Source organism: Saimiri boliviensis, chromosome 1, assembly GCF_048565385.1.
Source record: "Saimiri boliviensis isolate mSaiBol1 chromosome 1, mSaiBol1.pri, whole genome shotgun sequence".
NCBI classification, from domain to species: domain Eukaryota; kingdom Metazoa; phylum Chordata; class Mammalia; order Primates; family Cebidae; genus Saimiri; species Saimiri boliviensis.
Window position 1 is genome coordinate 176,637,493 of NC_133449.1, and position 1,153,433 is coordinate 177,790,925.

Here is a 1,153,433-nt window from a genome sequence, read left to right on the forward strand (position 1 = left end):
TTCTTTCTCCCCTAAAGCTACCATTTCACCATTTCATTTAGAAGAAACTAGGAGGAGAATTTTTCTCATGCCAACAGCCACTCATAGAAACACACAGGGCCATATGAATATCTAGCCCTGAAACCTGGAAACAAACTTTGTGCCTAAACAATTTATTATGTGCTGCTTTCTTTAAGGGAACGAAGATGTTAGCAGGTCCCACTTAATTCTGCCCTACTGCTGGGCAAGAACAAGAGCTTTTTCTTGGAGTGGAGGAAGCTGGGATCCAACTTACTCCTTAATATCACAGGATCTGGACTTTGACACAGATATCATAGCCCTGCTCTGCCACTTAAAAGGTGTGTGGCCATGGAGAAGTTAATTAACCTCTGTAGATCTCAGTTTTCTCAACTTCAGATTGTGGATAACAATGATGTCCAGCTCACATTATGCTCATAAAATGAATTCTCTGTCCAGTACTCTTTGAGGAATGGGGTGTTCTTCCCAGGATGGAGACATGAGTGTGGAACTTTCAGCCCTGCCTTTCAGAGGCTGGCGTTGGTGGGCAAGCACTTGTTTTTCCTAGCCTCAGTTTATGCATCCATAAAATAGACTTAATATGTGGTCAGGTTAGTTATAAATGTCAGCAAGTCGACTTTTCTTTATTTTTTGTTGTTGTTGTTGTTGTTTCTTTGAGAGAGTCTCATTCTGTCTTCCAGGCTGGAGTGCAGTGACACGATCTCAGCTCGCTGCAACCTCCACTTCCCAGGTTCTTGCAATTTTCCTGCCTCAGACTCCTGCCACACCCAGCTAATTTTTGTATTTTTGTAGAGATGGGGTTTCACCATGTTGCCCAGACTGGTCTAGAACTCCTGAGCTCAGGCAATGTGACTGCCTCGGCCTCCCAAAGTGTTGGGATTACAGGTGTGAGCCATGGTGCCTGGCCAGCAAGTCAACTTTTCAAATGCTGAGTGACTTTCCTGCTAAAGCATACATACCCTACCCATCTACTTTAAACTTGCAGTGATAGATCTTTACTACTATTATTAATGACAATAGCTAACATTTATCTAAAGCTTCTCATGGTATGAAGCACTGGGCTAAATCCCCTGTACGTAGCCTCCCAGTTAATCTCATAACTCAGTAGATGATGCAGCTAAACCTACTGATGTGAAGCAAGGTGCCCAAGGTCATAGAACTAGAGAGTGGAGGAGGCAGGGTTTGAACCCAGGCAGTATGACTGCAGGGCAGAGACATAAAGAAGGCCCGTGTGGTAGGAATTTTAACTCCTGCCCATGAGCTCACTGTTCTCGAGGGCTGTGTGTGTGTGTTTGGGGGTGGGGTGGGAAGGACAGTGGAAACGAATTTCTGCTGTTTTCTACGAACCTGGAAGGAGACTCATGAAGGTGATTCATTTTCTCTTGGATTTGTAACTTCCCTTGAACTATAGTCCAGTCTGTAGAGAGAAACATTTCCCCAGACCACTTGAGGAAGCTTGCATGCTGAAAAGGACGAGGCAGCACAGCCCACAAACGAAGAGAAGGGTACAGGGCTGGCTCAGTCATTTTGTGAATTGATGACAAAAAGAACTTGGACTTTCCTTCTCAGTCATTTTACACACAGTAGAAGGAAAGTCTGAAAGACATTGCCTGGAGTTCAGACTAGGTAAGGGATTCCACCGATTTCCACTACGATGAAGGAAGCAGGAGGACATGTGAGGCTGTGTGTTTGCTGGCCGGGGCTGGCTTGCTTATAGATTTATTGATAGATAAGGATAATTTATCACCTAAACCAGGATGCCTTTGAGAGGGAAAGGAGTTATTCATAATTACGCTGGAATAAAAGGCGTTAGGCTGGGCTTGTCCTTGGGTACAATCATAATTATTCCTATTTATTGATTAAGGCAGCGCTTCTGGCTTCTGAAGAGCAGGATCATGCTGGTCTGGTTGGAGTCATCTCCACATTTAGAGGTCATGTGAGAGATCACCTAATTTCATGGAGGTCGACGCAAAATAGGTGTCTTGGAAGAGGAAGGCCACAGAGCTCTTTGGAAGGCTGGAGGGCTGCAAAACCTGTGAGCACTTGAGAGTTTCTGTACTTGGGTTCTGTCACCTTAAAGAGGTTTCTAGAGGTTTGGAAATCCCTTCACAAAATGTAAACTTTGTAGCGTTTTGTGTGTTGGGATGGGTGGCGGTGAAGGTGCTGAGAAGCGACATTGCAAAGCAGTGATTGGAGTGCCTACAGAAGGGCATCCCCCGGCCCACCTCCAGCAAGTCCCTGACAGAGGAAGGTCGTGGCCAGGGTTCCTCCTCCCTCCCACAGAGCAGCGTGAGGGCCTGATTCCAAGCTTGCTCTGCGCTTCCTAGGTTGTTGTCCTGGGATGAGAACTCAGGCAAACTGTCATCGTTTCTAAGGGAAATAGGCAGGGACTTGAGGGATGTGGCTTGGGTGCTGTTTGCTGTTGTGGGTGACAAAAGCACTAACTGGTCTACAATATTCTGCGTCTTAGTTGTGCAACTCCATGTTTAAGTGTCACAGAGAGTCTGACGGATGATGGCTGCTGCTGGCTCTCCCAGCTTCCATCTCCCAGACTTGCCCCTTTGTTAAGAGGTATTAAAACTATGCTCTCAGATCCCAGATGGAAAGATCACAGGGCAGCACACTCATTGGCCTGGCTGGGTCATGTACCTGCAGCCAACCAGTCATGAAGGGCAGTGTGGGGGGTATCTGTGATGGGCTCATCTTAGGTCAAAGGCTACTTCTGGTCATTTACAGTAGCTAGAGGTGACAGAAAGAAAACGACAGCTCCACTTCCTACCATGTGATTGCAGAAGGTGGAAAAGTGATTCTTTGCAGGGGGGCGGTGCATGTTCTAGAAGGGGAAGAATGTGGCAGACAAGACTATAGAGGCTCAGTACATAGTTTTGCCAACAGCAGCAGTTGTAGTTATAATATACATCTTTGCCGATTTGATAGAAGAGGTGGCGTCTGATTTAAATGGATGTTGCTTGATTACTAGTGAGGCTAAATGTTTTCCCACAGATGTGTCGGCCATACACATTTCCTCTTTTGCGAATCTCCTATCTGTGGTCTTAACCCATTTTTTTGTAGTTGTTGTTGAGTATTTCAGAGGAGGAGTAGGGTGGGTAAATCTGAGTTTGCTGCTTTCCACGGCCTTTGATGGGTAATTGTGTCAGCTATATTTACTCCTGCTTGGAATAAACCCAGCTGAGCCTTCAGGAGATCAGTGTGGAAATCCAAGAAAAATGCTCTCTCCTTAATCAAATTTCTTGAGTTATGAATGGTTATTAAATATTTTATGTGAAAATTATAATTATCATTAAAGCCAATATCAATAGCCTCAGATAATCAGTGTGTAACACTAATTAGAAGGTACTGAATAACACCCAGTGAGTTGACTACTGTGATTTAGGAATTGCCATAATTGTTGGCAAGCTCAGCTGGGAGGTGGGCATGCTGGTTGAGGCGGGTGCATACATGTCTCTTTCAAAGCCAAGTTGTTGGGCAGGTTACACACAGTGTGGCAGGAATCACTCTGCCAATTCGGAGGGTTCCCCTCAGAGGATCTGACTGCCTGATGGGTGATGTGGCGGGCCACACTGCACCTGCCTGCCGTCTCCAGTGGTATCTGGGTTGATGAAGTCTCACTCTGAATGGTAATAGTGGGAAGTTTCTGGCCTTGCCAACTCATCTGCTTGTTCACATATCCCTCTGACCCTTCCTGTTCCTTCCAAGACAATGCCTGCATGTATGCACACACACATACACACACCCTACCACACACACACACACACACACACACACACACCTGCTTAACAATCAATGACCTTGTCTGGAGTGCTTCTTTTTGAGAGCTGTAATCTACCTCTAGGCACGGGAAGGCAGCTGAATGTGCTGCAGGGAGGGCTACTGGCTGTAAGATGTCTGGACCCATTATTATCCCAGCCGGACCACAAAATGACCTGTGTAGTTTACAGGAGGTGGGAGGTAAGAGGCCTCCTCAGCATGGGACAGCATCTCTCTCCTCCCTGGAAAGTGGGCTGGAGGTGACGACCAGGGACCAATGCAGAGGGCCGAGAGCATGCAATGAAGAGTCAGACGAAGAGGGATGAGGCATCTGCTCATGCTGCCCGTGGAGTCGCTCATCGTGGCACCTGGGTGTGGGAATGACTTTGGAATCAGAATCTCAGCTCCACTTAATGCCGGTTCTGGGGCCTGAGCTCAGTCACGGAACCTCTCTGAGTGTTTTCTCCTGGATAGAAGATAATGATTGCCACCTTGCAGCAGGCTGTTCAGAGCCAGCAGATCCTCTGAAGCCTCTGGCCTGGGCTTGGCACCCTGGACCACATTTCCTACTGGCCGTGTGACTCTGAGCAAATTCTGTAGCCTCCAAGTCTCAGTTTCCTAACGTGGAAAAATGAGGATAATAATAGTACCTACCACATTGGGTTATTCTGGGAATTAAATGGATTGTAAGGAATTTAGATAGTAAATGCGATGCAGGTGCTTGTGAAATAGAAATAAATGAAAAGTTATAGTTAGGTAAATTGCCCTGCTATGCTCCAGGCAGCATTAACAAAGTGCCCAAAAGGTCTTCTGCGCTAAGTGCTGGGGATACAAGATCCGGATAAGCCAGGCAGGTCCCCACCCTTCCGGTCCAGTGTGAGACCCGACAGTACACAGGAGACGAGCTGATTTGCTTGGATCATCTCAGAGGGAGTTTGGGCCATGAAGATAACGGAAGCAGGGTACAGCGGCAGAGTGACAGGGTGGGAGGAAGGGTGATTTTTGGGGAAACGGAGCCAGTGACAATTGAGAGGACATTTTTAGGAAAAGGAGGGAGTGAGTCAGTCATGCAAGGAGACGGGAAGAGCAGGGAGAGAGACGCTGCTGCTGCTCTGCGCATGTCCCACAGGACTGTGTCCCCTGCTCGTTGTGCACAGGTATCCTCTCAGTGCCCACATCTGCAGTTCTTTGACAGTTCTGCATTGGCAGACTGGCCTCAGGCTGCCAAAACTTCTGCCCTTCCCTAGATAGCAGAAGATAGCCAGGAGTTCTCATCCCTGTCGGGGCAACCATTGACCCGGGCAACCATTGACCCACGACTGATGGCTGTGCACCTGAGAGACCTCTTGTCCCTGAGGAGGATGGCTCCAGGAATGACCTATGCTATTTCCAGGGGTCCCCAGAGGTGTTGGGTCACAGCCACCCTCTGTGGGCCTTGGTGGGTCGGTGCTCATGTCCTTGGCCTCCTTCCTCTCCTGAACCATCTTGCTTACCTCCCTACTGGCTTTTCATGGGAACACTTCCCTAACAAGCACTTACACAGGAGCCCCTCCTCTCGGGTTCTGCTTCTGGGAAACCTGGGACAGATCTTGAGTCAGGAATGGGCATGGTCTGTCACAGGAACAGTGAGAAGGCCAGGGAGGCGGGATGGAGCCGAGGCTGGAGAGTTCGGCAGGGCCTGGGTCATCTGGGCCTTCCTAGGCTATGCTAGATTTGAGTTCTTCCAAGAGCAGTGGAGAGTTGCTGGAAGGTTTTAGGCAGAGGAGTAACATCGTATCACTTATTTTACAAAGGAAGATCTCACTGGTCACCATGGAGAGAATGGACCACTAGGGGACAAGAGTAGAAGGAGGCTGTGGGAGTCACCCAGGAGAGAGGATGGGCTTGAACTGGGAGGGGAGCCAAGGAGATAGACTGGGGATTTGTTCTGGAGGACTGGTAGAGGATTGACAACATGAATTCCCTTTTACAGTTTTCCCAAAGTCATAGCAGGTCTAAGAGTTCAAGATGGGGACTATGGGCTGGTGGTGATCCCACAGAGGTCCTACTCCATGGCTCCTCCCCTGTCCCACTAAAGACACAAGAAGTGACCTTCCTCGGAACCCAGGAAGCCCTTGTTGGTACCTTTTTACCAGGTCACTTTTTACCTTGTCCCAGCTACTTGTGCTTTTATTTTATTATTGTGCCTTTGTTCCTGCTGCCAGGCTGTGCCCAGCTTGGGCCTTGTGAGACGAGTCATGTGGGAAGAGCCCTGGGCAGGATGGTAAGGTCTTGGGCAGACTCTGCCCCTTTCGAGGCCTAGTTCCTTGCTTTGGAGTGAAGGGAGTCAGCGCTGGGAGTGCCGAAGCCCTTCTGAGGCCAGTTCTGAGGGCTTTCAAAGGGAGGTTTTGGAGAGAGCTTTGCCTGGGATGTGAAAGGCCAAGGGCTCCCTCTCTCTCAGAGGCGCCTGCCCTGCCACAGCCTCTGTGAGGTGAACCGAGTGAACGGTGTGTCACCCAGCCTCCCGCAGGCTCTCCTGGGGACCCGCTTTTCAGCATAAGGCCCAGAATGAACTCACTTTGGCTGAAATTGGGTTGAGTTGGAGTCCATTTTGCCTCTGCGAAGAAAGAACATTTCCTGAGAAAGCAATGACAGTCACTCTAAGTTATGTTTCTTCCAGAAATTAATTATCTTCAATATCAAAACAGTTGGCTCTGATTTTCAGGCTCCCAACGGACTTTTTTTTTTTTTTTAACAGAAAACACCTCCTTTCTGCATGAGACAAAAAGAACTATGATATGCTTCTGTGGGTGGTAGGCTTTCTTTGAGAAGCCTTTTCCCCCAGGTTGCTCATTTGTTCATGGTCTGCATACTAAACAGGCTGCTGCAGGTGGTGGGCACCAGGCGGGACCTGTGATTTGATCCACAGGGCACATCTGGGTGGCAGATGTGGAACATCCGTGTTCCTGGTGATAGGCCTCCCATCAGAGGCCCCAAGGACCCTGAGGATGCTAGGACACTTCACCTGTAGAGCCTTAGGACCCACTGACCAGCTGAGACCCCTAGTTTTCCCAGAAGTAGCCGGTGGTGTCTGGGGGAATGGGATCTCTCTATAGAAACTTTTAATATTAAAATATCCAAAATTTCAACTAAGAAAGTTTCTTTCTTAGCATCCATTCTAGAAACATAGTCCTATATGTGAGCAAAGAGACATTTATGTGACTGTTCATTGCAATTTGTTTGTAATAATGACAAGATGGAAACAACCTCCATGGCCTGAATATTAAATAAGTGGTGGAATAGCCATATTAGGATCTACTATGAAAGTTTAAAATCCTTAGCTAGATATGTATACGGTATCTGTGGAAAGATCCCCAAGCTTTATTATTAAGTTAAAAAAGTGAGGATGCAGAATAATTTGGGTAATGTACCACTTATGTTAAAATACCTCCCATAGGCCGGGCGTGGTGGCTCATGTCTGTAATCCCAGCACTTTGGGAGGCTGAGGTGGGTAGATCATGAGGTCAAGAGATCGAGACCATCCTGGCCAACATGGTGAAACCCCGTCTCTACTAAAAATACAAAAAAATTAGCTGGTTATGGTAGCATGCGCCTGTAGTCCCAGCTACTCTGGAGGCTGAGGCAGGAGAATTGCTTGAACCTGGGAGGCGGAGGTTGCAGTGCCAAGGTTGTGCCACTGCACTCCAGCCTGGCGCCTGGTGATGGAGTGAGACTCTGTCTAAAAAAAAAAAAAAAAAAAAAAAAAAAAAAGAAAAAGAAAAAGAAAAAGAAAAAAAAACCAAACCTCCAATAAATATTAACTTTATTTCTCTCTGTACATAAGAAACTGGACAAATCAAACTGAAAACAGTGATTGTCTTGGGAGGAGACTGGGATTAGAAGTGGCTTTCTTAATGGGGCTTTTGTTTCATATCTATAGTTTGAATATTAGAAAAATAGTTTTCAAAACTACTTGTGTAATTAAGAAGCTCATAACAAGACATAAAGTAATTGATGCCTGTTATAAGAAAGTTGGTTAAATACAGAGAAATGTCACGCTGCATCCCACTCTTAGTATTTTGGTGCATTTCCTTCCAGTCCATTTTTTCTTTATACATTTTACATAATATAAAACATACTGTATAACATTTTGTATTCTGCTTTTCCTCTAAACATTTTGTCAAAAAAACTTTCTATGCTTTTTCAAACTATGTATATGTACATATATTTAATAGCTGTGTAATTTTCCATTGTGAATGTCTATTTCCCATTTTTCCTTCCCATTTTAAAAGGGATATCTATTTGCCTAGGAAATCTTCTGCCTGTATTGTGAGACAAATAAAATCATTAATATTTTCATGCATGCTGCAGTGCCTGGCAAATGGGGAGGAGTCAGTGTGTGTGTGTGTGTGTGTGTGTGTGTGTGTGTGTGTGTGTGTGAATGAATAAGTGATGGAAGCTAAGGTACTATCTAAGGGGTGGGATATCCATGGCCCTCCTGAGGGTCATTTAGGCACAAAGTGGTGGGCCATACATTCAAGCCAGAGGTGGATAAGCCAGGTCAGTGCCACCTTTTGGACATACAGTCCTCCTCTGTGAAATCATTGACAATAGATGGCCTGGAAGCAATCGGTACTGGTGTCCTAGAGCCCTGGGTTGGAGACCTACCTTGATACTAACTCTGTTTGCCTCTATGGAAAACCTTTTTCACCAGCCTGCAAACCATTTTGTTATCTGAATACAGAAAAGGAGGTTTCTGGAGGATCTCTGTGTGGTCAGGTCCCCAGAGTCCATCTCGTGGGCAGTCAAGGAGAAGCCGTGCCTATCCTTTCTCTAGTCCTCAGTTTTCTGCTCTGAGGAATAAAGGTATTTGCATCAGTTAGGATCTTACCAGGAAAAAAAGATAGAAAACCCAAAAGGGCAATTTAAGAGAAGGTAAAGAAGGGGCTATTTAGAATGATGTGAGCAGGACAAAGGGAACCAGCAAGGGATGATGATGTACCCTGGGACTTGCAACATGGGCAAACCATTACTAGTTTTAGTCCTGAAAGGGAAAGGAGAAGGAGATGCTACTAGAAGTCAAGGAGAGCTGTCATGAGAGAGAGAGGCTGCCAAACAGAATCCATGGCCTTAAGCTATTATTTTAAACTAAGATTTGACATAAAGGCAGCTGGGAGCATAAACACCCCAATCTCTCTTTTCTCTAGCTGCTGGTACCTCTGATTGACAAACGTAACCACAAAGCCAGAGGACAAGAGATGCTGGGTGATACAGTCTCTATAGGCTGCCACCCAGAGCACAGAGCAGGGTAGAGTTAGGTGGAGCATAGACCTGGAGGGCAAATGGGGCTCTCCAGCACATTCAGCCCCTGCTTTACTCCCTTGTCAGGGAAAATATATGGCCCCAATGCAGTGGAACAGAGTCCCATCAGCTACTGGGTCTTAACTGGGCTGATGTCAATTCCTAGGAATCAACTTAAAATGTTAACCTTTACTTGTATCCTTCATATAAGGTAGTGGGGGGAAAAGGGAGAATGAAATAAACAATTAACATTGATTCTGCCCACTGCGAGCGTTTCTCTTCACCATTGTCTTTTAGAGTCATCCTTGAGTGGGACTGCAATATATTGTCTATTCTGACTCATTTCAGCACACTGTGCAAGCCCTCAGTAAATTAGGCCATGCTTTCTTCTCCTATTTATTGATTATAGGGAGTTTGCTATGAGGTGTGGGTCAAGACAAAAGTAGTGAATCAGTAGGAGTAGGTACCATGGGAGTCTAAGTCATCTATTGTGCAATCTACGCTTCTACCTTCTGGACCTGTTCAGGCTTGGTCTTACACATACCATTTCCATTTGAAAATGGAATTTTGCTTTGTACTACCAATTTTATGATTCAGTGAATCACATAACGCTATAATCCGTGGTTTTCATCATCAGTGCCGTTACCTTAGCATAGTGTTTTTCAACTTCAGCACTACTGACTTTTGGGGCTGAATAATTGTTATGGAGCACTCTCCTGTGAATTCTAAGGTGTTTACAGCATCTCTAGCCTCTGCCCACTAGTTTGGTGTCCCATGGTCTGGTGTTTGATGTTTGCCAGGGCTGACTGGGGAGGCACAAGCTGTTTTACCGATGGAGAACAATTATTAGCAGAATTCTTTAAAACCGTGGGATTTGTGCTGTAATTTCCCTATTTGGGCTTGTTAGACACTCTATATAACATCTCTGTGTGCCACAGATATTTCTAGTACAACTGGATATACTGGATTACCAAATAATCGAGAAGTTTATTGTCAGGACCTTTTATAGAAACTTCTCTTGATCCAGACCGCTCACAAACTAGGAGACCTACCCATTATTTGGCAAGAGGTCTGAGCAAGATGCCCATGTTTGTATATGTTTCCTCTGCAATTCAAAGAGGTGCACTCAAGTTGTGCTTTTCTTTGTGGTGATTGGTGGAAGGAAAAGCATAATTTTTTGTCGTTTAGAAGAAACACACCTATACATTCTTGACTATTGCATCCTTAGAAACTTCACTTATGTGTCGGGTCTTTGAATTTTTGCAAGATTTATCATCCATTTTCTGGCATGCATGTCTTGCTAAAAATGTATTGTTCTTAGTCCTGCTCAAAAGGTACAATTAGCATAATAACGTCAATGTAACCGACTATCGTGATTTTCGATGAGAGAGCAAAACAATTAAGGCTATATTGTGACAGAGAATGGGAGGGCAGATAATAGCTTTTGGATAAAATGGCAAAGGTATACTGCCATCCCTGCCATGTGAAAGCAAATGGCTTTCATTATTTTTACTTACTAGGGTTTGTTAGGTCAATAACTCCATACCAGGTGTATATGCAAGAGAAATAGTTTCCTCATATGAGGATAAGAGTATGTTTCAACCAGCAAACAAATTTTAAGAGGATTTAGGGATTCAATGTTCTCTTCTACGTAAATGTCCCTATTTTATATATTAGTATCTTAGATTTTCTTCATAAGTGACAGGACCTTAGCACAGTGTTTCTTAACTTCAGCACTACTAACTTTTGGGACTAAATTTGTTATGTTGGGCTATCCTGTGTATTCTAGGATGTCTACAGGATCTTTAGCATCTACCCACTAGATACCAGTAGTACCCTCTACAGTTGTGGCAACCCAAAATGTCTTCAGACATTGCCAAATGTTCCCTGACAAACAAATCGCTTCTGATTGAGAATCACTGCCTTAGCATAACAGCCCTGGCAAAAATGCATATTCCCTGGTACTACAACCCTGAAATCCTCATACTTAAGCTTTATGCTTGATCTTCAGCCATATCTGTTCTGCAACTACAAATGAGAAACTCCTTCAAAATTGCCAAGAAAGTCTTCCTAATTTCCAACTATTCTTTTTCTCAGGAATTCACTGTTTTCATTTAGTCCTTCTTTGTGTATATTCTCTCTAGAATAGTCAGAAGCAGTTAGCCTATCCCAGGGTTTTTATAACCACCCTTGCTCTTATAGTGACAAAGTGCCAGAGCCACTTCAGCTCTCAACACTTTTTCTTCAACCCACACTCCATCATATGCCATGACCAGTGATAATTTTAATTGTAATGCTGTGGATGATTGCTATCTCATCTACCCTTAGAAAGAAGCTTATTCATGCTCTCTATAAATGGGTGAGTAAACCAATTTCCAACTTATGTTTTTAGGGCCTACTTCCTGGGTCCAGTTCTAATACCAATTATTTTAAAAGTCAGGAGAAAAGTGGCACGCTCAAAGGAGTAGTTAAAGAGAAGTTAATGAAAGTATTATTGATAAAGTTATGAGCAGGATGAAGGGAATGAAAAGATGAAGCACCCAGGAACTAGGAAGAACAGTAAGCTGATATCTTTCCTAAACTGAAAGAGGAAAGGAAAGAAGCTGTTGCCAGGACCCAGAGAAAGCTGTGGACATTCTGAAACTATTCCAAACAATCCAAAAAGAGGGAATCATTCCCAAATCATCTTATGAGACCAACATAATCCTGATACCAAAACCCAGCAGAGACTCAACAAAAGAAGAAAACTTCTGGCCAATATCCATGATGAACATAGATGTAAAAATCTTCAACAAGATACTGGCAAACTGATTGCCACAGCACATCAAAAAGCTTATCCATCACGATCAAGTAGGCTTTATCCCAGGGATGTAAGGCTGGTTCAACATATACAAGTCTATAAACATAATCAACCACATAAACGGAACCAAAGACAAAAACCACATGATTATCTCAATAGATGTAGAGAAGGCCTTCGACAAAATTCAAGAAGGCCTTTATGCTAAAAACTCTCAATAATCAAGGTATTGATGGAATGTATCTCAAAATAATAAAAGCTATTTACGACAAACCCACAGCCAATATCTTACTGAATGGGCAAAAACTGGAAGCATTCCCTTTGAAATCTGGCACTAGACAAGGTGCTCTCTCTCACCAATCCTATTCCACACAGTATTGGAAGTTCTAGCCAGAATACTCAGGCAAGAAAAAGAAATAAAGGATATTCAATTAGGAAAAGAGGAAGTCAGATTGTCTTTATTTGCAGACAACATGATTGTATATCTAGAAGACCCCATTGTCTCAGCCCAAAATCTCCTGAAACGGATAAGCAACTTCAGCAAAGTCTCAGGATACAAAATCAATGTGCAGAAATCACAAGCATTCCTATACACCAATAACAGACTAACAGAGAGCCAAATCATAAGTAAACTCCCATTCACAATGGCTAGAAAGAGAATAAAATACCTAGGAATACAACTAGCAAAGGATGTAAAGTACCTCTTCAAGGAGAACTACAAAGCACTGCTCAAGGAAATAAGAGAGGAAACAAACAAATGGAAGAACATTCCATGCTCATGGTTAGGAAGAATCAATATTGTGAAAATGGCCATACTGCCCAAAGTAATTTATAGATTCAATGCTATCCCCATCAAGCTACCCATAACCCTCTTCACAGAACTGGAAAAAACCACGTTAAATTTCATATGGAATCAAAAGAGAGCCTGCATAGCCAAGACAACCCTAAACAAAAAGAACAAAGCTGGAGGCATCACACTACCTGACTTCAAACTATACTACAAGGCTACAGTAATCAAAACAGCATGGAACTGGTACCAAAAACAGAGATATAGACCAAAGGAACAGAATAGAGGCCTCGGAGGCAATGCCACACATCTATAACCATCTGATCTTTCACAAACCTGACAAAAACAAGCAATGGGGAAGGGATTCCCTGTTTAATAAATGGTGTTGGGATAACTGGCTAGCCATGTGCAGAAAGCAGAAACTGGACACCTTCCTGACACGTTACACTAAAATTAACTCCAGATGGATTAAAGACTTAAACATAAGACTTAACACCATAAAAACCCTAGAAGAAAGTCTAGGCAAAACCACTGAGGACATAGGCCTAGGCAAGGACTTCATGAATAAAAAACCAAAAGCATTGGCAACAAAAGCCAAAATAGACAAATGGGGCCTAATCAAACTCCACAGCTTCTGCACAGCAAAAGAAACAGTCATTAGAGTGAATCGGCAACCAACAGAATGGGAAAAAAATTTTGCAATCTACCCGTCTGACAAAGGGCTAATATCCAGAATCTACAAAGAGCTAAAACAGATTTACAAGAAAACAAACAAACAAGCCCATTCGAAAGTGGGCAAAGGATATGAAGAGATATTTTTCAAAAGAAGACATCTATGAGGCCAACAAATATATGAAAAAATGCTCATCATCACTGGTCTTTAGAGAAATGCAAGTCAAAACCACATTGAGATACCATCTCATGCCAGTTAGAATGGCGATCACTAAAAAAAACCAGGAGACAACGGATGCTGGAGAGGATGTGGAGAAATAGGAACACTTTTACACTGTTGGTGGGAGTGTAAATTAGTTCAACCATTGTGGAAGACAGTGTGGTGATTCCTCAAGGACCTAGAAATAGAAATTCCATTTGACCCAGCAATCCCATTACAGGGTATATACCCAAAGGATTACAAATCGTTCTGTTATAAAGACACATGCACATGTATGTTCATTGTGGCACTGTTTACAATAGCAAAGACCTGGAACTAACCCAAATGCCCATTGATCTTAGACTGAACAAGGAAAATGTAGCACATATACACTATGGAATACTATGCAGCCATAAAAAATGAGTTTGTGTCATTTGTAGGGACATGGATGAATCTGTAAACTATCATTCTCAGCAAACTGACACAAGAACAGAAAATCAAACACCACATCTTCTCACTCATAGGCAAGTGTTGAACAGTGAGAACACATGGCCACAGGGAGAGGAGCATCACACACTGGGGTCTGTTGGGGGGACTAGGGGAGGGGCAGTGGAGATGGGGAGGTTGGGGAGGGATAACGTGGGGAGAAATGCCAGATAGGAGATGGAGGCAGCAAACCACATTGCCATGTATGTATCTATGCAACAGTCCTGCATGATCTGCACATGTACCCCAGAATCTAAAGTATAGTTCCAACACACACACACACACACACACACACACACACACACACACACACGCACACAGAGCTTTAAAAAATCTAACTGAGAAGAAAGAAAGAAAGCTGTAGACAAGGGAGAGAGGTCTTTCAAGTTGTTGCAGTCTTAAGTTGAGGAACGTGCCCCCTGTTAAATTGCTGCCAGGAAGGAGAGAAGGTAGGGGAATAAACACTCTATCTTCTCTCTCTTTCTACTGTCTAATCCCCGGGTGCTTCCTATTGCCTGAACTAGAAGCCAGAGGTAAAGGAAACCCATTTTTGCAATCTATAAAGGTCAGTCTTTCCAGGCACAGAGCAGAGCATTCTTCTTAGAGAAAAGCAGAGAGAAATATAGAGGACAAACCAGGATAGTGGCTGAGCAGGGTCATTGCTCTTTCTGGACTTATTTTGATCATATGAACTTCTTTCGCAGTACTTTAATCTCCAAGTCCCCATAAGAATTTTTAAAAATCATGTAGTCATTTTTGAATGGTATAATGAAGATAAAATTTTAATTAAAAAATTGAGATCAATATTGTTAAAGTTTATGTTATATATTTTTTCCCATAAATAGCATTTAGTAATGTTATATATTGGAACTAATTAAGCTTTTTCCCATTTAACAACTGATAATTTAATGATAATAAAAATAATAGTTAACGTTTATTTTGTGCTTTTTATATATTAGGTGCCATATCAAGTGCTTTGCAGGCATTAGTCAATTTAATTTCTTTTTAATTAGTTACGTAAGGAAAAGTATGTTTTGCTGACAAAGAAATTCATTGGTGCTATGGTTTGTATGTGTTTCTCAAAGTTCATGTATTAGAAATTAATCCCCCATGCAACAGTGTTGAGAGGTAGTACATTTAAGAGGTGATTAGGTCATGAGGGTTCTGCTCGCATGAATGGACTAATACCTTGGAAGTGGGTTTGTTATTGCAGGAGTGGATTTGTTATAAAAGCAAATTTGGTCCTCTTTGGCTGTCTCTTGCACATGCACACTCTTGCTTTTCTACCTTCCTCCATGGAATGACACAGCAAGAAGGCTCTTTCCAGATATGGCCTTGATCTTGAACTTCCCAGACTCCAGAGCTATGGGCCAAATAAATATCTCTTCATCATAAATTACTCAGCTTGTGGTATTCTATTATAGCAGCACAAACTGGACTAAGACAGTTGGAGACTGAATATATATTAAAATGCAGATTGAAATTTAGCTACATGATTCAACATCAAATGGACAGAAGCTACTTTCATGACCTGATATTTTAGATTCTTGCATTTGCACTAAAAAACCAAACGGTTTATTTTTACAATATTTGCATTATGTTTTAAATGAGAAGAGAGATGGCCTCACATTGTAATTTGTGAACACTTTGCCATAAATAACATATGGCATCTATGAACAGCCTTTATTTCCAACAAATGGAAAGCCAAATTGGATATAATTGTCACTCTGTTTTCTTTTTTAAACATTTTAATTTGGCAGTACTAAAGACATCTAGATGCATTATATGTGATTTCTGATCAGATGGATGCAACTTACCTACCTGGCAAAAATCATCCTGGGTTATTTTGCAGAATTATTATCCTTTTTTACAGTCTTCATTAATTTATTGTATGTGTTAACATCAGTGTTTCTTATGCATTCTGACTCTAACCAATGATCCATTGTGAGTAGAAATTAACTAATGTGTAACTAAGAATAAGAACATTTGAAAAGAGTTATGATCAAACCCACTATGGCAGTTAACACTTATTCAGTTAAGTTATAAGTTGATTGCAAAACTGATTTGTTTGCAGGTTCACCTGATTTTCTCAAACTGCTATTCTTGCTCTCTTGATGTACATTAAAGAGATCTTTAATTTCTAAAGCATTAGTTTAGGAAGTCCTCACCAGAGCAACAAGCAAGAGAAAAAAAATAAAAGGCATCCAGATTGGAAAAGAGGAAGTCAAGTTATCCCTGTTCACTGATGATACAATCTTACATCTAGTAAACCCAGAGTCCACAAAAAAAAAAAAATCCTTAGATTTGATAAATGAATTCAGTAAAGTTTCAGGATACAAAATTTATGTACAGAAATCAGTAGCATTTCTATGCATTGATAAAAATCTAACTGTGGACCAAATCAAGAAGGCAATCCCATTACAATAGCTTCAACAACAACAACAACAACAACAACAACAACAACAAAACAAAACCTAAGAATATACTTAACCAAGGAAATGAAAGATCTCTATAAGGAAAGCTTACAAAGCACTTATTAAAGAAACTGCCGAAGACTCAAATAAAGCATCCCATGCTCATGGATTGAAATAATCAATATTGTTAAAATGGCCATACTGCCCAAAGCAATCCACAGATTCAATGCGACACCTATCCAATTATGAATGTCATTTTCCACAGAATTAAAAAAAAATCTAAAATTCATATGGAATCAAAGCCTGAATCATCAAAAAATTCTCACCAAAAAGAAGAAAGTTGAATGCATCATATTCTCTGATTTCAAATTATATTATAAGGCTATGGTAACCAAAACAGCATAGTACTGCTATAAAAACAGACACATGGATCAGTGGAATAGAATAAAGAGCCTAGAAATAAAGCCGCCCTCCTACAATCGACTGATCTTCAACAAAATTGACAAAAATATACACTAGGGAAAGAACATTCTATTCAATAAATGATGCTGGGAAAACTGGGTAGTCATGCAGAAGAAAGAAACTGGATCCATACCTCTCACCATGTACAAAAATTCACTCAAGATGGATTGAAGACCTAAACATAAGACCTGAAACTTTAAAAATCCTAGAAGAAAACCTAAGAAAAACTCTTCTGGACATTGGCCTAGGAAAAGAATTTATGACCAGGTCCTCAAACAAATCAACAAAAACAACAACAAAACCAAAAATAGACAAAGAAGATGTAATTAAACTAAAAAGCTTCTGCACAGCAGAAGAAACAATCAACAGAGTGAACAGACAACCTACAGAATGGAAAATAATATTTGCACACTATGCATCCAACAAAGGGCTAACATCTAGGATCTATAGGGAACACAACTCAACAAGAAAACCCCATTGAAAATTGGGGAAAGGACATGAGCAGACCTTTTTCAAAAGATGTACAAGCAGCCAACAAACATATGGAAACACTACTCGACATCACTAATCATCAGAGAAATGCAAATTAAAACCACAATGGGATGCCATCTTACACCATCAGAATGGCTATTATTAAAAAGTTAAAAAACAGCAGACATTGGCAAGGATGTGGAGAAAAGAGTATGCTTACACACTGTTGATGGGAAGATAAATTAGTACAACCTTTATGGGAAATAGTAGGGAGATTTCCAAAGAACTAACAATAGAACTATCTTTCATTCCAGAAACTGGATATCTACCCAAAGGGAAAGAAATCATTATATTAAAATGATACCTGCACTCATATGTTTATCGTAGCACTATTCACAATAAGAAATATATGTAATCAACTTAAGTGTCCATCAGTGGAGGAGTAAAGAAAATGTTACATATGTGTGTGTGTACACACACACACACCCCACCAAATACTACTCAGCCATCAAAAGGAATGAAATTGTGTCTTTTGCAGCAACATGAATGGAACTGGAGGCCATTACTCTGAGTGAAATAAACAGAAAATAAAATGCCACACATTCTTACTTATAAGCGAGAGCTCAGCGATGGGTATCCATGGACATATAGAGTGGAATAATGGCCACTGAAGGCTACAAAAGGTGGGAAGTTTGGGCGGGGATTGAGGGTTGAAAAATTCCTGTTGGGTACAGTGTTCACTGTTCAGGTGATGGGTACACTGAAAACCCAGACGTCACCGCTGTGCAATATATGTATATAAAAAAAATCTGTGCTTGTACCTCCTAAATACATAAAGAATTTTTTAAAAAACAATTAGGTTTACATAATTTTCTAAAGACTGGAAATGGAAATTCTTTCTTATGGATGTAAACCCTTGCTGCCACCTGTAACCCCATGGAAGGATTGTAGATGTCTGCTTGTGTTGGGCAGAGCAGTGGGCCCCTTTGCTCTAGCTTTGCCACTGATGATGCTGATGGGCCAGAGTAGCTTTACGGGAGGTGAGGCAGGGGTGACCAGACCCTACAGAGTGGCACGTTCAGGAAGTCAAATATCCAGTATGTCAGAGCTGGAAGAGATACTGATGTCATACGGTCCACATATTTTTGAATAGTGTATACCGAGAAAGAAACAGAATCCCAAAGATTTACCAGTATCAGAGCCACGATGAGACCAAGCACTGTCACCTCTCCTTATAAATGATTCTGGAAAACGTCTGCTATTGGACACATTTCCCAGCCACCGGGATCAGTGATCCGCCTTTCCTGTGGCCCACATGATGGCATTCTGGCTCAGCAGGGCTTGGGCGAGCCATAAAGACAAGGATTGATCTCTGGCATCCAGAAATGATTTCAACTTCTGTACCTGGGGGTATCAAGAAGATTTAGGTACATGTGGTTCTCTTCCAGATTTAGAAAGTGTCACCCAAGGAACTTTCTTTGAAGCCAGAAGCTGCTGGTGAAGCCAGCAAGCAGAAGTTGAGATGCACTGATGTCTTTGCAACAGGCTCTGTGTCCTATTTGGAGAAGCAGTGTAGCTTTCCATACAACAATCCTTGTGATCCAGAGGACAGACCTGAAGAACCTTGAATACCTGATGTAAAATGCAAGAAACAATAGTTATCTTTCTTGAGCGTCAAGGAACCCCAGCAGCGGCACTAACTTCCTTGCATTGAAACACTTTTCAAAGCTTTTTAAAATTGGAGCTTTATTCTCTTTGCTCTTCTGGTAACAGAAGCTTCTCTGTTCTCTGAGGGAAGATTCAGGGTAATCTTTCTGCTGGCCAGCAGCTCTGTTAGCAACCCCGCACAGCAGACCAGCCAGGTCGGCAGTGGGCTTGGGGCAGGCACAGGATCAAACTTTACACAGAGTGAAACTCTCTTGGTAGGTGTGCCTGCAGCAAGGGCAGGTCAAGTTTTTTGGTTCCGACAGTTTTCTGCAAAATATAGGGAACATTTCATCCCTGCCTATTCAGGGAGGTGTCTGGTCTCCCTCTTGCTATTCCACCTTGAGCTAATGCTGAATGAGTGTTCAGAGTGGCTACTTCACTGGTTCTTTGGATCTGTGGTTCTTGTCCTTCATAGGTTCACAGAACCCTTCGAGAATCAATGAAAGTGATAGATCTTTTCCTCCACAAAATTCTCACTGCACAAGCACACTGAGTTTTGTCAACACTTCCAGTGGTGGTGGCTGGAAGTTCAAATTATCCAGAAGTGTATACACTTAAGGTTCAGGACACTGGGGTATGACAACACCCATGGTCCTGAATGGCAGGGTTGAACCCATCACAACCCCGGGTACACTCTCTGCTCCATTCTAGATGCAGAGATAGTGCTGGGCCTAGGTGTGGACCCAGAAGGAGGAATACCTTCATGTGGGAAAGAGTTAGCTGCTAAAAATTCTCTCATTTCTTCCTTGGATTCCCAGCTTTTTACTTCTGCTTTGCTGATTCATTTCCCTCCTCTTCCATCAGGATAAATATTTTTCACATTTCTTATATCAGCCTTTGTGTCTGCTTTCAAAATCCTTTCCCTGAGTAATCCTGGGCCATCCCTTGACCTTCTGTCAATGTTTTTCCACCTGAGTTTTCAGTCCTGCATTCTCTCTTAAGCTCCAGACTCATTCTAGTTGCTACAGAAAGATACTGCACAAACCAGCACCCCTGCAGAGCCCCTATCCATCCCATGACCCATCCACCTTACTTTTCTCTCTGCTTTTTCACACAGCTGCCTGCTAGAACCATGGGAGCATTATTGATGGCTTCCAGGCCATCACTGTGTGCATGTGTTTCCTCCTCTCCATCCTTAGTATCATGGGGGCCTGGTTCTGGCCCCCCATTCTCAGCCTTCTGGAATCTTTCCATGAAGCTGAGATCACTTGTCTCATCTGTACTATGGTCAAGTAGCTTTCTAGGTTGTAGTCATGCTACCTCCAGTCTCAAAAACTGTATTAGTTCCTTTCCCTATAGACCAGTAGACTCCCTAGCATAGATGCACTCAAGGCTCTCCACAATCGCAACCCACCTGCAGCAGATCCTATTGATGTCTCTCATGTCCCTTAGGTCTAGCCATGTCAGCACACTCAGGCCCACCCTCACCCTCCAGGTACCAATTAAATGCATGACTGACGGAAGTTGCTATAGAAATATGGCAGCTTTCTTGTCTGTCAGGTGGGATAACTCTGAGGTTTCTGTTCTGCATTGACTCCCAGAGTTCCCCAATCAGGTTAACTCCAGTAGCCTTTAGGAGTTACTGCCTCCTAAATATACCACTGGCGCTCAAGTCTTCATTTCAGGATCTGCTTCTAGAGGAACCCAAATTAAGTCGTTAACTGACCTTTTTCTACTCTGTCTCCTCACCAGAGCCTCTGCCTTTCCTTGACCATCTCCTAGTTCCACCTGTCTTTGCACCTTTGCCCAAGCCTAGTCCTTCTCCAAGGATGCCTTCTAGAGCCCTGCTGTGTTTAGGCTCATCTGAAAGGTGGCCTTGTGTGGGAAGCATCGAAAGACTCCACCCAGCACTCCACCCACCCTGTCTGCTGATTCTCTTCTCTACATTATATCGCTTATTGGATTTGATGTCTATTTTGTCAGTAGGAATGAGGTCTTTTTATGTTTTTATTTCCTGCAGTGCCTAACCTGGAGCTTGGCACTTGGATCGTCAACAAATTCCAGCTGCATTAAACCTCCACCTCCAGCACTGCCGGGTCTCTGTGACCCTCTCTTTCCTCTCACTCTGCCAAGGCACTTATCCTGAGACTCAGTGTCACAAAGCCCTGCAGCCTTCTTGTGGAGACAAGTTGAGTCTCCCATCAGACCTGTCCTCTAGTCTAGAGGCCAAGAAGGGCTCTTAAAATTCTCCAGGCAGCAATAAATTCAGTAGATCATTATTAGGATAGTGTCTACGGGGATAGGAAAATACAAGGTAAGTCTTAAATTCAAGGTGTGAATGCATTCGTTCAGCGATAGGCACACTTTTTCTGTAAACAGTCAGATACTAACTGTCCCAGGCTTTGTGGGACACATGTGGTCTCTGTCACATTTTTTCCTCATTCTCCTCCCTCCTTCCTTCCTTCCTTCTCTTCTTTTTCCTTTTCCCCTTTCCTCTTTGTTCTTCCTCTCCTCCTTTTTATACTCTTCTTTTTCCATTTTACAACCCTTTTCCCAAGGGAAAAACCATTCTCAGTTCTCAGGCAGTACAAAAACAGACCATGGACTGAACTTGGCCCCATAGGCCAAGGTTTGCTGACCCCTGCATTGTGCAGCAGCTCACCTATCCGGCATTGATTGAGCACCTACACTGCCTGGAACCCATTTGGCAAAGTCGCTCCTCCTCGTGGGTCCTCTCCTCAGCACGGGTACACGTCTGGCAGGTGTTTGAAAATATGCCTGAGAGGTCGAAGGGAGCCAGCCATCATCCGGGTGGGGCGGCTTTTCTGCACGGCTCTTGCTCCAGCCCGCCACGGCTGCTTTCTCAGGGTGGCTCTCTTGACTTGATTACAATTTTAATTTCAGCTGGAATTCAGCTGTCTCTTCCTTCCTAAATGGCTGCTGCTGCTTCATGAATTTTCAGTGTAAGGCATAATCTTATCTCTGCTTTTCCTTTGGAAACTCACCCTGTATTAACCTCCTAATAGACGCTAATCCTTTACCCCTTCCCACCACATTTCCCGGCTGCTTGTCTCTTGTTATCACAGCCTCCCTCTTCCACTGTGCTCTGCCTCTGTTCACCCACTTCTCCCTTCCTGCTGACCAAGGGCTTTTCCACGAATCACTGGCAGCCTCTCTCACACTGATAGCCTGACGTCTTCCATTGATGATCCCTTGGGCTCTGCAGGGGCACAGGCCCTGATGTTGGCCTGAGGTCACAGCTGGTTAGTAGTCAATGAAGTATCCCTGGCTGGCTGCACCTAGTGTTTTGATTGTCTGCGCCTTCTTCTGTTCTGCCCTCCGTGGTGGGTGCCTTCGTGATCAACGAGGTCCCCAGCCATCCTGTCTGTCCTCTTCACATCAAAAGATTTAGTTGTGTACTGGTTCATTTGGTTTTTGAAACAAATAATACAAAGTAATATTTTCTATAAAAAAACCCCCACCTCTTCCTGGATGCATTATGCACAGATAGATAATAAATAGAAACCTTATGCTTTAACCTCCGTCTCTCCCCACTGGCATTACTCACTTATAGTTACCCATTCTACAGAAATCCACTCCAACAAAGAGGAGAAATAATTTGCACATTTCAAAGTTTCCCTTGCTTCGCAGAAGGATTCATTGCCAGCTTTTATAAAGTAGCAAGCTCCCTTAGTGCATGTTAAGTGGTTTTATTTGCAAGGTTTTGATTCAGGTATAACTTTTCAGGAGCATAGGGACTGCATAAAGCGCAGCATATTCATGCTCACCTGGAGAAAATTGTTACCCCACGTATGTGAGGAAAAGATAATTTGCAAGTCTGATGTGGATGTTCTACCCCGAAATCCCACAGGGCAGTTAGTTCACATTCCAGAATGCATATTTCTTCTACTCTTTTATCTTAGGAAGCTCACCTGTAAGAATCTGCCTTTGGAATGCAGGAAAGTCAAGATCTGAAGATTCGGGTTGAATATGACTATGATCCATCGAAGGAATTAAACAGATCATGGTGGTATTTGAACAGAACCCTTAGAGAGCTCTGCCCACTGAAGAGGGCCTTGTACCACCTTTCTCTTTGCTCAGAGGTTCCTAACCTGGTGTTCTCAGACCCCCGGGAGTCCACCTGTGGGCTTCAGGGATCCACCAGCCCTCTGAAATGGCACGTGGTTTTATGTGCCTGTGCTGATGCACATTCTTTTGGGGAGAAAGTCTACGGCTTTTCTTTGCATTTGCAAGCAGTTTGGGGGACTAATGCTTTGGCTTGCCTATGGCAAGATTTCAGGAGATGAGGTGCCTCATGAAGGGGGACCTTTGGCTTTTTCTCTGCTGGGTCCCCAGGTTCCAGCTGCTGGAACCATGCCTGGTGCATCATAGGGGCCCATTGTGTATTTGTAGGCTGAATGATTCAATAGGTGAAAGAAGAAAATGGCCACACCAGGACTTGAACCTGGGCTGGTCTGATCCCAGAGCCCTCTGCCTGGCGTCTTCCTGAAGGAAAGAGACTTCTTTGGTTTTCTAGGAAGGCTGGGCTGGGAGCTGGGCACAAAGGAGGAAGAAAAAGGCTGTATTCACCAAAGACCCAAACTGTGAATCAAAGACCCACATCACTGCAAAAGAAATCTCAAAGCAATAAGCAAAGCAAAGACTGCAAGAGGAAAGACAAATTGGATTTTCTGAAGCTCACTCTCTGAGCAGTTACCTCTGAGCCTGGGGAGGGTTTGGGCTCTGGCCAGCCCCAGATGCCGCGGGCAGGGACTGTAGCACAAAGCACTTCTGAAGCGACTCTCTGTAGCAGGAAGCAGCTGTCTTGGGCTGGCTCAGGCTCTGGTGGACTGAGCAGGGGCCCGTTTGCTGCCACATTCTTTTGTTCCAGAAGTATTGCCAGGGGCTGTCTGAACAAGGCAGTGCGTGGAGGTGGAGAAGGGCCAGGGGCCTGGGGTCTGGGGTCTGTGTCTGCCTCTTGCTGTTAGGGTACCTCAAATCACCTGCCTCCTCACTCGGTATTTGGGTCTCTCTCTTTTTGAAGAATGGTTAGCAGTATGTGTTTTTCCTTTTCCCAGGGTTGGTGGGGAGAGGTGAGGAGGAGTTGTGATGAGACCTTATAAAGTATAAAATGAAGAAGGCACTTGGGGAAACAAAGGCCCAGCTGAATGGGCTAAACAGGGGTCCTGCTGTCTGGGCTATGGGACTAGGCAGTCAGCTGGTCCAGCAGATGCTCCCAGTGAGCCAGGACGGCCTGGAAAATGCATGGAGGAGGCTCAGAGGGCTGTGGCACCCTCATGAGAGACTCATCTGTAATGGAGATGAATGCGTCAGGGAATTGTTTGCCAAGGAAGCCAAGGAAGGAGGAGCTAGGGCTCCATCTGTGCCCTAAGCTGATGATCTGGCCCTTTTTACAGAATAAGAGTCAGTTGTTAGAGTCGCTTAATTAATTTAAAGATGTTGAAGGGCTGAGCTGAGCAAGACTGGCTTAGCATACTCTCGATGGCAGAGCAGTAATTGGCTATTCTTGTAGGTAAACATGGCCACTGGCCTCTCCCAGACTTCTAGATATGCCTGCAAGGGCTACGTGGCATGTCCTAGTGAAGAGAGGAATTTATGTCCAAAGCAGCTGGTGATTTCAGGATTCACAATCCTGGAAGGGAGATGAGTGGTTCTCAGCATTCCTAGGACTCCTGAAGTTTGGCTTAAACTGCATGCCATCGCAGACAGTGCTCCTGGACCCAAAGCCATTTCCAAGCAAGGAGACAGAACCGTTAGAAAGAGGATGAGGGCTGGAGGGCTTAGTGCCATCCTGCTCAGCTGTGGGAGGACATGGCCATCATGGGTACCTTGCCAGCATCCATCCCACCCTCCCCAGGTCCAGTAGCTTCATGGTTTTGAGTGGACCTGATTGGTCCAAGTGAGTCAGGGAAGTCCCACTCCCCACTTGCTGGAGGGATAGAGAGAGAGATGGTCCAGTCAGAACAAAGCCTAGGGCTTTAGTTCAGTGGTCTCAGAAATGACACTCTCTTTTCCTTTGGATGTAAAAAGTGAAGCATGGAGTTCTAGTTGCTATTGGCAGCCATTTTGGGACCATGAGGAATGCTGATCTGAAGATGAAATTAACACACAGAGGGCAGCAGAGCAGAGAGGATCACAAGGAAATGGAGCTGGACTTTCTGGATACACAAGTCCACAAACCCCTTTATCATTCAAGTCGGTTTGATTTGGCTTTTTTGATTCTTGCATCAAGTGCTTTTTAACTGACACCCGGGGCCAGGACACGTTAGTTTCTAAGGATCCTCTCAGCGCTACAAGTTGATGATTTGACTTTATAGTCTGTGTTCTGGGGCTACAGTCCAAAGAAGGTGAAAATGAAAGTTTGGGGCTGTGACTCTGTGAGGGCTAGGTCTCCGCTTGTCCGGAGGTTGGAATCTACAAGCTGACCTGTGCCAGGCACTCGTTTAGTCCAGTCACTGTGGGTCCCTTTAAAAGCAGGAAAGACCCTCCTTGCATTGTTGGTGCACTCAGGTCTGGAGGCTGGTTCAGCCTGTGGTGTGTTGGGGGTTAAGGATAGTCTAGACCTAGAAAAAATCCAACCTGAAGATTTAGGTTTGTTCTTCAAATGTTCTGTGGATTGGAAACTACTAGTAAAGAGAGAAAATTCTCTTTCCAATTTGTGTTCTTGCCTCCCAGAGTCAATTATCAGTAAGTCATACAGCTCACTCTGGTACTCAAAATTGCACAGTTCCTTAGCCTGTGTGTCAGGGGAAGCCAAACAAACAGGCTTCCATTTTACCAATCCTCAGATGTTGCCACAAAGGCTCCCTTAACTGTCTCTGACAGTAAGAAAATTAATAGATGCAGCTGACAATGTGTAAAATGATTGTGTGTGTCGAGGCCTCAGAGGATAACATAATGTCTTCACTAGAAATGACTGGTGTGATGTGGACTAGGAGCGCAGGAGATGGATGGCTGGAAAGCTTGCCATGGGTTAAATGCCATCCTTACGGGTGCTTTCAGTTCGTAAATAGCTGTCGAGCACCTCCAGCCCATCCAACACTGGGCTGGGTACCTAGACATCCAGGCCTTCTGGCTGACGTTAAAGAAAGGGTAAACCCTCCCTTGACCTTGAGGGGGCTGCTGTGTCAACCTTGGAAAAGAAGGTATGCAAACCTAACAGCCAGGCCACATTTACGGCTGTGTATGTTCTAAGAAGTCTGGAGAAGAAAATGATTTTTGGGAATCTGGGTTTTCTCAGGAGAAATGGGGCTTGAATTAGACTTCAAAGGAACTGAGCAAATCATTATTTGGACTGGAATTATGTATTATTGAATGAACCTTGAAGCAGCCATTCATTGGCTGGAGCTTGGAGATTTTATTTACCGAGAATGTTAGAATAAAATTTATTATAACAAGAATTGGCCTGCCCTGTATTTGTCCTATATTTAAAACACGTAATTTTTCACAGTAACAGCAGAGAACATGAAATTTAAATGTAGGCTTCTTTATGGAGTCTTCGAAATGACTTTTCTTCCTGGATGGAATTGGACTATTGACTGTGTTAGGTTTGGAGGTGATTGAGCAAATAGTATTTTCTATTTGATCTTATTATATTTTAATCACATTGCAAGAAATGTCAGAATAGAACAAAATGAGAAACTTCACAAGCTCATATTTCATTATGAAGTCCGTTTGTACAGAGCTTGGGAAGGGACTTCACTCACATCAATTTGCTGCGGTGATCAATTATGGCTTAGCTCTAACGGGATGAAGCCTGTGTGCAAGGAGCTTCCACCATGCTGGGCCTGAAGGTCACTTCTCCACATCCCTCTGCCTGGAGCTGGCCATGCTGTTCTCTATTTTATGGTGTGACTTGCATCTGGAGGTCAGCGGATAAAATACCACTCACTTTCTCCTGTGTTTGCTAACACACCAAGCCATCATGGCTGAGCAAATATTGCCTGTGGGCTGAATCGTATTTTGAGATATTCATTTTCTTGTTTTTTTCCTCTCTAGGTTTTCCTCCTCTTCCTTTTTCTCACTCTAGTGGGCAGTAGACTTGGGGTTTTGTTGCTTCAGTGGAACTGTACAGCCAGGCTGAAAGCAGAAGTCACCTGCCTGGCTTGTTGTTGGCTTTTATTTATTTATTTTTTGTTCTTTTTTATTTACTTATTTCTTATTATATTTGGGCCCTGGGGTACATGTGCACGTCCTGCATCCTGCAGGATTGTTGCATAGGTACATACATGCCATGCTGGTTTGCTGTCTCCATCCCACCCCCCGACCTCCACTCCCCCATTGCCCACGTCAGGCATTTCTCTTGGTGTTCTCTCTCTCACCTCTCCCTGCTCCCACCTACTGTCCTCCCCCTCCCCTCCCCTCCACCCCCGCAACCAAGCCCTGTAAGTGTTGTTCCCTTCCCTGTGCCTAGGTGTTCTCATTGTTCATCACCCTCCTATGAGTGAAAACATGTCGTGTTTGGTTTTCTGTTCTTGTGTCAGTTTGCTAAGAATGATGGTTTCTAAGTTCATCCATGTCTCTACAAATGACACGAACTCATCGTTTTTCATGGTTGCGTAATATTCCATGGTGTATATGTACCACATTTTCTTTGTCCAATCTATCATCGATGGGCATTTGGGTTGGTTCCAGGTCTTTGCTATTGTAAACAGTGCAGCAATGAACATACGTGTGCATGTGTCTTTATAATACAATGATTTATAATCCTTTGGATATATACCCAGTAATGGGATTGCTGGGTCAAATGGAATTTCTATTTCTAGATCCTTGAGGAATCGCCACACTGTCTTCCATGATGGTTGAACTAATTTACACTCCCACCAACCGTATAAAAGTGTTCCTTTTTCTCCACATCCTCTCCAGCATCTGTTGTCTCTGGATTTTTTAATGATCACTATTCTAACTGGCGTGAGATGGTATCTCAATGTGGTTTTGATTTGCATTTCTCTAACGACCAGTGATGATGAACATTTTTTCATATGTTTGTTGGCCGAATATTTATCTTCTTTTGAAAAGTGTCTGTTCACATCCTTTGTCCACTTTTGAAAAGGTTTGTTTGTTTTTTTTTCTGGTAAATCTGTTTTAGTTCTTTGTAGATTCTGGATATTAGCCCTTTGTCTGATGGGTAGATTGCCCAAAATTTTTCCCATTCTGTTGGTTGCTGGTTTACTCTAATGATTGTTTCTTTTGCTGTGCAGAAGCTCTGGAGTTTAATTAGGTCCCATTTGTCTATTTTCACTTTTGTTGCCTTTGCTTTTGGTGTTTCAGTCATGAAGTCCTTGCCTGTGCCTATGTCCTGAATGGTTTTTCCTAGATTTTCTTCTGGAGTTTTTATAGTGTTAGTTCTTATGTTTAAATCTTTAATCCATCTGGAGTTAATTTTTGTATAAGGTGTAAGGAAGGGGTCTAGTTTCAGCTTTTTGCACATGGCTAGCCAGTTTTTCCAACACCATTTATTAAACAGGGAATCCTTTCCCCATTGCTTGTTTTTGTCCAGTTTGTCAAAGATCAGATGGTTGTAGATGTGTTGTGTTATTTCTGAGGCCCCTGTTCTGTTCCATTGGTCTATATCTCTGTTTTGGTACCAGTACCATGTTGTTTTGATTACTGTAGACTTGTAGTATAGTTTGAAGTCAGGTAGTTTGATGCTTCCAGCTTTGCTCTTTTTGCTTAGGATTGTCTTGGCTCTGCAGGCTCTCTTTTGGTTCCATAGGAAGTTTAATGTATTTTTTTTCCAGTTCTGTGAAGAAGGTCAATAGTAGCTTGACGAGGATGGCATTGAATCTATATATTACTTGGGGCAGTATGGCCATTTTCACAATATTGATTCTTCCTAACCATGAGCATGGAATGCTTTTCCATTTGTTTCCTCTCTTATTTCCTTGATGAGTGGTTCATAGTTCTCCTTGAAGAGATCTTTTACCTCCTTTGTTAGTTGTATTTCTAGGTATTTTATTCTCTTTGTAGCAACTGTAAACGGGAGTTTGCTCATGATTTGGCTCTCTGTTAGTCTGTTATTGGTGTATAGGAATGCTTGTCATTTCTGCACATTGATTTTGTATCCTGAGACTTTGCCAAAGTTGCTTATCAGCTTAAGGACGTTTTGAGCTGAGATGATAGGATCTAAATATACGATCATGTCATCTGCAGATAGGAACAATTTGACTTCATTTCCTACTTGAATGCCCTTTATTTCTTTTTCTTGCCTAATTGCTCTTGCTAGAACTCCCATTACTATATTGCATAGGAGTGGTGAGAAAAGGCATCCTTGTCTAGTGCCAGTTTTTAAAGGGAATGCTTCTAATTTTTGCCCATTCAGTATGATATTGGCTGTGGGTTTGTCATAAATAGCTTTTATTGTTTTGAGATACATTTCATTGATACCTAGTTTATTGAGAGTTTTTAGCATAAAGGGCTGTTGAATTTTGTCGAAGGGCTTATCTGCATCTGTTGAGATAATCATGTGGTTTTTGTCTTCGGTTCTGTTTATGTGGTGAATTATGTTTATAGATTTGTGTATGTTGAACCAGCCTTGCGTCCCTGGTATGAAGCCTACTTGATCATGGTGGATAAGCTTTTTGATGTACTGTCGGATTCAGTTAGCCAGTATTTTATTGAAAATTCTTGTATCAATGTTCATCATGGATATTGGCCTGTAGTTTTCTTTTTTAGTTGTGTCTCTGCCAGATTTTGGTATCAGGATGATGTGGGTCTCATAGAAAGAGTTAGGCAGGATTCCCTCTTTTTGTATTGTTTGGAATAGTTTCAAAAGGAATGGTACCAGCTCCTCTTTGTATGTCTGGTAGAATTCAGCTGTGAACTCATCTGTACCTGGACTTTTTTGGTCGGTAGGCTCTTAATTGCTGCCTCAACTTCAGACCTTGTTATTGGTCTAGTCAGCATTTCAACTTCTTCTTGGCTTAGTCTTGGGAATATGCAAGTGTCCAGGAATTTATCCATTTCTTCCAGGTTTACCGGTTTATGTGCATAGAGTTGTTTGTAATACTCTCTGATGGTAGTTTGTATTTCCAAGGAATTGATGGTGATCTCCCCTTTGTCATTTTTTATTGCATCTATTTGATGCTTCTCTCCTTTCTTTTTTATTAGTCTAGCTAGTGATCTGTCTATTTTGTTGATCTTTTCAAAAAACCAGCTCCTGGATTTACTGATTTTTTTAAAGTTTTTTTTTTTTTTTTTGTATCTCTCTCTCCTTCACTTCTGCTCTGATCTTAGTTATTTCTTGTCTTCTGCTTGCTTTTGAGTTTTTTTGATCTTGCTCTTCTAGCTCTTTCAATTTTGGTGATAGGGTGTTGATTATAGATCTTTCCTTGTTTCTCATGTGGACATTTATTGCTATAAATTTTGTCCTGTAGGATCTGTTACGTTGTGTCTTCATTCTCGTTGGTTTCAAAGAATGTTTTTATTTCTGCCTTCGTTTCATTGTTTATCCATTCGTCATCCAGGAGCAAGTTGTTCAGTTTCCGTGTGATTGTGTGGTTTTGAGTGCTTAATCCTGAGTTCTAATTTGATTGCACTGTGGTCTAAGAGACTGTTGTGATTTCTGTTCTTTTGCATTTGCTGAGGAGTGATTTACTTCCAATTATGTGGTCAACTTTGTAGTAAGTGCAATGTGGTACTGAGAAGAATGTGTTTTCTGTGGATTTGGGGAGGAGTGTCCTGTAAATGTCTATTAGGTCCGCTTGGTCCAAATCTGCATTCGAGTCCTGGATATCCCTGTTGACTTTCTGTCTTGTTGATCTGTCCAGTATTGTCAGTGGAGTGTTAAAGTCTCCCACTATTATCGTACAGGAGTCTAAGTCTCTTTGTAGGTCTTTAAGAACTTGCTTTATACATCTGGGTGCTCCTGCATTGGGTGCATAAATATTTAGGATAGTTAGCTCTTCTTGTTGTATTGATCCATTTACCATTATATAATACCCTTCTTTATCTCTTTTGATCTTTGTTGGTTTAAAGTCCATTTTATCAGAGACTAGGATTGCTACCTCTGCTTTTTTTTTTTTGCTCTCCATTTGCTTGGTAAATCTTCCATCTCTTTATTTTGAGTCTATGCGAGTCTTTGCATGTGAGATGGGTCTCCTGAATACAGCACACCAATGGGTCTTGACTTTTTATCCAGTTTGCCATTCTGTGTCTTTTGATTGGGGCTTTTAGCCCATTTACATTTAATGTTAATGTTGTTATGTTTGAATTTGATCTTGCCGTTTTGTTGCTGGCTGGTTGTTTTGCCTGTTAATTGATGTGGCTCCTTTATTGCATCATTATAATTTACCATTTGGTACGTTTTTGCAGTGGCTGGTGCTGGTTGTTCCTTTCCCTGTTTAGGACTTCCTTCAGTAGCTCCTGTAAGGCAGGCCTTGTAGCAACAAAATCTCTCAGCAATTGCTTGTCTGTTAAGGATTTTATTTCTCCTTCACATATGAAGCTTAGTTTGGCTGGACATGAAATTCTGGGTTAAAAGTTCTTTTCTTTAAGCATGTTGAATATTGGCCCCCGCTGCCTTCTAGCTTGCAGGGTTTCTGCCAAGAGATCCACTGTGAGTCTGGTGGGCTTTTCTTTGTGGGTGACTTGACCCTTTTCTCTGGCTGCCCTTAGGATTTTTTTCCTTCATTTCAACCCTGGTGAATCTGACAACAATGTCTTGGTTGCTCTTCTTGAGGAATATCTTTGTGGTGTTCTCTGTAAACACCACAGGAATGGATTTGAATGTTGGCCTGTCTTGTTAGGTTGGGAAAGTTCTCTTGGATAATATCCTGAAGTGTGTTTTCTAACTTGGATTCATTCTCCCCATCACATTCAGGTACGCCGACCAAGCATAGATTAGATTTTTTCACATAATCCCATAGTTCTTGGAGGCTTTGTTCATTTCTTTTCACTCTTTGTTCTCTAATCTTGCTTTCTCTTTTTATTTCATTGATTTGATCTTCTATCTCTGATATCCTTTCTTCTGCTTGATCAATTTGGCTGTTGAAACTTGTGTATGCCTCGTGAAGTTCTCGTGCTGTGTTTTTCAGCTCCATCAAGTCGTTTATGTTTTTCTTTAAGCTGGTTATTCTAGTTAGCATTTCATCTAACCTTTTTTCAAGGTTCTTAGTTTCTTTGCACTGGTTAAGAACATGGTCTTTTAACTTAGAGAAGTTTGTTATTACCCACCTTCGGAAGCCTTCTTCTGTCAATTTGTCAGATTCATTCTCTGTCTTTTTTTGTTCCCTTAATGGTGAGGAGTTGTGATCCATGGGAGGGGAAGGGGTGTTCTGTTCTTTGGTTTCATCCTTTATGCGCTGGTTTTTTCCCATCTTCGTGGATTTATCACCCTTTAATCTTTAAAGTTGGTGATTACAGGAGGAGTCTCTGAGTGGACTTTTTTTTTTTTTTCTATTGAGGTTGGAGCTGTATCTATTTTGGCCTGTAGAGGGCGTTGTTGGGCTCTCTCGGGGGTTCAGTCAGGTTGTTGGGTGAATGGTCCTCCCCTGGAGTTTGTTTGCAAGTGAGATTGGCCCTGCCTTCCCAGTGGTGTCTCTACCAGGTTAGTCCAAACTCCTGTCCGGGTCCCTGCAACAACTTGCGGAGCCGAATGGTAGCTGCGGCTCAGATTTGCATTTACTACCCATGGCTCCCCACTGTCTAGCAGGGCTCTCGTGGACCGAGGGTTGCAGGAGGGATGAGGCAAGCACAGGATCTGAAACGGAGCACCAAGGGGGTGAAGTCCCCCAACCCTCCGAGCCAGCTGCACGTTTCATCCTGTCTTGATTTGCCCCCTTGGGCAGCTGTCATCCTGCAGCTCCTTCCCTGGGCCCAATTCCAATGCCCTATCAGTCCCACAAAAAAGAACCCAGCACCTAGTTTGGAACCATGAAATCCTCCAGCCCTCTGTCTCATTTGCTGTGAGCTGCATTCCGGTGCTGGCTTCTCTCCGCCATCTTGGCCTGTTGGCTTTTATTTTTTAAAAGCCCAAGCCCATGGTATAGAGTGAGATTTTAGGAAAATGACGGAGGACACTGGGCAAGCAAGAAGCAGAGAGCAACCCCCATTACCCCTAAGTGGAGATGGCCCTGTCTGAACACTCCAGGTCAGGTGATAAGGCCCAAATGTGGGGCACCTATAGAGGTGGGGCTTCAGCCCTGGGAATAGGCAAGTGTCACAAGTATCCCTTAGGATTTTTACTAAATCTGCATTGAATTTATGCTTATTTTGGGGAGAGGTAACATCTTTACTTTTACTTTAGGAGAAGAGTGTTGGTTTTTCTTGTCCAGGAACATAGATTTAAATATTCTTTGTGCCCTGTAGTAAACTTGGTTGTTTTATTTGTTTAGGTCTTGCACTTCCCCCTTTTCCTTATATTTATTTTTATGGCATTTTGCATTTTTGGTTGATTGTGAATGAGATTGATTTTTATTTTTTTATTTTTATTAATTTTTTAATTCTTTTTTTTTTATTTTACTTTAGGTTCTCGGGTACATGTGCAGGTCATGCAGTGTTGTTGCATAGGTGCATACTATATCGGGCATTTCTCCTGATGTTATCCCTCCCCACCCTTCCTATCCCCCACTGTCCTCCCTACACCCCCACTTCCCCCAGTGTGTGATGCTCCTCTCCCTGAGTCCACGTGTTCTCATTGATCAACACCCACCTATGAGTGAGAACGTGCGGTGTTTGGTTTTCTGTTCTTGTGTCAGTTTGCTGAGAATGATGGTTTCCAGATTCATTCAAGTCCCTATGAAGGACATGAGCTCATTGTTTTTTATGGCTGCATAGTATTCCATGATGTATATGTGCCACATTTTGTTTCTTTTTTTTTTCTTTTTTCTTTTTCTTTTTATTGCATTTTAGGTTTTAGGGTACATGTGAAGAACATGTAAGATTGTGGCATAGGTACACATATGGCCATGTGGTTTGCTGCCTTCCTCCTCATCACCTGTATCTGGCATTTCTCCCCATGTCCAGTCGATCATTGATAGACATTTGGGTTGGTTCCAAGTCTTTGCTATTGTAAACGGTGCTGCAATGAACATTCGTGTGCATATGTCCTTATAATAGAATGATTTATCCCTCCCCAACTCCCTACCCCCTACTGTCCCTTCCCTTTCCCCCCCCACAGAACCCAGTGTGTGATGCTCCCCTCCCTGTGTCCATGTGTTCTCATTGTTCAACACCTGCCTATGAGTGAGAACATGCAGTATTTGATTTTCTGTTCTTGTGTCAGTTTGCTAAGATTGATGATTTCCAGGTTCATCCATGTCCCTACAAAGGACACAAACCCATTGTTTTTTTATGGCTGCATAGTATTCCATGGTGTATATGTGCCACATTTTCCCTGTCCAGTCGATCATCGATAGACATTTGGGTTGGTTCCAAGTCTTTGCTATTGTAAACAGTGCTGCAGTGAACATTCGTGTGCATGTGTCCTTATAATAGAATGATTTATAATCCTTTGGATATATACCCAGTAATGGGATTGCTGGGTCAAACGGAATTTCTATTTCTAGGTCCTTGAGGAATCACCACACTGTCTTCCACAATGGTTGAACTAATTTACACTCCCACCAACAGTGTAAAAGTGTTCCTAATTCTCCACATCCTCTCCGGCATCTGTTGTCTCCAGATTTTTTAATGATCACCATTCTAACTGACGTGATATGGTATCTCAATGTAGTTTTGATTTGCATTTCTCTAATGACCAGTGTTGATGAGCATTTTTTCATGTTTGTTGGCCTCATATATGTCTTCTTTTATAAAGTGTCTGTTCATATCCTTTGCCCACTTTTGAATGGGCTTGTTTGTTTTTTTCTTGTAAATCTGTTTTAGTTCTTTGTAGATTCTGGATATCAGCCCTTTGTTAGATGGGTAGATTGCAAAATTTTTTCCCCATACTGTTGGTTGCAGAGTCATTCTAATGACTGTTTCTTTCGCTGTGCAGAAGCTGTGGAGTTTGATTAAGTTGTATTTGTCTATTTTGGCTTTTGTTGCCAATGCTTTTGGTTTTTTATTCATGAAGTCCTTGCCTATGTCTATGTCCTGAGTGGTTTTGCCTAGACTTTCTTCTAGGGTTTTTATGTTGTTAAGTCTTATGTTTAAGTCTTTAATCCATCTGGAGTTAATTTTAGTGTAACGTGTCAGGAAGGGGTCCAGTTTCTGCTTTCTGCACATGGCTAGCCAGTTTTCCCAATACCATTTATTAAACAGGGAATCCTTTCCCCATTGCTTGTTTTTGTCAGGTTTGTGAAAGATCAGATGGTTGTAGATGTGTGGCATTGCCTCTGAGGCTTCTATTCTGTTCCTTTGGTCTATATCTCTGTTTTGGTACCAGTATCATGCTGTTTTGATTACTGTAGCATTGTAGTATAGTTTGAAGTCAGGTAGTGTAATACCTCCAGCTTTGTTCTTTTTACTTAGAATTGACTTGGCTATGCGAGCTTTCTTTTGATTCTATATGATGTTTAAGGTGGTTTTTTCCAGTTCTGTGAAGGTCATTGGTAGCTTGATGGGGATAGTGTTAAATATGTAAATGACTTTGGGCAGCATGGCCATTTTCACAATATTGATTCTTCCTTACCATGAGCATGGAATGTTTCTCCATCTGTTTATTACCTCTCTTATTTCATTGAGCAGTGGTTTGTAGTTCTCCTTGAAGAGGTCCTTTATGTTCTTTGTTGTATTCCTAGGTATTTTATTCTCTTTGTAGCAATTGCGAATGGCAGTTGGTTCTTGATTTGGCTCTCTGTTAGTCTGTTATTGGTGTATAGAAATGTTATAGTGATTTCTGCACATTGATTTTGTATCCTGAGACTTTGCTGAAGTTGCTTGTCAGTTTCAGGACATTTTGGACTGAGATGATGGGGTCTTCTAAATATATGATCATGTCATCTGCAAATAGAGACAGTATGACTTCCTCCTTTCCTAATTGAATACCCTTTATTTCTTTTTCTTGCCAGATTGCTCTGGCTAGAACTTCCAATACTGTATTGAATAGGAGTGGTGAGAGAGGGCATCCTTGTCTAGTGTCAGATTTCAAAGGGGATGCTTCCAGTTTTTATCCATTCAGTAAGATATTGGTTGGGGGTTTGTAGTAAAAAGCTTTTATTATTTTGAGATACGTTTCATCAATACCTAGTTTGTTTAGGGTTTTTAGCATAAAGCGCTATTGAATTTTGTCAAAGGCTTTCTCTACATCAATTGAGGTAATCATGTGGTTTTTGTCTTTGGTTCTGTTTATGTGTTGAATTACGTTTATAGACTTGCATATGTTGAACCAGCCTTGCATCCCTGGGATGAAGCCTATTTGATCATGATGGATAAGCTTTTTGATGTGCTGTTGCAATTGGTTTGCCAGTATTTTATTGAAGATTTTTGCATATATGTTCATTATTGATATTGGCCTGAAGTTTTCTTTTCTTGTTGAGTCTCTTCCAGGTTTTGGTATCAGGATGATGTTTGTCTCATAAAATAATTTGGGAAGGATTCTCTCTTTCTGGATTGTTTGGAATAGTTTCAGAAGAAATGGTACCATCTCCTCTTTGTATGTCTGGTAGAATTCAGCTGTGAATCCATCTGGACCTGGGCTTTTTTGGGGTGGTAGGCTCTTAATTGCTGCCTCAACTTCAGCCCTTGTTATTGGTCTATTTAGGATTTCGACTTCTTCCTGTCAGGCTTGGGAGGATGCAAGTGTCCAGGAATTTATCCATTTCTTCCAGGTCTACTAGTTTATGTGCCTAGAGTTGTTTGTAATAATCTCTGATGATGGTTTATATTTCTGTGGAATCTGTGGTAATATCTCCTGTATCGTTTTTTATTGCATCTTTTTGATTATTCTCTCTTTTCTTTTTTGTTAATCCGGCTAGTGGTCTGTCTATTTTGTTGATTTTTTCAAAAAACCAGCTCCTCGATTTATTGGTTTTTTGAAGGGCTTTTTGTGTCTCTATCTCCTTCAGTTCTGCTTTGATCTTAGTTATTTCTTGTCTTCTGCTAGGTTTTGAGTTTTTGGTCTTGCTCCTCTAGCTCTTTTAATTTTGACGATAGGGTGTTGATTTTAGATCTTTCCTTGCTTCTCATGTGGGCGTTTATTGCTGTAAATTTCCCTCTAGACACTGCTTTAAATGTGTCCCAGAGTTTCTGGTATGTTATGTCTTCCTTCTTGTTGGTTTTGAAGAACATCTTTATTTCTGCCTTCATTTCATTGTTTATCCAGTCAACATTCAAGAGCTAATTGTTCAGTTTCCATGAAGCTGTGTGGTTCTGAGTTAGTTTCTGAATTCTGAGTTCTAATTTGATTGCACTGTGGTCTGATAGACTGTTTGTTATAATTTCCACTCTTTTGCATTTGCTGAGGAGTGATTTACTTGCAATCATGTGGTCAGTTTTAGAGTAGGTATGATGTGGTGCTGAGAAGAATGTATATTCTGTGGATTTGGGGTGGAGAGTTCTGTAAATGTCTATTAGGTTTGCTTGGTCCAGGTCTGAGTTCAAGTCATGGATATCCTTGTTGATTTTCTATCTCGTTGATCTGTCTAATATTGACAATGGGGTGTTAAAGTCTCCCACTATTATTGTGTGGGAGTCTAAATCACTTTGTAAGGCATTAAGAACTTGTTTTATGTATCTGGGTGCTCCAGTATTGGGTGCATATATATTTAGGATTGTTAGCTCTTCTTGTTGCATTGATCCTTTTACCATTATGTAATGTCCTTCTTTGTCTCTTTTGATCTTTGTTGGTTTAAAGTCTATTTTATCAGAGACAAGAATTGCATCTCCTGCTTTTTTTGCTCTCCATTTTCTTGGCAAATCTTCCTCCATCCCTTTATTTTGAACCTTTGTGTATCCTTGCATGTGAGATAGGTTTCCTGGATACAGCACACCAATGGGTTTTGGCTTTTTATCCAATTTGCCAGTCTGTGTCTTTTGATTGGGGTGTTTAGCACATTTACATTTAGGGTTAATATTGTTATGTGTGAATTTGATCCTGCTATTTTCATGCTAGCTGGCTGTTTTGCCTGTTAGTTGATGCAGTTTCTTCATTGTGTCAATTTTCTTTACCATTTGGTATGTTTTTGGAGTGGCTGGTACTCATTCTTTTCTATGTTTAGTGCTTCTTACAGGAGCTCTTGTAAAGCAGGCCTGGTGGTGATGAAATCTCTGAGTAATTGCTTGTTTGTAAAGGATTTTATTTCTCCTTTGCTTATGAAGCTTAGTTTGGCTGGATATGAAATTCTGGGTTAAAAGTTATTTTCTTTAAGAATATTGAATATTGGCCCCCACTCTCTTTTTGTTTGTAGGGTTTCTGCTGAGAGATCTGCTGTGAGTCTGATGGGCTTTCCTTTGGGGGTAACCCAACCTTTCTGTCTGGCTGCCATTTTCTCCTTCATTTGAACCCTGGTGAATCTGACGATTATGTGCTTTGGGGTTGCTCTTCTTGAGGAATGTCTTTGTGGTGTTCTCTGTATTTCCTGGACTTGAATATTGGCCTGCCTCGCTAAGTTGGGGAAGTTTCCCTGGATAATATCCTCAAGAGTATTTTCCAGCTTGGATTCATTCTCTCCATAACATTCAGGTACACCTATCAAATGTAGATTAGGGCTTTTCAAATAGTTCCATGTTTCTTGAAGACTTTGTTCATTCTTTTTTACTCTTTTTTCTCTAATGTTGCCTTCTCATTTTATTTCATTGAGTTGATCTTTGACCTCTGAAATCCTTTCTTTTGCTTGGTCAGTTCAGCTATTGGAACTTGTGTATGCTTCATGAAGTTCTCTTGTGTTTTTCAGCTCCATCAATTCACTTATATTCTTCTCTGAGCTGTTTATTCTCATTAGCATTTTGTCAAACCTTTTTTCAAGGTTCTTAGTTTCTTTGTATTGGGTTAGAACACGTTCTTTTAGCTCAGAGAAGTTTCTTATTATCCACCTTCTGAAGCCTGTTTCTGTCAGTTCATCACACTCATTCTCCACCCAGCCTTGTTCTCTTGCTGTTGAGTAGCTGTGATCCCTTGGAGGAGGAAAGGCATTCTGGTTTTGGGTGTTTTCATCCTTTTTGCACTGGTTTCTTCTGGTCTTTGCAGATTTATTTTCCCGTGGTCTTTGCAATTGTTGACTTTCAGGTGGGGTCTCTGATGGATGTCTGGTTTGTTGATGTTGAAGTTATTTCTTTCTGTTTCTTAGTTTTCCTTCTAACAGTCCGGCCCCTCTGTTGTAGGACTGCTGAGGTCCACTCCAGGCCCTGCTTGCCTGAGGATCACCTGCAGTGGCTGTAGAACAGTAAGGGTTGCTGCCAGTTTCTTCTTCTGCTATCTTTGTCCCAGGATACTGGCCTGATGTCATTCTGAGCTCTCCTTTATGAGGTGACTCTGGATATACAGGGGTCAGGGAGCTGCTTGAGGAGACAGTCTGTCCTTTATAGGAGCTCAAGTGCTGAGTTGTGAGCTCCGTTGTTCCATTCAGAGCTGCTGGGCAGGTACATTTAAGTCTGCTGCAGCAGAACTCATAAACACCTTCTCCCCCCACCAGGTGCTCTGTCCTGGGGAGGTAGGGCTTTATTTATAAGTTTCTGCCATGCTGCTGCCTTTTTCTGGGCTGCCCTGCCCAGTGAGGAGGCAGTCTAGTCACAGTCTGCCTGCAGAGGCTTTGCTGAGCTGTTGTGGGCTCCATCCAGCTGCCATATGAAGTTCCCTGCAGTCCTGTTTATAGGGGTATAGCTAAAACTGCCTCAGCAATGGCAGCCTGCCTCTGTAATGGAGGACTCTCTCTTTAATGGCAGGCTGCCTCAGCAATGGCGGACTACCTCCATAGTGGTGGACTGCCTTGATAATGGCAGATGCCCATCCCCCACAGAGCTTGACCATCCTGGGTTCAGCTCTGCTTGCTGTGAAACTCTCAAGCCAGAGCGTTTCAGATTACTGTTTTTGGTGGGGGTGGGACCGGCCAAACCTGATCACCTGGCTCCCTGCCTCAGACCCCTTTTTTTTTTCAGTTTAACAGGTGACTCTGTCTCCCAGGTGTCTCAGTCACCATTTGAGACAGCACCCAGATTTGTGTGATTTCTTGTGCATAGACCTGCTGTGCTGGCTGAAACAGCTGCTGGAGACTCGTGGTACTTTTTCGCCGGGGAATCTCCTGGCCTGGCTCCCTGTTTCAGTCCCCCCCTTTTTTTTTCCAGTTGAACAGGCAACTCTGTCTCCCATGTATTCCAGTTACCAGTTGAAAATGTCTGCCTGGATTTATGTGAGATTTTGTGCAGAGACCCACTGAGCCTGCTGAAACAGCCGCACTGGGGGTTTGTGGTGGTTTTTCACCCAGGAATCTCCTGGCCTGGTTCCCTGTTTCAGTCCCCTTTTTTTTGTATCAGTTGAATGGGTGACTCTGTCTCCCAGGCGTTCCAGTCGCCTGTTGAAAAGGCACCAGGATCTGTGTGATTTCCCATGTGGCAACCCACTGTGATTATGAATCAAACAGTAAGCAAATACTCATGGGACATACTTACCATGTACCAGGCACTACAGTCAATCCTTTACATCAACGATCTGATTTCATCCTCATCAACTACTCGCTGAGGGATGTGCAATCTGAAACAGCCGCACAGAGATTCATGGTGCTTTTTTGCCTGGGAATCTCTGGGCCTGCATCACTGTTTCAGTCCCCCTTTTATCAGGTGAATGGGTGACTCTGTCTCCCAGGAGCTCCAATCGCTAGCTAAAATGGTGCCCGGACCCGTGTATGTTGTGTGGAGACCCACCGTGCTGGCCAAAGCAGCCACACTGGTGACCCGTGGGGCTCCTCCACCTGGGAATCTCCTGGTCTGTGGGCAATAAAAACCTATCTGGAAATGTGGCATCCACTCACCCTCCGCGCTGTCACTGGGAGCTGCAATCCTGAGCTGCCCCTAATCAGCCGTCTTGGATCCCCCTCTGAGATTGATTTTTATATTTTCGAATTGACTCTTTATGATGACTACTTTAACAGTAACTAAAAAGTGATGCTTTCAGTGATATATGTATTTTGAACCTTCCTAGGTTAAATTCTCTGAATTGTAGCTGCCATGTCTATAGAATTGGGATAATAATTATACATCCCTCAGCGAGTAGTTGATGAGGATGAAATCAGATCGTTGATGTAAGGGATTGACCATAGTGCCTGGTACATGGTAAGTATGTCCCATAAGTATTTGCTGTTACTGTTTAATTCATAATCAAAGGAAATAAAAGCAAACATTACCTATATTGACTCCCGTGACTCAAAGTAACCAAACTGTGTGTTAAGAGTGTGTGCATACAACATACATAATGAGTTGTTGTACTAGCTCTCACAGGGCTCCAGGCTGCTCTCATTCCAGAGCAGTGAGATTGACTGCCTTTCAAATGTGTCAAGCCCTTGGATTTAAAATCCTTGTAGGCCATACAAATTAGTTAGCTTCATTTTATATTATACATCTGTGGAGTTACCACCTCTTGACTTCAACATTCAAATTTATGTGGAAATCATGCAAATGATACATCCCTATATCAACTAGAGCCTTTGTCTTTATCTGAGGTCTCCACTGCCTTGCACTCCAAACTCTGTGTTCCCAGCTCCTTCCACTCACGCCTCTGAGAGACAGCTTGGGGCACCCCAGCCTGTCCTCCCCACCATGCCCAGTTCTCCTCCTCAGGCCCACTTTCAGGGTGGGGCTGCTGGAATCAGTTAACTCAGCAGACATGCAGCATGATGTCAGATCCATCTTTTCCTGTTTTCTTAGCATTTAGCTAAGGCTTCGGAGGTGGTGAACAAAATTTCAGCTGCCAAGTATCCCACATTCCAAAGCAAAGGGTTAGACCTGTTCTGTGGAGTATTGTAGCTGCCAGGCACCATGTGACTGTTGAGCGCTGAAATACAGCTGGTCCAAACTGAGATTCACTGCACGCATAAAATGCACTCTGGATTTTGAAGATGCTGTATGTAAAAGAATATGAAGTATTCACTGATAAATGTTTTTATTGATTACACACCGAAATGACAACTTCTTAGATATACTGAGCTAAAGAGAATTACTAAAATTAATTTTACCCTTTTATTCTTTGAATGTGATTACTAGAAAATATGAAGTTACATATGAAGCTCACTGGGTTAGATCATTTGTGCAGGATTTGCCAAATGTGAGGGGCCTGGGAATTCTGGATTTTCTGGGGGTGAATTGCCCAGGATTCCTGTAAGTCTGGTGAGCCAGATGGGGCTCCTGTTGAAAGAAGAGTTAGATAGGGGCCACTTGAGAAGGCCATCACATGAGCCCATTGTCTGGGGTGGGGTGAGCTGCCTCCTTTGTACATGGTAGATTCCCAGAAACTGCTTACTGTGGAGGGTCCGACGTGGACAGCAGGAGGAGGCATTATCCATGGACTTCAGGAGAGAGACTCCCACAATCCTCCAGGGATGGTAAAAAACCTCAGACAAACCCACCACATTGCCCATAGAAGAAAGGCTCAGGATTTAGGACCTGCTGTGTCCAAACAGCACCAATGACAAGTCCCAACTCTACTCTCCCTGCCTCTAACCCGCACCCCCTGCCCCCACCTTCATGCTGGAGGGCAAGCTGCCCTCAGTGGCTGTAAGAGGAAGTGAAGAGCAAGGAGGGCTGTGCAGAAGCCCCTGGCAACCCCTCTCCCCTTGGCAGACTGGAAGGGAACATTAAACTAGTGGAATTTAGAGCTTTAAAACTCTGACCAAAAGGCTATGCACTTATTACCCTATCATCTCTTCTCAACTAGCAGCCAGATTGAGCCTCCGACTATGTGGGTCAAATCAGGTTCCTCCTCTGTGTGGAACCCCCAGAAGCTTCTCTGCCACGCAGAGTAAAAGCCACAGTCCTACGATGGCAGGGCTCCTCGTGAACTGGACCTGCAGACCCTCTCTGTTGCATCTTCTACTACTGCCCTCTACCTCACTCCTGCCACCCAGGTTCCCTGGTGTCCTGGCACGTGCCATCCCAAGACATTGCGCCTGCTCTTCCTCGTGCCCAAAATGCCTTGGCCTGAAGTGTCTGTGCATCTGCCTCCCTCTCTTCCTAGAGTCTTGACCCAAACACCACTTTCTCAACCTGACTAAAATTATAAACCCGCTCTTGCCAGCTGCCTCCTCCGTACGTAACATGCTTTGCCCTGTATTGCTTACTGCCTTTGTATTCCACTAGAATGTGAGCTCTGGGAAGGCAAGAAGGTTGTCTTTCTTCTGTTGTGTTTTGCTTCTTGTTTTGTTCATTGGTGTGTTGCTGCAACCTGAGACATAGTAGGTATTCAATAATATTTGTGAAATGGATGAATGATAGTGACAAAACAGCTATGAAATTTGCCAGAGATTTTCTTCCTGGGCAGGGAAGATGGGCTGAACACAGGTTGATGAAGAGAGATGCTGTGAGAAAGAAAAGGATTGTTTTATGTCTATACCCACAAGATGATCCCCATGGGGTCGAAAGTACTACAGAGGGGTGAGCCTCAGCTCCCAGGGCTAAGAACTAGCCCTCCTGTAAAGCAAAGAGCAGGCTATGACCCACACTGGGAAGGGTGCTTTGGGGAGTGATGTTGGGGCTGGATTTTGAAGATGCAAGTAGAAGCCCATCAGGCAGAAAAAGGGGAGTGCACATTTTAGACAAGGCTGCATGCCCAGATTTGAGGTATGCTAAAATGTGGGCGGGGTCTAGGGAGTATGTGTGAGAGGCCATGGGCGGGGGGAGGAGAGGACGTGAGAGTCTGATGGAAGAGGTGCTTGAGTTTTACTGCTTTGGGTTCAGGGCCATTTCTGAGACCAGAGAGCTGGTGAGGGCAGGGAAATGGTGGTATCCTGGCTATAGCAGATGGAGGGGCAGGTTCACTGGTGCTGCTACTGTCCCAGGACCAGCCCTTGGTCATCAGAATGTTTAGAGAGAATAAAAATGATATTTCCAGGCAACTGGGACAGAGTGAGAGTGCCGGCCTGGGCGTAGGTTGATAACAGCTCACAGCTGCATCCCTTTCAGGGAATTTCCCTTGGCCATAAGGAACTGCATTGCCCAGGGGGTCGCTGAAACTTGGAATGAAATGGTTGCCAGAGGAGGGAGTGATGGGCTAAGAAGGCAATCTGAGAGTTTCCCCTGGAGATGGCAGCACAGAGGCCAATTGGTGACTTTGGCAGGAGGAGCCTACGAGGAAGGGTGACGTCTGACTTGCAGAGGGATGGAGGCCACGTGGGAGGCAAGGAGGAGGAGCTGGAGCTGGGTCTTGAAGGAAGGGTGGGAAGGTGGGGTACGGGAAGACCTGCCAGGTAGAAGGGATAATGTACATGAAGGAACTCAGGCTAAAATCATCCAGTTTGACTTCAGAGTGTGGGAGAAGATTGGCGGGATGGCTGGAAAGGTGGGTGGTGTCAAGGCACGTCTGCCTTAAATGGTAAGCTCTGGGGTTACCGTAGAATCCACCTGTCTTCACAGAAGTTTGAGCTCCACTGGGCTCAGGATACTGCCCTCTAGTGGCCGCTAGGCATTTTGTCCCTAGAGCGTGAACATACAGATACTTTGATCATGGTCTCTTGGGCTTGGTGTTTACGAATGCAGACATGGTGGGTTTCCTGAGAGGAGACTTGTTAGTTTAATTCCTTGAACAGTTTTCTATCCTGTCCAGTAAACTTACTTCTAATGCCGATTTTACTAAAATTATTTCAGAGAATTTAATTCTGCTTTGTGTAAATTATACAGGGAGGATTGAATACATCTATCAAACTGTATCCATTATAACTTCTGCCATTTTTGTGTGGCCATTGTTTCTTTCAAATCCAATTTAACTGGACAAATATTTGCAGATCTAAATTTTATTAAGACAACTTGATCTATAGCCATATATATATATACATATATATATATATATCTTTTAGCTCAAACAAACTGTACAGTGTGGAATTTTAATCATTGTCAGTTCTGTTTCATAGAGATTATACCTTCTAATAAACTTCATTATGACTAGGATAAAAAGTTGATAGTTTATATTTATTTTCTTCACTAATTTATTTCAAAATTATGACTAGGGTCCCTGAGATGGTTCTGGTTTGCTCTTTTGTCCAGAGTTGGATGATTGAATTATAAGTTCAGATTCTCCTGTCTGACTCTGATTACTTTGTGTGCTGTGTACAAGTTGCCTTCTCTGTTGGCAGAACATGGGGCTGGGATATCCTCAGGGCAAAAACGGTGCAGCAGAGCATCCTGCCTGGGTTTCCCACTATTAGTCACTATGCTTACACTCACAGTTATTTTTGTATTGCATTCTCCTTTCTTGTCCTATTTTATAAAGGCTGAAACTGCACCTTAGAGAAGTTAAGGGGCATAATTGGGACTTGAACTTAGGCTTATCTGCATTTAAAGTCCATAGTTTAAACACTGGGCTGCACTGTGGTTCACTGTATTTGTGTGTCCAGACAGCCACTCGCTATACTGCCTGATGCTATGCAGGATTGGGAAGGGTTGGTTGTGGGTCGCAGAACATCTCGGCCAGAACTTCCCTGTCACTACACACACACACACAAACACACAGAGAGAACAAATGTGGACACACAAAGGCCCAAGGGAGAGAAGGGATAAGTCCAGGGTCAAATAGATACTGGGTGGTACAGCTGGCTAGACCCATGTATCCAGTCCCCATGCCAGCCCCTAGTGACAGTTACCACCTGGCTTAGTTCAGCTTCCCATACAAATGTCTGCTAATCTTCTCCAGCTCATTGGGTGGCCAGTTTGATGGGGAAACTGGGCAATGTGAGCCACCTGAGATTGGGGACTCCTGGGTCTCACCCTCCTTTATTTCAGAGGAGTCAGGAGAACAAGCATCAGTGATGAGGGCTGTCGAGTCACTGGCTGGAAGTAACATGCCTGCCAGTGGCCACATGCTCATCTGGGGCTCTTGTGGCTCTCAGCAGGGTCTGATTTTCTGGCTAGAAGGAGCCAAAAGAATTCTCCAGATCTCATGCCCCTGTTTGTAAGATGCTGAGCAGGGAGCAGAGGAGAAGGCCACCCCCTCAGTTTGTGGGCCTGGGAACAAGGCTGTGTTGCCTTTATTGTGAATAATGCATACAGGTAACTTTGGTCCTGAAATGACCACAAAAAAGCCTTTTCTTTTCTGTTGCTATATTTACATTTTCTGATTATATAACGGAAGCTGGTTTATTGTCATGCAGTTTTCTTTTAAAGGGGTTATTTCATAACAACCGTTATAATTAGAATCATAATATGAGAATCACAAAGAGATCTTGTTTTTTCTTTTCTTTCTCAAAAACTCACATTCACATGAAGAAAGGAAGTGTGGGGCTCAGGCACAGGAAAACCACTGCAGCTTGACCTCATTAGAAGGGAGAGAGCTGGCCGACTAGTAACAGGCTGTGGTGACTTTTCTCCGTGTGGGGTTCTGGGGCATCTGTGCTGGCGGCACTGACCCTTGACCCCACTGCCCCCATGACCCCTGCATGGTGACAAATGATCGCTGTTATATAGGCAGTGGAAGAGGACTCTCAAAATTCCACATCTCGGTTATTTCCCACAAATGCTAAGAAAGGAAGCCCTTTATTTATTTAATTGTATTTGTTTGTTTATGTTTTTTTGAGGCAGAGCCTCACTCTGTCACCCAGGCTGGAGTGCAGTGGCTTAATCTTGGCTCACGGCAACCTCCACCTCCTGGGTTCAAATGATTCTTCTGTCTTAGTCTCCCAGTGGCTGTGGCTGGGACTACAGGTGCCTACCGTTAAACCCAGCTAATTTTGTATTTTTAGTAGAGATGGAGTTTCACCATGTTGGCCAGGCTGGTCTTGAACTCCTGACCTTATGAGAGGGGGACTGTGGCCAGACAGTTACTGGGAAAACCTATAGGGTCAGCCAGAGTGCCGTCATCTCTGCTGCCCTCTCTCTCAACCCCCAGAGGTTTGAGCCAGGGGCCCGCATTGCTGGGTTAATCATAAGCTGCTGACTTTGTTCTTTGAAGCTGGAGATACTCCTTTATTTTTAAAGATTCTACCCGATGTGAGGCCCACAGCCAAAGATCCAGTGCTGACGTGTTTTCAGCAGGTTGGACAAAGGCAAGCCCAATCCCTTTGCCTGTCTACGTTTTTTGTTGCCTGTTCAGCCCCTTTCTTGTCTTAGCATCTCAGGTGAACAGCACCTCAGGAGTGTCCCCGCGAGGGCAGGGCTTGTACGATACCCACCGGCGTTCTGGCAGCCTTTGCCATCCAGCCTCCATTAGCAACAGAGACAGTGGAGAAGGCATTGCATTGCTGACCTGCCAGTGAGTCTTCCTTTATCTGATCCATTAGCAACTGACCTATCAGACTTTATGAGATAGATTCCAAAACCCACCCATGACCCCAAAAAGCTTTCAGCAGAAACAGTTGGTCTATGTCCCTCTTGCAGAGAGCTTTGGGCAGAGAAAGAAGAAATTGCTGTTGCGTCACCCAGAAGCATTTTGTAAAAAGACTATTTGTTCTGGGTGCAGTCTCTTTTGCCCAACACCTCTCAGACAGTCAATAATTCCAGTTTGTTTATGATTATCCTTGCTCCCTCCCCCTCCATCTGCCACCGGAATTTGTGCCTCTTGCTGCAGACGCCCCACCGAACATGGGAGCATCTGTCTCTCTAATGACTGGCCATGGCAATCTTGGCTGTTCAATATGGCTAGATGAAGAAAACATTTAATTCCTACTGTATGGTGCCCTCCAAAGCCAGATTTGACAACTGTTCCATTGAACACTAGTATTTCACAATTTCCTTAGATAACAGAAAGAAACAGTTCTTACTCCCAGAGGAATATATTTACAAGATGGGAAGTTGATAACTAGGCCACTGGAATGACAAATGGTGCTGAAATACACTGGGTATTGACTTTGATGAACGCGCACTGCCTTCTGTGACAGAATTCTTCCAGTGTCTCATTCTTAGCCTGAAGGGCCTGCAAAACTCTTATGGAGAAGCAAGGGCCTGTGTCCTGTTTCCTGGGGCCTTGTTGGAGGTGAAGGAGTGAGGAGTGAGAGCTCTTACCTGGAGGCACCTGGGACAGGCATGACTAGCAGGTAGGACTTTTGAGGTGGGGAGAATCCTGAGGGCCAGGGGAGAGGGAGCTGGGCCAGAAGCTTCATGCAGAGGTGGGGTGCACATAGGGTGGTGAAGGATGGGAGGGCCTTGATAAGGGGCAAGTTGGAGGGACAGGGAAAGCATAGACATGCAAAGTATTTTCTGCAGTGGAAGTGCACAGTGACCAACTGGGGTATTGGGGGGGAGCTGCTCAGTGGGCAGAGGGAGGGATGTGTTCTCAGGGCTGTAGGCTTCTGACCTTGGTCAGCGTAGGCCAGTGGTCACATGTGGCAGGCAGAGGGCAGGGGTGCCTCGTGCCTCAGCCCTGCAGTTGTGGAGGGAGAGCTCCCAGGACTAATCACAGGGGTGACCATTATTGAAGTCTGCCCTGTGCCGGGCAGTGGGTCCTACCTCTGGGTGTGTTTTAGTAGAAGAATCCCAAAGGCCGATGGCCATGTTAGGAGCCAGGGATAGGGAGGTGGCTGGGCTCGTTGGGGCCCCTGGAGGCGGGCTTCTTACGCCCGCTCTAGGGACTTGATTTCCCTGACACTCCTCTCTCTCATGGGGCCTGACCCGAGCCTGTGATTCAGAGGCACGGCTGCCCTCATCCACAATGATGCTCCTGCTGGTCCCAACCCTCTGATTGTCACTTTCGGGACCTGGGCTGCAATGGGAGGGAGTGAAGCTGGGAGTCCCAACATCTTTGTTTCATAAATGGCAGACGTCCTCAGAGGCCGGGCAGTGAGGAAATGGGCACAGAAAGTGTGCAGTCATGCTACAAAAAGCACCTTCCACCAACACTGCGCTTTAATTCACCACTGCTTTGGGCTTTTTGGAATAATTACTTCGTGGAGCAAGCACTTGCCCTGGATTTCATAGATAATTAGTAGGTCAGGTTACCTACCAGAAAAATGATTTCTTAGGGTCCCTCTGGGTCCTGCACCTTCCAGTACTGTCCTCTCCTGGTGCCACTTTGTGAAAAGGTCGCCTAACTCCAACTTGCTTTTTTGGCTCAAAAATATGATTTTATCCATCCACATCTCCAGCCCACCCCTCCCGTTAGCCTTTAGTCAGCTCACACAGTGGCCGAGTGATTCCTACGGATCTGGATTGGGAGCCCCCTGGGGAGAAGAGGATTCTGTGGCCTGTTCCCCTCTGCAGAACACATTTAACTTAAGAAGGAAGTGGATTAAAACAATTTTGTGATGGGATTTTCACAATGTCATTTCAGCTGTTATAATACCTGGCGTGTGCGTTTCTGCCCTAAACCCTACTCGAGTCATTTCTAAGGCTCAGCATGATTTAGTGATGGCGCGCTGCTTTCGTTTCTGACACCTCCACCTTGCAGCAGGACTGAGAAGACTGGCAGTGATTGTGGGAGGGAAGGGCTTGACTGCCACATGCATGCTGCAAGGCTGGTTCCAGCTCTGTCCCCTCAGCAGTGAAACAGGCCAGTCATCCCTGCCTTATCCCTTCCATAGGAGATGAGGGTGTGGGAGGCTTTGGAAAGGGCAAAATGTGAACCTGTTATTAGGTGTCAGTATCACGTGTCTGGGCCTTGGTTCTTGCTTTCAGCTCGTGGTTGTTATTTCACTTAACAGCTGGACACTTGAACAGGTGTGCACTGCCCAAAGGGGTTCCACTGAGGCGGTAAATGGCTGAAATAGTCTTCACTGCAGTACCAACTGTGTGCCCTTGGGGGTTTCTGATTCATACAAAGTAATAGGCTGGTCGGTGGCACTGGCTAGGAACCCTCAGGCTGGTCTCAGAGTGAAGCATGGTCACTCAAACACCCATGCTTTCCAAATCTCTCCAAGAAAGTGTACCATGTCTTACCTCCATCCACTTTGGCTTCTCATTTGCCCCTTCCCTAAACCGTACCCCGTCCCTGGTTCCCAGTGCCACTTCTCTGATGTCATTCATCACTGCGTTCCGTAAGGGATTCAGAACCCAGTCGGTGGCCTCTAGCTTTGAACACTAACTGGTCAAGATCAGCTCTTCTAACCTATTATCCACCCACAACCAACCCACTCCCAGAGATTCCTCTGCCTCTGACCTGCGTGTTCTCCTGCCCAAGGCACGAATTGTCCCATCCTTGAGAGGTTGGGTCTGTGTTCGTAGTTTCATGCATCTGCTCTTTACCCAAAGCCCCTAGCTTTGCATCTCTAGCCCTGAATATTGCAAGAGAGCTGCTCTTGGAACTCTCTGGCTCATATTCTCAACTCTCTCTCTGTCCCTCTGCCTTCTCCTGCCTTCCAAGTGCTTGACTAGGCAGGGCCTGGGGATGCTGCCTCCACCTTAGGAAGGCCTGACTGGGTCAGGTCACAATGTGGAGTGTGCCTGAAATTCAGGAGAAACACTTTAGGGGTGACACTGCTGACTCCAGCCAAGAGCAAAAGACCTCCCAAGCTAGCCAGGCTCCCCAGCTCCCTGGGCAGCTTGTGGGGAGGGGTTGCAAATCACCAGTTAGCAATTCAGGAACTCTTTTTTGTCTTATTTTTGTGTGTGTGTGAGATGGAGTGTTGCTCTGTCACCCAGGCTAGAGTATAGTGGCACCATCTCAGCTCACTGCAACCTCTGCCTCCTGGGTTCATGGAATTCTCCTGCCTCAGCCTCCAGAGTAGCTGGGAGAGTTATAGACATGCACCACCACACTCAGCTAATTTTTTTATATTTTCAGTAGAGATAGGGTTTTGCCATGTTAGCCAGGCTAGTCTTGAACTCCTGACCTCAAGTGATCCACCTGCCTTGGACTCCCAAAGTGCTGGGATTTCAGGCATGAGCCACCAGGCCCGGCCTCTCTCTTGTCTCCTACGCTTATATTCCTCCCAGTGACTTCACAAGGGCAGGGAGCAGTTGGTTGAGGACAGGATTTGGGTTTTTAAAACTGAGTGTCTCAGCCATTTAATTGCCCTGGGACTCACCACCCTTCACCCACTGGATCAATCTGTCTAAAACCATCCTCCAGAGCCAGTCCAACACCAGCCCCACTCCCAGCTGCCCTCAAGACATAGCTGAGCTCAGAAGCTGGGGAGCAGAGAGAGGAGACAATGAAGGACACCGACGTTTCCCAGCAGCTCCTTAGGTCCTAATAAAACAAAAAAGAAAATTGACCCAGATTCATTCTCTAATCGCTGATCTTCTTAGAGCCTGATTACATAATCTAGCTTGGTTTACATAGTCTCTTAACCTGTTTTTTTTTAAATTGGCAATAAAAGCTTTTGGCAGCCTCACGTTGGATTCGTATGTCTGGCTGGGGTGGGTGGGCTGAGCCAATATATTGTGAGCGTGAATCTGGGAAAACCCGAGGTCTCTGTACAATAAGAGAGTGCTACTAACAGTTCTTGGTTTGGGTTATGGGATTTGCCATCGGGATTGATTAGCATTTCAAAGAAAGGTCGCTGAATTACCAGGTGCCACAGCTCTGAGAGAATCACTGGATGTGGGTTCTCTGGGGTAGTCCTTCAGCTCTCGTGGGCCTGCCAAAACCAGCTAAAGTTAGGAAGGAAAACTTAAAATTTTAAATTAAGAATAATTTGTGTGGGGAATTTAATGCCTTGATCTGCCCTGGTGCCCTAGGGTTCTCAGCCCTGCCTTCACTGTGCCCACTGCTGCAGAGGGCAAGAGGCCCCAGGCCTCAAAGTAGGTCTGTAGGAGAAGGTCCACCTTTGAGCAGTATAACCAACAGGCAGGGGTAGCATGACACAGACCAGCCATGGCCTCTAGGCTGGGTGCTCCATGGCCAGAGAGAAGCTTCTCATCTCCGCTCACAGTGCCCCTGGTGGCCAGGAGGAGTCAGTCACTGGGGGCATTTCCTCCAAGCCCCTCAGGATTCTAGGGCAGTTAGCAAGCACATTTACATATGCTTCCTTTCACCCTCTGGATGATATCCTGGACGAGTATTCTCTCATCTGCTGGGTATTCTCAGAGCTAAGCCAGACAGTTCAGCAGTGGGCAATGACTGGCCACTGTTATTTTCTGTGGTTCGATTTGATGTTTCAGGCAAAAACATTTACACAATTAGGATAGACCTAAATGCCTATCCAGTTTCTCTTTGCTTTCTTGGTAAAAATGGAATAGTTTTTTATATACTGGCAATGTCTTTTTTGCAGTAAAAGTTTTCTGTCTTCTCTGGTTCTTGTTCATTTAGCTTGGAATTGGTGTTTCCTTTGGTCATTGTGAGCAGTTTGTCTGACTTTCTGAGCCAGAAATTTTTTTTTTCTGTCTGGAAAAAAAATTATTTTTTCTATCCAGAGTGAGTCCCTTCACTCTGGAAATCTTTCTGCTCACTCTTTCTGGAAAGTATTTTTTTCTGGATTCAGAAGACAAACTGATTTTTATGATTTAGATATAAAGTACTTTTTTTTTTTTTTTTTTTTGCTTTGTAAGTTTTCAGTTTTCTTTTCTAAGAAATATACAAATAGTTGTCTGCCTATGCCTAAGGACAGAACCACATCGTTTCATGAACTTTTGTTTATAATCTCCACTATGCTAAAAAAGAGAAAGAGAATCACACACATACTTAAGTGTGCTTGCTAACTGATCTGCTCTTCAGAGTAATCTATTGTGTGCTTTTGAATCTGTGATTTGCAGATCTCAAGTCCTTTGGAACACGGTGACAAGACAGCTTCTAGGACAAAGCCTCATTGTGACTATTTCAAGGATAATGGGGCTGTCTCAGCTGAGTAGAGTCCTTAATATAATTTTCTTTGCTTTATTTTTTAAGGCTCTAGAAAACTTGTTTGGCCCAATCTATTAGCATTCATTTCTAGGCTTTGAGAACTAATCCTAGTTAGAAAGGAGAGTTTTAAATTTGAAATATGAGGCCTGTATCACGGTGCCTTGAAATCATTAACTGTCCCTTCAATATTAATTGCAGGTATATCCGTCACGGGAAACTTGTTGGTCGTTAACGTGAGGGGGATGCAAAAGCAAAAGCTCCTGGAACCCCTGCCAGGGTAGTGCTGTCACTCAGAACTTCGTTCGGGAATCGATCTGACCTCAGAAATGGGCTGTACCTATTGACAAAATGACAGTTCGTAGTTTTAACAAAGCTGACGAGTGGCAGTTTTAGCAAATGGGGTGGAAGTTGGTTTGTGGATGAATCTGCCAGACAACTCTGTCCCTGAGCAAAGTTTTTATGAATGAGTCTGCTGAGGCTGAGAGGTCAAAGGGCAGGGCACCCTGGAATCCCTGTTTAACTCCGCGTTTCTGCCAAGGAGCTAGTTTATTTGCAATTCAGCCCACCTGCCACAGGCTTGGCCCGCTTGAGGAAGGCAACATTTGTGTCTATTTGGGTCTCTGGCGAACAGAACATTAATCTATGTATATACTGTGTGTGGATTCTTAAATTGTACACAGCCCTTCCCTCCCACCAGCAGCTTCTGTGGCTGACTTCTTATGTGCTTGCTGAATTATGTGCTATTGATTCCTTGCTAGAGCTGGTGGGTTTTCACCTTTTCACTTTTTGCCCTCATTCAGCTGTTTTGCCTGTTAAATTCTAATCTGGCTCTAAAACATTTTCCAAGAAAGGCAAAGCTTGAGGATCATCCAGTTGGAAAGGAAGCTAGGTCTACAGAAGGCCCCCGGGCATGTTTCTGCCGAAAAGGCTTTGCCTGCTCTGAGGGGCAAGTGCCCTCACTCTGGAAGCCTTTCCGCTCATGGCAGGATGGGCTAGCATTAGGTGTCTTTTTTAAAAATTGGGTTTTTGTTTCTAAAGGAAGCACCCTTGGTTTCGTATAGGATGTCATCTTCCTGGTACAGATGGGGAGAAGGCCAGATCTGGCTCCTCATTACTGAACACAAACAACCTTGACCCCACTGTTGACAGCGTTTCCCTGCCCCCAGCTCTCAGCCTGTCACTTTGATGGGCCAGGTAGTTTTCTGTGGCAATGCAGACCGGGTATGGGAATATCCAATTCACTTTACTTTTCAATACACTCAATCCAGCCAACACTTACTGAGTGTTGGCTCTGTAAAATCACCATGGAAACCCAAGTGGAATCTTTAAAATACTCTAAGGAAATTGTTCTGGGTTCCCACGTCCCATCGACACTTCAGTGAGCAACAAGGGTGCATCTTTGTCCAGTGCGTTCCTGCTTGCAGTCATCCTGGACGGCAGAAAGTGGGAAACAGAAGGAGGAAAATGTGTAAAGCTGGTGATAGGGCTTTTGTCCTGGGTGGTAGAATACTGTGCTTCCAGGGAAGAAGGATGAGGAGCCAGAGCTTTGATTTCCATTGGAGCAGAGAGATGAGTTTAGTCACAGCTGCCTCTGCTTGATAGTGTCATTGCCCACACACTGTGTACTAGGGCAGGACCTACAAAGGGATGTCATGGTGCCTAGTGACAGCATTGTCAGCTGCACCACGCAGCACAGTGGGGGCTGTGGGCTACAGAATAGCGGAGCCTGGATTACATGGGGCACTTACCACACAGCAGGAGCTGGGCTCCTCCCTGACACAGGGACTAGAAACTGCAGTATCACGGTCCTGACTGGGCTCGTAGAGGAACCGGTGGATTTCATGAGGCTTGTTTTTAAGAAAGACAGTAGTTTCAACTGTGCTTAGAAAAGCTCCAACTTAGAAAAGAGGAAGACATGGCTTTGGCATTTAAGGTCATTATGATGGTTATAAATCTGGGGTTGCAGGTGACTCCCCTCCCTCCTCCCAATCAAACTGGCTTTAAAGCATGAAAGAAATGTGCTGGTTCAATGAATAGAAAAGTCCATATGTAAGTTCAGGTGAAGACTGATCCAGGAACTGAATGATGTCTCTAAAGACAGTTTGTTTCCTAGATGAGCCTCTGCTGGCTGCCAGATACTCCTGGGGCCATGGGCTTCTTCCTCTATGTCTAGCAGGAAGTAGAAACATCTGTATCTCAACTTTCCCAGCACTCCCTGAGATTCACTTTGATTGGACTGGCTTGGGTCACCTGACTACTTCCGAACGAGTTGATGGTGGACAGAAGGAGTTCAAAACTCCATCTTTGGGGTATGGGAACCAAATGGAAATCAGGAACTGTCGAGGCAGGTTAGATTCAGGAAGGCAGGCAGTGAGTATTCATCACAAAAGACGCATGACTGAGTTTACCCAGAGCTTCGCCTGCTATTATCTTATTTACAGATAATTATAATGAAAACAGCTTAGGTTCATAAATAGCAGCAGCTACCATTTATTTGAGAATTTACCATTAGATCTTAGAGAAGATAATATGTTCATCACTTCATGTGAATTACATTATTCAGTTTTTACACAAATCCTTGAAATTGTTATCTTCCATCATCATCCATCTTTTTGTACAGGTACGGAAACCCAGGTACAGAGAAGTGAATGGATTTGCCTAAAGTCACAAATGCAGCAAATAGTAGAACCAGCAGCTCAGTCCCTGGTCTGTGACTCCAAATCGACGCATTTACAGGTACTGTACCAGAACCACGATGTTATGCATATTGTAAGGTAAGGATTTTCCAACAACAAAGACTTTGAATCTTTTTATGGTTTTTCTCAGGAAATGCTCTCCACATTCCTGGGTTCCAGGCCTGTACTTGTGGTTAACACACCCTAACACACACACCTGGGTCTTTGCCTTCCCCCAGTCTCAGCAGCCTCACTTACAAAACGAGAGCTTGGACTCCAGTCTCTCAGGTCTCTCCTACCTTCAACAACAGTGCAGGGCTCCCTGAGTCTGAGCTGTACTCGGATTTTTTTTTTTTCTCCTGAGAGGCAGGAGGAATTTTCCCCCCTGTTCATTTCTTCCTAGGAGACATGATTCCTTTGACAGGCTCGTGTTTTTCCCTAAATAAAAGAAACATTCAAATATTTTCTTTGCTAATCTCAGAGAATTGAAAAGCTGCAGACAGTCATGACTGGGAATGACTGCGGCGGGATGGTGGTAAATCTGCCTGAGAGACGTCACCAGGCACCCCAGGGACTTTGATCTCCACTGTGCACTCCTGTCACTCAGGCAGGCTCTCTGCCGGAGCACCCCCAGACTGCTGTGCACCTCGTTCCTCCTAGGACACAACAGAGCCCACACGAGCCTCCAGTTCACAGGATAAGATGAAAGCGTTAACCCTCTCACACCTCCTCATCCTCCAGAGGAGGAAACAGTTTAATTTTCAGTAGCTCGTTCTGCCTTTTTATCTGGTTTTGCCATCGTGGTCTCCTTAGGGTCAGCCCTCTGAGAGCTGAGGGCCTCTCATGGTTGAGACATAACAGGTTCCCACATATGTCAGTATATTGTTCGTATTATAATATCCTTTGTATTACTAACTTGCTATTGCTGCTGAAAGGATGCCCAGTGACAGTTACATCTGAGCTTTCACTTCCTCCAGTTTTGTAGGTGTCTCTGTCACCAGTCTTTAAAATAGCTTTTGTTTCCTTATATATCATCTCCCTTTTAATTTGGGGGACACTGACTTCTTCTCTCTCTATACACCTCTGTTGGGGTTGTGAATGGCTGTGTGTAGCCAGCGTTGGTGATGCCATCAGGGCTTTGGGAAGCTGCGGTTTGGGGGCATGAGATGACACTTCTGATGGTGGCTGGGTGTGCCCGGCCACACATGAGTCTGCTCAGCATACTCCACGGGGTGGCCCTGCTAGTTTCTTGGCATCATGTGGCCAACCGTCAGGATGATTGACTCTGTTTGTATTCACATTAATGAGCTGCTGTGTCACCATGTGGACCTGCAAAAGGTAAGAGGACGCAGGAGTCTGCAGCACTGATGTAGTGACCGCATGCACAGAAGCCATATGAGCAAAACGCCACGTCCACATTTCCCTCCTGTGGGCTCAGCACCAGTCTGTGCAGTGTTGGCCCTTCGTGATGGAGGGCTATTTGTCCTGGGGAGGGGACGCCTCTAGCGGGTAAAGAGTCATGGAGTCTTTCAAAGATGTGAGAAGCTGATCTGAGTTCTGAAGCATGGTGCTGAATGTCTTCTTAAGGATAGAAATGTCTCCTAAACCGTGTCTTCCACTGCCCTTGGTCATGAGGGCTGGCAGGGAGAGGCCGCACTGACTCCTTGAGACATTCTGTGTTAGCTTTTGGGTGGGTGGCCTGTGGACAAAGGAAGTGCCTGAGGCCACAGCACAGAGCAGGGAATGTGGATACCGGAGTCTTACCATGACAAAATGGGCCTCAGGTTTCCCACCCTGGGGCAGGGGGAGTGTTCTGTGGTCTCTTAGGGCTTTTTGGCTCTTGCTGTCTGTTGTGTGATGTAGTGGATGCTCTCGGTCCTGTCTTGACCACTTTTCTTGCCGATGCTCCCATTCCCTGGCTGCTGTGCGTGGGTGCTGCTCATAGGCTGCGGTTCTCTAGGAATCACCCTCTGCCAAGGCAGTTTTGCCACTTCCTCCACCCGTGCCTGGGGAGACGGTCCACAGCCAGTGACTGAATAACAAGAGGGCACAAAAGGCCTGGCCACTTTCCTCAAGGTGGGGTGGCTTGGGGGCAGTTTGTGCTTCAGAGCATGCCACAGAGTCGGCTGCAGCCAGACTCCAGCTGCAACCATGCTCAATAAATCACATAAACCCACATCCCTGCCTTAGGTTCTGCTTCTGGGACTCTGGTTTAAGATACATGGTTGACCAGGATCGTGTCATCAGCATAGGGGTGTCTGGAAACCTATTAGTGGTTGTTGGTGGTGGGAGTGTCTTCCATTCATTCTAGTTATGCCAACCCATTCTCTTTTTTGCCTGGTTACCCTTGCTCTTTTTTCCCCTCCTCTGGTGTTTTATACGATTGCAGTATACCCACCTGCCTATCCAGTCATTCATCTGTTCACCTGCTCACCCACCCATCCATCCAGGGCTGACTTCAAACTCTCCCATAAAATGGAAAGATTAGGGGTCCTTCATGGGGCCACCTAAGCCTTCTAGGCTGGCATCCACCAGTGTGGATGCCATTGCTTCCAGCCAAGTAGAACACCCACCCAGAAGTGAGAAATGGCCCTGTGGATCCAGCACCGACACACCTTTCGTCCATTCTCCATTTCAAGAGCTTGTTTTTCAGAGGCTTGCCACCTGGCCCTGGCCACTGGCAGATGCAGGAGAGGCAGTGTTTTTCACTTATAAATGGTGTAGAAAAAATTGAGGTGAATTATCTGGCTGCTGCGTGAGTGCTTTATTGATTACAGAGCGCCAATCAAATTAGCTGTCAGAAGGGAATGCAGATGGCACCATGTGGAATGGATTTTCTATATCTCCTAATTGCATTATTTCAATCAGCAGGTGAACACCGCGTGGCCTGCGGTGGGGAGTGGGGGCAGGTTGGCATATGCCGTCTGGGCCAGGCTGAGGGTATGGGTTTGAGTGTCACATGTATTTTAATATCAAGATCGAGGCATTAACAAAATGGGTCTGGATTGCTTTATGGATTAGATGTGGGGTTAGGGGCCGGCCTTCAGGCATGTGCTTACAGGAGAGAAGGCCTCCCCCACTCTTAGAGTCTGATGTGTCAATCCCAGATATAAAGAGATTGAAACAACTGTCTTCTACCTGTCTAAGGTGGTATTACTTAGCACTTCAGAGCTTATGTTTCGGGCCAGGCGTAGTGGTGCATACCTGTAATCCCAGCACTTTGGGAGGCCAAGGTGGGTAGATTGCTTGAGTGCAGGACTCTGAGAGCAGCCTGGGCAACATGGCAAAATCCTGTCTCTACAAAAAATATAAAATGTAGCCAGGCACACCTGTGGTCCTCGCTAGTTGCAGGGCTGAGGTGGTGGGATGGCTTGAGCTGGGGAGGTTGAGGCTACAGTGAGCTGCGTTTGTACCATTGTACTCCAGTCTGGGTGATAAAGCAAGACCCTGTCTCAAAACAAACAAACAAACAAACAAAAAACCCAACAACTTATGTTTCCATCATGGTCTCAGTTCTCCTTACTAGCTGGGTGCTCTTTGGTGGGCTACTTAATGTCTCTGAACCTCGGTTTCCTCATTTGTGTAGCAGGGCTAATAACTGTACCTTCTCCACAGAGGGAAGGTATTATTGTAGAGATGAAAGGCAATCATGTATTAAAGGAGACTGTGTATACAATGTGTTTAGCACAGTGCCTGGCACGTGGTTGGTGCTCAGTAAGCGGGAGCTCTTTCTTTGAAGGCCTAGGCCTTTCTTGTGGACTCTTGGAGATTTAGATGGGCTCCTAGGTTATGCTGTGGGATGGCGGATTTAATGATGAAGAAGGACCCCCTTGCATGATTTCTGCTCTTCTCAGAAATTCTTCTGTCAGGGAGGGTGAAGTTCAGGTATGACTCTCCCCCTGATTGGGTGAGATTATCCCAACACAGATTTTCCCAAAGACCCAACTGGGCAGAGCCTTGGTTCTCTGCTGGCAGTGGGTCTGCTTTTGTCACTGTTCCTGGCCTGCTACTCCCTACCCAGTGGCTCCTGGCGGGTTCACTTTGATGGCAGCACAAGGCCTGCTCAATCACAAAACCACTTAATGTTAAAAAAGCAAAAAGAGAAGAAAAATCAAAGTCCTCATGGTTTCTTAGGCTCTGTGTGGCAGGGTTTTGGATCGTCAGCAGCGTGTGATTATTTGTGGTTCTCCCTCTGGGTTAGAGTGTTTCTATGTAATGGAGAGTTGATTTTAACAGGAATTTGGATTTGGTGCTCAGTAAAAAAATCTTTGTAGGCAGCCATGTTGCCAGCCTATTGCCTGGTAGCTGTGGGCTCTGAGGGGCACAGCTGTTTCCATGAGGCAGTGGCACAGGCTCAAGGCAACTGATCAGTAAACACCCCAGCCCAGTAAGGCCCACAGCAGCAGCCTGTGTAGCCCCAACCAAGGACCCCTACAGAGTTCCGGATGGAAAGAGTGAGGGTAGGGATGAGGAGGAAGAGTGGGTTAGGTCTGTGGGGCCTCAGCCATGGCTCTGGTGCCTCACTGAAGTAAAATCTCCATTTATCATCTCTGGGCCCAGGGTGGCATCTCTGACTCCTACACGCAGTGCTTACAACTCTGGGGTCTTTCTGGCTGTCCAGGTTGTGGTCACTTGCTGCTGTCATCGCTCAGCCCCACCTGAAAACTTGAGCCTTTCTTAGGGAAATGCACTACCTCCCCCAGAGTAAAGGAGGTGGCAAGCAAGGGGCAACCATATGACAGCATCAGGACCCAACTTACCACCGAGAGAGGCCACAGGAAGTTCTTTGGGTCAGAGGGAGAGCCACTCTTGTGTCCACCGCCATGGCTGAGCAGAGTGGGGTAGTGTATGCAGAGGAGGGGATCTGGAGCCTGTTGGACTACACAGGCTCATGCATGTGGTCCATCCTTAGGTGCTGCATCACATACATGGCCTTGGCCAGGTGTGTTCAGGTCACAGGAGGAGAGGGAAGAGGCTCAGACCATGTCCTGCTCCACACCCTTCACAAGTGGAGATTCTGGTCTGAGTTATGAAATGCTCATATAAGAACCCAGACACAAACAAGCAAACCTCGGTGAGTTCACAGTTCAGAAAACTGAGCTCTTCAGAGAAAAAAACTCCAAGGTAATTGGATTAGGAAGGCTGTAATCCAGTAAGTCCCTGAGCTCTGGGACTGCATATTATGAAGGACAGAGAGAGTGAGGCTGGGAGATAGAAGTCCAGCGATTCTTTACATGGCTTGTGGAGAGCCATGGGTGAAAACAGGCTAGCTAGGATGCTGATGGAATGTTTCCACTCAATGAACCAGAGACAGGTCCAGCATGTCCCAAGAGCTACCTGGTAACCCTGAACCCGGAGAAACAGGCACTTCTGAGGAGGCCTCAAGGGTGTCCTCAACCCCTCCTTCCTGCACGCAGTGAGATCTGCATGTTCACTGCTGGGTATATACCCAAAAGAAAGGAAATCAGTCAATCGAAGAGATGTCTGCACTCCTGTGTTTGTTGCAGCACCGTTCACAACAGCCAAGATTTGAAAGCAGCCTAAGTGTCCATCAACAGATGAATGAAGAAAATGTGACACATAGACACAATGGAGGACTATTCAGCCATAAAAATGAATGAGATCCTGCATTTGCAACAACATGGATGAAACTGGAGATCAATATGTTAAGTGAAATAAGCCAGGCACAGAAAGACAAATGTTGCATGTTCTCACTTATTTCTGATTTGTGGGATCTAAAAATCGAAACAATTGAATCCATGAACATAGAGAGTAGAAGGAGGGTCACCAGAGGCTGGGAAGGGTAGTAGGGGGGGCGGTGGGGGGAGGTGGGGGATGGTAACACATACAAAAAATGTACCCATTTTTTTCCTAACTATGTACCATAGTTAGAATGAATAAAATGTACTATGTGATAGCATAATAGGGTGACTATGGTCAATAATAACTTTTAAAACAATTTAAAGAACATAATTAGATTATTTGTAACTCAAAGGATAAATACTTGAGCGGCTGGAGACCCCATTCTCCATGATGTGCATGTTTCACATTGCATGCCTACATTAAAACATCTCATGTACCCCATAAGTATATATACCTACTACATACCCACAGACATTTTTGTAAAAAGATTTCCCTGTTCTCTGTGGGCACCTCTCCAGTGTTAGGATGAACACATCTCCCACAGCCAGCATCTCACATCGTTGGACCCATGACTGATGCTGGCAAGGCTGCAGTTCATCTGCAAACCTGTCTCGGCTGCTCCTGGGGAGCCAAGCAGCGGGCTGGACACCAACAGGCTGGAATGCAGTTGAGGGGCTGCTCAGCAGGGTCCCAGGCACCAGTGCCTTTGGCTCTGCGTCCTCAGCTTGTCTCGTGTCTGCTCCCCAACTTCTGTCTTCACTACCCACCCCTGGTTCACAGACCCCTGGTGTCTCTCATGTGTACTGTGAGGCTGCCACCTGCTCCTTTTGGATCCAAGTTGGTGGCAAAAAAGAGTCACAAGTCACAAATGATGGACCACTCAAGCACCGGTGTTTCAAAATAATTTTCTTTTTTCCAGGTTAGTAGAATCAAGGCTGTGGCTTTAAATCTCATGCTCCGTCTGTTGTTGTTGTTGTTGTTGTTTTGAGATGGAGTCTTGCTCTGTTGCCAGGCTGGAGTACAGTGGCATGATCTCAGCTCACCACAACCTCTACCTCCCGAGTTCAAGAGATTCCCTTGCCTCAGCCTCCCAAGTAGCTAGGACTACAGGCGTGCACCAAGGCCGGCTAATTTTTTGTAGTTTAGTAGAGATGAAGTTTCACCGTGTTGGCCAGAATGCTCTCGATCTCCTGACCTTGTGATCCACCCACCTTGGACTCCCAAAGTGCTGGGATTACAGGCGTGAGCCACTGTGCCTGGCCTCTGCTGTTGTTTTAATGGAAGACAAAAGGTTCCATCTCAGGAAGAGTTAAGGGAATTGTGGCCCCTCTTGCCTCCTTCGGAGCCTGTGGTTTAGAAGTACCTACAGGAATGAGTTGTGCATAAAGTAATTAATGCCAGAATTAAAGTAATAACTGGTATCCTGGACTTGAAAACAACCTCTAAGAGGCCTTCTTGCCATCGGTTCTGCCTCTTCTAGCCCCTCCTCTGCACTGTGGACAGGAAGATGTTTCTGGAATACGTGTCCTCCTTGGTTTCCTTTTACCGAAAGCCAAGGCCCACCCTCCTTGGAAGAGTCCCCGGCACAGTATGCAAGGCCCTGGTGCCTGGTCCTCTCCATCCCCCAGGTGCTGTGCAAGTCCTACTCCTTGTCACCTGATAGCATCCAGGCCAGTGATGGTCAAGTGTGGATAACAAACCTTTCTGCCCACTGTTGTCTTTCTCTGCATTTCAACATCAGAGACTGGAGGCTTGTCTTGCTGAGTCAGAAAATGTGGGGTGGAGAAGTGAATCCTAGCTTTCATGACTCTACCATGACGCAGTTTTGTTTTCTCTCTCCTTTTTTTGGGAGAGCTGAAGCACGAGGGCAGGTTTTCAGGAACTTATTTATCTTATGCTTAGGACCATAAAAAGGCAGAGGTCGTAACAATAGAATCCACATTGCTATAGAGATGTGAGGTCCCTCTTTAGCTTGGAGAGGCCCCACATTGCTCCTGAGAAAATAGACCCATGCTAGCAGGTTGGCAAATATGTTTTTCTATTTCTGTAGTTGCAAAGAAATCCTCAGACCCTTGTTAATAGATTATGACTCAGAAGTAGGAAGGCAGCAGCAGTGGTTAAAAATGACAAAGGTTGTTTGGGGATGGACAAGTGTTTTGGTGAAGGAAATGACAAAAAAAAAAAAAAAAGCCATCATCAAGAGTGAGCTGTGACCTGTTTTATCTAAACTCATGTTGGTTGTGGGATGGATTAGGTATGAGCAGTGCTGTGAGGCCTGTCAGGGAGTGGAAGAGCATGAGGGGCACTTTGTGATAAGAAGCCTCCTTGGACAGCCCTACAGGTCCCCCTGTTCTTTTTCTTTGAGTTCCAGCATTGCATAACCCCCTCTTCATTCTCACTGGTTGACCCATGATAGTGAGGATTTACCTACAAGATGCTCCCCCTGAATACAGATGAGTGGAGGGAAAATGTAACAGACATGGAGGGCAGAGAGTGGAGATCTGACACATGGATAACCTGAATCTGACACTTGGATAACTTGCTGAAGAGAGCAGAGCAGAAGAAATAGAAGAAATAAAGATATTATAGAAGAAAACACTGGGCTGAGAAATGAGACATGTATACAAATTGAAAGGGCCCACCATGTTCCAAGCAAGATGAGTAAAATGAGATCCATATCTGGCTGTAGCCTGGTAGCATTTGAAAAACAGATTATGAAAAAATGTCAGACACACACAGATGTAGAAAGTTAGTGCAATGACTCCCGATCATGTGCCTATCACCCGGATTTTAAGTCATCAAAATTTTGTCACATTTGCTTCATCTATTCCCTTTTCTTCTCTTATTCTTTTTTTTTTCTCCTTTCCCCTTGTTTTCTTTCTTTTAATTTTTGCTGGAAGATTTTAAAGCAAATCTCAGATAACCCCTCTACATATTTGGTAAACATCTGTAAAAATGTGAGTATTTTTCTCACATGGCTACAATGTTATTATCATACCTCGTAAAATGAACACTAATCTTTGGTATTGTGTAACACCCATCCACAGTAAAATTTCCTGACTGCAAGGTGCCTTTATGATTGGTTTGTCTTAGTCATGATCCAAACAAAAGTCTCTATGTTGCATTTGCTTGCTATGGTGGTTTTAAGATGCTCACATTTTTGGACACTCTTGCCTGCAGAAGATGGAGACTCCTTCCTCTTCCCCTGAATGTGGGCTGGATTTAGTGACTTTGTTTTAAAAAAGGATAAGGCAGAGGTAACAGTATTTACATTTCAAGGTTAGGCTGTAGGAGACACTTGGCCTTATACTTTGTGCTCTCTTGGAGAGTTCTTTGTTGGGAAACCCAGTTGCCATGTTATGAGGACACTCAGGCAGCCTGCAGAAATGTCCACATGGGGAGGCACTGAGGCCTCATGCCAACAATCAGTATCAACTCTCCAGCCATGAGTGAGCCATGTAGAAGAGCATCCAAGCCTCAGTCAGACCTTTGGATGATTCCACAGCCCCAGCTCCCATCTTGATGGCAACCTCATGAGAGACCAAAGCCGCTATGACTTCGCTAATCTACTTCCAAACTCCTGACTCACAAAAGTGTGAGCTAATGAATGTTTATTAGGTTTTCAGCACTAAAATGTGGAGTAATTTGTCATGCAGTGATAGATAACTAATGGAGTTATTATTTTAAAGTCTGTTTTAATCTAGAGCACACTCTTCCTTTTATTATTATTGTTTCATGCTATAGAAATAGAGTCAGTTGTTTTTCAGAATGTCCCACCATCTGGATTTTTCTGTTACCTTTCATGTAGTGTATTTACCAGCTCTTCTGCCTCTTCTATTTCCTGTAAATGGAAGTTCACTCTAGAACCTCGATTTGGGTTCAGTATTGTTGGCCAGAATACTTCACAAGGGTGTGTTTTGTGCATGTAATTATGAACATCACGAGGTACCCAGTGTCTAGGTATGACACATATAGGAGTGTTAATGTTGATCAGCGGGTTTCAGGTGGTCTGGCAACATTTTTTAATTTCAAGGATGGAGGGGAAGATTCTACCCACATTGCAAGCATGTAGTCAGAAAAACTAGATTACCTACCATGGGATACACTGGGAATCTAAGAATGTTATAACCAAGGAAGCTGGTTTTTACATGTGAGTGAAGACAACAAAATGACTGATTCTTACGTACAGAAGTTCAGAGATACATACTACTATATTTCTCAAGGGAAAAATACCTTGAGGGCATATGCCATTTATTTGTGAATTCAACAAATATCTGAGAAATTCCCATGGGCTGAAGCACTATGCTAGGTGGAGGGGGTCAGAATTTGAACTGTCCAGGAAGGAATGCAATTAAGGAATTGAGCATAGAGAAGCCATGCATGGCCTGAGGGGCCTGGTGGTAACCTGGAACCAGTGACACACCGAAGTCAAAGCCAGCAGTGTCCATCTTCCTGTTCACTGTCTGGGCCTGGCGATTACACTGAGCCACCTCTGGTGGCCCCTCCATCAGGAGTAGCTGACTGCAGTGGGGTATGGAGAGCCCGGGGACCCCTGCACTGTGGGCAGTGCAGGCCTGGGCTGAATTCACTGCTGCTGGAGGACCTGGACATGTGGAAAAGCAAAGAGGAAAGTGTGGTGATGGGAAAGCACGGGATCCGGGGCTGGGGGTGGGGGCAGCAGGAAGTGCATGACTGATTTAAGTGGGTGAGAAGGGGAGCACGGGAGGAGGCTGTGCAGGGGTAGTCAGCAGTTACTGGTGAGAGGGTAGTTTTCACAGGGTGTGGGTGGGGAGACGGGGCCTGCTGACGGATGGGCTTTCTGGAAGTTTCTCACCCTGTTACTGGGGCTAGACTAGGAAAGTGAAGGGGAATTAAAGCAGCTATGGGGCAAAGAGGCACCAGAGGTGTGTAGGGAGCAACTGAGATGGCACCTACTGGAGCGTCTCCAGCCCTCTGACTCTGCCCAGCGTCTCTTCTGGGAGTTCTAGGATCTGCTGATTGTGGAATGACCCCCTGTGCAGGGCCATCTTCCTTGGGGCCCACAGTGGAGGCCCAGCAAGGATCAGTACACAGGCCCAGGTTCGTACCAGCATCACATACCTCCCTCCCTTCTTCTCACTCTAGTAAGCAGGTTCAAGGGGTCCCGGCCGATCACAGACTACCTGACAGGTTTCCCACACCTCGGAGCCTGCATGGGGCCTGCATGATAGAGGTATCTGGCTCTGGATTGACCTTAGGGGGATCCCACTCTTAGGACTGAGCCATCAGCTCCAGGTGCCTGGTAGGAACCATATAGGTTGCTTGTGCCTGAGCAACTGGGGACTATCCTCAGCTGGGGAGAGTGGGCATTTAACAGGTGATGCCTGAGCTGTATCTCTCCTGCCCTCTGGAAAAAAGGGGATGGAGAAGCTTTTGAGTATCTAGAATCTTAGAATGAAGGAGAGGGAGGAGGACCAATTTTAGAGATAATTAGAAAATGCTTATTTCTTTTGGAGTAAGTCTCTGACCAGATTGAAAGGAAAGCTGCCAGCACCCCAGCAGTGTCTGTCTGCTTCCTCTGCGGTGAGCCACTCCTTGTACCTGGGAGGGACGCTCTGTGACTCAGTGGGTATCCCACTGTTGGCTGGCAGCCCCTTGGTCCTGTTTATCTTTTTTCCCTTCTTGTTTATTGTTACCTTCGAGAGAATAGTATAAAAATAACTGTGACCCTCTGACTCCCTTGGCCCCCAGCCCAAGTCAAACTCTAAATCCCTAGTCTGTTTTTTTCCTGCATATGTGTAAACTCCCAGCCTATCAGCTCCCTGAGGAACCTCTCTCCCACTTTTCACATTCTCTATGAAAAGAGAACTGGACCACGTGTCAGAGTGTTTGTGTTCCTAGCTTGCCGTGTGGCTTTAGGGTATCTCTTGACCTCTCTGGTTCCTTTTGATGTTCTCCTCTTCAGCCTACTCTCCTTATGTAGGTTATAGTGTAGATGGGTGGAGACAGTGTTTCGCATCTTTTCCTAAGTGTAGATGACTTGCTTTGTTTCCATCCTTGTCTTCAGGCCAGGGCTCATCCAGTCAAGTCCTGTCCAGACCAAAATGTGAATGGGCTACAACTGGAGTTTCCATGGACACAGATGACTTGATCACAACATCCGCAAGAGAGATTACCAGTGTTGGCCCCAATATCAGGCAAGAAACAAGTGCCCACCCTAAATCGTGCCCATTGTTTTTTTTTTTTTTTACCCCTTTTCTCTGTTGATTCTATAAAGGGAAAATGGGCCAGCTGTCTGCCTGCCCCACATACAGACTGCCTAGGATTTCTCAAGCAGATCAGTATCAGAGTGGCCATCTGGCCCTAAAGTGTTCTAGTCAGGTCCAGAGTCTGCATCCACTCCCCAGGGTCCACCTCCCGTCCCTTTTCTTCTCTTGGACACATCCAATTCTTGGTTGTATTTCTCATTCTTTTTTTGTTGTTGTTGTTTGCTTCGCTTTCTGACTTTCAAGTTCTACTGTGTTCTCTAATTGCTCCAGAAGCCAGACAGATGGGCTGGTTTCTTTAGCCAAGATGAAATTTAAAAATCATCTCAAAGTAAATGGAGGCTCAGATGTGTCAGTTAACTTTGCATGCCTCTCCTCGATGGCTGATTTGCCATCACAGGAACTTTCTATTTTTAATCGGCCATCTGGGCTTGGCCATACTTCCTTCCAGAAAGCATCTAGCAGCTTTGCTGGACTTAATGAAGGACACTGTTGGCCAGGAATGGCCAGCTGGGATGTGAATTCTCTTGACTTGTGTAGAATCAGAAGTGATTTGGGTTGGGTCCAGCATACTGGGCCATCCTTTCCATCATCATGCAGCTGTGGGACCCAAGGCCTCAGAGGGCAATGTGCTAACAGGATCACACAGCTGGGAATAAAAGTGAGGTCTCCTGAGACCCATCTAGTTCACTTTCATTCATGTCATGAAGCCTGGCACAGAAGGGGCTTAATAAGACACGGTTAGAAGAAAAATAGATGGTTCTACTTCAAGAGGAATATGGAGAGTCTTGATGAGGGGGCACAGTTGAGAGTTGAGACATTTTACTTCCTCCACTTTGGAACTCCCTGGCCATGGCCCTGGAAATAAGGAATGGCAGAGTTATATCTTCCCACATGACTTCGATATCTGTCTTCAGTCTGTCCATATACAGGAAATCAAGTCCAAAAAGGACTGCTTCAGCCAGACTAACCTCACATGAATCTCATTCAGGCTCCCACAATCAAAGTCACTTTACTAGTCAATTAACTGACAAGTGGACAAGCAGTCTACCAGATGGCAGGTGGTCATGTTGTGTTTTCTGGGGCCGTGGAACTGCTGGAATTGTCTGAAGGTTGTTTGGTGAGCCCGGAATGAGAGTCAAGAGTGTCAGGTGACCTCAGTGCTCTTCCCACTGAGCCCACCCTTCTGCTTGAGAGATTCTTTTCTCTCAAACTCAGAGCCAGGTCTTTGCAGAACCTGGCATCTTCCCCTTGGGATTGGGGGATGGGGTAGTACAAAGGGCAGGACTCTCTAGATATCTCCTTGCCTTCTGAATCATATACTCTTAAAATTTTCCTTCTTTTTCATCCTTTCTTCTCCCTCGTTTAGTAAGGTGTGTTGGTGGTGGGTAAATTTACCATTTAGTCTGTAGGTGGTAGAATATTGAGGTGGGAGGAATGAATGTTATCCAGAGATCTTGGGCTTGAAGTTAAATGCAGTAACTAGAAATGGTTTGGGACTGTTTCCTTTTGAGAAGAGATGAGATGGTAATACAATGTTAGGTGTGGAGAGGGGGGATTTTTAAAAGTATATGTGGAAAACCTCCACAATTAATACTTACTGGGCACTAACTGGGTGCCAGACACCATGCTAAATTACACATACATTATTTATTTAACCCTCCCAGCAACACTTAGTAGGGATATTATACCTGTTTTACAAATGAGGAAAGAGATGTACAAAGTTTAGGTAGCTCTCCCAAGGTCATGCATTGGTCAAGTCAGGATTCAAACCTTGACAGTCTGCCTCCAAAGCCCTTCAGTTGTATGGCTGCCGGGATGGGGGTAAGAGCGTGTGTGTGTGTGTGTGTGTGTGTGTGTGTGTGTGTGTTCGTGAATCTACATGTGCAGGAATTCATGTGCCAAGCAACCAAGGAATTATATGTGATGGGGTTCTTTTATTTCCTTTCCTTTTTCTGGTAAGAGCACCCCTCCTGCCTTTCAGGGACCTTTCCCTACCTAATTCCAGAAACTGTTCTCCAAGCTTCAGCATGTGGCTGAACTGGGCCTCTCAGACCCTGTCTCCTGGACTTGGAATGTAGAATGCAGTTGTCCTCAGAGCTGTTTCCCAAGGTGGTGGCTTGGTAGCTCTTGTCACCTAAGGCAGTTCTTGGGCCAATTTATTGCTGTGTTTCTGAAGACCTTTTACTATCTGAGCTATACTTTATCCTTCGGATAAATTCCTTTTTTTCTCTTCTTTTCCTTTTCTCTTTTCTTTTTCTCCTACCCTCCCTTCCTTCTCTTCCTTCCTGCCTTCAGATATACATTGCTTACAAATAAAGAACATCATCTGATATTCCGTCTACTTCTTTTATTTGGTTAGACATCTAGTCTGACTACGGACAATTCTGTCTCTAAGCCGCTTCAGACCATGTTGCAATTTCCAAAGAGAAATGTACCACATTGAGGACCATCGTATGTCATGCAAGCTGATTCTAGTTCCCTGTAACAAAGGATTTTTCCTTCAAGAATCTAGGAATCATATCATCCTGCCAGTTGTATCTTTTTAGTCCTATCTCTTGATTCAGAGGCATCTTCCTTAGGAAGCATGAAGTCCAGCTTCCAGTGATAAAGCTGTGTGGACCTTATTTACCCCAGCGCCTGGTTTCCAAATCATATGTTAGTATGGGTCTTTCTGGGAAGGTTTTCTGGAGGCTACTTCCCTGGTTGAAGGCACACAGATCTCCAGGCATACTAACTGCAGAGGCACTGCCTGGGGTACCTGGGGGCTCTGAACCTGTACCTGGGAGAATTTTGTTTCTACAGCTTCTCACTGTAGGTCCTTGAGCAGTGGGGGCCATTTGGCTATGCAACAGTGGTTTGCTGAGTGCTCAGAATCTGCTACGTGATAGTATTGATCCCTTTTTTGTTCACATTTCTGTCTCAAATAGCTACTCCCAGGCTTGGAACAGTACAGATCTGTTGTACCGTTCAAATCTGACTGTAAAGCACAGCTCCCTGTAAACAGGCTGGAATGCCGTCTCTTCTGTAGGCTCTGTCCTTGTGCTGGGTCAGGCTGGGCAGCTACTACTGTCATCTTGGCCCCTTTCACCCCACCCTTCTCTCCTGATATGCGCAAAGGGCCAGCAAAACCTGTTTGTAAGTTACCAGTGCTCCTCTCTTCCCATCGTTTCTCCACTAGACCCTCAGTTCTTAGTAGGGCTTCAAGGCATGGTGCTGGGTTTCCCCAGGCTGGCAGCAGCCCCCGTGCTTTTGGCTCACCTGATGATGCATCCTGGAATCCTCTCCTGCTCCCTGGCTCCTCACTGTCTTCATGACGCTGTGTTCCAAGGGTTACTTCAGTTTTCTGAAACACGATGGCCTTTGGTTCATACTGAACTTCCCTTTTGACTCTAACATGGAATGGTTCCAGGATTTGGATTTGGGCAGGAAGTCTGTGTCCTGCTTTACAGTCTTTCTGGCCTTAGAAGCGAAGGTGTTTGCTGGGTCTTTACTTCTTTGACCCTGAAGAGGCTCTTTGTCCTACCTCAACCTTGTAGGGGTGCCTCTCCCAATCCCTGGGCTCTTGTAGAAATTATTCACCAATTGTCCCTTTACAGTTAGCCTCATGCCACAGCCCTTGGTGACTGCTCCCCAGGTCTGCCCAGTGGGGAGCTGGGTGACATGTTGATAATTTTCTCCTGCTGGTCTTCAGGATGCATTTATTATATAGATACAGCTTTAGCAAGATGACAGCTTCAACAATGGAAGAGGAGGACTTTTTTTTTTTTTTTAAGTTTAAACTAGTGTTCTGGTCTGTCTGCAGTTAAAGAATTTTAACTCCTCAGAAAGTAACTGTCTGCATTTCAGCTTGCACTAGGGTCAAGCTAAATCTCCTTAGAGTCATTAAAATGCCTTTTGTTGTTGCAAAGTTTGCTACCTGGTGGAGCTTTTCCATTTCATTTTCTGTCCTGCTACTTCTGAACGTTGATTGGTCTCTGGGTCCCTGCTTCTTCTCTTTGTCTGGGACATAGTTAGCTCTGGATGTGGGATATGGTTTGTATGATGTGAAGACATGGTTGAGAATAAAGTGATCGTTCCCCATCTGCCACCTAGCTTTCGAATGCATAGTTAATACACCGACATGCCACGGTCTCCAATTTGCAGCTCGGCAATAATTCAAACATTAACACAGGAAGAGCCAGACTTTGAAAAAAATGAAACTGCTTTTATGTGAAACAGTGCTTTATCTTGCATATGAAGTGGTGATATGCCTTTCTTAATTTCGTTCAGCAAAGGAAGGGGGCATAAGAAAGAATTGTTCAAACTGGTTTTATTTTCATTATTTGAAGTCTGATTGGTTTTACAAATTAAATCCCTTCATACTTTTTTGAAGCTGAAGGTGCATTATTCAGCTGGGATCCTTTTCCTTTACAAGGGGCTCTATTTGAAGCCGACTGCCCTGCCCCTCTTGAATCTATCCCTTTGTTATTTTCAGCGCACACAATACTAAAGTATGTTAAACCCTGCAACTGAAAGAAATGCCCCTAGAGCCACAAAAACCCCCTGTGCCTTCTCCTGGCTCATTCATGGGGATAAAGAAAATTGAGAGAATTTTAGTAGCAGCAACATCTTCTGGAGGAGAGTGAGGATGGCTATGCCATGGTGAAATAAAGCTCCCCATAAAGGACAAAGATGGAGAATCTTCCTTTCCTTATGGATGGGGACCCACCAGCTTCAGGACTGCTTTTGCAAGAAGAGTGTTTCAGGGACTGTGAGGATTTGCTGTGCTCAGGGTTGATGGCACCTCTGGATACCAAGTATATAAATGTTCAGCACAGCTGCCTAATCTAGGGTTCTCTGTAAGGTCTCGATATGTAGCATGGCTGAGTTGAGTCATGCAACCACTTTTTAGCCTGGCTTCCCTTGTATGTGTGGGTGAGGTGGGCTCAGGCACAGGAGTCAGGCACAGGAACACTGACTGGCTCATATGGGTATCATTCCATATGGGGGAGATACTATCAGCTATGCCTTGATATTTTCTCAGCGAATAGTAAGCAGGATCACTCAGCATTCTGGAGAAGGTAAATGCAATAAGGAGGGTCTGATGTGGTAACCTTGTTTTTAGCTGGCTCGATCTGGACTCTGGCACTCTTCAGACCACAAGAGAATGCTGATGAGGGTTAACCGTCCTTTCAAGCTTTAAACTCACGAATGACAAAAGTGCTAACAGAATTCCTGATCCAGACCCTGCCCTCTTGTTTTTCCGAAACTGGGTCTCCCTAGTTTCAACAAATGGAAATCCACCCGATGCCAAACATAAGGTAAATTGCTCTTTTCTTGTGACTGACTGCAGTTTTGGAGTCATGAAGACAGCTTTGGTCCCACACACCCCACCCTCTTTCAAATATTATAAAAAGCATTGTTATTAACAACCCCTTATATTGGTGTAGAGCTCCATCCTTTTCAAGCCTCCTCATCCATCATGTTTTATTACCACCCTCCACATTCCTGCGAGTACCCTCACGTGGTCCAGGCCAACTCACCCAGAGGTGAAATTTTATAAAAGATAGGAGTGAGGTAGAGGCAAGACTTTGAAGGTTGGTTATCTCTATGATTAACAATGTAAAAGTGTGGCATGTGTATCTGAAAGACATTCCTCTCCTAAACAAAACAAATCACAGATCTGCGGAGTGGGTGGCTCCTGGAGAACACATCTCTGTGTAGAACTGTTATTTACTGACAGAATAATACTGCATCCTGGTAATAGACCATTTTCCCCATCACTGCACAGAACTAACCAACCTCCAAGCTGCATCTAAGTTTTCATCTCTGGGTCTAGTTTCAGCTTTTTTTTCTGCCACAGTCAACACAGTGAAACTTACCATATTTCTAAATACCTTTTTATAATGGTATTCTAAATTTTATATGAAAATGGAAAGAACTGAGAAGAGCTAAAACAATTTTTTTTAAAAGAACAACGATGGAGGGCTTACACTCCCTGATTGAAAGGCTTACTATAAAGCTACAGTAATCATGATGATGTGGCATTGGCATAAAAATGGAACATAGGTTGGTGAAATGGAATAGGGTCCAGAAATCATCCCTTACATAGGTGGTCAATTGATTTTCAACAAAGCTGCCCAAGTAACTTGATGGAGAGAGAGTAATCTTTTCAACAAATGGTGCTGGAACTCCTGGATGCTCATAAGGAAAATAATGGACCTCAGCTTTTACTTCACGCCATGCACAAAAATCAACTCGAAATGGATGATAAACCTAAATGCAAATGCCAAAAACTCTAAAACCTCCAGAAAAATTAGGAGAAAAATCATCATGACTTTAGGATAGGCAAAGATTCTTAGGACACAGAAACCAAGAACCAGAAATGATAAAACTAATAAATTTGACTTCATGAAATTAAACTATGTTCTTTTAAAGACACTGTTAATAAACAAGCCACAGATTGAGAGAATGTTTTTTCTTTGTGAGATGGCGTCTCACTCTTGTCGCCCAGGCTGGAGTGCAGCGGCGCAATCTCAGCTCACTGCAACTTCTGCCTCCCGGGTTCAAGCTATTCTCCTGCCTCAGCCTCCTGAGTACCTGGGATTACAGGCACCAGCCACCATTCCTGGCTAATTTTTGTACATTTAGTAAAGACGGGATTTTGCCATGTTGGCTAGGCTGGTCTTGAACTCCTGACCTCAGGTTATCCACCTGCCTCGGCCTCCCAAAGTGCTGGGCTTACAGGCATGAGCCACCATGCCTGGCCGAGAGAATATATTTTCAGTACGTATTTCTGACAAAGAGTTTGTATTTAGAATGTAGAATATTCACAACTCAATAATACAGAGACAATCCCATTTTAAAAATGGGCAAAAGGGTGATGTCAACAAAGTGACTGGCTGCAAACTCCTAGTGCTCTTCCCCTCCCCCACCAGGAAAACACAAAACAATGAATGAATACCTATATTTCAACCAAAATAACTAAAGGAGAGCTCTGGAGAACAGCAAAGAAGCAGCAGAAGTCTTGTAGAGTACAGAAATCCAGGATGGTCATACACGGAAGGGAAGGAAACTCTTTGCCTCTGCCACCCAGTCTCCTCAGTTGAGATCATCTTGAAACCAAGAGGGACTCGTTTCTGCAGGGAAAAGATAAGCAAGATGATATCAGCAGCTTCTGTCACCTCCACAGATACCTGTAGTCTTTGCTACCAAAGACTCTTACAGGCTCTAAGCCCAGCTGAGAGAGCTCTCCCAGGGCCACATGCTGAGTTACCCACAGAGAGGGAGCTGACACTATTCCCCCAACTTCCACTGTGACCCATGATGTGACTGCACTGTGCCATATTGGAGTGGGAGCCACTGCTGGGATATGTCCTGCTCTAGGGCAAGTAGCCATTGTACCCCTCCATCCTTGAGGATGGCACAGCCTGTCCACCTTTGCTATGACTGCAACATGCCCACCTGGCAGTATACCATCCCTGAGCTAAGCTGCTGCTATGCCATAAACCCTAGGGCCAAGCTACCATGGAGCTGCTCCATTCCCCCAGCCCAGTTGCTGATGCACTTTTAGGGATGAGCTGAAGTGGTTCCCCAGCCAGTGTGGATCTCAGGCCTCCAGCACATTGGAGTAGTTGGGTTCCCCAGTGCCAGAGCTGGCATGATGGCCCATGCCCCAGGGATGAAAAGTTTTCACTGATCCATGTAGCCACACTCGCTGGGGCTAAGCAGATGCATGACCTTGTTTCCCAGGGAATCAGAGCCTTGGCTGAGCAGTTCCACTCTGCCCTCCAGGCTGAACAGCCACAGTGCCCTGCCTACCTGGAATTGGACTAGCAGCCCCATCGTCTGAGCGAGCTGCTGAGGCTCCCCACCTCTCTGAGGAGTAGAGTCATTGCTGAGCTGCTTCCTTCCTGCTGGTTCATAAGCCACAGTGATAGCTTGCCACTTTTGGGTCCTTGCCACTGCTGCACCCAGCTTCACAGAGCCTGGGATACTACCATGTCTCACTACCCCAGGGCCCAGATGTGTGACATCACCAAAAGGCCAAGCTGCCAATGTGCCATATAAATTCTGGGTCCCAAATTACAGCTATGTTCTGCTCCCCAAGGCTTGAGCTTTTGGAATAACTCTTCTTCTCCAGAGCCATGCTATTGCTGCCCTCCTGTACTGGGGTCAGAACCACAGCCACATCCCAGCCTCCTGGGCCCAAGTATCTAGACTATAACTCAGAGCAAAGATCCTGGCTTAATGGAATAACTGCATCCACTTGTGCCTCAAAGTGAAGCTGTACATCACATCCCAGGTGCTACACTATTTTCACAAGATCCTAAACCCAGACCCTGGCTCTACAGCTGCTTTGTGCATTTGTGCATTAGATCCCAGTGCTGCTGCAGCTGCTAGTGTACACTGTGAGACCCAACACCAAGAGAAATCACCTCAGCTGTGACTCCTAACTGTGGGGAAGACAAGAACAGGAGGCTCACTAAAGCCTGTGACCTAGTACATATGTAGCCACCATCACTGTCACAAACGTATGTAGCCCAGACCACTGAGGCACTTGCAGTCATCACTGATATTGATCACAACTGAAGAAGCTGCATGGAGTCTACATCCCTTCGTCGACATGAAACCAGAGCCATCATAGCCTGCCCAATCAAAACCTCCAGACACATCTGCAGATGAAAGTCTTCCCCTCTTAAATCCACTCCCTAAAGTTTGGGAGAGCTGATTGTACCACCAGATGTGCAGACATCTATTCAGGGACACAGAAACACGACAAAGCAAGGAAACATGACACCATAAAAGGAGAAGAACAATTCTCCATTAATTGACCCCGAAGAAATGAAAATTTATGAGTTGTCTGAAAGAGATTCAACATAATGATCTTAAGGAGATGCCAGTGAGACATAAGGGAATATAAACAGAAAAGTTAATGAAATCGGGAAAACAATTCATGGTCTGAATGAGAAATTCAACCAAGAGGTGTCATTAAAAAGAACCAAACAGAAATCATGACGCTAAATAATTCAATTGATAAAATAAAAAGCATATAATAGAGCAGTGGTCCCCAACCTTTTTGGCACCGGGGACAAGTTTCATGGAAGAGAATTCTTCTACAGACTAGGTGGTGGGGGGATGGCTTTGGGATGACAGTTCCACCTCAGATCATCAGTCACTAGTTAGCTTTTCATAGAACCCTCACATGTGCAGTTCACAATGGGATTCACACTCTTATGAGAATCTAATGCCCCTGCTGATCTGACAGGGGGTGGAACTCAGGAAGCAGTGCTCACTCACCTCCTGCTGTATGGCCTGGTTCCCTATAGGCCATGGACTGGTACCAGTCCATGACCCAGGGGTTGGGGACCTCTGCAACAGAGAGCTTCAACAGCAGATTAGATCAAGCAGAAGAAACAATCTATGAACTTGAAGATAGGTCTTTTGAAATCACTGAGTCAGAGAAGAAAAAAGAATGAAAAACATTGAAGACAGTCTATGGTACTTATGAGATACAATTAAGTAAACAAGTATTTGCATTATGGAAACTACAGAAGGAGAAGAGACAGAGAAAGGGATACAAAACTTATTTAATAAAATAATTGCTGAAAACTCCTCAAGTTTTCAGAGATATGGACATCCAGATTCATGATTCCAAATAGATACAACCCAAAGAGGCCCTCTCCAATGCACATTATAATCGAATTGTCAAAAGTTAAAGACAAAGGGAGAATTTTAAAAGCAGCAAGAGAAAAGCCACATATAAGGGAACCAAGTCACATATAAGGGAACCTACGTTAAACTGTCACTATATTTCTCGGCAGAAACCTTACAGTCCAGGAAAGACTGGGATGACCTGTTCAAAGTGCTAAAAGAAAAAAAAACCTGACAGTCAAGAATGCTATACCCAACAAAGCTGTCCTTCAGAAATGAAGGAGAAGTAAAGTCTTTCCCATATAAGGAAAAGCCAAAGGAATTCATTACCACTACTATTGCCCTGTAAGAAATGCTTAAGGGGTGTTCTTAAAGTGGAAATAAAAGGACAATAATTACCATCATGAATATATACGAAAGTATAAAACTCAGACCCAGAAAACTATAATACTGGTGGTGTATAAATCATAGAAAATTTTTATTATAAAAGTTAAAAGTCAAAAATAAATAAAGCTACAATGAGTTGTTAAAGAATATACAATACAAAAAGATGTAAATTGTGGCATCAGAAACAAATTGTTGTAGGTGGAGGATAAAGAAATGGGCAAAAGATATTTGAGCAACTGTTTTACACACAATAAATATGTGGGTGGCCAATAAGCACACAAAAAGATGTTCAACAGAATTAATCAGTAAGAAAATGTAAATTAAAACCAGAAGGAAGAGAAACTGGCTTCAAATTCTGGCCAGTGGCAGGCAAAGAGTGGGCACTGGTGGCTGCTACATGAAGTTTGCTTATCTGGGAAGGCCCACTTCTTGTTCAATGGATGACGGCATTTAAGCCAATGCCAAAAAAGGATCAGTATAGCATTTTTGGGGGCAGACTCCAATGTGTCAGACCTAAAACAAAAGTATAAAAAACTTCTATTAATGTATCATCCAAATTAACAAAGGACAGCAATACCACCAGGAATAGTGGAGGACTGTATATAGAAGTTCATTGGAATTGATTAGGCTTGGAAAATTCTAGGAAACGAAGAGAAAAAAAGAGAATGGCCTTCAGCAGCGTGAAGACGAGCTAAGAAATATAGAACCGGCCGGGCGCGGTGGCTCACGTTTATAATCCCAGCACTTTGGGAGGCCGAGGTGGGTGGATCACTAGGTCAAGAGATCGAGACCATCCTGGTCAACATGGTGAAACCCCGTCTCTACCAAAAATACAAAAAATTAGCTGGGCATGGTGGCACGTGCCTGTAATCCCAGCTACTCAGGAGGCTGAGGCAGGAGAATTGCCTGAACCCAGGAGGCGGAGGTTGCGGTGAGCCGAGATCGTGCCATTGCACTCCAGCCTGGGTAACAAGAGCGAAACTCCGTCTCAATAAATAAATAAATAAATAAATAAATAAATAAATAAATAAAAAGAAATATAGAACCAGTAGACACTCAAGTATATCTTGAAAAGGTGTCTTGGAAAAGAGATGATGATTCTTTTCCCCCGAGTTGCCAATCTGGTAGAAAACACAGTATTTACAAGGATGAAGCAGAAGCTAGCCCATTTTCTTGGGATACATGTTCACTAGTTATAGAACTTCTTCGTTATTGCTAAAATTCTTCACTACTTGGAATCCTTGTCCTGTGTATTTGGACATGGTGAGGAGAGGCTATTTGAGCCTTGTTCACTCAAGGAATTAGTTTCTATTTTTGTTAGCCCTATCATTTGCAATGAAAATATGATTGTGAAGCAAATCCCACCTCAGATTAATGGAAAACTAATTTAGTTAGTTACATGTATTGATAGTTTGTATTTACAGGTTGCCAGAAAAAGAACTTGAATTACAAGTTGTAGTTAGTGCATTCCAAAGGACTTTTTTATTATTTCATTTTCTCCTTGATACAAAATGAGAATTTTCTTGTTCCTAATATAAGCATCTCCTTTTTCAGTAGGTAACAGTATCATTACATTCCTTTGTAGTTACTAACTTTCTAATCTAACAGATGATGTTTCTTGCTGCTAAAGTTGTAGGCCTAGTTATACACCTATCTCAAATTGTATGGTCATTAAACTTAAAATCTTTGTGGACACATGTGAGGCCAGTTCTCTGATAATGAAGCTTGAATATGAATATGGATATTCATGAGGCTACTGCAAAGTTCATAAAGAATGTGAGGTGGCAACTCTAGAAAGAAAAACAGCTTTAGAGTCAGAAGACTTGGCTCCAGTTGTGTCCTGGGTTTCCAAAGCTCATGAATATTGCCATCTTCAACTTTAAGTGTGATTTAGGAAATAGGAGCTTTATAAAAATAATAGAAAATTGGCATACAACTTTTCATTTCAGGGTATTAAGATACAGTATTAATGCCTATATTTATAAATAAGGAACTATTGCATTGCTGGCATGATGAAATGGACTTTTATAATGTGTTATTATTGGCTGTAACAGACTGTAAACCCCTTAAAGATTTATTTTTCTATGTATTTAATATTCTGTGTACAGTTCAAGTAAGAACTCACTTAAATAACTTTAAGGGATCCTTTATGGAATCACTGAAACTTTTTACTTCAAATGTGTGTAGTAAGCATGTAAGTTAGCAGCTTTTCCTTAGGTTCAATTCTTAGCATTGTCAGATTGGATCTGTAAGTAAGAATAGTTACTACTCTGACTTGTAAATGTAGCCAAAGTATGAGAGATATCCAAAAACAGTAGGTTACTTTCCCTATACCTATAAAACCAAAAATTCAAATGAGACAGTCATCCAGGTTTTCTCCCCAAAATATTTTTATATCCGTCATAAAATTAAATAACTTATTTTGGATTACATTTTATTTATGTATTTTGAACTAATATAGCTTGTAGAATATATGTTGCTCATTCTTTTTTTTTTTTTTTTTTTTTTTTTTGAGACAGAGTTTCGCTCTTGTTACCCAGGCTGGAGTGCAATGGCGCGATCTCGGCTCACCGCAACCTCCGCCTCCTGGGTTCAGGCAATTCTCCTGCCTCTGCCTCCCGAGTAGCTGGGATTACAGGCACACACCACCATGCCCAGCTAATTTTTTTGTATTTTTAGTAGAGACGGGGTTTCACCATGTTGACCAGGATGGTCTCGATCTCTTGACCTCGTGATCCACCCGCCTCGGCCTCCCAAAGTGCTGGGATTACAGGCTTGAGCCACCGTGCCCGGCCGCTCATTCTTTACATTTAGCAATTAAAAAGATCTAAAACTGGACAGAAAATAGTTTCTTGGTAAGTACATGGTTTCAATGGCAGTAATAAATTTACTTGAATAGGAGATAGTAATCAAGTCAAAAGAGTAAATGCTTGCTAATTATCTGAAAATCTGTGGCCATTAGGGCTGTCACATAGAAATCCAAAATCACTCAGAGGCCAAATCTGTAAATTCAAAATGTCATTGAAGACAATGAATGAAAATGATGTTATGACATCATCATATTTCCCTTTTTCTATTTTCTTTTTCCCTTTTCTCCCTGTCAGATAATTAAATGCTTTCTCTTTGTCAATCAAGAATACAATTTTCTACATTAAAATAAGACATTAGAAAATGAACTTGCATGAGTATATGTATTTAAACTCTAAAGTTTAGAATTCAGACATTATACAAGAAATTATATGTGTACGGTATGTGAAGACATATGCATGGATAAAAATAAAGCCACAAAGAGAAACCACTACATATTCTTCAGAATAGCTACAATGAGAAGAAAACTGGCTGGGCACAGTGGCTCATGCCTGTAATCCCAGCACTTTGGGAGGCCGAGGCGGGTGGATCATGAGGTCGGGAGTTCAAGACTAGCCTGGCCAAATCATGAAATCCCATCTCTACTAAAAATACAAACAATTGGCTGGGCATGGTGGCTTGCACACCACTCGGGAGGCTGAGGCAAGAGAATTGCTTGAACCTGGGAGGCAGAGGTTGTGGTGAGCTGAGATTGCACTACTGCACTCCAGCCTGGGTGACAGGTGAGACTCCATCTCAAAAAAAAAAAATTACACACACACACACACACACACACACACACACACACACACACACTAAATATTGGAGAAGATATGGAGCAACTGGAATTCTCATACCTTGTTGGTGAGAATGTACAATGCTATAACCACTTGGTGAAACAGTTGGGTAGTTTCTTATAAAGTTAAAAATACACAACAATTTCACTTCTAGGTATTTGCCCGAGTGAAATGAACACATGTTTACTCTGAAAGGTATACATGAAAGTTTATAGCAACTTTATTCATAACAGTTAAAAACTGGCAACAATCCAAATGTCCATCTGCAGGTAAATGAATAGACAGCATTATGTATCCACATGATGGAATCTACTTGGGATTAAAAAGGAATGAACTACTGATAGATGTAATGACATGGATGACACTTAAAAACGTTATACTGAGTGAGAGAAGCTAGACGTGAAAGAAGAGGTACTGTCGTATTTCATTTATCTGAACCTCTGGGAAAGACAAATCTAATCTATGGCTACAGAAAGCAGATTACTGTTTGCCCCGAGGCTGGTGGGATTGACTGGGATGGGGCACTAAGGAACATTTGACTGTGATGGAAACTTTCTATATTTTGATTGCAGTTGGTGGTTACATGAGAGTGAAAATTTATCAAACTCCATCAACATGCCTAAGATATGTACATTTTATTCCATGTAAATTAGACCCAAGTAAAGTTAACTTCTAAAAAACAAAATAGTGCCAATCAAATTTAAAACAGCATGTTTCTGTGATCCTAATGAAATACCAGGATTGTCCTGGAGAAAGAAAATGTTTTTCCCACAGGCCACTTTTGAAGTTCTAAGATTAGGACCCTACAAGGAGTATAAGGGCTCCTTTTATTGCCGCACAGTATTCTACTGTATGGATATACTGGTTTGCTTATCTGCTCGACTGTTGGATTTTTAACTGTTCAAACTAGCTAAAGGTTGGAATCAGTCAATTCATATTCGGATTGTTTCCTACCTTTAACTAGTTTGAATAGTTGTCTGTGATGATGAACCCCCAGATTTTTGCTCTGTGATGGGTGTCAGAAGAAATGGTTTATAGGCCAGAAGGTGCTGCCTGACGGGTCATTCTGGCTCAGAACAGACTCTGATTTTTAGGAACCAGATAAAGGATTTGCAAAAAGTCCAACTGGCCATTGGCCAAGGGACAGATACTTAGACTGAATGAAAATACTGGGTGGAGGCTATTATTCCAATTCAGTAATTTAAGAAATGTTCTGTCTAAAGTTTCCTTTTTAAAAAGTGGAATTTGTTTCTGTGATTCATAAAAGCTAATGTTTGGGAATGAATGATTTCCATTTAATGATAAGAGACTACTGTTTTGCTAACTCCCGAGTTCCCAGTGCCTAATGTACTTGGCACACAGTGGGCTCTTAAATATTTTTTAAATAACTGTATGAATTTATGAAGTCAGGATGCAAGTAGTGAATATGGTTTTTCCAATGTATTAGTCAAGATAAAATAAGTTATACTACAGTGACAAACACTCTCCAAATCTCCGTGTGATGAAAGAACAAAAGTGAGTATCTTTCACACAGAAGTACTTCCACAGTCCTGCCTGACTGCAGGGAAGCTGAAAATAGTTTATCACGTTCCCAGAAAAGGAGGGATATGAAATGAGATTTGGCAAACACATAGCATTATTTCTGCCATTTTAAGTCTTGAATAGGTTAAGTTTATATGATTATATATATATTTATATATAAATAATGAGGCATAGCTCTGCTGATGGTCTGTGGTTTTGAGGAGATGAGCCTGCCTGAGGAAACACAACTCTTTCTGATGGTCTGCATCAGATGCTGTGCTCCTTGTGCTTTTATACTTCTGCTTGTGCAGTTTCTTCCATCTGGAATGCCTTCCATTTTCTCACAGAATGAGCTAAAAATCGGATCCATTCTTAGACATTCAGTCAAGTGTTAACTTCTTCCAACGATCCATCCATGGTACATGGTCTGAATAACTGCACATACATTTGGACACTTGAATGGCACTTGAACTGGCACTTCTTTATCGATGATCACATGATTTTTAGCAGTGCTGCACATCTAAGAATTCTTTCTGGAACTCTCAAAGAGTTGGCGTGATGCTTTCTTCTGGTCTTTCACTCAGCTGAGGACGAAGCACAATGAGAATACTCAATAAATGTGTGTTTTCAATAAACATCGGTTGGAAGAGCCATAGGCTGGGAAGTCCGCACTCTGGAGCTGAGTGGGGAAAGCAAAGCAGCCCAGGTTTAGCAGGTGTGGGCTGCATGAGAGTCTCCTTCCTGTTCTTCAAAATGTTGGGGATTTCATAAGGCATTCCACAATGTGAAGTAGGGTGGGCATTTACTTACCCATTGCACAGCTCCCAGTTCTCATTAAGCAATATCAAACAGGTGAGTCCCGTAAAACAAGAGGATCCTGTGGGCTGTGGCTGCTTGTCCTTTGAGAAGTTAAAGAGCTCTGGCCCAGGTCCCTTCATTACCAGCCTAAGTGAAGTTAATCTGCCCTCTTTCCCCTAAGTCTGTGCTGAAGCATAATGAACAAAAGGCTTAATCACTATGGTATCAAGACATTTCTTTCTGTCAGTGCAAATGTTCTTGGGTTTGTAATGTGAACGTGATGCACTCATTTGGAGCCATTGTTCTCTCTAAATGAGAAAATGCAAATGAAGCACTCAGGGTACCATGCCATAACTTGCTGCATAAAATTCTTGACATCAACATGAAGCTACTTAGCATAATTTTCCTGTTAATAAACTGCCAATTTAGTCATTTAGATTTCAGCTTCTAAAGACTGCAACAGCATCAAGCTGGATTTTTTTCTCCCTGTATATGCCTGAGTTTGTTATTTTGAATGTTTATGTTAAAACGTAGGAAATTGGAGTTTATGCAATTATTTGGAGATCTTCTATCCTAATTTGTTTGCTTTTATAATTTAGGGAATCTGCACATTTGAAAGACAAAAACAATTTTTCAGAGCATTTTCTTCAGTTCAGGACAAAATTTTCATATTTAAATGACTGAGGAACACTTTGAAGATTTGACTGAGTAATGTCTATGTGGAAGGTGCTGAACCAGGAAGCCATGGCTGCCCTGACCCAGGCTGAGATCCTGAAGCGATGAGGAAATTCAAGGGCATAAGGTTTGCCTGGGGACTCCGCCAGTGCATAAGCCTCATTTCTGGAGCTCATTGTCTTCCTGGCTGAGCTCCAGCCATGTCAGCCTCCTTGTCGGTTCTTAGCCTCTTCATTCAAGGAAAATCGTTGCCCGCTGTGTGCCAGTCATGAAATGACGCTGCGGTAATACGTACCCCAATGGAGGAGACAGGCATGACTTAATGAATCGTATGACCACACGTACACGCAGAGCAGGAGAGGCATATGATGTGCTGGGAGAGTAAAGGATCTGACTCAGTGCCTACCTTCAAGAACCCACAGTCAAGATTTACTCACACATCACGGCTTGGCAGAAGTTTTACAAAGCTTAAATTATCTGCCAAGATTTTTCCATTCTCCAGGTTATTCTGAAGTATAGACACAGCCAAGAGGCGTTGAGTATTTTTGAGCACTTCCTCTGTACCAGACACCATTCCAGGCATCTGATCTGCAGAGCTCTCAGCTTCCTGGTGAGATTGCCGGGCTTCAGGGTTAAGAGCGTTGGCTTTGGCATGAGTTAGAATCTGGGGCTATACCACTGTCCAGGCATGCATCTTAGGTCTTGCATTTGTCAAATGAGTCAGTGAGTCATAGAATTGTTGAGGAGATTAAATGGTCCCAGGGCCTGGTTTGTATAAAGGGATTGATAAGCGAAGGTTATTTTATGTTGCCAGAGAGCGGGGACCATGTTGGACAAGAGTCACATCTGGTATTTTATTTTTTCTCTCTCCGTGTGTGTCTGGGCTGGGCTGAGCTAGTGCCATGTCTTAGTGGAGCAGCCTCTGGCCAGATCGTTATAGTGTGACTGAAACCCAGAGCCCAGACAGCCCCCTGATGCTGTATTCAGTTTCTCGCCTCTTCTGAGGGTCAGTGGACAAGCGTCTGTGAAGAGCAAGTCCCTCCTGGAGAGCGCCTTGTTGCTGTGAGAAAACCCTGGCTGCAGCTCTGTGTCTCCAGGATTCTAGCAGTAAGAGGGGCTCGGCGTCCAGGCACCCTTTGTGGTCTGGTTTGTAGGAGAGCTGATGTATGGATGTGCTTTGCCCATCACTACAGTGTATGATGGATTGAAACGGCTTCACGCTTGCTACTTTCCTACTTTCAACGTTGGAAGAAAACAAGCTATCCCAACTCTTCTAGTCTGGTTGTTTCTCTTCTCCAAAGTTGTCAGATCTCTCTCAGACAGAGAGATCAAGGACTTGACGTTTCCCATCCTCTCCCACCCAGGACCCAGTGGCTTGGTTTATGTAGCCAGATGAAGCTCCCTAGTTGGGGGTTGGACTGGCCCAAACAATGAGTATCCTGGGAAGATGGAAATATCCTCCAAAAGCCATCTGGTAGCTAGATTGAGCTCATGGCTTCTTGATTCAGTGCATCTATCCTGCCTTTTGGGAATTCTGTGAACTTTTATTGTCTCTCTTTCCATCTCAAGTTCTCTGCGTCACCACTGGGTGCTTGCTTTCTACAGTGCTAAGGTAGCATAAGTCAGATCTGGAACTTGTAGCAAGGGGTAGTCTGGCAGGTTTAGGGCAGCTGAAGCCAGGCAAGGGAGGCAGGTCCTGAGCTGTTTCCTTCCCATCAGATCATGCAATTTTCTTTGCTTTTTTGTTGGGTTTGTTTAAAACAAATGTTAGATGATTATGCCCACTCTTATTTATTCTTTATTCATTCTAATAATTCGCAGAGTTGCAATTTTCACATAGATTTTAAAACATAAGCTAAAAATAAACATATCTTTATAATTTTTTGTTTTAATTTTTAAGATAAGGTCTCAATAAAACTTTTCTTCACCCTTCACTATGGGTTTGTACCTGTTTTGTGTGGATTTGCTGTGGCTCTGTTTCTGGTACCTGTTATTCTGAGACAACGGGATCTCTTTGTATACTTCTTTTTAAAAATGCTGACTGAAATGTTGGTTTGGTCCTGATGTCAAGAGTAGGATGGAATTCTGGCCTTCTAGTAGATCTCAGCACCAGGTTCTTACACACTCATCTGTCCCATTGCGGGGGAGAGAAAGAAGTGGGATGGCTGCAAGAACCAGGCACGGTCTGGACCTCCTGCAGCGGCTGAGCTGGGCAGCCATTCACTCTCCCCATTTACCCTCCAGATGCCACACAGCCTGGTGGGTATTGGCCTTCAAAGTGGCCCCTTGGGAATCCTGGCCCTTATGCCAACTAGACTCCAGTGCTGACATCTGCTTAGAAGGTCTCCAGGACAAATCCAAGAGCAACCTGATTCCTCTAGGCTCAGCTTGGGTTTGTAACCCAGTGGGAGGTTCCCTGGAAAATGGCCTTCACAGGCCTTTTGTATTTCTCAAAGTGAAATTTTACCTTGGAGCCAGGTGCTGTTCTCAGGGGTTAGCCGTCTTAACTCATGAATCCCCACTTTACAGATGTTGAGCCTGAGCTTCAGAGCATTTGAATAGCTTGCCAGGTCACATGGCTGGAGAGAGTTGGGGCCAGGCTCTGAACCCAGGTGATCTAGTTCTAAAATCAGCTCTCGGCTCATTCTTCCAGACTGCCTATCTAGGGACACCATTCCCATCAGATGGGGCACCAGGGACATGGGCTGCCGCAGGCACGGCCCACGCCGCTTCTCCTTCCAACCCCACAGGCCTATTCATGAACCACCACAATTGCCATATCAATACCGGGACAATGCCATTGATTTTAGTGGCATTCAGATCACGAGAGCGTGTCTGGAGTTGTGCCCTAAAATTTATGCTCCCTGCATCCATTAGAGCTAATGGGAAACGTCTGCATAAATCGAGTGGTGATGGGGAGTTACAACTCTGAATTGGCCCCAGTGTGCTTTAACTGCCTGCTCCGAATAGGAATGCTCATCCTTCTGAGTATCACACGCCCCTTGTATCACACTTGTTCTTGGACGGCCTGGGGGTGGAGAGAATAGTGGGAAGCCTTGGGCAGGGTATTTTGTAGCTGTGTGACCTTGGGTAAGTTATGTCATCTCTCTGAGCTGTCCTCAGTCTTCCCATCTGTGAAATGAAGCCAACATCTCTGAGCGGTGTTGTAAGAAGAGTTAAAGCCCTGCGCCCAGCACAAGGCAGCACTCCTGTCCTTCCACATTTTTCCTCTAAGCTCAAGGGTTCTTCACCCAGCACCCACGGTTGGGCCTTGGAGGGTCAGTCCAAGTCAGGGTGGGTCAGGGTGGTATTGTATGAATGAAATAAGATAACAGGTTTGTTTCACACAGGGATATTTTAGATGGGGCAGTGATCATGGTTTTTGTGTTTTCCCAAAGAGTCCATGACCTAGAAAATTAGATGAGATCAGGAAGTTCTCAATGACAGTTATTTCTTCTCTGTAATCACAGAGCTCATCTCTGTGTCTGTCACCAGTAGGCTGGCGGAGTACAAAGGAACAGTTCTTTCTTTCTGGAGTTCTGAGCACTGCCTGCTCCCACATATGGGAGAAACGGTGACCTTTTCCCGTGGGAAGATGCCTGGTGCTAGATAGCAAGTCTGTTGGGCTGGTGGGGCCCCTCGCACTCACCATCCCTGGGCCCTTTCAGCAGCCACCTGTGTAGGAACTCCTGACTCTCCTCCCCTTCTCTCTGGATTTCCTATCCATGCCTTTCCTTCTGTACTGCAGCCTCCTGAGTCAGGCTGTTCTCGCTCTGTTTTGATGGGGCCTGGGTTTCCATCCACCTCTGCTTCACACAGTTCATTAGAAACCGCCCAATGTACCCAAAGCCCATGGAATGAAGTGTTCAACCAGAGAAACTGGATGGTCTTCAAGCTGAATCCCATCCCAAATGCCATCTTCCTTCCTCTAGAGATACAGCTCCTGGGAACCCGGGCCTCTTCTCCCAGTAGTGGGACCAAGAGAGGTTGTCCTGCTCTTTGGTACGGTACTTAAACTCTCTGACTGAGAACATGGCCAGGTGCACATCCAACAAGAACCTGGAGAGGCTGTGAGGCTCAGAAGAGAGCAGCTCTGTGAGTGCAGAGTGTGACTAGAGACACAGGTTTCCCCTGTTCAGTTGCTCATTTTTACATGTATTTGTTCATTCGTTCATCCTTTACGTTTTGCTGTTCCTGACGGTATTTGTTTTAAGCCTTAGGGCAAAGGCAAAGTGGTGGTATTGTATGAACATCTATTTGGTTACTCTTTTCTCATATGATGAGGATGTTTGGAGTCATTCTGCTGTCTTCCCACCCACAGATGCTGAAACTGTCCTCAAATGTTGGTTCTTTGCCTGTTTGCTTATGATTTGATCAATTTTATACAACAGCCAGGTTGCATGGCCAGGTGCCTAGGCCTGGGTCATGCTTTTTAACCAGCTCTGGGGGTACCTCTGCATGGCCAGGCTGGGGCCAAGAGCTGTGGAATATCAAGGAGAAAAGAAAGGAGATGTGGCCTCCATTCCCTGGGTAACTGCCAAATCCCAGGAAGGCGGATTTGTGCCCCCATGAAGCAGTGTGAGTCTGATGGGTGCATGCATCTGAGGGTTTGGGGTGAGAAAATGAGAGGACACTCATCCCTTATCATCCAAACCGGGATGCTGGAGTGACAGGGGGCACTACTGATAAATAGAATGCACGGTAAGTATAAACCCAGGCTGTCCCTGGCAAATGGGACGTTTGGTTCAGTTGAGCCAAGAGAAGGCTTCTTGAAGAAAGGTGCTCTTGGGCTGAGCCTGGTGGAAGGCTGGACTTGTATTCAGGTTGCAAATCCCCGGGAAAGGATGGTTTGGTCAGGTACAACCAACCATTGTCACGGTGAGCATATTGGAGAGTCCAGTTTTTTCTTTTTTTCTTTGAGAGTTTCAGTCTTGTTGCCCAGACTGGAGTGAAATGGCACAATCTCCACTCACTGCAACCTCTGCCTCCCAGGTTCAAGCAATTCTCCTGCCTCAGGCTCTCTAGTAGCTGGGATTACAGGTGCCTACCACCACACCAGCTAATATTTTGTGTTTTTAGTAGAGATGGAGTTTCACTATGTTAGCCAGGCTGGTCTCGAACTCCTGACCTCAGGAGATCCAACCGCCTCAGCCTCCCAAAGTGCTGGGATTACAGGTGTGAGCCACCATGCCTGGCTCCCATTTTGTTCTTTATTCAAGGAATAGGCATTATGGGGGGCTGATGGCTGATGGCTAATGGCTCACATCCAGGGCAGAGAGAAACACCATCTTCCTGTACAGTGGGCTGACCCCTGCCTCATGTCACTCCTCCCTGAGCCCATCCACGCCAGCGTCAGTTCCGGCTGAGGTCTTCTGGACATAGATCTTTCTGGATTGCAGAGTATGGAAAGATACATCACGGGCTCCGCAGGGATTGTTTCCTAAACTCGGTGTCTTTTCGGTCCTCCTTCCCAGTGTGCCCCAGGGAGAGCATATTGGGCTTCCGCAAATTTACAGAGATATGTCAGAGCCCCTTCATCTCCAAGCCAATGAAAATAAAATTAATGGCCTAAATAAAAAGGAGATCTATCCTCTCAGATAGCTCCTTTAGAACTGGCTGGAGGCATGAGCATTATGAATGAGCCTCATGCTATGTCTGGAAACTATTAATATTTACTGTGGAGTCTCTGGCCCTTCTGGTGGCTTGAGATGAAGCCATCATTTCTCTGGTCATCTGGGCAGGGAGGGAGGAGAAGAGGGAAAAGATGGCATGATCAAGACAAGTCACCGTTCCAGGAAGGTGGACATAGGAGTTGCAGCCTGCTCTGAAATGTTCCAGAGCGGCCCGAGCCATTGCTCAGCATGCCAAGAGCAGCTGATGGCTGCATAACTGTTTTTCATTAGGGAAAATAAACAACTCTGAAAGGGCTCTTCCTGCTGCCAAGACAGGAAAAATAGACTGAAGAAAATATACTGAAGGAGCCAGTGTTTTCAGAATAAGTGAAGCTAGTCCTTATAGAGCTCATCTCTCAAGAATTATAGAAATCAAATGTGGAGTTTGCACATAAGGGAGAGAATGTGGATTATCTATCTGACAAAACTGCCAGCTGGTGTCTCAAGATTGGAGCTGATTCCAGTGAATAGATGGGCTCGTGATTGGGGAACGTTTGGTCCAATCACTATAAAAATCCCTCATGTCCTCCCCATCTTCTTAGTTCCTCCTAAAGTGATCAAACTGGGTTTGACACAGGTGGTCTGTCATCTGGAGAGACCGCCTTCCTGCCTGCATGTGACAGCTGTGCTTCACTTTCACATTGTCCATGTGTCTACAATTTTGTGTATAAAATAATTTACAAGTCCAATCTCTTTTTAATGCCCTGGGGAAGTTTGTTATGGATCACTATTATAGTCACTTATAATAGGAGATATTTATTGAGTGCCTACTATGTGCCAGAGACTGCCTGGGGTGAAATAGTGGTGAGAGCAGCCATCGAGGCCCTTGGTCTCATGGAATTGGTTTTCTAGTGGAGGAGAGAAACCTCACCAGCTCTCCTATCCCCTGGAAATTAAGGCCAGCTTTGTTTCTCTCCCAACTCCATCTCAGGAAGACTTAGACCAAGGCAATATTCCCCATATCATAGGCAACTCCCTGGCTCTGCTTACATTTGGGCCACATTGACTGGTTGGTTTTCAAATTTTAAAAGGAGAGAATAACCAGAGAGGAAGGTAATGTCAGGAGATAGAGTTATAGCTGCTTTGGCTGTGTTCCTAGGGACCACATGGCCAGGGTTGTGACTGACCCTTCCTCTGTCAGCTTCCATGTGCTACTGGGGCCATACGTAGCCTGTGAGGCAGGTTGTGTCTGCTGCAGTGGAGCAGGGCAAGCCAGGGTCTGGGACGAGGCGTGGTCAGATCCAGTGGGTCTGGTTCATGACTCAGGCCCAGCAGTGGTCTGCCTGGAGTGTAATCCGGTCACATAGTGAAGGGCAGGGACCACCTGGGGAGTGGCCCTAATGTAGCAGCCCCAACCATGACAAAATAGGGCAGAGACCCACCCACAGGGGGGCCTGGAGGAGATGAAAGGGGCATTGTCAGAAAACCTACTTTGGAAACTGTATATCCTGAGCCAAATACACATAAGCCACCTCATTCTAGAAAGGAGGAGGCAACTGGACGTTTTTAATGAAATGAGTTCCCCTTTCTCTCCCTCCCTCCCCCTTCTCTTTCTTTTCCCCCTTCCTGCTCCCTTTCCTTCCTTCCCTCTTTTCTTTCTATCCCACAGCTAGTTACTGACAATATCATGTACTAGGCTCTGTTCCAGGCATTGGAGATACACATTCTCAGCTTTCAAGGAATCCATACGTGAGCTTCCAATCTGACAATAAACATGCCTCTACAGATGGAAGAGATCTGAAATGCAAGGAAGCCTCCCCAGTGCCCAGGCCTCGAGCAACACCTGAAGCCTGGGGTTAAGGGAAGCCCTGTGCAGACGAGGGCCTCAGGTGGGCATGAGAGGGACCCACTTTGCAACCCAGCTGGTTGGCTGCGGCCTCTAGAGAGCTGCTCTGGCAGCTCCCACCCCATGGGAAACCCTGTGGTGCCTTACAAACGTCACCAGCTTCCTATACTTCCTCCTCGGGACAAAGATTTGTCTAGTCCTGAGAGCACAGTATCCCAAAGCCAATTCACTTCATCCCTGAGGCTGGGAAAAAGAAAGGGCTTTCTCAGGACGATTGAAAGGAGAAGGATTCAAATGCAGGGCTCTGGGCTGCAGCCTACAGGGATGCTTTCCAAGCCTTCCTCCTTCGCGTGCCTCATTCATTTTCCCCAATTGTTTGGTGCTATTTGGTTTTATTGTTACATTTAAGTCCCGGAAGATGATTATGTTCCATGAAATGGAGTGATTGATTGACCTTTCAAAATGTCAACAACTGCTGGCTGGCTCCAAAGGACTTTGTGGGCCTCGTCAGCCTCCTAGACCATGTGATAGGCAAGACATCAGGGGAGCATCCAGAAGCCATGGAGCTTGGCAACTGCTGATAGGCAGGTTCCTAGAGGAACAGGGGACACAAAATCATCCCTATCATATAAACAAACCCTGCCACAAGATTGTTAGGGAATGGGAGAGTAGCAGCAGGGAAGAGGTAAGCCAGGGAGCTGCCCAGTGTTCCTTCGCCAGGCACTGGTTTGGTCCTCCGACCACTCCTCTTTGTAGAAGAGGGAAACTCTTCTTTGTAGAAGGAGTTTGTACAAACTCCTCTTTGTGGAAGAGGGAAACTCACCTAAGCCTTAGATTCTCCTGGATGCTTAGCTCCTGATAAAAGGAATGACGTTGTACTTATGAACTCATGATGGTGCAGTGTGAGAGAGTGCCTTTTCTTGCCCAGCTTGGCCACCCCCAAACCTCCCTTTGCCATCTGCACGGGTGTGGTCTATGAGAGCCCAGTAGAGACATGATGAACTGCCAGAGAATCATGGATGCTGTACTGGGCGGGGCCCATCTGCACTGACTTACGGCTCCTCCTCCATGTTATCCTGTCCCTAAGCAGCATTGCATGGTTTCCAAATTTGAGGGCTCTGGCATAGCAGGAGGGAGGGATGGGATAAAACCATTCTGTTTCTGTTGTATTGGTTGGAGGCAGAAGAGCTTCGTGGAAGGGGCTAGCCAGAAGTATATGCTTTGTAAGTGTTTATGAATATGCAAGTCTGTAATTCACACAATAAAGGGTGGATGAAACATCCTTCTAGCAGTCGGAAAGCTCTGTCACATGGCATTTATGAAATTTCCCAGTACAAAAGATGGTCGGGATTCTCCATGAAGACTGAAAGCCATTGGAGAGTCTTAAATACCTTCAGGTTCATCAATTATTAAGTTGTAGTGTATTTTATTTTACTCCTTGAAAAATCATTAATTCTAGTTTAGCAACTCTGGTGACTTTCTTTCAACCAAGATGCTTAATGAACCAGACTATTCTTTTGCTAACCATGCTTGATAAAAGAGGTATTATCCATCAGTTTTCCGGTATTGATCATAATGGTGATATACAAGTAATTAAAGCATAATGATAGGTATCATTTTTTGAAGGCTAACTGTAAACTAGGCCCTTTGTAGCTAAATAATTGATATTAATTTTGTTTAGTTGTTCCAACGACCATATTAAGTAGGTATTATTTCCCCTATTTAACAGATGGGGTTTGGAGAGATTAAATAATACATCCAAGATCATACTTACCAAGGGATAGGGATAGGCCTCGTTCCGTTTCTGTGCTAACCTCCTTCCTATTACGGACACCTACTCTGTTGGCAGACTTTATGAGAGCAATGGCAGGGTACACTCAGCCTGTGCATTTCAGTATAGTTGGGGAGACGGCCAAACGCAGAGGAGAAAAGAAATGTGGACAAGGTGCTGAAGGTTCCTTGCCATTCAAATGATGCAAATAGCTGAGAAGTGCTAGAGCCACACTGTGTATGTGTATGTGTGTGTGTATATTTGTGTGTGTGTGTGTGTCAGAGAGTGTGTGTCTATGTGTGTATGTGTCAGAGAGTGTGTGTCTGTGTGTGTGTGTCAGAGAGTGTGTGTGTATGTCAGAGAGAGAGAGATAGAGAGAGAGAGAGAGAGAGTGTGTGTGTGTGTGTGTGTGTGTGTGTGTGTGTGTGTGTGTGTGTGTTGTGGGAGGCTTTCTGGAAGAGAAGCAACTTGATTTGGATCCTGAATAATGGGAAGGAGATGATGAGTAGAGGGGTGAGGGCTCTGGCTGGGAACTCAGAACTCATCACAGGGATGGAGAGATTTGAAGATGTTGCTTACACAGGTATGGGGGTTCTGCTGTTGTCAAGTCCCATACCCCTAGTCTGCTGGCTTGTCCCTGATGAATCCCCTAGGAAGATCCCTGCAGGATCATAGGGACACATGAGGTGAGCCTGGGTCTTGTGGTGGTTGTCAGGGGTCCAACCGAGGCAGCCCCAGAGTCAAGAGGTGACCAGGAACCTTTACAGAGGCCTGGTGGAGGCCGGGGCAGAGGAGAGCCAGGGTCCTACCATTTCAGAATGAGGTGCGTGGAGCCTGCAGGCAGCCTCTGTGCCATTTTGCTGACTATGGCTAGAATTAATCTGTAAAATATGTATTCCACTAACCCTCACATGCCACCACAGGCATCAGGCACTTAGCCAGTATCTAAATGCCTGTGCCATTCAGCCCCATAGAAGAAATATCTTGTCTCCTGAAGTTATATTTCCCAAGACACAGGCAAATGTTTCCATATCACAGATGCACCTTGATTCTGTTGGTGTTGCAACTTAGGACAGCAGTGGGTATGCCATTAGGATCTGCCGTGTGACCCAGCTGACACCATGCCTGAGCACAGCTGAGGGTACTACTGGCAGAACTGGCCTCTTCCTCGGGCAGTCAACTGAAGTTGTGATGGCAGGCATTCGGTACACCCCAGGGGGTCGAGTGAAGCCCACACTGGTGACAGTACCTGATCATGCCCGGGCTGGGGAGGGTCATAGAGGAAGAGAACCATTGAGCTGTGATGAATTTGGATCAAGACATGCCCCTGGCCGTATCCAGGTGCTACCTGGGTGCTTCTTGCCTTGTAAGAACAAGGGCGACCTGGTATCTTTGAGCCCCTTTGATGGGGATGTAGGATTCAAGACTAGCATTCCATGTCCTTGTTCAATCTGAGCTGAATGTTTGTGGGTCCAGCTTCTGCCTGGGAACCTGAGCCCTTGGGTCACTGACCCCAGCCTTGGCCTGTAGGGAGACACTGGAACCATGAAGCTGGTCTCTCGGATCTCTGCTTATTGGTCTAGACCCTTCCCCAGAGCTGTGCCCACACGTTCTCAGAATTGCCAGTCAATTCCATGACGCTGCTTGTTAAAACAATTTCTTAGAGCAATTAGCCAAAATAATCAAATAGTAAAGCAGAAACAAGCCCTGAAACAAATTCGTTATGAGACTGAATTTCCCAGTTTCCTCCTCCATCACGCAGACAGAGCTGTGTGCAGAACTCCAGAGACGGCCCTCTGCTACCAGTCAAGATCTTGTCTTTGACAATGTTGAGATGATGGCCTCTTCCTATCCCAGCCCCTTTCCCTGTCCCTCCACCTCTCCACCCGTAGGACAGTCCAGCCTCACATCCGTGAGGTAAGTAGGTATCTGCAAGTGTGTTTTGAACACAGCAGTTTTCCTTCAGAGGCTTTTCTCCTATATTGCCTCTCAGTGGAAAAGCAAGGGGCTGGGCAGAATGAAGATCAAGCTTTGCTGCCTGTGCTAGCTGCGTGTCCTGGAGTAACAGGGGCAGTGTCCCTTGCTTGGCCCTGGAGTCCCCTCCTCTCTCTAAGGCTTTCCTCTCTGGAGGCCCACCAGGCTTTGCAGTTCAGAGGCCTACTTTTGTGCCCTCAGCAAGTCCCTGGCCTTCTCTCCCTGCCTGGGACAGGCAGAGCCCCCAACTCTTTTTCTGTTTCTGCAGCAGTCTGAGCCTGGGCATTCTTGCAGGTGCGCACGAGAGCTCCTCTCACAGATGGCTCCATCTTCTCTATGGAAGTTTCCTCAGGTTCAAAGACCTTTTCAATCCTGGCTGTCTCCTTTCTTCAGCCAGGGCAGACTGGTCATTTGCACAACCTATCTGACATTCTACGGAAGTGTCTGGTAAAGAATTGTCAGTTGGGTCTGCTGCAGTGATGGTTAATGGCCCAGATGGGTATGCATTTGGCAGAGATGGTCCTGATGTCTAATCTGGGCTCTTGTCTAAGTGACTGTCCGTAGAGAGACAGAGCCTGGGAGGAGCTGACCCTGGCTTTGTAAGTGCCTTCTCCTCCCAGCCCTTCAAAGTTGATGGCTATGCAGGAGCCCCTTTAAAATGATCTAACTGGAATGGTAACGGATGTAGCATTCTGCCACAGCTAACAGCAAGATTGGAATTTGAGGAGACGCAGAGACAAATTACCTCTGAATTTTCTTGCAGCCATAAAAGCTTTTTACTGCATAGTAATTTTCCATTCCTGCTGCAGGCATATTTGCATATTGCTTAACAATTTATCTCCTGTCATTTGTCAGATATTATCCATGTCCAGTTAATAAGCTAAGACAGGTCATATTAAGACTTTGTGGGCCTCTTGTGTTCCCTATTGTAGGCGGTGTGGCTCCCCTGCCCACAGGGCCTCCCTGTCATGGGGGCAGACAGAGCATGGTGGGGCGGTATTGTGACCGTCATTGGCCTTGTCCATAGCACCTTTCACTCCTGTCCCCCTGTAGAGAGAAGACAGACCCATGGGCATGTGGTGCCCAGTTCACAGCTGTGTGCCTGGCACATGCGGAGGAAGCTTCAGTACCCCACCTCCTCAGTGAGTTCCGGGCTCTGCGTGTGGATAACAACAGCCCTGCCCTGGCATCTGCTCTCAGCTCTGGCTCCCAGGCTCACCAAGATTTTACCTAACTCCTTTCCTTCCCTGGAACTCAGTCCTCAGGTCTCCACTTCTAGAAGAAGGATTCTAGAATAAGGCTAATTAACCACTTCTCTTACATCTTTAAAAACATACTTTCTTCCAAACCAGGGTTTCCCTGGAGCCCTGGTCTATAGAACAGGCAAGTGGCACACGGTGTTGAAGGGTGAGGGAGGATGGGCCCTGCATTCCTGCCTATTCCCACTCACCCCTCTTGCTCCCCAACACAGAGAGGTCCCCAAGTCCCCAGACCCTTGGGGCCCCATGGAGCATGGTGTGAATGGGCTTAGGGGGTATTCTTGGCCCTGCCTCCTGCCCCAATGCTCTGAGGTTTCAGGGTTATTGGCTCATTTGTCCAGCACCTGCTGCTGGCCTGACTCTGCGTTTAGGCGGTGGAGCCATAGCCTTCAGCAGTGCTTAAGCTTAAGATGCTGGGACTCTGCTCATTCTGAGACTGGGATTGGTAGTAGGTTCCGTTGGCTATTGGACAGATTTTGAGAGGAAAGAAAAATGGTTTGTTGCCGAATGTGTGATGGGATTTGCATAATTGAATTGAAATAGAATTAAAGGGTCATATGTTTACACAGCAATGCCTCAAATCAGATTGCAGTGATGTGTGCTCAGTACTAAAATGTGTTCCTTAGGGATATGTGGATATCTGGTTCCCAGAATCTGTACGAAAGCTGGAGAGAAGTCTGGGTTGGGGGATGGTTTCAGGAGCTGCCTGTCAAAGGAGCAGATTGGCATTCATGACAGTGGTGGGGTTTACTGAGGACTTCCTGGGCGCCAGGACATGAGCAATGTGCTCTGCATAGGTTTCCTTACGGAATGCTCACAGCAGCAGTGGAACGCAGGCAGGGATAGCATAGGACCTGTTTTCTTGGCTATTCTCTGCGGAACTGAGTAGGGTAAGCCCAGGTATTTGTATGGGGCACACACTCATCCATTTTTATTGGGAAAAACATGCAAACGTGTTCTACTGTGTGCATTTTGTGAAGGATCCTATGCTTTTTGTGTTCCTGCTACCATTTCTAAGCTTGACCCCTGCTGCTACTTTGATCTGAAAATGAAATATCAAAGGTACCAATCAGAGGATGTGTGCAGGGGAACTAAGAACCAGCGATGAACAGTAACAGATTGTTGTGCAGCACCGAGCTGTGTCCTCTAACCATGGACAACTGCATTCCTCAGCAATGCCATTGAAGGAAACTGAGCTGGCCTCTGTGTGTGTGTGTGTGTGTGTGTGTGTGTGTGTGTGTGTGTTTTTATGTGGGGGGTGTGTGTGTGTGTGTTTATGTGGTGTGTTTGTGTGTGTGTGTGTGTGTGTGTGTGTGTGTGTGTGTGTGTGTTTCTGACCAGGTTCTCACCTGGTTTTTTTCTTTTTTTTTCTTTTTTTGTTTTTGAGACTGAGTCTCGCTCTATTGCCCAGGTTGGAGTTCTATGGCATGATCTCGGCTCACTGCAACCTCTGCCTCCTGGGTTCAAGTGATTCTCCTGCCTCAGCCTCCCGAGTAGCTGGGATTACAGGCATGTGCCACCACATCCAGCTAATTTTTGTATTTTTAGTAGAGATGGGATTTCACCATATTGGCCAGGCTGGTCTCGAACTTCTGACCTCAAGTGATCCTGCTGACTCAGACAACCAGAGTGTCAGGATTACAGGCATAAGTAATACTAACCTCTTAGAGCAGAGCCTGGCTGTCACCTGGTTTTTCTATTTAATATGGAATGTCCCCCCCCAAGGCAGCCAACCTGACCAACCCTGGACAGTTGTCATAATTATGATAGAGACACTGACATTTCTTATCCACACAAAGTACGCCTAAGGATCAGCCTGTGTCTGAATGAGCAGAGACAGGCCCATCTTTCTCAAGTCCATGTGACAGTTCTGCTTTTTGTCATTCTGACATTATCTGTGTGTGAAAGAGTTGGAGTCCTGTGGGATTTCCAGATGAAGGCCGGGAATACCTTCTTTTTAAATATAGGCCTGGGTCCCTTCAAAGACTCGTCTTCACACTCCACTTAAGTCTTAGAAAGCCCAGTGAGGTAGGTCATGTGTTACAAGAAATCTGAGGACCTGAGAGGTCACAGGGTGGCTGGGGTGGCAGAGTAGTAATGGGAAGGAGCTGCCTGGGTTCGCCTCCTTTGACTCTGCCCCTTGGGAGCTGTTTGCAGTGGGCTTGGGTATCATTCCCCGGCTGCACTCCATCCTGAAATACAGTGGCACATCCATGCCCTTGGCAGAGGCAGAGCAGCTGCCCCACCAGGCCTACTCACCTTGGCCGTTGGAGATGAGCAGACCTGTCATGAGCAGAAGCTTTGGTGTCGTGGTTTGATGTGATGGTTTGGTGAGACTTGCTGTGTCGTGCTACTCTATGTGTGGGTGAGGAAGCTGACCCCACATGGCTGTGGATCCCACAGCAGGGGCCTGAATGAAGACCGTGGGCAGATATGAAGCCCACAAAAAGCATGGAGTCCAGTCTGGTCCAGCTGAGCCCAGGCTCGATTAGCCACATTGTAGCCAACTTGCGGACCTGGAAGAATGAATGTTGTGTAAGGCCCTGGAGTTTTGAAGCTGTTGGTTATATAGTAAAAACAGACCAGCACTGCTCCTTGGGGAAGGAAGTACCTAACGCTTCTGAGCCTCTATTTCTTTATGAATAAAATCACAACACTAATACCAACCTCTTAGAGCAGCTGTGAGGGATAGCTGAGGTGAGACAGCTCTTGGAGTGTAGTAGGTACTCATTTCTGAGCAGGTGGCATTTCCTCGGGGTGGTTTTTGATGCAAATGGTCCTTGTGGCAGAGGGGCAGCGGCTGGCTTTCAGGCGGAGGCTGATTCTGGTAAGTTTTCTTTCTTCCTGGCTTCCCAGGTCCTCATGGGCCTGACTGGCTGAAGCAAGTGGGATCTGTCATGAATTCCTCAGGCCCTGCGTGGACGCTGGTGAGCCTAAATGACGTCATGCCAAGTCTCACGGTGAGGGCAACTTCCTTCCTCTTAGCTGTTTTGAATGTCACACTCTGCCCTCAGAGAGGGGGGCTGGTGAGAGGGCTGGGGTCCAGAGGCCTGGGCTACAGTAGTCCCAGACCTCCAGGACACCATTGGCTGCCTCTCCTTCTGGTTGTATTAAGATGCTATCCCTCAAGGCATTGGCTTGTCGCTGTCATCCGGTAAGCCACAGGTCAGAGCAGTTCATACTGTGGCTTCACGAATAAATTTGCCTCTCTGAATAGAAAGCAAAGGCAATGTACCTGAGTACTGTGGGTCTGTCTCCTTTGAGGGAGACTCACCAGGTCTCACAGAAGCACAGCCTAGCCTCCAAGGTCTCATTGTATTTTGTAGCTGTCAGTCCTTCCAGCCCAGAGGGGACTGTGGTCATTGCTATGAGAAGCTGGAGAGCTCTGGATTCTCAAGGAGGCTTTTAGGACAGGCCTGGGATCTTGGCACTTTCTTAACAGGGAAATCATCTCCCATGTATGGAGCCCTGTATCTGTGCAGGTACTGTGCCAGGCACGTTGCACGCATTCTTGCATGTAATAGTCATGCATTCTTGCATGTAATAGTCACTATCGTTACATGTAATAGTCACATTATTGCATGTAATAGTCATGCATTATTGTGTGTAATGGTCATGCATTATCGCATGTAATAGTCACAATGGCTCCATCATTGTTTGAAAGAAGAGCAAGTGGAGGCTGAGGGAGGCAGTGCCCTTGTCAAGGTCACCCAGCTGATAAGCGGCAGAGCTGGGATTTGGACTCAGGTCTGTGATTCACAGTGTGCTCTTCATTGCCACAATGACTGTCCCTGTCTGTCTGTCCCTCCTCCTTGCCCTGGAGTCTGTCTGGCATGCTCAGCCCTCAGTACAGATGCTCCCCTGCCATCTGTGGAAGATTCTGGCAGCCCCTGGCTTCTGGATTCTGTCCTCCCATCTTTGGGGAATGCTGCTTGCTGCTGCCTGAATGATTTCTCGATGGGAGCAGGTTGTGGCTTTGACTTTAACTTTTTCTCTGTGGCTTTGACTTTGATAGTCAGGGCTCAGAGAAAGCTCCCTCTGTTTGGTTTCTTTTACGAAAGCCACACACACACACACAGTGATGCTTGATAAATCCTCATGGAATTGAATTGGGAAAAAAGAAGAATTTGCACTCCAGAAAATGCTAGAACCCAAGTAGAAATAAAGCTGTTCTATTGAGAATAAAGGCTTGGGGATAAGCCCTCACCTAAGGGAGCTATCTTTTTGGGAGTACTTTCCCTGGTGACAGGGACAGACACTCAGGGGGTACAGTGAGGCATGCATCCTTGAGCAGGAAATTATCTGTTGAGAATTGCAGCTGGTCTTGGCACTTTGCCGACTTTGCCAGGCCATGCTGGTGGATGGTCTCACGTGAGATCGGGAAGGTGGCGACTCTCCCTTGGGTAGTGCACAACGGGCCCTCACTTTCCCCTGCCTCTGAGGGCCAGAGCCTGCAGAGGGGACTGCTGAAGCCTGCCGTCTACATGGAGCTTTCTGTCATGCCAGAGGGGGCCCATTTCAGATTGAGTTTATAAATTCAGCCTCTTAAAAATAAAGAGATTCTGACAAGTGGGCCTTCAGTTTTCATTCCTCATTAGCTGTTGATGTGCCTTGGGTTTTCTTGGGAAATTCATGCAAATGGAGAAGGTGGGGTGGAGCCTGTCTTTTCCGTTGATTCCAAGATAGGGAGGTTGAATGTGCGTATTTGTCAGTGGCAGATGTCAGCATGGTCTGGGGCAGAGGGAGGAACCTGCTGATCTCATACTCGGGCTGCCCAGTGTGGCTGGCGGAGAGGCTGCGTCTGAGGAGTGGGCGCTGAATTGGGCAGGGCCATGTTTCACCCACGGTTGTCTGAGTTGACCCTGGCTCCAGGCCCCTGAGTCCTTCCTCGGGGTGGTAGATAAAAGAACAAGATTGTCATGTGGTGCCTCCCAGTCCTTGGCCTGCCAGCAATGTGGCCTCAGTACCAACACAGAGCACATGTGCTGCTTCTGTAATACTCCTAGTAGTCGCTGGCAGAGACAAAGAGGAGCACCACCCAGAAGATGTGCCAGTTTCCAAGCCCTCTTCCTGCCCTGCACTCATTCCTCCTCAGCGCCCTGTGTTTCAGGCACTACAGCTGAGGTAGCTGCATTGTCTGGTTCCAGGACCTCATGCTAGGGTGTTGGGGCTCCTCTCCCACAGGCAAGCCTGGAGTCCATTTAGGCTTCAGGGGTCTCAGAAAGGACAACCTCTCAGCCTTACATTTTGATGATTTCACAGCATAATTTTCAGACCCCTATCTACATGAGAGCATGCAAACACCCCTGCACCCACTCATGCACCTAACACAGAGGCTGTAGGTGTCTTCATGGGGGCTGGCCAGCTGGGGCTTTCCCCTCCTCCTTCCCCACAGCCCTTCTTCCCTAACCCAGATGAACTGGAGCCACCTGGGGAATCTGTCTATCTGTCCAACTGTTCACTTAGCCATCTAGTTATTCACTCAACAGATGCTTTTGTGAGGATCAGCCACATGTCAGAGAAGTGTGCAATGCGGAAGTGATCAGAGGTGACCTTTTAGCAGGGGAGATAGACGTGACTAATTAAAAGGAGGACAGCATGCCAGAGGAGAGCCCAGATCAAGAGCTCTGGGGGTTTCGAGGACAGGGAGATCAGGCAGGGGAATTCTAGAGTCAGGGTTAGCAGAGGCAGAAGCATAGGGCTCAGGCCTGGGATGGGCCCCAAGAGCCTGCAGGGAGGCCAGTAGATGGGGTAGATGCCCAAAGGACAGTCACAGGACCTCACCAGGATATTAAGGCAAAGCTCAGAGCCCTAGACAAAGCCAGGACAGCTGAAGACCAAAGAAACCCCCCACGCCCCTGCGTGCCCTGAAAACCAGGAGTAAGCAAAAAAGGAAGAAAGAGGAGGTCAATATGGAAATTAGGAGTGTAGGCTTCGCAGCCAGGCAGACCTGTGTTCTCCCTGCAGGCTTCCACGGAACAGCCATGGGAAAAGGCTACTCTGCAACTTCGTTGGATGACAGTGGGAATGAGAGCCATCTCACAGGGTTTTTGTGTGTGAAGATTACACTAGGTAATATATACAAAGTACTGGGAGCAGACTATGTCCCAGAATTTAAATGGAGATGGAGCATTGGGAGAGGGGCTTCATCTCAGAACAGAAGGAATGAGGGAGGCAGACTGGCCAGATCGGGAACAGAGCCAGCAGAAGCAGGCATTGGAATCTGGGCTCCATTTCAAGGGAGGAATAGACCTTGCTAAGACTGTTCTCTATGGAGGCCACTCACATCTTGACTTCCGTATTGTCCCATCTTCCCTTCCCACATTCTTACAAACTCCTGGTTTGCATGGAGGGGAGGGGGTTGTATTTGGTCTCTAGCTGTCCTGGCTTTGTCTGGGGTCCCCTGAGGACAGGAGCAGTACCTGGCTCTGAGCTTTGCCACAGGATTCTGATGATGATAAGTTGAAAGAGTTTGGCTGAGGCAGGGGCTGAACTTGAACGTTGGGTTCAGCGGCATCCTGGGCGTCTTCCTTACTGTGCCCACCATCCCTGTAAGTCTTAGGTCAGTGGTGTGAGGTCTCCAGCTATGACCTCTTTGGTCTTAGGGGAGAGGACTGCTTTAGTGGGAACTATATTTGCATACAAATCCCTTGGAAGAAAATGACGATTTAAAGGGAATAAATGTTCTGCTTGCTTTGACATTTGGGAAACCTGCCCTCCCTTCTGACATTTGACATGTGGAGTTCTCTTTGAGCTTAGAGTGTGGGTGACGGTGCTTGCTGTTGTGCTGGGTGCCTGGGACCACAGACCACGAATGTGAGCCAGAACCCAGTATGCACAGTGAGGGTAGCAATTTGCAACCAAGAGGGCAAGTTGAGAATGTGCTGCGAAGCTTCAGTGCTGGTGGGTACTCAGAAGCTAGTAGCTATCATGGCCTTCATGATGATGATCATGAGGAAGAAGTGGGCAGTAGAAAGAGGGTCGCAGTCAACTGCAGCATCACGGCAGGTCTGGCAGGCCTGTTGTTTCACTCCCTGTATCTGCCAGAAAGCCTTTTGGATGGAAGGGAACTGAGAGTCCTAGCCTTCATCCGATGCTACAAGACAGTGGCTCAGAACAAGGCGTTATGGACTGAATGTTGGTATTCAGTCCAAATTCATATGTTGAAACCCTAACCCCCAAACTGTTGGTATTAGGAAGTGGAGCCTTTGGGAGGCAGAGCCCTCATCGTGGGATTAGTGTCCTTATAAAAGAGACAAGGGAGCTTGCTTCCTGCTTTCTGCTCTCTGCCATGTGAGGACACAGAAGAAGATGGCCATCTGCAAATCAGGAAGAGGACCCTTGCTAGACACCAGATTTACTGATACCTGGGTCTTCCCAGCCTCCAGAACCATAAGAAATGAATTTCTGTGGTTCAAGCTACCCAGTCTATGGTACTTTTGTTGTGGCAGCCTGAAGAAACTAAGGCATAAGATGAACAGTCACAGGTGCTAGAAGTAGGAACCAGGAGCACTAGGAGGGCACTGTGTGCTCAGAGCTCATGCTCACGTGTTTATGTGGGAGCATGCAGATTAGCTTCTGTCTCCCAGGCTAGGTTTTGAGCTCCAGGAGAACAGGAACCATGCTGAGTTTCACTGTCCACACCGCCCCAGCACCTAGCAAAGTGCTTGGCACATAGCACATGCTCAGTTAATGTTTTGTTGTTGATTGAGAGGAGGAGACTAAAGAATTTCTGTGGAGTGGAGGTGCAGAGGACATGGCAGGTCACCCAGGCAAACTCAGCCTTAGGCCCTCAAATATACCTGGGCCTTTTGGCACTCAGAGATGGGGCCCACTCTGGGCCCAGGGGGGTAGCGCAGTCCAGATGTGGCACCCTTTGGATGGCAGGTTCTTGGTCTCCTCTCCCAGGTCCTGTCCCCATCCTATGCACAAATTACATCAGTTGATGCTTTTCATGGCTTTGCTGAGGATGGGAGGGAGTATTTCAGTCTAGAATTTGAAGTCTTTGCACCTCCACATAGAATTCAGGTAGGGCTTATAGGAAGGTTCCATTTAGGTGTTACTCGAACTGGATTGAGGAATACCTAGAGAGCTGATAAGGTATGCCTTCTGGGCGTGTCTCTGAGGAGGTTTCTAGAGGAGATGGGCATGTTAGTCTGTGCACTGAAAGGGGAAGAGTTGCCCTCAATGTGGTGAGCAACAACCAGCTGGCTGGGGCCCAGACAGAATAAAAAAAGGCACAGAAATAGCAACCTGCACCCCACCCTGACCTTGGAAGTGGGAAACTGTCTTCCCTCTGCCCTTAGACATCAGACCTCCAGGCTCCCTAACTTTTAGTCTGCAAGACTTACACTAGATGCTGCCCCATGATCTTGGACTTCCCTGTCTCTTGAGCCATGAGTCAAATAAACTTCTATTGTTCATAAATTACTCAGTCTCAGGTATTCTGTTAGAGCAGCACAAAATGTACTAAGACAGCTCATAATGTCTGGCACAGGAAGCATTTATCCATATCCAGGTGGCAGTCAGAGTCCTTGGGAGGACAGAGCTGGAGCAATCAAGTAAATCAGTCTGTCAATAAGACATGGCTGCTGACACTGGTCCCTGCAGGCTCTCAAAATGTCAGATCAGAATCTCTCCTTCCCTCTGGGTGAAAACAGAGATACAATTTTCCTCAGGAGATTCATAGGGTATTGTAATTCGGGAGGATGCAACACATTTTTCATAATTGTGTAATTTGTACATATTTCCTTGTAATAAAATGTGATGATTATAGTTCTGTTCCCGTAAAAGGCTCCCTAATCTTCTAATTATGAGAGGTTGTTTTCTGAGCTCCAGAATGGCCCATCTTTAAAAGCTTTTTTTTTTTTTTTTTTTTTTTTTTAGTTTTTATGAGAGAGTCAGTATGAAGTTTGCATTCTACTAGCTACGTGCTTTTCAGTGGGGCTGGGTCAGCAAAGCAGAGACAATGGCCTGTCCAGCCTCTGTCCACCCAGAAGAGTGGGCCAGGAGTGAGAGAACCTTCTCACAAATGAAAATCTCTTCACATCTGCCAGAAACAAAGTATGTGGCTGTGTTTAGTTCATACTAATTCAACAAGCATTTATTGAGCACCTACTGTGTGCCAGGCATTGTTGTAGTTCTGCCATCATGGAACACCTCCATAAGGGTAAGAGCGACATGGCTCAAATAATCTCATTAAGAAGCGTAACATCATTAGGCATGGTGGCTTGTAATCCCAGCACTTTGGGAGGCCGAGGCTGGCAGATCACGAGGTCCAGCGATGGAAACCATCCTGACTAACACGGTGAAACCCCATCTCTACTAAAAATACAAAAAATTAGCCAGGTGTGGTGACACATGCCTGTAGTCCCAGCTACTCAGGAAGCTGAGGCAGGAGAATAGTTTGAACCTGGGAGGCGGCAGTGAGCTGAGATCGTGCCACTGTACTCCAGCCTGGGTGACAGAGCAAGACTTCGCCTCAAAAAAAAAAAAAAAAAAAAAGAAAAGAAAAGAAAAAAAAAGTATAACGTCGCAGCTGTGACATGAGCACAGGGTGCAAGGTACACAGTACAGCAGAGGCAGATGACAGTGGGCCTGACCTAATGGGGGAGGTCAGGGCAGGCCCCCTGAGGAAGTGATATTTGAGTTGGGTTGTGAAGGTTGAATAGGAAGTCACTGGATAATAAGCAGGGTGGGGCAGTTGGAACCCCAAGTCAAGGAAGTGAGAGGGAGTCTGCCCTTTGCTGGAGAGGTCAGAGCCCCCACAGGCCAGCCTCTTCCACCAACCTTCTACTCAAGGGGTTCTCTGCGTCAGTTTCTGTGCTTTGCAAGCTATGGGTCCAGGAACTGAATCCAGCTCTCGTTGTACAAGCCCCGGCCACCGCCCTTTCTTACTGTATCCTGTCTGGATTTAACAGCAGCCACTATGCCATGCTTCACAGCCAGAGAGATCTTCATGAGGGAGAGATCTGATCACATCACACCCCTTCTCAAACCCCCAGTGGTCCCCCGCAACCAAAGGATGAAACCCATGCTCAGGCTCCAACCTCCTCCAAGATCTGCGTGGCCTCTCTGTCCATTTCAGGCACTGGGCTCATCTTGGGGGTGTGGATGTGTCCTGCTCATGCTGTCCTCAGAGTCTTTGCACATACCATTTATTCTCCCCATAACACTTTCTGCCAACAGGACTCTGCCCTCTTATCCATCTGGCAGGCTCCTACCCTTCCTTCTGTTCTCAGCTTAAAGCACCTCTTGAGGGCGGCCTCCTATCGCTACTGCTGCACCCCTCTTTCCAGCTCCTTGCTCTAATTCTCCATTACATTTTACTATAGATGCTTGCTCAGTATTTGTTTTCCCCCTCTGGACTGTAAATTCTGAGACTAGACACACATCTGTTTTATTTATAGTGTAGTGTGCTATTAATGTGTACGTAATCGGTGGCACACGGTAGATATTCAGTAAACCAGTGAGTGGTGAAGATACAGCTCGAGGTGGCTATGTCCCACCCCTTGCCATCACTGGGATGTTCTCAGCTGCTTAAAAGTGTTTGTCTTCTGGGACAGTTCGTGTGGACCCTTCCCCCTGTGCAGGCTGTGGCTTCCTGTTGACACTAATTACAAAGCATCTTCCTGTGCGCCATTTCTCTGCTTGCTGAGTGAGTCAGTGTGGAGGCCAGGTAACCCTCCCTCCATGCACCCCAGCCTCAAGCGATCAGTCCTGCAGGGGTGGATAAAAGCAGGATTCAGTGTGAGATTTGGACCAAAGGAGAGTTCAGTGGTGACTCAATCTTAAATCCTTCTTGGGACAGAGGCGAGGAATTCAGAAATAAGTAGGGAAATGATGGGTGGGGTCCATGCCTTCAGGCTAATGCTCCCTCAGCTCTGGGCAGCTCAGAACTTACATGTGGGTCAGAGCCACCTCTGCAATCACAATGGACTGGCTGGCAGGACATTGACAGCTGGGTGGCCCATCCATCTGGTGGGAGTCTGGCCTGAGTGTTGCCAGTGATACAGACCGGGAAGAGAAGACATTAAGAGACACATTGTTTCTGGAGGCTGCAACAAAGTATATGGCTGCCAATTATATATTTGTAATCCATTAAAAAAATGCTTTGGCATAGGAAACATAGATTAGGAATGAAACTGCAATATAACCAAATTGTATTTTTATAGAAAAGTACTGCATTTTTCTCTAAATAAAATTCAGTAACAAAATTTTATTTGTTTTCTCCAAAAAAGGCTTTCCACATTGATTTTTTAGAGGCATCACGAAAAACCAATGTGGTTAAGGGGAAGAAAGGTGTAACTCAGTGTCCTCGGATCCAAAGCGCGGCATGGTTATGATTGGGAAGCTCAGAGTGTCTTGCGCTCAGAGCTTCCCTGATTCCCAAAGTCCTCCCTGCTAGTTAGCTCATCTTTTCTGGAGCTCTCTGGGAGACAGCCTAAATCCTGAGATGCCCCTGCTGGGGTGGAGGAAACGTGACAGCAAAGGAGGGCTTGTTCTTTCTGAGTCATCCCATGTTAACCGAGCAGCAGGCAGGTGGGCAGAGGAAAATTATTAGAAGAAGCAAATATGAAGTTTTGCATTTGGAGATGGCTGGACAGAGGAAATGCAAGTCGCCGTCTCTATAGGCAAAGGTTTGCAAAACAAGATTCTAAGTTGTCTATGCATAGCGACAAAACATTCACATCAAAAGTCAGACATTCAGTTCATCCCCACAGTGTTTGCCCTGCATCTTTATATCTAGAAACATCTGGAGCATCCGTGGAGTTTACCATTCGCCCAGATGCTTGATAGTCCCTACATGGAGCCCTTTATGTATGCAGGCAGGAATTGAAAATGATTTATTCTTTCTCTAAGAACTGTAATCAACTGCTAGGTTTTCAATAACTATAATCAGTCATTAGGTATTTATTGATCTCTTATGCCAAGCGTATTTGAGGTGCCCCAGATACATGTCATGGTCCTTCATTTAAGGAAAGTGGCATTTGGCTTGCAACAGCAAGCATGGCATAATTCAACCTTGCTTCTCTTTCTTGTCCTAACTACAGGGTCCTTTCTGGATATGAGATTGGACCCAGGGAAGGCTGAGCAGGCTTCTTGGAGAAGGGGACTAGACCTATGTCTGATGTGATGAATGGAATGCTGGGGGAGGGGTCACTTTAGGTGAGAGAGAGGAGATGGACACGTTCCCAGCAGGTCACAGGTATGGAGATGAGGATGAGTTGATTTGGGGAAGAGAAGTTCCAGTGGGGAGGTTGGGGGAAGTTGGATTTTTTGTTTGTTTGTTTGAGACGGAGTTTTGCTCTTGTCCAGGGTGGAGTACAGTGGTGCAATCTCGGCTTACTGCAACCTCCACTTCCCAGGTTCAAGCAATTCTCCTGCCTCAGCCCCCCAAGAGGCTGGCTGGTGCCCACTACCACAACTGGCTAATCTGTGTATTTTTAGTAGAGATGGGGTTTCGCCATGTTGGTCAGGCTGGTCTCAAACTCCTGACATCAGGCGATTCACCTGCCTTGGCCTCCCAAAGTGCTGGGATTACAGGTATGAGCCACCACACCTGGCTAGTTGGGGGAAGTTTTGTTGGGGCACTTAGAATGCTGAGACCACTAGCCTGATTATGATTGTGGGTTGAATTTGGGGGAATGAGAAACAATAAGCTTGACGAAGTAGGGCAGGGTCAGAAGGACAGAAACCTGGACCCCCAAGGGAAAGAGTTTTCTATTTGGGGTACTGTGGTTCCTCAAGTGGCTCGAAGATTGTGCAGGAGATCCTCCCATCCCTGTGCCCAGCACAGCATACGCAACTATCTGTAGACCAAATAAATAATCTTTCTCACACATACCCACTACTGTACCTGAATACATGGAGGCTGTTATGAGAAAAAATGCAAATATATTTAAAAGTTTTACTGAATTTGAAGTAGCTGTTTGGCACTGTGGATTGTCTCAAGCAACGTTTTTTAAGGTTCTATAATTGCCCTCGAGTTTGGGAGTCAGTTGTGCTATTGACCAGGACCTCCCGCCTCAGAAGTAGGGCACCACGCCCCAGGTGGGGTTAGCATGGGACGTGTCTGGACAAGGGAAGGAAGTGGTCCAAGATGAGCTCTGAGGAAATTGTTCTGGAACTGAGGCAAGGGCAGATTGAAGAAGTGGGAGGGAAGAAACTGGCTGGCCAACAGGCCTGCTGCGGAGAGACTGGATTGAAGGGTTAGAAAAGTAGGGTGTGGAGCAGGGAAAAACACTGAGGACTTTGGGAAGGCAGATAGCGAGGGGCCAGCTGCAGAGCCCTGCTGAGGGAGCCAAGCAGTGACACCGTACTCTTAGCGACGCTCTGCCTGCAGCAGGGCCCTTGCCACCCTGAGTGAGTGGCTGCCACCCACACCCAGGAGCTAAAGGACCAAGTCGTGTGAGGAGGCTACAGGGCTTTGTTTCTCCAGGATCTGAAATGTAGTTCCCCTGGTGTGGGGCTCCAGCAGATGGCATTCCTGGCCTCATGGTGGGGACAAAACAAAAAGGCAGGGACAGTCAGCAGCTAAACCCAAGTTTCCACCTTGCAGGTCATTAGAACTGTGGGCCCTGTCATATTTCCCATCAATGTCACATGTTTACTGAGGAAGTCAGAATCATTGACTTTAGAAAGAAGTGAGTCCTGAGACCTATTAATCCCCTTGGAGGTTAAATTCAGTTATCTTCTGTTTGAGCTCTGTCTACAGAATCTGTTCTGTCCTCAGAATGACTGGGTTGAGAACAGTGGAGGACAAGGACTGTTTTGAGGCTGAGTCATAAAGTATTTTCAAGTCAATGACAAAGCACCAAAACTTTTTATGCCAGAGAGAACTGGTTGTCTTCTAACATCTATTCACTTCTTGTTCTCTAGAAGCTCTAGTTTTGGCATGCGCATGTGTGTGTGCATGTGCGTGTGCATGCGTGTTTGTGTGTGTGTGTGTGTGTGTGTGTGTGTTTTGAGGGACAGCCTTGCTCTGTTGCCCAGGCTGGAGTGCAGTGGTATGATCTCAGTTTGCTGCAAATTGGGCTTCCTGGGTTCAAGCGATTCTCCTGCCTCAGCCTCCCGAGTAGCTGGGACTACAGGCATACGCCACCACGCCCAGCTAATATTTTTGTATTTTTAGTAGAGACAGAATTTCACCAAATTGGCCAGGCTGATCTCGAACTCCTGACCTCGAGTGATCCGCCTGCCTCAGCCTCCCAAAGTGCTGGGATTTCAGGAGTGAGCCACCGCACCTGGCCTAGAACCACCAGTTTTTAGTTGGCTATGTTTCCCAGCCTTCCTGATAGCTAGGTTTAGCCACTTACTGAATTCCTGCCAAGCTGAACACAGTGATATGAGCAGTTTCCTTTAAAGAATTTGCCTTCTATTTCCTTCTTTTTCCTTCCCATTTTGTCTGGAATGCAAACACAGTGGGGGTGAGACATGTGGGACCTGTGGAGGAGGCAGCTTCCCTGGGGATGGGTGCAGTAGCTAGAGTGGAGTCTGGGCTCCTGACACTGTGGGTAATAGCCACGGTGCCAGCCTGCACTGATTGTGCCCAAGTTGTGGTGCAAGAGAGAAACAGACATCTCTCTTTTTTAGACTACTGTTACTCTGGATCTCTATTTACAGCAGCTGCATCTAGATCATTAATTTTAATTCTTAATTTGAAAGTTGAATGTATGCATTAGGAGAATAAGGAAGGTACCTAAACAAACCACCTTCTGGTTTTGGCAACCCAAAACATGTTTGAATTTGGGGGCATTCCTCAGTGGGAAGAATGGAAGCCTTTCCAAAGACCTTCCAGTGTGCAGTGAGTTTTGAAAACTCAGGCCCTGCAAATACCCCCCAGGTATTCCTCAGCTCTCCCTCCTCCTCCTCTCTGTGTTGGAATATCATCAGCACCCTGGTTGAGGAGCTTATCACCTCTTGCGGGATTGAAACATAAACCTCAAGAGGGCTGAGGCTTTGTTTTGCTCACCACTTATCCTCACACCACAGAGTGCTTGGCAGATCAGTAGTGCTGATTGAATGAATTGACATAAAGCTCCAACCTGCGGCTAGGCTCACTGCCCTCCTCCCCCATCCAGTCCCCACAATCGCTTTTCTTAGTATTTCTAACATGTAGATCCTGCCATACTACCCATGCCCTCCTATTTAGCCTCTCAGTGGCTCCCTGCTGACAGCAGGATGGAGTCCACACTCCTTGAGTTTTGACATGTGGGGCCCTCAGTCCCACTCCCTATACACGTGCCCTGGGCCACAGGCTCAGCCCACTGTGCAACCTGCCGCTCCAGGCCATGCCACTATTTCCTACTCGGGCCTGTGCGTGTTTTATTGTGTGCACACTTGCAGTGCCCGTCCCCCTTCCTTCACCTGGGGAATATCTTATCCTTCAAGACGCAGCCTTTGCTTCTTCCCACCCACCACTGTCCAGACGAACTGGCTGTCCATGCCTGGCTGCTTCCAACGCCGTCTTACTTCCATTGCAAAATGTGTTTCCGCAGAGGTCAGTTCTCTGGAGTCTTCCCCTCTGTCTCCCTGGCTGCCTGAGTTGCCTCCACCTTAATTCCTGATGCACAGATCAGAGTGAACATCAATGAAAGTAACACATGAGTCAAACGACCCTAGTTTTATTCTATCCTTGTAACTTTGAATAAGTCATTTCCTTTATCCACTGGCCTTAAGTCCCTTTTCTGTTAAACAAGGATGATAATACTTCCACTGTCGTCCCACTGGGCCTCTAGGGATCAAGAGAACGTGTGTGGATGAGGGTAAGCTTCTGCACAGGCATGGACATACACATCAGTTATCTACACTGGGTTATCTGGGTGGCTTCTGAGCCACATCCAATAAACACAATTCTGACATGGAACAAAACGAGCTATCCAAAGGATGGGTCTGATTGATTTGTGTAAACTCTTCTAAAGCACTGACTGTGTGCCAGACACTATGTAAGCCTTTTATAATATTACCTTATAATATTACCTCATTTAATCCTATTGACCACTCTCTGAGGTGGCTGTTTCTCTCATCTCCGTTTTACAGATGGAAGAACTGAGGAGAGTTTGATGATACTGCTTAAGGCGCAGAGCTAGTGAGTAGTGGAACAGGCTCTGAAAGCAAGCAGTCTGACTCTGGGGTCTGGGCTGTTCGTTTTTACACAGGTTATTTTCCCAAGGCCAACAAGGGCCAGAGGGCTGGCATCTTTGTCATGGAAGACAGGGAGGACACTCATAATTGTAATTTGACATCAGGGGAGAAAACAAAAATCCCAGAACAGAGTCCCATGTGCTGTCCGGTGGGCACCTTACAGATGCACCTTACACCTTACAGGGCTGGGCTGTTCCACAGTAATGAATGCAGATCTCTTAATCAGGTGATCTGACAACAGAGCCACTTGCCAGGGAAACTGTGCCCCTCTAGAAGAGATTGTGTGGTGAATAAGAAAAATAAATGAGTCAGGAATACGTCAGAGCTGATAAGCCTCAGGGACACGGCTGGAACACAGTGACGGCTGGCAATTTTAAGGCAATTGCCAGTGGAGCCACTGGGACTGATTTCATGGGCTTCCATCCCTGGGTTCCTGCCAGCACTGGCCATGAGCCCACACCCTCTGGTTGATGCCTGGCTAATGTTCCGAGCCTTCCATTACTATCATGTCGTGGGTGCCTTAGAGGGCTCAAGAACCCCACTGTGAGGGCTGAGGCAGTTCCATCCTGGGCGGGGCCTGGGGAGGTGCTAGAAAGCAGCAGGAGTGTTGTGGCACCCACAGGGAGTGAGCCTCCCTCACATGGATGCAGCACTTCCCTGTCTCCAAGCACATACACAGCTCTTGTTTCATCTGCTACAGTCTGCACATCTGGGTGTTTTCCTCTCTGTAGACACAGCATGTGCTAGGCTCTTGCTATATGGACAGAGATTTTCTCTTTGGAGCATTTTAGCTTTCCCTTCCCAATGCAGCCAGCCCAGTACCGTGCCTCAATGTCAGCTGTCATGTTTCTCCCGAGGAGCCATATTCAAAGCATACAAACTCTGAACTGAATGGAGAAGGGTTTGTCATCTCAAAGCCAGATTTCTAGCAGAAGAAATGCAATGATCATCCAGAAGGGTGGATGGGCCCCATCCGAGGAGAGATGCTGAGCCCCCAGGGGCAGGCTCCTGACAGTCCTTTGCACCAGAGGAGATGCTGGCCTTGCCCTTTGAAAATTAGAACTGTGTGTTTCTTTTGTCATTGATTGGCTGACCCTGCCGGAGCTGGACAGGCCCTATTCACTTAGTCTAGAGTTTGATGCTACCAACCGTTTGCTAGAGAAGAATTTACAGGCTCTTTGGAACAGGTCCTCTGGGTACAGACTAAAGCAAAGTGTGTCTGCCATTTAAATCTTGTCACAAATACATCTCAATCCCTGGAGCTTCTCTTTGGAAAGAAGCGGGATGCTTAATAAAACAATGAATAATAATTTGGGGACGTTCATTATTTACAGCTGCCCCAGGTCATCCGTAAATTATGCAGCCCTCAATTACGCTTGATTTCTTCCTTACATGGAGCCATCTCTCCAGACTGCCATCACCGTGGGTGATATCCATGCACCAGTTAATTGTACCATGAGGACAATTTCCCATTTCTTGAAATGCTTAGAATCCCCTGGCTGAATGCTTATGTTCCACAAACTCTATATCTCAATGATGCGTCCCTGGATACTTGAAGGCAGAAAGACCAGGGATCAGGTTTGACAGAGAATCTGTATGTAACTCTCTGCCAAGCATCAAAGAAAGGCCTCCATCGGCACTTCAGGGAGAAAACTGTAAAGTCTTGGTTGCAGAAATGGCCTGAAGTGAGGGAGAAGGTCAGTGCAGTACCTGCCTCTCTGTACTTGGGAGGTTCAGGAGAGAGAGAAACAACAAGTGACAGAAGGAAGGCCAAACTGAATCCCTTGCCCAGAGGCATGCAACCAATAAGTGGACAGGTTGGAGCCTTAGGGGTGCTCTCCCCCCTCTGCACCCTCCCTCCCCAGCCATTGACCTGTGAGGGTTGGGGAGGACAGCGGAAGGTGAGGGTGGAGGGCAAAACCTGGCCAGACAAGGTGAGCATCCCCCTGTTACCTTTTGCTTACCCATCACTTTCAGCCCTGAGCTTGACATGTAACTGAAAACAAGACCTTTCCCAACGCAGAGCTTAATGATCCCTTTAATGCCTGAGCAGTAGCATCACTTCTCTCTCTCGCCTGTTCCCTGTCAGCCATGGGGCATTAAGCTGGTGATAAAAATACCTTTTTGGTATGGTCCACAAACTCACCAAGAGGCTCCCGATAGCAGTATAGTCATCCAGCATGAAATCAAGAGGCAATCATTGCGGATGAGGCAAGATGAGCTACACGCAGCGGCAATTAGCAGAGCCCACGTCCAGGGTCCCGTCCTTCACCATCTCCTTGTGCCCGCACCCACCTTCGCTCCAGCAGGGAGGGCTCCTGCGGCGCCATCCAGCGGGTCCAGTTTTGAAGTAGGTGCCTTGCCTTTCTGTGTTTGAGGTGGGGGGAGAAGCTTCATCACATCTTTAATCCTATCGAACACAGCATTCCTGACCCATGTGGCCTCTGGGAATGAATATCCTTGGTTATGTTTTCAAATCCAGAAAATATAAAACTGAAAAGAGAGGGGGAAAAAGGAAATAAATGCCCAGTTATGAATATGCATTAACATGATGCTGCGTTTGGAGCTGGAAACAGGAGCCATTTATTTTAAGCAAATCGGATCTTGATGCATGGCCTGTGAACGTGCTGACTTCTCTATCATGCAAACATGCTGGGCAAGTTTGATTTATATGGTGTGGCTCTGAGGGTTTTTTCTCAATTAAAAACGAACGGAGAAAAATCATTAATTTAACTACTGTATATTAAATTTGCATTAAAACATCCGTTTGTCTATATTTATATGTGAGTTATTGAAAATGTGAGCTCATGAATTCTAATTTTTAAGATCAGATGCCAAACATTGAAGATAAATTTTATTTATTTCTGCAATTAATTCTATGAGGACAAATAGCTCTAATTTAGGGGATGGCAGATGTAACTGTCCACTGGTGCCCTCCCTGCATAACAAACATAATATTCATCTTTTCTCATTAGGGTTTTCCTCTGCCTGTAGCTGGTCTCAAAATATGCAAACTGTGCCAACCTGTACCTTGGGCTTCAGCACCCCTTGGCAGGCACACCTAGAAAATATTTAGGAAAATATGGACCATGTCAAATCTCTTTTCCTGCTTCTCTGTGATGTGCAAAGGCTTCAACCACATCCCAAAGGCTAAATAAATATTTCTTCCAAAAAGATATCTTGACATTAGCCACCTGGGTTTCCCATCAAGATGGCTCAGTGATGTCCAAAGCCAATTTTGCAGGGTAACTGTACACAAGCCTCACTCTGCTACAATGGAGAACTTGGTAGTTTTTCTCTGGGGCCACTGCCCCCACGCAGGCCTCAGCATCTCTCAGCCTGATGCAGCCTCTCAACCTGAACACCAGGACTGCTGGTTAAATGTAGGACGTTGTACCTGCATCATCTTTTTGCAGGGGGCCACCCTTCCTGTAAAAAGAGCCCTCCTTTCCTTTCAGCTAGGTTGCGTATGTGAGCATTTTAGGTTGCTCTGTTGTCATAGCCATTCAGGACTCCCAGCCACGTGGCTGCAGTGACAAATGGTGCACAAATTGGGTTGTTCTCTGAAGCTCTGTGGCCCAGGCAGCCCCTTGCTGTGTGCCATCATCCAGATGCCCAGAAAGGGGCAGCATCCTTTCCTTAAGGACTTCCCTGTGGTAGATGGCCACACATATTGCCAGCATTGGTGTTTAGCAAGTAAGTCCTTTCCATATCCACTGGGTTACACATGGGGGCTTTATGCTATTCTAGGCATTAATTCCAGGCAGTCCTTGCCTCCGAGGAGCAAAACAGGAGAAAATGGCAGTGCAGTGACGTGGGTGCTATGATCAGTGACAGACTAGGGGCATTGGGAGCAAGAGTAGGGAGGTACTTCTGCCCTTACCTGGGAGGCTGAACTCACACTTCTGCCCCTGACAAGTTTTCACTGCTTCAGAGATCCCCTTAGTTCCACTCTGATGGATGTCAGGTCTGAATAGGGTCTGAGCCGCTGCATTTCCTCCTCTCCAGACAGAGACTGTGGGTGGGGCTGTCCTTGTGCAGAGGATGCCGCTTGGGCCAAGAGGGTCGGTGCCACACTGGGGTTCCTCTCACTGTATCACAAAGCACTGAGAGCCTCACTTGCCCAGCCTCCCCTCTGCAGGCAGGCCTGGGGAGTCTCTGCAACGGAATGAAGCCACCGTAGACCCACCAGCAAGAACCCACTTCCTCCATACCAGGAGCTCATTTCCTGAGCGTGGCTTGGTGGTCGCATCCTCTGGGTCTCCTTCAGAGGTGGATTTTAGGGTAGGTGGGGCCAAAGGGTGCTTTCAGCAGTTTCTTCTATGCAAGAGGGATCCAAAGAGTCCAGATGCTGGATCCTTCAGAGACCAGGCCCACCCTGCTTGTGTGATGGGTCATTTCTGCTTTCCCATCACAGGGAGGTTCTAGCAGCTGGACTGTCCCTAGTCTTGCTCCTCTCACAGCGGGGGCCCAACTCCATCTGATTAGCAGCATTTCTAAAATCACGTTTTGTAATAATCAGCCCCAGAAACATGCAATTCAAGTACCTCACATTATCGATGACAATTGTCAAGTTGTTTTTTTTTTTTTTAATTTTTCCTCAGTAACAGGATGATCAGACATTCTCCCCTTTGATTTTTCAGTGAGTAAATCACTCTCACATTTTGGCGTTAGAATATATTAACGCATCTAGGACTGGATCACAGACTCCATGGGGGCCGCAGCCAAGTCTGTCTGGTGGCTCCAGATGGGAAACATCTGATTCGGTTCTGTTGGAGTGAAAAAGGTTCTGTCACAGTTGCCTCGCGTACCCCTGAGGCAGGAGAGCATATGCCCACGCGGTGGAGGTCTGCCCTGCCTCACTCACTGCTCCTAGCCCAGGTTTGACCTCATTGAGGGGCAGCTCAGGGAAAGGAGGGGGTGAACGTCCACTTGCCAAGGCCTGCCTGGGGTCTGCCTTCCCTGGAGAGCTGAGGATCTGGAAACAAAGCAGGAGGCCGAGCTTGGGGCTTTTACCTGCCCACCTGCTTGCCCAGGGGATTGGCACTGCATCACTCACTGCACACTCATTAGAACATGGAAATCCCTTGGAGGGGTAGCCCGTCACGCCATGCAGGGCCTGTGCCATGCAGGGCCTGTGCCACGCACACCTCGGCTGCCCTGGCTGCCCCTGCTCTGTCCTGCTCTCAGACATCCAGGCCTGAGTAGAGAGGCCACTGCACATGGTGGAGAAGGATCCTGGCCCCAGAGCCCCACAGGTTCAGGTTCAATTCTAACTGTGCCCATGACTAGCTGCATCACCTTGAGCAAGGCATTCCCATCTCTGAGCTCGTTTCCTCACCTGTAACAGAAGCGAATGCACCTGAAGTCGTTAGCACAGACTCCCCAATGCTGTAAGTCCTTGCAGATGGCAGCTGTTGTGATGTCAGTCAGTATTCACTCTGCTGTAACCAGATAACTGTATGGCCTTTGTGTCCACCCCTCCCCTCTGCCAAAAGGTAGGGGCAGGGTGCCCATAAGGAGGAGCCTTGTCCCATGGGGCTGACAAGGAGTTTTCATGGGAGAGATGTGTATTGAGGACTGACCGGGAGGCAAGCTCTTCTATAATAAGGAACATGGGCTGTTTCTTATCCTCTATGAGATCATCACTGAGAAGAGGGGACCAGAGGGTGAAACTCAGTAATCCTCTAACAAGTGGACGTCTTGTATTGTGGAACCGTGGACAGGGAGTGCTTACTTTTGGTCATGATGATCCCACAGAGGAAAGGGTTTGAGGGCGGGCTGGAAGGATAGGACCCACCACCTTGGGTAGGATCCTGCGTTTGGAGCTTGCTCAGGTGCTACACATCTGGTGGAAATCCTTGGTTGACAGGTGTGCCCTGTCCCTCAGCCGCATGCTCTGGAGTACGGAGGATGGCGTGCTGTTTGTGCGCCTCCAGAATTCAGCACAGGGCCTCTTAGTAGGTCTCAGTAGTGTTGAATAAATTAATGAACATACAAGCAAACGAATGAAAATATGAATTAGTGAGGGAATGAGAAGGCATGGAAGACCATGCCATGTTGTGGAATGCAATCTGGGCTTTAGCGTGTAGACTGTGGGGAGCCAGCAAAGATTGTTTGAAATGACCGGGTTTTATGATTTACAGAATCAAAATAAAGGAAAACACCTGCCTGTTGCTCTGACGTCCTAGCTCCTCTCACCGTCTTGATTTTTCTGAGTTCTAGTACCTTTTTATCCATGGTCACACATGCATCCTAGCTAGTTGCAGGTGCCACGGGTGGACTTCTTGGGAGGGTGGTGACAGGAAGCTACGTGGTTGGAGGGAAGGGGAAACAGAGCCAGGGGTAGAGCTAAGTGGCTATTGCCATAGCCCAGGAAAGTGGGGCTTGAGATCTGGGTAGGCTTGGAATTGGATGGGGTAGGTGGGCTAAGGAGCAAGCAGGAGGCCATGTACAGAGACCTCCTGTGGAGAAGGGCAGCTCCCACACACTCAGGACCCGAGCAGACAGCCTGCTCTGCAAATAGAGGGCTGGCTGTGGCCTGATTGTAGGCACTGTCCGTTTACTTTTGGGAATTCCCATGTGAGGCCGAGAATGAATCCAACCACTTTCTAGCTTTCTGAGGCCATGCCAGGAAGGTCCTCTCTTGGCTTTCCTGAAGTGATGGGCCCATCTTCTGAGGCTTTTCAGGAGTGTGAGTACCCAGGTTGCTCGGAAATGATCCAAGACCAGCACTGAGTCCTCAGATGCTTGAGGGATCATGATCCTCACTGTGCAGAAAGGACTTAGCTTGGCAGGCTGGAGACTGCTACCCACAGAAAGGCTTCTTTCAAGGCTGTGCTTGGCTGGTGTCTGAGAACTTGACTGTTCCCTGAATGATACGGGTGGCTCACTGTGCTTAAACTGTACCAACAGTGTGGTTTACCTGCTTCCCTCCTGGGAGTCTGGAATTTGGGTACACGCTAGGCAGCAGGTGCTTGTGTGACCAGCCTGCAGTTAAAACCTTGGGCCCTAATGAGCTTTCCCAGGCAGAAATGTTGCCTGCATGTTGCTGGGGGAAGAGTGAGCTGGTGTGTCCTCTCCTGAGAGGGAGAGGGCGTAGGGAAGCCTGCACACAGATTCCTCCAGGTTCTGTCGGTGTCTTCCGTGCTCATGATCCAGTGGTACAGACTTGCTGTGTTGCTGAGCAGATATTTGTACTTCTTTTGCTGTGAAACGAGATCCCTGATCAGCAGCAGTGTGGTATGGAACAGCATGATGATGCAGAAGGAATTCACTGTCCGCATCCTGCCACGCCCACCCTCCCACCTCTCTCTGCCTTCTTTGCTGGCAACTGCTGTTCTCCCAAGCCTCAAAATACTGACTTCTTCAGGCCTTAATCCTGGGCTCTGTTTTCTCCTAGATCTGCACTCCTTCCCTAGGAGATCTCATCTAGTCTCAGAGCTTTAAATCCAGCTAGACGGCAACGATTCTCATATTTGTATCTCCATCCCCGACTTCTCTCCCTGAAGTCCAGACTCATACATCCACCTTCATATTCAGCAACTCCACTTGTATGCCTAAGTGGCATCTCAAAATGAACATGTCCAAAAGTGGACTCTTGATTTCCTCACACACACACACACACACACACACACACACACACACACACTCAAACACAGACCTGCCCCTTTCCCAGGCTTCCCCGTCTCGGTTAATGCTACCAACACTGATCCAATGGCTCCTTGGATCTAAAATCTTGGGATCACCCTTGTTGTGTTTTGTTACACTCCACCTCCAAGCTGTCTGCAAATTCCATATCTTCACCATCAAACTAATTCCAGAATCTGCTTTCACTGTTCTACTGCCACCCTGCAAGTCCGAGCTGCCATTATCTTTTTGTTGAATTATTTATTGCAACAGCCCTCTAACTGGTCTCTCTTTCTGTCTCCCCAGAGTTTGCTCTCAACCATAGCAAAGGCAATGCTCTTAAAATGTTTCTGCCTAGTTCTTATCATCACCCAACATCATATTCATGTATCAGTTTATTATCTGTCTCCTTGCATTAAAATGTAAGCTCCACACACAACGTGGTGACTGTAGTTAATAACAATGTATTAGATTCTTGAAAAATGCTAAGAGAGTAGATTTTTAATATCCTTAGAACAAAAATGATAATTCTGTGCGGTATAAGGCATATGCTGATTAGCCCAATTTAGTCATTCCGCAATGTACAGATACTTCAAGACATGATAAATATATATACAATTTTGTTAATCAAAAAATGATTTTAAAAACGTGAGCTCCATGAGAGTGGAAATCTTATTGGCTTGTTTACTGCATTCTTCTCAGCATCTAGAGTAATTCCTGGTCCATTGTATTTTTGGAAGTTATTTATCAATAAATGAATCAACACAGCATCTTATTTCATCCTTTGCTTGAGGACATTAAGACTCAGAGAGGTTAAGTAACTTGATTAAAGTCCCTGAGTTAACGGCAGATTCCAGATTTAAATTATCTACTGAGTCTAAAGTTACAGCTCTGAACGCTCGGCTAGACTTTTCATGTCGTATCTTCTTTCTAGGCTGCTCAAAGTTTGGAGAGATTATTTTCTTAGGATCAGAAATTAAGTCTATTCACTTGCAGGATACATTTTACTCTCCTTCCGTTAGTATCTCTTGTGGGTGGAATCGACTTTACTTCTTAATGGTCTTTCTGCACGAGGCATTTCTGGTTTCATAGCTGGAGGCAAAGTGCAGTAGAGACCTCAGATGTCCTTAATATGCTGTCCCATGGACAGTGAGAGTATAAGGCATTCCCAGTTCCATCTCCACATCCATGCAGAAGCTAAATTGTGGATAACACTGCCCAGATCCCATGGAATCCAGCTAAATGACCTCCAGGGCCCAGGACTCAGGGCCTCTATTTTTGCCTCCCAGGGAAAGAGTTTTAGCAGAAGTTTTATTCCAGGAGAAAGTAAATGTTTTATGGATTCAGGTTGATGCGTGTGCAAGCGATTCTCTATTTGAGGATTTCAGCTTTTAAACAGAGGCACAATTTGTCAATTTTGGTTTCAGTTTTACAAGCGCTATCTTTTCCAAAGACTAAATTTGTGTGAGCGCAAATGTACTAATGAAACATGACATTTTCGTCTATTAAATGCACCTTCTCTGGGGAAGGGTTCTAAAAGAGTTCATAAAATTTCTCATGGCATTTGGGGAAGCATATCATTATATCTATAGATATTTGAAAGCAGGATTAAAACCCTCATGGTGGAAACGTACTCAGAGTAATTTAAACTATTAACATCAAAAGACTCAACAGAATACAGAATTGGACAAGAGAAGTAAAGAAATACACATTTTTCTTTCCAGTTTCTGATGAAAGGACCGGTTTGCAAATGTAAGAAATTTCCATTATAACAATATTCACAATTTAATTTTCAGACTGACACAAACTTGACTTAGTTTTAGTCTAAGAAGCCCAAAAGAACAATCTACCTTTTAAATATCTGAGCCTGTAGATTTAGTGAAAAGCAAAACCTCGTGATGTTCTTACATCTTCATGTAATTGAAAATTGGCAATATTAGCACTAATGTTTTTTTGCTGTTAAGCTTCAAATTGGTTATTATCAAACTCTTTCTAAGGTTGAGAAGAAGCCTATTCTAAGAAAAAGAAAAATGCAAGGAGAACAGCTACATTTCAAAGGATGTTTGGAGAACTGAAATTTCGAAAGAAGAAACTAATTAATAAAACGTCCTATTAGAAGCAGGAATTTCTTTAAGAGAATGAAGAACACTTGGAATTTAAAGTGTTCTTAACAAAAGATATTGTTATGAAATTTCTTCATCTAGCTGAAAGGGATTGAAAAGTAACCAGAAAAATCCCAGAGGTGGTGTTAGTCCATAGGGTTATATAATAGAAGAAATATGTAAGCCTCATTTACTTTTCCATACTAATTTCAGTGTCAGAAACTTCTTTTTAAAAATTCTTAGGCTAAGGTATTTCTTAGAAAACAAATATAATAAGCAGAAATTAATCCTCCCACCCCATATTGTGTGTTTTGTTGGGGTCTCTAACAATGCCTCTAAAATCCTCTTCTCCAGCAGGAAGTAAACATTCTGTTTAATCCGTTCATACATCTGAGGGTCTCCCAGCCCCATAGGACCTGGTCATGGAGCCTAGGGTGGGGAGGGACTGTATCTGGATGGCAGAGTCACAAAGGGTGGGGCCCTGGAGCATTCCCATTGGTCCCAGGACCTGTCAGATTCTCCTAGGCTGACTCTGCATTCCTGCCAGGCCTGGAGACCAGAGCTTCCCCTGGCTAGGCTCAAGAGTGATGGTGACTCCTTCCTGCCCCTCTGCAGTCCCCTGAGAGGTTCACTAAGATCTGCCCTGGTGAAATTAGTAGGCTCTTTCCACTGAACTCCCAATTTTTGTGTATTGTGAATCCCAGTCGATTTTGGGTGGTCATGATGAGCATATTTTACAAGCCAGCCAGGAAGGGTTCAAGTCCTGGGGCCTGGGTTGGCAGAAGGCCCTTGTGGAGTCCATTCCCCAGGTGCCCAGGCACTGTCCTGCCTGCTACCAGGGCCTGCACCACACTAGGCCTTGGCACCAGCACTAACACTGACGAATTCTCTCACTGCGTTCTTGTAAACACTCCTGTGGGCACGGTGTTGGGGCAGAGTGGTGAGTGGCTTGCCTGGGGGCCACGGGAGCAAGAGGCCCAGCCATGCAGACCCACAGCCTTCTGGCCAGCATGCTTGGCCATCACTGCCTGGGTAGCAAAGAATGGCTGGTTTACCAATCTTTGGCTTCTGCTCACTCCTTCAAATTGAGATTTGGAGACATTGGCAACAAATCTCTTTTTAAAAATGTCAGTTTAAAAACACACTTCCCGCTTTTCCAGTTATTCTGTGTTCCCATTCTGTGCCCAGCTCTTTCTCACATGAGCTCCTTTGAGCTAGCTGTTCCTTCTGCCCTGATGCTTTTCCTGTAGCATGGATAGAAAGAGCCTTCTCATCACTCAGATCTCTACTTAGATGTCATTTCCTCGGAGACACCTTCATGAGCCCCCATGTAGCCCACTGTCCCAGCACCATCACCTCACAGTTTTCTAGATTATTTTCTTAGAGAACAAATCACAACCTGATTTTTAAGCTTGTTTGCTTCTTCATTGTCTGTGTTACCACAGAACGCAATCTCCGTGAGCACTTATTCACTGCAATGAGCCTAGTACCTAAACTCGTGCCAGAAACATAGCATGGACTCGATACAAGTGCATTGAATGGCTTCCTTGGCTAAATTAATGCATACGTGATTATCATGAGAAATCTGCCAGCTTATGTGAAGAAGGGCGTTCAATTTTCTACCCTAGCACCTATGAGCATGTTCCCCTTTCCTTACCCACACAACTCAGGTGATTGCACTGATTGTATTCAATTTGCATTTATGGTGCCCCACTGTGTGCCAGGCATGGTATTCTGACATACACTGTGATCTCCGGGCAGCAGAACTAAAAAAAAGTCTCTCTCAGGCATCGGTTCAGTTTTTATTCACACACACACACACACACGCGCGCGCGCACACACACGCGTGCACACACACGCACATGCGCGCACACACACACACACACACTGCTCCTTGGTCTGCCTGCCTCATTCTCTACGGGATTTCTCAAGGTTTCCTTTCATCTTAATGGGATCTAAATTAATAAAGTTAGCTTTTCCTATTTATTATAGTACCTGAAGATCCTTTTTCTCTTTTGATTACTTTGTGTGAAGGGACTATCCTCATGGTTACTGGTAGCATTAGAAATGATCCTACAATCCCCATTTATCTAAAGGCCAGAATTGCAGTGAACACGGCCATTAAGAAGATAGCCAAAAGCTTTGAAGTAGGTGGGAAAAAATATCTCACAGAGGGGGAAATGGTTGTCATACAGCCGATGCATTTTACTGGGGTGGAAAGGCAGAACAGCCATCAGCACCCAGATCATTGCGAGAGATTTAAGTTGGCAGAATGAAAACAGTGCTTCACAGGCAGCAGTGGGGAGCCCTTTGCTGGTGGAGGAAGGGCCGTCAGTCCTCTCACAGCGTAGCGACCTGAAACCCCTGTGCAGGCCCCTACCTTTGCTATGGTGGGGGCCTCTGTGTTGCTGGATCACAGCGTGCACTGTGATGTTCATTATCGTATTGCCAGAGTCATCACAAAAGTTTAATTATGTTCCTAAGACTACTCATTATGAGGCAAAAACAAGAATGGCAATGTAGAAAAACTATAGTAAGAACAAAAACAGACAAGGTAATTCTGGTACTTAGAGGAACTTGGACAGTTCGAGTCCCGCCCTCCCGGCTTCTTCATTGCTTTTGTTCCTCCATTACAGCCCTTATCAAATGCTGCTTTGAATTACCATTTTTTCTGCTTGTATCTTTCTCCCTCCCTAGATTGTGAGTCCCTGGAGGCAGAGAAGATGTTTTATTTATTTCCTGGCCAGAGCTCTGTGCATATAATAGGCTCTAGATAAGCATTTGTTGATTGCATAGAATTAAAGTTTGGAATCTGGAAATGTCACTTCAATTGGAGAATTCAGAGTAGTGGCAGGTGAGTTGAATTTGAATCCACAATGGTTGGCAGGCATCATGAGATGTCAAATTAGGGATCTGAGCTGGTTAATTAGGCAATCTTGGTTACCTTTTAGTTGAAGAGGTTTGAGTGACAAGTGTGCTGAAGAGCCATCCTGTTCCACCTAGTTTGAGGAAAGAAATATCCAGCAGTGAGCAACAGCCAGGATGGCAGAGCCAGGAGGGGACACCCTCGCTCTGGGAGGGACTCTGGGTGGTCCGGTTTGGGGGCGCCTCTGTTCTGGTGACCGCTGAGGCTCATTGCATCACAGAGAAGGGCTGGAGGTGCCACACCTGTACTCATAGCTAGCACTGTTGTGCATGCTTTGAGTTTGTGAAAGGAAACTATCTTGGGCCCCAAAATCATTAAGAAAAACTCAAGCTGGAAACTTGAGTTTTAGATGCATATCTGATAGATGCATATCTGATTTGCCTCCTTTGGAAAGGCTAATCAGAAACTCACAAAAACCTAGCTGTTTGTGTATCACGTATCTGTGACCTGGAAGTTTCTTCCCTGCTTCCAATCTTCCTGAGTTTGCTTCAAGTTGTCTGGCTGTTCCAGACAACTTGAATGTACTTCTTACATATATCAATTGGTGTCTTATGTCTCCCTACATGTATGAAACCAAGCTGTGCCCTGACCACCTCGGGCACATGTCGTCAGGACTTCCTGCGGCTGTCACGGGCACATCCTCAACCATGGCAAAATAAACTTTCTAAATTAACTGAAATCCGTCTCAGATTTCCTGGGTTCACAGGTTGATTCCTCCAGATCTCTTAGGATGAGAGGCAGAAGCCAGTTCTCTTCACAGCCCTGCAGCATAGCTCTGGAGGGCTGTGGCAGGAAGCACCTCTTTTCTCCACACCTCCACAGATGCTTTGAACCCTGGACAGAAAATGTGTTCCCCTGACCTCTGCTGTCTCAATTGCATTAATATGTTGTCTTTTATCTTTTCTCTCTCTCTCTCTTTTTTTTTTACCTCAGTTAGCACTGTTGATCTTGTCCTCTGGACAGAATTCATTTATTCACCCATTCATTCGTGAATAAGAGCATGGGCTTTGGAATCAGATAGATATGAGGCTTAATTCTAACTCAGCCACTGTATCAGTCAGGACGGTCTAGGCTATGCTGCAGTGATCATCCCAAATCTCACTGGCTTAAACCAAAAATGGCTTATTTCACTATCATGTTTCCTTTTTTTTTTTTCTTCTTCTTCTTCTTCTTCTTCTTCGAGACAGAGTTTTGCTCTTGTTGCCCAGGCTGGAATGCAATGGTGCGATCTTGGCTCACCACAACCTCTGCCTTCCAGGTTCAAGTAATTCTCCTGCCTCAGCCTTCAGAGTAGCTGGGATCACAGGCTTGTGCTGCCACACCCAGCTAATTTTGTATTTTTAGTAGTCACGGGGTTTCTCCATGTTGGTCAGACTGGTCTCAAGCTCCCGACCTCAGGTGATCCGCCTGCCTCAGCCTCCCAAAGTGCTGGGATTACAGGCTACAGGCGTGCACCACTGCACTCAGCCTCACTATCATGTTTCATGCCCATCATGAGGTGGCTGGGGGCTGTGCTCCAATTCACATGGAGAGACCTGGGCTATAGGAGCCATCACAATCTGGGGCATCATCAAATACAGTTGCAAGAGAAAGCAAACATTGCAAATCATACATTTCATAACAGTCTTTTTCTTGGAAGTAGCACACATTGCTTCCACTTCAATTTTATTGTTCAAAGCATGTCCCAAGACTCTCTCCTCAACTTTAACCTCGCCAAGTGCCTGGAAGGAGAACCAGGATACTAGCAAACAGCTCTGTTGACTAAAAGCCATTGCTAATTGTACGACTTGAGATACCCATGGAACTTGCTCTAACCTTTAGTTTTACCATAAAATAAGGATAGTAACAGCACCTATCTCTTTGGTTGTTGTGAGGATTAAAAGAGGTGGTGCAAGTGTATCTGTTATATAGTGCTGTGTACCAAACCATACCAAACTTGCCCAGCTTAAATGAAAAGCATTGACTTAGCTTGTTTGCAGTTTGACAATTTAGGCAGGGCTCATCTGGACAGCTTTTCTGGTCTTGGCTGCGCTGTCTCATTCCTGCATGATCAGCTCTGTCATCCAGGGAACTCCGCTCCTGGAGGCTGCCTGCCATCAGCTTTCACAAGATCTCATTCCTTAGCAGGCTGGCCCTGACTTATTTTCATGGAGCAGGCAGGAAGCAAAGAAGGAGCAAAACAAGAGAGTCTTGATGTCCCTAGGCTTGGAGCTGGCACACCATCACCTCTTCCTCATCCTGTCTGCCAAAGAAATTTCACAAAGTCAGCCCAGATCCAAAGGATATGGAGACGGATTCCAGGTCTTGATGGGTAGAGATTCGAAGCCACATTCAAAAGGGCGTAGATATGGAATTGGAGCCATTTGTACAAGCAGTATACCAGTGTGCCTTTTGATCAAAACTATTCACATCCCTTCTATATGCAAAATGTACTCCCTCCCTCCGAAGATCCTTAAAAGTCTCATTCCAACCCAGCCTAATGCTTAAAATTCAGGATCTTATAAAATCTACATAAAAATCATTTTTTGATCTGGAGATCGAGTGAATGAGAAAGGAAAGTAATCTGTCTCCCACACACTCAGCATGTGCTGGTGAGACAGGGACAGTATAATAGCAATAAACGCCCTGTTTGAAACAGGCTAGTCACTACTCTATAGTAATTCTGAAATCCCACAGGGTGGAAATGTTGCCCAGGCCCCCAGCTCTGGGGTGGAAAGTGTTCCTTGCTGAGACTGCTGTTCCATTCTCTGGAAATGATGCCCAGTCCAGCATTTCCACAGCTCTTGGTTCCACTCCCTGGGTTCTTGGCCTCACCCGCTCTTTCCTTTAGGTCACACTCCATGGCTACTTCTGAAGAAATGGTCGATGTTGACAGCTCAGTAGTTTTCTCAGCCTGTTTTCTGGCCGTAGAAAATTAAGGCTCCAGAGGTCTTTTTGCAATTTGAACAGATTTAGTTTCTTTTAGCCCAGCCTGGCAGCACTTTTACTGTTTCAATTCATATTAAAAACACTGTGGAGTTTCTATGTATTTTATGATAGCCACTTCATGCTCAGAAAGGCACATCCACAATTTATAACAATATATGCGTCTCTCTCTAGGCCAGTTTACTGCTGTGTTGAAATTGGGCTTCTTGGAACCTTGCCCTTGCCCTTAAGCTTCCTAAAGCCCTTTGTTTTGTTTTTTTTTTCATCTGGGAAGTAGTTCTCCTGGGCAGTGCATTTATTATTTTTCTTTCTTTCTTTTTTTTTTTTTCTTTTTTTTTTTTAGAGATAGTGTCACTCTGTCATCAGGCTCAAGTGTAGTGGCACAATCATAGCTCATCGTAGCCTCAAACTCATGAGCTCGAGGATCCTCCTGCCTCAGCCTCTTTAGTGGGTGGGACTACAGGTGCACACCACCACACTCTGATGATTTTTAAAATGTTTTTTGTAGAGACAATCTCTTGCTACGTTGCCTAGGTTGGTCTTGAACCCCTAGCCTCAAGCAGTCTTCCTGCCTTGATCTCCCAAAATGCTAAGATTATAGGCAAGAGCCACTGTTCCTGGCTCAATCATTCTTTTAAAGGCCTCAATGAAAGGTCTTATAGCCACATACAGATTCAATCTATTGTCCCCAGGCTTTATTTTTAACAGCTTTAGTAGGAGAATAGTTGACAAACAATGAGGTGCATGGATTTAAGTTTTTTTGCACCTCATTGCACAATCTAAGTTTCTGGGGTGTGAGTTTTTGTTGTCATTTTTGAGGCAAAGTCTCTCTCTGTTGCCCAGGCTATAGTGCATTGGCATGATATCAGCTCCCTACAGCCTTAACCTCCCAGGCTCAAGCAATCCTCCCACCTTAACCTCCCAGGTAGCTGGGACTACAGGCACAGGCTGCCACTCCTGGCTAATTTTTTTGCTTGTTTTTTGTAAAGACAGGGTCTCAACATGTTGTCAAGGCTGGTCTCAAACACCTGGGCTCAGGTCATCCTCTTGCCTTGGCCTCCCAAAGTACTGGGATTGCAGGTGTGAGCCACTGTGCCTGGCCACAATCTAAGTTTTGTCATGTGTATGTAAGAGGTGCGCAAGCTAAATTGTCATACATATATGAGATAGATGCACAGTCTAAATCTTGACATACATATATTAAAAGTGTTCAATCTAGTTGGTTGGTGCAAAAGCAATTGCCGTTTTTGTCATTGAAAGTAATAGCCAGGCCAGGCTTGGTGATTCACGCCTGTAATCCCAGCACTTTGGGAGAATGAGGCGGGCAGATCACCTGAGGCTGGGAGTTCAATACCAGCCTGACCAACATGGAGAAATCCTGTTTCTACTAAAAATACAAGATTAATGGGCATGGTGGTGCATGCCTGTAATTCCAGCTAATCAGAAGGCTGAAGCAGGAGGGTCACTTGAACCCAGGAGGTTGCAGTGAGCCGAGATTATGCCATTGCACTCCATCCTGGGCAACAAGAGTGAAACTCCATCTCAAAAAAAAAAAAAAAAAAAAAAAAAAAAAGAAAGAAAGAAAGTAAGTAACTAATGGCCAACTTCACAATTACTTTTTCACCAATCCAAGGCATTTTGGTATACATGTATACCTGTATACCTGTGACACAATCACCATAATCAGGATAACGTCCATAAGCATTATTCCCCAACATTCCCCAAATGTTTTTTTTTTTCCAATTGCTCAGAAAAATAAATTTTAATTGGTATGTAAAAGGATAATTTCTCTTCCTTTTCCTGCCAGCTGAAAAAGGCAAGTAACATTTTTGTTTCACATAGATGTTTATTAAAATTGCAGGCACACTGGGTCAATAGTGTTATTAATCTGCATTCCAGCATTAATCATTTAAAAAAGGAAGTTGCAAAAGCTGGTAGATACTATCCTGTTCTTGATATTCTTTTTTAAACTTTTTATTTCAATAGTTTTCGGGTTACAGGTGGTTTTTGGTTACATGGATGAGTTCTTTACTGGTGAATTCTGAGATTTGAGTGGACCTGTCACCTGAGCAGTATACACTGTACCCAATATGTTGTCTTTTATTCTTCACCCCATTCCCAGCCCCACCCTGCTGCTGAGTCACCAAAGTCTGCTCTATCACTCTGTATGTTTTTCATACCCAAAATCTTTCTGGGACCCTGTGTAATCCCTCCTTTCAGGCCATCCTAGTCCTTGCTTTATTCCATGGAAACACTTATCTCTTATCTGCCACCGTCGGGTAGTTTGTATTAAACAAATGGGGTACAATTACATTTCCTAGAATTTTCTGTAAATGGAATCATGTAGTATGTACTGGGTCTTTGTTTAGGTTCTTTTGCTTAGCATATTTATTTTAAGATCATCCACATTGCTAAACTTATCAATACCTTTTTTATTGCTAAGTAGAATTTTCCATCGATACAAAGATACTGAAATGTGTTTATCCATGTACTCATTAATGAAAATCTAGGTTGTTTCTAGTTTTTGACTGATGCAAAAAAAGCTGCAGTAAATATTCAAGTACAAGTCTTTGTGTGGACGTGAGCTTTCATTCCTCTGATTAAACATCTAGGAGTGGATGGTTTGGACATATGATAGGTATGTATTTAACTTTTTAAAAAACTGCCAAACTGTTTTCCAAACTAGTTGCACAATTTTACCTTCCTACCAGCAACCTGGAAGAGCCCTGTGGCTCCACATGCCCACCACACTTGCATGGCAGCCATTTCCATGGTAGTCATTCCATAGCAGTGAGTGGTAACTCACTGGGGCTTTAACTGGCATTTCTCTAATGACTAAAGATGTTGACTGCCTTTCTCATGTGCTCAATTGCCATCCATATATCTTCTTTCATGAAATGTCTGGTTACATTTTGTGCCTATTTTTCAATTGGGTTGTTTGCTTGAGAGTTTGTATTGAGAGTTATTTATGTATTATGGATACAAGTCCTTCATCAGAGATTTGATTTCTGAATTGTTATAAGTAAAATTTGAAGCTGCAAAAGAAATAGCACTTGAAGATAAATCCTCTCAGCAAGGCAGTTTACATCTATAGAAGGGTGAGGCTCATGGATCGAACAATGGTGGCCACACGCTTGGACAAGGGAGGTGAGGGTACTTATGCCTGATGGGGGTCATCACTACTGCTGTATCATTCCCCTATTGGCTAGAGTTAGACCGCACAAGCTAGACTAATCCTGATTGGCTATTTTAAAGAGAGCAGAGGTCCGAGCTGGATTGGCAGGGTAGGTGTTTTGGCAGGAAGAATGGTTATGGGCGAGTCAGAGCAGGTAGCCAGGGGTGACCTAGGTCAAAGCAGGTGACTGGAGCAGGTGACTGGAGCAGGTGACCAGGATGAGTCAGGATGGAGCCGGGGCGTGGGGAACAGATGTGAACTACTGATTAGAACCGGTGGTGGAGAAGGTTGTTGACTGGAATTACAAGGAAGTTAAACTTTAAAATAGAGAATTAAAGAATAAGAGAGCTGAACATACTGACATACTGATTCTTTGAAGAGGAACTTGGGGTTCACTATAACATAAATATTTTCTCCCAGTCTGTGGCTTGCTTCTTGTTCTCTTAATTGTAATTTCGAAATGTCGAAACTTAATTTTGATCAAAGCCAATTTATCAGTTTGTTCTTTTAAGGATCATGTGTTTAGCAGTGTAACTAAGAAATATTTGCCTACCCAAGGTCATGGAGATTTTCTGCAATGTTTTCTTCTAGAAGCTTTAGAACTTTAGACATTACATTTAGGACTGTAATTCATTTGGCTTAATTTTTTTTTTTTGTATGGTACAAGACATGCATCAAGTCTTTTTCTGTGTATTCATTTATTTACTTGCCGTGCATGGATATCCTGTTGTTCAACCCACCTGCTGAAAAGACTATCCTTTCTCTGCTGAGTTGTCTTTGTCAAAAATCAACTCCCTAGCAAGAGCAATTCTGCACTGGTCAAATAAGGACCTCTGAAAATTTGCTCCTTCATAAAAGCAGCGAGAATGTGGGTGAAAATTGTCAACATTAACTTTTTTTCAGAACTCTGGAAATTAACCAAAGGTTTGCAACAATATGAGGCATATTTACCAGAAAAACATTAGCTGAATTTTGATAAAAATCAAACTTTGTGGCATTTTAACTTGCTCTATTCCCATCCCCTCCTTCTGCAACAGGGAAGACTTCAGCTGCAGCTCCAGTGATGGGGGAGGCAACGGAGAAGGGTGCGTTGTTGGAGGGAAGACTTCAGCTGCAGCTCCAGTGATGGGGGAGGCGACGGAGAAGGGTGCGTTGTTGGAGGGAAGGACGTGGGTCCTGCAGCAGTGTCGGACGCATGGGTGTCTTGGGAGTGAAGCGTGTAGCAAACACAGGGAGCTTGTGGGAATGTGGTGAGGAAGGCCTAAGACTCAGGCAGGACTCAGATCTCGTGTATCTAGTGACCCCAGGCCAGGATTTGGGTCTATATCTTGAGGTTCATGGAAACACTTAATGACTCTTACGCTGGAGAGCCTAGAGGCTCAGCCTAGCACTTCAGAAGTCCCTCAGGTTGCAGTGGGGGGAGACTGACCTAGGGCGTAGGCTGGGTGGGTCTGTGTTCCTAGGAATCAAGTTAGCTTCCCTGAGCTGGGCTGTGGAAGGCAGAGGCACTGGCAGCCTCAGGATCATTGACTCCACCAGGGCTCCTCTTCTCTGGACTCACTTGGTCCTCAGTTGGCGTGGGAGGGTGGATATTTGAGGTAGCGTAATAGCAGTGTCTTTTGCTTGTTCCAGATGCTCCCGAGGAACCTGGGTGAAGGAGGCAGGTGGGTCCTCAGCCACACCACAGGCTGGGGCTGCCAGGCCGAGCTGCTGGGGACAGGGCACACTTCAGCCCTTCCTGACCCAGACTTGGCAAGATGCCTCCCTGGCTGAAGGATGTCAGGCTGCAGTCTTGCCATTTTCCTGCGAAATTCCTATGTTTTCATTGATTTAGACAAGAACACAGAGCATGTTGTCCTTGTGAGCACTTTTGGTCAGGCTGTGAAGAAGCGCTCAGGGAGGATGAGTCCCCGGGGTGCAGGGTGGCCAGCCTGGAGCCTCATTTCTCACCTCATGCTCCTCCTTGTCCCCCACCTCAGGATTGGGTGCTGTCATCTGCCCCACCTGCTCACCAGCTGGGTCTCTGTAGCTGACCCATTGGGGAACGTGGATTTTAGAAGAGGAGCCAGAGAAGAACCTGGCATGTCCAGCTATAATGGGTGAGCTCAGGCTGTTGAAGAAGGGCTTTTGGTGAAGAGATTTTTCTGTTTCTTCCTAAATCCCATCATTGAAGCATCCAATTATACTACCTATGTGAGGCTGGAATTATTAAAATATCCTGAATTGTGATGCTAATAGCAAATTTGCTAAATGGGAATGAATTTTTAATATCATAATTTGCTTTTTCCTTTTTATCTGATTCATTTTCTTTCTAGATGTCACTTCATAAGTGCGAATGAAACTTGGAAACATTTCTTGCCCTTTCTGCTTATGACGTATTTCGTCAGATTTCTCCACATCTCAGAATTTTTCAGAACTCATTTAGTGCACCATGCCTGGTGGGCCTGTGCTCATTTGCTTTGGTGACAACTGATCTCATACCTAAAATCACTCCTCCTTGGGCAGCCTTAACCTCTAGCTTGACAATGTCTCAAGACGGTATCCAAGCAAACATCAGAGCTGGAAATGTCATCCAAAAGGGGGCCAAGTGTCTCCAGACCCAGCCAATCTCTGGCTACTAGCAAGGTCATGTTAGCAACAGAACCCGATGTCAGAAGTTCTAGCACAAGGCTGGCCATTCAGGCCTGCAGCGCTTCCTGCATGTTTTTGTAATATACCCTGCGAATATCTCTTGAGCTCATAGGCCATTCACTCTGGCAACTCACAGAATCTGGAGGAAATAGAGAGGCATGATATCTGAGAAGGTATTTCTCTCCTCTGTCATGTATCTGTCTGCAGGAATTCTATCATTAGTAAAATAAGTCGGCATTTTTACTTACATTCTTCCCCTGACCAGACAAGGGTGTAAGAGAGGGGCTGGTTTCCTGGTTCCACGTGACTCTCTTCTGAATCACCCACACCCTCTGACTCCTGAAGCTCTGTTCTCCCTGCAAGATGAATGGTCTTCCTGAGAGTTTCTTAGTTCCTGATATGACATATTTGTGCTGACAGCCCATAAGCATGCCTGCAGTGACTGACCCTGTGCAGTGAGCACAGCTCGTGAGTGTATTCCAGCATGCTGTGTGCAGCACATGAGAACATTTGGATGTTGAAATCATCCCTAAAGTCTGGAATTCAGGTTTTGCACCTGCTGGTCCTGTCACAGATGCTGCCTGGCCAGTCACTGGTTTACTCACCACAAACATGTGAGTGAGAAGTGTTATCAGGGATGAAAGGTTAGCATGAGTCCCTAATGTAGTCAAACACATTGATTCACCACTGAATGCAATTTTATTCATTCATTCAGGGAATGTTTATTGTCTACTCTGTGCCAGGTACCATTCTGCATGGGTATCACAGTGGATAAAACAGATGAACATTCCCGTCCCTATGGAGTCTATAATCTAGAAGAAGAAAATAACAGATAAACAAATAAGTACAATATAAAGTATGTCCGGTGATGATAAGTAATATGAAGAAAGTGAGGATGTTGACACTGTATGTAGTCAGGGTGTTGCTGGAGTGGGGACTTGATGAGGTGGGAGTGCCTTGCAGATTTCTGAAGAGGAGCTTTCTGAGCAGAGGAGCTGCCAGTGCAAAGGCCCTGGCACAGAAGCGGGTCTGGTAAGTTTGAACTGGAGCTGAGTGAGTCAAGGGAGAGTTGCAAGAGATGAGGCCAAACAGGGTCTATGGACCCACTTTGTTTTAACACTGGTTGAGGTGGGAGGCCACAGAGGGTTTACAGCACTGAGATGACATCATCTTCTTTATGTTTTAAAAGGATCACTCTGGCTGCAGTGTTAAAATTAGATGGTAGGAGGACAAGGGCAGAATCAAAGAGACAAACATTGCAGAAATCTAGGTAGGCAATGATGGCGGCTTGTACTAATGTACTAAGGGTAATAATGCTGCAGGTGATAACACCTGATAACATTCTGGAAATATATTGAGGAGTGGCCAGCAGAATTCAGCTAATAGGTTGAAAGTGAATTATGAGAGAGATGGAAGAATCAAGGGTAACTACAAGGCGTTTGCCCTGAGAACCTAGAAGCATGGTGCGGCCGTTCGTTGAAATGGAAAAAGTTAGGGAGGAGCGGATTTGCAGAACATCAGTAATTAGGTTTGGATAGGCTCAGTTTGTAATGCCTATTCGACAACCAAGTGAAAATATTAAATAGGCAGTTGGTTACATGAGCCTACGTGAATTGGTTACATTTCTATCTCAGGGGTGGAGATAGAAATTTGAAGATCATCATCACTTCAATAGTGTTTTAGCCAGGAGACTAGAATAAAATATAATTCAGATATCAGGGAAATACCGATCCTTTAAAAATACAACTGTAGCAGTGTTTTCAGAAAGTAAAGGACCTTTTTCAACATGGGAACAACCTTGTTAATTTCTATTCAGTTTCATTGTCCATTTGAATATTTTGATTCTGAATAAGAGAGTAGAAAATTTTCACTGTTAAGAAAGGGAAGTTGACATAGAATTGCTTTTTTAGAGTGGAGAACAGCCCAGGAAATGGTATCACATGAGCAGGTTCTTGTGCGCATTCATGAAAGAGGAATACGTGGTGTTTTAAAGCCACCAGCGTTCTGGAAATACACAATTTTTTTTTTTTTTTAAAAAAACAGCAAACAGTTGAGAAAAAGCTTTTAACATTTTAAATATCCTTTAACCATGGATATTTATTTCTGTGAACTCATTTACATATAATTAGAATACCTACAGTTTCTAAGGGCAAAATATGTCCTTATTCCAAACTACAGAAATACAATGTTGGAGGCTTTTCAGGGAATAGGGAACAATAAAATGGGAGAAAAGTATCAGAATTCAATTTCTTTTATAATTCACCAATATTTTCAAGGCTTCCAAATGGATTTTTTATGAAAAGTAACTATGGGGTGGAAGTTATATTTTCCATCAATTTTCCAATTAAAACAGGATTTGGAAAAGAAAAAAAGTGCTTTGCTCACTGAAATGATTCTTTACATTAAAGTTATTATAACATGAGTTCTATAGTAGTATAATATAATATCTGAGCAGTTTGGCAGGTTCATGTGCAGATGCGATCCTGCTGGGTTTAAGCAGCTATTCCTTTGGTGATGATCCTTTTTCCCTTTTTTTTAAATTGGCAAGTGATAGAATACGTGGGACACTGCCACGCTCGACTTCCCTAAAGAGGACTTTAATCGGTCATAAGCCAGTGAGGTTGTGGGCGTGAGACAGCGTTGCAGCGGAACCACCAATCCCGAGTGGCCCAGGGCTGTGATGCTCTGGATTCTGCAACGTCCCAGCTTGTGGGCTTCAAACAGAGGTGCTCCCCAGGACCAGCCTTTGAGCCGGGGCTGTGCAGAGACAGGCCTGGACTCTCTTGCTCTGCATTTTTCTGATGGATAGGTGCTTTCAGATTTGGAATGCAGAGGAGGGAGAAGCGACCCTCAGCCCACTCTGTTATGTACCCCGTGTCAGCCAGGTGTTCCCGGGTTCAGCATATTTCACCCTTGCCTTTGCTTCTAGAAGAGGCTTTCTGGCCTGCGGAGCCTACTTCTTCTCCAGACACAGAAGTGAAACCTGCTTTCTCAGTCCAGAATATGCACCTGAACAAACTTTGATGCCAGTAGCCACCAAGGTGACATCTGGGCACTGAGAAAGTTATTCTTAGGGGCAAGCGCTGCAGCAGAGGCATGTCAGGCTTAGAATATCTGGGTGCTCCCTCTCCCTTGCTTCTCTGATACTCTTGCAGTTACAGTCTGGCTGGTAGGCTGTGAGGAAAAGCAATGGGTGCTTCCAGGTCCAGGCATTTAAAGGTGAATATTTATCCTCTTTCTTGTTCCTTCTGTAACAAGATGGAAGAGGACCAGATTGATTCCTGGTCACCATGGAACATGGCCTGACCAAGCCTCATTAAAACCTGATGAAAATCAGAAATAAGCTTTTGTGGGGTCAAGCCACTGAAGTTAAAGAATTTAGGTGTTACTGTGGTGTAGCAGAGTCTATCCTAAATGCTGCAATTCCTTTCAAAGCCCCGCTCTCATACTTTTGGGGGCCTTAGTCATTGGTGTGGTTTGGGCCCAAGAAGACATGTGCTTCAGAGAAGGAGCCTCATACTGCTTCGTTTGGGGCCATCATAACCCGATGCTCATGAACAATTTTGTGAGTGGTGGTAAGCAAATGCGTTTTGGAGTTTACTTCTTAGTCCGGCCGGATAGGTGCATGGAAATGCTGATATGGTTATATTTTTCATAATTTGCATGAAATTAAATTGATTTCATATCCTAATCAAGGAGACATGATCTTCAATAGAAAGAACCACATTCCACATAAAATTGTGTGTACTGGGTCATCTTTCATCTACATTTGAAGTGATTCACGACTCTCCAAGCTAGTAAAACACCTTGCTGAAATAAAATGATCCATCTAAGCAAATAAAACCCCTGACAGAGTTACTGTATGGCATTTTCTAGGGAGCTGTAACTATGATAGCTAGTTCATTGAGAACTAAGTAGAAAACCCAAACACTGACAACGCTGCAAAGGACAGATGAATCACCGTTGGAGAGAGCCTGGGCCAGGAAGCACTCTGGGATCATAAAATACATGGACTTGCAGGGTGAGAGGACACTGAGTGTGCAGCCAGCCTGGCTTCTTGCCTCAGCCATGCCAGAGTTACCATTCACTTGGAGTCAGATGTTAACAGAGTTTCTCTTCTGACTCACCTCGTGCCAGCCTCCCTTGGGGAAGAAGAGCAGTAGAGGCGATGTTCCTCTCAAGAGGCCTATGGATCTGCTGGAAGGGTAAGATTCATTTTGGGATGCTGTAAACCACTGAAGAGTTAATGTGCCTAGGAAATTCTACTGGAATTTTTTTAAAAAAGAGAATTAGCAGGCTCTGCTGGGCCATATCTTCAGATCAGGGTCCCCTAATCACAGTGTCCTCACTGTTGGTGTCATCCTCTTAGAGTAGAATGGGGACCCAGTCAAGGGTCCCTTGAGAGCCTCCTTGACAGGTGATCATTTGATCTAGTTCGAATAGTTCCAGTGTCTGGAAACCTATTACCTGTCAAAGAAGATCTACTGGACAATTCTTTGTGTTGAGTTGAAACCTGCTTTCATGTAGCTTCTGCCCCCACATTAATACAGTAGAAGTCCACTTGGTATCCTGTTCAATAGCCATGTGGGTATTGGCTCATAACACTCAGGGTACATTCCCCCCCACCATATACACAGAGCTCCCCACACTGGCTCTCCAGGCTGAGTCTCCCAGTTTTACTCAGAAGCACCAGAAGATTCCCTAGAGAGGCTTCCAGATTCCTCACCTCCTGGATGGCCTCTGTGGCTTGCTCAAGTTGTCAAAGGCCCTGGTCTGAGGATCCCATGGCTTGCATTTGCCCTGGCTGCCATGTTGCCTCAAGGCACAGCACCAGCCCAGAGCGTATGGGGGAGCACTTCTGGCTTGAAAAGTCTCGTTGCTCAAACTTCTCTGTCCTACAGTGAAGCCACTGGAAAGATCCCCTTTGGACCTCACTCCTGCATCATTCGACTCTAGCAGAAAGTCATGTCATGGCAACAAGACCATGTGTGCAGCCATCGAATGCCACTTTCCACATGCCATCGGGAATGCAGATGAGGCACGTGTTAGCACCTCTGTTCTCAAATAAAAACACTGATCAGTTAGCCAATGGCTGTTCTCTTGGTCCCGTGAAAAGTTATTGGTGAGGAAAGCCTCACTGATATCTTTTTAAAGATGTATTTTAAAATAACTAAAACCTCACAAAAAAGTTGCAAGAACAGGATGTAAAGTTAGTTCTGTTTGTGAAATCTCCCCCAGTGACAGTACCTTACACATTTATAGTACATTATCTGAACCAGGGAATTGCTGTTAGTACAGTACTTTAACTCAGTTAAATACAGGTGAGGGAAAGGAAAGCAGCAAACCACATTGCCATGTGTGTACCTATGCAACAATCTTGCATGTTTTTCACATGTACCCCAAAACCTAAAATGCAATAAAAAAAAATTTAAAAAGACCTTATTTGGATTTCATCAGTTTTGATATGTATTCATGTATGTGCGTATAGTTCTATGATACTTTATTACATGTGTAGATTCAAGTAACCATCAGCACAGTTACAGACTGTTCAGACAAAGAAGTGGTCTCATATTACCCCTCCTAATAATCCCATCTTTTCCCAACTCTGATCCCTAGCAACCACTGATCTGTTCTTTACCACTGTAGTTTTATCACTTTGAGGACGCTAAAACATTGCAATTGTACAATACATAAGCCTTTGAGATTGACTTTTTTTTCACTCAGGGTAATGCTCATAAGAATCGTTTGCATATGTGTACTCTTGATCCTAAATTATTGAATGGTGTTGTATTTTAGACTTGAGCAATGTGGCAAAGCCTCCCCAAGGCACACAGTTAAATGAGTAAACCTTTGGCTTGGGATAGAAGAGTGACTCACACCCCAACAGCCAGTATCTGGAGAGGTGGGAGCCTGAGCCAGGTTGAGCCAGGTGACCCCACAGGAGCACTCACAGCAAGCACAGGTCTGGGGAGCTCCCAGGGGTTCTGGAACTGTGAATGGGACTCGTGAGTCTCTGCCTTTCTCTGTTAACGATTCTGTGCTTTCAAATACTAACATTTTCATAGCCTGAAGATTTCAGTGTTTCCAAAAGACAGTAATAAAAATCAAGGTAATTAAACCTGTCAACCTATAGATGTTTGTTTCGGAAAGCATTTTGGCAGGACAACAGGCTGTCATGTTCCCTCCTCCCCAACAATGAATACCTTCAAAGGGTGTCTGTATGCTAGGATTTTCTGATCTGGAGAAAAGCTGTACAAATCCCAATTCCATTCCAACTTTGGTAAACTCAGAAGTGATTAGCCACAGACTGAAAATATCCACTGTAATTTGGCAAATATTAATAGCACTGTGGAGCATTTCAACTGTAAACGGAAAAGTAAAATATGTAACAATTGAGGATTAGATAGAAAAGAAAGCTGCTCATGTTTTAGGAATCTAAATGATTATTTAGTGAGCTTCTCTATTTATAGCATTGCCATTATGCAGGGAGTTTGGATTTTTTTAAAAGCCTTTTTAGAAATTTGGAAAGTTTAATGAAATATAAATTTTCTAAAACAATCCTCAAGAAACAAAAATGTGCTGGAATGCTTGTGATTTCTGCACATTGATTTTGTATCCTGAGACTTTACTGAAGTTGCTTTTCAGTTTAAGGAGATTTTGGGCCGAGATGATAGGGTCTTCCAAATATGCAATCATGTCATCTGCAAATAGAGACAATTTGACTTCCTCCTTTCCTAATTGAATACCCTTTTTTTTTTTTCTTGCCCAATTGCTCTGGCTAGAACTTCCAATACCATATTGAATAGGGGTGGTGAGAGAAGGCATCCTTGTCTAGTGCCAGATTTCAAAGGGAATGCTTCCAGTTTTTGCCCATTCAGTATGATATTGGCTGTGGGTTTGTTGTAAATGGCTTTTATCATTTTGTGATATGTTCCATCAATACCTAGTTTATTGAGAGTTTTTAGCATAAAGCGCTGTTGAATTTTGTTGAAGGCCTTCTCTGCATCTATTGAGATAATCACGTGGTTTTTGTCTTTGGTTCTGTTTATGTGGTGAATTATGTTTATAGATTTGCGTGTGTTGAACCAGCCTTGCATTCCCAGGATGAAGCCTACTTGATCGTGATGGATAAGCTTTTTGATGTGCTGTTGCAATCGGTTTGCCAGTATTTTATTGAAGATTTTTGCGTCTATGTTCATCATGGATATTGGCCTGAAGTTTTCTTTTTTTTGTTGAATGTCTGCTGGGTTTTAGTATCAGGATGATGTTGGTCTCATAAAATGATTTGGGAGGGATTCTCTCTTTTTGTATTGTTTGGAATAGTTTCAGAAGGAATGGTACCAGCTCCTCTTTGTATGTCTGGTAGAATTCAGCTGTGAACCCATCTGGACCTGGACCTTTTTGGTTGGTAGGCTATTAATTGCTGCCTCAACTTTAGCCCTTGTTATTGATCTGTTCAAAGTTTCAACTTCTTTCTGCTTTAGGCTTGGTAGGGTGCAAGTGTCCAGCAATTTATCCATTTCTTCCAGGTTTATTGGTTTATGTGCATAGAGTTGTTTGTAGTAATCTCTGATGGTAGTTTGTATTTCTGTGGAATCAGTGGTGGTATCCCTTTTATTGTTTTTTATTGCATCTATTTGATTCTTCTCCCTTTTCCTATACACCAATGAGAGACTAACAGATAGCCAAATCACGAGCAAACTCCCATTCACAATGGCTACAAAGAGAATAAAATACCTAGGAATACAACTAAAAAAGGATATAAGGACCTCTTCAGGGAGAACTACAAACCACTGCTCAAGGAAATAAGAGAGGACACAAACAGATGGAAAAACATTCCGTGCTCATGGATAGGAAGAATCAATATCGTGAAAATGGCCATGCTGCCCAAAGTAATTTATAGACTCAATGCTATCCCCATCAAGCTACCAATGACCTTCTTCACAGAACTGGAAAAAAAAAAAACACTTCAAACTTCATATGGAACCAAAAGAGAGCCAAAATATCCAAGACAATCCTAAGCAAAAGAACAAAGCTGAAGGCATCACACTACCAGACTTCAAACTATACTACAAGGCTACAGTAATCAAAACAGCATGGTACTGGTACCAAAAAACAGATATAGACCATTGGAACAGAACAGAGGCCTTGTAGGCGACACCACACATTTACAACCATCTTATCTTTCACAAACCTGACAAAAACAAGCAACGGGGAAAGGATTTCTTGTTTATTAAATGGTGTTGTGAAAACTGGCTAGCCATGTGCAGAAAGCAGAAACTGGACCCCTTCCTGACACCTTACACTAAAATTAACTCCAGATGGATTAAAGATTTAAACATAAGACCTAACATCATAAAAATCCTAGAAGAAAACCTGGGAAAAATCATTCAGGACATAGGCATAGGCAAGGACTTCATGACTAAAACACCAAAAGCAATGACAACAGAAGCCAAAATAGACAAATGGGACCTAATTAAACTCCAGAGCTTCTGTAGAGCAAAAGAAACAATCATTAGAGTGAACTGGGAACCAACAGAATGGGAAACAATTTTTGCAATCTACTCATCTGACAAGGTGCTAATATTCGGAATCTACAAAGAGCTAAAGTAGATTTACAGGAAAACAAATAAACCCATCCAAAAGTGGGCAAAAGATGTGAACAGACACTTTTCAAAAGAAGACATATATGAGGCCAATAAACATATGAAAAAATGCTCATCATCACTGGTTATTATAAAAATGCAAATCAAAACCACATTGAGATACCACCTCATGCCAGTTAGAATGGTGATCATTAAAAAAATCTGAAGACAACAGATGCTGGAGAAGATGTGGACAAATAGGAAGACTTTTACACTGTTGGTGGGAGTGTAAATTAGTTCAGCCATTGTGGAAGACAGTGTGGTGCTTCCTCAAGGACCTGGAAATAGAAATTCCATTTGATCCAGCAATCTCATTACTGGGCATATACCCAAAGGATTATAAATTGTTCTATTATAAAGACACATGCACACGTATGTTCATTGTGGCACTGTTTGCAATAGCAAAGACCTGGAACCAACCCAAATGCCCATCGATGATAGATTGGACAAGGAAAATGTGGCACATATACACTATGGAATACAATGCAGCCATAAAAAATGATGAGTTCATGTCCTTTGTAGGGACATGGATGAATCTGGAAACCATCATTCTCAGCAAGCTGACACAAGAACAGAATATCAAACACCATATCTTCTCACTCATAGGCAGGTGTTGAACAATGAGAACACAGGGACACAGACAGGAGAGCATCACACACTGGGGTCTGTTGAGGGGGATAGGGGAGGGACAGTGGGGGGACTGGGAGGTTGGGGAGGGATACCATGGTGAGAAATGCCAGTTGTAGGTGACAGGGGGTTGGAGTTAACAAACCGCATTGCTATGTATGTACCTATGCAACAGTCCTGCATTATCTACACATGTACCCCAGAACCTAAGGTACAATAAATAAATAAATAAATAAAAAGAAATAAAAATGTACTAAGAAATAACATCAGCTAGTTTATTGTAAAGTTTAAGTAAAGTAAAACTCAAAGTTGATTCTATTTTTAAATATAATCAAACATCTATGTGTGGTTGGATTCTGATAATAAAATTGTTTTTTAATTGTATGCCTACTTTGTGCATAGGCTTCTCTGATAGGAATCCAACAAATATTTGTTGAATACATGATGAGTGACTAATGAAATGAATAAGGACAAGTCAATAAAAATGTGAGCAGATGCCTTAGATTCTTAAATGACGCCAATTAAGGACAACGCAGAAGTTTGTGAATAATCTGTTGTAAACCCCTCACTTAATTACAGAGTTATCTTTATAAACAAGATCTTTGTATATTGTTTAAAGCGATTTCTAAGAAATTAGTATGAGATACTACAGATTGAGTATCATAACATCCATTGGAAACCACGTTTCCTACTTTTCCATGCTTTGAATTAACTACAAACAGCATCTATTCAAAATACATTTCTAACTGGGGAAAATAGTGACATCATCTCCTTCTTTAGCACTACCAGGTTAGGCTGTAATATGCTAATGCTAATACTAACGTTTAATGCTGATACTACATGTATTACTTATACTAATACAATGCTGAGCAATTACCTTTTTGAGCTTTTATTAAGTACCAGCTCTTCATTCTATGGTGGTGGTTAATCCTCACCACCACCAAGTGAAGCTGTTACTATAGCTTTACAAATGAGGAGCCTGCAGTTCAGGGCATTTCAGTGGTTTTCCCAAGGTCACAGTGACAGTAAGTGGTAAAATCAAGTTTTGAGGCTGGGTATGGTGGCTCATGCCTGTAATCTTAGCACTTTTGGAGGCCAAGGTGGGCGGGTTACTGGAGGTCAGGAGTTCGAGACCAGCCTGGCCAATATGGTGAAACCTCATCTCTACAGAAACACACAAATTAGCTGGGCATGATGGCTTGCACCTGTAATCCCAAGTTACTTGGGAGGCTAAGGCAGGAGAATCACTTGGACCTGAGAGGCAGAGGTTGCAGTGAGCCGAGACCGTACCATTGCACTTCAGCCTGGGTGACAGAGTGAGACTCCACCACAAAAAAAAAAAAAAAAAAAAAAAATCAACTTTTGAACACAGTTGGTTGTCTCTAAAGCTAGAGCTCCTGACTCCTCTACTGTCTCCATACTGGTTTGTGTCTGTCTGTTCATTAAAGCCAGTGTGGATGTCAGTCAAGGTAGGCCTCACTGGATTTACTCCTTGGAAATAATGATAACTGCTTTTTTTCCTTCAAATATTTCTTAATAGACTCCTTCCTCAATCTATCAAAATTAGTGATGATGACTATGTATAAAAGAAAATTAAGCCTGAGCAAATATGTAGGTAGGCTTTGTTGAAAAGTGGTAGGCCTCGGGAGCCAGGCGACATCAGTCTGCAGTTACCCACTGAGTAGCACAGGCTGGGGAGGCGGACAGGGTGGGCACCTTGTGAATCCTGGGCCTGTGTACTGGGAGAGCCTCGGTTCTCTGTAGGCTGTAGACACGCGGCTCCATGCTGGGTGCAAGCACCATGGCCTTAGTCCCATCTGGGAATGTTCTGCCCACAGCCCCGTAGGATGCAGAGAGCCTGCAGCCAGCAGGAGGGCAGCTGGTAAGACCAGCCTCTGCTGCTGGCACCACTGCTCAGGGGGTTATGTCCTTCCAGTCTCAGCTTAGCTGTCACTTTGTACAGGAGGATTTCCCTGATTCCCACAGACCAGGCTGAGGTTTCCCATGCTGGATGTTCCTAAGGTGCCCTGTTCTTTCCCTGCTCTGGTGTATTGCCTTTTGAGTCGCTGATCTTGACCATGAGCTCTGGGAGGGAAAGGAGAGGGTCTACTTCTTCACTGCTTTGTCTCCAGGCCTGAAAGAGGGCCAAGAACACAGTGACTGCTTAGTAAATAAACATGAAGTAATTGGCAATATTTTCTCAACCAAGAGAAGAAAATGAAATGATTTAGGAACATGACATGAAAGAAACCAATGAAGCCTAGAGGTTTTTCTTACTGGGTGAATCTGAGCATGTTGGGTAGGCAAAACTCCTGGCTTCATTCTCTAAGTCCCTAACTCGTTCTTTTTATCAACTTACATTTCTCTCTGTCTCTTTTTGTTTTGTTCTTTGCTGACCTCTTGCTCCCTCCTTTATTTCCTTTCCTTAATCCCTTTCTTCTCTCTGTCACTTTGGCTTCTTTTTGTCTATTTCTCTGAAATGACTTTTCTGGAGTAAAAGATATTAATAGATATTGATAGCTTAAAAAAATTGTTGGAGGAAACAGTTCTTGATAGCTTAAGCACAACTCCTAGAAAAATAAAAATAAAATATTTAACTTTTAAGCCAGCAGAAGAAAGTTCCATCTATCTAATGGAATATAAAAAAGAAACAGGGCAAACAAAGATACGAAAAATAGAAAATATAAAAAAGGTAGAAAAAAGTTCATATATTTTACAATTAATATATTGCATTACAATATATTTACAATAGGAATTACAATAATTGTAAATAGTTTAAACTCATTTGTTAGTCAAAGTATAATGACTCTCTAAGTGAATTTTAAAAATAAAAATCAAGCAATCTATTGTTTACAAGATAGATATTAGAAACAAAAGGATACATATTGGAAATAGATGCTTGGTGCTGGAAAGAAAAATTAGCGCTGAGACATTTTTTAGCAATGCAATTTTTACTTCCTGGACTGCAGGAAGAGTACTCCTACTAGCCATCTTGCTACAAGAGTACAATGAACAAAGGAAAAACAGACAAATTTATTCCTTACGCATTTGGGGTTGTCCTGACTGCTGTGTTTGATCTCCATTGGCTGGAGCCAGACTTTACAATTTAAACTAAAACCTGACTGGCTAACAACTTAAAACCATTCTAAACAGGTAAAAGCAATGGAGAGTTGGGACATGCCTGTGAGCACGTCCAGCACAGATATTTTTGTTTAAGTACAAGGGAATCGAATATACTATGTGCCTGTAAGCATGGCATATTTAACAGCTACATGGGATAGGGTTCAACAATGTTATTAGCACACTTACTCTTTAACAAGAAAGAAAACTTTAAAAAGAAAATTTTCTACTTCCCACAATACAGAAAAGCTAGGAAAAGATTTACCAGAAATAGGCCAGAATAGAAATTTTAGTATCAGAAAAACAGTAATTTAAGGCATAAACTATTAGAAAGGGAAAATGAGGATGCTATGTATTGGTAAAACAAGTAATATATCAAGAAATATAATGATAATGTACATGTACACCTCTGATAATGTGTCATCAACATACACACAGCAACAACTGACAGAGCTAGGGTGGGAAATAAATTTTTTAAATAGCTGCAGTTTTAATACATAGTCTCAAAAACTAATAGTTGAAGCATACAAAAATAAGGATATGGAACTTTAGAGTAATATAATTTATCTGTTCCTATCTATCCCAATAAACAAAATACTTTCTTTTCATATGCGTATAGAACAAACACAAACAAATTAAATGCGGTAAGTCCAGAGGAAGCTTTGCTTAAATTTAAAAGCTTTATAAGTTTAAAAGAATCAACATCATACATGCAATGTTCTTGACCATGATGCTATTGAATTAAATTAAAAAACCCTATATGTCTGGAATTTTTTAAATACTCCCAAGTAGTATTGGGCTATAAAATAAATAAAAGTGAAACTGTTAAATACTTAGAGGTGAATGAAAATTCACCATTTGAAAGCAGCACATGTTAAATTATACGAATCATGTTCAAAACAGTACTCAGGGATAAACTTATGGCTTTAAATAAATTTACCAGAAATTAAGAAAGAATGCAAGCAGGAGAGGTAAGTTTTATACTTATAAAATTCAAAGGGGAAACAGAGTAAACTCAAATAAACAAGAAAGGAAGAAGAAGATAGGCAGAAATCAATAAATCTAAAGAAAAAAACAATGGGAAATGAACTGCCTCTGGTGACCCCAATAAAAGAGGAGGAAATGCAAATTTTAAAAATGTGAGGAGAAAGAAGAACTAGATAAAGTTCTGGAAAAATGTAAAATGTGGCAAGTGTCCCTAGATCTTGGTAGAACTACAACTCTTAAATTGAAATAGAATCATTCTCATTTTTTCCAAAAAAGTTCCAGCTCCAAATAGTTTCATAGCTGTGTTCAACAGTACTTTCAAGGAGTAGATGATCCCCATCTTAAAATGTTGCTACAAAAAATCTGAAATGAAGAGAATACTGTTCACATAATTTTGTCAGGTTCACATAAACCCGATCCTGAAAATGAATAAAAACCATACAGTGAAAGAACGTGTTAGGTGAAAATCCTAAATTTGATATGGGATAATCAAATGTAACAGTTTATCTTTCAAAACATACAATCAAATTAGAATTTAAGAAAGTGTAAACATTAAAAAAATCTATAAATGTGATTTAATCTATTAATGGAATGAAAGAAAAATCTCATGATTTGAGGAGATGCAAATGAAATATCTGAGAAAGTTCAACACCTATTCATATTCATTATTTTAAAATATACTTTGAGAAAACCGGCATAAGAGGAAAATTAATTTTAACAAAGTGTATTTACTAAAAACTAATTTTTTAAAATGTTATTTCTTTTTTTTTTTCAAGATGGAGATTTGCTCTTTTGCCCTGGCTGGAGTGCAGTGGTATGATCTCAGCTCACTGCAGCCTCTGCCTCCCAGATTCCAGTGACTCTCCTGCCTCAGCATCCTGGGTAGCTGGCATTACAGGTGCACACCACCACATCTAGCTAATTTTTGTATTTTTAGTAGAAACAGGGTTTCACTATGTTGGCCAGGGTGGTCTCAAACTCCTGACCTCAGGTGATCCACCCAGAAGTTATTTCTTATAGCATTATTTATGAAGGAGAAGTTTAAAAAAGCCCAGGTGTCCTCCTTAGAAGAAAGAATAAGAAAATGTAATCTATACTCTGTTTTAGAAAAAAAAACTGCACAGAAGTTTGTAAAAAAATAAGTTAGATTTACATTTAGCAATGCAAATAGATCTCAAAATAGTGTTGAGTAAAAAATAATGAAATTTATAACATTTTGAATTATATAAACATGTAAAACAACACTACATATTTTCCGAGGATACCCAGAGATCTAGTGACATTAATAAATAGAGAAGGTGCCTATGGACAAAGAGGAATAGATATAGAAACAGGGAACTAGGAGAAATAATAAAATAACAAAACTAGAGAAGAGCCCTTCATGAACCAACAGTCACTGTGTGCATTAAATTGAGCAATGTGATGTCCTCAACTCTGTACACCTGAGGACCAAAAGAAGAAAAGAAGTCTCTGTCCATCTCATCTAACATGGTCACCTGGGTGCTATGGTATCTGCTATCTCTTGGGGCTAGCGCTTCTCCTGGTCATCTTGGGTCAGAGTTATTGATCTTCCTGCATCAACAGCTCTCCACTGTGTTTCTGAGTCAGTCCACCATCCTTCTTCCAAACTATGCACCACTCAATGCCACATGTGCTGCAGACTGCTCTGTGTGTCTGGGGTGGGGGGTGCTTTCCTGGAGTGGCAAGGGAAGATAGAGCGGTTACAGCACAGCACAGCAGACTTCATTACTCTCTTTTGAACCCCAGCTCCTGTATTCAACACTCTACTTACTAATAGGCATCTCAAACTTACCAAATGTCCAAGCCTGACTTCTGAATTTCCCCACCTACTTCTCTGAACTTGAATCTCCCCTCATCTTCTCCACCTGAGTCAATGACTCCTCTTTCGCTTATCCCCCCTGACCATTCCATCATTAATTCTTACCAACAGTAAACTTAAATAGCCAGAATCCAACCACAACTAAGACGCCACCCTAGTGTAAGTCAACATACCGGTCACCTAGGCTATTGCCAGTCTCCTTCCTAGTCTTTCTTCTATGTTTGCACCCTGCAGTCTCTTCTCCACCCAGCAGCCAAAGTGGTCTTTTAAAGACACAAATCGAAGTCACTCTCCTGCATCCCCATCACACCTAGAGTAAAATGCCAATTCCTTATCAAGGCCCACACATCCTTACTTGGCCTGGCCCCAGCGCCATTCTCACCACACGGCTTTCATCACTCCAGTAGCCAGAGCCTTCTCTTTGCTCCTTAAGCACACCAAGCCTGTTCCGCCCTGTGAGACGTGACGTTTGAGGCCGCTTCCACCTGGAATGCTTTAGTAGATACTGTGGATGCCTTGGCTGTATCCCTGAGTCTCAACATTTCTGCGTGTTCAGCCAGAATTCCACTTGCCAGTACCTGCGCCTCCTTGCCCAAGGGCTTTCTCTCCTGAGAACTGCCACTGCCTGTGCAACTGGCAGGCCTTTAAGTCCAGAAAATTACTGTCCTCGACAGCAGCCCTCAAACAATGAAATGGGAATTGTTATATAAACATTCCAGCTGCCTTATCCTTTGGGGTGAGAAGGAGACTTAGAGACATGTTTTACACTGGATTCAAGTTCCCAGTGGGATTAAACTCCATTTACCCACAATGGTAACTTGCTGGACAACATAATCTTTGTTGGCTTCTTTCCCTGCCCTGTCTCACTTTCCCACTGCCCTACCAGGGCTTCCTGAGATCCACCGCTTAAATCAACTACCTGCCCATGAATCATTGTCTCAGGTTTGCTTCTAAGAGGACGCAGACTAAGGTAGCCCCTACCCTGTCAGTTGTCAACTTAAATATCATCTCCCGATCTCCTGAGAGGAGCAACATAGCATAGTGGCCAGGAGGGTGGGCTCTGGGACCGAACTGCCTGGAGTAAAAGCACGATTCCTCTAGTCACTAGGTTTGTGAACTTGGGCTTTTGGGCTCAGTTTTCTCGTCTGCAAAATGAGGAGTAACAATAATAGCCGATCTCACTGCATTACCGTGATTAGAAAATGCATTAATAAACATGGTGCGCTTAGAACACAGCCTGACATGAGGTAAGCACTCCACAAACATCTTGCAATCCCTGAACACTCCAACTACAATAGGTCTTGGCTTTATTACTCTCTCTTCCCTTGTCTTTTTTTTTTCTACTGAAAATCTCATTATCTGATATTATATTCAAGGCTGTTTGTTCATTTCTTTTTCTGTCTCCCTTCATGGGCCTCTGGGTCCATGAACACAAGTATTCAATATGTAGTTCACCAATGCATCCCCAGCTCCTAGCACAAGGCCTGGATCATAGGAGATACTCAAGGGACATTTGCTTAGTAAATGACTTTTGGTGAACAACCATTCTTAAGAGCTTCTTAAAGATTTTCCTCACTGTGTACCTCTCACTGCCTATAAGATGGCAATTTGAAAATTGCTGTGAAGGCATAAGGCAGGGGTGAGCATTGCTGGGCTTAGAACAGAGAAGCAACTTGATTCAGGGTTATGTTTCCAGAAGCCCATTCTGGCAGTATGTGCAGATGGACTGGGATAGCTAGAGGCTGGAGGCAGGAGTCCTGCCAGAGGCTCTGGTTTAATCTAAGGTGAAGAGATAAGAAATGCAGAGATTCTGAACGCAGATCATAATTATGGGGAAGAAGAGAAAGGGCTGATAGGAGAGGGTGAAAAGAAGGAAGAACCTGAGGTCCGTAGCCTAGTTCCAGACTAGATAGAGAGTTAAAAGAAACACAGGAGGAAAGAGGTGTAGGGGAAAGACATTGAAGCGAGCTTGAGCTGTATTGGGTTGGAAAAGTCTCTGGGGCACCTGAGGGAGATAGGTATTGGTGTCCAGTTGGATACTCTGAGCTGCAGCTTAGGAGTCAGGTGGGGACTGAAGACATCAACTCATGGATATGTCGTCGCACGGGGAAGGTTGAAGCAGTGGAAGGAAACTTGATCACCAACTTATGTCCAACAAGAGTCTCAAGCAATACCAGAGGGCCATCCTGAGATTTCAGTGGCCGGGGCAGCCCTGAGGCTTCTGTTACCTCTGGAAAAACCTGAACTCGTGGGTCCCTGTGGACCCCTTTGCATTTGTGTCAGGCACTGTCCATCAAGGCTGTTGATCACTTTGTCCTCTTCCTGCCCTCGCTTGGTATCCCCATGGCTCTGCCCTCAGCCCTCAGCCCTGGGAGTCCCTGAAGCTAGGACAGGTCCTTTCCACATGACCAGTATCATCAGCAGAAGTTCCAAAAGAAAAGATAGCATGAAGGCGTTACTCAAAGACAGTAGCAAGCTGATCCCTGGAAAACCATAGAGAATGCAGACAATGACCGCTTGTGGCCCAGAGCAGTCCGGATACCCATAAGCTCACCCACCTGGCTTTGATGCCAGTGTATGAGGAATGCACTCAGAGTCTGCAGTGCGGGTTAAGAACATGGACTCTGAAGTCTTACCTTCTGGGCTTAGAATCCCTGTATTGTGGCTTGGTGGCTTTGGCCACGTTGTGTAACTTCTCAGAGCCTCAGATTGCAAAAAGGGCAAAACAATTGTGCTTCTTTCAGAGGACTGTGGTAGGGCTTAACTAAAATAATTCATGTCAAGGACCCTATGCATAATGAGTGTCAGCAAATCATGGCTGCGATGATTATGAAGCACTCTGGTTTCACCGTTTGCTCATGAGGAAAGAGTGACTGGGGAAAGGGGGCTGGTCGCAGACAGCCTCACCTGTGAGAGGCAGGGCTGGAGCTGCTAGGAATTGCTTCAAATAAGCCTCTGAATTAATTACTGCCAGACCATTTGCCTAGAAACTGACAAATGTTAGGGCCCTAGAGTTTTCTTCTTGCCCAGCACAAGGCACTTCATTGCAAGAACAGAAACCGATGAGGAAAGTTTCCATGAGCAAATGAATGAAGGAATGAAGGAATGGAGAAAGGAATAAGGAACCTTTGGTTTGGTCCTGTCAGTGCAGGCCACTGCAAACTGTGAGAATTGCCTTTAACAGTGCAGGCTGGTGCAGTCTCTCATGAGCAGGCGTGTGTGCATGTGCATGAGTGTGTGTGCACGTGTGTGTGTTTATTGAGATTAACATGGGAATAAATCACAGACGTCTAATCTTCTCGATCCCTGACAGGCAAGTGAAGCAGAAGTTATCAAAGACATAATTTAACTTGCACTTCCTTTTCGGCTTCCATCAATCTCAGCATGGACAGTGGTGGACTGCAAAGTGCCTCATGCATTAATAAAGAGACATCAACTTATCCAGCCTTTACTGCTGGATTGACTTCATTTTAGGATTTGATCACAATAAACAGCAAAGAACTCATTTCCTGCCAAAGATGCAGAACAGTTAATCCTCAGCAGGAGGAAGAAGATTCTAGGCAGGGGCCTGAGTTGCAGCAGGGAGGAACGCAGTCCTGAGGGAGATACCTAGAGCCAGCGTTCACACAGGTGCCTCTTTGTGACCCAGAGTGCTTAGGATTCTGTGGATACCACCAATTGGCTGCAGTGCCTTGTGGGGTCCACTTCACTGTAGAAAGCTCATCATCTACTGAGCAGATGAGGCCTCAGGGAGAAATGCTATGTGAACTACATACGTCTGTGAGTCAGGAGGGTGACATGTCTGAGCTGAGGAGATTTTAGAATTTCTTCTTTCTTCAACTGAGTTTTCCCTCAAGAGGAGGCAGGGGTACATCATCATTAAAGTCCCTTTCTTTTAGCACTAACAGCCCACAGCCTGACTCAGCATGCCTGTGCTCTGTGGTATGAACGTGTATGTGTGTGTAGGTATGTGCATATGTCTTGTTTTGTCTAAAGCCTAATGCAGCATTTGGCTGACACTCACAAGGAAAGGGAACTTTCTATATAGACTATTTTCTGGGTATATGTATCCACTATTTTCTGGGTATAGGATCTCAGTCTGTAGATAATTTTATAATGAAAATGAAACCCCCAACGGATGGAATGTGGGGAAGACACCCATCGTTACCATGGTGCGTGCAGGTACTTCTCCTGATTGATCATGTCTTTGTTACATTTGTGTTTATTTAACACATCTATGGCTTGCTTACAATACTGTCGGGACATCAGTGTTCATCAGAACAAGTGTGGTCCTTGTTTCTGATTTTTAAAAGTCAATGCTGAAGAATACACATTCTTCTCGAGTTCCTGTGGAACGTTCATGAAGATAGACTTTCTGGGCCATAAAACACACCTGAATGTGCTTATGAGAATGGAAATCATACAATGTCTGCTCTCAGACCGTAATGGAATTAAAGTAAGCAAAAAGTAAAAGTAAACAAAAACATAGCTAGGAAATCCCCAAATAGTGTGAAATTAACATGCAACTAAATAACACATGGGTCAAAGAAGAAATCTCAAAAGAAAATTTAAAATGTTTTGAACTAAACGAAAATGAAAACACAACTTACCAAAATGTGTGAGATGCAGTGAAAGCAGTGCTTAGAGAAAAATGTATAGCACTGAATGCATATATTAGAAATAAGAAAGATCTAAAAGCAGTCAGCTAAATGTCCATCTTGGGAAACTAGAAAGTGAAGAGCAAATTAAATCCAAAGTAATCAGAAGAAAAGAAAAAATAAAAAATTAGAGCAGAAATCAGTGAAATTAAAAACAAAATTAATAGGGAAAATCAATAAAACCAAAAGCTGGTTCTTCAAAAAAATTAACAAAAGTGATAAGCCTCTAGCCAGGCTAAGAAAAAAGGCAGAAGACACAAATTATTAATATCAGAAATGAAAGAGGGGACATTACTGTAGATCCCATGGACATTAGAAGGATAATTAAGGAAATGAACAACTCTAAGCTCACAGATTTGATAACCTAGATGAAATGCACCAATTCTTGGAAAAACGCAATTTGCTAAAGCTCACACAAGAAGAAATAGAATATCTGAAAGGGCCCATATCTATTAAAGAAATTTGAATCAATAACTAATAACATTTCCAAACAGAAAACACTAGGCCCAGATGAATGATGGGTGAATTCTATCAAACATTTAAGAAAAAAATTATATAAATTTTTTACAATCTCTTTCAGAAGATAGGAGAGGAAATACTTTCTAAGTCATTCTATGAGGTCACTATTATCCCAATACCAAAGCCAAAGAAAGACATTACAAGAAAAGGAAAATACAGACCAATATCTCTCATAAACATAGGTGCAAAAATTCTCGACAAAATATAAACAAATCAAATCCAACAATGTTTAAAAGGAGTTACACACTATGACCAAGTGAGGTTTATCCCGGGTATGCAAGACTGGTTCAAAATTTGAAAATCAATTAATGTAATCCATCACATCAACAGGCCGAGGAGAAAAATCACATGATGAAAAGTCACATGATGATATCAATAGATGCAGAAAAAGCATTTGACAAAAATCCAACACCCATTCATAATGATAATAAAAAAGACTTCTCAGTAAGCTAGGGACAGAGGGGAATTTCCTCAACTTGATAAAGAATATCCACACAAAAAAACCCTGTAGCTAACATAATACTTAGCAAGAAACTTGAAACTCTCCTTCTAAAATTATGAACAAGGCAAGGATGTCCCGTCTCACCACTGCTTTTCCACATCATACTGAAACTCCTAGTTAGTGCAATAAGACAAGAAAGGGAAATGAAAGTTATACAGATTGGGAAGAAAGAAATAAACTATCTTTGTTTGCAGATGACATGATTGTCTATGTAGAAAATCCAAATGAACTGACAAAAAAATTCCTGGAACTAATATGCAATTGTATCAAGGCTGCAGGATACTAGGTTAAAACGCGAATGTCAATTGCTTTTCTGTATGCCAGCAACATGTGAATTTGAAATTAAAAACACAATATCTTTTACATTAGCACCCCCAAAATAAAATGCTTTTCGTGTAAAACAAAATATGTGTAATATCTGTATGAGGAAAACTACAAAACTCTGATGAAAGAAATCGAAGTACTAAATGAAGAGGCAGTTCATGTTCCTGGATAGAAAGACTCAACATAGTCAGGACGTTAGTTTTTTCCAACTTGATACATGGATTGTGGATATTGACAAACTGATCTCCAAGTTTATATGGAGGAGCCAAAGACCAGAATAGCCAGCACAATGTTGAAGGACAAGAACAAAGTCAGAAGACTGAACCATCCAACGTCGAGACTTACTATAAAGCTATGGTAATCAAGACGGCGCGTTACTGGTGAAAGAACAGACAAATAGATCAATGGAACAGAATAAAGAGCCAAGAAATAGACCCACGTAAATACAACAAAAGAGCAGAGGCAATGTAATGGAGTAAAGACAACCTCTCCAATAAATGATGCTAGGACAACTAGTTGTCCATGTGCAAAAACATGAATGTAGACATAGACTTTTCACTCTTCACAAAAATTAACTCAAAAATGTATCACTGACATAAAATGCGAATTTATAAAATTTTGAGAAGGTAACATGGGATAAAAATCTAGATGACCTTGGGTTTGGTGATAACTTTTTAGATATAACATCAAAGGCACAAACCATAAAATAAATAATTGATTAGGTAGATGCTATGGTTTGGATATTTTTCCCCCTCAAACTTTGTGTTAAAGTTTGGTTGCCAGTGTTGGAAGCTGGGGCCCAATGGGAAGTGTTTGGGTCATGGGGGTGAATCCTTCATGAATAGATTAATGCTCTCTCTCTTGTGGTAAGTGAGTTCTCACTCTGTAAGTTCCCATGAGAGCTGACTGGTAGAAAGAGCTTGGCATTTCCCCGACTCTCTCTTGCTTCCTCTCTCACCAGGAATGGCAGGAACTTGAGGCCCTCACCAGAAGCCAAGCAGATTTCAGCACCATGCTACTTGTACGGCTGGCAGAACTGTGATCCATGTAAACCTTTTTTTGGTGGTAAATTACTTGGCCTCAGCTATTCCTTTGTAGCAATACAAAGTGGACTAAGAGATTGAACTTCATTAAAACGAAACATTTTTGCTCTAGAAACAACACTGTCAAGAGAATGAAAAGGTAAACCACAGACTGGGAGGAAATATTTGCAAAAGAAACATCTGATAAAGAAACCTTATTCAAAATATAAAGAACTCTTAAAAAGTCAACAATAAGAAAACACACATTATAATTTTAAAATGGGCCAAAGACTTTAACAGACATCTCACCAAAGAAGATGTACAGATAGCAAATAAGCAGATGAAGAGAAGCTCCGTATCATGTGCCACAGGAAAATACAAAGTAAAACAACAATGAGCTATCACTACACACTTAGAATGGTCACAATCCAGTACCCTGACAAATGCTGGTAATGTTGTGGAGCAACAGAAATGCTCACTTATTGTTGTGGGAGTGTAAAATGGTGCAGCCACTTTGGCAGACAGTTTGGCAGTTGCTTACAACATTAAACATATCTTTAAAAAAAAAAAAAACTTTTACCGTAAGATTCAATAATCACACTCCTTGGTATTTACTCAAAGGAGTTGAAACCGATATACACAAGAACCTACACATGGATATTTATAGCAGCTTTATTCATAATTGGCAAAACTTGGAAGCAACTGAGCTCCAAGTTTTACCTCCTTCAGTAGGTAAATGGATCGATTTTGGCACATCAGACAATGGAATATTATTCAGCTCTGTAAAGAAATGAACTATCAAGCCATGAAAAGACATGGAGGAACCTTAATTGCATATTACTCAGTGAAAGAAGCCAATCTGAAAAGGCTATATACTAAATGATCCAACCTCATGACATTCTGGAAAAGGCAAAACTATAAAGACAGGAAAAGATCAGTGGTGGCCAGAGGTTGGGGAAGGGAGGGACTACTTTGTATGATACTATAATAGTGGACACATGCCATTTTACACTTGTCTGAACTCACAGAATGTACAACACCAAGTGTGAACCCTATTGTGAACTATGGACACACATACGTGATGATGAGTCAATGTAGGGTCATTGAATGTAACGAGTGTCTCACCGTGGTCGGGGATGCTGACTGTAGGAGAGGTTATGCATGTGGGAGGTGGGGGTACATAGGGGTATGCAGAAAATCTCTGTGCTGTGTGTTCAATTTTGTCATGAACCTGAAAACTGCTCTAAAAAATAAAGTCCATTTTTTAAATGTCATCACTGGGTCCCTTTCTTTGGCCTGCAGGGAGTCAGTGCTCAACAGACCCTTTGAAGCCAGGGGAACTGTGTCTAATAAGCATCCCATGGCTCTGGAGGCAGCTGCATTAAGCTTCTTCTAGGCTTAGAATTGCGCTGGATGTACCATAGGTGGTTGATGAATGCCCACTTTTATGGGCTATGTGACCCCCTCTTGCTGAGGGTCAGGTACGGGGTTAGCCCAGAGAGAGACATTTACCATGGGCCCAATCCTGGAAAGGTTGGGCCTGACAACTGTAGTCAGAGGATACCCTCCTTGTCCAGTTGCTGTGCTTGGATCAATTATTAAATCACATAGCAATTCAGAGCTTCCACCTTGGGCTACTAAACTGAATCAGAACATTTGCTCTGGCACTATTTAACCTCAGACTTTTCCAGGTCTTGTTTCTGCTTTTTAATTTGTATTTTCTATCACCTCCTTTTTTTCTTTTGCTTTTATGTGTCACTCACTGGTTTGTACTGGTTCTAGAATTATTTTTCTTCCTGTATTAGTTCACTTTCATACTGCTGATAAAGACATACCCGAGACTGGGAAGAAAAAGAGGTTTAATGGACTCACAGTTCCACATGGCTGGGGAGGCCTCAGAATCACGGTGGAAGGCAAGGAGGAGCAAGTCATGTCCTCTATGGATGGCAGCAGGCAAAGAGAGCTTGTGTAGGGAAACTTCTCTTTATAGAACCATCACAGCCCATGAGACTTATTCACTATCATGAGAACAGAACGGGAAAGACCTGCTCCCATGATTCAATTACCTCCCACTGGATCCCTCCCACAACAGGCAGGAATTCAAGATGAGATTTGGATGGGGACACAGCCAAACCATATCACTTCCCTTCATAGTTATTACTGCTAAGATCTAACTTGAGAAGTGAGATCATCAAGAATGTTAGAGTTGGGCACGGCCTTAAAGTAAGAAATTAAGTAAACCCTAGGGTGGGTAAAGAGATGACAGTGAATGGATTTCTGGGTTTCTGATGAGAAACATGCATAAGCCTTTAGCTTATGGCTTGAGGCTATATGTGCATCTTTTCCTTCTTCCTGGTTCTTAGCTGTGTGCTATATCCTGTAAAGGGATGAAGAAATAACCTACGGATTTGGGAGATGATTCTTTGAATGTCTTCCCCAGAAAGAGTCTCATCTAGAACTTCAGTATAAGACTGCAGAGTTTTCTGACAGGCCCTGTGCAGGCTCTGTCATTGCAAGTTGCCTTGTCTCTGCTCCCTGGAAGGCAGATTTGTAGTAGAGGAAGGTTTAGATGATGTGGGTATTTTATTCCTTCTCAGGGCCACTTTCTTATACTCATATTTGAGGGAGAAGGGTGGCTAATTTATGGAACTCAATATGCTGAGGTAATATTGGGCTAAAACAGTAATGATTTTAGTGGAGTGTTTGGCAAGGGGTGGGTTGCTCAGATACTCAGGATATATCTCTCAACCACTCCCTCTGCCATGTCTTCTCTTGGTGCCTCCGGTGGGGTCAAGACCACAGTGAGTGGGTAGAGCCAACTGGGTAGGGTGTGGTGGTTATTAGATTAGATCCCAGTCCATGGAACCCACAATTTACATGGGCCTCTCTTCATGTAGCGTAGGAGACAGAACAAACATTGCCTTTAGAAGACTCAGCTTTGTGCTTCTCTGGTTTTCTCTACTCCTTGTTATGATGTGTTTTGTGTTTTAGGTGGTTCCAATGGTTCCAGTAACCCCTTTGCAGGGGCCAGAATACATTCCACTGGGCCTCTAAAACAACAAAAATGGTACAGTTTTTTCTAACTCAGAAGGCTTTGATAACACATGTAAAGGGAGTGGGGGAAATTTCCCAGTTATGCCCTTCTCCTGGGGCTTCCTCACCCCTCCTCATCTTCTCATCTCAATAAATGGCACCATATATACCCAGTTACTCTAGCCTAAAATGTTGGTGTCATCCTTAACTCCTGTCTTTCTCTCATATCCCATATCTGTCAACTCCTGACAGTTCTATCTCTCCAAACTGTGTCCTCAGTCCAACTCCGCTCCACCTTGAAGGGATCACCTTAGTCCATCTTTACTGCTTACCTGGAAGGCTGTGATAATCTACTAACTGGTCTCCCTGCTTCTTCTCACTCCCCCTCTTACCTGTTCCCTACCAGAAACCAGAGGGATTGACGTAAAACCTTAAATTAGCTCATGCATTCCACTGCTCTCAACCATCAGATGCCTTCTCATCACAGAATAAAATCCCAAGACCCTGCCATGGCCCATAAGCTCTGTGCATCCTGGCCCTGCTTACCTCTCTGACCTCATCCCCTCTATACTAGACTTCTTTGAGTTTTTTGAACATGTTAGTCTGTTCACCCACTCAGAGCCTTTAACTTATTTTCCCTTTTGCCTTGACACTTTTCCCTGAGAGATTTCTGTGGCTGGTTCCCTTTCATCATTTAGATTCAAGCTCAGAGGTCACCTCCTCAAAGATGCTTTTTTGACCCCCAATCTAAATAAAGTCTCTTTTGCATTTTTTTCTATAAGTACCTCATTGCACTTACTAGTTTGTAACTGTGTGTTTTTGTCCCCTTGCTCATTGCCTGTTTGCTCTTCTGGACTGCATACTCTAGGAAGGTGGGACCATGTCTTTCTTGATCATGACTGGATCCCCAGTGCTCGGTGCATTCATCTCCTGGGGCTGTCATAACACAGTGTACTAACTGGGTGGCTTGAAACGGGAGTCACTTATTCTTGCACAGTTCTGTCTGCTGTTTGAAGACACCCAGTAGGTCCCAATTCAAGGTGCTGGGAGGGCCATGCTCCCTCCAAAGACTCCAGAGGAAGAAGCTTCTTGCCTTTTCCAGCTCCTGGTGTCCCAGGTGTTCCTTAGCTGGGGCTGCATCACTCCCGCCTGTCTCCGTGGTCACATTGCTTCCTCCTCTGCTGCCTGTCGAATCTCCCTCGTCCTCACTCTTATGAGGACACTTGTCATTGGATTTAGGGTCCACCTAGATGTTTCAGGACAAACTCTTCCTCTCCAACTCCTTAATCACATCTTTGTCCACTAAAAGGCAGCATCGCCGGGTTCTGGGGGTTAGGACATGAATGTATCCTTTTGGGAGGTTACTAGTCAGCCTACTGTGCTTAGTGAAGTGCCAGGTACCCGGTCAGTTCTCAAAGAACATTTGTTGAATGAATGAAAAAAGCTAGTACCAGAGAAACCAGCCAGCTTTCCTCGGAGACCTTTACCCTTGATTAGAATTGCCTGCCCTTGGGTGTCCTTTCCAAAAGGTGCCTGGCTCCCTGCATCAGCACTTGCCCACACACTCGGGTGCTTACTTCACTCACCATCCTAGAACCATGCACACCTCCTGAGGCTTCTCTTACTTCAGAGCTGTAGGGAAGGTGTACCCGCAGTTTCAGAGACCCTCTGCATCACCCACTGGGGAGGAAAAAGCAGATCCCTGAAGCAAAAGAATGGCAGATGGCAGGACTTTGAAAAGACACAGAATTCATGCAGATGGGTCAAATGGAGAGATTTTAATGAGAGAGCTGCCATACTGTATAGTGAAGAGATGAAGGAAAAAGCCAAAAGGTTGTAAGGTCCCCAGTGGGAATTTATTACCACCATCAGGACCAAAGGGACCAGAGAGGAAATAATGTTCACAGAGCCCACTGAGAACCGAGGCTAGGAAGGGGAGCTGTCTGTCGGGAGCTGCAGCCACCAAGAGGTGGGCCAAAGCAGGGAGGGGCCGAGGACGAAATACCCCATCCATTCTTCCAGCCTCTGATCTCCTGGTGTTTCCGGTTGGCAGAACCCAACCAGAGCCAGAGGAAAAAAGAGCTTGTGGATGCTGACCGTAATCCACAGAGGTCAGCCTCTTAGAGCACAGAGCTAAGTAGGGGCAGGGTCTGGGGGAGAGGCAAATGGAAAATAACCAGCAGAGCAGGTTCCCAGCAACGCCTTTGTTCAAAGCATCGGGATGCCACTTGGTCTGATGTAAGTGAACAATGAGCAGGAAACCTCCAGTTGGTCTTCCCTTCTGTGTCTTCCCCAGCACAGCTTATCCTCCCAGGTCAGCAGGCAGGACCACCACAGTGGTTTCCTTGCATCCTCATACCAACAACTGCACTACTGCTGTCACTCTGGGGGCCCAGCCGCTGTGAGTGAAGATGCTGAACCAACAGCAGAGGGAGAGACTTGCAGAGAGCAGGGGCTAAAGGCCACCGCGACACTAACAAGGACCAGGCAGAGGAATCTCAGCAAGAACTGGAATTTCATTGTGGGTTTCACAGTTCAGTTCCTGCCCCTGCCACAGGGTTAAAAAGAAAAGAAAAGAACTTTAGCTTTTTACTCAGAAGCTGGAACAAAGAAAAGGGTGAGCAGACGGAATGGTCTTTCTCAGCACAGCCGCAAGCTCAAACTCTAGCGACCAGAAGGGCTGCTCCAGCTGAAAGCACAGATGATGCACCTCCTCTGCGTATCCAGTGAACCTTCGTTTATCCTAGCACAGTGCATCCCTGTGGTCCTGGGAAGGACACATTTTACAAAGTAAAATACCTTTCCCTCTTTCCCACCATCGTTTTACTTTGATAATCACTTGAATTTAGGACACTTTAAAATTTTATTTACTAGAAGAATAAAATAAGTATTAGAAATGTTAGAAAGTGTAAGTGGACTCCCTGCAAAGCACTAAAATGAGAACAGTTTCATCCCATCCTGGTGTCTTCTTGGCATGCTGTTTCATCCTTTCCTGAGTTGCTGTGAGGCTGTCACCTTCCTCCTTGTCGGTATAGGGCAATACTGGCTTCGTTCGATTTTCTCTCCCATCCTTGTGAGCTCTGTGGCCTATGCCCCCTTCAGGGCAGGATGTCACTTTATTAGGCAGGACAGTCACTCAGTCTTGCTCACACCACACTACCTCATCGGGGCACTGTCTGTTAAGACAGGATGTAGTTCTTGTGTCTATTATCAGCTTACGAGAGGAGCACCTGTCTAGGGTGAATGACCTGCTTGGTGGATTGAGTCCTGTGTTAGTTGTGAAGAACGCCAGAGGATCACTGTGATAGTGTGGGCCAAACCCCTAATATTAGGGATTAGACATAAAGCCCAGAGGGAGGCGTGGCTGGCACCCAACCACACATCAGCCTGAAGGAGGGTTGGAGGAGGATAAAGGCCTCCTGAGACCAGGTCTGGGGCTTATCCCTACACAGTGACCTCAGGCCTCGGGAAGCTCTGCAGAGCTATCGTGCCTTTTCTTCCCGATGGATATGCCTTTAAGGTTTTCGATGATTATAACAGCATGAAAAACTTGCTTATTGCAAAATTTCAAATAATTCAAGGCTGTGTGACATAGCACAGGAAATTTCTTTACCATCTCAACTCAAAGAGTTAAAAACTTTTCAGAGTTTGCAGGGTATACATCCAGATTTGTTCAATGCCTGTATAAAATACAAACATATACATATATGTATGCTTTAAAGTTGAATTCAAACCTATGCACACTCTTTTGCATCCTACTTATTTTACTTTAGAACATATGGGCAGTCTCTGACTTTCACACATAATACACTTCTGAAAAGATGTTTGGAAGTTAAATATGCAAAAGTGAACAATAGGCATACATTTTCTAAGGTGACTGCAGTCTCAGAGATATAAATTATTATGGCATCTCATTCACATTCTTGCAAATTCTTCTTGTGCTTTACAGTTGAACATCAAGTCCACCAGCTCAAGTTTGACGAGTAGCAAATCAAGACCAAAGACTTACTTCTTGTGATACCCCTGTGATTTCTTTCTTTCAATTTTATTAAGCATATACTAGATCTTGTCTTCCTGTTATACATGTCAACATTTAAATTTCTTATTATTTATTTTTCTAAGCTAAAAAGTGCATAATGCAATAAAATATTTGAGCATAAATGTACCACTCTGTCCTCCTGTGCAGATGAAGATGGCCATGCTACTTAACCTGGGTTGGGGGTGGGCTGTCAGTGCCACCCTGAAAAATTCCCACATGCACCCTTCTGCTAAGTTCTGAACGTCTAAATCTGGCATCTGAATGGTGGCTTAGAGGGTCTCCGTGGGTGGTGTACAGAGTGTGGATTAACCAAGGCTAAGGATCATGTATCATGGATGTCTCTGCAGACAGTGGAAGTTGACTCAGCGCATTAAAAAGAAAGAAACTTACTAAAGAAGATCAGGCAGCTCACAGAAGTGTTGGAGGGACAGAGAAGTAGGTTTGGAGCCCTGCTTTGAGGAACAATGGCCAAACCCACACTGCAGAACTGTACTGATGAGAAAATCACAGTGCTGCCACCAGTAAGCTGTTTAGGTGCAGTGCTTGGCTCTGCTGGGCATTCATTTTTGCTGAAACTGCCCCTGCCACTAATGCTGATAGCACTTCCATCTTTTTTTTTATTTTTATTTTTTCAATTTTTTTTAAAATTGCATTTCAGGTTCTGGGGTACATGTGAAGAACATGCAAGATTGTTGCATAGGTACACACACGGCAATGTGATTTGCTGCCTTCCTCCCCATCACCTATATCTGGCATTTCTCCCCATGCTACCTCTCCCCAACTCCCCACCCGCCACTGTCCCTCCACTATTTCCCCCCAACAAAACCCAGTGTGTGATGCTTCCCTCCCTGTGTCCATGTGTTCTCATTGTTCAACACCCACCTATGAGTGAGAACATGCGGTGTTTGATTTTCTGTTCCTGTGTCAGTTTGCTGAGAATGACTTCCAGGTTCATCCATGTCCCTACAAAGGACACAAACTCATCTATTTTTATGGCTGCATAGTACTCCATGGTGTATATGTGCCACAAGAACTGCCCAAATCACTTCTATCTTAGAAGCTCAGCCTTGCAAGTGCCAAAAGAGGTTGTTTCAAGGAATATTCTTGCCAGAAGAACGTTATCCCTCTCTGATCCCATTGCCTCACTTCCTTTCTCAAGTCTTCACTGGTGAAATCAGGTTACACAGCTGGGACCTAGAGGCAAAGGAAGTTGGGAAGTGTGACGTCTGCCTCCTACTTTGGGAGGAAGGTATTAAGAGACAGTTAATTCCTCAGACATTAGAGGAGCGTTCAAGAGCTGCCGGGAAGAAGAAGAAAAAGAAGGTGAAGGAAAAGAAGGAGAAGGGAAAAAAGAAGGAGGAGGAGGAGGAAAGAAGGAGAAGAAAGAAAGAAAGAGGAAAGAGGAAGAAAGAGAAAAGAAAAAGAAGGAGAAGGAGGAGAAAAAGAATAGCATTCTATAAGCACAAATAGCTAGAGTGGATTCTTTTAAAAACTGCATTGTATTTCTTTGTATGCATATATTGTAATTAGCAAATCCCTTATTGGAATAAATTTAAATAATTTCCTTTATTTTTTGCTAGTAAAAGCCATACTATAGTGAACATTTTTGTGTATGTATGTGTATATACACATACACATATATACGCAAACATGCAAATATAGTCATATACTTTTATTTATAGGATTAATTCTTAGGAGTACAAATGTTGGTCCCAGAGTATTTAAAAATCTAACATATTTATACATATTATAACATTGTCTTCCCAAAACTTTGTAGAAGTACTTCTCAGCAAAGAATGTTTAAAACAGTTTTTAAGTTTTAAACATTTTAAAAGAATGTTTATTAAAACAGTTGTTAAGTTTAAGGAGTTTTAATAATATTCAAGTATGCAAAAAATAGGTAACACACGCACTTTTCTGTATGGTGTCTTTTATTGACCAGAATATCAGAATAAATGGAATGGCTCCTGGCCCTATTGAGCCTGAGAACAGTATGCCAACTGTATTAGTAATTTATGAATCTGTACATTTTTTTTTTAGGCTGTCAGTGTGGGCATTATATGGTTGGGTCTTTGTGATCTATTTGTGACATTCCCATGAGCCCTTAGGAATACTCCAAGTTAATCAGCAGCAGGGCTGCTGTATATGGTTGTAGGGTAATGACTTCATGACTCTAGGAGGTGCTATTTGAAAATGTAGTCTATGAGAATTGTGCCCCATCGAGTTGTGCGGTACACAACCTGCACAACAGTACGTAGTACCCCTGCCAAGGAAAGCAAGAGCAGTCACATGGAAATTCTTCCCATACTCCTTTTGGACTTTTAGTTCTTTTGTGTAAGATAACTGATTATGAAACATTAAGACTAGTTTCCTCTCCAGAGCAGCGAGGCAGCTCTGGTGACAGCTCCTAAGTACATAAGAAATGCATCTTAAGTTCTGTGACATTTTACATTCTCAACTTTGTCCAGCGGCCAATGGTCCCTTCTTCCAAGTGACATATTGGTTGTACGTACATGCAGGGTGAGTATGATTGTGTTCAGTATTTTGAGTTCATCATCTGTTATCCCATTCTTATTGTCATCCCAGGCCCAGACAGTATCAAATTGGAAGCAGTAGTGTAGAAAATTACAAACAAATCAGAAAAGGCTATAGCTGTGAAATGAATCAGGCCAGCACTCCACATTTAGAATTTCTCCTGATGTAAACACCCTGCTCCTTCCTTCACCCTGTTAGCAGGTCTCAGAGCCAGGCGTGTCCCGGGATAATTAGAGCTCAACTCTGACCTTGCTTTAAAGCTAGGTACAAGGTGTCCCAGAGAGCAGGAGGTTCTGCTGTGCTAGACACCATGTCTCATCTTGGGGGCCGTGGGGCAGCTCACCAAAGTGTGACAGTGAGGAAGCAGGGATTTACACATGGTGATTTATGTGGCTGTGAATGACAATGTCTCCCAGGGCACCTGGGGTGGCCCATTCCCCCAGGTTTTATAAGATTCTCATTAATCACATCTCTCCGGGTGGATTTGTGACCAAGGGGCTAATGAGGGGATGCCATGTTGGTAGCTGGCATGAATGTAGGCGCAGCTCCGTCGGGGTGGATAATTTCATGCATCATCAGAGTGAAAAGCCTTAAAGAATGGCCTGTGGGCAAGGCACACCTTGTCACTGTGATAACTGCAGGCGCCTCTGTCATTGCACCATGCTATTGCTACTTTTATGTTTGCTTAACATAACTGTGGTGGGTATGAATGGGGTCTGTATTTTAATGTTAATCAAAACCAGTGCAGAGTCTTTCTTCCCTTTCTAAGAGGTCAATTCTGACTTTTTTTCCTGGCTCATAGAGTCTGGTCCTGGAGGCTGTCCCTGTCTCAGGTGCTGACCTTTCAGAGTTTATGGGAAAGATCACTGTGGGTGGGGTGACCATATTTGTCTTGCATGCAAGCTCAGTCCCCAGCTGGTAGCACATAAGATATGGATAAAAGCTTGCTTGTCCCACTTGTTATGGGACCTTCTGAACATGGGCAGAGGTAATGGGGTAGAGAGAAAAGGCATTCTCCCAGAGAGTGTCCTGGTTGCAGGTTCCTCTCTGCCCATTGCCCTTTCCTGCCCACCATGGGGCTTCTACAGGATGGCCTAAGAGTAGGAGGCCCTCCCCTTCCTCATCCAGGGATTCTGTCCTGCCTGGAACCTCCTGACTTGACTTAGAGCTCTGGGTTTGCTTTGGAAGCAAGGCAAGCTATGAGGACAGGGTGAGGGCCTTTCTCGGGGAAGCAGCAAAGGTTTCTCATCTGCTTGGAAAATCCTGCACCTCTCCAAGCCCACCCCGTGAGTTTCACACATCTTTGTTCACTGTTGGGGAAAAACCTGATGGCTGACCACAGACCCTCCCCTCTCTGGATCTCAGTATCTCACTTGTGAATATTTATAGAGCACCGACTACTGCCACATATGAGTCTACATATTGAAGACGTAGTAAGGAACCCAGTAGATAAAGTCCAGCCCTGTGTTCTCACTGTTTAACTCCCACTTATGAGTGAGAACATGTGGTGTTTGGCTTTGTGTTCCTGTGTTAGTTTGCTGAGAATGATGGACACAGGGAGGGGAACAACACACACTGGGGCCTGTCGGAGGCTGGGAGCCAAGGGGAGGGAGAGCATTAGAACAGATATCTAATGCATGTGGGGTTTAAAACCTCACGGATGAGTTGATGGGTGCAGCAAAGGAACACGGCACATGTGTACCGATGTAATAAATCTGCACATTCTGCACATGTATCACGGGACTTAAGATAAAATAAAAAATAAAAGTTCCAGTAAAGCGCATTTTAAAAGATTTTTAAAAAACCTAAAATACATGTCAATAGAGAAATACTTAATGACAGGAGCTAAGCTATGAGTATGCAGGGGCATAAGAACGTGTTCACAATATACTTTTTTTTTTTTTTTTTTTTTTTTGAGACGGAGTTTCGCTCTTGTTACCCAGGCTGGAGTGCAATGGCACGATCTCGGCTCACTGCAACCTCCACCTCCTGGGCTCAGGCAATTCTCCTGCCTCAGCCTCCTGAGTAGCTGGGATTACAGGCACGCGCCACCACGCCCAGCTAGTTTTTTTTTTTTTTTGTATTTTTAGTAGAGACGGGGTTTCACCATGTTGACCAGGATGGTCTCGATCTCTCGACCTCGTGATCCACCCGCCTCGGCCTCCCAAAGTGCTGGGATTACAGGCTTGAGCCACCGCGCCCGGCCCACAATATACTTTTAAGTGAAAAACAAAAGCAGTTTACAAATTACATGCAGTGTATACATATTTTTTAAAAGTCCAGCCCTCATGGAGCTTATATGTTAGTGGGAAGTTATAGACAAAAACAAAAGAAATAAGCAAAATATAGAGTATGCTGAAAGTAAGGGCTATGGGAGAAAAAGAAAGTCGGGAAAGGGGACAAGTGAGACCAGGGTGGGGGGAGCTGACATTTTAAGGAGGCTGAGCAGGAAAGACTTTATTGAGAAGCAGGGTCTGGAGGAGGAGGGAGTGAGCCCAGTAGGTCCGCGGGGAGGGACGTCCTTAGGCAGAAGCAGGCCTGGAGTATTCAGGGCATGGCAAGGAGCCAGTGGGGCTGCAGCAGAGGGAGAGAAGTGGGACCCTAGTTGGAGAGATGACAGGGGCCTCGTTGCATGGGGCCTGCAAGGACTCAGGCTTTTCCTTGGAGTGAGATGGGAAGTCCTGAAGGAGAGCATCAAGAAGGAGTGCTGCGATCCAACAGATATTTCACAGGATAGCTCTGCTTCTGCTTTGGGAATAGTCCTGGGGAGGAAAGAGGGGAAGAAGGGAGCTCTGGATGCAGCTGACAGTTGATGGTGGCTTGCAAGGGAGTGGTGGCTGTAAAGGCAGTGACAAGCTGTCAGACTGAGGCTATATTGGGAAAGCGGAGCTGAGGTTTGCCGATAGATCGGATTGGAATGTGAGAGAAAGAAGAGCCAAGGATAACTCCAAGGCTTTCCGACTGATTAACTGAAGGGTTGGAGCTACGAAGATGTGATTTGAGAAGGATTGAGTGGAACAGTTTTAGAGAGAGGAAGATCGGAAATTCAGATTTGAGCCCATCAAGTCAGCTAATAGCCCATATGTGATTCAAGTGGACGTGCTCAGGTGGTTGGATGTAGGAATCTAGGGTTCAGGAGAGAGGTCCAGGTTGGAGATTAAGTTTCAGAGTTGTCATATTATACAAGGTGACAAAACCCATGAAGAGGAAGAGCTCTTCAACACGAGTGAGACAGAGCAGAGATTCAAGCACTAGGACCGAGAGCACCCTAGCATTTAGAGGGAAGAGACACACGTAGAAACCAGCATAGCAGACTGAGAAGAAATGGCCAAGGAGGTAGAAAGAAAACCAGGAGTGCAATGTCCCAGAAAGCAAGTGGAGAAAGTGTGTCTAAGACAAGTGAGTGAAGAGCTGTATCTAGTTCTACTGATTACTGGGCTGCAACTTCCAGGAGCCCAGGGACCTCTTTCTATTTTAATCTAGGCATAGTCTCCAGCCCCTAAAATAGGACCTAGGATATAGTAGATGCTCAACCAAAATTTTTGTTGAATGAATAAGGGAGCCAAATAAGATGAGGACCGGGAATTTGCCATTGGATGTATTAATAGCAATGGGGAGATCAGGTCGTGGGTGACGTTACAAGATGAGTTTCAGCAGAGTGGTGACAATGAAAGCCTGTTTGGAGTGGGTTTCGGGGAGAAGAAAGTGCAGGCACAAGACAGAAAAGAGAGATAGGAGCTTCTAGGTGGAAGAATTATGACATCAAGTCCAGTCTGTCCTGTCACATTGTTAATAGGGTCATCTTTCAAGAGCCTGGGTTTCCAGCCTGGGCAGCACAGTGAAACCTCATCTCTACCAAAATACAAAAAATTAGCTGGGCGTGGCAGTGTGTGCCTATAGTCCCAGCTACTCAGGAGACCGAGGCAGGAGAATTGCTAAGCCTGGGTTTTGTGCTGTAATTGCACCACTACTTCAGAATAAACTCCATGCTCTCCTGCATCATCCAGCTGCCGTCTATGCTTTGACCTTGCCTTTTGCTTTTCCTCTACTCACCCTTCCATTCTAGCCAGAGTGCAGATTCCAGCTATGTTCCTTGCCAGCTCTGTAACCATGAATAAATTACTTAAGCCATCTGAGTTTCAGTTTCCTCATCTGTATAATGCAGATAGTTATATTTTCCTCATTGGGTTGTTAAGCACCAATGTTCAGTTAGTGTTCAAAACATAGCAATAATTTTTATTCATGTTTTTGCATGTTTGATTGTGTCAGTTCCACCCCTCTCCCACCATGGCATAGTCCATCTATTAAAATCACCTCCAGGTTCCTGTTAAACTATCCATTCATTTAGACATAACAACAGCAATAATCATAATGGCAAATATTTACATAGTGCTTACTCTCAACTAAATGAGTAACTGACATATATTAACTCATTTAATCCTCAGAGTAACCCCGAAGTGGTAGGTTCTATTATTGTTCCAATTTTGTAGAAAAGGAAATTGAGGCACAGAGAGGTTAGATGCCTTTTCTCAGGTTACACAGCTCATAGGTGGAAGAGCCAGGTCATTTCATTAATTCACTATTCAGTAAACCTTGATTGAGTGTTTACTGTGAACCAGACCCTGCACTGGACACCGAGGGTTTTAGAAATGCAAAAGATCCTGCCTATGTCCTCAAAGAGCCCACAGCCTGGGCTTTCTGACCACTGAGTCCCAAAGCACAACTTTTGAACTCCCACAACCTTTCCTTTCTATCCCTCTCAAAGAGCGGAGCTCTCAGGCTGCTGAGTGTCACTGTGGCAGACGAGCCTGACCTCTCTCCCTGCCAGACTATATAAACTCCTCAGTGTCAGGCTTCTATTCTGCTGGTGGGGGTAATAATGAATACGGCCTATTCTGGGACCTCTGAGTCTTTGATTCTTAGTCTGGTCTTGAATATAACCAGAACCCAGTAAATATAGTCTATGAAATAGCCATTTGTCCTAACAGCCGCTTGAGGTTGTTTATTCATTCATTCAACATATATTTATTGAGGGACTATTATAGGCTAGGTGCCGACCTGGGCCCTGGGATACAATGATGACAGGCCAGAGTCCCTGCTCATGTGATGCCATGCACCATGAAGTGACAGTGTACCGTAGTGATTGCGCTGCCCCCTCCTACTCAGGGTCATTTGTGCCCACAGCAGGACCTCTCCTCTCACCATTGGGCTTAAGTTGAACTCGGTTGGAATTTCCTGGGGGAAGAGAAAGGAGTGATGATATTCTCACTGTTTGTTTTTGCAAACACAGAAAGTAAGAGCCAAGGCAGTTTTAAGGAACTGGTAAGACTCCTGGTCCACACACTCTCCCATACACGTTTATCAGGGATGCCACTGTCATCTTCTTCTGCATGTATTGTGGAAGCAATTGGATTACCTCACATCAAGACCTACTGCTATTAAGCATGTAAGCGCAGTGTTCTCCGGAGGCTACCTCATCTTCTCTAACCAGAGCAGTCTTTTTTTTTTTATTTTTTATTTTATTGCATTTTAGGTTTTGGGGTACATGTGAAAAACATGCAAGATTGTTGCATAGGTACACACATGGCAGTGTGGTTAATCATTCACTCCCTGTGGAGTCTGACCCTCAGAGTACATCATGCATATGACTCATCACTGAAGCCTCCTGAAACCAATGTATCCTCTCTTCCTAACTGCCTTCATATGTAAACTAGCAGGGGACTGCTTTCCACTCCAACTTAGACATAAAGAACAGATGGGATGACATTATGGTGTCTACGTTTTTTTTAAAAAAAGAATAAAATAGGCAAGAGATCAATAAAGTGCCAAGTAGAGGAACTATTTATTCCTTTACCTTCCACCAAGGATGCAATGAATAAGAGATCCTATTGTCTGGAGTCTATTGTTTTAAAAGCAATATATTTAAACTCTGGATGAACAAGGCAATACTCTTCAATCTATATTGTGTCTTAATCCTGGGGGAAGTTCATTTTCGTGCTACTTGCTGTGGAGTATGAGGGTACTCTCTGGAGAAGATTAGACAAAGAATGGTGGGGGAACAGGCATGAGAACCTTATCATGTAGTTATTTTCTCAGGAACGTGTCTGACATATCACAAATCTCAGTTGATGTTACCTGTGTGAGTACCTCACAACTGGAGCTATTCTCGAGAGTTCAGGTTGCTACTTTTACAGGAAACAAAGTGAACTTTCACTTCTAGGCTAATGGAGTAGACATTTCTCTCCCCCACCCCCACCCTGTTTTTCCTGCTAAATACAACTAAAATCCCTGGACATTATGAAGAGACATAAGGTGAGGAGAAAAAGGAAGACTCATTAGGGATTTTAGGACCCAAGAAATGTCACAGAGATGAGTCCCCTGGGTTTTCTTTTTGCCTCGTATGTTCCAGACTGGGAGCTGAAGAGGCAGCAATCTGGAAATGCCAACAGGTACAGAGTTTAAAAACAAAGAGAGAGAAAAAAGCCTGTTCTCTCTAGCCAAAGGACCAGGAAAGAGGCAGCCTAGCAAGACAGAAAACTTTTAGATAACCAGTCGACTCCACCCAAACATTCCAGAAAGATCTGTGACCCCACCCCTACATACACCAACAAAGGCCAACTAGGGATCCTAGACTTCCATACCCTCCAGGCTGTAACAGGGTACCCCAGTACACCCACCACAATGGCGTCAGAGATGGCCAAGTAGGGAGGCTGGTTTTGCACCCCACCAGCAGAAAGAGGGCACCCTTCCTCTTCGCCACTGAGGTGGTGTTTGAGGAGGCTTAGTGGAGAGTCAGGGCTTTCACTACCACTGCTTTTCACTTGGTAACAAGGCAACTCTCCCACGGCCTCTCTCCACCCCATGTCAGTGGAAGCCATGTGGTAAGCCATAATGAGCCACTCCTATCATTCCCTTCCAGGGAGGTTTCAGTGAAGGCCTAATAGGGAGATTGAATTCCCACCCTTGCCAAGCACCAACAAGGAGCCTCTCCCTTCTCAGTTCAATGGACACTAAGTTTTGAGCTTGGGCTTCTTTACCCCCTGGGCAGTAACAGATGAGACACTTGTCCCTTCTTCTGCTAGATTGGTGTTAGAGAAAGCTGGCTAAACCAGAAGGTTTAAATAAGATTCAGAGTTTTAGAATATAATATTCAGGATGAACAGATTTCATTCAAAACTCATTCATCATACGAGCAACCAGGAAGATATCAAACAAGGAAAAATACAATCAACAGATGCCAACACTGAAATGGCAGAGACATTGGAATTATTTGATAAGATTTTAAAGCAGCCATCATAAAAATGCTTCAGTAAGCTACTAGAAACACACTTGAAACCAATGAAAAAAAGAGAAAGTCTCAACAAAGAAATAGAAGATATAAAGAAGAACCAATTAAAAATGTTAATACTGAAAGATACAATAACAAATAAAAAATTTAATGAATGGGCTTAATAGTAGATTGGAGAGAACAGAGGAAATAATTAGTGAGTTTGAAGATAGAACAATAGATTGCCCAATCTGCAAATTGTAGAGAAAATAGACTGAAATTAACAGAGTCTTGGGGACCTCTGGGACCTACGTTATTACAGTCCTGGAAGGAAGGGAGAAAGAGTGCAGGGCTCCAAAAGTACTCAATGAAATAATGGTGGAAAACTTCCCAAATGTAACAAAAGACTCAACCTGTATATTCAAGGTGCTTAGCAAACTCCAAGCAGAATAAATCCACACCAGGATAATTTCTAAAATTTCTGAAAATTAAGGACAAATTAAAAAATCTTGAAAGAAACAGGAGAAAAATGAGACTTTCAACTGTATGGCAAAAATAATGTGAATGACATAGGAGTTCTCATTAAAAACTATGGAGGCTGAATGGACACAGTGGTACACATCTGTAATCCCAGCACTTTGGAAGGCCAAGGTGTGTGCATCATTGAGCCTGAAATTTCAAGACGAGCCTGGGCAACATGGTGAAAACCCATCTAAAAAAAAAAAATCTGAGTGTGGTGGCATGCACCTGTGGTCCCAGCTACTTGGGAGGCTGCACTGGGAAGATTGCTTAAACCGCAGGAGGTTGAGGCTGCAATGAGCCATGATCATGCTACTGCACCCGGCCACCCCAGGCTGGGCAACAGAGCAAGACCATGTCTCAAAAGAAAACAACAAAAAAACAAAAACCACAAAACTATGGAGGCCAGAAGAAAGCGACAACCTATTTCAACTGATGAAAGAATAACAACTGTCAACCCAGAATCCCATATCTAGAGAAAATATTCTTCAGGAATAAAACAATAATTAAGACAATTCTTAGGAAAAGAAAAACTAAGATAATTTGTCTCCAGCAGAACTACTCTGAAAGAATGTCTAAAGGGAATTTTCTAAAAAGAAAGAAAATAAAAATGGAATTTTGGAACATGGAGAAAGAAGATAAAACATGGTAAGCAGAAATATGGGTAAATGCAACAGATTTTCCTCTTCCTCCTGAGTTTTCTAAATTATGTTTGGTATTTGAAGCAAAAATTATAACACCATCTGATGTGGTTCTAAATGTATGTAGAGAAAATATTTAAAATACATATTATTAAACAGGGGAGGGTAAAAGGAGGTAATATTCTTATACTTTATTTGAACTGATAAAATTATAAAGCTACTCAGACTGTAATGTTATGTATATATGATATAATTGTTTTATTATTATTATACTTTAAGTACTGGGATACACGTGCAGAACGTGCAGGTTCGTTGCATAGATATACACGTGCCATGGTCATTGCTGCACCCATCAACTCATCATCTACATTAGGTATTTCTCCTAATGCTATCCTTCCCTTAGCCCCCACTCCCTGATAGGCCCCAGTGTGTGATGTTCCTCTCCCTGTTTCCATGTGTTCTCATTGTTCAACTCTCACTTATGAGTGAGAACAGGCAGTGTTTGGTTTTCTGTTCCTGTGTTAGTTTGCTGAGAATGATGGTTTCCAGCTTCATCCATGTCCCTCCAATGGACATGAACTTGTCCTTTTTTTATAGCTGCATAGTGTTCCATGGTGTATATGTGCCACATTTTCTTTATCCAGTCTATCATTCATGGGCGTTTGGGTTGGTTCCAAGTTTTTGCTGTTGTAAACAGTGCTGCAATAAACATACATGTTCATGGGTCTTTATAGCAGAATGATTTATAATCCTTTGGGTATATACCCAGTAACAGGATTGCTGAGTCAAATAGTATTTCTGGTTCTATAATCTTTGAGGAATCACCACACTGTCTTACACAATGGTTAAACTAATTTACACTCCCACCAACAGTGTAAAAGCGTTCCTATTTCTCCACATCCTCTCCAGCATCTGTTGTTTTTTCACTTTTTAATGATTGCCATTTTAACTGGCATGAGATGGTATCATCTCATTGTGGTTTTCATTTGCATTTCTTTAACGACCAGTGATGAGCTTTTTTTCATATGTTTGCTGACTGCATAAATGTCTTCTTTTGAAAAGTGTCTGTTTATATCCTTTGCCCACAATTTGATGGGGTTGTTTGTTTTTTCCTTGTAGATTTGTTTAAGTTGCTTGTAGATTCTGGATATTAGCCCTTTGTCAGATGGATTGATTGCAAAAGTTTTCTCCCATTCTGTAGGTTGCCTGTTTACTCTAATGATAGTTTCTTTTGCTGTGCAGAAGCTCTTTAGTTTAATTAGATCCCATCTGTCTATTTTGGCTTTTGTTGTGATTGCTTTTGGTGTTTTAGTCATGAACTCTTCGCCTATGCCTATGTCTTGAATGGTATTGCCTAGGTTTTTTTCTAAGGTTTTTATGGATTAGGTTTTATGTTTAAGTCTTTAATCCATCTTGAGTTAATTTTTGTATAAGGTGTAAGGAAGGGGTCCAGTTTCAGTTTTCTGTACATGGCTAGTCAGTTTTCCTAACACCATTTATTAAATAGGGAATCCTTTCCCCATTGCTTGTTTTTGTCAGGTTTCTCAAAGATCAGATGGTTGTAGATGTGTTGTGTTATTTCTGAGGCCTCTGTTCTGTTCCATTGGTTTGTATATCTGTATTGGTACCAGTACCATGCTGTTTTGATTACTGTAGCCTTGTAGTATAGATTGAATTCAGGTCGCATGATGCCTCTAGCTTTGTTCTTTTTGCTTAGGATTGTCTTGGTTATGCAGGCTCTTTTTTGGTTCCACATGAAACTTAAAGTAGTTTTTTCTAATTCTGTGAAGAAAGTCAATGGTAGGTTGATGTGAATAGCATTGAATCTATAAATTACTTTGGGCAGTGTATCCATTTTCATGATATTGATTCTTCTTATCCATAAGCATGGAATGTTTTTCTATTTGTTTGTGTCCTCTATTATTTCTTTGACCAGTGGTTTGTAGTTCTCCTTGAAGAGGTCCCTCACATCCCTTGTAAGTTGTATTCCTAGGTATTTTATTCTCTTTGTAGCAACTGCGAATGGGAATTCACTCATGATTTGGTTCTCTGTTTGTCTACTATTGGTGTATAGAAATGATTGTGATTTTTGCACATTGATTTTGTATCCTGAGACTTTGCTGAAGTTGCTTATCAGATTAAGGAGATTTGGGACAGAGGCAATGGGGTTTTCTAAGTATATAATTATGTCATCTGCAAACAGATACAACTTTATTTCCTCTCTTCCTATTTGAATACGCTTTGTTTCTTTCTCTTGTCTGATTTCCCTGACCAGAACTTCCAATACTATCTTGAATAGGAGTGGTCAGAGAGGTCATCCTTGTCTTATGCCGGTTTTCAAAGGGAATGCTTCCAGCTTTTGCCCATTCAGTATGATATTGGCTGTGGGTTTGTCATAAATAGCTCTTCTTATTTTGAGATATGTTTCATCAGTACCTAGTTTATTGAGAGTTTTTAGCATGTAGAGGTGTCGAATTTTATCAAAGGCCTTTTCTGCATCTATTGAGATAATCATGTGGTTTTTGTCATTGGTTCTGTTTATGTGATGGATTACATTTATTGATTTGGGTATGTTGAACCAGCCTTGCATTTCAGGGATGAAGCTGACTTTATCGTGGTGGATAAGCTTTTTTATGTGCTGCTGGATTTGGTTTGCCAGTATTTTACTGAGGATTTTCACATCGATGCTCATCATGGATACTGGCCTGAAATGTTCTTTTTTTGTTGTGTCTCTGCCAGGTTTTGGTATCAGGATGATGCTGGCCTCATAAAATGAGTTAGGGAGGAGTCCCTCTTTTTCTATTGTTTGGGATAGTTTCAGAAGGAATGGTACCAACTCCTCTTTGTACCTCTGGTAGAATCAGCTGTGAATTCATCTGGTCCTGGGCTTTTTTTTGGTTGCTAGGCTATTAATCACTGCCTCAGTTTTAGAACTAGTTATTGGTCTATTCAGGGATTCAACTTCTTCCTGGTTTAGTCTTGGCAGGGTGTATGTGTCCAGGAATTTATCCATTTCTTCTAGATTTTCTAGGTTATTTGCATAGAGCTGTTTACAGTATATTCTGATGGTAGTTTGTATTTCTGTGGGATAAGTGCTAATATCCTCTTTATCATTTTTTACTGTGTCCATTTAACTCTTATCTCTTCTTTGTTAGTCTGACTAGTGGTCTATCTATTTTGTTAATCTTGTCAAAAAACAAGCTTCTGGATTCATCGATTATTTTAAGGTTTTTTTTTCTGTCTCTATCTCCTTGAGTTCTGCTCTGATCTTAATTATTTCTTGTTTTCTGCTAGCTTTTGAATTTGTTTGCTCTTGCTTCTCTAGTTCTTTTAATTGTGATGTTAGGGTGTCGATTTTAGATCTTTCCCACTTTCTCCTGTGAGTATTTATTGCTATAAATTTCCCTCTAAACACTGCTTTGGCTGTGTGCCAGAGATTCTGGTACATTGTGTCTTTGTTCTCATTGGTATCAAGGAACTTATTTATTTCTGTCTTAATTTCATTATTTACCCAGTAGTCATTCAGTAGCAGGTTGTTCAGTTTCCATGTAGCTGTGTGGTTTTGCCTGAGTTTTATATAACGTAATTCTTAAAGCAGCCATTTAAAAGTGACACAAAGAGATACACTCAAAAACACTACAGATAATTACAAATGGAATAAAAACAAACTTAGATAACACAAAAAATTATATATAAATATATCTTAGAACTTTAACCTGAAAGAAGACAGGAAAAAGAAAACAGAAATGAAAAAGATAAAACACACATGAAACAAAAAATAAAATGGCAGGCTTAAGCATTGTCATATCAATTAAATGTAAATGGTCTAAATAGACTATTAAGATAGATTTTCAGAATGAATTAAAAAAACATGATCCTGCTATATTCTGTCTACAAGAGACTCACTTCAAATATAACAATATAGGCAGGCTGAATGTAAAAGTATGTAACATTAATCAAAATAATTCAGAGTAGCTATATTAGCAGCAGATAATACAGATGATATGGTTTGGCTGTGTCCCCACACAAATCTCATCTTGAATTGTAGCTCTCATAATTCCCATGTTTTGTGGGAGGGACCCAGTGAGAGATAATTAAATCATGAAAATGACTTCCCCCATACTGTTCTCATGGTGGTGAATAAGTCTCACAACATCTGATGGTTTTATAAGGGGAAACTCCTTTTCACTTGGCTCTCATTCTTGCCATGTAAGACATGCCTTGCTCTTCTGCCATGATTGTGAGTCCTCCCCAGCCATGTGGAACTGTAAGTCAACTAAACCCCCTTTCTTTATAAATTACATAGTCTTGGGTATGTCTTTACTAGCAGTGTGAGAACAGCCTAGTACAGTAGACTTCATAGCCAAAAAAAAAAAAAAAAAAGCCATAGACAGAGAAGAACGTCATATAATGATTATGTAGCATAAATAGAGCTGTGAAATATGTGAAGCAGATATTGAAAGAATTGAAAGGAGGAACAGACACATTCAGTTACAGTTGGAGACTTCAGTACCTGCTCTCGCAATAATTGTTAGAACAGCTAGATAGAAAATCAGCAAGGGTAAAGAAGAGGTAAAGAAGAATTCAATAACACCTTAACAGATAGAATCCAATAAGTAGCTGCAGAATACTCCACCCGATACGTTTTTTAAAGTATGCACAGAACATATAACAAAATAGGCCATATCCTGGGCTATAAAACAAACCTCACTAACTTTAAAAGAATTTAAATCACACAAGGTGTATTCTCCATCCACACTGGAGCAAAAGTAGAAATCCATATAGAATCCATATAGGTACAGGAAAATTTCCAAACAATTAGAAACATAACAATATACTTCTAAATAATCTGGGGATCAAAGAGGAAGTCTCAAAGGAGATAAAAATATATATTAAACCAAATGAAAATGAGAACATATCATATCAAAATTTATGGACTATAAAACAGTGCTAATGGGGAAATTTATAGCACTAAATGCATACCTTAGGAAAGAGAGCCAAACGCAGTGGATCACACCTGTAATCCAAGCACTTTGGGAGGCTGAGGCAGGTGGATCACTTGAGCTCAGGAGTTCAAGACTAGCCTGGGTAACATGGAGAAACCCTGTTTCTACCACACACACACACACCCCCCACACACACAACACACAAATTATATCTGTATGTAAATTTTATATTTATATATATATATATATATATACATATATATACGTATATATATACATATATATACGTATATATACATATATATACGTATATATATACGTATATATATACGTATATATACGTATATATACATATATATATACATATATATATACGTATATATATATATATATATATATATGAGGAACTATCTCAAATAACCTAAGCTTACAACTATAGAGCTTAGAAAACGAAGAGTAAAACAGACCCAAAGCAAGCAGAAGTAAAGAAATAATAAAAATAAGAAAAGAAATTGGTGACATTGAAAACAAAAACCCAATGGAGAAAAATCAATAAAACAAAGAGTTATTTTAAAACATCAATAAATAAGATAGTCTGACAAAAATTAAAAAGGGAGAAGGCACAGATTACCAGTAGCAGGAATTAAACAAGGAATATTATTACAGACTCTACAGACGTCAAATGAAGAATAAGGTAAAATTAACCACTCTACACACATAAATTTGACAACTAAAATTAAATGAATTAATTCTTCCAAACACATAAACTTCTATGACTCCTTCAATATTAAGATAACTTGAATAGTCCTATAACTATTAAGAAAATTCAATTAATAACTAAAACTTCCCCAAAAGAAAATCTTCAGCTCAGTTGGTTTCACTGGAGGATTTTACAAAATGTTTGAAGACCTAACACCATTTCTACACAATCTTTTCAGAAAACAGAAGGGGAGGGAATATGTCTCAATTCATTTTATGAAGCTAGTATTACCCTTATACCAAAACCAGATAAAAACACTATAAGAAAAGAAAACTAAAGACCTACATCCCTCATGAATATAGACACAAACATTCTTAACAGAAATATTAGCAGAGAATACAGCACAATATAAAAAATTATATGCCAAAAGAAATGAAGAAAAAACTACTAAACACTAATGAAAGACATGAGAGAAGATCTAAATAAATGAAGAGGTACACTCAACACAGTAAAATGTCAATTCACCCCAAATTGATATACAGGTTTAACAAAATTCCCACAAAATTAAAATAGGATTTTTTTCAAGAGATAGACGAAATGATGATAAAATTTGCATAGAAAGATAAAAGACCAAGAATAGCTAACATAATTCTGAAAAAAAAAGAAAAATTGTAAGGAATCACTGATTTCAAGACATAGCTATAGAAATCAAGACTATGTGGTGGTGTTAGTGAAACAGACACATAGATCAATGGAATAGAATAGAGGACTCAGAGACCCACAAAATGTGCTTGAGTATTTTATTTTTTTGCGTGAAGGTCAAATTCATATAAAATTAACCACTTTAAAATGAACAAATCAGTGACATTTAGCACATTCACAATGTTGTGTAATCATCACCTCTGGCGAGTTTCAAAACATTTTCGTTACCCCAAAACAAAACCCCGGACCTAATAGGGAGTACTCTATTTCTTCTTTCAACCACAAATCTGCTTTTTGTTTCTATGGATTTGCCTATTTTGAATATTTCATATTAACAGAATCATATAATATGTGACATTTTGTGCATGCCTTCTTTCACTTAACTTGTTTTTGAGGTTCAGCTATGTTGTTGCATGTATCGGTACTTTATTCCTTTTGTGGCTAAATAATATTCCATTGTATACATATACCACAATTCATTTATCTTTTCTTTCACTGATGAACATTTGAGTTGTTTTCACCATTTAGCTGTTGTCAATATTGCTGCTGTGAACATTCATGTGCAAATTTTTAAGTGCTTATTTCCAATTCTTTTGGGCGTATACCTAGGAGTGAAATTGCTGGGTCATATGATCATTTTATGTTTAACTTTTTAAGGACCTATCACACTGTCTTTCATGACTGAATAATTTTACATCCCTATCAGCAAGGTATGAGGCTTCCAGTGATTCATATTCTCACCAACACTTGTTATTTTCCTTTAAAAATATCGATTATTATAGCCTTCCTGGTGGCGGTTATGAAGTGGTATATCATTATGGTTTGATTTGTATTTCCTTAATACAGATTTTCAGTCATTTGTGTATCTTCTCTGAAGAAATGTTTCATCAAGTCCTTTGCCTAGGTTTTAATTGAGTTGTTCATCTTTTTTGTTGTTAAGTCATACAAGTTCTTATTCTTCATCAGATATATATGCAAATATTTTATCTTATTGAATGTTCACAGCAGCAATATTGACAACAGCTAAAAGGTGAAAACAACTCAAATGTTCATCAGTGAAAGAACAGATAAATGAATTGTGGTATATGCATACAACGGAATATTATTTAGCCACAAAAAGAATAAAGCACTGATACATGCAATTGTCATAGAAACAGTTCTTTCCCCATTGTACAGTCTTAGAACCCTTGTTGAAAATCTGTTGGCCATAGGTGTGTATCTCTGGACTCTCAATTCCAATCCCTCAGTCTGTATGTCTGTCCTTATACCAGTGCCACACTCTTTTAATGTCCGCAGCTTTGCAGCTTCTTTTTAGCTTCTTGATAAGAAATTCTTTTGTGTACCAAAAATATACAAAAGTTTTTAAATTTTGATAAACTCCAATTTATTTTTATCTGTTACTCATGCTTTTTATGTAATAGCTAAAATTACATGGCCAAATCAAAAGTCATGAAGATTTTCCCCCAAGAGTTTATGTTTTTATTTCTTATATTTAGGTTGTAGATCAATTTTAAGTCGATTTTTAAATTTGGTGTGAGGTAGAGGTCTAAACACATTCTTTGGCACGTGGCTATCTAGTTATCCCAGGGTCAATTATCATAGAAACAGTTCTTTCCCCATTGTACAGTCTTGGAACCCTTGTTGAAAATCTGTTGGCCATAGGTGTGTATCTCTGGACTCTCAATTCCAATCCCTTGGTCTAGATGTCTGTCCTTATACTAGTACCACACTCTTTTAATTTCTGCAGCTTTGTAGTAAGTGTTGAAGTGTGAGCCCTTTGACTTTGTTCTTATTTAAAAATATTATTTTGGCTATTCAGGGACCCTTGCAATTTCTACCCAGTTTATTTTTGGCAAAGATGTGTACAAGACAGAGGATAGCCTTTTCAGCAAATGGTGCTGGACATTTATTGGAAACAAACAAACAAACAGAAAGAACTTCATCCTAAGTCTCAAACCTGGTATAAAAATTCACTCAAAATGGGTAGTAGACCTAATTATAAGATGTCAAATTATTAAACCTTTGTTTAAAAAGAGGAGAAAATTTTGGAGGTCTTGGATTTAGAATTGACACCAAAAGCAAGATCCACAAAAGGGAAAAAGTGATAAATCTGACTGCATCAAAATTAAAAACTTTTGTCCTGCATAAGGCCCTGTTAAGGGATTGGAAAAACAAGCTATAGACTGGAGGAAAACATTTCTAAACCACATCCACAAAGGACTAGCATCTTAAATGTATAAAAAACTCTCAACACTCAACAGTAAAAGAACCAAACAATGCAGTTAGAATGAAGAGACATTTCACTAAAGACGATATACAGATGACAAATAAGCACATGAAAAGATGTTCAACATCATTAGCCATTAGAGAAATATAAGTTAAAACTGCACACTTGTTAGAATGGCTAAAATAGAAAATAGTGAAAACACCAAATTCAGGCAAGGATGCAGAGAAATGGAATCACTCATACGTTACTGGTAGGAGGGTAAAATAGTTTAGCTATTCTGAAAAATAGTTTGGCTGGTTCTTTTTTTTTTTTTTTTTTTTTTTTTGCTTTTTCATGAAATATTTTTATCCAAAATTGGCCACTTCTTTAAAGAAGTAAACATGCAACTATCATACAAGCCAACTATTGTACTCATGGGCATATATCCCAGAAAAATGAAAATTTATGTTCACACAAAAACTTGTACACAAATGTTTATAGAAACTTTATTTGTAATCACCAAAAAATAGAAAAAACCAGGTGGTTAAACAAATGTGGCACTTCCATACCATGGAATACTACTCAGTCATACAAAGGAGCAAACTATTGATACATGAAACAACTTGTATGATTCTCAGGGTAGTTATACTGAGCAAAGAAAGCCAATCTACCAAACATTACATGTTGTATGATTCCCTTTACATAACATTCTTGAAATGACAAAATCACGAAAAGGAGAAAAAAAATGGAGGTTGCCAGAGATTGGCGATAAGTGGGGAGGGAGAGAGGGAATGAAGGTAGGATGGGTATGACAGGGCCACAGAAAAGATTCTTATGATGGAAATGCCCTGTATCTTCATTGTATCCATGTCGATAACCTGGTGTGATATTATACTATGGTTTTTCAAGATGTTACCATTGGAGGAAATGGGGTAAAGGGTACACAAGATCTCTCGGTATTATTTCTTACAAATGTATGTGAATCTAGAATCATTTCAAAATTAAAAAAATTTAAAACCACTAAGAGATATATGAGGTTTTTGCCATTAAGAAATTTTTTTCTTACTTTATTTTTCCATAAGTTATTGGGGTACAGGCGGTATTTAGTTACATGAGTAAGTTCTTTAGTGGTGATTTGTGAGACTTAGAGGCACCCATCACCCAAGCAGTGTACATTGAACCATATTTGTAGTCTTTTATCCCTCCACCCCCTCCCACTCTTTCCCCCAAGTCCCCAAAGTCTATTGTATCATTTTTCTGCCTCTGCATCTTCATTGCTTAGTTCCCAAATATCAGTGAGAACACACAATGTTTGGTTTTCCATTCCTGAGTTACTTTACTTAGCATAATAGTCTCCAATCTCATCCAGGTCACTGCAAACACTGTTAATTCATTTTTTATGGCTGAGTAGTATTTCATCGTGTATATATACCACGGTTTCTTTATCTAGTCATTGATTCAGGGGCATTTGGGTTGGTTCCATGATTTTGCAGTTGTGAATTGTGCTGCTTTAAACATGTATCTGCAAGTATTTTTTCAAATAATGACTTCTTTTCCTCTGGGTAGACACCCAGTAGTGGGATTGCTGGATCAAATGATAGTTCTACTTTTAGTTCTTTAAGGAATCTCCGCACTGTTTTCCATAGTGGCTGAACTAGTTCACATTGCCACCAGCAGAGTAGAAGTGCTCCCCGATCACCGAAGTTTTTTTCATTTGTAATAAAAGACTGAAAGCCTGATGTCGTAACAAGCAAGTACACACAGTGGTAAGGTGGAGGAAGGCAGATAAGGACACTCATGATTCCTTTACTCAGTTTATCTCTTGGCTGAACATCACTGACTGCTGGGATGCTTGAGACTGTTATAATTTTCAATTGGTGTTTTTCTTAGTTATATATGTTTGATTTGTGCCCATAATAGGCTGTGTTTAAAGACTAGAAACATAAGGATCCTGATGATGAAATACAAGCTAATTAAGAGCAAAAAATGGTAAGTCTATAGTTTTGCTTCAAAATTACCTTCACCAATCTGTAAATTGCATTCATCTGATAAAAATCCTTATATATAGACTATCAAGCTGTCTTCCATATTTCAAAAACCGTGTTAAAAAGAGAAAAATAGAGTGATAATTATATTGAGTTTGGTTTATCATGTGTTGAGAATAAAGGCTGTATCCACACCCACAATATGTTATTTGCAGTGCTTGGATATAGTGGCCTGAAATCTTTCCCCTCCTGCCATTTATAAACAAAACATAGAAAATATATAAATAAAACAGTACTGTTTTGAAGCATAAAATTCCAGAATTTTAGACACCAATTCATGAAAGACAGTTTTTTGCCTATACTTGAGGCACTGTCAAGGATTTAAGTCCTAAAACACTTTTTAGTATTTCTGTCCCCAAACTAGATACGACATCACATTTTAGTTTATTTGTCAGAAAATTGTGTTTTATTTCATTTAATTAAATAAAAATTAAATATCATATATTTGTTGTTAAATGATACAAAATGGAAACTTATCTGTAATGACTGTATTTCATGAATATTATTAATGATTGCATTAAAGCCAGTTTTAGAAGATAACATTTAATATGATACCCAGAAAGAATTTGTTTAAACTTCAAATTATTCCTTTGTTATATACTACACCAAAATGGTAAAACAATTTTAAACTGTTTTGAAGAGGGTTATAGCGAAAGACCGGTAAATCACATATGCCCAGGCAGTGTTGATGTCTGTGCATGCATCTGTCAGCTTTAAGGCATCCTGTTCACGTCAGTTGTTATGTGCCCACTGTCTTTTATTTAGTGCAATTTGGAAATGGAGGGTCCTGGTTAATTAAATGTTCTGCATAACTGAGAATTACCATATGTATCAGCACTGGGTTGGAGTCAGGAGACTTCAACTTCTGACCAGCTTGGGGTTCTTGGCAAATAATGGACAGAACACATCTCCACATGGAAGGTGGGGGTGATGCTCACATTAATAGCATTTGTCTCTCATGCAGTGTGCCTGAAGCCAGTCAAAAAATGCATCGGGTTTTTATTTACATTTTGATTTCTTTTTCGTTTGGTGTGCTTTCTACTTTGAGTAACGGAAAAACCCAACTTGATTGATTTAAGTAGGAAGGAGAATAAATGCTGAGGTAGGACAGCTGTAGAGTGGGTTATTTCAGCAGCTCATTAAAAACCTAGGTTCCTTTTCTTTCCCTGTTCCATCATCCTCCATGAGTCAACTTAGCCATTTACAGGGTCATAAGTTGGTGGCCATGGGTGTAGGGGTATCTTATACTCAATGACAGTATCAAGAGGGAAAAGAGGTACTGCCTCTTCCTGTGAACCTCTTCGTCTCCCCAGATGATACTCTCTCATCTCTCCTCAGCCAGAATTGGGCTTCCTGGTCACCACTGGCGAGTTCCTGGAAAAGAGCTTCATGATTGGCTTAGACCATGCTGAAGGTGAGACACCTGAATGGAATTGACATTCTATATGCAGAAAAGAAGAGAGAAATATGCTTTGAGTATCTAATCAACAAGGTCTACCATAATTTCTTAGACTTTGTGTTTGGCTTTGATTTTATATGACAAGGGTTCATAATGAGTACAATTACTTAAATATACCAATAGATTCAGAACAGAAGGTTCTCCAGGCTCCTATCTGTAGTACATAAATTCTGAGATATGTGACAGCTGCCTTCACACACAATTCTGTATCACAGTTCTGATAAAGAATTGTGCAGTGATTAGGAGGACAGGCTCTGAGTCAAATTCTAGCTCTGCCATTTGCCAGCCAAACTGCCTTAGATAAATGGGGTAACTTATTTGAGCTTAATTTATACAATAGGGATCTTACAGAGTTATGAGGATTAGGCAAAACAATACATATAAAGGGTTAGGACTGGTGTCCAAGGCATAGTTAGCGATCAGTAAACTTCAGGTGCTGGTTGGGTGGTACTGATGATCATAATGGGTTAGACATCACTTCGCACCTCTCCACAGCTGGGAATCTGGTCTTCCCTGCTTTCACTCTTGCCACTGATCACTATCCTCTCTATCCAATCTGTTCTTCATACAGCAGCCAGAGACATCTATTAAAAATGTACTATAGATCCTATCATTCTCTTGCTTGCCCCTTCACCTTCTGCTCCCCCGCGGCCTTCCTTACATCTAACATCAGATCTAGAGTCCTTACAGTGGTTCCCTTTATTTAAGGTTTCACTTTCACTTTCCACAGATTTAGTTACCTGTGGCCAACTGCGGTCTGAAACACTGCATAAAAAAGATACTTTGAGAGGAAGATATATATATATAATATTCATATAGCTTTGTTATATTTTATTATGAGTTATTGTTAATCTCTTACTGTACCTAATTTATAAACTCTATCATAGGTATGTATTTATGTATAGGAAAAACTAGTATATACAGGGGTAGTACTATCCGTGATTTCAGGCATCCACTAATTGTCTTGGAACATATACCTGTGGATACTGAAGGATGACTGTATTTGTCAAGACCCTGTGTGATCTGGCTCTTGCCTAGCCCTCTCCTTCTGCAACTCTTCACCTGGATCCCTCTGATTAGATACATCAGCCAGTTCCTTCTTTACACCTGCTAGGCCTTCTGCCTAAACACCTTTCTCATATCTCACCTCCTCATCTAATCACATCTCTGCCTACGCATCTCCATGAAAGAGCTTTGTCCTCTACCCTCTTGAAAAGTCACCACTCTCACTTACAGTTTCTTCTCTCTGTCTGGAGTCTCTAGAAAACAGAACTGGAGGCAAAGTTTATAAGCTAACACTTTATCAAGGAGAAGGGCAATCCCAGGGAAGCAGGTGCAGGGAAGGAGAAAGCTCAAATGCTGAGCAGCCCACAGCCTTGTAACAAGTGCAGCTGTGTGTGTGCTGGGCCTCCAGGGTGTCTTCAGAGAAGACTTGGGGCACTGCATCTCCACAGAGACCATCCAGGGAAGCAAGGCGGAATTTTTCTGCTGGCTTCCTCCTGTGCCCACTCTCCCACTGGTCAAAGTCCAGCTCTGAGTATTAACTGTGCTGTATTGAGCAGCCTCCTCAGAAGGTCTCTGGGGAAGCCAGAGCCCCAGGTCTTGAGTCTGACAGTTGCATAGGCATGGAGGCCAGTTTCTTGCTGTCAGTTGGTGCCACAGGCAGGACTTCTTGATCTGAAGTAGTGGCAGTAACAGCAGAGGGGACCTGGCTCTAAGACTGTAGAGAAGGCATGGAACAGTTCATAGTGTCATTCTTGCCAGGAAGCAAGGCAAGTTAAGTGTCTAAAGCCCTGGTCCAGTTAGGGTCAAAGGTCAGGATGGCTGCTCAGATCTAGGGTGGCCTATCAACCAAGTCCAGTACCAGCTTATACCACTGTATGTTGGATGGTTGTCCTCATAGCCCTTGAGGTGACCCATCATAACACTGCATATTCATTTGAATGGAATGTTTATTTAGAAGAATGGGAGTTTCAGCTGGCCAGGCAGCTCATGCGCATAATTCCAGCTCTTTGGGAGGCCGAGGTGGGGTAGACTGTTTGAGCCCAGGAGTTCAAGATCAGCCTGGGCAACCTAGGGAGACCCAATCTCTACAAAGAATAGAAAAATTAGCTGGGTGTGGTGGTGTATGCCTGTAGTCCCAGCTACTTGGGAGGCTGAGGTGGGAGGATCGCCTGAGCCCAGGAAAGTTGAGACTGTAGTGAGCCACGAATGCTACCACTGCACTCCAGCCTGGATGACGGAGTAAGACCCTGTCTCAAAAAGAAAAGAAGAGAGAGAGGAAAAAAAAGAATGGAATCTCCCTTAAGGTAGTAATTCACCTTTAATATTTTATATATATATATATATTAAATATTAAAATATATATTATATATTTATATTATAATATTTTAAATATAAATATATATATATTTTTATATATATTTATATATATTTTATATATAAATAATAGAGAGACAGAGACAGAGTAATAAATAATGTGAACATATACATACATTCATAATGTGAATATATACATATATTCACATTATTTACTATTCAAAACTGATAATCTGGAAAACAGGATCATGATAAAAATTTATGTTGTCCCTTTTGAATACAGGAAATTGGCCCCTCTCTTCACTCTCCTCTTACTATGTTCCCTCTTTCATCCCTTTTGCCTATGCTCAGTAAGGTACGATACTTTGTGGCTTGCAGGCCTGGCCATCTCATTGCCAATTATTCCTTGTGTACAGTACATTCTTAAGAGTAACGTACTTCAGATTCCTCCTGTTTTTTTTTGTTTGTTTGTTTTGTGTTTTTTTTTTTTTTGAGACGGAGTTTCTCTCTTGTTGCCCAGGCTGGAGTGCAATGGCACAATCTCGGCTTACCACAACCTCCGCCTCCTGGGTTCAGGCAATTCTCCTGCCTCAGCCTCCTGAGTAGCTGGGATTACAGGCATGCACCACCATGCCCAGCTAATTTTTTGTATTTTTAGTAGAGACGGGGTTTCACCATGTTGACCAGGATGATCTCGATCTCTTGACCTCGTGATCCACCCGCCTCGGCCTCCCAAAGTGCTGGGATTACAGAATTGAGCCACCGCGCCCAGCCTGATTCCTCCTGTTTTTAGCACCTTTCTTGGTCCCCTTGTGTCATCAATCCAGCCCCTGGGAGTTTGATGGAAATTTGCCTCGGTAACAATGCCATGCTAAAGGATTTTATGTCCATCTCCTTCCATTTTTATCATTCACAGGTCCCTTTCCATCACTCCATCTTCTCATTTATCCTAACTTCTTAATTAAAACTCCTGCTCTATACCATTTCTTCTTTGTCTTGAAAAATTTCCCCAATACAGTTGTCTCTTGAATGAATACCTTATCTCCATGCTAGCTGCTTTTCTCCCTGAATCGAAGTTAAAAACAATGATGTGTGTGTGATCTTCGGTCTAGATCTTGAACTTACTGTCTACATTCTCTTAATTTCTCGATGATTAATGAATTATCTTTAAAATAAGCATTAATATTAGACTTAGAGAAAAACTTCAACATCATAGCTCTGTTTAGATCAGAATAACTAAATTTCTATAAATACTGGCAAAATAAAGGCATAGACTTTTTTTTTTTTTTTTTTTTTGAGATGGAGTTTCACTCTTGTTACCCAGGCTGGAGTGCAATGGCGCGATCTCGGCTCACTGCAACCTCCGCCTCCTGGGTTCAGGCAATTCTCCTGCCTCAGCCTCCTGAGTAGCTGGGATTACAGGCACACGCCACCATGCCCAGCTAATTTTTTTTTTTTTTTTGTATTTTTAGTAGAGACGGGATTTCACCATGTTGACCAGGATGGTCTCGATCTCTTGACCTTGTGATCCACCCTCCTCGGCCTCCCAAAGTGCTGGGATTACAGGCTTGAGCCACCGCGCCCGGCGGCATAGACTTTTAGAATTGAAAATGGTCTTAGATGTTCATTTAGTATGACTGCCTCCCATCTACCCATCCCCAATTCCCACTTGAGAGAAGAGAAAACAAGATCTGGAAAAGATGTGACTCTCCCAGGCTCACTGAGCCCTTGAGGCTACGGCAGGAGAGAGGTCCCCTCTTCGTGACTCCCATCCTAGGCTCTCCTAAGCACAGGGCTGACTCTTTAGTAAATTGCATGGTTTGGTTTAAAGACTTACAAAATCATTTTTTGAACAGGCAGCAGAATGCTAAATTATGCAAGACCAGGAAGACTGTTTCTTGCCTTTTCCCACCTTCTCACATGACTTCCTAGGCTGGTTTCTAGTGGGTATTTCTAGGCAATGTTTGACCAGCCTAGTGGGGACTCCCAGGGGTAGCTGACTCACAGTTAGTGAAACAGATACTTTTGTTTGGATCAGGAGAAAGTGCCTTGCTTCCTCCTGATCCCCATGGCTACGTGTCATCTCTGGGTATCCTGATGTGCAGTTGTAATCTGAAATGACCTAAAAGAGACACACATTGTTTGGCAGTAGTTTTTCATCATATGGTTGTGTTTTTGGTAAGAATAGAAAAAAAGATTTTAAACTGGTAAAGTAAAAAAACATTTGGGTTGCTTAAACTTTCTGATCTTGTAAAAGCATATTAACTTGTTTGTGTGTGTCTCTGGCTGAACCACTCACCAATCACGAGAGTGGGACTGGGGGCATTAATAGGAATTTATGTTTTCTTTTGGTTCTTGTTTTCCAAACTTATTGAATTATATGAAATTCTAAACTTAACCAATTTTTTTTCCCCAAGAATCCAAGTTGGCGATTGAGAATCAGTATACTTGCAAGTTCTGAAACAGGGTTTCAGGCAAATTTTGAAATTCTCTGTGTGAAATCTAGCCTATTTTCCAATTTGGGGTGCACTATTAAACAAAAATTTGCACTGAGAGGTAAAAGCACAGAGCAATTCAAAGAGGTGTCAAGGTCTACTGGCATCTGATGATGCTTCCCTGGAGCCTTGTTTTATTTTGTCATTCACACTTCACCTTTCTCATTCCAAGGTGACTTTTAATTTCACTCTTATTTTATGCACGGTAGTCACAACAGCTCACTTCAGCTGTTAGCACTCTCTCTATGGAATATTCCATACATCTGGTTTGCAGCAACTACCTTCTTTTACTTTTTTGGGAAGCTTGTAGAAGTTGAGTGCCTGTTCAGTGCATTAAACAGAGCTATTTCTGATCTTGGTCAATCTATAGACCCTGATTTACATATGACCTTGAGTTATTAAAAAAACAAAAAATACAAAAAGTCCTGTTTTGATTATGCAATAAGGCCACTAGGCTGACTCAGGGACTTTGTGATCAGAGCTGAGAACAGAAATCTGCTTTTCCAAACACCTCATGTCTGAGAGGAGAGCTGAATCCAGCCTCTAAGCCATGGTGTACCTTCCCGACCACAGACTTAGAATTAAATTTCAGAGGGAGGCACAGCACATTTCCAAACTTCTTTGCTTTCTTTTATGCTCAGTTTTTCTTTTCTGTTCCCCAAGATGAAAAGTGCCACCCTTTTCCCAGTGCTGCTGTGGAGAATCTGGCCCCTAGCCAGCCTCAGAAGTTCAGTCATGGTGGCCTTGGCAAAGATTCATAGTCAAATCCGAGAGAGCATCACGCTGGCTAAAGCCCAGGGTCACTGAGGATGGAGTAGCTTCTATCCTTCTGAGTACAAATCATGGTATCCACATGGGAAGTCAACCAGATTTTGTCCGACCCTTCATTTTGCAAGTGGGGAAACTGATACCTAGCAGAGATATGATTGGCTTTGCATTACATAGCTGGGCAGTAATAGAGGGAGAGCTGGACCCCAGACCAAAACTATGATGTCAGGACCATGCTGGCCCATTTACTGCTGTGTCTCTAGCAACTATTAATAATAGCACAGTGCCTGCACATAGGAGGGGTTCAATTGCAGGAAAATCCGTGGAAGGAAAAAACAAATGTAACCCCTCTTTCTTCATGTCAGCCTTCCATTATTCTTTCCCTTCTGATATTTAACTAACTTCATCCTCAGAAAATCCCCTCTGTCACCTCCCCCAGGCCAGGAGAAATTAAACAGAGGCATGGGCAGAACACTGTTCACCTAAGCTAGAAAGGCCCCTGGTGCCCACGCATCCAGAACAGGAGGCAGGTCCTCAGAAAGGCTCCTGGCCATTAGTCTGGCCTGGGTAGGGGCTCCCTCCTAAGTTTCCCACCAGACTGAGGCTACAGTATGACCATTTGGGGAGCCCTAGTTGTTACGAAGGTGTTTCCAGGTGTTTCCAGTTTATTCAGGAACCAAGACTGATCTCAAAAAGCTGTGAATGTTAAAGAGGGATTCAGAAAAGCCTGGGAGCCTCAGGCTTGGGGACGGGATCAGGAGGGAGAAATGTCTTGTTCTAAGGGAGAAGGGACACTCTGGGCCCAGCTAGGTCAGGTAGGCAAATGTCACTCGGGATTGCCCGCTCTATGCCCAGAATGTCTTAAGATTCTGTAGTTGTAAGAGGGAAGATTCAGAAAAGACGGAAAAAAAAACTTAGCTGTTTCACAGGTTGTTGGGTCTCAACCGCGGGGGATTTCACCCACTTTGCCCCAGGGACAGCTCTCCTGCTGTGGTGTACCGGCCCGCCTGGGCTCCACAAGCAATGGCCCTGGATACAGAGACCCCCACCCCACCCCGTGGGTCTGGAGAGCACAGCCTTGGGGAACCTGGCCCGGAAAGGAGCCTGGAGGAGACTAGAGGTGAAGAGAGGTTGTTACTTGCCGAGCTCCAAAATAGCCAGAGGCAGGAGCACTACGCCGGCCCTCCTCCCTCCGGGCCCTAGATGGCCCCACCGCTCCCGAGTCCTCGTGCCCCGCGTGCGCGCCCGCCTGCTCCGCGCACCTGCGGTGGCCGCCGCGCGGGTCTGACCGGCTGGGGGGGGGGGGGGGGGCGGGCGGCGCGCACAGGTGGCGGCGATTGGGCAGGCGGGGCCCGGAGGGTGACGTCACGGGCTCCGGTCCCGGCGGCAGAAATAGGGCAGCCGCGGCGGCGGTGGCACAGCAGCGGGCAACGGCGGCTCAGGGAACTGGAGCCTCAACAGCCTCCAGCGAGCCCGGGACCCGCCGACAGCCCGAGAGACCAGCCGAAGGACGCGGGGGCCAGGTCGCCGCAGCCGCCTCGGGGCGCTCCCTCCCTCCCGCCCGAGTCTAACCACCTGGTCTTCCCCTTGGCCCCAGCCGTCTCAGGTACGCGGGCGCAGCTCGGGAGCGGGCGTGGGGAGGGTGCCAAGCCGCTGGCGCTGCCACCGCCACCAGCCGGTCCCGCTGCGCCCAACTGGGGTCCCGGCGCCCGTAGCCCCGCATCTTGCTGCAGGGCCCGGCGCGGGCGCTTGCTTGTCTCACTGCCCGCGCCGGAAGAGTCAAGTTTGCCCGCCTGGCCGCGGGCAAGGGACTACCGGGCCAGGGCTCGGCAGGGCTACCCTGGTCGAGGCCAGGACTCGAGGTAGAGACTGGGGCGCCGAGGCTCGTGGCCGGGGTCTGCGGTGGGGAGAGGAGTGACCCGGTTGGCAAGCGGGGCGCCACGCAGAAGCGCTCGGGCCGAGCCCGCAGCTCGCGCCCGGCCCCGAAATCCTGCAGGCGCCGCTCTTGGGCTCAGCACCCAGAGCGGCCCCTCGGCCAGGACCCAGTGCCCTTGGCTCTGGGCTGAGGCGCGGGGCAGGCATTCTCAGCACCTCCTCCCAGCGGCTTTGCGGGGAAACTTGCGTTTCCTCGCTGCAGCCCAAAGGGCCAGCTGCGCCTCGCCTGGCCCGGGATACCCCGGGGTCCGCTGCTCGGGAGGCTGGGGAGGAGGGAATTCCGGCACGACCCGACTCCAGGCACCCGGCAGCGCTGCTCATGCGGAGCCGGCCGCTGCCCGGAGCGAGCGGCCCGGGGTACCCGCTGGAGGGTGTCTAGGGAGCAATGTGTTGGGGGCGTTTGGCGTTCGGGCTGTGGGGTTGGTCCTAAGAGAGCTGACACTGTGGATGATCTCCGCCCTCCTTGCGCCCGCAAAGCAAAGACGAGTTCTGAGTTTCGGGGGGGAGACCTGGACTAGGCAGGCACAGCACTCCGCTTTGGACGCGTGTCACCTCGAGTTTGGGGACGAGCACGGCGCGAGTCTTTCGGGTTCCCTGCAGCCAACAAAGCAGCGCCAACCTGAGGCCTGACACCTGAGGACTTCGCGCCCGCAACTCTTGCGGGAGCGGAAAGCCGCCGAGGCAGTGAGGTTTCCCGGTTTCCCGAGCGCGGCGAGCCTTCTGGAAGCGCAGCGAGTGCACTGGGAGTGCGCGGGGCGAAGGGGCGGGCAGGCCAGGTCGGCGTCGCGGCGGGAGAGCGGGTGCCGGGGCGCTGTCCAGCAGCAGTCCTCGCTCGAGGCCGCGGCCCCCGACACTGATGAATGGCGCGTCCACAGTCCGCCGCTCCCCTCTAGGTGTCGCTTCCGCCGAGCTTTCCGCAGGTGACAAATAGCGCCGGCAGCTTGGTCTGTTCCCTTCGTAAATTTGTTGCAAGCCTGTGCACCAGGAATTGTTCCAGATGGGGCCCCCGAGATACAAACATCCGTCCAGGTTCTCTGGGCCAAACGTAAACAGAATTTCAATAGGAGGTGGCGAGGTAACTGCCAGCCAAAATGTTCACCAGGCCTGTATCACAATCTGTGAGGGGAGAAGATGGATTCCGGAGTGACTAAGACTCTTCTTCAAAGTCCCAAGTTATTTTCCTACTGCCAAATTTAGGGGAAACCAGGGATGCTTTTTAACAGGGTCGTCTTAATCCTGGGGGCCGGGCGCCAGTTTCTGTGCCTGGCCCCCAGGACAGGCTCTGGGTCCGGGTCTGCTGAGGGGTTCACCTGGGAAGGGAATGGTCAGAGGCGTGAATGATGCGACTTCTGAGACTCCAGAGCCGTAGCAACTCTCGGGCAGTAGCTCAAGCCGGACCCTTGAGCAGATGCCCTACAGCGCACGTGTCTGCTTCCCATCTTAGCGTTGTAAGAAGGAGAAACTGCAGCATCACTAGACCGTTTCTGCCATACTCAGTTAAATGTTAGCTTTTTGCCTCCCATCCTAGGAAAAGAAGGCACTGCCCTCTCCCAAGACTTCAGGCTGAGCCAAAGTTCACACAGAAAATAGTCCACTTTGATGAAATGTATTAAAATTGCTCGTTAGAGTTGCCCTAGTGCTTTTTTATCTCTTACTATTTTATGATCATCCTCAATTTTTGTTGATTCCAGGAAAGCTCTTTTTCTTCCGGAAAGGGGACAGCTTGTTTTTCTGGGTACTGGGAGAACTTTCATCCTTTTGGTTCTGCCCTGGAGATGACTGAAGGAAGAGGAGGTTGGATTTTTCCAGCATGACCAGTCAGTCACCGAGGACTTTTTTCCTTTTACTAAGGGCTGTAAAATTGTTTAAATGTGACCTTCATGTTATGATCCTTTGTTTGGCTTAACACTATATTCAGAGACTGGCATTGAATAGTCATTATTTGGTAAAACTACCTTAATTCCTACCTTGCCTTGTTTGAGTGTTTCTCTGTAAATTCAACCTCTTGAGTTGCTTATATGTGGTCAATTGTGTGCTTCCTGGCTTAATTCAATTAGATATTTCAAGAGCACATCTTTCTCTACATTTTCTGTCTCTTAAAGAACTTCAAATAAAATACAACTGCAGTCAAGAGAATGTGGTACTTAGGAGGTATAACCTGAAGGTTGGAACAATAAAGGTTATTGGAAGTCACATGTGTGTCTGTGTTAAACTTCATGGTAAATAGGAATATCATAGATTTATACATGGCACGTAGAATAATTTAGGCATCTAATTTATCAAATGCTGGGGAAGAATTAACTAATGATATAGAGTAGATAATTAATAGGAAATGCAATTTTACTTCATTATGGTTTGCTGCAAGGTTAGCTTGCTATATTTCCATGCCTAATTTCCCTGGGTTGATAATTTAGGGACTGTCTTAGGAAATCTGTGCCACTTTCTTTTTTTCTAAAACACTCACAAATCAACACTAGGGACCTAAGCCTTTCAGAAGATCCCATACAGCTTCATGATTTGAAGTTGAAGTTGATGTGGCTTTTTTTTTTTCCTTTTAAATTTGAGCAGGCATGCAGAAGAGAATTCCAGGGTTTGGTGGTTGCAGTTGATTTTTCTATGCGGATTGCCAACATGCCATGTAGAAAATGCTACACACCTACAGTGTGCATAGGGCAGATACTTTTTCATTTGGAAAGATTGACAATGCAGATGATTCTGGGCCACAAACCTGACGTTCTCTTCAAGGCAATTTCTGGTCCTGTTGGTTACAAAGAGAAGCCATTTCTGTATGGCTAATCCTTAATGGCTAGTTTAGTAAAGTTAGCGAGTTCTGGGAGAGAGGCTAAGAGAGAGAATAATGGATGAACAATGCCACCGAAACTCTGGGGGCCAGAATTCCCACTCTTCCCAACAGCGCTGGTTCCTATAATAGAAAGAGAAGTTTGTATTCAACTCATTGCCAGTTTAATGGCATTGTTTCTCTTTGTCCTGTGAACTTGGTCAGTAAAGACAGCTTACATGCCTGTGTGTGTTCTCCGGGTGGAGAAGATTTTGGAATTTTCCATATGAAGACCTATTTCTCTTTAACAATTTGTATTCCTATGTCATGCTTTTTCAACTTTCTTCAAAAAGCAAGCCAGCATTTGGAATGTTACTTCATACCAAACTGTAGTACCTCTATAATTCTAAATACAGATAAATAATAGCACAGATATCAGCTTATTTTAGAACACCTGAAAATCGAGTGGTTTTCACAAGGATCTAGTGGCGGTCCCCCAGCATTGAGAAAATCAGAATCTGCCTCTCTAAACAGAGAATGCAAAATTCTACTCTAGATGTAAGTGTGCGATAATATAAGGAACCAAACAGTTGCCCTGGGGGTGGGATGCCTGGGTTCTAGTGTAGGCCTGGCCGCTGATTTCTGCTCGAACTTTGGATGGATTCCTCCACCTTCTGGTCCTCTGGTATCCTATCTGTGCAGCAGCCAGTTTAGCACCTGGTTCTCCTGACTGGGTGAATCTGGAACCTCAGGTAGGAAACCACAGGGGAAGCAATGAAATACCTCCTTTCCAAACAAGATGGCTTAAGTATCAAGTCAGTGTACTTTATGACTTGTTTGGAAGAAAAAGTATCTCAGCTGTTTATATGTGGGCAGTCCCAGATAGCTATATAATTAATACTTATGATTAGCAAGGATTGAATGAAACTTATTAATCTTAACTGAGCTCAAAAGGAGCTCTAGGTTAAAAAGGGGGATTTGTGACCTTATGGATGGCATCTTCCCAATTCTATAATGGGGATATTCTTGCATTCACCTCTGTCTGAAGGCTGGTAGCGCTATTTGATTTGAGAAGTAATTAATGTGTTAACAGATTCAGTTCTCCAAAGTGACTAGCCTTATCATGCTGGTGCTGTCCATGAGCTGAGGGGCACCTGCCAGAGATTCTGTGCATCTTTTCATGGTCGGTCTCTCTCCCTCCCTCCTTCCCTCCCTCCCTTCCTTCCACCATGTTTTCTCTTGGTCCATACATAGAGCAGCAATGAGGACTGAGAAGAGTCTGCCGAGGGGCCCCCATCCCAGTGTGGAAATTAAGGGCGAGCAGCTTGGTTCTTTCCCCCTTGGTCGGAGCCATGAGGAGGAGGGCAGCTCTCGGCAGCTTTCAGAGGAAAAGAGAGTCTTGGGGCCAGGGCCTCCTATTTTATTGCCTCTAGATTTTCCTCATTATACTAAAGACAGTTGTTTATCAAAACAAAACCTTGGTAAATGTTGACAGGCCACAGAAGGTAGGAGTTATGAGAATAGGTGTCATGGGTCTGTGTGCCTGCCTTGGAATTTCAGTTTTGCCACTGGTTTGCCACATGGCCTTAGCAGAGTCCTTAACCTTTCTGTGACCCTATCTCCTCTGTCATCTGATTGTGGGATAATCATTGCCACCATCATAGAGTAGAAAAAGGAGGGTTATGAGTTAATACCTGCAAAGTGTTTAGAACAGTACCTGACATGTCGTAATTGCTATATAAGTCTCTATTTGGTTACTAGACAGATAATCAAAATTGATTTAGACCCAATATTAATTCTTTTTTATGAAGTGAACTGTCATAAAACTTGAGCTGTAAATTTCCAGGCTGTTGGTGCTGTAGACGTAATGAATTGTCAATCACTACAAGTATAAAATGACATCTAAAACACATCCACAGTGCAAATGAAATCAGAGTTAGTGGTAGACAGACCGAGCTAAACTTTACAAACAAGCTCCCCAGGAGTATTTCTACTAAACTATTGGCCTGGTTCATGTGTTTTCCTGTTTCCAAATAAAATCTTACAGGAAATGTAAACACAAACGAGATAAAACTAGAGGCAACTCCAGGCCGAGCTCCATGCTTGGATCTTGGGGCTCCGGAAACACAACTCAGAAACCAGCAGTCTTGGTGCATCTTTTTATGAACTGATTTGGTGCTTGCCAAAATCACAGTTGAAATGAATAGATTTTATTTTAATGCTACCCATTAGCACCAAAACGTAAAACATAATTGGTCTTAGATTACAAAGCAGATTAAAAGTTAAATACCATATTTTGTGGCTTGTATATTTCATAACTCCAGGAGTTGATATCTGCACATTAACTAGAATAAATTAGGATTATCTTGCTGTTTTTAGTTTATGTGAGCTAGGAGGCATGGAAAGGGAGAAAGGTAGACCTCACTCTGTGTGCTTACTCTTGTGAGCAATGTTTGATAGTACATAAATAGGAAAAAATTAATGAGAGTAAGAAGCAATATCTTTCTGGTTCTAGCTTAAATTCCTATAGCTGGCTGTGAAAAATTCCAAAAATCCACTAGCTGCTTTCTGCAGTCTCTGGAAACTAGCTCTGTATCCAGAAGAGGATCACTTACGGAGAATAGGGAGTTACCTTATTTATTTTTAGAAAAACGGGTTGCAGTTAGGGGAAGACATTTTTATTCTCTCTTAGTGCTGAACACGATTTTTTTTTTTCCTGCTCTTCCTTCCTGTAAGATTTCACACATCCTAGCTGGAGCACTGGATTAGGAGTGCAGAGGCGACTGGGGAGGGATGCCATAACTGCTGCGGTCCTCACCGTCCTCTCCTGGGTGGCAGCTGAAGCGACACTATTCCACTCAACTCTGCCTTCCTCAGAGGGTCGGGCGGGTGCTGGTGGCAAGACTGTAACCTTCAGATTATATTTACTGGCTACCCAGACTCTTTCCCTAGTAGCTCAGCTTTGTCAACAAATGTCAAAGATGAGTGACCGAAGAAATAGACATAGGAGTGGGAGCCTATGGACTCTTTTTAAAACAAGCAGATACCTTCTCTTCAAAGATGGTCATACTTATAACCTTGCCTTTTTATAGGCCAGTGTTACGGGCCCACAATTTTGAGTCTGACTTCTCCTCCCTGTGGGCATTTCTGTCTCAAGCTGGAGACATAAAGCAAATGTGGAGAGGCAGCTCTCTTTGGATGTGGATGACAGCCAAACAAAACCTGGAATGTGGCAGGAGTGTCACTGTTAGACAGCCCTGGCCTCAGCACTAGTGACTGCAACAACTTCCACCCCATTGTCTAAAGTAGAGAGGCTCCAAAGCTGTTGACTGTGGGAGTGAGCTGGAGCTGGGATGGACTGCCCGGTCCCTCAAGCACCCAGTTCTTCCTGACTTGGCTGTCTGCTCTAGACCAGCCCTAGGCCAGTTCATGCCAGGTGCTGGCCTCCAGGGAGCTCCAGTACTTTTATCTCACCAGCCTAGATCAGGATGCAGTGTGGACCTTATGTGATTCAGCACTAAATTGTGTGGTACAAGCAGAAATCAGTAACCCCTAAAATTTCCTTGAGTAAGAGTTCTGAGTACTGCCTAATAAGTTGTGTCTGGTTATGTTCCCTAATCAGAATACTGAAATGATGGTTAGACTCCATTCACAGTGGAAGACTTTTTCCAAACGAGTGCAGCTTACTAGACAAGTAAAATTGTCTGTGTCCTCATTTCCTAAGCACAATGCTTAGCACATGATTCGGACTCGGATATTTGTTGTAGCTGATCCTTAGTTTCTTCATCCATGTAATTATGTGATTACCTTGAATTGCCCACTTCTTGCCTTTTAGGACTGTATACAATAATGCTATCAAGTGAGCTTCAGGAAACACCTTAAAGGTTATTGAAATTCCATTATCATTGAATGCTTAGATTCTGCTGCAAAAATGGTTGGTCTTGAAACTAAGTTATTAGACCTTATGATGCCATTTTGAAGCTCACTGTATTGTAAACTGAGACGTCAGCTGCAAACGAGGTGCCAGAGATATAACGTAATTCTTAATCATCATTTCTTTTATTTGAGACAGAGTCTCACTCTGTTGCCCAGGCTGAAGGGCAGTGGCGTAATCTTGGCTCTCTGCAACCTCCTGAGTTCAAGCAACTCTCCTGTCCCAGCCTCCCGAGTAGCTGGGATTATTACTCCGGAGCCAGCCATCATGCCTAGCTGATTTTTGTATTTTTAGTAGAGATGGGTTTTCACCAGGTTGGACAGGCTGGTCTCAAACTCCTGACCTCAAGTGATCCGCCTGCCTTGGCCTCCCAAAGTGCTGGGATTATAGGCGTGAGCCACCGCACCCAGCCATAATCATCATTTCTGCAGCACTAATTGTGTGCCCAGTCTCAGGTGCTTTCTCAGAAAACTGAGGTGTGGATGGATATATGGCAACCTAATAGAGGTGACCCAGTTGCCTCACCTTGGTTTGTTCTTATAGATGTAATTGTAGGTGGCATTTCAAATGGGTTTCCACATAAGAGATAGCATTTATAGAGTTCTTACTCTATGCCTGACACTGACTCCTTCAATCCTCAAAAAAGCCTTTTGCTGTATATATTATTGCCATTTTAGAAATAAGTAAACTAAGGCCCAGAAGTCACGTAACTTCTCCAAGGTAGAACAGAAGTTTGGTGCCAGAATTTAAACCCAGGTTATCTGATTCTGGGGAACACATACTAACTCACCATGACTTACTATGTCCATCTCGCAATGTTTTATTCCCAGCATTTGTCATTTCTTCAGCAGGCTCAACAAAATGAAACCAGGAGGCTTTTGGCTGCATCTCACACTGCTTGGAGCTTCGCTGCCAGCTGCGCTGGGATGGACCGACGCAGGAACCAGCAGAGGCCCTGACGTGGGTGTCGGAGAGTCACAGGCAGAGGTATAGTCACATCCCAACTGACATGACATTTCAAACTAATTGCTTTCGGATGTTACAGTATCTGATTTCCCCTCCACCTTTAGTTTAGATCAATTAGATCATAAGTGAATTGAAATTGCACTCCCTTTTTGGTGGGGGACGGAAGAAGGCAACGTGTGTGGATACGGACAAGAGTTTGATAACACAACATGAGTAATAGCTCTGAAACCTTTCAGATGCTGAAAATGTATTCCGAAACCAAACTTGAGTTGCCTGGTTAGTTTCTACAAAGACCCTCAAGAGAATGGCCTTTCTGTATATTTAATAAAACTCTGAAAATGCAGACTAATTGCTGGAGCACACCCATGTGAATTAATGAAGTATTTTTAATTATAAAATATACTTGAAAAGAAATGGACTACTTTTCAGGTATATAGATAAAAAACACCAGGCTGAGAAAGACCTGGCAAGTGGAGGTCCTAAGGGAGAGTGCTTTAATGAACAGATAAGAATGATTAATGGCATGTTAGGTATATAGAAATGCTTCTAAAGTGCTTGAAAATCTTGTTCTCAAATACCTCCCTGGAGAGTCCGGATGTTCTGCTAATTGCTTGGTGAACCCTGGTCTTAAGTAGTAAAGAGCATTCATAAGCTGCAACCTGGCCCAGCCCAAAGTAGTAGGTCCCATGAGTTTGGGGTTCCTGGACAGTGTGTAATTTTTTCTGCAGAAAATACCTTCTGTGTGCTGAACCTTAAGAAATGACTACATCCTACCGTTAAAACCACCTGGGATTTTCTCTGTGCTGTAATGAATATTAATTCCTATTACGGAGCTTTTCAGGGTGCTTTTCTGCCCATTGTCTTCCTTGATGCCTGCCGCTCTCTTTCTCTCTGTTCCTGTTTCCTGTCCTGTGGAATGAGAAATAAAAATTAACTCAAAAAGTCAACATTCCCAGAGAGTGAATAAGATTACTCTGTGTAGGGTAGGATTAATGCATTATTTGATCAAAAGACATGATTTCTCTTCCATTATTACCTAATTGTAATGCAATCCCAAACCTACAAGCCTTAATCTTTGGGGAGCTTCAGAAGTAATTTAATGTACACTTTTCCTGCTGAAGTTAGTGTGCCTTGCTTTTGTGGTAAGCAGATTATTAAATAGAAACGTTATCTCTGCCATCTAAATCCATGAAGGACGCAACTTAATGCTCTTTTGAAAGAGTCTGGAGGCTGGCTTGCTGGTGAGAACAGCATTTCCCTAATGGGAACAGCTTTATCAGTATACTCATATCCATACGAAGGAAAAATGATCACTTAAATCCTACACATATATTGTTGAATATTTAATAGCATAGCAAATAGGCAAACACATAGGTATGCTTAGTCTTCTTACTATTGGGGCTCATCCGCCCACTGTTTTAAACCACTTATTTCAAATAAAAGTGTGAAGTTAATTAAGGTGAGATTTAGCTGGAGGTAAATTGAAGGTAAGTTGATATCAACCCAGGGCCTCTTTGTCTTAGCTGTTAACACCCCAATTCTTTGTGTGCCAACAAGAAGGAGCAGATGCTGGTTCTTGGGAGGAAATAAGGCTTTTTGGGGGTTGTTATTTTGCTCCCCTGCAATCCCAGCTCTCAGGTAGTTTTTGTCTTCCAAGTCCAGGAATGTTGCTGCTTCAGGAAAGGGAATTGATGACTGTGTTCAGGCATCCCCAAACTTTTTACACAGGGGGCCAGTTCACTGTCCCTCAGACCGTTGGAGGGCCGCCACATACTGTGCTCCTCTCACTGACCACCAATGAAAGAGGTGCCCCTTCCTGAAGTGGGGCGGGGGGCCGGATAAATGGCCTCAGGGGGTCGCATGCGGCCCTCGGGCCGTAGTTTGGGGACGCCTGGCTGTAGATTCTGCGCCACAGGAACTACTGCCCTATTGATCATATATATATTTTTTGCTATAGCTTTTATTTTTGCCGTATTATAACTTCTACTCATTGAGAGTAATTAAATGAGACGACGATAATGGGAATGGGCCTGCAGCATAGGATGGCCTATGTTAAATGTTTAGCTGCAGAGAACAGAACACTGTCAGGGGCGGTGGCTCACGCTTGTAATCTAAGTTCTTTGAGAGGCCAAGGCAGGCAGATCAGTTGAGCTCAGGAGTTCAAGACCAGCCTGGGCAACACAGCAAAACCCCATCTCCACTAAAAATACAAAAATTAGCTGGGCATGGTGGGTGCGCTCCTGTAGTCCCAGCTACTTGGAAGGCTGAGGTGGGAGGATCGCCTGAACCTGGGGAAGTCAAGGCTACAACAAGCCATGATTGCACCCCTGCACTCCAGCCTGGGTGACAGAGCGAGACCATGTCTGGAAAAAAAGAAAAAAAGCTAAAGAAAAAACCCAAAGAAAGAAAAACCCAGAGAGCGGAACACTGACTGTAACAGGTTTGTTTGCAGTCCTTGCTTGTGCTCCGTGCATCCCTCCATGGACCTCCACACCCCTGCTCACTAGGGGCTTCCTGCGGGGCGTGCTGTCTCTTCTTTCCACATCTGAATCTCCTCCTCCTTCAGGGCCCTGCTCTGGTTCTTACCTTTTCTTTAGAACCTTCTTTGACTACTCTTGGTCACCTCTGTTCTCTTTTTCTGAACTCTTACTCCTTCCTATCTCTTTTTTTTTCCTCTTTTATTTTTACGTTAGCATATGGTTAGAGCCTATCTTATTTATCTCCTCTTCCCCAGAGTGCCTAAAAATTTTACCATCAAAATAGAGGTTCAATGTGTTTTTAAGCCAATCGATATTTATGTGACATTTGGTCCTGGTCATAAAGTCACTCTGGTCCTTTCAAAATTCGGACCAGACCGTGAGGTATTTTAGCGCAGGGCATACCTTTCTGCACAGCAGGCTCACTCCCAGCGGGGTACCTTGATGGTTTCCCCAGCAAATCTGTGAGCAGCCTGCAGGCATCCTAATATCCTAATAACCAGGAAAGTCATTGCGCGTTATAGTTTCTGGGTAGTTTCTCATTTGAATTGTAGCTATTAATGTATCTATAATTCACAGCCTAAACCATATTAAACTCCTCTAGCAGTTTCCTCAGACAGTCTTATTTCCTGGAAGAATCAAAACCAACAGAGTTTCCTGAGACTCTAAATAAGTCAAAAATCTTTTTCAGGAACCAGATATTAAAACGTTTCTGTGTGTTTCTTCCTAATAGTAATACTTCATACAAATACTCATTGACTTCAGATTTTTAAAGTACTTAGAAAGTGTTAATAAGATTTGATTTACCTTTAAAGTTATTATACCAATTACTTGAATGACCTAAGGGTAAATAAAAATTAAATGACCAATGTGTGTGTGTGTGCATATTTTTAAAGCAATTACAGCAAGTGTTAAATTGTTGTTTTATGTACAAAGACTGCGGGGGAAATAGCTTCAAGGAGTTTACCGTTTTACAGACACAGATAAAAAGAAATACAGCTGGGTGGAGTGCCTCTCTCACAAGAGTGGAGTGGCAGAACGTGGCCTAGAATGCTAATGGAATTCTGAATTCAGAGGGAACAATTCTGAGAGGTACAATTTACTGAAATAATGAAATGTTGTTATATTCCCCCCTTTGTCCTACACAGATGCTCTTTGACTTATGATGGGGCTACATCCAAATAAACTCACTGTAAGTTGAAAATATCATAGGTCCAAAATGTATTTCATACACCTACCCTACCAAACATTATAGCATAGCCTGGCCTGCCTTCAGCATGCTCAGAACACTGACATTAGCCTAGAGTTGGGGCAAAATTATCTAACACGAAGCCTATTTTATAATAAAGCATTGAATATCGTATGTAATTTATTGAATACTGTACTGAAAGTGACAAACAGAAGGGTTGTATCGGCACTTAAAAGTATGGTTTCTATGAATGTGTATCATTTTCATACTACTGTCATGTTGAAATATCCTAAGTCAAACCACACCTAAGTTAGGGACTGTCTGTACTCTGGCCTAAATAAATATAGTAGTAAAATCAGTATTGGTTGGGTTTTATATTTGGGGAAACCAAGGAACAAGGAAAGGGTGAGAAGTGATATCGTAGCAGCCTCCAGAGAGCTGATCTGCTTTTGAGAGATAGGCATTTGTGGGAGCCCCCACTTTTGGGGCCTGGGTGCTACAGTGGGAGCCCCCCACTTTTGTGGCCTGACTGCTCTGGTGGGAGCCACCCCACTTTTGGGGCCTGAGTGCTGTGTTCCAGCACCAGCATATCACCCATTCGCTGGGCTCTGGGATTGAATGGTGGCTGTTACACGGCCTTATATATCTTTCATGCATTTTACTGAACTCTCTCTAAATGACTCTTACCTATGGTATATACATCATGTACTGTGTACCTGTGAGTGTTCATACTGATTCCTTCTTAAACTGTCACCTCATATGCCTCAGTGCTTATAGACCAGAGATAGGTTTTGAGCTCAGACACCATGGGTTTTCAATATTGGCAAATTCTCTCAAAGTAAAGTCTTTGCAGAAGAAATATGTGATGATTCCCTGCCTTCAGGTGTCAGCCTAAGACCGCATTGATCCTACCCTGACTGACCAAACCCTTCCCCTTGCTCCAAGTGTTGGCCCCAGACCCAGACAGCAGGTGTGGCACTCCTGTGCCTGCGAGGACATCAAATGGCAGAGTCCCTAAATGCTCCGTTGCTTCTGTCTGTCTTGGTTGGGCATTCAGTAGTACTTGGCCTGCTAAGACTGGGCATTAAAATTTTCCAAAACCCTTTCACTGTTCTTATGTATTCATTGTCTTTACACTAGTGCCCCTTACCCCCAGCCACCCTTTCTGATAAAGTTCTCCCCACCACCCACACCCCTGACTGTGCTCTTTGATTGATTACTGGGGAAGAACAGCTGATCTAATAGGGCTTTAGATCTGCCCATTGGTATCTCTACTCACCCTGGCCCTCAGCTGGTTTGTGGGCATCAATAAAAAAGTCCCTCTTCCCTGTGAACCAATGGGGGTCCAGGCTGGATGTTCGCATTTTCTTCAGCCTCGCCTGCAGTACAGGCTTGCCAGTGTCTCTCGTGCCTTTTCTGCCTCATCACCCTTGGGATACTCACCATTGCAAACTCTAGCATTTTACTTGCTTTCAAAGAAAATGAGACCCTGGGCAAGGTCTCTCAGCAAGAGGTGGGAATGGTCTTCTCCCCAGGGCCCTGGAGCCCTGAGATAACTGAATCCCTTTCAAAAGGATTCAGAACTTCCCCTGCAGGTGTGGTGCTGGCTGAAGTGGTGGCCGCTTCTCTGGGTCCCCAACACTTAGCCAGAGTTTTCTGATGATGATTCAGAATCAGAGGATGTAGATATTAGTTTTTCAGGTAAAAGGAGGAGGGTACAAGCTCCCGCCTGTAGACGTTATCAGTACATTCATAATTTTCAAGGCAAACGATGGTGGCAGGACCTACCAAGGTTTCAGGGGCATCGGGATGAGCCTATTCCCATTTATAGAATGGAGTGTGCTGTACCCTGCTCCAGCACCTCTTGAGATGCAATGTGCTTGTGAATGGTCTGGGATATTATTAAAATGCAGATTCTGATTTAGCAAACCTGAGGTGGGTCCTGAGATTCTGAGCTCCAGGTGATGCTAATACTTCAGATCCTGGGGGACACTGGGCAGAAAAGCCCTAGAGGAGCCCCCCTGCCTCCCCTAATGCATACACACAAGAAGAAGAATCCCAGTTGGATTGACCCTGGCCTGTTTTTTGGTTCTTGCTGACATGATGCTGCTGACTGCAGTCAGGAAAAGGAGATAAATGGGCAGGCTGTAGTCATGCTGATAAACAGCTTGATGAGACTAGCTTAGGGGGCAGGTCGGTGAAAGGAAAGATGAACTTAAACTACCTGGGTTCTAGGGTCATTTTCACCTGTTTTCAAGCAGCTGCACAGGTAACCCTCACTCTCAAAACCCATGGTTTCCCCTGGTTTGTCTGCAGGTGGTTTTAAATCTTGAGAGAGGTGATTTTAAATGCTGAGGCTTAGCCCACACCCCCTGCTCCAAGGACCAAAAACGCACACTCACCCCCTTACCACCACCATGGCTCCTGTACTGGTGTCCTGCCCCGTCTCTGTCCCCAGGGCCAGCTAGCCTGCTTTGGGGATGAGCATGGCTGTGTTGGTGCGCTGTTTTGGAGTCTTGTTTTTGTCTGTCCTTGAGCAGGGGAAGTCACCGTCTTTGTTCTCTGTGTCCTCTCCACCGCTTCCAGCCAGCCCTTCCACCCTGTACCAGTGAGTGCACTATGTGCCTCTTTAGCATTTTGAGATCATAGTTGACAGAATTTTAATTGGCCCTGAAAAGTTCTGTGACCCAGGAAAATGAGCATTTATGAGTTCACAGAAAACCATTATTTTTCTTCCTCTTAATTTAGCATTTACTCATCTAACTACTTTATTTATGCCTCTGTTGCTAAATAATCTCTACTCCTCTAGGAAACTTCCCACCCTTGTAATCAGGACATCAGGCCATGCATTGTAAATGGGGATCCAATTTCCATTTTGGGGGGAGTTGGCAGCACAGATATGCCAAGTCCCAATCATCTGCTTGATTTATTCCCTATGCCTCGTGGGTTATTGCTCTTGCTTCCCATTTGGATGGAAGTAAATGTCATACTTGTGTCAGTCAGGCTCTAACAAGGCCCACATGAGCGGGCCCTACTCTTCGGTCTTGCCAAGTCAGAGCCGTTGTCCTTCTGCCTCCACAGCTGTGGTCTCTTCCACTGGCTCCCGGGCTTTGTCTTGTCACCAGCCACCTGGGAGGTGGAACATACTAGATCTAGACATGGAGGATGTGGGAGTATCTGGGCCCGGTGCTCTGAGCAGGTGACACCAAGGACACTGTGGTGGGTGCGGGCACATTGGTGTTGCAGGGAAGAGGTGTGCCCAGGTGACTGAGAAGCCGTCTGTCTATCAGCTTTTCCTCTCTCTTGATGGGTAGCTATTCTTTGGGGGAATTCCCTTGAGTTAGGAAGATGTGGAACAAGAGAAACCCAATCTCTTTCCTTTTAATAAAAATCATCCTTGTTTTACTCCTGCCAGGAATGTGTGCCCTTGGCAGAGGTGAAGAATGAGTGTGAGTGGCCTGCAGGGCTGGGGTCTTCCCTCCATCACAGGGTGAATTGCAGCTTGATCTTGCACGGGGGTTGGAGTGGGGAGAGCTGATGCTGGTGTTGGTCAGGAGACCCTGAGAGAACTGTCTTTCCCTGGTCGGTAGGACCGGGCTAAGGCTGCGCCTGTCAGCGTGCTTGGTGCTGCATCTAGACACTGAGCCCGTGGCTTTTTCTCTTCTGTTCCAAGTGGGCCTCGGCTTTCTGGAGGGCTTAGCTGGAGACAGAAGCTGCTACTGCTGCTTTTATTAAAATACTTTGAAGTTTAAGGTTTTGTGTTATTTGGAATCTAGATTGAAAACTGTGTGTGTGTGTGTGTGTGTGTGTGTGTGTGTGTGTGTGTGTGTGTTTAAGGATTGAGAAGGGAAGTCATATTCTATATCTTGCAAAAGTCCTTTCCAGGGAATCAGTGCGAACACCAGCCAGCCCATGACACAGCTGACAGCACCTCTGCACCTGTGAGGGAGTTGGCCTAGCCTCAGAGGCGACACACGTCCGCAGCACAACCCAGGCTTCAGCCCCAGCCAGGGCCCTGGGCCTCTGAAGCATGGCCTGCTTTTCAGAGGATGCCTCTTCTGCTCGGGCTGAAAGTCCTCAGTGCTTCTGGTGGCCTGCTTGGCTAGTGGTGGGGCAAGCTCCCAGCGTAGGCAGGCTCCTGGGAGAAATGACTGTTCTCCTCACCTGCCACGGAACCCTGTTAACTCACCCTGTGTGTTTTATGTTGCCACTGTCTCCCCCAGGATATTTGTTGTTTTAAAAGCCCCCAGTTGGTTTTTCCTATTGGGGCTGGATCACTTATTTGCCGGCCGCCTGTCTGTGCCGCTACCTAAGGCATCCCCAGTCCTGCCTTTGCCTCAAGGGCACCCTCAACTCACAGGGCCCAGGGGCTAAAATCTGTTTGTTCCCTTGGCAGCGTGGAGCTAAGGGAATCACCCTCTCTAGGCTTTAGGTTCGCCATGAGTGAAATGCGGGTGATAACGGTACTGTTTTCTGGGTTGTCACGAGGACTAAGATGGTGCGTGGGGTGCCCGGCACAGATCGCCTCCAGAGAACACAGCATTTGGAGCTGTGGTTTTGTGTTTGTCATCCCAGAACCTCAGTCAGTGCCTGTCAAGAAGCCCACGTGGCCTTCTTGAGCCACAGCCTGAGGTGTCAACATCAGCTTGTTGGCAACTGCTGCCATAGCCAGCAGTTCTTGTTGCTGCTGGCTATGGCCACATGCCATGTAGCAAGGCAGCCCTTGGGGTAGGAGGATCCTCTTTCCAGTGGAGTGGTAAATATCCTGGGACTGGGACCTGTATCCCCAGTGTCCAGAAAGCCTGGCACATAGCAGAATATTCAGAAATTTGTTGAATAAGTGATCAAGTCAGCCATCTTTTACTATTCATTTTGTCATCATATGGGGTTTAGACAAGGTGTCTTGAGTTTCTGGACTCCTTACTTAAGAAATACCAGGAGATAGTCACTGGACTGCCTTTGGCTTCTTTTAATAGAATCCCATCAGTTTTGAATCTTCTGAATTTTCTTCTTGAACCAGGAGAGGCTTCAGCGAGTCCTATGGGCTATGTGTAGGGATAGGGTGGGACCCTGACTCAGTTGCAATCCCCTTCCTAAAATGGCTTTGAGGGCCTGCTTGGCACTGGCTGTTTCTTCTCCAGAGGTCGGCATCACTGTGGCAGGCAGCCAGACCCTTGCCAAAACCATGAACCTAGAGAGTGAAATGTAAAGTCAAATAAATGCAGGATCCTTTGTTTGTGCTTAGAATTTTCAGGGTCAGTAGAAATATGTCTGTGGCTCCAGGGTAGGTGGCTGCCAGCCATCCCCAAAGAGGGAAGAAAGGAGAACTTCTCTTTTGAAATGTCATTAAGTAGGTATAAGACTCTCGATGGCTTTCCTTAATGCGAGTCTTAGGACAATTGAACTGAAAGCTTGTTTGAGCACTACTGTCATTTAAAGCTTGCTCTTTAAATAAAAAGAACAACTTTTGTTCCATTTATTTCCCTTTCTGGCCTTGCATTTAAAGCGTCCTTGAAAACTTCAATCCCTATAGAAAAGATGTCAAGTTTCTGTTGGTTCTGCTGATGCCACATTTTGAGCATCCATTCCAGGTAAGTAGGCTTTCATGTGAGGACGCTGGGAGGTGTCAAACAGGAGAGGCCTGCCAGGCAGATGCTCTAATCGGAGTTGCTCTAAAATACGCCCCACGGTGCCTTCTCTTCCTCCTCTGCTATCATCTGTTTGGTTGTTACTGCTGTTCTCATGTTAGCATTTGAAGAGTGAAGAGTAGGCTTCTGGCTGGGCGCAGTGGCTCAAGTCTGTAATCCCAACAGTTTGGGAGGCCGAGGTGGGCAAGATCACCTGGGATCAGGAGTCTGAGACCAGCCTGGCCAACATGGTGAAACCCCATCTCGACCAAAAATACAAAAAAATTAGCCAGGCATGGTGGCATGCACCTGTAGTCCCAGCTACTTGGGAGGCTGAGGCAGGAGAATTGCTTGAACCCAGGAGGTGGAGATTGCAGTGAGCCAAGATCACGCCACTGCACTCTAGCCTGGGCAACAGAGTGAGTCTCCATCTCGATAAAAACAAAAAGCAAGAACAGTAGGCTTCTCTGCCTCATGCTTGAGTGTTCATGCCTGGCAGTATGGCTTAGAATTGTGTCCTGAAGCAGAACTTTCCATTTGACCTTCTCGTATCCCTACCTAGAGGGTCTCTGAGCCCTAGGTTGGCTTGGCCAATAGGGACATCTGGTTGACTTAAATCTTAGTAATCAACAGGCATCCACTGAGCACCTAGCTGTGTGCCTGGCCCTGTACTAAGGCTGGCCAAGTGATTGAAGAGAAATGGGATTTGTGATTCCATCCTCGGGGCTTGAGGACCACTGGGGTGGGGGTGGGAGGTAGGAGCAATCAGCTGCTTTGGAATGGATCCCAAGTTAGCAGAAGAAATTAAACACCTACATTAGTTAATGACCTTTTCTAACCTGTATGTAATGACAAAATTAAGTTCTCAACTTTAGCCTAAAGAAAAGCGGGCATATTTATTGAGTAATAGAAGGAAGTACAACTTTATTAGAAAGAAGTACATCTTAATAAAGAAGGCATTCCATCTGCCTCCCTGATTCCCCATGCCTGGTCCTAGGGCTGGACACTTGTTCTCATAGTCCAGACATTCCCTGCCCAGGTGTACGTGGCTGATAGCAGATCTGGTATCACAGGTTTGTCCTGGCCCCTGGCTCAGCTGCTCTAAAGCCCTCAGAGTGTGGGTTGGGGGCTGGAGGAAGCTGGAGGTCTCTAGGTGTCACCTGCATAGGATGGACACAGTGCTGAATACAGCAGCCCTCTGGTGTCCGGAACTTCCAACAGCTCCCTCCTTCATCGTCCTTCAGCACTCCCTCCCAAAACTTGTCCACCAGGGCCTATACCCCTCTGGTGCCTCTCCCCTAAGGTAGTTCCACCTGATTTGGCTGTGTTCTTGTTGGCTCAGTGACTCCTAAGCTCCCCTCAGAGGACTTGGGCTGGCAATGGAGAGGATGTGAATGCTCATTATTACCGGTGGACAAGTTTCAGGCCTGGGAGTGGTGTTGAAAGAGGGTGAAGAAGGGGGCTGTTGAGGTTCTGGACACCCACAGGGCTGCTGCATTCAGCATTGTGTCTGTCCTATGTGGGTGACACTTAGACACTCCCAGCTTCCTCTTTCATTCTTCATCTTGCTTAGGGTACTGCAGCATGTGACACTACCGCCTCGGTGGCCAAAACTGTCCTACTGGAGGTCTTATTCCTTGCCGTAGGTTTGCACCTTGGTCCAGTTATCCATCCTGGCCCAATTAATTGTAGCCAGTTGTCTTAGTCCATTTAGTGTTGCTATAAAGGAATACCTGAGTCTGGTAAATTATAAAGAAAATAAGTTTATTTGACTCATGGCTCTGCAGGCTATACAAGAAGCATAGCCCTGGCACCTGCCTCTGGTGAGGCCTCAGGAAGCTTCCACTCATGGTAGAAGGTGAAAGGGAATGGATGCGTGTAGAGGTCACATGGTGAAGAGAGCAAGCAAGGTGGGAGTGAGAGGTTCCAGGCTCTATTTAACAGCCAGCTCTCTTGGGAACTAGTAGGGTAGGACTCACTCATTGCTGCAAGGGTGCTATCAAGGCATTCCTAAGGGATCCACTCCATGAGTTGGACACCTCCCATTAGGCCTCACCTCCAACAATGAGGGTCAAATTAACATTCAAACCATATCACCAGTTGTCCAGTAAGTCTTAGGAACAAAACACTTTTAGGACCATGCTGACTAGAAAATTATTTGTGATTCATTATCCATTCTAGATGAGACTAGTATATATAATTTAAATCTGAATTTATGCAAAATGACTGTTCTTGTGTTGCAAGTAAAGACGGTCATGCTCTCTACAAGAAATTCTTGTCTGATATTTCACCATGGGATTATGAGAGAGAAGAAAGAATAATCACAAACAGCTTTAAGAACGTGGTGATCGCATGGTGAGGGACGAATGTAACACAGAACGTATTTTGTTAGCAGCAAGGGCCAAACCGTGGGTGACGTGAGAATTTAGCACTGACACAGCTAGATGGAAGGTGGGATTGGAAAGGACCTCTTGGGGGCAGTGGTACTTGGAGAGGCAGACCGAGATCTGGTGGGCAGGGTATTGAAGGAGGAGGAACGCTCTGAGTCTAGATGTAGGGTGGAATAGGGCCATGTCTGGCAGGAGGGGAAAAGGGAAGAGATTGGCTAAGGTGGATATCTGAGTCTGTGGGCCAGGGGACTCATCAGGGACCCTTTGGTGGCCAGGAGCAGAATCACCTGCTCAGAAGCTCATGTACAAAGAAGGGTTGCCATGAGGTCCCAGACGTTCTCCCAAAGCCAATGGCAGAATGCCTTCAGGGCTCAGGCATAGAGGTATTGGCAGTCTGTCTCCCAACTCCCTTCTGAGCCACACTGCCCCCCTTCTCCATTTCTTCCTCCTCTACCTGTTCTCTCTGGAGACTGGTCTTTCCACAGAGCTCTGAGTGTAGCCCTTGGTGCAGCTCTGCGCCTCAAACTGTCTCATTTGAGGTCTGTCTGTGTCCTCAGGTTCTCAAGGACCAGAGCCTTATTGGCCCAGCTTGGGGAAGTATCTTCCCAGGCCCATTTGCCTGTGGCCAGGAGGCAGGTCCCAGCAGGTGGGGGGCCTCCGGGGGCTCTGAGGGGAGGGTGTGGGTGCAGCGCTGGGTGGCTCTTGTGAAGGAGTGAGAGGAGGTTATTGTGGGTGGAAGACAGTTGGTGAGGCTGCAGAGCCAGCCTCAAACCTCTCAGCAAGTGCTCAGAGAAAAGTGAGCCGAGTTTGTATAAATATGGGGCATTTTATGGAGTCACGTTTTCAGATCTTCAGAGCCGAGGTTGGTCCTGGCAGTAAGGCCTGCCTTGTGCTGTTAAATCTTTGCTCCCCTACTTTGCTTGCCCGCCTTCCTCTTCCTGTCTTGTCAGCACCCTCGCCATACCCTACCTCACCCACCTGGCCTGCCTGTGGCTGCGCAGCTCAGGAGCCCAACTTATCCATTCCTAGGCTATCCCTGCAGACAGGCTGTAAAGTAGGCTTGGCCTCCCCAGGTAGACCTGCATTTTGCCAGACACTGCTCTGGCCCTTCCCTCTATCCTGGTGCCAGTGCCCTTGGCTCCCAGGGTACTATGGTTGGAATGTGTTCCACCAAAAACATGTGTTGGGAACTTAATCCCCAATGCAACAGTGTTAAATGATGTGGCCTAATGGGGGTGTTTAGGTCATGAGGGCGCTGTGCTCCACCCTCAGGAATGCCAATTATAGAAGGGCTTGAGGATACCACTTGGATCTCTTGCTCTGTCTTTGAGCTCTCACCATGGAAGTACACAGCAAGGAGGCCTTTGCCAAATGCCAGCCCCTCACTCTTGGGCTTCCCAGACTCCGGAACTGTGAGCCAATAAATTTCTGTTCATTATAAACCACGCAGTCTCAGGTATTTTGTTACAGCAGCACACAATGGACTAACACAGCCCATGTCCATGCCTGGCCCCTCAAACTCACTAAAGGGGAGCAGGCTTTGGTGCTCAGATGTGGCCCTGTGACTCCAGAGATACATATCCTGTGGCCGTAGGGAGGTTCTTGGTGCAGCTGCTTTGAGGTTTAGCTGGAACCATTCTTGGGAACGAAGAGGGGTTACGTAGGAGGGGAGTCATGGCTCGACCAGGTGCCTCTTCTTAGAAGGTCCACCACCCTGCCAAATCCAGCAAGCAGAATCGCAGTTGAGCTGCCTTGGGATAATTTGGCCTGCCATCATGGAAGGCAAGATGCAATAGATGCACTCCCCACCTCTCCATTTTTGATGCTCAGCTTTGCGCCCGGCTAGGTACAAAGTCTTATTGCTAATTTAAACATTTGGTTTTTGTTATGATGTCTCTTTCCATGTAGTCAAGAGTTAGAGAGGGCTAGGGAACCAGGGACATCTCTAGGGTGAGGATGAAAGGTGGCAGTGTCTTCTGCAGCTCTGGGCTGGACGTCTGAATGGCTCCTCTTATCCTTCTCTTTCTTACAAGAATAAAGAGGAGATTCCTGATAGGAATTCTCATGCCTAATATGGATTTCTTTGAGTTCTATAGCTATTGATAATGATAGGATTACTAAACAGCTTTCATTTTGTTAAATGCTAAGTGGATTAGTTCATTGACTTCTCCAAGAGAGTCTACGAGGTACTATTAATTTGTTTATTTTATACATGTAGAAATTGAGGCTTCAACATAAGTGAGCTGTTTGAGATCTCCCATATAGTAAGTGGTAGAGCTAGGGTTTACACCTGGCTTTCTACTGTCTAGCATGTATTCCTACCACAATATCGTGCTCTTATCCCCAAGGGCATATTTTTGAGCCTAGGAAAAGGACATTTGATGACATTGAGATTTGGAAGGCCGAAGCAGACAGCCTCATATCAAAGGAGGCATCCCCTCCTCTTGGGGGGCAGCAGAGTTTGAGGTGGTCTCCTGGAGCTGAGCTGTGGGTGGCCTTTTGACCTTCTGCGGGGTGAGATGAGCTCTGCCGCTATTCATCCTCCTCCCCTACAATTTCTCTTCTTTCACCATCAGGCAGTCGCTAAACCTCTGAGAATTTACATATTAACATTCCTTTGGCTATTTCCTTGCACTTCTTCCAGGATTCCAGTGGGGACTTGGCAGCTACTGCCCTCACATGGGACAGTGAGGGCAGTGTCTGTGGATGTTAGCTACGGATGGAGGACTGTGTGTGATGTGTGGTGTCTTTGTTTCTGCTTTTAAGAATTGGCTTTCGGAAGTTCCTGAGGGTTGACCACAGCAGTCTCCCTTTCAGAAGCAAGGCTCTGGGGCCTTGATCTTAAGGAGGAGATAAGACTCCCAGCATTGGCAACCAAGCGCTTATTGTCCTACAGGGCTTTTGGAGGGTCAGGAAACCCAGTAGGAATGGGGTGGCGTTTTCTGACTCTTCCACTGGCCGCTGGAGAGAGCAAGGGGTCCCCTGCTGAGACAAGGCCAGAAGCAAGCTCGTCTGCACCTGCTAGAGGTGCTGCCACGGAGGGACAGCCTCTTCTCCGGAGGTGGGAGTGTCAGGAACCCCCAAGCACACTGAGCACTAAGCTTGGTTGAGCCGTGGTGTCTCCTTCGGAGTATGCCCTGTTCATCTACGTGGGTGAGCACCCCTGCACTGTGAGATGGCCATGGCTAGTGAGTGGTCAGGGGAAGGCGTCTCTGTGGGCAGGACAGGGATACCCCAGGCACATACAGGGCCCTGGATACATAAGGCAATACACCTGCACAAGACCAAGTGGAGGGAATCCTGGCATTCAAGTGAGTTGAAGCAAATGAGCCAATGGGCAGCCCCAAAAGGCTGAGAGAAAGTCATGGGTGAGAGCCTAGCATAGGAGGAAGAAGAGGTGTGAGAAAGCAGTGTTGACACTGGTTGGCCATGGCCCATGGGTTGACACTGTACCAACACATGCCTTTCCCCCAGCCTGTCTCTCCCAGCTGTTGCCCACTGGCCACAGTAGAAGTAGTGGACCCCTCCCCACTCCAGAGTCTCAGAAACAGTGATGAGCACTTCTTTCAGGCTGGTGCTATGCTAAGTGCTGGGGGCACAGCCAGGATGCTGTCTGTGGGTGGAAATTGGCAAGTGGACAGCAGCCACCAGATCCTGAGTGCTCTTTGCCCTCTTCTTTCGGGTCTCACCACAGTCTCGTAGACACTACCCTATCTCATTTTGCAGATGAGGAAACTGAAGCTCCTGGAGGTCAATATCATGCATATGGTGGCCCAATGTGCCGGGGGCCTGGGGTGCAGGTGAGCCCCTTGGTGGCTCGTGTACTGCAAGCCCAGTCGCCCATTCTCCCTCTCATCAGGAGGCTTTTCAGTCCTGACTGCTGAGCCCTTCCTTCCCGCCTGCACCCAGTGAGTCCTGATGCTGAGCCGGCATCGCTCCTCGTAGAAGGCGAGTGTGGGCCCGCCCAAGCCATCCTTCTGGCCCCACTGACTCTTTCTGTGAGAAATTGGTACCACTGTTTACAGTAGTTGCTGTGCCTGTGACACCCAGCTGATACTCCATTATGAAGGGAGACCCCTCCCTGTAGGTGGGAGTAGCAGGACACCCTCAGTGGAGAGCCCTGGCAACCCGTTGGCACCTGCAGAGGTCTGTGTGAGGCCGCTGGACACCATGGTGCATAGCACTGGCCAGGCTCACTGGGGCAAGAGTCTGTAAGGTGTTAAGATGCGTGGTTAACCCAGTGGTTCCCAAAGTTGTCCATACAGTAGAACCACTGGGGTGGCTTCAAAAATACTGATGCCGTGTCTCACCCCTGGAGATTGTGATTTAATTGGTTTAGGGTATGGCCTGGGCTCTGGATGATTTTAATAGTCCCCATTTATTTAAGAACCGCTGGGTTAGCCTATGAGAGAAGTGCAGGCAAAATGCCCCCGTCTGCCCTCATTGTCTTTTCTCAGCGCCTATTCCTCAGCGGAAAGAGCTGATTGAGCCTGTGGGGGACAAAGCTTCCCTGTGCCTTTGCCCAGGCACAAGGCCCCTCCTCTGAGGTGTGGGTGGCTGAGGCTGGCCTGGCTCCCAACCTGGCATGTGTGGGGCAGGTACTTCTCTGCATGAGGAGTGACATTGCATGCTGTCTGCATAATCCCTAATGCCTTTCTCACGACAATCTTATAGGTAGCACCTTTCAATGTCCTCTTCAGATGAGGAAACTGAAGCTCATGGTGTGTCCTACTTAAGGAAGAAAAGAGGACAGGGAACAAAACTGGATTTTCCTCAGGATTCTCAGATGGACCAGGTCCTAAGTAAACACCAATCTAGCTCTGCTGACCACTGGGGGCCTTTCTTCCTTTTGACTCTGTGGTAAAAGAAAATTGAAAAAGAGTCTTTATTGTGCCTTAAAGGCTTTTTAATTAAATATAACTCATTTAATTTAAACTACTTTAAGTTCCATTTTTAATATAAGTGTTATAATGGTACAACGAAAGTGCCTTCTAAACAAAGTGTGTATGGGGATTTATCTCCCTGTACACACAGCCTGTGGGAGCCCAAACCAATTATTTATTCAGCCAGCAATCAAACATCACCGGATTCTGAGTAAGGCATGCATGGTGGAGGTTCGTGGGTGTGGGTAGGAGTCAGAAGTTCCTCTGGGGACTGTGAAGATAGAAGAAGTGGGCATGGAGAGGGCTCAGCATGGAACCTGGCATGGGTAACTGCTTAGCAAATGAAAGCTGCCATTGCGGTGCTGCTGCCATTCCTAGGGCCTCCACTGCTTCCTCTGCCAGTTCTTACTGCTGGTGCCACTGCTACAAAGTGGGGAGAAGACAGTAAAGAGGGAGGCTTACAAAGTGGGCAGGAGGGATTGAACAGTCCTGAGCAGACAAATGTGCTCAGATTGGGTATTAGAGGAGAGACGTTCACCAATACCAGCCCCCAGGAAAGGCCTGGCCTGACCACCTGATCTAACACAACAAAGCTTTCCCCTCTGGCAGTCTATCCCACTTCCTTGTTTCATTTTACACCATGGCACTTCTTAGCATGAGATGGTCTCTACATTTCCTTTGTTTGTTTGTTGCCTGTCTCTTCCAGTGAGATCCTAAGCTTCATAAGGACTGAGGCTGGCGCTGTCTTGGCACTGCTACATCTCCAGGACAATAAGTATCTATTGAATGAATGAACACATGAACAAAGGGATGATTAAATGAATTGCTCAGGAGGCCCATCAAGAGCTCTGTTGAGAGCCCTGGGTGATGAGGCTGAGGGTCTTGAGGAAGGTCAAGGCTTGAGGGAGTTGCAGGCTAGGGCCTGATGGGAAGACATCCACAAAACTGAGCCCACAGAGGCTATGAGTCATGGGAGTGGAAGGAAGAGGAGGCGGAGGAGATGCTCAAGAGGACAGAGGGACACTGGCTAGCAGGAAGATCCAAGGGGAGGGGGACCTGTTTCTATGTCAGATGACAGCTGCTGGTGGGAAGTCTTGGATTAAGGGGTCTTCAAGTTTCCCTTCGGAGAAGAGGGTATGCCTGACCTTAAGCACTGGCCACTCTGGGTGTTTTTAGCTCATCCCCATCAGACACGACTTGCACCCAGTCCTGGCCCCAGTCGGCCTTTCCCAGCTTGCTCACCTTCTCAGAGGCCCCACCATGACTCTGGCACATTTTGCATCTTTATGTCAGACCATCTATATCTGTGACTCCCTCCCTCTATGTGTAAAACAAAGAATGAAAAATAGACTCAGACATGAGGACTGTACTGGAGGGCACACTTTCTTCCTTTTTGGTCTTTTAATTTTCTAGTCACAGGTTATTCTAGACCTCATCTTGGGCTTGCAGTTGGCAGAAAGAAAAAACGTGGCAGATTGGAATATCATGTTAAACAGGTGGATGTTAAGTTATATCATTTACTGGATGGTTCCTGGAGGGTATAGTGAATAATTTAAGCATGAACTCCTGCCCCCTTTCCTCCCAAGGGCCACCTGTTCTCACTGTCCCCTCTCCTCCCCGAGACACCCACAAGACTATCATGATTTTCTTATGGATCACGGACCCCTGGAATGAAGTCAGTGCAGGAAAGAAGCTTGTTTGGTAGGACAACTGGTGGACACGAAGCTTCTCAGAACGAGAAATGCATCACAGGTGTCCCTGTGTTTCTATAGAAACTTTACCTACAAAAGGAAAAATAGAGAATGTTAGACTTGAGTGACAGTCAGTGTGTTCCGTGAACCAACTGGGAAACTGCACTCACCTTCGTATTCTTACCAGGAGATCTTGGGATAATCCGATTTAATTCTAGCAATAGGATATGTTTAGGGCCTATACTATGCCAGGCCCTGTGCTGCAGTAAGAGATGAAGGAGATGTGGACCCTGCAGGTGATGGAGGCCCCTCTTATTGTTACCGTCGGCACGAACATTGCTTGAGGGGTTAAGCAGCTCGGCACGGAATGCCTGTTTTAGGTTGAGCCCTACTAGTGTCCGTGGAAATAAGAATGACATGTTAATGAAGTCGTTCCTCGGGGTGCCGAGTTACAGCCCCGTGCTGCTAACTGTTATGATGGTCTTGGACATGGTGATTGCTCATTCTGAGAGATGTGAATTACTTTCCAAATCAAAAAGTTAATTAGTTTTTAATTTGTTGGGTTGTCAGAGAGATACAACTGGAAAATTCCCCTCTTGCCTTCTTGGCCCCTTAATCTGGCTTTGTGCAGGCGATTGTGTTTAACAAGGAGCATTGGTAAATCAGTTATTAACATTTATTTCATCAAATGTAACTGTGTGGGTACTCATATTGTCACTTTGGTAGATTTGTTACCAAAGACTGCCTTAAATTCAGGGCTAGCTTTTCTTTTTAAATTGTAAAATGAATAACCTTTAGCATAAATCTTTAGATGATATATAGAACTTAAAATCACTAAATCCTCATATAATATTTCTAACTCATCTTTATTTCTGAAGATGGGCACATATCCCCTTGCTTTCTTTTCTGTCTGGTGTCTGGTAATCACCATTAATTCCATTTCTCTTTAGAATATCACAGCTTTCTCCTTCCCTGACCAACCTCTGATTCCCGTCAGAAAGCCCTGCACAGAACTCTCTGTGGGACCCTGCCCATGTTTCTGAGATATCTCCTCAATTGTTCTGGCTGGGCTGTTGGGTCTGCCCATTTTACAGATGGGCAAGCTGGAGCAGGAAGTATCTGGGTGGCTTCCTCAGGCATGCAGCTGGTGGAGCAGCTACTAAAAGAATCAAGTGACTCAGACCTACTGGGGCTTTGCCCTCATGGGCATAATAAAGTTGGTGTTCCCAGGTCTGCCCACAGGAAGCTATTGCTGGGTTTATCATGGTGATTCTTTTTTTTAATTAGTAAAGTAAATTAGTACCTTAATAGTAAAGACATTTCCTTGGTTGTTTTTGTTTGTTTGTTTGTTTGTTTGTTTGTTTTTTGAGATGGAATCTCTCTCTGTCACCCAGGCTGGAGTGCAATGGCGTGATCTCTGCTCACCACAACCTCTGTCTCCTGGGTTCAAATGATTCTCCTGTCTCAGCCCCCCAAGTAGTGGGGATTACAGGCGCCAGCCACCATGCCCAGCTAATTTTTTGTAGTTTTAGTAGAGATGGGGTTTTACCACATTGGCCAGCCTGGTCTTGAACTCCTGACCTCAGGTGATACACTCACCTTGGCCTCCTAAAGCGCTGGGATTACAGGGGTGAGCCATGATGCCTGGCCTTCCTTTTTTTTTTTTTTTTTTTTTTAAGTCATCTGACATGATATCTTCCTTCTGTCTTGATAAACCTCCCTTTAAACTCTCTGGCTTAGTTATTTTAGACTTTGCAGCCCTATGTAACACTTGTTTCCTTACTTTGATCCATTTATTGTAATTTATTATAAGATAGGCAATAGCGGGGACACAGAGCTTGCTTGCTGTGCCATCTGTGTTTCAGCCCCAAAGTGCTGAAGACTGGCACTGTTTTTTTTTTTTTTTTTTAGACAGGGTCTCACTCTGTCATCCAGGTTGGAGTGCAGTGGTACAATCACAGCTCACTGTAGCCTCTACCTCCCTGGACTCAGGTGATCCTCCCATCTCAGCCTCCCAAGTAGCTGGGGCTGCAGGTATGTACCACCATGTCCAGCTAATTTTTGTATTTTTTGTAGAGATGGGATTTCACCATGTTGCCCAGGCTGGTCTTGAACTCCTGGGCTCAAAGGAGACGTGCACTTTCTTTGTCTGTATGGCCATGCCCTGCCTTCTCCCCTTCAGACTTGGTCTCCTCAGAAGATGAGAAAGACACGCTGGGCCTCTGTTGATTGGGCAACTCCTGGGCAGGGCTGGCTGAAGGGTGCAGGGACCCCTGGACTTGATCAGACTCCCTCAGCTATCTAAACCTCTTAAGGTTTAGTGTTGGTGGCTGTGCCTCCCCCATTTTTGACTGGCCTTTAAGGCAGTAAGTCCATCCACCAGGGCTACACACATCTCTGCCTAAGCCCAGAGATATCTGACACTGTTCTCTGTGGCACAGGAGGAGACCCCTGACCCCTCGATTAGGTGACATTACTCAAGAGCCGGCACCCATTTGGTATTTTTCTGGAGCACTTGCAGCAGGCTGTGTGTAACTGGAGGAAGCAGGAGGTGTTTAGACCCTCCCCCAGAAAATCCTGTTCTTTGTTGGATTATTCAGCTTGGCTTTCAAACTAGCCCCGGGTTTAGGATTAATTCCCTAACCTTCTCTGGCTTTGAAGACTCAGACATGGTATGGTGAGAAATCTAACAACTCAATAGTTTTCCTTCTGCCTTTAACTCAGCCATATAAATGAGATAAAGTGTGCAAAACTCTTACCGTGTGCACAGTAAGTGGGAGCCAGCAGCGGAATACATGCTGCATAAGGCGCCACTTTATTTAGCTGTATTTTGTCAGTCCAAGTGAAGATTTTAATTGCAGAATAGTGTCTTGCTAGCAAAAATGAACCTGCTTAGAGTCAAGTTTTTAAAATTCAAATGAGTAAATGAAAAATTGTAAGAAAGGTTGTTAAAGAAGCATTCTTTTAAGAGCATCTCAGATGTGAAAAACTTAGAATTTAGATGTCAGAATTGCAGTAGCGATGGGTCCCATGGCAAAGCTTCCATCTCAACTGTACTAATTGGTTCATAAATTGAACATGTGGGCTGCTTTTGTAGTATCTTCAGGAAGTTGGGGCCCTAGGAACTCTGAAGCCAGGAGCTTCTTCAGCCCCTCTGCTGCTGGATGGAGATGCTGTTAGTCAGGGGCCCATCTTCAGGATGCTGGCACAGGGACCACCTCAGATCAGGCCCCTTGTACAGCAGACTCCTTTCTGCTTTGTCTACGAAGATCTGGCCACATTGAGCTCCATTCCACTTACTGTTACATTTCATTCCGTTCTCAGTGTGGGTGCTTTGGATTCCCCACTTTCCTAACCCAGATAGCCAGTCTTTTTCTATGAATCCCATAATATTTCGGGTGATAGACTGAGGCTTACTCCCTAACCAAGGACCTTTGAAAGTGTGGATGCAGAGGCGTGACTATGGTCTGGAGCAGGGCTTCACCACCCTTTTCCAGATCTCACCCCCTGTGCCCAAGATGGACATGGGGTGGATCCAGGGATGGAATTTGAGAGTACTCATTTATACTCTTTCAGCAGCCTTCAAACTGTTTTTTGGTAGCTGAGAATCTGTAATCGGCTTTTGGATTACGAAAAATATTGCTCAGCACTCATATTACATTGATTCAAAAATAAAGATTGTGTAGTTTAACTGCATAGTAAAATACAGCTTTATAGAATGATAATTTTTTATTTAAGTTCTTCTACATTATAGTGAGAGATAATAGATTCAGGAAGGGCACAATGAGGAATAAAGCTGTTGTACTGTATTGGTTAAATGACATTTTAAATGATTTGGCTGTCAACTCATAGAAAGGTTATGAACAGTGAATGAAAAATCTAAAATTAATTCCCTGCTTCAAGAAAGTGTGATTTATACTATAATAAAATTAGATTTTTAGTTAAAGAAATTTAGTCATTAAGTAATGCCCATGAGCTGAGTCTCATTTATAACCATCTGGTTTGAAGCTTCTACAGAGAATAATTTCTCCCTCAGACCATGCATCCAGGGCCTTGGTGTCATTATGTCAATGAATTTTATTCCTTACATTTCTGCTACAGCTTTTGAGGGGTTGTTTTTTTAAGCACTGGAAAGATGAATTCTTATTTAGCCTCAGTAATTGAGGAAGCCATTGAACTCATTTACTTCCCCAAAATAATCTGATCATCGCCCTCTCTTAGCTCTTTTCATTAATGGTAATGATGATAATGATGGTAGCACATGTTAGAGAACTGTGTGCCTGACACCATGCTAAGCGTGGGACAAGTTTATTATTTCATTTGATCATCACAACCACTCTATGAGGAATGGTGCTATTTCTGCCTTTACTTTACAGATGAACAAACAGAGGCTTAGGAAACGTTAAATAATTCAACAAAGGTGACAGAGGCACAGCTGGCAGGGACAAGTGAGGATGTAGCTTGAATCCATCTAACTTCAGAGCCCCCGCTCCTAATCCCTGTCATATTTTCCGTGAATGTGTGTTGAGAATTTCCTTGGAGGAAATAGAATATAGTGGTAGGATCTCAGAGGTCTGAATCTAATCCTGACAGGGCCACTTCTCACGTGATACTCAGCAAGTTGCAGTCTTTCCCTCAGTACATCTTTCTTCATCTGTAAATTAGGGAGTGGGGTTTGTTCCCTCTGTTTAACAAACTTCTGATTACTCCTGGGTAGTTTGTCTTATTTTAAAATTTTTTACTGGAGCATATCAAATATATAGTAAAGGCATATATCCTAAGTGTAGCACTTGGTTAATATTTTGGAAGTGAACACATTTATGTGACCACCACCAAGATGATAATATAGAACATTTCCAGCACACACACGTGTGTGTCTGTGTGTGTGTGTGTATATATATATATGGGAGGATATATATATATATATATAAACACACACATACGAATATGTGTGTGTGTGTGTGTGTGTGTGTGTGTGTGTATGTTCACAGTCCTTTTTTTTTTTTTTTTTTTTTTTTTTGAGATGGAATTTCACTCTTTTTGCCCAGGCTGGAGTGAAATGGAGCTATTTTGGCTCACCACAACCTCTACCTCCTGGGTTCAAGCAATTCTCCTGCCTCAGCCTCCTGAGTAGTTGGAATTACAGGCATGTTCCACCATGCTCAGCTAATTTTGTATTATTTTAGTAGAGACGAGGTTTCTCCATGTTGGTCAGGCTGGTCTTGAACTCTCAACCTCAAGTGATCTGCCTGCCTTGGCCTCCCAAAGTGCTGGGATTACAGGCGTGAGCCACTGTGCCCAGCTAGGTTACTATTAATCTATCATCAGAGATTGGTTTCGCTTGTTTCTGAGATTTATAAAAATAAAATCTTATGAACTGTACTCTTTGTTTCTGCCTACTTTCCCTCAGCACTATGATAATAAGATTCATCTATATTCTCACATATTGCAGTTTGTTCTTTTGCATTGTGTTGAAGTTTTCTATTGTATGAATATGCCACAATTTATTCATTCTACCATTGGTGGACATTTGCATTACATATCATGCTGCATTCAGCATTCTTAGACATGCATTTAGGTGCTCACATGAATGTATTTCTGTTGGACATGTACTTAGGAGTTAAATTGTTGGGTCAGGAAAACAGATGTCACAATAGTTATTTTAACATAATTTAATTATAGGGAATTGGTTAAACAGATATTAAAGGATTATGAAGGTGGAAAAGGAAGCACTGCAGTAATTAAGAGCAGAGCCTGCAGGAAAGAATACCTTTATCACTACCATCTCCAGGGGAGGAACCTCGCCAAACTGGGACTCAGACCAATGAGGAAAGTTTTGCTGGTGCTGGTTCCTCTGAGGGTATAAAAATTATAGTTTCTTCATATCCTTGTAAACATTTAGTGTTATCAGTTTTTTTTCAAATGTCATCTATTATGTGGTTTATAGTAGTATCCCACTGTATTTTTAACTTAAAGAGTGCCGATTTAAGTCTTTTACTCATTCTTCAGTTAGGTTATTTGTATTTTTCTTACTGATTTACAAAAGTATTTTATATATTCTCAGTAAGTCATTCGTAAGATATGTGGATTGCAAATATAGTTCCTTAATGGCTTCCCTTTTCACTGTCTTGATCCTACAGTTTAATAAACAGAAGTCCTAATTTTAATAAAGTCTGACATACTCTTTTGCTTTATGGTAATGCTTTTCACATCCTCTTTAAGAAATTTTCACCTGCTTAAAGATCATAAAGATACTTTTGATATCTGATAGAGACTTAAATGCTTTATTTTTCACATGCAGATCTACAATCCATCAGGAAATTACTTTTATGTATGTTCTAAGATACGACCAATATTTTTTTCTATGAGGTTTCCATGATGCGTTTAAACTTTCGTATGGCTCAGTATACAGCCAATTTTTATAAATCTTGAAAGGACACTTGAAATGAAGTGCTGTTTGGTACAGTGTTTGATGTATATCAATTAGATCAAGCTTTTAAATCACAGTGTTCACTTTTTATATCCGTACTGATGCTTTTTTCCCTCTGCTTGTTCTATCAGTTAAAGACAGAAATCTTAAAAATTTTTCCACCATTATTGCGGGTGTCCTCTTTGTTCTTTGAGTTTCGGCTTTATATATGTTTAGGCTATGCTACTAGGTATGTACAAGTTTAGAATTGCTATATATTCCTGTTGTTCCTTTTCTAATTATGAAGCATTCCTTTTTATCACTAATAATAATTCTTGCCTACTTTATACTCATTTTTTCTTGGTTGAAGTTAATATGGTTTATCTTCTAAATCTTTTTACATTCAGCCTTTTTGTAAACGTATAATTATGATATGTCTCTTGTAGGCAGCATATAATTGGATATTGTTTTCTCTGTTATGTCATTCCTCATGTTTTAATGAGATTATTTAGCCCATGTATAGTTAAATAGGTTTAAATATAAACCTGTGTTTTCTCTGTTCTGTATTCCTTTTTTCTTCTGCCTTTCTTGTCTTCTTTTTGGATGAGACAATTTTTGTTATTTTATTTCTTTGATGTCATAGCACTAATTTTGCCATTTTTTGGACAGTACTAGGACATTATAACACTTTAATTTCATTTGACTTTTGACCTTTTAAAAAATCATATTACTATATCTTTTAGTTCAACAAATATTTTTATTTTACAGTGTGTTATTGTTGTGTTAAGAAGCCAAAATGTATTTTTATTTATTTATTTATTTTAATCCTTTTTGGTACTCATTATTTCTTCTTGCACAGCTATACAATCGTCTGAATAATTTGTTTCCTTTCTGTTTTAAAAGTTCCTTTTATAGTATTACTCTTAGTGTTAATTTGTTGGCAATGTATTCTCATAGTTTGTTTTTTTTTGTTTGTTTGTTTGTTTTGTCTAAATGTATCTGTATTTTACCTTCATGTATTTTACCTTATGAATACCTATATTTTCATTAGATTCTAATGTTCTTTTCAAATTTTAAAGATGGCGGGCACTATGTTTATTACCTGGATGAGCTGTACACCAAACCCCCAAGACATGCAGTTTACCTATAACAAGTTGCACATGTACCCCTGAACTTCAAAAGCTAAAAAAAAAAATTTTTAAGGATGGCATTTCATTGTCTTCTGGTTCCATTATTTTCTCCTGAAGAGTCAGCTATCACACTTCCTGTTGCTCCTTTGTGGGCAATGTTCTCTCCATCTCTACCACCCACCCTTTGGCTGTTATAAAGATTTTTTATTTGTCTTTGAATATTTAAGTATTTTACTGAGTACCTAGGGATGGTTGTGTTTGTATTTATCTTGCTTGGGGCTTGTAGAGATTTCCAAATATCTGACTTGATGTCTTTCATTAATTTTGGAAAACTATCAACAATTTCTTCTGTCCTTTCACTCTGAAAATTCAATTACATACATGTTAGGCCTCTTCACCATGTTATGATGTCTTATACTTTTTTCTGTATTTTTCATTCTTTTTCTTTTTTTCCTTTCAGATCGTCTGTTTGGTTATTTTTTACTGATGTGGCTTTCACCTTACTATTCCTTTCTTCAGTTGTGTTAATCTGTTGTTAAATCCATCTATTGAATCTTTCAGTTATTTAATTTTCAATTATAAAATGTTTGTTTGTTTATTTTTATTTCAGTAGGTTTTTATGGAACAGATGGTGTTTGCTTGTGATTTTTAGTGGAGATTTCTGAGATTTTGGTGCATCCATCACCTGAGCAGCATACACTGTTCCCAACATGTAGTCTTTTAATCAATACCTGTTTTATAATGAAATTCAGCATCTTTTCTTCTGTCTTCCTAAACATATTAGCCATAGTTATTCTAAAGTTTGTGCCTAAGAATTCTAAGATCTGGATAACTGGGGGCTCTGTTTCTGTCATCTGTTTTGGATTTTAGCCATGCAATTCCATTTCCTGCTATGCCTGGTAATTTTAGATTGGATGCTGGAGATTATATATGAAAAATTGTAAAGCCTGTGGATCGCTTTTTTTGTTTTCCAGAGAGGGTTTATTTTTCTTTGTGAAACAGATAGACCCCTGGAATATCATCTTTACCTACTCGAGAGTAGGAATACTTTGAGAATATGTGGTCTTAGCAGCATGCCTCCTGCATTTGCCAGGGCCATTCTTTCCTGGAAAGCCTAATTTTTGTCTCTTTAGTACCGTGTACTATCAAAATCTATACTTAGATTTTATTATTTGTTTATAATGAATCCATACTTAGATTTATTATTATTATTTTTTGCTTGTTTGCAGCTTCTTTTTAACTCATTTCTCAGCCTTTTGCCCTTTATCTGTGTAGCTCAGGCGTAATCATATTTTCAGGGGAAGCTGAAAATGTTGCGCTCACTTCTTTCTGGTACCCTTTTCCAGGGTTTCTGACCCTCAATTTCTGGCTTCTTTGGTAGCTTTAAACTCTGATTTTTATTTCCCATCTCAGAGAGACTTCTCTAAGTTCTAGAACATCAAATTCTGTTTGGCTTCTATGCAAAACAGTGAATGTCACAAAGGGGAAATGCAGCAGTGAATATGGGTCTCATCTCAACGGACTTTTCTCTCATAACTTTCCTTTAAGTTCTGGCGGCTTTTGTTGCTGTTGGATGCCTTCAAAAACTTTTTTTAATTCCACTTTTATAGTTGCTGATAGCAGAAGGATTAGTCTAATACAGGCTCTTTCTCCATTGCATAAAGTAGAAGTCTATCTCATAAAATTTTCACAATGTCCCTAGGAATTAACTATCATGACTTTATTTTTAAAGTTGGAATGCTATGTGCATAGGCACTGGAATCAGATTTTGGGATTTAAAACTCAGCTGGCCACTGACCAAAATGTGAGGCCTTGGACAAGTTTAACCTCTCCTCCCCTTTCTATCAGTCTCTGAGAAATGAAGTGGAAGAAACCTTTAAAGATCAGATAACCCCATTTTTATTTAAACTATTTTAGAGTATAATAAAAGGAAAATTTCCAAATTCATTATATAAAGTTGGTTTCATTTTAATTCCTAAATCTGATAAGAAAAATCTCAGATTGGTAGGCCAATCTCATTTATGAATGTCAATATAAAAACTTATAGACCAATAAATGTAAAACATATTTAAAATAATAACAGAATCCAGTTGCATATTTAAAAAAGTGTGTTATGACTAAGAGAAGCTTGTTTCAGAAATACAGGGATATTGGGATATTATGAGATCTACCACGTAAGTCATCCTATTAATAGAACGAAGGAGAAAAACCATATGATCATCTCCTTAAATGCTAGAGAAAAGTACTTGATAAAATCCAACACATTTATTTTATTTTATTTTTTATTCAACAAATATGTATTGAGCATCTGTTCTGCTACAGCACTGATGATGCAAGAGTGAAAAAGATACTGGCGCCCTCCCAACCCACATTCTGCTAGAGGGAAACAGTCAATAAACAAATGAGTAAAGGAACAAGCTGTTTTTCAGCTAGAACATACATTTATTTTTAAAACTCAATAAAATGTATATTGGTTTCATTAATATAATAAACATACCTCAGGCTAACAGCCAACATGTCACTTAATGGGGAAATGCTAATGGTTTTCTTCTGAAAGTAAAAGCCAAGACAAGGGTGTTCAGTATGACCACAATGCCTAGCATGGATTGAGAATTAGTTAAAGCCATGAGACGAGAAAACAAGTGAAAGTATAGGAATTGGAAAGAAGAGATAAGATCATTGCTCTTTGCATGTTACATAAATATTCAAATGGAAACACCAAAAGAATCAATGGAAAAACTATTACAAACAATAAAATTTAACCAAAAAGCTGGTTATAAAATCAATATAAGCATTACTTTTAAATTGCCATCAAATACACAGACAAAACCTAGTTAGAAGAAATAATAAAAGAGAACATTCCATTTATGATAGAAAAAGACATACAAAAAGAAATATTCAAAATATGCACAAGGAAAACTATAAAATACTCTTGAAAGAAGCAAAAGTAAACTTGAACAATTATTTAAAATCCCATGTTATTAGATAAGAACATGCAACATTATATAGATGTTAGCTTTCCCTAAATTAATTTATACATTTTATGTAATCACAACAAAAATTTCATAGTTTTTTTTCTGGAGGTGATTATGAACATTTCCTGTTCCATGAATACTTCTTGTTTCCAGAAACAGAGGTGCCAGCCCTTGGAGCTGGTTGCTGAGAAACAGTTTGAGAGGAGCTGGGTTTGCTTTGTGCAAAATATGCTCTGTGGCTTACGTTTCCTGCATTACACCTGTCATCTCTATGCCTCCTCTTCTGAACCCTGACCTGATGAGTACTCCTTAGGAACCAGCATTTGGTTTGTGTGATGGGCTGTTGGCATGTGATGTGGATCTTCCATGGGTCTCCACTGGGGCTTTTTGCTCAGTAGAAAGATAGCAGTCAGGGAATGTAATGTAGGTAAGACAACCTTCCCAGTGCCCCCTTAGTTTCATCTCTAATATTGCCTCCCTTTTCCGACCACAAGAGGACGCTAGACAAGAATGCTAAGTCTGAAAGACAATGCTATTGCCTTAAAAAGCACTGTTGCTGAATTACCTTCTTGGCTGCGGTGTTGAGGAGGTAGTCCCAGTTTGGTGTTTTCTCTTCTCTTCTTTAGTTGCTAGTATGGATTTCATTTTTAACCTTAGACTTTTTATCCAAACATGTCATTGATGATGAATTGGAGATATTTTTATTAGTTATGAAACTGCAATATGCATTTCTAGGCTTTCCCCCATTACTTCTCACCAAGACTTTTCCTTCTTCTACAGCTACCCTGAATCTTCCTACCACCCAACATTTTCCTATGCCATTCCTTCTTCCTGGTGCACCCTCCCTCCCCCATTTCTGTCTGAAAACCTGCCTATTCTTAAGTGTTATTTTCAAAGATTCTTTTTTTAAAAACACTTTTCCTTATGTTTCATATTATAGCTGGAGTGTGAAATACTGGTTTTACAAGACAAATCATTCTTTGATTTCTCAGTAATTTGTGTTTGTTCTGTAGCCCCTATTCAACTGTGAACATCAATGCAGGGACTCTGTTTTGCCTGGGTAACTTCTGAAATACTTTGCCTATTGCCCTGCACGTAGTAGGCTTCAACAAAGATAGGACTGAATTAGGAAAATCCAAGGGCTTAATTTAGTCCAGTGTCATGAACTGGCTATCTAAATTGTTTATAGGATCTCACCCTTTGGAAACTATAAACTGTGCTTAATTCATCATCAAGTGATGTCAGTGACAAACCCAGGATCGGTGGTGGTCTTCACCATGGCACCACAAAGCAGAACCTGCTTCTGGCCAGATAATTTTAGCCTCTGTCTGCTTATGTTTTCTTCAGTGCCTAAAAGCACATACAGTTCAGGCAGAGGGTGAGTCATCAACCTGGAAGAGTGTCTTTGTTAACACTTGGTACCAGCCCAGATTCCAAATAAGGAAGGCCCTGAGAATTAGCTGTGCTCCTTAAAAACTTTGTGATTAACAGGTTTGTTTTTTTGTTTTTTGCCTAAGCCCCCCAAAGCAACAAGTTGTTTACATTTACAGATGTGCATGTTGAGAGTTCAGTAGACCCAACATTGCTCGGTGTCATGTTCTTAGTAGATTGTTCACCTTTTCATGAGTATGTGACTAACAAGAGAAGAGATATTTGCAAGTATCTGTACATATGAATTATTCTTCAAAAAACACAAAGTCTTTCTTTTCTTGCAGGAGCCCAGAAGCTTTGAAGTCACAAGAAGAGAAGGTAGGAAAAATGCACTCATACCCATTTTATTTTCAGTGTTGACATTTTTGAAGTAGTTTGCTGAAACTAAGATGAACTTCAGTCTGTGAGCAGCTCATTCTTTGAAATTGTGTGTGGCCTTTTCTGGGTGCTGACTGCTTGGCACTCGTCTGTAGGGACTCCATGAACTGAAGGCCAGGTTTGCTTGTGAAAACTGACTTCCACCTTCAAGTACAAGAGGTGGGGTCTAGGGAACTGGCTCATTCACAGTCATGTTTTTGGTCTTTTAAACTTCATTTTTGAGTGAAGTTTGGAGTAATTATTAGTTTTACCCAACAAAACAACAACAACAACAACAAATCACTTACGGTTTGTTCAGTATCTAAGAAGAGATGCCACTGTGAAAAACATTTCTGAATAATTTCTTACAGCTTCAGCTAAGCTGAAATAGAAATAACTAATTAATTTTCCTTTTGAAAACAATTCCATGATGTTCTGTTTCTCCTGCCAGAGTTCCTGTAGCACATTTGTTTTCTGGTCTCTGAGGTAAACATAGGTGGTTGACAATTTCAGAAATCTTTTAGTGGAAATTGAAGTTCCCCTTATTCATTTTCAGTAATACCTAGTCTCTAATAAGAGATGTCTTTTTTATGATTTGTGAAATCATTGACAATTATCTCTCTCTCTCTTTTTTTTTCTTTTTGATGGAGTCTCACTCTTTCACCCAGGCTGGAGTGCAGTGGCACGATCTCGGCTCACTGCAACCTGGGCCACCCGGGTTCACGCAATTCACCTGCCTAAACCTCTCAAGTAGCTGGGATTACAGGTGCCTGCCACTGCACCCAGCTAATTTTTGTATTTTTAGTAAAGATGGGGTTTCACCATCTTGACCAGGCTGGTCTTGAACTCCTGACCACAGATGATCCACCCACCTCAGCCCCTCAAAATGCTGGGATCACAGGCGTGAGCCACCACGCCTGGCCAATGATCATCTCTTTATTACAGGGATGGAGCGATGAAATCAGAAACAAAAATGAGTTCTTGGTCTAGAATGTGGCTTTGGTTTTAGCCTTCATTACATCCTTCTCTGTGGTACGGTCTCCAAAAAGGCAGACAATCTAAAAGCAGTTAGCAAATTCTATATTGACTCCTAAATCAACATTGCTTTGCCTCCTGATTAGTTCTTGTGTTATGCAACACAGCGAAAGACATAGGGTGGCTGTGTTATCAACATGTGTTGCCAGAGCTTCCTAACAAACTTTTCACACTGTGTTGAGTCCAGCTGGTAGTTTGGTGCTGTCCATGGTTCTGGAACCTGAGGGTCATACGATCTGGATAATCTGACTCTAAGATGAACTTTCTGGCTTGCATTCCCATTCGCCATTATCTTTGGTTGTGGGCTGGATGTCCTCTGAATTGTAGGGCAATGTGTAAGGCAAACTGCATTGTTTGGATATCAACACCAAATGGATGAAGGTGGATGGGGCAGGGAAGAATGTTTCTTATGGAAAGTAGTGTTCACAGTGGGTACCGTGACTGTGTGGGTTGGAGAGAAATAGCCATAAGGAGAGGAGAATTTGACATGAACTTTGGCTTTGAATTATATTCTGTTTATGCCAGTATCTCCAACTGTGAATATTTGGAATTGATTTGCATTATGAAATCACATATAAACTTAACCTTTTTGGAATCTCACTGTCCTTGTGTTGAAAATGTCTCTAATGAGGCCGGGGTTATAGGAGAGCCATATATTTCTATTCAAGTGCATGAAAAAGGCCTGATTGAACTTATGACTTCAAACCCCCAGAAGAGTGAGAGTCTCCAGAGATTGAGTGAAGGTGTAGCCAGGCTGCGCTCCATTCATCTGTAACCTCTCCACTGCTGGAAGCATCAGCCTTCACGAACGGTTGACTAGGAACATACACTCTGGGTTTGTACTAGCAAATGTTTTCTGACAGCACATAAACTTTTTTCTTCCTATTGTGAAGTGATGTCTTTCTTGCTTGTTTCTCTCAAAGTTGAAGGTTTCAGAGTTCCTAAAATAGCCCCGTGCTGTAAAGTCAGTGCATACAACCTGGCAGGAAGAAAGGGAGAGTGGGATCTTGTAGGTTGGTTCTAAGTATTTTTAGGTCTGGGAATTCACTGATTCACTGACTTGGGTTGTGGGGTTGTTAATCTTCTCCAGAACAGTGTACAAGTTTAGAAATAATAGCATTGTGGATATTTCAGTAAATTATTTTTCTTTCAAAGAAAAGTAAGATATTATCTAGCGATGAACACCTGGGTTGGTTCCTAGCCCTGACTTGACCTAGGACTGAAAGAGGGGCAGATGAATAATATTTGATGTTTCTGCAAAGCTTACCAGATGCAGGAGAGTCTAGAAAGTCTTCAGGTCTAGAGAGGAAGTTCCCAATCACAGAACCTCAGGAGGTTTTCTGTTTTGCTTGGTCTTATTTCAATACTGTACCTGACCCAGGAGCATCTACTCCATTAAAGGTTTAGGACCACAGATGGCTAACCAACTGCATTTTGCACTGTGACTTTTGGAAACTCTAGACTAAGTATGTGTGATGAGAAGTGAGAGGGGCTAATGTTAGCAGTGGAAATAGAGTCCAGGCCAAATCATAGTGGGAACTGGGGACAGTTGGGGGAAAGTGAATGCATTGTGTGCCTTAGACCTGTCCTCTGCCCTGTTTCCCCCGCTCCCCTCCAGCCACAGATGCCGTGCCGCCTAGCTTTCCTGCCTCTGGCATCACTCACACTGTTCCTGCATGCCTTGTCCCTCATCCTAGTTAAGTACACCTACCCTTCATCCCTTCCAACTCTCTTTCTTGAAGTGTTCAGCTTACCCTATCTAATTGGAGAGGTAAGGGCTCCTATCAGGTTGCGAATTTACTAAGAGTAGAGACTCTCCCCCCTCCTACCTCCCCAAATTCCTCACAGCCCTAGTCCAGGACCAGTAGTTAATCAACAATTGTTTCTTAAGTGAAAGCTATACATTTGCTTTGTGTGTGTCGTCTTTTAATTCTGGACTTTCCTAGTAATATACAAGTTAGGCACTGGCCCTTTGGTTCTAGAAAGTCACTTTTAAAGAAATGTTCGGTGGATATCATTAGATATTCATGGCTGATGCATTGATGAAAATTAAAATAAGCTTAGTATTATGGGTTGAATTGCATTCCCCAAAAAGACATGTCAAAGTCCTAACCCAAAACCTGTGAATGGGACCTTATTTGGAAATAGGGTTTTGACAGATGTAAAGATGAAGTCATACTGGATTAGGATGGGCACTAATGCAATAGTGAGGTCCTTATAAGAAAAGGGAGAATTGGACACAGACCCAAAAAGAGAACATCATATAATGATGGAAGCAGAGAATTGCTGGCAACCACTTCAAGCTGGCAAGATGCAAGGAACCCTCCATCCCTAGAACCTTCAGAGAGAGCAGGGCCCTGCCTGCCCCTTGATTTTGCACTTCCAGCCTCCTGAACTGGGAGAAAATCCATTTCTCTAGTTTTAAGCCATTTAGTTTGTAGAACTTTATTATGGTGGCCATCGTGGCCCTAGGACAGAAAGACACTTAGAAAATGTTGGACTCAGTAAACTTTAGTTTTCATTGTTGTTGATGATGATGATATTTTGACTGAAGAATCTCTCAGGATTTTTCACAGGCAAAATCTCACTCTCAACACGGAATATAATATGCAGCATTTTCCAAAGTTGGTTCCCATGGGATTCAACAAAATTAATTGTGTTGTCTTTGACCATCTCAGGGCAGGCATTCCTTGCAGTGCCTTTTACAAACCCTGCCCTAGAAAGCCGAGGAAGAGGGAGAGTTTCCTTAGAGTGCCCGGGCACCAGACTCTGCTCCATGGGCTGTGCATGCACAGAACAGTGTGGCAGCAATAATGATAATATCTTCTTGTTGTTCTGACGTTTTCAGAGGACATTGACATTCTTTACCTCCCTTTTCCTTGAGTAAGCCATGACACAAACAGAGCAGATAGCACTGTACGCATGAGACTCTTTCCTTCCTTTTCATATTAATTTTTATTATGGATGAGGGATGCTTCTGGGCCAGTGCCTCTCTGATGTCCTGAACCTCTCTTTAATGGGTGGTGGTTGCTTAAGTGACTCAATCTTGCTTCATCATATCCAAGGGTGTCTGTACATTATGTTGGCTGCCAAGCCCAGAGAGCTGAGAGGGACTTCCTGGGGGCACTTATTTGTGGGACTTGAAGGTAGACACCATAGCAAGGATTGTGGCAGGACTACGAGACTGATAGGGTGTCCTCTGGGAAGGTCATGTGCCTCCCCCAGGGAGATGGAGCCATTCCTCCTTCAGGGAAGTCCTGTATGACCCTGGATATTCATGCCTGGGACCTGTCTATGTGAGCCGCATGGGAAGGAGTCATGGCTGCATCCCTCTGTGCTTTCCAATGCAGATATTTTCATAACTCCCTTCAGACACCTAAAATTTAATTTCGCCTCTTTCTGAAGCTTCAGCAAAAGGTGCCAATCTTATCTCTCTAAGACACTCCCGTGTCCACTGTGAGGGCCAGTGCTGATTGTGACTGCCAAAATTCATCTACTCAAACCAGTACTTTTCTCTGACTGATCCCATCACGTTGAATTACAGCCACGAGAGAACACTTGAGTAAGCTGAGCAAATGGCTGGGATAATTCAGCCCTTGTTAGCCATCTCTGAGGAGCATAGGGCAATCTGTAAGCTACTCCAGATGTCTGTGATTGTGCGGTGATTAGGGGCTGCGAGTTTGGGGATGGGCACTTAATGTCATGTTGCATCACCCACCCTCCCAAGGCTGGCTTCCACACATGTTCCAGCCCTATCCAGCCTGGTTTGGCTTCCAGCCAGGCTGTGAGGGAGCCCGGGAGAGGAGGGACACTGCTATCTTCAGGGAAAAGGATAAAAGGGGATTACCATCACATGCACATTCAGGGTGGCTCTGGCTGCTTTGCAGTGCAGATCTCCTAAGCAAACATGACCTGCCAGTCCTGAGTGTGAAACTAGAGCCTCACTTTGTGAAAAGCCGTGGAATCGGTCCCTAATTGGCAGCTGCCTCCAGTAGCCCCTTTATAGTTCTCTGCATCTGGGTGAATTTCAGCTATCCAGAACTGCATTCTGTTTACCATTAATTTTGATTTTGTTTAGCAGATGTTTTCTGGATCTCTCAGTGGCCTGCATAATCTATCTTGGTGTAATGTGAAGTGGCTGACTGTCTTCAGTGAAACAGATTCATAAACTCCTGGGTTATTTTGAGGTTACTTCTTTAATAGCCGCAGAGGTAGGGAATTTAAAAGGAAGCTATCCAGATTTGACAGTGCCTGGAGCAGTGGGTATTTTTCAATCCAAGACTGCCCTCTGGGCAAAGAGATGGCTTTTCCTTCCTCCATTCCACCCTCTCTCACATACAGTGGGGCACTGCATGTTCTTCTACAGTCACTGGGCTCAAAGCAGTTGAGAGTGACATCTATCTTCTGACTCCCAGTCTCACAGAAATTGGCTCTTTCTGGATCACGTTGCCTTTTTTAAGCTGCTAGGAAACTATATTGTGCCTAGTCACCTGAAGTTGAATGGGAAGCGCATGGCGCCCCTAGCTGAGGTGTTCTGCTTAAGTTCAGCGATCTGGTGCCCAGTTTTAATTGCGATCAGTTGGTAGGCGGCTTACTCACAGTGTGACTTTGGGTACGTTACTCAACCCTACCTGAAATAGGATGGGGATAGAAATTGTATAAACCATCAGTTCCAATTCTGAGTTGTAGAAACCAGATTTGTACTGACTGAAGTCTGAAAGGCTTATGACGCTGCAGAATCTAAGGGTGGATCTGGCTTCACAAACAGCTGATACAAGGATTCTCACACTCTTCCTGTCATTTCTTCTCCTGCATTTTGGCCTCTTCTAGGCAGCCTTGCGGGATGGCTATAAGCAGCTGCAGCTCAGAGTCCTGCCTGCTTACCGTCTCAGAGGGCAAAAGTTTTCCACCAGAATGACACTGGAAAAATCCCCTCAGGGTTTGTAAAATCATCTTCATCCAGACCACGGACAACGGTTTGGTCCTCAAAGGAAGGATCTGGGCAGGCATGCGGTCAGTGCCCACAGAGCCTTGTGGACATATTGGGAAGGGCGACAGTGTGTGCAGAGTCCTTGGCACAGGACGGGCAATGTCCACAGTGCTCCGTGCATGGGTAATTTTTACTAGAGCTCTTACAGACCTGGCCATAGACAGAGAGGCCTTTCTCAAGTTACCAAGCTCATTCTTCTGTCTCCAAGAAGCATTCGTGAGACCCTGGGTATTGTAGCCCATCTACTGTTCCATGAAGAATTATCTTAAACTTAGCCTATTCCTATCCCTTTTCTCTGTCAGAGTCTTTCTTTAACTTTCTGCTCTAATTCTTTCATTCTACAATCAGAAGAACTAAGCCTTTAAAAAATGCTCATCATCACTGGTTATTAGAGAAATGCAAATCAAAACTACATTGAGATACCATTTCACACCAGTTAGAGTGGCGATCATTAAAAAATCTGGAGACAACAGATGCTGGAGAGGATGTGGAGAAATAGGAACACTTTTACACTGTTGGTGGGAGTGTAAATTAGTTCAACCATTGTGGAAGACAGTGTGGCGATTCCTCAATGACCTAAAAATAGAAATCCCATTTGACCCAGCACCCCATTACTGGGTATATATCCAAAGGATTATAAATTGTTCTATAAGGACACATGCACACGAATGTTCATTGCAGCACTGTTTACAATAGCAAAGACCTGGAACCAACCCAAATGCCCAACGATGATAAACTGGACAGGGAAAATGTGGTACATATACACCATGGAATATTACGCAGCCATCAAAAACGATGAGTTTGTGTCCTTTGTAGGGACATGGATGAACCTGGAAACCATCATTCTCAGCAAACTGACACAAGAGCAGAAAATCAAACACTGCATGTTCTCACTCATAGGCGGGTGTTGAACAATGAGAACACATGGACACAGGGAGGGGAGCACTACACACTGGGGTCTGTTGAGGGGAAATGGGAGAGGGATGGTGGGTGGGGAGTTGGGGAGAGATAGCATGGGGAGAAATGACAGATATAGGTGAGGGGAAGGAAGGCAGCAAATCACACTGCCATGTGTGTGCCTATGCAACAATCTTGCATGTGCTTCACATGTACCCCAAAACCTAAAACGCAATAAAAAAAAAAAGATGGTGCCTTTAAGAACTTAAAGACAAACATAAAACTTCTCTCCCAAGATCAGGGACTTTCTGAGCACTGGGGTCAGAAATCATCCTTAAACATTACAGATATGAACCGTTTCTATTGACTTTTGATTACTGAATTATTACACAGTCCTTCCCAAGGATCAGCACAGATGAGGGCCCTTCCTGAGGACCAAGCATGACATTAGCCAGAGGATTCTCAGGCTGTAGATAACTCTAAGGTTCTGTTCCTCAGGATTCTCCAAGGGAATTCTAGTGCCTGGAACTGGAAATGTGAGCCTGGACTAAGACAGTGCAGATGAGTGGGGTTCTCACTCCTGCCCCTGCACGTGATCTCCCTAATCGCAGGCCTTCCAGGCCCTGGGTAAGTGGCTGCTCCATCCCATCCCTTGGCTGAGCTCAGCTCTCTTCAGTGATTGGAGGCAGCAGGACCTTTGGTGGATAGCTCAGGGCTTGTGATGGATCTTCCAGTGATGCTGTCTCAACTTGAGGTGTGTGAATCCTCTGCAAGAGCCACAGCGCCACTCACCTGCTATGTGTAGCCTGAGCTCTAGGACAGCTCTCATGCTTCTGTGCAGGCACAAGTTTTGGAAAAGCAGGGGTCAGATCTCTTCCTCCCAGAGTCCCCTTTCCCTGACACAGAGTGGGACTGAAAAAGTGTTAGATGCCTGGCATATCCCAGGGCTGACTTGGCTCTGTGTCATCTCTCCATTTCTCACAAAGGTCAGATCACAGGTACAGATCACAGCCCCACCCAGGAGGCTCATGCTCATCTCTGAGATCCCAGCAGAAGTTAAGGTTGACACCTGTCATCTTTGTTCCTTGCCTGGTCCCCAAGCCAGAGGCATTTCTTTGCTTTTCAGGAACGCTTGAAATTATGTTCTCCATGTAAACACTGAAGCCCTTTTCAAACCTCATTAAGCTATTTGCCCCAGCATATTAATGTGCCGTGTGCCGTGTCCAGGTTGTTTGACTGTGACCCCATAGCTCCGGGACACCGGGTCCTGTCTGCTGTGCTTGTCCTTCCCCCTAATCCCTGGGAATGCTCACTTTCCTTACCACCATCCTCTGAGAGCTGCTCTTCCCTTTCTAACAACTTGTGAGTCCTTCTGCTAGAAGGAGCTTAAAATGTGTTCATGCATATGAACTAAACCTCTCTGGTTATGATAGGCAAGCTATAGGACCTTGGTCAGTGTGGGCGGGATAATGAACCCCTTTGTAGCCACTTGTTCTTGCCTAGGGTTCTCCTTAGAGGTGGCATTGCAATATTTGGGCATAGTTTGCTATCTGGAATCCATGGGGAAGAGTCACATTGTCAAAGAGGTCATGACCCCTAATGAGTATGAACCACTGCAAATTCCTAAGTACCAAGAGACAGAATGGTGTCAGCCTGAGGCACACTGATCCTGCCCCTCAAGGACCAGTGGAGAGAGATGATGACACTCCCTGTGTGCCTGCTGAGGTCCCCGCCCCGCCCAGGAGGCTCACCCTCATCTCTGAGACCGCAGCAGAAGTTTAGGTTGACATCTGTCATCTTCGTTCCTTGCCTGGTCCCCAAGCCAGAGGCGTTTCTTTGCTTTTCAGGAACCCTTGAAATTATCTTCTCCATACAAACACTGAAGCCCTTTTAAAACCTCATTAAGCTATTTGCCCCAGCATATTAATGTGCCATCCACAAGCCTCTGGGGTTAATTATCTGTGACTTAAAAGTCATTTGTTTCTGTCTCTTTTGTCTCCTTGCTGCTTGGCAATCTTTCTTTATTAGGAGACGAGGTACAGAATGCAACTGACCATTATGTTCTAATTCTTTTCTTGTCATCAAAATGAGTTCATCTTTTAAAGCTCCCTGCCTTTTTGTTATTTTAAGATTGTGTTGTATTTCTTAACAAACCTTTAATCGCTGTGCTTCAATGGGAGCAGAGCCAGGACTGGAAATAATCTGTAAGGGGAGATCTCTCCTCTAAATTAGCAAGATCTGCTAACACTCTCTCTCCTGATTGGCCTCACTCCCTCTGCATTCGGCCCATTTCTCTCCTGTGGCTGTGGTGAGGGCTTCCAAGGTGCACAGGCTGGGCTTGGTGAATGAGCCATGGTGGCCCTGGAGGGCCCTGACAGATCAGGCAACCAGGGATGGAAAATCTTATGCATTCTAACCCAGCCACAGATCTCTACATGTTCTTATTTGGGCCATACTTCTTGGCCAAGGCTGCCATTGGGGTCCGAGAAATGCTTCAGGGCATGCAGTAAACATAAACAAACCTTTTCACAAAATGTTGAATCTTACATGAGGGAAGATTAGCTTGCTTTGAGCTCCCTGGGAAGTCAGGAAGTGTGTGCCCCAGAAATGAGCAGGAGGGATGGGCACTGACTCCATGGTATGTAGACAGTGACCACAGCCTTCTGGGATAAGGGTGCAGCCAACAGTGGGGAGGCCTGGGCCAAGGACTGAGCGCAGCCAGTGCAGGTGGATGGTGCAGAGCTGGTTCTCCCGTGTACTGCAAGCCAGGAACTGCCTCTGCCCTGTTCTTTGGAGCTCCAGCTTCTTAGCTCCATTCTCTGCCCCTCTCACCCCGTGAGTGCCTCAAAAACAATTATCTGGGACCCTAGTTTGACAACTACTACTTGAAATGGAGAAATGACTCCTGTGGAAAGGTGAATATAATTCTCAGGGTTTATTAAGGTTTTACTGGTTACTTATAGAAATTTCGTTGGGCTGATTGGAGTTTGGTGTGCAGAGATGACCAGGCATAGTCCCTGCCCTTATACATGAGACAGTTGAGAAGATGCCCAAATGTCCTGCATACAGACATCTACCAGGTATACATGTACCATGGCCTGTCACCTCTCAGGTGGATCTGCAACACAGCGAGAGCATTTATTCAGTGTGATTGATGTTGGAATCTGGAAGAACAACTCCAGAGTGTCCCCTTTGACTTTTAAAGGCACACTGCACCAGTGGCAATGGTTTTGTTGCAAATAACAAACCCCAAGCCAACTAGCTCAAACAAAAAGAGGACTTGTGGCTTATGTAACTGAATAGTCCAGCGAGGGTGGAAGGTGAGGTGTGCTGGTCTTCAGATATATTTGATATGGGGTTTAAGGACCGAACTTCTCCCTACATTTGCCTCTCTGGGGGCTCCCCTTCATGGTGAGTGCCAGCCTCCCTTCCTTACAACTACAGGTCCAGTAGAAGACAGATGGCCTCTAGTCCAGTGTATCCCACAAAAGTGCTAAAGCTCACTAGGATCGGACAGGCTCAGGTCATGTGATTCATGCACTTAATTAATGCTGTGTGCTGCTGGGTTTCCCGACAGTCACTAGCCATATCCCTGGTCAGGATATCATGAAGTGAGAGTGGGAGGAAGGTCGATCCCCAAATAGCAGTTGGGTCTGAATAAGAGATACCAATGCAAGAAGGAAAAGGAAATTCCCCAAGCATATTAACATCTACTTAATGATTTGCCATCTGGGTATCTATCACACCCTCTACCCACAAAGATTCAGCAAACGTTCACCTAGAATTTCAGGGAGAGGGTGCTCTCTTCTGTCTTCAGAAGGAATCCAAGGCTAAGAGATTAAGCAGTTGACCCAAGGTCACAGGAGCTTCTGACAGTGTGAGTTTGGACTCAGGTCAGTGCCCTGACACATAAAGGGCACTTTTTGTTTGTTTCAGATCACAGCTGCCTCCAGTGAACGGGTTCTTTCACTTTATTTTTTTGCCCTGTCCCTCGGGTAAGTGCAGGAGATACCTGGGGAGGTGCACCAAGCAGTCACCAGCCGAAACTATGAGAGGGGTTTTACGCCAAACATAAGTAATGTCCTTTCTTTAGCCCTTTGGCCAAAGTGCATAATGATGAAAAGCAGATGAGCATCAATTGATGGAATCACCCAAATTAGAGAAAAAAGTGAATGAGCAAGCTCCTCCCCAGCAGTGTCTTCAATCCTTTCCTCGATGATGTTTGTTAGAAGCTTTTATTTTCCATTTTTCATAAGAGATCGCCTTCTTTCTTGGGAAGGGGTTGATGGAGGCTTGCTGGGCTGGCTGCTTCTAAATGAGCATGGGGTGGCAGACAGGAACACAGAATGGGGGATGGACCTCACCTATAACCAGGGCTGCTGTTCAGGAGACACTTTTTGCAACCTTCACCTCTTAGGTGTTCAATAGATTCTCTTGCCTGAGCTTCCCGAGTAAATGGGATTATAAGCACGCACCACCACGCCCACCTAATTTTTGTTTTTTTGTTTTTTTGTTTTTTTGTTTTTTTTTTTGGTAGAGATGGGGTTTCACCAAGTTGGTCAGGCTGGTCTCAAACTCTGACCTCTGGTGATCCACGTGTTTCGGCTTCCCAAAATGCTGGGATTACAGGCGTGAGCCACCATGCCCTGCCAGGAGCCACTTTTTAATAAGTAATTTCCTGTGTGTCCACATATTCAAGACAATTTAGAGGCAAAAGGTTTACTCACTCCTTTAATATAAATTCTGTAGATTGGAAACGGAAACATTTTCACATTCAGCCCCTTAGTTAATCTTCGTAAACCACCTCTGAGATAGGCCCTGCAATCTTATTTTGCAAATTTAAAAAATGAGGACCTTTTGCACTCTGTGGGAAATTGATCAAATAATTAAAATGGGCTTCACTGAGGTCATTCAGGAAGATACATTCTATGGGATCTGACAATATTTGTATAATTCTGGTTGAAATGTTCATATTCAAAAAACGTGTATTCATTGTTCCATAGCCAGCATGTCTGCAGAGTCAGAGGTCCTGGGACCTCCCCCAGCCTCCCATCTTGGGGGAGCTATGGCTTGCTGCCACTATCAAAGGAGAATGGAGAACTCCAAGTTCAGAAGAAAGAGGCCTGTAAAAAAATCCACAGGTCTGGGCAATGAGTTGCAGAGGGTAAAAACACATTTAAGTCTGTTAGCTTTACTAATTTTAGCAGTTATTTGCTCTTTCTTTTTGCTGGAAGCAACATTCCCATCCAGCTGCTTGGCTGCTTCATTTGAATTTTTATCATTTGTGTGAGCCTCTGCATATTTGGACACAAAATGGGAGTCCTGTGGCTCAGAGGGGACGTTGATTTGATAGGGTCAGATCTAATCTCCTGCTCAGAAACTTCAGCTGAAAACAAAATGAGTTCAGGTTTTGATTTTGTGTGTGTGTTTATTTTTTAAAGACAGTAGGCCTGTAAAGCTGTGCTGGCATATTACCTTTTTCCCCTTTATACAGAATTTAAAATAATACCTTACATTCAAATAGTGTAACCGGCGTGCCTTTTGCTCTCAAAGAGCTTTCCCATTTGTCCTTTCATTTAATATGCTCAAGAAAGCCTGTGAGTTAGGAAGAGTGAAGATATTGTTACTGGTATCTGACAGAGGAGGAGACTGCTCAGGGGACTTGCCCCGGCTCACACAGCTAATTGAGGCAGAGTTGGAGATCTGTGGCGGCCAGTTCTGTATTCCTCTCATCAGGCTTCCTCTGTAAATAGGAGTTTATGGCAGAAGTTTTCAAATTAAAACCCAACAGGAAAACACAGAATGTTCAGTCCTGTTTTAGTTCTTTTAAAAATAAATTATTGTAAAGATGACTTCTCTCATCTGTCAACGTGATGATCCCATACCTTGGGGATTCAAAATATTCAAAATGTGTATGGAGGAAATGGTAAAAGTTAATCATTTTCACAGTACCTGTCTATGGTGAGGTTTAATTATCACTTGACATATTTCATGGTTTAAAATGATGACAGTTTAAAATAGAACCAGAGAGAGCCAGAAAAATCCATTCATTATCATGTGTCAGGTGCTACATTGGAGTAACCCCCAAATACAGATGGTCCCTAGACAGATGATTCCGCAGCATTTTCTGATAGCTACAGATGTCCCTGGAACTGAAACCCAGACTGAGAATACCATTCTGACCCTGCCGTCATCACACAGAGGGCACTTGGGTGAATCTAGCAGCGCAGTTTGATTCTCATACCACATTGCAGATGCTTAACTCCCCCATTCTCTCTCCAATCCAAACCTCTTACTGGTCTTCTGCAGAATTTCTAATGAACAAGATAATTCATTGCGAGTGTGCTTTGAATGAATGAATGAAAGCTATTTAAACTACAAGGTGACAGATATTTCCATGTGCCTCTTAGGAAATTGCATGCCTTTCCAAGAAGACAAGGTTGAAAAGCAGCTTGTTGTTGTTGAATAAGCACAGCACTGTCTGTCTGTTTAGGAAAAATTAAATAACGGTTTCTTGCCCATGAGAATTCTGGAAGTGGAGCTGTCCAGAGCTAACCCGTCTGTCCACATGTCAAATTTCACTTTGGAGAGTCCAGGGAGAGGGAGCAGATGAAGCCATTTCAGAAATGTAAATGCTGTTTGACATCTATTAGCTCAATGCTCATCCATTGCTGACAGCAGGATCCATTAGGACGCAAGTGTCATGGATCAGAGACATTTGGAATATAGCAAGAAACATGTTACCCGCAGCAGAGGCCAACTCTGGTCCAGGTACCCACCCTCCCCCATCTCCCTAGCCTCTCTTTCTGGATTTTTAAAAGGTCAGCTCCATAGCTGGTCTTCATGACTGCACTCCTTTCTCCATGCAGCCTGCCTGAACACTAGGCCTGGCGGTGACCCTTCCCTCCTTGCAAGGTCTGACTTGCTTCTCGTCTCTGCCATTCATGGAATCATCCAACTCCAGATCAAAGGTCCCACAGGGTCACCCCTTATTTGTACAGGTGAGGTAGGCTTGAACAGGTACAGGGACGTGCCTGAAGTCCCATGGCTAGTGAGTAGCAGAGGAGGGATTTGGGCTCTGCGCTAGTGCTCTTAGTTCTCAAGGCTTTCTGGGTTATTTTGCTTCCTTTCCTTGCTTCCCACCATTGAGTCTAGATTCTCCATTCTTTGTAGGGTGGCACGGTGTCCCACATATCCCAGAGACCTAGCCACCATATCCTACTGATGGGGGTCCTGGCTAACTGAGTTTTCTAGTTAAGTTCTATGTTTTGACTTTAGTTTAAATTATTTCTAAATGTTTCGTTTTCCTGCCTTAAGGGAAAGGAGACTATATGGGAGGGGCACATGATGACAAGTGTGGTTATTAAAGCCTCCACCATATGCCGTATGCTTTGCTGAGTTAACTTACTTTAACACTCACAGTAGTCCAATGTGGCCATAGAGTGTGATATTCTGTTTTAGAAATGAAAAGACACAGCTTTGAAAGGATTAGTGATTTGGTTTGCTGGGTGTTTCAGTTAGCTGGTGACTTATTTATTGACCTTCCTGTAACTAGCTACTCAGTCCTTTGTGGTCGGATGTCCCTGTGTCTCACTACTGTAGCTTTGCTAGGACCCTTGTCCTGAGGACTCTCAGCTCTATGGTAAGTAGGCAAGGTCACTTCTAAATGGAAAGTCCTTGAAAAGCTTAGGAAGAGCAGGCACATCCATAACTGTGCCTGATGGGAGGGGAACACTGTGGAGGACAGAGGGAAAGAGGGAAAAGAAACATTTGAGGCAAGACACTGAGAAGATGCTGTCATGCCCCGGGAAAGAGGTGAAGATGCCGGTTCAGGCTGTTTGTCTTGGACAAGCCTAGGCTTCCTCATTCTTGATACAGACTGTGGGTTCGAGGTACTCACTGGACTCACCCACTTTCCCACACCCCCTGGAGGTCAGAAGGAGAGTCATGTTTTGTAGGCCCCGAGACCTGATGGCAGAGACTAAGTAGCCACTACGTTTCAAGCACAGGGAATGCCCTGAACCCTACAGCTGAGAATTCTGTGGCTCTTCTACCATGTATAAGTGTCCAGAAAAGACTTTTGCACACATACATCTCTCCTATCTGCTGCTAATTCCTAGAATACCCACTGTTAGGGCTTCATTCCCTGTTTCCTTATGAATACCCAAAGGCATGTTGGGTCCTGAAGGAACGGCAGAACCGTCATTGAGCCACATCGTCTCCTACCTGAAAACTCACCAAGCCTGTCTGCCTCCTCATAAGAAAACCTAAAACAGGTTTCTCCTAAGACCCTTGAGCCTGATTTACGTTCCATATTTGTTTCCTATCACAGGTCTCAAACTGGCGGCCCAGAGGCCAGATTCAGCCTGCAGCCATATTTTGATTTATACAGTCTTGGCTTGCAGAGGTCTTTTGTAAACATAGAGCTATTTCAATATGAATGAGTTGCCATTATTTAAAAACAAAGGCATTTTACCAACAGTTTCAAATATCCAAATATACAGAAAGGAAAGCAAAATGCTTTGATAACCCTGGGTCCACATGACCTCATGACAGCAACAGGCTTGGGTGAGAGTAGCCATGTCTTTGAAGAGTGCCCATGCTCTCCTGTTTTGCCATAGTCTTCACCACTCCCTATTATATTCCTCATAGGGAGACTAAGTGTTAGATACAGTTCTGCAAAATAAATATGACCACGTAGAAATTCCAGAAGAACCATACTCCTTAAGTTAGCCATATGGCCTCTATAGACATTCGAGTTTTCAATCCCTGTTTTGTACAAAGATATGGAATGTGTTAATTATGGACTAGTAGAGTGAGATGTCTATAAGATGGGGGAGAGAGGAAAGCAGAGGGCAGGAGGGAAGGTGGGGAAACTTAGAGTTAAGGCTGAAGCAACTCTCTATCTCCTCAGCCCTCCTTCAGTGTCTCTGATGATGCTGGTGTCTGAAGTGGGTCCGTAGTTTAAACAGTTAAATTTTCCATCATTCTATCTTACTTTTTGATATATATGCCTTAATCTATAAATATTCACTCTAGACAATGAATTTATGAGCAAGCTTCGAGCTTGGTAATTTATATTTGTGCCTCTCTATGTAAGTTATGTCTTTAAGATGAGGCAATTGCTTTAAGCATTTAAGACATTCCACATATATTGCAGAGTAATTACTTTCCAAAGATATTTCCAACTGATATTCTGTTATACCTAAATATACGTTTACAGTACTCAGTAGACCAGAATAGCTCTAATTTATATATTTGGTCCACTGGGTTAGAAAAAGAACATTTTTAAAGTATGTTTTTAATCAGCATGTTTATCCCAAAGATACTGTTGGCTCCTTCAGAATCAGTCACACAATTTTAGAAAAAATAATAAATCTGGTGTGTTCTCTGAGCTGATTTAGAATTTAATGAGAGATGACATCTCAGCTGAGCATGAGTATGGCTAAGTTTTATTCTGGGCTCCAAAGTGTCCTAGAGCTTGAAGGAAATTATTAACTCCCTTGGTGTCATTTTCTTAATGTGCAAAATTCTGATGATAAACAGTAACTGCCCTTGTGCAGTGAGAGTTAATGCTTGCTGAGTTGCAGTATTGTTTTGATAAAATAGTCTTAATTGTTTGCTTTGTACATTTTCTGCTTTATTATTTTTATTATTTCTCTTGCCTCTGTAATTGGTAGTTATTGGGTTCCCATTATTTCTTTATTAGTCACTTTATGAAAGCTATCTTGTGATTTACCCTCCCTCCCACACTTGCTGTTCCCATGTAATGTAAACAGAGGCAAGACCCAGGCAAACGAAGCTGGTGGTGCTGTTGGCTGCTTTGGGTGGCTCACCCCTTGTCTTTAGGATGATTCATTCCCAACTTGCTGACTGCTGTGAAAGAACTTGTATGAATCCCAGGAGGTTTATTAGAAACATGTTCTAAGTAATAGTAAGAAAGTCGGATTAACAGGGTCTTCATGGGAACTCTAACCTTCCTCCCTAAAGGAGGAGAGAAGCAAGATGAGTCTTTTTTTTTTTTTTTTTTTTTTTTCTGAGACGGAGTCTCACTCTGCAGCCCAGGCCGGAGTGCAGTGGCATGATATTGGCTCACTGCTACCTCTGCCTCCCGGGTCCCGATTCAAGTAATTCTTCTGCTTCAGCCGCCTAAGTAGCTGGGATTACAGGCACATGCCCAGCTAAGTTTTGTATTTTTAGTAGAGACGGGGTTTCACCATGTTGGCCAGGCTGGTCTCAAACTCCTGACCTTGTGATCTGCCCGCCTCGGCCTCCCAAAGTGCTGGAATTACAGGTATGAACCACAGAAGATGAGTCTTTCTAGCTTGGGGCAGGCATCGTAAGTGTACAATGACCACATAATATGGCATCCTATATAAAAAGACAAGAAAATCATCACTTACACAGTGCAAAGAAGCCAAACTCCATTTTAGCTAAAAGTTGGCTTTCTAAAACGTTTCTAGCTGCCATTACACTGACACTTTCTCCTACTCTTATTACTCATATGATCTCATTGTATTGAGAGTTGTCTCCTTCTAATGTTTCAGTGTAGTTTTTAAAAATTATACAGCCAGAAACTCTGAGTAAAATCCAATGTACTGGTTATATTACTTTGAACAAGTTACTTAAACTTGTGTGCTTTGGTTTTCTCACATCTAAAATAGTGATGATAATTCTATCTACCTCCTATGGCAGTTGTATGGATTAAATACCAGTCAGGGTGGCTCACACCTGTAATCCCAGCACTTTGGGAGCCTGAGGCAAGCAGATCATGAGGTCAGGAGATTGAGACCATCCTGGCCATGGTGAAACCCCGTCTCTACTAAAATACAAAAAATTAGTCAGGCGTGGTGGTGCACGCCTGTAGTCCTAGATACTCAGGAGGCTGAGGCAGGTGAATCGCTAGAATCCAGGAGACGGAGGTTGCAGTGAGCTGAGATGGTGCCATAGCACTCCAGCCTGGCGAAAGAGCAAGACTCTGTCTCAAAAAAAAAAAAAAAAAAAAAAAAGGCTTATCATAGCACTGGCCCACCTTCTGAGCAGGCCTTGTGTTAGCCATCATTGTTAGCTATTGTTCATCCACAGTTGGGGCTGGGATTGCCTGGGGTTTTGACTTTTAATTCTAAGTGGGCCTTTAGTAATGGGAGCTAGGATGTCTTTGGTGAATACTTGCTGAAATTCATCGGGTTAGAAAGCCTTGGATTTAACTGGACCAAGTTATTTTCTTTCCTCAAAACTGAGTAATTTACACGTAATCCACCATTTCCAGAAGGGTAGGCAATAATAAGATGAAAAATTTAGAACTATTTATGCAGCTTATTGTTTCTGGCTATATGAGAGGCTAGATAACTTAGTCGACTCTCCCACTTAAAACAATTTTAAATGGATAAAACATTTAAACAATCTTTTAAATGCCTCAGTGAGAAAGCAGGAACTAAAGAATCCCTAAGACCCCAAAAACTCAGAGAAAGTTGGGTTCTGAAGCAGAGTTTTGCTTTGAGAGTATTTGCCCAATGCAGGTGACCTTGAGCTGTGATTTTTATGCCCTCAAGAGATAAGGAGACAGGAGTTAAGTCTAGGGCAGATCAGTCTGTTAGAAAACCACCTCTACCTAAAAGATGAGACCCCAACAGACCCCAGTAGACTACATCTCCAGTGTGAGGGTGATATAAAAGTAAACATGCCCTGTCTTCCCTCAAGGATGCATGAAGAAAATTGCCTGCCTTAACCTCTATGCTGAGTGAGCGCCAAAATGTTTCCTCCGAGAACCAGAACCACAAGCTGAGCTTCAGTCGAATTCGTGTAGCAGACTAGTCTAAGAAAGCCTGAGCCAAGAATTTAGCTTGAAACAGTCCTGGTTGGTAGTGTTCCTAGGTACAAGACAGAGCAAATACAAATCCTGTCTAAAAGAACTCTTCTTCAACATAAGCCTCAAATAATTTTGACTGTTTGCCATCCAAGGAATATGAGCTCCCAGTCAAAATTTTTTAAACTGAAAGGATGCAAGACACCAAAAGAAGAGCAAGCAGAAACAACTATAGAGACCAGATAACAGAGTTAACATTTTAAAAACTGTGCAGGCTATGTTGTAAACAATAAAAAGGGAGCTGAAAATATAAACAAAGAGTAAGCCTATATAAACTATCTTATTTGAAAAATAACCAAATAGAATTTCTAGAAATAAAAAATGTAATTGAAATTTCAAAAATCAAAGGATACACTTAAGAGCAAATAAGACATAAGTGAAGAGAACTGGAAGGTACATGTGAAAATATAACCAGAATGCAGGGAGGAGACAAAGCTATCAAGGTTAGGAGGCAGAGACTAGAATGAGGAAGACTAAAGCATTTGTAATTGGGGTTAAAGAGAAAAACCAGGAAGAGTAATCTCGACAGGGATAATGGTTGAAAAAAGTTTACAAAACTAAAGGAAGACAGCTATCCTCAGATATAGGAAGCACAGTGAATACCAGATAGGATAAAGAAAAAGAAACATAAGCCTATCTACAACATAAACTTGCAGAATACTATAAGGACAAAATGATAACCCTCAAAGTGGTAAGAGAAAAAACAGATTACTTATGAAAGAGACTTACAGTTTATTTCCCAGTGAAAATAAGAAAGCAGTGGAATATCATTAATATGCTGAGAGAAAACATTGGTCAATCTAGAATTTTAGACCTATCAACCATATTTCACAATAGTCTTACTCTATTATCTTTTTTCCCTTCAAGCTTCTATCTACCTTTGAGTTCATTAACGTTTTCTTCAGTTTCTTTTGATTTTAATTCCAGCCAGTGAATTCTTAAAATTCAATATTATATTTTACAGTTCCAGAGTACCCTTTTGATTCTCTCTTATGGGTTCCAATTCTTTGTTGAGCTACACCTTCTTTTCTTTGCCACATTGATGGTAGTAATTTTATAGTCCTCTGTCTGCTAATGCCAATAATGTTAGCATCTCTAGGTCTACCTCAATTGATGATTTTATCTCATGATTACAGGTTACCATTTTTTGCTGTGCATGTTTAGACTTTGTTAGGGGATTTTTGGGGTTTCTTCCTTAGTTGTAGTATATAGGCCTTATTCCTAGGATATTATTCTTCCCCATAGGACAAAGCCTTTTTGTCTAGTCTGATATCAACTAGTATACTGCAATTCATTTCTATCACTAACCATCTGGAGTTAGCAGTCCCCTCAGTTAAAGATTCAGTCCTCTATAAGACTGCTCTCACTTTAAACATCAACCATGGGTTTAGGGTTTCCCCAAGCCACCTGCATTTCTGACCTATTGACTACAAATTCTTGGGTTTCCATGACCCCCTTAGATGTGATAATTCAGAGAGTGACTCATGGAATTCGGAAAAGTTCTATATGTATTATTACAATTTTATTATAAATGATAAGATGAAGCTAAATGAAGAAACACATAGGGCAAGGTCTGGGAGGGTCCTAAGTGCAGAGCTTCCATGCCTACTTCCCATGGAGTCAGGGTATATTATCCTTCGGGTACATTGATGTGTTCATCATCCAGGAAGCTCTGCTGAGGTTGGGTGTCCAGGGTTTTTATTGGGATTTTATTTTGTGGGTTGTAGAAAGTGAATAAATAAAGGTTCCTCTTCAAATTCTCTTAGCCTATTAAGAATAGATAGTAGTGTCTTTCTCTAGGTTAATCTTCTCAAAGGCCTTTGTTACATCTGCTAGCTAAAATAAAGAAATCAGTGTAGTTTGTGTTCTTAGTTATTACATTTTAGCCTAGATATCTGCCCTGATACGCCTGGATAAGCCCAGGCAAGCGTTAGGTCATAGCTTGTTCCTCTTTCCTTATTTAGAAGTATTTTTGCCTCTCTCAGCATTCTGTAAACTACTTCCTCTTTTCCTTTGTTTTCCTCTGCCCTTACCTCTTTAGGAAAGTTTTAAGTTGTTAGCCATTGTGCATAGACTAGAATATGAGGTCCAGTTCCACCTAATGGAATCAGGACACAGCAATAGAGCCAGAACCATTAAATATAAATATGACAGCTCTTCCTTTGTTCAGTGCACTCTCATGGCAAGACTGCTGGTCTTTCTGCAGAAAGTAAAAGAAAGCCTTGCTGAGAAACCTTTTATCTGAATGCTGATTCTTCCCTGTGACATTGGAAGATAAGCATTTATTCCCAACATGGGTATTATTGCTTTAACGACTGGCCATGTAACTTTAATGATTGGCTATGTAATCCAGATCCCCTCTTGTCTTAGTTAATTTTCCATTGCTATAACAGAATACCTGAGACTGTGTTATTTATTTATTTTAAAAAGTTTATTTTGGGTTATGATTCTAGAGGCTCAGGTTGCCAAATCTGATCATCTTCTGGTGAGGACCTCATGCTTCATCATAACACGAGGGTAAGCTGAATGAATACCAAAATGGCAACCACAAGGGCAACCTCACTTTATAGCAAGTCACTCTTGTGGTAATTAATCTAGTCCCATGAAGGGAAGGACTCCCACATTCATTAGAATTAACCCAGTCCCATGAGAGGAGCATTAATCCCTCTTAACAACCCATCACCTCTTAAAGGCCCCATCTCCTACCACCACCACACTGGGGACCAAATTTTTAACACGTGAATTCTGGGGACACACTCAAACCAGAGCATTCACACATGCCTGCCAGAATCCATGTCCTTCTCACAATGCAAAACACAATTATTCCATTCTAATACTCCCGAAGGTCTTGGCTTGTTCCAGCATCAACTCAAAAGTCCCAAGTCTTACCTGTGAGCAGCCTGTGAAATCAAAACAAGTTCTCTACTTCCAAGATTCAATGAATGGACAGATATAAGACAGACATTTCCATTCCAAAAGAGAGAGAGGGAGAGAGAGGGGCAAGAGGAAAGGAGTATCAGGCCCCAAGTAAGTCCAAAGCCCTACAGGGAAAACAACATTTAAGTCTTGAGTCTCCAGATTAATGTTCTTTGACTCCATGTCTCACAGTTTAGCTGTCCCAGGCTGGTGTTGCTTGCTCAAAGCTCTACTGTTTTGAAGTCTCCATGGTGTTTCCATACCCATGGCTCTGCTTAATGGGAGCATTGCTTAATGGGGGCTCTCTACAATGGCTCAATCCCTGAGACAAGTCTTTGCCTGGGCCCCCAGGCTGTTCACAACATCCTTTGAAATCTGGGTGAAGGAGGTCATGCCCCCATAGCTCTTGCATTCTGCATGCCTGCAGAATTGACGCCACATGGATACCACAAAGGTCAACTTGCACTTTCTAGAGCAGTGGCTCAAGCTATACCTGGAGCCATGGCTGGGGTGGCAGAGGAGTGCTCTGCTTGACTGTGGGGTAAAAGAGACCTCAGGGAGCCCTGGGAAGCAAGTCTGTGGAGGGTGCCCTGGGTCCATTTCCTCAAACCCTTCTGCTCTCCTATGCCTATGGGTATATGATGGGAGGAGCAGCCTTAAAGATCTCTGAAATACCTTCAAGATCTTTCTTCCTTTGTGTTGCATATCTCTTCTGTCTGTACTCTTCTCCTTACTAAAAGGTTGCTGGACCACATCCTTGGTTTCCTCTACGGAACATGCTTTTTCACTATTTACATAGCCAGGCTGAGAATTTTCTCTTTCCTCTTTGCTACCGTTTTGATTATAAATTTCCATCTGTAAGTCATTTTCTTCTCTCTTACTACTTAATGTAAGCGGTTAAAAGTAGCCATAAAATATCCTGAATACTTTGCTCCTACTTAGATATTTCTCCCACCATATATTCTGACTGATTGCTCTTAAGTTCTGTGGTCCATAGGGCCCTAGGGCATGAACACAATGCAGCCAAGTTCCTTACAAATTTATAGCAAGGATGGTCTTTACTCCAGTTTCCAATAACTTGTTCTTCAGTTCCATTTGAGATCTTGTCAGAATGGCCTTTACCGTCCACATTTCTGTCAACATTGTGGTCATGACCATTTAGATAATCTCTGAGAAGCTCTAGATTATTCCTAGTCTTCTCTTCTGCACTGTCCCCAGAATTACCCTAAATCCTCCATTCATGACAATATAGGCTTTTTCTAGCATCCACTTCAAAATTGTTACAGGCTCCATCCATTGCCTAGTTCTAAAGCTGTTTCAACATTGTCAGTTATTATTTGCAGAACAGTAGCCTCACTTTTTTATCAATTTTCTCTGAGTCCATTTTCTATTACTATAACTAAATACCTGATACTGGGTAATGTATAAGAAAAAGAGGTTTGTTCTGGCTCACAATTCTGGAGGCTGAGAAGTCCAAGGTCAAGCAGCCACATCTGGTCGACTTCTGGTGAGGGCCTCATGCTGCCTCATGCAGTAATATAGCAGGGAAGTGGGTGGGTATGAAAAGGGGGAAACACAGGGAGAAGCCTTGCTTTATAATAACACACTCTTCTAACTAATTCAGTCTTGTGAGAACAAGAACTCACTCACTTCCTCAAGAATTAATCCAGTCCTGTGAGAGTGGCATGAATCCTCATTAGTGACCTAATTGCCTCTTAAAGGCTCTCCCTCCTAACACTGCTACCCCAGGGACAAAATCTCACACTGGTAACTTGGGGAGCACACTCAAATCATATATGGCACCTCTTTTTTTTCCAGAAGTCAGGCTGGCTCTAAGTTCTAACCCTCTACTCACACGGTTGGTCTTTCTGGTGACCAGCCCTGTCCTGAGCCATCTCATCTCTTAGTGTAAACTCAGGTATGATATAAGGGACTCATAAATAACAAAGTCACTCCTATTACTCCAGGGATTTTCTACCTTTCAGAAACCAGAGACAAATACCAGTCAAATTCTTTATTACACCACCGGGTCTCCACTGCCCAAAAGCTCAGGGTATTTACCAAGGTCTCTATACTTTGACTGGGCCAGAATTTCACCTACTTAGTACTATACAACCTGTAAAATCTCTGTTGAGCTCTTAGCTTCCCAGAGATTTCCAGGCCCCTGCCATCTTGCCACTGTTCATGTAGCTTAAGATTTAGCCTAGAAGCAAAGAGAAACCCTATTCAGGCTTTTGGGGCTCCTTTTCTGTAACTTGCTCTTCTCCTGAGCTCTGCTTCCCCAATTCCAGCCTCAAAAATCTAAGACTTCGACATCTTTTTCTTCTGCTTAGTAAGACTGCTGCTCTCTGCTTGAGCTCCATTTCCTTCTGACACGGTATGGGCCGTGAACCCATTAAAAACTATCCTCAGGAAGAAAACTGAGGTGAGTGTGGTGTTCATCTCCTGTGTTTTCTTTCTTTCAAGAATAGCAGCACACAATGCCTGTAAAATTGTTTTACAGTTCTTGTCCAGTTATACAGTGATTTTTAAGTCAAACGACAGCTATTTTATTGTAGCCAGAGCCATAAGTTGCCAATGTTTCCTCAATATAGAACTTTATGCCATCAAATATCTTTGAATAAAATTTTAAAATGGAGACATTTCTGGCAAAAAAAAAAAAGAGATTTTTAACACATCTTCATTTGAGGCAATTTTAATGGATTTTTCAAACAGGAAGAATGGAAAGTCTAAGATATAATAAGCAATCATGAATAAAGAAAGTGGCAATATTTGGGTTAATATTTGGGAATTAATTTAATTTTAATTAATTAAAAGTGGGAGTATTATATTAATCTAAGTCTTAATTGCATGAAATATGTGTCATAACTTTAAAAGTATGGCAGAAAACAAGTGAAAATATATAGCAGATCAGTCAAAAAAAAAAGCACAGCTTTGAATTTTTGTACTGAAATCCTTATATGGTTGAGAAAAAGAAAAAAAGATACCTATACATTTGATTTTGATAACTGTAGAGGGTTAAAATGTTTAAGGAAACCATGAACAAAGCGTAACTTTCCAATTTGGTAGTAGATAATAAATGAAGTGAGAAAAATATTCAAAAAATCCAAGATGAATTCAAGGGAGAAAATGAAAAATAGAAATGGCAGAAAAAATAGAGGATACAAAATATTAGCTTTAAATTCAAGTATATTAGTAATACAATAAATGTCAATGAACTAAATATTCTATTTGAAAGGTAATAGTTACCAGAATAGAAGGGAAAAAAAAAAAAAGCCCAGCTATTTGACAAACAAACAAACATGTCTCAAATACAAGGATAAAGGCTGAAAATAAAAGATGAAAATCAATATGGAAGAACCTGGTATAGGTATAATAAAGTGAAACTCAATATAATAAAGGCATAAAGTGTAACTAGAGAGTAAGAGGACCATTAAATAATAATAGATTAAATTCACCAGAAAGATAATAATTATCCCAAGTATATATTTACCAAGTAAGATAAGAGTAACATGCAAAGTAAACATTGACGGAATTATAAGGAGAGGTAGACAAGTTCATGATCACAATGGAAGCTATTACATAATGTTAAATAATTCCATTAGAGGAGAGGAGGCTGGGAATGGTGGCTCATGCCTGTAATCCCAGCACTTTGAGAGGCTGAGGGGGGATAATTGCTTGAGGCCATGGGTTGGAGACAATCCTGAGCAACACAGTGGGACCCTGTCTCTAGAAAAAGATTTAAAAAATTAACCAGACATGATAGCACACACCTGTAGTCCTAGCTACTCAAGAGGCTGAATTGGGAGGATCGCTTGAGCCCAGGAGTTTGACGCTGCAGTGGCACGACTGCACTCTAGCCTGGTGGCAGAGCAAGACTCTGTTTCTTGAAAGAAAGAAAGAAAAGAAAAAAGAAAAAAAAAAGACAAGAAAGGACCAAAGTTGTGTTAAACATCTTTGCCTCCCAATGTTAGGAAATGAGTAGCAGAGTAAACCCAAATAAAGTTAAGGAAGGAAGTAATAAAAAGCAATGATTAAAATGAATGGATACAATTGAAAAAAAAATACAGCAGAAAGGATCAACAAAGCTAAATGCTGATTTTTCAAAGAACCAATAAAACTAGCAAAACTCTGTGAAGAGTAATAAAGGAAAGAGGAGAGAGAGAGGGAGGGAATAACTACACATATCAGAAATGAAAAGAGGATATAATAATTAAAGCTGCAGAAATCAAAACAATAATATAATCTTATTTCGCCAATATATTTGAAAGCTCTGCTGATCAAATTCCCTGGAAAAAAAATTTGCCTAAACTCACTTCAGTAGAAATAAAAGACCTAATCAGTCTTAGAACCATTCAAGAAACATAATCAGATTTCTAACTGGAAATCTTCCCACGAAGAAGGTATCAGGTTCAGATACTTTACCAGTGGCTACTAACACATTTTCAAAGAGCAACAATTTTTATCTCCTATGAACTACTCCAGAATGCAGAAAAAAGTGGGTATACTGATGAGACTAACATAGACTTGATACCAAAACCTGGCAAGCATGGTTTTAAAAAAGAAGGCCAGTTTGAGCATAAATGCAAAAGTTTTAAGCAAAAATTATCAAACTAAATTTAGCAGTCTATTAATAAAAGATAATAAACCATAATAATTTGGATTTATCTCAGATGATATTTGTTTGCCACTGGGTGTCTCTTGATGTATTTTACCACAGAACAAGTTTAAGTAGAAAAGTCGTATGAGCATCTCAATAGATGTAGGAAAAAGTATTTGAAAAATCTAATATCCATTCATTTATTTTAGAAAAAAAAAATTAAACAAGGAGAAGCAAATAGAAAGGAACTTCTTTAATTTCAAACACAGTTTTCTAAACCCAGCAGCAAATAATAGATATATTTAGTATTATAAAACGAGCAAGGTTTTTCACTGTTAGGAAAGAGGTTTACAGCTATGGAAAGTGGGAAGTCTAGAATTAATATATTTGTTTTCAGTGGGAGTTGGAAGTGTCAGTTAAGTATCAGTTAAAGTTGAGAGAGAGAGAGAGAGAGAGAGAGAGAGAGAGAGAGAGAGAGAAACATTCTCTAGCTCTGTGTGCTGAGAAGGCACAAAAGCAGTGATACTTCATTACCAATGAATAGCCCTAGTAGCAGGTTCTCCGCTGAAGGGAACTAAGCCTCCTTGGAGAAGTGGGGAAATGGAGCAGAAAAAGTATACAATGAATCTGAAATGTCATTCTGTGTCGGAAAGATAAAACAGTGCTCAAAGCATCACCAGGACTTGTCAAAACGACACAATAGCCAACTTAAATAGCCACACTGGCCACATCTGGACAATTTGAGCTTTAAAAAGTAAAAAAATCTATGTTAATGGATTTGTGGCATATTGTATGTTTCAAAGATAGCCACAACAGTCTCTTCCATTTTACATATTCTCCTTATAAAGTGTCTTTGACCTTCCTCCTATTGGGAGGCAGGGTCTATGTCCCCTCCCCTTGAACCTGGGGACTTTTGTAGAAGTGATGCTATAGGACTTTGAGGCCGAATCATAAAAGGCAGTATAGCTTCCACCATGCTGGCTGGAACACTCATGCTGGAGCCTGAGCCACCAGGTCACATGTCTAACTGTCCTGAGGTCCCTGTGCAAATTAGTCCATGTGGAAGAATCATGTGGAGAGAGCCTGAGACTGACTGAAAGGAGAATAATGCCACGTCAGCCTCCAGCAGCTTCAGCCGCCACCTGACAATGACTACGTGAAAGCATCCTGAGCCAAATCCACCTGGCTGAACCCTCCCCAGATGTCTGACCTACAGAAATATCAAGAAATACACTTGATCTTGTATACCCAAAGGATTGTAAATCATTCTACTATAAAGACACATGCACACGTATGTTCATTGCGGCACTGTTTATAATGGCAAAGACTTGGAACCAACCCAAATGTCCACCGATGATAGACTGGATAAAGAAAATGTGGCACATATATACCATGGAATACTATGCAACCATAAAAAAGGATGAATTTATGTCCTCTGTAGGGACATGGATGATGCTGGAAACCATCATTCTCAGCAAACTGACACAAGAACAGAAAACCAAACACTGCATGTTCTCACTCATAAGTGGGTGTTGAACAATGAGACACATGGATACAGGGAGGGGAACATCACACACTGGGATCTGTTGAGGGATAGGCGGACTAGGAGAGGGTAGCGGGGGCAGGAGGGATAATATTAGGAAAAATACCTAATGTAGATATTGGGGGGATGGATGCAGCAAACCACCGTGGCATGTGTATACCTATGTAACAATCCCGCACAATCTGCTCATGTACCCCAGAACTTAAAATATAATAAAAAATTTTTAAAAATAAAATTTTTATGAAATTTCAACAGACATAAAATAACCAAATCTTGAAAAAAATGTAAAAAAAAAAGAAATAACAAGAAATAATGCAATACTTGTTGTTGTTTTAAATCAGTACATTTTGTGGTGATTCTTTGCATAGCAATTGATAACCATCATAGATTGGGGAGAAAAATACGAGATGGTACCATGACAAAACCTCGAAACACCTGACTTTGGTTTTGGTGGCAGCAGGCCTTGAGACTGCTGGTGAAAGCTTGCAGGGGCTGTGTGAGAGGGCGGGCAGGGCCCTGAGGAGGCTCTCAGTGAGTGCTTAAAGCCAAGGGAGGAAAATGTTCCAAGCAGTTGGATGAAAGAACCCTGGATATGGGGTAATGGGTGGTTGAGTAATATTGTCACCTCTGGTAATGCAAAAAGATAGGAAATATGCTAAATAAACTTGATGATTCCACTAAAGAGGTTAGCAGACGGAATTCTGAAAGTACTACCAGATTGCGGGCTTTGTTTTTGTTTTGGTTTTTTGGTTTTTTGCCTGTTAAAACATGAGAGGAGAGGTGAGCTGCAGAACAAACTGTGACGTAAAAGGAGCCAAGACTCATCAGGCTTGAAAGTCAGACTTGTTCTCGTTCCCAGCCTTTCAAGGTGGGGAAAAGTTGCCAAATTAAGAAAAGATTTCAGGGCAAAAGAAAATCCATGAGGGGTACCTATAAGATTCTTTGTTAAAACCTCAGAAATATTCAAGGTATCATTGACCCTTCCATCCAGGAAAAAAATGGTGGGGACTTCTGAAGGTGTGCCTTGCTGCTGAACAATAGGGCTTCTGGCATCTTAAGAGCATTGTCCCAGAGGGAGCCCAAGAAACAGTAGGGTTTATCTCGAAAAGATTTGTGAGTTAGGTTTTTCTCTGAAAGAGTTTGTATTAGGGTTCTCTGCAGAAACAGAACCAACAGAGAGAGAGGGAGAGAGAGAGAGAGAGAGAGAGAGTGTGTGTGTGTGTGTGTGTTTAAAGGTTTGTTTATTTTAAGGAATTGTCTCCTGCAATCGTGGAGGTTTGGCCAATCTGGAATCTGATGGGGTAAGCTGGCAGGCTGGAGGCCCAGGGAAGGGTTGTAGTTTGAATCTAAAGGCCATGTCTGCTAGCAGAATTCCTTCTTGCTAGGAGAGGTCAATTTTTGTTCTATTTAGGCCTTCAACTGTTTGGATGAGACCCACCCACACTATGGAAGATAATCTGATTTACTCAAAGTGTCACTTTTAAAATGTTCACCTCATCAAAGAAAAAAACTCTTGATAGAAACATCCAGTAAAGTGTTTAATGAAATATTTGGGCTCTGTGACTCAGCCAAGTTGACACGTAATCATCACAGAGTATGTAAACTGATACACTAAAAATGTGCAAGTTTTTTTCAGATATTATATAAGCTTGAACTGTAAGTGACAAGAGACAGTGCAAAATGAAGAGGCCCATGAATGTCGTAACTTCTACAAGCAGGAAGCAGGCTGAGAAAACTACTTAACTTGGGTTACTTTGTATGGAAAAGAAGAAAGACTCAAAGGGTGGAGGCAAGAGCCCTGGAGAATTATTCCTAGAGCCGACCTGAGTCACAATCAAGGGACTAGAAACAAGTCCTGGCTAAATTTCAGAACTGTTATCGATAAGCGCCTGATGTGTGCCTCACATTTTCTCCCTTTTTAAATGAAAATATCTGTAGAAGTTTTCCTGTGCTGTCCCACTGTTATGCATGGGCTTACAGATGAGTGTTCACAGGTCTTCCGATTCAGGGAAAGACCTCTGTGTGAGGAGCTGAATCCAAGGAACCTCGCCAGAAGAGTCTTGTCTGAACCTGGACCTGATTTAGATAACAGACAACCTGATTGCGATCCTGGATTTGGTGCTGCCTGCACTAATAGATTTGGGGATATTAGAGAGAGGGTTATTGCACATGGGAGGGATATGAATTGTGGCCAGAGGGTGGATCATAGCAGATTGTACTTCCCAAAGATGGCAGCAACAATATCCCTCATCACATGTTATTCTTCTTGTAATGTGAATTTGACCTTCCTTCCACATAGAGATGGAATCTATTTCCTTCCTCTTTAATCTGGACAGGTTGTAACTGGCAGATGTGATGATTCTGTATGACTTCTAAAGCTTTGTCATACTGGTGGCAAATCATCACTTTGCTGACTGGATGACTCACAGTGGAGCCCTGAACTACTGTATAAACACTGAGCCCCGTGGTTACCATCCTGTGGAGCCCAAGTGTACCAACATGTAGAGACCATATGGAGATGCTCTGAGGCTACACTAGGAGAAAGAGAGATGCTCAACAAGCCCCCAGCTGGCCAGTGTCCCACGCTCCGAACTCTGACCATTGTCTGGCTCTAACTACATGAGGGACCCTGAGCCAGAATCACTTAGCTGAGTTTATCCCAAATTCCCGACCCACAGAAACCATGAAAGATGATAAAATATGTGTTGTGTCAACCCCCCAGGCTTTTGAATGATTACACAACAAAACATAACTGGAAAAGAATTACAATACACTGAATAAAATTGGAATTCATGAGTCCCTACATACATAAATGAATAACAAAGTAGATGACATAAAGAAAAGCTCTTCCTGGTGGAGTGCCAGATAAGAAATACAGAAGGAACAATGGTGTTAAAAAAAAAAGTTTTGTAAAGTGTCTGTTCATATTCTTTGCCCACTTTTGAATGGGCTTGTTTTTTTCTTATAACTCTGTTTTAGTTCTTTGTAAATTCTGGATATCAGCCCTTTGTCAGATGAGTAAACTGCAAAAATTTTTTCCCATTCTGTTGGTTGCCGATTCACTCTAATGACTGTTTCTTTTGCTGTGCAGAAGCTATGGAGTTTGATTAGGTCCCATTTGTCTATTTTGGCTTTTGTTGCCAATGCTTTTGGTGTTTTGGTCATGAAGTCCTTGCCTACACCTATGTCCTGAATGGTTTTGCCTAGATTTTCTTCTAGGGTTTTTATGGTGTTAGGTCTTATGTTTAAGTCTTTAATCCATCTGGAGTTAAGTTTAGTGTAAGGTGTCAGGAAGGTGTCCAGTTTCTGCTTTCTGCACATGGCTAGCCAGTTTTCCCAACACCATTTATTAAACAGGGAATCCTTTCACCATTGCTTGTTTTTGTCAGGTTTGTCAAAGATCAGATGGTTATAGATATGTTGTGTTGCCTCCGAGGCCTCTGTTCTGTTCCATTGGTCTATATCTCTGTTGTGGTACCAGTGCCATGCTGTTTTGATTACTGTAGCCTTGTAGTATAGTTTGAAGTCCAGTAGTGTAATGCCTCCCGCTTTGTTCTTTTTGCTTAGAATTGACTTGGCTATGTGGGCTCTCTTTTGGTTCCATATGAAGTTTAAGGTGTTTTTTTCCAGTTCTGTGAAGAAGGTCATTTGTAACTTGATGGGGATAGCATTGAATCTATAAATTACTTTGGGCAGTATGGCCATTTTCACGATATTGATTCTTCCTAACCATGAACATGGAATGTTTCTCCATCTGTTTGTGTCCTCTCTTATTTCGTTGAGCAGTGGTTTGTAGTTCTCCTTGAGGAGGTCCTTTACGTTCCTTATTAGCTGTATTCCTAGGTATTTTATTCTCTTTGTAGCAATTGTGAATGGCAGTTCATTCTTGATTTGGCTCTCTTTAAGTCTGTTACTGGTGTATAGGAATGCTGAGGCCAACAAACATATGCAAAAATGCTCATCATCACTGGTCATTAGAGAAATGCAAATCAAAACTACATTGAGATACCATCTCACACCAGTTAGAATGGCTATCATTAAAATATCTGGAGACAACAGATGCTGGAGAGGATGTGGAGAAATAGGAACACTTTTACACTGTTGGTGGGAGTGTAAATTAGTTCAACCATTGTGGAAGACAGTGTGGCGATTCCTCAAGGACCTAGAAATAGAAATTCCATTTGACCCAGCAATCCCATTACTGGGTATATATCCAAAGGATTATAAATCGTTCTACTATAAGGACACATGCACACGAATGTTCATTGCAGCACAGTTTACAATAGCAAAGACCTGGAACCAACCCAAATGCCCATCGATGATAGACTGGACAGGGAATATGTGGCACATATACACCATGGAATATTAGGCAGCCATGAAAAACGATGAGTTCGTGTCCTTTGTTGGGACATGGATGAACCTAGAAGCCATCATTCTCAGTAAACTGACACAGGAGCAGAAAGTCAAACACCACATGTTCTCACTCATAGGTGGGTATTGAACAATAAGAACACATGGACACAGGGAGGGGAGCATCACACACTGGGGTCTGTTGGAGGGAAATAGGGGAGGGACAGCAGGGAGTGGGAAGTTGAGGGGGATGGCATGGGGAGAAATGCCAGATTCAGGTGATGGGGAGGAAGGCAGCAAATCACACTGCCATGTGTGTACCTATGCAACAATCTTGCATGTTCTTCACATGTACCCCAAAACCTAAAATGCAATTTAAAAAAAGCTTTAAGTGGATACAGAAAACCAACAGTCAAAATTTGATGAGGAACAGAATATTTACATATTCTGCAAGTATTTCGCCACATATTAATTACAAAGGGACAACGAGTAACTCTACTTTAGGGACACTTGATGGATATAACCTTAACCAAGCAATTAAAGCTAGCGTCACCAATATTGGGATGAGCCAGCATCATATGCCTCTTGATGTGGTATACTAAGAAGGACAAAGTGTCAGTTCTTTGGTATTCCTGTGAAAAATTTATAACATGAATCTTAGGAGGAAACATCAAACAAATCCAAGTTGAGGGACATTCTATAAGACAACTTGCCTGTACCTTTCAAAAATATTAAGGTCAAGAGACAGAGAGAAAGGCTGAGGAACTGTTCCAGATAAAATGAGACTAAGGAGGCATAACAACTAAATGCAATCTGTGATCCTGGGTTGGATCCTGGGCTAGGAAGAAAAATTAGATATAAAGACATTATCGGGATAACTGACAAAAATTGAATATGGACTGTAGTTTAGGTAATAGCATTATAGCAATGCTGATTTCTACAATTATACTGTAGGAGGCTGTGTTGACCTCAGGAAATATATGCTTTAGGATTAAAGGCACATGGGGCTTTAACTTGTTCTCAAATGATCTTCCCCAAAATACATGTGTACTGTGTATATGTATGTATACATATATACATGTATGCCTATATTTTTTTATGTGTGTGTGTGTATCTATATAGATATCTCTATATGGTAATTCATTTGTTTTCACTCGGGTATAGTATTCTAGATCTAACTCTTTATATTCTATATATTATTATAGAATAATTGCTATATTCTGGCCGGGCGCAGTGGCTCGAGCCTGTAATCCCAGCACTTTGGGAGGCCGAGGCGGGTGGATCACGAGGTAGAGAGATCGAGACCATACTGGTCAACGTGATGAAACCCCGTCTCTACTAAAAATACAAAAAATTAGCTGGGCATGGTGTCATGTGCCTGTAATCCCAGCTACTCAGGAGGCTGAGGCAGGAGAATTGCCTGAACCCAGGAGGCAGAGGTTGCAGTGAGCCGAGATCGGGCCATTGCACTCCAGCCTGGGTAACAAGAGCGAAACTCTGTCTCAAAAAATAAATAAATAAATAAATAAATGCTATATTCTTTATCACTGCTGAATCTGAGATAAAGTATAGGAGTTTCTTATACTATTCTTGCTATTCTTATGTGAGTTTGAAATGATATCAGAATAAACATGAGCAAGATGAGAGTGCCTGCTGTCTCACTTCTATTTAATGTTGCACTGGAAGTCCTAGCTAGTGCAGGAAGGCAAGAGAACGAAATAAACAATATGCAAATTAAAAAAAGAGAGAAACAAAACTGTGATTATTCACAAATGACATGGTTATGTAGAAAGCCAAATGCTCTGTGAATACATTATTAGGATAACTAATGCCTTTTAATAAGGTTGTTAAATGCAAAATCAACATGTAAAATTTAATTGCTTATCTGTATAACAGTAACAAAGGGAAAATGTAATTTAAAACTGATACTATAACCACTGGCATCAAAAATATAAAGTTTCCAAGAATGAATATAACTAAAATGTGCAAGGTCCTCATGGAGAAAAAATTACGAAACTTCGTTGAAGGTTAATAAGAAGGTCAATATTGTAAAGGAGTTTATTCTCCCCCAAAATGAACAGTATATTAACTTGCTATTAAAAGTATGTGAATGACTGAGTATAATTTGACAAGTAGATTCTGTAACTTACTTGGAAACCCAAGGGTCAGAAATAATGATGGCCATCCTAAAGAAATAGCACGAGACACTGCTGGTGAGAACAGAAGCTTGTGCAGCAATTTTGGAAAACAGTTTGACTTTATTTAATACAGTTGATAAAGCCATACTCTAGGACCCAGACACTCCGCTCCCAGAAACAACCTCCCATATAATCTTCTCCATATTTGTACTGGGAGACATGAACAAGAAAGTTCTAGCAGCTTTGTTCATAATAATTTAAAATTATAAACAATTTAAAGAGCTAGCAACAGAGGAATGTATAAATTCTAAATTGTGATATAGTCTACAGTGATAAAGAATATACCAATTATTCTATAATAATATGTAGAATGTAAAGAGATAGATCTAGAATACTATAACAGAGTGAATATGAATGAATTATAGCTACATGTAATAACACTGATAAATTTCAGGCACATAATATTGGGCAAAAAGAAGCATGTGACAAAAACAAGTAAAAACTGAGTAATATGCATGGATAATCATTGTATTGTTATTTTATATGCCACATATACTTTATAACGACTTTGTTTCTATTCAGAAGTTAATTTTAAATATTTGTTATGGCATTGATTATAATAATAAAATACCTTTAAATGTCCCCCAAAAGTAATTGACTGAAATAATGACAGTAAACCGTGCCATAGCATACTAAACAAATAATTAAAATAATGTTGTACCTGTACAAGTATTTTGTTGAGATAGAAAGTTGTTCACAATATGCTGTTAAGGGAGGAATAAAGCAAGTTACAAAAATAGTATGTACTGTAGGTTTCTCATTTGAATAAATAGATGAGGTAAATATGGAAGAATATAGACTAAAAATTGAGTTTTATTTCTGACTAGTCAGTTGAATAATTTTTCCTTCCTTCATGATTATCTGTATTTTCTAATATTTCCTCACAATAAACAGATACTACTTTTATAATGGGGTAAAATCTGATGCTGACCAGAGACCAGTGCATACCTGGCCGTCATGTACTCGTTTCATACATTCATTCACTTGCTTATTCACCATTCAGTGTGTATTTGCAGAGGGTCTATTGTGTGCGAGAGGCCCTCTGCTTGGTGATAGCAAAAGAAAGATGAGCAAGGCATTGTCCCTGCCCTGAAGGAGTGCAGTCTCTGTCTAAATGATAACCTATTGCCATATGCACTATTATGACACAAAATGACGCTCATTAATATGAGAATGTTCGCTGCCTCTTCACTTCCTTCAGTCCACCAAAGAAAGTCCCATAATTTCTAACCCAATTCATATCCCCCTTGTCCTAATCTGCTTGGACTGCTATAACAAAATGCAATAGACTGGGTGGCTTAAGCAACAGACATTTGTTCTCACGGTTTTAGAGGCTGCAGAGTCCAAGATCAGGATGCTGACCAGCTTGATTCCTGGGGTGGGGGGGGCGCTCTAGCTGGCTTGTAGGTAGCTGTCTTCTTGCTCTGCTTTCGCATGCTAGAGAGAGGGAGAGAGCGGTCTGTGCCTCTTCTTATGAGACCAACCATCTTATCAGATAACCCCTCTCCTGACGACCACATTTAACCTTAATTACCTTTTTGAAAGTCGTGACTCCAAATACAGTCACATTGGGGATTAGAATTTAAACATATGAATGGGGGAGGCTGCAATTCAGTTCATAGCACCCTTTCTTTCTCTGCTCATTAAGAGGCAGGTTGGCCCACATATTAAAAGGACGAAGAGGAGGTGGCGTGGAAAAAAGGGAGGGAATTGCAAGGAAGCTGGGAGTGAAGAGATTAAGACAATTGTGGGAGAGATGCTGGGGACAGCTGGGCATGTAAGGGAAATTGAGGAGAAAAGAAGGGCTGTTACCAATCTCTCCATGAATTAGGTATTTGTATCCTAGTAACCATTTTTGAAAAAAGCGAGTAAAGAATTTGTGTTGTTAACATTATTTTTGACCTTGGGGCTGTGTTCCTCCCACCACATTATTCTTCCGAGGCTGGACCTTATGAGTTTCGAATTTAATGGTTCCACAGTAATAGTTGTCATGGGCATGCGGAGGGCAGAGCTATCTGAAACTCCATCACTAGGCATAAAAATAACAGGAATAGAGTGAAGAATCGTATCAGAATATAAGGAACTCATTACTGTAGTTAACTGTACTAGAGAAGATCCACTTGTTATCCTGGGACTCAGTTCACCCCGTGTGCCTGGATTTGTCCCAGACTTAGGACCAAACTGTAGAAGGCAGAGAAGGCCTTGACACTCTGGGAAATGGCAGAGGGAATTTCCTACCTTTTCTTAAACTCAATTGACAGAAAAATAATTTGCATCTGATAGTTTAGGATGATTTGTTAGCTTTAACATGGAGCCTCCACTGTTTCATAGGAGACTCAATTTACTTATTTGTTTTTGTTGCTTTTTAAAATACAACCAGTTTATTTTCCAAGTGATGGGTTCTTTGACTTCCCTGCCTCCAGGACTATAAGCCAATAACTTTCTGTTTATTATAAATTAGTCTCAGATAATCCCATTATAGCAGCACAAAGCAGATGAAGACAAGTAGGCCCAGCAGGAGCGTGTTAGGCCCAATGGACAGTGTTAGGCCTGAGGTTTCAGGAGGAGATGTGGATGAGGAGCAGCAGTGAGGACTCAGGGGAGCCAGAGCTGTGTGAGCACCTGGAAGAAGTCGGGGCAGGAAAGGGCAATGGGGCAGGATGGAGACTCCTCAGGGACACTTAAATCCACCACCCACTCTTCCTTATTGAGGCTCTAAATTCATCTGCTCTGGAGTGGGCACTCAGGGTGACTCATTTCTGATATAGGAAGAGGCTGATGATGACGTGAATGTTTGTTCTGCTCCTCACTAGGCTTTAATGGATATCTGTCCTGCCCAAAGCAGGGCAGAGATAACTGTGAACATGGAAGGCCTGGCTTAGTTTCCTGTTGCTGCTATAACAAATTACTACGGACTGAGTGGCTTAAGTATAAACTTATTGGCCAGGCATGGTGGCTCACACCTGTAATCCCAGCACTTTGGGAGGCTGAGGTGGGTGAATTGCCTGAGGCCAGGAGTTCAAGACCAACCTAGCCAACATGGCAGAATCCTGCCTCTACGAAAAATACAAAAAATAGCTGGGCACAGTGGTAGGTGCCTATAGTCCTAGCCACTCAGGAGGCTGAGATGGAAGAATCACCTGAGCCCAGGGAGTCTGAGGCGATAGTGAGCAGAGATTGTGTCGCTTCATTCCAGCCCGGACAGCAGAGGGAGACCCTGTCGCAAACAAACAAAACCCAACAAATACCCATAAGCTTGTTATCTCACTTCTGGAAGTCAGAGTTTAAGATCAGTTTCACTAGGCTAAAATCAAGGTGTAAAAGCTACATCATGACCATGGGGGTTATTTCTGGTAGCTCTAATTCCATGATAAAAACCCACCAGTCCCCTCTGTTTCTTGCATAAACTCCTGGAATCCGCAAAGTGCTCTTTGTTGCTGAGCAGGAGTCCCTGGAACTGTGCCCTAGGAGTTGCACAGCTGAGACAGGGTCTCTGAGGTTCATTTCTGGTTGGCTGCCTGGGGTTTGATCACCTGCCCCGGATGTGTTTTGCCCTCTGAATTGTTTTTCCTTAGACACTCCAGGGCCCTTGACCAAAGGCTTGGTGCTCTAGGACTCAGGCTGGCCAGCCCATCCGTGACCAGCCTTTTTGAGCCAGGATGGCCACAGGTGACATTGCCCCTGCTGATGTTATTAATGAAGGCTCTGACCTTGGTTATCGGCAAATCCAGCTTATGTCTACCATGCAGTGTACATTTTTGTCCTGTTGTGTTCAGAGAATCGGAAGTCCTTATGTAGTAGATAAGGCCTGGTTGTGAAGCCCAGAGTCCTGTTTATTAGTGGCTCATGGGAGGGGTCTCCGTTCTCTCTAGTAGGGTCTTCCTTGGGAGCTCTTAAGTAACCAGTGCCCTAGGTTAGCCGGAATACCTCCCTCCGTGGCCTTGTTCTACAATAGAAGCTTTGCTATGTGCCTGCACAGCCAAAAGGGAGGGTGTTTCTATTCCTAGTCAGACCTGGAGATGATGCTGAATGTAATCCTCTAAGCCAGGAGTGTAGGAAATACACAGCATGGAGGAGTAATGTGGGGCAGTTCGTGGTGACTGTAGATTTCTGGAGGTTATTTACAGTGTTTGGTCCGTGTGACTATAAACAAGCAGAGAGGCAGTTCTTCTTTCTACATGCTCGAAGGGAGAATCTATTTCCTTGCACTTTCTAGTTTCTGGAGGCTGCCTGCCTTCCTGGCTTGTGGCCCCACGTCACTTTGATGTCCACCTGTCTACTTCTGTCATCATGTCTGCTTTTCGGACTGTGACCCTCCTGCCTCCTTCTTGTAAGGACCTGTGATTATTTTGAGCCCTCCTGGATCTCATAGGATAATTTTTCCATCCAAGATCCTGACCTTAATCACCTCTGCAAAGTCCCTTTTGCAGTGTAAGAAAACCTATGTATCGGTGCCAGGCCTAGGACGTGGACATCTATGGCACCATTATTCCGTCTGTCACGAGCCATGCCCTGTCCCGCTCCCTGACCTGGAATGCATTTGGTTTTCCTTCACACAGTAAAGGCATGCAGAGTACTGAAGGGTTGCGTCCTGCGGGGAAGGATGCCAGGCATGAGCTCCCTGGAATACTTTCAGTATCGTTCCTTTGAGTATATGGCTGTGAGCGAGGAGTCTGATGATTTCCGCTCCTATCACTAAACCTGTGGTGCTGTAAACTAAAGCTTGACTGGCGATTGGAGAAGAATCATCTTTCCCTTTCTATTTTCTCATTTCACACTGATTTATTGCAAGTTGTAGCTCACAGTCTTAGCAAATGAAACAATTTGTTTCTCACTCCATTGCTGTTCATTCCCCAGAATTGAGAGGCCCGCTTAGAAAAATTGTTCTTTTAGGGAATAAATGCAGGATGGAGGGGCTTGGCTGCTGCCCGTGTGGAGGGATCCACACTCCACACTCAGCTCTGGCCCTCAGTCTTTCCAGGGGCTCTTCCATGGCAGAGGCAGGACGCTCAAGGCCTCAGGAGTCACAGGTGGGAATAATCCTGAAACTCATGATGTGAATCCCTCCCTGTCAAGGTGACCACAGAGGTTAGGGCCAAAGTCAGGGCCCAGAGACCTCGCCCCCTCCCCTTTCATGCCTCCCTCGTATCACTGGGGGATAGGGCCAGCACATTCTCCCAAAGAGGTGTCTTGTAACAATTGCTTTAAAGGAATGTGTTGACAAGAATGTTGCTAAGATTTCAATGGAAAGATGTTGAAAGAAACAGTGAGAAGGGAGCATCCCATCAGTGGTCTGCCAGGAAGACACAAGCAGGAGTGAGTCCATGTGTCTGAGCCCATCCTTTTCTCTACTCACTCTCCTGGCAAAGAAGAATATCAGCCCCATCCAGGGCACAACCTCATCTCCAGCCCTGTCTCCTAGGTATAAGAGTCTGGCCCTTTCCCAGTCTGGGCACGGCCGACTGTGGTCCAGGCTTGTGCAGCATTGGGCACTGGGGCAAGATCCCAGATCAGAGTCTGTGGGTGTGGGAGGAAAGACCATGGAGAACCCACTCAGGGCCTGCGTGAGTCTGAGTCTCTGTCCCAGCTCAGCCTGCCAGGTCTCTGCATTGGAGTGAGGGGCCTGGGTGCAGCCCTTAGTTAGGGGTTTCTTGGCCCTTCTCTGCCAACATGCCTTGTTTATCTTAGGGCTTCATGGGGAGGGGTCACTGCAATCAGGGCAGGGTTCCTGGCCATAGGTCCACCTAAAAGCAGCACAGCCACACAGCAATTTCTAGCTGCAGGAGTTGAGGTTCTCTTTCGAGCTAAACTCATATGGTCTCTAGGACACATGAGAGAGATTATGCATGTGTCTTGTCTTCTACTGCACCACCGTCCCCTGGAAGGCAGGAACTAGATTTGCTTCATTGACGCTTATTTACTTTTCTTTGTCTTCAAGGCATCTAGGCTAGTGCTGAGTACATAATGCATGCCACCTGACTGAGGATTATACGTGGCCCCCAAGAACTGCTACATGGTGAATGTCCTTGAGCAGCCAGTGACGGTGCTGAGGTGGGCACCTGGAGTCCGGCAGGGTGTTTTTAACCTGCTGTAACCTTGAATTCCTGTGTGAGTGGGAGGCATTTCTGCGGTTCCTAGCGGCACCGTACAGGGCTGCAGCACTCTCGGCTCAGGCTGCAGCTTCGGAAGATGCTGATTTGCCCGTTTTTCCTGAACTGTTTTTTCTTCTCTGTGAGATCAGTGATTCCCACCCTTGGTATTACAGCACCCCAGGGTGTCTCCAGCTGTCTCAAGGGCTTGCACAGAAGTCTCAAAACCATTTGCTTCAAACAAAAAAACAAATATGCAGAATACAGCACTTTTAGCTGAGTTTGGAGATGGGGAAGAAAAAAAAGTACAACAAAATCCAAACAAACAAATTGGGTGTCACACTCCAAAAAGCTGGACTTGCTGCCTTAGAAAAGAGAAGTGGTTACACAATGCCAGTGTCTTCATGTGCTGGTCTGAAACGGTGTTCCGAGGACTGCTGCACAAATTCAATCATACAGGATGTATCTTTTTTTTTTCTTTATAAAAAACATCTTATTGCTTTCTTTTCCTTTTCCGTAGAAAAAAAAATGTTACATAGATGAATAGCAATATACAAGAAACCATTCAACAGAGTTCTGAACCAGCAACTCTGAAGGGTGAGTCTTCAGCGAAGCAGAACTTTGCCATTTGCTGAGCCTCTGTTTGTTTAGGAGAGGCTTTAGAACCAGAAATGCCCTGAAAAAAGGGGATTTTTCAGCTCCTTGATCAGGTGCGCTAGGGAGGCAGTGGTGCCTAATTTTCCTTGTCTATAAAATGGAGATGATGATAATCATACCTCATGAAGTTAGGAAAATTCAGTAAATTAAAATTTATAAAAGCCTTAAGACAGAGATTGGTGCACAGTGAGCATTATATCAGTGTGTGCTCAAGAAAGCATTGGGAGCCTGCCTTGTACCAGGATGGGTGCTAGCTCAGCAGGTTCCCGGGCCGACTGTATCTGGGGTGGTTTTTATCTCAGGGGACAGAGAAGGAGACACCTGAATAAAATACCTTGTGATGAATGCTAGTTCTGCACAGAGTCACGTGAGCATTCTTAATTAAAACACAGGTTCTGGTGCTGGCATTTGCTGTTAATATTTTGGGCAAGTCATTTATCTTTTCTGAGTCTTTGGGTATTCATAGGGAATTGCTAGTTTACAATAACAAATAGGCTTGATGATTTCAGTGGCTTTGGCACAACAGACATTTACTTCTTGTTCCGGGAACAATTCTGAGCAGGTGTTCAGATTGTCAAGGTGGCTGTCTTCCATGTGGTCATCCATGGATCCAGGTTGATAGTGGCTTCCAAGATTGCCCTGGGCATCAACATCCCAGATAGCCTGGGAAAGAGCATGGAGGCTCCCCCTTGCCTGGGGGACGTTCTCATGGGCCAGACAGTTGGTGCCACTCGCTGCCACGCACACTCTCATGGAGGAGACTTAATCACGTGTCCACATCTAATGGCAAGAGAGGCTGGAGATATCGAAGAACTCTGTGTCCAAACAAGGAGAGCAGGTTTTGCCGGACATCTTGATTTGTTTTTTTCTAAGATACGAGGTGATATCCCTGCCATGCTGACTTACACGAGTTGTTGAGGGAACCATGTGCTATAATGAATGTCAAGTCACCTGGGTAGAAAGAGCTGTGTGGACAAGGCAGTTGTTGGCTGGGACCAGAGGCCTTGGCCTGCTGAAGAGTGGAGCGGGGGTTCTGCCAGCATCTCAGCAGCACCTCTACATTGTGTCCTGACCAAATCAACTCGATTCAAACTGTGTTCACAGAGAAATGTACCAGGCCCCGCCCTGGGTGCTGGGGATGCAGGCGTCCCATGACAAGCTCAGGGAGGAGGAATCATAATTTAGTGTGACATGTAGTATGAGAGCTTGTATGTGGTGTCAAATCCAGATGAGGTGGTCAGGACATCTTTCCCAAGGACAGGGCATCGAACCAGAGAACAGAGGGAGATGGGCCATCAGGGGCAGGGTGGGGTAGGGGCAAGGTGGAGGGAGGGTGTTTAAAGCAGAGGAAATTTCATGAGCAGTGGTTCTGAGAGCAAGAGAGCACGGCTTGCGTTAGGAATGAAAACTCATTATGGTCAGACTTCGGATGGAGGAGAAGAAGCCAAGAGACCAGAAGGTTGGCAGAGCTTTGTAGGTCGTGGTGAGGCCTAATGGGCAGCTCACCTTTCTGTGGAAAATGCCCTCTTTGTTAAAGGTGACTTACTTCCTAGAGCCACATAGTGTGTATTTAAAATTGTTATTGAAACAGCAAGAGGGGGCATGATATTTTACCTGCAACCACATTCCACCTGTTGCACAGTGTACACCTGAACCAAATCCCTGAGGTGATGACACGTACCAGGTTATGTTGTGGTGCTTGGACTGACCCTGATGACCAGGGTTCACCATCCTTTCCAACATAGACATCTGGCTTGGGGGAGCTAAGTTAATGAGACTTGTGTCTTAACAACTTGCAGGTCAGTTCTCACTGTTCCTTGGGGGTGGGAGGCCAAGCAAGGCCAAGGCTGCCGTGTGGGGTGGCTGACCCCTGGATATCAGAGGAGTCACATGGACTCTATTGTCTGGGCCTAGAATTTACACTGATGACTGGGCCAGGCGCCCTGCTGGTTATCATTCTGTACTCATCAGTCCATGTTTCAGTCTGTATGTGATGTGTCTTTTGCACCTTCATGTTTCCAAATAAGGAAAAGTGCGATGGGGGGGAATTTTGAGAATGAATGACTCTTGCTTCTCTGAGTTCCCTCTGTTGTTCAGTTTACAGTTCTTTTAGGATTAGTTCAGGCCTGCAGTTTCAGGGATGATGCTTGGGTGTTTAACAGCGTCTTGTGTCTGGAACGCTTATAACGTCAGTCAGTTATGCACTCGTGTGTGTTTCTGTGTGTGTGTGTGTGTGTGTGTGTGTGCACATCTCAGAGAAGAGAGAGAGATCACAACTGAAAGGATGAGACAGCAGGCACTAGCTAGCCCTGCCTGATTTGGGAGCGAACCCTGGTCTTCACGAGGAGTCCGAAGCAGTTTTTGGTGAAAGTAGCATGTCTCTATGAGGCATAAAGCTTCACCAGTCTTCCTGGAGCCTTGACTAATTTTTGATTCTCTGGTTCCGTTAGCCAAGCGTTAGACAGAGTACTAAAATATACCCCTCAATTTGCAGAGAAGTGGAAGGTGTTCAAACACAGAATCAAAATAAAGGATAATTTTCCATCTTCTGCTGAAACCTCTCATTTTCCAGCAGTGTAGAAACAAAACAAGAGACAGTGGGGACATGCCGGGACTGAGAATCAGTGCGTTAGCAGTCTTTTAGAGATAGCCACACAAGCCTGGTGAACTTCTCAGGACAGAGGGCTGCGCTCAGAATTCATCCTCGTCTACAGTGATCGTGACTGGGTAGACTTATACTGAGCAGCTCGCTGCCAGTTGCGCCTCTGTGGGGTGGGAGAAAGGAGGACTGGGAACCTGCCTCCAGAGAGCCTTTTGGAGGTGAAGGGAGTCGACTGTCAGCTGTGTCCACTCAAGCTCAAAAGCAGCCCCTTTACCAGCTCCTCTTGGTCTGAGTCTACATGGTCCAGTTTGGCTGACAAGTTCTGCTCCTTCTCCTGTTTTGCATTCATCCCTCCTCCTCCCGCTGCTCCCACGTGGTCAAGGTCCTCATCCCCAGCTCCCTGCAAAGGCCTCCCTGTGAGTTTCCCTGGCCCTGTCTGCATAGCACCACTCCCACAACTCTTCTGCAAATGTTATTTTCTCATGGTCAGCCAGCTCAGTTGGGGTTGGAGTGTGTGTGATAAGCTAGTCCACATGGAGATCTAAATGGCCTCCAGGGGTCATTGGGAACCCTCACTGCTTTTCTGCTCAAATTTCAAGAGTATCCGTGGTGGATCCTTATACTACCTCTCCAACGGGAGTCCCACCCTAACCCAGCAAGCCCCCTTCATTCTGGCTGTGCGTTTGGACTTTCCCTATTTGTGAATGGATTCTCCTCTTCCTCCAAGACCCAGCTGATATCTCTTCTCTACAAAGACTTCTCAGTTCCCTCCTGTTGACCTTCTTTCCCTCGCCACTTGAACAACGTGACTCAGGGAGAGGAGCATCACACACAGGGGACAGTTGGGGTGGGTAGGGGAGAGACAGTGGGGGGTGGGCAGGGAGGGGAAGGTGGGGAGGAATAACATGGGGAGAAATGCCAGATAAAGTATGCACCTAAAGTAAAATAAATAAATTAAAAAACAAAACTAAACTAAAAAACCCATCCCTCATTGTCTTGTGCTTGATAATGAGGCTACCCCCTCAGTGTCCTGGGTTGCTTCATCTTCCCAGCTATGTGATGAAGCGAATAAAAATAGCTACGGTGTATTGATCACTTACCATGGGCCTCATAAATATCATGGCATTCAGTATGTCCAATAACTGTGTGTGATAAGTATCAATGTCTCATTGTGGTTAGAAAATCACACTGCTAGGTATCAAAATTGTTCATCTGTTAAAGTTGCGCTTTCCCCAGGGCTCTCAGCATGTATATCCTGTGAGAGGTGCTCAGTAGACAGTCGAGAGAATAACCATCTGTTCCGTCTCTCCCACAACCCTAGCGCCCAGCACGGGGCTGAGCATGTAATACCTGCTCGACATGTACATGTCTTTGACCGACATATTTGAAGGGATAAAGAGCTAGGAGAATATTGGCAGTTCCCACTGGCTGGTGGAGTAAACTAGGGCTTCAGGAGTCTGTCTAGAAGTCCAGATTCTGGTCTGAGTCCTGCGCTGGTCAGTCGAGAGACCTTGGGCCCTGATCACCCTGAGACTCAATTTCTTCATTTGCATGACAAGGGCTTGTGCACAGGTTTTGTGAACTCTGGAATTCTTGATACTTTTACTCATTCCCTGAAGAGGTTAATTAGGACGAAGTGCTCTTTAACTGGCAATTACGCCACTGAGATATAGCTTGTTAGTGAGGCCCGCATCATTGCCAAGGCCAGGACGGTTCCTGATGATCATTTGCCAGTCTCGGGAGAACAGAGACCGTGAGGAGACTGCTTAAGATGAATAAGAAACCACCCCGCACACCCCTCCCCCGACCCTGACTTGCCATCAAACGAGAAAGCTGTGGATGCAGAAGTGGGGAACGCCACTGGGCAGGATGGTTTCAGTGCCCCTAATTTAGCTTGCTCTAACTCTTCCTAAGCAGCTCCTTTTCAATGACAAGCAGTGAAGCTGCCTTTGAGTTGGGAACTCTGTATATCCTCTCGAGGCAGAAGCCAGGCACAGGCGAACCCGTCGCAGACTCAGGCAGTGCAGGGAGAAGCAACCCAGCCCTCATCAAGCATCACGCTTGGCTTGGCCAGCTCTGTTTGGGGTGGAATGCCCGTGATAAGCAAAGTCATGTGGAGATCTAAATGGCTGCCAAGGGTCATTTGCATTTCTAACCAAAGGGATACATAGTTAATGGTAGCTCTTGAGACATCAAACTGATATGTCCACCGTGGGCCTGTTTTGCCAGAACAGCGGAAGGCTGGGCCACCCATCTACTGGGAAGACTCCACGTAGCAGGGTGAAAAGGTAAAGTTTCGGAGGACTTTCCGATCCATGAAGCTAGTGGTGCATGTGTCTGTTCAGGGATTCCTCATCTAAAGCATTTACAGACAAATTAGCAAGATTAGGTGACTCCAAAGGGCTGTGATGAGGACTGAGTACAGAGAGGCCAAATTCAGCCCTTAAACCTAACATCCGCCAGTGCATCTGAGTGGGTGCCCAGTGGTGGCATCACTCACTAGCTGGGCCAGGCAGGGAGATGGCTGCCTTGTGCATGCAGAGGCTTATGGGGGCTGTGAGTTGGTTGTGATTTTTCTGGCTTTAGCATTATACATCTGAATCACTGCAGTATTATACAACCCACCCTGGGGTGGGGACAGGGGGTTCTTTTCTAGAGGGCCCTCTATGTGCCTGGCAGTCAGTTTGGAGGAAGCACACATCTATGGTGCCCCTGTCTGCAGCAGGCTTCTGTGCGCAAAGTGGTTTTACTCCTCTGTTCTGTAAGTTACAGCATCGAGAATGAGGCCAAGTGACACACGGGCAAACGGTGTGTATTCGCTACAAACTCCTCAAGGTTGACACTGCTTTCTCCTTTCTTCTTGCATTGCCAGAGGCTGTGACTCTGGCTTTTTACTCTTCAGTCATCACAAAGCCTTTTCCTTTATTATGTCAGACCTTGGAAAGCCCAGAGTCATGAAAAGGATTTATCTTCCTAAATTGTCAGTGATCTCCCATTAGGCTTAGGATAAAATCCAATTTCTTCCCAGGCCTCCAAGGCCTTGTGTGATCTCACCTCTGCCTGCCTCTCCCCATTCATCCCGTTCATCTCTTCCTCTAGCCTCCCATGCTCCAGATACGCTGTCTGTCCTCCTCCTGCCCCCCAAGCAGGACACACCTGCTCCCGCCCTGGGCCTGTGCACCTGCAGTCCCTCTCCCTGGGCGTCTCCCCTCAGATCTCTTGTAGCTGCTGCTCTCTCATCTGGTGTCTCCCAGATGTTAACTTCCCAGACAGACCACCACTGACATTCCTGTCACAAGGAGACCCCTCTTCCCTCCCGTCCTGTGACTTTGTTTTAGCTTCTTCACAGAAATTGTTATTATCGGAAATTGTCTTATTTATTGTTTAATGTCTATACGGTGGACTAGAACATCAGCTCTAAGACAAAAATGTCGTGTGAGACTTGGTATTTTAAATTGTGTTTCAAATTTACAATTATAATAAATGGGTAACATAATAAATAATAAATTATAATTTAGGTCCTTGGAATGCTGTTGAATGAATGAATGGTAACAAATGATAGGAGTCATTACTGTTTATTGAGCACCTGTTATATGTCAGGCTCCATATTTAATCATCACACCAACCCCAAGTGACCCGTGCTGTTACCCTAACTTTACATATGCAAAAACCAAGATTCACAAATGTTACATTGATTTTCACTTTTCTAATAGATGTAACAGCCTTGATTCAAGCCAAGGTCTGACTGCCTTAGAAACCCATGCCCTTTCTCTAAAGAAGTGGGTAACTAGCTATGTCATCCACTATCTGGTGGTTTTCCCTTTTCTACCCACTCTCCACCCACGCAACTCCAGCATGATGCCAGTCCATTAAGATTTCTCCTTTGTATGTCCTGTGTTAGTTACTTGGGCTGCCATAACAAAATACTGCAGACTGGGTGGCTTCAATACCGGAAGTTTATCTTCTCACAGTCCCGGAGGCTGGAAGTCTAAGCCAAGGTACCAGGAGGATCGGTGAGGCCTCTCTCCTGGGCTTGCAAACAGCTGCCATCTTGATGTGTCCTCACATGGCCTTTCCTTTGCATATGTGTCGGGAGAGAGATGGCTGGTGTCTCTTCTTATAAGGACACCAATCCTATCAAATTTGAGCCCCACCCTCCTGATCTCATTTCACCTTAATTACCTCCTTGAAAATTCTAACTCCAAATACAGTCACATTGGGGTTAGGATTTTAACATGAAGGTGGGGGGTAGGGGCACAATTCAGTCCCTTACACATTCTGTGAAAACACTGTTTCCAAGGCCTTCATTATACCCAACTGATTAAAATACAAAGTAATATTAACAGTTCTCAATCAGTGCCTTGAGGGCTACAAAATATTAAAATATGTGATCCCTGCCCCTGAGGCACTTAGAGTTTCAAATCATGGACTCATCGAGTTGTGTGCTTTATTAATGATAATTGGGGCTTTTGGAATGAATGCTGGATGCCCCTCTTGCAGCCCCTCAGCTCTGAAAGGCCACTGGGGCAGACACATGCTAAGAACGTGTCAATTGGATAATCAATTAGCTTAATTTAAAAAGTGGCAGCCACTGAAATAGTAAATGTGAAAGATGCTACTGAAAATTGTTTAGTCTGCAAGTCACATCAAAGAGATGTCTGCATCAGCATTATGTCATGATTTGGCCTCCAAAATGTAGGCAGGCTGTGAGAAAGCTGGAGAAGGTCCAGAAATAAACCACAGGATGAATTAAGGGAGAGAAAATAATGCTATGAGAAAAGGTGATAAGAGTTGCATTTTTTAGTTTTTAAATCCCAGTGCCCAAGAGACTGTGGCACATAGGTAATTACTGTCTTCTAGAGTGGTTAAAGGAAGAATGCTGACCAACTGTTCAACATTTTCTTGGGAAATTTAATAGGAGTCATGGGCTCAAGTCCAGCAAAAGAGAAGTGGAGGAGGCAAAGAAGCAATCATTTTGATTTTTAGTGCGATTAAATGCTGAATTAATTCCCAGCAAGGGAATTGCACCATCGGTGGTCCTGTCTTGACAGCTATTTGTCTGTAATGGTTAATGTGCATAGACTCAGGCCTCTCCCACCTGGTAGAATTCTTGCTCCTCATAGATTATTTTCCCCCACAGCTGTACGTCACTGTGGGTAATTCTTCAGACCTAGGGACCTATACCCTTATTCTGCTTTGCACAGTGTTTCCCGAAGTTTCCACATCTTTGGCATTAAGGGAGCTTTACATCATCTAATTCTGCCTCCTCACATCTCTCCTCAATTGCGTCACTGTGCACTTGGGACAACCCAGCAGTTTATAAATTCATCTACCTGGAGGCAGGAGATCAAATCAGATGACCTGTGAAGCCCCTTTGTGGCCAAAACTTCTAGCAGCTTTCTTACTTAGAAATTAAAGATGGATGCAATGTCAGGGCTGCCCATTCTACCTCTCCATGAAAGGGAATTAAATAAAAATTCTTGCAAGACATTACTTGCCAAATAAAGAGTTAATAGGGTTCCTTTCTGGAAGTTAATTTAGAAAGAGTTGATAGGATAATGGGCAATAAAATAGAAAAGGAAGTAATGTTTATTGAGAATCATCTTCTGTTAAAATATAGCAGATTCACAAAGGAGTTGCTATTTTGAAATCATTCATTTGATGATTCCTTAAAGACTTGTGAGAGCCAACTAGATGCCAGGCACTCTCCCGGGAGCTGAAGATAGGGTGGCAGGCAGTACAAAGCTCCTGCCTTCATGAGCTTCCAAGTCCTCCTCAATTAGGGTTTCTAACTGCAAGTGAAAAAATCTTACCCGAAGTGCTTTAAACCAGGAGAAAAGTATCTGTACTGGAAAGTCTAATGATAACTGGTTCCATATTATTGCTGAATTGGATTCAGGGCTCAGCAGGTAAGCATGTGACAGCCTGCCTGATTGCTCAGCTGAATCTCTGAGGTTTCCTCTTGCTGGACCAGCTTGGGTCCTAGGACCATCCCTGAACACCAGTTATACAGAGAAGAAAAGACTGCACCTAAAGTTAAGTGGAGACACATTTTCCCCCGCTGCTGCTGGGGATGGTGGGTCAGCTTCACCCTAAGAGTGGGGCTGGGGTCATTTTGCTAAAGAAAGCTCATGCTTTCCCTAAGAAGGAACAGTGGATGCTTGATGAAAAAAAATAATTTTAAGGTAGTTACTTTTATTTATTTATTTATTTATTTATTTTTTATTGCATTTTAGGTTTTGGGGTACATGTGATGAACATGCAAGATTGTTGCATAGGTACACACATGGCAGTGTGCTTTGCTTCCTTCCGTCCCCTCACCTGTATCTGTCATTTCTCCCCATGCTATCTTTTCCCACCTCCCCACCCCCCCGCCCCTCCCCCATTTCCCCCCAACGGATCCCAGTGTGTAGTGCTCCCCTCCCTGTGTCCATGTGTTCTCATTGTTCAACACCTGACTATGAGCGAGCATATATGGTGTTTGATTTTCTGCTCTTGTGTCAGTTTGCTGAGAATAATGGTTTCCAGGTTCATCCATGTCCCTACAAAGGATGTGAACTCATCGTTTTTGATGGCTGCATAATATTCCATGGTGTATATGTACCACATTTTCCCTATCCAGTCTATCATCGTTGGGCATTTGGTTTGGTTCCAGGTCTTTGCTATTGTAAACAGTGCTGCAGTGAACATTCGTGTGCATGTGTCCTTGTAGTAGAATGATTTATAATCCTTTGGATATATACCCAGTAATGAGATTGCTGGGTCAAATGGGATTTCTATTTTTAGGTCCTTGAGGAATCACCACACTGTCTTCCACAATGGTTGAATTAATTTACATTCCCACCAACAGTGTAAAAGTGTTCCTATTTCTCCACATCCTCTCCAGCATCTGTTGTTTCCCGATTTTTTAATGATCGCCATTCTAACTGGTGTGAGATGGTATCTCAATGTGGTTTTGATTTGCATTTCTCTGATGACCAGTGATGATGAGCATTTTTTCATATGTTTGTTGGCCTCCCGTATGTCTTCTTTTGTAAAGTATCTGTTCATATCCTTTGCCCATTTTTGAATGGGCTTGTTTGCTTTTTTCTTGTAGCTCTGCTTTAGTTCTTTGTAAATTCTGGATATCAGCCCCTTGTCAGATGGGTAGACTGCAAAAATTTTTTCCCATTCTGTTGGTTGCCGATTCACTCTACTGACTGTTTCCTTTGCCGTGCAGAAGCTGTGGAGTTTGATTAGGTCCCATTTGTCTATTTTGGCTTTTGTTGCCATTGCTTTTGGCGTTTTGGTCATGAAGTCCTTGCCTACACCTATGTCCTGAATGGTTTTGCCTAGATTTTCTTCTAAGGTTTTTATGGTATTAGGTCTGATGTTTAAGTCTTTAATCCATCTGGAGTTAATTTTGGTGTAAGGTGTCAGGAAGGGGTCCTGTTTCTGCTTTCTGCACATGGCTAGCCAGTTTTCCCAACACCATTTATTAAACAGGGAATCCTTTCCCCATTGCTTGTTTTTGTCAGGTTTGTCGAAGATCAGATGGTTGTGGGTATGTTGTATTTCCTCTGAGGCCTCTGTTCTGTTCCATTGGTCTATATCTCTGTTTTGGTACCAGTACCATGCTGTTTTGATTACTGTAGCCTTGTAGTATAGTTTGAAGTCCAGTAGTGTGATGCCTCCTGCTTTGTTCTTTTGGCTTAGAATTGACTTGGCTATGCGGGCTCTCTTTTGGTTCCATATGAAGTTTAAGGTGTTTTTTTCCAGTTCTGTGAAGAAGGTCATTGGTAGCTTGATGGGAATAGCGTTGAATCTGTAAATTACTTTGGGCAGTATGGCCATTTTCACGATGTTGATTCTTCCTAACCATGAACATGGAATGTTTCTCCATCTGTTTGTATCCTCTCTTATTTCGTTGAGCAGTGGCTTGTAGTTCTCCTTGAAGAGGTCCTTTACGTTCCTTGTTAGTTGTATTCCTAGGTACTTTATTCTCTTTGTAGCAATTGTGAATGGCAGTTCGTTCTTGATTTGTCTCTCTTGAAGTCTATTACTGGTGTATAGGAATGCTTGTGATTTTTGCACGTTGATTTTGTATCCTGAGACTTTGCTGAAGTTGTTTATCAGTTTCAGGAGACTTTGGGCTGAGATGATGGGGTCTTCCAGATATACAATCATGTCATCTGCAAATAGAGACAATTTGATTTCCTCCTTTCCAATTTGGATACCCTTTATTTCTTTTTCTTGCCTGATTGCTCTGGCTAAAACTTCCAGTACTATATTGAATAGGAGTGGTGAGAGAGGGCATCCTTGTCTAGTGCCAGATTTCAAAGGAAATGCTTCCAGTTTTTGCCCATTCAGTATGATATTGGCTGTTGGTTTGTCGTAAATAGCTTTTATTGTTTTGAGATACGTTCCGTCAATACCTAGTTTATTGAGGGTTTTTAGCATAAAGGGTTGTTGAATTTTGTCAAAAGCCTTCTCTGCATCAATCGAGATAATCATGTGGTTTTTGTCTTTGGTTCTGTTTATGTGGTGGATTACGTTTATGGACTTGCGTATGTTGAACCAGCCTTGCATCCCTGGGATGAATCCTACTTGATCATGGTGGATGAGCTTTTTGATATGCTGTTGCAATCGGTTTGCCAGTATTTTATTGAAGATTTTTGCATCTATGTTCATCATGGATATTGGCCTGAAATTTTCTTTTCTTGTTGAGTCTCTGCCGGGTTTTGGTATCAGTATGATGTTTGTCTCGTAAAATGATTTGGGAAGGATTCCCTCTTTTTGGATTGTCTGGAATAGTTTCAGAAGGAATGGTATCAGCTCCTCCTTGTATGTCTGGTAGAATTCAGCTGTGAACCCATCTGGACCTGGGCTTTTTTTGGGTGGTAGGCTCTTAATTGCTGCCTCGACTTCAGACCATGTTATTGGTCTTTTCAGGGTTTCGGCTTCTTCCAGGTTTAGGCTTGGGAGGATGCAGGTGTCCAGGAATTTATCCATTTCTTCCAGGTTTACTAGTTTATGTGCATAGAGTTGTTTGTAATAATCTCTGATGATGGTTTGGATTTCTGTGGAATCTGTGGTGATATCACCTTTATCGTTTTTTATTGCATCAATTTGGTTATTCTCTCTTTTCTTTTTTATTAATCTGGCTAGTGGTCTGTCTATTTTGTTGATCTTTTCAAAAAACCAGCTCCTGGATTTATTGATTTTTTGAAGAGTTTTTTGTGTCTCTATTTCCTTCAGTTCTGCTCTGATCTTAGTTATTTCCTGTCTTCTGCTAGGTTTTGAGTTTTTTTGATCTTGCTCCTCTAGCTCTTTCAATTTTGATGATAGGGTGTCAATTTTAGATCTCTCCTTTCTTCTCATGTGGGCACTCATTGCTATATATTTTCCTCTGGAGACTGCTTTAAATGTGTCCCAGAGATTCTGGTATGTTGTGTCTTCGTTCTCATTGGTTTCGAAGAACATCTTTATTTCTGCCTTCATTTCATCGTTTATCCAGTCAACATTCAAGAGCAAGTTGTTCAGTTTCCATGAAGCTGTGCGGTTCTGAGTTAGTTTCTGCATTCTGAGTTCTAACTCGATTGCACTGTGGTCTGAGAGACTGTTTGTTATGATTTCTGTTCTTTTGCATTTGCTGAGGAGTGATTTATTGCCAATTATGTGGTCAATTTTAGAGTAGGTGTGATGTGGTGCTGAGAAGAATGTATATTCTGTGGATTTGGGGTGGAGAGTTCTGTAAATGTCTATTAGGTTTGCTTGTTCCAGGTCTGTATTCAGGTCCTGGATATCCTTGTTGATTTTCTGTCTGGTTGATCTGTCTAATATTGACAATGGGGTGTTAAAGTCTCCCACTATTATTGTGTGGGAGTCTAAGTCTCTTTGTAAGTCATTAAGAACTTGCCTTATGTATCTGGGTGCTCCTGTATTGGGTGTGTATATATTTAGGATCGTTAGCTCTTCTTGTTGCATTGATCCTTTTACCATTATGTAATGTCCTTCTTTGTCTCTTTTGATCTTTGTTGCTTTAAAGTCTATTTTATCAGAGATGAGAATTGCAACTCCTGCCTTTTTTTGCTCTCCATTTGCTTGGTAGATCTTCCTCCATCCCTTTATTTTGAGCCTTTGTGTATCCTTGCATGTAAGATGGGTTTCCTGGATACAGCACACTGATGGGTTTTGGCTTTTTATCCAATTTGCCAGTCTGTGTCTTTTGGTTGGGGCATTTAGTCCATTGACATTTAGGGATAGTATTGTTATGTGTGAATTTGATGCTGTCATTTTGATGCTACCTGGCTGTTTTGTTGGTTAGTTGATGCAGATTCTTGATTGTGTTGATGCTTTTTTACCATTTGGTGTGTTTTTGGAGTGGCTGGTACTGGTTGTTTCTTTATATGTGTAGAGCCTCTTTCAGGAGTTCTTGTAGAGCAGGTTTGGTGGTGATGAAATCTCTGAGTGCTTGCTTGTTCACAAAGGATTTTATTTTTCCTTCACTGATGAAGCTTAGTTTGGCTGGATAGGAGATTCTGGGTTGAAAGTTCTTTTCTTTGAGGATGTTGAATATTGGCCCCCAATCTCTTCTGGCTTGTAGGGTTTCTGCTGAGAGATCTGCTGTGAGTCTAATGGGCTTCCCTTTGTGGGTAACCCGACCTTTCTCTCTGGCTGCCCTTAGGATTTTCTCTTTCATTTCAACCCTGGTGAATCTGACGATTATGTGCTTTGGGGTTGCTCTTCTTGAGGAATATCTTTGTGGTGTTCTCTGTATTTCCTGGATTTGAATATTGGTCTGCCTTGCTAGGTTAGGGAAGTTTTCCTGGATAATATCCTGAAGAGTATTTTCCAGCTTGGATTCATTCTCTTCATCACATTCAGGTACACCTATCAGACGTAGATTAGGTCTTTTCACATAGTCCCACATTTCTTGAAGATTTTGTTCATTCCTTTTTGCGCTTTTTTCTCTGTTCTTGCCTTCTCTTTTTATTTCATTGAGTTGATCTTCGACCTCTGATATCCTTTCTTCTGCTTGGTCAATTCGGCTGTTGAAGCTTGTGCATGCTTCACGAAGTTCTCGTGTTGCGTTTTTCAGCTCCATCAATTCATTTATACTCCTCTCTATGCTGTCCATTCTCGTCAGCAGTTCGTCCAGTCTTTTTTCAAGGTTCCTATTTTCTTTGCGATGGGTTAGAACATGTTCTTTTAGTTCAGTGTAGTTTCTTACTACCCACCTTCTGAAGTCTGATTCTGTCATTTCATCACCCTCCTTCTCCATCCGGTCTGGTTCCCTTGCTGGTGAGGAGTTGTGATCCCTTTTAGGAGGAGAGGTGTTCTGGTTTCGGGAGTTTTCATCCTTTTTGCGCTGGGTTCTTCCCATTTTTGTGGGTTTATCCACCTGTTGTCTGTCTCTGTCCCAGGGAGTTGGAGCTTTATGAGTTTCCGTTGCACTACTGCCTTTTTTGATTTTTCTTTCAGGTCTGACCCGCCCAGCTAGCAGCACGCCTAGCCACTGCCTGCCCGCAGGGGCTTTGCTGAGCTGCTGTGGGCTCCGCCCAGCTGCCCTGAGCTCTTCCCTGCAGTCCTTTTTATAAGGGCGTAGTTAGAACTGGATTTGAATATGTCTCGGCAATGGTGGCCCCGCCTCTGTTATGGCGGACTCTCTCTGTTGTGGCAGGTTGCCTCGGCAACGGCGGGTTGCCTTGGCAACAGCAGCCTGCCTCCGTAGCGGTGGAGAGTCTCAGTAATGGTGGAAACCCCTCCCCCACGGAGCTGGACCATCCGGGTTCAGCTGTGCTTGGTTTGAAGGGCTCAACCCAGAGGGTTTCCAATTACTGTTTTTGTTTTCGTTGTTGTTGGGGGTGGAGGGGTGGGACCAACCGAGCCTGATCACCTGGCTCCCTGACTCAGAGTCTTTTCTTTTTTTAAGTTGAACGACCCCGCGTTCTGGTCGCTTGTTGAAAAGGCGCCGGGATCTCTCGTGCTGCGACTCACGGAGTCGGCTCGAACCGCGGCGCCGGCTCCTGGTGGATTTTTTGCCTAGGAATCTCCTGGCCTGGCTCGCTATTTCAGATGAATGGGCTATTCTGCCGTCTCAGGGCTCTGCTCGCCAGCTAAGAGGGCTCCCAGACCAGTGGCTTTTGTACGGAGAACCGCAGCAACAGGGAGTGGTCACAGCAGCCGCGCGGGCGGAATCAGCCCCGCAGGGGCCAAAACAGCCGCAGCGGCTGGGACTGCGACGCTGGCGACCCCTCTGCCTGGGTATCTCCTGGTCTGTGGGCAATAAGAGTTCGTCTGGAAATGCGGCGTCCACTCACCCTCTGCACTTTCACTGGGAGCTGAAGTCCTGAGCTGTTCTTAGGCGGCCATCTTCCCAGCATTCCCCTTAAGGTAGTTACTTTTTACCAGAGGAGAAAGCAAACTTCAGAAAGTTTAAATTATCCACACAGGGACTTTGGACCCACATCTTTCCTTACACGGTGCTTCTTCAGGGAGCAGCAGGGGAAATATTTGCTTAGCCCCCCTCCCAGAACCACCTTCTTCCTCCACATCAGCTCTTCCAGAGATTCAGAGCTACCTCACCATCCTATCAGAACCCATCTAGCCCACAACTCCTTCTCAGTGCCTAGCTCTGTGCTGCCCCAAATGATGCAGCATTCTGTATTATGTACAGTGAGAAATATATGTATGCAGAATACACACACACACACACACACACACCTGTGTCTGGATGATATATGTGACTTCTCATAAAAGCAACCCTGCTCTTAAAAACCCTTCACTGAACACTCTCCAGCCTCCCCTGCCTTCTGACAGATCCAGTGTAAAGATTACACTTTCTGACAGTGGGAACCCACCAGCCCCCTAATTTCACACCTTGCCATTGGAAGAATGTACTATTTTCTCTTCCTAAGGTGCTATGGTCCAGGGAAGGTCCTTTGTTTCCTATAAAAGTGCTGTCTATCTCTGGCTGCTTCTCCTCTGGCCCCTCTCACACTCACCCCGATGCCAAATACCTCTGGGGGCAGCCCTGGGGAGCATCCATCTTGATGCTCCCCACATCCCTCCGTGGTGTGCTCTGGATGGTTGAGTGGAATGGCTTTCTCAAGGACATGAAGAGAAGGAAGCATGGAAGGGAAGGAGTGGGCACAGGGCCATCTCCACGGCTCACTGTGCCCCCTCCAGTGTCCTGTGACACCGTCTGAGAGCTCTCCACCCATCCACTCCATACCTTCTTCCCAAACCTGTGGTTTTAAGTACATAAGCAATGCAGCCACATTGCAAAAGAAAAAGAAAATGAGGGAAGGAGGAGGGGGGACCCTGAGAAAGGAGAAGAGAAGAAAAAAAAAAAGGAGAAGAAAATTTGAGAAAAGAAATATGGAAACCCACCTGCCATTGCCACTTGCAGGTTCTTTTCATGTGCATCTGTTTTATGTTGTTATTCTTTTAACACAATGCTGCCCACTGTCTACTCTAGCTACTTGTTTATCCCAAGCAATTTCATGTAAAAAATGTACCCTCAATCTTCTGTAGCTCGCCTTGCTAGGAAAACACCTACATCTCCTGCCTAAGTATTGTAATTAGACCCAAAATGAAATGCATGTGACTTGCAGGGTCGGAGGCTCAGTGCCCTCGCTCTCTGATTAGAAGATCTTACGATGACTTATTTTGATTTCTTGTTCCTGATTGTGCCTCTTAGGGCAGAAATGGTTCTTGCTAAACAACAAAATTCTCTATAAAAGGCATCTTGCTGGGGAAGGAGGGATAATATCTGGTTGGAAAAGTACAAATAGTTATTGCATGAAAAATACCAAAGGGTCCTAGGCACCATCATTACTGCTATTGCTCTTCTCAGAAAGGCTGATTCCTTGAAATAGACTGTGGCCATCCCGGCTTTCCTTTATGTTGCTACTTTGGAGTGAGCAGACAGAAAGAATCATGCACTTTGGTGATTGGCAGCATGACAGCCTTAAGGCACCAACCCAGCACCTGCTTCCTGAGCCCAGCTCAGCACCTCACAAAGTGCCAGGTGCTGGGACAGGAGCAGAAGGGACCTGGTCCCTGTCTGGGAGGTGTTTATCTGGGAGGTAGCCAGCCATATGTGTGACTTCTAGTGCCCGGTTAGTCAGTGTACATCCAGAGAGCAGGGGCGCATTCCAGCTTATAGAAGAGAAGCCCTGGGGTGGAAATGTGTTGTGCGTTTTTACAGTAATCAGAACAAATGATGGCCTTTGGAAAGTGCCATGAGCAATGTTAGGAATGTAAGGGACAGAGGCAGAAGGGCACCCCCACCTTGTGTGGAGGATCTTGGATTCTATCTGACAAGTGAGCCTCAGAACACATAGCTTGGTTTTACAGAAGTTTTTTTCTTCTCTCTAGGTCTTAGTACTTTTATTTATAAAGTGGTGCTAAGAATAGTCTTTCTTCTTTCACTGGATTGATGAAATACTCAACTACTGACCACATACAAAGGTTATTGTTAATTTTATGCATTCCTAGGTGGTCAGGTAATAAAAAACGTTTGTATTTTGGTTTTAAGAACAATTTAAATTTTCCCCCAATTACAAAACAGATAAATTTGCACTGTAGCCAATTTGGAAATACAGCAAAGCACATAAAAATATTTTAAAATTATTATCCAGACATTAAAAACCGTTACCATTGGCATGTATCTCCCAACCAAGCTTTTGCCTATGCATGGGTTAAGAAAACAAGCATTCTGCATCTCTGTTCTTACATCCTTGTCCATATACTCCTGAATTTCTCCTTATATAGAGTCTAGTAGTAAATTTTTGGAATGTAGAGCAGAATATATGCAGTTTCGGATCTTTAGAACTATAGTGTGAAAGTGCCATTTTGCAAGGTTATTCAGTTCACATCCCAGAAATTTAAGATAAAGCTGCCCCCTGCCCCACCTATCCTCTGCTGGGTGTTAACATTTCTGAACATCTTTACTAATTTGATATTATAAAAATGACATTTCATTGTTTCAATTAGCCTTTCTTTGATTATTGGTGATGATGAACTTTTTTTTATTTGTTTATTGGCCACTTGCATTGATTTCTCTGTAGTTTGACTGTTCCTTGTCTTTTTTTCTATTGATGTATTTCTATCATTGATTTGTAAAATAACACTTTTATATATTAAAGACATTGACTTTTCAACATACACTTTGCAAGTATTTCCCAATTTGTTGTCTTTTAATTTTGTTTATGGTGGGGTTGACAAACAGAAGGTTTTTAATGTTTATTTAGTAAAAAATGTTTAATTTTTTTTTCCTTTATGGTATCAGCATTTGTTTATATGCATAGAAAGTGCTTTTCAATTTGGGATGGTTAATTTTGTATGTCCACTTGGCTAGGCCATAGTGCCCAAATATTTGGTCAGACATTATTCTAGATATTTCTCTGAAGGTACTTTCCAGATGAGATTGACATTTAAATTAGTAGACTTTGAGTAAAGCAGATTACACTCCGTAAAGTGGGTGAACCTTGTCCAGTCAGTAGAAGGTCTTAGTAGAAAAAAGACTTAGCTCCCCTAAAGAAGAGAGAATTCTACCAGTAGACTGCCTTTGGACGTGAGTGATAACATCAACTCTTCTCTGGGTGCTGGCCTACACTGCAGATTTTGGACTTGCCAGCCTCTGTAATCACATAAGCCAATTTCTTAAAATGCTTTCTATTTCTCTCTCTCCCTCAGTCACCCTGCACACACACACACACACACACACACTCTTAGTTCTTTTTCTCTGTAGAACTCTAATAATATACAAGCCAAAATTATATAAACGTTAATTTATATTTTCTTTTGGTATTATTATGCTTTGGGTGTGTGTGTGTGTGTGTGTGTGTGTGTGTGTGTGTGTATACTTTTTTTTTTTTTTTTTGAAATGGAGTCTTGCTCTCTTGCCCAGGCTGGAATGCAGTGGCATGATCTTGGCTCACTGCAGCCTGCACCTCCTGGGCTCAAGCATTTTTGTGCCTCAGCCTCCCCAGTAGCTGGGATTATAGGCACCTGCCACTATACCTGGGTAATTTTTGTACTTTTAGTAGACACGAGGTTTCACCATGTTGGCCAAGCTGGTCTTGAACTCATAACCTCAAGTGATCCACCCACCTTGGCTTCCCAAAGTGCTGGGATTATAGACATGTGCCACTGACCCTGGACAGTTTGTGTATTTTTCAGTCTGTTGAGAGTTCAGCGTTTGCTATAAGGCAGATTTTTTTTTTTTTTTTTTTTTTTTTTTTTTTTTTTGGTGGTGGGGTGGGGCAGGGTGTCACTTTGTCTCCCAGGCTAGAGTGCAGTGGTGCAATTATGGCTTACTATAGCCTCAAATTCCTGGGATCAAGTGATCCTATTGCCTTAGCCTCCCAAAGTGCTGGGATTATAGGCATGAGCAACCACGCCCAGTCTCAAGGCAGAGAGACAGAGATTTAATTATCTTCCATGTGATTAACTAATTGTTCCAACACCATAAATTGAGTGACATATTGTTTCTTTTTTCCCTTGAAATGACACTATTTACATGTATCTTTCTAGATTTTTCAGTCTGTTGTTTTGATCTGCCTGTTCCTGCTCCCATACCCCATTGTTTTGGTAACCCTAGTTTTATAATGCACTTTAATGTTGGAATTTATAATTTTTGTACTTTTAGTAGAGATGGGGTTATTCAAAGTAACTCATGTGAATTTGAATAATTTTTATTACATTCCCAAGAGAAATCCCATTCACAATTTATTGGAACTGTGTTAATGTTATAGGGAAATGTGGAGAAAATTAATATCTTTACAATTGTGAATTTTCCCATTCAGGGACACAAAATGTCTCCATTTACTCAAGACTTCAATTTTTCTCAATAAATTTTTGTCATTTTCTTTGTAGGTATTTTGCACATTTTATAGACATTTTATATTTTCAGTTACTTTGGGCTTTTTGTCATTATAATTTTCTATTTTTGTGGATGTGTGTGTGTTAATTTATATTGTAAACAGTGCCTTAGTAAATCTCTTACAAATTCTAATAGTAATTTTGTGAATTGTAGAATTTTTTTCTGGAAAATATGATCATTTTCTTTTATTCCTTTCAATGCTTTTTTAACTGTTACCTTGTATTCTTGTCTAATTCCAGTCTCTAGACCTTCTAGGAAACAAAGTCTTAGTAAATAGAATGTGAGCTTCTTTGTCTTAATTCTAAAAGTAAAAGGAATGCTCCTAAGTGATTCATTAAAATGACATTGGTAAATTATCACTGAACTCTTAGAATAAGTCCTCCTTGGTTATGGTATGCTGCTCTTAAAAAAAAAAAATAGCACTAGGTTTGATTTGGTATTCTTTACTTAAGATTTTTATTTTTCGGTTTTTTCGCATTGCTTTTCATAAACTATAGATTTTAGTTTTTACATTTTATTTCTCATATGGTGGCTGATACACTTTGAAAATGAGTTAAGGAACTCAATTTTTTCAATATACAGAATTGTTGAATATTGTTTGCCATCCTAAGTACTTTGTCTGATGTTATTACCAACCTGGCTTTTTTGTTATTTGGCTTTTCTGAGATTCATTTTGCCAACAAATATTTATTGAATGCATACCATGTTCTGAATACTAATTGATACTGGTTTATCATTTAATCTATAATTTTTGTAGGTAAAGTAGGTATTATTTATTGAGCCAATCTGAAAATTATTTACATTATAACAGGAAGATTTAACCTGTTTACAGTTATTTTAATGTTTTATGATCAGAATGACTTTTGCAGCTTATTTTGTTTTCTGAATTTTTTCTTCCTTTTGCTTTGTTTCCTATATTATACTCCATAAACTGTTATTATTTTATTATAATCTCTCAGTGCCTTGTATTTCCCTATTCTTAAATCTTCCATAGATTACCTTTAAAATTTTTGAAACTTTTTTTCGTTTGTTTTGTTTTGTTTTAAGAGAGGAGATCTCACCACTTTGTTGCTCAGGCTGGAGTGCAGTGGTGTGATCATGGCTCATTTCAGCCTTGACCTCTTGACCTCAAGTGATCCTCCCATTTCAGCCTCTTAAAATGCTGGATTACAGGTGTGAGCCACCATGCCTGGCCCTCTACCACGTCTTAGTTTCTATTATTATTAGGGATTTGGAGCCAACCAATAAAAAACTTTTTGTTAGTCCTTGCTTTCTAAAACATGCTGACAAGTTATTTGGCTTATTAACCAAAATGATCACATTTATTTAGATGTATCTCCCACTTATTTGGTTGCATGGCTTATCGAGGGTTCATCTATTTACAGTTTCAGATGTTAATTTTCTTTTCTTGGGTTAATTATATTAATATTGTATTTTCAAGCAATTTTTTGAATGAAGAGTGCATGAGTGTTATCTTGTCTTGAATATTGCATATACAAAAATACAAGGTGTTACTTTTACATAATAAAGATCATCTTCCTTCCTATACTTCCTCAATAAAATTATTTTCCCTCACAACTATGTAGACATTGTTCCATTAGCTTCCAGCATTTTGTATTCCAGAATAAAAGTCTAAGGAAGACCTGATTTTGTTTCCTTTGTTTAAAAAAGAAATTATTATGTGGTTTTCTGGCTCAAATGCTAGAACCACTTGTCCTTTGTCTTCATTATTCAAATGTTTATTTGGGTAAGTATAGTATCGATTTCTTACCATTTTTTTCTTGTGGAACATGATAAATGCTTTTAATCTATGCTTCTGTCTTTAGGTACATTTCCCACAACTATGTCTTTGTCTTGATTATTTGTTCTAGCCTTGTCTTCTGAAATTATCTCTATGTAGCGGAAACTCAATCACCTGCCCTGCACATCTGCTCCTTCTCTTCTCTGCACTCTGGGAAAGCTTCTAAAGTTTGTCCTCCATGTCATTGACTGAGTTTTGTATCATTTCAGTTCTGCTCTTTACTGGCTCCTGTGTGGATGCTAATTATGCAAATGCGTTTTCCGCCTGTTGCACTCTTTTTTCTAAGTCACCTCACTTCTCGTCTCCTCGTGTTTTTCTTTTATCCTCTTCTCTCGAGCCTGTAATTCACTCCTTTGCTTCTTCATCTGTTCCTCTTCTCTAGGGATTCCTCCTGCTCTCCTTAAACCTATGGCTTATTTAATTCTCTTGAGGTGCAGAAGTTCTCTAACATTTTCTTTTGAATTCTGAAGTAGATCATTTTCAGAGAGGACTCTTCAGGATAATGTTCTGTTTGTCTCGAAATACAGATTCAACCCCCACTTCTATCCCCACTCCTTTGTACCAGGCCTCATGTTGGGTTTAAATCTTGTTTGCCTTACCACTGGAAAAGAAATGATCCATTCCCACTCACTACTGACCAATAGATGGGATGTTTTGTCCTTGCCGTCTGTCCACTTGGATGCCTGAAGACAGGTTTAATGCATCCAGTTGGGATTGGAAGAATCCACCTCATGCAGTTCCTCTTCTAGCCCCCACTGGCTGTTGCTCTGTCCTGCTGAACACACGGATGGGCACAGGACACACTGCAGTTCGTAGTGTATACTGCTGCTAGGGTCTCTGCTCTTACCCACTGTGTCGCCATGAATTTAATGTATTACTGCTGGCCCTAATGGTAACTATTGTTCTCTGTGACCAAAGAATATAATCCAGCTTCTCTCCTCATATAATAATAATATGCATATTTATAGAAAGAAACAGTTCTGCCCTATTGGAACATATATGATGTGAATATAAGTATATCAAGATATTCCATGCTTATAGATGGAGTTAGGCATCATCAAAGCAAAATGCCCGTTACAGAAGAGGATTAGCAAAGTTGCAGCTCTCTGGAAGAGGTCTATGAAATGCTAGAAAATCTTATCCAGGCCAGGCGCAGTGGCTCACGCCTGTAATCCCAACATTTTGGGAGGTCGAGGCTGGCTGATCACTTGAGGTCAGGAGTTCGAGACCAGCCTGACCACATGGTAAAACCCCATCTCTACTAAAAATAATACAAAAATTAGCCAGGCATCGTAGCTTGAACCTGAGGCTGAGGCATGAGAATCTCTTGAACCTGGGAGGCAGAGGTTGCAGTGAGCCAAGATCATGCCACTGTACTCCAGCCTGGGCGACAGAGAGCAAACCTATCTCAAAAAAAGAAAGAGAGAGAGAGAGAGAGAGAGAGAGGAAGGAAGGAAAGGAAGGAAGGGAAGGAAGGAAGGAAGGAAAGGAAGGAAGGAAAGAAGGAAGGGAGGAAGGAAGGAAGGAAGGAAAAAAAAAGAAGAAAGAAAATCTTATCCAGTCTCTGGGCATCAGCTTTCCATCCAGTCCTACCTCCCTGTTGGCAAGTAAGGCTACTGCAGCATCATATGCATAACCCATTGCTCTTCCTTTTGAGTGTATAGGTATCTGGGTATAGACATGTGTGAAGGTACACATTTGTCTTTTTACAGAACATGCTACATAATTTATGATGCAGAGTAAAAAGGGATTGAAAAGCACATCCAAGTGCCTAAAATACTGTTCGGGATATGCAGCAGTATAATTGAAGGATGTGTATTATAAAAGTCTAATGTGTAAAATTCTTTGAAGAATTACATTATTCTGTCAAATCTCTGTTAAAAAACAAACTGGAAAAATTCACTGGACAGTAGCCAATTTTAAACTCCAAATCTCCAATCTACTCGAGATCCAAGCCCTCTAAGTAAGATCACAGATCCTTCTTATGACATAGTTATTTGCTCACTGAGTCATTAGGGAATCTGCAGCACCTGTTGAGGGTCCTGAAGAGAATCCGGTGAGCTGTGGGGAGATTTGTATGCTTAGTATTGAGTCCGAGCTGTGTGTTAGACTACATGTGGCAGAGAGAGAGATGGGTAGGACACACCCAGGTGAGAAGCACGGTCCGCTGCCTACAGCCCCAAGGAAAGAATGAGGTGCAGTGAGGGAGGGTGATGCATGGGCTTTGGGCTTTGGAGGGGGCAGGAGCAGCCTTGCCCAGTGTAGGCCTGCATGAATGTCCTGTGGAATCTTCAGTGAAGGATGTAAAAGGAGGGTACTGTGGGTTACATGAGGGGCAATAAGGGAGCAAGGACCTTGCAGAATGCTGAAAACTACAAACATGGTGGAGCCATGACATTGGAATTGGTCTAAAGACATTCACTCCCGCCATGCAGCTGTGGTTTCTCACCCTCAGCTCCATCACTCCACCTTGAATGATGCTCAGCTCAGTCTTGTCTTCTGCCCCCATCTTCCTGCTTCACCCACCATGGCCATGTCAGCTGGGTGCATCCCTGCTGCCCTATCTCTTTCCTCTGGCTCTCAGCCTCTGAATACTTCTGGCTTCTGCCTCCTCCTAACTCAGCTTGGTTTGGATCCGTCTGGTTCCTGGCCTACCTCAAGACCCATTTTGAAGCTTCCTCCAAGTCTCACTTTTAGTGGGGCAAACTGATAGATTACTTGACATTTTTTCAGTTTAAATTCTTAAAAATGGGCCCAGTGCAGTGGCTCATGCCTGTAATCACAGCACTTTGGGAGGGTGAGGTGGGTGGATCATGAGGTCAAGGGATCAAGACCATCCTGGCCAACATGGTGAAACCCCGTCTCTACTAAAAAAAAAAAAAAATGCAAAAAATAATGGGGCATGGTGGCACATGCCTGTAGTCCCAGGTAAGAATGGCTTCTAAACGGGCCAGCCCTGGAGCTGCACAGAAACCCTTGCTGACCAAGAGCTGGCTTTCATGTCCCCATCTCACAGATGGGTTCTGGCATCAGAGAAGAGAACCAGAGGGAACCTTACTGAGTGGGACGTGGCCGTGACTTTGACCCTGTGCTCAGATCCATTTTGCTGACTCACCGGTGGAGGCAGGGGACAGGATCGCAAAGTTCCTGTCTTCCAGAAAGGACTCCCTGGGGCTCCATGAAGACAGCGCCTCAGTAACATTTACACTAAATTTTGTTCCTGTTTGCCTTTAAAATGTTTTGTTTTTCCCAGTTCTCTTGGAGTGGGAGATAAAATCTGGGTAGGGAGCTGAGTTAGTGGTTTTTCCTTCTGCCAGGAAAATTGATCTTCCTGGAAGCCTGTGTGATCTGTTCTCAGGGAAGGCTGGGGACATTGCTGGGTAGGTCCAATAGTAAACTCCAGAGTCGTAAATTAATCGTGGGGAGCTGACAGGAAGGTACCACCTGGGCAACACGAGCTTTAGTCCAACCTGGGAATATGCATGCACAGTCCTTGGGGTTTGAAAGGTAATTTTTTATATAGAAATAGGCAGGAGCTCATTTAACTTACCACATGGTTTTTTTGGGGTCAGTGGATTTGTTAATATACAATGGCAACAAGGTGTTTTACCCAGAACCACTGTGTGGAGGGTGTTGCTATGAGCTGTTGTCTGTTGTTTTTCAGCATTGAGGGTAAGGCAACAGAGTTCCATTGTCTGGCCATGCCACTTAACTCCACGACCTTAGACAAATTAGTTCATCACCCTGAGCCTCAGTTCTATCAGCTGTAAAATGGGGATAATTCTGGTTCCTTCCTCATAGGGTTATTCTGAGGATAAAGGATTTAACATGCTAAACACCTTGGCACAGGGCCTAGCATACAGTGGGCACTAAATCATCGGTTATGATTATGAAGTATGAGTGAATGGACCACATCTTTTGCCTGCTCTCTGTATCTGAAGCCAGATGTTGGTCCCTAGAGCTTTGTAATCAGTGAACATGTGCATGACTTCTGAGGTTCCTACTGAGGTTCAGAGCAAGGATTTCAAGATCAAGGCCCTGGGCCAGTGGGCACTGCCCAGGGCAGCAGGAGAGGCAGAGCTGGCACACTGCCTGCCCAGCTTCGTGGCTGTCTTTGTATCTGTTCTCCTTTCCTGGTTCCTTACATATGTTATCGTGTTAGGCCCATTATCCATAATGAAACATCCAGAGTGTTTAGCAACCCAGAAGCGATTGCAGTCCTTCGTTGAAGGACTCTGTTGTTATGAAATGAATCATTTCCAGGAGAAAACAAGTGAAAGCTCCAACAGCCACACTCCTAGGCTGAGAGCAATAACCGTTTAAATAGCGACAGCAAACACTCAGGTGGTCTCAACCCCTTAAAAGGTTTTCCTGGGATAAATTGGTGCTTTCTGGGTGATTCGCTTCTCCGTGAGGGTATTCAGGGTGCTGGCTGTAATCAGCAAGGAGGAGGCAGGTGCTGGGACCACAAAGTCGCCTCTCTGATCAAGAATCAGAAGAGGAAGTTAGAAAAGCAAAAACCTGAACAGGCCGTGAAAATAAACAGACGGAGAAGGTTGGCCAGGTCTTGGCTGTGTTATGAAAAAGAGGAGGTTTCTGTCCCTTGAGAATCCAGAGGCCCAGAGGAGATGAGGTGTAGGGGTTACAGCTCTGCAGCCAGGGCAAAACTGCAGAAGGTGGGCTCACCCAATGTAGCAGGGGCAGCTCTGCTGTGGTCTGCAGGAGGCTTACACACGGGGATGGGAAGGGGATGGGGTGGCTGGAAAAGGCCCGTATTTTGAAAATCAAGGCTAGATTTATTTCCTTTCATTCACTGTACTGTTCTGGTTACTGAGAAACCAGCAACTGTATCGGGTTCCTGGGTTACAGAGTAAACTAATAGCAAGTCCTTTAATGTACTTCTAGATGTATGCTTTCCTTCCTTGAGAATCTTGATTAACAAGATCAACGCTGACCTTATATATGAGTAAGATGAAAGTCCCAACAAGACAGGCTTTAAGGAGCATGTAAAATATCAAGGAACAAGCAAGCCTTACTTAAACAGGATCTAGGCAAAATACATCCTGGCAGTTTGCATTAAACAGATTATACAGCTAATGCTATTTTAAAGCTATTTGCTTCTCACTCATGTGGTTCCAGGACTTCCACAGATACTAAAATCCTCAGATGCTCAAGCCTTTTCTGCAAAATGGCATAGTTTTTGCATATAACCTACACACGTTCTCTCATAAACTTTAAATGATCTCTAGATTACTTAGATAGTCATGTGCTGCACAGCGTTTCATGTGACTACAGACTGCATATGCAGTGGAAGTTCTATAACATTACACTGAACCTGAAAATTCCTATCACCTAGTGATGTCATAGTTGCTGTAACATCATAGCATAACCCTTATTCACATGTTTATGGCAATGCTGGTATAAACAAACCAACAAAATATGTCGGGGAGTACTTAGCTTATCCATGGGTGACCCTCCCAAAGGTAGCTCAGACCTTCAAGATAGAAAGCCAAGCATTTGACACATCAGGCCTAACCTCGAAGAAAAGGGTTGTCTATTTTAGGATCCTTGCATTTTAAGATGATTCCCACCCATCCCCATAGCAGAATAATAGTTAATAACAATTAGCTAATGTTCCCTCCATGCTTGCTGAGTGCTAGGCACCAATCCTACCTGTAATTTAACTTTCATCACTTTCTGGGGGTGGTGGCATTTGAATCCCCATTTAACAGATGAGGAAAGTGAGGTGCAAAGAGACTTAGTAACATAATTAGAGGGCCCACACTCATGCAACCAGGGGCCAGTGTAGCTAATAGAAAAATTCATTACTGTTCCCTTTCATAATACAAGTTTGCACAATGATGACATGAGGCAAAATACCCAGTGATGCATTTCTCAGAACCGATCCCATTATTAAGTAATCCATGATTGTAATACCTCGCACAGTGTAAATGCTGTATGCTATACTGTTTTTTTTTTTTTTAATTATATTTTTTGTGGTTGTGGATTTTTTAATTGCAAAAAAAAAAAAAAAAAAAAAAAACTTTCAAGTCTCTTGTTTGAATCTGAGGATTTGGAACCTGTAGATCCAGAAGGCCAACTGTATGTACTTACTTTCAAAAAAGAACAGTAGGCTCTGGAAATGGCCAAGGTAGTTTCTGAGCTGGTTCCCGAGCAGCCTTCTCATCAGTCTGCATGGGCTCAAATGCTTTCAGCCTGCTTGGGAAGACTATCAAGAGCTGGTACAGCATGCTGCATTGTTCTGTTCATTTTTATTTAAAAAACTAAGCTGAACTAATTTTTTTGTTGTTTTTTTGAGATAGAGTTTCACTCTTGTCACCCAGGCTGGAGTGCAATGGCATGATCTCCTCTCTGCAACCTCCGCCTCCCGGATTCAAGTGATTCTCCTGCCTCAGCCTCACGAGTAGCTGAGATTACAGGCACATGCCACCACGCCCAGCTCATTTTTATATTTTTAGTAGAGATGAGGTTTCACTATGTTGGCCAGGCTGGTCTTGAACTCCTGACCACAGGTGATCCACCTGCCTCAGCCTCCCAAAATGCTGGAATTACAGACATGAGCCACCACACCCGGTCTAACTAATATTTATATTGCCTGCTTTTTATTTTGTTATTTTATTTATTGAGACAGAGTCTCGCTCTGTCCAGCTTAGGCTGGAGTACAGTGGCGTGATCTCAGCTCACTACAGTCTCTGCCTCCTAGGTTCAAGTGATTCTCCTGCCTCAGCCTCCTGAATAGCTAGGATTACAGGCATGTACCACCATGCCCAGCTAATTTTTGTATTTTTAGTAGAGACAGGTTTTACCATGTTGGCCAGGCTGGTCTCAAACTCCTGACCTCAGGGGATCCACCTGCCTCAGCCTCCCAGAGTACTAGGATTATAGGTGTGAGCCACTGTGCCCAGCCTATTGCCTGCTTTTTAAAGGCCAACTCTAATTTATTTCAGATGAAACTTGCAGAAGTACTTGCTATTTATTAATTCATTCAGCCAGCCAGCCAGCCATTCCTCCAAAAAATATTTATCCAACAAATGTTTGTTGGATGACCTCCCTTTTGCCAGGCACTGCTCTGAGCACTGAGAACTAAGATGAATGCTTAAGACAACTTTGTTTTCAACCTGATTCTTACCTTTATTTGGGTCCTATCTTAACCCTCAAATCCATGGAATACTTTGTGTCATATCTGCTCTCATAATAATGCTGGGCAAATTATTCCCTTGTTACAGAGGTGAACAAATGTATCCCAGGACTGGGTGGTGGTTATGTGAACCATCCAAATAAGTGAAAAATCAAACCCAGAATTTTTATTTGTCCTGCTTATCTTGTCCACCCAGTTGAACTTCCGATCTTTCTTCTGTTCTTTCCCTGCTCATCAGACCAAATCTGTCCCTTTTCTTCTTCCTCTAGAGTGGAGCTGTTGACTTTTCAGAGTGACAGGTTGATAGAATCAACTCATCTGTGCGAATGGTTAGGAAGCTAATAATGGCTTAATATTATTCTGCTGTGCATTTGCTGCTATCCTGACACAAGGTCATCAGCTTGTCAAACAAATCCCCTGCCTTTGACTCCAACAGATCTTGTGTTAGCTAGAGTAAGGGAAACACATGGACTAAAACTTCATAATGGTAAGAGCATAGTTCTGCCATGTCACAAATCCCTGGACAATCAAATGAATTGACAGTTGTTATTTTTTACAAAACAATTACCAGCGTTTTCTGTAAGAGGTGGGTTTGGGTGACAGCTCTGGTGAGTTTCCATTCAATGAAGACTTTCTGAAGGTAAAGGACCTTCCCCAGCTCCAAAAGAGACTTCTACCTTGCCAGGATTGGCAGGCAGCCTGCTTGCCTGCTGTCTGGGATTGTACAGTTGTCTTCCCTTAAATAAACCTACTTGAAGAATATATTCAGAAGCAAGTAGGATGGGTATTTTTTATGGGAATCGAGAAGAAGTGTAGTTTATTGGATTTTATCTTGCAACTGATTTGTTTCTGCCAGATGTTGATATGCAACCTTGATGCTGTGATTTCAGGCTCAGGAGCTTTAACATTATAAACAACCTTCCATTGCTTCATCTGCTAGTAGGAACCTTAATTTATCACGTAGGTGATAGAGTTGCAGTTTCTCATCTACTTGTGAAAAAAATGGGCAGCTGTAGAAAATGCATCCCTTCTTTTAGAGAATTCATTCTAAGGAATAAGACAGAGAATTTATTCCAAAATATCTTCATCCCAGTGGAAATAAAAATCCTGTCTAATGGCTAAGAATATCTCCTTGGCTTTCATTAAAAAGCAATTGTAAGGATGGGCTTTTCTTCTCTTATAGTTTGTTTTCTGTGCTAATCAGACTTTAGGAAGAGTCTTGTCTTTGGCACCTACTGGGGCAAGCACCTTCTGGGACACAGACATCTGCCTGTGGAACCTGCTGCTGCCACAGGTGTGCTGTGAGGATGCTCATTTATTCAGTGACTTGCTGATGCCTGGAGAATGAAGAAGAACAGGAGCCTCCTCTGTTCTTTCATCTCAGACACAATGCTCATTTTGCTATGTTTAAAAATCATACTCTATAGGTTTTCTTCTGATTATAAAAACAAAACTTGTCCTTTTAGAAAATTTGAATATATATATAGAGAGAGGAAGGCAAAAATTACTTGTAATACCATCACCTAGAAATGGTTTTTTTTATTATGCTGATTTATATCCAGCCTACTTTCTCTTAATGCATTTATGTTGTTTCCACAAATTGAAATCTTCCTGCACAATCTATTCTATGACCTTCACTTAACACTATATTTTTTCTTTATTGTTACTTAAAAATATATTCTGCATCTCTGTACAAAGACAACGTTGTAGAACTGTGAAAATATAACGATGACCAGTCTTGCAGGGATCCAGACCCTACTCAAGTTCATATTCACAACGGAGAGAGCAGGCATTAAACAAATAATTGCACTAGGAATTACTTGATTGTAACTGTGATAAAAGCTATGAAGGAAAAGGACAGAGGGCTGTGGGCACCTGACTAGTCTGGGGAAATCAGGAAGGCTTCCTTGAGGAAGTGGCATGAAGGCTAAGAGCTGGTAGCTGAGTAAAGGTTATCTAGGTGGCTGAGTGCAGTGGCTCATGCCTGTAATCCCAGCACTTTGGGAGGTCGAGGTGAGTGGATCACAAGGTAAGGAGATTGAGACCATCCTGGCTAACACGGTGAAACCCTGTCTCTACTAAAAATATAAAAAATTTCCCTGCTGGGCCTAGTGACATGTGCCTGTAGTCCCAGCTACTCGAGGGGCTGAGGCAGGAGAATTGCTTGAACCTGGGAGGTGGAAGTTGCAGTGAGCCGAGATTACACCGTGGCACTCCAGCCTGGGTGATAAAGAGAGACTCTGTCTCAAAAAAAAAAAAAAAAAAAAAGATTATCTAGACAAAAAGAGAGCCCAAGAGAAGCATGGGAGGAAGATAAGAGCTCTGTGAGCTGACAAGAGCCAGCACACAGGCTGTTGGCTATGTAGGGCTGGAATGCATCACAGTAAACTGGGCTGAATGTGGAGATTTGGGAGTCATCAGCATGTGGATGGCAAAAGAAGCCATGAGTGGCTGAAACTGTTTGGGGCCAAAAGGTAGAGTCTGAAGAGAAGACGGTCTATGACAGAGCTTGTAGTGCCAGAGCCACTGAGCTCTTTCATAGGAGGGTGGATGCATTTGGGGCTGGGTCTCCTTGTCTCCTTCACACAAAGGCTGTCTGAATTCTCTCAAGACAACTTGCCTCCATTTGCTTTGTGATTCTGGTGGTGTGCTGGAGCCAGTGCATACTGGCTCATGAGAGCTTACTGGTAAATTTGTAGGAATTTATTGAGACATTTGTTTGATATTGGCCATGATAGGAGCAATCACACATGGAAACTGCTAATTGCTACTAATCGAGGTTTAAAAACAAATTTTCCCCTCTTCCTGAAATGCTGTCTGTTTAACATTTACTAGCATACCTGTGTAACGAACCTATCTTAACTTCTGGTGCAACTTTGTGGGTTTTTCACCTTGGAATCTGGGAGTAAGCATGATCTGTGATTATTTTTCTCTCTGGAAAGTCTCTCATTGTGTCATAAATTACCAGCACTTTCTGCTAATGAGGGAATAAGCAAATGACATTATATTGAGACAGCAAACCTCCTTAGTATTAGTTTTTGATTGCTGCTGTAACAAATCACCACAAACATAACAACTTAACACAAATTTATTGTCTTGAAGTTTCGGTAGATTAGAGTCCTCATGAAGGCTTAGTGAAGTTCTCTGCTTAGGGACTCACGAAGTTAAAATCGATTGAAAGAATTCAGTGCTGTGTGAGAGCAGAACTGAGATCCTTGCTGTATTAGGCCACTCTCACACTGCTATAAAGAAATACCTGAGACTGAGTAATTTATAAAGAAAAGATATTTAACTGGCTCATGGTTCTGCAGGCTATATAGGAAGCATAGTGGGTTCTGCTTCTGAGGAGACCTCAGGAAACTTACAATCATGGCAGAAGGCGAAGAAAAAGCAGGCGCATCTTACATGGCCAGAACAGGAGGAAAAGAGGGAGGGAGGAGGTGCTACACACTTTTAAAACAACCAGACTTCATAATAACTCACTCATTTCACATTAACAGCACTTAGCAATGGGTTCACATTAACAACCCATTCATGAGAACTCTGCCCCCATGATCTAATTGCCTCCCACCAGGCCCCACCACCAACACTGGGGATTGTAATTTCACAGGCAATTTGGTGGGGACACAGATCTAAACCATATCACCCGCTTTCTCTGCTAACTGTTAGCTAGGGGATGCTCTCTGCTCCTAAAAGTCACCAGCATTCTTCCTTTCCCGTGTGGCTTTCCATCTTCAAATTGGCAGTGGCCTGTCAAATCCTTCTCAGGCTTTGATTCTCTCTGACTTCTCCTCTGCCACCAGCCTGACAAAGCTCCCAGCCTGACAAAGCTCTCTGCTTCAAGGGCTCATGTCATTCTATCAGGCCTACCTGGGTAAGCTTTCTGTCTTTGCATTACCTGTGCCTGTGTTATTTTCCTAGGGCTGCTGTAACAAAGTATGAGCTTAAAGCATTGGAAATGACTTATTCTCTCATAGTTCTGGAGGCTAGTAGTCCAAAATCACAGTGTCATTAGAGCTATACTCCTTCCAAAGCCTCTAAGAAAGGAGACCTTCTTGCCTCTCCCAGCTTCTAGAAGCCCCTGGTGTCCCTTGGCTTATGGCAGCATCACTCCACCCTGTGCCTCTGTCTTCAAATGTCATTTCCCTCTATGTCTGCGTTCTCTCTGTGTGTGTCTGTGTCCAAACTCATCACTTCTTATAAGGACATTAATCATGTTGGATTAGGGTCCACACCAATGGCCTCATCTTTACTTAATTATATCTGCAAAGACCCTATTTCCAAATAAAGTCCTATTCACAGGCACTGGAAGTAGGACTTCAATGTATCATTTTGAAGGACCAAATTCAACCCATAACAGTGCCATGTAACAAAACAGAACGTAATCACAGGAATGGTACTTCATCATATTCATTGGTCCCAAGGATTAGGGCATGGAATGTTGGGTTGTGAGGAGGCATTTTTAGAATTCTGCCTACCATAGTCTTCAAAGGTGCCCTTTAAATAATTGTCTCATCTCCTGACTCACTTGAAAATAGATCCTGTGTCATGCATGGCTCCTTGTTGGATGACCTCAGTTTATACCTGTTCCTCCTTCCTCCAATTTTGAGTTTATTGTCTGCCTAACAAACAGGACTTTCTCATCGACTGCACTGTTCTCCTTCCAGAGGGGCAGACTCCTAGAAACTCAGTACCGGAGCTGATTATGACGGTTGGTACAAGACAGTGATAATGAAGAACTCTCCCATCCTTCAAACATGACCAATTTTGTGCTCCAATTACCAACAAAGGAAACTTTGCTTTTGCTTTTTATTTCTTTTTTTCTTAAAACTGTAAAACATGTAACAAATTGCTCCCCATTTTCTCTCTCGTGGCTTTGGTTGGAAGATGCCTTCCTTTCCCCCCGTCTTCTGCACCTCACTCTTCAGCACACAGCCTCAAGCTGGAGTCGTCTCTATGGCCACCTATTTGTGATCTGCCCTCTCTTTTCATCTTCCCCAGGAGCGCATTTCCCACCATGAGTGATAGCCATGTTTCATCTGCAACTGGCTAAAATTACACAGCACTTAGAGTCTCCCTTTTATCTCCCCCTCCTCCAGATGTCAAGCAAATTCAAAAGATAAAGCAGACGACGTTTTATTTCATGAAGCAAACAGGAGTCTTGTCGGTTTCTGTGCTTTACAGGAGGGTTGAAAGCTGAAGGGCTTCCCACTGTGTGGCCAGTGTGTTCTCTTCTGGGCAATTTCCTTTGGAGAATTTAATTATGCTAAGTTACCGTATGATCATCTACTCTATCCAGAAAGGTTAGAGAGTAGAATTAGTCATTAGGAAATCTTTTTTGGAAATGGGTTTGGCTTTTTTTTTATCAGCTTTTACATTCTCAAAGGTCGATATGTTAATCAGTTCTAATTTTTTTAACATGACTATTTTGTAAAATAAGCTGAGAAAGCAAGCATGGAAAATTAGCACCTTCATTATTTTGTGGGTATGTGTGTTGACTTTTGTACCCTAAAGATGACATGACACCCCTCGAGTCAGGAGACCGGGTCTTACTGTTGCCGACGTAAAGTTCCAGGCACATCTGGCCTAACTGGACCCATGGGGGCCAAAGCTTTGCGTTGCAGAGCATTAGCATTCTGTGCAGACAGGATGATGAGGTGTTCCTTCTGAGGAAGTTTTTGAACCCACAGCCTAGATCTCATTAAAGACAGAGTCAGGCAGGGTGACAAGCCCAAGTTCAGAGCTCAGTAAGTGTGAGCTCCAGTCTCAATGCTGAGGCTCATTGACACACAAAACCAGGGACAAGTCACCTAATTGCTTTCTTTGTCTGCAAAGTGAAAGCTCAGTTTCTCTTCCAGGGACACTCAAGGATCAGATGAATTCATAGAAATGAAAATGTAAAGACTGCAGGGAAGAGGAGAATGGTGAGCCAGGCCCAGGCAATAAAAAGACTCAACGCAATCCTTCAAGTTAAAACGGGGCCTAGGACATGCTCTTAGAACTCCTGCTCTAATCCTGTAGCAGAGCAAATATTGATTCAATGTTCTAAGTGTTTATGAAGGACCCTCTACATCCCCAGCCTTTTTCTGGCCCACGAGAGGTGATAAAAAGGAAATACGCAGCATGGTTTGCAGCCCCTCTGGTCTAGTGGTAAAGATGAGAGTGCTCAGAGTGGACATTAAATACATATTGGTTGATCGAATAAATGAATGTCAAACAAAATATGACATGGCGGGATTTAGGCTCTACCTTTCCAGGGTCTCATAATAAAGCTAAAATGTGTACTGTGGGAAGTGGAGATGGGTAGAGATCATTGCTGCCTCAAAGATTTCAAAGGGATGCGAGAGAGGCTTGGGTAGCGTGGCCTTGGCAGCATGTCAGAGGCCCCAAATCCCCAGCACAGGATTAATCAGTTGAGCCTGTGCTCAGTCACAGGAGGAATTAAAAGTCATGTAAGAGTGTGCTTCACTGAAGCAAATATGAGTTGTCACTGTTATGAACAGCACATTTCAGCTGAACTGCAACCTAGGAGGTTGATTCTTGGGTTTGGATTTTGGGAAGCATTTGGTAATTGCAATTTGTGCAAGCTGATACTGGATGTGCCACCCTCAGAGCCCAGATCATGGATTCACAGATGTCTGACTTTTGCTTAGATCCACACTCACACACTATATATCTTCCCCTTGTGTTACTTACTATAGGAATCCTACCACATCTCCCAGGCACTTTCAGGACCCAGTGATGTATGTAACCATGAGAGGGTTCTGTTCAAACGGTCAGATCCCTCCAGAGATTTGAGCAAAGACATAGACCCTGATGGATCTTGGAGCTGTTTTCCTAGCTTTAAGCCAGCTATCCCAGGACATTAGACAGAGGTGGAGTGAGAGCTGCTTTGCAGATCTCCTGTGTGTAGTTTTTGAAACATGGTCATGAGAAGAGCTTTTATTCACTCAGTCTGCAACTGTGTGGCTGAACTGGGCATATATGACTGGGGTTCATTCTAATTGGTCATGGCTCATGCCACACCAGTTGTTAAGTATTTAGAAAATTACCTGCAACTGCAACGTCTGTGTGTGTGTGTGTGTGTGTGTGTGTGTGTGTGTGTGTGTAACTTGTTACTGCTGAAAACATGGTGGCCTTTGGGGTTCAAGGCATTGATTCCCAAGAGCCTCCCTGAGGGCAGGGACTGTCTCTCTTCCTACTCCCATCTCTAGTTCTGCTAAACAGACCTTCCAGAAAACAGGCACTTGCAGGTGCTCAATAAAAACTAGGTGAGTTGGGATTGAGTATGTAGGGAGGAAACAATATGGTTACTTAGGAGAACTGAAAAGTACTCTGGGAAGTTGGAAAGGGCTTAAAAGACATGATCTTTTTTTTTTTTTTTTTTTTTTTTTTGAGACTGAATCTTACTCTGTCCCCAGGCTGGAGTGCAGTGGTGCAATCCCAGCTCACTGCAACCTCCACCTCCCAGGGTCAAGTGATTCTCCTGCCTCAGCCTCCCGAGTAGCTGGGATTACAGTTGCACACCATCACGCCCAGCTAATTTTTGTATTTTTAGTAGAGATGCGGTTTTGCCATGTTGGCCAGGCTGATCTCGAACTCCCGACCTCTGGTGATCTGCCCGCCTCAGCCTCCCAAAGAGCTGGGATTACAGGCATGAGCCACTGTGCCCAGCTGGTCTATTATTTTTTAAAGGATAACTTTAATGTACGGATAATGTATAGGCATATAGACTCTGAAATAATAATACTGGCTTTTATCCACCTCTGTGTTGGAATTCTTAGTGAGCAAGACCATGAATAGTAAGCCTTGGGGAGAGAAAACTTTCCCAAACATTGCTTCACTGAAGGCAGAGATGAGAGAATGTATGATTCGCCCTAACAGCAGCTCTGGAAGCTCTAAGGAGAAGGGCTTGAGGGAGTCAATCACCTTGCGGTGAGGCACCTGAGGATTTATCTGGAAGCCCCATTTCACAATACACCCACTCCTCCAACTCTCAGTATGTATTTATTGGAGAGGTGCTAAAGAATATCAGAGTGCAGGCTGCCCTCTCTCAGCTGCCCCTCAGTGCCACCCGTGTGTAGGCTGGGTGCCATGCATGGAGACAGGCCCCACAAGTCACAGACAAGCCCAGTGCACAGAGCCAGGCTCTCAGAAACCCTTCTATTTAGTGTGCATTTCAGCAGAAGCACCTTCTAGGTAAAATCTTTCATGCAAATTTCCTTTCTTTAAACCTTCACCTAAATTCTGTCTTTCTTGAGAGCATCTCCTACTTAGCAAACATTTTTCTTTTTAGTTGTATAACCATGTTCTATTATGCTTTCCATTTAAAGAGCAAGGGGAAAAAAACCGTAGGCAGGACTCCTCTGGAAGTAGCAAGTTCATGCATCTGGGTCTGAATCATGTTCTAAGTTTATCAGAGATGGATGTCTATGTATTGTAGATTCCAGCGCCCCCGTGCCAGGTCAGAGGGTTTCAACTCCAGTACCTCTGCCAGCCTGCCGGCCTGCCTGCATGACTCCCACAGATTCAGGATCTGATGTCCAATAATGAGGTCTGATGAGTGAGGATAAGGAATAAGCCTCAGAAGCTGCCTGGGCTTGGGCTGAAGGGGATGCAGAGGCTTCTCCTGCCCCTCAGGCAAACAACAGCAAAAATGCTCTCGGCAGCTATGGCCACCACTTACTGAGCATGCGCTATGTGTTCAGCGGTGCTCTGTGTGTATTATTCCGATTTCCCCTCAATCGGAATATTCCTATCAATAGCACGAGTCTCCCATCTCTCATACCCCTCTATGAGGTAGGCTTTATTATCCATCTTCTTCTATTCGGAGAGGAAACTCAAGGAAGGTGACCATCTCAAGGTCACACAGCCACCTGAGTGACGAAACTAGAATTTGAACTCAGTGTGCCTGAGCCCAGAGGTTAGTCCTCTGCTCCCTCCAGGGAAGGCTTCTCCTTCATGGGGAAGTGGGGGGTCTCAGCTAATTCTGTGGTAGACCTATTGCTTCAGGGCTGGGCACCATGGGCAGTGCCAGTGAGGATAGGCCCAGGGGAAGAGATTTCGGGTTTCTTCTGTCAACATAAATATGTTCCCATGAAGGAACAGCAGACCCTGGGCTGAGGGGGCAGAGGCTCCCTTGGCTCCTGTGGGGAGGAGGTGGCCCTGGCACCCCAAGGGGACAGGTGAGGGGAGAGGATTGGGGTGGGGCTGGATAAGACCAGAAGGTGGGTGGAAGGAGGGTGAGCGGGAGACTGTAAGGGGGAGTCAGGGTTGTGGGCAGTCCAGCTGGACCCACAGGGAGGACAAGGGCAAGACTAGCTGCTGAGTGGGAGAGGGGACAGTGGCCTGCCATGGCCTGGGGGGAAAGACTGGGAGTGGAGCCTGGTTGCAAGTGGTTTGAGCGTCCCTTAGAACCTCCCTCCTGGGACAGCCTCAGTCTGAGAGTCGGGCAAAGGCCGGGGAAGGGCAGGCCAGGATCACCTCACTCCTTGTCCTCGTGTCTGCATCTCCTATAGAGCCTCCCATCACGTTTGTCATGGGGCATCTGTGAGGGTATAGTGGCCAGTGATGCCACATCAGGGAATGAAGGCGCCTCCTCTCCTGGTCCTGGGTTGATTCAAAGCCTCATACCATGAATGCAGATCTTTGCCTACAACACGGGTCCCAGGGCTTCCTGATTCCTGGGGTGGGAGGGCCATGTGGCCAGGTTTAGTAGAGAAGCTAAGTCACTTGTGGTTTTTTTGTCTTAAATCTTAGATGTCTGCCCACCTGGCCTCTGAAGGGGGTTAGCATGAGAGAGAGAGCTGAGTGTTGACCACGGAATTGGGCCATTTCTTCTCTTCCAAGTCAACATCTTGGAAAGCACCCTGCCTTTTTATCTGCAAGATTGCTTGCTTTCTTTCTTTGACTGTTTGCACTCCTACAGAGCCTTTGCTACATCTCCCTGCTTATTTCACAGTTGCATACGTTCTACTTAAGGAACTGGGTATAGGTGGGTTTGGATGTCAGGGCACGTGCTGCAGAGTGTGTTGGTATCGACAGAAGTGAGTGAGCAGGAGGATGAATCTCAGGTTATGTGCTGGAGGTGGCATTGGTCCTTCTGCTTCCAGCAGCAGAGCTGCAGCACAGCACTTCTGCCCTCCTCTGCCTCCAAACTTCATCAAACGCAGCAGGAGCCCTGGAGACCCCCGAGCTACCCATGCTGAGGGCACAGTCCCTATCTATGTTTAAGCTCTTACTTACTCCAGTGGTGTCCTCACAGCCTACTGACTCCTGCTTTAAACGTAATTCTAACTACCTTGTTATCTGATTTCATGGCCTATGGATATTTAGATGCAGGAAAGGAGCTCACAGAGACAGGTTTTGGCCACAGTGCAGGGGACAGATGGCTGCCCAAATGCAAACTGCAGAAGTGAACAGAAGGTCACTAGTTCACACAGGGTTGCCTCAAACCTCCCTCCAGTTTCTCATTAGGCCCCGAGGTGGTCCCAGGAGCAGAGTATGAGCTCATCATTTCTGTAAACGATGATGATTATAGCTTCTTCATCAAGCTCCAGAGACTTTTCAGTTCTCTCTTTGTAGAAGGTGTGGAAGTGTGTTATACTCCAGAGCAGGAAATCCATCCAAAATATTTACACATAGGATAAAACATACTTTGTCATATACAAGGCCTTAAGCTCAGTTATTTGGATTATTTGCTCATATCCTTAGAGGTGTCCACAAATTAACCAACGTTAGGGTATGATTTGCGGCACTTCTTCCACTGTTACAACAGCTGCCTCCTGGGTGTTTCTGCCACATCGTGGAATCCTTGCTTCTTCCTCCAGCAGTCACAGTGAGTGGCCTGGAAATGAGTTGCAGAGTTTCTCTGAACTCAGGAGTACCCACTTATCCATCCAGCCCTACCCCACAGGGGCCTGGTCAAGTTTCGGCTTTGCTCATCAATAGCACGAGTCTCCTATCTCTCATACAGGCTGCAATCCCTTGTTCCCAACCAGTGTGTAAGTGGGCTAGCACGTGTGTGGATCCTTCTCACAAATATTTCTGGCTGCCAGTTTCCCTGGATGGATTCCTGTCAGGGTGCTATGGGCCAAGACATGAAACATCCCATCCACTTTGTTGATTCAATACGGATATGTTTGCTTTTCTGCCTCAGAATGGAGACAGTTGTTTACAGCTTTACCAGTCAAAATATTTACTAAATGTAACCTACAGTTCCAGGATTGAGAGGAGAGTAAACACACAGTTCACTTTCCACGTTGATAAAAACATTTGCATAAGATGCCTTAAAATGCAAGCCTGTGCCCTCCATGCGCCAGAGGGATGTGCTCAAGGCGAGAGTCACAGGAGTGGGGTTTCCTCAGCATGCCCAGGCCACAGGTCCCCTTCTGTTAAATGTCATATTGAAATAAATGTGTACATAAACCAAACCATACTCTTCAAAGGGACATCGGGATTTCACATTTTCTCAGACAGTTTAGCCCCATGGAATGCAGAGTAAGTTGATCAAAACCTATGATAGGAATCCCACAGGGTCAAAAGACGCAGTTGTTGAACATTTTATCTTCAAAAATTACTGCCTCTCAGTGTATTCTGTGCTAGCAGCGTATCCAAAAATGCCTGAAAATGTGTTTTCAATGCAGGATTCCATTTGTGTTCATGTCTTCTGGGGATGTTAGTTACAACACCAGTGATTCAGTGAACTCACTCTGGTGCGATGCTAGATCTGGAACGCTTTCAAGAAAATTAAATTACACATTCGTAAACACAGTGTTGTTAAAAAAAAAATCATAAGTATCATCTTAGCCAGGATAACACAGTGTTAAGGCCCCAGTAGCAGGTAGAAGTTGCAGAACTCTCACACAGGAAGTCTTCCATCATCCCAGATTCCAGGGGAAGTGGAAATCTCTTCCTTTTCTTTTTTCTTTCTGCCATTGTTTACATGTTACTAAGTACACAGTGAGTGTGTTTAATTTCTCTGTTCCTCAGTACCCTTAACTATAAAATGGATACTAATACCTACCTCACAGGGCTATCATAGGAACCAGTGTCTTAGTATGGCTAAAGTGCTTAAAACAGTGTCTGGCATGTGTGTTTTTACACATGCTGAAGCTCTGTAATTCACTACTAGGACTTCTTTCTCGTAACCTTGTGTAGTTTGAAGCCGTGATTGGCCAGGGGCTGTTTTCTGTCTCAGAAGAAAATAAACATTGAAGAAAGGGTCAAGAAGGCTCAACATCTGGCAGAAGGACAATCTGAGTTGACCCTGGACCCCTCCACTATCCTCACTCCAAACATATAGAAATGCCAGATACAATATTACTGGGGAAAATGTGTATTTTTCTGAATATATGTCTGGACTTGAAGGTAAGAGAAATTCCTAAGTACAAAAAAATGAACAAAGTACTCTCAAAGGCAGTGATGAGTGAGCAAGCCAATGTCATGGCACCCTGAGGTTTGAGGGGGGCAGTGTCAGACCCAGCATAGGCCACCAGGGCTAGTAGCAAGGGCTTTTATGTCCATGCCAGGACAGCAAGTGTGGTTTGGGCCTGCACAATGAAGAAGGCCTTCTACTTAAGGCCGAGACCTGGGAGGACTGCCCTCTCTGTGAAAATGGGGACTAAGAAAATTTTACCTAATGGTCCAGGAATGTGGCAAGTAGCTTGTGGTCTGCCTAGACTTTGAACCACACTGAATTTACACTAGTTATATGATACAGAAATTCTAAACCTAGAAATAAAGATAGGCCCCAGATTATTGAAACCACCAGAGCTCCTAGAAGAAACACATGCAAATCCATTTTAAAGGACAATCTCCACATCATCATGTACATGATGCTGATGGGAAAAAGAAAATCTCAGCCTACAACATAAAATTGCAGGTCATAAGGAACGAATTTCTCATCGGGAAGAGTTAACAGACTCAACACATTCTGAAGCTCCTTCAGAATCTTCATGTAATAAAACAATGTAAAAGTAACTATTTAAAAATCCATGATCCGGGCGCAGTGCCTCACAGCTGTAATCCCAGCACTTTGGGAGGCTAAGGTAGGCAGATCACCTGAGGTCAGGAGTTTGAGACCAGCCTGACCAACATGGAAAAACCCTATCTCTACTAAAAATATAAAAATAGCTGGGCGTGGTGGCACATGTCTGTAATTCCAGCTACTCAGGAGGCTGAGGCAGGAGAATCGCTTGAACCCAGGAGACAGAGGTTGCATAGAGCCAAGATCGTGCCATTGCACTCCAGCCTGGGCAAAAAGAGCAAAACTCTGTCTCAAAAAAAAAAAAGTCCATGTTTGAAATTAGAATAATAAAAAGAGAGAATGAAGGAATTGTAGGGGGAAAAGCAAGCAAATTTAGAAAAGTAGAATGTCTAGAAATCAACATTATTTAAATTAATACAATAAATGTATAGTTGAAGAGAGAACTATTGAACAGGAAGATAGCTCTGAGGAAATTACTCAGGAAAGAGCTCAGAGAGACACAAAGAAGAAAAATATAAACAGATATTGAGAGAAAATATTAAGATATTGAAATATCAGAAATATTGATAAAAGATATTATTAAGAGTTTTGAAGAACAAGTAGGGCAGTCCATAAGAAAAGTGTAGAGGAGATGAGGGTGAAGAAACCTTGGAAATGATAATTCCTCTTCCAAATTTCTTTAAAAAGATGTAAATGCCCAGATTAAAGCAGCACTCCAAATCATGAACAGTATAAATACAAATTATGTCACAATGATCTGCAGAATACCAAAGATACAAAGTGACCAGGCCGGGCGCGGTGGCTCAAGCCTGTAATCCCAGCACTTTGGGAGGCCAAGGCAGGTGGATCACGAGGTCAAGAGATCGAGACCATGCTGGTCAACATGGTGAAACCCCGTCTCTACTAAAAATACAAAACATTAGCTGGGCATGGCGGTGCGTGGTTGTAATCCCAGCTACTCAGGAGGCTGTGGCAGGAGAATTGCCTGAACCCAAGAGGCGGAGGTTGTGGTGAGCCGAGATCGCGCCATTGCACTCCAGCCTGGGTAACAAAAGCGAAACTCCGTCTCAAAAAAAAAAAAAAAAAAAGTGACCAAAGAAGAAAAAAAGAGTCACTGCAAAGGAACAATTACTGATTGCAGACTTTTCATTAGTGACAATGGAAGCCAGAAGGCAATTGAATAATATCTTCTAAATATTGAGAGAAAATAGTCAACTTAGAATTCTATGTGAAAGTGAGGGCAAGGATACTTTCTGATAAAGATTTAAGAGGTTACCATTCATAAACTTTTATTGAAAAAACTGAAGTATATATACTTTAGGAGAAAGACAATTGAACCCAGAAGAAAATAATGTAATACAAAAATTGCTAATGAGAAAGAGAGTAGGCAAAAACATATGGGTAATTATAAGTAAGTACTAACTGAAGAAAAACACTGATAATAAAATGACTAATTTGGGGGCATTTTAAATTTGAGTCAAGATGGTGATGATGGTCATTACTAAAGAAGATTCTTGTGTTATTTGAGAAGATACTAGGCCTTAATAAACTTTAGGCTTTAGGTCAAAATGCGTTTTGAAAATTTAAAGGTAACCTGTAAAAGAAAAATAGAATATAACTTCCAACAGAAGATTTGAGGAAAAAAAAGTTGGATAAAAACATTCAGACAACTCAGTAGATGGCAACTCAATAGACAGCAAGGAGGTGGACAAAATGAAGCTAACTAAAAGCATCATAAGTAATAATATGTAGAAATATATTAATAATAAGTAATAATATATAGAATAAGTAATATATGTGTATAAGTAATATATAGAAATATTTAAATTAAAATATTTTGATAAATTATATTAATATATAGAAATATAAGTAATATATAGAAATAAAAATATATTTGGCAAAACTGAATATATCAGTAATATGTTTTAGAGGATTCGATTTATCTGTTAGTCAACAGTAACTTTCAGATTGAATTTTTAAAATACAGGGATGTGCTATTTAGGAAGATCATGTCTAAATATAATGGCACAACATTTGAAATGATATTGATGGAAAAATATATACTAACAAATACTAAAAAAGTTATTTGTAGTAACTTTAATATCAAAGTATTCTTTAAGACACAAAAGTATTATTGGGTTTAAGCACAGTGACAAAAGAAACAATTCACTGAGAACCTGTAATCATGAACCTATATGCACTTAACACAGCTGCTAAATAGGCATCAATGCAAAGCCTGGGACTTAGACAATAATGATGACAAATTCACAGTCTACGATAATAGGATATTGTAACACATACTTTTATAAAATGATGTCAAGCAAACAAAAATTTATTCAAAACTGGATTTCTTTTCTTTCCAATTTTTATTTTAGGTTCAGGAGTACATGTGCAGGTTTATTATGTGAATAAATGGCATGTTGCAGGGTTTTGGTGTACAGATCATTTTGTCACCCAGGTAAATAGCATAGTAAAGATAGTTTTTCAGTCCTTACACTCCTTTCCCTCTCCACCCTCAAGTAGGCCCTGGTGTCTATTGTTTCCTTCTTTGCATCCATGTTTACTGAATAAAAATTGGATATTTGAAAATGATAACTAATAAGCTTAATCCATTCATTATATGTAAAACTCCACACTCCACACCTAATACACATTCTTTGCATGTACAATACAAAAATTAGCCACACTCTTGGCCACAAAACAAGTTTCAACAAATACCAAGTAATTGTTAGGCCGTAATCCTTAACTAATTTGCACCAAAATTATAAATTAATAAACAAAAACCCCACTACAAACCCATACATTTGGAAACTTAAAAACACTTTTTGAAATAACTCAAGAGTCAGAGAATAGGTCCTAACTGAAATCACTGAAAGTTTAGAACCAAACAATAGTGAATTCACTGCATATTAAAGCATATAGGATGCTGCTAAAGCAGTAGTTGGAGGAGAAGTGACAGCTCTCAGTATAATTTTAGAAAATTAGAGCCAGTAGTTTAACTCAAGTACTTTTAAAATAATAGAGAAAAGAGCACGCCTTAATAGAAAATAAACAATAGTGAGGATCAACAAAATCAAAATCTGGCCTCCTGGAAAAAAAGGAATTTCAAATATGTCAAACCCTGTCCAGACTGGCAATAATGCTTATATATCAGAGACTGTTTTACATGAATTATGTGTTTCAAATCACTCAAAGGTCAAAATGACTTAAGAAGTAGATGAGTTTGTTACTAACTTTGCCATACAGCTACTAGTACTCTGTGACACCTGAACCAAACGCTTCCATTGTAGGACATTCCTGCACTTTTCATGGCACCCTGCAGATTTTTTTAAAAAAATCAATGAGGCAAAGATGGGAGACTTATGGGGAAAATACACATAAACCAGGGCAGGTAAAATTAAGTTTATAAAGGCAAGAAACTAATTTGACAAGGAGGAAAATGTCCTGTACTGAGGACCTGGAATGAGATGTTTCCTGGTAGTCAAGATTAGCATGGAAACCAGCATTTCCTGGCAAAAGGAATGAGTTGTAAAAGATGATGTCATTGGTTGCAGCATTCAGGCTGGAGGCTGGCTTTCAGGGCAGAGATGGGCCTTTGATCTCACTAATGTGCATGGGCATCTGTTCAAATGTCAGTGATAAGTGGCTTCCTGTCCTTTGTCACCACCCAGGGAGGGCATCAGGGCCCTACAGGTAGAGTCAAGGAGCTCTTTTGGTCCACATGGAGTGGAGAAACTAGGGCTGTTTTGGGGGTGACACATTATGTATCCATTGCTCAGAGGCAGTGTGATGTCTGTGTGCTAAGAGGGAATGTTTCCTCCACTAGAACTGGCATTGGTTCCTGAGCCTGGCTTTTTGCATGTCTTCTAAGAATATTTCGGGAGTCTTAGCCCCAAGTTCTCCTGAATGTCACAGGCAGTATCTGCTAGCAGAACCTTGTGCATTGTACCTCTAAGGCGCTTCAGCATTCCTCACTTGAAGAATGGAAGCCTCTGGGATAGACGTGTGACAGAAAAAAAAGAAAAGCAAAATGGAGGCCCTCCATGCTGCTTTAGGTGGTGGCAATGGAAGTCACTTGCATAAACTGCCACATGCATAGGATTATTACGTTATTTGGCTGACTAGGTTCTTCCTCACTTCTCATGACATTTGGCCCCATCCCAGCACTCAATGCTGTGAATGTCTCTGAACAGGAACCAGGTTTCTACGGTAGACTAGACCAGGCAGATGCCCCACATAAGGTTAGCTGAGAAATGGGTTCTCCGGAGGGGCTGCCCTATCACTTCAGAGGTCCAGAGTTTGGTATTTATCTTAAGAATTTTGGGGGCCGGGCGCGGTGGCTCAAGCCTGTAATCCCAGCACTTTGGGAGGCCAAGGCGGGTGGATCACAAGGTCAAGAGATCGAGACCATCCTGGTCAACATGGTGAAACCCCGTCTCTACTAAAAAATACAAAATATTAGCTGGGCCTGGCGGCGCGTGCCTGTAATCCCAGCTACTCAGGAGGCTGAGGCAGGAGAATTGCCTGAACCCAGGAGGCGGAGGTTGCGGTGAGCTGAGATCGTGCCATTGCACTCCAGCCTGGGTAACAAGAGCGAAACCCCGTCTCCAAAAAAAAAAAAGAATTTTGGATACTTCTAGGCCTGATCGGTAGTGGCACCTTGTGCCAGGATAGGACCCAGAGGGAGGAGTCAATCACACAATAGCACTGATTGTGCTTATTTAAACCCTGCTGCTTGGCCCCTCCCAGTGCCCCTACCCTTTGTCCAAAGGAGCATTGAGAAGATAGCCTTTTAGGTACATCCTGCAGCAGGAGTTTTGGCATTCCCAGGTTCTGTGACTTCCTTATGGGCAGTCTCCAGATGCCAGAGAGTAAGATTAGTCATCCAGAGGCAGTGAGGGTGCATCCTGGGGGCCATGAGATTGGGGTGAGGGTGGCCCTCTAAAGCACACATGGCTCATTCATAGCCTAGCACCCCTTACACACACTCCCATCCCACAGAAGTTCTTACTGCCATGTTTTCATTTTCTTCAAGAATAAAAATTGGCAATGGTTTGGGAATTTTCTTCCAAATCTACATTTTTAATAGCATATTTCCCATCTAGAGATAAACATGATTTCTACCCTATACATGAAAGAACACACCCCATCATCAATCTGTATAGATTTATTACCATAAAAAAAGAGCTTAGCTAGGTACAGTCCCTCGTGCCTGTAATCCCAACACTTTGGGAGGCGGAAGTTGACAGATCACTTGAGTCGGGAGTTCAAAACCAGCCTAGCCAACGTGGCGAAAGCCCATCTCTACCAAAATACAAAAATTAGCTGGGTGTGGTGGCAGGCGCCTGTAATCCCAGCTACTCAGGAGGCTGAGACACAGAATTGCTTGAACCCAGTAGGCAGAGGTTGCAGTGAGCTGAGATTGCATACTGCACTCCTGCCCGGGCAACAGACTGAGATTCCATCTCAAAAAAAAGGAGAGAGAGCTCATCGCAAAGATTATCTTAGCTCTCTTGGCTTTTCTTTTTGAAAATAATTCTAAACAATGCAGGATAATTATATCAACAAAAATCAAAATTATAAAATACTAGCTAAAAACCCTATGTCTAGATCAGGCATCCCCAAACTACGGCCCATGGGCCGCATGCGGCCCCCTGAGGCCATTTATCCGGCCCCGCCACCGCACTTCAGGAAGGGGCACCTCTTTCATTGGTGGTCAGTGAGAGGAGCACAGTATGTGGCAGCCCTCCAACGGTCTGAGGGACAGTGAACTGGCCCCCTGTGTAGAAAGTTTGGGGATGCCTGGTCTAGATAGTAGCAGATATTCATATTAGCTCCAGTCCTTTAAAGCATCAGCTGTTCAGGAAGCGGTCTGAAAAGTAGTGAACCCTTGCCTCTTTGAATGCCAGTTTTCCCATCTGCAAAAGGCTGGCGTTGGACTGGTTGGTCTCTTTCAGACTTAATGATCGAAGCTTGGTTCTAGAGATGGCAAAACAGAGGCCTACACCAGTGGGGAGACTTGCCCGAGTGTCCTCAGCAGCAGAGTTAGAGCCAGATCCGGTGTCTGCAGGATTTTAAGTAGATCAGAAACAGTCACGAAGTGCTCATGTAAGTCATTTGCTGTGGCTCAGTGGAAGGCCGGGAATGAGCTCAGTGGGACAGTTGCAGAGGGTGGTCAGTACCATCTGAGATGGTGAGTTCAGCACAGTCCTGGCCACACATCGGAGCACTGCATAGGGAGAAACCTTCCATGGCCAACTCTCCTTTACTGAGAGAGGACTCCTCATCAACCAGACACCATGCTGAAATGTTTACATCAACTCAGGAAACACTGGCAACAAGCCTATGGGGTATGGCTTTTACCTTTAATAAATGAAAGCCTGAGGCTCAGAGGCAGGAGCTTACCTGAGGTCACAGAGATTGATGGACAGCAGAAAATTCACCAAGACAAGGACCCTGTCATTGCACATGCAGGGACTTCATGAGTGATGCTGAACCTCAGAGTGGCTCATGCTCCATCATCCGTAAGGAAAGACAGTGACAGCTCAGATTGTGGAAGGAAGTGAATACCAAGCAACAACATACCTCACAGACACCTGCTCTTTACTGTGTGTGATCATCCTGAACCCAGTCACCCTGGGAGGGGCGCAGATCTACGCACCAAGTGCAGGGAGATGTAAGGGCATGACTTGGCCAGTGAGACCAGGAGCTCTGTGTCAGGACTTCCACGTGCTCAGAGAGGAAAATGCCCACATCAGAGCACCTTCTTGAGCAATATGCTCACAGGGTCCTTCTACACAGTTCATTGGTGTATGGGATTCCAGAATCAGACCCACTGCCCCAAGACACAGCTGCTGGCAAGGGTAACATAAGTAAGTGGGACTCCTTGGCAAAGCCATGTGCTGCAAGAGTATGCAGTTCTCAGAAGGCAGGGTCAGGGGCCTCCTGCCAGTGTCACGTATCAGGTGGGAGCCCCAGATTCTCCCCTACTGGCTGCATAACTTTGAGCAAGTTATCCTCCCTGGGCCTCAGTTTCCTCATTCGTCAAATAGGGATAACATTACTTTGCTCTATTTTGTGGTGCTTCAGTATGCATGTTAGTGCCTAAGACGGTGTAGTTCAAAGCTCCTCCCTGCTTCACCCACCCGCTGCCAGCCCCTGCTCTGGGATCACTGGCCGCTGTGAGGCCGTTGCTTCAGACCAGGAGCTGGGTTTGGCAGGGTGAAGAGGGGACAGTTTCTAGGTTTTTGCAGTAACACAACTGTAAAGGGTCACCGGGGTCGTGTCACCTTTCTTAGCAAAAGAGATGAAAGTAACTTTTGTTGGGTGATGGATTTTTCACAGGGAGACATGTTTTTCTTCCACGTATCGCCTCAAATGCGTTTGCAGATGTGGTTGATGATTCAGCTCGTTTTAAAAAAGAAGGACGGAACAGGAGAGGGAATGCCTGATGGAATTATGTCCCTTTCTCCTATTCCTCAGAGAAATCAATCCCCCTCCTTCTCTCCTCGCTCTCTCTTTTCCCTTCTCTCCCCCAGCTTTTTCTCTCCTCCTCTCTCTCCCACTCTCTATCACTCTCCTTTAGTCTCTCACTGTCTCTGTGTATCTCTCCTTTAGTCTCTCACTGTCTCTGTGTATCTCTCCTTTAGTCTCTCACTGTCTCTGTGTATCTCTCCTTTAGTCTCTCACTGTCTCTGTGTATCTCTCCTTTAGTCTCTCACTGTCTCTGTGTATCTCTCCTTTAGTCTCTCACTGTCTCTGTGTATCTCTCCTTTAGTCTCTCACTGTCTCTGTGTATCTCTCCTTTAGTCTCTCACTGTCTCTGTGTATCTCTCTTCCTTGCCCTCTCTTGGTGTCCGCTTCTCCCCTCACCTCATGCCTCATCCTCCCTGAAGACGCGTGGGAGTATCCCAGAGTGTGAGAGTATCACACGCTGATACTCTCGTAGTGTGTCTCTCTGTGTCAGTCTCTTGCTCTCGGTCTCGCTCTCCTGCCTTCCCCCAATCCTGTCTCTGTCCCTGTCTCTCAGGCCCCTCTGCCCACACCTTGCTCATTCTCCTCCATGAACCTGTGTTTGATGGATGATCCCATGAGGGCCACATGTTCATGAGTGTGAGCCAATCTTGCCATGAGTGCTATTCTCCCAGAGGCTGGTCCTTCACACTTCCTGCTCCCTTGGAAATAGGCCCGTTTACCAACAGGAAGACAGGTTCCATAGTCCAGACTAGAAAAAATTGGAATTTGCCACGTGAAGGAGAGTTTGTCTTCTGGAAGAAGCCCATTGTGACAAGTAATGTGTTGAGGTAATGGAGATGTACTCCTCCGATAACTGTGGCTCGGGAACAATACATGTCCTTGTACGGTGGGTAAGATGCTCCCAGGTTCTTGAGGCAAACCTCAGCAACTCAGCCCTGGTCCTGCATGGTATTTGACTCTTTAGCCAGCAACTGGGCTGAGTTTTCCAGGGCCAGCGTGCTTGCTGCGGACCTGAACACTGCTGCAGCCTGCAGGAGTGCGTCCTGCCCGCTCTGGCAGCCCACTTAGGACAATAGCTTGTTTGCAGCTGTGGTGGCTGCTGCTATTTGCATATTTACTGGGAATGTGCAATTATAAATCATTTACCTCTCTTAAAGTGAGTTTAAAGGATCTCTGCTGAGCAGCAGGTCCTGGCCATGCTTCCTTAGCCTAATTTGAGTTGCTGCATATACTGAAATTAAATTACTTTTCACTTTCAATGTTCCCAAATTCAGCCGTTGCCAACACAGGCTGGCCGTCCTCCCAATTAGCCTGAACCAGCAGGGTTTGCCTGCATGGGAAGCAGCACCATTACCTGCCCATAAAGGGTTCCCTCCTGCTTTCTCTACGAGTCTCCAGGCAGATATTCTTCAGCATCTGCTCCCAAGAGCTGACTGTGAATGTGAACTCTGCCTCCTTAGTTGTTCAGAAGCACATGCTTAAGAGAACAAATTTTTCTACAGCAGGGGCTGCTGAAGGGTCCTCTTTGTGGCCATTGAAAGAAACTCTTACAATGTCTGATGAAATTATTTTCTGGACAGAGAACTGGTGCTACCTGGGGCAGGCATATTTCATTTTTAAAACAAAACGTTACTGTCAAGGGTAATAATCATGTTTTAAAATCCTTGACAAAGAAAAAAGGGAAGAGCTAGAAAGTTCTTTGAGTGAAGTTACCCTTCAAACCGTGCCTGAATTGAGCCTGAGCCTGAACTGCATGATAACTTTCCTGCAGCAATAATAAAAATGGTTACCTAATAAATACAAGGTGCTTACATTTAGACAGCTCTGAGCTGTCACATTCACCATCTCAACCGATTCTATGACAACCATACAAAGTAAGAAGGAAGGAATCCCCATTTCCAGAAGGGAAAGATGAAGCCCTCATGCTGATGTCGGTTGCAGAAGTGTGGCTGCATTTCAAGTGTCCTGACTGCTGACCCCAGGCTCTTTTCACTGTGTTATGTTGTTACTGAAGAGACAGTGGACCGTGTTGCTGAGCAGCGTGTAGGAAGGGCTTCCACCAAGTGCAGATAAAGCAGTGGAGGTCTAGAACGCAGGGGAAATTCTTTTTGTGTTTTTGGCAAAGGCAGGCTGAGAATTCTAAGATGACCTGTTTTGAACCTTATACAATAGCATATTTTTCTTTGACACATGACGGTTCTTATAAAAGTTAAGAGAATAAAGCTTTTCTCCCATGTAAGCTAGTAGATATCTTCTATTCTTTCTTCTTGGCTAGTGAAGAAAACCAAGATTTTAACCTGTATTTCTTAAAAGGTTTTATTTGTGCAAGTGGCCTCTCTTCCAATGTCATTGTCAAAGTTCCTGTGAGAGGGCCTTTCCATGAAACGCCACTTAAAGCTTTTTTCTTCCTCTACTTCAGTATTCTGCAAAGAGGGCAGAGATGGCGATGGTGCCACTTGTGCAGCCACCTTCCATTTGCTTCAGGAGTTCGGCCTGGGAAAGGGGGACATTGCCCCATCCGCTGTGCAGCAGAGAAGGTGCCACACCCAGTGTGTGGGAGCGGGGGCAAAGAATCTACATGGACCTGCTACTTAGGCAGAGGTGCATCTGGAAGAAGGTGGACTGGGACAGTGAAAGGCAGCTGGGTGTCTGGAGCCAGGATGTGGAGAGCTGGAGATCTGAGGGAGGGGTAGGGAGAGAAGAGTTCAGAGAAAGACAGCAGGAGTGTACGTTCTCACTGGGAGGCCTGGCAGGCCACAGGGAGGAGCCACAGGCAGGAAAGCCTTTATAGCCAGCACTTCTGTAGTACAGAATGCTGGGCAAGGCCTTGCCTTGGGTGAGGGCCAAGGAGGCAGCCTGTGGGCTGTGTAGCAGAACTGGCAGAAGGAAAGAATTTTGTTTCCTGCTCAGCACCTTCTGCCCCTGCCCAAACCCCTGCCTGGAGACCTACTGGTGTCTCCCACGAATGCCCCACATGCACCTTGCTGAACAACAAGGAGTGATCATGAGAAGCTCTGAAGCACCAAAAGGAAAAGGCTGGCTCATGAACTGGCCTTGGCCTCCAGGCTAAATAATGAGACAACTCTGAAGCTAGGATCAGAGGGTGGACTACAGTGAAAGAATAGACGATAACTAGCCCATCCATGGGGGACTGCAGTGGCCTTAAATGGTGTGGCTTTAAAGAGGGTCCAGCCAGCTTATCATAGCCGTTTTATTGGGATGGGTGCTTGGAAGGGCTCCTGCTGTGCACACACATGTGGGGGCATGTACACTTGCAGCTCTGAGCAAGGCCTGCCTTCAGTCACACGCCTTTTGCTGGGCATTTGTGCTGTCTCTGTATTAGTTCATTTTCATATTGCTAAGACTGGGAAATTTACAAAGAAAAAGGTTTAATGGACTCACAGTTCCACATGGCTGGGGAGGCTTCACAATCACAGTGGAAGGCAAAGGAGGAGCAAAGGCATGTCTTACATGGCATCAGGCAAGAAAGCGTGTGCAGGGGAACTGCCCTTTGTAAAACCGTCAGATTTCATGAGACTAACATGAGAACAGCATGGGAAAAACCTGCCCCCCGATTCAGTTACCTCCCACTAGGCCCCTCCCATGATACATGATGATGATGGAAACTATAATTCAAGATGAGATTTGGTTGGGGACACAGCCAAACCATACCATTCTCCAAAGGTGGCTTTGCTCCGTGGCAGCCTGCAAGTTCCTGTTCAATGCTCAGGCCTGGTTGTTTGGCCCAAGGTAGTCTGGAATATCAGCACGAGTCCCGAGAGTCATCATTCCCAGGAAATGCAGAGCTTCCCTCTGGGCTTTCTCTGAACCTCCCTCCTGCCAATTTGCACAGCTGAGGGATCCTGAAGCCTCTGCCCTCCCTGGGAGGCCTTGGGATCCCCACTCTCATGCATACCAACACCTCCTTACCTACACACCCTGCCAGCCATTTGCTGTGGTGGGACAGCCCCTGTCACCTGCTCACTATTACCCTAGCTAGGGCCCCTGGAGTCTGTGTTTCTACTGTGGAGTTGTGAGGCTGTGCTGTGGGCAGCCTGGCTAGTTCTCTGGCAGGGAGAAGTGTACCATGGGCAAGGTGAGGGGTCAGCCTCTGTTAGCTCTACAGCATTCTCTGGAAGTAGTCAATTTCTGTGAACTCTTGAGGGCCTGCAACAACCATGGCTGAGCCCAGACTAACCCCTGGGCAGCCGCTACCCTTGCCAGTCATGTTTCACAGGAGCCTGATCACTTAGCAGACTCCCCTATTGTCTCAGTTGCTTGTAGTAAATGTTGCTCTGCAGCATTGATGCTAGGGCAGTGCCAGCCAGAAACCTGTGCAATGCTCAGATCTGGCTCTTTGGCCCGAGGTAGTCTGGATTATCAGACTGGGTTTATTTTTCTTGGCATTGCAATCTGGCTTCCTCATTCTCTTTCAAACACACATTTGCATGGCATTTCCTTCCATACTGAACATATTCCATTAACAGTCTTGGGATTCCACCTTCCCTTTGCAATATGGACGTTTTTGCATCAGTTAGCATTAGCTGTTAGTGAAACCGGCACTGCATCTGCAGACATTGCCAGACCACAGCCCAGTTCATCTTCAGACATTTACCTTTTCCACACTGGAGGTAACTTCCCTTGTTCCTCCCCTCCTTCTCAAGATAAATTCCCCAAAGTTTAGACCCAGCACTTTCTGCCCACTCTCATGGTTTTTTTTGCTGTATGAATGCCCTCTTAGAGGGCACAGAGAGGGGTTGGAGATTTACAGCCCTTTGTATTATGACTGCATTTGAGCTTCTATACCCAGCAGCAGACCTCTTCCTTTTGATGATGGGTCAATTCTGGGCTTCTTCATCAGACCGTAAGCTCCATGTAGGTAGGGGCTATGTCTGACTTGTTCACCCTTGTTGACCCAGACAGTGGCCCAGAGCCTGGCTCATAGTGAGCACTCAATAAACATTTATCTAATATACAAATAAATAGAATGTTCCTTCAAGCTGAGTGGCTGACTACCTATGACTACCTATGACAAATTCCCTCCATATTGATTCTTAACAGCTTTTTTTTTTTTTTTTTTTTTTTTTTTGAGACAACCTCACTCTGTCACCCAGGCTGAAGTGCAGTGGCACAATCTTGGCTCACTGCAACCTCCACTTCCCAGCCTCAAGTGATTCTCCTGCCTTAGCCTCCCAAGTATCTGGAACTATAGGTGCATGCTACCATGCCCAACTGATTTTTGTATTTCTGGTAGAGATGCAGTTTTACCATATTGGCCAGGCTGGTCTCAAACTCGTGGCCTCAAGTGATCCACCCGCGTTAGCTCCCAAAGTGCTGGGATTATAGACATGAAACACCGTACCTGGCCAATGTTTGATAGCTCTTGAATGATCAGTCTCAGAAATAAAATCTGCATCCAAACTAACTCCAAGTAAGAGTTAAACATCTCAGGGCCAGAGAGCCACAGGCTCACTGCTCGTGGAGTCACATGTACTGACCTCAGGACATCTTTGGCAAACAGCGCAGTGCACAGCCCCGGCCAGGCTAGCTTGTTAGGGCTTATTAGGCCAACAGCCACGGTCCCTTCCAGCCTGGGTTCCAGAGGTGTCTGAGATGACTAGGACTGCCGCTATGTCACGGCTGGCCTGTCTCCCTCCACACACAGGGCTGTAAATGTGATGTGCGGCACCTGCTGTGTGGTGTCAGGAGCTGCTCTTTTCTTGGAAGTTTTGCTGAAAGATAGGTGAAGCTTTGGAGTGATCTCATTTAAAAATCAAGTTTCCTCTTCACAAAGAAACAGAAGAACTATCATCCACTAAAGCATTTCTGCAGGATCATGAAGAAGGTTATTCAGCTGGGGTGGCAGCCTCTGGAGCAGAGGTTCAAGGACTAGATGTTAGATTGCAGAGGGACTGCCCAGAGGCCTTGCTGGGGAGAACACAGTGGAAAACATTGAGGCGGAGGAGACTCTGGCTCTAACCACTTCCACACCAGGGCTCTGTCACCCCCTCTCCAGGAGCTGAGGCCGCAAGTAGAACGGGCTTAACATTCATCCAAGTCAAATATAACCAGGACAAGGAGTGGCTGGGGTTGAATCCGAGAATGTCCCCTTAAGGCATTTGTGACTTTAAAGCTGTGTGTGCTATTCCAGAGATCACTTATCCCCACTCCTCTCCCCTTCACTGCCACAGCATAACCATGAAGCACTTTGGTGGCATTTTAAGCACCTTGGTTTCTGTGAGAAACTCAAATAGTAGTCATGGCAAGTATTTACATAGGGCTTATTCTGCACCAGGAACCAGTCTGACGGTGAAAGGGTTAATATTATGGTCCCGATTGCAGATGAGGAAACTGAGGCTTACAGAGGTGAAGCAATTTGCCCAAGGTCATGAGGCCAGTTGGTAGTCGAGCTGAGATTCAAACCCGGGCAGTCTGACTCCAGCCTGTGAGTCCCTCCCCATCTGCCTGCTGCGTGCAGGGGTGGTATGACCAGCAGGGTCAACTTTACCCGGGGTTCCACATCAGCCTTTCTCCCTTGCACTTGGTGTTAGGTCCTGGGTCACAAATATTGTCCTACTGGATCCTTATAGAGAGGGTAGAGTGTTCCCCTCTTTTCTAATTTTTTGGAGTTTTTATTCAATTTATTTTGTTTAAACAGATACAAGACACATTAGCCACACTGCTATGCATTTCCCGAAGATCACAGGAAAAAAGCTTATGGCATTAAGATAGTATTTCATTTTCTAACAGCTTTATTGCGATATAATTTACATGCCATAAAACTCATCCATTTTATGTACAAGTCAATGATTTTTGGTCTATTTACAGAATTATCTAAAATTAGTTTGTCACTACAATCTAATTTTAGAACATTTTCATCAACCGCAACAGAAACTTCATGCCAATATACAGGCACCCCCATGCCCACCCCAGCCATAGGCAATCCCTAGCTCCCTTTTTTCACTGTTCTCCCGTGTCTTCCGGGCATGTGTCGCATGGACTTTTACGCGATGAGGCACTTTGTTTCTGTCTCCGCTGGGCACGGTGTTCCTCAGGTTCCTCCATGTTGTCACGTGTATTTGGGTTGCTGGATCATATTCCATCGCACGTGCCACATTTTGTGCATCCGTTGATCGGATGATGAACATCTTGGTTACTTCCACTTTTTGGCTATTGTATTACCCTCTTTAGATGGAAAAAGAACTGCATCCTAGAGAAGTCTTATGGCCTCGGTATGGACATCATCAGTGGAGCCTCGCTGGCCCAGGGCTGGTGGCTTTTCCTCGGCTCACTCATCGAAACCGACATCTATTTACTCCTTTTGTGTGCCCAGCACTGGGCTCAGCCCTGGGAGCCCTGCAGCAAGTCCAATGCACATGGTCCATGCCTTCATGGATTGTCACGCTAGCGGAGGGAGGCAGGCAGCAAGTGAGCAGATAAAGGCCAGTGAATGTTAGGTAGTGATGAGTGCTGGGAAGGAAATAAAATAAGATAATGTGGAGACAGGCAGTAAGCACTTTAAACTTTTTCTGCTTTTTCATTTTGTTTAAACTTCTCTCAGTTTCTCCCCAGCATTAGAAATTTCTGTTTTACTTAAAGAATTATCCAAATAAATTTCACATTATATGGAAAACGTTCAAAGATTTGAGAGGTGAGACATCATTTTTATCTGTTTGCGTTAGGGACTGAGACATTCCTGTGGATGGAATGCTTTGTGGGGTCCCTGCTTCCCTCTGCCACCACTCCTGCCTAACAAGGCGGGTACCTTTCCGTTCAGCAATCCAGGTCGGCGCAGAGGCCTCGGCAACCCCAAGCTGAAACCGCATTCGTGTGTGAGAGAAAATTACCCCAGTTATCTGGCCATGTAGAAAGCTACAGTTTTGCTCTTCATGAAAAATTAAAATCTTGTCCTGATGTGATGGACGGAAAAGGATGAGGCAACTTGAAGCAGCTCAGCTATTGTTGATCAGGCAGCTGATAAACTACACGTTTGCTTGTCTCAGGGGATCAATGGAGAATCTTAGAGAGAAACTCGCAGAAGAAATTAAGATTAAATTTGCAAGCCTGTAATATGGGGAATGCATTCTAACAACTGCAGCAAAATGAGGCTCTCTCCTGAAAATGTATTATTTATCCCCGCCTGTTAGCACAGTTACGGATGCTCCTTCCTGTGGTCTGAACCCGAGTGGGTTATGGACGCAGTCCAGAGACAGAAGCCTTGCTCACCAATACAGTTAGAATTTCAGATGAGCAGTCAAGATATTTTTAGCCTGTTTGTGTGTACAGTCACACCATAAATCGTGACGATGAAGTTGGCTGAGTGAGCCTGAACCCAAATGGGGCCTCAATGTGGGCTTTACGCAGCATACATTTTATTAAGAGAAAAAAAATCAGGGAATTGGTTATGTGGCTCATTCCCACACATTTTTCATTAGTAATATCTTGGAAGAACATCAGAAGTGGTTTTTGGTTCAATAGGGACCTTCAGCAGAAGAACGTAATTTGCTTCCTAATGAAGCTCACTCACACAACGACGTGTACCACAGTGAAAATCGGGAAGAGATACTTGTGGGCCGACATTAATGATTGGCATCTACCTCAGATGTCATCACTGTCAAATCCACACTGGCCAGACACTGAGAACTTTCTGGTAATTGAAGCAAAAAGTGACCTAAAGTGTCCCAAAAAGAGATATACCTCAGTACCTAAGACAGAGTTATTAATTATTTGGGCAAATTTCTGTCTGAATTCTCTGGAAATTGGCACTTCTCAGGAAAAGAAAAAAAAAACTTTTTATTTTTTTTTGCAGAGTTTTCAAGATAAAGTTTGAAGAAGATGCTTTTAAAAAAGTTGCCACTCAAACCAATTAATATTTCAGCAGGTTGTTCTCTAAGAGAAGAGACAAAACATTAAAGGGTCATTTCCTCCCTGTGCCTTCTTGAGAAGTACTGTGAGTCCATTAAGAGCGGTGTTTTGGGAATCACATAGCACAGTTTGATTTGCAACTCTCCTGGCCTTGGGCAAGCCGCGTGTGCTCTCCAGCCGCAGTTTTTTTATTGTAAATTGGGAGCATAGTGAAACCCTGTCTCCCCAGGTTTGCTAGGAGGATTAAAATGAGTTACATGAAAATCATTGAACATTGAACACAGACTAGCAGGCATAAAGTAAATGCCTATCCTAATGGTAGTCCATTGAAGAAACCTAAAAAGAATGGAGCTTGTTAGAATATCAGAGCAAATGAGAGAGAAAATGGCTGAACTGCTTATTGGTTATCTGTGAGAAATTTGACTCCTTTCCTTTAGAAATCAGAGTAGTATTTGTATAAGCCAAATGAGCTATCAGCAGATTTGAAGAATATAGTTTAAGCTTTTTCTTTATTTTTTTCTTTCTTTCTAGATTTTTTTCTCACTAATAATTGTTGAGTCATTTAAACAGATATTATAAACCAAATTTTAAATGCCAATAGTGGGCAAACTTTTTCATGTCAGTGGTATTAGTTTTCTTGCTTCTTAAGCAAAATGCTGATGGCAGAATAAGGCTGCAGGGGCGTAAAAGTCAATAAGAAAATGATTTACTGAGAACATACTGTATGCCAAACCCAGCCCCACCCCCAGATGTTGGGACACTTTGCCTAAGAGGCCAAGGTCAAGGCCAAGGTCATGGGTGTAACCTTGAGGTGGGTCAGTTAGGTTCATTCTGATTGGCTTGATCTTCAGGTAAAGAAGGAGCCCATGACCACAGCCCTAGGGCCTGGTATCCCTGGCCCAGGCAAAGCTTGGTTCCCAACATCAACTAGCCACTTCCCAAGTTCATACTGTGCAGCACAAGTGAGACCTTACCAATTGCCTTCCAGTTATAGTTATGTGTGTGTGTGTGTAATACATATAAAGATATATATCTAAAGATAGCTCATTGATATACATTATATTATTTATGTATTTTATATTTATATATATAATCTTTATTTCCTCTAGATAAAGAATAAGTAATAAGTAAAGATGGGTCATGTAATATATATATATAATATGTAAATATATAAAATATATAAAGATATATATTTTATATGTAAATATATATATAATATATGTAAAGACATATATATATATAAAAAGATGGCTCAACGAGTGTCCCACTGACCCGGGGTCAGTGAGGTCTGCTCTGAGGTCTGCAGAGAAAGGACAAGCTCTGACTCTTGAATAGGGGAGTTGTAGTGGGTAAAAAGGACTCAGAAGGACATGGTGGACATGGATAGAGATTTCTTCTCTATTCTGAGAGAATGGACATATGCCATTGAAGATGGTAAATTTGACATCTGTGCACTTTTTTTCTGTGTGAGTTTACCAAGGAGATCAGTGGCTAGGCTATAAAAATTGCACAGAATCATTTTCTCCACAACAACTTCTCTCTAACTAGCTTTCCCATCACACAAGCGTATTTACATCTGCTTAAAATGCTGGGAGGAACAAACTTTGTTCTCAGTCTTAAATTTTCCTGAGAACTGTGAAAGCACTGGTGTAACGATGGGCTGCTAAACTGAGGGCCTTGACCAGTGGTCATGTAAAGCCCATGTCAGCCATGCATCCAAACCAAAGTGCAATAAGGTATACACAAGACAAGGTGGCTGAAGGGCCATAAGCACGTTGCCCAAGATGTAGCACTCACTGGCCACCCAATTCCTTCATCTTCTTGTAACGGAGCTTAATGCAATTTGCCTCAAGCTGAATGACAGAGCTTCGAAACGTTTGGGGACTGACTCCATTTGGTTTATCTGCTCAGCAAGCCTCTTGTCTGGAGTGAGGATCTCATCTTTGCCCCACCAGCCTCTGTCTTCACACCTTCCTGCCGACCTCAGCGCCTTCCTTGACTTCTGCTGCTTTCCTTTTCTCTCATTCTCCTTTCCTGAACTTTGCCCCTGCTGTGCACCCCTCACGCACCTTACCCTCCTGCCACCTTCTCAGAGAGCCCCACAAGGTGCACCTATTCGCCCGGACGCCTCTGGAGGGTGGACATTAAAAGCCAGTTCCACCAGTCAGAGTGGTGGAAGTTCCTGCTCCTAGAAGGCAGGAACTATCATACGTGCTTGAGAGCAGGGTAGCAGAGGTGGCTCACAAATGCAGGTTCACTCAAAGGCAAATTGTTGAAGAGGGGGGAGGGCTGATTATACAGACCACTCCAAATTCAATCTCCCAGTTTATGTTATCACTGGAGCCTGTGATGGAAGCACCGCCCGATAATTCAGACTTGCCTATTACTTATTCTTTATCTAGAGGAAATAAAGAGAAACAATTACCTTGGTGTGACATTCTGCCATCTCTACAAAGCCACCTGCACCTGAAACTTTGCCAGCAGCAGAAATAATGAGTTAAATGCTAAATATTTCATAGAGAAGAGAGTAGCAGGGCTATTGAAAATAAATTCAAAAGACCTTCGTGTATTCTGGTCATATATCCCTGGCATAAAACTTCTCCAGAGATAAAAGAGTTTTCTGACAGGAGGGTGGTGGCAGGGGTTGGGGGAGGCACAGTACAGGGAACAAGGAAGGCAGCCCTGGAAAACTCGCCCAGCCTCCCCGTTCCCACCGCCGGACCGCCGCCTTCGTGAAAGCATCTTTGAAATGATTGAGGTTGAACTATTACTGCAGAGCCCTTTTCAATGATGAATTTTAAATTATAAATGACATTTTGTTGTGTGCCCTTCTCTCCCACCTGTTGGTAGTTAACTGGGAAAATTGATGCAGTTGTTGTCAGGACAGAACAAATTCTTAGGAACAGAAGCCTGGAGCTTAGTTTCAGTTCTTAAGTGAAACATGTGATAGACATCCAGCTCCCCTGCTTTCCAGACTTAAGTGCCTGCCAGGGCCCAGTCCTGGGGCCAACTTGGGCTGCACAGGGGGCTCACAGCCTGCCTGTGACATACAAGCTGTGGCCTTCCTCTTCATTCCCTCCCCACTGAGGACGGCCTATGGAACCTAATATTAGGATGACTAAGGGGCCGTGGGATGACTTGGGTTTCCCAGGGGACACTGTGAGGCTGAGTTCCCCCATGGGTGTTGGGAGCACTGGGAGGAAGTGAGTGCCATCAATTAAAATTACAGGCCTCATTTATGAGATAATTATCAGTCAAAACTGCAAAGCAGTTGCTATTTGTTTACTGCCTTTAAAGGAAACTGCTAAGACAGAGGAAAGATAATTTAAGAGTAATCGTTGGTGCGCCAGCCCTTTCCACTGACCCTGGTGTTCAGAGTTTTCTCTCATTGCATCAACCATGTTTGGCAATTAGACGTGCTTTCCTTATTAATGCCGGGGTAGAGAAGCAGAAAATGAAGGCTCTTCATCGCAAATAGCTGCTTAATGTTGCAGTGCCTGCCCGTAAGTCATGAAAGCCATGGAGTTTTGCCCATCCTTGAGCACAGAATGCCTTTAATGACAGCTACAGAATAGAATTATTAACAGAAATGAGCAAATCCTGGCATTTTCCACTGGCCTGTTCATTTCTCAGTGCACTGGTGGAGCTAGGGATGCTCCTTCACAAGGGCTGAAGATGAAAATGTCCAGCCTGAGCCTGCATTCTGAAGGGTGCTGTGCTCTCTAGCTGGGTGCTGGCCACTTGCTAGTTCTCAGCAAGGGACTGGCCCTGTCTTCTGTTTGTTCATTCTTGGGCAGCATGAATGGAGGACATGGTGAGGGAGGATGATGCAGGGGTCGAAAACTGGGACATGGAGTGATTGTGTGAGCATCCCAATTCCCTGGTTATTAGACACCACCTGTATGCAAGATGCCACTCTAGATGCTGCACTCCTCATGTCTCAGCTGCCTCTGAAGATGAGCCTAGGGTGGAAAGAAAATACAGCAGAAGGAATTGAAGTAAGATTTAGAATCTGTTTTCCTTACTGTGGGGTACTTCATGCCATCCCTGTGGCAAGATGACATGATTTGGCTGTATTCCCACCCAAAATCTCATCTTGAATTGTAATTTGAATTGTGATCCCCATGTGTCTGGGGAGGGACCTTGTGGGTGGTGATTAGATTATGGGGGCAGTTCCCCCATGCTGTTCTCATGATAGTGAGTGAGTTCTAACAAGATCTGATGGTTTTATAAGGAGCTTTCCCCTCTTCACGCTGCACTCATTCTCTCTCCTGCTGCCCTGGGAAGAAGTGCCTTCTGCCATGATTGTAAGTGTCTGAGGCTTCCCTAGCCATGTGGAACTGTGACTCAGTTAAACCTCTCTCCTCTGTAAACTACCCAGTCTTGGTATTTCTTTGTAGCAGTGTGAGAAGAGACTAATACACAAGATTTCTCTAGAGATTCTGTCTCTGTTATTACACCTTTCTTAGAGATTCCAAATGTGGAAGACTCCTCTATTCAAGCACATGTAGGTAATGCATTGATCTGGAGGCAGAGGACTGGCCTAACAACCTCTTGACCCCCTAACCACTTGGGCAGCCATCACCACACACTGCATTTGTGGCACTGTAGTGTGTAGTGATGGCTGCCCAAGTGGTTAGGGGGGTCAAGCATGACTGGTCCCAGAGTATAGGAGTGCTGATCTCAGACTATAGGAGGGTCACATTGCATGCAGCTAGGAGCCAGTTCATCCAATCACGACCAAAGGGTCAAGTATTGTACCCTGTTGCTAACACTGCAGACTGGGCGGTGTGGAGTCAAACTGCCAAGCAGCTGACATGCTTTGACATGTCACCTCTACAAAGCACACCATTGATTTTTTTCTTCTTTTTAAATCAGAGTCTCTCCAATAGCATCTGAAAACTATAGAAACAGAGCACTAGATTAGAGCACAATGGACAGGCAAGGTTTTCTTCTCTAGAGAAGAAATCGACAGCTGCCCCTACTGGGAGGAAAAATGTCTAAAGAAACAGGGAGGGGAAGTCATGTCAGACTGGAACTAGATGATAAGCCCTGCAGAAGTCACAATAGCATTTGCTGAGAAAGCAAGGTCATGGGCAGGAGCTCCCCTGCCATGGCTTGTGAGTGTGAGTCCAGGCGAGGTGAACAGTACAAGAGTCAGGGCACAGTGGGGCTGAGAGTACAGGCACCAAGGCCATTGCCCTCCAGTCCCTGCTATGTACTGAGGGACCTTCAGAAAATCACATCCCTGTTCAAACCGTGGTGTATTCATTTTTCAAGGCTGGGGTTGGACTTGATGACCAAGGTGTCTTTGCTGTGTCAGCATTTGGACGGTCTCCCATCTTTTGTCTGTAAGCTGATTCTGAAAGTTGAAGACAAATAAATCACATTTACATTAGTATCACTATGAGATGCCATTGTTGGAGAGTCAAATCATGTCCTAGTACTTCATTTAGTTCTCTGTGCATCCAGCATACCAATTCTGTGCCATTCAGTGAAGACTCTTTTCTGGTATCAGACTGAAATAAATTCTCCTTTTTTACCCTCCCTCAATTGCCTTCCATATATCCTCACATTTTCTAAGCATTCACTCATACAATCTCTTTTATCATCAATTGTCTTTTTTTTTCCCCTGAAGTCCTCTCTTCTGGGGCCTCTTTTATTATTCTAATCTAGAATGTTCTTTTTGCTTGCACCCTCCTTCCCAGTATATCCTGAATTTCCTTTCTTGACTTGCATTTTCTTTTTGCTGGGGTATACCCTTATGTTATTTCCCAAGAAGGTGTGTACAGGAGTTCCACTTTCTATTACTCACACGTTTGAAAATGTGTTCATTCTGTATTTGTACATAATTGACAGATTGGCTGTATATAGAAGTCTAGGTTGAAAATTTTTCTTCTAATAGTCAAGGTAGTATAACTGCTATAATAACCCCCAAATATCAGTGGTTTCATAGAGTTTATTACATACAGCACAGCCTGCTCATTCCCCTGTTGGAATGCAGGGGTTCTCTGCTCTGCACAAGAATTCTGAAACCTGATTCCTTCTGTAGTGTGGGTTCCGAGGTCACTATGGACAAGGATGAGAGGGAGATTATGAAAGAACCTGGAAAAGGCCCAACAGCTCTTAACTGACCCAGCCCAGAGGTGATGTATCATTCTACTCACACCCTGCATGTGAGGACTAGTAGAATGGCCCCATCTAGAGCAAGGAGGATGAAAAGTGTAGTGTAACTATGTATCCAGGTGACAAAAACCACGCCATCATGACTTATTTTATGTTATTTTATTTTATTTTATTTTTTATTGCATTTTAGGTTTGGGGGTACATGTGAAGAACATGCAAGACTGTTGCATAGGTACACACATGGCAGTGTGATTTGCTGCCTTCCTCCCCTTCACCTATATCTGGCATTTCTCCCCATGCTGGGGAGAGATAACCACCATACTTTTAAAGGCACCAACTTTAAGCAAGCAGTTTCACTGGTAAACAGTCCAATGCTAGACTGATTCTTATTCCTTGTGGGTGACTCTTTTAATCTCTCTGGAAGCTATTAGGATTATCCCTGTCTTAGTTCACCAAGGCTACTATAACAAAATAGCATAGCCTGGGTAGCTGATAAACAACAGAAACTTAAAGTTTTGGAGGCTGAGAAGTCTAAGATCAAAGTGTTGGCTGAGTCAGAGTCTGGTGAGGGCCCACATTCTGGTTCATAAATGACACCTTCTAGCTGTGTCCTCACATGGCAGAAGAGGCAGAGGCCTCTCTGGGGTCTCTTTTATAAGGTCACCAATCCCATCCATGAGAATCCCAGTCTCATGACCTGATCCCCTCCCCCAGGCCCCACATCCTAATACCATCACCTTGGGGGTTAAGATTTCAACATATGAGTTTAGGGGACACACTCATCAGGACCAGAACAATCCCTTCATGTCTTTTAAGATTCATGGGAGTAGAAGCTGATTCACTGACTTCTCTCCAGTTTCCATGCCTAGCACAAAACAGGGTGAGGATCAGGGTGAGGTGATTGAGGCACTTGCCTCCAACACAAAGACTCGGTAGTTCAATAATATTTTAATGCACTATTTTACAAAATCAAAATTAATGCAAAAAATCCATAACAAAATAACATTAAAGTCCTTGGTGTTATAAAATTTTGCAATGATGTGTCTGACTCTGTGGTTCCTTCTGTGAGCCCTTCAGCCTAAAGACATAAGTCCTTCCTCAAATAGAAGCAATTATAATTTTCTCAAGCAATTTCCTCTACTCAGGTTTCTGTCTTTCTAGAAATCTTAATTGGGTATGAGACCTCCCGTATCAATATTTTCTGTCACTTTTCTCTCAAAGTTTCTCTTCTATGTATTTTATTCTATATTCTGGAAAATTCTCTTGGCTTAATCATCTGGTCTGAGTATTGAACTTTTTGTTTCAAGACTCATGCTTTTATTTATTTTTTATTTAATTTGATTTAATTTAATTAATTTATTTATTTTGAGATGGAGTTTCACTCTTGTTGCCCAGGCTGGAGTGCAGTGGTGCAATCTTGGCTCACTGCAACCTCCACCTCCCAGGTTAAAGTGATTCTCCTGCCTCTGCCTCCCGAGTAGGTGGGATTACAGGCTCCCATCACTACTCTTGGCTGATTTTTGTATTTTTAGTAGAGACGGGGTTTTACCATGTTGGCCAGGCTGGTCTCAAACTCCTGACCTCAGGAGATCTGCCCGCCTTGGCTTCCCAAAGTGTAGGGATTACAGGCGTGAGCCATTGTGCCCAGCCTTAGACTCAGGCTTTTAATTTTCAAGCACACTTTCTTACTTTCTGATTCCTAGAAGTGGCATCTTGTTGAAACCCACTGAGGATACTAGTTTGCAGTGTTCGGTTTTCTTTTGGAATTCTGCTTTTACTTTTAGTTTTCTTCTGTCACATGAATTATCCCTGGGCTTGGGTTTTATTTTTAGGCATCCTTGTTTGTTCACCTGTTTATTTCAGCTCATCTGTGGTCCTGCCCTGTGTGTTTTCTCTGGCGGATCTGGCAATTCTTGGTTGTCCACTCCAAAACGGGAGTAAGGATGGCACGAGGATTGACTGGAAGATCTTGTTCCAGGGCAGAGCCTGTCAGCTGGCAGTTTCCACTTTAGGACAAGCAGGCTGGGAGCTAGATGTCACGTGGGCTGCCCCTACGCAATGCCCTTCCAGAGTAAGGAAGGTGCCAACACCCACAGGAACCACCGTGGTTCTCTTCAGGCTGTGGGTTCCATTTCTTTAGGCAAAAATTCTTTTTTCTTATTTCTGCGTAAAAGAGCTTTCCACTTATGGAGCCTCAGTTTTTCCCCACCCTTATCTTGACTGTGCCTCTGAGGGAGGTGTTATCTGGAGGTGGGCTCCCTGTACGGCAGCTGTCTCTTCTGCATATGTTCTGGGTTGTGGGCTGTGGGCTGTGGGCTGAGGTGTCCTCTGCCCTGTGTAGACTGAATGTTCTGGAAATGTATTTGAATCCCTTGCTCACTGAGGGTGCCTCTTCTACTATCTTTATTGTTGTGACTTACTCTTTTAAAGACATTGTAATTGAGTCTCAGCAGGAGAAAGACATGCATGTACCTACCCTGTCATTTTGAACCCTCCCCTTTTGTTTTTAAAATGTTTGAAACCTCTGGCTTTCTAATATTAGCACATGGCATCCCAGTTTAACATGCCCAGAGCAAAGCTGTTATATCCCCTCTGCCAGGCCCAACACTGTCTGCATCTCCTCCAGTCATGCTGACTGCAGGAACAGCACCAGAATTCACCCACTTGCTTAAATTGGAAAACTGGTCATCTGTCATTCATCCCTTTCCCATATCTACAACTCAGTGCAGCTCTGGTTATGGGCTCTTGGGCTCTTCTCTTCTCCTTGGGCAGATCTTGCCAATAGAGTTCCTGGCTCCATTGCATTCCTGGCTGATGCAGCCCACGCTCTTCAGAACTGGCAGCATTGGCTCTCCCAGCACACAGAGGAGAGTCCATCACCTTGATTTCCATTCCATCTCTTCGCAATCAGGTCCTGAGGGGTCTTTCTAACCTTACCTCCCTCTGCTTTCCTCTGGTTCCTGCCGTCTGGCCATGTGAGACCAGCAGTCCCCTCTCAGACACATCTTCTTCCTTCACATATCTGTGCATTTGCTCAGCTTGAGAGGCACAGACTTCTATTAGGTCAGTGTGAAAGTAATTGCGGTTTTGGCAACTAAAAGTAATTATATCTGCCTTTCAAATACTGCCCCTCCTTTAGGGCCCAGATTCAATGCAGTTTTCTCAAGAAGGTTTCCTGATTCCTGCACTTGCAGGGAATCTCTCACCCCTCTCCACCTTCTCAGCTCTTCCCTTGTGTGTCTTACTGTACAGCATATAGGTCATCCTGCCCTGTACATGCGTGTTGGTTGGGTTGGGTCGCTGTCTGTTTCCTGCACTGAGCTGGAAGGTCCTGGAGGTAAGTCTGGTCATAGCTGGCCTGCCTGTCTGTCAGAAGGTCCTTGGCAGACACTGCAGCACAGGAGCAGCTGGGAGAGTGTGCCCAGTGCTGCCACACTAAGAGTCTCAGGTTTGGGACCTGGACCTTAGGCTGGGGTGTGTCTTGCTGAGCAGCTGCTCTGTGGCCTGAATGGTGACGCTGCTGATACAATGCTGATATGGTTAGAAGGAGAAAAGGCAGCAGCTCCATGGCTTGGGCTCCTCTGTCTTAGCAGGCAGGTCTAGTAAATCTCTTAGAGAAACTTGAATCGGCCTCCAAAAGAAAACAGAGGAAGAGGCCAGGCACGGTGGTTCACACCTGCAATCCCAGCACTTTGGGAGGCCGAGGTAGGCAGATCATGAGGTCAAGAGATCAAGACCATCCTGGCCAACATGGTGAAACCCCATCTCTACTAAAAATACAAAAATGAGTTGGGCATGGTGGCACATGCCTGTAATCCCGGCTACTCGGGAGGCTGAGACAAGAGAATCACTGGAACCAGGAAGTTGGAGGTTGCGGTGAGCCAAGATCGTGCCACTGCATTCCAGCCTGGCGACAGAGCGAGACTGTGTCTCAAAAAAGAAAAGAAGAGACAGGACCACAGTCACCTTCTTCCATTCTTACCTCACCCTGACACTGCTGATCACCTGTCTCGGAAGTGAGCCAAAATACATACAACCATGGACCACATGCAGCTTATCATTTCCACCCATCTTAGACTGGGACCCAGAGTCTGGTTCTCGATCAATGAGATGGAGTCATCTGCAAACCAGGAGGGTAATGCCCTGGGGCAGGGACACCCACAGGGCACTAAGACAAGGTCCACAGAGCCCTTGTTGGTGTCCTGTGCTGGGTGGGCAAGCCTCCCCTGCCTGCCTCCCTCAGACTTCCCAGTGGTGGGAAGTAACTCTTTCTTATTTTCATCTTCCCAGCAAGAGGAGCTACAAACGGGCTACAGAGCGAGGCACCTGGTGCTTGGTACACCTTCCCTTGCTGAGAGGCCCCCGCCTGTGACAAGACAGGCAAATTGCTCCATAAATTATGAACCTGGAAGGAATCTGCCAGGCACCTCCTGTGTGGGGTTGAGGTTGTTCCCTGTGAGTGCCCCATTCTGAAGGCAATTACTCTAATTGCTTTTGTTATTTCAGAAAACAAATTAAACCACCCGAGTGTTTCAAGGTAGAAAAACGTCTGCAATGTATAAGAAACGTTTTAGAAGTGTTTAGTTCACAGCCAGCAGTGTCTGAGCAAACAGCCAAAAAGCAGTCACCAGGGAGTGCGGGCTGCTCAGGAGGTCCGGCCTTTATGAGGGGAGCCGCATGCTCCATCAGGGGTGGTGGGGTATAAACCTCTACTCCTGGCTTCTCTGAGGGAACTCCCGCCCTCCTCTCCCCTTTGCCTGCAAGACCTGTGGATTCTGTCTCCTGCCCATCCCCTCTGTCGCAGTCTTGACTCAGGCCCACCCTCCGTGGCCCAGATTCCTTGAGCAGCCCCCGCTGAGCTGTCTTCTTCCCAGCTGCCCTCGTCTGGGTCGGTCATGGTAGGGGCCCCCTAAAACACAAGTAACACAATCGGATCCTAATTTGCCACTTCTTAACAGCTTTATGGCTTCCTGTAAGCTAGGAGACAACGTATCACACAACCCTTGGCACCAGGGAGGGGAGAGCGAGCTTCCTCCTGTAGGTCCGGCCTGCCTCACACAGGCCGTGGGAAACCTGGCTTCTCACGTCTTCACTCTGTCATGCCGCTGAGCCCCTGTTCCAGGGAATGCTGTGGTGCGCGCCCACACACACACACACATACTCATATACTCATTCTCACACATATACACACACTCATATACTCATTCTCACACTCACACACACATATACTCATTCTCACATATACACACACTCATACACACTCATATACTCACACTCATGTTCAACTCAGAAACACACACTCATACTCATTCTCACACATATACACACACTCATATACTCATTCTCACACACACACATATACTCATTCTCACATATACACACACTCATACTTATGCACTCATATACTCACACACACACTCATGTTCAACTCAGAAACACACATACACACATACTACTCTCACATACACATTCACACTCATACACTCACTCTCACACATACACACATTCTCACACTCACACTCTTACACTCTCACACACATTCACTCACACTGATGCACATACACTCACACTGTGACCCTGGCTGCTCCTTATTCCTCGGGCCAGGAGTCTTTCCCTGTGAAGCCTTCCCCAGCCATGGTGGGAAGCGTCAGGGACTCCCTTCTTTGGGCGCGTGCTGGTCTTAGGACTTATGTCACTTTCACACTGTCTCACATCCATTTGTCTCTCTGTTGTCCTTGCCAGCTTGTGAGCGGCCAGAGAGAGGCAAGGCCTTGCCCTGTTCACTTTATACTCCTGTCATGTGGCAAAGGGTCTGTTACTCAGAGAGAATTCAATAAATGTTGACTGGATAAGTGGTAGCTGGGTGGAGGGATGAACTTTGAATGAATTAGTAACCCTGAGGATTGGTCAATGTTCTTGTCATACTTCAACTCCACTCAAAATAAGAACCCCGGGGGAAGAGAGAGAGAGAGATTGATTGACTCACTGGGGACTCTGTCCCCACACTGCCCCTTCCTTTCCCATGTGGGGAGCAAAATGTGGTGAGAACCTTGCTCAGGAAGTGGGTAACCACTTTGAGGGCAGAGGCCATGTCCCATTTCCTTCCACTCAGAATGGAGTGAGAGCACAGATTATTCCTTCCCCCTGCCCCACTGCAGGAAAATGTGCAAATCCCAACTTCATTTCTCCCTTAAGCACTGGAAGCTCATTGGCTTAGGGGTTAGAGGTCTGGTCGCTAGGACAAGCTAACCACCCCACTCTGTGTCCCCATGGAAAGATCTGAAAAATTGAGACACTCATTTGTTGAAAGTTTTCCTGGATTTTATGTTGAAAAATAGAGGCAGATACAGCCAGGAGGTATGTTCTTTTCTCAGGACTTACATGTTTTCTGTAACACGAGACACAGATTACCTGCCTCAGAATCACTGGGGGAGTTTCTTAAAATTCAGCTTCCTAGGCCCTACCCCAGTCCCGCTGAATCAGAATCTCTAGGGTGTGTGTGAGAGGAAGTGTGCGTGTGTGTGTGTGTGAGAAGGAGAGTGAGTATATGAATGTATGTGTGTGTGTGAGTGTGTGTGTAAGTGGGATCTAGGAACAGCTGTTTCAAACTGGCTCCCCTGAGGATTGTTACCAACACGAGGGTTGACACTCACTGCCAGAGAAAGTCCCATGGTAGCTGGAGAAGAGTTTAAGCTGACAGCAACTTGAACCGCTGTGCCTGCGCTCTCCTCTCAGAGCCCAGACCTGGCCTCTTGGAAACCCATTCGATGGGTTCAACAGCCTCTGCACCCCATTCCGGGCTTCGTCGGCCCCTGCTCTTTGATCTACTTTTCCTGCCTCTGAAGAAATACCCCTGCTCCCACATCATCAAAACGATGCTGGGCCTTCTACCACGGATAAAATCACTTGGAAATACGGTATCCCTGATAGAGTTGGTTTCAGTCCTTATGTTGCATGCTGCTTTGTCGGGGTCCTCATGAAGACTTTCTTCCTCCCATCTTAGACAGACCACACTGTCCCTCCATTCAGACTCACAGTCACTGTCACCGAGGCCCACCTGCAGCTGTGCTGCCACTCATCAGGGTCTGAGAGGACCTGCTACCTTGCCAGGACAGTTAGCACTGGCCCAACTGCACTGTGCCCCTCCATGTGTGTGGGGAGTGATCTTCCCACCCCCTGCCCAGAGCAGGCCCTGGTTCCGGGTTACCCACCCAGGACTAGAACCTAGGGCTAGTTGGCCTCCCCCTGAATCACCCACTGCTCCCACCATGGGCTGGGCTCAGCGCCCTGTTTGGGGCTTTGTGGAATATGTGGCATGGGACCTGGCCTCAGGAAGCTTATTCTCTATTTTGGGGAAAAGTAACAGGGTAATACGAGACAGCATGGAGTCCTGTTCATATTTCTGTGGCACAGTCTTACGGATGAGAGGAGATCGTAGTAGGAGACTCATGTGGGTTAGATCAGGTGGGAAAGACTTTGAAAGGCTGTAAGAGCTTGCGACTGACTTTGAAGGGTGGGTAGGAAATAGAATGGGTGCTCCCAATGGAAGGAACACCAGGCAAAGGAAGGAGTAAGCATGGCATGGGCAGAGGCCACGGGAGGCCCATGTGGCAGCACCTTTCAGGGACTAGCAAAGATGGCTGGCCAGACTGCTCTGTGTGCAAACTACCATGTCACATGAATGACTGATACCCTTTACTGAGAGCAAATGAGGAGAGAGAGAAAAAAGACAAAGCGACTGCATGCGTGAATCAATTAATAAATGAATGTGTTGAGCACCTGAAGGCAGGTTGGAAAACAGGAAGGACCAACAGAGGTAGGTGGGGGCTGGGGAAGGCAGGCACTGACTTTTGAGGAGGTTTTGTAGATGTGGTTGAGTAGAGACTCTTCCTATCAGGGCAGGTCACAGAAGGGTCACACTTAAATTACTAGGCAACTCTGCCATATTTTGTATGAAATGCTTAAAAAGTAAAAAGTATGAAAACAGCATCTTCTTTTGCATAACCTTTGAGAATTTCCCCCATCAAATTCTGCAGCTGGGTGAGCAACTCCCTGGCTTGACTCTGTGTGGCCTCCTGGTTGGGGGCCACGTTTTCCCCAGGCTGCCTCGCAGCAGCCTTCTCCCTCCTTCATGGCTGACCTGCGCCTTGCCCTCCACGTGGGGAGGGTAGGAGAATGAGCTCAGTGCTGGAAGCTGCTAGTTTGGGAAGGGCAGGGAGAGTCACTTGTGCCACAGGAATCAAATGAACTTTTCCCCATGACTCCGGTCCCTCTGCTGATAGAAACTAGTGAAGGTTTTCCTTGTGTGAAAGAGAGAGAGAAATATCCCTTGAACAATGGAACATTTTAAACCTGGTCTATGGTTTTGTTTGGGGTATTTGGTGGTGTAAGTGTCGTCTCAGGAGCAGATCTTCTAGGCGGAAAATCTGGGACACCTTGAGAGCTGAGATGATTGATCCATCACAGTTGTGATGTGTCAGTGAGTACACAGTCCAGGTTCAGGGACTGTCACCTTAGGAGGTGAATAAGACTGAATTCGAAACAACCAAATCAATACTGATATGGAAGAATAGTTTGGCAAGAAAGCTTGGAACTGCCCTGCACCAAATTGGTAATGACAGTCAAGAAGTCAGTCCTTGGCCAGGTGCAGTGGCTGATGCCTGTAATCCCAGCACTGTGGGAGGCTGAGGCGCACAGTCACAAGGTCAAGAGATTGAGAGCATCCTGGCCAACATGGTAAAATGCTGTCTCTACTAAAAATATAAAAATTAGCTGGGCATGGTGGCACACGCTTGTAGTCCCCGCTACTCAGGAGGCTGAGGCAGGAGAATTGCTTGAACCCGGGAGGCGGAGGTTGCAGTGAGCCGAGATGATGCCACTGCACTCCAGCCCAGGCAACAGTGCAAGACTCCATCTTAAAAAAAAAAAAAAAAAAAAACCAGTCCTTGGCTTCTCCAGCCTCCACCTAACTTTGCTGGTCCTTCCTATTCTCCAGCCTGCCTTCAGGTACTCAGCACCTTCATTTGTGAATTGCTTCATTTTAGGCAGTCACTTGTATTCATTCTCTCCCCTCATTTGCTCTCAGGAGAGGCTATCAGCCACCTATGCCAGGATATATTAAAGTCAAGCTCCTTGACACAGGATATTGTACTTTAATCATGATAGGTGTATGAAAAACTCAGTCCCCTGATTATGTAAGAAATTTGTCCTAGGAGGTTGAGAAGCCAGGACTAGATGAGGGAGGAGAGCATGCTTTGGGGAACAGACCATTTCCCTTGCCTTGCTGTCTGGGTTCACACCCCAGGGAAGAAACACAAAGCAAAGGTACTGGGGAAAATGGATGGCCAGTGGGGAAGAGAAATTGCTCTAACTCTTGTTGAAATGGCAAGTAAGATTTTCATTCAAGACCATTGCAGTAGGGCTCAAGGTCCTTGCAGTAGGGGAGAGGTTGAACTCAAGTCCAAATACAATAGGGACAGGTAGGGGTTTATGGCAAGCGGAGTAAGGGAGAGGATGGAAAATGACCAAGAGGGCTTGGTTTGGTGGATGGAGTGGGGAACTTGATTAGACACCTAGGTGGAGGAAGAGACGCTTGGTTGGATATCAAGAGTGGAGGATCCTGGATAAATTGACTTCTCAGGAGTCTTTGCTAAAACTGGGCCCAGTAGACCAGTGATTAGGCCCCGCAAAGCAGAGAACTCAAAAAAACCTGACTAACGTTTGTTCAAGTCTCTGTCACCAGGTACTCACAGGACAGGGAGCGTCTGTGAGGCCTATCACACAGTCACTAAGGATGCTGGCGTGGCCTTGGGCCTGCAGTGATCGCTTGCTGGTGCTTCATGCATGGTAAAGACGGTGCAATCCCTGAGACCTAGAAGTGACCTCCTGCCTTGCACGGCATTCCTCAGCCAGGCTTTGGAAGGAAGGTGAAGCCAGACTCTGGTTGCTTGCAAGCTCCAGGAGCACAAACTCTCCCATCTCTGAGATCTCAAGGCTTAGCCCAGAGGCAGCCCAGAAACTGGGTGTGCTGTCAGTTCAGTTGCTCTCCAGGTGACAGAAAGCCCCACTCAAACTGGCTCAAACAGTAGGAAAGTTATTTTCACACATTGCTAAGCCCATGAATAGGGCAGGCCCCAGGCTCGGAACCATCAGCAATATTAAGCACCGGCTTCATTCCACTCTGCCATTCTTCACGGGCCAGCTCAGCCTTCCAGCTGGACCCTGCAGAGTCATCCACAGACCCACATCCAAGGAAAATGACTATCTCTTCAGAATCTTCCTCAGCGCTCCTTACATTTCACTGGCTGGGTAGTCTACCTGCTCCTTCCCGAACTAATCATCATGGAAGTGGGATTTCAGGAGTGTCTTTGGTTAGTCATTTGGAGTGAACTGGAAGCTCCAGAGCCAATCCTTGTGTCCTCCACACGTGCTACTTTGAGTCTGCTTGAGTTGAATGAAATTCTGGCCCCAGAGTTGAGTGTTAAAGGGCTGAAAGATAATTAAGGTGTTTCCTACATCTGGGAGTGAGAGCAGGAGTATGCATGTGCCCTGGGACCAAAGGGACACAGAGCTTGGCATATTTCCTAGGGATTCTCCACGGTGTGGGGAGATGGAGTGCCAAGCTCCCAGGTCCTGTCTGTCAAGGGCTATGAGTGCCAAGCCTGCTTGTGAGCACCTGGCCAGCTTTCTCTTTGAGAAGACATTATCTGGGGGGCCGGAGGGGACATTGGGGGATGTCACAGAAGCAGATGTCATGGCTCTCTTGTCCCAATGAGGATGTGATTTTGAGATCTGTGTCTGCCTTTCTCTCCCTACTGCCCCTTCTTTGGACAGTGTCTGTGATGGCCTCAGGAGGAGGTCAGATGGTTTTTGAAAGCAGATGGCCCCCGCTTGCTGCCTGAGACCATTGTTTACCTCTTATATCATGGCTGGCAGCAGGGGCTGTGCTTGGCAGGACTCTTCCTCTAAACCTGCATAGGCCTAGAGCTTGCCTCATCCTTGCTGAGAGCCAGGAGGTTCTGAGGCGTAGTTGTGAGAATGTGTACTTATTTTCTTACTTAAACATCCTAGGTCTCGGTCTTTTATTTTTAAATGTGTTGGGGGAGTAAGGTTCTCAAATGAAGACAATTTATGAGATTTATTACATAGGCTGATCAAATGGCATAATAAATCATATAAATGGTATAAAATGCTTTGATATGAATAGCAGAATAGTGAATAAGAATTAAGCATCCAACCCTTCTCGAAGGTCACTAGCAGTGAAAAATATGTTATTGGGATCCTCAGATAGATCCAGTCAGTCAGCAACAGGCCCTAGCCTATAACTTCCATAGAATTACTTTAGTAATTTGGAGGATTTTTTTTTTTTTTTTGAGATGGAGTTTCGCTCTTGTTACCCAGGCTGGAGTGCAATGGCCCGATCTCGGCTCACCGCAACCTCCGCCTCCTGAATTCAAGCAATTCTCCTGCCTCAGCCTCCCAAGTAGCTGGGATTACAGGCGCACACCACCATGCCCAGCTAATTTTTGTATTTTTAGTAGAGACGGGGTTTCACCATGTTGACCAGGATGATCTTGATCTCTTGACCATGTGATCCACCTGCCTTGGCCTCCCAAAGTGCTGGGATTACAGGCATGAGCCACCGCGCCCAGCCTGGAGGGTTTTTTGTTTGTTTGTTTGTTTGTTTAGGGGGAAAATCAAATTTGCGTTCATCTCAGGATGTTTCAAGGACAGATTTACAGCAACCAACGTTGGTAAACTAAAACTGGGAAATTGCACTGTGGAGTTAGGAAATGTAACAGGGAAATTTTTAAAGCTCCAGTAAACTACTTAATGAAGTCCCTTGCAAGAGGCCAGAATGCTGACAATGTGACACTCACCCTGTTGTGCTTGAAGAACCACTTCTGGAGGTAATCAGTCTGTTATGACAAGGGAGGATGGATGGAGGCCCCAACATCGAGCCATGGATTGAAACCCACGCTAGTTAGGGTGTTTTCCCTTCAGATTGGAAATTTTAATATCAGAGCCACATTGACAGATAGAATTTGAGTACGTGATTTGTGCAAGCGGTCCACAGCTCCCAAGAGGGTTTTGCTCCCGGCAGTTTAGCATTAGGCAGTCACTTAGACCTTTGAAAACAAAAATACATTTCTTTTTTCCACAGGAGTATTCTCCTGAATGTGGTTTGACTTCTGGACTGGTGTCCAAAACTTTATTTAACCTTTAATGTAGCTAAAAACTACTCTGTACCTATAATTAATATCATAGAACCCAGTGTTACAAAAAAAAAAATAAATAGTAGCACTGAAGAAGAAATTGTTCCTTTTTTCCTCCTGGTTGGTGTAACCTGAAGGAAACAGGTTTAAACTGAAAGAGGGTGAGAAGCTAACCTCATACAATGCAAGAGATGCGGTGGGGCGGGGGAGGCGTTGAACCAGAGCTGAGTTCAAGCCCTTATTTATCAAACAAGAAAACTGAGGCTGGGCACGGTGGCTCATGCCTGTAATCACAGCACTTTGGGAGGCCGAGGCGAGCAGATCACAAGATCGAGAGATCGAGACCATCTTGGTCAACATGGTGAAACCCCCGTCTTTACTGAAAATACAAAAATTAGCTGGGCGTGGTGGCATGCGTCTGTAGTCCCAGCTACTTGGGAGGCTGAGGCAGGAGAATTGCTTGAACCTGGGAGGCAGAGGTTGTCGTGAGCCTTGCACTCAAGCTTGGGCAAAAAGAGTGAAACTCCATCTCAAAAAAAAAGAGAAGAAAACTGAGACTCAGAGAGGTGGTATGGTGTTTGGCCTGAAGTCACACAGGCAGCAGTGTGACTAGCACTCAGGCCTGCCCTGACCTAGTGAAATACTCCCTGTAGAAAGTTTCCAAAGCAACAATCAGATCCTCCAGGTAGCGCTGGGCCCCACTAGAAGTTGATTTTTTCCACTTTCACTATAAAATACGTCCTGTTCCTTCTTAAAATGAAGATCAGGCTTACGATTATTAGGCTTCTCTAGGAATACGGTCCTAGAGCTCACAGACAGAAAGAAAAGAAATGTGTGTTCATGCGAGAAACAACGATAAGGCAAAACTAACTGGGCTGGAGATTGCCGAAGACCAGGAGCAGAAAACGCGTGGTCCGGTCGAGGAGCTGGATTCCAAAATCAGATGGTGAAGAGACACCTGCACACTAGGTGGCGCTGTCATCCCCCATGTGGTTTGATTGCTGTCCTTGGAAAGAGTGTTGGAGAAGGTGTTCCTGGTGGAGGGTGTCCAGGTTTTCTGTGTCTTGAACAAAGAAGTGGACGAAACGCTCAAACAAAGCAAGGAAAGAATGAAGCAACAAAAGAAGAGATTTATACTCCACAGTGTGGGAGTGGCCCGAGCGTAGGGGCTCAAGGGCCCGGGGACAGAATGTTTGGGGGCTTAAATACCAGGATTCCATTGGTTACTTGGTGTATGCTCTGTTAAATGAAGAGGATAAAGTAAAGCTACAAAGTCATTTACTTGTCATACACCCTATGGGGAGGATATTTCTTGTCATAGCTGAAGTGCGAATCAGCCTTATGTGTTTCCTGCCTCCAGACCCTATTCTGAGGGAGGATCCAGGGGCAGGGGGAGAGTGTGGCATGATGCCCTACCTAGGGAAAGGGGAGGGGAAGATGGTGAGATACACAGCTCACTAGTCCAGTGTGGATAAGCCAGAGCTCATCAAAGGGAACCCAAGAACTCAAAGCCACAGCATCCCACTTCCCAAAGACTAAGCAGGCACTCATGTTCTCCCGGGCTCTCCCCTGAGGGGTGGCCTTGGCCCCCACAGCCTCTTTTCTCTCCTCTGTGACCCATTGCCTCAGCCTACACACTGCTTGAGAACTAGAACGGTCTGTTTTGTTTTGCTGTGTTGTTCATTCTCCACAGTCTCTTCTGCAGATGTTTGAGAATATCTGCTGATTGAATTTTGAATTTCTTCAACTTTAAGGTAGATTTTTGAGAGCAAAACAATTTTTTAAAAACCAACGTTATTTAATATTGACACTTGAAATTCTAGATTTTTTAAAAAAGAATTTAAAAATCTAATCCTCGGGCCGGGCGCGGTGGCTCACGCCTGTAATCCCAGCACTTAGGGAGGCTGAGGCGAGTGGATCACGAAGTCAAGAGATCGAGACCATCCTGGTCAACATGGTGAAACCCAGTCTCTACTAAAAATACAAAAAAATTAGCTGGGCATGGTGGCGCGTGCCTGTAATCCCAGCTACTCAGGAGGCTGAGGCAGGAGAATTGCCTGAACCCAGGAGGTGGAGGTTGCGGTGAGCCGAGATCGCACCATTGCACTCCAGCCTGGGTAGCAAGAGTGAAACTCTGCCTCAAAAAAAAAAAAACAAAAATCTAATCCTCGTCATATTTAATTGTCCTAAATATTGAGTGGCTCTTGGTATAGTATTAATCCTGCATGCAGACTCTGTGTGAGCTGTGGCTGATGGGGGCTTCCCTCCCCACTCCTTTGGAGGAAGGGCTGCCCTGGGCCCCAGGGTGGTGGGAAAGGGGAAAGCACTCTGGGGGATTATTGGTGGGTTTGCTTTGCTCTTTGCTTTCAGCCTCAGAATAAACACATGTGCCCTCTGCTTCAGCTTCTAAGGCTCAAGGAAATGGGCCTTAGAATCTCTGCAGTTTCTGAAAGACTGCTGGCTGAAAACTTCCCGGGAGCCTTCAGCCCCACACGTGCTCTTCTGCTCCCAGAGGCAGGTGGGGTCTGTTCGAGGTTGGGGAAGTGACCTCACACCTCCCTTAGAGGCAGAGGTCTGAGTTGTCCATCAGCACCAGCCTGACTTTCAAAGGCCATGGGAGCTGGGGTGTCCAATGTCCCCTGCGCCTCCCCTCCACCCCCTTCTACAACGAGCGTGTGCCCCCATACCATCTGTGGCTCCCGAACTCCTGGAGGATGGGATGGGGACTTCGCAGGAGGCTGTCCAAGCCAACACTTGTTGAAACAATTAAAAGGTTGCAGGTTTTACAGCCCTGAATCCTTCCCTCCTCCACTCCCTCCTCGTGTTTGGTGATAATATACCCACGGTCATCAGTGATGCCAGTGCTTGTGCCTGGGAGGCCCCGGTGACTGGAAAACAGTTCCCCATCACCTGGAGGCAGTCCCATGAGGCCAGACCATCCCCAGTCCACAGATGGGACACAGGCCCAGGGAGGACGTGTGGCTTGCCAGATGCAGAAGCACCGGGATTCCAACCCCAGGCACCTCTCTGCAGTTCCCATTAAGGAAGCCTATTCTCTCCTCATGAAATACATGGGATGAGATGCTGCCTTGGCCAATGCTAGCGAGACCTACCTTCAATTTGGGGTGAACACAGAGAATGGGGGGGCAGGAGACTCATTACCCAAGGAGGTGGGGTGACAGCATCCCTGTTTCTTCCTGGGTGTACACGGCTGGGATTGTAAAAGCCAAGGCAGATATTTCAAGGCTGCCATTCCCATTTTCTTAAGGACAAAATCATTCTTTTTTATTAATACATAAATAACTTTTTTCTTGAGCAGACCCAAAGAAATGAAACACAGATGGTGATAATGTTGAAAATGTTTACCTATTTCCTCTCTAAGGACATCAGATTAGCCTTTTCTGTGGGTGGAATGTGTAATCTGCTGGAAGACAATATCATCCTTTTGATCTTAAAATACATTTTTCATATCTTTGCTGCAAAAGCTGATTATTATCGTGACATTTTTAAACAATGACTGTTCGCTGCGCAGAATGGGAAGGGAAAGTTGAGCTGAACGTATAGATAGATGGATGCTTGTCGGAGGCCAGGCTGTGGGAATGAATTTTCCCATGTTTCTTCCTCCCGGTGACATTGGCATTAACCCCTTCCTCCCGGACTCGGTCTTGCGCACTAATTGGAATCTGATGCTCAGCTGTAGGAATTGGCTGTTCCTGGTTTGCATGCAGAGACCATTGATTAATGGCCTCATCCACTCCTTCCAAGGTCACTGTGTCCCCTGTTCTTCTGCAAGTTAAAGAATCCTTGATTAAATGGTAGAAGCAGATTGAATGGGGAAATGTATGGGGAAGGGCTTTGTTACCCCAAGCGGAGCAATGCAGACTTGAGATGCTGATGACTCCTTTGTAGATGGAGCCTATTGGTGCAAACAACACAGGCAGCTGAGAAGCATTTGATTGGCCCCGCTGCCTTGGCTGGCTAACATGGAAACTGACAATTCTAAGAGGCTCCTCTGCACTGCTCACTCGCCTGCCTTCAGGGCTTCACAGCATTTTAAAATAAAGGCATTGGATAAAGGAGAAAGCAGCAGAAGTGAAAAGGACACAGATCTCAAATGTTCTGTTTCATATTGGCTCCAGAGTTTTGTTTGTGTGGGGAAAGGGGTGAGTGATGCATGCCAGGTACCACCCACCTGTGTGCTCCAGGAGGCCCATGATGTCCTGCCCAGTTGCTGAAATCTACAAAATGTCAGGCCAGGTAGCAGCAGGGTGACAGGCTAGAAGCAACCAGCAAGGGAAAGGTTAACATGCCCAGGCTGTTTGCAGCTCCATAGCATGTGGCATCTTGCACAACCAGGCCATCTTGCAACCGAGTTAAAATTCCTCTGCAGCCACAGGGAGGAAATAGATAAATCATGAATGAATTTGAAATTATATTTCCTTCTCTTAGCTTTCTTTTTTCTTCTTTTTTTTTTTTTTTCTTTCTCTATCTCCCCACTCTGGGAACAATGTTACAGAAAATTATAGGTTGTAAATTCCACCCAGTGCATTTAGCTCCATTCTTGCTGAGGGTTAGTGGAATGGAATCTCACCAGTCATATTTCATGAGGTTTTTCAGCAAGTTCCTGCAATGTATAGTGATCTGAAGGGCAAAAAATCAGAAAGTCAGCAGGGTGCAAATGGAACCAGAGGTAGGGAGTGCACAGGTTTCCTGGGGCATCCCCCGGGAGCAGCCAGGCTGTGTGTGCTCCCCGGCTCTTCTCAACTCAGCACTGCTCATGTCCCAGATATCTGGGGGCTTGTTCCTATGCGGAGGAAAAACCATAGCGAAGAAAAGAGCAGGCTTATCTGGTGTGTGACTTGTGCTTCAGGGTGTTTTTTCATTTTTGTTTTAAGTAGAACTTTGTATGATGTTGTGCCTTGACCATTGACAAGTCTTTAGAAGAAAAAGAAAGAAAGCAAGCTTCATACTACTGGGTCCAAAGTATGAAGTATGAAGGTCCAAACCCATAGTGCCAGTGACCAAGGTCTATTGGCCTGAGCAGGGAAACCCTGTGTCTGGGTTTCAAAGGCAGTGTAGGCAGGAGGCAGAGAATCAGCTGGTTGTCCCCCTCCCTGAGCTGGATGAATGTGTAAACTACACTGAGGAAAGGAGAGGGTGACCATCCAAAAGCAGGGCTCACTAGTCAAGTGTATAACCCAGAGCACATCAAAGCTAAAGTAAGACATAGAAGCCAAAGCTCTTCACTTCACAAGGCCTACGCTGGCATCCAGCCTGAGCATGGCCCACTCGTCGTCTCAGGGCGGACAGCTTCACAGCCAGTGGGCTTCGTCTCCACCCACCAGGAGGTTTGGGCTGGGGTATGTGGATGTGCAGGTGTGAGTCAGTGAATGACGTGCTGTAGAAATCAGAGATTCAGAAGGACTCTGATGAGCTCCTCCAAGGGTTCCTGGGATCCTAATAAACCAGGACATTATGTCCAAAAGGCTGATCCACATAGCTGAGGCTCTTTACAGGAAATATCTGCATTGCTAACATTGCTGCCCCCAGAACACCCTTTCCTGCCTCACACACAGCAAGTAGAACTTGCTGATGGCAAGACACCAGGAGGGCTGGGGCACTGGAAGTATTCCGCAACTGTCAGCCCTCGAGGAGCCTTTCTGTGGATTCAGAGGGAGCACGCACATGAACTTCTGGGTGCTAGCCCAGGCTGGAGGCACTCCCTTCCTGGCAAGGGAGCAGGAGGCCAGCACAGGTTTGTGGAAGTCCTTGTCCTCGGGCTGTGGTGGAGTGCGGGCACGAGGCCAGGAGTCTTATTTGTAATTCCACGTCACCAACCCTTTGCCTTTTGACTCGTTTACTTCCTTCTAAGACCTTAAGTATCATTTTGCTCTTGAAGCCTCCTTGAATCTGTTCTAGAGCTGACATAAAACTTCCCTTGGGATTTTCCATCCTTTGTCTCCCTGTAGACATTTCTCTTTTGCAGGCCTCCTTCAAAAACCCTCTCCTGTCAGCTCCAGCTGGCAAAGTCTGCATTCCTAGGCTTTCTCACAGGTATTTGAAAACACATTCAGTATACGTTAAGAAATGTGATCAGAGAGGTACATACACATACATGCTTCAAAAACAAATTTCTTTCATCTTTTGCTGTGTTATTGGTAGCAGTTGCAAAGTTTCACCTTCGCCCAGAGGTCACTATGCTGGAAATGCTCTCATTCCTTCTTTTGGGCTGAGCATTTCCTTGCCCATTATTTTCTTGGGAAATAAAAATACCTCTCGAGATAATAGGCCTGGCATTTTCATAGGATGAGTTTATCTTTTTTCTATAGCAGGAAAGCTAGGAAGTGCCAAGAAGAGGAGCCTGGGTAGGTGAAGGAATTAAGAGGAGGAAATCGAAACACAGGGAGATGAGTGGATGTGCCATGCGGATCTCTCCGTCTCCGCTCTTCCCCACTCACCTGCAGACTTCTCAAGGCAGGGCCATGTCTCCCTCATCTCTCTACCCACCTCCTTTGGTATGGAGCCTGGCACTCATGCCTTTATTTAACCAACCCACATTGAGTGAGGCCTACTCCGCCCCAAGCACTGTGCTAGGGGCGGGGCACCAAGTCAACAAGACGCGGTCCTGCCCTCAAGGCGATCTGTTTGTGAAGGAGATTGTCAAGAGAGAAAACGGTGAAATGAAATGCCGTGAGGAGACCCCTGGGATAGGAGAGAGTGCTTGGGGAGCCCACACATCTTGGGGCCTCAGAAATTGCAGGCCCAGTCTGGTGGCTGAGGGACTACCCCCAACGAAAAAGAAAAAGAGCCTTCAAGCCCCAGAGGGTGACTGGCAAACTTTGTGTGTTATTCAGAACACATTCTAGGTCAACAGAATATGGGTGGTGGCTTATCACAGAGCGGGGCAGCCATCCTGACTTGCACTCGGCTGACTCATGAATTCCCTTCAGATGTTCCCAGCTAACATGGGATTCCACAGTGAGAGAAATGCCGCCTTTCAGGGCAGAAATACTTTACTTTCCTGACAAATAGTTTATATGTCCAGGCAGCCATCTGCCATCTCTGTGAGCTTATGAGCTCCAGTGACTGCTGCTGAAGGTTCAGATTCAGGATTGATGCTGAAGTTGTGTGTGGAGGAAGCAGTATTGCTGGTGAAAACCCGCCATTCAGAAAAATTTAAAATCCAGCACCCTTCCAGCTGAAGCTTGTCCAGGATTTCCTTGCCAAGTTTCATTTTTAAAAGCTCTGCAACTTTACTCAGATGTACGTATTTTTGCTTTGTAATCAGATTTCCACCAAACTGATATATCATTAAACCTTTGTTTTTACAATACATGCTTTATTGCAAAACCAATTTTAACAAAGTATTGCAGACGCAATGTAATTTTTATGTCTTAGTTGTTGTGGTTTTTTTTTTTTTCTTTTTCTTTTTTGGTTGCTAGGGTACCAAACACTTTTGAGAAAGTAGCTTGATAGTATCTATAATATGGTGGTTTTCTGGATAAGAGATTGCATTATCCCCATGTAATATATTTGGGCAGACTGTATCCATCATGCCTCGGCTAGATAAATAAATTAAAACTCGCTGATTGAGGAGGGAATGTGATATTTATATTGCTGAGAATGGTTTATGCTTCTCTTCTGACAGCTGCTGTGTTGATGGGATGCCTCATCCCAACCCAACTTAGTCGTTTCCACTTCTTAGGAAAAATAAATGCTGTTACAGTTTTCAGGAGTGTGAAAACACTGCCTTGGGGGCTGGACGACCACTGTTCCTCCAAAGCCTCCATCTCCTCAACCTGGCCCCCTCTTCCTGATCAGTCATGAGATGACCTAAGAGTTCTTACTGGGCATTAATTGTGTGCTGGACGTGGTGGCCCCTTCTGGGGATCAGCGCCCTTTCTTGGGCTGCGCTCTGGCTCCCAGCCACAGACTCACTGGGAGGTTTCTGAGAAGGTGGCTTGTTCTGTCTCTTCCATTTCCTTCCCCAAGTCCACAGCCTTGAGTGGGGCAAGAGTCAGGGCTGGTCCCAAAGTCTAAGCTCAGGCACATATTTGTCCCCAGCTCCTTGGCCTGGGTCTAGAAGGGACTTGCCTCGAGATAGCCCAAGATAAGACAGCACAGGTTCCTATGTGAGGCACCTCTGCCCAGGTGCAGCGAAGCACTACTCCCAGGGGCAGGTTCCATTGCCTGGGGGTGGGAGCATCCACTCAGAAGTCCTTCTAGTCCGAATACAAGATCTTGGAAAAGCTACTATGCAGTCTCTGTACACTCAGATCTTATATGAAGGCCATGGGGATGATGATGGTGATGAGCTACAGACTTCAAGAGAAGGTGGCATGAATGGGGCCCCTCAGGAAGGAGAAAGAGTTTTGTGCTCTGTTCCTGCCTTCTCACTGTCTGTGTTGTCATGGGATATAGAAGAGTGGCATAGAAGATATAGTATGGCACACTGAGGGGAGGCCTCGCCTTGGATCTGGAGTCATTCATCTGTTCATTCATTCATTCATTCTTGAGCCTGTATGTGCACAGGTATTGTCCCAGGCACTGATACTGATTGCAGGTTTACAATGTACTGTTTGTGTAACTGCCAACAAATCACTGCTGTGCCTCAGTTCCTTCATAGAGTTGTTGGTAGGACTGTGACTAAACAGGACACTGCACAGAGTATGCCTGCAATAAAGAACTGTCACCATCCTGTCTTTTAGATGTGGTCTGAGGACAGCAGAGCTGTACCATGTGTGGTCTCTCTGAGGTCCCTGGAAGAGCATCCACTGGGGCTGCCCAAGCACAGATCGTGCTTTCCTGGCTTCAAATCCTGGCTCTGCTACTCACAGGCTGAGTGATCTTGGACGAATTGCTTAACCTCTTTGAGCCTCAGTTTCTTCGTCTACACAGTACATCTAATAAGAGCACTTACCTCATAAGGAAGTTGTGAGGATTAAATGAGTTAATACACGTACACCTCTCAGCGTGTGGGACTTAATCAAGCATTAGATGTTAGCTGTAGATGGTGGTGTTTCTGGAGGAATTTCCATTTAAATAAGAAGTGGCTATGGAAATTGCCTGCACAGAAATCTCTTAGCTCAGAAAAATTTCTCTGGCTGCAGATCCTGCTAAGTATTCCTGTGTTGTTTTCCTCTCATTGCTCAGTGAAACACAAATACCTTTGTTGCCTTTTAAGAATTCAGTTGTTTGGTTTGGTACTTGAGAGATATGAGCAAAGGATGATACAACAAGAATAGTCTGTGTCTTCTTAGACATGCTTCTCCCCAGGTAATCAGATAGGCAAGAGTGACACTCCACCGTGCAGCTGGAGTTTTTCTATTTCCAATGTGAGTGAGGCCAGGCAGCCAGCTTCTTCTCCTGGTAGGCTCTGATCTGTGAGGGTCATGGCCTCTGGCTCCTGCAGCCATAGTCCTGGCCACAGCTCTTGGCCCCAGTGGTTTTGCACACATGGCTTGCACCCTCTCCCCCAGGAAGCGGTCACCCAGGTGTGTGTTGGAGCTTCCAGGAAGACTGGTGTGAAGCTGGCCTGGCCACGGGAACTTGGATGTTTTGTTAGGGACCTCATTTGACCTTCACCACCACTACCTCCTACTCTTCTGCAAGGTTGGGAGGGCTCCAGCCTCTGTGCCCCAACAGCCTGCTGTGCGGAACTCCATGGAAGCCCCAGATACTCCGCAGATCTCTCTTCCCAGCCAGGTGTGGGCTCCTAGGGGAAGAGGAACCATGCCTTTTATGTCTGCATCCATAGTACCTGACAGGGAAGCATTATGAGGCAGGCAGACAGCAGAACAGGTGGCTCCTTCTCTCTCTGGCTGTGGCCGCCTTGGTGCTTGTAGCTCATGGGCAATCTCGCTGTTCTCTTTCCTTGCTGGAGAGGTACAGCAAATCCATTGCCAGACAAACAGAAATATCCAATTCTTCTACCCAACTTGAGCAATTCTACTTCCTTCTCAATTGCCCCGGGGGACTTGGAGAATCTCCTGTCCCCACTCTAGGCCTCAGTTTCTCTTCTGTGAGATGAGACTGCTCTGTTCTCAGCAGAGTGTTCCCCAGACCCTGGCTCAGCCCAAGTGTAGACAGAGGCTGGTGGCTCTGCTCCACACGTGTTTCTGCTGTGTTTCTGTCTTTTTGGCCTCTTCCTGCTGTTAACATTCTCAGACTTTCCTTTTCATATACAGCAGGCCCTCAGAGGGCTTCCTGACTGGAAGAGAAACATTGATCCTCGGCCAATACAGGTGGAATGAATCAGTGCGTGCATACCCTGCCTGCCTAAATCAATTCAACCTGCCCTCTAGGGACTTTGCCAAAACTGGGAAAAATCTTTCTTCTCCGAGTTACTTAGGCCCAGAGCTGATTCCCATCCTTTCATTTTCCTCGCCCTCCATTCTTCTTCCTCTCCCTGCTCCTCTTCTTTCCTTCCTCCAATCGTGCCTTATCCTCCCTCTGTCCCTCTCTCCTTCCACTCACCCCATCGTCCTTCCAGGGTGAAGAGTCTGGCCACCTGGGAACACCTGGGATCTGGTTCTTGTCCAGCATGCGCTAAGTGCTGGCATTTCCTGGCTCTCCTGCGTTGGTCTGCAGCCATGGCCTCCCCTCCTCTGTGAATGCCCCAGCTCCCTGATGGATCTGATCTGAAAAGGTGCTGGTAGACGCTGCATCAAGTCAGCTGTTTGTGGCACCAAGATGACAGGTGTGATGTTTTCCTGGGGATGCTGAACTGGGAAAAGTACCATCTCCTGTCGTAATGGAGCTCATGGCGTTCCGCTCGGGACAGCTGCACTTACATCTGGTGTTAAACCACCATTATTTAAACTTTATGATGCGAGAGGATGCCAGCTCATCCACTTGCAGCATATAAATCATGTCGATTGCTCATGCACTTTTTTTAACCCTGATTCTCCTGAATTATGAAAGATGGACAAGACTAGTGATGGTTCTCAGAGCTCCCCTGGGCCCTGTGGGCCGTGCGTGCTCGTCGTATGTGGAGATGGGTAAAAGAAAGCAGCAGGGCCAGAGCACAGAGCCTCCCCCAACCATTAGGGCACAGTCCCGGCTGAGTCTGCCAGCTCCTGAGGGGCCCATCGCTCTGAGCTCAGTAGATTCACCCTCAGGTGACCTCCTCTGCCTCCTCTTAGGGAGACCCATAAGGCATGTCATAAAGAGAATGGATCCTGCAGCCGGTCTGCCTGTAAAAGTCTCCCCCGGTAGAAATCAGCTTGCTTGTTGCGGGTTTGCATCCTGGGCTTTGTTTTCCTGGGGCATGGAAATGGAGGAAAGACTAGTATTCATGTTGTGGGAGGAAACTAGGTAAAGCTCTTAGCAAAAAGAATTCTTTCAAAGCCAGCTGGTAAGTGGCTATTTCAAAGCCACTTGTACAGTGGCTGCCAAGCACAGAAGACCTTTCACATTTCTGAAGCAAACTTGACCTAAACCCAGAAAGAGAAGCCTGGATTGTAACTTCTGCTAGACAACTGATCACAGCATGTCCCCAGTGAGGGCCTAGTGGGACCCCAAGAGCAGAGGGCCTGGGCATCAATCTATAAGATTCCTTTCACTCAGGATGAAATCCAATTTGCCCTCCGTTTTATTTTTTTTTAAATTTCCTGCCTTTGCCAATACTGAAAAGACCTGCAGGGAAAATGAATTGCACAGCGATGTGGGGGGTAGGGAGGTGAAGAGAGCGCACCCAGCAGGGAAAATTCGCCATCTCAGAAAAAGTCTGGGAACTGCTACAATGAACCTTGAAACACTGGAGGGACCCAGTCCTTACCCCTCACCTCAGACCCCACCTGGGTGGATAATTGAGGAAGGCTCTCCCTGGAATCCACCCTTTCAGGCACTGTTTTCCAGGTCTTCCCTATGCGGAGATCACACCTGATGGCTTCATCAGGTCCCAAACCCTGGGATGTCTCCAGGCCCCATCCCCAGCCACAGCTCCTGCCTTGCAGAGGCCCGCGTGTGTTGGACTATTTGGCCATAGTTTCTCTTGGCCTTGCTAGCTTTTCAGCTGCTAGTGTCATGCCAACCTCCCTCCCCTGACCCCAAAGGGTTCTGTGTGGTGCCTGATTCCATGGAACTCTCCATGCTGGGGTTGACGTGCCCCCCCAAAGAAGGCACCAGGCCCAGTGTTCTGAAGAGGGGCATCGGGGTCATCTCAGTGCCAGCAATCCACCTGGCAGGCAGGTTCAAGGTGAGGCACTAAGGGGCAGTGCAGGGCAAGGCCACCCTATCCCACAGGCCTGCTGTGTGCACAGACGCATTGACACGGGTACGTGCGTCGGATCATTCTGTAGAGTACTCCGTCCTTGTTTGGGGGCATCTCCAGGGCATCAGAGGAGTGGGACTGTTTTCAGAGATGCCCCCTTCCCTTTCAACCCCTGTGTGTATATATTATGTAAATATGCCTGAAGGCTACCACTACAATGGAAATGTTACCTGGGAGTTGTGAGAATTACCTCCCCAGTATAAATTAGTCAATCGCCATTAAACATCTGGGTGAGAATTAGTCAGCCGATTACCTGAACACTGGTGGCAGCTGTGGCTTAAAAATAGAACTCGATTTGGGGACCTGAATTTAAAACCCCATCTTATCATCACTGGGTGTCAAACTTCGTTGTGTTTAAGAAGCATCTGGGGAGTTTGTGCAAATGGTGGAAAATCCTGATTTCCCCACCCTGGGGATTCTGAAGGCGAGCTGTCTGATCTAGGGAGCTGTCAGTGATCTCTCAACCTCATCTTCTGTCTGGAGAGTGGAGATGTTAGTGTGTTCCCAGTGGCGTCATGGTGAGGGCAGTGACAGTGAGGTGAGCTCTGACAGAGGTGAGCGCCCACTGAATTCCCATTCACTTTGGGAATTCACATTCACTTTGTTGTTACCGCCTCTTCACTTCTGTGTGCCCCCGACTGCAGCCCCATCCAGGAGCAGGGAATACCTAACACCGCGTGCTCTGAGGGAACGCATCGAAAACCCAAGGATGGTACCTGGAGGGGATGGTTACGAAGTGCCATCCACACACCTGTGCTCTGGGCTGTGCCCCTGACAGCATGCAGGGGCCCTGGGTTTCTCTCCTTCGGACGGGGTGGGTGCTGGGCCTGGTGATCTCCTGGGCCACTGAGGAAGGTCACTGGGCCTGTGGAAAACAGAGGTGCAGGGGGAAGTCTAGAAGCCATGACTCTGACTAGAGTGAACAGAAGCCATCGGCAGGACAGCCCCGGGGAGGGACGCAGCATATGGTTTCAGCAGGGGCAAATTAGCGGAGTGTTACGTTCCTGCTACTTTATGATCACTGTTTACTGATAGTGCTTAATTTAAAGTGTGTTCTCAGCATCTCAAGTGTGAGCAAAGACTAAACCATGGCTACGTTCATGCTAAATGTGAAACACGGTGTACTCACACATGCAAACAAAGAGGAGAAATAACAATTTCCTCCTTGAAGTTACCTGAAATTAAAAAATCTTACCATCTGTTCCAAGAAAGAAAAATAGGGAAAGTTCTGCTGAAAAATTAGGAAATTTCCATCAGAATGGTGGGATTTTGTAGCTTGCACTAAAATGACATCTTAGAAAATTGAAATCCTGAGCGGGGCGTGGCTCACGCCTGTAATCCCAACACTTTGGGAGGCCAAGGCAGGCAGATCACTTGAGGTGACGAGTTCAAGACCAGTCTAGCCAACATGGAGAAACCTAAAAATGCAAAAATACAAAAATTAGTTGAGTGTGGCGGTGGGTGCCTATAGTCCCAGCTACGTGGAAGGCCGAGGCAGGAGAATCACTCGAACCCAGGAGGCAGAGGTTGCAGTGAGCTGAGACCACACCACTGCACTTCAGCCTGGGCAACAGAATGAGACTCAGCCTTGAATTAAAAAAAGAAAAGAAAACAATGAAGTTATAATCCCACATACGTGGTTGTTCATCATGTGTTTCTATGAGCTTTACGGAACTTAAACCCCAGGAACCTGGCCCAGCATCTTATGAAGTGGGTTGTTCTTTCTGCTGTGCCAGCCAGGTGCTTCTCAAACACAAAGGATTTGGAAATTTCTGGGCGATGCATTAGGTACTGTTCTGATTCCTCAGATGAAAGTTTTGTCTCTAGAAAAGGCAGAATAGTATGGTGGTTTAAGGGGCACACTTGGGCACCAGGTGATCTGGGCTGGACACATTGCCCTGTAGAGGCTTGGACACGTGGTGGCTGCACTCTGTGTGTGGTTCCCTGGCTGTCACATGGGCTGGTGGTGACACTTACCTCACCAAGAGGCTTGTCCCAGGGCCTGGCACACACTGCCTCTGCTGCTGCCCTGAGCACACATTACAGCACACGGGTGGCTTCAGAGCATTGGCAGGAGAGCCCAGAATGAACAGTGTCCCTGGTCCTGAATTGCTGAAAGATGTACTTTATAAGAGCTGTCTTTTCTCTCTAGCCTACAGGGGCCACTTGGTCTTTGTGGTCCGAATATCCTAGACGTGTGCTCTCTTCCTCTGCCTCCAGAATCCCCTCGGCTGCCAGCCCAGTCATGGGTTGGTCAGAGTGCCTGAGATTGAGGTCCACAGAGGGGACAGGATGAGTGGCACCACACAGCTAGGGAGGGCCAGGGCGGGGCCTGGAACCTGGATCTGCCGTCAGAGAAGGGAGCAGCAGTGTGCAGACACCCCCTGTTAGGGACCTGTGCTGAAACAGAAACCTTTGCAGAGGACTTTGGGGGTTCTGGGCTGTGGGTAGACAGCTGCCTGAAAGAGGACCAGCTCCTGATTCCCACCTGTGGAAGGCCCCAGGAGGGAGGACCCCCGATGTGTTTCAGGCAGACTCTCCTGACAGGCGGGGAAGGAACCACTCGAAAGAGTAGAGAACAGTTTGGAGGAGTGGGGGGAATGCCAGTGTCAGCAGAAGGGAGCCCCACAGTATGGAACTAGCCTGCCTGTGGATGAGAGCTTGAGGGTCTGTGGTGGTGGTGGTGGTCGTGCTGGTTGAGACGGAGTCTCGCTCTGTTGCCCAGGCTGGAGTACATTGGCGCAATCTCGGCTCACTGCAGTCTCCTCCTCCCGGGTTCAAGTGATTCTCCTGCCTCAGCCTCCCAAGTAGCTAGAACTACAGGCGCCTGCCAGCAGGCCCGGCTAATCTTTGTATTTTCAGTTGAGACAGTTTCGCCGTGTTGGCCAGGCTGGTCTCCAACTCCTGACCTCAAGTGACCTGCCTTCCTCTGCCTCCCGAAATGCTGGGATTACAGAGATGAGCCATCACACCTGGCCCGAAAGCCTGAGGGTTTTAGTGGGGCTCAAATAGCTCTGGGTGCCCCTGAATAGGGGTGGGTTGGGAGAAGTCTCCCCAGATGAAATGAAGGTCATGACTGCCATCATTTTTACACCCTACGATCAATCACTTGGGGAAATGGCTAGCCCTTGAGTTTATAAGCCACATATAAACTTGTAGTATCCATTAAAAAGAACTGCCAGGGGGACACATGGTTTGCCTGAAATGGCACCCAGGCTGCCATCTGCTCCCATATGTAAATTATCTGTGTTTTATAACCTTTCATGGAAGTTGTTTAAAGAAGATTGTCTTTTTTTTTTTTTCTACTTTAAAACTCAAGTATAAATTCAAAACTCAGTTAAGTAATCCCCAAGAATTCCTCTCTGTTCAATATTGCTGCAGCTCTGACAGGCAAGTACACAGGCCTGAGGCCCGGGAGGGCCTGCACACTTTGGGGGAAGAAAGCGCCTGATTAAAGGCCATCCTAGCATGCTCCCAGCTACCCATCCCAGTCTGCTCTTAGCTTGGTGTCTTAGAGTGTCCCAGGTGGGGTCAACTGGCTGCCAGAAGTGGCACTTCATCCCCAGGTTCCATAAGGATCCTTGGGAGTCCTTGGACAGGGGACCTGGGTGAGACAGCATACCCCAGCTTTGCAGCCAGGTGTCAGGGCAGGCAGTGCTGATGGGGTGGCAGCTGGCCCACAGGTGGTGCGGTCAAGGCCAGACCCATACTCCATGGCCTGTGCTGCACCGTGGTAGTGATCTGAGGAGCACTTGTGCAGCCAGGCCAGCGCCTCGCCTGGAAATCCCCACAAATGGACCCTCGCCAGCAAGCCTTTCTTAGCTGGAAGCTGCCTCTCTGCTTCTCCTATTTTTGAAAGTATACAGTACCTGCCATGCCAAAAGAAGGCAGACTTGCTCTTTCGCTTGAATGTGAAAGCTAACTGGGAGCAGAAGCAGGTCTGGATTGCTGGGTCTCTAGGCCATGTCCTTCGAGAGGTGCCATGTGGTAGGTGCAAGGCCTAATTTTTTTTACACGTGCTGGCTACGAGGTGTGTGTTTCCATCAGGGCCCAGCTTGGAGGCTGCTTCTTCCGCTGTTCCACAGGCTATGCACCAAGGTCAGTGGTGGCAGTAGGAGACAGTGGGGGTTAAACAGGGACTAGGGGCAATCTGGTGTCTTGCCCACCCACCTCGGCCCCAGAAGTGGAAGCTGCAAGGAGAGAAGCCATGGACTTAGAGGAATGGGCGAGGGCTGCTTGAGACCCCAGGTGCATTCATCTCATCCCCTGTGCCGTGGGGCCCACAGGTAATAAGGGCCATGCATTTGGGGAAAGAGCGAGTCACCCCAAGGACAGCCCCACCCAGGGTCCTGCAGAAGCGCCTACTTCACCTTCATCCCTGCCCAGTCCCTGAGAGTCCACAGGCTATAGCTGGCCCCAGAGAGGGAAAGCCAGGGCCCAGCAGCTCCAGGCCTCTGATTCAAGGCTGGCCAGGGCCTGGAGAGAGCAGCACTTGGGATAGATGTTGGTCTAGCAAGAGAGAGAAATTAAAAAGACCTAACAGACCTTTTTTGACCACCCTGCATGGAACAGAGGGAACTGAGTCTGAGCACAATGTGTCTGGGCAAGGGAGGGAACAGAGGGCCAGTATGGTCCCCAAAGAGGGCTGGGCACTGCCAGGCGGGGTGACTGCAGGTGAGGAGGGTGCTGGAGCTCCAGGACTGGCCTTCATTGGTAGTGGGTCCTGGAGAAGCCAGGTGGCCCAGCTGTGCTCTGCACTTCTAACCATCATGAAATCATGTATGGTCTGGAGGGCAGATCCTCCCATCAGGACTGTGGACAAGAAGATGCCTACCTATCTGTCTTTATGTTTTTATTTTTCTTTTCTTCCTTCATTTCAGTTGTTTAGTCATTTAACAAACATTGGTTCAGTGCCTGCCGTGAGCCAGACACTGTAAGAACTGGAAATGCAACAGTCAGCACCAGTCCAGACGTGGCTCCTACCTTCCATGTGCCATGGTTGGTGAGCAAGTACAACCCAGCACAAGTGCCCAGGAGGAAAAGAAGGGGTGTGTAGGAGCATACAGGGGGAACCCCAAGCCCTAAAATGGACATATAGGAAGGGTGCCTTGAATGAACTGATGTCTTAAACTGAAAGCCCCCCAGGGGCTAAAGCAAGAGAGTGAGGGGGAGTATTTTGAACTGAGAGAATTGTGTATGTGAAGGCTCAGGCCAGGCAGAGCCCCATATGGGGTAGAGGTTTCTGCGGATGGCAAAGTGTGGCTGGAATATGGTGCAAGGGGCAGAGATGGAATGGGGCCTCCTATGAGGCTGGAGGGACCCTACGGGCAGTAATTGACCTACTAGTAAGTCTGTACCTTCCTCAGAATATCGGGCTGAACCCACAGAGGGGCTGGCCTGAGAGGTGTTGGATTTCTTGACCAAGAAGAGTCAGAGCCCCACCAAAGCACCCCAGGTTCAGACACACCCAGGCCCAGATCGGAGAGCATCAGCTAAAAAGCAGCCATGTTCAGTAGAAGCCCCAGTATTTCCCCTTCTTCAGCGGGACAGGCGTGAAGGGTTAAGCATTTGCCCTGGTTTTAAGAAACAGATGTTCTAGCAGAAGGGACTAGGCTCCTCCCAACACCACAAATGAGTTGCCCCAACACTAGAAAGTGTGAGAATTTCAGTTCAAGCTTGGATGTTTAGAACATTGGAGTCTTTGCTTTCCCAGATGGGAATCCTTAAATGTTGCAACTTTTTCTTTAAGGCAAATTAGAGGAATGGAGCTCCCCTTATCACTTTCATGCACCTGGAAAAAAATCTCAGATAGGAATGATTGGATATTTTTGGACCTTGAGTGAGTGAATTTAAATTCCACATTTAGACTCCATCACCCATGCTTGATTTCTAATTAGAACGTGACACTTACCTTGTGAACACAAGGTGCTGCTCACAAGTCACTCTGCAGAGGAGGTTGAGGATGAGAAGAAATAACGGTGGTTCACATGGAGCAAGAATGATATTTCTGCAGGTGTGTTTAAAAGGTGACAATTATCTGATAAACAGAAGCTTCCAAAGTGTTCTTTAAAAATCACTGGATTTGACTTACTGTACTTTATTCACATTTAATAAGATATACAGGATACCTGTTGTTGCTTTGAAGAAGGTATGGTGTGTGTACTTGGGCACGATAAAAATGAAACAGGCAGATCACGTATAAAGTCTGGGGACGCCGATGGTGTGGGGTCTGTTGTAGAATATGGGCTTCACCACCAAGTGGTTTTTGTTTTGCTGACTCTGGAAGCCGGACTGAGCCTCTGTGACTCAGAAGAGAGGACATGAAATTTAGGGGTCCTGTGACTCAGGGGATCATACCACAGATTCCTCTATGTTTTTAATTCTCACTTCCACCAGGGTTCAAGATTATGTGCCACGGCATAAGCATTTTTTAAAAACTAAATAAAAGCATGACACCATGCTATATTATATTGGTTTTGCTGAACATGCTTTTATTGACTCTGGTCAAAAACGGATGAGGATTTTTTTTCCTTAATCTTGATGAATAGTACATAAAAAGCATCAACATCACATCTCAAGAAAAGCTGCAGAAGAGAGGCCTCAATAAAAATGGATCTGATTCCATGCAAGAGTAGCTCTGTTTAGCATTTTTCATTCTAATGACTTAATGGCCAGATATCACAACCATACAATTAGCAACAAAGACAAGTTATTGGGAGCTGAAAGGGATGCCCGTGTCATCAATTTTCAGTCCTGTTGTCTCTTCTTGTAACCAAATAGAAAGAGATTGATAGCTAGGATCTCGTGATCCCAGGGCATGGACGTGGAGGGTTTATCCTTAGCCAAATTAGCCATTGGAAGGTGACTGCCACCTCAGATCATCAGTTGAGACCTTTGCACGGAGACATATCCTCACTCCTCCTGGAGGATGCTGACTGGCCCTCCCTCTGACCTGCATGTCTGGAGAACTTACTGAGCTCAAATCTACAGAACGGGATTTCTGCATGTGACAGAGAAGAGGTAGGTCCCTGTTCCTACCAGCCCAGCTTCTCACCATTGTGGGTACAATGCCAGCAACTCACTGGTTGATTGGCAGCATGGCCACCCACACCCATTCAGAGGCACGAAAAGAGCTCCACTAGTGAATATTCACCTGTCCCAGGCCCTGCCAGCCTGGATTAAAATCCACGTAAGAGAGAAGGTGGACTTGCCAGGTAGACAATAACTTCCTGTGTGAAGCTGCCACGTGTGGGGCAGTGTAAGCCGCCCCTGCTGCACTGGAGCACAGCTATGTGAGGGAGTGGGCTCTGATGGCAGCATTGCTGGAGTGGGGAAATCTGAGTTCTCTGGTCCTGACCTTGCCACCAGCCATCTTAGGGCCTCATGTGACTCAGTTTCCCTAGACAGTTTCCAGGGTCCGGTAGCCCTGTCTATCATCTGCTTGCCTAGCTCTCCAAGCAGGTGTCCTTCCCTTGTCCTGCGCTCCGTGTTGGTGAATTATCCACTTGCATCCCTCTGTCGCTGGGTTTGCATATCTGCACTCAACGTTTCTTGGCCACTGTAGCACATGCTGGTGATGCTCTCACTGTTTCCTGCACACTGAAGGCATCTGTTGCAACTCTCTGCCTCTCCTCGGGGTATGTTCAGGATGCAGGGACGTGTCTGGTCAGTGCACAGGGCAGGCCAGGAGTACTGGGAGTTCATGTCTCCAGGAGCAGCGTTCAACCAATGATGAGCTAGAGTTGCTGGATAAGTGCCAGCTCTGCACCCCTCAGGTGCAGGAGGGGGCCCTGCCCCATCTCCCAGAGATACCTTCCCAGCAGGTTTAATCCCGGCTGCCCACAGTGATAACTTGCTCATTAATGTGCCCTATCCTGCCTTCTCTCTCTATCGTCTTTCATTTCCCCATCTCCCTACTAGTGCTTCCTAGGATCACTTCCCAATATGTTTGCGTTCAAGTCCTACTCAGGTCTGATTTCAGGGGAACCACATCAAGACAGGTACCGACTGCCCCAAGCCAGGCCCTGTGCTGGGCAGGCCCTGACCCGGGAGTGTTTTCTTCCTTTTTCTGACTATCTTCAGGAGCTAGGGCTGGCCCAGACCCAGACTCAGGAGGCCAAGTCCAGGAGGGAGTAGTCAACTGTATCTGGGCCTCTAGGACACATTCCTCCTCTATATGGTGCTGAGGTGGGCCCAGTGGCGGTGCGGAGAAGTGATGGGTGAGGGCTGGAGGCGTGGGTCTCATGTCCTGCCTGAAACCTCTCTTCTACACTGTGTCTTGGCTAGGCCCCTTGCGGCCTCCACTGTCTTCTCTCCCCTCTCCTCGGACCTTCCCAGGCCTCTCAGAGGTTGTGTTCTCCCAGTGGAATGACTCGGGCCACTACCCTGTGCCTTCAGGGAGTGACCCAGCTCCATGGAAAACTATTAGCACTCCTTGGCACATCCATCCTGGGGAGGCAATAAGCTAAGTCCAGTACTGACTGCTTCCCCCACGAAGTTGAATTTAAAGCCTCAGCTCAAGCCTGACATTGCCATGAGCAGCTTGGTTGGCCAGCCGGCTGCAGGGGCTCAGTGCAGCACCACATTAGGCTGGCTGATGAGAGCTCCCCATGGGCCTGTGGAGCAAAAGCTGACAGAGGCTGAGCCTTCCACAAAGAGCCTTGAAGTCCAAACCCTTGCCAAAAACAGGCTTGGTGAGGCATCTTATGAGCACCCGATCTGCCCGCAGCCACCCAGATGATGGGTCTTGTTCCTGTGCCCTGTCTTGCCCACTGAGGCCCTCTCCCTCCACAGCACCCAGAAGTTATTCAGTGAATGGGTGTAGCCCCGGGTTCCAGAGCTCCTGTACTACCCGCCCAGCTGGACCTGCCATTCTTCCACAGCCAGGGCCTGTGGTCCAAGGTGGCTCTTCCTTTCCCTCGTCCCCACCCCCACATGTACCCCACCCCCAGGGCTCTGCTCACTAAGAACTGCTGGTCTACAGCATGACTGACAGGTCTTCTATGCTTACAGCTAACACAGATCAACGTCTGACCCCTCCCAGGGTGTCTGTGCCCTCAATAAAACAATGCCTACTACTGAGGAAGTGAATTCCTAATGAAGGCATTTCTAGCACTGTTGGCAACAGGCGTGGGGAAGTGGGTGGGGGTGAGCTAACTACATGAAAATCTCGTACCTGCCCCCTTCCACAGAGCCTTCCAGTGGAGCAGCCTGCTCTGCCCATGTGCATCTGCAGCCCGCACACCATCAGGCACAGACATCTGTGGAGAGTGACCCTCTCTTGCCCTCATAGATACTGGTGCCAGAGCTTGCAGCACCTCTCATTCTACATCCTGTTTCAGAGGCAGGGAGAGATCAGCCCCAAGAGGGAACGGACTCTCCCAGTGACCCCCACGAGCTGGCTCTTGAGGATCTCTGGAGGCAGGAGAGATGAAGGCAAGGTGTTTTCTTAGGTTAGCTAGCAACCTGGTCATCCTGAGCTGTTTCGTTTCAGTGGTAGAAAGGAGAGCCAGCCTCCTGCCTGATAACAACGTATGAAAAATTTAATGTATCAATCCCAGTCTCGCCCTGAGGCCTCAAATAGCTTTTGTCCTGACTGAAGATAGAAACTCAAATTTACTCTAAGAATAACCAGTATTGGCCAGTCTGGGCTTGGTCATGTCAAAAGGCTTCTAAAAAGAATGTCTAATTTAAAGTCAAAAAATAATAGATTTAAAGGTCTCATAGAGTTCTAGAAACCAAAAAAGGAGGATATGCCTGGACACTCTTGTTCTATTCCCATTGTCCACCCTGTCTACGCCATTCCACCCCACCCCACCCTACCCCACCCTCAGGTGGCTCAAACTGCTTAGGTGATGGCAAAGGCTGGGAGAAAATGCCATCAGCCCATCACTTCATCCCAGGCTACTGGGAACACACTTGGCCATTTCCCTGTCCAAGTTTCCTTCTAGACAGTGTTACAATAAGTAGAATAAGAGAGAGACAATGTGACTTCACGAGTACATCTTATTTATCTATGATGACTTCCACCAAAGTGGGCAGGAGGAATAAAAGGCGCGTGAGGTTCCAGAAAATCTTGAGCATCCACGCTCATCCCAGCCCATTTTTATATAATGTAAATTGTTTCTCAGAGAACCCCATTCTTAGCCTGCAGCCAGATACCTCCCTAACTCCTCCTCAGACCTTCCCCAAAGGCAGAGCTAACTAGACCACTTCTGCTCATCCTCGAAATCAAATTTATAACTTGCATGTGGGTTTTCCTCATTATAATGTCATTTCCATGAGGTGTGAGCCCCATTGTCAGGATGATGAATTTGCAGTCAGCCTTCACTGAAATCTTTACTTAGTCAAACTCCCACTGTGTTCCTCACTCATCCCACACTTGTGATCATGTGAATGTAAAGGTTCTGCAGTTTCCACCAGATCCACCTCCTTCTTCCACACCCTGTGTCTATTTCTCTACATCTTAGCGACATGTACATGTGTCCCTGAATTCAGGGACTTCATATATTCTTTTCTATTAAAAACCCCTAATATAATTCCTACCACCAATATCATTTATTCTCCTTCCAATCAATACCATCCACTCCATGGAGATATCCTGGAAAGGGTTTTGAAATACACACACCAAAAAACACTACTCGTATCCTGGAAGAAAAAAATTAAATCAATTTATGACAACTTGCCTGTAAGCACTGAATGCCAGAAGATAATGGAGCAGCATTTGGAGGGTTTCAAGGACAAAAGATTATGATCCACGAATTTGTCCTCTGCCTAGATGTTGTTCATGTTGAAGGAAAAAGAAAGGCATTCTCAGATATGCAAGAGTTCAGATATATATCATCTTCCTGCTTTTTCTTATTTAAAAAAGAAAGTACTCATACTCTACCTAATTGATAAATGAATCAAAATAAACAGGAAGAGAAATTGTATCATAAAAGAATGAGTCATGAGGTTCCAAATGAGTCAATTATAGAATTAAGTATATATAATTAGAGTAATATGTTATAATTCAATAGCTGTAAATTCCAGTCAAAGAAAATAATGCAAAGACTCCAAATTGACTGAAAAAAAAAAAAAAAAAAAAAACCAAAACATTTACTGGCCAGGTACTGTGGCTCATGCCTGTAATCCCAGCACTTTGTGTGGCCAAGGCGGGTGGATCACCTGAGGTCAGGAGTTCAAGACCAGCCTGGCCAACATTTCGAAACCCTGTCTCTACTAAAAATACAAAAAATTAGCCAGGCGTGGTGGGAGGTGCCTGTAATCCCAGCTACTTGGGAGGCTGGGTCAGGAGAATCACTTGAACCCAGGAGACGGAAGTTGCAGTGAGCCAAGATTGCGCCTACTGCACTCTAGCCTAAGTAACAGGGTGAGACTCCATCTCAAAAAAAAAAGGAAAAAAAAAGCCATTTACTATATACAGTTTGCATTCAATGTTGGCTACTAAATATTCTTCAAGCTCAAATCTTAGAGAGTAAATGAGCAGTCTTCTCTTCTGATTCCATAATCCCTTCTCAAGCTACCTCAACCATGCCCAAAGGTTGAAACAGTGCCCAAGTGCTGTGACTCTCACTGAGAGCTCCTACTTAGACCTCTGCTCTGATTTCCAGGCCAATATGTTCAACTGCCTACTTGGCAAAGGCACTTGAGTGCCTCACCGGCAACTAAAACTCATAATGTCCGAATCTAAACTCATGGTCTTTCCCTATCACTAACCCTCCTGCCAGAAAAACAAATGAACAAGCGGCAACCAAATAAAGCACCATTCTCCAGCCAGTGCCGCTATCTCACTAAATGGTACCACCATTCATCCATTTTCATAAGCCAAAGATCTGTGAGCTATCTTTGTCACCTCTTTCTCCTGTAGCAACTCAATCCAATCCATCATTAATCTGTTTTGACTCTCTATATTATACACATCCCAAATCCATTCACTTCCCTTTATCTTCACTACCACCACACTAATTCAAAATATGGTTCTTTCTCAACAAGACTCTCATAATCACATCCTAACCAGTCTCCCTGTATTCTTTCTTACTCCCCTGGAATCTATTTTTCCACCCAAATACTAGAGTGATTTCTTTTCAAAACACAATTGGTGATTATGCCAATCAGTGGTGTGCTGATACATTTTTAACAACTGGCTCTCTGTGGGAAAAGTCCTGATTTTTAGCGTTTTCCAATTTCCATGGTGTCAGTACTACCACCATGGATGATTTCAGTTGACTAGTCCAATGATGTCATGTAACACAGAATTAGGAAGAGATATGAATCATCTGCCCTTATAAATAGTAGTCTCCAGCATATCATTGCTTGTAAAACTTCTCCTTAAAACCCTTTAATAACTTCTCATTGTTTCTAGAATAAATGCTCAAATTTTCAGCAGGATCCAAAGGATGCTGCATAGTCTGACCCTATTAGCCTTTCTAGCCTCAACTCACACCATGTTCTCCTGGTTTTCCATTTTTAACCCCACGAATCAACAACCCGCTCCTTCCTGCCCCAGGTCATCCTCCATCTGGAGCACTCCCTGTGCCTCCCCCTTACCCAGTTTAGTTAACAAACACATCTTTTGGAGTGGAGCCCAAATGTCCCCTCCTTAGGAAAGTCTTTCCTGAGCCAATTCCACCAAACTAAATTGTCATTTTGTTGTACACTTTCGTAGCACTCAGCTCGTGATGCCATGTAACATAGAACACAGTCCACCATTGTAGTTTTACATGTACTTATGAAACTGTTGACTTGTGTCTGTCTTTTATACTATACTTATTTCTGAGGGTAAGCATTGTATTTATTGTGATTACCACTGTATTCTCTGGTGCCTAACACTTGACATGCAGGAGGTATTCAACACACTTCTGATGAATGAGAGAATGAAAAGACACACATTAAAGCTGAATGGCTCAAGGAGATTAAAGGGAAAAGGGTGGCCAAAGTATCATTAGTCAAACACAAAAAAAGAAAGCAAGAGTCGCAGTTGAGAGGAAAAGTGGAATTCAAGGCAGCAAACACTAAATGAGAAAAACGGAGGTCATTTTTTGGTGATAAAATCCATGAAGAAGACGTTGTGGTCATGGAGCTTTGTGTACCAAATAACACAGTATCAGCGATTACCGTTAGGAATAAAAAGGAAAATAGGACCACAATAATAGTGTGAGAATTTAACATAACAGTAGAACTGAACAGAAAGGTCAGAAACAAAGCTTAGAACACAGTGCTAACCTAACGCCGCGTTTTAAAACTGTGAGGAAAGCATCAGTCATTTTCAAATGGTGCTGGGCCAGATGATCCAAGTATTTGTTTTAAAAAGGTGACCCCATTTACAGTTGGATTTGATGGCTCTTCTAAAGCACTTGTCCCAAAACACTGTCACAGGACATTAATAATCATGACAAGAAAAGGATCATGGAGACAAATACATCTGCAAAACACCATGTTAAGCAAAGTTAAGCGGATATTTTTATTGCATGACTTGTAACAATCTTTGATGCTACTGTGCACGCTACAATTCCAAGAGGGAACTGTAGCATGTGCTGTTCCCAGAATTACTTGAGTATTTTATGAGACCAGTATTTCATGTTCTGCAGAAATCACTTGAGAAATGGTGGCTTAAAAAGTTAAATGAAACACATAAAATCATAAAAGACCTCAAATAAATATGAACAGATATTTTTGTGCTTTTACTAAGGTGAGGGAGGCTTTCCTAAACCAAATAAAAAAGGAAGATGCAATTAGAAACATGGTTGCTATATTTGATGACATAAAATCTTTAAGTTTATGTACATCTTAAGGCAAAAAACTGGGGAAAAATATTTGGAGTTATGAATGACTTTATAAAGAGCTCTTAGTAATCAATAAAAAAGATGACCAGCCACATAAAAAAGTTTGAGAAGAACATGAGCAAAGGGTACACAGAGAGATATTTATATCCATCCACCAAATACACATTATGATTAAATATTATATTCTGAGTCTTCCTAATAATCAAAATAAGGCTAATTAAAACAGTAACATAATAAATTCTTTGGCTATGGAATTGGCCATTTTAATAAAATTCAGTTTTAGCAAGGGTAGAGTGAAATGAGAGCTCTCAAATACAGCCAATGAAAATATAAAATACCACCAACTCTGTGGCCAGTAATTTCGCAGTACTTCTTTATCAAATCTCTTTTTAAAAATGCTTTTGATTCAATAATTCCACTTCAGGCAATTTATCACAAGGAAAAAAATCAGAGATTGCCTAAAGATTTATGTTCAGGCACATAGTTCAGGCATATAGTTCAGGGCAACTGTAGCCTTGTCCGACAAAGCAGACATTTTGGAAGCAGCCCAAATGTCAAGCAGTGATTGATTACTGGAAGTATGGTGTGCCCATGTGATGAGATATTATTCAGTCATTAAAAATTATGACTTGTGGAAATCATCACAAAAAGAATATTAAGTTTAAAAGCATGATAGAAAACTAGTTCTGGATTCCAGTTTTGTGAAGTACGTGTGTATTTATGTAACTGGAAAAGACTAAGGTGAAATATACTAAAATGCGGAGTTATTCTCACTGAAAAACATTTCATTTATTTTATAACATTCCCCCACAGCTCCCATCTAATCCATCAAACCAAGTCTTATCAACTGTACTTCCAAAACACACCTTGAGTCTTGTCTACTTCTCTCTTCACCACTACTGTGCCCTAGTCAAAGCCACCATCATCTTTCATGTTGAGAAACTTCGAAGCCTCCCATTGGTCTCCCTCCCTCACCTTTTGCTCTGTTACAGACCAATCTCCATGCAATAGCCAGAGTAATCTGTTTTCAATGTAAATCAGATTGTATTACCTCCTGCTCAAAACCCTCCAGGGCTTTCCCATCACATTTTGAAAGAAAGCCTACGCTTTTCCCTTTGCCATGGCTCAGAGGCCCCTGAAATCTCCCACTGCTGCCTCTCTGTGTGACCTCATCTCCTGCCACCCTCCCTTCCCACGTTGCTTCAGCCTTTCTGGCCTCCCCTCTTGGCCCAGACACCTGCATTGGCCTTGACACCAGCTCTTCCCTCTGCCTGTGATGCTTCCCCACCAGCTCTCTACAGAGCTGACGACTCCTCAGGTCTCAGCTTAAATCCACCTCCTCCGAGACGCCTCCTGATTACCTAGAGTTACCACCCTGACTTTACCTGTCAAATCAACATATTTTAATTGTCTGTATTCATGATAGTCTGATTTTTTTTTTCTTAATTGATTTCTTTCTGTTTGTCTAAGCTTCGCCTACAAGAATATAAACTCCATTGCAGGCTGCTATATTCACTTCAAACACCACCTGGCATTTAGTAGGCAATAAATGCTTGCCAGATGAATTAAATAGAAATCAAACCAAAAACATTTCATTGAAACTGAAAAAGGTAAATAATGCCAAACAGCTTGACTTACTAACAATTATCAAAAAATTAAATGCTCCAGAAAATCTCCGGGTTGAAGGGGTACCCTACCTTTGTGTGGGTGCCCTGTTGCCAGTTAGAGGGTAATCCCTCCCCCGTCTAACCCACCAGACCAGAAAATGACACTAATATGGACAGGCAGGTGGAATAGATTTGCACAGTGTCCCCTACTTCAGAAACAAATAGGACTATTAAGCTTTTGCAGGTCTCTGGGGAACTTGTCCAGGTTTTGGTGAATTCCAATGAGCTCCAGTTTTAAACATGCAAGATTTCAGCTCTGGCTTTTAGTTCACTGAAAAAGAGAACAGCTTAGATTTTCTTTGCCTTACAACTCCAGAAATTTCTCTTTCCCTCTTTGACAGCCCGAGGAGTCAGGGGCAGACAGATGCCTTTTAATGAGATAGAACCCAAGAAGCCTTCCGCATTCTCTTTGTAAGCCATTCCTTAGGACTGCTTAAAAGATCTGGGCCATGACCACACATAGCAAGGCCAGATTTATTGCTTGTGGCTTGGGGTGTACTGCAAGGATCTCTAAAGATGGAGATTTGTTATGTTGCTGTGGATAAATTTGAATCAAGTGTAATCCAACGCTGCTGTGTGAAAATCAGTCAGTTACCAAGTGAGTGGGCCTTGCCAGCCACCCACCCAGCATCCCATCTTCCATAGGTTTCCAGTTAACACTGGAATGTAAGATTTGTAAGGGGAAGATTTCTGCCTGTTTGATTTACCACTGAATCCCTGGTGCCTAGAATAGCACATGCATATAGCAGATGCCCAATAAATAATTGTCGAAGAAGTTAAAGGAGAAGTAATATTTTCCCCATTTACAGAGCACTCACTGTGTGCCTCAGCTGGCTAACAACTCAATCTCTTAACCCACACACAAGCCCACCAGGTGGGTTTGGCAGAGGGGAACCTGAGAAATTAGGTGCTACAAATCTCTCAGGTAGTGCATGTCTATTTGAAAGTTTATTTCGTTTGCCGTATATTGTCTGATATTAATGGCATTGGGTAGATACTGTGGGAGAGGCAGAAATGTCATTGGGAATAGAACTTCTATTAGCTAATGTTTAGAGAGGCAGTGTGACATACAAAAAGACCATTGGCCCTGGACTTGTCACACTGGATTCCAGATTTACCTCCTTCACTAACCTGTGTGAACATCAACAAATCACAACCTCTCTGAGCCTCAGTTTGCTAATCTATTTTTTAAAAGATAACAAAACCAGTCTTGCCCAGCTTGAATGGGGGTGTTGTGAAGTGCAAATGACAGAACAGATGTGATTGGTTAACTGATACTTACACCCTCTGTCTTACTGAATTACTATTTAACTCTTTACTGAGGTAGGTCCATCAGTGTTTGGCTCAGTTCATGGGGATTTGGTGTCTATCCTTGGGTATTTGGATTTTTTATATGCAAAATCCAAATACCCAAGGATTTTGCATATAAATGAGTTCTTCCATATAAAATGGTTCCAATGTATCTTGCACTTAATATAATGCTAGTATCACTATTATAATTATTAATGAGAAAAACCCCAAGGACTCCTTCTGGATCCTGAACACTTTTTATCTAGACCCAGCTGGCCAATGAGTTTTGCTTTGTGTGGCATTCAGGTTATTTACTGATGTGTAACAAATTGCCCCAAAACCTAGTAGCTTAAAACAACCACTATTGTATTTTGGTTCATGATTGTGTGAATAAGGAATTAAGACAGGGCTCAGCTGGGTGATTCTTCTGCTCCAGGTGGCATTGACTGTGGTTATTCAGAAGTGTCAGTAGCATTCAGCTGCTGGCTGGGCTATAATTGAGGGCCTTATCCAGTGTCACTCACGTATCTCACATCTTGACAGGGTCAGCTGGAAGGCTAGGCTTAGATGTACTCCTCCTCTCCACCCCTTGTAGTCTTAGAGCATCTCTCCACAGTCTCTCCTGCAGGGTGGTCAGATCTCTTACATGGTGGCTCAGGGGTGTAAGAGTGAGTGTTCCAAGACATTCATGTGGAAGCTGCCAGCCTTCTTAACTTCAGAAGTCAAGTCTTGGCTGTTCCATTCTATTGTTCAAGCAAGTTGCTAAGGTCACACCCAATTTGAGAGGAGAAAAAATTGTGCTCTACCTCTCAGAGGAAGGAGCATCAGAGAATGTGTTGCCATGTTGAATCTGCCACAGGTGCTAACACTGCTATCATGGTAGTGGCTGCCTGGAGTGATGTGAAAGGTAAATGAGAAGGCCACACCTGGGCTCAGTGGGAAAGTGTGGGATGATTACCACTGTTTGCTGGGGGAATGGGGGCCTGGAGGCCCTATATTTGCAACCTCTGACTTAGAACTTTATCCCTCATGATGCACACCTCAATGTCTCTCCTATTTTCTTCCTATTGATGTATATATGCTATTTTTTCCATTGAAAGTCCACTCTGGTTGCATTTAATTATTGTCCACCAGGAAGTTTTTTACAACACTTTATTGTTCACCACCACTTTGCAGGAATGGAGGGGAAACTCGTATTTGTATAAGTGTCCTTTTACTCTAAGCCTTCTCTGTGGAGCCTTTTCTGAAGACTCTGCTGACCCCTCTGAATAGTTTTGCCAAGTTAGAGTTAAGCACAGGCAACTAGGCATCTCAGTACCCAGATATGGGTGCGTTCTTCAAAAACTAGTCAGTGAATATCAGCAATGATTTGTGTCACCTCTAATTCCACCAGTCGACTCATTGAAAAGTACATGAGGAATCTGAGGAAGGGAATGAGGGAGGGAAGAGCAAGCCAGTCTGTTATTTTGGAAAGTCATCTTTTACCTTTTTGTTCTGTAGAGGAAGATTTTGGTATGAACTTGGCTAAAGCGACACAGGCAGTGCTGAGGCTTGCCTGAACAGTTTTTACTCCACTTCTCCTGCTAGTTCATGAGTGCATCTGTAACCAAACTTGTAAGGTCCCTGGCTTGGCCATTCCTCTCCCAGGTCCTGCTGAGATGGTAGTGATGAACTGGAGACTATATTCATTTCCATGGCAACAAACATCACTGTCCTAGAGCCACTCCTCAAACCCTTTGCAAATACCACTTTTTCATTAATCCAACCCCTGGGAGATGTGGAAATACATGCAGAAGCAGCAAGACCTACCCCACAGGGCCACTCCAACTGGAGCAAGACTAGGCTTCAGGGGAGTGTCAAGCTCCACGTACACACAAACAGCAGGTAAAACAAAGACAATTAACTAAATTGGTTTTTCTACAATTGTTTCTGCTGTTGCAAAGTTTGCCCCTACAGTGAAAGTCTCACTTTCAACTTACATTCCTCACCCAAGCAGCTTTCTATGTAGAGCTTGAAAATTGCTTCGACAAGGAAAAACTGCACTTCACATTTCCCAAACTGCTTTCTAGATCTTATGGCTGTCCAATCTTTCTCAAGTACTAATTATGGGCATTTATTTACAGCTCACGTCTCAAATACTCATAGTATGCAGGATGTGTCTATTACCGATGATTTGTCATTAATCAATAGTCAGAGATGTGAAAACAACAATGTGTGAACTCTGGCACAGATCCAATTAACCTGAAATAGGAGAGAAGGGACTTTATCCTCTAATTGAGTTACATCTTGAGGTGGAGTGAGCTGATGGATTCTGGGAGGTCACTGAGGGATGATGGCCTCAGGCTGGTAATGGATGCCCCATGGGGAATGGATTCCTAAACTTACCATGCTCTGTACTTCTTCCTGTAGACAACCCAGGGGTTCCAGAAATCCGTAGTACAGTGCAACCAAGAGTCCAGAAATCCACAGTACAGGGAACCCAAGTGACCTGAGTCTTTAGGAGCCTGGAGGTTCACAATCAAGAGAACAGGCCTGCTTTTGAAGAAGGCAGATTCTAGAGGGAGAGTGAGCTTAGAGTCAGCCCCTATTCCTGACATCTTCTCTTGGCTTTACTGTTGTTGCAGCTTATCTGGTTTCTTCCCTTCATCCCTGGGGAGGGGGAGGCATGAACATAGATCTGGTACCAGGCAGTTCTGGGGTAGAATCCTCACTCAGCTTTTTTTCCCCCCTAGAAAATGGAAATAGGTCATATTATTTCTACCTCCCCTATGAGATTGTTGTGGAGATGATCATTTCCAGGGGGCACTTTGCACAGAGCTTGGTACGTAGTAAGAGCTCAGCCCACATCAGCGCCATTGCCATTGTCATCCACAGGCTCATTTGAGTTGAAGATGAAGGTGGGGGGCTTCTCAGCATTCATGATTCCATGGGCAGTGGGCATCCTACGAGCAGCTGATGTGGGCCAACAAGGGGCAATTCAGTTTAATCACATCTAGGACCCAGGTTAGGGCACTCCAGAGAAGAGACTTCATGCTCTATGGAAACTTTAATGTTGGGTTTCTTCCCCCAATTTATGCTATCCTTAGGATCCCACCACTAAGGCCAGGAAGATATAACTGAAATCTCTGCATGTGGATAACAAGGCAGTCACTTATTTCCAGAAACTACAGCTAGGACTTGAGGAAGCTGCTTGGGATGATGACATTTGCATTTCACACCATAATGGAGATGGTGCCTCTGTGTGTCTTAGTTTACTCCTAACAATGAAGCACTGCATGCCGACTGCATGCTAGCCTGTGCGGGGGACTTGGGAATTAACAGAAAAACTCTTTGGAAGAGTCCTGTTAAGTTTAGTGGCCATAGAAAACGGAGCATCTAGGATGAGAGAGCCCTCAATATCTGGAGTCGAGGCTGCTTCTGCAGAGAGTGAAGACAGGAGTCCCTATCTGCAGCACCTCTGCACCTGGGCAGTCATTTCTGCTGTGTGACCACTCGGCACTCAGGGCCTTGGTCTCTGTAACTGCTGCCATGCTAAGCACAGCACAGGTGCTAGTTCACAGGTCTCGTACCCAGGACGTCCTTAGCAGATGCCTCACAGTGGACAGCTGGAACCCAGAATGGACCTGCCCCCACCCTGACCCTCTGTCAATTGTGTCTTGTTGCCTCTGGACAGGGTACCCTCCACAGCCTGTCGAGTAGTGCCCTGGGCAGGCCCTACCCATGGTCCAGTCAGAGGTGGCAGCAAGGTGAGCTCAGTAAGGCACCAGCTCAGGGCAGCTAGGGCAAGCCAGAGAGTCAGAGACCACAGCCCAGATGGCGCAGCAGGCCCTCCTTCTGCCATGACATGTATGACAGATACATCGTTAGTCTGGCACACCTAGGTGCAATAGATCAGGAGTCCTGCCCATTTCCATACATTGGCTGCAATCCCTTGTATACGCACACAGTTTTTCACAGCATAAGTGTAAGGCAATGATATTTTTACAGGGATACATTTAAATCCACTTGACACACATTATCATGAAAGCAACTCATCTCCAACTCGCCACACCTGAGGTATTGTTATTCACACATTACTTGTGACCTCCCAAGTCACAGAAGTTGATATCTGGATAAACAGTGTGATTCTTCTCCCATTAGGGACTTCAGAAGGGTCCTTGAAATAGCTGCCCCTCCAGCTCCATCTCTCAGCCCTTATGCCTGCCCGACGTTTCCAGAAGGCTCAACCATAGAAAGCAAAGGTCCTGTGTGCACCTCCCCAGAGAAACCCAAACCCTCACACTTCTCTAGAGCTGCATGACCACACGAAACCTCTGAGAAGGATGTAAACAGAAGCTTTGTCCATCCTGACTGCAGAAGTTGGAACCCTGCAGGACTTCTCAACATGTGATGTGAGACCACAGCTTTGTAACCTAACTCAGCCAACGTCCTGGTTAAAAAGGCACATTCCTAGACCCTGCCTCAGAACTACTGAACAGAGTCACTGGAATCTGCATTTTTACCCTTCTTGTCCCCACTACCCCCTGGCATTGTGTGCACTAGTTGCTGGAAGCACTAATAAGGAGAGCCTCCTGTGTATAACTCCCCCCCACCCCCCCACCCCCCCACACACTCATCCTTTCACTCACCAACAGTTTCCTGGGCTTGGGAGGTCTGGAGAAGGCAGTATCCCTATAGATTGGGAAAGGCAACCCCGTAAGGGGACTATCATATCTCTACTGCCAAAAGAGGCTCCATCCTCTCAGGCTCCTCCATTCCTTGAGAACGGGGTTCAGTTGTGTGAGCTGATAAAACAAGGCACCCTTCTAGTTACTGAGCACCTTCTAGTGGCCGACACTGTGCTGGGTACCGCACATGAGCCCTCTCTCATCCTTGGAGAAGATACTAGTTGTTATCTGTGCTCTCTGGGTGTGAAAACTGAAGCCCAGAGAGGTTATGTGGCTGGTCCAAGGTGACACAGCTGATCACAGCCGAAGTGGGACTGTGACCCAGGGCTGCCTGACTCCGGAGCCTGTGTGTTCTCCAGTGGTGACATTGCCGGGGTAGTCTTGAGGGGCCAGTGTGAGCTGGTTCGTAGGAAGAAAGAGTACTGTGAGGAATGCCGGGGTATTTCAAGGTTTGATAAACCAAACTTCCTCTGGGCATTTGAGAGGCGAAACACTGAGAACGTGGCAAGACATGCTGAGATTTAGGTTATATTAGAACCTGAAATCTCAGCTTACCCCTTCCAGAATGTATGCTGGTTTTCGGAAAGAGGAAATATTTTAGCCTGGTTTGGGTTCTGGATTGTGGTGGCAGTGGTGTTTGCTAAGTTAAGAAGGGAACTGGAGCTTCTATCAGTGCGTTGTTCAAGGAGAACTGGCTGACTGTCTGCCTGGGAAGTAACAGGACGTGGCTCATGCCTCCAGCCAGAGGCTGCTCCTCCATAGCCCCCATCACTACCACTTCCACTACTTTTGCCTCCACTCCCCAGCCGCCCAGTGACCCACCCTGCCAGGAGGCACAAAGCCAGCATTGATCATTCCCCAACCCATGGTCTAGTTCAGTTTCCTCTGCTGCTAATTGGCCATAAGAGCCGTGTTATGAGTGATCAGAATTGTTAGTCTCTTCCTAATGATCTCTGTCTGGAGGCCAACTTCATGACATTCTCCAATTAGGGAGTGTGGAGCTGGCAGGGCAGCGCTGTTCATCTGCCCAGGGCCCCCATGAAGTGACATGGGCTCATTATGCAGGAGACCCAAGCCACTGGTCCTGCAGGCCAGCACAGCCCCGGAGGGCCAGGGAGGCAGGTCTCCCCTCTCACACCCTCAGACTCCTGGCTATACGTCAGTCGCTGTGTCCTCCCTTCACGGGAAACTTTCCTTCCATCAGGCATGAAGGGCAACACTCACTCTTCTGCTAGCCCCCTCTGTGTTTTAAAAATTCCTAACTGGGAAAGATGACTTCTTTTGAGATCAGAGGCATACTCTCGGGGATGCTGGGGCAATGGGGCAGGTAAAAGCTACAGAGGAAGTCAAGACTGGTCCATTTCCACCTCCCCCTATGCAGAAGAGGAGAAGGCCATGGCCAAGAGAGGAGGGTTTTGCCCACGGGGGGTCCCCAACACTTGGACAGGAAGACTAGAGCCACCCGCGTCATTCCTGTTTCCCTTCTCCTCACCCTAATTTCAAATACAGACTCTTTTTCCTACGTCTGTTGCCCTTTGGACCCACACACCTCCTGGATTTCATCTGCCACTGGGCTTATTGTGCAGTGCATAAACCACACGTCTAATCATAAGCTTTGAGGACCGGATCCACGTCTCCCTTATTCTCTGCTGTATCCCCAGGACCTAGCACCTCACCATAGTAGGAACACTGAATTATTCAAAGAGTTAATTAATTAATTAATGCTTTAAAGTGCAAATGTAGAGTTTCAGAGAGGGCCACAGAAAGGCTATTCAAAGAAATGAATCTCCAACAGTGGAAACTGAGATGTCACAGAGTCTTGGGAGGTCAGCTGGGCATTAAATCTTTCCTCGCAAGAGTCTGCTAATTACTTTTCCAGGTTTTCTGCTGAACAATTTGAACTCACATTCAAAATAGCTTTCCCTTATGTCTCTTTCTTAATATCTCAGCACAGCTCCTGCTGTGGGCCATTGTTAAACCTCAGGCCTGGGGGGTTTGGCGATGCGAAGCTAATAGCTTTGCCACCTGGGGATGGCATTGTCTCTGCCAGCCTCTGGCTGACTTGCTCTGGGCCTCCTGCTGGGAGACAAGACCAGGCTGGGACATCCAAACAGCTTGAGAGCAGTTCCTGGGACAAATCTTAGGCTTAGCTAAGCTACTTTATTTTTAGGTCACTTTGAAGAAATCTTAATGTTAAAAAAATTTACAAACTAAAAACTATATAATAAAGTGTTGTCAAAAATCAGTAACAAAATCTACATCAAGTTCTTACAGTGTCTGGAACATAATAAATGCATGATACATGTGAACCCATAGATCTTTCTATCAATATTCATGTGAAATAGATTAATCCACAGTCTAATAGACCTAATCTGATGCAGATCAGAAATGTTGCTATATCTTTTCTTTTGTTTTTACAGATTTTCTTTTGATTCAGTTATCTGTTTTATGGGAAGGGAGGAAAGGCCTGGCATTTTCCGCACCCTGTTCACCAGGGACTATGCTAAGTGCTTTACATTTTACTAGTGCATGCGCTCCTCCCAACAGGCCTCAGGGAAAGGCTTATTCTCCCATTTTCCAGATGGGAGAGTTAGGCTCAAGATCTGAAGATTGCTAGACTTCAAAGCCAGCACTCTTTCCTTTAGGTGGTATTTAGAAGTGAGCCCAGCTAGGGGAATGCTCCCTAGTGACTCCACGGTCCTGTCAGCTGCCCTGTCCAGACCAGCCTTCCCTTGGCCTGAGATGAGCCATGATGCCTCTCAGAGGACGCCATCAGGGTACCCCTGTAGGGCCTGAGTGTCACCAACCCGGAGACGCTGTGGGACAGCACACCCAGGGAATTTGTAGAGAACCCAGGTGCCCTGGATATTCTAAAGACCATAATCTGAGAGGCTGCTAGGAGATGTGAAGCTCACAAACGTGTCGTGTCCTGTCTCGAATGTATTGAATAAAAACGTCATCTTTTTTTTTTTTAATCTCCCATGTCCAAAACATTCCCCTGGGGTTGTATCTCTCTCAAGTGCTCTGTAAACTTCCCAGATCGCCAGCCGGTCCCAGGAGATGCTTCCATCACGCTGGTGTGATCATCGTGATTCCGACGTGGCCTCTTGGCGCTGTTCACGGGTCTGGCTGGTTCTCCGCACAGCGCAACCACTCAGCAAACGCTTGGATGGGCACTGACTATGAACGGCTAGAATGCAGGGGCGCCACCTGCATCGGAGCTGCTGAGTGACTCGGATCTGAGTTGTGCCCTGAAATCTTGGGGGCAGGCGCTCCTTCCGCTCTGGCATCAGACAGAACGTGGTCTCTCCACAGGGAGCCCAATCTGGTTCCACAGAGCCCTGCTGGGCCCTGCAGGTCTGCGGGTGCCCTTTGCCCTCGAGCGCGCAGCGACACCTGGTGGTGAGCTGGTGAAGCGCCGGTGCCCAGCGCTGTTCCTCAGCTCCACCCTGGGCTTCAGCTCCCGCACGGAGGGACCCGTCCTGGCGCGTGCACAGCCGGCCTTGAGCACACACCGAGTGCTCTGTTGTAGCAAAGTTGTACTCAGTTATGTATGCCTTCTTCCTGCCCTGTGCAGAGAGCAGTCCCGTGTCCTCAGTCATGAGTCATTTGTCTGTACTCATTCTCAGAGGGGAAGATGAGCTGTTTCTAACCACGTCTGTGGTCACCACCTTGATCGCCTTCCTCACTGCCATCGAGCACTGCCGTCACTACTACCATTGCCTCCACCACCATTAGCCATCACTGCCACCTCACCGCCATCACCCCCACCACCACTCAGTGACCACAGCCACCTTCACCTTCACTACTGTCACCCCATCCACTCTGCCACTGCTGTGGCAGGGCTAATTCCTCACGTAGCAGCAGAATTGGGCAGCCCTGCCCGCGGAGATTCCAGGACGGAGGCCGACGGCCTCTTCCGCAGGGAGTGCTTTGGAAGGCTCTTGGCAGAAGGGCAGGAGGAACCCGAGATAGCTAGGCAGGGAGGAGGATGTGCCTGCTCCAGCTCCTAGCTGGCAGGCAGGACAGCACCAGGAACCACCTGGATACATTTAGGACTGAAGTTTCTGCTGATGTCAATAAATCCTGGAAATGTCACAAGACCCCTTTCAGGGCTGCTGCCTTATCCAGGTGAGCAGTGCTGAACAGTCAAAAGGAGCCAGGAGACAAGCCGCCCATTCATTTGTGCAGTCCAAGAACAAAGCCGGTGGGCCAGCGCCAACCTGTTGTGACAGAAATACCAAGGGATCTTTTCTTTCTTTTTCCATTTCCCCCAGACAGCAACTATACAAATGAAACTTCAAAACTAGAGCTCAGCCTTTCAGAGCCCTCACAGCTCTGACCTGTTTCTTGTTCATTTAGCCTCATTCTCTCAGAAGACAGAAAGCCTCATACATCAGAACAATCACTTCAGCCCAGAGGGATTTGGGTGTTGTTTCCAAGACATTACAATTTGCATCCATAAAGGAAAAATGAAATAAATGTGGCAAGAGTTTTAAAGTTGTCTGAATGACCCAATGAAACATACATTTTCAAATCAAACACACCTTTCCTAATGTAGAAATAGAACTGTCAACTTTCACGGATGACTATGCTCGATAATTGTCTAAGGGTAATTTGTGTGGGGTAACACTCTTCTCCCTAGGTCAGGCGTCCCCAAACTGCGGCCCCCTGAGGCCATTTATCCAGCCCCCTGCCGCACTTCAGGAAGGGGCACCTCTTTCATTGGTGGTCAGTGAGAGGAGCACAGTATGTGGCGGCCCTGCAACAGTCTGAGGGACAGTGAACTGGCCCTCTGTGTAAAAAGTTTGGGGATGCCTGCCCTAGGTGATCTCATCCAGCCCTGTGACTTTAAAATCTTCATGTCTGCATCTCCAGGGACACCTCCCCCTTGAGCTGCAGGTTCACACGGACAACTGCCCCTTGATTTTCCCCACTTAGACATTGAATAGGCATCCCATTTTTGAAGTGGTTGGAACAAATCCTTTGATTTTCTTTTCCTTCTAAACCTGGTCTTGACACATTTTCCCCCTTTTAGTAGATGGTAAGCTGCCTCCTCCTCATTGTTCAGCTGCAACCTACACAGTCCTTCTTACCCTCTCCTTCACTCACAGCACCGTCAGTTGTCTCACCAAGCCCTCTGCTCCCTCAGTGCCCCCCAGGCCAGGCCCACCTCCCTTGCTCAGCCCAAGACTGCCTCCCTTCGTCTCTTTTGCCACATTTCTATCAGTCTTTCACCCAGAAGCCAGCATGCATTTGTAAGAACATAGATCATATTGTATCTCTCTCCTGCTTAAAATCCACCAGTGGCTTGTTACCACACTTAGGATGCAGCCACAGCTCCCCACCCAGCCCAGCTGCTCTGTCCCCAACTCTAACCTGTAACCCCGTCTTCACTCACGTCCTTCTCTCCTTCATCCGAATCATCCTTCTTGATCTTACTTGAAAACAGCAAATTTACTCCCACCCCAGGGACTTCATGCTTGGTCTGCCCTCTGATCCTCTCCAGCTTGTTCCCTCACTCTGTACTGAAAGGCCATCTCCTCCAAGAGGCCCTCCCTGACCACCTTATCTAAATATTCCTTGTCCCTTCGCTCCTCATTTCTTTTCCTAATTTTCTTTTTCTTCATGGTACTTATCACTTCTTGCCTGTCTCCTCTACTCAAATATAAGCTCCATAAAGGCAGAGATTTTTGTATGTTTTGTTCACTGCTATTTCTCTAGCATTTAGAATATGACCTGGCACACAGTAATACTCAATAGGTATCTGAATGAGTGAGTGAGTGAGTGAGTAGAATACCCACCTACAGGAGCTTGCTTCCTGTCTTTGTGTCCTGTGGGCTGTCATTCAAGATGGCAGGATAGGCTCACTTGTTATCCTCCCAAGAGCAGCACTAAGAGATCATTTCTGAAGAAAGTGCATAAGGCTTTGGAAATGGCTCCACCTCCTGGACCAGCATGCCAGTGTTACCCACAGTTAGGGCAATGGCCACCCCATAGAATGCACACCATGAGGGCAAGTGAAGAGCTCAGTGAATGGGGAAACTCGTATCCCATATGCTCTGTTGTAGGGCTTGGGGTCATGCAAGAGAAAGTGTGCAGACAGCAGACAGGGGAGTCCCCCAACAGTGACTATAGCCAGGACTGGCCACATCATTTGTAGGACCCACTGCAAAAAGAAAATATAGAGCCCCAGCCAAGAATTCCCTTTGGGCCCACTGCCCAACCCTCTACAAACAGACAACATCTTGCAACCCCTGTACGAGGATGTGTTCAAAACCTGACTTAAAGGTGAACACGAGGCCCACTGTATGCACCATGATGCTGTCAGCCTGGGCAGCAACAGCCATCCCCTTGCCCTGCCCTGAGATACCATTGCCCCACCCACAGCTATACCCAGGCCTCTGCCAGGAGTAGAGGGCAACAACAGAATGCTGCCTCCCCCAGGATGACCTGGTCACTGTTCAAGGTTGAAGGCAGCAGCAGGGATGAGTGGGGGCAGCCACCCAGGGCATAGCGGTGGGAAGCAGGCAGCAAAGAGCCATCCTGGAAAGCCGAGGAGGAGGTGAGAGTCAGGGCTGCCCATGAGCTGAGGCTCCAAGCCCTGGCACTTTCTCCTTATCTGATAGAACATAAATTCAAAGAGAACCAGCAGGAATTTCAAGACAAGAACTCCAGCAGTAAGCTTCAAGCTTGAGGCCCTTCTGAGTGTGGAACCCTGAATTACTCTATCAGCCACACACCTGTAAGCCAGTCCTGGCTGCAGCCACAAACAGAGGGCCCACCAGCCTGGCTCTGTGACCCTCTCCTGCATTAGAAGCAACGTGACCAACTCGAGACCACACCAGGCTCCTGTTGTCTTCTGCTCCTGCTGGTGAGGTGGCACCATTGTTTGAGGTCAGGGAATTTGCACAGAAGCCCCATCATCTTCAGAGCCTAGAGTGGACCAGAGCCTCTGCCAGCCAGCCTGCACAGGTGTGAAGCCCTGGATTGCTTGTTAAGATATGGGAGAAATAAAAGATTTCTTAAATTTCCGCTTATGATTATTTAATCATAATTGTGGTTTGAACAAAAGATAAAACCCGAATATGAATTATTTTTAAATTGAGGTATCATTTACATACAATTGAATGCATAGATTTTTGTCAGTGATGTTCAGCAAATGTACACACCATCACTCAATCAAGATAGAAAACATTGCTATCAACCTAGAAAATGATCTTTCTAGTCAACCCTCCGATTCACAGAGGCAAGCACATTTCTGATTTCCAGCACGATAGATTAGTTTTAGCTGTTTTTGAACTTTATGTAAGTGGAACCATACAGTAAGAAAAATTTCTGGCTTCTTTGACTCAACAAACTCAACATAACATTAAGTTTTATCCATGTAGTTGGGAAAATCTATTGCTCATTCCTGTCATTGCTAAGTAGTATTTCACTGTCTGATTATATCACAGTTTGCTTGGTGATTCCTGTTAATGTACATTAGGTTTGTTTCCATTTGGGAACTACTATGAATAAAACTTCTACAGATATTTTTGTATGTGTCCTTTTTAAGCACAGTCTCTCATTTCTGTTAGATATATACCTATGGGTGGCAAATGAGCACATAAAAGATGCTTAAGATCCTCAGTCATTAGGAAATACGGATGGAAACCACAGTGATATACTACCACACATTTAGTGATATACCACTACATTTAAATGGGTTAAAATTTAAAAGACTGACCGTAGCCAGTGTTGGCAAGGATCTGAAGGAACCAGAACATTCATAATCTGCTGATGAAAATGTAAAATGGTACAACCACTTTGGAAGACAGTTTGGCAGTTTCTTTAAAAAGTAAACATACATCTAGCATATGTCCAGCCGTTCTCTTACCTACTTACCCAAAAGAAATTCAAGCATATGTCCATAAAAACATTTGTACATAGATGTTCATAGCAGCCTTATATGAAATTGTAAAATAACAGAGTCAACCCAAATGTCCATTAACCATTGAATGAATAGACAAACTGTGGTATACCCATATAGTAGAATGCTACTCAACAATAAAGAGGAGTGAACTATTGACACACGGCAAACTGTAATGAACCCAAGACCTATTTATGAATTCTGTAACATGAATGAATCTCTAAATGATTATGCTGAGAAAATCAAGCCACACGAAACAAGAACATCTGTTATGTGATCCCATTTATGTAAAAGTATAGGAAATACGAAATAATGTCTGATGACAAAAGCCAGATCAGATTTGGGTTGGAGGGACAGGGAGGAGCAAAGGGAGGGTTACAAAGCAGTGTGAGGAATCTTGGGTGATGTGCTTGTTGTCTTGGTTGTGATACGGTTTTATGGGTGGGTTTTTGTTTGTTTGTTTGTTTGTTTGTTTTTGAGATGGAGTTTCACTCTTGTTGCCCAGGCTAAAGTGCAGTGTTGCAATCTCAGCTCACCACAACCTCCACCTCCCAGGTTCAAGCGATTCTCCTGCCTCAGCCTCCTGAGTAGCTGGGATTACAGGCATGCGCCACCACACCTGGCTAATTTTGTATTTTTAGTAGAGATGGGGGTTCTCCATGTTGGTCAGGCTGGTCTCAAATTCCCGACCTCAGGTGATCTGCCTGCTTCAGCCTCCCAAAGTGCTGAAGTGTGAGCCACTGCGCCCAGCCACTTGTCAATTTTTTTCAAGAAGTCTAGTGGTATTATGAATACGAGTGTGTCAAATCTATAGACAAATTTAGGAATAATCTACATCTTAGGTATACTGAGTCTTCTAATCCGTGAGCATATTGACCTGTTTTAGGAACTGCTTTTTACAGACTTTTTCATTTTATCTAATTTGTCAAATTATTTGGTGTAAAGTTTCTAATATCACCTAATAATTTTAAAGTCTGTAATATCTATAGAAATATTCCTTCTTTCACTCACTCCTGATATTGGTAATTTATAATTTCTACCTTTCTTCTCCTTGATCAGACGTGCTAAAAGTTATACATTCATCATTTTTTTAAAGAACCAAATTTTAGCTTTGCTGATTTTTCTTTATGATTCATTTTCTAGTTTAGTGATGTTGTTTCCTTACTTTTCTTTTTTGTGCTTCCTTCTGGTATACTCTCTCCTTTTTCTTTATTCTTGAGGTGGAAAGTTAGTTCACTATCTACTGACTCCCATTGTTTCTGATCAGAAATGAAACCTCTTTTTTTTTTAAGATGGAGTCTCATTCTGTCACCCAGGCTGGAGAGCAGTGGCACAATCTCAGCTCACTGCAACCTCCGCCTCCCAGGTTCAAGAGATTCTCCTGCCTTAGCCACCCTAGTAGCTGGTACTACAGGTGTGCACCACCAGACACAGATAATTTTTTTTTTATTTTTAGTAGAGTCGGGGGTTTCGCCGTGTTGGCCAGGCTGGTCTCAAACTCTTGACCTCAAGTGATCCGCCTGCCTCAGCCTCCCAAAGTGCTGGGCATCAGCCCAGGCATCAGCCACTGCACCCAGCTGAAACCTCATTCTGATTGTTACCCTGAAGATAATGTATCTTTTATTCCTCTGGCTGCTTCTTATGCTTTCTCGTTATCTTTGGTTTTCCGTGGTTAAATGATAATTTGCCTTTGTGATTTCCTTTGTATTTATTTTGCTTGAGGTTTCCTTGCCTTGGATACTGAGTTTTCTTTCTTAAGTTTTGTAAAATTTTAGCCAATATATTTTCAAATATTCCTTCTGCCCTTTTCATTGTTTCCTCTCCTTCTGAAATTCCAATTACATGTATGTTGGTCCTGTTCTTATTGTCTCACGGTTCTTTAATGATCTGTTTAATTTGTTTTCCATTCTTTCTCTCTCTGTGCTTCAGTATGGGCCTTTTTTTATTATTGACCTGTGTTTGAATTTATCGATCCCATTTTCTGCTATTTCCAGTCAGCTCTTGATCTTATTAAAGCCATTAATCCTTTTTTTCAGATACTGTATATATCAGTTCTACTAAAGGCTTGTTCATCTCTGGAATATGATTGGCTTAGACATATATTCCTTCATTACTGCACCATGGCTTTTAAAAAGATACGAACTTTAGTTTATTTGGCATTTTTTGTTACAATGAGAACAACAATCTTTTTCAAACTTCTGTATCCTAGTTAGAAGTAGAATTCTGTGTATGCAATTTTGGATGCCCTATTTTCTTCCAGTATGTTCAATATTATTGGAAAATTGCAAGTACACAGAACTTCCCCATATTCTTCACCCAAAGACCCCATTCAAGTTTGCCAGCTGCCCTAAAATGTTGTCGATAGAAAGAAAATTCAAACCAGAGCATTTGCTGCACTTAGCTGTCATCTGTCCTCAGCCTACTTTAATTCAGAACAATGCTTGAGTCCTTCCTTGAGCTTTACGTCCTTAATGGTTTTTACAATTACAGGCCACTTATTTCCACTGGGGGTTGTCTGATGTTTCTTCATGAACTTTTGGGAAGAATGCTAGTGAAATTATGCCCAGCTCTTCTCCTCGAATATCATCAAGTAGGAATTGAGGTCAACTGGTGGCACCACTGGTAATGTTAACTTTGATCACTTGAGTAAAGTGATATCTGCCAGCTTTCTCTCCTATAAACATGTCCTGTTTTTCTTTAAAATTAATAAAATGTGTAAAAGTAATAAATGTTTTCAGATGAGATACTTTGAGACTATGTAAATGTCCGGTTGTTTCTCTTTCACCTGCTAGTATTAGCATGTCTCAATGGCTTGTACTAGAATTAACTTGTACTGTGATTGCCAAATGAAAACGTTCTAGTTCCATCATTTCTTCTACATTTACAAGTTGAAATGTAAAGAATTTCTCTTGTCCCCATTTAGTTGTTCACTTTTTAAAAATCAGTGTGGACTCTGGTTTCCACCGAGTGAACAGAAAGCTATTATCCATTACTGTCCTTACTGATGTTCATGTTTAAAATGTCCCAGACTCTGCCGGTAGGAGCTGCTTCAAACTGCCTTCTATGTTCTTTTTGGTCCATTTCATGATTCTTTAAATGATTCCTTACTTTCTGGTACAACAAGATGTTCCAGGCTATTCTTACTCTTTCCCTGCCCATTCCCTGGAATAACCATTTTTTCAAAGAGCCTTGGTTCTTTTTAGTGGTGAGCTATATTTAGAAGCAACGATGTGAGTGTTAAATGTGCTCCTTGCTATTGGGGTTTTGCTGCTTGTAGATTCACTCAGAAAGCGGGGATAAGGACCTGTGTATACACGGACATGCACACATGTTTTTTGAGCTATAAACCATGAGTTCACTTCAATACCTCCAGTGCCCAGTCCAACCATAGAGTCCATTCTAGCATTCCCTCTTTTCATATCTGTAATTCTCTTCTTCCATGAGAAACCTAGTTCCCATTATCCTCAATATGTTTATTTGCTGTTAGATTCTCCTGCATATAAAATAACCTCATACCCCCGCAAAGCTGCCACACCACTCAGCCACCTTCCTGCACCTAAGCTCAGCTTGCCACCACCCACCTCGCCACCACCCATCTCAGCTGCCTACCAGAGACTGATGAGACCACCCTCCGAACTTGGTCCCTTTCCTTGCGATGGCTTTGACCCCCACCTGGCCACTTCCATTCTCTGCCATCCTCTTTATTATGACTTTTTAAAGATGAATCATTGTTAGGATCTCCTCTCTTTGGAATAAAAAAAGGCAAAAGTCATTCTTATGTGTTCAGAGTTGATTTCTAAGTATTTTATCAAGAATCAAAGATAATTTTGTTTTGGTTAATATGATGAGCTCAGACAAATATTTTGATTTTTAAGATTGTCTAATTTTGCCATGTAAGATTGAGCCGATACTTAGAATGACTTTTGTCCAAGCTTTAGGTGGAAATACGTTGACGATGGTGAAAGGTAAAGCCCTCACTTTCGGATGCTACCGTCTCAGGAGAGCAGGACCAGTCAAACAGGCTTGTCCTGACCAACGCAGATGAGCGATCAGATGACATTATAGGTCGAGACCCACACTACAGTGGGCCTGCCTAAAGTAAGGCATTGCCTGCTCAGAAGATGCTTCAAACTCAGCTCAGTCTTTTAATTTCTTTATCAGAAGTGGCTCAAAAGGAGCTAGGCACTGACCTTGTATTTGTAGCCAGACGCATCTACATATTGAAGAAAGAAAGTGCTCATGCTAAGGGCTTCCACGTTGGGTTTGGAGATGGAAGAGAGGTGTATAGGTTATTGGTAACAAATGCATCCATTTCTTTTTTTCTCCATTGTACCCCATTAATAGACTTCTCTTTATTGTTTAAATTCCTGGTGGTAGGAGAGTTTAAACTTGCTTTTAACATGCAGGTGGGCTCAGGAAAATGAAAATCGACTGTCTGGCAATAACCCAGGCTCCTGGGGTTCTTCTGCAACAGGAACTGTTCTCGTCTCTTCTCTGAAGGCCTAAATGGTGCTGTGTTGAAAATAATTCCTCTGTATTTACCTCAAAGTGTTTTTTTAATTGTTGGATTCTTTTTTTTTTTTTTTTTTGGAGAAAGAGTCTTGCTCTGTCTCCCAGGCTGGGGTGCAATGGCTTGATCTCAGCTCACTACAACCTCCGCCTTCCGGTTTCAAGCGATTCTCCTGCCTCAGCCTCCTGAGCAGCTGGGATTACAGGACCCACTACCATGCCCGACTAATTTTTGTATTTTTAGTAGAGATGGGGTTTCACCATGTTGGCCAGGCTGGTCTCAAACTCCTGACCTCAGGTGATCCGCCCACCTCAGCCTCCCAAAGTGCTGGGATTACAGGTGTGAGCCACTGTGCCCAGCCTGATTCTGTTTTTAAAAGTCATAATCTGACTTCTGCCTCTGGCAATATGGTAGATAAATATTTTTTAAAAATTCGTTTAAACATTGATGTGCTGGTGAGAAAATAAGGACTATCTAGAGGCTAAAACTACAAGTGTAATTGGGAATCCAGAGAGGTAAGATCACAGTGAGACTGACTGTACCTTGGGGGCTTTTGCCAAACTAGGTGAACTTTGGTTTTGGTTTACATACCCTCCGTGATTCAGGGTACCAAGGACAAATCCCAGGGTCTTTACAAGGTAGGCATATGTGGAATGTTCCCACTCCCAATCCCATATATACATACCTGGGCCCCTCAAGGAATGTATCTGCAGTGTAAGGGTGAACAAAAAAGAAAGAAACCCACCTAGTCCCACAGACTGGCAAGAAAATGTTCTTGTCTCAAATCTTGGCACTGAGTAGAGAGAAATTTTCTTGATAATTTATAACCATAGGCTTATGTTCACAAAGAATTGTAGCTCATACGTAAACTACCTGAGTAGTGTAAAAAATCTCAAACATAAAATTTAATTTAACCGAGAACAGGGGAGTCCTTGGGTGCCTGGCACAATCAAGGAGAGCCTATATCCAAACTATATCTCAGAAAAATGTGACAGGTTAATTTCTAGAAAATGTTAGTTCTTTTTTTAAAAAAAAAATCAAAACACTAAGAGGATAATGCCATGTAAGAACCAACATAATCTATGAATAGCAAAGTGACACAGAATATAAAATAGGTATATTTAATATTTTTAAAAAATTAAAAATATGATTGAAAATCAAGAGATTACACAAATGACAAATTGTCTTTATGAATGACTAAAAATAACTTTTATCGAAATTCAAAACTCAGTGGAAGAGTAGGTTAGAAATAGCTGAAAAGGCAATTTAAGAGCTAGAAGATGGATTTGAAAAAATTATACAGAATGCAACATAGAAAAACCAAATATAGGAAATGTGAAAGAGACTTAAATAGAATGAAAACTTGTAGCATATGTCTAATTAGAATACCTAGGAAAGAAGGAGAGAAATAATGGAATAGAGGTACCATTTAACAGAAGATGGGTAAGAATGTTCAAGAATTGATGAAAGACACAAACCCTTACTTTCAGGAAACCTGATGAATTATAAGCAGGACAAATGCAAAGAAATTTGTGTGTTTGTATCACAGAGAAACTGCAGAAAACCAGAGAAGATGTTAAAATTATCCAAACATCAAAAATGGATTACCTACAAGGGAATGAAAAGGCTATCAGGTAACATCTCAACAAAGCCAGAGGGTAGGGGAACAAAATGTTTATCAAGTTGAAAGAAAAGAAAATACATGAACGTAAGAATAATTACACAGCATAAATAGCTCTTTAAAATTGCGATAAAATAGACATTTTAGATGAACATAACAAAGAGAATTTGAGGTATAAGAAGGAATTATGAGGCATAAAAATAGACTCAATATTGTCATATAGTTAGGTCAGGAATGGAGTGATTGGAGTTTCTTCATGGGGAGGGTTAAAGTATTGATTATAGATTTCGGCTTAATTATACATTTTAAATTTTGAAATAAACAGTAGAAGAGTAAAAGAATAGTTTTTATGTGAGTAGAAGAAAATCAGGGTGAAGTATCTGATTCAAAATAAGGAAACAAAAGAGAGAAAGAGGGCCACAGAAAAAGGCAAATAAACAATCTAATAGACACTAAATAAATAACATGTTTATGTGAGGGAACTGTAAGGAAAATGAATGAACTACCAGTATATGCAGACATGGGTGTAACTAAATATAGTGGAAGAGCAAAAGAAGGAAATCTCAGATGAGTACATAGAGTATGATTCATTTATATAAAGTTCAAAAACATATAAAACAACATATTGCATAGAAATACAAAGGTGAGATAAAGCAAAAGAATGATAAACACAAAATTCAAGCTAATGGCTATCTCTGAATGGGAACGAGGAATAGAATTAGAGAGGGACGAACGGGAAAATTCCAAATGAAAGGCACTGTTCTTTTTCTTTAAATAAATGAATTTGTCCATGTTCGTTGTATGATAATGCTTATACCATCGACAGAGTGGATAAGTGTTCTTTTCTGTCTACTTATTACTTAATAGAAATAATTTAAACATTTACAGTTTTTTGAATTTGATTTTTTATGTGGTGTGAAATAAGTTTCCAATGTTGTTTCATTCTAGGTGGATAGCAGGTTACCCCAGCACCATCTATCAGATAGCTATCATTTTCCCATTGGAATGGTAACTCTTGTTATACATCTAATTTTCATATACATTGGGATATATTTCTGGATGCCGTTTTCTATTTTATTGCCCAATCTGCAGTCATTGATTTGTCTATTCCTAGGTCGATCTCATATTGATTTTATCACAGCAGCTTTCTGGCTTGAATATTCCAGTATCTGGAAAGGCACATCCCCCTGCACTATTCTTTCGCTTATTTCCCTTGGTTATCTGGGGCATTTATTACTTCAAGTAAACTTTTTAAGATCATTTAATCCAGGTCCAAAATGATTGCATTAAATTTGTATATTTATGAGAATGTCTTCCTACCCACGAATAAGAAATGTTCCAATCTTATTTTATGACCTTCAATAGAGTTTTATAGTCTTTTTTTATATAGGTCCTGTGGCTTTCCTGTCAAATTTGTTTATTAATATTTTATGGTTTTTACCATTATTATGAGTAGATGGTTTTTTCCCTTTTTCACTTCTAATTATTTATTGCTACTGTTGAAAGGAATGATTAATTTTGGCATGTTTATCATCTGTCCAACTAGTTCATCATAATTCTCTTATAATTTTAATATTTTTTCACTGGAGTCTCTTGAATTTCTAAGTATACAGAAACATAATCAGCAAAAGGAGATTATTGTTAGCTGTCTTTCTTTTCCAAATGTTAACGATTATTTCATTTTCTTTTCTTATACTTCCTTTATGAATAAGAATGGTGATAACAAATACCCTGTCTGGCTCCTGGTTTTAATTGGAAACACTTAGTGATAGGCTTTTTAAGGAGTTTTCTTCTATTTCTTTGTCCTTAAAGTTCTAAATGGAATTATCACTGTATTTTAAGACTTTATTTCTATTTTCACTGCAGGTTTTGAGATATATCTTCTGCTTGACCTTGGAAGACTTGAGTCTTAATAGTGACCATTCTCTCCTTAAATTGCCCTGATTTTCTTAACCTTGGAAGACTTGACGTCTTAATAGTGACCCTTATCTCCTTATATTCCTTCCTTCAATTCTCCTGATTTTCTTGTTGGCTCAAAAATCATAGTTTCCTCCAAGACCATCTTTGTGCTGCACTTGATTCTCATGGCATTTTGGTATTTTGTTGTCACTGTTTAAGGTGTCACCCTCCCCTGCAGTAGCTGTAATTCTGGTCATTCTTTCAGGGACTGGATCTCCCAGTGTATATGGTTCTTTTCCATCGCCCGTTTGAAGGCAGCACTGAAGAACCTTAAGGCAGTAGTGGTCTCACAAAAAGTACCCGATAGGGCAATCGCTGACCCCGTGTACTTCTCATAGTAGACAGGTTGTCAGGCCCCAGTGGAGACCCCTGGTCTCCACGTGCTCTCCTGAACTCAGAGATAGAGCAGACCAGCCCACCCTTGCATTCAGCAAAGCCAGCCTCCCCAAACCCTCAGGCCCACCTGCCAGAGGCTTCAGCCGCTGGTTGGCTCAGTTGAGCCAGGGGGTTGAAGCTGAGAATAGATGAAATAAAATTGTCCGATATCATTACTAAGTTTTGTCTTGATATTATCCCGTGCATGTTTTTATGGCTGATAATCCCATTGAGAGACAAGGGCAGATCCTTGAGAGGAGAAACCGAAATGCTCCTGATTAGAAAATGGTAAATTTTTGTGCTCGTATTAGACATTTTAACTGAGCCCCCATTTTTTCATTGTAAGTAGAATGAAGGAGAAGAGCATGTTATCATTGTGAGACACATCTATGAAAAGTGATCCGACCAAGGCAAGGTGCAGACTGGGGCAGTCCTTGTATGGCAGGTGAAAGAGCCTTGGAAGAATTTAGCTCCCCATCTGTGCTGGCAAGTCTCCAAGGATAAAGTGACAAGGAGCATCAAGGCAGCTCACAGAGTAACTCCACAGTGATTCTTGAAATAATTGGAGGCAGGCTGGGGTGTCATGGCCTTGAATCATTAGTTGGTGGAAAAGCAGGAAAGAACCCACGTAGCGGCGCGTCAGCGAGACGGTGCAGACCCGTGGAGAGCAGCAACATCTGGTCCCCTCGGCTCCAAGATGGAGGGAGCCCAGAGGAGCTGAAGGAAGTGACAAAGGAGCTAAGTACCTGAAGGAAAAATGAGGGCTGGTGACAGGAAAGAAGACAGATGCAAGCTGAAGAGGCTTTGGGCAGAGAAAAGGAAATCGGGGGTAGGAATATATTTGGAGGAAGTGTTCTGAGACAAAGCCGTTTTGTAAAAGAAACTCTCCCAAGGGCAGAAATCCTATCGTACTTGACATTTTTATGCAGCTTTCCTTCCCAAGAAGGTCTCCAAAATAACCCTTCAAAAGCCGGTTGAGATCACTTCACAGGACAAAAAGAAAAAAAAAAAAGATTTGTGAAGTTTTATTGTACCCGAAAGTCCTCCAAGTTAAAACACGGGCTCTGATGTACATCCGAAATTCACAGATGTGGGATGATTTTTCCGATCTCAGGGATCGCTATCCAGCCCTCTCATGAGGAAACTGTGACTCACACGTGAAAGAGATTCGCCTAGCAGATCCCAGGTCACTCTTCTCCCACCGAGGGCTTTCTACCTTCGCCAGTCTTTCCACTCAATCTGTGACCGTGTCCATTTCTGTAACACCACTGTTTGATTACTCAGCCCTCTATCCTGCCAATCCTGGGTCTCAGCCATGTCTTCATTGCATTCAGTTTTTCACCCACCATTTCCTGCAGCCCACTCGATGCCAGACCTGGTGCTGAGCTCTGAACGTAAGAGAAGCGGTTTCCCAGCCCTGAAACCACAGGCACTGCCTGATGTCCAGCCTGGAGCTCCGAGCATCTGTGAGGGCACTGCCGGGGCCCTGCCCTAGGGCCTGCTGTTCTGTCTGAGGAACCGCAGGAGCAGGAACTCAGGCCGGCAGACTGGCAGCCTCTTTTAGGTGGAGGAGGCCTGGGAAGCCTGGGGAAAAGCTCTGGAAATGGTGAGTCAGGTAGCTTCACTGTTGTCACACATAGTAGACAGGGAAATGACACACAGTGCAAAGGGCTCCCAGAACTAGGAGAAACCACAGGACTTGTCTGTAGCAGGTGAGCCTGAGAGGTTTGCAAGATAGGCCAGCGTCGGGCCCAGGTCGGGGCTGCCTTTGAAACGGAGCTCTGGTGTTTCCCTGGTGACTGCCTGACACTGCCCACTGCCCTTAGGTATCGAGCGGACCCTGTAGTTTGTGCTGTGAGTTGGTTCCAGCCACTTTGCCCTGAGAATGTATCATTTCAGACTCCCCCAACTTGGAAGCTGGGCAGAGTTTAATAAGGGTCCAGTGAAGGCCTTGATGTAAGGGACATTGCAAGGAAAGCATTTTCTTGGGGTATTTTGAAGCATGCTATTTTGCATCTGCCTTTTTTAAAATGATCCAATACTTTTAATATAAAGATGATCACCTTTCCATGAAGGCTGGCCTCCTGAAGACACTGGTATGTGCTTGAATCAGTAAAACCAAATGGCTACTTCTTTTCCAGTTCTATTTATTCAGTCTGTCACCAAATCAGAGTGTCTGAATTGAGCACTTACTAAATGCCAAGCTGTCTGCATGAATTATCTCATGTAATCCTCAAAGCAGTCCTGAAAGGGGCAGACCACTGTTATCCTCACTTTTATGTAGGGAAAAGCAGGTGGAACCTTGCCTGGGGTCACAGCTATCAACTGTCAAAGAGCGCAGGACTGGGTGGATGCCAAAGTTTTGCTGTATTATTTGAGACCCAGCAGGACTACAGGGGCGCTGTGGGAAGTTCTGCTGCAGCACCCGCCCCCCCATCCCCCCACCCTCACTCCCACCCTCCCCGCCCCCCCCCGCCCCACAGTGAAGAGGGGCTACATTCTCAGCTCCCACCACAGCAGCCTGTCCTCTGCCTCCAGCCCCTTCTCCCTCTGCTCCACCAGGAGAGAGTTCACTCTGTCTCAGTAAGTCTCAGATAAGTGGCTCGGGGCCTCACGGTCCTCCTTTTCTGGGGTCTTGTTTTGTGAGGCTGAAAAAAAAGTGCTCCGAATGAAGATGCCCCAGGCAGAAGAAAGAGATGGGAGTCCTTGGCAGCTCCCTCAGATGATGTTGGTTACTGTAGGGATTTTTGGTGGTATTGAGAAAATCATCCAAAACTTGGGAATGAGGCAAAGGGAGGGTGGCAAGTTCTCCCTCCGGGACCTTATTTATGAGACCGGCCCAAGGATAATTTACTGATCCAGGCTAGAGGGTTACATCTTGTTCAACTCATAATTTACCACTGATTAAAGGCCCAGACTGCAGCTTGACATGTTAACTTGCACATTTGTTCCCAGTAAAAATGTACATAATTCTTTTGGGTGGAAAAGATAACCCAAAATGTTGTAATTTTCTTTTTTTAAATTTTTTAATTTTTTGAGACAAAATCTTGCTCTGTTGCCAGGCTGGTGTGCAGTGACGCGATCTTGGCTCACTGCAACCTCTGCCTCCAGGGTTCAAGTGATTCTCCTGCCTCAGCCTCCTGAGTAGCTGGGATTACAGGCACACGCCACCATGCCCAGCTAATTTTTGTATTCTTAGTAGACACGGGGTTTCACGACGTTGGCCAAGGTGGTCTCGATCTCTCAACCTCATGATCTGCCCGCCTCAGCCTCCCAAAGTGCTGGGATTACAGGTGTGAGCCACCGTGCCCGGCCAAGACTGTGGTTTTCTTACCCTGCAGGTCGCTCACCTGCTGTATGCCTAGCCTAGCCATCTCACCCCAGTCGTCTTTCTCCAATGCTCATATGGCTCCTCAAGTCCTCCCCTGAACCAGCATCCCCACCGTGGGCTCTCTCATCAAGAAGGCTTTAACACATGCTCACTTTAGATTATCATGACAGTCACAGTTTTAGTTTTTGAAAAGTATGCTTTAGCACTTGGGTTTGGTGTTTGATCTTCATCTGTGACCAGAAATAACACCTCCAAAAGCCATGCCCAGGGACATTGGACAATATGTGGAAACCTATTTGTGCTTTGGTTTGATACAAATTGGTTAGATAGAAACTCTTTGGGCAGAATTGAGAGGCCTCCTGACGGATGAAAGGTGTTCCTTCTCTCTTCTTGTTCTGACTTTGAAGTCAATTTGTCAGACCTCAGGTTAGGATCTGTAAACACTCTGCATGACAGGCTGCATTACCTTCCAGCAATGCAGAACCATGTGTTTCTGTTGAGCTTTGGGACTTGGAGAATTTGGTCACGTCTTTCAGAACTGGTCAAACTTCTGCTTTCATCAAGTACACAAGAGCCTCAACGGACAGGCTGTGCTCATCGGTTGACTTTGAGATCACCTTTGGCCACGGAGAGCACATTACATCTGTGCCGTGCTCACCTATCCAGTTTCAGGCAAAATGGCAGGAGTGGAGAAGGGGAGGTGATGAAGCTGGAAACATAATGGGAGGCAGGGAGCTTAATGACCCAGTGACTGTGCATGACAGGGAGTGGGTTTGGGCCTGTGATGTTGACAGATCCAAGCACCTTCTGCAGCCCTACAAACCTCCAGCCCTTGGAGAAGTTGCTACCTAGGGCTCTAAGCTCTGTGTCCATGAGGTGTGTCAGCAGCAGGCATTCTGCAGGCAGGGTTGCTGATGTGTGGATGTATCCTGATGTTGGAAAAACTCACACTGTGGACATCTACATCCTCCTGACATGAGTTCCTTGAAGCAGGGACCATATCGCCAGCAGAGCAGATTATCCCAAGTTCAAGGGATTTTGAGTGAGACTGATGCAAAGCCAGTATCTACCACCTACCTGCTGTCTAACCATAGGCAGATCACTTCTTGACTCATGTTTCCCAGTCTGTAAGATGGGCATATATTCATGCCACAAATATGTGCTGAGTAGGGCCCATGTGTCCACTTTATAAAGCTTTGAGGAGGTTTAAATGAGCATCACATGAGCTTACAGATTCTAAAAACTCTTAGCATGGTGCCTGGTGGGCATGCCTCAGTAAACAGTAGTCACCTTAAACGTGGCCTTCTCTGGCTGGGTGTTAACACACACATGTCCTTGGGAGGAATCACAGATTCTCTTCCCAACCCTTGAGTGTAAACAAGGTGTTACAGGAGAGAGTTGGACCTGAAGCAGCCCCAGCACCCAGGGCATCTAAGAGTGTGGAGGCTCTCACCAAAATGGCCTGTGGTCGGAGCTCAGAGAGGGCTTCTCTCTTCCCATTAGCAGCCCTGAAGGGTGCCAAGAGTTTTCTGGCCTCTAAGATTGTTGGAGGATAGACCTCTTTCAGCTGGAAGGGCTGAGTGGCGGGGTGGCAGGACCTCACCCCACTTTCCAGGTGGGACAGTTGGGCAAGGCGAAACTTTGCACCTTCCTCACCGCTCCCTGCAGACTGAGTCTGCCTGGTGATGTTGACGTTGGAGCAGGGCTTTAGGACCCAGGCCTCTTCTTACACCAGGCCTCCTTGCCCTGCATGCCAGGTTCCAGGGCACCCCAGCGTGCTCCACTCTCTCCTTCCCTGGGTCTCTGCCATCTTCGCCGTCAGGTCTCAGGTCTAATCTCACCTCCTCAGAAAGCCCTCCCTGACTGCCAGAGTAAAGTGTGCCTGCTGCAGCACCCTGGTGATTTCCTTCCTAGCATTGAACACCATCTATATTTGTCTTGTTTTTATGTGTGCCAGTTCACCCTCTTGTGTGTCTTCCTACACTGTGATGCTAGTGCCCTGAGGACAGGATCCTGTTCTGTCTAAATCCCCAGGCACGTGGAGTCGGGACTGGTGCATAGCAGGTGCTCAGTAAATATCCGTTGGATGGATAGATAGGTGGGGACCTGGCAGGCAGGCACTCCTGAAGTGCTCCGTTGTTACCACCCACCCTGCGTTAGGGTAGACATGGCATAGGACCGGAATGTGGGGCCTCTGCCTGGTTCTCACACAAACCTGAATTCTGCAGCTGCATACCAGGCACTTGGGTGGTTTCTGCAATGAGAGAGTCAACACTGACGGGCACTCTCTGTCCCTAGACCACCTTGGCACGTGTGGGAATATAAGTTGTCTTAACGTGGGAAGACTACTGGGACCGTCGCCTCCAATCCCTGTATGCACACCTCACATATCTGCACATGTCCACAGGCATGTGGCTCTTCCACAGGCAAACCTCAGCTCTGGGCCTTTAAGAAACCCAACCACACCCAAGAGTGTGGAGGCCAGGTGAGGGCTGCTGCTTCCCTGTGTGTTGGTATATCAGCACGTGGAGGATAAAGCTTACAAGTCCATGTGTAAGGGGCTGTATCTGCTCACAGGCAGGCACTTGGCTCCTGGACAAGTACCTCTGTGTGCAGAAGCTGGAGACAGCTGCTATGCTGGGCCAGGGTTCGTGGCAGGTGGCAGATGAGGGTCTTGAAGTTCTTGGTGCTGTACACACTGCCTCTGGTCTTCCGCATTCACGCCCTGCTCTTTCCAGACAGGTTCGGGCTTTCCAGTGAGTGGCCTCCTCGGAGCCAAGCCATCACCTCATTGAGGCTGCAGAGTGAGTTGGGGTGAGGTTGTAGAATCCAGTGCTAGGTCCTTTGTGAGGAGGCCTTGGCAGAACCTCTGGCTGAGATCGGAGCGGGAAGCTCCCAAGGCCCTGTCGGGAGAGATGGGGCTCTCATCAATAGTCAAGCTGGAGATAAGCGCTCAGACATGGAAAAGCTGCTTTGAACATGCCAGCAGGCCATTGGCATCCAAGAGTGGAAGAGCTTGTGGGTTTTCCCTCACTGCCATCGGGGGCACTATCCCTGAGAAGGGAGCACTCGTTACTCTTCTCTGGGCCTAGGAAACGGTTACAGAGGCTGAGTCAGAGTTTGGAAGTAAATTGCCCAGCTGTCTGTGCTCTTGGTTGTGGCTGGCTGTGGGAAAACAGTGGAGGGGCTTCCCGCTGCCAGTGGATGTAGACCCACTCTCTCTGGGGCCAATCTCAGGACTCGGCCTCCTTCTATGCTTTTCACTGGGGTCTCCACAGAGACTTTGCCTCTGTTTCTTTAAAATGGGCAATTGGTGGGTTCCATCCTATCTGCAGGGGAAGGTTATTAAAACAGTGATCCCATGGTAGTGCTCTGCGTCCTGGCCCTGTCTTTGGAGAGAAACAAAGGCTGATATTTTCAGAGCTGTGTTAGTTTCTTCTAGTAGCCGCCAGCCCTTTCAAGGCAAGGGGCTTGCCTTCCACAACCGGTCAGTGGCACCACCTGTACCTATGCTCCTGCTCCCAGTTCATGGCAGTCATGGGTCTGTGACATTCTGACTGGGAATCCTTATTCAGATCACAGAGGGAGTCTTTAGCACCAACTGGTACCAACAGACTTGCTTCTCTTGCCTCCATAATGTTAATGTGACAATTCCCATTTCTGACCATGTTCAGTACATTTAATTCGTGTTGAAAAGCAGCTTATTTGGCGAGATGATCGGTTTTTAACCTGAGTAAACAGCTTTCTTGATGACTATAAATTAAGCACATTGTACTTTCCATGCATCACGGTTGTCCTCATAAACACTACAGGCAGCTGCTGGTAGTCTCACTTGGTTACCTTTCCCATTACTGTTTTATCATCATCATGGTAGGAGTGGGGAATTCATTCTGTTTTAATGACAAGGAGGAAGTGGTAACAAGGGGCTTGTGTAACTAGGAGCCCACCTCTGGGTCAGCATCTCTGTAGCTGTGGATGGGATTCCGGGCCTGCCCCCACCCGGGGCACTCTCGGCCTTCCGTGGGGCCTGCCATCAGCAGCCTTTGTGAAGGGCATATGCAGGGCTTTCATGCTACTTTTGTCTTAATTGCAAGTAATCAGAATCAAATATTTGCCAACAGCCAACTTCCATGTCAGGGAGAACCTGAGTGTTCTTGACAACTCCAGCAGCCACTCCAGACAACTCCAAGGTTGGTGCCGGTGTTTCCTTAACACTGACCCCTCAGAGTGCAGCCTGCAGGGAAGGCCAAGGGAGACTCCCCCACCCCCGCAGCAAGCCAAGCAAACATTGGTGCCTGCTGTCCTTGTGTGATGCTGGGCCTCAGAGGTGCTCACTACCATCTGGACACACAGCTTTCAAAGGAGAGGGTCGGGGAAAGTAGCTTCCTCCCCACCCCACCCCATGAGCTAGCTTTGGTTTGACTGCCTGGGCTGGGGCCGGTGGTCTCTGAAGCCATTTCCAGCTCTGCTTCTCCAGGATTCCAGTTCTCTTTACTCTGAAGGCCCGCCTCCACAGACATCCATCTTCCCTTCATGCCTCCAGCCTTCCACTTCCCTCCTGCCCCCTTTGGAGAAGGCAAGGGAAAATGTACCCCCACGGGGTCAGCATGTGTGAGACTCCACCACCCTCCCATCCAAGCCCCTAACCTGGCTTCCGAACTCAGTTCTGAAAATGTCTGCATTTCTTAAAAACTGAGTATTCTGGGGTCGCACGAGGACAAAGGGCCGGCACTTGCGGGCCCTTTAGGGTAGGAGGATTCAGAGAGGGACACTTGGACTTGGGCTGATAGCAAGTGCCTCATAGAGGAAATGCCCTGAAGCGTACCTTGGAGCTGGTTTAGCCAAGGGAGAGAGCAGTGGGGGCCAGGGCATACTCCCGGAAGCCGGCTCAGAGAGACCAGGGCACAGAGACTCTGCCTCTGTTTCTTCAAAATGGGCAATTGGTGGGTTCCATCCTATCTGCACGGGAAGGTTATTGAAACAGTGATCCCATGTAGTGCTCTGCGTCCTAGCCCTGTCTTGGGAGAGAAACAAAGGCTGATATTTCCAGAGCTGTGTTAGTTTCTTCTAGTAGCCGCCAGCACTTTCTCGGGTAACCCATTTTCCAACAACCCAGGAGAATCACACTAATCAAACATGCTCTGTGGCAAAGAGGCCGTAAACACTGGGAGTGGGGGCCCTCCAGCCCAGAGCCTCCCTGCCAGGCACCTGCCTGCCTTCCGCCTCCTTCCCTCCACGCCACCATCAGCCTTGACAGGAAGGCATGCAGAGGAGCTCCTCAATGCCACTGGGCCTTCATGGTGACATGCCAACAATTAGCAAAGTGGATAAAAGAGATTCCCGTCTACTTAGGATCTGTACTTTTACACTGTTCAGAGATATTTGACCTTCTAGATTATTATGATTCAAGAAAAAGTCAATACTTCTTAGCTTGCCAAGGCTGGAAGAATTTAAATGAATTATTGAATCAAGCAGTTAATCTGCCGATAACTGATTTTTTTCCTTTCAAATCTATAATGATGAAAAGCAGACTTAACCAAAAACAAGAAAAAGAAGACTTTTTTCTTTCTTTTTTTTTTTCCCCCTTCATTTTTGCTTAGACATTTTAATCCCATGGGTAGCAGCTGGGGCTGAAAGGTTTGGTCACGATTACTAGGGCCATTCTTTCTTGCTGAGTATTTTGACAGAGATTTAACTAACACTTAAAGCAACATCTTTTGAGGCCATAAAATCTGTATTCGCATTTCAGTTGTCTTTTGGTGTCCCTGTGTAATTCTCAACTTTCCATCTGTACCTTCAGTGACGTGTGGCAGTGTTTCTCATTTCCAGGCTCCCAGAATGCAGTGTGGTGTTGGTGATGGATGCCTGTTTGGCCTTTCACTTAGACGTGCCCTTTCCAGCTGCCCTGCCCTCTTTGGTGTGTCAGCTCTGGGTGCTGCTGCCTGAGATGACTATGGGTGTGTGTAGGGTGCAGGGGACACTCAAGCAATGTGGCAGCTGCCATTTCCAGGGGCTCAGCCTTCTTGCCTATGATTGCAACATTATGCTAGAAAGGACTGGGCAGTGGGGAAAGGCTGCTGGTAGCTCCCTTGATGATGTATGTCATGGAGAACCAAATTCTCCCCCAAGGAAATGGCCAGCCTCTGGTAGCCCTACCTAGGCTACCTCCACCCCCATCCTGAACAATTGGAGCCTGACTTTCTTCTTATGCCACACTTCCTCCCTAGACTCTGCAGTAGCTCCCTAGTACCTACAATAGTGTACCGAAATTTCTCTACTTGGCTCTCCAAGTCTCCCAGAAATCATGCCTTGCCCACCCCCACAACCCCACCCTGTACAAAACTCCTTCTCACATCTAGTCTTCTACCTGAAACCTGCAAATGCTACCCACAGGGCAGCTGGGAGAATCTTGGCTCAAGCCTACTGTACCTCTGGGAAAGCCCTCCTCTCCTTTCCAGGGCCCACCGGCACATCGCCCCCTCCATGATCTCCGCCACTCCCATTTACTTCTCCCAAACTTAGCCCCCTGGCTCCCATGCTCTTTGCCTGATCTGCATACATGTCACCACCTTACAGATTGACAGAGTCAGAAAGAGGGAAAGGCATGCCTCGTCCATCTCTGAGATCCCTGAGGTACCTAGTACACAGCCTGGTCCAAAGTCATGACTTAGTAAAGGCAAAGAAGGAAAGAAGGAAAAGGTGTTGTGGATGGGCAGGGGCACTTTTAAAAAAGTCATTGATTTTAATAGGCCTCTAGTCCAGGAGGCTGACTGTGAGCCTGGGAGCAGTGGTAGCAGGCTTTGTCCTTTGGTGTAAGGTGCTTTTCTGTGAGCACAGAATGGTTGGGTGTTTTTATTTTCAACTGGAAGCAGAAAAAGTCAGCCTAAGAAAGAAGCAAGAGTTTATTAAAAGCCCCCAGCTGGGCCCTGGGCTGGACAGGTGTTATATCTCAAATCAGAGTGAGTCAGCTATGAAACCCACGCTCTGCACAGCAGGACCTCCTTCTTGGCACCAATGGCCACCTCATGGAGGGACGGGGACTCCCTAGGAGACTCCAAGCCCTGAGGCCCCACCTTGAATAGCTTGACTTCACAGGCAAATGGAGCCTGTGCTCCTAAGCCACAAAGGAAGCCCTTGACCCCAGCCCCTCTGAGTGTTTGCAGCTGACCCTCTGTGTTTGTGTGTCTGGCAGGGCTTCCCGGCCACGACGGGCTGCTGGCCTCCTGCGGGAAGAAGTTCTGCAGCCGAGGGAGCCGGTGCGTGCTCAGCAGGAAGACAGGGGAACCCGAATGCCAGTGCCTGGAGGCTTGCAGACCCAGCTACGTGCCTGTGTGTGGCTCTGATGGGAGGTTTTATGAAAACCACTGCAAGCTCCACCGGGCCGCTTGCCTCCTGGGAAAGAGGATCACCGCCATCCACAGCAAGGACTGTTTCCTCAAAGGTAGGAACAGGGCCCTTGCCCTGTGGTTTTGGGTTTTGTAATGGATCTTCTAATGCCTTTTTGGCAAATGACCTGGGTGCTGGGCCTACAACTTACATATGTATAGGAAATGAAGACTAAGGCTGGTGTGTGACAAAATGGCAGCAGTGGCATTCTGGTGATGCGTGTTCTGTCTGTGTCCCACCTCCAGAGACCCCCATCCTTAGAGGAAGCTCCTTGTAAGTAGAATCCAGACAGGTCAAATTAAACCCTGGATGTACAGGTTCATTAGGGACCAGACAACAGGGCACTACCCAGATCTCCACATAGAATGGGCCTTTGCAAGGTTATGACCAGAACCACATTTACCCCTCTGCACAGAGTCCCATGAGTCAGGGGGCTGTGCTGTGCATAGAATGTGGTCAGGCAGACACCCAGCACAATGGCTCCCAGCATGGCAAGGACACAAACTCTGGCCCGGAACAGTTGTTCGTGGGAAAGCATTTCATGTCCAGAACATCCCTGAGCAAGACAAGGGAGCCCCTGCATGAACATCAGAACATGCCCATGGACCTGGGGCCAAAGGACTCATGCTTTGGGCTGGGATTGAGTCAGAAGAGAAGGGATGGTAAGAGCCATTAGGGCAGCGGCTACAGCTGTTTTATGTACAAATGTATTCTCAGCACCTAGCACAGTGCCTTGCACCAAGAAAACGCTCAATGGCTCCCAGATGCTTGAAGATACTAATTCATGAATTAGTAAATGTGTAGAAGATGAAAGCAGCCTACAGGAAGATGGGAACAGGCCCGCATAGCCTGAGCTGGAAGAGCCCACCTGGAGTTGTGTGAGATCAGAAATGTGCTTTAGGTTGCACAGGCAGGAGAGGGGGAGGCTTGGGCTAGAGACCTGCCACGTGCCTGCAACACTCAGAGACAGGCTTGAGAGCAGGTCAAGCTGTACGGCCGGGGGCACCACGTGAGAAGGGGCAGAGCTACTGCCTCACCCTCACAGGCCCCCAGTGAGGATGGTGTGATGCATGACACACGTGTGTGGAGGCAAATTCACAGCTGAGGTGGTGGAGCAAAGGTGTGTTGGCCCCTGCTGCATCTACTTGGGTCACCTGCACCCACGTCATGAGCCACTCCACTCAGCAGTCACGAGCACCCACGTCATGAGCCGCTCCACTCAGTAGTGGTGGCAGCCTGGAGTCCTGGGCAGGGCAGGGCTTGGGAAAGTCGCCTTTACTGGGTGATGAGAATAGTCTTGGACACTTTCATGGCTGTGCTTATGATGCTAATGCCGAGGTGCTTCAGAGATCATGAGACGCATTATGGAAATGAGGCCAAAATGAGCCTAGGAAGAAGCGTCCCTGGTCTGGAAGTGCTTCCCAGCCACATGCCGCCAATTCCTCTGCAACCGTGCACACTAAAACAGTTGACCAGTTGCTCCAGCTTTATTGGCCGTGTTGAATTTTATAGACTGATGTTCCATTCTCTGGTTTCCAATATCCTCCAAATTACATCTTCCTAAAGGTTTCTATTTCTGCATCAGAGTGTGCACAGTCTCCCTCACCATCGGTTATTCAAACAACATTTCTCATTTCATGGGAGGGAAAAACCAGCCACCACAAAACTCACCGAGGTGAGGAGCAATAGGGACAAGCTGGCGTGGAATGAGGGGCAGGCAGCCTTGAGCAGCTCAGGGCTCGGTTCTGCTTCACACTGATTGAATTTATCCACCGAATCCTTCTGACTCATTGAGGTTTTTACAGATTGTGAGTTGCCGCCCACTTGGAGTGGCAGAACCCCTCCCTTAAGGACCGCTTTTCCATGGAGAGTGGTGCCTGAGAGCTCCGCTCACAGAAAGACCAAGGGTGGCATCCGGCTCTGGTACTCCCCAGCCGTGTGGCCGCGGTTGTATCACTGCTGCTCTGGTCCTTTTTCTTGGCTGTAAAATGGGAGTGGCGGCAGCACCCACCTGCTGCAGCCATGGAGAGCAGCACAGGCGGGCTGCACAAACACCGTTTAGCACAGTGCCTGGCACATGGCATGGATTCGGTGTTCATGAGGCCTGCCGTCAGTGTTTATTCTAATCCAGCATGGCCACAGGCCGAAAGCAAAGAGATGTACAAACTGTGAGGAACGCAGAGGCAGGAACAAGGGCTCTGCCTGGGAGTTCTGGGAAGAGATTTCTGGGCCCAGATATCTTAATGGCAGGTGGAGAATGGGTGAGGAAGACATGAGTGTCAGGCTCTGATACTGTCCCAGCAATGTCCACCTAGAGCCAGGGCTTGTCTTTCTGCAGATGGTCTCTTGGTTTGGTCTCCACTGGAAAGCCTTCAATGCCTCATGCTCCGGGTCAGCTGTAGTCCTGGTGGGAGGGCAGGAGAGCTGGGCGGCCTCTCCTCTAGCATTGCCGTAGGGAGTGCCCAGCAAACAGGAAAGACCTGAGCACTGATGAACAGCAGCTTGATGGATGTTAGGCAGGCCAACCCCGAGGTGGGTGCCTTGGAGTGAGCACATCACCTCCACCAGAATTGCAGCTCCAGGGGGGAATAGGAGGGAACAGATGACAGAGGTTCTGTTTGGAGTCAGGAACAGAGGGTCCTGCAAGAACGGATATAAAGAACAAGTTCCTACAGTCCCCACCCCACATGGCAGCAGAATATTTAACACTAGCTTGAAGTCCATGGATGACAATTTGTCATTTGTCCCAAATTTCCAGGGAGCTATTAATACAGGAAGCAAAAATACCTTGTTTTCCATGCAAGCAAAAATTCTAAAATCATCCATCTTTCACTCTCTATTTCTATCAGACTTTACAAAAAGAAGTTATGACTTTGTTCTCTGGGACTTTATCTGCCCCCAGAATTCGCTATTAGGACAACTCTTTGTGCAGCTGGAATATGTGGAGCAAAAGGAAAGAGGTGACAGGTTGTGCTGGGCTAAGCCGCTGCAGCTTGGAGCTCTCCATCTATGGCCAGAGCCCCTGATCCCCTGTCAGGGAGAAGGACTGGTGCAGGACGCACAGCCCTCACCACCCTGCGAGGGAGAAGAGGCAGCATTCTTAGTCCCATTTATAAGAAAACTTCTGGTATCACATTCCAGTTGCTATGGCAATGGGATTCCTTCTGAATGTAAAATGCAATATATCATTTAGGGATCATTAGTATGTATGAATATCAACCAGACTCAAAAGGATTGCTACAGCCACAGTTTACAGCTTTGATCCCGGATCTCCTGAGTCACAAGCAGGGTCTCTCTCACTGAAAGTCAGGGGCAAAAAGAGGTGTGGGAAAGATGTATCTCTTCTTGTGGCAAAATTAAGAGTCATGTTTTTCCTCAGCACCAAATCCTACCAAGAGAATGCCAAGATATCGGATGCATTTCGCTGTTTAACTTCTTATAGAGTTTGTGTTTTCAAAGTTATCTTGTGACATTGCATTCCTGTTTGTGCATTAGTTGGTACTTTTCAACTCATTTTTCTTGGTTTTGAATTCACGCTTTATCTCCTACGCTGTTCAAGATGAGTCTGCCTTTCAGCAGTCACTCCCCAAGCCAGGGTTGTGTCATGCCAGATGATACAATGTCATAGTTGGGCAGTTTTCCAAACAAACCCTGAAATTATGGAAGAAAGGGGCTGTTAGAGGTTCCATTTTAAGGGGCTCCTTCAGCTTCTTCAGCCTGATGGTGGTTGCAGGTGGGTTTTGGTGCTTCAGAGGGGAGTTCCCAAGATAATGAAAGCTGAGGAAAGTATTTCCAATTTTGGAAATGAGTTAAACATACTAGAAGCTCACTAAGAACTTTTTTTCTTACTTGTTACTAAACAGGCATAAAAACTCAATATTTTGTTGAAAGTTCGCGGAGCAGATAGAACTTGCTGCCAAAGAGCCATTTTTTTCCTTCCTGTTATTTTGTTGCTGTTGTTATTATTTTGAGTCTTGTTACTTTAGGCATTTAAATTGGGCCCCACATCTCCAGGGGCATTTCTGTATTTCCACAAGGCTTTTCTGTCCTGCCAGGGAAAGCTTCTCACATTCCCAGCTGTGTCAGCCCAGCCCAGCTCTCAGCGGGAGACTCACTTCCTGGGATGTGTGAGATGCTGCTGCGGGGCTGTGATGCCGTCAGGCATTGAGAGGGGAGTCGGAGGAACTCTGCTGGAGCAGTCCCCGTAGCAAGAGGTGCTGGGGCCTGAGGAAGCATCAGGGAGGCCCAGGTTGATGGGACAATGTGGCACATGCTTGAGGGCACTGCTTTGGACAAGGCACGTGAGCTTTCTGTGCCTTGCTTACCTCATCTGTAAAATGGGAATAATAACAGTACTGACCTCACAGAGTGTTGAATGACAGGAGCAGCAGCTGGCACACCGTGAGCATTCTTCTCTAAGCAGTATCGACAGCACTGGGGATGATGGCGGTGCCGTTGCAACATCAGGACTTGTTCAAGGAGTAGATGCAAGAGGCTGTAAGACCCTTGCCCATTGATGTGACAGCTCTGTAATGAGCCAAGAGGTCCTCCTGTGAATGAGGGGAGAGAATATTGGCCCTCCATATGTCTTGAATGAATGACTAGAATTTGACCTCCAGTCGATCAAATTTAATGATCACCTTCTCCAACTGTCTTGCTTTTCGAAAAGAGATGGAAGGAGTCACCCAAGTTCACCCAGCAGGTTAACAGAAAGAGCAAGGGGAGAATCAGTGATCTCTGATCCCCAGTCTGGACAAAGCTCCTGGAATGCACCTCTGGGCTCTCAGGAAATGACAGTGGATGCTGGGGTAAGAATTTATCTGCCTGAGGATGAGAATGTTTAGAGAAGGTGCTGTAGGAGAGGAGAACTTCAAGGTGGATCTTGAAGTGCCAGGGAGGGTTTGCTAGGTTGAGAGGGTAGAGAAGGCTTTCTAGGGATGCAGGCACGATGTACCTCCAGTCTGAGGGAAGAGCAAGTGATTCTGGGATCCTGGGTGTGGAAGAGGGCATTGTTAGGGATAAAGGCAGACAAGTAGTGGATCGCAGCAAGCTGGGAAAGGCCTTGTGTGCCAGGCAGGGTAGTCTGACCTCAAGCTGACCGGGTGTCAGATAAGCTACTGCAACATTCGCATTTCCCAAAGAGGGACCCTGAAGCTCAGAGAGGGCTAGTACCTGTCCTAAGTCACACAGGCAGAGCCAAGCCCAGGGCCCAGGCTTTGCTGCCGCAGCGAGGCCTTCAAAGGCACCCACAGTTTCGGGGCTGTTTTTAGTTAGATCTCAGTAAGGCATGCTCCCAGCAGATGCAGTTGCCCTGTGCGTCTCCCCTGGGAGACCTCCTGGTGCAGCAGGAAGGCTCGGGAGCCAAGGGCAGTGGAAAGGGCCTCACATGCCACTGCTGGGCGGGGCCTCCCTGCTCTGCAGGTCATCAAGAAGCCACAGCTTCTCCAGGGAGAGCTGGCTCAATCATCCCAAATTCACAGGGCCTCTGGACGTCAGAAAACCAGAGCCCTGTCTCCTAAGGAAACAGTAGGAAACTCAGGAATACCCACAAGGCTACCAGGGGATCCTGGGATCAAAAGCAGGCAGAACCTCTGGGGACAAGCCCACCTTCAGCCTGGTCTGGCTCTGGAAGCTGGCCTCCGCTTCCTCTCCAAACTCCCTTTCCTGTCCTTCTAGTTGCCCTTCCACTCCTGGGCATACCCACATTTCTGTCCAGTGGCCATTGTTGCTCCTCCAGTCCTTGCAAAGGGGTCTCTCCATACCCGGCCCTCTTCCTGGCCTTCACCTTAGGCTGCACCGAAGAGGTTTGGCCATTTTCTGCCAAGCCGCTCAGCTTCACAGACCTCTGCCCACTGGGTGCTAAGGCTGTGCCAGGACCTGAGGATACCAGTAGGATCAGATCACCAGGCCTATCCTCAAGGAATTTACAGCCAAAAGAGATGCTAGGTGTCTCCACTCTCTGGATTATCCTTTGGGGGCTGCTTCAGCCAGAGATACCTCCAAGACCTCAAGCACAAAGGGGATTCTTTGTGGCCTGTCTCTCATGTTAGATACCCCCTCCTCACTCGGCGTATTCCGTCAGTATCTGTGCAAACAACTAGGACTTGACCGAACTGAAAATTCACACACGACCCCCTGGTCCAGCATCCCTGCGAGCTCAGCTGTCCCATTTAGAGTATCTGCTTCTAGGATCGAGAAAAGTGACTTAAAACAATATGTGTGTTCTTTGGATATTTCCTCCAGGTTTTATGCAAGGAAATGTCTTGGTGTGAGCACCCCGCAAATGTGCAAGAATTTTATCAGTCCAGCACGTGTGGTGTGCTTCAGAGAACCGCTACACTTTGAAAGAATTAATTACATTCCAGTAATTAAAAATTGCTAAGAAGTTATTGAGCTGAGAACGTCTCTCAGTGCATTGATTTCACTTATGGAAACAAGCTACAGTCTCCGAGTTCCCCACGTTGTTTCCTGCTGTTTTCTGGCACCCCGTTCTTCTTTCTCCAACCCCTTCTTCTCTGCACACTCCTCAGTCCCATTGGTTGCTGGCGGACTAGTCTCTCTCATCCTAAAGCCCAAAGGAGCAGGCTTTTGACTCAGCATCCTCCCGGGGACCCTTTCATCTCTTCCCTCCCAGGCCGCAGAGCATTTCCTGCACTGGCTGTCTCCACCTCTGCAACTTCCCTGTATTCTGCCCTCTAGGGTCTGCACCTAGCTCTGGTGTCGTTAGCCCTGCCACGGAGTTTGCTAAGATCACCTTACCCTTCTAAGTGCCAAGAAGGCACTTTCCTGGCCTGGTCTTGCTGCATTCCACTGGCAGTGAGCTCTGTCATCCTCCCTGCAGCCAGGTTCCACTGTCTTCTGGGGACATCTGACTCTCTGTAGGCCCCTCCTTCTCTAGCAGCTGCTTCCTGGTGGGTCCCCTGTGGCTCTCTTCTACCCATGCCTCAAAGGCCCAAACTGTCCCATGAGCAAAGACCCAACCATATTTTCATCCACCTCTCCTCACATTTCAGTCCAGCTCTCATTCCATCTGGGATGGTCCATCCCACCACCGTCTCCTGGCTGGGTGACCTCTGTGGCCTCCTAGCTATTTTCTGAGCTCTATCAGATGCTTGTTCAAATCCACTTTCCATATGGCATTTAGAGTAAGCTTTCCAAGATGGAGCTTTGACCCTGATGCTCTCCTGCTCGAACGCTTCTGTCCATTTATTCAGCAAACATTCATGTACGATGAGTCAGATACTATTCAGGGATGTGGGGGCACTGCGAGGAACAAAACAGACAAGAGCCCTGTCCCCATGGCAGGTACAGTCTTGTGAGAGAAACAGACAGTAAGCAACAGATGAAGTCTATGTGACGGTGACAAGTGACATGGAGCAGAATAAGCCAGGAGGGGAGTTAGCCAGAGCCTCTGATATGAGAAGTGACATTTGGGCAAAGACCTGCAGGAGGCTAGGGGGTTAGGTAATGAGGCATTTGAGTATCTGGGACAAGAGTATCCCAGGTAGTGGCAACCAAAGGTTTGCAAAGATCCTAAGGCGCTTGCGTGGCATGTTTGGGGACTCACAAGGGGGCCAGGTTGCTCAACTAGGGTAAGTAAGCAGAGAGAAACTGAGGAAGTCAGAGGCTTGATGGGGCTGATCTCCCCATAGGACCTGTTGATCATTGGAAGTCCAAGCTCTTTGCCACTAGGCTATATTGCCCTTCTCATTACTCCATGAGGCCCACCCAAAAGTGGCCTTGATGAGGGAAGGAGTGACATGGAGCCTCCTCCCCAGACTTCCCCACAGGAGGCTGTTTGAGGAAGGCCCTGTGTGGACAGGACGGATGCTGGTGGCTCAGGTGCTCAGATCCATGAGCATGGAGCCTATGTCAACACTCTGGAGGTTTCAGATGATCATTAGGAGTCAGATATTTCATTACTGGAGCAAGAAGAAGTTGATTTGAGTCTCCTTTAAGGTTCTCCCCTATCGTGCCTTCAATTAAGATCAAGGCCCCCATGTAGCAGCCGCTAAATGACACCATGTATTGAATCTCTGTGCTCAAGCAGTTTATCTAATTATCTGTGTGATAGACTTAGACTCAGCAGCTGTCAGACCAGCCACAACTCAAATACGTGGACTCTGTACGCCTGTCTCAAAGCGTGTTATGCTCACTAGCAAGCTTGAGGACAAGACTTTCGTGCTCTTTTCTGAATGTGGATCCCTTTCAGGTTCCTCTGCTGCCTGGTGATATCAGGCATTGAAGGGGCCAGTGGCTGCGAGGACAGTGGGTGCAAGAATGAGCAGAGGCCTTGGGGCTGCACCATCCCCTCCCTCGCTCCAGCCCTTGCACTCAGCCTCTCTGCGTGCTTTTCTGGACAGGGAAGCAATGACCCAGTGTGGGCCATCTTCTTTTCTCCAAAGAGGAGGGGAGCACTTACCACTGTGTCAAATTAACTGAAATAAATGAGGGGGGTCAGGAGGTAGTGACCCACGGGAGAGTAAATGACTGCTCATCTCCATCAACAGAAGAGTGTCTTCATGGGTAAAACACTTCCCAGCAGAGCAGGCTCATTGGATGCATGAGGAACAAGACCACACCAAACAACTCAATATGAGGTCTATAGAATTGAGTCCTTGGCCAGAAGAACCAAGGGACAGAACTACAGAAAGCTGGGCCCCAGCCCTGTACAGCATCCTGAGTCTCTGGGAACCATCCGCACTTCTGACTATAGGTGAGCTTGTGCCCAGTCCTGCGCTGGGTGCCTTGCGAGGGCCAGATCCAGAACACACGTATTCTCCAGCTTAATGAGGGAAGACAGAGCTTCACAGTGACTGCTGGGTTTGGACATCTCCTAGAGAGTTCTGCCCTCTGCTTTTCTTCTCATTGTGTTCATTTCTGCTTTGATGCATTTTGATCACTCATTAATAAAAGTAATGGGAGTGAAAACTACTTTCAAAAAGCTCCTCTAAATGAAAGTAGCAAAATCACTTTGCTTGCAGGTCATTAAAATAGCCAGATGCTGTGAACTCCGTCCACTTATTACAAGCAGGGTGATCTGAGTTACGCATTTCTCTTTGTAGTTGGAAAGAAGGGCTCAACCAGGGACCTGGCAGCCATCTCTCTTTTCTTGTCTTCCCTGGGGAACTTTTGCTTTCTCTTCCACTGCTTATGTCCCGTGTACTCATGCTCCCTTCAGCTGGCTAAGCTGTGTCCAAAGACCTGGTCTATAGCAGTCCAGCAAATGCCTCTTTGAGCCCCTGCCTCTCTCGCTCATTCTGCCTGGCCAGCGCTCTGACTCTTCCTCCGATACACCTGTTCATCTCTGTCTGTCTGTCTTCCTCTACCCCATTTTTGTCTCTGCTTCTCAGATGCTGTGTGGCTCATCCAGTGATCCATATCTCTATCAAAATATAATAAATCCAAAGTATTCTTATAGGGCTTTGCAGAGATCTTTGCTTATACCCAGTCAATTGGAACTTGTACAGATCCTGGTCTACATGGGTCCTCAGAGCTGAGATTTTAATCTTTTCCCCATGCAAGCTTGTCCAGTGATTTTGGGAACCCTTGATTAGAGGCATCAGAGGTTATGAAGGGCAGAACCTTTCCTGATAGGTGGGTGATGGACAGGAAAGTAGGGGTGAGGAAGATGTCTCTTGCAAAGCTGCAAAAGGAGAAATAGACAGACCAAGAAGGAAGTTTCAAAAGGCGACACCAGGGTAGGGGCGAAAGTGGTACCAGAAAGGGTCAATGACACGTCTTCCTAATTCTGTAGGCAGTGAGCTTGCTGTTTCTCCTTTCCACTCACATGTAAAACTCCAGATTTTCAAGGGCATCTCTCAACTGTTTAGCCATGAATGCTGGTTACAGGGAAGTTAAGGCCTCTCGTCAGGTGCAACATGTTGCTGCAGTGACCATGGATTTAGTTGTAATTCCAGTCTGGTCAATCTCACTGGGCTGCAGTGAGAGTAAACAGAGGTGAAGCCTGAACAGACCTGTCTGAACAAGAATGACAGTGAAGCTGGCTTCTGCCACAGAGGAGGAAGACAGCACACACTTAAGATGCAGCAAAAGAGCATGCTTCGGGGGAAAATTATACAAGAAACAGAAGCACATTTCAGACAGCAACCGTGTTCTACTCCCAATTCAAGAAAACATGAACTCTGAAATGAGATAAAAAATGGGATTATAAATTGGCTGAGCCACAGTCAAAAATCAAATGGAAGCTGGGGGAGGTAAGGAAAGAATATAAAGAACCTGAAATACAATTGCAGAAGTTTCCTACTTCCAGCAGTAAAAGGAAAGATTAACAATACAGAAATCATAGTCGTTCTCCAGCAGACAGAACAAGCTTGAAAAGTGCTCCCCAAATACACCGAACAGGAGCAGAAGGTTTAAAAAAAAATGTGAGAGAGGAAGGTAGAGATGTAGGACCGAGATTAAAGATTTAAGATAATAGTGATTAGTTATCTTAAAGACTTCAGAGCAATTCCAATGGACATGATAAGCAAAGAAAGAGCCGGAAAAATAAGTGCCCTATGCTGGGAAGATTAATCAAATAAGTCAAACTATAATTGCTAAAATTTTAGGTTCTGAAAAATGTTTAAATTGATCCAAAATGTCCGGGAAGAAAAACAAAACAAAACAAGCAAACCAAAAAAACACCACCTGGTGTTGCACTGGGGGCTCTTGAGTGGTTTTAGCTGATCGGCTTTCCTAGGGGCAGCTTCTCCCCTTCAGTTACATTTATGTCAAACGTGTCAAACACTGTGTTCCCCTCACACACTGTCTGGTGTGAAGGGAAAAGACATTCTGTCCTTGGACTTTTCTGCAATATTGAAAAGCAAGAAGGCAATGACGAACATTGGTAGAGTTTTGAGGTGGTAAGACTGTGATGCAAGATTTCTACACTTACCAAATGGTGATCTATGTGTGGAAACAACAGGAAGTATTTTCTGCTAGGCAAGGGTTCAGATAATACATCACCCACGTACTCTTGGCTGGGGGAAAAAAGGGAAAGATGAACCCTTCACATTCTACAGCGAAATCAGAGAATCTGACAAAGAGGAAGCCATGGTACTGAAGGCATAGGTGAGCACAGGAGATCTTGAAATGAGAAGCTGTCTAAATAACTTTTTTAAATATAGTTACCAAGAATTGCAAAGGATAGATGATGAGGTTAAGTGCACTTAATTTTCTTGACGGACTTAGGGGAATTTCAACAGATCATGCATAATTCTTGACTCAGTATGCTAAAAAGCATACATGAGCCCAACTAGGCAGTATTCCATCAGAGCCCAGAATGAACCTGATGCAGCCCCAGACAAGTGTTCCTGGTTGTTCCCAGCTGACCTGGGAGACTCTACCTCCTGCCTTCACTGGTGTGTCCAGAGACCCTGGGAAGGATCAGCCACTGAATGACGTGCTCCACCCTACCGTCCGGCCTCCCGTGCCTTTATCTTGGTAGCTAGATGAAGTGTGACTCCCCAGAAAGCATGCAGGTGCTGCAACTGAAGTGGATGAAAACTCCAGCATGTCATAGTGTGTCTTCCTTGTGTGATGATGCCTTTGCTCATGAGTGTATGTCAGTATGCCAGTGACATGGTCAGGACAATTGGGAAGGCCTGAACTATTGCTTCTAATGTTGCAGTCAATACATTGTGATTAATCAGAGAAAAATGCATGAGAGCAAAACTTGGTTGCCAAGAAAAGGCAAAGAAGGTAAAAGAGCTAGCCTGTTAGGAGATGGAGGTAGAAGTTCAACCTCCAAGGCAATAAAGGGCCACCATGGGACACAGCCTTGCAGAGTAGAAGAAGAAATAGCCATCAGGGTGGGGTGGATAGGATTGTGGCAAATTCACATTCTCCTTCACCGAAAGTCTGCCAGGCTGCCAGCCCACTGCCAGGGGCTGTATGTGCATCATCTCGTGCACTCTGCTTCCTAGCTGGTGTTTACTGAGAGGCAAAAAGAAGGCAAATAATTTTCCCAGTTACTGATCCTGTAAATGATAGTGCCAGTACTGGCACCTGCCTGTCCCATTTCACTGTGTGCCAGTGGCCACTCCCACAGTTAGGAGGGATATTTGTGGTGGAGAGGGGCTTGACCTGAACCTGGAAGAGTGGATGGGTGGGACATGAATAACCAGGTACAGGGCGGGGGCAGCAGAGGGAAATCCTTCACGCAGCTTTGCTGATGTTAGGGCTGCATTCCTTCTGCCTCCACCAGATTTGGCATTTGCAACTGATCAGACAGCAGATACTTAAAAACCCTCTGTCCCCTAAAACTAAATGAGGAGAAGTTAGAGTTACCGCAGACATCAAGTGCTGCAGATCCAGTTGTTTTAATGAAATGAATCACATTTGCACTCATCTTGTCTTTGAACTTGAGTGGCTGTTTCCACGTGGCTATGTGATATGACAACCCCAGTAAGCACATTGCAAAGAAAGAAGGTCCCCGCCAATGCCACGTGAAACACAGGCTCCATCACACAGGGAGAAAAACGCCCATATCTCCCAGTCGCTCCTTTCTGTCTCTTCACTTCTGGGTTCCTTCTCGCCAGTGTCCCCACCTCTGCCCCCTGCCAAATTTCAGTGACATGAAGATCTTGTTTATGTGCCAGGCTTATCTCAATAAACATTCTCCTAGCAATTTTAAAGGAACAAACTTTCCATATGAAAAAGTTTGGTGGTTCTCAGGGTAAACAATTGTGAGTATCAGGAAGACCTGAAGAAAAGGGGAATCTATGCAAAAGGAAGACAAAGCCCACTGCTGAGAAATGTGGTTTCTTTCTGTAAAACACACCAACAGAAACCCATACACTACTTTAGAGAAATAGTTAGCACAAAACAAGATCCACACTTGAGCGTGCCTGTCTAGAAGGCTGGGAAAGAAAGAACTCAGAGTGAAGGCACCACCAGGATTCCTGTGGCTGTAGTTCCACGGAGACTTTGCTGGCTGTGATTATAATCACCAAACTTTGCAGCAAATGATTGTGATTTTACGCATCTCACCCTTTTTACAAAACCAGAGATTGCGCTTTGGTTTGCCAAGGCAAATTACTTGAGGTAAGGAAACCCTGTCTCTACTAAAAATACAAAAATTACCCAGGTGTGGTGGTGGGCGCCTGTAATCCCAGCTACTTGGAAGGCTGAGGCAGGAGAATCGCTTGACCTGGGAGGCAGAGGGTGCAGTGAGCCAAGATCGCACCATTGCACTCCAGCCTGGGTGACAAAGTGAGACTTTGTCTCAGAAAACAAACAAACAGAGATTGGATTGGATGAGAATGGAGGGCAGGGTAACAGCTAACTCAAAGAGTCTATGTTACATGCCAGGTCCAAGGCTGAGTATTCTGTGTGCTTTCTGTCCTTTAATCCTACAACAGCCCTTCAGGATAAGGACTGTTATCACATTACTCTTACTTGGCAGGTGAGGAAACTGAGGCTCACAGATGTTCACTGACTTCCGTAACGCCACTCAACCAGTGAAGAGGAGAGCTGGAATTCTGACTGATTTGAAATGTTAAACGTTGTCTTTGCTCTGTCTGCTCTGCCACATCTCTTACATGTACGACTTTTTAAAAACGCACAATGATTATCGTTCAACAACTGGGCAGATTGTGCCTACACTCTCACTTGTGTTCTGAAGAATTTCTGCACGTGTAGCTGGCGTGTGCCTGTGTCGTTAGCCATGCTTGACTCCACAAAGGAATTGCGATGGTGTTTGAAAACCTTTGTTTCTTTGTTGCCTTTGTTCCTTCTACTGTGCCACACCGTCTGTGTATATAATCATTTCTGTGATGTAAAAAGGAAGGAGGCGGCCTTGCAGAGAGCATCTGCACAGCTCTCCCTTGGTCAGGATTAGCAGAAATCCAGGCACTGTGTATAGCTCATATCAGGGGAGCCAATGGCAGAGTGGGCTCGGGACCAAGCTGCTAACTAGATTTGCTGGCAGTGAACTCAGCCTCTGTGCAACCTGGGTTGAGTTCTAGGGGGACCAGGAGCCTGTGGGGCAGCCCGAGATGGCAATCTTGGAAAAGGAATTCAGGGTGGGTGTGATCAGGGAGAGAGCTTCTTTAGGCCGCATCACGCAGGAACCCATGAGCAGTGCCAGTGTGTGCTCTAAACCTCATCCCGCCTGTTTGTCCACACTTGTTAGGACAGTGAAGTAGTGGTCCCTGTCTTCAACACTGCGCAGATCAAGTTTCATTCCTGTGTTTCATTATTTGATAGAAAGATCTGTGATTTTTACATCTGGGCCATTCATGTCTTGGCAGGCTTCTGCAATTCAGCGTTTCATTTCTTCAGCAAACAGTGCTGAATGCCTGCTGTGTACCAGGCCTAGTTGAGGACCTGGCGGGGGACCCAAGAGGAGTATGAGATAGCCCTGCCCATGGGGAGCTGAGTGGAACACACCCCCCCTGCCTGTTGTAAACCAGGGTGGGGAGCGCCACCACGGAGCATGTCCAGTCTGTTATGGAAGAAAACAGGGAGGTCTCTGGGAGGGGGTGCCATCTGGGCTGAGTACTGAATGATGAGAAATGGGGTGGAGAAAGAGGAAGGGTGTCTTCTAGGCCAGCGGTTAGGGTATGAAGCCAGTATGGGGAGCCACAAGCCAATGTAGAGTTTAGCGCAGAGAGAAGGCACCATGGCCTAGCCTGGAAAGGAGCTTTGGTCAAACTGGGATCAGACATGGACTGTCAGGTTAAGGAGCACGGACTTTCTCCTGGACGCAAGGGGAGGCAGCGTTCTGGGGTTTTAAACCATAGGTGTGGTGTTCAGAAGGCTCACCTGTGTTGCCCTTGGGATGTAGTGGCCCTGGAAGAAGGGGCCCAGCAGGAGGCATTGAGGGCATTCAGCAAAGCCACACAGAGGCCTGAATCGGGTGAGTGGGCAGACTGGAGAACCACTCAGGAAAAATACAGTCGGCAGGACCGGGCTGACTGTGAAACTAACCATCACACCTGTCCCCCCAGGACTGTTCTAACTGACTTCCTCCATCCTTAGCCAGTCCTTGTCTAAGCAGAAGTGCAGGCCAACTCAGCGAGGCCTGAGTGAAATCCAGCCAACATGAGCCCAGCGTCCCATTTGGCTGGGCCCCGAACAGCCCCGTGGACATGCCAGCCCTTTGTCAGGGTGCACCCTGTCACCACCCCATCTGGAGAGCGGGCCGCTGACCCAGAAAGGAAATGCTACTTGGATGCCCAAGTCAGAGTGTGATTCTCCCACCCTCTGGCTCAGCCCCTGCTCCTGGACTAGAGACAGTGTCACACTCTGGGGTCATTGCACCTTCCTGTCCTGAGCTGCAACCCCCACCCCCAGCACGCAGGGCTTCCACGGGAGAGTGGGGAAGCAGGGCTGGACTCCAGAAGTCCTCACCCCTCCTCATCTACCAGCCTTAGAGGTGCTTTCTGCCAATCACATTGCTCCCAGTAAAGTCTTCTTTTCTTCTAGAGTCTTAATGGTTTAAACAATAACTGTTTGAAATTACGTTTAAACACTCAAACAATGTAAGATGCAAACTTAAGGGGAGAAAGACCAAAGGGGAATGTAGGCGTCGAATTTCTCAGAACGAAAGAACAGCGTACAAATGGAGGGAGAGGCGTGGCAGAGTGCAAAGGCTGCTGATTAGAAACAAGCATGCCTCCTTTCTAAGGATACCTTTGTCTGGAAACGCACGCCTCGGCCAGCAAGCTGCTGAGTTCAAAGACATGGGAATCAGGGTATTTAATCAGCCTCCTTGGTGACTGGAGCGCGGGAGCCTGGTTACTCCTGGAAATTGATAATGAAGCAGGAGGCCCACCTCTTAATAAGCCTGCAGCCAATTAACAGAGCAAATGTTTGAGGTGTCCCCGCCGAGTGATGGGATGTCTTGCCTTCTCCCAGGGCCCTGGGGCCCGTCAATCAGACAGGCAGGTACGTGACTTAAGTTAATTGGAGAAAAACTCCTTCCAGGGAAGTGGCCACTGGCTTGTCATTCAATGGGACGGAGATCTGGTTTTGACAAGTATCTTTGCTGACCCAAGAAAGGACACAACCTTCAGAGAGGCTCTCCTCTCCCCCGGCCCTAGCACCACCACTGAGACTCTCTGGTTGTGGGTTTCTAGCTGCAGGAATCTCAGAACCAAAGGACACAGCTGGGCATCTGAAAACCAGTTTTGGCAGGAGAAGGCAAACCTTCCTGAGAGCGTGGCTCTCACCACCCCTTCAGGTGGTACCTGGGCAGTACCTGCTGAGTCCGCCAGGGTCTGGGCTGTGGAATAACCAGGAGGAAGTGCAGGATGTGGGCCACAGAAGGGCTGTGACGGGGACACATTTGAGACTCGGGGGAGGACAAAATCAGGGTGGGCTGGGCTTGGCCAGCTGGGGAGAAGCTGGTCATGCCGACAGAGAGGTCATTTCAAAGTGGTCCAAGGAGTAACATGTCGGTAACGTCCATGTGGCCACACACAGCCTGGTCCAGCCACCTGAATATCTGCCAGGCAATTACACACTCTGTTCTCCTCTTTCCTCTCTCTCCGTCCCTCCCTCTCTCCCTCCCTCTCTCCCTTCCTCTCTCCCTCCCTCCCTCTCTCTCCTTCCCTCTCTCCCTCCCTCTCTCTCTCCCTCCCTCCCTCCCTCTCTCCCTCTCTCTCCCTCCCTCTCTCCCTTCCTCTCTCCCTCCCTCCCTCTCTCTCCTTCCCTCTCTCCCTCCCTCTCTCTCTCCCTCCCTCCCTCCCTCTCTCCCTCTCTCTCCCTCCCTCTCTCTCTCCCTCTCTCTCCCTCCCTCCCTCTCTCTCTCCCTCTGTCTCTCTCTCCCTTCCTCCCTCTCTCTCTCCCTCCCTCCCTCCCTCTCTCTCTCTCCCTCCCTCCCTCTCTCTCTCTTTCCCTCCCTCCCTCTCTCTGTCTCTGTCTCTCCCTGTGTCCTCTTTCTTTGCCTGTCCTCCTCCTCATCTTCTCACCTCCTATTTCACTTTCTCTTTCCATGCCCTCCGTGTGAGGCCTGACTTGAGTGTGCCCACACATATCTAAAACAAGTGGCTGAAATAATGTTTCTCAGTTAACTCAGAGTATGTATTGTGTGACACAATCTACTAGTTTTAAATTGAGGGAGTTGAGCCATTTCCCTAGCAGAGTTGAGATACAGTGTGAAATAGGTGATCACTCACGCTCCCCAGCACCAGCCGATGAACCACACTATCCGACTGTTCATGATCCTGTGAGTGCTGTTAACGCCACTTGAGCCAGCAAGTTTATCTTTGATTGGAGAAATCCTTCTCTCCAGTTTTCCAAACAATCACAGTATGGATTATGAGTAAATGACTAATTCAACAAATGAGTTATTTCTTAGTGTTCTTAACTCAGGTTTAAAGTGAGAGGAGGAGGAGGAGGAGGGGGGAATAATGAGAACTAACAATCATCACAAGTAGGTGGAAATTATTACCCACGTTGTAAAGAAATGGAGGTTTCTGAGGAGTGTTCGGTTATGCCGCAGTGACAAACAACTGCAAAACCTCAGCACCCCAGTAAAACTTTAGTTCTCTCTCACACTATACTTCCAACATGGGTCAGCAGGGGCTCAGCTCACAGACCTGTGCCCACATGGGCTTCTGCAGTCAGCACTACAGGGAAACCCAGGCATCTGAGAACCCAGAGGACCTCCTTGAGAGGGTGGCTGTCCCCACCCCCTGTGCCCAGACAGGGGGTGTCTGGGCAGCCCCTCCTGAGCCCATCCGGGTCTGGGCTCTGGGATGACCAGGAGGAAGTGCAGGATAGGGAAGGGGGTGTGAAGAGGGAGTAAAACCCCAGCATGGAGCCTGGAATGGACACATATTCACTTACACTCCCATTTCCTTGGAAAAGTAAGTCATACAGCCACAGCTAACTTGGCTAAGTTTCTCCATGGAGGACAGAGGCCCTGCCTCCTCGTGTTCTTCCACAGTCCACGGCATCCTGGCCAGCGTGTTTAACTCGAGTGAGAGCTGAGTGCTCATAGGAATGCTTGAACACACAAGCCTGCACACAGCTGTGTCCGCATGCAAGGCCAACCTACTGGCACATTCATAGAACTGGAAGGGAAGCCACTTGTTGAAAAGCAAATGTTTTTCTTCATTTTGTATTATGAAGTGTGGCTTACAGACAGTGGGATGAAAGTGCGTACATGCAGTTAAAAGAATGATCATGAAGACCGGAGCCATGTTTTAGGAATTAGGCTGTGCTTTAGGAACCTTCCCCTTCTCATGCCCCTTCCCACTCATGTCTTCCTCCCTGCCTGGAGGTGACCACTGTCCATCCTGTGGTAATCATCTGCTGGCTTTCTTTATAGTTATCTAAATATATATTTATAAATGTGTCTCAACGTGGTTTACTTTCTCTTATTTTTAAACTCTGTATGAGTGGAAGCATGGTGTGGGTGTTCTTTTCAGATTTCTTTCTTTCACTCAGTATCTTGTTTGTAAGACTCATCCATATAGTCGTACCTTGTTCTTTTCATCCCTGGATATTCCCTTATTTGACTATGCCACAATTTATCCATTCTCCTGTTGACAGCCAGCATTTGGGTTAGTTCCCATTTGGGGATATTCCAAGCAATGCACCTGGAATCATTCTCAGATGTCTGTGCACGTGTGAAAGTGTTCCTCTAGTGTGTACAGTAGGCACTGTGCTTTGCTTGCCTGTCTAGATATCACCATAGTCTCCCAAAATTGTTGACCAGCTTTCCTTGGAAACAACAGTATGTAAGTTCCCATAATTCACACTCTCACTAATACTTGTTAATAGTGCAATGTCTAGAATAGGCAAATCTTTACAGAGAGAAAGTAGATTAGTGGTTGCTAAGGGTAGGGGGTGGGTGGGTAGTGAGAGAGCAGAACATTAAAACATTTTTAATGTTTTCTAGTCTAGTAGATAAGTAATGGTGTCTCTTTGTGGTTTTAATTGACGCTTTCCTGATTACAAATGAAGCTAGGCATCATGTTATTTATTTATTGACCATTTTGATTCCTCTTCTGTGAAGTACATCCACAAGTTTTTAACACGTAAGTTGTTTCTTTTTTGTATGGACTTATGGAAGTTTTTAAAATATACTCTGGATACCTATTCTTTGTTGATTATATTTATTATAAACATTCTTCTACTAGTGGTTCAACTTTTCACTCTATCTTTTTTTCTTTTTAAGGATGGAAGTTCTTAAGTTTCATAAAGTTGAGCTTAGCCACGTTTTCCTTCATGACTAACAGATTTTGTGTTTTTTAAAAAAAATCTTTCCCTACTCCTGAGGCCCTACATTATTCTATATCATCACTAACTTTACTGTTTTGCTCTTTACTTTTAGCTTTTTAAACATAACAGCTTTATTGATATAATTCACATACTATTCAATTCTCCCATTTAAAATGTAGTCATTGGTTTTTAATATATCCAGAGTTGTACGACCATCACTACAATCCATTTTAAAACATTTTTACCATCCCCAAAAAGAAACTCTGCATCCATTAACAGTTATCCCCATTCCTTCCCTTCCTGCTCTCCCACTACCCACCCACCCCCTACCCTTAGCAACCACTAATCTACTTTCTATCTGTAAATATTTGCCTATTCTAGACATTACATATAAATGGAATGACACAGTATGGGTCTTTTGTGACTGACTTCCAAGGTTCATCCATGTCATGGCATGTATCAGTCTTCCTTCATTTCTATTTCCAAATAAAATTCTATTACATGGATGTATCAAATTTTATCCATTTATCAGTAGATGGACATTTGAGTTGCTTCTACTTTATGGCTATCATGAATAATGTTGCTATAAACATTTGTGTACCAGTTTTTGTGTAGACATGTGTTATTTTTCTTGGGTATATGCCTAGGAGTAGAATTGCTGGGTCATATGTCAATTTTATGTTCAACAGTGCAGGGATAACTGGATAGCCTCATAAAAAGTCTGACAGTGGACTCCTACCTCACACCATATGCAAAAATTGCCTCTAATATAAAGCTAATATTGATGTTGAGGGACTGCCAGACTGTTTTCCAAAGTGGCTCTGCAATTTATATGTCCACCAGCAGTGTATAAGTTTCTGTTTCCACAAATCTTCACCAATACTTATTATTATTTGTCTTTTTAACTATAATCACCTCATGGGCTTAAAATGGTATCTCATGTGCTTTTGATTTGCATTTTCTTAATGGATAATACTGTTGAATATCTTTTCATGCGATCATTAATCATGTATACATATCTTCTTTGGAGAAATGTCTATTCATATCCCTTACCTATTTTTTAATTGAGTTAGTCTATTTAAGACAAAGTTGCAAGGGTTCTTTATATTTTTCTGGATACAAGTCCCTTGTCAGATATATGCTTTGAAAATATTTTCTCCCATCCTATGGGTTTTCTTTTCACTTTACTTATGTTATTCTAAGAAGCACAGAAGTTTTTCACTTTCATGAAGGTCAATTTACCTATGTTTTTCTTTTGTCACTTGTGCTTTGGGTGTCATATTTAAGTAGGCTTTGCCTAACCCAAAGTCACAAAGATTCACTACTTTTTTTTCTAAAAGTTTAATCTGGCAGAGCACAGTGGCTCACACCTGTAATCTCAGCACTTTGGGAGGCTAAGGCAGGTGGATCACCTGAGGTGAGGGGTTTGAGACCAGGCTGGCCAATATGGTGAAACCCCCATCTCTACTAAAAAATTTAGCTGGGCTTGGTGGTGGGTGCCTGCCATGTCAGCTACTTGGAAGGCTGAGGCAGGAAAATTGCTTGAACTCAAGAGGGAGAGGTTGCAGTGAGCTGAGATTGCACCATTGCCTCCAGCCTGGGTGATGGAACGAGACTCTGTCTCAAAAAAAAAAAAAAAGGAGAGTTTTATTGTTTTAGCTGTTATGCTTAGTTTTTACATTACAGTAAGTCTGTTTTGAGTGACTTTTTGCATGTAGTGTGAGGTAGGGGTTCAGTGTCAGACTTCTATATGAGGTTATCCAGTTATCCCTGCATCATTTGCTTTAATCACTATTCTTTTCTTTTGAATTGTCTTGGCACCCATGTAAAAAATCCATTGACTGTAATTGTGAGTATTTATTTCTGGACTTTCAATTCTAGTCCTTTGATCTTATATGTCTGTCTTTATGCTCATATCAAACTGTCTTGATTGTTCTAGCCTTGTAGTAAATTTTGAAGTCAGGAAGTGTGAATCCTCCAGCCTGTTATTCTTTTGCAAGATTGTTTTGATTATGCTGAGTCCATTGAATTTTCATGTGAATTTTTGTATCAGCTTCTCAAGTTCTTGAAGAAGCAAGCTGGGATTTGGAATGGTATTACATCAAATGAGTAGATCAATTACAAAGTATTGCCATCTTAACAGTATTAAGTCTTCCAGCTCATGGGACTCTTTCTATTTATTTTGGTCTTCTTTAATTTCAACTTTTTTTGTAGTTTTCAGAATATCAGAATATAAGTTTCACATTTCTTTGGTTAAATGTATCAGTAAGTATTTTAATTTTTGAATCTATTGCAAGTGAAATTGTTTTCCTGATTTCATTTTCAGAATGTTCATTGCTAAAGTATAGAAATACAATTGATTTTGTATATTGACCTTGTGCCCTGCAAATTTGCAAAACCCGTTTGTTAGTTCTAGTAGTTTTTAAATTGAATGACTTAGGATGATCTATAAAAAGATAGTGTGGTTATAGATATTTTACTTCTTCCTTTCTAATGTAGATGCCTTATATTTTGTTTTCTTTCCCTGATTAGAAGCTTTAGTACAATTTCGGATAGCAGTGGTGAAGACAGACATCCTTGTCTTGGTCATTATTTAAGGGGAAAATATTAGCCATTCGCCATTAAGTATGATATTAGTTGTAGATTTTCTATAGATAGCCTTTACGAGGTTGAGGAAGTTCACTTTGGTTTTTACTTTATTGAGTGCTTTTATCAAAACCCCTTTTTGACAAAATGCTCTTTCTACAACTATTATGGGTTTTTCCCTTTTTCCTGTTGGCATTGTGTATTACAGTAATTGATTTTCATATGTTAAACCAATCTTACATTCCTGGGATAAATCCTATTTGGTAGTGATGTATAATCCCTTTTATACACTGGATTTTATATTGGGTATAACTGGATAAATATATATTTTTTATAAATATATTTTGTAAGTTTTTTATATATGATATGTATTTTACATATTGCTGGATATAGTTTGCATGTATTTTGTTGAGGATTTTTTTATATCTATAATCATAATGGATATTGCTCAGTAGTTTTCTTGTGTTGCCTTGCCTGGTTTTGATATAAAGTTGATACTGAAGTCACAGAATGTGTTGGAACATACTCCCTTCTCTTTTATTTTGTGGAAGAGTTTATGAAGAATTGGTATGAATTCTTCTTTGTTTGATAAAATTTACCAGTGAATCAATTTGGTCTTGTGCTTTCCTTTGTGTGAAAATTTTAAATAATTAATTAAATCTCTTTACTTATATAGATTTTAAAATTTCTTCTTGAGTTACTTTCAGTAGTTTGATTTGTCTGATTCATCAAAGTTGTGTAACCTGTTGGCATACATGTGTTCATACTTTTCCCTTATAATCCTTTTTATTCTGTAAAGTCAGTACTAATATCATCCCCCTTCCTATTCTTAGTAATTTGAGACTTTTTAAAAAAAAGTTTTGTTAGTCTAGCTAAAGGTTTTGTCAGTTTTGTTGATTTTTTTTTTAAGAACCAACTTTTGGGTTTGTTGAGTTACTCTATTGCTTTTCTGTTCTCTTTTCATTAATTTCCACTTTAATCTTTACTACTTACTTGCCCTGCTTGTTTTGAGTTTAGTTTGCTCTTCTTTTTCCAGTGTGTTATGGTGAAAAGTTAGGTTTTGGATTTGAGATGTTTCTTTTTTAATATGAGCATTTATATCTCTAAGTTTCTCTCTAAGCACTTCTTTAGCTACCTCTCATAAGTTTTGTTATGTTGTGTCTTTATTTTCATTCACCTCAAAGTATATTTTCCCTTGTAATTTCTTCTTTGACCCATTGGTTATGTGTGTGTGTGTGTGTGTGTGTGTGTGTGTGTTGTTTAATTTCCACATATCTGTGAATTTCCCAAATTTCATTTGGATATTGATTTTAATTTTATTCCATTGTGGTAGATGAACCATATTTTGTATGACTTCAGTTCTTTTAAATTTATTGAACTTTCTATTCTAGCTAGTATAGAGTCTATCCTGGAAAATAATCTATGTACACTTGAGAAAAATGTACATTATGCTTTTGTTAAGTAAGGTGTTCTATAGGGACCTAGTAGGTCTAGTTGTATTATAGTTTTGTCCAAATCTTTCATTTTCTTGTTGATCTTTCTAGTTGTTCTAGCCATCATTAAAAGTGGGATATTAAAGCCTCCATTCATTATTCTTATCTATTTCTTCCTTTAGTTCTGTCAGCTTTTGCTTCATGTATTTTGGGGTTTGTTGTTAGGTGTATATATGTTTAAAACTATCAAATCTTTCAAATTAATTAGCCCTTTTATTATCTGTTTAACCCCTGTTTATCTTTAATAGCATTGTTTTGTATTAAAGTATAGCTCCTTCAGCTTTCTTATAGTTTCTTTTACCATGTTTTTACTTGCAACCTATTTATATTTTTAATTCTAAAGTATGTGTCCCACAGCCAGCATATATCTGAATATTGTTTTTTATCCAGTCTGAAAATCTCTGCCTTGTAATTGGATTGCTTAATTCATTAGCATTTAATATGATTATTGAAAGTTGGATTTACATCTGAAATTTTGCTTTATGTTTCTTGTATGCCTCATTTTATTTATTCCTCTGTTTCTCCCTTTGTGCTTTATTTTGCATTAACTAAACGTTTTCTGTTGTAAAATTTTAAGTCATTTAATAATATTTTTGCTACATTTTTGGAGGGTGTTTTTAGTGGTTTCTCTAGTGTTTACCATATACATCTTAACATATCATAATTTATTTCAAATTCATACTAAAACTTCCAATTTCTGTGAGATATAGAAATGTCATTTCTATTTCTTTTGCACTTTACATTTTTCTGCTCTTACTGTTATACAAAATAAATCTATATGTGTTACAAGCCCAAGAAAACATTTTTAAAATTTACTGCTTTAAATAATTTTGTCATTTAAAGAAGCAGAGGGAATAAATGAGAGCAAGTATGTATTTATATAATTTGTAAGTTAATCTTCTTATTTACCATTGCTGGTTTTCTTCAGTGTTTTTATAGATTCAAGTTATCATTTGATATCATTTCCTTACTCCAATACAGTTTTGCACCCACTTATATCCTTTGTGCTATTATTTCAAATATATTCTATTTCTGTATGTTACAGGCACAATACAGTTATAAGCATATTACGTTATACCAGGCGTCCCCAAACTTTTTACACAGGGGGCCAGTTCACTGTCCCTCAGACCGTTGGAGGGCCGCCACATACTATGCTCCTCTCACTGACCACCAATGAAAGAGGTGCCCCTTCCTGAAGTGCGGCCGGGGGACGGATAAATGGCCTCAAGGGGCTGCATGCAGCCCGCGGGCCGTAGTTTGGGGACGCCTAAAATCAGCTAATAAGAAAGGAGAATAAATATGTATATTTATACTGTCTTGTGTAATTACATAATTATTTTTGCCAGTGCTCTTTGTATTTGGTATAGATATGATTACCATCTGGGCTCACTTGCTTTCAGCCTAAAAAGCTTTCTTTACCTTTTGTAGGGTGAGTATGTAGCACTGAATTATCTGTTTTTGTTTATCTGAGAATGTCCTTATTTTGCCCTTCGTTTTTGAAAAATAGTTTTGTCAGATCTAAGTCTCCTTGTTTACAGTTCTGTTTTTAGCACATTGAGTATGTCATTCCACTGCCAGCTGGCTACTGTTGCTTCTGACAAAAAGTCAGCTGTTAATCATATTGAAGTTCCTTTGCACAAGAGTAAAAACAATACCTGTTGCTGCTTTCAAATGTTCCTCTTTGTCTTTGTCTTTCAGTATTTTTAGTACAGTCCATATGGATCTCTGTGTTTATCTTACTTGGAGATTGTTGAGTTTCTTGGATGTACTGATTAATTTTTTAATCAAATTTAGGAAGTTTTTAGCCATTAGGCCTCAAATAATTTTCTGTTCCTTTCTCTCTCTTCTCTTTTTCTGGTGCTTCTACTGCATATATGGTGGTGTGCTTAATGGTGTCACACATTTCTCTAAGGCTTTGTTCATTTTTTGTTTTGTTCATTTTCTTCCCTAGTAAACTAGCTGACCTACAGTCTAGCTTGTTGCCAGCATGGAGCTACCAGCCTCCTCTTAATTACTTATCACCAAAATCTTCATTGTTTTAAGAGCACTTGTGGGCTCAGACTTCTTCATACTCTGTTCCAAATTCCTCTAAGTTAGGGCTCTCCATTTTAACGGCCTGTCTCTCCCCATGGCCAAAATCTCCAAGCCACTGCTCCAGTTCTCTTTGAATGACACCCTTAGTTGTAATTCTAGCCTGGATGTCATGGTAGCCTCTGGTCTCTCAGCTCACGTCTCCCAGCATGAAATCTCTATCCTATGAGTAAATTGGGTGAGGGAAATTCATGTCCCAGTGTCACTGGCCTGTCACACCAGCAGTAGAGTCCCCAGCTTATGAGTCAGAGCTGAAGGGAAGATGAGAGCCCCAGACTCCTCAGTTGCATTTGCCTGGAATTTAGTCTCCACAGCGTGGTGCTGGCAGGGATCAGTTGTGCTGCCATCCTGACCTCCCAGGGAAATATCATATACCTTGACTGGAATCTGGGGAAGAAGGAACCCTGTCTCCTTGGCACCCCCATCCAGAATGAAGCTTCCTTCACATTGAGCTGGCAAAGAGAGAGGGAGCAAGCAGGTCATGGCTTACTGAATTTAGTAGATTTTCTTGAATAAATGTTTCTTCATGTGCTGTAGGTAATTAGGAAAATTTCCAGGTATTTTACATGGTTGGGTTTGGGGTGGTTTTTTAAAATCAAATTATCATTTCACCATTTATAATTATTTCTCTGACAAGCATGTCTACAGAGTTTCTTATGGCATCATGCTAGAAGTGGGACCCAAAGTTTATTTTTTTTAGTCTATCCAGATTTAATGTTTTGTGAATGGTATAATACAAATGCCTAGTTTTATTATTTTTCACATGAATTTCAATTCCAAATTGCCCTAACAGCAGTTATTAAAAAGTCTGTCCGTTCCCCCAGAGACCTACAGTACTGCCTCTGTCTTGTTTCTGCAGGAGCCTGTTGCAGAGTTCTCTCTTCTGTTCAGTTAATCTATTCCTGCACCAAGATCACAATGTCTGAATTACAAGAGGTTTATGTAATAAGTTCTGATATCTCACAGGACAAGCCCTTGTCCTTCTTCTTTGAGAGCACTGAAGCTGTCTTCAGGACTTTGTACTTGCTTATAAATTGTAGATTCAGCTTGTCAAGTGCACACACACACATGTGTATACACGTACCCTGTTGGAAATTTGACTTGTATTGCATTGAGTCTATGGGTAAATTTAGGAAGAATCAACACTTTACATGACTGTGGCTTTCCATCTGTAAACATGGAAATTCCTGGCACACAGGAATGGAAATTCTAATGGATTTGTTCTAATGGAAATTCTCTCCATTACTGAAGTATAAATATCAATTTATACTTAGATAAACATAGTATATCTCTCCATTACTGAAGAGATATACTATGTTTGCAGTATGTCTGCTTTCTAAGGCCATGGATCTTCCAGAAACTTGTAATATTTTCTACTATCTCCACTCATCTCACAAGGGTGCATATCACTTTAAATCATGTCAATATGGGAAGAACAAATTAACTTTAGAGGCTATTACTGATCCCAATGTGACAGAAAGCCAGATTTCTAGACAAGTAGATATTTTTGGTAGTTGCCTCTAATGGATCAACTATGCCCAACAGGGGTGAGAATAGAATAAGGTACATTTTTATCACAAAGTAGCACCTACTTTAAAGCTCCTCCACCTCTTGCTACTAACCAGTTTATTTCCTTTCATCCTTTCACCAACACTCCAGCTATTTTCTGACAATGGTGAACTAGCATGAGGCTTTGCTATTTCAATCAAGGCAGGAAAATCTTGATTGGGGAGTCTTTAAAAGTAACTACTGTTCCTTTCTTTTTATTGTTGTTTTTCTGATTACAAAGATATTATGTATTATTTCCAGAGAATTTAGGACATACAGAAAAGCACAAAAGAGAAAGATAAAAGTGATTTACCAACAGAGAGAAAAAGAGATAATATTTTGGTATGTAACTTTAGAGTCTTTTCTTTAGATATATATAAGCCATGTACACCCTATGTTTTGGAGTTTTTTCAAAATAGCCCTTTATAAATGGATCTCTTTACTCAACGGTAAGTCACACCATTGTTTTCAGGGAAAACGGCAGGTGATAGGTGCTTGGGAGTGCACTGCAGGGTAGGTGCAGAGAATCCCTTCAGAAGAGACAGAGGTGTTTAAGCTGAGACTGCCAATCAGGTTATGCAACAGCTCACTCCTAGAATACCGCCTATTGATTTTTTGATGGTTGACAAGAATCTGATCGTCTCTCAAGGTTCCATCCAACTCTAAAATTTTGGAACTCCAAGATTTCTCTCAGATCTGTGGCCCCATGTCCTCTGACCCTGTAGTAGGCCTGAATTGTTGAAATGAGGGGTGTCTTAGTCTGGTGCTGTAACAGATTATCATAGTCTGAGTGGCTTACAGAAATATATTTCTCACAGTTCTGGGGGCTAGGAAATCCAAGATCAAAGTGGTAGCAGATCTGTGTCTGGTGAGGGTCCTCTACCTGGTTTGCAGATGGCCATCTTCTTACTGTGTCCTCATGTGGTGGTGGTGGTGTGTGTGTGTATGTGTGTGGGAGGGAGGGAGGGAGGGAGGGAGAGAGAGAGAGAGAGAGAGAGAGAGAGAGAGAGAGAGAACTTCCTCTCTCTTTTTTAAAGGGTATTAATCCCATTCATGAGGACTCCATCCTCGTGACCTCATTACCTCCCAAACACCTCACCTCCAAGTATCATCACATTGGAGGTTTGTGCTTCAACATATGAATTTGGGGAGACACAAACATTTGGTCCATAGCTAGGGTTTTTTTCTTTGCTTGTTTAACTGCCCACCAAGAATATGATTGGAAAGTTCATATGTAACTAAGATAGTAGTACTGTCACAATTTCTATCTGGAAGAGGCATTATTAAAAGACCATTTCATCTGTACAGTGCAGTTCCGCAGAGAAGAGATGTTGAACTCAGACTTGTCTCTGGTAAAATCTCTGTGTGCCCTGGGCCCAAAAGGTGTGGACCCCTCCCCTCCCTTCAGCTCTATTCTGCAATGACCCTTGTCCAGAAAGGGCCTTCTTTGTGAAGAAACTTGTCGCCATAATGACTGAATAGGAAAAAGTTGCACATCTAACCACCTGTAATTATCAAATAAAACCCTTTGTGCCCATGTCAGTAAGTCTGGGTGTGGGCAGTTGGAGGAGGATAGGGAAGCCAGGGGAGGGGGAAGGAAAACCTTCCCAGATTCTGTGAAATCACCCTTCTAAGTTACTACTCAGAGCATTGCTACTTTGATTAATGTCGGGCTCAGGGTTTCCCTGCCCAAGGGACTTCATTTCAGGTCAGGCAGAGGCAAGCAGCTTGGTCCTCACATCTGTGCTACTGAGTGTGGTTACTACAGGAGAGAGCTGGAGTCTAAGGGAGGAAACTTCCCACGCTTCCTGAAGGGTGGGGATAATTCTGAAGCTCTGTGACCAGTTCTATTTTAGACAAGATAGATAAGGGCATCAAGCTGTAGGTAGAGGCAAGTGATGTTTCATGCTGAGATTTTGGGAACCCCATTGCTGCTCAGGTGCCTGTGCTGGTCACCCATCTTGATGCCCCACCCAGGGAGATGGAGGGTGTACTATGGCCCCAACCCAGTCTGCACTGACTAGGTTATGATCAGGGCTTCCTAAGAAGAGAGGGTAGGTTTGATGGGGTTTGCCCCAGTTTTTCACGGTGAGGCCAGCATCCCACACAATCAACCTGCTGTGAAGTCGTGGATCAGCCTGGCCATGAAGCAGTATCTTCCAGCTCACTCATTTTCATATTGGTGCTGCTACCTGTTCACACTGGTTCCCTGCTGTATGTGCACGTAATAGATCTCTGCTTCTACATGCAGCTCATTGTGCAACCCTCCCACATGGTGGTGGTACTCACGGATTTCACATTCTTACTCTCAGGATGTGTGTCAAGGAAGTTACCCTTGGAACGAACTCTTCTAATCTCTAAACCTCCCACAGCCCAGGATTCAAGGTGCGGACCACCCACCCCCTGCATCACCCCTAAAGGCAGTGGGCTGGTGGTGTCATGTCAGCTCCTTTAGCTGCAGAACCCTGGAGGCTCTTCTTGATAGCTGCAGGCCTTCCTGGAAGGGACTAGAACAGTCCATTTGGACCTCCTTAACAGAACAGCGCCAATTAGGTGGTTTAAACAACTATGAAAATTTTATTCCACCTTTTTGGAGTGGCTTTTTAGCACCTTTTTGTTACATGCTCACATGGCAGAAACAGAGCCTCTCTCTTGTGTCTCTTCTAAGAAAGGCACTAATTCCGTTCATGAGGCTCCCCCCACCTCCTAATACCTTCATCTTGGGGATTTAGGCTTTAATGCATGAATTCTGGGGAGACTCATTCAGTCCATAGCAGCCAGCCACGATGTTCCCACAGCAGGGAGCTGCTGAGAAAGCAGCTGTGACATAGAGAACACTAAGGCGCCTGTTACAAGGAGCCATCCTCCCCCTCAGCACAATTAGAGCGGAGTGCCTGGCCAGTATGTGCCAGGAATTTCAGTTGCTCCCCACTGGAAGCCCCCAGTTCACACCATAAAATGCCACATTTGCTATGCAGATTCCCCGAACATCTCCAGAGAGGAGCTGGCTATTCAAGGGGAAACAAAGGCTGTGTAGAATGTATCTGGATCCATTCCCTGGTAAGTGCTGCTAACACTGAAACATGGCACCGCTCTTTCCTCCGCTGGTTTTACTGCTCCCACTCCAGTGTCGCTTGGAATTGCAATTGCCCTCATTGGCTTTTTACTACCTTTGAAAGTTCCTTTGTGGAAGCCTGGAGGCTGGCTTCCTGCTGACTCCAGGGCATGCTGTGGAAAGGCCTGGAAGGCTGGTAACCAGGAGGCCTGGGCCGTGACCCAGTCTTAATACCAAGGCGAACACTGAGCTCAGATATGTGTTCTCTCCTTGGTGCCACATGCTTAGGAGGATTCTGACACATAGGTGGCCTCCAGGGTGGCAAAGACTAGGATCACACACAGTCTGGAAACTTCATCCCACAGGACAATAAATTAAAATAGGTAGATGATTGACAGATAGATAGAGAGATATAGATACAGACGTAGATATAGATATATTATTCCCCTGCTAGTCCTCAAATCCCAGCATGAACCATTACCTCCCTGGTGGGAGAAACATGAAAACTGTCTCCAAAGCTGATGGCCCTTCACCTGGAAGTTTGATGAGGTGTGTTTGGGCAGCCCCAGCAGGCAGACGTTCGGCCTGTGGGTGGGTGACAGGGAAGCCAATTTCAAATACCCTGCTTGTCAGTGTCATAGATTTCAATTCCTCCCTCCTGGAAGCAGTTTCCACCATTAAATGGCGAGCCTTCCGACAGCTGGAGCTGTCTTTGTGATGGGCCTGCTGGTGACGAAGGGGGCTTCTTGTCCCTCGGAGTGGTCAAGCAGCAGCGGGGTCTGCTGGAGAAGAGGCAGAGGAATTTCTGCCCCAGAAGCAAGGTCTGACGATGAGGAATCCTTCCAGCTTTAATAGACAGTGTTCAAACCTCAATATTTTTCAAGCCCCTAATCAGTTTCTTTAACGATGCTCCTGTAACAAATAATGCCCAGTGATCACTGAAACCATCTATTTTCACACTTCAAAGGAATCTGAGAACAAAGGTGAGAATGACATTTCCTTGTCTTCCAGCTGATAGTTACGCACAGGAATCAGCTGCCACTTTCTGTGTTACTCTACGGGCACTTCAGATGGAGGCTTTTCCCCAGGGGGTTCTTGTGTTGAGCCAGACAAGTGGAGGCCCTGCTGGAGGGACACTAAGCAGCTCTCACACCCGACAGGTCCATCCTGCCACCAGAAGTCAGCCCCACACTTTCCGTAGATCTTCTTCCCTCGTGCTTGCTTTTTCTATCCTGGGAGTTTTAGGGACACTGGCTGTGATTTTAAATTTCATGAGAACTACATGGGATAAACCCTCAGGAGTAGATACGTTAAATGTCAGGAATGCCTCCTGCAGCGAGGGCCTTGGGAAAGCAGTGCTGGCTTCTGGGCAACCCCAAAACATGGGCAGAGCTTACGTGTTCAGAGTCTTGGGGTGGACACCTGTCTAGGTCAGATGGTTCATCCCATTAAGTCCCAGAGCTGGCTAGCCTGGATGGCCCGGGGTTGGTGACCCTCAGAGTCCTCGGGGCCCTTTGCCCCCTGTGCCCTGTCCCTCCATGCCCCATCCCTGCATGGGCCCTGCTTGCCAACATTGCCCAAAACTACCCAGGCATTCAGAGAGCCAGGCTGGTACTGGCCAATGAGGCAGCCAGGGCCTCGGTCATCACAGGCCGGACATCCAAGCTGACGTCTGTGCTGGAGACCCAGTTTGCAACCAGTCATTGCCGGGGAGAGGAATCTCTTACCCTGGGTTGACTCAGCACCGCAGCCTCGCTCGATGACCCCAACCTGCCTTTCCCTGTTGCTCCATGGAGCCAGTCGCCTCAGACCCCAAAGGGTCTTCCTTTGAACTCTGGCTTTCCTTCCTTCTCACTCCTGAAACGACCCGCTTTGTTCTTAGGGCGAGGCTGCCTGAGCCTCTGACTCACTGCTGCCTCACACCTGCCCACCCCTTCTCCCCACTTCCCACGGCACCACCCAATCCCTCATTCCTCCTCTCCAGCTGGTGGGACAGGAGTCCAAACCCCAAAGCTACCCAGAGACCACGGCTGAGGGCCCATGCTGCCCTTCCCAAGCCAGTCCTCACACGTCTCTGCCTGGGAGGCCAGACCACACAGGACCCTGAGCACGCTGGTTTGCCTGGGAGAACTCCTGTCCTGTCTCCCTTCAGGCCTGGGACCCCTGTCTTCCTTTGGGTGTCCTTCAGCAGGCTTCCTGCCCAGCCATGGCTATGTTTTATAAAATTAGGACTCTTCCACAGGGAGAGGCTCCTTAAATAGGACCCAGATGCTTCATGCGAGAGAGGCTGGCCTGCAGGCAGACACCAAGCGAGGGGCCATCTCAGGCTCAGCCTGTCTCCCTGCCCATGGCCCAGCCTGCCAACCACAGCTGCCGTATTCCAAGTGACCTTGTCGTTTTCTTGGCGAGAAGCAGAGGACTCTGGGCAGAAATCATGTTCCTCTTCTTCTCTGGAGAACTCTAGGTCTCATCGGGCAGACAGAAGATATTAGGGTAGGATTGAAGATGGGGGTTGCGGGGCTCTGACCATATGCATGGTGACAGTTGAAAAGAGCTAGAACAGTGAGAGTTGGGTGGCCTGGAAGCTTCCTGGAGGATGGGGCTTGGAATCTAGTAGGTTGGTCTTGGCTTGGGTGGGTGGGGGGCAGGCCTGCTAGACAGGACCAGCCTCAGCAAAGGGGTTGAATCAGCAGCACCTTGCGGGAATCTGGGGAGGGAGGGAGGTGTTCTTCTACCTGTGTCCTAGCTAGCTGCCCTGTGTCCTCTGCCACCAGGGATTCCTCAGCTCTGAGACTGCCTGGGGTGGGGGGCCCAATGGGTTAACTAAGCCCTGCTGACACCAGGTGACAGAGTCCACCCACTAAATCAAATGGCACAAATGTGTTGCCAGACGATGCTTCAGGGTTGCCCTTAATGGTGCCATTTGAGGCCCAATAAGCCCGCGAGAGTCTCTAAAATCACACTGTGTAGGAGGTGCCCACCTGTCAGAATGGGGTCCATCTAAGCTGAGCATTTTGTGGAGAATAAGAAAGTAGGTGCCTGGGCAGTGGGAGGGGCTGTGTCAGGCTGGGTGCCAGGACTTGGTGTTCTAACCTTACTGGGTTGTGACGGAACAAGCCTGGTCTCCCACCCACCCCCACCCCACTGCCAGGTGGCCTCATTTTCTCATTCTGTGCAATAGAGGGGGTTGGCTTTACTGTTTTCTCTGTCCCCTTCCCATTATGATATTCTGTGACTCTGCTGTGAGTGGCCTGAGATGTCTCAGTGTGGCCCTCCACCCAGGTCCTGCTGAGGAGCCACAGGAGCAAGGAGCCCAGGGAGGGAATTAACAGAGGGACCGTCCATGCTGCAAATCAGCAAGATACCAGCTGCCAAATGTAACGACTTGTGTAATTGGCTTCTTGTTTTATTAAGAGGCATGATTCTCTTTAGCCAAGCCGCAAATACCAGATGGGCACTAAACTTTGGAAGATACAGAGATTAACATTAACAACGAAAGGACAAACTTGGGTAGCTTTGGAGGCTAGTGGCATTCAGCAGGCCATGTGTGGCTGTGCCTGCCAGAACCCTGCATGGAGCCCAAGCCAACATTGGAAGTCAGCCCCTAAGGCTTCTTCATCTATTGGAATGGGTACCTACATTTGGCTCAAGACTGACTTTTCCCAGCATAAGACAAACTGAATCCCTGAAGCACTGTCTACTGGAAAATCCCCTTTTTGCAGAAAAAGCCAGTTGGCACCAGGAAAAGTCCTGGCCTGCCAACTGATCTTCACTCAGTGAAATAAACTGATTAGAATGGGCCAGATGACAAGCCAACATGTCCACAGTTGGGGGACAAAGAGGGGGACCAAGTAGACTTTGGCTCGGAGGGTCCAGGTGCATCTGACAGCAAAGCCAAGGGCGCGGCTGCCCACGGGGCTAGACTGCAGGAGCAACTACCCACTGGTTCTGCTGTGGGGCACGTTTATTTCCTGGCTCAGAAAAATTATCTGCATGTGATGCACCTCCTGTGCTAGGGAACCCCACTGGGCACCAGGAGACCCGAGTTCTCCCCGGCTCTTCCTGTTGCTCTTTGGACCTTAGTTTCTTGGTAGTCCCTCAAAGCACCCTCACTTCCAACATCAGCTGCTCAATAATTCACTAAAAGGATTCACAGAGCTCACGAAAACCTTTATGCTCATGGTCATGTATGGTTTATTACAGCACAAGGAGACATTAAGATCAGCAGAGGGAAGAGGCGCATGGAACTCTCCTGGGAGAGTTCCAAGCACATAACTCCCAAGGGTCCCCTCCCAGTGGAGTTGTGCAGACAGCACCGGTGTGTGACAATACACTCAAAGCACCACCAATCAGGGAAGCTTACCTGAGCCTTGGCGTCCAAGGATGTCACGGGGACTCAGTTACGTGGACAGGGCTGACTGGCTACATGGGGGCTGACCTTAGTCTCTGGCCTTTCAGAGGCTGAGTGGACACCACATGGTCTGTGGCCCCCGCACCATAAATCAAATTGTTAGCGTGGACTGTGTCATGGTCCAAAGTCCCCAGGTAAATAAAGATGCTCCTATCAGGCAGCACAGTCCAAAGACTTAGCAATCCCCTCCCAGGAGCAGGGGGCAAAGGCCAGAACTCCCCCTGGACAAGGGTCTCTTCCTTTTGTAGAGGCTAGACAAGATGGTCTCCTGGTTCCACCAAGGTCTTAGACTCTGGGATCTTGATCCTGCCTGTTGGGTCTGGGTTTATTCACAGCAGAATATGGAGAACAAAGTTCCAGCCAGCTAGCCAAGTGAAATGTGAAACTGTGTTAAGTTTCTATTCAGGTACATCCTGTGTCACCCGTGGAATTGTGTTTGATTTGTTCTCTCCCAAGGATCATAGCTGGCAGGCTCTTTAAAACCATTAGCTTTCATTTCCTTTCTACTCTCCTGATCTTTGATTCCAACTCCTGACGTTGCCTACTGCAGAAACCCCACAGTGGCAGGGAGACCCACTTCCTTGCACTTCTTAACATCTTTCATCCTCTAGGTGCGGGAGAGCCAGGGAGAGACAGCGTGGCCAGGCCGCAGCTGTTCAAACTGTTCTGCTGCTGCAGACCGAGGGCTGGAGCGAAAGCACTCCCAGAAATGTGTCACGTGCCGTGGCGGTGAAGCCTCCCCATGTTGCTGTCCTAAAAACCCAGGGTCTAATCGGAAAGGAGTTTAAAACACAGGCCTTTCTGGGACACTTCGGTTAGATTCCTAGAAAACTTCTGAGAATAAAGCATTGCCATATGGCTGTTTCCTTGTTTACCTTGGGGCTGAAGAGAGACATTCTGGACCGAAATCTTCCACATTGTTTCAGAGACAACACATCCAACCTCACACATTTTTGTGTGGTGCTAAAAACCAGCCTTGTTCCACTTTGTGGGGATATAGACAAGAATCTCAGGCCTTTGGAACAGGGATTGCTGGCTGACTTGAGTCTTTATTCCTCGTGGGGCTTATGAACATCCCGGTGCTCACTCTCCTCATTGCTGCCTAAGCAGATTAGTTGGCTCTGTCTCATCCTTTGCTACCCGAGCTGAGCTCTTCCAGGAAAGAAGAAGAGCTGTGTTCTACTGAACTCTGCCCCGCAAGCAGCTAGCACAGCACCCTCAGGAGAGACCTTCAAGGGGAGGACCCTGAATGGCAGGGGGTAGCGCCTTCTCATCCTGCTGCTGTTCAGCTTCAACATTTCGATACATTTGAATCTTCATTTAAAATACTCTAACATTTAAATATATCATTGAACTGTGTTAGAATGCTCTGCACCAAAAAATGAAGCAAAGGGAATTGTTGGAACTTTTTTGGCCTTTTCAAGCTACTAGTGTTTTAAGTAGACCTCGGTTCAAAATTGGAGTCTTGGAAATGGTCCCATCACTATAAATGACGGTACTGCCTTGTGCTTGTGTAAGACACTTTTGTCTTGAATTAGTCCCTGGATGTTCTTTGGGCTGAGTAGCTGCAGTGAGTTCAAATTCTGAGTGTTGGCTTTCACCTGGCTTCTTGGGTCACCAGAGGGTGTGTTATGGGTCCTCCGAGGAGAAAGTGAAGAAAGGGACATGGGGAAGCAGGCAAAAGAAAGTTTTCAAGAGACCAGGGAAGAGTCGGAGTTATGCATTTTTGAAAATGAATTGCATGTCACCATCACTCTGTCAGTAAACATGGATTGGAGGAGCTGCTGTGGACATGCGCTGTGTCAGGTATCAGCGATACAGCAGCGACCGTGTCAGACGGCATCCTTGCCCTCAGGCTGCTTACATTTTAATGGAGTGAGACACAGGATAAACACATGAACAGACAAGGGTGACAGGTGGTGAAGAGCATAAGGAAAAGCAGTGAGGGAGACGTTTCAATGCGGGGTTTCCATGGCTAGGGTATCCTCGGAAGGCCTCTGTGCGATGACATTTGAGTTGAGAGCTGCATTTTGAGATGGAGGCAGCCATGCAAAAATCAAGGGAAAAAGAGACCCCAGCCAAGGCTCAGCATGTACAAAGGTCCTGAGCCTGAAAGGAGCTTGGCACGTTCAAGGTGGCGCACAAAGGCCACCGTGGTTGGAGCATCAGAAGTGAGGGGGTCGTGGGAGATGATGTCAGAGAAAGAGCCAGAAGCCTAGGCAGTGGGGCCTTGTGGGCAACGATCAGGAATCTGGGTTGCCCATGAGATTAGGGTAATACCGGGAGTAGCAGTCCCTGTCTGCAAGGGGTGGAAGGAGAGCTGAGGGCTCACCCTCTTCCGTTTGTCGGGTACCGCCCGCACCTGCCAGCTGAGAGGCTCGCAGGCTGCAGGAGGCTGACGCAAATCGTGAATGTTAATACCCGCGGCCCTGGTCCGACCTTTTCAGCATTCGGTGTTCTGATTAACTGGCCATTCTCCCTCTTCAGCACATGTTGAAGATACTTTGTTCAGGAGGAAGTTGAAATGGCCAGCCCATCTAATAACAGAATATTGAAAAGGTCACGGCAGTACGGCTGAGTTCTCCAACCTACAAATCACAGGGAGCGTCAGCTCAGATAACTCATTCTCTTGGCAAATCAAGGAGCAAGGACTGAAGACTGCACCGCTGATTAGGCTCATGGGAAACCAGAGGGCCAGGGAGAAATCGATAGGAGAGCATTTTGCCCCCATGCAGGGGGTCAGGGCAGCGGGGGTGCTGATTAGCAAACCAGCAGGTGGGGGAGCATGCTGCCCCCTGGTGGCCGCTCAAATGACAGCCACATTTGAAAGGCCCCCAAGGAGGGTGGTCCCACCAGCTCAGCAACTTGGCTGGAGAATGGTTTCCATTTTACCAGAAAAGTGTAAAAAAGGACCTGTCTTCAAATAAAACATTTGCCATTAAACTCCCTAAAATTCAATCTCTTTCAAGGTATCTTGCATTCTTTGTTCATTAAGCTTTTTTATTATTATTATTTTAGAAATTAACTTTTGCCATGACCAGCCTTTTTGAGTTTTGACGGTGATCAAAAACAGTCGAAACTCAAACTCCTCATAAAAGGAGGACAGGTTTATGGCTAATTTACTACAGAGTTCCACAAACAACATTAAAGAAAAATGACTGATTTAATTAAAGACTGGGCAATTAACCTTCTGTGTGCTGAAGCACAGGGCTTTCTGAGGGCTTTCCACAGAAGCATGTCTTCATCTGTGAGGCAGCGGCCACGGAGAATCTTAATAGATCAGCGAAGCCAGATTGAAGTGGAAAGCTCACCTTAAAAAGAAATCTAAGGAGATTAAGAGAGGGATGAACATCAAAAATGATTCTGATTAAGCCATGATAAAGAATGCTGGAAACTGAAAGAGAGAAACGGCATACACAGAATGTATTTTTTAAACCACAGGCACAAAGATTTCAGTGGGCTTTGGAGATAAGGGGGACTGACATTTTGAGAATGGTTGATTAAAAGCTTTTCAGCACAAATGTTCATTTTCACTGGGGGTTGAGCACAAAAATCCATGGAGTAAATTGAAATTCTAAATGCTAAGAGAAGACTAAAAGATTTACTGCCACAGATTCAATTAAGTGGCTTTAAAAATGTACCATCTCCTTCAGGATTCATTTAGGCGCCTGCCTCATAACTGCACAATTTCCCAAACACTGCTTGCTAATGTGTATTGGAAGGGATGATTCCTCCCTGCGGGAGGAGCAGGGAGTCTTCATCACAGGACCTTGAATCAGGGTTCAGCAGGTGTGAGAGGCCCCTGGCACAGGGCGGCCCCTGCCAATTCCTCCTTTGTGGTGGTCTGCTGCCACCTGGATCAGGAGGTCAGGTGCTCACTGGAAGTACACTCAGGGTTCCCTCTGAATTTCAGGTCTTGAAACAGCAGGCTTCCCTTGTGACCACCATCGCCCACCCCACACCTCCAACAGAACCTGGCTTTAGTTGTTACAATCAGCCTGGGGACTTGGACTTTCAGAAACAGAGCCTAGCTCAAGATGCACTTTGAACGTGTTCTTGCTGAGCAGTGCTGGAAACCGTTGACCCCGTGGTCACTCTTGGTTCCACATTTCTGAGAGTTGTCAGTCACCTGCTGATGCTGGAATGTCAGGTGTGTCCTGCCTTAGCCAGGCTGCCCTGTTTGGTGAGAAGGGAGTTATTCAAAGATCTGTCCCCAGTAGCACATTCAGGGCCCAGAGGTGGCCTAAAGCATCCATGGGAAGGATGGTGAGTTATTGCAAAGTGGCAAATGTTAATTCAGTGCCCTCGGAGCCGCCCTCTATGAATTAACCCAGACATGAGAACACTAGCATTAGCTCCGTGTGAGGCCAGCTCAGTGGTGAGAAGGCCTACGCAAAGCTGCTAAGGCTGATGGAAAGACGGGGATGGGCAGGGTGTGGGCAGCCCTCATTTTAGGCAAACCTTGGGATGTGAAATTGCAGCTTGACCAAGGCAGTAGGCAGGAGTTTGGTCCCTGTGGTCCACGGCCCCCCAGCTCTGAGGTGCCCTCAGCCCAGGTTTCGTCCTGGCTGTATCGCTAAGTATTCTAGCTGGACGTTCAGGAGCTGCCTTGTTGGCCTCCCACCTGGATGCAGAATGTTATTTTAAAGACAAGAGCAAGGAAAGTGAAAGGAAAAGGCACTTCGTGTAGTTAGACCTACATTGCATCCAGCCATTCAGATTCAGGGCTGGGCAGAGTGCTGAAGGCTGCGGTGGTCAGGGCAGATCCTCCTGTTAGTGGCCAAGTTTGGGGGAAGGCGTGTTTGTGGCAAGAGGAAGGAGAGTCATTAAGGGTGGGAATTTTCAGCATTGCTGGAGGAAAACAAGGATTGAAGGCACTACAGGAAATGACTCCCCCCGTAGCCCAATGTGCCCTAAAGGAAAAGCAGTGCTAGAGCTGGGGGCCTCCTGGAACACCCCCTCATGGAAGTGCAGGCAGCTTCTGTGGGCACTTGGGACCTTGTTTGTATGTATTGGTTTTTTTTTTTTTTTCTCTGTGAAGCATGCAGATTATTTGGAAAGAGAAAAGAATAAAGAAGAGTAATTATTGTTCTTTAAGAATGATATAGCAGACATAAAACCCCAAATGGAGGTAAAACGGGAATAAGTTAGAAAAGAGAGACATCAATAAAACAGAAGAGGTTTAAAAGACTGACAGCTATAGGAGACAGGAGATGAGGAATTAGAAGACTGGAATTTAAATCTCTGATATTACACTTAGATAAAATAGAAAAGAAAAAAGAATGAATTTTAAAATTAATGTTTTAAAAAGGAGATAGGTTAAAATAATAGTGATTGATGAAGTTAAAAGAAAAGTATGAGATGACGCTTTTAAAACAGAAATTAACTAGGGTCTAGAAATGGCTGCTGAGACTATGGGAAGAAGTTCCCGGAGAGCCGGGGCCAGCCCTGGACACACCACCTGTGCTCAGCCTCCCCGTTGCGTTCTTTGGTCCACTCTGGAAGGGCAGCATTTTCCAGTCTCCACGGGCAAGGGCTGCCTTCCCACGTACACAGGCACACAGCAGGCCCAGAGGCCTCAGCCCCGAGAACTGTCAGAGAAATCCTGAATGCATAGACAGGGAGCTCCTCAGATGCACCAAGAAGATGCTCAGGCTGCATGCTGGGGGAGTGAAAACTAATCAACAAACACAAGCAAGTGAACAAAGGCTCCTCCTGCCCTCTTTTGGGAGGAGTGACTGGGTTCCACTGCCGAATCTTCACACACTGGTTCTCAACGCTTTCAGATCCAGTGCCTGCTTTTTATAACATATATTTAATAACACCCCAGGTATTGTCCTGAAACAAAAATTATAGACAATATAATCCACTTCCACACATAATTTCACAATATGATGTCCTAATTAAAATATAAATGAGAAATACAAAGAAAGTAATTTGTAGTAAAATATTACATATTTCAATATTCAAGACCACAACGGAATTCACAATGGTGTAGCCAGATGCTGGCATGAAGGCAGGCTCTACAAATGCAACTGATACAGGTCTATGGAGCTGACAACTCACACACCACAACGCTGTTGTCATGGCAACAAGATAATGATGAACAACTTTTGATAAAGTTTTGAACAAAATAATGTATACTCTTCCCTTGGTTTGTATAGTTTTTTCCCAGAGAAATGCCAAGTATATTAAGCCATGTGCAAAATACTTTGTGCTCATGGATAACTAGAGTTAGGTTGTAGGCTCAAATAATTGTGAATATATTTTCACCTACATGAATACCCAAAGGGATATTCAAAAAATGGGGACACATGACAATGTATTGTTGTGAAGGACTGTCTTATACAATGCAAAATGTCTGGTATCCCCAGTTCTTGTCCACTCAATACTAATAGCAACCGCACCTCAATCATTGTGACTGCTGAAAATGCCCCAGTGATTTCAAAAAAGAAAATACGACAAGGCAGTTCTGCCCGACTGAGAACCATTGTCTTACAGGGAGAAGCTTGTCGGGACTAGAAGGCATCCGACACCCCCTCCTCCTTTGGGTTTCCTCATGGCTATACATTCCCAGCCTCAAAATTTTTAGGGAAATATCTGGGGTAAAAAGGGACATTTAGAAGCAAGAGCAGGAGACCCTGAAAGAGATATCTATTAGTTTTGGCCAAGTTGTACCGGTCTGATGTTCCAGGGAGCCCTGAGATCCTTGGAAAGATAAGGATTAAATGGGCTTTGTGGAGACCAAAGACGGCAGCCGGGAAACAGGAAAGATTGGAGCTCAGGCGGAGCAAGAGGCCCACTGAGAAGGCCTGCTGCTGCTGTAGAAGAAACTGCAGATGCGAAAGGGCGCTTCTCAATTAGATAGTAAATAACTATAAAGGATTATCGCAGTCAACCGCGAAATCTCAAGATGACATACAAAGGGGCAGAGGTAAGGGTCTCCCACTCCCAGGATGGTTTTCATCCAGAGACAATACCAAGTCATTAGAAAACTCTGGAAAGAAGCCAGCACTGCAGGGTCAGAATGCAACCCCTTCTTGGAAAGTTTATTAGAGCAAGAAGAGGTCAGGAATCATGTTTCAGACTAGTTCTCAGCTGCAAGGGCTCAGAAAAAGTTAATCTGAGGTTCTTCTGACTCTGGGTCATTTAACTCATTTCTAAAATTGGTTTCTTGCTCAGAGCTGAATTTCGAGGTTTATAAACTCCAAGAAGAAAGGGGGGGAAGGTCCTACACAATTGTGTTATTGTGATTGAACAGTTTTATTCTCAAAGATTTAATTTCCCAAATTTTGCTTTAGGAACGCATGGTAAATGCAGCACCTGGTAAGATGGCAATTAAGCTCCTTGTATAAGGGAGTATCACTCATGGTTATAATTGGGAAACATGGCAAGGAATGGGTCGCGCCATCTCGCAAGAGATGAAGAGGCTTTTCAATTACTCTGGAACCTTATTTATTATTTTTGAAGGGTAATGCATTGCTGCTCTTAACTGCCTGAAATTAAAGTGGATGTTGAAATGTGGAAAACACAGCCCTTCTATGAGCTTATTTTTATTTTTACTGAGCATAATTGGACGATGTAAAAATAAGTTTACTTTTTAAATGTATCATCTCTTGTTTCTTTAAAATTGTAATCACATCAATAGGAACTTTGCTATTGAGATTTTATTGCTTTGTCTAGGTTCCTTTTCCAGCCTATCAAACTTAGTCAATTTAAAGATTGTTTGCAAATAATGAAAGCTGACTTGTTGAAAAAAAAAAAAAATCCTTGCTTGAAAAACAAACTCTAAGAGACACTAGAGAAATGTTTATGTTTTTTAACTTGAGATTTGAAGGAAGAATATTTTCAGACTTAGATTCTGCAAAATGATCATTGGACCAAAACACATTTTCATGAGTTAAGGTCAGATCTTAGAGCAAGCGTTGAATTAAACAGTGGGTTCTTCCTTTCTCATCATAAAATGGGCTTTAAAAGGTCAAGGAACAGCTAGGTGCTGGTGGGAGGAAAATCGCCAGAATTTCTCCTTCCTATTTTGAGAAAATATTGAGAAGATTGTACTTTGAGGCTACAATATAGGTACCTGATTGGGGATAAAGAGGAGAGGGACAGGGTGTGTTCCCATGAAGGCCCCGGCCCTGCAGGGAAGGGAAGCCACGCTGAGGGTCCACTGTTAGGGCTGTTCGATTCCTGGACAGCATTTTAGGAAATCTGTCCTCTTGGAACCCACTTCTAGGGTTTAGAAAGCAGAGCTTAGGGGCCTTGGGCCAGGCTGGAGCTCAGAATGCCAGCTCCCCAGTCTGCTGGAGCAGTCCCAGCAGCATGAGGACTCAGGGAGAGGCCTTTCCACGCCTGCCCTGGCCTCCTTGGCTCCCCAGGAAAGCTCCTGTGGGAGATAACGGAGGCCATGACCAGCAGCAGAACAGGGAGCAAAGGGGGCGCAGAGAAGAGTTTCTGGTAAGCCAAAGAAAAGTAAAGGAAATGCTTTTGAAAGCTGAATGGAGGTGGAGCAGATTGCGGGGAGGGGACCTTTCATTAACTCAAGTGTACTCTAAATCTGTAAGAAGCAAGACACTAATAGCACTGCTAACATTAAGTGGCTAAATTCAGTTGAGTTTTGACAAAGGCATCACACCCGTGTAACTACTATGCCAGTCGAGACATAGAACATCACTGTCACCCCAGAAGCTTCCCCCTCGTGCTTTTCCAGTCGGTCCCCCCACCACTGCCCCGCCAAGGGTCATTGCTGATCTGATTTCTATTATGATAGATTCATTTGCCTGTTCTAAAACTTCTTGTAAGCATAATCATATAGTATGTACTCTTTTGTGTGTGGCCTCTTTTCCTCAGCTGACTGTTTTTGAAATGTGTCACCTTTATTCATCAGTCTTCAAACATCCACACTGTGGATAAACCAGAAGAATAATAGATACAGTCCCTGCCTTCTTGGAGTTTTCCGTGCACCTTTTGACACAGCTTCCCTGCTGCCAGGAACCTGTCCCAAGGAAACTTTCACAGTGATACAAAAAGACGGAGGTGGCAGCATTACTAACATTAGTGAGAAAGGCACATGGAATGGCCACCAAAGATTAAGCTGTCTATAGGCGAAGGGAAGGACCAAATCCTATGCATTGCTATACTTCATGCTGTAGCTGGAAGAGTGATCCATGGCAAAAGAAAATGCCAACAGGTGGCCCAGTGTGGTGGCTCACGCCCGTCATCTCAGCACTTTGCAAGGCCAAGGCGGGTGGATCACCTGAGGTCAGGAGTTCAAGAAAATGCCAACAGGTGAAGGGCAAAAAAAGTGAGGGTGTACAGAAAGGCCCCACCTTGTGAGAATTTTCACATGGGTAACCATACCTGAATCCTCACTCTGCATATTGAGATCATCAGAGAGTTATTTCCTTTTTAGTTCTTTCCTTTATATTATGTGCTGTTTCACAATCAGGAAAAAGCATTTTATTTAAAAGAATTGGGAGGCCAAGGCAGATGGATCACTTGAGGTTAGGAGTTCGAGACCAGCCTGGGCAACATGGTGAACCCTCGTCTCTACTAAAAATACAAAAATCAGCTGGGAGTGGTGGCAGGGGCCTGTAAGCCTCCCAGCTACTTGGGAGGCTGAGACACAAGAATCACTTGAATCTGGAAGGTCGAAGTTGCAGTGAGCCAAGATAACGCCATTACCCTTCAGCCTGGGTGACAGAGTGAGACTGAGTCTCAAAAACGAAAAAAAAATAAAAGAATTTTCCCAGGAAGATTCTTTCATAGGAAAAAAAGGCCTAAAAATGTTTGCAAATCTGTCAACCCCACTGCGCACTTGACCTCAGAGAAGAAAAGCAGAACAATTCCCACCCTGAGAAGAAATGGAACCCTGGCTGGGATGGGCACCATTGCACAAGTGAATGCAAGGTGTCAGCAGCATGGGCTCCATGGCCTGGGGAGGTCAGCCCTCAGCACAGCCAGCCCAGGCCCCCTCGCCCTCCCTGCTGGGGGCTGGTTTTGCTCTCAGAGTCCCACCCCTGCTGCTCGATTCACTGGGAGAACAACATGGAAGGCTGTCATTCCTCTAATCAGCCTTCCTAGGTTGATGCTGGGAGCTGATGGGCTGCATATGCCAGTGAGTTAGTCAGGATGCCACCTCTCCCTCCCCAGAGATAGCTATAGCTAATTCCCTGAAACTATGAGTATGTCCCCTTACGTGGTACAGGGACTTTGCCACGTAAGTTAAGGATCTAGAGCCGGAGGAGCTTACCCTGGATTATCCAAGAGGGCTCCACGTTATCACAAGAGTCCTTCTGTGTGAATGGGAGTCAGACCTAGAGGAGATCTGAGGATGCTATGCTGAGATGCAGCAGGCCAGGACCAGCCGAGCAGAGGCAGGTGGCCCTGGGTCTGCTGCACATTTTGCCAGGCTGAGCTGACCACAGACTGGCTAGCAGGGCAGGAGCTCTATGCCTCTATGCCCAGCCTGAGCTGACTGGTCCTCCCGAGTGGGCACCAGCGCCAATTGTGCTGCCTCCGCCCACACTCAGCCAGAGCAGGAGTGGACTGAGAAGTTGGAGGCGGCAGAGTGCTCCAGGAGCCCCAGGTATTTAGTGGCCCTAGCACACTTCTCCTTTGGGGATCTCAGTGTGGGTGTCTCCATGCCCAAGTCAACTGCTTTGGCCTCATTTTGAGGGGGGGGGGGCGGTGCTAGGGAGAGAGGCCAGAAGAAGTAAATCTTAAGAAATGCGGCAGGGAAGAAACCTGGGTTTGCAGAGCCTGCAGAAGCTGATGAGGCAATGAAAGGGCCCTGTAGGTTTGGAGACAGATGTCCATTCTCATGGTCAGGTTACTTGGGAAGAATTCCATTTTGCTTAACCAGGGATGATGTCAGAGCTTTAAGCCTTAGCTGAAACTGGCCCCTTCTAAACTGTAAACAGACATTGATAGGTATCGGTTCCCTGGCTCCCAACCCCTGTGCCTTTTTTACTTACTGCTAGTTTGTTGTCTGTGCGAGTATTTATCAGCGTCTCCTGTGAGCCAGACTGAAGATGCAGCCAGAGAGAAGGGCCCTGCTCCTGCCTAGGGGGCAGAACGGAGGGAAGAAAGTGGAGGAGGCGCTCCTAGTCTAGAGGAGGAGACAGACAGGCAAACAGGGAGTTCAGCCAGGGGCAGGGCAGGGCACGGGAATGGCACAAATGGGAGGGGGACTGAGACGCTGCCAAAGGATCAGAGTTGCTCTTCCGAGGCCTGCTGAGGCAAATCGCACCAAATCTCAAATATGCTGTCTTTCCTCTCCCACTTGCCAGGGATCTGATCTGGCCACACTGACCAGCAGGCTATTGGTCCCTGCCCCAGGGCTGTCCGGGGCTTCCCAGTCCACGCCAGCTCCACACTTGTGCCCAATGGACTTCTCAGACTCCAGAGTAACTGCAGCCTTTAGCTGTGGACTGTAAAACCAACCTGGAAGGGAAAAGGGGGTGGCATGGCCCTTTGCCAGCTCGGCCTCCAGCACTTGCTCTTTCTGACGGGCGGGGAAGGGGCTGTGTGACGTGGCCCAGGGCCTCGTTTGCTTGTCCTGCAGGAAGCCGTGAGGGGTCCTCTGCCAGGAAGACTGCGCGGGCCTGGGGGATCCCTGCAAGGCAGGCCAGGAGGCAGCCGGGCCTCACACCACAAAGGTGGGTTCTTCGTGCCTTTTTTCTCCCCCGGTTTCTAGCCTTGTGGCATCCCTGCAGTCGACACTTACCAACTGGTTTCTGCTCACTTGCCACTACCATTTACTTATCAAGTAGTGCCTGGGGCCTCGCCAGTAACCAGTCCCACCTGAAGAGAGTTGAGAGGTTTCCTGAAATATGCTGCAGGGGCCTCCACCTGTCCTTCCCAGCCTGGCCTCTCCCCAGGGGAGGTGGCTGGACCGAAGGTCTGGAACCTGGCCCTGGCCATCAAAGCTCTCCACGACATACTTCTTCCTCTCAAATGCACCCTCCCAGTACCTCCTCCTGGAGGCCCTCCCAGACTTCCTGTCTAAATCCAGGTTCAGTGGCATACCCAGGTAGGGGTCAGTGGACTACCTGGGCATGCCCCAATTTGTCCTGGCACCCACAAGCCGTGAGCCCATGAATGAAGGGATGATGGCTGGTGATGACAGTGGTGTCCCCAGGGCTTGGCACACACAGTAGGCACACAGTATGTGTTTGTGATTGAGTCTGCGGTGAATAAGAATTGTTTTGTAGTATGCATAGCTGTCTGCTTTATAAGACTATGCTTTTAACGATCAGGACATCTTACAGCACAGCTCCCTTAGCCCTTGGCTGTGAGAGAGATTTGGGTAGCAGTCATAACTGGCCTCCAGGACCCAGAAGGACCCTTGGGACCCAGGCCCCCATGCATCTGTAAGAAGCCTTGAGCCTCTTCCTCTTAAAAGATAAAAAGCCAGGCATGTGAGGATTGCCCTAGAGGCCTGGACATCGGTCCTCATTGAGAGTCAGACAGTTCCTAGTGGGTCTTCCCATGGGACCAGGGCACAGCCACGGGTGTTGGTTTCAAGGAGTTTCTCAAGAAGGGGAGCATGGATCAGCAAGAAACGAAATTCTGAGTCTGAAGTAAAGGATTAGAAACCCCCTTCTTGGCCATTAAACCCTAAATAACTGGAAGATTTATTTCCTACTTTCTTTACAACAAAACTAAACATTGTTAATGTTGGTCCTAAGTTTCTGCTAGAGCTTGGCGTATCTTCTGAATCCAAAGAAAGATTCAGTCTTTAGCTCCATGCTAAGTGTTATTCGTTTTCAAAACTTTGGAAGCCATCTGGGAATAGCCTAGGAGAGTGCCCAGGTGTCCACAGCACGGCCTCCCTCCGCCAGGCTGCACAGACACCAAGCACAGCCCGCTGGAGCCTGTGCGTATGTATTCTGCAATTCCAGGAGCCCCCATCAGGATGCTGCACCTCTTTTAATTTACAAACTACATACCAACAACTGCTTAGGACTGATAAAATCCGCCCTTAGGAGTTCAGCATCAACCATAGCCAGAGACCGCTGCTGACAGGGGGCTTCCTAGATTCAATTAGCAGTAGGCAGAGCCCACCATCAGCACGACAGGAGCCAGGGGGCATGGAGCAGTCATGGGCTCAGGCCAGCATGGCAGTGACATTCCTCGTCCTACACATGCATGCCCATTACTGCCATCACTAGGGTGCCGTCAGTCTCACTGTTTGGTGGAAAGATGGTGCTCCCAGGGCTGCAGGTGTGATGTGGGTGACATGAGATGTGCATGGGCACAGCTGTGGTCTTTGAATTATAAGATTGACTCAAGGCCATCAGCTAGAGGACTGGTGCTGTGCCCTTAGTTATACCAGTATCTATGGGTTGGTTTCATGGATTCCCTGCCCAATGCCCAGCTCTTTGCCTACTCTCTGGGGCCACAGGAGGGATGAGTTCAAACTCTTTTCACAAGGAGCTTACATGGTCTCATTGAGGAAGTAAAAGGAACTGCCAGTTACTGCTGGGTGTGGATTCAGTTTACTTCCTCAGAGACCTGGGCCTGGGCCACCAAGGCTCTCCAGAATGTCCTCTGCGTGTCAAAACGTCAATGCACACTCAACCTCGAGGCCTGAGCTGGGGGAACTGACAGGCCTACCCAGTCATCCCCAGCCATGTTTGAAAACACTCATGGAACACCTTTTAGAAACAGCTGGTCACATTCCCATTTCGGCAAGAGGGACTGTGCTCTCCTGTGCTGCAGGGCGATACGGGGCTGGCTCCTGTGCGTAGTCCCTGTCTCTTACCACTCCGGTAAGGGTTTTAAGGGCTCCCCCCACAGCCTGTAGCATCATCCACTCTCTGTGCTTTTTTTTCTTTTTCTTTTTCTTTTTGGCTGCTATCTCTCCATCTTTATAATTAGTTCTGCGTGATAGGGGTCATTTTACAGATGCGCAGACTAAGGTTCTGAGAGAAGAAGTGACCTTTCTGAGGCCATACAGCAGGAGCAGAACCAAGACCAAATGCAGCTCCTAACCCTGCTGCCAGTCCAGAATAGCTGCAGGGGCCTGTTTTCAAAAGCCCACCCCTTGGCCTCTGCCCCAGTCTCAGTAGCTCCGGCCTGCCTGTCCTCAGCAGGGAAGAACCAAGCAGGATGGGCACTGCCTGGCATGTCCAGAGCGCTGTCCAGCACGCTCAGGGCTCCTGCCGCTGCTCAAAGAACTGGCCTCTGGGAAGTACCGGTGGAACTCAGAGGCCCGTGGTGAACAAAGCCCTGCAGGCAGCGTGCCTCCTTCCTGCTTCTGAGGTTGTTACTTCAGATGGCAACTGTGCGTGTGTGCTTGTGTACAGTTATTTTTGTCTTTGGCCTTATGGCCTCTGCTGTAACACTGTCAGGTGGCAACTTTTTAAGAAAAACTTCTAGAAAGTATTGATCCAAATTGTATGACTCTTGTTATCCCACCCCCACCTCACCCAGGTCCGTCCCTCATTTTTTTTTTTTTTGAAAGAAAGAAAGAAGGAGAAAGAAAAAGGGGGAGAGAGAACAGGATTCTTGCTCTATTGCCCAGGCTGGAATACAATCTTAAAAGGGTATCAAAAAACCTCTTTTATGCCAATAATTGTACTTAACAACAGAGACAGGAAGGAATAAGGGAAGAAAATCACGAACAAACAGCCAACCAATATTTCATTTAAGTCTGTGAAATGCTGTGCAAATGCTGAAGAGTGATTTACTTCCAATTATGTGGTCACTTTCAGAATAGGTGTAATATGATACTGAGAAAAATGTATTTTCTGTAGACCTGGGGTGGAGAATTCTATAAATATTCCCTGAGTTTACTTATTACAGGTCTAAATTCAAATCATAGGTGTCCCTATTAATTTTCTATCTGATTGATCCGTTGAATATTAACAATGCGATGTCAAAATCTCCCGCTATTATTGTGCGGGAGTCCAAATCTCTTTATAAGTCAATAAGAACTTGTCTTATGTATCTGGGTACTCCTGTATTGGGTGCATCTATATTTGTGATCATTAACTCCTGTTGTTGCATGATCCTTTTACCATTTTACATCCTTCTTTGTTTCTTTTGGTCTTTGTTACTATTAAAGTCTATTTTGTCGGAGACAAAATTACAACTCCTGTTTTTGTTTGTTTGGTTGGTTTTGGTTTTTTTTGCTCTCCATTTAATTGGTAAATCTTCCCTCATCCCTTTATTTTTCTTTGTATGTCGTTGTAAGTTAGATCTGGATACAACGTACCAATAGATTTTAACTTTTTATTCCATTTGTCTGTCTGTGTCTTTAGTTGGGGCATTGAATCGGTTTAAATTTAGGATAACATTAATATTTGTGAGTTCAATGTTGTAATTTAATGCTTGCTGGCTATTTTGCCCATCAGTTGATGTAAATTCTTCATTATGGAGATAGTGTACATTTTGCTAAGTTTTTGGGATGACTGATAATGGTTGTTCCTTTCTGTTTGTAGTGCTTCTTTCAGAAGGTCTTGTAAAGCAGGCCTGGTGGTGATGACATCTCTGAGTGCTGTATTTTCCAGGCATGGGGACTTTCCATACACCATCTCACTTAATCCTCACAACTACCCAATGTGGCAAGTTCCATTAGCATCCCCATTTTTCAGATGAGGAAACTGAGGCACAGATAAGTAGCCCACAGTCCCTCCACAAGGAAGCAGAGGTAGCAGGCTGTGAGTTCAGAGTGGTTGGACTGGAGGGGCATGGCCCAGGTTGTGAGGTGGAGAACACACAGCCAAGAGTGGCCGGCTCCTGCCCAGTCATCTCCGTGAGCATTTGTGCCCTTTCTGCCCTTCAGCTTCTGCACCTGGCCAGACTTGGGGGCTCTCACAGGCTTCCAGCTTCTCTCTTGTGGCATCCTGAGACCCCCAACAACTCCTATGGGGTTTTGATCTGCTCCTCCCAGAAGAATGCGATGTAGACTCACCTTCTAGTGGCTGTTTCTACTGTTCTCATCTCCCAGTTCCTCTGCCCTCTCCCCCTCCAGACAAGTGACTTGATCTTTCACTGGGAGGGAAAACTAGCTATGAAATTCCTACACCTTCTCCCCAACGCCTCTGCTTAGGCTCTAAACTTTATAGACTCCATAGCTTTAGTCTTTGCTATGAAAAGCTAAGATTTTGCAGCTTTATACATAAATTATCTTTCAAAAGCCTGCTTCCTGCAAATCAAAAGCCTTCATTTTCAGAAAATGTTCTTGGCGATAATTTTCAAGAGCCAAAAGTTTGATGCCTTTATGCTCTATGCATCACTCTCTCCTCTGAGGTCATAACATTCGGCCTCGTGATTTTAGTGGTGGAAGAACTTAGGAGAAAAAAATAATACACTGAAAATGAAAAACCACTGACCATGATTCTGGAATACTGTCCTCACCAACCTATAGCTTTGGACAACACTAGGCCTCGGTTTCCTTGGCTTTTGGGTGAGGAGCTGGATGTGCTGGTCTCTCGGGTCCTTCCTGGCTATGGTGCAGGTGTCTTACACTTTTTGGGTCTACTTCCCCATCTCTAAAATGGAAAATAGGGCTGCTTATGGCATTAAATACAATAAATAGAAATAATGCAGCTATAACATATGGCTCACAGTGGGCCCTTAACGAATAATAAGGGAGGTTTTGTTTGTTTTTGTTTTTATTAGTTAATCATTGTCTTATTCAAGGTCCTCTTGAGTACCAAGAAAAGGAAAATGCATGGTGCTGATCTGACCTCAAGCGATTGAAAGTCAAGGCCGAGCAGGGTAGCTCATGCCTATAATTCCAGCACTTTGGGAGGCAAACGTGGGTAGATCACTTGAGGTGAGAAGTTCAAGACCAGCCTAGCCAGCATGGTGAAACCCCATCTGTAATCCCATCTATACTAAAAATACAAAAATTAGCTGGGTGTGGTGGCACACATTTGTAGTCCCATCTACTTAGCCTTGGGAGGCTGAGGCAGGAGAATCCCTTGAACCGGGGAGGCAGAGGTTGCAATGAGCTGAGATGGCACCACTGCACTCCAGCCTGGGCAACAGAGACTCTGTATCAAAAAAATAAAAATGAAAAAGATTGAAAGTCAAGAGGATTGGAATGGGTCACTTATATGCTACCGAGGGAGCATCCTAAACTGAGCCTGCTGGGTGACACACCTCCACACAGACAGAGTTCACACACGTGCAGCCCTCCCAGGGAAACAGAGAGACCTACACAGCACAGGGAATACACACCAGTGTCTACTGCCTGCACCGGTCAGCCCACCATTCAAAATGGACTGGACAAATGAGGATCATGAGACATTTTGAGGAAGCCAAGAGCACAAAAGAGAGGAGCCAACAGGAAGGAAACGAGTAACTGGCCCTGGGGGATGTGGAACAAATCTAATTTTAAAAAACCTTTAGGCTGGGCAAGGTGGCTCACGCCTGTAATCCCAGCACTTTGGGAGGCCAAGGTGGGCGAATCATGAGGTCATGTGATTGAGACCATGGTGAAACCCTGTCTCCACTAAAAAAATACAAAATACAAAAATTAGCTGGGCGTCGTGGCGCCCACCTGTGGTCCCAGCTACTCAGGAGGCAGAGGCAGGAGAACTGCTTGAACCTAGGAGCCGGAGGTTGCAGTGAGCCAAGATCATGCCACTACACTCCAGCCTGGCACCTGGTGACAGAGCAAGACTCTGTCTCAAAAAAAAAAATTAATTAAACAAAATAAATAAAAATTTAAAAAACCTTTAGAGGGACTTGAAAAAACATTTCCATAAAATAAGAACAGATTGCTATGAAAAAGGAAAATAGCACACAAAATATTTCTTAGAAACTGAAAATGCAATCACCAAAATTAAACATTCAATAGAAGGAGCCAATGGAAAAGTCAAGGAAGCATCCCGCGACTTAGATTAAAAGGCAAAGAAATGTAAAAAGTAAGAGAGAAACTGAGAAACACAGATGATTAGTGTAGTGATACCGATATCTAACTAATGTCAACCCAGAAAGGGAGAACAACATTTAAGCAGGAACTCACCAAAGCAATAACAGAAGAAAACTCCCCAGAGCTGAGCTAAGACACAGACCTTCAAAAGGAATCATCTACTGAGACATAAGCAGGGGAGAATGAAAAAAGATCCACAGTTGTATAGTTGGGTTTCCTCTTGAAGTTTTAGAACATCTGGGACAAAGATTCTCAAAGCTTCCAGAGAGAAAAGACAAGTTATCAACAAAGCATCAGGAATCATTGTTGGCTGATTGGCATTAGCAACACTGGAAGGCAGTGAAGCAATGACCTTCACATTTCTTTTTTATTATTTTTGTTTTTTATTTATTATACTTTAAGTTCTGGGATACAAGTGCAGAACATGCAGGTTTGTTACATAAGTATACATGTGCCATGGTGGTTTGCTGCATCCATCAACCCATTATCTAGGTTTTAAGCCCCACATGCATTGGGTATTTGTCCTAATGCTCTCCCTCCCCTTGTCCCCCACCCCCCGACAGGCCCCGGTGTGTGGTGTTTCTTTCCCTGTGTCCATGTGTCCTCATTATTCAGTTCCCACTTATGAGTGAGAACATGTGGTATTTAGTTTTCTGTTCCTGTGTTAGTTTGCTGAAAATGATGGTTTCTACCTTCATTATGTCCCTGTAAAGGACATGAGCTCATTATTTTTTATGGGTGCATAGTATTCCATGGTGTAATGTGCCACATTTTCATTATCCAGTCTATCATTGATGGGCATTTAGGTTGGTCCCAAGGCTTAGCTATTGTGAATAGTGCTGCAATAAATATACGTGTGCATGTATCTTTATAGTAGAATGATTTACAATGCTTTGGGTATAAACCCAGTAACAGGATTGCTGGGTCAAATGGTATTTCTGGTTCCAGATCCTTGAGGAATTGTCACACTGTCTTCCACAATGGTTGAACTAATTTACACTTCCACCAACAGTGTAAAAGCATTCCTATTTCTCCACATCCTCTCCAGGATCTGTTTCCTGACTTTTTAATCATTGCCATTCCAACTCTGTGAGATGGTATGTCACTGTGGTTTTAATTTGCATTTCTCTAATAACCAGTGATGATGAGCTTTTTTTCATATGTTTCTTGGCCAGACCCCTTCCTTACACCTTATACAAAAATTAATTCAAGATGGACTGAAGACTTAAATGCAAAACCTAAAACCATGCAAACCCTAGAAGAAAACCTAGGCAATGCCATTCAGGACATAGGTGTGGACAAAGACTTCATAACTAAAACACCAGAAGCAATTACAACAAAAGCCAAAATAGACAAATGGAATCGAATTAAACTGAAGAGCTTCTACACAGCAAAAGAAACTATCATCAGAGTGAACGGGCAACCTACGGAATGGGGAAAAAATTTTGCAATCAATCCACCTGACAAAGGGCTAATATCCAGAATCTACAAAGAACTTGAACAAGTTTACAATAGAAAAACAAACAACCCCATGAAAAAGTGGGTGAAGAATACGAACAGACACTTGCCTTCATATTTCTAAGGGCAAACAATTTTGTACCTAAACTTCTACAGCAAATAAAGGAATTTTCAGATATATAAGGGCACAGAAAATTTTCTTCTTTCTGATTAAAAAAGTGGAGCATGGAGGGTGAGGAATGTAATCCAGCAAGACAGAAAAGGAACCCAGAAAGAAGAAGAGCTGGTCCAAGAAACAGAAGAGCTAAGCCAGGTATGCAATGAAACAAAACCCCAGCAGGATACGTGGGACAACTGTGTAAGAAACCTGGGAGAGAATCCATTCAAGTTAGAAGAGAAACTCAGAAGGTTCTGAAAAGCAAGTCTTCAAGAAGAAAGTGAATTCCATTGAATTCACTTTGATGAAGATCAGGAAGAACTCAGCAATATGATTAATACATATGTGCTATCTTTCAATACACTTTTAAGTTAAAAATTCTGGGGAAAGCAAATTGCTAAACCAGAAAGGCATCATCAAATATTAAGCAAACTAAAATATGTCACGATTTTGAGCAATTAAAGGAAGATGAAGAAAGAGAACAATTTAACTAAGAAGCTTAAAATAATCTCCTTCAGACAGCACAGGTGAGTCACCTGGGCTGACATCTCCCCTGCCGTGAGGTTCACAGTACCTTTCTGTCATGGATGAGGGTTACATCATCAGAATGTTGATAATGTTCTTTATTCCTTTTCACTTTTAGAGTCAATGAATAGAAACTTACACTTATTACTTATAGTTACAGAATGTAACAAAGTGAAAATTAATGTTTTAGACGATATAAGTAACAGGGAAGGATCAGGGAATTGATGTTTTCCATAGTGAAGGGGCAAGAAACAGGTTTAATTAGTCCAACTGTATTATTTAATTTTGGTTTTTTGTTTTTATGATATGCATATTTTGCTCTTAAAAATTTTTAAAGAAAGTGATGCCGTATTAAATGTCTGAAGACGTTTCCCAGGCTCTCTCAGGCCTGTAAGAATTCACTGCCTTTTCTGTTCCGTGCCTTTTACTATATTTTTATTTGCTGTTCTCCGATCGCAATTTAAACTGCTCAATATATTTTCTCAGCTGAAAACGTCAGTGTATTTATGTAATGAAAATGCCAATATGTATGTAGATATCTGGGATTCGCATAGAAATGATTAAAACAGTTCAATGTTGATCAATAATCATATTTGATTGGGAATTTTTACTTTGTTTCCCTCGACCATCCTGTGCTTTGATATTTATTACCACCCACTGAGATTCTGGCCTCAATGAAATAGAACTTGCTTGAGGAAATTCACAATCTACCAATTGAATTCAAGTGGTGTTGCTCACAGAATGGCAATACAGAATTAGGTCTTGCAGAGTAAACAGAAACCCAGTAGATGGGAACTGCAACCTTGATAAAATGTCTCTTACTGCGTTGAATACAACCAAGCAAATATCACCAAACTGCAGCCCCCAATTATAAAAACTTTGCTTCAAGTGTAGGGTCAGAGTCTTTTAACTGCACTAAGCCGTTTGACCAAAATGTCTATTTTTGATATGCGTGGTTGTGTGGTTTTGGAAGACCTAAGATTCTCACACCGCAGGGTTCAGAAGGGTGCCGCAGTGTTTTGAATTCCTCTGTATTCCATGTTCTGCGTGACGCTGCAGGGCTGCTCAGGTGTTCCTGCGAACAGAGAGGTGGCCATGGGCCAGCCTCCCAGGGAGCCCAGATGCTGGCTGCAGGCGGTCTCCACACCCGTGCCGGTCGTCCAGCCCCAGCCAAGGCATGTCTGCTTTCTGTTGGCACCACTAGTGGCCCTGGGGAGACATTTCACGTCAGAGCCAGCCTCAACCCTCCCTCTGTTCTCCTAACAGAGGACTCAGAGCTTTCTCTCTTCTTCCAGAGTTGCTAAGGAAACTCTGCACCTTGCCTTCACCTCTTACTAATTGAAATAAGATGAGGTTTTCCAGGACGGGTGGCCTGAGCCTTTGTGATAATGCTCAACAATCACCCATGCGACAAGAGCATCTTTCATCTCTATGGGCTGGCGGGGGTGGTCCCTGGCCTGCTTCTCCTAGGAAGAAGCAAAGGCCTCAACTCCCACAGTCATTAGGACAATCACAGGCAGGTGGGTGTTCTAGGGATGGTGGGAAGCGGCTCCCCTTATGGTGTAAGGATCTGTGAGCAATCAGAAATCGGTGTATTCTGGGAGATGTGGGAAAGGCAAACTCTAGGTACCCCGGGTTCTATGGCCGCCATATGCAAACACGCACAGCGCGCAGGCAGACGACAAAGAGGGTCTGCACTAATAGATGTGGCCTTATTAGAGGTCTGAGAATCACTAGTCATTCCTTTTTTCTTTTTCCCAAGTTTTCTCATAGTCCCCATGACAGGGGAATGTTTAGGGTTACAATGTTATTTGTTTTTAACTGACATTTGCCCTGCGCCTTGAGCTCTTTATAATTTTACGACTAAAAGTCATGGTGCAGTGTCAGGGATGAAAGGATGGACTCTGAGCTGCCCTGCCTGGGTTTGAACCCTTCTCCTCTTCTCTCCTGTTCAATCTTCAAGGGGAGAACTCCCCAACTGCCAACAAATCCAGGCTCATGAAAAGAACACGTTCACTGCCAACTATTTGCCATTTTTTTTCTCAGAGAATAGCAAACACACCCCAGACATTTTCAGCTCAGTATGGGGCTAAAGTCAGCCAGGTGTAAGTCTCCAGGGACCTACTCAGTACCAAGTCTGGGTGGGGGGGCCTGGGGCCCATCAGCAGCCTCAGCCCCTCACTTCCCATTGATTCCACCTGCTCCCGTCAAGGCTGCAGGGAAACAGCACTCACAACCCGGGCTGCACGTGTATGATCTCTGGGTCCCTGCCGTTCCTTCCTTCTGTATCTGGGGTGTCTCTGCTCAGCTCACCCGTGGCACCTGATTTTGGCTGGACATCCACAGTAGGCCCTGTAGAAAGACTTCATAGGACACACAGTCCTGGCCAGAGGAGACAGGCAGAGGCTGACTCCAAATGTTCCTCCTTCATCAGGAGCTGGGGTGAAAGCATTGCGGGCGAGCAGGCTGACAGCTTGCCTCCTCGCTGCGGGGCTGGAAGTTGATGAGTGGTGCTGTTGTTCAGAGATAATTGACAGATTTTCCCACTTCGTTGCTCTAGCAGAGGCGGGGTTTTGTTTTCTTTGACTCCAAGCTAAATTTTCCCCTACCCCTTCTCTGCAACGCACCCCCAGTGCGCTCTAAGCCCCTCCACAGTGTTGGCCAGCCTGACCACACAGCTTCTCCTCGCACCTCTGCCGCCTCTCCAGGCACGTCGGGGTCTGGCACCTATTTCCCTCCTGCCAATGCTGCCATTCCCGGGGCTTCCAGCAGTCTCACCACAGACCTTCAGTGCTGCCCTCCTGTCAACAGGAAGGCTCTCCTCCCAGCTCCCCTTCCTGCCCCTCGTCTGGTCCTGATTCCCGGTCCATTCTTGTGTGAACACTGTGTGAGCTGCCAGAGCCAGTGAGGAGATGGTGCCAGCCTCAGAGAAGTCACACTGGAAACCATGAGTGCCTGGGAGACAGTGCTGGAGCAGGTACTAGGCCTAGTAACAATGGTACCAGCTCTCTTACGGGCTGGAGAGGCAGGGGTTGACTGTCATACCTTGGGGGTCCTCGTCAATAAGATAGAAACTGTTAGTGTTCTTGAATCGTGGATGACAAAACTAAGGTTGAGAGAGGGTCAGTGACTTACCCAAGGTCATACAGCTTGTAAGTGGCACATCAAGTTTGGCTCCTAGGGCTTCCTAAAGGAAGAATGCTTGAAGGTGGGCCTGGTAAGGACACATGGGATATGGAGAAGCAGAGAGCAGGGGCTGGAGAGGATGGCACAGAGAGGTGACAGATCCTGCAGTTTGTGCAGAGATGTTGGTAGGTGGCTGTGTGCCCCTCCCAGAAGAGAATAGGAGAGAGAGGCGGAAGGGTTCCTGTCTGAGAGGTGTCCACCGGCCCTTCCCTCACCCCCTGCTGCTTCCTTCACAGGCACTCACTCGGGGGCTTGGCAGGAACTCCTAGGACCACGTGCAAGGGCAGTGGCAGGAGAGTCAGTGTTCCGGGGTGTGAGAGCCAGGAGCTGAGCCCGACGCACGCCCTGCGGGAAGCAGCTCATGGTTAGGGCGTCACCTTGACCTTGTCTTAGACCCTAACTAGTTCATGTGAATATGTTTGAGTTCCTGCATGCAGTTTTTATGTTTGAATTCCTGCACACATTTTTTTTTAACTTTCCCCTAAGTAAAAAAAATGTGTGCAGGAACTCAAACATATTTACATTAACTGTTTAAGTTCATGTGAACTCTGTTCTGTGCTCTTAGTTTAGAAGTGAGGTCATGCAGAAGTTGTCCCAGGAACACTGTCTTTACAGCCTGCTGTCTCCCGGCTGTTTGATGGGCATGAGAGGGGCTGGCGGCCCCTGCTGTGGGTTGTGACTTTGGAGCACCCTCAGGCGCCCCACACCTGGACTATGGGGTAGTTTTGAAGCCTAGCTCTGTATCCACTTACCCTAAAAGCTTTTTACCATAGAGGGCCAGGCACTGTCTCAAGAGGGCTCTCTTCTAGCTGTCTCGGGGGCAGCCTGCACAGTTTCATTGAGTTATCTGAGTGGATTATTTTATTCCTTTTTTATGTTCTGAGCAAACCCACATCATCATTTTATTAATGTATTTGCAATTACTGCATAATGATTTCCAGTTTAGCGTGGTCTGTGATATGAGGATGCTTAATCAAATATCTGCACGATGGGTCTTTAAGTTCTCTGGGGCCAGAAGCTTTTTCCATCAATTAAGCTTCAAAGAAATGGGTTTTAGGCCCATCTACAACTGTATTTTTATGTTTCTTTTATGGCCTTCCTGCCTTCTCCTGGTGTCTTTAGAGATACCAGGAAATGTGGTGTTGGACTGAGGCATGTATTAGTGGGTGTGCAGAGGATGGGTTTATAATGTTTATTATAACATTTTGAAGTGGCTGCCTTGAATTAGGACAATTTATGTTTCCATTACGGTCACCTCATGAGCACCCCCCACCCCGCATCTGACACACACAGTTGCATGAGGAGGGACATCTGCCCTGGATCCCGTGGGCTCCCTGGGATCTAACCCCTGGAGGTTTCCTCTGGAGAGAGATTGACCCCCAGAAACTTCCACACACCCCATACTCACCCCACACCTCAGAGGGATGGAAATCTGACCTGCTAAAATGCAACGAGTATTTCTCTGCCATCTGGGGTGCTCCTCCCCTAGAGTGGGCCAGGCAAGGTGCCATTCTGGGCCTTGACTCCTGTAGCAATCACAGGACAGACGATCAGCTCCATTTGACAGACGAGGAAGTGAGGCCCAGGGAGAGAAGACCTGAGCTTCCAGCAAGCAAGCAAGTGGGGGCCACTCTGCTGAGACCCCGTATGCCTAGAACACGAGTGTAGGGGAGAAAGAGTGCCCCATGTCCTTATGCCCCAGTGTGAGCACACACGCAGGGACATAAGAGCAAAACAGAGAACTAGGGGAATTCTCAAGCCACAGTGACTCCAATCCCCACACTTTTCCACACTGAGTGGAGCTCCCTCCCCCATCTCTGAAGAGGAGAACAGACCCCAGGTCATCAAGGCTGGTCCCAGCCAAGGGCAGGGCTCCCAGCTGAAGCACCTCACACTTGGATTTATTTGTCACGGTTTGTCTTCTCCTGCTCCCACGTAGGCAAAGGAGTTGGAAGTCACTAGAGGAAGGTTCCAAGGGGAAGCAAAAGGGAGGGCCTGTGAGCATGGAGTCTTTATGTTCCGTTAACCAACGGGCTGCCCTATGGCAGCCTGACTCTTGGGGTCAAAAGAAACTTAAGAGGCCATGCATGTCTCAGTATAAGCAACTCTGGACAAAGCCATATGTTCATTCCTTCATTTATCTGGTACATGTTTGTTGAGTGCTAGTCATATGCCAGGGACCCTGTTGGCTCTCGTCTATGATGGGAGGGACATGTAGACAAGTAGAGGAAGCAGAAATGACCGATGCTCTGAGGGGGTGTCCAGTGCTCTCAGAACACACAGGAGGCTGAACCCAGCCAGGAGTGGTCAGGAGAGTAACATGCAGGAAAGCCACGTGCCAGCTAAGACCCAAAGCCCTTCACCCCCCGCCACCCTGAGAGCAGGCCTCTGCCCAGCTGCCAAAGGTGTCTTATTTCTGCTGCCTATTCAGGGTTGTAATACCATGATAGGGCAAAGCATTCATAATTCCATCAGTGACCCTGTGTCTTCAGCACAGGCTGCAAGCCAGCCCTCTGCACAGCCCCAAGGACCTGAAGAGGCCCAGAAAGGTGCAGGGGCAAGATTTTGGCTGTGGGTCGTAGCCCCCAAGGTGATGGCAGGCATGTTTAAGGGACTGAGGTGGTACAGGGTTGCCAGAATTGGTATGTGAATGGGGAAGGAAGAGACTGGAGACGTATCAGGGCTAGTCAGGGAGGGTGCTGCTTGCCTCCAGCCCGAAGGCAGTGGGAACCCCCATAAGATTCTTCTAGTACTGAGTTGGGGAGGGTTGGTGGGGACATGATTGGAGCCCATTCAAGGCACAGTGGTCATCCGGGGGTGTTAATGGTTTCCTGAACTAAAGCAGAGGTGGTGGGAGTAGTGGGAAACTGGCACCTTGACAGACACAGGGGTGGAAATGACCTGAGCCAGGACTGATTGGCTGGGGATGGGCAGGATGGCAGGGCAATGCCAGGTGTGTGATTTGGGAAGTGGGGGGCTTGGGTGGAGGGGCTGTCAGCTGAGGTTGGAACGTAAAAGAAAGAGCAATCTTGATGGTGAGTTCTATTTGGGCCATGTTAAGTCGAGGGGCCTGTGGGACCATGTGGGACAATGTCAGGCCAGTAGTGGGGTGTGACATCAGGAGCTCAAGAGAGGACCTGGGCTAGACAGTGAGTGGACACTGCTCCAAACTTCCCCTGCACCAGCCCTAAGTTGAGGGAACTGAGTGTCCATGGGGGAGCAGAGGGAAGTTTCTGTACAGCTTATGCCACCCCAGGTCCCAAAGAACCACAACTTCTGGGAACCTAGAAAAGCATAGGGTAGGAGAAGCAGCCAAATACTCTCAGCAACGATCACATTTAAAAGGGCCTGAGAGCCCCAGGATGGGAAGCTGGAGCATGATAGAGGCCAGTTCCAGGGCCACTCCTGTGTTCCCCAGCGAGAGTCAGTCCAGGGTGTGCACTGGCATAAATGGGTCGGCACATGCCACCACGGCCTCCAAGCATGGAGCAGACAGGGATGGGGCAGGCCCCCGGGGGCTCATCAGGGCCAGGGTCAGTGACTGACCCGAGTCATCCAGAAACATGACTCAATCAGCATTTACACCTGCCGACCAGACATCTCCCCACAGGTGACCCGGGGGACTTATGTGTACCCCCAAGGACCCAGGGAGTCAAGCTCTCACTCAGATACATCCTGTGATGCACAGACACTCCTGAAACTCTGCTGCCAGACACCCTCCACACGGATACTCACCACCCAAACCGCCCCATCTAAGGCTACACAATTACAAGTGATGCGTAGGCAAGAACCATGACTGTCTTCACATTTGATCTCTATTTCTTCAAACAGTATCCTATCCTCCAAAATGCTCACTACCTATCGCCTCAAAAGCCAAATCAACTCCACTGAGTTGGTTCACTTTTCAAAAGCTGTTCCTCCAGCTCTTATGGTTGCTTTCGATGGAGGGGACAACTAGCCTTAGCTCCCTGGTGCATGTTGAAAGCTCTGAGTGGTGTGCAGCATCAACTCTCACATCCAGCCTGAAACTTGGAGGCATTAGCTGGGAGCATTTCCTAAGACATGGGTAACATTTCAAATGTAGTTATTGCTGGTGTTCCCATTTGGCAGCCCAGCTTTCGAGCCAGCCAACTCCCTCATTTTATATTTACTTTTAGTCCCGCACTATTTATGTGATCCATTAGTTCTAGGAAGTCATTTAAAAGCTATAATCACAGCCATTTGCTCAGGTGGATGCAATCCAGATAAGTGGACCCAGATCCACTCCTCGAAGATGCCTCCGGCTCCAATTCAGTGCTAACACACCCCAATTAAACAAGCAGAGCCAGCCTGAGTTATACCTCATCTCCTTTTAAAACTAGGTAAAGCGTGGGCACCAGTTAGTTGCAGACGACTCTTAACAGCCCATTCCTGGTTGGAAAATGTTCCTTTGGCCTTGCTTTTAGGTCACAGGTGCAAGAACCCCCCACATAGAGTGCAGCCATGCTCTCCCTCAGTGGTTTGCCTCATCACCCTGGTGCACACTGTCTGGAAGTAAGGCCCAGCTTGCCCACCCCAGCCCCATGCTGGTGCAAGGGCAGGATGGGGGCTCTAGACCTTCCTGGAGAGGGCGGTGTCCCAAATCGAGCACTGTGGGCCTGCAGCCAAATGCAGGCCTGTGCCCAGTTGCCAGAGGTGTCCCATTCCTGCTCCCCAAGACGGGGGTATGTTGCTGTGATAGGGCAAATCGTTCAGCATTCCATCAGTGGTCACATGTCTTGAGCACATGCTGCAAGGCAGCCATCCCTATGGATCTGGAGAGGCCTGGGAAGGGGTGGTCACAGCCCCTGCCCTGGGGTGCACACAGTGTGGTCATGGAAATAGGGGTTACTCTCCTCAAGCATCAGATGCCAAATGCCTAGAAGGGCTCAAGGGAAGCCAGCACAGGCTGGGAGTCAGAAAAGGCCCCAGGGAGGAAGAAGGACCTGGCTGGTTCAAGAGAAAGACAGGCACACATGGTCGGGTCTGCAGCGGACCACAGGACAGAACTGACTGTAGGGTCGTTTAGACGGAGTGGGCAGGAGGATGTGTTGAAGAAGATGTGGGGGCCCTGACGACAAGTCTAGGCAGTGACTTCATCAGTCAGCTTCTCACCCCTGCGCTGGGTCGATGGGGGCACCTAGGGAGTCAGGGAATAAAATCCATGATGCGTCTTTTCCTCACCCTCCTTAATGGAAGAGCACTCAGAACTCACACTGACTGCAGAGGAGGCTGTGGTCAGGAGAGGGAAGCAGGATGGGAGAGAGACAGCCTGGAGGGAAGGAGCCCAGCCAGCTGTGCCCACATCTTCTCATGCCCTGGGGCATGGGCTTCTGGAGAACAGGGCCTAAGCCTCACCCCCTTCTCTACCCACTTCACACCTCAGTGCAGCGGGTGTGGGGGGAGGGGCGCTCAGTGCACGTTTGTTAAAGGAGGACCCTTCAGGGCTGGGTATGCTCATTCCCCACCCAACCCCCGCGTCCTTCCCCAGCTGGACAGCCCAGCTTTGCTGGGGAGGATGCAGTAAGGGTCAGGGACAGTTCTGGGGCCTCGAAATGATGACGGCTGCTGCCCTGTGGTTATGGTTTGAAGCTCTTTGCCTTCTGCCTATTTGGTCTAGGTTCAATCTGAGATCTAGAGTTACAGTAAGTCCCGGCAATAATTCCCATGCTCGTGGATCCACAGAGCAGGGTAAGCTATGGGTTGCCTATCTCTGTCAAGACAGATGTTTAGAATGGTTGTAAATTATCTCCCCCTGTCAAATAGGCATCCCTCTGCTCCCTCAGTGCAAGCCACATAGCTTGGGATCAATTAACTCATTCTGAATAGTTATGAAGGTTCCTGATAAGTGTGGTGGGTATAATAATGCAGAAGGCAAAACTCTTCCTGTCTCAAGGACCCCAGTGCTGGTGCATCAGGCCCCACCTGCTTGGTGGGCATGGCACTGCCCAGTGGAAGAAGAATCAGCTGCACAGGGCAGTTAATGTTGAAAGTCAAGTGCAGAATCCACACTCTGATTACCCCAAAAAAGGTGGGGGAGACCTGTCCAGGGAAGGCTTTCTAGAAAAAAAAAAAAAAGAGACTTGAGCTGTCCCCAGAAGATAGGTTAGGGGCTGACGGGGGGACATTTCAGGTAGAGGAGGCCGACCACACAAGGCCTGGAGGGAGTGAGGCTGGACCTGTCCAGGGTGGCTTGCTGGCCAGTCAGGCATGACTGAACCATGAGGGGAGGGGGCAGAAAGGTCCACCTTAATTCCTTCTGAGCAGGAGACCCTTGATGTCCCTTTTTGTGTCATGTGAGCTGAACAGCAAGGCTCTGTGAAGGTTGAGTGCTAAGTCCATACTTCAGTGTGTGGACTGTGCCTGAGTCCATACTTCAATCCTCAAAACCTTGAGGAGCCCACGAGGGGAAGACTGGGACAGCTCAGGTCAAGGCGTGGCCTGTGAGAGGCCCCTTCGGCCTTATACTTTGGCCCTGGGTGCTCAGAGTTCTCCAAGGAGGCCCACCTTTACGTCGGGGCCCGTGACAAACCCTCACCAAGAACAGACTGACTGAGCCCCCATCTCCATGCCAATGCCTGAGCCGGGAGCCACAGTCAGCCACACTTTCAACATGGGGAAGTGGCGCCGTGTAAGCACAGACTGCCAGGAGTTTTGGGAGCCTGGCTCACAGGGCTTGTGTGGGACACCCCGAGGTGTGCTAGCCTCTGGACTGAGCCTCCTTTAGATACCTCTCGGAGCTGAGTATGAGATGAGGATGCCCTGAGGCAGTGGGGATCCCCTGACCCTTAGAACTTGTATTTTTCTCCTAAGGCTGCTTGGCAAACACCACACCCCCACCCAGCCTCCTCCCCAGGACACCAGGCCTCCTGGCAGCCCTCGGTTGAAAGGATGCCCAGCCCAGGATAGCAGAATCTCAGGGACCAGAGGGGCTGCCACTACTTCTGCATCAGTGACCCTCTCCTGTGAGCCCCGCACCTCCCCACCCCTCCCTTATGGACCTAGGCCTGGGCTTGGCTGAGGACAAATACTGTCTACTCAGAGCAACTGCTATCTTTCAGACATATTGAGAAACATCAGGTTGCCTTTTTAAAACAAACATATCATTGAAGCATAACACATAGAGAAAATGAATAAATCATAAGTGTATAGCTCAGTGAATTTCCAGAGAACATATCTGTGTAACCAGCACCCAGATCAAGAGACAGAATCTTACCAGCGCCCAGCCCCGCCCCACACCATGCTCCATTCAAGTGTGACCCACCAAGCATAACCACTACTCAGGTAGCCCTTTGAAAGAGGAGAAGGCATGATCGTGACAAAGCAGAAAGGTGGCTAACACCAGCACTGCCATTTAGAGGAGTGCCCAGGTAGAGGGGAAACTGGGAAGAGAACAGAGGCCATGAGGTAAAGAAAAGCTTCATGTGGGTGTGGAAGAGAAGGACCCAGTGAGCGTGGTAGGCTCCTGGCCGACTGTGACTGGAAGCTGCAGGTAGAACATGAAGCAGCCACCTAGGAACTCATCTGTCACGGTAATGGATTCAGATGCTTTATCAGTTTGGAACTCGGCTGCAATACCAGTTTAGAACGCGACCATTTCTATGCTCTACGCCCAAAGGAAGACAGACTTTTGAGTGAAAGTAATAAGAGTAGAAAACAAAAATCTCCTGTTGGCACTCAGGCTTCCTCCTGCCCTAGGTGAGACCTCAGGACCTGAGTGGGGCCTGGGCCTTCCGATGCTTCAGAGGTCAGACATGGGGCATTGAAGGGCCCTCTTGGCTCAAGCTGGCGTACAGCTTACTCTGCCCTTCCCAAGAGCAGCTGTACTCATGGCTCTGTGTCTGAGGGCCCTGAAGAACATCCTGCAACATTGATCTTTCCAGATTTCCTTTCCCTTCACTCTCAGACACTACCCTGTGCCTGACACAGGAGGCCGTGCCCAGTGCAGGTCAGCCTCTGACATGGAGATGCCCTTGCTGGGTGTGACTCTGCTTCCCCCAAAGGCACCTGGCTCTGGGAATAGGCTACAGGGTCATTCCTGTCAGTTGAAAGACCTGGAAATCCCATCTTTGTGTTACCTACTTTTCCCAGTCCTGGATGACATGACCAGCCCAGACTCCTGGATTTCTGAGCCACAGCTGTTGGCAAGAAAAGGCAGAATGTGCCAGTGTGTTAGTGACAATAAGATTTTTCCAGTAAGGGGCTCCTTTGCCTGGGCAGCATTTCAACATTGTCCTTATGCTATAGAGATTCCTGCCTTCTCTTATTAGAGACAGAATGTTTGTTCTTGGGTGCTGCAAGGAAAAATTACCATTCAGACAAAAAGTTGTCTCAGCAAGGCAAATTTTACTTTCTGCAGAAAGGGTACTGCTCATTAGCAATCTTGCCACAGAGCACACTGAACAAAAGAAAGGCAGGAATATTTCTCTTTTACACATTGGGTCCTTACTGCTGTGTCCTGTCTCTTTTGGGTGGAGCTGGACCTCACAGTTTAAACTTAAAACTTTCTTAAATAGGTAAAGGCAATGAAGAACAAAGGAAATGAGGAAGTTGTTTGTGAAAGGACTTATAAAAGTAATAACATTTCCAAATAAGGAAGGGGCATAGGCTGTGAACTGGAATGTGCCTGTGAGCATGTCCAGCACAAATATCTTGGTTAAAGCACAGTGACTTAGAATGTACTTATTCCCTTATATCTAACAGCTACATAGGATAAGGCTTAACAAAGAATTACTAGCAAAAAGCAAGAAGGCTTTGAACAAAGCTTGTCTTTAAAAGAGACTATTATTTCTAACATTTATTATTACTGTTCTTTAACAAGAAGGGAAACTTTGAAGAAGAGCTTTTTACTTTCTACATCTCCCATCAAGGTTAGAGCTGCAAGGCTGGAAGCCGAAAAGAAAGGAGGTGGAGCTTGGGCAGAAGAAACCAAGAATGTGAGGCACAAAATGACAGGCAGGCAATGGCCTGGCTGCATGGCCAATGCCCAGGGCCCCAGGCCTCTCCCTGTTCCTTGGCCTCAGTTTCCTAATCAATAAATGAGGAGCCTAGACTATATCATTCCAAAATCTTTTTCCCTGCTCCTGGGCTCTATGACCTGGGATTTATGGTGGGTTGGCTGTGTAGGAGCCTCCAAGAGGCAAACAGGGTGGAGGATAGGGCTGGGGCCGAGCGGCTGCCACAGGAGCAGTGTGATTAGGACGCACGCTCCGATCTACAGCTGTGTGAGAGCATGTGTGTATACGCATGTGAGAGAGAGAGGGAGAGAGGACACCTGCATGTGTAAGGACCTATTTTCCAATGTCCTTTCTGCACCTGAGCCTGGACTAGGTGCCATGAGCCTCCAAAGGAAATCAAAGGCAGAGTTTCTCACCTGCCCTTTTGAAATTCTTACCAGGGTGTTATCCTCATCAAACAGCACCATTTGTGGTAAAAACAAACATCGAAGCGAGAGTATGATTGGCTTCTTCAGCTGATGGCTCCTGTTTTTAGTAGGAGCCGTGACATCATCAAGTGGCATTTCTTGAGCCTCACTCACGAGGCGATTTCTCAGTATTTGCCCTTCTACCTGGAAAGTTCTCTATGAAAATTTTAACCACATTTTCAAAGCCCAAGTCAGAAAGGCAGAAGACAGGTAAACACATCCTGAAGCAAAGCATGCTAATTCTATGGCATGTGTCTACACCATATCCACAGGGACACAGATGTTAGCACTCCTGCCAGGATCTCAGATGGGAAGAGCCTCAGGCTGCAGGCCACTGGCTCTACCTTTCCAGCCCCAGGTGTCCTCTGGGCTGTGTACACTTTCCTTTGGAGAATCCAGGAAGGTCCCTGCTGCTCCCATCAACTGTGGGTCCTGAACCTCTCAAAGCATCTGAATCCATTGCCATTACAGACAGGGCAGCCAGGAGGCCATTCTCAGGCTCTGAGTGCTGATAAATGCAGAGGCAGAGAGCAGGCCAGAGCGATCGCTCAGTGCGTGAGTCTAGTGAGAGCCAGCACATCTGCCAAATCCCATCAGGCTGCTGCTTTTACTCCTTTCCCGATGTTCAGGGAGTGAGCAGTGCAGATGCATTATGGCTGAGATGTGTCTGGAATAAAACTCCATCGCTGGAAGAGGAGGGTTTTCTGAGCACTCGGAGGACCACACCTGGTTTGCCATTTATCCCCTCTGCCAACCTGCCCTTGGCAGCCCCAGCTTCTCACACTGTCAGGCCCTGCATTCTGGACATGAGCTGGGACCACAGCCTGCTCATCAGCTCGGAGGCTTCACCTTAAAAAATCCACACCTTCCACTTGGCACCGACTTTCACAGAAATGAGAGTTTCTGCAGCTCCCTCCATGGGCTGCCCACGTTTTGATAAGTTTCCCATGTAGATAATCCCCAGAACAGCAGTGCAGATGATGGGGAAGGAGAGCCTTCTCACTCTCCCCAGCGGCTCAAGCCCTGGAAACATTCCACAGATCCCCCCAAATGTCTGGTGTTCTCTTTCAAAGTTGTGGAGTTTTGTTTTATTTTGACCAGGGATTTACTGTCAATCGTTCAAGTCCGAGAGGTTAAGATAAATCTTCAAACCTCGGGAAATTTCTCTGAGCTGTCTCAGGTCTAAAACCCTTTGTTTGGGTCATTCTTCTCTGAAATGCCATTTCCTGCCAAGCTCATGTAAGAGCACGAATCCCTGGCTTATAGCAGACCCGTTTTCTGAGAGCATTCTGAGGCAGTTTCCCTCTAACACCTTTTCTTCTAAAGTAAATGACCCCAGGAGCCTAGCAAAGCTTCTGCAAGTGGATGTGGAATGTGTTAACACTTGGGGAGTTCCGTCCTGAAGACTGCAGTTCAATGGCATTGATTTGCAGTCCAGGCACCCCTTATACCAGAGGACCAGAATCTCTGCTTGTTGTCTTTAAAACCAGTGACTCTTTGGCTTGGCTCAAAAGCTGAAGATAAACACAGAGGAGAGAAAAACACCCCCGGCCGCCAGGCTTGTGAGATGCCTGCTCTGAACCTGCCCCTGCTCCAGTCTCCCCACCTGTTATCCCAGGGCTCACCTGCCCTGCCTGGGGCTGTCCTGGAAGAACAGAGACAAGAGGGAGCCCAGTTCTGGAGGAAGCCCTGCCAGCATCTATGTGGGGCTGCTTTCCCTCTCAGTGGGGCTTGCTCTCTCTACCCCAGTGCACAGAGGTGATGCCTCTTCCTCTGAGGCTGCTGTAGGCTGCCTTCCTAGAGGCCAGGACCCTCAATGGCCCCAGAGCATACCCTGAATCCCCTGCCCCCTTGTTTTCAACCTTCACACTGGCAGAGCTTGCACACAGGTGCACATGTGTCCACAGCATAAGCACAGGGACACACACTTCAGCATGCATGCATGTGCACGCGCACGCGCGCGCACACACACACACACACACACACACACACACACACAGAGGCATACTCCCACACTGTTCCTGTGGTTATTTAAAAATCACAGTACTCAGGAGTGTGAAAAGAAGTAAGGCCACGGATTTGGGTTGCTCGTGTAAATCCCTTTCTTTACCCCCATTGGATCTAAAGCCACCTTTCTATAGCGAATCTTTTGTAAAGCCCCCCTTTATTATCTTGAAATGAATATGTGTCATCAAATATGACAGGTATTTGATATAAAGGAGATATCTAAGTTATATCCCATGTATGTGTGATGTATTGTACTTTGGATATTTGTACCCTGAAATCTCATGTTGAAATGTAACCCCCAGTGTTGGAGGTGGGGCCATGTGGGAGGTGATTGGAACATGGGGGTGGGTTTCTGTTAGAAACACGTTCTCAGTGCTGCAAAGAAATCAACACTGAGACTATGGATTGTTCAGCAAGGCCAGTTTTACTTTCTTTTTTTTTAATTATTGCATTTTAGGTTTTGGGGTACATGTGAAGAACATGCAAGATTGTTGCATAGGTACATACATGGCAGTGTGATTTGCTGCTTTCCTCCCCTTCACCTATATCTGGCATTTCTCCCCATGCTATCTCTCCCAACTCCCCACCCCCACTATCCCGCCCCTATTTCCCCCCAACAGAATCCAGTGTGTGATGCTCCCCTCCCTGTGTCCATGTGTTCTCATTGTTCAACACCCACCTATGAGTGAGAACATGTGGTGTTTCACTTTCTGTTCTGTGTCAGTTTGCTGAGAATGATGGTTTCCAGGTTCATCCATGTCCCTAGAAAGGACATGACCTCATCATTTTTTATGGCTGCATAGTATTCCATGGTGTACATGTGCCACATTTTCTCTGTCCAGTCTATCATCGATGGGCATTTGGGTTGGTTCCAGGTCTTTGCTATTGTAAACAGTGCTGCAATGAACATTTGTGTGCATGTGTCCTTGTAGTAGAACAATTTATAATCCTTTGGATATATACCCAGTAATGGGATTGCTGGGTCAAATGGAATTTCTATTTCTAGCTCCTTGAGGAATCACCACACTGTCTTCCCCAATGGCTGGACTAATTTACACTCCCACCAACAGTGTAAAAGTGTTCCTAATTATCCACATCCTCTCCAGCATCTGTTGTCTCCAGATTTTTTAATGATCGCCATTATAACTGGCATGAGATGGTATCTCAATGTAGTTTTGATTTGCATTTTTCTAATGATCAGTGATGAGGAACATTTTTTCATATGTTTGTTTGCCTCCTGTATGTCTTCTTTTGTAAAGTGTCTGTTCATATCCCTTGCCCACTTTTGAATGGGCTTATTTGTTTTTTTCTTGTAAATCTGTTTTAGTTCTTTGTAGATTCTGGATATTAGCCCTTTGTCAGATGGGTAGATTGCAAAAATTTTTTCCCATTCTGTTGGTTGCCAATTCACTCTAATGACTGTTTCTTTTGCTGTGCAGAAACTGTGGAGTTTAATTAGATCCCATTTGTCTATTTTGGCTTTTGTTGCCAATGCTTTTAGTGTTTTGGTCATGAAGTCCTTGCTTATGCCTATGTTCTGAATGGTTTTGCCTAGGTTTTCTTCCAGGGTTTTTATGGTGTTAGGTCTTACGTTTAAGTCTTTAATCCATCTGGAGTTAATTTTAGTGTAAGGTTTCAGGAAGGGGTCTAGTTTCTGCTTTCTGCACATGGCTAGCCAGTTTTCCCAACACCATTTATTAAACAGGGAATTCTTTCCCCATTGCTTGTTTTTGTCAGGTTTGTGAAAGATCAGATGGTTGTAGATGTGGTGTTGCCTCCAAGCCCTCTGTTCTGTTCCATTGGTCTATATCTCTGTTTTGGTAGCAGTACCATGCTGTTTTGATTACTGTAGCCTTGTAGTATAATTTGAAGTTCAGTAGTGTGATGCCTCCAGCTTTGTTCTTTTTGCTTAGAATTGACTTGGCTATGTGGGCTCTCTTTTGGTTCCATATGAAGTTTAAAATGGTTTTTTCCAGTTCTGTGAAGAAGGTCATTGGTAGCTTGATGGGGATAGTATTGAATCCGTAAATTACTCTGGGCAGTATGGCCATTTTCACGATATTGATTCTTCCTAACCATGAACATGGAATGTTTCTCCATCTGTTTGTGTCCTCTCTTATTTCGTTGAGCAGTGGCTTGTAGTTCTCCTTGAAGAGGTCCTTTACATTCCTCGTTAGTTGTATTCCCAGGTATTTTATTCTCTTTGTAGCAATTGTGAATGGCAGTTCATTCTTGATTTGGCTCTCCTTAAGTCTGTCATTGGTGTATAGGAATGCACATTGATTTTGTATCCTGAGACTTTGCTGAAGTTGCTTATCAGTTTAAGGAGATTTTGGGCTGAGACAGTGTGATTTTCTAAATATATGATCATGTCATCTGCAAATAGAGACAATTTGACTTCCTCCTTTCCTATTTGAATACCCTTTATTTCTTTTTCTTGCCTGATTGCTCTGGTTAGAACCTCCACTACTATATTGAATAGGAGTGGTGAGAGAGGGGCATCCTTGTCTCATGCCAGATTTCAAAGGGTATGCTTCCAGTTTTTGCTCATTCAGTGTGATATTCGCTGTGGGTTTGTCATAAATAACTTTTATTATTTTGAGATACATTCCATCAATACCTAGTTTATTGAGAGTTTTTAGCATAAAGGGCTGTTGAATTTTGTCAAAGGCCTTCTCTGCATCCATTGAGATAATCATGTGGTTTTTGTCTTTGTTTCTGTTTATGTGGTGAATTACGTTTATAGACTTGTGTATGTTGAACCAGCCTTACATCCCTGGGATGAAGCCTACTTGATCGTGATGGATAAGCTTTTCTTGATGTGCTGTTGCAATCAATTTGCCAGTATTTTTTTGAAGATTTTTGCATCTATGTTTATCATGGATATTGGCCTGAAGTTTTCTTTTATTGCTGGATCTCTGACAGGTTTTAGTATCAGAATGATGTTGGTCTCATAAAATGATTTGGGAAGATTTCCTCTTTGGATTGTTTGGAATAGTTTCAGAAGAAATGGTACCAGTTCCTCTTTGTATGTCTGGTAGAATTTGGCTATGAACCCATCTGGACCTGGGCTTTTTTAGGGTGGTAGGCTCTTAATTGCTGCCTCAACTTCAGACCTTGTTATTGGTCTATTCAGGGTTTTGACTCCTTCCTGGTTTAGGCTTGGAAGGATGCAAGTGTCCAGGAATTTATCCATTTCTTCCAGGTTTATTAGTTTATGTGCATAGTGTTGTTTGTAATAATCTCTGATGATGCTTTGTATTTCTGTGGAATCTGTGGTGATATTCCCTTTATCGTATTTTATTGCATCTATTTGATTATTCTCCCTTTTCTTTTTTATTAATCTGGCTAGTGGTTTATTTTGTTGATTATTTCGAAAAACCAGCTCCTGGATTTATTGATTTTTTTGAAGGGTTTTTTGTGTCTCTGTCTCCTTTAGTTCTGCTCTGATCTTAGTTATTTCTTGTCTTCTGCTAGGTTTTGAGTTTTTTGATCTTGCTCCTCTGGCTCTTTCAATTTTGATGATAGGGTGTCGATTTTAGATCTCTCCTTGCTTCTCATGTGGGCATTGATTGTTATATATTTTCCTCTAGACACTGCTTTAAATGTGTCCCAGAGATTCTGGTATGTTGTGTCTTCGTTCTCTTTGTTTTCAAAGAATATCTTTATTTCTGCCTTCATTTCATTGTTTATCCAGTCAACATTCAAGAGCCAATTGTTCAGTTTCCATGAAGCTGTGTGGTTCTGGGTTAGTTTCTCAATTCTGAGTTCTAACTTGATTGCACTGTGGTCTGAGGGACTGTTTGTTATGATTTCCATTCTTTTGCATTTGCCGAGGAATGATTTACTTCCAATTACATGGTCAATTTTAGAGTAGGTGTGATGTGGTGCTGAGAAGAATGTATATTCTGTGGATTTGGGATGGAGAGTTCTGTAAATGTCTATTAGGTTTGCTTGGTCTAGGTCTGAGTTCAAGTCCTGGATATCCTTGTTAATTTTCTGTCTCGTTGATCTGTCTAATATTGAAAATGGGGTGTTAAGGTCTCCCACTATTATTGTGTGGGAGTCTAAGTCTCTTCGTAAGTTAAGAACTTGCTTTGTGTATCTGGGTGCTCCTGTATTGGGTGCGTATATATTTAGGATCATTAGCTCTTCTTGTTGCATTGATCCTTTTACCATTATGTAATGTCCTTCTTTGTCTCTTTTGATCTTTGTTGGTTTAAAGTCTATTTTATCAGAGATGAGAATTGCAACTCCTGCTTTTTTTTTTTTTTTTTTTTTTCTCTCTCCATTTGCTTGGTAGATCTTCCTCCGTCCCTTTATTTTGAGCCTTTGTGTATCCTTGCATGTGAGATGGGTTTCCTGGATACAGCACACCAATGGTTTCTGGCTTTTTATACAATTTGCCAGTCTGTGTCTTTTGATTGGGGCATTTAGTCCATTTACATTTAGGGTTAATATTGTTATGTGTGAATTTGATCCTGCCATTTTAATGCTAGCTGGCTGTTTTGCCCGTTCGTTGATGCAGTTTCTTCATTGTGTTGATGCTCTTTACCATTTGGTGTGTTTTTGGAGCAGCTGGTACTGGTTGTTCCTTTCTGTTTAGTTCCCCTTTCAGAAGCTCTTGTAAAGCAGGCCTGGTGGTGATGAAGTCTCTGAGTCCTTGCTTATTCATAAAGGATTTTATTTTTCCTTCACATATGAAGCTTAGTTTGGCTGGTTATGAAATTCTGGATTGAAAGTTCTTTTCTTTAAGGATGTTGAATATTGGGCCCCCACTCTCTTCTGGCTTATAGGGTTTCTGCTGAGAGATCTGCTGTGAGTCTGATGGTCTTCCCTTTCTGGGTAACCTGACCTTTCTCTCTGGCTGCTCTTAGCATTTTCTCCTTTATTTCAACCCTGGTGAATCTGAGGATTATGTGCCTTGGGGTTGCTCTTCTTGAGGAATATCTTTGTGGTGTTCTCTGTATTTCCTGGACTTAAATATTGGCCTGCCTTGCTAGGTTGGGGAAGTTTTCCTGGATAATATCCTGAAGAGTATTTTCCAGCTTGGATTCATTCTCTCCATCACATTCAGGTACACCTATCAACTGTAGATTAGGTCTTTTCACATAGTCCCATATTTCTTGGAGACTTTGTTCATTCCTTTTTACCCTTTTTTCTCTAATCTTGACTTCTCATTTTATTTCATTGAGTTGATTTTCGACATCTGATATCCTTTCTTCTGCTTGATCAATTCAGCTCTTGAAACTTGTGTATGCTTAGTGAAGTTCTCTTGTGTTTTTCAGTTCCATCAATTCACTTATATTCCTCTCTAAGTTGTCTATTCTTGTTAGCATTTCATCAAATCTTTTTTCAATGTGCTTGGTTTCTTTGCATTGGGTTAGAACATGTTCTTTTAGCTCAGAGAAGTTTCTTTTTCTTTTTCTTTTTCTTTTAAGAAAAATAGTGAATTGCTTAGCTATTATTATCATAAAAGAAAAAGTATTAGGAGAGTTTTGCTGCTTTAGAGGTACCTCCTAATACATTTTCTTTATAAATGTGGGGTTAATATAGAATTCATTAAGTAAAGTAGTAGACAAAGTTTCCAGGAACACTCCTACATCCCATATGATAACACTTTGACCACTGATGAAAGCAAAAGACTTAGCATTACAATGCAAATTCAGTGAAAGCTATTCTGCAAGAGGCAGAATGGGTCAAATATATGAACTATTGGTTGCCCAAGGTTAGAATACCTAACGTAAAGTTCCTAAAGTACACTTGGGGCAGATGCTTTTTAAAAATGGATATGGCTGGGCTCAGTGGCTCGCGCCTGTAATCCTAGCACTCTGGAAGGCCAAGGTGGGTGGATCACCTGAGATCAGGTGTTCGAGAAGTTTCTTATTACCCACCTTCTGAAGCCTGATTCTGTCAATTCATCACGCTCATTCTCCATCCGGCCTTGTTTCCTTGCTGGTGAGAAGTTGTGATCCCTTGTAGGAGGACAAGCATTCTGGTTTTGGGTCTTTTCATCCTTTTTGCACTGGTTTCTTTCCATCTTTGTGGATTTATCCACCTGTCATCTTTGTAGTTGTTGACTTTCAGATTGGGTCTCTGAGTGGACATCCAGTTTGTTGATGATGAATTTATTTATTTTTGTTTCTTAGTTTTTCTTCTAACATTCAGGCCCCTCTGCTGTAGGACTGCTGAGGCCCACTCCAGGCCCTGCTTGCCTGGGGATCACTTGAAGCGGCTGCAGAACAGTAAGGGTTGCTGCCAGTTTCTTCTTCTGCTATGTTTGTCCCAGGATACCTGCCAGATGTCAGTCTGAGCTCTCCTTTATGAGGTGACTCTTTGGATATACAGGGGTCAGGGAGCTGCTTGAGGAGACAGTCTGTCCTTTATAGGAGCTCAAGTGCTGAGCTGTGAGCTCTGTTGTTCATTCAGAGCTGCTGGGCAGGTGCATTTAAGTCTGCTGCAGCAGAACTCATAAACCAGCCCCCTCTGCCTTATTTTTTCCCCAGGTGCTCTGTCCCAGGGAGCTAGGGCTTTATTTATGAGTTTCTGTTGTGCTGCTGCCTTTTTTCAGGGCTGCCCTGCCCAGCAAGGAGGCAGCCTAGTCACTATCTGCCTGCAGAGGCTTTGCTAAGCTGCTGTGGGCTCTGCCCAGCTGCCATGTGAACTTCCCTGCAGTCCTTTTTATACGAGTATAGTTAGAACTGCCTTGGCAATGGTGACTCACCTCTATAATGGCAGACTCTCTCTGTAATGGTGGGCTGTCTCAACAATGGTAAGCTGCCTCAGCAATGTCAGACTACCTCTGTAGTGGTGGACTGCCTCAGTAATGGTGGACTCCCCATTCCCACAGAGCTGGACCATCCCGGGTTCAGCTGTGCTTGCTGTAAAATTCTCAATCCAGAGCATTTCCAATTGCTGGGTTTTTTTTTTTTTTTTTTTTTTTTTTTGTGAGAGTGGGACCACCCGAGCCTGATCACCTGGCTCCCTGCCTCAGAACCCTTTTTTTTCTTTTTTCTTTTTTTTTTTTAGTTGAACGGGTGACTCTGTCTTCCAGGTGTTCCAATCGCCTGTTGAAAAGGCACTGGGATCTGTGTGATTTCCCATGCAGCGACCCACTGCCCTGGCTGAAACAACTGTGCTGAGATTTGTGGCACTTTTTTGCCCAGGAATCTCCTGGCCTGGCTCCCTGTTTCAGTCCCCTTTTTTATCAGTTGAATGGGCAACTCTGTCTCCCAGGAGCTCCAATTGCCAGCTAAAATGGCACCCAGACCCATGTATTTTGTTTGGAGAACCGCCGCACTGAGCCAAAACAGCCACACTGGTGACCCATGGGGCTTCTCTGCCTGGGAATCTCCTGGTCTGTGGGCAATAAAAAATCCATCTGGAAATGTGACATCCCCTCACCCTCTGCGCTTTTGCAGGGAGCTGCAATCCTGAGCTGCTCCTAATCGGCCATCTTGGATCTGTACCTCACCAGTTTTACTTTCTGCAGAAAGGGTGCCACTCACCAGCAATCTTGCCATGAGAGCACACTGAACAAAGGGAACAGGAACATTGATAACCTAACACAGCCACCTTACTGCTGTGTCCAGTTTCCATTGGCCGAAACAGGACCTTACATTCTGTACTTGATCCGATTGGCCAACAATTTAAAAACTTCCTTAAACAGGCAAGCAGAGAGAAGACAAAGAAAAAGAGGAAGTTAGTCATGAGATGGTCAGGAAGTGTTTCCAAATAAGGAATGGCATGGACTGTGGGCTTACCCAGATTTGTCTGGACATGCTTGTGTAAGCTGACAGTGAGCAAGGATTTATAGTATATGGAATGGTTATTCTTTAGTGTTTAAAAATAAAAACTTTGAAGGACTTCTCTATCTCACATTTTCTCATGAATGGCTTGGCATCGTCCCCTCAGAGCTGCTCTCACCATACTGCGTTCTTAAGAGACCTGGTTGTTTAAAAGTGTGTGTCACCTCTCTCCCCACTCTCTTGTCCCTGCTCTTGCCCCATGAGATACTTGCTCCCAGTTCACCTTCTGTCATAAGCAAAAGCTTCCTAAGTCCTCACCAGAAGCTAATGCCAGCACTGTACATCCTGTACAGCCGGTAGAACTGTGACCCAATTAAATCTATTTTCTTATAAATTACCCAGACTCTACTATTTTATAGCAATGCAACAACAGCCTAACATGATGTGATAAAAAGGAAAAATGCAGGAAAAGTGATGAGCATAAAATAAACCTTTCAGTATGTAAATATCCAGGCAAGAGCTGCACTCATAGAGGCCAGGCATCAGCACCTACACATGAAATCCTAAGAACACAACAGCTGCAAACAGAACCTGTTACAGGTGTGTTATGTTGAAATTTTAAATATTCAGGTGTCATTGCTTTGGAGATGGGATTCTCCAAGATGGTGAATGATTCTTGATAAAATAGTAAACACAATTTACAATTGACAGCAGAGGTGCATCCTTGGAATGCCTTTGCCAAACCCTGGGGGTTTGTAATGCTGTGTAACAATGTTAGATTCTAGGCTCAAGTAATAGTAACCAGATGTTTCGCTTCCATGACTGGGACATTTGAAAACTCAGATGAGATGCCAGGTGTGATGGTTGATACTGAACGTTAACTTGATTGGATTGAGGGATACAAGAAATTAATCCTGGGTGTGTCTGTGAGGGTGTTGCCAAAAGAGATTAACATTTGAGTCAGTGGGCTGGAGAAGGCAGATCCACCCTTAATCTGGTGGTCACAATCTAATCAGCTTCCAGTGAATATGAAGAAGGCAGAAAAAAGTGAAGAGAGACATCCTAGCCTCCCAGCTTACATCTTTCTCCTGTGCTGGATGCTTTCTGCACTTGAACATAGGACTCCAAGTTTTTCAGTTCTGGAACTCAGACTACCTCTCCTTGCTCCTCGGCTTACAGACAGCCTATTGTGGGATCTTGTGAGAGTGTAAGTTAGTACTTAATAAACTCCCCTTTATATATAATAGGATCTATATGTATATACATCCTATTAATTCTGTCCCTCTAAGAGAACCCTAATACACCAAGCCAGCAGAATTTTTTGTGCAGGATGGTACCACCAAGGGCAGTATCACTAGGACCCCTGGCCCTACCCATTAAGTGCCACCAAGGCCCCCAATCATTGTGACAACCAAAAACACCTCCACAAAATTCCAAAACACCTCTTGGGGACAGCACTACCCTTGTTGAAACTGTCTACAGAGACTCTCTGTGCGTGTGATGAGTCCATGTGGGAGCAAAGTGCTCCCTTTGCCTGACCCATCAGCCTCACCCTTGGGCCCAGTAGCCCTCCTCTTGGTCACTTGTGGAGGAAGTGACATCCTTAGACCCTGCTGTGTCTCTATGGATGTGCCCGCCACTCAGCCTAGTGGCCACTCAAAGACCACAGCAGTTCAAGCTCAAAGTAGCTACATTTCTGGACATCACTGACACTGTCACCTCGCTGACACTGAGCAAAGTTACTGCTGCTATCTCAACAGCCAGCCTTTTCCCCTTAGTTAGATGTTTGGGAGGATGAAGCCTCCCAAGGACGTCTTGGAAACAAAATTAATAAAATTGAACAGGAGGTGAGGAAGGCGTCCACACTCCCACATCCCCTCCGACTTCCCGACCTGGTGACTGACCGCTGGTCCAGCACTACTGCTTCTGCTCTGGGGGCTGGTGACTGGGAGAGGTGGGAGGAGGGCTGAGCTGCTGGACAGGGCAGAGCGGGAGCCGGAGTTCATAAGGAGCTGTTGCCCACCTTCCACAAGGACTGCTGACCTGTTCAGGAGTCTGGCTGGTGGAGGTTTTCCACTAACACAACAGCATAAAATAAAGTTCTAAATGCCAGGAGGGCTTTAGCATTTATTCATGTTTTCAAACAGTACTCTTTCACTCTGGGGCCACCTGATAGATGTGCCAGTCAACCGTAAAAAGTATATGTGGATCCCTCTCCCAGGAATCCAACCAATTTTGCTTTCTCTAATAGGAATAAAAGAGAGGATTGTAAATGTCAGACGGCAGATTGTATAGCAACACCGGTTGAACCAGGCATTCATGAGCAAATGCACCATTTATCTAACAAAGGTCTGGGTGGTTTTGTTAATTTAAATTACCTGATGCTGGGATGCAAATTGAGACAAGGCATTGTCTGCAAATTCAGGTGCAAGTGGAGGTGGATTTTCCCACCAGTCTTGGAATCGGCTGGGTCGTCTCCAGTGCAGCGCAGCTGGGGAACCAGGCAGGAGGTCTGCATGGCCTTGTGTGTGTTTAACCCAGGGTAAAAGGCCATGTCAGGCCTTAAACATGCAGATTCAGTTTGTGGTTCCAAAGTGAGCCTTGTACCTTCAACCTAGAAAATTCAAAATTAGTTGAGATGACAAATATGGACACTCCAGGGAAAAGACCTAGATGGATAGGTCAAATCAGATGGATACTGACCGAGAATAGTTTGGCAACCTTGATGCAAGTCCCCCTTTGAATCCTGGGAGGATGAGGGGCTGCATCTAAGAAGCCGTAACCACTTGATTTCCCTCAGCCAGCTCCTGGCTGCTAGCGTGCCCACATACCAAAAACCTTGTGTAGGATTGCAGGAACTTGGCATGGCCAAATGCCAGCAGGTGACCTTTGAGAGAACCAACTCTTTCAAGTGTAAACTCGGCTGCCTGTGATGGCTCAGCTCAGCTCAACAAGAGACAGGCCCAGTCGTGTGGCCATGCCCTCCTCTCCCTGAAACCCTAATGCTGGCCTCTGTTTCCCAGTTAGAGGCAGCAGCACATCCATGCCTTGCATGGAAGCAAGAGCCAGGATGTTATAAAGAACTGCTCGGCTTTGTCTCTGGGTCTTGGCTAAGAGGTGAGCACCCGCCAACTGTTGCCAGCTTCTCTTTCTGACTTAATCCCTGGTAGTTTTTCCTTCTAGGCCCCTCCTGAGAGCCACTCAGCTCTCAAGCCAGGTGGCCAAGTGAGCCCTGTCGGGTAGGGGTAAGGTAAGCATGTTTGCTAAAATTGCATTTCCCAAAGGGCTTAGTGGACTATCTGTGCCGGCATAAGCAGAGACTTAAAGTGCAGCTCTCCGGGCGTCACCCCATACATACTGCCCTTCTGGTAAGGACCTGCAGGCCTTCTAGAGGTGAGACTCAGAGTTTGCATTTTTAATGGTAGTCAAGTGATTCTGATGCCGACCACAGTTTGAGAACCTGCTAAAAGCTACTTTTACTAACATAGCAGCTCTCCCATACCTTGTTCTTCCTCAGCTAGGCCTGTTGTGACCTTCCTCTAGGGAAAGCCAGAGTAAACAGGTTCTTCATTGAGGTTCCTGAGGCCCCAGTGTAATGTGGTTGAAAAACCAGGGTCAGGAGATCTGGGTTCTGATCTTGAATCTGCCACTAGTCAGATGCATGGAACAGCCATGTCCCTCCCCCACCTTGGGCCTCAGTTTTCCCAAATGTCTAATGAATGCATTTGGCTCATTGCTGGTTCTGGTGTTGGGACTATGGAGTGAGGAGTGTTCCAGGGAGAGCTCCAAGTGACGGAAGGGACAGGAGGTGGGCTGAGTTCCTCCAGGCCATGGGCAGGCCACAGCATCTGGTGAAGGGATGCCCACCATGGGTCCCTGTTGGCAGTGTTCTCTAAGAGCATGAAGCTATTCACCCAAAGGATGCAAAGATACCGGGAGCGCTCCTTGCTGCAGGAAGCTGAGTCTAGGAGACAGGACAGGGACAAAGCCCTCCAGGATCACAGAGCCGAGGTCTAGAGTGTGTGGTTTGGAATGGACGGAAACAGCTCTGTAGAACTGGGCCTTGGCAGAAAAGTCAGATTTGAAGAAAGGGCCTGCCAGGAGTGGGGCACCTGGGAGCAAGCTCTGCAGGCGGGCTTTCGGGCAGGGACTGGGAAGTCAGTGAGGCCGGACTGGGAAGTCAGTGGGGCCCGACTGGGAGGGCCTTCAAGGCTGGAGTAGCCAGTGGCTTTAGGCCAGTGACAGGCATAAACACCACCACAGGATGCTCAGAGGAGGGTAGAGTGACCCATTCACTCAGAAGTCACAGACCCCAGAGGACAGCTGGCAGTGGGTTACCGGGTAGCACGACTTCCGGTACACCTGTCTGTGTGTGTTTGGGGATTGTGAGAAGACTGTTTCATGCGTGTGTAACAATCTCTTGGAATTTTCGGAATTTTCAGGATTTTGTGGCTCAGTCAACACTGTCAGTGAAACAACATCGCGTTAGCTAAAATGTGTCTTAAAGATAAGCCCATTGGTTTTGGCATTTATTGTTAATTGAATTTTCCCAGAAATGGCAGCAGAAAGATTGTTAATGTTCATGAATTTACATCAAGTTAAACATCTGTTCCTCTTAAGCTAAACTCCAGCAAAGTTACGGCGGCTCCTAAATTAGATCTGAGAGTAAAACGCTGCTTGTTCTTTGCACAGCTTAGCAGTTTCAAAATAGACCTCAGAATGACACATCGCAACTGAGGCCCATGTAACGCAGCCACACTCAGCTATAACGTGGGTGCCAGACAATTAAGCCAGGTTTTTGCTTTGGTGGTGAAGATCAAAGCTTTGCTGGAGCAGCACGTGACATGACTTATCAGGCTGATGGGGAAAGTGTGGGAACCAGTGTTGCTAATGTCTGGGGGGCAGGCAGCCAAGAGGATGGGGGCACATCCTGTCTCTCCCCTGAGCCTCTCTGGGGGTTTCTCAGGTGAGGTTTCGGAATCCAACCTCTGGCCACCCTGCCAGGTTGAAGAGGGGCTGGAGCCCAGTGGGTGCAGCTTCAGAGAGTGGCTGGCTACTATATGGTTTCTGCAGGGATGGTCTGTGTCTGGTTTGGGAAGAGAGATCCATACCCCATTTGTTGGCATTCGGAGCAGACCCACCACCCCCCACCCAAGCAATCTTTTCTCCCCATGTCCTTGGCCCTAGGTCCTCACCTTCTTCCCCAAAGGGATTGCTTCCATTATGGCGGCTGAGCTCTTTCATGATGTTAATCCATGTCCTGCATTCCCCTCTCCAGTACACTTTGGATATTCTTCAAAGGGGGACTCTTGAGTGTGGAGTGACCCCCAGGACAGGAAATTCCAGCACCCTGGAGACTCATGGGGCTGAAGTCTTATAGTGGCCTGGGGGTTCCCCCAACACACCTTGACCCCACATTCTGTCTGTGTATAAAGCTGTCCCCAAGAACACAGACGGTCCACAGGGTTGGCTCTGCTCACTTACTGATCGGAGCCAGGGCAAAGGACTGGGTCTTTCTTGAAGCTGTGCTATAGCCAAATTCACCCACAAGCGTCCTTACCTGAGTGGCTGTTTCAAGCACAGGGCCCCCGGCTGGCCTCTTTTCGGGGAGATCCAGGGCTGTCCTGACCAGCAATGCCAGGACAAGAGGGCAGAAGCTTTCCTCCTCCTCCTCCTCCTCTCCAGAAGCAATTTCCAGGCAGCTGCCTTGTGCCCACCACACTTCTATGCAGCCTATTGTCCAGAGACCACCTTGCCCCACCCCCACCTGGCCCTGCTGGAGTTCACTCCATGGAGCCAGCATTGCAGGTTTTGGGGTATCCCCACTGGGTGAGGTATGGAGGTTTGGGCTTCAGTGAGCATGGCCGCATGTACCATGTGGTCAGCATGCCCCCCAGGGAACTGACATGATGGATGACTCAGGCACCAGCCCCTTCCTGAGATCCAGACCTGTCACCATGGTGCAGGGTGGCTAAGATTGTCCCTTCCTCAGGGCAAGGCTGTAGCCACTCTGCAAGCCCACCTGCTGCCTGTCTTCCACAGTCATACAGGCAACAGACCCTGAATGAGCCCCTTCTACGTGTGGGTACAGGGGTACCTTGCCCTGGAGGAGCTCACAATCTAACAGAGAGCCTGACGATCTACAGCGGATGAAAAAGTCATAGAAGTTAAAGGCTAGCGAAGGCTGGTGAAAGAGAACAGGGCAGGACACGAGGGCCCCCATTAGGCAGGGTTGGTGTGTTAGGCAAGAGAGGCTGAAGGACTGGGTGAGGAAACACCTTGCAGTGAGAGAGTAGGACAGGGCAGCAAGAGACGGCCCACTTTCTCGCCCCACCACCATGCAGGTGCCTGGGAGCCAAGGCCTGGGCCTTGACTGCATGGCCTGTCTCCTTCTCAGAACCTGAGCTCCCGGCGGTCTGTGTAGCACCTTCCCCCTTGCTCACATTGCACACCTCCCTCCCCTTGAGTCTTCGGAGTCTTCCAGCCCCACCCAAACCTTTAACAGGAGCTTCACCTGCCATAGAATGAAGATGGTCCCTTTGAGTGCAGTCTGGCAGAGGCACAAGTGGCTGATGGAATATTTACAATGTCTCCCCTGCTTCCCTTTGTTTTGCAATAGAAAGTGTTTCTTTGATGGACATTTAATTCCAGAGACTGCTACCTGCTTCCTATCTCCCTTTGCTCAAAAATTAAATGCGGATGTGCCTGTGTTCCTGCTATAATCATCTTCCTCTGTGCAGAGGGAGTGCAGTGGGAATGGGAGAACAGTAGAATCTTCAAAGAGGGACAATTATTGAGGGAACTAGATTAATGAGGTGTCATAACAACTTAGCCGGATCTGCGACTGACCTTTCTCATGGAGAACGGGCTTGATAAATGTAGTTCATTACCAAGTTCTGACATGAAAATAGGATCACACTCTGGGCTCCTCGGCAGGCTGATCAATATTTTATCTGCCAAAGCAGGCTTGGTCTGGGAGCCGGAGGAGCCTCACACATGTGCTGGCAAGGAGCCTGAGGCCAGGGTCAGGGGCTGGCCAGGGCAGTCCTGAAGCATGGAGGGCACTCGGGCTGGCAGGAAGGTGGCCAGGCCCTTCGCAGGGCCTGTCAGTAACGCTGACAGTGTCAGGCTGCCCAGGACCTGCAGCCTCCCTCCCCGAGAAGCCCCAGACGGGGCCTGCACACTGGCAGTGGGGCGGAGGGAGAGGGTCAGGACACCTTTTCTCTCCTGTTTAGCCATGCGCACCGATTTAGTTGCCAGCTTCTCCCAGGCCCCACAGTAAAGCAGACAAAGACAAATGAGCCATACCCCCCACTTGGGGCTCCCAGCCCATCTCACCAAGAGAAGACCCCAGGCCTGGCCAGCCACTTGCTACGTCTTCTCATCTCCTTCTATGTCATGACCCTGGAAGGCAGTCACAGGCTATCGTTATCCCCATTTTAAGATAGGGAATAGAAGTAGGAAGGGCAGGGGAGTAAATGCCTTTCCTAAGGTCTCACAGCTAAAGTCAGATGGTCTCCTGATCCCCCGTCTAGCGCTCTGTCTGGCCTTGTGGGGACTGTCATTAGCAGTGTTGGTATCAGGTAAACACGGCAGCCTATGATGAAGTCTGTCTGCACCTGAAGGCCTCAGACAAGGTTGTTAAAGGCTGAGCCTCTCACTCTGGCTGCTTCTTGCATGAGACAGTCTGCCCTGGAGCCACAGGACTCTGGCCGTCTCATTCAACAAGCATTTAATACTGTAATGCTCATGGGGAACTGTCCAGTTCAACATCTACCTGCTCAGAACATGTAATCCCATTGAGGGGACATCGCAGCAGCCCATCCAGCATCCCTCATCAACCCCAGAGGTGATGTGCAGCTTGGAAGGACGATTCCCCGTAAGACTTGCCAAGAGCTTCCAACCCCAGGCACCTGCATCTTCAGCCTGAGGGCATTTTCCAGTCTCAGGCGAGTGCTCGTCCCCATTTGGGAGGTTCAGAGCTGCTACCTGGAGGTGTTTAATTCCTCCAAGAGCAACCTCAGCTAATAGGGATGGAAGTCGGTAGAAAAATATCCCGGCTCCCTCCCATCTCAATGGAGCAATTCTGAGGTGTGCTCTACACAGTGCCTCTGAGGTCCCCCGTGAGACTGAGCCCCCATTGCCCACCATGACAACCCACTCATGAGTGCACCCTTTGTTGGCTTTTCTCCCTTCCCAGTCTCACTTCCTGTTCCTTCTAGCACTTCTTGGGATCATCTTCAAATATGCCACTTGCCCCTAGAGCCTCATCTCAGGGACTGCTTTGGGGGAGCCCAAACTAAGGCTGGAGCAAACCTCACCCAGAAAGGATTTCATAGCAGGCAGAAAGGAAGGCTGAGGGAGAAGAAGGCAGTTCTCTCTCTCTCTCTCTCTCTCTCTCTCTCTCTCTCTCTCTCTCTCTCTGTGTGTGTGTGTGTGTGTGTGTGTGTGTGTGTGTGTAAGTAGACAGCCTTCCTGCAGATGGTGGATCAGGCCTGAAGACAGGAAGAAGGAGGTGGGGCAGCTTGAGAAACGGCAACTGTGCTGAGAGCACGAGGAGTTTCCAGCTATAGAGGGGACATCCCTGAAATTCTCCAAACCTCACCATAGGGCTTGACCTGGCCAACGTTACCACAAAGGCAAAAACAATATCCCCTTATTTATGACAACACAAATTTCTCTTTACCTGGAAACCAGCAAGACTCAGAGGAAACACTGAAGTGACTTTCCAAACATGTGAGCAGAAACCTCTGCAGTCCAAATCAAGGCGGTCCTGCCCTCTCATGAAGTAGGTCCCCTGCAGGTCCCAACCCGGCAGCCCCTGCTGAGCCTCATTCAAGACACGGACCTCAAAGTTATATGCAAGCATCCCACCTGCTCTCTGGAAGAGTCACACCTCTGGATTAATCAACACAGAAGTTCAACTGTATTCCGAGTCTCCCCATCCCAGGCTGAGCTGGAGAGGCCCTGGCAGTGGGATCTGGGCCCTGGCTCAGGGCTCCTCCTGGCCACTATCATTCTCAACATCATCTTGACCGTCACCCACAGGGGCACCAGGGAGGGGTGTGGTGGTCCCCAAGCTTCTGCCACACACCCCAGGGACCTTCCCTCTGAAGGAGCCAAGTATCCTGTGGGCCAAGGCTAAAACTGGCCCTGTCCTTCTCTGGAGAGCTCTGACTCCCTCCCTGCCTGGGATCCAGGCCCCACACACGCAGGGTCAGGGCACGGGCAGTGATGGAGGTGAGGGGTGCCAGCTTAGGTCATGGATTTTTAAGCAGAGGCCAAGATGAGTACCCCAGGTAGAGATTTGGGTGAAGAGCACTCCAGCCGCGAGAAGCAGTCAATGCCAAGCTCCTGGGCAGGAGCATGCCCAGTGGTCAGTGCTGCTGAAGTTGTCCCTCCACCTCCCCCTACACCCCCTACCTCTTGCAGTCACCTGTGTGGAATTGCTGGGCAGGTGGGCAGGGATGACTGGTGTGAAGATAAGAAAGACATGAACCTTGGGTATTAACACTTTCTTGCCCAAAATGATTGGAACTTGAGAAGAACAGCAGGCAGATCAGAAAACAGACCTCAGAGCCCGCCCAGCAGATGGTGGCTGGACTAGGTGGAAGAGCTCACTTCAATCGTGGGCTCAGGGTCACCTGTGCAGCGGGCCCAGCGTCACTTCTGGCCAGCAGCATGTTGACAGCAGCTGCCTCTGAGAGGTGGACTTCGAGATGGTTTATTTTCTCTTTCTTTTTATTCATTTGCACTTTCCAAGTGGTTCTTTGATAGCATGTATTTCTTTTAGAATTAGACAGATGTTCGAAGCTGGAAGCAGGGGAGGGAGCCTTTAGCTGAAGACCATGTCCAGTGGTGTCCAGAATGCCCAGTGCTCCACACAGCTAAGTCACTCTTATCTGGCCCCACAGTGAAACCAGCTGGGGGCAGGAATGACAAAGTAAAACTGGAATTTGGTAACCTATGACCTTGACACACCTTGCTAGGAAGATACCCATCCTGGAAGCCAAGGCCTGCTGTGGGAAGGAGAGCTATCCCGGGAGACTGAGCTATCCTGGGGGGCTGCAGCTTTGAGGCCTCTGCCTCTGGGGGCTGGAAGAAGGCAAGGAAGGAAGTTTTCCTTCCCGCACCCCACCTCCAGCTGGATGGAATTCGGATGACAAAGGCAGGGAGTGAAGGCAGGGAGCCACCAAGACGGCAGCCCTTGGAGATGAAGCACTAAAAGCCTTTTCCCAGGAAGAGAGTTTGGACTTTGGAATCTCGAGTGTTCACCTGCACAGAAGCAGAGCCCTCACCATCAGGCCGCCTTTCCTGCAGGGTCCACGGCCCTTCCCCAGTGCTATCGGGCACCAGAGGAGCTCAGAAATTTCCGACAAATGACCCGATTTGAGTTTGGGTAAAGTTCTTTCTTGCAACTTATTTAAAGCATGATTGCTCCTGGGGTAAAGAATGATTTAAGATTCCCTTCCAGGAGTCCCTTGGTTCCTCTCAGGACCTCAGTGACAAGCTCAGCCTGGGCATAGAGTACCCTCAATAAAGGAAAGAAAGGACAAAGGAAGTTTTCAACAGTATGGTGTGTGGTGCCGGCATCCTGCCATAGTTCCCACGCTTCCCCACGGCCATGGAGGCTCTGCCTGGGTCACCCTGCTGCCCTCTCCTGCCTGTCTTGTTTCACTCTCCGCCTGACTCAGCCCGTCCAGCCCAGCCACAGCAGCTTTCTCCAGTCTCCGGATGCTGCTCCTACACACAGAGTGCCCATGTGCAGGCAGCTCCTGCACTCACAGTCCTGCTCCGGGTGTGCTCTTCCCTCTGCCTCCTCCCACAACTCCTCATCCGACAGGTCTCATCCTGAGCATCCCTCCCTTGGCCTCCTGCCACAGGCACCCACAGTGCCCAGGACTGGAAGCTGCCCAGCTTTGGGCACACAGTGTGTAAATAAACACTGGTAAAAGGAGGGCAGGGGGCTGGCCAGTGAGGGCCCTTGCAAGGGGCAGGACCATGGGCTCAGAGAGCTGATGCTAGAGACCTGGGGAACCCCCCCCTTTCCCCCAGATGATTGACTTCTAGACATGCACATACCTTCCTGACTAGAAGTTGTCTGCAGGGCAGTTGCCAGGGTGAAGCAGCCAGAAGTCTGAGCTCACGGGGAGCTGTGAGGATGTGAGGAGGGCCAGAGCCAGGGAGGATGCCACAGCACCCACTTCCATCCCAGCAAGAGCCACCTGGGTGGTTTCCCCTGCCTGGTCAGTGTTGGAGGTGGTGTCTAGCTGCAGACCCCTGCTCACAGGGGGACCCCAGCTACACCAGGTAGCACTATGGACTTGAGAATTGGGTTTGCCAGATGGTGACCCCAAGAACTCCCAGGGCACTCTCCATGCCTGGGCCAGGCTGCCCACTGGGGTCCTGAGATGAAACAAGAGGCTCCCAGAAGGGAATCTTGCCCAGGGCAACAGATAGGTCAGAAGTGGTTTACGCCCCACCAAGGTCCAGGAGGAAGGTTGGGGGACCAGCAAGGAGGAGGCATCCTGCCCTCTGACCCAGGCTGGCCTCACCTTTAGGTGGCCCTGCTGCGACATGTTTTTCGGAGCCCCATTGCCCACCAGCGTATCTGAGGACAGCCTCTTGAAGACACCATATCCACCTGCTGCGTACGTCAGTTTTTCAGTATCTGGGTATAAATGCTCCCCCTTCAGACCCTCCACACAGGTACACATCCATCACCATTTACCCCAGCAGCCAGCCCCACCTCCTCTTTCCTTCCGTACCACTACTTCTGGTCCATTTGCCAGGACCAAATTTCAGCTTCTTTCAGGGAGTGAGGAGCTAGACTGGGACAAAGCTCTTCCTCCCCTTCCCCAAAACTGATCTTTATCCAGTCTCAGAAAAAGGAAAAACCCAGCAAGTTTGTAGGGGGACGAAGTAACTCTTTTCAACGCCATGTAGCTCTACAGACTTGAGAATTGGGTTTGCCAACTGGAGGTCCCAAGAACTCCCAGGAATCAATATCCTACCAGGCAAAAGAGGGATGTGAGCAAGGTGAGGGGGCTGGAGAAAGGCGTTCTTGTCAGAGCACTAAGACTCCCAGAGAGCAAATAGATCTGATTATATTGAACACAACAATCGATTTTTTTCTAAATAAACATGCAGGAGGAAACGGTAATGGGCATCTGTTTCTGACAGAAATCAATTGACCTCAAATTGGAAGAAAATCTTGAAATACAAACAAGCACAAGAAAAAGTGGTTGGGCTGTCCAGACTTATCAAGGGAGGGAAGGAGGAAGGGAATGAGGGAGGAAAAGAGGAAGGGAGGAAGAGAGAAACAGACAGAGAGTTTCCCATCATCCCTTTCCCCCAAGTGGCTTCCCTGATGGTTGCTCTTCAGTAAATGTACTTCCCATAATGACGAGGGAGACGGCAGCTATATTAGGAGCTCTTACTGGGTACCAAGCCAGTGCAAAGCCCTGTATGTGCCCATGTTACTTAGTCCTCGTAACAACCCCACGTGGGAGGCACTGGCATCTCTGCTTCCTAGATGAGATCACTGAGGCACCCTGCCCAAGGCTACATGCCTGATGGCAGCAGACCTGGAGCTCAAACCCAGGGGACCTCAGAGCCCATGCTCTCTCCAGCACTTCTTCCTGTTGACTCTCCAACTCTGGGCCATTACCTCAGGCCCTAAACTGGCTTTGGAATTAAGAACCCTAGGCTCTAGCAACCTGTTGGCCTTCAACCTGGTCAGTGAGGAGCCCATGCCCATTCTCCAGGATTCAGCAAAGCCAGGAGCCAGGAGTACTCATCCCCCAGGGAGATGGGAAGTGGGGCTGGCTGGCGCAGCTGCCCTCTCTGCTGACCCTCCTGCAGCCCCAGAGGATGGGCCGTGCCCTGCGTGGTGTCCATCCTAGTAGCCCCATCACCAGCAAGATAAACTACGCCATGCTGCAATGCACCCCATGCCTCACCTGCCCAAACACGGCACCGTTTGATGCCGTTCAGCAAGCATGCCTAGGATAAAACAAGCTGTGTGCTTCGGTTTGAACGTTGTAGAGCTTCTTTGTGTATATTGGTCATAGACTTGTGTACATGTTTGTTTTGAAGTAATTGAGCTCTGGGAGGGTACCTAATTAACATAAGCAGGGCTTATTAGTCCTGTTAACTAAAACTCCCTAATCTAGGAGGCCAAGTATTCAAAAGCAGCCTTTAAGATAGGATTAAGGCAAAAACCAGCTATTACAAAATGGAATTGGGGGCGGCTTAAGCCTCTGTGGAGCTACCTCTATAAATTCTGCTGGAAGAATTTCCCATCCCATCTGGCACTCACTCTAGTCTGGCTTGTAGTAGCTGCTCAATAAATATTTATCAGATGGACAAATACCCTCCCGTATTTGCATCATGTGTAGCATGCATTCCATGTTCGTATTTATGGAAAGGATTGGTGGGCAGAGCACAGACAGATCCCACCGACTACAGCTGCACTGTGCACTGCACTTAGTAAATGCCCTGTGACTATTTGTGGGTGGAATGGATGAGTGGACAAATGGCAAGAACATTCTCTCAAGACCACGGGATAAGTCTCACTGTAATAACCTCATCTTCTCTTTCAGGTGACACATGCACCATGGCCGGCTATGCCCGCTTGAAGAGTGTCCTTCTGGCACTCCAGACCCGCCTGCAGCCACTCTCAGAAGGAGACAGCAGACAAGACCCCGCCTCCCAGAAGCGCCTCCTTGTGGAGTCTCTGTTCAGAGACTTAGATGCAGATGGCAATGGCCGCCTTAGCAGCTCTGAACTGGCTCAGGTGGGCATGGCATTCAGCGAAAGTCACATTATGGAGGAATCCAGTTTTCCGTTTCCCACCCCCCGCCCCGCACCAGTGTCTAAGAGCTTGTTGTGTTCAATACCTCTGAGAACATCTCACAAACAAAGTGAGGTCAGGTTCTTCTTCCCACCAGCCACCTTCAGCCACTATTTACAAACAAACTTACAAGCCCTCTCAGCTATCTGGCAAAAAACTCACGTCAGAGGGCCTGGTCTCTGATGTTTTAACTAGGAAATCAATCATTTCTTCCTTGAGTCCTTTACTTTCCTCAGCACAAATGTTACAAGGAAGCAGTGCTTGGTTTCCATCGAACACCGTCGGAGCTGTAAACTGGAAATCCCCAAGTCCTCTACCTTAGGACATCACTGTTCCTTGGTATCCAAAGATCAAGAACCCAAACCCCAGCCTGCTTGTTTGCAGAAAGGCCCGAGTCTACCTGTGGACCCCCACCGAGCCCTGCTCTCATCGGGGGAAACACCTGTGGTTTGCCTCCCTCCCCCGAGACTGCAGTGTTGAACACAGCCCACATGTCCTTGTCGAGCTAACTAGACACCTAGTTAGCGTCTGCAGCACAGAAAGCGACAAAAGAGTGACCTCACTCACAGGGGCCACAGCCACAGCCACTGCCAGTTTCAGGGAGGAGCGTGTAGCGTCCCGAAGGCACAAAAGCTGGGGTGGGCTGGAGGGGTCTGCATTCCTACTTCTGCCTCTAAGGGTCTGGAGCCCTAGAGCCACACAAGGCAGGTGCGAGCTCTGCAAACAGAGGGAGATCAGCCTCCCCAAGCTGGGTGGTAGGGGTTGGTGGGCAGCTCTTTTCTGGAGACCACAGACTATCCACACAGAGGATGGACACTAAAGACAGGTCCCCACCTTTGGTGCCATTTTAAAGAAATCTTACACATGGCCTAAGGACCTTCTCAAGGCTGTGGCCAGGTCATTGGGAAGAAGTGGGGCGGGGAGTGCCTTAGCACTCATTGAGCCATGTGCTTGGCATTGAGCGAGGCCCTTGACCTATGATAAACAGACACAGAAGAGTTTTTTGTAATGTAGGATAGTGGCAAAGAATGCAGCCTTTAGGGTCAAACTGCCTGAGGTCAAGCATGCACGCGCTAGCGAACCTTGGGAGGTGACCTCGCTTTGCTGTGCTGCTGTGCTCAGCTGTGAACCTCACGGGGTGATCATGAGGGTTAAACGAGCTAAGATAGTGAATGGCTTAGAGTGGTGACTGGCATATGGTATGTTTCTTTCCTTTTCTTTTCTTTTTTCTTTTTTTTTTTTAGACAGGGTCTCACTGACTAGAATGCAGTAGCACAATCTTGGCTCACTGCAGCCTCCTGCTGAGCAAGAAGGCTCAAGCCGTTCTTGCTCCTCAGCCTCCTAAGTAGCTAGAATTTCAGGCTTGCACCACCACAGCTGGATAATTTTTGTATTTTTAGTAGAGATGAGCTTTCACCATATTGGACAGGCTCATCTCAAACTCCCGACCTCAGGTGATCCACCCACCGTGGCCTCTCGAAGTGCTGGGATTACAGGCGTGAGCCATGGTACCTGGCTACGTGGTATGTTTCAGTGAGGAGTCATCAGTATTGTTGTCATCATCATTTTTATTATTATTACTATTTCCTCCTTAAATCTTTCCACCACCCTCTGCTGTAAGGAGGGGACTATTATCATCCCACTTCACAGATATTTTCAGATGAGGAAACTGAGGCCCTAAGAAATCAGACAACTTGCCTGAGTTGTTCACTGCCTGGGATGTGATGGAACTGAGATGAAAGCCCGGCAGGCTGAGTTGTGTGCACCTGCTCTCCTCAGGGCACCCAGAATCTCCCTGGGGAGAATGGCTCCCACCAAGAGGCACCACATGGTCCTTTCAAGGTCTGTAGGAACAGCAAGTACTCACAGAACCCTAGTAGGAGTGGCCACCAGAAGTTCTTGAATGCCCTCCGTTCTAGCTGGTCCTGAGCCTGCTTCCAAGGAGCATGGGAATCTCAGATGACTCTGCTCTGCTCATCCATACCTGAGTGGTTCACACAGCCCATTCAAGGCCTGCATCCCCAGGGGCTTGCTGCCCATGGCCCCCAGGGCAACTGCCCTGCCAGCAGGTCACCACCTCCATCAGCACTAGGCCCCAGCTCTGGCTAAGACCCCAAGGGTCAGAGCCAGGGACCAACAGGTGACCCAGGCTGCTCTGGGAAAATCCCAGGTCCTGTTGGTTACAGCTACCTGCAGGAAGAACCACTTGGCAATTCCTCAAACTGCCGAGCAGGGAGCACCAAGGGCATGTGGCATCAGCTTGTCTTGAACAGAGGTCGCTATGAGCCCTTGGTATCCAGGCCCACGTGGCTCCCGGGTATCCACCAGGTAACAGAATCTTACCAGGCACTTTGTTCTAACCTGGCAGATATGTGGCCCGAGGCACCTGAAGCCATTAACAAGCGTGGTAATTGGACTGTGATTTCCTCTTTAAAATTTAATGTAGTTAAAGTCCATTTCATAAATCTGCCAAGCAGAGCCCGGCTAAAGTGGGCCTTTCCTTGACACTGAATCAAAGGTGCTGGGGAAAAGCTCGTCAGTCCTATAAAAAGTTAATCAATTTCCAATGCAGAAATAGACAAAGGGAAATTTCCATCTTCGGAAGATTGATCTCAGGCGTTATGGTTGATCTCCCTTTTATCGAACACTCTTACTTGCTGGGTGAAGGGTCATTTTTTTAACATTATCACATTAAATTGCCTTTAATACAGCAGACCAAGCTGAGAATGTTAAATAAAGAGAAAATGCCTCAGCCCCCACCCCCCAACAAAATAAAATAAAATCATTTTCTACTGAGGTTTCCTTCTGAGCATTTTCCTTGCAAGACCTTTAGTTCTGGGCACACTGGCCTCTGGCTGTAGCTCCAGCTGAGTGAGGGTGCCTGAAATTTCTACTCTTAGTTACCTTGCGACTTGTCGCTGATCATGCTGGGCAGGCCTCTGTGTCCTGTGGCTCAGACCACAACCAGAGAGGAGTTCTCAAGAGCCTGTATCGGTAGCCTCCGTGCCAGAGTTACAGGGGTGGACATCTGTGTCCCGGGCAGGACAGGGTGAAGCTCAGGTCTAGGTGGACAGAATGGAGGGGTCTGGGAGTGTGCTGTGGCCAGGCACCATTACCTGCCATGGGTAAGGGCTGGTAGGTGAGTGGATGCAGCAGTGACCTCCAGCTCTACGCAACTGGAAGCTGGCAGACCTCGGTCCTCACACTGAGTTCAGCCTCTGTTTGCTGGATTTATCTAATGGGACCTTTTCTCTGCTCTCTCCCCATCGGTGGCACACAGGTAGAGCAGGTGGCCTCACGCGTTCCCATCCCAGACTATCTGGCTCTGTCTGTCCAGACAGGGAAAAGACAGACCTGGGCTCTAGTGTAGACTCTGCCCCAAGCACTATGTGAACCTGGGAAAGCCACTTCCCCCCTGCAAGCCCCAGTTTTCTCATCCATAAAATGAAAGAGTCAGACAAGGCAAAACCAAAGAGCTTCAGGTGTTCCCCAAGACCCACTGCGCTGTCCCTGGATTCCCTCTTGGCCTGAGTTATTTCCAGCAATGCCCGTGACTCTAAACGCACCTGACTTTGGCCTTGTTCTTCTCCTCACCCCACAGCACGTGCTGAAGAAGGAGGACCTGGATGAAGACTTACTCGGTTGCTCACCAGGTGACCTCCTCCGGTTTGATGACTACAACAGTGACAGCTCCCTGACCCTCCGCGAGTTCTACATGGCCTTCCGTAAGTTGGGTCCCAGTGGGAAAAGGGCTTATTTCCGCAGGTGCTCCTGCACCAACATGCTGCCGGGTACTTGGGTCTGTCCTTGGTTGTCTCCCAGGTTTCTTATACAGAGGAAAGCTGTTGAATCTGTTTTGCAGCAAGCCTGAGGTTTAAGAAAAGGCTAAATGGAGAGTGGATGGGGCCAGGGAGGGCTCGCCCTGTTCCTTTTGAATAAAGATTTTTCTCAGTCTTTGAGGGCCCCAGGACTGTAATTGAAGCATAGTTGTGAGGATGCTGCGAATATCCTTTGGGGGGTTCTATGACTGACAGAGAAGGAAGCAGATTTTAGGGATATCCTCAGGCTATGGCCAGGCCATGTGGGGGAGCCCTGCCTGGAGAAAATAAACCTGCAGGAGGGCCTGGAAGCTTGGCCATGCAGGGTCAGGGAGCAGCGACTACCCAAGGTCAATGGAGAGTGAGTATCCAAGATGAAGAGAGGCAGAGCATCCCTGGAGAAGAAGGGAAAGTGGGGGCTCTTTGAAAACAGAGGAGGTACTCTGAGTGCCCTTCCAGGGAGTGCTTGGTGCATATGGAAGTGGATGGGGCCTGCATCTTTTACTCGAGGTGATCTTCCAAGAGATTACATTGACCAGAGGTGGTGCTGGGACAGGGCTTCCAAGAAATGCAAGATACAAGAGCCCTGCGGAGCTCCAGGCAGGGGTCATCAGGGAGAAGAGGAAAGGATGGTGCTGGGCCTGCACTAGAGACTAGAGGGGACATTCTTGGCCCAAAATAGACGAAGCCCCTTACATTGGAAGATATTCAGGCTCTGCTTAAAGTGGGCAATGCATATACCCTTGGGTGTGACCTGCCGGCTCACAGTTCCTAAATGCAAGCCCTGGTATTCAGGAGGCACATGCGAGCCCACCCCACCCCCAGGGGCACTGAGTGCCCTGAGCCTGGTATCCTCCCTCAACCCCAGCCTTTACATGGAGTCCCATTTTCCAGCAAAGCATTCCTGCTTCAGAGTGACATCTCTTTGGGCTGTTGTTATTCCACACCTTCACAAGGCCTGAAGAGTGGTCCTTGTGATTTGTTGGGAAGAAGGACTCTTGTGGAAAATAGAGAGGTGCTTGGATGACATGAGAGAAACAAGCATGATTCTTCCCTATGGGAAGCGTTCGTGAGCTTGGTGTGGTTGCGGGAGCCTTTCCAGTTCATATCATCATTAGCACCAAAGTCCACCCCCTGGTTCCAGCACTTCACTTGACTTACTGTGATTGTGCAGGGTCCTCCTCATCTTCCTCCCTGCCCACTAGTAAAACTGATACCTGCTTCTGCTCATTCATAAAAGGTGAGAGTGACCGGTAGGCTTATCCTGCTGTGGAGGTGTTTGTCTTGTAGGTCAAAGAGATTATTTCCAGAAATACATCTGGAAATACATTTGGAATGTGTAGAAGTATCCACAGCTCCCTACACCTGGTTCATAAGAGCCCATCATTAAAGGTTCAGGAATTTTGCAAGCAAACAGTTTTAATTAGCTTTAAACTGGCCACATTGGGAATATTTACACCATAGAAATTCCCACCACACATATGCTACCAAAAAGGGGGAGGGAGGACATTTTTTATTCTCTAGGGAGCCAGTTGTTAAACACTGACCTGCATGTCACTGGACAAGACCCTGTCTCCTGTCCTCGGAGTCCATTTCTGGCAATATCCTCCCCACCCGCCTCCCCACACTGAGACTCTTTGATGATTTCATGGTACATGAACAAGAGCTGGCTCGAGCAGCTACAGGGCAGGTTACAGGGACAGCAGCTCTCCAAGTCAGAAAGGCAGCAACATGTGGTCTGAGGATAGCTCCAAGACATTCCAGAAACGCTTTCTGAGCTCAGACCCCTCTGCCAAAGGAGTTATGAAGAAAAAGCTCAGTGCCTTCTAAGAGCCAGAGGCCAAGACTGGACTTCAGGGATTTGGGGGAATACCAAGTATCGTTACTTAATGTCCCAAGATGCCGTCATTAAGCAGAGAATGGCACTGCTTGGGCACCATCTTGGTACCTGGTACCACAGCGGCCTCTGCTACATGAGCACAGTTCCCAGGAATGGGTCTGGGGCCAAACCAAAAACTCTTGGCTTTCCTCTCAAAGAAACGGAAGCATCCCTATTGCCTATGATGAAAGAGAAGGACTCCCCAGCTTCCCTAGTAAGGTCATTATAAATATGAGCTACACTGGAAAGGGAGGGACGTCATCGCCTGACCTCCAGCCACATGTCTCATACAGAGCAATGTGGCGTCAGCTCCCTTCGTTCCTGGATTATTATTTGAAAAGCTTTATAATCATCGGTTTTAAAGCAAATTAGATTCTGCTGTTGCCTTGGACTTGTTTTGAACCAGACAGCCAAACCATTCATCACAGCCCAGCCCAAATAATAGATATGCAATAAAACGCAAACTCGCAGCCATTAAGGAAGCCGCAAAATGTGTTAACCCCCACTATAAAGGCTTGACATGCAGCCATTTGGTGCATACAGGATCAATGGTTTTTCAAAGTCACAGGAACTCTCAACTAAATTCCCATAGCTCTGGGTATAGATTTATGGTTCAGCGAATTTTAAATAGGTAATTGAAATGAGACATATAGGTACAAGTTATTACCCAGGAATCGATGGGCATTAAAGAAATCTCACTAAAACCCAGAAAGTAATATCTCAAACATTTCAGCAACAACATTCTGGATTAATTTTAGAAACTGGAGCTGATGGGCTGGCAGAGGCTGAGGCTTTAGCATTTTATTTTCTGGTCTCTCTTTTGCTGGCGTCCTTGGGTACACGGCAGGGTGAGGTCTGCGGGGTGACTCCAGCTCAGTAGCCCACTGACGCACAGTCAAAGGCTTTACTAAGGGATGATGGGTTTGAGGGGGTGTTCCCCAGAAAAGGAAGTTGTATTTATCAGTTTTTGAGGTTTGTGGGGGTGGTCTCCTAAATCATGTCTTCCCACGGAGCTGGCCTGGCCCTGCTGGGCCGTGTTTGCCATAGTCTGCAGCCGGTGGTGGGTGATGCCAGGAATCCCACAGCTGGTGGCTGTTCCTGCTGAACTGGTTCGTGGTGGGACTGCAGCCCATTCCTGGCTCTGAGGAACAAGTGACCCTCCTCCAGGGTGGCAGGCAGTGGCTAATCATGGGAGTTAGTTCAATCTCTTTCTGATTGTCAGATTGAAAGACTCCCCATTGCCTCTCTCTGTTCAGGGACAGGAATGAAATATGAGGGTGCCCCCCATTCCTCCTTTTGTCAACTAAAAATTCTCTTTGCATTGCTTTGGCTTCCCAAACCGCAGGCTGATTTAGGAACTAAAGGCACAGTGTCCTCCTCCAGCACGTGCCCTCTGCCTCCCCTTCCCCACGCCACCCCCCACCACTCCAGTAAGGAGTAGTGCCACCTGTCCCTGCCATGGCAGAGACCCAGGCTCCAGGGTCGCCATAAGCAAGATGTGTGCTGGCCCTGTCTGTTCATCACAGTAAATTCACCTCAAAGTCACTCATCTAAAGAGCTTCTCGATAATGCTTGGTTTTTGCACTGTTCTCAATGCTCAGGTTGGGATCAGGGGAAAAGACGTTGCTAAAACAAGGATTTTTCCGACTTTAAATTCATCAGAAGTTTCTTCTGCTTTTTAAAAAAATAGTTGTCCTTTTAATTACTCCTCTGAGAGCAAAGCCCATGAATTTGTTGGCTGCTTGGGAAGGTTTTGAGCAGCTAGCAGTACAGGATAAAGGGCTTCACGTGTTAACATCCCGGGACCACACAGGCGGAGTATTAGGAGGACCTGGAATGCTGAATGTCGGGGAGCCAGACACCCTCCCTCGCCTCTGGCATGTGTAAGATCCAGGCAAACAGAAAGGAAAACAGTGTTTTCACCTACAGCACAACCACTCTAGCCAGGGCAGCTCTATGAAACAGACGATACGGTCCCCTGGTGAATTTACAGCTGTTTTTTCACCGCCACTATTGCAAAATGAAAGGAGGGTGCAGCTTCACTTTCCACGCCACTGTCCTCTGAAACGAATAGTGCCTGACCCCATACCAGATTGCCGCACATGCTATCTCAGCCAGTCCTCACCCCCACCCTGTGTTGAGCAGGATGGTAAAATAAGCAACCGCAGGCATCCTCACTACCCAGGCCCATCTGGCTCTTTATCTGTGTAGGGTGAGTTGAGACAAGGAGCTTAGATGGCAAGGATACTGCTCTGTTCTACTCCATTTAGTTTCTGAGTTTGGTATAGTAGGTAACAAGATTTTAAATAGCATGGGGCTCATCAAAAATTTTATCTGAATTTACTCAGCTCCTGAATTTGGAGAACTAACAATGTCCATGGGCTGGTCTCGGTTTTGGCTGAAGCCGAGACTCCGGGTGCCAGTGAGCCCCCCAACCCCAAAGGCAGACACTGGTTTTCTCACACAGGACTTGCAAATAAAGTGGCCAAAAAACTGATTCACTGCCCTTGGTCCCTCATTTTCTCAGGGCCACGAAACAGTTAAAGCCGGAGTGGCCAAGGGAGGAATTGAAAATTGGAAGACAGAGGTGTGAGACTCACCACCCCCTCCCCGAGGCAGAAGTGGGGGTGCTGTCCTGACTTCAAGTGCATAGAGAGGCTTCAAGGAGCCTTCCATGTGAGCTTGCTGAGTTTCCCAAGGCCAGCGCTGAAGGACGGGGCGCACAGTCAGTGTACCATTTCAATGACTTTGCTTGTCAGTATCACTGTAGTTAGTCACAGGCTTAGTGCTCCAGTTGTATAAAGTGATACCCAACATTTAACATGTGCCAGCACTGTACACTATGTCCAATCTTACAGACGAAGAAACTGAAACTCAGGGAAGTAGCTAACCCAAGGTCACACAGCCAGCAGGTAGCAGAGTCAGGATTCAATGGGCGTGTCTGATTCTAGAACTTTCTCATGCATTTAAACAAACTTTGCAACACATCTGCATTCTCCTTTGAAGAGACTCTCACTGTCCTCACAGTGATTTCCCTAAACTTCAAGCCCCAACTCAGTGGTCTTCTCCTCCAGGAGATGTTCCTCAATTTCTCTTTCCTCCACCAACCCCACACACCTTCCTCTGTGCACCCACAGCCCTGGGTTAGCAAGGCTGTGGCCTGATCGTTAGGAGTGTGGACTCCAGAGTCCAAGCTAGACTTGGTCTTGAATCTTTATTCTGCAACTAGCTGTGTGACTTTGGACAGCTTCCCACCAGAGATTAAACTGTGCTTGAAGTTTCCCATCTGTAAATGGGAATAGCAACCATGCGCAGGGTTATCCAGGACTAAAAGAGCTGATCCATGTGAAGTGATTAGCATGAGACTTTGCCTATAGTAAGTGTTAGGCAAACACTAACCAGGTCAATGATGGCAGCAGTGAGGGTGATGATGAAGATTTCCGTGTGTGCCCCATCACCCTGTGCCATGCCATTACTATCCTTTCCCCTTCAGACTGTGGGCTCCCTGAGGATAGAGGATGCTTCACTCATCCAGTTCTGCTCAGCATGCGGTATGGCACCCAGGAAGGCCTTGGTAAAGCTCACTGAGGGCGTGAAAGACATGGAGAAATGCATCAGGCCAGCAGAGGAGTGCAGACATGCAGCTGTGGCCAGCGATCCCAGAGGGTGTCTGCATGCCTCCAGGGGGCCTTGAGAAAGCAGGGGCAGAGGAAGTGCCTTGTTGATGCTCCACAGCTGGGACCCCTGGTAGAGAAGCATCAGCGTGGCTGGACCAGGCCAGCTGGACATCCCCAGCCCCGATATCCCTAATCACTGGATGAGCAACTGGGTGTGAGGAGAGCCCCTGCTTCTCACATGGGCTAATGACACCTTATTGAAGACAAAAGCAACTCACACTAGAAAGCTCTCATCCTGACCGCAGGGCCGCTAACTAACCATTCGGCCCTCCTCAGAGTAAGTGCTCTGGTCGGCTGGCTGGCAAGCTGCGTAATTACCTCCACCTCCAGCAACTGTGTGTGCCAAGGAGGGCTCTTGCTCAGCCCACTCCTCAGCCCTGCACACCTGCCGGCCCACAGCCACATCCCTCTTGATGCAACAGACCCTGGCTGCGGCTGCCCAGGACCAGCACCAGCACCCCCACCCAGGCCAACTCCTGCCACCTCACCAGGAGGTCAGCTTTGCTGGCTCTGCAAATCTGCACACCTTGGAAATCATTCTTAGGCATAGAATATGGGCTTGTATTTCCATGCTGGGCCCTGGCAGGCTGGCAGGGCAGGCCTCTGGAGCAAAATCATCGGCCACAAATACCCAAGATCTCCACAGATCAGGGCAGACATGTGGAAGGAAGACCACTGTGAGAAGGCCAGTGGGTCTGCCTAGAAGCTGGTGTAGACCGAGGCTCTCTGAAGGGAGGGCGAGCTCCTGGGCAGGGAGGGACAGGCCCGATCTCCTCTCCCATCCATATACCTGGCATGGAGTGGCATCGAAGGAGCAGGCCACCAACCAGAGCCTTTCAGAGGAGCCTGACCCAGGGCAGGGAGAGCAGCACAAAGAAAGGGTCGGAAATTGAAGTCGGGAAGCTTAGGAGGAGGAAAACCATGGAAGACGAGGTGGCATTAGGCCAGCAAACGCTCACAGAGCCCACTCTCTGGGAAGCACCAGGCAGAGACTCAGCTGCGAGCAAGACCACAGCAGGCCATGCCCATGAGGAGCTTGCCACCTGGGTAGAGAGGCAGGGGGCCAGGGGTTGGGGGAGAAACAGAAAGATGACCCAATCAGCAATAAACTAAGAGAGAGCGTCCTGGGTGCAGGAGGACCAAATGTCCCCAGAGAGGTCAGGAGGGGACATTGGAGCAGAGATCTGAATGCCGAGCTGGAGATGACCAGGCAGAATGTGAGTAAAAAGGCATCCCAGGCAGGTGGGGGCAGCGTGTGATCCCAAGAGGCAAGAGGCTTGAGTGAGGGTGGAGGCAATACCCAGGGTAGAAAGGCCACCACCACAGTTAGGACCCCAGGGGCAGAACTCAGAGGCCAGGGCTTGGAGAAGTCAGGCTTAGCTCAGCTCTGAGGAGGACCCTCCCCAGCCTCTCCAGAGTTGCCCAGGGAGTGATGAGTCCCCATTACTATAGGATCGCCAGCCTGCAAGCCGCTGGACAGGGGACTGAGTATCAGCCAGAGAGCCAGACACGCCTTTGAAGGCCTCCAGTGATGACTGTCAGGATAGACAAGTGAGCAGAGCTGTTATCTAAGGCCTCCTGGGAACTGATGTCCTGGGGTCTGGACTTGGTCCTTCTTGGCTCTCCCTGGCTATATAAGAAACACAGCTGAGAGCCTGTGCCCCCACCCCCTCCAGCTGCCCCTGCTGTGCAGAAAAAGCCATCGGGAGCTCCTTGGCAAGTATCTAAAGAGTCCTCATCACCATGAAGAACAGGGTGGCAGGAATGGGGCCCCCCATCTATGCATTGGGATTCTGAGTGGAACAATCTCTGTCCCCCGTTACACTACGGAGGGCTCAATTCTGAACCAGAACTGATGAGTGCTAGTCAGTGCACCCTGCACCAGTTTCTTCTTCTCCCACACTTGGAAATTTCAGACCCAGACTGCCCCTTTCCCATCACGGTAGGTTACTTCTAACAGCTGCATGGTGGAGCCCAGCACTTTCTAGTCACTGTCTGGAGCTGAGTCTTCAAGCACTTTCCATTTTTAAAGTTCCCAGCTGGAAGCTGTCAATGGCCTCCTCCGTGCAGAGCAATTGAATAGTAGAAAATGAACTAATTACAGGTTGTTATTGAAAATCTATTATATACAAATTGCAAAGAAAACTCATTAAAATATGAAGCTTTGGTGATTTTTTTAAAACCCTCCTCTTGGAGGGAGAGGCGGGAGCAGGGTGGCTGGACACCTTGTCCTTTGCTATTCCTGGGGTAAGAACTCCCCCGGGAGCTGCAGAGCAGTCTCGTGTTCATGTGTCACACAGCCCAGCCTGACATCATGAAACTCAAAATTCTGCATGCAGCAGAGAGCTCTCTGAATGTTAGTAAATACCCAAAAATGGCTGCAGAGGAAACAAAGAATTTCATTACAAAGATATAAAATGAGAACAATTTAAATGTCAGCTTTTTACTAGGATAGTGCCGTATTGTCCTCATAAATCTCCGTGTTTTTGCAAAGCTTTTGTGAGGACTTCAACGTGCAGTTAAGCACCGAAGGTCACATTCCCCATGTCTCAGCTCGCTCCCTTGGACTGGAGCATTGGCAGGGCTCAGGGTGGGAACGCCTGCGCCGCCCAGAGCTTGCGTCTCAAGGATGATCTTTGTGTGGCTGAGACTACCTCCCAGGCTCCAGGCAGGAGCCCAGAAAGCAAACTGAGGGCAACAGCGAGTGTCCCCCAGCCCACGGCCTCCTTGGCCTGCCAGCACTGCCCTTGTCTCAGTGTGGGTGCGGTGGTGTGAGCTCTGAGGTGCCTGGTTATGACCAGATGTCCCGAGGTGTGGAGAAGACCCATCTTGCCCGAGGTTGTACCAGCCTAGGAAGGATGCTTAGGGTTCAGTCACCAGTTCTCTAGCTTGTTGATCTTTCCTTTCTCTCCCGTCCCCTGTTCTCAGGCCATGACAGTGCCCTGCAAGACCCCACCACCACTACTACAAGGCCCAGCTTGTGGGCTACACGGGAACAAGCTGTGTCCTGGGGTTAGGGAGTGGTGGGGATGTAAGAGGAGCTCCACTCACCTGGGACATAGCGACTGACTGGGTGAACAGCTGTGGGCCACACTCAGGCCTGAGGCACTCAGAAGCCTCAACACCAAAGTGGCTCCAGATAGGAGCTGGCTGGAGAGCCAAGCCCTGGGACAGACAGTCCCTGGAGAGGCCGAGAGAGGCACTGGACGTCTGAGCTACTCTGGCCTGCCTGAAGCAGCAGATGAGGAGTGAGCTGGAAACCCCAGAAGTTGGGCCAGTGCCTCATCTGAGATTTCCTCAGCATCAGCAATACTGATCCCTACTTACCGTGGCCCTTACTGAGCAGCTCTTCAGCCCCAAAGGCTAAGGAGCACCTCTGCTAGCCCAGAGGCCAGCCATTCCCACCCTCCCTGTGGGTGGAGGACGGAGGCAGGCTGAGAGCAGCAGAGTCAGCATGTGGTTGAAATATAGGCAGAGGCTATGGGACAAGTAGGTATATGCAAAAATCGCAGCAGGACAAGACAGTAACAAACCCATGAGGCACAAAAGGCCAAAGGGAAAGTCGGGGTGACCTCTGGGAGCTGCCAGGATGGTTATGGCCCAAGGTTTTTGCTCCAGCGGGAGGACAAGGCCAGCAGAGCAGGGGAGAGGAGCCTAACACTTTCCATGCAGTGGGCATTCAGCCTGGCACAGAGCACATGCTTGACAATCAGTTAACATAGGGATTAAAGACCATTGTGGACTTTTTCAAAAATTGTAGTAAAGAGAAAATGTTTAGAGCTCTTGTGGTACTTCCCAGAGAGAATGAAGGACAGACCTGAGGGTTCCCCTTGATGGTGGAGTCATCCTATTGCCCACACGTGGCACTTGCCGGGTGAGCGGCCCACCATGGTTCCACACTGTGGTCTGTGAGCAGTGGCCAGGGAACAGAGAGGGGCCATGGAACCTGCAGTCACCCCTCAGCTCGGCACCATGCTCCCGTTTACTGTCTGCTGTCCTGGTGGAACTTCTATTTCCCCCAAAGCTGGCCTTCCATGGGACAGTGCCAAGCCACCCTTAGTGCCCTTTAGAAAAGCATCTGATGAGCCCTTACCAGATGCCTCGCAGAGGCTCCCTGAATACCATAAGGAGACCCAAGGCAAGAGGTGGACTGGGATTAAAATGTGCTTTGCATTAAGTGTCTGTACCCAAGTCTTACCCGATTTCCCTTTTGGAAGGACCCGTGAAGTCAGAGGATGACAGTGGCTATGGAAGTTGATCTTTCTGGCTATTTATTTGTGTTCTTGATAAGCAGGAAGAGAAAGGTCATCACAAGTGCAGCGTGGGAATAAATCAATGGGAGATCTTCCCTGTGGATAAAGGAGCAGATGTTCTGAGTCTGCGTAGAAGGAGGCATGCCTAACAGCCATATGCTCAGAGCCCCGAGTTCCCATTTAGCTCACACAGGATTTGGTGGGGTTCTGGGGGTCCCAGACTTTTGCGTTTATATCTGAAGGCTGATTGCATCTTTGGACCCTTGGGATTCTGATTTGGACTGGGACAAACGATCACTCCTAACTAGTTTGTGGAACTGCAGGCCGGACTCAGCAGGAGAAGAGTTTCGTTCTTCTCTGCTCAGACTTCCCAGTGAATCCAAATCTTCCTCTGGCTGTGGGCTGAGGAGGGTAACGAGCTGAGGATCACTCACCAGTTTGGTCACCACCGTGAGGTAGCTTTCTGTCACTCTTTAGCATGGGGGTTCTTGGTAATGGCTTTCCATTTCGGGCTTCAACCACAACTTCAACACTGATGGGACCACTGGATGGTCCCATCCAGTGCCCACTCCCCATGTAGACCCGCCCGGGGAAGGTGCGAGGGGCCTCTGTGCAAGTGCCTGGGGCAGCCTGCAAGCTGTGCCCTTGGAGAGCAGTTCTCCAGATGGCATGGGCAATTTGTCCTCAGACAGGCGCTGCAGGCAGAACCACCGTTATACACTTGTGACTGCGAATCGCATCCAGGTGTGGTAGGAATGGGGCCCAAAGGACTCTCTCCCCTTCCACAGGTGGTGGGACAGGCAATGTATGGTGTGGTACCTCTGAGCCCGCCCCATGTTCTCCTTCTGAGTGGCATCTCTGGGCTCACTCATCTTCCAGACCCCTTCAGACAGAGCCTCCACTAGAGAGTTGTTAATGGCTCTCCAGAGCCTGTTGCTTCCCAGCAACCACCGCAGACTGAGCACTCACTGCCTGCCAGATGCCATGTGAGGCATTTGGCAGGCAGCCCCTCTCCTGACCTAGTTCCAAAAATAAGGAAACTGAGGCCCAAGGAGGCTGGGGGCCACAGAGCCCAACTCACAGCCAGGTGCGCCAGTTCCAGAAGTGAGCACTTTGGCAGGATGCTGGCTGCACTCTCGCTCCAGCCAGGACTCTTTGGAGTCTTTGTGTCTTTCCCCATGATGTGTGACTCTGGGGTGGGCAGAGGGTGGGCTCGGCGAGGCAGACCGTCTCTGGGAGCTGCTCACCTGTGCGGCTGCAGAGGGCAGGGCCCCTGCACTGGCATCCTTCCTGAGTCCTGAAGTCCATGTGTTGCAGGTGTTTTCAGCCACATTTTTACTGGGTCCCTTTCAGATGACAGCATGAAAGGAGCAGGATTACTGTCCTGCAGAGCCACAGCAGCTGACGCATCCACCCTCCTGACCAAGCTCAGGGCTGCTAGCTCCACAGAGAAAGCAGGGCCCCGAGCAGCAGCCCTTTTACTCAGAACAGGTGTCCCGTGGAGAGCTGCCTCCTCTCAAACCCAAACCCCATCACATTTCCATCCCTTCTCAGCTCCCACAAATGTGTGCACCTCCAGAGACTCCTCTTCTGAGCCATGCCCAGCCCCAGTGTTGGTCCTGACCCTCAATGGTCCTCCTCTGTGCCATGGTGCTTGGAAATGTGCTGATGCTTGATAGCAGGTTCAACATCAGGAAACGCTGGCTAGGAAATAAAAGTCACATCCCTGCCTTTCATGTATTCCGAGCACCCATCCCTTGGGGTAACTTGCTGACACCTTGGTGAAGGCTGACAGCCTTCAGATGGGCTCTCAGGAAGCCCCGGGCTGAATACTATCCAGGCAGAAGCTGCACCAGGCCACAACTGGGGAGGCCACGGCTCCACGCTCAGGGCATAGTAGGGGATTTCAGGGGCAGTGGAGTCGACTCCTGACTGGCTCAGACAGAACAAATGGGGGTGGTTGGGGAACTGGGCCTAAAAGGGCTACAAACGGTTCAATAACTCCACATCTAGAAAACTCCAGAGCAAGGCTGGCCCAGGGCCCCCCACCTCTGACACGTGGAGGTGCTGAGTGAACAAGTGGACTTGGTAACAAACAGACTCGGTCCCTGTGGGAGACTGTGGCCACCATGTCTCCTTCCTCACGTCCCCCAGTGCAGGGGGAGCAGAGGAGGTGCAAGGTGCAGCTGGAGCCGGCCGTCCTGCAGCCCAGGCCTCCACAGACACCCTTGAGACTTGAGGGCTTGGAGCCTTTATAGAATGACTGTCCGGTGAATGGTGGGCAAATGAGGGATAGAGCTTCCTGGCAAAGCTCAAGGCTTCTGAGTTTGAGAAAACACAGAAAATGTGGACTGTTCAGTGGCAGAAGGCCCAATTTTGAGGAAGGAGGGGCTTTGGAAAGGGAGCAGTAATGGCCACACCTTAAAGGTGGCCTTCGAGGCAACCTAATGTGTCCCAGGCTAAATGCAGATGACTGCCCCCTAGACAGTGTCCTGACTGATGGTATCCCATGCGGTTCAAAGTTCTGCTCATTTCTCCTGGGTCTCACCCTCTCCAGCCCCCCAGTCACAGAGCACCTATCTCCCCTTGCCTTCAACCATAGATGTGCACACGCTTCCCAGACACAAGGAGGAGTGGTGATGGGACAGCCTTTCCAGGAGCGCTGGCTTCTGCTGGTTGGAGAAGCAGTTGTTAGCTGCATCTAACTGGAAAGGAATGCGAATGGGCTTCCACTCTGGATGTTTCCCTTACATTCTCTAAATTAACAATAAAGGCTTGGCCTGAGCCTGGCCCCCAGACCCAGGGTCAGCTCTCCATCATTCAGAGGCTGACTGTCCACTTTGGAAAATTCATGCCAGACTCTCCACAGCCTCCCTGCCTCCCACCTGCCAGCCACCACCTGGTTAGAATTTGAAGGCAGCCCATGTGAAGGGGAAGCAGAGACAGCAGAAGGAGGGGGAAGCTCAAAGCAGCTAGGTGTGCTGCTGGTTAAGGGCTCCAGGCAGTAGTGTTTTTTTGAGAGGAGGGAGGAACTCAGCATTAAATGGACATAGCGGAAGGGGCTGGGGACATCTGGCCATGCGGGCCCTTCCTGAGCCTTCACACGCATGTGTGCACATCCCTTTGAATTCAGGAGAGGTAACTGATCTTGCCAGACTCAATCCAAGCCTATGATCCCTGGCCTCGAGACCACAGGCTCCAGCCCCTCTGTAAGCAGCCCTGGCCAGGCAGCTGAGCAGATGAAATATTCTCAGGCCCTCGTCGGAGCAGCATGACTTTAAAAGCTCTGCATTACACTAGACTGACTGCACCCAACCTGTTCCTTTTGAAAACAGTGTCTCAGAAGGCTCAGGCCCTTACAGGCTCTATAATGTCTACAAACAAAGTGTTTGCCAAGATGTCCAGGCTGCAGGGAGTGGTCCTCATCCCAGAGGAGCAGTGTGATCCTTACAGTGACACAGCCACAGAGGCTCTGGCCTGGCCCTCAGTCTCACCGAAGAGACTGGCCTCCTGGACTCCAGCCCCAGTTCCTGATGCTCAGATGATGCTCTGATGCTATGGGCACTTCCAGGGTGAGTGGGCTGGCAAGCGGCTGTCCCTCAGGTCTCTGCAGAGGACAATAAGCTTGCAGAGTGAACTGAGACACCCCCACAGGTGCCACATGGATCAGCACCATGGCTGAGTTTCCTGCTCTCAGGTGTGACAGGCATGGCCTTTGAAGTCACAAAGCCAATAGATGAGGAAGCTCTTGGGGTTCAGCTCTGAGTAGGCAGGATTTTAAGCAAATTGAAGCAACATGACAGGTGGATATTTGCTCTCATGTATCCATTCACATCTAGCATCTGCCCCAGGCAAGTTCTGGACGGGGCCCTGGGAAGAGAATGGTGATGTGACAAGCCTGACCCTGCCATCCTGTCTGCAAGTTGATTACTAAGAAAACAATCCAGGGCCCACAGTGGGGAAGCCCACCCACAGTGGATGTTGGCTAGATGGGCAGACACCGTGCGCCTGGTGTAGAGGCATCACACGCCTCGGAGCAGAGCACGGCAGGGCTCACCATGTGTTGCCGAGCTTACCTCTGAAGCCACATAATTAATTTCAGGTAATCATACAGTGCTTATAGTTGATGCTAAGCGAGTCTAAGTGAATCCATTAATCCTTGCAACAATCTATGAGAAAGGAACTATCATTATCCCCTTTTTATAGATGAGGCCCAGAGACACCATGCCAGAGTAACTCGCCCACCTCTCAGCTAGAGAATTACAGGGCAGGGTTTAAACCCAGGGGTTCACCTTCAGAGCATATGCCCTTTTCTTTTTACTATTGTACTTTAAGTTCTGGGGTACAGGTGCAGAACATGCAGGTTTGTTACATAGGTACATACATCCCATAGTGGTTGGCTGCATCCATCACCCCGTCATCTATATTAGGTATTTCTCCTAATGTATCCTTCCCCCAGCCCCCCACCCCCCCGACAGGCCCCGGTGTGTGATGTTCCCCTCCCTGTGTTCATGTGTTCTCATTGTTCAGCTCCCACTTATGAGTATGAACTTTCGGTGTCTGGTTTTCTGTTCTTATGTTCATTTGCTGAGAATGATGGTTTCCAGCTTCATCCATGTCCCTGCAAAGGACATGAACTCATCCTTTTTATGACTGCATAGTATTTCATGGTGTATGTGCCACATTTTCTTTATCTGGTCTCTCACTGATGGGCATTTAGGTTGGTTCCAAGTCTTTGCTATTGTGAACAGTGCAGTAAACATACATGTGCGTGTGTCTTTATAAACAGACAAAGCCTATGTTCTCACCTAGTAAGCTCTGCTGACTCTCAAGTCATTCTAGACAATTTTGGTCACCAGCGTCTGTTTCAGGAGACCCCTCTGGTATCTCAAATTTGGCAGGTGTTGGCCTTGCAGGTACCAGTGGCTAGGGACAGCGGACTGCTAGTCCCAGTGCTGCCCACCCCACATGGCATCCTGTCCCACAAGGGCCAACCCATTCAGAAACACCCTGGCTTCTAGAATCTGTGCTACCCAGCAGAGTCTAGGAAGGGCTACAGTGAGGCCTCAGGGGTCCTGACCCCAATTTAACAAGTACTTCCTGACGCTCCATGTGCCTAATCTCCACCTCTGCGGGAGCTGGGGCCTGTCAGGAGCACGGGATTCTCATGAAGGAGGCAGGGAGCAGGAGGCTGTGTGGCTGTGCTCTGACATTTGTTATTACTAACATTTCCTGAGTGTTAAGCAGCTTAACATTATCTCATTTAGTAACATTCAATCCTTGTGAAAAAGATACCACGTCTCATTTTAGAGGTGAAGAACCAGAAGCACAGAGAGATTAAATAATTGCCTGTGGTCACCCAGTAGACCAAAAATTCCAACCCATGCATGATGGCTCCAGCACTCCATCAGCACATCTGAGGAGGCCACCTGCCACCCAGGAGTCCCACCGAGCCTTGGCTTGAGGACAGGTGGAAGCACCCTCCTCTGCTCCTGGAACCCTGGGGCTCACACATTCCATCTTTGTGCCTGATTTAATCATGAAAACCAAGTGTTTTCTTATTCAGGAGACTGATTCTTCCTCTATCTAGCAGGGATGTTCTAATAACCAATTAATACACATTTGCAAAATGCTTTGAAATCCTGCATGTAGGTTATCATTTGTGCAAAATCAGTTTTGTTTTGTTTGGTGACACTATTTGGCATGAAAAAATTGTCCTATTTTCTCCTGTAGAGAGCTTTTTTCAAAATGTTTGCCATAAAAGGGTGCAATTATGAACTCTGGAAGATGTCCTGATGCCGTCAAGGTAGGCAGGTACTCCCTGCCCTTGTGACCTCAGAGGTGCCCTCTGCAGAACATACACCTGAGGCTGCAGTGTCCCCACCAGCCACAACCCCCAAGGCTGGCCTGTGAGTGAAAAGCGCTTAGCCCTGGAAGCAGTGCACGATCATTTACACAAATACTTTCTGGCAGGAGCTATTTCTAGGCTGCAGAGATTCAACAGGTTTCAGAAACTCTTGTGCTCACGGAATTTGCATTGCAGGGAGGGGTCACAGATCAACAACAATGGAAGCATAGATGACAACATGAGAGGTACTTTTGAGAACAGCAACACAGAGGGCAGTGCAGGGCAGGGCAGGGCAGGAGTGGGTAAAATTAAATACGATAGCCCAAGGAAAGCCTCGTCCAGAGAGGCTATGTGAGCCAGGTGTTGAAGGGGCGAGGGCACTCACCACCCAGTCACTGGGGAAAAATGTGTCCTAGCTCCCTAGGTAAGCATAGGTCTGATGGTGGGAGTGGTGTGGGAAGCTGGGGGAGGGTCAGAGGTCCTGGGGGCACCTAGATGCTAACCGAAGCACTGTTGTTTTCACAATGGGTACAACTAGGTTATTGGAGAGTTTCGAGTAGAGAAGAGATGTGATCTGACTTTATATTTTAAAGGAAGCACTTTGGCTGCTGTTTTGAGAAAAGACTGGTACAGGGCTAAAGTAGGAGCAGATGAGTTAAGAGTCCGTTGCAATAATCCAGGTAATGGGCACGATGGCGGTAAGGAGAGGTTGGATCCTGAGTATATTCTGAAGGGTGGTGCCAAAGAGATTTGCTGATGAGTTCCATGTGATTATGGAAAAAGAAAAGAGTCCAGGATGACTCCAAGATTTTGGCCATGAGGACTGAAAGGATGGCACTGCCATTAACTGAGATGGAGGAGACCATGGGTGGAAGAGGTTGGGAGGGAAGATCAGGAGTTCATCTGGGGGCATACTGAGCTTGAGATGCTATCAGACATTCAAGTGGCAATGACGAACAGGCAGTTGGGTAGATGAGACTGAGTTCAGGGGACAGGTCTAGGCTGGAGATGGAAAGTTGGAAACTCTTAGCATACTGACAGAGTTTAAAACTATGAGTTGGATGAGGTCACTGAGTGGGTGAATGCGAATAGAGAAGAGAAGCCAAGACTGAGCCTTAAGAGCCTCCAGTGAGAAGAGGTCAGGAAGAGGAGGAGGGGCCCCAAAAGAGAATGAGAGGAAATTGCCAGAGAGGTGGGAGGAAACCCAGGCAAGTGCAAGGACCTGGGAGCCAAGAGAAGAGAGGGTCAGGAAGCGGTCATCTGTGCCAAGTGCCGAAAGCTCGGTTAAGGTGGGGACAAAGAAGAGAAGATGAGGACTACTTCCTGTAGCAGCTTGGAGGTCTTTGGCTTGAAAAGCAGTTTCCATGCAATGCAATGGGAAGGGGTTACAAAAGTCTCATTGGATTGGGTTTAAGATGAAATGGGAAGAAAGGAACTGGAGAAACTAAGTGTAGAGAACTCTTCTGAGAAGTTCTGCAGCAAAGAACAGAATAGGGCAGTAGCTAAAGGGATAGTGGGGCCAAGAAGGTTTTTGTAAACACACAGGAGCAACCGCATGTCTGTGGATGAGCGGAGTCAAGTAGAAAGGAGAAACTGAGGCTGTGGAAGGAAGAGGTAGCACAACCAGAATGACTTCTTTGAGTAGGCGAGGGGAGGTGGAATCCAGGGCCCAGGTTGGGGAGTTGTCTTAGATGCATGGGCGGCAGACCCAGTTAACAAGAAAGAAGCCTGAGCGTGTGAGCAGATAGAGGATGGGTGGTTCGGTGTGGTGGGCGCGTGTGCAGACATCTGTTTTCTCAGTGAATCAGGAAGCAAGGTCATGGCTGAGCATGAGGATGGGGGAGGAGATGTGGAATCTGAGGAGGGAGAAGAAGGTCGGGAACAATTGTGTAGGAGAGTGAAAGAGGGACAGGTGCAGAGGAGGCGGTGTGATCTCTGGGCAGCATTTGGGACCCACTTGAGGGTCCTAGTCCTGAATCCAAAGTGAGACTAGTCGGCAGGGTGGCTGTCTCCCCAGCATGTTCAGCTACCCGCATGTAAGCAGACAGCACCCAGACAGATTTCACCAGGGCTGGGGGGGTTGTCAAGAGGAGGTAAGGGAATTGAGTGTGTGCAACAGTATCATTCCGGTGATTTAAATTCCATGGTAAGGAGGAAGCAGCCTCACAACGGGTGACAGACAACTGTCCCCCAGCCGTCTGCCTTGTTTTTCCACACGTATTATTTTCCCATAGAAGAGTGAACTTCTTGGGGCCAGGGACCAACCCTTACTCGTGTTAGCCAGTACATTCCTGGTGGGGATGAAGAATTACTGGAGTCTAGATACCAGCCAGAATAAAACAGAAGAGATGGGAGGTGATCAGAGAGGAGGATGCCCGAAGATGTGACTTTTCAGGCTGCCGTTATTTGTAATGACAGTGTCTGGGCACCAGGATGTGGCCATGGAGTGAGGGCGTGTAAGGTGCAGAGTAGGCAGGTAATGACGTTGGGTGTTTCACTCGCCCGGCGCTAATACACGTGGCATGTAGGGGAGACTGTCAGCCATAGGCTACAATGTGGGCGATGGGCTGTGTCATCACCCAGAGTCCGCAGGTGACTGCAGCAAAGGCGGGTGGTGGGTGGCAGGTAGCGCACACACGGGGGTTTCCCTTTCTCTCTAGAAGCCAGTTCTTTGAGGTAGGGTCTCTTTTTATCCCCATTTTACAGAAGATGAACTGAGGCATCAAAAAGTCGTACATGGTGGTAGAGATGAAACTCGAGTTAGGGGATGTCCTCCAAAATTAACACCCCAGACACCATGTGGAGAACCTTCCAACATGGACAAGTCGACCAGGAGTGAGATTTGGTCCCTGGCCCTAGGAAGTTCACTCTTCTATGGGAAAACAAGACTTGTGCAAAAACAGGGCAAAAGGCTGTGGGACGGTTGCCATAAGAATGCCATGGAAACTGAGAGGGGGGTGTAACGCAGCTCATCAAAATGATGCTAGAGCGCTTCGCAGAGGGGTGGGTGGGGTTTCATAGGCAGGTTTGGCAGTGGGAAAAGGCATCCCAGTCCGACGGAGCAGCCTAAGCGTAAGCACAGATGGGAAGGGTCCAAACCATCTAATATGGCCAACTGGTCCAGTGCCATGGACAAGTAAAAGGGAAGAAATGCTGCTGCAGGGAGGGATTCGAATGGGGCAGCAAAGGCCTGTGTTTGTCAGGGAGCTAAATGCAGCCTCGCACAACCCCAGAATCTCAGGGGCTTAGTGCAGGATTTATTAGTGCAAAGATTTGTTCTTCATTCATGTAACAGCTCAATGCTGGTGTTCAGTTTCTGTGCACACCATGACATGGGGACTCGGGCATCCTCAGTTTGTGCTTCTGCCATCTCCCGGGGCCTCAGATTCCTTTACTGGATGCTGCATCTGGCCGGTCTACAGAGGGATAGAGTAGAGGGGCTTGCAGGAGGTCTTTTGGAGCCCAGCCAAGCCCTTGCACCCATCCTTCCTGACACATTCTCCTGGCCAGAACTCAGGCCTGTGGCTCCCTCGACTGCAGGAAGAGCTGGGAAATGTAGTCCGGCTGTGTCCACAAGAGGGAATGGATGCAGGTGGAGGTGAACACAGAGCCTTCTCTGCCACAGACATGCAGGCCACAGAGTTTGGGCGTGCCAGGGAAGCCAGGGAAGCATGGAGGGTGTGGGCAAAGTCAGTTTGAGGAGGACTGAGCTGCAGACACCCCCAGGGAAGAGCCAGGGGTGGGAAACTCAGGAGACAGCAGGAGACCTGAACACACATGCAGAAGTGGGAACAGAAAAGGGCACCAAAAAAAAAAATGACTCTGGGAGGTTCTTGTGGTTCTTGCCTGGGGCGGTCCGGAGAGCGAAGGCGCTAAACAGTACAGACCATTCTGAGGGTTTCCCACAGAGCCAAGATGGCCGCCTGCCTCACCGCCTCAGCGCTGGGGGCGCCGGAAGGCAGGGTCAGGCCTCGTGGCGATGGAGTGGCGGGAGGTGATGGTAACGGTCCTCTGCAGTGCACAGCCTGGCCTCAGAGGGGAGAAGAAAGGAGCTATTTTCATTTTTTTCTCAGGCCTCCACATGACAAAGGAGAAATATCACCCAACATTATTATCTCTCAGAAAATACTCTCTGGAATCATAAAAAGGGAAATACAGTGAAGCTAGACCACGAAGGCTGCCCCTTAAATCAGGAGCTTCTAAATTATTGTGGTGGCGCTTTCTAATTCCTCGGGATGAAAACATTAAAGATGACAATGTCCCTTTAAATCAGATGCCCCAGGAGTTGCTCGAAAGAGTCAGTGGGCTTTCCCCTCCTTGTGAGGATTTTTTTTTTTTTTGGGTCTCTTTTCACCTTGTAATAAAATATAAATCATAATGCGTGGGGGCAGGCTCTGCAGAGCAAGCTGTGAACATGGATTTTCTGAAAATGAAGGTGTTTTGTTAATGGGAGTCATCTCATCTCGGGAAGCGTGAGAGTCTCAAGTGATGAGTTTGCTACTTCACACTTTTTTTTTTTTTTTGATTCACAGACGGGCTTCAGGCCTGGCTGTGGCACCATTGTGATGAGTCGTGATGGCACACCTCAGGAGGCCAGTGGGCTGACTCAACCCCTCCTGGCGTGGCCACTGGGCTCAAGCTGTGTGCGATAGTGGCAGGAGGACTGGGCCCTGGAGGAAAGGGCATGATCCACACCCCTTGGCCCCTTCCAGGCAAGCCTGGTGGTCTGAGCTCTCGGGCCACACAGAGAACCCAGGGGCCAGTGCAGCCCCAGGAGGAAGGGTTGGGAGCCACAGGTCAGAGAAGGCTGCATGGCAGGGTGGACTTGTTTTCTGCATTCTGGTGTGGAAAAGAGGTCAGAGATGGAGAAAGAACTGTTGGCGAGTTGACCAGGCACGGGCAGTACCAGGGCAGCATGGCCCCAAGGCTCTGCCCTGAGTCTGCCTCTCCCCTCTCTCTGTGCTATTCCATCTGCTGGTGCCCATCTTCATGGGCCTGGATGGAGGACCGAGACCTGGCAGGGTGAGTCTGGGAAGCTGTTGGAAATAGTTAGCTATAACCAAGGTAGGAAAGCAGCTTCCAATATTTTAGAGAAATGCTCGAAGCTTAGGTCTGAAATCGAAGGGCTTGCTGATTGTCACACACCCTACGGCCTGCAGTCTCTCCCTCCCCTTCTGCCGAACCAGCCAGTTGTCTTCAGAAGTGCTGGTTCTTCTCATCAACTCCACGGTCTTAATCCTGACCCCTGGCTTCCCTCGGTGCCCTGTCCACACCCTCCCCTCCTCCCCACACCTGTACAGGAGCCCAGACCTGCAGCAGGTCACTCTTGCCCTGAGGTTGGCATAACCAGAGGACTCTCCCATCTTTATCCAGTCGGACTACAGATCGGGCCCTCTGGACCTCTCTCCTTGAGACGCTTATCTGCTCTCCATCTCTTTGGCCACCTCTTCTCCATCTTCGCTGTAAGTGAGCTCCTTCCCCCTGCCAGCCCCTCACACCTTCTCTGCAGAGGGCCAGGATGTAGGCAGCTTAGGCCTTGTAAGCCACGCATTCTCTGTCACGGCTGCTGAACTCTGATATTGTAACGTGAGGCAGCTGTAGATACGATGTAAACCAACCAGTGTGTCTGTGTTTCATAAAACTTGATTTACAAAACAGGTAGAGGGCCTGAGACACTCAGGTATGCTGCTCCCCTCGATTTATACTGCCCTGGGGAGGGTCTTGTCCCACCCAAGCCTCCAGGCATGAAGTTTCCAGCACCAGGCCTTCGGCGGTCCGTAAGGTCCCCTTGGTCATTACTTAGGGGCACCACACAGTGTGACTAAACTGCCGCCCTTCCCCCAAGCCCACCTCCCCTCCCGTGTCTCCTGTCACCAACGTCTTTTCCCCTTCCCATTGTACTTCTTTTAAGTGCTTCCAAGTGGGTGGTTGAGTCTTTGAGAAGCTGCACATGGGGAGGCATAGACCAAGGCTCTGGGGAGATTGTGGGACTGGGAGATACGGCACGAGTAGGAAGCCCAGCATTGCGGGCTTGCTGGGCTCCGTCCCCTCCCTGCCAGGCTGGCCAGCACTCAGCCGCACTGGCATTGCAGTGGGGTCCCACAGAGGGCTATGTTGAAGGGAAGCAGTCCACAGATGGACTTACCAGTTGCAGGCAATGGACTGCAGGTCAAGGGCAGGTGTCCTGGAGCCATGGGCTCCTGTCTGCCAGCCTGTCCGTCACTGAGCTGAGGGCAGTGCTTAGAGCCATCCAAGAAGGCTCCGGGGGGGCTGTGTTGGAGACCTCTGCTGTGGCCCCTGTGGTTCCTGCTTTCTTATCCTGGGAGACCACACAGCCTAGGCATAATACCTGAAGCTAAAATTCAGGGGCTTCAGATAGCCATGTCACAAGGCACAGACCCAGCAGAAAGTACAGCTCCCTGGGGCCCCAGTTGTCCATGTGGGACCCTCCCCCAAGGCTGCTGGCCTGCAGGGAAGCAGGGATCCCAGACAGAGGAAAGACCCAGGCTGGAAGCTTTGTCTTGTCTCCATGCCGCGGAGGCTCAAGGACTCCCCGATGGCCCTCACAGGAGCTCTGCCCCCAGCTCCATTTTCCTCATTCACCCAGTGCTGGTGGCAGAGGGGGTCAGCAGAGCTGCAGGCATTGCAGGTGCCCTCTGATTGATGCAGCTCCAAACATTCTGTTCACTTAGAACAGCAAACAGTTTCACATCTCTCCTGCCCATCACGGGCAGATAAAATTCCCTCTTGTTTATTCACTGTCCTCCTCACAGTCCTGGGCAGCGAGGTACAATAATGAATCACCAGGCTGCCTTTGCCAGGGGCCACACCCGGCCAGGACAGGGTTCCTGCCACTGCTCGCCTGTGCAGCTGCCTAACAGATTGACTGCTGAAGCTTTGTTCCGAAGCCGAATTCTTGATCTTGGCAGCTCTCTCAGGGGTGGAACGCCATCAGCACCTGCTTTGCACACGGGCCCACTCCGGCATATTCTCAGAAAGGCCCTGGAATTCCTCTTGCACATTTGAATATAAATGCAATTGAGACAAGATTCTTTTTGTTTCAGAAGTCATTGCCCCATTTCTGTTTCTCCTCAAGTGAACTGACAGCCAAAGAGAGTTGAAATAAACAACTCTGTGCCTGGCTGAGCCAGATGAAATACATCCCCCAACCCATCACTGGGACATGGCACCGTCAGGTTGTGTTACCAGTCAAGGGCTTGGCGCTGGTCTTTGGACAGCTCTGGAGGCAGAATGTCAGGCTTCTGGCTACATCTGTGCCAGGACAGGCTACAGGACTAATCCTGAGTCGGGCAAGCTGGAAGACAGGTGCCCACAACAGCAGGACAGCTGCTCCTCTGCTCTGGGGTCTCACCCTTTCCTGGGCTCTGAAAAGCAGTCTTGGAAGCCTTTTCCTTCAGCATGGATCCTGGGCAAGGGAGGCATGTGCTGTCATTCATTCAGGAGCGGGAGAAAGTGGTAGCCCAGGCCCTGCTCTCTGGAGCTCCAGACCCATGTAGGGAAGTGGGGCTCCCAAGCAAGGAGGAGGTATGTAAATATCAAGTGCTGAACAAGGGGGTTAAGATGATAGGTGCTGTGGAACCATCTGGACAGCCAGGAGGGCTTCCTGGAAGAAGATGGGTTAGGCTAGACCTTGAAGAATGAAGATGGGGTAGATTTGGACAGACAGAGAAGGAAAGGACTCTATTTCAAGGTGAGAGAAAGGCTCAGAGGAAGGATTAGGAGTGGGGATTCAAGAATATAATTCATTCAGGGTTAAGTATCTGCTAAAGGTAGACAGATCACTGGTGGGGCAGTTGGAGCTGGAGTTGTGACCTCCTTTTCAACTCTACCCTGCTTTACCTTGAGGCTCCAGACCTCACAGCCCCCATGGTTCCCACTGTTATCCCAGTTCCCAACGGTGGCTGGGAGCTGACCTTGCTCCTGAGAAATGCTGCATCAAAGAGGGGAAACACTGTGGAACTCCCTTGCCCAAGAGCCTCCTACAGACCAGGCTGTGCTTCCCAAGCCCAGGCTGCAGAGACGGGAGGATGGCACAGCACCACCTCTAGGGTATGGAAAGAGCCTCTCACAGACCCTCACTGTGGTCTTTGTAGAGAGAGAGTAGGCAGCTATTCCTCTAACCGAGGAACAATTATCAAGGTGGACATGAGACCCAGAAAGATGGAGTGACCCTTAGTCCCCAGATGCTCCCTCCAGCGCTGTCCAGCTGTCCTGGCAGAGGCTGCCACTTGCATAGGTCAGTTGAGTGAGGCCAGAGCCCTTTTCACAGATACCTGGGGGCCTTGGGTCCACCTCCACTTTCCAAGACACAAAGGCTCTCCCTAAGCAGGCCCAGCATCCAGGGCCAAGGGGCTCAGGCAGAGGCTCATGAAAAGCTTGGTGCTTCATCCTGATGAGTTTCTTTTTGGGGACTCTGAGCACTGTGACTGTGACAGGATTTGGACCCCTTGTGGCTGGGCAGGGTCTGTGTTTGGTCTTACGGATTTTAAATACGATGCTGTTTCCAGATGAGGAGCAACCTCGCTCCAAATAGTTCAATACAGCGAGTGGGCTGGGACTGGGGCCTGGGCAGACCCAGACAGGCCTGGGGGGCAGGCAGCAGCCTCTCCCTGGCTGTGCTGCTGAGGGCACCCGAGGCTCCCTGGCCCACTATGGGGGACCCCCAGAACAGAGGGGCCTATATTACAGAGCCCCTGCAACCCGTCTCCAAAACTCTCATCTAAGGCCTGCAGAGTCCACAAAGCTGTGACCACAGAGAGGTTAAGTCACTCCCTCTCAGGGCTACGTAGTTAGTAAGAGGTGGGGCTGGAATACTCAAAATAAATTCATCATTTTTTAAAATAATAACTGTCCTTTTCTGAGGCATTACTGTGTGCCAGGCACTATGTTAAATCATTTCTATTGTATGTAGTTCAGTCCTCAAACAGGTACTATTATTAACCCCAATTTACAGATGAGATAACTGAGGTCAGGCATTAGCACAGCTAGGATTAAGTCCAGGCAAGTCCAAGACCAAAACAAACAGCCTTTCCACTGCCCTTCTCTGCTTTCCCGAGACAGGAGACTGGGGCTGTGGTATGAGGAAGAGCTGCAGAGTGCTTGTGCTGTGGCAGTCATGGAAGGCAGGCTCCTTGGAGGAGGTGGCGTTTGGCATTGGAATGGCATCCAGAAGGATGCGTGTGATTGGAGTAAAGGGCAGGAAGAACAGTGGGAGCAATGACGTTGAGGCTGGAGGACACAGAATACAGTCAGGAAATGGCACTGCTGCCATCCCAGAGCAGAGTGCAGGCAGCAGGGGGCAGTGGGGACCACAGTGTGAGGTCAGTCAGAGTATAGAGGCCTCAAATGTGAGGCCAAGAACAGCCACACACAGCTCTGGACAGGGGAGAAGCAACCCAGGGCTGAGCTGGGATGCCCATGTCTGCATCTTTTTTTTTTTCTTTGAGACGGAGTCTCGCTCTGTCACCCAGGCTGGAGTGCAATGGCGCGATCTCAGCTCCCTGCAACCTCCGCCTCCTGGGTTTAAGCAGTTCTCTGCCTCAGCCTCCTAAGTAGCTGGGATTACAGGCGCATGCCACCATGCCCAGCTAATCTTTGTATTTTTAGTAGAGGTGGGGTTTCACCATCTTGGCCAGGCTGGTCTTGAACTCCTGACCTCATGATCCACCCGTCTCAGCCTCCCAAAGTGCTGGGATTACAGGCACATGCCACCATGCCCAGCTAATCTTTGTATTTTTAGTAGAGGTGGGGTTTCACCATCTTGGCCAGGCTGGTCTTGAACTCCTGACCTCATGATCCACCCGTCTCAGCCTCCCAAAGTGCTGGGATTACAGGCATAAGCCACTGCACCCAGCCTGTCTGTGTCTTAAGAAATGAAATGACCCAACTGCAGCCTCCATCATAGGCCAGCACCCAGGTAGCATCCTGAGCCACTGCCAATTGAACAGATGTGCATGCAGCTGTCATTCACAGACTCCCAGCAGCAGTGCTCACCTCCTCGGTAGAATAGTCACGGACAAAGCTTTAACACACTGAAAGCTGAGGATTTCTGCCTGAAAAGCACTGGTATTTGGCCTTGTGAACATAAAGATGGGAAATGCGACCAGGCAATGCAGAGGCTGCCCAGAGCCAAGGGGTTGTTTTTAAGTGAGAGAGATCGAATGATATTTACAACCTAATTCTCAAATTAGGTTTCCTTTTTATGGGATTGAAAATGCTCCATTCAGGCCCCATGGAGAGATGTGGTCTGAGAGCAGCATTGAGGTGATCAGTGTGTCTTAAAACTTCCAGACGCTCACAGACACTTTGAGTAAAAACAGAGAGGACCAAAACTATTTCCGAAAAGCAGGAAAGAAGGCTCATCGGCTTTTTAGGATCCTTGCAGTCTACTGGGGACCAGCTCAGATGCCACCTCCTCCAAAAAGCCCTCCCTAAGTCCCCTGTGGTCTACTTTTCTTCCGATGCACAGTGGAGGGTCCCCAGTGTGATGACGTGGCCTCCAGCTGAGGCAACATCCCCGGGCTCCACAGAGCCATGCGGCTCATGAGTAGATTTTTTTAAGCCCTTTGAACCACAGCTTGTGGATAAGAAGAAAGGTTTTTGTCAAGACTAAAGAGGCAATTAACTTGTAGCAGGTGAAGGTACATCAGAAACGTGCTCCACAGAAACAAGATATCTTCAGAAGAAGTTGGGCCTCATTACAAGTGTTTTCACATGCCTGAATGTGGAGATCTGGGTAGGGCTTCCAAAGCGCTACGGCCCATTGTTCCTCTCTGTTAATACCTAACAGTGTTAACCACGTGCCTCATACATGCTAAATACTTTGCACATATTTAATCCTCTCTAAAAGTCTATGAGGCAGATTCTGTGTCCCATTTTATACAAGAGAAAACAGGTCCAGGGAGATTAAGAAATTTGCTCAAGGCTGCATACTCAGTAAATGGTGGAGTTGGGATTAGAACCCAGGCTCCTAAGCACTGCATAACAACACACCCAGGGATGCTTAGAGGTCAGCCTTGTGTCATGACCATGTCACACACACATGTAGATTGCAAGTGCCAATGGACACACGGCAGGTGGGAATATGCTGTGCTCAGGCACCCAGGACAGGGCTTGGCGCAGAGCTGAGTTATGGGTGCCCTGGCTGCTGGGGGACCGATCCAGTTCCCCTCCCAGGACTTCGTGCTCGGGGCTCGTGGTCAACCCTGAGAGTGCTGAGAGCCCAGTGGACCAGTCTTGACACAGTCTGTGCCTGGACATGGCCTAGCCTGCGGGCCCATCCTGAGGTTTACGGAAGTGAATCACCAAACTGAGCCAGGCAGTGCTGAGCTGAGTGCAGCCAGGGCAGCGAAGGGGCCATCCGCCCTCATAGTCTGAATGATCCTAAGAGACTCTGACTCACCAGGGAGCTTTGTGTGACTGTCTCCGCAGCTGGAGGAGGAAGATTACATGAGATGGTGAGGGAGGCTCCTTGTGGTAGCAGGACATGCACTTGGCCTTGGAGGAAACTGGGAAATCACTCCTTTGGAACTGTTAAGAGGAAAATGTAAGAATTCAGATCCTACTGCATGGCAGTTCTGAGGGTGATATTTTAAGGCCAAGGGAGTGGGGACCTTTCCTGCCCAAGTCAGAGAGAACCATTGGTACCAGAGGCAGGCTTCAGGGGAAGGCTGGGGTCCCAGCCAGGCTGGCACCTGACTGTACCTCACTTGAGCTGTATGCGTCCCCCTCATTCTGCCAGGACACTAGTCAAAGCTGAAATATTTCCTATTACAGGGTTTTAGCAGTGCCACTTCCATCAAGATTTCCATTTGTCTTCGCTCTTCTATTCTCATTGTTTACAAATATGTCTTGCCTTCTCACTCTTCTTTCAAACAGCGCCCTGCCATTTATTATCAGAGGGCAAATGAACTTTGTGCAGATCTCCCTGTCCCCTCATGAACTGGCCAGGCATAGAAGAGGCAACACCCAGGGTGTCCATGCTGACTCAATGCCATGTTCTGACTACTCTCAGGGCCACCCAGTGGGGCTTCCAGAGCATCAGCTGTCATCTTGTGCCCACTTACTCCAGAGCCTTCTCTGGCTCCCTGTTTCCCACCTCACCAAGTCTGAGCACCTCCGCCTGCTCATTAGGTCTTGTGTCCTAGACAGCCCTTTCACAGCACCCTGACACCCTACTCGGGTCTCTTCCCATGGGTCTATTTACTCCCCCACCCCATCCCAGAATTCCCTCCAAACTAATATGTTAAGGAAGGCAAGGACTGTGTCAGATATCCTCCAGCATCTAATGCTGAGCATCCTCTCCGACTTGAGACAGTTTAGAACCATTTCAAAGCAGAGAATGCCAAGAAGATGGGCCAGTGGGGTTAATTCAAGTCTTGGATGCCTGAATCTTCCCCAAGAGGGTTGCCCAAAGACTTAAGAAAACAGCGAGTGCCCAAGGCAGAGTCCAAGGAGTGGTTCCAGAGCAGCACACGCCAGGACGAGCTGTGTCTGCACAGGTTGGGTGGGAAGGGGAAGCAGATGATGGCAAGGATGTAGAAGGAGGAGACTGCCAAGCAGATACTGCTCACATCAGCCGGGCCTCAGCAGCGGAACTACTGCTGTCCTCTGCCCACACCCTTCCCCTCCCTCCAGTTCCACTTCTGCCCTGAGGGACATCTGTCAGGATCAGGAAGAAATGTCTCACTCCAACAATTGAAGGCTAGTGTTTTTAGTGACTTGACTCACTCCAATTAGAAGAAGCAACATGTTGATTAGCAGCGGTCTGACCTGGGGGTTCATAATGGTTTCATGATGGACTTGTGAGAATTGCTCACGATATGCTTGGAGTTCCACATATGCAGATGGTCTCTCCGAGGGTGGGGCTGGATTGGCATGGGAGAAGGGCTGGTGCTGGGCAGCCCCCTCCCACATCTGTGCAGATAACACCTTGCCTTCTCCATGTGTCTCCTGGTCTTTGCCTGATATGGTTTGGCTCTGCGTCCCCACCCGAATCTCATGTTGAACTATAATTCCCAGTGTTGGGGGAGGGACCTGGTGGGAGGTGATTGGATCGTGAGAGTGGATTCCCCGCTGGGGAATCAGGATGCAAACGGTTCACCCTCTACCACCACTCTTGAAAATCTCTGTTGCCGACGAGCGGCTCTCAGAGCTGAGTGGCAGGCTTCCCGTGTGGCCGGCGAGAAAACAATGGCACGTTTACTTTGAGGCGGGGCATCTCCTCCAGCCCAGGGCCCCAACCTTGTGCTAACAGACATTCCATGCCCCTTTGATCCCAAATCATTTCTCAGAACTTGACCAGTATTACCGGCTATCTCTTAGGAAAGAGACAGTTATCAGATGAGCATTGCAAGACTTCAGTATTGTTTGGAGAAAATTATCCTGGGAAAGGGACTTCCGCTCTTTGTGGTAACAAGGTCAGTGCCGACCCTTTCAGAGCAGTGGTTCAGGGACTCACACAACTAGGGCAAGGGTGACAAACCCCTGGTTCAATGGGGCTGAGCACAGACGAGGGTTCCCACTGGCCAGATGGAGTCAGCAGGCTGCACTGACAGGCAAAGAAACTCAGGTCTCTGTTCAGGGGACACCAGAGCAGTCCCAGCCCCCGGGCGTGAGGACAGAATGGCTGTGACTCCCAGAACAGAGGCCTCTGCTCCCACCAACAGGAGCCACTGCTGCACCTCCAGCCTTCCCCCAACAAGAATCATATGGGGAGAAAATGATCCTGCTGCTAATGGGATTAAAATGCATTTTGAGTTTTCCAATTACATATTTCAATTATTCCGTGAATATTAATTGGAACTCAACAATGCAACTGCGAGCTGGCAGGAAGCTAGAACTGGTGGCTTCTCCCCTAAATGACCACAGATTTCCTACCCCAGAACATGCGAGGATCTACTAGGAAGATTCCTCCGGGGTCCCAGCATTTCAGGAATTTCTACCACCCCCTGAGCACATGGCTTGGTGCTCCTGGCCCTGTTCATCTGTGCCCACAGAAGGGCACATACTGTTTCCTCTGCTTGGAAGCCCCTCCCCAGGCCCTACCCTTCCCATCCTCTCGGCAGACTCCTTTAAGACTCAGTTCAAGTCTCCCCCGCTCAGAGAGGCCCTGAGGCTGCTGCAGATGCCCACCCAGCATTTCCCATGTCTCTTCTCATCTCCCTCCCCCGGACTCACTCATCCACCATTCCCAAGAGCCTGCATGGGGCTTGGCACGTCATGGGTGCTCTATGAATTCATGCTTCGGGGAAAACATAGGTGTTCAGGTTCCCGGCCAGTTCCACACACTTGATAGGCCAAGCTCTGGCCTAGTCTCTAGTCTGGGAGCCTAGAACCTAGGATTTCAGACCCAGGTTTGTCAACGACTCATAACTCGTATAGTGAAATCCCAGCCATCACTCACCCCAGAAGTCCTGACCCAAACCCCATGACCTGCTCCTTTGAGAGGAACCCCCATGCCCTGAAAAAGCCAAATCCTCCAAAATCCTCATCCCTTCTTCATGCCCTGGGGTCTGGGACTGCTCTGGTCCAGAACAGGGGGCCTTACCAGTGCAGACCCTCAACTGGTAGCTCAGGAGAAAAGAAACCCACTCCCCGGCCCCTTCCTTTCCATCGCCATGCCCCGTCACAGCCTTGCACTTTTGTCCTCTGGTTCCAGCTATTCAGCCCAAATCATAAAAGAGTCCTGGCCCAGGACTGCAGCACCATTTGTGAAGCTCAGCTTGAGAATCCTGCAGAGCTGGGCAGATTTACCTCTCTGAGCCTCAGTTTTCTCATCTGTACAATGGAAGTAATTGTACAGAAAGGTTGTTCTGAGGTTTCGAGGAGAAAATGTGTGTAAAGGGCTTAGCAGAGTGCAAGGCAGGGTGCTAAGGGAATGTCAGATTTTATTACTGTAAATTATTTGCCCCCTAAGTCCAACCTATTTCAGAGATATTTTCCGAGAAAAAGGGTTCCAGGCAACAGTCAGCAGGGGCCTTCTGGGGTGTCTGGACCTAAGACCTTCAAGTGTCCTTCAAGGCCGTGAATGTAGATCACCAACACCAGGCTCAGCACCTGAGCTAAAGGAGAGAAGCAGCTGGCTCAGGGCTCCAAGGAGGTCGGACACAAGTGACTTCTCATTGAGAGCATTCCAGGGGGTGTCCCAGACACAGGGACCAGTGTGCAGGCTCACTGCTCACCCACCAAGTATTTACCCAGCACGTTCCATGTGTGGGGCACTGGGCAGGCTGCTGGCATTTGGTGGTGAGCAAAGTCAGATGTGGCTCCTGCCCTTGGAGAACTTAACAGTTCTGGGGAGAAAGAGACAGGAAAACAGTGGCGATCTGCTCTATCTACTCTAGTTAGAGTAGTTATGGGCAGGGCGCCTGTCTGAGGATTAATGTAAAGGGCGAGACAGGGAGGTGAGAGGAACTATCCAGATACTCAGGAGCCCTGGAGACAGGGAGGAGCTTGCTGTAGTCAGGGGCTGGAGGCAGCAGTGTGGCGGGAGCGTGGTGGGCCAGGGAAGCTGTAGGGGAGGCCATCACAAGAGAAGGAGGGTGGTCTTAACTCTGTGTGCAGTGGCTACCCTGTGGCTTTGAGTGGGGCTTGGTTTTGGAGGACGGGTGGTGCCAAGCTCTGAGCTAAGCCCTGGCAAAACACCAGGAGCAAGACCAGGTAACTGAGGGGAGCCTCCCAGCTGGTGGGCAGTATCTTGGAGACCTGCTTTGGGGGCGCAGACTTGGTGCTGCCACATTTTGAGAGCAGTTTTCAGAGCAGCGGGGAATGACTTTTATGCCTCATCTGCACACCGCTGGCCCAGTCCACGTCCCAGACGGCTTTAGTCTCGACTGGGAATAACTAAGCTCACAAATATTTATGCCTGGGCTCTGAGGTGGCAAGGTCTGTGATAACCACAGCCGGTCTGAGCAGGCCAACTGAGCCTGCAACCTGCCAGTTCAAGGTCTCACTCTTCACCCCCTCTCCATGCCCACCTGTCACTTGCCGTCTGAACTCACGTGTATGTAATGTGGCTGCTGTTGGCACTGAAATGATTGGCCAGGGCTCAGAGCGGGTGGCCACATTCAGGCCTAGAGGGCGCTGGAGCTTGATTTTCCCCCTGAATGCAATAAAGGGCCTTCCATGAGCTGATGTGAGAAATGATCACACTGTGGCTTTGAACATGTGCTCTCACCAGCCAGGAGGCCAGAAGTGGGAAATCCAGGTGCTGGCAGGACCACACTCCCTTCAAAGGCTCCCTTGCCTCTCCCACTTCTGGTGTCTCCTGGTATTTATTCCTCAGCTTGTAGCCACGTAACTCCGGTGTCTGCCTCCATCTTCACAGGCCTCCTTCTTTGTCCCCCATGCCTTCTCGTCTCATAGGGACTCGAGTAACCAGATTCAGGCCCACAGTAAATCCAGGATGATTTCATCTCAAGATCCTTAAGTAATTATATCTGCAAAGATCCTATTTTCCAATCAGGTCACATTCTGAGGTTCTAATAGATATTAATTTGGTGAGGGGTTGGGGACACTACTCAACTCACCATAGGCCCCAAGGAGGATGCCCCTGCCACGTGACTCTGCCTCACACCCTGACTCAGGTCTCGTAGGCCCTCGCTAGCCCCGTGGCCACTCCACCCCACCTGAGCACGCCGATCCTCTGGCCTCCACTCTCCCCATGTTCACATTCCCCTTGGACCATCCTAAGAGATGTGTGCACATGGCCAGGCCAGGCTCAGCCTGCATCTCCTTGCCGGGCTTCTGGGTCCCACCTGTTGGCAACAGTCTAAGACAGCAGTCCCCAACATTTTTGGCACCAGGGACTGGTTTCCTGGAAGACTACTTTTCCACAGACTGGGAGTGGTGGGGAATGGGGATGATCTCGGGACGAAACTGTTCCACCTCAGATCATCCGGCATTACATTCTCATAAGAAGCGCTTAACCTAAATCCTCCACATGCACCGTTCACTACAGGGTTTGTGCTCCTTTGAGAATCTAATGCTGCCGGGCGCGGTGGCTCAAGCCTGTAATCCCAGCACTTTGGGAGGCCGAGGCGGGTGGATCATGAGGTCAAGAGATCGAGACCAGCCTGGTCAACATAGTGAAACCCCGTCTCTACTAAAAATACAAAAAATCAGCTGGGCATGGTGGCGCGTGCCTGTAATCCCAGCTACTCAGGAGGCTGAGGCAGGAGAATTGCCTGAACCCAGGAGGCGGAGGTTGCGGTGAGCCGAGATCGCGCCATTGCACTCCAGCCTGGGTAACAAAAGCAAAAACTCCATCTCAAAAAAAATAAATAAATAAATAAATAAAGGAGAGAATCTAATGCTGCTGCTGATCTTCTGACAGGAGGTGAAGCTCAGTCAGTTGCCTGCCACTCCCCTCCTGCTATATGGCCCAGTTCCTAACAGGCCATGGACCATCCATAGCCTAGAGGTTAGGAACCCCTAGTCTAGGGTACCAGAAGTACAGAAAACACACAGTCAGTTCCAAAGAACTTCTCTATAGAAACTGACATTCTTTTGCATGAACCCCAAGCTTCACAGTAGCACTTGAGTTACAGCCACATAGTATAAGCCCACTGGCCAGGGCTGGCAAGGGGCTGGGGCCTCCCAGTGCAGGGCAGGCAAAACAAATGTGCAGCTACATCTTCAGCCACTCAGGCCCAGGAAGGCTGATACTACCCTGTATACCTCAGGCTGCCTTGCCACCTGGGCGTGAGTTGATTTATTGGTGGGAGGAGCAGGGGATGAAATTGTCTGGAAGGGCTCATGCCTGCCTACCCAGGTCTAGAGCAAGAAAGGCCGCTGCCTAGCTTTGAGGAAGTGGCTGGTGTTTTCTGGGTGGGAATGGCCTGCAGACCTGTTGGAACCCTCTCTAGGGAGGGACGGGTCCATCTGAGCTCAGCTCCTAGTGTCCAGTGTTCCACTGAGGTCTTCCTTGCACCTCTCAAGGAGGTTTGCTGATGCCACCTCAGCTGGTACGGCCTTCTAGGACAGGCAGGAGACCAAGTCTCAGCTTCCTTAGACTGTGTTGCAGGGAAAAGTCATCACTAAGACATACCCACCTCCTGACAGAGCAGGAAGCATCAGCTGGTATCAGCCCTGACAGAACACGGGAAAGAGACTTCTAGCACAGACAGAGCCCTGCTGGGGGCTGGGACTCCTGAAAATGGAAGGGCTCTCCATGTGGCTGAGGACAAGTAGGATGTGGGAACATGAGCCAAGTCTGCAACCATGGTGTGGCAGAGGACCTGAGGAGCTGAGCAGGTCACACAGGGCTTCACAAGACCCCTTTGCCCCAAACACGCATGCCACATGGGACCTCAGAGCTCTAGGGAGGTGGGCCTCTGGACAGGACACCTGGCCCTCCTATAAACTTGCAGGCAGTCGTGGAACCTCTCTGCTTCTGCACGTCACTGTGTCAGCCTAGCAGCACTTTGTACAGGCCATGAGACCAGTCACCTCTGATGTACTGGGGGTGATCCTGGGGGTACCCGTGCAAATCTCTTAAGGTCCCTGGGGTTAGTTTTCACCTGTAAATTAGGCTCACCCTCCTGCAGTTGTGATGAGGGCCACATGTTCCAGGCCATGGGACTGAGCTGAGCTCAGAGGAGCACACAGCTCTGGTCACAGGAATGGGCAGAGGGTGATGAAATCTCTTGTTGCAAGGCATCTTCGCTATGGGGCCCCCACCTACCCTGGACTGGCTGTTCTTTATCTTTTGCTTCACATCAGCACAAAGTATCCCTTGCATGAACCCCCAATAACAGTTCAAAAGAGGGCTTCTTCCTAAATCATCCCAGTGGAAAAGAAAGCCCAGGGTCCCAGGATCCCCCAGAATCAGCCCCACTCATGAGGCTGCTTTATCCAGAGCATCAGGGGCCACCCCAAGGGGTGAGTCAGGCCTAGGAGGGCCCCAGCCTTCCTGCAGGATGCTCCCAGGACTTGCCCAGGGGCAGATAGATGGGAGCTGATGGGAAATAGCAACACATTCTTTCCTCTGTAAAGGCTTTATTTACTATATAGCCCTATGTTTTCTGTGATAATATTTCAGTCATTTTTTAGATTGTAAGTGGAGTACAACATTCATGGAAAAGGGCACAGTTCCGTGAAGCAGACATGAGCCTGCTCTGTGGCCACTGTGCTGATGAGAAACACAGCTCCACGCACCTCAGACGGCCTCCTTCCCCCTGCACCCAGTCCCCAGACCCGTCCTCCTCCCTAACGCAATTATCATCCCGCCTCTCTCTTTTTTTTTTTTTTTTTTTGGAGACAGAGTCTTGCTCTGTCACCCCGGCTGGAGTGCAATGGAGCAATCTCAGCTCACTGCAACTGCCTCCCACGTTCAAGCAATTCTGCCTCAGCCTCCCAAGTAGCGGGATTACAGGTACCTGCCCGGCCATTTTTTTTTTTTTTTTTTTTTTTTTTTTTTTTAATTTTTAGTAGAGACAGGGTTTCGCCATGTTGGCCAGACTAGTTTCGAACTCATGACCTCAGGTGATCCACCCACCTCGGCCTCCCAAAGTGCTGCAATTACAGGTGTGAGCCACCACATCCAGTCTATTATCCTGCCTTTCTGATATCACTGGGTAATTTTGCCTATGTTTGAACTTTATATCAGTGGACTCATAGAGAATGACCTCTGTGTGTCCGGCTGCTCGCTTCAAACTATGTCTGTGAGCTTCGCCCATTGTCACTTCGTCTATAGCCGGGGTTTGTTCTTTTTCGTCGATAATAGTATTCTGCTGTAAGAATATGCCACGTGGGTTTATGTACCAGGTTGTTTCTAGTTTGGGAAAATGATTAATAATGCTCCCATGAATGCTCTTGTTCAAGTCTTTGTTAATGCACTTCTGTCGGAAATATACCTCTTGGCATCAAATTGCTGGTGGAGAATATGCACAGAGTAACAAGATATTGATGCCTGGTTCTACACGTGCTCCTGTAATAAAAGTAGAAAGTTAACCACGCTGGGGCGTGGGGAGGGATGGCCTTTGGCCCCAAGCTACCCATTCAGGGCCAGCTTAGGACAGTCTTGAGGGGTTATAACTGTTTCCCCCATGGCCTTGAGCCCCTGGGTGTTCCTACAGGTCCCTCCCTGCCTTTGGGCCAGGGACTCTCTTCAAGAGTTTGCCATAAGGCTAAGGGCTCCCTGGGCCAAGGCAAAGCAATACAGGGTAGCAGCCAGGAGGGAGGCCAGGGCCAGACAGACCTTCCAGGTCCCTGCCATCCCCAGCCTGTACAGACCCACCTGCTCAGAGGAGCCACCTACGCATGCCCTCCCTCTCCACTGGGGTCCAGCGTCGCCTGCCCCAAGCCAGCCAGGACAGCCCTGATGGCCGCCGGCTGAGGACACGGTTGTGAGTACCCCCTACGGCTTCCACCCTGGGGGACGAGAGATGTATTTCCCTCCTTCAGAAATGTGCAGACCCCACTTAAAGGGGAAACATGATTGCTCTCTGTTGACTTGAGTTACATTTAGTATAATGTTACTTAAATATGTAGAAACTTAACACCAGGTATACGTTCCTTACGCGGAGAGCTCTCGTACAGTCGTAAAGCTAAAACAAATTTATAAATGAAATAAACGCAAACTGCAAAACCAATAAACTTCAAATTAACAACATTAATTTAATGGGTCAAAGTGATGTTGTTTCCCTGAAACTCAATCAGTGCTGGAGGCTGACTCTGGGGCAGCCTGCTGTTTGTTGTTCTCTGGGGTTTTCTGCTACCTTGCCGTGTGTGTTGCGTGATGACTCAGCCTTCCTCTGCTTCTTTCTCCATTCAAACCACTTCAAAGCCTTCATTCTCACAGTGTCCTTAGCTCTTTAAGCCTTGGTTTGCTCATCTGTAAAATGGAGAGAGTATTCATTATGTATTTCGTTGTGAGAATTAAATCAGTTGATGCAATGCAGCCTCCTGGCTTGAGACATGTGCAGTCACACAGGGGTCCACACTCAGAAGGGGCCTATGCTTGCTTTCATGGCTTTAATGCTCTGCTGTCAACATCTTGAACATTTTTTTTTAAGATGGAGTTTTACTCTTTTTTTAAGATGGAGTGCAATGGCACCATCTCAGTTCACTGCAACCTCTGCCTTCCTGGTTCAAGCACATCTCTTGTCTCAGCCTTCTGAGTAGCTGTGATTATAGGCATATGCCACCATCCCTGGCTAATTTTTGTATTTTTAGTAGAGACAGGGTTACATCATGTTAGGCTGGTCTCAAACTCCTGACCTCAGGTGATCCACCTGCCTTGGCCTCCCAAATTGCTGGGATTAACAGTCATGAGCCACTATGCCCAGCCACATCTTGAAATTCTTATAATTTTTTTTTTTTTTTTGAGACAGTCTCGCTCTGTCACCCAGGCTACAGTGCAATGGCACAATCTCAGCTCACTGCAACCTCCACTTTCTGTGTTCAAGCGATTCTCCTGCCTCGGCCTCTCAAGTAGCTGGGATTACAAGCATGTACCACCAAGCCCAGCTAATTTTTCTGTATTTTTAGTCGATATAGGGTTTCACCATATTGGCCAGGCTGGTCTCAAACTCCTGACCTCAAGTGATCCACCCACCTTGGCCTCCCAAAAAGCTGGGATTATAGGCATGAGCCACTGAGCTCAGTAAATTCTTATAATGTTTTAAACAAAGGGAACTGCATGTTTATATTACACAAGGCCCTGTAAATTATGTAGCAGATCCTATGCACAGCATAGAGTCAGGTATACAGTTGGCACCCAATAACCGTTAGCAGCTGTTACTGGTACCTTGTCCTCGTTACTAAGTGCAGTTTCTTTGTGATGTTTTCCTCTGAAGAGAGTTTTATGTTCCCATTATTTAACAGGGGCTGGAGAGGCCACCTGATGTGTGTAATTGTATTTGACTAATTCTTAGAGTTGAGTGTGTCCTTTGGAGCAAGGACAGCTATGTTGACGGAAGGATTAGCTTGCTGGGTCACGTGGGCAGGCTGAGCACACCACCCCACCAGAGCCCTCTCACTCAGGACTGACCCCTAGGCTTCAGACCTGTGTCTCTTAGGCTAACATTCCAACGGGGCCAGGCAGAATACTGCTGTCTTCTTGAAACCTCTTAAATAGGTGGCCAGAGTTTAAGTTAACAGGTTATGAAGTTGAAGACACTTGAAAGAATGAGAAACTCATACAGAGTTACTAATTTAATTTTCCCTTTTTACTGCTATTCTCAAAAAAAAAAAAAACACACACACACACAAAACAAAACAAAACAGATTGCCCTTTCTCTGAGGGTGAGCACAGCATTTTGCAAGAGCAGAGAAGGGCATTAAGATTTTGCAAGGTCTCTATTTGTCCCTGACTTCTCAAGGCTCCTCTGCTGGCCCAAATAGGACACAGGTCCATGGGATTAACTCCTTAAAGTTCCAGGAAATGGGAACCACCTTTGGCTGCTGTCACCAGATTCAAGTATTTAATAACATCCCTGCCTGCCCAGAGGACATCTCAGCAAGCAATTCTGTCAGCCCCAGCCACTGCCCTGGCCATGTTGAGCAGTTTGCCAAAGAAAAATGAACACTTGGGCCTCAAAGTGCAGGCATTAATATCCCAAGTGTCTTCATCATGGAAGACTTTGTTCCCCAAGGAGAATAAATCTTTCCCTGTGGGACACAGCAAGCTAAGGACAAAGCTGACTCTCTGAGCTCAGTAATCAGGCTAGTCTCCTGCTGGAGGCACAGAAGGGACCTCCCCTGTGTGTCAGCACCTCCTGCATGCCCTGACTCATGCTTGGCGGGAGGATGGTGGAGTGAGAGGTGGATATGAAGGCCTGGGCAGAGCTCCCTGTTGGTTTGTTACTCCTTCCGCTGCCTGAAGTAGGTTTCCCTTCAGCTATACAAAGGCCTGTGAACATGGATACATGGTCACAAGCATCTTTGCAACTGTTTCTTTCCACCAGCCTGGGGCTGCTGGGTTCCCACAACCTCAGGTTAAGACAAGCCTCAGAGGTCATCAGTAGTCAGTTTCTATTGTTCTGCACCCCCTGGGAGAACCTCCAAGAACAGGGCTTCCAACTTCTTCAGGAAGATTTCTAGTTAACCCTGACCCCAAGGAGCTCCCTCCTCCTCCTGAGCCACAGGCCCAGGTAAGCCACAGCCACAGGCCACACAGGACCCCAGGACTGAAGACTCTAGAGCTGAGTCTCCAACACGGCAGCCACTAGCTATGTGTGGCTGCTGAGCACCTGAAATTAAGCTAGTCCAAATTGAGATGTAAGTATAACATACACACTAGATTTCAAAGCCTTCCGTGGAAAAGAAGGTAAATAGCTCATTAAGTAATTCTTACATTGATTTTATGTTAAAAGAATAGTCAAAAGAATAGTTTAGATCAGGCGTTCCCAAACTACGGCCCCCTGAGGCCATTTATCCGGCCCCCCACCGCACTTCAGGAAGGGGCACCTCTTTCATTGGCGGTCAGTGAGAAGAGCACAGTATGTGGCGGCCCTCCAACGGTCTGAGGGACAGTGAACTGGCCCCCTGTGTAAAAAGTTTGGGGACGCCTGGTTTAGACAGTATTAAATTACTATCAACTGTTTCTTCTTTTTACATGGCTACAAGAAATGTTAATCAGGTGTGCGGCTTGCATTGCCATTCCATTGGACAGCACTTCTCTGGAGAGAACATGGGAAATACCACAGGAGTCAACCAGGAAGGTCAGAGCTGTGACAAGGGACTAACCTGCTCCCACATCCAGCACTGGCCCCCATCTAGCACGTGCCTTTCTGAACTCTGGCCCTTGATGGCCCAATCTGTCCTGCTCCTGCAGGGGATGGGAATCCCAGCAAGAAGTTCCCAGAATGGGAACGGAAGGGCTGTTCTATGACAAATATTATCAGCATCAGAAAGTCAAACTGAGTTTCTGGGGTCACCTGAGAATTACAAGTCCTAACAGATGGCCCAAGTTTTAGTCTTCTGAGTTTTAGTACAAAATCCAGAGAAACAGTTACAGATCTGTTACCACATCAATGCCTATGAACATTCACCACTCGAGACGTTGCCTTAGTGCTCATGCAGCGAACTCATTTACAGACTAATAAAATCGGAAGAGTTATTATTCCTTTAAAACGCAGACATATCTGGGGTATCCACTTAACGACGCATATGGAATAAATTACCTTTGGATGACACTTTTTAATTGAATTGAACTAACAGCTTAGTAATATGTTGCAATAAGAAGAATATTAGGATGATTAAAAGATCTAAAAACTCTTGCAAAATTAAATGATTAAACATAATGCTGAGTAAATGAACAAGCCCGTGTATATTAATCAGCTGTGGGCCTCTGTAAGCCGAGGTGTAACTAAATGCACATCACAGGCCTGCACGTGCATGCCCCCTCTCTCCCTCCACACCGGCTTTCCATCATGCCCTCCTTACCACCATGCTGAGCAAACTGCTTTTTCCACGGATAAACAATGCGCTAGGAAGGCAGTGAGTGTAAGAGTTACAAGAGCTATTGCTTCTTGGCAAACACTCATTCCTTTGGCTGTGGGCTTCAAGAAATGGCCGTGTCATTAATTTCCAGTCCCTGTTTTTAACTGAAATGAAACTTTAAGGCGCAAAAATTAATAGAATTCTGGCTTCCGTTCTGATCATAGGAATTGACATTCCTGGCGCGTTCCCCTTGTTGATATGTCTCTTGTTTCCAATTAACCCACTCACCTCACTGTGTTTTAATTTCCCTGGGACTGTTGAGCCCCGTGCGTCGGTCTTAGGAAGCAGGGGGTGGGAAAGTCATGTTGGGAGAAAGTGTAGATTCCAAAGCCTCTCGGTCAAAGCTGGCTGCTCCTGAGGGTGGAGGAGGAACAGCAGCCCTGTTGAGGGCATCCCCTGCCTCCCTCCCTCCCTCTGCCACTGGCCATGCCACCCAGCACCATGCCGGTGCCTTTCGTATGACCTAGAAAACTGATTACCTTCCTTACGTGGTTCATCCCCTGCCTGCTCAGAGATAACCCAGGTAATTTCTTTTTTGATTGTATAAATCTTTCATACCCAAGTCGCAGTCATAATTAGTTACATAAAAATTCAGGTTATGACTTAGGCTGTTATTAGGAACATGAAAACAGTGAAAAGGTTTGTCTTGCTCACTCTCTAATAAAAACTCTCAAGGTCTCCGTTACTGAGAACAGAAGGGACTTGGTATCTCATTAAGGCTAAAATTCAGTTCAGAATAGAATCTCACTAGCTGGGCTTGATGCTGGGGCGGTGTAGGGGCGGGAAAGCCTAGCCACTCCCGGCAGGAAGTTTAAAGCAGGTCTGTGCTCTCCCCATCCCTGTGTGTGTTGTGGTCTTCCCTCGACTGGGCTGAGAATCTGTGCTTCCAAAACCAGTGCCGCAAGAAGCCCAGCAGAGGCATCTTCTCAAATGAAAATATATTCCCCAAAGCAAAGTGTTCACCAAACCCATCTTGCAGCACATCACATTGGAAAATAACACAGTGGAATTCCATTAAGCCGATGGCTCCTAAAGAACAAGTCAGCTTTCTGTAAAGTCCCAGATAAAGCACTGCAATTGTCTCAATGGCTTAATGTAATCACCTACTCAGGGCACTAGATCCATCTTCCCCAGCTGGGCACATTAAGAGCCATGGAAAGGAATCACATTCCCACAGTTCCCAGGAGACTGAGAGGGCCCTTGAAGGCGGGCAGGGGTTAGCAGGGCCTCTTCCCTCTGCAGCTACTTCCCTCCGTCTGGCCCAGCTCAGGCCTGGAAGCGGAGCTGAGGAAGCAGCTCGAACTGGACTCCAAGTTACAATGGAAGCTGCACCTCAGAGAGCCAAGTGTTTGAGCTCAAGGGATGGGAGTAAAGTTTTACAAAGGCTTCCAGTCCTGAAGACCCAGCCCCATTGTGACTTATTAAACTCGTCCTTTCCAGATGGCACAGCGGGCCATGCCTATGCAACCCTAGATCCAGCAATTGGAGTAGTGCTGGGGGGTATCTACCAGCTGCCAGGCAGGAGAGCGTAGAGTGGGGGTGACCTGTGCTTCACAACATCCCAACCCCCAAATTGTCACCTGAAGTGTAAGAGTCAGACCCTCACCTCAGCAGAACTCAGCCCTCACTTTCCTCCAGGGCAGAAATGCTGACAACATTCATTTGTCAAAACTCTGAAAGCCGCAGGACTGAGGCAACAAGGAGAGAAGCAATCAGGACTTTGCCATCAGAGGAGGCGGACTGCCCCCATGTCCTATCAAATTTAGTCCAGAATGTATTTTGCCATTATTGTAACTATGCCCTTCAGCTGCCATGCCGTTTCAGGAATGGAGCGCTAATACATTCTGTGGCATAGTCTCTTTATGGGGAGGACAGGATCCCAGTGCCCCTTGACAGAGAGAGAATAATAGCATAATGCAACAGAACATTTTTGAAATGCTAATGCACGCTCCCCGCAACTTAATTTTATTTTTTTCTTATTGGCTTTTTTATATGACATTTCACAGTCCTGTAGCCTCAATAGCTAGATCTGCCTCATAAAAATGACAACACGGTGATTTAAGGAGGAGGGTCCATCAGAGCGAAATGGATGGTGTGCTTCTAAAGTGTGAGTTTAGCACCTCTTACCTGGGGTCAATGTTCATTTTCAATACATCATTAAAGCATCCTGTTAAATCACTTGGAGAGTGGCTGTGCTCTTCTTAGCCAGCCCCAGGTTGGATTATGGAGATAATGAAGTGGAACCTGCAGGAAGGGCCATGGTAGGCACACATGCTTTATTGACTTAGGGGCTACCAGGGAAGGTTGACCTGAATTAAGAAAACTGGAGAGGGAAGCAGAGCGGGTATGTGGGCATGGAGGCTCCCATCGGAACTGGGTAGGCAGCAACAGATGCCGTCAAATTCACGACCTCCTCTCTAAGTTTTACAAGCACAGTGTTCGCCAAACCCATATTCAGAAAGGTCTGAGCTGCAGTGACGTCTGCAGTCAGCAACCCAGTGAGATGAGAGAGAACACTCTAATGTGCCTGGTAGAGCTGTTCAGACCCCAGCCAAAGTCAGCTCAAAGGTAAACGGCCTTAACAGTTCCAGCACACCTTACCTGGAGCAGGCAAAGGACCATCACTAGTGAGGGCTTGGGCCAGAGTGTTGGGCTGAGTGAAAACCCCCAGAACCCAAGTAAGCATGAGTTCCTAAGAACATATCCTTCAAGTCCAGCTGCCTCTGCATGGTCATCGTTAGACCCTGAGGCAGGGATGTTCCTCGGGGCTTTCTTGCCTTTTCTTTTGGAAATAATATATTGTGTTTCAAAGTAATTGATGCTAACTGTACACTAATACACATAAGAAGTTGAAAGGAAACCCCTCTCAAATCCCAGCACTCTCTTACCCCCCATCTCACACCCCAGGGATAAATTGCATTGGCAATTTGCTTGGACCTGTGCAGGCTTTCTTTCCTGCATGTACAAACACCACACAGGTATTTCTGTGACCTGGGATCAGATGCCACACATTGTTTTGCAACTTGTTTTTCTCATTTAAAACTGTTTCAGGTCAGTACAGACGGATTTGCCTGGTTCTTTCCAATAGCTATATATATTTTGTTTGAAATGAAAACATAACCAATACCCTGATGGTGGATATTCAGGTTGCTCTTAGTTTTTCACTAGATAATACTGCAATTAGCATCGTTGGTCACAAATACCTTTGCACATCTGTGCAAGTATACCATCAGATACATTCACTGGTGGCTTCCTGAGGGGTCTAACTTTGCAGGTGTCTGGCAACTCTTTCAAAAGTGACTGGCTCTTGTCTGCATGTCTTATGGTTTCCAAAGTTAGGAAGAAAATGAAACAGCCCACTCCCTCGTCCCTGTCTCAGGACGAGCAGGAAGGCAACTGAGGTTTGCACTTGGCATGTACTCCTGTGGAAGCCAGGCTACCAAGACAAGTGAGCTGGGCCTCCACCACCTCCATTTGACCTGCAAAGGCCTCAGAACTCCCCAGCACTCTTTAGTCAGCCAGGAACTCAAATGCGCATTAGCCCACCTTTTCAAACAATGCCTGTGTAAGGGGGTAATGGCTTGTCTCATCCAAAGTAGGGGACAGCATACAAAGACTGCAAGGGGTCGGGGGGACATTGGAGCCCTGGGAGTCAGCATAAAATTCTCCATCATGTGGTGTGTGAAGGCACAGACCGAAGTTGACCAGACCCAAAGTGTTCAGTGCTGTCGCCTGATGACCTGGGAGCTTGGGCGACAGCAGATGAAGCTTCCAGGAAGGGGAATCTAGCCTTCGTTCTTGGTGAAAACAGTCATTCTGAGGCCTGCTGAGTGGATTTGTCAGTTCTGTTCTGACCACCTGATGACTCTGGCACCTAGGTTTTCAAAGTGAAGCTCCCTTTAAAGCTTGAGTTGTGACCAGTTGGGTGTTTTAGAAACTACTACAGAATAGCTAACATTTTATTTGAGCCCATTAGTTTTGGCAGAGTGTTTTAAATGTAAATATTTCAGTGAGAGGGCTGATGCTAGTAAAAGCAAATTCCTCAGGAGTCACTGGCAGACACAGCTCCTCAATGATACTGTTCATTTCTACCCAGCCTGAATGTGTGGCTCACGCGCCCTCTAAACACAGCCCTTCTCACCCAGCCAAGCCAGCAAAATGTGGAGGTCAGGGGACTTTGCCTTCTGTGTCTCATGACCTTCCTCCTGTTCTCTGGACTCTGACCTCTGCCCCAAGCAAACCACACATCTCCCACTTGGAACCAATCTAGCAGTCTCCTCTGCCTGCGTGTTAATGACGGACAGCGTGGCAGGCAGTTCCTTCCCAGGCGTGTCTCAGTTTCTGAAACAGATCTTCAGTGATGAACTCAGGTATCTGCTGGCAGGAGAGCAACACCAAGTCCCCCTTTAGCAAGAGCACGCCAGGACCACCGTGGCCATGGTGCTTCCCTTGCTCTGACCAGCCTGGGCATCAGAGGAGAGGATCCGCTTGAGACCTGGGGCAGATTGCTCCACCTCATTCAGCCTCAGTCTCTTCACCTGTGAGATGGGCAGATGTTCCTCTCCCAGCCTCCCCGTGGGACTGAGGCGGCTGTGGACAAGAGCGTGCTTTGCGAAGAACTGATTGTCCTTATTGCCCCTGCCTGTTTAGCCCCAGCCCCAGGCATGCCCTCTCATTGGTCCTGCAGCCCTCCTAAGTCAGAGCTCAGGGCAAGGCCCTCACCATACCACACAGACAGTCTGAAGCTTTCAGGTGGCAAGCGCTGGGCCTGCCCCGTGCCCACCTTCTCACCACCCCCCACCAGAATCCTGCACTAGGTTTCTGTGTCCTCCTCCCTAGACCTCATCTCTTCCCTTTTCTTCCCCTCTCCCCAGAGGCTGTTGAATCAGCATCACCCAGTTTTTCCTCCTCCCATTCCTCCTCCCGGGAAAAGTGGTCCTGCGACATGGGACTGGGAAAACTCCAGGTATGGAGACGCAGCACAGGAGCCCACCCTGCCCAGCTAGCAGGCCAGACCCTCCACCCGTGTGACTTGTGGGGACCTCTGAGCTCTCAGAAGGCACTGGGGGCAGTGGCAGGCACATCCCTTTCTGGTTCCCATGGGGGTGATCCAGAAACATCAGGACCCTCCCAAAGCTGAGGACACCCGGTGAGGAGCCAGGGACAAGGAGGAAGCTGTGGTCACTGCTCCAGACTGCCACTGCCCAGGTTTCCCTCCAAGCAGAGGCTGCTTCAGCTGCTGTAGGCTGACCAAGAGGGGGTCCTAGGCCTGATCCAGCTTTTCCAGCCCCCAGGGCACCAGGCAAGCAGGGGACAGGAGTAGCCAGTGTCCTTTACCATCTGCTGCCAGTGACTCCCCTACTCCTCCGTCAGTGAGGGACTGGGCAGAGCTAGGCAGCTGCCTCACCCGCTTCTCACAGAGAGACAGAGGAATCCCGAAGCCCCGGGTCTGCTGACATGCAGCGATTTGCTCCACAACACTCCTGGCTCACCGCCTTCTCTCTGAGCCCATGTGGACGGCAGCCCTGGGGAGGGGCAGAGAGGCGGGAGCCAGGCAGGCCCTCAGCCTCAGCCAGGAGAGGCCCAAGCCTCCTTCCGAACCACATGCATTTTAATGGGCAGATTACACTGACAATTGCCCTGCGTGTACAGGGAGCTCATTAAACCTGAGTGTTGTTTCAGGACAGCACAAAACAGTTCTCCCCACAACTTCCTAATCATTAGATCTGTAGAAACTGCCAGGAGAAAGGAAACTCATTTTCAGCTCCCAAGGTCGGGACCTTGAAAACAGCAGCCAGGTTAGGTGTGCGTGCTGTGGTCTGTGTGCCCTGGGTTTGCCCCCAGGGGCCCCGCACCTGGGCTCTGCATGCTCAGAGCTGTCTGGCCAGCGCTGACTGGGCTCAGGATGTCCAGTGAGGGACTCATGGAAGTGCTCGGCCACAGGCGGTGGGATTCAGGGCTGCCAGCTGGGTAGTCATGGCGCGCTCACCCTTAGCGAGGGTTTAGGCACTCCATTGTGGGCCTGGGTGAGGGACAACATGACCAGGACTTGTAGGGCTGCCACCAGCCTCTAGGGAGAGTACACTGTGGTTGGAGCTATTCGACATCCCCCATCTGTGGGTAGTAGGTAGCGAAGTCCCAGCCACTCAGCGCAGCAAAATGAGGCGCCTGGGAGAGGCCCTACCGCAGCACTGGGTGGCATGCCCCAGGCACTAGCTGAGCTCAGCACAGCCCACCCCCATGTCATCTGTGTGGCCCCTGAAGCCTTCCCTTTCCCACAAATGTACCTCATGACTGGGGGTATAGGGTGCCTGCGGCAGGACCTACACAGAGGGTCTTGGAAAACCAGGGCTACCAGGACCCCTGCCCCTCTCCCTGCTGCCTGCCATGGCCAAGCATCTCGAGGCCCTCGCTGCCCCTGAGACCCCTTTGCCCTTCTGTGCCTACAGTGCTCACTTTCCTCTTCATCTGCAGTTGACAAGCATGGCTTCTTCACTCTGCTAATGTCTGTTGGGGTCAGCTGAGCACCAGGCCCCATGTGAGGCACTGAGGAAGCGCGGGAGCCAGGCAGAGATCCTTCCTGCCACCTGAACATCCCCACCCCTGTATGCCCCACTAGGTGCTGCCTTCTCAGCCTATGCCTCCCCGCGGGGTGTCCCATTGACCCAGCCTCCACAAAACGCAGCACAGAGCCCAGCTCAGGGCACCCTGATAGGAGGTGATCCCAACATGAGATGAAAGAGGAAGGTGTGAGTGAGGGGCCGCCAGGGAAAACTCGGGAAGGTGCTGAGCCAGCTCACTCTCGGTCTCCAGGCTGTCCCGGGTGTCAGGGTGCATGTCTAGGACGTGGCCTGCAGGCAGGAACCCTTTGGAGAGCCTCTGCCTATGGCTATGGGAGCAAAGGAGAGGCCAAGCTAAAAAGGCTTGGGAAGGAGGAGGTGCCCGGACCCAAGGACTGTAGGGCAGGACCTGAAGGAGCCAGAAAGGATGATGAGGCTGGGCCTGGGAAAGGGGAACTGGCAGGGGAGATTGTAGGAGGGATGGGACAAGCCACCCAGCGTGGATGTCCTGTGGACATAGAAGACCAGGTCCAACAGAGCTAAGCTGGCCCAGCTGGGAAGTCCAGGGATCAGACTGCTGTGGGTTTTCCCAGAGGCCACCTGAATGGCTCCCAGCAGAAACCCATCTCTAGGGTAGGGTGAGCCGCTGTGTGGATGGATGCATTTCCATACTGGTGACTGCTTTCCAACCATGCCATATTTGTTTTCCCCAGGAAGGCCATGTTGGGCTCTGAGACAGTAATTCTGCCCTCCTGAAATACCCCGGATTTAGCAGAAAGAGCCAGTGGCCATTGATGGCTGCCAGGGCTTCGTGGGGACTGCTGGGCTGGCCCCTGGGCTGCAGGCAGGCTGTGCTGTGCAGCATCTGTGGAGCTGAGGGCAAGCAGAGACCTCCTGGTGTCAGGGTCATTTTCCCACCCCAGGGAGTTTAGATGTTTGTCCCCTCCAAATCTCATGTTGAAATGGGATGCCCAATGTCGGAGGTGGGGCCTGTTGGGAGGCGACTGGGTCATGGGGGCGGATCCCTCATGAATGGCCAAGCCCCATCCTCTCGGTGATGAGTTCTCAGTTCACGGGAGAGCTGGCTTTTGAAAGGAGACTGGCTCTTCCTCCTCCCTCTCTTGCTCCCACTCCTGCTTCACCTTCCTCATGACTGTAAGTTTGCTGAAGCCTCACCAGAAGCCAAGACGATGCTGGTGCCATGCTTGTACAGCCTGCAGAACCGAAAGCCAATGACACCTCTTTTACCTCTTTTCTTTATAAATTACCCAGCCTCAGATTTTTTTTTTTTTTTTTTTTTTTTTTTTTTTGAGACGGAGTTTTGCTCTTGTTACCCAGGCTGGAGTGCAATGGCGCGATCTCAGCTCACCGCAACCTCCGCCTCCTGGGTTCAGGCAATTCTCCTGCCTCAGCCTCCCGAGTAGCTGGGATTACAGGCACGCGCCACCACGCCCAGCTAATTTTTTGTATTTTTAGTAGAGACGGGGTTTCACCATGTTGACCAGGATGGTCTCGATCTCTTGACCTCGTGATCCACCCGCCTCGGCCTCCCAAAGCGCTGGGATTACAGGCTTGAGCCACCGCGCCCGGCTCAGATATTTCTTAATAGCAATGCAAGAACAGACTGATAGACTACCCCAGCCTTGTTAAGACCTCTTCAGATGAAGCCTCAGATGAGCCTGGAGAGGTGGGAGGAAACCAAAACCAGCCAGGGCCTGGGAGGGGGGCACACCTGGCTGCTGTCCGCTGCTCTTTCCTGAGCATGAGTGAGTTTCTCAGAACCCTTTCCTTCTTGATGGGCCAGAGGGGAGAAGGGGAGATGAGGGTGAGAGGGGCTTTCTTGGTATAGTTGGGGTTATGGGGAGGCTAAAAGGACCACCTCATGAGGGCACTCCAGGCAGCCAGATGTCAGCACGAAGCAGAGTACATGGGTGAAACTGGGGTCTCCAGGGACAGAGAAGGAGGGGCAGGGCAGCACTTAGCCATGCGGTGTCTGTGTGGTTTCTTTATATAATTCGTGTTTATAAAGGAGTCATGGACTTGCCTCGCTAGAACCCAGAAGATAGTTTTATTCCTAACACTTCTGAGGCCTTTGAACCTGAACGTGATATGGGCTTTACAATGTGCAAAGGAAAAACTGAGCCCGACATGGGCTGTAGACCTCCTGATGCAGGAGCTGTTTGTTGGGATGCAGACTTCTGCTCTGGCTGTTCATGTGGCGCCTCCGCCCAGGGCCCTGGGACCACTGCAGTGCCCCCCGCCCGTGTGAGGCTGTTCAGTTCCAACAGTGAGGTGATCAGCACCACAACCACAAACAAAACACACAAGATCAAGAGAAATCAGTCTCCTCTTGCTGGGGAGTATAAATGGTGCAAGGGACAGTGGCGACAGCGCTCACTCCTGGGGGCTTCCCCTGCTCCCTCCCTAGCCCGGCTGCATGGGTTGTGGGAGAGTGAGCAGAGGCACCATGTCTAAGTCTTAAATTACCTTTCTCTAATTTGTTAGCTATGTGAGAATGAGATCCAGAATTTTTTCCTTGAATTTATCATTGTCCTCCTCTCCCTCCAATATCAGTTCATTGAAATGGGTGCTAGGAAGAAAAAAGTGTGCTGAGCTCGAATCCCTGGGGCGCTGGTCCTGCCACAGTACCTCTCTGGGCCTCCGCTTCCGCATCCCCACATAGGACGGGCTGTCAATGGCATCAGGTCCAGGATGACCAGCCCTGCAGGGGTGCTGGGGGGAGGGGCAGCCTGTGGAGCATCTCCTGCCAGCCAGCCTGTGGGTCCCTAGCGGGAGGAGGAGTGACTCCCCTGTATTCAGACTACAGGCCAATTCTCCAAAAACCAGCCCACCACATGACAGATTTGTCAAAAGATACTTTTTCAAACCCTTAGTTTCACCCCTACCTTTGTGATCATTGGAATTTATTTTTGTGGGTTTGTGTCCTGCCCAACCCCCGGCCCAGAGGCCCCAGACAGGCATCCTCACTGGATGCAGGGCAGTCACCATACCTGTGTCACCTCCAGAGGCAGGGTGGGGTAAAGGCAGGGCAGAGATGTCACTAAAGCCTGATACTTTCACATGGACTTTCTGCCAGCTGCCCAGCTTGAGTTGAGAGGACCTGGACGTATTTGCCTGGTTTTGAGCTCCTCTGTGAGGCAGTGCCCTGGCAGCCAGAAAGGAGGTGGGAGGCCCCAGACATTTGGTGAGTGGCTGGGAGTTCCACCTGTGTCCAGCTCAGTGCGAGTTGTTGGGAGATGAGTCTGGAAATCAGGTGCTAGCAGGCCTTCGGTGCCAGGCAGAGGATGCCGCTCCCTTCCGAGACAGTGTGGGGGAAGGGAGCCTAGGAGGGGGTACTGCCAAGACCTGCCCCATGCCAGCATTCCCAGGGAAGAGGCCGCTGCCTGCCACCAAATGCTGAGGTTCCTACTGGAAGCAGCACAGAGGGAATGAACAGAAAAGTGTGGTTTCAGAGGCGTGGGAGGGTGCCTGGCTGTAATTGTTAAGATGAGGAGAGTGGACGAGATTTTGGTTCATTCATCCCTAAAATGGATCGTTCACTCAGCCAGCTGGCAGCCTCCGCCTGTGCCTCCTAAGGCAAGTGCCACGTCAGTGCTGCTGAGAAGCAATTTGCCATGGGTCAAGATATGGAGATTTCCAAACTGACAGATGGTGGAGGAGTCTTTGGAGAGGAAATAGGAGGCATTTTTCTCACCAAGACCTGTCCTTGGACAAAGCACACATGACGTGATAGGGTTCCCACTGAAAGATAATTTAAAGAACCTACCCAAGACAGAGAGAGAGAAATGTCCCACATAAGGAAAAGAGATTTCTCACATCCCAATACTTTAAAACTTTGCTGCCACGCCTCTGCCTAACACAGAAAAGGTTTTGGCAAAGGAATTGGTTTTATGTCACAACTGTGACGTTGGTGACACCCACTCTTCTGAGTCTCCCAGTCAGCTGCCTGCATGGAGACCCTCCACCACCAGGAGTGGCAGGTAGGCCCGCCAAGCCTGGTGTCTGCAGGACAGCGTGATAGCAACACCCCAGGGTAAGGTTTGACCTTGTGGCCAAACCTTGGCTCAGGATGAGGAAGGACAGGGGGCCTCCCCAGAGTGTAACCACCAAGACACAGGTGAGTTAGGACAGGGCTGTATCCACACATACGAACACTACCGCCTAAGGCAGGGCAGTGGGTGGGTAGTCACTCCCAAGGTACAGAAGATAAGTATTTACTTTAAGGGTATGCCAGTCACATTTTTATTGCTAGCACTGCGATTATTAATATATAGCACAGTTCTCAACGGTGCCACTATTGATATTTGGAGCCATTTAATTCTTTGTCATGGAGACTGTTCTGTGCATTCTAAGCCGTTCTGCAGCATCCTCAGGCTGCATCCACCAGATGCCTGTAAGAAACCCCCCCTCCCCAAGTTGTGACAACCAAAAATACCTCCAGGCATTACCAAATGTCTCGAGAAAAATCGCTGTGTTGAGAAGCACTGATGTATACCAAATGGGTTTTACCCAATCTTTCCCCCACTATAGATGTGGGATGTTCACTTCCCACATCCCCACCATACTGCAGGCTTCTGCCACAGTGCGCAAGGTCTCTGCCCCATCAGAGGCGGGGCCGCCATTCAGGCTTAGTGCTCCCACCTCACCCACTCAGAGACTTTTCTTCTGAAATTCTCCCCTCTCTTTGTAGCATACAATTCTCCCCTCTATCTCATCACTCCCACTAGCATACAAACACAACTCCTTAAAAGCATAGCAAACCAATCTCCTTGACCCTCCATCTGCCATCCCATTTCTCTGCTCTCCATCATGACAAACCTTCTAAAGAATGCCTCTTCACCTTCTCACCTCCCGTTCTCTGTCCAGCCCATTACATAGATGGCTTCATTCCCCAGTGCTTTAATGAAACATTAGAGGTCCCAAGTGATCTCTGTGTTGCCAAACCCATGGTCGATTCTCACCTGGAGCTCTCAGCCACACTGGGCACAAGTGACCCACACCCTCCTTGACCCTTCCTTCCTCAGCCCTACCTCCTGACTGGCCCCTGCCCATCCGCTCGCTTCTAAACATTGGGGGTCCCAGAACTCCTCCCTCAGACCTCTTTCCTTACTCCACACTCTCTCCCCAGGGATCTCATGTGAGCATGGGTTTCTAAGTGTTACTTATGTATCAATGAGTTTCAAGGTGGCATCCCTAGCCTAGGCCACTCTCCCGAGCCCCAGACTCCCATACACAACCGACCACCCCTCGGCTCACCTCCCACGGTTAAAGACAGAACCCTGCATCTCACCTGAAATGCCTAACCCTAACCCTCATCCTTCCAGCAAATGGAACCAACACTCACCCAGTTTTCAGGCCAAAACCCAGTACTCATCCTGGATTCCTCCCTTTCCTTCAATCTCTCCATCCAATCAAGTCTGCTGGTCCCACTTCCAGTAGGTGGCCCGATCAGTCTGCCCCCAGCACCTGCTCTCAGAGCCATGCTTGGTCCAGAGTGCCATGCCTGGGTGGCAGCCTCCTCCATCACCCACCCCCAACACCAAAACCAACAGAGTGCTGTCCCAATGCCCTCAGACCCCCTCCTTCCTGAAAGAACCTGTGTGCCCACCTACCCCCATAGCCACCAGCGTCCTGGTGCCAGTCAGAGTGGTTTTTCCACAGTTGTTCAGGAGTGATGTGACACAGATCTGCCCAATAAACCTGAGGGAAAGTCGACTGAGGGGGCTTCTTGGAGAAGCTTCTTTGTTTCATTAACTTAAAAAAATCACACAATTGTCAATGTAGAAAAGGAGACTTTCTTTCTTACAAAGGATCACAGCCTGCAAGGTGACCATCCTGCAGGCTGGGCAGTGCAGCCTCCAGTGAAGACCACCGACAGGCACTTGGAAGGAGAAGGGGTTGGGGTCACAGCTTTATGCTGAATGGCGTTGGCCATATTCTACAGGTTCCAGGAGAAGCTGTGGATATTTAGGAAGGTGGTCCTGGCCCATGTGTATTGAACAAACATGCATGTAACATATGATTCATTTCACTTTGGGCTGGAAAATCAACACTTAACTGTATTTCAGTTAGGCCATATAGGTGAAAAGACATTTTCAGGTAGCAGAGGCACTCAAGTGTGCAGCCTGTGTAAGCCAGCCAGCATCAGGCCATGGTCAGTGGTCTTCTTATCAGGAGGAAGTTACTGAAATCAGCCTCTCGTCCAGTCGAAGCTGTAGTTGTGGCTTGTGGAACAGGGGCTGGGGCAGTGAGTGCACCTCCCAGGGAGCTGCTGCTGTTCCAGCATTGCTTATGTCAACAGTGCTAGAATGTGTGGCCTCCTGGCAGGTGCAGTGCAGTTTACTCAAGCACAGGGGTGCAACACTTCACCTTTGCCTGCCATGGCCGTAGGTCCCATTTATAATTTAGTATTTTATGACCACAAAGAATCTGTTCTGTCACTTTGAATTTTTTTGAGACTGGATCTCACTGTGCTGTTGCCCAGGTTGGAGTCCAGTGGAGTACAATCTCAGCTCACTGCAACCTCCGCCTCCTGGGCTCAAGTGATCCTCCCACCTCAGGCCCCTGAGTAGCTGGGACTACAGGGGCACACCACCATGCCCTGCTAATTATTTGTATTTCTTGTAGAGATGGAGTTTCACCATGTTTCCCAGGCAGGCCTTGAACTCCTGAGCTTAAGTGATCCAGGCACCTTGGCCTCTCAAAGTGCGAGGATTACAGGTGTGCGCCACTGCGCCTGGCTAATTTTTGTATTTTTAGTAGAGATGGGGTTCACCATGTTGGCCAGGCTGGTCTCAAACCCCTGACCTCACAATCCACCTGCCTCAGCCCCCCAAAGTGCTGCTGTTACAGATATGAGCACCACACCTAGCCTGTCACTCTCACGGTCTCTGTTTTAACACGAATGCTGGTCCATTGCTGGGTCTAAACTGTAAAATGGAGTGGATATAACAAGGCATGTCCAACCTTTTTTCCCAACATGGCTGGAAACTCAGTTTCTAAGAGTTTTCTGGGGTCCTCTTGGCCAAGAGGGGGGTCCATCCATTCAGTGGGCATCTTAGGATTTTATTTCTAGTTTATAGTTCTGAAAACTCACATCCTCTCCACCGGATGTGTACCTACATGCCATGCCTCCACCTCGTTGTTCAGGTGCCTTGATAACCCTGACGGGCATCAAGGCAGCGTGCTGAGGACTGCAGGCCAGAAAAGAGAGAGCCGGAGGCCTTGGTGACATTCTGGCACCACGGCATTAACCTGCCCAGGAAACATGCACTGGGGCTTTCTCGTGATGGAGATAGAACTTCCTAATTAGCCAGCCCCATTTCCAGTCAGGATTTTCTGTTAATGCAGTTGAAGACCATCTCAATCAGTACACAGATGGTCTTTAAAGGTGTAAATCAGACCATTTTAGTCTCCTGCCTAGAATCCTCCAGCAGCTTCTCAAAGTTAGACACAGGCTCCTCACCACACCCACAGGCCCCGCCAGCCCTGCTCCCAACATCTCCAGCCTCCTTTCTTACCTCTGCCCCCAGAGGGCTTCCTCTCTCCATGTTTCCCCTTGCTGCTCGTGCTCACAGTGTCATCAGCTGGAGAGGGATGAGGCTCTTCCAAACCCCACTCCTGAACCCGTCTGCCAAAGTCTAAACCAGGCCATCAGGGGCCAGTGCCCCTGCCCTGTCAACAAGTGGGCTCAGCTGAGCTCCCTGCCGTGTTTACTAAATATTCAGCAAACAAGCTGTAAGAGCTTCTCAGGTGAGCCCTGAAACCAGGATACAGGGGGTCTCCCACAGTGGGAAGCAGTCTGATCAGGGCTCCCCCTGGACCAGGAGGTGGAGGATGAGGGTCCCTGGAGGCCATGCTAGAGAGGGCTGGGAGGCCATGAACTATGTTTCCTTTAGCAAAAGAAGGCAGCAGGAGCTCCGTGGGCCCTGGGAGCAGCAGAGCTGATGGCTGGCACAGGAGCCCCTCATCAAGAGTTCATCAGCACTGTGGCACATTCGGGAAGTTGGAATCAAAAACAAATACACTGATGTAAACTGTTCAAAATGGTCTGCAGATGCCTGTTTACAAAACACAGCCATGACTTAGCATTCTCAGGAGACTGGATAATTAAACAGAAAACAAGTTATATTTATTCATGTTCTTTCAGGACCCAATGGCTTCTCCCCTTCCCGAGCATGAAGCACAGTCCCCCATTTGGAGAGGTCACAGCCTGTGCTGTGGGGTGGAATGGTGAAGGGATGGGGGGAGGCTCTGTGTCTGGCCTCTGCGGGGTGGAAATGGGAGGCTGTGTGTCTGGCCTCTGCGGGGTGGAAATGGGAGGCTCTGTGTCTGGCCTCTGCGGGGTGGAAATGGGAGGCTGTGTGTCTGGCCTCTGCGGGGTGGAAATGGGAGGCTGTGTGTCTGGCATCTGCGGGGTGGAAATGGGAGGCTCTGTGTCTGGCCTCTGCGGGGTGGAAACGGGAGGCTGTGTGTCTGGCCTCTGCGGGGTGGAAATGGGAGGCTGTGTGTCTGGCCTCTGCGGGGTGGAAATGGGAGGCTCTGTGTCTGGCCTCTGCGGGGTGGAAATGGGAGGCTCTGTGTCTGGCCTCTGCGGGGTGGAAATGGGAGGCTCTGTGTCTGGCCTCTGCGGGGTGGAAATGGGAAGCTCTGTGTCTGGCCTCTGCAGGGTGGAAATGGGAGGCTGTGTGTCTGGCCTCTGCGGGTTTGACATGGGAGGCTGTGTGTCTGGCCTCTGCGGGGTGGAAATGGGAGGCTGTGTGTCTGGCCTCTGCTGCTTGAGCTGCCCACAGGACACAGTCAATCCCAGGAAACCTGGGAGGACAGGGACCCAAATGATAAGGACTTGCATCTATTCTGCTTCCTTGGAGGAAGGTTTTTAGTAACAGGAATGCCGCAGTTTAGAAATCATCTTTAAATCTCACTCACCAGAGGAGGCCATCCTAATTTACATTTCAAATCAAATGCCTTGGGAGGTTTGGGGGTTATCATCAAGACAAAGATGGGACCTCAAGGTTGTGTGGGGTCCCTGGACCTCTCCTCCCAGCCTGCCTCACCGCAGGAAATTACACCATATTATACATGAGGATCCAGTCAGGAACACAGAGTCATTCCTGACACCCTCTTTTTCTCCCCACCCTGTCCACACTGTTCCCAAGCCCTGTTCCTTCCCCTTCATCTCCACAGTCACCAGCTGTCTCTGTCCTGAACTACTGCCTCAGCCTCCTCAATGGTCCGCCTGCATTTTTTCCTCTCTCCCCCTAGTCTGTGATTCACACAACAACCAGAGTGATCCTTTAGCATGCAAATCATATCACATCGCTGACTGACTTAAACTCCTTCTGATCACTTTCCATCTCCTTAAATTAAAGCCATGAGTCCTTTCTTGCTCTGCCTGCTCCACCTGGCTACTTCCTGCCTCTGACTGCATCCGTGCCACAGGCCCTTGCCTTGTGCCCCGTGCCTCAGCTGCACTGGTCTATTTCAGCTCCCAGAGCACTCTAAGCCTCCATCCTGCCTCAAAGCCTTTATGTGAGCTGTTTACTCTAACTAGAATGTCCTTGCTCCCATTCTTGACCTGGCTGGTTTCTTCTCAGTTTAAAGATCTTCACTTCACTTAAATATTCCCTACTCCGAGAGGCTCCACCTCCCTCCCCCCACCCCTACACACATACATCCTAATAGCCGTCCCCTGCCACTCTCTTGGTATTCTCTTCGCCTTGTTCTTTCTATCTGTAATGCTTATTGTACTGTGTAATTTGTTTGCACGTTCTCTGCCAGCCCTCTCTGAGACACCCCTGCCCAACTCCCTCAGGCCAGCAGTTTGGACACTGTAGCAATAGATACAGCTTTGGGGTGAAGGAATGAGCTCCCTGGACAGGAAGTATTCCAGGAATTGGAGCCAAAGTTGGATCTACTCTTGTTAGAACATTCTCAGAAGGTTCCTGACCCGGATGACTTGGCCTCTCAAAAGTCTCTTTCACATTTCCTGACAATTTCTTCAGTGGAAATACGTTAACTGGTATTTCTTTCCCTTCGGAGGGGATGTTATGTAATTAACACCAGCTGCTATAGAAATCCCAAAATCTCAGTAGTGTGATACAGTAAAGGCTTGTTTCTCATCCTCATCAAGTCTGATGGGGTCAGGCAGCTCTCCCTCAACGGTGGCTAGACCATGTTCTTCGCTCTCATTAAATGCATGACCACACAGCCTCCAAAGGAGGGGAGAGGAGAGCATGGATGATGACTGTGTTATCCTCCAGATAAATAAAACTAACAGAAGATGTATGTCTTCTACCGAACCAATAAAACATTGGCTTCTGTTGAAACCAGTGTTTCCATTTCAGTCTGAAAGCAGAAGAAACCGACATCCCAGCTCAGCAGTGAGACAGGAGTCCCCTCTCACCCAAGCTCATTATTCCATCCAGGTCCTCAACAGACAGGATAAGCCTTGTCCTCATTGGGGAGGGCGATCTGCTCTACTCAGTCTACTGATTCAGATGTCAGTCTCACCCAGAAACACCCTCACAGACACACCCAGAATAGTGCTGGAACAAATATCTGGGTGCCTTGTGGCCCAGTCAAGGTGACACATAAAACTAACCAAGACAATGACACAGAGGTTGTGTGGCCAGGCATGTTCACCACCCATCACCCGCCATGTCAGACTGAATGACATGGCCCCATCCTGACTCCAAGAGAGGCTGGGAAATGCTCATAATGAGTGCACAGAAATTGGAAGATGAGCTAGCATTTAGAAACACACAGCATGGCGCCCTCTTGCTAGTTAAACAAAAACTGCTCTTCTCTACTGACTTGTTCAGGAGATTCTGGATCCAACCTTAGAGATCTGTACGAATTTTTGTGAATTTTGAGCAGCTCATTTATAATTATATAAGGTAATACATTCTTTTCCCCTTAAGACACCAAAGTAATAGGAAGTTAAGATACTTCCATTTTGCAAATATTTTGAGCAGAGGTATGTCCATCATCTCTGGGCGTAGACTCGGTAGGGTGAGCGAGACCCATGGACAGGCCGACCTGACTGAGGCCACCCCACACACAGGAACAAGGCAGGGTGGAAGAGCTGGTGCACAGCACTGTGACAGCCATGTCCCTGCTGACCGGGAGGCCCTGTGCTTTCCACCTGAGCACTGACCCTTTGCTCCTTGCAATGGATGCCTCTCCTGCCTGCCACATCATGGCACCCCATGGCACCCAGGATGGTGATGTCACAGTGCCCGCGCACTGAGTTCTGCTCTAACTTCCTGTTCATCTGCACAGAGCAGTCACATTGAGGTTTAGTTTTCCCAAAACCAAAAAAGATGTATTGGCCAGAGGAGGCTAAATGGAACCCCAGAGCCCCGTGATATGCCCAGATCACCCTGCCCCTGCACAGGCCCCTCCTACAAACAAGGAGGATACCACACCAGGCGGGGATGTCTTGATAGCAGAACACAGGTGTGCCAGGCACACAGGGAGGGCTCTACCAAGAAAGAGGGCAACCAGGCTCTACAGGAGTTATGGGCCCTTAACCTGGGGTCTGTGGACAGGCTCAGGCCTCTGCTCTCCCTCCCACTTAACACTTGTCTTCTCTGCTAAGCCATGAGCTCCCAGTTAGCAAGCACCGGGCCTGTTTTTCTTGCCAGTATATTCCCACTATATCCTGGCTCCTGGTACCAGCTTCATAAATAATTGTTGACTGAATGCTACCCTAATAAATAGTTCACTTGTTTAAAACTGCTTATTAAGTCCCTTCTGTGTGGTAGGCACTGTATTAGGTGCTGGGGATACAATATAAATAACACAGATACAGTCTCTGCCTTTATGCAACTTACAAAGGTGTTTGTTCACACCAGAGAGCAGTACGTGATAACTAAACTGTAATAAAAGTTGAAGCAACAGCAAGCGACAGAGGCCAGTTGAAAAAGTAAATTACTGGCCGGGCGCGGTGGCTCAAGCCTGTAATCCCAGCACTTTGGGAGGCCGCGATGGGTGGATCACGAGGTCGAGAGATCGAGACCATCCTGGTCAACATGGTGAAACCCCATCTCTACTAAAAATACAAAAAACTAGCTGGGCGTGGTGGCGTGTGCCTGTAATCCCAGCTACTCAGGAGGCGGAGGCAGGAGAATTGCCTGAGCCCAGGAGGCGGAGGTTGCGGTGAGCCGAGATCATGCCATTGCACTCCAGCCTGGGTAACAAGAGCGAAACTCAGTCTCAAAAAAAAAAAAAAAGAAAAGAAAAAGTAAATTACCCACTGACTCGCAGGTAATTAACTAGTACTTTTATTGCTGTCCCCAGAATGAAGCAAGCAAGAGGGGATGACAATGGCAGAAAGATTGAATCCAATTACACATAAGGAAACAGGAGATTTGGGACTTATGCAGGTGCTCTCTTGTGTGGCTTTGGAGCAAGTCTGGCTAATACAGAGCCACCTGCGCAGGCTGGATGAACCCTGGTGCTCTAAATAGGAATGTTGACATGAAAGGCTTTAAGACATCCTGTCCCCAGCCTCCCATCCCGCAAAAATTCAGCAGTTATTTGAAATGATCCCAGAGTGACAATCACTGGTCGAGGGAACAGAGGAGAGAAAAAGCACACCATCCCTCACACCCTGCCTTGCCTGGTCCACCAGGGCATGCCAAAGCAGCTTCACCCTGTAAATACCAGCCGAAGTCACAAGGTCCAGGAGGTGTTGGGATGTTGCCCTATTTGGTCAGGAGACACTGGACACGCACAGTCCACCTTGGTTCCTCCCCGACTTACCAGCTTCACAGTGCGGCTCTCCTTACCGGGATGGGACCAGATCAATGGAGTTTGTCTCCCCAATGCCCCGGCTTCTTTGGTGGCACCCAGGTCACCTGAGGGGTTTGTTTCAGGAAACATATTTAATTTACAAGGAGAACAATGTGGGAAGAGGCTGCAGTTACAGAGATGTGTCTAAGCGCCTGGCTTGTGCTCCCTCTCCAAATTGCCCACATTCCCAAGCAGGCCACTGAGCCTCAGTTTGCCCTCCGAGGCTCAGTCAAAAATATTGACGTGCAGGCAGGTTACTGAGCTTTTGACAGGGCTTTTTCGCCAACAGCATCATTTGAAAAATGGCAAATGTCCAAGTAGGAATGTGTTCCATTAGTGGTTTTCTGACATAAGAAAACTAACACCAACTTGACGAGAATTTGAGAAATTTAATTTCTATCGCTACAAAGCAGCAGAATCCTGTTTGAGAGGGTGCTGATGGGTTTATGAGTATCTCATCGAGTTCAAGTCAGTGTGAGAAATAGTGCCTGAGATTAAGAGAAAGCTGTAATAGGAACTAAAACTCAATTCTCCAACGACTGAAATGTTATGGCCTCCTGCTTTCAGGAAGGATGTTTGTTAGCCTGCTTATGGTAAGTCCATTAATTCCCTGTGACTGCCCCTTCTCTCCAAGCTCCAAGACTCGGGGAAAAAGGTGAGGATGGGTGTTTGTGGCATCTCGTGTCTGGAAAACCAAGGGCATGCGACCGCACTGGTTTGAAGGGCCTAGAGAGACAGGCCATGGCCTTGAGCCCACCTACTATGTGCCACGCCTTGTGCTAGGCACCAGAGTGCCAAACAGTCCTGCCCAGAATCTTACTATGAGACAAGCAGCCTAGCTAGTGGCCCAGGAAGCTCTGTCTTATGCTAACCAGCCCACACTGACTTGAGACATTACTGCAGTGTGACCCCTGCCTTTTCATCTCAGGGGAAATCATGGGGCAGCCCTGGTCTGCGAGAACCCCCCCAACTCTCTTGCCCTCCTCATTCCCTGCTTGCAGAGGAGCTCTCTAATGCCAGTTTTCATAGCAGGGCATCGGTCTCTCGTTGGGCACAGACTTCTGCCCAGCAGCCCAGACAAGCTCCCTGATGGGCTGCTTGTACCCCCCGCCCAGCCCTCTCTTTCTAACCAGCCTCTGTATGTAGGTAGACAGATTCTCACCCCAGACACAGCCTCTGGCTAAGCCCTCTCTCGCTGCCCCCGATCGCACTCTGAGTGCTGGGCATATCTCGTTCGATCTTCCAGGGACCTTGTAAACCTTCCCACATAGTAGCCAACGAGCCCACAAATGGTCAGTCAGCACGTGGGCATTCGAGCCACAGCCAGGAGCCAGAAGGACCCCTCACTGGCCCCTGGAGGGCTGCATGTGGTATCCTCACCTTCCTCTCCTATGACCTGGCTCCCCACCAGAACAAAGCCCAGGCCTGGGGCTTCTCTGGTCCCCAGCCCGGCAGATATGCCCCGCACAGGTGAGGTTCAGGAGATGTGTGATCACTAAACCCAGATGGAAGGCCATCTCCACAAATTCCAGACCCTCACCATCAGGATGTGAGGCTCCATAGGATGGTGGGGTTTGCTCAGCTCTCCACACCCCCTCCCTGTGAAAGCTGCCCCTCTCACTCTCCAGAGAAGGGACAAGGTGTAGGCAAGACTGCAGTAGCCTAAATCAGGTTTCAGTTCTGATGATTCTTACTGTCTTCACTGTAGGATTGCGGCTGTCTGCCCTGATCATGACCAATGCCCAGGCTTCCTGATGCGGTTGTGATGGAGATGGAGGGAAGGGAGCAGGCCCTCTGCATCCCTATGATGGTGATAGGGTGTCAATCTGTCCAACATACCCTTTGCGTTAGACATTTTATTCCAGCCCAAACACCTAGTCCCTGCCCCTGGAGGCGGACACACGGCCCAGGCCTGACGGGCCAATTAATACCTGCAATGAGAAGCAGCCTCCATCCTTCTCACTGGTGTCTCCCAAACCCACCTTCTCAAGGGATCTTTAGCCTCTAGCCTAGCAGGTAGGTAGCATGGGCTTATTTCAAACAAGGAGCCTAGAGCCAAGCTGAGCCCTTTCTCCACTGAAGGCCAGTCTCTTGCACATCCCCTGCCACACAGCTTTCCCATCCATTCTGGAAGATCCTTAGTCAGGGACTGCCTATATGGGCTAAGGGGAGGGCTAAGCACAATATTCAGTCCTCTTGCTTCAGTGTTTGCTTCAGGGAAGAACACAGGAGCTGTATGCGGCCGATCAGAGCTCCCCCATGCTCTTCTCCAGGCTCTCAGGAAAGATTTGGTGTCTTCCTCTGCGATCCCACATACAGAAGAAGCAATGTGAGTGTGGAGCCACCACTGGACATCTTGCAACCAAGTAGAGAACACCACTGCAGAAGGCCCTGGATGCCTGCAACCTCTCTCACTTCCCTTAGATTTCCCATTATGCAAAACAAACCCCATTTTTTTCTCCTAAGCTATTAATAGTTGAGCATTTCTGAGAGTTTCTGTTACTAAGCCTGAAAAAATTCCGATACATTCACCAGGACGGCCTCTTTCAATCTTCTGCTCCTAATATCTGTCCAAGTGTTTCTTTACATTCAAACTTCAGGATCCCAGAAACATCCCATGAGGTCATCTCGTAGGTAGGGGCCAAAGTGTGAGGAGCTCAGGATGGACAAGTGGCAGGTGCCAAACAGGCACACACTGAGATCTGAAGACACAAATGCCATGGGGAGCCAGCTGGCACTGTGGCAAATAATGTTGGAGACATAGCAGGGGCAAGATTGGGACTGTTCTGGATTCTATGGGGTGATCTGTGGGTAAAAGGGAGCCATTGACAGCTGTTGAGCAGGGCTGAGATGTACCTTGTTCTGCCAGTGGCAACAAGAGACTTTCAGGCAGCAGGGACAAACTGGAGGGGTGACCGTGCAGGAGGCTACAGGAGGCCTGGGATGGGGCAGGGGAGTCCTCACAGGGTGTCAGGAGGGAAGCCTCAGTGGGCCTTGACACCCACGGTGCTGTCACTGGAGGCATCATTTTTACCATTACTGGCAAGTAGGCAAAGAACAGGGGCAGATGACACTTAGGGGCAAGAAAAGAGGCAGCGGGAGCACTTACAAGGCTCAGGGGGTCTACGGGGACATCCACGTTGAATAATCAGCTCTGCGTCTAAAACAAGGGTTGGGGGCCAAGCCCTCACTGTATCCATGTCTAAACTGAGGCCCAGTGACAGGAAGGGAGCTGCCAAGACCCCTGAGCTTGTCTGCAGCAGAGCCTGGCCTGCAGGCCCAGCACATGATGTTGTCTCATTTTTTACTCTCCCTGGAAGTCACCCTGGGAGGCCACTTAGTCCTATCCTTGCCGCTTAGTAAGGAAGGAGGACCTGCCAAGGGGAGGCTTGTTGACCAGGAAATAACTGGGAGCGAGGGTAGAAGGAGAGCTCAGGAGCCATAAATCCCTTCAGGATTTCTAAAGGAGCTGGAGAATATTGACACAAATTAAATCCAACAAAACATTCATTTGATTAAACTTTAAGTGATCCAAATATTTGCTGTTTGGTTAATGTTCGTGTAGCTGACAGGAGCAGAATTACGATGGTTCTATCAGTATTCACACATTCTAATTTTGCATGAGTCTTTCCTGTGCAAAGTGCACATCTTCTACATACAAATGAATGGGAGTAACTCAGGCAGGAGGCAGCAGCCCGTTATCCCAGCCAAGGGAGGACCGCAGGAACACGGAAGACTTCCATCTCCCATTTGAATTTTTGTTTCCTATTAGCCCCGTGTTTGAGGCTCCTGCAGACCTTTTTCTAGAGCTGCCTGGAATATATGACTTTGGGGTCACATAGAGGCGGGGATCCTACCTTTCACATCAGTCCTATGTTCCATGCCCCTAGTGTGTGTCTAGAGCCCCAGGAATCCCCGGCTGACCCGACTGCCTCATCTCCCTGTCTCCCACTTGTACTCCCCTCTCTGTGAACCCAGAGCCCCTCTCATTTTGTAACACAGTGGTTCTCAGGCCACCACAGAACCCCTTGGGATGCTTGTTAAAATCTGGATGTCCACCCAGCCCTCCAGAGAGTCTGCATCAGCCTGAGGCAGAGGGGCAAGAATCTGTGTTTTGTTGTTTTTTTGTTGTTGTTGTTGTTGTTGTTGGGTTTGTTTGGGTTTTGTTTGTTTGTTTGTTTGTTTGTTTGTTTTGTGAGAGTTTCATTCTTGTTGCCCAGCCTGGAGTACAATTGTGCAGTCTCGGCTCACTGCAACCTCCGCCTCCCGGGTTCAAGTGATTCTCCTTCCTCAGCCTCCTTAGTAGCTGGGATTACAGGCATGTGCCACCAAGCCCGGCTAATTTTATATTTTTAGTGGAGGCGAGGTTTCTCCACGTTGGTCAGGCTGGTCTTGAACTCTGACCTCAGGTGATCTGCACATCTCAGCCTCCCAAAGTGCTGGGATTACAGGCCTGAGCCACCACACCTGGCCCAGGAATCTGTGTTTTAATTACTCACCCCCAGAGATACAATACAGGTGGCTGGGGAGCTGCACCTGAGAAGCGGCGCTCTAGGGCCCAGGGAACCCTGCTGCCTCCAAGAGTTACTCCCCGGTGGCCCAATTGGTCTTTTCCTTCTAGCCTGACCACAGATGAGACATGCAGAGAAAATCTAGGTTACTTTTGCTGCTAACGTGACTTCACGAGCCTTATCCCATCGGGAGAAAAACACAACCAGATGCTCAATCCGTTGTAAAGACTAGTGCGAGCTGACCATTTTAACAGTCCGTGTAAGTAGTACTCTGTCTAAAAAATGATCTGTGTCTCTGGCTTCCACGCCACATCCCAGCTGCTCTCCCAGATGGCTTCTGAGTGTCCAGGGAAACAGCATGGTGGTACACTGTGGTCTCACTTCCTACAGCAGTGAGGGATTCTGGATTGCCCTGTTTGAGGTCACTCCAAGCTGAGCTCAACCCCAGGGGTACTCATGATCTGCGCTGGCAGCCTAGTGGACTCAGGAGTCAGGAGGCTCCCCCAGGCAGGACCCCCCCACAGCCACCACTGGCCTCCACGCCCCTTGAGGCCAGGAGCGCTTCCCTTTGGACCCTGGTCTGGCAGCCCAAGGCAGTTCTCAGGTACAGAGATGATGTTGCTGAATGCCAGGGGTTCAGTCTGGGTCTGCTTGCTCATGTCACAAAAAGCCTATCACTGAGACGATGAGTATTGCCAGGGAGGAAAGGCTTTAATCTCAGTGACGTCGCCCCAGAGATGGGAGACCAGTCTCAAATCCATCTCTGACTCATGTCGGGATTTAGATGGTGGGGAATTAGGGTGGGGTAAGAGAAGAGCTGGTCAACAGGCTGCAGGTGTGTCATTGTCTGGCTGTAGTGATCTGGGAGGCCTGATGGCTGGTTTTCAGATGAAAGTACTCAGGTAAAAACAATTTTAAGTTTCTCTAGCTTCGGTTATGTGGGAAAATTGGGCCTGTTTCCATACCAGGAGCCAAGGTGGTTCTGCCTGTCTGCCCAGACACATGTGGTTGCCCCAGGTGGCAGGAGCAGCGGCACAAAGCCTCGCGGCCCAGGGGAGCCTCATGGTCATCTGAGGAGAGGATGCCTCCTCTACTCTTGGGGAGAATGCTGAGGTCTGAGTCCTATGGACCTGCAGAGTACGGTGGAAGCTAAACCATTTTAGCAAATTCTCATCTCTTCCCCCTCTCCAAAGCCTGGGTCTTGCTACAGAGTTAGTGCCTTCTCTGTCCTGCCCTGGGCAATAAGCCTGATGACTTGGAGGTGGGAGGGCAGTGAGCAGAATGTGATTTAAGGGGGAACTTGAATGTTGGTAAAATATTATGCCAGTTGCGTCTGTATCCATCACTCGGTGCATATCTTTCCTCCAGGGTTCCTTTACTGTGAGTCACATTTTTCCTGCGTGTGATTGTCCCCTCCCCACCAGCCTATTGGCTCTTTTACTACTTTATTTCATTTTCTCTGTTTCTCATCCATCCATCCAACAGCACTGATGAAGCATCTAGAGTCGCTTGTTCGTCTTTGTGAGGCCAGGGCCGGGCCACTAATCGTTTGTGGAGGAGGGAGGGCTTTGCTGCTCAGGATTTGACCTCAGGGCCCTGCTTTCAATGCAGCTGCTCTGCAGTGCCATGCACCTGCGGCTGTTTTCACTCCCTCTTCCCCTCTCCCACACTCGCAGGCAAGAGGGTGTGAGCACACAGATGTGCTGCCTTCGGGGCTGCTGCTGCCTGGTCACGGCTCATAAGTGTCCCACTGAATAACAAAGCTCAGCTCCCAACTCTGCTCCAGTTCCGGCGGGGGGAATACATCTGTTGGGGTCCCACAGGTCCCAGTAGAGTCGTAAGCATAAATAGGGTTCCCAGCATTTTTGCTGGCATCCCAGAATAGACAAAATAGTACCCCCTGCATTGAGAGCCACCCTGCCTCCCACAGCTCATGCCACCTCTGGCTGAGTGGACAGATTTGAGGAAAGAGCAAAAGGGAGCCAGTTCCATCAGTGGACCGCTGACTCCCCGGAAGCCTGATCCCATTTGGGCATTTGAACAGCCTGAGTGTGATTAATTTTTTCATAAATCCTGAGAATTTCAAAAAGCTTGTGATTGCAGAGAAATATCTTAGATTCTTCCCATTTGCCCGAAGAATGATCAGTCCTAATGTCAGTTATCAAGTCCAAAATGGCAAGGACTAATAATTCCTGCAGCCTGAGGTATACTTCAAAAAATTAAAAGCTACAGTGCATGGTCACAGAACAGAAATCCAAATCCAAGTTCAGCGAATCATCAGACAGAAACAAACCTTCGAAGATCAGCCAGTTTATTCCCCAGACTTCAGACAGCGCAACCGTTACAACTGACCGCAGATGGATGAGAAACCTGTTGGCTCACCCGCAGACCTTGACTGCCCTTAGCAAGGCCCAAGCTCCAGGAGGCCAGGGGAGCTGTGAGTGGGGCACCGCACCCCTGCCTCCCTGGTCTCTCTCTGTGGCGGGCTCCTGGCCTTGGCAGCCTGCATTCTTGGCTTGACACAAATCTGTGGTCCAGACTGTCCCCAACACATTAACTATGGTTCTTGACCTGTTTGGACTCACGCAGCCTTTGGGGCACTTGACCTAAGTCTTGGCTCCTCGCCCAGCAAAAGCGTCTGTCTCTACATTTAGTCAGCACATTGTAAACAATTTTCAGGGAGCCATGAAGCCCTTCTGGGCCCTTCCACCCAGTAAATTCATGGCCATTCACCTGGAGTTGAGATTGCACTCCCTGGGCCTGCACCTGACCGTGCCTCCTCCTTTTCCTTCACAGAAGTGGTTCAGCTCAGCCTCGCCCCTGAGGACAGGGTCAGTGTGACCACAGTGACCGTGGGGCTGAGCACAGTGCTGACCTGCGCTGTCCGTGGAGACCTGAGGCCACCAATCGTCTGGAAGCGCAACGGGCTCACGCTGAACTTCCTGGACTTGGAAGACATCAATGTAAGTCACCTGGAACGCACTCTGAGCTCAAGTGCAGCTCCCTAGGAGAGTACAGTGGGCAAGATGCTGTGGGCAGTGGCAGGGCTGGAGAGTTTTAGTTTAACATCCCATGTTTGGCGCCTTTCTAGCCTGTTATTAGCCTGGCAGTATCAGAAAATCCAAGTCCCACCACGGCAGAAAATAAATGAATGGTGGCCATCAGCCTGGTAGCTATGTCCAGGCTAAGGGAAAGGAGGGGATGCGGTGGGCAGGGCAGGAGGCCTCTGAGCGGGGCACATTAGCAAAGGTCTGGAGGTGACCCTGAAAACGGGCTGTGTGGGCCTGCTCACAGGCTCAGAGGGATAGACCGCAGGCCAGCAGAGAGCACAGCAGACTCCACAGCTGAGAGAAGAGCGGGCAGGAGGACCCGCGGAGGCAGCTCTGGGCCCTAACGCTGGGTAGGCTATATAGACAGCTGCATGCGGGGAAGGGGTGGTCCCTGTGGAGGGCAGAGGTGAGCCACTGGGGAGGGTTGGCTGGAAGGAAAGTACCAGGTGCCAGGTGAGAGGTGGAGGGAAACCAGGTCAGGCCAGAGGGGACCTACTTTGGGGACGTGCGTCGCTGGGTGAGGGGATGAGGGTGTGATGAGTTAAGTGGTGCTGTGTGGAAGAAGAAAGCCGCTGAGCTCACGCAGGCTGGCGTGGCCAGCAGGGGGACTTCTGTGCTCGGGGAACCAGGCAGCCTCTGTTGGGGTCCCAGCGTCATCCATGTCAGCTTTGTGACTTTGAGTAATTTAACCTGCCGGTCCTCAATGAATTAATCTATAAGAAAAACATTAGCAATACTTCCCTTCTATTGGACTTAAAGAAGTGACATCATTCAAGGGTATTTATTGGTCCAGGTTTGGCACAAGAGGTGATGTGGCTTCCCAGAAGTTCATGTGAGAAGACAGAGTGATGTCACCCGTGGAATGAGTGCCAGGACAGCTGACGGGTCTTGGGTTACAGTAACAGGAATATAATTTTCAGGCAGAAGAGAGGGCAGCCCTAGCCTTATTGGCTCAGGACAGGGTACCTGGTCCACAGTGGGATGCTTGCCCAGAGAAGAAAGACCTGTGGGATGAATGGTCAGTTCCTGCTAACATCTCGAAGGTGGTGGGGTAGGGGCTGGGGCAAGGGGAGCTCACCTGGGCCGTGTGAGCCCATGAGTCGGACTAGCACAAGGTGTGCCTCAAAAGAATGTCAATTTGGGCCCCTGAGATGGAGCACCATTCCAGCCATCAAACCTGCCCCACCATGGAGAGAGAGCCGTCACAGGAGGCGCTGAGCTCCCCATCCCACGGGGCATATGCAAGCTCAAGCAGGGACAATGGTCCGCAATGCCACGAGCCACAGGAAGGCAGCTAAACCCCGTGACCTTGAAGGTCACTTCTGTAAGTGGCAGAGAGAAAGGAGAATAGACCCAAAGTCAGGCAAGCAAGTTTTATTAACCTGCTGTGCTGCTCAGTAACAGTCAGAGGCGGCAGCCCCGAGCTTACAAAAGGAGTTTATATGGGGTAAGAGAGGCGTAAGGGAGTTTCAGGACTGACGTGATCTTATTGGCTTGTAATAGGCACAGAGATAGTTTGTTAACTTGTGACAAACTTATACTACATCATCCTATGACTCTTGTGGAGGCAGTTTAAAAAACAGGATTTTACGGGTGTATGTATAACAGGAATTTACAGGTGTGGATAACAAACATTTGTTTTCCACGACCTCCCCTGAGCTGCCGGATGGTGGTATTAAGGCTTTGCTTAATTGTAGCATGTCTAGCGCCTACGTAGGAGTTCAGGAATGCCGCTGCAGAGCAATCAGAGTAGGAGGAAGGGGTCAGCTTGTGTGGAGGGGGTTTTCTGAGGCAACTTGTCCCTAACACCTTCCAACTCTGAGACTTCTGTGGGGAGAAAGGTCCAGCACGAAATGCTGCAGGAACCACCAAAGTTAGTCCTCGCCTACTCTCTAGGCCCCTTCAGCTACACCCTGGAGGTCATGGGAGAAGCAGACAGAAAGAGGGGGCCATTCTGGAGGTTCTACCCTGGTAAAGCTGCCAAGGAGTGCCCTTCCCCTAGCCTTGTCACACTGGACAGGAGCGTTTCCTGTGATTCCCCACCATGGTGAACATTGCCAGCGTCCTTTACAGCTTTGAGTGTCAATGCAGCACAACCCTGGTGGGTGCTTGCTGGAAAAATGCTGGACAGGCAGAACCCTTCAGCCTCTGTGCCTGCGACGGCCAGGGCTTGTCTGGGAACTTACCGAGAAAGAGCAGTGTCCTATCTGTAAAGACTGGACTGCATTGGGGTGCACGGGTTTGTGAGTGTGATGTCCTCCGCTGTTCCTGCTCAGCAGCTACAGTGCCAGCTCTGAAACATGCTTGGCCAGTAATGATTGATCAGCACTGGGACAGGTCCACCTGTGTCTGTGGGAACATTTCATCTGCATTACTTGGCGCTCCATTGAAAGACATCAGAAATAAAAGCAGAGGCAAAACTCCTCTTAATGGACTTGCCATCAGTTAATTAAATTACTTTGAGTGGTTTTCCCCTCCTTCAAACATGCCTCCAGCACCAACTCAATTGCATTTCTACTTTTCACTATAAGATTAGCAATTTGGGTAATCGCAGTTGCAACCAGAGATTAATGGCCCCTTAGTTACCTCTCAGGAAACACTTGCTGCTGGTGGTTGAGTCAGTAGCCCACAAATAGGCAGAGCCCGGTGCTTCTCAGAACCCCTACATGAGGGAGCAGGGCAGCAGCAGCCCCGCAGGGGTCCCAGCCCGATGTGTGCAAACACACAAAACACATGCACACCTCCCCTACCTGAGGGAAGGGGGTGGCACAGCTTGCTACTGAAGGGCATGGACCTGGGGTCTGCCACTTGCTGGCTAGAACCTTGGAAAGTTACTAGCCTAGTAACCTTGACTGCTCTAAGCTTCAGTTTCCCCTTCTGTGAAATGGGGATAAATAATAGTACCAGCCTCATAGGGTTCCAGTAAAGACTAAATGAGAAAATACATGTAAGGCACTTCATGTATGGTATTCTATAAATGCTAAATATTATCACTGTCATTATCATGATTACTGTTGTGGCTATCATTAATATTATTACTCCTGCTGCTGCTGAATAACATCCTACACATCTTGCAGCCTGGGTCCCCAACAAGCAGCCAGCAACAGCCGGGCAAGGCTCCCCGGTCAGGCAGATAGGACCTTGGCATGCCCCCGCTGCGTAAGTGGGGACGGAGGCCTCATTGTTTACACCAGCCTTGATTCACCCAGGGAGAGAGGCACTGACCCGCCACCTCCAGCAAATGCAGAGTAGCCCTGGGTGAGCTGCTGGACTTCTCTGAGGCTGTGGAGAAAGAGATCAGGATGTCCTCCTACATGGGCATTTTAGGCTGAAGCGTGTCAAGGACCCAGCTCGGTGCCTGGCACGCAAGAGGTGCTCATAAGCAGCGGCCCAACTTTGGGACCGTGCAGAAGGCAGCCCTTGGAAGAAATCGGGCTGAAGAGGGCCAGAGCCAGGTCATCAGGCTTCACTGGGAATTTTCGAAGTTGGGGTTGGGGGAGAAAAGCCCAGGGGCATTAACACTGATGCAGCAAAGATGCTGGGGTTGATGAGGCTCCCAGAGTCCCTTGGCCTGAGGCGGCTGAGTGCCGTGTTCACCCCACGGCAGTGGGAGATGAAATAGGTTCTCTGGCATTGTAATGGGTGGTGACACCAAACACCACTGCACAAAGCTGACAGGCCCTGAAAACGCAAGGCGGGGACATTACAGGGCACGAAGGGTTTGGGCCTCCTTTCTTTGTCGTTTGTATGAGACATCTTGATTGGCAACAAAATACTAATCACTTTTTCACTACTTACTTAATGAGAAGCTTTCATGAGCAACAAAATGTTAATTTGTCTTGTCTTATCTGTTAAGAATTCTGTTAATGAATTCAGTCACAGAGCTATTACAGAATGCCATTCTAATGACACATGTAATTAAACTTTTCTGACTTGCAAACATCAGGCATGCCTTGAGCATCAGAATAATATTTGATCAGAAAGTAAATGCACCCCTCTTGCCTGGAGCCAAGTAAGAAGGAGCCAGTCAGATTCTGCAGCGAGCAATGTTGCTGTCAGAAGCACTTATGAGTCACCCAATTGTGTGTGGCCCTTCCAGGTGGCGTAGATGGGGAATCATCATTTGGGTTGACTCACTTGCCAAGGGCGTAAGAGTTAAGCTCCGTACCAGAGTATAGAACAAAGACACTGTCTGCATCCTCTAGGGAGGTAAGGTATCCACAAATACGTGTTCTGGGGGCCAGAGAAAGGAGCCCTTCTGACTGGGGCTTCAGGAGACAGGAATAAGTGAGTGAGAAAGGAGTACAGGAATAGATTGAGGCTAGAACGTAAAGGTCCTTGGATGTTAATATTAAGAGTCTTAGCAATTGCCCTGTGGGCAGTGGGGAAGCACAGATGTTTGATGTATGTGCTGCAAGAGTCCAGAACCCTCACCAGCCTAAGATTAAACATACATCCAAGAGGGAGTTCAAATAACAGACAGCCCAGAAGTGGGGGGAGCCTTGCTGATGTTTCCTGAGTCTTCCTCCTAACTTCTCCAATGGTACAAGTGCAGTGGAGCGGTGCCCCAGGGTCCCCCTGGCTTCCACCTAAGGCTCCCCTGATGGGGCCATGGCCCAGTTCATGATGTCTTCACTTTGCCCTTTTTTTTTTTTTTTTTTTTTTTTGAGACAGCAGGGCCTCTTTCTGTCATCCACACTGGAACACAGTGGCATGATCTTGGCTTTCTGCAGCCTCGACTTTCAGAGCTCAAGCAATCCTCCCACCTTAGCCTCCAGAGTAACTGGGACCACAGGCATGCACCACCATGCCTGACTAATTTTCTGATTTTTTTGTAGAGATGGATGTCGCTATATTGCTCGGGCTGGCCTCAAACTCCTGAGCTCAAGTGATCCTCCTGCCTCGACCTCCCAAAGTGCTAGCCTTCCCTTTTTTATTATTATTATTATTATTTTTTTTTTTTAAGATGGGGTTTCACCCTGATGGCCAGGCTGGTCTTGAACTCCTGACCTCAGGTGATCCACCCACCTCAGCCTCCCAAAGTGCTAGGATTACAGGCGTGAGCCACCGTGACCGGCTAGCCTTCCCTCTTTAAGGTTATGAGCCACCATACCTAGCCTTCCCTTCTTAAGGTTGTCAGGAAGTTCAGCCTGGGCCTGGATCTGGTATGTCTCCTGAGGACACCTGAACCACTGCCTTCTAAGAGGCTTCAGCTTCGCCCAGCCCAGCTTGCAGGAGGGAAAACAAATCCACCACTGAGAAGAAGCTAGAATTTTGGACAAATAGTGTAAAGCCCCCAAAGACAGACACTCCCCAGGAGACCAGCAGCCCAGGGCACACACTGCAGCCCCTCCTGGCAGTGGGTCTCTGGATTATGACGCCGCCTTCTGTTTGTTTGATAAGAGATCAGTAGTGTCTGCTCACGCTCATGTTCCCCAGAGCTAACAAAGTGCAGCCTGTAATGTGTTTACTTCCTGGCCAACTGGGGGTTTCGTTACTGAAGCAGCTGTGGGTCTGGATGTGCTTCTGACCTGTCCCTGTGCCCCTCACCTCAGTCCTGGAGGAGTCGCAGCCCACTGCCCCCACCTCAGAAGCTAAGCGGATGGGTGGCCTCCAGCAGCACCCTGTGCCCTGCGTGAGCTGGGCCTGGGCCAGGCTGCCCCAGGAGTGTGCCTGTGCTTGTGTCTGGTAGAAGGGGAGCCTTCACCCCTAGCCCCTGCTGTGGTGCCCCCATAGGGGGCCCTTCCCTGATGAGCTTCCCCTGCAGCCCCTGTGTCCTGGGGACTCAGGTCCAGGCTTTAGGGGCTGGGGCGGGACCCATCTCAGAGGCAGATCCACACATTCCCTCCCTATTCTGGGCCCCATTCTAGATATTCTGGGGTTGGGAAGGACAGGGTGCTGCCTCACTTACTGCAGAAATGGAACATGCAGACCCATTCTGGGCCTCAGCCCTCTGCCTCTCTGACCACCCAGCCCACACAGCAGCCACTCAGGGAAGGGTGAAGTGACTATCCCCAAACCCAGTCTGCATGTCCTGCCTCAACAATGTCACCTGCCCTTCGTCTCATAACTGTTTTCCTCACTGTCCCTTATGATCCTGAAGGCCAGGGGACATTCCTAGGAATGGGCAGAAATAGGGACAGGGCATCTCAGAAGTCACAGGTAATGGCTGAAACGCTGAACCATCACAAGCATTGTTGCCATTGTGGTCACCATTCATACACAGTGCAGGCTCTGTGGTCGTAAGCATCACCTCACCCCATACCCCTGCTCCCTGAGGCACGTGGGGTTAGGTCATTCAGAGGAGTGCAGAGTTTTCCCGTGGGCCTACAGCTGCCTACATGCCCGGCCCAGACCCTCTGGGTTCCTTGCTTGTGGGACATAATACCTAGCCCCCAGCAATTCAAGTCTTTGCTGCGAAGCTGTCTGTAGTTCCCAGGCCGTGGTGGAATGTATCCAATTGTGTGTGGAGCTCCTGTTCCCACTGGCTGCGGGCCTCTGGCCCCAGCAAGGAAGGAAGCAGCATGCTCTGAGACCAGCACGTGGAATTGTTTAGCCATGGTGTTCTCAGGGAGAGAAAACACTTTTCTATTGTTTTCTTTTTTAAAAAAACAAAAAGGCCTACAACAAACTCGGCATATTTCAAATGATTTGAAAGAGCCACTCTTTTTTGTTTTGGGGGTTTTTTTCATTGAATCTCACTGTTTGGGGCTTTCAAATGTCGGCAGGCAGAGTACGGTGATAAAAGCAGAAAAACAAAACCCATTAGAAGAAAGTATTTGTGGCAGTGTTTGAAGGATGTGTTAAAAGGTTCACTTTTCTCCCCATGCCGAAATGGTATAAAACCAGGAACAAATAATTCTAATGAAGCGTATGCTCTCAGCTAGCTCTTCTTTGGATGTGAGTTATTAAAAAGACCAAAAGAAAATGATTTAGGAGCTCATGACTCATTTAATTTTTATTGTCTTTATATGAACCAGTCATGAATTCATTGTAAAAAGATGAGAGGCGTTTGATTAGCATGGAGAGCTGTTTGCACCACGATAGACGGTGGCTGTAGGCTCTGCATCAAAATAATCTCATTAGATGCTTGGGTACATTTTGTTTTAAAATCTTAGAAAACACTACACTTGAAGCACTTAAAGGCTTTGGCCAATTCTCTGTAGCTTGTGTTGAAAACATTTGAACATCTGGTTCTTTCGAGTTTTGAATGAGTTCAAACCATTGGAAGTGTTGTCCAGAGCTCTCCAAGATATGGGGGCCAGGGTCTGTGGTACTCCAGCCTGTGGAACTTGTGGGGTGACTCTGCCCCGCCAAGTGTCTCCTCTGGCCTTTGCTTTCTCAGCGTCTCTTTCAAGAGCACCTCTTTACCCTCTTATGAGAAAGCCTTAGGAGAAGCCCTGGCCTCAGGGCTTGGCTTATACTCAGTGACCACTTCCGGCCCTATCTCCAAGGTACAGGGGCCCTCAGGAAGGCTCTGATTCAGCTTCTATACCCTGAGGGCAGAGCCCAGGGACTCCCCACAGTGTCCCTTCCTCCCTGAGCCTCACTGCCTTCCTACAGAGGCCCAGCCAGTGAAGGAGGCTGACTGATGCCTCTCTTGGCCACTACAGATTGGAGCCCGCCCCTCCAAGGGTACCCTCCGCACTGAGCAAAGACAAGGGAGTCACCAGGAGGTCCTGCAGCCCCTGAGCCATGCCCAAGCTTGCTCTTCCTGGACTCCCCCTCCCCAGCTCCACGCAACAGGGCTCACATTCAGCCTGTGTCAGGTTTTGTCTACAGCAAACAAGGCTGCAGTCAACATCCTTATACACACCTCTTTGCACATGTGTGTAAGTCAACATGTAAGATAAGTTCTTGGAAGTGATGCATTTTCAATTTTGATGGGTTTTGCCAAATCTCCCTCCAAAAGCTGCACCAGTTTACACCCCCTCCAACAATGTGTAAGAGTTTTGAACACCGTGTCAGGAGAAAATTCCTAACTGAAAGTCTTCTTGGTCCCTGAAATGAGCGGTAGAAGGAAATTTATTTAAATCCTCTCTGGAGTGTCTCAAGGACACTGTGAGTGTGGTCCAGGTTAGAGTCAGAAGCTGGTACCCTTGGTAAGGCCTTCTCAGCCTGCGGATTCATGATCGAAGGGTCCCCAGGAACAGGGTTGCAGGTTTCCCAAAGGAAAGCAGCAGGTGTGAGGTGGTCTGGAACCTCAGATGACTGCTGCAGGGCAGCCTAGAGCCTGGGTCCCTTACCACCCCAACTGGGCATTCCAGGCTAATTAGCCCAGGAACCAAAGCCCTATTCAAGGGCTCAGGCCTGCACCTCACCAGAGGGCCCCATCAGCTGCCACCCCTTCTACATAACACTCTGGAGTCCTTGCAGGTCAAGAGGTATTTGCCCTCTGGCGTCTGAAGGTAGACAAGTGGAGAGCTCAGAGCAAGGTCTCTGGCATGAGCCTTCTGTTGCAGGTGCCTGGGCACCTGTGTATACCCAGATATTCAGGCTTGTCCCTCTGTGCAATGTCAGCACCCATACAACTAGGTCAGAATCTCCCCGTTTGAGTTTTTGAGCCAACTGAAGTTGGCTCATCCACAGAAGAAGCCTTCACTTCTGACATAAACTGCAAGTCAGGCAGTTCCCAAAACTATCCTCAGGTTCAATAATTTGCTGGGAAAATTCACAGAACTCATTGTAAGTGTTATACTCACGGGTAAAGTTTAATACAGCAAAAAGAGTACAGATTAAACCCAGCCATGCGACGAAGCCCACAGGGCAGAGCCCAGGAAGGATCTAAACATGAAACCTCTGCTCTCCTCTCTCAGCGGACTCATGGACACATCACTGTCACAGCATCAGTTTCCCAGAGAAGCTCACCCAGGCCTTGGTGTCCAAAGTGTTTGCTAGAGCTCATTCAAATACTACACATGTGACTGCCCTCTTATCTCCAGCCCCTCTGGAGGCAGAACTGATACCACCTGGCCCAAAGACCCCAGGCAGATAAAGAGATCCCTACGAGGCATGACATTCCAGAGCCTAGAGATTGTCTCCCTGTAGCCAAGAAGGGCAAGACCAGACCTCCCTGGGTAATATGAATTCTTCACTATCCTTCTTCTCAGGGCTCCCCAGGAGGCAGCATGCTAGGCTAGCACACCTCCCTGAAGTCAGAAAATATTCACTGAGCTCCAGTTATGCATAGGAACCCCATGACACGCTGAGGACAGTACAGGCATGCATGAAGAGATGCGTCATGTGTGAAGAGATGAGGGCCTCCCCATTGGCACCCACAGTCAGAGGGGGAGATTGACCGCACAGACCAGAGGACACCCAAGTCAGCCAGGGACCACACACGCTCTGAGCCTTGGAGGAGCCGAGTGCTTCCCCAGCAGTGGCTTCTCTCATGCCTCCAACTCCCTCTCCTGGGCCTGAGCCTAGGAACAGGCATGAGAACAGGCCCACTCCAGATTGCTCCCAATGAATGTAGCTGCCCACAACAGCCCTCTTCCGGGGGCTCAGTCAGCTGCTCAGAGATTGCTGCAAGTTGCAGAGACTTCTTTTTCTTGAGAGAACTCTGAGCAAGAGGATTATTCTTCAGGTCTTTGCAGGATGGCAAGTCCATCCTATGAGGGCTGGAAGAAAGTGATGACACCATCACCTCAGAGTTGGTCAGGGAGGTCAGCACTGGAGAACAAGGGTGTTGGTATGTGTGTGCACTCATGCTCGCACATCATGTGTACCCCGTGTCCATGTAGATGTGTGTGTGCTCCCCCATGTGTGCATGCTCACATGTACTGCCTGTGTCCATGTGGGTGCCTATGTAACCTCACGCATGTGTGCATGTGGTCCTGGCTTGGTCTGGATAAGGGCTGGGGAAGTCCAGATATGTCTGAGGAATGGCCATCACCGAGGCACCACATGTCACTCTGTGTTTAGGTTTGCTGTGTTTAACTAGGCAGGTGAGATGCTATAGTTAGTTAGTGGCATTCTAGAGGCCAGAACTGAAGGATTGTGGGGGGAAAGACCCCCCCTTTACTCCCTCCTCCCCTAAAGAGAGCTAGGGTTGCTCCTGAGGAAGGTAACGTTGGAAAAGCTCTGAATAATTGTTTCTAAACTGAGTCTGAACTTGTAACATTGCCAGTATCATTAACCTAAACTCTAATATCACTCTGGAGTCCTTGCGTTGAACATTTAGTCACTAAATATTCAGTGTTGAGGGCTCGGTTTCGTATGACTTATACCTGACTCCCATGGATCACTACGACAGTATCCCCCATCTCATCTCTGCTTAACTATTGTTTAATACTTAAGTCCCATTTAATTACTTTCTTTATTAAGGGCAGTTACTTAGAAAATCACTTTTTAAAAGGCAAGAACCATGCCTTTAAAATTGTCACTTTCCCACAAAACAGATATGTATCAATACAAAGAATAGTCTACTCTGGTATCTGTTTATTTCTGTAAGGAATCTTGATTTTGCTACTGCATCCAAGCAAAAAAAAAAAAAAAAAGAAAAGAAAAAGAAAAAAAGCCTTCCATAAAGAGACAAGTACAGAGATGCAATCAAGCGTTGATAGCAGTATTCAGATGCATCTCAAAGAACATTCAGGAGAGGAAGGATTGCAGGCTTAGCTTTATGTACCTTCTTATAAATCAATTGTTAAAAGTAATTTTCTCACATCCAATGAGGTAAATTTGATTTCTGTAGCTGGTATTCATATCCAGAAAACAATATGCACTTTGTTCTGTAATTATACGATGCCTATCATTTTCACCCAGAGACATTATTTTACTTATTACAGAGTCAGGTTCTCCCCAAGCTGAAACCACAGGCAGGCGTTGCTTAGGTGCTCACAGAAGAGCCATAGCACACCCAGCAGCCCCTCAAGTACTCCGAGGGCTGACATACACCCCTCAGCACCCAAGTGATTACCCAAGAATTATGTCTCTGCTCCCAGGGAGCAGGGATTTGTGCTTGGTAAGCAAATAAAAAACAGGTGGTGAGGTTAAATGACTGTGTTAGAGGCACAGCAAAAGTCATCAGTAGCGGGTGGGAATCCAGGCACGATGGGCTCTTCCCTGTCTGCCTGCTGCTCTGAGCTTTGGTCAATTCCAGCGTGCCCCAGCCTGAGGCGTGTGAAAAAGCACTAAGTTCTCTCGAGGGCTGCAGGACGGAGAAAGGAACAAGTGGAGACTTGAGACCAGGGCTCTGCTGTTCCTGCCAGCTGCCTCATTTTGAGCCTGTGTGGCTGGGTAACATTTGAGTGGATGGGAAGGCAGGTGGGCACCTCGGCTGTCAAACCGAAAGAATCCCCGTAGAAAGCCTAGCTTTTTTCCATTTGACAGCTATTTTGGGGGGCCCCACTGCTCCAGGCACACAGGGCACACAACTCCCTGCCCTCCTTTGCAGAGCTCACATTCTGCAGGGGGAGGCAGACGGCAAACCAGGTGCATACAGAAGGCAGCAGGTGGCACGGCAGTGGGTGCTGCAGGGTGTGGGGCAGAGGTGAGGCTCCGGAGATGGGGCTGGCAGACAGGGTTAGAGCAGACTTGCAGGAAAGGGAGACGGACAGATGGCCTGGGAGGAGGGAGCATGCCTGCCATGCCAGAACAACAGCAAGGGGAGCGTGCGAGGGGACAGGGTCTGAGAGGGGCTGGCACCCAGCGAGCAAGGCTCTGGGTATGAGGGGCATGATGCAGCTGCCTCGGGGCACAGGCTCCGGGGTCCCAGGAAGGCGGCAGCTGGCCAGGGCAGGAGCAGTGGAGGTGGTGAGAGAAGATCACACTCAGAATGAGTCTCCAAGGAGAGCCTAGTGTCTCAGGCCCGGGGAACTGGGTTTTTGTTTTGTTTTCTGGTTTGGGTTTTCAGGGATTTTTTCCTGAGTATTAAATGCATACAAGGTGATGTGTAAGCTCCCAGCACATAGTAACCTCTTGAAGACCGTATGTTGGCATTCACTGGTATCATCCTGAGGTTGATCTGTGGGAACAGTAGCCTTGGGGCAGCACTGGGAGCCCAAGGCCCACCTCAGCCTGAGGAATGTGGTAGTGCTTATGACTGAGCAACACCATAGAGGAGGTGACAAAGGCAGGGGCTGCCAGAGCCGGAGGCCAGCTTCAAGGGCTGTCATTAAAAGGGGCTATAGGTGTGAAGGCTCAGGAAGGCAATTTGGAGGGAAAATGTCATCAGGTCTGCAGCACCAGGCTCCCTGCAAGCAGCTCTGGTTTTGCCCTCTGGGATGGAGTCTGCCCTGGGACCCATCAACTGGGGTGCTGAGTAGTTTCTAAGCCCCAACACCCCTTTCCCTAGGATGGGGGCTGCACCCATCCTCCCGGCCCTGTTTCAGGATGCCATCCCACCACTGAGACTCCAAGCTAAACAGATTTTCCTCCAGACTTAGGTTTTGACACAGGAAACAGCTTAGACTAGAAATATGTTGGCCCCAGAATTGACTAGTCATTAACTTTTCATAAGCAATGCAGGTATGAACCTTTTATGACTCGGTTATGATGCAGGACAAATCAACCATCCAGTGTTTTGTTTTACTGTGGAGGCTTCCGCAGAATGGTAGAAAAGGGCTCTTTGAAGCAGAGCAATGTTTAACAGCAAACTCTCGGGGTTCCCGAAGCCCTCTGCAACATTTTACTTCTTTGGGAGCATTGCTGGGAGTTTTTCTCCTGACCCTGAAAGCAGGCTGCATGTGTCCACCATCTACCTTCCTGCCTTTGCCCTACCCCAAGCCTCACTCTGGGCTGGCACCCCTTCATCCAGCTCATTAGCCAGAAAGAGTTTCGTTTTTTGTTTTTTGGTTTTTTGATAGGATTTCGCTCTGTCACACAGGCTGGAATGCCGTGGCATCATCTAGCTCACTGCAACCTCCACCTCCCAGGTTCAAGTGATCCTCCTGCCTCAGTCTCCCAAGTAGCTGGGATTACAGACGTGCACCTCCATGCCCGACTAATTTTTTTTTTTTTTTTTTTTTTTTTTTTTTAGTAGAGACAGGGTTTCACCATGTTGGCCAGGCTGGTCTCGAACTCCTGACCTCAAGTGAGCCACCCACCTCAACCTCCCAAAGTGCTGAGATTACAGGCATGAGCTACCACATGCAGCCCGGAAAGTGTCTTTAAGGAATTTCGGGACAGCAGTGGCCGGGCCCTCTGGAGTGTGAGCAAGGGAGAGTATTGGCGTTTGGGGACAGAAGCTTACATGATATCAGCGGAGGACCCAGGGAGCTGCCTTTGGCTGCTTTTAGCCCTCATAACACCATGGCCTCCTGTCCTGCCACCAGAGTGCTTCTGTGGCAAAAGGAAGCTCAGAAAGGGCCAGGGAATGGCAGGAGGGATGATGTAGTGCTTGCTCCAGGGGGTTAAAATAATCTTCTAATAATAACAAGAAAAATAACATTCCCCACGTATATCATCATCCCACATTCCAAAATACATCCACATGCATTTTCTCACTGGATCTCCCAACACCCCATATGGCAGGCAGGCCATATATACTGTCCACAACTTACAGGTGGAGAAGCCAGTGCCCAGAGAGACTGGGTATGCTGGTCACTGGCAGAGCTCAAGCTAAATCCTGGATCTCTTGAGTCCCCATCAGTCCCCACAGATGACTGTGCACAGCCCCCTTGGTCATCAGTGAGCCTGGGCCTTCTCTGTCCTATCAGCTCTGAGCACCATATCCTGGGAGATGTTTGGTAGCCAAGGCCCAACCTGATGAGGGCTCTCTGTAGAAAGCGGGTAATTCCAATCCCTGGCATGTCTGTAGTTGGTACCTGGAAGGGCCAGCATTGGGCACAGGTTTGCAAAAGGGGAGGCAGCAGACTGGGCCAGTGCTTGGTGCCCAGTGCTCGGTACCCAGTGCTCATCAGGGGACTCCAATGCAGCCAAAAGTCCCTCCCGCCCATCCCTCCCCTTTGCACTGGCCCAGTAAGACCCCATCGTGTGAGGCTGCAGAGATGACAGTGTCGAGGCTTACTGGGCCATTTCCTGTGGAACCCGAGGGCATCAGCCTTTCCTAGTGCTCCTTGATGTTCCTGCCCTGGTTGGCGGTGGCGGTGGTGGTGGTGGTGGTGGTTGTTGCTGTTGCCCCATTTTCCCCTTAGTCCCATTTCCCTTCCCTTGGGTTACCAAGATCCCTGCAAGCTGCCTGAAATCATTCTGGGATTGAGGTAAGATCTAAAGCACAGGCAGGCCAACTGCAGCCCATGGGCCAAATCCAGGCCACCAACTTTAAATAAAACTTTATTGGAACACAGCCACATTCATTCATGTATGTGTCGTAAAGGCTATTTTCATGCTGTAACGGCAGGAGTTGGGTATTTGGCAGAGACTGTGCTACCTATGAAGCCAAAAATATCTGCTCGCTAGCCCTTTAAGAGAAAGTCTGCTAACCCCTGCTCTAAACAAGCCTGCCTTCCGGAAATAGAGCTGCTCATCAGGTGAGCCAGACCCCAGTGAAACAAGCAGGCAGCAGGTAAATAGGGGGACACGTGGACTGAGTTGCTTGAAACTGAGAGGGCGTGTGCTGGGGGAGGTGTTCAAACCGGGCCTCAAGGAGGAGGCACCAGGTGCACAAGGCCTTACACGGATCCAGGAGGCCTGGGCCCACAATGTGGAGGTGAAATGGGGTTGCTGCTGCCCGGAATGGCTCAGCCCTGCAGGCAGCTCTGGCTCAGTAAGGGACAGGCAGAAAGGAACGGTCTCCCAGCTGCAGGATTTTTGGAAAACCAGGAGACAGCTATGGTTTCCGCTCTACTCGATAAAGAGGCCAGTCTCATCGTCGTCTTTGCCTGTGCAGGACTTCGGAGAGGATGACTCCCTGTACATCACCAAGGTGACCACCATCCACATGGGCAATTACACCTGCCATGCCTCCGGCCACGAGCAGCTGTTCCAGACCCACGTCCTGCAGGTGAATGGTTAGTAAATGGCTCCATGCATGTCGTCCCCTCAAAGCCTCCCCAAACTGCGGCTCAGATCAACCCTTGTCCCCTCCTGTATCCTGTCTTTTTAAAGAAATAGCTAACCTCAAAATATTTCATCTCTTATAAGTAAAGGGGAATGGTGTGGAAAGGGCAAAGGCTTTCGACCAGTTTTCGTATTTGGCTCCACTCAAAGCCTCCACAGGTGAAACAAATCCACGTGCCAAGGGCGTGAGCCATTCAGGCCAATAACGCCCGGCAGCTGGGGCTCCCACAGGCCGTGGAGTGTGGAGCATGCCCCTTAGGCAACACGGTGCTGCTAAGCTGCTGTGGCCTCTGGATCCAGTGAGAGCAGAAGCTGAAATCCACCACTCCTTCGAGGTGGTATGGAACCATATCACTTGTTCAATTAGGAGGCTCTGTTTCCTCCGACAAGGGCTTGTGCCCATCTCCCTCCCCAAGAGGCCCGATGAGCCTCATCTTAGCCAAGCCAGGGTAGAAACTGAGGCTTGGAAGATTTTCGTTGACTCTCACAGGCCCCTGTGTTGCCAGGAGTCCCAGAAGCTGAATAATTAACTGCCTCCTGATTACAGCAGCCAGGGTTTTCCCAGCACCTACCTCAGTCAGTCTCTGCTCAGCCCTTCACATGGACCCTCCCATCCATGTATCTTAACCCACTTCATGGATGAGTTGCTAAAGAAGGTCACTTGCCTGGGGTCACACAACTGCTGAGTGTTGACCTAGACCCAGAGCCCATACTCTGACCTCTAGGTCATACCGCTGGCTGCCTCAACCTGGTCTGACGAAATATGTATATAATGCTTGGGAAATGCCTGGCAGAGGATACAGTTCAAAGTCCAAGGTAGGGCAGACATGGGGGTGATTGTTAGTGTAGCCCAAGGCAAATTTAGCCATAGTTGGTGGACACAGATGGTCAGAGCTGGTGGCTCCTCAGAGAGCCTCCTTCCCATTATACAGATTGGAAAATCAAGACCCAGAGAAAATGTTCAAGCCAAGAATAGAATATAGGTGCTGCTTTCTCCCTGGAGCCGCCACACTTCCAGCAGTGGGGGCAGGACCCCATGCAGAGGCCGGGCTGCCACCTTCGGGGACTTCCCCTTCCGTGCCTCTGCCCTGACTCGGTTGACTAAAGAAGCCGTTCCAGGCAACTACTTCCTCTCTCAAATTATTGGTATAACTTACCCATAGCCCAGACCTCCCAGAGATGCGGCCCAAGCACTGACATGATTTATAACTTTGTGTAAACCTCTTGCATTGCTTTCATAGGAAAGAGCAAGAAATTGAGACATAAATGATTAATCCATTAAATTAAAAACACCCTTGACCTCCCCACAGTTCAGACAAGTAGCGATTCATTCCCAAAAACACTAATAATCTCCTGAATCTGTTTTATTACTCCTGCGTGGTACTTTTGTGACTGCGCCTCTTACTTAAGGATATATTTATGCTGCCTTTCACCCTGGGAATGGTTGGTGTTTCCCAAAGACAATGAATGAGAGTTTGCATTACGGACGCAAAATGTTTTCACTTGAAGGTTTTCAAATGTAAGAGAAAATGAGGCCTGTGTGGTGGCTCACACCTGTAATCACAGCACTTTGGGAGTTTGAGGCCAGTGGATCTCTTGGGCCCTGGAGTTCGAGGCCAGCCTGGCCAACGTGGTGAATCCCTGGCTCTATTAAAAAAATCCAAAATTAGCCATGTGTGGTGGCAAGTGCCTCTAATCCCAGCTACTCGGGAGGCTGAGACATGAGAATCGCTTGAAACCAGGAGGTAAAGTTTGCAGTAAGCCGAGATAGTGTCGGTATCACTCACTCCCCCTGCCTGCCCACCATGTCACTCCAGCCTGGCCAACAGAGGGAAACTCTATCTCAAAGGAAAGAGAGAAAATGAATGTGTCTGCCTAGGATATATTAATTTCACATTATTTTTAATGTGTGGATTAACACAAAAGGAAAAGAGGAGATCAGGGCCAAAGGAAAGAGCTGGATGTCTCCCACGCTGCTGGCAGAGAGCTTGGTCTCTGCCTTCCCCTGCCAGGGCCCCAGGAACTTCACAGACCCACAGAGCCCCTCCCTGCCCACATGGTTCCATCCTCCTGGCAGGAGGCTGGATCCAGAGCTCTGGCACGGAGCTGCCTAGGGCTGGATCTAACTTCTAGTGTGGACAACACTTCAGGGTGTTCTCAAGGAGAAAAATGGGGCATAGTTCAGAGAGAAACTAGAATAAAGAGAAGGGCTTTTTTTTTTTTTTTTCAAGATAGGAGAAATAAAAGCATTGTATGGGCTAGCAGGAAAAATCTAGCAGAAAGGGGGACCAGGATGCAGGAGTGAGAGGCGTGAGAGCTATGTCTGAGCTATAGTAGGAGGTAGGCGTGACACAAGAATGGTCTGGAAGTGGCAGTGAGGGCCCAGGAGGACGCCTACCCCACCTTCCAAGAGAAAGGGGCCCCCTCTGAAGCTGCTGCAGGAGAAGCTGCGTCCTCAGGAGGAAGCCAGGTTTCCATTGGAGCAAGAAGGTGAAGGAGCACTTATAGAGGAGTCTGAGAATGTGTGAGATGTTAATGACAGAACGTGAGTTCCAGAAGGCACAACAGAAGGTTCTGGGGAGGAGGGATGCCCCAGAGGCCTAGGCTTCTTGCGGAGATTGCCATGATTTGGGATAAGGGGCAGGAGGAGAAGAGGCCTAATGATCCCCAGTAGAGAGTTGAGGCAACCCTGTGGAGATACAGGGGCATTGGAGGTGAAGCAGGCAGATCTGAGGCCCCCTCTTTAGTCCTGCTGAAGGGCTGGAAGCCAGCATGGAGTCATCCTGCCCACTTCAGCTCAAAAAACCTCAAGACCAGCAGAGGGTGCGTCTCACTCTAAGCACATGTGAGCCATCTTTTTGCTCTACCAATGGAGACCCAGGTGTCTTGCATTTAGTCATGTATTTTTAAGCGAATGATTCATTCCACACCCTTGACTTGCAGTCAGGTCTCATTTTGTTCTAGAACACTGCCATGTACTTCAGTTCAAAATTAGCCCTGATTGGTCTGGGAGAGCTTCCAAGTCAGGAGTGACTCAGGGACTTTTCTGGAACCTGTTAGGTAGATGCAGATTCTCCCGCCCCATCACACTGGGGGTGAGCCCAGCATCATGCTTTCCCAAGCTCCCCCTGCCTGCCCACCATGTCATTCATGTAGGTCTGCAGGATTCCTATCAGAGGCCAGGACTGAGGCACAGGCCAGTGCACGGCGCTGATGCTGGCCACCTCACTGAGGGGTCGGTCCACCACCCCCCGTTACAGAGGCAAGCTCATTCCTTGAGTTTCCAGTTCACTGGATAAGCCCACCACCAGTTAAAAGACAGGCACCACAGACATCAGGAAGCACTTCCTGACTGAGGTGAGATGGTGGAGGCTGCTCCCTATGGGGACAGTTTTTTGGGGGCCACTGTCCCCATCCTCCCCAAGCTCCCTCTGGAAGTGATTATCTCACTCGTGGTTAATTCTTGAATCACCTCCCCCAGACAAAAAGCTCCATGAGGGTAGGGCCTGAGGCTATCTCACTCACTGCTGTGTGTGGGTATGTGGCATGCCTGACACATGGCTGGCAAGTATTGAATTGACAGAGTTTTGTAAAATGCATCAAGATCATTAAGATAGTGCCACACTCGGAAGAGAATGCCCACAGCTCTTCCTTGGTCCTCTCTCCCTCCACTCCACTTTGCAACATTTGGTATTGTCAAACTTTGTAACATCCAGTATAGCAAAATGACAATCACTGTCCTTTTTCAAAATTTCCTCAGATGTTCTTGCATATTTTTTCTTCGAAATTCAGAATTGTTTTGTCAAACCCTACTAACTGATTTTTATTTTTTGAGACAAGGTCTCCCTCAGTTGCCCAGGTTGGAATGCAATAGCATGATCTCAGCTCACTGCAGCCTCAACTTCCCAGGCTCAAGCAGTCCTCCAACCTCAGCCTCCCAAGTAGCTGGGATTACAGGTGCATGCCACCACATTTGGCTAGTTGTTTTTTTTTTTTTTTTTTTTTTTTTTGTATTTTTGGTAGAATCGAGGTTTCACCATGTTGCCCAAGCTGGTCTCAAACTCCTGGATGCAAGCGATCCACCCACCTCAGCCTCCCAAAGTGCTGGGATTACAGACGTGAGCCACCCTGCCTGGATTTCCAACTGATTTTTTAATTGGAGTTAGATTAAACATATGGCCTAATTTTAAGTTTGTTCCCTAACAATATTAAGTCTTTCTACCCAAGAACATCTCTCTCCAATTAGCCAAGCCTTTTTTAACGTCATCAGTGAGGTTTTGTTTTTTCTGTGTAGTCATTATGGGTGTATACGGAAGCTATTAATTTTGTATGTTTTGGTACTGGCCTCTTTACGCACCAGTTAATCGTTACGACTTTACTGGCACGTTACCTGGATGTAGCCACATACCATTTTTCTCCCTTGCTTTACTAGTTGTACCTCTCATTTCTTACCTTCCGTTTACAGCATCCAGCATGACATTGAGAGTCTGGTATTGCCTCCCTTCCTTCGTCCGTTTTCTTTTTTCCCAAATTAATGTTTCACCACTTGAAAAAGAATGGTGCTGTTTCTTCTCTTTATAGAGATATCCTTCACTGCACGAAGAAAATATCATTCCGCTCCTATTTTATTGAGGGGTTTTCCCCAAGAAATTGATTTTGAGCTTTTTTCAAAGGCCCTTCTGGTGTGTAGCAAGAGAATCAAATGGTTCTTCTCTTTGACTTTGGAATGATTAATGGTAGATTTCGCAATAGTTAGCCATTGAGATGTATTACAGTTGCTCACAGTGTGTTCTCTCAGTACCATGCTAGATTTGACTTGTCAATATTTTACTTAGAATTTTGGTGTATGGCATCCTAAATGAGATCAGTCTGTAGTCTTTTTTGCATTCTCTGCTGGGTTTTGGCGTCCAGGTTATGCTGCCTTCATGATGTCATTTGGAACATCTTCCCTGGTCTATGCTCAAGGAATTATTCATTCCTTAAATGAATGAAGGAATTTCCTGAAAAAAAAAAAAAAAAAAAAAAAAAAAACCTGTCAGTGTCTTTCAGGTTAGTAGCACTTTACAGAAGTTTTTAATATTTTCTCCTTAATTCAATGTTGGTACTTTCAAGTTTCGTGTTCTGTTTTTATTATCTGAGAGAGAGGTTCTGGCTCTGTCATCCCCAGGCTGGAGTGCAGTGGCATGATCACAGATCACTACAGCCTCAACCTCCCGGGCTCAAGGGATCCTCCCACCTCAGCCTCCTGAGGAGCTGGGACCACAGGTGTGTGCCACCACACCTAGCTACTGTTTGAATGTTTACTAGAGATGGGGTTTGCCATGTTGCCTAGTCTGGTCTTGAACACATGGGCTCAAGGGATCCACCCGCCTCAGCCTCCCAAACTGCTGAGATAATAGGCCACACCTAGCCTAAAGTTTTCTTTTAATCCATTTCATTGAGACTTTTACATTTATTACCAATAGCTGAATACAGTATTGTCATATTTTTAATCCCCTCTGTGTTTTCTGTTTTTTTCATTGATCCAACTTGCCAGGAATTTGGCTGCTTTGTTGGTTTTTACAAACGGCTCTTAGATTTCTTTACCAGTTCTGTTCTTCAGCTTTCTGGTTGATTCATTCATTTTTGTTTCTGTCTGCATTGATTCTTCTACTTTCTTCAAGTTTACTCTGTGGTTGCCAGGCAGGCTTGTAGGAATAGACAGTGATCTAGTAAGAGCCCAAGCTTATTAACTCCAGGTCCTGGCCATTCCTGTTCCAAAACCCTGATGGCTCTATCCCCTTCTCCAACCACCCCTTCAGGCCAGGACTCCTGGCCCCCCAAGTTCTATCTCTGTGTTCCTTTTTTTTTTTTTTTTTTTTTTTTTTGAGGCGGAGTTTCGCTCTTGTTACCCAGGCTGGAATGCAATGGCGCGATCTCGGCTCACCGCAACCTCCGCCTCCTGGGTTCAGGCAATTCTCCTGCCTCAGCCTCCTGAGTAGCTGGGATCACAGGCACACGCCACCATGCCCAGCTAATTTTTTGTATTTTTAGTAGAGACGAGGTTTCACCTTGTTGACCAGGATGGTCTCGACCTCTTGACCTCGTGATCCACCTGCCTTGGCCTCCCAAAGTGCTGGGATTACAGGCTTGAGCCACCGCGCCCAGCCTCTGTGTTCCTTAATGCCAGCGAAAACTCTGTCTGTTCAAAGGGAACCCCACTCCTTCCTCTTCCAAAGGCAGGTGCAGGGAAGTTTCTTCCTTTCGTCTTTGGATCAAACAGGGGTCAGAGAAGAGAGCTACACATTTTTGTTGGAAGCAGTCTTCCAGGCATGCCTCTGCTGGAGTTCCATAGACCTCCTTCATCCCTGGTGTGTGACCCTAGGGGCCTGGCCTGTGACAGGCTTTTCTGCCACTCCCTGGCACTCTCCCCTAGAGCTTCAAACAAATAAAAACTGAGGCAAGGACTCGGACTTTATTGTTCTGGGTCTCTGTGTGTTTTGGCATTGGGTGCTTGGAGCTTGTGATATCGAAACAGCTCTGGACCATTGGAGGATGGGATTGTTTCCCTTGGCAGTTGTCCATTTCGCTTTCACCTCTGCCCCCAAATGTGTCCCACAGATCAAGGAAAGACTTGAAACTCAGATTGACTTGAAAGAATGAGGAGCAGCCCCTGAGGAGTTGTGGCCAGAGCTACAGAGCTCGTGTCTCACAGTGAGGCAGTGGAGTTCTTTTGTCTTCTCCCCCCCTGCTCGGGTCCCGGGATCCACACCATCGCCTTTTTCTACACAAGTACCAATTTGTTCTATGCTCTGGTCCCAAGAAAAATCTTCTCTGTTCTAAAGTACTGGGGTGCTTTCCTTTATTGAAGAACAGGGGCTTCCAAATAACTCTAGGAAAATGTAGTTGTCCACTTTAAGAAGAATCCACTCCCCCATCTCCAAAAGCAGTGTGTTTGTGTTTTAGTTTAATATGCAGGTATGTTTACATCTCACAAATCTTTTTTGAAAGTGTGTAAAGTAAAAAGGTGTGGATAAGGAAGAACCCTCAATTTCACTCTCACTGATTCTTCCAAGCCCCTCCCCACTGCTGGCCTGGGTAGGAAGGGCCAGAGCCTTGTGGAGGGTGCTGGAGCCTTGCCCACTCATGCTCATCTGGTTAGTGGGCAGGGTCACACCCCCAGCCCTAAACTTGACTGTCAGGGCCCATGGCTGAGTCACTCCAAGCCGAGGAGGGCACACCTGGCCTTTCACCCATGTTTCAGGAGTTGGGAAGTGGAGAAATGAAAATGACCCACTGGAAAACGAATGTACTTCCTCAGAACAGAAGCCCTGCTGGTCAGTTCCATAAATGCTCTGTGATATATTTCCTCTAAGAAATTAACCCCTATCCATTGACTTTCTGATAACAGAAAGAGAATATATCTAAATTGTATTCATTTTATTTATTCAGAAATAAATTTCAGTGGCTGCTGTTCTTTACATGTAGCAGCTGAGCAGCATTAAATATTTGGATGGCCTTCTGATCGTATTTAGAATAATGATGAACGCCATGAATTATAGGGTACAAAGCCTGACATGTTTATTATCTGCAATCTATTTTACAGCTCTTTCTTTCAGAGCCTGAGTTGCTGGACAGGATTATTGTAAGCTGGTCACATAGAAAACTCTAGTCACCTCTTGGGTTCACCCCTCCAGAGCAGGGTCACAGGTTGGGCTATGGACCCAGGCCCAGGTCAGGGCCACCTCTGTCTCACCAGCACTGACTCTCACCCACAGTGCCACCCGTCATCCGTGTCTATCCAGAGAGCCAGGCACAGGAGCCCGGAGTGGCGGCCAGCCTGAGATGCCATGCGGAGGGCATTCCCATGCCCAGAATCACTTGGCTGAAAAACGGCGTGGATGTCTCAACGCAGATGTCTAAACAGCTCTCCCTTTTAGGTAAGAACTGCCCTTGGTAGATGTCTGTGATATTCCCATCCAAATCAAGCTGAGACTCCAGGAATGGAAATGAGAGGTGTAATTTGCTTCTAAGTCAGGCAGGTTAGGTGTGAACAGATGGCTCCCCAAATTTCCCTGTTATCTGCGCTCACACAAGTCTTTTTGGGCTTTCTGAGAGCAATGATGAGAAGTTTGTCACTCGGGCCCAGCTCACCTTCAGTGCATTTCAGCTGTGCCAGCCCTTCCTGGATGTATGATCCAGAGCTGCTGGCTGCCCAGGGGCAGGGCAGCCCTAACACTCTCAATAGCCTCATAAAGGAAATGGGGAAGTGAGGGGGTCTCTGGCTGAGCAGTCCACCCTGAGCACTGTCCTTTCTGCAGCCAATGGGAGTGAACTCCACATCGGCAGCGTTCGATATGAAGACACAGGGGCGTACACCTGCATTGCCAAAAATGAAGTGGGTGTGGATGAAGATATCTCCTCGCTCTTCATTGAAGACTCAGCTAGAAAGACCCGTGAGTTGACACTTGCCTTTATGCTTCTCACTGAGCTGGCTTGGGAGGTACTGGGTGGCAAGGGAGGGCACCGATTGCCCAGGGCCACAGATGCCAACCATGAGCCTGTGAAGACAGGGGTAAGCCTCATATTCATCCCTCTGTGCATAAAGCTGGAATTGGAGGGCACCCAGAGGTGAGCATACCTTCCTTAGCAACATAGACTACTTTGGAAACAGACAGGGAAACTCCCCGGACAGCAGACAGAGCCCAGGAACACAAGGAAACCCAAATATTTGAGTCCCAGCTCCGTTTTTTACTTGCTGTATGCTCTAAACCTCTCCCCCTCATCCACAAAATCTGTTATACTATCTGCTGTGGTACTGACATCCCCCAGGGCCGCTGTGTGCACAATGGTGTGCACACATGCACATCGCACACCGTTGGGAGTGTGGTAGCCTTTATACTAGGGATCTGGCCCATCGCTGTGCTAAATGTGCTCTCCTCATAACCACTGCTCCCCAGGTAGGCTTGCAGGTGTGATTTCATGGACATGGGTGTTGATCATGGTCAGAGACTCCAAGCCAAACCACTTTTTCAATGAAGTAGATAAGCAGAAGTATTTCACATGGTGAATCCTAGTTGAAAGTCACTTCTGGTGGTGGTCCAGGAAATCTGGGAGAGATGTTGCTTACTCTTTTGATCATCCATAGAACGTGGGAAATCCCATTGGCTTCTGTGGTCCTAAGGACATGATTTCAAAGATTCACTGAGGAATCAGAAGGGTCTAGAGACCTGAAAGCATTTGTTCATGTCCAGAGCTCCCCACAAGGTGCTGTTCCTAGGGCAGTGAATGGCGCAGATTCTGTACGTGATGGACTAGGTACCAGGACCTTCATAAATGGAGTCACTAAAGGTTTAGACACTGCTTTCTTCTTTTTCCTGCCCTAAATCACATTCCTGCTTTCCTCATTCTCTGCTGCTGCAGTTGCAAACATCCTGTGGCGAGAGGAAGGTACCAAGCTTCGTTGTTCTGCGTCATGCCTGTGATCATGTGTGTGTGGTTCTATGACGGGCCATCTTTCTGTGAACTGCCATCAGCTTTCCCACACACAAGGCAGCCCTACAAGGAGGTCCCATGTGCCACATCAGATGGTAGCAGGCAATCGGTGTCAAATTCAAGTGGCCTATGCATTGAATCAAATTTAAAACATACTCATGTCTTTAATGAGAAATTTTTAAATGCAAAGCTTTCATTAAAAGCGGCTATAACTTCTGCTGGAGCAGCACAGTTGGCAGGGTTCCTGGTCAGATCTGGGCCTTAAACTTTTTTCCAGCAGCTGACTGGTGTTGGGTTTAGTGCTTCGCTTATCTTGTGTGGTTTAAGAAAGCCAAAGTTGTAGATCCCTACTGGATAGTAGCTGTACCTTAAATATGCTTTGATTGAGGAAATGCTGAGGAAAAAAGCTGCCGTGATTTCTGTCAATGTTTATTTTTAGATGTGTCTATTTTCAGAAACGTATTTATCAAACCTTTAGTAAGTTGAGCCATATGAAATTGCTATTTTTGTGCATCAAAAATGGTCTAATATTGACAATTTTATATGGTTCAAAATATAATGGGCATGTGTGGGAGCTGGTGGCAGAGCCTGAGTCACTGTGTGGGTGCAGGTGCATGCCCAGGTCGTAGTCCCCACAACCAGATCTGAGTCCAGATCCCCTTGTGGCAACTCATTCTCCTGCTCAGTGGGCAGCAGGCGGTACCATGTGATTGACGGGTTAAGCACAAAATCTCCCTGTTTGAAAACTAAGATATTTCCCATCTCATTTTTCCCTCAAGAACTGGTGTACACATGCAGACACATACTCAGAACAATTTCCTGAACGTCAGGCGCTAAAGCCGACATGATAAGCCTAGGAACAAAACAAAAGCAGAGCCCAGAAAATGAGGAACTGCTGTCAATAGCAACAGGCGCTGATCACCGCAGCCCCTCAGGCTCTCACAGCTGCTGAACTAGCAGCACCTAGGCTGAGATGCGCAGTCAGTCACTCAAGTCTTTAAGAGGTGGTGTTTTGCTAAGGGGAGGTTACTACAAAGGGTCTCAAGTTTCAGAAGTAGAGACCTGCCAAAAATGCCAGAAGCCCTGTGGGATGTGAAATCAGTTGTAAAGACCCCATGCCCACTGAAGACCCACAGCCGCCTTAGGGCATAGGGCTAGTAGGTATATTGAACAATAGAGCGGCGAACAAATTCCATCCTGCCTGGGTAGCTAGATGCTTGTACTCTTCACTGCTGAAACTCAAGGTCTGGAGACTGGCGCAGGGAGCCAAAATGAAGAGGCCAGCAGGCCTCAGGGCACATTCAAGTCTCAACAGGAGAAATGAGATGATGAGAGCAGACAGACAAAAGCAGAAACGGCTCCTTCTGGCCCTCTTAGCAGAAGCTACAGTCAGACATAACCTTCCAAGGAGCTGGATCATGAGGCTGGGTATTCCATGAAGTCAATTACTCGTTGAATGACTGTTGGGCCTCATTTTCCAGGGCCAAGGCACTGCTGTGCCCAGCCCAGATTGTAACTACAGCCACATGCGGTAGCATGTGGGCTCTATTATGCTTTCAATCTTATGTTGGTTCTTCCAGCTACCAATTTTCCAAGCAGCCCTGGGAGGCTGTTCCTGGAGTCTGTGGCAGTGTACAGCAGAGAAGTTCCTGTTGCGGGTGAGATAGATGGGGTCAGAGCAGGTGTGTGCTGGAGTGCTGGCTCCAAACACGGAGATGCTGTGAAGCTAAGACCAGACTCTCGGCAGGCGGTGAGCTTCATCTGGCTATCCAGAAACAGGCTGCCCAGCACCCCAGATTCCTCAGGGAGTGCTTATGATGAGCTAGCTGGGTACTCCCTGGTATTAGCAGCTGGGTTCCAGCTGTTCCTGGTGGTAGGAGCCCTCCTGCCCAGAGCCTGTCTCAGCACAGACCCTGGAGGGGGCTGAGGTTTATGATAGAGTCAGGCCCTTGTTCAATAGCTGTGTTGCCAAGGACCCAGCGACCCAAGGTCCAGAAAACTACCTGCAGAGTTGTTGGAAAGAAGTAAAACAGTGATTCCCGTTGCATTGTTTTCTCTCTAAAAGCTTGCCCGGATAGTCTATTAACCCAGTGTACCAGTTTTCTCAGCATGCTTTAAAAAAAAAAAGAAGAAAAAAAAAGCAAGCTACAAAAGAGATTTTTTACATATTTAATTACCCTGGAATTCATAGAGATCTTAATGTTCTAGATTTAAAAGAAATGAAGAAAGGAAGGGAAAGGGGAGAGGGAAATGAGAGGGAGTCGGGAGGAAACAGGAAGGGCGAAGGGAAGAGGGAAGGAGAGCTCTGGACCTTACATAGCTTCGTACCTTACTCCCCCTTTATAGAGACAGAACGAGTGACAGAGGCAAGAAGGCAGGCCCCATGATCTAGCCCCAGCTCTGGCACAGAGACAGGTGGCCTCAGCCAAGCCCTGTTCCCTCCTTGGACCTCAGTTTGTCTTTAAAATAAGGAGGCTGAACTAGCTGGTCCCCAAGGCCCCTTCTTGGCCAGTTTGCATGGACCTTCTCCCCAGACAGCCACAGCCATGGGCCGGGGTGGGGGCAGGCAGCGGGGCATGACCAGGGTGTAGGCTCTGCTGCCTGGCATGGGCTGCCACAGAGAAATGGCAGGGGTTGAGGGGTAGAAGTGACAGCAAGGTATCCGGAAAGATGGGTTGGCCAGCACAGCCAGGATGGAGTTCGGGCAATGGGCAGCATTCTTAGGACTTCACAGTCTAGAAAGTGACACTACACATACATAGGTTTAAAAAATAAAATGAATTTATTACAGGTGGTGGCTCATGCCTGTAATCCCAGCACTTTGGGAGGACAAGGCGGGTGGATCACCTGCGGTCAGGAGTTCAAGACCAGTCTGACCAACATGGAGAAACCCCATCTCTACTAAAAACACAAAATTAGCTAGGCACGGTGGCACATGCCTCAGGAGGCTGAGGCAGGAGAATCGCTTGAACTCGGGAGGTGAAGGTTGCAGGGAGCCGAGCTCACACCATTACATTCCAGCCTGGGCAATGAGAGCAAAACTCCGTCTCAAATAAATAAACAAATGAAAGCCTTTACTTCTTTGGCATCCACTGATCCATTCTGATGTGACTAGTATATAAAATAAACAATTAAGGGAGGTTTTCCCATTCAGGACAGGAAAGGTCAAACTTATGTCAAAGCCAAGGCTATCTTTTATCTGAAAACCTGTGATGAACTCTAGATGACTTAGGGTAGCTGTACGTAGCCTGTGACATGTTTTACTGATTCATAGTCCTGGGGGCCCTTTCTCCACCCATCCAACCAAGAGCTGGCTGCTCATTCTACCCCACCCCAACCAGGAATTGCATCTCGTGCCTGTGCCAGATGCATCCACATGGCTGGCTTCTTGTGCGTTCAATGCTGCATGTGACCCTGCCTGCGGGGCCCACTGACTGTTCTTGTGTGTTCAATGCTGCGTGTGACTCAGATCCATCCACATGGCCGGTTTCTTGTGTGTTTGATGCTGTGTGTGATCCTGCCTGGTGTCCGACTGCTTGGAGGGGCATGCTCATTCATTCCATTTGCTCCTCCCAGGCCTCAGCGTGGGAAATATGTTCTATGTCTTCTCCGACGACGGCATCATCGTCATCCATCCTGTGGACTGTGAGATCCAGAGGCACCTGAAACCCACAGAGAAGATTTTCATGAGTTATGTAAGTATCTGTGCCTGGGGCAGCTTCTAGATCATACACAGGCAAAATCCTGAAGTCCATCTTTTACCATGCATGCCATTTAATTTCTAAAATTCTATTTGCTATATGTGGTGTGGTTCCAAATTATTTCCAAGGCAAAGAGGGGAATAGATGAGGCCAAGAATGTAAAACCCTCATTCCTTCATCCAGCAGCCACTTCTCTGCACTGAGCCTCTGAAGCCCAGGCAGTGTACAAATGGGTTCCTGGCCTCCAGAAATTCACAAACGATGGAGACAGCAATGTGAACAGACAGTTACCAAACAGTTGTTTTCTCAGTGGCTTTCAGGGAACTAAGGCCAGGTAGAAAATAATGATGGAACATTCAGGGCAGAGGCAGGAGAGAGGATTGCTATAGCGGATCCAGGAAAGCCCTTCCAGGATAGCCTTAAGAGCCAGCTGTCAGGAGGCTGCCCCCAGGGCTGTGGCCCCCACACCAGGCCTCTGTTCCTCTGGCTTGTTTCCCAGTTGGCCTTGTGGGATATCCTGAGCTCCTTGAGGATAGGACTAGAGTGTTGAATCCCAAAGGGTCATCTCGGTCCCCCATATGCCTTCCCCTGGAGGATATAGATAGTATATCCTTAGTTGTGCACAATGAAATAAGTGTGCACAATTCAGTCAGTGGATAGTTACGGGCTTGGAGCCCGTGGAGGAAGTGAGCTTGGCCCACACAAGTTCCTAAAGCATTGCTGTGCTACCTATTAGTATATCTCAGGCTGTTCCATTTCCCACATTTGTGGCTTTGGGAAAAGCTATTTTCCAGGCTATTTCATTTGAGTTAATTATTTTTAAAAAGTGTTCTTTCCCATCAATGTTCCTTCCATATATTAATAACAGCTATGAAGCCAGTTAGAAAGAGTTCTAGCAATTAGGTTTAAATAATTGCACTCCATCACAATGGAACAAATGTCTCATGTATTTGTCATAACCTAACCTGTAACTTGGAGGGAATCTCTCAAATCCTAACCAGGATTCAGTTTTCCTGGATAAGAAGCTAGACACAAGACACAGTAAGAGAGATCCTAAAGGTGTTTCAGGCAACGTCAAGACTGGTGAGCTGGGGAACAATCCCAAAGAACGATTTTTGCATCTAGAAAATGCTCAAACGCCTAACAAGGGTTACGAAGGGCCAAGCCTCTTCCTGAAGGGCTGGTGAGTAGGAGGTTGGTGCATCCCATGTCAGGCCTCTCTGCCGGCTGAGATGTACACTTTTCCAGAGGGAAGCAGCATGACGTCACAGATTAAGGCATAGGCTTCAGAGTAGGCTTCAAAATTCGCCGCTGTAGACTAAGTAGCTTTAGAAAAGTTACCCAGCCTTTCTAAGCTGCAGATGTCTCATATGCATATTGGGTTATATAAGGATTAAATATGAGAACAAGAGTAAATGGAGAGAGACTGGTCTCAAAACTATTGCAGTCACCTAGGAAAGAAATGGGGGTGGCATGAGAGAAAGTGGGAGCCGGAGAAGAAGGTTCTGAGATGAAGACAGATCTGGGTGCCACCAGCGTCTGAGTGTTGGCCAAAGGGCATGTGCAAGTGATTTGAGATAGGCATCTAGAATGGAACCCTGGGGTCACCAACAGTTCAGGGATAGACAGACTAAGAGGAACCACAGAAAAGATTGAGACAGAATTGGGCCACTGTCATGAGGAAAACCATGATATATGTCATTTAAGACAAGGGAAAAAAAGGTCCCCTTTTTCACTCATTTATTTCGTCAACAAATATATTTTAAGCACCGACTCTGTGCCAGGCACTGTACTAGGTGCCAAGCATATAGCATTAAACCAAAGACCCTGCCCTCAAGGAACTTACAATCTAGTGAAGGAGGAAAGACTGTGCCCAGGTAGATGAACGCAGAAAGTCAAGTGGTAAGTGAAAAATGCAGCCGGTAAGAGTAAGGGGTACAGGGAGGGCTGAGCTAGACAAGATCAGAGAAGGCCTCCCAGAAAGGTGACACTAAGCAGAGACCTGAAGGAAATGAGAGAATAAACCCTGTAGATACCTGGGGAAGAACATTCCAAACAAAAGGAACAGCCAAGGCAAAGGCCCTGGGCAGGCGGGCAGCATGACGGAGGAGTGGTGAGCATGCCCATGGCGTGGAGTCAGGTGGGTAAGAGAGAAAACAAAACCGAATGAAGAGAGCCTTGTAGGAAAGACTTGGGATTTTATTCTGAGCGAGAAAGAATGTTATTGGGAGTGGAGGGGGAGTTAAGAAAGAGGAGTCACATGATCTGACTTGAATTTTACTATGATCCCTGTGGCTGCTGTATCAGGAACAGGGTGGGAGGCTTGCGTAGAATCCAGGAGCATATCCGGATGCTATAGCAGTCACCTGAGTGGCAGGTAATGTGGCTTGAGCCACGTTGATGGAGCAGAGATGATCAGAGCCCATTTCTGGATATATTTTGAAGGTAAAGCTGGAATGACTTGTGAGACATTGGTTGGGGCCTAGGTTAGAGGCATCAAAGATGGCCACACTTCACTAGATTGTAAGTTTTTGGCCTATGGAAGTAAAACGGCAGAAACTGCCAGGTTTTCCATAGAATGAGCAGGATTCGGAAGTAAAATTGAAGAGGTGATTTTGAACGTCTAAGTTTAAGTTGCACATTACACAACCAAGTGGAGCTAGGCAGTTGGTTATTCAAGTCGAGTTCAGGGAGGAGGCCTGAGCCAAAGGTATGAGTGGGAGTTGTGAGCACATAGACTGTATTTAAAGCCATAGGTTTTAATGAGATTAACAAGGAGGTGGATTTCAGAGAAGAAAGAAACTTAGGCGTGAACCCTGGGCACATCAGCAATGTAGAGATCAGCACACTGAGCAGTCCAGCAACAGAGGATCAGCTGCCGAGGGAGGATAGAGGGCAGGGAACAGAGGAAGAGTCAACACAGGTTTAATGTGATGAGGGAGGAATCCACACTGACCTTGGGAAGAACAACGTCAGCTCTGAGGACTAAAGCCAGAGGGTTATGGAGCATGCGAGAGGTGAGGAAGCGGAGAAAGAATGTAGGCAACTCTTTCAGAAGTTTGGCCATAAACCGAAGTTTTTTAAATGAGGTCATGAGGCCGGGGAGAAGGTAGCATACAGAGTGGAAGAACCGGGACCTGGAAGCTGCTAACTGAGAGGGTGCAAAGGGAGTTTTAGCCCTGAAAGTTGAAAGGAGTGTTAAGTGAGAAGTCGGTGAGGTAGGAGGGCTTGGGTGCCCTGTTCTGAGGATCCAAAGGATTCTAAGAGGGGGGAAAAGGCTCAGAGGAGAGGGTACGCAGAGATGTTGAAGGGAAAGGGCAATTAAGAAGACACATGACAGCCTATCTCCTTTGCAGGAAGAGATCTGTCCTCAAAGAGAACAAAATGCAACCCAGCCCTGCCAGTGGGCGTCTGCAGTCAACGTCCGGAACCGGTACATCTACGTGGCCCAGCCAGCACTGAGCAGAGTCCTTGTGGTCGACATCCAAGCCCAGAAAGTCCTACAGGTATGCCTCTTTAATACAGTGAAGAAAACTTCCAATTCTAGGGCACAGCCTGCCACATTCTTCTTTGCTTCCTGCTCACTCTCCAGCTCCTATGCCAGGTGGTCAGACTGAAGGGATAAAAGATTCATGTGTAATTATTCATTAAGTATTTATTGTCTACTATGTAGGGAAACAGCCATGAATGAGCAATAATGTCCCTAGAACTCATATTCTAGTTGGGGAGCAGTCCATAAATCAGAATTTGAGAGAACTATAAGTAATAAGGGCTATGAAAAACCAGGTTCAAAGCAAAAGGGGAGCAGGAAGACTAGTTTCATTTGGTCTTCTCCCTTGAGATGAATGAAATGCCAAGTAGGACTGAGACTCTGAGAGCAGGCACAGTGATGAGGGGTGGGGCCGACTCACTCGGGGCCTCGGAGGCCAGTCAGGACCTAGAACAAAGCCCAAAGTGAGGACATTTCAGTAAGAAAGTCACAGAAGGGCTTTCATCAAGGGATTGATCCAATCTGACTTACATCTTTAAAGAATCAACCTGGCAGCTGTGTTAAAAACAATCGGGCCAGGTGCCATGGCTCACGCCTGTAATCCCAACACTTTGGGAGGCTGAGGCAGGCAGATCACCTGAGGTCAGGAGTTTAAGACTGGCCTAGCCAACATGGTGAAACCCCATCTCTACTAAAAATACAAAAAAATTAGCCAAGCATGGTTGCAGGCACCTGTAATCCCCGCTACTCGGGAGGCTGAGGCAGGAGAATCACTTGAACCTGGAAGATGGAGGTTGCAGTGAGCCGAGATCATGCCACTGCACTCCATCCAGCCTGTGTGACAGAGCAAGATCTGGTCTGATATAATCCAGGCAAGAGATGACAACAGCAGTCAACAGCAGGTGGGGGTGGTGAGAAATGATCCATTTCTTGACGTATTTTAAACAGGAAGCCTGAAAGATTTTCTGTTAGATTGAATATAAGGCTTGAGAGAAAAGGGATTCAAGTTAGAGTTGTCTTTTAAGCAACTGTAGAAGGGTGATGCCTTTTACAGTGGATGGCAGACTAATAATAGCCCTCAAAATGTCCACATCTTAATCTGCAGAACCTGTGGATGTCACCTTAGATTGCAGATGTGTTTAAATTGCGGATTTTTAAATGAGATTATCCTGGATTACCTGGATGGGCCCTAAATGCAATCACAAATGTCCTTAAAAGAGGGAGGTAAAGATAAATTTGAGTGCATAGGTAAAAAAGGCAATGTGAGAACTGAAACAAGGTGCTGTATTGCTGGCTTTGAAGATGGGAGGAAGGGGCCAGAAGCCAAGGGATAAAAGAAATGCAGCTCTGGAGACTGGAAAAAAGGCATGGAAACATACTCTGCCCTAGAGGCTCTAGAAGGGGCGCCAGTTTATATTGATTTTGGCTTTCTGGTCTCCAGAGCTGTAAGAGAATAAATGTGTTGATTAAAGCCATCAAATCTCCAGTAACTGGTTTCTGCAGCAATATGAAACTACTTCAGGCAAGGCAGGGAGATGTGGGGGTGATTTAAGTTTAAAATGCTATTAGATGTGTAAGTAGAGAAATCAAGTAAGCAGTTAGATAAACAGGTCTGGAGTCAAAGGAGAGGCCTGAGCTAGAGATACTTCTTTGGGTATTGTCACCATTTGAATTGTATTAATCCATAAAACTGGATTAAATCACCAAGAGGTGGTATAGACAGAGAAGAGGTCAAGGATGGAGGCCTGAGCACTCCAACATTTAAAGATCAGTAAGGAGAGAAGAAACCAACCAAGGAGACCAGGAAGGAGTAACCTGAAAGGTAGGAAGAAAATTAGGAGGAAGAGAGCTATTCCTGAAGCTAAGAGAAGAGTGTGTTTCAAGGGAGAGTTATGCTGTGATGAGCATGTGTATTTTATGAAGAATGGGAACTGACCATTGGATTGGGTACCATAGAGTCATGGATCACCTTGGCAGGCACAGATAGGATAATGGTGGAATGCAGGCCTGCTGGAGTGTATTCAAGTTAGAATCATAGGTGGGGAAATGGAGATGGTGAATACAGGCAATCATATGGAAGGGTTTTGCTATAAAGTGGAGTAAATGTAAACAAATGAGTCAGTTTCTGGAAGAGAATGCCAAAAGAACTTTTTAAAAGTAGCTGACATTACAGCATTGTACACTACTGAGAATAACTGCTTCCACAATTCTTCTCTTTCTTTCCTGTATTCTCATCCTGCATTGACTCTAGGCAGGAGTCAATGAAATCCAGAGCACATAAGCGGAGATCTAGCCCCAGATAAAATCACATTCTTTCATTATAACAGGAGGAAATGGAACATTTTACATTCAGGCCCAAGTACAAATAGGTGGTACAATGGGTGGTAGTTAGATTAACTTATTTTTGAGTTGCTTTGTCTCGGTCAAGTCTGGAGGTTTGAAGAGATAGGTCAAAGTTGAACATGAGACTGAACTGGCCAGGCAAATATGATAGGACTGCTGGGCAACAATGAAGGACCTGCTTAAAAGAAAGTTAGGACTTTCCTTTGCATCCCACATGTCTCTTTCTACTTCAGTCTGGAACATGTTCTATCAACCTATATTTTGTTTCTAATAAACCTTTTCATTAAGTTCTTATTTCAGGTATTACATCATTATATTGTTCAGTCATAGAATGCCTAGTAATTTTTTAATGCCAAATGCTCTATATAGAAAATTACACTTTCCTCTGCTAGGCAGAGAGTAGAAACTGAGTTGAAGCTTCTGTAGGACTCAGCCTGCCTCTGATTTACCCTTAATCCTAGAGCTTGTTCACCAGGATCGGGTCTCTTCCCTGCTATAGCCTTGCTCCTCAGCACACTGAGACTGAAAAATTCTGTCCTGAATTTGCCTTATTTTTGGTTTAAGTTGTCCAGACTCCTGCTCCATACCATCTCAGAATAAGAGTATAAAAACCAATGGGAGAAGGTTAAGCAGAAAGGAGAAAGAATAGCTAAAGTCCAAACTTTAGGGAATTTTTGCTATGAAGAGTAAAAAATTAACAGAATAGCTGGAGGAGAATGTTGTTGTCAAGATGGTATCATTACTGATGGGTTAGGAAGTTCTGGGTAGAGGAAGACAGTGTCCAATGCTAAAGCCTTTGGTGAATGAAGAGAAGCTGGCAGGAGCAAATATAGGTAGCTGGAGGCCACAAAGGACTTGGGATATGAAAATACAAACAGCCTCTACTTGAGGCTTAGGGGATAAGAGTTTTAAATTAAAGCAAGATAGTAAAGGGAGACTTCAAAGATGGTGATGACTGGAGAAGAGATATATTTCAGCGGGTGGAAAAAAGAGTTTAATTCTGCATACATTAGGTTGAGATCATCAACAGATGAATGCATTCTAGCGTCATCAGGCTATAGGTGGTTATTAGAAGCCGTGACACGCCAGTAAAAGGATGCAGAAAGAGAGAAGATGATCAAAGGTCAAAGCTGAAGGCAGAATGAAGAGGAGAAGCCAGGGCAGTGGGAGGTCACGTGAGGTAAGGGTAGAGTTAATCATGTGAAATCTTACTGAAATGTCACATAGGAGGATTACAAAATGATCTCTGAATTTGGCATGAAGTCAGAAACTTGGTAAAACTTACTTCTTTAGAAAAGTTTTGACCAGTGGAGGCAGAGATGATGCAGTTTTTCTCCCTCCCCACCCCCAACCCCATTGGAAAGACTTAGAATATAGGTGGGTGAAATAAAACCAAGTGTAAGTTATGGTGGCTGAGGTGGAAGGAAGAAAGCATCATCGAAACCAAGAAGGAACTAAGAAAGGAGGGCTTTGGATGAATCTTCCACGTGGATTTGAAGGCACCAAACTTAGTGACCAAGTGAGTGGTAGAGAAGATGACAGTAAGCAAAGGGAGTGACTAGAATGTCGACCAGTGACAAGAAGAAGAGCAGGGGGCCATAGTCTAGTGACGTGAGCATTATAGAACAGAGTTTTTGAGTGGGTAATCTATATTATAAGAAGTCTATATTATAAGAAGTAGAAAACAGCTTTCATTTGACAAAGCCGTAGGAGAAGCTACATCATCAGGGAAGAGCAGTATTGCAGTTTAAAAAAAGCACATCTGCTGATGCTATAGTCTGAGTCCCAGTGGCGCCAGTCAAAGGCTGTGCAAGATAGAAACTGCTTAGAGTAGAACAAAGATCAAGAGGGGTGATCATGGATGATCTCAAAGTCCACCTCAGATGACCCAGGAGGAAAGATAACCTAGGAGGAAGGACCAACTCACCAGAATCCAGGCCACAAAGTAGTCTAGGGAAGGATGCTTCCAGGAAGAGGGAGGGAACCCTAGAGCTGGTTCCTGAGTGAAAAACTTAAAGCCTCTGTGTTCAGACTTTTGCCATGTTGGTCCAGATCCCTTTAAGTAAAACATGCAGGAAAATAAGGAATATTATCGACAACTAATTTTATGCCTCTGAGAAAAAAGCCAGAGGCAAAGCTTCTGCCCTGGGTTCCCAAATGGGACCTTTGGCAAGGCTCCTAGACTGGCTTTTCCCTCACCCAGGAGTGATGCCCCTGCATACAACACTCAGAAATACCATCACATCAGCTTTTACAATGATGACCAACTTGTCACTATTTTTTTTCAAGTCCATAGGTGTGGAGCCTCTGCCGGCTAAGCTGTCCTATGACAAGTCACATGATCAAGTGTGGGTCCTGAGCTGGGGGGACGTGCACAAGTCCCAACCAAGCCTCCAGGTATGTTGAGCACATGGAGGCTGATGCCCACACTCCATTGAGAGAAGAACTCTCTCCCTATAAAATAAGAATCTCCTGCTTCCCCAGGTGGCTAATTACATTTATCCAAAATACATCCATAAAGGCTCAAGGAGAGAGTAGGAAACAGCCTCAGCCCAGTGCCCCTCCCAGGCAATTAAAGACAGCAGCGATGATGATGAATAGGACTCTGGCTGCACAACACCCAGAACGTGGCACCCAGTCCCCACATCTTGCCCCTCTCAAGCCAATAGCTCCTGGGTCCCAACAGAATGAGGCTCTGGGGTCTAAAAGCGAGAAGGGAGGTTGGAGAATAGCTTCAGAGCAAGCAGAAGATGTTGGCCAGTGAAGGAGAGGCAGCATCAATTACATCCATAAACAAAAGCCCACTTACTAAGTGCTTACAGTGTGCTAATATAGAAAAGTTCCATACTTTGCCTGGTCCACCCTGGACAATGTGGCCCTGGAGCCCAAACATCTAGCAGTCCCTCAGGTAGAGCCTGGGCTCCACATCCGTGGAACTCCTTCCCACATCAGCCAGGAAAGGTCAGTAGCAACCCTGACTTGAGAAACTTGAGTCCGCCCTGCCAAGCCTTGCCCATCATAAGAGGACTGAGCCTTATAAAAAGTGATTTGAATACCTGTTTTCTCAATTCTCCCAAAGTTGGTGCATAGAACCATTCTGGATGCACAGGAGAAAAGTTAACTCATTACATATAGTGGATCCCTCTGGAGATTGGGTCTCTCTCAGAACCCCAGGTGATAAGAGCTGCAAATGGAGCTAACTCCCCTCCAGAACCCTCTGGGACCAAGACTGGCAAGAGGGCAGATAGACCAGGGTCTGGAGAAGCTTCCTCCAGGGACTGACCACCTACCTGAGCCTCTGCACCACTCATGACTTCAGTTTCTACATGCTGAGGCCATTGTCACTCAGGGGATGCTGCCAACCATTCTTAGGCCCACTGAGCTGACAAAAAGTAGTAATAACCTATCAGAGAGCCTGGATGCCAGAATAAAGGTCACTCAGAACAGAGTACCAGCCCAAATAAATATAGCTGCCAGAAATACCAACAAACAATGAGAAAGCGTTTCAGAAAATTCAAGGGCTACCAGAAAAACCACAAAAATGATTTCCCAGTTTAAAACTGCAATAGATGCGTTCAAAACATGACCAGGTGTGGTGGCTCATGCCTGTAATCCCAGCACTTTGGGAGGCCAAAGCAGGCAGATCACCCAAGGTCAGGAGTTTGAGACCAGCCTGGCCAACATAGTGAAACCCCCATCTATATTAAAAATTAGCTGGGCTTGATGGTGCACACCTGTAGTCCCAGCTACTCAGGAGGCAGGAAAATCACGTGAACCCGGGAGGCAGAGGTTGCATTGAACCAAGATGGTGCCACTGCACTCTACCCTGGGCAGCAGAGCAAGACTCTGTCTTTAAAAACAAACAAACAAAAAGAAACAGAAAAAGCTCTCTCGAATCACAGAGCAAACCCATGAAGAGATTGAGACGTGAAGTGGGAAGAAAAAATAAGTTTCCAATAAAATATCCAAGTTGAAGAAACTCAATCTTGTAGATTAAAAAGGATCTACACGCCCCTGGCTAAAGTAATGAGAAATGACACATCTCTTCACTAGTGATAAAGTTCCGGAACTCCAAATTTTAAGAAAAATTAATCAAATTGACAGTGGACTTCTCACCTGCAATAGTAGTTGGAAGACCGTGGAATCACATCTACATGCTCCAAGAGTTCTATTCCCAAGTAAGACATCATTTACCTGTCAGGACAAAAGAAGGCTATATCAGCAGGGAGGAACTCAGGGAGCCCATCACTCATGGGCCACACCTAAGGAACGATACTAGACAAACATCAAATGACCCAGATTGGAGACATCAAGGTGGACAGAGATAGTGGTAAGTAATGAAGCAGGAGAGGAAGATCTAAGATGAAAAGTAAAATGGGTACAGAGTGACTCTGGAAATGTACAATAAGTGCTAGGTGAGGACATTTCAATTAGGAGAGAGAGAATGAAAGATAAATTCTGATACCAAGCTGTAACTAAACATAAGAGCAGGAGCCAGGTGCAGTGGCTCATACCTGTAATCCTAGCACTTTGGGAGGCTGAGACAGGAGGATTACTTGAGCTCAGAAGTTTGAGACCAGCCCGGGCAACCTAGCAAAACCACATCTCTACAAAAAAATACGGTAATGAGCCGGGCGTGATGACACACCTGTAGTCCTAGCTACTTGATAGGCTGAGGCAGGAGAACTGCTTGAGCCCAGAAAGTAGAGGCTGCAGTAAGTCGAGATCATGCCTCTGCACTCCAGCCTGAGTGACAGAGTGAAAAAATAAAATAGGGAGTATGCAGAAAGGGGAAGTAAAAATACTCAGAACTTCACTTGATTGGGATAAGAGAGGATACAGAGAATGTTGGTTGAAATTGGTGGTTGAGAAGTGAATGTCTCATTACACCAAATAGGACTGAATTCTCCAATTAAAAGCAGAGATAAGCAGAGATGAGCAGATTGGGTTTAAAAAGAAAAGAAGGAAAACTAGCAACAACTTCTTTCCAAGAAACACAAAGTGATAATAAAAGGTTGCCCTTAAAGGGGTGAGAATAGTGATGACAGGCGAACAGGAAGCACACGGGAGTGCTGGTATCAGGCAGTGTGGAATTCAGGGTTCAGAGCACTAAGCGTAGAATAGCTGATCTAGATCAACATGAATACATAAAATGAGTGATTAACCTAAGAGCTTGATTTAAAATATAAATAGTACACACAGAGGAGAGAGGATGACAGGAAAATTGAATAATATAAACAAGTTTGGTTTAATATAGAAAACTTTTCATCAGTCCCATAAAATTTTTTAATATGTCCACATATAAAAAAGTAGATCACTAAAGAAACTTTGAATTTTTGTAAAAGTAGATGTTGTAGGCTATATTTTCTGGTAATTAAAGAAACATTCCTGGATATATCTATTGGGTCAAAGAGGAAATTTTAAAAGGAAAACTACCAATGGTCTCAAAAGCAATGAAAAAGAGACTGTTTTGTATCAAAACTAACAGGATGCAGAGAAGGCAGTACCAAAGAATATCTGTGGCTTAAAAGCCTGAAAAGGAAGTATTTGTTCTAAGAAATTGAAAGAGAACTAAAGTGGCAAGAAAGAATAATCCTTCACAATATTAATTCTTCACGACCCTTCAAAGAAACAAAAAGAGCAAACAAAAATAGATGAAGAATGAGGGATGAGAAAGGGAATTTTATTGCAGATACAGAAGGATGAAAAGAATTGAAGTACAACACTAGGCCGAGTGCGGTGGTTCACACCTATAATCCCAGCACTTTGGGAGGCCGAGGCAGGTGAACCACTGGAGGTCAGGAGTTCGAGACCAGCCTGACCAACATGGTGAAACCCCGTCTCTACTAAAAATACAACACTTAGCTGGGCATGTTGGCACATGCCTGTAATCCTAGCTACTCAGGAGGCTAAGGCAGGAGAATTGCTTGAACCCAGGAGGTAGAGGCTGCTGTGAGCTGAGACTGCATCACTGCACTCCAGCCTAGGTGACAGAACGAGACTCCATCTCAAAAAATAACAACACTACATTGCAACTCTAAGGCAACAAATGTTAGAACCTAGAGGAAATGAGTGAATGCTTACAAAATGTAAAAATTAACTAACTTATGAAAAGAGAAACTTGAACTAGAGCAAGTACCATGGATTTTTTTCAAGAAAAATCTACTATAGAAAAATGTACAGCTGAGTTTTGTCAAGTCCCCAAAATACAGATAATTTTACTTAAACTAGCCCAAGGCCATAGGGTGAAAACCTACAGTTCCTTAGTTTATTTTAAATAGCCAGTGTAATTGTCATTATAAAACCTGATTTAAAATAGTATGAAAATAAAACTAGACTAATCTCACTTATAAATACAGAGGTAGAATTCTGTTTTTAATTCTAACATGCTGTTAGAAATAGAGTCCAGGATGAAAACTCAAATTGAACATGTTTTGTGGGGTTGTGCTAGTTTGTGCTCGGATGTTCTGAATCCCACTCCTTTCCTGGTTTTCACTGGATTCCAAAGCTTTGACTGAGGATATCGTTTAAGGTGTTCAGGCTTATGACTCTTAGTAGTGCAAGGATTTGTCTGGCTTTGAATTTCATGGGCGCGGTGATTACAAACAAAGAGATGCAAACTACCACTGTTTAAATAGTTTTAAGGTGTTTCTAAAGATTCTATATTGCAATTTAATATTTATATTCACTGAGCTCCTAAGGAAAATAGTAGAATAAAGTTTTGTTTGGGAAAAGTTGACTTGTTAAATTCTTTTTAATTGAATTCAAATTAAAGCGCCTTGAAACCACATGGCTTGTGATTTTTAAAAATGAATACATTGTGAAGCATTGGTTTTGGTTGCAGGAATGACTGAAATCCAGACAATGACTTGGCCCCATGTCCTTGTCTAACATACAAATCCAGGCATGTTATGCAAGGATGATTTATTTTAAACTGGGAGTTTCACAGGAGAGACGCATGTGTGTAAACATGATTAAAATGACACACAGAATACCTTACCCCCTCCCCCCCCCCACACACACACACAAAGAAAAAGACATAGGAGTCCAGGAATGTGTCTAAATTCTCAAGCAGAGAACACATTTCTGGTATGCAATGATGGTTCACTGTCAGGAAATCAGTCAATATTATTTATAACACCAACACATGGAAAGAGAAAAAATGTAGGATGTTTTCAATAAATACTGAAAAGACATTGAGTTAAATACAGCAGGCATTCTTAATAAAAAGCCTAAAAATAGGAATAGAAGGAAATTTTTAAAATACAATTAAGACTACTTCTGTAAAACTAATGACCAATAGTTTACCTTTGCCTAAATTACAAAACACTGAACGCATAATACCAGGAATGAGAGCATGATGCTTCCCTCATCATAACTGTAAAGTCCAGGATACGCACTATCACGAAAAAAGCATAAAGCAGTTTGAATAAACCTACCTTCATCACTGTGGGCTAGGGTTAAGGAAACGAGTACTTAAAAAACTGCTCCCAGAAATTCAACTGGTATAGCCATTGTGGTGAGCAATTGGAAAGTGTGAACCAAAGGCCTGAAAGAGTAATTTTTTTGAGACAGAGTTTACTGTGCACACAGGCTGGAGTGCAGTTGCTCCATCTCACCTCACTGCAACCTCCTCCTCCTCCTAGGTTCAAACTATTCTCATACTTCAGCCTCCTGAGTAACTAGGATTACAGGTGCACCCCACCACACCCAGCTAATTTTTGTAATTTTTGTAGAGACGGAAGTTTCACCATGTTGGCCAGGCTGGTCTCAAACCCCTGACCTCATGTGATCCATTCACCTCAGCCTCCAGAAGTGCTGGGATTACAGGCATGAGCCACCATGCCTGGCCAGTGCAAGAATAATTTTTGATCCAGCAACTTAACTTCTCAGAATTTTTCCAAAGGCCGTAAACATGGATGTGGACAAAAATTGAGCTACGACATTATTTTTAATCTCTTGAAGGTACTGTGTTTGTTACTGCATTGTTTCTATTTGCAAGAGATTAAAAATAATAATCTAATTTTGTTTCTAACTATCCTGCACTGAAGGATCTGTTGAACACATGTTGAAAAGACTACATGAAGGTGTTTGTAAAAACAAGGCTTCCTCCACCAAGACCTCCCTCAGTACCCAGGTTCTGAATGTGTGGCATCTTCTCCAATGCTGCCCAGCACACTCTGGCCCACCCCCTTTCCCAGGCCGACTTTTAGCTGCCTCCCAGCCTTTCCCTGGATATCGTGTTCTCCAGCCCCTCCACATGCCACTTCCCAGCTGGTTTCACACTCCCCTCTGAGGGAGATGCCCAACCTTCCTGTCCCCACCCTGCCAACTGATGGACAGATCCTGAGATCCAGGCACATGCCGTTATCTCCTGAACCAAACCCATACAGCCAGCAAATGTGAGGGGCTTGACAGTTATCTTTAGGGCACTTGTGTGTTAGGACACAAGAAAACGCCAAGGAGGAACTCGTGATTCCGAGAAACAAGGCTGGCATGCCCACATCAGTTCAATGGCCCATGCCACTGCGTTTTGATGAAGTAACCTCTGAATACAGGGTGTCAGAGCAGAGAAGCATGAATGACGCTGATAGAAGACAGCCTGTAATTTTCCATCTCTCCTATGAGCTAAAATGACAGGCCTGATACCAAGCGATGATTGCATGGCTTCTTGGAATTCCCTGGCATTTTCTTTTCAGACTCTCTAAGATCCTACTTCTTAATGCTGATATTTTCTTAACACCCACTTCTATGAGTTTTTTTGCTGTGGGCTTGCCATAGAAGTAATCATTTGGCTTCTTTAAAAAAGTCACAGAGAAATAACCTAATGCAACTTGAGGACTGCCTCAAGCCTGAAAATCATGGCTCGCGTCGCTCCAACCCAGCACTCTGCCTGCCGACTGCAGAGGAGAGCAAGATGAAAAAAGACACAAGCCTCCAGCCTGCCTGAGGAGGCAGGCCAGGTGCTGTTTGTGTTGTTATAAAAATAAAAGCCAGGCCGGGCGCGGTGGCTCAAGCTTGTAATCCCAGCACTTTGGGAGGCCGAGGCGGGTGGATCACGAGGTCGAGAGATCGAGACCATCCTGGTCAACATGGTGAAACCCCGTCTCTACTAAAAATACAAAAAATTAGCTGGGCATGGTGGCACGTGCCTGTAATCCCAGCTACTCAGGAGGCTGAGGCAGGAGAATTGCCTGAACCCGGGAGGCGGGGGTTGCGGTGAGCCGAGATCGCGCCATTGCACTCCAGCCTGGGTAACAAGAGCGAAACTCCGTCTCAAAAAAAAAATAAAAAAAATAAAAATAAAAAAAATAAAAATAAAAGCCAGAAGACAGTTCCAGTCCTAAAAAGTAGAAGCATCCAGAGCTCTCAGCCATGGGAGTCACAGGCCCCACCAAAGACAGCCCTAACCCTGCACCAGCCTCAGATTGCAGAAGTCTAGACCCTCCTTTCTACACACATGGCCACAATATCATGATCAGGAAGTGTCTCACCTTCCCATTCAGGGGCCCAGCCTCTGCCTCCTCTCCTGCACAGCGGGTCTGGACTTATCCTCAGGGCTTATAAGTTGGCCAAGCCCCACATCAGGCCACTAGTCTGCTGCTTTCTGGGCAGTGGCCTAGAACTTGAAGGCTGATGAGCATACACAGAAGGCGGGAGGACACAGGCCGGCTGGCTCGGGCCTCGCTAGCTGACACAGGGGCTGTCCAGCCTGACCACAGGGTTTTCACGGCAGGGACTCCGGACCACTGACTTTACACACCACCTGGCTTCTGCTCGGAGCTGCCACTGTGCCCACCCTGACACAAGTGCAGCTGGGACACACCAGGGAAAGGCTCTGGTCTCCTCCTGCTGAGTCCACAGGGGAGAAAGGGTTACCTCCAGGGAAGCAGAGGCAGCCATGCTCTGTCACTACCGATTTGTACAAGGCACAGGGCCCAATTGCTTACTTTCTACAGCAAGTCTCCTCTGTGAGACCGGGACCTCTTCCCAGCATTGTAATTGCAGGACATTAAACAGGTGCCCAGCATCTCAGAGTGGCATTCCATAGGATATCTACTTTCATCAATCCTGGAGTCGCACCTCAGAGAACACCTGTAAGCAGCATCCAACAGAGACTACCAACAAACTGGCCCAGGCGACTGGCACCAGAGAAAAATGAATTCCCAGCAGACAATCCTACCATCTGACATTTTCATGATTGAAAGCCCTCTCCCTCTTTCCCTAGCGTGGCCTACATGTTGAGAAGGTGGGATTCCCCATGGCGGGAGGAGGTGGTCTCTGAGCAACCAGAGTGACGTTTCCATCGTGGCAACTTCCCTTGGAAACCCCAGCACCACCCCTCAGGTTCTCACTCGCCATCTTGGTGGCTGACAAAGCACAGCAAGGCGGGCTTAGCCAAGAAGGCAGCAGCAATTCGGGCAAACAGTCCTGTCCCACCACTTCCTCTCCCAGAAAGAATGTGTCCCTGCCTAGGATGTTCCTGAACTGCTCCCACTTTGCTCCTAGCTCTTCCCTGAGACTGAGGTTTGTTAGTCATCTCTCTCCCAAGCACCCCTCTGCCGGGGTGTCTCCAGGTTCGGCCCCCACCTGCATGGGCCCTCACTAGGATTCCCACTCTGTGCCGTAGGTGATCACAGAAGCCAGCGCCGGCCAGGGCCAGCATGTCATCCGCACACCCTTCGCAGGAGTGGACGGTTTCTTCATTCCCCCAACAAACCTCATCATCAACCACATCAGGTGAGACTGGCCCATGATGTCGCTAAGGCACTCCCTACCCCAGCTCAGCCCTGCAGGGGGCAGCTTTGCCCAGCATGGGACCTGCTCATTTCTCTGTCTCCCCCACTCCTCCTGTGCTGGATTTGGACCCCATCAAGAAGGAACAGAAAAGGTCCAGTAAAACACACCTAGAGCCTAGTCCTCATTGCTTGGGGTCAGTGACTCTATTATAATGAAGATGCACAGCTCCTAATGCCCTCGGGGGCCCAGAAAGGTCAGAAAGTCCCATCCTCAATGTAAGGGCAACAGAGGAAAGAAGGAAACAGTAGTCATAAATTGAGCACCCTCTACTTGCTGGACACAAAAATCTCGTCCAGGTGGTCTTAACCCTTTTGTTACAGGGAGGATCAGAGAAGTTAAGAGACTGACCAAGGCCAAACAGCTAGAAATTGGCAAAGTCAGACTAAATGTAAAGCCAAGTCTTCTTTCACTGCACCATTCTTTCACATTCCTGTCTAACCGCAGCCCATAATACTTTGGGAACCCCCAGAGCATCCGTGCAAGGAGTCCACAAAGAGACAAGGCTTCCTGATTGCCATGGTTTGCCACTACCTAAAACAACCACCCAGTAGTAAGAGCCATAGCCTCAACTGCAGACCTCATCCCAGCATGGTCAGTCCCCATCCCTATTCACTTCAGAGAGCCCCAACATCTTGTGTATCGTTACCACTGCCAGACAACCAAGCCTGTCTCTAAGCCGTCAAGACTCCAAATGTCTTATAGCACTATTTATACCTTTCTATAATCCACCACCAAGCACCTCTCTGCAAAATGAAGTGATTCGTTTTTGCAAGCTGATGCTGGAGATTCACCCATTCACCCTTACCCAAGGAAGAAAGCCACTTTATGAACCCTCTCACTGCAGAGAGCGCCTGTGCAGAGCCTCTAAGAGTATGTTAAATGGTGAAGCCCTCACAAAGCAGCTGTGTTCAGCTGGGGGTCGGGCACACTCAAGAGGCTCTGCAGCTCCTATGTGTGGCTTTTTCTTTAAAGTTTCTTAGAAGAGCAGAGTTTTCTCTCTTGTTGTTTCCATGCTCTGGTTCTTTAAGGATGCTGTAAAGATACACCTTGGAGGGAGGGAGTATTTTCCTCCACTCTGGAGTACAGTTTTTCCAGAGAAAATTATAAAAGAGTTTCTGCTCTATTCCTGTAGGTGTATACAGCACCAAAGGGCCTCTGTGCGCAAGGGATTTAGGCACAGGCACTCAAGATCAAAGGGAAGTCCTACCTGGAGTCAGGCCTTTCCATACTTCAACCAGCCTCCAAAGAGGAATTTTAGAAAGTCCAGATGTGAGCAACTCCCATCCACCTGAGCCCCTCTGCCAAAGTTTCCTCTTACATCTAATCCCCCAATAGCCCTAGGAAGGAGCTACCCTGGTTAGAGTCACTGAGGCTCAAAGAGGCAAGCAGCCTGCCCCAGACTCTGCAGCTAGCAGGGCAGTGTGGTGGCACCAGGCCATCTGGCTCCGGAGAGGAAAGCTGTCCTCAACCCCAATGCCCAGGGTTCTTCCTACCCACATCACCAGTGTGGCCAGAGAAGAGACTACCCCGACGTTCCCCTTCCAGGGGAAGCGCATATTAAGAGGAAATCTCCACTTGTTCCGCTGCATCTGCATCCTCAAATTCTCTCCAATTAGTCTAGACAACAGTGAGGATATAGGATCTCCTATCTTATCTTCATAACAGGCAGAGTCCGGGCAGGGATCTCTTGCCCTTTTCCTCCATGCTCACTGTCCAGACAGAGACTTGCCCCTTTCCAGCTGACTTGGGCCTCAGGGAAACAGATCACAGGCATTGCAAAAGGAGAAACAGTTGAAGGCCCTCTCGCCCTTCTCCTCAATCATTTCCAAAGATGAGTGTGTGTTACAAGAGCACAAATCCAGGAACATTTGTAACTCCACTGTGTTTGGATTGAGATCATAGATAATTTGTTTCTGAAGACATACCCTGCAGAATGGTAGATCTTATTACTAGGCTATTAGATCACTGAAGGATGATGGTAAAGGGAAAAGGCAGAGGATGTAATTGTTAAGACAAATGACAGATTCCCCACCCCTGGAAGCGGCCTCTCGACCTCTGACTTCAGTTCTTCCCCTCCCAGGTTTGGCTTCATCTTCAACAAGTCTGACCCTGCGGTCCACAAAGTGGACCTGGAAACACTGATGCTCCTCAAGACCATCAGCCTGCACCACCACGGCTGCGTGCCCCAGGCCATGGCGCACACCCACCTGGGCGGCTACTTCTTCATCCAGTGCCGACAGGACAACCCCACCTCTGCTGCCCGACAGCTGCTCATTGACAGTGTCACAGACTCTGTGGTTGGCCCCAACGGCGATGTAACAGGCACCCCACACGCATCCCCTGATGGGCGCTTCATAGTCAGCGCTGCCGCTGACAGCCCCTGGCTGCACGTGCAGGAGATCACGGTGGGGGGGGAGATCCAGACCCTGTACGACCTGCAAATAAACCCAGGTATCTCAGACTTGGCCTTCCAGCGCTCCTTCACCGAAAGCAATCAATACAACATCTACGCAGCTCTGCACACGGAGTCGGACCTGCTGTTCCTGGAGCTGTCCACGGGGAAGGTGGGCATGTTGAAGAACTTAAAGGAGCCACCTATGGGGCCAGCCCAGCCCTGGGGGGGCGCCCGCCGAATCATGAGGGACAGTGGGCTGTTCGGACAGTACCTCCTCACACCAGCCCAAGAGTCACTGTTCCTCATCAATGGGAGACAAAACACACTGCGGTGTGAGGTGTCAGGCATAAAGGGGGGGACCACAGTGGTGTGGGTGGGTGAGGTATGAAGAGCCCAGAGCAGAGCCCTGGGCCAAGGAGCTCCCCTTCATCCTGACATTGCAGCCCAAGCAGGTGTGCTGTACATTTTTACAGACAAAAGCAAAAACCTGTACTCGCTTTGTGGTTCAACACTGGTCTCCTTGCAAGTTTCCTAGTATAAGGTATGCGCTGCTACCAAGATCGGGGTTTTTTTGTTAGGAAGTAGGATTTATGCCTTGAGCTACGATGAGAACACATGCTGCTGTGTAAAGGGATCATTTCTGTGCCAAGCTGCACGCCGTATGACCTGGGGACATCATGGAACCAAGGGATCCTGCTCTCCAGGCGGACACCTCTGTCGGTTGCCTTCACATAGTCATTGTCCCTTACCGCCAGACCCAGCCAGACCTTGCCCTGATGGAGTGGCCCAAAAGCAGAGGCTGACCAGGAGCAGGGGCCTCCCGAACCGAACCAAAAGCCCATCCGTCCTCGCATGGGACCTCATCTTCTCCCTCGAAGCTGCTTTTTGCTTTTCTTTCCGTTTGACTTGCTGTAAGCCTGAGGGAGAGCCAACAAGACTGACTGCATCTTGGGGGATGGGGAAATCACTCACTTTATTTTGGAAATTTTTGATTAAAAAAATAATTTTTTATAATCTCAAATGCTAGTAAGCAGAAAGATGCTCTCCGAGGTCCAACTGTATCCTTCCCTGCCTTAGGCTGAGTCTCTGGGGGGTCACAACCCCACAGTCCACAGCCAGAAAGAACAATGATCTAAGAATACCGCCCGGTCAACTGTGGCCACTCTGCTTCTCCAAGAGCAGACCAGACCACCTCGTTGGTAAGGACTTGGTTCTGTGTTGGGACCCCGAGAGATCAGGACAAGTTCTATGTGCCTGCTTTTCAGCACAGAAGGGGGACATCTCATTAGTCAGGTCTGGTGGCCCAGATTCAGGGCAGACTGGGCTTGCCTGGCAAGGTATGGGTGGCCTCTGCTCAGTGCAGAAACCCCAAGGACACAAGTGGAGCCAGGTGAGTTCCTGAAGCTACACCTTTTCAAAACAGATTTTTTTTTTCTGCCTGTGGCCTATCTGCTCATCTCTGGTACTCCATCTCTGCATCAGCACTGCAGAGAGAGCACATTTCAGCGGGGGTTTTCGTACCCACATTCCCCAATCGAAACACACACACTGCAAAACCCAGAATCAGAAGGCGGCAGGCTGGCACTACTGCATTCTCCCCACGTGTGTCAGGCTGTGGTGACTCAGGTGGGCATCGAAGAAGTACAGCCCACGCAGACCCCTAGAGACCCGCCTAAATCAGAGACTCTCAGCAAAAACGGGCTCCCCTTCCCTCTCGCACGTATCAGTGGCCAAAACTTACATGTGTTCTGGTTTGAATGACCATTTTGCGAGCCACATGGGGTTGGGAGAAATGGTCTTACCACAGATGTCTTTGCTAATTTGGCCACTTTCACCTGCTGACATGACCAGGATTTTCCTTTGCCATTAAGGAATGAACCCTTTTGAGGAAATTCGGAAAACCTAGACTCTGCGTCACTCTCAACACACACAGCTCCTTTTCCCTCCCACCTGCTGCCCAAGCCACCTGCATCACCCACCACAGATCTCGTGAGATAATCACTTGTCCTTGGATGTATGTCTCATGGATCTTAGTCCACCAAACGCCTGTCCCCTGCGACCCCTAGGGGTGTGCCCAGACATGGAGGTTTATGATTTTTATTTTAAAGGGTCTGCTGTGTAGATGTAAGTTGAGGAAGCTAACCTCAAAATCCTAGAATGCAGTTCCACAGTAGCTGGGGATGCATGGATGATACATCTCACCCCTTTTTTTTTTTCCTGCCTCAGTATCTTGATCTGTCCACTCCCAATCTCCCATTTTTACCACCAAAATGCTCCAACTTTCATAAACTTCTCTTTTTGGAAAAATCTCAATTGTGTCAGCCCCTAACAGAAAAAGGATCTCTGAGCCCAAATGAGGAGAAATCCCACCAAAGAGCAGGCCAGAACATCAGCCTCTCTGGGCAGCAGGATTCCTAAGTCAAAGACCAGTTCAACCCAAACTGGCCTTTTAAAATAATCGGGAGTGACGGAGTCAACTTCTGCAGCACCTGTCCCTCTCCCACTATCCCTTCCATCTCAAAATGTGTCTAAAAAGCGTATCTGCCCTTCACTGTCCCCACAGTGCAGTTCCTGGAAACGGCAGGCTTAGGTCTCACTGACAACATGCCAGACACAACTGAATCGAAGCAGGCCTGAATTGAAGCCTAGGTCAGGGATTCAGGAGTCCAGCCCCAGAAGGCAAAGTCACTAATGCAGGCAGGTAAATGGTTTTTAGCAAGGAAGCCGATAGAGCTGGTAGGGTGGGGAGTCAGGGGCAGGAGGAGGAGGAGGAGGAGGAGGACCAGATCAACCTGAGCTTCCCCCCCGCCCCGCCCCCTTTGCCCCAGAAGAAGTTCATGGGACACAGTTGAAAAGCCCCTGGTAGGAAACGCCTCCCTACAGGGGGCCTCCTGTAGCAAGCCCAGCGGGTAATCCTTCTGATGAACACACAAGATCAATTCACCACTGATATTTTACACTATTAAAGAAGTACTGACTTTACCAAAAGAAATCATCAAGAAAGCTATTTATATAAACTCCCTCAGTTATTTTGAAATAAAGTTAATTTCACAAAAATTCAATAGTTTTTTTTTTCCAAAATGACAAATAATCTGCCCCCGTGGTGACAAGAACACTTTGGAAATGGAGGCCCTCATTCTTCTGCTCCAGTGGGCAGATTGCTGCATAAAGGCTCTGGGTCCAAAAGCCCACCCAAGCAGCCCCAAACGGATGGCAGGAAGGGGGACTGCCAGCTTCTGGACAATGGCATGACCCTCTTGCATGAGGAGGTTTGACAGGCACCACACCCACAGCCAAAGCCATCATCCCAGCCTCACCAACACTGACCCAGCCCGCCCTGCCTGGGGCTGGCCCAGGCCTATTTCTTCAGTCTCCAAGACATTTGAGTGTCCTCCTTTTCCCCAAGCTTCAGGAAGAAGCTGGAAGAGCCCTGTAAATTCCGGCTAGGGCCAACTAGTAACACCAAACTTCAGGTACTTTGACCTAGAAATAGCATCACCAGAGACAGACACTCAGCACCTACCACTCTCACCCCCAACCCGGCCATTTCCCCATGTCCATCTGTGCAGACAAAGCTCCCAATTCCAGGTAGGCACTGGAAGCCAGCTTCCAACCCCAAGTAAAGCAGAGAACCGCCTGCTGCCAGAGAGATTGCAACTGCTGAGCCTTCGTTTAGGAAAACAGCCAGGAGTTGGTTTTGTACGGCCACATCTTGTTTTCTGTTGACCAATAATCTGTGAACTAAAGAAGATTTCCAAACTGAGGTGTGAAACATTCATTCTGGATATATTTTTCTACATGAAGCTTAAAAAGTGTAGTTGATTCATGTATCATGATGTGTTTCATTCTAGTATTACAGATGCTGAACCATCTTCACTAGCAAATCCCACAACTCTCTCTCCCACTCTTCAGCCCTCCTTTTCAGAAGCAAGCCTCCAGGAGAGTTGACACCGCCACTCCCACCTCCTTCCTATGTATCCACCAATCTACCTCACGTTCTCCCCTGCACCCAGCACCCCTGGAATGCTCCTCCCCTCCACCCCCAGCCAGGAGGCCAGGCAGGAAGATTGCAGCACTGCCACAGAGGTCCTGACAGTTCCCCCCACCCAGGACCCCAGGTTCCACTCCAAGAACAGTCAGAACCCATGGGGACACAGCCCCTTGCTGCCCAGAGTCACACCCTCCAAACCCTCACTTGCAGACCTTTGGAGTTAGACGACCAAGACTAGAGAGCTGTCTCAGAACCATCAGGGAAGTCAGGTGCCATCCGGCAGGAACAGAGAGACCATGACATCTCAGCCAAGCCTCAGAGGGCCGAGCCGCCCAACCTCCCTCCATTCCCGTTTTATTCTCCCCCTTTCCTGTTCCAATCCTGTCTCTTGAGCCCTCTGCTCATGAGCCACTCCACAACAGCTCCTGCCATTCAAGGAGCAACTGACCTGACTGCTACACCAGCCCCCACCCTGGGGCCTTGACCCGTGCTGCTTTCCTGCTTTGGGGTACAAGTCAGAAGTCATTCACAGGCCAGAGACTACTACATGTTCCCAGACCGGCACATAGGCAAAGAAATTTTGTTCAAGAAAGTCCCTAGCTGCCTTGGTTTCTCTCCAAAATTCTAGACATCATCAAAACAGAGAGGCTAAAAAAAATTCAGGGTGTGACTACGAGACCCCAAGTAGCCAGTGGAATATAATCCACCCCCTGCTTTTCTCTCTCCCAGGTTACCTGCTAAGTCACTTGAGGATGTGAGCGTCTTATCTGGGCCTGCATGCTCTGGGCAGCAGCCATGCAACAGACCCTGAGACACAAACACTGTCCTGTGCATCCACATCCTCCTTTGGAGCCGTGGGCAGCAAGTGGGGAAGGCTAATTTAACAAAATACAATGTGTGAAATTATGGAGAATACAAGAGTGGGGATTTTCCTCAAAATTCACAGTGAGGCTTCAGGCTTCAGAGTGTTTAGCATGTACTTTAGAAAAAAAAAAAAAAAGCCACAATTCACACATACTTCTTTCAAAGCTCATCTTTATATATGTGGAACCAACCCTTGCTCATGTGGCCCCAGAGAACGTGGGCCATGCCCCTAGAGGGCTTTAGAGGGCTCAGCCAGCACTCCACAAAGCAATAACTATTGACTCACCCCCACACCAAGCCTGGCAACATGTGGCTTGGCAAGATCAGCGACTGCAACCCTTCAGAGGCACCCTCATCAGGATCGGAGCTTTGTTTCTGAGTAACAGTAATGAGTATGGGCTAGGTTGTGAGGCCCAAGAGCCCAAGAGCTCTAAATCGAGAAAATGCCCCAAATCTAAACCTTTATCCACTGCCCAGCATGACATCTACCATAGGCTGAAGAGCTGTGGGTCCCGTGCTACTTGGAGAGAGGTGAGGGAAACAGGCTTGCAAGCCGCACACCACAGACCCACAGCCCCCCACGCCGTCCCTGCCTGGCTCCCACAGCTGGCCGGCCCCCTCATCCTTCCTGGCCTGGCCCCGCCCTGTGGCTTCCTGCCTTTCCCCTGCTTCTCACGCTTCCTGAAGGCTGTGTGAGATGATCTCAAAGCAGAACGGGACATGGAGTTTTGCTGGCGTGGTCACACACATCGTTCCATGCTGTAGTGCAGCTGAGTGACCCTCAAGATGTGAAACCACAGACATCACTTGTCCTGTTCAAGTCTCATGCTTCTCCACCTCAGAAAACTCTCAGATCTCTCATGTCAAGGCAGATTACATTATTTTGAACAGTTGTGTAGACGCCAAAATATATTTTCTGTAATCACCAGTATTTCTCAAAAGGCCTCCTGTAATTATTATACATGTGAATTTTTCCTTATTTATAAAATATATATAAATTATTTTTAATACATCAACTTTAGTAGAAATTTGTACCAACACAGTAACCGTACGTGGCATTTGAAATAAGTTTGTATTTACTTTGACCTATTACACAGTATCGAACACATGGTGTATTTGCAGTACCACTTGTAATAACGATGACTCACAAATTATCATAAAGTATTGTCATTGTAAATGCTCTTTTTTCTGAGGATTTTACAATAAAACTTGAGAAAAGTTACCTTTTTCTGGTGCCAGTCTGTTTACAATTGTTAAAGTGAGAACTGATTACGGCAGAAAGCACGCAGCATCCCTCTCCCACCTTCCCATCACAATTGCAGGTTCCTGCGATAGCTGTGCTCTGGCCCAGTCCAGAGAGTGGCTGGGCAAAGGCAGGCACCGGGACCTGGCAATCTCTCTTCCCCATGTGGAAGTCTCAGCTCCCAAAATGCACAACCACATCCAGTTCGAAACCACTCACCATCTGCCCTGGCAGGCACTAAAAATTCACTACAGCCCCAGAGATGAACCCCGGTCACTCTTGGCTCTCACTGGGGCAGACTTTCTAACTGGAAAATAGAAAGTGGGAAGAGCCCAGTAATCACCAGGCTACTAACAGGGAGCCAGCACTGTGCCAGGTATGGGCGACAGAGGGCTGGACAAAGGAAACACAGCACCTGCCCTCAGCAAGCTTAAAGATGGCTACGCCATGATAGTATTAGGCAGGACCCCTAGGGTGTGTGTGTATATATGGAGAAAAAGACGAGAGAGATCTATTTTGAGGAACTGGATCATGTGACTATGGAGGCTGGCAAGGCCAAAATCAGCTAGGTAGGCAGCAGCTGGAGACACAGGGAAGAGTTGCAGTTTGAGTCCAAAGGCAGTCTGCTGTCAGAATCCCCTCCTTAGGAGGAGGCCGGTCTTTTTCTAGTACAGCCTTCAACTGATTGAATGGAGCCCACCTGCATCACAGAAGGTTATCTGCTTTCCTCAAAGTCTACTGATTTAAGTGGTAATCTGAGCTGGGCATGGTGGCTCATGACTGTAATCCCAGCACTTTGAGAGACCAAGGTAGGAGGATCCCTTGAGCCCAGGAGTTTGAGACCAGCCTGAGCAACATAGAGAGACTCCACCTCTACAAAAAAAAAAAAAAAAAAAAAAAATGTAATAAATTAGCCAGACATGGTGGTGTGCACCTGTGGTGCCAGCTACTGGGGAGGCTGAGGTGGGAGGATCCCTTGAGGCCAGCAGTTTGAGGCTGCAGTGAGCCATGATCTCACTACTGCATTCCAGCCTGGGTAAGAGAGTGAGACACTGTCTCAAAAAAAGTAAAAGTAAAGAAATAAATGTTAATCTCATTTTTTAAATACCTTCACAAAATCATCTGGAGTAGTGTTTGACTAGACATCAGAGAACATGGCTGTCTTAGTCTGTTCAGGCTGCTGTAACAGAATACCATAGACTTTGTAGCTTATAAGTAATTTCTTTCTCACCATTCTGGGGTTTGGGAAACCCAAGATGAAGGCAACAGCAGACTTGGTATCTGGTGCTTCCTAGTTCCTAGGTAGCCATCTCTTCCTATGTCCTCACCTGGTAGAAGGCACAAGGGAGCTTCCAGGAGCCTCTTTCCTAAAGGCTCTAATCCCACTCACGAGGGCACCACTCTCATCTCCTAATCACCTCCCAAAGGCTCCACCTCCAAGTACCATCATACTGGAGGCTGCGTTTCAAGATCTGAATTTGTGGGGGACACAAACATTCAGTCTTTAGCAGTGGCCTGGCCAAGCTGACACATAAAATTAACTATCACAGTGACATAGACAAGGTACTGCTCCCATCTTTCCTGGAAGAGTAACCTATTACATGTGCCTACCCCTGTGATAAGCACTTAATAAGCACCTGTTTTTAAACCTTACAATGACCCAACGAGGTATGTGTTATTGTTATCCCCACTTTACAGAAGAGAAAACTGAGGCTCAGAGCAGCAGAGCCCGAATTCAAATTTATGTCTGTGGTCAGAATGCAAACTCTAACCGCTGATCCTGCTGCCTGCGATACCCACCACCACAAAATGTCTGAACTGCAGCTGATCCAGCCTCGCTTCCCTATAGACCCCAGGAAGCACAGGCTACCTCTAGCAGCTCTAACCTCTGTCCCAAGAGAGCCAGCTTCCCAGGCCGGTGTGGCAGTCTGGAGAGTAGGCAGCAGATGGTACCAGAGCCACAATTCCCAGTTAGCTAAGGCTGGATATGCCCAGATCTAAAATTAATATTGTTTTATAATCAAATGTATTTATGCAATAAACAGCACATCATATTCTCTGCAAGTTTAGGTGAATATCATCTTTATGTATAAACTTCATCCAAAGAAAATTAGTTTATGTTTCTTTAACTCTCACTTATCCAGGCCACAGGCCATTAACCCCATGTTCAGGGTTCCTCCCCTTGAACCAGAGTCTCCTGCCAAAGTGAAATCCCGTTACCATGCAGGAGATATTGGTCAGCAGTGACCAGTGGAACTGGCTGGCCAGGGAAGAAAGGAGAGGAATTGACAGCCCCCAAGACCTACTCCGTATGCACTGAGGAGAATGCACCCCCAGGCAGAGGAACAACAGAGAGACTTTCAGCATCCCTGGGGCACAAGATAGAGAATGTGACTTACAGACCCTGGGGGAACCCTAAAAGGAGCCAGCCCCTGTGCTCCCATGGATCAGGCCTCCTGATGCACTGCTAGGTAAGCTCACTCACATTGCTTCAAGACATATGAAAATGCTGCTGCATATTCTCATTTTATAAAAGAAAACTGACTGCAGTGGAGGAAGGAGGATGGCCTGGTGGCTCGTGCCTGTAATCCCAGCACTTTGGGATACCAAGATGTATGGATCACTTGAGCCCAGGAATTCAAGACCAGACTAGGCAACATGGCAAAACCCCATCTCCACAAAAAATACAAAAATTAGCTGGGTGTGGTGACATGTACCTGCAGTCCCAGCTGAGGTAGGAGGATCACTTGAGCGTGGGAGGTAGAGGTTGCAGTAAACTGAGATCACGCCTCTGCACTCCAGTCTGGGTGACAGAGTGAGACCCTGTCTCAAAAAAAAAAAAAAAAAACTGGGCGAAGTGGGAATAGGCCAAAATGTTAAACACCATGTTCTGGGATTATAAGTGGATCTGGTTTATTTCTATTGTCTAGAACTCCTACAATGAACTGTGTGTACTTTTGCGATTAAGAGAATCTGACACTGGCACTCACTCGTGAGCAGCACAGGGCAACACAGCCTGGTTCCCTGTTGGCCCTTGCCCCCTTTGCAGCAGTCAGGAACCAGAAGGACTCGTGTCTTTGGTGAATAGGAGCACCCTGAGGGGAGACCATTATCTCTCAAGATTGAGACACGATTACAGAGCCTGTAGATCCTACCTACTTTTTCCTGTGCAGCAGAGAGGAGGAAAACAAAATAGATGAGCTATCAAAGAAGATGGAATCATTCCCACACCCAGACAAGAATTCCCCTTGGGCTACCACCAAGTGTGTAAGTGCCCCGTCAGCTTCTACCTCAGAAACAACGGTCAGGTGTCCCTTGGTCTTGAGAGGGAAGATTAAATCATTCAGAACAATTTCACCACCAAAAACACTGCAGAAAAAGTGTTAAAGAACACCACGCAGGAGGTGAGGAGAGAATGGAGAAGTGAGCACCCAGAGACAGAGGCAGGGCAGGCAGCTGCTTCTCTCCCAAGAGCACGGACCTCTCCAGACACATTTGCGCTTTCCCTCCAGTGGCCTCACAGGGAAATGGAGGCAAGAGTTAGGGGTGGGCACAGAGTTCTTAGACTTGGCACCAAAAGCATAATCCATAAAAGGAAAATTTGATAAACTGGACCTCATCAAAAATGTAAAATTTTTGCTCTGTAAAAGATCCTATTAAAACAATGAAAAGACATAAACATTCTAGGAGAGAACATCTGCAAACCACATATCCAACAAAGGCCCGGCATCTAGAATACACAAAGAGCTCACAAAACTTACAGTCAAATAACAAACAATCCAATTAGAAGATAGGCAAAAAAAAAAAAAGGGGGGGGGGGGAGGGTGGGCAGGTGTAGTGGCTCACACCTGTAATCCCAGCACGTTTTGGAGGTGGAGGTGGGCAGATCACTTGAAGTCAGGAGTTAGAGACCAGCCTGGCCAACATGACAAACCTCCATCTCTACTAAAAATACAAAAATTAGCCAGGCATGGTGGCGTGCACCTGTAATCTCAGCTACTTGGGAGGCTAAGGCAGGAGAATCGCTTGAACCCTGGAGCTGGAGGTTGCAGTAAGCCAAGATCACACCACTGCACTCCAGCCTGGGCAACAACACGAGACCTAGTCTCAAAAAAAAAAAAAAAAAAAACAAAACAAAAAAAAAAAACAAGACAATAGGCAAAAAAAAAAAAAAAAAAAAAAAAAAAGAATTCTTAAGCAGATATTTCACCAAAGAGAATATACAGATGTTAAATAAGCACATGAAAAGACATTTAACATTGTCAGCCATTAGGGAAATGCACATTTAAAGCACAATGACATATCACTATACGCCAATTACAACTTCTTTTAAAACTTCTAAAACACTACTCTGATAAAATAAATAGTGACAACAAAAAACTGTTGAGGCTGCAGAAAAACTGCATCACTCATGCATGTCAGATGGGAATATAAAAAATTGTACAGACTCTGGCCGGGCGCAGTGGCTCAAGCCTGTAATCCCAGCACTTTGGGAGGCCGAGGCGGGTGGATCACGAGGTCAAGAGATCGAGACCATCCTGGTCAACATGGTGAAACCCCGTCTCTACCAAAAATACAAAGAATTAGCTGGGTATGGTGGCGCGTGCCTGTAATCCCAGCTACTCAGGAGGCTGAGGCAGGAGAATTGCCTGAACCCAGGAGGTGGAGGTTGCGGTGAGCCGAGATCGCGCCATCGCACTCCAGCCTGGGTAACAAGAGCGAAACTCCGTCTCAAAAAAAAAAAATTGTACAGACTCTGAAAGAGTTTGGCAATTTTTTTAAAAAAATCAGCATTTAATTTTAGTGTAAGGTATCAGGAAGGGGTCCAGTTTCTGCTTTCTGCACATGGTTAGCCAGTTACCCCAACACCATTTATTAAACAGGGAATCCTTTCCCCGTTGCTTGTTTGTCAGGTTTGTCAAAGATCAGACAGTTGTAGATGTGTGGTATTGCTTCTGAAGCCTCTGTTCTGTTTCGTTGGTCTGTATCTCTGTTTTGGTATCAGAACCATGCTGTCTTGATTACTGTAGACTTGTATAGTTTGAAGACAGGTAGTGTGATGCCTCCAGCTTTGCTCTTTTGCTTGTGATTGACTTGGCTATGCGGGCTCTCTTTTGGTTCCATATGAAGTTTAAGGTGGTTTTCTTCCAGTTCTGGGAAGAATGTCAATGGTAGCTTGATGGGGATAGCATTGAATCTATAAATTACTTTGGGCAGTATGGCCATTTTCGTGATATTGATTCTTCCTAACCATGAGCGTGGAATGTTTTTCCATCTGTTTGTGTCCTCCCTTATTTCCTTGAACAGTGGGTCTGTTGGGGTGTGGGGGACCATGGAAGGGAGAGGGCGTGGTGGGGAGGTTGGGGAGGGATAAGATGAGGAGAAATGCCAGACATAGGTGATGGGGGGATGGAGGCAGCCAACCACCATGCCATGTACCTACCTGTGCAACAACCCTGCATGATCTGCACATGTACCCCAGAACCTAAGTTACAATTTAAAAAAAAATCATTTAAGTATCAATTGACCCAATAAGTACACTCTTGGGCATTTATCCCAGAGAAATACTTAACCTTCACACAAAAGCCTCTATACAAATGTTCACTGCAGCTTTACTCATATCAGACTAAAATGGGAAACAATCCAGATGATCTTCAATGGGTGAAAAGTCGAACAAACTGTAGTATATTCATACCATGAAATACTAATAAGCAATAAAGAGGAACGACCTAGCAATACACACACTGACCTTGAGTGAGTCTCCAGAGAATTACATTAAGTGAAAAAGCCAATACCAAAATGTTGCATACTGTACGTGATTCCATTCTAAGGTTGCATACTGTATATATGTATATACCATTCCTGAAATGGCAAAAGAAACAAAGAACAGATTAATCAGGGATGTAGAAGGGGGATGTGGTAGGAGGGACCTGGGTGTGGCTATAAAAGGACAGCATATGAGATCCTGCAGCAATCGAAATGCCCTGAATCTTGACTGTGTCAATGTCAGTATCCTGGCAGTAATCGTGTACTATGGTTTTGCAAGATGTTACTTTTGGAGGAAACTGAGCATAAGTACACAGAATCTTGCTATAGTTTTTTTTGTTTGTTTGTTTGTTTTTTGTACTTTAGGTTCTGGGGTACATGTGCAGATCATGCAGGGTTGTTGCATAGGTGCATACATAACCCAGCAGTTTGCTGCCTCCATTGCCCCTTCATCTATACTCAGCATTTCTCCCCACATTATCCCTCCCCACCCTTCCCACCCCCTGCTGTCCCTCTCCTAGCCCCCCCAACTGACCCCAGTGTGTGATGCTTCTCTCCCTGAGTCCACACGTTCTCATTGCTCAACACCCACCTATGAGTGAGAACATGCGGTGTTTGGTTTTCTGTTTTTGTGTCAATTTGCTGAGAATGATGGTCTCCAGATTCATCGAAGTTCCTACAAAGGACACTCATCATTTTTTATGGATGCACAGTATTCCATGGTGTATATGTTCCACATTTTCTTTGTCCAGTCTATCATTGATGGGCATTTGAGTTGGTTCCAGGTCTTTGCTATTGGACACAATGCTGCAATGAACATATATGTGCATGTGTCTTTATAATAAAACAATTTATAATCCTTTGGGTATATACCCAGTAATGGGATTGCTGGGTCAAATGGAATTTCTATTTCTAGATCCTTGAGGAATCGCCACACTGTCTTCCACAATGGTTGAACTAATTTACACTCCCACCAACAGTGTAAAAGTGTTCCTATTTCTCCACATCCTCTCCAGCATCTGTTGTCTCTGGATTTTTTAATGATCACCATTCTAACTGGCATGAGATGATATCTCAATGTGGTTTTAATTTGCATTTCTCTAATGACTAGTGGTGACGAGCATTTTCTCATACGTTTGTTGGCCTCACAGATGTCTTCCTTTGAAAAGTATCTGTTCGTATCCTTCACCCACTTTTGAATGGGTTTGTTTGTTTCTTGCATAACTCTTTTAGTTCTTTGTAGATTCTGGATATTAGCCCTTTGTCAGATGGGTAGATTGCAAAAATTTTTTCCCATTCTGTTGGTTGCCAGTTCACTCTAATGAGTGTTTCTTTTGCTGTGCAGAAGCTCTGGAGTTTAATTGGATCCCATTTGTCTAACTTGGCTTTTGTTGCCATTGCTTTTGGTGTTTTAGTCATGCTATAGTTATTTCTTATAACTGCATGTGAATCTGTAATTATTTCAAAAGAGAAAACAAAAACCTCCAGGCCCAGATGGTGTCACCAGAGAATATTATCAAACATTTAAAGAAGATGTAACACCAATTTTACACAAACTCTTCCAGAGAATAGAAAGGGATGAAAAAAATCCCCAACTCAGGTTGCAATGCTAAAATAACTTTGATACTAAAACCCAACAAGAACAACCCCAGAGAGTGACAATCACAAGTCTATTTTACTCATAATGTAAATACCGAGATGCTAAACAAAATATCAGAAATTTAGAAAAAAGGATAGCGCATTATGTGTAAGTTGGATGAATCCCAGAAATGCAAAGTTGATTTAACATTAGAAAAAAATAATAATTGATGTAATTCATCACATTATCAGCTTAAAGGAAAAGTGTATGAGCACCTCAAGAGATGTAGAAAAAGCACTGAGAAAATCCTAAATTCCTTCATATTCATGATTTCCTCTAAGCAAAGTAGAAACAGAAATTGTCTTAATTATTAGAGATGAAGGTCTATAACAAACATGCTTCACTGAAGTAAAAACATTAAAGTAAAACACTGAGAGCGCCCCTTTTTGACAGAGAATAAGACAAGGATCCACTATGGCCTCTTTGACTTAGCACTGCACACTGTAGTCCTTCCTAGCCAGATCCATAAAATCAGAAATAGAAACAAAAGGTGTAAAAATTGGAAAGAAACGAGACGATGTAATTGTGTGTTGAAAAATTCAAATGAGGGGGCCAGGCAGGGTGGCTCATGCCTGTAGTCCCAACACTTCGGCCGGCTGAGACGGGAGAATTGCTTGAGGCCAGAAGGTCCAGACCAGCCTAGACAACAAAGCCAGACTCAGTCTTACAGAGAAAATTTAAAATTAGCTGGGCATGGTTGCATATGCCTGTAGTCTCAGCTACTTGAAAAGCTCGCTTAAGCCTGGTGAGGCTGCAGTGAGCTATAATTGTGCCATGGCATGCCTGGGTGACAGAGCAAAACCCCGTCTCCACAAAAAGAAAATTAAAATGAATATACAAAATACATTATTAAAATTAGCAAGAGAGTTTAGCAAAGTTGATGATAAAAAATTAACACAACAAAAATAATTCTATTTTTCTATAACAGCAACAGTTAAAATGAATTTTTTGGCCTATCCTGCCTGGGCTGCCAGACCCCAGCTCTCCACTCTAACTCGATCCTGCTCCTCCAGGTTCAAACCTGGGCTTACCACGAGACGCCGGCTTACCACTCTGACAATAAGTTTGGATCCTGACACCAAACTCATTGGAAACACGGCACTGTTACCCATCAGAAGTCAGTTCAAAGGATCTGCCCCCAGAGAGACAGAAGATACAGATGTTGCTGGTGAAGACATGGATTACTTCAAGGCCAATGTCTTCTTCAAGAACTATGAAATTAAGAATGAGGCTGATAGGACCTTGATATATATAATTCTCTACATTTCTGAGTGTCTGAAGAAACTCCAAAAGTACAATTCCAAAACCCAAGGTGAGAAAGAAATTTAGACACTGGGAACTACTAACTTTCCTGTTCCTAGAAAGCCTGGTTTTCTACTCAATGTGATTTATGCCAAACCTGCAAACAAACAGGAAGATGAAGTGATGAGAGCCTATTTACGACAACTAAGGCAAGAGACCAGGCTGAGACTTTGAGAGAAAGTTTTCAACCCTCCAAATGAAAGACTGTTGTTCATCAATTGTCTCTTCACAAAGCATGTCTTTCAGGACCCGGACAGTGAAGGAAGCTTGGGCAGCCACCATCTCCAGAGCCCTGGGCAGCATTTTCCAGCAAGATGTACACAATCTTGTGCCTTTATTTCATAAAGTTTTATACAGAAGAGAGAAGAGCATGTCTTTACTTGAAAAACTCTTGATCAAGAATTCAGGTGGGAGAAAAGAAAGTGTGTTTTCAAGCGTGATTTGAAATTTTCTGCAGTATTAAGTGGTGCTTAATAAGTAATAATAAAGAAAGGTCTAACAAAAAATGAATTTAAAAAACCATTTATAATAACAATTTTAAGTACCTAGGAATAAAATCAATAAAGATATACAAGATCTCTTTGAAGAGAATTCTAGAATTTGGAGAGATGTTAAAAACATTAAATTGGAAGATATACCATGTTGATGGATTGGAAAATTTAATAATATAACAGTGTTAATTTATCCCAAACTGATTTAGAGAATAATTGCTATCCCAATTATAATTTTAAGAAGGGATTTGGGTGAGCTAATTCTAAAATTTATAGGAAAGTGTAAAAGGTCAAAAATAGCTAAGAAATTCTTGAAGAAAAGTGTCTGGGAGGGGCTGGGCACAGTGGCTCACACCTGTAATCCCAGCACTCCAGGAGGCCAAGGCAAGTGGATCACTTGAGCTCAGGAGTTCAAGACCAGCCTGGGCAACATGGCAAAATCATGTCTCTATCAAAAATACAAAAATTAGCCAAGTGTGGTTGTGTGCACCAGTAGTCCCAGCTACTGGAAAGACTGAGATGGGAGGATCACTTGAGCCTGGAAGGCAGAGGTTTCAGTAAGCCAAGACTGTACCACTGCACTCCAGCCTGGGTGACAGAATGAGACCCCATCTCAAAAAAAAAAAGTTTGGGAGGACTTACTCTATCAAATATAAGACTTAATATAAAGTTATAGTAATTAAGACAATATGTAATTGAGCAACATTAGACAAACAGATCAATGAAACTGAATACAGGAATCAGAAATAAATGTATGCATATATGAAAATGTTATACATAAAATGCAGAGGTAGCACTGAAGATTGGTGGGGAAAAGATAAACTTTTTCAATAAATGTTGCTGGAATATAATACACCAGGATACATGTGAATGGTCACTGCAGAATTTGTTGTAATAGCAAAGGCTGGAAACAATGCAACTGTCCTTCAGTAGCAGAACAAAGAAAAAAAAATCTGATATGTTTATATCATGGAATACAGCAGTGAAAATGAGCTAAGAACAGCAACACAAACATTGCAATAAGTCTCACAAACATAACATCAAACAAAAGGGTAGCTATAGCTCAAAAACAGCCAAAATTAAATTAAACCATCCTTTATCACAGACACATATAAGTAACAAAACTATAAAGAGAGACAAGGAAATGGTTATCCCAGAAGTCAGAATCATGAGAAAAGAGAAAAGATTTCTACTGAGAAGAGACACAAAGAGAGGTTCTTTGGTGTTTGCAATGTTCTATTCCTTGGCCTGGTAGTGATTACAATTATTCATGGAACTGTGCATTTATGTTATATGTACTTTTGTGCATTATATCTTACATTAATATGTTTATTAAAAGACTTCTATTTCTGTCAATATCGTGAACCATGTTTTTAAAAAAAAAATCCACTACTGCCCAGAAATGCTGGAGAAAAGAAAACAGATACCTTTACAAATGCACAGCCAAGAAAACAAAAACAACAAGAAACAAAGAAGAGAAAGATAAATACAAGAAAGTATGAGCAAATTGGGGCTTGAGTTCTGATACGCAAGTGGGAACAGAGATAAAACCTGGGATGCAAGCCAGGTGAAACACTGTCAACTGAGATTCTGAATAAACCTGAGACACTCAAAGAACTTTATCTTCAGGGAAAGAGTCATGTAGAGAAAAATTTAACTATTAGCTCAAGGAAACCAGAAAAAGTATGAAAAAGTACCAGAAAAAACTCTGATTGTTATTCAGCCATAATAAGAAGTGAAATACTGATTCACGCTACAACCTGAATGAACCTTGAAAACCTTATGCTGTGTGAAAGAAAACAGACACAGCGGTAGGGCATGTGCCATATGAGTGCATTTATATGAAATGCCCAGAATAAGCAAATCAATAGAGACAGAAAGATTCATGGCTGCCAGGGGCTGTGGGAGAGGGAAATGGAGATTGACAGCTAACAGGTGTAGTATTTCTTTGGCAGTAGATGAAAGTGTTCTGGAAAAAGATAGTGGCGATTATTGCACAACTCTGTGAATAAACTATAACCACCATTGAGTTGTACACTTTAAAATGATAGATTTGATGGTATGTGGATTATATCTTGATAAAATATACATCAATTGTTTACATAATGGATTAGAAATACACACCAAGTAATAATTTTTTTAAAACGAACTCTTGTAGTCATATTAATACCTGACAATAGACTTTAAGGCAAACAGCAGGAATAAAGAGAGTTACTACATGATAAAAGTGTCCACTCACCAGGCAGATAAAATAAACTCTAAAAACATAGCCTCAAAATATATAAAACAAAATTGATAGTGTTATGAGGAACTGACAAATCTATCATCACAGCAGGAAGCTTTAACATAGCTCTCTCAATAATTGTCTTGGACAAATAAAAACTGATAAAAATGGCTGGGCACAGTGGCTCATGCCTATAACCCCAGCACTTCAGAAAGCTGAGGCAGGTGGATCACTTGAGGTCAAGAGTTCAAGACCAGCCTGGCCAACATGGCAAAACCCGGTCTCTACTAAAAGTACAAAAATTAGCTGAGCATGGTGGCATGCCTATAGTAGTAGCACCCCTACTCAGTAGGCTGAGGCACAAGATTCACTTGAACCCAGTAGGCATAGGTTGCAGTGAGCCAAGACCACACCATTATACTTTAAAAAAAAAAAAAAAAAAAAAAAAAGCTGATGAAAACATAGAAGATTTGAAACACACAATAAGTTTTATCCATAGATGTATATAGAACCCTACACATAGAAGTTAGAAAAAAATACAATTTTTTCAAACTCACATGAAACTATACGAAAAACTAACCCATTTACTAGGTGCAATGCCACAGAAAAATTTCAATAACTACCGCAGAATCAAATTCATAGTGCATATTATCTGACCACAATTCAGTAAAACAGAAATCAATGACTAAAAAGATGATCAAAGAATCTCCATACATTTGGAGACTTAAATGTATAATTAGGCTGGGCACAGTGGCTCACGCCTGTAATCCCAGCAGTTTGGAAGGCCAAGGTGGCCAGATCACTTGAGGTCAGCAGTTTGAGACCAGCCTGGCCAACATGGTGAAACCCTATCTCTACTAAAAATACAAAAATGAGGTGAGCACAGTGGCACTCACCTGTAGTCCCAGCTACTCAGGAGGTGGAGGTTGCAGTCAGCTGAGATCACGCCACTGCACTCCAGCCTGGGCAACAGAGCAAGACTCTGTCTCAAAAACAAACAAAAAAACCCAGTCAATCCAGAAGTCAAAGAAGAAATCATAATGGAAATTAGAAAATATTTCCAATTAAATTATCAGAGATATATCTATGCATATATATATAGATATACACAGATATATCAAATCATATATTATTTGATATATATTAGAGATATAGATCAGAATTTTATACTGCACATGAAGTAATAGAAATGTAGACATTACAAAAGAATGGTGCCATTAGGAAGGAATAGAAGACTAAATATCAGAGATCTGAGCATTTAATTCAGGAAATTACATATAGAACAGCAGAGTAAAACCAAAGAAAGTAGGCCAAAAATAGAGTAGGAAAAGGTGACATTTTAAAAGTAGAAAACAAATTATAAAAAGGATTGAAGAAAATGAGAGTCGACTCTTTGCAAAAACTTATAGAATAGCAAATGCACAGCAGGACTGATCAGGAAAAAGACTATAAACAATAGTAGGATTGAACAAGAAGACACAGTTATCACAGATTAAGCAAAGATTTTTTAAAACAACAGATCACCATGAGCAACTTCATGCAATTATATAAAAACTTAAATGAAATGAACCATTTCCTAGAAAAAATGGTTTGCCAAAACAAACTCAAAAAGAAATGGAAAACCCAAGTAAGTCTATAAAAGAAAGCAAATCAATAGTTAATCTACACACAAAAACAAAAGCACTAGGCCCAGACAGTTTAAGGGGCAATTCTATCTTATATAAAATGTTTCAGAAAATAGAAAAGGAAAAGCTCAATTCATTTTATAACACTAGTAAACCCTGAAACAAATGCCATATGAGAACAGTAAAAGAAATGAAAATTATGGGCCAATCTCGCTTATAAGCAATAGACAGAAAAATTCTAAATAAAATTCTAGTAAATCAGATTTTGGAATACCTCATGATCAAGAAGAGAATAACCCAGTAATACAAGTGTAGATCAACTTTAGAAAATCTATTAATGTCATTCATTTTATTAACATATTAAAAGAAAAAAAAATTGTGATCACCTCAGTAGATACTGAGTAGATACAGAACCACTTGATAAAATTCAATACCCATTCATCATTTTTAAAAACTCTGGGCCAGGCATAATGGCTCACATCTGTAATCCCAGTAGTTTAGGAGGCTGAGGCCAATGGATTACTTGAGCTCAGGAGTTCAAGACCAGCCTGGGAAACACAGGAAAACTCCGTCTCTACAAAAAATGTAAAAATTAGCCAGGTATGGTGGTGCACACACCTGTAGTACCAGCTACTCAGGAGGCTGAGGAAGGAGGATTGCTTAAGCCTGGGAGGAGGGGATTGCAGTAAGCTGAGATCACACCACTGTATTCCAGCCTGGTCAACAGAGTGAGACCCTGTCACAAAATAAACAAAAATAAAAAATAAACCCCTGCCAACTGCAGAGGCATGCCCCTGTAATCCCAGCTACTCAGGAATTTGAGGCAAGAGGAACTCTTGAGCCTGGGAGTTCTAGTCCAGCCTGAGAAACAAGGCAAGACACCCCCCTTAATAAACACACACACACACACACACACACACACACACACAGAGAGAGAGAGAGAGAGAGAGAGAGAGAGACTCCTAATAAAATAGAAAGCAGTTTCCTTAGGAAATAAATCAGATTTGAGAACTCCCTCCAGTAATGATCTTTGGATGATGCTGGCACTTGAAACTGAGCGGGCAGAGGGACCTCCCAATGCCTACTTGGCAGCTTGTAATCATTGCTACTGACCAGGTACGACTACATGTCTCCTCTTCTTCCTTTTCCTGAATACAAATTCTTACTGTGCTTTTTCCTGTGTGTGGGGCACCACTGGTGGCATGGGAGGGCTGGGACTTGACTTTTGCATTCACAGATCCCACATGACAAGGAACTATATCAGGACCTAAAGGAGAGGCCTGCACATCACCTGGTGATCTCCTGGAGTTTGTTCTGAAAGTAGGCATCAGTGGTGCACACCACTTCCAGGCCCGGTCCATGAAATCCTACTCCGCGAGGGATAGGGTCTCTCTGTTACCCAGGCTGGAGTGTAGTGGCACAATCTTGGCTCACTACAGCCTCAACCTCCCAGGCTCAGGCAATCCTCCTGCTTCAGCCACCCATGTAACTAGGACTACAGGTACCCATCACCATGCCTGGCTAATTTTTGTGTTTTTTGTAGAGACAGGGTTGCCCAGGCTGCTTTGGACGTCCTGGGCTCAAATGATCTTCCCACCTTGGCCTCCCAAAGTGCTGGAATTATAGGCGTGAGCCACCACGCTCAGCCCACTTGTGTGATCTTTTGGAAACTGGCCACCATCAGCAATACATGTTTTGAAATATAATTGAGCAATATGGAAGATCCAAGATGGCTGTTTAGGAACAGCTCAGAGTTGCAGCTCCCAGTGAAAGCACAGAGGGTGAGTGGATGCCACATTTTTATTGCCCACATACCAGGAGATTCCCAGGAGGAGGAGTCCCACAGGTCGCTAGCGTGGCTGTTTTGCCCGGAAGTAAATCACTCATCAGCAAATGCAAAAGAATGGAAATCATAACAAACAGTCTCTCAGACCACAGTGCAATCAAGGTAGAACTCAGGATTCATAAACTAACTCAGAACCACACAGCTTCATGGAAACTGAACAACTTGCTCTTGAATGTTGACTGGATAAACAATGAAATGAAGGCAGAAATAAAGATGTTCTTTGAATCCAACGAGAATGAAGACACAACATACCAGAATCTCTGGGACACATTTAAAGCAGTCTCCAGAGGAAAATATATAGCAATAAGTGCCCACATGAGAAGCAAGGAGAGATCGAAAATTGACACCCTATTGCCAAAATTGAAAGAGCTAGAGGAGCAAGATCAAAAAAACTCAAAACCTAGCAGAAGACAAGAAATAGCTAAGATCAGAGCAGAACTGAAGGAGACAGAGACACAAAAAACCCTTCAAAAAATTAATAAATCCAGGAGGTGGTTTTTGAAAAGATCAACAAAATAGACCACTAGCCGGATTAATAAAAAAGAAAAGAGAGAATAACCAAACTGATGCAATAAAAATGATAAAGGGGATATCACCACAGCTTTCACAGAAATTCAAACCATCATCAGAGATTATTATAAACAACTCTATGCACATAAACTAGTAAACCTGGAAGAAATGGATAAATTCCTGGACACTTGCCTCCTCCCAAGTCTAAACCAGGAAGAAGCCGAAACCCTGAATAGACCCATAACAAGGTCTGAAGTTGAGGCAGCAATTAAGAGCCTACCACCCAAAAAAAGCCCAGATCCAGACGGGTTCACAGCCAAATTCTACCAGACATACAAAGAAGAGCTGGTACCATTCCTTCTGAAACTATTCCAAATAATCCAAAAAGAGGGAATCCTTCCCAAATCATTTTATGAGACCAATATCATCCTGATACCAAAATCTGGCAGAGACTCAACAAGAAATGAAAACTTCAGGCCAATATCCATGATGAACATAGATGCAAAAATCTTCAATAAAATACTGGCAAGCCGATTGCAACAGCACATCAAAAAGCTTATCCACCATGATCAAGTAGGCTTCATCCCGGGGATGCAAGGCTGGTTCAACATACACAAGTCTATAAACGTAATTCACCACATAAACAGAACCAAAGACAAAAACCACATGATTATCTCAACTAATGCAGAGAAGGCCTTCAACAAAATTCAACAGCCCTTTATGCTAAAAACTCTCAATAAACTAGGTATTGATGGAACGTATCTCAAAATAATAAAAGCTATTTACGACAAACTAACAGCCAATATCATACTGACTGGGCAAAAACTGGAAGCATTCCCTTTGAAATCTGGCACTAGACAAGGATGCCCTCTCTCACCACTCCTATTCAATATAGTACTGGAAGTTCTAGCCAGAGCAATCAGGCAAGAAAAAGAAATAAAGGGTATTCAGATGGGAAAGGAGGAAGTCAAATTGGCCCTATTTGCAGATGACATGACTGTATATCTAGAAGACCCCATTGTCTCAGCCCAAAATCCCCTAAAACTGATAAGCAACTTCAGCAAAGTCTCAAGATACAAAATCAATGTGCAAAAATCACAAGCATTCCTATACACCAATGACAGACTTAAAGAGAGCCAAATCAAGAACAAACTGCCATTCGCAATTGCTACCAAGAGAATAAAATACCTAGGAATACAACTAACAAGGAACGTAAAGGACCTCTTCAAGGAGAACTATGCGGGCTCTCTTTTGCTTCCATATGAAGTTTAAGGCGTTTTTTTCCCAGTTCTGTGAAGAAGGTCATTGGTAGCTTGATGGGGATAGCGTTGAAAATTACTGTAAATTAGCATTGAAAAAAAGCTGTAAATTACTTTGGGCAGTATGGCTATTTTCACGATATTGATTCTTCCTAACCATGAACATGGAATATTTCTCCATCTGTTTGTGTCCTCTCTTATTTTGTTGAGCAGTGGTTTGTAGTCTGGGTGACAGAGCAAGACTCTGTTTAAAAAAAAAAAAAAAAAAAAAACACACACCAAAGAAAAAAGAAATTGTATAAAGATGTACACGATATGCAATGTATATAACGTTTTTAAGTATGCAAAATATTACTGTATGCATTGTCCGTCACTACATTTATATGTAATGAAGTATACATGATGACAACCAAAGAATCCATATTAATGGTTACCTCAGGAGTGGAAGTAAAGAGAATAGAAGGAAAGGATGTGAAATGAAATTCAACAGTATGAGACTTTTTCTACTATTTTGTAATCTAAATAAAATTAATCTAAATAAATATGGCATCGACATTTGATACAGCAGAGTAGCAGAGAGTAAGTGATGATTACACATCAGTATTTGCTATACACTCCTCTGTACTATTCTATATAATGAATATAATTTTTAAGTTAAACCTAGACTATAAATAATTCAAGAATCTTGAGAGAGCTCTTGCAAAAAGGTAGGTAAAAAGTCGAGAACCCTGATACTGAGAAGAAACATGAAGCCAAGAAGGCTGATGCTGGTGGCAAGGTGAAAAGGGGTAACCTCAAGGCCAAAGCTCCCAAGAAGGGGAAGTCCCGCGACAGCTGAAATCCTGTCCTCATCAGAGGAACTGGCAAATATCCCCTATCTGCTAGGTATTCCAGTACAAGAGGAACTACTCAGCCACTAAATCCAGAATTAAAAAGGAGAAGGTTCTTGCCACTGTTACAAAACAAAAAAAAACTGGTGGTAATGAGAATGGTAGTAGCCAGGTAGGTAAGCTTTGCAAAATGGCTATAGATATTACCCTGCTGAAGATGTGCCTTTAAAGCTGTCAAGTCATGGCAAAAAAAAAAAAAAAAAAAAAAAAAAAAAACTTTCAGTCAGCATTCAAGAAAACAGTGAGCCAGCATCGCTCCCAGGACCACCTGATTATCCCCAGGACCACCTGATTATCTTCACTGGGCACTACAGAGGCAAGAGTGTGGCTTTTCTGAAGCAGCTAAGCTACTTGTGACTAGACCTCTGGTCTTCAAGCAAGTTCCTCTTTGTAGAACATACCAGAAATTATCATTGCCACCTCCACAAAAATTGATATTGGCAATGTGAAAAATCCCAAATAATCTCACTGATGCTTACTTCAAGAAGCAGCTGAGAAAACTCAGAAACCAGGAAGGTGAGATCTTTGACACAGATAAAGAGAAATACAGGATTACAAAGCAGTGCAGGGTTGATCAGAAAGCTGTGGACTTATAAATTTTATCAAAAATCAAAGCTGTTTCTCATCTCCAGTGCTACTCACAAGTATTTTTTTTTCTTCTATTCGCTCTGAGGAAAGGAGCTTATCCTCACAAATTGGTAGACCAAATGTCTTACCGAGAACCTAATTAAGTAACTGATACATTTAAAAAAAAAAAAAAAAAATCTTGGGAGAATTCCAACTTTTGTTTAGTTTCGTTTTTGGGGGGTTTTTTTGAGATGGATCCTCACTCTGTCACCAGGCAGGAGTGCAGTGGTGCAATCTCAGCTCACTGCAACCTCTACCTCCCAGGTTCAAGTGATTCTTCTGCCTCAGCCTCCTGAGTAGCTGGGACTACAGACATGTGCCACCACGCCCAGCTAAGTTTTGTATTCGTAGTAGAGACAGGGTTTCACCATGTTGGCCAGGATGGTCTCAATCTCTTTGACCTCGTGATCCTCCCACCTCGACCTCCCAAAGTGCTGGGACTACAGGCGTGAGCCACCACACCTGGCCAAGAATTCCAACTTTTATCCTTTACTGTATTTTGCATTTTTAAACAACTCATTGCTATATTTCTTATTTAAAGTATAAATAAATAAGTACCTACCATAAATTGTTATAATCTGTTCATGTACACAAATGTAACTCTCGACGGTGGATCTAATTTTCTAATTTCTTTTAATAAATAAGAACCATTTTCAGTGGTCAGGCACAGTGGCTCACGCACGTAATCTCAGTACTTTGGGAGGCTGAGGCAGGCAGATCACTTGAGGTCAGTAGTTCAAGACTAACCTGGACAATGTGGTAAAACCCTGTCTCTACTAAAAGTACCATAATTAGCTTCGCATGGTGTCAAGCACCTGTAATCCCAGCTACTCAGGAGGCTGAGACAGCAGAATCGCTTGAAGCTAGGAGATGGAGGTTGCAGTGAGCTGAGATCACACCACTGCACCCCCACCTGGGCAACAGAGTGAGACTCCGTCTCAAAAAAAAATTCTTTTCAGCCGGGTACAGTGACTCACACCAAGAGGGAGAGACAAACTCACCAAACAGGAGAGCTCATTCAAAGGAAACAGAAGCAATGGCGCAACTTGAACAGAATCTTTTACCATGAGAATATTTTTTATACTTAGAAAAATATGGGAGGATACTACATCCATTCAATAAAAAGAATAGGCCATGAAAAAAGAACCAGTCTAGATAAAATTGAACGGTTGATATTAAGAAGATAATAAAAGCCCTGAGCTGCAGAATGAACACATCTAAAGAATGATTCAGAGGCCCAAAGTTCTTCTAGAACTGGTCATCAAGGAATAGAAAGATAAAAACTACACAAGAAAATTAGCCAAGGAAAAGGAGAAAAAAGAAAAATAAACATCTCTCACAACAGTAGATACGTGTCTGCAGAATGAAAGGGCCCACTGAGTGCCAAAATAAATAAATGACACAGACCCAGCCCGACTAGGTATGAAAACTCATTAGAAGGCCTCCATGGTTAAGGCAGTACAGTGCTGTGCATGAGTAGACAGACCACTGAAACAGAAGAGAAAATCCAGAAATAAGAACACTGAGTTTACATTAAGGCAGTATCTCAAATCAGTGGGGAAAGATAGGCTTTAAGAATAAAATGGAGTTGGTGCACTTGGATAGTGACGGAGATGAAAATAAAACTGGGTCCATCCTTTACATCAAGCCCCAGAATAAATTCCAAACAGATTACAGATCTAAAAGTCAAAAAATGAAACTATGCAAGTATTAGAAAAAAAAATACAGGTGAATATCCAACATGATGATTGTTAGAAAACTTTCCTTAATATAATTTAAAATCTGGAAGCTATTACAGTAAAAAATAAATAAATAAACAAACATAAATTTGACAACTATAATAAAGTCAAACTTCTATATAGCAAAAAATCAGTTGCTCCTATGTATTAGCACTAACCAGTTTCACAGTAGGAAAAGAAAGATATCAGTGCCATAAAGTGCCTCGGCATACACCTAATAAGAAAAATGCAAGAAATAGTGTAACTGTAAGACTTAACTGAATGATAATTGAAAATGACCTGGATAGAGAAACCATTTTTGAGAAAAGAAAGATTTTTTTATAATAAAATTTTCAGCACCCTTCCAATAATCTAAACATTCAATGCAAACATGATCTCAATACCGGAACAAGATCTGCAAGGACTTGCAAAAGGTGATTCTAAAATGCACATAAAAATGTAAATATGTGAAAGTAGTAAATAATTGTTTTGGAAAGAAGAAAGGAGAACTTGCCTTACCAAATATCAGAACATATTAGGAAACTATAGAAAGTAATACTGTTTGATATTAGAGTAAGGAGAGATGGATCAAAGAAATGAGAGCTCAGAAATGGGCTCATGTGTAGACTGCATTATTTCAAGTCAGTGAGAGAAAATCGGACCTGTTAATAATGGTATCAAGGCAACTGACTCTCTATTTTGGAATAAAATTATGTCCCTATACGCTATTCTCAAAAATAAATTCCTGATAGATGAAAGAACCCAAACATTACAAAAAGTTAAAACTTTAGAAGATAATATAAAGTTTGAGAAAATCTTTTTTTTTTTTTTTTTTTTTTTTTTTGAGACCAAGTCTTGCTCTGTTGCCAGGCTGGAGTGCAGTGGTGTGATCTCAGCTCACTGCAACCTCCACCTTCCAGGTTCAAGCGATTCTCCTGCCTCAGCCTCCCGAGTAGCTGGAGACTACAGGCACACGCCACCATGCCAGGCTAATTTTTTGTATTTTAGTAGAAATGGGGTTTCACCATGTTGGCCAAGATGGTCTCAATCTCCTGACCTCATGATCCTCCCAAAGTGCTGGAATCACAGGCATGAGTCATTGCACCCAGCCAGGAAAAAATCTTCTTAAATCACAAACAGCCCAAGTGTAGTGGCTCATATATGTAATCCCAGTGCTTTGAGAGGCTGTGGCAGAGAATCACTCGAGGCCAGGAGTTCAAAACCAGCCTGGGCAACACAGTGAGACCCCTACCTCTACAGAAAACTTTAAAGATTAGGCAAGGTGCGATGGCTTATGCCTGTAATCTCAGCACTTTGGGAGGCTAAGGCAGGTGGATCGCTTGAGGTCAGGAGTCTGAGACCAGCCTGACCCTGCCTCTCCTGAAAATTCAAAAATTAGTCAGGTGTGATGGCACACACCTGTAATCCCTACTTCTCAGGAGGCTGAGAAAGGAAAATCACTTGAACCCAGGAGGCAGAGGTTACAGTGAGCTGAGATAGCACTCCAGCCTGGGTGACAGAGTAAGACTCCATCTCAAAAAAAAAAATTAGCTAGTTGTGGTGGTGTGTGCCTGTAGTCCTACCTCCTTCCGAGGCTGAGTGGAACGATCGCCTGAGACTAGGAGTCCAAGTTAGCCATGATCAGGCCACTGCATTCCAGCCTGGGCAACAGAATGAGACCGTCTCTAGAAATACATATAATCATCACAAACAGTTGTATATAAAGAAAATAAAGTTGACTAAATAAAAATTCAAATTTTTGGCAAAAAAAAAACATAAGCAACACAAAAAGTCGCGTTACCTCCTGGAAAATATGTATGTATCATACACGTAACTAGGTATTCAGTCTATATGAAGATCTCCTAGGAAAAAAGACAACCCAATAGCAAAGTGGATAAACAGGTAATTCATTAAAGAAGAAAACCCTATAGACAATAATGTAAAAATATGTTCTCTGTTCCTTGCCTCTTCCAGCTCCTGGTGGTACTGGCATTCCTTGGCTTGTGGCTCCATCATGACAACTTCTGCCTTTGTGGCCACACTGCCTTCTCCTCTATGTGGTACCTCCCTCGGCCTCCCTCTCATGAGGATACTTATGATTACACTGGAGGCACACCCAAATAATTCAGGACAACTACCCCACCTCAAAGTCCTTAATTTAATCACATATTTGCCATATAAAGTCCATCCTTTAGTCATGCAAGGTAATAACACAGTTTCTAGGAATAAGGTTGTGGTTATCTTTGGGGTGGTGCATTAGTTAACCTAATACAAACTGGTTCACCCAGTTTTCTAGGTGTAGAGTAGGGTTAATAATAAAAACTATCCAAAAGAGTTACTGTGATGATTGAATTAGTTAATATACTCAGAACGGTGCCTGGCACATAGTAACTGTTCAAGAAATAGTAGCTGCTACTACTAGTAGTAATAGTAATGTATAATTTTTTAAACATGACACAAAAATCTCAAACCATTAAAAAAGTATTAATTTTTAAAATTCAACTCCATTAAAACTCAAATTGTCTACACAATAAAGAACACTATAAACAAGGAAGTTAAACTTCAGAATGGAAGAAGATATTTGCAATATGCCTACAAAAGATTGGTGTCTATAATATATGAAGAATATCTACAAATCGGCAAGAAAAAGACAACCCGACAAAAATGGGGAAAAGATCTAAACAGATAATTTGCAGAAAGAAAACCTAAATGGCCAATAAATATGAAGCAATGTTTAACCTAACTAGTAATCAGAAAAGTAAATTTAAAATTGCAATGAGATACCATTTCACATCTATCATGTTGGCAAATCACAAAAACATTCTAACAATGAACCAACTATTGGCAAGGATGGAAAGCAATGCTGAGAGTATAAACGGTTAAACTGATTCAGAAATCAGCCCAAGCAGAATATTCATCGAAGTTTGTATCACATTTCATCAAACCTAAAGCAACACTGACTACAAGATGCATCGTTATTCTATATACTAAGAATAAAACTTCCAAATACTTGCAAGATATCATAATAATATCAGAGATAATAAAATGAGGGGGAAAAGTACATCTCAGACTGTATGAAATAAAGCAATGGTGAAAAAATTAGAAAGAACCTAAATGTTCGTTCATCACAGAAATGGTTCCATAAAATGCACTATACATTTGTACAATGAAATTCTTAGAGCACTTAAAAGAAATTTATCAAAGAAAAGATATTACTAAGTGGAAATAGCAAGATGCAGAACCATATACAGTTAATATTTATGTACACACACACCCAAGAAATCACACCAAACTTTTTTAAATTACCATTTATGATAGATGGATTGCAGTAAAGCCTCAATTTTTCATATTTCCCTGAATCCATGCCCTCTTGCAGTGCCTGCCCATACTAACACTGGGCTTAGCTATGTATTTGCTTTGTCCAATGGGCCAGTAGAAAACTTGGCATAAGCAGAAGCTTGAATGAACACTGGGCATTGCCTTACAGTTCCCGGCCCTGAAAGCAGGGAACCTAGGAGTCTTTAGAACATGTCTGACATGCCCAGAGTCGCAGTGGTTACGTCTAAAAAAGATAAAGTTCTCAAAAAATTATGGCTGTGGCTTTTGACAAATGGCATTAAGTGCAATGAGAAGCCTAGCAAACCCAGAATGCTTCTGAGGATGTTCCATTGTCATAAATGCCCCAGCCTGAGTAGAAATTATTCAAAATGTAAAAAGATTTGTGGACAGGCAGAAGGCTGAGAAAGACATTGCCTAAAATGCATATTTTCTCCTCAGAAGTGGCCAAGGAGGATAATGGGAAAAGAAGGACATCTCAAAGGGTGAAGCCAAGGGCCTTGGAAAATAGTGGATTAGAAAACTTCATAGAAACTAGAAGCCCTCTTTCAAAAACGAAAAGAAAAGAAAGCCACTCTCAGTGAGCAGAATTGGGTGTTAATCAAGGAATATTCCCCACCCCTGTGGTAAGGGATACCTGGAAGTGAGGTCCTTCCCAATATAGGGGAACCTGGCAATGTTTTCCCAGCTGGATTGTAGAATCGCTATGGCAGTGATGCAATGTTCCTCCTACTCTTTTAAAAGGGTGTATCTATTGCAATTTTCCTGTCCCTGCCATTGTATACTGGGAGGGGGAGATAAATTATCTTTTTATCTCATAGGTCCCCAGATCAAGAGAAATTGCATCCAAGGAGCCTCAGAGCTGATAATGGTAATGAGATCCTAGGCTTCAAACATAATGATGTGATTGGATAACCTTTTGGGATCCTAGAAAGGGGGTGAGCATATTTTGCATATGGGAGGGATATAGTTAGTTGTGGCCAAAAGCACACAATGGTAGACTGACTACGTTAGTGGCCCCAAAGTTTCCTGCCTCCCACCATCTGTGCCTTTTAGTAGCACACTCTGTACTTAACCATGTGACTTGCTTTGGCCAATGGGACAGAGGCAACATTGACACAAGAAGGGTCTTCAAAAAGTGTCTGAACGTTTCTTGGACTCACATGATGAGAACATTCCCGTAACACTCTAATGGAAGGATGCGAAAGACAAATGGAGGAAAGCAAAGTCATTCCAGTACAGGCCATCAGACCATCTACACCACAGGCATCCAGATCGCTGACCAAGGTCCTGATGCATGAGCAAGGTCAGCCCAAATCAGTTGAACCAGCCAGCCAACCTGTAGGCTCATGGACAAATGATTGTCCTTTTAAGCAACTAAGTGTTGGGGTGATATGTTAAGAGACAGAAGGATATTAAAAGGGGACTTTAGCCTTACCAGCAATTTTCCTTTTTAAAAAACATGATTAAAAATAAGACGACAAGCTGGGCACAGTGGCCCACACCTGTAATCCCAGCACTTTGGGAGGCCAAGTAGGTAGATCACTTGAGCTCAGGAATTTGAGACCACCCTGGACAACAGGACAAAACCCCACTGTTAACAGTCTGTTCTCACACTGCTAATGAAGACATATTTGAGACTGCGTAATTTATAAAGGAAAGAGAGTTAACTGACACGCAGTTTTGCATGGCTAGGGAGGCCTCAGGAAACTTACAATCATGGCAGAAAGTGAGAGAGAAGCAAAGCACCTCCTTCACAAGGCAGCGGGAAGGGGAAGTGTTGAGCAAAGTGGGGAAAGCCCCGTATAGAACCATCAGATCTCAAGAGAACTCACTCACTGTCATGAGAACAGCATGGGGGTAGCTCCCCCAAGATTCAATAACCTCCCACCAGATCCCTCCCACAACATGTGGAGATTGTGGGAACTATAATTCAAGATGAGATCTAGGTGAGGACATAGCCAAACCATATCACCCATCTCTACTAAAAATACAAAAATTAGCTGGGCATGGTGGCACTGGCCTGTAATCCCAGCTACTCAGGAGGCTGAGGTGGGGAATTCGCTTGAGTCTGGGAGGTGGAGGTTGCAATGAGCCAAGATGGTGCCACCGCACTCCAGCCTGGGTTACAGAGAGAGACTCTCTGTCTGAAAACACCTCAAAAAATAAATAAGATGTAAATTATTTGTGTAATTAAAGATTCATTTTTAAGTGGCAAAAGCTACAAACGGATAATTTTTAGAGTAAATACAAATGCCCAAAGCATTATAAAAAGATACTTATCCTTACTAGTATTCAATCAAATGCAGATTAAAATAGTTGGATCAATTGTGACTCATCAAATTAGGAAAAAAATGAGTAAGGTTAATAACATTAAATATTTATGAAGGCATTGGCCAGGCGCGGTGGCTCACGCCTGTAATCCCAGCACTTTGGGAGGCCGCGGTGGGTGGATCACGAGGCCAAGAGATCGAGACCATCCTGGTCAACATGGTGAAACCCCATCTCTACTAAAATACAAAAATTAGCTGGGCGTGGTGGCGCGTGCCTGTAATCCCAGCTACTCAGGAGGCTGAGGCAGGAGAATTGCCTGAACCCAGGAGCCAGAAGTTGTGGTGAGCAGAGATCGTGCCACTGCACTCCAGCCTGGGTAACAAGAGCGAAACTCCATCTCAAAAAAATAAATAAATAAAAATAAAAATAAAAATAAATAAAAATAAAATTTATGAAGGCATATGGAAACTGGAACCCCCAAAAGTGCTAGAAGTATAAACTACTATAGTTGCTTTGTCCATGTCTGATTATTCAAAGACCAGAAATTTCAAAGCTTAGTATCCATTCAGCACTAAAAAGCACCAAAAAATATAGTGCTTCTACCACACCTCCCACCAGACTAATATGTAACTCTCAAAATAAAAAACAATAGACATGAGACATTTCACTGAAAAGAATATACAGATGGCAAATAAGCACATGAAAGATGTACAACATCATTAGCCATTAGGGAAATGCAAATCAAGATGACAATGAGCTATCACTATAGCTGTTAGAGCAGCTAAAATAAATACTGACAATGCCCACTGCTGACAAGGGGTGGAGAAACTGTATCTCATTCACATTGCTGGTACAGCCACTCTGGAAAGCCACTTAGCAATTTCTTTAAAAATTAAATATACACTTATCATATGATTGGCAATTGCATCTGACCCAGAAATCAATGAGAAATAACATATCCATATGACACTTGTACATAATTATTCATAATAGCTTTATTTACAATAGCCAAAAATTAGAAATAAAAACCTCCCTTAATACAATGAAGGTCAAACACCCATACCATGGAATACTACTCATCAATAAAAAGGAATGAACGATTCATACATGCAGCAACTTGGATGGAGCTCCAGTATATTTATGCTAAGTGAAAAAAAGGCCATCTTAAAAGGTCACATACTATGTGATTCCATCTACATGACATTCTCAAAGTGACAAATTTATAGAGACAGAAAATAGATTAGTAGCTCCAGAGATTAGTAACGGCTGAGGAAGACGGCTGGGTTTGACTCTAAAAGGGTAGCACCAGGGAGATCTTTACAGGACAGGACTAGTTCTGTATCTTGATTGCACCAATGTCTACAGGAATCCACACAACTGATAAAATGATATTAACTATACAACACATCACATCAATGTTAGTTTCCTGGTTTTAATATTGTTCTATAATTACGTAAGATGTGGCCAGGCGTGGTGGCTCATGCTTGTAATCCCAGGACTTTGGGAGGCTGAGGTGGGTGGATCACCTGAGGTCAGGAGTTTCAGATCAGCCTGGCCAACATGGTGAAACCCCATCTCTACTGAAAATACAAAAGTTACCCAGGCGCAGTGGCGGGCACCTATAATGCCAGCTACTTTGGAGGCTGAGGCAGGAGAATCACTCGAACTTGGGAGGCGGAGGTTGCAGTGAGCTGAGATTGTGCCACTGAACTCCAGCCTGGGTGACACAGTAAGACTTCATCTCAAAAAATAATTAAAAAAAAAAATATGTAAGATGTAACCACTGAGGGAAACTGGATGAAGGGTACACAGGATTTCTATGTACTCTCTTCGTAACTTCTTGTGACTCCGTATTTCCAAATAAAAAGTTTTCAAATTTAATAAAAGCAATACTAAATCATAACATAAAACAGATACACTAAAATAAAATCACTTATTTCTAAATTTTCTAATGGCAGAATTGTAGATTGTCAACAAAAATGAATCCTCATTTTTTGGCGTCCTACTGGGATCACACGTTCACTTAGTTTACCACATAATAGCCTAGCCAAGCAGCTTCTAGAGCAGAACTTTTTAAACTTTTGGTTGAAATTCATTCATGAACTGTGAAATAAAGTTAGTGTCTGGCAATCAGCATTTGTTCTGAATAAAATAGAACAGAGTAGCCCAGAAAATAATCAGAATGTAACACAGGTAGTAAGGACCCGTATAGTTTCTTGAAGTTTTGTTTTATATATAGGTGTGTCCACTGGATCACTACATAAAATGTATTTCTTGCTGGAGACTACCAAAGATATTTTTAGAAAACCCTGTCCTAGAACACCTCCCCTTGTGCACAAGGAAGTGGGTACACTTCCCATCAAGTATTCCCATAAAGAAAATAAGGAATGTAAATATCCGTCATCAGCAGGGGAATAGCTAAATAAACCATGGGAGATCAGCCTACGGACCACCACTGTGGCCCTTTTCATTGCTGCCATGACAAACTACCAACTCAAAACAACACAAATTTATTTCTTTTCAGTTCTGGTAGCCAGAAGTCAGTGCGTGTCTCCCCAGACCAAAACCAAGGTGTCTACAGGCTGTGTTCCTTTCTGGAGGCTTGCAGGGAGAATTCATTTCCTACTGATGTGTTCTTTTTCTTGCTGTCTGCAAGATGAGAGCCATTCCCAGTTTCCAGAGGCTGCTGCATCACTTGGCTCATGGCCCAATACCGCATCCTCCAAACAGCAAGTCCTTCTCCCATTGCCTTTCTGTGACCCACCCTCTGCCTCCCTCTTCCCCTCTTAATGCCACCATTGATTAGACTGGGCACACCTTCATAATCCAAAACAATCTCTTCCTCTCAAGGTCCTTACCTATAATAATCACATTTACAAAGTTTCTCTGCCATGGAAGGTAACATATTCACAAGTTCCAGGGGACATCTGGTGGGGGTAGGGGGTGGGGTGGATTATTCTGCCTACCACAATCCTAAAGCTGTTTTTACAAAATAAGAGACCCTGGCTGGGCACAGTGGCTCATGCCTGTAATCCCAGCACTTTGGGAGGCTGAGATAGGTGGATCATGAGGTTAGGAGTTTGAGAGCAGCCTGGCCAACATACTGAAACCCCTTCTCTACTAAAATACAAAAAATAAAAATAAAAACAAGAGCCCTTTAGATACTGATACTATGGCTGGTTGGCCAAGAAATTTTGTTAAATGAAAAAATCAAGTTTGTAGATTGATATATATTACCTCTACTTTTTTTTCCTTTTTCTTTTTTTTTCTTTTTTTTTTTTTTTGAGATGGAGTCTTGCTCTGTTGCACAGGCTGGAGTGCAGTGGCGCAATCTCGGCTCACTGCCGCCTCCACCTCCTGGGTTCAAGCAATTCTCCTGCCTCAGCCTCCCAAGTAGCTGGGATTTCAGGCACCTGCCACCGCACTGGCCTAATTTTTGTATTTTTAGTAGAGACGGGGTTTCATCATCTTGGCCAGTCTGGTCTCAAACTCCTGACCTCACGATCCACCCATCTCAGCCTCTGAAAGTGCTGGAATCACAGGGATTAGCCACTGCATCTGGCCTGCCTCTCCTATTTTTAAACGCACACATAAACATACCCATAAATACTATGAATTTTCCAGGAGTACATTTGTATTTATGTAGATACGTAGAATAAATATACCATATACCTCCAAATACCGTATTTGTACTGCACCTTTTCTTTGTTTAGATATGTTTACATACACAAATACCTAGGATTGTTTTACAAGTGCCTACCGTAATCAGCACAGTAACATGCTGTATAGCTCTGTAGCCTAGGACATATCATACAGGCCATATCATACAGCCTAGGCATGCATTAGGCTGTACCACCTAGGTTTGTGCAACTACAATCTGTAATATATTTGCACAATGATGAAATCGCCTAATGATGCATTTCTCAGAATGTATCCCCATCTTAAGGGGAGCATGACTGTATATATGTTTGGGAGAGGTGTTTTTTTGTTTTTTTGTTTTTTTTTTTTTGAGGTGGAGTCTTGCTCTGTCACCCAGACTGGAATGCAGTGGCATGATCTTGACTCCCTGCAACCTCTGCCTCCTGGGTTCAAGCAATTCTCCTGCCTCAGCCACCCAAGTAGCTGGGATTACAGGCCCATGCCACCATGCCCAGCTAATTTTTGCATTTTAGTAGACACAGGGTTTCACCATGTTGGCCAGACTGGTCTCGAACTCCTGACCACAGGTGCTCTACCCACTTTGGCCTCCCAACATGCAGGGATTATAGGCATGAATCACCACGCCCAGCCTGGAAGAGGTTTTAAAGGTAGAACTGACACCAACCAGTACCTCCTGGTTTCCTGATGCCTTTAGTAGCCACGAGCTCTGTCCGATATATGGGAGCCTCCGTCCTCTCCTAGTGTGGCAACTCCCAAGCTCTTATGGTTCCAACCCTCAGGCAGGACAGTCGTTGCCTTGGACAACCTTGCCTGCAAAGGGTAAAAAGACCAAGAAAGAGCCCTCCAAAATTGTTCTGACCTGACCAAGTACAGTCAAGAGTGAACTTCATTCTTCACACACTTCTTTCCTGGCTAAAAAAACTGATCTGCCACTCTGTCTAGTGCCTGGGGTGTGACCACAAAGATGACCCTTCCATCAAGATCCTCTACACAATCTCTTCCAGGCAAAGTCCCAGGGTCTGATCTGGAACTCAACATTTAAGGAACATCTTCCTTGGGCTCCCTCTGCTCATCTTTGGCGAGTATGAAAATTTGTGCTTGAGCCAGGCACAGTGGCTCACATCTGTAATCCCAGCACTTTGGGAGGTCAAGGTGGCTGGATCACCTGAGGTCAGGAGTTCCGGACCAGCCTGAACAATATGGTGAAACCCTGTCTCTACTAAAAATACAAAAATTAGCCAGGCATGGTGGCAGGTATCTGGTTTCCCAGCTACTTGGAGGCTAAGGCAGACAAGTCACTTGAACCCAGGAAGTGGAGGTTGCAGTGACCCAAGATCGTGCCATTGCACTCCAGCGTGAGTGACAGAGTAAGACCCCATCTCAAAAAAAAAAAAAAAAAAAAAAAAAAAAAAAAAAAAAACAGCCAGGCATGGTAGCTCACACTGTAATTCCCACAGTTTGTGAGGCCAAGGCAGGCGGAACACAAGGTCAGGAGATTGGGACTGTCCTGGCCAACATGGTGAAACCCTGTCTCTACTAAAAATACAAAAATTAGCCAGGCATGGTGGTGTGTGCCTGTAATCCCAGCTACTTGGGAGGCTGAGGCAGGAGAATCACTTGAACCCTGGAGGCGGAGGTTGCAGTGAGCTGAAATCGTGCCACTGCACTCCAGCCTGAGCAACAGAGCGAGACTCCTTCTCCAAAACAAAAAAAAAAAAAATTGTACATGAAATTCCAGTTCCTTTTGAAGACACTTACCAGCTCCTGGGCATTTTCTTCACTCCAATTCCATGCTCTGATTGTGACACCTAAATTGATTTCTCTGGAAATTACAGGTATGAGCTGAATCTCTGTTGTACTCCCCTCCATCAGATGATGCCACACTCCAGCCTGGAGAGACATCCTGGCTCTGCTACTCACAGGCCTGGCTACCCAGCCCACATGTGGCACTTTGATGAAATTTGATTATCAAATCTGTATCTCCTACTTCAGACATGAGCCCCAAAGGAATTTGTCTTGATTATTTATGCTCCCCTTGTTTTCAGCTTTGGGGCTGTGAGAACATTTTCTTTCTACCCACAATTGTTTTACTGAGCCCCAAGAGGAAATCCCCCTCACTGGACCCAGCCCTTCAATATCCTCCACCTGGGCACTTTGGGTAAGCCCTGAAAGAGGCCAGGCACCAGCGCACAGGCCCAAGCTTTGTGATTCACAGTCCAGAAGCAGCCACAGGGCACAACAGAGATGCACACTGCGGGAGCTCAGGCAGAGTTTGTAACACAGCTTCCTCAGGAGGGGCCCTGGCAGCCCACCACAGAAGAGCCGGGTTAGGAACGCCCATCCCTACAAGCCACCCTGCCCTGGACACTCCGGCCTCCTGTCAGGACTCAGGACCCAGGCCTTGCCACCCACAGACACTAAAGCAGGACAAGACACCACGGAAAGCCGGGCCTTCCTACCTGGGTCAGTCAGTTTGATATGGTTTCCATTCTTTTGCATTTTCTGAGGAATGATTTGTTCCCAATTATCTGGTCAATTTTAGAGTAGGTGTGATGTGGTGCTGAGAAGAATGTGTATTCTGTAAATGTTATAAATTTACAAAATGTATATTCTGTAAATGTTATAAATGTTTACTGAAGCTCAGCCCCTTTGCACATAGAGACCTACCTAAGGCCCCAAAGAGCCACCAGAAAACTCCAAGAGAAAAATGTAGGGCTACCACAGCACAAATAGGACTGAGAGTTTTTGAGCCGGAGAAGCTGAGGAGCTGGCAAAGACCCATACAAAGCTAGAGAAGAGACAAGGGAGGGGCTCCAAGGAGAGGGACCCAACTGCTGAGGGCATCCTTTTAAGGGAGGCTGGGGAAGGAACTTCCTCAAGACACAGCACTGCCTCTGGCAATCACATTCCTGTAATCACCTTCTCTTCTCTGGGATTTGGGTTTGCAAGGAACTTAGACCAGCTAAACCCATGTCACTTTTCTTTTTTAATAGAGACAGCGTCCCACTCTGTCTTCCGGACTAGAGTGCAGTGGTGTGACCATAACTTACTGTAGTCTTGAACTCCTGGGCTCAAGCGATCCTCCCACCTCAGGCTCCCGCGTAGCTGGGATTACAGGCACATGCCACCATACACAGCTTTTCCTTTTTTTTTTTTTTTTTTTTTTTTTTTGAGACGAAGTCTCACTCTGCCACCCAGGCTGGAGTACAGTGGCACAATCTCGGCTCACTGCAACCTTCACCTCCTGTGTTCAAGTGATTCTCCTGCCTCAGCCTCCCAAGAGTAGCTAGGATTGCAGGTGTCCGCCACCACGCCCAGCCAATTTTTGTATTTTTAGAGATGGGGTTTTACCATGTTGGCCAGGCTGGTCTCAAACTCCTCACCTCAAGTGATCTTCCTGCCTCGGCCTCCCAAAGTGCTGGGATTACAGGCGTGAGCCGCCACGTCCACCTGTCCCAGTTATTTTTTTTAATTTTTGTACAGATGAGGTCTTGCTATCTTGCCCAGGCTGCTCTTGAACTCCTGGGCTCTAGCAATCTTCCTGCCTTAGCCTCCCAAACTCCTAGGTTTTAATAATCCCCCTGCCCCTCCCAAAGTAATTGAGATTACAGGCATGAACCACTGCACCCACCTTGGCTCTTATAATGCCAGAATTTACTGAATCCCAGGGCCCAGGTCAAGCAACTCATACTTCAGGGCCCCAGGAAACACCTTCACTCCGGTGACTAAGTTCTTCTTTACAAGCCTGGTGAGGACTGCATCACTCTGAAACAAAGTGACAGTGTGACATGGGACAAAGTTCCCAGGCCCAGTATGGCTTTGGAGATTCTACCTCTCCAGTCCCAGGGCCCAGCCCTGATCTTGGAGGAAGGAGCTGAACCACCAGCGTCCTCCAGCGCCATTGTCATAGCTATATGGATACTCCCTCATGGGGCCAGGGAATGTCTTAATACAGAAAGAGCAGAGCTCTAGGACTGCAAACACATATGCAAGTTGATGGGAATAGTGTTTCAGGGTAATGGGGTACTTTTCTGATGCCCTTGCAAACCCCGCCACAAGAGCCATGTTCCTCTATATACAGGCTGGAGTCCAGGTGAAAGAGGAAAGCTAGTGACTGGGTACAGCTTCTTTCCAGCCCAACAACACTCTCTGAGCTTTAGCAAAGTGATCTGCTATGAGCCTGCACTCTCTGCCCTGCAGGCCCACTCCTTGCCCTACAGACCAAGACATGGCTCCTGACACCAGGAAGGGGGTTCTCACACAAGAGAGTGGAAAGCTGGATGCAGACAGGTGCCACCAGCCCCTCGAGTCTGGGGCTATGCCTGAGGAAGCCCTCAAACACAGATACGGGCTTTACAGATGAGCAGCCACGCTTCTGTTTTGAGAGTCACTGTGAGGACCACTGCAGGCCCTGATGGATTCCATAACCGGAAATCCATCTGTTAACCAGTCAGGTGTTACACCAAAGAGTATCCCTGTGGCTACCGGGCAATTGAATTCTTGACCTTCAGTTCCACTTTACTAGAGCAAGTCACAGCACATTGATTTAATATATGAATACATAAGGAAAAATAAGATGAAATATGGAAATATTAGTCAAGATAAATAAGACTTTGCAAAGCTAGACAAACTAGATACTTTGCAATATTTTCCTGCTTTGGCTCAATTTAACTGTCTTTTTCTCACTTTTTCTTTTTCTTAATAAAACTACCTACTAATGCTTTTGAAAAGAAGCAATATACCAGACACACAACGGAAAAGACAAAAGAGAAAGGAATTCTATGGCTAACCAGCAAACCAGGCTCCTGTGTCCTGAGGAGGAAGCACATCTGTTGGCATGATGGCATTCCAGCTGCCTTTGCCACCATCCCTCAGACTTCTCCAGAACCCACTAAGAACAAACTACCCGCGAGAGAGACCCCAGGAGGCAGAACACGAGGGGAGTCTGACAACCACTGCATCCCGTTTCCATTGGCAGTTACCTAACCCCGGAATCGCCAGGGCTGTGCGGCAGCCCTCTAGAGGGATCTATAACCCTGGCTCTTTGGAAGATAAATGGAAAGCTTTGGGAGCTTAGTATTAGCTAAGGGAATACTAACCATCCAATTGGTTAACAGATGGATTTCCAGTTATGGAATCCACCTTTCATCAAGCGTGGTGAGAACTGAGCGATCACCCATTCTCCTCCATGATACTAGAACTCTGCATCTGAGGGGTGTAAGGGAATTTTCCATAACCTGTACTATAAGAGGTAGTGACATGGTCACAAGGCCAGGCCAGGGAAGCAAAATGGTCACACAGCAAACAAGCAGCAGAGCCCGACTTCCAGGCCCAGCTCTTTCCCTCTGTCTTTCACCAGGGTTTTTGCTTATAAAAACTAGCAAGACTGACATAGAATGGAGACGGAAGGATACCTTTAGACACTCAAAAAAAGAACAACTTCTGCTAGATTCTGGGAGCTCTGAGAGTAACTTGAGACCCCGCAGGGCTTCTGCCCAGCCAGTTCTCACACCATTATCTGATAAAATGTGTTCAATTGGTGGCAGATGACTGTCTCCAGGACTCTGGATTATCTACCCATTAAATCAGATTGCTAATAAAGAAGTTTTAATGTAGAGTATGAATCTTCAGGCAGTAACTGCTTCCCCAAGTTCTTGTACTAAATACTCCACAGTGAATCTCTAAGCAAAAGAACATCTGTCACAGCAGCAGCTTTAGTCAACATTAGACAGCTGGGCCAATCCCAGGCCCCCAGCAGGCACAGGGAGGCTTCCGTGGCCACGTACACACACGTGCCCATGTGCGCCCCGCCCTCCCCTACTGAGGAGCTCACAACTGACCATATAGGGACACCAAGACGTGCCACGAGAAGTCCTTTGTCACCTGCCCCAGCCACAACAAACATTCCCCCTTCGTGGTCATATTGCCAAACACCTTAAGCAGAAATAACCTGAGACAGAGGAGTCTTTCCCAGCGGGGAGGCACATAGCTGCCTGAACACCCTCCTGAAGATCTTTCATTAGATCACAGGATAAATTAGTCTCAGGATAGGAATCATGGCTAATTCTACTCTGGAAAGGGGAAAGAATACAGAAATCAGAGTCTGTCCGATAGCACATGGGAGACTACAGCCCAAATTCAATGTGTGTTTGTAATTCCACATCGTAATTGAACTAAAACTATATCTAATATTTAACATTCGTGCTGTGCCAGGCCTAGTGGTGAGCACTTGCTTTGTCTCATTTCATTTTCACAACCACTCTAGAAGGCTAGGATTGTCATCTCCAATTTACAGATGATGAAACTGAGGCCCAAAGAGGTAAGTAACAAGCTATAAGTCACAGAACTAACAAGTGACAGAACCTGAATGCATCTCTAGCTCTACCTTAATCATTCACTGCCTTGTAGCAATTACAAATTCATAGACACATGCCTCTGTGATGCACCTTTGTGAGAGGACTCAGTAAAGGAAAGAGATGTGAGGGACTCTGACTTTCCTAAGCTGCATGTCAGTCCTCTGTTCACACTGATGGACAGTGCTGGCCATGCTTCTTCCCTGTCAAGACTTCACGATGGAGACTTGAACTCAGACCCTGCAACATCACCAGAGACTTTCCCTGGATGACTGGCACCCTGTTCTTGCTTTTCATCGAGTTCCTTCTGGAAGATCCAGGCCTGAAACGTAGTATTTACGTAATAATTTTCTCACCCACCACACAAAGCAGATAACAAGGCAGAAATAGGATATCTCTGTTTCATTTCAAACTGAAATAACATCCGTAGGTTTAGGAAAATTAAAATTCATTTTGCTCATAGTCCACCAGCAACCACAACAGGAAGCAAGTAAGACTGCGACACTCACAACTCACACATGCAGCCAGGAATCCCAGCTGAGGAGCAAACTTTGGAAGGACACAGAAACTGAGTCATGACCTGAGCTCACTAAATTTCAACATTTCTACACAACACAATACATTTCCCTCTCAGGGAGCCGAAGTGCAGTCTTCCGAGCAAGGGTGTTCGGCAGCCTCCTCCCCTTTCTGTCACTTCTCCATGGACCCTCCATACACATCTACTCCCACAAGTCCATGTGTTTGGGAGACCTGTGAGCACAAGAGCATGGGAACTCGGGCACACGCCAGTAAAAGCAGGCAGAGAAGGGGCCACATACTGTGATTCTCTCCAGGGTACGGAGGCTATGGAGAGGATTCATCCCACTTACCAAATAGCAACTGTGTGCCAGGTATGGTGCCAGTGATAGGGACTGCAGCCGTGAATGGAACCTGCACCTGCCCAATACAACCCCTGAGCTAGGAGGACAGAGGGACAGGTGAGCAGATGCCGGCAGACCAGTGTGATCAGAGCTGGGGTGCAAGACACACACAACACCCTGGGAGGATGCTGGACACCACAGCAGGCAGAGGAGGGGCACCCTGCAGAAGCAGCAAAGCTTCCTGGAAGAACTTCTCACAGCCAAGACTCGAAGAATGAAGTTAGTTCTGCAAAGCAGAGGCAACAGCGAGGGGCCAGTGTTCTTGAAAGAAGCACCAACATGTCCAAAAGCCTGGAAGCCAGGAAGACTGTGGCCCACTCACAAAACTAGAAGCAGCTGGTGTGCAACATGGGAGGATTTACCCTCCACGTGCTCGCTCCATCCTGAGCCCTGACAGGATGAGGAGCGCAGCCAGCGGGCCGGCAGGTGGCCTTCGCGGGGGAAGCAGACCTACCGCAGCCTGAGGGCAGGCGTCCAGCCTTCTCTGAGGACAACCTCCTTGTGACGCTGTTACCAGAAGGGGGTCCCGATCTAGACCCCAAGAGAGGGCTCTTGGATGTAGTGCAAGAAAGAATTCGGGGTGAGTCCACAGAGCAAAGTGAAAGCAACTTTATTAGGAAAGTAAGGGAATAAAAGAATGGCTACTCCATAGGCAGAGCAGCCACAGGGCTGCTGGCTGCCCGTGTTTATGGTCCTTTCTTGATGATGTGCTAAACAGGGGGTGGATTATTCATGCCTCCTCTTTTTAGACCATATAGGGTAACCTCCTGATGTTGCCATAGCATTTGTAAACTGTCATGGTGCTGGTGGGAGTGTCGCAGTGAGGACAACCAGAGGTCACTCTTGTTGCCATCTTGGTTTTGGTAGAGTTTGGCCGACTTCTTTATTGCAACCTGTTTTATCAGCAAGGCCTTATGACCTGTATCTCATGCCAACCTCCTATGTTATCCTGTGACTTGGGATGCCTCATGGTCCTGGAATGCAGCCCAGTAGGTCTCAGCCTTCCTTTACCCCTTATTTTACCCAGCTCCTATTTAAGATGGAGTTGCTGTAGTTGAAATGCCTCTGACACCGTTCTGGGGGTCCAGAAGTGTTTCCAGCTAACCCGCCCAGCTCTGCGTCCCATGAGGGATCAGCACAGTGAGGACAGCAGACCTCGTCATGAATGGGCAGTTTGGGAGTCAGGGTGAAGGAGAGGTAACATTAGTGTTACCAGATTTGGCCCAGGCAAATTCATGGAGATAGAAAGAATAGCAAAGGCCACCAGCGAGTAGGGAAGGGGACTGGAAATGTATTGTTTAATATTAATACGTCCAGAGTCTGTTTGAAGTGATGAAAAGGACCTGGAAATGGGTGGTGGTGATGTTTGCACAGCACTGTAAATTTGCTTCATGCCACTGAATCTTACACTTCAAAATGATTAAAATGGTAAATTTTATGTCATTTCAGCATGATGTTTTCAATTGGCCAAAGCAAGGGACAGTCAATCCTTTGTGGTCTCAGAGAACAATCAGTGGCCTAAATGCTAATCAGATGTTCAAGTCCATTATTTGGCACATAGTAGGAGCCCAACACATGAGAGTAATCATTGTTAATGTTACTGAATCCATGTGGCTTTTCTTGTGATACTTAAGTTATGAATAAGTGTATCTGGTATTAATGTTCCTTAAGTGCTGCTAGAGAGTTTCTATTTCAATTAAGTAATAATTAATGATCATCATAGAATACCTTATACGATTCCACATCATGAGTTTTCCAATTCAAATTCAGCTTCTCCTTCCATTGCGTACTTTCCTCTCCCACAATAAGCTGTTTACCCTTTCAATTATTTTCGTTCCAACCACTGTGATCACTGTACTTAAAATTCAATCAGGCTTCTAATTTTAAGCATCTTTTTTGTGTATAGCATCAACAATTGACAAGCGTCCTGAATTTAACATCTGTTCTCAGCAGTAAATGGTTTTAAATTTGAGAACCGAAAACATGTATGAGGCAATTATGAGCAGTCCTCGCGCTGTGATTCATGGCTGTGCATCAGCAGCTTCTTCTGTGACAGCCACAGTTCTGATAGACGGGGCCGGCAGCAGCAGTGCTGGTGTGACAGGAAGGCCAGACAAGCTGCTCGGACATCCCACTTCCAGCAGAACACCTTCAACGAGCAAAACACACCACCTACTGTGCACCACCAAGCAACCTGCAAAACATTTTTATAGGCTCTCTCCCATTTGATCCTCAAGTAAGATTTCTTCAGAAATATAAGTAAAAATAGGGTCCCTGGGGCAATCTCTCATGATGTCAAAGAGCCCTCTCTGGGAGTCCTGTGGATGGCAGGGCCTCATTTCTGCCATAGCTGTCTGTGCCCAGGGCCTGCTGTTCAGAAGGATGGTGGCTGGGAGAATCCAGCCAGAAGCTGTCTTACATACTGGTCCCCAGGTGGGCTTGTGGATTCTGGTGTCAGCTTATGGAAAGAGGGGATGTGATTGGAGCAGAAGGTGCTTGTACTCAGATTTGGGAGGTGACGTGCCAACTGAGACAACAGTGGAATTATTAAGCGTATAGAAAGAAAGCAGGAATTTGGCTTCAATCAGATGCTAATTATACTTACACTGATAAACTGTGAAAGAAAATAAGTATAACTATGATCAATACATTACAGATGTCTGAAATGTTCTTTTTTTGAGACCAAGCCTCGCTCTGTCGCCCAGGCTAGAGTGCAGCAGCGTGATCTCAGGTTGCTGCAACCTCCGCCTCCAGGGTTCAAGTGATTCTCCTGCCTCAGCCTCCCAAGTACCTGGGACTGCAGGCATGTGCCACCATGCCTAGCTAGTTTGTTGTATTTTTAGTAGAGATGGGGTTTCACCATTGGCCTGGCTGGTCTCAAACTCCTGACCTCAAGTCATCCACCCACCTTGGCCTCCCAAAATGCTGGGATTACTGGCATGAGCCACCACGCCCGGCCTAAGATGTCTGAAATCTTCTATTAGTAACAGGAAATTACTATTTTACTATTTGTAACTCTGCAGAACAGGCTCTCTTAACATCCCAGCCTTACACTGGGCCTTCCAGAGCTGCAGCTCCACAACTTAAAAACCCTTCCATGTCACCAGCCTCTACTCAAAATCCTTCCATGTCACCAGCCTCTATTCAAAACCCTTCCATCTCACCAGCCTCTACTCAAAACCCTTCCATATCACCAGCCTCTACTCAAAACCCTTCCACATCAGCAGACTCCACTCAAAACCCTTCCACATCACCAGCCTCTACTCAAAACCCTTCCACATCAGCAGACTCCACTCAAAACCCTTCCATCTCACCAGCCTCTACTCAAAACCCTTCCACATCACTAGCCTCTACTCAAAACCCTTACATATCACCAGCCTCTACTCAAAACCCTTCCACATCAGCAGACTCCACTCAAAACCCTTCCACATCACCAGCCTCTACTCAAAACTCTTCCACATCAGCAGACTCCACTCAAAACCCTTCCATCTCACCAGCCTCTACTCAAAACCCTTCCACATCACCAGCCTTTTCTCCTTCTCCGCCTTGAATGAAACCTGGCTCTCCACAGTGGATGCTCCTCCCCAGGGCCCTCAGGGATGGAAGTGGAATCCCTGTCCTCTCTGCTCTTATCTCATTAATTCCCCATTGCCAGGACCCTCCTCACTGTGTTGCCCAAGGATGGGCAACTCATCTGAGACTAAGGCACCTGGTGTCCACCTTCCCTCCACCCTCAGTCCTTCCTTCCTCTAGGCGACCAACATCTACATGGATGGCCTAACCTACACCCTGACCTTCACTTCCTTTACCACCTATATTAGTCCATTTTCACACTGCTGAAAAAAACATACCCAAGGCTGGGCAACTTACAAAAAAAAAAAAAAAAAAGGTTTAATTGAACTTGCAGTTCAACGTGGCTGGGGAAGCCTCACAATCATGGTGGAAAGCAAGGAGGAGCAATTCTCATCTTACATGGATGGCAGCAAACAAGAGAACGAGGAAGCTGCAAAAGCAGAAACCTCTGATAAAACCATCACTTCTCATGAGACTTACTGACTACCATGAGAACAGTATGGGAGAAACCACTGCCATGATTCATTTCTCTCTCAGCGGGTCCCTCCATGACACGTGGCAATTATGGGAGTACAATTCAAGATGAGATTTGGGTGAGGACACAGAGCCAAACCATATTCCCACCTCCCTCCAGTGTCCTCATTCACTCCATCTTGGCCACTCAGCAGCCCATTTTGGACCTTGTTATCCACCAATAATACTCCCCCATCAACATCATTAGTTCAAACCTCACGCTCTGACCATGCCCTCTACTGCCACACTGGACAATCACTGACTGCTCCAGACCCTTCTTTGTCCCTTCTCTGTCTTCTCAGACCATCAGTGCAGGTACATAAGTCAATCAGATATATTTGTCTTTTTCCTCATTTAATTTGAATGCTTTTATTGTTTCATCAGTAAGTATAATGCTGGCTTTGACTTGGGGTATATGTGTAGATGATTTTTTAAACTCACCTGAAGAAATCATATCAGTCTACAGAGAGGTAGTGAGGGAAGGCCTTCACTGACATGTGAGCAAAAACCTGAAAGGAAGGAAGAGCGGGAGCCACCTGGCTTTCTGGAAAGAACTTTCCAGGCAGTAGAAATAGTATGTTCCTAAGGCCTGGAGGCAGCAGCAGGCCTTCGAAGTCCAAAGGACACCAAGAAGGCCAGCAGAGCAAACAACAGAGAGATGAAGCCAAAGACGTGGAGCAGGACAGCAGGAGGACAGGGGCATGGAGGGCCGCAAAGCCGTGGGAGGGCTGAGCTTTCACTTTGATGGGAGGGAAGCCATAAGAGGGTTTGAGCAGAGAAGTGACAGGACGCAACTTGCATTTTGAAAGGCCCACTGCACCTGCTGGGTTCAGGACAGGCGATAGGGCAGGGCCAGGGCAGAAGCAGGGGTTCTGGGTAGGAGGCTATGATAATGGTCCAGATCAGTGAGAGAAGTGGTAAGGTCTATTTTGAAGATCATATCTGGAAGACCGAACTGACCATACAAATAAATAGAAAGAGATAAAACAGAGATGAAAGAAATGTCGACGAGAGCTGGATCAAGAGGCAATAGATAGAGTAATGTAGGTGCATACATACATCTGAATGAACATCCACAATTTATTGAGTGAAAAAGCACACCAGAAAGCAGTACGTATGATTCTACTGACATGTTTTCAATGTACATATATATTGCATAGGAAGGTATTTTGAATGATACACACCCAGCTGCTGACAGTGATTTCCTCTGAGGAACAGGATTAGCAGGGGCACAGGAGAAGCCATCATCTTTGACTTTATATGCATTTTTGCTTTAAACAATGGTCATATTCCAATCCTGCTGAATGGGACAGGTCACTGGCAGTGAGCGCCACTTCACAGGAAGTGTTTAAGCCTGGGTTAGATGCCCTCATCATGGGTAAGTCACCAAAGGGAGCCAGACCAGGTGTAGTGACTCCCACCTGTAATCCTAGCACCTCGGGAGGGTCACTTGAGCCCAGAGTTGGATACCAATCTGAGTCATAAGGCAAAACCCTGTCTCTACAAACAATTTTAAAATTTACTGGAAGTGGTGGCACAGGCTTGTGGTCCCAGCTACTTAGGAGGCTGAGGTGGGAGAATCACTCAAGACCAGGAGGTCAAAGCTGCAGTGAGCTTTGTTCACCACTGCGTCCCAGCCTGGGTGACACAACAGACCCTGTCTCAAAAAAACAACAAAAAGGGACGGGAGGGGAGGACTCAGACATGAGAGCATATGACATATTGAACCTAAAGAGTCCCTCCAGCTGTAGCCTTCCTTCCCAAGCTTGCAGGATCCCTCTCACCTCTCTGAGCTTCCACCTCCTCGTTGGCCACACAGGCATGACAGTACCTGCTCCAGTGAAGGCTGCCATCGTGTGCACGAAGGGTGCAGCAGAGAGTGCCTCGACACTCGGTAAGGAACAGCTTCCTTTCCCTTCCCCAACAAGGACTCCATGGATGTCCAGGAGAAGAGGGGGCTCCGAAAGACTCGAGGTGCCCTAGCATTCCAGGGAGGCAGGAAGGTTGCTGGGCTAAAAGGGTTCCTGCACATACCCCAAAAAGAGAATGTGTCTCAGAGGACAGAGCAGAGCTGTCTCCCCCAGGCCCACTCTAGAAGGCAGCAGAGAGCAATGTAGAATATGCCCACTCTGCCAGGAGGAGCACATATGGCTGGACTCCCGCCTGAAATTCTAAGTCAAGGTCACAAGTACCTGATGATTTGTAATTTTCCTCTCTTGGCTTGCAAGAAGGCTATGGGGAAATGGAAAGAAGGCTGAATGCTATTTATCTAAAATCACTAATACTTCTTGAGAAGCTATAAAATGTGCATGCTCTTGCCAAATGGATGTTGAAAGAGCTTTGATCTCCATTTTGGCCGGAAATGATGCATTCCCTTCCTAATGCAGATATATGGGTTTTGTGCCTCCACTCTGCCCAGCCAGAGGCACAGCACATTCTTAATTATTTTGAAATGATTTAAAATGGAACTATAAATCTGTGCTTTGACATGACATGGTGATTTGACCCCCAGATATATCATAATGGGTTATTAACAATGCTTCCCAAATCTATTGAAACTTTTTTCCAAAGCTATTCACTAATTAATAGCTGTTCACACAATGATCATTTCTGAGTAATTATGGAACAGTGCCACATTATTTTGGAATGAGGACATAATTACATCCATAAAAATTATTTGTATCATTTTTAACCTTCTGCCAGAAATCAATGAGGCTAGTCTGAGGGTAACACAAACTTTGTGACAATATCTAGAGGTTATCTCCTTCATGACACTTACTTTCTAGCCCAGAAAGTTAGAATTCGTCCTTCAGCTTTTCCAGAGCACCCAGAAGCAGACAGCACCAAGGAAGTACCTGGGAGCAGGTGCTCAGAACCTTCCTGCTCTGCACCTCCCTCTCGACACCCTCAGGCTGCCCCCCTTGGCCTCTGGTTGCCTCTTGCCTGCCCCTCGTCCCCACCCCACCTTCCAGCCCACCATCCTGATAATGCCCCTCACCCCCTGGTTGCATAAGCTCACCAGCCTGTCTAGACTCCTATTTATGGAGCCTGTGCCTCAATTGCTCTGACTGACTGTGGCTTGCTGGAAGGTAAGCACTCCACGCTCAGCTCTGTGTCCAGCAGAGCCCATGAAGCTGGCCAGGAGAAGGGTGTAGAGAGTGTGCTTCATTCAAACTTCCATTTGAGAAGCAAGAATGGATGAGGGAGGAGGGGTATTGCTCTTTTGCTGCTAAAGACTTCCCTTTTGCTGGGAATATCTTGAGGGGCGGGGGGATACGGGGTAGCGTACGGTGCCTTCCTGCCTTCCCAGTGAGAAGCACCTCCCAGGTCCTGGGAGTTCTCTGCCTCAGAGCTGGTTAAATCAAGAGGTCCCAAATCCATGGGACAAACTCATACTAAAGAAATACTGCTCATCATTTATGTGAAATTCTAATTTAACTGGGCATCCTGTATTTTATCTGGCAACTCCAGATGCAGATGAGGTGAAGGCAGGCCCCTCCTGACCAGTCCACAGGGCCTCCCCCCATTCCTAAGGCAGAGTCTGATGCAGTCACCCTTATGGTCAGCAGTCACAGGCCAGGTATCCTGGGCTCAAGCTCAGAGCTTTCCAGACCAGAAGTTCAACCTTACCTAAAGTAACCGTCTTCTTACCTCAACCCCTGTCCCAAGACCTCCTCCATCCAGCCCCCACCCCGGTGACTCATCTCCTGCCCCAGCAGTCACCTCTATCCCAGGGAGCCCGTCTGTCTCCCCACCTTCACGCTCCTGCCTGCACATGGCTGTGATCAGGAGGCCTCACTTCCCTGAGGGCTCAGGCCTGGGAGAAGGGAGCTCTGAGGAGAGGGGACAGTTCTGTGCAGCAGTCGCCACCAGCTCCAAGAAAGAACACTCTTTGAACCGTGTGGCTGGTGGTGGTGGGTGGGTGAGGCAGGGAGTGGCAGTAGCAAAAGTTCACCTTTGTAGACAGGAGAAGACCTGTCTCTTACTTCCTTCTGCCCGTATGAGGTCTTCCCTGAAAAGGAGGCTTTCGGCAGCTTCTCACCTGTTTCCCCACAGTCATTGTTCCATTTGCCCAGTGAATAAGTATTGCACCCCTACTATGGCCGGGAAGTGTTCTAGATGCTCAGGAAACATCAGGGAGTAAAAAACAAAGACACTTGTCCCATAGTATTTACTCACAGAACAACCCAGAAACACCGAAACTCAGCAGCAAAACAGTCACAGATCAAACTCAGAGCCCAATTCTCACTGCCTGTAAAAAAAAAAAAAAGAAAGAAAGAAAGAAAGAAAGGAAAGAGGACGGGCGCGGTGGCTCAAGCCTGTAATCCCAGCACTTTGGGAGGCCAAGACGGGTGGATCACAAGGTCAAGAGATCAAGACCATCCTGGTCAACATCGTGAAACCCCGTCTCTACTAAAAATACAAAAAATTAGCTGGGCATGGTGGCGCGTGCCTGTAATCCCAGCTACTCAGGAGGCTGAGGCAGGAGAATTGCCTGAACCCAGGAGGCGGAGGTTGCGGTGAGCCGAGATCACGACATTGCACTCCAGCCTGGGTAACAAGAGTGAAACTCCGTCTCAAAAAAAAAAAAAAAGAAAGAAAGAAAAGAAAAGAAAGATAACCTGACATTGATTGGATTGAAAACATTAGATAACTTTAATAATAACAGACAGGAGCTAAGTAAATTAATTCAAAATTAATCATAAAACAAGGGCTGGGCGTGGTGGCTCATGCCTGTAATCCCAGCACTTTGGGAGACTGAGGCAGGTGAATCACTTGAGGCCAGGAGTTAGAGACCAGCCTGGCCAACATGGTGAAATCTGTCTCTACTAAAAGTACAAAAATCAGCCGGGCATCATGGCGCACACCTATAATCCTAGCTACTCGGGAGGCTGAGGCAGAAGAATTGCTTGAACCTAGGAGGCAGAGGTTGCAGTGAGCTGAGATCACACCACTGCACTGCAGCCTGGGTGACAGAGCAAGACTCTGTCTCAAAATAAAATAAAAGTAAAAGTAAAATAAATAAATAAAACAAAGAGGAGACTTAAAAATTATGAGACACTTCACTATTATTTGCTAATGAATTTGAAGATCTCAATGACATGAATTTTTGTGGGAAAATATACATTCTCAAAATTGACCCTATAAGGCTTTTTAAGACCAACAATCAAGAAAAAAGTTAAAGAAGTTACCAAATATTTACTTCCACAAAAGACTCTAGGTCCAGATGTTGAATTTGCTTTCAAGAACTGCTCATTTTTGTCATATAAACTGTTCTACCACAGTGAAAGAGATGCAATCTAGTTTATGTGATGAAATGATCATAACTGTTATACCACAATCTGACAGGAATGGTAAGCAAAAAAAAAAAAAAAAAAAAGGATCCTCTTTACTTATGAAAATAGCTGTAATAATCCTAAATAAAATATCAGAAGTAGAATTCAACAGACTATTAAAAGAATAATACATAGCAATAAAGTAGGGTTTATCCCAGGATTGCAAAAATGGCTTAGCATTAGGAAATTATTCATATCAGTACATCAATCTTTCTAATGATAGCCTTATGCTTAGACTCTTGTTAAATTCAACATCTATTTCTCATAAAAATGCTAAAAACTGGTAATAGAATGATACTTGCTGAATATCATAAAGTATATACTGTATAAAGACTTTATCTGGCCGGGTGCAGTGGCTCATGCCTATAATCCCAACACTTTGGGAGGCTGAGGTGGGCAGATCACCTGAGGTCAGAAGTTCAAGACCAGCCTGGCCAACATGGTGAAACCCCATCTCTACTAAAAATACAAAAATTAGCGGGGCATGGTGGCAGGTGCCTTTAATCTAAGCTACTCAGAAGGCTGAGGCAGGAGAATCACTCAAACCCAGGAGGCAGAGGTTCCTGGGCCACACAGTGAGACTCCATCTCAGGAAAAAAAAGAAAATTATCATCTGTGAGGATACTGCTTACATCAAACGAGTATGTATTTAATTATGTAAGGAAAAATATTTATATATAACGTATCCTGTAGTTATTCTAAGGTACGTGTGTTTTACATTTACCATCATTGCATTAAGAGTATCTTTCAATCAACGTGTAAGGTTGATATTAGGTAGCTTCTATCCTCTCCCCGCTCCACCCTCCAAAAGCTGTTAAGTTGGTTCATCTTATAAGTAATAGCTTAATTTGAGAAAATAAGACATATCTCAAACGCACGACTCACATCATACCTACCAAAACAACACTGTAGTTTTGACATTAAAATCAGGAAGAAGACAAGGATATTCATCACCACCACTATTATCTAATGCTCTTCAGAAAGGCCTGATCAATACAATAAGATAAAAATAATACTTTAAAATATAACCATTAAAAATGAGACTAAAATCATTTCCACTTACGCATTCATAGTATATTGTATTTCTATAAAATTCAAGATCATTTAATCTAAAAAAAAAAACTATTAGAACTACTAAGAATAGAGTTCAGTACCATGGCTATAAATAAATATGTCAAACTAGCTGGCGAGGATGTGGTAAAACATAGAGACTCATACGCTGTTCATATGAATTTAAGCTGGTACAGCCATTTTGGAGATAATTTGGCAACATGCATCAAGAGTCTTAAAACGTTCATACAAAAGTTAGTACCCCTAGTGGCAGGTACTACTATTTTCCCAAAAGCTGCTCGTTCCTACTAATAGAACCTAACGTCTGAGGCCAGGCACAGTGGCTTATACCTGTAATCCCAACACTTTAGGAGGCCAAGGTGGGAGGGTCACTTCAGCCCAAATGTCAGAGATCAGCCTAGGCAACATAGGGGAAAACTCATCTCTATAAAAATTAAAATTAAAAATAGCCAGACATGATGACATGTGCCTGTGTTCCCAGCTATTTGGGAGGCTGAGGCAGAAGAACCGCTTGAGGAGTCTGAGGTTGCAGTGACCTATGATCACACCACTGCACTCCAGCGCAGGTGGCAATGTTCCCCAGCCTTGATGCAACCAGGGTAGTCCTATCACCTTTGCCAGAGGTAGGTCTAGGAGGGGATACTTGACTTAGACCATTACAGGAAAGTCTGTTTGAGAGGGTTTTTTTGTTTCTGTTTTTGTTTTTGAGGGAGTCTCGCTCTGTCACCCAGGCTGGAGTGCAGTGGCACAACCTTGGCTCCCTGCAACCTCCACCTCCCTGGGTTCAAGTGATTCTCCTGCCTCAACCTCCCAAGTAGCTGGGATTACAGGTCCATGCCACCACATCCAGCTAATTTTTGTTTTGTTTTGTTTTGTTTTGTTTTGTTTTGTTTTAGTGGAGATGGGGTTTCACCATGTTGCTCAGGCTGGTCTCAAAGAATCCTCTTACCTCAGCGTCCCAAAGTGCTGGGATTACAGGCATGAGCCACCATGCCTGGCCCTGTTGGAGACTTTGATTCCTGGAAAGGCAGAGCTTCTAAGAATAAATCCCCTTTGTTCCTAAAACTTCCTTTCCTCCTTGGGATTCTACAAACAAGAATGTGATACTTGGCACTATGGCAGCCATTTTAGGCCATGACAGGTCACACTGTAAATGCATTGGAAGACAGAAAGCCCCTGAGCTTTTAACAATATCACTGAGCCCTTGCTCCAGCCTGTATAGTTTTTCCTCTAAACTTACCTACCTCTGAACACACGATAAGTATCTACCATTCATAGACAACTGGCATCTTTTTAATAACCCCTTGATATTTCAGCAGTGTGATGAGTCCTACCTTCCTGTACTACAAAGCCAAAGCCCATTTGTCCGACATCCGTATTCTACACTGAGGACAGGTGTCCCAGGTTCTGCCAATCGGACCCATCCCTGGATGGAAGTGGGACATGAACAGACGGCCACGTGCAAGCAGCTCAGGCTTCTGGTAGTACACTGTGGGAGAAAACTGGTCCTTTCAGAGAGTCTGTGGCAGAGCTTCTGAAGACCAGCCCTGGGGTCATTTGTGCCAGGCAGGCCACAGCAGCAGCGATATTTCACTGGAAAGTCCCATAACGGGACTTATGATCTTAGCAATATCATTCCTGGCTGTCATATCCCAACCTGGTTCTTTGCACAACCACTCCATCCCCCAAAGTGGCTAAGTATCTTTTACAAAGACTCCTTTCTCCTTAAACATCTACATCTAGAGAAAGTGGATTCATTCATTCGCAAATAAAAACCCTAACCTATAATTCCACCTCCAGCAATCTATTTCAAAGAAAATAACCCAAAACCTAGATAGAGGCCTATACATAAAGATGACTACTGCTGTATTACCTGTAATGGTGGAAACAAAATTAAAAAGTGTCCCACAATGAGATACTTATTAAGTAATTTGTAATAAAGCCACTTGAAGTCTCTATTGTAAAATGTTTGTAATAACATGGAAAGCTGCTCAGACAATAGTGCAAAATCATATGTAGCCTGATGAGCCACTTTAATAGCAGCAGGAGCCTCATAAGCATTTCCCCCACTTGGGTGACGTATTCCTCATATTTGTCACGTAAGTGCCTCCTGTGGGAAACACCTTAGAGGGATGACTCATCCAGCCCATGAGTCATCCCGTCTTCCTGAGAACTGCCTTCCCACACCACAAGTGTGGGTCACAGCAGCCAGGTGTGCACCTCAGAAGCACATCTCCCTGGCCAGAGTTGACAGGACCTGTTACCTGGGAAGATGACCTGTCCCAGCGTGGGTCAGTGAGAATCTTCTCCAGGTAGACTCAGTTATTAACTTCCTCCTGTGACTGGAACTGACAGCCAAGTAGAGCTCAAAGAGTGTGGAGTGGCCACCTTCCCCCTCACGGCCATACAAGGCTGGTCTACAGAGAACAAAGAAGGGAGGAGAAGAGATGAGATGAAGCGGAAGAGGGGGAGGGAAACAGAAAAGGAAACGAAGGGAGGAGAGGGAGGGAGCGAGGGAGAGAGCAAAGAAGGGAGCGAGGAAACTGACAACTTGCCAGGTTCTAGTCTAAGCCCATTCCCGAGTTCCAGCTTCCTTCCTGGTCTCAGGCTCTGAAACCAACTCCTTTGTCTTTATAATAATTTTTTGCCATAAACTAGTTTGAGTGGGTTTCTATTACTCAAGGACAATTTTTCTAACACATTTCTAAAGGTGAAATCTCAGGATGCTAGGAACACTCAGCATCCCTGACTTCTCTCCATCTCAGCCTTCACCTTCCAGAGGCTGCCGCTCATAGCTCAGCCTGCACTGCCAAGCTAGAACGATCCCAGGCATGTTCGGTCAAACCAGCTTGATGGGTTTCCTTCATCAGACTGATCAGAGTGAGAAACCAAAAGAGGAGAGCAGGAATGAGCCAGAGTCTGAGTCATCTGTGTAAGAATAGACTTGCCTTTGCTGTAAGGAAAACAAAACTTTGGAGCTGGGAGATGTTTAAAAGGTCTTGGCCAGAGCCAGAAAGAAGAAAGCCAGCCCGGAAACTGAGCATTTTGAAAAGAAAGCAGAGAGCTGAGCAGCTGCTAGAAAATTCAAGCATCAAGGAGATAAATGGGTAAGAGAGAACATTTAGGAAACTTGCTGAGTAACTCCCCATTGGCAATCCCCATAAGGAAACCTTCAGCAACACTGTTCGTGACCCTCGAAAGGCTTCTGGTGCTGTGTGCATTTCCTTTGGATGCTTAATTGTACTGAGATTGTCTTAATAATAGGAGGTCTAGTTTTCTTTTGATTATACAGTGGGGAAAGCGATTTGTGTCCTCTTAGAGTATTAAGGATGAGATTTGGTGGTTGTAATCCTAAAAATAAGAGGAAAGGAAGCTAGAGAAAGGTTTGGACATCTCCTGAGAAAAATACTGCAGGCAACTACACATTCAGACTACTCCCCAGCATGCAGAACAAGCTGTGGTGTGCAGAAAGGTCCCAGCCATCATCCTTCTGCACCATTTGCAGTGGAACCTCTCCAGGAAGCTTGTTTGAAATGTAATTCAATTAATGGTGATGAGTTGACTGCTGATCACAATGATTAAAGCCTTCGCTGATGCAGAAAATTCAGGTTCCCCCTCCCACTGTCCTGGGCAGTGATGCAGCCTGGAGAGCTGACAATGAATGACTGTTCTCCGCTCTGTGCTGTCAGGACCTGTCACTAAAGAGGCTAAGAGCTTCCCATCCAGCACCCACTCCTGCCACCACCAAAGAAACAACTCAAATCCAGAAATGCCAGGCAGTACTTTCTTCTGAGACTCATTTTCTCCAAAGGAGGCTTGGACTTTCCATGTGGCCTTCCAGGACTGCTGAAAAAGGAGACGGCCTATCAGAGAAAGGACTTTCTGGAAGGTCATGGTCATGTCTGTACATGTGAAGGCAGTTTTTGTACTCCGACAAGCATCAGGACTAAGGTTGTAGAAAGAAACTCTATCTTCTCTCCCTTATTCCGTTACTTCAGAATCCTGTGATTCACTTTTCTCTTCCCTCTTCCTCTCTCACACTCTTGAGTCCTGGATTATTTGGAAAATCCTATGATGTTTGTATAAAACAATGATTGCCATAAAGAATTCCCTGCACAGTCTAACATACACATCATCTGCACCCTCATACACATGTCCCAGCCTGCCAGCCTGCTCCCCAACCCCTGAAATGACAGAGGTGGCCCACCAGGGAGCTGACGGTTCTAATTAGGGAGAGAGACTTGATTAGCACAGCCATAGCAATATGAACTCTCCAGAGAATCCAGTGAAAGCCTGGAGAAGCTCCAGACATATCTAGGCAAAACACAGTTAGGGAATTGTGCTGCATGCTGAGCAGAAGAGGTAATGTCCTCAGCAAACCTTGACCAATTTTTGTGTTGGGATGAGCCCCTTCATTCATTCTTTTTCTATCCTCCATCAACCGCCCCCCCCACTTTTAATTATCTATCTGCCTAATCATCCATCTTCCTTTTACTCATTCCATCTATTTATCCATCTATCCATCCATTCATTTTCCTTTCATCTATCCACCCCCAGATTCATCATCCTCTATCTCCATCCACCCTTTCATTCATTTACCTTTTCACCCAGCCATCCATCTGTCCATCTCTCTGAGCCTCATCCAGCCACCATGCATCCAGCTGCACCGTCTTTAGTCTCTGTTTCATTTGTGTCCTGAAAAAACCATCCTGCCACCTATCCACCTATCCATCCAGTCAGCCTACTGCATGCAGGATCTGTACCAGGTTTTTGGCTATAGGAATGAATATGAGCTGCTCCCCATCCAGAGGGACCTCTGTCTAATGAATAGGAGCCTTTATGAATAAAGGACGTGCAGTAACCTCCTCTCTGTAGGCCTGAATATGCTCTCTGTCTGGGATCCTCCACACTTTATGGCCGTCCCAGCTCTACCACTGCCTGGCCCAGAGACTGTTTCCCAGCAGTCTCAGAAAGCAGGAGAAGGGAACAACCACCCATGTAGGGCTGCCATGAACTGAGTGCCCAGCCTCCCAGAGCGGCTGCCACTCACGTGCCCAGTCTAGGCAGGAGGAAGTCCTCTTTGGAGGTGCAAAGAGCTCTTTATCTACAATGCTTCTTCCCTTCAGCCTCTACATCGGCACTGTTTAATAGAAACATAGTGCAAATCACATTTAATTTAAATTTTCTAGTAGCCATGTTAAAAAGTAAAAAGAAACAGGTGAAATTATAACACTTTGTGTGTGTGTGTGTGTGTGTGTGTGTGTGTGTGTGTGTGTGATGGAGTTTCGCTCTGTCACCCAGGCTGGAGTGCAATGGTGTGATCTCAGCTCACTGCAACCTCCACCTCCTGCGTGCAAGCAATTCTCCTGCCTCAGACTCCTGAGTAGCTGGGATTATAGGTGCACGCCGCCATGCCCTGCTAATTTTTGTATTTTTATAGAGATGGGGTTTCACCATGTTGGTTAGGCTGGTCTCAAACTCCTGACCTTGTGATCCACCTACCTTTGGCCTCCCAAAGTGTTGGGATTACAGGCATGAGCCACCACACCCAGCCTATAATACTGTGTATTTCACTTCACTCAACCCAATATATCCAAACTATTATTTCACCATGTACTCAGCTTATACTTTTTGTACAAAGGCGTCAAAATCCAGTGTGCATCTTTATGCTTGCAGCACATCTTAATCCAGTCCAGGCACACTTCACATGCTCAATAGCCACATGTGGCTAACGCCTGCCACACCAGCCAGCGCAGCTCTAGACCCTACCACCATTAAGTCCAGACCAAGACATGAGGCCACTCTCACCATCTGGGACCCTTTCAAATTGACATTTGCTAACTATTTTCTTGGCAGCTGGCCAAAGGAACAGCCAAGCACCCTGGCAAGGAAAGCAAAGAGTACTGAAGATGACTCCCAAGCGCTCCTCCACTGTCCTGAGCAACTAAGGTCTAGCCCCAAATTTGCACACCCCTCTCAGCAAAGCCCAGGCCCCACAATTGCCAGGCTGGCCTCCTCCAAGCATTGTAACCACGCTCTGTGTGCTGAACTTTGCCCCACAGAAGGCTGTCCCCCTCCCTGGAAGCCCCTCAACGTCGTCTGTCCCAGCCACATGCAGAAAGAGCTGTTCTGTCACCGCAGCCCTCCCTCTCTTCTTGCACCGTCCAAGCGGTCTTAGCGCCTCTCAGTGACAAGGCTCCAGGACGCCACCCAGCCAACCTGCTTCTTCACCAGCTTCACCACTGCTCAGGTGGATCTCCTCTCTCAGGCAAACTTTTCTTCCCCAGGACCAGCAGAGAAGGCAGAGAAAACACAGAGATACCTATCCCTGGGACAGAAGCTGCCCCATTTTGTGTACGCGGAGCTCCTGTGACTTCACTGGGCCCTCCCAGCAGCCTGGGGGCCAGGAAGATTTGGGTTACTGTGGCATTCTAGAGATGAGGAAACTGAGGCTCAAAGGGGCTGAGTGAGTTACCCAAAGCCACAGAGGGTATCACGTAAAAGTGATGCAGTAGATGAGGCCCCAAGTTATGCACTGCCCACTCTGTGCCCCTTCCCTCTCTTTCCCATTGGCACCCCTCTAGATAGGGAATTAGGTTGAAGAGATGAGTCTCAGAGGGGCTCTTCCAAAATCCTAAAACCATTTTACCCCAAAGCCAGGCCCATGAGGAGGAGTCCAGTCTGAGATACCATTCAAGACCCCTCACCGCCGGGCGCGGTGGCTCACGCCTATAATCCCAGCACTTTGGGAGGCCGAGGTGGGTGGATCACGAGGTCAAGAGATCGAGACCATCCTGGTCAACATGATGAAACCCCGTCTCTACTAAAAATACAAAAAAAAATTAGCTGGGCATGGTGGCGCGTGCCTGTAATCCCAGCTACTCAGGAGGCTGAGGCAGGAGAATTGCCTGAACCCAGGAGGTGGAGGTTGCGGTGAGCCGAGATCGTGCCATTGCACTCCAGCCCGGGTAACAAGAGCGAAACTCCATCTCCAAAAAAAAAAAAAAAGACCCCTCACCATCTGGTCCCACCATCCTCCCACTCTCTCCCCCTCAAAAGGCACCCTCTGGAAACTGTACCTGCCCACCGCCTTCAACAACAGCAGGACTTCACACCTCTGTGCCCTTGCCATGATGTCTCTTCTCCCTGGACTGCCCTTCCTTTCCTTCCCTTCCCTTCTCTGCTTGGAATATTCTTACAGCGTTCAAGGCTCAGCCAGACCTTAGCTCAATGAAGCATTCCCTGAGAGCCCCAGGCAGAATGGCTGCTGGTCCACATTCTGTCCTGTGAACAACATACTTGATGGTACTCCAGTATCAGTGCCCCTCCACACTCTGAGATCTGTAGGGGACAGACGTGTGACCTATTGCCCAGTAGTGTCCAATAAGCACATAGTAGAGACTCAGAAAATGTGTATTCAACAGCCACGTGTGGCCAGGCATGGTGGCTCATACCTGTAATCCCAGCACTTCAGAAGGCTGAGGAGGGCAGATGACCTGAGGTCAGGAGTTTGAGACCAGCCTGGTCAACATGGTGAAACCCCATCTCTACTAATAATAAAAAATTAGCCAGGCTTGGTGGCAGGTGCCTGTACTCCCAGATACTTGGAGGGCAGAGGCAGGAGAATCACTTGAACCCAGGAGGCAGAGGTTGCAGTGAGCCAAGATCGCACCACTGCACTCCAGCCTGGGTGACAGAGCGAGACTCTGTCTCAAAAAAATTAAAAAACTAAACAGCCATGTGCTCACTGTGGCATCACATATACTAAAGAGTCAGCTGGGAAGCTTGTGATGCACAAATAGCCTACATCGCCAGAGGGCAGGCTGGGCTCCCCACTCTGAGACTCAGCCTCCTTTCATTTCTCTGGACTCCCATGTGCCTGTGGATGTAGCCAAATTTGCCTCCCAGCCTTGGTGCAGCAATGCCATTGGGGAACTCCTGCACAGGTTTGCACATGCAGGGACCCCTTTCCAGTGACTCTCCACTGGGACCCAATTTCCATCTTTAATCCTCTGTCTCCTTTGCTGCAGAATCCCCATGAATCTCTAGCATCCTCCACAAACACCCTCACACTCCAAGTGGCACGCGCTTGGTTCCATATGGGAGAGATCAAATGTCACTGGTAATTTAGTTTGCTCAAGAGCATATTGGGAGATTATGTATCTGTGTTCTCTAGAAAATGAGGGCTGTAGTAGATATCACTGACTATATTACCCCACAGAGAGGCAGAAATAATCCTGAAGGTGGCAAGTTAAATCACTACTTTGTAATTTACTAAAACAAAACTAATACCCAAAGAAATGTTTTCTCTGCCATTTTATAGCAATTTCACCATTAAGCTGTCTTGAATTGCAATTCATAACAATGAATAAAGCAAAGCAAAAAGGATCTCTTCAGCCTGCCAACAAACTTACTCTGAACACTAACGATTTTTCCCATAAGCAAAACACTGGGTGTCATTTCCAGAGTAGTCACAAGCCACCCTAAAGGGTGAGTGGGAGTGAACAGGGTCACACTGCATAAGCAAACCGCCTCATCATTCCCGTTCCCCAAAGGACGCCCCAAGTCCTCTTGGCTGAGCCTGAGGCCTGGATGTAGGTGTTCTTTCTCATCCCTACCCACACACCCACCCCACCCTTCTGCCTCAATTAACTCAAGGTCATCTTTCAGGTTCTCAGCCTAAACATGCCTTCCCATGGTGGAAGGCTCTCTTCCTCACAGTATTTGTCAGTTTTTACCAGGCATCCCCAAACTTTTTACACAGGGGGCCAGTTCACTGTCCCTCAGACCGTTGGAGGGCCGCCACATACTGTGCTCCTCTCACCGACCACCAGTGAAAGAGGTGCCGCTTCCTGAAGTGCGGCAGGGGGCCGGATAAATGGCCTCAGGGGGCCGCATGCGGCCCACGGGCCATAGTTTGGGGACGCCTGGTTTACACCGAGGCTTTCCTATGTGTGATTATCAAGTGTCTGTCCCCATGGCACTTCAGGGGCTTTAGCATCTATTTTGCTCATTATTCATCTTTAGTTAAAAATTATTGTATAAACAAATAATGAATAAGGACAAGATCAGGGTCCTAATGTCATAGGCCAAGCAGCCTTTCTCAAAGGAGGCACATGCTCTCCCTAAGACAGCCTAGAAGTCAGCCCCCAATGGCCGGAGACTGACCCTTGACACCAACCCCTTATTTATTCCTCCCTTGAGTGAGACTGAATGGCTGTGACGGTTGATTTTACGTATCTGCTTGACTGATTAAGGGATACTCAGATGGGAAAGCATTATTTCTGGATACGTCTGTGAGGATGTTTCCGTAAGAGATTGGCATTTGAATCAGTGGACCCAACAAGGAAGATCTGCCCTCACCCAATGTGGGCAGGCACCATCCAAATGCCTGAGGGCCTGGATAGAACAAAAAGGCAGAGGAAAAAGGAACTCGCCTCTCTCCCCACTGGAGCTGGGACATCCATCCTCTCCTGCAGGACCTTGGACATCAGAACTCCGGTCTCTCTGGTCTCCTGACTAGGACTTGCACCCGTGGCCTGCCAGTTTCTCAGGCCTTGCGCCTCAGGCATAGAGGTGCGCCATCAGCTCCCCTGGTCTGACACTTTCAGGTTCGTCCTGAGCCAAGCTACCAGCATTCCAGGGTCTCCAGCTTGTAGACAGCCCGGAGTGGGACTTGTCAGCCTCCATAATCATGCGCGCCAATCCCCCTAAAAATTCCCTCCCATATTTCTTTCTTCTTTCGGTCTCTCTTCATTATCTCCTACTGGTTCTGTCTTTCTGGAGAATCCTAATACAATGGCTCAGGGCCATTTATCCACATCCTCAGGGATGTACATCCCAGCACTCTCCTAGGCACACTCTGGAGGCCCCCCTGAGGAACACCAGTGACCCTAGGACAATTAGCATTAGGGATTTCCTTAAGAAATCTGGGATCCTGGCCGGGCGCGGTGGCTCAAGCCTGTAATCCCAGCACTTTGGGAGGCCGAGGCGGGTGGATCACGAGGTCGAGAGATCGAGACCATCCTGGTCAACATGGTGAAACCCCGTCTCTACTAAAAAAAAAAGACAAAAAACTAGCTGGGCGTGGTGGCACGTGCCTGTAATCCCAGCTACTTAGGAGGCTGAGGCAGGAGAATTGCCTGAGCCCAGGAGGCGGAGGTTGCGGTGAGCCAAGACCGCGCCATTGCACTCCAGCCTGGGTAACAAGAGCGAAACTCCGTCTCAAAAAAAAAAAAAAAGAAATCTGGGATCCTATCCAAACAATTATAAATCATTCTACTATAAGGACACATGCACACGAATGTTCATTGCAGCACAGTTTACAATAGCAAAGACCTGGAACCAACCCAAATGCCCATCGATGATAGACTGGACAGGGGAAATGTGGCACATATACACCATGGAATACTATGCAGCCATAAAAAACCATGAGTTCGTGTCCTCTGTAGGGACATGGATGAACCTGGAAACCATCATTTTCAGCAAACTGACACAAGAACAGAAAATCAAACACCGCATGTTCTCACTCATAGGTGGGTGTTGAACATGAGAACACATGGACACAGGGAGGGGAATATCACACACTGGGGTCTGTTGGGGGGAAATAGGGGAGGGACAGTGGGGGGTGGGGAGGTGGGGAGAGATAGCATGGGGAGAAATGCCAGATATAGGTGAAGGGGAGGAAGACAGCAAATCACACTGCCATGTGTGTACCTATGCAAAAATCTTGCACGTTCTTCACATATACCCCAAAACCTAAAATGCAATTTAAAAAAAAAATCTGGAGTCCACCAAACCAGAACCACCTACCCACCCGTACATGCAACTCCATCTTCCCATACCTCTCCCCACCCATACATGCAGCCCTCATCTTCAGGGCCCTCAACATTCTTAGAGAAAAATATTATCCCTAAACAACCTCCCAAAGCCTAATGTGTATGGAGAGATGCTTCTGGGTGAGCATGGCTGGGCTCATGAATGGCAGGCTTCACAGCCTGGAATGATGGCCCCCAGGTATCCACCTGCTGAGACACTGAGGCCTCTCCCAGGAGAGGACTTGTCCTGAGAGAAAAAGGGCCAGGCACGAAGAAACGGACCCAGAGACAAACCCAGTAGTAAGAGAAGAGGCATGGCCAGCTCTGTTCTTGGTTATTCAACCCAGGTGCAAGAAAGGACAGAGCTAGCAATTGAAACCTGCAGTGTCAAAGGACCCCCAAAAGCCTGGCTGCAGGACGCCACAGTTGAATCAAACGCAAATAAGGAAGAGATACCTTCTTTCTTCTTCTGCATGAGCTCAGGACCACATGGGTGAACCTGAAGTACTCTAGAAAGTGGCTCTAGGGAGAGATGACACTGACCTTCAGAACTGGAGGGAGGTCCTAGCCAGAGTCAGCAGGGCCCAGGGGACCTGCCAGGACCCAGCAGACAGAACCTGGAGTAAGGGAAAATAACACAGCTGAGATACCGCCATGGTCCCCAACTCAGCCTGACCATGAACATACGAGGGAATCACAAAATGTAGGGGGAAAGCATGCTGGACACTGACTCCCGAAGGGGCTGAGCATCAGGGAGCAGATGTGAATATGCCGAGCCAGGATAGACTTTAGATCCCCGGTTAAACATTTTGTAAAATCATAATGGCCCCAAGAGACACAGGCCTTCCAAATCTAAGTCCAGGGAGACAGGTTGATGGATCATTATTAAACTGCTGAGAAAAGGTATAAACCAGTAGACTATTAAACATAAATCAAACAAATGAAGCTGCGGTCCCATGAGTAATGAGGAGGCTTGGGTGTGGGCGAGCAGCCCCTAAGTCTTACGGACGGACACCGAGTTCAGAATGGGGGAAAAGAGACAGGGAAGGGTGAGGCCCGAGCTTCACTCCCCCGTGCTCGTAATGCAGCTCTCCCCAAACCCTCTGCCACTGGACCACAAGCTAAAGAAGCAGAAATGGGAGTCCTGTTCACAGCAGGCAGCGAGTACATGTTTGTGGAGTGAACGGAGGGTTCTAGTAGTTGCATGCTCTGATGCTCCAGCCAGGCAGAGAGATAGGAAGGAAGACAAGGAGGGGACAGAAGGGGAAAGAGGAAGCGGGAGCGGGGAGGTCCCTCCCCTGCAAGGAATTGTTACTCGGCCAGCTTGATCTCCTGGGGAACAGAGTCAATGACGGTAGATGGGATTTTCCCGATTTGGAATTTGGGCTGAACCCTGAAACTCAGGGTACTGGGAGGAAAGTCCCACTCTAAAAAGAACACCTAGGCCACCTGAGCAGAATGGACCAAGAGGTGTCCAGGTGGGCCCTTCGCCCATCCACCCTGTCACCCCTCCTGCCTGTAGAAGAGAGGCTGGAGGAGGCACTCTCCAGCCTTTTAACCCTTATGTTATAAAGAGGGAATTCTTTCTTTTAAACCTCTGAACTTTTTATTGGCCTCTGCTCCCCAAAGGGTACCCTGCTTCTGCTGGCTTAATGTCTCAGAACTTTGGTGGTGTTGGTTTCAGACACCACTTTGCCATCTACTATCCAGTGAGTGGTGGTCGTTTGGATGGTTTGCATGGAGTTGCTGCTGTCCGGGGCATCACCAAGATTGAAGTCTTTGCCATCTTCCAGCAGGTGGTGGTAGGTGGCGATCTCCGCCTCCAGCTTGACCTGATGTTCAGTAGGCTCTCGTACTCCTGGGCCTGTCGCTGTCCCTCTGCTAGGGCCTCTCCTAGCTCTGACTTCAGGTACGGCAGGATCCCATGGTGCTGCTCCATCTGCAGGGCATTGTAGGCCTCTACCTCCCTCAGGCTGTCCTCCAAGCTGGTCTTCAGATTTTTCATGGCGTTCCAGTTGATCTCCAAGGACTGGACTGTACATCTCAGCTCTGTGAGCATCATCTCAGCAGCTCCAACCTCGGCAGACTGTGGAGACCACTGTGGTGCTCTCCTCAATCTGCTGAGACCTAGTACTTGTCCAGCTCCTCTTGGTTCTTCCAAGCCATCTCATCATTTTAGGCCCAGATGTCTGCCATGATCTTGGTGAGGTCCTGAGATCTGGGGGGCATCCACCTCCACAGTCAGTCACTCCGAAGCTGGCAATCTGGGCTTGTAGGCCTTTTACTTCCTTCAAGAGGGAATTCTTAGGAAGAAGCAGAGTATTGCGGAGTGTCCCCTCCCAGAAGGGGGACAAGAAGAGGGGTGCAGCTCCCACACCTATGTGGAGGCCTCAGGAGTGCCACTTGTGACGGGCAGGGGTGCTGCCAGGAGGGGAGATTCCAGCCCACCTAGTTTGATGGTTCCTGAACCGTGGAATCTCAGGTTTTGGTGCTACCGCAGGCCTGAAAGTATGGCAGATGGAGGGAGGAGGAGGTAATAAGACAGACTGTCTCTTTCCACACAAGACTGAGGCTCACAAAGGTCACATGAACTGCCCAGGACGAGGCAGCCAAGGTAGGCTCAGCCAGCTGTCTCCCTGCTGCCCAAGAGGCAGATGCCAGCACCTCTGAGCGTTCTCCCCATATGGGCCAGGCACACCCTGAGGGCCGCACTACCGGCTGCTTCTCCCATTTGCCCCTCAGAAAAACCGACACAGACCAATTTTCCAAAGCACCTACCATCCTTGCCCCAAGGTCCCCTCTCTACTCATCTCCCAGGGCCAGAGCACCAGCCTGGGCGGCAGTGGGCACCAGGGGAAAGGCCAGGCCATTGTCCAGACCCCTGGGGGAATCCAAGCAGCAGAGGGCAGGGCAGATGAGTCAACAGTCCCCAGCACTCCCCACCTGCACACCAGGGGCATCTCCTGCTATGGTAGTTAGCCTTTGTGAAGGGCAAGGGAAGGTCAGGCTGACTTCTGTCCCCTGCCCCATTGCACCTCCACCACCATGACCAAGACACTTCTGCTGCAGCAGAACTTGGTGCCAAGCCTGTGTGGGCAGGAGGGACACCCTTTTGTTTTATAAATTGTGTTCCGGAGGGAAAGCATTAAATTGAAGCAGAGGATTTGAGTTAAAACAGTTTGAAATGTTTTGACCTAGGGCTGTCAGTGTGGCATGAACAAAGTTCAGGCCCCAGAACAAGCTTCTCTGCACCTGAGTCCAGGCTCTGCTGGTCACTGTGATCAACTTGGCACCATTGGTTTACTCAGTGAGCATTTATTGAGTGCCCTTGATATCCTGGAGTAGAGTGATGAACAGGTTAGATGTGGTTCCTCCTGGAACTTACAGCCCGGCAGCTGCAATACCAGTCATGAGGTATAGGCTGTGATCGTAATAGCTCTTACTCCCTGAACACTGACTCTTCTCAGCATTTTACGTGCATTAACTCATCTAGTCCTTTAAGAGAAAGTCCTGTTATTGTGTCCATGTTACACACAAGGCGCAGAGGGAGTGAGTAACCTGTCCAAGGTCACATAGCCGGTCAACGAGGAGACCAGGAACAGACACCCAGGTGCGTCTAGGTCTGAGACCTTTCTCTCAGTCCCCTCACTCTGCGCCTTTTGTGAAGACCTCTGAAAGAAATGGGGTGACAGAAAAGAGCCACTGGCGAGGCTACTCTTACAGAGGGACATCAAGGAAAGCCTCTCTAGGGAGAAGCAGACACCAGAAGAAGTGAGGAAGGGAGGCATGGGAGTGTCTGTGGGGAGCCCTCCAGGCAGTGGAAACTGCTACACAAAGCCCTGACTCAGAACCACGCATGCATGTTCAAGGAACAAAAGGCAGGCTCCAGGGTAGGAGGAAGGCAGGGGTCGGGTGAGGCCAGACCCAGATCTCCTTGGTGAAGAGGGAGGGTTAGATTCAAAGTGCACAAGAAGCCACTGGGGAGCATGCTCCGATTCACTTGGGTGGAAGTGGGGCTGAGTCACTGTTCCCCACCTACTGGTGGGACCCCAGCCTGTCCCAGGGCCTTTGAGATCATGCAAGACAAAATCTCACTGCCGGTGGGAGACAGAGGCCTGGCGCGCTTCTCTGGTTCTAACAGGAAGAATCTGGTACCTTTCAGGGTAGTCACTCCCTGGGGTGCCCAAAGGCTGAGGACAGTGCTGTGCTCACCCTGGGGTGATGGGTGGGACACATAGGTTTATGTCTTGGGTGAGACCAGAGCTCCAGCCGCCAGTGAGGATGCCTCTGAATCCAGTTGGCAGACAACATGGCACAAGCTCTCTGCCAAGCTGGCCTCTCCTGCCACTAATTTCCTATTTGGAGGGAAAAAAAAAAAAGTCTTTTCCCTCCTGGACCTGCAAGGACCCCAATGGGAATTACGCCAGTTTCTGGCTTGCCTTGAGACTCAAGGCTTCCCTGGGCAGTTTGGAGCTGGGGTGAAAGGATACATGGATACATGCTGATACCAGGGAAACTGTGGGCGAATTTTTGGTATTGGGGGATCCTCAGCTTTTACACCCAACACTGACAGGATTTGCTCCCACCTCCCCACCCCAACCCCCAGCCACATAGCTGAACACCGAGCCAGGACATGTGGGGGTGGAGAAGAAGGCTCAAAAAACAAACATGTTCCCTTGAATGTGAATAATACTATTAATAGCAACAAAACTTACGTTTACTGAGTAAGATACTGTTTCATTTAATTTTTACAGTAACCCTATGAGCTAGGTCATATTCTTGCGCTCACTTTCGGAGGACACAGAGCCCCAGAACCCCAAGGTCACACAGATGGAAAAGGCAGGATTTGAACCAGGCCCTACATGACTCAAGAGGCTGTGTTCTTTATGCCTCACCAACAAGCCCAGGTTCGGTTTATCTCCCACTGAATGCCGACGCCTCATTTAAACTGATGAACAGGAACAGCTACAACTGATTTAGTGCTTAGTAGGTGCCAGGTGTGGCACTAAGCATTTGCCACACATCATCCTGTTTAATCATCACAGGTGGATTCTATTAGTACACCCCAGTTCACAAACGAAGACGCTGAGGTTTAGTGAGCTGAATTAGAGACTCCAGGGCTGGGTCACAGGGGAGTGGGGATTCAGGCTCAGGGCTGTCCGAGCTACAGAGCCAGGCTGTGTGTTTGTTGCTGGGAGCCCATTACCCTCAGGTGCTCTGGGGCAGACTCGGGTTCCTCATCACCCAACCCAGGGAGACCAGTTTGGAGTTTTCGGTCACGAATAGGAAAGCTGAGCCTGTCTCTGCTCCACGCTGAGAGCAACCATCCTGGGACATGTGCCACCCGGAGAAATTGCTCCAGCTTCAGCTCTTCCAGGCGGGCCAGCCAGCCAGCCAGCCAGCCAGGAGGTGCCAAGGCCAATAAACCCAAAAGAGAGGCCCCAAGCCAGGCAATCCCTCCACCCAAACCCTGAAGCTCAGGCCTGCAGAACAATTGGTTTCCCATTATCCTCCTGTCCTGTGAGTGCCCCACCATACAAATAAGAAAGTAAGCTGGGCCAGACCCCACCCCCAGCCCTCCTTAAGGAGGACCACCCACCCCTGGGAGTCCACTGCAGCCAACCGCAGCCAACACCAGGCTTTGCTCAGCACCCCTGAAGGAGTGGAGGCAGGGTGGTGGGGCGGCAGGTGGACCAGGGGTGGGGCCACGGGTTGGGTGTGCACCGGGACCACCTAAGGCAGGCGTCCCCAAACTACGGCCCGCAGGCCGCATGCCGCCCCCTGAGGCCATTTATCCAGCCCCCCACCACGCTTCAGGAAGGGGCACCTCTTTCACTGGTGGTCAGTGAGAGGAGCACAGTAGGTGGCAGCCCTCCAACGGTCTGAGGGACAGTGAACTGGCCCCCTGTGTAAAAAGTTTGGGGACGCCTGACCTAAGGGCTAGAATGAGGCTGCAGAGCTAGCAGGGGCTGGGCAGTGCAGGGGCACTGCCCAATCTCCCAGCCCTGACATGGAGGTGCAGTCAGCAACTTCCCACACCTGGAGGCCACCGGCGCTGTGGGTGAAGCAGCTCTGTCCGCCCCCCAGAACCCCTCAGTGCTCCCGCAGACCGCCATCTGCTTCTCCATCTTCTTCTTCAGCCCTCTGCTTTCACTTCCCTGGTACTCATACCCACTTGCCAGGTTTCTCCGTGTGCCCAGACAGTGCTGGGCCCTCACATGTGTTCTTGTTCATCTCCACGATCACTTCAGGAAAAAGGAATATTATTGCCTCCATTTTTACAGATACGGAAACTGAGGCACAGAAAACATCACCCAGCACACCTGATGAAGCCAGGATGAGGCCAGGCCTATCCCATTCCAAAGCTTTCCACCTCTGCCCGCCGGACACCTCCACACCCAAGTCTCCCAAGATGGGCCCCCAGGGTGGGTCAGGCTGTGGGAACAAACCCTCAGCGCCTCCTTCCCGGGAAGCTGCTCCTTCTACCTTCTTTCCCTCTCCCTCCTGCCCCAGGGGCCTCTTGCACAGTAGGGGTTCCCTGGGCTAGAAGCTCTTGACGGCGGAAAGCATGGATGCACAGGCCCGAACTCAGACACCTCAAGCTCCCTGGCTACAGCGCAGCAGCATCCGGCTCCCCAAATGTTGTTTACTAATAAATCCCTGAGAATTTATAATAAAGTTGATGGGGCCTAACTGATGGGCCCAGGGCAAAAGGGAGCCAATTACCCAACACTCTCTTCTATGATCTTAAAACAGATGTTTGAGTGTGTAAAATTAGGGCTTGTGGTTGGGAACTGCAGATACAATTCCAACCTTCCCTTTTATTGCCACTCGTAAATGTTAAACGCGACAAGATCTACATCTGAAATTCAGTTGTTGCCATTTTTGTCCTGCGTTTCTGAAGCCAAGGCTACGTTTTAGAGTTGGTGTCCTCCTAATTTACTCAACTCCTATGACCAACATGCAGAGAAGAACCAAATCCAGTCCCTTGCACGACACACAGCGGAGGACAGACACGCAGCAGAGGTCAGGCCCTCTGGGCTCAGCCCTGACTATCCCGGGCCTGGGAGGAGAGGTGGCGGGGTCCCCACACCCTGTCTTTCAGAATGTACACATCAAGCAATGCAAATCTGGACCCGAAGGCCAGGCCCCTCCCAACCCTCCAGAACCCAGATCACCCTGATTCTGGGCATGTATATGCAGGCCAAGTAGGAAGGTGGGCTCCTGCACATTTGGATATGATTTGCAGACAGGTTCTCCGGAACGTTCCCAGGACTCCCGTGGTGGAGAGTCCAGGAAGCCAGTCATGGAACCAGCTCTGCACAGTCTCAAGCCTCCTCACACAACTGCCCATCGAGGAGGTCGAGGGGCACAAAGGTAGAGAGAACAGCAAAGAGCCTGGTAAAGTGGAGCTGCCCCGACAGTTCTCAACAACAGTTCCTTGGCATCTCCCTCAAGCCCAGAGCCCTTCCTGGCAGGCCAGCTGCTGGCCCTGCTCCAAGGGCGGGCCTGGAAACCCTCAGCCAGCACGCCCCTGCCAGAGCATGTGTGCCCTGGAAGTCCTGGAGAAACCCACAGGCAAAGGGGCCTGCCATGGTTTATGTCCCCTTAAAAGAGATGTTGAAGTGCTCACCTCCAGTACCTCAGAAGAGCCCCTTATTTGGAACGAAGATCTTTAGAGTTAAGTCAAAATGAAGTCATTAGGGTGGGCCCTAATCTGACTGGCGTCCTTATAAAAAGGGGAAGTCTGGACACAGGGACCTGCAGAGGGAAGGCTATGTGAAGAGTCACGGGAAATGACTCTCCATGACCAAGGAAAGCCTGGGACTACCGGAAGCCGATTCTCTTCACGGCCTGAGACAGAACCAGCCTGCCGGCCTCTGGATCTCAGACTTCCAGCCTCCAGAATGATGAGAGCAGACTGCTCTGTTTAAGCCTCCCCGGCTGGAGTCCTCTGTGACAGCAGCCCTGGGGAGCCAGCGCACTCACGATCACTGGGCGGCTTGCACTTGACCCGCTGAGGTCCAGGGCAGAGGTGCATCCCTCCTAACGTGCAGCTCCACCTCCAAGGCCCAGGAAGGGCCCTAACAAAGTGTCCACATGATTCCGTGGTTTTGGTGAAGTGTAAACTAGGCCATTTTAACACAAATAGGGCTGAAAAAAAGGGAAGTTTACTCACCACCAGGTCTGCCTATGAAATAATTCTAAAAAGGCCCAGGAAAACAGCATGAAGGGAACATCCCCACAGCCTCTACAGAAACCTTTCACACACTGCCCAGCTTGTCCCTCAAGGGCCCAGTGTGAAAGGGAGGTAGGGATGTCAATCCACATTCTCATCAGAAGGAGAAAATGACCCATGATAGCACATGTAGGTCCACTAGGAACAGAGAGCATGCTAAGACACACAAGTGACTGGCCTGGAAAAGCAGCGTCTGTGTGTCCTTATTTTCTTTTTTTTTTTTTGAGATGGAGTCTCGCTCTGTCGCCTAGGCTGGAGTTCAGTGGCGCCGTCTAAGCTCACCATAACCTCCGCCTCCCAGGTTCAAACAATTCTCATGCCTCAGCCTGTGAGTAAATGGGATACAGGTGTGCACCATGACTCTCAGCTGCTTTTTGCATTTTTACTAGAGATAGGGTCTCGGACTCCTGACCTCAAGTGATCCAACCACCTCTGCCTCCCAAAGTACTGGGATTACATGTGTAAGCCACCGCCATCTTACCCACATGTCCTTCCTAAGAACAGCAGCCCTGTGATAAGGCCCTGACCCTGCTGGACTATACCCTCTGCCATCCGGATGGGTGTATTCCTCTTTCCCACTTGCTCCAGAGAAAAGGTGAGGTCACACATTGTCTGGGAACTTCCTTGATCACTGCTATCGTAAATGCGGGCAAACGCTTCCAGGGACAGCTCAACCCCAAAGCTATTTTACAACAGAATGTGAGACATTAGACTGGTTGAACCCCCCTAGTCCTGCCCTCACCCCAAACCACCTGCATCCTCACAAAAGCCGCTCTTCCTGCAAACCCACCAGTCCTTCCCCTTCACCCTCAACTCCCTGTCCCTTGAGGGCCAAGCACTGGAGGAGGAGGGCTGTGGAGACACTTCCCAAACTGATTATTCTGCTCATGGCTCCTGGAATCTCCACTCTAAACAGAGCCCATGACTTTCTTAAGGTATAAAACCATATTTTTCCTAAAAAGCAGATCACAGTCAGGCTTGGTCTCTCATGCCTGTAATCCAGCACTTTGGGAGACTGAAGCAGGCAGATCACTTGAGGTCAGGAGTTCAAGACCAGCCTGGTCAACATGGCAAAACCCATCTCTACTACGAATACAAAAATTAGCCAGGCATCATGGCTCACACCTGTAATCCCAGCTACTTGGGAGGCTAAGGCAGGAGAATCCCTTGAAACCGGGAGGTGGAGTTTGCAGTGAGCCAAGATCACACCACTGCACTCCAGCCTGGGCAACAGAGCAAGACTCTGTTTCAAAAAAACAAAAAACAACAACAACAAAAAAAAAACTCAGATCCCTCTGATTGTACTCATTGCACATGGGGGCCCTCATTTAACCACAGAAACCAGGCCACCCTCCTCCACTCACTTACCCGTCAACCACCTCACCCACCATCACTCTCTCCTAAAGCTAAAAGCCCTCTGCTCCAGCTGCACAGTCAACCACCACCTGGCCCAGATCCTCACCAGCCTCCCTGCTGCCAGCCTGGCCACTCTCTCCCTCTGCACAAAACCAGCCAGATCGTTGTATAATGCAAAGCAGACTGCACTATGCTGTCCTAGCTTTAAAACTTGCCATGGCTGTCCAGGCATGGCGGCTCATGCCTGCAGTCCCAATTACTGAGAAGGCTGAGGCAGGAAGATCACTTGAGCCCAGGAGTTTGAGGCTACACTGAGCTATGATCATGTCACTGTCCTCCAGCCTAGGCAAAAGAGTGAGACCCTGCCTCCAAAAGGAAAAACTCACCGTGCCTTACGAATACCCTCAAGAAAAAACCAAGGCCCTTCATCTAGGTACAAATGAAGCCCTCGTTTGTCTCAGTATGAAAGACAAAAGTGTTCTGAGCCCCAGGAATTCCCTCCCCAAATATTTCAGGCCTCCCTGAGATGTTGCTCACTTGGATGACCTGGCTGCTGTTTCTGACAATGGGCGCCAGGCGTCAGTAGGTTCCACAGCCAGGCCCGGGAGCCACAAGCAGACCCAAGATGTCCTACACCTGCTGAACTCCCTGACCCGCTCTCCTGCCTATTCAAATGGGCCACACTCAGGCAGCAGTGCCCCCAGAAAAGGCGCCTGGGCCTAAGGCACTGTGACTCGGGGGCCAGCTCTCTCCATGCACACATCCAGATGCCCTCAAGTTGCAGGGGCTGGGGTAAGGATGCCCTCCTCCTTCCTGTATCGTGAGGGCAGATTCCTCCCTGCCAGGGTCTCTTTGGCCTTTCCTAGAATCTGACTTTGCTTGTCGCCACCCCATCTCTGATGGTGTTTCTCGTCTTGAATTTCACAAGGTCCCCTTTCCAAGACCAGCATCCTTCCAACCCCTAGATCAAGTAATTACTGCAAAAAGAAGGCAGGGGAGCCTTTTATGTGGCTTCATATAAAGTGGGGTCCTGGCGTTTCGCGCACTGACAGCATCTGCGCTGCAGGCCTTGGCCAGGGTCTTGTCAGCCTTACCTGTCTCCATTCTTCGCCCTGGGCTTTCCACCCCGACTGCTGGTCACTTCCTGTACCTCTGTAGTCCAGCTCTCCCTCCGCCTCCAGCTCCTCACCAGACCCTCTCTCCATTCACTTATGCAGCTGACACACTCATCCTTTACCCCCGCTCTTGGCTACCTCCTCAGGCTGCTCCCTAGCTTCTTGTACTATCTCGTCACTACCTTGCACGCTGACTGTTAATTATCTATCGATTTGTAGGCCCCGCTAGACTAAGAGCTGGCCGCTCAGAGAATGGTTACGAAAGGGACAAACAAGCCAACAAACAAAGCCAGGCTCCCCATTTGTTGTAGCCCCCGGGTCCCCTTGTTTGCCATGGCACTTGAGGCCAGAACGTCTTCCACGGGCCGCCCATTCCCGGGGGGTGGGTGCCACGACAGCCATGCCAGACTGTCAGGAGCCACTTACTTTGTAAACTCAAATTAACAGGAAGCAATTTCATTAACAGATAGTGCTGCTTGATGAGTTAGCTCCAATTTAGGGCTTATTTTTAGTGTCCTTAAAAGCTGTGTGGAGCAAGCTGAAGCGCTGGATCTGATTTAATGGAAATTGCCTGACACGTGTGTCTCACCCGGAACATCAGAGACCCCGAGGCCTTTCCCTTGGGCTGTGAGGGCCCCTCGAGGCCACAGAGCCATTCTCCAGTTTGAGGACAGGAGCAGTTTGAGGACATCTCACTCTCTTGCCCAGGCTGGAGTGCAGTGATGCAATCACGGCTCACTGCAACCCCCACCTCCCAGGTTCAAGCAATTCTCACGCCTCAGCCTCCCGAGTAGCTGGGATTACAGGGGTGCATACCTGGGACCCAGCTTGTGGGTGCCATTAGAGAAGGAACCTCAACCTGGTAAATGCCTCCTCCACCCTGAGGAAGCTTTCTACCTGGCCAGGAAAAAGACACACACGGATAAAGAAGTCACAGACTTGCCTGCCACCCAGTGAGGCCAGGGAGTGGTCAGGAGCACCACGGAGACAAGCCAGTCGCCCGGAGAAGAACCGTTCCGCATCCTCGCACTGGCCACAGTCAAGCTAGGGCCAAGCCCCATAGCCCACAAGATACAACATCCTGTGATCAGAAACCGTTCCAGAGAAATTCCAAACTTTCCTTGGCATTTCGTCAGAAACGCTGTGCCCCTCCTTCTCCTGCTCCTCACCATTGTACTCCGTCTCGTCCTTTCCACCTCCCGCCCACAACCCCCATCACCCGCAGCTGTTTGTGATGTGAATCAGCAGCCCCAGTTGTTCCTCCTTTACTCATCACCATCACCGGGACTCTTTATCTGCAAAACAAAACCAGCAGGCTAACTTGGGAGCTTGTTAGAAATGAAACTCCAGGGCCGGGCGCAGTGGCTCACGCCTGTAATCCCAGCACTTTGGGAGGCCGAGGCGGGTGGATCACGAGGTCAAGAGATCGAGATCATCCTGATCAACATGGTGAAACCCTGTCTCTACTAAAAATACAAAAAATTAGCTGGGCATGGTGGCGCGTGCCTGTAATCCCAGCTACTCAGGAGGCTGAGGCAGGAGAATTGCCTGAACCCAGGAGGCGGAGGTTGCGGTGAGCCGAGATCGCGCCATTGCACTCCAGCCTGGGTAACAAGAGTGAAACTCCGTCTCAAAAAAAAAAAAAAAAAAAAAAAAAGAAATGAAACTCCAGGACCCCGCTGAAGACCTGTGGAATCTGAAACTTGGAGGGTGGGCCCAGTGGTTTGTATAACAAGGCCCCCAAGGAATTCAGATGCACACTGGAGCCACTGCTATACCTCAAAGGAGGGCCTGGGGGCTGAGATCCCTCCCACCTTTTTCCTCCGCCTCTTCCTGTGTTGTCTCTTCTGCCCGTTCCCAGATTGGACATTACAGAAATCTGGAAAACAAGCTGGCCAAGACAGAATTTGTAGACAGTGATGAATGCCAAGAGGCAATCCTCTTTGAAGAAATGGGGGAACCCTCATACACCGGGAAATCTTGTCTTTTTTTTTTTTTTTTTTTTTTTTTTTTTTAAGACAGAATCTCGCTCTCTTGCCCAGGCTGGAGTGCAGTGATGCAATCACGGCTCACTGCAACTCCCACCTCCCGGGTTCAAACAATTCTCATGCCTCAGCCTCCCGAGTAGCTGGGATTACAGGTGTGCACCACCACACTCGGCTCCTTTCTATTTTTGGTAGAGAGGGGGTTTCACTGTGTTGACCAGGATGGTCTCAAACTCCTGATCTCAGGCAATCTGCTCGCCTCAGGTGCTAGGGTGCTAGGTGCTAGGATAACAGCACCCAAGGTGCTAGGATAACAGGCGTGAGGCACCACGTCCAGCCTTCTCGTCTCTTTTCTTCTTTTTTTTTCTTTTTTAGACGGAGTTTCATTCTTGTTGCCCACGCTGGAGTGCAGCAGCACGATCTCGACTCACTGCAACCTCCCCCTCCTGGGTTCAAAGGATTCTCATGCCTTAGCCTCCAGAGAGCTGGAATTACAGGCGCCGACCACCATGCCAGGCTAATTTATTTTTAGTAGAGATGGGGTTTCACCATGTTGGCCAGGCCGGTCTTGAACTCCTGACCTCAGGTGATCCACCTGCCTCAGCCTCCCAAAGTGTTGAGATTACAGACATGAGCCACCATGCCCAGCCTTCTTGTCTCTTTTATCCCAGGCAGATTTGGCCTCTCCACCACAAGCTAAGGCAAGGAAACACATCTGGGCCTCAGGAGGCTCACATGGAACCCAGGCATTCTGAAGCTCTTCCTCGATTCTCTGCAGCGGATGCCCAGGATTCAGAGGCCAGTCGCTGCTTTCTAGGAGTCTCTATCCACAGCTACAGAACCCCACCTCGAACAGGGGTTAGTGTGTTGTTTCTGCTCCTTTCTGAGGCTACTAATGGGATCACATGAGGCTGAGTCCATTGGAATGGCTCAAGTTAAAAGGAACAGAGGGACCCTGTTCCTCCATCCAGGGGGATGGATTCACAGGTCACCCCAGTGGCAGGAAGCAGGACTCCCTCCCCACCAGGGGCTATCACCACGCCACACGGGAAGGCGGTACATCTCTGGTCCTTAGGTTGACTTCGTACCTTGTTCCTCTGGTGCCTAAGCTCCTGGTGGGGTAAGGACAAGAAAGGAGGCCAGGAGGCTATGGTAACTCGGACTGTTGATGTCTGGGTCAGCTGCTCTGCACTTTAAAGGGCAAGTTACACACCTATTGTGAGCAATACCTTTATTCTTTCTTCAATGCCTTCTATGTCCATCATCTCACATGCCAGACAGGTCTGGTGTTACCCCAGTTTTGTAGATGAAGGAACTGGGGCTCCTATAGGTTGTCTTTCCCAGTCAAAGCACAGTCCATGATTGGCATCTCCTGGGAACTTGTTAGAAATGGACTCTTCAGCCCCACTCTGACCTGCTGAATCAGAATCTGCATTTTAGCAAGACCTCCAGGTATGCTGAGAAGCACTGGGCTGGGATCTATCCGAGGTCTGAGATCAGTGCAAGAATCTTCTCTTATAACAGTGATGCCATAGTTTGGGTCATAAGGATGTAAGAGGTTAGTAGCAAAAGGCCGACTTTCTTGCTTGAGCCTCAGCTTGCTAGCTTGAGGCCTCTGTTAAACCATACTTATTTTGCTTTTAGCTACCCAGAAGGAGAGGAGGTGGCTGGCTGTGTTCTCCAAACTTCTGAGAATCCTCTCAAGGAGTGAAGTCTGATCTACCCGCGGAGCCAGCCACCACGGCAAAGGAAGAGCGATGGCGCCCCCATGTGGCAACACGAGCACTGCATTTTCACACAAGACCAAATCAGAACTGGCCCAAGGAGAACCTCAGATTCTTGGGGAATGTTATTCCAACTAATGTTATACTCAGGGCGAATTTTTGGAAGGCAAAGCCCCATAGTCTAGCCATACACCTTTCCAGAAAAGTAACGCTCTTCAAAACAGCTGGTATCAGCATTCGTGGCTCTGCCATCCACCCATTCTGTGAGACTTACTCTTTCCTCATCCCCAAAAATGGAAGGTTGGATGACTTCAAGAAGACTTCTGCCATTTTTCCCCTCGTTGAAAACTACAAAAAACAAGAAAATACTGCATTTCTGCCTTCAAGTGTTCACTGAGCACTTTCTCCATTGCGTACTTCATGCCGGGCTACAGGGAGGCAGGGTCCCTACTTCAGTTGTGGGATGCAGAAGACAGGGACAGGACCAGTAACAGAGGACAGACCTTCACCCATGCTGGAGCCTCCTTTACCTCCTTTACTAACCTCTCAACTTTCCTAACTCTCTCAAAGTTAAGGGGCCCTCTCAACTTTCCTAACCCACACAGCTCACTGGCTCCTCACAGCAACCTCATGTGGGTCCTACAAACCTCCCCTGTTACTACTGAAAAATATCCTATAATTAAGACCATCCTTTCCTGGAATATATACTGGCCCAGCTCATCCTTAGAAACTCTTTGCTGGGGCCGGGCACGGTGGCTCAAGCCTGTAATCCCAGCACTTTGGGAGGCCGAGGCGGGTGGATCACGAGGTCGAGAGATCGAGACCATCCCGGTCAACATGGTGAAACCCCGTCTCTACTAAAAATACAAAAAATTAGCTGGGCATGTTGGCACGTGCCTGTAATCCCAGCTACTCAGGAGGCTGAGGCAGGAGAATTGCCTGAACCCAGGAGGCGGAGGTTGCGGTGAGCCGAGATCGCGCCATTGCACTCCAGCCTGGGTAACAAGAGCGAAACTCCGTCTTAAAAAAAAAAAAAAAAAAAAAGAAAGAAACTCTTTGCTGGGATTTACTTCCTGGAAGCTGGGCCTCTGAGTGGTCTTCCAAGACCATCTGTTTCCAGCTTTCTCTACTGCAAGCATTAGCTGAGTCTAATTTAAATAACAGATTTTTTAAATACATTTATTTTAAAGTTTATGTAGAAGAAAAAAATGTGAGACCTCCAATATATGGTGGTAAGTGTCTGCTTACTTGTGCCAAGAAAAGTACTTGAAGTGCTTTCTCTCCCTCCACTGATCCAGGACGCCAAATCTAATAGTCCACCTGGCCCTTGAAGGATGTAAACCCAGACATGCTAGTGAACAGACCCGATGAAAAGAGTTTTCTGTATTCTTTTCTGCGTTGTGTTTGAAGCTGACAAATTCCACTGAGGAAGCAGGAGTAAAGAGTCCCTCTATTCTTCCTGTCCTAATGATGTGTGCTAAAACTGGAAGAGTAAGGTCAGGATTAGCCTGGCACTTGTCCATGGATATCGAGCAAATCTGGAAAGCAATGTGTGATTTTTTTTCACAGCCTCTGAGGTCTTTCCCTCCCTGACCCTGTGTTGCTCCTACCTCAACTTGGCCGTCTTCCCTATTTGCCTCCTAGACTGAAGGAAGCTCAAGAAGTCACCTCCTTAGTTTCTACACTTCTTGCAGTATCTGCTCAAAATAGCAGCATCCATTTCACAAGGACAGTGACATTCCAGGTTAGAGGGTCATGGCCCAGGGCTGCCCCAGCCAAAGCCAAGTACATCCAAGGAAGGTAGTAGCAATTCCAAGACTCCCAGTGGTCTCAACTGAGTAGTGGGAACCATCCCCATTTACACACAGGACTGTGGACACAGGACGCTGCCCAACCTCCTTTCTTGCAGACTGATGACTCCTTTTAGAGAGGCCAAGCTTCTCGACCAAGTACTCAGCATCTGGGGCCTCATCTCAAGCCCCTTGAACCCACCCAGCCCCCACCCTCCTGAAGCATCTAACCCTGCTGGCCACTGCCACATCTCACATTAACCCCCTTCCTCCCAACATGCCTTATGCACCATAATTCCCCTCTGGCAATTCCTTGCTTCTTTCAAGGCTTCCACTTCATCTTCCTAATACATCTAAACACAAGCCTTCATTCCGTCAACCAGGAACGCACCTCCAGCCCCAAAAGATTCCCTCCACACCCCCCTGGAGCTTCAATATCTCACCCTATCCAGGAAAACTTCTCACTCTTATCTGAATGCCCACATCTTGGATGACTCTAAATAAAGACTGGAAGTTCCACATGTACAAATCGTATCTTGTATTCTAGGTTTGAAATCCTGAAGCCAATTCTTCAAAACATACTTCTAATTTTCTTAACATCATAAAATTCCTAGATGCTTTTATTTAAGCGACAATAGAGGGCAGATGTCTCCCCATGCTGCCCAGGCTGGTCTCGAACTTCTGGGCTCAAGAGATCCTCCCACATCGACTACGATTACAGGCATGAGCCACCATGCGTGGCCCTAAATGCTTACTGTAGAAATCTTTGAGAACACAAGCAGCTGGGCATGGTGGCTCATACCTGTAATCCCAGCACTTTGGGAGGCTGAGGCGGGCAGACCACCTGAGGTTGGGAGTTCGAGACCAGCCTGACCAACATGGAGAAACTCCATCTCTACTAAAATAAAAAATAAAAAAAATTGGGCCGGGCGCGGTGGCTCAAGCCTGTAATCCCAGCACTTTGGGAGGCCGAGGCGGGTGGATCACGAGGTCAAGAGATCAAGACCATCCTGGTCAACATGGTGAAACCCCATCTCTACAAAAATACAAAAAGTTAGCTGGGCATGGTGATGTGTGCCTGTAATCCCAGCTACTCAGGAGGCTGAGGCAGGAGAATTGCCTAAACCCAGGAGGCGGATGTTGTGGTAAGCCGAGATCGCGCCATTGCACTCCAGCCTGGGTAACAAGAGCGAAACTCCGTCTCAAAAAATAAATAAATAAAAATAAAAATAATAAAAATTAAAAAAAAAAAATTAGCCAGGTGTGGTGGCCCATGCCTGTAATCCCAGCTACTCGGGAGACTGAGGAAGAACCGCTTGAGCCTGGGAGGCAGAGGTTGTGGTGAACCGAGATTGCAACACTGCACTCTAGCTTGGGCAACAAAAGCAAAACTCTGCCTCAAAAAAGAAAAATTTTTTAAAAAGCAAAAATATGCAGACAATCACCCACAATCCCACCCTAAAAAACACTTAATCTGGGAAAATCCTTCTGGTTTTTTATTGCAAGTCCATGTCATGATCTTTCCAAACATGAGACTATGTAGTTCTATAACCTACATTCTTTGTGTAAAAATGTAATACACACCTATTAAAGACAAAATTACTGAAATAAAGTGTACAGATGAATGCACATCAAACGTCAGATCAAGAAACAACCATCACCAAGCCCCTGAAGCCTGCCTCACGTCATCCTGTCACTATTCCAGTAAGACTACTATCCCAACTTCTAAAGCATGGTATTGAGCTGGAACCACTCAATGGTAGCTGGGATTACAGGCACGCACCACCATGCCCAGCTAATTTTTTGTATTTTTAGTAGAGACGGGGTTTCACCATGTTGACCAGGATGGTCTCGATCTCTTGACCTCGTGCTCCACCCGCCTCGGCCTCCCAAAGTGCTGGGATTACAGGCTTGAGCCACCGCACCCAGCCCAGCACCCCCTTTTTTAATGGAAACAGGGTATCACTTTATCACCCAGGCTGGAGTTGCAGTGGTGCAATCTCAGCTCACCGTAGCTTTGACCCCCTGGGCTCAAGGGATCCTCCCAGCTCAGCCCCCCGGATGTAGCTGGGATCACAGGTGCGTATCACTGCACCCAGCTATCTCAGCACTTTCTACCACATCTAACAATTCCCATACCCCATACAGAAACCACTTAGATGCTCAGGAGGAAATCAAACCTATTAGAGACACGTTTCTTAGACACATGGCTACAATAGGCCCTGTTGGTAGGCCCTGGAAGGTGAGCTGCTCCTCATACAGCCAGAGGACTAGGACTCTGTAAGTGGCATGACCCAGGTAACAAAACCTCTGGCCCCTCCTCATCTATACACATGCCTTGTTCAATTAAGGTCTTTTTCACTGGCTTCATGCCCTTTCAACACACCCATCACCACCGCACACATACACCAACACACATTCCACGCAGCCACACCACATCTTCAGTGGCAGCACTGTTAACAGCATACTCTGGGCCGAGCTGTACTTTGGGAAGGTATCAGTCCTAGCACTCACCTTTATGACATAACCACCCTCTCCCCGCCTTCTGCTAACAAAACCCTCAAAGTAAGGCCCAGTAACAGAAGCAAGACAAGGATTCCTACACATCAATGGAACTGGGCCGATACTCAACTGGAGAGTAAATACAGAAAAATTAGGCAACTTTTTGTCACAAAGTGGGGAGTGCTTCAGTTGTCATTCTTCAGACTGGAAGTCTTCAACAGACGTTAAGTGAAATTTAGGGTTCCTACTCCTAGACAAAGTTTTTACTGAAAACACCCCCCCCAAACACACACACACACACACACACACACGCGCAGCAGCCTTCATTATGGAATTCAGGAAACCATTCAAGTGTAAGACAGGTTTCTTTTATTAGTTTTTCCTAAACTTGTCTCATTTACTGAATGATTTTCTTAGTGTAAGAATGTGACCTGGAGCTTTAACAAATCAGTTTGGGTAACGCAACCTGGATAAATGCTTGTCTGTACACAAGCCATAAATTACCACTCTCTGGCCTGGCCTCTATGTAAATCCAATTGGTCTTACGGCCTGTCTAAGCAGAGAGTTAGCAGACCACATCATCTTGTTTCTAGTTTTAACTTCAAATTCACCCCCATCCCAACACCCACACCCTTCCCCACACACACACACCCCCCAAAAAAAAATTTTTTTAAGAAGAAATGGCCATAGGATTGGGCCAGTTGTACAAGGGTTGGCTTAATCCTGCAGCCAGCACTTTAAAATAGCCATTGGCTTCACAGCAGGCCAGCTTGAACTCTTGAAGCATGACATGTAGAGAACAGAGGACGCGCTAAGAACAGGGCCTTGCTGTGGTGCGCAAGGCCTCCATGCATGCTTACACACCAATGTAAGTACGGGTTTCCCTTCCTCCTCCTAAGCAATTGTTCTCCATAGCACTTTAGAGCCTGTAACACTCTAAAACTTTTCAATGTATCTAGAGATGGACAGAAGCTTAATTCTAACTATACAAGATATCATCATATTTCTAACAACATAGGCCAAAAGTAACAGAGGCACTGTGTTATACAGAATATCAATTTTTACAAAGATCCAAAACATTACCAACAAGCCTTGTAACAGTTTCTTAAAGCAGGTACCAGCTCTGGCCTGGAACACAGGCTTCCCTTAAGAGTTTTCAAAATGCCTCACTCCTATCAACACTGCCCCAAAAAGCAGTCAGGAATGCTTTGGTATACCTGACACTGGCCGCACAGTTAAGAATAAAGTGTTGTTATAACATCAGGCACCACACTTCTTGAACACTAATCTCAGACTCGTCCAGTACAATCCAGTGTATCTTAGTTTTTTTGTATCATCTGTCAGCTGCTTAACATGTACAAATTGGCAGGTTTGTGACAGATATTAATACTTAACACACAAGTGATCTGTGAATGAGCTAAAAAGAACTTTTAACTCTTGTCCTAGCAGTTCAAGCTATACCTCAAAAATTTATACAGAACATCTCGCACCTGAATAAACAGGCCAGGATCCAAATCTTTACACCAAAATTAACAAGGATGTAATTCCTCAGTTAAATTTACCATGGCTATTATATCCAACAGTACATCTACCCAATTCTAATCTTTTGAAGATAAAATTATTTAGACCTTGCCGCTTGGGGTATTCGTGAACACACTTTCAGGAAGAGCCTCCAGGTTTAAAAGCCTCAGTTAACAACTTGCTCTAAGCAAGGGGGTCTATTTTCCCAAGAGTAGTACATGGCATTTACAATGGGAGCCCTTTTACTGGGAGAGAGGGAAGAGAACACAGGTGAGGGTGGAGGTGAAATAAGAAGCTCAAAGCACACCCTTGTTCTGCTGCTGTGTTAATCTATGCCGTGCCATGCTCCAACCCTCACAAAGAGGGAGACCCCATCCCCACACCAGGCAGGGAGACTTTAGAGCAACCTCCACAACAGATTTTTAAAGCATAATTAGAGCTCCTGCCATGTAAGTCATAATGAAAAGTCTGCTGGATAGCTAGAGCTGTAGCTTTTGCTCAACTTTCCAAAACAAACTTATTCTTGTAGACACATGGTTAAACATAAAGGAGTGAAGCATAAGCTCAGTAAGACTAACTGGGCTTCTAAATAGTACCATTATGAAAAAGATACAATGCACTTAATTTCTGTATCTAACTATTTAGAAGTCAAAATGCTCCATACATTACTATTTCCCCTTCCCCAAAATCCCCTAAAAACTGACTAAGAAATCTTCAGTATTCACTTGCTCTAGTTGATACTTAGAACAAAGTTGACAACTTAAAGCTTTATAATAGTCTGTTTTAATAGAAACATGTGTTGGAATCAATCAATGTCCATTTCAGGAAGCTTCTTGTCTGAATCCGAAGGCACAGCTGCATCTGTGCCCTGCTCAGCAGCTTGGGGGCCCGGGTTGTCTCCTTGTCCATCCACTGGTCCATTCTGCTCTGCATTTTTTTGTTCCTCTTTTGGAGGTTCCACTTTGGGTTTGGGCTTTGAAATTATAGGGCTACAAGTACTTGTCAGCTCCTGGAATGGGTAAGAAAGAAAACTGTGGTTTCTTTTTTTTTTTTTGAGACAGAGTTTTCGCTCTTGTTACCCAGGCTGGAGTGCAATGGCACCATCTCGGCTCACCGCAACCTCCGCCTCCTGGGTTCAGGCAATTCTCCTGCCTCAGCCTCCTGAGTAGCTGGGATTACAGGCACGCGCCACCATGCCCAGCTAATTTTTTGTATTTTTAGTAGAGACAGGGTTTCACCATGTTGACCAGGATGGTCTCGATCTCTTGACCTTGTGATCCACCCGCCTCGGCCTCCCAAAGTGCTGGGATTACAGGCTTGAGCCACCGCGCCCGGCGAAAACTGTGGTTTCTTTAAAAATTAACAAATTTTACAAGACATGCTAAACCCAAATCCATCCTCTCCCTCCACCCAACCCTCAACCTAGAAGCTAAGACACTGTAAGTTCCCTCCTAAATGTCACTTGAGGACTATTAATAATAAGGCTGTCAAGAACAAACTATTAAATAAAGTCTTAAATTACCCTAATTTTAGCTTCGATCTCTTTTGACTTGACAACTGGATCCATGGTCAAACTCTGCTTGTTCTGCAGATTTAGCTTGTTATTCATCCACTCCATTGCCTCATTTGTGCTTTTTTCTACCTTCATCATGTCAGCAGCATCCAAATGATCATACTGGTCCTCCTATAACCAGCAGACAAGACAGACAGACAAGTGTTAAAAGGATGATTGCCCTCCCTCCCCAAATACTGTCTAGTTTCTGACATTTTTCAAAAACTTACAACCTTTCAAACAATAAAGCATATTTAGCCTCACAATCTGAATAGACATTAAATATTCAAAAGAAACCCCAGTGTTTTAAATACACTCAGGACAGATTTACATTTTTTAAGGCCAAGAAAATTCATAAGGTGTCAATTAAAAGGCTTCAACAAGATAAATAGCAGCACCTGATTTATACAAAATCTTATGTACATAATTTCACAATGCAAAAAAATTACACTAGATATGAGAGCTGAGGATTCAGCATGCTAGTTCAGAACCAAAACTATAATGAATACTATTTTTAAAAGAAGCTCTTTCAGGCTGGGTATGGTGGCTCACGCTTGTATTAGCATTTTGGGAGGCTGAGGCAGGAGGATCACTTAAGCCCACAACTTTAAGACGTGGGCAACAAGATGAGCCCATCTCTACAAAAAGTCCAAAAATTAGAGAGGTGTGGGAGCCATGCGCCTGTATTCCCAGCTACTCAGGAGGCTGAGAGGCAGGAGGATCACTTGAGCCCAGGACGTTAAGGATGCAGTGAGCTACAATCATACCACCATACTCCAGGGTGGGCAACAGACTGAGACCCTGTCTCACAACAAAAGGAGGAGGAAAAAAAGGTGGGGCCAGATGGCTAAGTCCTGTAATCCTAGCACTTTGGGAGGTCAAGGTGGGTGGATCGCTTGAGCTCAGGAGTTCAAGACCAGCCTGGGTAACATGGTAAAACCCCCATCTCAAAAAAAAGACAACCCTAGTTGAGTATAGTGGTGCATGCCTGCAGTCCCAGCTACTTGGGAAGGCTGAGGCAGGAGAACTGCTTGAGCCAGAGAGACTGAGGGTGCAATGAGCTGAGATTTCGCCACTGCACGCCAGCCTGGGTAACAAAATGAGAACTTGTCCAAAAAAAAAGTAACAACAACAAAAGCTCATTTATCACTCAAAGTTTCTTACAATATGTCAAGAACCTGGGGTAAATGGAGGAATTTTATACTCCAAAGTCTGAACTTTAGAGTCAGACTTATGGCTAAATGACAGTTTTCCCAATTTAGTGAGCCTGAATGTAGTTTAAGGGAAGTGAGGCTTAAATAAGTTGGAATTTATCTATAAATGCTGATACCACCACCTACTTTATCAGGGTACTGTGTGGATTCAATAAGATATTTATGGAGTATCATACACTGCTCAAAAACAGTTTACCATTGAGATAGATAGTCCTACATCTCCATAACAAGCCAAATTACTGGCCTCAGGTGTTTTTAGAAAGACCAGTATAGAGAATGTTAAGTCAGACATTAATGAAAAGGAAACTAAAAAACACTGCTCAATTACAGAGTCCACCTATTAGAGATGTCGCAAATCCAATGGTTATTAAGATGCTATAAAACATTATACATTATATTAACATGCAAAATAAAAAGTACTATTAAACAAGTTAATGAAAACAAGAGGGAAAAAATGCTCTGTAAACGCCTCAAAAGTTAACTTTATAGCCAGGCGCAGTGGCTCGTGTCTGTAATACCAGCCAGAACTTTAGGAGCCCAAGGCTAGCAGATCACTTGAGTTCGAGATCAGCCTGGCCAACATGGAGAAACCCCATTTCTACTAAAAATACAAAAATAAGCTGGGAGTGGTGGCACACGCCTGTAATCCCAGCTACTCGGAAGACTGAGGCAGGAGAATCGCTTGAACCTGGGAGGTGGAAGTCTACAGTGAGCCGAGATTGCACCTGCACTCCAACCTGCACAACAGAGCGAGACTCCGTCTCAGGAAAAAAAGTTAATTTTACTAAAGTAAGAGTAGGAAAAAGAAAGTAAGTTACCTTGTTTTTGTAAGCGCTGATTATCTTCATATACTGCTGGATCTGTTTCCCTAGTTCTTCAAATAATTTTGGTCGTTCTTCAGATTCTTGGAATCGCGTCTTAATAGGTTGACCTAGATTCTTAACAGACGAATACACAAATTCTTCATATCGCAGTTCACCTATCCAGAGTTGTACTGTTTCTACTAAGACTGGTGATAAAGTATACTTAATCTCCATGTGCTATATATAAGAAGTCAGATATATTCCTCCAGCCCACTGGAAATAAGCAGCTACTTGAGGAGGGGTATGAGACTATATCTCAACACTGTTCCATGTGGAGTCACTTCAATTTGTCACTTGAGCCCTCATTCTCAAAACACAGCAGGGAGACCACCAAAAATTAGGTGCCACCTAAGAGGTACACAGCACTAAATATAAAGTATACTTGCCAAAAATAAAAAATGCTTTTAATTTAAAATCTTAAAAAAAAAAAACACCTGAATCTGATGGAGTCTCTAGATGTAACTATCAACTTTTTGTTAAATACTACCATGGCGGTGAAAATCAGCAAAATCCTAGTAGGGTAAAATCCTGCAAGACCAATAATCCAATTTCCTCATCAAATGAATAAGGAAAAGTTGAGAGGGACACGGGAATAAGAGATGTCAATAAAATCTATGACCCTTACATGGATACTGATTTGAACAGAAAAAAATCATTTATAAAATAACTGGAGCTTGAAAAGTTAATACAACAGTGATATTAAGAAATGTTTAGGCCAGGTGCGGTACCTCATACCTGTAATCCCAGGGCTTTAGGAGGCTGAGGCAGATGATTACCTGAGGTTGGGAGTTCGAGAACAGCCTGACCAACATCGAAAAACCCGTCTCTACTAAAACTACAAAAAGCTAGCCAAGCGTGGTGGCAGGTGCCTGTAATCCCAGCTACTCGGGAGGCTGAGGCAGGAGATTTGCTTGAACCCAGAAGGCGAAGGTTGTAGTGAGCCAAGATCGCACCACTGCACTCCAGCCTGGGCAGCAAGAACAAAACTGCATCTCAAAAAAAAAAAAAAAAGAAAGAAAAAAGAAAAAAGAAATGTTTGGTCAGGTGCAGTGGCTCACACCTATAATCCCAGCACTTTGGGAGACCAAGGTAGAACTTCTTGAGCACAGGAGTTCCAACACCAGCCTGGATAAAACAGGGAGACCCTTTCCCTACAAAAAACTAAAACAGCCAGGCATGATGGCACGCAACTGTAGTCCCAGCTACTTGGGAGACTGAGGCAGAAGGACCCCCTGAGCCTGGGAGATCAAGGCTGCAGTGAGCCGTGATCACACCACTGCACTCCAGCCTGGGTGACCGAGTGAGTCTTGAAACAGCCGAGTTCTACAAGAAACCAAGTAACCCTGAGCTAAAATTAAAGGGAAATGTGAAAAGTTCATCTTACACCTCTGCATCCTTTTCCAAACAAAAGGCCTCAATTTTATATAATTCTTTGCATTTTTAATCCTAATGTTAAAAGATCAGATTTGGGGCATAAATAAATAAGACCAGATTATTTAAATCCAGATGCTTTGGCCAGGTATGGTGGTTCGCACCTATAATCCCAGCACTCTGAGAGGCCGAGGCATTCAGATCACTTAAGGTCAAGAGTTTGAGATGAGCCTGGCCAACATGGTGAAACCCCGTCTCTACTAAAAACACAAAAGTTAGCTGGGCGTGGTGGCGTGGGCCTGTAATCCCAGCTACTCTGCAGGCTGAAGCATGAGAATCGCTTGAACCTGGAAGGCGGAGGTCGCAGTGAGCCAAGACTACGCCACTGCACTCCAGCCTGGGTGACAGAGCAAGATCCTGTCAAAAAAAAAAAAAAAAAAAAAAAACAGATCCTTTGCTTTTACTGAGAATGGAATCCAAACTCATAAACAGAAACAGTCCTGCCCCAACTGTACTGCCCATACCTTTAGGGCAGGTACTAAGTCTTGCTAGGCTTTGTATCTCGACACCAAGAATGCAATTCAGTGAAGCATTACAAACATAAAATCAATTTTCAGAAAAATCATTGTTACTACAAGATTCTAAAAGTGAGGATGATAATAAGCCTAAATCATAAAGGGTTCAGTTTATCAAACATTATTTTCAGTCTGTTTTCTTGAGAATTCCTCCCAACTTTGAGTTCCTCAGAGAAAGCTTCAACAAGGGTTCTGGATAACTCTGCTTTCAAGAGTCACTTACTTTTAATTCAGCCAGCTTATCAACATAAACTTGCTTTGGCTGGTCTTCTCCATCCTCATACAACCAATTTTCAGTATCTTCTAGTTTTAAAGTAAAACTGTTACGATCCTAATGAAAAAGAAAATATTATAATTAGGTCAATCAAAAATCAGTTACATCCCCAATGCAGTCACAAGCACAGAATACAATGATGTATATCTGGGATTTGCTTTAAAATACAGAGAGCAGCCAGGCACGGTGGCTCATGCCTATAATGCCAGCACTTTGGGAGGCCGAGGCAGGTGGATCACCTGAGGTCTGGAGTTGGAAAACAGCCTGGCCAACATGGTGAAACCCCATCTCCACTAAAAATACAAAAAAAAAAATTAGCCAGGCATGGTGGCAGACACCTGTAACCTCAGCTACCAGGAAGGCTGAGACAGGAGAATCATGTGAACTTGGGAGGTGGAGGCTGCTGTGACCCAAGATGGAGCCACCGCAGTCTGGCCGGGGCGACAGAGCAAGACTGCATTTCAAAAAAATAAAATAAAATAAAATAAAATACAAGGGGAGTAGAGAGATTGGAGATACAGAAAACAAGGCTGAAAAATGTTGTTCCACTTGATAGGTATGGGGGGTTTTATTATATTATTCTCCCTGCCGTGGAGGACTTAGTATGTTCGAAAATTTCAGAATTAAAAACAGCATTTAAAAGCAAGTGTGCCGGGCACGGTGGCTCAGCCTGTAATACCAGCGCTTTGGGAGGCCGAGGCGGGTGGATCACGAGGTCAAGAGATCGAGACCATCCTGGTCAACATGGTGAAACCCTGTCTCTACTAAAAATACAAAAAATTAGCTGGGCATGGTGGCACGTGCCTGTAATCACAGCTACTCAGGAGGCTGAGGCAGGAGAATTGCTTGAAGCCAGGAGGCGGAGGTTGCAGTGAGCCGAGATCGCACCATTGCACTCCAACCTGGGTAACAAGAGCGAAACTCCATCTCAAAAACAAAACAAAACAAAACAAAAAAGCAAGTGCAGGCCAGACATGGTGGCTCAAGCCTGTAATCCCAGCACTTTGGAAGGCCAAGGTGGGCAGATCACCTGATGTCAAGAGTTCGTTCGAGACCAGCCTAACCAACACGGAAAAACAGTCTCTACTAAAAATACAAAATTAGCCAGGCATGGTGGCACATGCCTGTAATCCCAGCCACTCGGGAGGCTGAGGCAGGAGAGCCCCTTGAACCTGGGAGGTGGAGGTTGCAGTGAGCTAAGATCGTGCCACTGCACTCCAGCCTGGGCAACAAGAGCAAAACTCCCTCTCAAAAAAAAAAAAAAGTGTGCACTTGGTCACAGTAGTTCACACGTGTAATCCCAGCACTTGGGGAGGTTGAGGTCGATGGATCACCTCAGATCAGGAGTTCAAGACTAGCCTGGCCATCACAGTGAAACCACATCTATCTAAATACACAAAAATTAACGTGCCTATAGTCCCAGCTACTCAGGAAGCTGAGGCAGGACAATCACTTAAATCAGGGAGACAGAGGTTGCAGTGAGCCGAGATCATGCCACTGCACTCCACCCTGGGCAACAAGAGCAAAACTCCGTCTCCAAAGAATGAATAAATAAATACAGGTGAGTTAAGTGCCCATCAACCAATGAGTGGATAAAGAAAACATGGTATATACACACGATGGAACACTACTTAGTCACAAAAAAGAACAAAATAATGTCTTTTGCAGCAACTGCATGGAGCTGGAGGCCACTATTCTAAGTGAAGTAACTTGGAACTAGAAAACCAAATACTGGGGCCGGGCGCGGTGGCTCAAGCCTGTAATCCCAGCACTTTGGGAGGCCGAGGCGGGTGGATCACGAGGTCAACAGATTGAGACCATCCTGGTCAACGTGGTGAAACACCGTCTCTACTAAAAATACAAAAAATTAGCTGGGCATGGTGGCACGTGCCTGTAATCCCAGCTACTCAGGAGGCTGAGGCAGGAGAATTGCTTGAACCCGGGAGGCGGAGGTTGCGGTGAGCCGAGATCGCACCATTGCACTCCAGCCTAGGTTAACAAGAATGAAACTCCATCTCAAAAAAAAAGAATACAAGGTAACAGCACTCAATTGTGTCAAAAGTGATTTGTGAACATGACACACAAAGACTAAACTGTGCAAAACACTGTACTGATGGAGAAATATATAAAATTGTGACCCCTACCCAAAAAAACTATGTACTATATAGTATAGTACTATATACTATATGTGTATAGTAGAATTTTTAATAATTCTACTCAATTGTACTCAATAGCTACTTAACTGTACTCAAGAGCTACTTAAATTTTTTTTTTTTTAATCAAAAATTTTGAGTTACAATGAACAGGAAAAAGTGAGCTTTCATAATTTAAAGAAAAATACAAATCAAATAATTTGATTTGAAAAATCAAATTCACTCAAAAGCAAAATTAAATAATTTAAGACAATAGATCTTTGAAAAACTATTGGTTCAATGTCACTGATATCCTCTGCTAAATTACTGTGAAAAAATTATTATTATGAAAAAAAATCAAATTCACTCATGCAGTAGAATTTTTAGTAATTCTACTATACACATATAGATGCAGACTTCCCTTCTAACCCATTTAAAGATGTTCCCAGAAGACACACAGTAGTTAGGCATATTGCAGCAGACACTTACATTTTCACTCACAAACTTCTCATATTCACCACTAAGCTTGTCTCTCATTTCATACACATATTCCTCCACAGCATTCTTAGCATCATTCCGCTCCTTCTCCAGTTTATCTTGCATGATCATCTTACCCTGAGAATAAAAATTATGTACAAATTAATTTAGACATCAGGACAACTGAGATCATTTCCTCTTAAATACTCACATAATTATAAAAGTAGACTTTTTCTTCCCCAAATCCTTTTAGTTCTGCAAGTCACAAAACAAAGGCAAGTGGGGAGACTAATCTCAACAAACTTTGAATATCAAAGAGTTTTGTGGGTGTGATTTAAAAAAACAATAGAAATATCAATGTGTAGATATTCAAAAGCAAAATTAAATAATTTAAGACAATAGGACTTTGAAAAACTATTGGTTCAATGTCACTGATATCCTCTGCTGAATTATTATGAGATATGAAAAAAAATCAAATTCACTCATGCAGTATAAATGCTGAAGTTTCTGTAAGACAAAACTATTCTAATATCCAGTGGAAACCTGGTAAGAAACCTCACAGACAAAAATTAATTCAATAAATGTGCTCACAGATCCCAAATCGTGCTTCACTCAGTAAGAGTTACTATATCTACATACCAACTGGCAGCAGAAAAGGAATAAGCAAAATACTGCTACCATTAATGCTATATGATTTCTCCTACTGATCAACTTCCAGGACCACCACCTCAAATATCCCAATCTCTAGTGAACAAATATACCTACATATTCAAAAATTAACAATACCTCCCCTATACCAAAGACATTATATGTCAAAAAATTTTTAACAGAGCTTCTAGCAATACATATTAGTACCAATGTAAAAGAACTGACATACCATGGGATCTACTGCTTCAACTTGCCCTTACAATATCTCACAGAAGTCTAAATTATTTTCCCCAAGTCCAAACAATCAAAAATGCATAGTTACTAGACACAGAGTCTGAATACTACGGTAACATTAATTTGTTAGCTCACTGTTCCAAAAGACTTTAAATAACAACCTCATTTTCAATGTACAAGTTGAGCATCTCTCTGTCTATCTGCCATAATAGTTGATTCTCAATTGGCAGGTCCACAGTACTAGTCTTCACTTTTGCCTTCTTGGCTTGGGGTGGTTGGTCCATCTTTTTGTCCTTTGATCCAGCTTGAGAGGTCTAAAACAACAGAAATCATTGAAAACAAACATATATACAGACTACCTTAAACTTCAAAATGGGTCATGTTTGAAAAGCTGCTTTTACTTTACTTTGTTCTTTGATGATGACCTAAGTAACTTTGGACTACCATAACATCTAAGAAAATAAAAAATAAGTAAATAATGTTATGAGGTATCTAGAGTAAAATTCATAAGAATGGAAGCAGAATGGTGGCTGTCGGGGGTTGGGGAGGGGACTAATGGAAAGTTATTTAATGGGTATGGAGTTTCAGTTCAGCAAGATGAAGTTCTGAAGATTAGTTACACCACAATGTCTATACACTTAAAAACGGTTAATATGGTAAATTTTCTAAAATACTAACAATCTCCCATAATCCCTTATCAACATATAATCACTATTAAAAATTTTTCTTCTACTTTTATTTAAACATATAGACATGCAAATGAAGTTAGTGGAGAGGAGGGTATGAAATTTTTACTGATCAACCAGGTGCCTATAATCTCAGCACTTTGGGGGCTGAGGTAGGTGGATCACCTGAGGTCAGGAGTTTGAGTCCAGCCTGGCAATATGGCCAATATGGTGAAACCCTGTCTCTACTAAAAACACCAAAAATCAGCCAGGTTTAGTGGTCAGCACCTGTAATCTCAGCTACTCAGGAGGCTGAGACAGGAGAATTGCTTGAACCCAGGAAGTAGAAGCCGCAGTGAGCCAAGATCACACCATTGCACTCCAACCTGGGCAACAACAGCAAAACTCAGTCTCAAAAAAAAAAAGGAAATTTTTATGGATCAGTAACATATTGGTAATGTGATTTCCATAATGTCTACAACTATCTACATTCTCACACAGAGAAACCTCATTCTACTGCACCCAATCCACAAATGAGAATTCATTTAATGTCATCTCACTGTTATTTCAGTATGAGTTTCTTTTAACCTTTTTCAGACACTTAAAAACCATACTTAAGTACTTCCTCAAACTGCCTAGTAATATTTTATCCACTGTTTTCTTAGGATTGCAGTGATTTTTCCACTCAAACAATCGACTCTTCCAGTTTTCTCTGACTGTACTGTTTGTCTATATATAAGTTTTTATTGGCAAATGTATCCATCTTTTGAGATTACTTATTTGTTTTCATACTTTGAAAGCCCTTCCTCATCCACAGATTAGAAAAACATTCACTTCAACCTTTCTCCTTTTCAACTTTCAACTTTGGAATTCATCTGGAATTCAATTTGTTCTATGATGAAGTAAAACCTTAATGTCATTTCTCTACCTCCTATCAAACTAACTTAAGTCAGCTGCTGAAATTTATCTATCATTTCTATTTTATTTGCCTTAGAAGCAATAGTATGAAAAAGGCACTTTAGTTTTTGAGCCACCCCAAGGAAGCCTAGATAACTAATATCTCTAGAACTTCCCACAGCTCAAGGGCATTGGGGAGGGGCTGTCACTTCTCCCTTCTCTTCACCCATCCTCCACAAACTCGTAAGAGAACAACTACTTGTCTCTGCCACTGCTGGCCCCATCCCACCCAAAAACATAAAGGGTTTTCTATCTTGAAAAAGGCCTGACCCAACTGAAGAATCTGTAAGCACAATTTCCTGTCCATTTTCTTAATATTACTTGCACAGCTAAAGGAAAGCAATTTATTTTTGTTAAATGACATAAAAATATAACAGACTTAAGCCACTTTAAGGTTCTATCAAACCTTTTCTTTTTCTTTTTCTTTTTTTTTTTTTTTTTTTGAGATGGAGTCTTGCTATCTGTAGCCCAGGCTGGAGTGCAGCAGTGTGATCTCAGCTCACTGCAACCTCTGCTTCCCAGTTCCTGGTTCAAGCAATTCTTTGCCTCTGCCTCCCAGGTAGCTGGGATCACAGGCATACACCACCATGTCCAGCTTATTTTTCTATTTTTAGTAGAGACTGGTTTTCACCATGTTGGCCAGGCTGGTCTTGAACTCCTGACCTCGTGATCCACCCTCCTCAGCCTCCCAAAGTGCTGGGATTACAGATGTGAGCCACTGGTGTCCAGCCTCTGTCAAACTTTTTTAAATACCACTTTTAAGTTAGAAATTTTTTTAAATTAGAAAGATTTTTACATTAGAAACTCCTAAGATGGTGAGATTATACACTGCAATTTTATAACCTAAAAAGTATTTTCAATGCTAAAAAAAATTTAAACATCACAACTCAAAATTAAAGAATTAGGTTGTCAATAATTCAAAAATGTTACTACTTATTTTGAAATAAATACCCTATTTACATTACTCACGAAATATACTTAAATCCATTATTTCAATATTTGAAATAACTTTTTTTTTAAAAAGATGGAGTTTTGCTCTGTCACTCAGACTAGAGTGCAGTAGCACAACCTCAGCTCACAATAACCTCTGCCTCCCAGGTTCAAGAGACTCTCATGTCTCAGCCTTCCAGGTAGCTGGGACTATAGGAGCAAACTACCCCACCTGGATAATTTTTGTTATTTTTAGTAGATAATGGGTTTTATTCACTGTACTGGCCAGACTGGTCTCAAACTCCTGACCCCCAAGTGATCTACCCACCTCGGCCCGCCAAACTGCTGGGATTACAGGTGTGAGGCCACTGTGCCAGGCCCCATGCCTTTTTATTAAAAAGATGTTATTCGGATGGGTTCAGTGGCTTACACCTATAATCCCAGCACTTTGGGAGGCCGAGGCAGGTATATTAACTTGGGGTCAGGAGTTCAAGACCAGCCTTGGCAACATGATAAAACTTTGTCTCTATTACAAGTACAAAAATTATCCAGGCCTGGTGGTATACGCCTGTAGTCCCAGCTACCTGGGAGGCTGAGGCATGAGAATCACTTGAACCCAAGAGGCGGGCAGGGGCTGCAGTGAGTCAAGATCATGCCACTGTACTCCAGCCTGGGCAATAGAGTCAGAGCCCGTCTCAAAAAAAAAAAGAATAAAAAATAGGCCGGGCACGGTAGCTCAAGCCTGTAATTCCAGCACTTTGGGAGGCTGACGCGGGCAGATCACAAGGTCAAGAGATAGAGACCATCCTGGCAAACATGGTGAAACCCCATCTCCACTAAAAATACAAAAATTAGCTAGGCGTGGTGGCACATGCCTGTAGTCCCAGCTACTAGGGGGCTGAAGCAGGAGAATCGCTTGAACCCGGGAGGCAGAGGTTGCAATGAGCCGAGATAGCGCCACTGCACTCCAGCCTGGTGACAGACCAAGATTCCATCTCAAAAAAATAAAAATAAAAAGGCATGGATCAGGACACTGAAATTTTTGAAAAAATTTTGAAAAAAATATCAGTAATGAATAAATTACGGGTAGAATGACTCAGTATAAGCCATTCGAAAACTAGCATAAATAAATCACTAGCCTAGTAAAACTAGGATTCCTGAGTGCTTTCTTCCCATGCATCAACCAGAAGAGAGTTTAAAGTCCATCTTGCAAATGGCACACTACAAACCACTACAAAATCTTGCTTTAAAAAGGAGTTCAAATAAATTAAGCGCTTCTAGTATAACTATCTTTCAAGCCACTGCCCTTCAGTCAAAACCATATACTTTAAAAAGACTGTAATGCATACTCTAAAACACGAATCAGCTGGGTGTGGTGGCTAATCCCAGCACTTTGGGAGGCCAAAGCAAGGTGGATCACCTGTGGTCAGGAGTTCGAGACTAGACTGACCAACATAGTGAAACCCCACCTGTACTAAAAAATACAAAAACATTAGCTGGGCGTGGTGGCGGGCGTCTGTAATCTAGCAGAGGTAGAATAACTTGAACCCAGGAGGCAGAGATTGCAATGAGCCGAGATCACGCCATTGCACTGCAGCCTGGGCAACAGAGCAAGACTCTGTCTCAAAAAGAAAAAAACAAAAACCATACACACACACACACCCTCATACCTCCATTTCTTCAGACTCTGCCTTATTTTCTGCTGGTGTCTGCTGCTGTTGCTCTTCAACATGTGGTTCCTCCTGGTCCACTTGCATCTTCTGAAAAACAGGGAAAATTAAATCCTGCAATTAGGAAAGCCTGCGCAACCTTCATCACACACTGACAAAGTCATATGGTACGAAATTCCTGCTAAATTACAAGCAATCAGAAGGCCTACGCTTAAATTCCAGGTAGGCCACATTACCTAGAATACAGTTTTCCTCTCTGGATCTCAGTTAATACATCTGTAAAATGAGGGTAACACTTGCCCTCCCTACCCTTACATAAACAAAAATGACTGTGGAATTGCCTTGTGTACCATTAAGTACTCATAGTTCACAATGTGGCATCATTTAATCATCAGAATACAACCTGAAGAGAGTATAAGCTTCTCCAAGGTTCATAACAGCTATTTTCTCACACAGGTTCCCACTTTTTCAAACAGTTCCTAAGTCAGCCTCTCTTTATCCTCAAAAGCATGACCACTCCATGTGCTCTGGGAGGTGAACATGTTAAAATTACAAAGCCTGAGAATAATGAAGAAAGAAGAGGTTTGTGGAGAGCCTGAACCAGTGGTTCTCAATGCCTGCAACATATTAGAATGACCTGAGAAGCTTTTAAAACTACTGCTACCTGGGCCTCACCAGATCAACTCCAATAAAACCTGTGCAGATGAAACCCAAGCATTTATATATATATATATATATATATATATATATTTTTTTTTTTTTTCCTTTAGACGGAGTCACACTGTGTCACCCAGGCTAGAGTGCAGTGGCACAAACAGGACTCACTGCAGCCTCAACCCCCTGGGCTTAAGCAATCCTCCTGCTTCAGCCTCCCATATAGGTGGGACCACAGGTTTATGCCACCACGCCCAGCTAATTTTTTACTTTTTGTAGAGATGGAAGTCTCACTTCGTTGCCGACTGGCCTCAAACTTCCGGGCTCAAGCAATCTTCCCACCTCAGCCTCCCAAAATGCTGGGATCACAGGTCATTTGTAGTTTTATAAAGCTTTGATTCTGATGCACAAAGACAAGACCCAGTGCATTATTCCAACAAATGAGTGTATGATCTATTCTACTTTTGAAAATAATTAACTGAAGTGCAGAGCATTCTTCAATAAGCAGAATCAAGAATAAGTTGAGAAGTGTATGAAAGGAGAAATCAACTGTGTTCCATTTCTATACAAATTCTGCATAAAAATCTGTTGCTGGTTCACTTATACTGGGAGAAGAACAAACATACAAATCCACTCTCACTCTGTCCCAATGCTCCTCCCTTGACAAAAAGTCTACTTGCCATTATTTCTAGACAAGTCACCTCTGGGCCATCACAAATAGTATACAATGTCTGCATTACCTCTTCTTCCTTTGCATTCTGATCTGTTTCCATTGGCTCCTCATTTTCCTCAGACTTGTGTACCTCCACTAAGGATGCACTGGACACACTGAAAATGCCATGGACATTGACTCGAACTTTAACTTTCACTTTTGAACTGGAGCCATCAGACTGAGGAGTGACTTTCTGAACTGAAAACTGAGCTAGGGACATACAAGAGACAAAAGAACACATAACCAAAGAGGATGAATTCAAGCAGGAATATATGCCTACAGTGCTAGATTATGTCTACTTTTCAATGATGGGTCAGTAATATGATGCTTTAAATAAGCAAAATGGGTCCTCCTAAAATCTTATTAAAATCAGATTTCCCTTTCCTCTTTCACATATAGTCTAACTTAATTATCTTGCCCCAAATAACAACTCAAATATCTCCCAATTCTTTCATTTATTTCTATTTATCATTATATGCTACTTTCAGATAAATTCCTAAAATAGATTTGTCACATTCTCCTCTATTGAAAACAAAACAAAACAAAAAATCATACATTTTCTTGATTTCCAGAACTCTGAAAAGTATGAGTTATCAGTTAGTCCTGGTCTTACAGGCAGGGAAAACACAACAGGTTAACTTTCCACAGCTTCTAAATGACATTCAGGATACTCCTAATACTTTACTCACATATTCTAGGTCTTTATAGTATAACTAGTTTCTCTCTCTTCTCAACTAGTATTATTTCCAGATAAGAGTTTCCCAGAGTCTATAAAAACTCTAGATAACATGGTTCTAAAACTTAGGATGTTTTAAAACTGTATCACTGCACTTGTTCTTTTTACTATGCCAGCTCTCTGAGTAGGTAAGTTTTGTTTTGTTTTGTTTTGTTTTTTGTTTTATTTTTTAAATGGAGACAGGGTCTCACTGTGTTGCCTAGGCTGGTCTCAAACTCCTGGGCTCAAGTGATCCTCCCACATTAGCCTTCCAAAGTGTTGGGATTACAGGTGTGACCCACTGTGCCTGGTTTGTTTTTGTTGTTGTTGTTGTTGTTTTGCTTTTTTATTTTTTAATTTCCAATTCTTTACTTACCTATAGCAGGATCTGGATAGGGCAAATCTTGAGGAGAGCTGTAATAGGCCTCAAGAGTGAACGGTTCCTTTCTATAAAATGTAAGGACTTTAGAGAAAGGAGCAGCATGATTTTTGGAAAAGACTTCACAGTCACTGAATGGAGGAAAAGACAAAAACACAAATTCAGATATTCCTAATACTTTACCCATATATTCTAGGTTTGTAATTACTGTATAGTGATAGTTTCTCTCTCTTCTCAGTTGGCATTATTTCCAGATTATAAGAGTCCCCAAGAATCTTTATATATAAAATCAGTAAAAAAGGAATATACGTCAATCAGCACATAAAAGGCACCAATGGTTTCAGCCTAATAGTGAATTAACTTTAGGTATATAAATGAGTAATAAACATGATACCTTGACCCTTCTTCAGCTGGAGAATTCCATCTCAGAGATATTGGATATGGTACTACATCTGTGATAGAAAATTCTCTGACTTTGAAAGCAGGCGATAAGATGGCGCACTAAAATAATAATTTTCAAAAATTCCATTTAACAAATACAGACATTATAAACTGATATCACTAAGCCTACAAATGACTTCAGAAAAGCAAAGGTCTTTTTAAAATAATTACATTAATTAACAGTGTCTGAACAGTTTTACAAACTTCTATCATGTCAATTACCTAAATAATCTAACTATTCCTTATTTTTCCATTAACCTCAAATGTACACTATTTCATATAGACGTAGGCAAAAGCCCAAACGCTAGTCATACTTCAAGCTCAGACTTACCTATGTTTCTAGTCAATTAATTCATCTTATGTGCTACAGAGGGCAATTACTTTTAGGAACATCACCTCTATATATTTTAAAACAAAGGTTTTGGAATCAACACCTTGAGATCACCCTTAGCTAACCTTAGATACATAAACCACTGCCATCTTGTTATAATTATTTACAAATGGTTACCTATAAAAGAAAGAAAATTCACCTGCAATGCACAACCTCGAGTGACAGCTTCATCAGCATTTAATGTTGTACTAAGTTCTTTACCAAAAAATTTGCTGATCTTCTCTTTTACTGCAGGGATTCGTGTAGCACCACCAACTATCTCCACTGCATAAATATCTTCTTTCTTTAACTCTAAAGAATTAACAGATTTTTTTAATGAAATAAAAGAACAATAACATCTTATGATGATGAAATTACTCAGATGTGTAACAAAACTCCACTCCCTCACCCGCCTCCACAATGCACATACACTCATGCCCACACTCACAGACGCATGCAGCATCTGGAAACAAGTAGGCGCTTTGATTCTCAAAATAATGGGGGAAGTGTAGCGTAACAGTGGGATTTAGGAAGAGAGGGCCAGGAATACTCAATGTCCTGCAGTGTACAGGTTCTATATCTCTCATACAATCTCACACAAAGAAGTGTTAGAACATTAACAGACCAAACGTTCAAGTATCCTAGCCATTATGAAAATAAGAGGGCCTCAAAAACACTGAGTTATTCTAACCTGGCGTTGAAGAAGAAAAAAAAAGATACTGAGAATCATATCCAGCCACTCCAGTGTTCTAATCCAGGGCATAAATATACTCCACAATAATTAAAACACAGGTGGAGGCCGGGCACAGGGGCTCATGCCTGTAATCCCAGTACTTTGGCAGGCTGGGGTGGGTGGATCATCTGAGGTCAGGAGTTAGAAACCAGCCTGGCCAACATGGTAAAACCCTGTCTCTACTAAAAATACAAAACTTAGCCAGACATGGTGGCACATGCCTGTAATCCCAGCTACTCAGGAAGCTGGGGCAGGAGAATCACTTGAACCCAGGAGGCAGAGGTTACAGTGAGCCAAGATCATGCCACTGCACTCCAGCCTGGGTTACAGAGCAAGACGCCATCTCAAAAAATAAAATTAAAACAAAATATAAAATAAAACACAGGTAAAGTTTCTTGAAGTAAAAAAGAAAGAAGGTGTGTATCAAAGACCTGCTGTTGCTCATAAAATACTTCTTAATGCCACCTGATTTTCTGGTCACATTTTATCTAACAACCATTGATAATTTCTTGAGAAGGGCTATTTAAAGAAATAGGCTTTTCCAGTGTGGAAATAAGCCCAGTTGCCATCATCACTAATTAAAGAGGAAAGCCTGTGCCAAGCTGACAGTGTATCTCAAAAATCTGAAATAGTAATAAACACAACAGTGAAGTCCAGGTAAACACACTGTCAAAGTTTTTAGGAAAATTAGTATATATTCCTGAATCAAACAGCCTTTTTATAGCCTGAGACAAAATTAAAGCATCTTATTAAATATGTGGTTATCATCCCTTCCCTTTGCTGCAGCTCTCATCCAGCTAAGGAAGAATTCACTGACAGAAAAGCTTACAAGACTATAGTATCAGCATAGCTAAAGACAATTTTTATTACCATGAAATAACTGTAAGGCTTACAACTTTCCGTCTGATTTCAGTTTATTAGTGAAACTTTTATTGGATTTCCCTAGACATTTCAAAAGATTACTCTGGGCAGGGGGAAGATGCAGATAAAAAGAAGCTTAATATATCGCCACTGAATTACTTACAATAAAAACTTATATCACTGTTTGCAAAAATAAGATAATAAATAACGATTTCCAAAGAGTCTGAGGTACAAAAATACTTACTGGCTTGTTCCAAAACACTACGAAGTGGTGGCTCCACTCTAGCTAAGAGATCACTGCACATCTCCAGAAATTTGCCTCTATTTAAAAAAAAAAAAAAAAAAAAAAAAGAGCACATTAAATCACATTCCACTGTTATGTGGACTGCATGGCTGCAATAAAAAAACAGGTAACAACAAGTGCTGGCAAGATGTGGAGACACTGGATCCCTCATACATTCCTAGGTAATAGAAAATTAAAATGGTGCAGCCACTTTAAAGTGTTTGGCAGTTCTTCAAGATGGTGAACAGAGAGTTAGCATATGATTCAACAATTCCAATCTAGGTCTAGGTATACAGCCAAAAGCACAGAAAATACATGTTTACACACAAAACTGGTATATAAATGTTCACAAGCAGCATAATAGCCAAAAATCAGAAACAACCCAGATGCCTTTTAACTGTATGCAGCAATAAAAATAAATAAACATAATAAGAGACACTGATGCATATTACAACACATGAAAACATTATGCTGGGTTAAAGAAGCCAGCCAAACAAGAAGACATATTCATGTGAAATACTCAGAATAGGTAAATCCAGAGAAAGGAGACTAGTGGCTACCAATGACTAAATGGAGGCAGAAGAGATAGGAAGGACAGTTAATGAGTACAGGGTGGGTCGATCTGTCTGTCTCTCTCTCTCTCTCTCTCTCTCTCTCTCTCTCTCTCAGGGCAGTAAAACTATTCTGTATGTTACTGAAGTGGTGAATACTTACACATTGTCAAAACTCAGAACACTAATAGAAACTATCATATCTATCAGCATTGACTCATTAATTGTAACAAACATACCATACTAATGTAAGATGCACAACCATGTCTCTTTCTTTATATTAATATACATTTTCAGATGTTTTAGGTTTACAGAGAAAGGTTTAGTTTTTTTGATAACGAGAATCCTCATATGTCCCCTCCTCACCCTCAGCCCAGTTTCTCTATTAACATCTTATATTAGTATGGTACATTTGTTACAATTAATGAGTCAATGCTGATAGATATGATAGTTTCTATTAGTGTTCTGAGTTTTGACAATGTGTAAGTATTCAACACTTCAGTAACATACAGAATAGTTTTACTGCCCTAAAACTTCCCCTGTGCTCCAACTATTCATCCCTCCCTGCTCCAAACTCCGGGTAATTGACTGTTATATATTGTCTGCATAATTTTTTTGTCGTTGCTGTCTGAGACATGAAGGAGAGGGAGTTTTCTGGGGCTGCTTGTCCCTGACAAGACAGTTTCCCTCTTGTTGCCAAGGCTGGAGTGCAATGGCACAAACCCGGCTCACTGCAACCTCTACTTCCCAGGTTCAAGTGATTCTCCTGCCTCAGCCTCCCAAGTAGCTGGGATTACAGGTGTGCACCACCACACCTGGCTAATTTTGTGGGGGTTTTTTTAGTAGAGATAGGGTTTCATCATGTTGGTCAGGCTGGTCTGGAACTCCTGACCTCAAGTAATCCATCTGCCTTGGCCTCCCAAAGTGCTGGGATTACAGGTGTGAGCCATCATGCCCAGCTGTCTGCAGTTTTCCCTTTTCCAAAATGTCATAGAGTTGGAATCCTATGGGGTGCAGATTTTTCGAATTGGCATAATTCATTTGGCAATATACATTTAAGGTTCCTCCTTGTCTTCACAGCCTGATTGCTCATTCATTTAGTGTTTAAGAGAAGTAGTGAAAATCTTCTAAAATTTAGTTGTTATAATGGCTGCCGAGCTCTACAAATATACTTTTTAAAAAAGTTTTAAATCATTGAATGATATATGTTAAAAGGGTGACTTCTGGATGGGTGCAGTGGCTCATGCCTGTAGTCCCAACACATCAGGAGACTGAGGCTTGAGCCCAGGAGTTCAAGACCAGACTGGACAACACAACAAAACCCCATCTCTACAAAAAATACAAAAAATTAGCCAGTGGTAGCTTAGTAGGTCACTCCTGTAGTCTCAGCTACCCAGGAAGCTGAGGCAGGAGGATCACCTGGGCCTGGGAGGTCGAAGCTACTGAAAGCCATGATCAAGCCATTTCACTCCAGCCTGGGCAACAGAGATACTGTCCCCAAAAAAGGGAAAAGGGGCTGACTTTATTAAATTACATCTCAATAAAAAGAATAGTAGGCCCAGCACAGTGAGCCACTGCACCCGGCCAGCAGTTTTTTGATAGTTTCTTTTTAAAAAGTTCTATTGCAATATGATTTACATGCCATAGAATCCACCCATTTAAAGTATATAATTCCAGTCCGGGTGAAGTGGCTCACGCTTGTAATCCTAACACTTTGGGAAGCCGAGGAGGGTGGTTGAGCTCAGGAATTTGAGACCAGCCTGGGCAATATCTCAAAATCCTGTCTCTACAAAAAATACAAAAATTAGCCAGGCATGTCACTGCACACCTACAGTTCCAGCTACTTGGGGGGTGGGGTGGGAGGATCTTCTGAACCTGAGAGATTGAGGCTGCAGTGAGCCAAGATCGTACCACTGCACTCCAGACTAGATGATAAAATGAGACCTTGCCTCAAAAAGAATTTTAAAAATTAAAAAGATAAAAATAAAGTATGTAATTCTTGACTTTTGGGCATGAGGTTTGGTAAAAAAATATTTTTAAAGTATACAATTCAGTGACTTAATATGTTCAGAGATGTGCAAGCATTGTCACAATCAATTTTAAAACATTTTCAGTCTAAAAAAGAACATTTTCATCACCCTTCACTGTTACTTTCCTCAATCCCCACAGCCCGAGGCAATCACTAAATCTATTTTCTGTCTCTATAGATTTGCCAATTCTGGGCATTTCATATAAATGGAATCATACAAAATGTGGCCTTTTGTGACTGACTTCCTTCATTAGCATGAACTTTTCAAGGTTCACCCATGTTTTAGTATGTATTTGTATAACATTTTTTTCAAGTGCCAAATAACATCCCATTGTATGGACTTAGCATGTTTTATTTACCCACTTCTTCATTAAGTTGATGAACATTTGGGCTGTTTCCACTTTTTGGCCACTATGAGCAGTATGAGTTTTTCTGTGGACATGTGTTCCCATTTCTCTTGAATATGTATCTAGAAACACAATTGCTGAATAATGGAATAATTCTATGCAGATTTTTTTGGTTTCGTTTTTGAGATGGTTTCCCTCTGTCGCCCAGGCTGGAGTGCAGTTCTACGATCATGGTACACTGCAGCCTCCATCTCCTGGGTTTAAACAATCCTACAACAAAACTAGGTAACGAAGTATGCCCACAAACCTCAGAATACGTATAGGCAGAGACAAACCACACACAACTACGATTCCTGCTTAGTATCAGCCCTGTGCAAAATAAACAGAAGGAAACAAAAGGGTATATAATTGACCTGAAAACTCCAGAATAACCTAACTCAGAGGGCCAAACTGAAAACAGCAGCTGAAATCAGCAGGGCTTGGCATGCTATGAAACAAGAGTAAAAGGCCCTCAATAAGGTATTTTCAGGGACCATAGCAAACTGGGACCAACCTAAAGTTAACTTCAAAGAAAAAAGAACTACACTGAAGCAAAACTACTGACAAAAAAATCCAAACAAAGCAAGACAACACAGTAAACACAAAAGAAGGTAAGAGGGAGGGAAAACATCTCAGAAAGCTAAGCCACATTTAAAAACTATTTCACAAAAAAACAAAAGAAGGTCTCACACCTATAAACCCGGCACTTTGGGAGGCCAAGGCAGGTGGATCACTTGAGGTCAGGAGGTCAAGACCAGCCTGGCCAACATGACAAAACCCCATCTCTACTAAAAATAAAAAAAAATTAGCTGGCTGTGGTAGCATGCACCTGTAATTCCAGCTACTCAGGAGGTTCAGGCATTAGAATCATTTAAACCTAGGAGGCGGAGGTTGTAGCAAGCTGAGATCATGCCACTGCACTCCAACCTGGATGATCTACTGAGGTTCTGCCTCAAAAACGACGACGACAACAACAACAACAACAAGCAAATCTATGGAGACAGAAAACATACTGGTAATTGCCTAGGGTATAAAGGGAAATGGAGAGTAAATGCTAATAGGTACAAGGTTTCTTTTTGGGGTGATAAAAACATTCTAGAATTAAATAGTGGTCACAGTTGCACACATTGGAATTATACACTTTAGTAACATTTTATGGTATGTGAATTATATCTCAACAAAAACGATACAGAAAATGAAAGAAGAAATCAGAATTAGAAAAACCTAGAAAAGAATCAGAAATAAAAGAATAAATGTCAGGCCAGGCACAGTGGCTCACGCCTGTAACCCCAGCACTTTAGGAGGCCGAGGTGGGAGGATCATGAGGTCAGAAGATCGAGACTATCCTGGCTAACACAGTGAAACCCCGTTTCTACTAAAAATACAAAAACTAAGTTGGACGCGGCGGCACACGCCTGTAATCCGGGCTACTCGGGAAGCTGAGGCAGGAGAATCGCTTGAATCCGGGAGGCAGAGGTTGCAATGAGCCAAGATCATGTCACTGCACTCCAGCCTGGGTGACAGATCAAGACTCTGTCTCAAAAAAAAAAAGTAGCTATTTTGATTCCAAAAAGAAAAAAAAACAATATCAGAAATGAAAACTAAACAGTACACAAGAGCAATGCCATGAAGGAGATTGGACCAAAAATGGCAAATATAGAAAACAGACAAACTAAAAATAAAAAAATTAAAAAAAAATAGAAGATAGGCAAGAAAGAGCCAACATAATTATGTAGGAATTCCCCCCACCAAAAAAAAAAAAAAAAGCCCACAGCACTAGAACAGAATACTAGACAATATAATTCAAGAAAACTTAAGAACATTTCATTAAACTTAATTTGTAATGTCAAACTATATAATGAAAAGCCACATTGCATACCTGGAATAAAACTGATGCAAAATATCCAACATCAAAACATACTGTAGTAAAATTATTGAGCTTTCTTTTTTAGACAGGGTCACACTGTCATCACCCTGCCTGAAGTGCAATGTGGTGTGATCATGGTTCACTGCAGCCTCGACTTCCTGAGTCCAGGTGATCCCTCCCAACCCCACCTCCCAAGTAGATGGGACTACAAGCAAATGCCACCACATCAGGCTATTTTTTTGTGTACTTTTAGTAGAAACAAGGTTTTGCCATGGTCCGCAGGCTGGTCTCTAATCCCTGAGCTCAAGTCATTCGCTCGCCTCGACAACCCAAATTGCTAGGATTTCAAGTGTGAGCCACCACACCCAGGTGGATTTCCAAGGAAAAAAAATACCAAAAACATTTGGGCATCTAAGCAAAAAGAACAAGTGACAAATAAATATCTAAAAACTATGCTGTCACACTTTGACAGCAATGTTATACACCAAAAGAAAATAGAGCATTACTGCATTTAAGATACTGAAGGAAAGAAAACATGAGCTAAGAATGTGCTATCCAGCTAAAGTGACTTTTAAGTATAAACATGGGATTCTCTCGTCACTGCCATGGAAGGAATGCTTTTCACCCTCTGCCATAATTCTGAGGCCTCCCCAGCCAAGTAGAACTACATGTGCATTGCGATTGAGATTTCTCTTCTCATGATTCTGGTATGTGCTATGGCTACTTATGGAGTATACAAGCAACACGCAGCCTGGATTATCCCATTCTTCTGTTACCAGATCTTTGATTTTGCCCTGAACACTTTGGTTGCAATCACTGTGCTTGTTTATCCAAACTCCATTCAGGAATACACATAACTGCCTCCTAATTTTCCCTACAGAGATGATGTTATGTCAGTGAATCCTACCCATTTGGTCCTTATTATTCTTCTGTTTATTAGCATTATCTTGACTTTTAAGGGTTACTTGATTAGCTGTGTTTGGAATTGCCACCAATACATAAATGACAGGAACTCCTCCGATGTCCTGGTTTACGTTACCAGCAATGACAATACAGTGCTGCTACCGCCGTATGATGATGCCACTGTGAATGGTGCTGCCAAGGAGGTGCCTCCACCTTACATGTCTGCCTAAGCGGAGCTCAGGGCAGCAGCTTGACTTTTTTGACATCTGAGCAATGGTTCTGTTATTTCACTTTTGCGATGAGCTCTCTGAGCTTGTTTGTTGCTGAAATGCTACTTTTAAAAATTTAGATGTTAGGTTGAAACCTATACTTTTCAGCATATGCTTTACTAGAACACTGTTATAGATGAGCTGTAGAATTCTTTCTGTAGGATTCGGGGTGTAATGGGCTTCACTAACCTTCCATAGGCACTGAAACTTCCCCCAAATCTGATGGACCCAGAGTCAGAGAAGTTTGCTTTTGTACCTGCTGGACTCCAAAGTTAGGCAGGTAGTCACACTTTTTCTCTCTACTCCCTCTATTTTGAAAGTGTAAAATAAAACCAAAAGTAGACAACTTTTTCTTAAGCCATTCCAGTGTAGAGAACAAAACCTTATGAAAACAGGAATGGCAATTGTGTAATCATTGTTCTAATTAGGTAAATAGAAGTCCTTATATACGTATTACAAGAATTTGCCCCACAGCATCCCTTATGACTTAAGTTCAATGACAGTTTGCACTTGGTGGTAAAGAATTTTTCTCCATGGCCTAAATCAAGCACTAGGCCATGGGAGCAGTGACCATCTGATGACTGTTCTCATGCATCCGGGTCCAGGGACATGGGGCGACGTGCCTTGTCTGTGTTAGAGGGTGGGACAATGTGTTTGGTGCTGCACAGGATCTGATGCTCCTCTCCTGGATTCACATCCCGACCCAGGGCCTGCTTTTACTAAGTGTTCTGCCCTAGCCTGGTTCAAGGAGGTCATCCAGCTGACTTTATCAAGAGGAGTTGGGATATATTTAATATACATTTGCCTGACAACTTGGAAAAAGGAAAACCCTTTTCCTCCTCCTTTCCCTCCCTCCTTTCTACCGCTTTGAACTTTCAAGTATACCTAGTATCATTTTATAATGTAAAAGTTTTCAGAAAAATGAAGGTTGATTTCCTTGTATGTGCTTATTATCTTGACTACCTGAACTGCAGGGATTTTTATATATACATGTGTTCCAAAGTCAGCAACTCTCCCTGTTGGTTCATTATTGAATGCGCTATAAATGAAATATCTTGCAATTAGAGTCTATTTGCCCACATCCAAAAAAAAAGTATAAACATGGCAAACTGTCATTCAACATGCAAGAACTTAAAGAACACTATTCACATGTGCTATCCCTTAGGAGTCTGCAGGAGAATGCCCTTCCAACAATCAAAACAATAAATTAACATAAAACTACTAGTAATCTGCTAAAATAATCTTAAAAATTGAAAATCAATGCTGATAAAGATGTGGAGAACCAGAAACCCAGGACAGTGCTGGTGGAATAATCACTGGAGATTCCTCAAAAAGTTAAACATAGAACTGCTGCATGTGCCAGCAATTCCACTCCTAGGTATATATGTAAAAGACCTGAAAACAAGTATTTGTTCACAAATGTCCATAGCACTATTCACAATAGCTAAAAAGGAGAAACCCAAATGTCCATCAGCAAATGAATGGATAAATAAAACGTGGTATATCATAGAAGAAAACAGTATCTGCCCCCAAAAAAGAAGCAATTAAGTACTGATAGATGACCAAAAAAAAAACAAGTACTGATACAGACTACAATGTGGATGAACCTCAAAAATAGTACACTGAGAAGTCAGACACAAAAGAAGCCAGACACATACTACATGATTCTATTTATATGAAATGATACACCCACAGAAACAGAAAACAGGCTGTTGATCACCTATTGGGTATGAAGTTTTATTCTGGGGTGATAAAAATGTTTCTCCATTACACAGAGCTGGCCATTGCAAAACTCTGTGAAAATTTTAAATGTCAGTGAACTGTTTGCTTTAAAACGGTTAATTTTATGGTATGTGAATTTCACCTCCATTTTTTTTCTTTAACGAATACACCATTAATTAAAAGAAACATAATGTCAAATAATCTGGTTTCGAGCCAAATGCAGTGGCTCACACCTGTGACCCTAGCACTTTGGGAGGCTGAAGAAGGCGGATCACCTGAGGTCAAGAGTTCGAGACCAGCCTGACCAACATAGAGAAACCCCGTCTCTACTAAAAATACAGAAGTGGCCAGGCGTGATGTCGCATGCCTGTAATCCCAGCTACTCGGAAGAATGAGGCAGGAGAACTGCTTGAACCCAGGAGGCGGAGGTTGCGGTGAGCCAAGATCACACCATTGCAATCCAGCCTGGGCAACAACAGTGAAACACCATCTCACAAAAAATAAAAAAATAAAAATCTGGTTTCATTGATTTAAACAAAGGTGAGTATTAAAGACTAAACGAAGGAGACCAGGCATGGTATCTCACACCTGTAACCCCAGCACTTTGGGAGGCTGAGGCAGGCAGATCACTTGAGTCCAGAAGTTCAAGACCAGCCTGGGCGACACGGTGAAACCCAATCTCTACAAAAAATACAAAAATTGGCCAAGCATAGAGGCACATGCCTCAGTCCCAGCTACTCCAGAGGCTGAGGTAGAAGGATCACCTGAGCCTGAGGAACAGAGTGCAGCAAGCCAAGATCACACCACTGCACTCCAGCCTGGGTGACAAAATAAGACCCTATCTCAAAAAACCAACAACAACAACAACAAAAACACTTACTAAATGAAGGCTGTAATATAGAACACAAAAGAGCTATACATTCTAATGATATAGATACAGTATAACTTTTTTCTTATTTTGGATACAGTCTCACTTTGTTGCCCAAGGTGGAATACAGTGGCTCGATCTCAGCTCACTGCAACCTCCATCTCCCAAGTTCAAGCAATTCTCCTGCCTCAGCCTCCCAAGTAGCTAGGATTACAGGCGCCTGCCATCACACCCAGCTAGTTTTTCTATCTTTAGTAGACACAGGGTTTCACCATGTTGGCTAGGCTGGTCTCAAACTCCTGACCTCAAGTGATCCGTGTGCCTCAGCCTCCCAAAGTGCTGGGATTACAGAAGTGAACCACCACACCCTGCCACAGTATAACTATTTTTAAAAAACACCACAGAGCCGGGCGTGGTGGCTCAAGCCTGTAATCCCAGCACTTTGGGAGGCTAAGGCGGGTGGATCACAAGGTCAAGAGATCGAGACCATCTTGGTCAACATGGTGAAACCCCATCTCTACTAAAAATACAAAAAATTAGCTGGGCGTGGTGGCGCGTGCCTGTAATCCCAGCTACTCAGGAGGCTGAGGCAGGAGCATTGCCTGAACCCAGGTGGCAGAGGTTGCAGTGAGCCGAGATCGCGCCATTGCACTCCAGCCTGGGTAACAAGAGCAAAATTCCATCCGCGGGGGGGGGACACCACAGAGGCAAAGTCAGTATTTAAAAAATTTAAACCACTTTACAAGTATCTACTTAGCTCTTACAAACACGTAAAAGTTTACCAACAATTTCTGAAACATACTTGCTTACCTCCAGACTTCATGGAACACACAAACACACACAAGACTGCTGCTTAATAAAACTGAAAGCCATCTTTGCAAGTAGGGAGAAAGGTGACTAAAAATGTGGTTCCAAGGCAACAACAAACATCATTTCAATTTTTTTAAAGATAGCTCAGGCATCAGTCTTGTGTTATCTTTTTTAAAGATAACACACCATCAGTCTTGCCTGAATTCTACCAGTAGAGTTCACAGCCAAAAGAACATCTTACTCCCATCATCCAAGCAAATGAACCAAGTAACACCACCACTCTGGATGTTTCCGAAGATCACTCTGAAATGTCAATCACCCAGAATTCTTGCAGCACTATACAAAAGAGCTGTCACCCCCAAGTGAATTTGAATCTTTCAAAAAGAACAACTTCCGTCTAGGCACAATGGCTCACACCTGTAATCCTAGCACTTTGGGAGGCCAAGGCCGGTGGGATCACCTGAGGTCAGGTATTCAAAACCAGCCTGGCAAACATGGCAAAACCCCATCCCTACTAAAAACACAAAAATAATTAGCTAGGCGTGGTGACAGGCACCTATAATCCCAGCTACTCAGGAGGCTGAGGCAGGAGAATCACTTGGAACAGAGTGGGGTCAGGAGGCAGGCAGAGGTTGCAGTGAGCTGAAATCATGCCACCTTATTCCAGCCTGGTGGAAAGAGCAAAAAACTCCATCTCAACAAAAAAAGAACAATTTCTCAATCACTGAGTAAATTAAATTCAATTTAATTCTGCATTACAGCACTTTTCCCTGATGTTACAGAAATCTCGTATTTAACAAATGCATATTTCCACAGAAAATTGTAGTAAGAAAATTAAAATTAAGAAAAAAAAAATACATATGTAAAGAACTACCAACATGTTGGAATATTCAATTAATCAGAACAAAAACACTGGTCTACATTATTAGAATAAACAGACCCAACTTCACATAAAAAGCAGGGTCCTGAATGGCTTCCAATTTTTAAAATAGAACCGAAATTATCATATAACCCCCATGATGATTTTAACAATTAGCTAATTAAAGGTTAATAAATGTTAAGAAAAATCACTGTTCACTTTAATATTGAAACTGTAATACACTTACCTATTCATAGTTCCAGATACATCAACATCATTCATAAAACATTCAATGCTCAAGGGGAGATCTGAAGCATTTGCACTCATCAATTTCTTGAGTTTCTCACACTCCTGAGAGAGTCGTAATAATGCCCGGATTTTGGACTTTATGTCTAGCTTGTATTTCTTCCCAAATTCTTCACAGAAGTGATTTACTAACACTTCATCGAATTTTCTGCCTCCCAATGTTGTGTCAAATGCAGTGGCCAGAACCTTAAGGAAAAAATGAGAATTAATCTAACAATTACCCAATCAATTTTGAAATGGATGATACATTGACCTGGTAAGTTATTTAAAAAAAAAAAAAAAAAAAAAAAAAAAGAGGGAGGGAGGGTTACATTAAGGTTAAAACAAGGCAATGTATACATCGTTTAATCCCTATTACAACTACACTGTAAAAATAGGCACTATAATCCCCAATTTACAAGGAATGCTACAGACCTCAACAGATGAGATAAACCGCTATTCACAAAGCTACTAAGTGGCAGAAGTGGGATTCAAAGCCAAATCTCCTTAAATCCAAAGTCCATGCCCTCCTCACTACACCAATCTGACCCCCAATAGCAATTACATGTCCAAGGTAAAATACACTAACATTTCATGTACACACTTCTAGTCTACTCAGTAACACAAAACTGAGTAATACTAAAGGCTCAACTCTCTGCAGATTACTACCAACAGATGTGTTAAAGCCTTAGCTCACAGCAATATGTTCCCACTTAACCTGGAAGTCTAATTAGCTTGGGTTATCCATTCTCAAATCTCTAACAGATAAGAAGCGAACTAGATCTAATTAGATTCAGTAACAGAAGTTAGGCTAAATAAGTGATGACATCCTTATGAAGGAGTAAAACCAATAATAAAAAAAAAAAATCTCTTCAAAGAATGCAAAATGTCATGGGGGAAATTTTCTTAGTATGTTAACCGAAAAAAAGAAAACAGGCCACAGAGCTAAATATAGTGACTCCGATTCTGTTTTCTTAGAAAACCAGAATGAAATACACCAAACTGTAGAGAATGGTAAGATTATAAGTAACATTTCTCTCTTTTTTTTGAGATACAGTCTCACTGTGTTGCCCAGTCTGGAGTGCAGTGGCATGATCTCAGCTCACTATAGCCTTGACCACCCAGGCTCAAGCAATCCTCCCACCTCAGCATCTCAAGTAGCTGGAACTACAGACACACATCACCACATTCCGCTAATTTTTGTTTTGTTTTGTTTTGTTTTTGTAGTGAAGGGGTTTCACCATGTTACCCAGGCTGTTCTCAAACTCCAGACTCAAGCGATCCCCCCACCTCAGCACTACATGCAGCTAACTTTTGTAGAGACGAGGTTTTGCCATGTTGCCCAGACTTTTCTTTACACATGTGTTTTCCAAATTTGGGAACTTTTTTTTTTTTTTTTGGTTTTTTTTGTTGTTTTTTTTTTTTTTTGAGACGGAGTTTCACTCTTGTTACCCAGGCTGGAGTGCAATGGCACGATCTCAGCTCACCGCAACCTCCACCTCCTGGGTTCAGGCGATTCTCCTGCCTCAGCCTCCTGAGTAGCTGGGATTATAGGCACACGCCACCATGCCCAGCTAATTTTTTTGTATTTTTAGTAGAGACGGGGTTTCACCATGTTGACCAGGATGGTCTCGATCTCTTGACCTCGTGATCCACCTGCCTCGGCCTCCCAAAGTGCTGGGATTACAGGCTTGAGCCACCGTGCCCGGCCCCTGGGAACGTTTTTATAATGAATATTTCTATCATTTAAAAGTAATCAAAAGGATTGGAAAAGTGAGAGGTGACAGCTGACAGTGAAGGACAATTTAGAAAAACAGAAGCAGATGGTCACTAATACATTTCACTCTGATCCAAAGCCAGGCTAAATTATGACCAGAATCTTCTGTTTATAAAAAGATGAAAGCATAGCACAGATCTTATAAATAATTCTATTAGGATTAAAGTTTAAACACTGAAAAATTACAATGGCCCACCATTTTTAGCTGTAAAAAAGCAAAATCACAAATCTTACTTCCCAATTATCTAAAAAATTTGCTTTACTTTTTTTTTTTTTTTTTTTTTTTTTTTTTTTTTTTCCAGAGACAGAGTTTTGCTCTTTTTGCCCAGGCTGGAAATGGCACGATCTCAGCTCGCCGAAATCTCCACTTCCCGGGTTCAAGAGATTCTCCTGCCTCAGCATCCCAAGTAGCTGGGATTACAGGCATGTGCCACCATGCTCAGCTAATTTTGCATTTTTAGTTGAGATGAGGTTTCTCCATGTTGGTCAGGCTGGTCTCAAACTCCCAACCTCAAGTGATCCGCCCACCTCGGCCTTCCAAAGTGCTGGGATTACAGGTGAAAGCCACTGCACCTGGCTGCTTTTTTTTTTTTTTTTTTTTTTAACTACCTAGAAATAACATAAACCAGAAAATAGAAAAGTCTATTTTTCAAAGAAACAGGACCATAACAAACAAAAGTCTCAAAATGCCTCCAAAATTACCAAATATTTAGTTTGATGTTATCACTCTCCAACAATCTCCAATTAGCACCAGGGGGTCAAATTAGACATTGGCACTAAGAATTTTAATATACAATTCAAATAATTAAAGCAAACACCTGAAAAAATCCTTGGTTCTTCACCAAATTGTAGATGAAATCATCTAGACAGAGAATTTTATACCCTACTGTGGAACTAGCATAAACCAGCAAACTCAAGTGTGACAGAGATCACCCTCTAGCCCCTCCTTGCCTTCTACACTTCTGTGTGTACAAAACTGCTTCAACTTAAGGCTTTCCAGGAATCTGTAACTCCGAGTCCAGTTTTCTTTTGGAATCTGAAAGAAACCCCTTTTCCAGAACACTGAAAACCTCAAGAGCAAGAGGAAAGAGCACCTGCAGCTTCCTCTTAATCCCCAGTGTAAAATTCACTAAAGAACCACATGTTTAAATAAATCTTCCTGGCCAGGTGCGGTGGCTCACACCTGTAATCCCAGCACTTTGGGTGGCCGAGGCAGGTGGATCACGAGGTCAAGAGATCGAGACCAACCTGGTCAACATGGTGAAACCCCGTCTCTACTAAAAATACAAAAAATTAGCTGGGCATGGTGGCGTGTGCCTATAATCCCAGCTACTCAGGAGGCTGAGGCAGGAGAATTGCCCGAACCCAGGAGGCGGAGGTTGCAGTGAGCCGAGATCACTCCATTGCACTCCAGCCTGGGTAACAAGAGCGAAACTGTCTCAAACAAAAAAAAAAAAAAAAATCTTCCTGGGCCAGGCGAGGTGGCTCACGCACCCAGCACTTTGGGAGGCCAAAGCGGATGGATCACGAGGTCAAGAGATCAAGGCCATCCTGGCCAATATGGTGAAACCTGTATCTACTAAAAATACAAAAATTAGCTGGGCTTGGTGGTGCATGCCTGTAATCCCAGCTACTCAGGAAGCTGAGGCAGGAGAATCACTTGAACCTGGAAGGCGGAGGTTGAAGTGAGCTGAGATTGCACCACTATATTCCAGCCTGGCGACAGAGCAAGACTTGGTATCAAAAAAAAAAAAAAAAAATACAAAAATTAGCCGGGCATGGTGGTGCATGCCTGTAGTCCAGGCTACTCAGGAGGCTAAGGCAGGAGAATCAGTTGAACCAGGGAGGCAGGGTTGCAGCAAGCCAAGATTGCGCCACTGCACTCCAGCCCTGGTGACAGAGCAAGACTCCATCTCAGAAAACAATAAAAAATAAAAATCCTAATAACCCTGTAAGGTATGGATTATTTTTCCCATATTATAGATGAGTAATAATCATCTTTCAAAAATTCATAATTACCATACTAGTAACACAGTGTTCCGGAAAAAATACCACATACTTACTTTCAGTTTTCCTCTATTAAATGCACATAGAGAAACTTGATAAGCAGAATGGCCCATGTCTACAAAAACTACATTTCTTGGTTTCTCTTCTAAGGCAGGAAGATCTTGCTTATAGATTCCATATGCAAGAGCAACTACAGAAGATAAAAAGCAAAAATTAAACATAGTATCATCTAAGTAGTAAATAAAATTCATTTAAGCAGGAAAAAAGTTGTATATATAATGAATGCAACTACATGTGTTATGTTTTAGAAACCAAATTCTTTATAAGCATTGTATAATTTATTCAAGAACAAGATTATCTTCCAAAAGTTAAATACTGACATTCACTCAGACTTTCTTATAGTTGCCAATCAAGGCCAGGCCTAGTGGCTCACGCCTATAATACCAACACTTTGGGAGACTGAGGTGGGTGGATCACAAGGTCAAGAGTTGGAGGCCAGCCTGGCCAACATGGTGAAACCCTGTCTCTACTAAAAATATAAGTATTAGCCAGAGTCCCATCTACTTGGGAGGCTGAGGCAGAACTGCTTGAACCCAGGAGGCAGAGGCTGCAGTAAGTCGAGATGGCACTACTACACTCCAGCCTGGGTGACAGAGCGACAGTCTGTCTCAAACAAAAAAGAAAAAGACTTCCTTACAGCTGCCAATGGACTTTGGCAATTTTCCCAAACCATCTCCCCTTCTTTCCAAATATATTTTCCTGGATTTCTTCTATGTCTATGCTATGTTAATATCCCCACATGTTCTGTCCATGAGATGCTGCTTAATGTCCCATTCCTCTGACTCTACCAGTCCACAAGTCTAAGAGAAGGCCAATCTTTAAACCAAAGCACTGCTCCACACACTAAGTGTGCTCCTTCCCCAACGAGCATGTCATTAAATACCAAAATGCATGCTGTAAGGGTACACAAAAGTACTAGTCAGATTAACTCTTCACAAGTGACACAGTATCCAAAAACACCATGACACGGTGGAAAGCAAGGGTGGCAGCACTGAAAACAAAATAAAGATCAAGAAGCCCAAGGGTTTTGAAATTTCACAGCCTTCAAGATTAGTCAAAAAAGTAATAATCAGTCATTCTTACCCGCAGTAGTTTCATTCATTAATCGCAAGCAATTAAGACCAGCAATCTGTGTTGCATCCATCACCGATCGTCTTTCTGCATCAGTATAGAAACAAGGAACCTACAAAAACAAAAATGAATGTTTACTGTATTATAGATTCTAATTTTAGTTAGTAAAATCTCCAGGAACGCCATCAAATCCCTACAGAATTTATTCTGTATATGATAAAGAAAATATTTCAAACTAATAGGGAAAATTTAGAATATTTAGTAAGCAGTGTTAGGATAACCGAACAGCCATACCATTACCTTACACACACATTACATGACAGACCAAAATACCAACAGCTAAAGTAGTGACCACAGAAAAGTTAATACAGAGGCCAAAAACTGCTATCCTTAGAAAATGCCTGCTTCCATGTTGGCCCTTGCCTAGCATCTAGGATCTTGATTCATAAACAGTTCACTACATCAACAGAAAAAGTTTCCCTAAATGATTAAGAGTGACTCACTGTACCTAAACTGTTTACATAAGAATGCAGCTTGTGCTGACTGCCAGCCTTCCTTCTGGGAATCTGGAATTTTGGTTCATGCTAGGTGTAGGATACCAATGTGACTGATCCTTCAATAAAAACCCTGGATTAGCCAAGCATGGTGGCTTATGCCTGTAGTATCAGCACTTTGGGAGGCCAGGGCAGGTGGATCACCTGACGTAGGAGTTTGAGACCAGCCTGGCCAACATGGTGAAATCCTACCTCTACAAAAAAATACAAAAAAAAAAAAAAAAAAAAAAAAAAAACTAGCTAGGTCCCTGGTGGCACATGCCTCTAATTCCAGCTACTCCCAAATCTGAGGCAGGAGAATTGCTTGAACCTGGGAGAGGCAGAGGCTCCAGTGAGCTGAGATCATGCCATTGCACTCCAGCCTGGGAAACAAGGGCCAAATACCATCTCAAAAAAAAAAAAAAACAGCAACAACAACCTGGATCCACAGGCTCAGGCAGACAGGCAGAAATCCCATGGAAGAGGACATTTCACACGTGTTGTTATAACCTGTTGCTGGAGTTAAGCACATGCTGACTCTGGGAAGCTTGTACCTGGTTTCCTCCAGACTCTGCCTCGTGTACCTTTTCCCTTTGTTGATTTCTCTTTTGTATCCTTTCACTACAATAAATCTTAGCATGAGAACAGCTATATGCTAAGGCAGGGGTCCCCAAACCACACATGCGGCACCCTGAGGCCATTTATCTGCCCCCGCCGCCCTTCAGGAAGGGGCACCTCTTTCTTTGGTGGTCAATGAGAGGAGCACTGTATGTGGCGGCTGCAAAGCGCGGCGTCACTCAGGTACAGTACTACTTTGTCACTCACGTACAGTACTACTTCCGGTGACGCAGGACGCAAGCGTCACGGCTCCGGAAGCGCGTCATATGACGCACATCCCGCCTGCGGCTGCGGTGCCCCACATCACCGGAAGCAGTATGAAATAACAGCAGAAGTAGGAAGAAAGGCAAAGCACTATAACCATTATTACACAGTACAATGGCCCCCATACTCCCCCAAATGTACAACAACATAATGGCCCCTATAACCTCCCTTTGCCCAAAAGTCTCCCCCTACATTACTACACACCGTGTTTCCCCTATTATAAGACCCTGTCTTATATTAATTTTACCCCCAAAAGACGGGGGCTGTCTTATTTTTAAGAGGTGTCTTATAATAGGGGAAACATGCAGCAGTGGGCTTCCCACAGAAGAGGCCCACCGCTGCTGCAGATGTCCAGGACACTGTATACACAGTGTCACGGGCTGATCACTGCCATCCCTGTATACAGCACTGGAGGCGGTGCTGGGCCTGTGACACTGTATACCGCTGTCTGGGATAGTGGAGGCAGCAGCGCTGGCTGCGAAGGGTGTCACACCTTGCATAGTCCGGCCCTCCAACGGTCTGAGGGACAGTGAACTGGCCCCCTGTGTAAAAAATTTGGGGACCCCTGTGCTAGGGCCTGTGAACACTTCTAAGCAAATCACCAAAATTCAGTGTGATCCTGAGGCCCAACCCAAACATGACAACATTATCACCTTTTAACTTGATCCTCAAAGCTGGAAAAGACACTTAAACATTCCAGTATTTTATATAAATTTTACTTCCACACAAAACGTAACACGGGATCAAAGCTAGGGGCAATAGATGAAGGAATGGAAACAAATCTGGGAGACCAATGGAGAGCCGAGGAAAGATAGGAAACATCTAAGAAATACAGTCTGCTGTATCAGCCACTGGGGAATCAAGGCCACTGAATCTGAGCTTTTTTTTTTTTTTTTTTTTTTTTTTTTGAGATGGAGTTTCGTCCTTGTTACCCAGGCTGGAGTGCAATGGCGCGATCTCGGCTCACCGCAACCTCCGCCTCCTGGGCTCAGGCAATTCTCCTGCCTCAGCCTCCTGAGTAGCTGGGATTACAGGCACGTGCCACCATGCCCAGCTAATTTTTGCACTTTTAGTAGAGACGGGGTTTCACCATGTTGACCAGGATGGTCTCGATCTCTCGACCTCGTGATCCACCCGTCTCGGCCTCCCAAAGTGCTGGGATTACAGGCTTGAGCCACCGCGCCCGGCGAATCTGAGCTTTTTAAAGGAACATAGCATTTTTATTCTTCTATAAAGAATAAAGCCGGCCGGGCGTGGTGGCTCAAGCCTGTAATCCCAGCACTTTGGGAGGCCGAGGCGGGTGGATCACGAGGTCAAGAGATCGAGACCATCCTGGTCAACATGGTGAAACCCCGTCTCTGCTAAAAATACAAAAAATTAGCTGGGCATGGTGGCGCATGCCTGTAATCCCAGCTACTCAGGATGCTGAGGCAGGAGAATTGCCTGAACCCAGGAGGCGGAGGTTGCGGTGAGCCGAGATCGCGCCATTGCACTCCAGCCTGGGTGACAAGAGGGAAACTCCATCTCAAAAAAAAAAAGAATAAAGCCCATAACCAGAATGGGGTATACAACTGTTATCCAATTCCTTCTGACAAATGTCAATTCTACTTTACCATTTAACCAAGGACAAAGGAATCCACCAGGCAACAGACTCTGGGGTGAAAAAGCCACCTAACAGTCCTTGCTTTGCCAATCAACGCACCAACATTAAGACAAAAGAGGCCACAAAACTAAAGTATCAGGTAACAACTGCAGAATGATGAGATTCGGTGGCAAAATCAATGTTAACCACACATAGTTCAACAGTACCTAGGGATTCCACCATACTACAAGCACAAAGCTACAGGTAGCCAGGTTTCTATCTTCAGGGATATGCAAAAGATAAGATAAAACTGCTGGCTGGGGCGGTGGCTCAAGCCTGTAATCCCAGCACATTGGGAGGCCGAAGCGGGTGGATCACGAGGTCAAGAGATCGAGTCCATCCTGGTCAACATGGTGAAACCCTGTCTCTACTAAAAATACAAAAAATTAGCTGGGCATGGTGGCACATGCCTGTAGTCCTAGCTACTCAGGAGGCTGAGGCAGGAGAATTGCCTGAACCCAGGAAGCAGAGGTTGCGGTGAGCCGAGATCGCACCATTGCACTACAGCCTGGGTAACAAGAGTGAAACTCCGTCTCAAAAAAGAAAAAAAAAAAAAAAAGATAAACTGCTGTCATGTATTTATGCTTTTTTGTAGAATTTTTTTTGAGACAGGGTCTCACTCTGTTGTCTAGGCTGGAATGCGGTCGTGTGATCAAAGCTCACTGCAGCCTCAAACTCCTGGGTTCAAATGAGCCTCCCAAGTAGCTAGGACCACCACCATGCCCAACTAATCTTTTTTTTTTTTCTTTTTTTGGCAGAGATGGGGGTCTCACTGTGTTGCACAGGCTGGTCTCAAACTCCTGGCCTCAAATGATCCTCCTGCCCTGGCCTCCCAAAGTGCTGGGATTAAACCACCATGCCCAGCCTTTGCCTTTGTGTTTAATGCTAGATACCAACAGCAAATACAAACAGAGAACAAGTGCCATTTACAGTTGGGGTATTCAACTAATTCAACAAATGAGTGACTACCCTGTGCCAGACACTATACTAGGTGATGAAAAAAAATCCAGGAAGCAATGGGCAGGCTGAGATAAATGAACCTTGAAGAACAGAATTTAAATAGGCAGAGTATCAACGGAAGCCTGAGCAAAAGCTCACCAGCAGAAAAGAGTATTTAAGAAAATGAGGCCGGGGCAGTGGCTCACGCCTGTAATCCCAGCACTCTGGCAGCTGAGGCAGGTAGATCATGAGGTCAGGAGTTCAAGACCAGCCTGGCCAAGACAGTGAAACCCCATCTCTACTAAAAATGCAAAAAAATTTAGCCCGGCATGGTGGCAGGCACCTGTAATCCCAGCTACTGAGGAGGCTGAGGCAGGGAATTCCTTGAACCTGGGAGGTGGAGGTTGCAGTGAGCCAAGATAATGTCACTGCACAGCCTGGGTGACAGAACAAGACGCCTCAAAAAAAGACTAGTTTCATAAATTTTTTAAATAACCGTTACAACCTGAGGCAAAAACCAATTTTACTTGCAATGAGCAGCTTTCTTCTCTCTGCTTCTTCATGCAAACTCCCAATGTGTAGGGTGTCAAACTCACCGAAACAACACAGTCAACTACAGGCTTCTTAAGAACACTTTCTGCTGTCTCCTTTAGTTTGGACAAAAGCATAGCAGTCACTTGTTCAGTGGTAAAATTTCGCTCTTCCTCCATATATGTCACCTGCAAGAAAACAACAAAAGGGCCTAGACTTTTTATATTTTTTTCTTCATGTCCTGGTCCTAAAAGCTAAAATGAACAATATCTCCCACTATGAATGGAACATTACTCAAGAGGGGGTTGGGGAAAAAAAAAAAGCTAGTTTTAGAAGTAACACCTTGAAGGTCACTACTTATAGCTTTTTTTTTTGGAATTAGGGTCTCTCTGTCACCCAATGTCACCCAAGCTGAAGTGCAGTGGTATGATCACAGCTCACTGGAGACTAACTTCCTGGGCTTAAGCGATCCTCCTGTCTCAGCCACCCAAGTAGCAGGGAGCAAAAGCGTTATGTCACCGTACCTAGCTAATTTTTTATTTTTTTAATTTGTTGTAGAGACAGGGTTCTTGCTTTGTTGCCAATGTTGGTCTCAAAACTCTTGGCTTCAAGCAATCCTCTTGCCCCAGCCTCCCAAAGTGCTGGGATTATAGGCATGAGCCACCACATCTAACCTATTTTAGCTTCCAACAGATTTTCCAAACACTATACTTGGAGATGAAGCACCACAATGTGAAACAACAAATCTTGAGAAAAGTTCCTTTGCAAAGGCAAATCAGTGTAGCTCACCATGACCCACACTGTCCCTTCATAAAGAGGTTGCTGGTAGAAACTATTTTACTATCTGACATACTATGTGTATTTTAATGTGTTTACTGTTTACTTTATTATCCATCTCCCCTATTAGGATTTCAATCTAATCAGAGGACATGGATGTCTGATTGTTCAGTGCCATACCCCCAGCACCTAGGACAGGACATGGCACAATAAATACTGGTTGAATTAAATAATAAAAGATGAAGGGACATGGATGAACCTGGAAACCATCATTGTCAGCAAACTGACACAAGAATAGAAAATCAAACACCACATGTTCTCACTCATAGGTGGGTGTTGAACAATGAGAACACATGGACACAGGGAGGGGAACATCACACACTGGGGTCTGTTGGCGGGGATAATAGGGGAGGAACAGCAGGGGGTGGGGAGTTGGGAGAGATAGCATGGGGAGAAATGCCAGATATAGGTGATGGGGAGGAAGGCAGCAAATCACACTTCCATGTGTGTACCTATGCAACAATCTTGCATGTTCTTCACATGTACCCCAAAACCTAAAATGCAATTAATAATAATAGTAATAAAAGATGGGCTGGGTACAGTGGCTCACACCTATAATCCCAGCACTTTGGGAGGCCAAGGCAGACAAATCACTTGAGGTCAGGAGTTAAAGACCACCCTGGCCAACAACATGGTAAAACCCCATCTCTACTAAAAACACAAAAAGAATTAGCTGGGCGTGGTGGTCCATGACTTGTAATCCGAGCTACTTAGGAGACTGAAGCACAAGAATTGCTTGAACCCAGGTGGCAGAGGTTGTAGTGAGCCCAGATCATGCCACTATACTCCAGCCTAGGCGACACAAGAAGACTGTCTGAAAAAAAAAAAAAAAATTATTTTTTTTTTTAAGTAACAATAATAATGAATGAACAAAGGTTCAAGATAAAGCCCTACTCAGATAAAAGTCTGCAATTCTAATAACACAAATTTTAAATGCTGAAAGACTGCCTAGGCCAGGCATGGTGGCTCATGCCTGTAATCCCAGCACTTTGGGAGGCTGAGGTGGGCAGATCATCTCAGGTCAGGAGTTTGAGACCAGCCTGGTCAACATGGTGAAACCCTGTCTCTACTAAAAATACAAAAACAAAATTAGCTGGGCATGGTGTCAGGCACCTGTAATTTCAGCTACTTGGGTGGCTGAGGCAGGAGAACTGCTTGAACCCAAGAGGCAGAGGTTGCAGTGAACAGAGATCATACCACTGCTCTAGCCTGGGCAACAAGAGCAAAACTTTGTCTCCAAAAGAAAAGACTGCCGGGCACAGTGGCTCACACTTGTAATCCCAGCACCTTAGCAGGCCAAGGCAGGTGGATCACAAAGTCAGCAGTTCGAGATCAGCCTCGCCAATATGATGAAACCCCGTCTCTACTAAAAACACAAAAAAAAATTAGCCAGGTGTGGTGGTGTCTGTCTGTAATCCCAACTATTTGGGAGGCTGAGGTAGGAGAAGTGCTTGAACCTGGGAGGTGGAGGTTGCAGTGAGCCAAGATGGTGCCACTGCACTCTAGTCTGGTGCCTGGTGACAGAGCGTGACTCCATCTCAAAAAAAAAAAAAAATTGCCTAAAATAATCCCATCCCATCTCACATGCCCATATTACCCAATTACAATCCAGAATAGAACACCTTTCTTTCAGCTGCTGCCCTAACTCAGCTTGTGTGCCACCTTCTCACTCCCCAGCCCAACCACAACTTATTATGGTTTAGAACTGAACAGTTCTTACTTTATTGCATGCTAAAGATGGGGCAGTACCCCTCCTAGTGCCCTTTCTCAATTATCCCTTTCTTCCCTATTTGCCTAATTCTGATGTCAATCCCTTCACTTTTAGACTTGGATCTACTTGTTCCCCAGGTCTTCTTCCTAATCTTTTTCTACTTTGGTTCTTGCAATGCTTATAACTAAATCTGCCAATACTTACCCTATTTCTTTTACAATTAATAAGTACTACTCATTGAGTCACCTTCCTTTTTAATCCCTTTCTCTCTCCTGTGCTTTAGCTTCATCTTTTACCATGTCATTCAAACTGTCCTTAGAGAATTACCACAGATATTTTAAGTAAGCCCAGTCATCTCTTTAGTTATCAGAATTTTTCACTTCTAAATACAACTAAATTCTTGGCTACTGGAACAGCAGACTGCCTTTTATCACAGTTCTCACCATCTCTTGGCTTTCCAGCGTGTTCTCCATGATTCTTGGTCTCCAAAACCAAAACTGTCCATAAATTCACCTGCCTAGAAAGCCAATCCCGCCCCCACCCCCGCCTTGTGAATTCCAATTACCTCTGAGTGCAAGAGGCAGATGTGTCTGCCCTAACTATCTCCCAGCCTCTTACCTCTTTTCTGTGATCAGTTCACTGCACACTTCACAGAGTCTCCTCTAGATGTACCAGAGACAAAGACCAAACTCACTTCACACCAAAAGATCATCTCTTTCCAAATTAAGTCCTATTGCCAAGAGTATGTCCACTTATCTGCTAGTGACTTAAAACTGTGATTCCTGCCGGGCATAGTAGCTCATGCTTGTAATCCCAACACTTTGGTAGGTCAAGGCAGGTGGATCACAAGGTCAGGGGTTCAAGAACAATCTGGCCAACATGGCCATGTATCTACTAAAGATACATGTAAAGATACTCAACATGTATCTACTAAAGATAGAAAAAATTAGCCAGGCATGACGGCACACGCCTGTAATCCCAGCTACTCAGGAGGCTGAGGCAGGAGAATCACTCAAACCCAGGATGCAGAGGTTGCAGTGAGCTGAGATCATGCCATTGCACTCCAGCCACGGCAACAGGGCGAGATGCCACCTCGAAAAAAAAAAGAAAGAAAAAAAAAAAAAAACAGCCGGACGTCATGCCTCACGCCTGTAATCCAAGCACTTTGGAGGCCAAGGCGGGCGGATCACCTGAGGTCGGGAGTTCAAAATCATCCTGGTAAACATGGCGAAACCCTGTCTCTACTAAAAAATACAAAAAAATTAGCTGGGCATGGTGGCGCGTGCCTGTAATCCCAGCTACTCAGGAGGCTAGGGCAGGAGAATAGCCTGAACCCAGGAGGCAGAGGTTGCGGTGAGCCGAGATCGCGCCATTGCACTCCATCCTGGGTAACAAAAGCAAAACTCCTTCTCAAAAAACAAAAAACAAAACAAAAAAAAAACTGTGATTCTTTCACCTGCTTTTCCAGAAGTCACTCCCTAAAATCACGCTAAAAAGGTCATTTGCATCAGTGAGCCAAACAAGCAGCAATGGCAGTGTTAACTTCAAACCATCACTACCTAGGCTTCCAACCCATGTTAAGAGCACCACCCACAGTTCCCAACCAAAGTCCAGATCATTCAAAAATGCCAAAAAATCTTTACCAGCAAAAAGCTGCTCCTACGCATGTGTAAGCATTTTCATTACAATCTGACATCAAAATAGTAAAGATATATATTGAACAGATAAAAAAATAATACTGCATTTTAATCATAAGGCATTTAACTTGACAACCTTACCTTTATACCCGTTAATCCTGTGGGCAATTGCTCAATATCATATGCAAGGTTAGACTTCTCTGCCTCCACAAATGGATCAGAGAATGCTCGGCCATGGAATCTTTTAAATCCTTGGACTGTGTTCTTTGCATTAGAAATTACCTAAGAGAAAGAATATCAAAGAGTGGAAAGACTACTAATAATTTTTTTTTTTTAACTTCAACATCCTCAGATAAAATTAGCATCATTTTAAATTTAGTTGCCTTCTTGGTTTCAGTTTCTATAGACACTAAACTTTTCTTTTTTCTTTTTTTTTCTTTTTTTAAGACAGAGTCTCACTCTGTGGCCAGGCTGGAGTGCAGTGGTGCAATCTCGGCTCACTGCAACCTCCGCCTCCCGGGTTCAAGTGATTCTCCTGTCTCAGTCTCCCAAATAGCTGGGATTACACGCATCTGCCACCATGCCTGGCTAATTTTTACATTTTTAGTAGAGACGAGGTTTCACCATGTTGGCCAAGATGGTCTCAATTTCCTGACCTCAGGTGATCTGCCCATCTAGGCCTCCCAAAGTGCTGGGATTACAAGCATGAGCCACACCACACCCGACCCAGACACTAAACTTTTCTAAATGGTGCTTACTAGGATTCGAAGTGAGGGATAAGGGACTTGCACAGGTCTCACAGTGGGAGGGCTAAAAATAGAGCCCTGCTCTTCCTATATCTCCTGAAGTCAGGTCATTGTAGAAGCATTTCCATTCTTTAACTTCCAATAAACATTTACATAAAGTAACTTTTAGCCTTTAAAAACTGTCCATAGTTTATGGTTTAACGTTTCCAGGAACCAATTCAGCTATACATAAATTGATTCAGAAATTCTAGTTAAAGCCAGATGTGGTGGCTCACTCCTGTAATCCCAGAAATTTGAGAGGCCAAGGCCTCATCTGAGGTCAGGAGTTCAAGACCAGCTTTACCAACATGGTGAAACACTGTCTCTAATAAAAATACAAAAAATTAGCCAGGCATGGTGGTGAACACCTGTAATCCCAGCTACTCAGGGCGCTGAGGCACGAGAATCACTTGAACCTGGGAGGTGGAGGTTGCATTGAGCTGAGATACGGCCACTGCACTCCAGCCTGGACGACAAAGCAAGACTCTGTCTCTCAAAAAAACAAAAAAAGAAAATTACAGTTAAACAAATAAAAATCATACTAAGTACACAAAAATGAACACAAAAGGATACTGAAAGAGTGTTATTTGTAATAGCAGACACCTAAAAACAGCCTAAATGGTTAATAACAGGAAAATGCTTAAATAAATTATGGTAAATCCAGACAATGAAATACCATACAATAGGTAAAAGTTTTTAAAAGTGGTTAAGACAAATGTCTATATGACTTTTGTATAAAGGCTGAACAAATGACTTTCAAATTCCTTCACTTTTGTATCTATGTTACCTAATTCCTTTAGAATAAACTATCAATTTATGAAGGGAAAATGCTGACAAAAAGATTCAAAAAATTCCAGAAGACCTTCTGCTTAGGATTTATAGGCTCCTCTTCCCAGTGCAGGAAATGTAATAAGCTCCTGTATCAACTAGATGAAAAGGCACACACAAAAGTCCTTTTGTAAAACAGATGAGGCCTCCCCAATCAGACCCTCCTTGAGTAAGCTGCCAAAAAGAAACTCTGTAACACAATAACTGTATCAACCTAGAACTGGGCAGCCAGTTTAGTACAGTAACTCTTTCTTTTTTTTGAGACGGAGTTTCGCTCTTGTTACCCAGGCTGGAGTGCAATGGCACCATCTCGGCTCACCGCAGCCTCCGCCTCCTGGATTCAGGCAATTCTCCTGCCTCAGCCTCCTGAGTAGCTGGGATTACAGGCACGCGCCACCACGCCCAGCTAATTTTTTGTATTTTTAGTAGAGACGGGGTTCCACCATGTTGACCAGGATGGTCTCGATCTCTTGACCTCGTGATCCACCCGCCTCGGCCTCCCAAAGTGCTGGGATTACAGGCTTGAGCCACCGCGCCCGGCCAACAGTAACTCTTTCTAAATCATGAAAAGTAGCTTTTAAAAAACTGGTGCAAGGCTGGGCGCGGTGGCTCAAGCCTGTAATCCCAGCACTTTGGGAGGCCGAGGCGGGTGGATCACGAGGTCAAGAGATCAAGACCATCCTGGTCAACATGGTGGAACCCCGTCTCTACTAAAAATACAAAAAATTAGCTGGGCATGGTGGCGCGTGCCTGTAATCCCAGCTACTCAGGAGGCTGAGGCAGGAGAATTGCCTGAATCCAGGAGGCGGAGGCTGCGGTGAGCCAAGATCGTGCCATTGCACTACAGCCTGGGTAACAAGAGCGAAACTCCGTTCTCAAAAAAAAAAAAAAAAAAAAAAAAAAAAAAAAAAAAAAAAAAAAAAAAAAAAAAACTGGAGCAATTCACTCAAATTTTAGAAGGAAAATGATTTCAAAATGGCCCTATATTTTCTACCTTCTATCTCCTACAAGATGTCGAGCACTGTGAAAATGAACTATAAAACACCCAACTTAATGACAAACCAATTAGCCAAGCACCACTTTTAGACTAATAAATTTTAGGCCCTGCTCCATTCAAAAACAGATTTACCCTATAGGGTTGCTCTAGACTGAACCATAAGAAGGTCAATTTTTTTTTTAACTTAATTTTACAGATATCTCAGACACTTAGAATAACAGAACTTTTGGGGTTCTGCTGCTCTGGGTTTTTCAGAAATCAGCAATTACATCAGGTTCCTGGTTTACAGGGTAAACTAAAAGCAAGTCCTTTAATGTATTTCTAGATGTATGCTTCCCTTCCTTGAGAATCTTGACTAAACAAGATCAACGCTTACCTTATATATATAAAGTAAGATGAAAGGCCCAACAAGACAGACTTTAAGGAGCATGTAAAATATCAAGGAACAAGCTAGTCTTGCTTAACATGATCTGGGCAAAACACATCCTGGCAGTTTGCATTAAACAGATTATACTAATAATGGTATTTTATTTTATTTATTTACTTTTTTTTTTTTGAGAGGGAGTTTCACTCTTGTTGCACAGGCTGGAGTGCAATGGCATGATCTCCGCTCACCACAACCTCCACCTCCCACGATTCTCCTGCCTCAGCTTCTGGAGTAACTAGGATTACAGGAATACACCACCATGTGCAGCTAATTTGAATTTTCTTTTAGTAAAGATGGGGTTTCGCGGCCGGGCACGGTGGCTCAAGCCTGTAATCCCAGCACTTTGGGAGGCCGAGGCGGGTGGATCACGAGGTCGAGAGATCGAGACCATCCTGGTCAACATGGTGAAACCCCGCCTCTACTAAAAATACAAAAAATTAGCTGGGCATGGTGGCACGTGCCTGTAATCCCAGCTACTCAGGAGGCTGAGGCAGGAGAATTGCCTGAACCCAGGAGGCGGAGGTTGCGGTGAGCCGAGATCGCGCCATTGCACTCCAGCCTGGGTAACAAGAGTGAAACTCCGTCTCAAAAAAAAAAAAAAAAAAAAAAAAAAAAAGATGGGGTTTCTCCATGTTGGTCAGGCTGGTCTCAAACTCCCAACCTCAGATGATCTGTGCACCTCCACCTCCCAAAGTACTGGGATTACAGGCATGAGCCACCACACTCAGCCAGCTAATGCTATTTTAAGGCTATTTGCTTCTCACTGAAGTAGTGGTCCTTGTGTATCTGCAGAGGATTGATTCCAGGACACCCCTTGAATTAGACCAAACTCCAGGGATGCCCAAGTCCCTTGTACAAAACAATGTAGTATTGGCCTATAACCCATGCACATCCTCCTGTATACTTAAAGTCATCTCTAGATTACTTATAATACCTAATACAATCTAAATGCTATGTAAGTAGTTGTTATACTGGATTGTTTTTATTTGCATTTTTTTTTATTGTTGCATTGTTGTTTTTTTTTTCTCAAAACTCTTTTTGATCCACAGTTGTTTAAATCTACAGATGCAGAACCCATGGAATTCTGAGGTTGACTGTATATGAGAAGAGCAAACAGGTCTGTATCTGTCAGCTGTATGCCCAGGGCCTACCCGTGCTAGGCACATAATGGGCATTAAACTACTTGCTGAACACATGGATGAACCAAAGAAATAAGTCATTTTAGGGAGGAAAAAAAAAACAACTTTACCTGGCTTTTAGCTGCTGCTCCAATTGAACGATTCTTAGGACCAAAAGAAATGCATGCCCTAGAAGATAAAACAAACCACTTAAGAATTAAATCTTATTGCAATAATAAATCCAAAACCACAACAGGCAAGATCTGAGTGTCAGCTAAAACGCAATATATTTTAATGGTACGCACCTATGATGTTGACCTTTCTACTGAGTAAATCTGTACATGAAATGGGTTGTGTCTTACAATGGAGTCCTGTCATTTACATGCTGGAGCACAAGTCTGCTGTGTTAACTACCTGTCTAGAATACTACAGAGAGGTAAACTAGACAGTCTCTACCATCTTCTAATTATTTTTCAAGTCTCCTGTTCAAAATCCCAGTATAAAATAATGTATCCTTACATCAATATATTAATTTTTGTTTGTTTTTGAGACAGAGTTTTGCTGTGTCGCCAGGCACCAGGCTGGAGTGCAGCGGCTCAATCTCGGCTCACTGCAACCTCCACTTCCCGGGTTCAAGCAATTCTCCTGCCTCAGCCCCTGGCGTAGCTTGGACTACAGGCGCACACCACCACACCCAGCTAATTTATGTATTTTTAGTAGAGACGGGGTTTCACCATGTTGGCCAGGCTGGTCTCAATCTCTTGATCTCGTGATCAGCTCGCCTTAGCCTCCCAAAGTGCTGGAACTACAGCCTTGAGCCGCCGCACCCGGCCAATATTTTTAAGACAACTCATAACTTCACCAAGAATATAGTCTACAAACCCTGAAAACAACTCTTGCCCCATTATATAAGCAAAAAGGTAATTTTTTTTAGAACTAGTTTCCAGGTACTCAATTTTTTTTTTTTTTTTTTGGAGACAGAGTCTCACCCTGTTATCTGGGCTGGACTGCAGTGGCCCTATCTCAACTCTGCAACCTCTACCTCCTAGGTTCCAGTGATTCTCATGCCTCAACCTTCTGAGTAGCTGGGATTACAGGCGTGCACCACCACGCCCAGCTAATTTTTGTATTTTCAGTAAAGACAGGGCTTCACCATGTTAATCAGGCTGGTCTTGAACTCCTGACCTCAGATGATTCACATACCTTGGCCTCCCCAAAATGCTGGGATCATAGGTGTGAAACCACCACACGTAGCCAGGACTTAGAATTTCTGACTACGAACTTTATTCCCGCTTCTGAACATTCTTCTAAATCACCAATTCACACACTACCTCCTGATTTAACCTATTTACTGCTTCTTTTAGAAAGGCAAAACTGAAACCTGCTTGAAGGTTAAAAAAAAATACCAATGCTGTGCCTAAGCTTAAAAAGCGAAGTGGCTCACGCCTGTAATCTCAGCAATTTGGGAGGCCAAGGCAAGCGGATCACCTGAGGTCAGGAAATCAAGACCATTATGGCCAACACGGTAAAACCCCATCTCTACCAAAAATGCAAAAATAAACTGGACATGGTGGTGCATGCCTGTAATCGCAGCTACCCAAGAGGCTAATGCAAGGGGATTAGCTTGAACCAGGGAGTCAGAGGTTGCAGCAAGCTGAGACTGCACCACTGCACTCCACCCTGATGACAGAGCAAGACTCCATCTGGAAAAAAAAAAAAAAAGTATTAATGAGTAAATTTTGGCCAGACTCAGTGGCTCACAGCTGTACATCCCAGCACTTTGGGAGGCCAAGGCAGGCAGATCACGAGGTCAGGAGTTTAAGACCAGCCTGGCCAGCCTGGTGAAACCCCATCTCTACTAAAAATACAAAAAAATTAACTGGGCATGGTGGCAGGCGCCTGTAATCCCAGCTATTGGGAGGCTGAGGCAGGAGAATCGCTTGAACCTGAGAGGCGGGGGTTACAGTGAGCCAGGATTGTGCCATTGCACTCCAGCCTGGGCAACATAGCGAAACTGCATCTCAAAAAAAAAAAAAAAAAAAAAAGCTCTAGAACCATACTGCCTTGGTCCAAATATGACTAAATTAGATGACCTATTCATTTGATAAAACATAAACTTAAGAGCCCTGTGAAAACTGGCAGAATACTGGGCCTCCCAGGGCTTCAACGGTCCTTTCTAACCAATGGATAAGAACCCCTGTGAGCCAATCTCCCAGGGCAGCTGCAGGTAGCCAGGCCCTCTACTGACTAGCAGGAAGAACAAACATGGGATACCCTAGGATCTCATCAGAATTCCTCCAAATCCTAAGCTTTTGGGCCTAGAAAGTGCTGGAAGAAGCCCCTCAAAAGCACAGGTGTCAAACTCAGCCTTTCTGCAACTATGCCACCAATCACTAAATAAATAAAATCTCTGTTGTAGGCACTAGGTGCAAATAAATAAAATATCCCTCGGTATCATGTAAATGTGTCTCCTCTCAAAGCCCATGTTCCCCTTGAGGAAATTGCCCAAGGCAATCTCACCCACTTCCTCCACCTCAAAAAGGCTGCCTAACATTAGCCTAATAATTGGCAAATCTCCATCTTTCTAAATACCACCAGATCTGAATTTCTAAGGTATATCCCTCCATGACCCCTATCACAACATAACTCAAAAAAAGCAATTTCACTCATCTTCCATTCTTTCCTGCAGCTTTTTTCAAACCCTTACCTCCTCAAAGCAATTACAATTCCCAGCTTTCATGCAAATCCTGCTGAAGTGTTAATTTCCTCTTCTACCTCAGTAACTCTGATGCTGCCTTGCTTCGAATTACCCTCCAAACAAAACCAACTACCAGAAATCAAACCTATCTTCCTTAATATGGAACCTAAGGCCTCTCTCAACCTAAACCCACTTTCCAGCTGTATTTCATGCACAAAATTAACACAAGTTGAATAAAATATCCCCATCTTCCAGCTTTGCTTATGCCACTTTTGACATCTGAAATGTCCAGTCCCTTCACATGTTCTCTAGAAATAGTATCTATTTTGTCTGTAAAGCCTTCTCAACCCACTCCAACACCGAAATAAAAAGTAATCGCTTTTACCTCTTAAAACTTATTGGACTGCCAGGGGCAGTGGCTCATGCCTGTAATCCCAGCACCTTGGGAGGCTGAAACAGGCAGACTGCTTAAGCTCAGGAGTTTGAGACCAGCCTGGGCAACACAGTGAAACCCCATCTCTACTAAAATACAAAAAATCTGCTGGGCATGACAGCATGCACCTGTAGTGCCAGCTACTCGGGAGGCTGAGGCAGAAGAACTGCCTGAACTTGGCGGGGGGTGGGGGGGGTGGGGGGGGTGGGTGGGGGGGTGGGGGTGGAGGGGAGAGCTGTGGAGGTTGCAGTAAGCAGAAATCGTGGCACTGCACTCCAGCCTGGGTGACAGAGCTCATGCCTGTAATCCCAGCACTTTGGGAGGCCAAGGATCACAAAGTCAGGAGTTCAATATCAGCCTGGCCAACACAGTGAAACTCCAGCTCTACTAAAAACACAAAAATTAGCTGGGCATGGTGGCAGGTGCCTGTACTCCCCATTATTCGGGAGGCTAGGGCAGGAAAATCACTTGAACCCAGGAAGCAGAGGTTGCAGTGAGTCGGCACCACTGCATTTCAGTCTGGGCCAAAGAATGAGGCTTCATCTCAAACAAACAACAACAACAAAAAAATAAATAAAACTTAAAACTCATTTCTTGCAGTCAAGGTTGCAGAGAGCTATGATCATGCCACTGCACTCCAGCCTGAGTGACAGAGTGACCCCGTCTCAAAAAAAAAAAAAAAGTCCTGTTTCACATTCTAAAAAATCCAGTTAGCTACCTTTAAAATTATATATTGATGTGGGACAAATTTTTTAAAAAAAGTTCCTACACTTCCATTAAAAAAGGACAACTGAAAAATAAGAATATGATCAATTTGCTGAATTGGGTCAATATGTAAAAACAGCGGCCAAGCACACTGGCTCATGCATATAATCCCAGCACTTTGATCTGCCAAGCCAGGCAGATCATGTGAAGTCAGGAGTTTGAGACCAGCCTGGGCAACATGGTGAAATCCCACCTCTACTGAAAATACAAAAATTAGCCGGTCGTTGCGGCATGTGCCTGTAATCCCAGCTACTCAGGAAGTTGAGGCAGAAGAAACACTTGAACCTGGGAAGTGGAGGCTGCAGTGATCCAAGATTGTGCCACTGCATTCCAGCCTGGGGAACAGAGCAAACTTCATCTCAAAAAAAAAAAAAAAGAAGACCAGGTGCGGTGGCTCACACCCTATAATCCCAGCACTCTGTGGGGCCGAGGCAGGCGAATCACCTGAGGTCAGGAATTCCAGACTGGCCTGGCCAACATGGTGAAATCTCACCTCTACTAAAAATACAAAAATTAGCCAGGCACCGTGGCAGGAACCTGTAATCCCAGCTACTTGGTTGGCTGAGGAAGGAGAATCGCTTGAACCCCACAGGTGAAGGTTGCAGTGAGCCAACATTGTGCCACTGCACTCCCACCTGAGAGTGAGACTCTGTCTCAAAAAAAAAAAAGTAAAAATACAGGTCGGGCGCGGTGGCTCAAGCCTGTAATCCCAGCACTTTGGGAGGCCGAGGCGGGTGGATCACAAGGTCGAGAGATCGAGACCAACCTGGTCAACATGGTGAAACCCCGTCTCTACTAAAAATACTAAAAATTAGCTGGGCATGGTGGCGTGTGCCTGTAATCCCAGCTACTCAGGAGGCTGAGGCAGGAGAATTGCCTGAACCCAGGAGGCGGAGGTTGCGGTGAGCCGAGATCGCGCCATTGCACTCCAGCCTGGGCAACAAGAGCGAAACTCCGTCTCAAAAAAAAAAAAAAAAAGTAAAAATACAAACTGAAGGATTTTGAAAACTAAAAGCTTACACAAAGAAATCTAATATTTAAATGAGATGAATGCTCAAAAAGATTAAGTTGAATATTAGCACTAGCACCTAGTTCCTGCTTTTTGGTACAAGTTTACTGTAGTAAATTAGAAAACAGAAAAGTACAAAGAAAAAAATAAAGATCATATATACTTCCACAACCCTCCCCCCACCACAGAAGGCCACTATTAACATTTAGGTAAATACTCCTATGTAATCCTAATAAATCTAGTAAATCAAAAAAAAGCAAAAGGAGACAATACTCATGTACCACAATCAGTTTGCTTCTCCTCAATAAATGAGCTGAAAGTTTTCAGTAGCTGAATAATTCCTTGAGAATTCTGACATGAAAAAAACATGACAAGAATATTTACAAGAAATTTATCTACTACTTTCCATTCAACAAGACCTTGCAAATTTTGCATGGTCTACATCCCTGATCCCTATCCGTGGCAGGAATCCTCTCTCATCCAAGCAGATAAAGCTCCCTTGTTTCACAGTTCTCGTTACAGAGCCTTCTGTGCCAGGTGGTGTGCTAAGCATCCTATACTTGATAATCCTAAATTCTCTGAGAAACAGGATTAGTATAGAGGAAGACCTGATTCAAGTCAATGTGCCCAGAAACTTAAGTATTAGAGTCTATGATTCAAAATTAGGACCGTTAGACTCCAAACCCCATGTATACACACATTCTAGGGTCGTTCTTCTGGTTTTGAGACAGGGTCTAACTCTGTCACCCAGGCTGGAGTGCAGTGGCTCGATATCTGCTCCCTGCAACCTCTGCTTCCCAGGCTCAAACGATCCTCCCACCTCAGACTCCCGAGCAGCTGGTACTACAGGTGTGCACCTCCATCTCAAAATAATAATCATAAAAAAGTACTAAAATTACATAATTACATAAGTAAAATTACATAATTTTAATACTTTTTTATGATTATTATTTTGAGATGGAGTCTTGCTCTGTCACCCTGGCTGGAGTGCAGTGGCAGGATCTCAGCTCACTGCAAGCTCCACCTCCAGGTTCAAGCAATTCTCCTGCCTCAGCCTCCCAAGGAGCTGGACTACAGGCGTGTGCCACCACACCTAATTTTTGTATTTTTAGTAAAGATAGGGTTTTGCCGGCCGGGCGCGGTGGCTCAAGCCTGTAATCCCAGCACTTTGGGAGGCCAAGGCGGGTGGATCACGAGGTCGAGAGATAGAGACCATCCTGGTCAACATGGTGAAACCCCGTCTCTACTAAAAATACAAAAAATTAGCTGGGCATGGTGGCGTGTGCCTGTAATCCCAGCTACTCAGGAGGCTGAGGCAGGAGAACTGCCTGAACCCAGGAGGCGGAGGTTGCGGTGAGCTGAGATCGGGCCATTGCACTCTAGCCTGGGTAACAAGAGCGAAACTCCGTCTCAAAAAAAAAAAAAAAGATAGGGTTTTGCCATGTTGGCCAGGCTGGTCTCAAACTCCTGACATCCGGTGATAAACCTGCCTTAGCCTCTTTCAAAGTTTTGACTTCAGGTGACCCGCCCACCTCAGCCTCCCAAAGTACTGAGACTACAGGTGAGGCACCAAGCCCCTACTTTGTTTTTTAAGAGATGGTTCTCTGTCACTCAGGCTTGGAGTATAGTACTCAATCATGGCTCACTGCAGCCTTGATCACTGAGCTCAAGTGATCCTCCCACCTCAGCCTCCCAAGTAGTTGGCATGCCCACCACACCCTGCTAAGTTTTAAAATTTTTTGTAGAGACAGGGTCTCACTATATTGCCCAGGCTGGTCTCAAACTCCTAGCCTCAAGCAATCCTCCTGCCTCGGCCTTCCAAAGCGCTGGGATAACAGGTATGAGCCACCAAGAGCAGCCTTAATTCATTCCTTCTTCTATCCTTCATTCAAACTATCTGAATCCTTTATTCCATATATTATGTAATCCTATTTGTTCAAGTCTCACTCCAGCCTTTCCTAATCACTTTAGCCTCCACTGATTACCTCTCCTTTGAACACGGTATTTTAAGTCCGTTTTACACTGCCTTGTCCATAATTGTACTCATTCTATTTACTGTTGCTTACGTTATTTGTATTTTAACTACATTGATTACACGTATAGACAGCAGGAATCTCTATCTTACATTTCCTCTGTACTACATACCATGACAAGTCAATGCTGCTTAACCCATAAATACATTTCCTGCTTTACTGAAATTACTTTTCCTCCATTCCAAATTACAGGAAGCTAATTCAAATCAAGTTTAAGATTCCTCTGTTCTGATCTTTAAGTCCTAGAAAGTACATCCTTTTTGGCCGGGCGCGGTGACTCAAGCCTGTAATCCCAGCACTTTGGGAGGCCGAGGCGGGTGGATCACGAGGTCAAGAGATCGAGACCATCCCGGTCAACACAGTGAAACCCCGTCTCTACTAAAAATACAAAACATTAGCTGGGCATGGTGGCACGTGCCTGTAATCCCAGCTACTCAGGAGGCTGAGGCAGGAGAATTGCCTGAACCCAGGAGGCGGAGGTTGCAGTGAGCCGAGATCGTGCCATTGCACTCCAGCCTGGGTAACAAGAGCTAAACTGTCTCAAAAAAAAAAAAAAAAGAAAGAAAGTACATCCTTTTTAAGCCAGAGAGTATCACTGTTCTCCCCTTCTTAAGAAATACTATTGACCAAATATTTATACACATTCTGAAAGGATATTATGAACAGCTGCAATTGGCACAGATCCTTAAAAAGTATAGTTTCATTTTTGTAAGTGTATGCATAGCCAGGTGCAGTGGCATGCATCTGTAGTCGCAGCTATTCAGGAGGCTGAGACACCAGGACCGCTTGGGCCTGGGAGGTGGAAGTTGCAGTGAGCCAAGACTGCACCACTACACTCCAGCCTGGGTGACACAGTGGGACGGTGTCTCATAAAAAGTGTAAGCAGAACTACTCTCAGGATATTACAATAGCCATTGCTCTAATTCACTTTCTTCAACAATAGGAGAAAATGAGCTTTTCAGAGAGGCCCCCGCAATAATTACACTTTTTTTTTTTTTTTTGAGACGGAGTTTCACTCTTGTTACCCAGGCTGGAGTGCAATGGCGTGATCTCGGCTCACCGCAACCTCCGCCTCCTGGGTTCAGGCAATTCTTCTGCCTCGGCCTCCTGAGTAGCTGGGATTATAGGCGCGTGCCACCATGCCCAGCTAATTTTTTGTATTTTTAGTAGAGACGGGATTTCACCATGTTGACCGGGATGGTCTCGATCTCTTGACCTCGTGATCCACCTGCCTCAGCCTCTCAAAGTGCTGGGATTACTATTAAATACAACCGGTGGCCAAAACGGCATGGAAATAGGGACATTATTCAGAGTATTCTCTGGTCACTGCATTAGCCATGGACTAGAAAGTACCCAAAACAGTTGATACCAAACAGACCAAGTAACTCACACTTTTGAGATTTGCAGCTCCTAAAAACAGAGCAAATTCCTCAATAATTAAGCTTTGCACTTTAAAAGTACACAGCTGTAGAACCCAAAAGGTAAACTTTATATTACTGTCCTAATCTCGAAAAAGATTAATAAAAAATACAAAATGTTGTAATAACATTAGCAAAATCTTTGGCAGTATTTACTAAATGCCAACTATTATTCTGAGTACTATGACAAGAAAAATTTATGAGTTATAGTTTTAACTCATTATAATTCTCATCATCTCCAATGAAGTAGAGAAATCACATCTGTTCCTGGTGCAAATTAATCTCTTACTTTTGTGTAAAGAATTCTGGCAACATTACTGAAACTTTAAGCATATACAGTATATCCTTTGCCCTAGCAACTTCATCTCTAGAAATCGATTCAACAAAATTAAAAGCACTAACATTGGCCAGGTGCGGTGGCTCACGCCTATAATCCCAGCACTTTGGGAGGCTGAGGCGGGTGGATCATGAGGTCAGGAGTTTGAAACCAGCCTGACCAACACGGTGAAATACTGTCTTTACTAAAAATACAAAAAAATTAGCTGGGCATGGTGGCGCACGCCTGTAGTCCCAGCTACTCGGGAGGCTGAGGCAGGAGAATTGCTTGAACCCAGGAGGCAGAGGTTGCAGTGAGCCGAGATTGTGCCATTGCACTCCAGTCTGGGTAACAAGCGAAACCCCGTCTCCAAAAAAAAAAAAAAAAAAGGCACTAACATTATAAAATAAATAAGACTACTTATTTAAGAACCATTTGTAATAGCAAAGCATTATAAATAACCTGTTTGAAGAAAAGGTGTTACAGCCATAATATAGAATTTACATATTTAAGAAGATAAATTCAGGCCGGGCGCGGTGGCTCAAGCCTGTAATCCCAGCACTTTGGGAGGCCGAGGCGGGTGGATCACGAGGTCGAGAGTTCGAGACCATCCTGGTCGACATGGTGAAACCCCGTCTCTACTAAAAATACAAAAAAATCAGCTGGGCATGGTGGCGCGTGCCTGTAATCCCAGCTACTCAGGAGGCTGAGGCAGGAGAATTGCCTGAACCCAGGAGGCGGAGGTTGCGGTGAGCCGAGATCGCGCCATTGCACTCCAGCCTGGGTAACAAGAGCAAAACTCTGTCTCAAAAAAAAAAAAAAAAAAAAAAAAAGAAGATAAATTCATAGTTACTAACTTTGAAAAATGTCTAACATAAGTGAAACAAACAGTTACAAAATACAGTATGATTTTATTTAAACACACACAATTTAGGTGTGTATTTGTGGAAGTCAAGAAAAAGGTATGGAAGGATACACAACAAGAGCAAGTAATCAGAGACAGAGGAAACTTAATTTTACTTCAGTACTTTAGTGTTCTTAGTGTTACAGCCAAGTATTCTGTTAAATGAGGAAAAATTATTTAGGAAACCCAGTTTGGAACCTAATTACACAAAGTTCCTGTAGATAACATTTACCAATTTTGTATACAAGATATCTTAGTTCTTTTTTTTTTTTTTTTGAGACGGAGTTTCGATTGTTACCCAGGCTGGAGTGCAATGGCACGATCTCGGCTCACCACAACCTCCACCTCCTGGGTTCAGGCAATTCTCCTGCCTCAGCCTCCTGAGTAGCTCGGATTACAGGCACGCGCCACCATGCCCAGCTAATTTTTTTTGGATTTTTTAGTAGAGACGGGGTTTCACCATGTTGACCAGGATGGTCTCGATCTCTCGACCTCGTGATCCACCCGCCTCAGCCTCCCAAAGTGCTGGGATTACAGGCTTGAGCCACCGCGCCCGGCCGATATCTTAGTTCTTAAATGATTCTAAGAAACTTGGCCAGGCGCGGTGGCTCACACCTGTGATCCTGGCGCTTTGGGAGGCCAAGGCGGGTGGATCACAAGGTCAGGAGTTCGAGACCAGCCTGGCCAACATGGTAAGACCCTGCCTCTACTAAGATTACAAAAAATTAGCTGGGCGTGGTGGCAGGCACCTGTAATCCCAGCTACTCTGGAATCTGAGGCAGAATTGCTTAAACCTGGGAGGCAGAGGTTGCAGTGAGCTCAGACTGCATCACAGTACTCTACCCTGGGCAACAAAGCGAGACTCCGTCTCAAAAGAAAAAAAAAAATCTTTCATGACTTCTGCAATTAAGATATACGAGAAGTGGTACTAAGCAGTCTGAAGCTTTAGTTAACAAATCAACTTTTCTTTTAATACAAAAGATCCAAGTTCATCCCTGCTGCTTTACTGTGTTAAAGACATTAACTTCAAGGAGAAGTAAGTTTCTAACACAAATAAGGAATCAAATGTTAATCTCCCAGTTAACCAGAAACTACACTTTGTAGCTACTACTGTCTCAAAGGCAGTTATTAACAGACCATTTCATGTCTTCAAATTCCTAATACGTTGTTTAATTTCACATCCACAAAAATGTTAATATAAACAATGCAACCACAGAATTATTTTCATAAGTAACTTATTTCTAGCTTATAAATTGTTCATTTTGTGACATACAGCCCAGTTAGCTTCCATGTTTGGCAGCCCAGTGACATTTTTATTCCAAAGAAGCTTTCAAGCTGCACTCTTCCTACTGTTAATAATCCAACTAAGCACAAAAATAGATTTGCCATTTTATTCCAAAGCCTATGGTCCAAAAAATGTCAAGACAAATGATCATAATTAAAAATCCAAAATTTCTCTCACAGCCACTGTTTCTCTCCCATGTTTCCAGGCTAGGGGAAACCAAAACCCCCACAAGAAACAAACACTGCAAAAACCTCCTATAATCCTACTTCTCTCTCTTGCCCTTCTCAAACACATCAAAAATATGATTGGCACACAAAAATCAATCACTTTTTTTTTTTTGAGAGGGAGTCCTGCTCTGTTGCCCAGGCTATAGTGCAATGGCATAATCTCGGCTCACTGCAACCTCCACCTCCTGGGTTCAAGCCATTCTCCTGCCTCAGCCTCCAGAGTAGCTGGGACTACCAGCGTCTGCCACCATACCTGGCTAACTTTTGTCTTTTTCGTACAGACACGGTTCTACCATGTTAGCCAGGCTGGTTGCAAACTCCTGACCTCAAGCAATCATCCTACCTCCTCTCTCTGAGTGCGGGGATTACAGTCGTGAGCTATCTCACCAGGTCCTTCCAATCAATTTAAATTAAACCCACTTATTCTATGCTCTCATTGTATTCTGTACTTTTCCAGTTAGTAATTACTATATATTTTTGTTTCATATTTGGTTTAATCCATCAGCCATGTCCATGACATCACCTTTATTATTTGTTCACCACAGTACTTCCAGCGCTTAGAACAACGGCTATCACATCAGAGGCACTCAACATCTGATAAAATTAAGGAAGCCTAAATTGGGTGGAAAGGCAAGGGTCTCTTCTAGATGAGATTCCACTGGCTTCTCAAAAACCAAATCCAGATTGTTAGATCCACAATCTGAAATGAGGTACTTCCACCATAGCAAATCCTCTAAGACTTTCATCTCATTTCCACTCTCATATTAAAACAAACCTACAACATGCAGTCTTTTAGTATGTATGAGCTCCAAATCCATTCCTCCGTAAGTGCTACCAAAAAAAAAAAAAGAAAAAAAAAAAATCAACCTTTCTGCTACCATTTTCTGTTTAACCCAAGACTCCAACACAGAGTAATCAAAATGAATCAAAATCATATAGTTCAGAATTACCTGAAATGTATGGCATGTCTGTAACTTAATGAAAATTATAAAGGAAAATATAAAGAAAACATATAAGGAAAAGTAAAGTATTCTCAAAGTAAAGTATTCAAATGGAATTTTCTTATCACAGTTCCATGGTATATAGGGTAACATATCACAGTGTCTTTGAGGCAATTTTTTTTATCTGAAACAATTCAGTTTCAAATGGAATTCATAGTACAATTGTAGCTACTGTCTTTCTAAAAGAAAAACGGGAGCACAAGATAATATAAAAGGAGGATAGGAACACTGTTCTTTCCAATACTTGGGATTCTCTTCCTTTGCCTGCTTTGGAGCTAAAGTGGGTTCAATCACAGGGCAGGAAAAGACCAAACAACTACATACATTATCTCAGCGCTTTAGCCTTTTTAGTTCCTTGGAAGTATTTTACAGACCAAGAAAACCTGGATCCGAAGATATTCTCAAAAAAAGACTGAAATGCTTAAAAAACAAGCTTTAATGTTTTAAAAAAGAAAAAAGAAAACTTCAGGGCACAATACACTTCCTTGGAGATGCAAATTAGACTACCCATTGTTAAAAAGTACAAATCTGGAAAATAGGGTTTGACTGCTAATGGGCACAGGGCTTTTGGGGAGAGAGATGAAAGTGTTCTAAAACTGATTATGGTAGTGGTTGCACTGTTTTATTAAAAACCATTGTTTCAACTGAGTGAACTGTATGCTGTATGAATTAAACCTTAATAAAGCTGGGCCAGGTGCGGTGGCTAACGCCTGTAATCCCAACACTTTGGAAGGCTGGGGCAGGTGGATCACTTGAGGTCAGGAGTTCAAGATCACCCTGTCCAACACGGTGAAACCCTGTCTCTACTAAAAAACAAAAATTGGCTGGGTGCAGTGGCTCATGACTGTAATCCCAACACTTTAGGAGGCCAAGGTGGGCAGATCACCTAAGGTCGGTAGTTTGAGACCAGCATGACCAACATGGAGAAACCCCCACTCTACTAAAAATACAAAAAAAAAAAAAAAAAAAAAAAAAAAACAACCGCTGGGCGTAGTAGCACATGTCTGTAATACCAGCTACTCGGGAGACTGAGCAGAATTGCTTGAACCCGAGAAGCAGAGGTTGCCATGAGCCGAGACGGCGCCACTGCACTCCAGCCTGGGCAACAAGAGGGAAACTCCACCTCAAAACATAATAATAATAAATCGGCAGGGCGTGGTGGCACGCCCCTGTAATCCCAGCTATTCAGAAGACTGAGGCAGGAGAATCGCTTGAACTCACGAGGCGGAGGTTGCAGTGAGCCGAGATTACACCACTGAACTCCAGCTTAGGGGACAGAACAAGACTCGTTTAAAAAAACACACACACACACCCCTTAATAAAGCTGTTAACAAGACTCAGCAAAGGGACACCAAACTAGTTTTGGCTTCTGGGATGAGTTTTTAGGGGAAACATCTGTGTAAATTTGACAAGTGGAAGGGAAATGTGAAACTTCTGAACAATCTAGTTTGGCTGAAATCTGCTGAAGAAGTGTGACAAAAATTCAGGATGAAAATAATGAACCTTAGAATCGAGCCCCTGGGGCCAGGCTCAGTGGCTCATGCCATAATCCTAGCATTTTGGGAGACCCAGGCCGGAGGATCACTTGAGGTCAGGAGTTCTAGACCAGCCTGGGCAACTCGAGAACCCCCATCTCCACTAAAAATACCAAATTCAGCCAGGCGTGGTGGAACTCGCCTGTAATCCCAGCTCTTCAGGAGGCTGAGTCAGGAGAATCCCATGAACCCTGGAAGCCGAGGCTGCAGTGAACCGAGATCTTGCCACAGCACTCTAGCCTGGGCAATAAAGTGAGACCCCTCTCCATCAATCCGTAACAATTGAGCCCGTGGGCAGGGCATGGTGGTTCATGTCTGTAATCCCAGGACTCCGGAAGGCCGGGGCAGGTGGATTGCGGAGTCCAGGAGTTCGAGACCAACCTGAGTGATACAGCGAAACGCAAAAATTAGCCAAGCATGGTGGCGCACACCTGTAATGCCGGCTACTCAGGAGGCTGAGGTGGGAGAAACACCTGAGCCAGGGAGGTCGAGGCTGCAGTGAGCCAAGATCGCGACACTGCACTCCAACCTGGGCAAGAGTGAGACCCTGTCTCAAAAAAAATAAAATTGAGATTCTGAATGGCAATAATACAGAGCTTCTTACAAGATTGTGTCTAAGAACATGACAATGAATTAAAATGTATCTACGTGTACTCAAAAGGCTTTTACTTTACTCTAACCAGTGAAAGACCTGAGTGACTCACCATTTTTTTAGAGTTGTGTCTATGCTGGTCCCAGAACTTAACTATAGGTTCTAGAAGTCAAAGCAGGCCCTTGAGCCACCAACAATGTGGCCAACACACTGGTTAGAATTCATTTGAGGCCGGGCGCGGTGGCTCAAGCCTGTAATCCCAGCACTTTGGGAGGCCGAGGCGGGTGGATCACGAGGTCAAGAGATCGCGACCATCCTGGTGAACATGGTGAAACCCCGTCTCTACTAAAAATACAAAAAAAATTAGCTGGGCATGGTGGCACGCGCCTGTAATCCCAGCTACTCAGGAGGCTGAGGCAGGAGAAATGCCTGAACCCAGGAGGCGGAGGTTGCGGTGAGCCGAGATCGCGCCATTGCATGCACTCCAGCCTGGGTAACAAGCGAAACTCTGTCTCAAAAAAAAAAAAAAGAATTCATTTGAAAGTGCAACCCTATCAAGGGGTTAACGCGCACCGAACAGAGGATGACCCAATACCCCGAAATAATGTGAAAACAAAAGTGACTGCAAAGGTATCAAAAGAGCACCAATTTCATTAAATTCCTATCCGTTGCCACCCCAATCTCAAGATCCCGAGTCCATCCGGAACTCGAGCCTGAGGCTTCTGTACCTCGTTCTCTTCCGGGCGCTGCCCCGCTGCCACTCACGTGGGAAGCTGACCCCTCCATGGTCTCGAGGCTGGCAAGCCCCAGAACCCGTTCAATTCAACTTTTATTAAGCGCCTGCTGTGTGCAAAGTTCTGAGCACTATGTTGGACTCAAAAGACATGAGTACGAACTAGGCCTGGTCTCTGCCCTCCAGAAAAGGACCGCGACCCATTTACGTCCTAGGCCTGCAGTCCCTCCAGTTCCTTCCCGTGCCCTCAACTGCTCAGAGTACAGCCAGAAGCCTTCGTTCGGCCCATGTGCTAAGCGCGCACACACGCTCACGGTGGGTCGCGGCCCCTAGTGTCCCGGCACCCACTGTGGGGGGGGGGGGGGTCCCTGACCCAACCGAACCTCGGTTCGGAACGGAGGCGACTCTTCGGCCCGCGTTCCCCAAGCAGCGAGGGTCCCAGACTGAAACAAGCACTAGCTCCTCTCCCCCGTGCACGCGGCCGGCCCGGCCCACACTTACGGCGTGCAGCGGTCGCTGTATTCATTAGCGATAGTCTCAATGCCGCCAGCGCGGGCCACAGCGACGTAGCAGCTCTGGAAGCCCAAGTCTATGCCCACTACCGACATGGCGCCGGCTACTGCTCGGGCTCGGGCCCGGGTCCGGCCGCCGAGACAGGACACGGACCCCGGCGAGGCTAGCGCGTGGAAAGCAGGCCTCTTGGGCCGAGGCTACCGAGGGGCGCGCGGCGTCCACGCGAGCGCCTAGGTCCTTAGAGTGGGTGGTGCAACCGAGTGCTGCTCAGGCCGGCTCCGGCTCAGTGGCCGCAGAGGAGGCGCCGGTAGCGGGGGCGGAGAAGATCTCGAAAGATCTCGTTGCGACGAGAGCTTAGCCGAAGCACGAGAACTGCAAAATAACGGAATGTTCTCGCGATAGCTCTGCTCGGACGCTTTTCCCCTTGAGGCCCCGCCCAAGCTACGTAAGAGTACGTCACGTCCTGGCCCGAGAATCTGGGAAGGAACTGGGTGGCTGAAAAAAGGCTGAGGAGCGCTGCTGTCCTGTGGAGCCTGCTCTTGGAACCCCGGAGCTGCGCAGCGGCATAGAGTTGGGGAGCACCTCCCCTTCTCGAGGAAAGTAGGCGAGCCGGCTTGAGTCAATATACTGAGGAAGCCCTGCGACCTACTTCCGCCGTTTTTCTTAATCTCAAACTTCCGGTGATGGGATGTCTTGGCTTTCCACCTTCTTTTGGGCCCCCAGAATGAGACGCGAGCTGATCTTCAGATCCCACAGGGTGTTTTCTGCTCTTCTTGGGGCAGGTTGGCCAGTAGGGAAGAAGGCCGCCATTGGAACGCGGCCCTCTGCAAGGCCTTGGGTCGGGCTTAGTCATAGTCTTAAGATGGCACCCTCACCAGCGGAAGGAAGAAGCCCACTCACAACCACACCGCCTTGTTTTCTTTCGCTCGGCCTTGTTGCACCGTTTTCTAAGCCACTCGTGTCCTTAGATCATATTGAGGGGCCTGCAAGACGTAAGCCTTTAATCCCCAGCACATTCCAAGCACCTGCCCAATGGCAGGCTCTAATCCGGGTGCAAGGAATACGGAGGCAGATGACACACTCCCTGGCCTGGAAGGTTCGCTCAGACCTTTACAAGAAGCTAATAAACCTTAAGCTTAAAGGCCCCTCAGTTACATGGCCTCCTGGGAGAGCAGTTGCTAAGAGTTATGGAGAGGGGAAGCCAGCTTGAGATTAGAAAGCAAACCCATGTAAGCATTTCTAATAAACTGCCTAGAGATCTAAGGAGAATCTGAATCTACAAGTCCCTAGTAATGTGTTCTGATTTGTCGTTTTAATTATTTGTGTATTTTTAAGGCCCCCAAACGCTATATAAGTTTCACCTCTGCAGAAACTGGATGATCCCCATTGGGAGGGTGGCTAAACAAGTAAAGGTGAACCCAGTACAGAATGCTGGAGACTAGAACTGCCCAGAAAAGGAAAAGGCTGTGTTCAAGTTTGAAAAACTAGCAATAGAGACCATAGTTTGAGGAATAAAAGAAGTCTTCTGTTGTTGGAGGGTCCACCATGCGTTGAAGCTTCATCTCAAGGCTATAGTTGTTGCCCTTCAGCCATTTTAAAAGTAAATGAGCAAAGAAGAAATTGCATTGCCCTGGTATCCCCTTCCTTTTAAATTCGGGCATTTCCTGCCACCTCAGAAGGTACTTAAGTCTGTAAGAGCTACGCCAAAGCCAGGTTCTTTATCGTTAAAACTTGCCAATGGCCACACAGTTCTCACATTTTGCCTAATTAAAACCCGTTTTTTCTTCAAAGACAAGTACCAGGTGCTTACCTATGAAAGGGTACTGGGAATAAAAAGAGTGGAGGCAGCAAGGAACAGCCTTTGAAAAAACGAGAGCAGGGACATATTTGTACATTATTCACCCATGTTCATAGTTGCTTATTCACAGTAGCTAAAAGGAGGAAACAACACACATGTCCATTGACAAATGAGTTTTCCGAGTTTAGTGTACACACACATCAGTACATTATATAGCCTTGAAAAGGCAAAGGAAGTCCAGGTGTGCTGGCTCACACCTGTAATCCCAGCATTTTGGAAGGCCAAGGTGGGCTGATCATGAGGGCAAGAAATCAAGACCATCCTGGCCCACAGGGTGAAACCCAGTCTCTACTAAAAATGTAAAAATTAACTGGGCGTGGTGGTGTACCTGCAGTCCCAGCTACTCAGTGTAAGGTCTTTTTGGCTGACTGATGGTGCCATGGATGCCATGTTAACCTCTGACTTGCACAGACACTCCAGATGAGTTCCTGGAAAATCTGAAGTAACTGGAAGACCATGAAAAGAGAAAAATGATCAACCCCTGCTGCGCCTACTCAACTTTGAGACATTCTCTAATGTTCCTTATTCTTAATTCCTAATTGATAAGGCCATTGGACCTTGTAACCCACCTTTGTCAGCCTCGTGACTCTACACCCTACGACTCCCTCCCAACTTGCAAAAAACTGCCCTAAACTGTAACTTTCCACTGCCCACCCAAACCTATAAAACCAACTCCTATCTCACTGCCCTTCGCTGACACCCTTTTCAGTCTCAGCCCGCCTGCACCCAGGTAAATAAACTTGCCCACACAGAGCCTTTTTGGGGAGTCTCTTCATTCAGCACTCGAGTTTTAACACTTAGGAGACTGAGGCAAGGAGAATTGCTTGAACCCAGGAGGTGGAGGTTGCAGTGAGCGGAGATCATATCACTGCACTCCAGCCTGACAACAGAGCAAGACTCCATCGCAAAAAAAAAAAGAAAATGTAATACGGTTCCACTTGTATCAGGGACCTAGAATAGACAACTAGATTAAAGACAGAAAACCATTTCACAAGTAGAGTGAAATGGAGAGTTTAAGGCAGGCGTCCCCAAACTACGGCCCCGCGGGCCACATGCGGCCCCCTGAGGCCATTTATCCGGCCCCCTGCCGCACTTCAGGAAGGGGCACCTCTTTCATTGGTGGTCAGTGAGAGGAGCACAGTATGTGGCAGCCCTCCAACGGTCTGAGGGACAGTGAACTGGCCCCCTGTGTAAAAAGTTTGGCGACGCCTGGTTTAAGGGATAGAGTTTTGGTTTGGGAAGATAAAGTTCGGGAGATAGATGCTGATGATAGTTGTGTGACAATGTGCATAACTCAGTGACACTGACTTATACATTTAAAATAATTAAAATGATAAATGTTATGTCTATTTTAATGACAATTTTTTAAAGTTTTTTTTAAGTTAGATTGACCATGACCTTCCTTCCTCTGTCTTTCTCCTACCTAGGGGGATATCAATAATACTAAGCATACTATTGACCTTAATTATGACAGAGTCCTAGCTCCATCTGTTTATCTCAGTGGTTAATCACTGAGCAAACAGCCCAGGCTGCCTAGGCTAAAGTGTCCAGTGGACCTAAAAGATCGCTATGTCCGTGTTACTGCCTGTTTCTGCCTTCCTTCTATTGGAAGACCTCCCTAACTCAGCTAAGTTGACGAAAAGTACACCCATATCTTACTGTGTTCCAACTTCATTCCTCAACTGCCTTGTTTGCTTTGGTACTGCTTTCAGTTTAAAATACCACCAGCCCTATCAATCTTTTTAATGATTTGTCCTTCTCAAAATAAAACATAACTAACATCAGTCACAGAGAGTACTCATCCTGCTATAAATAGTTTCCTGGATCATCAAACTTATAGCTCAAGAGACTATTCTGGGATATTTAAATAAATGAAGTCAGGAAAAGGTTACTTGAAAATCCTGAAGAATCTAAAGTGGCAAGTTTCCAAGAATCACAATTGTGAACCAACCAAGTGTCCAGAATATTTAGTGTTGGAGACACTGTGATCGGAGGACAAATTCTTTTCATTCGGCAGAGCATCTTAAGTATTTCAGAAGCAGGAAGTTGTTAAATGCCACTCTGGAATACAATGATTAAATTTAGTCCTAAGCAATCACAGGTGTTTTTCGGTTTTTGTTCTTTTTTGTTTGAGACAGAGTCCCCTTCTGTTGCCCAGGCTGAAGTGTAGTGGAGTGATCTCGGCTCACTGCAACCTCTACCTTCTGGGTTCAAGTGATTTTCCTGCCTCAGCTTCCAGAGGAACTGGGACTACAGACACACACCACCATGCCCAGCTAATTTTTGTATTTTTAGTAGAGATTGGGGTTTCACTATATTGGCCAGGCTGGTTTCGAACTCCTGACCTTGTGATCCACCCACCTCACTCTCCCAAAGTGCTAGGATTACAGGCGTGAGCCACTGTGCGCAGTTAGGAGGTGTTTGTTTTTAAATATATAGTGTTCATAGGCTGCCCACCAAGAGACAAAAGTTTCTCCATCAGCTGGGGACTCATATTTTTCCCTGACAAGTATCCAGAGGACTCCTGCCCTACTCTTTGGAGCAGCTTCTGCAATTTTTTGCTTCACTGGTAAACTACATGCTCAGGTAATGGTGATTTTCTGGCCTCCCTGATCTTACACTGAGTGAATCAAAGCCTTTAGTCAGAGTAACAACCCTTTCTTAAACTCTAAAATCTATAAGGTTAAGGAACTTGTTCAAGTTTACACAAGTTTCTCACAACTACACTGCTGCTCTTTTTCTTTCTTTTTCTTTTAGATGATCTCGTTCTGTCACCCAGACGAGTTCAGTGGCGCAGTCATAGCTCACTACAGCCTGGGCCCAAGCAATCTTCCCACCTAACCTCCTGAGTAGCTAAGACTACAGTCATGGGTCACATGCAGCTTTTTTTTTTCTTTGTAGAAACGAGGATCTTGTTGCCAGGCACAGTGGTTCACACCTGTAATCCCAGCACTTTGGGAGGCCAAGGCAGGTGGATCACCTGAAGTTGAGCTTGAGACCAGCCTGGCCAACGTGGCAAAACCCCATATCTACTAAAAATACAAAAATTGGCTGGATATGCCGTCGAGTGTCAGTAATCCCAGCTACTCAGGAGGCTGGGGCAGGAGATTCACTTGAACCCAGGAGGCAGAGGTTGCAGTGAGCCAAGATGGCACCACCACTTTTTTTTTTTTTTTTTTTTTGAGACGGAGTTTCGCTCTTCTTACCCAGGCTGGAGTGCAATGGCGCGATCTCGGCTCACCACAACCTCCACCTCCTGGGTTCAGGCAATTCTCCTGCCTCAGCCTCCTGAGTAGCTGGGATTACAGGCACAAGCCACCATGCCCAGCTAATTTTTTTGTATTTTTAGTAGAGATGGGGTTTCACCATGTTGACCAGGATGGTCTCGATCTCTCGACCTCGTGATCCACCCGCCTCGGCCTCCCAAAGTGCTGGGATTACAGGCTTGAGCCACCGCGCCCGGCCCGGCACCACCACTTTTTAACCTGGGCGACAGGGCAAGACTCCATCTCAAAAAAAGAAAAAGAAAAGAAAAGAAAAAAAAAGAAATGGGGGTCTCACTATGTTCCTCAGGCAGGTCTTGAATTCCTGGCCTCAAGCAATTCTCCTACCTCAGCCTCCTAAACTGTACTTCACAGGACAGTGTTTGTTCTAGGAGATATCAGTGGATTAATATTACCATTTTTAAGGCTCTGAGAAGTCCTATAGAAAACCTCTTTAACTTTGTGTAAACATAAATACAAATAGAAATATGAGAAATAATGGGGGCCGGGCCTGGTGGCTCATACCTGTAATCCCAGAGCTTTGGGAGGCTGAGGCGGGCAGATCATGAGGTCAGGAATTCAAGACCAGCCTGAGCAACATGGTGAAACCCCATCTCTACTAAAAATACAAAAATTAGCCGGGTGTGGTAACGCGTGCCTGACCCAGCTACTCGGGAGGCTGAGACAGAAGAATTGCTTGAACCCAGGAGGTGGAGGTTGCAGTGAGCCGAGATCATGCCACTACACTCCAGCCTGGGTGACAGAGCAAGACTCCATTTCAAAAAAAAAGAAAGAAATACTGGATTAAAAAGTAGAAGAACATAGTTTAGTCTTCTTTTTTCATTCCAGCATTTTTCTTTTGCTTTTTTTTTGAGACAAAGTCTCACTCTGTCGCCCAGGCTGGGGTGCAGTGGCATGATCTTGGCTCACTGCAAGCTTCGTCTCCCAGGTTCAAGCAATTCTCCTGCCTCAGCCTCCCGAGTAGCTGGGATTACAGGTGCCCACCACCACACCAGGCGAATTTTTGTATTTTTAGTAGAGAGAGAGTTTCACTATTTGGCCAGCTGGTCTCGAACTCCTGACCTCAAGTGATCCACCCACCTTGGCCTCCCAAAGTGCTGGGATAACAGGTGTGAGCCACCGTGCCTGGCCACTCAAGCATTTCTGTAAGCATAATGATTTTTTTTTTTTTTTTTTTTTTTTTTGACACAGGGTCTCACTCCGTTGCCCAGGCTGGAGTGCAATGGCATGATCATTGCTCACTGTAGCTTCAACCTTCCAGGCTCAGGCCATCTACCTGCCTCAGCCCTCAGAGTAATTCAGACCACAAGTGCATGCCACCACACCTACCTAATTTTTTAATTATTTGTATGTATGGGGTCTCTCTATGTTGCCCAGACTGAACTGCAACTCCTATGCTCAAGTGATCCGCCCACCTTGGCCTCCTAAAGTACTGGGATTATAGGCATGAGCCACCATGCCTGGCCCATAATGCTCTTTTGATATAAAAACTACCAGCACAGTTCACTTCTAACTCTAAATTGGCTGAAATCCCAAGGTCTTTACTCCTCTCTGGCTAGCAAACTATCTCCTTACATAACAGCACTATGAGCTCACCCAGTGGTCTTTTCTCTTAAGCCCATTTTTTTTGTCCTTATACAAGCTGGTTTACTTAATGTGTATGGCTTGCAGTGTCATTAGCAGTCCCAGCTCTTTCCCTCTTTGTAACTTTTAAATGCTGGGGGGAACACTCCACAGATTTCTCCGGGCCACATAAGCTGACATTATTCTGAAATTTTAACCCTTTCCTCTAAGTCCCTTGATCACCAGTGATTTTCCTGGCATGACTCACATTTTCACTGCCTCCAACTCCTCAACTAGCCCAGGCTAGGTCTTTTTCCACCTCTAGCAGCTAACATTCCAACTCCACACCCAAGTCCTGCCTGTCAGCCTAGTCTGCTGATGTCCAGGCTGGTTTTGAACTCCTAACCTCAGGTGATCCACCTACCTCAGACTCCCAAAGTGCTAGGATTACATGTGTTAGCCACCGCGCCCGATTCAAGTATGAGAATTTAGGCCAGGTGCGATGGCTCACGCCTATAATCCTAGCACTTTGGGAGGCCGAGGCGGGTGGATCACGAGGTCAAGAGATCAAGACCATCCTGGTCAATGAGGTGAAATCCCGTCTCTACTAAAAATACAAAAAATTAGCTGGGCATGGTGGCGTGCGCCTGTAGTCCCAGCTACTCGGGAGGCTGAGGCAGGAGAATTGCTTGAACCCAGGAGGCAGAGGTTGCAGTGAACTGAGATCGTGCCATTGCACTCTAGCCTGGGTAACAAGAGCGAAACTCCATCTCTGGGGGCTGGGGGGGGAAGTATGAGAATTTAGTCTTTTGGTGTAAAGAATTTAGTCTCTTTAAAAAAAAAAAAAAAAAAAAAAAAAAAAAAAAAAAAAAGATAAAAAAGGCTGGGCATAGTGGCTTATGCCTGTAATCCAAGCACTTTGGAGGCCAAGGTGGACAGATTACCTGAGGTTGGGAGTTCAAGACGAGCCTGATCAACATGGTGAAACCCCATCTTTAAAAAAAAAAAGAGAATTTAGTCCATGATACATGGCATTTCACTTAAGTGCAGGAGGGGGATGACATTGAAACATTAGCTAACACCTTGGGGAAAATGCTAGTGCCCTACCTCAAGCCATATCTAAGAACATATTTCTGATAAATAAAATATTTAATGGTTTACAAATTAAATTTCAAAAATAAAACCATATAATACAAAAAAAAGGTGAATATGTATACAAATGCATATACATTTACATAAACACACACATATAGTGAACTTTGGTAAGCATAACACCACTAGATAAAAACAATTAAAGAAAAGATAGAAAAAATGAATACAAGACCGGGCATGGTGGCTTACGCCTATAATCCCAGCACTCTGGGAGGCCGAGGCGGGTGGATTACCTGAGGTCAGGAGATCAAGCCCATTATGGCCAATATGGTAAAAGCCCTTCTCTACTAAAAATACAAAAATTAGCTGGGTTTGGTGGTAAGCGCCTGTAGTCCCAGCTACTTGTGAGACTGAGGCAGGAGAATGGCTGGAACCCAGGGGACAGAGGTTGCAGTGAGCCGAGATCATGCCACTGCACTCCAGCTCCAGCCTGGTGACAGAGTGAGACTCCATCTCAAAAAAAAAAAAAAAAAAAAAAATTAGTGGGGCATGGAAGTGGACGCCTATAATTCCAGCTCCTCGGGAGGATGAGGCAGGAGAATCTCTTGAATCCAGGAGGTGGAGGTTGCAGCAAGCCAAGATTGCACCATTGCGCTCCAGCCTGGGCAACAAGAACAAAACTCAGCTGGGCACAGTGGCTCACGCCTGTAATCCTAGCACTTTGGGAGGCCGAGGTGAGTGGATCACCTGAGGTCAGGAGTTCAAGACCAGCCTGGCCATTGTGGTGAAACCCCATCTTTAAAAAGAGCAAAACTCTGTCTCAAAGAAAAATGAATACAAAAAAAGACTATAAACAAACAGCAATAAATACAAAAAACATTACCCAAAATTTGGAGATGTGGCAAAATTATTGCTTGCCCTTTCTTATTTTTGTTTAATTATATATTTTTTATTTTTTTAAGAGATGGGGTCTCACTATGTTGCCCAGTCTGGTATGCAGTGTCTGTTCACAGGCGTGATCCCACTACTGGTCAGCACGGGAGTTTTGATCTGCTCCGTTTTTGACCTGGGCCGGTTCACACCTCCTTAGGCAACCTGGTGGTCCCCCGCTCCCGGGAGGTCACCATTTTGATGCCGAACTTAGTGCGGACACCCCATTGGCATAGCGCACTGCAGCCCAGACCTCCTGGGCTCAAGCGATCCTCCCACTTCAGCCTCCAGAGTAGCTGGGACTACAGACACGCGCCACCACGCCCGGCTTGCCCTTTCAATATCATACTAAAACGTTGTCTAATGAGTCCGTTTAACAGTCATATGATTCTCCAAGAAAATGTAACTCACTTGGCTCCTCTCGTGATGGCAGCCTCTGGGACCAGGGTGGCTCCGTCCGTGCCCCGCCTCGCCATGACTTCCTACAGCTAGGAAGTCCACGTAGTCCTTCAAGGGCCTGGGCGGCGGCTCTGTGCGTTTTGGGCCGGGGGTCGCCTTTCGCGCCCAGTATGCACAGGGGCTCCGCAGCTGCGGCGTGTCGGTGTCCTCCTCCCGCTTCGTGTCCTCGCCCTCCTCGGGGGGCTACGGCGGCGTCCTGGCCGCGGCTGAAGGGCTGCTGGCGGGCAACGAGAAGCTCGTCGCAGAACCTCAACGACCGCCTGGCCTCCTACCTGGACAAGGTGCGCGCCCTGGAGGCGGCCAAAGGCGAGTTGGCGGTGAAGATCCGCGACTGGTACCAGAAGCAGGAGACTGGGTCCTCCCACGACTACAGCCGCTACTACAAGACCATCCAGGACCTGCGGGACAAGATTCTTGGTGCCACCATTGAGAACTCCAGGATTGTCCTGCAGATCCACAATGCCCGTCTGGCCGCAGATGACTTCCGAACCAAGTTTGAGACCGAGCAGGCTTTGCGCATGAGCGTGGAGGCCAACATCAAAGCCCTGCGCAGGGGGCTGGAGGAGCTGATCCTGGCCAGGAGCGACCTGGAGATGCAGATTGAAACGCTGAAAGAAGAGCTGGCCTACCTGAAGAAGAACCACGAGGAGGAAATCAGCGTGCTGAGGGGCCAAGTGGGAGGCCAGGTCAGTGTGGAGGTGGATTCGGCTCCGGGTGCCGATCTCGTCAAGATCCTGAGTGACATGCAAAGCCAATGTGAGGTCCTGGCGGAGCAGAACCGGAAGGATGCTGAAGCCTGTTTCACCAGCCGGACTGAAGAACCGAACCGGGAGGTCGCTGGCCACACGGAGCAGCTCCAGATGAGCAAGACCGAGGTCACTGACCTTGGCGCACCCTCCAGCGTCTTGAGATCGAGCTGCAGTCACTGCTGAGCATGAAAGCCCGCTTGGAAGGCACACTGGCAGAAACGGAGGCGCACTTTGGAGTTCAGCTGGCGGAGATCAGCGATATTGAAGCCCTGCTGGGCGATATGCTTGCGCGCTGATAGTGAGCGGCAGAATCAGGAGTACCAACGGCTACTGGTCGTCAAGTTGCGGCTGGAGCAGGAGATCGCCACCTACCGCAGCCTGCTCGAGGGTAAGGAAGATCGCTACAACAACCTGTCCGCCTCCAAGGTCCTCCGAGGAGGCCGCAGGCCCGGGGCTTCTGCTGTCCTTCAGAGGGTGTCTCCTGGGTGGGCAGATGGGAAGGAAGGGACACTTAGCCTGCGCTACCCCTGACCTGCCAATAAAATTTTATGGTTCAAGGAGAAAAAAATGTAAATAACTTGCCATTTTCTATTAAGGCTGGACTAAAATTAGATGTTAACTTATAGATTGATAAATTGCAAATAATTTTTGTATGGTAGAAATGTTAAATTTTTTTTTTCTTTTTTGTCTTGACCTCTCAACCAATCCTCCTGCCTCAGCTTCCGGAGTAACTGGGATTACAGTCTCATGCCACTATGCTTGGTTAATTTGTTGTTGTTGTTGTTTTGGCAGAGACAGGATTTCTCTTTCTTACCCAGGCTGATCTTGAACTCCTGAGCTCAAGCAATCTGCCTGCTGCATCCTCCCAAAGTGCTGCGATTACAAGAGTAATTCACCTGCCATGCCCAGCTGAGATGTAAATTATTTGTGTCTGGTAGAAAAAATATTCCCCACTGGGAGCAGTGGCTCACGCCTGTAATCCCAGCACTTTGGGAGGTTGAGGCAGGGGGATCACTTGAGGTCATGAGTTTGAGACCAGCCTGGCCAACATGGTGAAATCCCATCTCTATTAATAAAATACAAAAATTAGCTGGATATGGTGGCAAGCACCTGTTATCCCAGCTACTCAGGAGGCTAAGGCAGGGGAATCGCTTGAACTTGGGAAGCAGAAGTTGCAGTGAGCCAAGATCGAGCCACTGCACTCCAGCCTCAGTGACAGAGTGAGACTGTCTCAAAAAAAAAAAAAAAGAAAAGAAAAACTATTCCCCAAAATTATGTTTTTGTGCTCTGTAGAATAACGTATTTTGTATCTAATTTAGAAATCTAACTTCAGCATTCTTTCTTTCACGAGTCTCTTGAATTCTCTATTGAATCAGCTTTGTTCTCCTGCTGGCTCTCCCCTGAATAAGTTAAATAAATCACTGACATACCCTCACTATATATTTGCATGTTCTTACCTTTTCTTTTTTCTTTTTCTTTTCTTTTTTTTTTTTTTTGAGACAGAGTTTCACTCTTGTTACCCAGGCTGGAGTGCAATGGTGTGATCTCGGCTCACCGCAACCTCTGCCTCCTGGTTCAGGCAATTCTCCTGCCTCAGTCTCCTGAGTAGCTGGGATTACAGGCACGCGCCACCATGCCCAGCTAATGTTTTGTATTTTTAGTATAGATGGGGTTTCACCATGTTGACCAGGATGGTCTTGATCTATTGACCTTGTGATCCACCCGCCTCAGCCTCCCAAAGCACTGGGATTATAGGCGTGAGCCACTGCACCTGGCGTTCTTACCTTTTCAAAACATACTTTTATGACTCAGACATTTCCTTAATAAAATAAAATAAAAATAAAAAAATAAAAATTATACTTTGTCCTCAAAGAGTCAGGCATAGTATTAGCTATGAGCCAGCAGTTCCACTCACAGATGCCTGTATACCCAAAGGAACTGAAAGCAAAGCTTAGATACTTGTGCATCAATGTTTATAGCAGCATTATTCACAATAGCCAAAAGATGGAAGCAACCTGTGTCCCTCAACAGATGAATAAACAAAATGTGCTATATACATAGACTTTTTTTTTTTTTTTTTTTTTTTTTTTTTAGTTTTGCTCTCGTTGCCCAGTCTGAAGTGCAATGGCACGATCTTGGCTTGCCCCAACCTCTGCCTCCTGGGTTCAAGTGATTCTCCTGCCTCAGCCTCTCAAGTAGCTGGGGTTACAGGCATGTGTCACTACCACCGGCTAATTTTGTATTTTTACTGGAGACAGGGTTTCTCCGTGTTGGTCAGGCTGGTCTTGAACTTCTGACATCAGGTGATCTGCGCGCCTCAGCCTCCCAAAGTGCTGAGATTACAAGCGTGAGCCACCGCGCCCAACCTTTTGTTTGTTTGCTGGAGACAGAGTTTTGCTTTGTTGCCCAGGCTAAAGTGCAAGGGCACGATCTCTGCTCACTCCCAGGTTCAAGCAATTCTCCTACCTCAGCCTTCTGAGTAGCTGGGATTACAAGCACCCACCACCATGCCTGGCTAATTTTGTATTTTTAGTAGAGATGGGGTTTCATCATGTTGGCTAAGCTGGTCTCAAACTCCTGACCTTGTGATCTGCCTGCCTCAGCCTCCCAAAGTGCTGGGATAGCAGGCATGAACCACCGCACCCAGCCACACATAGACCATTATTCAGCCATAAAAAGGAATGAAATTCAAATAAATGCTAGAATATGAATAAACCTTGAAAATATTGTTGTGCTTTTGTTTTTGTTTTGAAATAGGGTCTCACTCTGTCTGTTACCCAGGCTAGAATGCAGTGGCACAATCTCGGCTTGCTGAAACCTCTGCTTCCAAGGCTTAAGTGATCCTACCATCTCAGCCTCCTGAGTAGCTGGGACTACAGGCTCATGCCACCACACCCTGCTAATTTTTGCATTTTTTGTAGAGATGAGGTTTTTCCATGTTGCCTAGGCTGGTCTCAAACTCCTGGGTTCAAGCAGTCCACCTGCCTCGGCCTTCAAAAATGCTGGGATTATAGGAGTGAACCATCACACCCCAACTGAACTTAGAAATTATTATGCTAAGTGAAATAAACCAGACCCAAAAGGACAAATATGATATGAATACACTTATAATAAGATAACTAGAATAAGCAAACTGATAGAGATAGAATGTAAAATAGAGGTTACCAGAGACTAAGAAGAATGGATGGGGAATTATTTTTAAGTGAATGCAGAGTTTCTATTTGGGAAGATGAAAAATTCCAGAAACAGGTAGTAGTGATAGTTGCCGGGCATGATGGCTCACTCCAGTAATCCCAGCACTTTGGAAGGTCAGGGCAGGCAGATCACTTAAGCCCAGGTGTATGAGACCAGCCTGGGCAATACAGTGAGACCCTGTCTCTACAAAAAAACATTTATTTTTATTTATTATTATTATTATTATTTTGAGACAGAGTTTCACTCTGTTACCCAGGCTGGAATAAGGTGGCACCATTTTGGCTCACTGCAATCTCCACCTCCTGGGTTCAAAGGGTCCTCCCACCTCAGGCTCCTTAGTAGCTGGGACTATAGGCATGTGCCGCCATACTCAGCGAATTTTTTTGTATTTATTGTTTTTGTTTTGTTTTTGAGATGGTGTCTCGCTCTGTCACCCAGGCTGGAGTACAGTGGAAGGATGTCAGCTCACTGCAACCTCCGCCTGCCAGGTTTGAGCAGTTCTCCTGCCTCAGCTTCTCTAGTAGCTGGGATTACAGGCACGGGCCACCATGCCTGGATAATTTTTTGTATTTTTAGTAGAGATGAGATTTTACCATGCTGGCCAAGCTGGTCTCGAACTTCTGACCTCAGGTGATCCGCCCACCTCGGCTTCCCAAAGTGCTGGGATTACAGGCCATGAGCCACTGCACCTGGCCCTGTTTTTTTTTTTGTTTTTTTTTTTCCTGAGACAGAGTTTTGCTCTTGCTGTCCCAAAGTACTGGGATTATAGCCATTAGCCACCACACCTGGCCCTCTGTATTTTTAATAGAGATAGGGTTTCATCATTTTGGCCAGGCTGGTCTTGAACTCCTGACCTCAAGTGATCCACCTGTCTCAGCCTTCTTTCTCTGTAGAGCAGATGTCTCTCTCTCCAGACACTGGCTGCCCCTCAGCTCTGAATATACATGCTTCAGGACCAGCCCTACGCAGAAATGAAAAGTAAAGACCATCAGTTCTAACATAAAATTATCAGGTAAGTAACCTTGATTGACCCAGCTTGGATCAGTCAAACTTGTTCAGTCAAGGGTGCCTAGCGGTACAGGGTCACAATGTCCAGATATGACCTGGAGTAGGAACAGAGGCAGTGAAGCCTATGTGAAATTAAACCACTAAAAATACAGTCATCTTTCAATTACCCTAGACCCTAGACATTGGAGCCAAGATTACCCAGTTCTCCAAGTTCAGCAAAGCCCCTAGGTGATGTCTGAGTTACAATTTTAAGGGTTAAAAAAAGGAAACCATGTAGATTTCACCAATAGCAGCCTGATTAAATAACCTGTGGTTATATTAAGCACAATTAACTACTGGTTGGAAATCCAATTATTCACAAAAAGAGAGTTCTGAGATCTTTTCCCCTGTTTACATTTTCACTGGTTGGAACGGAAAAGTGAGGATTTTAAAACTCTTCTGTGTTCCTTAAGCTCTAAGACTTCCAGTCTATATTTGCTTCTTTCGGCCCAAGGAATCCAATTTCCCTGGAATCTTATTGCAATAGGCTGTTTTCTCACCTTACTGATTTAGATATCTTGAGGCTTTAAAGCTCTTAGGTGGTGGGAACAGGGATTTCTGTGACCTCTAGCCCACATTAAGCCAAATTGGGTCTTGAGGTAGCATGGAAAATTAGGAAGCACCACCAAAAGAATTGTTAAAAAACAGAGTAACTTGAAATATTACCAACACTTCATAACATTTGCTGTCCCAATTTTATAAAATGAAGATTGGAGGCTGGGCGAGGTGGCTCACGCCTGTAATCCCAGCACTTTGGGAGGCCGAGATGGGTGGATCATGCTGTCAGGAGTTTGAGACCAGCCTGACCATCTCTACAAAAAATATAAAAATTAGCAAGGCACTAAAAATACAGAAATTAGCCAGTCAGTGTGGCACATGCCTGCAAACCCCAGCTATTCTGGAGGCCGAGGCAGGAGAATCACTTGAACCTGAGAGCCAGAGGTTGCAGTGAGCTGAGATCAAGCCATTGCACTCCAGCCTGGGTGACAGAGCAAGACTCTGTCTCAAAAAAAAAAAGACAAAAAAAAAAAAAAAAAAAGATTGGAAAGAGCAGGGGCAATTTTTCTAAGGAAGGAAACATGGAATGTCATGTGAGACTCCTCAGACTGTCTAAAGGTCTAGAAAAAGATTCATGGCAACTTATGAGCATCATCGTTCTGATGTTAAATTTGATAGTGCCACTATCTAATTTTCTCTGATTTTGAAGAAAAGTTTGATTCTTTTTCTGCTATAGAAAAAAGTTTACAAATTTAGTTCCATTGGAATTAAATTTTGACAGTTTGTCCACTGTGGTGGTGATTTTTCTTGATCTGACCAGTACCCTTCTCTTTACCATGCCACAATACCAGTGGGCATAATCTAAGCTGAATTATTCACAGCAACTGCTCTCACTAGACCACATTGATTGAATCAGAGATAAGCAGATACCCACGTGACTAAGCACGTGGAACTCTCTTCAGAGATTTGTTTCTTTCAGCTGGTGGAATAGTCTTTCTCCTATTTTCACAATGTTGAACTTTATGTAAGTCCTACACTTCTGTAAAACTGAAATGGTTAAGAACTACCCACCGTCTCCCAACACACACACCCTTTGTCCCAGCTTACTGCAAGGAATCACTCCTCCAGATAGGACTTAGATAAAACCAGTGATGATACCCCTATTTACCTATAGCAAGACCAAACACAGACTCTCCAAATTTGCATTCTTTGTCTTACAGGGGGAACTGTTTGTCCCCCTGAAACTAGCTAGCCATAGAGATATTTCCTGTTCAGCTGATTGAGACTCACCTTGATCACAAAAACATTTTTTTTGTTGTTTTTTTGTTGTTGTTGTTGTTGAGGAGGAGGAGTAATCCTGGGATTACAGGCACACGCCACCATGCCCAACTAATTTTTGTATTTTTAGTAGAGACAGGGTTTCACCATGTTGACCAGGTTGGTCTCGATCTCTTGACCTCGTGATCCACCCGCCTCGGCCTCCCAAAGTGCTGGGATTACACCGCGCCCAGCCCACAAAAACAATTTTAACTGTAAAACAGCCCACCTATGAATTATCAACTCCTTCCTAGAAGTGTCAGGCAAAAATACTCTGTCAAGAGTCTGACCTTCACATCTAAGATGCTTTCCCTGTCACAACAGCCTGAATAAAATCAATTTTCTTTTTTTTTCTTTTTCTTTTCTTTTTTTTTTTTGAGACGGAGTTTCGCTCTTGTTACCCAGGCTGGAGTGCAGTGGCGCGATCTCGGCTCACCGCAACCTCCGCCTCCTGGGCTCAGGTAATTCTCCTGCCTCAGCCTCCTGAGTAGCTGGGATTACAGGCACACGCCACCACGCCCAGCTAGTTTTTTGTATTTTTAGTAGAGACGGGGTTTCACCATGTTGACCAGGATGGTCTCGATCTCTCAACCTTGTGATCCACCCACCTCGGCCTCCCAAAGTGCTAGGATTACAGGCTTGAGCCACCGCGCCCGGCTAATTTTCTTATTTGCTTGGGTTTTGTCTTTGAGAGGCTGTAGAATCATAAGAATGTGTTTCCAAGGTTTCAGTGGCTATATTTTTGGCCAGAGAGGTTTGAAGGAGAGACCACTACTTGTAGGAAAGCAGTCGCTAGTTTGTCTTGCCAAAAGGCATCACATCCCTGGTTTTAGGCCGAGGGGCTTAGTTCTCCTGCTCTGCAATCTCTCAGTATCTTTCATTCATTCATTCATTCATTCATTCATTTAGAGACAGAGTATCACTCTGTTGCCAGGCTGGAATGCAATGCAAGATCTAGGCTCACAGCAACCTCCACATCCTATGTTCAAGCAATTCTCCTGCCTCAGTCTCCCAAGTACCCGGGACTACAGGCTCATGCCACCACACCTGGCTAGTTTTCTGTATTTTAGTAGAGACGGGGTTTCACCATGTTAGCCAGAATGGTCTTGATTTCCTGACCTCATGATCCACCTGCCTCGGCCTCCCAAAGTGCCGGGATTACAGGTGTGAGCCACCTCACTTGGCCTTTCCATCCTTTAAACACACTTTTTTTTTTTTTTTTTTTTTTGCAAGGATTAATTTTAGTTCTGTCACTTGCAATTTGAGGAGCCCTGACTAATGAATCAGTCTACCACATATAAAATTCATGATGCAGGTGCAGTAGATATTTTCACATAAAAATGCCAGGGATTAGGCCCGGTGCAGTGGCTCATGCCTGTAATCCCAGCACTTTGGGAGGCTGAGGCAGGTAGATTGCTTGAGATCAGGAGTTCGAGACCAGCCTGGCCAACATGATGAAACCCTGTCTCTATAAAAAAATATATAAAGGGCCGGGCGCGGTGGCTCAAGCCTGTAATCCCAGCACTTTGGGAGGCCGAGGCGGGTGGATCACGAGGTCAAGAGATCGAGACCATCCCGGTCAACATGGTGAAACCCCGTCTCTACTAAAAATACAAGAAATTAGCTGGGCATGGTGGCGCGTGCCTGTAATCCCAGCTACTCAGGAGGCTGAGGCAGGAGAATTGCCTGAACCCAGGAGGCAGAGGTCGCGGTGAGCCGAGATCGCGCCACTGCACTCCAGCCTGGGTAACAAGAGCGAAACTCTGTCTCAAAAAAAATAATAAATACATACATACATACATACATACATACATAAAATTAAAAAGAAAAACGGAAAAGAAAAAAATGTCAGGGATTAAAGTATACTTTGAAGATTCATCAATGATGAAAGCCCTTTCGCTGGATCTGGTGGCCAGCACTTATAGTCCTAGCTACTCGGGAAGCTGAAGCAGGAGGATCACTTGAGTCCAGGTGTTCAAGACTAGCCTGTATGGTCTTGAACCTGCAAGACCCTGTCTCTACACCCCCCACATTTTTTTTTAATTAGCCAAGCATGGTGGCACAAGCCTGTAATCCCAGCTACTCAGGAGGCTGAGGCCAGAGGATGGCTTGAGCTCAGGAGGTCAAGGCTGCAGTGAGCCATGGTTTTGTTTTTTTTTGAGATGGAGTTTCGCTCTTGTTGCCCAGGCTGGAGTGCAATGGCGCAATCTCTACTCACTACAACCTCCGCCTTCCTGGTTCAAGCAATTCTCTTGCCTCAACCTTCCTAGTAGCTGGGATTACAGGTACGTGCCGCCACACCCAGCTAATTTTGTATTTTTAGTAGAGACAGGGTTTCTCCGTGTTGGTCAGGGTGGTCTTGACTCCCAACCTCAGGTGATCTGCCCACCTTGGCCTCTCAAAGTGCTGGGATTACAGGCATGAGCCACCACACTGGGCTTCAGTGAGCTGTGAATGTACCACTGCTCTCCAGCCTGGGTGGCAGGGTGAGAACTTGTCTCTGTGGGAAGTAGAAAAGTTCCTCTTCAAAGTTTCCTTTCTCGTTAAAGAATAATAATAATAAATGTCAGAAAAAATAGTCTCTTTTAAAGACTTTCTTCAAAGCCTTCTTGCTTTTTACTAGTGACTCTGTTAAGCCCTATTCTATGTAGCTGTTAGACATGCTCACAGGCACATAGTACATTCTATGTCCTTGTACTTTAACCAAGATATTTATGTTATTACTTTCCTAAGTCCTTTCGCAAGCAACTTCCTGTCCCTTCGTTATTTGGACTTCCTTTTTCCTTCTGTTCTCCATTGCTTTTACCTGTTTAGAAAAGTATTAAGTTGTTAGCCAATCAGGTTTTAGTTTAGATTGTGAAGTCTGTCTCCAACCAACAGAGATAAGACACAGCAGTAAGAACGACCCCAAATTCATATAGGATAAATAGGCCTGCTTTTCCTTTGTTTGTTGTATTATCCTGGCAAGATGGCTAACAGGAGCACCCTTTCTACAGAAAGTAAAGATTGCCTTGCTAAGAGATTGCTTGTCTCGGTGCTGATTTTTCTTTGTGCCACTGAGCATCTGTTTCCAGCATCTCTAAAAACAAAACAATAGGCCAGGTGCAGTGGCTCATGCCTGTAATCCCAACATTTTGGGAGGCCCAGGTGGGCAGATCACGAGGTCAGGAGATTGAGACCATCCTGGCTAACATGGTGAAACCCTATTTCTACTAAAAATACAAAAAATTAGCCGGGTGTGGTAGCACGTGCCTATAGTCCCAGCTATTCAGGAAGCTGAAGCAGAAGCATCGCTTGAACTCGTGAGGCAGAGGTTGCAGTGAACTGAGCTTGCACCACTGCACTCCAGCTTCGGCAACAGAGCAAGATTCTATCTCAAAAAAGAAAAAAAAAAAAAAAAAGCCAGGCATGGTGGCTTGTGCCTGTAATCCCAGTGCTCTGTGAGGCCACGGCAGGCGGATGATGAGGTCAGGAGTTCAAGACCAACCTGGCCAATATGGTGAAACCCCATCTCTACTAAAAATACAACAATTAGCTGGGTGTGGTGGCAGGCACCTGGTAATCCTAGCCACTGGGGAGGCTGAGGCAGGAGAATTGCTTGAACCCAGGAGGCAGAGGTTGCAGTGAGCTGAGATTATGCCACTGCACTCCAGCCTGGGTGACAGAGCAAGACTGTCTGAAAAAAAGGAATACATTGAGGAAGCTGAGATAACCCAAATAATCAAAGGAAAACCAAATCAAGTATAGGTAGGTCTTTTTCTGTCTCTCATCTCTGTTTCTCGTGGCATGTCAACTTCCTTCCCTTCTACTGCAGACTAGTTTAAATCACCAGAGGAGTCAGTAAATCCTGGGCTCAGGATCACGCAGCCTTATGATCTATATCACAGCAAATTGTTGCATCAAAGCCCAAAAACTTTAAGGAGCCCAAGCAGCTGCATCTGAAGTTAAGGAAACATGACACAACTTTTAAGTATTTTGTTTTTAGGCATTTTTGGAAAGTGGAGAGAAATTGAGGAAAGCAGCTCTCACTGCATTCCAGGGTTTTTCAGGCACTACTCTGGCCTTCAAGCCCAGAGGTGGATGGAAGAATCAGTCCTTTTTTCATTTGGAGAATCAGAGCTTCTTACCCACAGAGGCCCAGAATGGCCACCTTCAAGTTCCCTTGCATAGCCACTCTTCTTTACAAAATAAGTGGTCGCCCTGCTCTAAAACACTCCCCTATTTAGCAAAGTTAGTTAAATCCTTTCTTTCTTGGGGCCGGGCACGGTGGCTCAAGCCTGTAATCCCAGCACTTTGGGAGGCCGAGGCGGGTGGATCACGAGGTCGAGAGTTCGAGACCATCCTGGTCGACATGGTGAAACCCCGTCTCTACTAAAAATACAAAAAATCAGCTGGGCATGGTGGCGTGTGCCTGTAATCCCAGCTGCTCGGGAGGCTGAGGCAGGAGAATTGCCTGAACCCAGGAGGCGGAGGTTGCGGTGAGCCAAGATGGTGCCATTGCACTCCAGCCTGGGTAACAAGAGCGAAACTCCGTCTCAAAAAAAAAAAAAAAAAAAAATCCTTTCTTTCTTTCTTTTTTTTTTGAGATGGAGTCTTGCTCCGTCACCCAGGCTAGAGTGTGGAGTGTAGAGACACAATCTCAGTTCAATGCACCCTCCGCTCCCGGGTTCAAGCGATTCTCTGCCTCAGCCTTCTGAGTAGCTGGGATTACAGGTATGTGCCACCACGGCCAGCTAATTTTTTTGTTTGTTTGTTTGAGATGAGTCTCACTCTCTCGCCCAGGCTGGAGAGCAATGGCTTGATCACAGCTCACTACAACTTCTCCCTCCTGGGTTCAAGCAAGTCTCCTGTCTCAGCCTCCCAAGTAGCTGGGACTAGAGGCACATGCCACCACACCTGGCTAATTTTTGTATTTTTAGTAGAGTTGGGGTTTCACCATGTTGGTCAGGCTGGTCTTGAACTCCTGACCTTAGGTGATGCGCCCACCTTGGCCTTCCAAAGTGCTGGGATTACAGACATGAGCCATGGTACCCAGCCCTCAGTACATTTTTGAGTTTTGGTACAACTGTAATCTAGGCCCTCTACTCTGTAAGAAGGCTGGTCTCGAACTCCCAACCTCAAGTGATCCACTCACCTCGGCCTCCCAAAGTGCTGGGATTACAGGAGTGAGCTACTGCGCCCAAGCAAGTTAGTTAAATTCTTTTATGCTACTGTAAGAAGAGTTCTTGTTGTTTTATTCCAAGGCATATGAAGGGTAAACCCACACTTGATTTTTATACCAGATTCCAATTTTACCAGCTATAGCACTGAGGTTTCCTGAATAGTTACAATAATCAGTGGTAAAATAGAAAGTGTAAAAAACATTAAAAAAAAACCTAATAGCTGCTGGCTGGGTGCGGTGGCTCATGCCTATAATCCCAGCACTTCGGGAGGCCGAGGCGGGCAGATCACTGCCAGATCAGGAGTTCAAGACTAGCCTGGCCAGCATGGTGAAACCCCACCTCTACTAAAAATACAAAAAAAAAACTGGGTGTGGTGGCACATGTCTGTAGTCCCAGCTATCTGGAGGCTGAGGCAGGAGAATGGCTTGAATCTGGAAGGCAAATGTTGCAGTGAGCCACGATCATACTATTGCACTCCAGCCTGGGTGACAGAGCAAGACTCCATTTCAGAAAAAAAAAAAAAAAAAAAAAATAGCCAGGCATGTTTGATGGCAGGTGCCTGTAGTCCTAGCTACTCGGAGGCTGAGGCAGGAGAATTGCTCAAAACCAAGAGATGGAGGGTGCAGTGAGCCAAGATCGCTCCACTGTACTCTAGCCTGGGCAACAGAGTGAGAACCTGTCTCAAAAAAAAAAAAAAAAAAAAAAAAAAAAAAAAAAAAAAAAGCTGCCAATCTTTCTGGAAAAGCTGATCCTGAATTCCAGAAAAAATAAAAGATTAGTCCTCTCCCATCTTCTGTCCTGATGGAGCTGGTTTACATTGTGCTCAGAGTCTCACAAAGTGTCTCAATGAAAACACTTTCACCAACTTCTGGTGCAGGGCTAGCTATGTAATTTGCAGGACTCAGTGGAAAACTATTAAACAAAATATAAAGGCTCTTTGTTCAAAAGTTATTAGGAATTTTGAGATGGTGATAGCAGACCGTTAAACCGAGTACGGGCCTCTTCAAAGCAGGGAGCTCTGTGTAACTGCATACTTTGCTACCCATGAAGCAGGCCCTGGCACTCATAAAAGGCCAGGGCCAGGACAGACCAAAAGCAACCATCCTGACCAAAAGCAGAGAGTCCAGAGAGATGCAACTATCCCTTCAACACACACCTTTATATCCATCCCTCCTCCAGTTCTTTCAGACAGCTTACACAACCAAAAGATGCTGCAGGAGATGGTCCCAGGATAAAGGCTAGTAAAGTGTTCACTCTTGCCAGATAGCAATTATGTGCACCTTCTTCATAAATTTTTAACTTTTTCAGCTTCTATCCATTAAGATTTACAAAATTTCAGAGAGAGATCCAAGATGGCTGATCACTAGCAGCTCGGGATTGTAGCTCCCAGTGAAAACGCAAAGAACGAGAGGACGCCACACCTTCACATGAATTCTTGTTGCTCACGCACCAGGAGATTCCCAGCGGAGGAGCGCCACGGGTCGCCAGCGCGACTCTTGTGACCGGCGAGGCGGTTTTGCCGGCGCCTCAGAGCGTCGGTTCTTGGTGCAGAGTCAGAAAAGCACCATCTATCTTAACGCCACTGATTTAGTCGGTGCAGTGGGTTGCTCAGATTTCGGCGCTAAGAATCAATAAGTTGGACGTCCACTCAGAAACCCAATTACAAAGATGGTAATTATAAAGACCACAGATGGATAAATCTACAACGAAGGGAAGAAAACAGTCAAAAAAGGCTGAGAATACCCAAGATCAGAACACCTCTCCCTCAGCAGGAGATCCCAGTTCCTCATCAGCAACGAAACAAGGCTTGATGGAGAACGAGTGTGTTCCAATTACAGAAGCAGGCTTCAAAACGTGGATAATAAGAAACTTCTGTGAATTAAAAGAACTTGTTCTAACACAATCTAAAGAAACTAAGAACTTTGAAAAAAGGTTTGACGAAATGTCAACAAGAATACAAAATTTAGAGAGGAAAATAAGTGAATTGATGGAGCTGAAAAACACAATACGAGAACTACGTGAAGTATGCACAAGTTTTAACAGCCGAATTGATCAAGCAGAATAAAGGATATCAGAGGTCGAAGACCAACTTAATGAAATAAAACTAGAAGACAAGATTAGAGAAAAAAGGATAAAAAGGAATGAGCAAAGTCTCCAAGAAATATGGGACTATGTGAAAAGACCTAATCTACGCTTGATAGGTGTACCTGAATGTGACGAAGAGAATGAATCCAAGCTGGAAAATATGCTTCAGGATATTATTCAGGAAAATTTTCCCAACTTAGTAAGGCAGGATAATATTCAACTCCAGGTAATACAGAGAACACCACAAAGATATTCCTCAAGAAGAGCAACCCCAAGGCACATAATCGTCAGATTCACCAGGGTTGAAATGAAGGAGAAAATACTAAACGCAGCCAGAGAGAAAGGTCAGGTTACCCACAAAGGGAAGCCTATCAGACTTACAGCAGATCTCTCAGCAGAAACCCTACAAGCCAGAAGAGAGTGGGGACCAATATTCAACATCCTTAAAGAAAAGAACTTTCAACCAAGAATTTCACATCCAGCCAAACTAAGCTTCATAAGTGAAGGAAAAATAAAGTTTTTTGTGAACAAGCAAGCACTCAGAGAATTCATCACCACCAGGCCTGCTTTACAAGAGCTTCTGAAAGAACCACTACACACAGAAAGGAACAAACAGTATCAGCCTTTCTAAAAAATACCAAAAAGTAAAGAACATCAATATAATGAAGAATTTACATCAACTAATGGGCAAAATAGCCAGCTAATATTAAAAGGCAGTATTAAACTCACATATATCATTATTAATTCTAAATTTAAATTGACTAAATTCCCCAATTCAAAGACAGACAGGCAATTTGGACAAAAAACTAAAACTGTATGCTGCATCCAGACCCATCTCACATTCAAGGATGCACAAAGACTCAAAACAAGGGATGGAGAGAGACTTACCAACCAACCAGAGAGCAAAAATAAATAAATAAAAAGCAGAAGTTACAATTTTTTCCTCTGATAAAATAGTATTTAAAGCAACAAAGATCAAAAGAAGCAAAGAAGGACATTATATAATGATAAAAGAATCAATGCAACAACAAGAAGAGTTAAAGGTCCTAAATATATACGCACCCAATACAGGAATACCCAGACATACAAGACTTATAAAGAGACTTAGACTCCCACACAATAATAGTGGGAGACTTCAACATTAATATTAGACAGATCAATGAGACAGAAAATTAACAACGATATCCAGGACTTGAACTCAGATCTGGAACAAGTAAACGTAATTAACATTTATAGAACTCTCCACTTTACACAAAATATACACTCTTATCAGTACCACATCATATCAACTTAGAAGTTTAAACGAAATGTTGGTTGGCTCCTTGTTTGTTACTATCTTCCCTCATTTTCTTTCATGTCTCCATTATTAAGGACAATTATAGGCATACCCATATTTAGACTGCATTCTAGCCCGGGCAACAAAGCAATACCCCCATTCTCTCTCCCTCTTCCTCTTTCTCTTTCTTCCTTCTTTATTCTTTTTCTTATTATTCTTTTTCTCTTTCTAAAAAAAAATAAAAATAAAAAAAAATAAAGCCTCTGCAGAATTTTGTTATATGAGAAATGTCTAGTTCAGTAAATATTTTTAGAACATGGAATCATAAAAGTATTTTTGTTTTTTATTTATTGCTATTATAGTTCTTCACATGCAAATATTTAGAAATTAATGTGAGTAGTTTATATTTCAAGATGTGAGAATACTGAATTCTTTTATAAAATAATTTTAAAAAATTATTTCATTTTATTTTTAGTTGACATGTAATAATTATATGTTTATGGGTGATATTGCCATACACATATACAATGTGTGGTGATCCATATTCATCACCTCAAACGTTTGTCTTTTTTTGTGTGTGTTGGAAACATTCAAAATCTTCTCTTCTAGCTTTTTGAAAATATACAATAAATTCTTGTTCACTATATTCATCCTATAGTATTAACTAGCTACTTTGATTTTTATTATTACATGAGTCCATGCAATACTGAAGGTACGCTTTTCCTTTATGTATATGCAAAAAAATTGCACCACAATAGCATAAGAATACTTCCATACTGACATTTGGGAGTGAATAAGTTGAGGAGGGAAGAGGAAAAAGTTTAAAAAAAAAAAAAAAAGATTTACAAAATTTTAGTGTCTGAAATTTAGCCTGGCTCTCTGGACAAAGCTGAGGATCCCTCAAACTCACAGGTCACAATGGGAAACAGCTACATAGGCTGTCTTGCCACTGAGAAAGTAATTAATTTGTGTGTGTGTGTGTGTGTGTGTCTAGCCCCTATGTAGAACTCTAAGATCTTTTTTTTCTTTTTTGAGACGGAGTCTTATTCTGTGTCACCAGGCTAGGGTGTAGTGGCACTATCTTGGCTCACTGAAACCTCTGACTCCCAGATTCAAGCAATTCTCCTTCTTCAGCCTCCCAAGTAGCTGGGACTACAGGTGTGTGCCACCATGCCCAGCTAATTTTTTGTATTTTTAGTAGAGACAGGATTTTACCATGTTAACCAGGATGGTCTTGATCTCCTGACCTCGTGATCTGCCTTCCTCTGCCTCTCAAAGTGCTGGGATTATAGGCGTGAGCCTATAAGATTAACAAATTCTCACAGGCTTTCCAGGTTTGCAACCCATTCGTTGCAAATAATATCATTCGCTTCTTCCTTTCAGTTTGTTACACCACATTCTGTCTCTTGACTTTTTCTTTTCCTCCTTCCTTCTTTCCTTCCTTTCTTTCTTTTCTATTTCTTTTTCTCTCTTTCCTTCCTTCCTTTCTTCCTTCTCTCTCTCTCTCTCTCTCTCTCTCTCTCTCTCTCTCTCTCTGTCTCTCTCTCTCTTTCTTTCTTTGAGATGGTGTCTTACTATGTTGCCAGAAGGGTCTCAAACTTTTGGGCTCAAGCCATCTTCCTGCCTCAGCCTTCCTGTAGCTGGGATTATGGGTGCACCCCACCATGCCTGGCTGTCTCTTGCCTTTTCAAATTTGCTATAATGCAGTGCCTTTTAAAATTGTCTGACAAATAAATCTTAGGGCTTGGCACAGTGGCTCATGCATATAATCCAGCCCTTTGGGAGGCCAAGGCAGGTGGATCACTTGAGGCCAGGAATTCAAGACCAGCCTGGCCAATATGGTGAAACTCCATCTCTACTCAAAATACAAAAATATTGGCCAGGTGCAGTGGCTCATACCTGTAATACCAGCACTTTGGGAAGCTGAGCCATATGGCTCACCTGAGGTCGGGAGTTCGAGACCAGCCTGACCAACATGGAGAAACCCTGTCTCTCCTAAAAAAATACAAAATTAGCCAGGGGTGGTGGTGCATGCTTGTAATCCCAGCTACTCAGGAGGCTGAGGCAGGACAATCGCTTGAACCCAGGAAGCAAAGGTTGCAGTGAGCCGAGATTGTGCCATTGCACTCCAGCCCGAGCAACAAGAGCAAAACTCTGTCTCAAAAACAAAACAAAACAAAACAAAATTAGCTGGGCATGGTGGCACACGCCTGTAATCCCAGCTACTTGGGAGGCAGAGGCATGAGAATTATTTGAACCTGGGAAGCAGAGGTTGCAGTGAGCTGAGATCGCACCACTGCACTCCAGCCTGGGTGACAGAGTGAGAGACTGTGTCTCAAAAATAAATAAATAAATCCTTGTATTATTTTGCAGAAAACTTGAAAATTTATTACAAAGCTCATCTCGGAAAACAAATGCCTAACAGCAATAAAGTAAACAAGGAAAAACAAGGATTAATTAGGGGTTAAAGACTTGTCTAACTAGATATAAAAATATCATGTTAAACCCAGTGATACAGATACTGCCACAGTACATCGCTGGAAGAAAATAATGTCCAAACTTACTAAATTGGTACATAATTAGTATATCAGAGTAGCATTTCAAGTCAACAGAAAAATGATGCTTAATAAATTGTTTCAATAAAATAAAAATTAGGACTCAGGATATAACCATAGATACAAAAGTGTTATTGTAATTAAAGAAATACAAGGGGGCCGGGCATGGTGGCTCACGCCTGTAATCCCAGCACTTTGGGAGGCTGAGGCGGGTGGATCACAAGGTCAAGACATCAAGACCATCCTGGTCAACATGGTGAAACCCCGTCTCTACTAAAAATACAAAAATTAGCTGGGCATGGTGGCGTGTGCCTGTAGTCCCAGCTACTCAGGAGGCTGAGGCAGGAGAATCGTTTGAACCCAGGAGGCGGAGGTTGTGGTGAGCCGAGATAGAGCCATTGCACTCCAGCCTGGGTAATGGAGCGAAATTCCATCTCAAAAAAAAAAAAAAAAGAAAAGAAAAGAAATACAAGGCCAGGCTCGATGGCTCAGGCTTGTAATCCCAGCACTTTGGGAGGCTAAGGCAGTAGATCATGAGGTCAGGAGATCGAGATCATCCTGGCCAACATGGTAAAACCCCGTCTCTACTAAAAATACAAAAATTAGCTGGGCATGGTGGCGTGTGCCTGTAATCCCAGCTACTCGGAAGGCTGAGGCACAAGAATGGCTTGAATCCAGGAGATGGAGGAGGTGGCAGTGAGCCAAGATTGCACCACTGCACAACAGCCTGGTGACAGAGTGAGACTCTATCTCAAAAAAAAAAAAAAAGAAAGAAATACAATAAAATGGCCGGGAGCAGTGGCTTACATCTGTAATCTCAGCATTTTGGGAGCCTGAGGCAGGCAGATCGCCTGAGGTCGGGAGTTCAAGACCAGGCTGACCAACATGTAGAAACCCCGTTTCTGCCAAAAATACAAAAATTAGCCAGGTGCAGTGGCGCTTATCTGTAATCCCATCTACCTGGGGGGCTGAGGCAGGAGAATCACTTGAACCCGGGAGTCGGAGGTTGCAGTGAGCTGAGATTACACCATTGCACTCCAGCTTGGGCAACAAGAGCAAAACTCTGCCTCAAAAAAATAAATAAATAAAATATTTTAATAATTTTGGGACATAAAAGGCTATTCTAAGTGTGAGCCAAATATAGAAAACTACAAAGAGAAAGATTGTTAAACCTGACTATATAGATCAGCCTCAGTGGCTCAAGCCTGTAATCTCAGTACATTAAGAGGTGAAGGTGAGAGTCTTGCTCTGTTGCCCAGGCTGGATTGCAGTGGTAAGATCTCAGCTCATTGCAACCTATTCCTCCCAGGTTCAAGGAATTCTCCCTGCCTCAGCCTCCTGAGTAGCTGAGCATATAGGCACCTGCCAACACATGTGGCAAATTTTTGTATTTAGGGGTTTCCCCATGTTGGCCAGGCTGGTTTTAAACTCCTGACCTCAAGTGATCCACCCACCTTGGTGTCCCAAAGTGCTGGGATTACAGGCGCGAGCCACTGCACCTGGCCCCACTTCCACAAAATATTGTTTTAAAAATTAGCCAGGCATGGTGGCACACAAATGTAGTCCCAGCTCCTGGCAAGGATGAAGTTGGAAGATGAAGTAGTAGCAGGGATTGCAGGCTTGAGCCACAAAGCCGGGCCTGAAGAGACAACTCTTGAAGAGGTATACTTTAGGGCCAGGCATGGTGGCTCACGCCTGTAATCTCAGCAGTTTGGAAGGCCAAGGTGGCCAGATCACAAAGTCAAGAGATTGAGACCATCCTGATCAACATGGTGAAACTCAGTCTCTACTAAAAACACAAAAATTAGCGGAGTGTGGTGGTGCACGCCTGTAATCCCAGCTACTCAGGAGGCTGAGGCAGGACAATCACTTAAACCCAGGAGGCGGAGGTTGCAGTGAGCTGAGATTGCACTACCGCACTCCAGCCGGGTGACAGAGTAAGACTCTGTCTCAAAAAAAAAGTATAGTCTATCAATAGAATACTAATAGAAAATTTTTAAACAAATTTAACAGTTTAATTGAGCAAAGAACAATTTACAATGTGGGACACCCTCAGAACCAGTAGAGGTTCAGAGAATACTTTAAATATAGGTAGGCAGTTTGTATAGTCAGAAAAGGAAAGTGAGATACAAAAAACAGATTGATTGGTTACAGCTGTGTATTTGGCTTATTTGTGCACAGTCTGAGCAGTTGGCTGCTTGTAACTGGCTGAAACTCAGCTACCTGTTATAAAAGCATATCCCTAATATAGGCTTGCAATTTGTTTACATATCAAGCTAGGTTGTAGTTCCTCAAGTAGCGACTCAACAGAGGCACCCCCAGACCAAATTTACTTTAACAACAATCAGTGGCTGGGCCAGGTTGCTCACACCTATAATCCCAGCACTTTGGGAAGCCAAGGAGGGTGGATCACTTGAGGTCAGGAGTCTGAGACCAGATTGGCCAACATGGTGAAACCCTGTCTCTACTAAAAATACAAAAATTAGCCAGGCATGGTGACGGCTGCCTGTAATCTCAGCTACTCAGGAGGCTGAGGCAGGAGAATCACTTGAACCCAGGAAGGCGGATGTTGCAATGAACCAAGATCTTACCACTGCACTCCAGCCTGGGCCACAGATTGAGACTCTGTCTCAAAAAAAAAAAAAAGAAAGAAAGAAAGAAAGAAAAGAAAAAGAAGAAAAACAGGGCCGGGCACGGTGGCTCAAGCCTGTAATCCCAGCACTTTGGGAGGCCAAGGCGGGTGGATCACGAGGTCAAGAGATCGAGACCATCTTGGTCAACATGGTGAAACCCCATCTCTACTAAAAATACAAAAAATTAGCTGGGCATGGTGGCGTGTGCCTGTAATCCCAGCTACTCAGGAGGCTGAGGCAGGAGAATTGCCTGAACCCAGGAGGCGGAGGTTGCGGTGAGCCGAGATCGCGCCATTGCACTCCAGCCTGGGTAACAAGAGCAAAACTCCGTCTCAAAAAAAAAAAAAAGAAGAAAAACAATGATCATACAAAAGGTATCTGACCTCATCAGTAATACATTATATTGGCTTGGTAGATAGGCAATAGTCTAAAAGTTTGAGCATTCTGGTGACAAGGCAGGTTAGGTACAGTTTATTTAAGGAGCAACAGGAATATCTATCAAAATCAAAGCGTGCATGTCAGTTGGGTGCAGTGGCTCACACCTGTAATCCCAGCACTTTGGGAGGCTGAGGTGGGTGGATCACTTGAGGTCAGGAGTTAGAGACCAGCCTGGCCAACATGTACAAATCCCATCTTTACTAAAAATACAAAAAATTAGCTGGGCGTGGTGGTGGGTGCTTGTAATTCCAGCTATTCAGGAGACTGAGGCAAGAGAATCACCTGAACCCAGGAGGCCGAGGTTGCAGTGAGCCACTGCACTCCAGCCTGGGCAATAGGGACTCTGCCTCAAAAAAAAAAAAAAAAAAAAAGTGTGCATATTCTTTGATCCAGCAATTCTACTAGGACATCATCTTACCACAACACTGGGGGGTTGTTTAAAAATCTACTCTTTTCTGTTGTGGTGGTAAATGATCTAACTGTTCAGCAATAGGGTGCTGGCTGGATAAATTGGGGAATATTCATGTAATCCATAACATAATAGAAAAAAAGAATGAATTAGATTTGTATGTGCAGACATGGGAAAAGATTGTCATAAATACATTGAGGAATGGAAAAAGTAAGCTGGAGAACACAACATGTAAGAAGAGCTCACTTTTTTGAAGAACAAGTTGTGTTCAAAGGTCACATCATCACCTTCCCTAACCCCTAATCACTCTTTAATCCCTTACCCCGAAATATTTTTCATTAGAGTACTTAGGCCCGTTGGAATAGTCTTCATGCATTGTCTGCAGAAAGTTCCATATGTACATGGATTTTATTTGTTTAAAGGCTCTATCCTCAGCTCCTGAAACATTTTAAGTGTTAATTTTTTTTTTTGAGACGGAGTTTCACTCTTGTTGCCCAAGTTGGAGTGCAATGGCACCATCTCAGCTCACCACAACCTCCGCCTCCCGGGTTCAAGCTATTTTCCTGCCTCTGCCTCCCGAGTAGCTGGGATTACAGGAATGCTCCACCACACCCGGCTAATTTTGTATTTTTAGTAGAGATGGGGTTTCTCCATGTTGGCCAGGCTGGTCTTGAACTCCCGACCTCAGGTGATCCACCCGCCTCGGCTTCCCAAAGTGCTGGGATTACAGGCGAGAGCCACCGCGCCCAGCTTGTGTTAATTATTGATTGAAAAATTATGGGCCAGGGGCAGTGGCGCACGTCTGTAATCTCAGCACTATGTGAGGCCGACGCGGGCAGATCACGGGGTCAAGAGATTGAGACTCTGTCTCTATAAAAAATACAAAAATTAGCTGGGTGTGGTGGCGGGCGCCTGTAGTCCCAGCTACTTGGGAGGCTGAGGCAGGAGAATCACCTGAACCTCGGAGGCAGACGTTGCAATGAGCCGAGATCGCTCCACTGCACTCCAGCCTAGGCAACCAGAGCGAAACTCCGTCTCGAAAAAAAAAAAAAGAAAAGAAAAGAAAAGAAAAAATATGGATGGCTCAGAAACACTCACACAGACACACATTTCAGAAAGTTATATATATTTCAGAGACTACGGGTTCAATAGAATAGCTCCATGAGCTGACATTAGATGTAGGTGCAGCTAAAATATTCTAAAATACTTGTATAGTCCTTTTCTACTTGACAAAGCAGCTTTAGTTATACAGTCCAATTTAGTATTTATAACCACCCTGAGAAATACATTTAAAAAACAGAATTAATGTATGTTTGCACTCTATGGCTTGCTAAAGTCATTCTTTGGTCTCAATCCTGGTCAACTAATTCCTTTCTATTCTCCAGACTATCTCTAGTTTTCTGAACACCGCAGTTTCATTCTTCGTCTTTGTATGTGTATCCCTCGCTGGAGAATGTTGTCCTCATTTTTCACAGATAACTTTAGTGCTGTAATCATCCTTTGAAACCCTGTTCGGCCCGACAATCCGAGACCCACACTGGTCTCCAGGGGTCCCTCCCGACCAGCCAGGCCCCCTCCCTACCGACCCTCCAGGCTCCCCTCCCTGCCGACCCTCCAGGCCTCCCTCCCTGCCGACCCTCCAGGCTCCCCTCCCTGCCGACCCTCCAGGCCTCCCTCCCTGCCGACCCTCCAGCCCCTCCCCTCCCGACATCCCGGCCCACCAGGCAGCACTAAGATCCTACCGCGGAGGCTGCCCAGAACCCCTGAGGCCTGTCTGGCTCCGCCCACGTCTATGGCCTCCAGGTTGGAAGCCCCGCCCTTCCGAGGAGTTCCCAAAACCCTGCGCGGCAGTCTTTGACCACGCTAAAATGGCGACTCCCATGCATCGGCTCATAGCCCGGAGACAAGCGTAAGTAAGGATACGGTTCGGGCCCACGGGCGGGCTGGGAACGGGGAAACACGAGTCAGCGGGCTGATTTCGGACCTCATTTGGGACCGGCGGACTCTGTCCGTTTCTCAAGTACGCTTCCGAGTCCCGAGAGACTCGGGCCCGGGCGGTAAGTCTGGTGACCGTAGGTTAGCGATTTCGGGGAAGACAGCCGCGTAAAGTCCGCGGCACCGGACATAGCGGGGTTTGAAGACAATTGTCCCATTCGGTTTCCCTGAAGGGAACGCCCACAGTTGGTCACTCAGTGGTTTATGCCCCTCTGCCAACCTCACGCGTGGACAGGGGAACCCTGAAGCCCCTGTCCGACACCTTGATTCCAGCCAATGTAAACCTTCGGCTTCCTATTCGGTGTTCAGCCCAGCTGACTTTTCCTACTTCCTTTTTTGCGGCTTCCCTAGGAACACCCTCCCTACAATGCCGGCTGGTCTCCCAGGCTATCTTATTATTTTGCCACTCATTCTCTCTTTCAATAAATATTTATTTAGTTCCTATCTTTCTGTGCGAGACATTGGGTATAAAGAAAAAGAGATGTTCAACAAAAAAAAGCAAAAGGAAAAAAAGAAAAAGAGATGTTCAAGACAAAATCCTCGCTTTCAGGGAGCTTACATTCGAGTGATGGAAACAGTCGATAAACTACAAATTAAGTAAATACAGCTGGTGATAACAGCTTTGAAAGAAATAAGCTGTTGTGATGGAAGGAGGGAAGGGTCCCCTTAAGGGATTGATTGGACTGGAAAGCCATCTCTGAAGAGGTGGAATTTAAACAGAGATTGAAAGAGAAAGGAACAGTCATGAGAGGATTTGGAGAAAGAGCATCCGGATAGTGGCATAATGCTTTGAGGCTGAAACTTACTTTTTAAAGAACTGAAAGGTGGCTATTACGCCTAATGAACAAGAGAGAGGGGCAGAAGAGATTTACAGTTGACAAATAATAAGGGGTCACCCCAGATGCCCCTTTCTGGTAAAGCTTTTTTTCCAACAGTCTTTGCACGTCCAAACATCTGCCTCTTTTTCATAAAATATTTCATGATATCACTATTTGCATGTCTATATGTAGCTCAGTGTCTGCTAGTGTGTATATATATATATATATATATATACATTTTTATATATCTTTAATTCAAATAATCCCTTTCTTTCTCTTCTCCTTTCCATCTACTCTTTCAGGCCTGATAAGAAGAGTTCCTCAAATGTACAGACAGACTTATGGAGTTAGAGTAGTATGCTTGGTGAAGGAAAAAGTCTTTGAAGTCAGACAGTTATTTTTTTTCTCTTTTTTAGACAGAGTCTTACTCTGTTGGCCAGGCTGGAAAGCAGTGATGCAGTCTTGACTCATTGCAACCTCTGCCTCCCTGATTCAAACGATTCTCCTGCCTCAGCCTCCAGGGTACCTAGGACTACAGGCACCCACCACCATGCCCTGCTAATTTTTGTGTTTTATTAGAGACAAGGTTTCACCGTGTTCGTCAGGCTGGTCTCCAATTCCTGACCTCAAGTGATCCGCCGACCTTAGCCTCCCAAAGTGTTGGGATTACAGGCAAGAGCCACTGTGGCCCATCATTAAGTCATACAGTTCTGAGATCAAAAATGGGATGATAATACTTAAGGAGAGTGCTAAATGATGTCACTAGGGTCCCATTTCTCTCAGTCTCTCATGCCTGCTTTTTGATTGTTGGCTCCGTACTTGGATAGGCTCTCTTCTTTGGTCCCAAGATGGCTGCAAGTATCCAGGGTCCTTTATATTCTCTCAGCTTCAAGTTGATTGCGCTTCTTTGGTCTAGATTGGATAATGTGACCAACCCTAAACCATGCCTGTGGCATTGTGAAGCTCTGATTGATTTAGAGATCTTAATCACCTTTCAGTACAATTGAATGGATGACCATAGCCAATGATGACTAGGGTGGATAGGTCAGAGGAGGTAAATGCAGGATTGGCAAAACCAATGTCCATTGTAAATATGAAGTGAAAATAAGACTTAACATCTGAATAATACTGTTATTTCTTGTTTCAGAAGTATCAAAAAGTTAAATGTTTTATTTCTACAGTGTGTATTTGGTACATGAGTTATATGATTTGTAAAAGACAAATCTTGCCTGTACGGAGCTTCTGTTCTTGTTGGTAGGCAAATGTGGCATATTATAAAAACTCCTGTGGTATACAGACTGTAAGTCTACAAGGGATTCAGCAAAGGAGGGCCTTCAGAAGCTTTCAAAGTCCAAGAAAGTTTGGGGGATATATTTGGGGGGAAAGCAAGAGAGGAGCCTTTACTTTTCATTTTATATTCATCAAAAAGGTTTAATTTAATTTACAAGGAGCATATATTACTTCCATAATAACAAATTTAAAATAGTTTTTAAGGCCAGGTGTGGTGGCTAATGCCTGTAATCCTAGCACTTTGGGAGGCCAAGGCAGGTGGATCACTTGAAGTTAGGAGTTGGAGACTGGCCTGGCCAACATAGCGAGACCCGGTCTCCACTAAAAATAAAAAATTAGCTGGATGTAGTGGTGCATGCCTGTAATTCCAGCTACTCAGGAGGCTGAGGCTGGAGAATCACTTGAACCCTGGAGGCAGAAGTTGCAGTGAGCCGAGATTGCGCCACTGCACTCCAGCCTGGGTAACAGATTAAGACTCCATCTCAATAAATAAATAAATAGTTTTTAATTTAGTAATGAGAAGTGAGAAAGTACTATCATCACTCTTTAAAAAAAAAAAAAAGTCTTTGAACTAATAGAAGAAAAGGAGGAAAGAAGCCTAAATAGGAACTCCTCATTCAGTAGATCTTTCAGAGACTTAACTAGTGAGTCTACTAAATCAATTGGAATGAAATTATTTTTACCTCATAAGTTGTAATTACATCTACCAATATGTAAATAAATTATGGAATCTGGCACTATTTGGGGTCATTTCTTCCATTAAACCTTATATGAGATTCCAGTACTCCCTCTTCAACATCCGGAGTTGTTATCAAACTTGGCTTGAAGACTTCCAGTAATGTACACTTAGCTCCTGAAGTGGCCTGTTGTGTTTTGCAAGTCTATCCAAAAGTTTATGTTGACCTGAAAAGAAATAGTATTTGTATAGTTAACCTCTCTTCTTTCTGACTTCCTTGTTTTTTACTCTTGCTATGATTTCAGTCAGTTGAAAAATCCTGTTTTCTACCTGAATTGTCATCAAGTCAGGGCCTTGTATTGATTTTCTGGACTTAAGTGTCAGACTTACCTTTGTCATTGTTAAATTTCATCTTGTTAGATTCGACAGAGTTGCAGCCTGTCAAGACCTTTTGGATCCTGATTCCGTCATCCATCGTTATTAAGTATCCCTGTCAGCTTTGTGTCACTGCAGGTTTGATAAATATGTACATTTGTGTCCTCATACAAGGCATTTATAAAAATGTTGAACAAGGCCGGGTGTGGTGGCTCATGCTTGTAATCCTAGCACTTTGGTAAGCTAAGGCGGGTGGATCACAAGGTCAAGAGATTGAGACCAACCTGGCAAACATAGTGAAACCCCGTCTCTACTAAAAATACAAAAATTAGCTTGGCATGGTGGTATGCACCTGTAGTCCCAGCTACTCGGGAGGTTGAGGCAGGAGAATTGCTTGAACCCAGGAGGCGGAGGTTGCAGTGAGCCAAGATTATACCACTGCACTCCAGTCTGGTAACAGAACGAGACTCTGCCTCAAAAAAAAAAAAAAAAAAAAAAGTTGAATAAGACCAAACCATGCAGGCCATCACTGGATCTCTCTTTCTATATATTGTCACTTACTGCATAACAGATTCCATATATTAATTGTATGGTTGTTGCATAAGATTATAATGGAGCTAAAAAAATTCTATTGCCTAGTGACATCTTGATGATCCTGACTCTGTGTAGACCTAGGCTATTATGTGTGTGTCTTCTTCCCACCCCCACCCCCAACACCTCCCCAACCATCCAGAAACAGGTTTGGAGGGGAATGTGTCTTAGTTTTTAACAAAATAAGTTTAAAAAAAATTAATAGAAAACAGCTGATTGAATAAGGATATAAAGAAAGAAAATATTTTTGTCCAGCTGTAAATGTGTTTGTGCATTAATTGTTATTACAAAAGAGTCAAAAAGTTTTAAACATTTCTAAGTTATAAAGTAAGCCAGGCGAGGTGGCTTACGCTTGTAATCCCAGCACTTTGGGTGGCCTTGGTGGGTGGATGACCTGAGGTCCAGAGTTTGAGACCAGCCTGACCAACATGGTGAAACCTCATCTCTACAAAAAGATTTAGCCAGGCATGGTGGTGGGCACCTGTAACCCCAGCTACTTGGGAGGCTGCAGCAAGAGAATTGCCTGAACCTGGGAGATGGATGTTGCCATGAGCCAAGATTGTACCTGGGTGACTGGCAGAGCAAGACTCTGTCTCAAAAAAAAAAAAAGTTATACAATAAAAAAGTTATAGGAAGCTAAGAAGAAAAGAAAATGTATACATTTAAGGTAGCCTGGCCAGGTGTGGCGGCTTATGCCTATAATCCCAACACTTTGGGCAGCCTGGCAGGCAAATCACCTGAAGTCAGGAGTTCGAGACCAGCCTGACCAACATGCGGAAACCCCATCTCTATTAAAAATACAAAAAATTAGCCGGGCTTGGTGGTGCATGCCCTTAATCCCAGCTACTTAGGAGCCTGAGGCAGGAGAATCACTTCAACCTGGGAGGCGGAGGTTATGGTGAGCTGAGATCGTACCATTGCACTTCAGCCTGGTGAAGTGAAACACGAGTGAAACTCCATCTCAAAAAAAAAAAAAGAAAAAAAAATTAGGAAAGCCTAATGTACAGTATTTATAAAGTCTATGGTAGTGTCATGATTACTGTAGCTTTATAATACATCTTGAAACCCTGTGTTAGCCTTCTGATTTTGCCCTTGATTCTCAAATGATTCTTCCACCACAACCTCCCAAGTAACTGGGACTACAGCTGTAAGCCACTATATCAGCAATTTTATTTTATTTATTTATATATTTTTTGAGACATAGTCTTGCTCTGCGGTCCAGGGTGGAGTGCAATGGTGCAATCTCCGTTCCTCGCAGCCTCTGCCTCCCAGGCTCAAGCGATTTTTGTGCCTCAGCCTCCCAAGTTGCTGGGATTACAGATAATTTTTATATTTTCAGTAGAGTTGAGGTTCACCCTGTTGGCCAGGCTGGTCTTGAACTCCTAACATCAACTGATCCACCTTGGCCTCCCAAAGTGTTGAGATATTACAGGCATGAGCCACCATTTCTGGCTACAATTTTATTTTTTGTATAGGCAGGGTGTTGCTATGTTGCCCTGGCTTGTCTTAAACTCCTGTGCTCAAATGATCTTCCCACCTCAGTTTCCCAAAGCGCCAGAATTATAGGCATGAGCCACATGCCTGGCCTAGTAGCTCTATTTTTTGGATATCTTAGGTATTTTCTAGACAAATGGTCATCTTTTATGTTCTTTTTTTTGTATGCACTGTTTTTGTTTGTTTGTTTGTTTTTGTTTTTGTTTTTTTGAGACAGAATCTCACTGTGTTGCCCAGGCTAGTGTGCAGTGGTACAGTTTCCACTCACTGCAACCTCTGCCTCCTGGGTTCAAGCAATTCTCCTGCCTTAGCCTCTTGGGTAGCTAGAAGAATTGATGCACCACCATACCCAGCTAATTTTAGTATTTTTAGTAGAGACAAGGTTTTGCTATGTTGGCCAGGCTGGTCTTAAACTCCTGACCTCAAGTGGTCCACCTGCCTTGGCCTCCCAAAATGCTGGGATTACAGGTATGAGTCATCGCACCTGGCCAGTATGCACATTTTAAATGTTTTTGTTGCATATTAACAAGTTGCCCTTTGAAAACTTTGTGCCATTTAACATTCTTAAGAGCAGTGACAGCAGGCATGGTGGCTCACGCCTATAATCCCAGCGCTTTGGGAGGCCGGGACAGGTGGATCACGAGGTCAAGAGATCGAGACCATCCTGGTCAACATGGTGAAACCCCATCTCTACTAAAAATACAAAAATTAGATGGGCATGGTGGCGCACGCCTATAGTCCCAGCTGCTCGGGAGGCTGAGGCAGGAGAATTGTTTGAACCCAGGATACAGAGGTTGCGGTGAGCCGAGATCACGCCATTGCACTCCAGCTTGGGTAACAAGAGCAAAACTCCGTATCAAAAAAAAAAAAAAAAAGAGCAGTGTCCATATACACAGTGCCTGTTCCCCGCTTTTGTCAACAATAGGCATTAAAAAAAGATTTTGCCAATATGACAAGTGTGTCCTAGTATTTTTGGTATCAAGCTCATTTCATATAAAAAGCCTGTACCATTAAAATACTTCTTGAGCCTTACCTTAGCAAATAGAAATAAAATATTGTTTGACTAGATAATTCATTTGGATAGAAAGAAATGGTAGTCTTGTTTGTTTTGAGATTATGTTTGTTGGGGGCCAGGCATGGTGGCTAATGCCTGTAATCCAAGCACTTTGGAGGCCAAGTGTGGGCGGATCACCTGAGGTCGGGAGTTCAAGAGATTACGTTTGTCTAACTCAGCAATCTATATGGAAGATTAGTATTTTTAGGGGTGATTTGTGAGTTGTGTTTAAAACATACATATAAACTATGTTAATCATACCTGGGCTTTGTTTTCTCTCTTTCTCGTTCTCTCCTTTTTTTTTTTTTAGAGACAAGTTCTTTTTCTTTCTTTCTTTCTTTCTTTTTGTTTAAAGATGGGGTTTCACCATGATGGTCAGGCGGGTCTTGAACTCCTGACCTCAGGTGATCCACCCACCTCAGCCTCCCAAAGTGCTAGGATTACAGGCGTGAGCCACCGTGCCTGGCCTTAGAGACAAGTTCTTACCCTATTGTACAGGCTGGTCTCAAACTCCTGAGCTCAGGTGATCCTGCCTTGGCCTCCCAAAGTGCTAAGAATATAGGTGTGAGCCACTGCACCCAGCTTTATACCTGGTCTTTACATGATATTTGTGGATGTTGTATTTCTAACAACAAAAACAAATTCCAGTGTCTGGTGGATATTTTAATGACTAGGTCCCAAGCTATCAGTTTCTCGATACAGAGAAAACAACCTATGAACCTGGAAAAGAAGACTATGGCCCCTACCCCCAACACCTTCACATATATTCATTTTTAGGAAAAATCATGAAAGGCTTTGAAATGGACAGAAAGAAAGATGATTACTGAGTGCTCTGTCTAGTCCACCCTTCCTGGCTATGTGACTTTACGAAGGCCTGCTTTCATTGCCAGAAGATGTGGTGGCTCACACCTGTAATCCCAGCACTTTGGGAGGTTGAGGCGGGCAGATTACTTGAGGTCAGGAGTTTGAGACCAGCCTGGCCAACATGGTGAAACCACGTATCTACTAAAATACAAAACTTAGCCAGGCATAGTAGCCGGTGCCTGGAATCCCAGCAACTGGGGAGGCTGAGACAGGAGAATTGCTTGAACGTGGGAGGTGGAGGTTGCAGTGAGCCAAGATCATGCTATTGCATTCCAGCCTGAGTGACAGAGTGAGACTCCCTCTCAAAAAAAAAAAAAAAAAAAAAAAAAAGCAGTACCTCACACCTGTAATCCGAGCACTTTGGAGGCCGAGGCGGGCGGATCACCTAAGGTCGGGAGTTCAAGACCAGCCTGACCAACATGATGAAACCTCGTCTTTAAAAAAAAAAAAAAAGAAGAAGCAGTGCAATGCAATCACTTATTTCCCAGTGTCTACTGACCAGTTGTCAACTATTTATAAATTTATTTCAGCATTACTGATTGCCCATATATATGTGTTGTTTGAATTGTCTTTTTTTTTTTTTTTTTTTTGAGTCGGAAGTTTTGCTTTTATGGCCCAGGCTGGAGTGCTGTTGTGGTCTTGGCTCACTGCAACCTCCGATTTCTGGGTTCAAGTCATTCTCCTGCCTCAGATCTCTGCAGTGGGTATTGCAGTTGTGTATATATTAAATGTGTTTGTTTTTCTTCCTGAAAAGCTAATAGTAAGTTCATATAGTGTTTTATTATTGATGCCCTTACTATATTACAAATTCAGATAAGCCCTGAAATTACTATTTTTTTGTTTGTTTGTTTGTTTTGAGACATAGTTTTGCTCTTGTTGCCCAGGCTGGAGTGCAATGGCGAGATCTCGGCTCACCACAGCCTCTGTCTCCCGTGTTCAAGTGATTCTCCTGCCTCTCAACCTCCTGAGTAGCTGGGATTACAGGTCTGCAACACCATGCCTGGCTAATTTTGTATTTTCAGTAGAGATGAGTTTCTCCATGTTGGTCAGGCTTGTCTCAAACTCCAGACCTCAGGTCATCTGCATGCCTGGGCCTCCCAAAGTGTTGGGATTACAGGTGTGAGCCATTGCACCCAGCCAGCCCTCAAGTTATATTCATGGTTTAGACAGTCATTTGTTGAAATTTAAGAATTACCATTGGGGCCGGGGGCAGTGGCTCATGCCGATAATCCCAGCATTTTGGGATGCCTAGGTGGGCAGATCACAAGGTCAGGAGTTTGAGACCAGCCTGGCCAACATGATGAAACATCTCTACTGAAGATACAAAAAATTAGCTGGGCATGGTGGTGGATCCTTGTAATCCCAGCTACTTGGAGGGGCTAAGGCAGGAGAAGCACTTGAACCCAGGAGGCGGAGGTTGCAGTGAGCTGAGATTGTGCCATTGCACTCCAGCCTGAACAACAGGGTGAGGCTCAGACAAAAAAAAAAGAAGAAGAAAGAAAGAAAGAAAGAAAAAGAATTACTATTAGGCAAAAAGTTGACTTTTATTATCTTTTAATACTTTATGTAAGTAGTCTCGTCTTAATTCCAAACCTGAAGCATTAACTCTTCAAATTAGGATTAGCTTAAATTTTGGATAAATGCTTAAAATAATTATTGTCAGGAATACACAATCTGGCCTGTAAGGCAGAAATTTGTTAATGAAAAGGCTGTAGTAAATAATTTGTTCTTTTAAACCCTTGCCCATTTCAACAGTCATTCATTTTGCAAACATTTACTGAGATCAATTATGGTTTTAGCAGAGTAAAAGATGACTGCTGTTGGTCAGTAATAAGAATTCAGATGCCAGGTGCGGTGGCTCACATCAGTAATCCCAGCACTTTCAGAGACCGAGGAGGGTGGATCACCTGAGGTCAGGAGTTTGAGAGCAGCTGGACCCATGGAGAAATCCTGTCTCTACTAAAAATATAAAATTAGCCCAGCATGGTGGTGCATGTCTGAAATCCTAGCTACTTGGGAGGCTGAGGCAGGAAGTAGTAGAATCACTTGAACCCAGGAGGCAGAAGTTGCAGTGAGCTGAGATCATCCCATTGCACTCTAGCCTGGGCAACAAGAGCGGAAAAAAAAAAAAAAAAAGATTTCGGCCGGGCACGGTGGCTCAAGCCTGTAATCCCAGCACTTTGGGAGGCTGAGGCGGGTGGATCACGAGGTCAAGAGATCGAGACCATCTTGGTCAACATGGTGAAACCCCGTCTCTACTAAAAATACAAAAAATTAGCTGGACATGGTGGCACGTGCCTGTAATCCCAGCTACTCAGGAGGCTGAGGCGGGAGAATTGCCTGAACCCAGGAGGCGGAGGTTGCGGTGAGCCGAGATCGCGCCATTGCACTCTAGCCTGGGTAACAAGAGTGAAACTCCGTCTCAAAAAAAAACAAAAAAAGATTTCAGCATCTGATCATGCAACAACGTTTTTTAAATCTACACCTTTTATTGTTAAAACAACCATGTTTTGAGAAAATGTTAATTTCTGTGTATCATTAGTCCACATTGTTCCTATTGCTCTAATATGTGGACTAGTAATAATAGCTCTCGTTTGTGTGTTACTTTATGTCAGATGCCTTACTGCTTGCTCTATGTACTTTCCAATCTATAGAATGGAGATATTGCTTCCCAATCTATAGAGTAGATACTGCTCTCAACTCATTGGGTTGTTATAATGGTTGGGTATGACCACTTAGAAGTATTTCTTTTTTTTTTTTTTTTTTTTTTTTGAGACGGAGTTTCGCTCTTGTTACCCAGGCTGGAGTGCAATGGAGCGATCTCGGCTCACCGCAACCTCCGCCTCCTGGATTCAGGCAATTCTCCTGCCTCAGCCTCCTGAGTAGCTGGAATTACAGGCACGTGCCACCATGCCCAGCTAATTTTTTGTATTTTTAGTAGAGACGGGGTTTCACAATGTTGACCAGGATGGTCTCGATCTCTCGACCTTGTGATCCACCCGCCTCGGCCTCCCAAAGTGCTGGGATTACAGGCTTGAGCCACCGCACCCGGCAGAAGTATTTCTTAAATTTTTGGCACACAGCTTGTATAAGCCCTGGTTATGGTTTTAGCTAATTCTCTCAAAAACCTAGTAAAGTAAATATTAACACTCCTTTTTTTTTTTTGGAACAGGGTTTCACCATGTTGGCCAGGCTGGTCTTGAACTCCTGACCTGTAAGCCACCTGCCTCAGGCTCCCAGAGTGCTGGGATTACAGGTGTGAGCCACCACATCTGGCCTCACTCTTTTTCTTTTTTTTTTTAGAGACGAGGTTTCACCTTGTTGGTCAGGCTGGTTTCGAACTCCTGACTTCAGTTGATCTACCCGTGTCAGCCTCCCAAAGTCCTGGGATTACAGGCATGAGCCACTGTGCCTGGCTCTTTTTTTTTTTTTTTTTTTTTTTTTTTTTTTTGAGACAGAGTTTTGCTTTGTCTCCAGGCACCAGGCTGGCTGGAGTGCAGTGGCACGATCTCGGCTCACTGCAACCTCCACCTCCTGGGTTCAAGCAATTCTCCTGTCTCAGCCTCCCGAGTAGCTGGGACTACAGGCGTGCACCACCATGCCTGGCTAATTTTTGTATTTTAGTAGAGGTGGGGTTTCACCATGTTGGCCAGGATAGTCTCGATCTCTTGACCTTGTGATCTGCCCGTCTCAGCCTCCCAAAGTGCTGGGATTACAGGCGTGAGCCACCATGTCCGGCCTCTCACTCTTTTTTTTTTTTTTTTTTCAAATAGATACCGAATCTTACTATGTTGGCCAGGGTAGTCTCAAACACCTGGCCCCAAGCAGTCCTCCTGCCTTGGCCTCCCAAAGTCTGGAATTACAGGCATGAGCCTCTGCACCTGGCCAGTATTACCACATTTTTCACACGAGGAAACTGAGTTCAAAAATCAGTTTGCTCAGCCAAGCATAGTGGCTCACGCCTGTAATCCCAGCACTTTGGGAGCCCAAGGTGGGCCATGGTTGAGGATTACCTGAGGTCAGGAGTTCAAGACCAGCCTGGTAAATGTGACGAAACCCTGTCTCTCCTAAAAATACAAAAATTAGCTGGGCAGGGTGGCATGCCTCTTTAATCCCAGCTACTTGGGAGGTTGAGGCACGAGAATCATTTGAACCTGGGAGGCGGAGGTTGCAGTGAGCCGAGATTGTGCCACTGCACTCCAGACTGGACAACAGAGTAGGACTCTGTCTCAAAAAAAAGGAGAGAGGACAAGGAGGGAGGATTGCTTCAGCCCAGAAGTTTGATACCTGATGAGGCAACATAGTGAGACCTTGTCTCTATTGTAATTAAAAAAAAAAAAATCAGTTTGCTAAAGGTCGTATAGCTATGTAGTGAGAGTAAAGATTTCTTAAAAACTTTAAAGAAGTGCTGGAATGACAGTGAACCACTATGCCTGGCCTCTCTTTATATTTTTACTATCTAACTGAGCACTAGAGTTTAATTTTGTCTTTTTTTTTTTTTTTTTAAGGCAGATTCTTGCTTTGCTGTCCAGTCTGGAGTGCTGTAGTGCGATATTGGCTCACTGCAACCTCTGCCTGGGAGGGTTCAAGTGATTCTTGTGCCTCAGTCTCCTAAGCAGCTGGGACTACAGGCATGTGCCCCGACACCCAGCTACTTTTTTGTATTTTTAGTAGAGACAGAGTTTTGCCATGTTGGCCAGGCTGGTCTCGAACTCCTGGCTTCAAGTGATTCACCCACCTACCTTCCCAAAGTGTTGGGATTACAGGCATGAGCCACTGCACCTGGCTCTCTCTTTACACTTTGTATAAATTTGTACAATTTGGATTCTTTTGAGTCTATCTTCTTATATCTTATGTTAAATATCTTTTTCATTACTATGAATTTTCCACTGTATTCTGTACCACAAATTTCTGTTGTACTTTCGTGTTACTTCCAAATTTGAGGATACTGCAAATAATGCTGCTGAGCACAGCGGCTCCTGCCTACAATCCCAGTGCTTTGGGAGGCTGAGGTGGGAAGATTGCTTGAGACTAGGAGTTTGAGACTGGCCTAGGCAACATAGTGATACTCCATTTCTGTGAAAACTAAAAGTATTAGTAATGTGGGAACCAGGTGTATTCCTGAAGAAGGAAGTACAGAAGAGAAAAATAGCCAGGCACAGTGGCTCATGCCTGTAATCCGCAGCACTTTGGGAGGCCGAGGCAGGTGGGTCACCTGAGGTCAGGTGTGCAAGACCAGCGTGGCCAACATGGTGAAACCCTGCCTCTACTGAAAATATAAAAATTAGCTGGGTATGGTGGCGGGCACCTATAATCCCAGCTACTTGGGAGGCTGAGGCAGGAGAATCGCCTGAACCTGAAAGGCAGAGGTTGCAGTGAGCCAAGATCACGCAGTTGCACTCCAGCCTGGGCAACAGGAGTGAAACTCATCTCAAAAAGTGTCAAGATCATGAAAAGCCAGACATAACTAAAGAACTCTTCCCTACTGAAGGAGACTAAAGAAATGTGACAAGTGTAACTCTATCACTGAACCAAATTTGCTATACATGACATTAAGACATTTGATGAAACTTAAGTGTGGTCTAAAGAGTAAATAGTAGGAATGTATCAACATTAATTTCTTGATTTTGATATATAGGAGAAGGTTCTAGTTTACAGAAAATATGCAGTAAAATATTCTGGGTTGTTGAGGAATCAAGTTGGCAACTTACAAATGATTCAGGAAAACGTTATTTGAAATGGAGTTAGAACTTTTCTGTCAGGTTGTGACTGAAAATTTTAAAAGCTATAATACATAAAAGCAGTATTATAAATATTTCTTGGTATACTTGTGCATGGATTTCTATTGCATACGAGTACAATTGCTGGGCCATAGAGTAACATAGAGTAAGCATTATCTTTCAACTATAACAAATAGTTGTTTTTTTGTTTTTTGTTTTTTTTTCAAAATAGTTGTACCAATTTGTATTTTTTTTTTTTAATATTTTTCTTTTTTTTTTTAGAGATGAGGTTTTACCACATTGGCCAGAGTGTTCTCAAACTCCTGACTTCAGGTAATCCACCCGCCTCAGCCTCCCCAAGTGCTGGGATTACAGGCGTGACTTGCCCCTCGGCCCATTTTTGTACTGTCTTTTCATATTATCTTATTTTTCTGTTATACTTTTTTTTTTTTTTTTAATTAAAATCTTCACTACTTGTTCTTTTACAAGGGCATTTTGGCTATTACTGGCCTTTTAAATTTCTGTACACTTTTTTTTCGAGATGGAGCCTCACTCTGTCACTCAGGCTGGAGTGCAGTGGCATGATCTTGGTTCACTGTAACTTCTGCCTCCTGGGTTCAAGCAATTATTCTGCTACAGCCTCCCAAGTAGCTGGGGACTACAGGTGCAGGCCACCACTCCTGGATAATTTTTTTTTTTTTTTTTTAATTTTTTGGTGGAGATTGGCTTTCACTATGTTGCCCAGGCTGATCTCGAACTTCTGACCTCAAGTGATCCACCTGCCATGGCTTCCCAAAGTGCTGGGATTACAGGAGTGAGCCACTGAGCCTGGCTGTGTACACATTTTAGAATGAGTTTGTTAAGTTCTACACCCCAAAAAAATTGGGATTTTTATTGGAATTCCTTTGAATGTATACATGAATTTTGGGAGAATTGACATTTTTATAATATTGAAAGTTCCAGTCTCTGAACATGGTATATCCCTTTATTTGTTTAGCTACTTATATAGGTATTTAACTTATCTCAGTAAGGTTTGTTTTTTATACATCCAACCAGGCGCGGGGCTCATGCCTTTAATCCCAGCACTTTGGGAGGCCGAGGCGGGTGGATCACGAAGTCAAGAGATCAAGACCATCTTGACCAACATGGTGAAACCCTGTCTCTACTAAAAATACAAAAAATTAGCTGGGCATGGTGGCATGCTCCTGTAGTCTCAGTTCCTCAGGAGGCTGAGGCAAGAGGATCACTTGAACCCGGGAGGCTCAGGTTGCAGTGAGCTGAGATTGTGCTACATTCCAGCCTGGTGACAGAGCAAGACTCTGTCTCAGGAATAATTAAAAAAAAAAAAAGCTTCACATATCTTTTCTCTGTTTTCTAGGTATTTGGTAGTTTTTAGGACATTATAAATACTGTCTTTTAAAATGTTCATTTTATGCAATGACTCATGTCTGTAATCTGGGAGGCCAGAGAAGGAAGATTGCTTGAGCCCAGGAGTTCAAGACCAGCATGGGCAACTTAGTGAGATCCCATCTCTACAAAAATTTTCTTTTAAATTAAAATGTTAATTTTAAACAGTTTTTGTGGTTGTGTGCAGTGATTCATGCCTGTAATCCCAGCACTTTGGGAGGCCAAGGTGCAAGGATCACTTGAGCTCAGGAGTTTGAACCCAGCCTGGGCAACATAATAAGACCTCATCTTTACAAACAAAAAACAAAGCCTTTTTGTTTTATAGAAACTCAATTCATTTTTATATGGTGCCTCTATAGTTTAATATAGGATTCCACAAACCATGGTCACTGAATCTTGCCTGCTACCTGTTTTTGGAGGCTCATAAGCTAAGAATGATGTTTATATATGTACATATGTGATCAATTTGATGATGGGGAGGGAGCATGAACTGTGAACCGCAGTTGGGTGAAATCTTAAGACTCCTAAAGAAGCATTTCATTTTTCTCACTTGTAGCCCTCCATTATATAAGATTATATTCAAATACTATAATTTGCATCCACAAAATAGGAAATTTGTTTTCTCTTATGTTATATGGGTATCTATATAGTATCTACAGTTTTGCCTCTTGTTCTGCAAAGCCTGTTATATTTACTACCTAGCCCTTTAAAGAAAAATTGGCTGACTTGGGCCAGGCACAGTGGCTCACACCTATATTCTTAGCAGTTTGGGAGGCCAAGGCGGGTAGATTGCCTGAGCTCAGGAGTTCGAGACCAGCCTGGGCAACACAATGAAACCCCGTCTCTACTACAATACAATTAGCTGGGCGTGGCAGCGTGTGCCTGTAGTCCCCGATACTCAGAAGGCTGAGGCTGAGGCGGGAGAATTGCTTGAACCCGGGAGGCAGAGGTTGCAGTGAGCTGAGATTGTGCCACTGCACTTCAGCCTAGGCAACAGAGCAAGACTCCATCTCAAAAAAAAATTTGTTTTGCTGATCCGAATGTAAAACCTTGCTGAACTCACTTAATTTTAATTATTTCAAAATACTTTATTTGTAGATTCATTAGGATTTGCAGTGTACTTAATGCATTATCAATAAGAAATGACAGGTTTATTTCTTCCTTTTCAATTGGTTTACTTGTTTTTCTTCCTTGGCTATGTCTCAGCCCAATTTCAGGGATTGGATTTCTCTTAGTCTTCTAGGTAACTAGAAGTTGGCTGAAGTTTGTAAAAACTTGGGTTTATTTTTAGGCTATAGCTCTCATTTTTAACAGTGACACAGTTTGTCTCCCTAGCTTGTAATACATGATGCTTACCCTCCTGCGATGGCCAAAACCAGCATAAAAGTTGACTTAACTCTGGATTTCCATCTTCTTCCATATCTTCTTTTTTTTTTTTTTTTTTTGAGACGGAGTTTCGCTCTTGTTACCCAGGCTGGAGTGCAATGGCACGATCTCGGCTCACGGCAACCTCCGCCTCCTGGGTTCAGGCAATTCTCCTGCCTCAGCCTCCTGAGTAGCTGTGATTACAGGCACGCACCACCATGTCCAGCTAATTTTTTGTATTTTTAGTAGAGACGGGGTTTCACCATGTTGACCAGGATGGTCTCGATCTCTTGACCTCGTGATCCACCCGCCTCGGCCTCCCAAAGTGCTGGGATTACAGGCTTGAGCCACCACGCCCAGCCCCATATCTTCTTTTGATTATTCTTTTTTTTATTTTTTTGAGACAGAGTCTTGCTCTGTCGCCCAGGCTGGAGTGCAATAGCGTGATCTTGGCTCACTGCAGCCTTTGCCTCCTAGGTTCAAGCAGTTCTCCCACCTCAGCTTCCTGGTAGCTGAGATTACAAATGTGTACCACCAAGCCTGGCTAATTTTTGTATTAGTAGAGACGGGGTTTCACCGTGTTAGCCAGGCTGGTCTCGAACTCCTGACCTCAAGTGATCTGCCCGCCATGGCCTCCCAAAGTGCTGGGAATACAGGCATGAGCCACCGCGCCCAGCCATCTTTGCATGGTGGCTCTTGCCTGTATTCCCAGCACTTTGGGAGGCCATGGCGGGCAGATCACTTGAGGTCAGGAGTTCGAGACCAGCTTGGCCTACATGGTGAAACTCCACTTCTACAAAAAATAAGAAAATTAGCCAAGTGTAGTATTGCCCACCTGTAGTCCCACCTACTCAGAAGGCTGAGGTGGGAGAATCGCTTGAACCTGGGAGGCATAGGTTGTGGTGAGTCAAGATGGTGCCACTGTACTCCAGCCTAGACAACAGAGTGAGACTCCATCTCAAAAAACCAGAGAGAGAGCATCTCCCTCTGTCGCCTAGGTTAAAGTGCAGTGGCACGATCATAGCTTCCTGCAGCCTCGAATTCCTGGGTTCACTTGAGCCCCCTGTCTCAGCCTCCCAGGTAGCTGGGACTAAGGTGTGTGCCACCACACATGGCTAATTTTTGTACTTTTTGTAGAGACAGGGTTTCACCATGTTGCCCAGGCTGATCTCAAACTCCTGAGCTCAAGTTATCTGCCTGCCTTGGCCTCCCAAAGTGCTGGGATTATAGGTATGACTCACCATGCCTGTCCCTAGCTAATTTTTAAAAATTTGTTGTAAGGCCGGGCGCAGTGGCTCAAGCTTGTAATCCCAGCACTTTGGGAGGCCGAGGCGGGTGGATCATGAGGTCGAGAGATCGAGACCATCCTGGTCAACATGGTGAAACCCCGTCTCTACTAAAAATACAAAAAATTAGCTGGGCATGGTGGCACGTGCCTGTAATCCCAGCTACTCAGGAGGCTGAGGCAGGAGAATTGCCTGAACCCAGGAGGCGGAGGTTGCGGTGAGCCGAGATCGCGCCATTGCACTCCAGCCTGGGTAACAAGAGCGAAACTCCGTCTCAAAAAAAAAAAAAAAAAAAAATTTGTTGTAGATGTAGATTCTTGCTATGTTGTCCTGCCTGGCTGTTCTCAAATACCTGACCGTTCTCAAATTCCTGGTCTCAAGCAGTCCTTCCACCATGGCCTCCCAAAATGCTGGGATTACAGATGTGAGTCACTTCAGCTGGTCAGCTTGATTATTCTTTACCCCCTTGTTGATTCTCTTATTCCTAAAGAAGCTTGTTAAAAATGTTTTGACAGTCTTTTCTTTTTTTTTTTGAGACGGAGTTTCGCTCTTGTTACCCAGGCTGGAGTGCAATGGCACGATCTCGGCTCACCGCAACCTCCGCCTCCTGGGCTCAGGCAATTCTCCTGCCTCAGCCTCCTAAGTATCTGGGATTACAGGCACGCGCCACCATGCCCAGCTAGTTTTATTGTATTTTTAGTAGAGACGGGGTTTCACCATGTTGACCAGGATGGTCTCAATCTTTTGACCTTGTGATCCACCCGCCTCGGCCTCCCAAAGTGCTGGGATTACAGGCTTGAGCCACCGCGCCCGGCTCTTTTTTTTTTTTTTGACAGTCTTTTCTAATTCTGAGCTGGAAAGTAGTCTGAATGACCTAGTATGTCATTAACTGGAACTTAATTGAGGAGCCATGATTTGAATTCAACTGTATCTTAACTTCAAGATCTATGCTTTTAACCACTTATTTTATGTATTAATCCATTTTCACACTCCTGATAAAGACATACCCAGACTGGGCAATTTAAAAAATAAAGAGGTTTTACTGGACTCACAATTCAATGTGGCTAGGGAGGCCTAACAATCATGGCAGAAGCACGGATGAATAACATATGTCTTACATGGATGGCAGCAGGCAAAGAGAAGAAAGACTGTGCAGGAAACTCCTGTTTTTAAAACCATCAGATCTTGTGAGATTTATTCACTATCACAAGAACAGCATAGGAAAGTCTTGCCCCTATGATTCAGTTACCTCCGCCAGGTCCCTCCCACAACACATGGGAATTCAAGATTTCAAGATGAGATTTGGGTGAGGTCACAGCAACCATATCATTATACTTATTATACTTTGTTGTATTAAATCTAACATAAAGAGTAAAATGTTTATTTTATGAATTGGACCATAAGAGTAAACATTATTTTTTCCTTTATATTTTTTATAGTTTATAGGGAAAAAGTCCCAAGACAAAATTTTAAGGCTTGTATTCTATTTTTTGTTCTGTAGCGAGGCAAATAAGCAACATGTAAGATGTCAGAAATGCTTGGAATTTGGACATTGGACTTACGAATGCACAGGAAAAAGAAAATACTTACATAGGCCCTCAAGGACAGCAGAACTAAAAAAAGCTTTAAAAGAAAAAGAAAACAGATTATTATTACAACAAAGGTAGGTTTACATGTGTTATCCAAAGGAATATATTTTTAAATGTATATTTATAGAATTTATTAAAGGACTAAATGTTTCATGGTGGTTCTCCAGATTTTAATTATATTATTACTAATGTTTAATGGATGCTTGCTATGTGCCAAACACTGTTCTAGGGTCTTTATAAGTATTAGCTTATTTAAACCTGACATTTACACTATTAAGGTAGGTAGTATTACTATTTTTTTTTTTTTTTTGATGCGGAGTTTCGCTCTTTGTTACCCAGGCTGGAGTGCAATGGCGCGATCTCGGCTCACCGCAACCTCCGCCTCCTGGGTTCGGGCAATTCTCCTGCCTCAGCCTCGTGAGTAGCTGGGATTACAGGCACGCACCATCGTACCCAGCTAATTTTTTGTATTTTTAGTAGAGACGGGGTTTCACCATGTTGACCAGGATGGTCTTGATCTCTTGATCTCGTGATCCACCCGCCTCGGCCTCCCAGAGTGCTGGGATTACAGGCTTGAGCCACCGTGCTCGGCCTACTATCTTTTTACATATGAAGAAACTGAAGCAAGGAGATGTTGAATGACTTACTCATTGTCACACAGCTAGTAAGAATTAAAAAATAAGCATTAAATCATACAGCCTGTGCCCCGGATTCATTGTCTTAATCGTTTTGCTCTATTGCCTCAACTGTCAGTGAAATGACAGTTGAATTAAGAGATAGATTATATGAGCTGACATAGAAAGCTTTATATATCAGGTGTATAAAGAAGATAGAGAACAGAATATATAATATGCAATGATTTATGTTTATAAAAAGAAAAATTGGCTGGGTGCGGTGGCTCACACCTGTAATCTCAACACTTTGGGAGGTCGAGTCGGGTGGATCACATAAGTCCAGGAGTTCAAGATCAGCCTGGCCAACATGGTGAAACCCCATCTCTACGAAAAATATAAAAATGAGCAGGGTGTGGTAGTGTGTGCCTATAATCCCAGCTACTCAGGAGGCTGAGGCAGGAGAATCGCTTGAATCCAGGAGCTGGAGGTTTTGGTGAGCTTGAATATCACTGAATTCTCTGCATTCCTTCTATGTTACATTCCACAAGTTGTATAATAATATATCAGTAAAAAATATTTTTAAATTGACAATTCAATTAGGTCCCCCACCAATTTTGTTGGGGGGAAAAACCTTAAAAAAAGAATTTACTCTCAAAAATCATGGCCAGCTGGGCATAGTGGCTCACACCTCTAATCCCAGCACTTTGGGAGGCTGAGACAGGTGGATTGTGTGAGCTCAGAAGTTTGAGACCAGCCTGGGTAACATGGCAAAATCTCATCTCTACAAAAAATGCAAAAAATAAGCCAGGCATCGTGGTATGCACCTGAAGTCTCAGTTACTTGGGAGGCTGAGGTGGGAGGATCACTTGAGCCCAGGAGGTGAAGGTTGCAGTGAGCAGAGACTGCACTCCAGCCTGGGTGACACAGTGAGACCTAGTGAGACCCTGTCTCAAAACAAACAAAACTATTATGGACATTTACTTTCTCAGTACAACACCACTATTTTGAAAAACCATCTAGGGTTTTATACATGAGGACAGCACACTAAAGTATGATTAGAGATGGGTGAGAGGAATACCTTTCTTTTGTGAGATTAGAGAAGGTTTGTTGGAAAAGGGGAAGTATAAAAGCAGACCAGTAGGAAAGTTCTCATCCAGATTTGTTTTAGGAAAAATTGCATATAAATGTTGATAATCTAGAAATTGGTTATTTACCTATTCCTGCACAACTCTTTTTTTTTTTTTTTTTTTTGAGACGGAGTTTCGCTCTTGTTACCCAGGCTGGAGTGCAATGGCGCGATCTCGGCTCACCGCAACCTCCGCCTCCTGGGCTCAGGCAATTCTTCTGTCTCAGCCTCCTGAGTAGCTGGGATTACAGGCACGTGCCACCATGCCCAGCTAATTTTTTGCACTTTTAGTAGAGACGGGGTTTCACCATGTTGACCAGGATGGTCTCGATCTCTCGACTTCGTGATCCACCCACCTCGGCCTCCCAAAGTGCTGGGATTACAGGCTTGAGCCACCGCGCCCGGCCCTCCTGCACAACTCTTGAAGAAGTTTCATGTCCACAAATTGGAAGACTGCTGCCTTGAAAGTCTAAATATTTAAGACACTATTATATAACTCATAACCCTTATGAAGACGCTGCTTCTTTTCCTTTTTTTTTTTTTTTCTGAGACAGAGTCTTGCTCCATTGCCCAGGCTGGAGTGCAGTGGTACAATCTTGGCTCACCAAAACATAGAATGTAACATAGAAGGAATGCAGAGAATTCAGTGATATTCAATTCCCATGATTCTATTTAGGTTAAGATTTCTCCAGGTTAAATCTATAAAACTTAAAAATAATTTAATTCCCAAAGAGCCATCTTTATTGAAAAAATAAAATTTAAAAATAGGAATTTAGCCAGGCGTGGTAGCTCATGCCTGTAATCCCAACGTTCTAGGAGGCTGAGGCGGGCAGATCACGAGGTCAGGAGTTCAAGACCAGCCTGGTTAATATGGTGAAACCCCATCTCTATGAATAATACAAAAAAAAAAATCAGCTAGGCATGATGGCACATGTCTGTAGTCCCAGCTACTCGAGAGGCTGAGGCAGAAGAATCACTTGAACCCAATAACAGAGGTTGCAGTGAGCCGAGATTGTGCCACTGCACTCCAGCCTAGGTGACAGAGTGAGACTCTGTCTCAAAAAAAAAAGAATTTAATTGATGTCAAGCCTTGTCACATTCTACTATGAAGAGTTTTTATTTGTGGATATATAGACTAGAAAAATATCTGTCATTAGGAAATGCATTTCTGGACCAGGCACAGTAGCTCATGCCTGTAATCCCAGTACTTTGAGAGGCTGAAGTGGATGGATCACTTGATGTCAGGAATTCGAGACCAGCCTTTCCAACATGGCAAAAACCCATCCCTACTAAACATATAGAAATTAGCTGGGTGCGTTGGTGTGCACCTGTAATTCCAGCTACTTGGGAGGTGAGGCAGGAGAATCGCTTGAACCTGGGAGGCGGAAGTTGCAGTGAGCTGAGATAACACCTCTGCACTCCAGCCTGGGTGATAGAGCGAGACACACACACACACACACACACACACACACACACACACACACACACAGATATACGTTACCAATAATGTAACAGTTAATAAAATTTATAATATTGTCCAACTGCGGTGGCTCACACCTATAATTCCAGCACTTTGGGAGGCCAAGACAGGAGGATCACTTGAGGCCAGGAGTCTCAGACCAGCCTAAGCAACACAGCAATACTCTGTTCCTTAAAAAAAAAAGAAAAGTTAGCTGGATATGGTGGGATCATGTCTGTGATCCCAGCTACTTGGGATACTGACTTGGAGGATTGCTTCAACCCAGGAGGTCAAGGTTACAGTGAGCTGTAACTGCACCACTGTACTCCAGCCTGGGTGACAGAATGAGACCCTGTCTCAAAAGAAGAATTTTTAAACTTTTTATTTTTGGGGGGATGGGGTCTCACTCTGTTGCCCAGGCTGGAGTGCAGTGGCGTGATTTTGGCTCACTGCAACCTCTGCCTCCTGGGTTCAAGCCATTCTCCTGACTCAGCCTCTCAAGTAGCTGGGACTACTGGTGCGTACTACCAAGCCCAGCTAATTTTTTTGTATTTTTAGTAGCAATGGGGTTTCACCATGTTAGCCAGGATGTCCTCAATCTCCTGACCTTGTGATCCACTCACCTTGGCCTTCCAAAGTGCTGGGATTATAGGCACGAGACAACACACCCGAAGTATACTTCCCTCTCTTGTTTTTTTTTTCGTCCCACACGTAAAGATCCCCCACTTATTTTACTCCCAAAATGACAATTCAGTAAGTAATTCCATTGTGTAAAAAACTTCACATAAATCCACATTTACGTTTGGAGACTCAGGAAATAACGACAGAAACATTATCTAGGAAATACAGAGAGGGCCAAAATATAAAAACGTTGGCCATGTGTGGCGGCTCACACCTGTAATACCACACTTTGGGAGGCTGAGCAGCTTGCTTGAACTCATGAGTTCCAGATCAGCCTGGGCAACATGGTAAAACCCTGTCTGTACAAAAAAATGCAAAAACTAGCTAGGGGTGGTGGTAAACACTTGTAGTCCCAGCTACGCAGGAGGCTGAGGTGGGAGGATTGCTTGAACCTGGGAGGCAGAGGTTGCAGTGAGCCAAGATCGTGCCACTGCACTCCAACCTGGGTAACAGTGATACCCTGTCTCCAAAAGAAAAAAGAAAGTTAAATTTACAGAACTGTGGTGATATAATTAATTCTGGGGGGTTTTGTTGTTGTCGTTGTTGTTTTGAGACAGAGTCTTGCTCTGTCTCAAGCTGGAGTGCAGTGGCACGATCTCGGCTCACTGCAACCTCTGCCTCCCAGGTTCAATAGATTCTTCCACCTCAGTCTCCCAAGTAGCTGGGACTACAGGTGTTTACCACCACACCTGGCTAAATTTTGTGTTTTCTTAGGCGAGACCAGGTTTCACCGTGGCCAGGCTGGTCTCAAACTCCTGGACCTCAAGTGATCTGCACGCCTCAGCCTCCCAAAGTGCTGGGATTACAGGTGTGAGCTACCGCATCTGGCCTAATGCTTAATTTAAAAACCTGATTTAGCATGCATGTTGTTTGGCAGAATAGCAGCAGCAAGCCATTTGTTCCTTTCATTCAAATTTACCAGACTTTGTTCTTTATAAATAATGTGAGTGAGGCCAAGTGCAGTGGTTCATGCCTGTAATCCCAGCACTTTGGGAGGCCAAGGGGGACAGATCACCTGAGGTCAGAGTTCAAGACCAGCCAAGCCAACATGATGAAACCCTGTCTCTACTAAAAAATGCAAAAATTCGCTGTGCACAGTGATAGGCATCTGTAATCCCAGTTATTCGGGAGGCTGAGGCAGGAGCATTGCTTGAACCCAGGAGACAGAGGTTGTAGTGAGCCAGGATCTCACCACTGCACTCAAGCCTGGGCAATAGAGTGAGACTTCGTCTCAAAAAAAAGAAAAAAAAGAAAAGAATAATGTGAATGAACGTAGACTTGAAGTATTAAATTTCTGGTCTTTAAGGAGTAAATAACTCAACAGTCGGGGTGCATGTGGAAAAATAAATAGGTTTTTTTAAATTGAAGAGCTGCTTTTGAAAAATTATGAAATGACTATATGATTCTGTGAACTGAAACTACAAATTATAGCTATTGTACTATTTGCTTTGTTCTGTTATTCAGTAAGTAGTGATGTAACTATGTCAGCTTAAGTTCCAGACTAAAACAATTTAATTATCTTAACTACTAACATACCTGACTTTTATACGGGTGATAAGATACATCTGTCTTGGATGCTGGTTAAGTTGACTGCATGTACCATATACAGCCTACAATGGCATACTTTCCATTTGCTTATAACAAGAACTACTGTACTCTACATGTTATAAAAACACAGAATGTTTCTCCAATGTAAAATGGTTTTGGGGATAGCAGAAGGGTTTTTCTGAGCTGTGTATAATCACTCTATTAAACAGGAGCTTTTTTCTCCCCTCATGTTTATCAGCATTGGAGAAACCACTGTAGAAAGAAAGACCAAGAAAAAAAGGTATGTGTGGTTTTGGGAGTATTTTACAGATAATATGTAATACTAATTGGAGGGATGGGAAAGGTGATTTTAAAATAGCTATAAGATTTGGATCTAAGTCTCTTATTGCAATTCATAATTAAATAATCCTATTTTCTGATAACTTCCTTTTTTTAATCTGTCTGGAATGTATTGCTTCCGTTTCTCCTTTTACTTAACTTTGTAGAGTCCTTATACCTGGAAACAATAAATAATTGTCTTCCTTTGGCTTAAAATAGGAAATATTAATAGACTGGTAAGAAATTGTTGGCCAGCCATATCTGGTCCAAAGTAGTTAAAATAAAGATGATGAGCCGGGCGTGGTGGCTCAAGCCTGTAATCCTAGCACTTTGGGAGGCCGAGGTGGGTGGATCACGAGGTCGAGAGATCAAGACCATCCTGGTCAACGTGGTGAAACCCCGTCTCTACTAAAAATACAAAAAAGTAGCTGGGCATGGTGGCACATGCCTGTAATCCCAGCTACTCAGGAGGCTGAGGCAGGAGAATTGCCTGAATCCAGGAGGCGGAGGTTGCGGTGAGCCGAGATCGCGCCATTGCACTCCAGCCTGGGTAACAAGAGCGAAACTCTGTCTCAAAAAAAAAAAAAAAAAAGATGATGAAATAGTAACAAGCTATATGAGGTTTACATAGACCCAGTTGTTACACTGCAGCTTTATTCTAACATTATCACCTCTGAAATGTAATATAGTAGATACTCTTATCTTGAATTCCAACCAAGAGAATTAAGTTGCTGAAGCAACAATATCCTACAAAGAGAGGAGTGTGGTTTACAACAGTTAAGCAATCCTCAAAACATCAAACCAAAGGATAACATGCTAGCAAAGCTTCAGTATATACATATATATATAATTGGAATCATGTAAAATTGCTTTGGCTAGGCATGATGGCTCACGCCTGGAATCCCAGCACTTTGGGAGGCCGAGGCAAGTGGATCACTCAGGAGTTCAAGACCAGCCTGGCCAACATGGTGCAACCCCGTCTCTACTAAAAATACAAAAATTAGCTGGGCGTAGGTATACACACGTGTTATCCCAGGTACTTGGGAGGCTGAGGCAGGAGAATTGCTTGAACCTGGGAGGCAGAGGTTGCAGTGAGCCAAGATTGCACTCCAGCCTGGGTGATAGAGCAAGACTTCGTCTCAAAAAGAAAATAAAAAAGAAATTACTTTTAACATTCTATTACATGTCACTTTCCCATATATTTAACTGTGTATTGTCTAATAGGTCTAAGAGTGTAACCAGTTCAAGTAGCAGTAGCAGTGACAGTTCAGCCAGTGATTCTTCATCAGAAAGTGAAGAAACATCTACCTCATCCTCCTCAGAGGACAGTGACACTGACGAAAGCTCCTCTAGTTCCTCATCCTCAGCCTCCTCCACAACCTCTTCCTCCTCCTCTGATTCAGACTCAGATTCCAGCTCTTCTAGTAGCAGCAGCACCAGCACAGATAGCAGTTCTGAGGATGAACCACCAAAGAAGAAGAAAAAGAAATAGTTGTTCCATCTATATTGGACCAATGGACTGAAAACTTCAATGTGATTCTCGAAAGGGAATTTAGAATATGTTAAGGCCAAATAGGTTAACTGATGAACATTTTTAGAATTCAAAAGTTTCTAAATGTTTTACATTGCAAGAGCATAGAGTATTAATAATGAATTATATATAGAAAGAGACTTTTTTATTTGAAGGGTGAATCCTGTTTTTCTTTTTTTTTTTTTTTTTTTTGAGACAGAGTTTTCGCTCTTGTTACCCAGGCTGGAGTGCAATGGCGCGATCTCAGCTCACCGCAACCTCCGCCTCCTGGGTTCAGGCAATTCTCCTGCCTCAGCCTCCCGAGTAGCTGGGATTACAGGCACGTGCCACCATGCCCAGCTAATTTTTTGTATTTTTAATAGAGATGGGGTTTCACCATGTTGACCAGGATGGTCTCGATCTCTCGACCTCGTGATCCACCCGCCTCGGCCTCCCAAAGTGCTGGGATTACAGGCTTGAGCCACCGTGCCCGGCCGTTTTTCTTTTTTATCTTTAAAATATATCTCTAGAACTTAAACAAAGCTGAAATCTCCAAATCTGTTTGTGTGATGAAACTATCTTTTCTTTTTGTGAAATAAATGCCATACTTTGTTATATATGTTAGTGGTATATACCAGACATATTTTGAGGGTGGTGCATCAGAATATTTGGCAGTGAATTTCTAATGCTTTTGGCTATGTGTTACATAAGATTTAATATGTTGTTACTGTAAGCTTAGGAGTTTTCCTATTGTTAATAAATGTGCTCTATTTTTACATTTATGTTCAGAAAGTTATTCTGACATTTTGTCCTAAGTGATATGTTCAAGGAGCCTATTATATTTATAGTTTTTGAATGCTACAAGTTTCAAGTTGCTGTGTTAAATCATTCGTTTTCTTCTGGTTCCTTAAGTTTTTCAAGTTATCCTTTTCTGAGGAAAATTATTCTAGAGGAACCTAAAAAGGGACAAAAAATCTGAAACTACTTAGGAGTCTAATCTCGGTGCCTTCTGATAAAGTCAGTGTGTATCAGAAAAGAAAGCAGCCATGTAAGAGGCTAACTTTAAGTAGAAGTGCTAGAAATGTCTTTGTGTATTAACATGCAATAAAAGGTACCATTCAAAGCAGGGGAAAGGTAGGAGGAAGAGGTAATTTTTACGGCAAATTAGGGCAGCCTTGGTCGCCTTTTATTAAAAGTTTTTTAAGCTTTCATAAAGATTGCCTTTTGTTATTTTTGCAATTATGGTATTATAGTTTATATGCTAACTAGTCATGTAACAGTCTACTGCATAAATATGAATGACTAGGATTAATCTGGTGTGTTTACATAGGATATACATAGTTGAAATCTAGCATGAAAGGTTAAAAAGGAAATACTGCACAATATTTCTTAAAAGTAAAATGCTGTTATTGTGGCGAGAGTCTTTGGTTTAACATCTCAGTATTCTGTGATGTCTTTTTAACTTTTTGGAAAGAGGTATCATTTGTAGAAAAATTTTGATTTGGGTTAAATATAGGTTTTAAAAATTATAAATGTTTTATATTTTTATGAAAAAGCAATGGAAAATTACTTTTGAAGAAAATGAGCTATTTAAATATTAAAATATATGTATGTTGTGAGTTTAGGGAACCTGTAATTATGTGTCAGTTTTACAAAACCATCTGTGTTCAGTGGTTGTAAATAAATTCTCAAAACATAATTTCAAAAGCTGCCTACAGAATATTATCACTTGACAGATAAAGTTAATAAATTACCAATCAGGCACATTTGATGATGTTTGTCTCTGTAAAGGTAATGTTAGCAGTTAAAAAACATGGATGAGAAAAGAATGTGTTACATAGGTTGCATCACTTGCAGTTAAATAAAACTCACAATTTGTGCTCACAAGCTTAAGCTTCTGTTATCTCTTTACTGTTTTATTTAATCCCAATTCTTATTCCGTTTGAGATATAAGGGCATTTGAACGAATTCTAATTTTAAAGTTTTACTATTACGGCTGTTAAAAGTATGACTGGGCCAGATGCCGTGGCTCACACCTGTAATCCCAGCATTGGGAGGCTGAGGCGGGTGGATCATGAGGTCAGGAGTTCAAGACCAGCCTGGCCAAGGTGGTGAAACCCCATCTCTACTAAAAATAAATTTTAAAAAATAGCCAGGCACAGTGGTGGGCACCTGTAATCCCAGTTACTCAGTAGGCTGAGGCAGGAGAATCGCTTGAACCCCAGAGGCAGAGGTTGCAGTGAGCCAGGATCGCACCACTGGGCTCTAGTCTGGGCAAAAGAGCAAGACTCTGTCTCAAAAAAAAAAGTACGACTAGAGAGGGACAGAGAGCAGGAGCTCAATTCTTCTAGTCACACATTTCATTAAAAAAGACAGAATCAAGAGGCCGGACGCGGTGGCTCAAGCCTGTAATCCCAGCACTTTGGGAGGCTGAGGCAGGTGGATCATGAGGTCAAGAGATCGAGACCATCCTGGTCAACATGGTGAAACCCCGTCTCTACTAAAAATACAAAAAAATTAGCTGGGCATGGTGGTGCGTGCCTGTAATCCCAGCTACTCAGAAGGCTGAGGCAGGAGAATTGCCTGAGCCCAGGAGGCAGAGGTTGCGGTGAGCCGAGATCGTGCCATTGCACTCCAGCCTGGGTAACAAGAGCGAAACTCCATCTCAAAAAAAAAAAAAAAAGAATCAGAATAATAATTGAAATCAACTGTTTAGAGTATCCACGCAAGATTTATGAAAAAAAAAAAAAAAAAAAAAGATTCTGAATTTAAAAAAGAAAAAAGAAAGGGGTATCAGCTCTCCAGCACAGATAGTATTTCAGTCATTTTATGTTAACATGATTGGCACAGTTTTAATTATTTTTTTGTTTCTCTTTTTAAACTAGGAGTTGAAAATGGCCTATTAAAATGAAGTGTAATTATATATACCAACCCCTATTTTTTACTTGCTTTGGCCTACTTATTGATTATCAATCTGAGTGAGAATGAGGAATTCTATATCTGAAAGTGTTGTAGGCTCATGAGAAAAATGTACTTTTTTTATGTCAGTCCTTACATGATACTCTTTGTGAATTACTTAGTAATCATATGAGCTCTCAGACTTATATTGAAAATGGATGACTTACAAAAAGATAACTTGAAAAAAAAAAAAAAAATCAGACTGGTCACAGTGGCTCGTGCCTGTAATCCCAACACTTCGGGAGGCCCAGATGGGAGAATCACTTGAGTCCAGGAATGTGAGACCAGCCTGGGCAACATAGTAAGACTTCCTCTCTACAAAAAATTGAAAAATGTTTTGGGCATGGTGGTGTGCCCCTATAGTCTCAGCTACTTAGGAGGCTGTGGCAAGAGAATCACTTGAGCTGAGGAGGCTGAGGCTGCAGTGAGTTGTGATTGTGCCACTGCAGTCCAGCCTGGGTGACAGAGTGAGAAAAAACAAAAAACAGAATCAATGGCAAAGTGGATACTAACTTTCAAAAGTTTTGTTTTTAGTCCTGCCTAAAATCAGGACTCTGGAAGTTGAGTCCCTGGCGAATACAGTGAGTATATTACTTAACCACAATCATAGTGAGTATATTACTTAACTACAGTCATATCAAAAGGAGTCTTTAGACGATAGGTTTTCATTCCACACACATTTTGTTATTAATAGACTACGCAATATACAGATTTTGCCCTAGAATGAACATACAGTATTAGCCATAAGTTAACACTGGAAGTGGAAAAAGTACAGAGAGTCATATGTATTCTTTTTAAATTTTGAACTGTAGATTTACTGAAAAGTTGCAAAAATAATACAATTCCCTTATAAACCTCATCTAGCTTCCCATAGTGTTAGCATCTTACATAACCATGGCACAATTGCCAGAACGAAGAAATTAACATCTAGTAAAATGCTACTTTTTGGGGGGGTGGGGGTTCACTCTTGTCACCCAGGCTGGAGTGCAATGGCATGATCCTGGCTCACCACAACCTCTGCCTCCTGGGTTCAAGCGATTCTGCCTCAGCCTCCCAGGTAGCTGGGATTACAGGCATGTACCACCACACCCAGCTAATTTTATATATATATATATATATATTTTTTTTTTTTTTTTTTTTTTTTTTGAGACGGGGTTTCGCTCTTGTTACCCAGGCTGGAGTGCAATGGCACGATCTCGGCTCACCGCAACCTCCGCCTCCTGGGTTCAAGCAATTCTCCTGCCTCAGCCTCCCTAGTAGCTGGGACTACAGGCGTGCGCCACCATGCCCAGCTAATTTTTGTATTTTTAGTAGAGACGGGGTTTCACCATGTTGACCAGGATGGTCTCGATCTCTGGACCTCGTGATCCACCCGCCTAGGCCTCCCAAAGTGCTGGGATTACAGGCTTGAGCCACCACGCCCGGCTAATTTTATATTTTTAAGATAGACAAGATTTCACCACACTGGTCAGGCTGGTCTTGAACTCCCAACCTCAGGTGATCCACCCTCCTCAGCCTCCCAAAGTGCTGGGATTACAGGTGTGAGCCACCACGCCCAGCCAAAATAGTATTTTTTAAGAACATCCTATTATAGCATAGTAAAATACCATTAAACTGGAAACCTTATTCATATTTTGCTCATTTTCCCACTAATATCCTTTTTCTGTTCCAGAATACTACCCAGAAAATACATTAAGTTACATCTACCTTTACTACAGTCTCTCTACTTCTTCAGTGTTACCTTGTTTGTCCTGCCCTTGTCACTTTTGAAAAATTATTTTGTCTAACACCCCTCAATTTGGGTTTGTCTGGCTGCGTGCAGTGGCTTGCGTTTCGAATCCCAGCACTTTGGGAGACCAAGGTGGGTAGATCATTTGAGGTCAAGAGTTCAAGACCAGCCTTACTGACATGCTGAAACCCCATCTCTACTAAAAATACAAAAAAATTATTGGGGCATGGTGGCACATCCCCATAGTCCCAGCTACTCAGGAAGCTGAGGGAGGAAAATTGCTTGAACCTGGGAGGCAGAGGTTGCAGTGAGCCAAGATCTTGCCATTGGACTCCAGCACAGGTAACAGAGCTTAACTGTCAAAAAAAAAATTTGTTTTTTTCTGATGTTTTCTTGTGATTGAGGTTATGCTTTTTGGAAGATTATCACCGAAATAAAGTGTCCTCAGTCAATCATATGAGATTCATAATGTTCATATGTCTTCTTTATTACTGGGAATGTTGACCTTGATCACTTGATTAAGGTGGTTCCAGGCTGGGTGCGGTGGCTCATGCCTGTTATCCCAGCACTTTGGGAGGCCAAAGCGTGCAGATTGCTTGAGCTCAGGAGTTCAAGACTGGGCAACATGGCAAAAGCCATTTCTACAAAAAACACAAAAATTATGCCTGGTACAGTGGCTCACACCTGTAATCCCAGCACTTTGAGAGGCTGAGGTGGGTGGATCACCTGAGGTCAGGAGTTTGAAACCAGCCTGAGCAACATGGTGAAACCCCATCTCTACTAAAAATACAAAAATTAGGCTGGACGCAGTGCGTCAAGCCTGTATCCCAGCACTTTGGGAGGCCAAAGTAGGTGGACTGCGAGGTCAGGATATAGAGACCTACCTGGCTAACACAGTGAAACCCTGTCTCTACTAAAAATACAAAAAATTAGCCGGGTGTGGTGGTAGGCGCCTATAGTCCCAGCTACTCAGGAGACTAAGGCAAGAGAATCACTTGAACTCAGGAGGCAGAGGTTGCAGAGAGTGGAGGTCATGCCGCTGCACTCCAGCCTGGGCAACAGTGAGACTCCGTTGAAAAAAAAAAAAAAAAAAAAAAAAAGTTGGCACAGTGGCACATGCCTATAATCCCAGTTACTCGAAAGGCTCAGGCAGGAGAATTGCTTGAACCTGGGAGGCGGAGGTTGTGCCATTGATTGTACTCCAGCCTGGGTGACAGAAAGAAACTCTGTCTCCAAAAAAAAAAAAAAATTAACCAGGTGTGGCTGGGTGCAGTGGCTCACGCCTGTAATCCTAGCACTTTGGGAGCTCAAGGCGGGTGGATCACAAGGTCAGGAGTTCAAGACCAGCCTGACCAACATGGTGAAACCCCATCTCTACTAAAAATACAAAAATTAGCTGGGTGTGGTTGTGGGAGCCTGTAATCCCAGCTACTCAGGAGGCTGAGGCAGGAGAATCTCTTGAACCTGGGAGGCGGGGGTTACAGTGAGCCAAGACCAGCCCCTGCACTTCAGCGTGGATGACAGAGAGAGACTCATGCCTAAAAAAAAGAAAGCAAAAAAAAATTAGCCAGGCATGGTGGTGTGCATTTGTAGTCTCAGCTACTGGGGAGGAATAGGTGGGAGGATGGCTTGAATAGGTAGGAGGAGGCCCAGGCTACAGTGAGCCGAGATTGTGCCACTGCACTCCAGACTGAGCAAAAGTGCCAGAACTTGTTTCGAAAAAAAAAGAGCCAAGCATGTGACATCACTTGAGCCCAGGAAATCCAGGCTTCAGTGAGCCGAGATCAGGCCACTGTATTGTAGCCTGCTTGACAGAGTGAAACCTTAACTCAAAAAAAGAAAAAGAAAAAGAAAAAAGGTTTTTATCTTATTTTTCCACTGTAGGTTACTACCTTTTCCTTTTTAGCTAATAGATAATTTAGGGAAGATATTTTGAGAATATGCAAATTGTTTGTCCCCAAACTCACGAGTTTTAGTGAATCGGTGGACCTTATCTACAATAAAATACAAATTCCTTAGCCTGACCTATTGTACCCTTGAGAATAAAACAATTATCACCAGGAGCCTCAACCCCTGCCAGGCTCCCATACAAACAGGCATCCTGCCAGGCCCAACAGTTGTTTCTCAGCCATATCCGCCTCCCCTGGAAGACTCTACCAAACTTCCAGCAACTGTTTAAGTCTCTAAGCTCTCTAGCAAGATATTTACAGCACTTAAAGACAAATCTATAATTGTTTATTAATAGCCTGTAAACCCTCAAGGGACAGGACCAGTTACTTAATAACAGTTGTTAAAGTTCGACTGAATGAATGTTTTCTCTTCTGTCCACAGGCTCAGTGAGCCTTCAAGACTGCTAGGGAGAGAGGATTTTTCCTCCTGCAGATGTCTTTTTTTTTTTTTTTTTTTTGAGAGGAGTTTCGCTCGTTACCCAGGCTGGAGTGCAATGGCACAATCTCAGCTCACCGCAACCTCTGCCTCCTGGGTTCAGGCAATTCTCCTTCCTCAGCCTCCTGAGTAGCTGGGATTATAGGCACGTGCCACCATGCCCAGCTAATTTTTTGTATTTTTAGTAGAGACGGGGTTTCACCATGTTGACCAGGATGGTCTCGATGACAGGAGAATCTTACATTCAAGAAACATTTAAAACCTTGTCAAGACTAGAAATAAAGAAACCAATTACATGACTCTGTAAGAAGCAGCCAAGCCCTATACTTCAACCAAGAATCAAATTATCTGTGACCCAGATTTTATAATCTCAATTTGTGTGAGATGGTTTCACTTTTCTTTTGGGTCTATAATATTAATCTAATCCTAAAAAGGCATCATAATTATATTACCAGGCTGGGTGAGGTAGCTCATGCCTATAATCTCAGCACTTTGGGAGGCCGAGATGGGTGGATCACCTGACATCAGGAGTCTAAGACCAGCCTGGCCAACATGGTAGAACCCCCGTCTCTACTAAAAACACAAAATTTAGCCAGGCGTGATGGCAGGCGCCTGTAATCCCAGTTACTTGGGAGGCTGAGGCAGGAGAATCACTTGAAGCCATGAGGTGGAGATTGCAGTGAGCCAAGACTGTACCATTGAACTCCAGCCTGGGTGATAGAGCGAGATTATGTCTCAAAAAAAAAAAAAAAAAAAAAAAAGATCAAATTAATAAAACTCTTTTTTTTTTTGAGACAGAGTTTCGCTCTTGTTACCCAGGCTGGGGTGCAATGGTGCGATCTCAGCTCACCACAACCTCCGCCTCCTGGGTTCAGGCAATTCTCCTGCCTCAGCCTCCTGAGTAGCTGGGATTACAGGCACGCGCCACCATGCCCAGCTAATTTTTTTTATAATTTTAGTAGAGACGGGGTTTCACCATGTTGACCAGTATGGTCTCAATCTCTTGACCTCGTGATCCACCTGCCTCGGCCTCCCAAAGTGCTGGGATTGCAGGCGTGAGCCACCGCGCCCAGCTAATAAAACTCTTGATGTTAATGGTGTTTGTAAACATGTATAAAAATACAGAAGGTCAGGCATGGTGGTTCACTCCTATAATCTGAGCACTTTGGGAGGTCCAGGTGGACAGATTCGTTGAGCCCAGGAGTTTGAAACCAAGTGGGCAACATGGCAAAACCCCATCTCTACCAAAAATACAAAAACTGAGGTGTGAGAATCACCTGAGCTCAGAGAAGTCAAGTCTGCAGTGAACTGTGATTGAGCTAGTGCACTCCAGCCTGGACAACAGAGTAATACCCCATGTCAAAAAAAAAAAAAAAAAAAGAAAGAAAGAAAGAGGGAAAGAAGAAATATTTTAAACACACATTATATATATGTTTAAATATATATGTATAATAATCACGAAATACATAGCTGATCAGCTTGTATTCAACATTGAAATATTCAAGGAAAATTCTTTTCACATTTTATTAAATGTGTTGGCTTATTATTATTATTATTATTATTTTTTTTTTTTTTTTGAGATGGAGTTTCACTCTTTTTACCCAGGCTGGAATGCAATGGCGCGATCTCGGCTCACTGCAACCTCCGCCTCCTGGATTCAGGCAATTCTCCTGCCTCAGCCTCCTGAGTAGCTGGGATTACAGGCATGCGCCACCATGCCCAGCTAATTTTTTGTATTTTTAGTAGAGACGGGGTTTCACCATGTTGACCAGGATGGTCTCGATCTCTTGACCTCATGATTCACCCGCCTCAGCCTCCCAAAGTGCTGGGATTACAGGCTTGAGCCACCGCGCCCGGCCGGCTTATTATTAAATATATATATATTTATTTATTTATATTTGAGACAGAGTCTCACTCTGTAGCCAGGCTGGAGTGTAGTGGCATGATCTCAGCTCTCTGCAACCTCTGCCTCCCGGGTTCAAGTGATTCTCCTGCCTCAGCCTCCCGAGTAGCTGGGACTACAGACATGTGCTACCATGTCCAGCTAATTTTGTATTTTTAGTAGAGACAGGGTTTCACCATGTTGTCCATGATGGTCTTGATCTCTTGACCTTGTGATCCACCTGCCTCAGCCTCCCAAAGTGCTGGAATTACAGGCGTGAGCCACCATACCTAGCCTTAGGTATGAGAGATATTAAGAAGGTAGAAATGACAGAATTTTGTGATCAGTTGATTATGGTAGTGAGAGAGGTGTACCTAGAAAGGTTTCAAGCTCTGTTGTTTGGATGACTGGGTGCATATAAAAATAAAAATACACATTTCAGGCCGGGTGTGCCTGAAATTTTTTTTTTTTTTTAAATACTGGATCTAGCTCTGTCGCCCAAACTGGAGTGCATTGTCATGATCTTGGCTCACTGCAACCTCCATTTCTTGGGTTCAAACGATTCTCCTGTCTCAGCCTGCCGAGTCACTGGGATTATAGGCATGGGCCATCACATCTGGCTAATTTTTATATTTTTAGTAGAGATGGGGGTTTCATCACATTGGCCAGACTGGTCTCGAACTCCTTACCTCAAGTGATCTGCCCACCTCAGCCTCCCAAAGTGCTGGGATTACAGGTGTGAGCCACTGCACCCGGCTACCAAGGTAGTTCATGTTCTACACTATAAAACAAGTCTCGGCCAGGTGTGGTGGCTCACGCCTGTAATCCCAGCGCTTTTGGAGGCAAAGGTAGGCAGAGCACAAGGTCAAGACATCGAGACCAGCCTGGCCAACATGGTGAAACCCCATCTCTACTAAAATACAAAAATTAGCCAGGTGTGGTGGCACGTGCTTGTAGTTCCAGCTACTCAGGAGGCTGAGGCAGGAGAATCACTTGAACCCAGGAGGTGGAGGTTGCAGTGAGCCACGATCGCACCACTCACTACACTCCAGCCTAGCTATAGAGCAAGACTCCATCTCAAAAAAAAAATGATAATAATTAAAACAAGTCTCAATAAATAAGAAAAGATTCAAGTCATACAAGATATAGTCCTCAACCATGGTGGAATTAAATTAGAAATCAATAATGGAAACGTATCTGGAAAATCCCTCACTATATGGAAACTAAATGAGACACTTCTATATAATCCATGGTCAAAGAAGAAATCAAAATGAAAACTGGAAAGCTGCCAGGTATAGTGGCTCACACCTGTAATCCAAGCACTTTGGAGACCAAGGTGGGCGGATCACCTGAGGTCGGGAGTTCAAGACCAGCCTGACCAACATGGTGAAACCCCGTCTTAAAAAGAAAAAAAAAGAGCTGGGCGCGGTGGCTCAAGCCTGTAATCCCAGCACTTTGGGAGGCTGAGGCGGGTGGATCACGAGGTCAAGAGATTGAGACCATCCTGGTCAACATGGTGAAACTCTGTCTCTACTAAAAATACAAAAAATTAGCTGGGCATGGTGGCGTGTGTCTGTAGTCCCAGCTACTCAGGAGGCTGAGGCAGAAGAATTGCCTGAACCCAGGAGGCGGAGGTTGCGGTGAGCCGAGATCGCGCCATTGCACTCCAGTCTGGGTAACAAGAGCAAAACTCCGTCTCAAAAAAAAAAAAAGAAAATTTTTAGAAAGCATTTTTAACTGAGTAAGACGAAAACAAAACATATTAATATTTGTGAAATGCTGCTAAAGTAATATTTAGAAGAAATTTATGTTAGAAGAAAAGTCTTAGATCAATGACTGCAGCTTTCATCTTAAGAAACTGGAAAAATAGGTCGGGCGTGGTGGCTCACTCTCGTAATCCCAGCACTTTGGGAGGCTGAGGTGGGCAGATCACCTAAGGTCAGGAGTTCGAGACCCACCTGACCAACATGGAGAAACCCTCTCTAGTTAAAACACAAAATTAGCCAGGTGCGGGCATGCATTCCTGTAATCCCAGCTACTCAGGAGGCTGAGGCAAGAGAATCGTTTGAACCTGGGAGGCAGAGGTTGTGGTGAGCCAAGATTGCATCATTGCACTCCAACCTGGGCAACAAGAGCAAAACTCCATCTCAAAAAAAAAAAAATAATAAAGAAAGAAGAAAGAAAGGAAAAGAAAAAAAAACAAAAAACAAAAATGAAAGCAAATAAATCCCAAAATAAGAAAAGAAAGAAAAATAAAGATCAGGGCCAGGCATGGTAGCTCAAGCCTGTAATCCCAGCACGTTGGAAGGCCAAGGTGGGTGGAACAAGACCATTTTGGCCAACATGGTAAAACCTTGTCTCTACTAAAATACAAAAAAATTAGCTGGGCATGGTGGCCCGTACCTGTTGTCCCAGCTACTTGGGAGGCTGAGGCAGAGGGAATCACTTGAACCTGGGAGGCAGAGGTTGCAGTGAGCCGAGATTGTGCCACTGCACTCCAGCCTGGCAACAGAGTGAGACTGTCGCAAAAAATAAAATAAAATAAAGATCAGAACAGAAATCAATGTAATAGAAAATGAAAAAACAGTAAAGTCAGTGACCCCAAAGGATGGTTCTATGAGAAGATTAGTAAAACTGACAAACCTCTAACCATAATGCCCAGGATAAAAAAGAGAGAGGACACAAATTACCAACATTAGGAATGAAAGAGGTGCTATTGCTACAAATTTCCAGGTACTAAAAGAATGCTAAGAGAACAGTATGAACAACTTTAATAACTTTAATAATAAAACAACTCATTTAATAAATTAAATAGCCTGTAATCCCAGCACTTTGGGAGGCCGAGGCGGGTGGATCATAAGGTCAACAGATTGAGACCATCCTGGTCAACGTGGTGAAACACCGTCTCTACTAAAAATACAAAAATTAGCTGGGCATGGTGGCGCGTGCCTGTAGTCCCAGCTACTCAGGAGGCTAAGGCAGGAGAATTGCCTGAACCCAGGAGGCGGAGGTTGCGGTGAGCCGAGATCGTGCCATTGCACTCCAGCCTGGGTAACAAGAGTGAAACTCCATCTCAAAAAAAAAATAAAAATAAAAATAAAAAATAAATTAAATAGGCAGGGTGCTGTGTCTTACACCTATAATCCCAGCACCTTGGAAAACTGAGGCAGGAGAATTGCTTTAGGCCAGCAATTCGAGACCAGCCTGTGCAACATAGTGAAACCTTGTCTCTAGAAGAAATGTTTTAAAAATTAGCCGGGTTTAGCGGTGCGTACCTGTAGTCCCAGCTACTTGGAGGCTGAGATGGAAGGACTGCTTGAACCCAGGAGTCTGAGGCTGAAGTGAACTGTGATTGTACCACTGCACTCCAGCCTTGGCAATAGAACAAGACCCTATCTCTTTAAAAATTAAGCAAATAAATAAATACATAAATACATACATACATAAATTAGATGAATGGACAACTTCTTTGAAAGACAAACTAGCAAGGCTCACTTAAGAATAAACAGATGGGCGCGGCTGGGCGCGGTGGCTCAAGCCTGTAACCCCAGCACTTTGGGAGGCCAAGGCGGGTGGATCACGAGGTTAAGAGATCGAGACCATCCCGGTCAACATGGTGAAACCCCGTCTCTACTAAAAATACAAAAAGTTAGCTGGGCATGGTGGTGCGTGCCTGTAATCCCAGCTACTCAGGAGGCTGAGGCAGGAGAATTGCCTGAACCCAGGAGGCGGAGGTTGCGGTGAGCCGAGATCGCGCCATTGCACTCCAGCCTGGGCAACAAGAGCGAAACTCCGTCTCAAAAAAAAAAAAAAAAAAGAATAAACAGATGGGCCAGGCGCGGTGGCTCAAGCCTGTAATCCCAGCACTTTGGGAGGCCGAGGCGGGTGGATCACGAGGTCGAGAGATCGAGACCATCCTGGTCAACATGGTGAAACCCCGTCTCTACTAAAAGTGCAAAAAATTAGCTGGGCATGGTGGCACGTGCCTGTAATCCCAGCTACTTAGGAAGCTGAGGCAGGAGAATTGCCTGAGCCCAGGAGGCGGAGGTTGCGGTGAGCCGAGATCGCGCCATTGCACTCCAGCCTGGGTAACAAGGGCGAAACTCAGTCTCAAAAAAAAAAAAAAAAAAAAAAAAAAAAAAAAAAAGAATAAACAGATGGGCCCGGGCGCGGTGGCTCAAGCCTGTAATCTCAGCACTTTGGGAGGCCGAGGCGGGTGGATCATGAGGTCAAGAGATTGAGACCATTCTGGTCAACATGGTGAAACTCTGTCTCTACTAAAAATACAAAACATTAGCTGGGCATGGTGGCACATGCCTGTAATCCCAGCCACTCAGGAGGTTGAGGCAGGAGAATTGCCTGAACCCAGGAGGCGGAGGTTGCAGTGAGCCAAGATCGCGCCATTGCACTCCAGTCTGGGTAACAAGAGCAAAACTCCGTTTCAAAAAAAAAAAAGAATAAACAGATGGGGTGGGCGCCATGGCTCATGCCTATAATTCCAGCACTTTGGGAGGCTGAGGTGGGTGGATCCCTTGACCTCAGCTGTTCTAGACCAGCCTGGGCAAAAAGGTGAAACCCTGTCTCTGCAAAAAATACAAAAATAGGCCAGATGTGGTAGTGTATGTCTGTAGTCCCAGCTACTCTGGAGGCTGAGGTGGGAGGATTCCTTGGGCCCAGGAGGTTGAAGTGGCAGTGAGTGAAAATTGTGCCACTGCACTCCAGCCTAGGTAACAGAGGGAGACTCTGTTTCAAAAAAAAAAGAAAAGAAAAAACAAACAAATTTATAGACCTAAAGGGAATAAACTTCAAACAGTGAGCAATATAAATACAGAGTATATCTATACATAAGGACTGGAAATAAAATTGAATCAATATTTGAAAAATTAGATTTTAGCATTCATTAGCATTTTTCTGTGTGCAAATTGCTTAAAATTATGGTTTGGATTGTGACAACCAGCCTCCAAGATGGTTCCCAGTGATGCTCATTTCCAGTTACTTATGACTTTGTATGAGTCCCTTTCCATACGGAATCAGAGCTAACCTATGTGACCAATAGAAAAGTATAGGAATGGCAGTGTGTGACTTCAGAGGTGAGGTCATAAGGGAGGCATTACAGCTTCTGCTTTGTCTCTGGAAACATTTCCAAGGTCTCTTCTGTTGCCCAGGCTGAGTGCAGTGCATGATCATGACTCACTGCAGCTTCGACCTCCCTAAACTCAGGTGATCTTTTACCCTAGCTTCATATGTAGCTTGGATCTCAGGCTTGCACCACCATTCCTGACTAATTTTTTTGTAATAGCAATAGGGTCTTGCTATATTGCTCAGGCTGCTCTGGAACTCTTGGGCTTAAGGGATCCTTGGCCTTCCAAAGTGCTGTGATTACAGGCATACGCCAGAGTCCCTGGCCCACCAGAATAAATCTTAGAATATTCTGATCACCATGAAAAGAAACCCTGTACCTATTAGCAATCACTACCCATTTCCAGTGTCCATCCCCCAACCACCCAGCCATAGACAACCACTAATCTACTTTCTCTCTCTACCGGTTTGCCTATTGTGGGCATTTAATACAAATGGAATCATAAAATATATTTTCCTTTGTGACTGGCTTTTTTTACCCAGCATAATGTTTTCAAGGTTTGCTAATATTGCAGCATGTATCAATAATTCATCTCTTTTTATTACCAAATAATATTTCATATGTACATGCCAATTTCATTTATGGACTCATCAGTTGAAGGACATTTGGATTGTTTTCTATGTTTTGGTTATTATAAGGAATTCTGTAGTTAACATTCATGTACAAGTTTTTGTGTGAATATATGTTTTGAATTTTCTGAGGTGTATACCCAGGAATTGAATTTCTGGATCACATGTTCGCTTAGATATACTCTCAGGAGTAAAATTTCTGGGTCAAGTATTTTGAGGAACTGACTGTTTTCCAAAGCAGCTATACCATTTTACCCTGTAAACCCACTAGCAATCTATGTGTTCCAATTTCTCCACATCTTCACAACTACTATAGTTTGGATGCTTGTTTCGCCAAGCCTCATATTGAAGTTTGATTCCCAGTGTTGGAGGTGGGGCCTACTGGGAGGTGTATCAGTCACAGGGGCGGATCCCTCATTAATAAATTAATCACCTTCCTGGTCAGGGAGTGAGTGAGTTCTAACTCTGTTAGTTTACACAAGAGCTGGTTTCTAAAAAAGCCTGGCACCTCTCCTGCTCTCTTGCTTCCTCTTTTGCCTTGTCAACTCTGCACACATTGGTTCCCCTTTGTCTTCTGTCATGAGTGGAAGCAGCCTGTGGACTGAAAGCCTAGGAGATACCAGCACCATGCCTCCTATACAGCCTGTAAAACTGTGAGAAAAATAAACCTCTTTTCTTTATAATTTGCCTAGTCTCCAGTATTTCTTTATAGCAATACAAACAGACTAAGACACCAATACTATAAGCAAAATCAAGTATCTGTCATTTGGATTATAGTCATCCTAGGGGGTATGAAGTGATACCTCATTGTTTTGATATGCATTTCTCTGATGGCTAATAATGTTGATTATCTTCTTATGTGCTTATTGGTCATTTGCATTTGTATATCTTCTTTGGAAAGATGCCTATTGAGAGCCAGGCACGGTGGCTCACACCTGTAATCCCAGCAGTTTGGGAGGCCAAGGTGGAAGGATCACTTGAGGTCAAGAGTTTGAGACCAGCCTGGCCAACATGGTGAAAATCCATCTTTACTAAAAATATAAAAATTAGCTAGGCGTTTTGTTTTATTTTGTTTTTAATTTAAAAAAAAAAAGAGAGAGAGAGGCCGGGCGCGGTGGCTTACGCCTGTAATCCCAACATTTTGGGAGGCCAAGGCGGGCGGACCAACAAGGTCAAGAAATCAAGACCATCCTGGTCAACATGGTGAAACCCCATCTCTACTAAAAATACAAAAATTAGCTGGGTGTGGTGGCACACACCTATAGTCCCAGCTACTTGGGAGGCTGAGGCAGGAGAATCACTTGAACCTGGGAAGCAGAAGTTGCAGTGAGCTGAGATTGCACCATTTGTACTCCAACCAGGGCAACAAGAGCAAAACTCCATCTCAAAAAGAAAAAAAAAAGAAAATGAGATCCTCTGATCTTTTTTTTATCTATTTTTATTTTTTGAAATGGAGTCCTGCTCTGTCAACCAGCAGGAATGCATTGACACGATCTCAGCTCATGGCAACCTCTACCTTCCAGATTCAAACTATTCTCCTGCCTTAGCCTCTCAAGTAGCTGCGATTACAGGCGCACACCACCACAAGCAGCTAATTTGTGTTTTTTGTTTGTTTGTTTGTTTGAGATGGAATTTCGCTCTGTCGCCAGGCTGGAGTGCAGTGGCATGATCTCAGCTCACTGCAACCTCCGACTCCCAGGTTCAAATGATTCTCCTGCCTCAGGCTCCTGAGTAGCTAGAATTACAGGTGCCCACCACCATACCCAGCTAATTTTTCTATTTTTGGTAGTGATGGTGTTTCACCATGTTGGTCAAGATGGTCTAGTAGAGAGGAGAGGGGGTTTTGCTACCTTGGCCAGTCTGATCTCCAACTCCTGACTTAAGGTGATCCACCCACCATGGCCTCTCAGAGTGCTGGCGGCACTTTGACCTTTTTTTTTTTTTTTTTTTTTTTTTTTTTTTTTTTTTTATGATGGCGTGTCGCTCTGTCACCCTGGCTGGAGTGCAGTGGCACAGTCTCAGCTCATTGCAACATCCACCTCCCAGGTTCAAGCAATTATTCTGCCTCAGCCTCCCTAGTAGCTAGGACTACAGGCATGTGCCACCAAATCCAGCTAATTTTTGTATTTTTAGTAGAGACGGGGTTTCACTATGTTAGCCAGGCTGATGCTGAACTCCTGACTTCGTGATCCACCTGCCTCGGGCTCCCAAAGTACTGAGATTACAGGTGTGAGCCACCGTACCCACCTAGCCCCTTGGACCATTTTTTAAAAGCTGAATTGTCATTGGACACAGTGGCAATTGAATTAAATTGTCTTAGAACTCTTGTTGAATATTGGGCTGGTTGAGGTGGCTCACACCTGTAATCCAAGCACTTTGGGAGGCCAAGGTGAGTGGATCATCTTAGGTCAGGAGTTCGAGACCAGCCTGGCCAACATGGTGAAAACCCATTGCTGCTAAAAATACAAAAATTAGCCGAGCATAGTGACGGGCACCTGTAAACCAGCTACTCAGGAGCCTGAGGCAGGAGAATCTCTTGAACTTGGGAGGCAGGGATTTCAGTCAGCCAAGATCACGCCACTGCACTCCAGCCTCGGTAACAGAGCAAGACTTCGTCTCCAAAAAAAAGGGGTGGGGCTGGGCTGGGTGTGGTGGCTTACGCCTATGGGCAGATCACAAGTTCGGGAAATTGAGACCATTCTGGCCAACATGGTAAAACCCCGTCTCTACTACAAATACAAAAATTAGCTGGGTGTGGTGGTGTGTGCCTGTAGTCCCAGCTACGAAGGAGGCTGAGGTAGGAGAATCACTTCAACCTGGGAAGCAGAGGTTGCAGTGAGCCAAGGTCACACCACTGTACTCCAGATTGGCAACAGAGCCAATCTGTCTCAAAAAAAAAAAAAAAAGAATTCTGTTTAAATATCAACTACTTATAAACGAGTGTTTATTTTTGGACTTTATTCTTTTTATTTGTATGTCCGACTTTTAAAGAGGTGATGAATGTTAGCAATACTGCTCAGTTGTTCAATAAGCAATGTTGTGTTGGAAGTGACTGAAAAATTAGCTTCATTATTTGTATGTCTTTGACTTTTAAAGAGGTGATGAATGTTAGCAATACTGCTCAGTTGTTCAATAAGCAATGTTGTGTTGGAAGTGACTGAAAAATTAGCTTCAAAGAGTAATCTTGGCTGGGCGCAGTAGCTCATGCCTGTGATCCCAGCCCTTTGGGAGGCTAAGGCAGGCAGATCACGAGGTCAGGAGTTTGAGACCAGGCTGGCCAACATGGTGAAACCCCATTTCTACTAAAAATACAAAAATTAGCTGGGTGTGATGGGACTCGCCTGTAATCCCAGCTACTCAGGAGGCCGAGGCAGGGGAATTGCTTGAACCCCTGGAGGCAGAGGTTGCAGTGAGCTGAGATTGTGCCACTGTACTCCAGCTTGGGTGATAGAGGAAGACTTCTTTTCAAAAAAAAAAAAAAAAAAAAAAAGAGCTGTCTCTGTGGAATGAGTACATGTGAGAATATTTTCAAAGAAGTCAAAAGTCAGTACAACCCGAAGTCGAATCTGCTAAGATGTGTTAGAATTGAGGTTATTACCAACATTTGCAGAGCAGAAGAAACTTAGTTGGACATATTCATTAAGTTTGTGACAATGTAAGATGTTTAAAGCCTTGTAGGAAATATTTGAATTTATCATGTGTTATTGAGCCAATAGTGTCAACCATGAACTTTATTTGCTCTTCTAGAATCAATCATTATGAGTTCCAGGATTTTTTTCAGTAATGAAGGTGAATATCCTGACTTGATCTACCATACAGCAGTTTGATGGCTTAGCAGTTGTAGCTTATTATTTGGACTCAGGGCTGAGAAGGAAATATTTAAAACTTGTGGTAAAATACACACAACATTAAATTTACCTTCCTAGCTATTTTTAAGTGTACAGTTTAATGATATTAAGTATATTCACAATGTTGTGAAACCATGGCCACCATTACCACCACCCATCCATCTCCAGAACTTTTTTTATTTTTTGAGATGGAATTTCACTCTTGTTGCCCAGGCTGGAGCACAATGGTGCAATCTCGGCTCACTGCAACCTCGTTCTCCCAGGTTTAAGCAATTCTCCCGCCTGAGCCTCCCAAGTAGCTGGGATTACAGGCATGTGCCACCACACGCAACTAATTTTGTATTTTTAGTAGAGACAGGATTTCTCCATTTTGATCAGGCTGGTCTCAAACTCATGACCTCAGGTGATCCACCTGCCTCAGCCTCCCAAAGTGCTGGGATTACAGGCATGAGCCACCACACCTGGCTTCCAGAACTTTTTTTTTTTTTTTTTTTTTGAGACAGAGTATCGCTGTCACCAGACTGGAATGCAGTAGTACGATCTCAGCTCACTGCAACCTCCGCCTCCTGGGTTCGAGTGATTCTTCTGCCTCAGCCTCCCGGGTGGCTGGGGCTATAGGCATGAGCCGCCATGCCCAACTAATTTTTTTGTATTTTTAGTAGAGACAGGGTTTCACCATGTTGGCCAGGATGGTATGGATCCACCCGCCTCGGCCTCTGGAAGTGCTGGGATTAGAGGTGTTAGCTACCACTCCCAGCCTCCAGAACTTTTCATATTGCAAAACTCAAGCTTTATATCCATTAAATAATAATAGTTCCCCATTACCTCCCTACTCCCAACCCCTAGGAACCACCATTCTGCTTTATGTCTTTGTTAATTTGACTACTCTTGGTACCTAATACAAGTGAAATCATATAGTATTTGTCTTTTTGATTGTCTGATTTCATCTGGCATAATATCCTCAAGGTACATACATATTTTAGCATTTGTCCTTCCTTTTTTTATTGTTGTTGAAGCAGAGTGTCACTCTGTCGCCGGGGCTGGAGTGCAGTGATGCAATCTTGGCTCACTGCAAACTCCGCCTCCCAGGTTCAAGGGATTCTTCTGCCTCAGCCACCCAAGTAGCAGGGATTACAGGTGTGCACCATGACACCTTGCTAATTTTTATGTTTTTAGTAGAGATGGGGGGGTTCCACCATGTTGGCCAGGGTGGTCTCGAACTCCTGACCTCAAGTAATCTGCCCCCTTCAGCCTCCCAAAGTGCTGGGATTACAGGCGTGAGCCACTGTGCCCAGCCATTCTTCCTTTTTAAGGTTCAATAATATTTCAACCTTATTTGTTTATTTATTTTTTTACATTTCTGGTGATTTTAACTTTGTTTGAATCACCAGAAATGTCAAGTTGCTTTACACACTTTCTGTGGTGTCAAGGTTGTTTTTTTCTTCCTTTCTTTTTTTTACTGGGACAGAGTCACTCTGTTGCCCAGGCTAGAGTGCAATGGCGCAACCTTGGCTCACTGCAACCTCTGCCTCCCGGGTTCAAACAGTTCTCCTACCTCAGCCTCCTGAGTAGCTGGGACTACAGGTACGTGCCACCACACCCGGCTAATTTTTCTATTTTTAGTAGAGGACAGAGTTTCGCCATGTTAGCCAAGCTGGTCTGGAACTCCTGACCTCAGGTGATCTGCCCACCTCAGCCTCGCAAAGTGCTGTGATTATAGAAATGAGACACTGCACCCAGCCTGGTGTGAAAGTTAAAACAAGACCTGAGATGTCTATTATTGCACAAATTTGCAGCATATATATATATATATATATATATATATAATTTTTTTTTTTTTCAGTAGAGATGGGGTTTCTTCAGGTTGGTCAGGTTGGTCTTGAACTCCCAACCTCAGATCTGCCTGCCTCTGCCTCCCAAAGTGCTGGGATTACAAGCATGAGCCACCGTGCCTGGCCTTCGGCATATATCTTTTCTGTGATTTAAACTACAGTGCTGTAACACATTTTAGCTCTCACATATAAAGGAAATTTTCGTATTTCAAAATCAGTTTCAATTTACAATTGAGGCTCTCCTATCTAATCTTGAATTGGAAGGTGATTAATTACATTAATTTTCAATGTAATGATATGCTCAAAGGCATATATTAAAAGAAGAGTCTAACAGAATTTTTTTTCAACAGAGTCTTGCTCTGCCACCCAGGATGGAGTACAGTAGCGTGATCTCAGCTCACTACAACCTCTACTTCCTTGGTTCAAGCGATTTTCCTGCCTCAGCCTACCGAGTAGCTGGGATTACAAGTGCACACCACCACGCTCAGCATGATAGCCACTGGACTCTCCAGAACATCATACCTGCATCTAGCACTGCCAAGTTTGTGGGCAAGGTCATCTCTGAGCTAAATGGGAAGCTCAGTGGCATGGCCTTCTGTGTCCCTACTGGCAATGTGTCAGTCATGGACCTGACCTGCCATCTGGAGAAACCTGCCAAATATGATGACATCAAGAAGGTGGTGAAGCCCAGACATGGTGGCTCACACCTGTAATCCTAGCACTTTGGGAGGCCAAGATGGGAGGATCACTTGGGGCCGGGAGTTCAAGATCAGCCTGGTCACCACAGTGATATCTATATTGATTTAAAAATATAATAGCCGAGTATGGTGACTCACACCTATAATCCCAGCACTTTTGGAGGCCAAGGCGGCCAGATCACTTGAGGTCAGGAGTTCCAGTCCAGCCTGACCAACATGGTGAAACTCCATCTCTACTAAAAATACAAAAAATTAGCTGGGTGTGGTGGTACATATCTGCAATCCCAGCTACTCGAGAGACTCAGGAGAATTGCCTGAGCCTAGTAGGCAGAGATGAACTGAGATCATGCCACTGCACTCCAGCCTGGGCAACAGAGCAAGACTCTGTCTCAAAAATAAAATAAAATAGTGAAGTAGGCATCAGAGGGCCCACTCGTGGAAGGGCTTCCTGGGCACTGAGCACTAGGTCATCTCCTTCAAGTTAACAGTGACACCCACTCTTCCATCTATTATGCTGGGGCTGGTATTGCCCTCAATGACCACTTTGTCAAGCTTATTTCCTGCTATGACAATGAATTTGGCTACAGCAACTGGGTGGTGGACCTCATGGTTCACATAGCCTCCAAAGAGTAAGACCCCCAGACCACCAGCCCCAGAGAGCACACAAGACAGAGGCCCTCAGCTGCTGTGGAGTCCCTGCTACACTCAGTCTCCTACCACACTGAAAATCTCCCATCTTCTCAATTTCCAGGCAGTCTCCCTGAAGAGGGAGAAGCCTAGGCCTAGGGAGTTCTACCTTGTTGTTACCATCAATAAAGTTCCCTGAACTCAGCCAAAAATATAAAAAATAAAATCTCATGACAGATCAGCATTGACAGAATATTTGCAATAGCTTTTGATTATAGGAAACACTACCTTCAAATCTCAATTAAGTGAAATGTTATCTTCTGCCAAAAAAATTGTATTATTCTTTTGGTTTGTTGTTGTTGTTGTTTTGTTTTGTTTTTTGACGAAGTTTCACTCTTGTTGCCCAGGTTGGAGTATAACAGTGCAATCTTGGCTCACTGCAACCTCTGCCTCTGGGTTCAAGCAATTCTCCTGCCTCAGCCTCCCAAGTAGCTAGGATTATGGGCATGTGCCACCATGCCCAGCTAATTTTGTATTTTTAGTAGAGATGGGATTTTTCCATGTTGGTCATGCTGGTCTCAAACTCCTGACCTCAAGTGATTCACCCGACTCAGCCTCCCAAAGTGTTGGGATTACAGGCGTGAGCCACTGCTACCGGCTGTTTTTTTGTTTTGTTTTGTTTTGTTTTGTTTTGTTTTGTTTTGTTTTGTTTTGAGACAGAGTCTCTGTTGCCCAGGCTGGAGTGCAGTGGCTCAGTCTTGGCTCCCTGCAAACCTCTGCCTCCCAGGTTCAAGCAATTTTTCTGCCTCAGCCTTCTGAATAGCTGGGACTATAGGCATGTCCCACCATGCCCAGCTAATTTTTTTGTATTTTTAGTAGAGACAGAGTTTTGCCATGTTTGCCAGGCTGGTCTCGAACTCCTGACCTCAAGTGATCCTCCCAAAGTACTGGGTTTATAGGCATGAGCCATCGCCTCCAGCCAAAATTCCTTTATTCTTATTAACAGGCCTGAAAACTTACTCAACTACTATATTTTAAATTTTATCAATAAGCCAGTCATGGTGGTTTATGCGTATAATCCCAGCTCTTAGGGAAGAAGAGGCAGGAAGACAGCTTGAGCCCAGAAGTTCGGGACTTACCTGGGCAATATAGTGAGACTCTGTTCTCCACAAAAAGGAAAAAAAGGTGTAAATTTTATCAATAAAATATTTATGGAAACTTTTATACTGTTACATAAGCACCTAGATAAAATTCTCAATTTGGCTGGTTGTGGTGGCTCACACCTGTAATCCCAGCACTTTTAGGAGACCAAGATGAGTAGATCACTTGAGGTTGGGAGTTCAAGACTAGCCTGGCCAACATGGTGAAACCCCGTCTCTACTAAAAATACAAAAATTAGCTGGGCGTGGTGGTAGATGCCTGTAATCCCAGCAACTTGAGAGGCTGAGGCAGGGTAATTACTTGAACCTGGGAGACGAAGGCTGCAGTGACCTAAGATCATATCACTGCACTCCAGCCTGGGTGATACAGCGAGATTCCATCTCAAAAATAAAAAAATCCTTGATTTTGCCACTTGATCTGCAAAGCCTAAAATATTGTACACTAATGACTTAGATTTTTTAGGCTTTGCAGATCAAACATAGAAAGTTTGCTAGGCCGGGCATGGTGGCTCACAGCTGTAATCCCAGCATTTTGGGAGGCCAAGTTGGGCAGATCACTTGAGTACAGGAGTTTGAAACCATCCTGGCCAACATGGTGAAACCCTGCCTCTACAAAAGATACAAAAAATTAGCCAGGCCTGGTGCTCATGCCTGCAATTCCAGCTGCTCCAGAGGCTGAGGCAGGAGAATCGCTTGAACCCAGAACACAGAGGTTGCAGTGAGCTGAGATGGCATCACTGAACTCCAGACTAGGCGACAGAGCAAGACTCTGTCTCCAAAAAGAAAGAAAGAAAGAAAGAATTCAGGGATTCATCCATATAGTAGAGTAAAAGCAAGTTTGTTAGAGAAGTAAAGAAACAAAAGAATGATTACTCCATAGACAGAACAGTGGCTGGGCTGCTTGACTGACTATACTTAAGTTATTTTTTGATCATATGCTAAACAAGGGATGGATTATTCATGAGTTTTCCTGGAAAAGGATGGGATTTGCCAGAACTATGTGTTCCTCCCTGGTTCAGACCATATAGGGTAACTTACAGACGTTGCCATGGCATTTGTAAACTATCATTGTGCTGGTAGGAGTGTCTTGTAGCATGCTAATGATTTATGATTAAGGTGTAATGAGCAGTGAGGACAATCAGAGGTCACTTTCATCACCATCTTGGTTTTGGCCAGCTTCTTTACTGCAACCTGTATTATTAGCAAGGTCTTTGTGGCCTGTATCTCGTGCTGACCTCCTATCTCACCCTGTGACTAAGAATGCGTAACCTCCTGGGAATGCAGCCCAGTAGGTCTCAGCTTTATTTCACCCAGCTCGTGTTCAAGATGGAGTCCCTCCCTCTGGTTGGAGCACCTCTGACAATTTTAGGAACTTTCAAAAATTGTTTTCGTATTACTCCGTTCTTGCATTGCCGTAAAGAAATAACTGAGGCTGGGTAATTTATAAAGATAAGAGGTTTAATTGGCTCACAGTTATTCAGGCTATACAGGAAGCATGATGCTGGCATCTTCTTGGCTTCTGGGGAGGACTCAGGAAACTTACAATCATGGCGGAATGTGAAGGGAGAGCACACACATCATGAGGTCAGAGTAGGAGCAAGAGAGAGGGAGTGAGGAGGTGCCACACACTTCTTTTTCCTTTTTCCTTTTTTTTTTTTTTTGTTTTTGAGACAGAGTGTCGCTCTTGTTACCCAGGCTGGAGTGCAATGGCACGATCTCGGCTCACCGCAACCTCCGCCTCCTGGGTTCAGACAATTCTCCTGCGTCAGCCTCCTGAGTAGCTGGGACTACAAGCACGCACCACCATGCCCAGCTAATTTTTTGTATTTTTAGTAGAGACGGGGTTTCACCACGTTGACCAGGATGGTCTCGATCTCTCGACCTCATGATCCACCCGCCTCGGCCTCCCAAAGTGCTGGGATTACAGGCTTGAGCCACCACGCCCGGCTTTTTTTTCCTTTTTTTTGAGACAGAATCTCACTCTGTCACCCAGGCTAGAATGCAGTAGTGTGATTGGGGCTCACTGCAACCTCCACCTCTCAGGTTCAAGCAATTCTCCTGCCTCACCCTCCCAAGTAGCTGAGACTATAGGTGTACACTACTATACCCAGCTGATTTTTGTAGAGATGGGGTTTTGCCATGTTGGTCAGGCTGGTCTCAAACTCCTGATCTCAAGTGATCTGCCTGCCTCAGCCTCCCAAAGTGTTGGGATTATAGGCATAAGCCACCATGCCCAGCCACACCACACTTTTAATCAACCAGATCTTGTGAGAACTCATTATCATGAGAAGGGAACTAAGAGGATGGTGCTAAACTATTCAAGAGAAACATCTCCATGATCCAATCACCTCTCATCAGGCCCCACCTCCAACACTGGGAATTATGATTTTACTTGACACTTGGGCAGGAACACAGATCCAAAGCATATCAGTGTTTAAAAGAACAGCTAAGTGCTCAGCTTTTCAATAGATGACTTCAAATGACGTTATGCTCTGTGGTAAGCAGAATAATTCTTCTCCAGAGATGTTCATGTACTAATCCTTAGAACCTGTGAACATGCTTTTTTTTTTTTTTTTTTTTTTTTTTGAGGGAGGATCTCTACCTGTCACTCAGGCTAGGGTACAGTGGCAGGATCATGGGTCTTTGCAGTCTCCACCTCCCAGGCTCTATTTATTCTCCTATCTCAGCCTCCCAAATACCTGGAATTGCAGGTGTGTACCACAACACCTGGCTAACGTTTCAATTTTTTTAAAAGATGGGAGTCTCACTATGTTTTTCAGGCTGGCCTTGAACTCCTGGGCTCAAGTGATCCTCCTGTCTAAGCCTCCAAAAGTGCTGGAATTACAAGCATGAGCCACTGCATCCAACATAATATGCTATTTTATTATTTATTTACTTAATATTTTTTTGAGACAGAATTTCACTCGTCACCCAGGCTGGAGTGCAATGGTGCGATCTCAGTTCACTGCAACCTCTGCCTCCCAGATTCAAGTGATTCTCCTGCCTCAGCCTCCCGAGTAGCTGGGATTACAGGCCCATGCCACCAGGTCCACCTAATTTTTGTATTTTTAGTAGAGACAGGGTTTCTACACATTGGCCAGACTGGTCTTGAATTCCTGACCTTGTGATCCACATGCCTTGGCCTCCCAAAGTCCTGGGATTATAGGCATGAACCACCATGACCAGCCCTAATATGCTATTTTATATGGCAAAGGGTAATTGAGGTGGGTGATGAAATTAAGGTTGTTTATTTAGTTGACCTTAAAACAAGGAGATGAGATTCTGAATGATCTGAGTTGGCCTAAAATAATCAGAAGTGTCCTTTACTTTTATATAATACATATATAGTATAAATATATATTTGTATAAATATAAAATAAATAATGGAGGTGGAATAGCAAGTGAAAGTGATATGATTTTAAAAGAACACAACCAGCCATTGCTGGCTTTGAAGATGGAGGAATGGGCCACAAGCCAAAGAATGAGGGCAGCCTCTAGAAGCTGGAAAAGGGAAGAATTCTCCCTCAGAGCCTCTAGAAAGCAGCAGGCTTGCCAAAACATTGTCTTAATCCAGTAAGACTCATGGCAGACTTCTATTGACACAATTGTAAGATAACACATTTGTGGTGTTTGAAGACCCTAAATTTATGGCAATTCATTACTGCAGCAGTAGAAAACTAACATACTGTCCCAGACTCTTTAAAACACTTTCCTGACTGGGCACAGTGGCTCACACCTGTAATCCCAGCACTTTGGGAGGCCGAGGCAGGTGAATCACCTGAAGTAAAGAGTTTGAGACCAGCCTGGCCAACATGACAAAGTCCTATCTCTACTAAAAATACAAAAATTAGCTGGGCATGGTGGTGGGCATCTGTATTCCCAGCTACTCAGGAGACTGAGGCCCGAGAATCACTTGGACCTGGGAGGCAGAGGTTGCAGTGAGCCAAGATTGTGTCACTGCACTCCAGCCTGGTTGACGAGAGACAAACTGTGTCTCCAAAAAAAAAAAAAAAAAACCCTTTCCTTACTATGTCCACAAATCCCAATGTATCATGATTTCTTATCCAGTTGTAATCAAGCCCCTTTAATTGAAAAACTCAGCTGGGCGTGGTGGCTTACGCCTGTAATACAAGCACTTTGGAGGCCAAGGCAGGCGGATCACCTGAGGTTGGGAGTTCAAGATCAGCCTGACCAACATGGTGAAACCCGGTCTTTATTTAAAAAAAAAAACCCAAAACTCAAAATCAGATCCCCAAACCTTATAAATATTCCAATTTTGCTTTCCCCCTTAGAGATGTTACCGAGACTCTGATAAGGTAGTGATCTACCTTTTTTATTGAAGTAAATAATAACTCAGTTTTGCTTTTTTTTGAGACAGAGTCTTACTCTGTCACCCAGGCTGGAGTACAATGTTGCGATCTCGGCTAACTGCAACCTCCACCTCCCAGGTTCAAGCAATTCTCCTGCCTCAGTCTCCCAAGTAGCTGGGATTAGAGGTGCCCACCCCCATATCAGGCTAATTTTTTGTATTTTAGTAGAGACAGGGTTTCACCAATGTGTTGTCTTGGCAGTATTTTCGGGGAGCTAGTATCTGACAGTTGTCTTATCTTTGTGCTTAGAATAGTACCTGCTATGTAGTAGATGTCTAATAAATATTTGATAAATAATAAATAAATTACCTGAGTTTCTAAAATAATATAGAATGTTTATGTAGCTGTAGTTATGACTTGGTACTTCTTATATCTAGATGTGATTTTCAGAAAATATTGGTGGAGATCATTTAAGGCACAAATGAAAACTTGTACATGGATAATTATAGCAGCTTTATTCATAATTTATTTTATTTTTTGGACTTCTACAATGACTTGGAATTTTTTTTATGTTGTTAATAGAAACAACCCAAATGTCCTTCAACTGATTAATGGCTAAACAAGCTATGCTATATCCACATAATGAAATAGTATTCAGCAACAAAAAAAGAAATACAGTACTGATACATGAAAACAATGGATAAATTTCACAACCATTATACCAAAGAAGCCAGACTTGAAAGGCTATATACTGTATGATTCCATTTGTCTGATATTCTGGAAAAGGTAATGCTATAAGGACAAAAAGTAGATCTTTATTTTCCAGGAACTAGGGTTGAAATGAAGGGTTCATTGCCAAGGGCCAAGAGGGAATATTCTGTGGTGATTGAAATGTTCTCTATCTTGATTGTGGTGGTAGTTACACAACTGTATGCATTTGTCAGAACTCATAAAACTGTACATTATAAAAGATACCTTTTTTTTTTTTTGAAATGGATTCTCACTCTGTTGCCCAGGCTGGAGTGCAGTGGTGAGTTCTCATCTCACTGCAACCTCCACCTGCCAGGTTCAGCCTCCCAAGTAGCTGGGATTACAAGCCATATCACCATGCCCAGCTAATTTTTGTATTTTTAGTATTGACGGGGTTTCACGATGTTGGCCAAGCTGGTCTCAAACTCCTGACCTCAACAGATCCGTCCACCTCTGCCTCCCAAAGTGCTGGGATTACAGGGATGAGCCATCACACCCAGACTAGAATCAATTTTATGACATGTAAATTATACCTCCAAAAAACCTAAGTTAAAAACAGCACTCTACTAAGTATTGCTACTCTAACAATATACATTAAATACCTTTTTTTTTTTTTTTTTTTTTTTTTTTTGGAGAGGGATTCTCTCTCTGTTGCCCAGGCTGGAATGCAGATGGCACGATCTTGGCTCACTGCAACCTCTACCTCCTGGGTTCAAGTGGTTCTCCTGTCTCAGCCTCCCAAGTAGGTGGGATTGCAGGCATGTGCCACCATGCCCAGATAATTTTTGTATTTTTAGTAGAGACGGGGTTTCACCATGTTGGCCAGGCTAGTCTTGAATTCTTGACCTCAGGTGATCCACCACCTCAGCCTCCCAACGTGCTGGGATTACAGGCATGACCCATCACGCCTGGCCTAAATCCTTTGTTAAAATCTTGCATGCTAGTAAAAAATTCTATTTTGCTTTGATATTTTTGTTTCTCTTTTCGTTTTATGGTATGTTATTTTCTGCAGTTTCTCCATTCGGCATAGTAGTCTTACACTGTTCTGAAAGATGAAGTTAGAGACAGAACATTCACTTTGTTAAAACAGATACAACTGATTAAATAAAATGATATAGTATCAAAATATCAAAAATTTAGAAATAATTTTAGGGACTTTTTCCTTCATTTGCTGTAACACAGGAAACTTCTTATTTGTAGAATAATGCCAAATACAAGGCTACATTGGTCATTCCTCCCCTTTTTGGTTTTTAAATAAGGTCTCATTTTGTATTAAAAAATTATCACTATCCTTTATGGAACAAGAGCATATTATTTGGGTTAGCTAAATAACATTTACTTCAAAGCAAGAAAACTTTCTTATAAAATTTGTTACATATTTTCAATTTGTACCTTAATACTTACCTTTAATCAAAATTATTATGGTGTAAAGTGACAAACACTCATGACTTTTTTTTTTGAGATGGAGTCTTGCTCTGTCACCCAGGCTGGAGTACAGTGGTAAGATCTTGGCCCACTGCAACCTCTGTCTACCGGGGTCAAGCAATTCTTCTGCCTCAGCCTCCCGAGCAGCTAGGACTATAGGCGCATGCCACCATACCCAGCTAATTTTTTGTATTTCTAGTAGAGACGGGGTTTTACCAAATTGGTCAAGTTGGTCTTGAACTCCTGACCTCATGATCCACCTGCCTCGTCCTCCCAAAGTGCTGAGATTACAGGGGTGAGCCACCGTGTCAGGCCTTTTTTTTTTTTTTTTGAGATGGGGTCTCACTCTGTTGCCCAGGCTGGAGTGCAGTGGAGAGATCTTGGCTCACCAAAACCTCTGCCTCCCACGTTCAAGCAATTCTTCTGCCTCAGCCTCCCGAGTAGCTGTGATTACAGGAACGTGCCACCATGCTCAGCTAATTTTTTTTTGGTATTTCTAGTAGAGACAGGGTTTCACCATGTTGGCCAGGATGGTCTTGATCTCTTGACCTTGTAATCCACCCGCCTTGGCCTCCCAAAGTGCTAGGATTACAGGTGTGAGCCACCGTGCCCGGCCTACTCTTTCCTTTTGCCATTTTCCATCCCCCGACCCTCCAACCTATACAGTCTCGTAAATCTTCTTAAGCAGAATTTGAAAGAAAGTAAATGAAATCAGCACAATTTCTGTGTAGGATAATTTGGTATTATCAAAATTAAAAATCCTTTTGATCTAAAGATCCCAGGCTAAAGATTTATCATATAGGTATAATTTCCTCATTATATGGGGTTTTCATTTTTAATTATTTTCATTTTTTTGAGACAGGGTTTTGCTCTGTTACTGAGACTAGAGTGCAGTGGTGGGATTAGGGCTCATTGCAGCCTTCACCTCCTGGGTACAAATGATCCTCCCACCTCAGTCTCCCTAGCAGCTAGGACCACAACCCTGTGCCACCACAGACAGCTAATTTTTTATTTTTTGTAGAGACAGGGTCTTACAATGTTGCCCTATCTTGTATGAGGTTATTCATTGCATCTTAGCATGTAATAGTAATGGCTTGGCAACAAGCTGAATATCCACCTGTAGGGGACTGATTGGTTAAACAAGTTAGGATATTTGTATACAGTGGAATATTATTCTGCCTCTAGGAAGAAAAATGTAGTTCTTTTTAAAATTTTATTTATTTATTTTTGATACGAAGTCTCCCGCTGTTGCCCATGCTGGAGTGCAATGGCGTGATCTTGGCTCACTGCAACCTCTACCTCCTGGATTCAAGTGATTCTCCTGCCTCAGCATCTCAAGTAGCTGGGATTACAGGCACACGCCACCACCCCCGGCTGATTTTTTGTATCTTTAGTAGAGATGGGGTTTCACTATATTGGCCAGGTTGGTCTTGAACTCCTGACTTTGTGATCTGTCTGCCTTAGACTCCCAAAGTGCGGGGATTACAGGTGTGAGCCACCGTGCCTGGCAAAGGTAGTTCTTTATATACTGGTATGGTAAGATTTCCAAGATGTTTTTCTCTTTTTCCTTTGTTTTTTCTTTTTTTTTTTTAGACAGGGTCTCACTCTGTCACCAGGGTGGATGGCACACTCTCAGCTCACTGCATCAACCTACTGGGCTCATGTGATCCTCCCACCTCAGCTGCCAGAGTAGCTGGACTACAGGAACGCACCACCACGCTAGGCTAATTTTTGTATTTTTTGTAGAGATGGGATTTTGCCATGTTGCTGGGGTTGGTCTCAAACTCCTGGTCTCAAGCAACCAGCCTGCCTCAGCCTCCCAACGTGTTGGGATTATAGGCCTGAGCCACTGTGCCCAGTCTATCCAAGATATTTGAAGTGAGAAAAGGAAGAACTGAACAGTGTATATAGTGTGTTATCTTTTGTGTAAAAAGAAGTATCCCTGTATTTTAACGTATTGTTTACAAATACGTACAGAAGGATACATTATAAAACGCTAAGTGATTGCTTTCCAGTAGTGGAGTAGCTAACGGATAGAGATGGGAGAATCAATCGTTTTTCACTCTATTCTGTCATGTTTTGAGTTTTGCATTAAGATATTTCTTAATTTATATAGATCTATAGAGAAAATGTAGGTAAAGAGTGAAGCTTAAGAAATAGTAGGTAGTCATTTGGGTGTGGTGGCACATGCCTGTAGTCCTGGCTACTCTGGAAGCTGAGGCAGGAGAATTGCTTGAACCCGGGAGGCGGAGGCTGCAGTGAGCCAAGATCGAGCCACTACATTCCAGCCTGGCGACAGAGCGAGACTCTGTCTTAAAAAAAAAAGAAAAGAAAAGAAAAGAAAAAGAAACAACAACAACAGAAAACAGTAGGTAGTCAGGAATTTTTTTTTTTTTTGAGACGGAGTCTCACTCTATAGCTAGGTAACCACAGAGTGTACCAAACAAGCTGCTGGGATTACAGGCACGCACCACCACGCTTGGCTACTTTTTGTGTTTTTAGTAAAGACTGGGTTTGACTATGTTGGTCAGGCTGGTCTTGACCTCCTGACCTCGTGATCCACCCACCTTAGCCTCCCACAGTGCTGGAAGTACAGGTGTGAGCCACCTTGCTGGCGGGTAGTTAGGAGTTTTAGAAATGAAAAAGGGCTGGACGTGGCTCATGCCTGTAATCCGCTGAGGTAGGCGGATAACATGAGCCCAGGAGTTTCAGACCAGACCTGGCAACATAGCAAGACTGTTTCTACCCACCCCGCCCCCCCCCAAAAAAAAATCCACAAAAATGAAACAAAAGGAAATAAAACCACCTCAAAAAACAAAATAAAATGTTTTACACTTCTGTTACTGCCACCTTTGGGGTTCATAAAAGCATTTTTCATATGTACATTTCTTTTTTTTTTTTTTTTTTTTGAGACGGAGTTTCGCTCTTGTTACCCAGGCTGGAGTGCAATGGCGCGATCTCAGCTCACCGCAACCTCCGCCTCCTGGGTTCAAGCAATTCTCCTGCCTCAGCCTCCTCATATGTACATTTCTTATACTAATTGATTACGAAGTTCCTCAAAACCTTTGAATCTCTTTTTTATTTTTTAATTTTTTTTTTTATATAAGACGGGGTTTCACCATGTTGGTCAGGCTGCTCTTGAACTCCCGACCTCTGATGATCCACCCGCCTTGGCCTCCAGAGTGCTTGGATTACAGGCGTGAGCTACCACGCCCGGCCCAACCTTTGAATCTCATTAAAAACAATCTTTAAAGTGATCACTTCAAAATCAGAAAGTAAACAACAAAAACAACAAAAAAAAACTTCACAAGGCTTCTTCACTGAAAGTAAACAGAGACGTGAGATTTTATCAACGTCTTGTTTATGAAATGAAGAACAAGAGGTTCATCCCTCGAAAGAGTATACAACCCTACTAGGTTCTATGAGACCCTTTGAAAACCCTGTCAAATCGACATCATTTTACTGAGTTAAATTACGGCTTGCCCTGACTGGAAGGATGTTTAGAGGTGAAAGAAGTGTTCAGAACGATATCCCGAAGAAAAAACATTAGTGGACTAGGTGCGGTGGCTCACACCTGTAATCCCAGCACTTTTGGAAGGCTGAGGTGGGTGGATTGCTCGAGGTCAGGAGTTCTAGACCAGCATAGCTAACATGGCACAACCCGTCTCTACTAAAAGAACAAAAATTAGCTGGGCACGGTGGCAGGCGCCCGTAATCCCAGCTACTCAGGAGGCTGAGGAACGAGAATCGCTTGAACCCCGGAGGCGGAGGTTGCGGTGAGCGGAGATCACGCCACTGCACTCCAGCCTGGGCAACAGCGAGATCTGTCTCAAAAATAAAATAAATAGGCCGGGCGCGGTGGCTCACGCCTGTAATCCCAGCACTTTGGGAGGCCGAGGCGGGTGGATCACGAGGTCAAGAGATCGAGACCATCCTGGTCAACATGGTGAAACCCCGTCTCTACTAAAAATACAAAAAATTAGCTGGACATGGTGGCGCGTGCCTGTAATCCCAGCTACTCAGGAGGCTGAGGCAGGAGAATTGCCTGAACCCAGGAGGCGGAGGTTGCGGTGAGCCGAGATCGCGCCATTGCACTCCAGCCTGGGTAACAAGAGAGAAACTCCGTCTCAAAAATAAATAAATAAATAAAATTAAAAAAAAATAAAATAAATAAAAGGAAAAGAAAAGCATTGGTGGTAGAAGATGTTCCGGTGACGAAGAAAGAGGACCGGTTTGGCTTGTTAAGTTTACTAGAATTACCGAACAGCCTCCTGCGTCCTTTGCCTCTCTGCTGGAACTGTTGAGGATTCTAGGGTTCGACACCTGGAAGCAGGTCTAGGGGGCTCCGGGTTGGGCCGGATCCCCACCGGGGGCGAGGGGCGCAAGGCTTGGGCCCCGCACCTGAGCCCCAGAACATGCAGATCCGGCTCGGCCCAGCCCGGCCCCGCCCTTCCGAACCTCCCTAGCGGGCTGAGCGCAGGAGGGCGTGTGCGCCCGGATGTGCAGGCCTGGTCCTGCCCTGGTAGCCCTGCCCGACGCGGCCGCAGTGCCCAGAGGCTCAGGCCTAGACCGCTCGGGCCGGTCCTCCGCCTGGCCCGGGTCATCGAACCCCCACAGCCGGGCACGTCACCACCTCGGGCGTCGCCTCCCGGCCCAGCGGGCCCACAGATCCCGTTCCCCACCCTCCCAGCCGGGAGGGGGCGCGGAGGCGTCACGTGACGCCCCGCACTCGCCGGGTTCTGGTCACATGGGCGGCGCGGCCGCTGCGTCAGTCACAGTCCTGGCTGCGGGAGTCGAGCCGCCGTCGCCGCCGCCAGCGGACGGGGCGGGGATCCTGGTGCCAGGTCCTCGTCAACCCGCCCTCGCCGCCTCAGTCAGTCGTCCCAGCCGGGGCCCGACCGTCATGGAGCGGTGCGGGGCCTACGCCTGTTCCGTGTGAGGCGCGTCGCTCGCCGCCGCCGCCGCCGCCGCCACCTTGGCTTTTCTAGGCCTCTGGAACCCCCGCCGCCTCCCGGAGCCCCTCGCCCTTGGCAGCCTGTCGCCGCCCCCTGGGCGGGCTCGGATGCGCGTCCGGTGAAGGTGCAGGCCCGGCGCCGCCACTGCCGCGGCCAGGAGATGGTTCGGGCCTAGCGGAGCCGGGACTGGAGGTGAGAGGGCCGGCGGACTGACTGAGGGCCGTGCCGGGCCGCGGGGGCTGTGGCCCGCGCCGGGTGGGGGAGGGGGCGCCAGCTCCTCAGGGAGCCCCGGGGAGACCCTCCGCGCTGGGGCTGCGCGATCGGGCTTCACCCCTCCCCTGATCTTCGCGTCTCACCCCACCACCTTCCCGCAAAAATAAGAAAATTAAAAAAGCGAACCGAGTCCTAACAGTTCTCAGAAATCCATCTTTCCAGTGTTTCTCCTTTCCTCTTTCTTAATCCATTCCTTTCCTCAGACATTTCATCGGCTGATTTCTTACTTTTTCCTATCCTCCTCAATTTCACATTATTTCTAATTAAAGAGAAAATAGGCCCAGATTCTGGCTAACATTACCCAACTAGTTCTCGCTTTCCTTCTCGCGATCCTGCGCACCTCTCCCACCCCCCACCCCCGCACAAAAAAAAAAAAAAAAAAAGGAAAAATTTCCGCCTTCGACTTGTGAGGGGGGTTGACTAAAAATGGGAACGTGAGGTTATAATACTCAAACAGTCCCCCCGACAACTTCTCAATCGGCCTGTTACCTGGTTATCCCAGTAGCTTGTGCGTGGATATTGATGTTGAGGCCTTTCCTCCAGCTGCCTGTGCCTGGGGTTAATCTCGTAATTGACGTCAGTGCTTTGTTCCTTCTACTTTGCTGTTCCTTCCACTCTTTGAGGATGGATCATGCAGTACAGGAGTTTTGGGAGTAACCTTATTGCCTTTTCGTATACAAACAACGTTATTTACGGGAAGTGGAAGTACAAATCTGAAATGTTTGTGTATGGAGTTCAAGGCGAAGAGTCCGATTTAGGGTTCTCGCAGTTTGGTCACTTGTAATTCAGAATGATCGGTTTCCTCCCTGCTGGCCATATGGAAATTTCAAAGTAAGGCCAGTCTCTTTTCCATTGACCAGTGTTTTTCTTGATGGAATCTAAGCTATAGGTGACTGTGAATAGACTGTAAATGTGACATAAAATGTGTGCTGTTTTTAGGGCTTGTGTCAATATCGCAAAGCTTCGTTTCTGTATTGATTCTGCACTTTATAAAGTGCTTTTTAAAACTTAACTGGCCTTTAACGTATCAATTGAAATATGTATGAGAACTTTCTTAATTTGGGGTTTGATAAAGAGCCTTTGTGGTCTGTGAGTCTGCCTAGAATCATCTTTGGTCATATGTGCATAAAGAAGTGTTGGCAAGTGGCCACTTGGTTTTCGACAAAGCTGGCTTCTTTAAATTTCTCAGGTTCGTGTTCCTTATTCATCACTGCATCTTTCAGCCCCTAAACATGGAAAAATTCCCAATAAATTATTTTAAGTTATCTTTCAGAGTTAACTTACTAAAAATCTGGAACCAGTCAAATTTTTCTTTTTTTAATATCAGCAAGTTCATTCAATTTGTGGTGGTTTGCACGCTGATGACTTTGGTTGTTGTTAGCTCTGTACAAACAGCAGGCAAATTTTACTTTAAATAAAATTTTGCTTCAAGTGGGGACAAGGTAGGGTGTCTGAAAAAAGAGCTTAGCTGTGTTCATTGGAACATGTTCTACAATTTGGGAGTGTAAGGTGAAACTGTAATTAAGAATTCTTAAAGATAGACTTTTTTTGTTCTGAGTTACTTGCTACTTGTCAGATTCTCACATTCAGGTTTATACATTCTTTTCTGTGTACCCTTGAGTTATTGTACCTTTTTCTAACAATATATTCTGCCGCTGGGCCTAGTGGTTCATGTTTGTAATCCTAGCTTTGAAAGGCCAGGGTGGGTGGATCACCTGAGGTCAGTCTGGCCAACATGGTGAAACCCCATCTCTACTAAAAATACAAAAATTAGCCCCGCATGATGGTACACACCTGTAGTCCCACCTACTCCAGAGGCTGAGGCATGAGCATCAAATTAGCTAGGAATGGTGGCGTGCACCTCTAGTACTAGCTACTCTAGAGGCTGAGGCATGAGAATTGCTTGAACCGGGAGGCAAGGGTTGCCGTGAACCTCGATCACACTACTGCACTCCAGCCTGGGTAATGCCTCAGAGCAATCAAATGGAAGCCCACTATATTTTCTGCATCGTAATTTTCTTTTTTCCCCCATCTCTTGCAGATATTGAGGGATGCATAATTTTCTTATAGATCTGTTATAGGGTCTTTGAGCAAGTATCATATTTATTCCTCTCTTTATCTTTCTCAGTATTTTACTCAATTATTAGATTGAATTTGAATGTGAGAATATTTTGAAGTTGAAATTGTTCCATCAGGTTATCTAAGGTTTCACGAAAAGATAATGTGAAGAAAGCTGTGTGAGCGAAGAATCAGTACTTGAAAGGGAAAAATACAGCTTCAGAAGATGAGACAAAAGATGAAGCTTTCTAAAAGTTTTGTATTTTGCCTTTTTTGAGAAGGTAAGGTAAATGTCATAGTTTTATATGTAACTGAGAGGAACAAACAAAACAGGTATTTCTTCTTTCATGTCCATCTACTGGTTTAGAATGGAGTTGAAAATCGTGAGGACTTTGTGGTATTTTTAATAAAATTAAAGAGGTGTTCTTAAGTATTGAGGGTACACCTGGACAGTGACCCAGAAGTACAACATGTACTATAAAAAATTGATGACTTAGATTTTTTTTTACTTTAGCTTTATTCTACAGATATCTCACTCTAAAGACTTTTCTTTTTTTTTTTTTTTTTTTTTTTTTTTTTGAGACGGAGTTTCGCTCTTGCTGCCCAGGCTGGAGTGCAATGGCGCGATCTCGGCTCACCGCAACCTCCGCCTCCTGGGTTCAGGCAATTCTCCTGCCTCAGCCTCCCGAGTAGCTGGGATTACAGGCACGCGCCACCATGCCCAGCTAATTTTTTGTATTTTTAGTAGAGACGGGGTTTCACCATGTTGACCAGGATGGTCTCGATCTCTTGATCTCGTGATCCACCCGCCTCGGCCTCCCAAAGTGCTGGGATTACAGGCTTGAGCCACTGCGCCCGGCCCTAAAGACTTTTCTATATGATATAAAGGTTCCCAGCTGTCCTCATCCTTATATTTTACCCATTCCCTTATTCATTTCCTCTGATAAGTTGGAACAATTGTATTTGATTTCTGGGAGGGTGTTAGCTAGTCTCAGTTATTGTGAAATAAGGTGTAACTAGTGACTAAGGACTGCATAGAGCTAACCTGACCTGTTACCTTGCTTTTTTCTTTGGTTTAAGAAAAGCACTCCTACTTGTTGTTAACTTCCTGTATATACCCCTCTTGGTTATTTGAAGTGATACTCTAGTACATGGAAGAGGGCAGTAATACATGTTTCAGTTACTGAGTTTCGGCCCATCATCTGCATTCCTATTTGTCTTGAGGTTCATTTTCACTGGCATCATATCGTGAAAATTTTAATGATACTGGGGCACAGAAAATCTTAGAACCACCAAATTCAATTCCAGAGTATTCTAAAACATTTAAATAACAGAACTACCTATTCTATTTTTGAAGAAAAAATACCTTATTTAACTACCTGCTTTATCAGCTATTCTTTATTAAAAAATCTGTAACCTGAGGAATGTTCTTACAGAAGGCATTTTATGTAACTTTATCTCTCTTGGAGTACTTAATGAACTGTGTTGGTGGCTTTTAGGCAGGGAAACATAGCTTATTAGTCGGTACTGTTTTAAACTAATTACTTCAATAATCATTTCCTAGGACAGGTAAAAGAACTTCATTTTTTTCCCAAGGTTGTTGGGTAGGGGAAATCAGGGACTGACATGAGTAGATTGCACTGAAAAGCCAGTATGGTTTGATTATCCAGAGATTATAATGATCTGTTTTGGGGACTGGGCTCCCTGGGGTTGCTTTGGGCCTAATAGCTCTCCCAGGATTTTGTCAGTTTGGAGTTGCCTAGTGGGTTACGACTTTTCCTTTTCATGTAATGATTAGGGAAGGGACAGTTTTATGGAGAGGTGAGTACCAGCCAATGCTCTACAGAGACACACCTTCTTACCTTTTTGCAGTTGCTGATTGGAATATTATTTCTCCTATCTTGTTTCTTACCTGTTAAAATTTCACCAGTTTTAAAGGCCTAATTCACATTTCATTGCCTTCTTAAAGTTTTCCTTGATTCCTCACCCTACTCAAATTGTGATCGGCTTCCTTTCAATCTCTGCGTCACTTTGTAGCCCTCCCTCCGCCGCCTTTTTTTTTTTTTTTTTTTTTTGTCATCCAGGCTGGAGTGCAGTGGTGTGATCTTGGCTCATTGCAACCTCTGCTTCCCAGGCTCAAGCGATTCTCGTGCCTCCGCCTCCCAGGTAGCTGGGACTACAGGTGCGCACCACCACGCCCTGCTTATTTTTTTTGTATTTTTTGTAGAAATGGGGTTTTGCCCTGTTGCCCAAGCTGGTGTACCTCTTTTAATTATTTGTTACGCAGCTACTACGGGACTGTAGCCTGCTGAGTAGCATCATGAAAAATGTAGTAGGGAAGGTACTAGTAAAAGAAGGACTGTAAGTGTTTCAATATCTCATTATATATTTCTAAAAGATAAGGATTAAAACAGTAATCACAATATTATACACTAAAAAAATTTAATGCTAATTCCAGCTGGGCACCATGGCTCACACCTGTAATCCCAGCACTTTGGGAAACCAAGGCAGGTGGATCACAAGGTCAGGAGTTCAAGACCAGCCTGGCCAATGTGGTAAAACCCCATCCTACTAAAAATACAAAAGTTAGCTGGGCATGGTGGCAGGTGCCTGTAGTTCCAGCTACTCTGGAAGCTGAGGTAGGAGAACTGCTTGAACCTGGGAGGTGGAGGTTGTAGCCTGGGCGACAGAGCAAGAGTCTGCCTCAAAAAAAAGCCCGGGTGCGGTGGCTCACACCTGTAATCCCAGCACTTTGGGAGGCTAAAGCAGGTGGATCACAAGGTCAGGAGTTTGAGACCAGCCTGACCAACATGGTGAAACCCCATCTCTACTAAAAATACAAAAATTAGCTGGGTGTGGTGGCACGCAACTGTAACCCCAGCTACTCAGGAGGCTGAAGCAGGAGAATCGCTTGACCCCAGGAGGCAGAGGTTGCCATGAGCTGAGATTGTACCACTGCACTCCAGCCTGGGCAACAGAGCAAGACTCTATCTCAAAAAAAAAAAAAAAAAAAAAAAAAAAAAATTAACGCTAATTTCTTAATATCATCAGTATCCAGTTAAGTGTTCGCATTTCGCTGATTGTAGTTTTTATATTGTTTTTACAATTTGTGTGAATTAGAATCCAAATATGGTCTGTATATGTTACATTGGGTTTAGCAGCATCTCAACCTCTTTTTTTTTTTTTTTTATCTGTAAGTTTTTCTCCATCTTTTTATTGTGGTTATTCCCATAGAATTGCTTTGTTGAAGAAGCCAAGTCTTTGCCCTATGATGCTTCTCAGAATCTAGATTGTGTTGATAAGATCCCAGTGGTTTCATGTCATATGTTCTTTTATCCCTTGTATTTTCTGTAAATTTTATTTATTTTATTTTACTTTATTTTTAAATTTATATTGTTTGGACTGAGTCCTGCTGTGTCACCCAGGCTGGAGTGTAGTGGCATGATCTCAATTCACTGCAATCTCTGCTTTCAGGTTTGAGACCAGTCTGACCAAGTTTCAAGCAATCCTCCTGTCTCAGCCTCCTAAGTAGCTGAGATTACATGCACCTGCCACCATGCCCAGTCAATATTTATATTTTTAGTAGAGACGGTTTTGCCATGTTGACTAGGCTTGTCTTGAACTCCTGACCTCCGGTGATCTGCCCGCCTCAGCCTCCCAAAGTGCTGGGATTATAGGCCTGACCCACTGCACCTGGCCTTTCTGTAAGTTTTGATAGTTAACATCTAGAAATCTGATTTGGTTTAGCATTGAATTAAATAAAATTTTAAATTAATTAATTACAATAATAATATTTTTTTGAGACGGGATTGCACTCTGTTGCCCAGGCTGGAGTGCATGAGGCAGTCATGGCCCACTGCAGTCTTGATCTGCTGAGTGCAAGCAATCCTTTTGCTTTAGCCTCCCAAGTAGCTGGGACTACAAGCATGAGCCACCATGCCTGGCTAAATTTTTTGGTTTTGCAAAGATGAGGTCTCACTGCGTTGCCTAGGCTGGTCACAAATTCCTGGCCTCAAGTAGTGCTCCCACTTCAGCCTTTCAGTGTGCTGAGTTTCCAGGCATGAGTTACTACACCTGGCCATTTTAAGTTTTTAAATGGTGGTGGTGGGAGGGAATCAATTTTTTTTAGCAAGCAACTATTTTAGGAAACTTAGATTTCTTTCTTTCTTTTTTTTTTTTTCTGAGACAGAGTCTCTGTTGTCCAGATTGGAGTGCAGTGGCTCAATCTTGGCTCACAGCAGCCTCCACCTACCAGATTCGACTGATTCTGCCTGCATTACCCTCCCGAGCAGCTGGGATTACTGGCATGTGCCACCATGCCTGGCTAATTTTTTTAGTTTTAGTAGAGATGGGGTTTTGCCATATTGGCCAGGCTGGTCTTGAACTCCTGACCTCCGATAATCTGCCCGACTTGGCCTCCAAAGGTGCTGGGATTACAGGCATGAGCCACCGCGCCTGGCCAGGAAAGTCAGATTTCAATGTCCATAATGTTTACTGGGGCCAGGCAATGTTCATGTTTACTGGGGCCAGGCATGGTGGCTCACGCTTGTAATCCTAGCATTTTGGGAGGCCGAGGTGGATAGATAACCTGAGGTCAGGAGTTCAAGACCAGCCTGGACATCATGGTGAAACCCCATCTTTTAAAAAAATAAATAAAGTTTTATTGGAACACGGGTAGTGCACCTGTTTGTTTATGTATTGTCTGTGGCTGCTTTTGCTGCTGCAATGGCAGAATTTAGTAATTGTGACTATATGGCCTGCCAAACCTGAAATATTTACTGTGAAAAACATTTATTGAGTCCCACCTTAGCAGATCAAATAGGTCTTAGTGGATACGTGGTTTTGAGGATTACCTTAGGGTTGAGCCATTAGTTACAAGGTCCCTATTTACTGTGGTGGCTATTAGGGTTTTTTGTTTGTAGAATATGTATATGTGTATACTATATATATGTATTGTATTAGATATATTGCATATATATTACATATATCATGTGCATTATATATACTATGATGTTTAGTATATATTATAGTATGTATTATATATTACATATAGTGTCTGTGTGTGTGTGTGTGTGTGTGTGTGTGTGTGTGTGTGTGTATTTTTTTTTTTTTTTGAGACAGAGTCTTGCTCTGTCACCCAGGCTGGAGTGCAATGGCACAATCTCTGCTTACTGCAACCTTGACCTCCCAGGTTCAGATTATTCTCCTGCCTCAGCCTCCCAAATAGCTGGGACTACAGGCGTGTGCCAGCATGCCCAGCTAATTTTTATATTTTTAGTAGAGATGGGTTCCACCATGTTGGCCAGGATGGTCTTGATCTCTTGACCTAGTGATCCTACCACCTTGGCCTCTCAAAGTGCTGGGATTACGGGCGTGAGCCACTGCGCCTGGCCCATATAGTATATATATATTATATGTTTTTTATATATATATATATGTATGTAGTATGTATAATATATATAATATACTCTGCTGTGTATTATATATACTATATATGTAATACATGTTGCATATATGTGTTATATATTGTATAGTTTTATATTATATGTACAGTAGAATGTAGTATACTGTGCAAGTTAGCATTACCTCCTAAATTCCACTTCCTATCAGATCAGATTCTCATAGTGATATGGACAGGAGGCAGGGAAATAATAGCTAGAAGAGGGCGGGGTCCCTGGTCAGAGCCCCTCAAGCCTGGACCCACGGCCCTAAATAAGAACTTCACATCCCTGTTTTCCTACCTGAGTTTTGCCTTTTCCATGACGACCCTGGCCTGCCACGTTCCACCCCCTCACCCCGCCCTGCTCTATACCCATAGAAACCCAAGTTCCACTAGCAGAGGAGCAGAGTGGTATGGCACAGGAGGAGAGAAGAGAAGCATCTGTATGTCAAGAGGAGAAGAGACAGCTGGACACCAGAGACTGTGAGTTGGAGAGGATTTCAGCCAGGGGCAGCTGAGCTCTAGGGGAGGGTTGTGTTCCCATTCCATTCCTTTTCCAGCTCCCCATCCTGCTGAGAGCCACTTCCACCACCCAGTAAAATTTCTGCATTCGCTATCCTTCAAGTTCTTGTGACCTGATTCTTCCTGGTTGCTGGACAAGAACCTGGGTACCAAGAGAGCAGGGTGTAAAAGGATATAATCCTGACCTTCTGCTGAGCTGGTTTAATGCTTAGCCATCTGTGGACAGCAAATGATAAAAGAGCATTTTTTGTAACACACACCCTCTGGGGCTCCAGATGTCGTCGGCAACCACCCCTAGATGCTGCCGTGGGGGCTGGTTCATTCCTCCCCTCACCCAAAGGCTCCTGTACCCCCTCCCCCTCCTGCTAGGAGTTGGAGCATGGTTGCTGAGCAAACAAGCCACTCTGTCACAAGTCACATGATGGGGTCAAGAGAACTCTCCTGTCTCAGTAGGAGCTCAAACGCTGTGCATGTGAGGGATCTAAGTTGCATACTCCTGAGACTCTAACTAATGCCTGATGATCTGACGTGGAATGGTTTTATTTCAAAATCATCTCCCTGCAGCCCCTGTCCATCCATGGAAAAATTTTGTCTTCTGTAAAACTGGTCCCTGGTGCCAAAAAGGTTGGGGACTGCCTGTCTACATGATTTTCCTGAAGCTGGAATATGCACCACATATTCAGGAAGCCCACAAAAAGGCCCTTGTAACTGGAATGGACTGGTAGAAAGTATGAGATGAATCTGATGAGAGAGACAAGGGTCAGATCAAGTGGAATGTTTTAAGCCCTGTTGAGTTTAAAGTTTATCTTCAGGTAAATGGAAAGCTTATTTAAAAATTTTAAGCAGGAGTCAGGCAGTTTGATCTGATTTGTGTCTTAAAAAGATTACTTTGGCTGCTGTTATAGCATATAGATTAAAGAGAGACCAAGGGAAATAAAATTCCAATTAGAAAGGCTGTAGTATTTATTCAAGCCAAAGATAAAATGTGATATGTTTCGAATGGTGGCAATAGAAACAGAAGTGAGCAGGGAGAGTCAAAATTTATTTTAGAGGTTATGGTGATGGATTGGATTTGGAGGGAGGTTGAAGGAAGAATTCAGAAGTGGTTGGATGGATGTACTACCATTAGGATGAGGATCACTGGAGAAGTGGTTGGTGGTAAGGGAGAGTAGATCAGAAACTTAATTTTAGATGTATTAAGATTGAGCTTTTTGGGACTGGACATGGTGACTCATTACAAAGTTCTTGTAATCCCAGCACTTTGGGAAGCTGAGGTGGTAGGATTACTTGAGACCAGGAGTTTGAGACTGGCCTGGGCAACACAGTGAGATCTTTAGATTTCTTAGCCAAAGGACATTGTCAAACAGGTCCCTGGATGTGTGGGTTTGTATTTTAGAAAAGAAAGTGTCATGTGGAGCATATGTGGGCATTCTGGTTGTAGGCATAGAGTTGTTTTTTGAGACAGAGTCTCACTCCGTCACTCAAGCGAGAGTGCATGGCATGATCTAGGCTCACTGCAACCTCTGCCTCCCAGGTTCAAGTGATTCTCAAGCCTCAGCCTCTTGAGTAGGTGGAATTACAGGCACGCACCACCATGCCCAGCTAAGTTTTTGTATTTTTAGCAGAGACGGGGTTTTACCATGTTGACCAGGCTGGTCTTGAATTCCTGACCTCAAGTGATATGCCTGCCTTGTCCTCCCAAAGTGTTGGGATTATAGGCGTGAGCCACCACCCCTGACTGCATAGAGATATTTTAAGTTTTGAGAATGTAAGGAGAGGATATACAATGAGAATAAGACCCATGGCTGAGCACAGATGAATGCCAACTTTGAAGAAGTCTGCTAGTAGGATGGGAAGAGCCAGAGGAGCTGGGGAAACTGGGAAGGCTAAGTGTTACAGAAGCCAAAGAATGTATCAAGGAGAAATAAGTGGCTGAATCTGTTGAATGGTAGGTCAAGTAAAATGAAAAAGTATCTGTTGGATTTAGCAACATGAAAGTTGCTAATGATCTTGGCAAATAAAGACTGTGGAAATTGGAAACAATGTTGGGAAATTGGAAACAATAGAATGTTGAATAGTGATTGGATACAACATTTTGGAAAGTATTAATTGGCTGTATCTACTAAAGTTGAAAATCCTTGTCCTCTGCAGCCCATTAGTTCCACTTCTAGCTTTCTATTCTGGAAAAATTCTCACTCATTGGTAAAAAGAGTTAAGCATAAAAATGATCATTTAGTGTTGTTTGTAATGGCTGAGAAAGGGGAAACTACCTAAATATATGTCATCTGGAGAGTGGATAAGTAAACTGTGGATACATAGTGAAAATAAATGAACTACAGCAATGGCTTAACTTCATAATGCTGAGAATTAAACCAAGTTGTTAGAGTTTTAATAACATTGAAGAAATATGGAAAACAATTCAGTTTCTTGTTTAGAGATACGTACATATGTATTGAAAATATAAAGAAATTTCTGGCTGGGAGCAGTGGCTCAAGCCTATAACCCCAGCAGTTTGGGAGGCCGAGGCAGGTGGAACATGAGGTCAGGAATTCAAGACCAGCCTGGCTTACATAATGAAACCCTGTCTCTACTAATATATATATATATATGTGTGTGTGTGTGTGTGTGTGTGTGTGTGTGTTAGCCAGGCATGGTGATGGGTGCCTGTAGTCCCAGCTACTTGGGAAGCTGAAGCAGGAGAATGACTTGAACCTGGGAGATGGAGGTTGCAGTGAGCTGAAATCAGGCCACTGCACTCCAGCCTGGGTGACATAGTGAGACTCTGTCTAAAAAAAAAAAAAAAAAAAAAAAAAATTCCTGGCTGGGTATGGTGCCTCGTGCCTATAATCCCAGCACTTTGGGAGGCCAAGGCGAGTAGATCTTCTGAAGTCAGGAGTTTTAGACCAGCCTGGCCAACATGGTGAAAACCCCATCACTATTAAAAATACAAAAATTAGCTGAGCATCGTGATGGGCACCTGTAATCCCAGCTACTCAGGAAGGCAGGAGAATTGCTTGAACCTGGGATGCAGAAGTTGCAATGAGCTGAAATCATGCCACTGCATTCCAGCTTGGGGAACCAAGTGAGACTGTCTCAAAGGAAAAAAAAAGAAAAAAGAAAAGAAAAATTCCTGAGAATGGTTGAAACCAAAATCAGAATAGTGGCTACTGCTTGTAGTGGGAGGGAGTACCTGGAGATGTGATCCAGGAGAAGTGCACAGCAGCCTTCAACTATGTTGTTAATGCTTTATTTCCTAAGGTGTTTGTTTGATGGGTAGCACAACTGTTCACTGTATTGATCCTTACACCTTTTGGGGTAACATTTTATAAAATGATTCGTTGCTCAGGAAGTGAAGAACCACTAAGAGTCCTTTTTAGAAGCTTGGCTGGAGAGAGATGTAGGGCCAATGAAGACCTTTTTATTTTATTTTATTTTATTATTTATTTATTTATTTATTTTGAGATGGAGTCTCGCTCTTGTTACCCAGGCTGGAGTGCAATGGCGCGATCTCGGCTCACCGCAACCTCCGCCTCCTGGGTTCAGGCAATTCTCCTGCTTCAGCCTCCTGAGTAGCTGGGATTACAGGGACGCGCCACCATGCCCAGCTAATTTTTTTGTATTTTTAGTAGAGACGGGGTTTCATCATGTTGACCAGGTTGGTCCCGATCTCTTGACCTCGTGATCCACCCGCCTCGGCCTCCCAAAGTGCTGAGATTACAGGCGTGAGCCACTGTGCCCGGCCCCTTTTTATTTTTTTGAGACAGAATCTCACTCTGTTGCCCAGGCTGGAGTTCAGTGGTGTGATCATGGCTCACTGCAACCTCTGCCTCCTGGTTCAAGTGATTCTTTTGCCTCAGCCTCCCAAGTAGCTGGGATTACAGGTGCCCACCACCACACCTGGCTAATTTTTGTGTTTTTAGTAGAGACAGGGTTTCACCATGTTGGCCAGGCTAATCTCGAACTCCTGACCACCTGCCTTGGCCTCCCAAAGTACTGGGATTACACCAGCCTTTTTTTTTTTTTTTTTAAAGAAGAATATATTTGAATGCTAATGGAAAGGATTTGAAGGATTCATTAGAGATGGAGAAGTTGAAGTTGTTGGAGAGAAAGCAGTAACTTAAAGGTCTAGAAGATAGCACAATTAGGATAATTGTTCTTTGATAGGAAGATAGAGGTTTTTTCCTTTGTCACTGGGAGGGAAGAGAATAGATGTAGATGCTGATAGTTTGAAAGTTGATGGTTGATTGATAAAAATATTTTTCTTTCATTTTTTAAATTTCTATCTTATTTTATTTTATTTTTGAGACCAAGTCCTACACTGTCACCTGGACTGGAGTGCAGTGGTGCAATCTCAGTTCACTGCAGTCTCTACCGCCCAGGTTCAAATGATTCTCCTGCCTCAGCCTCCTGAGTAGCTGGGATTACAGGCACCCGCCACCAAGCCTAGCTAATTTTTTTTTGTATTTTTAGTAGAGACGGGGTTTCACTTTGTTGGCCAGACTGACCAGGTGTGGTGGCTCATGCCTCTAGTCCCAGCCACTCTGAAGGCTATGGCAGGAGGATTGCTTGAGCCAAGGAATTTAAAATAAGCCTGGGCAACATGGCAAGACCCCATCTCAAAAAAAAAAAAAGACAAACAATGGCAGAAATAAGACATTTATCCTGAAAATACCGTTTGTAGTTTTGTTGGCACAGATCTTCCTTCTGAGCATACTTTCTTACTGACAGCCCCACTGGAGTCTTGTTTGTCTTGTAGCAGTTTTCAGACCCTTCACTGATTCCCATGTTTTGATAAGGTAAGAACCATCTTCAAATCTATAAATTCCAAAGATAGATTAATACATTTCTCGAAGAGACCATCTTCTGTCTCAGAAGAGTCCATAAACATTGTGTGGAATCAGCACAGTTTAGGTTAAGTAGGCGCATAATTCATCAAAGTGTAAATAAGGTGAAGGAAAAAATACTGCATCGTAAAAAAATATATTTGAATGTGCTATGAACATTTAAGGTAGCTGATGGCCCAAATAGGCGAAGTCAAAGAAGTTGGCCTGTGTTTGGAGGTGATTTTGCATCGAAAAGGGAATTCACTTTCTTGTCTTTGATGACTGAATAACACTGTAGAACATGTCTTCTTCCTCAAGGCCAGTGATGCTTCAGATACCAGGTGGTTTCATCTTTCAAGCATGGTCCATAGAGAGGATTACATTAGGCCAGAATTGCAATCAGCCAAAAGAGAGCAGCAAACTGAACAGGTCACCATCATGATGATGATAACTCCCCAGTTAGGCCCTTTAGGGATGAACCAGGGCACAAAGAAGCCAACAAAGCCCCAGAACATGCTCATCTCTGTGAGGCCACATATGCCATGGTTACTGCTCAAGCTGTCTCTCTCTGATTTTTAATATTCTGTTTTTTAATCTTTGTCTATTAAGACAAGGTTATTTGTGATTGGAAATTAGGATTGCAGAGAGTCATAGAACATCATGAAATACTTTATGAGGAATGGGAGAGAACATTCATCAGAGAAAGATAGTACAATTTCACTTTGGGAGGCCGAGGCAGGCGGATCACGAGGTTAGGAGATTGAGACTATCCTGGTCAACATGGTGAGACCTTGTCTTTACTAAAATACAAAAAATTAGCTGGGCATGGTGGTGTGCACCTGCTTAGTCCTAGCTACTTGGGAGGCTGAGGCAGGGGAATCACTTGAACCCAGGAGGTGGAGGTTGCAGTAAGCCGAGATTGTGCCCCTACACTCCAGCCTGGCAACAGAGCAAGATTCTGTCTCAAAGAAAAAAAAAAAAGGAAGATAGTACAATTTCTGGGAAAATTTGAGGGTCCAGTTGAGAGTGATTTATGAAATAAATGAGAAATTCAGATAATACATAAAGATGTGGTGAAGAAAGCAAAAATGTTTGAAATTGTTGTCTTTGCTTTCATGTTTTTCACCACATTATTTTAAACCTGAAGGCTGTAGAAGTCTCATGACCAACTTTGGGGAAAAGGTCCTTCTGTGCTAAATATTGTCTGGGGACCTGATGTTTTGTTAGTATTGGCTTTGATCTCTAAGTGTACAACCTTTGTTTCCTTGACTCGTAGGAAGTGACCTCTTTAGACTCCCTCATGGGTAGAGAAGTTCTACCAAATGCAGTCAAGAGAGATTTATGTACTCCTGAGGCTTTGTGCTTTAACATAGTGCATTGTGGTAAAGTTAACAGTTTAATAGCAGTTGTAATATACTGGCTTTGAAAATGATCTCTTAGCTTAAATCTCATTTTGACTTGTGGAGTTTAAATCACTCAATAATCTTAGAGTTGAATGGCTCTGTGTTTCAGTAGAATAGTTATTCGAATACAGTAAGTGAGAAAAAAAATGTTGTAACAAATTCTGACCTCCAATTAAGTGGGGAAAGGCAGAGTACACATTTTATACTAAACTGTTTTTATTTATTTATTTATTTATTTATTTATTTATGAGACAGAGTCTTACTCTGTTGCACAGGCTGGAGTGCAGCGACAATCTCAGCTCACTGCAACATTTGCCTCCCAGATTCAAGTGATTCTCTTGGTTCAGCCTCCTGAATAGCTGGGACTACAGGTGCATGTCACCACACCCCGCTGGTTTTTGTGTTTTTACTAGAAATGGGGTTTTACCACGTTGGCCAGGTTGGTCAGGAACTCCTGACGTCAAGTGATACACTGCCTCAGCCTCCTGAAGTGCTAGGATTACAAGAGTGAGCCACGACACCCATCTGTTTTTAAATTTTTTAAATTAAAATTGTAAAAAGTCATAAAATGTTTTATGTATGTATGTATGTATGTATGTATGTATTTATTTGAGTCAGAGTCTTGCTCTGTTGCCACGTAGTGCAATGGTGCCATCTTGGCTCACTACAACCTCTGCCTCCCGGGTTCAAGCAATTCTCATGCCTCAGCCTCCTGAGTAGCTGAGACTACAGGAGCACACCACCATGCCTGACCCAAAATGTTTTATAACTAATGTATGTGTTTATAAAAAATTATAAAATGATTTTAATTCCTAGAAATATACATTAAAAATTTTATTTTTACTGTGTACTAATTTTTTTTTTTTTTTTTTTTTTTTTTTGAGACGGAGTTTCACTCTTGTTACCCAGGATGGAGTGCAATGGCGCGATCTCGGCTCACCGCAACCTCCGCCTCCTGGGTTCAGGCAATTCTCCTGCCTCAGCCTCCTGAGTAGCTGGGATTACAGGCACGCGCCACCATGCCCAGCTAATTTTTTTTGTATTTTTAGTAGAGACGGGGTTTCACCATGTTGACCAGGTTGGTCTCGATCTCTCGACATTGTGATCCACTCGCCTCGGCCTCCCAAAGTGCTGGGATTACAGGCTTGAGCCACCGCGCCCGGCATTAATTTTTTTATTGTGGCAAAATATATATAACGAAATTTACTATTTTAATAATTTTACATATACAATTCAGTGGCATTAAGTACATTAACAATGTCGAACAATCATCAACACTGTCCATTTCCAGAGCTTTTTCATCTCAAAGAGAACCTCACCACCTCTGTTCTCTTTTCTGTCTATGAATTTGCCTATTCCAGATGCCTCATAGTAAGTAGAATTATACAGTATGTGTCCTTTTGTGTCTGTCTTATTTCACATAGCATAATCAAGGTTCATCTGTGTTATAGCATGTGTCAGAATTTCATTCATTATGGCTAAATAGTATTCCATTGCATATATAGACCACATTTTGCTTACCCATGTTGATGGATAGCCATCTGTTAATGGACACTTCGGTTGTTTCCACATTTTGGCTACTGTGAACGATGCAGCTGTGAACATTGATGTACATAGATTTGTTTGAGTGTCTGCTTTCAGTTCTTTTGGGTATATTCCTAGGAGTAAAATTGCTGGATCGTATGGTAATTATTTGTTAAAGTTTCTGAGGAACTGCCAGTCCATAGCAGCTACACCATTGCACATTCCCACCAGCAGTGCACAAAGGTTCCAATTTCTCTACACCCTCACCAACATGTGATATTTTGTGTTTTTGTTTTTATAATAGCCATCCTACTGGGTGTGGAATGATGTCTTATTGTGGGTTTTTTCTCTCATTAAACTTTACTTGTTCTTTTTTTTATTTTTTTGAGATGGAGTTTTGCTTTTGTCCATGCTGGAGTACAATGGTGCGACCTTGACTCACTGCAGCCTCCACCTTCCTGGGTTCAAGCAATTCTCCTGCCTCAGTCTCCTGAACAGCTGGGATTACATGTGCCCACCACCATGCCCAGCTGATTTTTTGTATTTTTAGTAGAGATCGGGTTTTACCATGTTGACCAGGCTAGTCTCAAACTCCCAACCACCTCTGCCTCCCAGAGTGCTAGGACTACAGGCATGAGCCACTGCACCCAGCTTTTGTTTTTGGTTTTTGGTTTTGAGACAGAATTTTGCTCTTGTTGCCCAGGCTGGAGTACAGTGGCGCAATCTTGGCTCACTGCAATCTCTTCTGGTTCAAGTGATTCTCCTGCCTCAGCCTCCCAAGTAGCTGGGATTACAGGCATGCGCCACCATGCCCAGCTAATTTTATATTTTTAGTAAAGTCAAAGTTTCTCCGTGTTGTCCCAGCTGGTCTTGAACTCCCAACCTCAGGTGATCGCATGCCTTGGCCTACCAAAGTGCTGGGATTACAGGTGTGCCCAGACTGTTTGTTTATTTTTAAAACTAGTCAGTCAAGTGTGGTAGTGAGAAGGGGGCAAAGAGTAGAACAAGGAGTTCAATCTGTAACTTCACTGTGAACAATCAGTTGACATAACTGACTACCTTTAAACCAGCCTCTCATTAAACATTCTTTCATGGGTCTCAAAATTCTGAGACAGTTTCTTGGTCAAATTGCTTCCATTAAACAGTGCTGATTTTAAAAACTAGTAATTTAAAATTGCCACGTGAAAAAAACTCAAAATGATTCACACAACAGTCATCTTTTCCTTCTGAAGGTTTTACCATGCACTATTATCATTAACCAGTCTCTTACTGTTAAACTTAAATGGCCAGTCAAAACAAAAACTTCCGAGATTGTTCTTCTACCACTGATAGAGACTGTGGTGGCAGGTATTAGGGATGATATTTATTTAGTCTTCTGAGCTTTCTGGGCAGACTTGATGATATTGCCAGGTCCAGGAGCCTTCTTGTCCACTGCTTTTTTTGTTTGTTTGTTTTTTAATTTTAAATTTTTTTTTTTTGAGACACAGTTTCATTCTTGTTGCCCAGGCTATAGTGCAATGGTACGGTCACAGCTCACTGCAACCTCTGCCGCCCATGTTCATGTGATTCTCCTACCTCAGCCTCTCTGGTGGCTGGGATTACAGGCGCCTGCCACCACACCTGGCTAATTTTTGTATTTTTAGTAGAGACGGTGTTTCACCATGCTGGCCAGGCTGGTTTTGAACTCCTGACCTCAGGCAATCTGCCTGCCTTGGCCTCCCAAAGTGCTGGAATTCAGGTATGAACCACTGGGCCTGGCCAATTTTACAATTTTGAGGAGGAGTCTCACTCTGTCACCCAGGCTGGAGTGCAGTGGTGTGATCTTGGCTCATTTGAACCTCCACCTCCCAGGCTCAAGCATTCCCCTCACCTCAGTTTCCCTAGTAGCTGGGACCACGGGCACCTGCTACCACACCCAGCTAATTTTTTGTATTTTTGATAGAGATAGGGTTTCACCATGTTGCCCAGGTTGGTCTCAAACTCCTAAGCTCACGTGGTACTCCTGCCACAGCTTCCCAAAGTGCTGGGATTGCAGGCCTGAACCTGTTTTGATGATACCCACAGCAACTATCTTATATTATGAGCAGCAAAAAAAACCCATAGGAGGGTAGTCAGAAGCTCTCAACATACATTGGCTTGCTGGGAACCATATCAAAGATGGCAGCATTACCAGATTTCAAGAATTTATTTCAAGCCATCTTTTAGCTTACCAGCATGTCAGTGGGTCTTTTTCTTCAATTCAGCAAACTTGTAGGCAGTATGAGCCATATGGCAATTCATTACAGGAGCATAGCCAGCACTGATTTGGCCTGGATAGTTGAGGATAATCACCTGAGCAGTGAAGCCAGCTGCTTCCATTTTTGGGTCATTTTTCCTGTCACCAGCAACATTGCCATGATGAACATCTTTGACAGATATGTTCTTGACATTGAAGCCCCCATTGTCCCCAGGTAAAGCTTCACTCAAAGCTTCATAGTATTTTGCAACAATTTGGCTTTACTTGTAACTGTTGACTGGAGCCAAGGTGACCACTATGCTGACACCAGTCTCTAGTTGGCCCACAGAGGCAGTACCAATACCACCAATTTTTTAGATACTTTGGAGAGGCAGACACAAGGGCTTGTCACTTAGACAAGTTGGTGGTAGGATGCAATCCAGAGCTTCAAGCAGGGTGTTTCCACTGGCATTGCCATCTTCACAGGTGACTTTCCATCCCCTGAACAAGGCATGTTAGCAATTGGCCCTGGAGTGTTGTCATCATTCCAGCTAGAAATTGGCACAAATGCTACTGTATTGGGGTTGTTGCCAACTTTCTTATTGTAAATGCTGACTTCCTTAACCACTTTCTTGTAACTCTTCTGTCTGTAGGGTGGCTCAGTGGAATCCATTTTGTTAACTCCAACAATTAGCTGTTTCACACCCAGTGTGTAAGTCAGAAGGAGATACCAGCTTAGATTCATTACTGGCCACAGTCAGGGCAGCACAGTCAGCCTGAGATGTGCCTATAATCATGTTTTTTAAAAAGTCTCTGTCTTGGGGCATCAACTAGTCACATAATGCTTTCTGATCTCAAGTTTCCACAGGGAGCTATCAGCAGTGCCACTACGCTCACACTCAGCTTTCAGTTTATCTAAGACCCAGGCATACTTGAAGGACTCCTTTCCCACCTCAGTAGCCTCGTTAGTTGATGGATATTTTATCAATCCCACCATATTTATAGATCAGGTGGTCAGTAGTGGTGGACTTGCCTGAGTGTATGCGTTCAGTGACAGTGATATTGGTAAGGGCCTTCCTTTCCCATTTTGGCTTTTAGGGTTGGTTTTTTCAACTGACCTGTGTTCTTGGTGGCAAACCTGATGCAAAAAAGATCGTGGTGATTTCATTTATTTTTATTGATTTATTTATTTTTGAGTTGGAGTTTCACTCTTGTTACCCAGGCTGGAGTGCAATGGCGCGATCTCGGCTCACCGCAACCTCCACCTCCTGGGTTCATGCAATTCTCCTGCCTCAGCCTCCCGAGTAGCTGAGGCTACAGGCACTCACCACCATGCCCAGCTAATTTATATGTATATATATATTTTTTAGTACAGATGGGGTTTCACCACGTTGATCAGGATGGTCTCGATCTCTTGACATAGTGATCCACCTGCCTTGGCCTCCCAAAGTGCTGGGATTTTAGGCGTGAGCCACCGCGCCCGGCCTCATTTATTTTTACTTTTTTGAAACGGAGTTTTGCTCTTGTCACCCAGGCTGGAGTGCAATAGTGTGATCTCAGTTAACTGCAACCTCCGCCTCCCAGGTTCAAGCGATTCTCTTGCCTTAGCCTCTTGAGTAGCTGGGATTACAGGTGCTTGCCACCACACCCAGCTAATTTTTTATATTTTTTGAGATGGGGTTTCACCATGTTGGCCAGGCTGGTCTTGAACTCTTGACCTTGTGATGCACCCACCTTAGCCTCCCAAAGCTCTGGGATTACAGGCGTGAGCCACCGTGCCCAGCCAAGTGTGTGGCTTTTAACTTTGTTCTTTTGCAAGGTTGTTTTGGCTTTTCTGGATCTTTTGAATTTAAGGATCAGCTTGTGAATTTCTGCGAATAAGTTAGCTGAGTTTTTTCTTTTTATCTTTTTAAGAAACGGGGCCACTCTGTCATTCAGGCTGGAGTGCAATGGTGAGAACGTGGCTCACTGCAGCCTCAGCTTCCTGGGGTGAAACAATCCTTCTACCACAGCTTCCCAAGTAGCTGGGACTATAGGTGCGCACTAGTATGGATGGCTAATTTTTTTTTTTTTTTTAGACAGGGTCTTACTCTGTCACTCAGGTTGGAGTACAGTGGTACCATCATGTCTCACTGCAGCCTCCACCTTCCAGGCTCGGGTGATTGTCTCACCTCAGCTACTCGAGTAGCTGGGACTACAGGCATGCACCACCACACCCAGCTAATTTTTGTATTCTTTTTAGAGACTGGGTTTCACTATATTGCCCAGGGTTGTCTCGAACTTCTAGACTCGAGCAATCCTCCTGCCTCAGCCTCCCAAAGCTAGGATTACAGGCATGAGCCACCATGCCTGGCTTGAAATTGCTTTCTTAATTTCATTTTTGGTTTGATTATTGCTACCATACAGAAATACATCTGATTTTCTGTGTATTAGTGTTGTATCCTGCAACCTTGCTGAACTCATTTGTTCACTCTAATAGATTTTAAGTGGATTCTTTAGGATTTTCTATATACAGGGTCATCATTTTACTTCTTCTTCTTTTTTTTAATATGGAACGCTTCACAAATTTGCATGTCATCCTTACGCAGGGGCCATACTAATCTTCTCTGTATCGTTCCAATTTTAGTATTTATGCTACCGAAGCGAGCACTCATCATTTTACTTCTTTCTTTTTAGTTTGATGGCTTTTGTTTCTTTCTTGCCTAATTGCCCTGGCTAGAAGAAGTCACAGGTATTGAAGTGGTGAAAGCAGACATCCTTGTCCTGATCTTAGGGGGAAAGCATTCAGTGTCTCACCATTAAGTATAGTATAAGCTGTGGCTTTTTTTGTTTTTGTTTTTGAGAGGGAGTCTAGCTCTGTCACCCAGGCTGGAGTGCAATGGTGTGATCCCAGCTTACCACAACCTCTGCCTTCTGGGTTCAAGCGGTTCTCCTGCCTCAGCCTCCTGAGTAGCTGGGATTATAGGCACGTGCCACCACGCCTGGCTAATTTTTGTATTTTTAGTAGAAATGGGTTTCACCATGTTGGTCAGGCTGGTCTCAAACTCCTGACCTTGTGATTGCCCGCGGGCCTTTGAAAGTTCAAGATTACAGGTGTGAGCCACCCCGCCCAGTTTGTGGGTTTTTTTGTAGATGCCCTGCATTAGTTTTGGGAAATTCTTTTTTATTCCTAGTTTGTGGAGTGTTTTTATCAAGAAAGAGTGTTAAAATTTGTCACATTTTTTTTTTCTGCATCTGTTGAGACAATCGTATGCTTTTTTTCCCTTTACTGTATTGATGTGGTATATTACATTAATTGATTGTGGTATACTATGTTAGCTGGTCTTTGGTATTAAAGCAACCCATGTTGCTGAGATAAATCTCACTTGATCATGGTGTATAATCTTTTGAATATATTGCTGTATTCAGTTTGCTAGTATTTTGTTGAGGATTTTTGTAATTATAAGGTTTTATTGATCTATAGTTTTCTTGTAATGTCTTTGTCTGGTTTTGATAAATATTGGCCTCATAGAATGAATTGGAGTGTTTCTTCCTCCTCTTTTCAGGAGTGTTTGTGAAGGATCAGCAGTAATTCTTATTTTTATTTTTATTTTTTGAGATGGAGCCTTACTCTCTCACCCAGGGTGGAATGCAATGGCATGATCTTGGCTCACGGATCAGCAGTAATTCTTATTTTTATTTTTATTTTTTGAGATGGAGCCTTACTCTCTCACCCAGGGCGGAGTGCAATGGCATGATCTTGGCTCACTGCAACCTCCACCTACTGTGTTCAAGTGATTTCTCCTGCCTCAGCCCCCCGAGTAGCTGGGATTACAGGCATGTGCCACCATGCCCCGCTAATATTTTAATTTTTAGTAGAGACGGGGTTTCACTATGTTGGCCAGGCTGATCTTGAACTCCTGACCTCAAGTGACCTACTTGCCTCGGCCTCCCAAAGTGCTGGGATTTTAGGCATGAGCCACTGTGCCCAGCCTTAATTTTTGTGTTTTTAGTAAAGATGGAGTTATGCCATGTTGCCCAGGCTGGTCTTGAACTCCTGACCTCAAGTGATCTACCTGTCTTCCCCAAAGTGCTGAGATTACAGGCATGAGCCACCGTGCCTGGCCTAAAACTGTTACAATTATTATTTTTTGAGACTGAGTCTTGCTCTCTGTTGCCCACGCTGGAGTGCAGTGGCACAATCTTGGTTCACCACAGCCTCCTCTTCCCAGGTTCAAGAGCACATGAACGAACGTTAACTTACTCAGCCTCCCAAGGTGCCTGCCACCACACCCGGCTAATTTTTGTATTTTTAGTAGAAACAGGGTTTCGCCATGTTGGACAGGCTGGGTCTCAAACTCCCAGCCTCAGGCAATCTGCCCACCTTAGCCTCCCAAAGTGCTGGGATTACAGGCGTGAACCACCACCCCTGGCCAAAACTGTTAATTTTTTAAGGTAAATTGTTTTAAGTGCCTGTGAAGTACTTGTGTTCAGTCGATACATTAATTATAAACAAATATATACATATTTTTAGGTTTTTGTTTACGGTTCCTGGCTCCCAGCTTCTATAACCCTTGTAATTTTCTAAATGATAGAGCAGTAAGAATATCTTTTGTTAAAATGTTTGGCCTTTTGGCCTTTGTGTCTGAAACAAGTGTGAACAGTTCTGGAAGGATAATGGTGAAAGGCACTGTTTTGTTATTTTTAACAAGCCCCTTTCAACCACACCTGAGCTTACCTTAATGAGGTGATTTTTGGGAAGTCCCCTGGTAACCACATGGTAGAGGAATGGTTGCCAGGGGAACCAACCTAATGCTCATAGGTTTGGAATTCATAGCCCTACCCCCCACCTCTGGGGGGAGGGCTTGAAGGTTGAATTGATCACCAGTGGCCAGTGATTTAATCAGTCATGCCTATGTAATGAAGCCTCCTTAAAAAGTCAAAAGGGCCAGCACGGTGGCTCAGGCCTGTAATCCCAGCAGTTTGGGAGGCTGAGGCGGGCGGATCACCTGAGGTCAGGAGTTTGGGACCAACATGGGGAAACCCTGTCTCTAACTGAAAATACAAAATTAGCTGGATATGGTGGCACATGCCTGTAATCCCAGCTACTCAGGAGGCTGAGGCAGGAGAATTGCTTGAACCCAGGAGGAAGAGGTTGCAATGAGCTGAGATCACACCATTGCACTCTAGCCTGGGTAAGGAGTGGGGGTGGGGGGAGGGGGGAAATAAAGGGGGGCACCGTGGCTTACGCCTGTGATCCCAGCACTTTGGGAGGTCAAGGTGGGCAGATCACAAGAAAGTTACTTGCCTGTCCTACAAAGACTGCTGTAATTGGCATTGAGAATAATAAAGCTCTGGGTTTTTTTGTTTGTTTGTTTGTTTTTTCTGGAAAAAAAAAGTATAGTATTGGGGGAGGCTTGGTTGCTGTTATACCTGTAATCCCAGCACTTTGGAATGCCAAGGCGGGAGGATTGCTTGAGGTCAGGAGTTCTAGACCAGCCTGGCCAGCATGATAAAATCCTGTGTTTACTACAAATACACAACTTAGCCAGCTGTACTGGCTTGCATCTGTAATCCCAGCTACTCAGAAGGCTGAGGCAGGAGAATCGCTTGAACTCGGAAGATGTAGGTTGCAGTTAACTTGGAGATTGCGCCACCACACCTCCAGCCTGGATGATAGAGCAAGTCTCTGTTTCAATAAAAAAAACACAAGAATATAATACTGGTTTTGTTACTAATTCTGATTTTATAACTATAGTATTTGATTAACTTTAATTTTCTGATTTGATTTATGAATTTTAAGGCTAGAAATACTCCATACATATAACTTGATTGTTTCCTTCTGGGCTCTAGTGGGACTTTTTTTTTTTTTTTTTTAAAACAAAACCAGGTCCAATAATTTAATGTCTCCAGGGAAGAGCATTGTACAGTCCCTGGTAATCCCTAGTGCCAGAGTTTGACAGTCTTTACTGCCATTGTCTATTTAACCCAAATCCTTGTTGCTATACATTGACTGTATTTCTCTTGGTTTGTTCTGGTGAAAATAAGACGGACTGTCATGATTATAGAGATAAGACTTCTATTTTTTCCCCTACTCCAAAGACTGTCTTTTACAATACAATTTTAGTTACTGTTATCCAAGTTCATTTTAGATTCTATCACTGCAAACCTGGGTTTTGCCATTTATTGAGGTGTTAATTGAAATATTAATATATTTAGAGCAGAAATGTCGTTTTTTAGGGAATCTAGAGCAACAGCAAAGCTGAGGTCAAACTGCCATAAGGATGGACACCAAGGAAGCTGTGTTGGGGACAAAAAGAAATCAAGATAAGGTAGATGCAAAGTAGAGAAAAGAACTGGACCCTGGGGGGAAGGGTGGTAGTTGGGAGTGGGTTTTATGCTTCTAAGGGCAAAGAATAGATAGATTTCTGAAGAGGAAGCCCCAAAAGGAAATATTGAGGATTTGTATTCTTAATGTACAAGTTTCTGCTTTTAGCTAACAGAGTACTTCAAACGTTGATAAGGTTAAGAGTTTTGTTGGGGTTGGTTCTAATATTCTGGGCTAGTGTTTCCTCTGAATAGTTGTGGAAGACACTATTGGTATTTGTTGATGAAACCATTACCAAAACCCAACTTCAGCACTAATGCCTGTATTACTTGGAAGTTGAAAGGGAATCTGTGATTGAAGTGTTAAGCTGACAAAATCGGTACAGAATATTTTATTTTTTCTTTTATTTTTGTGATACAAAGATTGTGTTTCTTTTCATAGCAACATGAACCGTGAAGACCGGAATGTGCTGCGTATGAAAGAACGGGAAAGGCGGAATCAGGAAATTCAGCAGGGCGAAGACGCCTTCCCACCTAGTTCTCCTCTCTTTGCTGAGCCATACAAAGTTGTAAGTTGTCCTTCTGTGAACGTTTTTTTTTCCCATTAGCATGACATTTTTGCTTTTAAAATGTTTCATACTTGAATGTTTATATTAGAAAAGAATTATTATGAATACCACTTAACATTTTTCCTGCCCTTTACATATAACATACTTTTTTGGGGGGATAAACTTTTCTTTGGAATATAATATGCTTACAGAAAAATACACTGGCTTGAAGAATTTTCACAACATCAGCAGCTTCATACATTCAGTACTCAGATCAAGAAATAGAGCATTACCAGCACCCTAAAAATTGTCTTTCACCCCACCTCCTATTGCTGTACTGTGTTCTTAAAATGTGGTCTGAGTTGGCTCATACATTTATCTCTATTTTCCTAGTTGTGCTACTAACCATGGGCAGGTACTTTACCATTCTGAGCCTTGAATTAAATTAGTATTTTGTGACTCAATTTGCATCGTTTGATTTTTCCTAGGTGTTCTTTAAGTATGATATCAATAAAAAATGAATATTTTTCATAGATGCTTTTGTTTCTTCTCCTTACTTATTGCCATTTGCTGCTTAGTTTACAGAGTTTCAGAGATTATTAGTATGTTTGAATAAATGTGTTTTCAGTATCAGTCTGATTTCTTTTTCTGTTATAGAGTCACTTGGGTATAACTTGTTTCACTAAATTTTTGTTTCTGCTTCTAACTATAACACTGAATTATAAGGAATATAATATTTTCATAAACTGCCAAAATACAAATGTTAGCTAATCTGCTGGACTGTGAACTTAATTTTGTAAAGGCAGTTTACTTTTCTGTTCTTCAAAAGACTTTGTTTTTTTAGACGGAGTCTCGTTCTTTCGTCTAGGCGTGAGTGCCATGTCATGATCTTAGCTCACTGTCACCACTGGCTCCTGGATTCAAGTGATTCTCCTGCCTTAGACTCCCAAGTAGCTGGGATTACAGGCATGCACTACCTTGCCTGGTTAATTTTTTCCTTTTTGGAGATGGATTCTCACTGGAGTGCAATAATGCAGTCTTGGCTCACTGCACCCTCCACCTCCTGGATTCAAGTGATTCTCATGCCTCAGCCTCCTGAGTAGCTTAGATTACAGGTGCCTGCCACCATGCCTAGCTAATTTTTGTATTTTTAGTAGAGATGGGGTTTCACCATGTTGGCTAGGCTTGTCTCCAACTCCTGACCTCAGGTGATCTGCCTTCCTCAGCCTCCCGAAGTGTTGGAATGAACAGGCATGGCTACCGTGTCCAGCCACCCCCAGCTAATTTTTGCATTTTTAGTAGAAATGGGTTTTCACCATGTTGTCCAGGCTGGTCTAGAATTCCTGACATCAGGTGAGCTGCCCGCCTTGGCCTCCCTAAGTGCTGGAATTACAGGAGCGAGCCACTCCACCCAGCCCTTCAAAAAACTATATATATTTAAAAGACAGAGTCTTGCTATGTTATCCATGCTGGAGTGCAGTAGTTATTCGCAGGCACACAATCATAGTACAAAATCTTGGAATTGAATAATCCTCCTGCCTCAGCTGCCTGGAGTAGCTGGAAGTACAGGCACGTGCCACTGCACTTGGCTTATATTTTAGCGTGGTTTTTAGACAATTTTCAGTGATTTTTTAATTCACTACAGAAATGATAAATTTGGAGTTTGCTTCAAGGTATTAACATTAAGATACGAGGTAAAGCTTCCCTTTGAAAAACCCCTTTCCATTAGAAGTTTGGAAAATTAGTTCAGAAGCATATTTTATTTCTAATACGCTCATTATATAATTTTATTTTTTAATTTTTTTTTTTTAGACTAGCAAAGAAGATAAGTTATCAAGCCGTATTCAGAGTATGCTTGGAAACTACGATGAAATGAAGGATTTCATAGGAGACAGATCTATACCAAAGCTTGTTGCAATTCCCAAGCCTACAGTACCACCATCAGCAGATGAAAAATCTAACCCAAGTTTCTTTGAACAGAGACATGGAGGCTCTCATCAGAGTAGCAAATGGACTCCAGTAGGACCCGCACCCAGCACTTCTCAGTCTCAGAAACGGTCCTCAGGCTTACAGAGTGGACATAGTAGCCAGCGGACCAGTGCAGGTAGCAGTAGTGGCACTAATAGTAGCAGTCAGAGGCATGATCGTGAGTCATATAACAGTAGTGTGAGCAGTAGCCGGAAAAAAGGCCAGCATGGAACAGAACACTCCAAATCACGTTCTTCTAGCCCCGGAAAACTCCAGGCTGTTTCTTCATTAAGCTCTAGTCATTCCAGGTCTCATGGGAGTGATCACCATAGCAAGGAACATCAACGCTCCAAATCGCCTCGGGACCCTGATGCAAACTGGGATTCTCCTTCCCGTGTACCTTTTTCAAGTGGGCAGCACTCAAATCAATCTTTCCCACCCTCATTGATGTCAAAGTCCAACTCAATGTTACAGAAACCCACTGCCTATGTGCGGCCCATGGATGGACAAGAGTCCATGGAACCAAAGCTGTCTTCTGAGCACTACAGCAGCCAATCCCATGGCAACAGCATGACTGAGCTGAAGCCCAGCAGCAAAGCACATCTCACCAAGCTGAAAATACCTTCCCAACCACTGGATGTAAGTCACACATTTAGAGCTTTTAACGTTGTGACTGTGAAGCAATTGACTGGTCATGAAATTATGATTGAACTTGGACTGCTTCCTTGTCTTAATAGTAAGGAATGTAAAAGTTTAAAGATGGAAAAAAAATGTAGACAGACTTATGAGTTACTCCCAAATGGATCTGTAGAGCCGTTAACTTGTCCTTTTGGGAAATGGAGAAAATGTCATCCACAGTTTTCAAATATTAAGACGACAAGTCAGTTATAGTGTAAAAGAATGGGTCTTTTATTGATATCTTTTATTGATAAAATTTGGGGCTGGGCACAGTGGCTTACGCCTATAATCCCAGCACTTTGGGAGGCCGAGGCAGGTGAATCACCTGAGGTCAGGAGTTCGAGACCAAACTGACCAACATGGTGAAACCCCCATCTCTACTAAAAATATAAAATTAGCCAGGTGTGGTGGCTAATTCAGATGACAAGTCAGTTATAGAATAAAAGAATGGGTCTTTTATTGATATCCATTGATATCTTAGATTTCTGCATTTTAATTTTATGGAACAACATACCTTTGTTTAAAGACAAAATTAATTTGTCTATGCTTAGCTTAATACTAATGAATGAGATGCAGGTCATGGGGTTTATGGTTATGGTAAATGGGACTTTTGAGTCTGTGGAAATGGTAATATTGTATTCTTTGAATGCTGTGATTCTTTTCTCTGGTTATGCTTTTTCTTTTTTTTTTTTAAGCAGAGTTTTGCTATCACCCAGGCTGGAGTGCAATGGCCCCATCTTGGCTCACTGCAACCTCCTCCTCCTGGGTTCAAGCAATTCTCCTGCCTCAGCCTCCAAAGTAGCTGGGATTACAGGCATGCGCCACCACACCCATCTAATTTTGTATTTTTAGTAGAGACAGGGTTTCACCAAGTTGATCAGGCTGGTCTTGAACTCTTGACCTAAAATGATCCTCCTGCCTTGGCCTCCTAAAGTGCTGGGATTACAGGCGTGAGCCACCATGACCGGCCTCTCGGGTTATATTAAAGGATTGAGACAGCTGCTCCAGATTCATAGTGATGGTTTGAAATTTGAATTGAATCGTATCCCAAAGCATGATATTCAAAACAACCAAACAAGCGAACATTTCACTGTGAAATAGCTGAAATTTTATCTTTTTTTCCGAGATGGGTATCTCGTCATGTTGCCCAGGCCGGTCTGGAACTCCTGATCTCAAGCGATCCTCTCACCTTGGCTTCCCAAAGTGCTGAGGTTACAGACAAGACCATCATGCCTGACCCAAATTTTATCTCTCTCTCTCTTTTAGAGACAGAGTTTTGCTCTTGTTGCCGAGGCTGGAGTGCAATGACATGATTTTAGCTCACTGCAACCTCCACCTCCCAAGTTGAAGCGATTCTCCTGCCTAAGTCTCCTGAGTAGCTAGGATCACAGGCATGTGCCACCACACCTGGCTAATTTTGTATTTTTAGTAGAGATGGGGGTTTCACCAAGTTGGTCAGTCTGGTCTCGAACTCCTGACCTCAGGTGATTGGCCTGCCTCCGCCTCCCAAAGTGCTGGGATTATAGGCGTAAGCCACTGCGCCAAGCCCCAAATTTTGTCTTTTGATGAGTTTGTGCAATAAAAAAAAAAATTTGGAAAGTAATAGCAGTAGCCAAAAAATTATAACTCTTAGCTCAAAATGATGGAGGGAAAAATCTGGATAATGTAAAATGCTGTTTTGCAAACATATAAAACATCTTTCCAGTGGCCTTGGGAAACTCATTTTGAGTGGCATTTATTATCTAATTACACCTCTCAAGAGAACAGTAAAATGGTAATTTGTTCTTTCTTTAAACATGATCTTTAGAGCCAGACTGGAGTTCGGCTCTCTAATTCCTGTTTGTGCATTAGAATAAATAATTTGCTTTTTATGATTTAGAAAGACTGTGTAAAGTGTCCATGTTTTACCCCAGTAATCTTTCAGTAATACTTGTTTAACCCATTTATGCCTAGTGTTTCATTATTGGATTGCTAAGCTTGTAGGAGTTATTTATATCCTACTGCTCAAGGTCATTGCCAAGGTCTGATTTTTCACAAAAAAACTTTGCAACCTCTGGCATAAATGGGTTAACTCTGTTTATATGAAATGATGTATCTCAGTATCATAATGTCTTTTATATATAGATAAGCTTAAATTTTTGGATAAGCTGCACACCTGAAAAATTACATTCTAAAAATTATTTCTAATCTAAAATATAAGATAAAAAACTTAAAACCTTTGAAAACTTTAAAGTTCCCCCAGCTTTGTATGGTATAGTGATTAGAATTTTCCGGTGCTTGAAAAATTTGTATTTAAGGAAATTAATCCAAAGATTCTAACCAGTGTTCTGATTTAGAGTAGTGGGATCATAAATAATTTCAATAATATTTTTAAGTCTGGGAAGGAAATACTAAAAGTCTACTGATAAAAATCTAATGTGTGATGCTTCTTCTCTTAAGGCATCAGCTTCTGGTGATGTGAGCTGTGTGGATGAAATCCTAAAAGTAAGTTTAAAAAAAAAATCACTTCAAGCTCTTTAATTTTTTATGCTCTGCTACCCTCTTACCCTCCTTCTACCTATATTTCACAAAGGATCTGAAGCAACAGATTGCTTGTATGTGTAACTTATGCCCATCATAAATAATGTACTCTCTATTGCTTATATAGGTTCTAAATCACATGGTTTGTTTACCATTTGCCTTCAAAGAGCTTTATTTTTTGTGTTGTTTTGTTGTGTTTTTTTGAGACAGAGTCTCACTCTGTTGCCCAGGCTGGAGTGCAGTGGTTTGATCTTGGCTCACTGCAATCTCCACCTCCTAGGTTCAAATGATTCTCCCGCTTCAGCCTCCCAAGTAGCTGGGATTACAGGCACCCACCATCATGCCCAGCTAAATTCTGTATTTTTGTAGAGATGGGGTTTCACCATGTTGTCTAGACTGATCTGGAATCCCTGACCTCAGGTGATCCACCCCGACTTCATCCTCCCAAAGTGCTGGCATTATGGGTGTGAGCCACTGTGCCCTGCTGCATTCTTTGTTTTTAAGTAAAACAAATTTTAGTCTTAACTCTTACTTTGCCTGGAAAACATGAACAAGCCGATTATAACTGTACTTTCTCATGCTTACCTGTTAATAATTTGAAGTGCAAAAAGCTCAGTAGTTATCAGTCAAATCATTTTGATCAAAATAACTTGCTTTAGTTCATCTGTACATACTGGTCAAATCTTAGAGTAATAGATTTCCTTCCAGTTTTGTACTTTTTTTTTTTTTTTTTTTGAGACAGAGTTTTGCTCTTGTTACCGAGACTGGAGTGCAATGGCACAATCTAGGCTCACCGCAACCTCCGCCTCCTGCGTTCAGGCAATTCTCCTGCCTCAACCTCCTGAGTACCTGGGATTACAGGCACGCGCCACCACGCCCAGCTAATTTTTTGTATTTTTAGTAGAGATGAGGTTTCACCATGTTGACCAGGATGGTCTCAATCTCTTGATCATTTACACAAAACTTTTCAGGAACTTCTGTGTTGTTTAAAGCAAGATGTATCTATACTGATGTCTCAGTGAATCAGTCTGTTTATTAAGCACTTATCAGGGCTTCCACACAATTTATTTTGCCCTAGTTAATCCTGTTGTTTGCTGCCATTGGCATGAAATGGCCAACTATGGCTGTTACAGTTCTTTCATTCAATTATAACTTGTAAACCAGTGACTCCTAATCTTTTTCATGTTAAGACACCTTACCATTGCTTATTTGGTTTTATGAAAGTTGTTCCTTTTTTTCTCCTTAAGGAAAAAGAAAGCTTTATGACATATTTATTTATTTAATAAAACTAAGCAAAAATTAAAAAAATAAATAAAAAAACCCCACCTCGGCCTCCCAAACTGCTGGGATTACAGGTGTGAGCCACCACACCTGGCCACTTTTTTTTTTTTTTTAAATATATGGGGTCTTGCTCTGTGGCCCACGCTGGAGTGCAGTGGCATAATCTTCGCTCACTGTAAGCTCTGCCTCCTGGGTACAAGTGATTCTTGTGCCTCAGCCTCCCGAGTAGCTGGGATTACAGGTGCCCGCCACCATGCCCAGCTAATTTTTGTATTTTTAGTAGAGATGGCATTTCACCATGTTAGTCAGGCTGGTCTCAAACTCCTGACCTCAGGTGATCCGACTGCTTCGGCCTCCCAAAGTGTTGGGATTACAGGCATGAGTCACTGTGCCTGGCTGTGTATTACACATTTTGTTTTTGTTTTTAATTTTTTTTGAGAGAGTTTTGCTCTGTCACACAGGCTGCAGTGCAATGGCATGATGTCGGCTCATTGCACCTCTGCCTCTGGAGATCAAGTGATTCTCCTGCCTCGGCCTCCTGAGTAGCTGGGATTATAGGTACCCGCCACCCCGCCTGGCTAATTTCTATAATTTTTTTTTTCTTTCTTTTTTTTTTTTTTTAATAGAAATGGAGATGTTGGCCATGCTAGTTTGGAACTCCTGACATCAGGTGATCCGCCTGCCTTGGCCTCCCAAAGTGCTGGGATTTTAGGCATGAGCCACCGTGCCTGGCCAACATTTTGGATATTTAGTGAAATATGTTTAAAATTGACACATGATCAAGAAGTACATTATGCTATTGGAAAAAGAAAATCCAGTGAATTAATGAATAACAGTAACTACTTTTTGCTTTGTAAACTGTTAGTCACATATTACTTAGTTTCTTTTCTTTTTTTTTTTTTTTTTTTTTTCTGTGAGCTTCTGAAATGGTGTCTATACTCCCTATTTTACTGTAAATACCTTTGAAAGACTACCTGCATTGGTTCCTTCCACTGTTTTCTTTCCCATTCCTTCCTTTAGCCCACTATAATTTATTTTTTACCCCTACCATTTTGCTGAACCTGTTTCTCTGTGGTCATTATCTTTCTCCTTCCATCCCAAGGCATCAGTTGAGTTCTTTTTTATTCTTTCTGCTGTTTATTTTTTCCTTTTGGAAATATTCTTCTTTACTTGACTGTTGTTATGCTTCATTGTTTTTATTTGCCTTCTACCTTTCTTGCCTCTCTTTCTTTGCCCTTTTTGGAAACCTTGTGTCTTCTCTTATCCCTTAAGTGCAGGTGCATTCTTCTAGCCTCTGCTCTTTCTGCTCTTTGACTTGCCTTTTCCACCATTCTTGGCCTTATCTGTTAGACAGCTGTTTAGGCTTTCTCTCCTGCATTGTCTCTTAATTGCTTCTTAGCTGGGTTTCCATTGGGATTTATTTCTCTTTGCTTCTTCAGACTCAACGTGTCTAAAGCCGTACTTATCAGACTTCCTTGGATTAGTAGTACACCATTTTCCCATGCTTGTAAGTGTAGAATCCTAATTATCTTTGATTTCTTCCTCATGTTCTATGTAGTTGCAAAACTAGATGTAGACTTTGACATTTTTGTTTTTTAAATATCCATTCCTTTCCATTTCTGCAACCTTGAGCTTCAATAATTATAACACTGAGTCCTCACTCAGCCTTTCTGCCTCCAGAATCTCCCTGTTTAGTCTTTTGCATTGCTTCCTGATTCTTTACTTCAGGCCCTGGTCTTCATAAATTAATTTTTTCCTTAAAAATTTTCAGTGGCTCTCTAAAACCTGTAGAAAGAATAGTACCCAAATTTAATGTTTATAGGCCAGTCCTAACCTCTTTCATTACTGATTGAAAATGAAAGACGTTTGGCAAAACTGGTTTCCCTAAGCCACATACTTTCTTGCTGTTTTACCTCCTTAAATAAAGTAAGTTTGGAATCTTTTTCCTTCCTCTTTAGTTATATGTAGATTGTTTTTTCCTGGAATCCCAATGAAATCCTTCTTCGTTTCAGATTATGAGACTACAGTGACTGCTCTTTCATTTGAATCTCATTCATTTCTTAGTTGCCATGTATATAAAAAGTGTAAGGGAGCGTAATATTTTCCTCTGAATCCTCAACAGTGCATGGAATTATTAGTACCTGGAAGATTTTCTTACATTAATGATCTCTTTAATGTTATTGACATCTACATTTTATATGCACAGGGACTTGGCACTTGGCCTTTAATTAAAAGGTGCTCAGTCTGTTCAATGATAGTTGGAGAATTAGATCAAATTTTTATTTGAGAATTTCGACATTTGAGATATAAAATGCCAATGCTAAAAACCTGAGTTTATGAATTTGTTTCCTTTTCCCTTTCCTATCTGTAGTATGCAAGGAACTTCAGGTGTGTGTTGCCTTCATGTTTTCTTTGTATTTGTAGTTGTATCATTTGTAGGAACTCTGTCATGAACTTAAAGAAAAATAAATTACTCTAAAATATGTATATTTATTGAAAAAATGATTTATTCAAGGCATGCTAATTGAACACCTACTTTGTGTCAGCCACTGGGAATACAGTGGTCATAATGATAGCTGTTATGCCTTTGAGCTGATATTCTAGAGCTGGATGTATGAATTAATCAATTATATTATTTCAGGAAGTGAAATTCTATTTAAAAAACAAAGCATTTTAAGGGAATAAAGAGCAATTTTGTACAGATGGCTATTTTAAGAGGTTCAAGTAGTAATATATCAAATGCCCTCATCTCTTCTTCCTTCTGTCATTCTGTTGCCCAAAGCAAGTTATAAATATTTACTAGGACATAGACTATGATATTTGCCTTTGTCACTTAACAAAATACTGTGGGCATCATTACATATTAATAGTTAAATTTCTCATTTTAATGTCTACTTGGTATTCTGTTTTATAGATGTCTGATAATTTATTTAATCAATACTTTGTTGGTGTCAACTTAAATAACAGAGGCTCTCTAAAAGAAAAGACAATGGGAATAGAGCATTGCAATGGGAATATGTGTGCCATACAAGTCTGTGTGCATATTCAAGGAGGCAAAGAAAGACAAAGGTTTTTAAAGGGAAAAATGAGGAAGATTACATAATTGTTTTTGAAATAATTATTCTTGGCTACAAAGATCAGTAGTAAGGATGACACCAGTCTGAGATTGGACAGGCTGGACAGATGTCCTTGTGGAAATACTTTTTGGTTTAAGGTTTTGATGACCTTTGTGCAAAGTTGTGGTTTTTGTAGACTTTTTTGTTTATCAGGCATATAAGCATCAAGCATGAAAAGCCTTTCTTCATGATCTTTCTCAGCTCAGGGTGTTCTGTTTGTTTGTTTTTTTGTGTGGTTGTTTCAATTTTTGAAGTGTGAACCCCTTGTACATGTATCTTTACAAAACTGTATAGATATTGCTATGGGATAAATTCCTAGGTGTTATACCACTGTTAATTTGTTGTATTTTCTTAATTTAACTGATGGCTTACTTTGATCTAAATGCCAGAAATAAAACACTCTCTCCTTATTCTGATACCTCTGTCTCCTCAGCTCGTCAAATATGTCTGGGTGAGGTCTGGTAAGATAATCTTACCAGACCTCACCCAGACATATTTGGCATTAAGATTAGACAGAAGGCATTGAATGAATTCAAACGTAGGATCTTGCTTTTCTGTTTTCTTCGTCATGTGCTTTTGAAATTTCTCTTCTGATTTCTTCCCGTCATAATTTTTCTATGAGCATGTAGACTATAGCCAGACTTTTGAGGGTGAAATATAATGTTTATTATTTACTAAGTGTATGGCCTTGAATAAATAACTTTTGTGCTTCAGTGTCATCCTAAGTAGAGGTAGGATAATAATGGTATCTACCTCATAATGTCATTGTGAGTATGAAATGAGTAATAAGCATGTAAAACACTTAGCACAGTGTCTGGCCCATTAAAGGTACAAAGTAAATGTTAGCTGTTTTCCTTATCATTGTCCTCTTCCTTCTACTCTCACAACAAGCTCTTCCTTATTAGTGTTTTATTATGTGCCTTGTATTTGATTACAGGCTGATTTCTGTAACAATTCACAGGTTTCTTTATTTGAATTGTAAACTCCTTGAAGCCAGGGAGTGTTTATTAATCTTATTACCTATACCATAGTGCCTTGCACACAATTGTACTTAATATTTATTAAGTATGTAGAATTTTGGAGGAGCTGTCATGAAACCAGTATTTGTAAAAACAAATCTGGTTTTTAGCTGTATAATTTTTATCCTTGACCTGGTTGAAAACAAACTGTAATAATTACATTTCAGGAGATGACGCATTCATGGCCTCCCCCTCTAACGGCTATTCATACACCATGCAAAACAGAACCTTCCAAATTTCCTTTTCCAACTAAGGTAAGTAAACAAAATGTGTCTTTCATAATGTAAGAAAACTCTAAATGGCTTGACTAAAATCATATGTATTAAAAATTGTCTTGCCATTCCTATTCTAGTGGGAGACAGACAGTAAATAAGTGAATAAATAGATAAGTTCAGATAGTGACAACTGTTATGAAGATAATTAGCAGGGTAATGGAATTGAAAGCATCTTGGATCAAGGGCTATTTTAAAAAGCTTAGAAGGCAATATGGGGGAGAGATTTAAAACATACTGATATAGCCGGACACAGTGGCTTATGCCTGTAATGTCAGCGCTTTGGAAGGCTGAGGCAAGAGACTCTCTTGAAGCCAGGAGTTTGTGACCAGCCTAGTCAAATAATGAGACACCATCTCTACCAAAAATGGAAAAAAAAATTACCTGGGCATAGTGGCACACACCTGTGGTCCCAGCTACTTGGGAGGCTGAGATGGGAGTATCACTGGATCCTGGGAGGTCCAGCCTGGGCAACAGAGCAAGATCCTATCTAAAAAAAAAAAAAAATAGACATTGGTATTTATTACAAACGATTTTGGTATTGTAGACCAGAGTTGGTAAGGGCTTCTCAAACTGTTGTTTTAAGAACCTGTTTCCAAGGCCGGGCGCGGTGGCTCAAGCCTGTAATCCCAGCACTTTGGGAGGCCGAGGCGGGTGGATCACGAGGTCAAGAGATCGAGACCATCCTGGTCAACATGGTGAAACCCCGTCTCTACTAAGAATACAAAACATTAGCTGGGCATGGTGGCGCGTGCCTGTAATCCCAGCTACTCAGGAAGCTGAGGCAGGAGAATTGCTTGAACCCAGGAGGCGGAGGTTGCGGTAAGCCGAGATCGCGCCATTGCACTCCAGCCTGGGTAACAAGAGCGAAACTCTGTCTCAAAAAAAAAAAAAAAAAAAAAAAAAAAAAAGAACCTGTTTCCTTAAGACACAGCAACCATACTTATGTCCCGTTGAAAAAGGTTTTTCAGATGACAGTTCCAAGGTTATTTAAAATCAGCAAATTGATATTTTTTAAAAAGTTATACTTAACAGTATTAATTTATACTTACACAGATAATACAAAAATACATTCTCCTTGTGAAAGTTTGACCAGGACCCCTAATAATAGCCTTTTCCCAATTCTGTTCCCTTCATCCCAACAGAAGGGGTACATCTTTCGTATGTACCTTTGCAAGTCTTTTTTATATTCATGTACATAACATATATGTAATCATTACACGTAATCATATTCTCGTTTATTTCTACATAAATCTATTGTTCTTTATCTTTCATTAGTTAGCAATAAGTCTTGGGGACCTGTCCATGTTATTAAATATAGAGGTATTTCATTTCTTTTAACTGCATCTGTAGTAATAATGTATCCTAGTTTATTTAGCCATTTCTCTGTGGTATTTAAGCTGATAGCAAGTTTTCTTTTCTGTAAATGTTTAGTTGGTATCTTTGTTCATGCTTTCTTTGCGCGTGTGATTTTCTTTAGGGTAAAAAGCAGAAAGTAAATTGCTGAGTGTTGGTAGTATATATTTAATCTATACTCTTACGAATTCCTTCCATAGTTCTGTTGCAGGATTTGTATGAACCGGTATTCCCACTTGTATTACCTGTTGTTTCACACATGCACACCACCATTTGATGTTATTAAATAACAGTGTTTTGAGTGAAAATGGTATTCCATTTGCTTGATGGCTGGTGAGGTTCATCATCTTTACATATTTGTTATCTATTTGGTTTCTTTGTGGGTGAATTTGCTTATTCTCACTGTCTTTTGGGTTGCATTTTTTACCTATTGAGTTTTAGGTGGTCTTCCTTTTTTGTTTTGTGTTGTTTTGTTTGAATTCTGGATTCTAATAATTAATTATGTATGCTGAAAATACATCTACCAGTTAGATTCTTGTGTTTTTTTTTAATGGCCTAAAGGTTTTAATTTTGATGAATAAAATATATCTTTCTCTTCCTTTACAGCTTTGCTTTTAATATCTTGTTAAAGAAGACTTTTCTTTCTCTAGGATCATGAACATACCCTCTTCTTTTTCTTTTGATGTGGTTTTATTTTTTATGTTTATCTTTGTGAATGATGTCAGGTAGATTTAAAAACTTTATGTGTGCCTTATCACTCTTACTTTTTGAATCTTTATTTACATATGCAAAATACACTGATGTTTAATGTGCAATTTGAGTTTTGTTTTTTTTTTTTGTTTGTTTTTTGAGACAGAGTCTTGCTCTGTTGCCCAGGCTGGAGTGAAGTGGTGCAGTCTCAGCTCACGGCAACTTCTGCCTCCTAGGTTCTAGCAGTTCTCCTGTCTCAGCCTCCTGAGTAGCTGGGACTACAGGTACATGCCACCACACCTGGGTAGGTTTGTATTTTTAGTAGAGATGGTGTTTTACCATGTTGGCTAGGCTGGTCTCAACCTCCTGACCTCAGGTGATCCACCTGCCTCTGCCTTCCAAAGTACTGGGATTACAGGCATGAGCCACCATGCCCTACGTGTTTTCTTTTTTTTTTTTTTCTTTTTTTGAGACGGAGTTTCGCTCTTGTTACCCCAGGCTGGAGTGCAATGGCGCGATCTCGGCTCACCGCAACCTCCGCCTCCTGGGTTCAGGCAATTCTCCTGCCTCAGCCTCCTGAGTAGCTGGGATTACAGGCACGCGCCACCATGCCCAGCTAATTTTTTGTATTATTAGTAGAGACGGGGTTTCACCATGTTGACCAGGATAGTCTCGATCTCTTGACCTCGTGATCCACCCGCCTCGGCCTCCCAAAGTGCTGGGATTACAGGCTGAGCCACTGCGCCCGGCCCGTGTTTTCTAATATAATTATTGAAGCTAGTATTTTAACTCCAAGACCTGTTTTAGGTATATCCTACAAATTTTAGTATGATTTGTTTTTATTATATTCAGTACAAAGGATTTTCAAATTTTCTGTGTGACCTCTTTGAATAGTGTGTTATTTAAAAGTATGTGGTTTTGTTTTAAAATATTTGAACATTCTTTAGGTGGTGACTATTTCATGTGCACTAGACGCAGTATGTTCTATATATCTCAGGTAAATTTGGATGAGAGTAGATAAGTCACCTGTATTTTTACTGACTTTCTCTCTACTTGTTCCATCAGTTACTGAAAGGAGTGTTGACATCTATGTCTGTATTTGTGGATTTGTCTTCTTACCCCTTTCAGAAAGTTTTGTCCGTTCTTGATTCCTGTATTTTGAAGTATTGTCAGTGGGTATGTACAAATTTAAGATTGCTATGTCTTTCTGATTAACTGATTCTTTTTTCATTATGAGATGTCCCTCTTTATCTCTGCCATTAATGTTTATTCTGAAGTCTACTTTGTCAGTTATTAATACAGCTACTCCAGCTTTGTTTTAATTTATTTTTAACCTGGTTTACCATTTTCAGGCTTTTATTTTTGTCTTTTTTTTGAGTTGGAGCCTCACCCTGTTGTCCAGGCTGTAGTGCAATGGCACAGTCTCAGCTCACTGCAACCTCCACCTAGGTTCAGGCAATTCTCCTGCCTCAGCCTCCTGAGTAGCTGGGATTACAGGCACGCATCACCATGCCTGGCTAATTTTGTGTATCTTTAGTAGAGACGGGGTTTCACCATGTTGGTCAGGCTGGTCTTGAACTCCTGACCTCATGATTCACCCACCTTGGCCTCCAAAGTGTTAGAATTACAGGCGTGAGCCACTGCGCCCAACCCTCTTTTACTTTTAATCCATATCTTTATATGTATATATTATTTATGTAACAAGTTTCTTATAGGCATCATATCACTGGGTCTTGCTTTTTTATCCAGCCTCCCAGTCTCAGGTATTTAATCTTGGAGTGTTTAATTCATTTTATTTTGATGTAATTATTAATATTTTTGGGTTTAAAATGCACACTTTTGCTATTTGCTTTCTGTTTGACCTGTTAGTTCTTTCTTTGTTTCCTTTCTCAGGCTTCTTTAGTGTTAAATAATTATTCTATATTCCATTTTATCTCTTTAATGTTTATATGTCTTTTGTTTTTTTAGTTCTGAAATTAAAGCTTGAGTTTATCAGAAGACTTTGAACCTAAGTTCATTATTCTGCCTAGTACTTATTTTTTTTTTTTTTGGAGACAGAGTCTGACTTTGTCACCCAGCCTGGAGTGCAGTGGTGTGTTCCGAGTTCAAGTGTTTCTCCTTCCTCAGGCTCCCCAGTAGCTGGGATTATAGGCGTGTGCCACCATACCTGGGTAATTTTTATATTTTTCAGTAGGGATGAGGTTTCACCAGGTTAGCCAGGCTGGTCTCAAATTCTTGACCTCAGGTCATCCACCCACCTCGGCCTCCCAAACTGTTGGGATTATAGGCATGAGCCACCATGTGTGGCCATAATACCTACTTTTTTGGGGTAAGAGTTTTATGAAGACATAACATATCTTAAATTCACCCATCTAAACTGTACAATTCACTGGTTGTTAGTATATTCACAGTTATACCACCAACACCACCATCATTTTAGGACATTTCTATTAACCTAGAAAGAAACCCTGTATCCTTTATAGGTCACTGTTACATATCTTCCAAAGTGTGCTTCCCTAGTGCCTGACAGCCACTAATCTACCTTTTGCCTGTATAGATTTGCCTATTCTGGACATTTTGTTAAGTGTAATCATATACTCTGTGATCTTTTGTGACTGATTTCTTGACTTAGCATGATGTTTTCAAGGTTCATCCCTGTTACAGCATGGGTCAGTACTTGCAGTACTCATGGATGAGTTTATTCCGTTGTATGGATATGTCATATTTTATTTATCCATTAGTTAATGGATATTCTCCACTTTGGGGCTATTATGAATAATTTCTTTCTTTTTTTTTTTTTTTTTTGAGACAGAGTCTCACTCTCTCGCCAGGCTGGAGTGCGGTGGCGTGATCTCGGCTCACCACAGCCTCCGTCTCCTGGGTTCAAGTGATTCTCCTGCGTCAGCCTCCCAAGTAGCTGGGACAATAGGCACATGCCACCACTCCCAGCTAATTTTTGTATTTTTAGTAGAGATGGGATTTCACCATGTTGGGCAGTATGATCTGGATCTCTTGACCTGGTGATCCACACACTTCAGCCTCCCAAAGTGCTGGGATTAAAGGCCTGAGCCCCTGCACCCGGCCATAAATAATTTCAAGTAGAGGTGTTTTTGTGGACACATGTTTTCATGTCTCTTGGTTCTATACCAAGGAATGAAATTGCTGTGTCATTTGGTAAGTCTGTATTTAATCATTCGAGGAACTGCCAGATGATTTCCAAAGTGGCTGCTCTATTTTATGTTCCTGTTAGCAACGCATGAGTGCTCCAGTTTCATCTAGACATGTTATTATCTTTCTTATCTATGTTTTTATAGCCATTTTATTGGATATGAAATGGCAGGTCATTGTAGTTTTGATTTGCATTTCCCTAATGGCTGATGAGATTGAGCATCTTTTTATGTGCTTGTTGACCTTTATATATCTTTTTTTTTTTTTTTTTGAGAGAGGGTCTCACCTGTTGCCCAGACTGAAGTGTAGCTGTGCAGTCATGACTCACTGTAGTCTTGAACTCCTGGGCTCAAGTGATCCTCCTTGTTCATCCTCCCAAGTAGGTGGGACTACAGGTGTGTACCATCATGCTTGACCTTTTTTTTTTTTTTTTTTTAATGGTGGGATAGGGTACAGACAGGGCCTTGCTGTGTTGATCAAGCTGTTTTTAACTCCTGGCCTTAAGCAGTCCTGTCATTTCTGCCTCCCAAAGTGCTAGGATTTCAGATGTGAGCCATGGCAGCCAGCCTTTTATATAACTTAGAGAAATATGTCTTCAGAGCTTTAGCTTTTTTAAGAAAATTTTTTTCCAGCTTTTATTTTCAAATTAGTGGGTACATGTGCAGGTTTGTTACAGCAGTGTATTGCATGATGCTGAGGTTTAGAATACAAATGAATGTGTCACCCAGGTAGTGATTATAGTACTTACTAGGTAGTTTTTCAGCCCTTGCCTGCTCCATCACTCCCCTCTCTAATAGTCCTCAGTGTCATTCCCATCTTTATGTCCATGTGTATCCAATGTTTAGCTCCTACTTATACATGAGAACATGCAGTATTTGATTTTCTGTTTCTGTGTTAGTTTGCTTATGGTAATGGCCTCCAGCTGTATCCATGTTGCCTCAAAGGACATTATTTTGTACTTTTTTATGGCTGCATAGTATTTCATGGTGTATATGTACCACATTTTCTTAATCTACATAGTGAAATCAATTTAAAAATTTATTATTATTTTTTTTTTTGCTTCTTTTGCTTGTTTTTATTTTATTTTTTTGAGACAGAGTTTTGCTCTTGTTGCTCACGCTGGAGTGAAATGGCATGATCTTGACTCACTGCAACCTCCATCTCCTGGGTTCAAGTAATTCCCCTGCCTCAGCCTCCTGAGTAGCTGGGATTACAGGCATGTGCCACCATGCCCAGCTAACATTGTATTTTTAGTAGAGACAGGTTTCATCATGTTGGCCAGGCTGGTCTTGAACTCCTGACCTCAGGTGACACTCCTGCCTTGGGTTCCCTAAGTGCTGAGATTACAGGCATGAGCTACTATGCCTGACCCCTTTTGCTCGTTTTTAAATTTGATTGTCTTTATTGAATTATAACTATATTTATTTATATTTATATATATTTTTTGAACCAAGGTCTGTCTCTGTCACCCAGGCTGGAGTTTATTGGTGGGATCCTGGCTCACTACAGCCTAAACTTGCCAGATTCCAGCGATCTTCTCATCTTGAGTACCACCATGCTTGGCTAATTTTTATATTTTTGGTAGAGATGAGGTTTCTCCATATTGTCCAGGCTGGTCTCGAACTTCTGCGCTCAAGGAGTCCACTCGCCTTGTCCTCTCAATGTGCTGAAATTATGGGAATGAGGCACTGTGCCTGGCAAAGAGTTTTTTATAAATTCTAGAAATCAATTTCTTATCAGATGCATGATTTACAAAAATCTCCCATTCTTTGGTCTGTCTTTTTGCTTTCTTGATGGTATTCTTTGAAGCACAAAAGCTTTTTAATTTGAAGAAGTCCAATTTATCTAATTTTTGTTGTTGCTTCTGCTTTTGATGTCATAGTCAAGAAACAATTGCATAATCCATAATAATAAAGATTTATACCTTTTTTCTTTTTCTTTTCTTTTTTTTTTTTGAGACGGAATCTCACTTTGTTGCCAGGCTGAAGTGCAGTGGTACGATCTCAGCTCACTGCAACCTCCGCCTCCTGGGTTCAAGTGATTCTTCTGCCTCAGCCTTCTGAGTAGCTGGGACTACAGGCGTGCACCACAACACCCAGCTAATTTTTTTGTATTTTTAGTAGAGACGGGGTTTCACCATGTTGGCCAGGATGGTCTCGATCTCTTGACCTTGTGATCCGCCCGCCTCGGCTTCCCAAAGTGCTGGGAATACAGGTGTGAGCCACCACACCTGGCCACCTTTTTTCTTTGAAGAGTTTCATAATTTTCTCTTACATTTAGGTCTTTCCTCCATTTTGAGTTAATTTGTGTCTATGAGGTGTAAGGGTCCACATTCATTCTTTTGCATGTGCATATGCAGTTGTCTCTACAGCATTTGTTGAAAAGGTTATTCTTTTTTCAATGAATTATCTTGGCATCCTTGTCGAAAATCAATTCACTATAAATTTGAGGGTGTGTTTCTAAACTTTCAACTATGTTTCATTGATCTATGTGTCTTTTCTTATGCTATTACCATGCCATCTTGTCTACTGTAGCTTTCGTGGTAAGTTTTAAAATAGGAAAGTGTTAGTCCTTTAGATATCAGTGCATGTGTGTGTGTGGTTGCTCTAGGGCTTGCAATTTAAATTTAAACATACAACAATTACTTTATAAGAATACATCATTTCTTGGCGCCAAGGCAGTGGCTCCCGCCTGTAATCCCAGCACTGTGGGAGGCCGAAGCGGGCAAATCACCTGAGGTCGGGAGTTTGAGGCCAGCCTGACCAACATGGAGAAACCCTTCTCTCCTAAAAATACAAAATTAGCCAGGCATGGTGGTGCATGTCTGTAATCCCAGCTACTTGGGAGGCTGAGGCAGGAGAGTTGCTTGAACCTGGGAGGCGAGGTTGCAGTGAACCAAGATCATGCTACTGCACTCCAGTCTGTGCAACAAGAGTGAAACTCCATCTCAAAGAAAAAAAAAAGAATACATCATTTCTCATATAGCTTAATCGCTTTACAACAGCATAACTTTATTTCTCTCTTCATTCCCTCTGTTGTTATATGTGTTATTTATATATGTTAAAAACTTCATGGCATATTATTTTAAACATTTAAAAAGTGAAGTATCTTTTATATAACTTTATTGAAGATTGACATTTAATAAATGGTGTATATTTAAAGTATACACTTTGATAAGTTTTGACATATGTGCACAACTGGGAAACTGTCAATACAATCAAGATAATATATATATATTAGTCACTACCAAAAGTTTCTATATGATCGTTATATAATGCTTTCTTCCTTCCATGCCTGGTTGCTCCCATCCCTAGGCAGCCAGTAATCTGACTTCTGTCAGTGTAGATTAGTTTGTATTTTCAAGAATTTTGTATAAATCGAAGGATTCTATATATACTGTCTCTTTTGTTCTGGCTTTCTTTCACTCAGCACTGTTCGTTTGAGATTCATCCATATCATTGCATGTGTAGATCATTCTATTTTTTGCTAAAGTAATATTTAATTATATGGCATCACAGTTTACCTAATTACCTATTAATGGACATTTGGATTGCTTCTAGTTTTTGGCTATTAAAAATAAAGCTGATGTGAATATTTGTGTATAAATCTTTGTATGAATGTATACTTTTCTTTTTTTAAGACAAGGTCTCACTCTGTTGTCCAGGCTAGAGTGCAGTGGCATGATCATGGCTCACTACAGCCTCGAACTTCCAGGTTCAAGCAATCTCTCAGCTCAGCTTCCCAAGTAGCTGGGACTACAGATGTATGCCACTATGTCTGGCTAATTTTGTATTTTTTTTGTAGAGACGAGGTTTTGCCACATTGCCCAGGCTGGTCTTGAACTCCTGGTCTCAAACAATCCTCCTGCCTTGGCCTCTCAAATTGCTGAGATTCAGGCATGAGCCACTATGCCTGGCATACTTTTATTTCTTTTTGATAAATACCTGTTAGTGGGGTGATTAGGTATATGGTAGGTGTCTATAGCTCACACCTATAATCCTAGCACTTTGAGAGGTTGAGGCAGGAAGATCACTTGAGTCCAGGAGTTTGAGACCAGTGTAGGCAACATAATGACACTCTGTCTCCACAAAAAAAAATTTTGAAAAAAAATTACCCAGGCATAGTGGCACAGGCCTGTAGTTTTAGCTACTCAGGAGGCTAAGGTGGGAGGATTGCTTGACCACAGATGGTTGAGGCTGCAGTGAGCAGAGATCATGCCACTACTCTCCAGCCTGGGTGACAGAATGAGACCCTGTCTAGGGATGAGGGTAATTTAACTTCTTATAACTCTCATACTGTTTTCCAAAGTGGTTGAACCGTTTTATATTCTTGCCAGTGGTATATGAGAGTTCCAATTAGTCCATGTCCTTAATAACACTTGATATGGTCATTCTTTTAAAATTTTAGCCTTCTAGCAGTATTATAATGGTACCTCATTGTGATTTCAGTTTACATTTCTCTAGAGACAGATTATCTTGAGCATCTTTTCATGTACTTACTTGCCATTTGTTTATCTTCTTTGGTGCAGTGTCTGAATATTTTGCCTGTTTTGAAATGGGCAAAGATTCTTATTGCCATTATCATATATGTGATTTGGAAATTTGTTTGCTTGCTTTGTGGACTAACTTTTCAGTTCTCTTAATAGTGTCTCTCTAAGAACACATGTTAATTTTTATAAAGTCTACTTCTTCAGTGTTTTCTTTTACAGGTCATGTTTTTGGTGTCTTTAAGAAGTCTTTGCCTGGTCAGGCGAGGTGGCTCTCGCCTGTAATCTTAGCACTTTGGGAGGCCGAGGTGGGTAGATCACTTGAGGCCAGGAGTGTGAGACTAGCCTGGCCAACCAGGCAAGACCCTACTTGTACAAAAAATATAAAAATTAGCCAGGCATGGTGGCCCAGCCTATAGTCCCAGCTACTCGGGGGGATCACTTGATGTATATATATATATATATATATACACACACACATACATACACACATACATACACTGTGTGTGTGTGTGTGTGTGTGATTTGTATATATATATTATATATATACATATATACATTATATATATATATATATACACACACATATATACAAATCACATATATATATATATATATTGCCGGCTGGGTGCAGTGGCTCACACCTGTAATCCCAGAACTTTGGGAGGCTGAGATGAGTGGATCACTTGAGATCAGGAGTTCCAAACCAGTATCGGCAACATGGAGAAACTCTGACTCTACTAAAAATACGAAACTTAGCCAGGCATGGTAGCAAGCACCTATAACCCCAGCTACTCAGGAGGCTGAGGCAGGAGAATCGCATGAACCCAGGAGGTGAAGGTTGCAATGAGCCAAGAATGCACCAGTGCACTCCAGCCTGGGCCACAGAGCAAGACTTCCTCTCAAAAAGAAAAAAAAGAAAAGAAAAGGAATTTTTTTTGCCTAACCCAAATCTTCTTACATTATTTCCTAGACTTCTTTTTTTTTTTTTTTTTTATTTAAATAAGGGACAGGGTCTTGCTATGTTGCCCTAGCTAGTCTTGAACTTGTGAGCTCAGGTGATTCTTCCACCTCCTCTGCTTCCTGCGTAGTTGGGACTCTGCTCTGTTATCCTAGACTTTTTTTGTGTGTGTGAAAGAGAGTCTCACTCTGTCATTCAGGCTAGAATACAGTAGTATAATCTTGGCTCACTACAACATCTGCCTCTTGGGCTCAAGCAATTCTTATGTCTTGGCCTCTGGAATAGTTGGAATTACAAGTGCGTGCCACCACACCTGGCTAATTTTTGTATTTTTAGTAGAGATGTGGTTTTGCCATGTTGCCCAGGCTGGTCTTCAACTCCTTAGCCCAAAGTGATCTGCCTGCCTTGGCCTCCCAAAGTGTTAAAATTATAGGCATGAGCCACTCTGCCCAGCCTTTCCTAGATTTTTTTATAGTTTTAGGTTTTATGTTTGGATCTATGATTTATCTTAAGCTAATTTTTCTATATTGTGACAATATATGAAATGAAGTTTTATCCTCTTGTATATGCATATACAATTAGCGTATTTATTTAAAAAGCCTTCTCCATTGAATTGTCTTTGCAGTTATAGTTGATACTATATGTGGTGCATTTCTAATTTTGTTATGTTTTATTAACCTGTTTATCTCTCATGGTGCCAATACCAGCCTGTCTAGATGATTTGACTTCAGGATTACTGTAAAGTTACTGCAATATAAATCCTTAAATTATATTAATATTTTTCAAAGTAGATTTGACTTTTCTAGGCCCTTTGCATTTTCATAAGAATTTTAGGGCAGGCATAGTGGCTCATACCTGTAATCCCAGCAATTTGGGAGGCTGAGGCGGGTGGATCACCTAAGGAGGAGTTTGAGTCCAGCCTGGCCACCGTGTTGAAATCCCGTCACTACTAAAAATACAAAATTAGTCGGGCATGGGACGTGGTGGTGTTTTGAAACAAACATTTTACAATGTTTGTTTCAAATGGATGCCTTATTTTATATTCTTGCTTTATTGCACTGGCTAGAATCTCTAGTATGATGTTGACTGCCAGTAGTGAATTAGACATTCTTGTCTTTTTTTAATCATAGAGGAGAAAGTATTCAGTCTTTCATCATTAAATGTGATGTTAACTGTGGGTTTTTCATAGATGTAATCCCAGCTACTCAGGAGGCTGAGGCAGGAGAATCACTTGAACTTGGGAGACAGAGGTTGCAGTCAGCCAAGATAAGGGCCACTGTACCTCTAGCCTGGGTGACAGAGCAAGACTGTGTCTCAAAAGAAAAAGAAAAAGAAAAGAACACTATATCAGTTTCAACATAAAAGCCTTGTGGGATTTTGACGGGGGTTGCGTTAGATCTCTAGATCAATTTGGGGAGAATTGACGTCTTTGTAATATTGAGTTTTCTGACCCATGAGTCCTTATTTATCTCTATTTTGGTCTAATTTAATTTCTTTCAGTATCGTTTTGTAGTTTTCCTTATATAGATTTTGTACATCTTTTGTCAGAGTTAATCTTTTTTCTTTTTTTGGGAGGGAGGCAGAGTCGCACTATGTCATCCAAACTAGAGTACAGTGGTGCTCACTGCAATCTCTGCCTCCCGTCTTCAAGCGATTCTTCTGCCTCAGCCTCTCAAGTAACTGGGATCACAGGCACCCACCATGATGCTCGGCTAATTTTTGTATTTTTAGTAGAGAGAAGGTTTTGCCATATTGGCCAGGCTAGTCTCGAACTCCTGACAGCAGGTGATCCGCCTGCCTTGGCCTCCCAAAGTGTTGGGATTACAGGCGTGAGCCACCATGGCTGGCTGATTTTTTTTTTTTTTTTTTTTGAAACAGAGTTTTTCTCTGTCATCCAGGTGGGAGTGCAGTGGCACAATCTTGGCTCACTGTAACCTCAGCCTCCCAAGTAGCTGGGATTGCAGGCCTGCGCCACCACACTCAGCTTATTTTTATATTTTTAGTAAAGATGGGTTTTTACCATGTTGGCCAGGATAGTCTCAAACTCCTGGCCTCAAGTGTTCTGCCTGCCTCAGCCTCCAAAAGTGCTGGGATTACAGGCATGAGCCACTGTACCCAGCCCTGTTTGATTTTTTTAATGGTATTATAATGGACTTTTATAAAAACTTTAGTATCTGATTTTTCCTTGCTAGTTTATAGAAATACGTTTCATGGGCTAGATGTTTTGGCCCATGCCTGTAATCCCAGCACTTTGGGAGGCTGGGGAGGGTGGGTCAGGAGTTTGACACCAGCCTGGCCAACGTGGTGAAACCCCATTTCTACTAAAAAATACAAAAATTAGCCTTGTGTGGTGGCACATGTCTGTAATCCCAGCTACTTGGGAGGCTGAGGCAAGAAAATTGTTCGAACCCAGGGAGGCAAAGGTTTCAGTAAGCCAAGATCGTGCCACTGCACTCCAACCTGGGCAACAAAGTGAGTCTTTGTCTCGAAAAAAAAAAAAAACCATGCCTTTTTTGTATAATTTTAAGTTTTATCTTGCAATTTTGCTAAATTTACTTAATTTTAATAGCACTTTTGTAAATACTATAGATTTCCTACTTAGTCATTTCACCTGTGAATAAAGATTTTACAATGTTTGTTTCAAATGGATGCCTTATTTTATATTCTTGCTTTATTGCACTGGCTAGAATCTCTAGTATGATGTTGACTGCCAGTAGTGAATTAGACACTCTTGTCTTATTTTTTATCATAGAGGAGAAAGTATTCAGTCTTTCACCATTAATTGTGATATTAACTGTGGGTTTTTCATAGATGTCATTTATTACATTGAGAAATTTCTTCTCTTCCTCTTTGCCTAAGAGTTCTCATTAGGAATAATTTTTGAATTTTGTTGAATACTTTTTAAATCTGTTGGAATGATCATCAGATTTTCCTGTTTGGTTTGTATTAATATGTTGAATACATTGGTTAAATTTTAAATGTTAAATCAATATTACATTCCTGTTATAAACTCTACTTGGTCATCATGTATTTTTTATAGTGTTGAATTTGATTTTAAAATTTTTTTCTAAATTTTGCATCTGTTTCGTGAGCTATCTTAGTCTGTGGTGTTCTCTTCTTATATCTGCAACCATAATAGGTCTGTTTGGTGCACACAGCAAGTCAGTAACACACTGGGTTGCTGCAGAGAAAGAGTTTAATTATAGGGCCTTCAAACAAAGATGGGAGGAAACAGCTAATCTGTCTTCCCAAGGAGTTAAGACCATGGCTTTTAAGGATTTTGGAGTGGGCTGAAGGATTAAGATCATTGTTGGTCAAAGAATGCTGGGTGAAATCATGAGATAGGTAGATGTATCTTTACATCTTTGTGTGATCTTTAAACTGGTTGGCTTCAACTGTTCTACTGTGCTTAAGCAACTCTTTTGATTAAAAAAAAAGAATATATGGAAATGGGGATCCCACAATGTTGCCCAGGCTGGTCTCAAACTCCTGACCCAAAGGAATCCTCCTGCCTAGGCCTCACAAAGCACTGGGATGATAGGCATGAGCCACTGAGACTGTCCTGCTTAAGTGATTCTTTTTTTTTTTTTTTTAAAGACCGCATCTTACTCTGTTACCCAGGCTAGAGTGCAGTGGCAGAATATGAACTTATTGCAACTTATGCTTCTCAAGCTCAAGTGATTCTCCCTGCCTCAGCCTCCCAAGTAGCTGGAAGTACAGGCCCTGCTACCATGCCCAGCTAATTTTTGTATGTTTTAGTAGAGACAGGTTTTCATCATGTTGCCCAGGCTGGTCCCAAACTCGTGATCCTCCTGCCTTGGCCTCCCAAAGTGCTGGGGTTACAGATGTGAGCCACCACACCTGGCCATAAGCAATTCTTAAACAAAAGCCTTAAGTTTCTAATGTCAGAAATTCTATCTGTAGGAACAGTGGGAATGCCAGTGGTCAACTTTCAGTGGTTACGGAGAAGTGGATCAAAGTACATTATAATTAATGCTTAATTATAACTATATTTCTGTCCAGAATTCTGTTTAATCCTGTGAGGATGGTTTCCTGTCCTTGCCTTGTTTTGGCATCTGAGTAATGATAGCCTTACAGAATGGATTGGGAAATTATTGCTTTCTCTTCCATTTTCTGCAATAGTTTGTATAGAATTGGTAGTTTTTCTTTAAGTATTTGTTAGGATTCACCTCTGGATATAAGCTTTCTTTGTAAGATGGATTTTAAGCAAAAATTAGACTTCTTTGGTGGCTATAGGGCTACTCATGTTTTTCTCCTTGAATGATCTTTGGTGGTTTTTATCTTTCAAGGAACTTGTCCATTTTATCTATGAATTGCTAAAGTTAACAAATTGCTATAAGTTTTTTTTTATAATATTCCCTTATACATTTAACATATGTTGTTATGATAGCACTTCTCTTATTCCTGATTCTGGTAATTCGTTTTCTTGTCTTTTTTTTGATTGCCCTCACTGGAGATTGTTTGTTTTCTTGAGAGCTACATTTTTTTTATGATAGCACTTCTCTTATTCCTGATTCTGGTAATTCGTTTTCTTGTCTTTTTTTTGATTGCCCTCACTGGAGATTGTTTGTTTTCTTGAGAGCTGCATTTTCTTTCTCTGTTGTTTTGTTTTTTATTGTATTGATTTCTATCCTGATCTTTTACTTTTCTGTTTTCTTTTGGCTTAATTTGTTCTTTTTTGTTTTTTTTTGAAATGGTGTCTTGCTCTGTTGCCCAGACCAGAGTGCAGTGGCACAGTCTTGGCTCATTGCAACCTCTACCTCCCAGGTTCAAGTATTTTTAGTCAGTTTAAAATACCTTTTGAGGGCCGGGTGCAGTGGTTCACACCTGTTAATCCCAGCACTTTGGGAGGCCCAGGTGGGTGGATAACCTGAGGTCAGGAGTTCAAGATCAGCCTGGCCAACATGGTGGATCCCTATGTCTGCTAAAAGTACAAAAATTAGCTGATGGGGGAGGGTGGTGGCGCAGCTACTCCAGAGGCTGAGGCACAAGAATCACTTGAACCTGGGAGGCGGAGGTTGCAGTAAACTGAGATGGAACCATTGTGCTCTGGCCTGGGCAACCTCAAAACAAGAAAAAAACACCTTTTGATTTTGTGTTTTCTTTTTTCCCCCAGATGGAGTTTCACTCTTGTCCCCAGGCTAGAGTGCAGTGGCTTGATCTCAGCTCACTGCAATCTCTGCCTCCTGGATTCAAGTGATTCTCCTGCCTCCGCCTCTCTAGTAACTGGATTACAGGGGTATACCACCACATCTGGCTAGTTTTTGCATTTTTAGTACAGAGGGGGTTTTGTGATATTGGCCAGGCTGGTCTGGAGCTCCTGACCTGAAGTGATCTTGCCTGCCTTGGCCTCCCAAAGTGCTGGGATTACAGGCATAAGCTACCATGCCTTGCCTGATTTCTTGTTTTTTGGATTATTTCTAATTGTGTTTGTTCCCAAATATTTGGATATTTTCTACATATTTTGTGTTATTGATTTGTGATTTAATTACATTATGGTAATGGATCATACGTTATATGAGATGAATCTTTTTACATTTATTGAGACTTATTTTATATCCCAGATTATTGTCTTTTTTGGCTAATGTTTTGTGTACACTCTAAAAGAATGTGTGTTCCAGCCAGTGTGGTGGCCCATGTTTGTAATCCCAACGCTTGGCTGAGGTGGGAGGATTCCTGGAGGCCAGGAGTTTGAAACCAACCTAGGTAATATAGCAAAACCTCATCTCTACAAAAAAATTTAAAAAATCAGCAGGGCACGTGGCAGGCACCTGTAGTTCCTTTTACTCAGGAGGCTGAAACAAGAGGATTGCCTCAGCACAAGAGATCAAGGCTACAGTGAGCCACGATCATGCCACTGTACTCCAGCCTGGATGACAGAGAAAGACCCTGTCTCAAAAAGAAGAAAAGAAAGAAAGAATGCTTATTTTGCTGTTGTTGAGTGGAGTATCCTGTTAGGTTAAGTTGGCTTATAGGGTTATACTAATCTTTTATATTCTAACTCATTTTAATTCTATTCTATCAGTTATCTATTATTGAGAGTTAATCTTGAACTATAATTTGAATTTGTATGTATGTTCTTGCTTTGTTTCTTCATGCCCTCTCAAAATCTGTTTTTAGATACGTAAACACTAAGGATTGTTATCTTTTAATGAATTGAGCCTTTATTTTTATGAAAATGACCCCTTTTAAACCTGATAATATTCTTTGCTGTAAAAGTTACTTTCATATTAACATGACCAGCTCCAGCTTTCTTTTATTTAATGTTAGTATGGTATACCTTTTTCCAACCTTTTGCTTTTAACCTATTTATGTTCTTATATTTAAAATGCATTTCTTGTGTAGTATATTATTTTGTTGTGCTTTTTAAATATAATCTGACACTCTGCTCTTTAAACAGGGTGTTCAGACCACTTACATTTAATGTGATTATTCATATAGTTGGGCTTAAATCTACTGTCTTGCTTTTTGATTTCTGTTTGTCCCATCGGGGGTTTTTTGCTTGTTTGTTTGTTTTTTAACAACCTCTATCTTCAAGTGATTTTATACCATCCTTTTCTACTGTATAAGACCCTATTATCATTATACTTGAATTTCTCCTCTCCTAGAATCTGTATTATCTGTATTATTCTTGTTTATGTTTTACTCCCACGTAAGGCATAAATGGCACAATGTTACTATTTTTTATTTAAATTGTCTATTTAATCTTTTAGGCTGGGTGCAATGGTTCACACCTATAATCCCAGCACTTTGGGAGTCCAAGGAAGGAAGATCACTTGAGTCTAGGAGTTTGCGACCAGCCTCAGCAATATAGTGACACTCTGTCTCTACAAAAAAATAAAAAAACTTATCTGAGTGTGGTGGTACGTACCTATGGTCCCAGCTGCTCAGGAGGCTGACATGGAAAGACAGCTTAAGCCTTGGAGATCTTGGCTACAGTGAGCCATGATCACACCACTGCACTCCAGTCTGGGTGGCAGTGAGACCCTGCCTCAAAATAATCAAATAAAAGCACTATTATCTCTTCTTTCTTTTTTTTTTTTTTTTTTTGAGACAAAGTCTTGCTCTGTCATCTAGGCTGGAGTGCAGTGGTGCAGTCTTGGCTCACTGCAGCCTCTGCCTCCCCAGTTCAAACAATTCTTCTGTCTCAGCCTTTGGAGTGGCTGGGATTACAGTGACTGCCACCCTGCCTGGCTAAATTTTTTTTTTTTTTTGTATTTTTAGTAGTGGCAGGGTTTCTCCATGTTTGCCAGGCTGTTGTCAAACTCCTGACCTCAGGTGGTCCACCCGTCTCTGCCTCCCAAAGTGCTGGGATTACAGGCGTGAGCCACTGTGCCTGGCCCATTTTACTTCTGTCTGGAGGACTTTTTAAAATACTTCTTTGAATACTTTAAATAAATCTTTATTTTACTTTTCCATTTTAATTTTATTTTTTTAAACTGTTTTTGTTGGTTATAGAATTCTAGGTTGAGGATCTTACCCCACTGTCTGCCAACTTGCATTGTTTCTGATATGTACTTTGATGTCAATCTTTTCTTTCTTTATATGCAAAGTGCCCTTTTTTGCGGGGGTGGGCAGGGGTGCGCTGCCTTTAAATTTTTAATCATTGCTTTTAATCTGTTCAGTTATGATATGTCCTGGTATAATTCTCTTTATCTGTTTTGTGCTTGGGGTTTGTTCAGCTTCTTGAAACTTTGGTCTTACAGTTTCCATCAAATTTGGGTAACTTGCTATAATTACTCAAAAAACTTTTTTTTTATCCTCTCCTTCCCTTTTTTTTTCTTCAGGGACTCCAATTACATGTATATTGGGCCCCTCAAAGTTGTCCTAGAGTTTACTAATGCTGTGTTCTTTTTCTTTCTTTTTTTTGCATGGGAGTCACCTATTTTATTGCTCTATTTTGGATGGTTTGTATTGCTGTGTCTTCAGGTTTACTAATCTGTTGTTCTGCGATGTCTAATCTACTGTTAGACATTTAATATGTATTTTATGTTAGACATGTTTATCTATACAAATTTGATAATGCTTATATATTTATTAAACAGATACTTATTAACTTTTTACTGTGTTCCTGGCATTAGGTTTGACAATTTGTTCTTTATTAACAAAGATTTTTAGTAGAAAGATAAGGGTAAAAGACTAATTGGATACTAGGCTCAAAAGATCAGAGTAAGTGTCTTTAGAAGCATTTTTTTTAAAGCACCCCGATTGCCCACAGGTCCAGGGCTAGGCCACATGGGGCTGCACCAGGGCTAGAAAAAATTACTGTAAAAAGGAACAGAGAATGTGGTACCAATAACTGTGTGGTGATGTCAGGGGAGTGTTTTTATAAAATGAAGATACTTTGTCATATGCTGATGGTTTAGTAGAAAGGGAAAAACAAATGATCCATGGGAGAGAGCAGGTAACCTTAGGAAACCTTCACAAGAGTGGTTGAAATTCAGTGCCCAAGTAGAGCAGAGTAGCTTTAGACTAGAGCACCACTACTTCACTGGCACCAGAGGGTATCAGAGAATATGTGTATAGTTGGGGATAGCTTGGGAGATTTTCCAGTGATAGTTTAAAGAATATTAAAGATTTTGATTGCTTTTGCACTTATTCACCATATGTTTGGAACAACCTCCAGCAGTGTTCTTGACACTGGAGATGGAACACTGTACAATTTTTTTTTTTTTTTTTTTTTTTTTTTTTGAGACGGAGTTTCGCTCTTGTTACCCAGGCTGGAGTGCAATGGCGCGATCTCGGCTCACCGCAACCTCCGCCTCCTGGGTTCAAGCAATTCTCCTGCTTCAGCCTTCCGAGTAGCTGGGACTACAGGCGTGCGCCACCATGCCCAGCTAATTTTTGTATTTTTAGTAGAGACGGGGTTTCACCATGTTGACCAGAATGGTCTCGATCTCTTGACCTCATGATCCACCCGCCTCGGCCTCCCAAAGTGCTGGGATTACAGGTGTGAGCCACCGCGCCCGGCCCGGAACACTGTACAATTTAAATGTTTTTGGTTTAACTATGGTGGGTATTTAAAGAACATAGGAAAATGCTGTGCCAATGCCTGGAATAGTTCTGGCATGAATTAGCTTTTCAATGAATGTTTGTTAACTGAGTTTGGGTATATATACTCAGGTAACAGTGTTTAGATTTTGGTATTTGTGAGAAACCTCAGTTAGCTGCTGACTGACTGTTGCTTAAGCTTATCCCATTCTCCAAATTTCAGTGGGTACAACTTCATGTATAATATACCTAAAAGCTCTGTGTGATACTTGTCCAGTGAGAGGACAGAGAAGGGAGAAAGTTGTTATACTTAGGGAATTTGGGGTTAGCATCCTGCAGGAGGTGACACTGTTCTTTACCTAGACCCTCTTTACCTAGGTGCTTCACAAATCTTTATCTTACCATCTTCTCCTCCCCATCTCCTTCCCTCTTTTCCTTCCCCTTCCATATGCCACTATTGATATAGGGGCTGCTTTAGCAGGAACTGTAAAAAGGAGCCCAGGACAAGGCAAGAGTAATGGTACAAGTGCAGTTTATGCACAGTTGTACTGTTGCAGCAATGCAGAAATGTCTGGAACTGTGGAAAATCTTCAACTCGGGTATAAAATCATGCTCTGTACAATATGTTCTGTAATGAAATGAGGAGTGAATCTGAATATTTTTTACACTAACGTAGAAGTTATTTCATCATGTCAGTTATTCCACTTAAAAATGAGTTAGACACCTCTCTCTTTTTATCTCTCTGTCCCTCTCTCTCTCATACATGCACACACATACACACCACCACCAAATATGCCGTTATGTGTCTTTTTGTAATGTATTTTAAAAAAATTAATTAAACGCCTTCTCTCTTCAGAGTAAAGATGATGTTGGCTGAGTGTGGTGGCTCATGCCTGTAATCCCAGCGCTTTGGGAGGCCAAGGTGGGCCCAAGATCACCTGAAATCAGGAGTTCAAGACCAGCCTGGCCAATGTGGAGAAACCCCATCTCTACTAAAAATACAAAAATTAGCTGGGTGTGGTGGCACACACCTGTAATCCCAGCTACTTGGGAGGCTGAGAGAATCACTTGAACCCAAGAGGCAAATGTTGCAGTGAGCAGTGATCACTCCACTGCCCTCCAGCCTGGGTGACAGCTATGAAAGTCCATCTCAAAACAAAACAAAACAAAACAAAACAGTGTTTTAACAACGAATGAAGTAACTTGCTCCCATAAAAAATATACTCAAGTTAGGAAAATAACACTTAAAAATAATATTGTGATTGTTTATGTATTTTTAGTTTTTTGTTACCAATAACCACAGTTACTAAAGTGCAAACTTTAAAGAGCTGAACAAAAAATTCTATTCAGTGGTTTGAACATATTTGCTAAAAATATTAAAATGCAACCTTTTAATTAATTTTCCTAAATGATTTCTACCAGAGAACATGGAAATCTAATTCAACTTAAGTAGAATCCTTTACATAATGTGCAGGACTGAAAGTTTGGTACTATGATTTAATAAGCGTAATATTTCTTCCATGAGTATAACTATATCTTTGTGGCTCAACCACATGTCAAAATAAGTCAGTCTTAGTCATATCTTTGTTTTTTGTTTTTGTTTTTTGCTTTTTTTTTTTTTTTTACAGTCCAGAGGTCTTCTTTTTTTTTTTTTTTTTTTTTTTTTAAACAACTATTATGCCGTGAATTCATAGGGAATAAGTTCCAGCAGCTCAGGCTCCTTCCCATTGGTTCTCACAAAGTGTGCTTCTCTGGGTGGAGCAGGCTGGCGCTTCAGTTGAAGCCAGGTACCTTTCTCTTTGGCTTCTTTCTTTTTCTGATCATTTTCCTTCACACATTTTAGGAAGCTATCTCTGCTCTTAGAGTGTTTGATGTGCTCAATATACGCACATTAATTTTCTTGGCAAGAATCTTGCCCTTAACTTGTTTGTTTACAACAATGCAGCATGCTGGGTAATATTGTAGACTCTTCCAGTTTTGCCATGATAGCATTTGTGGGGCATTCCTTTTTGAACAGTACCCATTCCCTTGATGTCTACAATATCACCTTTCTTATAGATTCACATAGACGTGGCCAAAGGAACAACTCCATGTTTTCTAAAAGTCCTAGAGAACATACATCGAGTGCCTCTCCTCTTTTCCTTTGTGTTTGTCATTTTGGCAAATTACTGGAAGATGGTGGTTCCAGCTGAAAGGCTTAGTTATACCTTTGAAGCGTTATATTTTTTGTGTAAGAAAGGTTTCTGTTGTCATTCATAAATATAATTTAAAAATTAAAAATGTCAGTTTTTATCTTATGCCTTTAAAATTGCAATATATTAACCTTATACATATGTTAGTTAAGTAGTAATACATACTCTGTATGTATTTTGGAGATAGAAATGGAAACATTTCTTAGTAATAGAGTACATGATAAAAAGCCTGAAGAGAAACTTGTTTAAGCTACAGCTTCTACTGTTACTACTACTCTAGGGACCTCATTTTGTATCCTTAACGCCATCCTAGCTTTCGTAAAGCTGTTCTCCACTTAGTAGGCGAGATGGTCTTCACAATATGCAGATATAGTTGCATGACTCTTCTACTTAATAAGCTGCACACACACAGGTCTTTAATATGGTCTACAAAGTCTGTAAAGTGTGTGATATAGCTTTTTAGGTCTCAGTCTCATGTCTTACCACTCTTCCACCTGTACTTTTTCCTCCCTGTAGGCTGCCTTTTTAAGTTCCTTGTACTAACTGTGCTCTTCCTTTTAAGCTGGCATTACACATGTTTTCTCTCTCCCTACAGCACTTAGCCTATCTCCTCCTTTCCCAGTTTATTTCCTACATATTCTTCAAACTTCAATCTGAATGGCAGGTCCTTTGGTCATCTTCCTGGCTAGATTTCTCTCTCTCTCTCTCTCTCTCTCTCTCTCTCTCTCTCTCTCTCTCTTTCACACACACACACATACACACTCACTCTCTCACACACAGACACACACAATTACAAACTCTTAATATTATTAATTCTGTGTATTTGCCCTTTATTGTGCTTATCACAGTTGCCATTTTACTTTGATTTGCATGAGTATTTGCAAAGGTAGTCATATTGACATCCAAATAGGTGTTAAGCTCCTTGAGGACAGGGCCCTTGTCAGTTTTTGCTTATTCTGTTTTCTTAGTACTTTGACACATTAGTAAGTGTGATGCCAGGGAGTTTGGGTTTCATACTAGGAAAAAACAGAGAGTCATTGGAGGTTCTACGAAAAATAGGCAAACAGTGATGACACATACTAAGACGGGCTGTAGAAGGATAAACTGGAGGCTATAGTTGAGTGAAGGAGAAAGACTAGAGCCAGGAAGATCTATTAGAAGGCCACTGTAGGTAAAAAAGATGAGGACCTGAATCTTTCCAGTTCAGGTGGTCTTGCCTTTGGTGGGTGTTTAAGACACAGAATCTAGTAGTATTTGGGAACTTTGTCAGAGATAAGACAAAGAGATCAGAGATTACTTGGAATATAGGGCTAATAACTTTTAGGCCATTCACCAAGTAAATGAATATTAGACAATAAGCAATTCAAGGGGGTAAAGGAATCTTCATTTTATTTTATTTTTGTTAATTTGTACAGATGGGGTCTTGATATGTTGCCCAGGCTGGTCTTGAGCTCCTGGCGTCAAGTGATTCTTCCACTGTAGTGGAAGTATTGGGATTACATGTGTAAGCCAAAGTATTGGGATTATATGTGTAAGCCACCATACCCACCCTGGAATCTTCATTTTAAACAGAAGTCACAAAAGTGACCTCTTGCCTACTGCTCTAGTTACAGTTTTTTAACAGCAGTACTAAGATGCGATTCACTTACCATGTAATTCACCTACTTCAAGTGTAGAGTTCAGTAGTTTTGAGTTTATTTGTAAATCATCAACTCAAAAAGAAACTGTACCCTTTAGCTGTTATCCCTCTTTCCCTCTATCCTCCTTTCCACCCTTAAGCAACCACTAGTCTACTCTATCTCTATAGATTTCCCTGTTGTAAACATTTTATATAAATAGGATAATGTAGCATGTGGTCTTTTGTGACTAGATTCTTTCACTTAACATTATGTTTTCAAGATTCATCTAAGTTGTAGCATGTAGCAGTACTTCATTCCTTTTTATGGCCAAATACTATTCCAGTGTATGGATGTACGTCACATTTTGTTCATACATTCATCAGCTGTTGGGCATTTGAGTTGTTTCCACTTTTTGGCTATTATGAATAATGTTGCTATAAACACTTACGTAGAAGTGTTTGTGTGGACATATGTTTACATTCTGTTTGGTTATATACCTAAGAGTGGAATGTTTGGGTCATCTGGTAACTCTGTGTTAACTTATTTGAGGAACTGCCAGAATGTTTCCAAAGTAGCTGTACCATTTCAGGTTCTCACCAGGGTTCTGATTTTTCCACATCCTTGTCAACACTTATTAAATCTGTCTTTTTGATTCTAGTCATCCTAGTGGGTGTGAAGTGATATCTCTTTGTGGGTTTAATTTGTATTTCCCTGATGGCAAATGTGAGACATCTTTTCATCTGCTTATTGGCCATTTATATGTCTTCCTTGGGTAAATGTTTATTCAGGTTCTTTTCCTGTTTTTTTAATTGGATTGTCTTATTATTGAATTGTAAGAGCTCTTTGTAGTATACTGTGGATACCAGCCCCTTATCAGAGATAAATCATTTGCAAATATTTTCTCTCATTCTATGAGTTGTCTTTTCACTTTTTTTGATAGCATCATTTGAAGCACAGAAGTACTTAATTTTAATTAAGTCCAGTTTATCTTGCCAAATCCCAGGTCATTTAGATTTGGCACTATGTTTTCTGCTAAGGATTTTATAGCTGTACCTTTTACATTTACAGGTCTTTGGTCCATTTTGAATTAGTTTTTTTATATGGTATAATATAAAATCCCAGCTTTATTTTGCCTATGGCTACTCAGTTTTCCCAGCACTATTAAGAGGATGCCATGTAATGGTCTTGGCATCATCTTGGAAAATCAGTTGACTGTAGAAATAAGTTTTTAATGTTTTTTAGCAGCAAAACTATATTTTAGCTTTCTTATTAGTTGAATTGTTCTTTCACAGACAATTCTGTAACTAAAGGAAGATTATGCTTGTTTTTAAGTAGGCTTTTAGGAATATTTGTGTAATTTTAGTGCTACATCTTGTACCCAGACTTAATTTTGAGAAATGCATAGTTTGTACATATGGAACAGCTGTTCTGGTCATGAAAATTGAGTTTGGAAAGCCATGTTTTACTGAGGGTGACATTTTGGTCTCTTGCTATTGGTGCTTCCTGAGTGCCAGCCACTATGCTGTTATAGGGCTTACATGGAAGTATAGGACCATCTCTTCTTCAAGTTGCTAATGTATATAAAATATTGGGAGCAGGGAGAAGGAGGTAGTAAAATGATAAGGAAATATTCATATGGGTTTTTTTAGTCTATAAAAGTGGTGGGTTTTTTTGTTTTTTTGAGATGGAGTCTTGCTCTGTCACCAGGCTGGAGTGCAGTGACACGATCTCGTAACCTCCACCTCCTGGGTTCAAGTAATTCTTCTGCCTCAGCCTCCTGAGTAGCTGGGACTACAGCCACGTGCCAGCATACCTAGCTAATTTTTGTATTTTTTAGTAGAAATGGGGTTTCATCATATTGGTCAGGATGGTCTTGATCTCCTGACCTTGTGATCTGCCCACCTCGGCCTCCCAAAAAAGTGGTATGCTTTTAATGAATAAGGTTATGCAGCTATTTTCACCTAGTACACTGTCTTCAGTACTACCTTTAGTTTTAAATAAAGTGTTTTCTTAAAACCAAGATTTTAAAATTGAATTTACTTTCTAAAGGGCTCCAAATAAGGACATGACTACAATGGATGCTGCTGAAAGAATTGAATGATAAAGATTATTAGGTGGCTTAATTCTTTTTGTATTAATCTCTGGGAAAGTCAATTATTGATCACAAAATTGCCAAAGCTGATCAGACAGGATCACTATATTCTTCCTGTGCTTTTTCAAGTACTTAAAGTGTTTTTATGTAATTTAAGCGTTCTTCACTAATTAACCTTTCTTTTTTAGTGTCACTTTGTATAATATTATGTTCCTTTTTCTTAGGAGTCTCAGCAGTCCAATTTTGGCCCTGGAGAACAAAGTGAGTATTTCTTTCCCTCTTGGTTTTTCAAATTAAGCTATTTATTGAACATTCCATTTTCATGGTCATACCATATATAATTTTGATAACTTTACATGTCATATCCTTTTACATTTTTCTTTTTTTTTTTTTTTTCTGGAATGTAGTGGTGTGGTCATAGCTCACTGCAGCCTCCATCTCCAGGGCTCAAGTGATCCTCCTGCCTCAGCCTTCTGAGTAGCTGGGACTTTGGGAACATGCCACTATGCCTGGCTGATTTTTTAAATTTTTCATAGAGATAGGGTCTCACTATGTTGCTCAGGCTGGTCTCGAACTCCTGAGCTCTAGAGATCCACCCACCTTGTCTCCCAAAGTGTTGGGATTACTGGCGTGAGCCACCATGCCCTCATTTCCTATTTTTTTTTTTTTTTTGATCTAATGAGTAGTAATGGGTTGAGCTGAAAAATTGTCATGCTTTAAAAAATTCAAGAACTGTAGGTCATTGGAGATCAACATACACTACTTTTATTAAGTATTTGAACTAATAGTGAACATAATTTGATGGGCACCTTGTAAACTCAAGAGTCATTCTTTCTTTTAACTTTCTTCATGAAGATACTTGGTTCTATGATGGTAAAATGCCACACAGGAAGGGGTCATTTTATTTAGCTGACCATGGCTCTTTTCTTCTTATATTTGTACATTCCCTGTTTATTCTTCCTTGGTTTTCTGATCTGGGTAGAAAGTCTTCTGCCTGCTATACCCTCACCTTTGCCCTTACTCTTTTGGCCTGTCAGAAGAACTTCTAGGGAAGATAGGGAATTCAAATATGGTCCCAAGAGACTGTGGTTGTGTAGACTGAGAGTGGTAAGATCAGGAACCATTGAAAATGTGTGGGCTTCACCATATACCTTGGTAACAAGATAGGTATTCTTTTTGCCAAGAGCAGTAACTTCTTAATTAAGGTAGATTTATACTAGTCATAAGGTATTTTGGAAAATGAAAATGTGGAACTTTTTGATCCTTGATTTGTTATCTTCAGTGATCTTAGTGCAGAGGTAAAACTAGAAGAATACCTCTTTTGATGTATGCTTTTCTTTATCTATATATCCGTTTCTTAGTTCCACCATAAAGGCTGTAGCTACAGGAAAAAGGGACCTGACATTGTTAATATGCAGAAAATAGCCAGATGTAGGCCAGAAAATTTACATTTTCTCTCTTCTTTTTATTTCCTTTTTCTCAGCTTGTTTTTTCTAGTCATCATCTTTTAAGAATATTTCGTTCTTCTTCTCCTCTCCCATTCTGTTTCCTAAACGCTGTTCACAAATGAGATTATAAGCTGCCTCTACTCATTATTACTTTGTGTTTTTCACTTTGTTTTAGAGTTATTTCTATATCAGTATAAAGCTCTAGCTCATTCTTTTAACCTTAAAATTGTGTTATAATATGAAAGTATCTGGCTGGGAATGGTGGCTCACACCTGTAATCCCAGCCCTTTGGGAGGCCAAGGCAGGCAGATCATGAGGTCAGCAGTTCAAGATCAGCCTGGCCAATATGGCGAAATCCTGTCTCTACTAAAAATACAAAGATTAGCCAGGTGTGGTGGCGGGTGCCTGTAATCCCAGCTACTTGGGAGGCTGAGACAGGAGAATTGCTTGAACCCGAGATGGAGGTTGCAGTGAGCCAAGATTGTGCCATTGCATTCCAACCTGGGTAACAAGAGCAGGCATAATTTATTTCACTATTTATCATAATTTATTGCCAAGAGCAGTAATTTCTTAATTAAGGTAGATTTATACTAGTCATAAGGTATTTTGGGAAATTATGCTTTATCTGTATATCCATTTCTTAGTTCCACCTTAAATATTGATGGACATATATTTTTCCAGTTTTTGCTGTTACAAACCGTGCTATGAAAACGTTCCCGTGTGTGTGTGTGTGTGTGTGTGTGTGTGTGTGTGTGTGTGTGTTTCTCAAGATTATACCTGTAATGTAAATTCCTTATAGTAGAATTACTAAGTCAGTTAGCACTATAGTTATTGTATATTACCAGATTGCCCTCCAAGAAGATGGTATGAGTTTACAGTCCTACCAGCAACAGGAATGCATGCTTATTTCCCCTGTAATCACCCGTATCTCATATTATTGGGCTTGAATGTGTTACCTTTTTGGTGGATGAAGAACTATATTTCATTGTTTGATTTATATTTATTTGAGGGTAGATATTTTATATAGACATTTTACAGTCTAAATAGCCATACTTTAGTTGCTCACTTCATTGTTTTTGTTCCAGAAAGATATAATCCTTCTAAAACTTCAAATGGGCACCAGTCTAAATCGTAAGTTTATGGCTTAATAAGTTTCATGTTTATCATTTTTATAAAAGTTACCCGTAGTATCTGGGGGTTTTGTTTGTTTGTTTGTTTGTTTTGAGACAGAGTCTCCCTCTTTCGCCAGGCTAGAGTGCAGTGGTACAATCTCGGCTCACTGCAACCTCCGCCTTCTGGGTTCAAGCAATTCTCCTGCCTCCGCCACCCAAGTAGCTGGGACTACAGGCGCATGTCACCAAGCCCAGCTAATTTTTGTATTTTTAGTAGAGACAGGGTTTCACCATGTTGGCCAGGATGATCTTGATCGCTTGACGTAGTGATCTGCCCGCCTTGGCCTCCCAAAGTGCTGGGATTACAGGCGTGAGCCACTGCGTCCGGCAATATCTGGGTATTTTCAACAATACTTAGAAATATTGAGGCTGGGCGAGGTGGCTCACACCTGTAATTCCAGCATTTGGCAGGCCAAGGCTGGTGGATCACGTGAGGTCAGGAGTTCGGGACCAGCCTGGCCAATGTGGCAAAACCCCTTCTCTACTAAAAATAAAAAATTAGCCAGGCTTGGTGGCGTGCCTGTAATCCCAGCTACTTGGAAGGCTGAGGTAGGAGAATCACTTGAACTTGGAAGGCTGAGGTTGTAGGGAGCTGAGATTGCACCGCTTCACTCCAGCCAGGACCGCAGAGTGATACTCAGTCTCAAAATTTAAAAATAAAATAAATATTGATCTTTTAAGGCATGAGCATGCAAACTTTTATGTAAAGAGTCAGATAGTGAAATATTTAGGCTTTCAGAGCCACATAGTCTGTGTTTTAACTGCTCAGCTCTGCCACTGTAATATGAAAGCAGCTGTAGACCATATTCCAGCCACACTCTTTATAACAATGTGGCAGGTTGGATTTGGCTTGTGGCCACAGTTTGCCTGCCTCTGCTCTGAAATAATTTTTTTTTTTCTCATCTGAGAGTTGTATGTGTATGTTTTTGTATGTATATTCCTAATTTGTATTGAGTAAAGAAGTCATAAAATAGAAAAAGACATGATTTTTCTTTAAGCCAAGCCCTTCATATAACCACTAGATTAAGTAACAAATGTAGTTTGTACTGTCTTTAAGTTTTCTTATTTTTATTTTGTTGGTAGATCCAGGAATATATTTTTTAAAATGTAACACGGTAATGTATTGAATGAAAATAAATTCCAGCTTAAAAAATGAATTCCTGAGACTGCAAGTTAACTCAGTGATTAAAGTTCTAAAGAAACAGTGACTATAGTGCCAGCTTTCTATGCCACAGTCACAAACTACTGTGATGACCCTAGCCTGGTAGCACTTCAGCTGAATATAAGAACTAAGAATGAAAATACATGAACACAAGAAGCACCCCCCTCACTGAAAAATTCAAATTATATTCCTGTTATATTTATTTGTATGTAAAGAACTGCTCTGTACTTACATATTTGTACCTATCACTTTGGTTGCTAAGGGAACAAAAAGTGTGTGCAGGGCCTTGAGCAGTCTGGTAAAAGCTTTGACATATTCATGTGTGTAAACAAGTTCATTGAGCTGCCATTATTAAATCATAAGGGCCGAGAGAATTCAGAGTAAGTACATTTCCTTAGAGGAAAATCAGTCATAGAGATAGACGTACTCAGCCCTTGCCTGAAAGAAAACTCTTTTTTCCCTGTTCCATTTAATTGGGCCTGTTTTAAAAATCATCTGGTTACTTTATTTCAAGGTGATCTTTTATAAGTAATATTTTGAACTTAGAGCCAGATACAGAAATGTAGGTTAAGCTTTGATGGGGAAAGTACAAGTAGTTATTAGAGTGAAAGAAGATTTCCTCCTCGCTGATTGGAGATAGTCATGAAATTTTAAGAAAGGTAATGGAATTACTGGTAATGAGAAATTAGACCTTTTTCTAGTTGTAGTTCTTCCTAAGCTTTGTATTAATTTTTCCTCCTCTGTAAAAAGACAAGGAATGTTTTGTGGGCTGTGTAGAAAATTTTAAGTTTAATTGTTTTGATTTTACATCTTTAATTTTACTTTCAAAAACAAATTCCAGAAACTGTTAGCTTTTAGTATTTGTGTATGTGTTTTAATTGATTTGAATTTTGCTCAAGGGAGATTCTGGAACTTGGGCTGTTTTATTTTTGTTTTTGTTTTTGAGACAGTCTCGCTCTGTTGCCCAGGCTGGAGCGCAGTGATGGGATGTCAGCTCACTGCAACCTCCAGCTCCCAGGTTCAAGCGATTCTCCTCCTACCTCAATCTCCTGAGTAGCTGGAATTACAAGCACTCACCACCACCCCCAGCTAATTTTTGTATTTTTAGTAGAGACGAGGTTTTACCATGTTGGCCAGGCTGGTCTCGCTCCTGACCTCAGGTGATTTGCTCACCTCAGCCTCCCTAAGTGCTGCACCCAGCCAGAACTTAGGAGTTTTAAAAACATATACATAGTCATTGCTGCTATATAGCCAAGGCTTTTACCTGAAATTTTTGTTTATAGAGGGCAATTTCTTTCATAGCAAGGCATTTATGAAGTAAAACTTTGGCTTAGGAAACTGTTCTGGTTTTCACAGTTACCCAGTTGTCAACAGTTACGCTAACCTCTCTTTGTGGAACATAGGGTACAAAGAAAGAATTGCTTGATGCTTTCATTTTGTCTTCCTTCTTTCTAGGACTTATATCTCTCTAGTGGATTGTTGGGTATGGCTGTGTTAATTTTTAATAATTAATATGTGTGTGCACGATTAGGGGAAAAATTAGAGATTACAGAACTGAATATGAGAGTTTATAGAAAGTTGCTTTTGTTTAATTAGAAAAGGTAAATATTTTATTCGTGGGAAGGTTAGAGCTTCTGAGATAGTTAAATTCCTCCATTCTCAATTTTGAGACTCAATCAAACCGGATAGAGTAAGACTTACTGGTGTTTTGTTTTTCGGTTAAATCTTTGGCTACCACAGTGTTTGTTTCTAGAATTTAGTACTTTGGCATACCATGTAAACTGTTCTAAAAATAATAATCCTTTCTGCCTTTTCTCTTAGTATGTTAAAAGATGACTTAAAACTAAGCAGCAGTGAAGACAGTGATGGGGAACAGGTATGTCTACTATTGTATTATTTTGCTGTCTCATGTAGTATATATTTTCATTGTATCTTATAAAAATGATAATTGAATGATGCATTTATTACTTAAAATAAGTTTCTTCTTACAAGCTTTCTGACACTGGAATGTTGTAGTTTTCCTCTCTGTATTTAAATCTCCATTTTTTTCTTTTTTTTTTTTTTTAAGTTGGGTTTTCCTCACATTTATTATGGATCAGAACATACTCATGAAGCAGTAGATCATTGACAATAACAACTGTTAACAAAGCTTTTGATCTTATACTGGCAATTCAGTTACTCTTTAGGTAAAAACAGTGTAAGTGTTAATTAAGCATTGTTGCATAGATTAGAGAATCCAGTTTTTTTTGTTAAGAGTTCAGATATTATTCACACTAAGCAAATAGAATACTGTTTATTCATTCACAGATTCCTTCTTATGCTTTAATTTTAGGATTGTGATAAGACAATGCCGAGGAGCACACCAGGAAGGTAAGCATCCTTTTCTTTTTTATTGGTGAGAGTTGGATCAGCCTGATAAAATTGTAGGGATATAATAAGTGGCCTTATAAGTAAATACCAGTTTTGATAGTGGTTGTACAACTCTGTAAATTAACTAAAAATAATTGAGTTATACACTTAAAGCAGGTGGTTTGTATATTATACCTCAAACTGTTTTTAAAAGGTGAGAATTAATAGCTAAGCAGCACATCAGAAACTTTTAAAAGGAATTACTCATTTCATTTACAGTGAAGTTCTGGATTCATAAAATTATAAGAGTCTAACAAAGAGTAAACATTTTAAAGAGAGTTGTAGCTGGGTGTGGTGGCTGATGCCTGTAATCCCAGCACTTCGAGAGGCCAAAGCAGGCATATCACCTGAAGTCAGAAGTTTGAGACCCGCCTGACCAATATGGTGAAACTCTGTCTCTACTAAACATACAAAAATTAGCTGGGCATGGTGGCAGGTGCCTGTAGTCCCAGCTACTCAGGAGGCTAAGAGAAGAATTGCTTGAACCCGGGAGGTAGAGGTTGGAGTGAGCTGAGGATCATGCCACTGCACTCCAGCCTGGGTGACAGAGTGAGACTGTCTCAAAAAACAAAACAAAACAAGAAAGTTGGTTGTCAGATTTGGATGTTTTCCTGTTGTCAGTGTAAAATAAACTTTGAACATTCGTATGTTTCATCTCTTTTAGTAACTCTGAACCTTCACACCATAATAGTGAAGGAGCAGATAACTCCAGGGATGATTCTAGTAGCCACAGTGGATCTGAAAGCAGCTCTGGATCTGACTCAGAGAGTGAAAGTAGTTCCAGTGACAGTGAGGCAAATGAGCCATCCCAGAGTGCATCTCCTGAGGTGAGACAAGAGAGAGGGGCTACCTTCCATAGGCCCTCTCAGGATTCTTGGTGATGTCCGTTTAAGACCTGATTTAAATATAAAAGGTAAAGGAAAGAAGATTCCATATTCTGACAAAAAGAAATTGTACTGTGTACCTTGGAGGAAACGTATGGTTCCTTGTTGTTTGAGGAAATTTGGTCTAGATTAGGGACTGCTTGGCATCATATTACAGGTCACTAAAATACTGTGTATCTTTAGTTTGGTCTTTATTTTTATGATTCAACATGGTAATTGATGTTCTGTAGTTACAAAGAACATCCTGTTGTTGATAAAAAGCATCTTATATAATACAATTTTAGTATAGCTTTAATACAATTTTGTTAAATTGCAGTTAAAAATCTCTTTGTACCTACATCATTTCTTTACTTTCTAGAATTAAATATTCTGTATGGTCATTTGTAATTATGCTTTTGAAATTGGATTCTTGAATAGGGATATTTGTAATTTAAAGGGCATATATAACATTAAGCTTACCTTCTCATTCAGATGATAAAAGCTAATAGTCAATACTCAGCCCTTTGCTTTGGTTCATAGAGAATCATGGCAAGTAAATGCTTTTGTTGCATGAGGCAATTGTAGTTTTTGTCTTCTTTGAAGTTATAAAGAAGGGAGAAACCTTCAGTATTGACAAAAGCATACATATTTCTCTGTTTTTCAGCCTGAACCCCCGCCAACAAACAAATGGCAACTTGATAATTGGTTGAATAAGGTGAACCCACATAAAGTGTCACCCGCTTCTTCAGTGGACAGTAACATCCCATCATCTCAAGGTTACAAAAAGGAAGGCCGAGAGCAGGGCACTGGGAATAGCTACACTGATACAAGTGGACCTAAAGAAACGAGTTCTGCTACTCCTGGACGAGACTCCAAAACCATCCAAAAGGGATCAGAAAGTGGGCGTGGGAGGCAGAAATCTCCTGCTCAGAGTGACAGCACAACACAGAGAAGAACTGTAGGCAAAAAGCAACCCAAAAAGGCTGAGAAGGCAGCTGCTGAAGAGCCTCGTGGAGGCCTGAAGATAGAAAGTGAAACCCCTGTAGACTTGGCTAGCAGCATGCCCTCCAGCAGACACAAAGCAGCCACCAAAGGCTCAAGGAAACCCAATATAAAGAAGGAGTCTAAGTCTTCCCCTCGACCTACAGCAGAGAAGAAGAAATATAAGTCAACAAGTAAATCTTCCCAGAAATCAAGGGAAATCATAGAAACAGATACCTCATCCTCAGATTCAGATGAAAGTGAGAGCCTCCCTCCTTCTTCACAAACTCCTAAGTACCCCGAGAGTAATAGGACTCCTGTTAAACCCTCCTCAATGGAGGAAGAAGATAGCTTTTTTCGGCAACGAATGTTCTCTCCTATGGAAGAGAAGGAACTTCTTTCACCCCTCAGTGAGCCTGATGACAGGTATCCACTTATTGTGAAGATTGACCTGAATCTTTTGACTAGAATACCAGGAAAGCCTTACAAAGAAACAGAGCCACCCAAGGGGGAAAAGAAAAATGTGCCAGAAAAGCACACGAGAGAGGCTCAGAAACAACCCTCAGAAAAAGTTTCCAACAAAGGCAAGAGGAAGCATAAGGTGTGTGAAGGGTTTTTGTTGTTTGTTTTGAAACATCAGAATCTGAAATGCCACATCAAAATCTGAAATGCTGTGGAAATCTCAGTAAGCCACCAAAGTAGCAAGGTGGGTCACAAGCTGTGACGGAAAATAGTGGGTAAGTCCAAGGCCCAGTTGAGGCTACATATGGAGCAGTCTCTTGAGGACTTCTTTGTTTCTGCCTGTGTCCTTCAGTAAAGCAGGATAGTTGCTAATGAAATAAGAAATGAGCCAGTGTTTTTTAGCATGTGCTGGCCAGTGTAAAGGTCAGAGAGCATTATCTTGCAGACAGGCCTTTGCAACATTCTCAACATTTTGGTTGTAGGTGTTTTTAGTTTGGATATGTACCCTCCAGGTTGTTATAATCCCTACCATTCTTTTCTGTCTTACACCCAGACCAAGTCACTCTTTTAACGTAAGTAATACTGATTTCAGCTAAAAAAAAAAAAAATTGATTTATAAATTTTAACATATCCTTAAGAATTCCACTAATCTGCTGTGTACCTCTGTGCCCCAGCTTCTTTTCCTTAACAAAGGTCAGAACTAAAAATACTGCTGGCACATAGCCAGCTCTCATCCCTAAATATATCCAAGATAATTTTGGATGTAGAGGCAAATTTGTACATTTGAGTTTTCTTAGAGGAAATGCGAAAACTCACACGTGTCTATGATCGGAAGATAATAGTCATATAATGAAGAGCTCTGAATCACCTACACATACAGAGATGCTTTGGGAAAAACAGCCTGATCTTTTCAGCTCTAGTGAGGAATTTTTAGGAGAATGTAAAGTTTTAAGTATTCTGTATCAAAGAATAATATAATTTCCCCTGATACCTGTATATGATTGTGAAAGACTAAAAGTTAAGCTTGAGTAGGTGAACAGATAGGTACCCAAATGGCCTTACCAAATAAACTTAGAATGATACTACAGGGAGAGTAGAGCACTTTTTTAAAATGAAGTGAGATATTTTCTTTTTCTTTTTTTTCTTTTTTTTTTTTTTGAAGTGAGATATTTTCCTCTCTCCTTTTCATAAAACCACAGTGCCATGTGCAGATGATACATATTAAGAGACATTAGAATAATACCTCACTACTTTTTGACGCTTTAAAAATTGAAATTGTCTACATTATTTGAATTTCTAGAAAACCAAAGCTTACTACAGTCTATACTGTACCTAATGAGTTTTATTATGTTATGGTAGAATATTTACATTCTCGTGCCCTGATATTTGAAGCAAAAGGAAAACTTAGATTCCTTTAGAAAAATAACGTTGGCAGTGAGTGGGCCCACCACTTGTGTTTTCCATCAGAAAGTTTTTTCAGTCACTAGCCTGGGCTATAATCAAAAGTATGGACCATAACAAATGTTGGCAAAGTTGTGAAAAAGTTGGAACTTTGAGACAGTGTTGGTGAGAATGGAAATGATACCACTGCTTTGGAACATAGTTTGTTTGTTACTGAAGAAGTTATATGTAGAATTACCTTTTGACCTGCAGTTGTACTTCAAGGTATACATCCAAGAGAAATGAAAACATATGTCCACACAAAAACTTGTACTTGAATATTCATAGTAGCATTATTCATATTAGCCAAAAAGTGGAGACAACCCAGATGGCCATCACTTGATGAATGACTAAACGAAATGAATAAATTCTATGCAGTATAATACTATTTAGCCATAAATGAGAATGCTGTACTGATACATGCTGCAACATGGATGAACTTTAAAAATGTTACACTAAATGAAAGGAGAGCCAGTCACAAAAGGTCACATATATTGAATGATACCATTTTCCTGAAATGTCTAGAATAGACAAATCCATAAAGATGAAATGTGGATTGCCAGTGTCTGGGGGAGGAGGAGATGGGGAGAGACTGCTAATGGGTATAGAGTATCTTTTCAGGATAAGAAAAATATTTTAAAATTCATTGTGGTGATGGTTGTACAACTCTGTGAATATACCAAATGTTATGGAATTGTGTACTTCTAAAGAGTGAATTTTATGTTATATAAATCATATCTTAATTATAGTTTCACAGATGCCACCCCTCAAATCATTACACCGAAAAGATTCCATCTTAGACACTGCAGGAAATCTGTTTTAGTCTATCTAAAATAGGAGACCTCAGCCTTAACCTAATCTCTTTCAATATTTCAATATTATTTAAATGAATTATTGTACTTCTCTTTTATTTTCTTTCTGATGTCTTATCAGGGATAAACTCTTTATGGGTAGCTAGTGCTGGAAGCTGAAGTTAGTTGAATAAAAATCAGACCTAGTAGCCACGGTTTCTATTTTTCATCTAGAATGAAGATGATAGCCGAGCCAGTGAGAGCAAGAAACCCAAAACGGAGGACAAGAATTCAGCAGGCCATAAGCCATCCAGCAACAGAGAGTACGTCCCCAAAACATGTTGCATGCTAGTGTTGTTAATATACGTGTATCACTTGATACTGGGTACTTTCTAACATGCTCTGAGTGTTCCTTTTAGTAAATGGGTGTCATGTAAATGCACACACATAACATATGGCAAATAGTGGGAGCTTTTGCTTTTAGCTAATAGGGATGGGCAACATTTAAAATTTAATTAGTTCTTCCTTTATTTTTTATTGGGGGTAGGGGTGAATATGGGGGGAGAATTAAAATAAAGCTATTAGATGGCAAACTTACCTATAATTTCAGAGAGACTAGTTGCCAACTTATGAGTGATAATCTCTTCATTCACCATTCATCAATTTGTTCATTCAGCCAATATTTATTGAGTACTTACTGAGTGGTAGGTCATATTTTTGGCACTGCATATACAACCACAGGAATAAAAACAGACAAGATGCCTACCCTCATGGAATTTACAGTTTTATTTTGTTTTACAGAAATCATATGTCCTAGTAATGAAATGGGGAAAAACAGATTTGTCTTGAAAGCAAAGAGAAATGGAAAAATCTGTCACCTCTGTGTCACTGTGTGGAGAAATGAGGGCATTTGTTTTATTTGGCAGGTCATCTAAGCAGAGTGCTACAAAAGAAAAGGATTTGTTGCCTTCTCCTGCTGGGCCTGTTCCTTCAAAAGATCCGAAAACAGAGCATGGCTCTAGGAAGAGGACTATTAGTCAGTCTTCTTCCTTAAAGTCAAGCAGTAATAGCAACAAGGAGACAAGTGGCAGCAGCAAAAACAGTTCTTCCACATCCAAGCAGAAGAAGACTGAAGGGAAGACTTCCAGTAGCTCCAAGGAGGTTAAGGTAAAGTGTTAGGGGCTGGGGCTTTTGAAAATCGCTCAGTTTGCCATATGACTTCTCCAAGGTGACACTGCTTTGAAATTATTGTAACATCTCAATAAACATATAGGTCTATGCCTTTTTCCCTCTCAATATAATAATACTGATCAATGAATACAGTGATGTGAGACTGTGAAAGCAGTAAGTCAGCTGGTCACATGCACATTGAAATAAAAACCCCTGGGTGCAGTGGCTCATACCTGTAGTACCAGCTATTTGGGAGGCTAAGATGGAACGATCACTTGAGGAATTTGAGTCCAGCCTGGGCAACGTGATGAGACCCTGTCTCAAAGAACTTTAAAATTGGAAAAATAAAGATAGAAACCAATAATTGGAAAAGTTGGTTATGGAAGTTTTTAAAATAAGGACTAAATGGTTTTAGTTGCTGAGATCAAGTTCTTGTGTTTTGTTTGAAGTAGGCTTTGAGTTTGTCAGAATTAGACTTTACAAACAAGTTATATTACATAAGGTGACAAAGCAGTCATTTGCCTTTGATTCATTAAATAGAAAAAGAAATCTTTAGCTAAGTTAGCACTGTAATTATTTCTAATTATTATTCCTAGGATAGTCACAATGTAGGGGAATATTCTTCATGTTTATGGATGGAGATTTGGATCAAAGAAGCTTTTTCAAGGTTGTACTTTAATTGACTCACCCTCAATTTGTTTACCAGGTCCTTTGCATTGCTTTCTAAACTGTTTACAAATTTACTCAAATCAGAAAATACCTATTATTTAGTAAGAAAAGGTTTGAGAGTTGAAAAATAAGACTGCTTTAAAACTATTAGTTATATTGATTAAATGTGGTAAATAAAAATTTTTAAATTAAGATCATTTTAATTAACAACTTCTGAAATCAAAATACACATTTTCTCTAGCTGAACAACCTCCTTCTGTAGTAGTTCAGTGTTAGCACAAAGGGCTTAAGACCTTGACTCTTATATTGGCCCTGCTTCATTGCTCCAGTTCTCCATCTCCCCGCTGATGGTTTTTCTCCATTTCCCATCCTTTAACTGTAGAATTTGAGGCCTCTGTGCTTGCTTCTTGAAACCTGTTACTGCTTTTTTTTAAAAAAAAAAATGTATTAAGTGAGCTCTCCTGCTCATTTGGCTTCTGCTGTCTCACAGGTAAAAATCACTGTGTACGCTTCTAACACACATTAGAAGGGAGTTTTGGTCGGGCATGGTGGCTCACGCCTGTAATCCCAGTACTTTGGGAGGCCGAGGCGGGTGGATCACAAGGTCAAGAGATCGAGACTATCCTGACCAACATGGTGAAACCCCGTCTCTACTGAAAATACAAAAATTAGCTGGGCATGGTGGTGCGTGCCTGTAGTCCTCGCTGCTCGGGAGGCTGAGGCAGGAGAATCGCTTGAACCCGGGAGGCGGAGGTTGCAGTGAGCCGAGATCGCACCACTGACTCCAGCCTGGTGACAGAGCAAGACTCCGTCTCAGGAAAAAAAAAAAAGGGAGTTTCTTCAAGAAGTTTGTCAGCTTCTTGAAAGCAGGGATTTGTGTCTTTCTTATTTTGTGTTTTATCTAGTACTTAACTTGTTGGGTAATGAGGAAATATTTGCTGGATCAAATGTCATTTGGGAGTCTGTTGTTTTCAACAAAATATAGAATAGGTCCTTACTACTTTGATTTCAGTAGCCCTTGGGACTTAAAGTTATTGAAGTTAATATTTGTTAGTCTTGACAATTTCCAAGTTAGGCAGTGACATTTGAGTTTATTAGAGAAAAATCTGTAATTTAGTTAGGTAATATGCTACTTTTTATTCTATCAATGAAAGAAAAATTAGATCTGGAAAACCAACATTACACGTAATTTTTATATTAGAAAACTGTGTTTAAATATCTGGAAACTTTTATTTTCAGAAATCCTCTGAAAAGCAAATCTAAATGTAGGTCCTTAGGGGGTCTATTTATAAAACATAGAGGGAGCCAGGCATGGTGGCTCACGGCCTGTAATTCCAACAGTTTGGTAGGCTGGCTGGAGGATCACTTGAGCCCAGGAGGTTGAAGCCACAGTGAGCCATGATTGCACCACTACACTCCAACCAGGGTAACAGAGTGAGATCCTGTCTCAAATAGATAAATAAAACAAAGAGGGAAAGCTATCCTAGTAATGTTACATATAACATAATATTCAGAAGACCATTTCGAAGTACAATTATGTATTTTAAAATTTTGTATGTTTTATATAAATATAAAAAAATTTATATTATTGGGTAAAGTAAAGTTATATATTATTGGGTTTTCTAATGTTGAAATATCCATGCATTCCTGGAATAAATTTCACTTGTTTATGGTGTTTCATTATGGAAAAATGTATATTTGTTTTATTGAAGATAGGGCTGGATGGGAGGCAATTGAGAGAGAATCATAGTTCTCTGGAATAAATTCCACTTGTTTATGGTGTTTTATTGTACAAAAATGTGTATTCATTTTGTTAAAGATAGGGCAGGATGGGGGGCAGTTGAGAGAGAATCATATAGGGCTATATTAAAAGGAGTCAGAGCAGACATGTAGCCAGGTGCAGTGGTACATGCCTACTATCCCAGCTACTCAGGAAGTTGAGGTATGAGGATCACTTGAGCCTAGGAGTTTGAGACCAACCTGGGCAACATAGCAAGACTCCATCTCAAAAAAAAAAAAAAAAAAAAAAAAAAAAAGAGGACATGTGGATGGGATGCAGAATAAAGTTTAAGAAAGTAGCTAGGCTTTTGAAGACTGACAATTCTGAATTTAAAACTCAAATTCCAGGAACGCCACTTAAAACCTGTTTGAACTTAGACAAGTTACTCAGCCTCCTTGAGACTGCTTTTTCATTTTATCTGAATAGCAGTACTTATTTCCTAAGGTTGTTGAGGGATTAAAAACAGTGCTAAGAACTTAGTTAACTTAGTGTCTGGTAAGTAATAAGCACATAATAAACATTAGGTGCTATTAATATTATTGCTGTTTTCATTGACAAGTAACTATCAATAAATTTTGCTGTAAGTAGTGCTGCCATTTTGGTATTAGGTTTTGTCTTCCTTATGTTTTTGTTTGTTTGTTTGTTTTGTTTTTTTTTGAGACGGAGTTTTGCTCTTGTTACCCAGGCTGGAGTGCAATGATCTCGGCTCACCGCAACCTCCACCTCCTGGATTCAGGCAATTCTCCTGCCTCAGCCTCCTGAGTAGCTGGGATTATAGGCACGTGCCACCATGCCCAGCTAATTTTTTTGTATTTTTAGTAGAGACGGGGTTTCACCATGTTGACCAGGATGGTCTCGATCTCTTGACCTCGTGATCCACCTGCCTCGGCCTCCCAAAGTGCTGGGATTACAGGCTGGAGCCACTGCGCCCGGCCTTGTCTTCCTTATGTTTTAACAACTGCCTAGGCCAGTGCCTGGCATATAGTAGACCCTTATATAAATATTAGAATGAATATTACAGTTATATAAAATGGACCCATTTTTTTTTAAAGTTTACATTATGAAGTTTATAAAAGTTTTATAACAAGGAAATTCATTACAAAAGGCAATGGACATGCTCTGGTTTCTCTTCATAATGAAAAAATCTTTTGCTCTTTACTAAAGATTTCTGTGGAGAGGAACAATTATGAGTTTGTAACTGAATTTTTTGATGTCCTGCTTAGTCAGGGCTCATTGTAAAAAAAAAAAAAGGCAATGGATTTTTGTTTCCTTTTTACCAGTGGCTGAAAAAAAATGCTGTTAGTTTAATTTTTAATCTCCTTACAGTTTTCATTGTAGTTATTTATTTTTTTGGTCAGGAAAAGGCTCCAAGTAGCTCCTCTCACTGTCCTCCATCTGCACCAACTCTTGATTCTTCTAAGCCTCGGAGAACAAAGCTTGTCTTTGATGACAGGTAAGATAATACGATTTTTTGTATGTGTATCTAAGAAGTGATTTCAGTCAGCATATAAGAAACTTATTTTAATTTCTATCATTGATCAGAAGGATGAATAGTTACATATGATCTGCAGCATAATCAAGTTTCAATTTGAAAGGTACCCACTAGTCCAACTACTGCTCCTTTAGTGACTCCCATGGGGGATGTGAATAATCTGCCTTTTAGTAGAAGAACCTTACTACTGCTGATATCACTGTTAAAATGGAGTTTTTCTTAGATGAGGAAGAGCAATATTGTTTTTTTCCTCTGTTTTACTAAAAGATTATTTCTTCTGCTCACACTTTGTTTATGCTTAATCTTTGAGTCAACTTGAGTAACTTAGTATTTAATACTAGGGAGCTTGATTTCTGTTTTCCTAATTAGATTTGCCACGAGTTAGCCAAATAACTTATGCTTTTAACCTGATATAAACATTTGTCAGAAAAAATTGAAACAAGTACTTAGTAATAGCTCATTTTATTCGCCTGAGGACATAAAAACTGAGGGTTACTAGATACTGAAATGAACTAGTATTATCTTATGAAAATATTTACTATTTTATTTATAATGAAAATTTACCTTGCAGAAATTATTCAGCAGACCATTATCTACAAGAAGCAAAAAAGCTAAAGCACAATGCAGATGCATTGGTATGTAAATATTCTCTGTACGCTTATGTATTTAATTAAATTAACTTAAATAATCTTTTGATGTTTGTGGCCATAGTAGACCACTACATATTACTTGTATTCTCCTTTCTTCAGTCTGATAGGTTTGAGAAAGCTGTATACTATCTTGATGCTGTGGTATCTTTCATTGAATGTGGGAATGCATTAGAGAAAAATGCTCAGGAATCCAAATCCCCATTCCCTATGTATTCAGAGACAGTGGATCTCATCAAGTAAGTGGAAAAACTTGGCAAATCATTGGCAGTAACATTATTTCTTTGGTCCCTCTGGGGAAGAGGCTGATATATAGTAAACTTAAGAGGGTGTATAATCCTTTAATGACCTTGGATAAAGGAGAAGTAGATACTTCAATGAGTATTTTTGCTTTTATTTAGGTTTGAAATTCTAATGTTTTGAGAACAAGTGAAATCATAAGATCAAGGTGAAGTATTCTGTTTGTCATTTGTTTGTTATTGTAACTCACAGATACACTATGAAGCTAAAGAACTACTTGGCACCAGATGCTACAGCTGCAGATAAACGACTCACAGTACTTTGGTGAGTTTCTGTGTACTACCCTCTATAGATGACAGGAAGTTCTATGATAAATAGTGCTGTGTTGCTTTTCTGAATGTTTTCCTTGAATCAGCCTTCTATAATCCTGTCTTAAATCTGTTCCTGATGGGTCAAGCAGGAAGCAACTCAAAATTCCTACTAAAAGGTTTTAGTTATTGTCAGTCTCTGATCCATTTCCCGCTTGATGAAAGCTTTGGTTTGGTGGGACTGATTTAGAAACCTCCAGGGTCTGACTTTTCCATGCTCTTCTTTTGGTACCCTGTCTCTCCATTCACTATACATCTACCTTGCTCAGAATAAAGAGTGTGACTTGCTTGCTTCATCCCAGTGAGATATTATCAGTTCGCTTGTTACAGACCTTTACTTTACCTGGCACTCTGTTTAACACTGGGAATGCAACTAAGAAGAAAACTAACAGAGCCCTATTCATCATGGAGTATTGTCTGGTATAAGAAGACAGAAGTCAACCAAATCATCATACAAGTCCATATTAATTAAATATTTTGAAAGAAAAGTATATTTAACTGTAACAGTAGAGGATAGGGAGACCTACTCTATTTAGAGGGAACAACATGTACCAGGGCTGAATGGTGGAAAGAAATGGGAAACTTTTAAGGAATTAAAAGAAGACCAGCGAGAAGCAGGTGTGACTGGAGACGTAGGCAGGGATGATCCTGCAGGGTCTTTGTAAGCCATGTTTTGGTTTGTAATATTTGTAGTTGAGTTTCCCAGTTTTCATTCCTTAATTTTAGATTGTTTACAATTTGGTTTGGAAATTCCCTCCCTTTGTAGTCTTTAAAACTTCCTCACATGTTGGCGTCCTATGAGGTGAGGTTTGAATTTTGGAATATCAACAAATAATGAAACGCTAGTCCTAGGCTTCTTAGTTGTCTCCCTCTCCCTAGGTTGTATACCACAGTAAGAACTCATCTTTTGGTTTTGCCTAAGGGTTAGTGTTGTGGCCTATGCTGTGGTCACATGAGCCAGTTACATATTCTTGCACAATGCAAAGGCTGTCTGTGCAGATCTGGCCAGAGTTTGCTGTCCTGGTAAATAAGCTGCCCTTTTCCATTGGCTAGCCTGCGATGTGAGTCTTTGCTGTACCTGAGGCTGTTCAAACTGAAGAAGGAAAATGCTCTGAAGTACTCAAAGACACTGACAGAGCACCTGAAGGTAAGTATGCAAAAGTGCAAGGTACATTTCTTAGGAGACAAAATGTGTCGTCTCCTGTCCTCACCCCAGAACTGTCCTTATGTTTATGCAAAACCCAACAGGGGAGGACCTACTGTTTGGGACCTTTCAGATAAGTTTGAGGCTTCTTTGAGTTTTTTAATATATGTGTATTTCATTGTAGAACTCTTGTAGCCACATGCAGCCGCTGTTTTTAGATTTTTCTAATGATCTTTTATTTTTATGCCATTGTTTTTTGACTACTATCTTAGTTTCCTAAAAGATTTTCCTGTGTTTCTTCAGGCTAACACCACATAAATCCTCCTAAGATCTGCCTCTGATTATGACTTGTAACCCTTCAGTAGTTGCCTACTGGGTCAAGTTTAAATTCCTTAACCTGGTCCCAAGGTCTCTCTCTATTTCTTGCCTAAACTTCTGCTTTAGGCAAACTGTATGGGGCACATACATTGTCTTTTCTGCAGCCTTTTGTGCTTAGTATGATTCACTTCTCCCCTGTCCCCCTGCCCAGACTCCCCCCTCCTTTTTTTAAGAGGGAGTTTTAAAGAAAATGATCATGGCTTACTGTAGCTACTCCCTGGCAGTTGGGAGTAGCTGGGACTTATTCCCCTTCCCTTCATCCATGTGTTCCTCATTCTTTCCTTGCCTCTTCTGTGAGTCTTCCAGAACACCCCAGCTCTCACCTAATAATTTTTTTTGTACATTTACACACACACACATGCATGCACACACGCATGTATATTTGTTGTCTTAAACTTTTAAAGCTCCTTAAGATCAACTCTGGCCCAATGCTTTCAGATATATTTAGAACTTTATAAAGTAGTGGTAGTTTTTGCTGTTGTTAAGTATATTTTACTTTTTCCACAGAATTCTTACAATAATTCTCAAGCACCATCGCCTGGTTTGGGAAGGTAGGTGAAATTGTATTATGTAAAATTTGTGGCAAATTAATAAAAGTAAAATGAGGCCAGGCATGGTGGCTCACACCTATAATCTCAGCGCTTTGGGAGGCCAAGGCGGGTGGATCACCTGAGATTAGGAGTTCAAGACCAGCCTGGCCAACATGGTGAAACCCTGTCTTTTAAAAATAAATAAATAAAAGTAAAATGAGTTCGGTCCAATTTCTACAAAATGGAAAGATGATTACTTTTTAAATAAGTAAAACTCTCTCTGATAAAATATTTTTAGAAGTTAGAATTTTTTCTCTGTATTTTTTGTGAATTGGAAATATGAATGAACATAATCATGAAGATTAGATATGAGACATTTCACCTGCAGAAATCTGCGTTTTTACTAGCACGCAATCCTTTTCACAGTTTCGTTTCCATAGTTACTTGGACTTATCACAGTGGGCTTATCTTTAGCCAAATCTTGGCACTGTCAGAATTTAGTAACAGTGACATGATTGTGATTTCTTCTCCATCCCCACATCACTCTCATCTCACCCATCTCTCAAAGGATGAAAAACACCATGGAACCTTTTTTATTTTGTTTATCTGTTCAGTTATTATGTTTATATGAATTGACATTCTGTCTTTGCCTGTATGTATTTTCTTACATAAGTTTATAATGTTAAAAGTGCAGATAAAAATACAAACAAGCCAGGTAAGGTGGCTTATGCTTGTAATCCCAGCACTTTGAGAGGCCAAGGCGGGTAGATCACAAGATTAGGAGTTTGAGACCAGCCAGGCCAGCATGGTGAAACCCTCACCTCTACTAAAAATACAAAAAATTAGTATTAATAATTTATGATTAAAAATTTAAAAATTTATGATTTTCCCCCAACTTTTGATTTTTCCTTTCTTTCAGTGTGTGATCATAGTCTTGAACATTTCACAAATTTTAGTACTCCTGAAAGGAACCTGCCAGATTTCAACATGCCTGTTTTCTAAGAAATATTTAATTGGCAGGAAGCTTGGATGATTGCAGTTGCTTGAGAGAGCTGTACCTCTTTGTCAGCTGAGTAATTTGGTTAAACTAGGAAAGTGTCAGAAATTATGAAGTTCAATAAAAGATGTTCCCATCTTCTACCACAGTTTTTTAGGTTAAATGTGAATTCCACCAAACTTTGTACAAAACAGTATGAAAAGTACGTAATTATATTCCTGAATAGATGGAAAATGTTGAGCAGAGAGTAAGAGGATCTGGCTTTTAAGTCTTTGAACTGTCACAAGGTATATGACTTCTTCAGTTATCTTCCATCTCTTGTTGTTTTGTTGTCATTCATTATAACAAAAGGTATAGATTCTAAGATAATAAGATTATGAGTTGCAAGGTTATAATACTTATTTAGAAGAAATTGTAGTTCTCTGCAAACCCCTCTAGTTTAAGAGAATGTTGGCTGGGCGTGGTGGCTCACGCCTGTAATCCTAGCACTTTGGAAGGCCAAGGTGGGTGGATCATGAGGTCAGGAGATCGAGACCATCCTGGCTAACATGGTGAAACCCTATCTCTACTAAAAATATTTTAAAAATTAGCTGGGCATGGTGGCAGGCGCCTGTAATCCCAGCTCCTCAGGAGGCTGAGGCAGAAAATTGCTTGAACCCAGGAGGTGGAGGTTGCAGTGAGCCAAGATCATGCCACTGCACTCCAGCCTGGGTGACAGAGCGAGACTGTCTTAAAAAAAAAAAAAAAAAGAATGTTTATATTTTTAAATGCTTTCATGTAGAAAGAGCTAGTAGTACTTGATTTTATAATGTTCACCATGTCCATATGAACAAGCTTCCTATTTCTGTTGTATAGCAAAGCTGTGGGGATGCCTTCCCCTGTTTCTCCAAAGCTGTCACCAGGCAATTCAGGAAATTACTCATCTGGGGCCAGTAGTGCTTCTGCAAGTGGTTCTTCAGTGACCATTCCACAGAAGATCCACCAGATGGCAGCCAGCTATGTTCAGGTCACATCCAACTTCCTCTATGCCACCGAAATTTGGGACCAAGCTGAACAGCTTTCCAAAGAGCAAAAAGGTAGGTTGCTTTCTGAATAACTTCGAGGGATGGAATTGTTAAAAGGAACGGTTACAATAAACTGAAAATAGTTCTTGGTCTAAGATAAATGTGCCTCTATTCTAGCACATTAAATGCAGCTCATACCATAAAAGTAATAAAATATATGTCCTACTCTATGATACTTAACAGTAAGTTTGGCAGTAGGCATAGGATTACATCCAAACATCTGTACATCTAAGAAGTTTAATGTATAAGAAAGCATATTCATACTGGATTTTTAGGTTTATTGGAAGAAACCCATGAAATAAAAGAGACTAGGAAATGAATAGAATTCTTAACATTCTTTAAAATTAGGTTGGTTGAGGCTTTGACCCTTAAAAGTTTCTTATTTCCCAAACTAAGGATATTGAGAATTATAAAGTCTTTGAAGAACTTAGTGGAAAGTACTGTATAAACACCATTTTATTTTAGTAGATGTTATTAACAAATATGTGCTTGCAGCTTCTCTTTAGGCAGATTCTTTGTGGAGAAACACTATATTAGCCGGTCAATCAAGTGTCCTTTTGTCACAGAGTACATTTAAATACTTACAGTATGAACAGTTAATCAGATGAAAATGAAAGATTCCTATTCGTAAGAGAGGTAATGGTGAGAGAAAAGTAAAAGTGGAATCCCAACCTTTTTTTTTTTTTTTTTGGGAGACAGGGTTTTACTCTGTCACCCAGGCTGGAGTGCAGTGGCACAGTCACAGCTCACTGCAGCCTCTACCACTTGGGCTCAAGCGATCCTCCTTCCTCAGCCTCTTGAGTAGCTGGGACTGCAGATGGGTGCCACCATACCCAGCTAATTTTTCTACTTTTTGTAGAGACAAGCTCTCATTATGTTGCCCAGGGTGGGAATCCCAATATATAACAAAAGTTGTATTTATAAAAATACTATTTGTGGCCGGGCATGGTGGCTCATGCTTGTAATCTCAGCACTTTGGGAGCCCAAAGTGGGTGGATCACCCAAGGTCAGGAGTTAGAGACCAGCCTGGCCAACATGGTGAAACTCCATCTCTACTAAAAAAATATGAAATTTTTTTGTATTTTACATTTGGCTGAGGCAGGAGAATCGCTTGGACCCAGGAGACAGGGGTTGCAGTGAGCCAAGATTGCACCAGCCTGGGCAACAGAGGGAGACTCCTTCTTAAAAAAACAATAAATGAATAAAAACATAGGGTAGTTACCAGTTGATTCATGGCATATGATTCTAGCTGAAAGTTTGATACAGTCTTAAGTGTCTAACCTCACAGAGGCTGCTACAGGAAACATACAAAGAACATCTTCCTTTTTGTATCACTTGCTTCTTATACAAAAACAATACACAAAATGTTTTGCATAATCAGTAGCACATTGTGGCCCTAGGTCTTCATTTTAATAATATTTACTGCATAATAGCCCTTTATCATTTCCATTTGTGGAATCCTGCGTATACATATAACACTTAATTTTTGACCATACATTCTGTTTAAAATGTGCATGACCTAGGGAACAACTATAACTTGAGAGACTGTGGAATGATTTGCTCTAAAACATGGACAGTAATCATTTTAGTGTGGGAGGAGGTATTTTTTCAGTTTATATGAATGCTGTTTTATAATCTCTACTCAAAATTTTAAAGCAGTGATTCAAAGGAGTATATATCATTTAATGAATATTTTTGGTTTTCCAGAATTCTTTGCTGAACTGGATAAAGTAATGGGTCCTCTCATCTTTAATGCAAGCATCATGACAGATCTAGTTCGTTACACCCGGCAGGGACTGCACTGGCTTCGCCAGGATGCCAAGTTGATATCTTGAACTGAACACATTCTCGTTGCCTCTGATTTTCTCCACAACACTGTGTCACATCACGAAGGAAAACTGCCATAACATACCACCTAGTCGACACTAAGAATGAGGAATAGTTTTCTCCTCGTTGGTTCATGTGTTGTTGTTTTTTATAGTCCAAAGCCATCATGTCAGTTGGCCCCTTTAATATTTCCAATGTGAAAAATTATTTAAATGCTTTTAAATCTGCAGCACATTGATAAGATGGTTTCCATGAGCTATAAGATTGAAATTCCAGTTGCAATTCATAACTAATGAATTGAAATTTTATTTATTTTAATTTTTTTTAAGTTCCCAGACTGGGGCTAGTTTAAGACTTAGTTTGTTGAATATTTAGCATAAATTTAATGTAGACATTTTTATTTATATACATTGGGAGCTTTATTACCTAATGTCTTTTTGTGGTAGCTGTTCTAAGAGTAAGAATTGGTTCATCTAAAATAAGGACATATTCTTTCTATACCTACTACCTGATAATTGAAATGATAACTCCCATTTTATTATTGTGGAATTTACAGTTAGTATTAAGGATATTCTTCTATACATGAAAAATCACTTAAATGTGAGAGAATGGCATTCTACATGTATGTAATATGAAATGTGTCTGATTTGGTATGCATTATTTCAAAAACTGTGAATGTGTGTTAATAACACTACAGCAATCACAAGGTGACTATAACTTGCATTTAATGCATTACAAAAGAGGGTGGGCAAACTTTCTAGAAGAAGCATTTCATGTTAAAGGTTTTCATAAAAGGACAATCCTGAACTTTATGGATTTTATTAAAACCATATGTTCTTTTTTGTTGCTAATCATTTGACACTTAATCAAAACAGAATAAGTACTGAGGGTTGCTGCCTATGTGTCTTTGATAATCTTTGATGGTTAGAGTTATTTTTCAGATTTTTTCCCCCTCATACTGAATTGTGATGCTCTGATATGAGCATGCAGTGACTGATACGGAAATAGGCTGGAGGTTTGGTGTGTGCTTTTGCTATACAACTTACAGTTCTAATGCCTGATGTAGAGATGATGAATTTCTTCTTTTTAAACCTATCTTATGTTTACTCCTTTTGTATTATGAAGGCCCTCTTCAATGATGTATGTTTCTGATGGAATCAGAAAATTTCACTCTAGACAAGTGTACCTAACTTGTTCAGTGTGAGCTCTCGGGATGGGGAGGGGGCCAGGGGTAGAGCTTAAGAAGCCGGCTCTGTAAGAGTTGTATATCAAAGTACCTTCTGCTACAAGGTGCATATAGAAGTCAAAGGTAAGAAATGTACCCTCTGTACTTTATTTTTCATGCCCCTATCATGTTTGGTGTGCCTTAAATCTTACCTTTAAATGAAGACTATGGATTGTTTACAAATGAAGTTTTACACTAGGACCAGATCGTCCATACATGATTGGTCTTCTACAATAATAATGTTAAATTCTCTTTCATTTTAAATCTTTCTTTAGGGTCACAGAAAGATTAGTTCTTTGAGAAAAGCTATTGCTTTGGTACATGACTTAGTCTGACCAATTGGGTAATGCTGCTTTGAAAAATAGTTTGTCCCTCTCCCCATTCCAAAAATGAATCTCTCTAGTCAGAAAAAAAAAGATTATCCTACTATTTGTAGATGATTGCTAAGGCCTGAAATAGGAAAGTGGAACGAAGGGATAGAAAAGCTTCAAGTCCCGTGGTGCAGTGAATCCTTTGAGTTTGAGTCTTTTTTACACTTAGTTCTGAAGGTGAACTTACATTGTCCTTGTGGCCTCATATTTATAGAGCTTCTTAACTGTTTTGTACCTCAGATTGTTTTTAGATATCATTGAAGATTGAGATGTACAAATTATGTTGAATTTAACCCGTTTCCCTTGGAGAAATTGCCTCTGATATGTTTCTAACTTAATCTTAGTGTGTTCTAGGAACAGTTTTCCATAAGAGGACAACTTCTCAGCGATCATGATAGTTCTTTAGTAAGAAATAGTGGTTGTTAATCAAGTACATGTATGTCTTGTCCTTCTCTGACTTCTCTGACTCCGATTCCTTAACTCGCAGTATTGTCTTAGAAATGGAAAAAGTATCCTCTGGGCTTTCAGACTTTCAGCAACAATAGCCAGTGGGATACCTCTAAGTTCTAGTGTGTTCTAGTCTCTTGTATGTCCTGAAAGGCAGCAGGAGCATTTCTGGGGTCACACTGATTATTTTGTTAAAGCAGAGTTTCCTGCATGGTTTATGGTGCTGCTCTAATATTTTCTCTTTAAACTGTGTTAATTTTTGGAGAATGACTTTTTCAATCTTTTCATTGTGGAGGGTTTTTCCCACAAGGTTGTAATGGGCAATGAATAGAAATCCTATCGTAAATGATTGAATATTCAGTGTCATAGTGTGTGGAAATACTCCCTTTCCTTCACATCTGTCTTCTTAGATGTTCTGTCTGTCATCATCTGCTCCGGCACATACTTTGGACTCCTTTACAGGTGACCATTCCTCCCTCCTCAATAGGTGTCCTCAGTATTTTCTAACCATTTAAAACTGAATTTGACAAGTGGCTAAAAACTTAAGTCTGAGACTTGTACTTAACATGTGGTTAATTATAGAAATAACAACTATTTTAACAATTACTCTCTTGATTGCTCTTTATGACCACACTTGTATGCCAGGAGGCAGCAGCCTATACAGCATTGGACTCTTTGCAAGCAACCAACGAACCAATTGCAATGGATGCAGTTGTCACAGTAGTCTTGCCTGAGCCAGACTGGGCTGGGCTATGGGGAGCATTCTCCTTCAGGGGAGTTTCCACAGCTCAGCCCAGGCTCCAGTCTGGTTAGAGAGCATCCAGCCCATTCCTTGCCTCAGTGCCACCTTTTTCTGGGCAAGTGCTTTATACACAGTGAGTACTTCAGATACACTTACAGCCGTAGCTGCCGAAGAGTGGAGAAGGTTGACCACCATTGATTTAATTCTCTAGTGTGAAAGCAATTTAGAGCAGTGTGTGCACGAACCCACAGATGTCTGTGTTTCTGGGAGCTCTCGCAGTGGTGGATTCATAGGCACCTGGGCTGCACTTTGAGTGACACACTTGTGGCTTTATTAGATTCACTGGTTTTTAAAAAATTGTTGTTCGTTTCTTTTCATTAAAGATTTAATCAGCCAGATCAGGCAGCATCATTTTGTGTTTAATGACAGAAACTTTGGTACATTTTTTCATGAATGAGCTTGCATTCTGAAGCAAGAGCCTACAAAAGGCACCTGTTATAAATGCAAGTTCTGGCTCTAGAGGCCAGTACTCTGTGGAGTTTCAGAGCAGCCAGTGATTGTTCCAATCAGTGATGCCTAGTTATATAGAGGAAGGGTACACTGTGCACTCTTCTAGGTGTAAGGGTATGCAACTTTGGATCTTAAAATTATGTACACATACACACTTTATATATATGTATGTATGTATGTATGAAAACATGAAATTAGTTTGTCAAAAATGTGTGTGTTTAGTATTTTAGCTTAGTGCAACTATTTCCACATTATTTATTAAATTGATCTAAGACACTTTCTTGTTGACACCTTGAATATTAATGTTCAAGGGTGCAATGTGTATTCCTTTAGATTGTTAAAGTTTAATTACTATGATTTGTAGTAAATTAACTTTTAAAATGTATTTGAGCACTTCTGTAGTGTAATAGGGCTCTTACAGGGTGGGAAAGATTTTAATTTTCCAGTTGCTAATTGAACAGTATGGCCTCATTATATATTTTGATTTATAGGAGTTTGTGTCTGGGTCCCAGGAACATCTTCTGGGGATGACTGTTAGGCAGCTTGTGATGATGTTTTTTTTTAAAAAAAAACCTAAGTAACTTGGGGAGCCAGAGCATTTGAAACCCATATAGACACCTATCATACCTATATATCCCCTAATACATGGAACATAAATTTTATTTCAACTTTATTCATTAATGTGTTGAAGAGGCAGGCTTTTTTCCAGTAATAATATTGCACATCTAAGGTTGCTATTCAGTAAAATTAATAGAAGAGATCATTATTGAATGCCTTGGAATATGTAGTGACGAGGCCAAATTGTTCATGTTTGTGAGCATGTCTTTCAGATACTCACTAATGGAGAAATTCATTTTAGACCTCTAGGCTGGGTGCAGTGGCTCATGCCCGTAGTCACAGCACTTTGGGAGGCTGAGGTGGGTGGATGAAGGTGGAGATCAAGACCATCCTGGCTAACACGGTGAAACCCCGTCTCTACTAAAAATACAAAAATTAGCCAGGTATGGTGACACGTGCCTATAGTCCCAGCTACTCGGGAGACTGAGGCAGGAGAATAATTGCTTGCACTTGGGAGGTGGAGGTAGCAGTGAGCTGAGATTGTGCCATTGCACTCCAGCCTGGGCAACAGAGCAAGACTGTCTCAAAAAAAGTAAATAAAATAAAATAAACCTCTAGACCCCAAAACCAAGTTAGCAAGCAATAAAAAGTAAATTATTAATAGTAAAGTGGATGCTGGTCTTACAAAGCTCCTATTCACATGAACCCAAAGGTTAATTAAAAGAACTTGCTGTCTCCAGAAAAGGGAATGGAAATAATAACTATATATCTTCTTTTCATGTAATTTGGTCACAGAATAAGGTATTCGAGTTAAGTCTAATCCAAGTCTTAGAGATCTTTAAGTATCTTAAAATAGCAGCCTAAGTAGTCATCATGTAAAGAAGTTGACTTTCAGGAATGTCAGCATTGACCTCTCCTTGCCACTGTTACTCAGCTAAGCATAACTTGCCATTCTTAAAAAAAAAAAAAAAAAAGCTCTCTAAATGAACGTGGAAAAAAAGCTCCCACCCAGAAATTCTAGTAATACTCAGTTTTGACCTCTTACTGCTTCCATGTGGGATTTCTTTTCAGCTTTTAACCATTAGCATTCTCTACCTGCTATGTTCCTCTCTGGAAAATATCAATTTGGAAATGCTGCCTTTCAAATCAATGCCATGATTATCCGTATTGTTGAGTTTGTTGTTGCTGTTCCAGAAGTGTCCCCATTTTACAACTTTATGCACACACCTGGCAAATCATTGACATGAGCATTCAACAGTACTGGGATGGGCGGGGTGGGGGGTGGGGGGCTCACCAACAGAACTGGCCCAGCTGACATTGCCTGAAAAGGCACCATCTTTGAGGGCCAGTTGTGGGGTTGGTAAGCACAGTTATGAAAATTTCTATCTAACCTCCGTTTTGAATGGTTTTAAGAAATTTTGTATATGGAGGATGGAAATGCTTATATATTTATTGAAAATCCTTTTATTTGAAATTAAAATTATTTGGTAAATAATTGTTTGATATTTTGGGAGGGTTTTGGAGGGGTGGTAATTTCACTGATAAATTAAAAGTCTGTTGATTTTGCAGAAAGGTACTGTTAGTGACTGATAGGATGCCTTTGTTTTGTACATGATCCAAATCTTTGTTTTACATTTCTTTTATTCAAAATATTTAGGCATCTGACATTTTCAACCAAAATTTTAATTATATACTGTGATTTTTATTTGTTGCAATACATTAAAATTTCAGAGGTACTTTGGGGCTCAAAAGCTAGGATTTCTAAGTCAGTATGTGCATTTCACATGATAAAGCTGTTAATGGTGAGCAAAGTATTATATACTAACTAGATTTTTCCACATCTGTATAGTATATTATATGTATTTTGTGGTATTGAGAGTATAGAAAGTTTAGAGTGTCAAACATGCGTTTAATGTGTATTTTTAAACAAATTTATGGCAATTAAAATATTTGGAGACAAGGGTATCACATTTCAATTTGTAAAGATCTTTTTAACTCTACTGTGTCATTAAGATGCTTTGTACAATGCCAAACCATAGCTGGAGAAACTAAGTTTAATAAATATCAAATAGATTTTCTGTATTAAAGTTAATGAACACTGTGCTCTTTATACTTCTTCAGCTCTGAGCCCTTTTCATGCAATTCGTGTTTTGTGTCTTCAGGTCTGTTACTACAAAGTCTATTCCTGCCAGCTTGAGGTCTCATTTTCTGATTACAGAAATTCTGAACTTGCTGGCCATGGGTCGTTGTGCTTATGTCAAAATTTACCGTGTCCCAGCAGAAATCTTAAGTCCCTTTTGGTGCTTTTGGTGGCTTGGGCTTTTACTGCTTTATTAAACTAGATTTTTCTTTTTGTTCTCCCTTACATTCAGACAGTCATAGACAAACTTGGGTGTTTGTCTTAGATGGCAAGTGCCAAGCTTGACCATCTTTTTTTTTTTTGACACAGAGTCTCGCTCTGTCACCCAGGCTGAAGTGCAGTGGCGTGATCTCGGCGCACTGCAACCTCCACCTCCCAGGTTCAAGTGATTCTCCTGCCTCAGCCTCACAAGCTTGACTGTCTTTGACACCTCCCTGAAGAGTTATCATGGAGTGAAGGGATCTAGGGCTACAACTTAGGAACTTGTCAAAGCTGATTACATAGCTGTTGCTAAACTTTTGCCTTTAATCTACCATTGTGTTCTTTATAAGATTCTTGAAAAAATGTTAACTCTAACCACACTTTGCAAATCGAGAAGTTAACACGTTATTGGGTAGTGCTCTTTTTTACTGTAGTATACAAAGTGAATCCTTTTTCCCTCCAAAGCTTGAATTCCAGACTGCTAAAATTTCAATTGGAGACATTTAATAGTATCCATAGAAAAATAAACTCTAAAGTGACAAGTTTAGTTATGCTTATCCATATATCAACATTCTAAGAAGAAATGGAGACCAATTTAAAGCATACATCTGCCTTTAAATATTAAAAATACAAGATTGCTTCACTTGTATGTCTCCAGCCAAAATGCAGTTAATCAATATTCCATAGAACGGAGCATTGTCAGAGTTGACTGCTATCCTTTCTTCCCCTGGTAGGTACTTCATTCCTGAGCCACACTTAAGGAACAACGTCTTTTTCTAGGGGAAAAGAAAAGGCAGTTTTTAAGACTGAGTCTAGGAGTGACCAGGGCCACCTCTGTTGCATTTCCCTCTTCTCTTGTTCTATTTAGTCTCAAGAAAGACTGAAGAATGGAAAGTCACCAATCTTTCATGGTACCCATGTGGAGCTGTTCTTGGCTCCTAACTCCTAAGGGATTTTCCATGGAGCTCCCAGTGTCAGCCCAAAACTCCTCCAGCCCAGCTTTATTCTTAGGTTTATGTGTCCCTGCATCACTCCTCTGCCCAGCTTCCCAGGGCTCTCTGGCCCAGTCCTGCTCCTAGGTTCGTGGCGTACCTGCATAGCCTTGTGATACACTCAGAATCATCCCGGCAGGAGGCTCCAATAGGTCTGAGGGAAACCCCTCTCCAAAATGGGGTCATTCTCCGTGGCCTTCTCTTTGCTGAACTCACTTCTGGTATTGGGGAGCCATTTATCTGTAGAGCAAAGACATCCAGACATGGAAGTGTTGACACCCTGCCGCACACCTTGGAAGAATGATCATTCCCCAGATGCTGTAGACTCAGAACAGAGGAACCATTCCTCAGGACTGAGTCTGGCTTTCAAGTTCCACTTACAGTTCCACCACCACTATCATCTCCACACTCCACACACACACACATATCCGTCCCTCCTTACCTGGCCCAACAGTAACAAGAAGATCATGAGCACAGCACAAAGTTTGAGGTGCCACATCTTGACAGAGACAGGATGTTAGAGCCTGAAAGCCAGGGACAGTTCCTCCTTCCTTTTATAGACTCACATTGACTCTTGCATTGTTACTGGGTGAGATGGGGGCAAAGTTTATATTTGTAATCAGAATCAATTTAATAAGTTAATGTCTACCAGAGGAATGTGCCCAAGGGCCACCTTTCAGGCACATTGTATTTACTGATCCCTCATCTGGACTTTGAGTGATTGTGTTGCTGGCATGGACCCTTTCGCCCATTTTACCAAAGTCAGCACTGCCCCTCCTTCCCTTTGAAAGCCACGTGAAACCATTGAGGGAGATCAGGCAACTAGCCACATTTCTATTCCAAAATAGCTCAGTGAGATCACTCCCAATAAAAATAGAATTCCAATAATGAAGTCTTCAGAAATAATGTTGACCCCCTTCAGCCTTGTCTAGGAAAGAAGAACTGATCTGTTGTGTACAGGCAATTAGGATAAGGCCTTTATCTCCTTTCTATGGGAGGATGCTTCAGGAAGGTCTGCAGTTCCCCACCTCTCCACTTGCTTAGATGAACTATCACCCGAATCTGCACCAATTCATCTCACTAGTAGAATGAAGACCTAGGTATGGAAATTTCAAAGTCTGGCTTCCTGCCCTCTCAGGGTAATGGCTGGATGTGAGAATTATTTGGACCACAGGTGAATTGAATAATTACAGGTTTCTTTTTGTCTTTAAGCACATGTAGATGAGGAAGTAACAAGATCTCCTAAAGCAGAGGGAGAACTTGTGTAGTGACTATATTAAAAGCCTTGAATTATGGGCTTTCTTTCCAGTAGTTGAGTGAGGCCTTTCTTTCCGGCTGCTTCAGGGCAGCAGGCACAGGGATGAGATACCTCCAAAGCCCAAAGCATTCATCAGTTTAAGTAGGAACTGCTGTCGATTTCTAGACGAAGGGAGTGCTCTACTGAGACAAAGGGAGGACATGTATCTAAACCGTGAGTAGTTCCGGGTACCTGTGAAATGGCATGGACATTTTAAGTTTGAGCAGAAAGGTGTGAATTTTGAGTAAGGAGATTCATTGGACTTTAGATCTTTCTATGACCTGGGAGGATAATAAGCTTAAGACAAATACAACAAATTCTATCTGCCAGGCATTGCACTGAAAACTTGGCTAATACCTCTTCCCAAGGCCTTTCTCATCTTCGTAGGTTGGGTGTTTGGATAAGAATCTGCTTGTTCCTTTACCCCAGGAAAAAGAGGAGATGCACAATAGCTGAAGGTATTAAAGGATGGCCACTGGCCCTGCTATCAGGCAGATGGAGCTTCTTGCCAAGGGAGAAGCAGATGGTTTGATGGACCTCCGAGCTGGAATTGGGCAGGATGTGACCACAGATCTGACTGTCCTGGTTTTAGTCCTCTCAGAATCATGGAGCCAAGCCTTGAGTGGGATGTCACTGTTCGCACCTTAGTAACATTGAGAAAAGACCTATATACTAACTAACCAGTTTAGACAAGTTAGCTGCTCTCTCCCTTCATCCCTGAGCTTGGATACTGGATGATCCCAGCTAGGGGCCTAACTGGGAACTTTTGTGGGGTGGGGAAGTGGCTATGTGTGCTGACCTAATGAACATTGGGTAAGAACACAAATGTGATTAGATAAGCAAAAGACTGAACAACGTAATGTCCTAGAGCCAGTTGGGTCTGTGGACTCAGTGCCAGCCTCCCCTTCACCAGTCTAGAGTGACGTGCCAAACGGGATTTGGAAACTGCTCATCCAAAAGATGAGTAATTACTCTAATTCTCCATTTCTGCCTTCCTGTACTTCAAACAGGATCAAACTAGCCTGTTGTGTTAATTTGTAAAGCCGATAACATCATCAAGGAAAGAGCTTAAAGCCCTTGGCCCTCTCTGTGTAGGGTGAAAAGACTTCATCCTCATGAGTGTGGCAACACTGCAGAGGCCTTTGGTTCAAGCCTCTATGTTCTATGCCGCCCTCTCCCCAAAAGAGGAAACCATTAGTTACTGTCTGTGGAAGGGGAATGTATTTCAACATATATCTACATGAACTCTGTAGTTGTTTTAGTTACGTATGGAGCAAAAATCAAACACAAAGCAACATCCAGGCAGCACTTAGCTGAATTGACAGCATTTGTCCACAGCCATCCCATACTTGAGAGACTGTGAAGGCCTCTTCTTGAAATTAAAAAAAAATTCATGGACTCTACAATCAATTATTTTGCTCAGCGAATATACACATAACTACATAACTATATGCACCTTCCTCCCATAGGAAGGCCTAAGTAGGCTTTAACAGTTTCAGCTGTAAGAAGATAGAATGTTTGGCTGGGAAGCAGTAGCCTGGGGTCTAGAGTGCAACTGCCCATAAGCCAGCCCTTCCCCTCTTTGGGCTTTAGTCTCCTGTTCTTTCACTTTGGGGGTTCAAACGATTAATTTACAAGAAAATGAGACAAGCAGATTTGATAGCTGAGAGCTTGGTAACTCTGGATACAACTCTACAGAGATTGTATGATTCTGAGGCAAATGCCTAGGATGAAATAGGAGAAAGAGGGTGTAGATACGTGAGCAGCTGCTTGAAACACATTCCAGGTAAATCAGTAGGAGTTGGCAGTAATTGGAAACTTTTTTTGCTGTCCCTAACCAGAAGGTACCCAATAAAAGATGAAAGACCCTGAAATAGAAAAACTTTTCCAGGTAAAATTTCAACAATGGGTCAAAGTGTATTTGCTTTTTTGCTGGCTGGAACTGGCATAGACTTTTGGGCCTACCCTAAGCCTGCATTTTGAGGACTGTTGGCAAACTAAAAGAGCAAGGGCATTCCTTTCACCAGACTCTGCAGCCCGTAGATAAAAGCACTTGTGGGGACAGGAACATTTGGAGAAAGAAAGGTTAAATGGAGCAAGTGGTTGTGCCAGAGTAGCAAGTAAAGGCTCAACACCCAGGGCCGGAGGCTCTGGATGGGCTGCTGGCACTGAAGCCCACAGCAGCTGTCCTCTCTTAAAAAGGCTTTACTCAGATCCTCCTCAGGATTTCTGCAAATAGAATGTCCCCTAAAATGATCCCAGATGATGTATAGGAGCACTAAGCTGCTAAAACTCACCACTTTCCACACACCTAATACCTCAGCACACCCGCCACACAGGTGAGATCCATGCCCCCAGACTTAGAGAGGGAAGCCCCTTGGTGAGACATAGGCGTAAAGCAGATTAGTTTCATGCAAAGCAGAAGCTCCACACATCACAGGACTAACGGCAGAGTCATCTCAGTAGAGCATTCCTGGAATAAAAAGGAGGCTCGGTGCCTGGTTTAGGCTGAGAAAAGGGGTTTGGATCTTTTGAGCTGGTCTCTCCAAAGAAGTCAAAGAACCAGGGAGAAATAGTCTAAGTGTAGGAAGGCAAGCAAGACGGGAGAGGGTGGCTGTCTACTTTGGAGGCTTGGGGCAAACATCAGGGGGTGAAAGACATTAACGGCCTCCCAAAGCAGTGGTCCTTTCCTGGGCCGTGAATTTTTTGAAGCTATTCAAGGTAAGTAAGGGTCCAGTTTCCTCAGTCTGTGACCCAAATATGTTACAAGACCTGGGAATAAACCTGGACCGAGAGGCAAACGGGAAAATTGGTCTGTCTTTCGGGGGTGGAAGAGTAACTTGGTTATCCTGTGTTAACCCTGTACCACTTTGCCAGACATTTGTCATTCATTTCACCATCACCACACCCCAAGAACTTTATATTAATAGTTCCATTTTATGGGCGAGAAACTTAGGCTCATGAAGGCAGGTTTCTTGCCTATATCACACAATGAGGAAGTGATGGGCTAAGAGGATAAGCCCAAGACTCAACCTTCTCCCCATATCCTGCCTCAGTGTAGTTTATCTTTTAGGTTTTGTTTGAAGTCTTGCTCTGCCACCCAAGCTGGAGTGTGGTGGCACAATCTCTGCTCACTGAAACCACCACCACCTGGGTTCAAGTGATTCTGCCTCAGCCTCCTAAGTAGCTGGGATTACAAGTTTGCACCACTACACTCAGCTAATTTTTGTATTTTTAGGAGAGAGATGGGGTTTCACCATGTTGGCCAGGCTGGTCTCAAACTCCTGACCACAAGTGATCCACCCACTTCAGCCTCTCAAAGTGCTGGGATTACAGGCATGAGCCACCGAATCCAGCCGTGTTTTGAAGTATCTTTTGATTGTTAAAAGGCAATAGCAGTAATTAGGATAATAAACATACAGTCTGAGCCAGAGTAGAAGTTGCTGCTAGCAGAAGTGTCTTTAGAAGAGTTTCTGTAAACAGATCTCAGATCTCGTATTATGTACTGTACTGACTGAGCTATGACAACTCACCGTATTCCACATAACCACTACCCCAGGTAAGATCCGTGCCCCCAAGCTTAGAGAAGCCTCTCTGAGGGACTAGAGCAGGCGTCCCCAAACTACGGCCCACGGGCCGCATGCAGCCCCCTGAGGCCATTTATCCGGCCCCCTGCCGAACTTCAGGAAGGGGCACCTCTTTCATTGGTGGTCAATGAGAGGAGCACAGGACGTGGCAGCCCTCCAACGGTCTGAGGGACAGTGAACTGGCCCCCTGTGTAAAAAGTTTGGGAACACCTGGACTAGAGGCATAAAACTGCCAACCACATCTACCCCCACCATCTCCTGGTGGGCGAAGAGAAAATGGTATCTTTTCTACCAAAAAAAAGAATGTAAGCGCTCTAGACCAGGGGTTAACTTTTTTTTCATAAAGAGCCAGAGTCATATTTGAGGCTTTATGAACCAGGTATGGTTTAAAAAACTGTTGGCTCCCTGACACAGAAACAGAAAACTTCTGTGGAGGCCAAGAGATCACCTCATCCGTTTTGTAGCTGGCATCCCCTCAGGCTAAGGCCTGCCTTAGCAGGAAAGGGAGTAGAGCAAGCTTGTCCAACCTGCAGCCCGTGGGCAGCATCTGACCCAACAAAAATTGAGTTTTCTTAAAACATTGAGTTTTTAGGCCGGGCGCGGTGGCTCAAGCCTGTAATCCCAGCACTTTGGGAGGCCGAGGCGGGTGGATCACGAGGTCGAGAGATCGAGACCATTCTGGTCAACATGGTGAAACCCCGTCTCTACTAAAAAAAAATACAAAAAAAAATTAGCTGGGCATGGTGGCACGTGCCTGCAATTCCAGCTACTCAGGAGGCTGAGGCAGGAGAATTGCCTGAACCCAGGAGGCGGAGGTTGCGGTGAGCCGAGATCGCGCCGTTGCACTCCAGCCTGGGTAACAAGCGCGAAACTCCGTCTCAAAAAAAAAAAAAAACACTGAGTTTTTGTAATTTTTTTAAAGCTCATCAACTGTCATAGTATATTTTGTGTATGACTCAGGGAAGCTGAAAGATCGGACGCCCCAGAATTAAAGCATAGCTTTAAGAGCATCATCACTTTAGTGCAAGACACCACCATTCACTGCTGTATACTTTCTGGCAAATTACTTAATCTCTGTGACTGTTTCCTCATCTGCAAAAAGAGGATAACACACCAAGTGTGCCTGTGAGGTTTCACAGTTCATTTGTGTGGATAAGGAGAGTACTCGAAGCTGGGCTTTCAGTGGCTCAGACCTGTAATCCCAGCACTTTGCGACACTGAGGCAGGCAGATCACCTAAGGTCAGGAGTTCCAGACCAGCCTGGCCAACATGGTGACACCCTGTCTCTACTAAAAATACAAAAAATTAGCCAGGTGTGGTGGCCTGCACCTATAATCCCAGCTACTTGGGAGGCTGAGGCAAGAGAATTGCTGGAACCCAGGAGGCAGAGGTGACAGTGAGCGGAGATTGCACCACTGCACTCCAGCCTGGGAGACAGAGCAAGACTCTTAGCTCAAAAAAAAAAAAAAAAAACATCAGCCAGGCACAGTGGCTCACGCCTGTCATTCCAGCACTTTGGGAGGCTGAGGCGGACAGATCACCTGAGGTCGGGAGTTTGAGACCAGCTTGACCAACATGGAGAAACCCCTCCTGTACGAAAAATACAAAAAATTAGCTAGGCGTGGTGGCACATGCCTGTAATCCCAGCTACTCGGGAGGCTGAGGCAGGAGAAAGGCTTGAACCCTGGAGTCAGAGGTTGCAGTGGGCCAAGATTGCGCTATTGCACTCCACCCTGGGCAAGAAGAGTGAAACTCCCTCTCAAAAAAAAAAAAAAAAAAAAAAAGTGTACCAGAAATATAGTAATTACAATATAGTTACTAGACTTTATTGTTGTGGCAGCAGAGGGCCAAGAACCAGCACTTCCCACAGCCCATGTCACCCACAAACGGTTAGCTGCAGCTACTTTCTTGTAGATTACGGAACGAAAGGCGAGCCCTGCTCACACAGGGTCACACAGGATTCTGTGTGTGATTAGGGGTCACACGGGATTCTGTTCACAAAAATGTAAAATCACAACAGTGCAGATCATAGGAAGTTTACTATGTCTTTAAGAGACTACAATGCAGACTCCTCTTCCAGAGAAAGGTCTTTCAGAGTCAGGGAACTGTCATTCGTATGCGTTGCTCATTTGTCATTTTCGTAGTCAGCCGGATTCTTCCTCTTGGATCTCTCAAACTCTTCAGTCCCCCATGTGTAGAGAAGATAAAACCCTATAAACGCTTTAAAAACCAAGAGAGCACACATGTAAGACATAGAGGGAAAAAAAGGTCTTAGTCCTCTTGTTTAAAGTATACACTTCCGTAGTTCTTAGCATATCCACGGCCGTGCAACTATCATCACTATCTGCTGCATGTTTTACAAAGCATTTCACCACTGGTAAGAACTGGATAAAGAAAACCTCAGAGGAACATGCTGGAACCACCCGAGTGACCCTGAGCCAGTCATTTCAGTTCTGTAACTCAGTTTTCCCCGTTTAAGATGGGGAGGATAATATGACCAGCTTAAGGGCAGTCACAAATATTCAACGAGAAAGGTGTGTACTACAAATCACAGAGCGCCTGCCCGACCGCCAGTGCTCAGAGGAGAGCCGCAGTGACAGCTACTGCTGCTGGGGTCCAGCCTCCCGCCCCCGCAGGCCCTGGGCACTCACGCGGCACCACGCGAAGGAAAGACTCCCGAGTGCGGCGCACCACGTTGGGGACTCCTTTAGAGAAGACGTTCGGGAAGGCGCGCTGCTCGAAAGGTGACAAGCTGTAGGAGATCACATGCCGCATTCGCGTCAGATTCCCAAACTGGAGGCCCATGGTGGCGGCGGCCCTGCAGGACCAAGGGCAGACGGGCGCTTGGCTCGCTTTCGCGAAGCGCCGCAGTCCCCGCGGGGGTCTGTCCCCAACCCCAGACGCCTGCCCCTGCACTCCTTATCCTTCCCCAGCCCAGGGAGGGGGGCACCCTTAGCCTCCCAGTGTCCACTAACACAACACAACCAAACGCAACTCACGCGCTGGACTCACCGACCCCACTGCAGTCACCGATTCGGTGGACTCGTTCGTCACTTCCGGTAAGACCGGAAGCCGCTCTTGGAGGACGTGAGGTCGCTTCTGGGAGATACCATTTTCCTGCTGTCTCTAGGGGGTGACGCCTTTGTCCCAGAAAGAAGTGTCCTGACTGGGTGACCCGTACGTGGGCGGTGCCTTGGAGGCCCTCCCTGGGTCGGTGGCTTGGAGCCTAGCGGAGGACGTCGGGGATTGAGCGGGCTTTGGGGAGCAGTGGACAGGCGGAGGCGCTCACACTTCTCAGCCGTCGGCCTTTCTGTGGAGTCCAATCAGAAAGCGGTCGAATGCGGGAGGCGGGTGAGGGGACAAAGAGGTGACAAGGAAGGGGCCTGTCGACCTCGGGGGCCGCGCTGGCCAGGAGCTTGGGGCCTCCGTGTACTCCCGCTGTAGACAGAGCGCCTCTGAGTCTCGAGACCAGGGCACCCCGCAGCAGAGGAGCGCGAGGTTTTATTTGGTCTTGGCCAGTAGCTCAAAGAGGGCTCCGTTATTTTCAGGCCACCAGCAACCCCAGCACCAAAATCAGGGACTCACATCTAAGGCTTTTCTTGGTAACCTCTGTTTTAGAGTCCACTGGCAGGCTGTAAACAGTCCCAAGAGATAATACAAACGTGTCTTGAAATTCAGCCACAAAAATCATCAAATAATCATCAAGCAGTTGATGGAACACTGCGGCTGCGTCGACAGCAGCCAGCCTCCTCCCCAGATGGTTCGCATCGGGTGGGGGGTATCACTATGCCCTGGTTCTTTCCTCTCCCCACCTGAGAAGCAAAGAATGTCGGGTGAGAAGCCTTCTCGTGTTTTCTCTTAAGTGCATTCTGCTTAACGATGCTGTTGTCCTGTGCAGCTGACCATGCGGCGGCTGTCAATGTTTCGTTAGTGGAATTGCTGGCCGTATCTAATCTAGGACCAAACTCTCATTCAACTGTTGAGTGTGTTTTATAACACCGCTTACGGACCGCAGAGGCTCGGCAGGCCGTCTACTTGTATTTTGCAGACATACCTTAATTTTCTCATTCTAGCTACTGCACAGACTGGCTTTGTATCTTGTACTATGAGTGTGAGTTGACTTTCTTCCAGCATAGTCTCCTTCGGGGTGGCGCTGAATATCCCCTCATTTCAACTTTTTGTGCCTTTGCCTCATTTTTCTAAACCATAATGTCTAGCCTGGTCTCAGCTCCAAGGCAAGAACAGAAATACAGGTAAGGACAGAAATGCTATAGCGAATTCTACCACCATTTGAATGAATGATAAAAAATAAAACATTTATTTTATAGCATCTGCAAACATCCCAAAACCTTTCAACCAAAATATGTATAGATGAGTGTGTAGACCAAAGTAAGGACATCAAGATGTTATATTTAAAAATAAATGAAGATTAAAGGCAATGTCCTCTTTTAGGAACATTGCAAATACAATGGCAATACTCCAAGTACATATTCTGTACCCAGCCACCTGGGACGACTGGGAAGTTTTATGCCAATTGTGACTTTCTCCCCCCTCAAATTAACGTGCAGTGAATAATTACATATTGTAAACACCTGGAACTGGAAGAGGCAGTGAGGATAAATTAAGAGGAAGAGTGAAGCTAATACAGTATGTTCGTTGCATGCCAGCAGAACTGTGTCATCGTGAATAATTGGTTAGCTTTTCCACGTGCCTCCGAAGTTTCAGCAATCAGCTAACAAACATTTAGGAATCCAAATTTCTCAAAAATTGAGAGATTTAAGATAATTCCTCAATTTATCTTAGACTTTCAGCTACATAGCTAGCCCAATAGTATAACAATGACAGGTTTTAAGTAAATGGAAGGGGAGAAGAGAGGAAAACTAACCAAATCTCTATCTGATGAATAAATTAGCTGAATAAGGTGTTATCAGCTGCTTGATATAGAGCTGATAAAAATCATCTTCAGCTAGGCATACTTGAGGCCTGATTACAGAGGTGATGCTCTTCCAGCAAGGCCTACTTGAGGCCTGATTACAGAGGTGATGCTCTTCCACCCACACACCTAAAATTTATTTAAGAGACCTAGCTAGGCTCTTCTTGGCTTTTAGGAAGAGGACTGGCATGGAGAAGTATGTTCCTCACTAGTTCTCCCAAGCCATGGCACTTCCCAGCAAATTCCTCCTTTGGTTTTGCTGCTTTGCCTGGCTGTGTTTTCCTATTAGTGCTGGTTCTCAGGCTTCTAGGGGAAATGCTCAGATTGCTGCTAGTGCTGAGTTGGCATCTGAGGCTAAGCCTTGGTCCTTGCTGCAGCCTATAGATGAGAGAGACAAAGCTGGCCTCCTTCCCGCGATTTTCAAAGTTCTCTCTGGTGGGCGAGGTGGGACACCTAGGCTGCCGCCAGACTCCAGAGCTTTGTACTACATGAAGAAGCTCTATAAGACATATGCTACGAAGGAAGGGATTCCTAAATCTAATAGAAGTCACCTCTACAACACTGTTCGGCTCTTCACCCCCTGTACCCAGCACAAGCAGGCTCCTGGAGACCAGGTAACAGGTGTGTAAAAGCAGATTGGTTAACTGGAGGGAGGGAGGATGATAAACACTTCGGCATTTCAGTTACAGAAAGAAGCTGACTTTAGCTCCTTGAATTGCATTTTATTTTGCATAAAACTCAGTATCCAACTGAAACAAATCTGGGACTTGAGCTTATTGTTTGTTCCCAATGCTCTCATTGGTTAAGGTGGGCTTACATGATGGAATTTTAAAGCGACACCAGAGACTTAATGGCTTTCAAGGCTGAGGGGAAACGCTGCTACAGTATAGTAGCATCTCTTTCTATACCACTAAGCTTTTGGCCCAGAAATGGGCCTTAAACATCTCTTACAGCTATTGGTGTGCCATGTTAAATAGGATATTTTTTCCTTGTTACTTTCTTTGAGAGAAAATCTTAAGTCCCCATTTGGAACAGTCAGCCCTTACCAGAACAAAATATTAGTCCACAGTTTGACTCAGCATTTGGGTGTGGTGCTTTAAAAAAAAACATATTTACCAGCTCTTTCCTTTCTTTCCTTTCTTTCTTTCTTTCTTTCCTTTCTTCTTTCCTTTCTTTCTTGACTGAGTCTCACTCTGTGGCCCAGGCTAGAGTGCAGTGGTGCAATCTCTCTCATTGCAGCCTCCACCTCCCGGGTTCAAGTGATTCTCCTGCCTCAGCCTCCTGAGTAGCCGGGACTATAGGTGCACGGCACCATGCCCAGCAAATTTTTGTATTTTTAGTAGAGATGGGGTTTCACCATATTGGTCAGGCTGGTCTTGAACTCCTGACCTCAGGTGATCCACCTGCCTCTGCCTCCTAAAGCGCTGGGATTACAAATGTGAGCCATTGAGCCCACCAACCAGCTCTTGATTTAAAACCATTGGAACCCAACAGGGCAGTTGTGTCTGCTTAAAATCCTTTCTCCTAGGCCAGGCACAGTGGCTCAAGCTTGTAATTCCAGCACTTTGGGAGGCTGAGGCAGACGAATCACTTGAGGTCAGGAATTCGAGACCAGCCTGGCCAGCATGGTGAAACGCCATCTCTACTAAAAATGCAAAAATTAGCTGAGCGTGGTGGTGCATTTCTATAGTCCCAGCTGCTTGGGAAGCTGAGGAAGGAGAATGGCTTGAACCTGGGAGGCGGAGGTTGCAGTGAGCCGAGATTGCACCATTGCACCCTAGCCTGGGCGACAGAGCAAGACTCTGTCCCCAAACAAAAAACGCTTTTTCCTTCCTTAATATCCTATTTTAATATAGTGGTTTTAGAGCATCTGTTTTTAATCTCAAGTGTTCTAAATTAACTCGGATGATTACCTTGTAAATTGACTTTCTTCACTAAGGCTTAGAATGTCATCTTAATAAGACTGATAAGGGTTTTTATTATGGTGTGCCCTCTAGAGATGATCCAGGAGAAAATACTACTTACCAGCTGCTTCTGTGTTTGGAGCAAATCATTCAGAATGAAACTTCAGGCTGAGCACAATGGCTCATGCCTGTGCTTCCAGCACTTTGGGAGGTTGAGGCAGGAGGATCACCTGAGCCCAGAAGTCGGAGAACAGCCTGGGCAACATGGCGAGACCTTGTCTCTACAAAAACAAAAAATTAGCTGAGCGTGGTGGCTCACACCTGTAGGCCCAACTACTTGGGAGGCAAAGGTGGGAGGATCAGTTGAGCCTGGGAGGTTGAGAGTGCAGTGGCCATGATGGTGCCACTGCCCTCCAGCCTGGGTAACAGAGTGAGACCCTGTCTTGAAAAAAATAAAAATGAAATCTCAGAATGTAGTGATTCCCGGTTGCTTTAATTCACCACCAAATCTGACTTCCTAGAGAGAAAATGTCCAGTATGGTTGCTGGGAATTAGTAATGCTACCAGTTGCCTTCCTTTTCTATATTAAACCCCATTTCTTTTTTGAGTCTTGATAAAGCAGAAAAAAGAAGGGAGAAAGCATATTACAAAGTACTGATTCCTTGACTTGACTGCCTGTTATGTTGACTCATATTCAAGCACTACTGCTAGATTGTTTTTCTTCTCAGGAATCCTTCCGTCAGTGGACCTGCTGTTTAACCTGGATCGCATTACTACCGTCGAACACTTACTCAAGTCAGTCTTGCTGTACACTATCAATGACTCAGTTTCTTTTTCCTCTGCTATCACATGTGTGTGCACCCTGATGATGAAGGAGCCAGAGTTTTCTAGCAAGACTTTCCGCAGAGGTCCATACTCATTTACCTTTAACTCACAGTTTGAATTTGAAAAGAAACACAAGTGGATTGAGATTGATGTGACCAGCCTCCTTCAACCTTTAGTGGCCTCCAGCAAGAGAAGTGTTCACATGTCTGTAAATTTTACATGCATGAAAGACCAGCTGCAGCATCCTTTAGCACAGAATGGTTTGTTTAACATGACTCTTCTGGTGCCCCCCTCACTCATCTTATATTTGAATGACACAAGTGCTCAGGCTTATCACAGGTGGTATTCCCTTCACTATAAAAGGAGGCCTTCCCAGTGTCCTGACCAGGAGAGAAGTCAGTCTGCCTATCCTGTGGGAGAAGAGGCTACTGAGGATGGAAGAACTTCCCATCACCGTCACCGCAGAGGTCAGGAAACTGTCAGCTCTAAATTGAAGAAGCCCCTGGTCCCAGCTGCCCTCAATCTGAGTGAGTACTTCAAACAGTTTCTTTTTCCCCAAAATGAGTGTGAGCTCCATGACTTTAGACTTAGCTTTAGTCAGCTGAAGTGGGACAACTGGATTGTGGCTCCACACAGGTACAACCCTCGATACTGTAAAGGGGACTGTCCAAGGGCAGTTGGACATCGGTATGGCTCTCCAGTTCACACCATGGTGCAGAACATCATCTATGAGAAGCTGGACTCCTCAGTGCCAAGACCATCATGTGTACCTGCCAAATACAGCCCCTTGAGTGTGTTGACCATTGAGCCTGATGGCTCAATTGCCTATAAAGAGTATGAAGATATGATAGCTACAAAGTGTACCTGTCGTTAACAAATGGTCCTCTTAAAACCTTGAGCCTATTTGGCAAAGTATCTGTGCCTTCAAGAGAAAGCTTCATATGTTAAGTCTCAATAAAATGCAGTATATGTTGTATAAAGAGGACCCTGTGTAGATTAGTACCTTACATGGCATCTATTAGGATAACGGGATAACATCAATTGTTGCTTCAGATCCTTTTTTTATTTCCAAATTTAAATGAAATATAATTATTGTGGAGAACTTTACATTTTTTTCCTTGAGCTATTTTCTTTTCATAGGAGTCTTTTTCTTGATAGGGAAAAAAACGTTAATTAGCATAAATCCTGGATGGACTTGCACTATAAATAGGCAATTCAGATTGTAGTCTTAATCCAAAAATAAATTTCTGTCAATGGCATAATTTTTTTGTGTGTTTTATTAAAGATTGCTTTTAAGTGATCTTTTGGAGGAAACAGGAAGTGTCTAAAAACTGGCCATAGCTCAACTTTTGATCCTTTTTCAGGGTGAAAGAGAGCCTAACTTCACCTGAATCCTCATGAAGTGAGACTCAATAGGACTAGAGAGTAGGCAGTTTAACCCATTTCTGTTGCTTTAGTGTGACTGGCGAACAATATACTAATTCTCCTTGTTAACTGGAATATATGAATTAATCAAGTCACACAGAACAAAATAACATTTGTCCCATTCATTTGAAGGAAATGCCTTGCTTATTTTCCCAAGAAAACCTATATACAAGACTTTGTAAATGTATTTTTTTCTTTATATATTTAAAACCTCTGATCTTATGAAAGGAAGCCAGGGAAGGTTTTATGTCTTTTGGTTTGGTTTGGTTTTTGCTGATTTCCTTAGCTCCCTCCACTCCAATCCCAGAGATTTTTTTCTAGCTGCATTTAGAACTGTTCCTACTAAGCTTGCAGTAGTGACTGGTTATATTACTGACTGGTCTTATGTGGATGCTAGGGTTTTTATGTAGGTTTTCAATACATCTGTTTCAAGAGTGCCCTGGAGGCACAGAGGTAAGTTTGATATGGTGATTTTGTGTTTGAGTTTCTAAAACCTTGATGTATAAACCAAAAGTAACTCCTAGATGTAATAAGTACTTTTCATTCTTGTAAATGATCTTTTCTTGGTGCTCTTTTTAGCTTCATTAAATATGCACATACTGTATAATTTACCCATTTCAAGTGTACAATTCAATGGCTTATACTGTATTCATAAACATGGGACAACATCAATTTTAGAACATGTTTATCAACTCAAAAAGAAACCTTAGACTCTTTAGCTAGTACTCCACTATTTCCCATCCTGCCCCACTCCCCACCCTAAGCAACTACTAACCTGTTGATAGGTTTCCTGATTCAGGACTTTCGTATGAATGCAGTCATACAATAGGCTGGCTCCTTTCATTTAGCATGTTTTCAACGTTCATTTGTATTGTAGCATGTATCAGTACTTTCTAATGGCTATATTTCATTGTATGGCTATACCAAATTTTGTTTATCCATTTGTCGATGGACATTTGGGCTGTTTCCATTTTTTAGCTATTACAAATAATGCTGATAAAATTCATGTAGAAGTTTTATTTCTTTGGAGTACATACCTAAGAGTGGAATTGTTAGGTCATATGGTAACTACATTTAGTCATTTGAAGAACTGCTAGATTTTTTTCCAAACTAGCTGCACCATTTTATATTCCCACCAGCAGTATATGAGAGTTCTGATTTCTCATCCTTTCAACACTCACCTGACTTGGGGGATGTTTTTGTTTTTATTTTATATGGGTATATAATAGTTGTACATATTTATAGGCACAAATGATATTTTGATACAAGCCTACAATGTGTAATGAACTTAAGTGACTTTTCTGACCATCCAAGTGGGTGTGAAATGGTATCTCATTGTGGTTTTGATTTGCATCCCTTGATAACTAATGATGTTGAGCATCTCTTCATTTGCTTATTAGCCATTTGTATATCTTTTTTGAGGAAATCTCTGTTAAGATCATTTGCCCATTTTCTAATTGCATGTTTATTGAGTTGTAAGAGTTATTTATATATTCTAGATACAAGTTTCTTACACAATTTTCAAATATTTTCTCTCATTCTGTGGGCTGCCTTTTTGTTACTTTATTGTTTTATATATATATATTATATATGTATAAAACAATATTTTACTATTTTAAATATTTAAGTGTACAAGTCAGTGGCATTAAGTACATTCACGTTGATTTCCAACCATCCCTGCTATTTCAAACTTTTTCATCATTCCAATCTGAAATTCTTCCCATGTAGAGTTAAAAAAAAAAAAATCCCAGCCTGGGCAACAGACATGGTTCTGCAGTGTTACTCATTAAAAAAAATCCCAGCCTGGGCAACATCGCAAAACTCCATCTCCACAAAAAATACAAAAATTAGCTGGGCGTGATGTCATGAGCCTGTAGATCCAGGTACTCAGGAGGCTGAGGCAGGAGGATTACTTGAGCCTCGGAGGTCAAGGCTTGCAGTGAGCTATGATTGTGCCACTGCACTCCAACTCCAGCCTGGGTGGCAGACTGAGACCCTGTCTCAAAAAAAAAAAAAAAATCCTTTTTTTCCTTGCTGTCCCTGGTAACCACTATTCTATCTCTACAAATTTGCTTGTTCTAGGTACTTCCTGTAAGTGAATCATTCAACGTTTGTTCTTTTGTGTCTGTCTGATTTCACTTAGCATGATGTTTTCAAGGCTCATTCATGTTGTAGCATATATCAGATTTTCTTTCCTCATTAAGGCTGAATAATCCATTGTACTCATACCACATTTTGTTCATCTATCAGTGGATGCTTCAATTGTTTCTCCTTTTTAGCTATTGTGAATAATGCTGCTATGAACATTGTTTTACAAATATCTGTTAGAATCTCTGCTTTCAATTCATTTGGATCTATTCCTAGAAATGGAACAGCGGAATCACAGGGTAATTCTTTGTGACTGTAGCATTTTACATTTCTACAGCAAATTTACAAGTATTCCAATTTCTCCACCTCATAGCCAGCACTTGTAATTTTATTTGCCGTGTGTGTATGTATACGTGTGTGTATATGTTTATGTGTGTGTGTGTGTGTGTGTGTGTGTGTGTGTGTGTGTATGTATAAAATAGCTATCCTAATGGCTGTGAAATGGCATCTCATTGTGTGTGTGGTTGTCTTTTTGTTTGGTTTATTTTTAGAAGTAAAAGAATAGTTACTCCATAGGCAGAGCAGCTTCATTGTGGTTTTGATTTGCATTTCTCTAATAACTGAGGATGTTGAGTATTTCTTTATGTGTTTACTATTTGTGTATCTTTGGAGAAATGTCTATTTAGATCCTTTTCCTTTTTTTTGAGATGGGGTCTCTCTCTGTTGCCCAAGCTGGAGTGCAGTAGCATGATCTCGGCTTACTGCAACCTCCACCTCCCTGGTTCAAGCGATTCTCATGCCCCAGCCTCCTAGATAGCTGGGATTGCAGGCACGTGCCATCACACCTGGCTAAGTTAGGTATTTTTAGTAGAGATGGGGTTTCGCCATGTTGGCCAAGCTGACCTCAAACTCCTCACCTCAAGTGATCTGCCTGCCTCAGCCTTCCCAAGTGCTGAGATTACAGGCATGAGACACTGCATCCAGCCCTGTCCATTTTAAAATGTATTTTCTCATTCTTTGGGTTACCTTTTCACTTTTCACTTGTGTGTATATGTATGTTTGTGTAGGTAGAGACATGGGGTTTTATCATGTTGCCAGGGTGGTCTTGAACTCCTGAGCTCAAGCAATCTGCCCACCTCAGCCTCCCAAAGTGTTGGGATTACAAGTGTGAGCTGCTGCACACAGCCCCTTTTCACGTTCTCAGTAGTCCTGTGTACAAAAGTTTTCAATTTTGATAAAATCTAAAACATCTGTTTTTCAATTTTTTGCCTATGCTTTTAGTGTTATATCCAAGGAATCGTTGCTAGATCCAATTTTGGGTTGTAAAATCAATGCCATGAAGATTTTCCCCTATATTTTCTTCTAATGGTTTTGCAATTTTAGCTTTTACTTGAGTCTCTAATCCATTTTGAGTTAATATTTGTATATGGTGTGAGGTAGAGGTCCAACTCTTACTTTTGCATATGAATATCTAGTTATTTCAGTATCATTTGTTAAGATGATTTTTTTCTCCTGTTGAATTGTTTTGGAATTCTTGTAAAAAACAGTTGACTAGGCTGGGAGTGATGACTCACACCTGTAATCCCAGCACTTCGGGAGCCTGAGACAGGAGGATTGCTTGAATCCGGGAGTTTGAGACAAGTCTGGGGGGCTAACAAAGTGAGACACTGTCTCTACAAAAAATACAAAATAAAAAAATTAGCTAGGTGTGGTGGTGCACACCTATAGTTACAGCTACTCGGGAGGCTGAGGCAGGAGGATTGTTGAGCTCAGGAGGTTGAGGCAGCATAGAGCTATGATTATATACCTATACTCCAGGGTGACAGAGCAAGACCCTGTCTCTCTCTCTCTCTCTCTCTCTCTCTCTCTCTCTATATATATATATATATATATATATATATATATATATATATATATACACATACACACACACACACACACACACACTTTTTTTTTTTTGAGACAGTCTCTCTCTCTGTCATCCAGGCTGGAATGCAGTAGTGTGATCTCAGTGGTGTGATCTCAGCTCCCCTTCCCAGGTTCAAGCGATTCTTGTGCCTCAGCCTCTGGAGTAGCTGGCATTACAGGCAGGTGTCATGATACCTAGCTAATTTTTGTATTTTTTGTAGAGATGAGGTTTTGCCATGTTGGCCAGGCTGGTCTCCAACTCCTGGCTTCAAGTGATCCACCTCCCTTGGCCTCCCGAAGTGCTGGGATTACAGATATTAGCCACTGCGCCCAGCTAAAACCATATAAATTTTATAATCAATTCATTAATTTCTGCAAAAAAGTTAGCTAGGATTTTCATAGGGATTGTATTGAATCTGTAGATCAGTTTGGGAAAAATTGCCATCTTAACAATGTTGTCTTCCAGTTCATGAACATAAGATGTTTCCCATTTGTTTAGATAATCTTTAATTTTCTTTTCTTTTTGTTTTTTGATTTTTGAGACAGGGTCTCACTCTATTGCCCAGGCTGGAGGCTCCCTGTAGCTTTCACCTGCCAGGCTCAGGTGATCCTCCTACTTCAGCCTCCCAGGTAGCTAGGACTATCGGCATGTGCCACCACTCTTGGCTAATTTTGTGTACTTTTAGTAGAGACAATTTCTTGCCATCTTGCCCAGGTTTGTTTACAAACTCCAGGCTCAAGTGATCCTCCCACCTCCTCCCTTGCAAAGTGGTAGGGTTACTGGCCAGGCACAGTGGCTCATACCTGTAATCCAAGCATTTCAGGAGGCCATGGCAGGCAGATCACTTGAGGTCAGGAATTCAAGACCAGGCTGGCAAACATGGTGAAACTGCCCTCTACTAAAAATACAAAAATTAACTGGGCATGGTGGCGTGTACCTGCAATCCTAGCTACTTGGAAGGCTGAGGCAGGAGCTGAACCCAGGAGGTGGAGGCTGCAGTGAGCCAAGATACTGTGCCACTATACTCCAGCCTGGGCAACAGAGTGAGACTCCATCTGGAAGAAGAAGAAAAAAACAGGGTTATAGGCATGAGCCACTGTGCCTGGCCAATTATGTCATTTTTAAGAGTTAAAGGGTAGAGTGCGGTGGCTCACATCTAATCCTACCATTTTGGGAGGCTAAGGTGACAGAATCCCTTGAGTTCAGGAGTTCAAGACCAGCCTGGGCAATGTAGTGAGACCCCATCTCTTAAAGAAAAATTCAGCTGGATGTAATGGCTCAAACCTGTAGTCCCCACTATTCTTGAGGCTGACATGGGAGAATTACCCAAGCCCAAGAGATAGAAGTTGCAGTGAGCCACAGTCGTGTCACTGAACTCCAGCCTGGGCGATGGAGTGAGATCCCATCTCTAGAAATAAAAGTAAAGCATCTGGAATGGGCTGGGCACAATAGCTCACACCTGGAATCTCATCCCACTTTGGGAGGCCAAGTCCGGTGGATCATTTGAGGTCAGGAGTTTGAGACCAGCCTGACCAACGTAGTAAAACACTGTCTCGACTAAAAATAGAAAAAATTAGCCAGGTATGGTGGCACATGCCTGAAATCCCAGCTACCTGGGAGGCTGATGCAGGAGAATTGCTTGAACCTGGGAGGCTGAGGTTGCAGTGAGCCAAGATTGTGCCACTGCATACCAGCCTGGGCAACAGAATGAGACCCCATCTCAAAAAAAAAATGTGGAATGAAAAGGGCATGAATCATGGTGCCAATGTACAATTGAACTTAATTGAAGGTAACTTCCCTTTAATATGGCTGCTTTCAAATGGATCACACTAAATATATATTGACGTAAATGATGCCTCACAGTTTCCTAACCTATTTTTATTTTTGAGGCAGAGTCTTACTCTGTCACTCATGCTGGAGTGCGGTGGTGTGTTCTCGGCTCACTGCAACCTCCACCCCACCCAGGTTCAAGCAATTCTCATGCCTCAACCTCCAGCGTAGCTGGGACTACAGGCACCTGCCACCACCTGCAGCTAATTTTTGTATTTTTAGTAGAGACAGGGTTTCACCATGTTGGCCAGGCTGGTCTTGAACTCCTGACCTCAGGTCCGCCTGTGTTGGCCTCCCAAAGTGTTGGAATTACAGGTGTGAGCGACTGTGCCCAGCCATCACTTTTATATTTATGGTATATATATATATATATATATATATAGCCAGAAAAGAATTGTTATTGCTTATGTTTTTATTTATATATAAAATATGAGATGGAGACTCTGTGGTCAGGCTGGAGTGCTACGGCACAATCTTCGCTGACTGCAACCACTGCCTCCTGGGTTCAAGTGATTCTCCTGTCTTGGCCTCCCGAATAGCTAGGACAACAGCTTGCCACCATATCCAGCTAATTTTTGTATTTTTTGTAGAGATGGGATTTCACCATGCTGACCAGGATGGTTTCTATCTCTTTTTTTTTTTTTTTTTTTTTTTTGAGACAGAGTTTTTGCTGTTGTTACCCAGGCTGGAGTGCAATGGTGCGATCTCGGCTCACTGCAACCTCCACCTCCTGGGTTCAGGCAATTCTCCTGCCTCAGCCTCCTGAGTAGCTGGGATTACAGGCACGCGCCACCATGCCCAGCTAATTTTTTGTATTATTGTAGAGACGGGGTTTCACCATGTTGACCAGAATGGTCTCGATCTCTTGACCTCGTGATCCACCCGCCTCAGCCTCCCAAAGTGCTGGGATTACAGGCTTGAGCCACCGCGCCCGGCGGTTTCGATCTCTTAACCTCATGATCCACTGCCTCGGCCTCCCAAAGTGCTGTGATTAGAGGCAAGAACCACTGTGCCCGGCCTCTATTTATTTATTTATTTTTATTTATTTTGAGACAGAGTTTTACTCTTGTTTCCTGGGCTGGAGTCCAATGATGCTCTCAGCTCAGTGCAACTTCCACATCCTGGGTTCAAGTGATTGTCCTGCCTCAGCCTCCCAAGTGGCTGGGGTTACAGGGATGTACCACCACACGTGACTAGTTTTATATCTTTAGTAGAGACAGGGTCTCACATGTTGGTCAGGTTGGTCTTGAACTCCTGACTTCGGGTGATCCACCTGCCTCAGCCTCCCAAAGTGCTGGGATTGCAACCATGAGCCACTGTGCCAGTCCTGTTTTTATTTTTTGCATGACCTAGTTCTGTGGTTGAGTATGAATGTGGTCTGAAATCTGAAGATATCAAAATGAAGAAAGCAGGGGAGTTGGAAAAGAAAACGAAGGGAAAAGTTTGATGGAAGTATTAGGGTCAATGCCAAAATTCAGGAGCAGAAAAATTGTTGGGCATTCTTAGAGGTAAGTTCTAAAAAGTACTTACCTAAACTTTTTTGCCTAGAGTTTTGATGCTATAGGTGAATAATGATAGCTTGACATTAATTTTTTTTTTCTTAGACTTTATTTATAAATCTAATTTCACTCACAGGACAGTGTTAATATTCCTGTAATATGTCAGGGCTGATAGACCTGCTAGGTTTAAACTTCAACGTTTCTCTTATACACAACTGAGAAGGATATACTAATTGTTCAACTCCCTCTCCCATATGAAACCTATTTTCTTTTTTTACTCTTATAAAAGCTGCCACTCTAGAAAACAAATGAGAAAGGACAACAGTGATTTAAATCTGGAAATTTAAGGATGAAGCTACATCTGCCTTAAATAGATGCATTCAGCTTTGGTATTTAGTCCAGATGAGATATGAGGTGACTTAATGTGATGAGTGCCTTAGTGTGCCAAGGAACAATGAGTTACGTCAGGCGCTGGTTTTACCTTTAGCTCTGAATTTCCTGCCCTTTATCGGTTTAAATCAACTCCTGTATTATGTTGAATACTTTGTGTTTTGCTAATCAGCTTCAAGGGCAGCAGCCACTGGATTTGGTTTAGAGTGCCATTTAGACAGTCTGTGGGAAAAGAAAGCTCTTCATTGGGTAGAGGGGAAAGAAAAATGCTCAGACAGAAGAACTTGGTTTATATAAAATTTTATGAAGTTGATTTTAATGAAAAATAATTTAAAAGACAAAAAATAAAAAAAAATGTATGTAATGAATTTTAGTGTTTAACTTTGTAAGGATTGTAACTTATAAAGTGAAAAATGAAGTGAAATTAAAATTTTTTTAATGTTCTTTTAGAGGATGTAAGACCCAAAAATATTTTAGGTATGTAGATTAGCTAAATGGATACAATAGACAACTATGCTGCTTAACTCATTAACTGTTCTCTAAATAGAACCAAAATATAAACACAACCAGGGGATGCAGGCACTTCATCCTTTACTATAATTGACAAGTCAAATAGGGCCTCTTCTTGTAGCTAGCTACTTCCTGATTCCCTTGTTCTTCCCAAACCACATATTTACTAGTTGATTTTTAGAAAGGGCCTTGTTAATAAGACCAGGACTCAGGATTTTATACATGGCCTCCAGAGTATTTCCTTGGCTTACTTAGTATATAATGCAATTTGTATCAAATAATTTTATTTTTTATTTTTTTAAATTTTTGTATATCAAATAATTGAGTAACTAGACATATATAGATAAGTGTCAACTGTACATTTTGGGAATCTTACTCCTTTAAGAGTAACAGGGGCATCGGGCACACTGGCTCACTCCTGTAATCCCAGCACTTTGGGAGGCCAAGGCGGGCGAATCACGAGGTCAGGAGATCAAGACCATCCTGGCTAGCATGGTAAAACCCCATCTCTACTAAAAATACAAAAATGAGCTGAGCATGGTGGCAGGTGCCTATAGTCCCAGCTACTCGGGATGCTGAGGCAGAAGAATCACTGGAACCTGGGATGCAGAGATTGCAGTGAGCTGAGTTGTGCCACTAAGCTTTAGCCGGGGCAACAGAGTAAGACTCCATCTCAAAAAAAAAAAAAAAAAAAAGTAATAGGGGCTTTGTGAACAATACACAGAGTCATTGATAGAACTGTCTTTGATGCTGGTGTCTTTCCAGCATCCAGGAATAAAAGTCAATGTAATAAGAGTTCGCAACCTGTGCCTGTATGTCATTTTGGCTTTCTCAAATAATTAGCTCATTAAATAAATATTTGTTGAACACTGACTATGGGCCAGGCGCTGTGTGTGGTTAAGAACAGTCTGATGTTCTTAGCTCCCAGAGAGAGAGACTGGCTATCAGCTATGTACGCGTCTTCTATGACCCTAAGTTCATCAGTGAGCATTCATCTCTGTGGAACATTCTATGAAGGAATACATTTTATGGTGGCACTACAAAAGTGGGCTGGGTGAATACTAAATGACCTTACTTTTGGTTAGAATTGTTTAAACTTTTTATTTTAGCAGAGATACTAAAATAATATACTAAGTAATATAAATAGTAAATTTAGGTACCAAATAATAGACTAAAAGAGATAATTTCAGATTTACATAAAATTACAAGAAATAATACAGAGATCCTGTGTATCTTCTATCCATTTTCTTCAATCTTGCAAAACTATAGCATAATATCACAACCAGGATATTGACATTGATAGAATTTTTGACATTAAAACTTACTTGGTCCAAGAGAAATACTGATTTTAACATCAAAGGAGTTTTTATATCCCTTGATGGAATTTGCTTAATGGTTCAATATTTTTTCATTTTACATTGTTTCACCTCTCCCTTGAAGCTCTGAGGCTTCTGTATTATGATTTCATTTATTCAATATGTATCGGGTGCACACTACATGGCAGGTACCCCTGTAGATGGTCTAATGGCTAATAAGAGAGACATGATACTTGCTCTCATGGAGCTTTTGTTGTAGTGTAGGGACACAGACAATTTTAAAAAAGCAGTCATATTCAGGAACCTCTAGGTTAGGGCCTGAGAGGAGAACAAACTTGTGTTCTAGGAACAGAAAGAGCTGGATGTGGCTGCTGTGTCTAGGGGAAAAGGAATGGGTGGAATGGCAAGTAGAATGGGAGAGGCTGAAGGAACATGCAGGCTTGATGATACCAGACCTTGTTGGCCAGCACAAGGGCATTAGATTTATTTATGTATTTTTTGAGGCAGGGCCTCACTTTGTCACCCAGCAGGAGTGCAGTGGTATGATTTTGACTCACTGCAACCTCGACCTCCCAGGTTTAAGTGATCCTCCCACCTCAGCTTCCCAAATAGCTGGGATTACAGGCATGAGTCAACATGCCTGGCCAGGCATTAGATTTGTATGCCAAGTTCTAAAGTAAGCCATTGAGAATGTTTAATCAGGGATCTGATATGGTTGGATTTTTTTTTTTTTCCCAGACAGTCTTATTCTGTCACCCAGACTGGAGTGCAGTGGTGCGATATCTGCTCACTGCAACCTTCACCTCCCAGGTTCAAGCGATTGTCCTGCCTCAGTCTCTCAAGCAGCTGGGACTACAGACGTGCGCCATCATAGCCGGCTAATTTTTTTGTATTTTTAGTAGAGATCGGGTTTCACTATGTTGGCCAGGCTGGTCGTGAACGCGGGTGATCCACCAGCCTCAACCTCCCAAAGTACTGGGATGATAGGCATGAGCTATGTCCCTGGCCTCTTTTGTTGTTGTTTTTAATAGATCATTCTGGCCCGGTGCAGTAGCTCACACCTGTCATCCCACCACTTTGGGAGGCTGAAGCGGGTGGATTGCTTGAGACCAGGAGTTCAAGACCAGCTTGAGCAACACAGGGAGACCTCATCGCTACAAATAATTTTTAAAAATTGCCAGGTGTGTTGGTACACATCTGTGTTCCCAACAACTTGGGAGGCTGAAGTAGGGGAATTGTTTGAGCCCAGGCAGTCAAGGCTGCAGTGAGCTGTGATCATATTACCGCACTCTAGTCTGGGCAACAGAGTTTAAAAAACAAAAAATTCTAAATATTCTATGTAGTATTGTTTGTCAGTGACTAGTCTAAAGCAGGGAGACCTTTTGAAGAGGTTGTTGTCATGGTTCAGGTGAGAGTTGATGTTGCTTTGGACTATGGCAGTGGAGATGGGGGTGCAGAGAAGTGAAAAAACTTGGAATTTATTTTAATGGCTTTTTATTTGGTCTATCTCTCTGAGGTGGTAGGGTGGCAACATTCTAATAAGAGAAGAAACATAAGTTCTTAGAGTGAAATGAAAAGATACAAGTTATCCCATTCTTTGACTTTATAGTCCCAACCAAATGAAGTGTTTCTTAATTACAATTTTTTTGAAATCATCTTCTTGCATTGATTCATCTAAGTTTTTATTTATTTTGTCCTTTACCTTTCATGTTGGAGGCTTTTTTCAAAAGTCTTTTGTTGTCTATGAGTAGAAGGCCCTAGAAAAGCCATTGGAAGCTCTGCAACAGAAGATGAGATGTGTTAGCACACTCTTGTTTGAAGCACCTATCAATTTCTTTGTTTTTCCAGAGAAGAATTATCCAATCTTCTGGTGGGGAAAAAAGATTGAGCAAAGATACACACTTAGCTACTGGTGGCTTTAGAGCCCACAATGCAAGCTAAGATCTCATCATTCACAGTGAGCACTTTCACCCTTTTCCCCCAATAATCTATTACTTCCTCCAACCTCCAACATGCCTGGAGTTTATTTGCCTGAAGCTTCTTTGAAATTGTCCCACAGAATCAACTCCCAGTCTTTCGTTGGTTGGGAGAAGGGCAGTCATCTAGCTGCTTGGGATGAGAGTGTCCATAGGGGCCCAATTGTTCCATCTAAAGACTTAGCCAATACCCACCTACGGTCACAGCTGGCGCCCTGCTTTCCATGGCACATGGCATGATACATGGTATGTGGATCCTGAGCTGCTTCAGGGTCTGAGGCTTAACTCACCAGCTTCTCATTGACATCCCTAGCAGGTTTAGGTTTCACTTTCTCCTAACTGCTTACTCTTCCAGATAATTTCTAACTTCTGAAACTCTGTTCACACTCACCTGCTGTTCTCTTCTCCCTTATTTTTTGTCCGTATGGGTATATTTGATGTTCACTTGCTCTAATGTTAGCAGGAAGAAGTAGAGATAAATGCATGTGCTCAGTTCTCCAAGTCAAAAAGAGGTGCTCCTTAAAGTACCAGGTAAAGTCCTCATCCAAACCTCTGCTTAGAGAAAATAAGAAAAGTTTATAGCAGTTTGCAATCCCTTTGTGACCTGCAAATAATTTGCTACATGTTCTTTGTCTAATAGCATTCTTAATTTTCTCCATCTCATCCTTCTATCAGTTTTAGGTAAGTAAAGTAGCATTCCTAAAGCAGGAGAGCATCCAACATTTGGACTGTATAACATATTTGACACTAAAAAGTACCTCATTAGATAATATTAACTAGCAGGGCTAAACTGCTTTCCAATAAGTAATCTGAAGTTTTGTCTAAATGTAGGAAAATGGATTTCAATTGTACCTTTAGAAAATGGACAAACAGGTTTAACAGTTTAATAAAGTCAAAAGGCTAGCATGCTCAGCTTCTATTGCATCATTCTCCAGGAAAATTTGTGCTGTGAACTTTGCAAATCATTGCATGATTAGAGAAGAAAGTGATTAGCATCACAAGTTTTCTTTGTGTTTGTGCCTTTGACCATTGCCAGTTTGTGAAGTATTTGTAAAGCGCTGAAGCAGGGTTGTAGAGATTAAGGAATCTTGGAGATTTACTGAGTTGATGCTCCACATTTAGTGCTTCCTGGACCTGAAGAGTTCATGACTCCACCTTATCATATCTTCTCCAACAAAATTACATACAAAGTAAAAAGTATTCCCAGCAGCAGCACTTGGTTTATTATCACTTATCAAAACAATACTAGAGAGAGAAATAGTAGGCAGGCCCTAGGGAGTTAAGTAGAATAGTTAAAAGTATGAGCTCTGAAACTACCTTGGCTATGACTTTGGGCAAATAAGCTCACCTTTCTGAAACTCAGTTTCCTTCTCAATAAAACAGGATGACAACACCTACTTCGTAGAGTTGTGAGGATTAATATGTTAATACCTGTAAAGAGCTCAGAACAATGCTTACAAAAATCAATTCCCACTAAGCACTGCTTTTATTATTCCCACAGCTAAGATGCTCTGAAGCCATGCTGTCCAATAGAGTTGTCACTAGTCATGCGTAGCTAATGTGCATTTAAAATATGGGTAGTCAAAATTGAGATGAGCTGTAACTATAAAATATTACCAGTTTTCAAAGACGTTTCAAGTCTTTTACCAAAGACTTAAGACTTTAAAACACTTACAAAGTATGTATTTACATCTAGCATGTATCTCTTCTCTCCATGGCAAACCTACATGCCCACACATTGCCCACCTCACTGATTTTTACAAATGGTTTCAATTCCCTTTGAAGGCTGCGGGTGGGCTGATGTATTGCCAAACTATTGGGAGTTTCACACATGCAAATTTTAATCTCTGACCTCTGCAAATAAAAGATCTTTATGTTCTCCAGCTGGGAAGTGTGTTCCCAATTTCTATGCAGAGCATCTGTCTGTACATGAACTCAGAGGCTCTGCGAACGTATCTGTTTGCTGCCATGTTTGAGAATTTTAATGGAAAAGAGGTTTGTTTTCTTTTTGTTTTTTTGTGTTTTTTTTTTTTGTTTTTTTTTGTAAAAGCCCTGACAACACCATCTCTTTCCAAAGAATGCCCCACAAAAGCTGTGTTGCAGCTAAATTGTCAGCCCTGGTATTGTGTCCAAGTGTTTTGAGAAGTCCCATACCAAACTAAGCCCACAACAAGCTATGCTGGTTTTGTCATAAGGAACAGTGTTTTAAATGCTTGACAAGAAATTCATATGGGTTTTTGTCTTGTTGATACATTTTTGGGACACTAGGGTGGATGGATTGCTTGAGCCCAGGAGTTGGAGACCAGCCTGGGTAATATGGCAAAACCCCATCTCTACAAAAAATACAAAAATTAGCTGGGCATGGTGGTATGTGCCTCTAGTCCCAGTTATTTGGGTGGCTGAGCTGTGTGGATTGCTTGAACCCAGAAGGTTGGGACTGCAATGAGCCATAATTTCCCCGTTAAACTCCAAGCTGGGTGACAGAGCAAGACTCAGTCTCAAAAAAAAAAAAAAAAAAAAAAAAAAAAAAAAGTATAATGGGAGTTAACGAGCAAGCAAGGATTTTGCAGTCAGATATGGATCTCAGTCTGAGTTCAGGCTCTACCATGTATTAGCTATGAGATGCCAAACTTGACCCCTCTAAGTCTTAGTTTCCTTACCTGCACAATGGCATAATAAAAGTTACTTTGTGGAATAAGACTGATGAAATATGAAGAAAATAATGTAGGCTGGGTGTGGTGGCTCATGCCTGTAATCCCAGCACTTTGGGAAGCTAAGGCAGGAAGATTACTGGAGCCCAAAAGTTAAGACCAGCCTGGGCGATACAGTAAGACCCTGTCTCTAAAAAAGTAAGAATAAAAAAATTAAGCAGGCGTGAGCCTGTATTTGCACCACTGAACTCTAGCCCAGGTGACCTAACGAGACCCTATCTCAAAAATTAATAATAAAATGTAAAATATATATATATTTTTTGAGATGGAGTTTCGCTCTTGTTACCCAGGCTGGAGTGCAATGTTGCAATCTTGGCTCACCGCAACCTCTGCCTCCTGGGTTCAGGCAATTCTCCTGCCTCAGCCTCCTGAGTAGCTGAGATTACAGGCACGCGCCACCATGCCCAGCTAATTTTTTGTATTATTGTAGAGACGGGTTTTCACCGTGTTGACCAGGATGGTCTCGATCTCTTGACCTCGTGATCCACCCGCCTCAGCCTCCCAAAGTGCTGGGATTACAGGCTTGAGCCACCGTGCCCGGCCAAAATGTAAACTATTTCTATTGATTACATGGGGAAATATTTTGATATATTTCCTGTGTAGATTCTGATAATGGTCTATCTCAGGGTATTTGTGTTTTGGAGAGTGTTATGTCTTTAGTTTTAATTTTGGGTAAAGAAAAGGCTTAAATCATGAATTAGTTACAAGCAACAATACCAACTTACGTGACCCCTGAGGGGTGGGGTTGTGAGCTCTTAATTTGTTTTTGATTCTGAAAAACTCTGCTTCCTGGCATCCAGGAGTTAGAGATTGAGCCTTTCATCTTCTTTCTCAAAACTAGTTTTTGATGCTATCTTTCACTTTTAAATTTTATTTAATAAACTGCATTGCCGGAATCACCAAAAAAAAAAAAAAATTTGACTATTTAATTTTGAGACAGAGTCTTACTCTGTTGCCCAGGCTGGAGTGCAGTGGTATGATCTTGGCTCACTGCAACCTCCACTTCCTGGGTTCAAGCGATTCTTGTGCCTCAGCCTCCTGAGTAGCTGGGATCACAAACACCCACCACCATGCTTCACTAATTTTTTGTATTTTTAGTAGAGAGGGGATTTCATCGTATTGGCCAGGCTGGTCTCAAACTGCTGACCTCCCATGTAGGCCTCCGAAAGTGCTGGGATTATAGGTATGAGCCACCGTGCCTGGCCTACTTTATTTATTTATTTATTCTGAGGCAGGAGAATTGCTTGAATCCAGGAGAGGAGGGTTGCAGTGAGCCAAGATTGCACCACTGCACTCCAGCCTGGGCAACAGAGTGAGACTTCATCTCAAAAAAAAAAAAAAAAAGAAAGTTGGTTCTCAGTGTTACAGCTCTTAGAATTTGTCTAGCAGGCTTCCTGGGGTTTGTTTGTTTTTTTTTGCCAGAAAGCCCCCAAAATGTTAAACAAGTCAGTTCCCTAAGTGAGGGCTGACAATGAGTCTGCCCATGGACAGAGCCATCAGGCCCTGGCTGATGTCAGGACAGAGAGGGGTTGTCAGCAATGGCTCTCCGTGGAAGAAGTACCGACTTCCTTTCTGGCTCCTAGGACATCTGTCTCTTGCTTCTCACCTTAAGTATGGGCCAATTGGTACATGAACATTCAATAATTGTTTGCTAATTAAGTCCCTTTATTTAATTTAATCACTTCCCTAGGAGGGTCATTTGGTGCCTTCAATGCTGTTTGCATGGACTCTCCCAACCCCATAACCCTCGCCAACACACATATAGGACCTGGAGGCCAAGACCATTCTTGGCATGTTGGTATCAACTCTGAACTCACAGAATAAAGGAATGACACAGCTGTTCACATGAAGTCAGGTCTCCCACATGCATTTATTCAACAAACTCTGAGATTACTTCTGAGCCTGGTACTGCCAGGCATAGTCCTCTCCTTCAAAGCACTCACTGTAGGTCTAATGAGGCAGACAGACCAATAAATGAGCACATACTCTACCATATAGTATTAAGTAGAACCGGAACAATGACCTTTACCTGGGGATATCAAAGAAGGCTTCACTGATGAGTTGATACTTGGCTCAGGGGTCATGTAACTCAGCATCATGTTGGGTCTTTACCAGGGCCATTTGCAAATGGGGAAAGGAAGAAAAAAGGAAATTTCAGGACACGTCCTGTCCCCTGTTGGGGCAACTATGGGATGGAAGCCTGTGTCTCTTCCTTAGCCTGACTTCAGTCTTAAGTCTTTTTGCCTATGCTGGTATGCAAAGAAAAGGCAGAATCAAGGTCAACCCTCCTTAGTACGGCAAGAGGAAAAAGCAACCAATCTCCACATTTTCTTGCCTTTGCTTGTTTGTCAAGGGAAATCTTGTTCTCATTTTTATGGCAAATGTTTATGACTTTGAACCAGGAACTTGCCTGCCTTGTATTTCTCTTGTACTGCTTTATCCTGTTTCCTGACTTGCTAGTTTTGAGATTATAAGCGTTGTTAGAGGATTTCCAGCATCAAAGGGCAGAGAGACTGCCTCCCCTGAACTCTGGGGCCGCTATGGAAATCTCTCTTGCCCTGTTTGCTAGTCGCTGCTTTTCCCAGGGAAAGGGCAGCTCTGAGCACCCAAATCTGGCTGGATTTTCCTCCTGCCTGACAGTATGTAAAAGGTGTCTTGGCTCCACATTAGAAACTTCTTCGTTTCAAACAATAGCAAGCAGCTCGGCCTGACTCATTCAAAAAAGGAATGTATTGGGAGGAGACCCAGTGGTTTACAGAATCGACTAGAAGGCTGGAGAGCCAGACTGTGAAAATAAACAAGAACTAATGGAGGCTGTGCAGCGAGAGCAGGGGACAGGCCAGGATTGCTACTGCCCTTGCGCCCCCTGACTTGCGATCGTTTCTCACCTGCCCCAGTGTCTTTCTTTCACACATGTAAGAGTTCCAGTCTGTGGAAGAAGTATCAAATTGATTAAGTCCAGATCTCAGGACTGTACTGTGACTGGGCTGGCTTTCAAAGCAGGAGGGGGAGTTCTGTCTCCCCAAGACTTACACACTGAAGAAAGTGTTCAGATGTCCACTACAGCCCTGTTTGCCAGAATGGTGAGGGAAGATTAGGAGAGGAGCTATCAGCAGCATAAGCAACACCTATGGGAGACCCCAGGTGGATAAACCAGTCCTTAGAGAGAAAATCAGGACTGGACTTTAGTTGAGATTGTATTTCTCGGGAGAAACTCAAGTGAGGAATGATGACAACTAACACCACTTATTGGTGGCCTACTGTGAGCCTGGCACTATTCTATGTGATCAAATCTCCCTTAATCTTTATCTGGCAGGTATGCAGTAGTATCCCTGTCTTACACATGAGGAAATGGAGGGAGGTTCAGAAAGGTGGGGACATCTTCCAAGTTCATACAGCTACTGGCATTCAAACTGAAGTCTGCCATACTCTGGAACTCACACTCTTTCCTACTTCACTGGTTTTCTGTATCTGGGATACACCAAACTGAAGAACACCTTTTTCTCCCTGTTTCATTTTGAGAAATCATGGGTGGGAGGTGAGCCTGTCTACGAATCCTTCTCTGCCACTTCCAGGCAGCTGCTATCAGTTGCCATTTGCCAGCTAACAGACATATTCCTCTTTCATCTTGCTAGGTGATTTGCAAGGAATGTCAAAAGCATCTTGCTGTGTTTTTTGTTTTGTTTTTTACTTTTCTTGCTGCTTCCCCTGAAATAGAAAAAGCTGCTAACTAGGACCTGAGGACCCTGCCAGGGATAAATGTGACCACAAACACAGTGCCCAGACTCTGATGAATGCTGAGTATACCCCCAGGTTTTAGAACAAAGTGTCCTCTGTGTGAGTAACTCACCAGATAGGCCACAGTTAAACTCAGGAAGGTTTTCTAGGTGGATGTTTAGGGCATGCAGTCTCAGTCTCCTGAGCTACCAGCCAAAATTCTTCCACATGCACATAGCATGCTGTGACCTAATTCTGTACCAAGTCCACCACGCAGTTTCTGTGGCAGCCAGGGCCCAGAGATCACAAATTGGATTTTTCTTCCATTGAATATGCTGACTGGGTGACTCCTCAGCAAGCAGAAATCCGAGAGATTTAGCTCAAACAGAAGACAGTTTTAGGAGAGGGGCTTTCTGGAGACCATCTCATTCCATTTTATGATCTGGACACAAAAGGGACAGTCTGGCCATTCCTGGGCCTGAGGAGGCTGTTGCCTTCTCTGAGCAATGCTCTTGGGGTCTAGTTCAGAGCCTGAGATAGCTTCTTTTCTTGAAAACCAAAATGAACCTTAGGAGACCAGAAGAGCAAAGTGGAAAATCTCATTTGCCCACACTTATCTGTCTGGGGCCCACTGAAGCTGGCAGAGAAGAAGCCTATATCCATCTTTCTCATGAGTCCTCTTTTGTCCAAGGATGTATGAGTAACATCTGAATGAAGGAAGATCATGAGGATGGAATGATTTCAGGCCTGGGGCTGAGGGCTAGGCTGGAAGAGAAAAGTTAAGTTATTCTGACCAAAGCAAACAGAGGCTTGGTGTCACCCAGTGTCTGCAGGGAAAAGGTGACATATGTGTACTTAACGGGAACGTGACAGCCCAGCACTCCTTCCCAGCAACTGCTGATCTGAAAGGGAATCTGGTTCACTTCCTGGAACGATCAGCCCTCACCCAGCCTCACCAAGAGGCCCTGCCTGTCAGGAGTCCCCCCGGGGAAGGCAAGCTTCATTTTCCCTGCACTTTCTTCGTGTGCACTCTCTACTTTGCTGTAAAGCCCTATCTTTGGACAACTGTGGTGAATTCAGTGCATAATTAAAAAGCAAACAAACTTGCCCCAGAGGAACATTTACAATTTGGGTAGACATTTGTGTATAAGCAATAATTCATGCTTTGTTGAATTTCTAAAAATAAACAACATGATTTTGTTGAAAGATTTCTGAGCTCTAATATACTTTAACCAATACATTATCATCTCTGAATTATTGAGACGGTTATGTAGTTGCTGCCTAAAAGAAAGATACATCTGTTGCTTCAGCTATAAACTATATAAATCCACTGTTACCACACAAAAAGTCAACAGACACAAACTTGGAAAAATATTTGTCACACATTGGAAAAAGTGTTAATTGCCTTAATATATAAAGGTCTTTTTTTTTTCTTGAGACAGGGCCTCACTCTATCACTCAGGCTGGAGTACAGTGGCACAATCGTATCTAACTACAGCCTCAACCTTCTGGGCTCAGGTGATCCTACCGCCTCAGCCTCCTGGAGTAGCTGGAACTACATGCATGTGCTATCATGCCCAACTAATTTTTGTATCTTTTGTAGAGACAGGGTTTTGCCATGTTGCCAAGGCTGGTCTCCAACTCCTGGGCTCAAGCAATCGCCCAACTCGGCCTCCCAAAATGTTACTAGGATTACTGGTGTGAGCCACACTGTGGCTGGCCCTAAAGAGGTCTTATAAATCAATAAGACCAATAATCTAATAGAAAAATGAGCAAAGAAAATGGACAGACCCCAGATCATATACAAATAGCTTTAAAATACACAAAACAGTGTGTAGTCTCATTTATAATATATGCAATATAAATTAAGACATATTATTTTTACCTTTCAGATTTCAGAGATCCAAAAGTTTGATAATGTTCTAGGCATGGTGGCATGTGCCAGCAGCAGTGGGCTACTTGCAGGGGACAGGCCCAGGAGCTGCCAGCCACAGCACTCATTCTAAAGAAGGGAAACTTGAGACCACAGAGAGCAGGGGTTGATCCCACAGAGACTGGTGGGCAAAGGGAATCACCCCAAATTTCAATGGCACTGGGAACACTTACACACTCTGACCTGGACTAAGGTTGCCGGGATGGGCCATGGCACTTGAAAAGTTAAAGAGGCCAGGCACAGTGGTGTGCACCTGTAGTCCCAGTACCGGGGAGGTTGAGGCAGGAGGATCACTTGAGCCCAGGAGTTCAAATCCAGACTGGGCAACATAGCAGGACCCCATCTAAAAAAAGTTTGATAATGCACTGTGTTAGTGAGTATATTAGTGTGATCTCACACTGCTGTAAATAAATACCTGAGACTGGCTAATTTATAAAGAGAAGAGGTTTAATTGGTTCATGGTTCTGCAAGTTGTATGGGAAACATAGGCTTCTGTTTCTGAGGAGGCCTCAGGAAGCTTCCAATCATGGTGGAAGATGAAGGGGAAGCAGGTACCTTTTATACAGCCAGAGCAGAAGCAAGGGTGGGGGTGTGTGGGTGCCACACACTTTTAAATGTCCAGATCTCACAAGAACTTACTCACTAGTATGACCACAGGGGATGGTGCCAAACCATTCATGATGAAACTGCCCTCATGATCCAATTGCCTCTTACCAGGACCCACCCACAACATTAAGGATTACAACTGAACATGAGATTTGGGTGGGGACATAGATCTAAACCATATCAGTGAGGACGTAGAAAAATGAGCACTTGCATACATTTTTTATGGGAATGTAAATTGGTATAGCCTCTTTGTAAGTGATTGACAATATCAAATAGAAAATTCACATACCCTGTTACAGCTATCTATTGCCATGTAACAAACTACCCCCAAACTTAGTGGTTTGCACTTTTATAATTATTTTCCTCACGTTTTTGAGTGTCAGAAATTTAGGAAGAGCTAGGCTGAGGAATTCTTTCCTGATCAGTATGGTGTCAGCGAGGGTGGCGGACACTGCAGGATTCGCTTCCAAGATGGTTTGGTTACTTGCCCGTCTGATGCCTACATGCTCCTTGGCCTCTTTCCCCTCTCCACATGCCATCTCATACTCCTGGGCCTCTCCATATGGCTTGTATTGCTCATAGCTTAGTGGTCTCAGGGTAGTCGCGCTGCCAAGAGGCAGGAAGTGGAAGCTACCAGGCCACTTAAAGGCCATGTCCAGAACTAGTCCAACATGCCTTCTGCTACATTCTGTTGGTCAAAGCAGTTACCATCATCCCTAAGCTCATATCAAGGGGATAGTGAAATAGACCTTGCCTCTTCTGGGTAGAGTAGAGGCAAAGTCACATTGCAAAAAAGCTTGGGAGATGGAAAATTTTTTCATGATTATCTTTGTAAAGTACAATCTACTATCTACACTTTAACCCACCAATTCATCTTTTAGAAATTATCCTGTAAGTGGACTTACAAATGTGAGCAAAGATATATGAACAAGGGTATTTGTTACAAAATTAGTAATAGCAAAAGACTGGATTAACCTAAATGTCCAATAATAGAGTTATTTAACCCAATTTATTTTTGCCCATGCAATGGATAGCATATGCCTGTCTTTAAAAAACCTATGCACTGACTTTGAATAAACTCTAAGATATACTTTGAAATGAAAAAAACAAAGGTGCAGGCCAGGCACGGTGGCTCATGCCTGTAATCCCAGCACTCTGAGAGGCCAAGATGGGTGGATCGCCTGAGGTCAGGGGTTTAAGACCACCTTGGGCAACATAAAACCCCATCACTACTAAAGATATAAAAATTAGCCAGGCGTGGTGGCGTATCCCTGTAATTCCAGCTACTTAGGAGGCTGAGACATGAGAATTGCTTGAACCCAGGAGGCAGAAGTTTCAGTGAGCTGAGATTGCACCATTGCACTCCAGCCTGGGTGACAGAGTGAGATTCTGTCTCAAAAAATAATTTTTTTTTTATAACAACAGGCAGGGAGAAAACCAGTCCCCTTATCTTCCCAGACACCTATGCTTGGAGCCAACCCTGTAAGGAAATGTCACAGTGCTTAAAGAGACTGACTCATACCTGTTTCTTGATGAGGACATTGGCAAGAGTTCAATGGAAGTTTCTCTGAACAGATTTTTCTTCAAAGGAGCATGTTCTGATGTTCACCATCAACATCATTATTGCAGTCACCTATTCATTTGACATGACTTCTTTGCTTCATCGACTGGCTCTTTTACCAGACTTACCCAAAAAGCACAAAAATGCAAAGTATGTGAAACATAGACACAACCAAAGGCCTGCCCTGGGAGAGTGCAGTCTTTTGGGGAAGGAAGCCCTGTTTCCAGCAGACTCCAAGATAAGGCAGAATGGTGAGAAATGCAGCACCTCAATAAATGCTGCTGCCCTGCTCCTTGAAGCAGGTCCTCCATCCAGCAGCATGTGAAAACCCCTGGGAGCTCCACGCCAGAACTACTGAATTGGACTCTGCATTTCAACAAAATCCCCAGGGGATCCAACGTACAGTAAAGTCTAACAAATGCTGATGTAATGAAACTTCAAAGAGCTTTGAGAGAACTGTGGAGAGGAAGACGAAGTTTGACTGAAGGAATCAGAGAATGTTTTACAGAAAAGTTATTATTTGAGCTGAACATCATGAGATGTGTGCTATGGTTTGGATATGGTTTATCTGACCTCACCGAGTTTCATGTTGAAATTTGATTCTCAATGTTGCAGGTGCAGCCTGGTGGGAAGTGTTTGTGTCATGAGTCTGGATCTCTCAGAAATGATTTGATTTCACCCTCATGGTAATGAATGAGTTCTTACTGCTTTATAGTACCCACAGGAGTTTCTTCTAGACTGGTTGTTAAAAAGAGCCTGATACCTTCTTTCTCTTTCTTACTTCCTCTCTTGCCATATGATTTTCATGCACTGACCTTCTGCTCTAAGTGATAGCTTCTCGAGGTTGTCATCAGAAGCAGATGTTGCTGCCATGCATCTTGTGCAGCCTGCAGAATGGCAAGCCAAATAAACCCCTTTTCTTTGTAAATTACAAAAAAAAAAAAAAAAAAAATTTTTAGTAGAGACTAGGTCTCACTATGTTACCCAGTCTGGTCTCAAATTCCTGGTCTCAAGTGATCTTCCCACCTTAGCTTCCCAAAGTGCTGCAATTACAGGTGTGAGCCACCACACCCAGTTCCATCTCTATTTAAAAAAAAAAAAAAAAGGTGCCTACAGAAAGAAATGTTTCTATAAGTCCTTTATAATAAATAAATCCTGGAACTCATATATGAAACTAAGCTCTCATCTGTGTTGGGACTGTTGGGGACACACAGAGGTGTGGAAATCCTGATTGGAGTCTTGCTGCTGCTGCTGTCTCATCTTACCCACTCACTTCCTAGTTCTGCTCTATCTGAAGTCCAAATCCTGCTCTCCTAGGAAGGCTGCACTGACATCCACAATGCACAGTTCTTTACACTGGTCATGATCACATGACAACATGGCCTTTGAAACCAGACATTAGGGGGTTAAGTTTTGCCTCTACTGTTTATTAGCTACCTGACCTTGACAAAATAATGTCTCTAAGTCTCAGCTTTCTCACTTGTAAGATGGGGTTATACTGATACCTACTTCTCAGGAGTAAGAAGGTTAACAAGATATGTAGAGCACTTAGCACAGTGTGTGGCACTAACGAAGTGGTATTTAGTATTCCACCCACTGTCACATCACATTAACCATATCCAACAAAGAGAGTGGGCATCAAAGCAAAGAACCACCGGGACTTGGGAGGTGGGCTTTGCTTTGGTGTCATCAGTTCCGATTTCAAGTGCCAAAGCATGTGGAATGGAGGCCAACATCTCCCCACCTATCAGCTCCTTGATATAGGGCCTGGTCAGGAACAGCAAGGTCTGTGGTTCTAATCCCGGCTAAGCCTAGCCATCTAAGGGGCTCTTCAAAAGAACTCTCCCAGGCCTGAGGAAGTTTGAGATACTGAAGGGGGCAGGCATCTGTCTCTTCATGTATTGGAAAAATATAAATATATGCGTATTTCCATTCTCTGCATGTACACTCACCCCCCAACCACCATCACTAAGGAAGACTCCAGCTTTGTGGCAGTTTCTTCCCTCTTCTTCTCTCCAAGATTCTCTGTGCTTTTGTAATAATGAGATAGGAAGTGTCAGTGCCCTCCAGCCAAAGACCATCAAGAACACACCTGTAGTTAGACAATTTGGGTTCACTGCTTTTTGAAGTGAGAGAGGATTCGTAGCATGGGAAACCATGTGGCATCTCAGGAAAAGAGCATTAGAAAAGACTTGTAGGATCTGGGTTTGTGTTAGTGGTTTTTAAGAGGGTTAAAGAAGCAGAACTTTCCTTTGTGACAGACGCTGTCAGGAAGCAAGAGTAATTCTATGATTGGGTGTATTAATAAATCTTATCTAGAAGGAGGAACAATTAGAGTGAGGCTAAAGCTGCAATTGGTGAAGAAGCAGCATGCACTCGCATTAGCTAGGACAGAAAGATGTCTGGTCATTTTTGTGGCTTGGACAATGTTCATGCTTTTGTCTGTGTTAGACATGATCAGACTCCTGTTGCTTTTGTCTTGATCCACCATAGTTAAAGAATGGCCCTGTCTCATGTTGATATCCGGTGAAATGGCTTACGTCCAACGGGAAAACACTAAGGCCTTGCTGTGAGTGTTAGGACAAATTCTGGCAACACCGAGGTCCAGTTGGGGCTTTCAGATATTAGGGACTACTTTTCTCTTTCTCAGAACAGAAGAGGCTAAGAGAGACAAGGGTGGACAGGATTTGTTTTCCAGGGACTTAGAGAGTTGCTGTAGTGTGTGCAGGAGGTGAGGGGTAGGTGGGTGGAGTGGGTTAATAAGAATTGCTCTGGACTCTGTGTCCCCATGGTTTTCAAGACATGTAAGTAAAAAAATAAGCAATTTTTTATTTTTTTGAGACAGAGTCTTACTCTGTTTCCCAGGCTGGAATGAAGTGGTGTGATCTCGGCTCACTGTGGCCTGTGCCTCCTGGGTTCAAGTGATTTTTGTGCCTCAGCCTCCCAAGTAGCTGAGACTACAGGTGCATGCAACCATGCTCAGCTAATTTTTTTTTTTTTTTTTTTTTTTTTTTTTTTTTTGTCTTTTTGTAAAGATGGCGCTTCACCATGTTACCAAGGCTGATCTTGAACTCCTGAGCTCAAGCGATCTGCCTACCTTGGCCTCCCAAAGTGCTGGGATTATAGGCACAAGCCACGGCACCAACCAACATGAACACTTTTTAAAAATTTGTTTGTTTGTTTGCCGGGCTGTCTTTCTTCTATTGTGATGCTGCTGTGAGACAATGTGGATCAGGGTCTTAAAAATCTTAAAAGTCTTTCAGGCTGGTGTGGTGGCTCAGATCTATAATCCCAGAACTTTGGGAGGCCAAGGCGGGTGGATCACCTGTGGTTGATAGTTTGAGACCAGCCCAGCTAACATGGCAAACTCCATCTTTACTAAAAATACAAAAAGTAGCTGGGCATAGTGCCGGGCGCCTGTAATCCCAGCTACTTGGGAGGCTGAGGCAGGGAGAATTGCTTGAACCTGGGAGGCGGAGGTTTCAGGGAGCCAAGATCAGCCCACAGCACTCCAGCCTGGGCGACAGAGGGAGACTCCGTCTCAAACAAAACAAAAGAAAACAACAAAAGTCTTTCAAAGCCAAAAGGTTGTGAGGCACTGTGTTAAAGCCTAGAGCTCCAGCTGAAGCTGGTGCCTAAGTCCAGATGGTGTTGAAGAAGGAGCAGGGCCCAGAGGGCACCACTCTCAGAAGCCAGGCTCAGATGTTTCTTACCTCCACCCCCAAGATGATCCAAGAAGACAGAGTTCCTCAAACTCCCAGTGTCCCTAGGAAGTGGCAACCTTGACTCCTGGCCAGAGTTCAGAGTCCTGGTTGTTAACACCAATGAACCTTTATTTGCCAGGGATACTACCATGAGAAGATACGGTCCCTGAGCCCAGTCCTGATCCTGTGGGAGGGGGAGGGCAGCAGAGGACAAAGGCAGAGACCTGAGAGCTGGAGAGACTCAGCAAAGGGCCCCCAGGCCCTCTCAGGAATGGAGCATTTCTTGGTAGAGTGGTATTCACGGAACAGTCTGGAAAGCTGGGGCAGGGAAGCCTGAGCACACAGCAAGAAGCTCAGTGGCAGGTGCAGGCAGAGAGCATTCTTTGGAGAATGGCGGTCCTGAGAGGTGAGGGCCTCGAGCGCCAGCGTCCGGCCTTAGTGGGTATACATATGTTCAGCTCCCTGAGGACCTCCTCAGGACAGCCAGGGTGCACGTAAGTCCAGGGGCTTCCCCGTGCTCCGCCCTCCCTCCCCCGGCCACCCTGGTAGCAGGTGGAGGGCCCAGGCCATGCTGAGTAGTGGGAGAAATGGAAAGAAATGGGACAGGAACAGGAGACAAGAGCCCATGGTGGGAGTCAAAGAGCTGGAAGAGTTTTGGAAATGGGAGTCTGGGGGAAAGAGTCGATCAAGGGGCGAGTTACTCAGCGGGACGGGTGGGACGCACGAGGCCCTGGCAGCTGTGTTTTATTGGCCGGGCTTGGAGAGGAAAGTGGGTAGCCGTCTGGCGCCTGAGGGCCCGCTCTGGACCTCCCCACCGAGGGAAGTGTCGGGCCCCCAGGGACACGGCCCCAGAGCATTACGGGCGCTGAGCACGGGCTGGAGGCCGATAGGCGGTCGCGTTAGTCGCCTTCCCACCCCTTCGCTCAGGTTTTTCCGGCCTAGGGCAAGAGGTCTGTGCCTGGCGCGAGAACGCACTGTCCACCCCTCCGGCCTGGGACTGGGCCGGCGCGCGGACGCTACTAAGAGGCGGTGGCTCCCGCCCCCGCGGCCGGACGTGGCGCCTCCCCTGCGGCCGTGGCCGGAGCCTGGAGGTGGGGTCGGAGCCGGAGCCCGGGGCTCTGATGTCACCGCGCGGCCGCGAGTGCCCAGGAGCGCGTCTCGGCTGGAGCCTCAGGTAGGCGGCGGGGGCGGGGGCCGGAAAGGCCGGCGGGGCTGCGGGCGGACAGGGGTGAGGGGTGGGCGGCGAGGCGGTGGCCGCGGGGCAACCCGGGCGTCGTTCGGCCGGGACGTGTCCGGCTCGGCGCCGCGTCGGGTTGTGCGAGTGGCGTCGGGCCCCTGCGCGCCTCTCCCCGCTGCAGCGCTGTGAGGCGGAGACGCGACCCCTTCTCGGCAGGCGGCGCGGCTCGGGGGAGCGGTGCTGTCTAACCCCGCCACCCTCCGCTTCTGCCACTCGTCGCCAAGCCTCTGGAGAAGCCGGGTCCTTCCCTCCCGGGCTCGCGCTGTCTCCTGCGCGCGATCCTTTCCCGACGGTGAACCCAACCGGAAAGGCCGAGAACTGCGCGGGACCGCGACCGTTCCCTCTCGCGCTGCTCCACGTGTCTCTGCCGCCCCCTGCGGCCGCCAGGGCCTGCGCTTCTCTCCCTCCGGCGCGTAGGTCCCAGAGCTTGAAGCCCAGGTAACCGGGTCTGTCCACGCCCCAGGCCGTCTCTCTCCGGGTGTTGCCAGCTTCCTGCATTTCCTGTGCATGGCACGGATCTCGGGTCTTCGGAGATTCTGCATGTGGGGTGCAGCGACCGACGAGCCCTTAAACCAGCCGCTCACTGGGAGCGCGGATGCTTAGTGGGGTGCACTGTTGGTCCTGACAGACCGGGAGAATGGTGGAACGCTGGGGACTGGGAGAGCCGGTGAACTTCCCAGAACGTCCGCCTAGCCAGACTTAGCGGTGGGTACTGGGGTTCGAGATGTGGTCCAGGACCCAGAAACTTAGTCTGGCAGGGAGACAGCACCCTCTCAGTGAGCCCAGTACTGAGGGAGGACCCGCCGGGAGGGGTGGCCTGGACAGCCCCTCCACGGAGGTCAGATGTCAGGCGGCCTTGAGGGAGGTATGATCTAAAGCCGGATCATTTGCTGTGTTTGAGGCTGTCTGTTCTGTGCCTCCTCGGTCACCTTACCTGGATCTGTTCCTATTGCCTTGGTGTGATTTTATCCACCAGAAACTGTCTTCAGCTATTTCCCCAGTAACTTCTAACTAAAAACCTGGGTCTTGCCTGGTTCACCCTCTCCTGCTCAACTCCAGAGCCACATCCCAAGTGCTGCCAGACTTGTCATAGACACCGTGAAGCCCAGACTGAAGGAGCACTAGACCCCAGGACCATTACCAAGCCCCAGCTGCCTCCTTTCAGACTGGGGCCTCCACTTGCCAGACCGCTAGTTTTGAAGGCCACACTCATCTTTGTCTCCTTTTCCTCTCTGGCTCCTTCATTCATGTGACAAGTATACATCAAATGCCCACCCCAACTTCCCCTCCCAGGACTCCAATCTGGTGGCTTTCTAGCGGGGAGTCCAGGCTGCTCCCCCTTCTCTGGTGAGGCTTGGCAAAATGCCTGCAGAGCTCCCTGAGCTCCACCTTCTGGACACCCTCCCTTTCAGCAGCAAGCACAGGCTTGGCAGCCCAACCCACAGGTGCCACTGTCACTGAGGTGAGGACCCCTAATATAGGGCTATTCCCAGCCATAGGGGCTGGCTGGACTGCAAGAGGCTCCCTGCAGCCAGACAAATGTGAAAATACCTTGTTGTTTTGTGCTGAGGCCCCCCAACAAAACACATCAAAGCAGCTGGGTCCTCTGGGCATGGTAGGTTCTGCAAAGGACACAATGTGAGCAGCCTGCATGGACGTCAACCTGATAGGGCCACCAATGCAAAAGCATCTTCAACAAATTACAGTAAATAAGGAAATAGATGTGTGTAAACATTTTGATTACCCATTCAAGCTGTTTTTATTTGGTGAATTCAGAATCCTTTGTTAGCACAGTAACACGTCAGAAAGATAGATTTTTAAGAGCTCTTTTGAGGAAACATGTTTGTATTTGGTGACTCCCATCTGTAGCTGCAGCAAGCCACAATGGTCAGGATGGGTGGCATGAGCTAGTGCTACCAAGCTGGACTCAGAAAGAGCAGGAAGAGAAAGGGCTAGTGTCTGAGCAGTCAGGGTGGGCTTCCTAGAAGAGGTGCCTGTCCTCCCAGGAACTGGTACTCAGAGTAGTTTCTTGTCCTCCTAAAGTTTAGAGTGGAAATACTTTGCAAAAGAGGTCCCCAACCCTAAGTGTGAGGGCCAACCTCCTGTGCTTAGTAGGCATACAAATGTCCCCAGATGGGTGACATCAAGATGTTCTGGTCCTAGGTCTGCTGAGAGCCTCTCTTGGGAATGTTGTAGGTACTGCCTCTCCCTTTTAGGAAACACCATATCCTCCTACCACTAACCCGTGTACTTGCCCTAACCAGCAATCTGTAACATCCTCGGCCTCAGGGACGTGAGTAGAGGGTGACTCTGAGCTCCCAATAGTGTCTAATTGGCTCAAATAAGCCTACTTTTTGATCCTCACCCTAGCTGCACTCCCCACCAAGCAGCTTAGAGAATGCAAATCAGCCCCATAAAGTCTCCATAGTTGATAGGGAACCCAAAACCTCAACATTACCCTTTCCCAAGCCTCAAAATTGCTCTCACCCTGACCCAGGCACACCCAGTCAATTCTTACCTTTGATCCTCCTCCCAGGATTGGAAAGGATCAATTTCTGGTCAGTCCTGCCCGAGGCTGTGCTTACCTGCTCTGTTTGTACCTAATATTGCATGAGTAACCTTGCCAGTATCTATGGTGGCAAGTGCTTCATCCATTCTCTCCTCTTCCCCAGAAAAGACTAATAGGGAGGGAAGAAAGATGTGCAGAAGCTAAGGTGCTCTCTTCCTTCTCTGCCAAGGTCACCCCTACATCTACTCCCTGCAAGTCTGCTCTTTCCCTTGACATTCAGCAAATATTGGTTTAACACTGACCATGTGCCAGGCACTGTGCTGGGCACTGAGAGTGCAGTGATGAAGAACAGGGCCTGACTTCAGGAAGTTCAGGGGTGTGAATGGGAGGAGGGACTCAGAAGCAAGCCAACAGGGACAGTGTGAGTGATGGGGGCCGCTCAGCACACTGAAGGGATCCCAAAAGGTGAGAGACCTCCCATCCAAGTACTAACCAGGCCCGACCCTGCTTAGCTTCCGAGATCAGAAGAGATCGGGTGCGTTCAGGGTGGTATGGCCGTAGACAAGGTGAGAGACCTCTAACCTGAGTCCTACGTGAGAAGCAAGAGCAGACGCAGGGCAAAGATGGGGGTCGGCCCACCATTCCTAGACAAAAGGGAGAGTCTGAGAAGTGGAGACCAGATTGTTTTGGAATCTGCCCATTGTGCGTGGGGAGGTAGGAGTGACTTTCTCGAAGTGGACTGTAGGCTTTGTGAGGATTCAGGCTGTTGGGGGGCAGGAGGGATGGTAAGCTGCCTTTCAGCAGGGCTTGCTTCTAGGAAATTGATTCTGGCTGTAGGGAGTGTGGAGGCAGTCCTGGATTCCAGGCAGGCTTCTGCCACTTCCCAGCTGTGTGGCCGTGGACAAATCATTTCCCCCTCAGATCCTCATCTGTGAAATGCAGACAGCAGTTGTGACGATCAAAAAAAATATTTACGTAAAGCACCTGGAACTGAACAGGCACAGAGGGAGGGAGGAACGCTGTGAAGCTGCCTCTGCCCCTTGCCCTGGGTCTTCCCCCACCCCTCCTTTCTTGGCTCCCCTGTGGTCTCAGAGTGTTTCTTGACCATTGTTTATCAGGGAAGGATCACATGGAGAAGCCAACAGAGCAGCCAGGAAGCAGCCTGGGTGGAACAGGGCTGGGGAGGAAAGGAGCATGGGTACATTCTCAAGCGTTCCAGAAGGTCTCAGGGTAGAGGCTGCTTGTGTGGGCAAGGGGAGCCCGGCAGGGAATGAGCTGGTCTCAATTCCTTCCCCTGAGCTGGGCCCTCAACCTTCAGAGGTGCTCCCTGGGACTGGTCCTACTTCCTATGCCACCTCTGATCCCAAGGTGACGCTGCCAAAATCAGGGGAATGCCAGCGATTGTGACGGTGTCACCAGGGAGGGGAAGTTTAGTACGCGTCTGGCTGCGCCCCAGCCCTCACACGGAGCTTCTCACCCAGCACTACGTCTGTGTTTTCCCAGGATCCAGGGAGCCAGACAGCCTCAGTATTCATCTGCGCAGCCATGGAGGCCCTGGAACCTGGAGATGACCGCGCCTCCCCGGCCTCGTCCACTAGCGGCCTGGACCTGCGGCATCTATCCCTGCACGCGGACTCGGCCTACAGCTCTTTCTCCGCAGCCTCTGGCTGCCCTGAGCCGCTCACGCCGTCGCCAGGGACGGACCTCTTTCCTTACCTAGACTGGGACTATGTACGCGTGGTTTGGGGCGGCCCGGCCCCCGCCCCCGCCCCGCCCGACGCTGCACTTTGCACATCCCCGCGGTCACCTTCGCACATCCCCACGGTCGCCGCCCCCAGTGGGCCGCAGACACCAGAGGTCCTGGGAACCCCAGGGTCACTGAGCAGGCAGGCCACCCCGCTGTTGTACGCTCTGGCGGCGGAGGCGGAGGCCACGGCTCAGGCTGCCGAGCCGCCCAGCCCGCCGGCCTCGAGGGCCGCCTACCGCCAGCGGCTGCAGGGTGCCCAGCGGCGAGTGCTCCGGGAGACGTCATTCCAGCGCAAGGAGCTCCGCATGAGCCTGCCCGCCCGCCTGCGGCCCACTGTCCCCGCACGGCCCCCGGTGACGCACCCGCGCTCCGCCTCGCTCAGCCACCCGGGTGGGGAGGGAGAGCCCGCGCGCTCCCGGGCTCCCGCTCCAGGAACCGCCGGCCGGGGTCGCCTAGCCAACAAGCAGCGGAAGTGGTGCTTCTCAGAGCCAGGAGAGCTGGATCGCGTGGGTCAGGGCGGTGGGCCGGCCGGGGAATGCCTGGGTGAGGCCTGCTCCAGCTCTGGCCTGGCTGGGCCCGAGCCTTTGGAGTTCCAGCATCCGGCACTGGCTAAGTTTGAAGATGGCCAGGTCAGATGGCTGTCTGAGAGGCAGCCCCAAGGTGCAACGGACCTAGACTCCAGGTCCTTGAAGCTTGGTGATGTCTATAGGCCTGCCAGTCGGAGTCGGAGCGCCTCAGGCCAAGTCTTGGGTTCCTGCGGGGGATCAGGAGGGACCATTCCGATTGCCCAGGTATGGAAGACAGAGATGCAGGCGGGGGAGCATCTGGGAAACAAAACTTGAGCCACATTTCAGTAGACTGTTCACCTTTCCAGGCTGTTCCCCAAGGAGCAGAAACCCCCAGACCATTGTTTCAGACCAAACTTTCCAGGTGAGAGACACAGACCACTCTGTGGACCAAGTTGGGGGAAGGTAGCTTGTATAGCTTTTGCTCAACAAAGGAAAGGGCTTCCTACCTACCGCCAGTCTGAGCCTTCTGATTCTTTTGCACCCTACTGTCTCCCTGGTGCAACACCAAGAGCTTCCTTCCTGTCACTGTGGTCACTGTGTGGTCCCTGCCTCTAGGTTCTTGCCTCAGAAGGAGGCTGCGGTGGTGCATCATGCAGAGGTACCCCAGAGCAGCCCTGCTGACTGTGAGCAGAGGATCTCAGAGACCTGCACTGTGCCTGCCCAGCTCCCTTCCCTTCCTGATGAAGTGTTCCTGGAAGAGGCCCCGTTGGTCACAATGAGATCACCACCAGACCCCTGTGCCTCCCAGGGACCCCCAGCCAGGTAATTCCCTCTTGCTTCCAGGCATCGTGAGGCACCCCCCAACACACACATCTACAAAATGCTAGAGGGCTAAGAACCCTCTCTAGCTGAAGCCTGGTGATGGGGGTAGGGACAGATGGCCCTTGGAGGCCACCATTTGTCTGTGGCTGGAGCTTTTCTTGATTCGGTGTCTTTTCTGCTTCCAGTGTTCAAGCCTCTGGCCAGCAGTATGGAACTGTCTCTGGCCAAAGAACTGGCCAGGCTACAGTCCCCCCAGAGTACCTGCTCTATGAGTGTCCAGGAACTGCAGGGGCAGATGACTGCTGGCAGGGGGTGAATGGTTCTGTAGGTATTTCCAGACCCACAAGCCATTCCCCCACTGGGACTGTAACTGACGACATCCCAACTATTGACCCCATTGGACTGACCACCAATCCCCCCACAGCTGCTGAGAGTGACCTCCTCAAACCTCTTCCAGTCGATGCTTTGGGACTTTCAGGCAATGATACCCCAGGTCCCCTTCACAACACTGTCCTGGGCAGGGGCACTGGCCAGCCTGGTTCCAGGCCCACATGGCCTAGCCAGTGCCTCGAGGAGCTGGTTCAGGAGCTGGCCAGATTGGATCCCTCTCTAAGTGACACTCTTACTTCCCAGCCCATCCCAGAGCCACCCCTGGGCCTGCTGGATGGGCTGATTCCTTTAGCAGAGGTCCGGGCTGCAATGCGGCCTGCCTATGGGGAGGCTGGAGAGGAGGCTGCTGGTACTTTTGAGTCAGGGTGAGTGAGGGGTACCAGGGATTCTGAACTCTGAGCCCCTGAAGTCGGGGGCAGGAAACTTAGAGAGCTTTGGCTTTGTTCCCAGGTCTTATCAGCTCAGCTTCACCCAGCCCTTGCCAGCTCCTCAGGAGGAGGCAAGGTTTGAAAACCCTGCCACCGAGCCTGTGCCTGACCAGTCATGTGGCCAGGAGCTCCCTGTACCAAACGACAGCATCCAGGGCAAGAAAGTGAGTGGAGAGGGGCTGGTGGAGGCTGGGAGTAGGTAGGAGCCCAGAGCCTGGGCAGAGAAGTCAGGAGCCTGGCCCCAGCCTTGAGCCTTCCCTGCAGGTGGAGCTGGCCGCCCTCCTCCAAAAGATTCTTCAGGACCTTCATACGGAGCAGGAGCGGCTGCAAGGGGAGGCCCAAGCATGGGCCAGGCGCCAAGTGGCTCTGGAGGCAGCAGTGCGCCAGGCTTGTGCCCCCCGGGAGCTGGAGCGGTTTAGCCGGTTCATGGCCGACTTAGAGCGCGTGCTTGGCCTCCTGCTGCTGTTGGGCAGTCGCCTGGCGCGCGTGCGCCGCGCCCTGGCCCGGGTGGCTTCAGACAGCGACGCTGACGAGCAGGTAAAAGAGGTTCAGGTTGCAAGCGCGTAGGGCGGTGAGGGGCCTGCTGTCTCTGGCTGGAACCATTCCGCGAGCTGTGGTGCCCTTGCTCGGCTCACGGCACCTCTTCCTGCGGCTCCAGGCCTCTCTGCTGCAGCGACTCCGGCTTCTGCAGAGGCAGGAGGAGGACGCTAAGGAGCTGAAGGAGCACGTGGCGCGGCGCGAGCGGGCGGTGCGGGAGGTGCTGGCGCGAGCACTGCCGATGGAGGAGCAGCGCGCCTATTGTGCCCTGCTGGCCGGCAAGGCCGCGGTCCTGGCCCAGCAGCGCAGCCTGGACGAGCGCATCCGCCACCTTCAGGACCAACTGGACGCCATCAGGAACGACCTTGGCCATCATTCCCCATCTCCCAGGCCGGCCCGGCCCCCAGGGACCTGTCCTCCGGATCAGCCGGCCTTCCCTCTTCTCCTTACCTAGTTATAGATGGAGAGGGTGGGGAGCATCACCCCTACCTCTGTCCCACGTAAGTGGGGTGATGCTGATTTATTCTGTGCTTTTGCCTTCAGGGATTGGGGAGGACCCAGGCCAGGCCTCTCTAAGATATTCCTCCAAAGTGTTCTCATGTGGCCTTACCCAGGCCTTGTGGGTTATTTGGTAATTAATTTATGGATCTTAAGACTGCAGTATTCCCCCATTTTGTGATGACAGTGCGGGGCTGTCAGGGGTTGGTTGGAGGGAGGAGACAAGGGAGAGGCGCACTTAAGGTGCAGAGCAGCCTCTTTTCAATAAAAATGGTTAAGAAAAGTGTGTGTGTCAGCTGCAGCACAGCTGTGGAAGGAGTGAGGGGTCTTGTTTACACACAGTCACCAGCCCTGCCTGACTCGAGCAGAAGAAGGATTTGCAGAATATCAGTCAACTGCGGCAATGTTTAGTTAGCCTGGAGAACCTGGCTTGAAAACAGGAGGGAACAGGGAAATACTGGGCTTTCGGCTCTGCTGTCACCAGTATTTTCTAACTGTTCCAGTGACTGTGTCACAGCCACAAAAACCTAGGTCTGATTGGCTGAGTCCTGGATTCCTTAGCTGGTTTCTAGCCAACATCCCAGCTTCAGTAGTGAAAATGGGAGTCCTGTCTCCTTTCAATACTCAAATGGGTTCAGATGCTTTGCTGCCTAAATTCCCTGACAAATATTCAGTGCACTTGGACATTTGGGGACATTAATTCCAAAATGAATGTATGCCCCCAAATGTCCAAGAAAGAACTTTCTTCTTCCAGTTATGTTATCAAGACTGCTTATCTTCCTCTCCTTCAGAGACTCCCCTCCCCCACCGCTGCCCCTGAGGCGGGCAGTCGAGGGTGGGAGCTGAAGGTGAGGGGTAGGAGACCTCAAGACCTTCCATGCTGGGACTAAGGACCTGGAGATACAACTGTGGTTGTAATCTGGTGGTGGGCTGCAGTGGGAAGTGGGAAGTTAGGGGCTGGAGTGGTATGACACGCAGGACTCCTCAATGTGTGCATCAACCCCGAGTATATAGAATCAAAGTTAGGTTCGCAGATATACATGTTGAAATCTGCATCAGCCTTTGTAGCTGCAAATGCTGGGGACAGCAACATTGTTCCACAAATATTCGGTGTATTTTTGGAAATTGGGCACATTAAAAGGCATGTTTATGTGTATTTAAAGCCAACTGACCCCTGAGTGAGAAATCTCTGCTTCTGGGCTTGTTTTCTGATGTGTATTGTCACCGAGTGCAACTGGTTGGGAATTTTAAATGGTCGTATTCATACCAAAAGCATTTGTTATAACAGTTGTGCTATTGAGCACAGAACAATGCTCACATTATGCCTTTTTATAAAAAACGTATGGGGCTCCTGCTGAGGCCTTTGTGGGTTCTAACATTATGCTTTGCTTTGCCCCTTTGAACACAGTGGGCAGGGCCTCCACGCCAAGGTCTTCAGCCTAGCAAACACACTCAGAGACACATTCTGGATGGAAGCTGCTAATTTCTGCCTTTTCCTCTGTACAGACCCTGTTGCATTATTCCACTGTGGTGTTCTTAAAAACACAGCTACGGTGTGGGGGTGGGGGCTCAGCCTATAACCCCAGCACTTTGGGAGGCCAAGGTGGGCGGATCACGAGGTCAGGAGATAGAGACCGTCCTGGCCAACATGGTGAAACTCTGTCTCTATGAGAATACAAAAGTTAGCTCTGCGTGGTGGCGTGTCCCTGTAATCCCAGTTTACTGGGGAGGCTGAGGCAGGAGAATCGCTTGAACCAGAGAGTGGGAGGTTGTAGTGAGCTGAGATCGCGCCACTGCACTCCAGCACTCCAGCCTCGACAGAGTGGGTGGGTGACGACAGAGTGAGACCCGTCTCAAAAAAAAAAAAAAAAAAAGAAAAAGGAAAAACATAGCTAACATCTCCATTAAGATAATGGGAATCGTGCATTTCAAACAAAGCACCCCTGGTCCGGCTGGGCATGGGGAGCACAGGGGAGCAGGGGTGTCTGCCATCTTCATATTAAACTGGACTGGTTGTGTGCTGGGTTTTTCCACGGGGAAATAAATATGAGGCTTTTGTGCTCGTCCTTGCCAGACCGGAAGAACCCCCCAAATAAGGCCACACCTCCTGATATGGATCTTGCCTTGGTCTTCTTGCCCCAGGTTTTCTCCCTTCCAAATCAATTATTTCTCCAGAGGGCAAGAATGAGCTCACCATTATTTGTTCCATATCAGCACCACAGATTCAAGACTTGGCGGGGACCAGAAGCCCGGTGAATGGACCCTTCAGGACACTGCCAGCAGAGGGCGCTGTCCTCCTTTTGGTGAAAGCTGGTACCCACACTTCGCCCGCCACACGCAGCTTCTCCAGCTACCAGGCCCTCTAGGCCAGCCACAGGGACGTTCACTTGCCCTGCTGAGCTGTTCTATTAGGCCCGAAAGCTGGAGCTGAGCCTTTTGCTTCTTTCAGAAAGAAACCCTTGACCAGCCAGGCAGCGAAAGGCTGACTGTCTTTTCTTTGCCACTGGGCCTTTACTGGAAAGTTGCTGGCCAATGAAAAGTGGGAGAGAGGGCAGCCAGGGGGAGGGGCGTGGGGGGATTTAAATGCACATTGATTAAATCATATCCTCCTAATATGGATTTAATCAGTGCATTTTTTGATCTCGAACATCAATATCAAAAAAGAGCCTTGCGTAGTCTCCCGGGGTGGGAAAGAGGGTTGCATGGGTCCCTATCGGGGTTTCTGCCCCCCACCTCCTTTAGCCGCCGGTGCCCCCGCCCCATCCTCCTTCCTGGCTGCCTGCCGCGGTGCTCTTGGGCTTTTGGGAAGCGCAGGCTGCGGCTGGCATCGTTGCTAGGCAACAGGCAGCCCCGCGGCCGCCTTCTCCGCTGTCTTATTCCGCCCCCGCTGCTCCTCCTAATATGGATTTAATCAGTGTACTTTTTACCTTCAGGCAGTAAATTGGAAACGGAACAGGGAAGCCGTGTTCTGCGGTGCCCCAAACCGGCGCGCAGTCTGTCTTGTACATCCTGCTCGGCACAGAACGTACCCCTGCGAGCGGCTGGTGCAAACCTCAGGGCTCCTCATTGGAACAAATTGCCATTCTGTGCATTCACATGTAAACCAGAAACTTAGGAAATTTAGGTCAAACGTGGTTGAGGGCTATGGAGAGAAAGAGGTGAAACGGTCATTTGGGGGTGCAGGAGGCGGGAGGCAGCAATTGCTGAGGACCCCATAGTGTTACTCTCAGCCTAGTTACAGCGTAAAAGGTCGCAATGGACTTTTACCTGTGGTCTTTGATGTTTAAATCAGCACTCACTTCCCATGAGGATAATTTTTTTTTTTTTTTTTTTTTCCCCATTGAGGAGAGATCTGGATCTCGCTGTCTTTGCTTTCTTTTTCTCTTCCCTTGCAGGCACACCTGAGGCACCCCGGCCACAGGCTGAAGTCCAGAGGTGTGGCAGTTCCAAACAGGTGAGGCTTGTTCAAGGCAAAAGGCTATCTGGAGACCAAAAGAGAAATCTAAGTATAGGACACGGGCCTATAAATACAGGGTGGCTAACGCCTGTAATCCCAGCATTTTGGGAGGCCAAGGAGGGCGAATTGCCTGAGCTCAAGAGTTTCAGATCAGTCTGGCCAACATGGTGAAACCCCCTCCTCTAACAAAAGATTAGCTGGGCGTGGTGGTGCATACCTGTAATCCCAGCTGCTGGCGAAGCTGAGGCACGAGAATCACTTGAACCAGGGAGGTGGAGGTTGCAGTGAGCCAAGATCGCCCCATCACTGCTCTCCAGCCCAGGTGGCTGAATGGCAGTGGTCTAGGTCTGGAAGGTGGGGGTAGGGATGCTAGAGGAATGGGAGTTTAGAAAGACATTGTTATTTGTTTTAACTAAAGTGACGTCATGTACAGAATATGGGATAATTTCACTCTTGTGGGAATACATTTTTCCTAGTAAATGGTTACTTATGAATACAAATGCTAACATATTACAAGAATGGTGATCATGGCAGGGCATGGTGGCTCACACCTTTAAGCACTTTGGGAGGCTGAAGGGGGTGGGTCACCTGAGGTCAGGAGTTTGAGACAAACCTGGCCAACATGGCGAAACCCCATCTCTACTAAAAGTACAAAAAATTATCCGGGCATGGTGGTGTGTGCCTGTAATCTTAGCTATTCAGGAGGCTGAGCCAGCAGAATCGCTTGAACCTGGAGGCAGAGGTTGCAGTGAACTGAGACTGCGCCACTGTACTCCAGCCTGGGTGACAGAGTGAGACTCCATTTAAAAAAATTAAAAAACAAACAAAAGCAGAATGGTGATCATGTAAAGCAAATCCATAAATCAGAGCTATTTGGTTTTGAGATGCAGCCATATACTCCCTGGAACCAACTCGGCACCCCACATTGGTGTTGCAGTTCATAAAGAGCCCTATTCACTCATTCCATGTGCTCTTCCTTCCCCACGGCCCATGAAATAGGTATAGGAAGTCTTTTGTCCCATGGAGAGGGAAGATGGAGCATGGGGAGTTGAGTGACTCGCCCAGGGTCACTAAATTAGTAAAGGGCTGAGTTGAGCCCACCCTGCTTTCTGCAGTAGGATAGGAGACAGTGTTATGAAAAAGAGCACCAGGAGGCTACCCCAGCTCGGCCATTTACTAGCTGTGAGGCCTGGACAAGTTACTTATGACTTCTCTAGGCTTCAGTTTCCTCACTTTAAAATCAAGATACACATAGTGCATACCTTATAAACTTGCAGTTAATACCTGCAAAGGGTTTAGAACTGTGCCTGGCACTTAATCAGCACAGGTTATACAGTATATGCATTACCCTGGATCTCCTTTAGGTAAGTGAGACATGCTTAAGAATAACTTCCAACCTCCGTTTAAGGACATGTAAAACTTTACTTAAAAGCTTGCTATGCATGACTCATACCCGTCTACATCAACAATTAACTTCTCCCTTGCTAAAAGGAGTGATTTCATCCCTGTGACCATTCTCGTCAGCTAAATTGCCTTCACAATTATTTTCTGTTAGTGTTGAAAATACCCTTCTAAAGGTGTGCCTCCTGCTAGGTGATACATGATTCTTAAAAACTTTCCATATGCATATGGAACTATAATTTCCTATCGGCTTACCTTATAGTTGTAGAAAGCTTTGGCCTGCAAGGAAAAACAGTGTTTTCCAACACCTGAGCTTTAGTTTTTGATCCTAAACTCTTGCTAAATGTTTTACTTCACTTGGAAGGCTTACAGTATACTCTTCTGAAACATAAAGCTTCTCCTTTCATTTCAAATGACTCTCCTCTGATTTAAGTGTGCAATAAACATTAGTTATTATTACTTTGCTGGTTTAAATGCTGTCTTTCTCAAGGCAGGTCATACCTGTGTCTGTGACCTTTGTCTGAGGCCTGTCTCAGTCAGTCTCTTTTACCGTGGAAAATCTCTTAACATTTTATTCTGTTTTCTAGACTGTCAGCTACTCAGATTGCTATAATTGTGCCTCCCACAATTTTTCTGCAGAGGCAGTAGATTTAATTTGCATTTTAAAATAATTTATGCAGAGTTCCAGGCAAGGAAGGTAGGAAGGTCACATCAGGGCCCACATTTATCTACAGTTGTTACATATCCATGTGCAGTTGACTCCTTTACTTTGCAGAGCAATTCAACTTCTTTCAATCACAGAATGCTGGAAAGAGGCAGAAGAATGAGGGAAAAGGAAAAATTAGATAAAAAGAAAAGAAAAATTCAATAGCAAAAACTGTAGAATTTTTAAGGGAAGTACATCACCACTCAAGCAGAAACAAAATGGAGGACTGTTTATTTCATTGCTCAATCAAAACATTCCATGAAAGACTGCCTTAAGTAATTTCAAATGCTTCACTAATCCATATGGGGGTGGGAGGGAAGCTCTACTGCCCCGTGCCACAAAACTATTTGATAATGACATGCAAACACAATTTGCAAAAGCAGAGCATTATCACAATATGATATTTTAAAAATTGGTTGAGTAAATAGATTTCATATCTTTAAAAAGAGAAAAAAATTACACTGTGTTGAGCATGGGAAATCTGGGCAACATCTACAAACCTTCTCATTTATAGATAGGAACAAAGGCCCAGAGAAGTTAAGCCACTTCACTGAGCAAAGAGTTGTCTCTTTTCAAATGGTTTTTAAAAATGGGTATCACATACTTTTTGTTTGTACAGAACATTCATATAAAATAGTTGCTCTTTAACTGTATCCATTATTATTTATCCACTTATTTTTCTGTCATAATGCTATGACTTTTTTTCTATGAATATTCACCTATTGACTGAAAGGCTCTGCTGGGTTTGAAAACTATAGTCAGAAACATGGCACAAAGGTGCAATTCACAAACCATAATTTTTAAAAAGAATTAAGTATTCATGCCAAATCAAAATAGCCACTCACCAGTGCCAAATACATGTTTATATTTCATTATAGAGACAACCACAAATTAAAAGTATCTGCCAAAATGTCTCTTTTCTCTCTTTGTCATCTTTACTTTCAAGATGTACCTGTTTGTAAATATTTAGCATTCACAGTACAACTGAATTAGTTACATTCATAATGGTCACAATCCTTATTCTGTGTTCAAGACTCTCCAGAATCTTAATTGCCTAAAATGAGGTAGATAAACTTTTAAGTTTGTTGGTTGGGATTCAATTTCCTTTAGATCTTGATCATCTATTTTTTAAACAGAATTCCAAAATATTTAGCAAAAAACTGAAAATGTCTGAGCACTTTGCCTAAAAGTGGAAAAATATAATTTCGAAAGGTTATTATGAAAGTTGCTTTACCTTTCAATTTAAAAACAGAATAAAAGCATCAAATTACAAAACCACCACATATCTTAAAGCTGACAACATTTAAACATTTAAAGAGACCCTTGCTCTAGTTCTGGCTTGGGATTGCGTAGATGCCGAGGCATCAGTTAACCATTCGGGGCCAGACCAGCTGCTGCCCCTTAATCTTTGACCCTGGATTTCAAGTTTCCTCCAGCGTTCAGGCCTGTCTCCTGGAGTTCTTTATAGGAGAACTCTCAATGAGTTCTCAAATACCATCTCTGGAGATGGGTCATGCTTCAGAGAGAAGCTGGAAGTGCAGGCCCCTCTGGGTAAAACAGGCTGCAGTGGGTAAAGCTGGAAACAGAACAAGGCTGCAGGCATTGATTGAGCTGCAGTCTTGGGCGGACTTAAAGACTGCCAGGAGCAGGCCAAGATAAATCAACCCAGGTGGTAGCCCCAGGGACCTTCAGGTGGCTGGGGGCAAACTGGGCACTAGACCAGCTAAAGGCCCCGGAGTAGGTCGACGAGAGATTTCTGAGAAGGCTGGCAGACCACCGCGGATTTTTGTCTTTTTACGTGGAGCCATGGGCGAGGCGCTCAAGAACTTGCTGAAGGAGCTTGACTTCTTCAAGCCTCGGGCCAGGTCCTGGAGCATGAGGTCGTCGGCCAGGACGCCTAGAAATGCGCTGGTGGTGGAACTGAGGATGGTGGCGGCCACCTGCACCGGGCGCCTGGCAGCAAGACTGCCACTTCCACCCCCGTTCGCATCTAGCTCCATGGTGCCTGGCAGGCCTGGATCGCCAAGCAGGCGGCGCAGCGCGTACGAAGAGCCGGGCCTCAGGTATTGGTAGGCGCGACGCCCGCTGTGGTCACGCACGTGCACCTGGGCACCCAGACGCACCACCAGCAGCACAGCGGCGTCCTCGTGGCCGTGCAGCACAGCCAGGTGCAGCGGCGTGTAGCCGCCGTGGGAGCGCGCGTTCACGTCGACCGGCGCGCCACCGAGCTGCGCGACCTCCACCAGCTTCAGCGCCATCTCGCCGTCGCCGCTCTTGGCGGCCCAATGCAAGGCCGTGAAGCCAGACATGAAGTCGCGCTTGGCCGCCAGGCCGCGGTCGCGCAGCAGCAGCCCGTGCAGCTGGTGGGTCCAGCGGCCCCCGGCCGTCCGGACGAGCCACTCGTGCTCGGACGGCTCCAGGGGCACGGCGGACGGCGGCGGCGCGGCGGGCACCTCCTCGGCGTCGGGGCTCAGCAGACGCGGGCCGGCGCGCGACAGGCGCCTCAGGTGCGGGGAGCGGCCCGAGCCCAGGCCGGCCTCCTCCACCGAGAGCCGCCTCAGCAGCAGAGGGGAGCTCCGCTGGCTCGGCTCCTCCGACAGCTGCCGGCGCAGGCCCTGCTCCTCCGCCCGGATGCGGAGCGCGGCGGGGCCCGGGACGCAGCGCACGGGCAGCATGCAGGGCTTCTGCGGCGGCGGCGGCCCTTCCGCTGTCCCGGGCCCGGGATTCGCGTCTGGCGGATCCGCGCAGGGCGAGACCGCCTCCGACGGGGCCCTAAGCGGCGGGGCCGCGTCGGCGGAGGGTCCCTCCGGGGCCTGGGCTAGCTCGAGGGCTGGAAGCTGGGGGTCGGCGGAGCGCTCCCCGGGCGGCCGAGCGGGCTCGGAGGCCGGCGCCCCGGGAGTGTCCTGTGTCTCCGCTGGCGGACCCGGGTCCCCTGGCGGCTCCACCGGCTGCGGCGCGGAGTCCCACGGCGGAGCTCCCGGGGAAGAGGCGTCCCCCGGTAAGACGACAGGGGGCTTCGACGGCGCGGCCGCTGCCTCGGGGAGGCCGGAGGGCGCGGGCTCGGGCTCCGGGGGCCGCGGCTTCTTCCTCAGCACCACGAACTTGACGCCGTCGAGCTCCTTCACCACCGCCACGTCATTGACGAACTGCTTGAAGCGGTCCCTGCGGGCGGCGCGGCCCCGCGGGTCTCCGGCATCCAGCAGCGGCTTGAAGCGGCTCAGCAGCTCGGAGTTGCGCACCTTCCCGCCGCGCTCCTGCAGGAAGCCCAGCACCGCCGCCTGGCTCACCCCGGCAGCCGCAGCGGCGGCGGCGGCGGCGGCGGCCAGCGCCATGGCGGGGCCCCGGGTGCCTGGCTGCCGGGGCAGGTGGGCGCCGCGTTGCCGCGGGACGCGCGGGAGCGAGGTTCCGGGAGGCGCGGCCGCGCTCACCTGGCGCCTTCCCCGCGGCCGGCCGGGCGTGTCCCCGAAGCTGGACCTCGATCACGCCGGTGCCGCCGGGCCGGGGCGTCTCGGGGCGAAGGGCGCCGGGGGCAGTGGGGAGCGCCCACCCCCAGCGCCCCGCCGGGCCCCGGCCTTCGGGGTAGGTTTCTGCCTTTGTGTTCTGCCCAATGGGCGCCGGGCTCCATCCCCCGCTCCGCGCTCGCCTTACAGGTGACAGCTGCCCCCGCGACGCGGAGGGAGCGGGAGCGGAAATTCCCGCCGCCCCCCGCCCGCCCCCGATTTAAAGGCGCAGAGCTCGGGCTCGGCTCCTGGTTGCTAGGTGGGTGTGTTCCCTCGGGACGCCGCGGTCCGCCGAGGAGGAATGGATTTTTATTCCTTTAGTGAACATTTAACCACTACAATAGCAAGCGATGATTTGAGAGTACTGTAATCCATTTTTTATTTTTTTTAAAAGACGGTCAATACCTCTCCAGTTTTTGATTGCGTTTTATGCAGGAAAACGACTTCATGAGATTTACAGCAAAACCAGTTCACTGTGCTTGGCAATGCACATTGCTCTAAGTTTAGAGAGACGTTTTCAAAAGCAATTTTCTCATGGTACAATAATACATTTTCACGTAGGATTTGGGATATAAAACCACAGGAAACAAACGTAACAGGAAAACATAAAGGAGGAAAACAAGGAAAAATATCACCTGAAATCACCATTAACATTTTGAAATATTCTCTTCCCCTCCCCCATATGTGTATGTGTGTTTATGCATTAAAATAAGAAAGCAATGCGGAGTCATGCTATGTTTTTAAACCATTTGTTCCGCAGACAAGTATTGAGCACATAGTTTGTGCCAGGACCCTTTTTTTTCTTTTAACAACTGGTAATCAATTTATTAAAATAGTTGACTTAAGTATCTGCTTTTTGGCTAAGATGCATCAGTTAATAAGACAGATTTAATAACCCGTGACCTATTGGGGCTCATATGTTGGGAGAGAACAGTAACACAGTGAAACTGAAAACTATATGATATACTAAATAAATGCTATGGAAAAAACACATCGGGGTAAAATGGATGAGGGGCAGGTTGCAATTGTGATGGGGCAGTCAAGATAGGACTCATTGTGAAGGTGACATTTAAACAAGGACTTGAAGTAGATCAGGAAGTTATGTAGGTAGAGAAGAGGTTTCTAGTTGAGGGAACTGCGTGGCAGAGGCAGGATCGGTTCCTTAATTTGAAATGCAGGCCGGGCGGGGTGGCTCAAGCTTGTAATCCCAGCACTTTGGGAGGCTGAGGCAGGTGGATAACCTGAGGTCAGGAGTTTGAGAGCAGTCTAGCCAACAGGTGAAACACCGTCTCTACTAAAAATACAAAAAAATTAGCCAGGCGGGATGGCGGGCGCCTGTAATCCCAGCTACTCCAGAGGCTGAGGCAGGAGAATCGCTTGAACCTGGGAGGTGGAGGTTGCAGAGAGCCGAGATTGTGCCACTGCACTCCAGACTAGGATAAGAGCAAGACACTGTCTTATAAATATATAAATAAATAAAATAAAACAAAATTCAGTACTACAAATATATGACAAATATATATAACCAGAGGCAGCATATTGTAGTAGCTAAGAGAACAGGACTCGAGTCAAAATTTTACACTTGAATTTTGTCTCTACTTTGGGCAAATGCCTCGACCTCTCTGTGCCTCAGCTTTCTTATCTAAAGGAATGATGAAAATAGTACTTACCCGCTCAGATGGATGAGAGGATTAAGTGAGAAAATAGTCACAAAAGACTTAGCATAATGCTTGGCTTACAGTAATCATTCGAATTAGTGGTAGTAGTATAGCCACTGCTATTAGTATTACTCGCTGAAAAGGAGAAGAGAAGACTAAAATGTGAAGGGTCCTCTTTCCCCAGTCCAATCCCCAGGGGCATTCTCTGAGTTCAGTTCTATCCCCAAGATGCAAACAGTTTAAACATTTCCCTCTCACTTTACATTGTGAGCATTCCTCCCAATGACAATAGCTAATCTTTAAAAATACGCATCTTTTAATGATAGCATCAAATAAATGTAGTACTATACTTTGTTTTCTTATTCTTCATTGCTCATATTGTTTCTAGTTTTTAATTCTTATAAATGATGCTGCTGATACATAAGACTGTTTATATTTCTGATTAATTCCTTAGGATAGGCTCTTAGGAGTAGAATTAGTACTAGTTAGTAGAATTAGGCACAAACCATCACGCCCAGCTAATTTTATTTTTATTTTGCCCAGGCTGGTCTCAAACTCCTGACCTCAAGCAAACTTTCCACCTCAGCCTCCAAAGATTACAGGTATGAGTCACTGCATCTAGCCTTACCCCTTCCTTCCTTCCTTCCTTCCTTCATCTATTTTCTCTTCTTTTTCATTTTTAAAATTCTCTCTCTCTCTCTCTCTCTCTCTCTCTCTCTCTCTCTCTTTCCTTTCGGATGGAGTTTTGCCCTTTTGCCCAGTGCAATGGCATGATCTCAGCTCATAGCAACCTCTGCCTCCCGGGCTCGAGCGATTCTCCCGCCTCAGCCTCCTGAGTAACTGGGATTACTGGCATACGCTGCCACATCCAGCTAATTTTTTGTATCTTTTAGTAGAGATGGGGTTTCACCATGTTGGCCAGGCTGATCTCAAACTCCTGAACTTGTGATCCACCCGCCTTGGCCTCCCAAAGTGCTGGGATTATGGGCATGAGCCACCGTGCTGACCTTTTTTTTTTTTTTTCCTTTGACAGTTTCACTCTTGTTGCCCAGGCTGGAGTGCAATGGTGCAATCTTGCTCACTGCAACCTCTGCCTCCCACATTCAAGCAATTCTCTTGCCTCAGCCTCCTAAATATCTGAGATTACAGGCATGTGCCACCATGCCCAGTTAATTTTTGTATTTTTAGTAGAGGCAGGGTTTTGCCATATTGGCCAGGCTGTCTTGAAGTCCTGACCTCAGGTGATCCACCCACCTCCACTCACCCAACAAAGTGCTGGGATTATAGGCATGAGCCATGACTCCTGGCCGGCCTTATCCATTCTTTAAACCTACCTCAAGGCCCACCCCTGTAAAACCTTCTGCAACTGTCTCAGGAGTGTCATGCTCTGCACTTCCTCAATAGTTTATTTCAGCAAACATCTATTGGATATCTTTGGGTGCAAGACTGTAAGCCAGATACTCTGGGAAGAAGACATAACCTGCCTTTGAATAGCTTACTGCTTAGTGGAAAAGAGAAAAACATATTAAATACAATTAATTATGTGACATAGCCAAATGAAATGAATGCTCCAGGTACTTACCAGGGGAGAGCAAGAGCAAGGGGGTGGGGAAAGGAGGGGAAGAGGGAGGCCTGGGACATCTCCAAGAGGCAGGCTATGAGAGCAGGAGAAACGAAAGCTTGAAAGCAGGACTGTGAAGGCTGAATTCAGGGTGAAGAGTGTTGAGCGTGTTTGAAGTTCAGGGTATGTGCCAGGGATACAGAAAAATATAATGTTGGAAAAGTAATCTGGGGTGATGGGTGGAGGGCCTTAAATGGTCATTTGGACTTTACCCTGTTTGCAGTAGAATGTCATTGAAAGCTTGCTTTCCTATTTTTAAAAATAGCTTTATTTTCTGATTATAAAAGTAATACTTTTTTTCAATTCTCAATAGTTTTTAAAATATAAAAAGAACATGTCACATGTCAGAGAGCCACTCAATATTTTTTGGTTTATGCTGTGAGGAGTTTTTCTCAGTATATTCATAGATATATACACAGCCATCTACACCATTTGGTACATATGGGATTAGACTGTGTGTTGCTAATAACCCATGCTACTGTAGTCAAGGCCAATGTGGTGAATGGGTGGAAGAGAGGACACTGGGACCTGTGGAAGATGGTAGGGCTTATCAAGCTTGGACTGGATGGGTACCAAAGATATTTCAAAAACAGAGCTTTTATTGTATTGCCTTGGTTTTGCTTTTAAAGTTATATTCCCTTTGTTGTAATTTTCATTTCAATAGCTACTTTTTATATTTTATTTTCCTAGCCTTTTCTGGACCAATTGTGTTTCTTGAAAAGTCATTTCCATGATCTCATAGGTAGTGAAGCCTCAACTTGGACTTTTGTTACCGTCTCCTGTCTCCAAGAAGAGAGAGGAGGGAGAGCATTCCTTTGTTAAAGATCATTATTGATTTATGTGGAGTGAACTAGCTTTGACCGTAACTGTCCAATGGATTCACATTGCCGATTTATCAAGACAGGGGAATTGCAGTGGAGACAGAATAATTCACGCAGAGCTGGCTGTGCAGAAGACCAGAGTTTTATTATTACTGAAATCAGTCTCCCTGAGAAGTTAGGGATTGGAAGTTTTAGGGATAATTTGGTGGGTAGACAGCCAGTGAATTGGAAGTTCTGATTGGTCAGATTGGAGATGAAGTCATAGGGAGTTGAAGCTGTCCTCTTGCACTGAATCAGTTCCTAGGTGGGGGCTATAAGACCAGATGAGCCAGTTTACCAGTCTGGGTAGTGCCAGCTGATCCATCGAGTGCGGGGTCTGCAAAATCTCTCAAGCACTGATCTTAGGCTTTACAATAGTGATGTTATACCCAGGAGCAACTGGGGGAAGTTTAGAATCTTAGAGTCTCCAGCTGCATGACTCCTAAACCACAATTTCTAATCTTTCTGCTAATTTGTTAGTTCTACAAAGGCAGTCTAGTTTATTTTGGGAAAGGGCTGTTATCATCTTTGTTTCAAACTGTAAACTATAAACTGAGTTGCTCCCAAAGTTAGTTTGGCCTATGCTCAGGAATGAACAAGGGCAACTTGGAGGTTAGAAGGAAGACGGAGTTGGTAAGGTCAGGTCTCTTTCACTGTCTCAGTTATAATTTTGCAATGGTGGTTTCATGATTGCTAAGAATAGACAAGGATTAAATGCTGATTGAACAGGAATTGCTAGTACAAGCAGTTTATTGACAGTGCTTAACAGGCTTCAGGCTCTGAGCTACATAAAGAAACTTGGCCAAGGTCACAGCTGATAACTGGCTGAGCTCAAACTGGAACCCCAGGCTACCTGCCTGTGCTCATTTACCATGCAAAGTTAGATTGCTGATTATTTAAAATTGATGTTCTGAATGTTTAATAAATAAAGTTGGGACAAACTCTTCACAAATACCTCAGTTAAACTTTTATTTATGCTTGTGCATCTGAACATTCTCTGCTTTAATATTTTACGTGATGTTTGTAGGTTGAGCATACATTACGGTGAGGATGCCAATGACATCCAGTTCCCCAGGCTGCTTTTAAATTTCGATGCCCTGTTGCCAGTGAGGCCAGAGAATCAATTCTTCCAGTGACCCAGCAGTTCGCCTGCAACATTAGGAAAATCAAATATAAAATGTATATTTATAGCAAGGGTAAAATTCCATAATGTGTCTTGAACATGGAGAATGAAATAGGAAGGCTATTTGTTCTTATCGCAGTATCTTAAACATGAAGCAGATAAGGGTAGAGGCCCTCTATAATTTTTAAAGCCACATTATTTAAATATAAAATAACTTCAAAATCTTATACTACTTTATATTATACTTATATTAAATTATATATATTATATAATCGCTATTATATTACTTATTCCAATCCACACTACCCTCTGATCCCCATGCCTAGGCCCCCCCAAGAGCCATAGTGGATGCTTAATGTTTGTGAATGTCTTCTCCCCTATCATGGCAGTATAAATCGGCCCCTTCCATTGGGTTTAGTCCATCATAGCCTGCCACCTTTGGCACCCGGTGTCTCACCAATGCATCATCATCTGTAAAGAAGAGTTCCTCAGGCCCCAGTAGGCAGGAGCTCCAGGGACTAGAGGGGGATGGGCTGCCCAGCAATGGCTATAAAGGGACTTTGCCCAGATATCAAGCTTTTGCGGTCACAACTTCCGGAACAAATCGTGTTTTGTTCTTGCTTCCAGCCCAAGGGAAGCAAGGGGGGCCTCTCTCATGCCTGCAGCTCATTAAGCCCACTTCTCTCTGAGGACAAAAGAACTTTATTTCTAAATCTGAGTGACAGGTGTCAGCTCACGTGTTTCTGCTGTAGACTGAGTTTTTGCCTCTGCAGTTCATTTTTCAGGCTGCTGCTTCTCTGATTGCTGAGACTATTGCTTGGTTGCTAGGTAGGGAGCCACAGGCCTGGTCCATGGAGACTTGGAAAGCTGTGTCCTGGCTTCATAAAACTCAAGCAGTTGATGCCCTTTGCTGCCCATCCTTAGTCATCCTTTTCAGTCCCTTTTATTCTCAGGTATGAGTTTGTATTTAAAAGAGTCTACCTGCTTCTCTACCCATGGGACATTTAGGGGCTCCGTTATTCTTTTTCTTTTAATGGGCAACACTTCATTCCATAAAATAGAATATGTGTTCCCTGGGGTCAGCTTTTCTTTCACGTGGGGCAGTGTCTGAATTAGGAAGGGCTTAATCTGAGAGGACTGCAAAATGCTGGTCTTTTGTTGTTGTTGTTTGAGATGGAGTCTTGCTGTGTTGCCTGGGCTTGTCTGGAACTCCTGGGCTGAAGTGATCCCCCTGCCTCAGCCTTCTGAGTTGCTGAGATGACAGGCATGTGTCACTGTGCCTGGCTCAAAGTGCTGTTTTAACCATTTCTTTAGTTGTGAAATGGAGTCCCTGCTTGGGCAAGTGGATGAACTAGCAACTCAGAGGTAAGACTTCTATTCCATGCAGTTTCCTGTTGTATTAGCCTGTTGCCACTCTGCTGATAAGCACATACCCAAGACTGAGTAATTTATTTTTTCCCTCTTTTTTTTTTTTGCTTCACTCTAAACGAGGATTAGCTTTAAAAGGACTGGGTAATTTATAAAGAAAAAGAAGTTTAATGGACTCACAGTTCCACATGGCTGGGGAGGCCAACCATGGCAGAAGATAAAAGGCATGTCTCACATGGAGGCAGGCAAGAGCAAACTTGGGCAGGGAAACACCCCTTTATAAAACCATCAGATCTGGTGAGACTAAGTCACTATCACGAAAACAGCATGGGAAAGACCTGCCCCCATGATTCAATTACCTCCTGTGGGGGTCCCTCCCATGACACGTGGGAATTGTGGGAGCTATAATTTAAGTGAGATTTGAGTGGGGACACAACCAAACCGTATCACCCATGCAGATGGGCTTGGAGATTACAGCACCAAATGTTTGGAAATGTGAAATCCACCAACAACATTCCACATTGAAACAACCTTGTCCTGGCTTTAGAGATGACAGGTAGGGCCAGGGTGTGGTGGCTCATGCCTGTAATCCAAGCACTTTGGAGGCCAAGGCAGGCGGATCACCTGAGGTCGGGAGTTCAAGACTAGCCTGACCAACATGGTGAAACCCTGTCTTGAAAGAAAAAAAAAGATAACAGGTAGAAAAAAAACTTAATTATTCCCTAAACTCTTGTGCTAATGTACCATGTTTGCTTGTTTTTGGAGATGGACTCTTACTATGTTGCCTAGGCTGGACTTGGAACTCCTGGGCTCAAGTGATCCTCTGGCCCCAGCCTCCCAAGTAGCTGGCACTACAGGCACATGTCACTGCACCAGGCTTAGTATACCATGTTTAAATTGCTCTCTATTTAACTCAGTTAAAGGTAGGAAAAAATCCTTAAACATCAGTTTATCTGGTTTCCCATTCAGTAATTCTAAGAGCTAATTTGCAGAGAGCTTAAAATAATTTGAAGTAAGCTGTAGTAAAAGACTGAAAGTCAGGTGTTGATTGAGAATCTCCTTTCTAGAGGGGAGATGTCTGACGAGGAGTCAAGCTAGGTCTGTGGTGGAGGAAGCAGGACGTGAGGTGGGCGGCAGGGTGGGCAGACAGCTACAAGGTCTAGAGAGTCTTGGAAGATATGCTAGCTTGCCACTTTGAGACCATCAGCTATGTAAATATTGGACAGTTTTATTTACAGCATTCAGAGGAATAATTTGTGACACTGAAGAATGAGCAAGAAACAGGAAGGTAAACTCTACCTTTAAGGCTGTGTGGTCGGAGGAAAAAGCCATTGCTAATACTGATTTTACTTACCTAACTAAGCATCAGTGAAATATTGGCAGTGCTAAATGAAAACAGGGATGAATACAGGTCTCTTTTTGGCTACCTATTCTTCAGGTGGCCCAAGTTCCAAGGAGTAAGATTCTGTGTCCTCATCAGTTGGGGTATATCTCTAAATATTTATTTTTTCTTTTTCTTTTTCTTTTCTTTGAGATGGAATCTTGCTCTGTCTCCCAGGCTAGAATTCAATGGTGCAATCTTGGCTCACTGCAACCTCCACCTCCTGGTTCAAGTGATTCTCCTGCCTCAGACTCCCGAGTAGCTGGGATTACAGGTGACTGCCACAGCGCCCAGCAAATTTTTTGTATTTTTAGTAGAGATGGGGTTTCGCCATGTTGGCCAGCTTGTCTCAAACTCCTGACCTCAGGTGATCCACCTGCCTCGGCCTCCCAAAGTGCTGGGATTACAGGCATGAGCTACGACGCCTGGCCTTGATAAGTATTTAATGATTAAATGGCAACAATTTGTCACATAGTAGTGACTGTGGTCACTTTGAGTTTTCTTTTTCAGAATGGGGTCCCAGGGTACTGTCTGAATGCCTTATGTTCAATAACTATTGATAATGATAAAACAGTCACAATTCATCACACAACAGTGACTCTCATCTTATCGGAAGGCAGCTATGCACACCACTATAACCACTGTCACCACTATGCCACCAACATCCCTCTCATCACTTAGATTTTTCCTTTTCAAAATGGGAGTAGAGGTTACTGTCTACTACAGTCCTGACTCTGAGTCTGTGAACAACTTGGATATGTCACAGTAGGTTGAAGTGGTTTGAGTCCCATGATTTCAGGAGCTAGATGTGGGGCCACGGAGAGGGATGTTTTTCTGGAACTTTTTTCAGGATGTAAACTCCTGGTTACCTTCCCAGAGATTGATGAACGGAAGTAAGCATAGCACAGTTAGCACAAACATTGACACTACTAACCCTTAGGTAAGGAAGGATTCTCCGTAGAGCCCTGAGAGGAGAGAGGGACCCTGCTGAGACCTGGATTGTGGACCTCTGTTCTCCAAAACTGTCACAGAGTAAGTTTCTATTGTTTTAAGCTACTCAGTTTGCAGTAATTTATTATGGAAACTATAGGGCTTCGGCTCCAGATAAAACTGGCTGGAGCAAGAGCAAGAACAGCAACAACGACAAAACACAGCTTACACGGGGGGCACTCAGCAGGAGGAAAGGCTCTGCTTCCCCCAGAACAAGTTTCTGTTTCTCAAACACAAACTCCTGAGCGTTTCTCTCCTAGTGGTGAGAGGCTAGAGGCTGTGGCTTGGTTATTTACGCACGGCACTGTGTTTCTTCCTCTCTCCTTCCTTCTCCAATCTTTCTCTTCATTAGCAATGATGATAGAATTTCCTGGGCAAAATAATCCTTTATTTTGTAACTGGAAAATTCTGGCAAAATGTCACAATGTTCTAGCGTCCTAAAAGCTCAACATACTGGGCCTTAGGAACTTTCCAGGGGAGAGACAATAAGACCACAGTCTGCACAGAGCCTTCTGTGTGGCTGTGACAGCGAGGAAAAAAACAATTACATTAATGTTGTTTGTTAGGATGGGGCTTTTTTGCTGCTGCTTTTTCGTGGTAGTTTTTCACTATTCAGTCTAAATTTGTAAAGGCCATTGTTTGTTTCCATTAAGAGAAATTGTTTATATCTCAAAGTTAACCCATCCTCAGTCCTACCTGTTATTTTCCATTCAGAAAGTGTAGTGCGTTAAATTTAAATGGTAGCCACCCGAAAGACATGTCTATGTCTCAGAACCTGTTAATGTGACCTTATTTGGAAAAAGGATCTTTGTAGATGTAATTAAATTAAGGATCTCGAGATAAGGACTTCCTAGATCATGCAGGTGGGCCCTAAATCCAATGACAAGTATCTTAGAAGAGACAGAAGAGGAGGGTCGGGCACGGTAGCTCACACCTGTAATCCCAGGACTTTGGGAGGCTGAGGCAGGTGGATCATTTGAGGTAAGGCATTTGAGACCAGCCTGGTCCACATGGTGAAACCCCGTCTCTACTAAAAATACAAAAATTAGCTGGGCAGTAGTGGCGCATGCCTATAATCCCAGCTACTCAGGAGGCTGAGGCAGGAGAATCTCTTCAGTCTGGGAGGCGGAGGTTGTGGTAAGTGGAGGTCGGGGCACTGCACTCCAGTCAGGGTGACAGAGTGAGACCCTATCTCAAAAAAAAAAAAAAAAAAAAGAAGAGGAGAAGACACAGTGGGAGAAATGAGAAGGCCAAATGAAGATGGAGACAGAGATGGGAGTGATGCTGCCAAGAAAGCCCAGGAACACCTGTGGCCACTAAAAGCCGGAACAGTTGAGGAAGATTGAGGACGGATTCTCTTCTAGAGCCTTCCGAGGAAGCGAGACCTGCTGATATCTTGATGTTGGACTTCTGGACCCCAGAACTGCGAGAGAGTAAGTTTCTGTTGTAATAGCTTACCCAGTTTGCAGTACTTTGTTATGGCAGCTACAGGAAACAAATAAAGAAGGTTAAAAGGAAATGGTGGGTTTACTCAAATCTTGCTGGAATGGAAGAGTCTGTCCTGAAATATGAGTGGCATTCCTCAGGCCCTTGAACTCAGATGACCCAAGGCTGTGAAGAGATCTGGCCCAAGCCTGTCTCAACTAAAGCCATGGCTTTGGCTGCAAGTTGGAGAGTCTTAAGGTGTGGCTCACATTTGAGGAACAAAACTTCGCTGTAGTATAAAGATATGCACACCCCAAGGAAGTCTTCTCATTCTACGAGTTATTTTATGTGATGAGACAGGCCAGTAGTTGCTTTCTTTTTTTTTTTCTTTTTTTTTTTGGAGACAGAGTTTTGCTTTTGTTGCCCAGGGTGGAGTGCAATGGTGCAATCTCGGCTCATTGCAACCTCCGCCTTCTGGGTTCAAGTGATTCTTCTGCCTTAGCCTCCTGAGTAGCTGGGACTACAGGAATGCACCACCATGCCCAGCTATTTTTTTTTTTTTTTGGATTTTTAGTAGAGATGGCGTTTCACCATGTTGGCCAGGCTGGTCTCGAACTCCTGACTTCAGGTGATCCACCCACCTCAGCCTCCCAGAGTTCTGAGATTACAGGTGTGAGACATCGTGCCCCGCCCAGCGGTTGCTTTTTACAGCCCTTGAGAGGGGTGATTCTTGTTAGTTCATTTGAAAAACTACTGGTCCTTGCCTCCTCCTTTGTCCATGCACTTTCCTGCACTCCCATCACCACCCTGCATGCCTGCACCTTTCTGGAATCATCGTCCATGTGGCATTCTATGTAGCCATCACCAAGCTGATAGAGTTGACAAACAAGATGAAACACCTTAGTACTTCCAGTTTAAGAGCTAGAAATACAAAGGATAATAGGTGGCAGCTCTTGTCTTCTGTAAAACCATTGCCTGGCGGAGAAGATGCATATATAAACAGAGATCTGGGGGAAGACGTGCTAATGGATAGACAGTTGGAATGGTAGGAGTGCAGTGGCTCACTCCTATAATCTTGGCATTTTGGGAGGCCGAGGCGGGTGGATCACTTGAGGTCAGGAGTTCAAGACCAGTCTCACCAACATGGTGAAACCTTGTCTCTATTAAAAATACAAAATTTAGCTGGGTGTGGTGGCACGTGCCTGTAATTCCAGCTTCTTGGGAGGCTAAGGCAGGAGAATTGCTTGAACCTGGGAGGCAGAGGTTGCAGTGAACCGAGATCATACCACTGCACTCCAGCCTGGGCAACAGAGCAAGACTCTGTCTCAAATAAATGAATGAATGAATGAATGAATGAATGATGGGGGATCTTTCAGCTGTCTGGGACACCCAGAGGAGGACTGCTTCTCCTTGGGACAGTCTGAAAGCATTTGAGAAGACATGACCTTGGAGCTGAAATCAGGAGCTCTGCAAGCTGAGATGGGGGAGTAAATCATTCCTGGTAGATGAACATGAGGAAAGACATGTAATGTGTTTGTGGAACAGTGAGAAGTTCGGGGTAACAGAACAGGGATGAGAATGGGGCATGAATGAGTGCAGAAACAGGTTGAGAGGGTGGTTGGTGCCAGACCATTAAGAGTCTTACACATCCTGATGACTCAAGCTGAACGTGTCCCAACTGAACTGGTTATCTTCCCTAACCCCCCTTCCCCCACCCCAGGGTTCTCCAGCTCAAAAAAGCCACCATCACCCACCCAATCAGGGTCTGGCAGAGACCTGGGCGTCCATCATGCTTCTTCTTCACCCTCTTTAGTACCTCCCGAGTCCCTCCTACTCTCTCCATTCTTATGCCAGGCCATCATCACCTACAGCCTGGACATCTGCTGCAGTTCTCCTTCCCCTCTCCCCGTTGTACCCAATCTCCTTGCTCACAGTCTGGCTTTTCTCTGCACTCTGTTCTCTACTTACAGCCAGAGCATTCCATTTAGAAAACAGATTTAACCGTATCACTTGGCTGTCTGTGTAAAACTCCATAAGCTACTTTCAATGGCTCACAAAGCCCTCTATGATATAGCTTCTGATCAAAACAATGCATGCACAGAGGAGCCTGGAATGGAAAGCAGTAGTGCCCTGACACCATGATCCCCGCTCCCAGATCTCCTCTCCATGGGCCTTCTTTTGGCCACTTCTGGGTTTTAGTACTCCTGGTGATTATCTCCATATCCCCCAGTAGTATACTGATGTTTCTTGATTTATCAACCTTAAATAGCCTACTATAACAAATAAAGGTTTTCGTCTCCCTTCTTTTTTTTTTTTGAGATAGAGTTTTACTCTGTTGCCAGGCTGGAGTGCAGTGGCGTGTTCTCAGCTCACTGCAACCTCCGCCTCTCAGGTTCAAGCAATGCCCCTGCCTTTGCCTCCTGAGTAACTGGGACTACAGGTGCGCACCACCATGCCCAGCTTTTTGTATTTTAGTAGGGATGGGGTTTCACCATGTTGGCCAGGATGGTCTTGATCTCCTGACTTTGTGATCTGCCTGCCTCAGCTTCCCAAAGTGCTGGGATTATAGGCCTGAGCCACCATGCTTGGCTTTTTTGTTTTCTTTAATTTTTTTTTTTTTTTTTTTTTTTGAGAGGAGTCTCACTCTGTCACCCAGGCTGTAGTGCAGTGGTGCAATCAAGGCTCACTTGCAACTTCAAACTCCTGGGCTCAAGTGAATCTTCCCTGCCTCAGTCTCCCAACTAGCTGGGACAGGTGGACAGGAAGACACCTGGCTAATTCTTAATTTTTTTTTTTGTAGAGAGCTGCCTCGCTATGTTCTCCAGGCTGGTCTTGCCTGGCCTCAAGCAACTTTCCTACTTTGGCTTCCCAAAGTGTTGGGATTACAGGCATGAGCCATCGTGCCTGGCTTTGTCTCCCCAGAAGATTCCTGGTTCCTCCTCAGGTCTATTCTCAAATTTCAAAAAAATATACTTAAACCTCAATGCCTGTTTTCATCAGTCTTGAACTTTTGACTTACCACTTTGTAAGATGGAAACATTAGCACTCCCACCCTCCCATTTGCCTTCTGTGACCCAGCCATTCCTTGTCTATATCTTGGCATATATGGAGTTTGATAACATTTACATTTCATTTAGCTATAGTAGAATCCTCCATAAGTTCTTCTTAAATTGAGTCTGAAAGAAAAAAAGTTGACTACATAATAACCATGAAAAATGGTGTTGGCTGGGTGTGGTGGCTCATGCCTGTAATCCCAGCACTTTGGGAGGCCTAGGTCAGCAGATCACTTGAGGTCAAGAGTTTGAGACCAGCCTGGCCAACATGGTAAAACCCCATCTCTACTAAAAATACAAAAATTAGCCAGGTGTGATGGCGCATGCCTGTAGTCCCAGCCACCTGGGAGGCTGAGGCAGGAGAATCACTGGAACCCAGGAGGCAGAGGTTGCAGTGATCTGAGATTGCACCACTGCACTCCAGGCTGGGCGACAGAGCAAGACTCCACCCCCACCCCCCAAAAAAGGAAAGAAAATAAAAGAAATTGGTGTTTACTGTAGTCACCTCTGTGCTGTGTTTCAGTTTGCTTCGTATTTGTGTTTAACCTTTCTTGTGTATTTTGTTTTTCTGGGAGTACAATTGCGTTTCTTCTTTTTTTTTGCATTCTATAAATTTGCCAAGCCATCAATTGTACTATCTATTCTATTGAATGCTCTTCCCCAACTCCTCACCTCTTTCCAGGATCCTTGGAAACAGTCTGGCCTAGTTGCTGTCTTGACTTGCTGCACAGCTCTCAGCTCTCCTTCCGGGATTTCCGGTAATTGCTCTCCTGGGTTGGATGCACTGTTTCTGAATGATGTCTTTTTTTTTTTTTTTTTTTTTTTTTTGCTTTGGTAACTTTGAAGCATGCTATCAAGTAACTTCCTAAGAAAAGGTCCTTAGGGAATAATATTTTTAAATCTTTTCCTTATATAAAACTTCAGGGCAGGTGCATCATCCTGGCACTTTGGGAGGCCATGGCAGGAGGATCTCTTGAGCCCAGGATTTTTTTTTTTTTTTTTTTTTTTAAGATGGAGTTTTGGTCTTGTTGCCTAGGCCGGAGTGCAGTGATGTGATCTTGACCCACCACAACCTCTGCCTTCTGGATTCAAGGGATTCTCCCACCTCAGCCTCCCATGTAGCTGGGATTACAGGCATGTGCCACCACAGCTGGCTAATTTTGTAATTTTAGTAGAGACAGAGTTTATCCATGTTGGCCAGGCTGATCTCGACCTTCTGACTTCAGGTGATCTGCCCACCTCTGCCTCCCAAAGTGCTGGGATTACAGGCATGAGCCACTGCACCTGGCTGAGCCCAGGAGTTTGAGATCAGCCTGAGCAACATAGTGAGACCTCATCTTTACAAATAATTAAAAAATTAGATGGGCATGGTGGCACACACCTGTGGTCCCAGCTACTCAGGAGGCTGAGGTGTAAGGATCACTTGAGCCTGGGGGCTGGAGGCTGCAGTGAGTTGTGATCAGCCACTGCTCTCCAGCCTGGGCAGCAGAACAAGACCCTGTCTCAAAAAAAAAAAAACAAAAAAAAAAAAAACAAAAAAAAAAACAGAAGAGAAAAAGAAAATTTCAAACACATGTAAAAGGAGATAAAATAATAACGTAATGAACCCTTATATATCTATCAACTGCTCCAATAATTATCAACTCTCAGCCAACCTTATTCCACCCATGCTCCTAGCCACTGCTCACCTCTCCCCGATTGTTTTTCCCCCCAGATATCGTATCACCAGAAAATATTTAAGTATACGTCCCAGAAAGATAAGGACTCTTATTAAAAAAGTAAGAACATTAACATACCTAAACAAATTCTCAATGATTTCTTAATGTCATCAAATAATTGACCAGTATTCAAATTTCCCTGATATATATAAACATTTGCTTGTTTGAATCGGAGCCAACTGAAATTGTTTGATATGTCTCTTTTAATTCAAATAAATGATAATTTTTAAAAATTTAATTGAAACAAGGCCGGGTGTGGTGGCTCACGCCTATAATCCCAGCACTTTGGGAGGCCAAGGTGGGTGGATCACAAGCTCAAGAGATCAAGACCATCCTGGTCAACAAGGTGAAACCCCATCTCTACTAAAAATACAAAAAAAAAAAAAAATTTAATTGAAACAGTTGTTCAATTGTTCGGTATGTCTCGAGTCTCTTTTAATTTATGGTTCCTTCATCTCATTTTTTTCCTTGCAGTTTATTTGTTGAAAGACAAATTTTTTCTTAATGATTATCTTTTCTTTTGCCAGTGTAAACATCTTTTAGTTGACTCCAAGCCTCCTGCCTCAACTTTTCCTTGATATCTGAAATTTTAAGATGTCCCATTTTTATTTTGTATATTTTCCATTGTAGACCTGGAATAAAGTCATTGCTCTCATTTGCTTCTCATTGTTACTGGGTTGATCATTTTTCTAGGCCTTTTAAATAGATTGAGCTAAAAATGCATTTCTTTAAAGGTAAGATATATCATTAACTCCTACATAACTTCTAAATCAAATTGAAAACTCAGGATTTTGCCGGGCATAGTGGCTCACGCCTGTAATCCTAGCACTTTGGAAGGCTGTGGTAGGTGGATCACCTGAGGTTAAGAGTTCAAGACCAGCCAGGCCATCATGGTGAAACCCCATTTTTTTAAAAAAGAAAGAAAACTCAGGATTTTTACTTAACCTCATGGATGTTATTTTTCTTTTCTCCCAAACTCAAACATGAGGTATTCTTTATGCCTTTTAAAATGTCTGAACAGGCCAGGTGTGGTGGCTCACACCTGTAACCCCAGCACTTTGGGAGGCCAAGGCAGGCAGATCACCTGAGGTCAGGAGTTCAAGACCAGCCTGGTCCACATGGTAAAACCCCATTTCTACTAAAAACAAAAATTATCTTGATGTGGTGCCGAGTGCCTATAGTCCTAGCTACTTGGGAGGCTGAGTGGGAAAATCACTTGAACCTGGGAGGTGGAGGTTGCAATGAACTCAGATCACCCCATTGCACTCCAGCCTGGGTGACAGAGCAAGACCTTGTCTCAAAAAAAGAAAAAAATGATAATAAAATAAAATGCCCGAACATTTCATCATTCTCCCTTATGAATTGACAGCTTGGCTTGGTGTAGAATTCTGGGTTGAAAATAGTTTTCTCTGTGAACTTTGAAACCATTGCTCCATTTTCTTCTAAGTAACCAATGTTACTAATGAGAAGTCTGAAGCCATTCTGAGTGTTCTTCTTGTATGTGGCCTCCTTTTTTTGTTTTGTTTTGTTCCATTTGAGGGATCTTCTATTTATTCTGCAGTTCTGAAATCTCACCATGGCATGTTTAGGTGTGGGTTTCTTAAAAATAACCGTGAGGCCCAGCTGGACGTGGTGGTTCATGCCTATAATGCTAGGACTTTGGGAAGCTAAAGTGGAAAGATTGCTTGATCCTGGGAGGCCGTGGTTGTAGTGAGCTGAGATTGCGCCACTGCACTCCAGCCTGGGCGACAGAGAGACTCTGTCTCAAAATAAATACAAAAAAAAAAAAAATTAACATTAACCCTGATCTACTCTTGGTTGGGGAGATATGAGGGAAATATTCAATATGTGTTCTGTCAGTTCACCTCTTGTTGCTGGCCCCCTTCTGATGCTGGGTCTCCATGGCATCTGAGGTCTCTGCGTGCAGAGAAAGGCTGTCTGAACGGGTGGATATAGCCCCTCTGTGAGGGTTCTGGGCTTCACCCAATCTGCTTTGTCCATGAATAGTCACCCTTCCACTTTCTGTCTCCTAGAAACCTGTTGTAATCCTTTATCTTCAGATATCTTCTCTTCTTTTCTGCATGATTGCAAAAATGAATCTACTTTAAAAGTTTTCCTAACAATGTCTGTCATGGCATCTTGGAAAGACAGGAGATGGGCATGAGCTGGGAGGCCCTGGCCCTGTCTCTCAGACCCATCCTCTACCCTTAGCTCTTCTCAGTTCCTGAAATGGGTCTCTTTCCTCTTAAATTGGGATCTTCTCAAATTCCGTTCCTTCATCTTGAAATAGTTCTCCTTTCCCACCTCCCATTCCACACAGACTTTGTGCCTGGTGAACATCTGCTCCAGTCTGTGCACCTTCTTCAAGGGCTCTCCTCTGAGGCTCCACTAGATAGTATCCCCTTATTTGTGCTTCCATCACAGTCTATACTTTCCACATCACCATGTCTCCAGCTATTGCAGCTACTTGTTCAGTGCCTCTACAGACTCTTAGCCCCTTGAAGGCAAGATATCACCTGCCTTGTTCACGGCTATACTCCTGATTTGAGGGAGCTCAATGTAGTCAGCCAGGAGCCACCATGTGGCTGGCTCAGCTTCTAGGAAGCTCCTGGTGGCAATGTGGGTGACAAGGGAGACCAATGAGGAAGTTATCGCTGGAGTCTGAAGGAGAGGAAAAAGTGCTGGATGAGGGCAGTGTAGGGAGGGGTGGGGAGAGAAAAGAGCCTGGCTCAGGAGATGTTCCCAAGAGCATGATCCAGAGTTGGTGACCTTTCACAGATGGATGAGGGAAAATGAGTATTCAAAGATGACTCCATAGTTTTCATATTGTGAGAAGAGGAAAAGTGTTTCTGTTTGTCAAGATAGAAAAAATAAAAGAAGGAGAAGGTACAAGCTGAGTTTGGACTAGTTAAGTTTCTAAGATAAGAGGTATTTGTGGTTCACCTTAAAGGAAGCTACCCATGAGGGTCTGGAGCTCAAGAGAGACATCTGGGCTGGAGCCCAGGGAGTCCTGAGCTTTCAGATGGTAGCCTGTCTAGGGAGAAGGTGTAGCAAGGGCAAGAAAGAACAGGAAGAACCGTGTGGAATCCCAGTCCCAAAAAGGCAGATGAAGGAACAGCCATGGAGTGGAAGAGGCAGGAATGGGCCTCTGGAGAGGCAGGAAAGCCAAGGGAGGAAAGAATATCAAGGTCTAAGGAAAGGCTAAAGTGTGCTATGGCCACACCTGTGGGACACAAATAAGGAAGAGCTGTATGTACTGACAAGGAGGAAAGTCCATGCATGAGGTTTGCTAAATAAACCCAGCAACTTTATTCATTCACCTTATATTTATTGAGGGCCTGCTAGGCTTCAATAAATTATTGTGCTCAATTTATTGTGCTCTTAGGAGCATCTCCTGAGCCAGACACTGTTCTAGGCCCTGGGGATTCATCAGCGAGCAAAACAGCAAAATCTCTGTCCTCATGGAGCTCACAATATAGTAGGGAAGACAGAAATAATATAAATAAATGAAATATGCAGAATGTTAGAGGGTGACAAGTGGTGGCCGGGCATGGTGGCTCACGCCTGTAATCCCAGCACTTTGGGAGGCTGAGGCAGGCAGATCACCTGAGGTCAGGAGTTTGAGACCAGCGTGAACAACATGGCAAAACCCCGTCTCTACTAAAAATACCAAAATTAGCTGGGGAAGGTGGCGTGCGCCTGTAATCCCAGTTACTCAGGAGGCTGAGACAGGAGAGTCACTTGAACCTGGGAGGTGGAGGTTGCAGTGAGCTGAGATTGCGCCATTGCACTCTAGTCTGGGCGACAGAGTAAGACTCTGTCTCAAAAAAAAAAAAAAAAAAAAAAAGATGAAAAGTGCTAAGGAGAAAAAATAAAGCCAAGAACAAGGATATGAAATGCAGAGAGGGTTGGGATTTCACATAGGGTGGCAGGGAAGTCCTCACTGAGAAGGTGACTTTTTTGTTGCTTTTTTTGGTTTTTTTTTTGAGACAGGGCCTCACTCTGTTGCCCAGGCTGGAATGCAGTGGTGCAATTCCAGCTCACTGCAACCTCAACCTCCTGGGCTCAAGCAATTCTCCCGCCTCAGCCTCTGGAGTAGCTGGGACTACAGGTACATGCCACCACGCCTGGCTAATTTTTCTGTTTTTTTGATAGAGGTGGGGTCTGGCTGTGTTGCCCAGGCTGGTTTCAAACTCCTGGACTCAAACAATTGCCCACCTTGGCCATCCAAAGTTCTGGGATTATAGGTGTAAACCGCTGTGCCTGGCCTGTAACATTTTTTAAAAATTAGCTGAATGTGGTGGCATGCACCTGTGGTCCCAGCTAGCTATTCAAGAGGCTGAGTAGGAAGATTGCTTGAGCCTAGGAGGTCAGAAGATTGAGGCTGAGGCTGCAGTGAGCTACGATTGCCTCATTAAACTATAGCCTGGGTGACAGAATGAGACCCCGTCTCAAAAAAAAAAAAAAAAAAAAATAGAAGCCATGATGAAGAGATCATTGGTGGTCTCAACAGAAACAGTTTCCTTGGAGTTGTGGAGACAAAAGACAATTGATATCTGACAGAAGTGTCTTACATTGAGTGAGTTCAAAGTAGATTGCTGTTTTGATTAGGACAGGAAAGGGAAGCGATAGGAAGGGCCCATCAGGGGAGGAGGCTCCAGACTTTTTAGATGGAGGAGACTTGATGGTGTTGGCTAGATAAGAGGATAACTAAAGGAGGAGAGAGAGATATTTAAGATGTGGAAAAAGGAAAAAATTCACTGAGACTATTGAAGGAACGCTCAGGGAAAGAGTTGGACATTTATTAGAGCCCAGAGGGAAGGTTGTCCAGGCAGCGCTGTGGCACTTGGCTGGGTGAGGGCTGGGGGAAGGGCTTCAGAGGCTGGCCAGTGCCCAGCAGCTTCCGTTACAGAGTAGCCAGTTTGCCCTGGTATCATGACCATCTGTACTTTTCTAAATTCCCATTATACTGTGAGGGCAAGAACCATGCCTGATTTATCCCCATGGCGCTAGCACATAGTTGGTCTTTAGTTAATGTTTTTTGACCGAATGAATAGGTTTTCTTTGTAATAGAAGAGGTCAAGTCCAGGTGCAGTGGCTCATACCCGTAATCCAAGCACTTTGGGAAGCCGAGGTGGGAGGATCATTTGAGGTCAGGTGTTCGAGACCAGCCTGATCAACATGGAGAAACCCCGTCTCTACTAAAAATTAGCTAGGTGTGGAGGCAGGTGCCTTTAATCCCAGCTACTTGGGAGGCTAAGGCAAGAGAATTGCTTCAACCCAGGAGGCAGAGGGTGCAGTGAGCTAAGATTGTGTAACTGCCCTCCAGCCTGGGTGACAAAGTGAAGCTCTGTCTCAGAAAAAAAAGGGGGTGCGGGGGTCAAAACATCAGCTGAGTGTGAAGGGGGCTGGAGTCAGAGACAGTGGCTAATACTTGGGGCTGCTGCTGTGGGGAAGGAGGCTGAGATTGCAGTGAACTGGAATTGCATCACTGCACTCCAGCCTGGGCCACAGAGTGAGATCCTGTCTCAAAAGAAACCAAAAAACAATAAAAGGTCATCTTCTTAGTGAGGCCTTCCCTGCCACCCTATGTGAAATCTCAACCCTCCATGCATTTCCCATATCTTTTTTCTCTGCTTTATTTTTTTCTCCTTACCACTTGTCTCCTCCTCCTCCTCCTCCTCCTCCTCCTCCTCCTCCTCCTCCTCCTCCTCCTCCTCCTCCTCCTCCTCCTCCTCCTCCTCCTCCTCCTCCTCCTCCTCCTCCTCCTCCTCCTCCTCCTCCTCCTCCTCCTCCTCCTCCTCCTCCTCCTCCTCCTCTCCTCCTCCTCCTCCTCCTCCTCCTCCTCCTCCTCCTCCTCCTCCTCCTCCTCCTCCTCCTCCTCCTCCTCCTCCTCCTCCTCCTCCTCCTCCTCCTCCTCCTCCTCCTCCTCCTCCTCCTCCTCCTCCTCCTCCTCCTCCTCCTCCTCCTCCTCCTCCTCCCTCCTCCTCCTCCTCCTCCTCCTCCTCCTCCTCCTCCTCCTCCTCCTCCTCCTCCTCCTCCTCCTCCTCCTCCTCCTCCTCCTCCTCCTCCTCCTCCTCCTCCTCCTCCTCCTCCTCCTCCTCCTCCTCCTCCTCCTCCTCCTCCTCCTCCTCCTCCTCCTCCTCCTCCTCCTCCTCCTCCTCCTCCTCCTCCTCCTCCTCCTCCTCCTCCTCCTCCTCCTCCTCCTCCTCCTCCTCCTCCTCCTCCTCCTCCTCCTCCTCCTCCTCCTCCTCCTCCTCCTCCTCCTCCTCCTCCTCCTCCTCCTCCTCCTCCTCCTCCTCCTTCTCCTTCTCCTTCTCCTTCTCCTTTTTTTTTTTTTTTTTTTACACAGAGGCTACAGGAACAAGTGCAGGATTTCCAGGCAGCTCTGGGAGGCCTGCTGAGCAGGGAAGCATCAGGATGTAGTGCTGTCAGGCACCAGGGCTGATGATACTTCTTTTTCTCATGCAACCCTGGGCAGCTCAGGAGCATGCCGAGAAAGCAGATGGGTTTCCTGTAATGTGAATTGACCTGCTGTCATTCTCTCAGTGGTGGCCTGGAAGAGCTAATGTAGCTCCTCAAGGCCCTGGCTTCATTCCTGGAGGGTGTCTTTGCCTTGGGTGGGCTCATCTTTTGTGTGTAAAACTGCTGCTGACCAGGGCAAATTAGTATTTAAGCCTCAGCCCAAATGTCATCTCCAGGGAAGCCTCCTCCCTCTTCCTCCTCTCATTGTCCTCTGGATCCCTGGCCGGGCGTACCAGGCCAGTGCACTTCGTATTTGTAATGGTCTGTCTGGGTCCCACCAAGACAGCCTGGGCTGGGGATGCAGCATTTGCTCGGGCAGAGTACACACTGGGAGGGTGAGAGCCAGGTTGAGCTGTCAGGTATCCACCAGCAGGCCTTCAGTAGCAGTGCTGAGCCAAGGAGAGTAAGAACAATGGGGATGGCCAGGACCCAGGGTTCTGGAGGCTAGCAGGAAACTAAAGTAACGTCACCCTGGGCAGGCAAGGTGGGTGAGGTGAGAACAAGGAAGAAGTAGGTAAAAGCACTAAGATACCAGAGCAAGCTGCTGGCACCAGGTGGCTCAGGATTTGTGCTTCGTAATGCTGGTCTTTTGCCCTTTTATCTTATTCTTAGCACATTTTGCTTGGCTGAAGGTGGATTTCTTAAAGGGGTGGTTGAGTTGGTTTGTGTATTATTGTAATTAATAATTTTTATGTGTGTCACCTGTTGAACTCTGAAGTCTGGCAGCCAGCATCCATGCCTTCTTTATCCTCATGCCCATGGCACATTGTAAGCACTCAGTAAATGTTTGTTGTGTAAATGACCTCAGTGTTCAATTGTTGAGGAACGTCTATAGTCATGACCTGGGCCAGCAGGATCCTGAGAGGTGAGCCAGTCCTGCCCCTCCCCTTCCAGAGGGACTTCACAGATAAGAACAAATTGTATGGGCCCCAGATCCATAATTTATCAGAAAAACAGACACTTTCTTTTATCTAATGAACTCAGCGTGCCTGACCTGCAGAAGCCCAGACTAAGTGAACTCTTGTGCCTTCAGGCACCGACCCAACAGCCATTCTCTCTTCTTTTCTAACAGACTCCAGTTTTGTTCAGAGAGCAATGTCCACAGCCCTGGGGGCAAATCATTGCTGTGTCATGTGGGAAATTACCTTAATGCAATGTAGTTTCCAAGTACCCTGTGAGCAAGCCGTCTGGAGATCATGAACAGAAAGACTTACAGACCAATTTAAGATACTTAAGTCATCCTGCTTATTGATCCAATTTAAAGTGTACAGCAAGAAGCAAGGGGAAAGAGGTGGGGTAGGTTAACCCAGTTAGGGTGCGGAGTAAGCAAGGTGGAGGGAGCACACTGCCTGAATCCTGTGTTCCAGGGTTCATGTGCTATCCATCTCTATCCCCTCCTGTCTCTCTCTCTGTTTCTCTCTCTCTCTTCCATTATCTGTCCACACTGACAGTGTGGTTATAAAAACAAGAAAATAAGAGTTAGCTGGGCGCAGTGACTCACACCTGTTATCCCAGCACTTTGGGAGACTGAGATGGGAGGATTGCTTGGGCCCAAGGAGTTAGAGACCAGCCTGGGCAACATGGTGAAACTCCTCTGTCTCTACCAAAAAGATATAAATTAGCCAGGTGTGGTGCACACACTGTATTCCCAGCTACTTGGGAGGCTGAAGTGGGAAGATGGTTTAAGCCCAGAAGGTCGAGGCTGCAGCAGTGAGCTGTGCACCCTCAGCCTGGGTGACTGATTGAGATCCTGCCTGAAAAAATAAATAAATAAATAAAGTGAGAAAAATAAAAGAAAACAAGAGTTAAGGTTGAACAAAGGGGCTCAGCAAACAGAAGGTGCCTAGAGCTAACACACTTTATGGAAGAAGCAGCAGCCTGGGGCAGATACACCTGGCTAGGGTCACAGCATGCTAATTACCTCCTAGCAGCTGAAAAAGAGAATGGGAGGGGCCAGAATGGGATCAAAGTGGGGGCTATAGGGGGACCAATATGAGGATGACAGTCATCCATCTGGAATTAGCATGGTCCTTGCCTTGTAACTGGAGGGTTCAATCCCTTTCTATCTCCAAGTAACGCTCTTGTGTGTTCTGTCCTTTTAAATCTAAGCCTGACACCCATATGTTTCATGTATTCTATGTCTAGCATGTCTCTCAAGTTACCAACTTACTATCTATTCTTAACACATCTTATGAATTTTTGCCTACTGTTTTTCGTTTTTTTCTTGCCTGCTACAGTACATTTAAATATTCTCAATAATACAGATAACACACATTCCATTATTCCAGGCCAACCTTTGGCAATCCTTTATCTTCTGTGTGGTCATTCATATGACTCAGTTCTGGTCAATGAGATCTCGGGGGGAGTTTTTAGTGGGGGATCTGGGAAAGATTTTCTTACTCCATGAAAGGAAGGGCAATGCAAGGAAGAAGACTTTTGTCCCCTTTCCTCTCTTCCTATGTCTTCAGCACCTGAATCGGTGGCTGGCATGTAATAGATGCTCTACAAATACTTTGTTGAGTGAGTGAATGATGGGTGCTGGTGCCTAGTCGTAACAGCTGTGACATTGAAGTTGTGCTTCATCTTCTGATCAAGCTTCATTTCTGAGTCCAGGGTTGGGAAAGTGAAAGCAGGGTGGTGGAAATAAATTGTGTGATGGTAATATATAATAATAATAATACCAATTGAAGCAGCAGTTAACATTTATTGAAAAGCTTCCTCTGTGTCAGAAATAGTTCTAAGCACTTCACTTGTAATCCTCCCAATAACCACATGAGGTAGAAATTATTATTATCCTCATTTTGCACATGAGGACACTGAGGCACAGAACGTAAGGTTACTTACCTGAGGTCCCTTAGCTGCCAAGTGATGGCCCTGGAATTAGAATTCAGACAACTGAGTTCAGAGAGCACACCCTCAGACACAGGGCCATTTGTATTAGGGTCCTGGTGCTGCCACAAACCTTGTGGCTTAAAACAGCACACATTCATCGTCTTACCGTTCTGGAGGTCAGCAGCCCCACAGTCTTCCTGGGCTGAGATCAGGGTATTGGCAGGACTATGCTCCTTCCAGAGGCTATAGGGTAGAATCCGTTTCCTTGCCGTTTTCAGTTCTAGAAGCTGCCCACATTCCTTGACTTGTGGCCGCATCCCTCTGATCACTCTGATCTCTGCTTCTGTTGTCACGTCTTCTCCCCCAACTCTTCTGCTTCCGCGTTCTAACACAGCCCTATTACAAGGGCCCTTGGGATTTCACTGGGCCCACCTGGACAATCAGGGATAATCTCTCTATTTTCAGACCCTTAATTTGATCATATTTGTAAAATGCCCTTTGCCATGTAAGGTAACAAATTCACAGGCTATGGGGATTAGGAAGTGGATGTCTTGCGGGGGCAGGGGCATTATTCTGACCACCATACCATCTTGTCTGTGGGGTCCCATAACCCATACCACACTAGATCCTGGATCAACAAGTCCGAAGTCCTGCAGTAGAACTTCTGCCACGAATGGAGGAGTTTTCCCTTGAACCTTCTTCCACTTCCCCAAAGGCTTCTGCCTGGTTACCACTCCTTCACAATCCACCTCTCCACCCTACCCCAGCAGGTGAGGAGCACTTAGTAAACCGGTAATATGAACCAAGCAGATGAGTACTTGGCTTTGGCCTCTTGTTCATGAGTTCATCTAGACTGGATTCTGTATGTTAATCAGGTCCTTAGCTTTCTCCGTTTTCATTCCCCAGTCGGATGGCCTTAGCCTTGTGGTGTGTGTTTTCTTTATTGCGAATTTACTGTCATTTCTACTTCTAATTCAACTTAGAGTAATTTCTCTCAGCTCCCTTGAATCCTTTCTTCCAGTCTCCCTGGCCAACCCCTTGGTTCTAGGTGAAACTCTACCTCCCAGCTGTTTGAATTTGGATTCAGTGGTTTCCCTGGATTCCTCCCAGCGGCAGCCTTTTCCAGACCTATTTTGTCTGTCTGAATACGTTTCCTCCAGAGAGGTGGTTTTTCAGACTTATTTTTAGCTGCAGAATAACCCTTTGTTGAAATGAAAGCCAAATATATAAAGCAGATGGGGTGGCGTAGTTTGGGGAGGGTGTAGAGCCCCACCAGAGGAGCCCCTTTTCTTTGTCGCCTATGGCTCCTTTGGACCCAGTTTGAAAAGCATTGCTCTGCAGACCCCTCTCATTTTAAGTCTTGCCTTGCTGATGTGCCTGTCTTCAGTTAACTGTCTCCTTTCCTGATGGCTTCCTCTAGCGCCTTAAACAGCATAAAGCATTTTTTTTTTTTTTTTTTTTCCTGAGACGGAGTTTCGCTCTTGTTGCCTAGGCTGGAGTGCAATGGCGCGATCTTGGCTCACCGCAACCTCCGCCTCCTGGGTTCAGGCAATTCTCCTGCCTCAGCCTCCTGAGTAGCTGGGATTACAGGCACGCACCACCATGCCCAGCTAATTTTTTGTATTTTTAGTAGAGACGGGGTTTCACCATGTTGACCAGGATGGTCTCGATCTCTTGACCTCGTGATCCGCCCGCCTCGGCCTCCCAAAGTGCTGGGATTACAGGCTTGAGCCACCGCGCCTGGCATCATAAAGCATTCTTTCTCTCTCTCCATTTCCCTCGTGCCCTTTGAAGGTCACATTTTTCCAAAACAGCAAAACACTTTAACTTCCTCATCTCTGTCTAGTGGTGTCACCATGTGGGGCTTCCTCTCACCTGCTTGTATCCCACCTGTTCATGGCTGCAGAGATAGAGACCATGCTGATATGAGCTGGGTGGCCTCTCTGTGATGGGAGCATCCTAAACTCCTCCACTTCTATAGATGGTAGCTCTTTGGTTACTGACCAGTTGACATATTCTTTTTTCCAGATAATTTTTTTTTTTTTTTTTTTTTTTTTTTTTTTTTTTTTTTTTTGAGATGGAGTCTCACTCTGTCACCCAGGCTGTAGTGCAGTGGTGCTATCCCGGCTCACTGAAACATCCACCTCCTGGATTCAAGCAAGTCTCCTGCTTCAGCCTCCTGAGTAGCTGGGATTACAGGCTCATGCCACCATGGCCAGCTAATTTTGTATTTTTAGTAGAGATGGGTTTTGCCATGTTTACCAGGCTGGTCTCAAACTCCTGACCTCAGGTGATCTGCCCACCTTGGCCTCCTGAAGTGCTGGGATTTCATGTGTGAGCCACCGTGCCGGTCCCCATCCCTTTTATCTTTTTTGAGAGGCATGGTCTCACCCTGTCACCCAGGCGGGGGTGCAGTGGCTTGATCATATCTCACTTCAGTTTCAGGCTCTCAGGCTCAAGTGATTCTCCTGCCTCGTCCTTTTAAGTAGTTGTGACCACAGGAGTACACCACTACACTCAGCTAATTTTTAAAATTTTTGGTAGAGATGAGATCTCTTTATGTTGCCTGGGCTGGTCTAGAACTCCTGGGCTCAAGCCATCCTTCTGCCTTGGCCTCTGAAAGTGCTAGGATTGCAGTCATGAGCCATTGCTCCTGGCCCAGAGAATTCTTTTTGGCCACAACTATGTTAAAAGAGCAGAATGCTTCCACCTGGGAGAGGCCCAGGGCACTAGGGCAGGCCATGGGCATGATCTCTGAACAAGTTTTGTGAAGCTCGTTGTAAAGCTGCTGTCAATGCCCTGTCCTTGGGCCCTCCCGGCCAGGCTTGGAGCGGGATATCTTTCCCTGCTGGCCACTCTGGACCATGGAGTTGCTGCAGGGATCCTGTGGACTCAGGGACTGGAGACCAGTGGGTATCTCTGGTCCATTTCCTGAGGGCACCCTGGACTTCATGAAACTTGAGGCCTACATTTCCAGGTCACTGACTAGCTCCGGTCCCTTCTAAGTCCTGTTCTTTTCTCATTCTAAATAATTACTTCTGCATCTGATTTTGTCTTTATAACTATGTATTCTTTTAATTTTTTTTTTTTTTTTTTTTTTTTTTTGGAGTCAGAGTTTCACTCTTGTCACCCAGGCTACCACGATCTCGGCTCACTGCAACCTCTGCATCCCAGGTTCAAGCGATTCTCCTGCCTCAGCTTCCTGAGTACCTGGGATTACAGACATGCACCACCACGTCTGGCTAATTTTGTATTTTTTAGTAGAGACGGGCTTTCTCCATGTTGGTCAGACTAGTCTCGAACTCCGGACCTCAGGTGATCCGCCTGCCTCAGCCTCCTAAAGTGCTGGGATTACAGGCATGAGCCACCTCACCCGGCTAAATTTTTTTTTTTTTTTTTTTTTTTTTTTTTTTTTTTTTTTTTTGAGACAGGGTCTCGATTTGTCACCCTGGCTGGGGTTCAGTGGCACAATCTTGGCTTGATGCAGCCTTGACCTCCTGGGTTCACGTGATCCTCCCACCTCAGTTTCCCAAGTAGCTGGGACTACAGGCCTGTGCCAACACACCTGGCCAATTTCTTAATTTTTCATAGAGATGGGGGTCTCACTATGTTGCCCAGGCTGGTCTCGAACTGCTGGGCTCAAGCAGTCCTCCCACCACGGCCTCCCAAAGTGCTGGGATTACACATGTGAGCTATCATGCCCTGCCAATGTATTCTTTCCTAAAAGAAAGCCTTCCAAATCCCACAAGCTTCAGGCTCCAAAAATCTGGATGCATCCCTGAGAACGGTGTGGACTCAGGACTATCTTAGGGACCCCAGGGACTCATGGGCTAGGCGACCCTCTTCTATGAAAAAATGTAGAGATTCTCATCTTCAGAGCTTTCCAAGGCATCCCTGGTGCTCTGTCTCCAGGGCATCCATGCTAAACGCTCTGGTGGAAGGCAGGAAGGCATCCTCTCCCTATCTGCAGCATGAGGGTCCACTGTGGAACTCCGAGGCACAGAACAGCCAGAAACCCATGAGGCCAGGGAAGGGCTACTTTCTGCTGGCTGTCCCTTCTGTGCCACATGGCTCCCTGTACCCAGCCTCAGTGCAAACCCTTGCCAATCTTTCTGGCAGGTATAAGAACATGGTTCCTTCTCTCCAGGCTAGCTTTTCCATCAGGCCAGGACTCCTGATCTAGGCCTCAACCTGGCAGCACTGCCATGAGACTGTAATTCCTCAATTTGGCTTTTAAGAATTCTGGTTTGCAAAATGGGAGCATTTGCCTGCCAGTTGGGACATCTCGGGACACTTTGGAGCTCAGTAGGCTCTTTGGGTCTGTTCTTGTTCTGTATTGTTTCGGCACTATTGGCACAAATCAGACCTCAAAATCGGAGGTTACATATGCTGCTTTAAAAATGTGTAGAGAGCCAGGTGTGGTGGCTCACGCCTGTAATCCCAGCACTTTGGAAGGCCAAGGTGGGCAGATCATTTGAGGTAAGGAGTTTGAGACTAGCCAACATGGTGTAAACCCTGTCTCTACTAAAAATACAAAAATTGGACAGACATGGTGGTGGGCACCTATATTCCCACCTACTCGGGAGGCTGAGGCAGAAGAATTGATTGAATTGGGAGGTGGAGGTTGCAGTGAGCTGAGATGGAGCCACTGCACTTTAGCCTGGGCAACAGAGAGACTCTGCTTCAAAAAATAAGCAGATAAATAAAAAATAAAAATAAAAATGTGTAGGGACACTGCTGCATACAGATTATTGATGAATGCTTCCCACAGAATTTCTCTTTCTGAATTCCTAACAAAATCAAAGAAAGTAAATAAAACAAGGGGGTAAAATCTATTATCAGCAATCAATACAATACACTTCCAAATTGGCATCCAAAGAGAGATAAAGAGGATTCTGGAGTGGCAAGGAGGGGTGCAGTGCGTCTCTGCTCCCTACCCCGTCCCCAATGCCCAGAAATGGACCAAAACCTGATCTTTCTTCCTATGGTTCCTGAATCTGAAAGGAAGCAGATGTGAGTCATGCCCCGTCTTCTTCCTCTTCCGAATGAGCTGTATTAAAAAGCATGCTGAGGGGAGATGGGAAGCAGGGAGCACGAGCCACTGAGCTGACTCAGCTGATGGAAATAAAGCCTTGAGAACAACACTCCCCATGGGGAAACTGACACTGAGTTCTGTCCTTCCATGGAAGAGGTGTATAGCATCCCCCTTTCCAGCCCTATTTAGGTGGCATGAGACTTGTATAGGACATTAAACAGGCCCTCAGGGCAGGAGCATGCTGAGGCATTCCAACAAAGACCGCAGGCTGCTTCAGCTCAGCTCTCTTCTCCAGACTACCAAAAAGTGTAGAGAACCCAAATACCCAGCCTTCTGCTTAGCTCAGAGGGAAAAATAGGGTCTCAAACAGTGGAGAGACATCAGTAAGCCCTTCTCCCTGCTGCTGTGTTACAGTGGCATAAAGAAGGTCCAGATAGGGCCACGAGACCAGAATGAAAAGAAATTGATGCAAACACATGGCGGCAAAATATTAATGATAAATAAGGGGAAAACAGAGAGAGAAAGACAAGAGCTCCTTCCCACCCCTTTCTTTCTTAAGAAAAATCTTAAGAGAAGGAATTTCTTGTAACTGCTTCACATTATGAAATGACTTAACGGCCGGGCGTGGTGGCTCACGCCTGTAATCCTAGCACTTTGGGAGGCCGAGGTGGGTGGGTCACCTGAGGCCAGGAGTTCAAAACCAGCCTGGCCATCATGGTGAAACCCCATCTTATTTAAAAAAAAAAAAAAAAGAAAAGAAATGACTTAACAATATGAATTTAATAAAGTGGGGGCTCAACGATAGGATACTAAAAAACAAGAATGAGATGGAAAGGAAACAAGCTGAGGACAAAAACATGTTATTATAGAACAAACAAGAAAGAGAATGGACCCCATTGAAACTCACATTACGGAATTAGGGCAGTTAAACTAGGCAAAGAGATTAAAGCAATTAGAATTAGTAGAAATGAAAGACAGACAAAGCTGATCTGATATAAAAATTAATTAACATCCCTGAAGAAGAGAAACCAGGAACAGAACTAAAAGAGAATTCCTTTAATGGAGAAACAAACAAACATATTTCAAAACTAAAGCTGCAGATGGAAAGAACACACTATATTCCAGAGAAGCTTGATTTGAAATGTTTACTACTAAGACATCTTAGTTAAGTTATTGAACTAAAAAAAAAAAAAAAAAAAAAAAAAGACAAAGAGTGACTTCTTTAGGCATTCAAGCAGAAAAAAAAGTCTCCTTTAAAGGGAAAAATTCAGGCTGGCCTCAGACTTCTTCTCAGAAGGAAAAGAAGCAAAACCTACTGCATTCAGCGGGAAAGGTGAGACTCAAGGATATTATAGCCAGCCAAGATATGGTTCCAGTATAGAGGCACAGGCAGATACTCAACATTGAAAATACTTCCTGGAAAAACAGCTTCACAATTAAGAGATGAACTAAAGTAAAGAACTTGCAAATGGAAAAAAAAGCCTTGGTAAAAAGACTAGCGGTGAGCATCGAATTCATTTTAATTTAGAATGCTTATCAACTAACTATGAAATTATGTTTCCAGAAAAGAATATCAGTGTTATCAACATGGATAGTGTAACAATAATATGTAACTTAGGAAGCAGGTCAGTCAGAGATGGAAAGAATCATGAGAGCCAATTTTTCTTTTCTTCTTTTGTTATTTTTGAGATGGAGTCTCGCTCTATTGCCCAGGCTGGAGTGCAGTGGTGTGATCTTGGCTCACTGAAACCTCTGCTTCCTGAGTTCCAGCGATTCTCCCACCTCAGCCTCCCAAGTAGCTGGGACTATAGGTGCCTGCCACCATGCCTGGCTAATATTTGTATTTTTAGTGGAGACGAGGTTTCACCATGTTGGCTAGGCTGGTGTCGAACTCCTGACCTTATGATCTGCCTGCCTGGGCCTCCCAAAGTGCTGAGATAAAGCAATGAACATACTGAACACACACACACACACACACACACACACACACACACACACACACACTCGTATATCATTGAAATGCGCATTTTCAGAAAATAACTCTAACCTCAGTGTTTTTTTTTTTTTTTTTTTTTACAATTTTTGTCTAACCTTAGAGGTATCTCTTAGGAATTAATCTCTCTTGTGGTCAAGAAACATTCTTTGAAGTTCAGCTCTTTCTTCAGTTTCAACTTCTTTTTCTTCTTTTAAATTCAAGTAAAATTAAGTACTTTTAATTTAAATAGCATCTGTATTATGGCCCAGATTCCTATAAAATATCTCTATTATCTTTCTTCCTATCAGTAAATGTAGAAAGAAAGTTTTCTGGAATGATATAAATGTAGTGTTCATAATGGTCACTTCTGGGTGGTGGGATTGGGATAATTTAAACTTCTCTGTATTGTTCAAATTATTTAAAATGTACATATATCACTTAAAAATATACAATTTTTCTTTAAAAGGAGTAGATAGACTAAGATATTATCTGTGGCTGATTCTGGTGGTGTACGGCTGATTATTTTCTTGCTTGTCATTTTTTATATTTTAATTTTCTAATAAACAAACATTTCAAAATATTAGGAAAAAAATTTTTCAGGTATCTCATTGGAACAGAATAGTCCAGAAACAGACTTGGCAGAGATGGCTGCAGCCTCCCAACATCTGCTGTCCTCTAACATTTTATAGACTTTTTAGCTGTGCACATGATAGCCAGAATAAAGACCCAATTTCCCAGCTCTGGCCAATAGCATGTAAGCAGAAGTGCCCCATGGCAGTTTCTGGAATCCTCTGAGAGCTGGCTCATTTGTGCTCTATTACTGTCATTGCCTCTTGCTGCCTGGAATGCAGATATCGCCATATTGGACCATGAGAGCAAGACCATGTAAGGCCAAGCAACAAGACAGAAAGTGTGTGTAGAGAGTTGCAGAAGCCCTAGACTACCTACCTGCACAATGTAAGAAAGAAAGACATTTCTATCTTGTTAAAGCAGCTGAACCTAATCCTAACTGATGCACAACCTGCACACACACACAGATATGTAGTCTGTGATACTATTTGCATTGTACATCACAGGGGAAAGATGAAACCACTGGCTTGGCATACACACACACACACAAATCGCCTATATGTGAAGGAATTACAAAAGTTTCATAAGAAAATTTATTCTCTTCTCAAAAAAAGAGTGTCTTTGTGAATTCAGGGAAGGTTCTTTATTTTTAGAAGCCAAAGTAAAAATCATAAAGAAAATAACAAGTACCTTTGACAACATCAAAAATTTAAACTCCTATATGACAAAACAAAGTATAAACAAAAATAAAAGCCAAGCAAGAGACCTGGAGGGCAGCATTTCCTGGAGCAAAGTCTGTCCTGTTCAAGTTTAGTGTCGTGCTGGGTGTGTATGCGGGGTAGAGATGGGGGGGTACAACAAAGTGTGAGGAGAGCTGTATATTCCCCCTTTTTTTTTGTACAGAGAATGCATATTAGCTTATCAAAAGCTCTGAGCACTTCTACAGAACCCTGTCTGTATATGGAACTCAGCATTCCCCAGTTATTTGACGGTGGGACCAATCTTTTTGTTGTAACATCTATGAATTAATCTCTGGGTATATATGAAACACTCAGAAATGCTGCTGCTGTAAGAAATAACACTTTGCCATTTGAGAAATGATGGTTATATTTACCTTTTGAGCCCTCACAGATAATTCTCACTCCATTATAAGTTCTGACCGGCAGCAGCATAAAATGAGAAACAAATTTGGGCATTGGGGAATAGGAGGAAATTCTCCTGTTTACTCCTACAGAGCACAGTGAATATATCTCAAGAGAAGGAAGTCAGCTGTACTCTGAGCTTTTCCTTCTCATAGCCACTGGCTGAGACTGTGAGAAGCACATGTTTTGAAATATTCCCAACTAGGGATAAAAGACCATTTAAAAGACAATTTATGGCTAGTCCCAGAGAGTTGTAATGCAGAACTGCCACACAGATGGCAGTTGGTAGAAAAGTAAAAGCAAACAGTAGATACAGTTTAGGATGATCAATTCAGTATTGACCACACACGCTCTGGGCTCTGACGTTAAGTCCCTTGTAGTCTAGAGAGGGAGATTTTAGGTAACACTGTATTTTAAGTACAACTTAAATCCCTTTACTTATTGTATCGAATTTAATCCTGTAACATAGGTGCTATAATTGTTCTCATTTTTAGGACCAGGAAAGGGAGGCATAGTTAAGTAACTTGCCTAGCTAAGGTTAAAAAGCTAGCAGGATTCCAACCGGGAAGGTTTGCCAAAGATACGGCTTTCCTAACCACTGCTCTGCCCTGTTTCTTGTAGATAACCTTAATACACCATGGGAAACAGCAGAATAGAGAGAGGACAAAAGTGAAAACATTGTCAGGAAGTTCCAACGGGGTGTCAGTCCACTTTGGGGACAAGCTATAGTTTGCCTGGGAGAGTAAGGAGGGGAAAGCCAAATCAGGGTGACAAGGGCAAACAGCAGAGAGGGGCCAGGGCTGTTGGAGGGAGAGGGGAATTCTGAAAATGTGAAAGATAACAATGACCCTCTTAAGCCTGGTGTGCCAAGTCGAACGTGGTCTTCAGGCACTTCCAGCCAGCACAAGTTTCTGAGTAGGAGAAACAGGCCTGGTTGCTTCTCAGCATACTGCTGTGAGGGATGTGTGTGGAGGGTGGACCAACCTGGGATGAGGCCATTGCGGGGTCGAGGACAAACCTTGCCATATTCCCAGACAGAGCAGAGAAAAAGGCAGAGAGGAGAGAAAGAAACAGGGTTTCAGAGGATTTGGGAGCTGCTTTTGTGTGGTTAGTCAGTGAGAAGGATACAGAACCCCTGGAGGCCTCTGGCCCTGGCATAAGTGCTATTTTTCTGAACATTTTGAGCAGTGACATTAGCGGAGAGAACGTGCACGCACTGGGAGAGGTCATCCTCTTTGCACAATGCTGGGACTCCATTAAGACGTTGTCCCAAACCCTTGGGACAGGCAGGGTGATGGTCACTTGCAATATGATGTCTTGACCGTCGGGGCCCGCTTTTCTATAGCATGAATCCCAGCCCAAACTGCGCATCCTGCTCGTTGGTTGCGCAAGGAGCCAAAGGCTGGTGCCTTGCCCTGGAAGGCCTCCTGGCCGGACGCGCGGGTCCCGCCCGGATTCCCGCCCTGACTCTGGCCGGAGCATCAGGTGGGGCCCAAGACACTCGCAGACCAGGCTGCCGCGGCCTCTCCCAGATCCGACAGGTCGCCCACAGCTCGTCCACATTCTGGCTGGTGGTCCCAGCACATTTGCAGGCTCCAGCGGGTGGAGACGGCTTCGTGGGGGAGATGTTTCGGGCGCACGCCGCGACCCACTTTCCCCCCGCGAGAAAGGCTTCACAGTAGGCGGACCCAGGAAACCCCCACCCCGGCTCAGCCCCGGACCCCCAGGGACTCGCGGCGGCCCTCCGGGCACTGGCCCCCCAGACCCCCGACACTGCCGTCCCGGCCCCCAACTCGCGGACTACAAGTCCCGGCAGTCCCCGCAGCTGGCACCTCCCGCCTCGCCGCGGAGACCACCGGCCGTCCAAGCGGCGGGGCTCCGGCTGTGCTCTTGGCCGGGCCGGGCGGGGAGGCCGGTCCCGCGGGCGGGGGCAGGGGCGGCTCCGCGGCTTCTCCCGCCGCCGCCGCCAAGGGGAGTTTCCAGGAAGTGGCCATATTGGATCCATTCAGCCGCAGCCGCCCGGGCGGAGCGCGTCCCGCAGCCGGCTGGTCCCCGTCGCGGCCCCTGCGCTGGTCCCGGCCCGCCCGCCCGGTGCGGAGCTCGCCATGGCGGCCACCGACCTGGAGCGCTTCTCGGTGAGAGCCCCGCTGGGCCGCGGCGCGCGCGGGAGGCGCGGGGCGCAGGAGGGGCCGCCCCGCAGCTGGCGGGGGGCGCGAGGCGGGCTGTCAGTGCCCCTTGGCCGGGCCTCGACGCCTGGTCAGCTCGAGGACCCCGGCGCGGACTCTCAGCCGCGCTAGCTGGGGTTCCCGGAGCGTCGAGCGGCCTGCCTTGCGGGGCGGCTAGCTGGGGTCGCCTCCTGGGGCGCAGGCAAAGCAAACCCCTTTCGCGGGAAGGAGCAAAGACCCGCCTGGCTCCGGGCAGGTGCGAAGACAGGGTGTGCCCCTGCCCCCTTCACGGGACCGCAGGGAAGGGTCTGGGACACTCCCGACCCCCATCGTCCAGGATGTTTCTTTCTGCACACTTGGGGAGATTCCTGGCCACGCAGGTGCTGCGGGATAGGTACAGCGCGGGAGGATGGAGCCCCAGGGATCCGAGAAAGTCCCCCAGATGAGCTCAGGGCAGTTGCGGACTTGAGTCCTGAAGACCCTGGGCCTGCTTTTCCTTCCTCCCCCGCTCCCCTCCGCCCCCACTTCCCGCTCCGGGATCCTGGATGTGACTCCAGGCAGGTCAGGCCTCAGTGGTCGGGTCTGCGGCAGCCATTCCCCAGGAGCTGGAGGGATTCCAGACTCAGCCCAGTGGGCGTTTATTTGGTTTCCAGTCCAGGTCCTCAGAAGGTTGACGTCCCTGGTGGTCCCTGCAGGGGTCTCACTGGGCCGGAGCCTGCCGATAGCCAACTTACTAAAGGTTTTCATAATTCACTCGGTGGGGGGAGGCCTTTGGGGGGTTGTGCCTGGACGTCCCCTGCTGTCTAAGGCTGGATCTGGGTGTGTCTGGGAGGCTAGGCTGTGACAGTGAAGGAAGCTGTGTCCTCTTGCCAGCATGTGAGGCCCTGGTCGGCTGGAAGGGGGAGGAGGGGGAGAAGGGAAGGAGGAGGAGGGAGGCCCAGGGCTGTTAGAGGGAGGGGGGAATTCTGAATATGTGAACGATAACAAATTGGTTCTGGGGCTAAATAAGGGAGCCAGGACTTATGTAATTAATGCTATAAATACTGTCTTCCGAATTTATATATGTAAATTTTCCCTTTTATCTGAAAATACATTTCTTCGTCTACTTTGGAAATGTGCATGACTAAAGCAGGTTTCATAATTTCTAGACTGGGGTGTTTTATTCCCATTGGGGAGGGGGGCTGTTGGTTAAGTAAGTTTAAATACATGAGGAACAGATTCAGAGGCTGGGCTACTCAGAGATTAACTTTGCCTCGTGTTATAAATTGGAATTTATGTACTGAAGGAGGGCAGCAACTGAATCCTAACAGACCTGTTGATTAGCTGGAGGCCAAGAGACCCGTGAGTGCCTGGGTGTCTGCATGTGTGTCTGTATGCATTTTCTGTGCCCAGCTGACTGGAAAGTTATGTCTGGGTCTTGTCTGTGGCCAGAGGTTTAACAGTTGATCTTGCAGGTGGGAGAGGTATGTAGAGAAACCAGAATCAGACAGCTCGATAGGAATCCTAGACACTCCTTGTCGGCCATGTGACCTTAGGCAGGTTATTTAACCCATTGGTGCTCTCGTGTGTATAATGGGTTAGAAATATTACCTCTATCATAGAGGTATTGTGAGGATTCAACGAGAGAATCCAGAGGAGGTACTTAGAGCTGTGTCTGGCACATGGTAAGAACACAATAAATAATATATGCTACTTATTGTCCATGTGGATGTGAGGACTGGCCCCCTACGTAAGAAGGCAGCAGAGGATGTATTTGCCCTGTTCATGGCACTCTCCGTAGGGCTTTCATCCCTGCTCGTCCAGAGATGGTCCTCAGCGGATTAGTTGAGAGGCCAGGTTGTGGGTTAGACTGGTCTTCCCCTGGGCTCCTGTGTTTGCTCTCGGACCATTCCTGTGAGGAGTTTGGGTACTGGCTGTGGGGTGGCCAGGGCACAGAGAGGGGATTGACTCAGGCAAGGGCGTAGAGCCTGAGCGCAGGGCCTTGGTTGCTGTGCCAGCTTCAGCTGGAGGGATGGACACCTTCCACACCCTCCGCACTTTGGGCTGTCAGCCTCCTGGGAGGACTTGGGTAGGGTTGGATTTGGGTGGAGACCTTGGGTGGAGTTTGGCCTGAATTTAAGAGTCTGGACTCCATTCACCCCTCCTGGCTTGTCATCTTGGGAAAATCATTTCTGCCTTTATCTTGCTGTAAAATGGGCACAGCCACACTGATTCCTCAAAGAGTTTGTGGGGGGTTAATCACAGTCCCTGGCATGTTTGGAAATATGCTGAGGTGCTTCACAAGCCCCAGGATGTGATGGAGTTACGTCAAGTCTACGCTGTCCCTCTGGCCAGCTCAGAGGTCAGGCTAGTACTGCAGGGCCTGAGAATTGTCCTGACCTGGAGCTTAGACAGCATACAGAGTTGTACTTTGAGATGGATGTGTGCTGGGTTCCCATGTCCTCACATAGCATGGTGTACACCCCACAGGCCAACAGCCTTGGCATCTTGACCGGGCCCTGTTCCACCCTAGATCAGCCGTGGGATGAGGGTGGGCATCCCTGTGTGTGTATGTGTGGGGCAGCCCTCTGGGGAGGGTCTGTTGCCTTTTGCCCTCATTGGACAGCCAGACTCCTGTCCGTTCTTGCTCCCCCCTCCTCCTAACTGGAACCTTGACTCTAGGGCTCAGCCCTTCCTTCCCCAGGGCCAGCTCCAGTGTTTCTCCTGCCAGAATCTCACAGGTTCAGACCCTGTGGTGAGAGACCCTTTGGGTTCTAGGGAAGGTGAAGCTGAGGGGGAGAGGAAGAAACGTGCAGCACGCAGCCTCACACTGGCTTTCTTCCCAGCCAGTCACTTACCCCCATCTCTGCTTTATCCCCAGCACCATCTGTCGCTTCCGTTGTCACCCCTGTAATCTTGATACTTCCACAAGAAGCAGGCTCTCCAGGGAGTACCTAGTCTCTCCTGAAGCAGGAATTGAGAGCCCTCACCCAAGTGGGGCTCAAGATCTCTGTCAGAGTGGTATCTCCCCGTCTTGTATAAACGGCCAGTAACCTCCTTGCTGAGCCATGCCAAAGAGAAATGGGAACTGAGCAAGAAACACCTGTGCAGCTCTCAGGGCACATGTGAGCACCACCTGCAGAGTTTTGGCTCTGCCCTCTCCCCTGGGAGGTGAGTCTGCCTGCCCTCCCTCCCTCTTGGGCATCATAACATACTATGCGTGCCCACCTCAGAAAGATCTGCTCGGGGTCTTGATCGCAGTGCATCAGAGCTGCAGGGCTGATACGAAGGTGTTGGTCATCCCAGGGAGCACATACACTAGGAACAGAGAGGATGGCAAGAAGGAGACTGAGCACAGGGCCAAGGAGGAGGGAGACTGGATGGAGGCCGGGAACCCAGTGTCTGACTTTTGTCAAAAACCTTGGATGACAGGGAGGGCAGTGGGTGCTTTGTGTGTATTGTCTTGTTGATGCCAACAGCCCAAGGTTGGGTGAGGATGCAGACTTTGGTCATTGGCCGGTAAAGGTGGGGGGAACAAGATCCAAATTCTAACACTAGAGATGACAGAGAGGGTGGAGCCCTCGGATGGGCTAGGTGGAAGCATATATTATATTTGGGGCAGAAACTACCATAAATGTCTCTGTGGCTCAAGACCAGCTACCAGAAGCGAGCAGCTGCAGGATGATAGAGCAAAGGGCCTGAGGGCCAGTTGGCCTCTGTATGTCCCCTGCAGCCTCCTCAGCCTTCCTGCCTCTGTGCTGCCAGCTTGGGTCTCACAATCCCCAGGCATGGCTCCCAAGGCAAAAGCTTTGCCGGACAACCAGATGCAGAGTTATACATGCAGGATGGAGACACATCTGCCTGGGGAAGAGACACCCTCCCAAGGTCTCCATGCCCTCGTGGTAGAGCTGGGGCACTCTGCTGGCTTCTTTTGGAGCCATCTGAACCTTCAGAGCTCCTGTAAGAACTGGGACTGGGAAGAGGCAGTGGAGGACAAGGCAGGGGGCATCTTGGCTCTGCGTGCAGTTGCCCTACATGTTCTTGGGGCAAATTAGATATTCTCCTCAGGACACATGGCTTTCAGGTATTCCCTATCCTAGAGGCCAAGTTAGAGGGACAGAACCAGCAGAGAAAGGTACAGGGGCCCATGTCAGCTGGCGGGGTGGCTGGCTGTTTTCTGAGAGGTCTGCAGGGCTTGGACTGCCTGAGGCCTGAGGTTCAGGAGGGACTGTGGGTATGGTCCCAAGTCCACTTGCCAGACCTGGCTCTTGGGACTGGGCACAAACTAATGTTGCACTGGTGTTGGAATGAATGGGACAAGCAACAGAGAAGTATAGTGGTGCCGCCCCCATGCCTCTGCCGACCAGTGTTGGTGCCCGTGCTTTCCTCTACTCCTTTCTAGCACTGGCATCCATCTTGGGGTTGGAGGAAAGGCGGGGCAACTTTGCTGCCCACATTCTTCCTCTAAGGGTTTCATTTGCTGGTGAAACAGAGGCCACCTCCTCCTTCCAGTGATATCCAGACCACTTGTGGCTTTCCCGGTTACAAGGCAGTGGTGACTGCCACTGGAGTCCCTGAGCTAAGTGAGAAAGTATGAATGCCTGGAGTTCTGGTACCTTCTGCAGCCCAGAGTGCCTTCCCCATCTGCTCTGTGGTGGGAAAGGCCACTCCCTCTCAGGAAGCACAATAAAGGCCAAAAATGTGTCTGCCCTAGGACTGGAGGTTGGGGTGGTGAGCATTGGCCCAGCTACTGGTAACTGTATTTTTAGCTTCCTGGAAATCAGATTTTGATGGGAAAAGTGTGAAACACACTATCCCAAGTTAATAAGCAGCAGCCTGGCTGGCTGTGTGCAGAAAGGGAAGACAGTGCGTCTTAGTGAGACAGAGAAGCAGAGACAATAGAGTATTGGGGTCAGGGGATGGCTTTGCTCCCAAAGTTCTCCCAGGATGGGTGGAGCAGGACTGGCCTTGTGAGGATGATTGGCAGCCCAGCTGCTCTCTCCGTCTTACCTTGACTGCTATCATGTTGGCACCATCAAGGGTGATCCTTGCTTGAATCTTCTCCCAAGTTTTCTCTTCCTACTGTAGGAGAAATATGCTTTGGCTTCCAGGTGTCTTGTTGATTTAGGACAGGTATATCCTGCCTCTATTCTTCCCTCCTGGCCCAGGGTAGCAGAATCCCACCCCCACCCTCCCATATATGTCTCCTTGGTTATTTCCCGTAACCTCTGACCTGGGCTTAGAGGCTTGCTGTGGAATCCTGGGACCAGAGCCTAAGCCTTTTCTGGGAAAATTCCTAGGATTCCTCTCAGGCTCAAGGACAATTGTGCTTAGGACTGCGACCATGGGTTCTGGCTAAAGGCCTCTGCTCTGGCTATTTAAGGCCCAGGCTGCTGGGAGCAGCTAGAGCCAGGGCTAGCATAGTTTGTGCCAGGAACATGGGTGGAGAAGGCTCCCAGTGGTGCATTGACTCTTGGATTCATTGCTCAGTTAATAGGGCCACCCCCAGGGCTGGAGCTTCCCTGGGGAGTGGGCTTCCTGTCTGCCTGACAGGGTGCGCAGGTGAGTGGGTGCTAGGCATGGAGCCCAGAGGAAGAAAAGCATCTGAAGTCCAAGACACTGGAGAACTCTGGAAGGCCTGGGGTTTGGGGGCTGCCCTTTGTCCATTATTCCGGAGCCAGTCCACCTATGGTGGGATATCCTTTCTACTCCCATCACAACAACCAGCCTAGTTTGGGGGTTTGGATCACAGAAGTCTTTATTCACCCACAGCTTCCCTGGCTCTGTTGGTTTAGACATTCAGCAGATTTCCAGTTTTTCTAGATAAAAAAAACTGTTTTTGTGTGTGGGCAGCCATGAGATGCAGTTTCTTCCCAGATCCCACCTTGTTTCTTGGTAAAAGGGGCAGCTCCTCCTCTTGGCTGCTCTAGGAGGGCTGCTCTAGGAGGCTCAGACAGAGCATTTCCTGATCAGGAAAAGGGCGTCCTCGTTATCCACTGGGCTGCATAACAAAATGCTGTTCTCTACTTTGTCCTGGATGGCCGGGCATGGAGGCACACAGCCGGCCTGAGCAGTTATTATTTTGGTTGTTGTCTTTGATGTGCCAAAGAAATGATGACACAGCCTGGGCCTGGCTCAGGAGCCAAAAGCTTGTTAGTGATTAGAGAGGGGATAATGACCCCATGGAGTTTCTCATTGCATGTGTAGAGCTCAGAGCTGCCAACTCTCTCTATCCTGGGACTTTGAAGACATTTAGAACCTCCACCCTTGTGTGAGCACCGCAGGGAGCTGGGTGTGTGGAATGAGCCAGAGGCTTTGGGTCTACCTCTTTCCCGGGTCCAAGAAGTTGTCCCTCCCTAAGGCTCCTCCCCACAGAGCAGTCTGCCATGGGGCTTCTTGACTTGAGAATGGAGCCTGGCTACGTGGTCCTTCCAGCTCACTCTCCCAACAGAGCTGGCTTGCAGACCAGCAGCCTTTGGCCCACACCAGCCCCCTGACATGTTGTATTGGGCCCTCATGGTATTCTCAGTTTGGTTGTCAATCTTTAAAAATTACAGAATTTCACGTGAAAGCATAGATTTCTGGGCTGGGCTCACACCTATAATCCCAGCACTTTGGGAGGCTGAGGTGGGTGGATCACCTGAGGTCAGGAGTTCAAGACCAGCCTGGCCAACATGGTGAAACCCCGTCTCTACTAAAAATACAAAAATCAGCCAGGCTTGGTGGCTGCACGCCTGTAATCCCAGCCAATGGGGAGTCTGAGGCATGAAAATCGCTTGAACCTGGGAGGTGGAGATTGCAGTGAGCTGAGATCACACCACTCCAGCCTAGGCGACAGAGTCAGACTCTGTCTCATATGTGTATCTCTATATATATATATGTATATATATATACACACACACACATACATATATATACATATATATGTGTGTATATATATGTGTGTATGTATATATATATATATATATATATATATGAGACAGACAGAGAGAGAGAGAGAGACAGAGAGAGAGAGAGAGAGAGAGAGAGAGAGAGAGAGAGAGAGAGATTTGAGTTCTCTTTAAAAACGAGATTTGGCAACACTGGATCTGCGTTCCCACAGTTGGCTGGAGTTGTGGAACTGCGGCCACCATGGATTGAGCATAAGCATGGGCTCTGCAGTTCCCTGCCATTCCCACCTCTCCCCGGGAGCCCCCACGCTTGGTCGAGTCAGTGGCTGTCTTTCATCCAGCAGACAGGGAGTGATGTGACTAGAAGCGTGGGCTTCACAGTCATGTTGTCTCCATTCAGATCCTGGCTTCACTCCCCTGAGCAGTATGGTCTTGGGCAAATTACACACTCTCTTGATGCCTTTGTTGTCTCATCTGGACAATGGGGAGGCTGCTACAGCCTATTTCATAAGGCTGATGTGTGGACTAAATGAGACTAAATTAGAGTTGCGCATAGTAAGCGTGCAATACGTGTTAGCTGTGTCTGTTGTCACCATTGTTATTACTGTGCTGCTCCCCTTCACCCATATATGTTTCTTGCCTGGCTTCTAAAGGCATTTGAATTTAGACTCTTCCCTCTGAAGTCAAGGATCTGATGTCCTCATGTTTTCATTGGCAGCCATCCCATTTCCTGGCACACAGCAGATGTGTCCAGTGAGTGTGTGTTGAGTGACTAAATGAATGAATTGGGAGCCTGCTAAGAACAGGGGAGGTAATGTAGCAGAGTGGTTTGGGACAAGAGCTTGGTCTGCTCTCAAATCCCTGCTCTGCTCTGGTTAGTTCCCTAGCTTCTGTGTGCTCCAGTTTCCTCCCCTGTAAAATGGGGATCATCATGGATTCTGCCGTCCACAGTGAGAAAGGACTAAGTAAGAGCCTGGGTATACATCACTTGGCTTAGTTCACATATGGTGGTTCTCAGTGAGGTGTTGGTATCATCTCAGACATACATTCCTTCCTTTGGTTGTGAACGCTGAGATGTCTTACCTTCCACACTGTCCCTCCTTTCCTGGCTCTCTTTGCTTTCTCCCTGTTCCTCTGCATCCAGAGTTTTGCTTTGGATCCTATAGCACTGAAGATGTTTCAGTTGCAAGTAATAAATAATACCACTCAACTAGCCTCAGCAATAAAGAGGATATGGCCAGGGGCAAGGGGAAAAGCCCAGGGATAGGGCAGACACTGGCTCACTCTCTTCTCTGTGAATTTCTTGGCTCTGCCATCCTGTGAGTGGACTGCAGCCTTAGGCTAGCTCTGTTAATGGTCAAAAGATGGTCATAAAGGTTCAACTTGCATCACTTGCCTGTACCTGCACCAATCATGGGATCATGCTGATTGGCTCCCACACCAGGGAACTGGAGCTGTGGTCTTACCTACCAAATTGCAGGGCTGGTAGCCACTGGGAAAGCTGACTCTATTTCTGAGTCATGGTAGCTGAGATGTGGAGGAGGTGCTTCAAAAGCTGCTGGTTCCTTCTAGGTTGTAACTCCACTCAGGTTGGTAGAGATGCCTGGGGCAGGCACTCTGGAGCAATTTAGATCACATGTCAGTGCCAAATCTATGGTCAGGGAGTTGGCATTAGTGAGAGTCACCCCTTGGTGAAGCCGGGAGGTCAGATCAGTCTCCTGGGATGAGTTAACAACACTCTATCCATCAGGGCCAGTGGTCATTCTTCTGTGTGTGTACATGTGTGTGTGCATGCACGCTTCATAGACTCAGAACCCCAACTGGTCCCTGGGGCTCCTGAACAGACATTGCCCCAGATGTGTGGCCCCTGCAATAACAGAGTGTAGCCTGGGCAACTACTTAGAGATGATGACCTCCCTGTACCCCACACTTCCACAGAGATAGCTGAGCTGTGTGAGGGGAGGCCATTCTACAGTTGCTGTGTATGGATAGGTGGGTTTATGTGAGACCGGCCCCCACCACTCCTAGTGCTACACTTAGCCTCTGGAACCTAGAACTGTAAGAAAGTGGAGGAAAACAGGAAAGGAATGGCCTCTGCTTCTCAGTAAGTGCTCTGCGGCTGTGTGTGTGTGTGTGTGTGTGTGTGTGTGTGTGTGTGTGTGTGATTTCCAGACACAGCTGACTTGGTGGGTTTTGGCGGCAGACTACAGGATGTTGGATTGCATCCTGATTGTGTCACCCCTTGGAAGAAGAGGATGAATAAACACATAGCCTTCTTTGCAAGCACAGCACGCCTTAAATTTTAGAGATTTTCAGTCTTGCATGATAATAAAAAAGCTCTAGACTGACTGTTGTGTACTTCATTTGATCCTCAAGCGACCACAAGCAGGTGGAACAGAGGCTCAATAATGAAGCCCTGTGTAAGGTGGGGAGGTGCCCCAATGCCATAGCAGTTGAAGGCTGTGTTCAGTAACTTATAAATGGTAGCGTTGTCCAGCATGTTGGGCATAGTAATGGGAGGGAGGGAAGAAATGAAAATCTGACCTCCCCAACCTGCAGCCAACATAGAGAAGCTTATAGAATAGCTGGAGAATCAAGATGCATTAAAAAAGGATAACCAATAGTACTAGGAAACAGGATCACTGCCGGGTGAGGGGTCTGGAATGTAAGTGCTTGGGGACTAGGTGAGAGCAGGTGCCAAGGAAAAGGTAGAGTAAGCTGTAGACCCCAGGGGAGGGGTGGAGTTTGAAAAGGGAGCTAAGAGTTACCAGCTGGGCTGGAACGAGGCCAGTGAGGAAGGCCTGGAATGCCACACTAAGGGGTTTGGACCTAACCCAGCACCTCCTAGGATACATTAACTGCTTTTCATGTGAGCACCAATGAGACAAAGCTGCCTTTGGGACCTCATTTTCCAATGATGTTTGCAGCCCTAAGGAGACCTGGGCTTGAGTGGGGAGATTGGGACATGATGCTTTGGGGCTGGGTGATGGGAAGAAGGGGTTAGCTCTAAGAACAGAGGTTCCATTGAGAGAGTTGTGGGAGAGAGCAGGTTTAGGGGTAGCCCTGACTTGTTTAAGGGGATGGTACAACTGTGCAGATGGGCCACGTGGGGTCTAGGTTGCCAGCACCCACACTTGGGAGTCATGATGCAAGGCTGCTGTGGGACATCAGTCATGGAGAAGAGAAGGTTGGGTTCGAGTGCCTGCCAGGGTTCTCTGCTTGGGAGGGAAGGATGGCCAGAGGGGTTCAGGCCAAGGCAGTAGGCTGCAGCGCAGGTCAGCTGCTCAGGTGCTGAGGAGACACCTCTGTGGGGCAGGAGCCAGAGCCCCCCATCTGGTCCTCACCCCATGCCTGTATCCACATCTGCATAAGGACTCCCACTGGCCCTTTCTCCTGGGCTGTCCGCAGCTGGACCTACTTCCTCTCCCTGCAGCTATGGGCAGAAGAGATTGAATCCGTTGCCCTTTCCTCTCCTTCCTCTTTCTAGCTGTCTCAGGGCAGGGGGACTCCGCAGTGGAGGAGGTGTGTCTCTGCACAACTTGGAGCTGTCTAAGGTCTGCCCTCCAGAGGGACTGAGCCTGGAAACCTTCTCTGGGGTAGCACTTTACCCCATTCGGTGTCAGAAAAACCAGCCACACAAGTTGGAGTGTGACCATGGCCTTCTGCTTTGGGTCCTCATGATTTCTTTTTTGGTGGGTCAGCTCTGGTGGCCTCAGCTCACTCGGGGCCTGCCGCCCAGCTCTCTGCTAAGCCCAGGCCTCCACATTCTCACCCAGAACTTTCAGTCTAGACAACCAGGGTTGAGATGGGGTGGGATGGTGGCAGGAGCCAGGAGCTGGGGGTCTCTAGACAATACCACTGAGGCAGAAGGGAGGAGGCCTCAGAGTCTCGATCCCTTTGGAACCCACTCCTGAGCCCCAGTGGGGGATTGTCTGAGTGAGGGCCGGCTCCTTGCATGAGTCCCACACATGGGTGTGTGAGGAGCAGCAATGAACATGGAGGACCACATGCCCAGCTGATGGAGGAGGCCCCCCTGAGGGAGCACGCATGTGAGGGGTGGGAACACACCTACCCCTGCTTGAGTCGTGCCTCAGCAGGAGGGGCTGGGATGGCTGGGCAGGGGCAGCATTCCCCCTCTCCTTAGAGCTGGCTACAGGAACAAACACACTCTCCAATCTGGGCCTCTGGAACCATCTGGGGCCTCCTCCTGAGTAGGAAAACAGGTGGGCCCTTAGGGGTAGCTGCCACAGCCCCTGGGACCACCTGTGCCAGGAGAGATGGAGCCCTCAGCCCAGGCATGGCTGGCCATCCCAAGTGGAGCAGAGCCACAGAGTGGAAGGGCCTTTCCCCCCGGGCCATTGGGCTGCCTCTGGGGAAACTTGGCCTGGAGTTGGTGTTCTGGGTGTGTCTGAGATTTGTTGAGAATTCACACAAGGGACAGGGCTGTTTTGCTGTTTTAACTCAGATTTAGCACCTACCCCCGCAACATTGACCTTTCTTCCCCGTTGGTCTCATGCCTTGCTTTCTTTCTTTCTTGGCAGAATGCAGAGGCAGAGCCCCGGAGCCTCTCCCTGGGCGGCCATGTGGGCTTTGACAGCCTCCCTGACCAGCTGGTCAGCAAGTCGGTCACTCAGGGCTTCAGCTTCAACATCCTCTGTGTGGGTGAGTGTCAGAGCCTGGCCTCAGACAGAGGGTGGGTGAGAACCTCCTAGAAGACGCTGTGCTTTGTTGAGCTGCAAGGGGCCTTCCCAGCAGAGTGAAACTTTGGGGGTGTCAGGACGAGGATTTGGTTGGTGTCTCTGCCAGGGTCAAGGATAGAGTTTGAACCAGGGCCTGACACAGCGTTGTCATGAGGAGTAAACCAGATCAGCACGTGAAAGTGCTTTGTAAACTGGGATGTTTATCACAGAGATCCAGGTTCATTTATTCATTTGTTCATTTAAAAAATATGTACTCATTTACTGCTTCCTACCATGTGTCAAGGACATTACGGTAAACAGCTCTGCCCCTCATCACCATATCCTGTGCTAAGTGCTTCAGCACGAATATGAACAAATACAGCCCTAAGCAAAGAGGCTCTCAGAGGCTCCCTGGGACTCCCAGAAGGGCACAAAGTGTTGTGCTCATCCCTCTGCAGGTGTGCTTCAGGAAGCAGCCCGTCCTAAGTTCCCCCAGCTAAAACTGCGTGGATCTGGGGCTGCCCATGATACATGGGTTGAGCCACTGGTAGCTTCAGACTCTGGTCCTCCTGGCCCCATGACTACCCTGGGCCTGGGAGGGGTGGCGTGTAGAGCAGGTTATGTGTGAGGTGACTGGGTCTGCAATGGTGTCTACACAGCTGCCCGGCTCTGCCTCTTCCCTGCTCCCTGAGGACACATCACACATCCTACACAGCCATGTCTTCTGTTCAAGTCCGCCTTTTGGCTTTTTCTTCCACACATTATTTCCGAGGCTACAGGAAAAGATAGTTCTTGGGAAATGGGGGTGAAGAGGGATGAGGTGGGTGGCCTGCCTCTCTCTCCCTTGTCTGGGGGCCATGGATGCCTGAGACCTGCTGGGCCTAGCCACCAGCCAAGGCCAGCCTCGGTTCCAGCCTGTGCCACCCGCTTCTTTCCCTTCTGTCCCCACCTCCCAGGGGAGACCGGCATTGGCAAATCCACACTGATGAACACACTCTTCAACACGAACTTCGAGACTGAGGAAGCCAGTCACCACGAGGCGTGTGTGCGCCTGCGGCCCCAGACCTACGACCTCCAGGAGAGCAATGTGCAGCTCAAGCTGACCATTGTGGACGCCGTGGGCTTCGGGGATCAGATCAATAAGGATGAGAGGCAAGAGGCGGGAAGGGCGGCCCCACCGAGCCTCCTCCCACCCCACCCACACTGGCCCCCATACCAGTAGCCCAGCCTGCACACTGCAGGGGGCCAGGGAGGGCCTCTTGGGGAGAATCTGAGGCTCTGTGGTCACCAGCTGACCAGTTACTCCTTTAGGTGTCTGAAGAAGGGGTCAGCTGCCTGCACCTAGTCAGGGATCCTCAGGCAGAAGCTGTTTGTTCCCAGAGAGAAAAGGCAGGAGTACAGCCTGGCCTGGCCCTGAGCCCTGAGCCCTCCAAGCCCCAAGCCTCTGATCTCAGCTGCCAGCCTCCTGGGTGATGGAGCTGTCTGTAGTTACAGGCCCATCGTTGACTACATCGATGCGCAGTTTGAAAACTATCTGCAGGAGGAGCTGAAGATCCGCCGCTCACTCTTCGACTACCATGACACGAGGATCCATGTTTGCCTCTACTTTATCACGCCCACGGGACACTCCCTGAAGTCCCTGGATCTGGTGACCATGAAGAAACTAGACAGCAAGGTATCCCTTTTCCCCATCCGGTTCCACGGGTTCCATAGTCTCTCCTGGGATGTGATGTGGTGGCTGCCTCATGCCTGTCCACTGTGGTCCTCAGGAACCTGGTCGGGGGCTTGAGGGCAGACCTCCATTGGCTCGATCCTCTCTCTGTCTTGCGTCTGTCCGTCCTGCTCCAGTGGCCCCCGTTGCTCTGGGCTCTTTCTCCAGAGTCCTGTGCCCTGGGTCTGGCCCTGAGCCCCTTGCAGCTGAATCATTCTCTTTCTCGGCCTTGCTGGCCCCTCCCGCTCCTGATAGTGTTTCCTCCCCCACCCCCCGCACCGCCTCTCTTGCCCCAGGGAACCTCCCTTCCCATCTCAACCTCTTCTCTGCTCATTTTCTGTCTCTCAATTCCTAATTTCTAGCTCCTGCCTTCACTTCCCCCTCCCTCCCTGACCTAAATGTCCTTTGCTTCCTTCTGAGCCCATTAGGGAGAGGAGAGTTAAGGCCCAGAACTGGGATGTGAATGAGGAGTAGGTACTGTTAAGGGCAGAGAAAGGAGCAGCTTTATGGGAAGGTCAGGAAGGTTGTGTATCTTGAAGAACATATGGCTGCACAGCCCCTTGTCAGCTCTCACATGACTGCCCTCCCATCTTGGGAGTTAATTTTTATTGTGAAAAATGGGATAGCCTGGGCCTGGGATATTTTGAGGTCTTCTTATGGCTACTGCTGATGGGTCCTTTTATCTGCTTAGTAGGGAGCATAGCCCCCCACCACTCCTTCTGTCAGGCCCCAGGCCAATTAGGACCTTCAGAGTATTCTGGGTCAAAGCTGGATATGCCTGGGGAACCAATTTTGGGGCTGGATGGTCATTTGGGGGAACCAGGGCTGTAAGAAGCACTGCAGCCAATTGTTAAAAACCATCAGAGTGGCCACAGGTGGCTGGGTTTGCACCATAACTGCCTATGGGAGTAGTTCTATCCCTCTGGCCTCCTGTCCCCCCTGCCCAGGGGTATGGCCTGGGTATCCATATCCTGGGCATGGCATGGGAACCATTGCTCAAAAGAGCCAACCAGGCTGCTGTCCCCTCCCTTGAACCTGGCAGGTGAACATTATTCCCATCATCGCCAAGGCTGACACCATCTCCAAGAGCGAGCTCCACAAGTTCAAGATCAAGATCATGGGCGAGCTGGTCAGCAACGGGGTCCAGATCTACCAGTTTCCCACAGATGATGAGGCTGTTGCAGAGATTAACGCAGTCATGAATGTGAGCGTTGGGCGAGGGCCTCAGGGCCCTGGGGCCAGAGGGCGAGGAGCCGGCACAGATCTGACACAGCCCCAGGAAACTCTTGTTCCCCAGGATTCCAGCCTTAGCTTCTCCAGGACAGAAGGGTGGGCATCTGGAGCTGGCCAGTCTTACATCTATGGGCAGGGGACAGGAGGAATCTGATACTGGGCCTACACTGGGGACCCTAGGTTTGGGTGTCACAAGATCTAGACTCAGGGAGGAGCCTGGAAACTGAAGGAGTTGAGTAGGCTTAAGGGTTTGGGAACCTGGAAGGGAGCCTGGCTCACAGGTTCTTTCAGGGAGCTCTGATGGGTCCTGGGAAGCCCAAGGGCTGAAAGAACAGCCTGGAAAGTCAGGAGCACCAGGAAGGGGGTTGAGGGTTCAGCCCACTCCCCTGTTTGGAGTTCTGGGACATTTCTCCAGAAAAGAGCCAGGAAGTAAGCATCTGGCCCTGGAGCCTTTGTTCAGGTCTGGCAGCCCCTCCCTAGGACCCAGGGGCAGAGAGAGAGAGAGTCTGCCATTAGCCTGTGTCAGCTCAGGGCTCATGCATACCTGGGCCCCTTTCCAGGCACACCTGCCCTTCGCCGTGGTGGGCAGCACCGAGGAGGTGAAGGTGGGAAACAAACTGGTCCGAGCACGTCAGTACCCTTGGGGAGTGGTGCAGGGTGAGTGTGGAGGGGAAGTGCATCCCCAGTTGGGGGTAGAACTGAGCCCCCTGACCTGCCCTGGTGCCTGTTTCCTCCCCATGCCCACCTGCGTGCCCACCCTGACTCTGGAGTCTGCCCACCTGCATGCCTGCCTGATGCCCCACCGGCCCTCTGCTTTCAGTGGAGAATGAGAATCACTGCGACTTCGTGAAGCTGCGGGAGATGTTGATCCGGGTGAACATGGAGGACCTCCGCGAGCAGACCCACAGCCGGCACTACGAGCTGTACCGGCGCTGCAAGTTGGAGGAGATGGGCTTTCAGGACAGCGATGGTGACAGTCAGCCCTTCAGGTGACAGCCTGAGCCAGAGTGAGCTTGTCTTCACAGCTGTTGCCAGACACGCCACACTGGCATCTGTCCCCTGGTTGACCCCAGCATCCTCTTACCCTTCGTGCCCATGTGATTCTCCTTCTCTGCCTCTGCCCTACCCAGTTCTGCCACAATCCATCTTTGCCTCTCTTCTCTGGGTCTCCACAGCCTGCAAGAGACATACGAGGCCAAGAGGAAGGAGTTCCTGAGTGAGCTGCAGAGGAAGGAGGAAGAGATGAGGCAGATGTTTGTCAACAAAGTGAAGGAGACGGAGCTGGAGCTGAAGGAGAAGGAAAGGGAGGTGTGTGCCAGGCTGGGGGCTGGGGTGGGGGAGCTGAGGGAGGGCAGGCCCGGCTGAAGGTAGAGGTGCCTTCCCAGCTCAGGCTCAAGCCCTCCTCTTCTTGCTCCCCTCATCTTCTGCCCCTCTTCTGCTGCCAGCTCCATGAGAAGTTTGAGCACCTGAAGCGGGTCCACCAGGAGGAGAAGCGCAAGGTGGAGGAAAAGCGCCACGAGCTGGAGGAGGAGACCAATGCCTTCAACCGCCGGAAGGCTGCGGTGGAGGCCCTGCAGTCGCAGGCCTTGCACGCCACCTCGCAGCAGCCCTTGCGGAAGGACAAGGACAAGAAGAAGTAGGTGGCAGGCTGCCCCCGCGCTGGCTCCTCTTGCTCCTGTGGGCTCTTGCTTCCGTTCTCGTCCCTCCCCTCCCTTCTCGCTCTCCTGCTCGCCCTCTCTTGCCCCTTGCCTGTTTTGTTCTCCCTCATTGTCAGCGGCTCTCCCTGCAGCTTTCTTGCTCACCTTTTTCTTTCGCTAGTGATCCAATATCTTGTGGTCTGGATTGCTCTTATACTCAGGCACTTTCACTTGCACAGGCGATCTTGTGCTCCCCCTCCCTCTCCCTTCTCCCTTTTTTTCTCCTCTTCCTCCTCCTTCCCTTTCTTGCTCACCCGTTTGTTCTCCTGCAGCCCCCTTGGCAGCTGTGGCCCTGCTGCAGCGTGGTGAAGGCGGGGCCCCACGGGCGGGCGAGGAGCAGCCTGGAGAGGGTGCAGCTGCAGGGCTCTGGAAATGCTGGGAATGGTCTTTCAGGCCAGGGGAGGGACAGGACCTGGGAATGTCAGCATTTCCAGCCAGATTTGAAAAGCCATGGTGGTTTCTGCTTGGACAGCTGTGGTGCATCCCTCCTCAGTCTGTGGGACAGTGTTGTGTGGCCAGTATTGGCTGGCAGGTGGAGACGGAGAACTGTGGGCACTTGCGCCAGCCAACACCAGCCTCCTGGACACTGTGATCACCGCACAGCTGTTCTGAAGGGCTTGCAGGGCTGAAAGGAGGAAAGCAGCTTCCCACAGGGGCTCTGTGGGTTCTTTTGGGGAGAGGGGCTGCCCTTCAAGTAGAGGCTAGAGTTGTTCCTGCAGAGTAGTGAGAGGAGAGAAAGACTGGATGGCAGGGAGGCCCTTCCCAGCACCAGGAGTGCAGTCAGTGGAGTGGCCAGGTGGGGACAACTGTGAGGCGCTTCTCCCTGGTGATCTTCATAGCCTGTTTCCACACCTCTAGCTGGTGATCTTCATAGCCTGTTTCCACACCTCTAGCTGGAGTTCAGATGTCCTGGCTGCTGGGGCTCTCCCTTGCTCACCCACCTCATTCACAGCCATGCCACATCACACTGTAGGGATCCTGTCCATCCCCGCTTCTCCCTGTGCTAGCCTATCTTGGATACCATCCTTCTCTTGCCAACCTAGGAACTAAGGTGAATCCATCCTGGCCCTCATTCTTGGGATCCATTTCCTCCTGGGATATTTGGGGATGTGTATGCCCAGGCCCTTCCTTCCTTGGTGGCAGTGGGGCCTAGCCATTAGGGCCATGAGTGCATAGTTAGCTGTGGCCCTGGGCTGTTGCTTCTGGTGTTAGCCCTGCCCCCACCACAACCCCAATATGGCATTTCCTAACCACATGTACACACACACTGTCTTTCTCTCCTGCCCCATCACATACACAGACTCAGGCACACATCTACCAGCACACATAGTACACACATGCACAGAGGCCCACAAACACATACCAAGGAGAAGAAACTCACAGGGCTTCTTGCTGGGGGAGAGAGCGGGAAAGAACCAGGTAGTTCAGAATTGGTTGCAAATTTTCACTCTTAAGGTCTGTCCTCTGCTTCAGGACAGACCCTCTTCCTTTTGATGCCCAGTAGCCCCACCCCAGCAGCTGACAGTGCTGGGACAGATGTGCCCCTGCCTGTCCCCAGGGAGGACCCCAGCACTGTACTCCCCTCAGCCATGAACTTCCCCTCTGCTCTGTGTTTTCTTCCAGCCCCGCTCCCATGCCCATCTCTCGGCTTGGTGAGTGTGGGGGCTCTGCGAGTTGGAACCTGTGTAGAGTTCAAGCTGGCAGCTCAGAAATCAGGATTTTTCTGGGAGGGGGTGGAGGTCTGTGACCCAGATGCTGGCACCCAAAGTGACTTTGCTCTACTTCCTGCCATCTTGTTAAAGAAAAGGTAGCCAGGATTCCCTAGGAAATAAGCTGTAGAAACTGCAGACAAGGATCTGTGGCCAGCTCAGGGTCTGAGGGCCGGTGAAGGTGGGTGCAGGCAGGCTGAAAGGACACCAGCACAGCCCCCAGGGTGTGGCTTGTCACTAGTGTCTGGTCTCCCTGCTTTTCCCATGTGGCCTGGGCCCCATGGTATGCTCTTTAGGCCTCGGCCTGGAAAACAGGTCTTTTCTGTTTGCTGGACATGCTAGAAAGCTTCAGTCAGTTTGGTCCCTGGGAGAGAAAACTCTCTTCCTGTGACAGCCCCATGGAGGCCAAGAGTGGGGTAGGTTGGGTGACTGGGAGCACTCCTTCGTGCCACCCTGGTGAAGGGACTAGTGTGAGTGGGAGTGCATTTTTGGAATGGGGGCAGGGGTGTTTTTCGTGACCGTTTATTTGAGTGGTTCTGATTGGTTGTACTTATTCTTTAAATTTTAATCCAAATTTTTTGCAAAATTACTTCCCAATCAGACATTGACCCTCAGCCTGAGATGCCACAAACTGAAGTGAATTCTCTGCTTTGCTGATCACAAATGCCAAACTGATTGCCCTTTCTCAGTGTCCATCTTTTGCTGTCTTTTGCTTCTGTTTGATTTGGTCTGCGTATCTTTTAATGTGTCTGTTTTTGTTTTGTTTGTTTTATTTTTATTTTTCAGTTAACGCACGCACAGACTTACATGTCAAGAGTGGACTTTAGACTTTCATGTGTTAAGTTGCTTGAGTTACACCTTGTGACCCTTCTCCCATAACATGGTGTGAGGACGGACTGGGAGCTGGTACAGACTCCAGTGTTTACAGCCTTGCTTCCCCCCACCCGACCCTGGCCGCAGGCTGCCCCAGGCCTGGGGGGCCACCCCTCTCTATGCAAACACGTAAAAGCCATGAATGCTGGAATCCAAAACTGACGAGGTTTATTTTTTTCAGAGCCAGTGGCTGGTCTTCCATTTACAGTGTCACTATTCCCTGACGGAGCAGTTATGTGCCGCTCTAGCGAAGGCCCCAGCCGGGATGCCCCAGCCGGGATGCTAGGCCTAATTGTTCAGCGTGGAGATGGCAACTCACATGGTGCCCTAGGTGCAGCTGCGTGGTCTGGTATACATGCTGCAAAATTCACCCAGTTCCCCTCATTTTAATTTTTCTAACCTAGACCTTAATTTTAGTAACTTTAAAACACTTCTAAGTATTTATTTTGGCACCAGCCTCAAGACAAATAATATCCTCTCCCATTATTTTCATAAGTAACAGAGATTCCCTGATTTTTAAAAACTAAAAATACCGCTAAACCTTTCTTGTGTATAAAGTATGCCTATCATATACAGGGAGAGGTGGGTAATAAACTTCCTGTCATGACAGTGTTTGGCATTTCTTTATGGATGGAAGTGGAACATGAACGAGACCATGTCCAACGTTTTTACTGTGAATGTAAATGGAACAGCAGCCCAAAGCCATTGTCTGTGCCCCAGAGGTGCTACCTGTAAACAGGGACCAACTCCATGTGTGTGTGTTAAGTGTTTGACTCCAATTAAGACTCCCGGGCGAATCCTGCGTATTCCAAATGCAAAGAGTGCTCAGTGGGAAAAAGGTTGTTACCTCAAAGTCATTGCTTCTTTCCTGGCTGGGTCACAGGGTGAAGAGATGAAGGCATCTGATGTATATAGGCAATTAGGGGAAAATGAGCAGCAAAGGAGCTTACCCCTTCAGCTGCACTCCAAAGGGGAATATTTTAAGGAAGTACTAGCATACCAGCAGCTTTGATTCTTCTATGCTCCTGTAGGTTTACAAGCCACTGAGAGTGTCAATGTTGAGAATATGGCCTGGTAAAATTGGAGTTGGAAAATGACTAGATGAAAGACAGGGTAGCTTTAATGTTGAAGCACCGTGCTGGGCACTGGAGCTACCCAGAGGAATGCACAGCGTTCCCCTCGAGGAGCTCATAGTCTAGCATACTCCCTGGCTGGAAGCCTCAGGAAGCTGTGCTAATTTATTATGGAATTGGTAGTTTGCTTTTCATGCCCCTATCTTCCTTCGCATGGCCATTTCCCCCTTTCTGCCTGGCCTGCATTATTGATCTCCAGGACCAAGTCCTGGCTTCCTCCTGTGTCCCTGAGATGATGTTCTGCTCAGGGAGAGGTGGAGGGGTGAGCTGTGTGTGTCCACTGAGGCACGGCCAGGAAGAGGCAGCTTTTACCTGCGAGATGCTCCATGCTTCAGCAGCAGAGCAGGTTCCAGTGACAATTCTCCAAGTGTTTATGCCATGACCAGGAATGGATCTAAATTTTGTGGAGCTGGAAGCTTGAATTATTTAGAAAGACTTAAGAAAAACAATGTTAATGTAAAATTAGGTACAGGGCCTTGGAAGGGGCCCTGAAGATTAAGCTTCATTAGCTTCACAGGAAGTCTGCATCTGGTTGTGACTGAAAACTGATGCTTCATTGAGGTTATCTAAAAAGGTAAACTGGCATATCCAGGGCAAATGTGGGCTGCCAGTGGCTCATTTCTAGGGCAGTTTTATGTCTGAAAGTGTATTCAGTTGGGTCAGAACTTGACCTTTAAGGTAGCCTCTCTCAGCTAATGTATTTCTAAAGATGAGGCCTGGTGACCCAGCAGGTTCATTGGTTACATAAGAAATGAGAATTCCTGATTCATGGGCCAACCTGGGACTCTGGAGTGGGCAGATTTGGCCATTCATACATTGTGGCATGCAGGTTGCACCCTGGGTATACCGAAAGGCCATACTCATGGCTGGCTGCTTGCCTGTGGGTCTAAGCCTTCCTGGTATCTTTAGGGACACTTGACAGACTTGACAGACTTGCATTTTCTGAAGTCTGAGCTGCCTCCACAGGTCCCTCTAGCAAGCCTCACCGTACCTCTTCCCCTGCTGTTTGTGTTTAGAATTCTGTCATCTTTAGCCGAGACCAAATTAAACCTTGGTGCATAGGGTGAGCTTAAAACTTGGCACTGTTTAACAAGCTAGCCCTCATAGAATGTGACCGTGTCTGCAGGGTCTCATTTACCCCTCCTTTTCTCATTGTCACTTGTTGGCATTATTAGGGCTGTCTTACAGGATCTTGTTGGCATTTACTGTCATGTCTTTCATAAATCATGTTGGTTTGGGGTAGAAGAATCACCATATAATTTGTTGTGCAAACTGGGACTATTGAGCAAGAGGATGCTGTTAATTACACCAGGTCAACAGGCATACACCGGAACTGTCCCAGGCCAATGGGGATATATGGTCTTTTTAGTTGTGGGTACCTGATCTAGGTGGTTTGTAATTGTGCATACTGACTGCATATGCTTGCGTATGTCTAAATGTGGGTTCCCTGTTAAGTGGGGTTCATGGATAAGAGTCCCAAGGGAAGTGTGGCTTTGCTAGACTGTTACATTAACCTGCTTTTCTAAAATTGCTTCACGTGTTAATTCATTTACTCCTGCATTCATTGACTGTTTTTTGTTCTTTTCCACTCACTTTGTACTCATTTTTTTTTTCATTAAATTTTGCATTTATTTTGAGTTTCTGTGGTGTCTTTTTTGGGCAGTAGCTCTTCTGATTTAACAAGTTTCCTGAGCCCATTAATCTGCTGTAATTGTGGTAAAATACAGCTTGTCTGTTCTGTGAATTTTGTGGAGGTTGATCTACTTCTGTAGGAATTGTTTTAATAGGAAACCCTGCTACTGGCATCTGTGAAAGGCTCTTGGATAGGTGGGGGATGGAGGGAAGAGTCATAGGAAAGTCACACTTAGGAAGGTAAAGGTGCAGCCTGTGGTCCACAAATCTTTACTGGGTCCCATTCTGTTGGGTGCAGGACATGAGAGAAGGAGCACCTGCCCTCTAGGAGTGTTCCTCCTTAGCAAAAAGGCTTGCCAGGGGACTACTAACACTCGAGTGCCAGGACCACTTAGAACCACATTCCATGCATTAACTCCTCTAATCCTCATCCTAATCCTATGATTAGGGACCATTATTCTCCCCATTTTATAGCAGAAGCACCGAGGTTTAAGTAATTACCCAAGGTCACATAGCAAGTTACTGGAGAAGTGGAAATTTGAACACTGGCAGTGTGTACCCTTAATTCTTGGGCTACAGCTGCTCCTTGGCATCTCAGTGGGATGATGAAAAAGTGGTAGAAGTGTGGCCAGTGTTAAAGTACACAGCTGGATGGTGTAGGCCGATGGACCTGAGACAGTTTTATAGAGATTGAAAGCCCTAGGGGACAGGCAAAAGTTTGGTTGAGGAAGGGCAGACTGGTGGTTGAAAGAAGTGGTAAAAAGTACATGGGTTTGCTAAGGAGCTTTCTCCACTGAGTGCTAGGTAGACTCTGGGAAGACGAAAATGAGAAAATAGGGACTGAGATGGGGATTTCTGCAGGGAGAGTGGTGTGCACACATCCCTAAAGAAGGTATAGCTCAGCTCCACCTGTGGGAAGGCAGGTAGCAGGGAGGCAAAGTATTCACCAAGCTTTGAAGGACAGAAACTCTTCAGGAAGCCAGCATGGAGGAGGGCCTCCTAGGTGGTAGAAATATTATCAAATTACTTGGCTCATTCATTTCAGGGAAGTACTGTTTGGACAAGTTTAAGACAGGTTCATGATGCTCCCCCTGCCCTGTTCCTCCCTGAGCCTACCTACCTTTATTTATGCCATAGCATCTGCCTCTGAGCTTTTTCCATCACCATTTTCTTCAGCCTCACTCTTTCACCAATCCCTTCTACAGGTGGGGTCAAAAGGAAGATGGATTGTATCTATATTTATCCCTGAGAAATGTTTCCCAATCTCTGGGTTGAGGTGGGACAGGAGTTCCTAATATCAGAAAAGAATATTAGAGGGAAGTAAGATGGGACCTGGGGCCACAAGACAAACCTGAAAAGCACACACGACCTTTTAAAATCTGCAAGTGTGATTTTGGGAATAAAAAGTTAGCTTCCCGCCGGGCGCGGTGGCTCAAGCCTGTAATCCCAGCACTTTGGGAGGCCGAGGCGGGTGGATCGCGAGGTCGAGAGATCGAGACCATCCTGGTCAACATGGTGAAACCCCGTCTCTACTAAAAATACAAAAAATCAGCTGGGCATGGTGGCACGTGCCTGTAATCCCAGCTACTCAGGAGGCTGAGGCAGGAGAATTGCCTGAACCCAGGAGGCGGAGGTTGCGGTGAGCCGAGATCGCGCCATTGCACTCCAGCCTGGGCAACAAGAGCGAAACTCCGTCTCAAAAAAAAAAAAAAAAAAAAAAAAAAAAAAAAAAAAAAAAAAAAAAAAGTTAGCTTCCCTATAGAAGATTTCTATCATTTACAGAAGAGCAGAGCGGAGGGTTGTCTCTTACCCTCACAGATCCCAGAACTCACAGATCTACCCTCTGCTTTCTCTAAGAGGTTGAGTTGGATCAGCTCTGGGAATCTAGCTGACATCTAGAGCCACCTGGTTAAGCAGCCCAGATGTCTTCCGGCATTCCCCAAAGCCCAGGACGCCCAAGCTGGCATGGGCCCTCGGGATGTTCTCCTGCCTCACGCACTGTGCTCCCACTCACACTGGAAGGAAGGAGGCAAAGAGCACTCATGGCTACCACTGGAAGCTGTGGCTGTGAGCAGCATGGCCTCAGCATCTCCATCTGTAAAACGGGTGATGAACTAGAGGAGAGTTCTTGATATGACCTAGGAAGTAGTGTTCCAAATGTATCTGACTCTCACAAGCCTAAATGCATGGTAGCTCATATATGCAAAATAAGATTCTTACAGGATTGGAAGCAATTAAAGTTTATTTTTAACAAAAGCTCCAACAAGCAAAAGTGTGTCAAGAAAAAATAGAGATGTATACTGACTCTATAATACAGACAATTATAGGACATCTGGCCCTTGACGGCTTTGCACCTAGTAAATCATTCCCCTCCCACCCTATGGCTTAGCAAATTTACAAAAAAAAAAAAAAAAAAAAAAAAAAAGTTCACAGTGGAAGATTTCACAAACCACCTCTGAATGTGTGGCTCAGTCATTCATGTCCCCAACACAACTTATACAAGCCCAGCTGGCATCTTCGTCAGCTGCACTCCCCTGCTTAGAGAATGGCTCTGTGGTAGCACAGCTTGAGAGAGGCAGCTGGCTCCTCCTCACAGCCATGCTAGTCACTTCCTCCTCCTGGCAACACTGTGGTTGGAGCCGGCTCGGCCTCAGAACCTGCTCATCCCAACAGAAAGCGCTCAGAGCCATGCCTCCCATCACAGGTGTTAGCCTGTAATACCCATTCATTAGCGCAAAATCCCTCTAGTTAAACTAATAACTTAATCCACTTTGCTTAAGAGTAACAAAGCAAAGATATGCTTAAAGCTTTCTCAAGTTGCATTACACAAAGCATACTTTATAATCCAGTCCTTGTAAAAGGAAGACATAAGTCATGGCCATGTCTGGATAAATGTGTCTGCAGAGACTGTCCCATGTTAAGGAGTGACAGGCAGGGTAGTTGGGACTGGAAGCACTGCATAGATGTTTGGGATAGGCCTGGGAAGTTGGAAGGATCTGGCCAGCTCTGGCAGGTAGAGCAGCAAGAACTGATCAGTCAGAACCAGTGCCAGCCTTTCAGCCCTGAGCCAGGCCTGCCTCTTGGTCTCACACTCCAGCACTCTCTGAGGCCAATGCCAACCCTTGCCGGAGAAGGAAGGAAAAACAAGCTGCCATTTGAACATTCATTCATGCTCCCTGGCTTCAGCCCAGAAGAGAAAAAGGGAAAACAGAGTCATGGTCTCTCAGACCACCCTGACCTCCACTGACCACAGCCTGCCTTTCCCTCCCTCCTTCCGCCCCCCCCCACCCCCCACCCCAGGGACCCAGTTGGGAACTTTTTCTCAGTTTCTCTTCCAGGGCCACCTTCCCTTCTTTTTACAGGATTCATAACAAGCCAAAGAACTCACAGTAGTCCAAGCAAGGAGGTTTCACATTATGCTCTGAAGGTGCTGGGGTGGAGGCACAGGGGTTGGTTGGCAAGTGGCACAAAGCTGTCTGTGCAGGTGGATGACTGAAAACTTCTCAGCTGCTGCACTACAAGTTCTTTGCAGCAGCTGTACTGCATATTACCAACCTGTATAGAATAGAGTGGCCATCTTGAAGCAGAACCATCGTACATTCTAAGAAATTGGCCATTGAGTGCCAAAATGTTAGCATGAAGCAAGTTCAGGAAGGTCCAACCACCTAACTAAGGACCACTAACCCTACCATCTCGGGGACATCCATCTCCAACCTCAGTAAAATTGTCACTAATCTATACATTCCATCCTAACCTATCTGTTCTGAGGGATTCTGACACACTCCTCTCCCCATGCCTCCCCCACCCCCAGTGCTTGCCTCATGGTACCCCAGAATCTGGTACCATACTCATACAAAGGTGAAGTGTGAAGGAGTTTAGAATTTATGCTCCCCAGCATTAAGCCCAGAGTTTCTTCCTCTTAAGCTGGACATCCCCGTAACCCCCCACCCCACAGTCTTCTTGGCTACAAGGGCTGCCATTGAGATACAGTTTCTCTCACTCTCAGAGACCACCTTCATTGGTCCAGTGAAGGGAACACATGTTCTCTATCTCAAGTGCATAGAGCATGGCCAAGTGTAGAAAGCCTAGCCTTTGGGTAGACTCTGTCCAGGGTTGTGGCCAGTACATTTTCCAGAGGCTACAAGGGCAAAGGGTACCCCTTTGGGTTCACAGTGCATCAGCTAAAGGGGCAAAACACAGAGCCTGGTTTGGGGCAAAGTTGATGTCTACCTGTGCTTTCTTTAGCAGATCAGATATAGGAGCACACCAGTCGGGCATGAGCCTCTCCAACTCTAAGGTGATGATGACCAAGGCCAGTGTGGAGCCCTTGAACTGCAGCAGCTGGTGGCCCGCCATACAGTGCTGCAGCTGCCTGGTCAGGGATGCGACGTGGAGGGAAGGATTCCTCTGAGGCAGCAGCTCCAACACATGGGGCCAGCTCAGGACCACCAGGGCATGAAACTGGAGACCGTGGTTTTTAATGTTAGAACAGAAAACCCCATACGTTTCATATACCAATGACCCAAAGTGCAAACAATTTAAATTTCCATCAGGGAACATCAAATGTTGCCCAACCCTTTTCATTCCTATCCATGGGCCCATAAGGGGCTTGAGGCTTAATGCCCATTCTGTGGCCAAGCTGAGCTTTGACTGCAGAGAGGAAAAAAAAGTCTGCTTTCTGACATGGCCATTATGAGTGGAGAGTACCTAGATGACAATGTTTCCATTCTGAAAAATAGAAACATGAAGATAGCAGAAAAGTTACTTGTATCTGCTTATGGTAAGAAGAAACTCTGCAACTTGGCAACAGTGGTCAGTTTTCGTAAAGAAACAGCCCTTAGTAATTTAATCTTCATGCTTCATAACAAACCAAAATCCCATGACATTTCCACATTGCATAATTTTGCCTTACTAACAGAATCATATCCTTAAGGATGACCATCATTGCCCCAACTAAAACAAATACAAACTAATGTATGATATTTTTTTAAGTGCCAGATCAATATGGTCTAAAGCCTCAACAAGGATTGTGTGTAGGTGAATAAAGACAGCTAAGTGAATGTGTGTAAAGTGTAGCAAAAGCAGACAGATATTTATGTATTCATAGAATGGAAAGTTAAATATTTTTGCAGTGTGTATTTAAAAGAGAAACTCACCATAATAGTGCCGTCTAAAAATCTTTGTAAAGTTAATTTAATGTTCTTTAGCAGTGGGAGTCTGGTGGAACTGTGTTGGATTTAAGATACCTTTTTACTCTTCCGTATGTCACAAGCCTTGTGGGTCACCTCACTGTGGTGCATGTGCAAGGACGTGTGCACGCCTGTGCTTTGCCGTCCTACGTTGTAAACAGCTGTTCCAAAGGCACAAACGAGTTGAGGGTAAACTCTTTAAACGCCTCCTACTCACTACAGTCAAGAAGTCCAGCGGCGTCCCGATATAGAGGTCCCAGTGCAATGTGTCCAGAATAGCCAGCTCCATCCTCAGCAGCTCATTCGGGGAATAGTCAGAGCCATAGTGCTTTATAAAGTCGTTTACTTGTGGAATTACCTGTAAAAAGAAAATAAAGAGGCCAAAGCCCTACATCACGTCATAGTAGTTTGTTTTCTTATCCATGGGGACTGGGCATTCATGACCTTGGTGTTGTCTTCCTGTGGCCTACCACAGAAAATGCTTCTGAAAGAAATACTAAACCAGAGCTTGGCTATCCGTCAAATCCTCAGGTACTTATGTAGTGAACATTACATGGTACCCCTCTGAAACCAGGTCTTGATCTGCCGACTGCATGCTAGCTCATACCCAAGGGTGCTTTGGAGGCTGGGGCTCTGCCATCTCTCCTATTCAGCTGTAAGAACTCACTCCAAGCTTTCCAGGAGCCATCGGTTCTGCCCATCCCTATTCCTGATCCCTACCATGGATACTGGGTATAGAGAGGAAACTGTGCTTTTGATCTTCCTAGTCTTCACCAGACACATTGATAAAACCTCCTATGGGTTTTTCAGCATCACAAACTTTAAACACATTTCCTCCAACCTTGATTGAAGGTGGTTCAGTTCTGGAAAAACTATGGTTTTCCTCATGGAGGGACTAATAAGACTTGTCTATGAGTAAACATTCAAGTACCAAGTACATTGAAGGCTTGCTCCTACATTTTCAGATGACAGAAGTATTACTATAACCTCCAGAAAAAGGGTCACTTGATTTTTAGTTGGAGGAAAGCAACTTGGGGATCGATTCTATTCTAATAAAGAGGAGTTTAAAACATTTTTACTGAAGATTTGGAACTGGACACCCAACTTCTTCCCTGCCTCCTCAGACCCAGAGATCAGCTAAAGGTGACCCTGTGGCAATGGCAGTGATTTCACCATCCCCAAAATGGGAGAAGTGGGAGGGAGGGAGGAAAATTCGGGAAGGGTATTAGGAGATGATCTCCTCCTCAACAGATGTCACAGTGAAATTCAGCCATCCAGGCATGTCTGAAGCGCTCAAGGGGCCTTGTACTTTACCCCCAGCACATGCCTCTCCTGTCTGTCTCAGAGAGGGGTCCCAGAGTTTCCAAGGACCAGCTTCATTGACACAGCCAAGTCCTCAAGCCTCAAGCAGCTTTCTTAGACATAATTGCTTGGGAGCTGATGTTACATCACATGGTTTGAGAGGCCTTGCTCAACAGCGTATGCCTCTGTTTAGCCCTCAACCAGTGGGGCCAGATGTATCTGGCAAGAGTTCAGGTCTCTAGGTTTGATGGGCCAGGACAGTTCAGCTGTTCTAATTGTCCATTTGTGGGGTCTCAGAGTCTGACAAGCTGATAGAAGGGACAGCAGAGATGCTGGCAAGTTAGTGACCACCATACCTAAGGGCACAGATCTGTCAGGAAACCGGAGTGCTCCAATGTTATACCACTATACCTCAAACGCAGCCCAGTGTGGACTTCCAAGGATGCATACCTCATTTTCTTCATTAAGTTTTGCAGCAAGCCTCAAGGAAGCAATTGCGGCACAATGCAGGTATTTCTCTTTTACCTGCAATATGGAACAAATACATTTGAGCAGAATACGAATGCCAGAAACAAACTGAAAAGCATCTGTTTGTTTTCTTTTTTCTTTTTGAGTTGGAGTCTCACTGTTACCCAGGCTAGAGTGCAGTAGCGTAGCTGGGGCTACAGGCACGGGCCACCATGTCTGGCTAATTTTTGCATTTTTAGTAGAAACAGGGTTTCACCATGTTGGCCAGGCTGGTCTCGAACTCCTAACCTCAGATGATCCACCCGCCTTGACCTCCCAAAGTGCTGAGATGACAGGCATGAGCCACTGTGCCCGCCGTTTGTTTTAATGAGCTTTCCCCCCATTTTTAAAAGGCTCCATTTCTCCATCACGATAGAATGTTAGTGTCATTTTTAGATCTGACCAGTGAAGATGCTCCTGATTTCAGAACTGCAGATGACTGGGCAGTATTCCTTCATTTCGGGACTGGAGGTGGGAAATACGGCACCTTGTCAAGAAACCCAGTCTCATCCTTGCCTGAAGCTGCCCTGGACAAGTCGGGACAAGCACATCCTACCTCATCACACAGAAAGTCCTTTCCCAGCTAGGTCGTCTGACACTCCCCAAGTCCAACCCTGATGACCACATGACCCTGAGACAACCAGTGTAGGATGTGGAGAGTTCCCAACACCAGCTCTATCCCTCGGAGCAAGTTTGTTTATACACCTTGGTTTGAGCATCTGGAACTCCTCACCTCTCAAGCAGGAATGAGGAGCAAAGGTTAGCTCCTTCTCTCACCATCTGCCACCGTCCCTCAGGGGCCTCCCTACCTTCACCGAAATCAGGAGGCGGCTGAAGATGGTGAGGGTCAGGTTAAAAGTGGACCGGGAGAAGAACAAGTTGTTCTGAAGCCGCAGAAGCCACAGCACGACTTCCTCAAAGGCGTTACAGATTTCATCCTGCTAGGAAGAAGGGTAGGGGGGCGAGGAAGGTCGCTGGCAGCCACTCCTGGTCCCCCAGCAGCAGGAGCCTCCTGCTTAAGGTGGGGGCCGGGAAGGAGTAGTGAGAAGTCCCTTCCCCTGCAGGGCCCCTTTGGCGCAGCGGCTCACCCATCACCCCCCACATCGCGCGCCCGCTTTTTGCCCTAGGTCGAGTTTCTCGATTCAAACAGGCCCTCTTCCGAAGCCCCTGCTAGCAAGACGCCCTCCCAGAGAGAAGCCGGTGGATCCAGCCTCCTGCCTCTGGTGAGAGGCCACACCTGGGGAAGGGCTCGGCTTCCAGGTGTAGAGCACTGGAGCGCGGGTGCAGGTGGAGCCTATCCGCCTCCCGTGCGCGCGAGACGGGCCCAGAGGCAGGGAGGGGTACCTGGGGTTTGCCGCCCTGCCACAAGCGGGCCTCGCGGTCCTGGGCCAGCTGCAAGTAGCGGAGCAGCTGGCACTCGTCCAGGATGCCTTCCAGGTTTCGCGGTTTGAGGGACTGTGGATCGGGCTGCGGAGCCCGCGCTGGGGCGTCGACGGAGACCTGGTCTGCGGTTCGCCCAGCCGGCTCCGTTCCGCGCCGGGGCCCCAAGAGCATTGTCGCGGACGGCGCAGAAACAGAGGCCGCTCCGGGATGGCGGGTCCCAGGGCACCTGCTCTGGGTGTTCGGGGGCAGAGGGGCCTGCCCCGGAGACGGCGGGAGAGGAAAGCCCAGGGCTGCTTCCTCCAGACCCGCCCCGGGACGCCTGCCCGGGCTATGGACCGCTCTGACCTTCGAGCTCGACGGCTGCGGAGGGAGCCGCCCGCCCGAGGCCATGGCGTGAACAGGCTGCTAGGTCCAAGTCGCCGCTTAACCCGGTATTTTATAAGCCAGCGCCCGGAACACTGCAGCTGGGGGCGCCGCCAGGGAAGGCGGGGGGCAGGCTCAGTGGGCCCCACCCCCAGCGCTCGCGGCGGAGCTGCCCCTGGCGCTCCGGGCCGCGACTCCCGGGCACTCGCTCCGCGGGTAGGCGGCACGCACCCAGGACGCAACCGGACGGGGCGCCCACAGGCGGGTGACGGATCCCTGGCCTTCCCTCCATCCCGGCTGCTGCCTACCGAACACCTCTTTCCCCTGCCGGCAGCGCTTCCTGCGCAGAGCCCCCAGCCAGGGGTGGGCCGGCTGGAGACTACGCCTCCCTTGGGCCAGGATTCCCTGCCACAGACCCTGGGGTCTTAGTTCACAGTACACACTTAGGGACACAAGAGCAGGTAAAGGAGCAGCGAGAGCGCCCTCCTCAAATAGGCTTGAAATGGAATTCCAGACGCCCTGTGTGACCTCAGGCATGTATCGTGACCTCTCAGAGCCTCGGCTACCTCTTCTCCAAAAAAAAAGTGTTACTACCTCTCTCACAAGGTGATTCCTTCATTCATATATGTATTACATATGTTTCTGTATCTATACATACATGTACAGCTATAAACCTATAATACATAAGGAAAATCATACAAATCACACACACACACACATTTTAGGGGTGGGTCTTGCTATTTCCCAGGCTGGAGTACAGTGGCTATTCTCAATTGTGATCACAGCATGCTACAACCTCAAACTCCTGGACTCAAGCTACCCTTAACCTCAGCCTCCCAGGTAGCTGAGACTTACAGGTGCACACCACCATGCCTGGCTCCTAAGTTATATTTTATTTTAAAAATTCATTACATTAAATGTATATTAAAAATATATGGGAATACCAGAAGGACAAGAAAGAGGAACAGAGAAAATATTTGAAACAATAATGACTGAGAGAGAATATTCCCAAATTAATGCCAAATGCCAAACCACAGTTCTAGGAAGCTCTGAGAACATTAAACAAGATAAATGCCAAGAACTACACCTAGACATTCCTATTTAAACTATAGAAAATCAAAAGAAACTGTCAACAGAGTATGCAGACAACCTACGGAACGGAAGAAAAATAGCAAACTACACATCCGACAAAGGTCTTAATATCCAGAATCTGTAAAGAACTTAATTAAACGAGCAAAAAAACAAATGACCCCATCAAAAAACAGGCAAAAAGACATAAACAGAATTCTCAAAGGAATACATACCTGCAATCGACAAACCTGAAAAAATGCTCCACATCACTAATCACCAGAGTAGTGCATCTCACACCAATCAGAATGGCTATTACTAAAAAGTCAAAAAAACAGCAGGTGCTGGTGAGGATACAGAGAAAAGAGAATGCTTATACACTGCTGGTGAGAATGTAAATTACTTCAGTCACTGTGCAAAGCAGTTTGGAGATTTCTCAAACTACCTAAAACAGTACTTTTTGACCTAGCAGTCCCTTTACTGGCTGTATACCCAAAAGGAAAATAAATTGTTCTACCATAAAGACACATACATTTGCATGTTCATCACAGTACTAGTCATAGTAGTGAAGACATGGAGTCAACCTAGGTGTCCTTCAATGGTGGACTGGATAAGGAAAATGTGGTACATATACAACATGGAATACTACATAGCCATTAAAAAGAATGAAATCATGTCCTTTGCAGCAAACCCAAGCAAATTAACACAGGAACAGAAAATCATACGCTACATGTTCTTACTTACAAGTGGGAGCTAAGCACTGGGTACACATGAATGTAAAGATGACAACAGTAGACACTAGAGGCTACTGGAGTAGGGAGGGAGGAGGCAATTGTTGAATAGCTATGGGGTACTGTGCTCAGTACTTGGGTGATGGGATCATTCATACCCCAAATCTCAGCATCACACAATATACCTGAATCTAAAAAGTTGAAAAAAACCTGCAGAAAATCAAGATTTTTAAAAAATCTCAAAAGAATGAAGCTGGCCTGTAATCTCAGCACTTTGGGAGGCTGAGGTGGAAGGATCACTTGAGGTCAGGAGTTCAAGACCAGCCTGGCCAACATGGTGAAACCCCATTTCTACTAAAAAGGCAAAATTAGCCAGGCATGGTGGTGCACACCTATAGTCCTAGCTGCTCAGGAGGCTGAGAAACAAGAATTTCTTGAACCCAAGATGTGGAGGTTGTGGTGAACTGAGATCACGCCACTGCACTCCAGCCTGGGTGATGGAGGGAGACTCCATCTCAAAAAAAAAAAAGGAAGCTGGGAGCAGGAAGGGGTAGGGTGAGGTGGGAATAAAAGTGGGATAAGGATAAAAATCACCTTGAACTTGTCTTTGGAAATCATCAAGAAAGGAGAGAGTGAGGTGAAATATTTAAAGTATGGAGAGAAAAACTCCCACCAACCTAGAATTCCACATTCAATGAAATTATCCTTCAGAAGTGAAAGAGAAATATTTCACAGACAAAACTGAAGGAATTTCTTACCAGTAGACCTGCTTTGCAAGAAATGTTAAAAGAAATTTTTCACAGAAAAGGAAAATGATACAGGTCATAAATTTCGAGCTACATAAAGAAAGAAAAAGGTAGGTGTGGTGGCTCATGCCTGTAATCCCTGCACTTTGGAAGGCCAAGGTGGGTGGATCACCAAAGGTTGGGAATTCAAGGCCAGCCTGGCCAACATGGTGAAACCCTGTCTCTACTAAGAATACAAAAATTAGCCAGGCATGGTGGTGTGTGCCTGTAATCCCAGCTACTCGGGAAGCTGAGGCAGGAGAATCGTTTGAACTGGGAAGGTGGAGATTGCAGTGAGCCGAGATTGTGCCACTGCACTCCAGCCTGGGTGACAGAGCAAGACTCCATCTCAGAAAAAAAAAAAAAAAAAAAAAAAAAGAACATTAAGGAATAAGTGAAAGTAAAATGAAACTTTTGTTTTTCTTATTCCTAATTGATCTAATAACCATTTATTCAAAATAATAATGTATTTGATGATTGTAGGTTATGGATGAGTTAAACGAATGACAACAATGATCCAAGGCATGGGAGGGAAGAATTAGGAATACTTTGTTTTAAGGTACCTGCACTACCTGGAAAGCAGTATAATGTTACTTGAAAGTGGACTTGAATTAGCTATAAATGTATATTGCAAACTCTAGGGCAATCACCAAAAAAAGTTTTTAAAAAAGTATAATTCAAGTGTATTAAGAAAGGAGAGAAAATGGAATTACATAAAATGCTAATAACACCAGATCGTAGCTTGAATCCACAGGAAAAAAGGAAGAGAACCAGAAATAGTCAATAAGAAGATTAACATTACAAACTCTATAAATATAAACTGGGCTCTGTTTTCTTCTCTCAGCTTCTTTAGAAGATTTAAAATACTTAAAATCTTGTAACATAAAATTATAACAGTATTGTTGGGTTTATAACATATATAAGTGTAATCTGTATAACAATAATAGCACAAAAGAAGGAGGAGGGAATAGAACTATATGGGAGTTACATTTATATATGTCACTGGAATTAAATTATTATAAATCTGAAGTATTATAGATTCTGGTAAGATGTGTATTGGAAGCCCCAGAGCTGCCACTAAGAAAATAACTTTTTTTTTTTTTGAGATCAAGTCTCACTCTGTTGCCTAGGCTGGAGTGCAATGGTGCGATCTTGGCTCACTGTAACCTCTGCCTCCCAGGTTCAAGCGATTCTCCTGCCGCAGTCTCCTGAGTAGCTGGGATTACAGTCGTATGCTGCTGTGTCCGGCTAAGTTTTGTATTATTCATAGAGAAGGGATTTCCTTATGTTGGCCAGGCTGGTTTTGAACTCCTGATCTCAAGTGATCCACCCCCCTCCATCTCCCAAAGTGCTAGGATGACAGGATTGAGCCACTGGGCCCGCCAATAAAATATCTTTAAAAAATAGTAACCAATAATTAAAGAAATTCAAATGTTAAACTAGAAAAGATTAACTTAATGAAAAACCGGTGAATGAGGAACAGAAGAATAAAAAAGACAATATGACATTTTAAAAAAACAAAAAGGCTGGGGGTGGTGGCTCACGCCTGCAATTCCAGCACTTTGGGGGGCTGAGGAGGGAGGATTGCTTGAACCCAGGAATTTGAGACCAGCCTGGGCAACATAAAGAGACCCTGTCTCTACAAAAAAAAAAAAAAAAAATTGCGGGGCAAGGTGGCACAGATCTGTGGTCCCAGGTACTTAGGAGGCTGAGGCAGGAGGATGGCTTGAGCCCAGGAAGTTGAGGCTGCAGTGAGACTGAGAGAGACCCCACCTCAAAGAAGGAAGGAAGGAAGGAGAAAGAAAGAGATGGGGAAGAAGGGAGGGAGGGAGGGAGGGAAAACAAAAAGCAAAGTGGGAAAATGGGAGACTTAAATCTAGTATCAATAATGTTAAATGTGAATGGATTAAACAATTGTATTAAGTCTGCCAGGGCTATGTTATGAACTGAATGTTTGTGTCCCTTCCTAATTCACATTTTTGTTGTTGTTGTTGTTGTTTTTGAGACAGAGTCTCATTCTGTCATTCAGGCTGGAGTGCAGTGACGCCATCTCAGCTCATTGAAACCTCGGCCTCTTGGATTCGAGTGATTCTCTTGCCTCAGCCTCTTGAGTAGCTGGGAGTACAGGCATGCACCACCATGCCCAGCTAAATTTTAGTATTTTTAGTAGAGATAGGGTTTAGCCATGTTGGCTAGGCTGGTTTTGAACTTCTGACCTCAAGTGATCCAACTGTCTTAGCCTCCAAAAGTGCTGAGATTACAGTAGCGAACCACCTCACCCTGTTGCAAATTCATATTTTGAAACCCTAACCTGCAATGTGATGGTATTTAGAGATGAAGCCTTTGGGAGGAAATTAGGGCTCTCCGACATCGTGAGGGTGGGACCCTTGTGATGGAATTAGTCCCCTTCTAAGAAGAACTTGCTCTTATCCTGAGCTTATTCTGTGAGGCAAGTATCACCCTGATGCTCAGAGACTGTCAGAAAAGAAAAGGTTGGTTTTAACATCTAAAAATCAATGTATATCTAATCATAAACACATTAGAAAAAGCATTTGAGAAAATCTGACATTTTTTCGTAATAAAAAACTCTTCACAAACTAGAACAATTTTTCAGCATGATAAAGGGTAATTTATGAAATACCTGCAGCTAACATCAGACTTAATGGTAAATGACCAAATGCTTTCCACCTGAAGTCATCAGTAAGCCAAGAATATCTGCTTTCACCACTTCTGTTCAACAATGTACAGCAGGGTCTAGCCAGAGCAATTATGCAAGAAAAAGCATCCAGGTGGGAAAGAGATAATTTCACCTTTATTTGCAGATGATATGATTTTGTACATAAAAATCATAAGGAATCCACTTAAAAGAAGTTTAGGAGGCCGGGCACGGTGGCTCAAGCCTGTAATCACAGCACTTTGGGAGGCCGAGGCAGGTGGATCATAAGGTCAAGAGATCGAGACCATCCTGGTCAACATGGTGAAACCCCGTCTCTACTAAAAATACAAAAAAGTAGCTGGGCGTGGTGGCGTGTGCCTGTAATCCCAGCTACTCAGGAGGCTGAGGCAGGAGAATTGCCTGAACCCAGGAGGCGGAGGTTGCGGTGAGCCGAGATCGCGCCACTGCACTCCAGCCTGGGTAACAAGAGCGAAACTCCGTCTCAAAAAAAAAAAAAAAAAAAAGTTTAGGAAAGTTGCAGAGTACAAAATCAATATACTGTAAATGTCAATTTTATTTCTATACACTATAATGAATAATCTGACAATGAAATTTTAAAAATAGTTTCATTTATACCAACATAAAAAGAATAAAAAACTTCTTACAAAAATTAGCCAGGCATGGTGGCAGGTGCCTATAATCCCAGCTACTCGGGAAGATGAGGCAAGAGAATCACTTGAACCCAGGAGGTGGAGGTTTTAGTGAGCTGAGATCACACCTTTGTATTCCTGACTGGGTGAAAGAGTGAGACTCCATCTCAAGAAAAAAAAAATGGGGAAAATATTAATAGAATCAAAAAATGTACAACTTGTACATTGAAAACTACAAAACATCACTAAAAGAAATGAAAGAAAACCTAAATAAATAGACGTTCTGTGTTCTTGGGTAGGAAGACAAATTGTTAAAATACTCTCCAAATTAATCTACATATTTTACATAATCCCTGTTAAAAATTCCAGCTGTCTTTTTGCAGATATTGACAAAATTTTCCTGAAATTTTTATAGAAATTCAAGGGATTCAAAATGGCCAAAACAATCTTGAAAAAGAGGAAAGTTGGAGGCCCCACACTATCTAATTTCAACACTTACCACAAATACACAGTAGTCAAGACAGTGTGGTACTGCTATTAGGATGGACTGTATACATCAATGGACTAGAATTGAGAGTCTAGAAATCAGTGCTCATATTTACAATCAGTTTAACAAAGGTGCCAGTTCAATGGGGCAAAGAACAGTTTTCTTTTCAGACAAGATCAGGCTAATTCAGGGTGGTATGGCTATAGACAAGAATAGTCTTTTCAGCAAATGGTTCTGGGACAGCTGGATATTCACATGCAGAAGAATGAATGTGGATCCCTCCATCACACTGTATACAAAAATAACTCAAAACAGGGCTGGGCATGGTGGCTCACACCTGTAATCCCAACACTTTGGGAGGTCAAGGCAGGTAGATCACCTGATGTCAGGAGTTCAAGACCAGCCTGACCAACATGGAGAAACCCCATCTCTACTAAAAATACAAAATTAGCCGGGCATGGTGGTGCTTGTGATCCCAGCTACTCTGGAGGCTGAGGCAGGAGAGTTGCTTGAACCCAGGAGGTGGAGGTTGTGCCATTGCACTCCAACCTGGGCAACAAGAGTGAAACTCTGTCTCAAAAAACAACAAAAAAACTCAAAATAGAATAGATTATACACTTGAATGTGACAGCAAAAATTATGAAACACTTAGAAGAGTAAATCTTCATGATCTTGGGTTAGGAAATATGGGTTACGTATGCACCAAAAACATAATAACAAAAGAAAAAATATGTAAATTGAACTTGATCAAAATTTAAAACTTCTGTGCTTCAAAGGATGATAGCAATAAAGTAAAAAGAAAGCCCTCAGAATGGGGGAAAATATTTGCATGTCATATACTTGAAAAGGCTTTGGATTCTGAATATATAGAAAACTCTTATAACTTAATAATGAAAAAGACAAATAGAATGGGTAAAGGGTTTGAATGGACAGTTCTCCAAAGAAGTTATCCAAATTGCAAAAGCATGTGAAAAAAATGCTCAATATCATTATGATCAGGGAAGTGAAAATAAATAAAAACTCCAGCAAGATGCTACTTTACACAGAAGTGAGTGTTAGCAAGGATGTGGAGAAATTGTAAACCTTACAGCAGGTGTCCCCAAACTACGGCCCACGGGCCGCATGCGGCTCCCTGAGGCCATTTATCCGTCCCCCTGCCGCACTTCAGGAAGGGGCGCCTCTTTCATTGGTGGTCAGTGAGAGGAGCACAGTATGTGGCAGCCCTCCAATGGTCTGAGGGACAGTGAACTGGCCCCCTGTGTAAAAAGTCTGGGGACGCCTGCCTTACATACACATTACTGGTGGGAATTTAAAATGGTGCACGACTGTGGAAAACAACTTGGTATTTCCTCAAAATGTTAAACATTAGCATTACCAAATGATACAGCCATTCTACTTCTAGATACGTAACCAAGGGAAATAAAAACATAGGTTGATACAAAAACTTGTAGCAGCATTATTCATGATAGGCAAAGAGTAGAAACAACCCAGATATCTACCAATGACAGATAGGTAAAAAACATGTTATAGCCACACAATGGAATATTATTCAGCCATAAAAAGCAACAAATTGTTGATATATGCTACAATAGGGATAAAGCTTGAAAACATTATTGAAAGTGAAAGAAGTTACTCACAAAAGGCTGCATATTGTGTAATTTCATTTGTATGAAATGTCCAGAATAGGCAAATCCATAGAGATAGAAAGTAGACTGATGGCTGTCTAGGGTGGGGATGTTGGGAGCGGGGTGGGAGCAGAGTTGCAGAGACCAAGGGGGAGTGGTTTATGAGTATAGAGTGTCTTTTTGGAATGATAAAAATGTTCTAGGTTATGATTGCACAACTCCATATGTTGTAAGAACTATTGACTTGTACAGTTTAAAGTGGTGAACTGTATGGTATGGTGTGTGAATTATATCTCAGTAAAGCTTGTATGTGTGTATATATATGTACAAAATATTGAATGGTGATAAGTACTATGGAGAAAAAGTAGGGTGGGAAAAAGAAGAGTTGGGGCTGAGGGTTGGAATTTTAAACAGGGATATCATGTTAGGGTTCACTGGGAAGGTATCATGTGAACAAAGACTTTCTGGAGGAGGTGATTGGGTCAGGTGGTTATTTAGGGAAAGCGCTTTCTGGGCTGCCTGGGTTTGGATCTGGGCTCTGTCATTGTCCATATGTACGACCTTGGAAAAGTTATTTAATAATCCTGTACCTCATTTTACTTTATCTGTAAATAATAAATAGTATCTATTTCAAAAGGTTATTATGTGGATTAAATGAATTAAAAAAGAAAGTAAAACATGTAGAACAGTACATTGTCACTACATAAAACGCTTTATAGTTACTTTCATCAGTTCCTACTGCAAGCTCACAATACTTGCATGCTCAGATGGAAGCATGTCAGGAATGTTGGAGGAAGTAAGGAGGCCAGGTGGGTTGGTGCAGAAGAAGCAAGAGAGAGGATTGTAGGGCTGTGGCTTTAGCTTTGTGAGATGGGAAATCAGTGGAGGGTTTTGAGCAGAGAAGAGAGAAGATCTGATTCATTTTTAACACCAGCACTCTGGCTCCTGTCCAGCACACTGAAAGGGGACAAGGACACAATCAAGGAACCCAGCTCTGAGCTATTGCTGTAATACATGTGAGAGACGGTGGTGGTGGTAGAAGTGGCCAAATTCTGGTTCCACTATGAAGACAGATACAACAGGATCTATTGAAAGATAAAATATTGTGTGTGAAAGAGACTGCACTTTTGATCTGAGCAATTGTCAGAATTGCGTTCCCATGCATTGAGATGAAGGAAGTCTGAGAGAGATTAGAGGGAGCCCTTTTTAATTTTTTTTGATGGAGTGGAGTGGGGTTGTGGGGAGATTGATGGGGGAATCAAGATTTCAATTCTGGACATGATTAACTTGAAATGCCCATTACACATTCAAGTGGACTAGAAAGAGGATGGATGGATCATTGGTTTTTTGACCAACATGTATGAAAATCCCATTCTGTGCCAGGCTCTGTGTAGGCTCTGGAGATACATGCGAGAATACTAACAAGCTCCTTAAGAGCTCACTTTCCTTCCTTCTTTTCTTTCTTTCTTTCTTTTTCTTTTCTTTTCTTTTTTTTTTTCAGATGTAGTTTCGCTCCTGTTGCCCAGGCTTTCGTGCAAGGGCGAAATCTCGGCTCACCGCAACCTCCGCCTCCCGGGTTCAAACGATTCTCCTGCCTCAGCCTCCCAAGTAGCTGAGATTACAGGCACACACCACCATGCCTGGCTAATTTTTGTATTTTTAGTAAAGATGGGGTTTCTCCATGTTGGTCAGGCTGGTCTCGAACTCCCAACCTCAGGTGATCTGCTCACCTCGGCCTCCCAGAGTTCTGGGATTACAGGCGTGAGGCACTGCGCCTGGCAAGAGCTCACATTCTAATGGTAAAACAGGTCATGAGGAAATTAGCAATCAAGGGAGGTCACGTAGGTAAGGTCTTTAGGTCTTCGGATGAGACAAAATGTACAATTGCTATTATTGATTTTAATATTCCGGGTATTGCAAGCGCCAGAAGACGGGCCTTGAGATCTAGGAGTTGCTCCTCCTGCCAACCCGGGGCTACCAGGTAGGTATCTCTGCCTCAGTGCGGGCCACATTTCTAGCGCAGCAGAATGGCAGCATTGCGCACGCGCGGCCTCAGTCTGGCGTCCGAGGGGATGAACTCCGAAAGCCTCGGCGCAGGCGTAATTCAAGGGCGGAGGGAGCCTGAGACAGGCGTTGGGGCGGGGCGAGCTCAGAATGCGCCTGCGCGCTGGGCACTCTCGCCGGAGGAGCCGCAGTCTCGAGAGCGCCGAGGAGGTGTTTCGGTAGTCTCTGGCCAGCCTGTCTGCGCACCCGGTGTCGTTGGGCTGCACCGCGGGCGGGGTCGTCCGCCGGGCACGGGAGGGGGCCACGATGCCGGTGAGGAGAGTCGCTTTACTTCTGGGGTTTCTTCTCATCCCAGCTGCCTGGCTCGGGGGCGCGGCCGTTGCCATGGAGGCGCGGAGCCGGCGGGCGGCCTGGGTGGGGCGGGGCAGGCCCGGCCGTGCGGGCTGGGTGGTTGGAGAGCCTGGCTGGTCAGCCCCGGAGCTGCGGGGATCCGGCCGGCCTCGAGAGGGGCCTAGGGGCAGGCCTTGCCGCCCCCGTCGCTGCTGCATCCCGTGGGGCCTGCACCGCTTATCAAAAAGGCGCTGAGTTGGAGGATGCGCTCTGGCTCGCATCCCTGCCTGCTGAGCGGGGCGTCTTGGGCTGGCCGCGGAGCGTCTCTTTGGATGCCCCGCACCTCGTGGGGCCTTTGCGCCGAACAAGCTCAGGGAAGCGACGAAGCGAAGGCTGCCCCTTTTCCAGGCCGCAGACTCCGACTCAGCCTCGAGCTAGCTGTCAGTCCTCTTGAGGCGCTTTAGCTTACGGTGCAGAATGAAACCCGAAGGTGTCTTTGTGTGCTGCTGGTGGTGGTGTGTTCATCTTACAAGATTTCACAGATTGTTATCGTGAACTTAATAATGGGGCCTTGTAAGACCCCTTATCAGGGGTCATGGAGGAAAATTGAGCCATGGCTGCTTATTTAGTAGCTGTGAGGCCTCAGATAATTAATCTGTGTGGGTACTTAGTTCCCACATAAACTTTTCCTCATGGGCTTCTTGTTAGCCAGGTGAAATAAGATAATGCACAGGAGACTAGAAGGACAGTGCTTAACATTTAGGGTTAAATGCTGTATATTTGTTCCTGTACATTGCTTTCAAGTTTTTAATTCAATAAATATTGGGCACCAACCACATGCTAGGCCCTGAAGATACAATATTGAGCAAAACCAATCAGGTTCTTGAACTTGGAAAGAGAGAGGCTTGCCTTCTTGGGCAGAGGTGAAAACCATACATGTTTACAGAGATAAGACACATAACCTTAGTGAATGAAGTGATTGGATATCCTACAATAGAGAGTAGATACTGGTGAATTGGAAAGTGTTGCCATATGAGAATGATGGTCTGCAGATGATTTCAGAGTATTTGTTTTTTTTTTTTTTCTCCCAAGAAGAGACTTCTTTTCTAATTGTTTTAGGAAAGTTCTCAATTTTAGCAACTAATTCAAAAGCACTTTAAATACTGTGAACCAAACAAAGGAAATCTGTGGACCGAATTTAGCCTCTTGACTACCTGTTTACAACCTCTGGTGTAGACAGAGAGAAAGACATTAATCAAATAAGTAGCAAGTGAAAGTAAAATTGTGTCCAGGAAGGGGAGAACAGGGGGCTCTCTGAGCCTGTGAGAGTATTTGAAGTAGTCAAGAAGTCTCCCCAGGTGAAGTGGCTGTTGAGTTCTGAAGGATAAGCAGATGTTACTAAGTGAAGAGGGGATTGAAGAAGGTTCTAGGCAGAAGGAACAGCACATGGAAAAGGTCAGTGGTGAGGAGCATGATGACAAGAAAAGGCCAAGAAGCTTGGTGTGGCTGTGGCATGGGTGAGCCAGGGAGAGTATCTTGTGAAATAAGCCCAGAGAAGCAGACGTGGGTGGAAGCCAGACCTTCCAGACCACCATAAGGGTTCTGGTTTTTGTCTGAGATCTATGGGAAACCACTGAAGAATTTTTAAGTAGGAGGGTGACATGATTACATTTGTGTTAACACTGACTGCTATGTGGAGAACAGGCAGTAGGGGAATATAATTAGATTCAGGAATATAGTTCGAAGTCAGTAATCCAGGGCCAAGATGATTGTGATTTAGACTAAGGTGATGAAGGCAGAGATAGAAGTGTGATTGTATTGATATAATCTGTTACTTGTCAATGACAAGGTCAGTCAGTGACAATGGTTTATGTTGTTTCTCTTTAAGGCTTAGAAGAGAATCTGAAACAGTAGGAATTTAACAAGTGTCTGATCAACTAAACAGTCCTTTTCGATAATAGGATTGTGTTTCATCATATCCTTAATCATAAAATTTCAGAAATGGCCAGGTATGGTGGCACGGACCTGTGATTTCAGCACTTTGGGAGGCCAAGGTGGGTGGATCACTTGAGGTCAGGAGTTCGAGACCAGCCTGGCCAACATAATAAAACCCCATCTCTACTAAAAATACAAAAATGAGCCAGGCATAGTGGCGGGCACCTGTAATCCTAACTACTTGGGAGACTGAGACAGCTGAATCACTTGAACCTGGGAAGTGGAGGTTGCAGTGAACCGAGATCGCGCCGCTGACTGCAGCCTGGTTGACAGAGTGAGACACTGTCTCAAAAATAAGAAAAAAAAATTTCAGAAATGGAAACTTTATATATACAAATGCTCCTAAGTTGAGGTCATACTAAGGCATTTTTCTTTGCCGTTTAAACTTTTTTTCTATCTTTATCTTATTGTCTTCTGTAGAGAAGCCATTTTACAGATGCATTATAGGAAATGATAAAAACCATTGTACAGATGCATTATAGGAAATACAACTAGAAGTCTCAGGGGAAACAAAGGATCTACTGTATTCTTGAGTTAAAGTTGTTAACTATGTTCACATGTGTTTCCTACAGGCAGGAAACTCAGGGTCAGACTTTTGTGTAGAAAGACAATCTGTAATACACTGATTCAGTTTCTGCTTGTACAGCTCTTGCCGCAAATGTAAACTAGACTTTCTCTCCCTTTTATATTTTAAAATAAACTTTTTTCCTTTTTGTACCTTTTAATAAACTTTTTATCTACGTGTAAGATCTTTAATTGCATTTAACAAATACAAAGTGTTTAATGTGTGCAAGGCACTAAGGTGGCAAAGTAGCCTTTTAAAATTTGTAAATTTAATCTGTTGAGGGTAAAAATAAATGTTCTTTTCATTATTTGTAAATATCTCCAACAGATCAATAAATCAGAGAAGCCAGAAAGCTGCGATAATGTGAAGGTCGTTGTTAGGTGCCGGCCCCTCAATGAGAGAGAGAAATCAATGTGCTACAAACAAGCTGTCAGTGTGGATGAGATGAGGGGAACTATCACTGTACATAAGACTGACATTTCCAATGAACCTCCGAAGACATTTACTTTTGATACTGTTTTTGGACCAGAGAGTAAACAACTTGATGTTTATAACTTAACTGCAAGACCTATTATTGATTCTGTACTTGAAGGCTACAATGGTGAGTATATAGTTTACTTTTTAAAAAACACCCTTATTGAGGCATTAATGTGCCATGAATTCACCTATTGCAGCTTTGCAGTTTGGTGAATGTAGTAAATATATACAGTTGTGAAACCATCATCGCAGTCCAGCTTTAGAACACTCCTGTCATCCCCAAAAGTTACTTTATGCTCGTTTGCAGACCGACCCCCAAGCAACCATTGATCTGCTTTCTGTCACAATAGTTTTGCCTTTTCTTGAAATTTCCTATCAGTCATGTCATATAATATGTCATCTTTCTTACCTGTTTTTTTTCCCACATCAAATGTTTTTGAAGTTTATCCTGCTAGGATTTTCATAGGGATTGTGTTGAATTGTTATTCTGACAGTAATGAGTCTTCCAATTAATGAACATGATAATTCTCTCCATCTGAAGCATTGAAACATTAATTAATTAATTTTGGACAAGGTCTTGCTTTGTTGCCCAGGCTGGAGTGTGGCGGTGCGATCATAGCTCACTGCAGCCTTGAACTCTGCTGAAGCTATCCTCTCGCTTCTGCCTCTTGAGTAACTAGAGCTACAGCTGGGCACCACCATGCCTGGCTAATTTTTTTGTTTTTGTAAAGACAGGGTCTTGCTGTGTTGCTCAGTCAGATCTCAAACTCCTAGACTCAAGCAATCTTCTGCTTAGGCCTTTCAAAGCACTGAGATTACCCGTGTCAGCTACCATGTCCAGCTTCTCTCCATTTATTTATATCTTAATTTCCCTCATCTGTATTTTGTAGCTTTTAGTGTACAAGTCTTGCACTTGTTTTAATTATTTGTAACTTTTTTTATGCTGTTGTGAATAGAATTGCTTTCATAATTTCAATTTTGGATTGTATGTTACTAATATATAGAGATGAAATTGATTTCTTGGCTGGGCATGGTGGCTTGTTCCTGTAATCCCAGCTGCTCAGGAGGCTGAGGCAAGAGAACCACTTGAATCCAGGAGGCAGAGGTTGCAGTGAGCTAAGATCGTGCCACCGCACTCCAGCCTGGGTGACAGAACGACTCCTTCTAAAAAAAAAAAAAAAAAAATTGATTTCTTTAGGTGGCTTTTTTGAGATAAAATTCAAATATATAAATTTATGATTTTAACCATTTAACAGTTTTACAATTCATAGGTTTTTAGTGCATTTACAATGTCGTACAGCTGTCACTGCTGTTTCCAGGACATTTCTGCCACTCCAAAAAGAAACCCTGTATCCATTATCAGTCAGTCACTCCCAATCCATTGCCACCTCTCTTCTCCCAACCCAGCAGCTATGAATTTATTATTTATATCTATGAGTTTGCCTATTCTGGACATTTTCTATAAATGGAATTATATGCTATGTGGCCTTTTGTGAATGATTCTTTCACTTACAGTGTTTTCAAGTTTCATCCCTGTTGTAACATATATCAACAATTCATTTTAATGAATTTTTATGTCTGAATAATACTGTATAGATAGATCATATTTTGTTTATCCATTTATTAGTTGGTGACCATTTGTTCTTCCTATTTTCTGGCTATTACAGATAATGTTACTTCAAACATTCTTTTGCAGATTTTTGTGTGAACAAATGTTTAGTTTCTCTTGGGTATATACCTAGGAGTGGAATTACTGGCTCTCATGGTAACTCTGTTTACAATGTTTTGAGGAGCTGCCGAACTTTTCGGTGGTGGCTACACCATTTTATATTCCTATCAGCACTGCGTGAGTTTTCTGATTTCTCTACATCTTTGTCAGCACTTGTTACTGCCTTTTTGATGACTGCCCTCTTAGTACCCACAGTTGATTTTTGTATATTGACCTTGTATCCTGTAACTTTGCTAAACTTGCTTATTAATTCCAATAGTTATTTTTGTAAAATTTGTAGGATTTTTCACATATAAGAATATGTTGTCTGCAAGTAAAGACAGTTTTTACTTTGTCCTTTCTAATCTTTATGCCTTTAATTTCTTTTTGTTACCTAATAGCACCTGGAGGCTGGAACCTCCAGGAAATGTTGCCTAGAAGTGGTGAGGTGAGAGTGGACATTTTGGTCTTGTTCCTGATCTTAGGGAAAATACATTCATTCTTTTACCAGTGTAATGATATTTGTAGATTTTAACTGACATCCTTTGTAAGTTTGAGAAGTTCCCTTCTATTCTTAGTTTGCTGAGAGTTTTTTCAGGAATGTATATTGGATTTTGTCAAATATAATTTTTTCTGCACCTATTGAAATAATTTTTTTAAGTTTGTTAATATGATCAATTACATTGATTGATTTTTGAATGTGAAACTAGCTTTACCGCTTGGTCATAATGTGTTATTCTGTTCATATATTGTTAGATTTATTTGCTAAATTAAAAAAAAATTGGCATCCATGTTCATGAGGGATCTAAGTATGTAGTTTTCTTCTTATCCTTTTTTCTGGTTTGGATATTGTGATAATGCTAGTTTTCTAGAATGTGTTAGAAAGTATTCCCTTCTTTTCAGTTTTCTAGGAGAATTTATCTAGAATTGGTATTATTTCTTGAATGTTTGGTAGAATTTGTTAGTGAAGCCATCTGGGTTTGAAGTTTTCTCTGTGGGAAGGTTTTCAACTATAGATTCAATATTTTTTCTTTTTCTTTTTTAGTCAGGGTCTTACTCTGTTGCCCAGGCTATAGTACAGTGGCACAATCACAGCTCACTGCAACCTCAACTTCCTGGGTTTAAAAAATCCTGCTACATCAGCCTCCCCAGTAGCTGAGACTATAGGTGTGTGCTACCATGACTGGTTAATTTTTTTCTATTTTTTTGAGACAGGGTCTCACTCTATTGCCCAAGCTGGAGTGCAGTGGTACGATCATGGCTCACTGTAACCCTCTACCTCCTGGGCTCAGGTGATCCTCCCACTTCAGTGCACGGGTAGGTGGGACTATATGTATGTGCCACCACACCATGCCTGGCTAATTTAATAATTTTTTAATTTTATTTTTTTGGTAGAGATAAGAGTCTCACTATGTTTCCTAAGCTGGTCTTGAACTCCTGGACTCAACCAGTTCTCTTACCTCAGCCTTGCAAAGCACTGGGGTTAAAGGCATGAGCTACCATGTCTGGCCAGGTAACCTATTTTGTTGTTGTTGTTGTTGTTGTTGTTGTTGTTGTTTTGAGACAGAGTTTTGCTCTGTCACCCAGGCTGGAGTGCAGTGGCACAATCTTGGCTCACTGCAGCCTCTGCCTCATGGGTTCCAGTGATTCTCCTGCCTCAGCCTCCTGCATAGCTGGGATTACAGTTGCACGCCACCAGGCCTGGCTAAGTTTTGTATTTTTAATAGAGACAGGGTTTCACCATGTTGGCCATGCTGGCCTTGAACTCCTGACCACAGTTGATCCACCCACCTTGGCCTCCCAAAGTGTTGGGATTACAGGCATGAGCCACCACGCCTGGCCTGTTTTTTCTTAAGTGAGGTTTGGTAGCCTGTCTTTAATGGAATTTGTTTCATCTAAGTTGTCAAATTCATTGGCAGAAAGTTGTTTATACTATTTCCTTATTATTCCTTTAAGATGTTGAATGTAGTGGTGTAACTTTTCTCATTCTTGATGTTGGTAACTTACATCTTTTCTTTTTTTCCTGATTAGTCTGACTAGCGGTTTATCAATCTTACTGATATCAGAGAACCAGTTTTTGTTTTAATACTTTTTCTTCCTGCTTTTATGTTTCCTATTTCATCTATTTCTGCTCTGATCTTTATTGTTTCTTTTCTCTTACTTACTTTGGGCTTAATTTCCTCTTTTCTTTCTACTTAAGATGGAAGCTGAGGCTATTGTTTTGAGACTTTTTTTCCTTTCTAATATGAGAGTTTAATGCTATAATTTGCCACTGAGTACTGTTTTAGTGTCATCCCACAGATTTTGACATACTGACACAGTATGACACTGTTTTACCTCCTGATTTCTTCTTTGATCCTGGGTTATTTAGAAATGTGTTATTTAGTTTCCAAATATTTTTAGATTCTCTAGAGATTTTTCTGTTACTGATTTCTAACTTAATCTCAATTTAGTTAGATAACATACTGTGTATGCCTTGAATCTTTTTAAATTTATTGACTTGTTTTATGATCCAGAAGATAGCTTTTGTTTTTGTTGTTGTATTTGTTTATTTTTTGTTTTTTTTTTCCGAGACAAGGTCTTGCCCTGTCACCCAGGCTGGAGTGCAGTGGCACAGCCATGGCTCACTGCAGCCTCAACTTCTTGGGCTCAAGTGATTCTCCCACTTCAGCCTTCCCAGTAGCTGAGATTACAGTTGCATGCCACCATGCCTGGCTAATTTTTTGAAATTTATTTTGTATTTCAAAAAGTTTTTGGGGAACAGGTAGTGTTTGGTTACATGAATAAGTTCTTTAGTGGTGATTTCTGAGATTTTGGTGCACCCATTACCCAAGCAGTGTACACTGTACCTAGTGTGTAATCTTTTCTCTCTCACCCCACTCCCACTCTTCCCCTTGAGTCCCCACAGTCCATTGTATCATTCTTGTGCCTTGGCATCCTTATAGGCTTAGTTCCCACTTTTAAGTGAGAACATACGATGTTTGATTTTCCATTTCTGAGTTACTTCACTTAGAACAGTAGTCTCTAGCTCCATCCAGGTTGCTGCAAATACCATTATTTTATTCCCTTTATGCACGCCTGGGTAATTTTTAAAGTATTTTGTAGAGATAGGGTCTCACTGTGTTGCCTAGGCTGGTCCTGAACTTCTGGGCTCTGGTGATTCTCCCACCTCAGCCCCTCAAAGTGCTGGGACTATAGCATGAGCCATGGCACCAAGACCAGAATATAGTTTATTATTATTTTTTAGTTTATTATTTTTATTTATTTTGGTTTTTTAGAGACAGGCTCTCATTCTGTCGCCCTGACTGGAGTGCAATTGTGTGATCTCGGCTCACTGAAGCCTTCGCCTCCTGGGTTCAAACAATTCTTGTGCTTCACCCTCCCAAGTAGCTGGGACTACAGGTGTGTGCCTCCACACCTGACTAATTTTTGTATTTTTAGTAGAGGTGGGCATTCACCATGTTGACCAGGCTGGTCTTGATCTCCTGACCTCAAGTGATCCACCCTCCTTGACCTCCCAAAGTTCTGGGATTACAGGCATGAGCCACGGGGCCTGGCCATAGTTTTTTATTTTCAAATAATATAATAATAAATAGTGCCTATTTCTTAGGATTGAGGTGAAAGTTAAATAAGAATGCAGACATAGCCAGGAGGTACACCTGTAATCCCAGCTACTCAGGAGGCTGAGGCAGAAGGATGTCTTGTGCCCAGGAGTTTGAGGCTGCAGTGAGCTATGATCATGCCACTGAACTCTAGCCTGACTGACAGGACAAGACCCCATCTCTCTAAAAAACAACAACAAAAACAACAACAAAGCATGTAAAGTACATGGCCTAGCACATAGCAAATGATCGGTAAGTGATAGCTGTTGTCCTTATAAAGCTTGCTTTTTATTTCATAATTCACTGTGTCTATTCTGAAATGCAGTCTGTGAGTTCATGTTATTTTCAGCTTCTTTGAGTGCAATATTATATTATTTCTGGCAGAGTTTGAAATATTTAGTCAGTTTGAAAAAATTCCCGTGTGTAAAAAATGGCTTCTGATATGAATCATTTATTTTCATGGAAAAGTCTGAAAAGTGTGTTATGATTATTTTCACAAAAAAAGCCTAAGAAAAGTTGAGGTTAATTGAATAGTGTAGTAATAGTTGAACCATTTTTATATATGCTCTCACATCCAAGGCTGTCTTCTCTTACTGCACACTGTGTCCTGGTCAACTCCTCCAGCCCTCTTACTGTTTTCTTCACATCTACCCTTGCTTTTCTCCAATTCTTGGTCCACAATATAGCCGTAGTGATCATGATGTCATGCCTCTGATTGAAAAATTATTCTGTGGCTTCATGTTGCCTTTAAGATAAGGTCTAAAAACTTTAATGTGGTCCTTGTGACACAGTGTGATTAGGGCGTTGCCAATTTCTCTAGCAGCTCTGCCTGCATCTACCTTCCCTTTCCACGTCTGTTTCTTCCATTCTGGTCTCATTTCAGTCCTCAAAATTTCCATTCTTTTTCCTGCTTCTTGCTGTCCATGCTGTTCCTATCTAAACCTTACCTCTTTTGGAAAGTCCTCCCTGACTCCCTTTCCTTTTATCCCACTACAATTTCTCTGCCTAATTTATGTCCCTTACTCCCATCTAGAACTCTGTGTTTCTCATTTTCTTTTCTTTTTTTTTTTTTTTTTTTTTTTTTTTGTGATGGAGTTTCGCTCTTGTTACCCAGGCTGGAGTGCAATGGCACGATCTCGGCTCACCGCAACCTCCGCCTCCTGGGTTCAGGCAATTCTCCTGCCTCAGCCTCCTGAGTAGCTGGGATTATAGGCACGCGCCACCATGCCCAGCTAATTTTTTGTATTTTTAGTAGAGATGGGGTTTCACCATGTTGACCAGGATGGTCTCGATCTCTTGACCTCATGATCCACCCGCCTCGGCCTCCCAAAGTGCTGGGATTACAGGCTTGAGCCACCGCGCCCGGCTGTGTTTCTCATTTTCAATACTCATCATGATTATAATTGTTCCATCAGTATCTCCTCCCCAAGATTACACACATCGTAAGATTAAGAGTTGTGTTTGTCTTGTCACTCTGTGTCTAGTGCCTAGCACAATACCAGACTCAGGTGTGTGGTAAATATTTGTTGAATGAATGAATTTAGGTATTTAGAAAATTTAGATAGAATATCTGTAATTACCTGTAATAATTGTATTGTCATCTTTTTGTTAACTGTATTTCTTATAGATGTTACTTTCAAACAGTTTTTTAAAAACACACTTATTTTAGGACTAAGAAAAAAGCTATTGGCCGGGAGCCATGGCTCACACCTGTAATCTCAGCACTTTGGGAAGCCAAGGTGGGTGAATCTCAAGATCAAGAGATCCAGACCATCCTGGCCAACATAGTGAAACCCTGTCTTTACTAAAAATACACAAATTAGCCAGGTGTAGTGGCGTGCGCCTATAGTCCCAGTTACTTGGGAGGCTGAAGCAGGAGAATCACTTGAATCTGGGAGGCGGAGGTCACAGTGAGCTGAGATTGTGCCACTGCACTCCAGCCTGGCGACAGAGCGAGACTCCATCTCAAAAAAAAAAGAAAAAAACTATCATTTTACTGATCCTTTCTATGAGATGTCATATTTGTCACTTGAGGAAACTTGCCTCATTTTGTTCTTACTGTCAGTGGCGAGTTGTAATTCTCATCCCCATTTTGCCATGGGCAGATGTGGTTTGGGACTAAGGTCTTTCTGCTCTAGAGCCTGTATTCTTTTGCCGTGCTTATACTACTGTCTCCAGTTTAATGTCCACAATAAGTATTTCATATACACATGATAAGAAATGTCTCATAATTAGATATATTGTATGATTTTTGCATTTAGGGCTTGGGATGCTTTTTATTAATTATTAGGGATATCTCTCATTGGTGCTATAACAGTGCTTTGTGCATGTGGTACAGAGTACATACTGTAATTGTTGATAATAAAGGTGAAACTTGTGCTAGAATAAATTTTGAATCCAGGGAAGTAGTTACATCACAATTTCTTTCTTTCTTTCTTTCTTCTTCTTTTCTTTTTTTTTTTTAACATCACAGTTTCAAAGGAATTAAGAGCTGTTGTTCTCTAGTGTAAGAAGTAACTAATTCTTGTCATCGTTTTCAGGGACTATTTTTGCATATGGACAAACTGGAACAGGCAAAACTTTTACCATGGAAGGTGTTCGAGCTGTTCCTGAACTTAGAGGAATAATTCCCAATTCATTTGCTCACATATTTGGTCATATTGCAAAAGCAGAGGGTGATACAAGGTAAAAGAATTCTTTTATTTTCTAATATTGAGAAGTACAAACACAGGAAAGGCACTTAGGTATAAATTATATAAACATGTTTTAAAATTGTTCTTATAAATATTTCACTCTGACTTTTTAAAAATGATGTTTTATTTATAGGTTTTTGGTTCGAGTGTCTTATTTGGAAATATATAATGAAGAAGTTCGTGACCTTTTGGGAAAGGATCAGACACAAAGGTTAGAGGTAAGGATAATTGAAATTTGGAGGAGTATTTTTTCCAAAGCAGTAGAATGTTTACTAAATTAAGGTTCCCCCCTGCCTTTTTTTAAACAAAAGATGCTTTTCATATTTTGAATAACCTCATACATACATAATGTCATACATCTGCAGACATATCTGGGGATAAAATACTGAAGCAGGATTGCTGAGTCAGATGGTAAATGATTGGTAAATTTGATATTGCCACATACTGTCATATTTTAAGGTGTGAGACATACAGCAAGGAAAATGTTAATATTGGAATTTTAGTTGGATCGTATTACCAGTAAAATAGAGGAGAATAATGCAGGTAGAGTTAACAGTGGAATAAGATACACAACAGTAGTAACCAGCGTTGTAGAATGATATAGAGTATGTATAGAACAAATAGCCAGCATTACTGAGCTCTTGCAATGTGATGTAGGCATTCAGTGTAGTAATTGATGGTTGTTGATAGTAGTAAATCATTTATTTCATTTACTCTTCCCAGCAGTTTGATTTTATTGATGTGGAAACTGAAATTTAGAGGGGTTTCTTGACTTGCTCAAGGTCACATAGCAAGTGAATGGCAGTATTATCTAGAATTAAGAAGGTGGTTCTATCAGTCTACCATCTTATATTGAAATCTGGCTCTGATCAGGTTACTTAATCTCTATGAGCCTTGGTTTGGTCATAAAAATGGAAGTAATGGTGTCTACTTCATAAGATTATTACCAGTAGTAACAGGTTAGAGTGTTTAAATCAGTGCCTGACAGGCCGGGCGCGGTGGCTCAAGCCTGTAATCCCAGCACTTTGGGAGGCCGAGGCGGGTGGATCGCAAGGTCAAGAGATCGAGACCATCCTGGTCAACATGGTGAAACCCCATCTCTACTAAAAATACAAAAAATTAGCTGGGCATGGTGGCGTGTGCCTGTAATCCCAGCTACTCAGGAGGCTGAGGCAGGAGAATTGCCTGAACCCAGGAGGTGGAGGTTGCGGTGAGCCGAGATCGTGCCATTGCACTCCAGCCTGGGTAACAAGAGCGAAACTCAGTCTCAAAAAAAAAAAAAAAAAATCAGTGCCTGAAATAAAATAACCAATAAATGTTAGCTTTTTTTTTTCTAAGTTTACTGCGTAAACAGTTTTTGGAATAATGTATTACAGTGTTAAGTATTGTTTGTGCTTGTTTGTGCTTGTTGGACCTTCATGAAGCCTTATTCTGTGATACCATTTATATAGCAAATGTAGAAACAAACTTCTTTGTTGCTAGTTTTCAACTTTAGTTCTGATGAATATTTTATTAATTCTGTGCTTTTATGTCCTAAAAATTTGTTGCCTTACGCAAATTCTAGAAATAAATCATTTGAAAAGGACATTTCCATTTTTGTACCAGTAATTACAGATCAGATTTATCCTCAGGAACATTCTTGTCAATGGTTCTCAACTCTGTTAGACCCAGTGCTCCTTTTCCAATAATATACATTTTGTAATGCTCTTCTGACTGTCCTGAAATAAAATTCATAATTAATACTAATCTACCTCTACACATATTTTTAAAAATTCATGTACGACTCTACTATAATATAAAAGAGAATACAAGTAATTAAAAATAAATGCTAGTATTTTGGTATGTAAATGCTTAGATGTGACCATGCTTGATGATATAAAATAGAGGCATATAGAATCATCAAAATTGTAACAGCTACAAATGCACAGTGTCAACAGGTATGTTGTGTTATTGATCTAAACCCCTTGATTGGTGTTACTGTCAATGACATCGTTTTTTAAAAATAATGACTAGCTCTTGGTAGGATTTGGAGCAAAATAAAGTACAGTTCTTTCCTCAGCTTTTCTGTATTCTCATATTATTGCTATATGGAAAAGCATTTTGTCTTTATGTGTGAAATGAAGTTACATATGACCCACTCAGATATAATTATCTGAGTCTAGACTTAGATAATTATTAGTAGATTTTTTACCATGTGAATATCTGTTAGGACATTCAGAATTGTATGGGACAGTTCTTCATTGGGTGAGACTGTCCCACCTATTTCAGAATGTTTAGTATCCCTGGTCCCTGCCTGGCAATACTACAGTGTCCTGAAGTGAACCAGAAACTCTTCTGAAAATTTCTAAAACATTCTAGGGCAAGGGGGTAACTGCTTCCATTGAGATCCATTGTTATAAATTGTGTTTGTCATAGATATTGAATTCCTTTTTTTTTTGAGACAGAGTCCACTCCGTCACCAGGCGTCAGACTGGAGTGCAGTGGTGTGATCTCGGCTCACCACAACCTCTGCCTCCTGGGTTCAAGCAATTCTCCTGCCTCTTAGCCTCCCGAGTAGCTGAGATTACAGGCGTGCGCCACCACACCCAGCTAATTTTTGTATTTTTAGTAGAGACGGGGTTTCACCATGTTGGCCAGGATGGTCTCGATCTCTTGACCTCGTGATCTGCCCGCCTCGGCCTCCCAAAGTGCTGGGATTATAGGCGTGAGCCACCGCGCCTGGCATGAATTCCTATTTTTTTATGATAAAAATTCTTTGGTAGCATTTCCTTCCAGTTTTTTAACAGTTACAAATTTGGGATTATATTTTTTTTGTTCATCTTTCATGTCTAATCAGTTATTAATTGAATACACTTACTAGTCGAATTTTGAATTAATATCATATTGTGATTGGAAAATACCACTAGTTTGCAGACACATGTCAGTTTGAAGAATGTTCATTTTCAGTCTCTAGTGAGAATGAACAAAAACTGAGAGTAAGTGCTTAAAAACTTGCATAGCAATTTGACATTGCCATGGAATCCAAGTGCATAATTTTTGTATTTTCCAAAATTATATTAGAAATAGACCTATCATTTATCACAGATTTTTTTGAGAAGCATTGATACAGACCAGTAATTTTCAAACCTTTTAAAAGGTATAAAGCGTTTAAATACTTCATCAAACTAAACCTTATATGGAAGCTAAATGTGTAAAATTCATGGAAGTGCCCATTTCTTTAGAACTTCTCTGGGCCTGAAGACCCAAAAACTCCCACAGTGGCCCCTCAGTGCCACCATGGACCCTCTAGGGCTTTTCAGAGCAAGATCTGAAATCCACTGGTTTATAGAGATTATCACATTTTTTTCTATTACTAATAAAATTAGGACTTAATTTATATCCCATGACAGATAAAGGATTTTTCCTAATTTGTAAATTTATTTTACAAGTTGTTATAAAAGGTACACACACACACAACATTGAAAATAACTGGAATGTTGAGTGTGTACACTTGTAACTTTTTTCCCCTGGAATTGTTTATCAAATTTTTGTTTGTCTTCGATGTCTATGAGGTCTCCTGCCTGTGGAATGGCTTTTACCACTGGCAGCCATAGGCCTCTGCCTCAGTTTCACGTTTTATTCTGTTGGTTTGTAGAAGTGACTCAGAGCCTTCCAAAGTGATTTTTGTTTATACAACACCACTTACATTTTAGGTAAATCCATCCTAAATACATTCTTCAAATTTGGTTAAAAATTCTCATAAGGTAATTCACAGAAAGAGCATATTTTAATATTGATACCATAGATCTGATTATTTTCCTCAGTTGCTTGAAATTCTCCAAATTATTCTTACCATAAAGACCAAAAACTAGTCCAAACTTGTCTCTGCCTTCCTGTATAACCAGATGTCTCACCTATTTTTCTGTTTCCTCTTCTCTCCAGCCACACTGTCTTTTTTGGTTTGTTTTTTGTTTTTTTTGTTTGTTTTTTTTGTAAGTGCTTAGTTTTTTCTTATTTCAGAATTGTTCAACATTTTCTTCTTCTTCTACCTCAACTTTCTACCTGCTTTTTTTTTTTTTTTTTTAATTTTAGCTTAAACATCTTGGGGAATTTTATTCTATCTCCTTCATTAGCTTAGTGTTCTGTATTTTTCTTCATGCCATCACAGTTGAAATAAAATAATTTTTGTGTGTAATTCTTCATTCGTATGTTCTTCCTATAGACTGACATCTCCATGTGTGTAAGAACAGTGTCTATCTTATTCATCACTATATCCCCTCTGTCTAGTAGAGCATCAAACACACAGGAGATGCTCAATAAATAATTGTGGAAGAGTTACTGATGTAGTGTAAAGTCCTAATTTTTTTTTTTCAGGTTAAAGAAAGACCTGATGTGGGAGTTTATATCAAAGATTTATCAGCTTATGTGGTAAATAATGCTGATGATATGGATAGAATTATGACACTAGGCCATAAAAATCGTAAGTATAGTGTATAATTGTGATTACATCTATGTGTTGAGTAGGCTGATTTAGGAGCAAAATTGATACAGCACTTTGCCATGTAGAGACTGAATTTTTTAGGTTTCTTGAAAGCCATTCCATTTTTAATATTTACTATGTAGAGAGCATATATGAAGGAAGGATATCACAAATCATTTTTCATGCTGACCAAAATTTTCGTTTTTTTTTTAGTAGTGCCAATCTATGCAACTCTCATATAGCTGTCTCTTAGTAGCTGTAATAGTAAAATTGGTAACATTTATTGAGCACTTTGTGGAGAGTGCTTGTGCCAAGTGCTTTATGAGGATGATCTCTTAATCCTCACAGGAGACTATGAAGATATTAAATTCTTACTTTATGAATAAAGAAACTGAGACTTAGTTTAAGTAACTTGTTTAAGCACTATAACTACTAAGGTAGAGTGAGTGATCACACCTAAGCCATAACCAAGCACAGCGGCTCATTCCTGTAATCCCAGCAACTTGGGAGGCTGAACTGGGAGGATCACTTGAGGCCATAAGTTTGAGACCAGTCTGGGGAATAGGGAGGAGTGCCTGTTCTAAAGAATCCCCCCACCAAAAAAATCCCCAAAACCTAGGCCAGTAGTCCACATTAACTAGGCACTATAATGCTTCACTTTTGTTGAAAAGCAAAACAAAATTTAAATTTAAAAATCACATTCTTTTTAGTAATTGTTTCAAGTTTTTAGTCTAAAGAATAAGAAGCTTCAGCAGTATTACACAGATGAGTCAAACATAATATTAGTGATGCAGCTAATAGCAATTAGAAATTAGAGGTGAAAGGGCCAGTTGCGGTAGCTCACGCCTATAATCCCACACAACACTTTGGGAGGCCAAGGTGGGTGGATCACTTGTTCAAGACCAGTCTGGCCAACATGATGAAACTCTGTCTCTACTAAAAATACAGAAATAAGCTGGGCATGGTGGGGGGGTGCCTGTAATCCCAGCTACTCGGGAGGCTGAGACAGAGTTGTTTTAACCAGGGAGGCAGAAATTGCAGTGAGCAGAGATCGTGCCATTGCACTCCAACTTGGGTGACAGCAACTAAAAAAAAAAAAAAAAGGAAAGAAAGAAAAAGAGATTGTATGTAAAAAGATAAGAAATAGGAAATGAAAAATGTTTCTAAGTTTCTATGACTTGACTATTGAGCTATCAAACCCAAGGAAATTAAACAAAAAATTTCAAAAATCAATTATATTCTTATGAACCAATTAATAGAAAAAGACCAAATCCTAACAGAAAAATTAACAAAAAATACGTATGTTGTTTATAAAAGAACTATACACAGCAACAAGTATGTGAAAGGATGTTTAACTTCACAAGTAATCAGGAAAATGCAAATTAAAACGAAAGAGAGATATTTCACCCATCAGATGGGATGAAGGATATGTAGGTTGGTGAGACTTTGAAGAAATGGGCACTAGGGATGGAATATAAATTGGTGCAGCATGTTTGAAGGGCAATGTTAACAGTATCTGTTGATATTTTAAAATACATTCCCTTTGACTCTGTGTTTCTAATTTTAGACATATTCTGGAAAAATATTTTTAGATTTTACAATCTAAATAACCATCAGTAGAACACTGATTATGTAAATTATGGCACAAAAATATGGACTATAATAAAGCTCTTAAAAAGGACAAGTTAGGCTGGGCTCGGTGGCTTGTGGCTGTAATCCCAGCACACTGGGAGGCTGAGGTGGGGAGATTGAGCTCAGGAGTTTGAGACCAGCCTGGGCAACATGGTGAAACCCCATCTCTACTAAAAATACAAAAAAAAAAAAAAAAAAAAAAAAAAGCCAGGGGTGGTGGCGCACACCTGTAATCTCAGCTACTCGGGAGACTGAGGCTGGAGAATCACTTGTACCTGGGAGGTGGAGGTTGCAGTGAGCCAAGATAGTGCCACTGAACTCCATCCCGGGCAACACAGCAAGACTCTGTCTCAAAAAAACAAAACAGGCTGGGTGAGGTGGCTTATGCCTATAATCCCAGGACTCTGGGTAGCTGAGGCAGGTAGATCACTTGAGGCCAGGAGTTTGAGACTAGCTTAGCCAGCCTGGTGAAACCCTGTCTCTCCTAAAAATACAAAAATTAGCTCGGTATGGTGGTGTGCACCTGTAATCCCAGCTACTTGGGAGGTTGAGGCTGGAGGATCACTTGAACCAGGGAGGGGGAGGTTGCAATTAGCCCAGATTGCGCCACTGCACTCCAACCTGGGTGACAGAGTGAGACTCTGTCTCAAACCAGACAAAACAAAAAAAACCGCAGTGAGTTAAATGTGTATATAAAGACCTGAAAGACTTTCAAAATATGTTTGTCAGTGGGGGAGAAAAGCAAATTGCAGAACGGTATGTATGTAGTGCATTATCCCATTTATTTATATGTAAAAAATTATTAAACCATTTATTTATTTGGGCAGTGTGTGTGTGTGTGTGTGAGTGTGTGTGTGTATGTATGTATCTGTGTTTACGTGTGTATGTAAAATACAAAATGAAAGACAGGTAATAGTGGTTACCTTTAGGGAAGGAGAAATAAAATTGGGGAAAAGGAATGTCAGGAGCTTTTACTCTATGCCTTCTGTATGTCTTTATTTAAAAAATTTAAATACCAGGAATATATTATTATTGTTTATGTAATTTAAAAAATTTTAACACAAGATTTTATCCATAGAAGTGACCGAAAGCTCTCATTCACTAGCTGAGAATTAATTTAATGTGGTATATTTGATTTGTTCAAGGAAAGCAAAAAATTTCTAATGAGAGAAATAAAATGAAACAAAGATAAAGGAATTTGAAGATTTAAAGTAACAGAGATAGAAATACTCTCATAGATCAACTCCAAGAATTAAACATTTAGTACAAATTTCTAGTTAGAAAAGCTCAAACATTAATAATACAAATATTATCATGTTGAAATATAATAACCATCAAGAGGAAGATAGGGGAAATGTGATAATAAAAGCTACTACTCTAAATAGATGAATAATTGATACAAATATAAGATTAGCATCCATTTTCTACAGGTCGTCATAGTAGGGAAATCATTAATTTTATATTTTAAGAAAATTAAGTTTGTCATCTCAAAGACAATTACACAGCCTACCTAGCAACTAAAATGCACATTTAAACTAGTCAGGTACATTTACATGGTGGGCCTCCTTGTAAAATTGTTGATATTTCTAGAGCAGTGTTTTTCAGCCTTTATGGTCCTTTAAAAAAATTTTTTATTTTTGAATATGTAATTCATATACATGGTATAAAACTCAAAACGCACAAAAGTATACAATGAAAAACAAATCTGTGGGAGACTGAGGCAGAAGAATTGTTTGAATCCGGGAGGAGGAGGTTGCAGTGAGCCGAGATAACGCCATTGCCCTCCAGCCTGCGTGACAGAGAGAGACTCCATCTCAAAAAAAAAAAAGAAAAAAAAGTCTCTCCCCTACCCTCTATTCTCAGTCACCTAGTTCCTATCCCTAGTGGCAGCCTCTTTATTTCCTTGTGTGCCCTTCCTGATAACTGTCTGTATGTGTACAAATATGTCCTCTTTCTTCAGTCAGATAATAGCATTTTTTTTTTTTTTTGAGACAGAGTTTTGCTCTTGTTGCCCTGGCTGCAGTGCAGTAGCACTTGCCACCACAGCCAGCTAATTTTTGTATTTTTAGTAGAGACGGGGTTTCACCATGTTGGCTAGGCTGTTCTTGAACTTCTGAGATAATAGCGTATTTTATTCACTTAGTATCTTCTTGGAGATCATTTCACATGAACACACATTAGCACATATATAGACATTAAAAAATGACTATATAGTCTTTAGTTGGATGGATGTACCATAAATTATTCTATCTTTTATTGATAGACTTTTGAATTGTTTTCAATCTTGCTATTATGAGCAACACTGCAGTACACATTCTTGTATATATATGAGTATACACATGCAGGCGTATTTATAGAATAAATTGTTCTGTATCCTCTGGAAAAGCATAAAAATTTAATTTTCTTTTATATTTAAAAATAAATACTGTGATAGAAAATAGAGCAATAAAGGTGGTTTTTATTTTGTTTCATTATGTGACGTTTCAGCAGTTTCGAGTGTGGTCTCCTTGATTACTATTAGCTGTTCTGTCCCGGTGGTTGTAAAGTTCAATGTAGGTGACTTTTGGCAGCTTGTCTGCTGCAGTGCTTTATTTTTGTAACTGGAAATACAGAAAAATTACAGTCATCCATAGCATGCTTTACTCATATTGCAAAAATAATAGTTATTAAAACAGCTAATATGATTTTTTTTTCAAGTTACATATTCTGTCTCACCTCAAATTGGAAAACACTGCTACAATGTGATTAATAATCACATAGCTAGAACACTGTTTCTATCCTTTGACTTGGTAATTCCAGTTTGGAAAATATATTCCATGGAAATAACCCTAAAGAGAAAGAAAGGATCTATTGAAAGAGGCTCATAATAGTATCACTTGTAAGGACCTAAGATAGGAAACAGTTTCAAATGTCTAACAGTAAAGAAATAACAAAATCAATTTCAGTAAAATGTTCAAGTTGTTTTTTCATGGAAATATACATAAGAGATAATGTTAAGTGGAAAAAAACCAGAAGATAAAGTAAGACCTAATAACTCTGTGGAAACATGCGTGCATGTCACTACTGAACAGAGGGTTTGAAGTGGTGTATAAATGAATAGCTTTTTATTTTATTTTTGTTTTTATTATTTTTTTAGATGGAGTTTTTGCTCTTATTACCCAGGCTGGAGTGCAGTGGCACAATCTCAGCTCACCACAACCTCTGCCTCCCGGGTTCAAGCCATTCTCCTGCCTCAGCCTCATGAGTAGCTGGGATTACAGACATGTGCCAACACACTGGGCTAAGTCTGTGTTTTTAGTAGAGACGGGGTTTCTCCACGTTGGTCAGGCTGCTCTCATACTTCCGACCTCAGGTGATCCACCTGCCTTGGCCTCCCAAAGTGCTGGGATTACAGCTGTGAGCCATCCTGCCTGGCCTATTTTTAATTTTGTTGTTAAAATTTTTCAATTTGGGCTGGGTGCGGTGGCTCACGCCTATAATCCCAGCACTTTGGGAGGCCGAGGCGGGTGGATCACAAGATCAAGAGTTCAAGACCATCCTGGTCAACATGGTGAAACCCCATCTCTACTAAAAATACAAAAATAGCTGGGCATGGTGGCACAGGCCTGTAGTCCCAGCTACTCGGGAGGCTGAAGCAGGAGAATTGCTTGAACCCAGGAGGTGGAGGTTGCAGTGAGCCGAGATTATGCCATTGCACTCCAGCCTGGGGAACAAGAGTGAAACTGCATCTCAAAAAAATAAAATTCAATTTGATTTAAAAGAAAATAGAAAAATATATTATGGAATAACAAACTCTTATTTTCATTCACTAGTTCTTCATTTACCTTCTTTCATCAGGCTTTCTCTTTCTCTGTCGGTGCAAATTGCATTCATGTTATCTGACTTCTAATATAGCTATCTCCTAATTTAATGTTTAAATTCTAAAATCAAAGCTTGCATAGAAAAGTTCTGCATGAATCTATAGTAGGAAGATAATCTTGGCATTGAGTAGAATTAACAATGCTTTAAAAATCGTTTGGAATTAAAGAAAAAACTAATACATGTCTATTTTAAATGTTTTTTGTTTACACAGTATATTCAAATATTTACACACATACAAATACTTCGCATATTATGAATGGATTTTTTTTCTTTTAACATAAGTAGGATTATGGTATGTGTTCCTTTTTAACTTGCTTTTATTTTTAATTTATATGTTATGGGCATTTTTCCATGTCTTTAGATATACCTTATTTTTTATAATGCTGCACTGAATACTGTTGTATTTTCTAACATATGTGCAAATATTCTTGTGGTTTATATGCCTAGAACATAATTCCTTTTTTTTTTTTTTTTTGAGGTAGCGTCTTACTCTGTTGCCCAGGCTGGAGTGCAGTCTCAGCTCACTGCTACCTCTGCCTCCCAGATTCAAGTGATTCTTGTGCCTCAGCCTCCCCAGTAGCTAAAATTCTAGCCCAGCTAAAATTCTCTTTATTATTATTATTTTTTACTTCCTACAGTACGCCAGCATGCATAATTCTCTTTAGACAGCTTAATCAGCAATAGTTTCTCCAATTAACATGGTTTTCTGGGTGTAAATTAGTTATTTTTTAGGCAGAATTATTTGGGATTGAAATTATTTTTTGCTAACGTTATGTCTTTAATATGAGAAACCTTAAAAATTATTTTGTTAACATACATAATGGCTAAGTACACACCCATGCCTTTATAAAGTTTAGCTGTGTTCTCTGGCTTTTGATTGTGATGAAATTAAGTATTTTAAACTGTTCTGGATGTTTAATTATTTTTAAAAGCACTCTCTGTTACACTTTTTAAGGATTTCCTTTATTTATTAAAGGTTCTGTTGGTGCAACTAATATGAATGAACATAGTTCCCGTTCTCATGCCATCTTTACAATTACTATAGAATGCAGTGAAAAAGGCATTGATGGTAACATGCATGTCAGGATGGGGAAGCTCCACCTTGTAGATCTTGCTGTAAGTAACAGGACATTGCTTAAGGAATAACTCTTTATTGTGACCCATTTATTTTATAAATGAATAAAAGTTAAAGTGAAGAGGCATGATTTACATATGATTTTTTAAGTTGTTACTTATATATGCTTATTATATATTATGGAACATTTCAAATGTATATGAAAGTAGGTAGAATAGTATAATGATCCTCCACACACTGATCACCCAACTCCAGCAATCAGCTCATGGCTAATCTTGTTTTACCTGCTCTCACCCACTTCTTCCCTTCCTAGATTATTTTGAAGTGAATTCCAGGCATCATATCAAGTTTTTTAAGATTACATTACTTTTTAATAAAACCTTGGGATGAATATTCTATTTTTTAAAATTCTGTTTTTACTTTCATCTCTGTTTACTGCTAGGGTTCAGAAAGGCAAGCAAAAACTGGAGCCACTGGACAGCGCCTAAAGGAAGCTACAAAAATCAATCTTTCACTTTCCACCCTTGGTAATGTAATTTCTGCCCTGGTTGATGGAAAAAGCACTCATGTGCCTTATCGTAACTCTAAATTGACTCGTCTTCTTCAGGATTCCTTAGGAGGAAATTCAAAAACTATGATGGTAAGACTTAATTGGTGATACTGTTAACATCAGGCAAATTTAAGATTCCACTTTATGCCAGTAATTATTATGTATCACATTTGTAAAATTGTTGATTATTTTACTTTTTTTGACTTGTGGTTGTCCTTTCTGTGGTACACTCATGTGTATTAGCCCATAATAGTGTCATTTGGAAACCCATGTGGTTGACAACACTCTTTTTCAAGAAAGCCAAGGGTGCATATTTGCTTTAAACAATTTTTGACATATTTGTAATGGTTATGTTAATTTTAACTGTGTCAAGTGTAAAATGATTTGTTTCATGTTTCTAATTCAACAGTGTGCAAATATTGGGCCAGCAGATTACAATTATGATGAAACTATCAGTACATTACGATATGCCAATCGTGCTAAGAATATTAAAAATAAAGCTAGAATTAATGAAGATCCAAAGGATGCTTTGCTGCGTCAGTTCCAGAAAGAAATAGAAGAACTGAAAAAGAAGCTTGAAGAAGGTAACTTTTTCTCAAAATATTAATCTTTATGTTGGCTAAAAATATATTGTTGAACCACTAAGTGTTCTAATAAAAGCACTCTATTAAACATTTTTAGAGCCTCTAACATTGGTAGTTAAATGAATATTTCTGGAAAGTGACTTGGTACTTATATACTTTAGCATTTTCATATTAAGCTTAAGGAGAATTACATAGTATTTGTATATGTGGTTTTCTAAAAACATTCCCATGATTTATAGATTTCACGTGACCACTTGTTAAAGAATGAATGTTTGTCTCTGCATAAGAGTAAATTCTGAATGTATATATTTAGGTGAAAATGACCAGAATTCTGGCTTTGCAATGTCAGCTCACTATTATTTGAAGTAAAGAAAGGTATTAGACAGGTCTGAGTAAACCAAGTTTTCTGTAAGAAAAAATGAATTGCATAACCTTCAAAATATCCTTTCATACCAAAATTTGAACATGAGCTTCTGTTTTGGAAATTGTTTTCTAACAACATCATTCTAGAAAGTCAGAAAATTTGAAGAGCTTATTTATGAGAGTGAGAAGCTTCCCAGTCATGAAGTGCGCACAGTGATTCCTTGCACCTTTATGCAAGAAACAGATCTTTCTGATTGGTACAGAGCTCCTTTGCAAACCAGGTAAACAGAGAGCTTTGAAACTGCACCTTTGTAGTCTATGAGGAAACTGTCTAGATCAGAGGTGAAATTCAGAGACATAAGCATCACAGATGTTTAGAGGAGGTGCTTATTAAGTAAACAAAGTTATTGAGGAAAAGCAGACACCTGTGTTAGATAATGAAATTTGGTGTTTTAAGTGTGACCACTAGGTGGTATTTATAGCCAGTATGTTTTAAAGATTTTAAATTTCTTAGCCATGTTAATGGTAAGTGCTTTCTTTTACTTTGCTGACTTTATTTCTTTACATTTTTTTGTTGTGGTAAAATATACATGACATAAAATTTACCATTTTAACCATTATTAGTTAAATGTACCATTCAGTGGCATCACATATATTCACATTGTTGTGTAACTGTCACAACTATTCATTTCTAGAACTTTTTCATCATCCCAAACAGAAACACTGTACCCATTAAGTAATAACTTCCTATGCTCTTCTCCCCCTACTCTCTTTTAACCACTATTCTACTTTCTATCTCTATGAATTTGACTACTCTGGGTACCTCGTATAAGTAAAATCATAGAGTGTTCATCTTCTTGTGCCTGGCTTATTTCACTTAATAGAATGTTGAAAGTTCATCCATGTTGTAGCAAGTGCCCAAATTTTATTCCAAAATTTATCACTTTAACCACATTAAAAAAAATTTTTTTTTGAGATGGACTCTTGCTCTGTTGCCCAGCTGGAGCATAATGGCACAATCTTGGCTCACTGCAACTTCCACCACCCAGGTTCAAGTGATTCTCCTGCCTCAGCCTCCCAAATAGCTGGGACTACAGGTGTGCACCACCACACCCAGCTAATTTTTTGTATTTTATAGAGACAAGGTTTCGCCATGTTGGCTAGGATGGTCTCGATCTCCTGACTTCGTGGTCCACTTATCTCGGCCTCCCAAAATTCTGTGATTACAGGCGTGAGCCACTGCACCTGGCCATTTTAACCACATTTAGGTCTACATTTCTGTAGCTTTATGTTCACATTGTTCTGCAGCTGTCTCCAGTTTTCATCTTGTAAAATTGAAACTTTGTATGAATATTTGAACAGTATGTGCCCATTCCTCCCTTCCCCTAGTTCCTGGCCAGCAGCCATCCTGCTTTGTTTATGAATTTGACTTCTCTGGGTATCTTACGAAAGTGGAGTCATACAGCATTTGTTCTTTTGTGACTGGCTTATTTCACTGAGCATAATGCATTTAAGGGTCATCCATGTTGTAGCATGTGTCAGGACTTTATTTTAAAGTCTGAACAACATTCCGTTGTATGTGTGTACTACATTTTGTTATCCATTCATCTATCAATGGACAATTGGTTTCTTCCATCTTTTGGCTGTTGTGAATAATGCCACTAAGAACATGGGTGTACAAATACCTGTTCAGTTTCTGGTTTTACCATTTTTTGGGTATGTACCCAGCAGTGGAATTGCTGAATTATATGATAATGCTGTTTTTAACACATTACATTTTATTTTTGCTCTTATGACATTTGTTTTTTTATAATCCAGTTAATGGAGTTGATCATATAAACAATAAAAAAGTAGGCAATAGCATTAAAAGAATTTTTAAACTGAAAAATTATTTTAGGCTTATAGAAAACTGGCAAACATAATAGGGAAGAGTTTCTATCCACCCTTCACCCAGCTGCACTTCATGTTAACATCTTTTATAAGTATAGTACAGTTATTGAAACCAGGAAATTTACATTAAGATAGTCTTATGAACTAATCTATGGATTTTATTCAAATTTGATCAGTTTCCCTTCCAGTGCCCTTTTTTCTGGCCCAGGATACAATCCAGGATGACACATTGTATTTATGTGTCATGCCTTCTTAATGACAGTGTCTAGCACACTTGTTCTTCAGTCTCTTATAATTCCCCAGTCTTTTTTGATCTTGACATTTTAGAAAAATACTTATCATATGTTTTGTTAAAAGTGTTCATTAATTTGAGTTTGTCTACATTTCTTTTATAATTACCCTGCAAAGTTTACCCACTGCAAATCTATTGTTTTATTTTTTCCATTTGTAATTAATATGTATCTTGTGGGAGATACTTTGAGACTGCAAAGGTCCTGTCCCTTGTCATACTTTCTCCCGCTACATTTAGTATTCATCCATAGTTCTTGCCTGCAACAATTTGCTGAGTGTGATTTTCTGTTCTCATCATTTCTTTGTTTCTTTGTTTAGGATTCTGTTAAAAGGAAGAACAGCCCCTTCATTCCCATTTATTTATTTATTCAAGTATTGATCTTTTTGGATCATGGATTATAATCCAGTAGTATGATTATTTATTTTGTTCCTCAAATTGTCCCAACTTTGGCTATTAGGAGCTCTTTCCGGGTAGTTCCTGTGTTCTTTCAGCATGGTTTTTTTGAGCATTTGATTAATTTTTGGTACTGCAAAAGATTTTAAGTTTGTCTCGTGAGTTCTTTGCCCAACCTTAGAATCAGTCATTCACTTCTCTCTGGTCCCTTCTGCAGGAGAATAGTTTTTAGAAACCCAGTTTTGGGCACTAGGTATGCTCATTACTACCAAGATGTCATTGTTTCTAAGCCCAAAGAACAAAACATTTTTCATAAATTTCTTCTGCCAAGACTCTGTGTTCCTTTCTATCTTGTACTTACAATTATTACTTGGTTGTGATTAAGTATATAGTTTACTTTTTTCTCCTGTATTTTATTTCCTTAGACATTTCCTATGTAAACAGTGGCATTTTAAAATAGCTAATTTGAAGATGGTATACTGCTGATCTATTTTATTGGCTTAATCATTCCTTTTTATTGTTTTTTATCTTTAAGTTAATGTGTAGTTAGCATTGTCTTTGTGCAAATAAGCAAAATAAGCACTTTTTTGAAAAATTGCTTGTGATACAGTCCTAAAAGTGGGATCACTATGTTGCATGACAGTTCTGTGACTCTTAAAAATACAGTTGAGTGAGTTATTTGAAATCTTAAACAGGAAGCTGTTTAAGAAGAAATTGCTCCTCAAAAGTGATCACATTTTTACTTTTTTAAAAGGCTGAATTAGTAACTCTACTACATAATTTTTTTTTTTTTTTTGAGATAGAGTCTCACTCTGTTGCCTGGGTTAGAGTGCAGTTGGCATGATTTCAGCTTACTACAACCTCTGCCCCCTGGGTTCAAGTGATTCTCCTGCCTCAGCCTCCCAAGTAGCTGGGATTACAGGTGCACACTACCACGCCTGGCTAATTTTTACATTTTTGGTAGAGATGGGGTTTCACCATCTTGGTCAGGCTAGTCTCTAACTCCTGACCTCGTGATCCACCTGCCTCGGCCTCCCAAAGTGCTGGGATTACAGGTGTGAGCCACCATGCCTTGCCCATAATTTTATATATATATTTAAAAGTATACATAAATAGATTATTTGAATTTTTTTTATTTTTAATTTTTTTGAGACAGAGTCTCGCTGTATTGCCAAGGCTTGAGAGCAGTGGTGCAATCTTGGCTCACTGCAACCTCTGCCTCCTGGGTTCAGGAGATTCTCCTGCCTCAGCCTCCCGAGTAGCTAGAATTACAGGTGCGCACCACCACGCCCAGCTAATTTTTGTATTTTTAGTAGAGATGGGGTTTCCCCGTGTTGGCCAGGCTGGTCATCTCTAACTCTTGACTTCAAGTGATCTGCCTGCCTCAGCCTCCCAAAGTGCTGGGATTACAGGCATGCACCACCTTGGCCAGCCAGAATGATCTGAAGTTTTAAGTAGGTCAAAATTTAAGTTCTCTTTAGAGACTTTAAAATAAAGTCTTTTTGTACATCTTCTTTATGTCTGAGATTAGCCTATCTGATATACTCTCTAGGAGAATTTAAATAGTATTTAAATTGTTGTTTGCAGTAACAAAAACCTAAGGAAGAAAGTTGATACAGGTATTTCCTAAATAGCCAATGACTTGGTACAGGATAAATAAACATTGTATTAAATTTCTGTCCAAGGAGAAGAAATATCAGGCTCTGATGTCAGTGGGTCAGAGGAAGATGATGATGAAGAGGGTGAGGTTGGAGAAGATGGAGAGAAAAGGAAAAAAAGAAGGGGTAAGTTCTGTTGAGTATTCTAATTGATAGAAATCAACTAGGTGGTTTCACAAAGTGGTAGAGTGCATGACTTTTATTTTGCCGATAACTATTTGTTTAATATATTAGATAACAATGATCTAATTGTTATTATAAAAATTAGAACAGAAGATGTATGCCATTTACCTGGTTAACTTTGCATTTTTTCTCCTGTATTGATCTGTGTGTAGCTGACTTTGAATACCTATTCTGTTTTTTTAGAATTTAGAATTGTAAGACTATAATAGTGGGTATGCCATTTTAAAATTTCATGTGGGTTTTAATTTTATGTAGGGCCTTATATCTGTGTCAGGAACTTAAGTTTTTTAAGAAAATTAGGATAGTGTGGAGTCTTTCCACAAACAAGATTAGTCCTTAAAAGTCACTAATGTTGGCTGGGTGTGGTGGCTCAAGCCTGTAATCCCAGCACTTTGGGAGGCCAAGGCGGGTGGATCACAAGGTCAAGAGATCGAGACCATCCTGATCAACATGGTGAAACCCCGTCTCTACTAAAAAAAATACAAAAAATTAGCTGGGCATGGTGGTGCGTGCCTGTAATCCCAGCTACTCAGGAGGCTGAGGCAGGAGAATTGCCTGAACCCAGGAGGCGGAGGTTGCGGTGAGCCGAGATCGCGCCATTGCACTCCAGCCTGGGTAACAAGAGCGAAACTCCGTCTCAAAAAAAAAAAAAAAAAAAAAAAAGTCACTAATGTTTAAATAGTAAATTTGTATGAGGAATTCCATTTTTAAGTTTAATTCTTTTTCTTTACAAAATGTATTCTCATTCTCACCCTGTTGTGGGGCATTTGTTGCCAAGTGTGAATTAAGACTGTTGTGATTAGAATTCAGATAATATGCAAATAAAATGGACATATTATAATGGCCTACATTTCAAGCCTTTTTAACATAAATATTTATTTCAGAACTCTCTTCCATTAATGTGGTCATTGTTTTCAAGCTGTTGCATATTTTGCTTGTCTTATGAAAATGATCGTGCTGAAAATAAATCCATCACTGCTTGATTAGGAGTCCCAAATTTAAAAACTATAAAGATTTTGTAACTTCAAAAGACAGGAAAATAATGATTTAGAGCAAGAATTGTCAAAATGTCTGCTGGCTAAATCCAGCTCACCACCTGTCTTTGTAAATAAAATCTTATTAAAACAGCCATGCTCATTCGTTTACATATATGGCTGCTTTCACATGAAGCCACATGGCCTACAAAGTCTCAAACACTTGTCTATCCTTTTGCAGAAAATGTTTGCCTGATTTAGAGAAATTTTTTTTTGCTTACGTCTAGTTTTTCACAGGGTAGATTATTTTCTAAGCTAAAGCAGGTAACAGATTTGTTAAAAAATAAAATTTTAAATAGAAAAATGCCACTGTTTAATATGTTGAAATATTTAATGGTAATATATCTTTCTTCTAGGCTTACAAATTTAAAAATTTGCAGTAAGCCTTTTGAAAGTTTTGCTGTCAAACCTTAAACACATTTGATAATTTGATATTTTGGGGGAAAGAGACCGAAAGTGGAGACAGACTAACCTGTCTATAATGAAGGGTAATTTATCATTCCTATAATGTTTATTGTGTATGAATTTAAGTTTTAAAACTCCATTCCTTTATCAACCTAAATAGTTTTAATAGACTAAAAAGTCACCAAATGACTTATTTGTTTTTTATTCTTATCATTTCAAACCTCTAAATGATTAGGCTTTAGGTGACTAGTAGGATTTGCCCTCAGTAGTTGCTTAAAGCAGTATACTTTCTAATTCTTCTCTATGGCTTTGTAAATTAGAGAATATTGAATAAACTACCAAGACTTGTTTTTAGGGATAGTAAATTTTAGTTCTTTAATACAAAACTTGATTGTCCTTTAAATTTTTTTCTCTGGAACTGAATTTTTCTCTGTGTATGTGTTCATTTTCTTGTTCCCTCTTTCTTTGGTTCCCTTTGGGCTCATTTCTTTGTTTTCCAGGCAGTAGCAGCAGCAGTAGTTCAGACTCCACATGTTCTGTCATAGAGAAACCTCTGGATAAGTTCTTGCCTAGTGAGTGGTAGCTCTTACGTTCTCTAACAGAGCTTTGGCTTTTCCATAACACATGGGCTTCATTTGAGCAATGCTGCACCGCTCCCTGTCATTACCTACAGAATACATGTTGGATTTCTCAGTAGAACAAAGCATGTGATGATTCCTTCACCCCCTTTCATTGCTTCCAGTTAATCATAATTGTTAAAACATATGCTTTAGCTTATGTTTGAGACAATGGAAGAGAGATTCATGCTTTTGCAATTGAGATAATGTAAAGAGAGCTAGTAAGCTGTATAAAAGAAGAATTCTTACGGTTCTTTTTTAGGTTTCATGATACATTTCTAATTCTCAGTACAAGGGACACGTGACATTAGATCTTAAATTTCTGAAAGTACAAATTATATTTGGAAGTACACCAATGCCCATTATAACATGTCGTAGTTATAAATATTTTACACTTTGGTGTCCTAATCTTAGTGGTAGCTTAAAGGCTCCCAAATAAAGAAAAACGTGAAACTTGAAGCAAGTAAAGATGAATTGAATAGTGTTTTATTTCAAATGGAATAAATTTCTAAATTACCTGATAGATTTTAAGAAATTTTCTAAGGTATGATTAGGGAATGCAGGATCATGAGAAGATTATGCAGGATCCATCTAGACTTATTTCAAACTTAAACGCTTTTGTTAAAACCTAATTTAATCAAATTAAAAAGTGTTACCTATTTTATTTTCAGAAGAAAGGGGAGTAGTGTTGTTTTCTTGTACCAGCCTGCAGCTTACTGTCTTTTAAAGCATTATCTATATACTTACCCTTCCAAACTAATGACAAAGATAATTGCTTATTTTTCTTATGCTTTTAGCTTTCTAGATTAATTCCAAGGATATTAGAAATCTTTTTCTTTATTGACAATTTGTAGGCAAGTTACCAAAACAATTCATTTCGAAGGATAATTTGTAAAATGCTTGAAATTGCATTAGAAACCACATAGAGGTATTACTTTGTATAATAAAGTGTGAAATACGAGAAAATATTTGCAATTTAATTTTCTGTTTTAAAACTTAAAGAATAGTTATATGAAAGTATGTTATGAAATGGGTTGTACTTTGTTCAGTTCAAGAAGTTTTAATTCCTGTTAGCATACCTAGTACATAAAGTTTTTTGTTGTAATGTGCGTGTGTTGGTGCAGTGGAGAGGTGGTTGTCCCAGCATGCGGTTAGCTGTGTGTAACTTGTGTGTACCCTCCCTTTTAAAAATCTGAATAGCCTTTTTTGAAGGTGTTTCTTGCTTAAATCATCAATTGGCACTGACTTACATAGAATCATTGTTACAATTACCCTTAACCATCTGCTAATAGAAGGAATGTAAGTTTGTTATTATACAGGTGTACTTCATTTTATGTAGTAATTCTTTTTTTCTGAAAAGGGGAAAAAAAGCCCATAAATCTAGTTGGGAAATCAGATGTATTGAAAGAACTTACTATCTTTAAAAATTCTTCATTAGACTTTCCTGTTAATCAAATAATCAGTGGAAATTACTGTAATCTAATTTATCTGTTTGGTTCAGATTTTTTTGTTAGATTTTCTTAAAGTGAGGCATGCCTATAATAGATCCATATACCAAAAGAAATATTGAATTGGGATGTTTTTGCTAGGGACAGTGTGAATTTTGTCACTTTAAACTTACCAGTTGTTAAAATTGTCTTAATTTTCTGTTCTGCCCTTTTAGATGACTTCCCAGGTCTTAGCAGGTTCCTAATTTCATGTCTGCTGTTAGCATAATTACATGGTGTTGAACCGTGACCTTTGCAGGACTTGGGGAATCAGTGTGAGCTCTTGAGATTGACTTGAGTTATAATCTAAGACTAAGTTAATTTTATTATTCTTGCTTAAGTTACATTTCTCATTGTGTTAAATATGCTTTCCTTTTATATGGGCTCTATTTCAGTTTTGATAATGATTTGATTCACTTCTACACTTAAATGAATGCTATTACATATTTTTCTTTGTTTTACCAAAGAAATAATGTTTTCCATTTTTTCTCCTCATCTCTGTGCATATGCTTCCTGTCTGCGATTTGCTTACTACTTCTTATTGCAAGATCAAGCAGGTTGGTGTGATTGATTTGCACTCCACATGGTATAATTATTTATCCTATAAATAACTTCATTTAAATATATAAAATTTTAAAACTTTAATAATTTTTTTTACCAGGTAAGTATCTTTTGTATTTTGAAAAATCTTTCAACTTCAGCTTTTAAAAAAAACTTATTTTTTTTTTCTAAATTCTTAAAGACCCATTAAGCCAAATTTTGGAAATACAACTGTAAACTACTTCACATTCAAACATTTTTCTCCTTTTTTTTTTTTTTAAAGCCAAGAATTGAATGCCTGGTTACCTATACTGTGGATGCTTATATAATAAAAATGAAATTAATTCAATTAGGTCTTTCCTAAAGTTCTTCCCCTTTAACTTACTCTGGCCAGTTCACCTTCACAGTGTTGGTTAGAGCACATGAGAAAGGGCAATAAAAATGTTACTAGTTACATCTGGCTTAATTAAATACTCTTATGGGATTAACTTTTAAAAATAATTATTTGCCTTAAATTTTGTGCTGGATTTTATCATGCATTATTAGAAAAAGATTTCGTTTTTGTTTGATTGATTTGTCTAGTAAGGTTTTTTTTTTTAAAAAAGTCTTTTAAAAAATACAGTAAAGTGACTTTTAGTGGTGTCACATTTTAAAATGCCTGGTTAGGAGAGTTAGCACATACTCACATTTAGCTTAAAATACTATTTTGGAAGAAATACAATGGTTTGTCAGAGTGATTCTCGCTAAAGTAATACCTTAACTAAATATTAGGCTTTTGAAACTAACCCGGGCTCTATATCTTTGATCATCTTCGTGAAAGTGTTACAAGAGCACAGTAAGGCTTTTGCCGCTAAAGTATCAGTTTGGAAACATTCCAGAATGGTTTTGAATTACTAATGTAATGTATTAATTCATCAACAGTTATGTGTCTTTGTATTTCAACATATAAAATCTTTTTATTAAGAAAATCTTTTTATTTTACTGCCTCTTAATGGGTTTTGAAACTTTTTAACTATTAACAAAACAATTAGAACCCTCGAAGCTTGTATATATTAATGTTCGTATGTTGATTAGATCATTTCCTCTATACTATTAGCATCAGTGTCTTCATGCATTTATTATTTTTGTCTCAACATATTTCCCATTTTGTCTTTAAATATTTGTAATTCTGAGTGGAAAGGAAGTTAACTTTTTAAAATGCATATACTTACTATATACCTGAAATGATACTTTTCTCCTTCAGATTTCTAAGACATAGTATAACTGATGGGAAATACTTTGAGAATAGGAGTTAAATTCTTTTTAAGTTATTTTTTAACAGCTAATTCAAAAGATTCGATACAGATGACTGTGCCAAACAAGCCAATAAAATCAGTCTACCTCCTGACTTTTGGAATGCAATGAATCACACCACACCAAAGCATGAATTTGGATCAGTGCTATTATTTACTCTTTTATTTCATTTGTCTCATGTCTTAGGTTTGCTTTGGACTTACAGTTCTATAGAAACGATGTATTTTAAACCCTTGAGTTTTTTACATAATTTTGTTCTAAAGAGTTAAAGCCTATTAATGATTCTTCATCTCATGGTTCCTGAAGGAATATACTCAGTTATGTATCTCCATCATAATTATTTTTCAGTTCTTTTTCCTCGTTAGGTGGTAAGGGGTTAGCTTTTGGGTGGAGACATTAACAATTTGTAAACTCTTATGATTTACACTCTTCTGTAGTTCTTTGGGAAGGAAGTTAAGAATGACAGAAAGCTTCCAAGAGAGCCTCAGACCAATTCTATGAAAAGTTTTATTAGTTTTCTGAAGGAATGCATGTTTCTAAGAAACTGTATCACCAGAAATGAATTGTCTTAGATTCAGTTTAATAACAAGTTTAATAAGCTAGTTTTATTTTCTCTCATTTGGATTTTTTTATTTTGAAATTTATTAACAAAACTTTCATTGAGCACCTATTATATGTATATAAAATACTTTAGACATTATTAGCTTTATTAGACATGATTAGCTTTATTAGACATATCATCCAAAATAATTGGAAGCCATATTCCAGCTTTATTATTCGATAGTATTTCTACCTATATTTGACAATTGGCATGTTTACTCTGACTTAGGGAGCCTTCAGGTCCTGAGTTTGACATAATAGCAAGCTATTTTAGTTGTTTCTTTAGTGTATAATGATAGATCATGACAGCTCAGCAACTGTGAAATGCTTGGTTAATTACCATGCATGTAACTGTTGCATAATTACATAGTATATAATTTTTTCCTTCAAAAGTATGCTGTGAAATAAAATACTTTAATGTTATTAAACAAAAATTTTAGAAAAAACTCTGAAAAATGTATTAAAACTACTTGATATAAATTCTGCCAGTTATTTTTATCTGTGCATTTTATACCTATATATGACTTTTATGCACTTATGTGAACTTGGGGAGGGTATTTTAAGGAATTGCTGAATTTTATACTTGGTTATTGGGAAAAAGTAACTGAAGAATTATGTTGTGTTTTTTTAACCTGTATTTGTTATCTGGGGACATAATTTTTTTTTTTAAATTTGGCTTACCTCTTAATTTTTCTTTTTCTATTTTTTTAGTTCATCTGTTTTGCTTTTCTTTCACTTACATTTGTTCTTAGTTACCATTGCACAGTTGGACAACAGTTTGAATTTAGTAACGAGTTAAAGTTCTATGAACATAATAAATGGAAGTGCATGATATTATTGGTTTGATTTCCTTATAATATTGATAATTGTTTTTGTATTATTGAGGAGTGTAGGCATTTCTATATTGAAGAAGGTAATTTACATAGGTCTGAAACATTGACTCATTTTAGTTATTTGTTGCAATTAAATGATTCAAATAGGTAAAAAGAAAGTCTCCCCAGATAAGATGATTGAAATGCAAGCAAAAATTGATGAGGAGAGAAAAGCACTTGAAACAAAGCTTGACATGGAAGAAGAAGAAAGAAACAAGGCTAGAGCTGAATTAGAGAAACGGGAAAAAGATCTTCTTAAAGCCCAGTGAGTATTACTGCATCGAGATGAATTCATGATTTAAATTTCTATTTTTTCATAGGACATATAAATAGGAAAATTGAATAGTAATTAAAAGCTTGATTTTGTCTCCAGTGTAGCTATTTTTCGGTAAAGGGTCCATTGTATATAGTGTATTTCTAAAAACTAGATCTGTCTTAATTATTTCCATGTGATAGTAAAACATATTAATGAATTAGAATGAGTCACAGATTAAATTAGAAATTGTTACTGCACTGCGGTATAATGTGGTAGAGATGTTACATAATTATATTTCTATTTTGAAATTGTATATCCAAATTTTTGTTAAATTTTGGGAAATGATATTAGTAGAATAATAGATGATCAGTGAATATAGAGTATTTTCATTCTAATCAATAGACAAGAACATCAGTCTTTGCTGGAAAAATTGTCCGCCCTGGAAAAGAAGGTAATTGTTGGTGGGGTTGATTTGTTGGCCAAAGCTGAGGAACAAGAGAAACTTCTTGAAGAATCTAACATGGAACTGGAAGAAAGGAGGAAAAGAGCAGAGCAACTTCGCAGAGAACTTGAGGAAAAAGAGGTAATGAGACTTTCTGTTTTTAGTTTGATATTTTGCCTGAGAGATCTAACTTTTCTAGTGGAAAGTTGTCTATCATTACACTGAAATTTTAAAACGTATTTATGGATTGCTTTGAAGGATAAGAGTTACTAAACATTTATATCATTTGTTAAATAATTAGATATTTGAATTTACAGATAAAATTATTCTGAAGTTTACTAATTTTTTTCATAGCAAGAACGTTTGGATATTGAAGAAAAATATACCAGTTTGCAAGAGGAAGCACAGGGGAAGACCAAGAAATTAAAGAAAGTGTGGACTATGCTGATGGCTGCAAAGTCAGAGGTTGGTTCTTTTAGAAATTATCTACTAATGAATGCGGTTCTGAATTTTTTAAAAAGGAGCTCTTTGATTAAGAATTCATAAGCAATCATAGTCTGAACTTATAATTTAAAAGAAAAAAGATATTTCTCCTTTAAGTGCAATTTTTAATTTTAATCTGTTAGGCTAAATTGTTCTTTCCAACCTTAACAAATAGTGTAGAATAGATGCTGATAGTGTCACGCTGTTTATCGTTTTTATAAAAGAACTAGGTAAGCTCTCACAAGGCCTCTTAGACTATGTCCTATGTGAAATGGAGCTGTTTTGTAGTTAAAGTCTTGTTTGTTCATAATCTTTTTACGGATTTTCTGGTAGATGGCTGATCTCCAACAAGAACATCAGAGGGAAATTGAGGGCCTACTCGAGAACATTCGGCAACTTAGCCGGGAGCTTCGACTTCAGATGCTTATTATTGATAACTTTATACCTCGGGATTATCAGGTAAAAAGGAAGTTCTCTGACCCAGATATTAGTCACTTGCCTGGGATTAAGGAACAGGAATTATAATTTCTAATTTAATTGATGGTAAATACTTAATATTTCAGTTATTGAATGTACAATTTTCTTGAACATATGCTATCACATTTCACTTCAGTTGTTAATTTTTCGTAATACATAATCTCTAAGTAGGTAAGGATCTAAATGAGAATTTTTCAGCCTTTCAGACAAACTCAGATTCATATACATGCAATCAGAATCAAGGTGTAGGTTCCATTCCTTCATTTAGCACCCATTATCATACAAGTAGAATAAATGGAACCTTTATGCTACCTTTTCCTCCCTGCTGTGGTTGTGGATTCTTTGTGTGTGTGTGTGTATGTGGTAGAATATTAATAACATGAAATTTACCATTTTAGCGATTTTAAGTGTGCAGTTCAATGGCATTTAGTACATTCACATTGTTTTGCAACCCTCATTATGATTCATCTCCAGAATTTTTCATATTAGTATAATTTTAAAATCTCAGCCTCTATTTTTTTTGTAACCCAGAATTTGTCTTTCCATTACATTTTGGTAAACTTTAACATTGTGATTTTTTTTGGGGCGGCGGGGGTGGGGACAGAGTCTCATTCTTTTGCCAGGCTGGAGTGCAGTGGTGCAATCTCAGCTCACTGCAACCTCCGCCTCCTGGGTTTAAGCAATTCTCATGCCTCAGCCTCCTGAGTAGCTGGGATTACAGGCATGCACCACCATACCTGGCTAATTTCTGACTATTTAATAGAGATGGGGTTTAGCCACATTGGTCAGGCTGGTCTCAAATTCCTGAGCTCAGGTGATCTGTCCCTTTTGGCCTGCCAAAGTGCTATGTTACAGACATGAACCACCGTTCCTGTCCAATTTTTAAAAAATTTGTTTTGAATCTCAATACAGATTTAAGAAATTTGTCTGAGGCCAGGCACAGTGGCTCAGGCCTGTAATCCTAGCACTTTGGGAGGCTGAGTCAGGTGGATCACCTGAGGTCAGCAGTTCAAGACCAGCCTGGCCAACATGGTGAAAACCCATTCTACTAAAAATACAAAAAAAAAAAAATTAGCTGAGCACCTGTATAGGTGGGCACCTGTAATCCCAGCTACTCAGGAGGCTGAGGCAGGAGAATCACTTGAACCTGGGAGGTAGAAGTTGCGGTGAGCTGAGATCGCTCCATTGCACTCCATCCTGGGCAACAGAGCAAAACTCCATCTTAAAAAAAAAAAAGTAAAGAAGTCTTAGGTGTTTTTTTGTTTTTTGTTTTTTTTAATCTTAGGTACACGGAATTAATGTGGGGTTTATGGTACATTCTTCTTATGGGTCCTTGGATGGCCTGCTTTTCATTTAGTTATTTTTTATTGAAATCAGCCAAAACAAAAGCTAGGACTTAATGATGACCTACTTTTTTTTTTTTTTTTTTTTTTTAGTTATTTTGAAACAGAATTTCGCTCTTGTTGCCCAGGCTGGAGTGCAGTGGTGTGATCTTGGCTCACTGCAGCCTCTGCCTCCTGGATTCAAGCAGTTCTCCTGCCTCAGCCTCCCAAGTAGCTGGGATTACAGGCATATGCCACCAGGCCTGGCTAATTTTGTATTTTTAGAAGAGATGGGGTTTCACCATGTTGATCAGGCTCATCTCAAACTCCTGACCTCAGGTGATCCACCCACCTCAGCCTCCCAAAGTGTTAGGATTATAGGCATGAGCCACCACACCTAGCCCAGTAATAACCTACTTCTAACCAGTTTCCCTTCCTTATTTCATTCCTTTGCCTCTTCCAACCCTGGGTAACCATTACCTTGATACCCGAGTTTCTCATTCTGTTGTTTTTTCATTTTCAGTTTTATTGTATCTCCATGCATTCCTAAGAAATACATATTTTAGAATTTATAAAAAGGTTATCATATCAGTATATAATGTTTTGAGACTTAACTTTTATTAATGTTAAGATTTTAGTTTTATGACTTCAATATTTTAAATGTCATTAAATATTAAAAATAAGCTTTCATTCTTTTAAAAGGAAATGATTGAAAACTATGTCCATTGGAATGAAGACATAGGAGAATGGCAGCTAGTGAGTATTACCTCCATCCTTTCATGTGATACTTAAAGAGTACTTCCTATGGGATAGAAATTTTGCTGGCTACAGTGGGGAGGAAGGTGGTCCAGTGGATGAATCAGATGAGAATCCAGTAGGGCAGATAAGATGTTTTTTAAATTAAACATAATTAATTATAACACACAGATCATGGTCTGGGTGAAAATGATCAGGGTCAGGGGCTGTGTGGGACTGAGTGACCTCTGAGACCCTTTCTGCCCCAACATTCAAATGATGTTTTACTAGTGTAATATTAGGATATCTCAGTTATTTGCTTAACTCACAGTATTGATTACTAATTAAGATGTTTCTCTCTTTCCCCCTTTTCTTTTTTTGAGAAATGTGTTGCCTACACAGGAAATAACATGAGGAAGCAAACCCCAGTACCTGATAAAAAGGAGAAAGATGTAAGAGTACTTTTTAAAAAAACACAAAACTATAGTTGTTTCTTTATGGGAATGTGAGTCATTAAATTGTATTATCAACCTTATGTCTGTTAATCTGCTTTCCTGAAAAATGGCCTTATCTTTTGGGAATAAAGGCTCTAGGATGAGGTGATAGTTAGGACAATTCTGCCTACCATCAGTCTTGATGTCAGGCTTATTCGCACCGTAAGAGTAGCATGGAGTCACTCTTTGGAGTCCTCATTTCACCACCACTCTGGGTCATAGAGTTATGGGTAGAGATTAGAATGTGTCTTTCTACCTCTTCAAAGCTAATTCTAGTCTTGGATCAACAAGAAGAGGGAGCAGCTTTAAAAAAAAAAAAATAGCAGGCTGGGCATGGTGGCTCACGCCTGTAATCCCAACACTTTGGGAGGCCTAGGTGAGTGGATCACGAGGTCAAGATATTGAGACTATCCTGGCCAATATGGTGAAACTCCATCTCTATCAAAAATACAACAGTTAGCTGGGTGTTGTGGCGCATGCCTGTAATTCCAACTACTTAGGAGGCTGAGGCAGGAGAATCGCTTGAACCCAGGAGGCAGAGGTTGCAGTGAGCCGAGAGCATGCCACCACACTCCAGCCTCAGCCTGAGTGACAGAGCAAGACTCTGTCTCAAAAAAAAAAAAAAGCCAGCAACAGTTTTTATGTCCAAGGAAATTTGTAGTGTGTCAGGGCTTCTTACCTCAGCAACCTTTGGTGAGTAGATACTGGGATTAGAAGATGATATCATTAGACATTTCTTTGGTTTTATCATCTGTGGTTTTTTTCCTAGGAGTTTACTTGGTATTTTAAATCTTCCCTCAAATCTGATTTAACTCTCCCGTAAGAGTGCTTTGTGTTTATTTCTTTTACTTAGCCTTTTGAAGTGGACCTTTCTCACGTGTATCTTGCCTATACTGAGGAGAGTCTCCGTCAGTCTTTGATGAAACTAGAAAGACCACGAACTTCAAAGGGGAAAGCAAGGCCAAAGACAGGGAGAAGGTAAGGACTATCCTTGAATCTCATAAAATGAAGGCATTGAGGTATTCTAATTAAATACATATATAATAAATTAAAATTTATTTAGTTAACATGATACATATTTTGGCTGATTTATTAAAAATCAAATTCCTGGTGGGGCACAGTGGCTCACGCTTGTAATCCCAACACTTTGGGAGGCCAAGGCAGGTGGATCATGAGGTTAGGAGTTTAAGACCAGCCTGGCTAACATGGTGAAACCCTGTCTCTACTAAAAATACAAAAATTAGCCAGGCATGGTGGTGTACGCCTGTAATCCCAGCTATTCAGGAGGCAGGAGAATCGCTTGAACCCAGGAATCAGAGGTTGCAGAGAGCTGAGATTGCATCTCTGCACTCCAGCCTAGGCGACAAAGTATGACTTGGTCTCAAAAAAAAAAAAAAAAAAAAAAAAAAAAAAGTCAAATTTCTTGTGTATTAGAATTTGAGTAAATAAAATCTGGCCAAAAAATTAAGGTCTTCCAACTTCTTAGGCTCCTGCGTAATAGAATTTATTTTTATTTCACTCTATTAATTTTAAATGTATAATGAATTTAATTCCTTAATTCTTAGACTAACTCTTCTTATGAAATGCTAATTAATTTGCCTGTTTGGTCTCCCAAGGTATTGTATTCAGCTGGTTAGTTTTTCTGTCACAGTGCCCCAAGAACCTTGATTTCCTCAGTCACCAGCTAAGGAAAACTTCTCTGGACATTTGCCCCTCTCCTTTGGGTACTGGTTTTGACTGTTGGGTAGTCTGCATGTATCATCACATAAGCTCAGGGAAATCAGGATGTGGGAGTCCTGGGCTGGAGCTTATTTTTTTTCTCTCCCTTTCCTGCATCAAGGACTGTTCAGTTTATTTAAGCTGATTTTGAGACTCTGGGGCTCCTGAAATGCAGAAAATAAGTTGCTTTTTTCCATACTTTGAGTGCATGGACTTTGAAGTTACATGTGGGATTAAATTGTATGGTTTTGATATTTTTATGCTACATAATCTGATAGACCTGACTTAACACTTACAAATTTGGGATGGTTGAACTCAGAGTTGGGCAGTCAGTTGCATATTAAAAATGTACAAATTTTTACATTCTTTAGCATTAGGTGAGGAGTTAAAAACTTCTATCCCAACACATGCCATGCATATTATACTAATGAATGAAGTAAATCAGTTCTAAGAAACATGAGTCCCTTTAGATGTATTGTTTACTTTTCCACTTTTAATAAAATGACAATGCAAGTGTGATGACAAATGGTGAGACATTTGGCCTCAGTGTAGGAGAAAAATTGGCAGTGGTGGGGACTGGGGCAAACTGTAGAGCAGTTGTGTCTAAAGTGAGTGGCTGCTATTCTCTTCCTAGTTATCTATGGAAATAGAGGGTTCATTGTTTCTGATTCTTCTCTCTCTCTCTCTCTCTTTTTTTTTTTTTTTTTTTTTTTTTTTTTTTTTTTTTTTGAGATGGAGTCTTGCTCTGTTGCCCAGGGTGGAGTGCAGTGGTGTGATCTCTGCTCACTGCAACCTTCACCCCCTGGGATTAAGCAGTTCTCCTGCCTCAGCCTCCTGAGTAGCTGGGATTAGCACTTGCCAACACACCCGGCTGATTTTTGTATTTTTAGTAGATCTGGGGTTTTGCCATGTTGGCCAGGCTGGTCTTGAGCCCCTGACCTCAGGTGATCTGCCCACTTCAGCCTCCCAAAGTGCTAGGATTACAGGTATGAGCCACTGTGCCCAGCCTGGATCTTCTCTTTTCTAAGGAGAAGCCGGAAATTGGAATTATTTAGTTGAGATCTCTTAATTTTAGTTACTTTTTTTTTTTTAACTGTATGGACCTAAAGCAAATGAGTAAGATATTTGAATACATTTTTCAGAACACCCATTTTAAGATGGCATTTTTTTAGTTTAACATAAAAAAAAGTGTGGCTCAACATTGTATGAGCCAAACTCACCATCTCTGTGTACTAGAATTGGCCTGCTGTAACCATGGAAACCCTAAGAAAATGATAGCCATAAACATGGACAAATATATGCATTAAATGGTTTATTGATGTTATATTACATTATATGATATGTTCAATGTGATGTTCCTCATTAGAAACACATGTTAGATGGGCTGGGCAAAATTGCAATAAATATGATACATTAATATAGCATTTCCATAAGTCCCTACATAAGCATTTGTGAGGTGTTGCCTGAGATGATTTGTTTCTGATTTCCTCTGAATCCACTTGCACCTTTTGAGTACCTCAGAAGAGGTAATCAGGGGGTTCAAATCTGGCAAACATGCAGCTCACTTGGCCTGGCCACATGACCTAGTCCAGTCTTGGAAGTTATCACCTGTCATATCCCTCACTACTCTGACATGGTAGGATGGGCTACCATCCTCTTGCACTTACTCTTAAGTCAGCTTCCTGTAGCCTGAAAAGGTGAGCATTAATTGAACACTTGCTATGGTCAAACATGTCAAATATTGGCTTGTTTCCAGACTCTATACAGGCCACCCCACATTTTCTACTATATAATGTAAAGTGTTTGCATTTCAGTCTTTTAGGAAAGCATTCATGCTTGCTTTTTTTCTTTTCCAAACAGAAAACGTTCTGCAAAGCCTGAAACTGTAATTGACTCTTTACTGCAGTAAATGTTACAGACTTAAAGTCACAATAAAAATTAGTGGTATTCTCCATGCCTGGACAAAATCTTTAATTAAAACACTGAAGACTTCTCTTATCATTTTAATTAATGGAAGCTGTAGATCAATGAATAAGACCGGAGATAGTAATTTGCCTAATAACTTTTAGTCTACATATATTAATGTAACATATTAAAATTGTACAACTGGTGATTGTTCAAATTGTCATACTACTACTCCTCAATTGTACTATGCAGGGAAGTTGGGGGAGCAGTTCATACTATAGAGAGCTACAGTTTAGATGTGTGTGTAAATTGGTTAGCTGAACTACTGTATATTTAGATAACTAGAATTTCAAAATAGAAACGGTGTCCTCTTTTGCACATAGAAGCAGATCAGATTGTCCTGTGTTGCGCTGTTATATATGAATGTTTGAACTGCACATCTAAGAAATGACTCCGTTCTAACACTAACCCACCCAGCCTGTTTAAACACATTCTAATTTTCTGACATTTGTTGCATTTTAAGTATGAGATGACTGATCTTACTAATATTCTGTAGAAGATTTTATAATTCAACAATCCTTACGAGTATACCTATCTTTTAAAAAGTTGAAAATGTTTCATCTGGAACTTTCCTAACTTTTTTCTTGCCAGTTTGAGTTCAAATCAAATACACCTTATGTTCTGGTTTCATATTCTCTTGAAACATTGAATTGTACCTAAATATAAAGGATCTACTGTTGCAGAAAATTAAAAAGCTAAATACCGGTCAGTTATCTTTGCCTGCATGTATACTTTTAAAAATTCGCTTTGAAGTGTAACTTATGGATGCTTTCCTTTGAATTCTAAATTTTGGTGGGAATTACTTTATATCTCCCAGTTGTGAAAGTTCTCCATTTTCCAAAAAATACAGCTAAGCAAGAAAAATATCTTTTAAGTACTTAGCCTTTAAAACACTTTTTATTTTGTTTTTGTATTTTAAAAATAAAATATTCTTTTCTGAATTTCTTCTACTGAGTAATCCAATTAGACCATATTCCTCTACAAATAAAAATTATGTTCATTTCATAGTAAAGTTATAATAGAATTATTTTTTCTGTTGTTAGCTGTTTATGAAATTTTTATTTTTATTTTTTTTAAAGTTAGGCTACTCCTGGCCAGGCATGGTGGATCACTTGAGGTCAGGAGTTTGAGACCAGGCTGGCCAACATGGTGAAACCCCCTTTCTACTACATATACAATAATTAGCTAGGTGTGGTGACACGAGCCTGTGATCCTAGCTACTGGGGAGGCTGAGGCAGGAGAACTGCTTGAACCTGGGAGGCGGAGGTTGCAGTGAGCCGATGGTGCCGCTGTGCTCCAGCCTGGACAACAGAGTGAGACTCCATCCCAAAAATTAAAATAAAGTTATGCTCCTCCTAAACCAATTGATACATGTTTTGTGGTTTTCAAAATTATGTAATTAGCCCTGAAACACATTGTTTGAAAATATTTTGAGACTTTATAAGTTAGTATTTATTAAATATTATTTTAATAAGTTTTGTTACATCCTAGTTTAAATTACAAAGCTGTGTATAGAGTAGGGGTGAGTGAAGGTGGAGTACTGGTGAGGTGGTGATTAAAATGTATCCATAAATTTAAAGTCCGTTCCATAATTGGAATACTGAATGTCCTGTGTGTGGTCAACATTTTCTAGGTGATTAGAATTGCATTTCACTGAAAGCATTTCTTTGTGGTATGTAAGAGAGTTAGAAGTTTACTACTTAACTCTGTGGGGCATTGTTTAGGTACTGTGAAGAGTTGAGGTAAGTATGTGTCTTGTAAAAGCTTGTGTGATCAGAATATTTTGGTAATTATGAAATGTTTTTGATGATGCACATTTAACTGTTAGTAATTTCTCTACAGAAATCTTAATTTTACCAGTTGAAAAAAAAAAAGCAGTGCTTCTTTTTAAAAGTTCACGTTTCTAACCTTTTATAATTCAGCTAACAGGAAAGGAGTAACTTTTAAATCAAGCTTTAAAACATGGAAATTTAAGCCAGTATGTTAGATATTTTTTCATCCCACCCTACCGTGATAACAAAAAGAAATCTATAAAAAGTCAAAATAAAAAGCCCATCTATAAAAAATCAGTTGCGTTCCTAAAGCAGGCTACTATAGCAGGGGTGTTTTTTTGTTTGTTTGGAGACGGAGTCTCACTCTATTACCCAGGTTGGAGTGCAGTGGGATGATCTCGGCTCACTGCAGCCTCTGCCTCTTCAGCCTTCTGAGTTGCTGGAACTAGCTGTATGCCACCACACCTGGCTAATTTTTGTATATTTGTGTAGAGACGAGGTTTTGCCATGTTACCCAGGCTGGTCTCGAACTTGTAGAGCTCAAGTGATCCACCTGTCTCAGCCACCCAAAGTGCTGGGATTACAGGCATGATTATAGGCCTGAGACACAATACCCGGCCTACTATAGCAGTTTTTTGTTGTTTTTTTTTTTAAAGCATTATGTTAAAACTGATTATACCAGATGGACATTAAATACCCATCTCGAAAATACCAAAATGTGATATTCAAGCCTGGCCTGAATATCCATATGAAAATATGGGACACTGACTTTAGAGCGATTCATTTAGCTCCAGTCACAGCAGTTCTGCAGTTTCTTCACATCTACTGTGTCTTTGTCCACAGATGAAATATTTTGTAACTTCAGTGTTAATTTTGTGAAAGGATATAGATGAACACACTTGCTCATTATTTGAAATAAATATGCAGATTTTAAATGAGTGGCACATATATGTAAATTGGTTATTGAATGAGTATTCTCTTTTCCCTTTAATTTGAAGAGTCATATTTATTTATTAAAAGGAGCCTTGGTAGCTTTATTGGTTTACAGTATCTTCTTTAATAATCCTTACAATTACATATACTAACAGTTAGGATGTTAAAATTATCATAGTATTTCCTATTTGTGTTTAGATTCTTATAAAGCATGAGATGAGTAATCAAAGGGAGGGTTGTATCTCCGTGTTTGCCTCATGAATAGAATTCATTTGACAAGCCATTTCATTTCCTTTCTCGAGAAAGGAATTTTTTTTTTTTCAGCAAAAATTTAAGGTTATGTTGTGGGAGGGGGTGGTGCTACTTCATCTGTAACATATTTTTAAACTATAATTAGGTTTTTGGGTTGTTTTTTGTTTTGTTTCAGTTTCTTTTTAGTCTGTTTTTAATATCCTTCCCCTTAACTCTTAAGGAAAGTCCTCCTCTTTCCTACAGGGCTGTGAATTAAGGAATGGGTAGCGTTTACATTTAAGTATGCCAGTGTCTGCCCAATTTCCTGATGTATACATTTGTTTTCTTTTTAATTCTTTGTTCTCAAAAATACTAGCAGAAAAAATAGATGTTTCTAGTGCCTTTTAACTTATACTGTAGTCTGACTAAATAATGAATAACTTCAGTAGCATTACTATAATACTGTATACTGGCCAAAATTACACATTGTACAGTTTGTTGCATCAATTACAAAAGCCACGCTTTCATTGTATTTTATGTATAAATTGTATTTGTTCAAGTTGTATATATTGATATTGTATGTATACATGCAGCATGGTTAAATAAGAATAAAAATCTTTTACCTAATGCCTGTAGTAGTGGTCTGCTGCTTTTCTCAACTATCTTTGTGTTTACTTCCACCCTGATATGAACAAGCAGGTTCTTTGTGCTTGGCATCTCAATTTAGTGTGGTTAAGAGAGGCCTGTGTAATTTCACACCCAGAAATTCTTAATGTGGATCTTTTAAGCAGAAATCATGAAGCAAATCTTGGAGAGGTGTTATTTATTTAAACTTTAGGTTTGGGGGTACATGTGAAGGTTTGTTACATAGGTAAACACATGTCATGCAGGTTTGTTGTTCGTATTATTTCATATCACCCAGGTATTAAGTCCAGTACCCAATAGTTATCTTTTCTGCCTGTCTCCCTCTTCCCACCTTCCCCCATCAAGTAGATCCCAGTGTCTGTTGTTTCCTTCTTCATGTTCATAAGTTCTTAACATTTAGCTCTCATTTATAAGTGACAACATGGAGTATTTAGTTTAGTTCCTCTCCCCCAATTCCAGCTTACATATTCCTGTATTAGTTTGCTCAGGGTAATAGCTTCCAGCTCTATCCATGTTCCTACAAAAGACATGATCTCATTCTTTTTTATGGTTGCATAATATTCCATTGTATATATGTACCACATTTTCTTTATCCAGTCTGTCATTGATGGACATTTAGGTTGATTCCATGGAGAAACGTTTTAATTTTATTTATTTATTTAGAGAGAGAGTTTTGCTCTTGTTGTCCAGGGTGGAGTGCAGTGGCACGATCTCAGCTCACCGCAACCATCACCTCCTGGATTCAAGCGATTTTCCTGCCTCAGGCTTCTGAGTAGCTGGGATTACAGGCATGCACCACCATACCCAGCTAATTTTGTATTTTTGGTAGAGATGGGATTTCGCCATGTTGTTCAGGCTGATCTAGAACTCCTGACTTCAGGTGATCCACCTGCCTTGTCCTCCCAAAGTGCTGGGATTACAGGTGTGAGCCACCGCGCCCAGCTGGAGAAACGTTTTTAAATGTGCTGCTTCTCATTGATAAAATGTATTTTTCACCAAAAATACTTTTATCTGAGTTTTGTTATCATTTCATTAGGTGTTTGAGAACAGAAACCAATTCTCAGGTCATAACTTAAGTATGCATGTAGAATGTATTCCATGAAAAGTACTGTTGCTTAGTGATAACAGTGCCATGATCTCATTTAGATTCTCTTCAGAAGCTTGTAGTATCTCCAAGACAATACCATTACCTGGGTTATTGTCAATCATATGTTCTTTTGACAATCATTGATTACCAGGCACTGTGATTGGCAGGCTTAAGAAATTCAAATTAGAAAATGGGAAATTTTAATTTGCCAACAAGTTTCAAAGGACCTTTAAAATTTTTATTTTTTAATTGACACTTAATAAGGTGTATTATGAAGTACATTGTGGTATTTTGATGCATGCAATATGTAACGATCAGATCAGGGTAATCAACATATATATCTTCTCAGACATTATTTCCTATGTTGTGAACACTCAATATTTTCTAGCTATTTGAAAATATCGTTTACTATAGTCATTCTGCAGTGCTATAAAAATACTAGACCTTCTATCTAGCTGTAATTTTGTGTCTCAAATGACTTTCTTTTTAAAGACAGGGTTTTGCTCTATTCCCCAGACTTGAGTGTGTGGTGTGTTCATAGCTTCACAAAGTTCAATTACTTGAACTCCTGGGCTCAAAAAATCCTTCTTCCTCAGCCTCCTGAGTAACTAGGACTACAGGTGCATGCCTCCACACCTGGCTAATTTTTTATTGTATTTTATTTTGAGACAGAGTCTTGCTCTGTCGCCCAGGCTAGAGTGCAGTGGTGTGATCTCAGCTCCCTTCAACCTCCACCTCCCGAGTTCAAGTGATTCTCCTGTCTCAGCCTCCCAAGTAGCTGGAACTATAGGCACGCGCCACGACACCTGGTTAATTTTTGTATTTTTAGTAGAGACAGGGTTTCACCATATTGGCCAGGTTGGTCTTGAACTCCTGACCTCATGATCTGTCTGCCTTGGCCTCCTGAAGCACTGGGATTATAGGCGTGAGCCACTGTACCTGGCATCAAGCAATGTTTTCAAAATGTCTTTTTTGTAGGGGTGGAAACTCCTCTGGCCATTCCAGGGTTGTTCTCCCCCAATTCCAGCTTACATAAAACTCTTACCTGTGTGTAGAACATGAAGACAAAATTAAAGGTCTGCCCTGGCATGTGCAAGACAGTAAATAGCGCTGCCTTTGCCCCCCTTTGTCCCACTTCTCCAATTGAGTTCTGGAGCTATGGTATCCAGTTCCATCAAGCAATATCACTGAGCCCTTACAAAACCTGTTACTGCCTGTGTTGTCAGGATGCTGCTGAAGTCTTTGTCCATCCTATCATCTCGTCGAAGACTCAAGAAATTTCTTTTAAAGCTAAGTACCAGATTATTATATCAGACTATTTTCTCCCTGCATGTATAATAAGAGTGAGGTAAAATAATGCATTTTCCATTGTGCTTTCACTGATAGGACTATAACATCTGATGACCTGCTTATAGTCTTATTTTTCTCTGGATCATCATTTCTTACTCCCTTTCTTCTTTGTCTAATAATGTTATTTTCTATCTTAATCTTTTCCAATAAATCACTTTGAATCCATTTTTAAAACAAGTTAGAGTACAAATAACTTAAGACCACCGTAAGCCTGTGGTTTACAGGAGGAGTTAACACAGTTCCGAAGCCACAGCCTAAACTTAAAGTGAGCTGGAGCAGCCTTCCAAACACATTTATTGTTATCTCAATTTCTCCTTCTTAAGCTGTTTCATTTGCAAAGCAAATCAGGTATTCAGTCCTTTTGCGGAAGTTGAACAAATGCGTGGGAAAGTGATTACGAAGAGGCTACTTCAAAGAGAACTGTTTCCTCTCAGCATTTATTTCCTGTGACCCAATCTTCAAGTGACTTTTATCAACGTTATCAGAACATCAGATTATCTTACCCAAACACGTTTATGGCTCTGACTAAAGAATATGACAGATCAGACATTCCTCTCCACCTGCTCCCCTCCCCCATCCCTTTTTAGAGGGTTGGGGAAATTTTAGTTTTTAATCAAAGGCTTTATTTCTCCAGTTGTGCAAAGGAATTTAACTGGGACTTTACAACTGAATAAAGTATGTCTCAGAGTAGATACTAATTTTAGCAAGAGGATATTGCCTAACCCAACCTAAAAGCAGGAGAGTCATTACAGAAATATTATGTTGGCCTTGATTTCTCCTCCACTGTGAGTTTTGCCACTTAACAGGTATCCTGTTTTGTTTTTTGTTTACTTTTAGAGACAGGATCTCACTCTGTCACCCAGGTTGGAGTGCAGTGTCACAGTCATAGCTTACTATACCATCAAATTCTTAGGCTCAAATGGTCCTCCCACCTTAGCCTCCCAAATAGCTGGGACCACAGGTGTCTGGCACTACGTTTGGCTAATTTTCAAATTTTTTGTAGAAATGGGAGCTTGCTACATCGCCCACGTTGGTTTAGAACTCTTGGCCTCAAGCAGTCTTCCTGCCTTGGCCTCCCAAACTGCTGAGGTTGCAGGTGTCAGCCAGTGTGCCCAGCGTGTGGCCTGTTTTAAGTGTCCCGGTTAAATTCCTTTGCACAACTGGAGCAATAAAGCCTTTGATTAAAAACTAAAATTTTCCCAGCCCTCTAAAAAGGGATGGGGAAGGGGAGCAGATGGAGAGGAATGTCTGGTCTGTGATATTCTTTAGTCAGAGCTATAGCCCATTATATGTGCACATCTCTTCTGTATTTACTGTGTACCTGCTCTGTGCTGAGAAGAATGTCTTTGCAAAACTCACACTCTCAGGAGAGAGAGGTGGCCATGTGAGTGGAGAATGACTGCATAGCATGGTGAGGGCTGTGGTAAAAGCGGCTGCATGGTGAGCTGCCAGGTGCGGTTGACATGCCTGGCACATAACTGCCTGACCAAAGGGGCACAAGAGTCTTCTAAGGTGAAGTGCTGTTTGAGGTCTTAAGCAGTTCAACAGTTGTGGAAAGGCATTCCAGGAGGGAGTGAGTTTGGATGCCATGCGCATGGGTGGTATGCTTGAAGTAGGGCAAAAGGGGTGGGGGCAAATGAGGCTAAGAAAGAGATGGGACAGGGTCCTATTTTGGAGTTTTCTGTAAGCAGTGGGAAGCCACAGAAGGATTTTAAGTGGGTCACTCACATTGTGTTTTGTCTTAAGGCAGGGTCTCACTGTCACCCAGGCTGGAGTACAGTGGTGTGATCAAGGCTCACTGCAGCCTCAAACTCCCAGGCTCAAGCAATCCTCCTGCCTCAGCCTCCCAATTAGCTGAGACCACAGGTGTGCAAAAATTAATTTTTTTATTTTTGTAGAGACAGGATCTTTCTATGTTGCCCAGGCTGGTTCAAACTTTTGGGTTCAAGCAATCCTCCCTCAGCCTCCCAATTAGCTGAGACCACAGGTGTGCAAAACTTTTAATTTTTTTTTTTTTTTTTTGTAGAGACAGGATCTCCCTATGTTGCCCAGGCTGGTTCAAACTTTTGGGTTCAAGCAATACTCCTGTCTCAGCCTCCCAAAGTGGTGGGATTACAGATGTGAGCCTCTGCACTCAGCCTATTTGTGTTTTAGAAAAACAGCTGCTGGAAATATTGTGAAGGATTAGATGGAGGGAGCAAGACAGGGATGGTGTTTGGGAGAACACATGCTGTACACACCTGTGTCTTGGTGGTGGAAAGGGTCATCAGCCAGAGTACTAGCCTCCCTCTCTTCTCAGCCATTTCTCTTGCACTCGTGATTGGCATAAACTGAGGGAGCAAATTGTCTTCTCCTTATTCATGTTGCCTAGTAAATACCCAGGTTTGCAGTGAGCATACAAAACACCAAAACATACTTTTGTTTGGTTTAACTCTGGCTAATCAGAAACTAGAAGGAGCAGAAAGCTTAGAGACTAGAAGTTGGACCAGGAAGAAGTTGACAGGATGGATTAGAAGATAGGCACTTTAGGCTGGGCATGGTGGCTCACACCTGTAATCCCAGCACTTTGGGAGGCTGAGGGGGGTGGATCACCTGAGATCAAGACCAGCCTGGCCAACATAGTGAAACCCCATCTCTCCTAATACAAAAAATGAGCCAGGTGTGGTGGCAGGCGCCTGTAATCCCAGCCACTCAGGAGGCTGAGGCAGGAGAATTGCTTGAACCTGGGAGGTGGAGGTTGCAGTGAGTGGAGATTGCACTACTACACTCCAGTCTGGGTGACAGAGAGAGACTGTCTCCAAAAAAAAAAAAAAAAAAGCACTTTAGTGAGCCAAGAAGAGGGATGTCTGCGTACTTAGGGCAAAAACCTAGTTCCGGAAACACTGGGCATGACAACCAACTGGGGATTTTAGTACTCCACCTGGGAGTGGAACTCCAACTTGAGCTGATAAACTGAATCTAGAAAGCCTGAAGACCAGATAAAGTGCCTACCTTGCTCACAGTGGAAGCTGCTAGAAACTGAGAAGCCAGACCTGTGTGTCAGGCCAGGCTGCACCTAGCTCCATAAGAAAGTTCTGCATTGTACTTAGCCTTGAGATTCCCATCCTGAAATGATGTGGAGGAGAGGAGAGAAAAACCAAGAGCAGGGTCAATTACATGGACAGACCGCTAGCAACAAGCGGAGTCCCCGTGCCATTTGTAAGAGAGGCCACCATTTGTTTCAATAAAAGACAGCCATAGATTTGAGCCAAGTCATTTTTTGATTCATTTATCCAATAACTATTACCTATTAGATGCCAGTTACAGATAGTTAATTCATTGGCAAAAGGTGGAGGTAGCTGATTGATAGCCAGGAGGGAAAGTTTCAGCCTTACTGTCAACGTCACATTCCAGGCACAGGCAAGAGGCATGTCCCATGAAGCAGGCACGGGCTGTGGCTGAGTTTGCTACATGAATGTGCTCAGATGACAATCATTAACTTTCACTTAATTCTGAAGTTTTTTCACCCACTCTTTGTATATCTATCCTCCTCAATGTGTGTTCTCATTCTCTTTGGAAATTCAATCTTCTTGTATGTTTGCATCTGAGGCCAGGACTGCCTGTCTGGGAGGAAATGGGAATGTGAGTTGCATCTTGCCTGATGAAACTTATCTGATGACAGACCTGCCTAAAGTCTGCATGTGTCCTTTCCACGGCCTGCTCTAAATCTTCCTGACAGCCTTTCCTTTACCATCCTGGCCTCAAACACAAACTGCAACCCACTACTCATATCCTGTGGCAGACTACAGCTCACATTAGCCATTGAATGCAAATGAGCCTCAATCAAAAAAGAAAGGAAATTAAAATTTATAGCATGTGTCTTCTCCGATTGGCCTAAGAAGGCTCCATGACTCTCTTAGTTACTTATTGCCCTTGGCATGCTGGTATTTTATGTGGGCAGGGTGAAACTGGCTGTGGTCAGGGTGAGACTTGAAGCTTTTGATTTGTTCCCTTATTCTGAAAGGGTTAAAAAGATGTTACATGTTTTGGTGTAATTTTAGTACTAGTATTAATTTTGTCACATCTGCGTGAGGATGAAAGGAGTGCTCAATCACTGCTACTAGATCTATATTCTTGCAGAGAAAAAGTCTTCAAAAGGCAAGTTTTGATGACACTTGGTTTTAATTCCCCTTTTAATTTCTTTTAAATAATAGCTTTATTGAGATAGAATTCACACACTACCAAATTTATCCTTTTAAAATGTACAATTCAGTGGTTTTTAGTATATTTATAGAATTGTGCAATCATTGCCACTATCTAATATCGGAACATTTTCATCACCCCAAAAGAAACCTACCCCTCATTATCAGTCACTCCTGATGCCTCCACACCTGCACCTCACCCGCAGCCCATGGCAATCAATATTCTATTTTTGCCTCCGTGGATTCTCCTGAATAATTCATATCAGTAGAATCATACCGTATGTGGTCTTCTGCGTTTGGCTTCTTTCTCATCACATACTGTTTCCAAGGTTCATCCATGTCATGGCCTGTGTCAGTACTATGTTTCTTTTTTTGACAAATATTCCATTTTATGGATATGCCACATTCTGTTTATCCGTCAGTTGATTTTTTTTGGTTGCTTTCACTTTTTTTTTTTTTTTTTTCTTGAGACAGGGTCTTGCCCAGGCTGGAGTACAGTGGTGCAATCGTGGCTCATTGCAGCCTCAACCTGCCAGGCTCAAGCCATCCTCCCATCTCAACCTCCCCAGTAGCTGGGACTGCAGGCATGTGCCACCATTCTGAGCTAATTTTTTGTAAAGACAGAGTTTTGCCATGTTGCCCAGGCTGGTCTTGAACTCCTGGCCTCAAGTGATCCTCCTGCTTTGGCCTTCCAAAGTGCTGGGATTACAGGCATGAGCCGCTGTGCCCAGCCGCTTCTACTTTGTTGCTGTATGAATAACGTTGCTATGAACATTTGTGTAGAGGTTTTTGTGTGGCATGTGTTTCTAGTTCCCTTGGGTATATACCTAGGATTGGAATTGCTGGGTCATAAACTATGTTTATCCTTTTGAGGCACTGCCAGTTGTTTTCCAAAGTGACTGTACCATTTTTCAATCACTCCAGCAATGTAGGAGGGTTCCAATTTTTCCGTGTCTTCACCAACACTTACTGTCTTTTAAATGTTATTTCTTCATTAATTAAAAAACGTTTCATTTATGCACATGGTAACACACACACACACACACACACACACACACAGAGAGACAGAGACAGAGAGAGAGAGAGAGAGAAAGACTTATAATGGAAAGCCAAAATTCTCCAGCCCTGTTTCACCCCTCCTTAGTCCAAGTCCCATTCCCAGCAATCCATCTTCCCTTTTTGTTTTTAGTTTTTTCTAGTGACTACTATTATAATTCCAAAGATTTCTTGATTCATTCATTATTGTTTTTTCTTTTTATGATGAAAACTTTCAATTGTGTAGAAAAGCAGAATAGTATGATCAACCCCCGTATACATCCCTAGCTGCAACAACTGCCAACCCATGACCACTTTTACCAACTGTTTTTTGCTTTATCATTGTTAGATATCATATATTCATTTCCCTATTGAAGAAAGAGAGTTTGCCTAATTTATTCTACCACTTCCAAATTTTTATAGTAAATTGTATTTAGTCCTTCTATTACCTTTGTAATTTTGATAAATCTCTAAATCTTGTGTTCTTATTCCATCCACCATAGACAGTATTATTTAACTGCCCCCTTCTCCATGCAAGCTGGAGATAGCAGTGTCCACCTCTCTTTCTTTTCTTCTGCTTTCAGCTCCCAGACATTGCCAGCTATAGCTCTTATATTGTCTGGCGGATAGCAATTTATAGTCTGTTCTCTAAGCATCATCAGATCTTCTGTGCTTTGTATGCTGGTTGGTTCTAAGACTTGAGAATCAAGATACTTTACACTATTATGACTGTAGAGCCATGTCTTGTACTGAGGATTACTTTTTTCTGTAGACTCAATATAACAATCGTTGTGCCAAGGGGGGAAGAACATTCTGGATATCCAGTTGATACCTTTTCTGTTCAGAAACGTGGTAATCCATAGCACTCATGGACCCAACCTGTCTTATCATTTCCATCTTGCACGGCCTTGTATTCTTTAATTATCTTGTGTGTTATATCCCAAATTCCAGAGGGGGCTCCTCAAGGGGGAAGTGGTCTTTTCTGTTTTGCTCCCACACCATTTATAGTCTCTTGGTAAATTAAATTGATTGCCATAAAAGTTGCAAACCATAATTTCATTTGTCAAGTAAACATAGTCAATACCATTGCTCTTAGATTCTGTATATATTTTATTTTATTATGAGTTATAAATATATAAATATTTTAAAAATAAGCTATAAAAAACTCATAAATTAAAATATTCAGCTTCAACACTTTGAATATTTCTCTTTCATGATCATCTTTAGCCTTTCCAAGAAGTCTTTCAACATAGTCTGGTTGGCTTCCTTCACAGGACAGGAGTTCTACGAAAGAAACATTTCATTAGCTTGCATTGGTAAGCATTTGTCCTCCCTGCCTGTCTACTTGGTCAAGCCTACTCTGGCACTTGCCACCTGAACACTTATCAAACCAGGGCCTCCGGTCTAGCCGGACTGGGAGTTGTCTCTGTCACTAGGTCAGCAGGTTTTACCTGTTTTGGGTGCATACTACTTACACTTCTAGAAATGGTTACTGTATACCATTACCTATCTGCCTTCAGGGGTGTAGGGTGGGTGCAATCTCTCGAGAGGTGTGTCACAGCTAGGTGCTTGCTCAGAGGGTGTTATTGAATATGCTGGCTCAGACCTACCCAGTGCTATACTGGGTCTCCTGCATGGCTGCCCGGATTGCTGAGAGAGATTCAGTCATGCAGCCCTCCTGCCCTTTAACAGCAGCACCGCAGCCCTAAAGGCGGGAAGAACTCTAGATGCCACCACCAGACCACTGCTTCAGTTTGCATCTCAGCTCTACCATTTACTAATTGCATTGCTTAGGACATACTGCTTACTTTATAAAAGCTTCAGTTTCATTTGTAAAGTTGGGACAATTGTTTACTACTTGCCTGCTTCATAAGATAATGGAGATAATTAAAAGAGAGAATATGTGTTGTGCCAAGTCCCTATCCCATTACCTATCCCAGTGTATACAAGGCAGTAGGCCCAGAGAAGGGATGATACATGTCCTTGCTGTCCTCTGAAGCCAATTAATTCCGTTACTTGATGTTAGATAACATCCTCTCTGGGCCACAAGGACTTCTTCTTCTTCTTTTTTTTTTTTCTTGCCCTCTAGTGATTCTCCCTCTTTCTCTGCCTCCTCAATTCTCCCTCCTCCACTTGACGGCCTATTCCGAAGGTGCATGCTGGGTATACCCCCACCTTAAAAAGAGTTTCCCTCACTCCATAACTGCCCTGCAGCCGTGGTTCCGTTACTCTGCAGCCTTGTAGCTAAACACCTTCCGAGAGTGTTCTCCCCTCACTGTTCCTTCGGTGAGCCCTCTTCAAAGTCGGGCTTTCTTTCCTACCAATTTACGTCAGCCTCACCCACGGCCTCCGTCAGCCAAACTCAGGGGCCTTTCTCGGTCCCCACCTGACCTGGCCTTTCAGTACATTTGACACTGTCAACCCTCCCTCCTTGAGTGTCCTCACCAGCCTCCTGTGGTACCGCCCACTCTCCAGTGTTCTCCTGCCTCACGGGCTGCTACTCCCCAGGCCCCTTGGCTGGATCCTTCTCTCCTGACCGCCATATGTTGGAGTGATCTCAGGCTCGGTCCTTGGATCTCTCCCTCTCTGTCATTCAGACTTTCAATAGCATCTATCTTAGGACTCTTCATTTTATATTGCAAGTTCTGACCTCTTCCCTAAGTTCCAGATTTCTCTAACCATCTTCTCAACACCTTCACTTGGCTATCCAACAGCCACCTTATATGTGCAATGTACAAAATTGAACTCTTGATCTTCTGCTCAACCTCCAGCCCTGCCTTGCCCCCAGTCTTCCATCTTTCTGTAAACGGTACCAACTATCGCCAAGGGGGTCTGGGCAGGAATGAAGAGGTCATTTTTCCTCCTCTGTTTCTTACCGCTTACAACAGATCTGTCAGCCGATCCTTCTGGCTCTATTTTTAGTCACATCCCAAATCTCTTCACCTCTACTGCTCCCACCCTGTCCATGCCACCGTCATCTCTAGCCTGGTTTACTGTGGTAGCATCCCAACAGGCCATTTTGCTTCTGTGCTTTCCCCCTTTCAGCCTATTTACCATGCAGTAGCCAGACTGACCATTTTAAATTGTGTGAATCAGATCCTACAGTCTTTGCCCTGCCCAAAAGCTCTGCAGGTGTTCCCTGCCATACTTGTGGTAGAATCTAAAGGCCTTGTGTGATCTGCTGTCCTAGAAACTCCCCCTTACTCACTCTGATCCAGCCACACTGGCCTTCCTACTGATGGTTAAACACAGGAAGTTTATTTCCATCCTAAGGCCTTTGCATAGCTCCTCCTCCTGCCTGGAATGGTGTCTCCCCAGTTAATCACGTGGACTGCTCCCTCACTTAACAAATATCTGCACAGATAATGTCACCAGCTCCTACGTCAGCCCCCTCCCCCATGGTCCTTACGTTCTTTATTCCTATATGTATTTTTGTAGCACTTATCACTACTGGGCATCATTTTACATGTTTGTTTTTCTAATTCTCCCACTAGAACATTCCATGAGAACAGGGACTCGGCCTGTGTGTCATCTTTAATGACACATCCTCAGCACCTGGAGCAGCATGCAGCACTTGTGGAGCTTCAGCAAATACTTATTAAATGAATGAATGAATGGGTTGACCAAGGGTGTTGCAGCTCCTGAGGAGGAGTGTTTAGAAGTGAGGCTGCTGTCCACCAGGAGCCATGCTGCCTGCTTCCTGGGAATGCAGTGCAGCTTACCAAGCCCGCCAGGCTGCAGAGGTTCCTGTCCAGCCGTTTCAGGGATCGGATCAGCTGCTTGTGACTGTGGAAATGCTGTGCAGTTGCACCCAGGCAGCGAGTGTCCTTCTCATGGTGGCTGTAGAACTGCCGGAGCACAGTCGCAGCCCTGCAGAAGGTTTCCTTCTCAGTTGTGTTCTGGAAAGACAAATGCCACAGATAGCCATGTGCCAGCTCCATTTGGAGGATGGGAGAGAAATCTTTCCTCTTGATTTCTTCTTTCCAGGGGGACAAATGGAGGTGAGTTTGCTCCACTACAGACCCGTCTTCAAGTATTCCAATGAAGGAAGGCTGCTTGCCACAGACATACACCTCTGTCAACAACCTCATCCAATTACTTGCAAACGCAGCAGCCGATTTTGCTGAACGGATATCTGAATAAAGTCACCCCATGAGGGAGGGGCACAGTGGGGACTAGAATGCAGGACCATCTGTCGTACAGCCCTGGTTCCGCATCCCTGTCTCTCTACCCTGGGAGCTATTCTTCTATGGGAAGTGCCCACATGAGCTCTCAGTCAGGTTCTGCTGTCGTTCCCAAAAGGGTTTAAAATCCAGCATTCTCTGGAAATCCTGCATGCCTGATGAATAAATGAGCACACATCTTTTGGCCTGGACTCTGCTGCTTTGGGCAGCACTCTCCATTTGGCCCTCCCCATGGGAGAGGAGAGCAGCACATGGTCCAAGTGAGGAGCTAAGATATTTCCCCAGGCAGCAAGAGATAAGTGTGCAGTTCGGGGACGGGTACTCGGGGAGATCAGGGGAGGCTCTGGGAGCGGGTGCCGTTGAGCTGAGCCTTGGGCAGAGCTTCTGTAAGGGGCCTTATGGCCCCACATGATGCAGAGTGAGAATCTCCTTGGAATGGCAGCAACTGTGAGGATCTGGCCACATGACTCTTCCTGGGGCCCTTAGCTTTAGAGGAGGGAATGGACACAGGGGAACAAGTCATTGGGAACCCAGGAAAGGGTTCAGTCTGAACTGGGTCTGGTATGTCCTCTCATTTTCCACTGAAGAACACAGATGCAGAACCTGGAGAGGGTCTTAGCTTGAGCCCAGTTCCTTTATCCAATTCAGACAAAGAAAGCTATCTCCAGCCTCTGCCCGGACATGCTCTGGTTCCTTGCTACCCAAAGTGTGGTCCACGGACCAGCATGAACATCACTTGTTAGGAATGCGGAATCTCAGACCACCCCTGCCCGGCCCAGACTCTCTGAGTCAGAAGAGCAGCGACAAGATCCTCAAGGTTTCTATCAGCAGCACTGTCCAAGCAACTTTTAAGTTCTTACAGTTTTTTTTTTTTTCCTGATGATCAAGGTAATATATATTTACTATGAAGGTAATATATATTCAACAAAAATGCATTCACTCATCCCACCAGCCAGAGGTAACTGCTGTTAATATTTTGGTAAATATCATCACACTTTTAAAAGTACTTTTTAAAATTGGGACCAACTGTTGACACTGTTTTGTCACTTTTTTATGTTTACATGTACCATAAGCATTTCCTAAGGCCTTCGGTGGTATTTAAGAGCGTGGGATTGAGAGCTGCAGAGGAACACATGGCAGAGCTGTACTGTCATTTGTCAGGCCCCTATTGGAGCAGCTTTTTCTTCCGTAAGTAAGCGGCAGTGAGTAAACGATGTAAATCTTTGTGTTCATCTCTTATTTATGTAGGCTAAACTCTGGGAATGCAGTTCATATTTTAATGTTTTTTCCAGGAAGATCTAGACCCAGACTGAGGTACCAGAATCCCTGGCTACAGAAACTTCCCTCTTCCCCCTTCCCCCTGTGGGGCATGATGTCCATGGGCAGAGCGGTTGGAAGGACACTTACGTAATGAACTGAAAGTCATTCCTGGTTCTAGTGGGAAATGTAAGAGTGTGCCAGTATCTCTGGGCTCTCGGAGCCAAGAAACAGACCTCTCTGGGCTCTGTGGCCAGTCGAAGTGGACAGGACATGGGGTGGGGGCAGACGCTACCTGTGTGTCTAGAGGGCAGACACCCATGCTGCTGGAGAGGGAGCAGTGAGATTCAGGAAGGCCAAAGAGTCAGCGCTTTGCTTCTTTTCCCACAAACTTTGGTGAGATATTTTCTGAAATGTTGGCTTGGAGCCTAGAAATTCAACTTAATTTTGACCCAGATATGGCCACATAAGTATAGGAAAAAAACCCTCTAAAGATGTTTTTCAAAGGACTTTCTAAAGGGAACGAGGATGAAATAAGAATTGAAAAGAGTCTGCATCAAATGGAAAAACTTTAGAAGAACGCATCCTAAGGGCAGTTTTAGTGCAAGGCCTTAACATTGTTGCTGCACTGGTGTTACAGCGACAGGGTGACATTCCATCCTGTCCTGGCCCCAGACTGCTCCTACCTGCCTATCTAGCTCTTGCTACTGGGTTTGTCTGTCCCAGGGAAGTGCCTCAGGGGGAGCACTTTGACAGACCTCACAGTTCAGAACCGCTTAGGGAGTCACTCAGAAGGAGGGCCTGGGCCCATGCTGGAAGGAACTCTGTCCCTCCCAGGAATGGCAGGAAACAGCCACTTGGGAGATTTCTTCTGTGGCAGTGACTCTGTGAGAGTTCTAACTTGGTTCTTGACCAACTTCACTGAGGACCATACAAATCCAGCCTGACTGGCACTGCATTCATTATCTCCTGTCCCGCCCAGCATAGTCAGCTGGGAAACTCCTTCAAAAACCGAGATATTTGAGGTTCATTATGGAACTCTCTGTAGAATTATGAACTTTAGCTCTCTTTGGTAAATAGAAAATACCTCCAACTACTTGTCCACCCAAGAAACCCTTCGTCAACCAGCCAGCTTGCTTTTTCCCGCTTTGCTGTTCTTCAGACAGCCTTGACATCACAGACATCCCAAGAGGTGTTGCCTGTGAAGCCCAGGACCCACATCAGTGCCTTCTTTCCAGCAGCCGCCAAGAGTAGCATGCTGCCCAACTCAGAGATACGCCAATTCTTTAGTATAATACAATTAATAGGCTGGATTTTGGAAAGATGTTTTCTTTGAGAACACAAAGAAGTACACTTTTCTCTGCATAACACCTCTGTAGGCTTTGAAAATAGCAACATTTCATGTTCTGAAATATCTTAACATGTAAGTAAGCAGTGCTGAATCTTTGAGGGGAAGAAAAGAGTGGAAGAGTGAGATTGTGAACTCCAGGAGGATGAAGTTCGGGGAAGGCGTATGAGACAGGTGAGAGCGAAGGCAGACAGTGGGATTGTTCTAGGAGATGTCTGTGTGTGTGGTGAGAGGGGTGAGTGAGGACTGAGTGAAGAGGGGAGTTAAGGATGGGGGGGCAGCGGTGTGTCCTGGCCTGTGCCTGGGGATCTTGTAGAAACAGCCCAGATGGGTCGCCTCAGGCTCGGCATCCTGGAAGGTTTGATCCTCTCCAACCTGGGCCCCTCCTTCTTAGAATCATCGCTTCTCTGCAACCTGTCAGCTTTTAATCAAAGTTATATAATCTCACAATAACACTTTCCACTAACTCAAGAGCTGGATTCCAATCAGCCCTGCAATCACCTTCAGAATCACTTTCGTATCTTCACATGTGGAAACTGAGGTGCAGAGAGGTGTGAAGAAGTGCTGAAGGGCAGCCACACAGCTAGTCAGTGGCAAAGCTGGGGCCAAAACCACAGGCAGTCTCACCTCCAGGCCCTCACCCTTCCTCCAGGCCTGGCTTCTAGTGAGCTGGCACTTCCCTTGGCTTTGTGAGAGCCTTCTCAGCAGTAGGCCTCCAGAGACCCAGGGCTCAACCCAGTGGGCTCTTGGATACTAGTAGGAGCCATCTCAGTTGGAAAGACTTGGAGATTTTAGATCGATAGATAGATAGATAGATAATATATATATATAAATATAAAACATATATATACACACACACACCTGTATTTTACATATATATATATACATATATATGTCTATATGTAAATTGCTATCAGGGTGTGGTGGCTAATCCCAACACTTTGGGTGGCCTAGGTGGGCAGATCGTTTGAGCTCAGGGGTTTGAGACAAGCCTGGGCAAAATGGCAAGACCCCATCTCTACAAAAAATACAAGAATTAGCTGGGCATGGTGATGCACACCCATCATCCTAGCTACTTGGGAGGCTGAGGTAGGAGGATTGCTTAAGCCCAGGAGGTGGAGGCTGCTGTGAACTGAAATCGCACTGCTGCACTCCAGCCTGGGTGACAGAGCAACACCCCGTCTCAGGGGAAAAAAAAAAAAAAAGTGTGTCTGTGTCCTTCAGAATCTCACCCTGTATCGGACTCTTGGGATAACCTTTAATGAAATGAGATAGTCCAGATAAAGGCCTGAAGAGCAGTGTCCCTCATGGAGCAGGATGGGCCGTGTTCTATGGCCTGGGTGCCAGGGTATGGCCCTGCCCAGCCCACAGGGCTTCATCGCGCGGAAAGCAGGTAGTTAGGAGACCACTGTTAAACTGAGGCTTTGGGGCTTTCATTCTCAGCCGTGTGTTTCCATGAAAACAGGAACTGAAGTGCACAAAACTATTGATATGGCTGTAGTCATGTTTGTCAGAGAAAATGCACTATCAGCTGTCACATCTATCTCCTCCCACTACAGATAGAGGGGTGGGGGTGAGGCAGCACAGGAGGCAGAGAGGCGAGATGCCCAAGCAGCCTGAAGCAGGGATGTACTGGACGCCGCCGAGCAGGGTGGTTCTGGACCGGGCTGGAGGATAGTTTGGCCAGCCAGAGCAAGCTGAGGGGGTCTGGACAGCCAGCCCCGGAACCCAGTGGGCTGTTATGTGGCCAGGTTGTGTAAGAGGAGGGGCTCTAGCAATACCTTTTCTGTTGCCATAGGAAGTCTCTTAGACAAAATGAAAGCTCCCTCGACCTGTCATCTCAATATCTGTTTTTGTGAGGGTATTTGGTTTTTCAGAAATGTATGGGCCAGAAAAAGCCTCTCGTTCAACAGACATTTATTGAGTGCCTTGTACATTCCAGGCACTATGCCAAAGCTAAGTAAAACCCAAGAGGGCTTTTCTTTGACCAGGATCTGAGTCAGGATTACAGTTTGTAAGCTCTCTATTACACGTCTTCTAAATCAAGTGAAACCCGAAAGACCAAAACATGCTTAAGAGTAAAGATCAGACTTCTCATTCTTTGAAAACATCTAACACCTATAGTTAATTTGGGCCTGCTCGTTTTCCATTCAACAAGTTTCTTGTTCAGACACTTGGGGATGGCTGTCCCCATTTGCCAAAACAGACCGCAGGACGGCTTCTTACCTTGGAGGCAGCAAAGATGTCCATTACGGTCAACTCGGTGCACAGAGTCTTGGTCCAGGCAGAAACGAGAGAGCAAGAGACAGAGTTAACCTCCAACTGGACAGAGCAGTCCTTGATGAGCATATCTCACTTCCTCCAACTGAGAAAACTTCCTACAGACCCTCAGACAAACAGAGTGTCAGGGGAGAAGCCTCCCTATGCTCCCCTGGCTGCCACTGACCACCAGTTTCAACTTCTCTAGCAGCTGTTAGGTTTTCATGGCCTATAAATACCGACAGCATCACCAGAACATCTGGAGAGATGGTGCCAGATAGGTACTCACCTTTTGCTCTGTGACAATGTTCAAAGTTTTGATGATCTCCTCTAAGGCAACATCGCAGTTGTGTCCATGGACAAAGTTGCCGGCGCATGCTAACAGAAAGAACAGAGCGGGAAGCAGTTGGGAGGTGAGACCCATTAATAGGTGTCAATCTGAAGTGACAATGTGAGACAATTAGTTTATCAGGAGAAGCTAACAATGCTATGCTCTGACAAAGATATCTCTATATATAGATTTAAAATTGCTGAAACCGAGGAAAAATGAGTTTACATTGGAAATTTTCGTTACACCAGATCGTCAGTCATTTGGGGCCAGTCAGCACCTCTCTTCCAGGAGAAAAAATGCCTCACAAACAGGTAAAATGTTCCTGTGAAATCAGACCAATAGGAAAATGAAACCTTTTTTAAAAAAATTAACTACAAAGTTTCAGCATAGGAAATTACACCATAATTTGCTCTTTAGATTAATCTTATCAGCTTGGGGCTGCTGTTGGCTTTTTGCTTTGCATAGGAGGGAGAGGCCACAGGTGTCCGAATTTGTCTTAGTGCAGTCCTCCTGGGGAAAGATAGAGTAATATCAAGAAAGTTTGACTTGAAAAGTGTTTTAACCTGGCTTCTTCCAAGTATGGGTGGCATCTTAGAAACTGTTCTGTCGTGGAAAAGCTGATCTGGGGCTCCTTCTCTGTGTAGAGGGAGAATAACAGGCATAGACTCTCTGCCCCAGCACTGGGGCATAATGTTCTCCCAAGTTTAGGTGTTTGGAGGAGGAGGACAGGTCACATCAGGTGAGGCCTAGTTTGGGTCCCAGCAAGTCCATAAGGTTCTAACCCATAAGGAAGCTCTTGGCAAGGTAAGTCTGTTTGGAGGCTTCAGGAATAACTTTTTTTTTTTTTTTTTTTTTTTTTTTTTTTTTTTTTTTTTTTCTGAGATAGGGTCTCATTCTATCACCCAGGCTGGAGTACAGTGTTGTGATCAGGGCTCACTGCAGCCTCAGCCTCCCAGGCTCAAGCGATCCTCTCACCTCACCCCCCGAATAGCTGGGACTATAGACGTGTACCAGTGCACCATGCCTGGCTAATGTTTATTTTTCTTTTTTGGTAGGGATGAGAGTCTCACTATGTTGCCTAGGCTGATCTCAAACTCCTGGGCTCAAGTGATCCCCCTACCTCGGTCTCCCAGAGCTCCAAGATTACAGGTGTGAGCCACCATGCCTGGCCAGGAATGCCCACTTTTTCAATGGAACCTAAACACATCCTCAGCTAATTAGGAGAAGGAGCTACAGTCTTACCAACTGACAAATCAGCTCCCCTTGTCAGTGCCCCACCACCCACCCTGCTGTTTTTATTGAATTCATCTGGACAAAATAAGGTGCTCATTAGCTTCATCCCAACAGTAAACATAAGGACCCACCATTCACTTGGGTGCCTGGGCCCTGTGCAAAACCCATCCCACCTCCCAAGAAGGGCTCACAGGCAGCAGGATTCCTGGGGCTTGCCTGCCCACTGCTTTTCCCCCAGAGCCTTCCTGCTTCCAGTTCTCTTCCCTTGGTCTCTGACTTTCTTCTCTCTATGAATTTCTTCTGGAAGATCCTCTAAAAATGCGTCTTGCTAAGATTGCTAAGGTTTTGCCTCTGGTGGTGGTGGTTTTTTTGAGATGGAGTCTCACTGTGTCACCCAGGCTGGAGTGCAGTGATAATCATAGCTCACTGCAGCCTCAAACTGGGCTCAAGGCATCCTCCAGCCTCAGCCTTCTGAGTAGCTGGGATTACAGGCACATGCCACCATGCATGGCTAATTTTTGTATTTTTTTTTTTTTTGGTAGAGGCAGGGTTTCACCATGTTGGCCAGGCTGGTGTCAAACTCCTGGCCTCAAAGTGATCCACCCACCTCAGCCTCCCAAAGTGCTGGGATTATAGGTGTGAGCCACCATGCCCGGCCAGGGTTTTGCCTCTGTTTTGGATATTTTCTTCCCTTATTATTATTATTAACTTGAAAAATATTGCACATATTTATGGTATATGATATAATGTTTTGATATGTATATACATTATGGAATTGCTACATCAAGCTAATTAACATATACAGTACCTCACATACTTACACTCTTATTTTTGGTAAGAACATTTAAACTCTACTCTTTTGTGATTTATTTATTTATTTATTTATTTTTGAGATGGAGTCTCACTCTGTTGCCCAGACTGGAATGCAAAGGCACAATCTTGGCTCACTGCAACCTCCACACCTTGGGTTCAAGCGATTCTCCTGCCTCAGCCTCCCGAGTAGCTGGGATTACAGGCATGTGCCACTATACCCAACAAATTTTTTGTATTTTTAGTAGAGGTGGGATTTCACCATGTTGGCCAGGCTGGTCTCGAACTCATGACCTCAGTTGATCCACCCACCTCAGCCTCCCAAGTTGTTGATTACAGGTATGGGCCACCATACCTGGCCTCTCTTCATGATTTTTAAGTATACAGGATATCATTATCAACTGTTGTCACCATGTTGTACAATGGCTCTCTTGAACTTATTCCTCCCAACTGAAATTTTATACCCTTTGACCAACATCTTCTTCATCACCACCGTCCCAACCCCTGGTGACCATCATCCTACTCTCTGCCTCCCTGAGCCCTGAGTTCAGCTTTTTTAGGTTTTACATATGGGTGAGATCATGTGGCATTTGTCTGTCTGTGCCTGGCTTTTTTCACTTAGCACAATGTCCTCTAGGTTCATCCATGTTGTTGCAAATGACAGGGTTCCCTTCTTTTTTAAGGCTGCATAGTATTTCACTGTATGTATGTGTGTGTGTGTGTGTGTGTGTGTGTGTGTGTATATATATATATATATATATATATATATATATATATATATCTTTGGATCTTATTGCAGTGTCTCAAGTTCTGTGAAGGAGAAAATCTGGATAATTGTATCAGAAAGGTCCTTAGACCATATTTAAGATCCTTCCATTGGGACCAGGCAACGAGGTTACCAAACTAAATGCAGTGGCTTCAGATGCCAAACCACCTGAGATGAGCCAAACCTCACAGGTGAGGGGTACTGTCCCCCACAACACTGCCACTGCTTCAGATACCAGTTGCACATTCAGGGGTCCCCAGCCTACCCCCACTGCTGACTGACTGGCTGCAAATCGGAGAGTTACCACTACCCCCCAGGTTCCATAATTCACTAGGATGACTGACAGAACTCAGGAGAGTGCTGTACATAAGGTCACAATTTTATCATAGCAAAAGCATTCTAATCGGAACCAGCCAAAATAGGAAACACAGGAGTGAGATGGCAAGGGGCCCAAACACAAAGCTTTTGTTGTCTTCCCCATGTAGCGTCAGAGGCATCATCCTCTCAGCATCTTGATGTGTGACTAAATGCTGAGTATTTCCAAGCAGGGAGGTTACCTGAGCTTTGGGGTCCACAATTTTTATTCTAGGTGTGGTTGATGGACTCATTGGCTACTGGGTTGAACTCAACTTTCAGGTGCACCTCGGGAGGCCAGGGTGATATCACAGAATCTCAGTGGCATGGCCAGCCCCTCCACAGTTACCTTGCCATAAAAAACTACTTAGGGCCCACCACGAGTCACTTCACTCACATAAACTCCTGCACCCTCTATGAATAATAAGATACTCCTATCACTTGGGAAACCCCTAGGAATTTCAGCCTACCTCCTGGGAACTGCAGACGAGAACCAGCCACATTCTTTACTCCAAGGGTTTGTAGCTGGTGGGACTTCCCAGGAGCCAGGACAAAGGCCAGACTTCTTGTGTAGAGTTTGATTCTTCACTGCATAGACTGGGGAGAGTTATGAGAAGAGTAGGTGGAGACTTCGAATCCAATGAACTACTATGCAGAATGAAGTGGAGCGGCGGCTCCAGTTAACACAGGGGTAAGTGCGTCAAGCTGCGGACTCACTGGAGGGCTTCTGCCAAATAGGTTCTCAAGGAGAGTCAGGGTGCAGAAGGGACTAGTGGGGAGGGCAGAGTTCTGGAATGTCTGGGGGACAGTAGAACAGCCATTTATGTGTCTAGCTGGTGTTTTTCTAAGCATCCACTAAAGGGCAGATGCTGGGCTTGAGGCTCTGGGGGCAGAGCTGGTGAATGAAAAGGGAATATTAGGTGGGTACCTTTAGCTTAGAAGCAGAATCCAGCTTGTTTTGTTTGTTTCAGTGGTGAAGTGAGGACAAAGATGAAAGAATAAACTGTCCAGAACATTAGAGAGTGACCAGAAGTCTCCCCAGAGGGCAAAAAGGGAAGATGGGCCATCCTCCCCTGCAGGGACAGCACCATGGCGGCTGCAGGTGTGGCAGGTGGGTAGCGATCAGGAAGGTGGGTGCCTGCACTGTCAGGGACAAAGAGGAGGGTGGTGGTCTCCACCTGCCTTGAAGGAGCCTCTGAGCCTGCAAGGTCATGGGCAGTGCCTGGGCAGGGTATGGTGGGTTGGGCACCAAAGTGCAGGAGGGAGGTTGAAGACCGTGCAGTCTCTGGGTGTGTTAGACACAGGCCCCTCCTCCTCCCTTATGTGAGAGCTGAGAACCAGCGCTGGCCCCTCCATGGATGCAGAATTTTCCCTGTAGGCCCTGGAGCATAGCAGTTATGAGCTCGGGTTTGAAGTCCAGCAAATGAGCCCTTGTCAACTCTGTGACCATGGGTAGATGATTAACTCTCTTTGGGTCTCGGTTTTCTCACTTGTGAAATGGGAATAATGTGGCTCTTCCTTGTGAGGAGCAAGTGAGTGGTTCCATGGAAAGTACTTGGCATGTGTCATCCAGAAAGGGTGTCTGTTAACAGAGGCTGCTATAGCACACTGCAGCTAAGAGAGCAGACGCTGGGCCCAGGTGGTCCGTCAGGCCTGGCTGCTGTGCCTCCTGGCTAAGTGAGCTTGGGCACACTACTCAGACTCATCTGTGCAATGGGGGTCATAGCTATCTCTGTCTCATGTGGGGGCTCTGAGGAATGACTACATTAAAGTTTTTAAGTATTTAGAATAGTGCCTGGCACGCAGTGAGTGCTATGATGATGATGACGATGATGATGACTCATATCTCAAGTTGCTGAAATGACTGATGCTTCATCTATTAGGCAAGCTCAAGTCTGGCCAGGGCAGTGGAGGTCTGACCAGATGGGCCTCCATACAGGTTCCTCCTGGACCTGCCTCCTTCTTAGCCTTTGAATTGCTGTCCTTGTTTCTGGTGGGTCACAGCCCACACACTGCAGCCCGCCAGGGCGTTCCCATGACACTAGATAGAAGGTGGCAAGGCAGGGTGCAAACTCCAGGTGTGAGAGAGGCCCAGGGAGGAGGAGCAGTGGTCAGTGGCAGCGATCATTGCAGGGAACAGACGCTGCTGTGGGTGCTTTAGTCAGGAAAGGATTTCATGCAGGAAACTAGGCGCTTATAAAAATGTCAGACAGGCTGGAGGGGTAGGTTCCAGGTGGGGCCCAGAACCCTAAAGACCTGACCCACTCGACGAGCCACCCCTGAGGCTGCAGTGCTGGGATCCCAAAGCTGCTTCCTCCACCAGCCCCCCACACAGTGAGCCTGCTCCAGGACACCCCCAGCCTGAAGGGCCAGGAAGATAGCATCTGCCACCCTCCCCTCCACAGCTGGTCAGCCTTCGTCTAATTGGGGAAGTCGGAGGCTCGCTTCAAAGGAGTCAGAAACATGGCATTCAACTCGGAGAAAGGAATGCAGGTCACGCAATGCAGGCCAGTCTCCATGGGCCTCGTCCATTGATTCTTGCTGTCCCAGCCATTCTTGTGCTCCCTAAGTAGGCAAATCTCACCTCCCTCCTCTTCTGTCAGTCAGGCTAGCACCCAGAAGAGCGCTTTCCGTCCCCCACAGGCTCAGCCTTGGAAAAAGGTGAGACTTCTCTGAGGGAAGCCCTTAAGCAGAGTTAGGGATGAGCCGGCTTTAGCCAGGGGCAGGGGCTGCAGGGTGGGGTGAGTGTGGGCAGGGGACAGCGCATGGAAGGCCCCGGGGGCATTGAAGAGATGGCTTCCCACAGGGGAGCATGGGCTGAGGGGACCCAGCCAGAGCATCGCAGGCACCCATGACAGAGGCAGCTGGCACGAATGGGGTAGGACAGTGGCAGGGAGAACTGTGGGCTCTCGAGTCATTTGGCCCAGCGCAGTGTCCAGGTTAAGACCTGGTCCTAGGGCCCACAGGACCTGGCTGGTTCTGAATCCCAGCTATGGATGACCTTGGAAAAGTTTCCCTGTCCAGCCTTCTCTATAAAACTGGGCTGATTGCAGGGGCAGGAGAATACTGTAGTCGGTGACAAATATGAAGTGTGTGGTATGGTGACTGGCAGGCACATCACAAGCGCTCAGAAAATGCCAGCAATCACCATCACCACCTCCATCTCATTAAGAGCATTTGGAAGTGACTGAATACGGGGGTGAGGGAGAGCAGGAGGTTGCAGGTGGCCTCAGGTTTCTGGCTGGGGAGGAGGCAGGGGAGGCAGGCAGGCCTCGGGTGGGAACCACCAGCTGGTGCTCTGAGGGAGGTGACCCTCCCTGGGGGAGGGTCCAGCCTAGAGGCAGTAGACAGGGAGGGTGACTAAGCCTGGGGGAAGAACATCATGTTGCTGTTGCTGGAGAAAGGAGTCCCAACTGAGACCCCAAGAGAAGGTTCTCGGATCTCACCCAGGAAGGAATTCAAGGCTAATTGTGGAGTACAGTAAAGAAGGGATGGTTTATTGAAAGCTACTCAGATACAGAGTAGGGTGTCCTCAGAAAGCACGAGCAGGAGCACCTCATCTTTGCTTAAAGTTTTTTTTATATGGGGGTCTTGTCTATGCAAAACCAAGCTAAGTTATGTCTTTGTGCAGGTGGACTGACGTTGTCACAAAATTTAGTACTTGGTTGATTTAAAGAATGTTATCCTTGGCATTTTAGTGAGTAAGTA

The 1,153,433-nt window shown here is 44.7% G+C and overlaps 14 protein-coding genes, 3 long non-coding RNA genes, 2 other non-coding genes and 3 pseudogenes across 48 annotated transcripts in view; 13 read left to right on the forward strand and 9 right to left on the reverse strand.

Annotated features, from left to right (window-relative positions):
- The first annotated feature begins 193,224 nt into the window (after positions 1-193,224).
- On the forward strand, positions 193,225-624,843 carry FSTL4 (follistatin like 4). 4 transcript variants are annotated; one of them, XM_074381537.1, is made up of 16 exons: positions 193,225-193,493; positions 201,384-201,522; positions 231,988-232,021; positions 409,889-410,137; positions 500,466-500,659; positions 504,318-504,441; positions 571,346-571,512; positions 586,394-586,514; positions 594,321-594,482; positions 594,864-594,998; positions 595,966-595,992; positions 599,614-599,732; positions 603,095-603,244; positions 607,861-607,968; positions 616,202-616,311; positions 618,452-624,843. In XM_074381537.1, exons 2-16 carry the CDS (start codon positions 201,397-201,399, stop codon positions 619,152-619,154), a joined length of 2,529 nt encoding a protein of 842 aa, XP_074237638.1. In that variant the 5' UTR covers positions 193,225-193,493; positions 201,384-201,396; the 3' UTR covers positions 619,155-624,843. The 4 variants fall into 4 exon arrangements, with proteins under 4 accessions (XP_074237638.1, XP_039327823.2, XP_074237641.1 ...); XM_039471889.2 differs by having other exon boundaries at positions 201,387-201,522; XM_074381540.1 differs by having other exon boundaries at positions 201,387-201,522; positions 571,349-571,512.
- Positions 540,831-591,559, reverse strand: LOC141580449 (uncharacterized). Of its 2 annotated transcripts, XR_012512636.1 has the most exons (4): positions 591,016-591,559; positions 573,786-573,948; positions 564,009-564,103; positions 540,831-541,048 (listed from the first exon to the last, which is right to left on the reverse strand). It is a non-coding gene; the product is annotated as an uncharacterized LOC141580449 (long non-coding RNA). The 2 variants fall into 2 exon arrangements; XR_012512637.1 differs by lacking the exon at positions 564,009-564,103.
- On the reverse strand, positions 599,638-694,447 carry LOC141580448 (uncharacterized). The gene is made up of 3 exons (XR_012512635.1): positions 694,268-694,447; positions 609,688-609,765; positions 599,638-599,699 (listed from the first exon to the last, which is right to left on the reverse strand). It is a non-coding gene; the product is annotated as an uncharacterized LOC141580448 (long non-coding RNA).
- Positions 694,448-701,671: 7,224 nt separating this feature from the next.
- Positions 701,672-765,716, reverse strand: HSPA4 (heat shock protein family A (Hsp70) member 4). Of its 2 annotated transcripts, none has more exons than XM_074381546.1 (19): positions 765,338-765,716; positions 750,019-750,076; positions 745,874-746,014; positions 741,613-741,735; positions 737,033-737,132; positions 735,946-736,079; positions 732,068-732,312; positions 721,518-721,594; positions 719,840-719,991; positions 719,263-719,369; positions 718,866-718,999; positions 717,803-717,984; positions 716,409-716,495; positions 712,348-712,500; positions 711,317-711,442; positions 708,645-708,752; positions 706,431-706,550; positions 704,369-704,530; positions 701,672-703,855 (listed from the first exon to the last, which is right to left on the reverse strand). In XM_074381546.1, the coding sequence occupies exons 1-19, from the start codon at positions 765,442-765,444 to the stop codon at positions 703,652-703,654; spliced, it is 2,520 nt and encodes an 839-aa protein (XP_074237647.1). In that variant the 5' UTR covers positions 765,445-765,716; the 3' UTR covers positions 701,672-703,651. The 2 variants fall into 2 exon arrangements, with proteins under 2 accessions (XP_074237647.1, XP_003920639.1); XM_003920590.4 differs by having other exon boundaries at positions 716,409-716,498; positions 765,338-765,715.
- LOC101033416 (lysosomal-associated transmembrane protein 4B-like) lies at positions 727,058-727,786 on the forward strand. Its single transcript, XM_074381550.1, is given in 1 exon segment — positions 727,058-727,786. A coding segment is annotated over 1 exon segment (465 nt). The 3' UTR covers positions 727,523-727,786.
- Positions 765,717-766,211: 495 nt separating the features above from the next.
- Positions 766,212-775,815, forward strand: LOC101040505 (keratin, type I cytoskeletal 19 pseudogene; annotated as a pseudogene). Its single transcript, XR_012518191.1, has 2 exons — positions 766,212-766,341; positions 774,565-775,815. The product of XR_012518191.1 is annotated as a keratin, type I cytoskeletal 19 pseudogene (transcript).
- A 21,911-nt stretch (positions 775,816-797,726) lies between these two features.
- On the forward strand, positions 797,727-825,572 carry ZCCHC10 (zinc finger CCHC-type containing 10). Of its 2 annotated transcripts, XM_074381552.1 has the most exons (5): positions 797,753-797,808; positions 811,059-811,109; positions 816,336-816,497; positions 822,090-822,131; positions 823,394-825,572. In XM_074381552.1, the coding sequence occupies exons 1-5, from the start codon at positions 797,768-797,770 to the stop codon at positions 823,659-823,661; spliced, it is 564 nt and encodes a 187-aa protein (XP_074237653.1). In that variant the 5' UTR covers positions 797,753-797,767; the 3' UTR covers positions 823,662-825,572. The 2 variants fall into 2 exon arrangements, with proteins under 2 accessions (XP_039327290.1, XP_074237653.1); XM_039471356.2 differs by lacking the exon at positions 811,059-811,109 and having other exon boundaries at positions 797,727-797,808.
- Positions 825,573-857,754: 32,182 nt separating this feature from the next.
- On the forward strand, positions 857,755-948,488 carry AFF4 (ALF transcription elongation factor 4). 5 transcript variants are annotated; one of them, XM_074381554.1, is made up of 22 exons: positions 857,755-858,139; positions 866,097-866,201; positions 882,954-883,080; positions 884,872-885,666; positions 888,145-888,189; positions 893,809-893,895; positions 919,714-919,750; positions 922,023-922,068; positions 925,093-925,147; positions 925,604-925,641; positions 926,345-926,507; positions 927,208-928,125; positions 930,452-930,540; positions 931,144-931,384; positions 935,195-935,289; positions 935,900-935,963; positions 936,078-936,214; positions 936,468-936,539; positions 937,637-937,730; positions 938,613-938,656; positions 940,488-940,708; positions 942,404-948,488. In XM_074381554.1, the coding sequence occupies exons 2-22, from the start codon at positions 866,164-866,166 to the stop codon at positions 942,529-942,531; spliced, it is 3,534 nt and encodes a 1,177-aa protein (XP_074237655.1). In that variant the 5' UTR covers positions 857,755-858,139; positions 866,097-866,163; the 3' UTR covers positions 942,532-948,488. The 5 variants fall into 5 exon arrangements, with proteins under 5 accessions (XP_074237655.1, XP_074237659.1, XP_074237661.1 ...); XM_074381558.1 differs by lacking the exon at positions 866,097-866,201 and adding an exon at positions 882,425-882,516; XM_074381559.1 differs by lacking the exon at positions 857,755-858,139 and adding an exon at positions 882,425-882,516 and having other exon boundaries at positions 866,120-866,201.
- LOC120365312 (uncharacterized) lies at positions 867,296-881,344 on the forward strand (annotated as a pseudogene).
- Positions 878,749-878,855, reverse strand: LOC120365622 (U6 spliceosomal RNA). Its single transcript, XR_005580514.1, has one exon. It is a non-coding gene; the product is annotated as a U6 spliceosomal RNA (small nuclear RNA).
- On the forward strand, positions 934,951-935,067 carry LOC120365510 (U5 spliceosomal RNA). The gene has a single exon (XR_005580436.1). It is a non-coding gene; the product is annotated as a U5 spliceosomal RNA (small nuclear RNA).
- A 711-nt stretch (positions 948,489-949,199) lies between the features above and the next one.
- LEAP2 (liver enriched antimicrobial peptide 2) lies at positions 949,200-950,356 on the reverse strand. The gene is made up of 3 exons (XM_010338783.3): positions 950,152-950,356; positions 949,810-949,949; positions 949,200-949,493 (listed from the first exon to the last, which is right to left on the reverse strand). The coding sequence occupies exons 1-3, from the start codon at positions 950,206-950,208 to the stop codon at positions 949,457-949,459; spliced, it is 234 nt and encodes a 77-aa protein (XP_010337085.1). The 5' UTR covers positions 950,209-950,356; the 3' UTR covers positions 949,200-949,456.
- A 6,257-nt stretch (positions 950,357-956,613) lies between these two features.
- UQCRQ (ubiquinol-cytochrome c reductase complex III subunit VII) lies at positions 956,614-957,695 on the reverse strand. The gene is made up of 3 exons (XM_010338801.3): positions 957,606-957,695; positions 957,245-957,411; positions 956,614-956,813 (listed from the first exon to the last, which is right to left on the reverse strand). Exons 2-3 carry the CDS (start codon positions 957,396-957,398, stop codon positions 956,719-956,721), a joined length of 249 nt encoding a protein of 82 aa, XP_010337103.1. The 5' UTR covers positions 957,399-957,411; positions 957,606-957,695; the 3' UTR covers positions 956,614-956,718.
- An 87-nt stretch (positions 957,696-957,782) lies between these two features.
- GDF9 (growth differentiation factor 9) lies at positions 957,783-964,496 on the forward strand. Of its 2 annotated transcripts, XM_010338793.3 has the most exons (3): positions 957,783-958,846; positions 959,904-960,147; positions 962,159-964,496. In XM_010338793.3, the coding sequence occupies exons 2-3, from the start codon at positions 960,015-960,017 to the stop codon at positions 963,127-963,129; spliced, it is 1,104 nt and encodes a 367-aa protein (XP_010337095.1). In that variant the 5' UTR covers positions 957,783-958,846; positions 959,904-960,014; the 3' UTR covers positions 963,130-964,496. The 2 variants fall into 2 exon arrangements, with proteins under 2 accessions (XP_010337095.1, XP_010337092.1); XM_010338790.3 differs by having other exon boundaries at positions 957,783-960,147.
- Positions 964,497-979,266: 14,770 nt separating this feature from the next.
- Positions 979,267-979,340, forward strand: LOC120365714 (U7 small nuclear RNA; annotated as a pseudogene).
- A 10,228-nt stretch (positions 979,341-989,568) lies between these two features.
- SHROOM1 (shroom family member 1) lies at positions 989,569-999,278 on the forward strand. Of its 5 annotated transcripts, XM_039467700.2 has the most exons (10): positions 989,569-989,836; positions 990,358-990,604; positions 990,892-991,105; positions 994,680-995,714; positions 995,798-995,853; positions 996,048-996,254; positions 996,440-997,009; positions 997,095-997,236; positions 997,337-997,609; positions 997,731-999,278. In XM_039467700.2, exons 4-10 carry the CDS (start codon positions 994,722-994,724, stop codon positions 998,061-998,063), a joined length of 2,574 nt encoding a protein of 857 aa, XP_039323634.1. In that variant the 5' UTR covers positions 989,569-989,836; positions 990,358-990,604; positions 990,892-991,105; positions 994,680-994,721; the 3' UTR covers positions 998,064-999,278. The 5 variants fall into 5 exon arrangements, with proteins under 5 accessions (XP_039323634.1, XP_039323602.1, XP_074237662.1 ...); XM_039467668.2 differs by lacking the exon at positions 990,892-991,105; XM_074381561.1 differs by lacking the exons at positions 989,569-989,836; positions 990,358-990,604 and having other exon boundaries at positions 990,616-991,105.
- Positions 999,279-1,003,879: 4,601 nt separating this feature from the next.
- Positions 1,003,880-1,007,370, reverse strand: SOWAHA (sosondowah ankyrin repeat domain family member A). The gene has a single exon (XM_003920601.4). It carries the CDS (start codon positions 1,007,001-1,007,003, stop codon positions 1,005,360-1,005,362), a length of 1,644 nt encoding a protein of 547 aa, XP_003920650.3. The 5' UTR covers positions 1,007,004-1,007,370; the 3' UTR covers positions 1,003,880-1,005,359.
- A 2,038-nt stretch (positions 1,007,371-1,009,408) lies between these two features.
- SEPTIN8 (septin 8) lies at positions 1,009,409-1,069,728 on the forward strand. Of its 9 annotated transcripts, none has more exons than XM_074381564.1 (10): positions 1,009,409-1,009,431; positions 1,054,023-1,054,143; positions 1,055,117-1,055,312; positions 1,055,655-1,055,835; positions 1,056,914-1,057,075; positions 1,057,665-1,057,761; positions 1,057,925-1,058,093; positions 1,058,280-1,058,412; positions 1,058,550-1,058,740; positions 1,068,394-1,069,728. In XM_074381564.1, the coding sequence occupies exons 3-10, from the start codon at positions 1,055,146-1,055,148 to the stop codon at positions 1,068,557-1,068,559; spliced, it is 1,266 nt and encodes a 421-aa protein (XP_074237665.1). In that variant the 5' UTR covers positions 1,009,409-1,009,431; positions 1,054,023-1,054,143; positions 1,055,117-1,055,145; the 3' UTR covers positions 1,068,560-1,069,728. The 9 variants fall into 9 exon arrangements, with proteins under 9 accessions (XP_074237665.1, XP_074237666.1, XP_074237667.1 ...); XM_074381565.1 differs by lacking the exon at positions 1,068,394-1,069,728 and adding an exon at positions 1,061,565-1,064,153 and having other exon boundaries at positions 1,009,410-1,009,431; XM_074381566.1 differs by lacking the exon at positions 1,068,394-1,069,728 and adding an exon at positions 1,061,297-1,064,153 and having other exon boundaries at positions 1,009,411-1,009,431; positions 1,055,649-1,055,835.
- Positions 1,068,856-1,072,945, reverse strand: CCNI2 (cyclin I family member 2). Its single transcript, XM_074401696.1, has 6 exons — positions 1,072,491-1,072,945; positions 1,071,956-1,072,087; positions 1,071,051-1,071,164; positions 1,069,551-1,069,695; positions 1,069,395-1,069,498; positions 1,068,856-1,068,876 (listed from the first exon to the last, which is right to left on the reverse strand). The coding sequence occupies exons 1-6, from the start codon at positions 1,072,917-1,072,919 to the stop codon at positions 1,068,856-1,068,858; spliced, it is 945 nt and encodes a 314-aa protein (XP_074257797.1). The 5' UTR covers positions 1,072,920-1,072,945.
- A 10,113-nt stretch (positions 1,072,946-1,083,058) lies between these two features.
- KIF3A (kinesin family member 3A) lies at positions 1,083,059-1,144,235 on the forward strand. Of its 5 annotated transcripts, none has more exons than XM_074381567.1 (19): positions 1,083,059-1,083,210; positions 1,086,116-1,086,389; positions 1,094,116-1,094,260; positions 1,094,402-1,094,486; positions 1,098,622-1,098,727; positions 1,105,197-1,105,336; positions 1,105,738-1,105,935; positions 1,106,255-1,106,429; positions 1,111,053-1,111,151; positions 1,113,148-1,113,219; positions 1,118,165-1,118,321; positions 1,118,715-1,118,895; positions 1,119,109-1,119,219; positions 1,119,571-1,119,696; positions 1,121,739-1,121,792; positions 1,122,155-1,122,223; positions 1,123,119-1,123,243; positions 1,138,411-1,138,499; positions 1,140,678-1,144,235. In XM_074381567.1, the coding sequence occupies exons 1-19, from the start codon at positions 1,083,205-1,083,207 to the stop codon at positions 1,140,719-1,140,721; spliced, it is 2,256 nt and encodes a 751-aa protein (XP_074237668.1). In that variant the 5' UTR covers positions 1,083,059-1,083,204; the 3' UTR covers positions 1,140,722-1,144,235. The 5 variants fall into 5 exon arrangements, with proteins under 5 accessions (XP_074237668.1, XP_003920653.1, XP_074237669.1 ...); XM_003920604.4 differs by lacking the exons at positions 1,138,411-1,138,499; positions 1,140,678-1,144,235 and adding exons at positions 1,115,300-1,115,308; positions 1,125,845-1,129,512; XM_074381568.1 differs by lacking the exon at positions 1,113,148-1,113,219 and having other exon boundaries at positions 1,111,053-1,111,160; positions 1,140,678-1,144,234.
- IL4 (interleukin 4) lies at positions 1,140,914-1,146,693 on the reverse strand. The gene is given in 5 exon segments (XM_074381573.1): positions 1,140,914-1,141,082; positions 1,142,861-1,142,874; positions 1,142,876-1,142,950; positions 1,146,199-1,146,246; positions 1,146,521-1,146,693. Coding segments are annotated over 5 exon segments (399 nt in total). The 5' UTR covers positions 1,146,656-1,146,693; the 3' UTR covers positions 1,140,914-1,140,955.
- A 1,638-nt stretch (positions 1,146,694-1,148,331) lies between these two features.
- Positions 1,148,332-1,153,433, forward strand: part of LOC104651452 (uncharacterized) — a 15,871-nt gene continuing 10,769 nt past the window's right edge. The window contains exons 1-3 of one of the 2 annotated variants that reach the window (XR_012512670.1): positions 1,148,332-1,149,562; positions 1,150,182-1,150,416; positions 1,150,697-1,150,836. This is a non-coding gene — a long non-coding RNA (uncharacterized LOC104651452). Of the gene's footprint in view, positions 1,150,417-1,150,696; positions 1,150,837-1,153,433 lie in introns of both variants that reach the window. The other variant, XR_744911.3, reaches the window with a different exon arrangement.

Bases quoted from the DNA above. Each gene is read 5' to 3' on its own strand.
- FSTL4 (XM_074381537.1), top strand. From the start codon at position 201,397: ATGAAACCAGGAGGCTTTTGGCTGCATCTCACACTGCTTGGAGCTTCG. The intron at 504,442-571,345 runs GTAAGTTGGGTC...TTTCCTTCACAG, and splicing joins CGAGTTCTACATGGCCTTCC to AAGTGGTTCAGCTCAGCCTC. The intron at 594,483-594,863 runs GTAAGAACTGCC...TCCTTTCTGCAG, and splicing joins TAAACAGCTCTCCCTTTTAG to CCAATGGGAGTGAACTCCAC.
- HSPA4 (XM_003920590.4), bottom strand. From the start codon at position 765,444: ATGTCGGTAGTGGGCATAGACTTGGGCTTCCAGAGCTGCTACGTCGCT. The intron at 741,736-745,873 runs GTAAGGTTGTCA...GTTTTCTTGCAG, and splicing joins CAGGATTAACGGGTATAAAG to GTGACATATATGGAGGAAGA. The intron at 719,370-719,839 runs GTGAATTTTCTT...TTATTATTTTAG, and splicing joins CTCGAGGTTGTGCATTGCAG to TGCGCCATCTTATCGCCTGC.
- ZCCHC10 (XM_074381552.1), top strand. From the start codon at position 797,768: ATGGCGACTCCCATGCATCGGCTCATAGCCCGGAGACAAGC. The intron at 811,110-816,335 runs GTAATCCACCCG...TTTGTTCTGTAG, and splicing joins TCTCAAACTCCTGACTTCAG to CGAGGCAAATAAGCAACATG. The intron at 816,498-822,089 runs GTAGGTTTACAT...CATGTTTATCAG, and splicing joins AGATTATTATTACAACAAAG to CATTGGAGAAACCACTGTAG.
- AFF4 (XM_074381554.1), top strand. From the start codon at position 866,164: ATGTCAAGAGGAGAAGAGACAGCTGGACACCAGAGACT. The intron at 883,081-884,871 runs GTAAGTTGTCCT...TTTTTTTTTTAG, and splicing joins TTGCTGAGCCATACAAAGTT to ACTAGCAAAGAAGATAAGTT. The intron at 919,751-922,022 runs GTGAGTATTTCT...TTTTTGTTCCAG, and splicing joins TTTTGGCCCTGGAGAACAAA to AAAGATATAATCCTTCTAAA.
- LEAP2 (XM_010338783.3), bottom strand. From the start codon at position 950,208: ATGTGGCACCTCAAACTTTGTGCTGTGCTCATGATCTTCTTGTTACTG. The intron at 949,950-950,151 runs GTAAGGAGGGAC...TTTGCTCTACAG, and splicing joins TCTTGTTACTGTTGGGCCAG to ATAAATGGCTCCCCAATACC. The intron at 949,494-949,809 runs GTACGCCACGAA...CTTTTCCCCTAG, and splicing joins TGTATCACAAGGCTATGCAG to AAAAAGACGTTGTTCCTTAA.
- UQCRQ (XM_010338801.3), bottom strand. From the start codon at position 957,398: ATGGGCCTCCAGTTTGGGAATCTGACGCGAATGCGGCATGTGATCTCC. The intron at 956,814-957,244 runs GTGAGTGCCCAG...TGGTTTTTAAAG, and splicing joins TTTCCTTCGCGTGGTGCCGC to CGTTTATAGGGTTTTATCTT.
- GDF9 (XM_010338790.3), top strand. From the start codon at position 959,751: ATGGCACTTCCCAGCAAATTCCTCCTTTGGTTTTGCTGCTTTGCCTGG. The intron at 960,148-962,158 runs GTGTGTAAAAGC...TTTTCTTCTCAG, and splicing joins TCCTGGAGACCAGGTAACAG to GAATCCTTCCGTCAGTGGAC.
- SHROOM1 (XM_039467700.2), top strand. From the start codon at position 994,722: ATGGAGGCCCTGGAACCTGGAGATGACCGCGCCTCCCCGGCCTCGTCC. The intron at 996,255-996,439 runs GTAATTCCCTCT...TTCTGCTTCCAG, and splicing joins TCCCAGGGACCCCCAGCCAG to TGTTCAAGCCTCTGGCCAGC. The intron at 997,237-997,336 runs GTGAGTGGAGAG...CCTTCCCTGCAG, and splicing joins ACAGCATCCAGGGCAAGAAA to GTGGAGCTGGCCGCCCTCCT.
- SOWAHA (XM_003920601.4), bottom strand. From the start codon at position 1,007,003: ATGGCGCTGGCCGCCGCCGCCGCCGCCGCCGCTGCGGCTGCCGGGGTG.
- SEPTIN8 (XM_039467592.2), top strand. From the start codon at position 1,042,553: ATGGCGGCCACCGACCTGGAGCGCTTCTCG. The intron at 1,055,313-1,055,648 runs GCAAGAGGCGGG...AGCTGTCTGTAG, and splicing joins CAGATCAATAAGGATGAGAG to TTACAGGCCCATCGTTGACT. The intron at 1,057,762-1,057,924 runs GTGAGTGTGGAG...CTCTGCTTTCAG, and splicing joins CCCTTGGGGAGTGGTGCAGG to TGGAGAATGAGAATCACTGC.
- CCNI2 (XM_074401696.1), bottom strand. From the start codon at position 1,072,919: ATGGCCTCGGGCGGGCGGCTCCCTCCGCAGCCGTCGAGCTCGAAGGTC. The intron at 1,071,165-1,071,955 runs GTAGGGAGGCCC...TCCATATTGCAG, and splicing joins GCCTCCTGATTTCGGTGAAG to GTAAAAGAGAAATACCTGCA. The intron at 1,068,877-1,069,394 runs GTATCTTAAATC...TCTATTTTTCAG, and splicing joins ACATACGGAAGAGTAAAAAG to AATGGAAACATTGTCATCTA.
- KIF3A (XM_074381567.1), top strand. The intron at 1,118,896-1,119,108 runs GTAATGAGACTT...TTTTTTTCATAG, and splicing joins GAGAACTTGAGGAAAAAGAG to CAAGAACGTTTGGATATTGA. The intron at 1,123,244-1,138,410 runs GTAAGGACTATC...GATCATCTTTAG, and splicing joins AGGCCAAAGACAGGGAGAAG to CCTTTCCAAGAAGTCTTTCA.